This window comes from Hermetia illucens, chromosome 5 (genome assembly GCF_905115235.1).
Source record: "Hermetia illucens chromosome 5, iHerIll2.2.curated.20191125, whole genome shotgun sequence".
NCBI lineage: Eukaryota > Metazoa > Arthropoda > Insecta > Diptera > Stratiomyidae > Hermetia > Hermetia illucens.
Genome location: NC_051853.1, coordinates 51,330,426 through 52,224,552, shown reverse-complemented (window position 1 = coordinate 52,224,552; position 894,127 = coordinate 51,330,426). Strand labels below are relative to the sequence as shown.

At 41.6% G+C, this 894,127-nt stretch overlaps 1 protein-coding gene and 2 long non-coding RNA genes across 3 annotated transcripts; 2 read left to right on the top strand and 1 right to left on the bottom strand.

Annotated features, from left to right (window-relative positions):
• Window positions 1-93,828: 93,828 nt before the first annotated feature.
• LOC119657445 lies at window positions 93,829-131,186 on the top strand. Its single transcript, XR_005250137.1, has 3 exons — window positions 93,829-94,177; window positions 130,422-130,619; window positions 130,687-131,186. It is a non-coding gene; the product is annotated as an uncharacterized LOC119657445 (long non-coding RNA).
• A 113,563-nt stretch (window positions 131,187-244,749) lies between these two features.
• Window positions 244,750-886,502, bottom strand: LOC119657775 (neural cell adhesion molecule 2). The gene is made up of 20 exons (XM_038064845.1): window positions 885,506-886,502; window positions 791,286-791,323; window positions 698,885-699,627; window positions 690,837-691,800; window positions 385,438-385,570; window positions 372,489-372,697; window positions 362,204-362,314; window positions 337,104-337,307; window positions 336,888-337,039; window positions 336,561-336,705; window positions 317,673-317,803; window positions 311,319-311,478; window positions 310,443-310,612; window positions 300,831-300,954; window positions 292,028-292,188; window positions 291,611-291,752; window positions 275,224-275,347; window positions 274,744-274,994; window positions 258,256-258,437; window positions 244,750-245,397 (listed from the first exon to the last, which is right to left on the bottom strand). The coding sequence occupies exons 4-20, from the start codon at window positions 691,006-691,008 to the stop codon at window positions 245,194-245,196; spliced, it is 2,775 nt and encodes a 924-aa protein (XP_037920773.1). The 5' UTR covers window positions 691,009-691,800; window positions 698,885-699,627; window positions 791,286-791,323; window positions 885,506-886,502; the 3' UTR covers window positions 244,750-245,193.
• Window positions 767,814-768,451, top strand: LOC119657776. Its single transcript, XR_005250171.1, has 3 exons — window positions 767,814-767,985; window positions 768,051-768,201; window positions 768,315-768,451. It is a non-coding gene; the product is annotated as an uncharacterized LOC119657776 (long non-coding RNA).
• Window positions 886,503-894,127: the final 7,625 nt, after the last annotated feature.

Genomic DNA, 894,127 nt, shown 5'->3' with positions numbered 1-894,127 from the left:
TAGGTGACACGCCCACCACAACCTGTCGAGCCGGATTCTATCCACAACCAAACGGTCGTGATATCGCTCATAGATTTTGTCGTTATGTAGGCTACGGAATCGCCCATCCTCATATAGGAGGACTCTTCTCTCGACATTGCCAAGAGTTTGCAGTTTTTTCTTCTGCTAAGTACCCAGGTCTCCGACGAATACATGAGGAAGAACAATGTCTTGTACGATAAAAACTTTGACCCCATGGTGAAACGTTTCCAGCGAAACAGTGTTTGTAAGCTGAAACGGGCGCGACGCTGGACGCTCAGCGTTCGGGCGCCAGAGCTCACTCGCGGTCTGCCACTCCAAAAGGGCGATCAGGTAGCAGATCGTTAGGATAGTCCACGGACCGAGAGATTGGCTGGTACCACCAGCCTAGGTTGGATCCCTGTGCCACCCCCGACGTGATCTCCGTGCGCCTCTGACCCTCTAGTGTTTCATAGAGCACGGAGCGGTTCCTCAGATAGTCCTTCAATACCCATAAGAGATAGCTCGCCACGTGGAAAGTATTGTCCAGTGTACCTAGAATGTCTTTCCATCTGATGGAATTAAAGGCGTTTCTGACGTTAAGTGTTACGAGAAGCACCCCCCCCCCCCCGTGCGCAGGGAACAGTGCGCGTACAATGTGGTCTATTCGCTCGGCCTTAGGCGAACAAGGTTTCCACAGAGCCCCGACTTTTTGAGTTACCAGCTTGTAATCGAGTTGCCACGGGTCCCCTTTCAGCTTGTCGACCAGATCCTGCCAACAGCAAGCTTATCTCTTGTTTATTGCGCTGCCGAGTCTCCTTTTCGTTGATTTATACTCAGTCATTATGGTACATGCCTCCTGCCGATCGTTTAGACATTGTGTTAAGTGGCGGAGCTCGTTCCGGAGCTTTGCCTCGTGGGCATGGAGGCTCCGCAGGCAGTGGTTATCAGGTTCATAACTGAATTTACGGTAGTGTCGGCTGCAGCGCCACCGCCTTTCCAGCGCGGGCCCACCTGTTCCAAGACCATCTCTGCCCAAGATAGCATTCTTCAAAGCATGAGGCCTGCCTCAAAAGTCCAGCATCATCTCATTCAGCATAAGATAAACACTTAAAAATGTTATCCCTGACCACCGAATCTAGACAAAGCAGTCCCCTCGGGGGCGGCCCCGATCCGTATACCACACACTACCAAACCAATTCTGATTTTTCCGCTATTTAGAAGCTTCCACCATGGCGAGCGAACATTAGTTACCTCCGGACATTCGCGTTTGAAGGCCTCTTCTACCTAGTTCTTTTCTGTGAGGCTGTCAAGGTCATGGTCGGATTTCCAGAGAACATGTGGGTTGCGTGGGCTGGAAACCAAAACCCCCTCAAAAGCCCATTGACTGCTTCACAGAACGTAACTTTATTTGTTGTCCACGAGCCTAGTTCGACTTTTACGAATGGAACACACTTTCGCTTCGCTATCTTCGGGTTTGATCTTGTAATGGATTTCACTGAGCACTTCCGCAAATCTTTCCTTCCATCGGGTTAATAAGTAGAGCTGGGTCCTTCTTCGTCTCCCCACCTTTTCTTTTGGTGCTCCGTCCTTTGCCTTAATTTTGAGCACAGGTTTTTCTGACGACGCGGCGTTTCGTTGTCTCTTGTCTCTCACCTTCTTCTTTTGAGCCCTGCAGAGTGCCTGCGCGAAGTCTCCTTCAGATGTCCCTTCTTCCTTTCGTTCTTCCCCAGTTTGCTCTGCAAAAATTCTCTTATGGGGTCCTTGGGGGCACCCAAGGATAGGAGAATACAACTTTGAGACCGTTGACAATTTCTCCTATCTAGGGTCGAAAATCACAACCGATAACAGCTGCGATGATGAAATCCGCGCACGGTTGTTGTCAGCCAACAGAGCCTATTTCAGCTCAGAAAAACTGTTCCGCTCGAAACGTGTCACCATAGGATCAAAGCACTTACTGTACAAGACAATGATTTTGCCAGTCCTCTTATATTCCTCGGAGTCTGCAGTTCTTAGCAAGAAGAATTGCAAACTCTTGGCCGCGTTGGAGAGAAGAATCTTCCGAAGAATTGTTGGCCCACATGAGGATGGATGATTCCGTAGTCTACATAACAACGAAATCTATGAGCGATGCCATGACCGTCCGCTTGTGGATAAAATCCGGCTCAATAGGTTACGGTGGGCGGGTCACTTAATCCGTATGGATGAGGATGATCCAGCCCGGAAAGTCTATAATGGCAATATCTATGGTAGAAAAAGAAGACGAGGCAGACCCTGCCTAAGATGGAGCGATGGCGTAGGTCAGGACGGCAGACAGCTTTTAGGGATATCGAATTGGTGGACCTCGGCGTAAAACCTGTAATGGTAAAAGTTGGATAAGAAGATCAAATCAATCATCCTAAATGGCCGACAACGACCTAGAGGGCAGAGCTATCCCATAAATCTAAACAAATTGGCTAAGTTGACCGTGAAGGTCCACCCACAAAGATTGAAGCTCCATCAAAGTGCTCAGTCGACACGTTCTTGCACGCCTCTGTGCTAGCCAGGCTCGGAAATGTGGGGGGGGGGGGTCTTTTGAGCGCTTTGATCCCTCACGCTTCATCACTACAAAACAACGTATATATTCCGATGCGTGGGTCCACACCGGATTTCAAAATAGACATTAATAGGGACTTCGCGAGGCCTATCGAATGATAATCAGAACGCGAACTAAAATTGGAAAATAGAAAAGAAAAAAAAAACGACGCTATATACCCATTTTTTTGAGTGATTTTACAGTAATAAGACAACCGCTTTATTGACATGTAATAAAGTTCAAGTTGACAACAATATTAATTTACAATAAAGTTTCCGCAGTGAACCGTGACCAGTTCAGTTAATTAGTCCTAATTATAGTCAGAATGGTTGCGTTCGAAAACATGAATAAATTGTTACGGAGAAACAAGGAAGGGCAAAATACATGACCTTCTTTCTGAGAGACTACCCTGCATCATTAGGTTGAAAAATTAGCCGATTCGAATCCTTCGGGCTCAGAAAATAGCATCGAAATGTACGGACGAACGAGCCAGGCATATATGCCGATGACCTAAATATCCGTATGCGAGTATACCCCAATACTTACCAGCTTTGAGGCAATTGATCGCTTCTTGGATACGCCTCGTTTGCTCCCGATGATTTCGCCCTTCGCTCCTCGTTCAAATTCAGAAGATTAATTGAACACTTAACAGGGATTAAACGGTAAAATGCGTTTTGTTAACAACTCAGTCTCTTATCACTCTTTCAGGATGAGCACAGTGAAAACTTTAAAGGCGAATTTTCCCATACGTTTGGGCGGATGAGGAGCTCGTCAGGGTGCCGTTCGTCCAAAAAGGAGAAAAATCGGGTTCGATGGGCTGAATAATGGGTGCGGTGAATTTCCAAGTCAGTAAAAATGAATGGTAATTTTTCTCGATAACATTTGAACTTTCCCGTTTACGGCAAATTACTGAGTAGGATGTTTTCGAATAAATTTAAGAGGTTAAGAAAAATCAGCTTGAAAACAAACTTTTCGCACAAAGTGGAGCAAGTACGTGAAGAGTAATTTAAGCGATTCATGGGGAATACGTTTCAGAAGTCAGCACCGTGGTTGAAATTGGGAAAGTAGGCTAGATGTAATGGGTCCTTGGAAGAGAAAGGGAGTAGGAGGAAGGTTTCTAAAGGTGTAAAACAAGCCAATTTATCCGGGGCATCCAGTTATTTATTATGCGATTCTAAAACATTATCCACATCACATAAACATGTGGCTATTGCGAAAACTCTCAACAAAGCATGCAAGCGAGTTGTCTGAAAAATCAACTCCTCCCTCAGCGGTCTCAACTTACTAAGCAGGACACAAACATGCAGAAACACTTGTAAAAATCCCAAGCGATTCGTGCGAATCTACTCCTTTCCCCGATTGTTGCTGTCACGAACAAGAAGGAAACACATCAATATGGAGGAGTTGTCGAAAGCTCGCATATCAATCTCAATTTTAAACCATTCCATGTCACTATGGAGCAATGAAATTTGTGTTTATATGTGGAGTTTTTTTCAGTATCCGGCATTGGAAAGCGTTTCATTGCTTGCGTATTTCCCTTATTCAGGATAACTTTAGTGCCATTAAATTCATGCATAACGCTTTGCTGACTGTTGCTCTGGGAATAATTCGGTGATGGATTCCCAAGAAAATTCCGAAAACAGCAACTATGGTGGCAGGGATGGGAAACTGTGAGCGGCACGGCGCAGTTGATGTAAATAAAGGCTGAAGTGGTATCCATTGATAATTAACACAAACGATTCAGATTTGCCTTTCGTTGGGATCTACTGTTTCAGTGCTCAAATATTAGCCATTGTCTCTTCCTCAAAGTGCCAGAAAAGTGTGCCAAGTGGACTAAACACGCTCCGCAGTTAAGTTTCGGCAGCCCGGAACGAGAGCAACCACGGCCATCAAACTTAAATCCAGGAGCTAGTGCGCGAGCTTGGCCAACGCCCAAGCTGAAAAGCCCATGGACGAGGCCATCTAGGATATCGCCGAAACAGCTAGTCCACACTTCGATACTTATGCGCCCGACTAACATTGGACCCCAAGGGAGAAAATGCCATTGGACCTAAACCAATTAGTTCAACAGCCGATGTCAAGCCAACAAACACAAATCAACACCCTAGTGTGTCATCTAAAAAGTCGGATATCACGCACTGCAACAACTACAGAGCCTATCTCAGGAAGGAAGGACTACACGCAGAAAAAAAAATCAACGCATAGTGAAAAGACTTAACTCCAGGCAAGCCAGCATCGTACCAAATTAATCTCTGCAGCAATCCGTGGAAAACTTTTGAAATATAACCATGAGCTGCGCCGATTTCCTATTAACAACAGAGCCGTCAACAATAGCATAACCAGAGGAAAACTAGACAAGGCCACAAAATGATTTCCCCCGAGGGACGATAGCCTACATAACGATTAAAAGGGATCAAATGGAAGAAATCCGACTGAAAAGAATGTGATGCACGAGTCACCCAATATATATGTGGAAGGATGACGAAGACCAGCAAGAATATGCCTGCAACATTTCTGCCGGAAATCCAAGAAGGCCATGCTCCAGACAGAACTATGGCAAACAACTATAAGGGATACCGAAATCGTGGACCTCGACGCGAAACTGGACCCTCGCGATTATTGTATTAACCAAAGCGGGAGATAGGATCTAGATTTTAAATTTAAACGACCGCAGGTCCGTTAACTTTGAGAATTTCAAGAAAAGAGGTTTAATTTGTGATCACCAATATAGACAAGAATTAGAACTCTCAGACGGTATACAGGCTAGGGGTGAGGTCGCGGGGAAATGGGCGCAAAGTGGGGGAATCTTTGGAAAAAGTTCAAACGCTCATAACTCCTTTGATATTGAGAATTTCGAGAAAAGATCTTAATTCGTAATCCCTAGTGAACGGGAGAATTATAACCTTCAAACGGAATATAGGTTGGGAGTGTAGGTGGCGGGAAAATGGGCGCAAAGTGGAGGAATCTTTTGGAAAAACTTTAAACGCTCATAACACCGTTAATATTGAGAATTTCGAGAAAAGGAGCTTAATTCGTGATCACCAGTGAAGAAAAGAATTAGAATGTTCAAACGGTGTATAGGCTGGGGGGTTCAGGTGGCGAGAAAGAGGCCCAAAGTAGAGGAATCTTCGAAAAAACTTTAAACGCTCATAACTCCGTTAATATTGAGAATGGCGAGAAAAGGAGCTTAATTCGTGATCACTAGTGAAGAGGAGAATTACAAGCTTCAAACGGTGTATAGCTCTGGGGGGTCCAGGTGGCGGCAAATGGCCTCAAAGTGGAGGAATCTTCGCAAAAGCTTTAAACGCTAATATTGAGAACTTCGGGAAAAGGAATTTAATCCGCGATCACTAGTGAAGAGAGGAATTAGAACTTTGAAACGGTGTATAGGTTGGGGGGTCCAGGTGGCGGGAAAATGGCGTGAAAGTGGATGAGTCTTCGCAAAAACTTAAAACGTTCATAACTCCGTTAATAATAATAATTTCGAGAAAAGAAGCTTAATCCGTGATCGCTTGTGAAGAGGAGAATTAGAACTTTCAAACGGTATATAGGTTGGGGGGGTCCAGGTGGGGGGAAAATGGCTCAAAGTGGAGGTTTCTTCGAAAAAACTTTAAACGTTCATAACTCCGTTAATATTGAAAATTTCGAGAAAAGGAGCTTAATTCCTGATCACTAGGAGAATTAGAACTTTAAAATGGTATATAGGTTGGACCTCTATGAATATTTGCTCCTCCAGCGCTTTTGCAGACCATCCTGGTGTTCTTTTGGATTTCAGCTTGTGAGGTGCGGGGCCTAACTTGTTACTCCGTCCTTAGTTCAAAGGTGATTGGCTGGTGGTCGCTGTACATGAAGTCCTCGCTAACTTCTCAGGACGTGTCGCGTGCTAGCTCAGGGTTGATAAAAGTCAGATCTGCAACTGAACCAGATCCCTCTAGCCGATAAATTTTTACATCACCTTCGTTGGCTACAAGTAGAACTCCAACTGGGCGAATGCTTCTAATCAGCGCCGCCCCCTTGCGTTAGTCTCTTTGCTGCCTCTCTCGATGGCCCACGCATTGAAGCCACCTTTGGACCTCTTCCCCTTGCGTCGTGAACAAGATCGTCTAACAGGTCTTCAAAGTCAGGCAGTGTGATGCTCGGTGGGCCGTAGTAGCTTTATACGATTATACCGCTTATTCTTGCCCACACAAAGCCACTAGCCGCCTGATCAATGCTATATTGTATGGCTTGACGACCGCACGCCAATCCTGCCGCTACACCAATCGAATCTGTGATCCATTCTCCACCGTCAAGATTTCTGTACCTTTCACTAATGATAGCAATCTCCATCGCCGCTTCGTGGTCTGCCCAAACAAATCTTGTGCGACCCTGCAATCATTGAGATTGATTTGTATTAACCTCATTTTTTCACAGCAGTTAACGCCTTCTTAATTTTCGGGCATTTACCGTCCCTCCTTTCCTTCCCACGAAATGCATTTAGGATCTCTATTGCACTCCCTCGCAATATCTCCTTTTTCCCCACACCTTCGACATCGATCGGACCACTCGATACCGCTAGTGCATGCCTTCGCGAAGTGTCTAAACATTAGGTATTTGAAGCACTTCTTTAAAGAAATCTATTCCCTTAGTCGGCAAGCAACCCATCCAATCCGAACCTCCCCCACGGCCAACAACTGCTGTGCTGCCTCCACTGGCAGCCAGATTGTGGCTCTTAGGGGGGATCTTAGGGTCACGATAGATTCTTTGCTGAATTCCTTCAACTTTAATTATTGCTTCAAGGCAGTGCAGATCTCTCCTCTGGAGATGCTTGCACTGTATATAGATCTCATGTTTTTGCCAACGAATCGCGACATTCTACCCAAATGAGTTCATAACATGGTTACGAAAGCCGTCAGTTTTTCCAACGCTAGATTCTTTCAACTCAACCATGAGATCCACTTTCTGGGTCTTCCGGACTTTGTTGCCATTTCCGCTTAGGTCTTTTAGGTCGGGGTCAGATTTCACCTTTTTCAGTATCTCCGCATACGTTAGATTTCATACGCTGGAGATTACAATTGTCTCCGGGCGAATTCACACCTTTGGTTTCCTGTTCTTTTTTTGTTCACGACCTTAGTCCAACCACCGTTCTTATTTTTCTTCGGTTTCGCTTCGTTAGCATTCCTATTTTGGGCACTTTGGACCATTCTGAGGTTTTCGTTCCGTTTATTGCACTGATCCAGACGCCTTTTTTCCTTTTTGGTACCGGTTGATTCCCTAAAGCTTCCCCCTCTTTGTATTGCACTCTCTTACTTGATCAAAGGTCGATGACCTTGTGCTTTGGTGTGACTTGGGTCGACACTGTAGGGACTGGGATATTCGGCTTTTCCTTAGGCTTTCTTTCTTCTTCCTGCGACCTCTTGTAAAACACCCTGGTGCACGTTACGCTTGTCCTTGATGAATTTGAACAGCTCAATTATTCTGGTCCCAAGTTACATAAAGGGTAGTTATTCTGGGTCAGGGGTCTGTCCTCGGTGAGTCTTGGCCAGATTAGTCCTTTTACAGACTCCTTCAACTTTTTAAATTGCTAAGCTTCCATGAGACGACTTTTGCCAGCTTTGGTATTGGAGGAGATCGTAAAATTGCTGAGCTTCTTCTGAATGGATCTATTTGTTGCTGCTAGAGTACCTCTTGATCAGATCGGTATCGAAATCACCTTTTTTGGCCAGCTATCTCCTTTTAGCCCATCGTTCTTCGCCTTTGCAATTGGTGTTCTTGGCGGAGTTGCGCTTCCTTTGATCACTTCCTTCTACAAATCTAAAACACTTGTAGCATTAGATGACACGGTTGCCAAGTTGTCCACCACCGAGGCAGTGCAGTCGATGGATATCGATGGCCGGGGGCCCGGTTGTTCACTCCCAAAAGCCGCCGGAATTGAGGTTCCGAGCCCCTGCACCGTAACTTTACTCCTTCTCAATTCGCCTATGTTGGTCTTATTTTCCGGGTGTCCTTCCCACAGCCATTTTGGTCCAAGTACCAGAGATGAGCAAACACTAGCCCATGCACAGTCAGAAAAGAAAAGGGCGTGACCATATATTTACACATCAATAGGTATGTCCCTATGCGCCAGCTGGGGTTGCGCCTGAAGGGAAATCTGGCAACTCCTCGCAGGTCTATTTGTCTGTCTGTCTGTCATACCCAATTTACGCAAAAACGGCTGAACCAATTGTGACGATATTCGCTGAGAACGTGCGGTCTATGAATCCCTTTACATATAGCAAGTGGCATAATTTAGTATTGGGTTTGAAGGGGGGCCCTATACATGCGAAAGTGGGGTGTATACTTTTTTTACGGAATATGGTAATGTGAGTTATCAAAAGAAAGGGCTCGATTAATGATTTTCGGAATCCTTCCTACTTTTAACATTGGGTGAAATATAGGGAAATGATCCCGTCCCAATATCTGCACAAAGAAAATTAATAAAGGTATATTACCATATTTTAGAAATTTAGCCAAAAACCCCCTTTCGGTTCATTCTAGAAGTATACAATAAATAAAATGGTGTTCATGTCGATACCGTTTTTCTGAAAAGTGTTCACTTGTTCACATGGATCTCTCAGAACCAAGTTGGGTCTTGTTCTGCTCAGCAATGATCCAGTGGATTTCGGCTGGCACCGATGAATCGCAAATCGTTTTCAGGGGGTCACGTGATGTAGTTTGGAAGGAACTGAAAATCATGCATCTCAGTTAGGTTAAAATGTTGCCTGTAGACTCCATCATGAAGTATAGTGATATATAACATAATATATAATTTTCTAGTTGTTACGGTCTACAAAAATATCTTATTGGTTGTTTAGTGTCTCAAAGCATATCATCAATCCGGAAATTTCTCTCATCTGTACAATGGTCGAAAGCGGTCTTATCGTGATTAGCATTGACTTGCCTTCGCATATACTACTCTCAAAAAGGTCATTGGCCCTTCAGGCACCTCATTTCCCTCTTCAGTGGAAAATTAAGTACTCCTGCCGAATATAGATATTATAACATTGATATGTATTTCTATCGAGCATAAAACCTATAATTCACGTCGTTCTTTATAAATTATCATGGCAACCGGGAACCTGTACTGGCAGCTTGTCATACCGCAGCACCAGGCATTCGCGCTGCATTTATGTGCACCTGTAATGAAACCGTCACAAATGTCTCATTCAATTTAAAGCGAACATGCAAATACACACTTAACCTGACGTGGTTATTATGTAAAAGTCGTATGCTCTGGAGGTCCTTTCGTGCCAGCGAACGCTATGCAGACCGGGCAAGAAGGCAACGTGCATATCCGTCTACCGGACAGATTACAGAGGGTAAAGTTGCGCCACATATCAATTCATACACCTTCTGAAAACTTTTCAAATTGTGGCCATTTTCCTACACCCGCAGGCTAACCCAAATCCAATCCTTTTCCTTCAGGTTGTGATTGACGCCGAGTCAAGATTAGAATTTTTGAACGGGGCCCGTAATAGAAAATGGCCTTGCCGGCAGAGTCAAGGGGTCGGAGCACATCGTAAAGCACATATTCCTATATGGGTAGTGGTGTGTGAAGATGTGAACACGCAAACCCATTAAACATAATAAAGTTATTACGGATAGAAACTTTTCGAAATTCACGCCAAGCGGGTGTCAAATTTTCCTCTATTTCTATTCAAAACATGAACAGAAATCTGATGGGCAGAGAACAATTTGCCATGAAATTTAATGAAGCTCCTTCACGTTGAAGAGTCCCAGGCGTTTGAAGTGCTTTTCAATTCGCTAGTCTATGGGGAAAAGGATTAAACGAAATTAAAACCGTTCTCGGGACGAAGTTTGATTTTTTAGTTTCACTTTAATGGAGCTACTTGAAAGTTTTCGGGTTGAGCGTTCAATAGGATCAGAATTTTATCCACCGAAAAAGTGCGGATTAGCAGGAATTTTCCCAGCATAAATTGAATATGTTGAAAGTTGGCATAGAGCTACGACTGCTGCAGGAATTTTCTAATAAACTGTGATAGGATGGATCATTCTATCATAGGTGTACTCCCCCTAACCCAACAATTTTCAAATTTTGGAATGTCTCCATGCAAAAATGAATTGATTACTAGTTGGGTAAAGATTAATTTTATTCGGTATTGATGTCTTTCAAGGCTTCCCCTGTCAACCACGTCCTTGTGGCATAAGGTTCAAGACCCACTTTCGTGTACACACTTTGTAGGTTATTCACTGAAAATTCCCATATCTACCAATACAACTCTTAAAAGAATTTGATTTAAGTCTTAGCTTGCAGCTATTCACCAGAATTCGCTGGGAGAAGCAGCACCTTTGGTAGCCGTAAAAATAGCCCCCTTTCCACCACCGAAGGAGAAAATTCAAAGCCTACTTAGACTTCAAATGAGTTACCTATTGGCTTCTAAACTATCACCTGAGGGGAAGACAGTTCTGTAATTTATATGCAACTGGTTAGCTTGCTTACATGAAAATCAAGGATTCCTTAGGGAGGTATTCTTCAATGAGGAGTGTGGGTTCTTTCTTCCTTCTCTCTAGAGTAAAGTAATTTCGTTCTCTTTATTCCAATAGCAAGAGTAGCATTGCCATGCCCTTAACCGTTATATATCTGAAATAATACTTGAACGTGTTTTGAACCATCTTGCTAAAATAGTCTAGCCGCCTACAAAATCGTAGGCGGCTAGATTTTGACTGTGACCGCGTCACCGCCTATATCTCAATTATTTTTTTACTTTGTTTTTATTCTTCGCTTTACATTTCATAAAAGCAGATGTCAGGCAGGAAAGATCCGAGGAGAATACAGTGGCAGCTAGTCTGGAACCTGCATCATATTTAACAACCGCTATCTGGTCCGCCTACATAAAGGACTCCAGATATCTTGGTTATACAGAAAGGTCCACCAGTTCGATATCCCTCGAAGCTGTCTGCTCCCGGTCTCCATCTGAGGCACTGATGTTGTCATCATAGGCTTTCCGGGCCGAATCGTCCTCATCCACACAAATTAAGTGATCGGTCCACCGCAAGTTATTCAGCAAGATTTTATCCACAATTAGACGGTCATGGTATCGCTCATAGATTTCGTCGTTATATGGGCTACGAAATCGTCCATCCTCTTGTAGGGGCCGAAAATTCGGCAGATGCTAGGAGTTCTCCATTTTCCTTGTCAAGAACCCAAGTCTAGCGGTCACCAGACGGTGCATACATCCATCAAGATGAGCATCAACCATCGTTGCCATGAAAGTTCAGGTTAACTTTCTATCACGATGGGTCCGCTAAGGATGCACTACACATATACAGTGTCTACAAACTTGCTGATAATTTGCGGCAAGATCGTTCGAAAATCCCTCCATAAAATCCTTTATGTCCTCTAGTAGTATCAGCGATTTATCAATTACCGGCCGCCATGGCAGCGAAGGGAAAGTCGCTCCTTGTTGGTACCTCACCACCTGCTTCAAAAACTTTTCGACAGGTGTTCTTCATTAACGCATACTTTGTACTGCTTACTTTTGAACTCCGTACAATAAAAATAGCCCCTAGGTGTGCTCCTAGACCGAGCAAAATGATTTTTTTCTAGGCAATACCTGCATGTAAAGAATCAGACATGACAAAAGTTGTGAGAGGACCAGGTGATCTTTCTCGTTCCGGAGTTTTCTTGAAGGTTCCGAATGGAAACATTCATAGGGTAGGCCCAATAAAGAGGAAATTTATTGTCCTGTCCATATATAAATAATTCATGAAGCGTCTGGGAGCGCGACAGAACCTCAAATTACTGTTGAGAGGATGGGTTAATTCAATGGAAAAATAAAATTAATTGAGATCTAATGCTGAAAGCTCCTCCGAATTTGGACTCCGGTTCAGTTCCAAAGTAAGGGCTACAGAAACTTTTGAGCCAGATTTGAGTGGCGAAGCAGTAACATAAATGTCCCTCATGTCCCCCTCATGTCATGATATACTTTAACACTTTAATAGGGATTACATCCACAGTGGACCCTAGTGAATTTTATTTTAGCTAGCAGGGAGCCTGTATGAAACCTGTAGGCAAATATAAAAAGGCTGTCGAGAAGACAATAAAACGAATGAAATTGGGGAAAACCACAAGAACCGTGAATCAAGCCGGATTTGTCAAAAACTGCGAAACTACTGACGCATTTCTGAATGAAAATGAAAACCGCTTCGTGTCTCTGTTGGTGTTCATCAAGGTAGCAGCCACTCACCACTTCTCATTGTTCTTGGTATAGACACCGTCATACGGGACATTTAAAGTCCACCGCCAAATACACTGCTTTATGCAGACGATGTTTTCCTGGCGTTTAATAGCAAAAATAATATCGAGGAACTTGTTCAAAAATGGATTGAATCTGAATGAAACTGAAATTTTGCCGACCAATCCCCAAGAAAAAGCACAATCACGGTCAGTGGCAGTGATCCGCACAGGGTATATCGGTTCAATACTATCAGCCAATGGCTGCGTTATGAAATTACTTCACGCATTAACGCAACCCGGATGAAGTGGAGTTCCATAACTGGTGTTCTTTGTAATCGATATATCAACGAACGTCTCAAATCTAAAATTTACCGCAATGTCGTCCGTTCTTTCGACCTCCATGGCTCTGAGTGTTGGTGGACTATAAAGGACAATGAATGACATACTACGATAATGGAGGCGAAGACGTTGCAATGAACTAGCGGCATGACACGTTTTGATCACATCCGAAATGGAGATATCCGCGATCGATATGTTATTGCACTGATCGCTCGCGAATGAGATAAAAGCTGGAGAATAAGAAGAGGCACAGTTTTCCAACGCGCTGTTCATAATTCCACTTGTAACGGGAGGAGGTACCACTGTCACCAAGACAGTGACTTTCGGCCTGTTCGTCGCTTCAATGTTCCTTGCCCGAAATTATACTGAGTCTCGTAGACTTGCCAGTGTTTTTGATATTATAACAGTAATCCAGCCAGCAATTTTTCCTGCCAGTCCTTATAGCCGACTAGTATCTCTTCAGGCATTTCTTGTATGGGTACCAGTATTTGTACTTGTAGCGGATGTCCTTGGTCAGCTTCTGGATAGATATTCATTCTTCCACGGCGATAATGCCTTTCACCAGTACTTATCGGAGTGCCAGACTCCTTCCGCGAAAAATCTGTGATCAGACACTCTCGAATTCTCCACCCTAAATGTCTTATTATGTGTTATTTAGTAGGCTGATATCAAGGACCTGCTCTCAATCGTCACAATACACGGGGCGGGGGGATGGTAGGTAAGTGTGTTGTTACAAACTGATAGGTTTGTGCTAATAATAAAGTCAAAGAGATACTAATCTTTTTCATTGGATTCTGAATTGCCCAAGGCGTATGCTTCGCAGTGCCATCGCAGCCTACCAAAGGGTTGACCTTTTTTCCTGCAGTGATAGACAACAGATATTGTACTTTTTCTGGGGAAGCCAATCTGCCATGAGCCATCCAGGCCGAAGAGACAAGCACGTTCTCCGCTTCCGCCTATTCCAGTTCTACTACTCGTAAGTCGCCGAAACTCAGGTCCAGTCGCAAAACGGAGTACAGGCTTTTCCTAGTCAGAATACACGCTCTAGGTTTGTCTCGATCAATTTTTTTTGTCCTATTGAAATGAAATGAAATGAAGTTGAAATTATAATATTTACTTCGGAGCTCCTTGATGATTCGGCATCTTCATAGACGGAAATTCTTTGATAACCAGAAAAGCTCTTCAAAACCAGAGTTACAATCAACTTGATATATAGCTTAAGGGTTAAATGTTATCCATGCCAATTGTGAAATTCTCATGACAGTACATTCTTTTCCATTTTCAAAGGTGAAAACTATGGTTTAAATTTCATTTTAATGGTGGCTGGATCTCCAATTCTTCAACAAAAGCTGCATATGTCACATATTCCACACCCTTTCTGGAAATTAGATAGAATTATATCTTGCGATAGTTCGGCATGAGCTCGGTCTGTTACTATTCACGTTTTACTGCTTCATTCCCATTCCGTATCGACTTCAGTCGTTTTCATCCTGAAATTGCTTTTCACCATAAAATTTTGTTTTTACAAAAAGAATCCTTGTTCCGTAGGAATGTCAAACATTTGGGAGGACCTGCATGCAGACTCAAATTTCATTTCGAATATTCGCAAGAATGTATTGAAAATATTAAAAATGATGAATGAAAAGAATGAGAATCCTTGCATCACATGAAAAACGATATCCTGAACGAAGACATTCCCGACATTCAGCTCTCAAGAGGAATCGAGTAGCAAACATGATTTTTCTATAATCTGCTACAAATAAGACATGGAAGTGGAGGAGCGGAGCTGGAGCATCGCTACTTCGTGCATCCTTCCGCCTTATTTGAAACGGAAGCATTTCAACAATTTCCCCTTTGTATTCTCTTCCGTTCAGTAGGAAAACGAGTCCTTGTCGTAGATTGTGCACCGAGTATTGTGTTGCATACATTTTCCCGTGGAGTGCGCTCGTTTTCTTTCCACGAATATAGGAAACCTAATAAGCCACAGAAAAACTTGGTAACAATTGAAAATGCATTTGTATTACATGAAATTGCAAAATGGTCGTTTTTTGTAGGTCTCTACTTTGGAACTGAGGTGTTTCAATATTGGATATGAAATTGTCCTATTGCAGTGGTTTCTTCTTTCTTTCATTCATTTGGGAATTCACAGACAAATGTTAGGTTAGTCCTTGAATGCAAATTTTCCTTGATACGTAAGCATACACCTTAGCTACCTTTGGCCTTGGTAAACGATTCCAATATATGAATACTGCAATCCAGCCAACAATGCTTGCAGAGATGCCTTTAATGAAAGTAAGTTCTTTGAACCAAATCAAAAATGACGCTGGATCCAAGAGGCTCGATCCACCTTCTATACTGAGGTATACCAACTAAAAAAAAAACCAGGCCGCTTTTCCTCGAATTCTACCGCTTCTACGACTGTGCCTTCTATCAATCTAATTCGATGAAGTATTATTAGAAAGTTTGGCACACGGGAGTTCCCTGTCCACCATCACCATTAATGTAAGGTACAGTAATAGATGGATTTTTAAAAGAGCTGACCAATACTGAAATATATACTTAGGGTAAATAGAAAGGCACCCAATGCCGTAGAATCCAATTGGGGCTAAGGGTTCCTGGCAGCTGGTACAGAAAGCCGAGAGTTAGCAACAACCTAGTCGAGACTGCCACGGTACTGTTCCCTTGGAAATGGCAACTATAACATTCAAAATGCGTCAGACTACATCTCATTTGAGCCAAACTGAAATATAGCTTGAATAATTTGCAGGGCATGCATACCAGGGAAGAAACGAGGATAACCTCCGAAAACACTATTTTGGAAATTCACAGCATTATTGCGGCCAATGTTTGCCTTTGTTTCGGTAATTCGAAAAAACAGAACCAATCTTGGCATCCTTGGAGGTCCCTTCAGAGTTGATTACTCTTCATTTTAAAAATTGCTCCCTTTGCCTGAATCTGTATGCGAGGAAATCAATCACCGATAGGTCATTGAAAGCTAATTTGTCGCTTAGGGAAAAGTCTCTTGACATATATCCGGATCATTATTAAAGCTTCCTTACGGGCCCAATTTCAAGGTCAAAATATTTCTGATATACACCTGTATTAATTACGTAACGCTCTCCTGAAGGGTGATAGGTAAAAAATTCAGGATCATGAACAACGTGTCCGCCAGTGGCGCAGTTTGTGATGGATCAGCTGTACACATTTACTTGTTCATATCTAATAGATTTCGGACGGTTTAAAGTAAATATGCCCCCCAGCGGGGCAGGACACATAGCAGGATATACTACGATCAAAAACTGAGGTTTTCAGGTACGCCTTACCGAAATTGCTTTCAAGAGAATCTTGCGAACGCTTCCGTTCTGTAAAAATCCTGGCAGGTTTCAGAGAACGCTCAAAGTTTCGCAACTATCAGGCCCGTGGTATAGGTTCAGATGGATCATACCTGATAAGCTCTGATCCGTCTCTGGGCGCAAGATCCTCTTCCATGGCCTCACTGATGCCCAGATAACCATGGGATTACTAAGTCACAAGAACATTGATAAAGACTTTGGGTGGGGACGCAATGAACATGGATACAAATAACACAAATAATACCGGAAGAAACAATAACGAGGAAAATTGGAGAACGAGAAATATCTATTCAAAAAGATTTTTATAGTTCCAAGATCACTCAGCGTCAGCGAATGTGACCCCCAACCAACCAAGCAGACTTAGTCACGGAAAAAGAAATTTTCATAAGCTTGGTAAGCGAATTAGGGAATTGGTCAAGATTCTGGAGGACGGAAAAGGACCTTGTATTCATCAACCATTGAGCGATGCAATTGAGAGTGTTAGAACTCTATAAATTGACGAAGATTGGATGGCGTGAAGAGAAGGCTAAAGAAGTGACTCGGAAGAATAACTCCTCGTAGACAACTCCCAGTTTAAATGCCTCCATGATAAAGAGAATGAATATCCGGAATGGAGACTCTTCGAAACCGAGACGCAAGTAGGAAATGACTGAAGTCGCGAATACAAATTGCGTGAGAATGCAAATTTTACAAACCAAAAACGAGTGGACGATAGAAAAGAAGTTTGGACAAAAATTACCAAAACACGGATAGCGAAGTAGAGTAAAAAACTAAAAAAAAAACGAGGCCTGATGCTATTTTGGTTAAGAAAATGGAGAAATGTCCTATCCGGTTCTACTGCGCAGCGTCAAAACCCTAATTGGAAGAAATGAGCAAAATGGTGTCCAAAATTAGGACTCAAAACGGGAATCTACTGTTTAACTTAGCGAAACAGGAATAAAATCAGTTGTGTTCAGAGGAACCATCGGAGAAATCGGTTACAGACGGAAACAGAAGTAAAAACCCAGACCCATCGCATTACCAGCGAATGTAAAGACATCGACGAAATTACTAGCGAGGTAACCCAGTCGCGGTGGTTCACTCTGAGCTCCAACTCGGAGAAGCAGTAACCTTAGAGATGGTATCTTTGCGAAAAGCATACGGCGATACACGAACTGTGGCACTGGTCCTGCAAAAAGCGCGAAGAAGCTTCTGAAAGCAAGACAAATAAAAATAGGTGTGTTTGTTTGTCGCATCCGCGAACAGACGAAGTTCATAAAGTGTTTCAACTTTGCCAGACTTTGTAAAAATGAAAAAAATCTTTCCAATTTATGCAGGAGCATGGATGAGAAGGTGGAGGCCATAAAACACTATGATGTATGTTCTATACAAAAAGGTCAGATAAAAACACTAGCCACAAAACTGGCAGGTCTTCAGGGGGCCTTGAATACTACGAAATCAACATGAAGGTAATACAAGTAAACCCAATCACTACGAGACGGCTCAGGATCTCAAGGCACAAACTGTAGTAAACGACACAGCCGACATGGTTCTAATCAGCGAACCATCCGAAATACCAGATGATAATGCGTGGATTCATGGAAAAAGCAAGCAGGCCGCTATGTGACCATACAGCAGCGGAGAGCAAGCACTCCTTGAAATCGAAGAAGGATTAGAGGCTTTCGTCCCAATCAAGATAAACCGCATCAACTTTTCCAATTCCAGACAATATGGCGACAGATGTAAACACTAGAGGTCCACTCGGCAGTGACTTCAACGCGTGGGCAGATGAGTGAGGTAACAAGCATATTAACGTCAGAAGTCGTATGCTACTGGAAACAATTGCGTCTTTGAAATAGCAAATAACTATGAGGCAAACACATATCATAAAGCCGGCATGGGATCGATCATGCGTGTCTTTGACTTTGTGATGAATACCGCGAGTGTGAACCAATGATCAGTAGAAAAGTTGACCGGAGAAGTTTTCAACGCCGGGAAGAGTTCCCAGCAGAAGAAGTTAGCCGTGCTGCAGGTGGAGTGATGAACTAAAGACACTTGGGGCAAAATGCCTGCAAGCCCGAAGAATCCGTCAAAGTTCGAGGAGAATACAGGTCTTCCAGAAGTTGCTCGTCACATTGGAACAATTGAGGCACGATTTTCAAAAAGCGATCAAACAAAGGCTTTGAAAACCTCGTCAGTGAAGCTGACGTCACCCCCTGGAGCACACCCTATAGATTATTGATGTCTAAAATAAAGGAGAAGAAAACACCAGAAGTAATTCGTCCAACAATGCTGGCATCAATCCTGCAGACACTGTCCGCGTAAATATCGAAGACAATCATCAAAGAAATCGGTGCAGCTAGACCATACCGTGTATCACCGAACATGAATTGCTTCAGATGTGCAAAAAAATTAAGGACTAGAAATCACCGGGATTTGATGGTATTCCTAAGAAACCAGTTGAAGCTGTCGCCCATGAGAGAGTGTTTAGACAAGCAATGTAAAAATGCCTCGACGAAATGACGTTCCCTAAAAAGTGGAAACAACAGCGTTTGGTTTTGTTGCCAAAAGGAAACAACCTAATGATTCGCCATCACCTCGCCCAATTTGCCTGCTAGATATCATGGGGAAGATACTAGAGGGAATACTTACCAACAGATTGCTCCAAACAGCTGAACACGAAAGCGCTCTTCCCGATATGCAGTTTGGATTAATTCTGGAAAGGTCACTCCACCATCGATGCAATAGAGGCTACTGCCATAGCAGATGAGGGATGGTAATAGGGGTCAAAAGAGTACTGCGCAATCATCACGTTGGACGTCAAGAATGCTTTTAACTCAGTAAATGGCCCGCCATCAAAATGTCCCTCACCCAAATCAACATTTCACGCTACCTGAGAAACATAGTGTCTAACTACTTTACCGACAGGGAGTTAAAGTACGAAAGCCCCAAAGGCACCAATTACTACCGTGTTTCAGCTAGAGTTCCTCAGGAATCGGTAGTGGGTCCACTCTTGTGGAACATCATGTATGATGGAGTCTTCCGCCTATATTTACCAGAAGGGGTAAAAGTAATAGACTTCAATGCACATCCACGAAATAGGGGCAGCCGCGATCAGGATGATCAAGAGTTGGCTGGGAATTGTCGTGTGTGGGGTACTACAAAAATCTACATAGGTTTGGATATAACGACACGACAGCATACTCAAACTGCTCAGATGAGGAAGAAGACGCAGAGCGAACAAAATTCAATTGTAACCACGTGGCGTGGAGGACTAACATGCCGAGCATGTACCTTCTGATGGAGCAAACACATCCCTAGTAGTCCGTTCTCCGTATCATGTAGACGTCAACAGATCTTATCGAATGTTGAGCAAACTTGAATACCAAATCTGATTAGTGTAGAAAATACTTAACTACGCTCATTCTTATAATCGTTTTATAAATCCTTTTTCCGTTGCCGGTACTCCAATCCCTCGACCCTCTGCCATTTCTTAAGTTTGCACAAGTCGTTCTCCGCCTGCCGCCATGCTCCTCACTACTGGCTTACTCTTAAACCAGGAAGAGTGTCCTTCGTTCCAGTCTCCTCGTGACTTTCCGTCATCCTCTTGGCCATCGCGACTTCTTGAAAATAAACTGATGCAAAGGAACACTTGTTTCTTGGGGAAAAAGGGGTGAAACAAAACTTCGAAAATGAAGTAAACCGTACGTAAAACCTAGTCGGCGGAATGTTGAGAAATTGTTGCATCTATATCCAATACAATAAAACCAAATTATGGACCGGTATTTGAAGCAAACGAACCTTTTGCCATAAACCTAGGAAATATTGGACACACGTTGGGTGCCCTTTGTACTAAACTGTGGTCCCAAAACCATCTTGACAATTCGATCCCTCATGCGACATTTAAAAAAAAATCGCGTGTCCTACCCGTTGTGGACCCACGGTGGTCAAAATCTATTATGGATCCGACGAAACGTACATTGATACCCACGGTAGAGTATAAAGCCTGGGAAACACCAGTTGGAACAGCATCAACAGGCACCTATCAAATCCTATCTCCACCTCCACGTGGTGCCCGCTGCCAGTTCTTTTTTAATGAAAAGCTGCAGGCGGAGATGGATGATGGTCACCTCCCTATAAACCGGACAAATTGTACCAACTGGTCCTTCAGGTTGGAGGATAAGTGGGACTGACAACCCTACTCGGAAAAGAACCTGTTAAGAAGCCACAAAAGGAGCCTCGAACTGGATTGACCACTCAACGATGAACCCGGCAACGAAAACAAAGTAGCGATTTGCGCATTTTCAAGTAGAACGTGTGCTCCCTGTAGAGACTGAATGGTGCTGAGCAGCTAGCCGATACCCTGCCCCATATTAGGCTAATGTAACAGCGTTGCAAGAGATGCGCTACCTTCAACGAGGCAATCGAACAAACCCTCGAAGTTTTCCAAGGTATGATGTCAAAATCATACTTGGGGATTTTAACAGCCAAGTAGGGACGGAGCCGGAAGTTTTACCCACAAGTCAGCAGGATGAAACCTGCCGAGACAAAGAGGGAAATCTGATTTCCGACAGAATGGGAATATTGGAGCGATGGGTTGAGTACTTTGATGAACTACTGAACAACCAAAACATCATCGAGTTGGAGGTCCCACCAACTAAAAACAACGGACAAATACTGCACCATCAAATATAGAAAAAACAGTCCGTGTAATTCATCGGCTTAAAAATCATAAGTCACTAGGAGTCGATAGAATTACAGCCGAATTGGTTAAATATAGAGATGACAAATCACACCAAGCGGTTCATCAACGGATGCTCAAGTTGTGGGACCACGAATCAATGTCTGACGACTGGCAACGGGGCATTATCTGTCCAATACATAGAAAGGGAGATATCCACAGTGCAGCGATTATAGAGGTATCACGTTGCTGAATCCCATCAATAAGATATTCTCCGCTATCTTGCAGGGTCGAATAGGCCCATACATCCAGAACTTATTGGCCGAAGAAGTTTCACTCGAGGCAAATCAGCAACTGACCAGAAAACTTTTGGAATATAGCCATCAATTGCACAATCATTTCATCGATTCCAATTCCATCTGTGATAGCATGGCCGGGGTAAAATTTTATACGGCCATGAGAGAATTCGGTATCCCGACAAAATTGATAAGACCGACTAGGTTGACCCTGGCCAATATGCGAGACCAGATAAAAGAAGGAGGATTACTATTGGGACCATCCGTCATCAACGAAGGTCTAAAAAAAAGATGTCCTATCGCCAGTTAAAAACTGGCCCTGGAAAAGGTGATCCTTGGTGCTAAGTTAAATGCGAATTAATTTCACCCCACCACTGAAAAGATGACCCCAAAAGGACAAACTATCTTCATGCAGATCGAGCAGGCGGCGCAAAAGGAAGTACTACGTGAGGTTGGCCGATTCCGTAGCCTACATAACGGCGAAATCTATGAATGATACCGCCTGATTATGGATAAAATCTGGCTCAATAAGTTGCGGTGGGCAAGTTACCAAATCCGTATGGAAGAGGATGATCCAGCCGGGAGTCTATAAGGGCAATATGGATGGTAGAAAACGAAAACGAGGCAAACCATGCCTAAAATGAAGCGATTGCCTAGGCCTGGATGCCAGATTATTTTGTAGGAATATTGGGAATTGGTGGACCTTGGCTCGAAATCGAAGTCTGCAGTTCCTTTCTAAGGCAGGCCTAGACCGGATATCGGTTCTTGTGCCGTTGATGATGATGATGCCTATAAGATTACCACGAGATTTACATTTGAATTTCGAATGGTAGCGAAAGTAGGCCCCCCAATCTCCCCCCCCCCCCCCCCAATCTAGCACTTGTTGAGGTTGATTTGTATCAAACTTATTTACCAGCGTATCAACTCGGTTTACTATGGTGGTCTTGCATGTGCCAGTCGTCCACATCCCCTTCGCCATATGTATCGGGAGGCTCCGGTGCAGTCCTCAATGAAGCCACCCTCTTCCCCACATTTTTACCTATTCTCGGGCTCGCATGTTGACTTGACGCACTGCAGAAAAATGGGTGACAACACGATATCGGCAGCATCTCTTTAAAGATACTTGGTCCCTCAGTCTGCACATCATCAAACGTATTCTCGATCTTTCATATGGAATACACAAAGCCTTACCCTCGAAGTGCCGAACTTCCGCTTTCCGACTTGTTTAGCTTTAGGGTTTCCAGTATCGCAGAACTGCAAATCATAGCTATAAATTTGCCAAATTATTAATTACATCATGTGTATCTCCTCCTCCTCCTCCTTGCTTCCATTTCAAAATAAAAAATTTCAACTATCCTCCTTTGTGTAGATGAAAATCTGCTCGCTGCGCTTTTGTTTTCCTGCCTGCCTCAATTTTAGGATCCTTATGCAATTACAATTACTCACCAGTAGCGAAAGTCGAATAAATTAAGATCAAGTACTTCCACGGAAAGCTCTCGGGAACCGGAAATTTCATTTTTTCGATTACGACCGTGGAAATGCAGCCATGTTTCCACTTCCTTCTACAAACAAATCATAATTCCCTGGTGTGAATCCATAAATTATGTGCCTCCTCACACATGGTGCCCCGAGAAGAAACCGGCCATTCCTCCAGGCACCTTTTCCTACGTTTATTCACTTCTGATAAGTTATTTCCTCTGCAATTAGTCCTCTCCCTCACTTTTTAATCATTTTCCATTCGGAGAAATTACAGTGCGAGCGCATAGCTCCCACCGCATAAAAACACACACAGGAAATTTTCTTTAAGCGACTATTTATCATGAACAAGGAGAAAGGCGGTCGCATGAAATTGCTTTAGGTGAAAGGTTTTTCCCGAATGCAAATAGGGATTTATGTTCTTCAATCCACAAAGCTATCGAGTTCGTGTATGGCAGCAATTAATCAGCTTAAGGATTTACTCCCAGCCGACCGAACCGAACCCAATCTGCCGGCATTTTGTCGGTTAGGAGCCAAAGTCGTGATTAAACCAAGTAAACACCATCGTTTTGACCAGCTAAAGCCTCCGCCTCGATGGGCTGACCAAACAGCGTGGTCGAAACCGATGTAGCGTTAATGAAATATGTGTGCATGGCCATCCTCCGCAGACAATTGGATTCCATCATAAAAGGAAACCAAATAAAAATTAATTTCCGCAACGAAATTCATTTCAGCGATCGGCCAAAGTGGAAAAGAAATCCATCAAATCATTGAAAGTTAATTACTGGTGAAATTGGAATACCCAAATGAAACCTCCACAATTGGCTTTTTGCTCCCCGGCCGCAGTCATTAAAATTAAAATTCGATGCAGGTTCAAAAGAAATCGCACGCAAATAAGACTTACCGATAAGCACCTTTGCCGATTTAATAATTTGGAATGTGACGGGGAGAAGAAGAAAAGAAGCTCCTGGTTCTGGCGGCCCCAAATCAATTTCACCTCTTCATTGATTCTGATGCTATTTATTAATTTTGAGCTGGCTTCGGGACCCAATCAAAAAGTCCGCCTCTATATATATATGTTTATGTGTATATATGTACATTATCCGTGGTCAGCAAACACCTTTCCAGGGTGTTAAATTGATTGCAATAGTGATCATTTGCGATGGGAAAGCGTACGTGAAGTAACCGTCAAACGTTAACTTTCTTCTAAGCTTCCCACCCGAATTATAAATACAATTTATACGCTAACTTTTTCGGACTTAGTCGATTTGCATAGAAATTAGCTGCTTCATTACCCTCTTTCAGATAGCATTATTCCCAAGGTAAAATGTTGACAGATAACACTTATTGCTACTCTTCGTAGGTAGGCTTCGAGGGGCTCAAAATTCAGCCCCAAATTTTAAACATATTGTACATTTGCAGATTTTTTTCTAATTATTGCTCCATTTGTTCACCCCAAAAGAAAGCCCTCATTGTGGCATTCTTTATATTCACCCCAGTAAATTTCATTCGAATGAGTTCAACCATTTCCAATCGAATTCCAGAACACCATCAGATAAATTCAGCGACCCACGGACAGCCAGGGGTTGAAATCTTTTGCTAAGAATTCCGATCTGCGAAATTAAAACTTTTAAGATGCGCGCTCCATATTTAAGCAACTACCAGACAAAAGGGAGTAGTCAATACTTAGGTGCTTAGACGCCTTTTTACTCAATGACGATAACTTCACATTTGATATGACTCCATTGCAAGTTCATCCTTGGCAGAGGTGGCAGGACCAATTGATGCTGAATGTAGCTCCCTGGATAGCCACATATCTTCCTCTGGGGTTGATATCTGACTTTCCAGCCAAGCCTCTCATCTAATAAGACCGTTGGTGGGTGGTGACTACCCTACTATTAACATACCCCTTGTAGTGTGCCCGTCACCTGTACATGCGCAGTATTTTTTTCATCTTTTCCAGATATAATCTTAAAAGGGAATGCATTTAATAATATACGATATTCCCCGTTTTCTTCCATTTTAACACCTTTAACTTTCCCAATATATTTCTCCCACTTTCCTTTTCCTCCTCCCGACATTAACATCATCATCATCAACGGAGCAACCGGTAAGAATGCCTTAATAAGGAACTCCACACATCCCGGTTTCACGCCGAGGCATACGGATTAAGTGACGCCCACCGTAACCTATTGAGGCGGATTTTATCCACAACCAAATATCCGGTCATGGTATCTCTCATAGATTTCGTCGTTACGGAGGCTATTGAATCGTCCATCCTCATGTAGGGGGCCAAAAATTCTTCGGAGGATTCTTCTTTCGAATGCGGCCAAGAGTTCGCAATTTTTCTTGCTAAGAACCCAAGTTTCCGAGGAATACATAAGGACTGGAAAGATCAAAGTCCTGCACAGTAAGAGCTTTGACCCTGTGGTGAGACTTTTCGAGCAAAACAGTTTTTGTGAGCAGAAATAGACTCTGTTGGCTGCCAACAACCGTGTTGTGATGTTGTTGTTGTGTGTTGTTGTGATTTTCGTCCCTAGATAGGAGAAATTATCAACGGTCTCAAAGTTGTATTCTCCTATTTTTATTTTTCCCGTTTGACCAGTGCGGTTTAATGTTGTTGGTTGGTTGGTTTTTGGTGCTGACGTTGCCACGATATACTTTGTTTTGCCTTCATTGATGTGCAGCCCAAGATCTCGCGCCGCCTGCTCGATCTGGATGAACGCAGTTTGTACGTCTCGGGTCGTTCTTCCCATGACGTCAATATAGTCAGAATAGGCCAATAGTTAGGTGGACTTAAAGAGGATCGTACCTCTAGCATTTATGTACCTCAGCATCACGGATCACTTTCTTGAGGGCCCGGTTAAAGAGGACGCATGATAGGGCATCCCCTTGGCATAGACCGTTTGTTGATGTAGAATAGTCTGGAGAGTGATCTTGCTGCTTTCATCTGGTCTCGCACATTGGTCAGGGTCAGCTTAGTCAGTCGTCAGTTTCGTCGGGATACCGAATTGGTCACCATTTAATGCGCGGCGAGCCAGTGTTTAATCGGTGGCTTTATTTGGCTGGCTCATTAACATCCATCACTTAGAATTTTAAAAATTAATCATTTTATTTCATTTATCAACAACCTACAAGCTGTTACCTTTCCCTAAAATTTCTTAACCTTATTTATATATTTATATCCAAATTGATAATTTGTACATAATAACAATGTTTGAATACTGTATAACCGGTCAAAAGGGAACATTGACCATGCATTTAAACTTGACAAATTGTGAAATGCAGGCCTAACGGTTGTCTTGGTTGAGGTGATTGAAAATGCCTTTGGCATGAAATGAGTGGGACCGAAACCGGTTGATTGATTGACGTCTGGAACAGCAATTTCCACTTTCTAAGCGAGCCCCGGAGAGGGAAGCGTGTTTCCTAAGAAAGAGCGTGTAATTTTGAGAAAGTAAATCTGTGAGTCAAAAGTTAAAATGCACATATGAAACATCCCGTGGTAAATACTTTCTACAAGCCGTGTTGGTTTATTTAGAACCCTGCACCATAGATTCAGTACGTAGCGGACAATTCGGTCAAATTTTCCGACCAAATAATTTCGTATACGGACAATCCGGTGTGAAAGTCGGAATATAATTTTCGTTTATATAACTTGTCCGACTTGTCTTTGCGCAATAATCTCAAAGAGGATCCAGTGAATTCACCTAGAAATCAAAGAAGGAACTGCATTGATCATATGCAGCCGCGCGACGTGGTTCCATTGAATATCAGTAGTCAGCCAAATTGATGTGGATACTGGACGTCAATTAAATTCATTGGAGTAATTAGAGTGAAACGGACAGCACCTACTTATTTCAAACACGAATCCAACTGGAATAAAATTTCATTACCAATTTCCAATTCTGGTTGACCAAATTCTTTGCTTTGTGGTGATAAAAGACTATGATTACTCCCAACAGGATTCGGAAACCGTTTTTGCCGTAGAAAGAGATTGGTTGTGAGGAGTTCTAATGTGGTGTCTTCAAGGGAGTTAAACTTTTGGTAGCTCGAAAATCGAACACTTCGATCTCTCACGTGTCGTTATACAAAATTTCACGTGTTGGCACATAGTTCCGCACCGGATCTTGAAAGACAAATCTAACACGGGGGTTCGCGTGAGCCTAACGAAATAACCCACATACGCGTTAAACCTGGAAACAAACAAAAAACAAGTCGGAATACCGGAAGCTCGCGCTTCGGGTATAAAGGTTTTGTGTTCATCTTATGTAAGAGACGCACATTTCTCTGTCCGTATATAGCTACAAATCCAACGTAATCCTTCATATTTTTCCAAACTACGAGGCATACGTACATATTAGAGCCATAGATATCACGCTCACCCTAAACAAACAAACTGCCTATTACCTGCTGTACACATATATGCACGTATCTAAATTTATCGTACCCATATTTCCGATTTACGTCTTATATCTATCTGAATTAGGCACTAGCCGCAAAGTTCATTAGCACGCATATATTATATACCTACATATATACATGTCTGGTTGACAAATAACTAAAAAACTAAAACAAAATAATTGTCTGGGACCCAATTCATAAGAATTCATTTCGTTGTGGTATTGACGAATTGATATGTGATGATGACGTCATGCGGGTTGTAGAGTGCACGAAATTCACAAAAATTTGTAAAGTTTCACCCCCAATAACTTTGTTAATAATAGTTAGATTTTCTTCAAACTTGACCAAACTGTGCACTATATTCTTCGTTACACTCATGCCAAATTTTGTATTTCTGGGATGAATATAAGGGGGGGTGCCGGGTAAATTTCTAAAATGTGGAAATATACTATTATTAACTTTATTTGTGCAGATATCGGAACCGGATATATTTTGAGGCCTAGATTTCGTAGAGATGCACCACTGTGATTTTTTCCAGATTTTTCGGTTGGATAAGTTCTGAGAACGAGACCTGTTACACTTTTTGTGGGTCATATTTTCAACCCTTACTCCCCTATGTTTCATCTAATATCAAATATTGAACCAGATTCGAAAAGTACTAATTGAGACCTTTCATTTGATACCCTACTTGGCTACATTTTGTGAAAAAAAAATTTGCACCCTCCATTCACATGTACGGAGAGCCCCCCCTTAAACTTAACGCAAGATGGCGCCACTTACTGCATGTAAAGGGATCACCAGATTACATACTCTCACCAATTTTCGTGACAATCGGTCTAGCCGTTTCCGAATAAATCGGGTGTGACAGACAGACAGACAGACAGACAGACAGACAGACAGACCTGTGAGGAGTTGCCAGATCTCCCATCAGGCGCGACCCCAGGTGGCGGATAGGGGCATACCTATTGATGTGTAAATATGTGTTCATGCACTTTTCTTTTCTGACTGTGTATGGGCTAGTGTTTGCTCATCTCTGGTGCGTGGACCAAAATGGCTATGGGAAGGATACCCAGAACATAAAACCACCATGGAAGACGAGAGAAGGAGTAAACTTACGGTGCAGGGGCTCGGAACCCCAGTACCGGCGGCTTTTGGGAGTGAGCAAGCGGGCTCCCGGTCGTCGATATCCCTCGACCGCAGTGCCTCGGTGGTGGACAACTTGGCCACCTTGGCATATAATGTTACAAGCGATTTGGATCTGGAGAAGGAAGTGTTCAAGCGAAGTACGACCTTACCGAGAACACCAGTAGCAAGAACAACCAAGGATGAACTGAAGATGGATCGTTGGACGACAAAAACTGTAACAACACCCACAGCATATATTCAAGATGCGCGACAGCAAGAGGTGCTCCAGGAACAAGATAAGGATCCATTCAAAAGAAGCTCATCAACTTTGAGATCTCCACCAATGCTAAAGGCGATGAAGGAAAAAGTACAGGCAAGATCAATAACTGGCAAAAGTGAAACAGCGTATAAAAGGAGTAACCCTGTCGGGGCTTATAAGGAGCGAAGTCCCGATCCGGAGGAATTACCCTTCACCCAGCTTGGGGCAAAGATAGTTGAGCTGTCCGAGTTTATCAAGGACAAGCACAACGTGCACCAAGCCATAAAGAATACGGTGAGGGCCATTAGAGTCCTCTATAATAGATCACAGATGGAGGAGAAGAATAATAACAACACGCCGAACCCCGCTGTGCCAACAGTATCACAAGCGACCCAAGTGACGCCTAACCGTACTACCATCGAATCCCAGCGAAATAAGCGAGTACGTGAAAAAGAGGGGGATCCTTTAAATAATCAGCAGGCGCCTAAGAGAAAAAAAGGCGGACATGACATCCTGAAAACCAACACCAACAGTTCAGAAGGAGGAAAGCATACAGCGAATCTAGGAAACTCGACCAGCGTTGCGAAGCCCAAGACGAACGAAAACGATGGATGGACTAAAGTAACCAACAAACAAGTCGGAATACCGGAAGCTCGCGCTTCGGGTATAAAGGTTTTGTGTTTATCTTATCTAAGAAATTTCAACGTATATTTTTCTATCCGTATACAGCTACAAAACTACGAGACATACGTACATATTACAGCCGTAGATGGTACGCTTAGCCTAAACAAACAAACTGCCTATTTCCAAATACTGTACACATATATGCACGTATATCAATTGATCGTACCCATATTTCCGATTTACTTTTTATATCTATCTGAATTAGGCACTACCCGCAAAGTCCATTAGCATGCATATACTATATGTACGTTGGAATAATTGATATTCATATACAAATGATTAAAAAACTAAAACAAAATAATTCTTTTCCACCCAATTCATACGAACTTACTTCGTTGTGGTATTGATGAATTGATATGTGATGATGACGTCATGCAGGTTGTAGAGTGCACGAAATTCACAAAAAATTGTAAAGTTTTACCCCCTATAACTTTGTTAATAATAGTTTGATTTTCTTCAAACTTGATCAAATTGTGCATTATGTTCTTCATTATACGCATGCCAAATTTTGTACTTCTGGGATGAACATAAGGGGGGTGCCGGGTAAATTTCTAAAATGTGGAAATATACTATTATTAACTTTATTTGTGCAGATATCGGAACCGGATATATTTTGAGGCCTAGATTTCGTAGAGTTGCACTACTGTGATTTTTTTCAGATTTTTCGGTTGGATAGGTTCTGAGAACGAGACCTGTTACACTTTTTGATGGTCATATTTGGAGCCCTCACTCCCCTATATTTCACCCAATATCATATATTGAACCAGTTTCGAAAAGTACTAATTGAGACCTTTCATTTGATACCCCTCATGGCTACATTCTGTGAAAAAAAATTTTGCACCCTCCTTTCACATGTATGGGGAGCCCCCCCTTAAACTTAACACAAAATGGCGCCAGTTACTGCATGTAAAGGGAACGGCAGATCACATACTCCTACCAATTTTCGTGACAATCGGTCCAGCCGTTTTCGAATAAATCGGCTGTGACAGACAGACAGACAGACAGACAGACAGACGGACAGACAGACAGACAGACAGACAGACAGACAGACAGACAGACAGACAGACGGACAGACAGACATCGAATCGATTCTAATAAGGTTTTGTTTCACACAAAACCTTAAAAAGCGAAACGGAAAGCAAAAGTGCGAACTCGTCCAGATGTAATTGTTATCTCCAGTAAGGGCAATTTGTCCTACGCGGAGATACTCAAAAAGGTCAAAGCTGATCCCGACCTAAAAGATCTGAGCGGAAATGTGAACAGAATCCGAAGAACCCAGAAAGGGGATCTCATGTTCGAGCTGAAAAGATCCAGCGGTGGCAAAACTGATGACTTTCGCACTCAAGTGAAAAACTCACTTGGGGAGAATGCCGCAGTGCGTGCCCAAAAACATGAGATCTATATACAATGTAAGGATCTCGATGAAGTTACATCGAAAGGAGAAATTTGTACTGCTCTGAAGGAGCAATTCAAGTTGAAAGAACTTACAGAGGAGTCTGTTGTCGGTCTACGGAAAGCCTATGGTGGCACTCAAACGGCCACCATACGAGTGCCAGCGGAGGCAGCGCAGATGTTGTTAGCTGCCGGAAGGGTTCGAATTGGATGGGTTGTTTGCCGATTAAGGGAGCAAACTTCACTAAAGAGGTGCTTTAAATGCCTCATGTTTGGGCACTTCGCGAAGGCATGCACCAGCAACATTGATCGGTCCGATCGATGCAGAAGGTGTGGGGAGAAAGGCCATATTGCCAGAGAGTGCAATAGGGACCCCAAATGCCTATTGTGCGTAGCCAAAGAGGGACAGGATAACCGGCACATTGCCGGAAGTGCCAAATGTCCGGAATTTAGGAAGGCGCTCACTGCAATGAGAAAATGAGGTTTATTCAAATAAACCTCAATCATTGCAGGGTCGCTCAGGATTTACTTAAGCAGACCACGTTCGAATCTAAGATGGAGGTTGCCATCATAAGTGAACCGTACCGAAACCGCCACGGTGGCGTATGGGTCACAGATTCGACTGGTGGAGCGGCGATATGGGCTTGTGGTCGACAAGCCATACAATGTACTGCAAGTCAGGCAGCCAGTGGCTTTGTGTGGGCGAAAATAAGTGGTGTATATGTATACAGCTGCTACGCCCCACCAAGTTTGACACTGCCTGAATTCGAGCAAATGCTTGATAATCTTGTTCTCGACGCAAGGGGACGAAGTCCAAAGGTGATTGCTGGTGATTTCAATGCTTGGGCCCTAGAGTGGGGTAGCAGGGAATCAAATGCTAAGGGGCGCAGTCTATTAGAGGCTTTTGCGCAGCTGGACATGGTTTTGGCTAACGAAGGTGCCGTAAACACCTTTCAGAAAGGGGGGTCAGGGTCGGTTGTAGACCTGACCTTTATCAGCCCTGCGCTGGCGCGTGGCATGTCCTGGTGCGTCAGCGAACGCTACACCCACAGCGATCACCAAGCAATCTTCTTTGAGACATGTGTCGAGCCACAGGGCAAAGAGCTATCATGCCCGAAACCGAAAAAGGTTTCAGGCTGGTCTGTAAAATCTTTGGATGAGCAGACCTTCTTAGAGGTGTGGTTAGATCAACCTGATATAGCGGGCGCCTCTACGGAAAGAGCCGTCCATCTGGCTCAATGTATCGCCAAAGCATGTGACGCGTCTATGCCTAGGAGGTGCTCATTCCCCAGTAGAAGACCAAACTACTGGTGGAATGATGAACTGACCGGTCTTCGATCAGCCTGCCACCGAGCCAGAAGAGCGGCTCAGAGGGCGGTAGGTAGAGTCGATCAGGGGCAGAAAGAGTGCGCCTATAAGGCAGCCCGCAAAACCCTCAAGTTCGCCATCCAGCGAAGCAAGACAAAATGCTTTAAGGAGCTCTGCTCAGAGGCGGACATCAACCCGTGGGGGAGTGCTTATAGAATAGTGATGGGACGATTCAGAGGCCGCTCCTCTCCGCAGATCACGTGTCCCACCCTCTTGTTGAAAATCATCCAGGGGTTATTCCCCCAGCAAGAGGAGAGCACCGACATATTCCAATCACCTCTGAATGTGACGGCAATTCCTCCAGTCACCAGAGACGAGCTGCTGAAGATCTGCGGCAGAATAGGAGACAATAAAGCGCCGGGCCTGGATGGAGTGCCGAATAAGGCCCTTAAGCTTGCCGTGAAATCCAGGCCGGACATGTTCGCTGAGCTGTTTGAAGCGTGCATGTCCAAAGGAATATTTCCGGCGGCTTGGAAGCGACAGAAGTTGGTACTTCTGCCTAAGCCTGGTAAACCTCCAGGTGAACCATCCTCATACCGACCCATATGTCTTTTGGACACGGTGGGGAAAATGTTAGAGCGGGTAATCTATAATAGATTACTCCCGGTTGTTGAGAGCCAAGGCGGCCTTTCAGATCGGCAGTATGGGTTCCGAAAAGCCAGATCAACCATTGATGCCATCAAATTGGTTACTGGCTTGGCCGAAGATGCAATTCACGGAAAGGGTAGTACCAGCAAATATTGCGTGGTAGTAACCCTCGACGTGAAAAATGCATTCAATTCGGCCAATTGGAATCTAATACGCAACTCCCTAGCGAAGATTGGTATTCCCGCCTATCTCGCTGCTATCGTCGACAGTTACTTAACTGAAAGGAGGCTATGGTATGACACTGATGACGGACCGCAGGAGTACGTTGTTTCCGCCGGTGTCCCACAGGGCTCCGTATTGGGCCCACTACTGTGGAACATCATGTACAACGATGTACTTAATCTTCCCCTTCCGGAGGAAGCCACAGTGGTGGGTTACGCTGACGACATAGCACTGGTTGTTGTCGCAAAGCATCTTGAAGATGCTGAGTTATACTCAAGCGAGGCAATCAGTGCTGTCAAATGCTGGTTGGAGAGCTCTGGTTTGATGCTTGCGGAGGAAAAAACAGAAGCGGTCCTCATCACGAAGCGCCGGAGGAGAAATTACGCCTGTGTTAGAATCGGGAATCATATCATCACTTCCAAGCCGACCATCAAATACTTGGGGGTGGTGATAGACAGGAAGCTCAGCTATAAGCAACACTTACAGTATGTTTGTGATAAATCATCCACTGCTAGTATGGCCCTAGCGAGGATGATGCCGAACGTGGGAGGGCCACGGCATACCTCTAGGTTGCTTATAGCCAGAGTGGTGACCTCGATCATGCTCTATGCGACTCCAGTTTGGAGGGAGGCGTTGTGGATGTCAGGGAATGCTACCAAACTGAGTTCAGTCTACAGGAGGACAGCCCTGAGGGTATGCTCTGCCTTCAGGACTGTCTCAGATGATGCAGCATTCGTCATCTCTGGAATGATGCCGATTGACATCTTGGCAGATGAGATGGCGAATATATACAATGCAAAGCCAACCTCTTCCTCATCGCGGACGAAGAACGCTGAGAGGGAGAGATCCATAAATAGATGGCAAGAGCGGTGGGAACGCTCGGGAAAGGGCCGGTGGACGCACAGGCTCATTCCTGCCATCAAGGAGTGGTTGGAGAGACGACACGGTGAGATTAATTATAATCTCACCCAGTTTCTCACGGGACACGGAGGATATCTCCAATACCTTCACAGGTTTAAATTGGAGACCTCACCCGATTGTCCAAATTGCAATGGAGTTCCAGAGGACCCAGAGCATGTATTCTTCCACTGTCCGAGATTTGTGGAAGAAAGGAGGAATCTAGAGGAGACTCTAGGAGAGGTGCTGGTACCAGAAAATCTGGTACCGAAAATGCTAGCACATCAAGAGAATTGGGATGCGGTCAACTCCATGATCGCATCTATTCAAGATAAATTGCGAAAGGCAGAGGAAAGAAAAAAATTGCGGTCACGTGCGCCGCGTATAGAAGAAAGGTGACAAAGCTAGAGTGAGCTGACTCCGCTCCGTGATGTAATACCTTATGGTGGTTCCGCGGGGCAGGGAGGGAGTCGGGGGTGGTTTTAGTGGGTAAAAATCCCACACGCTGGTGTGTCCAGACCAGTGTCTTTTGAAGATTTCCACCTCCTCAACAAAAAAAAAAAAAAAAAAAAGACAGACAGACAGACAGACAGACGGACAGACGGAGAATCTCCTGCCCGTCGGCGACAGTTCGCACGAGCTGAAACTGTCGCGGAATGGCAAGAGAAGTGGGACGAGTCAGAAAAAGGCCGTTGGACTCACAAAATCATATGGGATATCCGGAAATGGATCGAGCGACCTCACGGCGAAGTAGGTTTCGACCTAACTCAATTCTTGAGCGGACACGGAGGCTATCGAGCATATCTGTACCGATTTGGGCGCGATGATTCGCCATATTGCCCACAGTGTGTAAACATTCCAGAGGACGCAGAACACGTCTTTTTTCACTGCCCCAGATTCGAAACCCAAAGAGCTACATTAGAAGCTACAACCGGGGAGCACTTTACACCTGAAAATATCATGGAGCTTATGGTGAAAGCCAAGGGAATATGGACCGAAGTAGAAAAAGTGATTACAGCCATCGGAAAGAAGCTTAGGCAGGAGGAAGTCATCCGAAAGAATGAACGCGAGAGGAACACGAATGTTGACATGAGCGCAGAATAAATTCTGATCCAGCCCCGCGACGTAATACCAAATGGGAGTCCCGCGGGGAGAGTGGAAGGAGAAGGAGGTGGTTTTAGTGGGTAAGAGTCCCACATAACCGTGTGGCAGGAGCCTGCGGTAGCTTTTGAAGCTTTCCACCTTCCATCGGAAAAAAAAAAAAAAAAAAAAAAAAAAAGACGGACAGACGGACAGACAGATACCGTCACCATTCTAATAAGGTTTTGTTTCACACAAAACCTTAATAAAAAAAACCGGCCCAACGCGCACATTCGAGCCGTTTTCTTCCACTTGAAAAGACTCGTGAAGTTTTGTATAATGACATATGAGGTATCGAAGTGCTCAAACGAAATACACAACAAACGAACACGAACCTGTACCGGACACACAAACTGGTCTATCAGGCGGAAGCACATCTCGACAATACCGCGAAACAGGTGAGAGCATCCAAGAAGGGAGGAGTTGCAAAGTCAAGCAGTGTATCCAAGATAAACATTGGCCTACTGGTCAAACAGCAAGGATCAGCAAAAGCACGTCTGAAGTCAATATATCAGACGATAGGAACGAGTCAGTCCCCAGTGATGTAAGTGCCAAAATGTATATGCGTAAACTGAAGGAAACGTCAAACCAGAAGACGCCTTTAAGAAGGATCGCGAGAAATGTAACTCGTTGTTAGTCGACTTAAGACCATAATCTCCAAATTACCAGACTCGAAGGCAACAAAACTGTATACCAGGGGCGCACATGTTGACAGTCTGCCTCCCTGAAGCTACTATGATTGAAGCAAACAAGTTTCTAAGCCTCCTCATCACTCAAAATTTAGACCTCTACATGGAATTATGGTGGGTATAAGGAAGAAATAGGGGAAAGGCAAACTTCTCACCATCGCGACTGATAACCGGTTCCTGGAGGCGATTTAATGCCGGAACGCTCTTCTCAAATGCAGGTTTGGCAGCAAACCTATGCATATGCGTAGGGATAAGCAGAAAGGGCAGGTCAGATCAGGGAAGTGGATCTACTGTCCATAGAAGAGGAGAAGATAGACGAGCAAGATCGAGACCCACTCAGGCTCAAGGTGCGATACGCAAGGCAGTGCAATATCAGAAGTGGAGGGAGATACTCTGATATTGTTTTCTTTGTTTGGGAGTTGGGTAAGTGAATTCGTTTACGCACAGATGTTTGGACTCCCGCAACAGTACGCTCCACGGAGTACCAACTAAATACCTCCTTGTCATAAGAGAACTAGCCTGGGGCTAGACCTCCCGCTCTCCCGGCTTCGGAGCCTTGAAGTCAGGGAATACCTTTCAACAACGGGTGGCGATGGGAGGAAGTGAGTTGTTAGTTTAGGGAACCTCTTGCCATCCGGTCCCTCCGCGGTAGATTGCAATCTTCTCCGTAATAAGAATAACCCGAACGTAATGCGCAACACGACTCCAGCTGCCAGAAATCTTCAGCATCTCTCGGACCGTGTTATCTGGAGAGAGCTCCCATCTGTCTCCATAAAACTGCTGACAAAAGCTGTCCCACCTTCGGCAAAAAAAGTGTGATCAGCGTCGTCAGCCACTCCATTGCAAAACACACAATCAGGAGATCGCGCCTTTCCAATCCTGCCCAGATAAGACTGAAAACCTCTATCCGCCCTTGGAAGTTGGGTAAGGAAGTAATCATTCTCACCGTGCGTTCGGTTCAGCCAGGGGTCTAAATTGCCGATGAGCCGCGTAGTCCATCTGTCCCTTGGCTCATTTTGCCAAAAGAGTTGCTACTCGATAAGGGTGCGTTGACGTTTTTCACGGGCAACCACCTCTGCTAAGTTTTTGCCCTTACGACGGTAGATAGCTTTACGATTCTTGGCAAGGACGGCGACGGGGATCACTCCCGCGATCACCATCACTGTCGGTTCTGAAACACTGCGTTAAGCAGACACCTCTTGCAAAGCTCCTTGTCTCTGCACTTGAGCAATCCACTTACTCCGATATTGAAGAAGAGCTTCAAGCAATAACAGAGCCAATTGCCAGCACTAATATAAACGAAAGCTCGATAAGTGTTCGGCGGCAGTGTTCGGCACTTGTACAAAGTAGGTTCAGGCAGTATGGGAATACCTGACACCAGATGACCTAACAAATTTCCTAGGCTTAAACGACATACTTTGCTTAATAGGTATACTATAACCACTAAAGTGGCACAACATTTCTTCTAGGAGGCAATACCACTTCTCTTCATATTTATTATTATTATTTTTAACGCAGAAGGAACATTGACACGAAATAGCCTCGACTTGATGATAGTATATATTGCAGATTTAGCCTTTTGGGTCCAGGTCTTTTCTTACCTGGCAGTCCTACAGCACCAGAGCAACGTGCAAGGCTTCTGATATTTATTTGTTTATCTACCTAATTACAAGAAAACAATGAAAGGATACAAGCACCACGCAACGTTCTAGGAATTAACGGGTATAATTTGAACAATGAATTCCGTGAATGTTACCTTCGAAACATTAATCCTGCAAGCAATGCATTGATATGATTGGTTGAATTTCGATAATGAGCTCCGATAGTCCGATTAAAAGTGCCCAAAGCAACCCAAAAATGAAAAAGACGAAGAGGTTTATAGTCCAATTTTCAGCTTAAGTTCCGGTGGAGAGAGCAAAAGAGCTGGAATTGATCATGGATCTACCTAACGTAGCAATCGCACTAAACACTGATAAAATGTAATGTCAGGGGACATCAATTCAAAGTATAAAAGCCATTGGACACCTCGGAGTCCACTCAATTGAAATTTTTTTTTTTTTTTTTTTTTTTTGGAGTAGGGTAGGTGAATGCGTACCCAATTGAAATGGGGTACTAATTGATGCACGCAACCTCATGTTATACATTTCCCACACCAGTATCCGACTAAACTCTCAAAGATTTAGAAAAGATTGGCTGATGGTTTCGTCCATTTTTTCAAAGATTGTTTTTGACAATCTCAAAGAATTTCTATCGATCTGTTTAATCTAATTTCATTTTCTTGTTGGAAATATTGTCACTTTATCTTTATAAGCCCCACAACACACTACCCCAAACTCATTTAAGAAAGGAAGAATCAATATAGTATGTATGACCGTGTAAAATCTAAGTACCCCTCTATGGTTCTGAGTGTTGTCCGACTATAAAAGGCGATGGTCGACGATTTACGGAAATGGAGATCCCACGTTGGGTTAGTGGCAGAGGACTCCTTGATCATATCCAGAATGAGAATATTTGTGACCGATATGGGGTTGCACCCATCGTGAAAAAATGGCGTAAAATGCGTTTTCGATGGTATGGCCACGTAATTCGTGAGAATAATTCACTTGTCAGATTGATCTGAACATCCAAGTCGATTCTAAGCGATTCAGAAAAAAACGTAGGCTTCTCCAAACAGGACCACTTTCAACCAAAACTACTCAGCCTTTATGAATGTTAGAACATATAAGGGGGTCAATACAGACTCGGATCACAACCTCGTTAGCATAGGGCTCCGGACCGGGCTCGACTTATAACACTGCCCAGGATCCCCTCTGACAATTAGGTCCGGAAGTTTTCCCAACAAGTCGGCAAGATGAAACCTTGTACAGGTCGATACTCTTCCTATCGAGAAGTCTGCTTCCTGATCAAATGGACATTTTGGAGTGATTGGCTGAGTCTTCTAATGAACTGTTCAATTAAACCTCTAGCTTTCCGCTGCCAACTAAAGACAACGGACAAATACTGCCACTACGAAACATAGGAAAAACGGTCGGTGCAGTTCGTCGATTTAAGAATCGTTTGAACGGTGAATAACTGATAACTGGAAACGAGGCATAGTTTGCCAAAACGATACAAAAGGGGATATCATGCAGTGCAACCGCTACCAGGAGGTAACTTTTTTGACATCTACACGATATTATCTGCTATCCTGTTGAGCCAAGTCCATCACCAGTCCATCGCATCGTCAACCTCAAGGCCGCTTATGATAGATATTGTAGACCAGGCCAAATTGTACACGCCCATGAGAGAATTCAGTATACCAACCAAATGGTGAGAATATTGTGACAAAACCTAACTAACATACTAGGCCAGAGATCACTCTCGAATCCATCCACTTTCAACAATGAGCTAAAACAAGATGTTCAGAGTAAACTCTTGGGTGAACCCAAAGGATTCTTCGGCGTTACAAGAGCGATTAAAAAGACATACATTATTTGATTTGCAGCTCGCGAATTTTGTTTCTATTTCCTGCTAACCAAACTTTATTCATACTTCGAACAAAGATAACTTATCAACCTGACCCGCCCATCGCAATTTATCCATAATCTGACAGTCGTGGTATCGTTCATAGATTTCGTCGTTATGTAGGCTACAGAATCGGCAAAAATTCTTCCGAGGATTCTTCTCTCGAACGGGACCAAGAGTTCGCTATTCTTTTTGCTAAGAATCCAGGTCTCGGAGGAATACATGAGGACTGACAAGACCATTGTCTTGTATAGTGAGAGCGTTGACCCTGTGGTGAGACGTTTCGAGCGGAACAGTTTTTGTAAGCTGAAATACGCTCTGTTGGCTGCCAACAACCGTGCGCGGATTCCATCATCATTGCTGTTGTCGGTTATGATTTTTGACCCTAGATAGGAGAAATTTCAATGGTCTCAAAGTTGTAGTCTCCGATCTTTATTATTTTCTTTTGACGAGTGTGATTTGACCTTATTTGTTGAATGATTTTTCGTGCTGACCTTACCACCATATATTTCGCCTTTCCTTTATTGAGGTGCAGTTCAAGATCTCGCGGCGCCTGCCCGATCTGGATGAAGACAGCATAGGTGATGTGTTGGGAAGTGCCTCTCGCATTTACTTCAGATAACGAATCACTTTTTCCAGAGCCAGCTTGTAGAGGACGCACGATGGAGTATCCCCTTTTTCTAAACCGTTGTTGATGTTGAATGGTTTCGAGAGTGATCCTGCTGCTTTTTCTACTCACGCATATTGGTCAGGATCAGCCAAGTAAGCCTTATCAATTTCGCCTGGATATCAAACTCTTTCATGATCGTGTACAGTTTTACCCTGCCAATGTTATCAGCGATTAAAAGATGGTGCAGCTGATGTCCGTATTCCAACAGTATTTCCAACGCTTGCTGCATAGAGAAAATCTAATCCGTTGCTGATTTGCCTGGAGTGAAGCCTCTTTGGTATGGGCCAATGATGAAATAGCGGAAAATATCTTATAGATGATGCTCAGCAACTCGATGCCTCTGTAATTGCTGCACTGCGTGATATTTCCCTTTTTAATTATGAAACAGATAATGCCTCGTTGCCAGTCGTCGGTCATTGATTCGCTGTCCCACACCTTAGGCATTAGTTAATAATAGCTTGGTGAAATTGATCGCCTCCATGTTTAACCAATTCGGCTCTAATTCCATCTGTTCCAGGCGACTTATGATTTTTTAGCCGGTGGTTTGCACGTTTCCGGTTTTCTATACTTGATTGTGGCAGTATTTAAATGTCGTCTTTAGTTGGGACCTCCAGCTTGCCGATGTTCTTGTTGTTAAGCAGTTCATCGAAATATTAAACCCATCGTTCCAATATGCCCATTGTGTTGGAAATCAGATTTCCCTCTTTGTCTACGCAAGATAAGTATCGGGGTGTAAGGCTTCATCCTCCTGACTTGCTGGTAAAACTTCCGTGCCTGGTGCGGTTGCTTTTAATGTGAAGTCGATCTTCCACTCGATAAAGTTCCTGATTGGCCTCTGCGAATGTTCACATTTTTCCGGAATACAGCACTGCATTTTTCCGTTGCATGCATGTTCCGTTGTTGGCTTACATTCACCGTCAAACCAGTCGTTCTGACTTTTTTTGCAACGGGGGTCAAGTATGTTTGGTGATTGTGAAGATGCTTCATCTCCAGGACATCTGTTAGCTGCGGTTATTGCGGCATACATTTACCATTTCTAGGTGTTACGGAGGGTTGTACTGTGAATGGCTTTAGTGTTAACTCCCATCTGATTGTCAGAGGAGATTCCAGCTGGTGACATTAATCGAGCCCGGAGCACCATGATAATGAGGTAGTGATCCGAGTCTGTATTGGCCCCCCTATACGTTCTAATATTTATCAAGGCTGAAAACTGGCGGTGTTCGATCAACACATGGTCAATTTGATTGAAAGTGGTCCCATCTGGAGAGGCGTATGTTTGTTTGTGTACCGCTTTCCGCGCATACCAGGTACTTCCCATTTCATGGGGCACGGCTAATTGAATAATCCGCAGTCCGTTATCATTGGTATCCTTTTGCAAGCAATGTGGCCAAAGTACCGCCTCGCTCCAACCATGATTTTGATATCATACCTGGGACAGACTTCGAAGGTTCGTTCTCCTACCTCGTGGGACGTCTCCTTGTCCGATTCTGGATTTTCCTCTGTAGGGGCGTGAACATTTACGAAACTCATATTTTGAAATTTGCCTCATAAGCATAGAATGCATAGCCTTTCGCTACGATAATAGCAGGTTTCATTTTTTGACTGACTAAGAAACCTACCCGAACACATGGTTTACTGGATGGTCACCATAATATACGGTGTAGTGGCTCTTCTCCAGAAAACCGGTCCATGTCGAACGCATCTCCTGTAACGCTGTTACATCAGCCTTATATTGAGACAAGGTATCGGCTAGCTGTTTGGCAGCTTCCTCTCTGTACAAGCAGCGCACGTTCCATGGGAAAATACGTTATTCCTGTTTACTGTTTTATTTTGTTTTACAATTTATCCCGTTAAGAAAGAGCTACCAGCGGTCACCGAGTGGAGGTAGAGATAAAGTTTGGTGGTAAAGCTGTTGGTGTTGGTAGAGCCGGCATTTCCCAGCTTTTATGCTCCATCGTGGGTATCAATCCACGTTTCGTCCTGGGCCCTATACTACCCTTTGAGCACCCTTCGCCCTTTCTAATAACGTTGGACTCTTAGTGTGAAGGATATGAAGTTCACTATTATCGAGGCAGTACTTTCCAGATCAAATTGTTTGTGTAAATGACTTTTAAAAAAATTTAAAAAATAGGGATGGTCATGCACTCAAGGTCCAGTTTCCGATTTCCCGACTTGTTTGTTATGCGTCGGGTAGTTTCTTGGGATTTTATGCTATACGTAGACGTGATTCCTAATACAATTGTACATTTCTGCAGAAATCAACAGAAATGCAATAGTTTGATTATAATCAAGGAAAACACACACTAAATGTCATAAATTCAAAATTTAAAGTTAAAACTTGCCGTTTCTTAATTTTAATGTAAAAGTCTATTCATAGCTAAGATATCCCCCCTATTTAGACCAGTGAACTCATTGCATTTTCGGTTGTTCCTCGAATGTAGTACATGGAGCCAAACCCGTAATACTAACAAAAAATAAGGACCTGAAGACTATGTACATAGATCGGAGCGGGGACAAAAAAAGTACGTATCTTGGATCCACCTTTATCCGAAAAAGAAAAATTGTAAATGCAATCATAGATCATTTCTTCGCTTCTGGATCCCTCCTGGCTTCCACACTGCATCCTCGAATCGAACTTTCTTTTTTGATCTACGAGTATCGCCAGAACTTCATAAATGGCAAAAGGAACTTGTTTTTCCACAAGTGTGGGATTCATATAGCAAAAATTTTGTGTAAGTTGCTCACATTCAGGTATTTCGCTTGTTTGTACCTTTGTGTGCATTACGCGAGGTAAAAAGATACTGCTTCAAAGCAAGAAGTCGGCAAAGGACATATAAAAATAAATTGAATGGAAGTTCACCTGCAAGAAAGCGTAAACGAAAATATCAGCGTAAGTGCAACCAATATGAGCAGATGTGCAACTGGAATCCTTGCAAACTGATATTTGTTGAGTGGCGAAGTGCAGGTATCCTCGCTATCGTGCACATTAAGAGTTCCTTGGAGGCGCCATACGAATTTATATTAAAGTTGCGCGGTTGTTTTGGTTTCTGCAATAACAATAAAGTTACATGGTGTAAATAAATCGTGCATGTTCTGGAGCTTTAAGATGCGTCCTCCCTATTTCATTTTGGCTGTTTCTTGAGAGCAGGGTCGCCTTCTTACAGTGCACAAGATGTGCACCTCCTTTAATATTTTTTCGAAGTGTTCCGTTGTCTAAGTAGCTGAAGGGATTTGCAAAACTTCCTCCGGAAAGTTCCAGGAATTTGACTTCCCGGGACTTATTGATCTTCCTGCTTAATTTTCCGTAAAGAGCGGATCAGGAGAGACAAGAGCAAATCATTAATCCGCTTAACATACATAAATTGCAACAAGCCTCTTATCTCTCCCGCAGTACACTTCCCAGCCTGAACCCTACACGCTGCCGACATGCAAAGTTCGGGAAATTATAAAATTTCGCTCCCATATTTTCACACATGATTACATTTTAGCTGTTTATTAAAGTACAAGCCCGCGTGCCATCTACTCACGCCCCCACCATGTTCCTGTGGAAACTGCGTTCCTCGGTGGAGAATTTGCAAATAAATTGTTTGTTTAGCATGTTTGCGGGTTGAAATTACGTTCAGGAACAAGTCTCATTCGCACGCTGGTACATACCCACAGACGCGGATACTTTGTTTCTCAAAGAAACTCCAATTTAACTGTATTAAGCTCGGGAAGCGCCCCAGCTCGTCTCATAATCAAACACAGGAATTCGCTTTGTGGAGTGAGGCCACCGCAGCTCTGCTGGTACCAAATACGGAAACTTGTGATTGTCGATATGAAGGCTTTCTGGCATATCCAGGCAAATGTATAATATTAATCCAAAAGTCATATGCCCTCATAATTAAAATGGAATTATGGTGTTTTAAGACTATTTAATATCGCTTAAGAGTAAATGAAGCAAATAAATCACAATTTGTAGGGTGGGGCTCCGGAAATTAAGAAATCTGGAGAGCGAGAAGCATAAGGATATGATCCGTGAACATGTGTACCTTTACGTATTCGTAGCAGGTGCAATTCAGAGTTTAATCGAGCGCTAGTTATTATGGCAACGTAATCCAGCATAATGAGATTTGAATTTGAATTCATTTGGAATATAATTCAAATAACTACCAAAGCTGAAGACGTAAGGTAGCACACGTTTCCCTTATTCACCTGTTGTGAGTGATGGGTAAAGTTGAAACCGCTTCCAAGGGTGTTGCGGTGAATTTTGTATAAAATTTCACTTTATCTTCGGGAACGATTTGATTAGAAAGAATCTCTCTCTCTCTCTGAAACCTAAAAAGGCCTCTGGCACTTGAACGTTGCAACCCATCGGGACAAAACAACAAACTAATTCGAAAAAATGTGAAGGTTTTCAAGAAAGTAACGCCTCAACATTGATTCAAAGGAATTAGCTGTATCTTAAATGTTGCTCTTGAATATATGCATGGACATTTTCTATTTTTGAGGAATTTAGCTAACCTGCTGTAAGTTGTCCGTAGTTGTCCTGCTTATTTCTGGTCAGGTGCTCCTTGCCATATACATTGGAAGCACCATCGAGTTGAAACAACAATTTCTAAAGATTTTGTGTAAAACAAAACCTTGTTAAACTCATCTCATTGCTTGTCTGTCAGCCTTTTTAAGGTTTGGTGTGAAACAAAACCTTATTAAAATCGAGTCGATGTCTGTCTGTCTGTCACGCCAAATTTATACGAAAACGGCTGAACTGATTGTCACGAAAATTGGTGAGAGCGTGTTGTTTGTTGTTTCTTTTACATATATCGAGTGACGCCATTTTTTGTTAAGTTTAAGTGGCGGGGGGAGGGGGGGGGGCTGGTGCTTCCCCTACATGTGAATGGAGGATGCAAAATTTTTTTCACAGAATATGATCATGTAGGGTATCAAATGAAAGGGCTCAATTAGTACTTTTCGAAACTGGTATTTGATATCGGGTGAAAAGGAGAGAAATGAGGGCTCAAAATATAACCATCAAAACGTATAACAAGTCTCCCTCTCAGAACCTATCCAACAGAAAAATCTGAAAAAAATCACAGTGGTGTATCAAAAAACTAGACCTCAAAATACACCCCGTTCCGACATCTGCACAAATAAAGTTAATAAGACTATATCAGCATATTTTAGAAATTTTACCGGAAACCCCCTTTAAATTCATAAGGAATAATTCTGGGAAATTTGAAGGAAATCCAATTATTATTAACAAAATTATAGATGGTGAAACTTTTACATTTTATCTTAATTTCGTGCATTCTAAAACGTGTATGACGTCATCATGACATATCAATTCGTCAATACGTCAATTAATATTAATATCAATTACTCCAGACGAGCATATGAATGTGTTTATATGTACATATATGCTAATGAAGCTTTGGGGCAGTGCCTAATTCAGATAGATATATTTGTATATTGAACAAGCGGTACTCAATATACGTACGTATGGATAATTTTATGCACGAAGCAAATCAAAAATAGATTTACGATCAATTTATATAACCTGCCCTTCGAGAAAGTGATCCACGATGCTGGGGTAAATGCAAGAGATACGATCCTCTTTCAGTCCACCCAACTACTGGCCTATGCTGACGATATCGAACCATCCGAGATGTACAAACTGACTGACTTGCAATATCTGACTTTTCTTATGGTTGGTAATAAAAGTCGCTTTCGCGTTTTGTTCTGCAAGGTCAAGATAAACGTTTAACACTGTTGTCCCTGAAATATCGTTATATGCGAACTAGAATGAAAATCGATAACCAATAGAAGCTAAAGTTAGCGTGGCAAGACATCGCATTTAAAACGCGTTTCAAAGCCAAGTTGATGGCATCGATCATTGAATGAGCTTGACGAAAACTAAACTGTGAAAGGAAGAAGTTTATTGTATGTGACCTTTTCTAACATCTTTATTACACTACTTATCTGGTAAATATGGCGAAGGAGGAAACTCCTTTTACTATTCACCGCTTATAAACCAGTCGGATATGGTCTTAATCGGGAGTTTAGCAGCTCCATTGGGAACAGCATTCAAACCAGGAGCTTTGTTAACACTGATTCCCTAGCAAATCTCCTCAAGTTCCTCTTCAGGTACTGCAGGCATCTTCTGCGTGATCTGCGGAAACTTCTTTAAAACAATCTCCCTTACTGGTGTGTGTAGCCTACTTAAGTGTACCACCAAGTTTCGCGCATAGCTCTCACTTTTCACTGAAATCGGGCCTTCACCTAAATTGTTGCTCGAAGCCATGCAACTTCATAATTTACTCGTTACAGCAAATGTTGGACCATCTATTGGCGACAAGCCCTCATTACGCATCTCATCATTTGCGTAACCCCCTCTCAAGCCACATCGTCAGATCAAGGTCTTCCATGTATCCCCTTCCAACATTTTCACGGATCAGTCCTGATTTCCGTATGAATTCATATTACTGCATGCCCTATTTACGATCTGGCACGTCTAGACGGAGCGTCATAAGATCTGGCTGACTGCATAATCGTCGAAGCGGTCAATGAACGGAAGGGATTGAAAGTTCTATTGACCGCCGTGAGTGATGCCGGGCATAAGGCATTCGAACTCCTCTACCGAGCGATCAGGGAAGGGTCTCCCCGGGCAGACAGGGGATGATCGTTAAGATTCCAAAGAAGCCCCCCTTTTAACTGCGACAATTGGAGGTGTATCTGGGCGCTTCTTGCCATCGCAAAGATAATACCTAAAGCAATTCTGGAACACATCAAAAAACATCTCGTGTATCTGGAGTGCGCTACGCAGGAGGAGGACTCCCGTGAAATTAACAGCTCCTATCAGAGCGACATGTGATGGCCCAAACTTTCACTCAGAAGATTTTGAGGTCGAACGTAGAGCCCGCTAGTGTTGTACCTTGGCACCGGCAATATTTCTGCTTATTATCGGTGACGTTCTTGATGTTGGCTTGTCCGAAGAACCTATAGAAGTTCAATGGACGATGACATCTTTCCTCAAACACTTAGAGTAAGCTGATGACATCGGTTTGCTCACTCTCCGGGTCATGGACCTTGGCCAAAGGTTGTCGTTGCCTGAATATAGTTATCTGAGAAAAAAGATCAAGCTGAGATTGTTCTGGGCTTGTATTCTTTCTGTATTGATATAACGAAGTAGCACATAGGAAGTAGTCACTAGTCACTTTTAGTCGAGGGCTCCAATCCTTCCTACGCTACTTTGACACTATCTCTAACGAAGAGCCCGGTCGGCGCACAGGCCTGGCACTCATCCGTATTGGGATCGGAAGACGGAAGTAGCAGTTTATAGATTAATGGTAACCATATATAATGACCGCAATGCACTGTACAAAGTAGTACTTGAATTCTAGAAGAACTGTCGAGTATTACCAAGGTCCTACTCAACAGCACAGGTCAGAATTAATAGTAGCCTGGCAGTTGCGTTTGAGACGAACATTGGGTTGGAACAAAGAGATGATTCAATCTGACACTGGAGGAGATTTTCTTTTATAAAGGGATTTAAGTGTGGATTTATCCCATTAGTATATAGCACGTACTATATGCATATATAATGTGAGAATATCCACTTTCAAGTGATATTGACATACAAAGTGTTGAATTTGCACAGAAACCACAGCTTTGACCTTTTATAACTTTGTTAGTAATAGTACGATTTCCACTAAATTTGGTAGGATCATGCTCTACGCTGTAGCCTACATTGCTGCATTTCGTGATTCTAGGAGGAGCTTAAGGGGGTTTTCCTGCCAATTACTAAAAATTATAGTAATGTACTGTTAACTGTATTTGAACAGGAATCGGTATGGAGGGTATTTCAGAGCCTAGGCACCATACAGTAGCAGCGTCTTGACTTTTCTCAGATTTTTCGGTTAAGTAGTTTCTAAGAATGGGTCCGTGAAAGAAATTATCACTTTCAAAACCCCGCACTCCCCATCTTTCCAACGAATGTCAAAACTAAGACCGGCTTCGAAAAGTACTAATCGAGATCTTTAATTTGATACATGACTATATTTGATGAAAAAAATGTACACCCCCCTTTTGCATGTATGCAGACCCCCCCCCTTAAATTCTACGTAAATGAATGTAACTGACTATATGCGTGAGCCTTTACAGTTCCCACCTTTCTACAAAATTTGGTGTTAATCCCTACAACCGTCTCGGAGAAAAATGCGTGTGACGGACAGACAGACAGTAAACTGATTTTAATAAATGTTAACACAAAACTTTAAAAATGACGTTCCCCCAACAAAATATAAGGGTTGACAAGTAGAACTTGGAAAAATGAAGAGACAGTTATATAACGTTCAATTGAGGAAACATGGAAATAAAGTGCACAAAATAAAATGGCGAATCCAGCTCACAAACAGAGCCATCAACTCGGTCCTGCTAATTTTAAAATCATACACAGAGAAACAAAGCTCCTGGCGTACAAATCAATAATAAGACCCATGCTATGCTGCAGTTGTGAAACATGAACCCTAGTACAAACTTTCGAAAAACTTGTCAATTACCTTAAGAAGAGGGTTCTGGGAACAATTGAGAATTAAGAGTGGAAAATCAGTCTCTAAAATAGTCAAATTTCGGAACCTGCAATGGGCTGGCCTTGCTCAACATATGAATAACATATGAAATGGTATTCTAAGCGACAACAGAAGGGCAAAAGACGGTGGAAAACCCTGAAAACGCCGGGGAAATTGTGGATTGACAAAGACAGCGCTTCTCGGATTTCGAAATTTGAGGAAAGGAGAGAACACGCTACACCGCCAGAGATCCGTCCGTCTAAAGATAAGGAGGCCGCAAATCGAAAACTAGTAACAAAACAGGCTAGGAAACGAAGAAGGACTAGACCGTCGACTCGTCTCATTAAGACAATGTAGCACAAGTATTTTCCATACGGAAATCACATGACGGCGCAGTCCTCGTTGAACTAGGCGCAAAAATGACAAGCAAGAGTACTTTCCGCGATCAAAGGCTACTGAGAGAGCTCACGTTTCTAGTCTAGACCTCATGTATTCTCGAGAAATCTGAAACTTTTACTGCCTCATCCAAAAGCAAAAAGTGAAGGAGGCCATGTGTAATGTGCCAGTGACATCCAGTGCTCGGATAGGTGTCACTTCGCCTTAGGCCAAAAACTCGCTGTGGAATAAGTGCCTAAGCAATATGCAAGGAAACTCTTTAGGAGCAGGAAAATCAAAATTCGATGAGTAATATCCAGGGTACGTAACGCTAATAACTCCCACCAAGTGCTACAGGTGTCTGGACTATGGACACACTTCAGCGACTTGCAAGGGACCCGAAAGGAACACAGCATGATGGAGATACGGTTAGGTAGGTGACCTGCAACGAAAGCGAAAATTACGTTCTCTGAACGTTTGCACACTGCGGATTCGGGGTGGTTTCCAGCCTTTAGGGTCAAACTAGAAAGAACTAAAGCACGACTAGCATGATCTGTATCCAACAAATTAACATGCACCGGAGTGAAAATTGCCGGAAAGAGTGTCATGAGCTCCACTACTTGGCAAAACGTTAACATGCCAGCGAGGAGGCATACACATAAAGGCAGAATATAGACCAGCGAAAAAGAAACTCCACTGTTCGATAAATAAAAGCGAAGCTCGCGGCTGGCGGAATCCACGCGGTAAACGAGGACCCGTGGGGACTTGGCTATAACTTTGTCACCTGGAAAATCAAGTTTCTACAGAAACCATGCATATTCAGTACTCAGAAGATGGACCGCATTTTACGGGCATTCTTCTCCAGACCTCCTGTATGGGTTGATACTATATTAACAGCGCGGAAGGCGTTGAGGACTGCCCCTTTTCACAATGAAAGGGCTCGAGGAAGCAGTCCTTCCTAGAGTATCCCCGCCGGAAGTTTCCAGAGTGGTTTGACGCTAACAACCAGACTTGCCGCTCGAGACATTCAGCGCTTGCCTGAAAGAAAACATTTTTCCTTGTCGTGAAGGTAGCGTGGCTCGGACTAATCAGCAAAGGAAAAGAAAACCCTAAGCTGCCGTCTATATACCAACCGCTGTGTATGCTTGGCACGGCCGGAAAAGTGCTCGAAAAGCTCATCAGGAGTAGACTCGCTGGAGCGATCCGTTCTGCCGGGGACTTATCCTCCAGACTGTTCGGGTTCAGTGCAGGGAGATCCACGGTGGTTGCTGTTATGGAGGTCGTGGATGCGGTTCATCGACCCGAGTCAAATAGCTATTGATCCTGACGGATAGTGCTTATCTTAACGCTTGATGTTAGAAAAGCCTTCAACTACGTAAGATGAATAGATATGCTAGGCACATTAGAAAACTCATTCCACATGCCGTGCTATCCCATGCGAATATAGAGGGATTATCTGAGAAACCGCTCCCCGCTCTGAGATTCTAGAGGACCAGAGGAGAATGGAGATCAAGTTGGGAATAGCACTGAGATCCATTCTAGGGCTGCACCTCTGGAACGCTTCCTACAATAGTCTGCACTTGTTGCCGAATACACTGTTAAATAGGCCCGAAGCAGACTTGCATACTGATTCAACAGGTAAGTGGATGGATGACAGCTCATAGTTTCAGCCGTGCACAGGAAAAAAACGAGGCAGTCATCTTAACCCGAAAGAGTATACCAATCGGCGAGTTGCGCATAGAATCAACACCAATTGTTGAATGACCCTCTTTGAGCAAATCAAAGCAGCAGTGGATTGACCAGCAGCTGGAGTCTCAGCCTGGAGTCTGCTAATGGTCTATGTTGGAGATCCCATATCGTCTTCTTATAAGAGCAATGCAGTCCGTTCTGCTTTAGAGAGCGGAGGTATGGGCGGATATCCTTGACAAGGAGGCGCATCGTAAGCGCCGTGCAAAAGTGCAGACACGGGGGTATTGATGCTTTCAGTTTTACCTGCACAAGATTAGGAAGGCACGATGTCTTCCCTGTATGTTTTGCAATGGAGTGGCGGACGACGCCAAACCCATCTTTTTCTTCTGTGAAAGTTGGGATTGCTTTTATCGGCACCTTTATGTAGACACAGAGGACTCTATCCAGGCAAAATTATCAGGTAGATGCTGAGGAGCGCTGGGAGATGGAGTCATGTTGCGTTATTCTTGTTGAAAAGAAGAGGAAGCACAGAGACGGTGATTGGTTCCCGGAACTAACAACTCCCTTCCTCTTCTCCCTTCTCGTTGGTGGAAAGAATTCCCTGACTTGAAAGTTCCCTGAGCCAGGAAAGATAACCCGAAGTAATGTACCAAACGATTCCAAGCTAGTTCTCTGAAGACAGAGAGGTGTTTAGTGGGTAGTCTGATAAGGAACCGGTGCGGAAGTTCAACACTCTGTGCGTAAACGCATTCATCCACACTACCTCAAAAAAGGGATTATATGCGAGCAAAATGGAATCTAATCTTTTTCATCAAATAGAGTCAAGCCGAGTTATCAAATGGAAATCTCGACTAGTGCACTTCAAAGGTATTTCGTTATCGGTGGTAAAGGGTAACTAGTATGGGGAGTTTTCGAGAGTACATATTTCATCAAGAGCCCACTCACCCTATAATTCGAAAATTTTGCAATAATGTAGATACAGGAAAATTTGGGGGGAATCTTACTATTATCAACAAAGCTGTAGTAGAACAGATTTGATTCTTTCATGCAAATTTACTGTACCCTAAGGCATCCTGACATATGTAGAACGTCAATATCTAGTTGACATGTTTCATTTAGATGCATTACGAGTGATGTTCACATGAACGACATGGTTCACACGCAGATTTTCTTAGAAAAGAAACTCAAGTAGCCTTTCCTACCGGAAGTATTGAGTGCTGGGTTTCTGTTGATACTGCCGCTTTGGGTTCCAATTAGAAAAATCTGGCGCCTCATACGAGGTCTGTGACGAGGATATTTTCATATGGATTTTTTTAAATTTCGCCTTAACGGCGGGCGAGTTAGTGCCGTAAAATATTATTACTTTCGTTAAAACGGGAACTAGGAGGATCTCTTTCACATCGAATATGTCTCTATTATAAACGTAATTTCACTACAGCTCTGAAATTAATACAATTAATTTTTTCAGGATCCTTTGAATGAAGCCTTTACTACAAGTTTCCTTACTGCTAAACAACACTTGCCCAACAACTTTGGAAGGAAATAGTTTGGTTTTCATTTGAGCCGCATACACATGTCAGCAAAGTGTCTCCCTACTTCCCTCATTAGAAAGTCATTCAAAAAGTTTATTATCAAATTGTGCTTTCAGTTTTCCGTTAAATATTGATTGCAAAATCAAGTCCTCTCAAGTCTAACTTCTTCAAAGTCCTTCCACCACTCTCTCGCACTTTCCCAGCAATTTGGAAGTACTTTCCACACGAGAGGGTAAAATTAATAACAAAGTCCATTACATATAGTACTTCATGCTCAATAACATTAAGTTCTGTCGAGACATATTAGAGCATTGAAAGGAAGATTTGCTCGGTTTAATTACACCGAAAAGAGTTAGAGTTTCTCATTTCCACTGAACTGAGCAAGTTCTCCAGGCGCCATTATTTGAAAGCACAATCATTAAATTGATAGCAGAAAGTCATGTGTGTACATATGTGTGCGTTGTTAACCAACTAATACGCTGAAACATGTGTATAGCCGCCAAATTTTAAAATTGTTTTGTCAAAATAGTCGGGTTAATGAGGGAGTACATGCGACGTAACTACGTGAATAAGGTACGACTCGGTCCTCACCTACCTCTTTGCTCCTTTCCGAGCATCTTTAAAATTCAATCTGGCATTGATGTGATAATACTACCTCTTACACCCTCAAAGTTAACCCTTCGGTGTTTCATGGGAAATAACCATTATTGAACAACTCCAATACTTTTAAGTCGACCCGGGTCTGTTCACTGAGATCTAAGGAAGATTTTCATTATAAACGAAAAGCCGAGGTCACTAAATCGCCTTTCGACCCATCAGAATTGTTCATTGAGAAGGGAGGGGGTAGCAAACAATCCGAAAATAGTATCCACAAAGGGTTAAGTTTTCTCTAACATGGCATCAACATCACCTCTTCCTTTCTGGTTACACAGATATGCCTTAAGGTATTGTTCCCTGAAAATTATTAAGCTTCATCTTCGAAAGAAAACCCCATGAGCGAGAGTGTCAGTTTTTCGCGCAAGATTACTTTACACAAAGTCGAAAGGAATATAATCAAAGGATAAATTTAATTAAGAAACTGATGCGTTTGTACGGAATACCTACGAGGTCCCTACCAACATCCGTACTAGGAACTAAAGAAAGGGAAGCAATTAAGCTGTACGGATATATGGTTTCCATGAATTGCCACGAACGAGTGGGACGAGGAAATTTTCGACTTTAGCTCCGGAGAAAATTTTCTTTTCGCTCATAAGGGAAAATTTATGAATATTACATGTGGCAATAATTAACGAAATACGGTTACATATTACTGTTCATTTCTTTACTTTTTCTGAAGCGAAATTGCACACCTAGATAAAAAGGAAGAGTTGTGTGCTTCCCTTTGAAAGTCTAATTGGTAACATGAATAGAGACGCTGTTTCACCAATTAATCCTTCTTCAACTCAATGAACTCTAAAGCAACATTTTCATTGAGTTTTTTAGGTATGAGATTCAGTTGCGGATCTGTGTCAAAGAGATTATATTTGGCATAAAAAAATATCTGAACAGCGTTTAATGGCGATCTCAGTTATCAATGAAGAGAACTTTCACTATGAATTTTTCGCAACTTTTCAAAAATTAATTTTGGTTAGGGTTATTTTCGGATGTGTCCATTCAAATCATTATCCTCTGTTAATATTTTTTAACTACAGTGCGCCGGAGCGCTAATTTCGCAAATATGTATTAACCAAAAGTTGTGTAATATTTCCCGAAATATGAAACAAATTTTTAGCCAAATTTATAATTAATTTTGTGTAGGTGTACAATTGTGATTTTTTCGGTTGGATTCTGAGAACGAGACCTATTGCACTTTACGCGGCACTGATTGATTGAGCCCCCACTACCCTATGTTTCACCCAATATCAATAATAAGTTTCGAAAAGTATTAATCGAGCCCTTCAATTTGGTACCCCACATGTCCATTATCTCTGAAAAAATGCACACCCCCTTTCACATGTTTAGGACAACCCCCTTTAAATTCAACAGCAAATTGCTTCACTTGCTGTATGTAAAGGGATTCACAGCAGCACCTTCTTACCAAATTTCGGGACAATAGCCCTAGCGGTTTCCGAATAAATCGGGTGTGATTGACAGACAGAGTTAGCTGCGTTAGGTGAAATTTAAAGCGCTTCGCAAATTAATAGGCAAATTTATAATAAACTCTGAAAGTAGCCGTGCTCTATGAGTTAGGATTTAATAATATACCTGAAGTCGTAAGAGGCGACTAGAAGGGATAGAAATTTTTAGACTAGCAACCTATAATCGTTCAAACTTTATTGCTACCGAAACGTCAACAACGCCTCGGATAGGGACTGACGTCACGGTCACGACCTTTGGCTATCAAAAGCGGACTATGATTGGTTCCTGGAATTACGGACGATACTAGACAACGGTAGCGAGGATCCTCAAAACGTTCGCTTTCTCCAAGTTGAGCAGGAATTCCAGCGATATAAGCTAGATATTCTGAGTCTAATATTAGTAACACGGTGGGACTCTGGAGAGTACTCCTCTTCCTTTTGAGACAATGTGTTCTTCTACTCTGGAAAGCAAAGTGGTAGCAGACACGAATCCGGTGTCGGTTGTTTCTAAGGCGCGCTCTCTTGACCTAAGAGCGATTTTCTGACAGACTTCTAACTGAAAGGTTCCGGTGCAGGTTAAGGAGAATCACAATTGTACACACCAATGGAGACTATCGATATAGTGGAGAAGGATGCTTTCTACAAGCAATTAAACGCATTTCAGGGGAAGCTTCCTAAAGGTGGCATTGTGATTATGATGGGTGATCTGATTGCCAAGGTGGGATCTGATAAAATCTTGGATAGGCACGTTAAGGGGAAACACGGTTTTCGCGACCGCAACGGTAATGGTGGGGGGTTTGTGGATTTCTGGAACTTCCACCGCCTTATTATTTGTGGCCCATTGTTCGAGCAAGGAACCTGCCATAAGATCAGCTTCGTCTGCAGCGATCGACCCCTCCGTGATTAGTAGTAGATTTAGGAGTTGTCTCCTGGATGTGATGCAGGCATCGGCTTCGAATGGGATCACTATTTGATGGTCACTTACGTTCGGTTGCGTCTAGCATCCGTGGTTTCTCGCAAGATTGGTGAGCTGGGACATCGACCGTTTGTATGACCCTGCATTCTTTCGACAGTGGGAAAAGTTGTTGATCGGGGAGCGAATATACTGTGTAACATGCCAGAATATATCATTGGGCTCTCATCAAAAATTCACTTTCTTCAGGTTCTACACAGGTCGTTAGCCACGTCCCAAAGAGGCGTCATAAGATCTCACTTACTGCGGAGTTGTGGGAGCGGATCGATGAACAGAAGGGGGTGGAAGGCCTTACTGAGCCCTGCGAGTGATGGCGAGCGTGTCGCGCTGGAACTCCGGAGAAGTTAAGCCTAGTGTGCGGTGTGGAAAAAGGACATTTGTTTTTGCGCTGGTCAAGCAAGCGGAACATCTCGCAGATCGCAACGATTTCAAAACGAAAGAACTTCCAAGTAATCGAAAACCTTTTGTTGGTCCTGTGAACAACTGAAGTGGAAGTAGAAAGAATACTTCAAATGAGAGGACCCACTTTAATATGACAATTGGGGGGGGAGGTTATCTTCGTGCCCCTGCCGTCGCAAAGATAATAGCTACAATAATCCTGGAATACAGTAAATAACATCTCGAAAGCTTGATGGACAGACATTAGGTTGGTTTCCGCTATGGAACCTCTTGCATTGACCACATCAGCACCCTACGAATCATTACGGAACAGTGCGCGGAATTTTTCATCGATTTCGAGTAAGCTTTCGATAACGTAAACACAGAGTGTATTTGGAGTACTCTACTTAGCAGAGGGATACCGCAGAAACTAATAGCTATTATCAGAGCGGCATATAATATTAATAATAATCGCTGGCGCAACAATCCAATTGGATCAGGGCCTTGGAGCACTTCATTCAAGACTGTAACGGTACACTTCAGGATAGCCTGTAGGAGGCAATGTGGTCAGCATTGCTCTCGCCCCGATTTTGACTCAGGTACCCATTCATAGCTGAGTCGACCGGTATCCGACGTTACATCACGATACAAATTCCACTGCCACCAGTGAGATTTGAATAGCGACCTCCCGTACGACAGCCTTGTGCTCTAACCACTCAGCTTTCCGGGCACAAGACAGACCGGCATATGGCCGTCCAAAATGTCATGTGCTACACCGAGGTGTAATCTAGGATAGTTTTGAGGTCCAGAGCGGAGTTCGACAAAGTTGTATCCTGTTCGGGATATTATTTCTTCTTATTATCGGTTTGTTTTTCATGCCGCCTTGTCCGCAATACGTCTTTTCTTAAACACCTCAATTACGCTAATCGCATCTGCACCGGGTCATGGACCAAATGCCTCTGAATTTGGAAAGTGAGGCAAGTAGAGTTGGACTGAGGATGAACAACAACAAAACCGAGGTTCTCAGTTAAGTGTAACCATCGAAGCGGCGAAATGAGCTATGAGCACTGGCAGCAAAGTCCGGATTCGTTGAGTCGCTTGCCGACTGCAAAAGCAGATAACTCTAAAAAGGTACTTCAGGTACTTGGAATTTGGATATATGGGGAAAAATATAATAGTGTACACGATAGGTCAGAGCTGTGCCGGAAATGCGAAAAAAGGCCACATTGCAAAAGACTGCCGAGAAAGACCTAACTGTCTACTCTGCAGGTAAATAAGTGACATTGACAGCGCCCATATCACAGGCAGCAACATATGTCCAGGGCTTACGAAGCCGATCGATACTATGCACAAATGAGGTTTTTACAGCTAAACCTGAACCATTAACAAGCGCCTCAGATGTTTTTGGAAAACAAAACCGACGTCGCCGTTGTCAGCGAGTAGTACAAGGATCTTGACAGTGAAATTGGGGTTGCCGGTAAAAACGGAGAAGCGGCGAAAATCGAGCCATAGATCCTTGAGAGAGGCTTCACGAAAGCAAAAGCAGGCGGAATATCCATCTACAGATGCCATGAGGTATCAAACCTTACAAAGGAGAAATTCCAATTTATGGTAGAGGGCTAGCAAAGGACGGAAATATCGATAGACCTAAGATAATAGCTGGCGATTTCAACATGTAGGTTGAATAATGGGGCAGCCGAGAAACGCACGGAAAAGGACGTATATTACTCTTAGCTCCTTCCCGTCTAAATCTTTTGCTTGCATACACTAGATACAACAGAACTTTTCGAAAAAAAGAAAAAGTGGGGTCCGTGGTAGATGTCACATTTGTTAGTGATATTTTAACTAAGGAACTCCAGTGGCACGTCAGCAAAGAATATACACGAAGTGACCATCAGGCCACCATTTTTTAAATAATACAGCGCACAAAAATGAATTATTCCACAAAGACAGCTAAAAGATCGGCAGCCAATAAATTTGGCAAAGAGACCTTCAAAGGAGCTTACAGATTGTCGGAAAGTTACGGCGAGCATGTAACGCGTCCATGGCAAGGTGTATTGCATCGCAGAAGCGAGTTCCAAAATTTGGTGAAACTCTGAAATCGGAGGATGCTGTAAAGCCTGCCACAAGGCCAGATGACGCAATCAGCGAAACAGAAACCAATCAGTGCATGAGTAGCTATGAGGAATATAACGAGGCTATCATAAAAAGTGAGAGTGAACACTTCAAACGATTGATAAAGGAAATGGACACGAGCCCTTTGGGTGGCGTCTTCAGAACCTAATATCGAGGTCAAAGGCAAACGCTCTACACCAATTTCTTATCCTAATCTGCTTAATGAAATTCTAATGAATCTCTTCCCACAAAAGGTGAGTACTGCTAACCTTCCCATTGACGAGATGGACACCAATAAAGTTCCCTCGCTAAGTGAAGAGAAGATCCTAGAAACCACGAAAAAAATAATTGACAGAGATTCCAACTAATTTGGCCATCAGAACCGTTATCAGTACCAAAGGAATAAGTGAATCAAATTATAATATCTGCGCCTAAACTTTATCGCTCATGTAGTGAGAAGACAGCGAGGAAACTCGGAGCCCATGCTGCTGAGGTGTCTTACGTATTAGATGAGGTACATCCTATCTATTAATCCGATTCCATGTTACTTTTCCATCCGAACCACCACTGTCTCGTGATATCAAAGAATTGTTAAATTCTAATATTTTCTCGGTGTAAGTCGTAAAAATGTCAAACGAAGTGATTTTAACAAGGGAATATGATGAAACGAATTACTAAGCACCTGGCTCAATTTCTTGAACTAGGTAGTAAAGAGGTGAAGAAATCCGTGTGAACAGGAGATTGGGTAGAGTTGCACTTAGGCGCTGGTGGCCCTGAATGGTAAAAACTCGCCATGATGATGATTAATAATAGTCCTTATGAAAGTAATTGTATTGCTTCTAAGGTCTTTTTTGTAAAACAAAACCTTATTAAAATCAGTTTAATGCTTGTCTTTTTCTTGCTATTTCTCTGTCGTTCTTCCTTTTCCTTTTTTATTCAAAACCACCCTCTAACTCCTATCTCTTTCCCGCCGAACCACCGCAAAATATTACCTCTAATTTCTTCGTTCACCCATCGATTACATTCGCAATCGCGCCTTTCTTGCCTCCTCTGCCTCTCTTAACTGAATTCTAGTTCTCCTGGCATGCGCGCATTTGCCCAATTAGACTTGGTGCTACTTTTATTCCCAATGTCTCCTCTAGACTGTTCCTTTCCTCTGCCAATTAGTACAACGCTCCATACGCTCCGAATCCTCCGGAATACCGTCGCAGCTGGGACAGTTTGATGCGCTGTCCACTCTATACCTATGTGAGATATTTATGGTATCCGCCATGCCCTGTGGGAAACTGTCTGAGATCGTAGTTTATCTCACCATGTGTTCTCTGCGTCTTCAAGCTGGGGATCAATCTGGGGTTCCAACGACCCTTTTCCACCGGTTCCCACCTGCTTTGCGATTCCTCCTTTTTAGCGTTGTCGATTAGAGATAGAATCAGATTCACCATAGACATGCGTATTTTCGTCGGCGAAATATCGATCGGCAACATTCCGGCGACCGCGTAAGCCGCTTCATTTGAGATAGGTCCAAAACCATAGCACACTGTTGAGGCAGTTTTTCTATAAATCGAGCTATTCTTTTCGAGCTTTGTATGTACGCTATACGCTGGCTCGGCATCACCCTTGCCAGCACCATGCTAACTTAACGCCCAACCTTAGTCCTTAGGCTAGGTATCACCTGCGTCGACTGCTTTACCGTTGAAGGAGTAATTTTAGGCTTCTCATTCGATTCTTTTCTTTCTCGTGTTTGTCTGTCTGTTCGTCTGTCTGCCGCGAAGGCGGGAACTGTGAACGACCATGCATGTAGTGAGTTATACCGTTCTAAGGGATATTTAGAAGGGGGATAGGCAATTTTTTTCATCGAATATAGCCATGAGGGATATCAAATGAAAGATCTCGATTAATACTTTTCAATACTACACTAGATCTTAATAAATCAAGCTGCTTCTACCAATTCTGACCAGGATAATACTACCGTAAATATGCATAATTTAGAATTTCTGAATAGTTATTCAATTCTGGTATTTTTGCGAAGAATATTGTCTCTCCTAAGCATCTAATTTGACGTAGAATTGATAGTACATCATCACACGGTAGCGTAGTTTCTATCCCCTTGTGGCGACCCACCGCCATTCGCCTTCAACTATGTACTTATTTGGATGGTGGCCATTGGCTTGGTAATATTGGGAAAATAAATAAGATACTACTTGAAACAAGCACAATAGTAACATCCATTAATAAATATAACTGATAAAGAAATATATCAAGGAAAAGCATTAATTGGCTGAAGTACGTCCCCGGTTACATTGAACTTCTACTCTTACTTCGCCATTATTTTTTGATACCGACATATTCAACTCCTACCAGTGCCTATAGATACTTTCATTAGACTAATTGAATCAAATTTGGTACGACATAATTAAGTCTTCGCCAACAAAGCTTCCATCTTCTGCTCCAAATGAATTACATTCTTTAGACGCAATTCTAACCTGAGCAAAATACAATGCAAATACTCTTGTACGAATCTAAACAGGATGAAATATTAATTTTATGATAGGCTTCGTGGCAACTCCTTTGTTTCCGTGGCCTCTGCACATTGCTTCCTACAAAAAGACCTTGCCGAAATATTTCTGGTGCTCCTTACAAAATTTAAAAGGTAAGAAGAATGAATCCTTTATCTTATTTGAGGATAACGGAAATAGCATAAATTAAACTTGGCTAAGAAAGATAGCGAACGGCTTAGGATTGGGTTCCTTCTCTTCAGCACAAAAGAAAGGAGAATGAAAAGTTACATTTTCGGTAATGCATTATTTTCATTTATCGTGCAAGTTATAAATTAGAAGGAGTAAAACGTGTTTTCGCGGGAACGGAATGAAAATGTATTGTAAGGATGCTAAAAGGATTGTTGTAGTTTCAAGATACTCAAAGGTCGGAATTATTTTAATGTAAATGTTGTATAAGTTCAGAAGTTTTCCCGGACCGGAAGAAATCATAGTCAGGCGATCATTTGGAGATGGAGATGAAATGCTTATTATCTTTTGGAGGCTGAGATTTGAGGTAAAGTGGGGCGGAGGTCATTCGCCAGTATAGATACGCGAGTGAACGCCATTCAAACTAGCTGCAGCTGCTGACTTTGAATTTACCTATGCAGTCCTCCATGATCCTGGACTGGGTAAATTATTGTAGATTCTCTCTTTTTGAACATTTCTTTTTGTTCCTTTTGTCCACTATATAGTAATATCTTCTATAGTATCTAGAATTAACATCCGTCATTCTCAGTTTGGATTCAACGTAAATAAAATTGACGTATCAATTCATTTACAATTCTAGTGTACTACGGCTCAAAGCATGGATGTTACTCGAAGGCCACCCTATGGAAGAACTGGTTTGTCTGCAAACTGTCCGTTAGCCATCTAGGACTCACTATACTTAACAAACCCCTTTGCTAAAGTTTCTTTCGTATTTCAGACTGGGTCCGTCACACTGTATTTTGAACTGAAGTGAATATAGCCTTTCGTGAGCCTTAATTTCTCAGATACGAGGAACGTTATTGGGTGCCGACTAAACATAGAAGTAATATATTGGCAGAAAGCTATGAAAAAAAGGGAGTCGACAAACGACTCATCTATTTTACGATACTCTATTCGAAAGGAGCTTTGCATTGAATAAGTATAACCTTTGTAAACGGAGAATACATGTCAGCGAACTCTTCAGCTGGGTATAAAGGGGACTGGTCAAGGTATAAAAGTATTATAATGTACGTGAATATAGTATCAGTTTGAAAAATTGTTAGTCTAAAGAATAATTAGTCAGTCTGAATACCTACAATATTTTTGTATGATTTCTTGCTTTCCGTTAGTGCAGTCCTTGCCATACATAATATGTCTAGCGGAATTTAAGGCTTGCTATCTTTTGTTTTGGAAGTTCTGTAAGCAATCTTAGAATCTGAGGAATCTATAGCAGTAACTCTGATGAAGGGCAATGCTCCATCCGAAACATGTATCTGCGAGAGATTTAAAATAAACAGTTTACAGTGTATTTGAAAAACATTTTTAAGAGCTTTCCTTTGATTAGTTCCGAGACAAAACTTTTTATTATATTGAATTGTATTTCACGCTACACGACGCTTATGGTATTTATCCTTTAACTTCAAGGATTCCCGAAAATTCTTTTCATCAAGTGTTCGGCAGAGACCCCCTGTCTAACATCTAACATCCAACATGGCCTGCTGTGCTTAGCTTAGTGTTGGCAAAAGTAAACCTATGCTGGGGCCACTTTAAAGTGGTTACAACTAAGCGCTCTACATAAAAGAGCCATCACAGAAACCTTACGCATTAAACTTAACCTTCGGTTCGGGCGTCCGCAATTCAATCTATAACCACACTAACAAAGACAGGCAGAGCAAGCTCCGACAGTGTCATCGAGGCAGCATCTTGCAAAAGTGTCCTCTCTATTGCCTTTTTCGCTGGTGTTTCTTTAGGAGGGATAGCTTTACTGAGATCTTAATCACTGGTTTAATAACTTCTACTGTTTTTTTGATAACCTCCGAAGGTACTCACTCTAACCCCCGTGGAAACTATAGGAGATGGTCCTGGTCCGGAATACTTCAAGATGATCACCAACAATAATGTATCTATCATACGCTTTCATACGCATTGCTGATAACTGAAGGCTATTCAGCACGTAGTGTATCCTACGGGGCTTACCAGTTAACTACCATCTTCTAGTACCTTACAGCCAATTTCTGAGAGATTGCTGCCGCGGTAGAGCAATGTCCATATTTTCATTTCTAGTGAATACCGCGAATTTTCACAGTGCCGATTCCGCCTTGGCAGAGAACCTCCCCCCCCCCCCCCCCCCCCCTCCGCAAAAGTGGAAAGCACAGTAACTGGTTTTTCCGTAGAGTAGCACAAAATAAATAAGGCGTCCGAAATATACGCTTCAGCGGAAAGTTTATTGCTTAAAGTCGCGAGTGAATCCAAAATCAGTGGCCTCCCAAAATGTCCATCCACAGATTCCATTTTCGTGTTTTGAACATGCATAACATACTGTAAAAGTTAACAATAACCCTTGTTCCAATGAAATGTTTTCAGAAGTTACTTTAACATTTAGATCATACTCCACGATGAATATATTAATGACCTCTATAAAACTTTTTTCGGACCACATTTAGTTTCTCAAAGGTAGCCCCTACTTCCCTATGTCAGCAGTCTCCGTTGGTATGTGGATTGCTCTATTAAGATGTTCTCCACTTGTGACTGGATATCCATATTATTTGATATCTCGCATACATACAGGGTGCGGCAGCATAACTTCCTTTTTTAAAATGCGCGCCACTCAGTTAGTTGATGTCATAGTGGAGCGCTAGTGGTCTCGTTCAAGAGGGGATACTGTAAAGTTTTGTCCCGACATGGTTCAGTCGCCATCATGCGTTGGAATAGTGAGGAGCGTGCCTTTGCCGTTGAGGTTTACTTTTCCAGCGGATATTCGGTTATTGCAACACAGCGTGCATTTCGGAATCGCTTTAATTTAGCCCCGTTGGCTCCCGTTCCAGACCGCAAATCAATTGTTACATGGGTCACTACATAAAGACAAACTGCAAGTGCGACAAAAGGAAGAACTGGAGTCCCTCGGCCCGTTAGATCACCTGGGAACATTGAAGCAGTGAGAGCGTCAATGTTGCGATCGCCACGGCGTTCTGCGCGCAAACACGCATCTGCCCTTGGACTATCCGATCGTTCTGTGAGAAGAATTCTTCGTGATGATCTTCATTTTCCTCCCTATAAGATGGCGATAGTGCAGGAACTTTCAGAACGTGACTTCAATTCTCGGATGAACGCGTGTGAGCTTCTTCTTGATGTCGTTCCCGAGGGTGCTATTGTTTGTTTTGGCGATGAAGCCCATTTTCATTTGTGTGGGTCGGTTAACAAACAAAACATGCGCTACTGGGCTGACACCAACCCTGGAGAGTTGAATCAATCGGTATGTAAACATGCTACAGAATTTTTTTTCCCACGGCTAGAAAATTTGGATTTGGGGGACACTTGGTTCCAACAAGACGGTGCAACAGCACACACTTCAAGAGCATCGATGGCTGTTTTGAGGGAACACTTTCCAGAGCGCCTTAGAGAGGCGATTTGGAATGGCCGGCACGCTCTCCCGATCTGTCCCCTTGTGATTTTTTTCTATGGGGTTTTTTGAAATCCCGTGTTTATGTGAACCGTCCAAGAACCCTACAAGATTTGAAGACCAACATCCAAGAAGAAATTGCCAACATGACACCTGCTATGCTAACAAGAGTCATGACAAACGCCAGAAATCGGTTTACGCAATGTATGGAGAATGGGGGACGTCACCTAACAGATTTGATCTTCAAAACAATGTAAATAAAAACTTTAGACATGTACCTAGATTATAAAAAATAAATAAATATTTTCCGATGCATACAATAGTTTTTATTGAGTTTTGAAAAAAAGAAGTTATGCTACCGCACCCTGTATATTTCGAAAAGGATATTTTAAGAAATTCAGTTCAAGACCCAATCGTAGCACTCACTGCAGAGACATTATTTCACAGATCTTAACATCTCCTTAACAACGCAACAGTAATTGATTGCAAACATCCCGATTTTGCGCCGAAATCCAACAATTCGATATCGTTAACAAAGTCTAACGTCCTCACCTCTGCTACTGCTCCATTTCCGTCAGCGACTGACGCGTCCTCTATTTTAACCATAGATGGTGTCCTAATAGGCTCTCCGGTTTGGATCATCCTCACTCGAATTCAAAGTGGTGCTTGACCGCGAAAGTCCCTTGTTGGACCATCGAAAAATTTGCGATCACGTGCAAGCCCTTCCGTGATACGATACATACTTTTAAAATCTTTACGTTCTGCTTCATCATCCGCTTCCCTGAAGGGGCAGGATAATAAACTCCATTTTATCACGGCGCACAGTAGCCTGAACTTGAGGGGATTTTCTGCATTACCAAAGTTCAAGCCCGACACGCCCGTTAGCGGTAAATTAAGTTTTTAAATCCTTCCGTTCATCGATCTGTTTCAATGATTCCGGAGTAAGGCCAGAACTTATAGCGCTATGCATAGCACCCGAGAAAAGAGCGTTTTTGTTGGCCACCCTGTGCTTATCGATATTTTCCTGCCGGTTACTCAGGGTGTCTGCCGTCCGAGCAATAAGATAGCCCTCCACAATGGTTGACGTAGAACTTAAGGAGTCGCAACTCTCCAGCCTTGCGGGAAATGGCGGGCGTAATACGCAAGCGAACATAAGCGACTATCAGATGGTGATTATTTCGCCCTGCTCTGGTTACGCACATCCAGGAAACAACTTTTAAATTTACTGCTGATCACAACATGATCAATCTGCTGTGCGTTGTTTGTCACTTTAAATACAAGTAACCTTATGACAAGCTCAGTGCGCGAAAAATGTGTCACAGATGATGAAGCGGTGGGAGCTACAGAAATTCACAAACCTCCTACCATTGTCGCTACGGTCATCAAGACAGTGCTTCAACATTACATGTCCAAAGAAGGTGTAGCCAGATCCCATCTTAGTATTCAGACCACCCATTACGATCACACTGTCAACTTCCGGAAGCCTCTCCTGAACTGCGTCTAATTAATAATAATCGCTGGCACAACAATCCACATTGGATCAGGGCCTTGAAGTGTGTTAGAGCACTTCATTCAAGACCGTAACGGTACACTACAGTACACTGTAGTAGGCATTACGCTCGCCCGAGACTATTACTCTGAGTTGACTCAGGTACTCATTCACAACTGAGTCGACTGGTATCCGACTTCCGGTCACTATAACAAATCACTCTGTCACCAATGAGATTTGAACCCCAACGTTCTGCTACGACAGCTCAGCGCTCTAACCACTTGAGCCATCCGGACGCGTCTAATTGCTCTTAGAAAACATATTTTTTCACTATATCGGAAGTCTCCGTTGGTGGATGGCACTGCACAATTATGATGCGCCGTAATGTGGACTGCAATCTTGAAGTCAGGCTCCTGTCAGAAACCGGGTCCTACGTCAAGAGAATACGCCTTGCAGTAGCCGATTGAAGCAACCTGGATTCGCATTGCTACGATTTAGCTATGCAGACTACAAAAGCACGTTGCCGCAAGTGGGATAGCAGTACTCCAAGAAGTCACATAATCTTACTTCGTTTAGGTCCAGCATGTTTAGCTTATATCGTTGAGATTCTCGCTCGAATTGAAGAAAGCGAGCTATCTGAGGATTCCTGCTAGAGTTGTACAGGAGAGTGGGCACATTCCAGAAACGAATCGTAGTCCATTTTTGATAGTGACGCCAGTCCCTATCCCAGGCGTTATTAACGTTTCGATCACAGCAAAGTTTCAGGATTTGCAAGTTACAAGATGTCCGGATAGTTGAGCGATTAGAGCGCAAGGCTATCGTACGGAAGGTCGCGGTTCAAATCTCACTGGTGGCAGTGGAATTTGTATCGTGATTTGACGTCGGATACCAGTCGACTCAGCTGTGAATGAGTACCTGAGTCAAATCAGGGTAATAATCTCGGGCGAGCGCAATGCTGACCACATTGCCTCCTAGTGTACCGTTACGGTCTTGAATGAAGTGCTCTAACACACTTCAAGGCCCTGATCCAACATGGATTGTTGCGCCAACGATTATTATTATTATTATTAAGTTACAAGAGCAGCAGAGTTATCCCTATTAGTCGCCTTTTGTAACAATCAGGGAAGGTTTTGAGTGTATTTTTAAGCCCCAATTCACAGGGCAAAGCCTAGTAAATTGTTATGACTTGATCGAGCTACCGAATTTAATCATGACCGTATACAGTTTTTGTCAGGCTGTGCTGTCTTAGGCGGCCTCAAACTTGGTGGAAATGTGGATTGCTTTCCTGGTTGGAGCACCAAATCCATTTAAATTAAAAACTCCGCTCCACCTTCACGTAATGATGGGATTCTATCTTAACGTAAAACTCCAAACTAGGAACGATCAATGAGAGTCTCCCATTCCTAAAAACAGTACAAGTTGTTTCCAACTGGTCCTTCAAGGTGCCGATAAGATAAGACTGACAAACCTACACGGAAACCGACCTTTTAAGAGGTTGCGGAAGGTGCTTCGGATTAGACCGGCAGACCTCATACTCCTACGAAATTTCATTGGAAACACCGCATGTATAAATATGTAACTGCGTCTTTTTAAGTTGAAACAACGGTCGGAATACCGGAAAATGGTACTTCGGGTATAAAGGTTTTGTATTCATCTTAAGTGAAAAACTTTCTAAGCACAACATTGCCTATTACCGAATATTATACGTATACATACACGTATATAAATTGGTCGTACACACATTTCTGATTTACTTCGTGCACGGAAACATACATATGTTATGTACATACAATACGTATATTGAATACCGTTGGTCTAAAGTGCAAATATATCTATCTGAATTAGCTTGTGCTTGTGCGATTTTATAGTTCTAGCATGTTTCTGGCTAGATTTCTAAAATATGCAAATATTCAATTATTAACTTTATTTTTGCACATTTCGGAACGGGATGCATTTTGAGGCCTAGATTTCGTTCAGATACACCACTGCGATTTTTTCCACATTTTTCCGTTAAATAGGTTCTGAGAACGAGACCCGTTACACTTTTTGGGGGTTATATTTTGAACTGTCAGTTCCCTACGCTTCACCCGATCCCAAGATCAAACACGGGACCGATTTTAAAGAATACTAATTGAGTCTTTTCATTTGATACCCCATACGACCATACTCCGGGGAAAAATGTTGTACCTCCCTTTCGCATGTATGTGGCGCTCCCTCGTAAACTCAGCACAAAATGGCGCCACTTAATGTATGTAAAGAGATTCACAAAACACACTTTCTCACCAAATTTCGTGACAATCGATAGGATATCCCACCAAAGTGCAGCAATGGTGCCTCTGACTAATTTTGATGTTTGTGCCGGAGCGATATCTTGCTGAAAAATTACTCTTTCGTGCCTGGTGTCCCATGCTGGACGCTTTTCAGGCAATGCATGATTCAAATTGATCATTTGATGTCGGTCGCGTTGCGTGTCAACAGTTTCACCTGGTTTTAGAAGCTCCTTATGGATCATACCCTTGTGTAACCAATCGCAGAACATTATTTTCTTTCCAAAGTGATTTCGCCTTACAGTCGATGATGATGGTTCACTTGGATCGGCCCATGATTTTGTCGTTTGAAACCATAAACGGTATGTGTTATTCATTTTTGACAGATGTGAAAACAGTAAGAAAAGATTAATAGGCTACTACAACCAGCTATGTATGAATAGTTACGGCCATTTGTGTATGCTGGGCGGTTTCATATTTATAAACCTGGCAACAGGTTCGGACATTTTACGGCAACCCTGCGTACGACAGACAGTCATAGAATCGATGTTAATAAGCTTTTGTTTGCTACAAAACCTTAAAAACACAAGCTAGCCAAAAATGCTGTATTTTCCTTTCGACTACATCAAGACTTTTCAAAGCTTTCCTTACACCTGACTAGTCAAATTCCTTTTCTTGAACTGCCGACTATTTATTGACCCTTTGCATCTTTAATTAAAATTTTGAATTGACCTGTCAAATTAATTTAATTTAATTCAACTCACGTAGTCTGCTGTGGTAAATTCATGATTAGGGTATGGCGACATGCTGATTTATGGTCCTGTTGAATGAAGCTGAAGTATTTCCAGGAATTCCTATTTGGCATATTGAAATAGTCATCACCATATCAGCATATATTTGTCCTAAAATTGTAACCTGTCTCCCTGTTAGCACCGACTTCAGGAATGAGGTTCCCTACTTATTTCCAAATTATCTTCTGGGTATATTTTCCACTTTGACGGCTATTCTGATGCTTTCTAAGGAAACCCATCCTCAACTATAGCCTCGTTTACATTCCAGTAAGTACCGATTTCCCCCCGGAAGCACTGAAGTCTTTTCCAAAGGCAGATTCACATTAAATATTCTGAACGACATTTCGAGGAGCCTTCGACTGTTTGCGTTCAGGTTCAGTTCCCGCATAAAAACGGCAATACAAAGGAAATCCTTATTTTAAAGACTCCGCAAAACTAATAATTCTAAAGTGCAACGCAAAAAGGAAATTGCTCTGAATGCACTTCAGCCCCATGGAAGCTCGCGATCCCAATCGCAGGCGTCTCGAATGCTTCCTTCCCTGAGCAGTCAGTCAATAGGAGCAATACGAGAAGAGCGGAAATTTTCAAAAAGCAATTACAGCCAGTTATACAAGTTATGAATAATTTTTGTTGTAAAGTAGTTTAAACTTATGTAGCAATGCTGAAAGGTAGAGAGCGCCTGAACCTGAGCGGGAATGAAGACGAAAAACGTCGGACCTGCGTCAGCATAAGTTCTGTAAAATTAGTTTCGGTGTCAGCCGTAATGTGAAAGCACAAGGCTATAAATTTTAGGACGGAAGTTTTCCTGGCAAAAAGTTTAGGTTAGACGAGAAGGAGCAAGCGGAATCCAGCGTGCATGGAAGTCGGTTTATGATATTTCCGCACCAATTTTTTCGCCCCTCCTAGACTATGCGAATTGTTTTTGCGCTCGGGGTTTAAAACAAAACAAAACAGGATAAGAGCCGAGAAGCCACGGTTAAGTGGATTCGAAATAGTAGCTTTACACGCTGGAGCTAGATCCTAGGATGAGCGACCGGGCGTGGAGCCATTCCTATGTAGGTAGTTTTGTATCTGCACGGGCGAATCGCAAGGAGTACAATTTTTGCTCAGACATCAAAAAAGTGTGTACGATAAAGTTGAGAAAACCAAATGAGAAAAGTTTGGTGTAATCTTACAGCTCCTGATTTCATATGAATATTAAATTTCATTTCATTTTATCGGGAATTTAGAGAAGTTCAAATGTGCTATTTCCGTGCATGGCTTTTCTGCGTTTCTTGCATAATTTATCGGCTCCTATTTACACTGCAGAAAATGGCGAAATCCTATTGTATGGGGAACAACTTGTTGAAAACTGCTGTTTCACTCCTTTTATCCGGAGCAATAGCAAGAAAGTTTCGTGGATTCTATGATTTATTCAAGTTTAAATCATTAGAACGTCTTCTTTCGAATGGAGCCTTTTATGCTCAGACAAAAGTTCTGACGAACGAACCGTTCCATCTTTTCAAGGCAAACTTTCTTCTCAGATAGCTGAGCAACTGATAGGAGAGTTATGTCCTTAGGATAGTATTTTATTGCTTAATATTGCACGGATAAGTTCGTTCTTCAGTTAGTCAATGCATAGGTCGTCCACTGAGGATATGATAAATTTCGCTCTTTGTAATTGTCCAAAACAAATTCAACATAGATGGATTCAACTAACTTATAATAGGGATATTGTTGAATGTGTTCATTGTATGAAGAAATAGATTTATTGCATATTTCAAATCATCTGCTCCTTTATGATTTTTACATCTCAAGGATGTACTTTTAAGTTTCACATTGCCGGTGAACTCATTAAACTTTATTTAAATACCGACGTCCGTTCATTATAAGCAACCAACAATTGTGAAGGATCCTCGCTATTAAAGCAACCACTTTCTAAGGTTTTGTGTAAGAAACATCCAGTTCTCTGTTTTAGCCACTTTGTAAAGAGCAAACTCCATTTTGTATTCGGGAAGCTCCAGCCCGAGATCTTTAAGCCAAGACTTGATGGTCGGCTTGCTTTGCTACTGAGAGCCACTGCCACCATACATTAAGTTCCATAGCGGAGAGCCCAGAGGAGACCCCTGCGGAACTCCTGCTGTTATGTCGTACCTCTGTAAGGTTGCTTCCGCTATCGGAAGTAGTCGAAGATTATATTATATATAGTTTGGCGTTTGTGCCGCAATGAGTGCTTCAATGATACGGTTCTATTTGTCAGATTTGACCGCCTTTTTGATTCGTCGTAGGGTTTCTGGCTAGCAGAAGCCTCTTTAGTCCTTCCGAGACCTAAACTGCCTATCTGATAAATAACCGCCACTATTAATTATAGAATATAACCGAGTGGGTAATCTCGCGTGCTTTCGCTATTGTATTCAGAAGACAGAAAGGTATATAAGATGTTAGTTCCCCTATCGGCATAGCTAGCTTGAGGATAAAGTCAAACTTTTATATTTTCCAGCATACGGGGAAGGACCCTTCTTTTAGTCAATCTGTAAATACCTGTGCGAACATGCTTGGTGCCATTCTAACTATCAGTTTCAGTGCCTTGTGAGAAATTCGATCAACACCGGCGACTGCGGTATCCCAGACCCTTTTCACTGTGACCAGAACTTCATTTGCGGTTACTGGAGAGATATTTCCGGCGCTCATTGGTATCATTCGGAAGGTAGTTTACGGATGTTGGGGAAACAATTTCAATCTCCCTCAACAATCTAGGCACATAATAGAAGGGGACCTTTTGCTTTTTATTGCCGAGCTAACTGACTTGAACGCCCCTCCCCATGGTGATGAGCCACTCAAAATTTTGCGTGCGTCTTTACACTCCAGTTACCTTCGTTTATATTTTCGCGTGTTTTTTCAGGCATTCCATACCGCAGTTCACTATTTTAGCATTCGACCAGCAGTTAGGTTTGCGTTGCTGAGTATGTCTCCATTACCTCAAGATACCGTTCATTGTTCTTTATAGTCGATCAACACTCAGAACCTTGGAAGCCGACAAGGCGATAAATTTTAGATTTGTAACGTTCGTTGATATGTCGATCATCCAGCTTGCGCCAATGCTCCAAACAATTTCATAACGCAATTCTCCGTTGGCTGATAGAATTGACCAGATGTATTTAAATCGCTCAGTTCTAAGCAGATTAGTGCCGCTGATAATGATAGTGCCATTTTCACGGGGATCTGTCGTCAAAAATTTAGTCTTATTTAGATTCAGATTCAGCATTGAGGCGATCATTTCATCTTTGGATAAATTGCTCGAGATCATTTTTACTATTAGATGCTAGGAAAACATAATCTGCATAAAGTTTAGAGCGTTGGAAATAGGATGTCTCGTATGACAGTGCCCAGAATAAAAACAAAGAGGAGTGGGGAAAGGGCGCCGATAGAGGTACAAAGTGATTTCGATACACCTGTCATACTTTGAAATGTACTTTTCGGATCGGGGTAGAGTAATTGAACCCAGCGCACGAGTTTTTCTGGCACTAAGTGTCGTCGTAGCGCATACCAGATGAGTGGCACACTGTTGAGATCCAGAAATGTAATGGAAAGAGGGCGATGCTTCTCACGGTGTTTCCCCATGAGGAGCCGTGCCGCGATTCACGGTTATTTTAGCTATTTCGCGAATACGATTGTCAAGAATGCATTTAAGGACCTTCATGGTTTGGGAAAGAAACCAGATCGGATGGTAATTTGAACATTCTGACAAGCAGTCCGTTTTTTCCCATATTGGAACTGTGAAAATTTGTCGCCAGTCAAATACTCTTCTAGCCCCAGGGTTGTGTCTCAGCCGTTCGCTTTCCAGAGCTCAGATGCAATTTTGTCAGGTCTTGTTGCTTTCTCCAATTTCATTCGGTTTATTGCTTCCTCGACTTCAGTTGCGCTGACATGAAAGTCCTGGGGGTTTAACGTGAGTACCTGCCGTGAAGGCCTCTTCGGACATGGATTGATTTTGGGACCACAATCAGAGCCCCGCCATGCAAGCACAGCGGTCCTGGTTTATACTGCGTGCAGGCTAAGCATTCAGACCAGTGGATGCGAGCCCTATCTAACACCTCTGCCGCAACTGAGGAGTACGGCACCCGAGTTATACAGCGCAACTCCACGCTCGAGCTCCGAGGAGCTCAGCCCGCGATGTAGGCATAACCATAACCACCATGAAACTCCCACTAGGGGGCCAACCGCAAATAACCGGGCCGGGAGCACATCCTACAGGAATTCTCCTGGAGCATATGCTCTCAGAGGGCCATCCCGGTTCCCATGGTACCAGATAACCTCCGGTGAGGCATCGTGGCAGAGCCACTTCAGATGAGTCCCTTGCAGACTCGGGTCTGATCGCCATCCTCGAGTACGTGGGAGTTGCGCTGACAGGTGGAACTGCTCCAAATGTCAGCGATGATTATGGAAGTGGGAGAAGAGCAAATTCTTCAGTTGAAATCTGCTCGAAGTGCTCTCGCCATCTATTCGTTGCAGCTAGACGGTCGGTAAGCAAATTACCGTTCTTCTCATTAATGCATTAGAGGTGTTCAATATCATTTATGCATTCAGGTTGGCTTTTGATAAATCGATATAAATCTTTCTCGCCATCCCAAGTGCCCAATTTATGGTAAAGATGTTTGTAATGCACCATTCGGGTGACATTGATCGGTTTCTTTGCTTCCGAGTTGGCATTCTAATAAATTTGTCAATTGTGAGCGTTTTATAGTCGAGAAACCTGTGATAGAGGCGTCTGTTGGCGCTCATTTGAACACCGTCGTTCCGAATCCAAGTATCTCGATTGATGTACCGCTTACGTGGCTTGGTGACCCCGGGGATTGCAGAAGCAGCTTTGTTGATCATGTTTTTAATTTGGTTCCACGATTCCTCGACATTCGTAATGGTTGGTAATCGCATAAGTGACATCATTTTCTTTTTCTTCTCATGTAATCACCACCATTTTATGCGCGGCGAGCCAGTGTTTTATCGGTTGCTTGATTCGGCTGGCTCGAGTGGTTAGAGCGCTGGACTGTCGTAGCGTAAAGCCGCGGTTTAAATCTTACTGGGGGCAAAGAGATTTGTTATCGTGACTAGATGTTAGAGAGCTGTGAATGAGCCAAAATCAGGGAAATAATCTCGGGTGAGCACAATGCTGCCCACTTTGCCTCCTAGAGCCTAGACCTTTAAGGTCTTGAATGAAGTACTCTAACATACGTCAAGGCCCTAATCCAATACGGATTGTTAAGCCAACAATTATTATTATTATTGATTAGGCAATCAGCGGCAAATGTTGAGGTGCGATGGTCTCACAGGGAACGGCTTTACAATCAGTGACGGTGGTAAAATGTCGCCATCTTATGAGAATATAGTCGATTTCTGTTTTGCTATTCTCACTATAAAATGTAGGAAGATGAGACAGTCATTTGCTGTATTTATAAGGGTGTTCGCAAAATGAACTATACACTCGCCCGGCTCACTTCACTCTGCAAACCTCTTCAAACCTCTCCTCCCATCGCACCTGTTACCGTCTGCCTTTCAAATCCGCACGACTGTTAAGGTCACTTACTTCATATAGTCATCGGCAGGCAAGTTGCAAGTCTTTGCATTGAGAAGTTGCTGGAAGGCATCCTTCTCGGTATCAGGTTGACTGTATCTTCCCACTTCGAAAGCCCATGCAGTGTGTAATGCCTTCTAATTCGAATCCTTGCTATTGTTTCTAGATCTTGCAGGCTACTCTTTACGTAACCTTCGAAGTTATACATACATATATGGTTACTTTTAACCCCTAATTGGGACTTAGCGCGATACTATGCTTATGAATCATTATTGCCGGTCTACAAGGATGGAGTTCAGCTCCCTGCGGTACTCTCATAAAAGCTTAAAGTCTTCTTTCACTATTCTGAGCCACGTAGTTCTTGGGCGACATACCACACGAGGAAACTGTTACCCTATCTTAGTATCCTTTGACACAATCGGCAGAAACGACTTTATCGAGATAGACAAATTGAAGAGTGCGGTAATCTGTCAGACTGGGAACCTTGGTCTTATTGGAATTTTTCTTCAAACCCATTGTGCTTGCCCCTTTTTCGAAATCCTAAGCCATTCGGTCAAGTTAAATGAGTCGATGGGAGAGCAGGCAGATATCAGCGTAGCTGACGTATTTAGGAAAAGATGTCACGGTCCGTTGAAGTTCTCCATGTTCTCGGGAAAAGGCAGCATGGAGAATGTCACTGATAACAAGAAAATCTAATATCAATGACAGAATGTAACCTCGACGGACTCCGTGCAAAAATCAAACATTTCTCCAAAATTTTACGTCGGTGCAGAATGTGACATTTTGCGCCACGATATGTCGCTCTGACAGGAGTTATTAGGTTTTCCAGAGTGCTCCTCCTGCATAGGGCAGATCTTCTTCATCAGCGGTGCAACAACCGGTGTACGACTTATGCCTGGTCTAGTTAGGAACTCGAGACATAGCAATTTAGCACCGAGGTCCACCAATTCGATATCCCTAGAAGCTGCCTGGAATCCTGGTCTATGCTATCGTTCCATCTGAGGGAAGATCTTCCACGCCTTCCTTTTCTATCATAAATATTGCCTTTATAAACTTTATGGGCGGGATTATCCTCACCCATACGGATTCTATTCTCAACCAGACGATCGTGATCTCGCTCGTCGTTATGTAAGTTTCGGAATCATCCATCCTGCCGTAGGGAGCCAAAAATTTGTCGAAGGATTCTTCTATCGAAAAAGTTCGCAATTTTTCTTACTAATTGCCCAAGTCTTCGAAGGACATCTGAGGACTGGGAAGATATCGTCAGACTTTTTGAGCGGAACATTTCTTATAAGCGGAAATAGGCTCTGTTCTCTGCCAACAACGCAAGGACGCTTTTCGTGTCTAGTCTGTCACCTGAGATTAGATCTCTTTGGAAAGCGGCAACATGTACAGGTTGCAAGTATGTAGCTGTCGATGGACCTGATCGATGAAGAAAATGCAGGTAAACGACCGCATTACTCAAGAATCTGACAGGAAACGCAGACAGGCAGATTCCAGGCAAAATAAAATTGACGGTACATACGTGGTACATAGTTGCTACGCTCCTGTAAATTTCATATTAACTGAACTCGAGGACATGTTGAACAGATTAATCTTGGACGCGTAAATCTGGAGATTAAGACTCATTACCGGAGACTTTAGTATATGAACCTGACGGTGGAGAAATTCGCTTACGAATGCAAGAGGGCGTTGTCTTTTTGAGACCATCGCACAGTTATACGATGGTATTGACTAATGATTGTCGGGTTAATACGTACCAGAGAAGTGGATTCGATTCGTTAGTTTGTCTCTGGCCTGTCAAATTCAGCGAAAACTACACCCACAGTGATCGCTAGGGCATCGTCCTCCATCTGAATAATAAGCCGAGTAATTGGAAGGCTGCGCGTCCGAAAATTCTCAAGCCAGCTGCTTCAAAAAACTCACACGGAAGCGCATATGAATCTATGGGAGACGGGTGAGTTTCCGGCAAGACAAAAACAGCTGGGTTTCTCGATGCGACATTTTCAATAAACATGGAAAGGCCAAAGATTGCTGTTGTTGCGAAAATTCCCGGTGAACCATCCTCGTACCGGCGTCTACACCTATTGGGCTTTTCCTAACAGTTAGATCAACCACAGGCGCTATCAAATTGGTTTCACTTCATTAAAAACGCATTCCTCGAGGTATTACTAACAAGCAGTGCCCGGATATGCAAAATGCAGCCAACTTCGCGAATATAAGTCTGAACAGGTGAGAAGAGAACAGGAAAAGGAGGATTCAAATACCCAGTTATCAAGCTGACTTTATCAATAAGTATCTAACGAAAAAAATTGTTTGGTACGTTCAACAGGCTCTGTGTTGGAATCACTGTTGCAAGGATGTCACGGATGTGGTGTTATATTCATCTGAAGCAAATGCTTCAATAAAGGAGCGGTTGGAAGGTGCAGTTCTTGTACTTTCGAACAGAAAACCACACATCATCTTGAATGCAATGCAGATGCAAGGTTGAATTTGAACTGGTATTTGCAACATGCTTGCATTAAAGAGTTTAATGTCAGCATGGCCAGGCGCATATGGTGCCAAATTTTGCGGATATGTCATCCCTGGGAAGTAATGCTTTTCGTTGGTGAAATTCGGAAGAGGATAGGAGTTAGAGAGTGGTTTCTGGAAGTAGAAATCCCACACCCTGGAAGATCCATATGTACCAATGTTGAATTTGAAAATTGCAAAATAAATTCTACTTACGTAATTATACCCATGTGGACGTAAGTTCGAAAACAATATCTTGCAAATTATAAGCAGCAGCCCGGCGTATTTGTACTTTTGCCGAACTCTCTAACGGTACTGAAAATTTTTAAAATATTAATAAAACATTGGAAAATGTAGTGGTGGAAGTCGCAAACTTGAAAAACGAGGTTTAAACCCTTGCGTATCAAGTTTCTTCCTAGTCTAAATTTATAAGCAGCAAATAGAATGAAAATAATGATAAGAATGATTAATAGGGAATTAATTAATCATAAAAGAGAGAAAAAATAAATTAACTTCGTAGTTTTCGCGATTTGTTCACGAAGTACATATCCAGGACCCAAAATGTAGATGTGTAGCCAAGAAACATTGTTCAACCAACATAACTCCCGGCGGGAAAATTGTGCGCTTGAATTCTTTGATTGAGTTATACACGAGTAGCTAATAAATGTGGGAAACATAATTGTGAACATTTACGCGGCCGCATACATTAGATAACATTCAATTTGATTTGTAGGAACTGAATCTTTTATCTTGAATTTATATCTTCTCATAAGCACATTGTGTCTGGGACCTCCATTGCTAACAGCCCTAACATCGGACAACTAAAAGGATTCAAAACCCCAAATGCGTAAGTCTGACGCTCTTCTTATACAATCGTTCTCCCTTAACAAAATTATTGTGCCCCAGGGAAAAATTACGTAGTGAAGGAAAATTTCGTCGGTTTCATTCAGGAATTCCCATCCTAAAAGTCTAAAATAAATACATATTTAGTGGATGGCAATTTATCAAATGAAATTGAATATCAGAGAAGTTGTTAAACATCTTTTCTCCCCGATACGAAACAACTGAATCGAAAGGATTTTCTGTTCTTCTTTTCTTTACAAACATATGCTCCCTAAATTGGTTCTAAATCAATCGAATTGTTCCTTGGCTTTCACGTGCCATGTTACGAAAGGAGCTATGAGCGCCAAGTTTCAATTCAGGCTGTTGAAAATAGTCTGCGTGCTAAAATATCATAGATTTTATCTTAATGCCTTTAGAGAGCAACACCAACAACAACACCATTGAAGATTGATTATGTAACAGATTTTTCTCAAGACTTCCAGCTTCGCATTCAGTGGGTCATATACATTATACGTTACCTCCTGACCTATATTATATATAAATGTATCTTAGCGTAGTGTTGGCAGAAGGCATACGCATCCCTCCCGTTCCATAGTTTTCCAATGTGGGTCAGGGAAATGCATTCCTGTTTTGTTCTTATTTTTCAAGGAAAGGTTATATGAAGGCCTTGAATGAGGGAGAAATTCATATTGCATTGAAAGGTGGTTGAGTTCGGCGAATTTTTCCTTAGCTTGTATGGAGGATACGCCCAGCTCATGATGAAATAAAATATGGTATCGATAAATAAAATAAAAAATGTGAGTTTCATCTTCGTTATAGTTTGTACCTATTAAAATCCGCGAAGGAGTATTCCAAGCCTAATTGGAAAATGAGAAGAAAATATTATATGCTCCTCATTTTCTTATGTAAATTTGCATTCCCCTTTCGATGTCTAAATGGAGTTTTACGATTTTCTTCATTTTTTCATGTACTAACGGAAGTTTCATCGGATGTCTTGAGATAAGATAATGGGATTTGAAGCAGCGCTCCATAACACCCTTTTTTTGCTAAAATTTCGATGGAACTGAAAAAAAAAATCGAAGATGAATTGGAAGTAGAATATAACCCCAGGAAGGCGTTAAATGAAGCTTGGTCTTAGAAAAGGTTGATGTACAAGCGCAGACGAAAAGGTAGGAAGAAAATATTAGCAAAAGATAAACTGAAAATAGTATTCACTACAATCAACTGGAAGAAAAGGACGATGATGCGGAAATGGCTAGCAAATATTCCTTCTTCCGCGAAATACACGTGAAAATAATGGACAAACAATCGGTTGAAAAGATTGTTGCTATTATTATGCTATAAGTTGAAAAAAGTAGATTCACGACGTGTAAAAAAAACATGACCTAACAGTTTCCATCCTCAAGGTTTGTAAAACTGTCTGTTATGCTTCGCCAGTTCTCATGATGACCGCTAGCATCGCTAATGAGGAAACTTCAGGCTTGTCCTCAAATTCTCCCACCTTGCCGAGCCTTCAAATCAAGGAATTCCTTTCACCAACCGGAGGGAAGAGGAGCAAGGGAACTGTCAGTTCACAGAATTCCTGCCATCCGGCTCCTCCACTGATCGAGGTCTATCTTCTTTGCAACGAAAAGCATCTCCTCGACACTGTTGTCTGCAGAGAGATCCCCTGTGTTTAAATAGATCTGCTAGCGAGTTCCATCCCACCTCCCACAAGAAAAAAAAAATATGATGGGCGTCGTCCACAATTCCATTGCCAAATACTTAATCCGGAAATTGTGCCTTTCCAATCTTGTGCGGATAAGACTGAAAACCACCATGCGCACTTAAGAACTGAGTAAGGTAATAGTCAGTCTCACCATGCTTCCGATTCAGCCACGCACTTAAGTTGCCAATGAGCCGCGCAATTCATCTGCCTCTAGTTTCATTTTGCCAAGAGAGTTGCCACTCATTTAGGGTGAGTTGCCGTGCTTCATGAGCAATTACATCCCTTGGCTTTTCTCCCTTGCGCTTGTATATAACGCTCCTTAGCAAAAAGGTCAACGGCGATTACTCCCACGATCACCATAACAGCCGGTTCAGAGACAGTGCGGTACGCCGACGCGACCCGTAAAGCTTCTCGCCTCTGTACTTGCGCGATACGCTTACATCAACCCATACCTCCACACCGTAGAGCAGGAAAGACTGCGTTGTATTCATCAGGAGACGTCGCCTGCCAGAGGAAGGAACAAGCGCCCAGCAACAAGCGCTGCGACATCATCTGCACAACCGACCAGGCGCCACTCTTCTGGCATGTCGAGTTTAAGTAGACTATCATAGGTAGCGTTCCAGAGGTCCAGTCCTAGAATGGATTCCTGCGCTACCCCCGATATAACCTCCATCCTCGTCTGACCCTCTAACGCTTCATAGAGCAACTAGCGGTTCGTCAGATAGTCTCTCAATATCCGTAAGAAGTAGTTCAGCATGTGGAAAATACTGTCTAGTGTGCCTAGAATGCCTTTCATTCTTACGGAATTCGAGGTGTTTTTGACGTCAAGCGAGGAGCACTACCCGTCGAGTTCGGCGACTATGTGCCTCCGCTCGTCGAACGGCTTCAACTTTGGATCTTCCTGTTCTAAAACCGCACTGCCGTAGAGATAAGTCTCTGGCAGCGTGTATCACTTCAGCCAGTCTATTTCTGATGAGCTTTTTGAGCATTATTTCAGCAGTGGCAAGCATACAAAGTGGGTGGTATGAAGACAGTAACTCGGGGTCGCCTTTCCCTTTGCTGATCAGCGCAACCCTCGCCACCTTCCAACGAGAAGGGAAAATGCCCTCTGTCAGGCTGGCTTTGAATGCGCCGAGCAGTAGGTCTGGCCGATATTGGAATACCAGTTTATATAACTTTGCTGGAATACCATCGGGTCCTGGCGCCTTTTTGCTTTTCAGAGGACTGACTGTTCCAACTCTTTTGTAGAGAAAAGTGGACGGTCCCGTGTGCTCACCGTGCCAACGTCGTCATCCCATGCGGGGTGTGCAGGGAATAGTGCCCATTTGCTCGGCCTTAAGTGAACAGGGTTTCCCCAGAGCCCCGATTTTCGGGTTACCAATTTGTAACCGAATCCCCACGGACCCCCATTCACCTCGTCGACCAGACCCTGCCAGCAGCGAGCTTTGTTCCTTTTTATTACACTGCGGAGTATCCTTTTGGCTGATCTGTCCTCAGTGATTATGGTACATGCCTCTTCTTGGTCGTTTAGACATTGTGTTTCTGATGACGCAGCGTGCTGTTGTCTTTTCGCCTTCTTCGTTTGAACCCCCAGCTGAGTGAAGTCCCTTCAGATGCCCCTTCTTCCTTTTTACCCCTGTAATGGGCTGTCTGCGATCCATTCGGCACTCATAGTGTTCTCATCGAGAGGCGCGGTTGTCTCTGTTTCTCGTGGATATTCTCTTACTCTCCATGCCCGCCTGCAATATGATATTCTGTTCAGGAGCTTTCATCAGCACAACTACCACCTTGGCAGAGCTAGTCTCACCCGATCGAGTGTGGTAGACAGACAGGCGGACAGATGGACAGACAGACATTGAATCGAGTTTAATTATGGTTTTATTTCCGGGTAGCTGAGTGGTTAGAGCAAAAACTGTTGTACGCAAGATCATGGTTCAAATCTCACTGGTGGCAGTAGGATTTGTATCGCCATTTGACGTCGGATACTAGACGACTCAGCTGCGAATGAGTATCTGAGTCAAATCAGGGTAATAATCTCGGACAAGCGCAATACTGACCACATTGCTTCCTACAACGTACTGCAGTGTACCGTAACGGTCTTGAATGAAGTGCTCTAACACACTTCAAGGCCCTGATCCAATGTGGATTGTTGCGCCAACGATTATTATTATTATTTATTTCACACAAAACCTTACAATTTGTTTAACATTTTTACAGAGGAATACAGTTTTATCCATGTCAGAGGCAACTCATGAGACGCTGCCTCTGACCTGCGAGCATCATGGCCGAAGTGGTTATCGAATGTATATAGTTCTCTCCCTTATCCGCAAACATGTCATGGGCACGTATTATATCCATTGCAACCGCATTTATGACCTAAGTTGGCCAACGCTGAATAATTTTTGTTTGAAATTGAGGGAGTCCTGATGAGTTTCCTCTGCTCAGGATGAAACCATATTCGTCTGCAAATCGGGCTATGGGCCATGGAACAAGAACCAGAATAGCGGGAGTCGGTTTCTTCCCAACTGCTCCGGGTCACTATCAAGTAGATGGCAGGGTCAGGGCTACCTCAATTCCAAACAAAAATTGTTCAGCTTCAGTTGATAACCATTTCGGTCACGCTGCTCCCACAGCAGAGGCAGCGTCTGATAAGTTGCTTCTGCCCTGGACAAAACCACAGTTGTCTGAAATTTTCTTGAAAAGTAATAATACTATTAAGGGAAGTTGCACTGCATCCTATAAGGACTATTGTGTCATTTCTTTGGTTATAAAATAATAACGTTTTAACTATAGTATGTTAATCAGACCTATAGGCGACAGGAATTTCTATATGTTCTTTACTTCCATGTACTTCAGCCTGGCATTTGGTATTAAATATTCTCGCAGGACCTTTAACCTACTTTGCGCAAGTGCCAGATACTATCCCAGAACACGTAAGAAGGTTTCATCACTCTCCTAATAGAATTTGTAGACAGTGTTCATAGATATCTCGAGCTTCCCCAAGCGATACTTCCGTCCCTTGCCGCGACGGCTGCCACAAGGGGCATCGTGATGCCCGATGTTGTTTTCTTTTCCTGCGACATATGGGTATGGCGTCTATCGAGTTGAGGGCCGGAGCGTCGGTGAACTTCGAAGCCGAGCGGAAAAACGGAGGGGAGAGATAAGAAAATAACCCGCCCCCGCCGAAGCAAAAGAGCCACCTTCAAAAGCAAACTGAGCGGAGACCAGAGTGGAACTGCACCACGGAAACGAGTGTACCATTTATTGGTTTTTTTTCCAAAACAATTACATTATAGGAAAATTAAATGCTGCAACTGGAAAAGTACTGTTTAGCTGGTTTCGGAATTTTGAAACTTGTTTACCTTGCCGCCGCTAGCGCGCTTTCAACTTTCAAACGTATCGATGCCTCCTCTCCTCGTAGACGGAGTCGCCAGCAACGTAGTTATGGCGTGATTGTTTGTCGGGTTTTCTATTGGGTTTTCCTTCTACACTCCTTTTGCACCGGTTTTCAATGCCTTAACGGCACGTGATCAATTAGTAATTATCGGCCATAAGAATTTGCACCGAAATTTCCGCAACCAGCGAAAAGAGTAGCGAATTCCCGTTTCAGGGAAATTCCAGGCGTAGAACATCGCTGCAGCAGCCAGCAAGTTGAAGCTTCCTCGAGAACGGAGCAAACGTCGGGACTGTTGGAAAAATGTAGCCCCTCTTCTTGATTTTAGGAAATTTGCTGGCAGTGTGGCTAGTGTGACAATCCAATACTGGGGTGTACCCATTCGAGATTTGACCCGAGGTGGTTCATCACGATCACTTGGGTATTTAATGGGCTATCACTTTAGATATACTCACCAAACACCTTCGGTATCAGTTGAAAGAAATCATCTTGGAAAAATTCAGATCGGAAAGTGCCACTCCGGCCGGGCTTCGTGTTTGGCCGCCAAATGTATCGACAGTGTTTCAGTTCATTGTCGTGTGTTTGGGGTGGGGGAGAGGCGAAGCCTTTGAGCACTCAGAACCTAGTGGTCCATTAATATTGGCTTCTTATGCACACCAGGATTCTTTTAAATGCCTAAATAGAAGGATTTTTAGCAGAATATTCCTTCCAAATCGTACCCCTAGAAGACTCAAAATTTCAACAGAGTCCATCCCCTGACTGGTAAAAATTGAACTGCTTATAATTTGTTCCTCCACGTATACCTTTACTTCTTCTGGGCTTTCTTTATTACTCTAGTGTTATCCCAATATAATTAGCCGGTTATTGCAGTCAGCAGGAATATTCGATGAATATTTGAAAATTCAAAATCTGGTGGTTTGCACACAGTCCATGAGAGTTTCAGTACAAAAAAATTTAAAACGATTTTTCAAATGTTCGAGAGTAAATTCAAAGGAATGCGTTGACCAATAACCCCCAAAATTACCGCCCACTTTCATTTTCCCATCAGCTCAGATCTTCGGCTTTATTGACTGCATACCTCTCTGGGCCGTTTAACAACTCGCCTGGAAGTAAATAATTAACAGTCTAGAAATATGCATGAAAGGAAATGACATCACACACTCTCCTCCCTTGTGACACGATTCATCGGCTTCAATGTATCTAAGCACTTCCTATGTATTCAAAATACGTTTTCGTGGTAACAAATAGATATGATTTATTAAACTACATCTTTTCCAGATCACGATTATCCAATTGTAGTCTAATATGCTGCCAAGTATGCACTCCGTAGATTGATGCGGGATGGTGCTTAGGGAGGCCAACTTGCATTTCTTTCTCTATGAAATGATTTAACGGCCGACGCACATACGTAGATACTTTTGTAGACATATTTACGTAGATTCTTTCTGCACGAGTACATGTTCCTATGCTCGAAGGCCGCACATATTCATTTCAAATGTGTACGAGAGATAATTGAATTAAGAATATGCCCGCGCTCCCACAACCCTAGTGCTACCAATCTCTACCCGCAATTCAGAGCCGGGTAACATCTTGAACTGTAATGATTCAATAGTGTAAGTGCGTCAATTGAATCAAAAATTATAAAGGTCTGCATACAATTAGATTTATTTACGGGAGCATTTAATTTGAGTTATGCAGAGAATCGTTCTGACTAGCGACTGTTTGGTGGCTCGTTAGCTTCTTCTCCTACTCAATGACCAGCTCCTTCATTTGAGGTCAGCGGAGAGCAGATGACAGACGCATCTAATTGTTAGAAACGATTCTGTACACGTTTTTGCAATAGAATGAGATGCGAGCAATTATCCCTACTTCTGGAGAGATTTTTCGATACATATTTGAATCAATAAAGGATGACTCAACTTTCTCAATTTTTCGGTATTCAGATGAATTTGTGAGATGCCTACCCCTTCTCATAAATTTTGAATTTCCTTGAAAATACGGTTGGTATTTTGAAAACTGCATTCCAAGCCTTATCCCATATGAACCACGTTTGATCGAAAGTTTAGATCGTAACCCCTGACACTCAGATGCACGTTAGGAATTCGAGCAGTTTCTAAGTGTCTGAAATGTATCTAAATTGGCCGGAGTTTGACATATTTACTTATGCATATCAAATATCCATGAGTCCTTAATGCAAGACTATACCAAATATGGAAGCTGATCAAATGTGATCCATTCATCATTTCCTCAATTAATTACCTCGATAATTTCTTATTATTCTAAACTGAAAGAAAGCGCTCGATGTCAACTACTTCAAGAATCATCCATGCAGTCTTTGAGGCCACTCTCCAGAAGTACACACATCTGTAGGCACATTGTTTGTGCCATCGCTATACGAGTATCTGAGTTAAAACAATTTTCTAAGCATTTCCGCCATCAGATCTCAAGTATAATTTCACAATAATCTTTTATATTCCCCAGCCTTCCTTTTTCGTTGGTTCATCTGTGCAATAATGTATGACAGTTCATAATTTTTTTGTCCGTCAATTGAATGTCCATTTAGTGGCCAATCATCATTGCATGAGGGTTCATTTTGGCTTCAATTAGACTTTCAGTCAGTCCCATACAATGAGCGTATGAGCAAGTGAGTTGCTCGGGAATTCACCGACTTTCATGGGCATATGTACATGTGGATCGACAAATATGCGCAATTGAAATTTTTCAGATTTTGGAGTGAATATATTCTTGAAGAGGTTTAAATCATGTAACTCCGATGAAAATCTGATTTAATTTTATTAGAGATGAGTTCTGTTTTAACAAATATCTATGCTAAGAATTTTGCAGTCAATCCAAACTCCATCGATGCTGAGCATAGGCAGGTAACAGAAATACATATAAGGTGGAAAATAAGACCCTAGAAGCGTATGAATACCGAACGCAAAAACTCCAAAACTTTGATTGGTAACTTCCGAATATTCTGTTCTGTTTCAAAGGTTCTACTTCGACTATCCCTATTCTTCTTCTTCAGACCTTCCTGCTCCTGTTCAAAAGCGGGGTCGGCTTGGCTTGATCGGTTGCGCTATTTTCCTCGGTCAAAGACCTGATCTGAAGGAGCCAAGAGGCTTTCAAATCACCATACAGCATAACAAATCATCGTTATAACGGCCGGCCTTTGGCCGTTTCCCATCAACTTCAATATTCAAAAAAATTCTGGCAACTGAGTTCTAGTCAGCGCGAGTTACATGTCCATACCATACCATACGCTTCTCTCGCCATCCCCCAACACCCCATGGTTCAACGCAAGATTTTAGCTTCCATTACCACGAGATGGATAGGAACTAAAGGGGCGACAGGGCGGACAACACTGCAGTATATTTTGGATCTGAGAGGTCGATCCATTGATGCGTTGATCACGAAAAGCGCCTGTTGTAGAACTTCAGATGATGCGTGAAGCAATTTCGTAACGAAGTTCACCATTGGTTGATAGCATTGATCCAAAGTATTTAAATAGTTCAGTTTTCGCCAGCTCAATACTACAGACAGTTATGATGCCGTTTTTGGGATCGATCGTCCAAAGTTCACTTTTATGTAGTCAGAACAGTCAGGAAGCCGTGTTATATGAAGCAAACTTTCCATATTTGAACAAGTCGCCTGAAATCAGAAAACATTAGTTGCATAAAGTAGTGTATAAGGGGCAGGACTTTTGATGTTCACTAAGAGCATTGTAAGTGCCAAAACGATTGCGGATACACCGTTGTAAAGCGAACTCCAGAAAAAAACAAATTAGAAAGGCGAATCTTAAGGAGTTTTGACCCAGATAAGCTCTATAGCTCGAAAGAAAAAGCCGCCGAGGGACAAGGGAGAATAACACGCAATGCTCGCAGAAACCCCTCTGTCTAAAGTTAAAGCTACCACTAATAGTGGGGAATCAAAAGAAAAGTTGGGAAGGCGAATGAGGGCTAAATCGCCAGCTCCGCTTATTAAGCCGATGGAAGGCAGGACCTTTTCGGAAGTCCTTAGCCAGATCCGTTGTTTTCCAATCGGAAAACGCAGGGTGTGCCGAATTAAGTCAGAAGGCAACAAACAAAGGTACGTTTTGTGAAGATAACAAGGGGCTCTTGATGCCGAGGTCCACCATTTGGATATCCCTAAAAGCTGTCTGGCATCCTAACCTACGACATTGTTCCATCTCAGGCAGGTTCTGTCTCGTTTTCTTTCTCTATCATTGATTGACCCGCCCACCGCAACCCATTCAGCCGGATTTTATCCACAACCAGACGGTGATTGTACAACTCATAGATTTCGTTGTTATGTAGGTTACGGAATCGTCCGTCCTCATGTAATAATAATAATAATCGTTAGTGCAACAATCCATATTATATCAGGGCCTTGAAGTGTGTTAGAACACTTCATTCAAGACCATAACGGTACCCTACAGTACACTGTAGGAGGCAATGTGGTCAGCATTGCGCTCGCCCGCGATTATTACCCTGATTTGACTGAGGTACTCATTCACAGCTGAGTCGACTGGTATCCGACGTCAAATCACGATACGAATTCCTCTGCCATCAGTGAGATTTGAACCTCGACCTTCCGTACAATAGCCTTGTGCTCTAACCACTCAGCTATCCGTCCTCATGTAGGGGGCCAAAAATCCTTCGGAGGATTCTTCTCTCGAATGCGGCCAAGAGTTCGCAATTTTTCTTGCTAAGAACCCAAGTCTCCGAGGAATACAGAAGGACTGGCAAGATCATTGTCTTGTACAGTAATGCCTTTGACCCTGCGTGGGACGTTTCGAACGGAACAGTTATTGTAAATTGAAGTAGACTCTGCTGGCAGCCAACAACCATGCTCGGGTTTCATGTTCATAGCTACTATCGGTAACCCTAGATAGAAGAAATTTTCAACGCTCTCAAACTTCTAGTCTCCTATCTTTATTGTTTTTATTTGTGCAGTCCGATTCGATGTTGTTCGTTCTTTGGATTTTTGCCTTCATTAATGTGCAGCCCGAGATCTCGCGACGCCTGCTCGGTCTTGTTGAAGGTAGACTGTACTTCTTGGGTTGTTCTTCCCATAATGTCAATATCGGCAGCATAGGCCAGTAATTGGGTGGACTTGAAGAGGATGGTACCTCTCGCATTCACATCTGCATCGCGAATCACTTTCTCGTGGGCCACCTTGAAGAGGACGCATGATAGGGAATCTCCTTGTCTTAGACCGTTATTTATGTTGAATGGTCTCGACTGTGGGCCTGTTGCTTTTATCTGGCTTCCTTTATTGATCAGGGTGAGCCTAGCGAGTTTTATCAATTTCGTCAGGACACCGAAATCTCTCATGGCTGTATAAAGTTTTACCCTGGTTAGGCTGCCATTGGCAGCTTTAAAGCCGATGAAAAGATGGTGCAACTAATATCCATATTCCAACAGTTTTCCATTGCTTGATTCGCCTGGAGTAAAGACTCTTTGGTATGGGTGAATGATGTTCTGGGCGTATGGGGCAATCCAGCCTAGCAAAATAGCGGAGAATATGTTATAGATGGTGCTCAGCAATAAGATACCGCTCCAATTGCTGCACTGCGTGATATCCCTATCACCTGATGGTGGTAGAATTTGTCTCTTTTCTTCTATGTTTGATGGTGGTAGAATTTGTCCGTCGTCTTCAGTTCCCGGGATATTTTGTTTGTTGAGCAGTACATCAAAATACTCAATCCATCGCACCGCTGTGCCCATTCTGTCGGAAATCAAATTTTCCTCTTTGTCTCGACAGGATGAGCATCGAGGTGTATAAGGATTCATCCCGCTAACTTGTTGGTTAAACTTCCGCCCCAAATGATTGGCTTTGGGATTTCTTTTCTTTAATTTAAGAAGTTCTTTGGCGGTCAGAAGGGGCCTCCTGAAAAGGAAAGGCAGCTCGTTGGCTAAAGTAAAAATCTGGTGCAAGGGGGTGGTTCTGGTCAGTCCCAAGCATTTTGTCAGGATACAAGTAGATATTGAGTTGCGCTTGCTTTCAAATTATTTTGGCGAATAGTGGACGTAGCGGCATACTCTATAATGGACCTTACCACAGAACTATGGAGATTGATGACCTTACGGGGTGTGAGACCATAAGGAAAACTAGTTGAAAAATTAATCACTCTGCCAGCTCCTACGGTTTTAGGAAAAATGGAGCTCACCTGATCTCTGACCAAACTCGTCCTTGTTATCTCCCTACCTAGAAAGGTGAAGGATTTGACATTGGCAAGAGTAAGATTATTAATGTTAATAACAAGAGGTGTTACCCTACTTCTCTTGAAGGATATAGATTGGGATTTGGTTATGTTGATAAGTAGGCCCAATCTTCGGGAGGACTCAACCTGCATCAGATGATGTTAAGCCCCTGTAGCAGTGCAGATAATGTTTCCGACGTCAACCAGCTTATATGTTGATAAGTGATATCATCTGTACCAGGCGTGGAGACACAGCAACAGTCTTCAGCTTTTCTAGAGAGAAGGGCTGAGAAACAGTTGAATATCTAAGGATATCCGGTCTGGACTGGACTGGTCGCTGAGGTAATCCCGAAAACTATTCATGGATTCCCAGAAGGACTCGACATCTTTCGTCACAGGTAAGTCTGACCAAACTTCCGCTTCGCATCAGCAACAACCAATCATCCACAGCTGCGGGACCCAAGGTCTAGTTGCACCAGCAGTATCGTTTTTCAAAGTGTTTATTATGTACTTGAATCAGTCTTGAATTTTGGAGAAATATTTAGCTCCTGCGTAGAGATACAAATAGGAGTGTGGTGGCTATGAGATATTTTATCCATAATCGGATTCCACTACCAACATTGACTAGCAGAATTAGCAAGAGCTATGTTCTGAGTCAAGCCCGATTAATTAGGCGTAGCCGGTGGATTGAATAAGCGGGCATTCCGTTATTAAGAAAATTAAATGAGGAGTTAAGGACAGCACACTCCAATCTCATTCCCTTGTCATTACAGAGGTAGTGACCCAGATTATTGCATTTAGCATTTAGATTCAAAGTGATGAGTACATTGTTATACTTCTCATAAAAGTGGGCAGCATGTCAAATGCCGTGTTAGAGATACTGTGAGGGATACAGACTGAGACGATCACGAAATTAGAAGTAAGGCTGAATGTTTCAGCTATGACAATATCTTAATCTGAAACATACTTGACTTGGTGGACACGAATGGATTTGCAAAACGCCAAAATGACGTCACAGTAGCTGTCTTCCCTAAACTTTGCTATTATATTAAAACCCGAAATGAACTTTGAGAGCGAAGAATGATTAAAAGTATAATTTTTTTGTAGGGCAAGAATATCGAGCGCAATGCTGACCACATTGTCTCCTAGTGTACCGTTACGGTCGGTCAGTAAGTGCTCTAACACACTTCAAGGCTCTGATCCAACATGGATTGTTGCGCCAACGATTATTATTATTAAGAATATCGAAGTTGTTGCCGTTAGCATAATATTCTATGGTTGATTTATTTGCCCTTGAGCTTTTCCAAATCATCATCATCATCATCAACAGCGCAACAACCGGTATCCGGTCTAGGCCTGCCTTAACAAGGAACTCCAGACATCCCGGTTTTGCGCCGAGGTCCACCAATTCTATATCACTAAAAGCTGTCTGGCGTCCTGGCCTACGCCATCGTTCCTTCTTAGGCAGGGTCTGCCTTGTCTTCTTTTTCTACCATAGATATTGCCCTTATAGACTTTCCGGGTGGGATCATCCTCACCCATACGGATTAAGTAACCCGCCCACCGTAACCTATTGAGCCGGATTTAATCCACAACCGGACGGTCATGGTATCGCTCATAGATTTCGTCATTGTGTAGGCTACCGAATCGTCCATCCTCATGTAGGGGGTCAAAAATTCTTCGGAGGATTCTTCTCTTTTCCAAATCGGTTTGATTAAGTGCCTTCACGATGTCAGAGACTTAACTTTTAAGTTCCTGATCATCTGATTTTATAACAGGTTCATTAAACATCAGCAATATTTTTCTAATTTCTCTCTTGCACGTCGTTACTACAACGAACAAAGGATTTTCATAGATAGGGGGCGCTGGCTTGAAAACATTGGAAAATGTTATTGCTGGCATCTTCTGCTAGGCCAAGCCCGAAGTTTTCTAATTTACAACAGTACTATACTTGCCTGAGCCTCTGATAACCCTATTAGAGTCCAGTGTGGTGCTTTTGGTACTGGAGTTCCCTTTACTGGGAACAGACGGGAAAAACCTATCATAGCTTTCCGAACCTTACAGTAAGCTATAATAATTGTTTGACTCCCAAGCAGCTTCTGTAACAATTATGTTTCTAAACGAAACAGTTTTTACATTTTGATATATTCTACCCATTTGGAGCATCTCCTATCCCTAGCGTTGTGAGAGACCTCCCCACATAATAGGCATTTTTTACCAAGCAGGTCTCTGGCAATTTTCTGCAGCACAATTAAGTCATCTGGACGTTTGGGGCTTGCAAAACTTGTTGATGTGGCCGAGTCTACCACACTTAAAACAATGCATGGCCCTTAGTTTGAAGTAAGAGACCTCGACTCTCGTGTAGGTTAAAAAGATATGATCAGGTAAATCGTTGCCCAGAAAGGTTACCCTCACAGTGGTAGGGGGCATACTATCACCACCCGCACACGACTTCTACAAATTAGTCGTCTTCATTTCATAACAGAGGGGGATGTTTCTGATCACTCCATATCTGTAAACACATCTGAAATGTATTGGGTGTATAACTTAATTCGTACCGTTTGGTAAGAGATGGCGTAACTTGATTATTATTCCATCATTTCAATATTCCGAACATGCATTGGAAAGCTACTGTCATTGTGTGTCTTTTTCAGTATATATCATTCATTTGAAGTGTAAACAACAATAATTTTTTTTCGCTCAAATATGTTGAACTTTGTATCAGGAAAAGTGTTTTTTTTTGCGGGGTGTTCTTCTTCATTACTTTAATATGAAGAAAACTGCTGGCGAAAGTCATCGTATTTTGGTGGAAGTTCATGGTGAACCCTAGCTGAGCAAAGGTGCCCAAAGTCGTTTGCACGATTTAAAAGTGGTGATTTTGACTTGGAAGACGAAAAACGTCCTGGGCAGCCAAAAAAGTTTGAAGATGGAGAAATGGAAGCATTACTCGATGAAAATTGTTACCAAACATAAAAAAAGCTCGCAAGATTTTTGGGAGCAGCAGCCATTTCAAAACGTTTAAAATCAGCCGGATACATTCAAAAGCAAGGAAATTGGGTGTCACATGAACTGAAACGGAGAGACGTTGAATGACAATTTCGCATAACGGAAATGCTGCTGGAACGCCACAAAAGGAAGCCATTTTTGCATCGGATTGTTACTGGTGATGAAAAATGGATTCATTATGACAGCCCCAAGCGCAAAAAATTATATGTGGAACCCGGCTAGCTAGCCAAATCAACGGCAAAGCAAAATTGGCGTGAAGGTAATGCTCTGTATTTGATGGGATCTGAGGGGTGTGCTGTATTATGAGTTGCTAAAACTGGGTGAAACCATCAATGGAGAACGCCACTGAACACAATTAATCCATTTGAGGAGAACGCCCCGAATACGCGACCAGACATGAGTCCATCATTTTCCATCATGACAACGCTCGGCCTCATGTGGCAATATCGGTCTAACACTATTTGGAAAACAATGGCTCACCCGCCTTATAGCGCAGGCCTTGTCCCGTCCAACAACCATCTATTCTGGTCGATGCAGAACGCCTTCACTGAAATACAGTTTACATCAGAACAGAATATCAAAAATTGGCTTGATTTATTTTTGGCTGCCAAGCCGGCACTGTTCTTTTGGGATGAAATCCACAAATTGCCGGAAAGACGTCCGTTAAAGAAATCATCAGTTTCCACCCCTCCTACTCCTAGCCTTTCTAACAAATCTGAAAACTAAAGCCGGCTTCGAGACCTTTCATTTGATACCCCACATGACTACATTCGGTGAAAAAAAAAATTGCACCCCCCTTTTGCATGTGCACAACCTTAAAAATCATAGATTCAGATGGACAATACTTTGAATAATACTGTGGTATACGCCTTTCTTAAATAAACGTTCTCTCTGAAGCCATGTGTAAAGGCTCTGACGCCCAGAAAAGTCAAAATCAGAATAAAACTGAATTTTTGACTTCCAATCTCCATCTCACAATCACTATCAGCGGCAGTGACCTGCCCAGAACTGAGTGATTTAAATATCTCGGGTCAATAATATAAGCCAATGGAGAACTGCGTTATGAGGTTACTTCACGCATTAGCGCTACCTGAATGAAGTGGCATTCCACAACTGGTGTTCTTTGTGATCGACGTATTACCGAACGTTTCGGTCGACGTAGACGTCCTTTCGCTCTCTATGATTCTGAGTGTTGTCCTATTATAAAAGGCAATGAACAACGTCTTGCATAATGGAGACGCAGATGTTGCCATGGATTAGTGGCATGGCACGCTTTGATGATGTCCGAAATGAGGATCTCCGCAGTTGATATAGGGTTGCATCGATAGTGGAAAAATTTCGAAAGAGGCGTTTTCGATGGTGACGAGAGATCACTCTCTAAGATTGATCTGAACATCGAAGTCGATGGAAAGCGACAAAAAGTCCGGCCGAAAGAACGGTGGTTTGATACGCTGGATGGGAATTAGAAATTGTTGCGATTGCATCCAGATCAGGCTTTTGATAGAGTCAAATCGCACAACTCTTCCAGCATGTTCAGCCTTAGCAAACTGTCGTAAGTAGCTTTCTACAGATCAGAACTTAGGATGTATCTCTGTACTACCTCCGACGAGATCTCCATCCTCCTTTGGCCCTACAGCGCTTCGAAGAGCAGGGAGTGCTCCCTCAGATAATAGAGGATAGCATAACTAATCTTACCTTTTTTCCCAAATATTTCTGGGACGAATTTCAAAATTCAGGATTTAAAATTTCAGTCTTTGGAAGAATTGGATGAAGTTAAGACCTGGCCATTTTACGTTGCTTTAGATGGTTTGATTTGGAAGAAGATAAGTTTATCTCAAGATTGTGATGCTATTTACAAAATCTCGGCCATCCTTGTTCACCAAGCATGTGTGCATGTACATAGGTTTGTATGTAATTTACTATTAATTATTTTATCACTTATTGCCACCAATACACAGAGTATTGCTGGTGTTTGCTACAAAATCTTAAAATCCCACATTCAAATTTTATTGAGACACGAATGCCCACAGTGCGGCATCGATACAATACAGCCAACGGCAGTGCCAATACCCCTCATCCACTCAATTGGCAGTGTCCAACCCTAATCAACAAAGCCGGCAATTTAAGAGAATTAATGATAACAATATCATATGTTGCGGAGTGCCGCTGGAAATAGAGTAATAATGTTTTTAAACGACTTGAAATATTCTCGTCAGATTCCAGATACCATTGTATATGTACATATATGCGAGCAAACATACATAGATGTATATTGAACCCCCATAGAAGGAACAATAAATGGAAGTGATCATATGTGCGCTCATATAATTCAATTGAAGATGAGATCTAATGTTCAGTGACAAAAAGTATTCGAGACAGTTAAGAATGGACCAGTGCACCGAGCAGGCTTGCACGGCCGTTAAATCTTTGGATTATCTCAGTTTACGTTGGACCCCAGTGATCTTAGATAAGGATGAGATTCCGATTAAGCTATACTCGCCATAGAGCCCGCACTACATACACACGTCCGAGTGCTAAGAACCGAAGAACAGTGAGAAGTGATGAGAAGGTCCAAGAAAGTTCGGAAGTCGGTTTCTATCAAGAATTTAGCGAATTTTTTTAAATTTTTGTTGCAAAAGTTGGGGCAGAACATCTGAAATCGGTGGATATTTATCGGAAACGGCTGCAGATAGTTTCAAATTTGCTTCGGAATAAGGTGAGTACCAGTGTATTGCTGGGTGTGGTTGTCGCGGGTTTATTTCTTTTTGTATTTCATATTGGAATTAACTTTTTGACCTCAATACGTCAATTAAAAAAATCCAGCTTCCATTGCAGAATAACGATCTATATTTTTCTATTTTCACTTCTATATGTATCAAGATATTTCCATGCATTATTGCGAATATGTAGATACAAATAGCTGAGGCAGAGTTATTTTTCTACCAAATTTGCTTAGCAGCATGTAATTTTGATATTTTCGCTAGTATATTAATTTAAAGGCTTGTACCCCAAGTCCTTCCAAGATTTTTCTCCAAAAGGTGAGCATTTTTATTCGGTCAAGTGGAAAACTGTAACAATCCCTAAAATGTTGGTTACTAACAGCAAGACTTGCAAAATCTAACATAACCTCTTGAATGTAGACAAACTTTTATTCTTGCTCTTGAAAAGTTTCTTAGAATATAAAATATTGTTAGAAAACTTTGATCTACATTTACTAAGGGTCCAAGGAAAAGTCCTAAACTATCACCCACGTAAGGAAGTCTTCAATTATCAAATTGACCTTCATTAATATCTACCATAAATTTGTAATCCATTCCTTAATCCTTTTTTAATTGTAAATGTAAAACCATAATTGTTTATGATGCGTTAACTCCTTCATCCCCGAAATTAAGTGGTACTGACGGGTAGATTTAAATATAACAGAAAGTATCTGCCAGCGATCCAGTAGGGTTACTTAATCCACTCAAAAACAATAAATTTAGCGCCCTCATTAACTGGCACCGGCGAGTCCACTTTTCTTCTTCCGTCCTACCCTTAAAAATTCAGGGCTCTTTCATTCAGTTTTACAACCACTCCTGGGCCAGATAATGTGTACAGTAATCGTGTAATATATTGCATTGAATTATTCCACGGGCCAAAAACATATTCAAATTGGAGTAAAGCCAATTATATTTTGCTGCATTGTAACACATACAAAAATTAATGGAATGGACACTGGGAAAATCACGTCCTCATGAGCTCATTAGTGTGGTCACGGAGTTTTCATTATACTATGGCGAGCCAGTCATCATCAGCGCGATTTCATGTCGGTGTGATAAGTTCTTGCGACATATTAGGGATGTCCTCATAATAGCCATAAAACCTTAATGAGATAAGAGGCCAATGGGTCTGAGTGTAAGGTCCTTTCCCGTATCCTGCGGGTATTATTGTACATGTCCATTCCTCCATAGCATGCCCCGTATGTGGACTATGCGAAAAATAGGATACTCAAAGAAAAGGTGTACAACGTAAAGCATACACCGACTACTTAAGTCACGCTAAGGAAGGTTGAGAGGAGAGGGCCCATGAAAGGTTTTATTGCAGGTACCGAATTCGGCTATTTGTTTCGGGGAGTAAAAGGAATATCTGAATTGCAATAATTGTGCGTGACAAGCAGATTGTTTCTCGATTTGGTTTGATTGTTGACGACAATGATTTCATTGGCCGAAATCTGGGCAATGGACCCTTTCCTCAGAACCCAAAATTGGAACATGCTAATTACCTAATACTAGTTGGAACTGGAATATTTTCGCCTTATTACTGCGAAAGTTGCCATTCCAGCAAGGCTTGTCAGTTTGCTTTCTGATGGCCCTGAAATGGGGACTTTAACTAAATTAGCCAGATATTTTAGATATTTTTTCTAAGGTCCTATTCATTGATGAATACTTCGTGAAACCATGTAAAAGGGGGAGAGGCAAAGGGTATTAATCATGTGGATAAAGGAGACATTGCTAATGAGTTTAAGTCGATCTCAAAGGAAGGAGGAAGATTTATATGATAACCACCTTGCTACTAGTGTCAAATATCCAAAACTGTGATATATGTTAACGGCAACGAGCAAATAAAATTTATTGAATCTTACTTTCGGGGATATAGCTCATGATTTACATTTTCCAAAGTGAATAATGAAAAATATGTGGAATAATGACGGATTACGCTGATGGAACTGCAACATGATCGTTCGGAGGGATTTCCACTGTTAGCTATGGTAGGTGGCGTATACATATATAGTTTCTAGTCTCCTCCAAGTCTTATTTTAACAGAATTTGGAAACTTGCTTCGACCGCCCTTTGACGTGTCTGTTTGCTCATGACTAGCAGAAATTCAAGGAGGCCTAGTTCATGGGTAGGACTTTACGCAGCTAGATTTCGTGCAGAACATGTCTTAGCAAAAAAGTTGACTGATGGTTTCGTCCAGGGTAGAGCCAACTCATTAAATGGTGCCTCACCTCTGCCCTGGGAACAGCGTGACCGGAAGTGGCGACAGGTGGTTATCGCTCCATTTATATATAATTGTAAACACCACATGAATGCGAATTATATTGTCGTGAAATCCGTCAATTGTTCGGACCTAAAGTAGGCCGAAGTGAATCGTTTTGTTTCAAGATGCTGGGAGTCCTGAGTTCGCATCGATTTGATGAAAAACTTGGATGTTCAAACCAAAAAAAAGAGGGGTCCGTGGACTACAAGAGAGGAAGTAAGTTACTTCCAAAATGGTCCGGATTGCCATCAAGTCAATGCGGATTCAGGACTCCTTGCATCTTCAAAAAAAAATGAAGATTAATCCTAAATAAAAGCCAGGTTATTCAATTCTACCTAGGTAGGGTACTTCTAGGAAGCTTACAAAGGGGGGGGAGAAGGATTTGAAGCAGGTTTGAAGCAAGGTTGTTGTTTAGGATTTGCGGGATCCTAAGTCCACATCCACGTGATGGACCGGACTAAATGAGGAGCAACTTACTCCCACGTTTTTTAGTCCATGGATCCCTAGTTTGGAGCGTACCACCCCAAGCATTAAAAATCGAAAAAAATCAAAAATTGACTGACGGTTTCATCCAGGGCATTCAATTCAAGTACAATCCTCTGCAGAAAATACGAAGGATCATATGCACTCATTTAACTATCATCATCGATTATCGCCTTAGAAAGGCGAGACTTGGTTACCCGCAGTAATAAGAGTGAAGCTACTGAAAATTTGCAGTTGGATGTGGCTAAGCCAAATGTCGGGCCGGAAGGCAAACCTAACAAATGGTTCAAGTTCGCAGTAAAGACATGCCCGAGCACTTTTCCTGAGTTGTGCGGAACATGCATTTCTGAGGAAATCACCCCAGGTAGCTAGTAAACTATCAGAAGAGCCATCCTTGTATTGACTCCTGAGGAGATACTGAAGCAGATAACTGCTGTGAATAGCTGAAAACGTTTTGCGGTCATTTCACTAATAAAATCATAAAATAAATTATGGATTTAATGAAATTGCAACTAAACTCGGAAGTCCCAAGTAATAACTGATATTCCCAGTTAACGTGTTGCTTTCGCCGGCAGCTAGCCGGAGAAAAAACGCGTCCGGAACGATACTGATAATAGAGTTAAGGAACATATTTTTATCATCCCCCGGGCATTCCAGAGGCGTCTATGCGCATCATTGTGAAACATATTATGCAACATTACATCCGACATTCAAGGTAATGGCCGATAATGTCGAAAACAGCATTGGTTGCAATAGCAAAACATCTTGAGAAAGCTATCCTGACAATATGGAGCAGAAATCGTAGATAATATTCATTATTACAAAGCGGTGCATGAATCGCCAGTGAGGTCGGCTCGTTTGGATCCAATGCACCACTTTTCTCGATCATATTCTTCCCCCGAGTGGAGCTTCTGGCACTTGTGTTGATTCCACCCAACAGTTGGATCAAATTTCAGAGCTCACTGCTTCACTGCTTTGACAAACGTCGAAAGATTCTCTTATATTAGCTGTGATAATCTAGGATGCTTTCTCAACTCAGCACTGAATTTGGTAGGCCAATTAGGAACAATAACTATAACTCGGGTTCTACCGTTCTAGTTTGTACGACGCCCAATCCGATTGATGAAATCTAAGAGTGTGATTCTATTGGATACTCCTCATTCTCCGACAAAAGGCGCGATGTCAATGATTTCTCGCTTGACATTATTGAGGAAAGTGTGCTCATTATCCAAGTTGGGCATCTGCAATTTGGTTCTTACCAAATATTAGAACTTCCCCAGCAGTTATGATTCGTGTTAACTTCGCATCCCGCTATTACTCCAGTGCCTTTACTCTTCGTATTATATATTGGATAGTAGCGAATGTTCCACCGAAAAAATCATGTGCGGCATAAGGATTCTTATTTCCTCGTTAGCTTTATATGACTATATTAGACCATTGCGATGTCGCCATTATACGTAGGTGGCTAACAAAGATAACCTAGAGTTCTTTTGAAATCACGACACACTTCCGGTGACATAAAATAGATGAGAGTGCCAGAAGTTTAAGCTCCTGTTTTCCCCATAAACAACTTAATGTTCTTGTATAAAGTATACAGATGCCGTCAGATACGTCTGATTAGTGCAGTGGAATCACATATCACCTACGGTTTTCCAATGAAGTTTATACGTGCAAATCATTGCCGGAAAGTTAGATTGGCACATATAACAACCTGTCGGGGAGGGGCTTGTCAAAGATGTGAAGATCGACACTCGAGATTTTTGACCTTCCTAGTAGACGAGTAGTCCATTGATTTAGATCATTATACCTTCCACATAATGCCTTTAATATGTTGAGCAACTCTCATTGGTAAAAGAAAAAACTTCGAAGCTCCAGGCAGTTTAACTTCATTCATTCATTCATTGATTCCCGAAATTCCCTTGAGGGAATTCAGAGGCCCTTTCACATATCGTTTTCCTTCGAGGTGATCCCTTTTTGCATACATTCATTAGGAGAAAGCTTAAATCAGATTACGTTTTTCCCGCTAGAGGTGGAAATCTTCAAAAGAATCACTCCTGAGTTAACGAGGCCGCAGAGTGTGGCTCTCCTTAAAACCGCTCCTCGCAAAGCTATAACTGAGAACATTCTCTTCGAGCAGCTCCCATCTCGGTTTCATATTATTAATTAATATTAATTGGTGAGAGCCCATGAATAACCTTAGCACCTAGCACTGTTCCTCGTATGCTATAATCCTGTGACAGTTTATATTTTATTAGAATAAATCGGTAGACCTAATTCTTTGTAGTCGTTTCAGCAAATTCATTTGGGAGTCGGGCAATGGCTAACTTTGCCCAATTACATACTCAATTGTAACCTCGCTAATCATCTGTATTTGCGGGTTCCTATGTAAATTCTTATTTGTTTTGAAAAAGTTGATTACCTTTCAAATTAATTTAATTGGCTTAGCCCTAAACCTGTATGTCAGATGCCAAAATGGGCTTAAGAGTCTTGTTGTAAAGAATTTGTTGTCGATAGTAAGCTGGGAATTTCTTCCTAGCAACCAATACATCTGACTGTATTTAGCACTTAACTCTTCCTTATTTTTTCATTCTTTCCTTCTTTTTTTGGATGGACTTAGTATTGGATGTCATACCTAAACACTTGATTTCATTCACCTGTGGTACGTCTTCTCCGCTGATGAGCCTTTAGTTGGAATAATTTTTCTGTCAGTGAAATGTCATAGAAAGTAAACTATATTGGACCTGGAACGCTGCCTTAAAAAAGTCTATAATCTCTTCTATTCGCGGTTACGTACTGTGGACAGTTCCATCATAATTAACTTAAAAATGAGTTGAGCCACTTTTGTGATCTGAGCTGTCACTGAGCTCTTTATAGAGCAATGAAAAACTTTTTGGAAAGAGTACAACTGAGGATTTTCCCCAGACCCTGATGCTTGTTCTCCTCTGTCTACGAGGAATATTCAATGTTCCTAAGTATTTTCAGTCCCTATGGGTGTCGCTAGAACATCGAATTAATACCACTATATTTTGGGAATCATGGGTCTTGTATCGGCAAGGGGGTCATAAGGATATTGGTCTAGTTTCGAAATTCGTAAGTTTTACTTCAACTATCACGTGAACTAGTTTCAGCCTGAATTATCGTCGTAAATCGAATTTTATCCACAACCAAGTGATCGTGATATCGCTTTTAAATTTCCTCGTTAAATTTGAAGTCTCTATTCCTTGCAAATGACCGACGCTTTTGCTTTTGGTATTGTTGTTTTCACAATGCGCTTTGTCTTTCCTTCATTAATGTTCAGCCTAAAATCTCATGCCGCTTGCTCGATGTTGTTCTTCCCATTAGGCCGATATCACTAGGATAGGACAGTGATTAAATGGGTTCAAAGAGGGCAGTGTTTCTTCCCTTTTATTGCCAAGTTAAAAAAAAGTGCAAAATTGGACATCCCCTAGAACTTAGATCGTCCATAATAGCGAAAGGTTTCTGGAATGATCACGACCCTTATATATGGTATATTTGTGCCTGTAGCAATGGTAATGTTCTTCAGGTGGTTACCAGTTGCCGATATTTCATTTCTAAGGGCATCTGTTAGTCGTGTCATTATAGTACCCCTTATATGCGCAATGGAGGACTTTGTAATCTGGTGCATTACGTTGGAAATGATTTATGAACTGAAAAGGACCTCGGGCACCATTTGTGGAGCCAGAGTTAGCACTAATACTGTGTTAATAATAATAACGGTACTTTGTTGTTGTGACGGAGAGATGAAGGGAATATTTTGAGTAGATTCGAACGGAAAAATTTGTTCATCCTCTACTTCCCCAAGCACTGCTGACATTTGGAGCAAATCAACCTTTCAACAATGTGGCTGAGTAAGTTCTTCATTTAGGTTATTGTAGATGGTAGAACACCATATGGCTAACAAGAAAGCACCACCGTTCCTATATGAATAAAAGAAGATAGTCCAGCCAAGTGTTCAAATTACCGTCAGTTTCGCTTGGCCCACACTAGGGAGATTTTCAAACACATTCTTAACAACCGTATTCGCGGCGTCGTTCAAATAACCGTGAATCAAGCCGGATTTCTTAAGAGATGCGGAACTATTGACGCAATAAACGCTGTACGGTCACTTGAGGAAAAACACCGTAAGAAATACTGTCTTCTTTACTTTACGTTTCTGGATTTAGAAAAGGCATTTGAATGTGTATCCAGCGAACTCATGGGTTAAATTGCTTCACTACGATCCGAAAAGTAAAGTGCGAAGTGTGGCGATCATATCAAAACCGTTTCGTGTGTGTTGCTTCAAGGAAGCTCGCTCTCTCCACCCCTCGTCGTTCTTATTGTGGGCACTCTCACACAGGACATCCATTCTTCCCCATCCTATGGACTGCTCTATGCGGCGTCTCATAGCAAAGCTAATTTCAAGCAATTTGTCCAAAAATGGAATGAATGGAACAAAATTTTTCACGACAGATCCCCATTAAACCAAGCACTATCACTGTCAGGGATAGTAAACTGAGCTAATAAAGATCTCGGATCAATGCAATCAGCTAATACTGAACTGCGTGATTAAGGTGCTTTAGGCATTAGAACTGGCGCTCTTCGTAATCGATATATCGTGTCGTCCGCTCTGTCGCCTTCTAAGTCTCTGAGTGTTGGCCGACTATGAATGGCGCCTCGCAGTAATGAATACGAAGATGATACATTGATGAGTGCTGTAACACGTTATGATCACGTCTAAAATTAGTATATCCGCGATCGATATGGGATTGGATCGATCGTGGAAAAAAACGAAGAAGACGTCTTCGATAATATGGTCACGTAATTTGCAGTAACGAGAATTCACTCGCCAAGATTGATCTGAACCTCGAAGTCAATTTGTAAGAACCAAAAGGTCGGCCGAAACTACGGTGACTTGATCCGCTGGATGGTGATTTGAAAGCCTCGCAACTGCATCCAGATTACAGAACAAAATGGTCTAACCGATCAATATGAGCGAACTCTGGGGCAAAGGCTAAAGAAGAAGAAGAACATGAAGAGAGGACGTATGAACTTTCAAGAAAGATATCCAAGCCACGTTAGTGGGGCCGGAACTAGCACATGGAATCAGCTTATCGGCAGGTGTCTGATTAGGAACTAGCCAAAATGAAAATAGGGACACTGGTAGATCTTACTGGTACTGGTAGGCCGTACAGGCCATCATTCTCTACGAAAACATCTGCTCACAACTGAATCTATAATTATCAATTAAAAAGTCTCAAGTAAGGAGTTAGTGGAGTCTCTAAGTTGTCAATCTTACGTTTCGTCCTCGTTTAGTCGGCATTATTAGATTTAAGACAAAAATACTTCAGACAGACTCTCTTGGATGCTCTCAAAATTTTAGACGTAATCATAGATTCACAAAAACCTGTAAGTGATACATGATACAAATCAGCTGCATGGACGCATCTGGGAATGGTACAGTGGTATACTAGGACCTGAGTAATTCTAACTACCGTTCTTCCAATTCCATTCAGCCTCATATTTTCTCAAAATAAACACTTCTTCTGCACCGACGACGTTCATTTTAGTTAGCTTTAGGATTGACCACCGCTTCAAAGCTTGAGCAATCAAGCATGTGGAATAGTGAGCCTTAATAAGATGGGTGGTAAGAGCGTTCGTTCTTTCGGTTAGAAGAATATGCTTTGCATTGAGATGTTATTAAGGCTCGCACTCTTGCAAAGTTGCGGGGGGATATTTCTTAACTTCCTGTAAGTGATCCAATTAAACACAATATTGTCCAGCCAATTTTAGACGCGATTTCTATACAGCGAAGCTGATGAGATTTTATAGCGTTTTGAGATATCTGGCTGGAGGGTTTTCCGTTGTACTAGATATCCTTAATTGGCCCCGTACTTTCACGAATTTCTCCAATATATTGATGAATGGTACAGTTTAAGGCATCATTCGATACCGGCTGCTTATTTTGGCAGTTGGTCTTAACCATGTTTGAATCTGAAAAATTCAAAATCATATGCCGTTAACGGTGGTGAAGGAATGGTTTAATTTCAGATTGGATGTCAATGATTATCGAGATGTTTGAATTAAATGTAACAGCGATTTTCCCACTCTTTCTAGAGAAAAGTGATTGTCGTTTTTTTTCTTGTACCGGCATATATACTTAGCCTAGGTTGACATTGGCGGCCATAGTGTTTATTCATAAACTCAATTAAAGGCGATGGCATGACATTTAAATTAGCCCCTGTTATTAAGAGCCACGGTTTGCCAGCTGAACAGAGTTGGTTTACCCAAAAACGTCGAATAATTTTAGTGTCACTGGGATCGTTGAATTGTCTTTGAGACAATAGCCGAATACGACGTATATGAAACCGGAAGTGGTTTTCATTAAGACCATATTTTGAGGAAATTCGCAGATCCAAATAGTAGATTGATCGAGGGGTGGCTTCGCGCTACCCATACCTGTGGAAAGATTCAGTGTACTAAGTGAAATATGGTGTCAAGATCAATTAACTTTTGGGCTTATATACCACGATTAGGTAGGTAAGACATGGTGCTGCCCTTTTTGAGCGTTAATACGAAATTGTCCGGGTAGCTGAGACACAAGGCTATCGTACGGAAGGTTGCGGTTCAAATCTCGCTGGTGGCAGTGGGATTTGCATCGTGATTAGGCGTCGGATACCAGTCCATTCAGCTGTGAATGAGTACCTGAGTTGGATCACGGTAATAATCTCGAACGAGCGCAATGCTGACCACATTGTCTCCTACAATGTTCTGTAGTGTACCGTTACGGTCTGGAATGAAGTGCTCTAACACCCTTCAAGGCCCTGACCCAGTATAGATTGTTGCACCAACGATTATATTATTATTATTATTAATACGAAATTAGAACGTTTACGATAATCGGTACAGACGATCGTTTACCTCGTGACTGAAGCATTTTTAACTTTCGTGCAACATTTTGAAGCACTCTCTTTTATCATGTATGCTTTCGTCTTTGACACAGCAATATTGAAAACAACAATTCATTGTTGAATTCGCAGATGTTGCTTATACGGACTATTTCTTTCATTTGCCTGAACTGGTAGCTGTCGAAAAAGTTATCACAATTAGTAAGCTACAAGATGATCAGCAACTAACTTCGCTCTTTTTGAAAAAAAGAACTTTACAACGAACATCGTTGTGTCGCTTTCGAGCTTTGGGATCCTCGTTGATCTCCTAAGCGGATTTTTCTCATTTCTTAGATACAATCTTTATGGTGGCTCAAAATTTTGAGAGGTTTCTACTATAAGCTTTAGAAAAAAAATATGAGGGTCGCTGGTTGGTACTACCTAATTGACCGGTAGTAAGACCATGGTTGCTTTCAAGTTTTTTATGAACTCTTCCTTTCGGCCAATCTCCTTTAGAGCCCTTTCAAAATAAAGAATACTCTCATTTTGTTTCTTTAGTGAAATCTTGCTGATTTACAGATGCAGAGTCTACTGTTACAAATAGCATAAATATCGCTGGTAGCCACCATACATATCGCATATTGCGATGAAGGTTTATGAAGGTTTTTCCGAATCACCCTGCCGTAATGATTACCTGTTCCTTAACATATATTGGTCCCAGGATCTGCATAAACCTTTTATTGACGAGGCTAGACTTCTGTAACAGATTAATGATTGCATTTTCAACAATAAAAAGCAAAATTTTAGTCCCCCTTTGTGTCTTCATCCAGAAGTCACTCCAATGTTTTGGAGGAAATCGGAAGGAAGAACCGCAATTTTCAAAGAAGTATTTTTTCTTTCGACATTCAAATTCGTAATAAGCTTTTCCTGCAGAATAGGTTTGTTCCTATAGAAAGAAAAATTCGAGTTTTAGAGACTTTCGCTAATAAATTTCCGTTCGAATTGCAAGGACTTTTGAACCATTAATTTGCGATTAAACTAAGTGTTATGGTGACAATTGTTGGTTTGACACACAATATTCAATATTCTAGCATCAATAGCATATTCCGTACCCCCAAAGGGACTAGGATCAGGAGGTGAAATAATTATTCTTAGATTTTCCTGATGATTTAAAAACTTTCTTGGAAAATTCAAATTTACTTCGTCATTTTTCGTAATGTGGCAAGAAAACAAACAGAAATATATTAAATCTTTGCAAGGACATTTCTATTCAATAACTGCTGAAAAAAGGTAATAAAATACACAAACAATCACCATAAAGTCCAAATGCTTTCCATCAAACAGTGGCACAACTTATTTGAACATTTTTGTGGCAACAAAATTGAAAACAGCCCGCAATAATTACAACTGCTGAGCTCTCCACGTTAGACCAAAAATACCAGAAATAAGAAAACACGGACCGGCGGAAACCAGGAAAAAGAGATGTTAAAAAACTTTTCTCATTCCCGAGGTGAAGTCAAGAATTTTTAATTATAAACCACCAAACTGAGGAGCAAAAGAAAAATCCTTAAATTCCTTAGATTGCAGTTATATTTATTTTGCGGTGTGCGGCTGTGAGGTCATCATCATCATCAAAAGCGCATAATTGAATGGACACCAAAGGAATTCCTTTGCGTATGAAATATTATTTGAACGAACCATCGCTTACCGCTTTACTTTCTTCCGTTCGTTTTTATTTTCCTTTTAAGAAAAAAGAGAACTTATTTTCCTAAAAAAATAGAATGGGGTGATCGTGAGGAAAAGCATACAGACGAGAGTCAACCACAGAGGGGGCCGGAAAAGTTTCGGGAAAATTAAAACATGAAAAAGCTCTAAGGAAATGCGAAGCTATTCATGCTATGATTTGCCTCTTCCTAGGCACATTTACAGAGGTTCCCTACTCCTGTGTAGCTATTCTGTACACTAAAACGGGAAATACCGTTGAAAAAATGTTGAAGTTACGGTTGAGACCATTAAAAGGAAAGATTTCTTTCCGTCTAATAGGAATCTTGTTATGGCTGTACTTTACAGGGAAATTTGTAGAATTACTCTCTCAACCCGGAGAATATTTGTCCTTGGCTGGAGCTGCAGATTTCATATGCGGAGGATGAAGATTATATTTGAAGTGTTTCGGGATTTTCCGTAGGATACGCTTGAAACTTGGAAACTTGGGTTACAGCGAAGTCGCTTCGTGAAGGTTTCACCTAAGTTGCTTACCTTCTGCGAATAAGGAAAGTTCTACCCACGGTTTTGAAACTAGTTTTTCTTTATTGAAATAGGAACATGACATTAAAGGAGACGATGACGGCTAAATTAGGTACATATTTGCGGGAAGGAAAATTGGAAGGCATCTCACCGTCATACAATGAATATTTAGCTCCACTTTGGAGCTCAGTTTCGTGCAATTCCAGCAATGGCATGCAGAAGAAACGAACTATGAGTTGTAAGTTTACTATTAGAATTCGAAGAGTCAGAACTTATTCCCAACTTTAATGATGGTGAATGAAGGAGTTGCAGATTTGCTTTGTCAAATTTAAATAATTTTCGTTGTTTGGTTTACTAGATAAGTAATCTTTAAATTTCCAGGGAAAATGCAGAATTTGCAGTTGTGTAACTACACGAATGCCAATTCAATAGCAGGGAATGATGACATTGTACCCAATTTGGTTACAGTTTATATCCGAAATCAAATCTGACCAATGGAGTTCTTACTCTCATTTTGGAACTATAGTTGCTTGGAATTCAATTATAGGCATTTTAGGTATTCCCCCCGTTTGCTGTAAAATAGAATTGATATTACCGGTACAGGCTGCAATATGATCTGCAATGCAGGAGCAAAGCGGCCTGCTATTTTTGGTCAAGGATTCGGGGTGTTACTTGTTGGGCTCCAAGATAACTTTAGGTAATATCTCAAATCCAAATCCACTGCGGTAAGTGTCGCTTACCCTGTCGCTTTCTTTGTTCTGAGTCTTGGCCGACTATAAAAGACAATCAACAGTACCTCGCGGTTACGGAGGCAAAGATGTTTTGTTGGACCAATGGCACAACGGGCCATAAACACATCTGAAATAATGGCATCCGCTACCGATGTAGGGTTGCTATAGAGTTGGGCCGATCGTAGAGAAATTGCAAGAGAAGCGTATTCTATGACATGGGCATGTAGTTCGCGCTGATGGAAACTCGCTTGCCAAGATTGATTTGAACACCAAAGTCGATAGTAAACACCTAAAAGGCTGTCTGGTGGCGGTGTGTGAATCTCCGGTGATTTCAGAACTTCTCGGCTCTATCGAGATCAGACATATGATCGATGAAAATGGCTTAATCGATCAAAATGAGCCGACGCCACTTCTGTACTGAACAAGGCTGAAGAAGAAGATCTTGATAGCGGTCAGAACCATGCAAATACTCCTCCAATTGCTGCATTCACGACAGTTTCCCCTTTTCAAATTCTTTATGGTGAGCGAATATCAGGTGTAAAGAACTTGAATGAAACTGCTAGATCTACCACTAATTGCAATGTGGTCGATCTGATTGTTCGTATGTTGCCAGTCAGCTGAGACCCAAATGATCTTGTTGCCGGCTTGGCAATTGAATAATGCCCTCTCAATGATAATGAGTTGGAAGCTGTAGAAATCAACAAAACTTTTTTCAATATTGTAGCGGTCGTCAAGATCGTGTTTGCACGTTCCGCGAGGTGTCATGGGCGGGTGTGGTGATCGAAATATTTTAGGGGCAGCCTCTTGATCTCGGTACCCTGGGTTCGAATTCGAGTCATTTTGAGATTTCATGGATGCCCTACACTCCACCTAGGCATTCAGATTATCATGATCACAATATCACCTCTGAAAAATCTCACCTGGTCTGTATTCAATTGCTCATGCAGGGCCTCTTTCACTATGTCGAAAATCTCCGTTCTGGTGTAGTGCTATACTCTTCGAATGTTCTTCATTCTATATCGGAATTTCGCACTTAAGACCCTGTTCGAAACCGATTTCCAGATAATGAGGGCGTGATATTTAGTTGGGTAAGGATCTGTATAAGACTGGATTCATGATCAATTCCGCCAGGTTTTCCAGGGGACATAGCATAGTGCTTCCAAAGGCCCATCATCTAACCTCATTAAGGCAGATGAATGACGTGACGAGTAACATTAATACGTACCCCATTATACATTGGCGTTGACACGTACTTCAGTATAAATTTACAATGAAGACAGCTTCATTGAGAAGAGATTTGGGTGAAGTACAGTTTTCTGCAGTTCATAATAAAAATTGTTAACGCAACAATTCAAGCGCATCTAGGTCTGTGTCAGACCACTTCCGTAACGGTATGCTAGGAGGCAATATGGACAGCATAGCGCTGGTGTCATATCAATTGCCTACTTAAATCCTCTGCCCTTCTCTCTATTGATAATTCTATTGCCATTTTTCTCTAGTTTAAACGTTCATTTGTATTCGATAGAACTTCTACTAGCGTTAGGACTGCCAAACCTTCCTGATGATTTTCTGGTTTTTATATTCAGCTTTTGATAAACTTTCAGTATCTTCAGGCTCAGGCTCTCTTCGTCATAGGTTATGTTTCTCTGTTGTTCTGGACTTGCCTGCGTGAAGACAACATTTATTTACAGCCTTAAAATATGTTACTTCAAAACCAAAGTTGGCAACCTTTGGTTCCGTTGTCTTTACTGAGAAAGCTCCTCCTTAGCTCTCAAGTACTGTTTGTGTTGTGTTTTGAAGATTTCGTCTCCGATTGCTTTGAGGGCAATCTCCTACAGCTTCACAGTTTATTTCGTATTTCATCGGTCACTTTGCTTAGCCCCATCAGGTTTTGGAAATAAATGTTATGGTATATTTCGTCAGTCGCCAATTAGCGAGAAGTGACATTCGATGATAACTAAGTTCTCCCGTTGTCCTGACAGGGCAATATCCTGAGGATGCAAATCATTGATATCTTTCTAGTGGCCAAAGTAATTTTTCAATAGGAGAATTTGCCCGTACAGTTGATTATCACATTGCGTTTGGACTTTGGCTTGATGCATCTTTCTGTTACCACGGTCTTCTCTGAAGATTTCGCCGTCTTGAACCAAAAGGCCTTTGATAACCTAGTCATCGGCATACGGTAAGTTGGTGTTAGAAAATCGGAAAATTGGTGGACATTGGACGTTTGAATGACTCTCAATTATATCAGATAGAGTTATCAACTGCTACTAATAGTTACTAATCAGCATATGAGTATATACGAGTATGTCTGCTGATTCGAAAACTACGTAAATGATGCTCTGTTGAGAACTGCATCTATAGAAAGAAGGTTTTCACTCAGACGTAAGAAAACCAAAATTTAGGTACCCCTTGACCCCTAATAATCCTCTGTAAGCCTTGATGTCTATTTTTCTATCCCAAGGACGAACATAGATGGGTTTTGTCATTTACCTGGGTATTTTCCGGATTCTCGGCGACTTAATTTGTTTCTATTTCCAACCTGAGACTGATGCTCAGCGTTTGCGTGTCTAAGCCTATATTCGATGCGTGTCCTGATTAATTAAATTATAAAATGGCATAATGAATGTATGGGATAACCCTGGTCCCCGTTGTTTCTGTTTGAGTGCTTTTTCATCTTAATGGCCTCAAAATATGTTCAGATGTAAGATAGTGTTTGACAGTATCTCTACCCTAAATGAATTTTCTACTGCGATTTGCATATGCCTGAGCTCTACGAGCAGTTTTGGAACCATTCGCAATGACGGGTTATTTGGTATTACAGATGGTCTCTTGACGGAGAAATAATCATAAGTCAGTCTGCAACAAATCTTTCTTATGGAAACAGTCTAACCCAAAAGTCTGAAAAAACTTATGGGTATACAAAATAGCCTTTATGACGGAAGCAAAACAACCGGCAATGGCAACGATTTAGCTACCATATACTGCATTCAAATCGTGTTGGTCCTGTGAGGAATTTGAACGGTTCCACAACGTTGAACAGGTAAAAAGGTTGAATAAACATTTTACCATAATTCTGAATGATATCCGGTCAAGCTTAGCCACTTGGTAACATGCGAATATGAGCTGTTCCCCCATGCAGTAGCGAAATCATCTATAACATCAACGCTCAAGCAGAGTAAAGCTGCCAATCTTGGCAGTCTCCACGTGAAACTATTTTTCGCAGCCCCACAGTTTGTACAGGATTAGGAGGAGGGGATGATCATTAACATCCGATCTATAGTGCGATGGTTAGAGGGGTGTTGGCCTGCTCTCTTTCGTCGTAAGAGTAATATTATCACTAATACAATTCTGGGACGTATACCTTAAGAGCTCACTGGGCAGGGAGTAGGTTGGTTTTCGTTCTGACTTCTGCTACATCTACCACGTTAACTCGTTTTGGATCAATTTGGAGCAGTTGGAATGCTACACGTACGAGGGGCATAATAACTGTTTTCAGAATATATGATGGCGCAAGATGTCGCGTATTGCGAAAGAATTTGGATTCCGAGGCGAAGTGTTTTATTCTATCACTGATACTGCTTCATCCTGTCTTCTCTAGAGGATATGGAGAGCTTTGACGTACTATGACTTATTCCTTCAAACACCTTCACAGCGTTGATGATATCCACTATCAATTAGTTACGGATCTGATTGAAGGTAATTATCAAGAGAACTAAGGTTTCCTGCCTGACGGTTCATAGCACTCTTAATACTTGCATTGAGAGCCACAAAATCAAGAGTGTTAAACAGTTTGCATATCAGGAAAAGCTTGTTTAGAATGATAATAGTACCGAACCGAATACCGCTTTATATGTTGCCAACGCCAAATATGGGAATGTAGATAGGTTAACACCAAATAAATGACGCTGTTCAGAGCAGATACTCTCTATATCCTTCTATATGGGACGAACACAGGAAAATTAACTTTCAGTGTTAGTCAAAATCTCCAAGAGGATTCCCGGTCGTTTCGTCCAGGGCTGGGGTAACTCAGCAAATACTGCCTAATTTCTGACGAACAGATATGTTTTGCCTTTTCAACGGAGACCCCACCTTCGTTTGATTAAGCGGTTTAGAGACTATTGACCACTAACTGTCACCGTTCCTAGAAAGAATTAACGAACGAATTACCTTTTGCAATCCCATAAAGTTGTTATCAGCAGTTTTCCAGCAGGAAAACTGAGCTTAGCTTTCCGCGGTGCTGCTAATGCTCCATGGTCTCACCACAACTTAAAATATGCCTTGAGATCGGCCTGTGTTTGATATCGTGTCAAAAGTTTTCCACACGCGACGGGAAGGTTTGCTTTTCTATTTTCAGTCCAGAAGAAGCGAGGAACTCACTTTTCCGTAACCTAAATCCTTCGAAATGATTGATCGGGTACCCCTTCCGATATTCCGATTCTGCCAGCAATTCCCTCCATTGCATTTAATCATTAGGCCGCTTGACCACGGCTCGGCTTTCGGAAAGTTTATAGTGCTAGTCGTAGACTAGGGTCTTTGCGAGACAAACATTCTATAATAATGCGATACGCAGCAGATAAATCAACTTCTTGCTCACATGCTACTAACAGCCAATCAGCTCTGAAGAATCGAGCCTCTACTTTATATTCCTGAAAAAGGAAGCACAGTTGATAATTGATTCATCTTCCTGGTTTCAAGTCGGCGATAATGATTCCCCAAAGTTAGGGCACTTGCAAATTTTTTCCTTTATATTCATTTTTCGCTAGTGACTTCGAGACCAAGTCATTTCATATCCTAAATTCCCAAGATGTTGCATCAGAGAAACTTCCTGAAGAAAGCCACTGCAAAATTCTCTACAAGAATTCACAGAGCATCACAGATGTTGCTTCCATATTCACGTCCTGGTGATCCTAGGCTTACATTTCAAAACAGCGATAAATTGTTATGACATTATCCAACCTGGTGGACTGAAACTTACTCTATTTCGATCTTATCCCCTCTATTAGGGTTCAATACTCACAGGTATTACTATCCAGTATTGGATTGGATATCCTTAAAAGCTATCTGGTACCTTTATCTACGCCATCCCTCCATCTCAGGCAGGGTCTGCCATGTATTCTTTGTCAGTCTTGAAGGGTGATATCCATCCCTTCAAGACTTTCAGGATGGAGTCTTCCACAAATATACGAATTACATGATTTACCCACCGCACCCTATTCAACACTACAACCAGATGGTCGTGGTATTGCTTATAAATTTCGTCTTTACATGGACCACGAGATCTTGCATCCTCCTGTAAGGGCCAAAATTCTTCAGAGCATTCTTCTCTCGAACCCGACTAAGAGTGAGCAATTTTTCTCGCCGAAAACCATAGTCTCCCAGGAGTACAGTTAAGTCCTTGAGGGTTTAACGTGAGCACCGGTCCTGCGACTTAATCCCACGGTCTTCTTAAGAAACGGATTGATTTTGTGACCACAATCAGAGCCCCGCTGAGTCAAGCAACAACGGTACCAGTCTATACCAAGTGCATGGCTTAACATTCATACTGGTGGATGCAAGGCATAAATCTCTACCGAACTAAGGAGTATGACACCCGTGGTGAAAAGCAACACCACGACGAGGCCCGAAGGTCTCTTCTCGCTTGAGCATAACCACAACCCCCATGAAGTTCCCAGAGAGGGTTGCCGCCCCGTCTTCCTCCCCGCCACCTCAGAGTACCCCTCCCAGGAGTACAAGAGGACTGCCAAAATCATTGTCTACCACAGTCAAAACCATCACCCTATGGTGAGAGGTTTGAGACGAAACAGCTTTTGAAAGCTGCCAAATTATCAATGGTCTGAAAGTTGTAGTCTTCTATCGTCAGTTGTCACTTCACAGTTGACCAGTGCCGTGTTTTCTTTGGTTTTTGATGCTAACGCTACAACTATGTATTTTACCCTTATTAGTGTGAAGTCCAAGATCTTGCGCCGATTGCCGCTTGCTCGACAGGAATAAGAGCAATTTGATTATCTCAGTTTGTTCTTCCCATAATATCGATACCGCCGTTGCAAGCAAATTTTTCGGTGGACTTGTAGAGAATAGTGCATTTATCATACGTCAGCATCACGGATCACTTTTGCAAGGCCAGACTAAGGCTATGAAATAGGGCAGCCCCTTGTCTTAGGCCGCTGTAGGTAGCGAATGGCCTTGATAGTGATCCTCGTGATATTATCTGGTCTCGCACATGTGGTTGGGTCAGTGCAGCAAGTGTTATCAAATTGGTGGGTACACCGGATTATCCCATGGTTGTGATCAGTCTTATCCTGGCTAACCTATCATAGGCGACCTTCAAGTCGATGAGAAGATGGGTCCACTGATGGTCATATTCCAATTTTTCTCCATCACTGCGGAGAGAAAGTCTGATCTATTGCTGATTTACCTGTTCTGGGCGTATGGGGTTATCCAGTCTAGCAAGATAGGAGAGAATATCTTATAGATAGTACTCAACAACTTGTTACCTCTAAAATTGCTGCACTGCGGGATATCCCCTATTTTACGTATGAAGTTATTACCTCGTTGCCTATCATTAGACGTTGATTTGCTATAATATTACCTCTCTGAAGGTTTGCCGATGGTTCATCTTCCATTTTTGTTAGCCGCGGTTATTGGGGAATTCATTTTCCCCTTATATTTGTTACGAAGAAATTTGTTGTGGATGGTTTCAGTGTTCAATCTCACCTGATTGTCTAATTAGATACGAAATGGTGGTGTTATTCTAACTTGAAGTACACTGATAAGGAGATAGTAATCCAGATCTATATTTATCCCCTATATATGGGGACATCCATCCAAGCTGAGAGTTGGCGGCAATCGATCAATACGTGATTGAAAGTGGCGAGGCCAACATTTTTTGTGTCCCGGCTTTAATCCAAACCGGTTCCGGTTCTTCTAACAACGTTTCCTTGTATCCCTGTTAGTTGAATAATCCACAGGCCATTATTATTCGTGATTTTGGTGTAGGCTATCGCCGAATCCACCCCTACAAATCTATTGAAATCTCCAAGTAAGATTTTAGTATCTTACCTGAGCTGCCCTTTGCCCCGAAAAAGGTATTTTAACGAGTTTTGTTACGAAATTTCTCTTGCTAGTGTAGAATCCGCGGCCGCTCACTTATGTCTTTAAAGCCGATGACAACAGGGTTCATTTTTTGACTGACGAAGAAACCTACTCCGGGCACATGGTTTGCTGGATAGCCACCATTATATATTTTCGGTGTAATGGCTTTTCTCCAGCACAGCGGTCCTTGTCCAACGTGTTATGTTTAAAGTTTTTACATCAGCCTTATATTAGGGAAGGGTATCCACTAGCTGTTTAATAGCCCCTATTTGTACAATGACCCCACGTTTCATGAAAATATAGGCAAATCTTTTGTCTATTGAATGCCTTTGTGTAGTTCATCTAATCCGCGGCTCCTTTCGTGGCAGTGGTTTTCCGTGTAAAGTTCGTCCGTAAGCCCTACCTAACCCTCACCTTGGAAGACTAGTTGGTACATTTAGCCTCGTTTCTAGGCGGAGAAGGTGCGCCCTCCTCCTTCTCCGTCTACAGTTCTCCATTAAGAAAACTTCAAGCGATCATCACAAGTAAGTGGAGATAGGGTTTGGAGTTGGAGCTATTGGTGTTGGTTAAGCAGGTGTTTCCCAGGTCGTATGCTCCATCATGAGTACCAATCCACGTTTTCGCCCGGGGACCTGTGCTATTCTATGATCGTTACTCTTGCAATTGTCATCATGGAGGAATACGCTTAAATTACTTATTAAATTCAATTCAATTACTTATTAATGTTAGCAAAATGAATAATTCAGATGTTCGTCTGTTGTCAACACACTCACTTTCTACAAGCCCGACACTTCCACGACATTTTAGACCACAATAATTCCTGAGGGTATTTCACTTATTTGACATATATGCGGCTTTGATGCTTGCTTAATATGGATACCACCGTATAGTTGTTTACAACAATAATGTCAAAGACACGTTTGATTTGGTGTTAATTGCGATAAACAATCTCAATGTCAATTGGATACGTAGCAACACAGGTTGCTTAATATTTCAACTTCCTGACTTCAGTCAGAATCATTTAAAAAATCTTAGGATACTCATCAGAGATGCATCCTGGAACTCTGATTCGCTCATCTCCCCCGCAAACGTACTTAATTGACGACTTCAAGCATATTTAGTTTAATTAAGACTTCTTCCTGTTTGTTTCTCAAAGTAACGCTAAGATGTGGAATAATGAACAACATACGAGTGCCTTACAGAGGGAAATAACAGCCACATCTTATGTAACATTGACAAAGTTAAAGCTCCTCCCGCGTTGTATCTTTTCAACGACAATGTTTGCTGTATATGATATTGTTTGAACCCCCTCGGGCAATGTTTCTCTTGGGGCTTTCCGGGGTACATGTTATCTAGATTATGTGGATGGCATGTCGCAAGTCTACTTATTTGACATTTTAATATCGTCCGTGGCCAAGATGAAACTATTTGCCCCGAGGAGTTGAGAAGTAGTGACTCCGCCAGTAAGCCCAGTAAAGTACTTTGAAAACGAACAAATCCGTCCGCTTTGTATACACAATAGCGAGTGTGGCACTATGGCGACCGTTCAGAAAAATCATAATAAACAATCATAAAAAGGAAGCTGAGTAACAAACATTTTCCGCTGCTTTTATTCGTACCATGACGTTTAAATGTGGAAGTATTACTCTACAGTGGAATATAAAGCGGAGCTAAAATGTGCTTCGCGATGTAGCTTGTGCCTAAAAACTTTTTTAGAACAGATGATTCCTCCTATATTGCAACGATACGTGTCTGTGCTGTTATGCAAATACTTTCACTATTTTGATAGAAAGATACTAAGCAGTTGCCTGCTCAGGGTCCTAGAGTTCTTTTCATATCTCAGCTCTGCTTGCCCTTCCTAATTTGCCTGACAAACAAGCAACGCCTGTTTTCAGGGCGATATCCTTGGAGCTAAAAATAGCAAGGCGTTACCTATAAATTTCGTAGTTTCGACTAAACCTTGAAACGAGCTTGTAACTTTAGATACAATCCATATTACACAAGTCTAAGATTTACTTGCCTTTTTCATCATAGATTGTGTGGGACAATGATCTTGCTGGGTCTAAGACAGCCACATGTTGATGAAGAATGGGCACTACAAAATGTATGAATACGTAGGGGACACATTTTCCGAAGCCCTATCATTCCTATACGTGCATTTTCCATTCAGGCGCGCACACACCCTTGCTCAAATTCAAACGTGCATTCCCGGTCCGGGCTGGCGAAAAACACACAATTTAGACGTTCCAACACAACAGCAAAAGTGGAGTAAGTACAAGGCATAAACAAGTTAATTGTGCATGTAAATTAGTTAATAGTTCCTTAATTTATTAAATTTAAATTGGCTTAATTGACCCCTATTGTCGGACTCCGGGACTTGATGATAGCCAGCCAGTCACCATTCCGTTCCGAGTCGGCCGTCGTCATCAAAATTCCTCTCATTTTGTAACTCAGCAATTGACGGCCTACCGGTCACAATGACCACTTCAGGCCTATTTACTCGCCCCTGTCGGTCCGCTCAATGCGTGCAATTGTTCAAAAAGCGTAGGATTGGGGTTACTCAAGTAGAATTTAGTCAATTTATGTGTCAACGCTGCAAGTAATAGTAAATTATATGCAGAGCAATGAGATTTATCGTTTTTTCTTGGCGATTGTCTGCGATTGTGTGTGGTGTCCATATCACCGCGGAATTGGCTTTATTGGACAGGGAGGAGCAAGGACATAATGGGGGCACAGATATAATTCAATTGACGCAATGATTTAAGAATAGGTAAATCGTTCTTTTTCTGGATTTTAATGGAATAGTCATTAGAATTGATACGAGGGTCTGGGGAGGGTTAGGGGTCATCTAATCTTATTTTATTTGAGTCGAAGTGAGAAGAATTTATTACTTTTTAATTATTTTGACATTTTTTACTTGCTGGATCAATTTTTTTTAGAAAATAATGACAAACAAAAAAAAAACATTTATTTAAATTCAAAAAGATTGAATCTTTTAATTATTTATGAATTTTAAATTAAAGGGCTAGAATTTTAACTTCAATTTAGGAATATATCAGCGGTCATTACTGTTTTTACTGATGAAATTTTAACCTATCTTTGAAAATTCCTGAAGTGTCAAAGTGACATGGAGCTAAAATGAAAATACTCCATTGCTTCTCTGTACTTTAACAAGGCGCTCGATGGGCCCCGATATTGAATTTCCTGGTTGGTCATTGCACGTAGGATTTATACGAGAAAAAATTATACTCGAATTATAATTTCGAGTTGTTAGTTAACAGTACAGGCTTTTCAATCCCGGCTTTACTTATAGTATTAACATATCTTCCCTAATTTCCAAAACGAACTCGCTACTGAACGGGGAGAATTTAAGAAAAAGATTGCGTTTTCCGCAAAACGGATGTTTCTCCAGATGCATTCCGAAATACTCGACTTTTTTCCCTTAAAAGTTGTGTTCACTCCTTCCACTGTGACTTAGTCATTTCATTGTAAAAGTGAGAGTTGACTCTGCTGCCAGTTCAGCCAAATTTTCCAACTCAGAAAATATTTTTCAATACACTTTCAGTGGTTCTAAATATATTCTGATGCAATTTTAAAGCCAGAATTCATACTCTGAATAAGATCTGCAAGTGTTGAAATTTCCAGTTGGTAAATTCAGTATATAAGTAAAGAAGAGGATGGAGCCTTTCTTGAAAAACTGTTGCTATAGAACTATGACAACCACCTGACTTCAGAACATTTCATATCTCGACTGCAGTGATTCCAATGATTTCATAAATCAAATCAAATACTCTCATTTTTTGCAAGAATGAAATTTCCAAGGAATACCTTCAAAAAACCATCAAGAAATAGTTCATGGCCTTCAATACCCTTTCTGCCCCCCAGCGGATTATGCAAAGCTGCATATTCTCCTAGGCTTCCCCCCAAAGCAAAGTATTCTTTAAGGGTATCTTTTCAGTTACATTTTAAATTAAACCAAATCTCAATTTTGATGGGAACAGATCTCCTACCGCGCGGGATTTTATTGCACATTCATTGAGAATCCAGACCGATCACTTTCAAAGTATCGCAGTTGTAGGACGCCTATCCCAAAACACGGGACTGGACATGGTCCCTTCTAGACAGTCCACTTATTCGAATTTGAATATACTTCACTTAGGTGTTACATAAAATATGAATCAAAATAGAGAGCAAGGCTTACTATGAGATAGGGAGCGAGGCATGCTATTTTCAGGTCACTTGCCCGTCATTATGAAACTTTCGGTCGTATCTACACCAAGAATAATAAAAGTGGGTTACTGTTAAAATACAACGAAGTGATTATTGAAGCCACTAAACACGACTCCACATCCGTGTGCAATCAACCCTTCAAAAAAAAGTGCATCGTCTATGTAGAATGCCATAAGTTGAAGCACAAACGAGAATAACGGGCACAGTGACCTTTCCCAATGAAAAACTACTAAAAGGATGAGAAAACGTTTTCAATCTAATTCGCCTCTAATATTAGAGGGAAAGCTGGGTAGGAATAATAATAATAATAACTGTTGGCGCAACCATCCATATTGAATCAGGGCTTTGAAATGTGTTAGAGCACTTCATTCAAGACCGTAACGATACACTATAGGATTACAGTACCCTATAGGAGGCAATGTGGTCAGCATTACGCTCGCCCGAGATTATTACCCTGATTTCACTCAGGTATTCATTCACAGCTGAGTCGACTGGTATCCGACGTCAAATAACGATACAAATCCTACTGCCACCAGTGAGATTTGAACCGCGACCTTCCGTATGGTAGCGTTATGCTCTAACCACTCGGCTATCCGGACATTGATTGATGATGGGTAGGAAGCGATCCCGAAAAAGGACCGGCATACACGTGGAAATGATATTCCTCCTCCCATTTGCGCGGATGGAGATAAGACATTCAAAAGTATCTACGGTTAAAGTAGAGAGGTGCTTCTCATTTCCAGGAGCTTCAAAAGTTTAGAACATTCCGTTGACTTCCAAATGTAGAATGGTTCAGACCCAGGTTGTATCCTTCATCATATCCTGTAAGTATGTTACCCATTCTATCAAGTGTATTCGAAAAATTAATTGTTTCGTAGATAACACCATATCTAATGGAGAACAAAGTCATTGTCCTGCACCAGTTTGGCCTTCCAGGGACACACGATACAATGGAGCAAGCTCACAGGTCACTGGACGACTACACTTTCTCACTGTCGATGTTTAGCAATGTTACACTGATCTATCTCACGTAACTATAAGATATCGGTTATTCTGAGGTAGTGGGTTCCATTGCATGGTATAAACTGCAAAAGATTTTCACTCACTAATGTATACCCACTGCCACTTCTGCTTTCTGTAGAACACGTCCATGGGTACCTGGTCTGTACGCCGACCAAATTATTCATTAGTTGTTGTCTTAGGCCAGAATACTGCTCTAACCACTTGAGCCATACGGACAATATATTAGGATGCAGAGCGGAAACCAGGAGGCCATCAGAACCGGTGGCTTTACTCTGGTTCCAGGATATGAGGGTACCGCAAAATAAAGAGGAGTACTCCCAATAGATCATCTCAGATCATTTAGACACAGAGTGTCCAGCTTATATTACCCGAATATAACCTTAAGTTTAGGAAGCGGGTATTAAGAGGGCGCTTGGTATCCTTATTTCAGAAAATAATCATACAACTTTTTCATAGCAAAGAATCATGACCATTATTGACATTTCGATCGCAAAATAGTTTCGAAATTTAAATCCTGCTAAACCGCAAGTTTCTGTCCTAATCGTCTTTTGCAACAAAGAGGACATACTTTCTATTCTTAGACCACAACCTCAAACTATATAAGGCATTTCTCTATAGTCGAAGTATTGTTCTTCATTTCATTAAACCATGTCAAAATGCGAGGGTGGTAATCTTCCAGTGGCGGGGTACCTACAAAAGCAAATAGAAACAGCCATAGTTTGTTTAGTTTCGTGGAAGAGCCGCAACTCCAAGCACGCATGTCTTTCATTAGGCCCACTCTACTGCCCCTCAAACTGGTTACGGCTTGCACAAACTTTTGTGATACTTGAAAAGGCTGGGAGTGTGCAGATTCTTCATTAAAGAAAACCTTATTGAAGTTTCTTGGTGTGAAATTTGAGAACGCCATGCAGTTACATATGAAGCGCAGGGCCATCTCCTTCTCTCCGTTATATTGGTGACATATAAACCACCATCCGAATGTTTTCCCTGTGAACCAAGGCTCTTGACGAGCCAGTTCCAGCCTTTTCATTACCATCGGTGTTCCAATGCATAGACAGTCTCATCAGAAATATTTCCTTCAGTCAGCCAACTTTCACCAAGCACCAAGCAAGCAGTGGCAACTTCACACCAACTGGTTCGCTCTTTTATTGCTATTCAGTGGTGATAATGCTGCACTCTTGGAACAGAATCGGATGAAGCAACCTCGATATTTTGATCGCTAGCATTCTTCTGCTTCAATGTACATATATTTCTGCGTGGAATATAGTCGTCATTTTCCAAAAGGTCGGGCCAATTCCATACGCAAATTTTCCCAGAGCATCTCTTAGCCCAACTTGTCTTCCTAATCCAGATATGGAGATTATTTAGTATGTAAACCCAAAAGACTTATGACCATTTGCCGACTATCTTTCACTTTTTACAAATACGACAGAGAATGTCCTCTTACTATCCAACTTATATGCATAAGTAACCCATTTCATTTCCAAATGATAGATAGGTAGATAGATAGATTTAAGATAGCTTTGAGCGCCTTAGTCGACACAGTACTCATCGTCGTTATTCTTGGGTAATCGACCGTTTCTGTATGATTGTATGCATACAGTAAACTCGTTTACCATCGTAATCCTACAGCACCAGAGGATTCTCCAAAATTTTTAATATTGTCCCTGGAGATTATCTCCACGTGAGTTTGGAGTCAAAATGGGCTCCTGGATACTTGGCTGTTTGTATCAGTTGGATTTCCACCACTGATAAAATGAGAAGCGTATAGCTACCTAGCATTTATCGTGAGTGTTCATGGAGGCACCAACTGTGTATGATCAGCGGAGTTGTAATCAAGTAACAGGATCTGTGACCGCAAATTTGCCGATCATGATTAGGGCTGGGTCGCCTCCATATGGTTGCACAGTGATCTTTGGGTCCTCCTGGAGCCATACCAGGGAATAAAAACATCCTCCCTACTGAAAGCTCAAAAGACATCCCGTCTCAATAGGATTTTGTTCCATCCCAACAGCTGACGAATCCATTTGGTTAACATCGATTCCGTGCCGTCTTGCGGCATTACAAATTGTTGCGAATCAGATATGGTTGAAGGCGTCTGCGATGTCCATGAATTCACGGAAAGCATATTCTTTTGCGGATGTCGCTTTCTCAATGTTGGCCTTGAGCCCATGGAGTGCTGCCTTCAGGGATTTTATTTTCTTCTTGGCATACTACCTGCAATGGTGCATCTAGGAATATATATGTCCCTTATTGAAACGATATACTGGTCCTTACAGTCGCTAGAAACTTAAGAACTAGGATCCAATATATGATCATCAGAGACTTAAATTCAATGACCTTCATATCGCGGTACCGTTCCAACATTCTGAAAATTATACAACCTCTTGCGGAAATTTAGGGACTACCAGAGTTCATACAAAATATAAGCCCGATGAATAATACAGATTTCAGTCAACAACAAATGATAAGGTCGTAGCTTGACCTACTTTTATTGTCTGAACAACTTTTGGGTTTTGATTAGTGGGCACGCATCTTTGGTGACCATGTTTTATTTCTCGACGTCCTTCATCAATTTGCACTAAGGGTATCTAACTATCTAACTACAAGAGTCAAGAATTTTACCCCCTTTTAATATCAGTACAAGCTCAGCTACCGCATTCTAGTTTAATTAAAGATTGTCATTTCATAGATCCTTCTCCTTCATGTGGTAACCTTTTGAAAATAGGATTTACTTTCTTTGGAAATATGTTCAATTCAGTAGGTAACCTTCTGGCTTATTTTCTTATTGATTAGTGACATTTTACGGACTGATCTTGCCCTGGAAACTTATTTCACTACTCACGAAATCCCTCTTCATTCCTTCGGTTTACTACAGCGTTTTCTAGCGCTTTCTTTCTCTGCAATGAATCATTCTTCTGATGTATTCCCCAATTGTTTCCATTCCTAAATCACAATTTAATCCTCGTACACTAGCTATCTGCAATACTTTATTTTTATTAAGCTAAGTAGTGGAAAAATTTCCTCCCATTTACTATCTCCCCAAGCTCATTAATATTGAGACTGTATTTACTTTTTGTTGATGTTACTTCATTGCTGGCATTATGGACAACTGGATGAACGATTTAGGCATTACTTGGCCGCATCGAAACCAGGAGTCATCTGATTTTGAGTGAGGTGGTCAGTGAAATTTGATATAAGGCCACTCCGTCTGAATGACCCACAACATTTAACGATGGAAAATAACCTCACTAGTTGGCTTTTTTTTGGTTGCAGCAGTGTGTAGGATTCACACCCACTAAAACCACCCCCCCTCTTCCGTCCCTCCCCGCGGGACTACTAGTTGGCTTATACTGTCAGTGATCAGCTGACATACAGTCAACGATTACTGAACCAAAGGCCTATGTAGCCTTAGAAATGTGTACCGACTTGTGGCTATTTTTTAATGCCATCTGAGATGATGGTATCCAGCATTAAATTGTATGTAAATGCATCTGTAGCTCCTCTGATATTGTTTAGTAAAAGTGTTAAGAAGTTGATGAGCTACTGAACAACCAGAACATCGGCGAGTTGGAGGTCCCGCCAACTGAAGACGACGGACAAATACTGCCACCACCAAGTTTAGGAGAAACAGTCCGTGCAATTCATCGGCTAAAAAATCATAAGTCGCCAGGAGCCGATGGAATTACAGCCGAATTGGTTAAATATGGAGGCGACCAGTTACCCCAAGTGGTTCATCAACTTGTGCTCAAGGTATGGGACAGCGAATCAATGCCTGACGATTGGCAACGAGGCATAATCTGTCTCATACATAAAAAGGGAGATATCACACAGTGCAGCAATTATAGAGGTATCACGCTGCTGAGTACCATCTATAAGATATTCTCCACTATCTTGCTAGGCCGGATAGCCCCATACGCCCAGAACATCATTGGCCCATACCAAAGAGGCTTCACTCCAGGCAAATCAGCAACAGATCAGATTTTCTCTCTGCGGCAGGCGATGGAAAAACTGTTGGAATATGGACAACAGTTGCACCATCTGTTCATCGACTTTAAAGCCGCCTATGATAGCATAGCCAGGGTAAAACTGTACACGGCCATGAGGGAATTCGGTATCCCGACGAAATTAATAAGACTGACTAGGCTGACCCTGACCAATGTGCGAGGCCAGATAAAAGCAGCAGGATCACTCTCAAGACCATTCGACATCAACAACGGTCTACGACAAGGGGATGCGCTATCATGCGTCCTCTTTAACCTGGCCCTCGAGAAGGTGATCCGTGATGCTGAGGTGAATGCAAGAGGTACGATCCTCTTCAAGTCCACCCAACTACTGGCCTATGCTGATGATATCGACATCATGGGAAGAACCACCCGAGACGTTCAAACTGCCTTCATCCAGATCGAGCAGGCGGCGCGAGATCTTGAGCTGCACATCAATGAAGGCAAGACAAAATACATGGTGGCAACGTCAGCACCGAAGACGAATCAACCAACAACATCAAACCGCACTGGTCAAACACAAACACGAACAAGAATAAGGATAGGAGAATACACCTTTGAGACCGTTGACAATTTCTCCTATCTAGGGTCGAAAATCACAACCGATAACAACTACGATGATGAAATCCGCGCACGGTTGTTGTCAGCCAACAGAGCCTACTTCAGCTTACAAAGACTGCTCCGCTCGAAACGTCTCACCATAGGGTCAAAGCTCTTACTGTACAAGACTATGATCTTGCCAGTCCTCATGTATTCCTCGGAAACTTGGGTTCTTAGCAAGAAAAATTGCGAACTCTTGGCCGCGTTCGAGAGAAGAATCCTCCGAAGAATTTTTGGCCCCCTACATGAGGATGGACGATTCCGTAGCCTACACAATGACGAAATCTATGAGCGATACCATGACCGTCCGGTTGTGGATAAAATCCGGCTCAATAGGTTACGGTGGGCGGGTCACTTAATCCGTATGGATGAAGATGATCCCACCCGGAAAGTCTATAAGGGCAATATCTATGGTAGGAAAAGAAGACGAGGCAGACCCTGCCTAAGATGGAGCGATGGCGTGGGCCAGGACGCCAGACAGCTTTTAGGGATATCGAATTGGTGGACCTCGGCGCAAAACCGGGATGTCTGGAGTTCCTTATTAAGGCAGGCCTAGACCGGATACCGGTTATTGCGCCGTTGATGATGATGATGTTAAGAAGTTAGAGGCCGGTTATTAGTTTGGATAAGTTATGCGCAGATATTGATTCGAAGCAAATGTTCCCATTATTTCAAACGTCACGGTTTGAAGTAAGAATAGTGCGACGGTAAACTATATAATCAAAATAACCCCATATTTAAATTTGAAGGTAAAATTGCTGACCATTCTTCATATGATGTCGTGAAAACAATTGGTCTATTTTGGAAATGATATTTTAGTCTATTCAATCATATTTCCTTTTTCTTGCTGAGCAAAGAAAAAATTCTGTCGGTGTGAGAATACAACATCGACCCATTCTAGCTGGTGGCTTTGTAATATGCATTAGTTTCTCAGGCATGCCCCCTTTGAGCCAATACGCTATATCTTGAAGAGGTCGAATTCTCACGAATTCAATGGAAAGCAGGTGGATCACAGATGATCGGTGAGCTTAACTACGCCCCTTTCTCCTGGCTGACCGCTCTCATCTAACATACAATATTTGACTGCGGAGATCGGCTGAAACATGCACAAGCTTCCTTGTTTCTATTTCTCTTTGATTTTTACCTCATCGTCTGCTGCTTTTTCTACGCCATTTCTAGATGCCAGCTATTCTGAATCGTTTCACGCTACTCTCTTTAGCTTCTTCTTGGCTGAATTCTTCGTTCATTAACTTAAAACCATTGGTCGCCTGATGGACTTCCTAAGTTTTTCCATCAACCCTCCTCTATATATAATTTTCAACAACAATTGCAGAGGACTACTCCCACCTCTTTTAAAAGAGGACCATATTATCCCTATTCTCAGAAGTGGTGACCCTACTTTAACTGTGAACTATCGTCCTATCTCACCCCTTTCCTTTTATTGGTCGCGTAATTCGGTCATCTTGTAGTGACAATCCAAACGGATTGGTCAAATATCGATTTGCTCTTTGGAACCTTGTTCACTTCTAACTAACTAACTTCGTTGACAAATGTCTTAATTCACGGTAGAAAGTAAATTCTATTAGCAGAGACTTCTCTCAAACCTTTGATTCCGTTAATCAAAAAATACTCTGTTCAAACTCTCTTTACCGATCTTCCCTCTTCAATTATCGCGTGCCTCGCCTGCTATCTTTCAAACAGATCCTGCAGACTTTTTTGTAATGGTTGCCCATCCCGTTGCGTCTCTCCTCCCTCTGGAATTCGCCGCAGCTCTACGGTAAGACCCGTATTATTCCTATTCTGTATTAATGAATCCCTTGTAGGAGAATCTAGACATTTTAATGCATTAGCATTCAATGAGTAATAAAAATAATAATAATTGCTGGTGCGTCAATCCAATTGCATCTATTCCTTGAAGTGTGTTAGAGCACTTCATTCAAGACCGTAAACGTACGCTTCAAGTGTAGGTATACTGTAGAAGGCAATGTGGTTAGCATCGCGCTCGCCCATGATTATTACTTTGACCTAGAAACCAATTCCCAGATGAGTCGACTGGTATCCGGCATTAAGTCATGATAAAGAACCTCTATCACCAGTGAGATTTCAACCGTGACTTTTTACTACGACTGCGCTCTAACTACTGGGCCTAACCGCTGGGCCATCCGCACACACCTCGTGAATAAGCTGGCACTGAACGTCACCAAATACCACTGGATATGTTACTCGCTAAAATGGTCCTCAGCATATTTTTCCTAACCTTGAGAATCTCTACCGTTTTTGAGCCCTGTTCAAAACTTGCGTTTGACTTTCGACGAGAAATTTCGTTTCATTTTCATTTCAATGGTGCTCCCAAAATGTCAAGTGTTATTTTACGCTCTTCTTCTAACTTTATCTCTATCCAGCCCTCCTCAATACTTTCTTGTTGGAAACATGCTCCAGGATTTGGTATTCATTCCATAATTTTGACTACCTTGTTCTTGAAGCTGTACAGTAGATAAAATTTCTGTAAAAAGGAGTTTCCCCCGAAAGAGAACTGCCTTCCTGGCTCTGCATTCTGAACCTCTATTACCTGAAAAAAGCCGAATCTTCCTTAATATCTGCACTCTTTAAAAACCCTGTATTCGCCTGGTGATCAGGTTTGCCTTCTTTGATACGGTCTTCCGCATTGCTACTCGTGAGACATGTAGCGCAGATACTTTCGAATTTCGGACGCATAGATTGATAGTTACTTTTACTAGCCGATCCTGATATGATGCGACATATACAACGCCACAACCGTTTCCTCTGTCGCTTCTCCTAGTTTAAAGTGTAGACTAAGTTATTCGCTCTCTCTTTCCTCTAACGGTAATATATTATATAATTGGGAATCCTCTGTTCTGTATATTGTTGCTTCAAAAGGCAAGTAAATAAATACCTATTTCCGGTCAGTATAGGGTAGGACCTACTGTTGAGGAGTGTCTGAGAACTTTTCTCAATGGCAACTAGCTGTCTAAAATTGACCTCAACATTTAAATCGATTGGAAACGACCCAGGAGTTGACCGGCGCAGCAAGGCACATGAGAACCTCCTCGTCCCACTTGACAAAATTATGAAACAATTAGCGAACTCAATCCAGACAAGCTAACCCGGTTACCAAATGGGTCGAAGGGTGAAGAGAATAAATATTATTAGGTCTGCAGACAGAACCCGGCGGTCAAAGGGTAGTATAGGTCCCAGGGCAAAACGTGAATTGGTACCCAAGATGGAGCATAAACCACGGGAAACGCCTGCTGAACCAACACCAACAGCTCTACTACCAAACCCTATCTCCACCTCCACGTGGTGATCGCCGGGAGTTCCATCCTTATGAAAAACTGCGGACCAAGAAGGATGAAGGCGAGTCTCCCGCGCCTACAAAAGGGACAAAATGTACCAACTGGTCCTCTAGGTTGGGGGTTGGGTAGAGCTGACGACCCTGCACGAAAAATCTATGTTACGAAGCCACAAAAGCAGCCTCGGACAGGATGGATTCTACAACGACGAACTCGCCAAAGACAACGGATTAACGATTTGAGCATTTTCTCATTGAGCGTGTGCTCCCTGTACAGAGTGAATGCTGCTGAGCAACTAGCCAATACCTCGTCCCGATATCTTGGAAGGCCGGATAGCCCCATACGTCCAGAACGCCATTGGCCCATACCAAAGAGACTTCACTCCAGGCAAATCAGCAACAGATCAGATTTTCTCTCTGCCGCAAGCGATAGAAAAACTGTTGGAATATTGACAACAGTTGCATCATCTATTCATCGACTTTAAAGCCGCCTATGATAGCATAGCCATGGTAAAACTCTACACGGCCATAAGAGAATTTGGTATCTCAACGAAAATGATAAAACTGACTAGGCTGATTCTGACCAATGTGCGAGGCCAGATAAAAGTAGGATCACTCTCAAGACCATTCGACATCAAGAACGGTCTACGTCAAGGGGATGCCCTATCATGCATCCTCTTTAACCTGGCCCTTGAGAAAGTGATCTGTGATGCTGAGGTAAATGCAAGAGATACGATTCGCTTTAAGTCCACCCAAATACTGGCCTATGCTGACGATATCGACATCATGGGAAGAACCACCCGAGATATACAAACTGCCTTCATCCAGATCGAGCAGGCGGCACGAGATCTCGGACTGCACATCAATGAATGCAAGACCAAATATATGGTGGTAACGTCAGCACCGAAAACCAACCAACCAACAACATAAAACTGCACTGGTAAAACTGAAAGAATAAAGATAGGAGAATATAACTTTGAGACCGTTGATAATTTCTCCTATCTTGTGTCGAAAATCACAACCGATAACAGCTACGATGATGAAATCCGCGCACGGTTGTTGGCAGCCAACAGAGCCTATTTCAGCTTACAAAAACTGTTCCGCTCGAAACGTCTCACCATAGGCTACTGTATAAGACAATGATCTTGCCAGTCCTCATGTATTCCTCGGAGACTGCGGTTCTTAGCAGCGTTCGAGAGAAGAATCCTCCGAAGAATTTTTGGCCCCCTACATGAGGATGGACGATTCCGTAGCCCACATAACGACGAAATCTATGAGCGATGCCATGACCGTCCGGTTGTGGATAAAAAACGGTTACGATGGGCGGGTCACTTAACCCGTATGGATGAGGATGATCCAGCCCGAAAAGTCTATAAGGGCAATATCTATAATAATAATAATAATCGTTGGCGCAATAATCCATGTTGGATCAGGGCCTTGAAGTGTGTTAGAGCACTTCATTCAAGACCGTAACGGTACACTAGGAGGCATTGTGGTCAGCATTGTGCAATATCTATGGTAGAAGAAAAAAACAAGCCTGACCCTGCCTGAGATGGAGCGATGACGTAGGTCCGGACGCCAGACAGCTTTTAGGGATATCGAATTGGTGGACCTCGGCGCAAAATCGGGATGTCTGGAGTTCCTTATTAAGGCAGGCCTAGACCGAATACCGGTTGTTGCGCCGTTGATGATGATGAGACAGGACGCAATATTCCTCAAATTATAATGTTGATTCCCCTGTTTTTTCTGGATATTTAAGCAACCATTTCTTTCTTTCACTCGATGGTAGATTTATTGTAAATTTAATTTAAAATGATTGTACTGTTAGGAGAAAGGTTGAAAGAAGATACTATTAATGTGGTCGGCTTAGCGTGCTTTGAGTGCAGTGTTGGCCAAGATGGGGATTTCCCTTCCGTTTGGATGGGTGTGTTATCGTGGCTAGCTATTTGATCTACGAAAGCTGTAACTCAACCTCATGTTACACAATTGAGAACAGTGGTTAAGATCTCCTTTTACCTCATAAGCTACTTGCAATCCTATTGGCTCTAGTTACTGGGGCATCGATTTCCCCATGATAATGTTGCCGAAGGCTTCTTTGTTGATTGTCTCATTGCACGTTACACTCAGCTGATTGTTAGGTAAACTGAATTATTGTCGTTACTCGGGTCTAAAGCAAAATGTTAGCGAGATAGTGTTTCATTTCCACATTAGCATCCACCCCCTCCCGGAATGATTTCACATCCTTCAAGGCCGACAGGCGGTCTATTAGCACGCGACCAATTTGGTTGCCGGTATACATTTTTATTTCTGGATTTATACAAATCAGGTATGCACCTCTCGTGTAACGCTGATAGTTGGACGAGGGGTAGGCTTCGAGGGTTCCTTGCCTCGCAAGAGATGTCCTCTCCAACCGTAAGGACATGAACGTTTGTGAGGCTGATATTTCGAAATTTGCCTCTAACGTGCAAAGAGCACAGCCTACTCGAATGACTTTGACAGCTGCTAATAGAAGTTCCAATTTTTGGGCAACTAAGGAACCTACTCGGAGCACATAGTTTGCTGGTCGCTTATTATATACTGGCTGTAAAAACCGGGACTATAAACTGTAAAGTAGCACATACTGTTCTTTAGTTTGATAGCATGCAACGATAATCCACTTGAAGAATTTATTGGATGAGTTATCATCTAAATCATTGCAGATATTGATGTGTTGATTGTTTGACGCATTATCTGATAATCGATTCTGGTATGAATGCGGTTTCATTTAAATTCCAGCCTGGCCTCGGGCTTTTATTGTTATGGGTACTTAGCATTAACAGAAAATTTTACAAATATTGAAGAACAAATTGCACGAATCAAATTTGGCTATTTAGATGCTATGAATAAAGGGCACTTGCTAAAGAGGCCAGCAAATTGTTTTAGTACCCAAATCGGTTAAAGGGATATTTTTAGAGCCCATCAAAAATAAATTGAGGTAATGGATCCTAATATTATGATAACGTCTCATATTAGGATTCTCAATTGAACCAATGCTAAAAAATCTTTTACTGAATTGACTTCTTTTTCAGCCGAAATCTGACGCAGATATTAGGCCATTTATGCATACTCTTCATATAAAATTAAATTCCTCCACCAGCTTGAATTTGGTTATCCTCCTGGAATGCATCTTCTAAAGCGTAGGTTTTTATTCCGAAAGTAACAGCAAGTAGTCCACATTTATGGTTAGACAAACTTTAAGTATTTTTCGCGTAGATGGCCACGACTACACCCCCCCCCCCCTGGATAGTATCTCTCTTTCGACAAATGATATTAACATTCGTTTTTATTTCGTTTTTAGAAAGACTTCAGCAATTGACAGTGAACCCGACAAATTGCAACCCATTCAAGGAAACATACCCTGGAGCCAATACAAGTACTCACCTCATATGGGTTCATTCCAGCAGATGAAAAGGATGTAATTAACAAGATAAACAGCTCGCTGTGTTCTCCTGGATTGAGGCTCCCAACTGCCCAAACTGAAACAACGAAATTTCAGGTAACTTTTATATCACTTTCCAGATAATTTCATAATTTATTCACAATTATTTTCACTTTCTTTCCAGGGGTGCATTCATTTTCCTGTATTTCAACACGTCATTCTATCCGCCGATTGCCGTTTCCTATAAAGACCAAAATACAAATTAATATAAATGATTATTTTGTGATAAAAACTTTTCAGGGCACAAAGTCGTTCCCATACAGCGTTAAATTGACATTAGTTTGCTGCAGAGAGGGAGAAAGCCTTTCCAAGGAGACATTTCAACTTTCTTTATCGACTTAGTATCTGAAGGCGAGAAAAATTCTTTTCTAAGTACTAGTGCCGCAGGAGATATTTAAACCCCTGCTGCCCAAGTGCTTATCAAAGAGTTTTATGAATTCAACGAGGAACAATTGTTATTAATTCAACTTTAAATGAATAAGTTTTGTATTTATTGTTTGAACTGTGTATTTGACAATTTGATAATTGAGTGGAATGCAGGAAAGCTTTTGATTAAGAAGACTTACCCTGCATATTGTGCTCATTATCAATATGTTCATTATACAATAATTATATATTCAAATAATATGTAGTGTATACCAGCAGGGTCATTCATAATGGGGCCACTGGGTACTTCTGCTTGCTGTTTTTTACAGATAACTCACATCTACCAGATGAAGGAAAAGGAGGGAAATTCCACGGGACATGGTTTTGTGACTCGAACCTATCATGTTCTGCTGACGACTACTCGAAAAGTTAGGGAATACTCCAGTACCTGTTAGCTGGACCCAAACTGTGGCAGCAATATCCTTCAAAAGAATCAATCTCAATGATTCCAAAAAAGTCAGATTTTGAGAGGAGGAATTAGTGAAGGAAACAAAGGACTTATGATGATCTTGTAGATTGTAATGCCGTTCGCTGCCATTCACCATTTCCCATTGATCACCCTCACATTCTTCACATTTCCCAGGAAGTCAACTGCTTTACCAAGTCATGCCCCATAGAAACATAGCATAGCACGAGTGAACCCTAAGCAAGGCAAGGATATCTGTTGTTGCGGCAGGCGAAGCGGAGTGAAAGGCCAAGATGTGTCTTAACTTTCGTCTCAAAGCACGTTCCGGTAGCTATCTGCTAGGGAGGTAGCAATCACCTAAAATCTACAGGGCAAAGTGAACAAATATGAAGTAGGCAAAAATATTACAAATGTCGACGTCGTGGAATGATCCTTGGAAACATTGACCTCCGGTAGACCTGTTTGGAGCGCACATCACAAAATAAGCAACACCATTCGACGACCGAAACAAAGAATTGGCCGACTACAGATTCGAAAGAGATGCATGCGTTATTTATTCACTTCGAAGTTGCGTATTGACTGGAAATTTCGACTCATTTATCAATATGAGTACCTAAGCCATCGATTTTGATTGTTTTTCTTCAATATACATTATTTTCCAATCAAATTATTTCAGTTGTTTTCAAATTATTCATCATTAATTTCAGTCAATCATTTTGTTACTCTTTGTATCAAAATTTCCCTCGCTACGAAGTGCTGATTGTTGTCTCATAGTCTGCACCATAAGTTATAAACCGTTATTCATTTTGAGCTTTCAAACCGATTCGCACCAAACTTGGAAAAAGTTATTTTTTTGATAGACCATTTACGAATATAAAATGTGCTACCAACTACGAAACAATGGAAGTTGCCGAAATCATCGAACCTCCTACCATTATCGTTACTGTCGCCAAGGCCGTGACCCCCCATCACATCTTCTAACAATGTGCTGTCAGAGCCAACCGTGGTATTCAGGTCGACCATCAAAGTTCCAAGGATGCTCTCCTGAATTCCATCTCACAGTCAAATTCCTATCAGAAACCTGTCCACTGGTCAAGAGAGCTCGCCTTGCAGTATCCGTCAAAAACACGCCGACATTGGATACGCATCGGCTATCACTCGGCTTTCCAAAGTACAAAAGCACATTGCCATTAATGTAGCAAGAAGGGAAGGTATGCTTTCCGGAATCCTACCATCTTATTTCACTTAAACCCATAATGTTCAGCTTATGTAGTTGGAATTCTCGAGGAAGAGAAAGCGAGCATTCTTAGGATTCCCGCTACCCTTGTCGAGGTGCGCGCGCACATTCCCGAAAAAAACCGTCCATCTTCGGAACCCGAGGTTCATTGCTTTGAGATCAGTCCCAATCCGAGGTGTTGTTGGGGGTTCAGTAGCAGTGGAATATCGAAATTTGCTGGTTGCCAACCCACAAATTCCTACCTTTTTAGTCGCCTTTTACCACAAACAGGGAAGACATTGAGTGTAATCTTAAGCCTCAACTCACAGGGGACAAGGCTTTTTCTGCATTCGGTATTTAGAGATAACATTTTCAGTGTCTATCTAACCCCGGATGAGATGATGCCGGATTTTCAACCCAGGCGGAGGGTAAATTCTGATTTGTGGAGACTTTAGTAATGCTAGAGCATTTCAGTAGTGCATACAGTCTCCAAGCTCGGACAGGAAATGAAACCCGAGCGTGGGTGCCCAGTCTCCGATGGAAGCATTCTTAACGTTATCTTCGTATCGGAATCGCATATATCGTCGGTGAAGGACAAGTGAATTTCTGAAGACTTCTCAAGAAACCTACACTAATACATGGTGTTCGAAGTAGTCCATTCAATCTCTCGGTGAACACTGGCTCGCCTTCCTCAATATCCACAAAACGTCGCAACGGTGGAAATGGGGACGGGAAATTCGTCGCAGCTTTTCGAAAAGGTAGAGAGGGGTGACACTTCAGAGGTTCAGTGGATGCAGTTGGCACCACCGTAGGCAAGCGTTCTAAGCTTTAGTGTACAAGATAGTAGTTTGGCACAGAGTTTAAATCGCTGAGAGGAGACTTGCGACAAAATGAAATGAGCACAGCGAAAAAAGCAAAGTTCGATGGCAGCAGAAACTATTCAAAGAGGTGGATGAAGATGCATGGGTATTTCATTACGATGTCGTCACCTGATAAATTGGGGCTCCACCATCCAAGGCGTTGGGAACTGCACTCTTTCCAGTATGAAATGGCTGGTTAAAGTCCTCTCTATAAAAAATAAGAGCACCAGGACTCGATGATATCCTGGCTGAAGTACTCAAACTGATATTCCACAATCGACAGAAACTTCTGCTTTACGAACTTACGCTTCGCCTGAAGGGCATTTCTTCTTATCGTTGGAAAGTGGCGTAACTCGTGCTGAGCAACAAAGGCAAAGAAGACACTGAGTTACTGTCTTCATACTGACCATTCTGTATGGTTAACACATCCAGGAAGATAACCAAAGAGCTCGTCTTCGAACATCTTCCAATGAAGGCCTTTCTAAAATGCTTTTTATAAAAAAGACACTCTTAGCACCAGGCAAATTTTTTGTTTGAACTACAAGGATCTGGGCCCTTCCTCGTTTGTAGAAGCTTTACATGTCCTCGCCAAGACTATCGAGCCGCCGCACAAAACCTAGCTAGCTGAGTAGCTTTGTACTGATGAAGCCAGCTGAGTAGCTTTGTACTGATGAAGGAGGTAAGTTGCTGCCGAAATATATATAAGCTATAAAATAAAATTGTAGTTTGGAATAAGCTATTGGTCTATCAATTTTAGACTTAACTACACATAGAAGACAATATCTAGCCTCCGAGTTCTTCCTGTGCAAAAGATAACTCGGTGCAAGCTGTCAACAGTCACAACTTGTTGATGTGAAAAGGGACGGTGAACCGCCACCTATGAAATTGGTTGATGACCGTTATTGAATATTGTCTTTCCTGAAACTACGACAGCTTTATTATCCCTATATAAACATGACCCAATCGATTGTCCAGTACATTGAAGGTTCCCAAGGCTTTGCAACTGTTTTAATGCATTTTGAAACATTAGCATGGCTCCATTGTGCAACATATATTCGCATGATTCATCCAGACCTGCTTCTGTGAAAGCTGTGGCTCTCGCGCTGAAATGCGCCAGACTGTGATGTGTGCTGTTGTCGTCTACTACCTTTCTCTTTACCTACCTGTTCTACCTACGTTACAGTCCAAATGATCCGATTGTCAGGGAGAAAACTTTTCTTAGCATTGTTTGGGAGTGTAGTTCAGGATGGGTAATCGGGGAATTTATGAAGGAGCGCTCAAAGGAGGCGAACGAGATTATATTCAGTTCGGAGTGCAGTCTCCAATTTGGGCACGCAAACTAGGCCAGACTCTTATTCTAGGCAAATAGTCCCATGAGAAGCCTGTTCAGCAGAGCTAATGGTGGAAATGAAGCGTTCCCAGTATTTGATGGAACTTGGTGGCTGTCTCTGGCTTTTGAAATTCCTCAATAACTTGAATCTTGCCCAAAGGAAACGTGTAACCCCTTAGAAGAGGCAGTGTATGAAGTATATATATTGCTTCATCAGGGGGTTCCATGTTTCTCCTCTCTTACAGTGCAGCATTTTCGGAATGTATCCCCATTTTTGCCCTCCTATGGACCTGCAAGTCAACATGTTAATTCCAGAGTATTTTTTGCTTTAGAGTGATTCCCAAATTTTTGACCTCTGTTACTCGTTTCACCACCCGCCGTGTAATCTAATAACTCTCGGGTGATAAAGCTTGTGTTTCATAGTAAATGTTACTATGTATATTGGCCTTAGCTGGATTTATCCACAACGACACCTTTCTGCACAAATTACTAGTAATTCCCAGCCCGGTTTTCATTCCGTCTCATGGGTTATCCTCACATTTGCCCCTACAGATTAAGATAATATCATCAGCGTAACCCTGGACCTACATTCCAGTGGCCGTTAGCTATCCTAAGAGTTCATCAAGTACCATTAATTATGATAATATGCCATCTTGTGGGCACCCTAGAGTAGTGTTCATTGTATCAGCTATTGAAGGCTTCTCCTCTTCTGTGGGCAGAAGGTCCACTTCTATGCTTGGTTCTGCTCTTTCAGCATCTTTGGCCTCCGAGATTCCCTCGAGGTTCTCGGTAGGCTTACCACTGGGTGAATCATCCTTGGTTTCTCCCTGTGCATGTTTATAGACATGCTACCAAATCTGTAGTTAATCATGTAATTACGACATTTAGTTACCTCCGGGGACCTGTTGACTACCCCCATCGTCAAGAGTCCATTTTTGCCCTACTCATTGGTTCTAAAAACTCTTCATAACTGTGTGTAGAGAATCATATTTTAAGAGATGAGGAGGCATAGAAACTTTCCTGTTTCATTCGCTGCAGCTTTATGTTATTTCCATATCCATCATATTATATCCAACACATCTCAACAGTTCCCTTCCCTTCCATCCTGACACTTTAGGATCTATAGTGTTAAGTCAGTCCGACGTGTTCTCCGCGCGCAGTCTACCAATTTAAGACCTGGTCGAAAGCATGTGTCGGTAAACAGGAACTTCTTATTCCATCCCTCACACAGCTTTATGATGATGAGGCCCTCAACTATTTCCTTCTTTTCAAGAGTGAGCAATTGCTCCGGAATCGTTTTCGGCAGTGTGGCTAGGCCAACACTCTTTGCCGCATTAGCGTAGTTAACAACGGTTCACACTTTACTCCTAACCGCCCCGAGATTTCCCCTCTTTTGAGCTCGGATTTAGGTCTCTCACGAGCATTTCCCTCTTGCGGGCTGATTTTTGCTGCTCCTCGCTTTTTTGGCTTCGACTCTGAAGGCTGCTTTGAGCCTTCTGAAGGGCCACCTCTGGTTTCAGGCCGTCCTTTAAATAGCGCAAATATCATACCATTTTGCACCCGCGCCCCTGAGATCTGTCTCCTTCCTGGCGCCTGATATGGTAACCTCAGCCGTACCTGCTTTTGAGCGGGGATATTTGTTGGTTATGATTTTCGTGGTAGGCAAATGTTAACCTTGGTTCCGCCGCTTGATCTCTGCAGAAGTGGCATCTCTTGGGGGAGACTAAAATAAGCGCACTGAATGTATTCGCTACCATTTCACTGCCATATGCATGCAGAATATTGCCGTGGATGAAGACCGATCTGGAAAAAGTTCTGAGACAAGTACGGACTACTATGTCCAAATTCTGAATACATCACTCAAATTTTGAGTGGAACGGCTGAACCTGCCTCGTGATTAAGGAGACAGGATTGTGATACGGACAGAGGTAAAGCTGTATGTAAGGTTATCCAACAAAACCTTGCGTACAAGCATTGACTGATCACAGGAACATTTCTGGTATACAGATGTGACACGTAAGCACAATTCCACAGTTCTGCTTAGAGCATATATTGGGGCCGCTTCTCGTCATATACAGCACAAGAACCCTCACGTGCTGTTAGTTGACAAAATAGGTCGGTTGAAGATACAAGAGGAACCATCCTCTTCATGTCCGCCTTGTTGCTGGCTTACACTGACGACATCATAGGAGGAAAAACCCCATTCACGCACGATTGTTGGCAGCCAACATAGCCTATTGCGACTTACAAAAGCTGTTCCACCCGAAACGTCTCCGAAGATAGAAGAATCCTCCTAGGAATTTTTGGCCAGCTGTAGGAGGATGGACAATTCCGCAACCTATATAGTGATAAAATTTGGAAAGGATAAAACGGCCGTCTTGTTGTGATAAAATCCAGCGCAATAGGTTACGAGCGAGGATGATCTCGGAAAGTCTATAAAAGAAATATCGGAAGAAAAAGACACTGCAGATCTTGCCTAGGATGAAGCGATGGCGTGGGCAAGGCAGCTTTGAAGGATATTGAATTGGTGAACCTCACCGCGAAATCGAGATGTCTGGAGTTCGCTAGTAAGGCAGACTTAGACCGGACACCGGTTGTTTCGCAGTTAGCGATAATGACAGACACTACCATTTCGTAGGATGGTAGGCCAGACTGGACCAAGTTTTATAGGAGATTAGGTGGTTTAATGTTTGTTATTTGAACAAATGATTATTTTTTGCGTTGGGTCATGTACGATGGTCGGTCCATTCATCTTCCGGTCGAATTCTGTCGCCAGAATTATCGTCAGGTAATCTCCTATGAGATTTAAGCATTGTAATTCCAACAGCGGAGATGCCGTTTAGCTTGCTGTGTTGAAAGTCTGAAATATTTTATAAGTACAACCGCCTAGGATAAATAAAACAACCTCGGCGGTTCAGCCCGATAAAAGCGTGCATTTCACTCACTGTCTTATTACCACATTAAGTTTTTCACATTACTCGTTTGTTATCCACCTACTTTGTATTGCGCTTGCGAATATTAAATTAATTATAGAGAGATCTTATCGTAGAAAACAGTGCTATCTGTGTGATGGTTAATTAAAACCTGAGATACAAACTACATTCTGCATCAGATAAGAGCTAACTATTCCAAAAGTAGATGAACTTTCAAAAACTATAGAACAGAATTGACTCATGAAACATGGTAGTGCCAATTAAGAAGAAAGATTAATGGACGATGCAATGTATTACTCCGGGAACTATTAAAGGCATGTAGATCCTACATTCAAGCACAGAAGTATGAAACTTCAAACTCCTAAAGTTTTCCTTATCATCTGCAACATATGAACGAACACCGATACCTACTATAGATACAAGTATGTATCTGTAGTGCATATTTTCCCAACTTTCGTCGATAGAGCTATAAATTATACATTTCTGCACTTAGCTGACCATGTAAACTTCTGAAACAGTAAATAGTCTATTCGAAAGTATTATAGAAACAAAAAGTTACAATCTAGGAACTTTTGACTGCTTTTTACACGTGCTCAGCTTGGTTTCATCGTAGTAATTGTAGCTGCGAAATAAATTTATCTAATTGAAGTTCGGTATGTCCTTTATCAATATATTCTCAATATATTATACTGTTCTGTCACTTCGTTATAAAAATATAATTATGTTTCTCAATTTTGTTCTTTGTTTTGTTCTTGCCTTTTTTAAGTTTTATTATATTGTTTCGAATACAATTTCTAGTGAGCGTGATTTTCTTATGTTTTCATAATATTTATTTATTTAAAACGATTGATTAAAATCTATCACTAAGTAGGCAAAGTACTACAAACAATCGCAAAAAGATCACTTTTTTATTTAGTGCTTACACCGCCGCGGTTGGAAACAGAAGAGACCGACTTATTTCCATGCGGTCCTTACTGTCCCAACCAACGGCATTTTTCCACCGCTAATTCTCCACTCCCCTGGTGCGTTCAGAAAATGAGTGAGTGGAGAGTTCGCCATCTACCCGTCCGCATCCGCAACATTCGAAATAAATTTCGAATGCCGCAGATCCTGCCGCGCCACATCACTCCGCCCCCAGACGAAACCTAGGGGGTTTCGGCGACGGATCCCGGAACTTCGTTCGCCGTTAATCCACAAAGCGGACACGACGCTGCTTCGGGGCGCACACGGGTTTCAGCCTGGACAAAGAGACCGCCTTTTTGTGACCACCGATCTCGAGCTGGAAGAAATGCTCTCCCCTCTCGAGAACGCGGTACGGGCCCTCATATGGAGGCTGCAGCGGCTTCCGGACGGCATCCGTCCTGATCAGCACGTGCGTGCATGTGTCCAGTTCCTTAGGCGAACAAGCAGGTATGGACGAGTGTCGAGTGGGTGGTGGCGCTTTGATGCGTCGGAGATTGTCCCTCAGCAGACGCACCAACCCCGACTCCGTGAGACCCGATCTCTTGTCGAAGACCGGATCGCTTGGGAGTCTTGGGTTCTCCCCGTATACCAGCTCCGCGGGGCTGGCAGCAAATTCCTCTCGGCGGGTTGTACGAAGGCCGAGTAGGACGAGAGGCAAGACTTGAGTCCAGGACGGGTCGTCGCGTGCCATAATGGCGGCTTTCAGCGTCCGGTGCCAACGTTCTAGCATCCCATTGGATTGCGAGTGGTATGCAGTAGTCCGCTGGCGTTTAAAACCCAGGAGTTTGCCTAACCCGGAGAAAAGGGTGGACTCAAATTGCATTCCCTGGTCAGTGATGACCACTGCAGGGACGCCAAAGCGAGGTATCCACTCTCGGCAGAGGGCTTCGGCACAAGATTGCGCCGTAATGTCTTTCAGAGGTATTGCCTCAGGCCACCGCGTGAACCTGTCGATGATTGTGAGGCAATACTTGTAACCGTGCGAGTCTCGCAAAGGCCCTATTATGTCGAGGTGTATGGTGTGGAAACGCTTGGTGGTGCGGGGGAATGAGCCCACTTCTTTCCTTACATGCCTGGAGACTTTATACTTCTGGCATGCGATGCACTCTCTGGCCCAGGAATTGATATCCTTGTTCATGGAGGGCCAGAAGTATTTTCCGGTGACTAACCGGTTTGTTGTCCTGATGCCGGGGTGCGCCAAGTCGTGAACTGCGTGGAACACTTCCTTGCGAAATGTGGCCGGAATGTATGGCCGAGGTCCCTTTTCCGAGTCTTCGCAGCAGAGCGAGAGGTTTGAGCCAAAGATGGGCAACTCCCGAAATTTGTATTTGGGGTTGGACTTGAGACTCTGAAGTGCTGCGTCATCCACCTGCGCCTTGGCAATAGCCGAGAAATCGAGTGAGGCGGGGATGTTAACTTCGGAGACACGAGACAAAGCTTCAGCAACAATGTTGTCCTTCCCGGACACGTGCTGGATGTCTGACGTGAACTGGCTTATGAAGCTCAGGTGTCGAAGCTGACGAGGGGACGCTTTGTCGGGCTTCTGTTTCAAAGCGAACGTGAGAGGCTTATGGTCCGTGAACACTGTGAACGGCCTGCCTTCTAGGGAGAAACGAAAGTATTTGATGGACAAATACGCGGCGAGCAGTTCGCGATCGTAGGTACTGTAGTTCCGTTGAGCGGGATTCAACTGTTTCGAGAAGAAGCTCAACGGCTGCCAAACTTGATCCACCTTTTGGTGAAGGGCAGCACCTACTGCGATGTCAGAGGCATCAACAAAAACGACTAGGGGTGCATCTTGATGAGGAAATGCCAAAAGTGTAGCGTCAGCCAGTTGCTGTCGGGATTTGTTGAACGCGCGGACAGCCTCTTCAGACCACACAATCTCTCGTGTGTCTTTTGTTTTGGGTCCAGACAAGTACGCGTTCAAAACGGACTGGTGATGGGCGGCCTTGGGCAGGAAACGACGGTAAAAGTTTAGCATGCCCAAGAACCTCCTCAACTCCCTCACTGTTTTTGGACGCGGGAAGCTTGTGATTGCTTGCACCTTGTCTGGGTCGGGCTGTATTCCTTCAGAGGAAATGGAGTGGCCGAGGAATCTTACCTGTTGTTGAAGGAATTTGCATTTCTCAACGTTTAGGACTAAACCGGCCTCAAGGAGACGTTGAAAAATGCACTCGAGATGGGCTAAGTGCTCAGACTCAGTGGAAGAAGCGACCAAAACATCATCCAAATAGACGAAACAGAAATCAAGGTTTCGCAGGACTGAGTGGATGAACCTTTGAAAGGTTTGCGCCGCATTGCACAATCCGAAAGTCATTCGGGTGAACTCGAAGAGTCCAAAGGGTGTGCATATTGCCCTCTTTGGAATGTCTTCAGGAGCTACTGGGATTTGGTGGTAGGCCTTGGCTACGTCCAAGGTCGAAAAGATGCGGCAATTCGCGAGGTGATGCGCAAAGTCGTGGATGAGTGGAATCGGATATCGGTCAGGAACAGTCTGTGCGTTTAGCCTTCTGTAATCCCCACAGGGACGCCATTCGCCATTTGGCTTAGGGACCATATGTAAAGGGGAAGACCAACAGCTGTTTGAGGGCCTGCAGATACCCTGTTGAACAAGTTGTTCAAATTCTTTCCGCGCGATAGCCAGTTTCTGGGGTGGTAGAGGACGCACCTTCGAGAAAATCGGGAAACCAGTAGTATTTATGTGGTGCTGCACATTGTGCTTCACTGGTTTCGAGAGACTACACTCGGTAGTAATCTGGCTGAACTTTTGGAGGAGTGTCCGAACACGAGAGTCGGAGATGTCTTCCAAAAGAACGGAAAGGTTATTGTCAGCGTGAGATACCATTTGGCCCGACGAATTTAGGTTGGTTGTGGGGTCTATAAGGGACTTATTTTGCAAGTCCACCAGCAACCCATAGTGACACAAGAAGTCTGCGCCTAATATGGGGAAGCTGACATCCGCCAGGATGAAACGCCACGGAAACGTCCTACGCAAGCCAAGACTCACGTCCACTTGCCTGTACCCGTATGTATTGATGCGGGAGGAATTTGCTGCCGCCAGTTTGAGGGGTTGTGGATATAGTCGATGATGCTGGGGTACGGGAAGAACCGAAACCTCCGCACCCGTGTCGACGAGGTAGTTGCGCCTGCTGAGGGGGTCGAAAATAGGTAGGCGACGTGGCGCTGCGCTCTGGGTGGCCGTCGCCAAGACCCCCCGCGGAGCTAGTTTTTTGCGGTAGGCGCGAATTTGCAAGGTAGCGTACATCTTGTCGCTTTATCTCCGAAGTTACGATGATACCAGCAAATACCTTGGTCAGCAGGCTGTCTTGACGACTTGCTACCCGAACGTCCTTTTCGTGTGGCAGACCGTGAGCGAGCTCGCGGCCTGGCACTCGAACGCTGAGCGTCCAACGTCGCCCGCATCTCGGCCACGCTGGCAGTTAAAGCCGCTATCTCGCGCCGTAAGTCGCTCACCTCATCCGACTGTGGTTGAACGGCCGCTATGGTTGGGCGAACGTACACCTCCTGTACCTGGTCGGCCGTCGCTGCTAGTTCCTCCAAGGAACCGGAGACGCAGGCTAGGATCACCTGGGTGCCCTCCGGGAGCCGACGCAGCCAGAGCGACTTGATCAGATCGTCGCCGATCTTGCTCCCACCCAATTGCCTCATTTCACGAAGCAATTGGCTGGGAGTTCGATCACCCAACGTTAAACCCGCCAGCAAGTGGTCTAATTTTGCCGACTCGCTTGCCGACAGGCGCCTGATCAACTCGCTCTTGAGCTGCGAGTACGATGCCGACTTCACTACGTCGGACACCAGAAGTATGGACTCTTCGTCCAGGCCGACCATCGCGTAGTTGAAGCGGGCCGCGTCCGATGTGATGCCGGACATTTGGAACTGCGCTTCCAAATGCACGAACCACAGCTCGGGGTTCCGCCGCCAAAACGGAGGAACGCGTACGGCGAGGGCGGTCACTTGTGGGTCCGATGGGCCTGCCGCGTCTTTGTTGTCAAACGACATTTTTCTTACCGAAAAGTACGAGTTTGTGATGCAGACGCGGTGAGTTTATACTGAAACGCGGTGAATTTTACTCCGACACGGCAGGCCGCACCCACAAATGCACGCACGAACCGAGAAAAATGACGACCGAAGCGGACGCTCTCCAGCGCAGACCAAAAACACCAAGGAAACGGAGAACCCGCGATGCGAAACACCTCAACGCCGTCTCTTGCAGCGGCTTTAATTTTTATTATCACTTTTTTTTTTTTAAATAATATTTCAGCAAACAATTATTTTGACAGAGATGGATGAATTGAAAATGAACATTGTTGGAATATAAATTTAATTTGAGTTCCTAAAACACGTAGCTGCTGTTTGGCTTTGCTCTTTCACAAGAATTTTCAAATCGGCAAGCAACTGTTCATCGGGCGGGGTGGGCCACTGGCCGGGGCTCGGCGCAGCGTATCCGTAGGCGCTTCATCGGCTGCAAGGAAGCAAGAGTTCCGGAATGCGTTGGCTCAGCTGCTGGTGCTGCTTTTCGGCCGGCCCGTTGCGACGGGTACAAAAAGACGATCCCTGCCGCTGCCTAAGTTGGGCGGATGTCGGCCGGACAGCTCCTCCGATCTGTTGAGTCCCGGCTCGGGCTGGCGTGAATGCGATCAGCAGTCGCGGGTGATTCCTTTCACCGGGGCGGAGGTTTGAACTTGAGATCCTTGGGCTATTGCTGGTCGTTGCCGCGACTACTCCTGTCCCTGCTGCGTGGCTCTGCCTGGGTGCACTGGGGAATTAGTTCGCTATGCGATGGCTGAGCGAAATGTTTTCATACAATCCCAGACGTTTTAGCGACGCAGCCCTCGACTCGTTTTCGGGCGAGAAAAGTGCAAATTCGATGATGTGCTACGCGCACCGGACTGTAGACCGAGATTTTGGGAAAACACTGCGATCCTTTCCCTCTTCTGTAGTTTCTATCGGGGTCACCACTGTTCTGTCACTTCGTTATAAAAATATAATTATGTTTCTCAATTTTGTTCTTTGTTTTGTTCTTGCCTTTTTTAAGTTTTATTATATTGTTTCGAATACAATTTCCAGTGAGCGTGATTTTCTTATGTTTTCATAATATTTATTTATTTAAAACGATTGATTAAAATCTATCACTAAGTAGGCAAAGTACTACAAACAATCGCAAAAAGATCACTTTTTTATTTAGTGCTTACACCGCCGCGGTTGGAAACAGAAGAGACCGACTTATTTCCATGCGGTCCTTACTGTCCCAACCAACGGCATTTTTCCACCGCTAATTCTCCACTCCCCTGGTGCGTTCAGAAAATGAGTGAGTGGAGAGTTCGCCATCTACCCGTCCGCATCCGCAACATTCGAAATAAATTTCGAATGCCGCAGATCCTGCCGCGCCACAATACCATTTGAAAGGTAGAATTTGCACAAAGTCAAACAATTCAGAAAATTCGGGCAGAATCAGTAGTGGCAGTGAGTATTCCCACAATTATCCTGAAGTTCTTCTTGATGGATTTTAACCAGTCCTTTGACCTCATAGGTTAATACTCCCCCATAAGCATGCTGTACTGCATTATTCCTGATAGGTTCGAATAGCATAGTTCCCTCAGCCGTTCCACTTCATCATCTTCAATGTTTCCGAGCCGTCCCTGATCCCTTCCCGGCCAGTTGCGAGAGTTATGTCTAATACTTCTTGGCTGGTGCTGTTCATGATTGTTCTCGTGTTCCCTACGTTATGTGTTTCTAGCTTATCATAAAGAATGTACTCAAGAGAGTAGCCACCTCTTCGATTAGTCTCGATGCTTTCCCAGATTTCATGGTTTATCCTGGCCGCTGAACCGAGGGAAAGGAGCGTGATCCCCTCGCAGAACCTCATCAGTCTAACAAAAAATTCCTGTAGTAACCGGGTGCCGTCTCTTGGAAAGTATCCCCATGCCACAGCGGTCACTTGAGTTCTCTGCCCGATTTTCAGTGAGACTTAGACAGTAACGAGGTTTTCAGCTGTCGGAGTATTATCCCCCTCCTCCGACATGGCACTTCCATGCGTCTCCTTGTCCGGCTTGAACCATATAAGGTCTAGGTCGATGGAAGATTCTGCTGGATTCTGCTATTCCTTCAGGCATCTCGCAGGTTTCCCACTCGATGTGTCCTCAGGGTATCTTTCCTTAGTTTCCCTCTGTGCACGTGCACAGTCGTGCTGTTGATGAGGTAATTATGACGTTTACTTGCCTTCAAGGATCCTACCCTCCCTTTCTACCTCGATCCTCCTCTTTGTCCCTAAAAGCTCTCTATAATCGCGTGCGGAGATCCATGTTTTCAATAACGAGGAGGTGCAGAAGTTTCTTTATTCCAACCACTACGGCTTTGGGAAGATATACTTGCATCATGTGCGCCCCTGATATATTATCCCCAGTACAAGTCAATTGTTCTGTCCCCTTCCAGCCTGGCTATTTAGGATCTTTGTTGATTACGATCTTTGCAGTAGACCAATGTTTACGTTGGGTCCACTGCTTGACCTCCCAAATTCTCACACGCATGGTAAAATCAGGCCTACTCACTGAGGCGACCATATATTAGTGAGGGGCATGTTCCGCCTAACACCCTCGATTCGAGGAGGTTTTTTCAACTCGTCGGTTTAGATCAGTAGAGTCCTGTTTAGTAGTGTCACTTTGCACAGTGTATGGCTGCCACTAATGTTCTAAGTAGAGAGGCTTGACTTCTAGAGAGACCAATATCAACCCCAGAGAGATAGGTTGGCTTCCAGAACGCTGCATTCCACATAAGTCTATTCTGCAGCCCACAGCTTGATCCCCAAAGCTATACCCAAGGATAGGTCTGCCTGTTAGAGGAAGACATCTGCTTCTCAAAATTCATTTCTCAGAATCCTTTTCAATGGCCGCCATTTATGGGGGCCTGGTCTCTCCTAGGGGTGGTAAGTCAGAAGATACTCTTAGAACAAATGAAAAGGGCATGGAGGTGTGAAAAATGGCCCTTATTCCGAAAGCAGCAAATAATTCCTTTGGTTCTAAATCTTTCAGACCAACTTGCATGACATTGTTTGTACTGAAAACAATGGAAAAATTGCACAACTCCTTTTTTTCTAGGTAGGGAAGTGAAGTGCATTTACACGTAAAGTACCAAACTGCTGTCTCAGAGAGATTAAAACACTCCTATGGAGCATCTAGAACTTTAACCCGCAACCGTTTAATACGTCACCTCAGGCCAGTCCTGTTCAGTACAGGAGCAAAGACCGCGCTTCAGGGAGGCTCAACTATCAAGTTATCTCTCCTATCCATCTCCCCCTTTTTCGTCTCAAGAGTACCTTGAGTATTACGTTCCACTTGGCAACCTTGACAAATGTCCCCGCTTTGAAGCATGCCCTTTATTATCGTGTCTAGGGACACTGCACTCTTCCATAGATACCCTCCCACTTTTTACGGAGGAAAAAAGGTGTGGCATGCATCTTCCATCACATCACGTGGTTTCCTAATTATGTGCAGGTAGGATTGAAAATACCATTCTCCACTGAGCAGCTAGGTTAGCTAATAGTCAACCTTCTCGTGCTTTTGACTGAAGCATAAACGAACGCATTTGATGCGATACGTCCACTAAGAGCCTAGCCTGTGTCTATGGTGTTGTGAATCTGCTAGAAGAAGCTCATATTCGTGTCTATTTTAATGCGGGGTATATTAACGCAACCTTTGATAAAATTACGATTTCCCCAACCTGAATAGGGAAGGCTGTGAGACCCCCCCCCCCTGGTCGGGACAACGACAACGGTTTTCTCCAAGACTAGGGAGTATCCACGTTCCATCCATTTGATTGCTCGCCTCATCACCATTCCCAGTGTGCGCTGAATTCGTTCAGCAATTCGTGCAATAACCAGCCCCGCAAAATCATCCGTGTATGCAAACAGATGCGATTCATCAAGCATCTCGAGTCATAGTGTAAAGGACCGGACCAGGTATAAATCTCTGAACTGACCTCTCCTGTCGCTCTCATTTTTCATTGTCTTTCCCAGGTATCGTAGAGCAGGGCACGCTCCTTTAAATAGACCCTCAATATTCGCAATAGATGTTCTGGAGAAAGGAGAAAATATTCCAGTGCCTCAAGCATGTGGCAGCATTTCGCAGAATTGAAGGCATTTCTTACATCTAGTGCCACAAAGAGTACCACTCGCCGACAGTGGCGCCTCAACTAGTTTCACCCCTTGTACCACCTCCTCCAACGCATCAATTGTGGATCGCCCCGTTCCAAAACCATATTGTGTTGCTGAGTACTCTCCCGTAGTGTCAGTCAGTCTTGTCTTAATGATTTTCTTAAGGATCTTCCCTGCTGTGTCCGAGGATGCACCGACGGCGCCTTGGAGTAGCCTTTGCCCTTATTTATCAGCTCGAGTCTCGTAACCTTAAGGAAAACATCCTTTTCAGACATGCATTGAACGTGCTGAGTAGTACGTTCGGCTTTTGTTGACAAAGAAGTTTCAATACTTCCCTGGGAGTGCCATTCGGTCTTGTCGTTTTTTGGTACTTCATGGACAAGACTGCCTCCTCTAATTCCTTTCCAGTGAAGAGTGGACATTCCCCAGTACCCATTCCCTCATCGACACCGTCAACTACAATGGGGTGGACAGGCAAAAAGTCTGAACGAATTTTTCCATCTTCGCTGCTTCTACGGAATAGGGTGATCGATGGGCACCGAGTTTTTTGGTAACCAGCTTATATCGGAGGCCTCATGGCTCTCTGTTAACATCGCTGATTTACCACAGCCAGAGGCGTGGATTTTGAGCAATCCGCCGAAGTCTATGGCAACTCCTTTGTGGGCTTGCAATTTCGGCCGTCCACATGTACATAAGTAGTTTCTAGCGACGTAGTTTCCTTTTGGGAGCCGATGGCTTACAAGTTGTGGTGATAAGACTCATTATTGAATGAATTTGCGATTTAGTCGCAGTTCTTTTGTCTGTGCCTGGGTCTTGTCGCTGATTTACGCCATTGAACAAATTTTCCAACGATTTTTCCGATGTTCCACCTGCTAGGTGTTTGCTATACGTCAGAACACTGAGAGAAGTAATTCGTCAGTTGGAAAGAATTGTACTGATGATCACTGGCTGTGAAGTACCTTTCATCTTTGCTTCGCTGACACTAAGGACTCTATAAAAAAGTTTACGTCAGGAAGACTGTTCTTGCAAGCAGTGCGTTAAAATATGGGAGTGGTACCGATAATCTGTTTGCCTTGATAATCTAGTTTAGGCATGCCCCATTCGAGGGCTCTGATGCTAAAATCTACTCCAACTAGCATTCTCCCTTCGTTGCCAAGATTGTTATTTTTGGGACGCAATTAGCTGTAATATTAACCTGGAAGTCGTTTCCTCGTGACTAAAATGACTGTCACAGTTGTCAGTTGATGTGCAACCTACTCTGAATCGTTTGCCAAATCATAAATCCATGCCATGTCTAGTCGTCGTCATTATCGCGCTCACATTAGTTCCCCACGAGGTTAACCAGTGGCTATCCAAGACTACCAACTGACACGTCTGAGTCGACTTGATTCGGAAATCACAAGGACCTTTGCCAGCGAACAACTGTGCCCTGTCTGCCCGCGCCCGTTTGGCTCCTACAGCTACATTAGGACTAACGTACTAGCACGAAATTCCTTACATACATGTCAGTATGCTTTCTATGATGGGTGTATCTTCCGACACTATATAGGACTCTGTTTTCTACTTTGGAGGAGCTTTCGATAAATGCATGCACAGATAAGAAATACCCCCAACACTCAAGAATTCTGGATAGGCAGGATATTAGAGAACAGACGAGTTGAAGTGCCGACAGGTACAAATTCTGTTGTCATTAATACTACACCAGCTTGTCCACAAGACTTATGAAAAGCAGGTTGATGCACCTGGGAGACCAGCCAAGCTGATATATCTGGAAGTAGGGAACATTTTAAAATTCCTACCAGTTACAAGTTTCATAAAAATTATGCAGTTAAGCTACTATCACCATTAAAGGGACCAACAGTTCTCCCAAGACGCGGTGAACCTTGCCACTATTATTATCCTTTTCATTTGATTTCAATCTCCAGACAGTGAGCTCATATTAGAACATTAATCCTGGAAAACCTTCTAAATGATCTAATTTTTCCATCACCTAATTATAGCATTCATTTCAGGCCGCCATTAAAAAACCAAATACTTAATATCTAGGACAAATCTTATTGAAATTCTGTAGTGATGAATTTGGGTGTTACGATTTCATTCCAGCCGAAACACAAAGGCCTAACCTTCCTGGAAAGCAATAATTTCCTTTTTATGGGCATTTTCCTATCAGCCGATTTACCGTCGTATTCACGCGATATTCTAATAAATTATGCGTTACACAAGGAATTTTCAAGACGGATATGATAACATGTTATTTTGGTCTCCTTCTCGTTGTTCGTTTCGCCCGAAAAGTCACTAATGACTTGGACTTTAGATTGACATTAGTAAAACCCGGCTGACGTTTGTTGTATGTGTTCCTGCATAAGTACCCAATCGCCTGAATAGCCTCCAAGTGGAAATGGAAAAATAATAGGGCATGGCGAAAATAACAATTTGGACGCAGGGTTCTTTCTGTGGAGTTTTCTTTAATAGGGTCTATTGAAATTATCCGGAAAATGTGGAGCATAAGTGGTAATATGAACTTCTGAATCAATCTTTTGTGTTGTGTTTTATTTGCGACAAATGGCTGACAGGGGAGGATGTCCTGTGTATTCGAACGGAAGCAAAATGTCTCTCCCCAGATTGGAGTAGATCGGAACTATTCAAGTGTCAGAAAAGTCAAACATGCAGCCATTGTCGTTATATGCACATGTCGGTATCACCCTATTCGAATACAGTTTACGCCACCAAGTCAAATATTACTGACAGAATAACTTTCTGATGTTTGCCTCCACTACGCTCACTACGTTCAATGCTACGTGAAAGGACACAAAGGTATCCTTATCCTTGTGCTTTTGCACCGACATCATATTCGTCCTCCCCATCATTCAAAGGAAAACATGTGTTCGGTTTCCCATTCATATATCCGTCTCGTCTTTTCTTCTCTCCTCCATAATCAGGAAGTCATCCTTTTCGAAAATCTAACTCATACATTTTCTACCCATCATCGTCATAATATTAAATCTTTCTCAATATATAGGAGATTTTTTTCAGATGATGGCGGCTGAGTGGAAATCAGTGGCTGCGGAACTTAAGTGTGTGCAAGTGAGAACCCGAAATAGTAGGGTTTGCAGCCCCAGCCAACCGGGGATCTCCCCCAAAAGCATATTTAAGAAGGCTATTTGAATGTGCTCCTTGGAAAGGGTGAGCAACAGAATAAAGGGTAGCGTTCCCGACCAAATTATCGAGTTCTGCTGGAATAAATCGTGGCTGCATCAACGTGGAAGGTAGACATTTCGGCAGACCAAACGCAAGTCGCTGCAAAAGTTCCTCCTAATTCGATTAAGTTAAATCATTTGAGTGATTGAAATATAAAAGCTGAAATATTTGATAAAGAATCCCATCTGGGAGCCACTGCCGCCAAGCAGAACGGGAATAAAAAAGTACCGACGATTTGCATATTCCGGGAGGATTTTGATATTCCGAGCATGTAAGGACACCCATTGAAACACAGAACCTTCTTTTTACAAGAGGCTAATACTAGCACAGAGGATTTACTATATAGATGTTACCACGCAATGATGAAACGTGTTTCAGATTTTTTTCTTCCTTCTCGTTTTTTGTTTGCCTGATTGAATTGAACTAAAAATATTCCATTTGATCCGTTTTCTGGCGAAAAACATAAATCGGGATGATATTGGAACACGTAATTCTACTGATTTAGTGTCATGCCAAGCGTAGCGATTTGTCACCGGAATTTGTCTGTTTCAGACTTGATTGAGTCATTTACATGTTTATCCACGGAAAAAGTTTTAGGCCGTGAACGATTTTTGGCCGTTATTCCTTCGTGCCTCGCTCGATTCTATCAGGACGAAAGCGAAGTGATTTGAAACGGAATAGCATCACGAATTTCATTATATTGTAGACACGCTTGAGATTCTAAGCCGATTTACGTATTTTTGAGAAAGTTTTCAGAAACAGGACATAATAGTGATCCCGTTCTTGTGTCAAGATTTGTAGTTCTCCTGAATTTCGTTTCAAAACTTAATTCGTTGTAGAGAGCAATAGGCGGAACGTGGGCTATTACCAGATTTTCAAAATGGTCCTAATTTATTGTTGAGCTGAAGTATATTCAACAACAATTTATGGAGGATTGTAAGCCTTAAGGTTCTTCGCAGGTTTAGCTACTTAAGTGGGAGTCGAAATAAATATGTTCCCGAAATACTAATATTGCTACGAATAGAACAATGGACCAAAATGCTCACGTTTCAAAAAATAATTCTCCTGCATCAGCCGCATTCAGTTGTTAAAGGAGATTAGAAAATGTTAAGTGGCTGCGGTGCTAAAATTCGAAACGCTCAGGGCTCACACATTAGGTCCTCAGAAACGTCTATTCACCCGGGTTCTTGCCTACGATGCTCGTAGGACTTCTGAAGAAAATCCTTCCACGATATCCTTCTCCGTGACTTAAAATAATTGCGGCCATGGTAAAAAGATGATCCCTGCTGGGCGAAGTCGACATAAAGAGGAGAACTATCCCTTAAACCCTAAAAGATTTCGAAAATGACCATGAAGATCCACCCATATATACTGAAGATGCAGTGAAATATCCTATCGAGACGTGCCTGCACGCCTCTGTGCGAGCCTGGCCTTAGAATGTGCGGCATTGTTTAGACGCCTCCCTCCCTTGCCGGTTATTTACTAAAATCCGAGAGCCGTGTTCGATGATGAATATTCATGACGAATTACATCCTTAATCCATGTTTCCTTGCGTCAAATGTTTAGGCGACGCGGCCTTGACATCATCAGGACAAAACAAGGTCTAGTTGATTTTTTATGTTAGAATATTCGGGTGTACCACTTTTGCATAAATACATTGTCCGTACTGTACATACGTTGAATATACCCGAAATTTAATTCGATATGGTACTTGTATAATTAGTAATAATTTGACGCTAAAGAGGCAGTTTCGACCTATTGTAACTTTATTAATAATGCTAGGATTTCCTCCAAACTTTCCAGGATGCTGCTTCTTATTGAAATCTATGTGAGCCCATTGTACGGACTTAGGATGAACTTAAAGGATGTATGAGGGTGTGGTTGCAGTCTACCGTATGCATCGTCACTGATGACTCCCGCACCCTCCCCCCCCATTTCTTCTGGTCTCATTCCGGGCAATCAATTTTGTTAGTCCCACACTCTCTGTCTTTTGCAGGCAGTCCTTTGGGAAACCCAGTTCTTATTTTAGCTGCTGTTTCCAGGTGCAACATTATCATGGATAACTACGAGGTATTGCATGCGGTATGAGATATGCAAATATTAGACATACTAGAAAGTTTAGAAATCCCCCGACCTCAGCGAGAAAGAATGAATACCGATCTTGGGAACACTTCATCATCGCTCTTCAGACTAATTTAAAAATAACTTTAATTAATCAAAAACTCTGGATACTTAACTGCCAAGCGAAATACCTCGTAATTTACGTATTCGGGCCATTTACATTATAAACATGGTGGGGAAAAGTTCTTTTGATTTAGATTGTAACCACTGAGGAATTGAGCAACTGTCTCCCGAAATATCGATATCTGCGATTAAATACACTAAGGTTGTCCCTAATTAAAAACGGTCACCTCGCCACCATCCAGGGGTTATTCCACCAGCAAGAGAGGGATACTGACAAATTTCAGAGATCTTTGAATGTAGCGGTAATTCCTGCTATAACCACAGACGAGCTGTTGGAAATCTGTAGCTGAATAACAAAACTCCGAGTCTGGACGGCATACTGCTACTTGCCGTAAAATTCAGACCCGACATGTTTGCTAAGTTTCTCGCAGCGTACATGTCCGAGGGGATATTTTCTACAGCATGGGAGCGGCAGAAGCAGGCACTGATACCTGAGGTAAACCTGCCTGAAATCCATCCCAGATGTGTTCAGAATGCAACTTACATGAGGAACCAGCGGAGTATTTTCAAATCACTTTACGATTCCTATCAGAGTACTAATACAGTATAGCTTTCGGTAATGAAAGCAAAAGGGGATTTAAAGATTACATGTCCAGCATGCTGCGTGGAATACCGCCGAAGGTACCCGGCATGCCACTATGGGCAAGAATTTTGCGGCTGTTACGGAAGAGGGTGTTCGAAGAACTGGATCGGATGCAGAATTCTTGATACACAAAGTTCACCAAAACTCGATTGGTTTCCACATAGCATAAACCAATAACCAGCCTGAGGAATCTCCCCCTTCTTCACACCAAGGATTTCTTACCTTATCCCGAAAAGCACACGGTGTAGAACGCCGCAGACCCAAGGCCGATTATTTGCTTGCCAACTCTCTACAATTCAAAAAGTACGTTATCAAAACCCTATTGAAGACCTACGTCTGCATCACATTGATCCGAAATTAATAAAATTCTTGAAGACAGTCAGGGAAGGGTGGCGTACCACCTTGTCAGTGCGTTCATTTGAGGAAACCAACGCCGTAGAGCACATCCGCATGAAGCATCTTCCAAAGGGATTCATTGAGTCACTTTCATGGCTGCTTAACGATGCTAGAAAGCATGGCTTTGTAATTAAATATGGCTATGCGGCAAGTTTGAGATGACACACTTGATGCACTCAGATGAGAGGAAATCGTATGCTGTTGCTAATGTCCGTCTTAGAAGTCTTTTGCGAAGAGTAGGTGTGATATTGTGATGGGATTTGGCTCAGACAAATGTCCAATCCAAGTCATTCGCAAAGGTCAGCTTCAGCCACTTGCCGAACACAGTTTGGGCTTTTCTCCGATGCTACTCTTTTATGAAATCAAATGCAAACGTTTTGTTCTCTACATTAATCAGCTAATGTCTCTCAAAATTTTACACTTTCACTTATACCTCTAAACAATTCCACAGATATGCTTAATATAATTTAATTCCTACCTTCATGATTAATTAGATTTTTAATTCTGTGACAGGCCGCTTTGTCGATTAGGTAGGAAGTAAGCCTTTGCGCCCGACCTACTGTCAGGCCGTCAGCTGTGGCGGCAGCAGTTAAGTGCATCGGCAGAGGCTAATTCACCACAGCGATGCATTTGTGGTTCATACCTTCGATGTGGCGCCACATCCCTCTACACCCACTGAAACCGTGAGGGTTCAGCGGAGCAAACCCACCACGACCTTGAAAGAGCCCTCCCCTCGCTCTAGAACTCTAAAAGGTCTCTCGCATGGCTGTTACAGCGGCTCCCGAGGAGCGTCTACCCGAATGAGGACCTGTGTGCACGTCGTTCCTAGGAGTTGTTGCGTGTCGGGAAGGTGGAGTCGGCCACAGCCTCGGAATTGCGTCTCTGAGCGGCTTAAGCCTGTTTTGATGTTCATCACAAGGCCAGTAGAGAGGCGCAGATTCTCTTTGTACACCATATCCACGGAGCTGGCGGTGCGAAAATCACCCGGAAATCTGCAACCGCTTGTCTTTTCCATGCTGGATGCCAGAAGTGAACTGGGTGATGAAACTCAAGCGCCGAAGTTGGAGACGCTTTGTCGGACTTTTGTTAAAGTGCGATAGTAAGGGGCTTGTGGTCCGTGAACACGGGAAGGTCCTGTCCTCAAGGGAGAAGCGGAAGTATTTGATGTAAAGCTACGCATCGAGCAACTGACAATCGTAGGCAATGTAGTTACGTTGAGCTGGGTAGGGTTGCTTTGAAAAGAAGGGTTTGATTCACTTTCTGATGAAGAGCGGCATCTACCGCTTCCGGTCGAGGAAATTCCAGTAGTGTTGCATCAATTAGCTGTTGTTTGACCATTTCAAATGCCTGGACGGTCTAAGTAAACCACGCAACCTCGCGGGAATCTTTGGTTTTGTGCCCAGACAAGTAAACGTTGAGGACTGATTGGTGATGAGCGGCCTTGGGCAAGAAACGACAATAGAAGTTTAATATATCCAAGAACCTTCGCAGATCCTTTATCGTGGTTGGCAGTTCTTAATCGCTTCAATCTTGTCTGGGTCAGGTTAGATTCCCTCAGGGGTAATCATGTGCTCGAGAAATTTCACCTGCTTTTGTAAGTATCTACAGTTTAGAATGTGTCCGCCTCAAGGAGATGTTGAAAAATGCATTCGAGATGGTCTGGGTAATCAAATTCCGAAGAAGAAGCGACCAGAATATCATCCAAAATTTAAGTTTCGGAAGACAGAGTGGATGAATCTCTGCTGCGTTGCACAAGCTGGAAGTCCTCCTGGTGAACTCAAAGAGTCCAAAAGGAGTGCAGATAGCCGTTTTCGGTATGATAATTAAAGTTTTGTTCTGCAGGTTCACCAACAGCCCATAGTAACGCGAGGGTGGCTGAATTTTCCATGTTATTGGCAGATACAAATATTGTACCTAACTCCCCTGCCCTCCCCTAGGTGTCCTGGGAATCTCACACAGCTGGTTCAAACTGTACTTAAACACACATTCAAGAAACGCGCTCGATATTACGAGGAGTTCTCGGCGGATTCTCCCAATAGTTTAATACTCGCTGCCTCCACCAGGGCCCCTATATATTTTTAAGGTTTTGTGCAAAACAAAACTTTATTAAAATCGGTTTACTGTCTGTCTATCTGTCCGTTACATGCATCCTCTCGGAGACCGTTAAAGCGTTTCACACCAAAATTGGTGAAAATGTGGAAACAGTGAACGATCACGCACACAGTGAGTTGCATCCTTTTACGCCGAGTTTAAGTGGGGGTTGTTTAGCAATCACTTAACTTCCTTTGTTTAAAAACACGCAATAATCATGGATTGTTAACCGGCTGCACTACTTTCGTAGTTGATGTACGATGCGAAGTTAATAATAGTAGTTTAGTCGGGCTAAGGCGGCTTAAAATGTCCAAAACTACTCGCGAGTATTACATGCCACGGTTGGAGACAGAAGAGACCGGCTTATTTCCATGCGGTCTTTTCCTGTCCCCACCAACGGCACTTTCTCACCGCTAATCCTCCAATCCCGTCGCGAGTTCTAAAAAACAAGTGGAGAGTTTCGCGCCATCTACTTGTCCGCATTCGCAACATTCGAAATAAATTTCGAATGCTGCGGATCCTGCCGCGCCACAGTTGCATGTAAAAGAAGGGGGTCAATTTTTTTTCATTATCCTAGGGTCCTAACTACCCTTCTTGCCGGTATATATTCCCATGAAATAATAACAGTGTATTACTATAAATTTTGGGTAATTAAATGTTGAACCCTCTTTAAGTTCATCTTAGCACCACGACGCGATGTAGGCTATTATATAGAGCATGATCCTACTAAGTTTACTAAGTTTGATGGAAATCGCATTATTACTAACAAAGTCAAAGTTAATTAAAATTGTCACTTCTTTGCAAATTCCAGGCTTTGAATGTCAATATCATCGGAAAGTGGATATTTTCACATAATGTATGTATATATTACGAGCTACTTACTAATGGGACAAATTGACACCCAAATGTCTCTATCAAAGAAATACACAAAACATTTCATACCTGAAGCTTTCGGTTTCCGGACCCGGAACCTAAATGCTTGGCACTTAATGCTAGTATTAGGCAAAGTACGGCATCTGCCGAGATTCTGACAACTCAGATAATTATATTATTAAGAGACGTCGTGGTGTGTGTCTCTTTACTTTACTTACTACATCGTATATCTATTAACTATAATGTGTTGATTGAGCCTATAACCAAGAACTTTATTATGTTTCCTATTCCATGTTTCAACCTGCCTTGGCATCCGCTAGTAAGTATTCTCCGGGGTTGTCTTAATCGAAATCCCCGGCGCAACCCGGCTCATGCTCTACAGGCGCGAAGGTTAAGTCATATATACTTAGCTTCCTAATTATAATTTAGTCTGTAGTTAGCACTGAGTATTCCTACTATAATCCAGAGGGTCTTCTTGAGGGGGTTTAAACAATTTTTCGAGCCTGAAACTGTTAAAACCTGTTAAGGCATTCATATGCCATTTTGGGATTCATCTGGTAGGACCTAAGTGCCTGAATAGCTGCGTAACTGTCTGTTAGAATAGCAATATTCCGCGCCTATAGTAGCTTTCACCGTTGAGGGGGCAAATCTATCTGGAATATGCTAATGTGCTCATTCATTCGTTCAAAATACCTGTTTCTTGAACCAAAGACCTCCGCGCCTGCTCCCTCTACTGTAAGGGATCGATCAGTGTACCAGGTAATCAGTTGCTGGTTGGAGCCGTAGGTCAATGCCACGCTCTTTCAGTTTACCTTGTTGATCCAACGTGTTACAAACTTCTTGCCGGAGTGAAATCTCATTACCATGTTATGCTTGGAATCGGTAATTCGCGATGCCGTCTAGAAAGAATATAAATCTTCCTTCGGTTTAGGAAGTTCCCCGCCTCGCTGGTACTCCCGGACATTCTGAAGATCCTCCTCCTTACCTGCATCTGTACGTGCAGATAAAGAGGAATTAATCCCAGAACGATATTCAGGGATGCAATCGGGCATGTCCTCATTGTTATGAATTGTTATGCAATTCCGTGGTTGTTATGTGAGGTTTGGTGGTAATCATTGGCCTTGATGTTGCGTGTAAATTCAGTACAGCATCTTCCCCCTCCCCGAGCTTTCCGACAGATGCTTCAAACATGTATCTTCCAGAGTAGTTTTTTGTCTAGTCCAGTAACCATTGTCCTTCAGGTCATACAATCTAATGGTTCTCACGGGATGCAGCTTGCATTTCCTAGTGAATGATACTGTATTGGGTATGGTTGGGTTTACGTGCAGCACCGCCTCCGTGCACCAGCTACCAGGAATTCGTAGTCTAGTTCGGATTCTGTTACAGAAAATATTCTCATTATCCTCATATTTGCCCGTACAGATTAAATTAAAATCATTAGCGTTAAAGTGGACCTTCATTCCAGCGTCCTGCTCTTCTAGAAGTGCGTCAACTACCATTGCCCGACATTAACGGTGATAATAGTCCCCTTTGTGGGCAACTTTCAGTGGTGTTCATGTTGAAGCGGAAGTTATTTCCTAATATCTAAGTAAGTTTCTATTATTTAGATTCTTTTGTTTTCTATTAAATGGTGATGCTACTCAATATGTAACTTTCAATCAGGTTTCTCAATCTCTGTATGTGGCTTCCTGCTTTAATGATTTCAACACAACCTCAGCTAATAGCGTAGTTTTAATTAGAATTTAATTGAAAGCACATTAATACTATTGAGAATATTTGATTTCATCTTCGTGGTTCAATCAATTGAATGCACCCACGACTCGGATATGCCCTACAAATGCCACATTACCAATATCTTTGTTTAAGGCTTTGTAATATGACCTCCTTTCCATAATTCTAATTATCTTGTAGTTCCCCGAAATAATATGCTATTTAACCCCCTGCTACCGGACGTACTGCGTGGGTATTGGTATAATTATCTTAGGCTAAGTCTACTGACGTCATCCTTAGAATCATGTAGAAGAAATGTAAATGTTATTGTATTGCTATTGATCTCATACGATATGTATTTAGGTCCTTGTATTGATTGTAGAAATGAATAAATAACATTAACTATAGAATCCAAAGCTACGAGACAAAAACTGAAATATCTGTTGAAAAACTTCTTTGGTTCTTATAGCAAGTAGATATATTTCACCAAAGAATCGTCATACCCCCCCCCCCTTTCTCTCCTCATATTTTTCTTTATTATCGTGCCACAGTGAACATTCCTATGCCGGTCGCCCACCCGCTTGTGTTAATATCAGGCTAACGCTCCACTACCTCTCCTACTGCACGGTCTAATTTCCCGCAACTTTTCATCACTTTTTCAATTATTTCTTAGTGTCCCCATGTCTCACTGCTCCAGAAGAATCCCGATCCCTGCTCACATTCTCTTATGCCTGCATCTTTCTAATTCCATTCCGAATTGCGCCCTGTGCGTTGGGACTTCAGGACTCCACTGCTTGTCGAAAAGTGTTATAAAAAGGGATTAAAATCTGTGGACTAGCAACCTACAAAACTTTACCGCGATCGAAGCGACATCAACTTCTCGGGTAGGGACGAACCTCAGAGTTATGACCTTTGGCTATCGTAAAAAGTTTTTGGGGGGTTTCAGGAATGTACACGTCGGGTTGTTGCTGACGGATACTGCAAGACCGCAGGAGCTGGTTTCTGACAAACCGGACGGACAACGAGGACTTTCGATATAGTCGGGAAGTATGCTTTCTATGAGAAATTACACGGAGTTCAAGCGACCCTTCCTAAAGGTGTCCTGGTTACTAAGGTGGTCTCCCTGAACACCTTGCTCAGATATGCATCTGATAGGGAAAAACGGTCTTCACGACCGTAGCAACAATGCTGGAAGGTTTGTGGAACTTGGTCCGAGAATATAGTTTAGCATTGGCCGCCATTAAGAACGTACGTACCGACGTAAGGAATTCAAGGCTCAATTGATCGTTACGAGTGATGGAGGACGTGACGCTCGTGAGCTCAGATGTCGAACGAAATCCTGGGAAGTTCAGCATAGTATGCGCCATTATAAAATCGAATTTGTTATTGCGCTGGTCAGAGAAGCAGAAGAGCCCTTAAACTGAAGAGAAATCATCTCGACTTTCAATGTACTTAAACGCCATAAAGCTACTCGGTTTTCCCGAAGAGTTATTTATTGCTGCACCTGCAGTTGCTGCAGATTCGCTACTGCCACTCATACGGAACGATTGGAAATCCGAGACTTTTTCCAGAAAGTGAAAGAAGGAGATGATTGTTATGATTCCAAAAAAGGACACGCGTTTCGGGTGTTCTAGTTGGAGGAGTATGTGCGTGCTCCTCGGAGTCATAAATCCTATAGCTAAAATTATACTTTCGAAGGCTTGGTCCATAGAGTGTAGGCTGCTTTCCGCTCCGGATCCTCCTGCATTGTCGACATCAACATCCTATGGATCATTTTCGAAATGTGCGCGGAGTTTGGATTTTCGCTTCACCCGCTCTTCATCGACTTCAAGAGGGATTTCGGTAGCGTGAACAGGAAGTGTATTTGAAGTGCTCCACGCAGGGGAGACATTCCGGAAAAACTGATAAAATAGCTATTATCAGAACGACATATGATGGCGCAAAATGTCGTGCGCTTCATCGAGGACACTTGGAGGAGTTCACTACTACACTGGTGACATTTGTTTTCTCCCTCATCTGGTCATGGACCTTACCCACACGGCTCAAAATTTGGAAAGAGAGATAAATAGAGTTGAACTGAACAACACCAAGATCAAGAATAGATTTTCTGCGGCAGTGTTCTTCCTGTATTGCCTTATGAGAGTAGCGTGTGGAAAGTGACCCCCATTCTCAGTCAGAAGCTCCAAACCTTCATAGATACCTGTCTGTGACGCATCATCGAAGTGCGCTAGCCTGGTAGTATTTCGAATAGAGAACTTTCTAAGCACACAGGCTGTGTGATTCGTGTAATTGGAAGGATGAAGCGGCAATTGATAGATTACATACTAAAGAGCACTTGCACAGCGCAGTAGTGACCGAGCACGAGCGTCTCGGGAAGTCTTTGGCGGATTCGCAGCACATTTCAGCGAACCGTGAACAATGGTGCTTAGTTATGGTTGACGTGCTATACCCCCCAGGGATGAATAGCAGCCATATACATGTCAACGTTATGGGGTCATATTTTACCTAGTCTTTGTTTTTAGCCTCGTGATAAGTACGTGTGTGGGAAGGGAAAGCGAAAAACTTGTTACACTCATTTTGTTCTTTCCCTACGAAATACGCTCGACTGAACCGTATTACAAACGAATTTCACCGTTGACCAAATCAATACTTGCATCTCCCAGAATAATCCTTGATGTCATCTAACTACATCAAGAATGTCAGGGTGCATTAAGCGCGTTACCCATATTTTTTGCTAAACCGTGTCCACTAGCACCATTCCATGGCCGTAAAAGAGAGTTCAATCCCGTAAAGAACCAATGAGGGCCTCTCTGTATACAGATAGATCTCAACGTATTTTCCTCATCAATGCACGAAAAAGGTGATTTGAGGTCTTTCCATGACTGTCGTCAAAATCTCACTTCGGATCAATATTATACAGACAAAAGAGTACGATTAGTTAGTTATGCGAGATCTTGCTAAAAGTATTTAACGGCGTAATTAACATAGTCGAAGTTGATAATGGGTTGCTATTTTGGACGATTCGATCCAACCCGGCAAGCTTTCTGCTCTCCACACAAATATTGTTAGCCGCGTAATGTGCACTGACAACGGATGTTTTGACCTCTTACAGGGTTGGCGAGCAAGTAATCGATTATGCATCTGTGGTTGCGACTTTTAAGGGGTAGCCCCGTAATAAGAAAGGGGTGGAAATTCCACCGGCCAACTACTCTGGCTGATACCATGTGCCAGCCAAAGGTGTATACCGAAAATCTGTTTGTGCCAGAAATTCTGTACTCGATTCAGGGCAGGGTTATTTACTGCTCATCGCTCCTCCTATTTGAGATAGTGGCCTAACGACTGTCGTCAGGAGCAACCCATTCAACATGACGGTCATGGTATCACTGGATTTCGTCGTTATGTGGGCTACGGAATTGTCCATCCTCATGTAGGCGGCTAAAAATTCTTCGAAGGATTCTTCTCTCGAACGCGGCCAAGACTTCGTTGGAGAGACATAGTATAAGTAAATCAGCTGCAGTTTATGCTGTACTCATCTACAGGCATTAGCAGTGCTGATTTGAATCAGTCTAGGAATGTCCCACGTTAGTGAGTCGCGCCTTGGATGTTCTAAAAAAATTTCAATTGTGAATCCGAAGGGATGCCTCCTTGATGATGATTGTGGATGATAAAGCTCTATAGGCCTGCAAGCTTCAGTATAGTCATCTGCTTGTACCAAAGGCGTAATAAAGGACGTTACAAAGTTCTTCTTTTCGCCCCTGTGTAATTTAAAATTAAGACGGGGTGATTAAGAGACCCATTCGCCTGTTCCCTTTTATCCACTTCTCGCGTAAACCTACTGAAGTAATCTTTGACGCTCGAAGACTTTGTTTTCTTCTTTACGAAAAAGATGGGATGAAATTTGACTTTTCAAAATAAGATAATTTTGGTTTCCATTAGTATAAAAGTCATGAGTGCCGCAATATAAAATGAATTTCAACTACACGGAAACCAGGGATTGTCCGTATCAACTATTCATAAAGATGCTGACGAGAATATGAAGGACTGCAATTCGTCACAAGAACCCACTGTACGAACATAACGGGCTCTTAATAAATCTTAATGCCGTTTTCCCTAAAAACACAATGAAAGGAGGTCCAGTTGAAAAGCCTTAGACCAGCACTATATATCAGATGCGTAAAAAAAGTGGAGCTCATTCTTTTGCAAAGCCAAAATAAAAGAAGTCAAGCAAGCCGGCTAAGTCACGTCACGTCAATGTGGCCAGCGTAGGACTAGTGCAAAACAACGTTAATTCTTCTCAACTGCTTCAAACTACAATTTTCGTCAATATCCTTATTCTTTAGCCTTTTTCTTGGTCATATACCTGACACAGATAGAGTCGATAGGCTTTCAAATCACCATCGACCTTAACAATTCACCGGCTTTTTGGTCCTTTCCAATCTTAGCAAAAGAGTTCTCGTCAATTTCGTCGAACACATCCACTCCATTTCGATTGCGGATATCCTCATTTCTAATATGATCATAGCATCTTACGCCACTGTCCCAATACAGCATTACAATAAGTCATTATATTGGTAATGAGTTTTTTCACCAAGACTTTGCACTGCAACCGAAGCGTTACTCAACGAGGGAAAAATTGGATCTGTTCTGCATGCAATGCCGTACAAAGTAAAAGAGGATCTGGGCTGTTCGCTGAATATTAAGCTAATCCAGCAAGGCTGCAAGGTCGATTGGGCAGCGCTAATCATGCTCATCAAATGAATCATGCATAATGGACGTACATGTACCTATCCTTACTCGATAGGAGTCAACTACACTTTGAAGTTCAACGAAAGTCCGATATATTTATATTTAGCTCTTAAAGAACAGTAGATTTTCTCACAAATAGATCCTCCGAAGCTAATCTACTACTGAAGCTGAATGAGCCGTCTAAGAAGTTTTCGAGCATTGCAGCACATCGTGGATTCTAGCAGTTTCAAGGCTTTTCTTTCGGAATCAAGCGTGAACTTCCCTAGCCGATTGGCAAACTTCTCAAAAAGGACCACAACTGGAAGTGGCCAGCTTAATGTCGCATTAAGAAAAGTATCAATTGGGATCTACTTCTCACTCATTACTACCTAACACTAGACATGATTGTCTCAGCTGATCATTCAACCTCGCCTTTACCGATGGATCGATAAAGACTACTACAAACATTTCTTCATTGATTGAGACGTATGTTTTTCGAGCATATTTAACTAGGAATATAATGTGCAGGGACGCGGACAAAAGAGCTGAAGCAGTACCACCACCACCATGAATATCCATAAATCTTTGTGGCCAAACCAGAAGTGTTGCAAAGACCAGTAACGTACCTGCTGATGACTACATCGACGTAGCGGACGATCTTAATGGTAATGTGGGTGAAAAGGTCACAAACAGCGAGCGGATAGTTGTGCATACATGGTTTATCATACGATTGTCTCATCTTTCTATATTTCATAGTGGGGACCGTAAGATAATCATCCCACCCCAACATCGACCGATGGTAGATGTTATGGGAGACAAACCACCAGTACAATAGTATGAAGAACGCACCTGCCTGGCGCGCATTAAATCTGTCGAATTCGTGAGAAAAGGCATTAGAATGACCATGTCCAAAGAAAGATTCGCGAAAATAAATACCTCTACCATAAGTTTCTCGATGATGAAACACCGGCCAAATTATTAAACAAAGATACCAAAGTACGCAATATATCGGACACTTCTGTTCACTTCTCTTCACTTTAAGAACGGTGTTAAGCTTATCGTTCGACGAGCCGCGAAGGGCGGGAATATTTCAAGCGGATTTCGACTAAAGAATTTGTTCATCGTTCACTTCCTCAAGCATTGCAGACATATGTAGCAATTCCCCTTGTCAGTTCTATTTCTAGTACCATGGAAACCAGGATGTTCCTTTGTTAACATATGCTCCAGGAGAATTCCTGGAGGGTGTGCTCTCTGGCCGGTTATTTGCGGTTGGCCACCTTGTGGGAGTTTCATGGTGGTTGGGGTTATGCCTACAGAGCTCCTTGTGCGTTCAAAGGGGAAGTTGCGCTGCAAAATACGGGTACCGAGTATGAATGCTGAGCCTGCGCTCAGTACAAAATAGCATCGCTGTGCCAGTCATGGCGGGGCTCTGCTTGTGGTCTCTAAACAGCAACATCGCATCTGAGCTCTGAAAAATGAAGAGTTGGAGTCCAACACTATAGCTCAGTGAATTCTTCAATCGGATGATTGGCTGACTGGCAAGAAAGTACCATAGTTTTAATATGGAAAAAAAAGTAGTCCAGCAAAATGTTTAAATTGCTCCCTATCCCGTTGCTGGCACATGAAGATGTTGGAATGCTTTTGTGGCAGCCATATTGGTGAATCAAGCTGGGCATGTCGAGAAGTGCGAAACTTCTGACGCAATACATGGTGCGCGGTTACCCATCGAGAAACACCGTGAGACGCAACGTCCTCTTCACATTTCACTTCGGGATCTAGAGAAGGCGTTTAACAGTATGCCACACAACCTCACCAGGAACACTCTGCGACAATACCTCGTAGCAGAAGAACTGGTGCGCAGGGTTGAATTGCTCAACTACGATCCGAAAAGTAAAGTTCGTAGTATGCGGTTATATCAAAATCACTTCATGCCGCTGCCGGTGCAAACTAACATTTCAAATCCAAAATTTGTCGCAGGGTCGTCTACCCTGTCGCCCTCTATGGTTCTGATTGTTGGCCGACTATTACAGACAACAAACGGTATCTTCCGGTGAAGATGAACGTTGGGTCGGTGGGTCAGTAGCCTAACATGTTATAATCACACCCAGAATGATATGGGGTTTCACAAATCATGAAAAAAATTCCGCAGAGCCGTCTTACAATGATACGGTCATGAAATACAAGCCAACGAGAAATTACTTGTCAAAATTGGTTGGAACTTCGAAGTCATTTGGAAACGATAAAAAGATCAGACTTTTGAGAGATCAAAATGGTGCAACGGATCAATACGAGCCGAACCTGTTTCTACGTTTCACGGGAGCTTCATCTAAATGACAAATCGGGTAACTTAGATGATGATATTTTGCTGGCTGAAATTCACCAAACCAGAATCATCACCACAGTTAGAACAATTCTTACACAAGGCAGAAACCATGACCCACTCTACCACCCAGAGGAATTTCCACTAGGTGATATATACACATATGCTGTTTGCATGGAACGTTACGGTTTCCCCCTTCCCCACTCTGGGTTTCCTTCAACCCAATGGAGGAGACAATTGACTGGACTCAATTAACAAGAGTTTCTCAGTGGACTATTCCGGAATCGGTTATCCAATATCGATCTCTAGATATGAAGGTTAGCTCGAAAACATCAACAGTAATCCGAAGGATAGTACCGAGACATCCCTATTCAATAATAACGCTACTACTTACATAGGTCTTCTTCTTAATAGATCGGGGCTGGCCGATTGGCTGGTTGCACATAAGGTACCAGTCAACACGTGTCGCAGTAGAACCTTGACAATTTGTAAGTAGAAGTACACTCTGCTGTTGCAACTTCTATACATTTGGACAGGGTTAGCACTTGAAGTAGTTGTTACGGGCATGGGTTTTCCAATCCATTCAAATCTCAATGCAAAAATCACTCTGATCCATGTAATTCCTCCAGTGCGACTATTAAACCATTTCGTTTCTTCGCTGCTTTTTTTAAAGAATTGGAACGCGACGTTCGGCCAAACATGCGTCCATTACAAACTGGTCTGGAAAAGTTCACATCGGAAACTTCCTTAAAAATTTTGAAGCAAAATATTTCGATTATAAGAAACTTGTTAGAAAAACTAATTTGGGCTCTTTTTTTGGCTAGCTAGCAACAATTTTGCTCAAAAATTTAATTACTTTGTAGGATATCATACAGTATCGTATCCCTCTGAATTTAATTCGGCAAAATCCCCCGGTTGTCTTGGGACAAGTAATAGCCCAACCCTTTTGCTTTTCGTGCCACGCTCTCGAGTTCTAATATTACCACCTAAAGTCTTACCGGAGCTTACTTCTAAAACAATTTACTAATTTATGCTTCTCACCTCAATTTCTGAAAGCACCGTACAATAATTAACCCAAACGAGATACTATTAATGTAATGCTCTTACTTTCGCCACTGCCCAATCCGATTTTCACGATAATGTCGTATAGATGGATATTCAACCGAGCCATTAAATCCAACGTGAAATATTAATTGCGTATCGAGTAAGTATCTTAGCAGGCGAAAAAGTATGCTTAATTACGACGGTGCGGACTTGATCTTTAGAATGAGCTTTCCCGCCTCAAATCCCTTTTGGAAAATGTTCAATTTGCAAGAGCAGTGCCATATAACCTTTGCCGATTTGGACCCACTTTCATGGAACTTGATAATCTTAGAATTCGAAGCATCTTTTCATGTTCCTGCCTATCCGCCGGTTACTTCGTGTATTGGGTTCTGCATCTAAGCCAGCCAGGATAATCCAACTTCTGGTATATCAAACTCAATTGCATATCGATCAAAATTCTTATCGGCAAACTTTCTAAACTCCACAGTCTCCGGACTTGTGAACTAATTTCCATTGACTCTAGTCCTCAGCCCCGCGGGGAGAAAAATATTACTTGTGGCTTTATTCTTCCCTACATTCATTTAAAACTTTGCAGCTTTCTAGGGTCTTCATACTTTGAGTAACCGGATTCGAGCGTTATGAATTTAAATTTGAATAGTTTCTGTGGGCCAATAAGTCCCCTGAGAGCCCGCAATTCAAAGTGTATAACTCACTGAATGGAAAATGAAGTAATTGGAATATGCACATACATCGCACTACAGAACAGTTTCTTCACAGCCACTTTTTACTCTGCCTCCACAGCATCTTAGATCCGGGACTGGACCTACAAGAACCGGTTGGTATCTCAGGGATATCAAGAGTAATTATTAATTGAGAAATTTGAAAAGCCCAACGAAGCGATAAATGGGAAGTCGACCACCAACTTAAGATATTTCAGAAAAGGGATATGAGCGTTATTACCCGTAACATGCTCAGGCTCTCTTGAAATACAACTCATATAAATGGTGTTCGAGGCCGAGGATATACAGTTACTCAAAAAAGTATCCGGACATGACCGTTGTATAGATATTTTCAAAGAAATATAAACAATTGTGGCACATTTGCTTAATGATTATTTGTTATATTTATCTTTGATTGGTTTATAATAAATTCCCAAAAAAAAAAATTTCTCAGTTTCCGCTTTAAAAAAAAATAGCTCCGCTGTTAAGAACGCTACAAAAAATAAAGTCAAAAAAGTATCCGGACAGAAAGCGTTTGAAGGAAACTTACCCCTTTAATGTAAAATTTAATATCTTGTTGGACCTCCTCGATTTTTTATTACTGCCCTTAGTCGACTAGGCATCGAGTTGACAAGTTTCTCACAAAATTGTGGACTGATCGTCGCCCACTCTTGCTTCAAAGCTTTTCTAAGTGTAATTACACTTGAAATTTCGCAGTTTTGAATTTTTCTTTTCAAATGTTCCCACAAATGCTCTATTGGATTTAGATCCGGACTTTGCGCCGGAGTATCTATCACTTTTGGGCTATTGTACAGCCGCCAAAGTCTACAAACGTAGGAGTTATGTTTGGGATCATTGTCCTCATAATAACAAAAATACTCCATTTGCATTTTCCTTGCGCTTTAAAGTAAGTTTTCCTTAAGGACTGTGAGATGCTGATATTTGTCATATTTCCCATTTATAAACTTTAAATTGCCAACTCCCGCTGCTGACATACAGCCCCATACCAACTGAGAACCACCGCCATGTTTCACCGTGCACTTTAAATTTTTCAAATTCAGCTTCGTATTTGGCTGCCGCCATACAAAATTACTTCCATCTGATCCAAATATGTTATATTTGCTTTCGTCGGCAAATATAACGGTTTTCCAAAAATCGTAAGACCTATTTATATGTGCAATAGCAAACCGTAGCCTTTTTTGCCGATTTTGCTTACTTATATAGGGCTTTTTTCTGGGAACTCTACCGTGGAAATTATTCTTTCGAAGAATATTTCTAATGGTTTCGACACTTGTAACTTTACCAAACCTCTTTTCCGCCTGAGCTCTCAACTTAACTGCACTTAGTTTGGGGTTTATTTTCATTTTCCGCACGATCCATCTTTCTTCTCGGTCATTAAACTTTCGTGGACGGCCTGATCGCCCTTTCTTATCGATGAAACCCGTTTTTTTAAAGCGTGTAATTATTTCATGAACCGTCGATTTATTCACTTTCACGATTTCCGCGATCGCTCGTATCGGTTTATTGTCCTTGAAAAGATCAATAATAACTTTTCTAACATCACTACTAACCTCCCGCGTTTTCCGACCCATCTTTATTAAACGTGTGTATACACAGAAGAATTAAATGCGCTACTAATCAATGTTTAATCACCATGTTAAATCAAAAGACAACTCAGTTGCAATATTGTGCATTTTCCAAGAATTCATCGCTGTCCGGATACTTTTTTGACTTTCATAACAAGCATGTATACATAAATTCTCAGAAAAACAACTGTACTAAAACGAAATGATGATTTTTTTTCGCTCATTCGAAAGTGTTGCTATAAAATATTATTATCGTGGAAAACGAAATTATGTTACTATTTTACAAATCTATGTTTTTCGCATTACAATTCTAAATTAACCATTGTCCGGATACTTTTTTGAGTAACTGTAGATAGTTCTTCACTCCAGGGACGAAGTAAACCCTCCTATTTGTAATGGACGCTGTGGATCGGTCAGTGCCATTAGTCGGCATTGTTCTGAGATTAATTTGGGTATGACATAATATGGATTACAGTTTATTGAAAGCAAACTGATAGCATAGCAGTCATTTGGGAAGCTTACTGGGTTCTTCGGTTTCGGTTTCGGATGTCGTATATCTTGGCAGTAACCAAAAGATGTAGCAAATGCTAAATTTCCTGGTATTACTAAAATGGTCAGTTTGTATCAGTTTTGCGTCTGATGTGATATTCCTTGAATAATTATTTTGCTTGAAATAGCCAGGACTGAGTCTTTCACAGTTTATGACTCCATCTCCATTTGATGATGCTCTCGAAATTAAGATGGAAAATTGAACAGATGAACTCCCATGTATGGAAACCTATCATTAAAGTAGTTTGCAACCAGCTATCTTTATATGGTCTTGGAATGGTTCTACAGAAGTGTAGTCGACATCGACATAGGTACATCTTGCTGGGCATGTTATCTGAGATTTTCTGTATAAATGCCAAATAAATAAATGCCTGATAACCGGTACCAAGGTGACTTGCAGGATATCTGCTAATAAGCTGCAAATACAAATACTAGGGTTGTTACAAATTTTGTTCAATGTTGACCAGCCTAAATGGTGATGTTTCTCAGGGCAAGTAACATGTAAGGGGGGAGGGTTTAAAAACGCATAAAGGCTGAATGGCAGGGCGTAAAGACGGCCATTTTTAAGGTTTTGTGTGAAAAAAAAACCTTATTAGAATCGAGTCAATGTCTGTCTGTCCTTCTGTCTCTCTGTCTTTTTTTTGCCGATGGAAGGTGGGAAGCTTCGAAAGCTATCGCAGGCTCCTGCCACACGGTTATGTAGGACTCGTATCCACTAACACCACCTCCTTCTCCCATTTGGTATTACGTCGCGGGGCTGGATCAGAATTTATTCTGCGCTCATGATAATATTCTTGCTTCTCTCGCGTTCATTCTTTCGGATGACTTCTTCCTGCCTAAGATTCTTTCCGATGGCTTCAATCACTTTTTCGATTTCGGTCCATATCCCCTTCGCTTTCACCATTATATTTTCGAGTGTAAAGTGCTCGCCGGTTGTAGTTTCCAATATAGCTCTTTGGGTTTCCAATCTGGGGCAATGAAAAAAGATGTGTTCTGCGCCCTCTGCAATATTTGGGCAATTTGGGCAATATAGCGAATCATCACGCCCAAATCGATACAGATAGGCTCGATAGCCTCCGTGTCCGCTCAAGAATTGAGTTCGAAACCTACTTCACCGTGGGGTTGCTCAATCCATTTCCGGATATCTCATATGATTTTGTGAGTCCAGGATATTGTTCTGTACGCGCAACATGTTCGGAGTACACTTATGCGATACGCAGCTTAAATCTTTCTCTAATTTGCTATATTTTTCAGTGCATCTGCCCATACTGGGGCTGCATACAGTAGGATTGAACTGATCAGCTTCGAAATAAAGAGTCAACGACTCGGCCTGGGGCCATCTATATTTGGTAGCATTCTTGCAACCAGCGCACCGATGTTATATGCCTTGGTTGCTGCACCCTCCACATGCAATCTGAAATTTAACCTCTGGTCAATCATTACACCTAAGTACTTAAGTGCAGGCTTGGAATGAATTGTTTGCGTTCCAATTTTGATCTTCGTGGAAGTGCACTTTATCCGGTTGGTAATAAGTACTACTTCCGTCTTATGCTCTGCGAGCTGTAGACCAGCATTCTCTAACCAGGATTTAATCTCATAGACTGCTTCATTTGCATAAAGCTAGACTTTTTCGAGAGAGGCCACACCAGTAGGAAGGTCTAGCGTCAGTACCGCGTTATACACAACAATCCACAGGAGTGGCCCTAGGACAGACCCTTGTGGAGGAGCTCCCCACACATGTGAATGGAGGGTGTTTTTTTCATAAAATGTGGCCATGTGCGGTATCAAATGAACGGGCTTAATCAGTACTTTTCGAAACTGGTTCCATATTTGATATTGGGTAAAAAAGGGGAGTGAGGGCTCAAAATATGACCATCAAAAAGTGAAACAGGTCTCGTTCTCAGAACCTATCTAACCGACAAATCTGAAAACACTCACAGTGGTGCAAATCTAGGCCTCATCTGCACAAATAAAGTTAATAATAGTATATTTCCACATTTTAGAAATTTACCCGGCAACCCCCTTATGTTCATCCCGGAAGTATAAAATGGTGTGGGTACAATGAAGAACATACTTTGTCAAGTATGAAGGAAATCCAACTATTATTAACAAAGTTATAGGGGGTGAAACTACAACCTGTATGACGTCATCACCACATATCAATTCATCAATACCATAAGAAAACAAGTCGGGAAACCGGAATCGGGGCGCTTCAAGTACGAAAGGTTTTGTGTATTTCTAAGTACCTAGCACGTAATACATGCATATATTATGTGAGAATATCCACTTTCGGATGATATTGACGTTCATAGTCTTGCATTTGCAAAGAAGCGACAACTTTGACGTATTATAACTTTGTTAGTAATGGAGCGATTTCCATCAAGAGAACATGCTCAATGTTATACCCCATATTGTTACGAAATTTCTTGGTGCTAGCATGAAATTAAGGGGACTTTTGCAATCAATTACTAAAAATTATAGTAATATCCAATTATTAACTTTATTTGTGCAGATGTCATTATGGAAGGTATTTCAGAGTCCAGGCACCATACAGTGGCAGCCACCTGATTTTTTTCAGATTTTTCGGTTGGGTAGTTTTTGAGAATGCCCCCTTAAATGAACGATCACTTTCAACCCCCCGCACTCCCCACCTTTCCAAGAAATACCAAAGCTAATAAATAAAAGATCGCGATGGCGACTTTTAGAACCAGATGAAGATGTCAGTTTCAATATCAGTTGTACAGGAAGGATGTGGAGAGTAGGGAGTTTTGGACCAGACGTAGTGGGAGTTAGTAGTTTGTCATGTTTAAGAGATAAATGGAACAAAAGGGAAAACAAAATGAAGAAGGAAGCTAGCCTTGGGTACACATACTCAGAATAATCATGGACGCCTCTTCCCCAGAGTGCTTTTAATACCAAGCCCAGACTCTATTTTACCAACACTAACACAAACAGCGGCCGTTGATCACACCTCACCAATATGAGCCGGAACAGCATCATCAGTATCATCATAAATAGCGCAACAACCGCTATCTAATCTTGGCCTGCCCTAATAAAATAATCCGGACATTCCGATTTTGCACCGAGGTTCACCAATTCGATATCCTTAAAAGCTGTCTAGCGGCCCACTTACGTCATCACTCCATCTCAGGAATGATCTGCCTCGTCTTCTTTTTCTACCATAGATATTGCCTTCATAGGCTTTCCAGGTTGGATCATCCTCATCTACACAGATAAAGTAGCGTTCGTGCGGAAACCAATTAAGCCGAATTTGACCCACATCCAGACGATCATGGTGTCGCTTATAAATGTCATCGTTACATAGACTACGGATTCGTTCATCGTCATTTTTTAGAAAATTCTTCTCACGAATACGACTAACAGGTCGCAACTTTTCTTGTTAAGAAGAAAAGTCTCCAAGGAATACATGGAGACTGCCAAGATCATTGCCTTGTACAAAAAGGCCTTTGACCCTATGATGAGACGTTTCGAGCAGAACAGCTTTTGTAAGCTGAAATAGGCTCTGTTGGCTGCTAACAACTGCGCACGGATTTCATAGATAGGAGAAATTATTAACGTGATACCTTTCTAATTGCTGTACTGCATAATATCCCCCCTTTTTATAAATAAAACAGATAATGTTTCGCTGTCATTCTTCAGACATTGATTAGCTGCGTCAGACCTTGAGGATTAGTTGGTAAACTGTCTGATGTAGTTCGTCGCCTCCAGATTCAACCGGTTCGGCTGTTATGCCATCTGTTCCTGGCGACTTACGATTTGTAAGCCGGCGAATTGGAGGGACTGTTTCTTCCATGTTTGGTGAGGGCAGTAATTGTCCGTGGCCCTTAGTTGGCGGAACCTTCAACTCGCAGATATTTTGGTTGCTGAGCAGTTCATTGTAGTGCTCAATCCACAATGCCAATATTGTCGCAAATCTGATTTCTATCTTTGTCTCGCAGACTGAGCATAGAAGTGTATCGAGGCCTTCATATTTCTGATTTGTTGGTAAAATTTCCGCAGCTGGTGCGATTGCTTATTATATATTATATATTTTAAATTGCGTTTAAGAATGATGAAAGCTCATGGGTTTTTGCAAAAGGAGTCTCAAATTAGTTGCATACCTCCTTCTTGCAGACCGTGAATCTGCTCTCGATACACTCAAGGCTCTTGGGACTATTCCAAAGTGCCCTTGCAATTTTTTTTGTGTGAAGGAGGTTCACCTAGTTTATCTTGGTGTTGGCCATTCGCTCCGTTATTGTTTGGAGCTCTTTTCCACTGTCGGAATGTCACCCTTCTCCTCCGGCATGTATCAGTAAGGCTCCTTTGGAATACAGTCAATTACCGCCGACTGCAAACTATCTAATGGGCACGATTCAGATTCACGATGGATTGTGGGAGGATTTCTCCAACTCACCAGTTTAGATCCGTTTTGTTAATAGTAAGATCACCACGTACAGGATGTGACTATCACCACTCACTAACAGTCTTGATAGACGAGAGCCTTGGTTTTTGAAAAGTCACACATCATCCTCGAAAAGAGACAAGTCACTGTCAGAGAGAGCCAGGTTGGCCACAGGGAGCTATATTCCGCTTCAGTCTATCCTGCAGTGCGTTGCTTGACTCCTTCATAAGCCTTCGTGACAATCACGTCTTCAATAATTGTCTACTCCTTACGAGTGAATATTTGCTCCAAAATGATTTTGATAGTATGAACATTTGGCTTCTTGGGTCCTACCTTCGCACCTGACCTACCCAAGATATCCCCAAGAGGGTTTGGAGTTAGGTTTCTTAGGATTATTCTCCTCTGGGGATCTGTGCTGCTCCCCCCTTCTTTAGTTCCGGTGTTCTAGACTTACGTTTATTCTGAGGTTTATTAAGGGTCTCCATCCGGCTGCAAGCCTTCTTTCAGATAGTATAGCGCTTGTTTGTGTTTATGTTTGAGATTTTTGTGTTTATCTTTGAGATGGGGGAGAAATAAAGCCTCTGAGTACTCCACATTGTACTCGGGTCTAACGGAATCTCCCGGATTTGTTTATGTTTCGCACGATTTCCGTTAGCAGATGTGAGCTACCCGCTGCAATTACAGCACATCAAATCCAAAAATCTGATTTCTCACATCTCCATAGGGGCGGGGCACTCACATAGAAAACGTTCCGTGGATTCCGCTTCCTCATCGCAGGATGGAGAATTCCTATTCTGAACATACTATATGGCTTATCGGAATGCCACAATACTTCTGTAAGTCTTCCTGCTTTTCGACAGTATAAACTTTGGCTTATGTTTGTTTGGTTCTGACAGGAAAACTTTGGTGTGTTTAGCAGCCTCAAGGCCCAGCAACCTGTCATTATGGGAAGCTTCTTCCCAGTTTTTGATAGTATTATTAGCCAATGCTGCTGACACCCTAATTGATGGTTCCGGTCCGGGCGTACCCCATGCCCCTCTTCTGCTAAAGCATCTGAGATCTTATTTCCCTCTACACCACGATGACCAAGTACCCAGAGTAGTTCCGCCGTATTGAATCTTGAAGCAGAGTTCAATTGATTTCTATACTGAACGATTCTTGAAATGGTCAAAGAACTGCTCGATCGCGATGCGTCTGCCCTTCAACCACTCGTCAATCATCGAGGTTGTCACCCTTAGCATCGCATATATTTCAGTCTGAAAGACCATTGTATATTGTGCCATGGGCTTGCTTTTGCTTTTCTTTAATTCGAGAGATATACTCCTGCTCCAGAACCGTGTTTTGTTTTTCGGCAATCGGTATAGAAGGCGTGAGGATATCCTGACACGCATTCTTCTGGTTCATCCTAGTTTTCTCCCCGTTTCAAGATAACTCCATATCTTCTACCAAACAGATGTATGCGGATCTGAGAATCAGAAAGCATTGCTCTGTGCCCCCCACGTCCATTGTTTCCACATAGATCTAATCGAATTAGTCGTTGAGCAGCATCATTTGCACTGCTCTGAAAAAAACAAATCCAAGAGCTGGAAATTGAGTAATGCATTCAAAGCTGCGTCGGATGTCGCACTCATGGCACCGGTGATACCCTGACATACAGTTCTTGTTGTGTGTGGCTAGTTTACAGCGAAAATTCTTTTGTTTCACCTTAATCCACCAGACTAGGGATGCATAAGCGAACATCGTTCTAATGATAGCATCATATACCCGCATTACTAGCTAAGTCTTGAGTCCCCATGTCGAGGCAAAAGTTCGTCTACACAGCCCATAAGCGGTGAGAGCTCGTTTCGTCTTTACCTCTGCATGTGTGATCCAAAGGAGCTTTTGTCTACAATAATTCCCATATATTTCACCCTTCTTGAGAGCAGCCTTTCGTCGCTTCCATTATTAGGTAGCGCTCAACACCCACTTCCGCGCACAGCAATCTCTGCGTTAGCATAGCGTAGATCCACTTTATTACAGTTTCTCTCAACACCACGCTCTCTGCAGAGCTTTTGGAAGGATGCACAGTGAAACGCTCCTTCAATGTCCTTGAAACTGATTTACCTGAAGTTATTTAGATTTGAACAGTCATCTTGCCAGTCTTGGGTATGAAGAGTACCCTAACTTTCTGCGAAGAGGAAAGCACGCAGCCCAGAACAAGACATCCACGAAAAATATTTCTTAGAAGTTGCTCTAAGTGCTCTATACGTTCCCTTGTCATCGCTGGGTAGATGCAATCCATGCCAGATAATTTGAAGGGTTCAAAGAGTAGAATAGCAGCTTGCAACACCTTCGTGTTGCAGAAACCGCGAATTCCCTTCCTCCCAATTGTAAAACTTGTTCTACCGGGTGGTTTACTTCCAGGAGAGACTATATAGCCTCAATTCTGAAGTTCGCGAAAGTACCATTGAGTTTTCTAAAAGTCCAACCTGGTCAACCCATCCTTATTAAGGACTCTACACAGCCCTTTCTCCTCCCAGTTCCTCCTCTAAAAGAGTCTCGTTTCGAACGCTTTATGAGCATCTTATAATCACGCTGTGAGTTCCGGAAGTTTAACCATCATTCATTCTTATTGCTAGCAAGATTTCGAAGTCGCCTGGTTGACTTCCTGAGTTTTTACAGTTCCCGGTTACAACATGGAACCGCTTTTTTCACGTTAGCCTCGGGAAATAAGATAAGCCTCTTAAAAACACTCTAAAAGTGAACGATTCAGAGTTTCCAACTGATCTTGCTCCACTTTGTCACCAAGAAGTTCATTGAACTTTGTCCAATCCGTTTTGCTAGGACTAGGTGTTTGTATTACAGACTGTTCGCCTGCAATAGTCAGACTAAATTCTAAGTAACGTTGACTTCATCGTACAATCGTCAGTCTCTAATCAACTTTAGCAACTTTGAAGTCCAGATTATTAGGTCAATTACCTCACTTCTTCTTGACCCCACAAACGCTTCTCTCCTCTAGGATTGCATCTACTCCTATTACCACCTATTACTAGAGTTCAAGGCCACTTGATTTTGCATACACTGCTCTACCAGAGATCCCTCAGTCCGTGCATCGGCGGAGGACACAAGGAGTCATAGCGTAAGTTAGCAGAAGTAACTATGGCGTTTCTCCTCTCATCATTAACTTGGTATTATAAGTTGATCGTAACAAGGTTTTGGGAACAGAATTGTTTCAGCATGCCTCTAACAATTTTGACATAAAAACGCAGGCTATCGTTCTCTCTCTTTATTTAAAGAAGATCTTAGTTCTCTTGACTGATCCAATACCACAGATTTTGTAAAAGCGAGTGCATGGCTTAAGGAAAAGGCTTTGACATGCTGCAGGTTCATTTGACTAAGCTTTATGTTTGTAGCCATAAGTTCAGTCTAATATGAAAACCGCCGCTAACTGAAGAGTCGGCTGCCTCCATTATGTACAACACTAGGGTTACAAGATCGTCCTCATCTTCGAGAAAGTTCCGCTTTGTTGCTTCCGATCTCTCTGGATATTGCCGCATTTGGTGGTGTATCAATGCTCGTGTCCTCATTCCCAAGAAAATTTGGCTTCTTTTGCAGTACCTTCCGTTGTTGTCGTCTGGAAGTCCTCCCAGGTTCAGGGTGTCCGGGGTGCATAGATCTATTTCAACATACCGGAATTAGACCAGTTGCATCTGCATCACCAGCCACCCTTTCTTCCGCTTTTCCTAGTAAAGGCGGAGGGGAAGGTTCTGACAAACAAGCCTACAGTCCCTCCCTTCTGCCGAAATTTCCTCTCCTGTTTTGTGTATAAATTCGTAGTGCTTTATTAATAGTAGGATTACGTTTTTCTGGGTATGACTTTCATCGCACACTGACCATGTGAGTAGACGAGAGGCTTGTTTCCTGGAGAGTCACACACTAATCCACGGAGAGCGACAGATTGCCTCTAAGAGAGTTCTATTCCGCATCACGGTACTAATTGCCTATTATATATTTCTCTATTGAACTGGTATCTGCTTCTGATAAACAAATGCGCAAACTAATCATACCAATGGTAATTATCATGAACGGCGCAACAACCGGTATCCGTTCTAGGCTAGAAACTCCATACATCCCGGTTTTTCACCGAGGTCTACGAATTAACCCTACGCTATCTCTTTATCCCATGCAAAGTCTGCCATGTCTTCTTTCTCGACCATAGATATTGTCCTTTATACTTTCAGGACTGAATCACCCTCGCCCATACGAATTAAGTGAACCGCTAAAAGTCAATCAATTGAGTCGGATTTTATCCATAATCAGGCCGTCGAGGTGTCACTCATAAATTTAATCACTACGAAATCGTCCATCTTCATGTAGGGGACCCGAAATTCTTCGCGGCATTTTTCCTTCAAACGTGGCTAAGAGTTCGAAGTTTTTCTTATCAAGAACCCAGGTCTCCGAGGAATACATAAGGACTGGTAAGATCATTGTCTTGTATAGTATTATTATTATTCTGTTAAGGGAAAGTCGCACCGCGTCCTTAAAGAACTATTGTGCCCCTTTTACTGGTTATAGTGTACCTAGTAATCATAGTATCTTAAGCAAGCCTAAAACCGTCAGGAAATTTAGTATATTCCCTATTTCCAGATCTTTCAACTTTGCATCTGGTATTAAGTATTCTCCCAGGTGCCAGGCACTGTCCCAGGCCGTGTTAGGTTTAAGCAATCTTTTGGGCGCATGGGTTCGTATCCCCCAATTAGGAATCGTGAACTGCTCCATCCCTGGTAGGCCAGCCCAGTATAGTTCACTCAACCGTTCCTCTTAATTTCTTAGTGCCATTCTACAGAAGGGTTCTGGTCCATGTAAAGGCGTCCCTGCTCCCTTCTTGGCTAGTTCGTCCGCTGCCTCGTTGCCTTCCAACCCTGCATGGCCTGGAACCCTGACTAGCCAGACCTTGTTGGACGAGCCGGGAGTATTCAACCTCTCAAGGCATTCTCATACCAGTTTAGAGTTCACCTGGTTGAACCTAAGTGCCTTGATCGCTGCTTCGCTGTCGGCGAAAATAACAATGTTCTGCCCCCCGTAATTCCTTTGGAGATTAAAGGAGGCACGTCTATCTATGGGGTATATTTCCGCCTGGAATATGCTAGTGTACCTGCCCATTGACTCGAAGTACATTTTCCTTGAACCAATGTCCTCGACACCCGCTTCCTCTCCTGTGAAGGATCCGTCAGTGTACCAAGTAATCAGTTGCTGGCTTAATCCGTATGTCCCAGCCACGCGCACCCAGTTTGTCTTGTTGACATGTTTCAAACTTCTTATCAAAGTGAAACCTCCTTGTCATGTTATCCCTTGGTATCAGTAATTCGAGATACCGAATAGAAAGAATATCAATCTTATCAATCAATCAATATCAATCAATCAATCCTTCCGTTTAGGTAGCTCCCCGCCTCACTGATACTCCCGGCCAGATGGAGAGGGATTAATCCCAGAAGGACCTCCACGGATGCCGTTGGGCATATTCTCATTGCCCCACTGATACCCACGCATGCCAGTCTTTGGAGCTTGTGTAATTCCTTGGCTTGCGTGCTGAGTTCGGTTCTTTCTGCCCAGATTACCGCTCCATAGGTAATCATTGGCCTATTGCAGTATATATCTAAAGTTGTATCTTCGAGCTGCAACCCCATTTACTGTGCCATGCCCAAGATCTCACCCACATTACCGCTTGCTCGAACTAGATGAAGGTAGACTGTACATCTTGGGTTGTTCTTCCTAACTCAATATCGTCACTATAGGCCAGTAGTTGGGTGGACTTGAAGAGGATGGTGACGCTTTCATTTACCTCAGCATCACAGATCACCTTTCCATGGCCAGTTTAAAAAGAGTGCACAGTAGAGCATCTGCTTTTGTTAGACCGTTGTTAATGTGAAATGGTCTCGAGAGTGATCCTGCTGCTTTTATGTGGTCTAGCCCATTGGTCAAGGTCATCCTAGTTAAAGTTACCAGTTTTGTCGGAATATCGAGTTTTTTCATGGGCGTATGAAGTTTTACCCTGCCTATGCTCAGGGCATCAGTAATGAAATAGATTGGGACCATTTAAAAAAGTGACAAAGTATCTGGTTTCCTATTTATTAACTGAACTGAGTGATAGCAGCAATGTTCCTTTAGTTATGTAGTTAATATGATCCAATTAATTTGATGCTAAAAGTCACTCCTCACATTATTGTGGGAACATCTAGCAACGCGAAAGCGATATTCCTGCATTGCAAAAAAATGAATATCCCTCTCGTGCGTCTACACATAATAAATTCCAGAAAATCGTGGCATATTGGATGCACTGTCCAAATTGGATGTGGTCCGCACTGGAAAGGTTTTATCGCGCAGTAATAACAATCACTACGTTACCGTGTCCAGATAGTACTTTAATGGCAGGATTAACGCAATGCAATTCCACCAGTGAATTGAGTGAGTCTGATGGAAAATTGTGGGTATCAGGCTTTTGATTTCTCCTTTAATCTGTCTGTTTATTGCATAATTTATAGATCTGGAAGTTTTGAATCGCGTTTATGATAAAAATAGTTAAGCATTTGGAATTCATGAAACACCGCCCCATCTATTTCAATTTCTCAGATGCGTTGGAGCGATTTTTTCATATACTATTAACAACTAGCTGAGAAATTATCCTTTTAATTAATGGCTTTTGATAGAATTAACTGCGAGCACTTGAAACATGGATTTCGAGTGTCGAGTGACATCTTGTCACCCCTCGCATACAGCAGTGACAGGGTTGTTTGTTACAAATCCAAATAGCCATCCGCAAACCACTCCAAATATTTCAAAGCTTTCCGCCTTCAAACAAAATTAGAATTACTCTCATAATTTACAGTTTAACGGGCGCAAATCGTAAAACCACCCCAACAGCACTTTCCCACAAAACCACATTTGCTGGCTTCTTCTGGCCCATCATTTGTCGGTTTTGTCTATTAACTTCCCTCTAGGTTGACTCCAGAGCAAAACGTATGGAGTTCACTACAAGTAATATGTGTGTATACCGCAGGATTTATGAGCCGGAATAATGGTGACTGATGACATATCCACTTTGGATTTGTGTACGTATGTGCACGTTTCTCAATAAGGACTAACTGAACGCTAAAGCAATTATCACGAGGACTTACGATGCTAAATCCTTACAATATTTCACTTGTTGGCGGTGGCTTTCGCAAATGACATCCCGTTTGCGATAAGTTTGTGGCGAGCTCGTTTATCTTAAACTTTGAACTCATTTCCGGGGAATCCCCTTTCATTTTGCACAGCTCCCACTGGTGCGAAGGTGTACGTTATCACATTGCAATTTCGTCGATTCTAAAGGTGTGAATAATGATCTTTTCAGTTGTAATGAGCGAGTGCGGGAAACTAGTTTATGTCTATTTCCCGATGCAGTGGCTCAAAACGTTTGCGAATGCCCTCGACTGGCGCTGCTTGAAAAGACAACCTTATCAAAAGAATATAAATAGATGATGAGAATGCATCTTGAGTAAATCCTTTCGGGAAATGGATATGGAGTATGATGGCGAAGCTCCACAGCTGACAAGAGAGATGGATTTCAGGCTTAAGGAGTAAAAAATTCGAAAGCTAAGAAGCCACCAATAAAGACTTACATACTGAGGATCCTTGTAAGCAAATTGATTTCAAGTGCATCATCTAGAAAAGTTCAAAGAAACAGATTCCATCACAAATACTCTGGGATGTTGGAAAAAGCAAGTTAAGCTAACTAAAGTGCATATTTATGGACCCCAGATAGTCCTTCTTTCCCCAGAGGTTCGCCAGACCTGCTATGCTGTGCTAGCTCTTACTCGGCACTAATGGTAACTACAGGTGAAGATACATTCCTATATCCACGGCTTCACGAATATATCCTCTGCTAGCCATTATTCTGTCTGGATGATACCACAGCGCGCTTTGCAGAATCTTTTCCACATTCGCTGGAGACTTGACATTTACGGTGCATATGGAAGCGGTAAGTTGAAACGTTAGAGGGCCTGCTAACGAATACCAAGACTGCCAAACTTACGGTAATGGTGTTGTTGATTATTCCGCCCGATTTACGCTAGTTGGTCGGAAATGTCTTAAAGTTTCTGTTCTTATCTGTTTAGAAGCTTATTGTTTTGAAGACTAAGTGCAATTGTGAGATGCTAACTCAAGAAGTTTGTTTGTTTGTTTGTCAGCTCATTATTTCAGGTAATTTTTTTTTCTTTGTTGAAATCGAACAATTGGCAAACTCATTGAAATTGGAGACCTTTTGTTCGAGATGAGGTGAATGGTTCCAAAAGCGATGAATTTGATAATAAATGAGCACATTCGATAATAAGCAGTTGAAAAGACACTTTTCAGATAGTGGGACAGTGATATCAATACTAAAAATATTTAGTGGGTAGGATGGCTTGGAGATAGTAGAGATAAGGATAAAAGTGACAACCGTTCTTTAATGTGAAGGAAAATCTGGGAGCTTTTTAGTGATACTATAGGGAACAAGGGAAGACGTTAATGTACTTCAGGATCATTGTCTATTTTATGTATGCATCTTTGCAAGTATATGTACATGAGTTCGAATCCTTGCCGACCGGACACTATGAACCTTGGAAAGTACCAAGCCAACTGCAGAGGAACGCACTGCTGCAACCTTAGATGTGGTAATGTCCACAGAAATTGGATGCAAGGAAGCAGAATATGCGGAGGAAAGCGGGGCCAGCGTGTAATCCTTATGAGACCCACACTGGATGCAGCAGACTCTTGGGTCAGGGTAAGGGTGCAAGCAAAATACATGAGAGAAACATATCTTTGGTGAAAAACACTTTTATATGCTCCACACTAGGACTTACTTCCGTGATTTCTGCGGGGCGAGGATCAGTGTGTTGAGTGGTGGAAAAACCAGTAAGAGCGATTTCAATCCTTTTCCATTGGAATACTAACACGAAAGGGGAAATATATATATTTATCCATGGTTACTGTTTGTTCCTTAATCTGGGATAACGTGCAACGGATCTGGCGTCTTGGATTAAAGGAACCGTTCAACACATTTTATTGAGCCAATTTTATCTAAAACCGATCGTTCATAGTTTTTGCCGTTTTATCGGATAAAGAATCGTCCATCCCCTTGTAAGAGGCCAAAAATTCTTCGAAGAATTCTTCTCTCGAAGGTGTTCGCCATTTTTCTTGCTAAGAACTCAGGTCTCCGAAGAATACAGTAGAACTGGCAAGATCAGTGTCTTGTTCAGTAAGACGTTCGACCATATGGTGAGACGTCTTGGGTGGAATAGTTTTTTTAAGCTGAAATAAGTTGTGCTGGTTGCCAACAACCATGAGCGGATTTCACCATCGATTAAATCTACTGCTGATCGTAAGTGGTTACTCGGATTGCTCGTACGTTGTTCGCCTATCGAAACCTAACTGGGTATCTCCTCATCATATAGATGTAGTCAGAGCCACTTTTGCAGCAAGATTGTCTATCTTGATCACAATGATGCCCATAGGAAACCCTTCTTGAACTGCATTCAATTTTTCATAGAAAGCCCCTCTTCTACTTTGTATCGGAAATCTCTGATGGTGGGAATCTCGGATTCAACATTCTGTGCAAAACCACGTCCAGAAGTAATGAGAGCCTTGTGGTTGCCGTAAACGTTAATCATTCACCGGTTACTTTCGACTGGCTAACCTGAGTGCAATCATGCAGTGCTAACGGTGGAACGCTCGCTCAAATTGAAGAAACGTAAGCACATTTAGCTAAGTCCTTGTAAATCCATCCTTATCCAATGCACGGATGACGATTCTAAAACAAGAAAGTCTTGAAAGTATCCAGCCCACAAGTTGTTATTTCTTTAAGTTGCCTTTTACGGCAATCAGGAAATACTTTGTACTTTGTTCCACTTCAAAGGAAAGTTATTGTCTCGGTGGGGCTAAGATGCAATAAATTAATCATGAATATTATAGAAGGCCTCACCAACTTCCTAAGACGCCATCCAGACCATAGTGACTCACCCTTGGAACCGTCCTGGACGGGAAAGATGAGATTTTGCGCGAAACACCAGCCTCCTCCTGTAAGGACTCAAAGTTGTCAGAGGGATAACTCGCCATGTTACGGAACTGCATGTGAAATAGATGTTGGAGTCTAGATCGAAGCCAAGGTTTAATAATTAAGGTTTTCGAAATAGGCTCCTTTATTTAGAGTACACTGATGGAACTATCTTAAAGTCGCCCTTGCAGGCAACCCTGAATAGTTCGGCGCCTTTCCTAAGGTCTTCATCGTGAATACAGAGCTGAGCAAGTTTACGAGTGTCAAGAACTGACGAAAATTGAAGAAAAAACTGAATCTACAAGAGAGCACTCATCATACAATGCTTTATTTGTTGCTGCAAAAATTTAATATCATGATTGGCCTCAAACAAAATGGAGCCAATCCCAACATTTTCAATGGATTTATTCACAATAGAAACAGAGTGTAAGCGTGTCGATTGGGATTGGGAGTGGGAAGGGGGATCCCTCTCGGCCACGGAGGCTCCCGAGAAGCCTAGAATTGGAATTTCACTATAAAAAGGGAGAAGGACTCGCACAATATATGACATGCGGTTTCCCATCAGGCGCTGCCTCACCGCAGCCCTGGGAGCAGCGTGACCGAAGTGGTTACAAGCTGGCATTATATATTATATTAATTCAAAAGCGCGACATGTGTAGAATTATAATATAAACGCTGCTCCCAGGGCAGAGGTGAGGCAGCGTCTGATGAGTTGCCTCTGTCCTGAACGAAACCGCATGTCATATATTTTGCAAATTGGGTGCTTCCCCAAGAATGGGCGTTCTGTAGATCAAAACCGAGAAAATATGTTGCTTTCCAACTGATCCAGCCCGCCATTAAGTGGATGGCGAACTTAGGAATCCCTCGATTCTTAGGCAAAATTTTAGGCTCGTACAATTTTCACTTCAGACCCGTAGAATTTTCACCCCGGGCCCGGCTTTTGCCTGTAAGACCCTGAGAGAGAGCTTATATTGACAGAAACCCCGGGACTTGCACTGGCGAACAGATTACAGGCTGAATCCTGCTTGTTGAAATCTTCTCCTAAACATTCAATGAAATGATGGGAGCAAGGCGATGTAAACGGAGTTAGATGGAAATTTTTAGAGAAGTCGACTCGAAGTGGATGGAGTCTCTGACGGCAGTCACAGAGAAACCTGATGACAATAGTGGGAGCAAAAGTGACTATAGCGTATGTTTTACCTGTTTTCTACCATATAAAAGTTGCAACCTATGTCAAAAAAGACAAGGTTAGTTCAATCAATTTGCAGTAAACATGGCTCGTCCTCCTCTCTACTACCAGCAGGATTCATAAAGTTGCAGAACTGCTTTCTTATTTATTAGATTCAAGAGCCACGGTTTCGATGTAACAAGATTTGTGATATCGCATTAGTTGCAGAATATGATCGAAGATCCAAAAGATCGAGAGCTTCTGCTCTGATGTCGAAATTGTTTGATGCAACCATATTGCGAAAATTCTGTATCCAGGACCAAGCTACCAACGATGAGACGAGAAACATCCTCCGACGCAAGAACTAAGGTATCTGCTAACATACGCAGTATCGAGTGCTCTGAAACTCTTGATGTGGAAATCCAAATATATTTGTTAGAGAATTAGCAAACGCAATCTTCGAGGAAGGAAGTTATTTGAGGGCGTCACTACAATTAACCTCATGACGTGGTCAATCTTCATCGAGCCAAGGAGGAATAAAGTAAATCGGAACAATTTTCACTTCAAAAATTGTATAGTTGATTAGAGACTGACGATTGCTAGACTATCGCCATTACATAGAACTCAATTGAATGGTTACGAGCAAATCGACTTTAAAACGGTTTGGATAAAGTTAAATGAACTGTTTAGTAATACAGTGCAGTTTTCTAAGCGACTAGGGACACTTGCTGACTGTTTAAAAGAGTCTGGTCCTATTATCGGAAGAAGACGTGGTAAAATACCTCTCATGTGGAACCCAGAACTGGAAAATCTCAGGAAATTAACTAGACTTTTGAATCGTGCTTGAAGAAGCAATAAGAATGAAGGAACTCTCAACGGGAATGTAGGAGGTTCATAAAGAATTTGAAGCGAGATTCCTTTACAACGCACTGCTAAAGTTTGCGAAGTGAAAGGCGGTACAGAGTCCTTAAAAATGATGAATCGGCCAAGTTGGACTCTCTTAGAAAGTCAAATGTTCTCTTCACCAATTATGTACTTACCTTTTGACAGAAGGTTAAGGCGGACTTCATTTTAACACTTGGGAAGGAAAAGTGTGCAAACCAAAAGAATTCGAAGCGGATTAGCTAAATATCACTCTCGCCAGAATTTAAATATTACATTCGCCAAAAGGCGGTAGGTGAAAACCCGCTGAGTTTGGTCTCCATTCTTTGGTTTTAAAGGTTGAGGATGCAATTCTGAAAGGCGAGTACGCAATGGTGGGTCTACATTATACTAGCAGAGTGATTGCTGGACATTGATATGGAGCGATCCCTGGCAATAGAAGTAACAAAAGCCTGTCCCAATGAAGAGTGCTATGGCCCATCCGCCGTGTGTGAACTATAAGAACTGTGAATAAACAGTTAAGCATATCTGGATGATGTGATCTTATTGGAGATTGATCAAGGCATTAGAATGGTGTGTAGAAATGTACAAAGCGATTTTGTTGTCTTCGGCCTAGAATTTCATTTCATTTCATGTATCAATGTGGATATACTTGTGTGGAGGAAAGGTTCAACTTTGGAAACAGCAAAAACGAGTAACTAGACAGAAAATTTAAAATTGCCTAGACATGACGCCCACAGCCCCCTAGTATTCTCCTTCCATCTACTTGGAGGGGAAAGGAACCTTTTGATTTTATTTTGTTTATACAAACGGGGAAATGGCCAGGTGCTGTTTACACTCAGTCTGCTAAACCACGCGATACTGATGTAGGTTCAAGGACCCTAGAATCATCATCATCAACGGAGCAACAACCGGTATCCGGTCTAGGCCTACTTTAATAAGGAACTTCAGACATCCCGGTTTTGCGCCCTTGGACCTTAGTATACCACTGGTAATGAACAAGTTAATATATTAGCCCACAATAGATGTGGTAATACAAAGGTGGGATTAAATCTGGCTTTTAACATCGTCATTAAGGTTACTTTGAAGAAGAGGCTCGGAAGCATTCGCACAGCCAAGTTGAAATCTTGAATAAAAAGAGAGGTGGGGACAGCCAGTACTTCATTTACAGTTCGAAACGAAATGAAAGACGTTCCTTGGAGGGAGTAAACTACATATCTCATCGATCCTTTTCCGGGAACCGTTTCGCTTAATTTTTTCAACTTCGTTTCTAAATGAATGATAGGACACCAACGATTTTGTTTTCCTTTCCATAAGGACTCAAAACAATAAACTTTTAAATGCCTTGAAACTTGTACTACAAACCCCTTTTTTTCTCATCCCCTGAAAATCCATCTCCCAACCGAAATGGCAGCTGAACAGCAAGGAGCCTGCTTTTCCGTGAAATTCTAGCTGATCAGCACCCCCACAATTTAAAGCATGATTGTGCCAGGTTTGGTGGGAATCGCACTATTACTAATAAAGTTACAGTAGGTCAAAATTGTCGGTTCAGTGCAAATTTTAAGACTTCCAATGCCAGTATCGCGCTAAAGTGGATATTGTGACATAATATACATTACATGCTACATACAATATGTTCTTTTGTGGTTGTTGTTGTTATTATTGTTTGTTCATTCAAATATTTTTATATAGGAAATACATAAAACTTTTCTTACCTAGAGCGTCCAGCCTCTCGTTGCCCGATTTGTTGGGTAATTAAGCCATTTTGTCTCTTGAGGGTTTGCTCTCTTTTTGATTTATTTATGCAGCCTCTCAGTTTCTCCTCTCTCGTATTTTGAAAGAGTCTCATTTCTGTAAGAAAAAGCGTGCCAGGCGCTTTGATGTACTACTACAGTAGTTTGAGACCTGAGAAATTTAGATATGTCAGGAGAAGAAATAATCGAATATTGCAAATGCTCCCAAATTGAACTGCAATGTGTCCTCGTTGGTGACTTCAAATAAAACGACAGTCGGTTATAAAAGAGAGGTATGTTAAGAAGAGGGTGTAATTGAGGGACCAACGATATGCTAATGGCATTAGCAAAAGTCCTGTAATTTAAAAGGATGGGCATAACGTTCCTCACTTACAGCGATAATGCTACCGTATTCAGCCCTTGTGAAGAAAATAAAACGATGAAAAATAAATGAGGAATGGCTGCCATCCTCCTGCACATTTTCCAGCTCCTTCAAATTTTACAACAATGCTAATTTCCAACGTACGCCATTATGATACGTATCACATAAATTTGCATCTAACTTGTTTGTCATATTTGGCTGTATTTCAGACTTAGCAAGATTACAGGCAATGACTGAACGATATTGTACTCTCGGTGGAGGATAAGTGTCGTGTGTGATTTAAACTGCAAGATGAGAAATTGCATGTATTATTTACGTACATGTACATGTAGGCTGCATTGCAGGATTTATTTGGGTGGAATTGAGGATGCATATATTTTCATTAGAACTGAAAGGCTTTGGTTGAAACTTGAATGCATTTGGGGGAGTAAAGGATCCAAGCAATGAGTTTCGATCTATGTAGGATTTATTCAACAGTTTTACCTAAATTTGAGGTATGTTGCTATATTTAGGGCAATAGGGAAAATGATCAAAGCTAAATTGACACATATATCTCCAGTAGCTAACATGTTCTGTCAGAAATTTGTAACTGGCATTAGCTTATTTTGCCCTAAACCCGCTCTTCAATATGGGGATTAGTGTACGAGTTCAAGGACTCCTTTGGAAATCAGCTAGTCATTGCATTGTTTCAAGCGACCCAGCCGTCGAGACTCTTTAATTTTCGATAGCTTTTGCAAAGGATCCATCTTATATTTTTCATGCAGATAGCATGACAGTATACTATGAGATCCATCCTAACAACAGCCCATGCTGTCCTTATCACCATCAACGGCGCAACAAATGGCGTCTGGTTTAGACCTTTATCAGGAAGGAACTTCAAATATCCCGATTTTGCGCTGAGGTCCACCAACTCGATATCCCTGAAAGCTGTCTGGCGTCCTGACCTACGGCATCGCTCTATCTGAGATAGGGTCCGACATGTCTCCTTTTTCTATCATAGATATTGCCCTTAAAGACTTTCCGGACTGGATTATCCTCATCCATACGGATTACGTGACCCGCCCACCACAACCTGTTGAGCCGGATTTTATCCACAACCTGACGCTGATTCTCATGTAAGGGGTCAAAAATTCTTCAGAAGATTCTTCTCTCGAATACGACCGATAGTTTGCAATTTTTATTGCTAGGAACCCAGGTTTCGGAGGGATACATATGAACTGGCAAGATCATGGTCTTGTACAGTAAGAGCTTTGACCCTATGGTGAGACCCCCAAGATTTCACGCCGCCTGCTCAATCTGAAAAAAGGCAGTTTGTTCATCTTGGGTCATTCTTTCTTCATCAGAATAGGCCAGTACTTGGGTGGATTTTAAGAGGATGGTGCGAGGCCTCCAACTCATTGATATTTTAGTTGTTGAGCAGTTCATCAAAGTACTCAACCCATCGCTCCAATATGCCCATTCTGTCAGAAATCGGATTTCCCTCGCTGTCTCGTCAGGATGTATAAGGCTTCATCTTGCTGACTTGTGGAAAACTTCCGCGCCTGGTGCCATTTCTCCCGGTACTTCACGAGTTCATAGACTTGCTGGTTCTACCAGGTTTCCTTTTTCCGTGTGTGAAGTCGCTTCTCCGCCCGGCGGAGTTCGTGACAGGCCCGTGCGCATGCCACATTCCTTGAGAGTGCAAAACTTCTTGGTATGCAGCATTACTCCTTTCCGTCGCTAGCTTACATTCGTCACCGAACCATCCGTTCCGACTTTTTTTCCGGCTGGGGCCAAGTATCTTTGTGGCCGTATCAGTGATTACGTGGGGGTTGTGAAGATCATTTGTTGATGCTTCATCTCCAGGACATTCGTTTGCTGCGGTTATTTCGGTATCCATTTTCCCTTATAGGTGTTACAAATGGCTTTGTTGTGGATGGCTTCAGTATTTGCTCTCACCTTATTGTCAGAGTAGATTATAGGTGGTGTTGTAATTCGAACCCAGAGCCCCATGCCAACCATGTGATCCGAGTCTATATTGACCCCCCATATGTTCTCACATTCATCAAGACTGTGAGATGGCGACGTTCTGTCAACATGTGGTCAATTTGGTTACAAATGGTCCCGCCTGGGGAGGCCCACAGATTTGTCTGGACCGCTTTCCGCGCAAACCAGTTACTGTCAACAATCGTACCGTGCAATACTCCTAAGTGAATATTTCGCAGTCTGTAATCGGTTGTGTCTTTATGTAAGCTATGGGAGCCGAAGTATCGCCTGAATACGAGTTCCGTCCCTAGTTGACGGTTAAAGGCTTCAGATATGATTTCGATATCATACTTGGAAAAGGCTTCGAGGGTCCGTTCAATTGCCCTCATAGAAGGTATCCTTCTCCGAAGATTTATGAGGTTTATATTTTTAAATTTGCCTCGTAAACGATTATGTTTTCAAAGCCGATAACAGCAGGCTAGCTAGGAAACCTATTCTGAGGTAATGGTTTATTGGATGGCAGCTTTAATAGATGGTGCAGTAGCTCTTTTCCAGGAAACCGGTCCCTGCCCAACGCATCTCTTGTAACGCTTTTACATCAGCCTTAAATTAATATACGGTGTCGCAGCGTTTGATAAGAAAATGCGGAAATCGTTGTTCCGTTATCGTTGTCGGATTTGTCTTTGTAAAATCCATCGAGCCCGAGATTTCTTTCGTGTAGAGTTGCCAGCCCCACCCAACCCCCAGCCTGGAGGATCAGTTGATATAATTTGTCCCGTTTTTACGCACGGGAAACTCGCCTTCATCCTTCGCCGTCTGTGATTTTTTATTGAGAAGAACACCCAGCGATCACCACGTGGAGGTGAAGAAAGGGTTTGGTAATAGAGCTGTTGGTGATGGTTTAGCGGGCGTTTCCCAGGTTTTATGCTCCATTGTGGGTACCAATTCACATTTCGCCCTGGGACCTATACTACTCTTTGACGCCCCAGGATGTCGTGCCTGATGTAATCCCGTAAGTGGCACACACTGTTGGCGCTATTATTCAAGTTCATCTAGCCCGAATTATGCATACGCTAACGATATTGAGCATCATTCTCACTATCGGTAGTCAAGTAATTACCCCCTCCTCGCAGACACAATCCGCATGTGCATTGAAATTTAACTTATCTGAAAGCTTACAAATTTTGTTGCCACCAACGACAATTCCCAGTTAAATTGTCAACAAAACCGGTATGAGGAGGATGAGAAGCTCATTGTACGTCACCTCCTATAGGACCAACAGACGTTTCTGGAGTCATCCAATCATATCATAAGTGGACATCTTTTCGGAGAACTAACTCTCAATCAGCTTTGTGGAATGGTAGAGATAGTCATTTTAAGCAATGCAGTCTTATTCGATCCTCTATTTTCTGAATTGACATCAATTTGCTAGTGAAAACCAAACTTTTGCTCACTCACAGATATCTTATGTCAGATCAACATGCTCGCCAAACCTCAATAAGATTACGACCGGCCTGTCGGTGATACAGTTGCCTTATTCTTTCAGGAAACGGGAGAGAATAAGGGAAGATTAATCTTGCCTGTCAAAATCTTCTATTTCCCCTCTACTAGGAAAAGCGAAGGAAAGGAAAGCTAGTGATGTGAACACTAGTTAAATATCGGTATATGGAAACAGATCCATGGAGCCTGGACACGGGGAACCCGGGAGAGCTCCTAGCCTACGGCAACGAAAGGCACTGCGAAAAAAGCGAAAATTCTTAAGAACGAGGACATGGACGTTGCTACACCAGAAAGTGTGACAATACCCAGACAAATCGGAGGCAAGAAAGAGGAACTTTAGGTGGATGCTGAAGACAAGCTGGTAGCTCCGGTGAAATCTACACTGGATGTTGCACCAGAACCCTTCAGTTTCCATAGGTTTTCACATTAGACTACACTTAAATTAATTTTCTATTGGCAGCAAGGCTGCAAAGTTGCAGGACTGTCCTAATAATGTTACAAGAGCAATGGATTCGTTTTAACAAAATTGGTGGTATTGGATCAGTAAAGAGAAATAGGATCTCCTTCGATTGGAGTTAACGGGAGAATGGGTCTTAATGTCAAAACTGTTATAGGCAACTATGCTGAGGCAATTCTGTTCCCAGGATATAGTTGGGGTCAACTTATAATCCCAGGTTAATGGTAAGAGGAGAAACGTCATAGTTGCCCTTGTCTACTGCCCCTATGATTTTTGTATCCTCCGCCGACGCTAGAACTAGAAGTGTATGTAGTGCATGTATCAAGTGGCCTTGAACTCTTAATAGCTGTGATTCGAACGCTTAGAACATTTGTTGGGGCTGAGGAGAGAAGCTGTTTGATTTTATTACTTGAACCAAGAAGAAGTGAAGTAATTGACCTGACAATCTGCAATACGAAGTTTGCGGAGCTAATTAGAGAATGGTGAGTGCAGGGGATATTGCAGGCGAACAGTTAGTAATTTAGAGAGGAAATCCTAGGAAAACGGATTGGGCAAAGTTCCATGATCTTCAGAGCAACAAAGTGGAGCTTCCTAAGCAACTAAGGACTCCTTTGAAGATAGAAGATCAATTAGAATTAGGCCACCTGTAGAGTGCTTTGATGAGACTTGTTCTATTTCCCGTGGCCAAAACGGTAAAATGGTACCATTGTGGAACCAAGAACTGCAAAAACTCAGGAAATCAAACAGTCAACTTCGGAATGGTACTTTTTTCTGCCGACCGTGGTCGCTGCTAACAACACAGCACTTTTCCAACTCGCAAGTCTTCGCTTTGTGACTGGGTCCGCCATGCTTGTAACACAAAATGCTTCTGTCCTGATCTTTGTAAATTACTGCTACGTGCCTGTAAGCCCAAGATTTAAAGCAGCGAGTTGGAATTGACCTTCCGCTTAGCATTCAAAAGATCCACCCGATTTTTACATTTCGACAATGGAGAAGTTGGCTCGTTATCTTCTCAGAGACAATGGTCAGTTTTTGTCGTCTGAAGGTGACACATGTCGCTCTTACCTTGAGATTGCTCACATCTGGTTACTCCCTTTTTATCGCTTCCGCCACTTCTTCCGTCTTCGTTAGAGAATTCAGATCCTTTATTTTGAAGATGCACATGGGTTCTAGACGGGAAACCATTGCTTGTGTGCCTGGAATGCGCTGGGTTGTTCCGAAGAATGTACTCTTCTTGTTAGTCGACATAGCGCGACAAGTACGTCGGCAGTTCGAGTCCGATGGATTGATTTAATATCTATCCCAGGGTCTTCTGGTTTTGCGTTCTTGGGGACTTCTCCAAGAACTTCCGCGAACGATCTGCATCTTTTAGTTTGATTAGAAAGGCCTCTGATCCGGGCTTCTCTTTTTCTTCAGCACTGATGTTGTCATCGTAGTTGACTCCGGCCTGGCTATAGTGGAGTCACTGCCGTCGGTATTCAACCTACGATGTAGTCGTTGAATTTTCGCCTTTCTGCGAAACTGCTTGGTCCACTTGATTACTACGTCGCGCAATTATTCTTCCTGCGTCGCAGTTTCTTTCTCCCAGCCTAATTCTACCGCTTGTGAACGGGACAAACGCTGAAGAAAAAGAAGAAGAAGCTTTTTGCTCCTCTGATCTTTTCTGCAGCCAATTCGTTCCTCTTCGGCTGTTTTCCAGGAGTTCAGCTGGTATGCAAAGAGGTCCAGAAGTTCTTTCATCTCCATTATGCTATTTTTCACATCCATAGAGATGTTTCGTTGGACGATGGTAGTAGCCTTCATTTTTCATAAAAAACCCCCGCGCTACCTCTAGCCTGGTCTTTCGGATGAGGTTCAATGAGAAAACTCGCCATCTTTTCTTTTGCAACAAAGGAGTGTTCGAACCTTCGGGCAGGAGTCGTTCTGAGTATATGTGTCGCTATTTAAAATTGGATATCTGAAACCAACTAGGGAAACCAATCCGTCTACTTTTCCCTTTAATATATATATTTTTATCGTAAAAAATTTATCTCTCAGCGTAAATCTACTAAGGATACAGCCAACGTGATAACGCTTTTATTAGCTTTAATATTCAACTCTTTTAACCCTTCCAAGGATTCATTTACGCATATGTTAAGTACAATGATGACGTAGTAAGTATCTCTTCAATTTACTCACTATAAAATGCCTTCATTATGCAGCGTAGCAACATCACCCGAAGCGGCAACAAATCCTTTCTCATCTGCATGTAATCCAAACAACTTCTGCTCCGTCCTGAAAATATTATTAATTTGCCAGCAAAGTAAATGCAGGTGCGGCATAAATTCTGTGTTTCGCACCAGATGACTTTTAAAACTCATTTCAATGTAATAGACAGTGAGCCGTCGTACCCGTCACCCACTCCTGCCACGCCCGCTTCTTTGAGGGGATGACACGGGACAGGCACAAACTTTGGCTTGCTCTTTTGCTGAATGCCAGCCACTGCCTGACATTAATTCGTTCGCGCCACCATAATAAGGTAACAAGGGTGGGTGCGCTCGTTTCTGCGGAGTATGAGCAGAGAGTACCGGAACGATTCTCACTTCTCTGAAATATACACATGAAATTTTGAGTTTTAGTCCTCGCATGCAGAGTTTTCCCTGAAATGTAGCACATTTTAATTCAAATGATTAACACTGAAATAGACATTTCAGGTATAACAACTTTATTCAGGGAATTTTGACAAAGAGCGAGTGGATGAGAGTTTCAAAGGTGAAATGGTAAATACGAGTTGAGTGTTTTTGTCACCTCAACAACGAGAAACCAGTCAGAATCCGGAAGTTTGGAGCTTTTGAACTCCGAAAGGTTCTGTGGCTTTTTTGTGTATCTCTATCCGGCGTACAGAAAACGAACTTTGCAGTCAATGTTGGTATTTTTGGGGGTTCCACTATTGTGTGGCATAACGCTCTCGCATCTTTACTCTTTTTAATGTTTTCCCACTATTGCCAACAGCCTGGTGCATTGTAGGTCGCACGCAATGTGGGATACAACAACATTAGGTCGTCCAAATGAGGGTATCGGCAATGGTACCCATGAAAATAGCCTACTCTGGTTCCAAATTTATTTTTCATTTACTATACTATAACTTATGAAGAGCGCTCAATTCGACTGATTAATTAAATTGAAATATTCTAGCACTTAAGAAGGCGACGATCATTATCAAGGTTGAACTCGATAATGTGGGCTCCTTTGAGCGCTTTGGTCCCTCACGTGTCATTATACAAAATTCTCGTGTCTACACCGACACGCTCCGGATCCTGAAAATATTCAAACAAACAAGGGAATTTGCGGAAGCCTAAAACCAATACGCGAGCTAAAACCTGAAAATAAAAGAAAAACGGTTCGACTACGAGGAGGAAGATCCACGGCGGATCACAGCATTGTTTCTTTTGCCTCAGATGCTCAGTGAGGCGAGGCCTCTGAGGTTCCCTCCCTTCCTTGAAATCCTCAGGCCATTATTTAGAGGATGTCCCTAAGTTGCTAGAATTTCGCCAGGAAGAGGAGAAAGGAGGAAGTCCTCAAATTGATAAGAAAATTAATTTATAGTTAGGGTTATGTTCATGAGGAAGAATATACAAAAAAACGCAATCATGCAAAACAAAATAAAATAAATAATGAAAGAAAAAGTACCAGTATAGAAAAAATTTAAGATAACCAAAGTAATAATGAAATGAAAGTAAATAAAATACATAAATAAATAAAAATTAAAATAATAAATGATATCTAGGCGCCACGATGGCCAGGAGCGTTGATCCGCCTGCTGCAGCTGTTTCCCTACAATCTACCTCAGTAGGTTCGCGTAGGCAGCGGATAAAGTTGTTTGAGGAAACGGACCTCTTCATCATCCCCTCCTACTACAAAATCACGGCGGCAGGGGGTACAACATCTTCCCGCCCCTTATTCAAAATTCGTAGAGTGTTTCCCGCAATTCGCGCATCAGGGAACGTGTTCAACTTGAGGTCATCGCTAAAATTAGTGACCAAGAGTCGATGGGGGCAGAGGCGGCGGCATCAGCAATACCACGCCACACTGCAGGCGACAGATTTAATACTCGCCGAAGCACTATCCTTCACCGTCCAGCTAAAGTTTCCGCTGACGTTCGGGTCGAATTCCAAAGAGCGCGTGTAATTCTCGGAAATGGATCCTTTTCATTGACCAGGTATTCCCATGCTCTATGCACCTCAAGCAACTCCAAGAGTTCTATCTCAAATCAATGATGAGATTGCATCTCGACTGTGTGTTGTTGTGTCGCTGCTGCAACTGCAATGACTTGTGTATTGTGCATTGTGTGACGGAAGCGAAAAAATATTCGAGTGGACTTTGGAGGTTAACCGCCTAGCATGCTGAGTGGATCACTGGCGAAGGCACCCGCCGTGCCACTATGTCAGGCATGAATTTTGTGGATGTTACAGAAGAGGAAGTTCGACGAGCCATAAACATCTCCAAGAATTGGAGGGTCCAGGTCTGGATCGGCTGCAGAGCGGTCGGTTGGCACGAAGCATAAATCATGCCAGGAGTCGGCCGGAGGAATTTCTAACCTTTTCTACTGCTGGATTACGCACCTTACCTCTAAGAAAATCTCAGTGTAGAACCCCGCAGTTCAAGGAGGTGGCTTTTGACAGCGTTCCGCATACCTGGCTGATCGATGTCCTACATTTGTATCGCATTGATCCTAAACCAAGAAAATTTTTGGTGACAGTCATGGAAGGGTGGTACACTACCTAATTAGTACCTTCATCTGAAGGTGCTAATACCTCAGAGCCTATCTATATAAGGAGGAGCATCTTCCAGTGGAATTCATTGAGTCCCTTATGGTACTGAACACTCTTTCATGGCTACTGAATGATACTAGAGGGAAATTTGCAATAAAGTATGACCTACGTGCTTAGTGCGTGCTGAAATACTTGATGTACTTAGATGACATCAACTTGCATGCTGGTACTCACGACCACCTTAGAAGTATGTTACGAATAGTAGACATATTAGGCCGTCGGAATTCTGCAAGGAACCCATGCCCGAGTTGGTGATCTGAAGGATTCTCTGCTGCCCGAATTCGTGAAACCTGTGGGGCTGATGCTGAAATCGCATTTTTCGGGGAAGAATAAAGTAAGCGAATTGAATGTATTCGCTATCCCTTCACTGGCTTATGCATCCAGAATACTGCGTGGACGAAGACCGATCTGCTTCTTACTGCTTGCAAATCCCGAATCGCTCCTCCCGACCAATTCCTATTCATCAAATTTTGCGCCTCTCACCGTTATTTGCGGGCACCTTTCCACTCTTGCACTTTTCCCTTCCTTCTCCCTAAAAAGATAATTATTCTATATCCTCGACGGCAAACTGTAAAAGAAAAGGAACTCCTCTTACCATCCAACACCTTGTTCCCAGAAATACGAAACATTTCGGCACTAGGCTGGCACATTGTCCAAATTATTCTTTTCGAAACGAATACTAGAACGCCTGGTAGGTAGGTAGGTAGCTATCAGTGGCCGCTCCGAGGAGCCCAATTTGCGCTTTGGTGCGCCGTTTTGATGTCGCAAATTCCTATGACCGTGACTGTTGTTATGGACGCAGGGAGGCCGAATCCAGTCGGCTCGGATCTTCAGAGCCAGCCCGTAGCATTCACGAAAGAAAGCAGCTCTCCCACGCTACAGCTAGAAACCTTTCTGAGGTCCCCAAAGAATGGTTTACCCAGTGTCCGCAGCCTGACTCTAGCTAGAGCTGGGCACTCGCAGAGAAAGTGGATTCCTTCTCCGCAGCTTCTGCAATGCGCATTGTAGGGTATACCGAGCTTAGCGGCATGGTCCTCTATGGGCTCTCGTGATCGGACTATATTATAAGCGGGTCAAATTCTCCTTGACTTGGCACAGCTCGTAAGCTTTCGCTATGTTAGGCCCGCGGCTGCTAGGCAATGCAAGTAGACTCGGCCCCCGACAGCCGTCAGCAGAATACCGACTGTATTCGCCGAAGGACTGCCAAGAGCAGAGCCTTGTCTGGCCAATCCGTCAGCGCGCTCATTCCCCTCTATGTTCCTATGCCCGGAAACCGAAAAGGAGGGTGACCTTGAGCGCGCCGTCCAGACTGTTCAGCGCATCTTTGCACTGCCTCACCAGCCTGAGAGATGTCGTCGCTGAGTACAAGGCCTTGATGGCCGCTTAGCTGTCGGTCAGAATGGCTATGTTAAGCTTGGGGCTCAAATCTCGCTCCAGCCATCGACAGACTTCCAATATCGCCAGTACTTCCGCCTGGAATACACTGGCGAAACCTGGCAGACCATACGACTTGGATATACTGTGTGTATTCGAGAAAACCCCTGCGCCAACTCCACAGGCCATCTTTGATCAGTCCATAAAGAATACTGTGTCTTAATCTTACACCACGCCGCCGGTCTTCCACTTCGCCCTGGGTAGGAGGTCCACAGCAAAGTTTGAAATGATGTTCAGCTTGCGTGTGGCATAATCCGGGATGGATGACCAGATTTCCCGAAGTATTTCATCTAGGAGGTTGCTGTGGCCCAGCATCCGGACTCCCGTTGGCTGACGGCACTGCACGCTGCAACATATTTAATGTGAAGGCCTAGGGGGAGGAGATGCAGGGGTACATTGAGAGCATCTGCTGAGCAGGACCGCAGAGCCCCAAGAGCACCTGCACACGCGGCTCTTTGAATCCTATTAAGCTTCGTCCTATTGTATTTTTTCTTCAAAACCAGCCACCATACAATAGAGCCGTACGTTAGGAGCGGACGCACTACAGCGGTGTCCATCCAGAGAACCATCCTCGGCCGAAGACTCTATTTCTTTGCAAAGGTTCTCTTGCTGGCATAGAAGGCTATACAGGCCTTCTTAACCCTCAGTTTGATGTTCAATTTAGGTTTGGATCCAGAATTACACCCAGATACTTTACATTAGAGGAAAGAACCAATCTTTGTTCATTCGGCCATGGTAAATGGAATTCAGGTATCCTTTGTTGGTGGTGAATAGCATCAGTTGCGTTTTGGTTGGGTTTATGCTAAATCCACATCTTGCTTTGTGAACGCGTGAATTCAGCCGTTTCCCTGTCACAATCTGTCACCAGCCGTCAAACAGCTATCCACCTGTAAACTTTCTCGGTCAGACTAAAATTGCCTTGAACTTCAAAGTCCATGTCGACTCCGCATTCCTAGCATTATACGCAGTTGTGTTGACGAGATCATTATAGAGGCTAATGAACTCCTTATCCCGTCAGCGAACCGCGGCCGCTACAACGTATTGAATATTCTTCCTTTTTAACATTTCTGTCAATTTCAATCCTGTTTTGCTTAGAATGAGCTGTGTGATGCTACCATTGATTGAATTTCGATTTTCTTTGAAATTTTTTTTCCTACCTGAACCTATGATATCGACGACTTTCATTCTTTCAGGTATTCGGAATTCCGGCTTTCTTATATTTTTCCGTCCCCGCTTCCACTAGATTATTTTTATTTCAAAGCTAATCGAAATTATCTTAAAAATGAAATGAGGTCTCAAAGTTCACCAGAACTTGAATATAAGCGCAATGTGAGTATCCCAGGAACTCCAGTTGATTTGCAACCAAATATGCTTTACATCTTCGAATATTGTTGGCATACCCACAGCAAATGAGCGTCCTTTTAGGGAATTTTACTGCATGGACAACCGCTCCAAACCCAAATTCCTCCTCATCCTCCCAGTCGAAAAATACGTAGTAGTGTCTCCGTTTCTTAGAAGAATCAAGTGCATATATCTTTTGTAAAATGCTCACTACATTCATTAGCTGTCATATGTACATATGAATATCCCATCCTCTCTCAAGATTGCATTTCCACATTTTTCTGGGGGAATTTAATAAGAACATAAATCTCCATTATGAGGATGTTCAACTTTCGGTTCATATTTTATTAAAATCTACTGGAAAATGCATAACTCATTCAAATTTCGAGGATAAAACAGAATAGAGGGAAAGCTAGATGTAAATTGTAGCTGAATCTTCCTTCAGATTAGGGCTCATATGTGACATTGTTATTACTAAGATCTAAGAATATATAGCAAGGATGCTCCCCTCAGCCTTTACATAATATCCGATATCTTCAGCTTTAACTTTTCTGCAGTACCTCACCACAGGAGAGATATTTTCCGTAGGTTTGAGCAATCCCACACTCCACCTCAAGTATTACCGAAAATGGATGTGAAGGTTGCACAATGCAAACGTAGGCAATAAATTAGAAAGTTGCCAATGATGTCAATTTTCATTAAATCTGAAATGGGTGAGCACATAACCATAGACACGTTCAACAGTGGTCCAGACAAAAAAAAGATATAAAAGAAGTTCATCCTCGTTCTGGTGATAATTCAAACTTCGTGACATAATTCCCATAAACAGACTTCCATTTTGGGATCCTAGCTATAAAATGTTTACAAAATGACTTCCCGTAATTTCGAACGTGTTGCCTGTGGATTTTTTCAGCTTGACATATATACATTCACATGCTCTACTAACCACAGGGATGAGTAGGGGAGGAATGGACAATAATGGCTTGAGGGAAAAATTATGCCCTAACCAAAAAATGGGCTCAATTATTGGTCATCGGCTGGGAAGCATCAAACCGAAATAGAAGTATGGAACTACTGCACTCGATCCTTTTGAAAAAGAGTTTTTGGAATATGCTTCGAGGTCAAAGTTTATTTACTTAACAAGTGGCTACTGATTGTGTTTTCTTGGATTAAAGAACTCAAAATAAGTTCTCAAATTTGGACTAGTCGAAAAGGCATACTTTAAGAATGGCTAACTTTACTGTACTATAATCGATCGACATAATTTCTGTTGCTTAGAGTATAACCATTCCGAATTTGTTATTGGGAATTAATCTCATCATTTTAACTCATTTATTCAAGTAGTCCCAGCCTAAGCAATAATACGCCTGTTGGTTTGTACTAGCTTCCCGTGAAGTTCTCTACGTATTAAGTCGCCCGTTGCATCTTTTACCGACTATAATATCTTTAAATGCGCATGCTTTAGTAGCTCACAGATAATAAGATGGGTTTTGATTCTCTATGGAGCATAATGCCTAAGTAATTTTTTTAGCAAAGTTTGGAATATCCTTAAAGTTATTTAGATTCGTTAAATCTTCTACAACGTAGTTCTAGGGTGACTTTGATTTTCTCCTTTTTCAAATCCAAACTTATCTGGCTAAGGTCCATGATTCGGTGAGAGAACAAGCAGATCAGCGTAGTCGAGAGGGAATCTCTCCCCGTTCTTCAGCCAAGGCAGCACGGAGAATGTCACCAATACCGAGAAGAAAAACTGTTGTTTCTATGTGGTAGTTTAAGGAGCAGTACCCCAATAAAACCCTTACTAAGGTTTTCATACCCTAATACCGCTCTAACGGTACCTTTACAAAGATTTTCGCCTGCCGACAGAAGTTCAAATTTCTCCATTTGGCTGCTGAATCCTTGCTATTTCCACTTTCGGAATAGACTTGACAGCAGATTGATGGATGCCAAAAACATAACCTTGGTGAGCCAGACTGTCCGATTTCTGGCACCCACATCAGGAATGTTTCGTTTAGTGAGCCACATTTCAGCAGCACCTGATAACAACTCCACACCAACTGGCTCGATATATCGTTGCTATTTAGTGCTGATAATGCTGCCCGACTGTCAGAACAAAATATTCAAATGATGTGACCTCTCCATTTTTGAGCCGACATTTTCCTGCTGCAAATAAAATAGCATTTATCTCCGCCTGGAATATGGTAGTCATTTTTCCTAGAGGTCGAGTCAGTTACATAATCGGATTTCCCGAAAACACCTCTGCGACCGTTTTCCATGAATGACCCGTCAGTGGAGATTATTAAATCTGTAATCGCAAAAGACTCGTGGCCCTTTATCGACCATTCTTCTCTTTTGGTGATTACGATGGAGTATGTCTTTTCCAAGGCGAACCTGTAAACCATATAATCGGTGGGCATCAGAGACACCCAATGTTTACTAAGAATCGTCAAAATAGACGCATGACGACTTGATTGGCCACCTTAGTATCAAGCCTATATACGTCGTTAGCTGCTTTCCATTTCACCTGCATATAGATTTGTGGGAAAATTTAGAATAGCATCGAGGGCCATGATCTACTACTCCAGTAATACTTAGGTAACCGAGCATCCGAATCTACGTCAGTAGCTCCCTGCTGTTACCAAAGTTCAGTCTCGGCTATTAGACGATGCATGCATAGATCTAAATTGGTTTTATTATGGATGTATACACCCAATGAATCCATTTTGGTGAAAGTCCACCTCACCTATCGCAGTCCTACAACACCTAACGCAATTCTCCAACTTTCTATCTATTCCATGATGTTTCGCCGCGTTACAAATCGCCGCGAATGAAGCATATTTGAAGGCTGGAAGGCGTGTCCATGAATGCAACTAAGGCGTATACTTTATCGGACATTGCCTTCTCAATTTTTGTCCTTAGTGCATGGGGTGCTATCTCGGTGGATTTGCCTTTCTGGTAGGTATGTTGCCCACAGTGAAGTGACCACTTGGGGATATATGCATCCCTTATGAACTAGCCAAGATTGACTAGCCATTTTAGCTGAAAGGAAGTTAGACTGATTGGTCGGAAGCTGGTTTCCTGGTTTTCCTGGTTTAAGAATAAATATTAATTTCACATCACACAAGCGAGTTGGAATATAAGTGTGTGGTAGGCAAGCGCAGTTTATATTCCGAATGTGCAGACCCAGGGCATGCTCTATTACTAGAGCAGGAATATTGCCATCCAGGCCTGTATCTATTATATCTATTGAACGAGTTAAATGTCCATTTCACCCGTTGCTAAGAAAATACTTTGCATGCCAGCGTACCATCTTCCGATTGAGGGCTGTATGTGTCTGTCGACCCACAGAGGAGATCTTGAATGCTACCTGGGAAGTGCACGTCAAGCAAATGGTTTGCCATTTCCTCATGGCTTTCTGTGTACCTCCCGCTCTGTAAACGTAGACAACTGCTGGTTACGTTCTTTGACAAGGATTCACTTTAGCTGTTAGTTTGCCTCTAGAGAGTTGGTCTATTCACAAAAGCATCTCCACGATGATCGTTTCGCCGACGGTATGCTCGTCTTTAGAGTCTTTTCAGCCTCTTCGCACCGAATCCAGCAACCAACTGAATCAGACTTTAAAGCTCGGTTGAGGAGCACTCTTGTCGTTCTCCTCTGTTTCGCCAATCCAAGTTCCACCATGGTGTTTTACCCTTCTTTGGCACTCATACTAGTTGTTATCATCTGAGTTGTCTTCCCAATTCCAGCAATTAATTTCATGCGTCCCCCAGGGATCCTAACTCGTGCGCTCAGCACAGCTCTATCTGTGATCCGATAGCATAATATTTTTCGATACTCTCCACTCTCTGACCAGAGACGCAATGTGAGGGGTTCCAACCTCTTGCCTGACCTGGGTTCATTACCCAAATTGATGATCTGAAATTAGGTTCCTACCAAATACTGCAGTAGTCTTTCTCTCGCGTTGATGCTAGAATTTCCTCCACATATATTTTAGGGTGTTAACATCACATATTATATCCATGCCTTTACTTTTGGCATATCGGTTAGCTTTATATATTGCTCTGATGATGGGTATAAGTTTTTCTGGAATGCCCTCTTCCTGAATAGAGCATTCCAGATATACACTGTGTTCATGCTGTACAAAGCTTTCTTAAAATTGATGAACGGTTATCTAAATTCCGCACACTATTAAGCATTTTTTTCGGAACGACAAGGACCACGCATGCACCCTCCTATTTGGCACATCTTACCAATCATTTCTTTCTTTTACTTACTTAGGTAGTAATCAGGTTCCAAGCATTTACGAATGAGCGAAAGCAACAATTCTGCGGGAATCGAAGGACAGCAAGAGAAAGTTTCGAAGCATTTCTTGCCCGCATGCTAGAGTAGCTTGCCTTCTTCTGCTGCTTGACATGGTGGATGAGAAGGCTTCAGTTACTGTCGGTCACAGGATCATTGAAAAGATTGCGCGTGATGCAGTGTACAGCGAAAACGTTACTATTTTCGGCATCATCTGACAAATAAGTCAGCACATTGCTGGGATTCTCTAGACCATCGCGCTCACCTCCGCTCGCAGCCATCAATAGAGCTTTTAATTAATTACGTCCATCGATCTGCCTTTATGTGTTCACAGTAAAAGTCCTTCTAGTACCGACAACTTCATCTTCACCGGAAGCAAGGACACGTATTCTGCGTACCTTCAGAAAACAAGGTGGTAAAAATTGCAGAAGTCTACAAACCTTTCACGGCAATTGTTACGTTTACCAAAACCGTGCCTCATCATAACATGTCGATGAAAAGTGATCAGTGATCATCATCCATCACGATCAGAATGTCATTTTTAGAAAGCCTCTCTAAAACTGTGTTTAAGTACTCATAAAAAGCATCCTTTTCCACTATATCGAAATTCACCATTGGTGCATAACACCAGACTGCTCCTTAACTTGAACTGGAATTCTACGATCAAGATCCTGTCAGACGGTTTATTCATTGACATTTGGATTTCTGGATTTGACATACCACTCCGGATCGAGGAACCTAATTCGAACTAAGGTTATTTCAAAAATTCAACATCATCAAAACTATAGCGTACCATCCTGCAAATAATAATATAGTCGAGCGTTTTAATCATCAGTGAAAAACAACAATATGGTGACTTAACAACCCCCGGGTGCAAAGCTTGAAAGAAAGGCTTGGCGTAACTGACTCTCCGAACTGACGACAAGAAATCATGCATTCATACACAACGACGATGCAGGAAAACCACAACCAACAACCGTACAACTGCTTATACTGGACGAGCATATCACAACATTTGATACTTATGTCTTCGATCACAGGGACTATCGATTGAATCCTACCTATATGGTCGATTGACCGACGATTTCGAAAAAAAAATCAGTCTTCAGCCAGCACTAGGACATGATAGTTCTATTTTGAGGAGCCGTGGCATTCTATGAGGCAGTGACCGTCGTAATCCTTTAACGAGATTAGAAAGGTTCGACATTTTTCTTTCTTCTTCATATCTTCCCAATCCTGTCCCAATCACGGGGTAGGTGTGGAAATTAAAACTTAACCATATTACGGTCAGCTCCCCAACGAGTTTTCATCGGCTGTTGTTCATAATTTGTTTCACAAGAGTTTGCCTCATATTGGTGCAGCTACAAAACTTTAAACGCATTTTTTTTCAACTCACTTTTGAAGGTTTTGTGTAAAAAAGAAAGGTGGAAATTTCCAAATGCCTGGGCATGCCACTTTATCCACTTAAACCACAAACGAACCCCCCACCCCTAACTCCCTTGAGCCTTGAAGTATTAAATCACGGGGCGGAGTTAGTTTACTGTAGCTAGGTCTCCTTCCGTCTACCCGCGGGGTTCGTAACCACGCCTTCCGTACTTCTTCTGCTTTTCGCACTAATGCTGTAATCCTGCGATCATGAAGAATACGTGCGCTGGGTCCTCTGGGACCCCATCGCCGTTTCGACAATCAGCTGAGGTGTCCAATTTAAACCTGCACAGGTATTGACGGTATCCTCCATGGCCGGTGAGAAACTAGGTGAAATTATAATTGATCTCCCCATGCTTTCTCTCCAGCCACTCCCCGATGGAAGGAATCAATCTGTAAGTCAACGACCCTTTTCTGACTGGTGCCATGGCTGTTACCGTCTGCTTATAGATCTCTCCCTTTCGGTATTTTTCACTTGCGACAAAGGAGAGGGGGACCTGCTGCTATATATATTCATTATTTCGGTTGCCAAGATGTCAATCGGCATTATTTCCGCGGTGACGAACGCTCTATTATGCTCAATACAGAGCCTTGTGTGACACTCACGGAGGCAATGTAGTTCTTGGGTCTATCATCGGTATTATACCGGAGCGTCTGCTCCTGCAAGCTGCTATCGACAATAGCAGTGGGGTAGGTGGGAACATCAATCGTCGCCAGAGACTTGCGTATAAGGTTTCTATTGGGCGAGTTGAATGCATTCCACACATCCAGGGTCTGCACCACGCAATATTTGCAGGCACAACCCCTTCCGTGAATTGCATTTTCGGCCAAGCCAGTAACAATTTTGATGTCGTCAATAGTTGATCTGGCTTTACGGAACCGATACTGCCATTCTGAAAGGCGTCCTTGGCTCTCGACGACAGGGAGTAATCTATTGTAAATTGTCTGCGCAAGTATTTGCCCCTTAGTGGCCCATAGATGACAAATATGTTTATAGGAGGACGGTTGCCCTGGAAGTTTGCCGCCTTAGGCAGCAACACCAGCTTCTGCCGCTTTCGTCGTGCAGGAAAGATACCCTCGGACATACACGTTGCGAGCAGCTCCGTGAACATATCCCGTCGACATTTGACGGCAAGTTTGAGGGCCTTATTCGGTATGCCGTCCAATCCTGGAGCTTTGCCGTCACTTATTCGACTGCAGACCTCCAGCAGCTCGTCCCTGGTGACTCATGCGACGTCAGATTTAAGCACCGCTGGAAGATGGCAGCACCCCCTCTTGATGGGGAAACAAACCTTGGATTATTTTTAACAAGAGGATTGGGCACGTTATATATAGAGAAGAACGGCTTTTGCATCATCCTGCCACGATTTTATAGGCGCTACTACACGAGTTTATGCCCGCTTCCGAATAGAGCTCTGCAAAACATTCCCTTTTACTCCACTAGATGGCGAGCTTGAGGTTCTTGTGGGCTTCTTTACAGGCATACTCCTTTTGCCCTTGATCGATCCTACCTACAGCCTCCTGAACCGTTCATCTGGTTTGGTTGCAAATCGATCGTAGGTTCGCAAGTTCGCTATTCTACCAATAATTGGGTCTTCTAGTGGGAAATGAGCACCTCCTAGACATTGATATGTCACATGTTTTAGAGATGCTTTGTGTGGCATGGAGGGCTCTATTCATGGAGGTATTTGGAGCCACACCTCCATGAATGTTTGCTCATCTATCTTTTTTGCAGACCGATCTGGTGTTCTTTTGGATTTCAGTTTGCGGGATGCGTGTGTTCTGCCCTGTGGCTCCGTAATTTGCTTGGTGGTTGCTGTACGTTAAATCCTCGCTAAGTTGCCAGAACATATCACGTGCCAGCGCAGGGCTGATAAAAGTCATATCCACAATTGAACTATATCCAACTGTTCGAATGCTTCTAATAAAAACCGCACCCTTGCACTAGTCTCGTTGTGGTCCTACCGTCACCGGCTACCATCTTTGAACCACGTCCCCTTGCGTCGCGAAGAAGATCGTCCAACAGGTATTCAATCTCACTGGTAGTCGCACTATGAGCGTTTAAGTACCGCCATTAGCTTCCAACTTGAGTTGCTTTTTCAAGGCGGTGCGAATTTCTTCTCCTGATTTGGGTCCTCCGGATTTTCACCATTTGCACCTAGCTCTTTTAAGTCGGGTCAGATTCCATCTATTTCCGCATATGATAGATTTCCTTTGCTGGAGATTACAATTGCCTCCGGGCGAATTCGTATCTTTGGTTTCTTGTTCCGTTTTTGGTTTACGACCTTAGTCCAACCACTTTTTTTATTTTCGTTTGTTTTCGCTTCGCTAGTCGGCATTCCCACTTTGGACACATGTTTCCTCCCTTCTGAACTTTTATTTCTCTTTGTTGGATTGGTCAATGCCTAGTTTTCCTTTTTGATGCCTGTTGATTCCCTAAAGCTTTCCGTCTTTGTCTCGGACTCTTTTACTTGATCGGGTGATGTTAATGACCTTGTGCTTTGGTATTTGGGTCGCCTGTAACACTGTTGGGACAGGGGTCTTCGGCTTTTCCTTAGGTTTTCTTTCTTCTTTCTGCGACCTATTGTAAAACACCTTAATGGCTCTCACCATGTTCTTAATGACTTAGTGCAGATTATGCTTGTTCTTGACAAATCCAGACGGCTCAACTATTTTAGCCCTAAGCTGCATAAAACGAAGTTCTTCAGGGTCAAGCCTTTTTTTCGGTTAGTCTTGGCCAGATTACTGTTTTTACAGACTCTTTCACCTTTTTCATTTGCTAGAGTCCCATGAGGTTTCTCTTTTGCCGTCTTCGATATTGGAGGAGATCGTGAAATTGATGAGCTTTTCCTCAATGGATCTGCTCCCTGTACCTCTTGATCAGATCCATCTTTTTTAGCCAGGTATCTCCTTTCAGCCCATCATTCATAATTGCCTTTGCAATTGCTATTCTTGGCAGAATTGTGCTTCGTTTGAACACCTCCTTCTCCAAATCTAAAACACTTGCAGCATTAGATGCCACGGTGGCTAAGTTGTCTATCACTGAGGCAGTGTGCTCGAGAGATATCGATAGCCGGGAGCCCGCCGCTCACTACCAAAAGCCGCCGGTACTGGGGTCTTTTACTCATCATTGTTAAAAGAGAATACTATTTCTCTTCACTCAAGAAAAAGGAAAATTTGAAATTCAGCCGTCAATAGATTACAGCAGCTCACTCATAAGCGACACAGAGTACGGAAATCCCCTACAGATACGAAGAACCAGCAAGAACTCTCGTTTGAGTTGTTTTCAAAGATTAGGTTTCTAGACAAAAAGCTCCTAGTATTCCACGTATATGCCATTCAGCATCGCTTATCTGTTACATTGTATCCTGTGCAATGCACCACCCTAATTGATATGGCGGTGGCTGCCTGCTAACCCGCCCCCCCCCCAGGCACAAGGTTTTTGTATGGATCAAGATTACCAGAAAATAAAAATTCATATTAAATAGTACAATTTCGGAGCTTGCATCCTTATATTCTACCAAAAATATAGCTATAATGTAATTGCCCGGATTTCCCAAAACAGAGGAAACCACAGGAATACTCGTTGGGAAGTTAGCCATTCATCCCCTACACAGTGACTACGTCATACTGCTCTACATACATATTTTCAATTACATTGTCCTCGTGATGACATAGCAGCAATAAATCCAATATAGGAGAGTGGATATCTTACAGGCACGTGAAAAACTCCGTGCCCATTGCGGATTGCCAACGCGTGCATCCCCAGCACCCGTGCAAATGCGATGGTTAATTACATTCCACAGTTCACAGCAAAACTCATATATCTTATGCTTCCAAAATAAATTAAAATAAACTTTTCCTATTATCTCTTGGCAAAGTGAGTTGAATTATCGCTGCCGTCGTCTGAGCTTTGGTTGAGTGCGTTACTGCCGCTATTGCCACTGAGTGCTCCTTCTTTCGCTGCAATGTGAAAAGTACGTGACATATGCAATGGCGGAATCAAACCAAAATTGACTTGCCTCGGTCTACTGCGGTGGGTCTGAAAAACTCGGCAGGAGTGCATTAAAGTTCATAACTTTTGTAATTACACTCGCACATTACTTATTACGAGCAGAGTGAACTTTTATAATTATCTTCACGTGTGAGTATATATGGGTACACCGCCGCTTTATTGCGAGTCAGCCGCAGGACTCGGTGCACTGAAGTGTCAACTGTATCCGGAGTCAATCATCTGAGATTCTTGGTACTACGTATGGGAGATTTCGAAGAATTCCTACCGGCACTGAAAAGATTTTCGGATGGAGCTCAAAATTTCTATTGTACATAGTAATAACCTCAATTATATAGCATAAAAGTGACATGGATTCATAAATTAGACAATTATAGACGGTTCAAATTGACATCCGTCTGTTCCCTCACCGGGAAATGTACCTTTGGAAAGAGGCCCAAATAGCGTTGGTCAACATCAACAACACCACGGTTCTCAGTATGGCGGGTCTCTCCATCTGCACTCTCTCCATCTGCATTAATGGGCAAAGTATCAAAGGCGTCGATTAATTTGTGTATCTATGGAATTATGATATAATAAGGAATGACCGTTACAAGGGTAGGAAAAGGAAGTGAGTGAGGATTTAAGCGAGTTACAGATATACGGACACTTTATGACATTTAACGCTAAATCATTAGCAGAGCACCAGGGAACCAGAGTGTCAAAGTTTGATTGACGAGAGACACAGTCCATTAACGATGCTACAGCAGAAATCAGCTTAAGGTCCCAGAAGGTCAGCTTAAGGCTCCAGAATAGATCTCTGCGGGACGCCGGAGATGGGTAGGGAATAGGAAATGGATATGCAGCCATCAAAAGGGATGCGCCAGTGTAGGTATAAGAGGTAAGCAATGAAACAAGTGGAGTGGGAACGCTTGGAGACGAAAGTTTGGATTGAAGTATCTTATGATTTGCAGTACCAAAGACTTTAGCAAAGCCAGTGCAGGTAGTACGCAGCGAATCTAGACATCTAGGAACAAACTTGGTGAGGTCGTGCAGATTGACGGTAGTGGACCTACGCTTAACAAAGCCGTGTGGCTTTTTCATTATAAGGTGGCCAAAATGGACGGACAACTAGCTGCTGACATACCTTTACAATATTTTCAAACAGGAGGAGAGGAAGGAAATAAGATAGTAATTTTTGGTAAGAGTGCACTTTTGTGAATGAGGATGATGAGAGCCTCATCGGCCAGAAAAATAGTTAGAATAGTTAGGTTTGTGTTGAAAGAGGGGAAGAGACTGACTAGTTTTAAGCAAAAAGAGTTTTAGAAGGCAATCGTGACCAGGGCCGACATTGGTGTCAAGCTTCCCAGTGAGTTACCCTACAAAGAGGAGGGTAAATAAGGGAATAATAAGAGATGCGGAGCAGTCTACATCCACTAATGGGAGAGAAGATAACGGAAGAGAGGGGACATAGACTGACGGAAAACAGTTCCTTTGTTTTCTATAGTTCGTTTCAAGTAAAACTATTAAAAAAATATTTCCGGTGTTCATCATCAACGGCGCAACAGTCATACGGTCTAGGCGTGCCTTGATAAGAAACTCCAGACTGAGGTTCCGTTTACTGTAGTAAACGATTCATTTTGGTGTTTGAAAAATGCAGATACGTATTTCGGACACAACGTGTGTCTTTTTTCAGTGCTGGCTTTGTTCAAAGCAATGTGTCTGTATTTTTCAAAAATCAAAATAAAACTTTAGTGAAACCGGAAACTTTTTAACGTTTCACTTAAGTCACAAAATATTTGGGGGGAGCTGGCAGAAGAGCTGGAGAATTTAATGCAAGGGGGTGATAGCTGGGCGAGACTGGGAGTTGCAAATGGTTCGAAGTTATAGACGAAGAACTTATTCGGCGCACAGCGCCTGGCACCCATCAGCGATGTGATCAGAAGGTGTAAGTGGCACTGAATAGGTCACGCATTAAGAAAGGGCAACAATTGCATTGCGGGATATGGCCTGCAATGAAATTCATTCGTATAAATAACACTCTTTGGTCCATCCTTCCTGGCGGAAATTTTTTACCAGGCTTCTTTCAATTTCACTAAGCCTTGTTCTACGTGGCGTCTCATCACTTCGGGATACTATTTCTGATGAAATTCTAAAAATATTCACCCCGTATGTCTTGCCATATAAACGTTTCACAAATTACTTTCATCATCGTTATCATCAACGGCGCAGTAATGTATATTGTCTCGGGCTGCCTTAGTAAAGAACTCCCGATATTCTGGTTTTCCGTAATCCCCTCCTTCCGTGTTCTCAAATGCTCTCTAGCGTCGTAGCGCCCTCAATCACTCCACTTGGGGCAGGGTCTGTCAATCTTCTTTTTTTATCATAGATATTGCCCTTCTAGGCATTCCAAGCTGCATCATTGTCATCTATACGGATTTTACCTACAACTTGGATTCTTAGCAAAACAAATTACGATCATGGTATCGCTCACAGATTTTATCGCCCCTCTTGTAAGAGGCAGAAAATTCTTCTCAAGGATCTTCTCTCGAAGATGGCTTAGAATTCGTAATTTGTTTTGCTAAGAATCCAAGCCTCCGACGAATACATGAGAACAATACAAACTTTGACATTGAACTTTGGTTTAACAACCTAATGGAATAAGTTGATGATCAAGAACCATCCTGGGTGGCCGAAATCGACTTAGGGGAACCTAAAATCGAAAAGTTGGGGGAAATTGGCGGCGAAGGTACGCTCGTAAATATTGAAGTTTAAGTGAAGTGTTCCGTCGACACACTCACTTCTTCGCTAGATAGCTTCGGAAATGGCTGGCTGGCTGGGGATGGGCGAGCCCTTTGAATACTTCTTCACGGGTCATATAACAAAAACTTCACCTGGCGTTAACCTGATGCGTGGGTTCGCACCGGAACGTGAAAACCGAAACGAGCATCGGGACATTGCGCGTACCAAAATAAAACAATTGCACCGCGGCCGTGGAGCCGTAACCAGACCTGAGCGCTGCGATCGGGAGGGAAGTTCCACGACGGTCCATATCCTCAATCAATGCTTCGGATATTCATGACGCATGTCCTTGGAGTTCCTAGCATGCCACGAAACACGACAAGAGTGCGAATTATATTCTACGTAAATCCACCTACAGTTGAGACCGCTGCTCCCAGGGCAGAGGTGAGGCAGCGTCTGAAGAGTCGCCTCTGCCCTGGTAAGAAACCATAGCCGTCTTCGTTCCTCTTTTAAGAGGGAGGAGTCCGTGGACCATCAAGATTGGAAGCAAGTGGCTCTCCATATAGTCCGCTCCGGCATGAAGTCGATGCGGATTCCCCTGATCCCTAAAACAAAAAAAAAAGAAATTCAAAAAGTTATTCCACAATCACAGTAACCGATTCGTTGTCGTAAGAAATTTCAGGAAGAAAGTGGTGTGCATTCAAGAAAAAATCCGAAGAACGCACGTACCCTGGGGGAAATCTCCTTGCAAACTATGGCAATACTACCGCCACCACTAGGGAGCAAATGCAATAGAGGTGGGCAATTTTGATTTTTACACAAATTTTTCAGAAGATAATAAGCTAAACTGCTAACAAAGGGAGCTAAGTGAAGTGTGACCAATACGCACGAATGATTGCAACTCCACTGCTCACTCATGTTACTATTGGACTCCACAAGCGCCGGCTCAGCCGTCCTTCATAGAGCCGGCATCCACCTAACGGCAGTCACCCTAGGTTCTATTATACGCATTTGAAAGTACAAAATTTCACCTTAGCTAGAACCAAGCGTTAATAACGCATTTCGAACAAGATGCTATATAATTAAATCAACATACTTAAATCGATGTGCAAACAACAACAGGTTAATGATCGTTTTCGAAATGTTAGAACATTTCTCAGTGAACCTTACAAATATATAAAGGAGTTTTATGGTTTTATGGGAATTTAAAAGGAGAGAGAGATTATTGAATTGAATTGAAAATAAAAATTATCATTTCTAAGTTAATATATTAAAGTAATTGGATATTGGAATGGAAAATAGGATATTGAAAGGAGGGTAATGGAAACGTTCAAGGGAGCTAAATAAGAAAAAATAAATATGGTGCGTGCAAAGAAATGAATCTTTCATTCGCTCGTCACATTACAAGAGAATGAAATGATCCGGATGACGATATGCCACGGACACTGCAAAGAACCAATCACAAGTATTTTTGAGCCAGAAGCATGCCTGACCTATAGGGAGCATGCCACCAGACTCGTATACCCTGAAATTCGCATTGTTGAATTTACGGAAGGGGAGTAGAAACCCTCTTGCACTTCCTTGTCAGCGTTAAGGTGTGAGTAAGATTTGGTAGCAGGCCTTTATATATTAAATGACAGTGTATTTTATTGGTTTTGAGCCATATACTTCTCCCCCATTTTATTTAATAGCTCCAAATTTATACAAAACTGCCGTTCCGACTAGAACTTTTTCGGTAGAAAAATTCTTCAAAAATATAGACGAAGAAATAAAGGTGGTCATTTATCTTTCACGGACCATAACGGAAACCAATTACACACACTGGTAATTACATGTGCAACTAGAAGATTGTCGAATTCTTTGGAAAAAGTCCATAGAGGATATACCATTGATCTTAGTCATATTCAATAACCAGAACTTTCAAAGGAAGCAACTTTACTCGTCTTCATTTTCAAGCTTGTAAGTTGTGTTGGGAAATCATGCATGAATTTAATTTCAGAAATATATGACAAGTACTACGGGGAGAAATTAACACCCTCAAAGAAACTGTAACCACCAGCTCTTAAGGTTCAGGAAAGGAGACAGGAGAAAGTAATTCGCTAACATAAAATTCAGAGAAGCAACTTTCTATGGCAGTTTCGTTTGCTCATCAATAGAGTGACTAGTATGCAAGTTTGAATGAACACCGTTCCCGCATCCATATTTCAGGATGTTAGGTTGATTAAAGTTCTATTACCTTTGACGTCAAAGGAATCATTGATTGATATTGCCCTGATGGAGAATACGTGAAGCTTGCCAGACAATGTCTAAGGGATTGGCAGGTCTTCTTGTAATTGTGGCCTCTCAGTGAGTAACTGTGGCGAAGATGAACGGAAGGTCAAATCCGTAATAAATTCATGAAGCTACAAAGTCAGGATAATGAAACTCAACCCGAGTTCGATTAATTTGTCTATTTCGTACTCTCAATCCTACATATAGACAGTTGCAACTCGTGAAGATAAATCCTTCTCCGCAAATATATTACTCACTACTGGAAGCCCCAATCGGTAGCTACATAATTATTTCCCGTGATTTGAATCCTTCCAGCAAACTTCTTGCTAATCAATTTTTTTTTTGACGCCGAATCATTAATGAACACATTAAAATCTCATCAACAAGAAAAAAGATTAATTGAAGTGACATTTTAAGTATCGACTTTACTAACCAAACAAGGACCAGTTTTTTGGTATATACTTTCATTACTACTATCAATCAGAGAAAATTGAGGAAGTTAATTAGTTAAAGAAGTTTGTGTAAGCGCCGCTTTCTTCACTTTCCTCATTGGGCACTTACAAATCTCCCGGATCACGAAGGAGCGGCGAATCGTAGCCATGTCCCAATATAATCTTGCATGCTAATGACACATAATTTATCATAGTCATCTAAGTTTTCATAACTCAACCGGTCACAATGAGATCGGAATCCCGGGGGGATGTTTCAAGGACTTGCAGAAAGATCCATCGAATTTTTTAGCTGACAGCCTCTTGAAAGTTCTGGCCACTTTTCAATGATGTTCGTGGTAATTACTTTTTTCGTTATCTTGTCACTTGCCCGCTTTCACGACCACGCTCTTGGCCTCTTTCGTGTCCTGTTCGCTTCGTTTTCCTATTCGATGTAATCGACACGGGTAAATTCCAAATTATATAAGATTCATTAATTTCGATCTGAGAGTATTATGAATAAAATTGATTTCGGTACTGAATTTCAAAATTAATTAAAAGTCTGAGAGAAATTTTATAATTGAATTGGCATGATTGGAAGGGGGCATATTCAAAAGAGAGCTTGATTCTTCCTTTTGCGGGAAATTGCTGGGCTTTTTATTATGGGTTATATAATATTACCTTTTAATGATAGGACTAATGAATGCGGCCTTGCAGTATCAGCAAACAAAGTAAAATATGCGTATAGGCATTAACTGCTTATGCCATTGACATGTAAAAGGTTAACTTTGTAATAAGCTTGTTAGACAAAGGTCGAAGAAAGAGCGATTACTTTCTAAATGCTCGAAAACATCCATCCATCCATATTCGGGTCAAGGAAAACCTTTGGAGCATACCTCCGATGACGAGACTGAAATGGTATGGGGCTGGATCGGGACCTCTCCGGAGCTCTCGTAATGTGGCTGCAGCAGTGTCATCCTTGTTAGGACGTGCATGCAGAAGTCGAAATCGCTTTTTTTTGCTATGTTAGCGGATAGTAATGGCTTCAGCTTGCCCACTTCGTCCTTGAGCAAACGCAACAATCCGAAGGTGTTAAAACTCGACCTAATGACGAGTTCAGGGTAGTCGGGGAGTCTCCGGATCTCCCGTCTATCAACTCCGCGGGGCTTGCAGCAGATTCTTCGCGGTTGGCTTTCCGGATGCCAAGTAGGACGATTGACAGGACTTGCGACCAAGGAGAGTTTTCTTGGGCCGCTATAATTTTCTCCATCGTCCTGCGTCACCTTTCCAGCTTACCATTGGAATGCGGGTGACACTGGGTTGTGCAGTAGAGTTCGGAGCCGAGGCATTTATCTAACTCCAAGAAAAGGTAGGTACCATGAAGCCGACAGATGGCCTTGGTACAAGATCTTTCAGATTCTTTCAGATGTATAACCTCTTCTTCAGATTCTTTCAGATGTATAACCTCAAGCCACCACGTTATTTTATTATGAGTGGCAATACCCGAACTCGTTCAAGCCACTGAACGCCTACCCTTTTCATGGTTTTGTGTAAAACAAAACCTTATTAAAATCGACCTACTGTCTGTCAGTTTATCTATCACAAACGCTTTTCTCTGTTTCTACATTAGTGATTTTTTGCGTTAAGTGTTTTACGGCTAAGAGCTCGGAGCAAAAGGTCTGGGATTGCCAAAGGACCTGGAGTTTTTGTTACTCCAGAAGAAGGAGGAAAATGAAACTATGGTAGGGCTTTTTCGGGACATTAAATTGTTATCTGAAAAAATCGAGGTCGCGGGGGTGCACTTGGTAATCAATATGAGAAAGAGGAAAGGTGTGCCTTGTATTTCATAAGTAGGTGTACATCTTTTCCAAATATAATATGTAGACAAGCCAGACTTGGTCTGATCTTTAAGATAAACTGGATTTACTAAATACAAGCCTCGATATATAAGTTTAAAGCCCACCTTTGACGGAATTTGATCTATAAAAAACAACGCTGCTGGGAAAAATATAAGTCCTCTAGGAGCCATGCTGACCTCACCTACTTTGAGTACCTCACTGCGAACGATGGTTAATCCCGGTTTTGGCAGCCCCCTTATCCTTTATTTTTCAAATCGGACACCCTTATTCTTTGTATAAATTTTAATAAAATCCTCGGATGCTGCCATGTTTCTAGCCCGTGGAAAGACGCCATTATTATCCTTATCCCGAAAAGTAATGATAACGCACTCGCCGAGAATTACCATCCTTTCTGAAATCTCCAGCCAATTGCTTACATTTGCCACCTTATAGCTGGGTCCCCTGTAAAAGGTTGATCCACTGCTGCTAATCTACCAACTTTGTGGCTAAGTGTCAAAATGTTTGACAGGAGGTGCATGTCATCCAGAGTTTTGACCACATTTTGTTCTCTTCGTATTCCCCTGTCCTCATTACATGGCACACCTTTTGCCTATTTAGCCGGCCCTATCGCGTCTCTTTTAGTGATATATAGGCATATCCTATTCACTTTTCTCTCCTTTTGGTGTATGACGAGACTTGTAAGCACTATTGAAGGGAACAACTGATTTCCGAAATATCGGCATTTGCAAGCTTAATAAATATTACTAGCCAATAAAAAAGGTATTAATTATTTCAAATAATTTAGCCGCTAAAAGTACCACCAGATTAAACTTCATACCACGAGGACCCATTCTGGGACCACTTACACTTCCCCTCACCTTTTGTGTGTGCTTTACGCCGATGAGCTTAACCTCCATTCATTAATAGCTTCTCCTGTAGAATGTGTGTTCCTTCACTGGAACTTAGGTACCCTGATTCACTAGTGCCCTAGAGTTCACTAAACATTAACAAGTGACATTCGATATGATACTCTGTCGAATTCTCCCTAACCCTATTTTCGACTTTCGTGACGGTCACCGTTTAATATACTTGAGCTTCATGCAATGCTTTGGTAAAGTTTTCGATTATAGGCGCCAACTCGAATGATACTGTCTTGATCTCAGCAATCCTGCCTCCAAAATATTCCGCTTTATATTACCAACCCCATCTGGTTTAAGGAATCAACAGGACAGCAAATCCCGAAAAGAAAGGCTCAACTCCCAGAAAGAGACGTGAGGCGAGCGGCTGAAGGGCCAGCAATACTCCGGTAGCCTCCGTGAAAAGGGAAGGAGTCTCTCAAGTCGGATGCGAAAATCAAGAGAAAGCAAGCATATCCAAAAAGAAAATATCGGAACAAAATGAGACTGTAGGCGATCATCATCTCCAAATGAGGTAAAGGGCATACGTTGACATTCCCAGGTAAGTGAAGGCAAACCAGGAACTCGCCAATTGGGGAAACAATGTCTGCCAAGGGTATAACCGCGGAGACATTCTTGAGCTAAATCGGAAAGCGGTTAGGACAGGAAGCCGACATTAAAGGAGGAGGTCTGCAAAACCTGCGGAGGAACACAAACCAGCAGCATCAGCCTATTCGTGGAAACAGCACTTAAACTGTTAGCAGCAAGGAGAGTAAGGATAAGCTGCGTTTGAATTGACTTAAGGAGCTGGCGGTAGTGACGCGGTGTTTAAATGCCTTGACTCATGTGACATGAGATGCAGAACGAGATGCCATGTCAGCAAGGATAGTGGAGCTGACCGAAATTGCTTACTGTACAAAGAAAAGCGGGGCATATCCCGGGCAGCAATAGGTGCTTGGAATCTAGGAGAATCCTCTTTGAAAACCGTAAATGAGATTGACACAAATCAACCTTAACCGTTGTCTGATGTCGTAGGACCAAATCTCGGAAACTATTCGCAAGAAAGAAATCGATGCGCCCATAATTAAGGAGTCATATTGAAAATACGGTGTTAGCATTTGAGTGAAAGACTAATCGGGGCAGGCAGTGCTATGGGCTTGCGGAGAATAAGCCTTCCAAGAAATAGTGGTGCATCCAAAAGGAGGCTCCCTCAGGTTGAAAGTGAAAAGAATTCACATCTACAGCTGTTATGCTCCATCCAGTACTATCCTTGCCGAGTATGAGCAGATGCTAGGCGCTCAGGTTTTGAATGCGAGGGGATATTGGCTGATAATCATAGCAGGTGATTTTATTGCGTGAGTTTTTGAAGGAGCCATATAACTTATTTGAGAGAACGTGTTCTGCACGAAGCATTTGCAGGGCTCGATGTAGTACTCGAAGGGAAGGGGGGGGGGCTAACATATGTGAGCGCCGCTTCAGCTAGTGGAATCGTTTGGCAGGTCAATGAGGATTGTGTTCTTAGTGACCACAATGCAATCTGCATGGAAATCAGGGGTATATCGGGCCTGAAAAAAGCGCTCCCAAAACACCGAGTGGATTGATCATCTGAACGGCGAAAGATTTTGATGGGGACACATTTTCCGCGGTACTCAAGTAACGGGTGATAAAAGGATGTGATCCTACTATGCCCGGAAGGCTACTGCTCCCCAGTAGGCAACTCTCTCTCTCTCTGCTAGTGGAACAACGAAATAGCAAATTTGCGAGCCGGGAGGACCCACTTAAAACAAGCCATTAGAAGGAGTAAGAAAAACTGCTTCAAAAAGTTGTACCGTCATGCTAATATAAACTCTTAGGGTAGGATCTAAAGGGTGGCAATGAAAAGGCTGCGAAGATCAGAGATTGTTGCCACTCTGTCTCCTCACCACGAAAACGGCGGGATGGAAACGGTTACACAGTTCTACGAGGACATAATACCTCCAGGATCCTTACAACAGGGCTCTAAATTTGGATGGAGCTTTAAAACTGGCAGTAAAGATCAGACCCGGCCTTTTCGATAATACCTTCAAGGCGTGAATAAAAGAAGCAATACTTGAAGTAAACGTTGATGTTGCTTCCCAAACCCAACAAGCCACCTAGAGACCCAAAATCATATTGCACCATCTGTTGGATACAATGGGGAAGCTGACGGAAACAGTCTCTCATGGATTGTCGCAGCACCAGTATGGTTTTCGGCGTACCCACTCTACTATGGATGCAAAAAATATGGTTGTGAGTCTGGCAAAAGGTGCACTAGTTTCTGGTGGCTGCTGTTCCATGTTAGCATTGTCAAAAGTGGATTGGATGTCAGTGAATGTATTTAGCGAATCTGATCCAGAATTACCTTTCAGATTGGATTTTCTAGTACGGGACGGATGAGGGCCCCAGAAGACAACATTGTCACGTTGGGGATATCACAGGATACGGACAAAAAAACGAAAGCCGCCTTAGTAACAAACCGGAAAAAAAAACACTATGGAAGTGAAAGTCGGTGAATATGCGGTTATGTCAAAGGCGGCTATTAAATACGGGTAATAAATGACGGAAAAATGAGGTTTAGGAGACACCTGAAGAATACATGCCAAAAGGCAACCAGAGCCACCCTGCTGACCAATATTGGTGTACCGAAACACTGTCGAAGGTTGCTTCAAGACGGAATGGTACAATCCATTCTGCTTTACTTGACTCCTCACAAAGTCGGTAGCAGCTGAATTCGGTTTATCGGATGATAGCTTTGATTGTTTCAGTGGTTTTAGAAGCACATCAAATGAGGCTGTAAAGGCGCTAAAGGAATCAAGGTTCGATACCACATAAGACGTGTAGCGGCACAAAGAACGCAAGAAAGCGACAAGTTTACGAAGGGTCGGTGAACGCACATGCTCATCCCCAACATAAGGGTGTGGCTTGACTGGAAACATGGGGACACCAATTACCACATTACATAGTTCCTCATAGGATACGGTAATTGCTACAGGCGGTAACTGCACCGCTTTGGGTTACATAGTTCACCGAACGTGCCTAGATGCAGTGGAAAACGAAGCATACAGAGGATGTGATGTTTCGCTGCCCAAGGTTCACAATGGATAGGAGGAATCTGAAGAAAGCGATTAGCTGATGCTGAGATCGAACCAGCCTACAGTTTCCCCTGCAGTCATAAAAATACCGCAAGAGTGAAAACCAGACAGGAACAAAAGGATGAGTGTCAAAAAGCAAACCTACTTCGCGTATTTCTAAGATTTTCCATCTTTCTAATACTCGTCACGCTGCGGTTAAGTTTTCAACAGGACTAAAGAAAATTTCCGCGTTGTAGCGATTTTAATTATTGAAAAGAACTTAACCGAATTCAGTCGCTTCGTGTTCATTATAAAGTCACATTGCAAAAGAATATAATTAGTGACGACACACATACCAGCATGCCCTTACCTGTCACAGAACTGCCATCATAAAAGGTTTCCTTCCGAAATTTTAAAGCTATTTATGGAACTAGGATATAATTTATTCCTGACAGCAATTTTCAAGAAAATTATAGTCGAATTACAAATCTACATCCAGCAGGACCTTTACTACATTCCGAATCAACTTAAGGACGGAAAATCCAAAATATGCCCGAACAACCGGTAGTAGGCATATTTCCAACATTTATTTTCCATCATGAAATGAATTACGCCTAAACAGCTACGTGACGAATGACTGAGTGGCATCTGTCTGGCCAGAAATCTCTCTGCTCTCCGAAATTTACATCATTTCAAATACGTCCAGATTCAACATCGTTTTCGGCATGCCTACATTTCGTTCCATTTATACAAATGAATGGAAGAATTAGTCCCACAATTCTATGTGAAAAGGTTTTGTATTATATTCATTGTAAAAAAGGGAACTTCGTATCAATTATGTTTGCCCTTGGCCTATATCCTCATTAGAAGATATGATATTCTAAGGGTGCACCATACTTTTTTGAACTTCTCAGAGTTTTGTTCACCAAAATATTTTGTTTCGCGCTATAAAAATTAAAGACTTCAATTCAATTTCAACTGAAAATTCACACAAAACCCTCACAAGGATAGGAAATTCTGCCGAAAGAAAATCACCACTTTAGAGTCAACACGGCTAATCTTCCAATACTGATTGGTGTCACCCTTTTCTGGATATCTAGAATAAATTGGCAGGTCTAGGTTTAAATCCATTTATTTGTTAGGTATTCCTAACCTATTCCAGGAATTCGTTGATCCAGTACAAATTTGGTTCGGTTACGAAATTTATTGGCTCGTTATCTATCCCAAGGAGCAGGACACAAAATGGGGTGCCGATGCAAAAGGTCGCGACATTTGGTAATAAATCATTAAAGGCCGGAATCGAAGCTTTTTGTTTTCGGTAAAGTCGTGATTTCCGCGGAGGGGGTTGATTGAATGTCTCCAAACATAGGCTAAGTCCTGCAGGAGCAGACTTTGCCTTTCTCCGAGGAAAGTAGGTCGTTGAGGCAGCAGTAGACGCGATAGGAAAAACCCAATTATTTCAGTCCTAGAAACTGATGCAAGTGCTTGTTCTCATTGTTGCATCCAAAGGCACTTGAGAAATTCATAATGTTACTGTGGACAACATGAAATATGGCATTAGGTGGCGCACAGAAGTGAAAGACCAGCAAAAATTCGCTAAATCATGTCTTGTTTGCTGAAGTCCCAGAACACTTGCATTATATGTATTTATTACAGTGTCACGTTATTGTGAAATGTTGATGTGAATGCATGCGGACGAGGAAAGCGGACGAAATTTATGATGGGAAAGTTTCTCATGCTCCTCGCCCTCCGCACATAGTTAGTGGCTTGCACAGAACGGTGAGATATGGAAGGTCCTCCTAGCATTTTAGTCACGACATAATGGTTCGTCCAGGTTTTAAACTTCCGGTGAATTCATTGTCAAAGCACTTTTGTTGCATTTTCAAATGGTCAGCAATTTCTGCACACAACAAAGTATCATTATTGCACAGAGTCCCGACACTAGGGACCGAAGTGTCCTGCGACTCAATACAACTTTGTGCTGAATAAACGACCGACTCCGCAGGACCTTCCCTGCTTGCGACGTATGGATGCATATAAACAATATTCTTGGTGGTAATGCATACATACGAATAACAATTATGCGGTTTATGTAATAAATGATGACAGCATGCTATGGTCGAATTAACCCATGTAACATATGGTTCATGTCAGCACCAAGGACATGTTGGTAAGATTGCTGATGGTGGATGGTTTGTTTTTCTACGAGATTAAAGTTGGCAAGGGGAAGGCGGATAAACAATGGCTGTGACGGAATTTGCTGGGATGAAAGTCTGCTCCAGTGGAAATGTTGGAACATGAAAAGGACGATCAGACAGTGGAATGACGTTGAATTGTCCCTAGGGTTACATGGTTTGAAAACAACCCCTTACCATTTTAGATTTCATTTGACGAATCGTTGAGCTTAAATGCGCATAAATACCCAATAAATATTTGCAATGTTGAAGGAGGGTCGAAAACTGCAGATCCAACATTACTAATCTCTTACGTAAAACGAGAATCACAGTCAAAGGATTTGAATAAATTAAAATCAAATTAAATAAGATTAAATGGTCTTTCACGTCTAAAATACGACTGAGATTAATAAGAAAGTCATTTGAAAGGACTGCGATTACAAAGTCTATCAGTATCAGATTGTTTGGTCCTATAGAAACTACATTATCCTTGAATCCAGGCATAAAACCAGTCTGGTGTGAAGTATCTTCTAATTGACCAGATTCTACATGATTAGCATTCACTCCTGGTGAGTCATAAGGCGTGAAACGTGCCTACGTGCCATCGTGGATGGTCCGCTGGAATGCACTTTAGCTCCATCCGCGACTCCACGAGATCCCTACACTCCTCCTCTATTGTTTTGCTCCAAGGGGCCCTGGGGCGACCTACTCGTCGATCATCTTTGGGAAGTAAATTCCACCGCATGACGTAGCCAGCGGTGAAATTATCCCCTTTCATGAATGTATGATCTATCTATTGCCATTTTGGCTTTGTAACTATAACTATAACTGGTCCGCGTGGCGATAAAGTTTTTTGTTCGAAATAGCATAAGGCGCCATACCTCTCAACTGTTGACGAAGGTTTGCTTTATAGTTTTCGAGTAACAGTGGTGGTTACTTTCCTTGTGCTACTTCTATATAGCAACACAGAAAAAAGAATTTCGCGAACAATTTTAACTAGAACTCGGGGTTGTGATGACTGTATTTTAAAAATTTTAAGCAAGGCAGCGAAAGCGGATTTCTCTTTCCAAATCCAAAGTTATTTGGCCAAGGTATATCACCCCGTGAGAGAGCAAACAGATATTACAAGGTTACTAGAGGCATTTGAGGAAAGATATCATGGTCCGTGCAAGTCCTCTGGACAAAGCAGCATGAAGAACGTCACCGATAACACCGATAACAATAATATCAGTGATAAGTTTCAACCATAGCGGACTCCGCTCTCGAGATTTTACCTCGGTGCTGAACATGACATTTTGTGCCACCATACCGATATGGGCCTCGGTTCTTTCGAGTTATCGGCAAGAGTTTTTGACGCATGGGCGGCGTCAGGACGTAAGTAAGTTAGTCCGAGCAAAACAAATACGTGTCGGCACGATAAATATTGGCATCATCACTGGAAACACTGAGGAACTCGCAAGAACCCCCCGGAAAAAGCGCACTGATATCTGCGCCTTCCTGCAATTTCTCGATGTCAGGACTTGCAACGTGGCTGCTGATGACTATATCATCATTTGGGGTGAAAAGCAGACGGTAGCAGTTGCCATGGGCGAAAAGGGTTCGGAGCGCGCAATGAGTGATAAGCGTATAATCAATTTTGCGGACACCCATAACCTTGTACGTATAAATATATGGTTCATAAAACGATTGCCTCATCTTTCTACATATTCTCATAAGACGCCGATATTTTACCACCGTCACTGGTTGCCAAGCCGTTCCCTATTTGACCATTGCACCTCAACATCAGCCGGTGATTGCCGTCCTAACAATTAAGCCACCTAACAAGCCGAGTAAGCGGTACATCAGCCGAGATACTTGGCTTTGGAATGACGATATTGAAATGAAGGTCCGTGAAATGAAAGGCCTCTACTGCAAGTTTCTCGATGACAAAACGCTAGCCAATTAGCAAATTTATAAGAATGTCAACCATGAAGAAAGTGATCGCTATCATCCAATGCTTCCGTTGCGATAATGACATGAACGGTACTTTGATAACTGACCGAGCACGTCGAGAGCTAACTTCAGTTCACTCCCCAAGATTGGGCTGAACATCGAAGTCAATGTTAAGCCACCAAAAGGCCGACCGAAACAACGGTGGCTTGATACGCTGGATGGGGATTTAAAAGCGATTGCATCCAGATCAGCCATTTCATACAACCAAATGGTGAAACCGATCATGTCGAGCCAACCCCACTTGTGAACGGGACAAAAGTGGAAGAAAAAGAAGAAGATTTAGAGCTCCAATGTGGAAAACCCAACGGTACCAGTCTATACTGAGTACAGGGTCAGTGTCCATAGTTGTAGATGTAGGACCTACCTAAGAGCTATGAAATCGGATGGCTATTATGATTACCACTTCTGTTGAGGACCCGTTACCAAAGCCACTACAGACGAGCCCCCGTGTAGACTGGAATCTGATCGCCGATATTGCGCGTCTCACTTACCAATACTCGCAATGGTCAATGCAGCCAGTCCGTGGGATCTTGTGACGCCCCTTCGGGACGTGGCCAACAACCTGCGTGGGACACGAGAAAAGAAAATGTTTGATGGCTGCACAATGAACATAGATATTCTCACTCACACTTACTCAGGGTGATTCCCGTCTGATCAGCAAGTTAGCTCTCGACAATCGAAAGATAACCGAATTATATAAGCAGCTGATGGTGAACTTAAGGAGATTGTAGCTCTCCAACGCCGATACCACAAGCAAACGAAAATAAACGACCATTAGATCTGATTGCTTGTACGGTGTCCGTAAGTTGAAACCAAACTGACCTTATTCCGAGCTCCGCATTTGAACAATCTGCTACTAATGACACAGCAGTGGAAGCTGCAGAAATACACAAACGTTTGTGTAACGGTTACCAAGGCCGTATTTCCACATCACATGTCTGAGCAAGGCATTGTCGAAGTCCACCTTAACACCCATCGCGACCACAATGTCACGCTTTGGAAGCCTCTCCTAAGCTGCAAGTAAATAGCATCCTCTTCACTATCTCAAGTAGATAGCATCTTTCTCCCCCATACCGCTCAATTGTTATGCTCCTTAACCTGGACAAGAAACTGGCTGGTCAAAAGAGCACTCCTTACAATAGCTCCAGCAATCCAACACTGGATTCGCGTTCATTACCATTTGGCTTTGCAGAGAACAAAAACACAGGAGGGAGAGGAGTACTCTCCCGGGTACCACCAGCTTATATCTCTGGAATTCTCGTTCAACTTGGAGGAAGCGAGCATTCTGAAAACCTGGTACTATTGTTGCCGAGGAGTTTGCGCACATTCCAAAACCCAATCATAGTCCGTTTTCGACAGCCAAAGGCCTTCGAAGTGAGATCAATCCCTCTTCGAGGCGTTGTTTTGTAGCTTGCTCACCATTGGTGTTTTTGATGTACTCACAATTCACTTGTACACTCTGTATCCTTATCGCAAGCTTCTCCACCTATTGAAAGATAACTTGAAGATGAAACATCAACTTCACCAAAGCAGTAGCAATGAACACCAACTTAAATAGTTTGACTTCAAGTCAATATTTATTATTTTAGTTTTTAACGCCAGATCTACCGACCAAGAGCGTAGATGGATCATGGATAATACTTCATTCTTCATGTGCTTTGGCAGCAGTCGGAATTTCAGGAACGCCTTTAGCTACTGATTTTTTCTGACCTACATCATTTTTGGGAACTACTCCAGGTATTCAGTTTTGAGCTTCACACGAAATTGAGTGTCCAGCGCCTGAATTTGAAGCCATCCTTTTATCGCGGGCAAATCCTTCTTCACCCCTTTGCCTATTGGGGCGTCCAAGTCCTGAGCTAGATCAAAAGTTATACCCAAGCCTGTATCTGAAGATCAAATAAAAAGGTTTCCTATTTAAGGTGGCGACAAACTATCATATTGTGTGGAAATCCTCGTATGTAAGGTTTGGCACTGAAAGCATTTCTTTAATCATAGCGCTTAAAACTACCTACTATTACAGCCTCAAACAACCCCTCATAATGGCTAGTCCTTAGGGATTTGTGATTCCCAATGATACAGCCAGTGGAGTGTCGTAGAGAAGCGGTATTACTTAGTACCCTCCGTTTTGTGTAAGCTTTGCGATGAATCACAGTTACGCTGTACTTTAAGCAGTTATTGCGGGTATAGAAACTCTTCCCGAACATTTCTAGGTCATTCTTGATCTTCTGCAGATCTACATAGGCGACAACATATCAAAATTTATCTATAGGCTTCAACATTTAATTAGGGAAGCTTTCCTTGCTCCACCGTCGTTATAACCATTCGAATCATCGTTTTGGCACCCCTCCAGCAGCATTCTTGATCATCCACTTATAATAGTTTTCTAAACGAGGGCGATACCCTCGGCGATTTGGTGAAATGCTCATAAAACAACCACCCGTGGATGCAGATCGACTATAGGAAGGATATTCATGAATAAAACCACACATGAAGCTAAAGAGAGAAGATAAAGTTACGGTGCAGGCTTTCGGAAACCCAGTATCGACAGGCTCCTGACCGTTCGCAGATTTCCCCCTATAGAAGGCAGACCAAGCGGTGCGGTAGTGAATGTGCTACTCCTCAGTGTGGGGGGGAGATATGCTAAACAAGAAACTTTTGCGTCAAATCATCCGAGCGTTGTGAGATGCAGCGAACAAACTAGAGCTGCCTCTATTTCAATGGGTAATAAGATCATGAAGTTCTGCGAAAAATTGTGTCAGGGGTTACAAGTGACGCTCATGAGGGAGAAGAGACGAAGCAAGCGCGAAGGTTTAAATACTGGGCGCAAACCCCTAGGAGGGGAAAGGGCTCAACTGCAAAAAAAGTGGAGCACGTATAGATGATGGCTGCAGCTGCCGACGAAACTGAAGTAGCTGTCATTTTGGAGAAAGGGACTGCACCCCGCAGCGAAGATATGAAAGCCTGAAAAACGGCAGCACCTCGGAAAAGGAGAGACCGTCGGAAGACAAGATCGGATGTTATCATTATTTTCAAAGGAAATGAAAGGTCTGACGCTGATATTCTCAGAAGGATGAAGCTAGACTCCGAACTCACCAATTTGGAGGATGATATTAACTTAATTAGACAGTCTCTGAAAGAAGATCTTACATTGGGGCTTAAGAAGCGAAGAATATACCCGGGAACAATTCTTGAGCCAAACTGGAAAAAACGCCGACACAATGGCTAGTATACCGGAGATCACTACAGTCTGCAAGGATATAGAGGATATCATCACGAAGGAGGAGGTTCGGAGAATATAAAGGAGGATCACCATAATGGAGGGTCTTGGCAAAGCTTCATGAAGTATGCCCCTAGCTTATCATCACCTGGGCATGTCGAGTTAGGTTTTCTTCCATCCTGGCAGTTTAGACTATAGCCCTAAACTGTCCGCCATGTCCTCAGTTGGGCGGCTTACCATTATAAGACCTGGTCGAAAGTGTATGCCGATGAACACGAGCTCCTTAATCCATCTCTCGAACATCTCCATAATGATGAGGCCCACAATTATTTGCTTCTCATGAGTGAGTATTTGTTCCGGAAATATTTTCAGCAGTATGGCCAGTCTAATGATCTCTATCGCATTAGCATAGCCAACGGCGGGTCTCCTGGCTCTGGCCCTACACCTGGCTGCCCCAAGATTTTCCCCCTCTTTGGACTGGGTTTAGGTTAAAGGAGCACGAGCTGATTTAAGTTGTCTGCTTCTTCTGGTCTTAGGCCTTCCTTCAAGTAGAGCAGATACGGGTGTTACAGAGGCCTGTCTCCTTCCTGACGTCCGATGTGGTGACCTCAAACGTACCGCCGCTCGTTTATGCTTTTTGAGTGGGAACCTTTATTGATTGCATTTCTGGCAGCAGGCCAATATTGACGTTGGTTCCACTGCTTGACTTTCCCACATTTCCTTTCCAGGGACTTAGGGCCGCCTTCAAAGGAGTTCGGTCTGGATCCATTGATTTCAAAGGCATATGCTGGAGTTGGAATGCTACAATTCCTCCTCGTGAAAGAGAGAACAAAGGAAGTAAAAACATTTCTCCAAATACGTACCAAATCGATTCAATCAATTATGGAAACCACATATAATCTTCCCACTTATTCTACATCATCCAGCCGTGGATCTTTCTCTCTGACACCCACGCCACTCATACGCCTCATTAAGTTTATTGTATTTGTAAATCGATTTGAAACAAATAAATTCTCTCCTAGGGAAATTCGCTTTTACGTAAAATCGATCCTTCCATGTAGTCCCCCAGTGATAAAGATATGAAATTTCTCCATTGCTTTCTCTTCCGATTGCATTTGCATATATATGTTCGGTGTCTGCATTTGCATCAACAGAATCACGTAGGATATCATGTGAGATATGAATAATCCTAGGTAAGTTTCATGCATTCCATTTCACACGCTTTCCAAGGAAATCCCAATGTCTCCTAGCAATTTTCTCGATGCACAATACTCCTGTGTAGTAATTTTCTGGAATTTTATAATTTTTGAAAGGAATAAACTGGGAGCGGTGCAGGAACTTCGTGAAATTTCGATCCATATATTCGCTGCAAGGATTACCGTTTGGAGCTCGGGTACTGCAGGAGTGTCTGCTGATGATATTATGCACCTATTGGGACGAAAGTATGTTTTCAAACGGTTGGTTCAATTAGTCGGGTTTCTAGTTCCTCAGTTTGAAATCGTAATTTCACAGTTCCTTGATCCATCCAAAGAGATTTGCTACGGAAATTTTCTGTTCTCTCTGAAAATCGGTGAAAATTTTCCCTTCCCCTCCCGTGGCGTGAAGCTTCCTGAAGAGTTTAAATGAATGGATGCATTCCAAATGTCATACAGGATGAAATTGATTGACTGGATGCTATCAGATACTTCTCAGTATTATGGCGAGATCAAGTTCGAAGGCCTTGAAACTCAGCTCTCATAATGCGTACACTTCGAATTCGAATTGACAAATATAAGAATTCCAAGGAAGTCCATCTCAAAATGAGCAGCAGCTCACTCCCTCCGAAGGCTCGTTATTCATTCCTGTGAATATTTCATTTTCCCATCAATTGTAAAAATGGAAACTCTGCACATTCCTCCAGTCACACCACAAGCATATCGCCGTGTCCTTATAGAATTCGAAATTAAAAATGAACTGCACAGAAAACTTTGCCTGTTGAGAAAACATTTTTTGGTGCTAAAAAGAAAATTCCGCATTATAAATTATTTAGGGATGTTATATTAAAGAAAATCATATTACGACATGGGAACTTCAGTTCGTCAACACTTCATCATAGTCGCAGCCAGCTAACGACGTCGGCACCACACACAACCTACGGACGACATTTTCCGAGAAGTGGGAAAAAATCTAGCCTTCGTCGCTGATAATGTATATTTAAATAAAAAAGTTGTAAAGAAAAGCGGAAAGACACGGATAACTCAATCAGGCCTATTAACATATAAAGTGGTTTCTGTTATGCTTTCGATGTTTTTATCGTTTTCTACATGTAAATTTGATTCGACACTTTACCGCAGTGTAGTCGCATCCATCACAGTCTTTGCATGTAGCCCGCCCCGATCGCGCTCCGTCCTTGATATGGTGACTTCGTACAAGCACCCTCCTCGGGAGAATACGTTCGTCACTTGCTGTCGATTTAATCCGTACTCCAGCAGAGAATTTTCCCGGGATTCAGGACCGCAAAAGAATGAGATTACTTCATCCACCGAACACCGATAACGCTTGGCTTCCCCCTCCCTTGTACGTTGCTGCCACCAAAGGAAAATGTAAATATAGTCCTGGCGAGGAGGAAACCAAGGCGGGAGCCTGTGAAATCCTGGCAGAGACGATTTTCACAGAAATGTACTGAGCCGACAAATTAAGGGACATTGTGCCATTTTGTAATGATTCGTAGTTTGATTTCGACGGAATACGTGGGAGATATTGCTTATCTCGAAGTGAAATAAAATTGTACACGACAAAAGCCAGAGTTCGGGATAGATAAATCATGTTCATCTGGATGAATCTTTCATTTTCATAGAAATGAAATTGGGAATTTCACCGAAAGATGGAAAAGCCGCCTAAAAATCCACCATGGGAGAATCGTTAATGTTTGCGGGGGTCAAATGAAGTTGTCGATTGGATTAAGTATGATGGGATTTTCACGGAAAAATGGAAAAATTTTTCATTTCGGTCATTTCTCGGTTTGTGATTTGAATTCGTGTTATTGGGCTTTGCTTCAAAAGAGGATTGTGTCTTTTCAATTTTACTAAGTTATTTATCAAATGTTGTTAAAGGAATTAATCCGGACTTATCTATACAAAATTCCCAACAAGCCCTAGCATATCACAAGCAACAAACAGTGAGAATTGACTCAAAATAAGATAAGTCTCTTCCAAATTACTATAATATAATTAAAAAAATGTCTAGATTAGTTTGAATCCAAGAATTACAATAGATCAATTAAAGCCAACATCAACGTGTTCAAAAATGCATTGTGACAGTTGCAATTATTGTAAGGCGCCAAGTTGAACTTCCAGAAATCTTGCATTTGCCTTACTTGTGGAAACTTTATGGTTACCCAATACCTTAACTTACGTGAACAGTTCACCGAAATTGGCGTGAAATTTTCATTCTTTCTAGGGGGGGTGCTGCTTACCAGCATACGGCAAAATAGTAATTTAACTAATCAGCGACATAATAATTCCGTTCTATTCATTCGGGATCAGGTAGTAAATAGTGAATACATATATATCCTTGCCTTCACCATTGGTAGGGCATAACGAGTCAACCACACCGGTCGCGGATACCTGAATTGCGCTTTAATTCCCCTCACGACCTCCCGAGACGCTCGAACTCGTCCTCTACTGTTCTGCGCCACTCGTCGGCCATCTTGGGAGAGTGGATTATATTGCATTACAGGCTACGTCGCCCCTCCTTAATATGTCACCTATCCACCGCCTCTTTCGTCTTCCAATCGCAGCGTGTACAAATGCCAGGTCTGTAATCCGACCAAGCTCTTCGTTTGAGACAGTGTCTGGCTCGCGTACTGCCATGATACGACGTAGACAAGTAGTGACGAAAATTCGAAGCTTTAGAATAAAAGTGGAGTTCTCTTTCCATGTGTCTCTCCCATATAGCAACACGGAAAGAACACTAGCGCAGAATAGTCTTAACTTAATCTTGGGTTTAAGATAACTGTATTTCCAGATTTTAGACAGGGCAGCGAGAGCGGATCTAGGAGCCAACATCCAATTCGATGCCTTAGTCAGCAGGAACCACGCTTCCTAGATATAGAATTGGATCAATGCCTTCAACGTTCGCCTATTAATGCATGTAGGGAGAATACGATAATAAAGATGGCATCGCCCATTGAATTCCTTCAAATCCTCTAGATAAGGCAGCATGGCGAATGTCACCGATAACAAAAAGAAATAAAATCGGTGGGAGAAAGCACCTCTGGTGGACTCCGCTTTGTACCTCAAAACCGACCGAGATTTTACCTCTGTGCAACACGTGTCATGTTGCGCCACCATGAGTTGCTCTAATAATAGCTGTTAATTTTAGTTTCTCTGGAATCCCTCTCCTGCGTAAAGCAAATACACTCCCTGTAACTTTCTCGAAGTCAATGAAGAGCAGGGGAACCGAAGATTCAAAGTTCGCATACTATTTCAGAATGATCCCTGGGGTATTGATGTGGTCAATGCAGGAGGTTTTAGAGCGGAAACCAGCCTTTTGTCGATCAAGCTTTCGGGATGTTCCTCGATGCGCTCCAGGATCATTTAAGCTATTAACTTTCCGAGGGCAGAGAGCAGATACCCTCCCTTCACCAATTGTCACACTCAAAACCGGGTACCCTTATTCAGATTTCGACGATCATCCCCTTCTTCCACATTCTGGAAAATTCTCGGATTCCTAAGATTTCCGAACAAGTGGAAGCAGCAGATTTGTACATAGTAACTGCTTCTGCAATGAAGATCTTGAAGCCCAGCGGCTCTATCCCATTTGAGCGCATTGAGGGCTGAAAGGATTTCTGTTGTGTTTGGAGGAAGACTCCATATCTGCATATTACGATGACTAATAATTTCATCTACAAGACGAGGAACCTCATCCGTCGAGATGCGGTTAAGAACCGTGGTGAAGTGTTCTCTCTACCTCTTCAGCTGGTGGTCATCTTGAATGCGAAGTCGACCGCTAACATCCGTCATCGAAAAATTTGCGACTACCTGCAAGTTCTTTCATGATGCGGTAAACACTTTTAAAATCATTGCGAAGAAGAACATCTATGACCAGCGCAATAGCAAATTCTCTTTTGTCATGTCGCACACTACGTTGAAATATTCTAGATTTGTCTTGGTATCGATGTTTGAACGAGTCACTACCGCTATCATTTGCAGCGCCCAGTAGAGCTTTCAACATCCCTGCGTTAATCGATCTCCTTCCACACGATTTCACAGTCAGTCACATTCTATGGCGCCCTTTTTGGAAGTAGCCGACGACATATGTAGCCCCTGTGCGTTGTCGGGTCAGTTGAAATCAAACTGACTTTATGGGAGGCTCTGTGTTCGAACAATGCGCTATTGGTGGCTAGCGATGGCACTTTCAGAAATCCACAAACCGCCCACCATTACCATTATGGTCGCCAAGACCGTGTTTCTTCAACACATGTCCGAGCAAAGTGCTGTCAGATACCACGTTATCATTCAGATCACTTATGACCATCACAATATCACCTTTAGGAAGCTTCCCCTGAGTATCATTTAGTTGCTCATAGAAAGCATCTTTCTCCAATATATCGGATCCTTAATCTGCACCGGAATCTTAAAAGTTTGACAAAAACCGACTCCCTTGTGAAGAGTGCGGTAGCCGTCAAGAACAACCCCACCTCAGATTCGCTTCTGCTATCCTTAGACTTTCCAGAGTACAAAAGCACATCACCATTAGAGTGATAGGTGGGGAGGAGTACCCTCCAGAGTCCCACCATCTTACTTGGCTCAGGCTCATAATGTCCAGGTTATATCGTTGGAATTCCTGCTCAAGTTAGAGAACCCGAAGGACTGTTTGTTACAATTTGTTCCTTTTTCGGTGCGGGAGGCTCGCCTTCATCCTCCTCCGTCTGTAGCTTTTCGTTAAGATAGAGCTCCCAGCAATCACCACGTTGAGGTGGAGTTAGGATTTGGTAGCAGAGTTATTGGTGTTGGAACAGTAGGCGTTTCCCAGGCTTTATGCTCCATCGTAGGTACTAATCCAGGTTTCGCCCTGCGACCTATACTACCCTTTGACCACCAGCTTCTTTCAGCTCGGATACGATGTACTGGAGGGAAAGCTTGATTCATGAGATTATGGCCTCGATGGAATTCACTCTCCGATTGGTAATTTTAACTGTGGATGAAGTCGCGGATGAAGTTTTCAGCAAGGCCAATCCAGAAAGGCAAGACAAAATATATGGTGGCAACGTCAGCACCGAAAACGAACCAGTCAACAACATCAAACCGCACTGGTCAAACGGGAAGAATAAAGATAGGCGAATACAACTTTGAGAGCGTTGATAATTTCTCCTATCTAGGGTCGAAAATCAGAATTGATAGCAGCTATGATGAGGAAATCCACGCACGGTTGTTGTCAGCCAGCAGAACCTATTTCAGCTTACAAAAACTGTTCCGCTCGAAAAGTCTCACCATAGGGTCAAAGCTGTTACTATACAATACTATGATCTTGCCAATCCTCATGTATTCCTCGGAGACTTGAGTTACGGTGGGCGGGTCACTTAATCCGTATGGATGAGGATGATCCCGCCCGGAAAGTCTATAAGGGCAATATCTATGGCAGAAAAAGAAGACGAGGCAGACCCTGCCTAAGATGGAACGATGGCGTAGGCTAGGACGCCAGCCAGCTTTTAGGCGTATCGAATTGGTGCACCCCGGCGCAAAACCGGGATGTCTGGAGTTCCTTATTAAGGCAGGCCTAGACCGGATACCGGTTGTTTGGTATATTTTGTCTTGCCTTCATTGATGTGCAACCCAAGATCTCGCGCCGCCTGCTCGATCTGGATGAAAGCAGTTTGTACGTCTCGGGTGATTCTTCCCATGATGTCGATATCGTCAGAATAGGCCGGTAATTGGGTGGGCTTAAAGAGGATCGTACCCCTCGCATTTACCTCAGCATCACGGATCACTTTCTCGAGCGCCAGGTTAAAGAGGACGCATGATAGGGCATCCCCTTGTCGTAGACCGTTGTTGATGTCGAATGGTCTTGAGAGTGATCCTGCTGCTTTTATCTGGCCTCGCACATTAGTCAAGGTCAGCCTAGTCAGTCTTATTAGCTTCGTAGGGATACCGAATTCTCTCATGGACATGTACAGTTTTACTTACCCTGTCTATGCTGTCATGGGCGGCTTTAAAGTCGATGAAAAGTTAGTGCAGCTGATGTCCATATTCCAACAGTTTTTCCATCGCTTGTCGCAGAGAGAAAATCTGATCTGTTGCTGATTTGCCTGGAGTGAAGCCTCTTCGGTATGGGCCAATGATGTTCTGGGCGTATGGGGCTATCCGGCCTAGCAAGATAGAGGAGAATATCTTATAGATGGTACTCAGCAACGTGAAACCTCTATAATTGCTGCACTGTGTGATATCTCCCTTTTTATGTATGAGACAGATAATGCCTCGTTGCCAATCGTCAGGCATTGATTCGCTGTTCCATACCTTGAGCACAAGTTGATGAACCACTTGGTGTAATTGGTTGCCTCCATATTTAACCAATTCGGCTGTAATTCCATCGGCTCCTGGCGACTTATGATTTTTTAGCCGATGAATTACACGGACTGTTTCTCCTAAACTTGGTGGTGGCAGTATTTATCCGTCGTCTTCAGTTGGCGGGACCTCCAACTCGCCGATGTTCTGGTTGTTCAGTAGTTCATCAAAGTACTCAACCCATCGCTCCAATATGCCCATTCTTTTCGAAATCAGATTCCCCTCTTTGTCTCGGCAGGATGAACATCGAGGTGTATAAGGCTTCATCCTGCTGACTTGTTGGTAAAACTTGCGCGCCTGGTGCTGTTGCTCCCTGTATTTTTGAGTTCACAGACTTGTTGGTTCTTCCAGGCTTCCCTTTCCGTCTGTTAAGTCGCTTCTCCGCTCGACGTCTTTGCGCGTATCCGCATTCTTTGAGAATGCAACATTACTCGGTATGCGGCATTCTTCCGTTCTATTGCTAGCTTACATTCATCGTGAAACCAGCCGTTCCGACTCCTTTTGCGGCTGGGGTCAAATATTTTTGTGGCCGTATCCATGATAACGTTCTTCAGGTGATTGTGAATATCATTTGTTGATGCTTCATCCCCAGGTCCACTGTTGACTGCGGTTATTGCGGGATCCATTTCCCTCTTATTGGTATCGGGGAGGGCTGTGTTGTGGATGGCCTCAGTGTTAACTCTCACCTGATTGTCAGAGGGGATTCTAGGTGGTATTGTTATTCGAGCTCAGAGCACCATGCCAACGGGATAGTGATCCGAGTCTATATTGATCCCCCTATATGTTCTGACATTCATCAAGGCTGAGAGGTGGCGGCGTTCGATCAGCACGTGGTCAATTCGGTTGAAAGTGGTCCCGTCTGGAGAGGCCCACATATGTTTGTGTACCGCTTTCCGCGCAAACCAGGTACTTCCAAGGTTCGTTCTACTGCCTTGTAGAAGGTATCCTTCTCCGACTCTGCAGTCTCCTCTTTAAGGGCGTGAATGTTAATGAGGCTTATATTTCTAAACTTGCCTCGCAAGCGCAGAGTGTATGGCCGTTCGCTTATGTTTTCAAAGCCGATAACAGCAGATTTCATTTTTTTGCTGACTAACAAACCTACTCCCAGCACATGGTTTACTGGATGACCACTATAATATATTGTGTAGTGGCTCTTCTCCAGGAAACCGCTCCCTGTCCAACGCATCTCCTGTAACACTGTTACATCAGCCCTATATTGGGACAGGGTATCGGCTAGCTGCTCATCAGCTTCATCTCTGTACAGGGAGCGCACGGTCCATGAGAAAATGCACAAAGCGTTATTCCGTTGTCGTTGCCGGATTCATCGTTGTATAATCCGTCCAGTCCGAGGCTCCTGTTGTGGCTTCGTAACAAGTTGTTTTCTGTGTAGGGTTGCCACCCTTACCCCACCCCCAACCTGGAGGACCAGTTGGTACAATTTGTCCCGTTTTTAGGCGCGGGAGACTCGCCTTCTCCGTCTGCAGCTATTCGTTAAGAAAGAGCTCCCAGCGGTCACCACGTGGAGGTTATAGCCATTATTACCGCGTTCACGTTCAATGTCGCAGCTTTTGGCACCAGACCATCGGGTTTCCTGCAGAGCGCAGATATCAATGCGCCCTTTCCGAAGGGCTCTTGAGAGTTCCTCGGTCTTTCCAGTTAGGGTGCCAACATTTAGCGTGCAGACACGTATTTGTTTTGTTTGTTTTGCTCGGACTAACTCGCTTACGTCCTGACGCCGTCCATGCGCCAAGAACCCTTGCCCATTTCTCGACTGGACCGGGGCCCGTCCTGCCACTCGACTGAGGTGGACGCCCTAGCGTTTCTCCGAGGCTTGTGACCCAATCCGATTATCATGTTTGTAACGACATTGTATGCATTTTCTTGGTCGCCCGGTCGCGGGACCTGTCACCAAGAGAGATCAGGTAGGATTTAGCATAGTGGAATAACTCCAACTATACTCTATTTATCTCTTTCCCTGATCTCAGCATTTTATTTTTGTTTTACTGAGGATAGAACAGAATACGTTGACTCAAACCGTCCTCCTTTACTTGGGCTTGGGATAGGCATACTATGTCAACGGCATGGCGGAGTTTGATCAAACTTTGGAATAACATACTTCATACTAGAAAAATTGTTATATCCCCTTTTTCATGTATGGGGACCCCCCCCCCCCTCTTCACATAAAGGTGTCACTCACTACATATCTGGGCGCTCGCAGGTTCCACCTTCTCACCAAATTTCGTGTCAATCGGTATAGTCGTTTCTGAGAAAAGTGCGTGTGGCAGACAGACAGTTGGCGAACCTTTGCCAGTGTTATTATTATTATCATTCATTATTTTTTCCTTGGCGAGCGCAATGCTGACCACATTGCCTCCTAGTGTACCGTTACGGTCTTGAATGAAGTGCTCTAACACACTTCAAGGCCCTGATCCAATATGGTTTGTTGTGCCAACGATTATTATTATTATTTTTTCCTTATATTAAAAATCACATTCCCAAACAATGCATTATTTTCCTATTCCTTAATAGCCACGACTATCGATTCAGCTTTACTTTCCGACTCCAAAATTACTCGGGCTGATAAGCTTTCCTCAAAGAAATTTAAATCCCCGAAAATTGCCATTCGAAAAAATGTTACAACCTGAGCACCGTCAGCTCCAATGATGGGGCTGAAATCTGAAACTAACTGAAAAGCACCTAAATTAATTTAGAGCTTGCACAAATTATCACGGTAATGATGTATTTTCCATCGGAGCGAAATTGACTAACTACCTTTACTTGAGCAATTACAAGTTCATTATGGTCTTTCAAATGTCGGATTTTCACTCAACTAAAACCATCATCACCGGGGGTAATTTTCTATTTCCCATTTCCCGACATTTCTTAATTTTCTATTCACTCCCAGTCGTCCTGCGAAAAGTCGAACACCATGAATTCCTAATCAGACAGCTTCGTTAATCGAATTAGACAACAACCAGTCATTAGCATTACAGTTTGGGAGTATCCTTGCTACCCGGGCCGGGGTGTTCATTTTCAAGAGACATTTCGAAGGAAACGGAGTCTTTAAAATACATAGATATTTGCGTGGATAGATGTGTAAGTACGACGGTCTAATTTTCAACTGGAAAATTCGAGAAAACGATAAGATGGAGCTTCTTCAGGGAAATATGTCGACGCTTAGCTATAAGCGATAAATAAATCTGCATAATGTTCCTGCTTGAACTTGTGAAATGTATAATTAAAGGGGAGAATTTATTGAGCCGTTCTGTGTTGGAGAGTTCCTCGAGGCAGCGAATAATAGGATTCAAATCGAAATGGCCTTATTCGATAATAAGCCATGAGCATTTGCATGACAATGGAAGAACACTTTCCGTCCAATTTTTTCACTACGTTAGCTCTTTCATAGCTGGATGCAATTCAAGTAGACTATAAATGTTAGGTAGCCTCTTTTGTGCTATATTCCTACATTAATCTTTTATATTAGCCTTGCTGATGAAAGGGTGCATAGGTATATAGGTACATAGGGTACGAAACGGTTGTAAGGGTTGTTACGTGTCAAACGTGCATATACTATGAATACTATGAACCCTAACTCACAGGGCTAAACTAAAAACTGCTGGCAAATAATTTCAGAGAAGATCACATGTGGAGTGGAAAATGTCAACTCGTCAAATTTTATGTTGGCAACAAACGAAGAGTGAGACCAAAAGGGCTTAAATTCTCAGCGACCGTGATTGCCTTCAACATTTGATGGGTATTCGGAGTAAGCGTTCCTGATTATTGTTTTTGTCAGAAAACGTAGGGCTTCAAAGGTGGCCGGAACATTCTTCACCGAAACGGGTGGTTTGCATGAATTTGTAGTGAGGATCTATCAGGTTATCTACGTAGCCTATGACACAAGGTAAAAACAAAGCAAAAAGGAAGCTTTTCCAAGAAGTCATAAAATGCTTACAGCCTGGCTGCAAGATAAATTTTGGAAAACTCATCCAGTCAACTGAGTCAACAAATTTATATAGAGTCAGGAAATCGCCTCCAGGGAAATTGAATTTCAACCCTAGTGTAGTGTAATGTAGGTTGCTGAAGGGACGCTGGACACCAGCTTTAAAACAGGCCGAGTTACTGGGAGATGATAAGACAATTGTGAGATATGTTGGTTATTAAGGTTCTGACGGAATATTGCTTCACGCTTTAGTGCAACCTGGATTGAGTGGCGGTCCGTCATGGACGTACCAGCGAACGTCGCAAATCTAGCAAATTTAAAGCAAACTCGTCCGTCCTATCGCCTTCTAGGGTTCTGATTGTTGGCCGACTATAAAAGACAATGAACGGTGTTTAGCGGTAATGGAGACGAAGATGTGTTGCGTTGGACTAGTGGCGTGACACGGGTTGATCACATCCGAAATGGGGATATCCGCGATCGATAAGGGGTTGCACGGATCGCGAATGAGGCGTCTTCGAGGCTATGGTCATATAATTTACGCTAACGAGAATTCACTCGCTAGAATTTGTCTGAACATCGAACCCGATGGTAAGTGACCAGGAAGCCTATCGAAGCAACGATGGTTGAATACACTAGATGGTGAGTTGAAAGCCTTGTGACTGCATCCAGATCAAGCCTTTGATAGAACAAAATGGCACAGCCGATCACGACGAGCCGACCCCATTTGCACGAGTGCCGGTTACTGCCCCAGAACGTGTATAAGGTTTCATCATACTCCACTCAGAACCTGCAGGAAGTTTTCGTAGACATCCCTAATTTCCCTGGGTGATATTTTAGCCGGAAGTGACCATTGATAATTCCCACTATGATTCGGAGGTTCTTCTTGGTGAGATTTAAACAACCTTTTGTGCACTTGGGTTCGTATATCCCAATAAGTATTCTGGACTGCTACATCCCTGGTAGACCTGCCTAGTATGGTTCCTTCAACCATTCCTCTTCATTTTTTAACGTCATGGCCATGAACCTGTTTCCAATTCCACAGAATGATTGCAAGGCATTCCCATACCAGTTTATAATTCGCCTGGTTGAACTTAAATGCTTTTATTGCTGCTTGGCTGTCGGTGAGAATAGCAGTTCCGTTTGAAAATAAATTAGTTGCTGGTTTAAGCGGTCCGTCAAAGCCACGCTCTCCCAGTTTGCCTTGTTACTCCAACGTGTTTCAAACTTCTTATTAAAGTGAAACCTTGTTGTCATTATATCCCCTGGTATCAATAATTCAGGATACCGCCTAGGAAGGCTATTAATCTTCCTTCGATTTAGGTGGCTCCCCGCTTGACTGATACTCCGGGCCATCCTGAGGATTACTCTCCTTACCTGCATCTGTATACACAGATGGAGAAGGGTTAATCTCAGAAGGACTCCAGGGGTGCCGTTAGGGAAGTTCACATTGCTCCACTAATACCCACGAAAACCAGTTTTTGGAGTTTGTGTAACTCCCTGGCTTGCGTGCTGAGTTCAGTCGTTTCTGCCCAGATTACTGGCCTATAGGTTATCATTAGCCTTAATGCAGTGTATATCCAAACTAGTATCTTCGAGGTGCAGCCCCATTTTTTTCCAGCCTTGAACCTGCAAGTCATTAGAGACCTCGTACCTCCGACAAGTTTCTCCCACATGCGTCTTCCAGAGTAATTTTTAATCTAGTGTAATTCCTAAATATTTCATCTCTGTTTCTCGTCTCACCGCCATTCCATGTATCTTTATGGTTCTCATCATAATCAAGTTTGATTTGTCAACTTCGTAGAAAAGAAGAAGACAAAATAAAGGGAAAAGGAATAAGAAAGCTTCTCCTTTGTGTTAGAGCACTCAAGACCGTAACGGTACACTACAGAACACTGTAGGAGGCAATCTGGTCAGCATCACGCTCGCCCGAGATTATTACTCTGATTTGACTCAGGTACTCATTCACAGCTGAGTCGACTGGGATCACACGAAAAAAAAACTTGTTACGAAGCCACAGCAGGAACCGCGGACTGGATAGATTTTACAACGACAAACCCAGCAACGAAAAAGGAATAACGATTTGCGCATTTTCTCATGAAACGTGCGCTCCCTGTAAAGAAATGGAGCTGCCAAGCAGCTAGCCGATACCCTGTCCCAATATAAGGCGGATGAAACAGCGTTACAGGGGATGCGTTGGACAGGGACCGGGTTTTCTGGAGAAGAGTCGCTACACCATATATTATAGTGGCCATCCAGAAAATCATGTGCTCGGAGTAGGTTCCTTAGTCAGCCAAAAAATGAAACCCGCTGTTATCTTCTTTGAAAACGTAAGCGAACGGCTATACACTCTGCGTTTGCGAGGCAAATTTTGAAATATTAGCCTCATTAACGTTCACGCCCCCACAGATGAGACTGTAGAGTCGGAGCAAGATAACTTCTACGCGGCAGTAGAACGAACCCTCGAAGCCTGTCCCGGATATGATATCAAAATCTCACTCGGAGATTTTAACAGCCAAGTAGGGAAGGAGCCCGTATTCAGGCGATACGTTGGCTCCCATAGCTTACACCAAAATACAAATGATAACGGACTGCGGATCATTCAATTTGCAGCATCACACGAAATGGTTGTTGGAAGTACCTGGTTTGCGCGGAAAGCGGTCCATAAACAAACGCGGGCCTCTCCAGACGGGACCACTTTCAACCAAATTGACCACGAGCTTATCGAACACCGTCAACTTTCAGCCTTGATGAATGTCAGAACATATAGGGGGGCCAATATAGACTCGGATCATTATCTCGTTGGCATAGTACTCGGAGCTTGAATAACAACAACACCCAGAATACCCTCTGACAATCAGGTGAGAGTAAATACTGAAGCCATTCACAACACAGCCTTCCACAACGCCTATAAGGGCGAAATAGATGCGCAATAACCGCAGTCAACAGAGATCCTGGGGATGAAGCATCAATAAATGATCTTCACAACCACCTGAAGAACGTTATCATTGATACGGAAACAAAGATACTTGGCCTCAGCAGCAAGAAAAGTCGAAACGGTTGGTTTGACGATGAATGTAAGTTAGCAACGGAACGGAAGAATGCTGCATATCGAGTAATGTTGCATTCTCAAAGAACGCGAGTACGCGCAAAGATGTCGAGCGGAGAAGCGACTTCACAGACGGAAAGAAGATGCCTGGGAGAACCAACAAGTCTGAGAATTAGAGAAGTGCAGCGAGCAACCGCACCAGGCGTGCAAGTTTTACCAACAAGTCAGCGGGATAAAGCCTTATACACCTCGATGCTGATCCTGCCGAGACAAAGAGGGAAATCTGATTTCCGACAGAATGGGTACATTGGAGCCATGGGTTGAGTACTTTGATGAACTACTGGACCACCAGAACAACGGCGTATCTTTAACCTGGCCCTTGAGAGATGTGATCCGTGATGCTGAGGTAAATGAAAAAGGTATGATGCTCTTTAAGTCCACCCAACTACTAGCCTATACTGACGATATCGACATCATGGGAAGAACCACCCGAGACGTACAAACTGCCTTTATCCAGATCGAGCAGGTGGCGCGAGCTCTTGTGCTGCACATCAATGAAGGCAAAACAAAATATATGGTGGCAATGTCAGCACCAAAAACAAACCAACCAACAACATCAAATTGCACTGGTCAAACGGGAAGAATAAAGATAGGAGACTACAACTTTGAGACCGCTGATAATTTCTCCTATCTAGGGTCGAAAATCACAACCGATAATACTTACGATGTTGAAATCAGAGCCAATTTCAGATTACAAAGACTGTTCCGCTCGATATGTCTCACCATAGGGTCAAAGCTCTTACTGTACAAGACTATGATGTTGCCAATCCTCATGTATTCCTCGAAAACTTGGGTTCTTAGCAAGAAAAATTGCTAATTCTTGGCCGCGTTCGAGAGAAGAATCATCCAAAGAATTTTTGGCCCCCTACATGAGGATGGACGATTCCGTAGCCTACATAACGACAAAATCCATGAGCGATACAGTGACCGTCCAGTTGTGGACAAAATCCGGCTCAATAGGTTACGGTGGGCGGGTCACTTAATCCGTATGAATGAGGATGATCCATCCCAAAAAGTCTATAAGGGCAATGTCTATGATAGAAAAATAAGACGAGGCAGACCCTGTCTGAGATGGAAAAATGGCGTAGGTCAGGATACCAGACAGCTTTTAGGGATATCGAATCGGTAGACTTCGGGATAAAACCGGGGTGTCTGGAGTTCCTTATTAAGGCAGCCCTAGACCGGGTATCAGTTGTTGCGTCGTTGATGATGATGTGGATGATTTTCGCAACATTAATAGGCGTATAGGTAGGGCAATTATCGTTGCGATGTGAAAGGAGATTGCCGAGAAAGCTTCGCCATACCTCTCTACCACTTTTAGCACCCACATAGGTGAAAGAGGGTGGAGGAGCACACGCTAGCCCCCCTCTTTAACCTCCCTTGCCCAACGATTATCGTATTACCTACAAGTTTATCCGTAAAACGAAAATAACCCCTCTTCGGAGCGCCATAACCTTTGAACGTTGGATGGCTGCCACAATTCTTTGATGATGATAGAAAGGAGGGGCCTTATTCTTCCCTTTACGCACCCTCTTTATATCCTCTTCCTGCGGAGATATCGCTGACAAATCAAACTCTACCGTGCTGATAGTAAAATACTGCCTATTTGAGGCGTGATTGCTTTTTGAGGAGAGATGACTGCTGCGATTTTTCAACAAGCTTCGTCAGAAAAAATCTCCCACCTCTCCATTCATACTCGTCTTTCCAGCTGGGGGATGGAGGTCAAGGTTAAACTTTACCGTTTTAACTTGTGAATAGCCCCAATTTAGGGTGCCATCATTTTTTAAACGGGGATAGTCACCTCAATTTTTTATTTTTTAATGGAGTTAGGGAGCGGGTACTTCTGCTTCCTCTCTCGCTTACCCTTACGTTTAACTCGTAATTTCGAACCGCGAAAATAAAATACAAAATTTCTGTAAATTTCTTGGGCACATAAGAGTTGCCAATTAGCGCACCCACGGCAGTACCTCCCAAACGTCGCCGAAAGTACGTGCTTCCGCCGAGAGCATCTTCACTGTATCGAAATAAAACAGAACAGCCACCTTCTGTAAACCAGGCTAAGCGAATTGAGGCTTAATTTTGGTTACAGTATAATTCTGTTGTAATTAAAGACTTGTAAAATTCTATAGTGTGTATGACTCAAAAAGAAACCAAAGGACGGCTTCCCCTAGGAGGGAAAATTTTGAAAAATTATCAATTGGTTTTTAATAAAACGAGAACTCCGTATATATTTTTTTCAAAAAAAGAATTTTTTCATCACTTTATTTTGAAATTGATTTCAACAGTTCTTTCTTTCATATTATCAATATACAATGAAAGTACAACAACATAAATTCGAAACGAATTCGCACAACAGGTGAATTTGGTAATGTTCCATTCTGAAAACATTTTGTGGCACAAATTCTTTCTCTTACAGTAAAAAAAATCTTTTGATATTTCGCATCTTGTTCGGTTTTATGAATCTAAAAGTGAATAAATAAAGTTGTAATTGCGAATATTGGCAAAATCATAGCAGGTGATATGTATGTAAGTATGTGTATAAAATGAAGTGGAAGTAACTTGGTTTCATTGTATATGTATGTGTGGTTTGTTCATAAGTCTTTTATTTACTGATATTTTATCATTTTTGGTTTCTTTCTCTCTAGATCTCGATCTAGAAGTGAACAAAAATGTCGCCTCTTTTCTCTTTTTATTATATATTTGTTCGGTATGATATATTCTTTTTATTTAAACAAGAACACGTATAAAACCTTTCAATTTCTTTGTTTTTTTTTTAATAAAAAAAGGAAACTATATACTTTTTATATAATAACCAAATTGCAAGGATTCGATAAACTCGGCCTTATGCTAACCATTCGCTATAAATAATTTATCTCGTTTACACTTAATAATTGATATAGTTCGACTATATTAAGTTGTTATAAGGTTAGGCTTACAAAATAGATGAATTAAACTAGTTATTACTTAGTAAATAGCCTAATTGGATATGTACAACATTTATAATGAGTTTTTCATTTACTTTTCTTATTATACACAAGAAGACGCAGCTGATTTGAAATTAGCGTTCAGTTTCACAGTTTTACGTCGTCTTCCAGATTCGTTGGAGAGACTATTTGCTAGGGTACAATTATGACAATGCAGATGTCTGTCTGTATATGTAGCACTAATGGGCTTTTCAGCACACTCACACGATTACAGAGTTTTGCGCCAATTATATACAACTTTCCTGTATCCGATTCGAAGTTGTAACGACTTCGGGTCGAAACCGGTACTCACTCAAAGATGACGTAACTACTGATTGGTTATTGGGACTAAGTAGACTAACTTCCATGGGCTGGGTCAACGGTGGGTGTATTTGCCCTAATGGACTACATGTTGTGACGCCTTTGTTTCCCTTACAAAGAGTTGTATAGCTCTGGAAAGAAAAATAGAGAGTAGAAGTTAAAACTTAGTCAAACTATTAAAGAAACTTCAAGTTGTTCTCCCAAGTCTAAGGAAAGTACTAATTAGCTAATCAGACAACCAGGCCAGTCTGAATGCAGGATTATAAGTTAAATAACAGCGTAATTAAACAAACCACAAAGAGGCTTGTATATAGAAGTAAGTTTAACCCATCAACTTGAATAGCAGGATTCGCTATAAATCCTTTTCTCTGTGAATTTGGAAGGACTGAAGAATTAATTAAATTCTCAAATAGTGTTTATATCTAGATTTTCTAAGGAAGCTACATATAATCGACACTGATATGTAATGGCAATCCACACAATTGCTCAGAAATGAGATCAAGTATCAAAACCACTATAGGAGGCATCACTAGAGGCTTCATATGATATTCCGAAGCTTGTAGTTTCCTCGGCTCAGCGATCAAACAATTCATTCAATAATATGTAATAGTCCTTTATCCTCACTTTTATTCGACGCCTTTAGTTTTCCAAATTGCCCCTCTCTATTTCAGAATTACAATCCCGTCCTTCATTTAAATATAATATTTAATATTTCAAATAATTAATTTTTCTTATTTTTTTAAAACAATCCAACAACTGGCCTCTTTCCCCTAAACTTCCTAGTCCAATTTCAATTAAACAATTTCAAATTCTATTTTTTCTTTTTTTTGATAATTTTCCAATGGTTCAAGCCAGAATTGACCGGATCAACCGTTCGTTGACTTTTCTAAACTTGCCCATATTGCAAATTATTGGATGCAGGCAGGCGATTGGTCGTGATTGAAGATAATGATCAGCCGCACACTTCAACACAATAGTGTACGTTGCTGTTGACGCTAAGCCCGGCATGGACTTTTAAATTCAATATCATGGACCGGGAACGAAAATTAACGGGACCGGCTGATCGATGGACAACGGAACAGTTGGGCGGGAGAGTGGATGGTATGTAGTGAAGGGAGGTTTTGTAGCTGGAATTTTCGAATCTTATTTTATATAATTGGGGAATTCCTAATACCGTACATCAGAGAAGTTTGTGTTTTAGCATACATTCTCACATTTTTACCAAAAAGCGAGAATTAATGCGATGAGTTAGGTATGAAAAAGCATTAGTGCCCTCTGATATGACGGTAGGAGAGTAGGGGGAAGTATCAAATGCAATATGCTATTGATTTCATCACTCTTGCGAACCTAGCGTGTGCCTTAACGTTGATCAGGCAAAGGAAAAGTCAAGTAATTTACCTAATAAGTTCTGAGCTCGAAAGATGTTGATGGGTGCTAGGCGGAGTCTCACCCATAGATCACGATTTTTAGAATTTAATCTGACTATTGCATACATACTGTAATGCAGATACAAAATCTTCCGAAGCCGGGTTAGATGAAATTCAATGCGCTTCTTGGTGATAATGTCGAGCGCCCTAGGAGACAAGAAACTCCTTTGGCGACAGACGTGCAATAAAAAACCTTTAAATCTCACACTTCTAGACTGCTCTGCAAAGACTAGTCCTATGGCCGAGCGAACGCGACAAAAGTGTTTCCTTTTGAAGCAGATCAACCAGACGACTTCTGAATTCCTGTTATAAAATCAATAAAAGCAACGACTCGCAAAAAGTTTAAAGCGAGGCACTTTGGCAGCATGTTCTGAGAAACTGGAAAGCGGAAGAGAGACCTGGAGGGATGTGTCGGCTAGGCTGAACATTCTTAAAGAATGAAATGGGACTTTCATAAACTACAGAGTTGAATCAGTGCAGACTCGCTTGAAAGTACACCATTCGTGAAAACAAGTGGCAGTGGTGGCAAGTGAGAAGAAGAGAGTCGTTGAGTTGCTGAGTATTGCAAAACTAACTAGAACCCTGCGAGAGAGTAAGTAAAAAAGCAAGGACTGCACTATACTTTGAACATATCGAAGTTCGAGGCCTAAATGGTATTGATCCAATCGTTTCCAAAGGAGCAGAGAGTAATATTTAATTTAATATTTCTGTAGCATATCTTATTTAAACTGCGTACCTACCTATTAGCAGAAGGTTAACGAAGTCTTCATACAGAAATCTAGCTAAGATGACTCTTCAAACCCAAAGGTCCCAAGAGAGTGTTAAGGCAATGAAAGCAAACATGTTTCAAGTCTGGAAAGTCCCGTGAGTGGGTCTTTGATTTCTTTGTTTCCATGGTACAGAATTCAAGTATGCTATTGAAAAGATTTTTGACTGTGCATCTTCCCAAAAACTTTGTGATGTTGCCAAAGAGCATATTGTCGATAACACTATAATAATGTGAATCTATGATATGCTAGCGTAAAGAACGCTGTGTGTTGAAGTATATGTTGGTCGTCACCCGTGGGCAAAAGCAGCAAAATTATGCCCCAGGGAGGTAGTCTTTCGACGCTTTTGTGAAGTATGCTGGTCAACACATAATTTTGTCAAAGGCAAAATTTTCGCACACGTTAAATCATCTAGATCTGGAGATATGGGGAAACAGCAGACGTGAGAGGGACAAAACTTTGTAATGCCTTCTGAATCCCAAATCCTCATACCTCTACCCTGAAGAGAAGATAAAACTGAGGTAGCCCAAAAGAAAACACGGCATATACCGAGTTTCTTTACACCGATGGTTCAAGAAGGCTGAGAGAAAGACGACGGACAAATACTGCCACCATCAATTTTAGGAGAAACAGTCCGTGTAATTCATCGGCTAAAAAATCATAAGTCGCCAGGAGCCGATGGAATTACAGCCGAATTGGTTAAACATGGAGGCGACCAGTTACACCAAGTGGTTCATCAACTTGTGCTCAAGGTATGGGAAAGCGAATCAATGCCTGACGATTGGCAACGAGGCATTATCTGTCTCATACATAAAAAGGGAGATATCACACAGTGCAGCAATTATAGAGGTATCACGTTGCTGAGTCCCATCTACAAGATATTCTCCACTATCTTGCTAGGCCGGATAGCCCCATACGCCCAGAACATCATTGGCCCATACCAAAGACGCTTCACTCCAGGCAAATCAGCAACAGGTCAGATTTTGTCTCTGCGGCAAGTGATGGAAAAACTGTTGGAATATGGACAACAGTTGCACCATCTGTTCATCGAGTTTAAAGCCGCCTATGATAGCATAGCCAGGGTAAAACTATACACAGCCATGGAAGAATTCGGTATCCCGACGAAATTAATAAGACTGACTAGGGTGACCCTGACCAATGTGCGAGGCCAGATAAAAGCAGCAGGATCACTCTCAAGACCATTTGACATCAACAACGGTCTACGACAAGGGGATGCCCTATCATGCGTCCTCTTTAACCTGGCCCTCGAGAAAGTGATCCGTGATGCTGAGGTAAATGCAAGAGGTACGATCCTCTTCAAGCCCACCCAACTACTGGCCTATGCTGACGATATCGACATCATGGGAAGAACCACCCGAGACGTACAAACTGGCTTCATCCAGATCGAGCAGGCGGCGCGAGATCTTGGGCTGCACATCAATGAAGGCAAGACAAAATATATGGTGGCAACGTGAGCACCGAAAACGAATCAATCAACAACATCAAACCGCACTGGTCAAACACGAAGAAGAATAAGGATAGGAGAATAAAACTTTGAGACCGTTGACAATTTCTCCTATCTAGGGTCGAAAATCACAACCGATAACAACTACGATGATGAAATTCGCGCACGGTTGTTGTCAGCCAACAGAGCCTATTTCAGCTTACAAAGACTGTTCCGCTCGAAACGTCTCACCATAGGGTCAAAGGGTGCAAGACTATGATCTTGCCAGTCCTCATGTATTCCTCGGAAACTTGGGTTCTTAGCAAGGAAAATTGCGAACTCTTGGCCGCGTTCGAGAGAAGAATCCTCCGAAGAATTTTCGGCCCCCTACATGAGGATGGACGATTCCGTAGCCTACACAATGACGAAAACTATGAGCGATACCATGACCGGTTGTGGATAAAATCCGGCTCAATAGGTTACGGTGGGCGGGTCACTTCATCCGTATGGATGAGGATGATTCACCTGGAAAGTCTATAAGGGCAATATCTATGGTAGAAAAAGAAGACGAGGCAGAGACTGCGAGAGCGATGGCGTGGGTCAGGACGCCAGACAACTTTTAGGGATATCGAATTGGTGGACCTCGGCGCAAAACCGGGATGTCTGGAGTTCCTTATTAAGGCAGGCCTAGGCCGGATACCGGTTGTTGCGCCGTTGATGATGATGATGATGGTTCAAGAAGAGAGCTGGGTTTTCGAGCAAGAATCTGTCATCCGAATGTAAGCAAGACACGGAGTGAACTCACGGGACCAAGCCGGTATTTCTTTCTGATTTAGTTTCGCGTACGTTTTTTATAAACATTTCACATAATTCGCGAAATTATTAATTTAAGATTCTTGTGGGATCCCAATGTGAAGTACCTAATAGGATTCTCCTTTATTCCCAGTCTGCCTAGTACGGAAACTTGGCAACGCATATCGACGGGATACTTTACTTCAGCCGCATTCAGGTGCCGGTGGCCCTGCACATCTAAGACTTGTGGAGAAGCTTTGCCCTCATGACTGACCAATCCGGATGAACTTTCCAGCGTGCCTGGTGTCCATATCCATACATTGGAAAACTTTGTGATGACAATGAACAGAATAAGCTACTAGAGGAAAATGTCAGTTTTTCTAACTTGTCGAATATTCAAGGCAGGAAGACAGTGTTCTTTTCTATTCCTTTTCGAAAAAAAACTTTTTTGTAGTCGCACTTATTTCAGACCAAGCGTGCAAGGTAAATCGGAAGGACTAACGTTAACATAGTCACACCTCCCCCCCTTTTTTTTAAAAAAAACCCTAATCTCTAGAATCCGGTAGATGTCCTTCCTTTATTTGAACTCACTTCTCTATCACACTTATAAACCAAATCCACTGAGAAGATAATAACAATCTTGGATACATTTTGATTTCGATGCTCTCATGCATAAATGGTAGCGAATAAATCGCAGACTCTAAATCGATTGAGATTCATCTCCATCCCGGCAATGCTTGGCTAACGATAACATTTTTCTCGCACATCTGCTTCAAAAACTTTATTGGCAGTTTATACCCCGTAGCTGCTATCTATGCAAATGTGCTTTTGCTCCACAATCCCTCAATGTCTTTTTAATCCTTTCGTAGATTAGATGGAGAAAGGAAGCGGAGCATCAGAGTCCTAACAGCATTTGCTGAATGCACAATTAAGTAGTCAGGGCACAAACACTCCTGGAGGGCAAACATATTGCTGTATTTTTCTATTATAAATGATTTCTGTGCTCCTTTCCAGGAAAAAAATTATTATGACATTTCGCAAACGTATTTCCATGCCATCCATAAAATATCGGAAACAATAAAAACTTGGCATATCAATGTGTTGTCACGTTCCTTCAAAGGATTTTAAACGATGATAAACGACAAAATAAATAAAGAGTGAGGGCACGTAAACGCGTCTAGGCATAAATATGAATTTTCGGGGAAGTAATGGCCTCACAACTGCCACAAGAATATGAAAATATAAAGGATGGGCTCTTCATGATCGAAGTCAACTTCACCACCACCACCACTATTACCACGGCCCACTGGAACATTATATTGCACAAAATTTGAATAAAAGATATTTGGGAGAACAAAACGAACGGAAACCGCTTTCAGGGAAGGAGTGTATTCATCGGGGCCTCTTTGCCAGCTATGCTTGTATTCCTTCACAATAGTGTGTCTGTATGATATATTGACACTTTTATGCTGAAGGGTAATGTCAGGATTATACCCCAGTTCGGGCTTTTACTTAAACTTACGACCCATAAAAAATAAAAAAGATCATTTGTTTTGAGTTAGTGGCATTTTCGTGTTTATATTGCGCTTTTTTCCGCGTACAATTCAAAAGATAGCGCCGAAGAAGTGAAGGGAAAGGACATAATGCCATTCCGCAGGATACATACCCACAAAAATTATATTGTTGTCTTTATGGGATACTTAGGCGCAAGAATCTCGATGCAATGATATTCTTACTTTTTCTGTGTGTATATGCGTGGATTCATTGCTATAAAAGTTAATTAAATGATGTGATAACCTTGAAAGATACTGCGGGTTTTGATATTTTCAAATTTTAAAGGATTTTTGGAGAGAAAGTGTCTTTCTTTGCGAACATCAGAAAGCCATCTCAACTTGAGATATTACGCACACTTCAGTGCGGATAGCATAATATAAATTGGAAAAACAAATAAAGCGCTAAATTTATGTTGAGGAAAACTTACTTTCTAACTCATAAAAATTACGAAGAAACAATAAACAAAGCACATTTCGCAGGATTCGTTTCTTTTAAAATTTCTTAAAAACATTATAAGATTGCGATATTTGTTATTGGTGTCTTTTCCTCCCTCTTACCTAGCTGTAGTTGAGGCACTCAGTAAGGAGGGTCACTTTTAGGAACTAAGGGAAAACCTGAAGTTAAGTAGTAGTCAAATGGGTACAGCGGTTAACATACGGCTGTGACTGGCTGTCATGCACCCTAGACCCTGTAGTATTGATTCCTGAAAACCATACGATTCGTATGGTTCGGGCAAACATACTTTGCCGTAATCACCACCAGTCCACTATTGTCATCTATTCAATATATATTTTCAGTACCAAATGAGGATATCATTTTTAACCGTTTGTATCAACGGCTGCTTCATCTCAGTCGACTTTACGATATCTTCCTAATGTTGGTCATATTGGTGGTGATGAGACTGGGGGTTAGGAGCTTAACTTCGCAGTCATAGGACAATGACCAACTCGGGTCGGTCTAGTACTACCGTCTACTCTGAAGGGCAGAGTCACAAAGCGGACTTCAAAGTCTAGAAACTTAGAGAAAGTTGAAAACTTCAAAATCCCGGAATACTGAACATAGTCTGGGTAGTGGCCGCACAAACCTAAACTCTCTTACTAACTGCCATCCAGTACGGATGTGTTTGATACGCGCTCCTGACCACATCTGTTTTTTGCAAGCTCAACCACGTTACGCTAAGAGGGTCAGTTACCGAACGTGAAAGCGACAGTTGCAAAATGGGTTTCCACGTCACCCGTGTTTTAAATAGGATTCTGGTCGCGTACCCCACCAAAGAATTGAAATCAGGCTTCTCACAAATCGGTGTCTGCCGAAGGAAGACCTTAAAGTATGTCTAAGGAGCTTCCTGAAAATCAGGATGAAGCTCGGCTGTCAAGGGCCATCGGAAGGGCGGGTACTGATGATAGATCCTTTCAAATCCTAATAGCCAATACAATTGCCACAAAATAGGTATGTCTGTGTAAATGAAAAAAAAAAAACACAACGAATCCCAACACAGCTGAAAGAGCTGGCAACCTCCGATCAAGGCTGTTTCAAAAAATCGCCAGGCTACACCTGCCCTCTCATCGCGAACTTCATAGCGAACAAGCAGATGAACTGTAGCAGTCCGGGAACGGTATACGTCGAATGGTAAATAATAAACGTTCTAATTCTTGGATAGACCATCAAGCTCGGCTAAATTTGCTCCTCCGCAGGGTCGGCGCCGCTTGCTTCAGAAGCAAGACAGTGTTTCATATTCTACCATTGGTTTCTTTGGGCTTCATGGAAAGGATACCTTGGAAATGCTTTCATCCAAGATTAGTCTTGACACACTCTGCTTTTGTGGGACACTGTTCGATTTTTAGCGGCTTGTGAGTGAGACAGTCAGGAAACTGAATAAATAGAACTATCATAGCATAGAACAGGCGCAAATCACCTCAACGGAACTTTTGCAGCGGGTTGGACATTAAAGCAGCTTGACAAGAAATTATTCGAGGAAATACTTCTGTAGAAGGCGATGCCGATGGGAAACACAGAAGGAAAAGTTACGAAGGTTCTTGAAAGGATACAGAAAGCATGTGACGCTTCCACGCCACACCACGCTGCACTCAAAAATGCCCAACTTCTGGTGAAATGCCAAAATTGAAGAACTTCGGGAAGTTTGCCTTAAAACTGGAGGCACAGGCAATGTAGCAAGAGGCGATCTGAGTTGTACCTCCGATATAGGGCGAGGAAAGGGCTACAAGCAAGCGGACTTCGACGCATGTTTCAGGTGAATCGAACCTACCCACTGTCCAGTAAATTTCAATGAAATTTCCGGGGACACCATTCAAGAAGTCTTGAAAGGCGCGAAGAAAATTTATCGAAAATAAAGCGCCGTTCTTAGACGGCATTCCGAATTAATCTCTGACAGTGGCCGTCAAAAACAGTTGCAAGGTGGTTCGCTGAAATATTTACGGCGTTTCTCAAAAACCTGAAAGAAGGGATTTTCCCGGAAAAATGGAAGAAACCGAAGCTTGTGCTAATACCGAAGGGAAATAAAACTCTGGGTGATCCATCATCGTATATGCCTATTAAACGGCATCAGCAAATTTTTCGAATAGGTCATCTTCAATAGGCGTGTACCGATCACAGAAAGACAAAGCGGTCTCTCAGATAGGCAGTTTGGATTTCAAAAGCCAAGATTTACTGTCAATGCGATTAGTACAATGAAGGAAATTACAGAGAAAGCAATGGAGGCCAATAAATCTTGCGCGGTAGTTACTCTCAATGGGAAGAACGCCTTCAAAATTGCAAAACAAAGCCAAATAATTTCGGCTTTAGCCAAATTAGCCGCTCACAGATACCTTGTGGGCAAAGTCATTGAATTCCTCCGGGAGAGGCTATTGTGCACCATTCGGACGAGTTACCTAAGACATATAGCCCAACCTGCAGGGTTCCACAAGAATCAGTCCTCGGTCCTCTCTTGCAGGTAACCATGTATGATGAAATTTTCAGATTGTAACTGCTCAAAGGAGTGAGAATCATTGACTTCGCAGACGACATCGGAGTGACTACCGTGGCACAAGATATTAAGGAGTTCGTGGTCCTCAAAAACGAGCCAATTTTTAAGTGCGGATCTTGGTTAGAAGATGCTGGTCTGAAGCTCGCAAAGCATAAAACCGTGGTAGTTTTGATCACCAAGCGATGGAAGCAAACGTCGAAAACCCTCTATGATTTATCATATGCAATGAAGTTATTTTGGAGTAGCAAAAAAGATGAGATGATTCACCTAGAACACGATAGACTCAGGCCATTATTCTAGACTTCTCAAAGTGGACCGAACGAATGCCTTGTTGATGAGGTTAGTTACGACCAAACTCAATTCGTAAGCGAACACGGAGGGTGTCGTGCATACCTTTATCGCTTCGAGCGTAACGACTCCTCATATTGCACGACATGCGGGATGATTCCGGAGGATGCGAAGCATATCGTTTTTAACTATCTGAGGTTCGCCGTATAAAGATCAAAGGCGGAAGTTGACGTCGGGACGCAGTTTTGACCCGAGACTATCGTGGGCATCATGCTAGTCTTTCAAACAACTTGGGGGTGGTACGAAAATTAGCGGAAGTGGCCCATAATCTACTGAACAAGGAGGAGCTTCGGAGGAAAGTGTCGAATAACGACACGAGCTGCACTTTCTAGCTGATCCTGCCGCGCGACGTAATACCGTTTCAGCACCTTCTCCAGTGGTAACTAAAAGAAGCCACACAGACGCGAAGGCACTGACATTAGCGTTCTATTGCATGAAAGTGTTTACATCGGGATTATACGGCTTTTTCTATAATTCTATTACAATGCGTGGCTTTTTAACAATAACCAAAAGTTGCTAAAAACAGAAGGATATGGACGCTATTCTTTGAAGTGGTTTTTGCGCAGACAGGCACAGTAACCCTAAGCCCGGCGCATGGCAGCTACAATAAGCGAGGCATCATTCATTCCCGTTTGAACTATAGGGAAGAAGAAAGAACCTTCCACTGCTACCTTCACTAGCGTTAGCTGTGAAAGGTTCTTTTGAGCGGGTAAGATATTGCTATCTTTGATATCCAAAACCCCGTAGGGACTGCTTCCCCGAATGGGGCCTGATTGGCTGAGTCTTAGGCATGTTTTTCTATGTCAAGAACATGAGTTCCCCGGCCACAATTTGGTATGTATGGCATCAAGAAAAGGGCTGGTCGTCTCTATATTGAATTTGAGTTAAGGAATGCACTTTTCGGGCGTTCTAGCGACAGTTGTACATACGCAATTTTCGTTTCAGCTTAAATCGCGTACGACAATTTCCCCGGTATCTTGTCAATGGTCTCCTAATTAGACGAATAAATAGTATTTTATCCAAAAAAGTGATTTTCTGGTGAACTTTCAATTATTTTTTGAAAAAGGACCTAATGCTAAGCAATTGCTAAACACGTTAACACTTTTCCTCTTTTTATTTAGATTTTTCGATTTTGATCTCGATGCGCCAGATTCAGATTAACTGAACTTTTTGCAGATGGCGTGTGGGAGGCTAAAGTATCCAAAAGGGTCCTAACAATTCCACTTAGTCAGTAACACTTTTTTGAGCTACCTAACCAAAAAAACACATTGCGGAAATGCACCGAAAGCGCTACGAAGGAGGAATCGTGATTTGAAGGTTATCGATCTTAGTAGATGAAAAAGCTTCAAAATAACTCCAGATGATTAAAATGTGGATCGAAGAGAAAGCATGACAAGCATTACACTGCCAGATAGCCAATGTAGATGCTAGAAGAAAACTTACAGACGAATTTATATTAAACTCCTGTTTACTCTGTTGCGGAGTATAGGACACGCAAACTCTTTTTAAGGTTTTGCGTAAAACAAAATCTCATTAATATTGATTGTTGTGTTTTTTCACTAAATATTTGGGGTATCAAATGAAAGGTTTCGATTTGTACTTTTCAAAGCCGGTCTTAGTTTTGGCATTTGTTGGAAAGGTGAGGGGTACAGGAGGTGGAAATTGATCATTTCTTTCACGAACACATGCTCAGAAACTATCCAACCAAAAATCTGAAAGAAACTAGGGGCTGCCAAAATTTGGTCCCTATTCAAATAAAGTTAATATTAGTATATTACTATAATTTTTAGTAATCGACTGCAAAGCCCCCATTAAGTTCATTTTAGAATCACGAAGCAATGTAGGCTATAACATAGAGCGTCATTTTACAAAGTTAGGTGGAAATCGCACTATTATTAACATTCGACACTTGTCACAGCTGAACATGTCTATTATTCGCAACAGACTTCTAGGATGGTCCAATGGAAGATGCCCCTCCGTATACGGATAGGCTCTAAGGTATTAGCACCTCAGATGTACGCACTGATAAGGTGGTATGCCACACTTCTATGAATGTCGCCAAAAGCTTTATTAGTTTCGGATCAGTGCGATACAGATGTTGGACAACCATTAGCCAGGTGTGCGGCACGTTATCCAAAGCCTTGGCATAATCGATATAGCAACTAAAGAGGTTTCTTTGGCCTCTAGTTGCTTGTCCTACAACTACGGAGTTGATAATGAGTTGCTTTTTGCAACCCCTTGACCCAACTCAGCAGCCCTTCTGCTCCTTGGCGTTGGGGTTGGTAAGCAAGTAATCGGTCTTGTATCTCCGGGGTCCTGCACCGTGTCCTTCTTAGGGATAAGGTAGATAATCCCGCAGTGAGGAAAGATGGAAATTCCTCCGGCCGATTCACGACCTGATTTATGCTGTGTGCCAACCGACTGTGTGTGGTAAATTTCCTATACCAGAAATTCTGCACCCGATCCAGACCTGGGCCCCTCAAGTGATCCACTCAGCATGCTATGCGGGTAACTCCCAAAGTCCACCCCAGTATTGTTTCGCTTTCCGTTACTGAAAACTGCACTGTCTGCAGTGCTGGGCTGAGTCAGTCTAGCAATGTTCTGCCTTAGTGAGTCCCGCCGACGTTCCAGACGAATTTTCCATAGTGGATCTCTTCGGTCACTCAAACCAATAACACGAAATCGAATCTTCTAACCGTGCAATCTGACAGCCATAACTGCACCACAATATACAAGTGATTGTAGTTGCAGCAGCGACATATCAACACACAGTCGAGATGCAATCTCATCATTGATGTGAGATAGAATTCCCGGAGTTGCTGCAGATGCATAGAGCCTGGGAATAACTGGTCTATGCAAAGGATCCATTTCCAAGAAGCGTGTATATGTTTGGAAGTCGTCCCGCAAGCTTGGGATTCACGATCCCAAAGAAAACCATGAAAAACATTACAGGACATTATGTGCGACTACAGCAAGCTGCTATTTGGGTTCAATAAAAGGAGGACGAACTCAGTGGCCGAGATTATTGGAGGCAATGTATTCTGGGGAAGGCTCGATTATGACTGTTGTGTCATTAATGATGATAATTAGAGCCTGCAAATGACCTTGGATCATATCACGTATCGACGTTAACATGTATGAAAACGGATGAAGTACTGGACCTGATCGTAGGAGTAGGAAAAAGACGTCGACCTTGTGAAAGCTGGTTCTTCGTCGGAGCAAGTCAACGACCAGTTTAATTTACTTATTTATTTTATATACTCGTACGTCTCTCCCTGTCGAACGAATTGAATGAATTCATTTTGATAGAATTTGTTACAAACACGGAAAGTCGGTGTCCATGGACAAAGTTCAAGTTACGAGTTAAGAGTTGTTAACCTGATAATGATATTCGTATAAATTTAAGTAAGAGTAAGTTTTTGTCCTCCTCGTTTGAATACAGTATTTATTGTCCAACCCATCACTCCACATAACCATCCAATTAATGACTTGTATTGCTGCTGCACTGCTACTCCACGGGCAACATACGCTACTGGGAGCCTTTTTCATACCATGCGAAATAACATGAACATCCTTGCTGGATGGCACGAAAAACCCAATGATGTAGCTTAAAAACTAAAGCTGTAATTCAATGAATTGCCGCTTGTTATTTGCTGTTGCGAAGCTATACTTACAATTTGTTTACTAGGCCTAAAGGTGTAATGAAGCACTTCATTACCACTACCAACTAATGATCCTAAATTGGATGTTCCATCACATCCGACTTCCTCATCACGACACACATCACGTTGTATCAGACGTGCCGAGGGACTCCGAAATAATGGTGTAGGCGCTTGTGTTTTTAGCGGTCGCTTTTCTGTAAGAGGAAAAAGAAAATATTGTGGTCATTTTGTATGGAATAATATTATACAGACTCTCTCTCTTTGTATATATATATGTGGGGAAAATTTATTCTACATATATCATTAAGGGAAATTATACACATTAGGACGGAACCACTTTGGCAAAAAAATTCGAGAACGTTTGAATTCATAATATCCTAAGCAGAGATACACAGGAGTAAATAATTTCGTGTAAAAGGATACTCTTATAAACAAATCCTTTTAAAAGTCTTTCAATATAAATAACCGTTTTCAAAAAATGTACTTTCCAAAAAGGAGGCAGGGGAAAATTTTAATTTGACTGGCTTTCATTTTTATTGAAAGGCTATACACTCTGCGTTTGCGAGGCAAGTTTAGAAATATAAGCCTCATAAACGTTCACGCCCCTACAGAGGAGACTGCAGAGTCGGAGAAGGATGCAGTTGAGCAGTTGAGCGAACCCTCGAAGCCTGTCCCAAGTATGACATGAAAATCATACTTGGAGATTTCAACAGTTAAGTAGGGAAGGAGCTCGTATTCTGGCGATACATCGGCCCCCATAGCTTACATAAGGATACAAATGATAACGGACTGCGGATTATTCAATTAGCAGTATCGCATGAAATGGTTGTTGCAAGTACCTGGCTTGCGCGGAAAGCGGTCCACAAACATACGTGGGCCTCTCCAGACGGGACCACTTCACACTAAATTAACCACGTACTGATTAGATGCCGCCACCTCTCAGCTTTGATGAATGTCAGAACATATAGGGAGACCAATATAGACTCAGATCACTATCTCGTTGGCATGGTGCTCCGAGCTCGAATTACGCCCCAACCCAGAATCTTCTCAAAATACTGAAGCCATTCACACAACCTCTCCGCGACACCTATAATGGCGAAGTTGATGCCGCAATAACCGCAGTCAACAGAGATCCTGGAGATGAAGCATCAACAAATGATTTTGACAACCACCTCAAGTACGTTATCATTGATACAGCCACAAAGATATTTGACCCCAGCTGCAGGAAAAGTCGGAGCGGCAGGATGAAGCCTTACACACCTCGATGTTCATCCTGCCGGAACAAGTTGGTTAGTTTAGTTAACTGGGGGAAGCCGCAGTTCCGAGCACGCAGGCCATTATTAAGCCCATTGTACTATCCCCGTAAGTTGCCTATTCAATGGCTTCCCGCCTACGGTGTTCGCAGGCTTTAGCGAACCTGAAAACATTCTCAAGAGGCAGAGAGTGTGCAGATTCTTCATTGAAGAAAACCTTGCCAATGTGTCTTCGTCTGAGATCTGAGGATGCCGGGCAGCTGCATAAAAAGTGCAGGGCTGTCTCCTCCTCCTCCTCACATTGGCTGCACACAGCCGAAACCACTACCCTAATATTTTCCATATGGTAGTTTAAGGGGCAGTGTCTCGTTAAAAGCCCTACTAGGGTTTTCATGTCCCACTTCTTAAGGGACAACAAAAATGCCGGTCTAGTGGCCCTAGGCTCCTTCATAAGGACTTTCGCTTGCCGACAAGAGTCCAAATTTCTCCACTCGGTTGCGTGAATCCTTGCAATTTCACTGCCGGAACAAAGAGGGAAATCTGATTTCCGACAGAATGGGCATATTGGAGCCATGTGTTGAGTGTTTTGATGAACTGCTCAACAAGCACAATATTCGCGAGTTGGAGGTCCCGCCAGCTGAAGACGAGGGACAAATGCTGCCAACGCTAAGCATGGAAGAAACAGTCCGTACAATTCATCGACTTAAAAATCATAAGTCGCCAGGAGTTCATGGAATTACAACCGAATTGGTTAAATATGAAGGCGGCCAATTACACCATCATCAACTGATGCTCAAGGTATGGCACAGTGAATCAATGCCTGACAACTGCCAAAAAAGCACTATCTGTCTCATATATAAAAAGGGAGACATCACGCAGTGCAGCAATTATAGAGGTATCACGTTGCTGAGTACCTATAAGATATTCTCCTCTATCTTGTTAGGCCGGATAACGCCATACGCCCAGAACATCATTGACCCATACCAAAGAGGCTTCACTCTAGGCGAATCAGCAACAGATCAGTTTTTCTCTCTGCGGCAAGCGATGGAAAAACTGTTGGAATATGGACATCAGTTCAGAGATGAAGTTAATAAGACTGACTAGTCTGACCCTAACCAATGTGCGAGACCAGATAAAACCAACAGGATTACTCTCGAGACAATTCAACATCAACAATGTTCTAAGCCAAGGGGATGTACTATCATGCGTCTTCTTTAACCTGGCCCTGGAGAAAATGATTCGCGATTCCGATGTAAACGCGAGAGGCACCATCCTCTTCAAGTCCACCCAACTACTAGTCCACGCTGACGTTACTGATATCACGGGAGGGAAAACCCGAAATGTACAATCTACTTTCATCCAGATCGAGCAGGCGGCGCGAGATCTTGGGCTGCACATTAATGAAGGCAAGAAGAAGCACATGGTGGCAACGTCAGCGCGAAAACCAAAACCAAAAGAACGAACAACATCGAATCACACTGGTCAAACGAAAACAATGAAGATAGAAGACTACAACTTTGAGACCGTTGAAAATGGACGATTTCGCGGGGAAATCCTCGAGCCCAAGGGTCTCGCTCCTCCTATGTGCATTGATGGTCGAAATAATTTCCCTTCTGTTTGAAGGAGTAGTCCGTGTCTGCATGTTACAGTAGCCACCCATGTCATCCACAAGAGGTAGAACTTCACCAGATGTTACACGCTGCGAAGCTGCTAATCATCGTAGATGAGGAGTTTATAGTTAGCGTGCCCTACAGGTTCATTGAGATACTCACGACTAGAAATTATCTTTTGATGCGGTATACGTTCGTGAAATCCTCATTAATAAACAAAAATTCTATTTTCTTACAGCACACGCAACGCTTCACCTCCCGAAATTTTTTACGATACCAGAGCATCACCTCTGCCACGGCTCGGAGCACCAATAAAAGCCTTCAGTTCCCTGCACTGCTCGATCCGTATTCTTGTCCCAGCAGTCAAAAGCAGATCTAGTGCTGTTAATGCGTCGGTGGAATCCATGCTTTTTAGATATTGGTCGACGTCTTCGATGCTTTCTCCATTACCGTTGAAAGAGAAAGTGCGATGGCAGACGCAAGTGAAGGTAGGCCATTGTCCGCGCCTCTCTTCTTACGCACACTAAGAACACAACTACTATTTTCACTGCTAAGCTTATGCAAACTTTGTGCTGAAACTGCGTGCCACCAATGACGAGGCGAAGGGTGCAGAAAGCCGATAACCTCTCACTATTGTCATTAGGGTCTGTAGACCCTGTTTTCTAATCACACGGAGTTGTTAGAAACGAACTTGGCATTCATATCACCCATCATAATCACAATGTCACTGTAGCGGAAGAGTTACTTCTTTTGCATCGGAATTCTTGGAGCGTACGTAACACTGCATTATTAAAATGTCCTTGCTGTGTATCACTGGGAGGGGGTCATTTTGAGGAGCCTCCATACTGCCGTCAGAAAGCGTTCTCACATTCCAACCCCCAGTCACTGTTGACGAAAGGACGCGGCCGAAAGATCAGTCGTATAGCAGGCCTATAAAATCTTATGTAGCATCGAAGCCAATTTAGAACACCTAGAAAACATTGGTGTGGAAAGCCCATTCCCAAGTTATAATTGATCTTAAGGCTCAAGCTAGCCAACATAACTGAGGGGATCATATGAATGAACATATACCAATCAATTTACATTCTGAAACATCGGTTGTAAAAGCACGAGCTACAAATTGCTTCAGAATGAATAGTTGCCCTACATCTGATAGCTTTATCAGGGACGATATATTCAGAAGCTTCTCTGAAAATTTATCTTGGGACTGTGAGGCAGGAGACCTTAATGGAGGATATTTCAGGAAAAACTAGCAGAGAAGATCGAATTTTAGTAATAATCCAACTCTAAGCCAAGATGTTGTTTATGAGTCAAGGTTGAGTAATAATAGGCGAGCTCTAACCTCACGGTGCGACTTAATTTCAGCTGACATTGCCTTTGAAAAAAATAGCTCGGTGGAGGTTGTCCTATTTTTCATTTTGAAATTAAAGCTTCATTATTCATGATAACTGAAAAGGTCTCCCCACTCCACACATCCTGAATTTCGTTCATGTTCATTTAAAGAAAAAACAGACATCTTGATCTACTTGATACTACTTGATCTACATCTACTTTCATTAGTGGCCTTTCGCAAAGTTTACTGCGCATTCATGTCCATAGCGTTGAAGGGTAAATGCATTGTTCAGCTCATTTTCGGCACACGGTCTCGGCTACATATGAAACCTCAGGTATAACATCAATTCAATATGATAAGATGGGAGGTTACCATTGAAGTAATGGCACGTGTAGCGTCTCTTAAGAAGAAGTGGGTACAAATCGATTCTCTACTCTTGAAACAAAGGCACATACTGCTCTTCCATATGAAAATACGACGGAAATTGAATCATCGATGTAAGGTGTGCTAAAACTAGTACTGAAAACAAGGAAGCAACACAGATGAGAAAGTTGCTTTTTTAAGTGCGCTAAAAAGGGAAACATCAGGAAGAAGCGCGAATTTAACTCAGAAGAGGAGAACTTAAAAGACACAACCGAGTTACCTAACACTAAGTCAACACTAAGTCAAAGAATAGATATCATTGGCTCCTTCCATGCAGACATCAAGCATACCAGAAAGGCATATCCATGAGGATGACACTCCATAAGCGGTCTGCAAAAGGTGATATTTGAAAATTAATACGCTTGGACTACACTTATGAATATTGAAGGATGTTTCAACTACGCCTCGTTCTCAGCCATTTTCGACACCGCAAGATGGCATGGAATCAACGAGTCCACTCTTGATCAACTTGATGATGAACAACAGGCAATCTGGCCAACGCAGTTTTCGACGAAGGTCCAGTCATAATATTTGATTACATGCTATGACGACTGAACTACTTTTATTTCCTACTATTATCTTCTTTAGCGGGGTAGAAACTAAATATGAGCACGCATTTCCACTTCAAATTATTGGAGAAACATCACTCCCCAGGATGCAACGCGCAAGTATACTGATCCTTGGGAAAATGAGCTTTTTTCTACAAGTCCCTTGGTAACCATTGCAGACACAGTAATAAGAATAAGAACGGCCAACAAATTCATTCTAGGCAGAGGCAACTCATCAAACACTGCCTCACCTCTGCACTATTGAACCCTCTAGCCGTGGCAAAAAAAAATGGATTTCTTCCCAATTCTCCCGGTCCACTTTCAAATGAATTTAGATTCACGAGCCATAAAGCCCTAAAGAGGCATGGAAATGTTCACCAATGAATAAGCCATGGATGGCGTATTTCAGGAAAATCTCAGCTTACAATTTAGCTCAACCAGTTCCAAAAGGTAGCCAATGTTATTTCCGTTATAAGGAAATACCATAGCAAACGAATCGCCTGAACGAAGCCATGCTGACAAGTACCATTATTCCCAAGCACTGTTTGCAATGAACAGACTAACTGACTAACAGCCTTTTCCCAAAAAATTGACACGCGCAAATCAGATAATCTGAATTCCTGCCAGTAGCAGAAAATCTAATGATCCTTTGGTGAAATATCCTGTGGGGCTAAGGCCGAATTCGGAAGAAGTAAGTCTTAAAACCAAGATTCTTTGATAAGGCCCTCTCCAACAAAGTATCTATAAGCTCTCTGCTTTTGAGAAACATGTTTTGAAACGCTAACACCTACGAGCCATCAAGCTAGAAACTAGCTGGATAGGTGCAGTAGGCGGTGGAATAATTGGCTCATTGGAGTCCAATTACCAAGGGATCTTGAATCGGCCAGTACTTTGTATATATTTATCAAGCTGAGACAGTTAAAAATTGCGGTAAATAAAACGTGTTAACACTGAGGACGTTAATACTCCATTTAATTCAATTTTAGAAAGGAGAAACTTAGCGTGTTACTTTCAACACCAAACCCCGAAGTAGGTTATTCAAAATTCCAATTCAGAAAATACCGGGACGCAAATTTGCTTGAATGAAGGCCTGTTCACATATTTGCTTTTTATTTGCTACCACCACCAAACCAGGACAGCATCAATTTCAAGGGTTGAAAATTTGTACTTTCGAACATATCATGCAGGTGAAATAGATTGAGCAGGATTAAAGCAATTCTCTCGACTTTCCAGATTAAGTGAACTGTTCTTTTGAGTTATCAATTCAGTAGTTGAGCATCGTAGTTTCCATTGTGCAGAGGTGTCCATTGTTCAGAGTTGCTGCATACCAGCAGTACACAAATAACATTTTCGCTCGGGATTGTTTCGCATTTCACTAGAAATGGGGATATACTATATACGCCAGGAGCAGGTTGAATGAGTTCTGGATAGATTTCTTGGGGAAATTGTAATGAATCCGAACGCATTTAACCCTTGCAATGGCAAAGAGCAGAAGTCAAAATAATTATATCGAGTGGAGGCTTGCACCAATTTATCAATTAAATCTTTGGATATACTTGAACCGAAAGGGTGAATCCAACTCGTCGGAAGATACGCCAAAGTGGTGGTCCTACAAGTGGATTAAACTAATTTTGCTCGTACTATTTGCCGGCGGGTTAAATGATTTCTATTCCCTCTTAGATTTTATTGGTTCTCCTGCAACACCCCCGGCAACGAGGTATTTCATGGACACCATTGCTGAGCGCCTACAATCAACTTCGCAGACTATCTGCATTCATGCCTTTCAGGATCTGTTGTGGTGTTCAGCCAGAAATTCCAGTCGATTTTAGTTTCAAGGGTGAAAAGCAACGTCATTAACTACTACATAATCATTCATAGTTAAATGAATGGACTGGTCCTGCATCGAATCGGTCCCGGTACTTCGGTCTGACCACGAACCGGAAGATGTCCTCCTAGGGACAAACAAAACTCATTGCAGCAGGTCTTTTAGTAGTCTGGTGCGAGTCCAATTAATTCGCCTATGCAGTGTATAGATATTGTGCTCAATTACGAAAACGGTGTATACCCCAATACAGCACACAGGGAATCCTGGATAATGCATTCAAAGTGAAATGGCAGTGGTTGGATTCCGGTGCGTGCTGGGAGTGTGAGAGAAACTTTCGAATAGAATGTGATTAAATTGCGGTTATCTCCTGAGACTACACACACGCTGCACTATTTACGGAACAATGCCAGAGCGTTAAATCAATGTTAACATCACTTTGCTGGAGTTGTATCATTAATTGGAACACCGCATGCTATTTTATTTCACCGACTACCTACAGTGGCCTGATGAATAGACTTTAAATGATAATCTTCTGCTTGGGCTGTTTGGAAGTTAATTGGAAAATTTCAGTTGAACTTTTGTCCAGTTCTTAGCCTTTTGTTCAGTTGGTACTGAATTAATGGGGTTTTGTGTAAAACTGTGTAGTGTTTGGATTGATTTCAGCCCCTTACACAGTTTCCTTTAGCCAATGTTTCTCATTCTTTCCATTTCGATATCATATTTCTGAAGCAGAAAAATATACAACGTCCTTTCCGTTAGTTACATTGAAAATAAAATTCAATTCGAGTTTATCGAACCTTTGAGAGGGTGAAGAAGATGGAATAGGTCTTTCTTCCTATTCGAAGGGTGAAAATGTGACCCGAAGTTCTGAATTCTGAACAATATTTGTAATAACTTGTATATCGTTGACCCAAAAAGCGATCCCTCAAAGGAATCGAAGTATAACCAGCAGAAGAATATAAGAAGAAAGAAAATATGCCTATACATACTAAACAAATCGAAAATTTTTCAACATTTATGTTGAAGATCGAACTCATCCTGGAAGTCAGGTAGAATCCAAACAGCATTTGAGAACGCAGAAACCAAACTGAAACGTTTCTAAAATTAGAGAAATGTTGACATTCTCGTTCCCGAGACTCATTTAAATTAAAAAGGTGACTAACTTTGGAATAGCATCGATGAGTACAAGTAGTCCTATCGCACAGAAGAATGATATTAGCTGAAACCATCCTGGAAAGCATCAAACAATATCTTGAAAGCCTGGTCGGCTGGGTTCCACTCTTGATACTCCTATCACTTTAATATATTCCGGATCATTGTTTAGATCACCATTCCATATCCTCTAAGCAGATCGGACCCATTAAAATCTAGGTAAAGTATTACGTGCTACACCGAGGTTGAATCTCAGAGCAGATTGAAGTTGAAAGCGAACTCCGCAAGAGTCCATGGATATTTTTTCTTTTCGCTAATGGTAACGCTCCCCATGATGCCTTGGCTGGAGGATGCGGAGGGGTCTAATGGACGGTGTCGTCCTCAACACCTCGACTATGTAAATATCATCTGCTGGGTTTTTCGCTGAGTCATGAAATTTGGCTAAGAAGCTCTCAATTTGGGAAGAGAGGAAAACAAATATGATCGACAAAGCGGCCTATACAGCCTTCGGTTTCACCAAGCCAAGTAGGCGTTCATCAACGGTGATACTTAGTGTTGAAATGACGATGTTCAAATGAAAATTCGTGAAAAGAAACGCCTCCATCACAAATTTTTCAACAATAAAATGCTGGCCAATTGGCAAATTTGTAAGAATGCCAACCGCGAACCTAAGAAAGCGAGAGAAATCTGTGTCGACTTGTTGAATGCCGACACCAGCGCACACAGGATATCCAACACTTCTGCTGCGTTAATGACAAGAAAGGTATTTAGCTTACTGACCAACGAGCTGCTACAGATAGATGTCGAGAATCTTTTGAGCAGATTTGAGCAGTGGAAAAGTTTGTTTAGCCTTCATTTCCAGCATTGTCGACATTTGGAGCAATTCTATCTATCAGTACCACTGAAGTAGAGGAAGCAATAAAACTAATGAAATCGGCGAAAGCAACAGGACTTGGACATCAAACGTCCAGCCCCATATACTTTGCTTTATGCAGCAGCTTGTCCAAAAATGGAATGATCGCCTTATGCAACACGGTCTCAGATTGAATCTGAATAAAACTGAAGTTCTGACGATGAAATAAGCACTGTTTCTGTCAGTGACAGTGACCTGCCCAGAGTAACTTAAATATCTCAGGTCAATAGTTTCAACCAATAGAGAACTGCGTTATGAAATTGCTTCACGCATTTGCGCAACCTGGATGAACTGGCATTCCACAACTGGCACTCTTTGTGATTGACGTATCAACAAGAGTCCCAAGTCCAAAATTTACGGCAAAGTCGCCCATCCAGTCGCTCTTAATGGTTACGATTGTTGGCCGACAATAAAACACAATAAACGTCATCTAGCGGTAATGGAGATGAAGATTTTACGTTGGACGATCGCATCCAAAATGAGGATATCCGCGATCAATATGGGCTTGCGCCGACCGTGGAAAAATTGCGATAAAGGCGTCTGGTATGGTCGCGTAATTCGTGGTGAGCAGAATTTACTTTTCAGAAGAAGCCACGCGATTTCATCCAGATAAGGCATTTGATAGAATAAAATGGCGCAACCGATCACAACGAGCAGACCCCGCTTATGAACGAGGCAAAGGCTAAGGAAAAAGAAGAAGCCAAGCAAATACTAACTGAAGATAATACCATCAAAGCCAAGGTTCTTAGTCTGATTGGTTATCGGAATCACCCTGTTTGCACCGAAGGAAGGCGAGGGGTTGTTTCGACCATACGGCATCAAACTTGATGTTGGAGAAAGAACCGACAGCGGTAGTGCATAGTTATGGTAGCCGTATAGTATGCATATACTTTTGTACAGCAAGCTGTTTGCAACACAGAGTCATCGATTGCTAGCCGCACGTCCCGAATTCTCTAAACTGGGGACCACAACTTACTTCAGGCGAACAGGAAAATAGCTTCTAACAGCAACCCTGAACAGGCCACCTAATCTGCTTATTTGGAGGTGAGAAAACAATGCTAACTAATTGATACCCCTAACATCGCTGATCAATTTCGCAGCTATGAAAGGAATAAACCCCAGAAGAACAAATTAACTTTTACACAGAAAGGCCCACAAATGCTGAAATCAATTGGGATAAGTTCCAAAAGACGTCAGTCTAGAATACACCGAGAACGTTGATAATGCAATTAAAAATCCACCTAATTGTGAATTATTCAGCTGTGGAGAAAATTAACAATATTCGCCAGTTCGTATTTCATCTAGAGCCTAGAACTCATCTCAAATGTTCGATCTGGAAACTTTCTAGAAATAACAAAAGAAAATCGACACCCCCCTTAAAGACTGGCATGGCAATTGGAAATCTGATGCGAAATCAGGACTGAAGGCTTGACGGAATTTCTTGAAGAAGCTCTCATTCCAAATCAAACTACTACTAAATTTTTTACCCTAGCACCCCACGTTATTATCCCGGTAAAACCAAAAATCCTACACAGAAAAATGTCAACACCAGCAAGGCTCCGGGGCACGATTGTGACAAGTAAAACGATCTCCGGTCTTAGGGAGGAAAGAATGGTGATCCCCTTTCTATTTAATGCTGCCCTTCGTAATGGGTCCTAACCCTCAAAAGAGGAGAGGTGCCAAAATTATGATGATCCCTAAAAAAGGAAAACATGCTATCAAGATGGACTCCTAGAGCCCAATCAGCCTTCTTCTAGTACTAACGAAGTGCTTAGAACGACTCTACTCAGCGATATCCTTTCAACGCTAAAACCGAAATGCCCCGAATCCCCAAGGACCAGTTTCATTTCACAGCCCAATGTTTGATGGAGAAGAAAGCTACCATCTCAACTCAATTTCATTATTTTGACCTCGAATTTCAGTCGCTATGGATGATTGTGTTTTGTGTGTTTATTTCGCTGCTGTGAACAACCCATTTGCATGGCATTAAGTGTAATGATAATGAAACTAAAGCATAGCCTCACTGAAAATTTTCAGTTGAGGCAAAAAAATAACGCCAAAACATTATGTGAATGCCTACAAAGGAATGAACACAAGGTCACATGTTACAGTTACACACGCAGATCAGTTTGACTACACTGGCGACGTTACTAACGTAGTTGTAGTCAACCTAGTGGTCATCGTATCAGCATTGGTGAAGTCGTCTCTACTACATTAAATCCATGAGGGTTACAAGCGAGTCATGAAGAGAAAATACGCACAAACCAGTATCAAGAAATGTTAAGGTCCGCGGTAATCTCACAGAATCTTTTAACTCCACTATTACTGATATATCTGCTTAATAATTCTCATCAAACATCAGCGTCACCAATCAACCAATAAGGACGTTAACCAACCATTTAATTCTTTTCTACAGCGGTATTTTGAGAAGTTAAGTGATAGAGCAATACTTAAAATTATTTTCAACATTTTAAATGGGAGACAGATAACATGTCTATTACTTGTGTTATTCGTTGTTAAAGTTGTAAAAGAAACAATCAAATCCAAAAAAGCAAACCTGAATTAAGCAATGATGGTAGCCCAAGTCGAAGCTTGACAGCTCTGTTAGCATTGTCTACACGAGTCTTCATCGGCACTACCTATAGAGGCCAAAAGGAATGTGATCCAAATGAAAAACTGCCTCTGGATAAAACAACATATTCGAGCAAACTACCTCGGAGCAAACCCCTTTTGGGTGAACGACAACCCTTGAATAGCGTCAAGGATGGAGGGGTGGGATCTATTGTGTTGATTTTCGGCCCGGCTTGTTATGCATATACGACAAATGAATCTAGATTGCGAGACATTTGTGACATCCGCAATCAGTTTGTCCAAGGCTACATTGAATAGTGTTCAAGTCTTCTTCTAGCTCATATATAAGTACCTTATTTTTTATAGAGTAAGTAAATCAGGTATTTTGTTTACTTTGATGTTCCTTAGGCGTATCAGGCATTTCCCGAAACTCCAAAAATGTGATGAACTCACAATGGTTACATTCTAGACAACACTCTACGACAAGTCATAGAATGTTTCAGGGATCAATATACTCTCCTCCATTTCTAAAGCTACCATAGTTTGATCCTGCGGAGGTTATTTTCTAAATGCTGTTCTATATTGGAGCGGAGATATGGACAAGCATATCGTTTACGGAATTTAGTATCTTATGCAGTGATGCTGTTCTTTAGATTGTTTTTTGGCTTCTCCATTTTAAACCGGAAGGCTTTCTTCATCTTCAATGCTTTTTTTACTCTTTGGCAGTTTAGTAACAAGCCCATTCCTTGTGGTCTCGCCAATCAGTTTCAGGACCGCTCTATTTAACAATCACCACTAGATACAGCATGTACGAACCGGTGCTGGTCACCAAGGTAACGATCCCAGGGAAGCACATTGAATTCTTTGCCAAAACTCATATAGCACAAGTAAGGAGGAGACTTCTTCTTCTGCTAAACTCAGTATGCTAAAGAGAGAAAAAGCGACTGGACAACGTCTACAGAGTGGAAGGTATAGCGAAAGTGATGAGTCCATGGCAATGCCAGACAACATCTCATAACTCTCAGCCAGTTGTCCCCAGCTCACAGTTCACCGATTGGTATTAGGCATGCAGAAGAGTGCCACTTAAGACGCTTCCATGGATATTTGATTCTACAAATGCAAATTTAGTACAGATAACGTCATTCTCTTCCTAGAGGGGAGGATATCTTTGGCCATAGTTTGAGGAATGTATGATATGCATCCTTTGGAACCCCCCTCATATTTTAACAATTCGAAAGGAGGTAAGAGCGATATTTTCAAATCGGGAAAACCTAACTACATGGAGACCGAAAACTATCGAACCAATAAGCCTAGCTTCATTTCTCTAACAGAATTGGAATGACTAACAGGCTAGCTCATAAGGTATACCTATATTCCTATGTTGCTGCTTCACTGCATGCAATATAATTTGCCGTTGCCCAATAAGGTACTCAACAAAAAGTTGAATGAAGCAAGCTGTTTATGCGGCGCCCATAGAAAAGTTGGAGCTTGAGTCAAGTTTGCCTATACGGCGTTAAACACATGACACTCATTTTGTAGTGATAAACAGTCGGTTCTTCCCAAACTGGCTCACATTGAACACTAGGAAGAAATTATTGGAGGTAGCAGCATTTCCAGGCATGGTATCAAGAGAAAGGAGAAATAATCGCCAGATGGATACGGGTTTTTGCGGAATTCAAACATAATCTCCATGAGCAGGTCGGAACGCCACGGAAAGGGATGTAGGAATATTTCAAGAAAACCGGGTAGTAGAATTGACCAAGTCCCTGTGAAAAATATAGCTACAGCCGTTACACTATCCGAATTTGCTCTGACAGTCAAGGTACGTCATAGTCCTATCACCGCCAGATGGAAAGGTAAAACAAAAAAAAAAGATGAATCCCACTGCCTTGTGTAACCATCAAACGGTTGTACTGACTGGATGTCGGACACCAGTCGACTCAGCTGTGAATGAGTACCTGAGTCAAATCAGGGTAATAATCTCGGACGAGGGCAATGCTGATCACGGTCTTGAATGAAGTGCTCTAACACACTTCAAGGCCCTGATCCAATATGGATTGTTGCGCCAACGATTATATCATTATCATTAATTTTTCCTAGCGTAGGCTCTTATGGAAACCTCCGACATCGCAGTCTCCGGTGGTAAGAGGATTTTATTATTTTATTTCACCTTAACTCAGGGCTAGCATTTCTCTCAATTCGCGGCCGGAAGAGACAGAATATCCACCAAAGCATCCAAATCTTGATAAGAGGCATTAGTTTGCTTCACAATGAAGTATTTGAGATTTAGAAAGGTCAATCGGCAAGTGCGAAAACCTTACCTTCTTCCCGGCAATAGGAAGAACAAGGCTCTTGATCAGGAAGGTTAGAAACAAACATTCGATGAGAAAAATTGTTTTAGCAGTTTGGAGGAGGAGTCTTTGAGATACGCAAAACACTATTAGAAGCCTCCCGGTGAAATTGGCCCTTGATGTGCTTTTAGCGGACAAGGTGGACTTAGGCTGGGCTGTGCAGTGGATGTTTTAGATCCCTCGAACTTTGCCACTTCCCAGAATACTCGCACTAATGCAGCGGTCAACATAAGTAGCAAAGATGCAGAAATTGTGGCGAAAAGGGGCATGGAATGCAATGGCGACTGACATGGAGAGGGCTGAAACGTGTGGATGACCGTCATATAACCGGTAATACAGGGATGTACTGAATTACAATATATGCATAGATATTCAGCTGCAATAATTACGAAGCTAACTAGGGGGTATTTTTACAGACCATTCGAAAGTTGAATGTCGAAATGACGGTAATTTGCAAGCTAGATTGAAATTGTGACAATGCTATTTACCTAAGGGATGCATTGGGTAAAGTCAGAATATGGCTTTTGCAGATTTTGATACATCAAAAACGTAACTACCTTCTGAATTAGAGAGTTAGGCTCCGTTATGACTTTACCATCCTCCTCTTCTTCTTGACCAGTGATAGCTAAACTAGTTATTGAACATTGTACCCACCAAACTATCTTTCTTGCTATTGGAAATGTGAGACACTCGCTAAACATTGATTATGAACAAGGAAAGGCGGCAGAAACCACAGCTAGCAAACATGTTCACAGGAATATTCAGCCTTTTTCCACATCTTTATCAAACAGACGGCTTCCGGAAACCTTCCTTGATCGAAGAGGAATTGCATGCGACCGGCGATAACAAGGCGCTAGTATAGGATGAAGTGCTGTACTAAACTGTTAAACCGGCTGTTAAGACCAGGTCCAATTCAATAAGAGAAACAAGTACTTCCCATCCAATGGAAAAGACAGAAGCTTGTTTTATTACCCACACTTCCCAAAATCAAATGGAATACCCTCTTTATATCGCAGTGTTTGCGGCAATCCTGTGGATGATGGATGACTTTGGTCAACCTTTGCGAGAATCAGCGGATTTTACAGGATGATTCTTACTTAAATTGGAGAATTGAAATGATTAGAGACGCTAGCACTGAAGAAGGGAACAATTGGTTCCCAAAATATCTATATATGCATGTTTTTAATAAAAAACACTAGCCAGAAAGAAAAAACCGTCTAATCATCAAAAAAATTAGCCACTTCGTCGAGCGCAAAAGTGAATTTGAAAGACCCTTAACCAGAATGACGGTTGAAATCGTCCCATCAAATGAAGAAGCATATTAAACGGGTTTACAACAAACGTTTAACGGTGGCACAAACAAAAGTATCAACTTTGTCAAAGCTGACAAATGTGAGCGTACGTGCTTTGCATGAAATGTCAAAGGTCACTTTCGTGCTTCTATCGTCCTGTCTGCTGATTGGCTAGTCTCCAATATTCGCTCTTGATTCATTCAGATTCGGCACAACGTCTTATTGACTAATCGAAGACTAGAAATAGGAAAAATCCGAAACTAAAATACTAGGTAGCTACCAACCTAGCATCTTAACTATCCTAATTATCTATGGATTAGGCTAGGAAGTAGAGGATTTGAGATCCTGAGCTATTTCCATAAAGCCCATGCTTCAATAAAATAAAATAAGTTGTCTTCTACGTAACAGAGGTGATTTAGAGGTGTTAGTATTTTCCCTTGGGATCCCTTTATCCCTTAAACGAAACAAAAGTTGACACAATCAAAAATACTATTGGCATTCAAATATCCCTACCAGATTCCTACAAAATTTCGATGGAAAACATAGTGTTTTGCGTCTCCCTACAAATGTTGTGATAGTAGCACCAAGTATAGTTCATGGGTGCACTATTAGGTGTCCTTCGATTCTAAGCGCTACTGATAATTTGCTAATTAATGCTCTAAAAATATATAGTGCCGTTTTGACCAGCTTTAAAGCGAAGTAATTGAAGTTAACGTGCACTATCACTTCCATGCATGCTTCGATTATCGCCCATATTAAGGACGTTTTCGACATCTGGCCCAGATGGGACATGCCAAAAGTAATTTTGAGGATCGAACGAAATCCTTTTCTGTGAAATATATCCTGTAGCATATCTATGGAGTTAACTACACTAAATTGCATAGGTGCATGCATTCTAGTAATAGAGTATGTCGCCCTCAGCTGACCCTAGAATTAACCCCGGAATATATCCTGGACAATTTATTGGCTGCAGGTTTAAATTAACAAATTTCGTTTAGGTTTAATAGTTACGCACTAAAAGGGTCACATAGACTCCCATAAAAACAAATCATAAGGAGGATATACGGCGCTATCAATATTGGCGCCACTTAATCCAAAAACGTCGTAAAACCAAATATCCTTCCTATGAGCGCTGCGAGCTTTACTGGAACTCGACCGCATCCAATACTTTACGCCTCACACATTTGGATTATTGAAAATAATACAAACAGGGGAAAAATTTTACGTACCATATTGATTGGGTATAACATCAGGATCTGTATCTTCGCCTTCGGGCGGATCTCCCAGGACAGCCGGACTCTGACGATGAGTATCATTTTCACCTAACGGCGTTGATGATGTGCCATTCGGATTCCTTGTTTGTTGCTGATGTTGTAAGTGCTGTTGCTGCATTGTTGGATTCTGTGGATCTAATTGGCAATCTGACGGCATTATTGGCAGCTGAGTATGTTTCGTTGATTTCAGATTCAATTCAGCATTTCTGTGATGTTGTTGGTGTTGATGGCGGGGTTTGAAAAATAGCGAAGCGAGAAAATAAAAGAAGAATATTTCTTGATAAATGGAGGGTCTAAATTGATTGTTACAGTTTGTAGCTTTTGGGAAAATGAACAATCCTTGGGCGGCAAATACGCAGCTAGACAAAACTGATTGTCTATTTTGAAACTTCTGCAAGGATCCGAGGGGCTACTAGTGAATACATTTTTACTTACTTATTTGAGTATCTTCGATATAAGGCAGCTAGGATGATGCATGCTGCAGCGAATAAGACAGCTGCAAATAGTGTAAGCCCTGCCAGAAATGGTGAAAGTGGTACAGTCAATCCGTTTGATGGCCCTGTAAGAAAAGCATTCTTGCATGAAATCGTAATTTCAGGTATGGCAGAAATATCAGTAAATCTGCCTGCTAAGTAAAATTCCCAATTAAAATCACGAAGTTTATGCCATAAATATTATGATGGTAATCACTTGCACACGTGCACATGCTGTTTGACGTCAATTTAAGTTCGCGGTACTGGCAATTCACAAGGACACAAAAATTGTATAATTGTAAGGCGAAAAATTAGTCAGAGATTTTGATAACAGATGAATCAAATGTCACTAAGAGGTTCCGATATTAAAATAGTTTTCTAGGAGGACATTGTCCCATATTTCTGGAATATTCAACGAGGCATAAAAGAGTCTGCAGTTCGCCCTGATGGTCAGCCATTTTCTGCAATATAGCAACATATGCCAGTTAATGAAATTTCTGAGTTCCGTATAAGACACCTTTAACAAGTTCCAAATTATCATAAAACGATAACCAGTCCAGGAACGAAAGTCCCGGCATCAATGTAAACATCCATACAATAATTGCATAAACCTAAAAGGTAGTTAGCGTTATTAGAACTCCCTATGACAAGGATACAAGCAGAACTACAAGGAACTTCGCGAGCTCAACGCTTCACAAGGTGTCGACGTTAGGGAACATGATTCTAAGTACGAACCTACATCGGCGACGGATGTTCGTGCGAAAACATCTGGAACGTTAACCGCAATGATTGACCACAGCATACAAAATCCACTAGAAGCATTATTTCAATTTCAGAAAGAAAGCTTGAGAGAAAACATCTATAAAATCAGCAAACAGCAGAATCAAACAACGAAGGACCTCAAAAAAGCTGCACAGCGGCAAGAAGAAACAGCGAAAGACCTTAAAGCAAATGTTAGCGAATGATGGACACAATCGACGAAACAAGTAATAACGAAGATGCATCAAGACGGTGATAAAGCGGCTTGAGGTTCTCCACAGTACTTAGAAGGAATTAGGATTAAATTTGAAGATATCAGAAGACAGTTTGACAGACTTGGAAGTCGAAAGCTTGAACATGGTGTATCAAGAGTTGATAGTGAGTGCAGACACTTGATACTCGGATTTATTGAAACAAGTCGAGTGGTTGTTTAAGTAACAATATTTCGCAACACAAGGGTTCCACTTATATATAGCTTGTAGTAAAAATACGTTGAACATATCCGAAATTCAACATGGTACTGTGGGAAGTTGTAATCTGACGCGAAATGGGCAACATTGACTTTGTCAACTTTGTTAATAATAGTAGGCTCTCCATCAAACTTTCTAGTAGTTTCCTATTACAGTCTATCTTGATGTAAAATTTTATTGATCTAGAAGGAACTTAAGGGGGTTCGTAGTAAATTTTCAAAATATAATAATATTATTACTAACTTTATTTGAGCACATATCACAACGAGGAGTATTTCGAGGCTTGGATAATATGTGCACGGACCACCATGATTTTTCAGATTTTTCGGTTGAGTAGTTTCAGAGAACGGGACCTTGAAATGATGGGCTCCTTTCGGACCACCGCCTTCCTCTCCTTTGTAATCAGTAATAATAATAATCGTTGGCGCAACAATTCAATTCGATCAAGGCCTTGAAGTGTACTATATTACTTCATTCAAGACCGATATGGTAGCATAGTACCCTATAGTAGACAATGTGGTCAGCATTGAGTTCGTCCGAAATTTTTACCCTGATTTGTCTCAGCTACTCATTCACAGCTGAGCTGAGTCGTATCCGATGTCAAATCACCATACAAATCCCATGCCACCAGTGAGATTTGAACCGCAACCTGTCGTACGATGGGCTTGTGCCGTACCACTCAGCTATCTGGACACTCTGTAACCAATGTCAAAACTAATATCTGCTTAGAAAAATATTAATTGAAAACCTTCATTTGCTACCCCATATGACTATCTTCGGTGAAAAAATTTGTACATTCTCCATGTATGGGGACCCCCCCCTCCTTAAGTTCCACAGAGAAAGATGCAACACACTGACACGTGGACGTTCAAAGTTCCTACCTTCCCACCAAACTTGGTGTCAATCGGCATCATCGTTTCTGAGGAAAGCGCGTATGGCAGACAGACAGGCAGAACTTCATTTGTGTCAATAGTATTGATCACCTTCCTAAACACAGGACATGTGCTGCTTCCTGTGATGTAAGCACTGTCAATGTCACTTATTGTCAGAAAAACAGACAGTTGGATCTGTCTCCGCAGTGCAATGAGGTTCTTCCAGCTAAACCTCAAACCATTGCCAGCTCAGGACTTGCTTTCCCAGACGGTATTGGAAAACCAAATCAACGTCGTCATTGTCTGCGAACAGTACTAAACTATTCGAACGAATAATCTATAACAGATTACTTCCAATTGTCGAAAAGAAATTTGGTCTCACTGAGAACCAGGTCCGCTTTCGAAAGGGGAGGGCTACGGCTGATGCAGTCAACCTGGTAGCTAACACAGCTAAGACCGCCCTTGACGAGGATAAATACTGTGCAGTGATCACATCCGATGTTAATGAGTTTAATTTCGCGAGATAGAGCAAAATACTTGATTCCCTAATTAATTTTGGCGAGTCGAAGTACCTGGTGCATACCATTGCCGACTTTTTAATTGATATGCCTTTGTACTGCAAATCAGATTATGACATGAATCATATCGATCCACATGCGAAGTCCCACAAGGATCCGTCCTAGGCCCGATCTTGTGGATTATTATGTATAATAGAGTATTGACGTTAGACTTTCCTACTGGTGTGACCTCTCAACGACCTTGGGATGACGGTTGGTGCACGCTTCCTCGAAGAAGACAAGTTTTATGCGAATGAAGCAATTTATGACATTCAGTCCTGGTTGGAGAATCGCGGAGTGTTGCTCGCGGGACGTAACATGGTGTTCAAGCGATTTCACCGGATTTTCTCCAGCAGCCGCATCTTTGGAGCTAGCCCCATGAAACCCAGTCTGCCTGCGCATTTAACCTCTTCCGTCGTTACATCACATGCTATGCAAATGGCCAGTTTGGACATCACGAGATTCTTTTCCGCCTTTGCATCAGCATGTTACATACCAAATGGTATATTTGGCCTCGACATGACTTTCTTCCGTGTCAGCAGTTCGCAGCGCAACAGCAGGTGTCGATTTGTCGCCGACAACCAAATTTACAATAATAAACAAGTGTTATTGTGTTATGTACAAGAACACTTTCAAAGCAATGTGTAAACACGGAAGGGTCAAACATAGGTGATTTTAAGAATAACGTTACTTTTAATTTTGAGTTGTGTACAAGCCTCTGAACAGAGCTAAAGGGTTCTATCCGAGAACACTTTACGCGCGGGAATTACTTTAAAATCGCTTTTGATATTATGATAATTAAGTAAAAATTATTAATAAGAGTGAAATAGAATATTGTGATTAGAAAATAAAGGTATGTTGAAGTGGAGTCGCGAGTGTTCTCATTTACTTAAGCCATACAAATCGAGTAAGTATTCTTTCTAACCCCTTTAGTGTTATTCTGTTTCAGTGGTGTGTGATTACCCCATCGTTCCGAAGTTAGGTTTCGGCAACCCGGAACGAAAGCAACCACGGTCCTCGAGTTAAAGATCCAGGAGCTAGTGCGCGAGCTTGGCCAACGCCAAGCAGGGTAGTTCACTGGAAGAGGCCGTTTAGGAGAATGCTGAAACAGCTGGTCCGTCGAGCCGGATAACGATCCAAAGTAAGTTTTTAAATAAAAATTACTATTATAAAAATAATTTCTCTTGTGAAAAAATATATATAAAGTGCGGGAAATTATAGTGATTGTGTTTCGTTTACACAACATAAAACACTACTTGAACGTCAACGTTGGTGTGCATTGTTTTTTGTGTTGTTGATTCGTGGGCGCGTTCAAACCCAAGGCAAAGTTCCTTATAGCGTTGCGCCTCCCACGTTTCTCTAACGACATTCTATCATCGTTGGTGTGAATTTTTGTGGTGTTGTTGATTCGTGGGCGCGTTCAACCCAAGGCAAAGTCCTTATAGTGTTGCGCCTCCCACGTTTCTCGAACGACACTCTATCATCGTTAGTGTGAATTTTTGTAGTGTTGTTGATTCGTGGGCGCGTTCAACCCAAGGCAAAGTCCTTATAGTGTTGCGCCTCCCATGTTTCTCTAACGACACTCTATCAACGTTGGTGTGATTTTTTGTAGTGTTGTTGATCCGTGGGCGCGTTCAAACCCAAGGCAAAGTCCTTTTAGTGTTGCGCCTCCCACGTTTCTCTAACGACATTCTATCATCGTTGGTGTGAATTTTTGTGGTGTTGTTGATCCGTGGGCGCGTTCAAACCCAAGGCAAAGTCCTTTTAGTGTTGCGCCTCCCACGTTTCTCTAACGACACTCTATCATCGTTGGTGAATTTTTGTGGTGTTGTTGATCCGTGGGCGCGTTCAAACCCAAGGCAAAGTCCTTATAGTGTTGCGCCTCCCACGTTTCTCGAACGACACTCTATCATCGTTAGTGTGAACTTTTGTGGTGTTGTTGATTCGTGGGCGCGTTCAACCCAAGGCAAAGTCCTTATAGTGTTGCGCCTCCCACGTTTCTCGAACGACACTCTATCATCGTTAGTGTGAATTTTTGTGGTGTTGTTGATTCGTGGGCGCGTTCAACCCAAGGCAAAGTCCTTATAGTGTTGCGCCTCCCACGTTTCTCAAACGACACTCTATCATCGTTGGTGTGAATTTTTGAGGTGTTGTTGATCCGTGGGCGCGTTCAAACCCAAGGCAAAGTTCTTTTAGTGTTGCGCCTCCCACGTTTCTCTAACGACACTCTATCATCGTTGGTGTGAATTTTTGTGGTGTTGTTGATCCGTGGGCGCGTTCAAACCCAAGGCAAAGTCCTTATAGTGTTGCGCCTCCCACGTTTCTCAAACGACACTCTAACATCGTTGGTGTGTATTTTTATTATTGTTGTTGTTACGTGGGCGCGTTCAGACCAAAGGAAAGATCCTTATAGTGTTGCGCCTCCCACGTATTTTGTGTGTCACTGTCCGTACCAAACGGAAATATTTAATTCAATTAAGTGACAACCAGTTGAAATAGAACCAAAAATGGAGATCCAGGAGATCATTGAAGCTCAGCAAAAGCGGGTTTTGAAAGTTGAAGAGGTTCGCGAGACGCTATGCAAACTGCGGCAGGAAAAGCGAACTAAGGAACGCTTTGAAACCGCGTGGAGTGAGGTCCGGCAGATCTATTTAGAGTTCATTGCAGAGCATAAACGGCTTCTATTATTGAATCCCTCGGCAGATTTAATATATTTTCGAGAGAATAAGCTGGGACTCATGCAATCAGTTTATTTGAAAACAAAGGAGTTCGTTGAGAGAGTTCATCCCTCTCTTATTCCTGAGGAGAGACAAACAGAGGTCGACCCGTTAACTTTGGGACCAGTTAGGGAGCAAGTCCCTAAACTCCCGCCAGTGACTCAAAATTATGTAGATCCCGGTGAAGGAAGTTCGAGTAGGGGGGCCGTCCCAAGACAAGTTGAAACAGGGTTATTAGAACGAGACTTGGGCATAGACGTCAACGACAGACTCCAAGGTGAAGCGACAGCTAGGGATCTGCCCAGGAGTTCAAGCAGATGTGAAGTTGCATTTGGAGGGGCATGGGGGGCCTGTGATAAGGATAGACAAAATTATCCAACGTGGAGAGACGAACCGCGTACATCTAATCTTGGGCCCTTCCCCACCCATCTACGACCGGACTATTTATTAGATCCTAGTCAGCCCCGCCCAGAATATTTGCGGACTCCTGGACCAAACCGCTCAGAATTCTTCTTAGATCCCAGCCAGACCCGGCCAAACCATTTTGGTCCTTCGAGCCATTTTTCCCCTTGGAACTCAGGATATCGTTTTAGACCCGCCCCACCCATCCCAGATATTCCAATATTCAGTGGGGACATCAGTCAATACGAACCATTCAAAAGCCTCTTTAACTCTGTATACGATGGCTCTGAAATCGGTTTTGCGGAGCGCTTAATGATGCTTCAGAGCAAGTTAAGAGGCGATGCAAAACGTGTAATCGACCATTTAGGGATATACGGAGAGAATTACCAACAAGCATGGGTTCTTCTTGACCGAAGGTACAGTAATCGTCGGGCCTTAATAGAAAAGGAAATTCAGGCGTTAGTTGACTTACCTCAGATAAACCAAAGGGAGGCTAGAACGCTGGGAAGAGCATTGGATACCATGCGTTCCGCAGTTCAGAACCTACGGAAAGCAGGATTCAATGCAGATGAAGGTATTCCATTCATTCCGTTCGTCCTGACGAGGAAAATGGATATGACAACTCGGAGGGAGTTCGACTTAACGTTACGAGATCCGAAAATGCCCGTTACGATAAACGACATCGACCAATTTCTAGAAAATAGATATGTGGTCATGTCCCCCGGTTGGGATGGTCTTAGTGGGATATCCAAGGCGGAGGATCTTGGGAATAAGAGAAAAACCCAGAAGGAGATAGCCTTGGTCTCCAAGTCGGAAGGTGAAAAGAGAAACTGGATTAAATGCTTCTTATGTATGGGGAAGCACTTCACAGCCCAGTGTCCTCAATTCATTGAAAGTACCGACAAGGAGAAACTGCTCCGCCGTTATCATGTTTGCATTTACTGTCTCTCCCACAAATATATCAGGGGGGAAGCGTGCAATAAACGCAAGAATCTCCAATGCGAAATATGCAAAGGGCAACATCTTACTGCCATGCATCCGTGCAAAGGGGATAACCCGTCTTCTGCTGTTCATCATGCCAAAAATTCGACAGCATTGTCATGGTCCGGAACCGTTCTTCCAACAGCTGTCGTTAAGCTAGAGGCAAGAGAAGGACATGCCGTTCCAGTTCGGTGTTTGATCGATCAAGGTAGTCAGAGCAGCTATATAACCGAAGATCTAGTACAGAAACTTCGGTTAAAAAAGAAAAAGACCAACATCGAAATTTCAGGAGTAGGTGGTGTGTCAGCAGGGAAAGTGTCAGCGGTTGTGTGTCTCACCCTTAAATTGGACGATGGTTCCGAGGTCAGCACTAAAGCGTTAGTAGTCAGACGGGTAACTAAAGGTTCCCTTCCACAAGTACCGCCGCAAGTAAAGGCATTGTTTCAAGGGAAGAAGTTGGCGGATCCCGTAACGGAACATGCATCTCACGTTCCAGTTTTATTAGGGTCTAGTATCCTTCCACAACTTTTCGTGAATGGAGTAGAAACCGTAGATAGTTTCCTGCTCCAGAACACGAAATTGGGATGGATTGTGTCTGGTCCGGCGGAATCCTCGGTATCGAAGTTCACCTCAACACATGTCACAATCAAGGAATGGGAACAGGACTTAAGGGCTTTTTGGGATATGCCCCTAAGTAGAGATGAATCTAGTCGGATAGATGACGAAATTTGTGAGGACCTATTCGTAAAGGGTCATTACCGAGAGAACGATGGCCGATACGTGGTACCGACCCCGTGGCGACAAGATAATATTAAACTAGGAAACTCCTACCACAAGGCTGTGCAGCACTATCTCGGTCAGGAGAAAAGGTGGTTGAAAAATAAAGACCACAAGCTCAAATCGGATGAGTTTATGGAAGAATATTTTAATTTGGACCACATGGCTGAAGTTCCAAAGGGTCATCAATCTGACACTAGCGGCGAAGTATATTATATCCCGTATTTAAGCGTGGTTCGCCAAGAGGCCACGTCGACGAAATTGCGGAATGTCTTCAATGCTTCCAGTCCGACATCAAATGGTGTGAGCCTTAACGAGATGATCCATCCCGGTCCAAAGTTGCAAAACCATATTTTCGACATTGTCACTAGAATACGCAGGTTTGCGTATGTATACTCTAGTGACATTACTAAGATGTATCGGCAGATACTTTTAAGACCGGAGGATCAGATCAAGCTTAGGATTCTCTGGCGGGCAAAGCCTGAAGAACCGATAAGAGAGTTTTACTTGAAAACGGTGACCTACGGGTTAGACTGTGCACCCTGGCAAGCAATTCGAACGCTTCACCAGGTGGCAGACGACAATGCTCCTGATGAGGAGATCAACTGGATCATCAAGAACGCGTTCTATATGGATGATCTGTTATACGGGGCGTCCAGTATAAAAAAAGCATCAAATTTACGGACCACAAAATCTATGAAGGTCTACATAGGGGTCTTCGTATGTATGTCTACTAAAGCGATACATTTAGAGCTCTGTACGGATCTTACCACAAATGCATTTTTGGCTGCGTTTCAAAGGTTCGTAAGCCGGCGAGGCCAGCCGAAAATGGTTCGCTCCGACAACGGCACAAACTTAGTAGGGGCTTCCAAAGTGCTCAGGGAAGCCTGGGGAAAGTTGACCAGTGAATGCGAGGAGAGGTTGGCTCAGCGTCAGATCGTATGGCATCATAATCCCCCAAGAGCCAGCCACTACGGAGGGCTGTTTGAGGCAGCAGTGGGGAGTCTAAAACGCTACATAAAGCGGATGCCTTCAATTTCCAACCTGACATATGAAAATTTTCAAACTGCCGTCTGCACATGGGAAGCAATATTAAACAGCCGACCATTGTATCCGCTGGCTGATAATAGTCATGACCTACAGGTACTAACTCCTGCACATTTCATCATTCAAAGAAGCCTATTGGCACCTCCGGCTGGGGAAGGTCTAAATGAAAGTCTCCCAGCAACCAAAAAATGGCTTCAGATCCAGGAACTGCAGAAGCATTTCTGGGTCAAATTCGAGACTGACTATTTGGGGTATCTACAGAAGCGGTATAAATGGAAGGCCCCCGGTAGGCAACTGAGGCCAGGTGAACTTGTTCTAATCAAAGAAAGTGGTCACAGGCCATTAGATTGGAAGACCGGGCGAGTGTTAGAAGTTTTTCCAGATCTACAGGGCACCATCCGTCAAGTAAAATTAAAAACTGCTGGTAGGGACAATATACATCGTGCTGTGCATCAGCTCGTTCCTCTTCTTCCAGAAGAGGAAGCTGAGCCCTCTCAAGCGCAGGAAGCAGATGATAATGCGTTAGAACCGGACAAGGCTCCACCTGACATTCCCTCCCGAACGCGAAGCGGAAAAGGATGGAAGCCGTGGTCTCTAGCACAAGTGGCTACTCTGCTGTGTATATGCCTAATGCCCGCCACAGTGGTGTCCTGGGCAGTGGACCCGGTCTTGGAAACCAGAATTTTGGAACTGGGATTAGTGCAGGTAAAGGCATTTGACCTAAAATATACTATTGCAACCTCAGTAAACCTCACGCGTGATCTCGACACAATGTCGCAACAGTTAGAAAAGTTCCATAGGATATGTGAGCGGCAGATGGTGGAGGAAGTCCAAGAACATTGCAACGAGCTGAAACTTACAAGCGAACTGCAAGTCGCTGATGTTAATCGACAGTTGACCGCTTCCTATAAGGTCAACCGAGTTAGGCGGGCCTTTGGTATAGTCCCCATTATATCAAGTAGTTTATTGAAAACAGGTGCTAAGTATATCCCAGGTCTCTTAGCGGCGGGGACAGTAGCTTACCTTAGTTATCGAGACATAGCTATTCGCGAGGAAGTGAAAGCTCTTAGACATCAACAGACAAAAATCGCAGCGTTAACGTTAAACATCACGGACCTAGAGTACCATCAGGTGGAGAACCAGATAAATCAGCTAATGGAGCAGCAGGGGAAAGAAATGATAAGGCAGGAGCTGTCGGAGTTCTCCCTAGGAATTAAAACATTAATTAGCGAAATCGTTGCCAAACATGAGCAATTACGAAACATTCGACCTACCAAGGAACTGGCGGCTTTTATAAGCCAGGTTAATAGGGAGGTCCCTGGGGTAGTCCTGCCGAAACAAGATGAGCCAGAAAGAGTGTTCGAGGTTAATCCAGTGTCTGCATGGCTTCAGAATGATCTCGTTACGATCGAATATACAATTCCTCTTGCGTATAAAGAGGAATTTAGACAGGTAGCAGTTATCACCTCTCCAGATTCTAAAAATAACACTTGGGACTTGGGGACAACGGTACCATTCCGCATCCTATTCGTTGGGCCCAATGCTGACAAGTTTTTCTTCGAGGAAGAGTCTACAGAGATTCTCCCTCGTCTATATGAGACAAAATTGTTACGCTCTGGACCATCATGTATTAAGGAAATTATACGGGGAGGCCAACAATTAAAGGATTGGTGTTCGACCACGCGGTGGAGCAATGAGACCTACATCGGTCGCATTAGCCCCCATGTTGGAGTGATATTCAAAGGGCAAGTTGATAAAATACCAATCACGTGTAATGACACTCAGTTAGAAATTCGGTTTCCTGTTTCTCTAGTAGAGCTCGACTATTGTACCATGGGCGAGGTCCCCTTCCAGATAAAAGAGATTCCACGAGCCATTACAGTAAACTGGACAAAGGTGTATGAAACAGTCACTCCTCGGTTTAATCTTCCATCAACCGAGATCAGTCTCGTCCGGGACAACAAGCACCTTATAGCCACATTAAAGAGAGAACTCGATGGAGTAATTAATGACGATAATGTGTTCAAACAATACATTCCCCACGGTTGTACTTTGGCAGGGTTATTAGTAGGGGCCGTTATCGTAGGAATTTGGGTACGGTTAGCCAGAAAGAAGCGAAAGGGGGATGACGATCACCCTACCTTTATAAGCCATCTAGCAACAGCGGATCGGCAGCACGGGAGATGGGGTCAAGAATCGACAAACCCTATAGGTATCATGTCACCCGCAAATTCCTCAGTCTAGAATTCCTGTGTATACATTCCCATGTAAAAAAAAAACAAACCCGTAGTTGGATCCGAAATTGTAATGTAAATAAATGAAATTAAATAATAATCACTAACCTACGTAAAATTCTTGTGTATGAATGGATTGTAAATAAGTGACTAATACAAATTAACAACAGACCGGCGGCAAAAAAGTCACGGTCAAGAACAGTAGCATGGTGTCAAGGTATCAGATTTGTTTTGATTGTTTTTTTGTTTTTTGTTATGTTGGGTGACAGTCGCTGGATATGTGTTGTTTTGGTAGCATGAGTGCAAGCAAAAATGAATGCAGACGCGTGCAAAGTGATTCAATGTCTGGGGCAGCCGGCGCTCTGATTTCAAATGTGCAAAGTCAACGCTTGATGGATCACATTTCTTTACCGTGGTACGTCATCGTGAAACTGAGCTGATGAGGTATTCCCTAGGCATTGAATCGCTTTCGAGTAATTTTGATTACTACGCGTGTAGTTTAATTACTACCAATAGGTAGCACACTTAAGTGCACAATGAAAAAAAACGAAATATAAGTAATCTGAGAACAATTAACTGAGAGTAAAAATATTGCAGAAATAGTAAGCAAAAAACGAAATGTGGTGATCTTGTGAAGTATGAATATTTTCTAAATCAACACTAGAATTAACTATAAACACAAAATGCATATGAACATAATGATAACTACATCACATACAAGCAAAATAAAATTAAACGATTCAAGTTTTCCAGGCGTTTATAAAAAACGACCAAGTATTTATATTTGTGTAATTATTACATTCTTCATTTTCATCCTCTTGTAACAAAGTCCTAGGGTTAAATAGCCTTTTTTATTATAATTTTTAAAGAGCAGATTCAATTATAAAAGAATAATGAACACAATGAAGAAAATAAGAACGATACATTTAAGAACAAACAAAATTGTGGACCCTTCCGCTAAAAGAAAATTAGGCATAAGCTTTGATATGTATAATACTAACAAGACAATCGACTTCATCGGAAAAAAACAACACATCAACACCCGGAAGACAATTCTGCATCAATCGGAGATCTACCAGGGGACTGGCTATTGATGGAAGGGGTTATTAAGGCGCTACGCACTACTTAGGGGTTTCCGTTTTGGGCGCCATCATTTCAATCGTTAGAGGTAGAAGGATGGCATTACACCCTTAGAATGCAAGCTGGCAATGAGTGACACCAATACAAGAGTTTCCATATCCAGAAACTTGGGACCGTTTGCCAATAGATAACAGTCCAGGTCCAGGCAATTGGACTTTCTTTGCGCGGGAGGATGTTCAAGCGATTTCACCGGATTTTCTCCAGCAGCCGCATCTTTGGAGCTAGCCCCATGAAACCCAGTCTGCCTGCGCATTTAACCTCTTCCGTCGTTACATCACATGCTATGCAAATGGCTAGTTTGGACATCACGAGATTCTTTTCCGCCTTTGCATCAGCATGTTACATACCAAATGGTATATTTGGCCTCGACATGACTTTCTTCCGTGTCAGCAGTTCGCAGCGCAACAGCAGGTGTCGATTTGTCGCCGACAACCAAATTTACAATAATAAACAAGTGTTATTGTGTTATGTACAAGAACACTTTCAAAGCAATGTGTAAACACGGAAGGGTCAAACATAGGTGATTTTAAGAATAACGTTACTTTTAATTTTGAGTTGTGTACAAGCCTCTGAACAGAGCTAAAGGGTTCTATCCGAGAACACTTTACGCGCGGGAATTACTTTAAAATCGCTTTTGATATTATGATAATTAAGTAAAAATTATTAATAAGAGTGAAATAGAATATTGTGATTAGAAAATAAAGGTATGTTGAAGTGGAGTCGCGAGTGTTCTCATTTACTTAAGCCATACAAATCGAGTAAGTATTCTTTCTAACCCCTTTAGTGTTATTCTGTTTCAGTGGTGTGTGATTACCCCATCGTTCCGAAGTTAGGTTTCGGCAACCCGGAACGAAAGCAACCACGGTCCTCGAGTTAAAGATCCAGGAGCTAGTGCGCGAGCTTGGCCAACGCCAAGCAGGGTAGTTCACTGGAAGAGGCCGTTTAGGAGAATGCTGAAACAATGGAAAAATCAAAGTTGGAACACAAGCAATACATTCCAAGCTTACGCTCAAGTGCTTAGGTGTAACGATTGACCAGGGACTGAAATTCAAATCACACGTGGAGTGTCCACCAGCGAAGGTCTATGATACCGGAGCACTGAGAATGAGTATGCCATCAAATATAAGTAGCCCAAAGCGGAGCGGTCGACTCCCTATTTCGGGGGTGGTCCGTTCGACCCTATCATAAGCAGCAATACAATAAATAAGAGAAAAACCGGGGCTGTGTATCGCCTAAGTGCACTCCTAACTTGCTGCGCTTACAGAACAATTTCCGATGAAGCAGGCTGCTATCACGCAGGAATGATCCCAGTTGACATTTTGGTGAGAAAAGGACAACGTTTTTGCAATCGAGCGTATCTCACCGGCAACAAAAACAAAGCTACCACGATGCTCTGACCAATAACGCAGGTAAGAAGAGTGCGATGACCAGGCTAATGAAGCTTTTCTTAGTATCATCACTTGCGGCAGCAGAGAGCAATCGTCCCACTCAGACGGATGTTCTTTTAAGGATCTCCTTCTCCCATTCCCTATGAGAAATCTCGGATCTCCAGGTTTTACGGATTCCTTCCGCTAAACACTACCCTGCCTTTCTCGGGATTTCTCACGTTATGGAAATCCGGGACTGATATATTTGCTCATGTATTGCTCCATTTTTACGGTCCCATAGTCATCAGATCATGTGATGTCCCTTCGAAATATCTGAGAAAAAGCATTTTTAATGGCGACCCAATGTGTTCTATGCAGAACATCTACCGTTCGGTTATGAAGACATTTCAATACCGCTAGGCTGTTGCAAATCTAAAATGAAGGGAAGCGGCCATCAAGTGATCATCCACACACCTCCTCCCTTTATTAAAACTAAGTCTACTGCAGATACCAAAATGGTCAATTGAATCCTAATTGCCCTTACGGCAGCCTCTATGCCCAAACAAAAGGTAACGAAGGCCGCAGAACTTTACAAGCCTTTTATCGTTATCGTTATCTATCGCCGTCCAGATAGCTGAGTGGTTAGAGCGCAAGGCTGTCGTACGGAAGGTCGCGGTTCAAATCTCGCTGGTGGCAGTGGGATTTGTATTGTGATTTGACGTCGGACACCAGTCGAATCAGCTGTGAATGAGTACCTGAGTCAAATCAGGGTAATAATCTCGGTCGAGCGCAGTGCTGACCACATTGCGTCCTAGTGTACCGTTACGGTCTTGAATGAAGTGCTCTAACACACTTCAAGGCCCTGATCCAACATGAATTGTTGTGCCAATGATTATTATTATTATTATTATCTATCGCCGTATAGTTCCTCTGTCTCCATCTGTTGCACTCTCGCAATATTCTATCCGAAGTCGACCGTAATGAAGTTGCCTTGCGGCTGCCGCAACCGTCAGTTCAATGCAACCATCAAACTTTTCGAAGGAGAGAAGTGCTTTCCAGAGGTGTTCACCTCAGAATATCCAGCTTGTACCGTTGGAACTCTCGCTCAAGTTGGAGAAAGCAAGCAATCAACAGCCCCCGATAAGGCGTAGACTAGGCGTACACTTCTTTCAAAAACCAATTCGTATCCGTGTGAGGTATGGACAATGTATCGATAGGACGAAAAAGAATCAAAAATTACAGGTTGTTAGCCCAAAGCTTTCTATCCTCTTTTAGTCACCGTTTATGACAATCAGGGGATGTTTCCGTGTGATTTTTGATACCCCACTTTAGAAGAAAGTCCCTATCTCAGTAGGATATAGGATGCATTAATTGATAGTAGATACTATTAGTAAGGTCCCAATTATTCACTAGGTTGCCCGGATGTGACACGACCATTCAGACCATAGTGGCCCATCCTTTATTCTTTCTCAACAGCACATGGGATCGTCTTTGACGAAGTTTCAGCCGCAATTCCCAGTATAATGAACTAAAGTATCTGGTCTTCTCTTGAACTGACCGCAGAGTCTAGACTTACCAGGTGCTCTTAATCATTCATCCTGGTAATAAAACTAAAGCATAGTCCCCCAACAATGAATGAAAACAACATGTGCCCAATACTCCGCTAAGAAGTGAATAGAAATAAATAAAACGATGGCACATAAAGCCATTTTGAGAGGGTTTCAACGAAAATTTACAATAAGCTTAACGAGATTCTAAAATCGTTATTGCAACATAGCTAAAGTCTTTCCTTTACCATTTAAAATCTGGGGATAATAGAGACAGCTATGCCCAACGGGGAGTATTCTTTCAAATAGCAAAAATGAATCGAAAATCCGTGATTTTGTTGAATTTTCAAAACGACTTCATTGTGAAGGCATTTTAATGGGACAATTAAAAGCCCTCGTCAATGCACTGAGAAATGTACAAGCCGTCGATTTACATTAATAAACAGGCAAACAAAAGGAAAACACATTTCAAACCAGTAGAATCAAACTTTCCACGAATGAATTAAACATTAGACATCACCCAAACAAAATCAACTGCTGAGCCTTTGTCAGCAATGAAATGGAATCAGCCCCAAGCTCAGAACGTCCTGGCGTGTGTTTCGTTGATGAAATAGAAAACAAAACAGATATGGCTGGATTCCATTTAGGGCTCAAACCAGGTATCGAAAACTTAATTTATTAGCCTTGATTCTAGTGTCTTCCCCTGTTGTTTTGAAGACGTAAAAGCTTCACTACTCACATTTGTGGTGTACACTTTCCATGCACATTCTATTTTCTTCAAAGTCCTTTGGATTATTCTGTTTCTAGGGCACTGTGACAGCGCAAACTTGTCCAAACTCTTTTCAAAATAGAATAGACATCGATTCGCCATAAAGAACTTCGCAAGCTTCATCCTATTAACCTGAAGTATCATCTGTAGACGCACATAAGATAAAACCACCCTTCGCCGGGACAGGAGCAACGTTGAAAATTGCACAAAAAGCATCTTAGAGAGTACCAAGATATGCTAATGCTAGCATAAAAGGGACTCTCGATAAAGAAAGCAATTGGCACATAAAATCCTTCGATGAAGTACACGGTGTCTTGAATAATTCTTCAGGTTGCCGTTCCGAGATCTTGAACTCGCTTCTGCTTGATTCCTCATCATGTGGACGAACGTACATACATAATATCCTCAAAAACTTGCCTCAAAATGGATACAAAACAGATTCTTTTCAATGCGGGACATCTGCAATGAGATCAAACCTCGCACCCGAACGAAGGAGGATATGGGAAAATCCCAGGATGAAGCTAAACGTTCATATTTCTATCTCCAGTGACATAAAAATTTAGCACAAGGACGAAGAGTCAGGAAGCCGGGGCGGTTTCGGTCGAGTCAAAATGAATTTTCACAAAATATGCAAATGGAGGATTCGTGTGGGTTTGGTCTGGCAATATATGAACATTCAGACTCACATATCCACCATATCTTTCACTTACCTGTAAATTTAGCAACGCCCTTGAATGTTATATCGTCAATGATAGTCGGTTCCGATCGCCCCTTGGCATTTACTGCAAATAGGATGATTCGATACGATGAGCCCGGCTCTAAATTGTCGATAAAGAAATTTACTGGTGCTCTCTGGAATGGCAGGAAAAAAGGCAATGATTACCATAAGTATGTGTTCGTACAAATAATGCTATTAAAAAGTCATTGAATATTCATGTAAGCAGGATACAGATGTGCTGGATGATATTCATTCAATAAAAAGCATATTTATGGAAAATTCGTGGTGGGTGAGCGAGCTCTCGGGCTGAGTACAGATGCGTATGTTTTTGGAATAATTTAATTGTCTTTGGAGATACTGCACTGTAGAAGCTTTAAGGGGTGGGGGTAATAATACATAGAAGTCTCACCGATAAGCTTAGATTTCGTACTAGGCGCAGCGTGGGCATTTCAACAAGTTCTAGGATGAACCCTTGTGGAAGACCTCCATCAAATCCTTCGATGCATTCAACTTGTAAGGACTCAGTTGACTGGTTGGATACTGTACAGTTTTGCAATGGGAATGGCCGACCTATAAAGAAAAAGGGTGAATGACTCAAGCTTATTTATAAAATTACATTGATGATGAAAGGTCGTAATCTGTAGTAGTCTAGTCTGCAATTAAGGTTTTACTGTAGAGAACATGGTTGCAATGTCATCCGTCCTGTCGATATCTGTGCTTCTGAGTGTTGGTCGACTATAAAAGGCAATGAACGGCGTCTTGCGGTAATGAAGACGAAGATGTTGTGTTGCACTAGTGGCGCCACACGTTTTGATCACATCCGAAATGATAATATCCATGATCGTTATAGGATTTCATCGATCGTGGAAAAATTGCGGAAGAGGCGTCTTCGATGGTATGGTCATGCAATTCGTGCTAACGAGAATTCACTTGCCAAGCTTGGTCTGAACATCGAACAACGGTGGCTTGATTCGTTAGATGGGGATTTAAAAGATCAGGCATTCGATAGAGGCGAAACCGATCGCGACGCGCGGACCCCGCTTGTGAACGGGACAAAGATTGAAGAAAATGAAGAAGAACATGGTTCCCATAAACCCCTTTGTGGGACATTATACCGGTTTGTGTTCTTCGACCTACTGTTCTGTGACACGATACTCTAGAGCGACAAACTCCTCCTAGAATGACGAGTTTATTGTATGGTAAGTAAGAAGTATAGCCTCTGAACACTCAGGCCGTAGTGGCGCATTGTACTCCCATGACTCCCCCGTCTAACGTAACATCCCAGATACGTTGATGGATCATAGGAATTTCGTTAGTGGATGTGATGCTAACCGCTGCAATTGGAGCACATCAGCACCAAAGATCTGATGCTTGATGCGTCCATAAGCGTAGCATTCATATACAAAATGCCGTGGATTTCGCTTTCTCATTACAGTAGGAAAATATATCATCTTGTACAATTCTTATTCTGAGCATATGCCTAGTTAGAGAATTGTCGCCATGTTGGAAAGGTCTATCCTTACAGCTCATAGACTGTGAGAACCCCTTTCATCTTTAACTCTGAATGCTTGTTCCAAAGAAGCTATTTATTTAAAATGACTCCTAGATATTCCACTTTTTCGGAGAGGTGAAGGGTTGCACCCCTCATTTCTGTAAGGCAAGGACTATCCAGTTTCCTCCTCTTTGTAATTAAAACCAGCGTAGTTTTATTTGGTTTCATTGCAAGTCCAGTGCCTAGTAAGCATGTTGGTTTTCATTTAGTGGGTGCGATCTTAGGGCCTTCCACGAACGTGATGTTCAACGAGACTCTCCAAACATTTCAGCTAGAATGATTTCAAGCTGATCCATCTGGAATTCTTTGGGTTTGAATAGTTTCTAGGCTGGAACGTAGCCCAAACCAAGACAAGCTAGAAAATTGATATGGGATAATCAACAATGTAATTATCGCCCTCCCCATTGCAAAAAAAGCTTATCAATGTACTTCCGTCTAAAGTGTAAGGAGGCAGAGTAGCTATATATATATTATATGCAGGGCTGTTTGCTCGTTTTCCTCATATTGGCCAAATATAGCCGAGATCACCACCCCAATTTATTCATGTGATAATTTAAAAAGCATGGCTTTGTTAAAAGCCCTCCCGGGGTTTTCGTAACCTAGAGACCGTAAATTCCATTACAGGTTAGCAGGAATTCACCAACTCCACCCTCTAGAGGGGATTTGACAATGGATTGCCTGATGCAAAATGCTAGTTGTCCCACCATTGTATAGGCAAACCCTGGCCGAGTTTCAGCTTCTTCAGTGCAAGCGATATTAGAGTGCTCCGGCATCTTCATCAGGAAGACATCGTTCAGTCAATATTTTTCAGCTGCCAATAGAATGGCGAACACTTTCATCATCACTTTCACAATTCCATAATCTGGTTTTCCAAGAGCACCCTTGAATCCGATCCGTCTTCTATGGCTGATACGTTGGTTAAGGTTATTAAATCTGTAATCCTAAAAGATTCGAGGCCATTTATCGAATACTCTTCTCTTTTGGTAATTACGTATATGTAAGGTTAGTCGCTTTTTTTTCACCTCCAAATGAATGATGATAACAACCTATTGCAGTCCTATAGCACCAGAACAACCTGAAGGATTTGCTGTTATTGTTTCTGGATACTTGATTGTTTGTATTAGCTGGATTCCAGCAAGAGGATTAGAATAGGATCCATGAATTTTCGCCTGACGTTTTTGAGGAAAGTGAGTTCAATACAGTGAGGATCTGCAGTTCTGCCTCTACTAGATATTCTCTTCGACTCGACTCTCCTCATCCTAAAATTTAGCCAAAAGATATGCTGCACGTCAAAATCGTATCCAGTTATTACAGTCCTTGCCTTTATTCTTGGCATATTGGATAGTTCTAATGAATGTTTCGTTAGGAGCTTCATAGGAAAGTAAAATGAACACCGAAGAATCTCATTATCTCGCTGTGAACCTTTTCTGGTTTCTTTGATGCAATATCACCATCAAATAGTTCGCTAACAAAGACAGTTTGAACGTCTTGTGAAACCACCAAGCGGAAACGAGGTCTAACCCAGTCATAGGTCAGGTCGGAATTTTAAGCCTCTGATTATCCCACCAACGACCCATCGCTGGTCTATTTGGGATTTTTACCAGCAAAGTTTAGTCGGAGCATTTTACGGTATATCTACAAACTCAAAGGAATACTTAATGGCCTTCAGTGATGTTTTCGTTACAGTTAGGAGGAGTTTCTACTTAAGCTCTCCACACCGCTCACCCTCGTGAACGGATGAGCTGATTGTGCCATAACCTTCCATCCAAATACCTCGGAAGCTTGGGCTACAAATGAAAACTGAGATGTTGCCAACCAAGTCCTTTTTCGTAGCTTATGAATAGAGGCATTCAGATCGTCAAAAGAGTGCAGTTTGCTCTTTGCGGTGGCTCATCTGTTATGGAATGGGATTAATCTCCAATTGAATAAGTGCAGAATCTGAGTCTAATCTCAAGCCCTCTATCGATGTGTTCAGGGCTGTCGAGGCAGGCTAGTTGAAACTGCGAGTCGTCTGGTTCCCAGAGTTCAACGTTGTTCGCGGCCACATCTTAGAGCCTGTCGTTATTCATCGTCGGCACGATAACCGCACTTTAACTTCTTTTTCATTATTGGTTAGCTCCGTTTTCTCCTTTGGTTCTCTAGAGGACTTTATTTCTTGAGTACTATTACTAACACGAACGATGACGCGAGACAGCCTCAACTTAATATTGGTAGTGAGATTGATGCATTTGTAGATTTTTGGGCAAACAATCTAAGTGACATCAACATCCGCCGTCGGCAGAAACAACTGTTCCTTGACAAACAAATTGTTAGATGCCTTCGATGCTCTGCCCATTAATACTATTAGAGGCAGCGCGATTAGTAATCAGACTGATAACCATGGTTTTGATGGTGCTTATTGTTAGTTCGACGGTGCTTGCCTCGTTTCGAAATCCAGGCCAGCCATCGACTGGTGTTTAAGGAGGGATGATATAGTTTAATCATCCTCTCAAATAACCTCCAACCGAAGCAGCTTAAAAAACGTTACGCCATTACCGATAACGAAAAAAATATTATATAAATATGCCTGCCAATCCTAACTACACCCTCCACTACAAAACCCTCTGGCATTTTATCTCTATGCACCATGTGACACTTTAGCCCCGATCATATGTCACTCTGGTGATAGCTATTAGTTACTCCGAAATGCTCCGAAATATACACCTTGTTCACGCTACCGAAAGCTTTCTCGAAATCGGTGAACAGTAGACGGAGCAACCATATAAACACCGCAGACTGTTCCACAATGATCTAAAGGGTGTTAATGTGATCGGCACAGCAAGATCCACTGCCGGAATCAGATTCTTCCGACTAGCAAGCTTTCGAGGCAATCTTTGATGCATTCCAGGATTATTTTAGTTATTATCTTTGCGACGGAAGAAGACACGCAATTACCTCAGTTGTCGTATTCAAGACGGATGCCTTTCCTTGGCATCTTATTGACCCATCCCCTTGGTTTATTCATTCAAAAAGATCTTGGATTCTTACAATTTATGAATGAAGCGGAGTAGCGGCTCTGTAGGGATTGCAGATTTTACATGCTATAGCTAAGCAGGAAAGCCCTCAAAGCCCTGCGATATTAACCCGTTCGAGCGCATTGATGACAAAGATTATTTCATTTCTGTTTGGATGTTACAGTGACTTCCTGCATCGTCCATAAAAGATGATACCTCAATATCATCACCATCAACGGTACAATAACCTGTATTCAATCTAGTCGGTAAAGAACTCCAATTATCACAGTTTTACAAAGAGGTCCACTAATTCAATATCCTCCTTTTTCTACCATTTCCGGGGTGGATTACTATCACCTATACGGATTAAATGACCCGCCCACTGCGAATTTTATCCACAACCAAACCGTCATTACATCGCCATAAATGTTCTCATCATATAGGGTACGGAATCGTCTTTGCTCATATAGGGGGCCAAAATTCTTCGGAATATTATTCTCTCAAACACGGCTAAGGGTTCGCGATTGTTCTTGCTAAGAACCCAGATCTCCGAGGAATACATGGAGACCAACAAGATCATTGTCTAGTAGAGTAAGACCTTTGACCCTATGGTGGGAATTTGATACTGTTGATTCTTTGGTAATTCGTGCTGTATTTCGTCTTAATAATAATAATAGTAATCGTTGGCGCAACAATCCATGTTGGATCAGGGCCTTGAAGTGTGTTAGAGCACTTCATTCAAGACCGTAACGGTACACTAGGAGGCAATGTGGTCAGCATTGCACTCGCCCGAGATTATTACCCCGATTTGACTCAGGTACTCATTCACAGCTACGTCGACTGGTATCCGACGTCAAATCACGATACAAATTCCATTGCCACCAGTGAGATTTGAATCGCGACCTTCCGTACGGTAGCCTTGCGCTCTAACCACTTAGCTATACGGACACATGTATGTCGTCTTGGTTTCATTAATGTACATCCCAAGATCTCTGGTTGATCTGGATGAAAGCAGACTGTACACCTCGGGTTCTTCTTCCCATAATGGAAGGAAAGGAAGGTGAATCTTACATTTACCTCAGCATTATGAATTACTTTCTCTTGGGCCAGGTCAAAAAGAATGCATGATAAGGCATCCTGTTTTCTTAGACCGCTTGAACCGACCGATGTTGAATGGTCTCGAGAGTGATCTTGCTGCTTTTTTCTGGCCTCGCACATTGGTCAGCGTCAGCCTAGTCAATTTTATCAATCTCGTCGGGATACCGAATCCCCTTGTGGCCATGTACAGTTTTACCCAGGCTATGATATCATAAGCGGCCTTGAAGTCGAGGAAAAAAAATATGCAACTGATTGCCATATTCCAACAGTTTTTCCATCGCTTGGTGAACAGAGAAAATCTGGTCGGCTGCTGATCTGCCTGCAGTTAAGGTATGAACCAACGATGTTGTGAGCATGTGGGACAATTCGGTCTAGCAAGGTAGCGGAGAATATTTTATAGATGGCACTCAGCAACATGATGGATTTATAATTGCTGTAGTGCATGATATCTCCCTATTTGTATATGGGACAGATAAGGCCTCTTTGCCAGTGAAGAGGGATTGATTCACTGTCCCACACCTTGAGCGTTGATGAACCGCTTGGTGTATTTAGTCGTGTTTAACCAGGTTGACTGCAATTCCATCGGGTATTGACGGCTTATGGATTTTAAGCTGATGAATTGCACGGACTGTTTCGTCCAGACTTGATGGTGGCAGCATTTGTCCAGCGTGTTCAGTTGGCTGGACTTACAACTCGAGGATATTTTATTTATGGAACAGATCATCAAATTTCCCTCTTCTATCGAGAGGGTATATAAGGCCTTATTCCGATGACTTGTTGGTAAAACTTCCGGGTCCGGTACTGCTGTTCCCTGTACTTCTCAAATTCATAGACTCGTAGGTTCCGCTAGGCTTAATTTGACACTCGACGTGAAAGGTCCCTGTACGTGCCCGCGTTGTTTGAGACTGTTGCATTGCCTAGTATATGGCATTCTTCCGCTCCGTCGCCACTTTACATTTATAGTCGACAGAGTCTTTCCGACGTTTTTTGCCACTGGGGCAGCCGCAAACATATTCGGCTGTATCAATGGAAACTTTCTTCAAGTGGTTGTCAAGATCATTTGTTGATGCTTCATCTCCAGGATACATGCTAGCCGGAGATTACTGCGGCATCTGTTCCTCCTTTAATTTGATGCGGGAGGCTTTGTTGTAGATGGTTTCACCATTGACTCTCCCCTGACTTTCAGAGGGTATTCTATGCGGTGTTGTAATTCGAACCTGGAGCACTATGAGACCAAGATAGTGATCCTCCCCTATGCTGTCCCCCCATATTTTCTCATATTCATTAAGGGTGAGAGGTGATGGCGTTCAATAAACACGTAGTCAATTCGATACTTCACTGGATATTATACTTGCGACACGTGAAAACGAAAAAGCTGCCACTTGTGGTAGTTTTGCTCCCCTCACTAACGCAATGATTGAATAACTTTTATCATCCTGTTCCTCTTGTGTTCCGCACATGCAGAGAACAATTCCTAAATCTGTTTCTGGTCGTAATATGGTCGATATATCTAATTAAGTGGATGTTTGTTGCCAGCCAGTTGAAACGAAATTGACATTATGATATGGGTTACTCGAGCAGCATACCGCTACGCTGCCAATGGGGAGGCGGTGAAAACTGCAACTTTTCACCGTGGTTGTTAAGGTCATCGTGGATCGCCATCACACATTAGAAATCAAAGTTAAACTTAGAATTTCACAGTTAAGGTCTTTTCCGAAGTTGACTTCCATGTTATGAGAGCGATCCCTGCAGATTCGCTTCTGCTACCATTAGGCTTTCCACTGAATAAACATAAAGATTTGCATCACTGAGGAACTCACTTTTACGGAAACGTAGTTTCTGTCCTCTCGATGGCTTCCAAAATTGAAATTTTCGAAGGGTGAAGTAAATAACTCCCAAATATTTTTGAAAATTTTAACGCCATTTAGTAGAACTAAATTATTTATATTACTATAGGAGCTTCCTACACCTACAGCCAAATGCCGTAACCTTCCAAAGCTTGCCTGATAAAATTAAATTCATCGTATTTAAGATTCCTAAAAGTTTCACAAGGACACATTTTTCATACATAGAAAACGAGATAAGTAGGAGGTACCAGAAATCCGGAAATGCAACAACAAATAGTTCAGCAGTTTGACTTTTGTCCTTGAACGTGATTGTCTATTCACAAGAAATGTCTTCCTAGTTTCAAACTCCTTTCAAATGCAGGTACACCCACGTGCGACAGCAGAAGTGCAGTTTAATTTATTTATGAATAATTAGAAAGTCATTGAACAATGTTCAACGTAATTCTTTCAAGGAAAACTTAAAATTATTGATTCCTTCAGTACAAGGAAACACAGTACTTCGACAAGTGCAGCATGAATAATTCCTTTCGTTCCTTCGAACTCGCAGCTACTCAGTTCTTACTTTATATTTTTTATCAATAAAATAGAACTATAAAGTCCTGTCGAACAAGTCATTTTCCTTTGATTGTAGAAGTCTCGTTGGCCTTCTGCCATTTAATTTTATTCTGGGAGAGGGAAAAAGTTTTTGGAAGTGTTTTTATTAATTCATAATAGAAGTTCGATCTGTAGGCAAACGCCTATAATACTCGAATTTATTGCATAGCTCCTCCTTAACATTTTAGTTCCCTAGTAAATAAGTTGTGGTCATTATGATTGACAAAAACGTGGTACCGGGTGCTTCCATAGGAAGGGTTTGACATGTACGCAACAAAGGGAAAATTTTGACAATTTATTCTCACTTTCATTCCTCAAATAATGAAGTGCCTAAACTCACAGTACTGCATCATGTTTTCTAGCTTCTCTGCTGAACAAAATAGAACCAATTAAATTTGATTTGGTAATGCCTCTTTCAACTGTACCACCCGGAATTCAAACTATTCACGCTCTCGTGGCTACCAAAAAGGTAAACAACTCTTGGGTGTATACTCATGGTTTAATGACTTCTAGTATCATTTGCTTGGGAAATGAAACCTTTCACCTGTGCTTGTCAGTTCAGTTAAGATTCTCACACCGAAAATCATGATTATCCTCCCAATTCCGCTTCTAGTATTCTTTCGAAATTATTTTTACAAAAAAAGGGAGAAATTTCACAAGAAAATAGTTCGCGTATACTTTCCATAATTTCCATGAAAATGTTGCTATCCTTCAACGCTTCTAAATTATTCGTCAAGGATATCTCAGTGGCATCATAATCTTTTATATGATGGCTCCGAGGTAGAAAGAAAGCAAAAACCCCGACTCGCTCGACTCGTTTACAAAACTCGACAAGTTTTCAACACATTCGTCGCAATACCCCTTCCTCAGGACACTCATCTGAATCTCGGAGTTCTCTAAGACCCCAGAGATGAGAGTCCTGTCGTCGTATCGTCTTCCACAACCAGAACACATTCCTTTTTACTCGAATACTTACTACTCATGTTCTCTACACACTTCACCTTAACTGTTGAAAAATCCCTTTTAATAATTCAAAAGTAATAAAAGCTAGAATATGGAAAAGAGGAAGAAAATTGCAGTTGAAACGAAGAAAAGCTGTCAGCATGTGTCCTTGGGGATTTGAATTACCTGCAGCAACGATTTGAAATATACATGGTGACTTTTGTACTCCGATAGAATTTCGGCCCCAACACGAGATGGTCCCGTAGTCAAGATCCGATGTTGGCGTATAGTTAAGACGTGACAGTCCGGTCTGCAAAAGTGATAAAAATGATAAATTATTTTCTAGAATAGCTTTTTTTCCTGGAAGTTTCCTTTATTTAACTTTATTTGTAGAAATGTTGGGAATCTGTTGCCTTATCCTTATCCGAGATTGAATATTAAAGAAAAAGGAGATTCAATGTGAATTAAGGAGATTTAATGTGAAGCAAGGTTACATAGTGTTGGATGGATGTAGGACTATGTTGGAATTGGAAAAAGGGGATGTAAAATGGAACGTTCCTATATCTTTTGGGGAAGATGATGATAAATTGAAATTCAAATTACTAGCAAGGCTCTTATGGTGTACATTAGGTGATCTCTACCTAATAAAAACCCCCTACTTCACTTCTAAGTGATTGAGTAGAAATTGATCCATCATCCACCCGTTTAGGATTTACAAACTGCTATTTTCAAAGTAAAATACAATTTTAAATGGTTGCCTTGCACACCTTGGTGGGGTATAGAGCGTCAACCACACATACGTGCTATCGCTCGCGGTTACCTGAAAAGCGCGTCAGCTGTCCCCATGGCTTCCCGATACGCTCACACACCCTCTTTACCATTTTGCGCTAAGTGCCCTTGGGGAGACCCACTTCCTCGCATATGAGTGCCAAGCCTGACCGCCGACTAAGCTGTTCTTATGAGAAAGTGTCAAGCCAGCGTACTTCGATGATATGACGCAGATAGGTATTGACAAACGCTTGAAGTATTTGAGTAACAGTGGGGTTCACTTTCAATGTGCTACTCCCACATAGCAACACAGTAAAAACCCTACCACAGAACAACGTCAACTTGATCTCAGTGTTGCGATAACTACATTTCCAGATTCTAGACAAGGCGACGAAAGCGAATTTAGGGCTACTAATAGGTCGGGCAACATCTAGATCGGTGCCGTCGTCGGCAGAAACCACGCTTGCTAGATATACAAATTGATCGACGCTTTCGATGTTCTGCCCCTAAATGCAGACAGAGGGAGTGCAATGACCCTTCGGACTGACAATCTTGGCTTTGTTGGTGTTTATCTTCAATCCGACTCTGCTTGCTTTTTTTCTAAATCCAGAGCTATTTAGTGAAGGTCCATGACCCAATGAGAGAGCAAACATATATCCTCAACGTGGTCGAGGTGTTTGAGGAGAGATGGCATCGTCCGCTGAATTCTTCCATGTCCTCCGCACAAAGCGGCATGAAGAACGTCACCGATACAAGAAGAAATAATAAACAACCCTGGCGGACGCTGCTTTGGACGTCAAAATCCTCCAAGATTTTACCTCGGTGCAGCAAGTGTTGGCGCAAATGTCGCTCCGATAAAAGCTATTAGTTTGCCCTTCCTACGTAGAATACTCCCGATATACTCCCTATTCACGCTATCGAATACTTTCTCGAAATCGATGAAGAGCAGGTGCAGTGAAGATCTTCATTCCACCCACTATTCCAAATGATCCGTAGGGTGTTGATGTGGTCCATGAAGAAGGATCCGGAGCGGAACCCAGCCTGCTCTCTGCCGATTACGCTTTCGAGATGTTCTTTGGTGCGTTACAGGATTACGACGGCAGGGAGCACTCAAAACGAGTGCCCTTTTTTGGAATCCTAACGATCATCCCTCTCTGAGAAAGTTGTCGGATTCCCATGATTTCCATACGAGTGGGAGCAGCAGACCTGCAGTAATGGCAGGTGCAATGATAAATAACTCTACCGGGAGATCGTTAAGCCCAGTGGCTTTACTATACGTTTGGGTGCATCGATCGCCGAAATGATTTCCTTTCTGCTTGCAGGAACGGTCCGTATCCGCATGTTAAGATTACTAGCCATTTCATTCACAACAGGTAAGATCTCACCGGATGTAATACGGTTAAGGACCATGGTGAAGTGTTCTTTCCACCTCTTCAGTTGTTCACCATCGTGGATGAGAAGTCGACCATTAATGTCCTTAACAGGACCATAGAAAGATTTGCGACCACATAATAATAATAATAATAATCGTTGGCGCAACAATCCATATTGGATCTAGGCCTTGAAGTGTGTTAGAGCACTTCATTCAAGACCGTAACGGTACACTACAGTAGACTGTAGGAGGCAATGTGGTCAGCATTGCGCTCGCCCGAGATTATTACCCTGATTTGACTCAGGTACTCATTCACAGCTGAGTCGACTGGCATCCGACGTCAAATCACGATACAAATTCCACTGTCACCAGTGAGATTTGAACCGCGACCTTCCGTACGGTAGCCTGCGACCACATGCAAACTTTTACGTGCTGCGGTATACAGTTCTGAAATCATTACGATCTGCGGCATGCTTTTCTGACTAACACAATAGCAAATTCTCTTTTGTCAGGGCGTACATTACGCTGGACTTCTCGGTATTTCGCTCGGAATCGGAGTTCGAGCGCATCATTCACGCCGGTCGATAGAGCTTTCAACCCCTTCCGTTCATCGATTGGCTTCCAAGACTCCGCAGTCAGTCCGATCTTATGACGCTATTTCGAAACGTGGCGGATGACCTGTGCAGCACCTGAGAGAAGAGCATTCTCGATGGCAGCCCAACGCTCATCCATATTCTCAGGCTTATTACTCAATACAGGCATACATCTTACATTGACTCCTAAGCAAACGAAAACGATCGCCAGTTACAGCGGCGACGGATAACAAGTTCTGCTACACAAAATTTTAGTTCGATGCTCCCTATTTGCAACATATGAAATTGCCACTCCTACGGTAACCAATTTTTCATTAGGAGTAATGTCCAAATAAATCCGAAATAAATAAACCCGTATTCCTTGCAACCTTTGGAAACGACAGAGTTCGAGTTTGCTGGAACAATCGATTAGCATCGACATAACTTTTAACGATCTTGGCTGCACGCTGCTGTTCAAGCATTTGCTTGAATTTTTGAAATAAGTTACATAAGATCGATGATCCCAATAATCGCTGGCTCTGAGCGCATTATGAAAAAGAATAACTTCCCTAACTAGCCTATGCTGAAGGGAGCCGCTGCAATGGACAGCCTCGTCACAATGAAATGCCTTGAATTCTCAACCCTTTACTTGGGTAGACTTATCTGATTATGGTATACATATAGTTACCATTCACCCCTTGGTGGAGTATTGCGCGTCAACCACAATTACGTGCCATCGCTCTCGGTTATCTGAAATACCCTTCTGCTCTTTCCGAGATGCTTGCACTCCTCCTTTACTACCCTGCGCCAAGTGCTGGGAGTGTGGATCCATGGCGTATCCAGCAATGCAATTGTGGTCCCTCTTTCATGTGTGACTTACCCCCGATCATAGTTCCGATTATAGTTCGCACCAGTGTCAAACTTATTCGCCAAGCAAGTTTTTCATTGGAGATAGTGTCAAGACTCCGCGCACTCCGATGATATGACACAGACGGATAACGACGAAAGCTTGGCGCTTTTAGATAAGAGTGGAGTTGATTTTCCATGCGGTACTCCAATATATCAAAGAATACTAGCATAAAGCGTTCTCAACTTAATTTTGTTGTTAAGAGAACTGCATTCCCAAATTTTAGACACTACACCGCCGTGAATACTTTGGGCAGCATCTAGTTCGGTGACAACTTCCGCAGTAACCACGCTTCCTAGATATATCATACAAATTGATCCACGCCCTCGATGCTCTGCCCATTAAGGTAAATGAAAAAAAGGAGAGTGCGATGACCCCTTCAGGCTAAGAACTTTCGTTGTGTTGGAGTTCATCTTCAGCCCAGCCCCACTTACCTATCATTTCAAATGCAGAGCCAGGCCAAGGAACATTACTCATGGGACGAGTAAACAAATGCCATCAGGAAAACGTTTGAGGAAGGATGTTGTGGCGCGGCAGGATTCGCAGCATTCGAAATTTATTTCGAATGTTGCGAATGCGAACGAATAGATGGCGCGGATCTATCCACTTTGCGGAGCTCGCCACGGGAGTGGAGCACGACTACTGCATACCACCCGCAATCCAATGAGCTGCTAGAACGTTGGCACCGGACGCTGAAAGCCGCCATTATGGCACGCGACGATCCGTCCTGGTCCCAAGTCTTGCCTCTCGTCCTACTCGGCCTACGTACAACCCGACGAGAGGAATTTGCTGCCAGCCCCGCGGAGCTGGTATACGGGGAGAACCCAAGACTCCCAAGCGATCCGGTCTTCGACAAGAGATCGGGTCTCACGGAGTCGGGGTTGGTGCGTCTGCTGAGGGACAATCTCCGACGCATCAAAGCGCCACCACCCACTCGACACTCGTCCATACCTGCTTGTTCGCCCAAGGAACTGGACACGTGCACGCACATGCTGATCAGGACGGATGCCGTCCGGAAGCCGCTGCAGCCTCCATATGAGGGCCCGTACCGCGTTCTCGAGCGGGGAGAACATTTCTTCCAGCTCGAGATCGGTGGACACGGGAAGGCGGTCTCTCTGTCCAGGCTGAAACCCGTGTCCGCCCCGAAGCAGCGTCGTGTCCGTTTTGTGGATTGACGGCGAACAAAGTTCCGGGATCAGTCGCCGAAACCCCTAGGTTTCATCTGGGGGCGGAGTGATGTGGCGCGGCAGGATTCGCAGCATTCGAAATTTATTTCGAATGTTGCGAATGCGAACGAATAGATGGCGCGGATCTATCCACTTTGCGGAGCTCGCCACGGGAGTGGAGGACCGGCGAGAAAAGTGTGCCATGAGTTAGGGGCAGAAAAGAAACACATGAAGCGAGAGTCTCTTCTGCCTCTAACGAGCAAACAGTCACAGTCACACAAATTATTTAATAAAGTCTAATGGTTAAATCTATCGAGTATTGATTGTAAAAACCCAGTCTATGTTCCGGTGTACCTAAAAGTGTGGTTTGCAAAGAAATTAATATTAAAGTTAAAATGTAATTGTTCATTGAATTCCTCCACGTCCTCCGGACAAGGTAGCACGGCAGAAGGTCACCGATAACGAGAAGAAATAATATTGGCTACAGAATGCGAGCATGGTGGACTCTGCTTTGGAGCTCAAAATCGTCCCTAAATTTAACCTAGATGCGGTATGTGACCTTTTGTGCCATCATATGTCGCTTTGATAGTAGCTACTAGTTTATGATTTAAACACTTTATTTTTCCTTTAGTCATTTAAAGGCTTTATTTTTCCTTTAATGTAATTATATTAATTATTTTTATTAATCTTCGTTAACTTAATTATTTAAATAAATTAAATAGAGAGAAGTCATCTCTCATTCCTGCTTGGCTTGTCTCGAACTCCAACTGACATCTTCATTCTCAAAACGAATTTTTTGACAGCGAAATGCATGCGATTCGCAAATTGTTCGTTACGCCACAACACTCCACCTCCAGCTGAAACCAAAGGGGGTCTTGAGCGGGGAACCAGACATACGACCCCCTCATTCTAGCTGCTGCAAGTCAAAACGGACACGTCGCGCGCCTCTCGCACTGGTCGCGCTTTCTTTCTGAACGAAGCGCTTTAGTTGAGCAGAGGAGACGCCTTTGACCATGTCCCCGACGTTGAGCCAATAATAACGTCGACCTCGCTCAATGACTTTGAAGGAGCCCTCCTAAGGTAGCTGCAGCGGCCTCCAAGGAGCGTCCGTCCATGTAGCATGTGCATACAGAATTCGAGATCCCTGGTCCGCATGGTTGGTGGGTAATGGCCGTTTCAGCTTTGGCATTGCATCCTTGAGCAGACGCGACAGACTGGTAGTATTGAATCCCGGCCTGATATCAAGAACAAGGTTGCTGGGGAGTCTCAGGTTCTCGCCGTATACCAACTCCACGCACTATTCGGAGGCCAAGACGAACGAGTGGTACGATCTGCGACCAAGAAGGGTTGTCTTAGGCCATTATTGCGGCCTTCAACATCCTGTGCCACATTTTGAGCATCCCATTGGATTGCGGGTGGTCCGTGATTGTTCAGTGGCGTTTAAATCCAAGGAGTTTGCCCAATTCTGAGGTGGGTTGTGTGGACCGAGAGAACACTCCTACCTCTTTTCACACATGCTTTCTAGTTTTGCACTTCTGACATGTGATGCAATGTCTGGTAAAGAAATTAATGTCCTTGTTAATGGACGGAAAGAAATACTTTGCAATGACTAACCGATTCATTGTCCAAATGCCTGGGTGCGGCAGATCGTGAACGGCATGAAATACTTTCTTTCGGAAATCGCCTAGAAGATATGGTCTTATACCTTATATAAGGTCTCGCAGTATATACTGTTGTTAAGTCAAAGATAGGAAACTCTCTAAATGTGTATTTGGAGTTGGTTGTAAAACTCTGAAGAACTACGTTGTCCTTCTGCGCCTTGGCGATTGCCGCAAAATCGACGGTGGCGGAGATCTTGACCTCTACAATACGTTACCAAGCGTCAGCAACCACGTTATCTTTTCCAGACACGTGTTGAATGTCGGAAGCGAACTGGCCGATAAAACTCAAGTGTCGAAGTTGGCAAGGGGAAGCTTTGTCCGGCTTTTGTTTTAAAGCAAAAATGAGTGGCTTATGGTCCTTGACCAATGTGAACGGTCTGCCTTCAAGGGAATATCGGAAGTATTTAATTGCGAAGTACGCGGCGAATAACTCACCATCATAGGTGCTGTAGTTCCATTGAGCGGGATTGAACTGTTTTGAGGAGAAGCTCAGCGGCTGACAGATTTGATTCACTATTTGGTGACGAGCAGCACCAACGGCAATTTCTGAAGCATAGACGAATAAGATCAGAGGTGCATCTTAATGGGGAATGACAGAAGTGTAGCATCCACAAGCTGTTGCTTGATGATCTCAAGAGCCTGGAAAGCCTCTAAGAACCACACAATCAGATGTGAGTCTTTGGTATTCGGCCCAGACAAGAAAGCGTTAAGGATCGAATGATTGTGGGCGGGCTTGACCAAGAAACGACGATATAAGAACCTTAACAGTTTTTGGAAGCAGGAGCTCGAAATCGCTTTTATCTTGACTGGGTTCGGTTTGATGCCTTTAAGAGTGAGTAATGAGGTGACCGAGGAATCTCTCCTGCAATTGCAGAAATTTGCACTTTTCAACGCTAAGTACTAGAACGGCCTCAAGGACACGTTGAAAAATGTTGTGTTGTGTTCTACAGTGTTGATGTGGTGCTGAACATCATGCTTAACGTGCTCAGAAGAACTATGCGAGGTGATGATGCGGTATTTTTGAAGAACTACTATTACTCTTTATTGACTTAATTATTGAATTACATTGAGAGGAGTGAGCTCTAACCTTCTGCTTGACCTATCTTCGATTGAACTCTAACTGGCATTGAAAAACAATTTTCCCTGTTAAAAATAGTTTTTCAATGTTATGGCTACGGTGATTCACACTTGCATGCATGCGACGCGCAAGTTATTCGCTCCACCAAAAGTTTTACACACTCACACACTCCTGCTACACTCCCTGCATGCGTTATCGAAAGCTTCGCGAAATCGATGAAGAGCAGTTGCGGCGAAGATCTAAACACGGCACATGTTCTAAAATGATCCGTACCGTGAACGCAGGAACATCAGGAGCGATCAAGCTTTCGAAATGTTCTTTGATGCGTTCCAAAGTTATTTTAGCTATTATCTTTACGACGGCAGGGAGCACGAAGATACTTCTCCAATTGTCACTCACAACGAGTCCCCTCCTTTGGTATCTTCGCGAAAATCCACTTCTTCCACTCTCTGTCAAAGGGCTCGAATTTCCAAGATTTCCGTAGGAAGAAAACCAGCAGATCTGCAGTAACTGTAGCTGCACCGATAAATAATTATACGGGGAAACCCTCAACCACAGTAGCTTTGCTCCGTTTAGGTATATTGATGACCAAAATAATTTCTCTTCTGCTTGGAGAAACCATCGTCTCCGCATGTTGTGGTGACTGCCCATTTCATCCGCAAGAGGAGGAACCTTACCTCATTTGACCAACTCCTAAATCTACCGCTGATTGCTCGTACGACATTGGTCAGTTGAAACCCAACTGACCTTATGGTGGGCTCTGTGCTCGAACAATGCACCACTTATGACGAAGCGGAGGAAATTGTAGAAATCCACAATCCTCCCACCATTACTGTTGCGGTTGTCAAAACCGTGTTTCCCCATCACATGTCCGAGGAAGGTGTTGTCAGGTCCCATCTTGGCATTCAGATCACCCATCTGGATCACAATGTCACCTTTAGGAAGTCTCTCCTCAACTGCGATTAATTGCTCATGGAAGGTATCCTTCTCCACTATATCGAAAGTCTCCATTAGCGCGTAGCATTGTACAATTGTGATGCTCCTTAGCCTGGATCAGAATATTGCAGTTAGAAGTTGGTCAGAAACCCCTTCCCAGGTGAAGAAAGCGCGCCTTGCGGTATCCGTCAGAAGCAATAGGATAGCGGATTTGCGTCAGCTACCGCCTTGCTTTCCAGAGTACAAAAGCATACTAGCTTATATCGTTGTAATATCCCCGCTTTTGATAGCCAACGGTTGTTGCCGTCAGGTCACCTCTTATCCGAGGCGCTGTTGAAGCCTGACGGAGTTGTTTGCCAACAAATGTCTATCCCCTTTAGGTGCGTCTTACGACAAACAAGGAAGATTTCGAGTGTATTCTTTAACCCCAACTCACAGGGCATTCGATTATGATATAGACATCCGAAAACTATGTATCGTGAAATTTGTGATGAGATTCTGGACACTTTTGTGGGGCTTATTCGAAGCTATCCGATAGTCAAAAACTCTGACAGGAAGTCTGGAATTATTCAAAAGGTAGGTAATACTTTATTGGCAATGTCCTGAAATCATTATTTTCCATGTCACTTCAGAAGTTTGAAGCTTCCTTCTTATTCAGCTTTATTTGCTTCACAATTGCCCATCTGAAGATTAAGACGCCACTAATTGGTCATTCCTGTTATTGGTACGGGTGAGATTACTTTATGTAAATTGAGTTATAATCTATAGGGAACTGTTGATAAGTCGTCCTGGTTAACTTCTACTGAAATTGAGAGCTACCTTCTATCTCAGCTGAGAAATGTGTTATTTGCAACTGGCTCCAATAACCTAATATGTTATGAATAACTATGCCTGATGCTCGATTGGTAATTCGTAATACGGCATGGGATTACAGAAAAGAAGCTTTAAACTTGCTTTATTCAATAAAATTTAGCATTAGTATCGTAGTGAACACCCTTAAATGCATTTCCTCCTTCCCGCGTCCAGATTCTGTCCCCAATCAATTCCTTCTGTGGTATCCAAACAAAAGGACCTCGCTCAAGACAAATTTATAATTAAATTCAGTACAGGCTACCACTCAGCACAACATTATTGCATGCAGTAAAACTCACACATACACACAAACACACTCCTTTCATATCCTTCTTGGCTTTCTACATGCATCTTCGAAAATTTTCTAATCTTTCCTGTAAGCTTTCAATGATGCCGCTGGGAATCGAGACTTGTGAGTGTGGACCCGGAGTAATCTTGATTTTGTTCTTAGTAGAAGAATGGAAATTGAACAAGTTTTCCACTTACCTCGCTCGATTGTAGCCTCGCGGGCAATTCCGTTTGTTCGCCAGACGAGTTAAATGTCCAGTGAAATGAGTCCGCCGGCGGTGAAGCATCCACCTCGCATTTCAACGTGAGAGTTTCATGCTTTAGGGCTCCCAAAAGTTCTTCGTGATCAGCTGAACAAACTGGTGCGTCTGCAAATAGAAAATTTTCCGATAGAATATAATTGGATGGAATGCAGACGGTCCTTCCGCTTTCCCGGGTGGTTATTTAAGAGATAATGCCAGACAGTTTTGTAGCATTTTTAATTGCCCCGGAAAAGCAAATAAGAAAATTGGGAGCACATATGAGATAGCTCCCCGGGGCTGGAATTGGTGAGATGAATCGAGATCGTAAAATCAATGAATATTGTTGATCACGCTTGAGTGAAACAACTCCTCCGAAAAGGAGCATAAAGATATTTTGCTCAAAAAAAAATTCGAATCACTGGATCCAGCTCTGTTTGTGCTCCCAAGAACAGTACATCTGCTCCCCGGCACATATTATCTTTCCTGCACAGCAATGTCGGATTCATTCATCAGACTGAAACACATCTCTTATTTCACGGACTATAAACTTGTGAGGTATTGAAGTCTCCATGCTTGGCAAACTGAGCTAGCGCTGAATATGTTTTCCTCACAAAAAGTCCTGAGAAAAGGAGTAACAAAAACATTGCATCGACGAAAATAAAAAGAGCAGATATTAGCTAATTTTTCACGTCACTGAAATGGAAGAGGTGAAACCCATGCTATCACATCCTCAAAGTGCTTCTCAGTCGTTTGTGAATGTGATGTTTCTAGGAAAAAAGGAGCAACTGATAGTGATTACCCCGGAATTGAATAAAAAACCTGGGATACTTACATCGAACCCGTAACGTAACAGGATTACTCTCGGCCTTGCCTTCATCGTTCGTTGGCAGACATGTGTAATCACCTGCTGATGCCCGTGTCACGCTCTGCAAAACAAGTGATTGATCCGAAAGGATAATTCCAGCAGAGATATTATGATGCAGCTCCGTTCCCTGAGTGGAATAGAAGAGAAAAAAATGGCAATGAAAAGAAGATGAAGGAGAGTTTATTTCCAGATTTTTTTTTCTTTCTTGGAAGGATGTTTCGTCTGGTATTCACAGAGAGAAATAATCGTTGCATGCTTTTCGAGTAGAACCAGATTCACATTTTTGTTGAATATGCACAGAAGGACTTTTTAAGGTTTTTGGTTTTTTATCTATTTTCAGCGAAGGATTTGAAACGTTTGGTAATAAAATTGGCAATGATATTTGTTGGTGCACAAACCGAGTATATCAGCTTTTCCGGATCATGAGTGGTTTGGTAGATACAGGGAGATAATATAGAGAAAGATACGGGAGCAAACGTTAATGATTATTTTGACATCGCATGTGTGTCTGGCTTTTTGACAAGATTAGCGGCTCCCACTAAATGTCACTTAAAATGGAGGAGTGGTTATTCAAGATAACATGTAATTTCAAGGCACCAAAGATTTAGCGCCTAACTCGAAACGCTGAGAAAAATAAGCACAAAGAAAGAATGACCCTCTTTGCATTGAATACGTATACTTCTTTGAACTACACCTGCTCATACCGCAAAAATCCATGCAGTAACCTGATTGCTCAACATCATCCACGGCACAACAACCGGTATCAGGTCTAGACCTGCCTTAATAAGGAGCTTTACAAATCCCGCTTTTGCACCGAAGCCCACCATTTCGTTATCCATAAAACCTGCCTGGCTTCCTGACTTACGCCATTGTTCTATCTCAAGCAGGGTCTGAATCGTCTTCTCGTCTTCTTACAGACTTTCCGGGCTAGATCATCTTCATTCATATGGTTTAAGTGACCAGCCCAGCGTAACCCATTGAGCCGGATTTTATCCACAACCTCACGATCATGGTATCGTCGTTATATAGGCTCCGGAATCTTCCTTCCTCATGTAGGGGGCCAAACATTTTTCGGAGAATTCTTCTCTCGAACGCGGCCAAAATTTCGCAATTTTTCTCTTGCTAAAAACCCCACTTTCCGAGGAATACATGAGGGTTGGCAAGATCATAGTCTTGTACATTAAGAGCTTTGACCCTATGGTGGGACGTTTCGAGCGGAACAGTTTTTGTAAGCTGAAATAGGCTCTGTTGAAAGCCAAATACCGTTTGACCAGGCGGTTTAATGTCGTCGGTTGGTTGATTTCTGGTTTTGACGTTCCCACCAAATATTTTGTCTTACTTCATTGATATGTAGCCCGAGACCTCACGCCGCCTGCTCGATCTGGATGAAGGCAGTTTGTACGTCTCGATCGATTTTATCAGCATAGGCCAGTAGTTGAGTGGAGTTAAGAAGGATCGCATCCCTCGCATTTACCTCAGCATCATCTGGGCGTATGGGGCTATCCGACCTGCGTGATGTCTCTCTTTTTATGTATGGGGCAGATACTGCCTCGTTGCCATTCGTCAATCATTGATTTGCTGTCCTACACCTAGAGCATCAGTTGGTGAACCGATTGATATAATTGGACACCTTCATGTTAAACCAATTCGGCTGTAATTCCATCGTCTCCTGCGACCCATGATTTTGAAGTCGATGAATTGCACGTTCACGGACTATAAACTTGTGAGGTATTGAAGTCTCCATGCTTGGCAAACTGACTGTTTCTTCTGTACTTGGTGGGGACATCAAAATACTCAATCCATCGCTCGTGGGAGTTCCTGATAAGCCTCCACGCGTGCCCCCGTTTTTTGAGAATGCGACATTACTCGGTATACAGCATTCTCCCGTTTCGTTGCTAGGTTAGATTCATCGTCGAACCAGCCGTCCTTTTACGGCTGGGGCCAAGAATGTTTGTGGCAGTATTTATGATAACGTTGTTCAGGTGATTGTGAAGATCATTTGTTAATGCTTGATCTCCAGAATATGTGTTAGCTGCGGTTATTGCGGCATCTATTTTCCTTTTATAGGTGTCTCGGAGGGCTGTGCTGTGTATGGCTTTAGTGTTAACTATCACCTGATTGTCAGAGGGGATTCTGGGCGGTGTTACTCGAGCGCGAAGCACCTATCAATTGATATAATTTGTGGTTGTACCTGGTACAAGTTCATTATGCCCATCTTTCTTTGATTGATCTGCATACTTGTCTTTTCCGCACAAATGCGTTGATTTGCTTTTCCGATGACTACATTAATACGAAAATAGTAATACATGCCACACTAGAATCTTGTAAATGTCTATCCTTTCTATATATCTCTCTCAACTCTGCGTAAAATGTCTTACGGGCACCCTAACTTCGCTTAATTTCGAGTGCATTATTACCATGTTTCGGTCCGTGCCCCATACAGACCGCCGTAATCTTGTATGCAGTTACACGCGTCTGGCACAGGAGCTCTCGTGATCGGGCTATGGTATAATCGGGCCAAATCCTCCTTCATTTCACGCAGGTGGTATGCCTTCGCCATCTAACACCCACGGCTGCTAAGTAGTGCGAGCAGATTCAGCTGTTGACAGTCGCCAGTCAAGGCATTAACGGCGGCGTGACTGTCAGCCAAAGTGGCTATGTTATACTCAGAGTTGGGATCATGGTCCAGCCATCGACAGACTTCCATCATCGCCAGTACTTCTGTTTGGAACACACTGGCAAAACCTGGGGGACTATACGACTCAGATACACTTTATGCATTCAAGAAAATCCTCGCCGACTCCACAGACCATTTTTGATTCCATGAAGAATACCGTGTCATAGTCTTACAACACACCCTCAGTTTTCTACTCCATCCTGGTTGGAAAGTCCACAGCAAAATTTCTCGTGAAGTTCAGCTTGCGTGTGGCATAGTCCCTAGGGAATGCCCAGATTTCCCAAGATAATTCGTCTAGGATGTCCTCCATACAATAGAGCCGACGATAGAATTGGACGCACCATAGCGGTGTACATCCAGAAAACCATCATCGGCCAGAGACCCCATTTCTTGCAAAGGTTCTCTTCCTGGCACAGAAGACTATACAGACCTTCTTAACCCTGAGTTCTATGTTCAATCTCCAATTTAATTTTGGATACAGGATTACGCCCAGATACTTTACACTGGAGGAAAGAACAAACTTTGCCCAATCAGCAGTGGCAGGTGGAATTTAGGTATCCTTGTCTTGTTGGTGAATAGCAGCAGTTCCGTTTTGGTTGGGTTTATGCCAAGTCCACATCTTCATCTTATCAAACGTCATGCGCTTCTTGGGGAGAAAAGTTTCGAACTGAAGAAAACCCTCTTCTCCACCTAAAAATGTCTAGTTCCCAAGAGGTTCGACGATTTCGTAGTACCTATATCGAAAAAAATAATGAGCAATATCACGACCGTTTGGTTGGGGATGAAATAAGGCTTAATAATATGGGGTGGCCGGGTTGTCAGTTAACCGGCATGGGAGAGGAAGATTGAGTCTGGAAAGTCTTTCTTGTCAAATCAAGCGATTACATAGACTAGGACGATAGACAACTATTAGTTACATCGGGTTTGTAGACCTCGGCGCAAAACCAGAGTTGCTTATTAAGGAAGATGGTTAAACTGTTCATGATAGTGATGTGCAAAACAAGGCCGCCTCCGCTAACATAATCAGAGACCTCCCTATCACGTTTAAGCCGATGCACAAAATCACTTGCTAATTTTCCCATGCACTGTTCCAAGCTTAGCGGAATTGTTGTGTTTAATCCGGCAACTTTGACTTTGCACATTGAAGACGAACAGTGCGAATTCCGCCTGAATGAATAGTTTGTAAGTAGATTGCTGCACAATATACCCTCTTCGAAATATCTAAAAATTTTCAAGCGCCTTCTCTACAAATATATGACGAGGTGCCCTAATTTAGCTTTCGCATATCCTTACAAGATCATAACCAATCCGTGTTCAGACTACATAAAGGAGATTCGTCTACCAGCGCATTGCTTGTACGGTGGATAAAAACCATTGCACATGTTCAAAGTTCTTCAACCACTTGCGTGTGCGCACACCTTTTCGATGATATTGGTATCGTATATGTGAAACCTGGAATGGGGAAACACACACAGGAAAACCATCCAGGCGCCATCAACATACGCTCGAGTAAGCTGCCACATAAGCAGCATATATGGAATTACATTCCACGCCGTTTAGAAATTCGATTTGCTCCTCTTGTACGTAGTGTCCTTGATCACAGCCGATTTAGAAGTCCAAGAACTAATGAAAGACAATTTTCAATAATTTCCTTCTCGCACTTCACTTCTTACAGTGGTATTGAAGATTTCCTTGCAGATTCCTTGTTTCTTGTAGGAACTACGCAACCAAAGGTCGGGTTTTATAACAGTGCAAGGTTTCTTGGTAGGTTAATCCCGACGGATTAAGTGATCCGCCCACCATAACCTATTGAGCCGGATTTTATCCACAACCTGACGATTATGGATGGTATCATGGCTCATAGATTTCGTCGTTAGGTAGAACACTGGCACCGAGAAATATATGCAGCTTGTGGAATGTTTATATTCCCGGAAAACTGATACGAAGACAACAACATGGTGAGGTGTATCCAGTGGGAACTAAGGAGGGTAGCGACGGAACGAGTAATGGGCGATAGAAAAACAACTCAGTTTGACCTTAGTCCGCGACGTATTACTATGCGGTAATTCTGCGACAAAGAGAGCTTAATTCAACACCAATTAGGGTGCTGTTGGCAGAGGTACTGTCGAACAGGGGAGAAGCAAAACCAGCCTATTGATGCCACGGGGAAGCGGATGGCAGCTTTGCGCTGGAAAAAATCAAAGTAGTCACCTTGACTAAAAAGAGAACCTCCACCATGCGTCCGGTGTCGATCACCGAGTTTAGTATAAAGTCAAAGTCAGCAGTAACTTGGATTGACATTCGATGCAAAGATGAGCTTCTTCAAGCAAATCAAAGCAAGAAGGAACGGGGCGGCAGTTGGAGTTTCGACCTTAAGACAATTATTGAAGGTCTTACCTCTATCATCCGGTCATGAGAGCAACGCGTTTCGTTATGTTTTATGGCTCCGAGATATGGCCTGATACTCTTGGTTAGGAAGTGCGCCTTGGTAAGTATAGAAATGGAAAGCTTTCCGGAGACTCAAGGGATGTGATTACTTGCGTTAAGAACATACACCAAATAAGTAGGAACTTTCTTGGTAAAACGAGTCAAGAGGTAAGTGAGCATCGGGGCTCATCATAAACCTAAACATCAATCAAAACAGAGAGGTACTTGGGAGTGCAGAGAGTTTTGCGCATTACCTTCAGGCTCTTCTTTTTGCGAATAAGATTGAGCTCGAACGGTGGAGGGGTGGCTAGTTCTCCTATGACATGAAGGGTGTTTAGTTCCTTATGCGAAAGCTAACCGTCTCAAAAATCCGACCAGCGTAAATGTATTCACCCACCCCACCCAAAAGAACTTGATCATTTCATAACGATAACATAAGCACCATTTTGCACCCGGGATTCGAGCCTAGAGCACGAGATCGAAAGGCTGATGCTTAACCAACTTGAGGATCCCACCATCTTTAGGGTTACGCTTCATTTCAACAAATCTATCCTCTCTCTGTTACCAGAGAACATCACGAAACGACCAAGAAACGATCGAACAAAGGTGAGCGCTTGCTCAGTAGACATTTCTTTACCTTTACTCTTCTAAATGATAATTTTTTATTGCAGAAAACCATCATTTTAGACCTGAAATTTCTAAGTTACAGTAGAGTATGTCCTGTTGTTTACAGGCAATTTACAAAATTTAACAATTTGAAAATGATGAAGTTCCTGAAAATTTAAATTTATCACAATTTTGCGGATGAGAAGCTAAAATGATGCTATATTTGTAGAATTGAATTTCGTAGGCTGCGAATTTATACAAAGTTAACTAAAGTACGTCAGATAAGCATTTGCCTTATTATAAATGCGGTCAACGTATGTTTCCGCATATGTACACTTGCTAGGCTGCGGTTTTCAACAGTAAACCACAACCAAATCGTCACATTGGAAAGCACTCGACCCTGCATACAATATTCAAACCTACTCGAGCATGCATACCTTCTACGCAGTCCGAATCTCAGATGATAAATGATTGAGCTCCTTTAAAACTTCAAAAACTTAATCGATAACGTATCTCTAATCTGGAATAGTGTCCAGTCTCTGCTACTCAGTAGAATTATACCGTTTTTTGTGAATATGTGCAGACGTACAGTACATTAAGTTTTTACTTACATCATGATACCATGACATTTTGTATGGACGAGGGTTTGCATGGACGTGACATTCAAAGTAGACATCATCTCCTTCCTTAATGTCGTCCGGATTTAACGTTGAACCCATTTTCATTATGGCAACTGGTGGGACTGAAAATAGAAAAAAAATATGAGGGATGAGAAGGAAGACATGGCAACGTAAACAAGTTAGACAACGAAGGGCTTAGACCTGTTCAATAGAGTAGGGTTTATGGTCTACTCCTGAAAAGAAACTTAGTAATCATAAAGGGAACTTAAACCAACTGTAGATAGCCAAGTTATAGTTTGGGCAGAAACTTGCTTTCCTTTAAACAAAGTCAGCCATCAATGTTAAAAGGAATTTGGAATAGACCAGGAACAGTACATAATGTTGAGGGAAATATTTAACCTCAAGTTCTAAGGAGACTTAGCGGAAGTGAAGCAACAATCAATAAACGTTCTTGATAAAATGAACAAAATACTAAAGTCCTTTATATCACAAGCTCCGTGAAAGTTGATTTCAATATCAGTTTCTGACAACATCAAAAGTTAATAGCAAATATTTACAGGAAGTTTGGAACCGAATAGCGAAATTGAGAGGCTGACTTCCAATACATTCTTATTTCTACCATCTTAATTGGAGAGACTATTTCAAGAATTACTGCTCCAATGGATCACGAAATAAATTGACAATGAAGAGGGTAGCCGCGTTCTAGAAATAGACATTCACCCTACTATGATACAATAATAACCTTTTCACAAGAATTCCTGCAAAGGATTGGGGGTCAAAATATGGTTGAAACATACAATCATATTGATTTTGACTTTGGTAGCCTTAACATACATATTACTTAAATCTGTTTTGACATTGCCAATCTAGGAGGAGAAGGATAAACAGAAATTTAAGTACGTCCATCTATCCCCGATTAACTCTAAATAGAAGTACCGATATTTGCCATGCACACGCCCGGTTTGTTTACCAGCGGATATGAACTACATTTCCACCATTTTCAGGTAAACCGTCAGTCTGTACGGTCTCTCAGCTGAAATCTCCCTTGGAGCTGCTGTGGTCTCTCTAAAGTAACTTAATCCCCTTATTTCAAAACAATGAGAAGCTGAGATCTTTCCCAAAGAGATTGAAGGGGATGATCATTGATGACCCGAAGTAGAACAACCTCTTCTGAAATAATCCTGGAACATATAAAGCAGCAGAGCAAAAGTCTGTTCAACAAAGAGGGGGCCCGATTTTCAATGGAACAATGGTTTCAACTTAGATAATTCTTCCATTCTGAGAAGGCTCAATAGGAAGTAAATACGCTGATGATATGTCCTTGCCCTCCCGATAAGCGAAGGATTGGGAGAAAGGTGCAAGTAAAATCAAACTAAAGATAAGTCTGATGGGTCATCATAAGCTTCCTATTTGCATAAATGTATTCAACAATCTGGGTATTTTTCGTCAGCTTTTTAACAGTTGATAAATCCCATCTTGGTTTTGTGCAATCTATCACAAAATATTTCTAACATTCTTATGTTCCACTCTTTCATAGAGAGGCTAATTTAATATATTAACGAATCCCTTAGAGGAAGAGGAAAGAGGGCTTCACTAAGTGACACCGATATTATCCAGGAAGGGGTTGACATTCTACTGAACCTGCAACCAAAGCAGAGGTATGCTAATTTTAAGAAAACGATACCCGATCAAGACACTGACTTAGCCAACAAACCACTAAGGTTAGTGACGAGCAGCCCTTCCAGCTCCCTAGATAGATGCACGCCACCGTTATAACAGCTATCGCCGGTTACACGCTACATGTGAAGCGGTATGTCTAGCTGCCCCCAAACGTGGAAAGATCGCTACAGGTTCTCTACAGCCATGCTCTTCAATCGTTAACTCAAAGGACGAGAATTAATGGTATTACACCCCAACATTCCGCAGCTGATGAAATCGACTAGGTAATCGATCGAGACCTACCTTCGACATCGACGACAATCGATGAAGGAGCCATCCCAACTCACCGGCCGCTAGTCCACGTTGGTACTGGTACCACTACGAAAATTGGTAAAGCTACTACTAATTCAAGTGGCACAAGGCGGCACTGCCGTTTCCGTGGAAAGTCGGCTAATCTGAGAATCCAGTTCTTGATTGACACAGGCTCTGAAATCTATTTCCAAAGTCGATTACAAGGAAGAGGCAACTCTGGCGGCAGCATTTCACTTCCCAACGCATAGCCGTTAACTGCGTTGGCTACACACAACATTTTTGTCTGCGTATTCCTAGGAAGTCTTGATATGCAATCGGCCATCGGTGAAGACGTCTCAACGACATCCAAGGCAAGAATGTGGTAGATTCGTTAATGAACTTCATTTCGTGCGGCAAAATATGGAAAAATGTCGGAACACCAATGGTCAATGGTGTTTCCATCAGGGCGGCCTCACCACCAGGAAAACTCGGATATTGTTACTTATCCTCATTGATAGAAGTGGAAGACGTCTACTTGCGGACCATGCAACAACAACAACAACAGTGCCCATGCATCGCGAAACCCTCACAACTGCCCCTCCTACCTTTGAACGCGAGCTCGTCGCCCGCATCTCGAAGCTGCCAGCGAAACTTACATGAGGAAGATATCATTCTATCATCATCCAGTTTATCGGATAGCCCACTTCATCTTATTTCAAAGAGGCACGACTAGACGGGTTTCAAAGAATACCCACTGTCCATTATCGAAGACTTGCTGAAAAAGGTGAGCGGTGCGGTTTTTACTGTGTTGGATTCCGGTAAAATATTTTAGGAAATTCCTATATCAAAAAAAGACATTCCGAAAAAGACCAACCCAACACCATCTGGCTCCTTTACGTTCGCTCCATCACGAACGAGTGTAAATAGTAGTTTTTGTCGCATCAACTGTAGACAACCTCCTTAAATGCCGATTTCGTAGGTGTACTTGAACCAATCGGAACAGCAAATTCATAGCTAGATAAAATATCTTGACTACGACGTCTCTTCAGAAGGCTTCAGGCTACTATACAGCAAGATCCAACTAACGCTGATTTTCTGGCCCAATAAGCGGTTATTAAGAATATTTAACTTTTATTGTTGCTGCATTCGAAGAACTGCAATCATGTTTCAACCCAGTCAAATAGTGTTCAGCGACACTGTATCAACTTTATCTATCAGAGAGGGGAGAACGTCACAGCACCTATTACTGGCAGTTGCTCGCAATTTTTACCAGCATGAAGGCTCATCGGCTTACCTACGTCCGGTAGCACGACATCACCTTAAAATAATAAAGGTCTTGGGGGCCTAATGTCAGCACCCGCCGTGTCGACATAATTTCACGGTCCTTTTCGAACACAGACTGATTTGGGGAAACAATCAGAGGGCCGTTATCACTAGTACTACTAGGTACTAGTTTATACTGAGTGCAAGCTCATTGGATACGTGGTCTATTTAACACCTTTGGTGCAACTTAGGAATATGGTGAAGCTCTGTTCGCGATACAAGCCCAACCAACCAACCAATCAACCACCATAAAACTCTCACTATGGGCCAACCGCAAATAACCGAACCAAGAGCATACCCTCTAGCAATTTCCCCTCCCAGAGGGGCATCCGAGTTCTAGTGGAAACAGATAACCTCCGGCTATCTGGCTTCGTGGCAACAACCACTTCAGATAAGTACCTCGCTGACTCGAATCTGATCGTGCTCCAACTTATTGATTGGCTTCAAGTCGATGCGCAGAACCGCAGTTAAACCTTTCCACCAGTTAGCTGTCACTCTACAAAGGACTCCCAACACATAACACATCACAAGGCAACACTAACACAAAATACCAGAAACTGGCGGCTATCCACCATGGCCGATATGGCAATTCGCCCATCATACAAATGAAGCAGCGTCGAGAAACTCCATCCGTGGCCGGAAGGCAGCATGTATTTATGTATTACTGCATCGAAATGTGTCATTGCTAGCAAAAGACTGGCTGAATTCACTCATTGCACGTACATGTTGGTGTCCAGGTTGCGGATAGACACAGAGAAGGTACAGCCAGTCCTTTGAGTCTGCTCCATACAGAACGCAAACCCAAACTACCATGTCTCGTCAGGAGGAAGCTCATCTCAATCCCGAAACCCACGACAGAACTTACTATGGTAGACACAGTTTTAACGTACTCATATGTGGTCCCACACTTTACCACATTTGTTTTATCTAAACTGTCACTTAGATATTACAACCTCGTCTAGGGGCCTTGCAACAGTATACGTTCCCAGCCCCTCTACGTAATCCGATATGCTCTTCTGATCCTGTATGCCACGGCATGTCGGAGATTTACTTGCAGCAGCATCACGGCGGTTTTCTCCGTTGAGATACCAACTTTAAGAAACCACACGTTTACGATGCGGGTGCCCTCAGCACGCCGTTGCTCAAGCTCAAGTCGGATGTTCCTATTCAGAAGAATAAGTAGGTCATACGCGTAAGGAACACATTCAACGACCGAATTAAGCTCAACCAGGAGTTCAACCACCATCGGGTTCCATATAAATAGAGATATATCCCTGTGGCTCCACATTAACCCACACATACTTTCCTACCGTGGAAACAGCTCTTCGACTTCGTTTCGACAACAAAAAAAAATAAAAAAAAGAAAAACCGACTCAGGTAATCAAATGCGGTTTTGAAATCTACAAAGATTCTTTTGCTTTTACAAGAGTAAATACGCTCAAATCTCTGGGATAGTTCACCTAGCAAGGTACAAACTCTATCATGCCATGTCAGAATAGGCTCTCCGTTCAGCTTTATACCGACAATGTCGAGACTTCGTTTCCCTTTCCATGTCCGGTTGATTCTTCCCCAAGGGCCATATCTATGCTCACCGACGAAATGCCTCCAGTCTTCTTCCTTAAATTAGCGCAAATGCTCCTTACAAGACAACATATCTCGCCTGAAATCTAGCCTAAATTGGTCAACATCAACAAGGGGATTGGCTTCATATTGCCGGCGCGTCCTTTGGAATCTGTTCGTCAGGCGATGAACTTTCTTCCGCTCAATGCGAGGAGTGTCCGTCCACAAGGTGATATGCTTTTGAAGCTCTCTGTTCGGGTTTCCTGCACATACCATCGTTCACGGAACACATCCACTCATTCAGCATTTCAACCTTCTCATCCACTGGAAAAAGCACAAACTCTGAGAGTCAAGACTGCCGGCTAATTCGTCCACCTGAGAAACATATTTCACGCAGTTACACTGACATTCACATTCCTATTGACCGGACGATCACAATAGGGGTGTGGTCGCTAGCGCCACATCCATCCCACAATCCTCATGACTGGACAATTCACACTGAAAAATTCACACATGTAAGGACACTCACGCCCCTTAAACAACGTTTTAGATAATACTTCTCTCCTACGTGTAGCAGGGTGGCTTGATGTGCTCTGGGAATGTTGCTGTGCCACATAGGAGAGAGGGTATTGTCGTCCACGCCTCACCTCACCCAGGTATACTGCTCCAAGTCGTCTGTAGGCGGATAGTACATGTTTACACAAAACCATCGCCCAAAAGGCCTCGCTATTACACAAACGCAATCTAGACGTGTATCATTAATGACAACGGACGCCTTGGCCGACATGCTAGCAGCGAAAATCCACATGTCTGCAAGCAAGCCCCTGCTGCAGTTACTGACTACGCTGACCTTCAAGTAATGGACAATTTTATAGTAGATGTTCATCGTCGCTATGGCGCCAAAGCACAGGAAAATGACTAAGGGAAACGCCACCTGATTGGAAATGCTGAGCTAGCATTCCAGTGTTTTAACCCCGACCGCGACTATGTCTTATACGACGACTAGACCTTACTTACCAGCCACCTTACGAGTTCAGAATGCTTCATCCCAATTTAAGAGCTTCATACAGAAGTACTATGGTCAGGCATGCGAAAGGACGCCACATGATGGGTCCAAAGTGCATTAAAACAACCGAAGAGGAAATTTCGTTGTCCCATTTGACAACCAGCAAATTGATGTGATAAAGCCCAGTTAGTGACACTTCTGCTCCCGGTGAGCCCATCTGTTGCCTCATTGCCTCTAAACGAACCCAGAGTATTAGATTTATTAAGGCATCCCCACAGCAAGCAAGAGTTCACCTAGTTGGGCCTAAGTGCCTGACTGTTGGGTTCAAACGCAATATTCTGGCTTCTATAGTTCCTTCGAAAGTTAAAGAAGAATCCGCTGGTATGCTGATATGAAGAGAGATTCAACTCCCCGCGCATTCTTCGAAATTTTATGGGAAGAAAAATCATTGCGCATCTTCGACTATGACGGTAATTGCGGGAGAAAAAATCCTCGCACAAGCTCTGGATTAGTGGCGTGTATGTAATGCAGTGCATTGGTGTACGTCCACGTCGTTGCGAGCATGTGGCATTGCATATGAGATGGGGAAACACGCAAGAAAATCATCTAAACGCCATCGGCACTCCAATATATTACTCACATGCGTCAAAGATACACAGTGACATTCCATGCCGCTTTAGGGCTAGATTTGCTTTTAGTATATACAATCTTCTTGGTTGGTATCCATTAGTTCAAAGTACATTCTCCTTGAATCAATGACCTTGTGGCGCAGCGGGGTTAACAACATTCGAAATTTATTTCGAATGTTGTTAATTCCCCACCACGGGTCTGCCGTAGTCAGAGTAGGGCCTGTTTAGAATTCGGTACAGTCGCGTCTTCGACAACACTCGCGTCATAAACTTAGCTGTTGTGATGCCGATGGACGACAAGGACGCGACAGGCCCATCGGACCCTCACGTGACCGCCCTCGCTGTGCGCGTCCCTCCATTTTGACGACATGGGCAACTACAAAGACTGGCCTGTGTCTGTCCTTGGAGCGATTAGAATACGCCCAATGGCATCCGTGATCCCTCTGCCATTGGCGGCATGGAGAGCAATCCTCTGAACGACCGGGCGAGGCGAAAAGATGCCTTAATCAAAAGAACATTCACATGCTTTCTAAACGGTAATCTGAATCACTACCGATAAGAACCACAAAAGAAGGAAGACTGAGAAAGCGTGGCAGGGAGCAAGTTAGGAAATTAGATTTAACACTTTTACTTCAAACAGCTATGAACACAAATCGCTATTGGATTACCGTGGTTGACATTAATCCGACGAGTAGCTACGTCCACCTATCCGCGTCATAGTGTTGCTTCGACTTAATCGAACAGACAGAACAGATCGGGCGACATGAGTTGTCTGTTCGATTGAGTCCAAGCAACACTCTAACGCGGACAGATGGACGTAGCTACTCGTCGGATTAATGTCAACCACGGTAATCCAATGGCGATTTGTGTTCATATCTGTTTGAAGTAAAAGTGTTAAATCTAATTTCCTAACTTGCATTATTTTTGCGACCAAATCCAGGCCAACTCCGCCAGGGAGAACACCGGTGATGGTACCTGTCAATCGAATAAATTTCGAATGTTGTTAACCCCGCTGCCTCACAACCTCACCCGGTCTCTCTCCTGTGCGGGTCCCGCCTATATACCAGATATTTAGTTACTGGTTTAAACCGTAGGTCCCTGCCACGCTTTCTCAGTCTTCCTTCTTTTGTGGTTCTTATCGGTAGTGATTCAGATTACCGTTTAGAAAGCATGTGAATGTTCTTTTGATTAAGGCATCTTTTCGCCTCGCCCGGTCGTTCAGAGGATTGCTCTCCATGCCGCCAATGGCAGAGGGATCACGGATGCCATTGGGCGTATTCTAAACGCTCCAAGGACAGACACAGGCCAGTCTTTGTAGTTCACGGAACTCCCTAACGACTGTGCCGCTTCAAAGGTAATCATTGGCCTTTCTATTATAGTATATCCACTGCAGTATTTGCCTCTCCATTCCTTCCCTGTTATGGGGCTGAAAACCATCACAACTCTTGTAACTTTCACTCATATGCTACCCGTGTCGTCTTCCAGAGTAGTATTTATTCTAATGTAATTCCCAAATATTTGACCCCCCATTTCCTGTTTAACCTCCTTGCAGATGTTAACCCAGTGACTTCTTATTCCTGTATATTTCCAAATTGCCTTACCAGATCAGAAACTACATGCAGAATCGATAAACTTCCACATGCACGATTATTAGGAGAATAAAATATTTGCTTTCACCCTTTATTTGTGGAAGCGATTACATAAGGCGAAAGAAGGGCCATAGCTGAATTGCATAAGAACGCATAAAGGACTTCGAAATGATAGAGAAATTGTGCAGTCGTTCACATGCCCATATATTATATTTCCATGTATCTGCGAGTCAATGTGATAAAACGAACTTTTTATCTCGGAGCAAATATAACTTGAATAAAACCGAACCAACTACCGAAGAAGTTTTATAAAAGTTCAGCGCTTGGCATTGGAAACTCTTCCAGCAGCTGAACTTGAAAGCACTGGAAACTCCATTCTCGCGGGGGTGAAGCGCCATCACACTCAGGACTTTGGGGCTATGGCTTTTCAATTGAGACTGGTAGTTGCCTAAAAATAATGATAATTATGGAAATGGTCACATCTCGAATGAGTGGCTTGTCTGGATGAAAACCCACAGCAAATTAGGTTTCTTTTTTCAATTGAGACGAGACTGTTTTATTTCAGCGAAAAAAGGGTTATTTGTTATTTCGGGTTACTTTCAATTTTCGAAATTCGATGAGACAATATTTGAATTCTCGGTATTTGGGTCTTCAATGCAGACTATCCACAATTTACCCTGTAGCCTCTTTGTTCTTCTTGAACTTTCCCTCGAGCCATGTACATTTACTTAAAAATTAGTTCGAATATCTGCATGGCATAACCTCCTCCTCGTCCTCGTCGCGCCCCATTCACAACCAAGGGAGCCATCGCCGTAGCAGCAGTGGATTGTGGCTGTGAATGCTAAGTTCAAAGCAGAGCTATCTATTCACCCTATTGATCCGCATGTATACCAGTTTGGCTAAGTGCCATTGGTAATCTATTTCAAATTCAGCCAAGAGTACACAAAAGATAAGACATATTAATATTTAAGGTTTAGGAAATTTGTAGCCTCGGTATGAGTAATATGCACACAAATAGTTCATCTGGAGTTGGAGCCAACGTACTCAAGCAGAATCCTACGTACGTACTTCGCCGGCAGCGCTTTGACAGTGATAACCATATACACGCCAGGATCCTATAGCTGAGCATGTATAGCACTGACTCCTCCTCGGAATTCTACGAGTCACCAGCTGCATTGCCGTCTTCATCCTAAACAGAAGGTCATTAAATTCATACTCAAATTTAATGTTAAGCCCCTTTAGAACTCGTGACAGGGCACTTCATTAATTATAGCAACTCTGTGTTACTGTACAAGCCCCGGAAATTTCTGATATTTCATAATCTTATTGTTTCGGGGGTTAACTTGAGTGTTTTGGAGTTTAAATGACTGTCTATTGTAAATTGGATTTCTTGTCAATAATAGCATTCAATTAAATATGAATGAGCAATCGAAAAATACTTAAAGCCAACTGGAGTTTGCCTCAGGAAACGAAATGATTGTCATGCAAATGATATTTACGATACGACGTATTCTCAGGATTAAAGGCATTCTACATACAATTGGGTAGTTTTCACTGTGAATAATTAACGTAAGTGTAATCATCGAATAATTGTTACATATTGGGAGTTATTCCACCTGGAGAGAATTAAAAGACAGTGGAGCCTCCTTTTTCGGCTTCACTTTTAGAGAGCATACTCTTGCTACGACGACATAGCTTTCCACAAAAGCAAGGGACGAGAAAGATTTCTGTGAATCTGGCACCCAACCTGAGTTATCCTGTCTTATAGTGAGATTTTCAATGGCTATCTACGTTAAAACTGTACTCCAGATCAGTGGATTCGCTCATTCCTCGGGCGTGTAAAAAGCATCTTAGCAGTGTGACGAAATGGATGTTGGAAGTACCTGGTTTGCGCGGAAAGCGGTCCACAAAGAAACGTAGGCCTCTCCAAACGGGACCACTTTCACCCAAATTGATTACGTGTTGATCGAGCGCCGCCACCTCTCAGCCTTGATGAATGTCAGAACATTTTGGGGGGCCAATATAGACTCAGAACACAATCTCGTTGGCATGGTTCTCCTGGCTCGAATAACAACACCACTTTGAATGACCTCTGACAATCACGTGCGAGTTAACATTGAAGCCATTCACAGCACAGTCCTCCTCAACACTCGTAAGGGGCGATTGATGCCGCAATAACCACAGCCATCAGAGATCCTGGAGAACAACAAGTGACCTTTACAACCACCTGAAGAACCTCATCATTGAAACGGTCACAAACATACTTCACCCCAGCCACAAAAAAAGTCGGAATGGCTGGTTTGGCGATGAATGTAAGCTAGCAACCGAACGAAAGTATGCTGCATACCGAGTAATGTTGAATTCTCGACGGACGCGGGCACGCGCGGTGACTTATCACGAACTACGTCGAGCAGAGAAGCGACTTCATAGACGGAAAAAGGAAGCCTAGGAGAACCAATAGGTCTGTGAATTCGAAAAGTACAGGGAGCAACCGCACCAGGCGCGGAAGTTTTACAAACAAGTCAGCAGGATGAAGCCTTACCTCGATGCTCATCTTGCCAAGACAAAGAGGGAAATATGATTTCCCACAAAATGGGCATATTGGAGCGATGAGTTGAGTATTTTGATGAACTGCTCAACAATATCGGCCAGTTGGAGATCTCGTCAACTGAAGACAACGGGCAGATACTACCACCAACAAGTATAGAAGCAACAGTCCGTACAATTCATCGGCTTAGAAATCATAAGTCACCAGGAACCGACGAAATTACAGCTGAATTGGCGACCAATGACACCAAGTGGTTCATCAATTGATGCTTAAGGTGTGGGACAGCGAATCAATGCCTGACGACTGGCAACGGGGCGTCATCTGTCCCATACATAAAAAGGGAGATATCACGCAGTGCAGCATGTATAGAGGCATCACGTTGCTGAGTACCATCTATAAGATATTCTCCGTTATCTTACTAGACCGGATAGCCCCATACGCTCAGTACATTATTGGCCCATACCAAAGAGGCTTCACGCCTGGCAAATCAGCAACAGATTAGATTTTCTCTGCGCGCAAGAGATGGAAAAGCTGTTGGAATATGGAGATCAGTTGCACCATCTTTTTCTCAACTTTAAAGCTGCCTATGATAACATAGCCAAGGTTAAACTGTACACGGCCATGACTAGGCTGACCCTGACCAATGTGCGAGGCCACATAAAAGCAGCAGGATCACTCCCATGACCATTCGACATCAACAACGGTCTACGAAAAGGGGATGCCCTATCATGCGTCCTCTTTAACCTGGCCCTGGAAAAGGTGATCCGTGATGCTGAGATATATGCGAGGGCACTATTCCCGTTAAGTACACCCAACTACTGGCTGACGATGTCGACATCATTGGAAAAACGACCCGAGACGTACAAACTGCCTTTATCTAGATCGAGCAGGCGGCGCGAGATTTTGGGCTGCACATCAATGAAGGCAAGACCTCGGCACAAAACCAGAATGTCTGGACTTCCTCATTAAAACAAGTCTAGATCGGAACCGGTTGTAGCGCCGTTGATGATGATAATACTTTCCAGGCTGGATAAACCTCACCCATATCTATGAAGTAGTAGCTCCCCGCGGCCTCTTGAGCGAAATTTTACCGTCAACCTCATAGATCGTTCATAGATTTCTTCGAAGACGAAAGCGTTCATCCTTCTGTAGAGGGGCAAGGATTGTTCGAAGGATATCTTCACGTGAACGCGAATAAGAATTCGAAACTTTCCTTGCTAAGAATTTCTAAAGAGATCCATGAGGACTGGCAAGATCGCTGCCTTGTACAATAGGAGCTATGATATGTGGTGAGACGTTTTCAGAGGAACAGCTTTTATCCGTTGATGTAAACTCTGCTGGCTGCCAATAACCGGATTTTGTCGTTATAGCTATTATCGGTTTTAAAGTCGAAGAACCGGAAGCTGGATGCTTCAGATTTGAAAGGTTTTGCGTATTTCCGATATACAAAAAAACCATTTGAGTGGATGGTGCAGTAGTAGTTAGCAGGCTATGTATTGCAGTGTGGAGTGTGTGCAGTGGAATGCCCATAATTCGTACATCGATAATTCAAATTTCCGCCTAATTTGTACAAATTTGCCGGTCCGGATAATTTAGTACCAAATCGTCAATCCTTTAACGATATGAATTATCGGGATTCTACTGCATTATGTCAGAGTATTCACTTGAAAGAAATGAACACTTTTCAGCACTCGCTCTCTCTTTGTGCACATTAAATGCCAGAAATAAGTTTGAAAAGTACTAATCGATACCTTTCAGTTGATACCCCACATGGCTATATTTGGTGAAAAAATTTACACCCCCCCCCCTTTTTGCATGTATGGAGACCTCCCCCCACACTTTAAATTCAAGATAAAACGATGTATAACACGCAATCCGTGTGGCAAATCGGACATGACGGCATGCGACTCATCGATGCTAATACCAGAGGGCAACTGGTAGGATTGACCAGCAGGTGAGACAGCGTGTTCACAAAGGAAGCTAGCAACAAACCTGAAACTAGCTATACAACGAGGAAAGACTACTTCAAACACCTCTGGCCAGGCACCTTCAGGGTAGTAATGGCAAGATTCAAAGGTCAGCCAGCTCCGCGAATTACATGTCTCGATCTCCTATAGAAAATTGCTTAAGGTTTGCTTCCTCAGCAGAGCTCGATACAGCGGTTACAGCTTGCAGACCCCATTACATTTGGCTGTAATACCGTCACTAACAACGATAGTAGTACTAGAGGTTTACAGTAGACTGGAACACAACAAAGCACCGGGCCTTATCGGTATACCAACTAAAGCCCTTAAGCTGGCCGTTATGACGAGGACACACATATTTGTAGAGCCGTTTGTTGCATGCTCAGTAGATAGGATCTTTTCCGAGACATGAAAAAGACAAAGGCTTGTGTTGATGCTAAACCTGATAAGTATCCTGGTGAACCATCTTCCTACAGACCTATATGTTTGTTGCACACTATGGAGAAATGTTGGAATGTATAATCAATAGTACATTGCTCCCGACTATAGAGAGTTAGACCAAAAATTTGGCTTCCGTACGGCCAGATCAACCGTCGACGGCATCAAATTGGTCCCCGGGTTGGCTGCACGGAAGAAGTGGCACTAGCAAGCATTGTGTTTTGATTATCCTAAACTTCCAAAATGCGTTCAACTCTGCCAGTTGGTACCTTATAAGGGGGACTTTAGTGGCGATTATTGTACCTCGTTACGTAACTGCGCTTGTCGGCTGCTATTTAACAAGTAGAAGGCTCTAGTACGACACAGTCAATGGAATCAAAGAATACATTGTCCACGCGGGTGTTTCACAGGGCGCCATTCTGTGACTGCTATTGTGGAACATCATGTATAATGATGTCCTCAACATCCCAGTTGCTAGCGAGGTCATAATAGTCGGTTACGTCGATGTTGTTGCAGAATATTTCGCAGATGTAGAATTTTATTCATCGGAAGCAATCATTGCTATAAAGGGGTGCCTGGAGGTCCGCACTCGCAGAGTAAGGAAAACACTGCTCATATAAGAACGCGGAAGCATATCATCACTTCAGCAATTTATTACCGAGGCGAGGCTGAATTTCTAGCAGCACTTAGAACATGTTTGCACCAAGGGGTCCAATGTTATCATTAGCCCTGGTAACGATGATACCAAATGTTGGGGGCTCGCGATGCGCTCGCAGGCTGCTTATAGCTAGAGTGGTGAACTCTATACGGCTCTTTGCGCCAATTGCTGCATTGCATCTCAAATGCAATGTTCAAAAGGGTGAGAGCGGTTTATAAAAAAATCACCTTAAGGTTTTAGAACTATCTCAGACGAAACCGCCTACAGGGTAGCCGAAGTGATGCTTATCGGCATTTGGATTGATGAGAGGAACATCTATGATGGACCCGATTTATAGCCAAGAGGGGAGAATCATTACGCGGGTAGAATCAACCGTGGGAACGGGCAGCAAAGGGTCGATATACCCACAAATTTATCCCCAGCTTCAAGGTGTGGACGTAGAGAATGCACTCGGACTAGACGGACTGCGTCTGACGCAAACCAGAATATCAAATACACAGCAACAGTACGAGCTGGGCTGACTAAAAAATCAAATATTATTAATTGACTCAACATCATACAGAAAGGGGAAAATTTCAGCCCACAGGAAATTTGGGTCACTAGACAAGCAACTGGCATTGTGAAGAAGAAGTCAGAAGAGAAGTCAGAACAATGATGAAAGAAAACTAAAATTTTCCGACTTTTTAGCATGATATCGCTTCAAATAATGTTATTCGTGAGGGTATCGTTAGTCCATCGCTAGTTCCCCATCAGCAGACGGAGGAATTGATCATGCTAAGGGTTACTCAGCATTTCTCTATCAGGTTCAGCTATCTCCAAGGAGACATTTTGACTATGCAAACTTATGACGGAAAAAGGTAGGATTTTGAATAACTGCGCCATATTTCAGATCATATTCGCTCTCAATGGGACATGTGTTAGCCAATAGAAGAGGACGAAATGGCTATGTGCGCAACTTTCTCCGAAAGGGGTACCTAGGTGTGCAGCCAACTTCGGCTGTTATGTGGACGCAAATCATCGGCACGAGGTTCAGGTTTCAAGGAAAAGGCAGGCACTTAGTTCAGAATTAGCTAGTCGACTGAAACCAATGAATTTTCGCCGTAAAAGAAAGGACGGCGCATGCTGTTATGGAGGTGATTCCGAACACAGCCAAATTGATTTCTTAAACAAGAAGTGGTAACGATTTACTGGCATGGCGTTCGAATTAGTCAAATCAAGGCGCCATATATCATCCCCGTTTAATTCTCAAATCAAATAGTCCATGAACCATGAAAGGTATCCATAATTTAGTTCTCTCCATCTGGAACCAACAACATATTCCGAAAAATTGTTCGAAAAGGAGGATGTACCCTATTCATAAAAAAGGAACAAGTTGGCATCCGTAATTTGCAGAGCCATCACACTATTTTGCACGCGCATGAAAAACTAGAGAAAGGAATTATATTGTATGATGATACAACGATTGGTTTGAATTGACCAGTTAATTATGGTCAAACACGGTAGACCAAATATTCCTTAACTTCCGTCCTTGACTTGGGAGTTCCAGCTAAACGCACTTCCCACTTTCAACAACGCAGGTCAGAATCAATAACAGCCTGACAGATGCGTTTGAGACAAATGTCGAGTTAAAACAAGAAGATTGGCTGACACTTCTACTGGCACAGGAGTACCATAGGTTATATGAAAGTTCCCTTTGAACATAAAATACAAGCTGCTCTATAAGTCCTGCCAAATCGTCGCTTATAAGGATGATACAAACATCATGGAGCGATCTTTCATATCAGCAAAAGAGATTTTTAGAAATCCAGACAACACAGCAAATGAAATTGATATACGAATTAACGAAAACTAGACGAAAATATTGATGCAAACTTGAAAAATGAAGTCCATCAGACTAAATTTAACGGTTGCCGAGTACAATTGGGAGAATGTAGATAACTTTATATATTTAGGTGTAGAACTGACGAAAGATGGACATGAAGTGGATGAAATAGAACGTCGAATTCAGCTCGAAAACAGAACCGACTACTAGGTTGTGCCGAATTTAAAACACACGAGGGAGCATGGCAAACTTGTGCTATGCTATGAATCTGAAAAATGAATCCCAACACAAATTTCCGAAAAACTGGTCAATACCTTCGGGACGAGGGTTCTGAGGCGAATAGAAACTAAACGAGAGGACGACCAATGGTGAATCAGATACCACCACCATTTGTATCAAATATTCAACGACCCTGAAGTCTCCAAAGTAATCAAACTTCGGAAGCTACAATGGGATGGCCACGCTCAACGTATGGACGATAGTCAGATATTTGAAGGACTGTTCAAAGAGAGAATAGAAGGACGAAGTCCAAAAACCCGCAAAAACGCTGGGCAGATTCGGTTGACGAAGACAGCACATCATTGCTCGGATTTCGAAATTGGAGGTCACGATCGATGGATTGAGATGGTTGGAGGAAGGACATTCTGAAGGGGCTGTAGTGCGCCGATTACGATATACCCAACTCGGTGTTAAATTCAACCTTGCGGGCTTTCTCAGGGACAGGCCTCTAGAAGCCCACAAACGCTTATAATGACCTCTGGAATAAAGACAACAGCTAAAAGATAAACTCAATCACCACTAGATTTTCAAACTACGTAGAAAATTTAAGACCGCTACTACATACAACAACAACAAACTCTACGTCAGGCAAGTGGCCAAGTAATAGCCAAATATCAGCAGAGTACAAGGCTTAAAACGTGTCCTTATACGGTTTTTAAAAAAAGAATGCTCAGCTAATTTGCAAATTAATGTATGTTTATTGACATTAAATCAGAGCTCATTACTTGCCATTTTTGTGTAAATGAAAGTTATTTATGAAAAATAGCATCATCCAGCTGATGTCCATCATGTACGGTGCACGACTCAAGTCTCTTCTCGAAATCCTCCACCCACATGGCCCGACATCTCAGCAGGGATAGCAGCAATTTCTTGAACCGATTTCATTTTTTAACTCACCTGCTTTGCGGATATAGACACGGCTCTTGAGGTACCCCTACAGAAAAAGTCATGCCCAAGGGACGTGGTCGTCGTGAGATAATACGTCCACGAAACTTATGTCGAAGAACTGCCATCGATATCGATGTGGAAGGTATTTCGAAGTCCAGCCACCATATAGTGGCAGCCTCTTGATTTTTGAGAGATTTTCCGGTTGGTCAGTTTCTAAGAATGGCCCCGTTACATAAATGATCACTTTCGAACCCCGAACTCCCCACCTTTCCAACAAATGTGAAAACTAAAACCAGCACTAACCGAGACCCTTCATTTGATACGCCACATGACTATATTTGGTGAAAAAAAAATGTACGCCCCTTTTAACATGTATGGGGACCTCCCCCCTTAAATTGAACGTAACAGGATGTAACTCACTGTATTCGTGAACGTTCACAGTTCCCACCTTTCCACCAAATTGTGTCATTTTTTGTTTATTTTTTAAGGTTTTGTTTTACACAAAACCTTTAAAAATAAGGTCCAATAATACCGAAAGATCCAACAGCACACTGGACTGTGACTTTTCGAGAGAGGAAGCTGATTAGTCTATCTGCTTCTTATCCATTATGTTACCTGGTGATCTGGAGTGTTTCACCCATCTGAAGACAGTGTTATGGATAGTAACAACCACAGGCCGATCGGCATTGGATTGTAAACGAAACAATCGCTGCGTAGCTGTAACGCACTCACCAGCTGTAATGAAATTGTCATATACCAACGACCTACGTTGCAAGTCCCGATACTCCATTGCAACTGAAATGATGTCTTGTGTGGAGAAAAAATATCCTCACGCTCATCTCCAACCGCTACGCTCTCAGTATAACGCGGTTCATAACTGCTCATCTATTGTGTGTCACCCTGTACAAGTTTCCCAAATAATAAGCGCAATTAACTTATCTTTTCCATCAAATTATCTTTATGTTCCCATTCACTTAGGCGGAAGTAACTTCTGTGGACATGAATATGAACCGAAACATTATAGAAGAAAAGGGAAACGGGAGTTAATAAATGCCAATTCCAGTAAAACAAGGAAAGGGAAGAATGCAGTACTAAAATTTACAACGGACCAACGCGATCGTAACCCCCAAAAAGAAAAATTTTTTGTGGGTGCCTTTTAACTATAATGCCCTCGAAATTACAACAGTTTTGGGGAATATAATCAGCATCCATCGATAATGGATTCAAATAAATGAGGCTACAACAAATTTTATGGTCTTGCAATAAAATGGAAGCATTTCCAGGATAAAATGCCAGCGAAATAAAAAAACACTTTCGTGAGGCTTGTAAAATTTCGATTCTAAGTGGTGGAGTTCATTCGTTTGCCTCGTTTTCTGCAAGAGGAAAGCTTCTTGCAATTTCAGAGCCTTTTTTATTGCATAAAAAGTAGACATTTCATTCAATGAGACGGAGACTTGGCGTCGTCACCGCCGTCGTCCTGCAGTGAGTCGGTCTGTCTTGACCAAAAATTAAATATACAAAATATGGTGTGAGTGGAAAGTAAGTAAGCATTGATGTAAATGGGAAACTTAATTTAGGTAGACGGCTTTCAGGCCGAACTCATTCACACTTTCTTCTGCTTCTTATCCTTCTGTACAACTGTTTCGCTGCCCCATAAACAGGTATACATCACTCTTGGAAGTCCTTAGCTCCGAGCCAACATGTACACTCGGTTTTCATCCCCGCTCTTTGTACATTATTTATACGGAATTAAACTGGCCTCATTTCCAGAATTTAGCAGCCAATTTAGGTTCTTAGTGGCAGAAATTCATTTTAATGCTTTTATATTGCTTCCATTTCCCCCTTTGCCTTGGATATGCAGGACAACCGAAAAAACATTTCATCATGTTTTGCCTCCATGAAAAAAATGCCATTCACTGTTTTAATGGCAACGATTTTTGATATGCCAACATAATTTAGATTTGACTGAAAGCTAAAAGTGAAGTGGCCATTTGGTAGGATTTGCAGACCAACTTCAGGACGCCAACTCTAGTCTTGGGCTTTCATGTGCCCTTTTGCAATAAAAGATAATTGTTTTTAAATATTCGTTTTTGCTTTGTTCGTCTAATGCAAATTTCACATGCCCGTCATGAATGCTATATGAGGCCGTGATAGATTGGGGGGAGGGTCATTAAATGACGTAAAAAGTGAATTATCGTTAAGTGGAGCTTTATTGGGGTACTTACAGTAGACTGTTAAACGCCATCTGTCCTCAATTACGCTGCCCGGGATGTGGGGATTTTCAGCCTTACATGTGAGATACTTGCCGTCATCCTCCTTCGTAGGCGTAAAAGTGAGGACACTCAATGATTGATTGTCTGGCTCGGAAAACTGAAAAATAAATTTAATTTGATTAGAGACGTTAATTGAGAGAGTTGAAATTATCCAAACTGGGGTTTTCCCTTTTCAATCCAAAGGTTCTCATCCCTTCACTTAGGCTGCAAACATACTTCTCAGCAAACCCATGCAGGCTACGTAAGAACATACCATTTTACTTCCTGTTCCACACTTACATTTTTTGGCAGTCGTTTAATTTGGCGATTACCCATCCACCATGTAATAATGGCAGCCGGCTTAGAACCCGAACTTTTACATTCCACGTCGAATTGGCGATCCGCCGATAGTGCCTTTTCCTTCGTCAGGATATGTACAGCGACGGGTTTTACTGTGGAAAAGATGAAAGTTTATGTTGCAGTTTAACGCTTTCCCATGCAGTAACTGCTACTCACAATTCACATCTAAAATAAGGACTCTACTATTTGGTGGCGTTAGATTTGTATTGCTCGCCATGCAAACGAGGCGAGAGTTGAGATGCTGCCTCCCGATATTGGGAAATGATAGATGGTTTATCGTGACACCATCTTTCCGATGTTCAAATGATTCGTCAATTACGGAGTTGTCAAGGTACCACGTTACGTTTGGACGAGGTCGGCCTGGAAGCGAAAAAGAGAAAAAGGATTTAGCTCTATGTTTACTTGTATGAATGGATACTCCGCCATCTCGTTTTTATTTCGAACTGTAATTTATTTACCAATTTCAGGGTATGCTTAAAACTATACTAGGAAGAAAAGTCCAACGGACCAGGTTGTAATGCGTTATAACAAGAGCTTCGGAATCGGAAGTAAAAATAAAGCTCGAGTCCTGCGAAGCCGTGCCGTATATGACGCCACTAGAGAAGAAGCGCTCCATCAGCCCGGTAAAAAGTTTCCAGGGAGTACACATACCGAAGAAGCCTCTGCGCAGCTTCAAGTAAGGAAAGTTAAAAGAGTGAAGGCGTGTAAAATGGTCCACACAGGGGAAATTCTTCTCAAAGAGGGAGATCGTCAGAAATTTCGTTGAACTTTTCAAGGACAAGATAATAGTCATTGCAGGAACAGGGCTAGAACACAGATTAGGGTGATCCACAATTTGAACTTAAACTTACTGGAAGCGCAATTGCTGAATTCGGAGCAGTATCTGCCGGAGCAGAGCTTATCAGGGAAGATTACACCGAGGTCCTGGATGGAGCCCGCATATGTTAAAGGATGGTTGCCGAAAGAATCGGAAAACAGAGTGGAAGGAGATTTATGAAAGTAACACATTAATAGAGGACCAATGAATCAGACTGAAAAAGTTCGAGTCCTCAGAAGAAAAGAGCTTAAAGTCATCGGCGTAAAGCAAGCAACAGGCAGTAAGGAGAGAGGGGAGGTCGTTAATGTAGAATGAATGTGGTATTGGAGCTAAAATAGATCCTTGGGGTCAACCAGGAAACATTGCAAGAAGGGTTAGAGAGGCAATGCACCAGGCATATAAAGAATAATAAGAGACTGCTAAGTCAGGATAGCTTAGAGAGAAGTATCGTGTGGTTAGCAGAGTCAATATCCTTAGAGAAACCCGTGTAGATAACGCGCACTCCATAATGAAAACTTAAACATTTCGTTGCAAAATTTCAAGCAGGGTAATTCTCGGCGAAGAAAGAAATAAGAAACTGGAAAGCTCATCGAAATTGGGTCCACTATTGGCCACTATGGTTCTTCCCAAACTGGCTCACATTGAACACTAGGAAGAAATTATTGGAGGTAGCAACATTTCCAGGCATAGTATCAACAGAAAGGAGAAATAATCGCCTGATGGATACGGGTTTTTGGGGAATTCAAACATAATCTCCATGAGCAGGTCAGAATGCCACGGAAAGGGATGTAAAAATATTTCAAGAAAACCGGGTAGTGGATTTGGCCAAGTCCTTGTGAAAAATATAGCGGGGCTACAGCCTTTACACTATTCGAATTTGTTCTGACAGTCAAGGTATATCATAGTCCTATCACCGCCAGATCGAAGGGTACAAAACAAGAAAGATGAATCCCACTGCCTTGTGTAATCATCAAACGGTTGTACAATTACAAATACATTAAGGAATTATGTCCGGATAGCTGAGTAGTTAGAGCGCAAGGCTGTCGTACGGAAGGTCGCGGTTCAAATGTCGCTGGCGGCAGTGGGATTTGTATCGTGACTGAATGTCGGACACCAGTCAATTCAGCTGTGAATGAGTACCTGAGTCAAATCAGGGTAATAATCTCGGACGAGGGCAATGCTGACCACATTGCCTCCTACAGTGTACTGTAGTGTACCGTTAACGGTCTTGAATGAAGTGCTCTAACACACTTCAAGGCCTTGATCCAACATGGATTGTTGCGCCAACGATTATTATTATTATTGGCCTGAAGGTGACCAATGAGGTAAACAGCTAAAGAAGGGGTCCGGTGATGCAAAGTTGCTGAGCAGGCCGCAGCGAGTCGATGGGAGGAAAACAAGTCGGGAAACCGGAAGCTGGACGCTTCAGGTATGAAAGGTTTTGTATATTTCTTTTATAAAAACATTTGACTTGACATTAGTACCTATCACGTAGTATATGCATATATTATGCATGAATATCCAATTTCGGGTAGTATTAACATGCTGCGGCAGGCGATGGAAAAACTGTTGGAATATGGACAACAGTTGCACCATCTGTTCATCGACTTTAAAGCCGCCTATGATAGCATAGCCAGGGTAAAACTGTACACGGCCATGAGGGAATTCGGTATCCCGACGAAATTAATAAGACTGACTAGGCTGACCCTGACCAATGTGCGAGGCCAGATAAAAGCAGCAGGATCACTCTCAAGACCATTTGACATCAACAACGGTCTACGACAAGGGGATGCGCTATCATGCGTCCTCTTTAACCTGGCCCTCGAGAAGGTGATCCGTGATGCTGAGGTGAATGCAAGAGGTACGATCCTCTTCAAGTCCACCCAACTACTGGCCTATGCTGACGATATCGACATCATGGGAAGAACCACCCGAGACGTTCAAACTGCCTTCATCCAGATCGAGCAGGCGGCGCGAGATCTTGGGCTGCACATCAATGAAGGCAAGACAAAATACATGGTGGCAACGTCAGCACCGAAGACGAATCAACCAACAACATCAAACCGCACTGGTCAAACACAAGCACGAACAAGAATAAGGATAGGGGAATACAACTTTGAGACCGTTGACAATTTCTCCTATCTAGGGTCGAAAATCACAACCGATAACAACTACGATGATGAAATCCGCGCACGGTTGTTGTCAGCCAACAGAGCCTACTTCAGCTTACAAAGACTGTTCCGCTCGAAACGTCTCACCATAGGGTCAAAGCTCTTACTGTACAAGACTATGATCTTGCCAGTCCTCATGTATTCCTCGGAAACTTGGGTTCTTAGCAAGAAAAATTGCGAACTCTTGGCCGCGTTCGAGAGAAGAATCCTCCGAAGAATTTTTGGCCCCCTACATGAGGATGGACGATTCCGTAGCCTACACAATGACGAAATCTATGAGCGATACCATGACCGTCCGGTTGTGGATAAAATCCGGCTCAATAGGTTACGGTGGGCGGGTCACTTAATCCGTATGGATGAAGATGATCCCACCCGGAAAGTCTATAAGGGCAATATCTATGGTAGGAAAAGAAGACGAGGCAGACCCTGCCTAAGATGGAGCGATGGCGTAGGCCAGGACGCCAGACAGCTTTTAGGGATATCGAATTGGTGGACCTCGGCGCAAAACCGGGATGTCTGGAGTTCCTTATTAAGGCAGGCCTAGACCGGATACCGGTTGTTGCGCCGTTGATGATGATGATTAACATGCAACCTCTTGAATTTGCACAGAAGCGACAAATTTGACTCATTATCACTTTGTTAGTAATACTGTGATTTTCACGAAACTTGATAGAATCATGAACTACATTGCTGAGTGATCCTAAGATGAACTTAAGGGGGGTTGCGCAGTCAATTATCAATAATTATAATAATAGACTATTATTTGAATAGGTATCAGCATGGAGGGTATTTCGTTTCTGAGAATGGGTCAGAGAAATGATCACTGCCAACCCCGCGCACTCCCCCCCTTTCCAACAAATGTTAAAACTAAGACCGGTATCGGAAAATACTAGCTAATAATTGACTGGAAAAAAATGTACACCTCCGTTTGAAGTATATAGGGACCCCCCCCCCTTAAATTCGGAGTAGAATGAAATAGCACACTGTAAGCGTGAGCGTTCACATTTCCCACCTTCCCACCAAATTTCGTGTCAGTTGCTATGACGGTTTCCGTGAGAAATGCAACAGACAGTAAACCGGTTTTAATAAGGTTTTATTTTACACAAAACCTTAAAAACGAGAAGAGTAGTTCCAAACCGAAGAAAAGTAATAATAGGTCACATGGCGGTGGAGATGCTGGTATTGAAAATATAAGGGGCTTCACCTCTCCACATCCCATTGCACTCTCGTGCACCGGTTTAGTTGCCAGTTTCCAGAGCTTTAACGTGAGTGAAATCAGCCTCATTCCAGGAAGGCTTACATTTCCTTTTTTTGCGTCAAGTTTCAGTTGGATTAGATAAAAGTGTTGGGACCTGTTGGAGAAAGGAATGTAACAAGGAAGCTGGTTATATAGAAAATAAATTAAAGGGTAGTATATGTCCTACTGGGGTTTGGATATTCGGCATTACAATCTTTAACAAAAACCTCGGTAATGCCTGCTAATTTAACGCCTGCCGATTTCTCGTCTCAACTCTACGCTGTACAAAACAGAAAAGACAGGGGGAATGGCTGGCTCGATGCGTCGTAATCAGAGATAAAACGAGTGATCCTCCAGGTTATAAATCATGCTGAAAATCTGTCTAAAGTTTAATGTGGGAAATGAGCCTCTGATTGGACCGAAAACACAACGACGTTTACAGCAACGTAGAAAGGAATATGAGTTGGGTCATTGAACATATCACAAAACACAAAAGAGTCTTTTCAGCAGTCATCTTCTTCGATTGCGCTACAGTTCAAATTAAGCGTTGACCTCCCGGATTATCTCCGTCCAAAAACCATGTATTCCAGATAGACCATTTTGGATTTGTTCTGCGTCCACTGAGTCCTCCCAACGTTTTCTTGGCTTCCCTTTTGGCCAACAACCATCGGACATGTCGTTCAGCACTCGCTTCGGAATCCGTCCCTCGTCCATTCGTTCAATGTGGCCAGCGCATTGCAATTTTCGGATTTTTACTAGTGTCGATAATGGTAGCTCTTTAAATAATTCATACAATTTGTGATTGTATCTGATTTGCTAGGCATCTCCTCCCTTATGGCTCCGAACATCTTTTCGACTATAGTAAGATAGGTTTGTGGCTATCTGTAGGTGCCACCGCCTTATCATTGGTGACATATTGCAGAAATTACAGAAATTTTTCCATAAGGTCAATTGGGTCTCAACTGACCCGCAAAATTCCTCGAATCAGATCTATCATACCGCGGAGTTGTCTTTTGCAAGTGCAAAACAAGAAAGACACTGACATCGCCCTCAAGTGAGACCATGATAGTCACATGCCTTCGCCTGTTTATTACGCTCGCGGCTTTTCGCACAGGTATGAAGGTTCCATCCTCGGCGCTCCACATGGTTCATTTATGGGGCCCGACGGGACGGCAGACATGTTGAACAATTCGCCGCAGTGGGCCGCCAGTAAAAGTCCTCTTCTCTCCGGTGCAAATGAGGCTGACGACTTGGCTTACTGCCAGGACATGAAAGCGGATCAAGGAGCGTTGGGAACTAAAGGCTCTTATTGACGCTGCGAGTGGAAGCAAAAGGGATGCGCCTCAGCTCCAGGATCGCTGGGCTTGACGGTCTCCCCGCGGAACTGTTCACCGAATTTTCGGCTGTATCTACAAAGCTTCTTCTTCCACTCACGCGTAAATCGCTGACACCTTTCTCAGTGAGTGAAAGAATGGGCTGGTCGTCATTCGGCTGAAGATAGGTACACGTATTGAGTGCAAAAATAGGAGCGATATATGCGTGCTTCCTGCCGTCGAAAAGACAATGGCTGCAATTATCCTGGAACGCATAAAAGGGCATCTCAAAAGCCTCATCAACAAAGAGTAGGCTGCTTTTCGCGCTGAAATCTCGGCACCGACCACGTCAATACCCTGTGAGTCATTGTGGAACAGGGTGCGGACTTAAGACCCCCGTTTCCCTTACTGTTCATCGATTTCGACAGCGTCAACAGGGTGTGTATCTGAAGTGTAGGCGAGAGGTAGAGCGCATTTCGTCTAACCGAGAATCTTGGTTCGTAGACATGGCGAACGCACTATGCTCCATTTACGAGATACTAGCTACCTTATCTGAAGAAAAATGAAACTCGTGAAGAAGATTTTCTGAAGAAATGAACATGTTGCCTGAAGAAATGCTTGCTCAAAAATTCCGTGCGTTTCTGTTAACCCAATTGAGATGCTTAAGAAACCCCGCGGACTGCAGGCAAGAACCGACAAAGAAATTTAAGGAACCCTACAAAAGGCTCTTTTTTCAAATCGCCAAATGAAAAGGAGTTACGAAATCCCGATGGATGAATCGGTTCTGTTTGATAGAACAAACAAAGACGGTTGAAAATTATCGAACTTGGTACTAACTTTAAGTAGAACTCACGATCATTTAACTCTTATGAATGAATATACATAGTCTTCCCATTAGTTCTGCTCTCTTTTTAACTCCTCCCTTAATTTACAGAAATATTTAATAAATGAAATGAAACCCCCATGATTTAGACCTACCTAGTAATCCGAAAATTATAGAACTATTCAAAATATCTACCATTTGCGCACGCAATACTTCTAGCGGTACAGAGGCTGCTGTGCTCACCAAATCAGCTTTCAATACTTCGATATTTCGGGGATTGATAGTGATAGTCTGAACGATAAAGTTCAGTGCTAATATTTAGCAACGATAAAGTCGAAAAAGTTAGCTTTTAAAAAAGGTTGGGTCAACCTTACTTTATGTCTTAGCACTGATTTTTTCTTGGTTGTCAAGCGATTTCTTTCAAGGACAGGGTTTTATTTTATTGGTTTTATTACTCTCCCTAAAACAGTAGTAGTAATAGTAATAGTTTGTAACTGAGTGACTACTTGGTACGACACTCCTAACCAAACCATCGCCAAATAGGGATGATTTCCTCGTTTCAGTTTGAACATTTTTTCTTTAATTTTCCGAGAACTGTGTGCAAACCCCCTTTCATTTTGACGGTTGAAGAGAATTTTCTCGTTCAACTCCGGTATTTAAGGTCATCTTTTATGATACGTGGTATGATCCTGGTTGTAATTTTCATCTCTCGAGCTTTATTTTCCGTTTGTAGAGGGGATTTTTGTCACTTCTCTAAGCAACTGCTTTACTACTACTATGTCTGTCTTTAACAGGGGAGATCCCATTTTGCCGTCCAATGGTTCAGTAAATAAATTTCTTTGTTATTTTGAAAGGCTTCACACTTCAGTTGTAGCAGGTTGGAATGGCTTTCTCAGCAAACCAAGGGTTTGAAAAACCCCAAGCTACTGCATAAAGGACTAATTTGACCTTTTTAATTGTCGAAGCTTTTGAGCTCCATGCTTACGAACCGGTGGAATCCTATGAAAGAGCGGCACAAAAGCTAGTATCAAGAATTGCAATCTCTACCACGAACTAGAATGCGAGCTTATATATGCCATTATGTGGCCGATGTCCACAAGAAAGAGTTCTGTCCCCATTGATGCGGGACCCTATAATAGACAAACTACTGGTTTTAGAAAAACATAGCAGGATATTCTGCCCAGGAATACAGTAACGATATCAATACTGTTATTATGGGAATGTTCTTGTAAACGCTCTTAGAGTCCGCCCAAAGGTGTAAGGAGCATTAAATTTGCTGAATCCTCTCATCTCTTTTGGAGTACGCAGTTAAGTATAAAATGAGGTCGAGTACCTGGGAGTGATACTGGAAACAAACCACAATAGGCACAAACACCGCAACCGGGCACTCTCACCAGAAGAAAAACCGTAGCTAAGACAGGGCGATTAAAACCACGCATATTATACCGGATATATCGAGTAATAGCGAGGTCCATTGTCGTCTATTTATCCCTACTGTTGTGACGGAAGATAGATCAGAACGAAGCTACAGAAGGCTTATCCCAGCCTCCAGAACCCGGTTGTCTCTGCGTTTAAAAGCCGTGCATTCATTCTTGCCTTAAACGTGTCGCTGCAACTGGCTTTCTTGGCCCTTATAATAAAGCAAGGCGCGAGTCACGAAGAATGCAATTAAATAGTCTGTTGGCACCTACGATCAATATTTGAATAACTAGGTTTAGAACTCCGGGCGAAACAGCCCTCTCAGAAACCGATACACAGATATGTTCCAAACAGAAGATGGAACAGGGCAGTGTTATAAGGATATCTCCAGCCCAACACTCGACTTCATTCCAGGTAGCAGTGTATGCGACCAACAAGTTCATCAGAGAGAATGTATGAAAGAAAAAACAGGCGTGCTAAAATCTTTATTGGCAGCCAGCACCTGCAAGCCATTGCATCACCCAGGTTTAAGGTCGGAAAAGCCAGCAAAACTTTACGACCTCGAAATTGAAATGACGTTAAATTCTGCAGCGTGACATGCCTTATGGGGAACGAAAAATTAATGCACTTGCAAGAAAGAGATCTGGTCACGATTGGCAGAACCGGGACCCACACCTGGAATTAGCAGATTCCTTTCGTATTGAAAACCATACGAACTGGTTTTTCATTTGGGAACACGACAAGTTTATTACAGGCACAACAAATTTTATGGTAGCGAAATTTTTGGTACCGAATAGACAGCATATTAGCCCTCTTCTTTGGAAACAGCTACATAGGATCTGTTCTCTACTGGTGACGCAACATGCGAAGGGGAATAATAATGCCTGAAAAGGATCCTCACCATGTGTATCTGCCATAAAACTCGATCCTATATAAATCAGAGGAAGTTTATCCCTAAATTTATTTTAGAAGAGCTAGGTGGAGAATAATTAACGCAATATACTCAGCAGGTATCTCGTGTTACTATATGGCTTCTGCTTTGCATTATTTTCACGATTTGTGCATCGAAACGACTGTTTCCTGTAATATCGGAAGGCACATGAGCTGCTTTTACCAGAAGACCTAAGGACTTCTGCTAAACTTTACTGTCAGTAGAGCAAGTAGAGGTTATCCAACAAAAAAAACTTCAGTCAACCCCTTATAGCGCAATGTCAGCGAACATAAAAATATTTCTGAAGGAATAGAGGTCGACGGAAAAATTTCGAACAGGATTTAAAAATAAATAAGAATTTTGATCTGGGTTAGGAATTTGAAGGAGTTTTAATCAGCCCCATTGATTATCTTAATTTAGTGCTTAGTAAGGCGACTATTGAATATATGTAGGTGCTTGTAGTCATTAAAAGGCAGCTTCATTTTTAATATTTTCTTCTAAAAGAAATCTTCCTAATTCAAATTTTCCAGTATTTTTCTTATTTCCTGGATTTTATTCTAACAGATATGAACACAGATGAAAAATACCCTCACACACACTTATATCTTGCTTTCAATAATTTGGAAGTACTCAACTACCTAATAAATAATAAATCCAAGTTTACTAAAGATGCAAGTTGAAAATAAATTCCACACTTGGAATTTCCTTCCTTGGGGGAATTTTCTGAACCTCCGAAGGACAAAGACGCAGAATAAAGGCGAACCATTATCCTGATGCATGCCAATGAGCCATCCAAAGGGAACGTTTTACACGAGGATACATGAACTTAGCATCACGTAAATACACTCAATTAAAACTTCTCGAAACGGACATTATACGAGCGTAAATCCATTCTGCCAGTTTTCTGGATGGCTCAATGGATGGATGATATGCTACGCTCTAAAAACAAGCTAACCAATGGAAGGACGCTTAAGAGAATAAAAAAATCTTGAAACAAAGGCAAATCATCTCTACAAGCAGGATCATGTCTAATCTTCAATCATCTGCTTTCAATGCACCCTAGCGAAGACTCCTTTCAGTTAGACACAGTATCCCAATGAAGTCCCTCATCCTTTCAGCAGAACTAACGAAACGAAAGAAATTGAATGGTAGAGAGAAAAGAAAGAGTTTATACAGCAATTTTAGCTTTCGATATCGGATCAACTCTCCTTGAACAGTGTTTTTGAGAGTGTGATATATGGGCTCGGTACACGTGTGTGCTGGAATCAAGGAAGACTTTAATAGAGTGTCAGGGAAAGGATTCGAGAAGGAAAGGTTCTTCTATCTTGATGAAGTTTGCCGTTACCATTGTACTTTTGATGTACGAGGTCATGCTTTGAATGGAACGGAATCTTAATCCTAAATGAGTTCTTGAAGTGAAATAAATTTGGTTTCGACGTCAAGCGCTTCTTACTTTCAACATTAATTTGGGTACTTTTGATTATATCGCCTTATCTTGTAAAACGTGGGAATATGTTTAAAGTCAAAGTTGAAAGTTGTTGCAGTTATTGTTAATTATCATTACAGAATTAAATTCTTTATGCATTTCATGGGTGCATTGCCCGTGTAGCCTTAGCGTATATATGTTAGGTATGTCGGACTATCCGCTTTAATGTGATACGGATATTCTAAATAGGATATCTAATGGTAGGTTAAATCAACGAGAAGGAGGCAACTTGGAACGATCGTAACCTTGTTAATATTAATACGATTCCAACCAAGCTTTCCAGTAACAAGCTCTATTATGGCTTATATAATATTAGGGGCAACAACCTAGTTCTTTTTCAAATTTAACGGTTGGGTATTTTTTGAAAACGGGTCCTCGATTTGGGCTTACCCTTTTTACAAAACCCCACCCTAAACACTGAGATTTACTTCGAATAGTACTAACCGAGTGATTTAATTTAATTCCCCACACTGGTTAACAGAAATGTAGACAGACAGACGGTCAAAGAAATAGCCTCATATACCTGATTGTGACAATTACAAAGGACAATAATGTAAAGTGGGAGGTAGTCAATATATGCTTTCAAACGTCATGGATGAATATCCGTCCAAATAGAAGAGGAAGACCGATTACAAAGTAAATAAAACAGGACATTATACCATTTATATGACTAGTCGGAAGCCCCCACCACATCAAAATACGAACCATTTCAAAATTTGGCGTGTAGAGTGGACGGGCGATAAGAGGATTACAATACGCCGGATCAAAGTTAAAATAAAAGGGTAGGCATTAAAAGGCACTGACACAAATAGGGTGACTCAATTGACAAAGCAAGAACTACGCTGACTAATGTTTCAAACAGGAGGATACAATATCCGAGAAAAGTGGAGAACAGAGCTTCCGGAAAGCCAAGGATTAATGTCGGGAATAAGTTTCAAAATAGCGAGGGTAGATAAACTCAGAGCAAACATATTGCCACAACAATTACTAAAGTGTCCAGGCGTACTTCCATTTGGTGAAAAGGAGGCGTCATACGGCAAAACCAAGTGCCTCCGCTGAATGACGTCCTTCCAAGTTCGAGAATGCGAGGGCGTCGGAGTCGACTGTGTTAATAGACAGTCAGCTAAAATTGGCTAATGGCTAGGGAAAAAATATTAACAACCTCGCGGTAGGTTCTGAAGATGAGATCGGTTGCCTGCTACGGCCTGAAAAAACTATAAAACTCAAAGAAGCGTTTCTTCTGTTATGTTTGTTTCTCCCGAGGTTCGAGATTCGCAACGCCATTGACAGTTTTTCACCTACTGCTTTCTTTTGTCACAATATGCCTTCAGAAACGTTTAGGGTCTCGATGGGCAAAGGGCATACACTCACTACACCAAACAGCGTTTCCAGCGAGTGTTGGTGGACAGTGACAACTCGAATTCTTCCTTCCTCTTCATGTTGAAGATTCCCATGTGATCTAGTGACCACTTTATCAGTAGAATTTTCCTGTCATTAATAAGAACTAATGCATCAGGTTTCACCTTCGCGTTGCCGTTGTCATTTATCGATCAAACCTGCAGGTTCGGTAAGTATTCTTCAGACTGACGTAACGCCCTCAGCTGCTGCTACTGATAATTAAATCCGCGTCATATTTTGACGGTTTCTGGACCATGTATCCACAAGTGGCCAGAACTTAAGGCTTCAATGTTTTCAGGATTTCCGGGAAGCAGGGCCAGCGGCGTCAAACTCAGGGAATTGATACAATACTCTTGTGAACTTTTGAAAAATTAGGATGATTTCTAATGCCGCTTCGAAGATTTCACGGATATTTTACACAAGCCACCTAAATGCGGTTTTCCTTGCATTCCGCTGTTGTCATTTCCGCAATTTTCAGATCCAACTGGTTTTCTACACTTTCTCGGATCGCTAGTAACATCGGAACACAAACCCCTTTTGATATCCGTGTTTTTAGGGGACTAGCGTAATCCGAACTACAGGTAAATTGGTCATAAGTTAATCACGTTTTTATCGGCACACTTTACACGTGTTTGTGTCGTATTACCTTCTCATTTAGTACGCAGTGTCCCACCCTCATCTAATTACGGACTGCAGAAATGCTGCAATGTATAAACCTCTCGGATAGTTAAACCAGCGACGGGGTAGATGCTTTTGATCGCTGAATATGTATATGTTCTCTAGGAACCGCAGACTGTTGAAAAACTTGAATGTTGTTCTAGAATTTTCACATCATTAGATATGCCTATTTTCTTGGTCCGTGAACTAGCTCCAATGGAGGACTATTCGTTTTGAGAATGAAGGGGGTCCTAAGTCCGCATCAACTTAATGCAGGACCGGACCAACTGGGGAGCAACTTACTCCCTCTTTTCTGGTCCACGGACCCCTCGCTTAGGGCTTGCACCCAAACTTTTTAAGAAAAGTCAAGCGACGACGGCTTTACGGTTTCTTACCAGGGCAGAGGCAAATCGTCAGACGCTGCCTCACCTCTGCCCTGGGAGCAGCGTGACCGTAGCGGCTCGCAGATGTTGAATGCTCCTTTCTATAATTCGTAGAACACGACATGCCTACGAATTATATTGAGCGCAAATCCGCCTTATTGACCAGAGCTTGGCCAGAGCTGAAATATTCGTAGGCATGTCGTGTTCTACGAATTATATAAAGGAGCATTCAACATCTGCGAGCCGCTACGGTCACGCTGCTCCCAGGGCAGAGGTGAGGCAGCGTCTGACGATTTGCCTCTGCCCTGGTAAGAAACCGTAAAGCCGTCGTCGCTTGACTTTTTTTAAAAAGTTGAGGACTATTATTGTGGAGTCGCTTTAGCAATTTAGGACCGCCTCATTCATTTGTAGAAGACACCAGGCTCATTAATTCGTCCATCAAAAGAATCTTAGTCAGTTCCAACTTCGGTGATGTCAGTTTTACTTGTAGAGGGTTTGCACGGTCTTTAAAGAAACTAGCCACAGGGTCACTTCCCTATCGCGATCAATGATTTTACGGTAAATTACCAGTCGGAAACGTCTTGAAACTTACAATGGCTCCCTCTGGTATAATTAATTTACCGAAGGACACGTATGGGTCCAGACGAGGGAAGCGTTTCAAGGCAGAATTACTAAGCCTCGATCCGCTTTCCGAGGAGATATCGTCATCGGTATCCCACTGCCAAATTTTCTATGTTATTACCTTTACAACAATCGGCATTGGCACTAGCCATTTAAGTGAATCGAAAATCCTGGTAATTTTCGTCAGGAGACATATTTTGGTTAGATTTTCTTTTGAATTATATTTCACAATTTTGAGATAGAAATGGTCCTCTCCTGGGTTACCAATTAGTCTACTTGTAGCGATTATTAAGTCTCGTGGTATCTCATGTAACTCTCATTTCAGGGATTCCATCCAACAGGCAGGAGTCATTCGGTGCTTATTTATGTAGACCAAAACCGCCAGAGTGCAGCATTTTTGCCATTTTTTTTATCAAAATCTTGTTTTTTTGTGTTACCTCGGTTTCACCAAGAAGTAGCGCCCCTGTTACATTTAGGTATCTCTGTCCTTCATGCTTCGCTAACTGATAAAAAGTTCGGACAGCCAAAAAATACTAGGTGCCTCGTCAAAAGAGTGGTGAGAATGTACTCTTGAATTGGCATACCTCATTGGCGTGTAAATGTATTATGGTTGTATTTTGATATTTCTGATTCTCTCCTGTGTTTCAACTGAAGCTACAGATTTGCATTTCCTTCATCTAAGCCGTATCTGCAGCAAATCATTCTTAGGCTTAGCTTTCGTACGGAGCTTTTCGTTCTTGTCTATGTGCTAAAAATTGAATGATAAGAAAAGGCGCAATATTAGGATCGTCGGTAATATAATGCATATTTTTGGTAAATCAGCCCCCATTTGTTCGCCGACAGCATTCATCCTGCTTTTCTTCCGCCTCGAAGAAACATTGAAGAGCCATGTGGGAGTCAGCCGCGGAAACATTTTACGCAAAACCTTACACTTTGAAGAGCAACGCGACCTTAACAGATAATACCCAGCCCAGCTTCGTCTCCTGAGCTAAAAAGGGTTTTGTTTTCCCCAGAAGTTATTGAATAATCTTCTCAACGACTTCCACACCTAAAATAATATTGCTACTGCATTTTCTAGTCCGGATCGGCTAATTTAAGTGTAGAAATCCACTCGGGTTTATTAATCTCCTTGGTTTGGAAGCAGCGTTGATAACGAGTCTAAAACCTGTTTCCACCATAAGATTGCAATCTATGGACGGCCGGTTCATAATCGACAGATTTTTCTTAAAACATCCTAACCCGATTACGATCCACGTCATGCAGACTGAACGCGCCAAATATAACCTACCTCAAATTTAGTCCTCAGATCATATCTTAGATTAAGTTTAACTGTTAAGGAAACTAACCAAACCAAGCCAACCAAATAGTTGTAATGTTAGGTATGGTTATTAATTAAAAATGGTCACCGGTAAACACAATTTAATTTAGTGCAAATAAGGGGGAAGTCGTGGACTGCAGAATATACTAATGCGGAATAGGGCTCTCAGGGAAACAACCTGCCTCACTCTGGGGTTGATGTATGACTCTCCAGGAGCCAAGCTTCTTGTCTACCAAGTCCATTAGAGGGTGATGAAATCCACATCCTTCACCAGGTTGCTCCACTATTAACAAAAAATCTTGACTGAGAAGTCGAAAAACATCCCCTCAATTCCAGGTAACAAGCAAGCAATGCCTATTAGGTAGTTTAAAGTCGCGTGTAGCTGATCGTATTCTAACGGAACCTCCCAGATACCAGGCCGCCTCAGTGAGTAAGCATATTAAAAGCATAAAAAAGACAAACAACGAAGACCTTCATCGTTATGCAGATGTGTAAGACATTAAGTAAAGGAGAACAGATTAGGACTCATATATGGAGCACCTGAGGGACAATATGGTCCATCTACAAATCGGAGGTAACACCAAGAGCGAAATAAGTGAAATCAAGAGCGAAATACAGTGGTAGTAAATCTCAATAGAGTCATCATTAACGCATATGAGGAGAGTGGTCCAGGTAAGAAGGTTACATCATTAAAGGATCTTGGTGGAACAAGTTCTTAGTCATAATGAGAACGGAGCTCCGAACTTCAACCGGTCGAGACAAACCGGAGACTGGACGGGGTACATAAACATAATGACAAAGTATGGTAATGCAATCAGGGAGGCGAAACGAAATAGCTTTAAGGGATTTTGTGAAGGGACCGAAGAAACCAAAAAACATCCAATCTTCGAAAAACTATATTTAAAAAAAAGAAAATATCTTCTGTCCGCCTGAGGAAGGGAGATTCTACATTTACTGATAACGAGGAGAATAGGGTATACCTGTTTATTAGAACTCATTTCCCGGGATACTACCTTCCGACAAAAGATAACAATACTCTTCCTCTAAGTGCAAATATGAAGATACTCTATGTAAAAGAAGCAAACTGGACTGCGAATCACTGGTACCAGTACTGGATGCGCATCAATTCAGTTAAGATCAATATAATATCATTCACTAGGAAGCGCAAGCGCTAGAGATCTGTGGACGAATTGTGGAGACCAAAGCTCCGGGATTGGACGGGATTCCGAACAAAGCCCTGAAGTTGACTGCTAAAATCGGTTTCGCATAGTTCATAAGCACATTTGAATCGTGCATGGTAGAAGTAGTGTTTTCCGCCCAGTGAAAAAGGCATAGGTTGGTTCTGCTACTAAAGCCACAAAAACCACCTGATACACCCTCTTCACATCATATCAGTCTCTGAGGCACTATAGGAAAAATTTTGAAGATGATGATACATAACAGGCTATTTTCATTCGTCCAGCTAGCGGGTGGTCTATTGGAGCGACAGTATGAGTTTCGCAAAGCGCACTCTAGGGTCGACGCAATAGCAACGGTCGTAGATCTAAGCCATCGTCCCCTGATAAGTGCCGCAAGATGGTGACGCTGGATGTCTGCGATGCCTTTAATTCGGCCAATTAGGGTTGGATTAAAGGCATCCTGGCTAAGCTAGGTGTCCCTGGTTACTTAGCTAGAATAATCGAGAGTTACCTCTCGGCGAGATTTGTTTGGTCCACAGACGACAGGAATATGTTGTGGCAGCAGGTATTCCACAAGGCTTCGTATTGGGGGCTTGCTGTGGAATGTATGTATGACGGAGTACTCGATCTTCCCGTGCCGAAGATGACTTGAAGGTGGTAGAAGTTGTAAAACACCCTATGGAGATAGAACTGTATAGAGGGGAAACCATCAAAACACTGCTGCAAATGGTGAAATTTGACCTGGCGGGCAACAGGACAAAGGCGTTGGCTGCTTATCGCAGGGGTGGTGAAATTGATCCTGTTATACGCGGCTTCTGTCTGGGCGGGAGCACTGGATAACACGGTGAACTAGAGAAGGATAACTTCGGCCAATCGTGCTGAGGGTGTGCAACGCATATGGGACGGAGAAAGGGGGTGAGTCCCGCCGAAGTGAATGGGCCTTCCGAAAAGCCACCAGGATGAAGCTGTGCAGGAGTTTGCAACAACGGAAGGATAATACCGAAAAAGGCCGCTGGACCCATACACTGCTCTCGTGTATTTAGAAATGTTTCTAGTGAAAACACGACGAATTGAGTTACCACCCAACACAGTGGATACAGAAAGTAATTGCACCGTTTCGGATTGGGTGAGCCTCAACACTATCCCGAATTCGCCGCTACACCAGAAGACCCGAGTATGTTATGTTCCTTTGTCCGAGATTCGCGATTGAAAAAAGATGGTCAAATGACACCCTCAAGCCAGTTAAAATCCCGTGGCGGAGATGTTGAGGTCAGAAGCAGATTGGAGAATGATAAACGCAACAGTAACTGCGCTATAGGAAAAGCTGCAGAAACTGAATCGAGGCCGAGAAGTTCGACGGACGCGTGACCTAGTCGTGCTGTACAAACCAGATCCCTCCTCGCGAAGTAATGTTTCACGGCGATCGCGCGGGGATATAAGCTAGAAGTTGCGCGTAGTAGCATCTTTTTAGAATTTTGCACCTCCACCCATAAAAAAAATAAAAATAAACTACACTAAAAACTGCTTTGGAAGACACATGTTGAGAACTTATGCCAGTGCTCCGACGACCTGCAGGTCCATAGTAGGAAAAAAAACTTTTGTGTCTATCAATAGGGCAATGAAAACGATGAAAACGATGAAAGCTTCTCCTGGGATGGATTTCTCTCCATCAACACATACAGATGCAGGTAAGGAGGCGATCTCCACAATTTCTGGGAGTATCAACGAGACGAGGAGCGGCCTAAATTAGAAAAAGGTTGTTATTCTTTCTAGGCGGTGTCCCGAACCGCATTGGACGAACTGGCCAGAACAGAAGCAGGAATGTCGCTACAGGGATCAGAACCCTTCTGTCGAATCGGAAATGTGTTCATGGCTACGGCAGTAAAAATGAGGAGCGAAAGCTGTGGGAACTTTACTGGGCGAACCTAGTAGAAATGGAACGGTCTAGGGAGCTCATGGGGAGATTCGAACTCAAGCGCTGGAAAGATTGTTTAAAACCACATTAAGAATAGTCTGGATCGTAGTAGGAATACTCACTGATCACTAGGGACTAAATTATCACCTAGGAAGACTAAGGGTATCTACGGAAACTATTTGCAGATTTTGTGAGGAGAAGGACGAAATCTCCATACATGTCCTAGAACAGTGTCCGGCACTTGTGCAAACTAGGTTCAGCCGCCTGGGAGAATACTTAATACTAGATGCCACGAAGAAGTACTTAGAAGTAGGGGGCATAACGCCTCTCCCAGGACGCAGCGCAATTTCCCTTGGCAGCACTTTATTATTAGTAATGCGATTTTTGACAAAACGCTACCCTATCGAACAAATTCAGGGGAATACCGTGTGCTTTTTATACGAGCGTTTTGAAATGCATGTGAAGATTCCAAAAAAGTAAAATTTTATACAGGTGGGAGTTCGATAGTCTCAAGGTTATACGTAACGACAAGTCAGTCCTAGTACAGAACTCTCGCCACATATCTGTAAAAAATTGCTTGAAAAAGGTCGAAAATTATTTGGAGAAACAATTTATGTATACCACGTTAAGATGCCTTTTGAGACAATGAGACTCTTGTGACTATAAAAGCAAACAAATTTCGTTTGGAAAATGGGATTGACATGTAAAAGTGTTGATTGAACTGCAGAATTATAAAAACCAATCACGCTGTACTTGATTTTGCCTCCAGACCCGAAAAAAGTCTAAAAGTAAAACTGGAATTCTTTCACTCGATAAATTCTTTTTCGCTAAACGGATTTGGTTATCAGTCAAATGTTGAAAGGTTGCCTATATTTTCCACACATTCCATACGTATGCGTAGCTAGGTATGCTGCAGACATGAATACATTTCCATATGTTTGCACACAAGGCATACTTTCCTAAATCTCCATACTTAGGCACTGAAGTAAAAACATGCCTCCTCTCAAGGAATAATAAATTGAGGGAGTGAGCTTAGGATTTGCCTTCCTGACGACCACCCACGTTACTTTGCTTCATTCATATTTACAAGAATATGATTGCCATAATTTTATTCCAGGGATAAAAATAAAAAGGAATTTAAATTTTCATGCAGATTGTCATTTTAAATCGGTGTTTTTTAAATTTGGAGGTTTGGCTTATTTAGTCGGAAGGGCCTCAAGCTGAAATACTTCAAGCCTTCATTCGTGAAAGCTTCTTGTTTACGTTAACTTGTTGCGAGTACACAGTTGCATATTTAATGAAAAGTCTGTTTATTAAGGGAAATTATGCCCCACGCTATGCAATCACAGTTGAAGAGGCGTATTTGAAAATTTACCCGGTATTTATGTTGGAAAGCATCTTTCATGGAGTTGTCAGAATATGGCTCTAAAGGGAAATAACATTAAAGACAAAGTTGATGACCTTCATTGCAAGGCCGTGAATATATTGCCTACGAATTTCTTAGGAAGAATAAAGAAATCAGAAGACGGAAGTTGGAATCTTTAGATACAGATGCGCGGATTTTTCAACGAAAAGACTTCGATTGCAGGACTTTTTCGTATCCCTATAGCTGAATTAAATTAAGTTCTATTTATTTAAAGCAAGATTTCCATAAATACTGTCTCCTTTTTCCTTGTTTGACTTGGTACGATATCCAATCGATATCCTACAGGAGCGTTTACTTATTGAGAATTGAACTGTCAAAAGATTTCTAACTAAATTTCACAAATTTTATAGAAGATCATTATCAACTTCATTTAAATTGATACTGAAATGAGAGCTCAAAACACAGTTGTGATTTTTTTCTAAATATTTGGAAAAGTACCTACTAAGATCTGGTACACTCCTGTCTTGGCAAGTTAGCGAAGACCTAGAGTGACTAAAAGCCGATCAGTTTTGAGCTACGGAGAAAGCCACAGGTCAGGGAACGCCAAATTAGTCTGGAAAAACAACTGATAAGCAAACATTTATGAAAATGTGGTTAGATCATCAGGACAAATATCTTTACGAAGAGAATTCTCCATATAACGTAAAGTTCGGAAGTTATTTTTGAACCTGAGCTGAGCAAAACAAGCAAGTTTAGAAGAGTTTCGCCTTTTATTGATTAAAATTGTTTTGTTCGAAGCTAGCCTACTTTCTGCCGCTCAAGTTTTCGAGATGATTACTTTAACCATGAATTTTGTGACCGCAGGAAGCAGCCAGATACCCCTCCAATTGAAACACTCAAAATGGGGGCCCTTTTTGGGAATCTTCCCCTTCTTCAGCTCTCTGGGAAAGGTTTCGGATTCCCAAAATTTCGATACCAGTGGAAGTATCAGATCTGCGGTAGCTGCAGGTGCAGCGATAAATAACTCTGTGGGGAGACAGTTAAGCCCAGCGGCTTTGCTCCGTTTGAGTGCATTGACGGCCGACATGATTCGATGATGAAAGAGGAACTGGATGTGATGCGGTTAAGGACTGTGGTAAAATGTTCTCGTCGTCGTATGTGACGAGTCGACAATTGCCGTCCTTCACAGGACTTTATAAAACAATTCAACTTTTTACTATTTTTAACTTTTTGAATAATTTAATTTATTTCATACATTTATTTATTTATATATTTCTGTCCTTTCTTGACTCCATCATGCACTCTATTGACTCACACCGAAAAAAAATGTCGCTGTCAAAAATTGTTTTTCGATATCAGGTCCAACTCGAAAGCTGTTCATTCCGCCACAACACTTCACCCCCAGCTGAAACGAAAGACGAACGGTTCCCTCAACTTGGTTGATACAACTCAGCGTCGCGCTCCTATCGAGAGGCGTCCGTCCTAAATAGAACATACGCGCAGGATTCGAAACCCCCGGGCACGTCAACCACGGTTGTGACGTAGTTGACGGGTAGTGGCTGTTTCAGCTTCAACCCGACGGCAACAAACCCGCAGTTTTGAGGCCTGAGTCGACCTCGAGACGAGGGTCGCTGAGGAGTCTCAGGTTCTCCTTGTATACCAAATCCGCGGGACTTGCAGTAAACCCCTTTCGATTGGCTGCCGGGAGATCAAGTATAAGGAGTAGTAGCAAGATATGCGACCAAGAAGGATTATCTTGGGCCATTGTAGCGGCCTTCGGCGTCTTGTGACACCTTTCAAACATCTCATTGGACTGGGGTATTACGCGGTTGTCGGGTGCCGTTTGAAGCCGAGGAGTTTTCCAAACTCTGAAAAAAATAAGGACTCAAACTGCATTCCGTGGACGGTGTTTATAATTGACGATATAACAAAGCGTGGAATCCATTCTTGACAGAGGGCCTCTGCACAAGATGGTGCAGTAATGTCTTTCAGACTTATCGCCTCAGGCCACCGCGATGATTGTAAGGCAAAACCTGAAACCGTGCGAGTCTCACAAAGAGCCAATGATGTTGATGTGGATTGAGTGGAAACGCTTGGTGGATCGAGGGAACCCTCCAACCTCCACATGCTTTGTAGTTTTGCACTTCTAGCATGCAATGCACTGTCTGGCCCAAGAATTAATGACCTTGTTCACGGACGACCAGAGGTACTTTACGGTGACTAATCAATTCGTTGTCCAAGTGCCTGAGAATATATAGCATTGGTCTCTTGTCTGAGATCTAGAAGTACATACTGGATGTTGAGCCGGAAATAGGAAACTGCCTAAATGTGTATTCTAAGTTAGTCCCCCAAGCTTCGAAAAACTGCATTTTCCTTCTGAGCCTCGGCGATTACCGGAAAATCGACAGTGGCAGGGATTTTGACTTCTGCAATGCATGATAAAACATCAGCAACTAGGTTATCTTTTCCAGACACGTGTTGAATGCTGAAGTTATCGAGGGGACGCTTTGTCTAGCTTCTGTTTTAAAGCAAAAGTGAGTGGCTTACGGTCCGTGAATACTGTGAACGGTCTGCCTTTAGGGGAATACCGGAAGTATTTAATTGCTAAGTACGCGACTAATAGCTCATGATCATAGGCACTGTAGTTCCGTTAAGCGGGATTCAACTGTTTGCCAGATTAGGTTCATTTTTTGGTGAAAAGCAGCACTTATAGCAACCTCTCAGGCATCAACGAATTCAGCTAGAGATGCATCTTGCTGAGGGAACGCCAGAAGTGTAGCATCCACCAGCTGGACGGCCTCTGCGAATCACACAATCAGGCGGGAGTCTTTGGTCTTCGGCCCAGGTAAGGAGGCGTTAAGAATTGACAGACGATGGACGGCCTTGGGCAATAACCAATGATAGAAGTTTTACATGCCCCCGTGCCCCCATAATCTAAACAGTTTTTGAAAGGGGAAAGCTCGAAATCGCTTTTACATTGATTGGGTCCGGTTGCCGGATGCCATCAGAGGTAATTAGATGACTGTGGAATCTCACCTGCGATTGTAGAAGTTTGCACTTTTTCACGTTAAGTACCAGACCGGCCTGCAATAAATGTTGGAAAATGCACTCGAGGTTCCCTAAATGCTCGCAGTGAGAGGAAGACGCTACCAGAATATCAGTCAAATAAACGAAACCGAATAAGAGCTTTCACAGCACAGAGTGGATGAATCTCTGAAAAGTTTGCCCCGTGTTGCACAGTCCAAAAGCCATCTCAGTGAACTCGAAAATGTCATTAAATTATGATGCCGGGATATGGGAAGAACCGAGACTTCAGCGCCTGCGTCGATCAGGTGGCTACGCCGCTTCAAGGGGTCGTAGATTGTGAGGCGACGTGCCACTGCGTTTCGCGTAGCACGTGCACGCAAAGCACCAGATCTGCTGCAGCTGAGCCATCTGGCTTAAGTTGTGGCGAGATACTTCGCCAACCATGAATCGCACGTGGACCTTATGAATTTTATCCGCGGTTTTTGTCCGCGTGCCTTTGGCCTTTGAGGAGGATTTTAATTAGGGATTTATCTAGACCAAATTGAATGCAAATGTCACGGCTAAACCATCAACACTAGTATACAACTAGATGTCATCTAAGTAAATCAACTTCACTTAACACATAGGTCATATTTAACTGCGAAACCATGCCATTAAGCATCATGAATTAGCCATGAAAGGGGTTGCAGCCCCATACAAAACCAAAGAGTAGATGTGCCAAATAATCATGTATACTGGTGAACCTTTTAGACCAGAAATTCCACGCTCGATCCAGGCATTCAAACCAATAATACGAAAGCGAATCTTCTGAATTTACGTAAAGATAAAATCAGACATTTTGGAAGCTCGATTGACGATGTTTCTGAAGTGAGAGTTGAAACGAAGTTTTTCATAGAAGATTACACCCAGGTCTTGAAAAGAGGTCAGTACTGAAAGGAGCTGTCTGCCAAGAGAGTAAGCAAATTATGTTGAGGACCGTTTAAGTGAATAGCACATCCAGCAGCCTTTACTGACATTCAAAGTCAACTTGTTAACCAATCACCAACAGACCAAAGTTAAGATTGAATTGCAAGAGAGCAAAGTCCAGAGGAGATGAAACAGAGGCAAATAATAATGTACTGCAAACATGAATAGGTGAGGACGAAAGGGAGGTCACTGATAAAAAACAAGAATAGTAGGGGGGCAAGTATGGAACTTTGATGAGGACCAGATGAGCGGCATGAGTGTTTATGAAAAGAAACTTTGCAAGAACGCTATGGGGGTAGGAGGAATGCCAAGAGATGATTAGGAGAGGAATCTGAATTTGGCGAAATTGGTATAAACAGCGTGTACCTCCGGGCATCTAACAACGAAGTTGATACAGACTAAACTTTTGTTGAAAATAATACACAGAGGGAGGGAAATGTGTTGTTTGCAGTTAACAAGGAAGAGATTAGAAAGCCTATCGGGACCATGTCCGACATTTTTGTGAAGATTACCAATGAGGAATTCAACTAAGCAAGGCATAAGGAAAGGAATGTCTGGAGGTTCGGACAAGTCTGGAACAAGAACAGATGTAAAGGGCGCAGCAGTTGAGGGAGTAAACATGGAAGAGAAGTGAAAAGAATTTCACAGGATTGTTGTGGGGAATGAGCAAAGTCGATGGAAAAAGGGAAAGATTGGGTGAGGTTACGGGAATGACGAATATGGGGAAGTTACCACGGGCAAGGGCAGTAATAATCATTGGTGTAACAATCCACATTGGGTCACGGCCTCGAAATGTGTTAGAGCACTTCATTCAAAACCGTAACGGTGGACTACAGTACAATGTAGCAGGCAATGTGGTCAGCATTGCGCTCGCCCGGGAATATTTCCTGATTTGACTCAGGTGCTCATTCAGAGCTCAGTCGACTGGTATCCGACGTCAAATCACTGTCACCAGTGATATTTGAACCGCGACCTTCCGTACGACAACCTTGTGCTCTAAGCACTCAGCTATCCGGACACTATCTAGTATCACTTATAATCGCTTGCTGAAATGATCGCCACCTATTGTGGTTGAAACAGCTATGGTAGGCGGAACATTGCTAGCACCTAGACTTCGAACCATCCTACGATTAGCAGTTTCGACGCCATGCTGCCCAGTACTGGAGCCCGATCCAACCACCAAGTCAGACAACTTCCGCCGGTTATCTGAACCAAACTTTGGATTTATTTTTCTCCTCATTTAACGGATCTGGATTTTAGACCTAACTGCCAGGTGTGGTAGTAGCTTTCTCAATGAGTACTTTGCGAAACTACAAAGTTTATATGTTTTTCTCATCGACCCGCTGGGAGGCTGCAGCGACCTACAGCCATTCAGACTGAAGCTATCCATCCCTCCCCTTTTCAAAAGCAGGTTTGCGACTTACAATATTTTGAGGTCGCTACGAACAATCTTTGAACGCGAGTAGTAATGAACAATTCACAGTTTGAGGCAGCAATCGCTGAGTTTCTCGTGATCTATTTCCCACACAATTTTTCGACAAAATTCAAATCTCTCAACGAGAAATGAGTAATGTCTTACCCAATTGCTCGCTGCAGAGTGCCCTCTTAATATTCACCAAAATTAGAATTCCCATTTTGTAAAACACTTCGGCAGGTGCGTTGTGCCTTTTCATAAATTATTCACCAGTCATTGATTATTAATCGAAGTTACCCAGTTAACAATTGCACGTAGCTGACGGTATTCTCCTGCAAAAATCAAAAATTTTGCAAATACCCATATATCCATATTATGTAAATCGCATCTCCACGTTGAAGAGATTCTGTGCTATGCATAAATTACCCACATTTTCCTGCCCCTCAAAAATCAAAGCCATTCACTTCTAAGCTCCCTGAAAAGATCGAAAAATACACTTTGAGCACTTGACGTGAAAGCTATTTTAGCCATTTATTAAGGAAAATCTATTATTATAGTCGTCCCCCATGAAAAAATCGATATCGCTTCATATGCTCCATACTCGCTGGAATATTCCTACCCAGCCGAACAAAGGATCCTCCCCATGGCGGCAAAAATAATATGCGGCCACAGAGCCAGAGCGAGAATGAGTTTGGAACGTCTCAAAATTGATATTCAGAGAACGTTTTTCCGCACCAGCTGGCAATCAATAGAAAATAGCTTTATTCAAAGCTTCCCTAATTAGTTCGTATACAAGGATAATTGTTAAATACTTACCGCCATTAACTTCGCATATCAATATGACATCGCTTCCCTCATTGTATGCCGCCACGTTACTCAACCGCTCCTTTCGGTCGGCTTCCAAAATCACAGGACGTTCGGGCGGCACTGGAATGATAAATAAAAACGGGTCCAATTCAGGATAAATATGTATGTGGCTGTGCATGTATGAATGAAAACCACCAATTAGTATTCAGGAGACGCATTGGAATGAATAGTTTGTTATTTATAAGTTGGGATATTATGAATGCGGATAAGAAAATGAATCACAAGTTCAGTTTGCAGGATATGAATCATTCATAACGGTTCGGTCGACCTTGGTGGCAGATAAGGGATGGGGTCTGGATAATAAGGCTAATGGCTGGATGATAAATTATTTTAAAATGATAGTCATAAATGAATTAGAGATGAGTGGAGTCATGTCGCACGAGGAGGAGATGCCGACTGAACCGTTTCCCAGGACCGCAATCATTGTTTGCAAGGAGGCTTAATGGCTCCGCTTCCTAAATCCATTGTTTTACTAATTGCATTGTATTTTCCGAAATTGGTTGCAAGAAGATGGTTCTTGAAGATCCAAAACCGAACATTTTACAGGGAATAAGAAGGACATTGTTAATAGACTTAAGTGGAGTACCAGCAACCGCTGTACTGTAGAATCAAATTTATTTAATGCGAGCGGAGACCTTCAGTTCTGTGTCACGTTCCCTCTTCACATAATGAAGCCCCATCCACTTGGAAAAAACCTAGATGAAATTCATTAATTTTATTAATTCTTTCCCTGCACAAGCAAGTACCGAGAAAGACATTGCATAGTCATATTTGGAATTTTAATTAAAGTAATGGTAATAGAATATGAACCGACAGCTCCACACAATTTTTTATTTCCTCGCAATAAAAGAAATGATAACACAAACAACAGCGGATGGGTGAAAGGAATGGAGTCGCTCCTTTTTTTATTTGCTCAAACCTCAACCAATTGTTGAGTGTTCGAACAATGGAAAAAGATTTCAATTTCAGTGATTTGTCAAGCGAATAAAATGTCCCGTGCAAGCAGAAAAGCAGAAGCTTTCAAGGTAAGAAAATAGAAAAGCGCAAATTTTAACAATAGCCAAGAAAAAGTGGAGCAGACCAAACAAAGGAGATACTTTTATGGACTGAGAGCAATGAAAAAGAAAAAATTCTAAGAAAATATATGGCTTTACTCCACTGACTCCGGGAGATAACAACGAATAGTATCTGATGCCTTCCCACGTTTGTCAGTAAGGCAATATGAAAATTTTCTTAGAGGCAAATGTTTAGTAACGGCGCAGGGGTGAATGCTCCTAATTTTAATGTTAGAACTTTTGGAATTTCTTCGGGGAAAAGGGAAAAGGCCAAAAAACTGGACGGACTTCAGCGTTATGCAACGGCCCAGATCAAATTTAGTGTTGGTCTTTTCTAGGATTTTATGATTGAAAAGGAATCTGGGTGGATAAATAATGAACTTCTTTCATGTTGCAAAATATATTACCCTTTGGTATCCTGAGAAGCAGAAAATTTAAAACTCAATTGAACGCACCATACCAAACAAAGAAGAATTTACCTGCGTGAATTGGTAGTTCGTAGGAAATCCTTAAGGTTGATTTGTCTTGGGAGGTTTGAATTGGTCTCAATGTTGGGGTTTAAATTTTATGGAATCACGATTGGCTGCAAACGGTAGCAAGCTATTCTTATGTAAAAAGAAGAAGTCTGCTGGATTGGAGTCCAATGCCTGTCCAGTTTAATTGTGAATGGATTTCGTAAGGAATAGCTTGTACCAGCAACGTGTAAAAGCCTCCAATGTCCATTTCCCTTCTCATCATCACAATTTCTATGCAAAATCAGCCGACCTTCCTGCGGTCAATGAAAACACGGGTTTATTCACTAGAAGGAACGAGACTCATCGAACACAAAAGTCTGATAAATCCTTAACCAAAAGGAAACAATGGCAATGATGATGCATCGTTTATTTCACCTTCACATGCATTAAGAAAAACTTCTTCTCCGTATGTTACATATACATACTCCATGCAGAATCAATTCCAAACCCAAAATCGACTTTAGAGTGGAAAAATTGCGCAGGCTTAAATGCCCCTGAGATTGTTACTTCTTCACTCAGTTTTTCCCAAATGGGCTTCATCAACGATATTCAAAAGAGATAAATGGATACAATCAAACCGTTACGAAGGCAGTACTGGGAGTCGATGCCCGAAGAAAACAGAACTTATGTTCTATGAAGAAGAAATATGATTGCAATTATCCCGTAAATGCGGTTTAGCAAGTCAACCGCACATATCGGCCAAAAAATGCCTTAGCTCCCTCTCTAGGTTGCATGCATTAAAGGCTAGTTAAATGCCTTTCAGTGTGAGTCACGTCGCTTTGACACTTACCTGGTGCAACCATCGTTGAAACTTTTCCAAATATGGTTTGCACAGATCCTTTTTGGATGCATAGAACACCACCCATACCTAGGCAGTATGGTCGCCACTTCTTCAAAATGTGCGGCAACTTTACCAAGGTAATCCCGAGAAGCCTGCACCTCATTTCTACTGGCGACCTACTGGTCGGTCATCCTAGGATAGTGAATTCTATTTCATGGCATAACTCGCTACGGGATTGTCAACCTTTCTCAATGTGTGACCTATCTATTGCCACTTTCGTCCTCTCATCAACGAACGTTTCGCACAGTGCAGAGTTTCGCAGTGCCGCCGTCGGCAGGAAGATACAAGATATACAAGTTGTTGGATGCCCAGGCGGTCAAAAAATTGTTTTGGTCCCAGAGTGAAACATGGATTCGTACCCACGATAGAGCATGAAACCGGAGAAACACCTGTAAGAACCAACACCAACAGGTGTTGACTTCAAAGAGTTCTTTTTTAATGGAAAACTGCACATAGAAAAGGATAAAGGCGAGTCTGCCATGCCCAAAAACTGGACAAATTGTACCAACTGGTCCTCCAAGTTGGGTGTTGAGCAGGCCTGACAACCTTACACGGAAAACAATTGTCACGAAGCCACAAATGGAGGCTAGGACTAGATGGTTATTGGAGGGACAAATGTGCGAATTTGCGCATTTTTGCATCAAAGTTCCGCTCCCAGCACAGACTGAATGCATTTGACCAGCTAACTATAGCGTATCGGCTAGCTGCAGGAGATGCGTTAGACAGGGGCCGGTTCTCTGAAGAAAAGTCACTACACTACCTACATAATAGACATCCAGTAAACGACGTGCTCGGAACAGGTTTCTTAGTCAGCCAGAAAATAAAATGAAAATGCTGTTATAGAATTTGAAAATATAATCGAAAAGTTATGCACTCTGCACTTCCGAGACAAATTTTGAAATATAAGCCCCACTAACTTTCACACCCCTACAGAGGAGACTGCAGAGTCGGAGAAGGATATCTTCTACCAGGCAGTGGTACAATCCTACGAAACTGAGATTTTAACAAGCAAGTTTTGACGTGATTCGTATTCAAGACGTTGGAAACTGCGCGGAAAGTGGTCCACAAACAAACGGGGGCCTCTCCAGAAGGGACCACTTCCAACCAAACTAACCACGTGTTGATTGAACGCCACTGGACTCATAGAGACCAATCATGAACTCCCGTTGTGTGGAAAAGCAACTTCACAGGCAGAAAAAGGAAGCCTGGGAGAACCAACAAATCTGTGAACTCGAGAATTATAGGAAACAACCGCATCAGGTGCAGAAGTTGCACTAAGGACCTACAGCACCTCGATGCTAATCTTGCTGAGACAAAAAGGGAAATCCGATCTCCGGTAACATGGACATATTGGAGCGATGTGTTGAGTACTTTGATGAACTATTCAACAACAAAAATTTTCTCCCGGTCCCGCCAAATAAAAACAACGGACAAATACTGCCAACACCAAACATGGAAGAAGCAGTGCATGCAATTCATCGGCTTGAAAACTATAAGTCGCCCCCGATACCAAAAAGACTTCACTCCAGACAAACAACTAACAGGTCGGATTTCCTCTGTGCGGCAAGCGATGGAAAAATTGTTGAAATATTGGCATCAGTTGCACCATTTTACATTTACTTCGAACCCGCCTATGATAACTCACCCAGGGAAAACTGTACGTGATCATGAGAGAATTCAGTATTCCGAAAAAATTGTTGGGCTGATTGTGGTCAATATGCGAGGCAGCAGGATCACTCTCGAGACCATTCACCATCAAGGACGGTCTGAGACAATTCGATGCCCTATTGTAAATCCTCTTTAACCTGCCCTGGAAAAAGTGATCCGCGATACAGACCTTAAAACGAAAGGTAAAACCCTCCTCAAGTCTACCCAACAACTGGCCTATGCTGACAATATTCACATTACAGAAAGAACAATCCGAGATATACAAATTGCCTTCATCCAGATCAAACAAATGGCGATGGCTGCATATTAACGAAAACAAAGCAAGATATATAGTGGCAACATAAGCACCAAAAACCAAATAACACCAAACGGCACTGGTTAAATGACAATAACAAAGACAGGAGAATACAACGAAATGGTTATTGACAACCGACGAACCCTACAGCTAGCAAAAGCTCTTACGCTCGAAACCTTCCACCACATAATTAGAGCTCTCCTTGCACATGGCAAAAATTTTGGCAGTCATCGTATATTTCTCAGAGAGTTGGGTTCTAAGCAAGAAAAACTGTGAACTCCTAACTACGTTCCAAATGTATAAGGGTAATATTTATTGTAGAAAAAAAGACGTCACAGAGGCTGCCTAAGATGGAACGATGGTGTAGGCCAGGACGCCAGCGTGGACGACAGCAAGGCGGCAGACCGACTAGCTGCTTCCAGCTTGGAGACTAGTACTGTCGGCAAGCGGAATAAAAAGAGCTTTGCTACATTCCAGGCGACTGTAGAGGGATACAACACTAAAAACCTGGCAAATCTTCAGAATGCAAAACCTACCCCCTCCAAGTGCAATTAATCTGAGACCGTCGAATGAAGCACGCACTGCGAGTTGACCAGGGTGCAGGTGGCGCAGCCAGCGTGGTTCGGAGTCAGGAACGCAAAATCGTAAGTATTCTATGTCGCGAAAACAGACAACCGGGACTCAGTCGAAGCCGCCAACCACCTCTCATAGGAAATGATCGATACTCTGATGGAGACTAACGATCCCGCTATGCCAGCAAATCACGCTGTGGGTAATGAAGATAAATGTGAAGAAGTGCGCGTGATTCTGATCTTCCTCCCGAAGGAAGACGTCGACTTCGAATATTAAGCACAAGACATACTGGTCGGGATAGACCTAGAGCATATATCCTTGCAAGAAAAAGCCTACAGCGATGAACATGTACATCTGCTCGGTTTACGTGCCTCACAACCGATCAACTTCAGCAGAAGAACTACTGCATCTGACGATTATCATCACATCAGTGAGACAAGCGAGGCAAATGCTTTGGGGGTAACTCGAAAAAAGGCGGTTCACTCTTTGACTTTATTATTAAGATAAACCTATCGGTGTGTAACAGGGGATGTAGAGCAACCTTTGGTTTCCCCACCTCGGAGAACTATGACGGTTGGGAGCACATCCTTAATGTAATCGGCAACGAACTCTACGGGTGAAGAACTGCAGAGTGTCTGGTCAGACATCATTCTCAGACCACAGTTGGATATATTCGAATCCAATTCTTGCTGAAGAAGTATCTTATTCTTGCAAAACCCTAGGAGAATCGACTGGACGAAGTTTTGTCGAGTCATCAAGATCAAAGTCTCCGGCGCTAGCAACGATAAGATTCGTATGGCAGACGAGCGGTAGTTAAAAGTCGGGGCTCTGGAAAAGGCATTTGAAACCACCTGCAAATTAACTTGTCCTGCCAAATACATCAAAAGGACATTGTCAAAGTGATAGAATGCAGACCTGCCCAGTCTCAGGAAGCTGACCAGGGAAGTCTTCAATGCTTGCTACAGACAAAAATACTGGGGGCCATATTAAGACTGCCTGAAGAGGAACAAGCCGACTATTGAGATTACCAGGAGACGGCCTAGCTGGACAATAGTCAAAGCAGTGAAAGCACCCGCGAGTCTACGAGACTCAGTAACATTGGGGCCAAAGAGCATAGGAGCTGATCCTTTCTTAAAAAATCGGAAGACTTATGACGGAATCTTCTGGAGAAACTTTTTAGCTCTTGTCCGCAAGTGAGGACTGTGAGTCAGAACCTTGCTTAGAGGGTATGCAGCCCCAGTGTGGGATTATCAAATCACGATTGAAAGCAGCATCTGTAAACCTCAATACACATCTCACAAAGGTAAATCCACAGAATTCGCCACACTACAAGCAGCACAAACCGCTACATTGGATAAAGAGAATATTTTCAACTATGTTAGTGTCAAAGCAAGGATTTTCTAACCAGAATCAGGTTGGAGGGGTGTCTTACGTATTCTATAGTACCGATGCTAGGAATCAGGATATTCCAATCAAACCGGGAAGGTACCCACTTGATCAGAGCTCATGATATTGATGCTAGGGATGTATTCCTACGTTATAAATTAAATCATCGAAGGCGCGTTGGAAACGGTGTGCCTGTTGACTGCAAGGTAAACCACTTTTAGCGAATGAAAAGTATATGGATGTTATTCTAGATCCTAAATTAAACATAGAACTGAGTGTTATCAAGATCTATATAGCTTCTTTTGCCTGCAAGATGACCTTGGAAGGAAATGAGATCTTCGGTTGAAGATGATTCTCTGGTTGTATACAGCTATATCTCGTGCCAACCTAACAGATGGTTCGATTGTCTGGTGTCCCAGCTGGGCAGGAAATGTAATAAAATTAACCGTAAACGGGTTGAAGAAACCGCATGCCAGATGCTCTGCAGTCTTGCCCGCAGATGTCCTCAATATAGTGATGCGCCTCCTCCCCCTGGAAATCAACTTTAAACTGAGTGTTGTGCTGTTAGACTACGTGAGCCCAGATGTAGGCCATCCGTGAATTTGTAATGAACTAAAGGGGTATTCAGATGGTCAAACGATCATCATGAGACGACCTAGAGGGAAGAGCTATCCCAAAACCTAAAAGAAATTGGCTAAATTGACCGGAAAGATCTGCCCCTGTTGATACGAGGTTGAATGCCTCTGTGCTAGCTAGGCTGGCGAGAACCCCCATGTTTGTGTGGTTATTTTCAGGATTCGGTGCGAATCCACACACCGGTATAGACACGTGATTTTTTCAGAATGACACGAGAGGGATCGATGCGCTTAATGGACCCCCGTCCCCCACATTCCCGAGTCTGGCTAGGACAGAGGCGTGAAATCACGTGTCAACAGAGCGCTTGGATGAAGCTTCAGTATTTACGGGTAGACCTTAACGGTCAACTTAGCCAATTTCTTTTAGGTTTTGGAATAGCGTCATTCCAAATTTCTAACGGATTACGCTGTATGCAAGGCGAGCTTCGAGTCGAATTTTGCTATGGTCAGGAAGGGTGGAAGGTTATGACACAATTCTTCATAACTCATCAAAGATAGTTTATGGAGTCGGTGGGAGTTTCCTCGTATAACCGCAGTGTGGTCAAACCGTCCACAATTAGCTACCGTCTTTAAGGTAGAGGTACTATCAATTTTTGAGGCCTGTGGATGGCGGGAACGTGATCCAACTCCCAAGCCTAACAGGAGGAGGGCAGCTACTCTTTGTGCTACGCGCTGGCTCTGAAGTTCTGAGCTGGCCAAAATCTGACCCCTTTCCATTTCCACAGCCGTCATGGTGTTAGGAGTTTGTGCATCAAAACGGCGCACTATAGTGCTAATTGGGCTCCATGGAGGCGTCACTGATACCAATTGGTCCTCCCTAAGCAGGGTCCATGGATGAATTCCCTACCTCATCTGCCAACTCCTAACGTGACTACTCTAACTTTTGAATTCTCAGTTTGCATCAAAAAGGCTACAAATCCACTTTGGATTAATTGAAATTTACCTTATATGATGGAAACCAAATGCTGCTACACCACTTTCGTCCTAAAGTGACAAAATTGCGGTATGGTATCAGTTGATGGTGTTTTCCTCGACCTTTAATTTCCCAAGAATGCCAGATCACGGCAGAAATGTCAACCTTCATAGCTTTCCATATGGAGTTTCAGCGCCGTTGTCGTTAGACTTGATACATGTAAGTGATAGGAATGCAGCATTAAGATAAACGCCCATGGCGTAACCGGGATTTGAAAGTGGGTCGGGAGGTCTAGAGGGTGGTTTTTATCATTTTTAGGTAATTTGAGCATTTCGTGCTTGGAGTTTATTTCCAATTTCCAGTTCGTTAAACATTGGATTTCTCACTTGAAATGTTGCGGCTGATGTAATTAAAGACTTACCTATAGTGCTTAATAATTTGAAAATTACTGCATCCCCAGAAAATCGCTACCATACTATTACTTTTTACTTTTGATACCTCATCTTTACCCCTTTACTCCCTGGAGTCATCCCACATTTATATAATTTCGTCTTTCTGTTAGCTTGTTTCCTGTTTCACTTCGAGTCGATTCGAATCTGGGGTATGAGGGGTGAGAAACTGATGTCCAAGCATTTCAACAACTGAACCATCACTTGCTACTTCTGTGTATTCTTTTCTATTTGAAATCTTCCCATCGTATTATAATTAAGCATATTGGATTTGTCTGCGATTTTCCAAGACCTTTGTTTGCCTAGCCCCATTGCAACAATAGAATAAATCCTTCTTACATGTCAGCCCAAACAATCAAATTGAAGCAGATATTATAAACTCATTTTAATCAGACCATTGTCATCTCTTGTCTGAGTCTATTCAAACTTATTTTTAGCGGTCCTATAAAAAGTCAAATTCTGAAAATTCAATTAACTCTCTTTCAAGTTTAAATTGGTCGCAAGTTTTTTTTCGGTCATTTTCTAAACCAGACATCCCACGGGACTCGAGGAAAATTAAGTTTACTGGCCATTCAAAGAAACTGTAACTTTCCCGTCTATTTCTGAGCCGCAGTCACACATCAACTTTAATTAGCCAATTTTTTTCACTGCCAACCAGACCATTTGACTTCATTACAAACAACAAACAATTTTCCGGAGAAAACGGTCGGTCGTTCATAAAACTCAAACGGAAAAATAAGGAAAAATGAATATTTTCTTGCGTCAAAATGCGGGCGACGACGAAATGAGTGTTTCGAAAAATGTTCACCATTAGTAACTGCCTCCTCTCGATTTGCATTTTAGGGGAGATGTTCAATGTTTAAGTGCCACCGATTTACTTTTAATGGCCTTAAATTATGGTTTTGTGGCCCCAAATGCTATTTTCCGGGACATAGGTACTGGGACCGCAACACTTTCGACCACAGCTAGCTGGAACACAACAAATAACGCTTCATTTCACATTGCGTATCCTGAACGTCCCCTACAGCGTCCAGATTTTCTAGCACTCTGACTCCCAGGACTCGCAGGGGATGAGGCCAAAAGGCGAATAGTATATGGGCTCTAGTTGGTTCGTAGACAATAAAATTCGTTGGGCGTTAGACATGAGGCGTATGAATGCGATAGGGATGTTATCAAAATGTAATAACTCATTTTGGCCGGATCGCAGATGGTGCCGCAGCGCCTCGTTTTATAATGCAATTTTGATTTTATTATCACAATTAGCTCCAAATCGATACATTTAAAGACGTAAAATGTGCTTCGAAAGCTGTTAAATGATTTAGGAAGGGTAAGCAAATTGAAGGGGTGGCGGTACAATGTAGTACGCTCTCATGGAAGATGGAGCATGGAACAATCTACACCATAAAATTCGTTTTGGAGTCAAGCGGAATACAAGCCATAAAGTGCTTGATTGAAAATTAACGATTTGGCGGGACAGCAAACGTTTCGGGATTCAGGACTTGGGAGCAGGTCTTAAAAGTTTGATGAAATGTTTCGTCACTAATAGGACATAAAGCCCGCGAAGTAAAGTGATTGGGCGCCTAACGAAAGCCTTGTCATAAATGAGAACGGAGCATTGAAAGCCATTTAGTTTATTTGCAAATAGTGAGTAGATTTTAGATACTTTTGTTTCAAAATCAAAATCTCACTCACGCCTGCAAATAGCAAAGAAATACTTTAAATGTATCGGGCCAGAAAGTGGATCTACTGCGTCGTACACTTCTACTTTGTATCTTCAATTCTGTAAAGTATCCCCAGGGAGGAGCTATTTGAAGCTAAGCGCACGATCAAATGTGCATTATCCCATTTAGAAACCCATCCAAAAGTCCTTAAAGCGGCTATCTTCTACCACAAACTTTACTTACCAATAACCGTTAAATTTATCTTTAGATTTCTTGTTGGTGAGTTCTTGAAATCAACACGACATCGATATGTTCCTTCGTCAGACAACTTTATATTGTCCACCTTGAGCGCTGCAGGATGTGCCACTGTACTAAAAAATGCTCTGTCGCCAAATGCACTGGGCGACGACCATAATTTCGCTTGACCAAATTGACGACCTCGCACGTCGAAACTATAAAAGAAAACAGAGAAATGCCGTTAAGTATACGAATATAATAAAAACATCCTTACGACCTTAATTCCAAAAAAAAAAAAAACAAAAGTTTGACTGCCTTCCATGGAACATACAAACGTGAATGTGTGGGTACTTATTATTGTTTATGTTTATGTTTTCTTTGTTTTATGTTTGTCGTCCTTCTCGTCTTATATGTCCAGTCCGTGTTTATTGTTAGACGAATGGTAGTTTATAGTTTCATTTTCACGTATTCCCTTATTGGGTGGCAAATTGTCCACAGTTGGATATTCTTAAAAGCGCTTTCCCGCATACAAGAATATGTGCATGCTCGCCTACGTACCCAGATGGGGATTTCATATTATTAGATCTGGGTTTTAATTTTAATGCTCATTTTATGGGTAAGTAAAGCAACCTAACTTTGGCGGTTTTAGCCATTCTATGCTGGTTAGGTTTGCAAATAACTTCGAAACCAATCGCTGCGGACATACCTTCAGTTATGCCTTCTGAGCTAGTTAGCTTAGCTTTGCCTGTTGGATAACGCTAACGGCGGTCGTAGCGACTGTCAAACGCTATATTCTCACCTACCAGCGAGGGGCCGGCAGCTCCTCCTTGCAATATCCTTTTGCTGCGTAACCAGGACAACAGCCTCGGAGCGGACGGATTCAACGAGACCAACTGCTCAGCAACGGAATATGCCTTACTCTTTCGGAACTTTGAACGGTCGCACTGTATATAGAATCGGAGTTCTGCGAGAGCTTCTCAAAGAAAATGAAGGATACATCAACATCCTGGCGATCCAAGAAACGCAATTTCTCGGATGCAAGGTTGACGACAGACGTTTGCACACAGTATTCACAAGCGGAAAACAATCAGGAAGCAGAGAATTTGGAGTAACATTTATCGTGCCTTCTAACGACATAAAAATAGTGTTAGTGGATTTCAACGTCCAGATTGGTCGAGAGGATTCTCATCGAAGAGCAGCTGGAAGATACAGACTCTATGAAGACGCAAATAACAATGAACAGCGTTTTATTGATTTCGCTGGCAGTGAAAATATAACGGTAAGCTCTAGCTGCTTCCCACATGGCGACACTCACAAAAGGACATGGACATTGTCAGATGGGCGCACATTCAAATTGACCATATTCTTATTGAAAAATGGGCTGCAATCAGCATTACGGGAGTAATGTCGCTACGTGAAACCAATTACGATTCTGATCACATGTTAGTAAGGACGCAGCTCGATGTTGACTAACAAAAACGTATCACGTGAAGCAGAGCAGCTTTCAGAAATTCGACGTTGATAAGTTTAGAAACAGGTGAATAACGGTTGCATGTACTACAGAGCTATCCAACTAAGAATCGTGGTCAAATCTAAAAGAACGAAAACATCTGCAAAAAAGAAAACCGGCTTCCAAACCAAACGCACCCATTATGATCGATTCGACAAGGAATGCTGTGATGCATTCAACAAAAATAGCGAACCTTAACGACCCACAAGAGTAAAACAGGCTATAGGCGGCAGACAAGTCTCTATAAGGATGGCAAAGGAAAAATGGCAGGTAACCCCGACAATATCAAGTAAGATGGATGAAATACTTCAATCAATAGAGTGGAAGCATCAGCGAGAAAAACAGCTTTGACAAAAGCGGAAGTTATAAAAAACACAACAGGCAAACTTCCCTCTATCTTGCTACCCATGATCTGGCATAAAACTTGGGAAAAGCCTGCTGAATCAACACCAACAGCTCTACTACAAACCCTATACCCACCTACAAGTGGTGACCACTCGGAGCTCTTTCTTAACGAAAAGCAGCAAACGGAGAAGGACGAAGGCGAGTCACCCGCGCCTAAAAACAAGACAAATTGTTCCAACTGGTCCTCCAGATTGGGGGTTGAGTAAGGTTGACAACCCTACATGGGAAACAACTTGTTACGAAGCCACAAAAGGAGCCTCGGTCTGGGCTGACAACACAACGATGAACTCAGCAGCGTAAACGGAATAACGATTTGCGCATTTTATCCTAGAAAGTGCACTCCCTGTACAGCAATGGAGCCATTAAGTAGCTAGCCGACACCCTGTCCCTATATTGGGCTGATGTAACAGCATTTCGTATACTATAGCGGCGTAAATCATGTGCTCGGAGTAGGTTCCTTAGTCAGCTAAAAAGTGAAACCTGGAGTTATCCGCTCGGATCACTATCTCGTTGGCATTGTGCTCCGAGCTCAAATAACAATACCGCCCGGAATCCCCTCTGACAATCAGGTGAAGCGTTATACAGCACACCTTTCCGCAACACCTATAATGGGGAAACCAAACCAAATTGACCACGTGTTGATCGAACGCCGCCACCTCTCAGCATTGATGAATATCAGAACATATACGGGGGCCAATATAGACTCGGATCACTATCTCGTTGGCATGGTGCTCCGAGCTCGAATAACAATACCACCTAGACCCCCCCTCTGACAATCAGGTGAGAGTGAACACTGAAGCCATCCACAACACAACCCTCCGCGACACCTATAAGAGGGAAATGGATGCCGCAATAACCGCAGTCAACAGAGGACCTGGAGATGAAGCATCAACCAATGATATTCAAAATCACCTGAAGAACGTTATCATGGATACGGCCACAAACATACTTGGCCCCAGCCGCAAAAGTAGTCGGGAAAGCTAGTTTGACGATGAATGTAAGCTAGCAACGGAACAGAAGAATGTCGCATACCGAGTAATGTTGCATTCTCAAAGAACGCGGGCACGCGCAGAGACTTATCACGAACTCCGTCCAGCGGAGAAGCGACTTCACAGACGGAGAACCAACAAGTCTGTGAACTCGAAAAGTACAGGGACCAACTGCACCAGGCGCGCAAGTTTTACCAACAAGTCAGCAGGATGGAGCCTTATACACCTCGATGCTCATCCTGCCGAGACAAAGAGGGAAATCTGATTTCCGACAGAATAGGCACATTAGAGAGATCGGTTGAGTATTTTGATGAGCTACTGAACAACCAGAACATCGCCGAGTTGGAGGTCCCGCCAACTGAAGACGACGGACAAATAGTGCCACCACCAAATTTAGGAGAAACAGTCCGTGCAATTCATCGGCTAAAAAATCATAAGTCGCCAGGAGCCGATGGAATTACAGCCGAATTGGTTAAATATGGAGGCGACCAGTTACACCAAGTGGTTCATCAACTTGTGCTCAAGGTATAGGACAGCGAATCAATGCCTGACGATTGGCAACGAGACATTACCTGTCTCATACATAAAAAGGGAGATATCAGACAATGCAGCAATTATAGAGGTTTCACGTTGCTGAGTCCCATCTATAAGATATTCTCCTCTATCTTGCTAGGGCGGATAGCCCCATTCGCCCAGAACATCATTGGCCCATACCAAAGAGGCTTCACTCCACGCAAATCAGCAACAGATCAGATTTTGTCTCCGCGGCAAGCAATGGAAAAACTGTTGGAATATGGACATCGGTTGCACCATCTGTTCATCGACTTTAAAGCCGCCTATGATAGCATAGCCAGGGTAAAACTGTACACGGCCATGAGAGAATTCGGTATCCCGACGAAATTAATAAGATTGACTAGGCTGACCCTGACCAATGTGCGAGGCCAGATAGAAGCAGCAGGATCACTTTCAAAACCATTCGACATCAACAACGGTCTACGACAAGGGGATGCCCTATTATGCGTCCTCTTTAACCTGGCCCTCGAGAAAGTGATCCGTGATGCTGAGGTAAATGCAAGAGGTACGATCCTCTTCAAGTCCACCCAACTACTGGCCTATGCTGACGATATCGACATCATGGGAAGAACCACCCGAGATGTACAAACTACCTTCATACAGATCGAGCAGGCGGCACGAGATCTTGGGCTGCACAGAATATATGGTGGCAACATCAGCACCGAAGACGAATCAACCAACAACATCGAACCGCACTGGTCAAACACAAACACGAAGAAGAATAATGATAGGAGAATACAACTTTGAGACCGTTGACAATTTCTCCTATCTAGGGTCGAAAATCACAATCGATAACAGCTACGATCGCGCACGGTTATTGTCAGCCAACAGAGCCTATTTCAGCTTACAAAGACTGTTCCGCTCGAAACGTCTCACCATAGGGTCAAAGCTCTTACTGTACAAGACTATGATCTTGCCAGTCCTCATGTATTCCTCGGAAACTTGGGTTCTTAGCAAGAAAAATTGCGAACTCTTGGCCGCGTTCGAGAGAAGAATCCTCTGAAGAATTTTTGGCCCCCTACATGAGGATGGACGATTCCTTAGCCTACACGATGACGAAATCTATGAGCGATACCATGACCGTCCGGTTGTGGATAAAATCCGGCTCAATATGTTACGTTGGGCGGGTCACTTAATCCGTGTGGATGAGGATGATCCCACCCGGAAAGTCTATAAGGGCAATATCTATGGTAGAAAAAGAAGACGAGGCAAGCCCCGCTCAAGATGGAGCGATGGCGTAGGTCAGGACGCCAGACAGTTTTTAGGGATATCGAATTGGTGGACCTCGGCGCAAAACCGGGATGTCTGGAGTTCCTTATTAAGGCAGGCCTAGACCGGATACCGGTTGTTGCGCCGTTGATGATGATGATGATGATTAATTTCGTTGGAGTACCGATTTTTCTCATGGCCGTGTACAGTTTTAGCCTGGCTACGCTGGCCTTAAAGTCGATGAAAAGATGGTGCAACTGATGTCCATATTCCAACAGTTTTTACATCGCTTGCGGCACAGAGACAAATTGATCTTTTGCTGATTTCCCTGGATTGAAGCCTCTTTGGCATGAGCCAATGATGTTCTGCGTGTATGGGACCATTCGACCTACCAGGATAGCGGAGAATATCTTATAGATGGTACTCAGCGATGTGATACCTCTGTAATTGCTGAACTGCGTGACCTGATAACGGGTGGCTTTAACTTGGAAAATGTGGACAACTTTGTATACCTAGGAGTAAACAGAAAGAAAGATGGTAATGAAAAAGACGAAGCTCAGCGACGAGTGATGATGACCAGCATATCGTGCCACTCAATCCTACAGATAATGAACAAAAAAAGGGGTCCACAGCGAAAATAAGCTCCGAATCTACAGGATTATAATTCAACCTGTGCTATTGTACGGCTGTGAAGCGTGGACTCTAACTCAGGCGTTACAGAAGTCCATCGAAACATTCGAACATAAATTTCTACGTCGAAGAGATACAACCATGATTTGTACCAAATCTATGACGACCCACCAGGATCAGTATAGCAAAGCTACGAAAATGCAGTCGACCGATCACGGAGAACAGATGGACGACAAAGGAATACCTAACAGGGTACTCAAAGGCACACCGGAAAGCCACTGCACAGTGGGCAAGCGATGCAAATGATGGGAGCACTGAGTGGACGAGACCAGTAAAAAGCCGCTCAAATCTTCCAACTGAAGGACTCCATCGAAGGTTCGAGATGGCTAGAGAAAGTCTATCCTGGTGGCCCGAGGCCGATTTGGCTTTCTGTGCCATTGAAAAACAAGAAAAGAGACGTATTGCATAGACGAAACACAAAACAGTCCAAGGTTCCGCCTATAGGAATAGAAACAGGTAGCTGGGGAAGAAGACGTATCCGCAGGCAGTAGCCTTGTTTCTAACGACGAGAATTGTCAAAATTCAAAGGAACGATTTACCATCCTGTTGGAATGTCCGCAGAGAAAAGTATTAGCGCCTTGATCAAACGCAAGGTTAATCAATCAAGGTTTTCGCGATGGGCTACTTCATTTGGACTGCACCGATGACGGTACTTTAAAATGGCTCCAGCATTAATTCTGAGGGTCCTGCCAAGTTCAAGAGCATGTACTCCGAAGCGAGTAAAATAAAGAATGTCGGTTGTTGAGTATTCTGAGCTTTCGAAGGAAGGACTTTAGTTCCATGCTGGGTGAACAGGCATTGATTTCGGCCACTGAAGGGTAAAGTTCACGAATATCAGGAAGAATAAATCTACAAATATGGAGGGTGTTAGCTAAGGGTTCGAACTAGATCTATGGGAAAATATATGGTATCAGATCTGTGCTGATCGGAAACCCCGAAACAGAGACGGAGAGGAATCGAAGAATGCTTTGCTCGAAGAGATGAGACGCTTTGTAAGTGAGGACATGGGCACTGCTACGCCACCAAATGGTATAATTCTTCAAGAAATTCATTGTGAGGAGACCGAGTCTTTGAAGGTAGAATGTGGGGGAAAGCCTGCGCATACACTAACGATGTCATACACTTTCTAACTGTTTTCTACAATGTATATGTTTTATGTAAAAAAATGTAAAGGTTGGTCAACTCAACGTCCGGCATGCCAAAACATCTTCGTTTCTTCTGACAGCGAGGCTCACAAAGCTGTAGAACTGTCGTTATATTTTTCTAGTATAAAAGTAATGTAAGTAATGGGTTTGATTTATCAAAATCTGTAGATCAGTAAAGATTGCTGGAATCTATTACGAATAGAAATCCTCAAGACCGAGTGCCTGGACACTGATACCAAATTGTTCGGAGCCAACCTTACTTAAACAGGTTGTACTGCGAACGCCTCGCGCTTTTGTTGGAGAAGTAGGAAATGCAATCTTAGAGGGGAAACACTATTTTTCACTGGAGAAATCACTGACAGTTTGCAAATAATTATAACAACATTACCATTTTATCATTATATTTTTCACATTTTCCTTGATATTTTTGTAAAATAAAATTGTTTCATGATTTGTTTCAGTGAACTGTGTCTATGATTGAAGGTCCGGCTGCAATGGTTTATTTTTACCAAAAATAAAGATATAGATCATCTATTTTTGTGTCCACTAGAATTTTTGTATGAAGTGTTAATTAGAATTTACGTGACCGCTATATCCTAAGAAAATTTCTCTCACTAGACCAGGCGCTTTGAATGTGCCCCGCTCTAGGTAAACTCACGGTGCGGCAGATTACACCGGTCTCCACAGCACTCAACTCCTAGCTAAAGCCAGGGAGTTTCAGCGAAAGTCCGAGATATAACCCTCTCAGCTTTGCAAGTCGAATCGGATGCGCTGCTGGCGCTTCCCCCGAGATATAAGGAGTCGCTTGGCGTGCCTTCGACGTTGAGGGTAAAGTTATACGGGACTAACTCAAACACAGGTGAGGTCCGTCGCATGGTGGCTGCAATGGCCTCCAGAATCAAGATATCTGAGCACGCTGGTGATGTTTTCGGTATGGCTGGCGACTGGCAGTAGTTTGACCGGGCTCACGGCGTGCCTGCGCAGACGCAAAATGCCGGTTGGATTTAGGCTCGGTCTCATGTTACGAAGTCAGGGTCCCCCGTATACAAGTTCTGCGGGGCTTGCAGTAAACTCCTTGCGGCTGACTGCCTGTAGACAAAGCAGGACGAGAGGTAGGACTTGCCGTTGGACTCAGGGTGGTAGACAGTTGTCCGGTAGCGCTTGAACCCAAGGAGTTGGCCTAACTCCGAGAAAAGAGAGGATTCAAACTGCATTCCCTGGTCGGCGATGATGACCGCAGACAAACAAAAGCGTGGTATCCACTCTCGATAGAGGGTTTCGGCACATTATAGCGCCATAATGTCTCCTAGGGAAATTGCCTACGATCTCCGCATGTAGGCAATACCTGAAACCGTGCGAGTCTCGCAGTGGGCCAATAATTTCGAGGTGGATGCTGTGGAAGCGGTTGGTGGACCTGGGGAACACACCTACTACTTGCCTCATATGCTTCGAAGGTTTATACATTTGCCATGCGATGAAATGTCTGGGTCTGGAACTAATGTCTTTATTCATGGATGGCAGTGGCTAGCCTGCGGGTGCGCGAGATCGTGAGCGCCATTGCTAGAAAATTGATAGTGACTGCGATCTCGACCTCTTCAATAGATGACAAAGCGTCAGCATCTACATTGTCTTTTCCAAATAGGTTTTGGATGCCGCAGGTGAAATGCTTATAAAGTTCAGGTGCCTGAGTTTACTAGGAACCGCTTGATCGGGTTTCTGTTTCAAGGCAAATGTAAGAGACATGTGGTCTGTGATCACTGTGAACGGACCGCCTTCGAGGGAATGGCGGAAACATTTTATTGCGAGGTACGCGGCTAACAACTCCCGATCGTAGGTACTGTAATTCCGTTGGGCGGGTTCAGCTATTTCCAGAAGCTCCCTTAAGTCCCTCACAGGTCGTTAATTAAAATTTGACATGTCATTCGTAGGACCGCATCAAAACACCAAATGTGCTCGAGGAAGAAAAGTGGGAGCCCCAAAGGACGCGCCTCTTAAAGATATAAGGTAAGAGAAACATCGATTGACGACATGATCCGTTGTAAATAATGCTTCCCGGTCGCGGTCGAGCCGGTATTTTTTCATTTTATAATAGTTTCGTATGCGATGCATCTCAACTTCCTGTGATATCCCAGTTAGTATTTCAGTTATTCTCATGCATCGATTAAATTGCAATGTTCAAGAGGACATAACATAATTTTTTCTCACTATGTTGGGGAGGGAAGGGAATTGCTCGAGTTGAGCACAAACACAAGACTGCCTATTGCGATTCATATTGCAAGGGACTTATCGGCAACACAGTATGGTTTTAGGTGGCGGATCCATATTGAATGTAAGGAGTGAACCGAATAGCATATCGCTGACGCACAAAAACAGCAGTCGGACCACAATTCTTAGTACGCCAGCGAGAGGTGAAAAGCGAGGGTATTTGAAACCATGAAAAATATCAAGCCATCAAAAGCAACTCCGCAGGATCGATAAGAAAGGTGGGTGGTAAGACATGTAATAAATAGCAAGCGAATGTTGAGTGGGGAGAGTTTAAACAGGAGCAGCATATGGTTTGACTACGCAATGGTTAAAAGGATATAGTGCTAGCCTCTAAATCTCATTTTTCTCGGTTCGAATCTCAGACAAAAAAAAGAATCTCAGTGACAAAAAAATATTGAACATTTGACATGCAATTTGTGTTTTATAGAGTCGAAAATAGAGGAATCTGTGTAGGTAACGTCAATTTCCTGCGGAAAATTCACACGTTTAGCCACGAAACTTTTCCAAGCCTAACAAGTGCGTAGCAGTGAACCGACAGTTCACAATGTCATGTTGCTCCTTAACTATATGACATAGTTTCCGTAAGTTTCACCTTTTTTCCTAGCTCCGAGTTCCAGATGAAGATTTTTATTGATTTCAATGATGAGCATGATGAGCGTGGTAAGAGAGCAGAGATTTGGGCAAGGAACGGGACTAACGAGAAAGCGGGATAGGTAGAATCTTACAAGGGTAAGGAGGGCTTGCTTGTATCTAAGGAGATTGGGCATGAGATCCCAGTGGATATCTGCCAGGGGTGAGTTTAGTCCTTCGATATCGGCCTTTTGAAATTTGAACTTAGCAGCAAGAGAGGTGGGAACGTAAGACGAATTGAGCATTGTAAAATTAAAGTCAACACGAATAGCGAAGGACACGGTGAAAATAACAGTTTGGACTTGAGATAATCTGTCGAAGAATTTTTCGTATGTGTGAAATTAGCTAAGGCACGAGAAATGCTGTATATGCAGAAAATAACAAATACCTAGGTTTATACAGCCGTAACTGAAGAGGAGGAGGAAAGAATGAAAGAATACTTGACAATAATCAGAGCATCTTACGCAGTCGCATTTTCTTTGCCACAACCAAATACATAGAAGCCGTCAAGGAGCTCAGAAATTTACATCATCTTCCCGAATTCTAGTAAAAAAAACCTTAAACTAATAAAATATTCATTTATATCAGCGGCGAGTTAGGTGAGCAGCAGCAGTTTTCTCCCCAGTAAAGTTTAATAAAAGCGCCCAGCTGCAGAAAGAAAATTCAGAGGAGATCATCCGAGAACGTCGGTGAAGCTATTACGCGGGTGGGCTTGCCACCGTTTGTCAGCTTCGTGCACGTCAGAGGTGCCGAAGATGAGCTGAGAGGAGCCCGGAAAAATGGCTGATGATGATAACTTTTTTACGGTGGCAGGCAGCGAGACTGCGCAATACAGACGGTAGTGTGAAGAAACCGTATTTGAAGTTTAGCCGGCACAGTGTGGAGCAAGGAAGTCTGCAAATATAGGCAGCGTGCAGCTTAGATATATTGCCAAAATTAGTCCCCGAAGAAACACTGTCGCGAAATTGAGCAACCGGAGGGTGATGTACTGTGGAAGGGACCAAATACACTGCCTGTCGAATTGCCGCTGACTAAACAGCAAGTTGATATGGCATCCAAGAAGAAAAGCTGTAAGCATGGCAGTGGTATGTCACTATAGGTGTCAATGAGGTAGGTACCAACAGCCCAATTAGCGCTGTGGTGCAACGTTTTTAAGCCCGAAACTCCCAAGATCATGACTGCTGTGATAAGAACAAGAAGGCAGAGTCCAGCCGGATTAGATTTTCCGAACCAGTCTGAAAGAAATTAGCCCCCACTCTCCATCTCTATGAGGTCCTCAAAGAATGGTTTACCTAGTGTCCGTATACTGACTCTAGCTAGAGCTGGCTAATCACAAACGAAATATCTAAGGGTTTTTCCCTCTTCTCTGCAGCTTCGGCAATGCGAAGTTGTATGTGATATTCGGTGAAAATGTTACGAGACTGTCAAAAGAAGCGAGAAGAGATAATTAGTTTGAAAGCATTTCCTATTACCTATCGTAGTTCCATTAACACGGACAAAAGGAAGCTGATTAGACCTAAGTCTGCAATGGGACTCATCTCAAGTGGCCCTTGGCCTTCTAAGAGCATATGTGTTAGAAGAATTCTAGGGGATTTGTACTTATATCGCAGGCAGGGTTTCCCTAGGGGCCTAGCATTCATACTAATCTAGGCCTAGCATACACTAGTATGAATGCTAGGCCAGCACTCAGCCAGTACCGCATTGGAAATCGCATTGAGCCTCTGATAGTAGTTTCCAATTCTTGCCGAGGAGGACCATGGGATTATAGCTACATGGCAGGTACGTACGTTAAAGCGAGACGATTCAGTAGGAAAAAGGAAGGACTAGAGGTTGAAGTTAAAGCGGTCAAATTAGTTCACTGCCTCAAAGCGAATATATGTAAAAGGCGAAAGCGTCCAAACATTGGATTAGTAGTAAAATCTACCTGCAGTTGCTCCATAGTGTGAACAGGTTAAGTTGCATAGCATATTGATACTAGATATTCTTAAAGGGAAAAAGATGATAATAAATAGGAGAGACGGGACGGTAGCTGAGACTCTCTGAACTGAACTGGGTCTGGGTTCGTATTTTAGATTCAGCAAGGAGTGCTTTGGCTGTTGGGCTCAAAGCTTCTACCTTCCCAATCAAGAAAATGTGATAAATCAAATTTTCAATGGTCCCCGGGTTCCATTTATTCTTGTATGTTTGTCAATTATAGTGGGCACTTAAATGAACATGGAGCAACTCAACGTATTTAAATATTGATTTACCCGTCAATAGTGGGCGAACAGAAATTCAACTAAATATATTTCTTTATTTACCAGTCCCTCAAACTAATTAAATATTTCCAAAAAAATGAGTTAAAATGAAAACGATTCAAGTATTAACAAAGGAAAATATTTAATAAATTTTCTATTTGTTTTCGCTGATTTGAAATTCAATATTTATGAAAAAATTTGCAGTTGAAGTTCGTGCAATGTAAAATTTGTTTACGGTTAGTTAGAATATTTACGCCAAACCACTAACCACGGAAGCGTGGTTTCTCGCCTTGTATTATTCAAATATTTTTTCACCACTCCTCCTGTGTTATTAGGGCCAGCATCACCGTTGGGAAAATTATGTTTTGCATGACTATCAAACAAAGCAGCAGACATAAAGTCAAAATTACGTTTTCATAGTTCATATACGAATATTTGGGCATATATGAGAATGTGTTTCATACGCTCTCCATATAAAATGATGTCCTTTTTGATATAAACAACGTGTGATGTGAGTCCTACGCTGGTCGCATTTTCAGCGATTCGGCGTAAACAAAACAAAAATATAAACTCTTAAAAATTCCATTAATATTTAAGCCAACTTAAACCAAATCTAGGTGCAATGTAAACAAGTGTTTTCCTTAAAATAATCGAGACTTGGGAATATAAGAAAACACGGTTGTGTGGAATTCTGCACTTTAATGATCATTAAGGGTTGCCAGTTGGCCGATGGTGAGCGAATTTTCAAGCTAGCCGTGGAGAAATCGTCATCCTTTCCCTGGAATTACTGATTCTGTATCTTAGCGGGATGCATTTATTTGTATCCTAGTTCTAAATTGAATCCAATTTAAACGTTGAGAAAGACTTTCGGGCTCTGCCATTACATCAGGGACGGAAAACGGAAGGTTTAATGTCCCCACCATATATTGGTATCCAAGACAAATTTCTGCTCATTGTTACTGTTGTACTTGAAATGTATTTAGTATTCTTCACAGGCAGGTGCTCTCACACGACGTCGAATCAGATCTTTTCCACTGAGCTCAGCTTCGGGCCATTATCACCTTTCTTTCACGGAACCCATCAACATCAATTTCCTGGTAAATGTGCAGAACGTAGCAAAATCAAAAGAGACAACTCCGCCAAGCAACTCTTCACCTTGCGAGGTGCTGAACAAACAATTCATACTCAACACACATGCATGCGAGTATATAGAAAAGTGTGCTCGGTATTATCCTGGATCCATGAAAGGCAGTTTATAACGCGTTGCGAAGAAGATGATTGCAACAATTTCATACTACTCACCTGTATAACGGTTCGCCATCACCTTCCCGAAACCAGAGAACCATATAAACAGCATCATCACGCTCCATTGGCGTTATATCACATGGAAGTGAAGCTTGACGCGTGAGCACTCCTTCTACGGATGTTATGGGAACTGTAACATAGAAAAATAGAACGCAGGTTAGAGGATGACATGTGACTTTCAAGGTTTTCAGTTGATTTTAGGTGAAAGATGAATGAATTATTGTATCAGGAAGAAGTGGGTAATTTAAATGGGATGTGAAAATCATCGAGTTTTGACATTTCAATTAATCCGCCTTAATACTCCCCGGAGTTTACAAAGTTTGATATTTCTTACCGTACGAACGCCCGGAATATTGCTAAACACTGGTATATGAATATATTTCCACTTACAAATTTTTCTTCAGATTTTCTTTGTAGCAGAGGAAATTGAAAACCCAATAATCCTTTCGTATCTTCCAAGAACAAATTCTCTTTTCAATGAGTCAAATGAGTGTTAATTTTATCAGCCCAAATATACTTTGTGGCTTGCTGTATATTCTTGTCCCTCTGTAGCGTTCATTTCAGTTTTATTTAAACCAAATCTTGAACATTAATAATATAGACCGAGAAAAATTAATAACAAAAAATCTTATAATCTGACAAGAGAAAATGGACTAAACATTATGGCCACTGTGGGCACTCAAAGTTTTTTTAATAAATAACAAACTATAATTAATATAACAAAATAAATTACATTGAAAAATAATATATAAGTTATCGGGAAATGGTCAAAAACCCGACAAGGTTAGCTTTGTCTTATTGACGAGCACTTTAAATTTTAAAAAACTACTTTTGAAATTTAAATTTATTCTTAAGGCTAGTACAAAAATATATACAATTTATTTATCTTAAAGCTAATAAAGTGAATGATATATGTAATTAAATATATCCTTATATTTCACAATGAACACAATACAATAAAATAGATAATTCATAACGACCGGAGGTGAAAGTAACACCCGTGTAATATTTATATTATTTACATAGTCCCACTTAGAAACAAATGACAGAACTGAGCACGGCCACCGCTAATCGGCATCCCGCAGCCATCAGTACCAGGATTTCTCTTATCAATTGCTCTCCCTCTGGAGTACCTCTAGTCGAATCTCGGAGCCCCCACTGTCAAGTTCGGGGGATATTCTATCCTTTTCTCCGCGGCCCGTCTACGTATATGATAGATAACCGGATAACCGGCAGAATCAAAAATTAGACCATTCCTCTTAATATACACGAACGCTTCAGGAGGAATGAAGCCTGTCGTGAGAGTTTTTTCAAAATCCCGTCATTTGGATAGAACGGCTGCGAAACCCAAGGGTTCTCACCATGCGAAGGAGATCGCACTATACGATTCCGAATCAATCTGACGATAACTGTGTCGATTCTTGGCACAGCAGCAGCTGCATACATCACTTCATTAGTTACATAATGCTCATAGTTTGACGAAGCAGTCATATGCAGACATTTCCTTTCAAAAATTCTTATTTTCTCCATTTGGCTAGCACTCAAATTAAACCAGATGGTACACCCGTAGGTGAGCACCGGTCTAACCAAAGTAAGATAGCAAATAATCCTAACCTTCCGGCTAAGATGTGGAACATAGAAGAGTCTTCGAAGAGACATGAATGCCTTGCGAGCGCTTTCTAGCGCGACTTTAACGTACTCGGTAAATTGGAAACGCTCGTCAAGATGCACACACAGGTGTCTAGCGCACTTCTTATGGGGAATGCGCTCAGAACTATCCTCGTTCGCGACAGTGTGGAAATCTCTCCAATTCCTTTTCAAGTTCCTACTGGCGTGTGCCAAGGAAATTCGAAACAGAATCGTTTCACACTTTTGCACATTGATTTTCATCCGCCAACTGTTCGTGAAGAACTTAATATCATTGAACATCTTCTGAAGTTCAACTTGCACCTCAGTTACCTTCTTGTGTGCCGTGTAGGCTATCAGATCGTCAGCAAAGGCAACCAACGACCTTTTAGGAGATTTATTAAAATCGAAAGAATTGAGCAATTCGCCGGCAAATACCGCAAAAAGTGTAGGCGCAGTCACTGTCCCTTGCTGTAATCCATTCAGAACATGAAATTCTCGGCTGGTAGTGAGATTTCCGTCCGTAATGACAAAGCATTTGCCATACAGCATGCTACACATCATTGCTACCAGGTGGCTGGGAAGCTCATTCTTCAGGAGCCTGAAAATCAGTCCATCCAACCAGACGGTATCAAAGGCCTTCTCCATGTCTATAAGGCAAGCGCCTACGCAGTCACCATTGGTAATCCGCTAGCAAATATCAGACGTTACCTTCGTTATTGCATGTATTGTCGAATGTCCAGATCGAAATCAGAATTGCGCATTCGGCAATAGTTCCTTCTTCTTGATATGCCCGTTCAAGGTTTTCAATACTTGAATTCTTTGAAATTGTGGACATCTCGTTCTACAATTTCCGAAAGTCGCGTTGGCTCTAAGTCCGTTCTGGGCCGATGCACCGATTCAAAGTGCTCCTCTATAAGTTCGAGTTTCAGAGCATCTGTCACGATGTAATTGCCTTGCGCATCAGCAGTTACACTATTGGTGTCTATACCTGAGTCAATAACGTGTTGTATCTCGCTGCCACCGACTTTAATTCTTTTTCCGGAATAACATATTTATCTTTGTAAATATGGAATCCGAATTGCTTGGTGAAATACCGGTGGACTTCTTCCGCCATTGGGAGTTCACTTCATTTACGTAATATTGCCGGATAAGATCCCGCGCCATCTTTAGTGATTTGAACTCAACCAATATGAGATGATGATAGTCCCCAAATCTCTTTTCACTTTTTTCAACCGTTTTATGGTTGCAGTTTCATATCCTTCCATACTATTGCGAGGTTTAATCTTAGGGACGACTTGTTCAATTGTATCCAGCGTCAAGTTCTCCAGCTTGAGAAGATAATGAAGTATTTCCCCGTTGCTCAAGTTCCTGTCACCTGGCGCAATTGTACCATCGTTTTCCCCATCAAGAGGTGGGCATTCCTCTCGATATCCCCGAATAAACCTCTCTTGGAATTTCTTCCAATCTGTTTGTTTAAAGTTCAGCCTGTGAACGCCACTGTCTATCGACAGAAGGCGAACTCTTCGTCCATCAAACAGAACTTCAATAAGAATAGCGTTATGGTCGCTATCGTAAGGAAGAGTCTGTAGTTTCCGTTGAGGATTCCTAAAATTAAAGTTCAAGCGCGCGTCAGCAATGCACAAATCCAGATAAGAATTTGCCCTGGGCGAGGTTGGACTCTCTGACCCATATAATTCGCATTTATACTCTATCTGGTATTGCTCTATCCAAGATTAGGAATACCCTTCTGGGATTGTTTGTGGCGTTTAGCCACGAGGTATGCTTAGCATTCAAGTCGCCAACTATAATAAAATAATATGCAGCCTAGACTATCATAAACAGAGAATGGAATTCCTCCTTGAACTTGGCTCGATTGTTTCCCACTGCATAGACTGACAGAATGTATAAATTCCCTCCTCTAGGCAGTGAAAACAGAATATAAGAGACTTCGATACATTCAAAGGTTTCAAATTCAGGCCTATTAATATGCCTGAAACGATATTGGCGACCCACAAGTATTCCAGTACCACCTCTCCCATCACAATTTCGTCTATCGTTCCTCACGAATTCAAAATCCTTGAATGTTATCGAATGCCTCGGATTGAGGTGGGTTTCTGAAATCAAGACAATATCAGGCTGTTGCCTGGCAGCGAAATTAAGGAGCTCCGCTCTTCGATGGATTCCTACGAGGGAACTCACATTAATCGCGACGATCTGGGAACCTCCGTAGTTGACACAGAAAGTTTTTTCCTTGCCCTCTGCTTCAGTCAGCAAACATTCGGCTGCGGTATGGCCTTTCCCGCACTTTACACATCGTAACGTCATTTGACAGTTCACTGCCGAGTGACCATAGCGCTGGCATCTTCCGCACTGGACTATTTCGCCCCTCAACAGGCGCTCAAAACGGATCGCGTGATAATTAAGCGGCCTGATGCCGATCAGATCGCTTCCCCGGCTCTCCGGGCTTATCTGCACGAGGAAGTGCGGCAGGATTCGTTTTTCCAAAACGGATCTCCTCGTACTAAAGCGTGACACTGAGAGGAACTTGACCTCAGTTCCCGTTTCCTGGAGCACTTTGAGCACCTCATCGGGCTCTTCCTCCGCATCCAAGCCTTTCAGAACGAAGGTTTGCACCTTCTCTTCCTTTAGAGTGTAGGTGAAGTGAAGAGCCGCTCGAGCTCGAGGACCTCCCGTGCTTTCTTGTAATCTGCTATCTTGTTACATTAGACTTGGACTCTCTCGGTCTCCGTCTTTTTAATAACAAAATTCGAGAGCTCCGCGCTCCCATAAAGTAGAGTGGCTAAATCTTTACCACCTAATTCATAAACATTAATGGGGGCCACCCTTTCCCCCTCTTCTTTATTTCGGGTGCTACTTGTGGTCCCGGTCGGACAATTTTTTAAATTATCAATCGTACTTGTATTATTTTTTACATTATTTAAAAATTTTTCTTCAATTTCGTTTTTTTTTTTAATTTTTTAGAAACATAGAGCATAAACTCGCCTAATTTTCCCTCTTCACTTCCACAACTTGGCTGGTTAACACCCTCTTCTGGGACATTTCCATCGCCAGCGTTGTCGCTGTATCTCGTATCGTCAGCTTAATTTATTTCTTTGTCCTCCATACGGACAGATTCGCTGCCGAAAACTTGTTCGCACTCAAGGCAGCCCGGCTCCTCCATGGCTGCAGAAGAAAGCTTCACTTTTTTCCTGGCTACTTTTGGAGACGGCGAACCCGCCTCCCCAGTCATTAGCTGCTCCGGAAACTTTCCATTTTTCTTGATCAATAATGTCATTTCATTTTTCAAATCTTCGAGTGTCTTCGCCAGCTCATTATTTCTTTTCTTAAGGAAAAAGTAACTTAGGTAAGAAATCAAAAGTACATTAGTTTCAATTAAGTTTTAAATTATATTTTATTAGTTAAGTAATATAAAAGTCTTTTTATATTATTGATAAAAGTTAATTTAATTTCAATTTTAAATTCTTTTTATTAATACTATTAATTTGTAGACACGTCCGTTCTCTACAAGTGTCAGCCTACTATTCTTGATTGTCTCCTGTTCAGCAATAATTGCAATCGAGAGCGCTGGGTATTTCGGATCTGAAACACCGCGTTATTTTGATGTAAAAAGCCTTTAGGTGTCCAAATATATAATATACACCAAATAGAAAAAAATAAGTATAAGTATAACTTTTTAATACCCCAAGCGAACTGTTCTGGGGGTATATGCGCACGAGGTAATTTGTAAACATTTTTTTTGTGGGGAAGGTACTCACGGAGTGTTAAACTTCTTCAAACGTATACCACACCTCCTTGTCATTATTTGACACACTTTACGCTAGCCCTCCCGCTCCCCCGGTTAAGGAAGCCTTCAAGTCAGGAAATTCCTTTCACAGATCGAAGAGGAAAGGAAAAAGTGAATTGTCAGTTCAGTAAATTCGCTGCCATCCCGTCCCTTCACTGGGCGAGCTCAATCTTGCTCGTAACGAGAATAATTCGTACGTAATGGAAACAGCTAGGACAAGGGAACTCCTGTGTCTGTATAAAATGTCTACTAAAGCTATCCCACCGTCCACAAGAAGATGTTGTCTGCCACTTAATTTCACAACTGACAGACCGTATTAATCTTAACCAGGTAAGACTGAAAACCTTCATGCTCGTTTAGAACCCCACCATGCTTTCTGTTCAGGATCTAGGTTGAGAATAAGCTACGCAATCTATCTATTTTTCCATTTTTCTTTATAAGAGCGAGCAACCATCTTGAGTCTTCTTCCTTGCGCTTGTAGATATATTTACATACCTTAGCAAGAAAAAGTCTTCTTGAAAGCAGAGAGAGATTGAGTTCTAGTTCTAGTTCTAGATTCCAGGCATTATTCTTTTGCAACCTTTCTGAACAACGGTTAATGCGTAGGGTGATATCAAGTTCGATATCGCCGTCGGCAAAAGCAATACTTCTTAAATATATAAATTGATCAACGTCTTCAATGTTCTGCCCATTGATGCAAACATGAAGAGTACGATAGCCAGCCACACTGAGAACCTTGGTTTTCTTGCTGTTTATCTTCACTCTAATTCTGTATGCCTATTTTTCAAGATATCCATTTATCCATTTGGTCAGGGTCTTTGACTGACTCAGTTTCGTGATAGAGCAAGCAGGTGTCACTGATGTAGAAAAAGATGACGTAGTCCATTGAATCCCTCTACCTCCTCTAACCTGGACAGGACAACAAATATCACCGATAAGAAGTGCGAACCTGCGCTATTGGTAGACTCCGCTTTGGACCTTAAATTCTTTGTTACGAATTACCACATGATACTTTGCGCCTCAATACGCTGTTCCAATAGCATCCAGGCAAAATACCCATCATGCACAGAACAATCGGAATACACTCCCTGTTCACTCATCCAATTGTTGCACTCAAGAGCAATGCCCTTCTTTCGAAATAGTGCTGATCATCCCTTTCCTTCACCCACTGGAAAAGAGCTCAGATTCCCAGGATTTATGGAGGAATGGAAGTAGCATGCAGAGACCCATATCATGGTGTATGTTATCACCAAATATTATGACTCTAGCATGCACTTAAGGGGGTTTTACAGTAAATTAACAAGGAAGATATTTTGAGGCCTAGATGCCATGGATGGACAGTTCCTTTCCAAAGCTCTTTTCATACTAGTTCTAATCCTTAAGGTTATTTCCACAAATCCTGCAATAGATTTGGTGAGCTCTCAGGGTACATAACAGGGGCACTCAGTTGTAGTTTATACGTGACGGAAGGAGTCTTCCCCAGTTGGAGGTGAACCCATGCTGGAAGTTTAAGTCTTTGATTCCATTACAAACAACCCATGGTTCTTGTAAAAGGTATATAAATATTTGCAGCTTTTAACTCAACGACTGGTTAGTAGCTCGCACGTTCCCTTCGTTGGAGTTAGGACCCGAAACTTATTACATGACAGTCCCAGGTCGTTGATTTTTTTTACCATTCGGATGAGGAAGGGCAACGGTAAAGAAAGTTATCTACCTATCGGCTCTCTCTTCTTCTCAGTTAAAGTTGGATTAGTCCCCAATTAAATAAGTGGAAAATCTGACTCGAGATTCAGGTTTTCCATTAATGAGCTCCGAGATGTCCTTTCACTCAAGGCTTGATCGTTATCGTTTGGTTTTAATTTTGGTTTTTTATTGAGAATTTTGTCATGATCGGTTGCCATGGCCTCTGTTTTACTAGAGGAAGTAAGCTGATCTCGGCCGAGGTCCTTTTACATGACTAACACACTCAATTGAAGCCGCTCTGCAAAAAGTCGGTTGGCCATGGGTTAAAAAAGAAGAACAATAATTTCGACTGTAGGAATCAAGGAAAAAATTAAGGGCGAAAAGGTTTAAAGCACCTATGAATGGCTCACACGATACTCCTTCTCCTTCAACGATGTGTTGGAGGGTACGCAACTGACCCTCGTGAGGGTTTCCGAGCTGCCATCATTAAAAAAGTGCTTCCTCTGGCTTCCAGAGGAGGATCGTAATTGTGCGGAAGTCCTGGAAAAACTTGATGTCAAAACTTCCTACATGCTGGCTAGTTCTAGCGGAAGCGATAGAGTCCGCTTCTGCATTGTCGTTTTAACAGACCCCCAAACTATCTTAGTTAGCAGCCTATGTAATGGCGACACCATAACGACCAACTGTCAATAAAAAGTCAATAGGCAGATAAGGAGATCCTATGGTGTTCTACTTATTTCCCTTATGACTTTCCCAGTGGAACATTCATAAGAGCTAGCTAATATGAAAAAAGTAAAGTCATGGGAGTAATAGCAGGATCTCATGTTAACGCCACGATATATGCTGAGGAAGTTCCAACAATTCCAATTTCCTAATGACCCAATCCACGTAAGATAGATTAGGGGACGTACATAGAAGACAGAGATGAGCGTCCGAGTGACGATGCTAGGGAGACGCATCAAATCCATTTTTAGAATCAAGAAGCTAGGATTTGACGAAACAGAGGAAAATGACAAGGGTACAAAAAAACCAAAAAAGCTTTAAAGAATAGAATAATATCGGCTAAACGATCATCATGAAGACGCTTTTGAGAAGAGACCAACTCTTTTGAGGCAACCTCAAATCTGAAGAGAATTCTTGGCAAAGAACGTAGCCAACAGCTGGGTTATCTACGTTTACAAAGTGGGAGGTACATAGGAAGCGACGAAAAACGGCAAGCAGCATCTAAATTCTCATCTCGCGGTCGGCAGGTGCATATAACGCCCAAATGAAAGATTTGACGCTGGCATGCAAGGTAGTACCACAGGAACGAGTGAAATAGACATTTAACTCGTTCCAAAGATACAATATGGGGGTCCAGAGGGCATTATCCCTGCACTAGTAATTGAGGGAGTTGGTGCTCGTGTCTACATATTCGGAATATATACCGTGCTTGCCTACACATGCTTATATTCTAATTAACTAGCGTGATGTGAAGGTAATATTTATTAACAAACCAGGAAAAATCACCTACATGGAAGCAAAAAGCTTGCGGCCAATCAGTCTAACTTTTCTTCTGTTAAAAGAACCGTAAAAACCAGTGGATCGATTTATTAACATACATGCATCCTTTAGTGTCCACTTCACTGGAGGAAACATGCATTCCAGAAAGGTAAATCCATGGCAAAGTGATGTCCGGTAAAGAATACGTCCCAGGCACATTCATAGAAATCGAAGATGTCTTCAATTATGTCTCACCCGCTGTGATTTGTAAAGCGGCGGGATAGCAAGGAATTACCAGCAGCTATATCCTTCATATGCTAGAGTGGAGGAAAATCCACGTATTGGTCGGACAGAAGCCTACTGAGGCAATCATGTCGGGGTTACCACTGTAACTGTAGTCGTAATTGTAATGGACGGTAGTTTACTATCTATTGTATAAAACAGGATAAAAAGGTGTATTCTGTACTGTATGCTTCGGAGGTCAACGCGAAAAAAAGAAATGTACCGCACCGGCCTTGTGCTAGGCCGCCAGATGTGTCGGCGGAAGTTCAGTGCAGCGGTAGTGGCGTTTACACTGTCGGCGATACCACATTATGTCTTCGGAGTTGCATACAAGGTGGGGTTCCCCCTCCTCTGTTATAGCTTCCAGTTGTAGACACCCTTGGAGGCCTTGGAGGACCCAAGCATTTGTGGATAGTCTAGCCGTAATAAATATAAACAGTCAAAAATTTTGAAGTATATTTCGATTCCAAGTTAACTTGGAAACCCCATATCCAGGAACAATATCAGAAATCCTGCATCCGAAATCCGATTACAGAACTGCCTCGAGCTCTCGGAAAAAATGACGACCATATTCCAGGCGGAAAATCTATTCTGACAGTCGGACAAGATTATCAGCACCAAACAGCAACGACATATCAAGCCAGTTGGTGTGGAATTGCTATCAGTCGCTCCTGAAACTTGGCCGACTAAACGAAACATTCCTGGCTTGCGTGCCAGACCACTTAAACATCGCTGGTAATGAGGAAGCTGACAGACCGGCTCACCAAGTTTCTGGATCCATTCTGATGGGGCCGGAATTAGTTTTGACATCTGACCATCCACTGTCACCACTCTATAGGGGGAAAATGCAAGGATTCGCATAGCCGATTGAAAAGATTTGAACTTCCGTTGTAGTCGAAAATCTTCACAAAGGAATTGAGCCTTAATTTAATTTTCAATATAATTTGTGGCAATAGAAAGGTGATAAACTGATGAAAATGTCTACTTTAAAGTTATTTTCACCTGAATTGCGATGGGTCTTCTTTATGGGTTAACTGGACGTAATAAATTGCAGTGCCTATATTGTGCGAATATCGAAATTCAGTTCAACTTTTAGGTTCTGTGTAAATCGCAAGTAATAATAAAGAAAATATATCACCCTCCTATTTCCTATCACCATTTTACACCTGAATGAAGAAATGGATAAGAATAAAAGGTTTGCTGTTTGAATCATGTTCCTAACGGATCTAATATTATTTGGATATAATAAAACATACGTTTTGCCTGTTTGATTAACCGCTTGCTGAATATAAAAGTTAGCACCCTCTTCGAATTTCATCACATGAGATTTGCTCAGACTTTAGTCCTGGATTGATGGGTGGTAAACGCTCATAAATCAGGGTTGATTGTATGCAGATGCTTATCTAACAAAGGCAATTCAACAAATCATTTGAAAAATAAAAACTAATCAACTGACTCCATTAATATTCCTTGTCCACCTACGCAAAATTGAATTTGATTTCGGGTTAATAAACACCCGGACTCGCCATATGCCCACATACTATTTTTCACCATTGATAATCAACAAACGCCCCCTCTAATTGAAAGTAAATCAAGAACTAACAATATCTCGCTGAAAATATTGTGAAAATATCCACAAAAATTTGGAAAAATTAACGACACTGTTTTGGAAATTAATTTTTTGTTCCTAGATATTTTTGGGATTGCTTTGAAGCTGTTTATGATTTTCATCGGAAAAATGCGAATCTTGGTTGATTTGTAATATTTTCGAATTGTAATTAAGACTCTCGGCGGTTGGTTATTTACGGTCAGACAGATTGACGCCAAAGGCGATAAATTACGGACACGTTTGATGATTTAACTTTCAGATTTTATCTTGATTAAAATTAAAATGAGCAAGCATTAGTTTTTATGTCTGTTTTGCTCAGAATTTGCTCATGAATATTCAATTTTTGAAGCGTTATTAAGGCATGTATGTATTTTCTGAAACCGCAATTATGATAATTATAACAGAATGTTAGGGACACACAAGCATACCATTTAGAAAAAGAATTCCTTTCATCAACTAATGGCCCTAACCAGCAGATCCATTCAGATAGCATCGCAAGGCCAGTTTTACTGAAATTGTCAGAACCAATACCATTTCTGCTTGTACAAGTTAGGGTGAAATCGATAGTGCAGGAAAGTAGAAAAAATATTCTCAGCACCCTTTTCACTGGCAATGTGACTTGGAGGACAATTTATCATCTCCAATCATGGCCGCAGCTAATAATCGCCTGAATCTTTTATCATTTATACCGAAAATTGAGGCAACTGCCATCATTCAGAAAATAAAAATAAACGTAATCCTTGGATGTCCTTAGAACTGTGAAATGAAAGCTTAGCACAATTGTGCAGGGAAACATCCAATGAAGCTTTCATTTGATAATTTTCACTTTTAATCTATATTCTAATGTTGATGCTTGTGATTGATTGTGGGACTTATGGTCATACTTAGGGAAACAAACATCCTAATTAAATATTTACAGAGAAAAAACTTAATCAAAAATTACATTAATAGCGGTTATTACCTTATGGGAACCATCTGATCATGGAGCACGCGAGGTTGAATGTAAATTAAGATCTTTTGATTTGGTTTCTGTTTTTAAACTGTTCCTCTGGCAAAATAAATTACAAACCCATCGACAATATTTTTATTTAGGTTTCTTTTCAATTTTTGGTATGGATTCAAAATATTGCTTTTTCTTTTAAGAGCAGAAATGATGTTATAAAAATCCCATATATCGATATTTCAGGAGCAAGATTTTCCTTTTCTCATTGCGATTTTCAATGAAAAAACTGAAGTATCTCTGTAATTTCAAACCTACTGAAGAATGGAGTATCTGGCTTTCGAAACATCAATATATTGTAATGAGTTAAGATCTGCTTAACTGCGTTCGATCGATAGGGGAAAGACCATCCTAATTAATTGAGGTTGACCTTGGACTTTATCTAAGAATTTTAGACGAGATACAGTACATCAGAGTTATGATAGAACAGTTGAACAACTCTAGTAACGTGCCATTCATGGAAAACTCCAATAGTAAGGATCTTGCAATATAACGGGCAAAGCATAGTTAACTGTAAGGATGAGGCTACCAGATTTTACAATTTAAACCCCATCGATATAGTGCCGCTGCAAGAAACCTATGACATTCACTTTTTCTCCGGTTTTCAAGGTGCAACTGAATACTATTTAGTGCCCAGGTTGAGAAATGATGAATATGACGGAATGGCGCTCGTTTTGCGCAAAGGAATAACCTTTAGAAAATTTAATTTTGACACTGAACATGAAATACTGATTGGAGAAATACTAAATCTTAAACCGTCGATTTATCCCCCCCCCCCCCCCCCCCTCCTTGCAGTATTCAGTGCAAACTTCACGAAAGCGATTGCGAGACTCTGCAACTGCAAAATGAAATTATCATGATTTCAATGTCAGAACTATTGCCTTTGGGAACTCGGTTAACTTGGCGAAAGGTAACATCCTTGTAAATGGCTTTTGTAATAACAACTTGTTACCACTGAATAATAGGGAGATCACCTTCTCGGCAATAACATACGCCGGAGTGTGCAAGGCTAAGTACCGGATATATTACTAACAAATGCAGTAGCCACGTCCTAGAACTTGGAAACACTTGACACATCCTTCTCGAGAAGCAATCACAAACCTATCTTGATACAGAGCCTGGATGTCAAGTCCAAAAATGTCTTTAGAGTAGCTAACATCAAACTTGGGGAATCGATTCAAAACCTATAGCACCAAGATGACCTGAGGAACTTCACGGTTCAAATACAGGAACAGATCAAGCTGGCGACATACAAAGTAAAGAGAACCACAAAGCCCAAGGCCTGGTGGAATAGGGATCTAGGATCCAATCTAAGGGAAAAAAAGAAACGGTGAAAGCTTTCAGACAAACTCCAAACTTCGAGAATTTCCTCAGGACCAAATAGGCAACTAAACGATGGAAAGAGGCATTCAGGAAGGCAAAAACAAATTTCTGGAATAACTTACCGAACAGTTCTAGCTAAATATTAGGGAATTCAAAAACTTTCAGGAAGAGTGCAGACAGTTCATATCATGGCATAAAGACATGAAATAAATATTTCTCCCAGGTATAGAAGGTAACTAAGCAAAAGGTCTGTACCCCTAGATACAATACTATTTGCCACCTATTGTCATGCGAATTTCAACATGGATGATCTCAACAAAGTTCTTGCTGAGCACAAGAGACATTCCGCTCAAGATAAGATACTTTACTTTACTTTTATGTAAACTGACCGAACTAAAAAATCAAATTGCACTTTCTAAGCGTAGTTAATGGGGCCTTTCAAGCACCACAAGAGTGGAGGATAATCAATATTATTCCAATACCCGAAAACCACATTGATCTGAATAACACCATGAACCTCAGGCCAATCTCCCTGATGAACACTTTCGCCAAAAATTCTTAACGGTATGGTCAAGGGAAGTGTTTTCTTCTTCATAGAAACAAAAAATGTACTTGCAAAGCATTGCGCTGCGTACAGAAAAGGGAAATCAATCACGATGTGCTTAAACAACCTGTTGGTCAAAATATCTGTAGCCAAGAGTAAGGGCAGAGTCGTGAAAGCGGTGTGTTTTGACATCAGCAAAACGTACGAAAGAGTGAACCTACTCCTTCTTGCCGATACTATGAGAGAGAAAAATGTTCCATCTGATATATACTCTAAGACCCTGTGCTTTCTGGTATACAGAGAGCAGGAACTGGACGAGTAATTGTACTCGGTAAACAATTGCCCACCCCAAGCAAGAGTTTTAAACCCAGTAGTTTTCAATCTGTACACATCCTCGCTTCACTCCAAACTCAATAACTCAGCTGACAGCAATCAATACGCAGATGACTTTTTCATCCTTGCCATGGGTACAGGAGATGATCAGATGGATAGGCTAATACAAAAACAAGTTAACCTTTTTGCGAACAAATGTAACACCCTGAAACTCCTAGTGAACAGAGATAAGTCTAGAGTCATTGCTTTTAGGAGAAATAATAGCAAACCAGGTTCAATTTTGGTACATCAGTCCCCTCTAAAACAGGTACCAGAGATAACATTTCTTGGCAGGACAGTTACAAAATCTCTATCAATAATAAATTCATGAAGGCGGAACAGACTTCGTAGGTAGTAAACTTTGCCACAGGTTTCTCATGGGGATTAAAACTTAAGTGAGCCGTAAAACTATTTAGGACCATTGTGAGACCAGTACTTGGTTATGCTGCTGCCTCCACACTCTTGAAGCCCAGGTGCCTGGACAACGGAATAGCTACGATTGTGGTGCCTCAGTTAAAAAGATACTTAGCTTTAACTAAGCTTTCACCACATCGTGTGGCCTAAGTTCTAGCGGGCAAAACCGCCCCCCGCCATAAGTTCAGAAAGACGCTTTTGGCCTCTAAGAAGCTGATAAGGCTTAAAAGATTTGCTCCCTCCTCCTATTGTTAGGTCATAGAAAATCCCTTGGCTAAAATGGTCTATCGGTAACTATCGATTTCCAGCAAGCCTTTAATAACTTGAAGATCGATGAGGAGGAAAGAACAGTGGGAAAACTGCTGGTGTGGAGTGGGTCAATGACTCAAGATAGTGAAGGAATAGAAATAGAAACGGTTGGATGATTGGAATTCAGAACAGGGGTTTTGCCCTATATGGAACTGATTCAGAAACATGGGCTGTGGACTGCAGCTGTGCGGTATTCTCTGATCATCCTCGGGTCAAAGTTACTACAGAATGCAAGCAATGACGATCCTCTCTGCTAAATTGAATGGGATAAAGATGGCCACGCAAACTGAAAAGGAAAGATCAAAAAAGAAGATAGCAATAATCATAGACTCCCCAAAAGCCTGCACTCTTCTAGAGAAGCAAGACATCAGACATCTCATTGGGTCGGAAATAATTGACGCAATAGCGAATTCTAACTTCGAAGAGACAAAAAATACTGCGGCACCCACCCAAAAGTGCAATTATGTTGGACAAGATGTCGCACTCAGCAGAAAAGACAGTCCTAATCAGCGGAAGTACCGTGGTTTCATCCTTTGTAGCTGGGGATATACTATGAGTGGTGCAGAATAAAATTAAGAAGGACCGCAAAATGAATACCAGGTAACATCCAGATTAAAAGGCAAAGATTTCGCAGTAATCTTTCCGGAACTGTGCATTAAAATACTAGCTCTCATCTCAACAAATAGTGTAGCAATTGTGGCAAATTTCAATAGACTTTAGTCAAACCATGCCTACAGTAAACCTTTCCTTCGGAAGATTGGCGAAATCAACAATGACAATTGTCTAAGGTGTAGCGTGCAAGAAACAATAGACCATCTTATTTTTGACGTAGGAGGCATTTCTTGAAGAAATGCTAGCAAAATAAAAAAGTGCCGCAGCCATTCACAAGCCACGAGGGGGATGGAGAGCTTCAGTCTCAATATAGCTGTTGACCACCGCAATTTCTCAGCGAAATGAGGATTAGAGAAGCTCAGGAACTTTGTAATGTTGCAGATTATTCACATTATACTTAAATGCCTGGTGTAGCGGTAGATTCAACACCTGGTATTTATGTACAAAATGCGCAAGAAAAACGAGGATAAAGCGAAATTTCGAGTCCGCCCGGAAATCCGACGGGAGCTGTCTGACTTAGTGATTCTGATTGGTGGTCTTCTATAATGAATAGTACAGCGTCAAAACCGCTAATCGTGGGGTGGGTGTCTCAGAGCGACACAATCAAGGCGGTCATCATCGAGCGTGCTCGACTTGAGGTCAGCGCCGGAACTATTAACCAAGAGACGGCGGCATCAACAACATCATGCACATTGCAGAAAACAGTTTAAGTACTCGCTGAAGCACTCTTTTCGACCAACAGGCTGAAATTTCCGCTGAGGTTGGAGACGAGTTCCAATGAATGTGTATAAAATCTTCGCAAATTGATCCTTTGCGTAGATCAGGCATTCCCAGGTTCTATTCAACTCCGAGAATTCTAGAACTAAAAATCAATGATGACATGGAATCTCGACTGTGTTCCCAATTGTCCCTCCTGCAACTACAATCACTTGCGTATTGTGTGATGCGGTTGCGGCTCTCGGGTTTCATGGTCGGAAAATCCTCTCTCTTCAATGAAACATCTGCAAAAGTAATTCTGGATACAATCTAGCACACACTTTCTATTATATGCGGTCGTTTACGACAATACGACCAAAGTGGCAGACATGTCCAGAATGCAACATTGTAAAAAGCAACTCATTAGCGACTCGGTAGTTGTAGGAGAGATAACTAGTGGCCAAAGATATCCCTTTATATGTTATATCAGTAACGCCAAGGCTTTTGACAGCGTCGTCACCAACTAGCTAGCTAACCAACATCCTAAATCTGATCTCAAACTAATAAAGTTTCCGGCAACAGTCATGAAAGGGGTGCCATACTATCTTGTCAGTGCACTTATCTAAAGGTACCAATACCTCAGAGTACATCTGCATCAGGAGAAGCATGTTCCGGGCGGACTGGCTGTGTCCTTTTTGGTTCGGAATGGCACTGCAAAACCATATGAACTAAGCGCGAGGTGACACACTTGATTTATAATACTTAGATGACATCAAGTCTGTTGCGAATTTAGATATATTTAGCCGTGATATTTGAATGGGATTCTGCTTAGACAAGTGCCGAGTGCCATCCGCCAAGACAAGCTTCTTCTCGTACAAATACCAAGGAATTCTGCATTCAACCCACTGGTTGGTGATCTGATAGATGTTCTGCTGTCCGAATTCCTGCGATGTGCAAGGCTGGTATTGAAATGGCATATCCTGGAAAAGAATAAAATAAACGCACTGAATGTGTTCGCTGCATCTTCACTGAGATGTACATTCGGAATGTTGCTGTGGACGAACGCTGATCTGGAAAATGCCTACTGGCGAATACGGACTATTATGTTTAATTCCCGAATGCATCTCTAAATTGCGCCATGGAAACGGACCTGCTACGTGATATCGCAGAAAGGGAAGTCTTTAACGTTGCGATTAAACATTACTGCCAAGTCGACTCGCTACGCACATATTTTTACAGCAAGGACCAGGCGGGTCCCTTGCATGCTGTTGGTGAGGTAGGTGAATTGTGGATTGACATCATTTAACTTAAAGGATAGATCTTTCAATCTTCTGTGGCGTGGAGTCAGGCCAAGAGCATTTTGATGAATGAAAGTTGAAGACGATGCATGGTAAACACGAGAATTGTCTTTAGCAGCCATTTGCATTTGTTGAACAAGTGGCTTCCTTCAAAGGAGCTCTTTGTTCAAACAGAGGGATTTATGTGCGCCATTCAGGACAGCGTGGTTACCACCCGGTTTTATAGGAAACTCATAAAGGGCGGGTAGAGAACAACCAATATGGAATGCATTGTTCGGCGTTAGAGGTTTGAAGTATCTCCTTCCAGACTGAACTGTCATGGCGCCGGTGCAATACGCGGACAGGTATAATGTTGTATGTAAGGTTTCCCATCATAATCTGGTTTACCAATATGAGCTGCAGGCAGAACCGGCAAGTTCTAAGTGGTCACCATACACCATACAGTTAAGAAAATGGGTCGCAGCACGTGGCGAAGAACGTCAACTATGAGACCTGACTGGGAAAATAAAAAAAAGTGGCATCCCGAGAGGGTAGTTGTAGTTTCCCTTAACATTGTAAGCTACAACTAATGTACCTTAATCCCTGACGGCTTCCCTGGATATCCTGGGATTCTCACACAGTGCAATTCAAACCATGCAGAAATATACCATTCTGCAAACGCGCGAATCCGGTTTTTGTTTATTTGTCAGCATTCGGTGCGGACTCACACATTGGAAAGGACTCGCGAATCCTTCTTCTATGACGCGTGAGGGATCGAAGTGTTCGAAGGACCTCCTACATTCCCGAACTTGGCTAGCACAGAGACGTGCAAAAACTTGTCGACGATGCATTTCGACAGAGCTTCAATATTTTGCGGGCGGACCTTCACGATAAATTTCGTCGTCTATTTAGGGTTTTTGGGATAGCTCTCCCCTCTCTGTCCTCCCCGGCCACTCAGGACGGTCTTCGGATCATTGCAATCTAATTTGTCATGACAAATTTTAAGATGATGCGAATCGATAGAAAATAAATTGAAATGATTGTCTGGAATATCGATCAATATAAAATCGGTGAACTTAATAAGGATAAAAAATATGTTGCCTAACGGCATTTAAAACACCTCCCGTAAGTTTCTTTTACACCAGGATATCACAAATATGAGGAAGGACAGTATAACTATCGAGGAGTTACCCATTGTACACTCCACAATTGAGCCATGTTTTGGATATGCAAAACGATAGATGATTTAATTCCTTTAAGTCCTTCATTAGTTTAGTACAGGTAAATGGAGTCTGTAAGTAAGCACTGCCCACTGATAGATACGATGAATCTATACGCCAATAAATCACGTGCACTCGATGGGATTTCTAATGAGTTGCTGAAGAAGGATACCCAACATTTTCTCGATCAATTGAAACGAAGGTTTGAAAAGATGAAGGGATATCTGAAGAATTTTCAAGGACATAATCAGTGTCTGGATAACTGAGTGGTTAGAGCACAAAGCTGTCGTACGGAAGGTTCACGTTGGATACGATTCGACTCAACGGTGAATGAGTACCTGAATCAAAACAGGATAATAATCTCGGGCGAGCGCAATGCTGACAACATTGGCTCTTTCAGTATACTGTAGTGCACGGTCTCAAATGAAGCGCTCTAACACACTCCAAGGCCCTGAGCCAGCATGGATTCTTGCACAAACAATTATTATTATTATTATATAATCAGTTAAACAGGAGGGGAGACTAACTAAGAGACGACAAGTACAGAGACTTTTTTTCAAAACAGCGACATAATTATCTTGATTCCCAGGTTCTTAATTGATAATAGCGTATCAAATTTCATGAGCATATGGATTTTGCCAAATTGTCTAAAGTATAGGATAATTATTTAAAATAAATTACGGGAATATAGGATATCAATAAGGCAGCTGAAGGATATCCAAAACAACCTGAGCAACGAAGTGAAGATTCCAAAATATATTTGTCAATTTGGCGCCCAACGTGGGTTGAAAGTAAACATTTTTCATTGGAAAAAACGCAAGTGAAAGAAAATTTAACCTTACCCCCCGCGGTAGAAAATAATCTGAAAATTATGAGTAATTGGAAGACCATCAGTTAATTCCTCAAACCTATATAGCAATGATAAAATTTTCCGACACATGCTGCAATTATACGCATAAGGCTTAACCCCCTTCCGAAAACTTGCTACATAATTTGCTGTAACACTATTAGCAGGATCGTATGTACATTACCCTGAATATCCGTAAATTTTGGCACAGATACAAATTACAATTGAAAAATAGTTGTGCAGGTAAAAAACCATTTCATTGAAAAATATGGAAAATTTCCATTGTTAAAAGCACTTTAGTTGGAGCGCCCAATCAGTGCTCGTAAAATCAACACTTCTCGAGCCAGCAGTATTTCAGCCGGAATCGCATTCTCATTCATATTCAAAATCACAAAAATCAGCCAATGTAATGCAAAAAGGGAATTATTTATTAATTTCGAGCAACTAAAAAAAAGGGAATCACTCAACGATGAACTCTTATGCTCCTCACGACCGGCGGAAAAAAAGGGAATATGGAAATCGGAATTTTTCCACCCGAAAAGAAAAACAAAAAAAAACTGCAAATTCGCCACATCCTTTCCGCCAGGAAGTCACTGGAGGGAATTCGACCTACCACCTTCGTACGTATGTGTCGCGTTACGGTGCCATGGTCGTGTCATTTGCAAATGCTTTATGCGTACGAAATTTATGATTTTAATTTCGATCCGGTACAGTCGATATTTCAATTTGTACGACATGGTAACATATGCTGTCGCATTCACACGGGCCATGTACATAGTTCGTATGTACGAGTTGGACTGCGCTGAAATTCATTGCAAAATACTGAAAAAGAATGGGCTCGGCGAAAAAAAAGGAGCAAAACCCACATAACTGAAAATTCAGGCTGTGGCTGTCCTGGCCGTCTACCCGTCGTCTCCCTGGCCCAAGTGGGGGAGGAGAGAAGGTTGATGATGCGAATTTTTCAGCCTCAATCGAAGTCTAAAAGCCAAACCATAGCAGGAAAATCGTATGTAGCACGAAAAAATCTCATCTACATTCGGGTGACGTAAAAAAGACGGATTAGTCCTGCTAACTTCACTGACATGTGAATTTATTTGTTATACGATTACATGCGCAACAATTTTTGTCCTATTCAGTGTCAATTTTTTTTTCTAGCCTTATGCCGACAGTTCAGGACGCTTTTCACATGGGGAAAGGACTTACTGACTGACTGATTCGACTAGGGACGTCGCAATGATTGCCACCGACAGGAGTTGCAAATTAAAGTGCAATGGAAAAAACTATATCGCGATGAATGGTCATAGATCTCCGCTGAAAGGGTTTGTGGAATATTTTACGTCCAAAACTGGGCTGGTCAGAAAAACGCCGATCCAGCTATTGAGGGTGGATGCTGCAAGTGATGACATTGAGCTGAAATCTTCGAAATTGCTTTGAGTTTGACAAGTTGGCTATTTCAACCATATCATTGGTAGCTACGGTCATCTAAAATTTCAGTCACATACATGCCCTTACCCTTTTGTGTATATTACACTCAATATCCCTTCTGTTGCTCTCCCAGTATTCTATTTAAAATGAGCTATATTTCCCACTTAAACTTGCATTCGTAACAGAACAAAGAGCCCTTGGGATTCGATTTGCATAATTGATTTACGATAACCACTTTTGCTTTCACTATTGGATCCCAAATAGCATCGCGGACGCAGTAAAAATGAATCTTGTTTACTGACAAGACTCTAGTTATTTTCAACGCGGAGAAGGGCCTTATCGATTTGCAGCGAGTAATTTGGCAGTAAAAAGGGTTAAAGCACCTCTAATCCCGCTTGATTCGCTTAAACATTTATACTAACACAAGAATCAACGCGAGGTGTCCTTATTGAGTTTAGTGAATCCCTTTTCAATCAAATGACGAATGTACGGTTTTGCTATTGTTACCGACACTTTCCCCAATTACTGCACTATTAAATAATCAGTAGCGGTTCATTGATACGAAGGGAAAATATAAAATTAATTTCGATGCTGTCCGCCTATCTTAAAGCCTTCCCATCCCCTGACAATAAGTTAGTTAGTCGGTAGGCAAAAGATAGACAGATGTTTTGATTGCAGTGATAAATAGACAAAATTAGGAAACGAGGAAGTAATGAAAAAAAGTGCATTATGTGACTCTCTAAGTTGCTGAAATCATCCCCTCATGCTTGCTGAGGCCACCAGTTTGAGGTTCTACAGGCACTCATATGGACCTATGAATGGTGGTCAAGCGAGAACAATAAAGATAGCAGACTACAACTTTGAAACTGTTGATAATTCCATCTAGGGTTACAATGGTTGTTGGCAGCCAACAGAGCCTCTTTCAGCTTACAAAAACTGTTTCGATCAAAACGTTTCACCATAGGATGCAAGCCCCCACTATAGAACACAATGATCTTGCCAGTTCTCACGTATCCATCCGAGAGTTGGTTTCTTACCAGGAAAAATTGCGTACTCTTAGCCACGTTTTAGAGAAGAATCCTCGGAAAAATGTATGGCCTTAGCCTAGCCTATATAACAACGAACTATATGAGCAATATCATGACCGTCTGGTTCAGGATAAAATCTAGGCCAATAGCTTGCGATGGGCGGGTCTTGGTTAATCCGTATGGATGAAGATGATCCAGCCTGGGAAACACCGGACACCGATTCTTGCGCTGTTGATGATGAATCCTATCTGTCGCCCTCTAGATGGAAGGAAGTGAAGCGAAGTTGGTCCAAGTCAGAACTCTGTCATAAGTTTCTCCTGAGTAACGCGTACCCTATTGTCATTGACAAATTGTGCATGTTCGCGATACATTGTGTTATATTGTTGTATCACAATTACGTGTATAGATGCTATTGCTTATTTTCACCCGTTTTTAAAGTTTTTGTGTAAAACAAAAATTTATTAAAATCGGTTTACTGTCTGTCTGCAGGTTGGCCGCCTGTTTGTCATTGGTAGAACTCTTTAAAAGAGACTGGTCTAGACACACCAGTGTGTGGGACTTTTACTCACTGAAACCACCCTCGACTCCCGCGGAACCACCATAAGGTATTACATTACGGGGTGGAGCCAGCTCACTCTACCTTAGTCACTTTTCGTCCATATGCGACGTACGATACCGCCATTTAATGCTCTTCTCTGCCTTTTGCAATTTAGATGCGTCAATGGAGTTGGCCGTATCCCAGTTCTCTTGTTGTGCTACCATTTTCGGCACCAGATTTTCGGTACCAGCACCTCTCCTAGAGTCTCTTCTTGATTCCTCATTTTTCCATAAATCTCGGACAGTGGAAGAATGCATGCTCTGGGTCCTTTGGCACTCCATTGCAATTTGGACAGTCTGGTGAGGTCTCCAATTTAAACCTGTGCTAGTATTGGCGATATCATCCGTACCCCGTGAGAAACTGGGTGAGATTATAATTAATCTGGGTTCGCATTGTATATATTCGCCATCTCATCTGACGAATGCTGCATCATTTGAGACAGTCCTGAAGGCAGAGCAAACCCTCAGGGCTGCCCTCCTGTAAACTGCATTCAATTTGGTAGTGTTAACTGGCATCTGCAACGCCTCCTTCCAAACTGAGTTCGCATAGGGCATGATTGAGGTCACCACCCTGACTATAAGTAGCCTAAAGGTATGCCATGGCCCTCCAACATTCGGCATCATCCTCGCCAGGGCTATACTAGCAGTGGATGATTTATCGCAAACATACTGTACGTGTTGCTTATAGCTGAGCTTCCTGTCTATCTCTACTCCCAAATCTTTGACGATTGGCTTGGAAATGATGATTCCCGATTCGGCGCTTTGGGATGAGGGTCGCTCCTGTTTTTTCTCCACAAGTGTCAGACCAGAGCTCCCTAGTCAAATTTTAACAGCACTGATTGTCTCGCTTGAGCATAACTCAGTATCTTCGAGATGCTTTGCGACAACAACTAAAGGTATGTCGACAGCGTAACCCAACACTGTGGCCTCCTAAAGTGGTCCTGGGGTCCGTCTTTGGTGTCATACCAGAGCCTCCTTTCAGTTAAATAACTATCGACGATAGCAGCGAGATAGGCGGGAATACCAACCTTCGCTAAGGATTTGCGTATTAGATTCCAATTGGAACGCTTACTGCCGATCTGAAAGGCCGCCATGGCTCTCAACAACCGGGAGTAATCTATTATAGATTACCCGCTCTAACATTTTCTCAACAGTATCCAAAAGTCATATGGGTCTGGATGAGGATGGTTCACCTTGAGGTTTACCAGGCTTAGTCAGAAGTATCAACTTCTCCCGCTTCCATGCTGGAAATATCCCCTCGGACATGCATGCTTCGAACAACTCAATAAACATGTTTGGTATGGATTTCACGGCAAATTTAAAGGCCTTATTCGGTACTCAACCAGGCCGACCTATTCTACCGCAAATCTTCAGCATCTCGTCTCTGGTGACTGGTGGAATTGCCGTCACATTCAGAGGTGGTTGGAATATGTCGGTGCCCTCATTTTATTGGGAGAATAACCCGTGGATGATTTTCAGCAAGAGAGTAGGGCACGTGATCTGCGGAGATGAACGGCCTTTGAATCGTCCCATCACGATTTTATAAGCTCTCCCCCACGGGGTTTACGTCCGCTTCTGAGCAGAGCTCCTTAAAGCATTTTCTGTTGCTTTGCTGGATGGCGAACTTGAGGATCTTGCGGACTGCCTTATAGGCGCTCTTTTTGCCCCTCATCGACTCTACCTACCGCCCTTCTGGCTCGTGGCAGGCTGATTGAAGGCCGACCAGTTCACAATTTCACTAGTAGTTTGGTCTCCTACTGGGGAATGATTACCTCCTAGGCATGGGCGTGTCACATGCTTTGGCGATGCATTGTGCCACATGGACGGCTCTTTTCGTAGAGGCGCCTGCTTTATCAGGTTGATCTAACTACACCTCCACCAAGGTTTGCTCATCCAAAGCTTTTGCAGACCAGCCTGAAATCTTTCTCCACTTCGGGCGTCCTGGTACATGCCTCATAGAAGACTGACTGGTTATCGCTGTACATGTGGCGTTCGCTGGCAAACTAGAACATATCACGCGCTAGCGCAGCGCTGACAAAGGACAGGTCTACAACCGAGCCTGACCCCCCTTCTGAAAAGTGTTTTCATCACCTTCGTTAGCCAAAACTATATCCGTATGCGCAAAAGCTTCTAATAAAATGGGCCCCCCGGCATTTGATTCTTTTCTACTCCACTCAAGGGCCCAACCGTTGAAATCACCAGCAATTACCTTTGGACCTCGTCCCCTTGCGTCAAGAACAAGATTACCAAACATTTGCTCGAATTCAGACAATGTCAAACTTGGTCGGGCGTAACAGCACACCACTCAATCAGCTTTCAGGCGAAGGTAAAGGCTCTGTGTTTTGCATTCCACTCCTGAAAATAAGTATGTTATGAGGCTGCTCCTTTTATCCCTCCTTCCCGGTGTGAATTAGGAGTTCTTGTTGCAATTCTCGCCTATAAGTATTTTGACACTATTTCTTCTAGGCATCGACCAAATCAGCCCGCCACCACTTACTAAATGGTGATGATTTCCTCATAGAGGAGTCCACCCATCCAATGAAAACCTTCCAAACTTCATTGGCTCCCTCCCAATCATGGTGGAATAACAGTTTTTGGAATGAGCGCAATCGTCTGGGTAATGCTATTTATCCAATTTGAGTGAGACTTTCAGCGATATTCTGTGGTCTAAAGGAGTAACTTGTTTGGCTTATGGCGAGTACATCTCCTCCTTTTACACCACCAAATTTTTATTCTCTGGCGAACCATGTAGTAATACATAGACAATACCCAATATCAGATTTCTGACTACGGCTTTTGAAGGCGGGCTCATGTCTATGGGATTCTAGACCATGTATAGAGAGATTACAACAATGCCACACCATCAAGGAAGAAGAGCTTAAACTTTAAATCCAATTGAACACGATCCACTTTTATGATTTGAGGCTGACATGTTTCTTGCTAAGTGGATGGCAGAAAATTCGCCGCTAGTAAATATTAGTGAGCATTAGATATCCATTAAATACGCCTATATATCTACTGATAGCCATGTGGCAAAAAGATACCCCAAGACTTGGAAGACTGAAAATATGGAAAGAATTCGACGAACTTAAAAATCTGAAACTTTGATTATTCCTCCAAGGGGGACGAGGCCAACAAGAGACGAAAGCAAGGATACCTTGGCAAAGGCTGAAAAATGCAATGTAGTGGGTCCGTAGTACTTGGCAGAGAAAAAGATATTGTCGCGAATGCAAACAATTTCAGTAATCTCTGCCACATAACGAAAGAGTTTAAGAAAGATCTTTGATCATTCAGTGAATCATGTTAGCTTGCTTGCCTTTGAAGGATGTTACTGTTTAGTAGATCATAGTAAGCCGTAATAAAGCTCCACTTCACGTAGAGTGCGGAATGCCAAATGGAATGACATCGCCTGCATTGAGAATCTCTTCGACGAGCTAATCCTTGGAATTCTTAATATTTCTGTAGAATTCCTTCGTTCGTTTATTTGAATAACTTGGGAACCCAAAATGTTTCCCAAGGAGAGAAATCTGATTGACTCCGATACCTGAAGAGATACTTACGTACTGCCTGACGTCGCAAAGATAATTGCAAAGATAATTCTGGAACGGATCAAAAAACAACATTGTGTTATCGGCATGGTGCTTGCTTGCTTTCGCTCTTGACATTTTTTTATACTGAATACGTCAAGACTCTGCAAATCAGTTTGCTTCTCATGGACCTCGGCTACATCGCTGTGAACCTAGAGAAGCAGACAAGCAGAATCGAAGTCGAGATACATACGAACGAAGCCGAAATCCGTAATCTGATAATTGATAGTAGTTTTTCAAAAACGCATTAAAGCGTCAAATAATTTGTCTATCTAGACAGCGTTGCTTCAGCCGACCGTATCTACGAATTATATGTCCGACTTCACTGTTTTATCCCAAATCTACAAATGTACATCAGTGCAAACATCAAATTGAAATTATTTCGCGCCATTTTCGTAGTCCTACGTGAACCACGCATGGACAGTAGCCGTCACTGCTAGTCGGAAGTTCGAAACCTTCGTCAGCACCTGAAGCAACGCAATCTCAAAAAAATTGCACCTTCGACATCATAACCAGATACTCTTATGCGTTTTGATTAGAAGGTAGAAGTGACAGTGAATAGGTCACATAGGAAGAAAGAGCGACAGCTCCATTGCTGGCCGCGCCATGAACTGGAATCCACACACCGAATGGGTGGTCTTAAAAATAAGTGACAGAGATCAGTAGATGAGGACTGTGTGATTCTTGGGAAGTGCCGGAGGGAACTCAAATACATAATCGGAAGCAAACAAATTATGGTTCATCCAAGCTAACGGGAGAGAGAAATAAGTCATACTTCATTCAGGTACAGCACAATGGTTTTATTTCTTGCTATTCTGTAGGAAAGAACATCCGTCTCTAGGGAGGCGACGAGCTTGTAATCTCAAAGGTAAACTGTGTAGATTAATTGCAAAAGGGTAAAAATTTCTCGTAAGACTAAAAATACTTTAGACATCACCGAGAAGCTTTCAAAACCCAATTAATTTTTGAACTAAATCTAAGAGTGCCGTGAAGGCACAAATATGCAAACACCCTCGCAGTATCTTTATTAACATACAGATTATGGTCTGGTGCTTAATTCATCATTTTAAACGGTTTAGTGCGTGACTTGCATAGCACATATCTCCTTCCCTTAGCGATAATTACAAGCTTGTAAATGTGCTATAATATTCACAGAAGTGTTCCCTTGAAAAAAGTACATTTACGTGTAGAAATCATCCTTGCCGTGAAAGGGTATTCCATTTCCTTCAAAGGAAGAGCAATAATTGTAATGCTTTTTAAATCTGGTGAGCAGGATAACGTCGAATTATGATCTCAGACTTCTGCATGAAAGGACTCGTATCAAGAGCTTGACAATTTACTTCTATTTCTATGAAAAGCTTCTCAGAGCTGAGGGTGGGCGATAATTAGAACGTGCAAGGTATTGTTCAGTGAAATGAAAATGCATCTCAAAGTAAGTGATTTTCAAGGCAAGCTTGAGGGTAATAAGTGTGGATTCAAAAAGACGCGTCCGCTTACGTACTTAATACTTTGTCAGACAATACTAATCTTTTAGGCTCCCGGAGGACAATGACTTGAGCATTTCTTGAGAATGGAAGGCGTCACCACAGCTTACTGTATGCAGACAGAGGAATCTGTCTCAAGAACGCCACCCTGGAACGTTCGAAAGTTATTACTCTTTGAGAGGATTCCAAAGTGATGCAACCACCTTGAAAGGGAGCTTTTTCAACTGCTTATACTCAGCACGAATGACTCATAGGGTGTACTTTTTCGAATACAAAGAACAATGTACTATGATATATATGTAGGTATGCTGTGGACTACAACAAACAAGTCCACCAGCCTGCAGCTCGGAAAAACTGCTTCAAAAGGAATTATTACTTGGTCAATTAATCTCTTCACTCACTCACTGGATTATCTGTGTTTTTCTGTCATAATTATGAACATGCATTTCGTCCCATTCTCATGATGTGAATTTAATACTTAATGTCAGGATAATTGAATCGCAACTCATGGCCATATGTACAAACATATTATGTGTTGAATGCTAACTATCCGGAAGAGGATATCCATGCACTCAAATTTAATGCAATTTAACGAGGATAATGAAAAATGTTTCCGACGATTGCCAAATGAAACTCTGATTTTGTATTTTAATTGAATCATGGTCACCCTTCCTTTGCTTGGCTCATGTGATGGTTGCATGAACGGAGCCATAAAATGAGGTTTGGGCCTCAAAAAGGATAATTTTAAATGAAACTGTTTATATGATCAACTCGTGCATAATATGTACAATATATGTACATAATAATTGGTGAGTAAAGTAAAATATCATCCATTATGGAGGATACTAAAATGTAACAAATTTAATCAGGCGAATAAAGTCACTAATGAAGTTTGATAGAAACAACAATTACTGAATATCAAATGTTAATTTTGATAATTGTGCGTGGTTATAATATTTAACAAATGAAATATTTGAATTCTATCAGATAAGCATCAGTTTTTGCAGCAAATGATAAGGAATAAACGGAGTTTCGGCTTTTCCCCCAACGATTGTTCCTGAGGAAACCTTTTACTCAGCAGATTTGATCGAAAAAGCATGTGGATGGGATTCACTGCATCGAAGAATAGAGAACTACATATTTTATAGTTGCAATAACCAGGGATGGTACACTTTGGAACTTTAACTTTATTTCTAAAACGGTTCCTACGTTTTCAATATTTGGTTGTCAGTCTGTCAATTTGTTTGACAGCCAGTTTAGCCGTTTGCATATCATACAATTCGATTTGCGCTTTTTCTGCTGCGCTCTCTGTACAGACCAAATGCTGCTTAGCAATACGTCCCTGTGTAAGGTTAATGCAACAGCGCTGCAAGAGATGCGTTGGACAGGGACTAGTTTCCTGGAGAAGAGCCACTACACCATATATTATAGGGCCCAGCGAACTATATGCTCGGAGTAGGTTTCTTAGTCAGCGAAAAACTGAAACCTGCTGTTACTGGCTTTGAAAATATAAGCTATACACTCTGCGTTTCCGAGGAAAATTCAAAATTATAAGCCTCATAAACGTTCACGCCCCTTCAGAGGAGACTGCAGGGTCAGAGAAGGACACCTTCTAAGTGGCAGTTGGGTAGATCCTGCAAGCCTGTCCCAAGTATGATACCAAAATCATACTTGAAGATTTCAACAGTCAAGTAGGAACAGAGCCTGTAATCAGGCGATACGTTGGCTCCCATAGCTTCCATAGGGATACCAGTGATAATGGACTGCGGATTATTCTGTTAGCAGTATCGCACGAAATGCTTGTTGCAAGCACCCGGCATTCACGGAAAGTGGTCACAAACATACGTGGGCCTCTGGAGACCACTTTCAACCAAATTGACCATGCGTTGATCGAACACCTTCTCTCATCTTTGATCAGGATCAGAACATATAGGGAGGGCAATATAGTCTCAAATTACAATCTCGTCGTAGTAGCAGAGTATTCCGCGCTCGAATTGCAACAACACCTAGAATCCCTTCTTACAATCAGGTAAGAGTTAATACTGAAACTATCCACAAGACAGCCCACGGCAACATCTATATGAATGCCGCAATAGCCGCAGTAACAAAAATCCTGGAGGTGCAGCATCAACAAATGATCTTCACAATCACACCTGAAGAACGTTATCATTAATATGGCCACAAATATAACCAATCGCAAAAAAAAAACTCAGAGAGGATGGTTCGATGAATGTAAGCTAGCAATAGAACAGAAGAATGCCGCATACCGGGTAATGTTGCATTTTCAACGAAATCGGTCAAGCGCGGGGACTTATAACGAACTCCGTCGAGCTTAGAAGCGACTTCACAGACGGAAAACGGAAGCCTGGGAAAACAAACAAGTCTATAAACACGAAAAATATAGGGGAAACCGCACCAGGCGCATCACCCAACGGTCCCACGGGACGCGTTCTCGATCCTGTAGAAGAATCTGCAGAGATATTGGATAAAAGAAAGTTTTGGTATTCTACATGGTCTCGGAAGAGGCTCCCAAGTTGGCTGTTGCAAACAGATCTGAGTGATTCGTATGCACACTTGAAACGTGCAACTGGAGTGATTTTTTCCTGCCCAGTGAAAGAGCCAGACGTTAGTTTCCGTTCCGAAGCCCCCCAGACTATATTTCATGCCTTCTTCACTATCTGTCTTCTGAAGGTCATGAGGAAGAAGTTATAATAGGCTGTTCTCGGTCGTTGAGCTTAGGTTGGCCCATCAGGACAACAGTTTTAATTTCAATGAGTCCGTTTTACGCTCGATGCGGCGTTGTCTGTTAGTAAGTGTTTCTGGGTGGTGGAGCTAGATGTCACAAATGCCCTTAATTCGGCAGAGGTTGTATGAGAAAAACTTTAGCTAAACTGAGTGCCCCTGGGTGTTTGGATTAGTTAGTCAAGAGTTATCTTTCGAAGAAGCTTGTCTACAATTTTACGCATTGATGATTAAATGCAGATGTTCCTCAAGGTTCCGTGTTGGAGTCCCTTATAAACGGTGGGGTCCTTGGGCTTGGCATACCAGAGGAATTACTATGGATTAATTTTGCAGGCGGCCTAGATTGTATTTACGAAATACCCCGAGGTCGTGAAATTGTTCATACCGACAGATCATGGTAAAGGTTGGTGGATCTAGATTTGGCAGACGAAAAGACCTCATTACCAATCGTAGGAAAGGCAATTCTCTTAATGAGCTCTCTAGCAAGAATATTGTCCAATATTAGAGTACCGAAATATAGTCCCCGGCTGCTATCGCAAAGGTGGTGAAATCCATTTTTCTAAACATCGCTCCCGTCAAGAAAAAGTATTAAATAATGCTGTGAGCCGAAACAGGGTACCGGTTAATGTCACCCTTGTATTTTATAACGAATGGGGTGCAGTATCTTCTCCGGATATAATGACTTGATTCAAATTCGCTTCATTTTTGATGTTGTGGCTGACATTCACTTTGGTTTTGCGTTCGTTGCTATGAAACGATGTTCGACGGTAGACGATGGAAAGCTGCTTTTTACTTTTCCAGATTTGCTGTACGGATTTCGATTTAATTTTAATCATACGGACATCTTGCCGAAACAAAGAGGAAAATCAGATTTGCGGCAATATGGAGGTATTGGAGCAATGGGCATTTTGATGAACTATGATCAACAACCAGAATATCGACGAGTTGGAGGTCCCGCCAATTGAAGACATGCCGCCACCAAGTATAGAAGAAATAGCCAGTACTATTCATAAGTCGCCAGGAGCTGATGGAATTACAACCGCATTGGCTAAATATGGAGGCGACCAATTACACCAAGGAGTTCGCCAAATTATACTCTAGGTGTGGGATAGCAAATCAATGCCTTACGACTGGAAACGGGCTATTATATGTCCCATATATAAAAAGGAGATACCACGCAGCACATCACGCTGCTGAGTACCATCAATAAGATAAGATGTGATAAGATTCCCCGCTATATTGCTCGATCGAATAGCCCCATACTAAAGAGGCTTCACTCCTGGCAAATCAACAACAGAGCAGGTTTTCTATCTGCGGCAACCGATGGAAAGACTGTTGGAATATGGCCATCAGTTGCATCATCTCTCCATCGACTTCAACGCCTCCTATGACTGCATAGCTAGGATAAAACTGTACAAGGCCATGGGAGAATTCGGTATCCCCACGAAATGAATAAGACAAATAAAAGCCGCAGAACCACTCTCCAGACCATTCGACATCAACAACAGCCGAAGACGAGGGGATGCCCTATCGTGCATCCTTTCTAACCAAGCCCTGAAAAAAGTGATTCGTGATGCTGAGGTAAATGCGAGAGGCGCCATCCTCTTCAAGTCGACCGAACTACTGGCTTACGCTGACGATATCGAGATGATGGAAGTACGATGCGAGACGTACAAACTGCTTTCATCCAAATCGAGCAGGTGGCAATTGGCGTTAGGTCTTGGGCTGCACATTAATGAAGGCAAGACGAAATATATGGTGACAACGTCAGCACCAAAAATCAACCAACCAACAACATCAAATCGTATTTGTCAAATGAGAACAATAAAGATAGGAGACTACGACTTTGAGACTTCTCCTTCTAGGGTCGAAAATCACAACCGATAACAGCTACGATGATGAAATCCGCGCACAGTTGTTGGCAGTCAACAAAAACTGTTCCGCTCGAAACGTCTCACCATAGGTTCAAAGCTCTTTCTCTTCAGGACTATGATCTTGCCAGTCCTTATGTATTCCTCGGAGACATAAGTTCTTAGCAAAAAACCAGCCAACTCTTGGTCTCGCTCGATAGAAGAATTTTTTGCCCTCTCCATCAGATGGACTATTTGGTAGCCTACATAACGACTAAATCTATCTCAATAATCCAGCCCAGAAAGTCTATAAGGGCAATATCTATGGTAGAAAAAGAAGACGAGGAGAGCCTGAGATGGAGCGGTGGCATAGGCCAGGCCGTCAGACAGGGATATCCAATTAGTGGACCTTAGCGCAAAACCCTCATTAAAGCAGGCATTGATCATATATCGGTTGTTGCGCCGTTGATGATGATGTATTTCTGATTTTGTGTATTTCTATAAGAAGGACTAGCTTCGTTGAAATTTCCCTTGCTTATTTGATTTCTGTGGAAAAGCCAAAAGCGTGGAAGAAATCCTATTGGCTCCATTTTCACTTGCCGCAACCCCACTCCTTAATGGGTACAGTTTTCCCTTGCCATGCCCTTCTCTTCCGCTTTCTACTCAATATAGGCAGTAATGACGCAGATGCGCCGACCGTTTTCTAGTTTCCAGTTCCCCTCATCATGAGATTTTCCGTATATTCCTATCTAGCTGAAGCCGTAGGTACTAAGTGGAGGCTTTCCATTAAAGTGGGGAGCATGCCTTCCACAGGTTTGTCCGTAAAGTTGGAATATATTACCTCCAATTCTAAAATATCTTATATAATAAAAATTCTACCGTTTTGTCTTGTTCCCCCTTAATCCTTTATCATATCTGCCTCATTGGTCGTAATCCGGATGTTATACGAAGCTACTATATATATTCTGTTCACTCCCCTCAACTTTGATTAAATTATTTCAAAGCATATCATTTTCGCACGCAGACATTGTAAAAGTTTCTGAAGTTGCAGGACAAACCCCTTTCCTCAGCTGTACATCTAAACGATACATTTTCGCTTTGTTTTGATTTCAAAAATTAACTTTACATGCAATCTTACGATTTTAATACATCCTAGGGAAATGTGGAAAAGTCACGCTACTTAAGTGTGTCGTTATGCTTCGTTGTTCGTGGTTAGCTTATCGACATCGTTGTCGACTTCCCACTCTACCTTATTTGTAAGCTGCTTCCATATTTTGTCGCGTTTACCGATACTTGATTACTGGTTTGAATTTATTCTAAGAAAACCATAGAGTTGCAATCAAAGTCAGCTGTAGGATTGAGAGCATTCACCCTCAAACAGGGTTTTCTGGTCCGCAGTAAAGTAAGATTCGATGAAATGTCTACCCCTAGAGCTACCCCTAGTTACTTTTCTTCAAAGACTAGAAACATCCTTCCAAAATTAAATTTATGATATGGGGCCATCCACGAGCGATATAAAGGCCGATACCTTAATCGCAATGTTGGTCACAGTTATGAACAAATCGGAGTAACCTGACTAGATTTCCAATGGTACCAACAAATGGTACCGATGGAACTCGTTTACTGCAAGAAAGTGAACTCCAGGGAACATTTCGGAAGTTTTATTTCATCCCCTTTCAATTACGATAAAAATCTCATGTCGCCAGTTGGATCATAAGCAAGCCAGCAAAATTGCAAGTATTGAAACTTGGAAGTAGGATCTTATTAGAATACGAAATAACTCCGGGACAGAAAACTCCTGTCCCACAAATCCTACTACTAAGAACTGTGTCTTTTATGATGTTAGAAAGGAGTGGGTAGAGCGGAAGACAAAAGGATAAACTTTTTGTAGGCAGAGTTAGAAGCCAAGGTGAATCATACAGCCCAAATTTCCGTAGGGCATGATATCCTTTATTCCCTGTTCTATCCTTTGCGTGTCGAGCATAAGTGCAATGTGCAATTAGTGAAAGTGGAATGTCAAGGTTTTGGAGTGGGAAGTGCACTTGCGGTGACTTTGTCATTTTCAACTACTCATATGTGAATATATGAGCATACATACAGGTATATAGTAAATTATGAATAACGGGGCATAGAATGAATATAGAATTACTAATTATCCTATTTATATAATTATTAGGTCAATGCGGAAGCCATGAAAGAATTTTTGAGTGGAAGAACTTTTTGGGATGGGATTTTCATTTTCCGTTGAGTATAATAGCCAGTAAGGCTCTAAAGAGTTGCTTCATGGGCGAACCCCTTGAATTCGTCCGCTTAAATTAATAGAGAGTAGATGAAAAGTTCGCGTAACTTGAACTATGGCTCAAAACTTTGAAGAAAAGGAAATATCTCTATATACTTACGAAAATTCCTTTCAATGAAAATTCACTTCAAAGTTTCTCACAAAATTCCATGAACCATTCACGTCTTCTCACCAAATTTCAATGGCTTACTCAAAAAATACAAACGTCTCTCATTATTTTCCATCGCCTGGCAGAGTATCTCTGACAAATAAGATGTTCTCAACCGAGAGTTCATGAATGCATGCATGCATATCAGAGACAATAAGCAATGAAAAAGTTTTCTCTTGCATTATGCTATGACACTAATGCCATTTGCACACACTACTTACTCTCTATCTAAAAATATGCCAGATCTTTTTCGTCCTTTGAAAGAATACAGAAAGAACAGATTTGTGAAAAAGAAAAGAAAAATGACTGGTAAAAGGAGCATAAAAAATTTATAGAAATTTCTTGAAACGCTGAAAGAAATACAGACAATACTTTCATTAACAGACACGAGAAGTACTTTATGCGTTATTATACACTTCTCTGAAGAGCTTTTGAGCTCCTTATATTCATCCGCGCCTAAGAAAGTTAAAAACGTCGCGTAGGAAGTGGATGTGAATACAGAAATCGTGTATATTGAATATGACTATAAGGATAAGCACTTCACAGTCTCAGGGTTTTGTGGCGAATACAATACATCACGAAAATGTAGTACTATCACTAAAAAGCAACAACAGAATCACAAAGACTGGAAAATGAGAGATCTGCAAAGAAGAATGTTGCTGGGGAATATATTAAACGACCGATCTCCGTCAAAATAACGACCACATCAGAGAATGCCCTACAGAATTCCGTAGCAAACCAACTTGACACTTGTGGATAAAATCCGGCTCAATAGGTTATGGTGGGCGGGTCACTTAATCCGTATGGATGAGGACGTTCCAGCCCGGAAAGTCTATAAGGGCAATATCTATCGTAGAAAAAGAAGACGAGGTAGACCCTGCCTAAGATGGAGCGATGGCGTAGGTCAGGACGCCAGACCGCTTTTAGGGATATCGAATTGGTCGACCTCAGCGCAAAACCGGGATGTCTGGAGTTCCTTATTAAGGCAGGCCTAGACCGGATACCGGTTGTTGCGCCGTTGATGATGATGATAATGATACAACTTCATAATTCATAGGATGGTCACAACACTGCTCAAGGAGGAGAAAAAAAAAAGAAATGAACTACATCCTGGAAACAGCCAAGAAAAACGGATACAACAGGAACCTTATCGAGAAAGAAACTACAAACTAAAACAGGAGGTGAACACAGAACCTAGGCAATAGATAACATTAACCTAATCGGGTCGGACGCAGAACATCAAAAGGCGGATTGTGGGTCATCTTGACCAGTAGACGGTGCCGATTTAGGACCCGGTTACAATCAGTCAAGTAGTAAAAGAGGGTAGGGCAAACAAAACGGCTAGTCCGCACCAGGATGCTAGAACACTTAAAGGAGGCTGAATTCACTAAAAATAAAAATAACCCATATATAAGGTCCGCGGTTGCCAGACATATGGTATAATAGAGCAGGGACACCATTTGTCGTTAGACAACGCCAATATCTAGAAGAAGGTGAACGACGTTGGCAGACTAGATTCCTACGAGAGTCTCCACATTTCAAAAATCCCCCCGAAAAAAACAATTTCTCCACCAAGGACCTAGTATAAAAGCTTAACTAAAATATTATAATCACAGAAATAGCTATAAAAACCCAAATGGTGAAAGAATTTTTCAGAAGATAAAGCACTGAAGAAGGGGATAGTTGGTCTCCGAAATACATATATGTATACATTAGATACTTTTTAGCCAATAAAAAAGGTAAACATCTTGCAAGTCAATTTTTCATTTTAAGACTTCGGCTAACAAATTAGCTCTCAATCCAAACCATGAGTGGTTTTAGTTTTTAGTTGACCAGGAAACCTACTCCCACTACCTGATTTACTGGAGAGCCCCTATAATATATATTGCAGTGGCTCTCCATGAAACGAGTCCCTGTCCAACAAATCTATTATAATGTTGTCGCATCAGCCTTATATTAGGAATTGCTTATATCCTCTAACTCTAATTGATTCAATGTGTTCATTTGAGTCACCTAAGCTTATATGAAATCAAACAGTCCAGTTTGGCAATACAGTACAGTTCTGATCCTTAGCCTTAAGTACCCCTTATACTAAATATACACCAGTAATCAAATCACAAATTTAGGATAGCAGACTGTTGCAATGCTCGGGCCTCTCACAAGCCTACATAATGAGCCTCTGCGTGGTGACAGCAGGAAGCTTGCCCTCATAATACAAGTTGAGGTTAGAGATGTTCCTCCGTTAACAGAACGTAAGGGCTAGCATAAGTGGCCATACTCTATCGAAATATGTGATTATAGAAATATTTATCGACGTATATTTGACTACCAGGAGAACACAATTTATGGAAAGCAAGTTATCCCAACCGCTGCTATCTAGAGAGACATATATGCACGATTTCATCTCTCCCAAGTTAATAAATTCTCCAAGTATCTAGTCACCAAGCATATAATAAACACTTTATATATGGTTGTCATTTAGCCCTAACGGCACTTCAATTATCATCCACGGTTACCTGAAATGCGCTTCAGAACCGCCAACGACTTTCAGAGGTGATCGCACTCCTCCTGTAATTACTTGCGCACAGGGATGATTGAATTGCACCGCATACACTTTCCGACTGCAATGCGTACGGGTGTCAGGTCACTGCGCCGACCAAATTTTTCGTTTGTAACAGCATCAGACAAACATTCTCCGATGATACGATGCAGACAGGTATTGTGAGAGTTTTGAAGACTTCGAGTAACAGTGGGGGTCACTTCTCCATGTGTTGCATAGGGGTCCCAATCCGTTCTCCTGGGACTCTTTATTATTATTTTTATTTCGGAGTTGCCCTCAACGTCGAATTTTTTGGGCGCAATCACCTGAGCCTCTGTGCTCCGGAGATGTGCCTCTGCTTGCTACGGAGTCTATTGGTTTGATTTAATTTTTTGTTATTTTCATTCCTGTACTCATTTTGTTCCTACGACGGGGAGAGGTATGAAGATCCACGTGCTGTAGCCCCCCGTAGGATGTTCAGTTCAAACAAGTGAGGTTCGGTTCGAATACAGTCAGTTACTCCAGACTGCAAACTAACTATCCAATGGGCACAGTTCGCATGACACTCTGGTTTGGGGAGATGTTTTTCGACTTTCCAGTGTAGATCTGTAGCGTTTTGTTAATATTAATGTCACCTTGTACAGGATGTGGCTATTGATAGACGAGAGGCTTCACTCCTGGCAAGCCACTTACATTCTCGAAGAGGGGCATATCACCTTCAGAGAGAGACAGGTTGGCTCCAGGGAGCTATACTCGACGGCAATCTGTTCTGCACTGCTTAATCTCTTGTCAGTATGTAAGATAGAGAGCTATATATATTCCAGAGGAATACAGGAATTGATTGAACTATCAAATTTATTTGACTCGTGACTTAGATACGAACCAACTGACACATCGCAATTTCGTTAACTTTTGATGACTTTATCAACATAGGAGCGCTGCTCCTCAATCATCTCGGCTAAGGTCATCATCATATTTTCTATTATGGTTAGTGGTTTCTTGTAGGTAGGAAAACTTCTCCTCCTCCCGTATTCTTCATGGATAACCCAGCTTTCATGGGTACACTTTTCATGTCTAACACAGTAAGAATGATCTTAGTGATGAGATAACTAAATTCCAAATTTTAGACAATGCAACCAAAGCGGCTCTATGGTTATTCTAGCTAGAATGATTTGTCGACGATGATTTCTTTGGCGAATACGACCGAGTATGTGTTTTCCACAAAAATTTAGAAACCACACTATCAGCAGATATTTGCTTAGAAAACTCGCCGTTGTGAATGTCCAACATGCTGGATACGATGCACCACTTTTGCTTGGGGTAGAGATACACTACTAAATGCTTGATAGTTTGCTCCAGCTAGCTGGATTTCTACCTCTGATAAAGTAAGTAGTGGATAGCCTCCTTTTCTAATGTTTCGTGTGAACATAGATAGTCCAGTCTTCCTAAAATTCACTGTGAGTCCACAAAATCCGAGCCAACTGTGAATTACTCTATGCGCAAATTCTCAATAATTATTGCAGTCTGATCGTTCGTAGATACCTGGAGGAAGACTTTTGGGTCTCCTTAGAGGCATAGCGAGGTGTTCATTACCAGAAACCATAGAAGGGAGAGCTGTTGGCAGTCAATAAGAATAGAATCTTGTCTGACCACAATGTGCTAGTGTAGATAGCAAAAACGTTTAGTGACCTCAGAATATGCCGCCTACTTAACGATAGTGATTTCGTAAAGGCTTTTTCTCGGAAACAATTAGAGGGCTAGTTGGAATACGAGGAAGTAAAATGCCTCGCTTTCCTGAGTTACATCTCTTCGACAACTTTTTTCGGTTTCGAAATATCTACCCTACCTACAGAACTCTTTTCTACTGTTTGGCACGAAGTGTTTGCAGGACGACTAACTCATCGGATATTCAGGCACAGTGGATTCATATGGATGACGTAGTTAACTCGACGTTTCCCTGCAATGCTGAATTTTTAAAGACATTTCCTAAAAAAGGCGATTACCAACGAGAAAGTGTTCTGTAAATACCTACGGAGTTCAAAGGAAGCTTTCGCCCCTTAACAAGGCAGGTAACCCTCAAATAGCCCCACGCTACACTGCGATGCTTTGGACGAGGCGATTGGAGGATGCCTCACACAATGGCCGATGAGACCCTTACACGCCAATAACAGGTACAGCGCCCACGGCATAGAACTCTTTGTTGCCTACGATAGGCTCAAACGTTTCCACTTCATTCACTCCATTGTCCAGAGGAACTCAGCTGAGAACCTGAAAATGTAACAGGGATCCGATCAACAACTATCACTATTTATGAAATCCGCGACAAACTGATTTGAACTTAAACTGACCGGCGAAAGCAAGACATTTATTAAAATATATTGCCTGGCACCGTGCGTGTATATATACGCCCCAACTTTACCAAGACCATGTTTGGTAGCTCATTTTCTAGCGAACGTGCGTCGAGCAAAAAACTTAATTTCGTGTGGCCCAGCATGGAGGTGATTCGCTTAGATGACACATTAGCAACGATGATAGTCGTTGCATTATACACGATTTGGTTCGGGACAGTTACAACAATTCGAAACATCGCTAGCCTGTTAAGATGCAGTAGAACTAGGACTGTAGATTTTCAGTCACCCTCAAATGGGATAACCTAGTGCTAGCACAGGGCACTACTAAAAACAACAGGGTCAACTAACTTTCTATTTTTCTGCTCGGCTGACGATTCAATTTCAAAAAGGAATAGGATGGGTTACGGCATGACAATAAGGTTTTCAGGAAAACTGTTCGTAAACCACGAATTGAACGACGTGCCTGCTAGTTTTGAGGAAAAACACCGAAATTTTATACGCAACCTGCGTCCACTCCACATCACAGCAGATTCTAGCCATTCATTCAAAAAAGTTCAACGCATGCAAGTCGGAGCAAAAGGAGGTCATTTATGCACTCATTTTGACGAGCATGAAAAACACATGGACATTTGCCAACATAACGCCATTGAAGCACTTTCGAACTGCATTTGCGTCATGAAGTTATTCTTGATTGAAAATGTCAGCTTATGAGCTTGCGTGAGCTTTTAATTTTCCACTTCAACGAAAAGAAATCCGTTACTAAGTCTGATCGAATACTCTCATTGCTTTGTGCCAAGGATATTTAAAAGTTTAGTTTATTTAATAAGCCAATTAGTTGTCCCGTCAAGAAGTTCATTCAATCCCAACATTAGCCACGATTCATCACTCCTTGAAGTGCAAAATGAAATTGAATTAGAGGAAGAATCAGTTTAAGGTTTCCTAGGAACCAAACATAGCTGTAGAAACCACATGTTCACTTATTTTCAACGAGCAGGGTTCAACTGTATTCACTTCTTTCTAAATAACAAAATACAGAATAACTAATTTCTATTTTTCCAAGTTTTCCAAAACTTACTTAGTCATCAATTTACATATATCTGCAATTGCTGGACAAGCAATGAATGCATCATCAATTATCCTCCCTTATCATATATCAATTATTCCACTCTCAGACAAATACCACAACCAACATAAAAGCGATCTCATTGATTATTCTTCGATGTGTATAAACCCAATGACCTGTAATTATCTGAACAGGAAACTTGATGTTCTGTATCCTTTCGTGGGATACAACTACGAGCAATCCAATGGGAAAACCGGAGCTTATATGAGCCTGTTACCGAACAGCAGTCAAATCAAACGCATCTTAAATATCCTCAAAATTTATGCGGCATAAATATGTATCTACGTACGAAGATACTCTAACAGTATTTTCCCTTTGCGGAAAAGGTCATATCGATTGGTTTTCTCGGTTGTTTGCTTGATCTGATAGAAACATTGGCCAGGATAATAGGCATCATCATCAGTCCAATAAACAGGAAACATTTTTAGATTTTCCAGCTAATTTATCACCCCCTTAGAGGTTGAATCCTCATTGGGAGATATAAAATGAACAGTTTTCTGGATAATATTCTGGAAATCAGTATTTGGATGTAATTGTCTGGACGTGTATCTAAGTTAAAGCTGGATGGATATGTTTTTGGCGCTATGGTGTTATATAGGTAACTGCGAACAACATGAATTTGATTGAGGCGGAAAAGGACTCCTTAATGATCCATTTTTTTCTGAATCATAATATCTCCAAGTTAGATAGCAAATTGCCTAAAATGTTTACCCTGGCAAGCGAAGTTATATTTTCCAATAAAATGCCTTCCTAATGATGCCCACCCTCTTTTAAGCATGTTTAATATACAAATAACGAGTCAATTTATTTATTCGTACGACTTTCAATTAACAAATTAACATGCGGCACTATACTCAAAGCAGTCAATCCTTCATACTAATATTTGCTGTTTCTTTATACATGCCGTTTAGTCATACATAGATTCCAGCATGTAAAAAACATATATGTATTTTCAAATCAGCTATCAAATGATTGAGGAAATTAAGATATCATGGTAGAACTGATGGCACTATGCTACGAAGTATCTTTATGGTATTAATTGTAGACAGAATGTTTTTACCAATGTGGGTGAAAATATAAACAGACACGGTGGTGGTCCTTACTTCCGTTTCAAATTCAGCCTTCATGTATCAAGATACCACAGTTCATCTTTACAGTTAAAGTTTCTCCCGAAGAGAGAGGATAGGGAGGGGGTGTTTCCAAATAGCTCCGGGTTTGCTGAAGGAAGAGCTGGATATAGCCGAGGCGACCAACCCATTTTTTCTATATGGTAGTTTAAGGAGCTGCCTCCCGTTAAAAGCTCTACAAGCGTTTTAATGTCCTACTCCTTAAGGAACAACGAAAATTCCGCCCTAGATTCTTTCATAAAGATTTTCACCTGCGGCAAAAGTTCACATTTCTCCATTCGGCTGCGTGAATCCTTGCAATTTAACACTTCAGAGTAGACTTGATAGTGGATGCTAAAGCTGGCTTTGATTCCACCATTGTCAATCCAGACTATTGGCGAACCAGTCTGCAAGCTTCCTCATTACTAACGATGTTTGAGTGCCCAGTTATGTAACAACACTTAGTGTGTATTTGTTACACAGTTCTTTATTTTAGTACTTCCGTACTGTGATGTAGAAACAAGACTGCTGGCATATCGAAACCAGCCTTGTATTTATATTTCCTTAAAATTGTTTACATAATATACATATGTTCCTTATCTTCTATGAAATTTTATCTAATACATAACACATATTAACATATGGTTCTTATCTACGTAAAGTCCTATAAATCCGTAGATTATATTATCTTTTATTAGGGTCATTCTGAGCAGCGAAGATGCACAAATGCATCTTCGTTTATTATTCAACAACAGGACATGTTATGAAGGGAAACATTTGACCTGAGTCGGGTATGATGAGATATGGAAAACGTTGACCGAAATATTTATAAGGGTCATACGGAGGAAAGAAGATGCGCAAATGCATCTTCGTTTATTATTATTTACAACCAGGATTTATGCTCGTCGTTAAAAGATGCCGACGGTGCGGACGGTTCCATAACTGCCCTAGCAACCTAATAAGGACTGTTTCGTTTAGTTGGCGCTGCCCCACAATCAGAACAGATTCGAACGGTACGACTCCGTCACTTTTATCACAAGCATTCTTCAACTGCTAATGGAATAGCATATGTCTTGATCTGGAATATGGTCGACATCTTGCGAAGGGAAGGAGCTAGTTACTCTTTTGGTGATTACGACGGAGTTCATCCTTTCAAAGATGAAACAGAACCATGATCATATAGCCGGCATCAAAGCTAAATGATTTTTGTCAAGGAATTTCGAGATGGACGCATGATCGTATGATTAGCCGCCTTTCCACGTTTCAATGGTATCGAGTCTACATGAGTCCTTGGCTCTTTTCCGATTCACCTCCAAATGAATGGGAGGTAGATCTATGATAGCTTCGAGTGCCTCGGTCCGCCTAGAATTTATTGCTCCGATATGCGTTAGCAGCTTCCTGCTGTTAACAAACGTCAGTCTCGGCTACCATATATTGCCTAGGTACATCAAAATGGGTGTTACTATGGCTGCATATATCCAATGAATCCACATTAATGAAAATCCCTTGGTCTTACCTATCGCAGTCCTATTATACCAGAGCAATCTGCAGAATTTCTGATATTGTTCCTGGAAATTAGCTTGGAGTCGATATTTACGCCTAAATATTTGACAGTGTGTACCAGCTGGATTTCCGTCCCTGATAAAGTGGTTAGCATGTAACTGCCCCATCTAACTTTCCTAGCGAACATAACTAGCGTTCACCGTCAGTCCATTGCAGAGGTACCAACTGTAGACTACATGCAGAGGTGCATTTGCGTCGATAATTATTAGGACTAGATCGTCCGCAAATCTTTGTGCGAAAGCCTTTGTGTCCTCCAGAGAGAACTCCAAATTGTGGGCAGCCCCTCAGACATTTTGTTTCGATAGAATTCTGTTCGACCAGAAAGTAGCTTTTTCTCCACTCCAGCATGTAAGGAATCCAATTAATTGTAAGTGGATCGAGTCTATGCTGTCTTGCGAACGCATCTTTTCAATTGTTGCAGTACGCTCAAGTAGTTGGCGCGTTGCCTATAGTGAAGTCGCCACTTAGGAATGCATGTATTCCTTAAGAACCGATCTACTAGCCTTTCCTGTCTTTTTAATAGAAAGGACTGACCGGCTGGAAGCTTTTTGCGTCTATGTAGGTGGGATTCCCTGCTTTTGGAATAAATATCATCTTTACATCAAGCCGGTTACTTATAATAAAAAACATGTGCTAGACATGCACGTTATATATTCCCAATACGTAGACCCATTCCATCCATTTTCTGTATTGCCAAAGCAGGAATGATTCCATCCGGACCGTCAGACTTGTATCTATTATCATCATCAACGGCGCAACAACCGGTATCCGGTCTAGGCCTGCCTTAATAAGGAACTCCAGACATCCCGGTTTTGCGCCGACGTCCACCAATTCGATATCCCTAAAAGCTGTCTGGCGTCCTGACCTACGCCATCGCTCCATCTTAGGCAGGGTCTGCCTCGTCTTATTTTTCTACCATAGATATTGCCCTTGTAGACTTTCCGGGTGGGATCATCCTCATCCATACGGATTAAGTGACCCGCCCACCGTAACCTATTCAGCCGGATTTTATCCACAACCGGACGGTCATGGTATCGCTCATAGATTTCGTCATTGTGTAGGCTACGGAATCGTCCATCCTTATGTAGGGGGCCAAAAATTCTTCGGAAGATTCTTCTCTCGAATGCGGCCAAGAGTTCGCAATTTTTCTTGCTAAGAACTCAAGTTTCCGAGGAATAGATGAGGACTGGCAAGATCATAGTCTTGCACAGTAAGAGCTTTGAACGTATGGTGAGACGTTTTGAGCGGAACAGTTTTTGTAAGCTGAAATAGGCTTGTATCTATGGAACGAGTTAAATGCTCCAAGGTATGGTAGCTGAAGGTGGATCCATGCCGGTTGCAAAATGAATGACAGAGAGTTTAAGATCACTTAATATTCTCCACTCTAAGAGAAAAGCCGCAAAGTCAGGGGATGCCACCGTGATGTCCGTGACCTCTCGCCTGACCACGCTGAAGAAACTGAGTTCATCACCCACATTCAAGATTTGTAGATCAATTCCTACCAGATGTTCTAATAGTCTCGATCCTTTGCGTTGATGTTGGAACTTCTCCATCATATTTGGTGGGCGTTGACATCGTATCCTGCTGTTACCCTTATACTTTTACATTTGAAAAATTTGTTAGGATTATATTCCGATTTCGCGTGAAAACATTATCTGAAAAATGTCATACTTAAGGAACCTCACCATTGGCTGATTTACGACTTTTACATCGCTTGAGATAAGATTTCATCCAGTGTTTGGCGGTTAGAAACTTAATCTTTACTCTTTGGTTGTTTAGTTTGGTAGGTTGAAGGCCTTCAAAGTTTGAGGCATTATCTGCTTACTAGGGTGATTATAAACACAAAGTCCACTGATGACGATGAAAGTTCTATTTTGGGCATATTGAGCCGTTTGGTCTAAGGAGTGCGGTGGTGCTTGCCGGTGAAAGGCGTTATCGACAGCATTTTTTTTAGTGAGTGAAGTGAGATTGCGTCCTCTACAGTACTAAGAACATCGCAGTAGTTGGGCGTTTATTCTATTGCGCTCAGAGTATTTGGAGCCGCGTAATATATAATATATAGAAATAGTTTGTTTTTTTGACTCTTGCAGACTTTATTATTGGAGTGATCTAGTTTTCCAAATCCTGCCTGATTGGGGATATTGATGCTCCTGATCCTGATCCTGCCCTGATTGGGGATATTGATAGATTGGGAATATTGTAGTCGAGATGGGAAACTGTGTATCTGAACGCTATTTCCTCATTTGTTACAAAATCGTTTGCTCCTTATGCGATGTCGAAACTGACATGAAATCTGGTAAACCTACGTTTTGGCATCTATTCCATTACAGTGTTAGTTTCAAAAAACTGACCTAAATTGGCTCTTTTTCCCTTTCGCTCCGAAAAATCTCATTAACTGAGACCAGGAAAGACTTCTTGAGAAGGCAGCCATCATCAAACGAATATCATTTGGTTACAAAACATTTATTGAGAACTCTTTTAGATAAACGTGCACTTTAATTTTAGGACTTTCTCATCTTCCTCCTAATTCCCAAGATTTTTTTTAAAATGAGCATTTAAAGTTGATTAGACTGTGACACGCCGAGGTAGAGCGGCAACCGCGATGGTGGCATCTAAATTTCGAATAAGGTTAAAGAAAAATGGAAGCCGTTGTGAACCTCACTTGTATCATTTTGATCTTGCCTTTCGAGCCTCCTTTTTCCTTGTCATTTTTGCGGTTTAGTCCTTCATGGTTTTATCTCGGTATCGGTTATAGTCTGGTCTTTACTGCCCAGTTTGCAAAAAGGTCAGCGGTTCGTTACCGTAAAGTTTCAATCTAAAGTAAATTAAATTGGCACTTAACTGTTTAATTGCTTGCGTTTATGTTTCCTAGGACATATCTTAAAATTTACGACTAAGATAAATTTTTTCAGCAACGATATTCTCAGGTGCTATCCACTTTTACCATCAATTGTAAAATCAGGCCCATTGCACTCATTTTACTGACGAAAAAATATCCAAACTCTTTATTACTCCGCCGGATTCTGACTCAAAATCTACAAAAAATTTGTTGATTGCAGAGTACAAAGTTTCCTTAATGACAAAACACAAAGCAAAGAAAAAAAGTGTCAATACAGAAGGAATAAGTCAAAGTGACATTCAATTTACAAAGCTGGAAAATGAGATTCTGCTACATCGCATTTGATTCTTCATTTGCGTGGCACCCGGCTATAAAATTAAGAAGTCGGAAAAAAACTTGAGAGCAGCCTTCTGCAGAAAATATTCTCAAGAAAATCCCTTATTCATTTTATCTGTAATTTGCCTTTCTGCTCCGGAGTATTATCAATTAAAAGCGAAAAAGGAGGATAACATCAAATTAAACGAAGTAGAAGTTTTAAGGAATATCAGGAACTTCAGCGCTGCTGTTGAGGGTTTTGTATTTTTATTTCTAGAGATAGATGAACACTCGAAAGAAAATCGAAAAATTTCTAGACTCTTTCATTGTTTATCTACATATATGATGTTGATAGTCTTCAGGTTCGTTTTTTGAAAAATTGGCAGTAGAAGATTTATCGAGTATTTCATAGCTGTTACCCAGATCACTACCCTCGGGCTGACTTTTAATATATTTAAATTGGTCAAATATATTAAATAAATCAGCATTGCAACTTCGCTTATCACAAAACCCTGATTACTTGAATTTCATCCTGTTTTTTGCTTCCCTTTATTTTGATTCTCTTCGGCCGCTTTTGACTCAGTTCAGCTGTAATGTACAAGATGGCTTATTGACCTCCCCTGAATGGGCGAAAAATCAAGTACCTTGTGCTATACACAATGAAAGGACTTCGTTGTCGGCTGGTAGGTGAAATCCAGCAGAGCGTAACTTGAATTTCGCCTCTATAGAGAATCCTTAGTGAATGGGGTAGTTGAGAGTGAATACAAAGATCCTTGTTCGCTTTCTGAGCAAGAAAATTTTAACTAAACTAATTAACCTGGACAAGTTCGTTATCCTGTTTTTCATTTTATTTTTCGCCAAAGAGTGTACAATTTTTTTCTCCTTTTTTTGGTAACCAAATAAGCTTTAAAACACATTTTCAAAAGGCACCTTTTTCTGAAAATGAGTTCATTCGGAAATAGTAAAAGAAACTAAAATTGACATAGGGTACGTACGCAAGAGCCTAACATGCCGCAGAACTACCTAGCTACATTCCTCCTTATACCTATAATTATGCGGTAATTTGCATTAATTTTGCTCACAATTTCCAAGTTCTGTGAGAGGTTTCGCTAAAGGGTAGTAATTATATATGATAAACTACATCATGGACTATATCTTTCCTCATGTACATCTTTTATGAGTGAGTTCTTAATTGATAGTGAAAAATCATTGCAAAGGAATGGATTCAAGTGACCAATAAACCATCACGTAACATATAAGTAATAGCACAATATGAATATTTAGGGTATACATATAGAATAAATATTATTGGGTGCAGGCATAATGTATTTTATATTGCCTGTACCATAGTTGTAGACATATTCTTATCTTAAGATAATAACAGGACCTTGTTCGAAGAACGCATCTTGTTTTGTAACATGTGTGAACGGGCCTGATAATAAAAATGGTACAAGCATAATGTTATTTATATTGCTTGTACCCTATTTCGTAAGAAATGTGTCTTCATTAATGAAGACACTTTGACCTGCGCATTGTAAAATGCAATATGGACATGTGCGCGACACATGATAAAGATAGGATAATGTTTACAAGATAGGTTACTTTGTAAGAAATAGTGTAAGTAGTCTTTAGTCTAAATTTGGAATTTAAATAAAATGGTCATACGATCCTTCCCAAACGGACTCAAAGTGAATTTTATTTTAATTGGCGCCCAACGTGGTTTGAACCACAATCTTTAATCCTTGTATAAGGAGTCGGTATTAATTTCGTAAAAAAGTGTGTGAAAATTTAGTTATATAAATGTTCACGATCGTGCGAATTTAAAACGAAACAATAATCGAGTGAAGCGGCTGGCAGCGGAGTTTTCAGACGTACCTACATATTGCAACAAGTGACTGTGACTGGGTGAACGAGATATCTAATCAAAGCGTATCGAATCAACTGGTGGCGTGTGTCTAACTTGCAAACAGATATGAATATCTGTACGAGTATTATGTATGTACAATTAATTTAAAAACATCCTAATATATTAAATTGAGAAATTTAAGCTTAAAAAGGGCCGATTACAGGGTTAACCGAATCGACAGTTTAAATTTTTTAAATCTCTTAGAAAAAAAGTAATAGAAATGTCTTTATCTGCCGAAGCTATTTCGAATATGATTGAAAGGGTTAACCTTTCATTAGCTGTTCAGCTTAGGAAGGAATTTCAAGACGCAATTGCGGAATTGAAATCTCAGCCAGGTCCGTCAACTCAAGGGAGTGACATTCACAGTGTTGTTTCTCAGTTAAGGCAGGAATTTCATTCTACCATACAGGAACTGCGAGCGTCAGCACCACCTGTTGAAAAACAGAGTGATATTAATGTGGTTGTTTCGCAATTAAGGGAAGAATTTCAGTCTTCTTTGCAGCAACTGAAGACACCAGGTCCTTCTGTACAGAGGTATGAGGAAATTGCCATCACAAGTAGGGTTGTTGGTGGTAATATGAGGCTTGACTTACCAAAATCAATGCACGAGTTTACCGGTGTTATGGATAAGTATCCATCATGGCGACAGTCAGCTAAAGCTGCAATAAAGCCGTATCAACCATATGTTGGTTCTGACATATATTATCAAGCTGTTGCTATTATCCGCAACAAAATTACTGGTTCTGCTGATATGGTTTTATCGTCGTTCAGTACACCACTGAATTTTGACGCTATATTGGCTAGATTGGACCATACGTATTCCGATAAGAGACCACTGTATTTACTCGAGCAGGAATTGTCTACTCTTAGACAAGGTCGTTTTTCTATTCCACAATTTTATGATATGGTAGAAAAACAATTGACTTTAACAACCAATAAAGCTATTATGCAATATGGCGATGAAAGCGTAGTTTTGAAATCCTTGAATGAAAAGTATAGAGACGACGCATTGCGTATTTTTATTTCTGGTATTAAAAGACCTATCGGTGATACTCTCTTTGCGAGTCAACCAAAGGATTTACCATCTGCCTTGGCTCTCGCACAGGAACTAGAGTCTAACAGACAACGCTATAATTTCGCCGCTGCTTTTGCTAATTCGAACTCTGATAGGGAACATACGAGTAATTTGGGTAAAAGTCCACATTATAAAGTGGTTAACAAAACTACCCGAGATGAAGCTCAATCTCCACCTGAACCAATGGATGTAGATCCATCAACGTCTCGATTTAGACAAAATTCGGGAAAAAATAATAATTTTCGTTCGAAATCATCAAACAATAATTTTTCAAAAAGACATCAATTGAACACATTCCGGGTAGAGAAATTAAAGGATAGTTCTGTTGTAGACATTTTACAATCAAAAGCATGTCTTCCATACGTTCAACACACTTTGTTAAACGGTGAGAAAATTAAACTTCTTTTGGACACAGGTGCCGAAAGAAACTATGTGAAAAATCTTCCATTTCTAGTTGGTGTATCTAAATTAAAAAACGATGAATTTGATGTACATTCCATTCATGGGGAAACACGTATCACCGCGAAATGTCAGATAAGCATTATGGGACGTACTTCTGATTTTTATGTATTGTCTGAAATAAATGATATGGATGGAATTATAGGTTACAGATTTCTAAAGGAAATCAATGCAATGATTGATGTCACTGGTAGTAAACTTTATTATATAGGTGGAATTCAAGAGGTTTTTCCTTCTAATAGCACACAAATAAATCTCCTACAGGATTTAGATTACAATTCTATTCCTGAGGAAGGTGTAGACGGGTTTAAGAAAATCGTTACGGAAAATCAAAAAGCATTTGCTGATCCAAATGAAGCATTGCCTTATAATACTAACATTGTGGCTACGATTAAAACTACCACTGACGAAGCAATATATTCAAGGAGTTACCCATACCAGATGACGGCAACTAAATTTGTAAATTCTGAGGTTGAAACTATGCTACGTGATGGTATAATCAGAAAGAGTTCTTCTCCTTATAATAACCCAATTTGGGTAGTTAATAAAAAGGGTGTAGATGAAATGGGAAATCCTAAACTACGTCTGGTAATTGACTTTCGAAAACTAAATGCGAAAACTGTTTCGGATAAATATCCTATTCCAGATACTTCAGTTATATTGTCGAATTTAGGAAAATCCAAGTATTATTCTACTTTAGATTTAAAGTCAGGTTTTCATCAAATCTTGTTGTCAGAAAAAGATCGTAAGAAAACGGCGTTTTCCGTTAATAATGGCAAATACGAATATTGTCGAATGCCATTTGGTCTGAAAAATGCTCCGAGTATCTTTCAGAGAGCGATCGATGATGTATTAAGGGACGACATAGGAGTCCGTTGCCACGTCTACATTGATGACGTTATAATTTTTTCTTCCGATATTCAGAGTCATTTAAAAGATATTGAAATAGTAATAAAAAAGCTTCGAGATGCGAATATGCGCATTTCATTGGGAAAATGTAATTTTTTCAAAACGCAACTCGAGTTCTTGGGTTTCGTTGTATCCGAAAATGGTTTAAAAACTGCAGATAGCAAAGTAAGTGCTATTCTTAATTTCAAAGAGCCAACTACTATTAAGGGCCTTAGATCCTTCTTAGGATTATCGGGTTACTATCGACGGTTTATACGTGATTATGCAAAAATTGCAAAACCTTTGACTCAATTATTGCGAGGAGAAAATAGTAATGTTAGTGCAAAAAAGTCAGAGAAAAAGAAAATTACATTGTTGAAGGATGCTCAAGATGCCTTCAACAAGTTAAAGCAGATTTTAGTATCAGAGGACGTTACTTTACGTTTTCCGGATTTCAGCAGACCATTCGAGCTCACAACTGATGCCTCATCGGTAGCAATTGGTGCTGTGTTATCTCAGGACAAACATCCGATTACTTTCGTATCACGAAGGCTTAGTGCGACTGAGCAAAACTATGCGACCAATGAGAGAGAAATGCTTGCCATAGTATGGGCATTGCAGTCTCTTAGAAATTATCTCTATGGAGTAAACAATCTTCACATTTATACCGATCATCAACCACTAACATTCGCGATATCTGATCGAAATCCTAACACCAAGCTAAATCGTTGGAAAAGCTTTATCGAAGAATTCACACCGACTTTTCATTATAAGCCTGGGTCTCAAAATGTTGTCGCAGACGCGCTATCTCGCCAGTATATTCAGAATCTTACTGGAAATGGTGAATCTAGCGGAAATTGCTATAACAGTGAGGTATCCCTATCTCAGGTCATAAGGACAGTGTCAAAGCCTATAAATTGCTTTAAAAGTCAGATTATTCTTTCGGTGGGCAAGGATCTAAAAGTAACAACAATTAGATTGTTTAAGGGATACCTACGTCACGAAATTGATTTTTCGAACACCGAAAGTCTATATTCAAAGTTAAAGGAGATAGTTGACGCGAAGGTAGTTAATGGAGTCCACTGTTCTTTGGAAATTCTTGGAAAAATACAGAATGATATTATCAATCTGTTTCCCTCGGTTCGTTTTAAGCATACCGAAAAGATTGTGATGGATTTAATAAATGAAAATGATCAGCTGGAAACTATTGCAATGGAACACAATAGAGCGCATCGTTCAGCGAAGGAGAACTATGACCAAATTCTGGATACATACTTTTTTCCTGGACTTCGTAAGGAAATAAAAAAATTCGTTAGTAATTGTAAAATTTGCGTAGAGTCTAAATACCAAAGACATCCGAAAAGGCAAATTATGAAGTGTACGCCATTACCCAAATATCCTGGTGAAATCCTGCATATGGATATTTACAGTTCTCAGAATAACTACTTCCTTACGTGCATAGACAAATTTTCAAAATATGCTCTAGTGGAACAAATTGATTCACGTTCAATTGTAGATATTAAAATTCCTCTTACGAAAATAATTGGTTTCTTCAAAAATCCGAAAATATTAGTTACGGATAATGAGCCATCACTCTGTTCAAATGTTATACAATCCCTTATTAGGGACCACTTTGGTATGTCTCACCATAAAGTTCCAGCTATGCACAGTACAAGCAATGGACAAGTCGAGAGATTCCATTCAACTCTAGCAGAAATATCGAGAGCGATAAAAAAGGATATGCAACTTACAGATCTTAGTGAAATTATCCAATTAGCGTTAATAAAGTATAACAATTCTATACACTCTGTAACAAAAGCAAGACCTATTGACTTACTTTGGAACATTTCTGATTCAAATAAACTTAATAGGGAAAAACTTTTGTTAAATGCCCAAAAAGCTCAAAATAATTATCACAACAAAAAAAGGGTCAATCGAAAATTTATAAAGGGGCAAGAAATATTTGTCAAAAGGAATAAACGTTGTGGGAATAAGCTTTCGAATAAGTATGATAGGAAAAATGTGCAGAAAGATTTAGGTACTGCGGTACTAGTAGATGGTAAAGAGGTGCACAAAGATAATATTCGTTAATGTTTCTCTATCCAGATTAACATTGGTCACCACCGTCGCCGGTAAAATCTTTGACTATAGTTCATCTAATTATATATCATTACGAAAAGGGACGTGGGACTGTACGAAGATTATATATACCTTATCCATAATATAAATTTAACTGAATTTGAAAGTATAATAGGAGATATTAGTGATTTAAGAAAAATGTTTTCAATATCGGAACAGAAGGAATCACTGGACGCAGATGCGAATGAAATGTCTAGATTATTGTCGTCTCTAAAGCTTGGTGAACGCAGGCATAGACTATCAATCGACTTCCTTGGTTCTGCTATCAAATTTATTGCTGGTACACCTGATCACGATGACTTTGTTTTGTTAGGAGAACGACAGTCTAGGCTAGTAGGCGCACAAAATCAGCAGGTAGAAGTTAATTCTGAGCTAACTGAGAAAATTAATGAATTGACAGAGCGCATAAATTTAATAAAAAAAGAGTATTATGATATCAGCGAACCAAGATTTCCCGAGTTATTTCAAATTATTACCATTAGAAATCAAAGAGTAATATCCTTATTAACGAACGCTGTCTACTCGGTTACCCTTGCTCAATTAAACATTGTTAATCCTGTCATTTTAACAGACCAAGGGGTCCTCTCAATCGTAAAACAGGAAGAAATGCCCATTACTATAAGTGAATTGACTTCATCTTCTACTGTTAAAATATATATTAGTAATAATGTGTTTAAATATTTAGTTAAAGTACCAAATATAATTACTATTTGTTCTCTCATAGTTATGTACCCTGTAATTCATAACAATACCATATTAGATTTAAGTAATAGGTATGTTGCCGAGTGCAAAAAAAAAAACACACTGCCACTGGTTAATTGTAAGGAAGGTAAGGGCAAAGCAGTCTGCAAGCACGATCGTTTTGATAAATGCCTTGCAATGATCTTCAATGGAAACGTCGCAACGTGTAAAACGGTCACTTCATATCACATCTCACCAATCGAAAGGGTTGATGATGATACATTGATCATTAATGATGCAACAGCCACAATAGTAGAGAAAAATCACTCGGTGACTGTTACGGGTACATTCCTCGTACAGTTTGAAGAGGATATTCTCGTCAACGACACACTGTACAAAGTTACAGGTAAGGTGTCATCAGTGGTTCCGCAAATTTCAAAGCAGTTCCAGCTTAATGTGTCAGCACATTCGACACAGCTGACATTGCCGTACCTGCATAAGGTACATCTCCGCAATTTGGAGAAGATCCGACAATTTGATGCCGACAAAGTCAACAACAATGAGTATGCATGGTATGCATTTGTCCTCGTCGTGGCAACAGTGATTCCGGCTGGTATCATAGTAATGCGTAGAAAATGCCGTGGTAAGCCGACGATCAGACGACCTAACCGACCTATGAATTTCGACGTCGAAAATGAAATCGAACGTATCGTACGCTACATCGCCGATCACAAACAGATTCGGGACGAATCAGCTTAAGGGGAGGGGTAGTAATAGCACAATATGAATATTTAGGGTATACATATAGAATAAATATTATTGGGTGCAGGCATAATGTATTTTATATTGCCTGTACCATAGTTGTAGACATATTCTTATCTTAAGATAATAACAGGACCTTGTTCGAAGAACGCATCTTGTTTTGTAACATGTGTGAACGGGCCTGATAATAAAAATGGTACAAGCATAATGTTATTTATATTGCTTGTACCCTATTTCGTAAGAAATGTGTCTTCATTAATGAAGACACTTTGACCTGCGCATTGTAAAATGCAATATGGACATGTGCGCGACACATGATAAAGATAGGATAATGTTTACAAGATAGGTTACTTTGTAAGAAATAGTGTAAGTAGTCTTTAGTCTAAATTTGGAATTTAAATAAAATGGTCATACGATCCTTCCCAAACGGACTCAAAGTGAATTTTATTTTAATTTATATTGAGAGTTGAGTTAAATTCATTTCATCGATAGGAGAGGAAAGGGGGAGCGAATTTATTAGTTTAAAAAATCCTTGCTTTCCCCATGAGTTCAAACCTTTTCGGTAGAAGAAGAATATAATATGAACAGAGCTCCCCTGTATCTGTATAACGTTTCTGAAGAAACCTATCCCCCTGAGGGTTTGTATCCCACCACAAAATTTGCGATCGGGGTCATCCACCACACCCCGTTACACGCGTAGTCTAGAAAACATGTCTTTGCAATCTTGTACAAGCAGGACCAAAAACTTTCATACCCGCTCAAAAGCTGGATAATCGCACCATGCTTTCAATTCAACCACGGGGATAAGTTTACAATAAACTGCACAATCTATCTGCCTCCTGTCTTGTTTTCTAAGAAAGCTACCACACATTCTGTGTATGTCGTCTTTGCTGTCGTCGTGCTGCTGACATTTTACCCTTTAAGGAGTAGTAATTTGACGCGAACAACTTTCTTAATAATAATCTGACTTTGACCAAAGTTTACTGTATGATGCCTCGTATTAAAACCCCAATTACTGCAGAATTTATGGAATTAGGATGAACTTCAGGGGAATTCGCAATAAATCTTCAAAATAAAAAAAATATACTATTATAATATATTGTTTGAGCAGATATCGTAATGAAGGGTATTTTAAGGCCTGAACGCCATGTGTATGGACCACCATATTTCTTTTAGTTTTTTTGGTTTGATAGCTTTCCCCTTTGCAACCAATGTCAAAACTAATGTCTGCTTTGGAAAGTATTAATCGAGACCATTGATTTGATACTCCATACGGATATTTGGTGCAAAAATGTTGCACTCCTCCTTTAGGAGCCCAGCAAATATACGTGCATACTTTCGGAAGCGCAACCATAATTAACGATAGAACGCTGAAATAGAGAAATCTCGTACGGAATAAACGAACGAAATCAACGCGGCAGAAACATGCCAAAGCACGATCAAAGATTCCATGGGGAAAAACATGCGCGCAAAAGCTATCCACGAGAAATAAAAAGTATTGCTTCAAGCGACTCTGTAATGGGGAAGATTATGAACCATAAGGAGGTGCGTATTAGCCGGTTATGTCTGCAATAAAAAGTAAGAGGTCCTCCTGATGGTTCTAGATTGCCGCGGGAGATAATTTCGACATTGTATCCCCAATATCTAGGCTACCTTTACAACGATATCACTCAGCGCCAAAGACATCTTCCCAGTAACCGCAGACAAGACTTTGGACACGGTGAATAGATACGGGATAACGCAGCTTCCGGCATTGATCGAATTCTCAGCAAAACGCTGGAACTGGCAAATAAAATGGCGCCAAGTAAGTTCACAAAAGTGTTCATAGACTGCGTAAAAGAAAGTGGAAATTACAAAAGTTTATATTGATCCTGAAGCCAGGTAGACCGAAAAGTGAGCGAACATCTTATATGCCAATCTGTCTTCTGAATTCTCCGAGATGGAACCGTATTATCGTAGTGCTTATCGCGATATAAACGCCAAATTATATATTGAATGTTATCTTCGACTATTTCCGGAGTTCCACGGGGGTGTATTTTGGTTATTCTGCTATAAAACATAATATAAGATGGTGTTCTGTGGCTCCCAGTAGCTAGGCAAGCCGTTGTCGTCGGGTTCGCAGATGACGTTGGAGTGGTCATAACATCCAATCAACCCGACGAAGGAGATACCTATGTGAACGAGACTATAGGCTCGATCAAGTCTTGGCTTGCAGACTTCTGGTTGAAGCTTGCCGAACACAAAACGGGTCTGGTACAACTACAGAAAACAGTGAACAGAAAACTAATGAAATTTGTATCGATGCACACGTTGTTCGGTCTCTGCCATGACTGTGAATACCTGGGAGTGACTTTTGACTCCAAGCTGAGCTTTAAATCCTAATTAATGATTACTGGGCAGAAAGCGACGATCATCAATTTAGCAAGGATGTTTCCAAATATAGGCGACCCGAAATACAATCGACGATTATTTTTAGTGGGAGTCGCCAGCTCTTTTCTTTTATACGTAGTACTAGTGTGAGCGTAATTACGGAGATGATTCCAGAGGATGTTTTAGCCGATGAGGCAAGCTGCTTGTACTAGAAACAAGAAGCGAGCTTAGGCTCGCTTAGGGAATCAAAGTGAGCGAATGACGTCATTGACTGCATGGCAAACAGCATGGGACAAGGCGATGAATGCCACACACAGCCTTATCCAAAATATAAGTAAGTAAACTACGTGAAATCACGGTGAGACGAGTTATGATTTAACTTAGTTCTTAACCGGGCACGGTGAGTACAGGAAATACCTCTGCAGGTTCGTATTTGATCAATCGGCCGATTGTCATACTTGTGAAAATGCAGTCAGAATACGTTTTCTTCACCTACTCAAGATTTAAAAGCTCAAGGAGAAAATGGAGATAAGGTACATGCAGAGCAATCAAATACAGCATGGAACTAAAAGAAGCAGAACCAGAGCGGAGGCATAGAAGGGAAGCTACTGCAATTAACAAACGGCCAAGCGATAGCGGTAAGAGTCCGTAATGCCCATCCTAGCTTCCAGATACGTATCCATCATTGATTTCTGCCAGCCAACAAAAACCGACAGTGAACCGATTTTAATAAGGTAATCTAGTACCTCGTAATTCTTGAATTGCCTTATCTGACAAATCTTTTGGTTGCCTTCTTCAATGTTTCATGGTTGAATCCTGGAATGTTCAAACCTTTTTCAATGAAGGTATCGGGGTTGCCCAGAAAGCTCGCTTGTTCCGACTTCAAAGGGAATTTCCACTATACGGGTTGGATATTCTGCCGCCTTGTATTGTTTTACTCTGGCAATGCTGCTGCAAGTAAGCGTGAATACGGTATCGGATTACCGCGTACTGCACTCATTATTAGACATAATATTAATTGCGATATTCCAGTCCACAGTGAGGAACATTTCAGTAGTAAAATATTACGCACCAAAGGAGACTACCGACGGGCACGAGAAAGGTGATACTGCCATCATGATAGGTAATCCAAATGCTAAAGTGGATCTACTCCGGACATGTGATCGGGAAACATGACCTCGGCGACCGTGAAGAGAATGATGAAGGATTTGACCTTCTATTAGTGGCACCCTATACGAGCATGCCATACTATTTTTCAGGCTTCAACTGATCAGCAAGCACTCTTTGATCAACAGTAGATTTAAGGGATGTTTTCGGAATGTGAATAACACACATCACCACTTGATGATTGTCTGCCCTCTCTTACTCATTACGCCCACATCTTCTTATAGAGCTCAATGCTTGACACGGTCCACTCTGGGATTAGGTTACGGTGGGACGAGGGATGCACAATTTTGCTTACCAGGAATCAGACAATTTCTCCTATCTAGGGTCGAAAATCACAACCGATAACAGCTACGATGATGAAATCCGCGTACGGTTGTTGTTAGCCAATAGAACCTATTTCAGCTTACAAAAACTGTTCCGCTCGAAACGTCTCACCATAGGGTCAAAGCTCTTACTTTACAAGACTATGATCTTGCCAGTCCTCATGTATTCCTCGGAAACTTGGATTCTTAGCAAGAAAAATTGGAAACTCTTGGCAGCGTTGGAGCGAAGAATCCTCCGAAGAAGTTTTGGCCCCCTAGATGACGAAATCTATGAGCGATATCATGGCCATCCGGTTGTGGATAAAATCCGGCTCAATAGGTTACCGTGGGCGGGTCACTTAATCCGTATGGATGAGGATGATCCCACTCGACAAGTCTATAAGGGCAATATCTATGGTAGAAAAAGAAGACGAGGCAGACCCTGCCTAAGATGGAGCGATGGCGTAGGCCAGGACCCCAAACAACTTTTAGGGATATCGAATTGGTGGACCTCGGCGCAAACCCAGGATGTCTGGAGTTCCTTATTAAGGCAGGCCTAGACCGATACCGGTTGTTGCGCCGTTGATGATGATGAGATATCAGACAGAAAAATATTTATGAACGTTGGACCGCTATTAAAAGAGTCCTTTCCTAAAGTGGAAACTGAGCCACTGCCGGTTCCGAAAGAGCGCCAGCAACTCTGGCTGATTTCCGAAACTTGAAAGCGGATGAACGAATGTAGGGGACTGAAAGCTGCCATTGTCTTGCAAATGTGGTCGAAATTGATGAGCTTGAGCAACTGTATCGAAGAGTACTAATTTACTTGCGACTTGACGCCGTCCATGCGTCCAGATATATTGCCCACTTCTAGACAGGACCGTGGCCCGTCCTGCCGCGGCGAATGAGGTGAACGCCCTTGCATTTTCCGAGGCATTTTTCTTTTTGGGTACACTGGTCGAACCTTCGCAGGACCTGCCACCAAGAGAGATCGCGAAGGATTTAGCATAGCAGAGTAACTCCAACTTTACTACTTTTCTGTTTTCCTGGTCTCAGCGCTTTGTTTTTCTTTTTACTGGGAAAAGTATTAAGCACATTGCAATGCTATATAATGAATTTCAAGCAGAAGAATGAAAGAGTGGCAGCCAAGTCTCACCCAAGGGTTACAAACAGCAAAACAGAATTGGGTGGATATTTTTAAGACAAAGAACAAAAATTAAAATAAATTTTTCTGCTGGCTTAAATCAATGGTACTATCTTGTGGTGTTTAATGAGATTATACACGATTAAACCTTGAATTTGAATTGAATTTGATTCCCTCCCTAAAATTTCTGATTTTACATAAAAATTCCACCACCTTCTTGACCGTTTATTTCGAAACTTTCATGGCGATAGAACGATTTACATACTTTGATTGCAATTGAACATTTCTGTGTTTTACCGGATGATTCGTCACAGATTCAATTTTCATACCATAAAAACCAAAACCAAAGTTCTATTCCAGCATTATCAGCTCCACTTACACAATAGAAACTTACGCTTAAGAATGTACTTCCAAACAGGACCAGACTAATTTGAAATCCAATGCATGATTCACTAAAACACATCGGAAAGATGTATGTACCTCTCTTGTGAATTTAGCTGTCCAGGGAACGAGAGGGTGGAATATCCTGTTCAGAGCTTGTACTTGACTGAACCTGGAGCTGAAATAAATCACCTACCATATCAGCTGTCATCGGTATTGTTAATTGGATAATATACAAAGCCTAAAATGCGGTTTTGCTACATATCTTTGGGATTCGTGTAGGCTATCCGTAGGCTAACAATGGTATATAAATTCTGGTAATTTGCGTTACTGTTGAACTCGCCCGTCAAGTAGTAGGCAGACGTAAAGCTGGAAATCCTTGCATGTAACATGCTAATCTGGGAGTAGATATCCGAAGGGATCAACACTGTGCTTGGTTAAGTGGAATATTTAAATTGAAAAGAATTCTTGTTTGGGAACCATACTTGAATGTCATATCGACATTTATAGTGACTCTTTTATCTTAAAATCGATTTTCACTATCTCTTCGCCTGGAGGCCCACCGTACTATTTCTACTGGAATTGTCAATCAAATTCCTCCTCTCCAAGCATCAATAAATGGAAAGGGAAGTTTTAAAATATAGATCTGTCCTCATATGTTCGCCTATACGCAGAATATCTAAATGAATTGCATTCATATCCAGCTGCAGCATTCTTTCAGAATATCTCCTTCCCCAAGAAAACTGAAAGATAAATTCATTTTTTCCACCATCAGTTCAATCTCAATTCCTTTAATATCCAGAATATAGATTCCCTTAGTAGTTTTTTTCCTTCTGTTCACTTTCTGCATTCTCTCCTTTCAACTTTATTCCTGCAATTCTAGGAAGTATATAATCATTTTATCTCTGATTGGATCTCGTGCTGAAACTTGAAACTCGTTCCTAGAAAAAGTAGCGGAACGAATGAAAATTCAAACGAAAACAATGGAGAAAAGTTACGTCGATATCCGACGCTTCCATAGTTCTGAATATCAGATTTATATATACGAGGGTGGATATTATAAGTGTGGAAGACTGCAGAGCTCTTCCAGTTGGATCCCCAGGAATAGTGGGAGTTCACAGATCTATAGTTTTTGCCTCCCCATCAATTGCAATCGGATGTTGGTAGTTGGAAGAAAAGTTTCTCGCTGCTATCTGATCGGAGACATTGCTTTGAAGTTGGATGCAAGTATTTATGGAAAGTTTTTCATAATCCCTTTCTGAATAATCGTGATGGTGACGAATGTTTCAATATGCACAGAACTGAAGGAAGCGCTTAGTTCTTGTATTGAAAGCGTCATGGATGTCAGATATTTATTAAATTGTTGAATTTCTTTGAAAAAGTGAATACTTATGATATTATTAGAGCTAAGTTTCTTCGGAATTGAAACTCTTGACACGCCTTGTATCAGTTCTATTCCACATAATAAATAAGCCATTACAGCTTTGATTTTTTTTAAATTTAAGTGTGATTATTGAGTCGTTCTCAATAAAACGGATAATGCAAAATATAATCTCAAGGCCGGGTCATAGTGGAAAAATCCAGCCCCCGGTTGAAAATTTTGCAGAAAAAACGGGGTCGGGGTGAAAAGTATACGGGTCTGGAGTAAAAATTATGTGGGCTTCTTATTAGCCTTTTTTCATTGAAATCTCTATTTTTCGGCTTAGAGGAAATTCACCCTTTCCACCCCTTCTTATTTGCTTCGAGGATACCAATTGATTAATATTTAGTTTAGTATACTTCCTTCTTAGCTGCAGCGTCTGCTCATATTAAGACTTGACATACCTGAAAAAGAAGACAAGTTTTTGTTTAATAAAACTGAATAAGGACGCACACAATTTTCAATCAAAATGATACAGAAATGCCTCAATCATAATAAATACATTTAGTTTTTCCTCCCACGAAATTTTCATTTCATATAAATCCATAACTCCAGAAGGGAGTAGCCTTCTTCAATACTACACTAAATTATTCCCAAGAAAATGGGAGTGTTAATTAAGATGAAGATATCTTAATAGCGAGTTCATTTTTAGGAGTTCTGAAGCAAAATTTCTTCCAGGTTATTTCTGAATCATTACTCAATATTTCCAGGCTTTCTCGTGCATCTAATGCAGGAGCCTTTTTCACATATTACGCTAAATCTAAATTGTCTCTTGTCGCCGAATGTCACTCTTCAAAAGATCGATGATCACCGCCGATATAGGCATATTGGCTCAGGGTTCGCACCGAAACGCGAGCTAAACATGAAGCAGCACCGCGTCAAAATAAGGATCAGCGCACTCAAACCGAGTGGCTAGCAAAAACGAACGGCAACCATAAGGCTGGTGGCAGCATTCCCGCTATGAACGAAGAACAGCATACTGCAGTGCTCATGAAGACAACGGGAATACCAACTGACTTTCTTCCACTGCACGAGTCATGACAGGCAGAGATTTCGTCACACCGTCCATCGCGGGAAAAGTTTGGAGGTGAATCAAAAAAAGCTCCCGAAACGGAGGTAATCGAGAAGGACCAACAAGAAGACCACCCAAATCCACCTATTGGCTAAAAGAGGCCAAAAAACAACAGGTGAGTGCTTCCTCTAGTGCCTCAAACGGAAGAAGGAGTTCCTGCAATTACAGCATACAACGAAGCTAATGAAATCGCTGGAAAACAAAGCTTTGAAGGCAACCCTAAAAAACACGAATGGTCATGGAACAAATGTATTTATGCATTTGCAGTGCATAGAGAATTACTTCAAATGTATTTATGATGGAACTCACCTTATAGTACCCAGTTCCTAAACTGGCCTGAGTTGCTGATTTTCTGACCAGGAAGAATAAATCTTTCCACGAGGTAAATCCCTCGCTTTCTATCAAATCTCAATGTGGGCTTTCTGAACCCTGCCAAAAGTTTAGTGAAGTTTTGAAGGTAAAATTCATCCTTGATGATAGCTGGTAGTCTACCACCAAAAAAGGTGAACCAGTGAAGCGAGTGTAGTATTACAACTACCAAAATTCCGGGGACATCGCCCAAAATCGCATGAAAGTAGACAAATATGTTATGTGCGCAAAGAACTTTCCGCGTGGGGAATACCAAGACTCACGGCTAAAGTTCTACATTGCTATAACTTTGATAAAACTGGACACCCTGCAAGCTATTGCTGGTATCTCATAAGGAAATGGGAACCAGACGGAACTATTGTCACAAAGTTACACCAATCCAGAGATATTACCCGCGGCAGCAATAGTATCAACGGACCCGAGGCAGCCAACCAATTACTTCCAAGAATTAGTTCAAACTTTTGCATGGCAATTCGCTGCAATTAAACTTACGCTTAACATAAGGACTGTCAGTGTCCGGATAGGTAAGTGGTTAGAGCACCAGGCTGTCATACGGAAGTTCGCGGGTCAAAACTGGTGGCAGTGGGATTTGTATCGTAATTTGACGTCGGATACTAGTCGACTCAGCTGTGAATGAGTACCAGAGTCAAATCAGGGTAATAATCTCGAACGAGCGCAATGCTGACCACATTGCCTCCTACAGTGTACTATAGTGTACCGTTACACTTCAGGGCCCTGATTCAATTGGATCGTCGTGCCAACGATTGTTCTTAAAATAGGGACTTAAGCATTGTCACATTTAATTTCGCGTCTCTGACCTCACGCATCCTACATGTTACCGTCCAATTATTAATCCGCACTAATCCGCACTTTGCAGACTCAACTTAAAAGCGGACACAAGGTGAAATTCACCGAATATAACATTACCTGGAACGATAACAAATTCCGCGCTCCCTTCCTAGTTCCTGGAAAAGATAGCATTCCAGGAAGTCGCCATTAAGAACCTACGGCGAAAGCAGCTAAAACTACCGATAGTAGACGCTAAAGCTAACGAAAGGGGGATTCCCCGGGGAGTCGAAGTTTTCATGAGTGTCTGTAATAAAAATTTCAATGACAGAAACAGTTTTCCATAGAACGTTCCCTGAGGGGCCGGAATTTGCTTCCAGAGCTCTGGTGATGAATCTTGAATCGAAAATTAAGTACCAGGACCATGACTTGGACATCTTGAGCAATCTCCAGTGAAAATATTTCCTTACGGTAGCGCCTTAAACTCAAGGCATACTTCTTGAGGCGACAACGTTTTCGGGTGCAATCCGGAGTCCATTTTTCCGTTGAACTTGAACTCTTCTGATCCCTTCGACGGCAAAGGCGAGCTTCAACCAATATCAGATCTTTCGCCTGTACAGATTGGGACAAACTCAAATCAGCTGAACTTAAAATCTAGCCCCGTGCCTTTACGGGCATTTTTTACCCGACGAGCCTATAATTTGGCTAGTAGCGGTATCAACCCCGCTATACGCAGGAACACCAAACTTATAAAAGTGGATCAGCTTGAATATTATTTATCTTCTTCTATAACTTTTACCCCGTTTAGCAGTGGAATTGGCTGTGATTGGTCGATTGCTTTATTTTACTCGATGGTAGGCCTGATCTGAAAGGAGTCGCGAAGCACTCAAATTACCATCTACTGTATCAGGCCGTCGTCATCTCTTCAACCTTTCAATTTTTCCTCATCGATTTTGATATTCAGACTTATTTTTGGCTAGTGAGCGCTCGCCAGCGTGAATTATATATCCATATCATCATCAAAGGCGACTCTCTCGTAATTTCTCTACGACTGGTGCAACCTCATATCGACCGCAGATGCCCTCATTTCGGATGTGGTCATGGCGTGTTGCAGCACCGATTTAATGAAACGTCTTCGACTCCAACACCGCGAGGCGCTGTTCATTGTTTTTCATTGTCGCTCGATACTCAGAACCCCGAAGGGCGACAGTGTGGATGGCACTTCGGTAAATATGAGATTTGAGACGTTCGTTGCGTTAATTTGGAGCTCCACGTCATCCAAGTTGAGCACCACAACGCAGTTAACCATGGATTGATATGCAGAATTTTTAAATCGCTAAGTTTTTTTACATATGATAATGTTTGTTCCATTAGTATCGGGCATCCATTGGTATTGGGCAAAAAAAATTCTGTTTCATTCAGATTAAATCTGAGTTCGTGTTGCATGAGGCGATCACCACACTAATAATGTGATCAGTTTTGTGAGACGCTAGGAAAACATTACCTGCATAGGGCGCTGAACGTTGGATGTCCCGCGTTTTAGTGTCCATAAGAAGAATAAGTCATAATGATCAGTACCGACCAACACACGAAGCAGTTTTGGTATGCCCACCACATTTCGGAGCGTTATTCTTCAGATCGTAGTAGAACAACTTGACCCTGCATGCAAATTCCTTTGGAACTAGGTGTTGTCTCAAAGCATACCAGATGAGTTTGTCCAGCACACAGCCAAACGTCTCCTCTTGATCCAGAAATGCAAAGTAAAGAGGGCGAGGCTTCTTATGGTATTTCTATTGGCTCCATGAGTAACCGCGCAGCGTGTATTGTCGCAGTTCTTCACAAACCCGGCTTGATTATTGGGTCCCAGCTCGTTGCTTTCCAGAGCACAACTGCGTTGCCATCTTGCTTTCTCCCATTTCGTTCGTTTGATTCCATCCTTGACACACGGACCTACGGGAACACCGATTGAATTGGAGACCACAATCAGAGCCCCGCCGTGACTACCACCGCAATACTAGTTTATACGGAATGCAGGCTCAGCATTCATACCTGCGCGAAGAAGATCTAACACCTTTCTCGCACCTAAGGGGTAAGGCGCCGGAGTTGTGCACAAGAAAATACCCCCAGGAATTCTTCTGGGACATATGTTCTCAGAGGGTCATTCCATTTCGGATGGGATCTGCCGCTACGTCTCGTGGCATAAGCCACTTCAAATGATTTCCTTACAGGCTCGGGTCTGATCACCCATCTCCAGAACTGGGGGAGGCACCTCCCAAAGCATTTGGAAGCGGAGGCTGAGCAAACTTTTTTTATGAAATCTGCTCGAAATATTCGTGGTATCTGTCCGTTGCGGCCCGGCGATCAGCAAGCAGACGTCTGTTCATAATGGACATGTTCCATATAGTATGTGCATTAGTGTCGGCTTTTGATAAGTAGGTACAGATATGTCTCGCTGTAGCGGGTATTCCTCTTATCTTAAGGATCTTTGTAATGGGCGGGAGGAGCGGCTCGGTACAACAGCGATTGTTTTCCTTATTTCCTGGGTCGCATTCCTGAAAATTTGCCAGTGCCAGTGTTAAATCGACAAGAAACTTATTGTAGATGCAATATTTCTTAAGTACTTTCATCTGGAAAAGCTCCATTGGTTCCAAGCAGACGGTGCATTCTGAGCAAGTTTGGAGCGGCTTTCGCCGTATCATAACAACTGAATATGGCAAGAAGTCGCTGCATTAGTGTACCCAGAATTTCAGTTACAGGTGTCTCATTGGTTATGACATAGTTTCAGTAAACCAACTGCACTTCATTCTTTAACCGTCCGCTGGCATTGCCAGAGCTGCTTTGAGCAAGCCTAGCAATGGGTCGTTTTGACGTTCCAAATGAAATTTTCATGGCGGGGTTTTCGCGGAACACTCGACGAATCTTTCTAATAAGGGGCGGTAAGATGTTGTACTTAGCCCGCCGTTTTATTCTCACAGTAAGAAAAGATGATAAAAAGCTTCAATTCATGGCTATGCGAACCTGCTGATGTGATAGCCCGAAACAGCTCCTGGTCATCGTCGCACCTACAAAACGACTTTGATTAATGATTTCGACATCGTGATATTCATTACGGGAGCTCAATTTGGCCGCAAAGCCCGATGACCCCCAGATTTACCCTTACCGAACATAAAATTTCTTCAATTGGATTCCCATTTCATACCTACTTCGTTGGTTTCTTCTCCGTACGATATCTTGTGAACTAGATTCACTTTAACTGAGAATCGGCTTTAGGTTTTCCAATTTTGAGAAGTATCTTCTGACATTGGGGGTGTTCTGTGGTATATTTTTAGTACAAGGAGTCTTGTCGTTTTCCCCAATATTTCTGAAATGGATGGCACGTAGTTGCTTGATTGATATGTTCCTTACTTCTCACTCTTCGGCCATGTCAGTTAGGGCTCTCCATATCAGAAAATTAACGTCTTTTTCCAGGAGTTCATTGACAATTGGCGCTCATGTATATTTTCAGCAGGTTGCTTGATCAATGTTGTTCCCAAAATTCCAAACCTTGAGACCAGGGGATTTGAACGATATTTCCCGGTACATTAGGGGACTCATTAACATTAGTTAAATTGTAAATATTCTACCGCTGTGCAAACTCAAGAAGATGAAATTTTATTTAGGAATTGAGAAGGTGACTTTTCTATGAAAATAACTTAGTCTTGACCGATACTTTTTTGAACACGTTGAAGCTTTCTTCTCCTGACTCTCGTCATGCTTTTATGGATCACTTTATTTTGAAGAAGTTGATGAGCAATTGTATTTAAATGTACGCCTATGCCACCGTATGACAGTATCTTTGGGTTGACTCAACCTAATCAACGTATTTGTCAATCGATCAGATGTGATCATCTCTCTCCCCTAACATCTCGGTGTCATTCGCTATGGTGTCTCCTCGTCTCTTCGATGGTATTGTCTCGACACACATCTACTGATCACCTTTAGCCCTTCTCATGCCAAAGTACTTTTCTGCCTTTCTGGATCCCAGCCCGACATTATATAACTGCATGTGATATGAAGGGGCCGAGAAATTAACCGTCGTTCATTTTTTAGCGCAATGTTCCATGATTAAATGGTAGTTACGGCAAAAGGTACTGCCATTACGTGTAGTTCGCTTACAATTGACCAAATTAGAAACGTGAGAAATAGGCGTAGCTGTGTACATAAACTCGAAATATCTAGTTTTAGGGAATACCAGTGACTAAATGTTGACGTTGACGTCCAAGAAGTAATCTGAATGAATAGCTGTATTTGGCACAGAGAAGTAGTGACGTGGTCAACTAATTTAATGGATAAGTAAAATATCGGATGAATAGTAAAATAAATAAAACACATGTCAGTCAAACACTCATCCAATAATAAGCAATTGAATAGTTTTTGGTTGTCATGCGATAATGATGACTCTATTAATAAGAGATATCGATCGAATTAACACTTGAATAAATCTGGTCACATTCTTGTCAATCATTATAAGAATTAATTTATATTTTAGGGTTTAGTGGGACACTTTCACCTCTTCAGGTAAATGTAATTTCGTTTCTATACCTTTTATAGATATTTTTACATAGGATTTATATATGGAGGCCGAAAAGCACCAATTAAAGGGTGCATATTTGAGCAGGAAATATCTAGGGTACTATTAGTGTATCTATATTTAAACTATGTGGGATTAATAAAAGAATCTTATACCGTCAATAACTCAAACAAAGTCGAAACCAATTGCTTGAAAAGATCTGGAGAATATTTTTCTTATATATAATACTTGTAAGCTTCATCAAAAAGAGCGGGAAAACAGAACTATTTTGTCAATAGCATAAGCCATTGTAGCACTCCCCCGAAGCATACTGTCAGACTTTCTTTATTTTAGACAATCAACAAACAACAATGAAACTGAGTACGGACGGCTGTTCCATCCTCCCTGGTTAACTTTTGTCAACCGGGCTTCCAGAGCAATTACTCACAACTAAAATTTGAGTCATCTATTAGTAATCTGATGGAAGATCTTTGCTATAATCGTCGGGATTTCGAGGTCCTTGTGAATGTTCGGAGCTCTCATCCACAGAAAATTATACTTAGGGTACTTAACATAATTGGACCCCTCACAGCAGATGTATGTAAGTCTGCATATCAAAATCGGCATTTTGGCGGCGTTTGAGTTTAAGCAGAAGCTCCGAGTTCTTATCAAAAGGACATATTAACTTCTCTTTTTCAGCTGCATTTCGATGTGCTTCTTCCAAGTCAGACCTCTGTCCAGATGAATGCTTTTCTATCCAGGGAGACATCAGCAAAGTTTTGTTATTTTAGGGTGAAAGTGATATGAAACCTATGGTTTACTCGAATTGTCTGATTTGAAAGTCAATTTTCAAATCTTCCAAGATAGTTTAGCTAATTTGTCAAAGTAGCCAATCGAAAGGCATACTTAAGATTGCGGAATCATCCGTAATCGTTGAGATCGTCAAGTTTGGATAATGTGCGATCTAAAGTCTAAACCAGTAATTTTTGAAGTTTTTTTGAGAGGATGGAGATCACACTTATGGACTGGTAGGATGCCACTCCTACGCGATTTTTTAAGGTTTTGTGTGAACCAGAGCCTTTCTAAAATCGATCTAGCTGTCCGTCTGTCTGTCCGTTCGTCTGTCACATAAAATTTGTTCCAAAACGGCTGGATTCATCGCTACCAAATTTGGTGAGAATATATGGTCTATGAACGGCTACAAGTTCAACGAGTAACAACATTTTGTATTGGGTTGAAAGGGGGGCGGGGGGGATGCGAAAAAGAGGTTTAGATTTTTTTTTACAGAATATGACCGTGAGGATATCAAATGGAAGGGCTCGATTAGTACTTTTCGAAAAGAACCTGTTTTAGATACTGGGTGAATGTGCGCCATAAGACAGCTGATGGACAGGCGGACCTTCGTCGAATAGTGACGGGATGGAAGGGGTGATTTTGGCTTGGCCACGGTGTCCCGGAGCAACTACAAAAGCCCAATGGTGGAAAGAACTGACCTAGTAACGAGTACAAGGTCGCTAGCAAGTCTCAAGTTCTCTCCATATATCAGCTGGGAAAAGGCCAAGTAGAACGAAACACAGAACTTACGACCATGGAGAGTCATCATCTGCCATTGTAGCGGCTTCCAGCGTTCTATGCGAGAGATATTGCATCAGGCCACCGCATGAACCTATCGATGAATGTGAGGCAATACTTGAAGCCTTGCGAATCTCACAAGGGACTTAATGCTTGCCAGATTTGATTCAAATTTTGGTGAAAGGCAAAACCTACTGCAATGTCTGAGCCATCGACGAATACGGCTAGGAATGCCAGGAATGTAGCGTCCACCAGCTACGGCCTCTGTAGACCACGCAATCTTGCGCGAGTCTAGACAAGTAGGCATTGAGGATTGCTTGAAGCTGTTCGGCTTTGGGAAATAAACGACTACAAAAGCTTTACAAGCCCAAAAACCTTCCCAAATCTTCGACTGTTTCTGGTCGTGGGAAGTCTGTGATGGCCTGAGCCTTGTTTGGAAGGATTTCCTCGGGGGAGATCGTGTGGCATAAAAGCTTTACCGGTTGTAGAAGGAATATGAATTTTTCAACGTTAGGTACAAGACCAAGCTCAAAGAAACGTTTAAAATGCCACCCAAATGCTCAGACTCAGAAAAAAAGGTGATCAAAACGTCTTCCAAATACATGAAACAAAAGCTAAAGTTTCGCAGGACACGCTGAATGAACCTCTGAAAAGTTTATGCCGCATTGCTCAGACAAAAAGGCATCCTTGTGAACTCGAAGATTCCTAAGGATGTACATGCTACTGTTTTCGGAATATCTTCTGGAGCTACAGGGCTTTGATGGTACGCCTTTGATAAGTCCAAGGTCGTAAAAACACGGCAACTAGCGAGGCTGTGCGCAAAGTTGTGGATGAGTGGTATGGGGTCTGGAATGGTCTGAGAATCCAGACGTCTGTAATCGCTACATGGTCACCTTTCGCCGTTGAGTTTTGGGACCATGTGTAATGGAGAAGATCAGCAACTATTTGATAGTCTGGAATTACCTTCTTTTAAAAGTATGTAAAATTCTTTCTTAGCAGCAGGGAGCTTTTGCGGTAGTAATGACGCACCTTTGAGAAGATAAGGTCGCCAGTAGTGCGGATACGATGCTATACATCATGATTCGATGGCTGCGAGAGACTACTTTTGGTAGTTATATTGCCGTATTTTTGAAGGAACGCGCGAATCCGAGGGTCGGTTATTTCTTCAAAAATGATAGAGAGGCTGATGGTCGACCAGGTGGCAAGTTTTCCTGAGGACCTGAGCGAGGTTAGGGGGTCTATAGGAGACCTGTTTTGCAGATCTACCAGCCATCTTTAGTGGCCTGGGAAGTCTGCGCCCAACATAGGATTGCTGATATGGCTATAACAAAACGCCATGGAAACGTTCGTCGAAGTTCCAGACTTGCTTCCACTTGCCTGTAGCCCTAACTAAGTGTGTATGGGTGACGAGTTTTCCGCCGCTAGTTTAACTTTTAGTTTAGTTTTTTGGTGCTGTGAATGTGCACGGGCTTGTCAGTGAAAATGCAAAGGTGCCAACAAACTGCAGAAGTTGGTTCAGTTGGCGACCGCAAACGAGTTGGAACGCAAGCTTCCACTAGTGCCGCTAGCTTAGAGACGGTAGCTGCGAGGATAGCCAGCGTTTGCTGAACCTCGGTGAATTGGCCTGTTTACTTTCGCGACACTTCATAGATCACGGAACACCATTGGACCTCGTGGATCTTGTCAGCGAGGTTGGCTAACACCTCCAGAGACCCGGAGTCCGAATAGGCCAAGATGGCTGGCCCTTCAACTTTGTGTAAGAACACTTTTCAATCAATGTACTAGAAAAAAAGACACAAAGACGGTGAAGCTGAACTTAAGTGCCTTAGAATGTATTTGTTTCCATGACAGATGAAAAGATCAAATTACAATAATGATCTACATCCAATAATGGTGTTGTTGATCACAAGAACGTAATCTTTACAAAATATTAAGTCCTGTAGAAATTTAACTATGCATGATGTTAAGTTATGGTTAATTTTTAATTTCCTTTTCCTTATTGTTACTGTATTTTATATTAACTATCTCCATTTTGTAGCATTCAATTTCTATTTTTCTTCACTTGTTTTTTCTTTTATTGTCTTTATTTTGTTTTTAACATACACGAATTTTATATTTCTATTTGTTTAGTCTTCAGTTTTCTCTGAATGGCCAAATTGTTGTCCAATCAACATCAATAATTCTTTAATTTGAAGACTCCCCTTTCGTAGGTTACGATACGCTTCACATTGCAGTAAAATGAATCCCCCATTACAATGACCCATAGTTGCCGAGACATAGAAGAAACCACAAACGTCGTACCTCATTGAAAAACAAAGCTGAAGGTATCACAGGTCGGGCCCGTATTTTTTTATTCTCCTACTTAGCTCCCCGCGGTTTTCCCTTACTTAATCTTCTAGATTCGGATGTGATTGCAGATCATGTATAAGACAGGCGAGGTTTTATGAATACATTTGTGGCGTGAGAGGGACTGAGCTGTCGAGAAGGACCCATCCCCGTTTGGAGTTTAAAAGAACGCATTAAAGTTTCCGGAAATACCGATTATTCGGTTGAGATTTCCATATTATCGCACAGAAAAAAATATAAAAATTGCTAACATTTTTCAAGGCTGAGGTATTGTCAGATGTTCGACTTTATTGCTGGGTACTAATTGGAAGTAAAGAAAAATAGCCATTCAAAGACAGATATCGAAATGGGATACGTTTTGAGACCTAGATTTCATGAGTCTGTCCGTTGCACATCTTCCACTCCGCAGCTACCCGAAAATTTAATTTCCCAAACAAGTGCCTCATTAACAATGAGCTAAAGGCAAAATGCACTTTTGAGCTGAACCTGGGACATACAAAATCTATTGAGAAATATTAAATCTACAAATTATGTTAACCAAAAAAGTTGAAATCTGCTGACGATTTAAAGTTTCTTGGAAATAATTGAAGGAAATCAAGGAAATGGGATTTGCGAAGTGCGTAACTGAATAAAAAGTTTACAGCAGTGGAGCGAATATTTGAAACTTCTACTTTTGTCGAGTGAATTAGATAAAATCAGAAAAATATAATTTTCGAAGATCACAGAAATGAGGAAAATGTTCCCGATGTTTTACAAATAGATGGATATGATGCAAGTGGATACCCTTTCAATGCTACGGCTAATATATCATCATCATCAACGGCGCAACAACCGGTATCTGGTCTAGGCCTGCCTTAATAAGGAACTCCAGACAACCCGGTTTTGCGCCGAGGTCCACCAATTCGATATCCCTAAAGGCTGTCTGGCGTCCTGACCTACGCCATTGCTCCATCTTAGGCAGGGTCTGCCTTGTCTTCTTTTTCTACCATAGATATTGCCCTTGTAGACGTTCCGGGTGGGATCATTCTCATCCACACGGATTAAGTGACCCGCCCACCGTAACCTACTGAGCCGGATTTTATCCACAACCGGACGGTCATGGTATCGCTCATAGATTTCGTCATTGTGTAGGCTACGGAATCGTCCATCCTCATGTAGGGGGCCAAAACTTCTTCGGAGGATTCTTCTCTCGAACGCGGCCAATAGTTAGCAATTTTTCTTCATCCCGTAAATCTGTAGTTGATCACGCTGTGCTCGATCAAAGAGTGCGTGCTGATCAGTAGAAACCTGAAAAATAGTATGGCATGTTCGAATAGGGTGCCACTAATAGAAGGTCAAATCCTTCATCGTTCTCTTCACGGTCGCCGAGGTCATGTTTCCCGATCACATGTCCGGAGTGGATCCACTTTAGCATTTGGATTACCTATCATGATGGCAGAACTGCATTGAGGTACTCTGTACTGTACTGCTAATATATCGCAATACTTAAAATTTCAGGTGTCCTTTTGGTGCTTCAGTTTCCTAAAATAGTTCCTACTTTTTGAAGGGTGCATTTCGAAGTTTTATAGCAAAAAATTCAACTCCACATTTAATAAATTACAATAAATTTGACCTCCCTTTCGAAAAAGGGTCACTGAATGAATAGACAAGTTTGGATAGAGCTTTAATTCGTTTTATTTTAGTTTCATTCTAAAAGCATACCACAAAGTGATAGTGATGGACGAAGTACTCAAATCAAATTCCATTCTGTTGCATACGAGCATACCAAACACTGAAAAGGTTTCAAATATTTACTTTTTTATTAAATATCTGATAGCCTTTGTAATGGACTGAATGTGCTATCATGTTTCCGACGAATTCACTTTTGTGTTGTTTTTCATTGCCACCAATAACCAGTGTTTTTCAGGGCAGCTTACTATATCGATTTTCTGTTGATATTATTTTTCAAAATATAACCTAAATGCCAACCATAGCTTTGTATTTGTATGTATATAACAAGATATTATACAATATTTAAACAAATACATTTTCAAAAGGTACATAGTGCCGTCGTTTGTTGGTGCCAAAGTGGAAATATTTTAAATTTTTTAGTGGAAGAGGATTCATCACTATGGATACCAATGCCAGTGCTTTTTTGAATCGATTTCTGCATGAAAAATGTAAAAGCCGCTATACATACTTCTCTTGTAATATCCAAGTTATGTGGTGTTAAGTAATGGTTAACTTTTTGATACCCTAGTATAAATTAGGAAAAATATCCGGGAAGTATACGTGGACTAGTACCTACGATGGAGCATAAAGCCTGGAAGACGCCTGCGGAGCATCAACAACTCTACTACCAAACCCTGTCTCCACCTCCACGTCGGAATTCTTCATTCTTAACGAAAGGTTCCCGACAGACAAGGATGAAGACTAGTCTCACGCCCAACAACAAACCGCATGAAGTTTTATTGAGGGTTGGTATTGGGAATGACCAGAACGACTTTTATCGATCACTAGGGTACAAATATTTCAAAAAAGCTGTTGAAGTTGATTAAGTATAGCTTCCACACGTGTAGAAATATGGGAGGATCCTTTTGAACACCTCTTAGGGGGTAAAAATCCGAAAAGAATATTGCGTTGACTGTGTTACTGGAGTCGGAAAACTCAAAAGCTCTGTCGCCACGACGGAAAATCTGAGATGGATTGTGCCCTCATGCGATGCTCTTTCTGCCTCTGGTGTCGATAAAGCGCAGCCTATGGGGTTCGCCGTTACTGTGAGCTGGAAGGTGGAGAAACGGAAGATTCTCTGGTTGAAGAGTATGCTATCTTCGTAAATTTATTAGAATTTTTTCTTTCAAAGTAAACACCTGTTATAAATTTGACAATAGTGTAGTTTACGGAAATAACTTATATGATTTTCAGTAGGATTGAGGTGACTCACGACGCTGGCTGGATGAGGAGAAAAGTGAAACGAAGCAGCTTCTCCACGTGGTAACAGAAACCCCTCGGCGTGGGAGGCGATCTTTCTTTGATGATATTGGGAGGCTTAGCAAGGCTCTCTTTGGTACTATGGATTCCACCGATGAAAAGCGAATTAATGACGTGCTGGCGGAGTTGGATGCCAAGAAGAATCGGACTTCCAATTTACTGGACGAACAAGTGAGTGTGATGAAGTCCAATTACGAATTATACAACGAGATGAGGAGGCAGGAAACGAAAGAATGAAAGCGAATCGTGTTGCTCTATGCATCTTTAGCAGCAGCTTTGAATTCGACAGCGAGTGCGGTGAACTTCGAGGAGCGACGGAGTGATGTAATCGAGCTCTTTTTATTAGCGCAGTTGGAAATTTAGCTTATGCTGGATCGTCAACGAACTCTAAGAGGGATCATTGAGAGCGCGTAATATGGAAGGCTACACCCAGGTCTACTTCATAATCAGGACCTCCTAGCACTGTTGAAACAGCTCCCAAATCGGGATCCTCTGAATGTGGAGACTTTGAGTCTGGATCATCAATTGCTGGATCAATTGATGAAGGTTCGAATGGTGCAAAGTTTCGACGACAAAGTTTGTGTCATTGCTAGAGAAGCGATTGCTTCAACTATTCCGAGTGTATGCTGTTGCGGCGGTCTTGGGTGGAGGGTTTCATTACTACCATTTGGAAGCCAACTGCTTGGCGGTTAGTAGTGTCGCCCAACATTTCGCCCTGATGAGTGAAAAAGGAATTAGCGAATGTACCCCGATGTTGTTGGCAGCTGATGAGACACGCTTCGCATGTGAAAAGAAGGTCCCTATTATTATTTCGGCTGAAAGGAAGTGTGTGACTAGCATTTTTACCAAAATTGGTAATAAGGGCGGCCGTGGCAGTTGGGCTATCCCTTGGGATGGAATAATTAAAATGAGCACACGTAATTACTGGCTCTTTATCCTGAGGAAGGTAGTGGCAGTTACGCTCCTCTGCTCAGATGAGCAAGGAGGGGATAGCACCCTCAGCGGAATGGGAGTGTTGGTACTTGGAGAGCGGTGCATTTTGCGGGCGGACGGGTTTCGCTTGACATCGCAAGATGTAGTCAAGAAAGAGGTCTTCATTCATACGGGTCAATGCTGTGGCATGGTTCAACCGTTGCCGGAAGAGATTCGTGAGCTCGTGCGACTTAACGAAACAAGGCCCTTGCAAGTATTGAGCGCTGAAGGATTGGGTGAGCGGTGGCGCAGCGAAGGTCGGGCGATGGAGGAGCTAGCAATACGAGTTAAGGAGGAGGAGGGGGGGGGGTGTATGAGCTAGAAAGACAAGTTAAGGAGGAGGAATTCGTTCGACAACATCAGGCAGCGGGGAGACTGCATATGTACACATCAGCAGGCATACTAGGCAATATGTTCGTGACGTTAATGGCATATGTCAGGCGAAGGAGGACAGCAGGACGAGATCAATCGATTAAGTTAGTAGGACGTCATCAGTCAAAAGCAAAAAATATGGATATACTAAAAAAGGAACACTCTTATCGAGCAACAACCTGTCGAGGAGTTGTCTAGTGAAAATTCCGATTCCACCACCTTTGCCGTTGGACACACGCATAGGAACCATACAGCAAGAGGGATTAGCATCATTTACGAGTCAGGCTTTATCAGGGATGAATAGTGCCGAATGTCAGCAACATCCATCTCGACGAAAAATAGTTTCACCCAACGATATTGGACACTGTCCACAGAAATCATCGGCATGTCGATCATTTCATCTATTTCATATATATTGTTTGGGACAAAAGGCATTGTAAGTAATTAATGATAATATATAGTAATTGCAGTAAAATTAAGTTAGTAGTATCATTTAGCAGGCCAAGATTGACTCGGGGCAATTGTGAGGTCGCTCTCAGGGATAGCTTCATCTAAGGTGGGAGGGATGAGGTGACTCATTGGGCGCGATCGGGAAGTGTGTAACCGATATTGATGATGATATGTGGAACATACTTGTCGGTCAGTATTGTGTTGTAGAATGCTGAGTGTTTGCATAACAGCACTGACTTATAAAAAGTTTTAGTGATTACAAGAAGTGGATAGTAAAAGTGGAGGTCACGACAGGATTGGTCTGGGTCTATTGAACAACTTTCAGCTCCCAGAAACAAAAACAACAATAAATGCGTCCGCATTGAAAAAAATTAAAAGAATTTTAACTCAGGAAATGCTCGAGAAACGTCACTAATCTTGTTGCAAAATTCGAGTTGGAACACAAGGGCCCCTAAAACTTTTAATTTTTGATTTGTTTACAAAAAATTCAAGCGAAAATAAATTGTAAAATTGCATTTCCGAAAGCTTGTCTTTTGACTCCTTCTTACATGCCAGTAGAGGCTAGCGACGAGTGCTTTCACCATGAAATGACGTGAAGTTTAAACAGGACTTCTGTATGATAATGACATTCAAAGACTCATCAGCTAGTGGGTGGTATCCGATTTGTACAGGGAGCGCACGTTGAATGAGAAAATGCGCAAATTGTTCATCCGTTTTCGTTGCTGGATCAGTTGTGTAGATTCCATCCCGTCCCGGGCACTGTCTTATGGAGTCTTACGGAGTCCAGCAGCTAGCTTGGCAAGTACTTTGTGACTATGGCGATGCTGCAACAACAGAAAAAGTAAGGCATGTTTCTCTGGTCTGGCACTACTTATAATTTCATCCCAATGACGGATACGCGACCATGTTCTCTGTATATTATTATATGTGTGCAATCAGCATATAGGCGAGGTACCGGCTGATATGCTGATTAGAAGGCGCAAGTGGCAGTGGATAAGTAAGACTTTAAGAAGGGACGACAACTCCATTACCGGGTGGGCCATACAATAAAATCCAAAATTTGTCATATCCTGTTTCCGCTGTCTACAAGAAGGAGCTTCTACATTCCCTCAGTCTATGCCGTATGAGGCAATTAAAGCAAGTTCAAGGAGAGGTTTATTTCCTTGTTTACACTGCTCAAGTTGAGCGGGCTGCAAGACTATTATATTACAGTGGCAATTCGGATTTTAAACGTACCTTGTTACTGAAAAAAATTTGGATACAACAATACTAGGCATTAACCCGAGCGCTGTATTGGTCAGATATTCCAACCTAACTCACGGCACTTCTTATTTTCTGTATTACTGACAGGCGTTTAAATTTTAAATGTCATATCCGGCACGCTATCTTTAGTTTACGAACCTTTCGTCTTCTGCAACAGAGCAGGAATGCTCACAAGCCTAACTTCAAGTGAATCGATTGCCTACATTTCTAGAGTATTTTCGACCGGGAATATGGAAAGAAATACTAGCTTCTCGATGGGGAGGTGATTATAAAATTCTTCTAGCCTCCCAAAGTTGTAGACTCTGATGCTGGTCATAACTGAACAAGTTGTTCGCAAGATCAAACGTAATATAAAAGGCTACGAAACTGCAGCCATAGTATTATAGCTTAATCCCAGCTACAGGATTTAGCTCGGACGCATCAACAAAATTTGTAAGAGATAGGAGGATTGTCATATTTCCACTTTGTAAGATTTTTCTATTGTCGCGAACGTGGATGGTTTTGAGAGCATTCTGTACAAGAGTACGTTAGGTGTATGCTTTGATCCAATTTATGTCGTCCTAGAAAGCTGGAGCAAGGAATTTGTGCCTCGCAGGACAGATTTCATCAATACTCAGCTAAGGTTGTCCTATTTGCTTTAACTTGAATGTTAGTCAAATGGGAGAAGTAAGGATCAATGTGCTTACATGGACCTAAATAGGACATTTTTTGTCTGAACTACGGCGACTATGTTATAAATCAAGTAATGTGTAGTTGCTGCCGTACCGAAAATCGCCATTGTTATCTTCAGATTAATCCAGAATCACATAGCGTGATTCGCTTTGGATGATGAGAACATCAAGATCTGAGATATCTAGATAGGAAAGATTAGATTCTTGATTTTGTAGGTGATCCGATTATATATTACGTATATACGTAAATCACCGACAAGAAGATGATATACAACCGGAACTTAACTGTGTGCGATCCGGAATTCGACTGCGGGTCCTGGTACCACCCTCATAAATTGGTGGTACAAAACCCGGCAACACCCAGAAAATCCGTAAAATTGGATCACTAAACGTAGCCAGGACGTGAAACTAGGGGATCTGGAAGCATATGCAGAATCAAGTGGTTTTGAACTCTCAATGGGTGGAGATGGCGATGCGAATGTTTTGCAAATTTATTGGGGCAGTAGCAAATGCAATCCCAGAAGAGAGAAGCTATTTAGTTTAATCAGTTAAGCTGATCAGATGTCGATGATTCCGCCGCTATGTTTGAGGGGAGGAGAAGGTGTGAAGTAATTAGCCTCACAATATTCATTTCGAAGTTCTTGGAGTTGATTAGGGATAGCCTGGTCTATCTATTGAATGCGAACAGGCTGTTATGCAAAGAAAATGAACTCCTGCTCAATAAAATGTAGCTCCCCCTATTGCCAATAGAAGATCAATTGGAAACTCTGAACCGCATGCTTTTAGAGTGCTTTGAAGAAGCTCATCTTATCACCCGTAATAAGCAATAAAATTGAAGACTGGTTGAACTTCCGGAATTTGCAGCGTGAATATAAAAGGCACGTGAAGTGGTCAAAGCAAGACTCAGAGAATGCTGTGAAGAACTGGAAGGCGAATGAGTGACTTACAAGCTGTGCAGAGTCCTAAAACCAAATGAGTCGGCCAAGTAGGACTCTCTCAAAAAAACAACGGATGGGACTTTCACGAATTCCAGAGTTGAACCTGTACAGAGTCTCTTCGAAGTGCACCATCTAGGAGAACAGGAGATACGAATAGAAGGGGGGATTTGGTAGTTCCTCTAACTCTTTCAACACGAAAGTGTTACAAGAAGAATTGGAACACTTTTCCTATCCGAAACACACAAACATACTGGAGAATCCACAGGCCACTTTTTATGTGAGTACCCCGTCTATAAACGCATCATACATCAGATATTTGGTGCTGATGTACTGCAGTGAGCAGCATCATATTCACAAAGCTAATCTTGCAATATATCGAAATGGAGGGCAATTTGTCATACCAATGGAATTAAAGAGCCTGGAGAAACCTATGCCTTGACCCCCCTTCAGAAATTCATCCTTGGGTGTTTTGTAAATTTCTTTACTTTCGGCCAGTTCACTAACCTTACGTTCTCCCTGGAAACCCTTGTTTATTTAGGATCACATCGCTACCTTTGATCTTAAAAACGACGCACTCTCTCTTTCCGCCAATTCTACTTCCCTTACGTGTTCAATAAAAGATATTCCCACGTTCCTTCTGGTTTGTCCGATGTATACTTTCCTGCAATCAGCACAGGAATTGCGTATACCTCGGACTTTGTCATTTAATCGATAGGATCTTTGGTCGGTCTCAGAAAGATTTTGAGTTAGTTGTTTCTGCTGCTGAAGACGACGTCCAAACCATTTCTCCTCAATCTTCTTTTCAACGAAAGGAAAATATCATTGAAATCCGAAGCTATTCTTCGCTTGGTCTGTTGATCCATGGCAGAAAGGTGGGAACTGTGAACGCTCATGCAAATAGTGAGTTACATCCTTTTACGTCGAATTTAAGGGGGAGGTCCTCATACATTCAAAAGGAGGTGTGCATTTTTTTTCATCAAATATAGTCATTTCGGGTATCACATTAAAGGTCAAAGTTAGTAGTTTTCGAAGCTGGTCTTAGTTTTGACATTTGTTGGAAAGTTGGGGAGTGCGGAGGGTTGAAAGTGATCATTTCTTTAACGGACCCATTCTCACAAACTACTTAACCGAAAAATCTGAAAAAAAAATCAAGAGGATGCCATTGTATAGTGCCTAGGCTCTAAAATATCTCCCATACCGATACCTGTTCAAATAAAATTTTTAGTAATTATCAAGAAAACCCCACTTAAGTTCATCCTAGAATAACAAAATGCGGCAATGTAGGCTGCAGCATAGAGCATAAATCATAGGTCAAAGTTGTCGCTTCAGTGCAAATTCATGACTTTGAATGTCAACATCACTTGAAAGTGGATATTTTCACATAATATATGGATATATAATATTACGTGCTACATACTAATGGGACAAATGCAGACTCAAATCTCTTTAAAAAAGAAATACATAAAACCTTTCGTACCTGAAGCGTTTAGCTTCCGGTTTCCCGACTTGTTTTTGTTAATCAAATTACTGATGGTATGGTCGAAATAACGATTCAGTCTGGCCACCTCAACAATATGCCTTCTCTTTTTCATCACTCCCTCCGCGGGAATGGGAATAGTTTGCATCCGGTGAATCATGTAGTTAAAAGAGGCGATTTTCTGCTTATGAGCGTGATTCGAAGTGCTGGGGATAACCCGTCTGGTGTCCGTTGGTTGTCTCTAGATTTCCAGCTCTATGTTCTTTCAATTCCTATTAATCAGTAGGTCCAACAAGGGTAATTTACATTTCTTTTCTATCTTCGAGGTGAACTGTATACTGGGGTACAGTTTATTTAAGAAGTCGAGCCTTCTTTTCACATTATCTTTCTCGATAATAGCGCAAATGTCGCTCACATCCCTCCTCCAAAATCTTAGCATCCGATCTGGGAAATTGACTTTGTTCAATCCTTTCCACGAAATTTCGTGTTAGTAGGTGTCACCATTTCTGACTAAAGCACATTTGGCAAACAGATAGGTAGATGGACCGCGTCTTATGTTCCCAATCAAACAAGTGAAGAAAATTGCCAGGGATGTCTAAATCGTGTTTGAATTTTTACACGGAACCAACAACTTTGGTCCTTAATGTTACGTTGGTAAATTTCTTTCATAACGCTTTAGCAACCTGACGATATACATATAGTTCGAGTTCAGCGGAAGATATTCTGAAAATATCGACAAAACCTGAACAACATGCCTGAGTTATAGAAGGGCTATGATGTTTGGTTTGAGAGTTAAGAGAGCATAGTCATTCAGGAATGTTAACACTTAGAATGTTTGTTCTTCTGCTTTCAGTGTATCAGTCATGCATGCTGATGGTTTTCTGTATTTTTAAGGTTAACAGAGTGCTGGTTCAGGAAATGTATTACATGTTTGTTTCGGTAGCACTCACTAGACGTTTGTCAAGAACTCCCACCTAGGGTACAATGCATCTATCACTCTGCTTTTAACAGCTCTATCTGCCTACAAGAGTTTACGGCGAACCTATATCCTTGCGACTATCCTGCATTATATAATTCTAGATCGACCCACACTCTCTCGCTCATTAAATATCCTCTGCAAGCCATGACCAGCAATTGAATTTTCGACCTTTCTTACAGTCGTTATCACTGTCTAATTATCATTTCCCTAGGCGCTTTTACCCAGCCAGTTTCATGTTTTTCCACTTGTTTATGCAATCTTTTTCAATTTTCAATTGTCCGGTTGTCCCTCTCTTTGCATAAAAATACTAAACCTAGTGCTTATCATATATGCGACATGGGTATGTAAAAAAATGTTTCCTAGATATGGTCTTTAACCAAATCAGTTTCAAAATGCCGACTAGTATTTTTGAAAATGGGTCACATTTCTGTATAAGAAAACTCATCAATATATTACGATTTAATTGAATTTTTCATCCAATTCAATAATAAATTGATCTTCGTGAACATCACGGTTATTGGTGTTCTTCAAGATACTTTTAAGCTTTCTACTAGCATCTCAGGCTTCTTCCGAAAATTTACTTGGTAACATATAGTGTATGTATGTATGTCCATACGAAATTGCCCAAATACGTATCTTCTATGCTATATCCAGAATGTTGTCCAGCATAAGCTGGGCCATCAACTCACAATTTTCCAAGGTACCGAGCCACATATACATTAGATATTCAAGCATATCTTCCATGTTTGTATTCATCATTGGCCATAAAACTTTCTCAAATTATTTTTTAACTTATACACAAGAAGGGTTTACCGACATAACCCCGAAGGATACTCTCTCGTATCGTTCTTCAAACTGAATGTGGTGTTGCATAGGCGTAATTTACGTGACCAGAAACTATAATTGCTTGGGAAAATTTTTCACGGAGAAACTTTCCTTTCGAACCATGGCAAACTGAAAGGCAAGACCAAGTAGGTTGGGAACGGTTGTAATACTTGGCGGATTGTTGCTGGTATTGGCGTTGTTAAGACTTATATCAGCCGAGTTGATTGGCTACAGATCCATCTATATATGTAAGTTTGCCGGCAATCTATCTGTACTGCAGGGAAAAGTCAATACTAACTTCTTTTTCTTAATGACGTTATGGAAATGGGGGCGATGTTGTAGCCTATTGTATTGTGGCTGGCTAAAAGTAGGAGTCGTACACGCCAATTAATTTAATTTTAAATTTGATTGGAATACTGCAATCGGTTTTAAGTAGTGTTGGCTTTTGATTGAAGGCACTATCAACATGAAATCTTTATTTACTTTCAATTACGTAGGAAAGACTGAATTGATAGAATATATGTTTCCAATGCGGGTTAGGCGATGCTATTCAATATTAAGCAACAAATCTGGTCGATTACTGTGAATCACTTCAAAGTAACTTTAAAGGAGAGTAGTAGGAAATCTAGGATGGTTTTTATATGAAATTGATGGAGTTTTATGGGATTTCATTAAAATTAAATAAGGCAAAACAAAAGTTCTGTGTTTTTCTTATATCAAATAAACGTTATGAAAAATTAAAAACCCTGCGTTGTGGCTGTAAATCAGATGAACTTCGTGACCTATAGCATGAGTTCATCTACTTGCTACTGATTCGATTAATTTCTCCAAAAAAAATATGTTTAAGGGCAAAATCTATTGCGCTTGTGAACCTTAGCGAACCCAAACTCATTTCACTTAACTCTTCTTTCGTAAGCAATAGAAACGCTGTGCTGAGATCTGCGTAAACCTTAATAGAAACCTCGAAAGTGGAAGGAAAACCTAGTCCTAATTCAGTTAGCTGCGGAGCTAAAAGCTCATCTAGCGAACAGCGTCGAAACAAAGCCAGGCCTCATCATACCTCGACCACCTGGTTTCGGGCACAAGGCCGATGGGAATGGTATGTGTAGATTCAGTATTTAGGAATAACGTCTTTCAGTGTCTTTCGATGAAGACCAATTACTCTGGGAGACACTTGTGCACCAGCTGACACACTCATAAGTTCAGCTATAAGCTTGACAAAATTAGCCTGTACGGCTTCCATACCCTATCCTAGATTATTGCTGAGGCAATCTCATAACCACCGCAATTTGGCACATGACCGAGAGAAGGAACGATGAATTAGCGTGCAGGATAACAAAATTCGCTGCTAGTAGGAGCTACTGGACTAAGTGCTCTGCGGAAACTCTGTTCACTTAATACCGAACAAATGGTTTCGATTATATACACATTATTCCTCGCGCATTCCATTCATGTTAATATCAAAAGCGTGAAAGGCAACAAGGATTGCCCACTTTTCCCCATGAAAGATTGGAATCAGGCAGTCCTCTCTATGAGAAACAGGGCGGCGTCAGAATCTGACGGTATCTAGGCAGATCGGTCAAAACAGTTGTTCTACCATTGACCAGACCTACTGCTTGGTAGGAGACAGGAAATACACTATCGGTATCGATGAGTAATGCTTCATGTCAGAAAGAATGTGGAGATCACATCAGGGGTAACACAGGGAACCATCTTCAGGCCAGATCTCGGGAATGCTTCTTACGACAGTCTACCTAATCGCGCCTGGCTATGTAATTGAAGTTGCCATATATATTGCTGTTCAGCACAAAGTAGGCTAGGCATGTTAGTGCGGGTAAGTGGTACTCGCGGTTTCAATCTTGTACTCGAAAAAACCAAAAAGAAGTCCGTGTCGATCGGCGAGATGGGGGTCAAAACCAACGGTTTAGAACGACGCTCAGCTGGAAGACGAGCTTTTCGAGCAAATTAAAGTAGCAATAGACAAGATTTCCGCTGGAGTTTCGACACTAAGTCAGCGAATGGCAAACCGTGGGGTCCTACCTACAACAGGAAACACCTTCTCATGTGCTGCACTACCGCGCGAAAATAAGGACTGGTGCTGCTAGCAAGGAGATGTATTATAGGCACTTCGCGGAGATAATGAGATGGAAGCTTCACGCTCAACTCTCTTGCCAAAACGAATATATACTAGAGTTCCAAACAGGGCTGAAGGTTTCAGGTACTTGAACAAGATGTGAATTTTATTCATTTTAAAATATGATGGTTGACGATGTTGGTCAAATCCTTGTTGAAGCTGAAAAAGGGGTGCCTCCGGGGGAGGTTTGATGCAACGTATTTTGTACTATCCTCAGTATACCAAAAATAAATTGCTGAGATCAGGGAAAGAGATAAATAAAGTATAGTTGGAGTTATTCCACTATGCTAAATACTACCTTAGCTCTGTTCGTGATAGGTCCCGCGATAGCCGAATCAAGTTACTGCATCCAATGTCTTAAAAACAAAATGACCGTGTTGACCCCAGTGGTGCCTAAAGCTGCGACATAGACACGAACGCGGTAAAAATGGCTAATAACTTCTCAATTTTGGCAGCCCACACACTCAATATGGTGTTGGCATTGCTATCTCCAACGGGTTCCGTGGTGCCATTTAAGAAGTCGAACGATTTGATGACCACCATTATCAGCTGATCGGACGCTTCACTTCATACCTGATGTCGAGAAAGATGACTTCTCTCAACTTTTCGATGAAAGGCCTGTAACGTGCCTGCTGATGACTACATTATCATTCCAGCAGACCTTAATGTTTATGTGGGTGCAAAGGCAGGAGACAATATGTTTGGAGAAAGCATTTGGATCGCGGAATGAGAGAGGTAAGCGTATAGTCGATTTTGCGCCCGTCGATGACCTTGTAATTATGAATACATAGTTCAACAAACGATTGTCTCATTTTTTTACATTTTATAGTGGGAACAGTAAAATGCATATCGACTATGTTCTGATAAGACCCCAACATTTTACTACTGTCTAGATGCAAAGCCATTTCTTATGAAACTATCATACATCAGCATCGGTCGTTGATCGTCATCTTGCGGATCAAGACGCCGATAAAATAGAGTAAGGAATACACTGGCCAGCTGCGTATTAAGTGGTGGCGATTTCAAGAGAAGGAAGAAGAAATGATTTCACTTACCCGATTGCCAACTATAACGAATTTGGAGGAACTGGGGTACCAATTTAAAGGCACGATCCACAAAGCGGCCTACACAACCCTCGGGGCACTAAACCCCGCTTACCTGGCTTCATGACTGCAGATACTTGGGTTTAGGATTACGATGTTCAAACAAATTTCCGCGAAAAGAAACGCCTAGTTGGCTGGCCAACTGGTAAATTTACAGGAATGACAACCGGGAAGCAAAGAAAGCGATCGTTGTTACTCGAGCGCTCCATTGCAAATATTTTTATAGTAACTTAGATCTGGATGGCGTCAGAGGTCTGCACCGACTTGTTAAAATCCGGCACGAAAGCACCCAGGATATCGAACACTTCTGTTACGTTAATTACAAAAACGGTACTTTGTTTACCGACCATCGAGCCGCAACGGATAGATGGCGAGAATATTTCGAGCAGATTTCAACTGAAGAATTTGTACATCTTCCACTTCCTCAAGCATTGCCGACATTTGGAGAAATTCCACTTGTCAGCGCCACATGTACTCCGAGGTGACGGTGAAGAGGTCGAGGCGGCAATCTGGTCGGTCGAACCAAAACCAAGTGGCCGAGGAGATCCTCCATAGTGGCGCCACCGGGAGACATTGTATCACATTCATCAGGAAACCTTACCAGGGGTAAGGTGGTACCATAGGAACCGGGATAGTCCCTGAATTCACATAATTCAGGGTTGTCGGTTGTTGGATATTGGAGGTTGTTGGTTATGTTCAAGCGAACAGAGACCTTCGGACTTCGACGTGGTGCGAGTGCTGTAGAGATTTAAGTAGGTGTTGCATCCACCAGAGCTATGTACTCGGTATGGACTGGTATCGTTGTAGCTTGTTGCAGAGGGCTCTGATTGTGGTAAAAAAATCAATCCGTGTCTTAAGAAGACTGTGTGATAATTTCCCGAGACAGGTATCCACGTAAAACCATAGAGACGTAACTGTAAGCGCCACAGAAATCGAGAAAACAATTAAACCAGTGAAATTTGGGAAAGCAACAGGACCTGACGACGTCGCGTCTGGGCTCTGGAAAACGAAGAGCTGCGACCCAACACTGTGGCTTACTGAGTCATTCAATCGGGTTATTGAGTAAGGTAGTGCCCCATCTGACTGACAAGAAAGTACCAGTTCCAACAGAATGTTCAAATTACCATCTCATTCGGTTGTTGTAAGCCATGGAGATTTTTGAATGCATTTTTGACAATCATATTCGCGGAATAGTTCAAATAACTGCGAATCGAGCCAGGGTTTTCAAGAACTGCGGAACTATTGACGCAATCCAGACTACTCAATTACTCATGCAGAAACACCGTGAAAAATATCGCTTCCTTTACATAGCATTTATGGGTATGAAGAAAGCGTTCGACAGTGTGCCAGACCAACTCATCTGGTATACTCTACGACAACATCTGCTGCCAGAGAAAGAGATTAAATGATTCTACCATGATCCAAAAAGTAAATTTCGAAGTGTGGCGAGTGTATCAAAACCACTTCGTGTCTTTGTCGGTGTTTATCAAGGAAGCGGCCCCCCTCACTCCCCTTTATTCTTATTATGGACACTGCCACACAAGACATCCAACGACCGGCGAACTTTAGACTATCCAGTGCGGATGATGTTTTCCTGGCGTCTAATAGCAAAAATTATCTCGAGCAACTTGTCCGAAAATGGAATGATCGCCTCATGCAACACTGTCACAGATTGAATCTAAATAGAACTGAATTTTTGATGGCCGACCTACTATCACTATCAGTGGCAGTGATCTGCCCGAACTGAGGCATTTAAATATCTTGGGTCAATGCTATCAGCTAATGGAGAACTTCGTTATGAATTGTTTCACGCAGTAGCGCAACCTGGATGAAGTGGTGTGATAAATCTAGTGTTGTTTGTGGTCGACGTGTCAACGATCGTGTCAAATCTAAAATTTACTGCAGTGTCGTCCTGCCTGTCGCATCTTATGGTCCTGAAGATTGGCCGACTATAAAAGACAATCAACGGCGTCTTGCAGTAATGGAGACGCTGGAGTAGTGGCACAACACGCCTTGATCACACCCGAAATAAGAATAGCGTCAAGTGATTCGGGGCAAAACAAATTCACTTGCTAAGATTGTCGGAACTTCAAAATCAAGATCAGACCTTTGACGAGGAAAAGCAAAACTGATCACAATGGCTGATCGCGCAGGTGAACAGGGCAAAGGCTAAAGATGAACAAAATAACCAAACTGAAGAGTCGCGGGGAACGTGGGGCACGTGTTAAATTCCGAGATTTACGCAAGAAAGCAGAAACTAGAGGAAACCCTACGTAAATTACTGGTACCAGAAAATTTGGAACGCAGAATACTAGCGTTTCAGGAGGGTTAGGATACCATAAACATAGTGGTCGCCCGGCGCAGTCCAATGGCATAATACTATATACTAGTTGTACAGGGCAAGTTTACACAGAAAGGAGCTTTTCCTGCATAAAAATTCCACCCACTTGGAATAAGCCACGATTTCAGAAGGGAGACCAGATTATAAAGCAATCTTCAAAATATTTATAACTAATGAGCCCTGAAGAGGGGGAAAGAACTGAATGTGCAGAAAACTGGTAAGTTAATTACAAAGTTAGGAGGCGATCACCAGCTCCAAAACGAAGATAGTAAAAATATCCAGTAACACTGGTCAACTGAAAACAATGGAGATAGACTCTCCCACCTCCCATCTCAAGCGAAGATTACAACCGATAACAGCTTTAGCGGCGGAATCCACGTAGTTTTTGGCAACGTAGGCTCTTAGTGTACAAGGCAAAAAATGGGGGCCCCCCTACAGGAGGGTGGAGGATTTCGCAGTACTTGCAATGACGAAACTTATGACTGATACCGCGATCGCCCGATTGCGGATTAAATCCGGGTAAATAAGCTGCGGTGGACAGGGCACCTAGTGTGAATGGTCAAAAAAGAGGACCTAGTAAACCCTCCCTCAGATGAAGCGGTAGCATAGACAGCTATTAGGTGTATCCATTTTGTGAACCTCGACGCAAAGCCAGGATGTTTGCAAATCTTATTAAGGCAGACCTAGACCGGACACCGGTTGATGATGATATTGCTCTACTGATTCTTAATGAAAACCGAAGGAGCGGTAGTTTTCAAAATAAGATCATCTACATCTCTATATAATTAACCTCTTGTTGAAAAAGGAGAAATGTACTAGAGAACTTCTGGCTTTCATCAAAGCCGAATCCGAGGCCATGTTAAGCTCTCAAATTATGTGTCCAGAATTTGCATATCTCGTTTTGTGCTCCTGATTTCGAATGAAAAGCATTTCGAAAGGGCTTGAAGGCAGGATTAACTCAAATTCATAAAAACTGCGATAGCCGAAAATTCAGTACATCCGTGGGTGTGCAAATACTTATCTTTTGACTTATCTATCATTCATTCATATCCTCATCGTGAAAAAAAAAAAACTTGTTCCGGATCCCCTACGGCACGTAACCATATGTGTGCTAACTTCTGATGTCGACTAACGTGTACGTACAATAAGATCTTAAGCCTCTTGGCTGTACCTAAGAGCTCCCAATTTCTAAGACCCCCTAGTAAAGGGAGAGTGTGGGCAAAACATATGTACTCGTCTATATATCCATACATACAACACTTCTCAATACCTCAAAGGATATGAACGAGTTACAAAAATTTTCACCAACATGTCGAGTATTCTCAGACTAAGACCTACTCATGTGGCAAACTTTTACCGAGTGTGGAACAGAGAGAATCCTTGAGAAGTTATTTTTGAACAAGATGGAGAAGTTTTCTTGCTGCCTTGGCATTAAAACGGGAGGAAAAGTCTCGTTTTCTTTATTTCTCTTCGCTTGTGTGAGTGTGCCGAGTCTTTTTTTTTTACTTATTTCTTTCTCTTAGTCCTGTCATTTTTAATGGGGTCAGAATCGACTCAGTTTTTCACACAGCATGGTGCCAACAATTCCATAAATTCCATAGAATTAATGAGATTTTCCTCAGTGCGTCCCATGCATAAAGGCGCTGGGAAATTTTTTCAATAGTTCTAAATGAAAAATAATACGGAGTTCTCCTCTATGAACTCTAGGACTGCAGCTATTTGATCCCAGAAGGGATTGGAAGGGGAAAGTATGACTGCCTAGCATGTGAGTTAATTAAGTTGTTGAGTCAAACGCAAGCACTGGCAATGTGGATTCCGCATTTCTTCAACAACTTTTTCTTTGCTGAACACGGAAAGAGATATTTTTGGTTACTCAGGTGGGAGGATGAGATCTTAACCTTTGTATTCGGTCTTTGACTCAAAGTCGCGGTATGTATCACGAAAAGATAATTATTTTACGATTAATGGCTGACTTTTTAATGAAGCTCACAAAAGCGAGAGAAGACTAGCTTCGTGTTCAAGTGCAAAGGAAGGAAATGTGAACGTCCTTCAAATAATGTCGGGAATTTAAAAAACAAAGCGTCACTACCGTGCTCACTCACTGCAAATTTCTTTGTACTTCCAAAACCCTTGCCCAAATTTCAGGCATAATTCTCATTCATTTACTGCTGAACTGCATTCCCTTTTTGAACTCCATAATTAATTTTCATTTGTATATTGACAACAAACGCAAATATGTTCGCTATTTAGAAAATCCTATAAGTACTGGAGCAGGCTTTCGTTCTGCCCGATTCAAGCCTTTAATATAGCAAGTGACCTCATTAACATAATGAATTAAAGTACCTTAAAGTGAGTATGGGAAATTAAATGCTTTTGCCATCTGTAGCCACTCGTAAACATTCTTCCCGGCCTCCAACCTAGCCCGAAGCTATCAACGCCGCTTGGCTAATTTAGTTATAATTGAAAAGGATTTAGATGTTTGCACGGGAGAAGAATAAGCTGCACTTGTGCAATTTTTTAATAATCGGAGCGCATTGCATGCAACTTCGTTATTTCGAAGGTTGAAGCTGTAAATATGAAATTTTGCATTTCCACTGTGGCTAGCAAAAGATGCTTGAAGCGTACATGGCTGGAAAAGTTTCGCATCGAGGTGAAAAATGACGGACATGTGCAGCAATTTCGTCTCTTAATAGATCAAGACCTATTGAGTACAAAAATTAGTGATTAGTGATTTCTCGTTGAGGCAGAGCAACACCTTAGGTGCTTCAAACCCTCTGTCCTGCGGAGCAGTGTGACCGAAAGTGGTTGCTGTTGTTACAGGCTCCAACAATATTGATTTCAAAATCCGGCATGAGTGTCAATCATAGGTTAACATTTTTTCTTTTGTTTTACAAAAAATCTTAAAAAAGCAATTGTGCACAGCCATTTTTCTCAATGTCGCGCATAATGTGTGGCACGAAGGTCTGATATAGACTGGATTGGATAGGTACCTCCCAGGAGAGTCTTCCGGGTATCTTGCAGAGCGTATCAGAGCGCCTATTCAGGGTGAAATACGAAGGAACATACATTGAATTGATAAAAATTGTAGTTGATGTACCACAGGGCAGTGCTTTGGGACCAACACTGTTTCTTTTGTATACCAATGATATAACCCCGCTGTGAAGAAGTCAAAATAGTGCTATCTTTACCATCCTTCTGTGAAACCAACCTCGCTCAATTGTTAGTACAGGAAGTATGCGACGAGCTTGCGGCAACTCGAAACCTCACCTATTGAAACTTTATCTGCCTTCCGGCCGACATCGTTCAAGATATCCATTACAAAAAAAACCCTGCGGCGGAGATTATTTAGAAATAGATATTCTCAGCAGTGCGCTTTTCTAAAGAATGAGATCCACGATCTCGATTTTTCTATCTTTGATAGGATTCTCATCCTTGATACCAACCCCTTCCAAGACCGCCTCCACAATATTGAACTCAATCCAAATGCGTACATTGAACTCAGAAAACTCTCCCCGCGAATTTGTCAAGCTTCTAGTTTCAATGACATCTTGCCTCAAAACAAAACAAACCAACACCCTTTCGAACTACTTCCTCAAAGTGGACTCACACTCTACATGTGTGACCAAATATTCGAAACCGAAGTTAATACAGGAATCGCTTCCCTGAAATCCATATAATCATATTCTGAAATAAGCAACTAGTCTATTGCAGCATCCACTTTTCATACCACAGAATCAATCTATCTCACCAATTAACTTCGTCAAACCTATTGGAGCGATGAGTTCAGTACTTTGACGAGCTACTGAATAACCAGAACATCGGCGAGTTGGACAAGTACTGCCACCACCAAGTATAGGAGAAACAGTCCGTGCAGTTCATCGGCTTAAAAATCATAAGTCGCCAGGAGCCGATGGAATTACAGCCGAATTGGTTAAATATGGAGGCGACCAGTTACAATTGGTGAAATTTGGAGGCGACCAGTTACACCAAGTGGTTCATCAATTCGTGCTCAAGATATGGGATAGCGAATCAATGCCTGACGATTGGCAACGTGGCATTATCTGTCTCATACATAAAAAGGGAGATATCACACAGTGCAGCAATTATAGAGGTATCACGTTCCTCAGTACCATCTATAAGATATTCTCCCCTATATTGCTAGGCCGGATAGCCCCATACGCCCAGAACATCATTGGCCCATACCAAAGAGGCAAATCAGCAACAGATCAGATTTTCTCTCTGCGGCAAGCGATGGAAAAACTGTTGGAATATGTACATCAGTTGCACCATCTATTCATCGACTTTCAAGCCGCCTATGATAACATAACCAGGGTAAAACTGTACACGGCGATGAGAGGATTCGGTATCCCGACGAAATTAATAAGATTGACTAGGCTGACCCTGACCAATGTGCGAGGCCAGATGTGTTGATGTCGAATGACCTTGAGAGTGATCCTGCCGACTCTCAAGGTCATTCGACATCAACAACGGTCTACGAGAATGGGATGCCCTATCATGCGTCCTCTTTAACCTGGCCCTCGAGAAAGTGATCCGTGATGCTGAGGTAAATGCAAGAGATACGATCCTCTTTAAGTCCACCCAACTACTGGCCTATGCTGACGATATCTACATCATGGGAAGAACCACCCGAGACGTACAAACTGCCTTCATCCAAATCGAGCAGGCGGTAATCAGGGCGAGATCTTGGGCTGCACATCAATGAAGACAAGACAAAGTATATGGTGGCAACGTCACCACCGAAAACCAACCAACCAACAACATCAAACCGCACTCGTCAAACGGGAAGAATAACGATAGGAGACTACAACTTTGAGACCGAGGAGGCGGCAATTGGGGCGAGATCTTGGCTGCACATCAATGAAGGTAAGACAAAGTATATGGTAGCAACGTCAGCAACGAAAACCAACCAACTAATAACATCAAACCGCATTGGTCAAATGGGAAGAATAATGATAGGAGGATTCAACTTTGAGACCGTTGATAATTTCTCCTATCTAGCTTGGAAAATCATAACCGATAACAACTACGACGGTGAAATCCGCGCACGGTTGTTGTCAGCAAACAGAGCCTATTTCAGCTTATAAAAACTGTTCCGCTCGAAACGTCTCACCATAGGGTTAAAGCACTTACTGTACAAGACAATGATCTTGCCAGTCCTCATGCATTCCTCGGAGACTTGGGTCCTTAGGAAGAAAAATTGTGAACTCTTGGTGGCGTTTGAGAGAAGAATCCTCCGAAGAATTTTTGGCCCCCTACATGAGGATGGACGATTCTGTAGGCTACATAACGACGAAAGTTATGGGCGGTACCATGACCATCAGGTTGTGGATAAAATCCGGCTCAATAGGTTACGGTGGGCGGGTCACTTAATCCGTATGGATGAGAATGATCCAGCCCGGAAAGTCAATAAGGGCAATATCTATGGTAGGAAAAGAAGACGAGGCAGACCCTGCCTAAGATGGAGCGATGGCGTAGGTCAGGACGCCAGACAGCTTTTAGGGATATTGAATTGGTGGACCTCGGCGCAAAATCGGGATGTCTGGAGTTCCTTATTAAGGCAGGCCTAGACCGGATAATGATGATGATGATTCTATTCGGTAGGATTTTTTATTGCGGTTTATTAAGACGATCAAGACGAGATAACTTGATTTTGACTAATGAAAGCATATTAGGAACGTGATGCTTAAGAATTCTGTTTATTTCCCAAACTAACTAAAAAGGAGGCAAAGAAATGTGTGTCACGTTTTCTAACATTGTTAAATGTGCGAGGAATAGAAAGCAGCAAATATTTAAGGCAAATTTTTTTATATCGTATTTGTATCTCACGTAGAAATATAGATTACAGCTTTTTTCCTGGTGCCAACTCTAAGTACTTCATTTTTTAGAAAGATTCCAACCACTTTTCTTCTATGGTCCGAGCGAAAAACTTCAATCGATAACCAACTTCTGAAGAATGGGAACCAGAACTGAAGGGAAACTTTTGCAAAAAGAAACCGTTGAAATTATCTTTTGCAAAGTGCTAACAATAGTTCAGGGGCCAATTGTCAAAGCAAGTCTCATACTGAGTTTTATTTTCACTTTAGCACTTCAAAGTGCTCTTTCGCGTGCAGCTTAGATCGAAGGACGGAAGGAAAACTATGGCGGTTACAACATTGTTGCAGTAATTCACCCGTGCATAGCGAGTACACCATGTGGCTGGGTTGAAACAGAAACAATTTCTGCTTTAATTTCTCAAATAAAATCTAGTGCGCGAAATCTCCAATAAATCATAAACATCTAAATGTTGCTAGAAAGGCTGTTGGCCAAGTTTATAAATTTTATCGCAAACTGATAGCCAAACTTGGACTTGAGTGCTGCAACATTCTCCGAACTGCAAAACACGCTGCTGCGTTGAAAGTTTTCCCAGCTCGACGAGAATACAGTATAATGTAATCTGTGGCCAATTTTTCATTGTAATTTGCGAAAATAGACAGGCACGGTGTGTATTGAATCACCAATTTAACTTGGGCAACACCAACAAACCGAAAACCTAACACTGCCTGGTCCCGGTCGTGTTCATAACTCATAACAGGAGATACCGAGGTAAATGGCAGCGTACCTGCCAAAGAGTATTCCATTTACGGCTGTAATTCACGATAAATTGGCCGATAATCACACTACAAGCGCCAATTTTTGCTGAGCAATGGATATTGATTAGGCGCCATATGCCCGGAGGGAATTAAACCATGCTCGCAAAAGAATGGGTCTCCTATAATCAGACTATGCTGGAGTTTTCGCTCGAACGCTGGCTACGAGGCTCTCCGGCATGATTTATAGATGAACATGGTAAAAATATTACTTGCTTAATATTTGGCCTAAGGCCGGATTCTACCACGATATGGATAGTTTCGAACCAGATGCTCCTTCGCGTCGGTTATATTGCGTACTTATACAATAACGAACGTAAGAATTAGCCAATTCCAAAGCCTTCGAATGATAAATGGATCGGTTAATGCCTACAAAGTGTTTTCCAACACAGTCCAGGAGTTGGGGTCACACCAGCGGAATTAAATGGCAGCACGACATATACGATTTGATTCAAGTAAATACCATGAATTTATGAGAGCTGCATTTATAAGAGGCAGGCGGTATTTAGCTATGCACTTTCTTGGAATTTATTTGCACGGCAAAGGTGTGTTCTCGGGGACTGCACGAGACCGCTTTCCTGTAAAAGTTGTTTTTTTATTTCGTTTTGGTTCCAGTGGAAAATGGGCGTATTCATTCGGGATTTACCACAGTGGAAGTTATAGTTTCTAAAAAAAAAGAAAAGGAGATTCATTTTAAAATTTCTTCAGTCTTTCATATCTTGGGAGAACAGACCGATGTGAGGAAGGAATGGTATATGTATTCATAGATCATTAGCACAATGTTCTAAAGGATACTATTAATCGATAGCCTTCAAATACATATTATCACGGGAAGTAATTATCTGAAGGAGTATTTGATAAGTCCGTCAATATTGCACTCCAGGTAGAGATAAAGTGCAAGCAACTGGTGATAATTATATCCTGGCACGACATACCTAATTGGCCACCTATTAGACATGCGATAATTCGAAGCATTTCAATAACTATTCAGGGAGTTCTGATTTGCAAAATCAAGTTACATAAATGATTTAAATTGGTAAAGGATTGCAGGGAGCTTACAGGGAAAATAGAGATTAGCAAAATTAAGAATTGAAGGTGGTTCAACTGTCAAGGGGGTGATGAGGCAGGACTGAGTTAATATTACCGAGCCCATTTGGTTCTAGGAGAGTATGGCAATGCAATTTATAATGGTGGTCTTATTCGTGTCTCTTTGACTTCTCATACTTTAAATGCAAGGATTTTTTGTTAAAGGAATCGAAACTGAAACTAGTGCGAGCAATGTCATTTAATTAGCTAGAGTAAAATAATTACAAATTGTAAAATAAAATCTTCACCTGACTGACGGTCCTAAGAAAGGTAACTTTCTTCGGTGAAGGTTAAGGTGAGTAGGCCGGTACCGTACCACGCGTTGATTGTGACTCCGCTGCGCCGCCACGTCTTCCTTCTATATGATATACCAATCGATGTTTGACTAAAATGTACTTTATTTCGTTCAAAAATGAATTACATTACCATTAACGACGAAATGGGAAAAATCATTGTTCCAAAATTATTCCAAGCAAAAATCAAGTGAAAGTGGGAGTTGAACCGAGACCTTCCGTACGGCAGCCCAACCCCCACGGAGCTATCCGAACTGAATGTAAGTATGGTTTTGTTTTATATATGATCGTTTGGAGTTGTTAAGGTTCGTAGAATAACAACCCCCCCCCCCCCCCCCCCATCCTTCGCAATCAAATGATTTTATCAATTTTGCTGAATTTTAAAAAGAGTAGGTACATCTCTTTACGAACTCCGCCACATTCTTTGCATAGCATACTGGAGGAGGAGATTGTGGGGCAACGTCCTTTGTATTATCGTGTTGAGCCCTAAGCCTCGGAAAAATGTGAGGGCCTTCACCTTAGTCAAAGCAGCAGTGCTGGCCGCGGTCCTGTCGGAAATTAGCAAGGGTTCTTGACTCGTTAGGGCCTAAGTAAATCAGTCCGAGCAAAAGGAATACTTGTCTGCACGCTAAATATTGGTATCGTCACTGGACTGGCTGAAGAACTTTCAAGAACCCTTGGAAAAAGTCGCATTGATATCTGTGATCGTCAAGAAAGCCGATGGTGAGATGCCAACAGCTGCAACATAGAACGCGAACGCGGCGACAATGGAGATACATTTCATTCAATACCGTGTGAGCATTGTCATCTCTGAGGGATTCCGTGACGCCATTAAAGAAGTCAAACAATTTGATGACCGGTTGATGAAGCTAACCATAATATCAGCTGAACAGCCGTTTCACTTCTTCACCACGTACATACCAGAAACAGGTTGACCAGATGGCGAGAAAGGTACCTTCTGGCAAGTTCTCAATGCAAAGACCTGTAACGTATCGCTAATGACTGTATCATCATTGCAAGCGACCTCAATGATCATGAGGATGAAAAGACAGACGGCAACAGGTGCCATGGGAGAAAAGGGTTTGGAGCGCAATGAGGATGGAGAACGTGTAGTCGATTTTAAGGACATCTATGATCTTGTTATTGTGGATACATAGTTCATCAAACCATTGTCTCATCTTCTTGCATTTTATAGGGGAACAGTAAAATGAAAATCAACTATTTTATTTATTTATTTATTTATTTAATTAACGGACAACAAACAGAGAGAGTTCCAATTAATTATTGTCCTCAGGAGGAGGAGAAAGCAAAAAACTTATCCTACGTTTAAAGCTACTTAAAGTAGGGAAGTTAAAAGGACCAAGCTGTTTTGCATTATAATTTCGGCAAAGCCTGGGAATCGGGGAATGAAAATAGACTTCGAGCTCCGCGAAGGGCACGTTGAAAATATCTGCGTTACGTGTGTTATAAGACGCAGGACGGCAGGTGATCTCGTCAGCGGCGGAGCAGTCCATCAGACCCGAGGAAAGTTTAAAGAATGTGCATAGATCCAGATAGGATCTACGCTGTTGTAGGAAGGGAAGGTTTAGAAAGCGGAGGCGGGAAGGGTAATCCACACGAGGGAAGCTTTTCTTAAAGAAGAGAGAACGGGTGAATTTACGTTGCACATTTTCAAGGGCAAGACAATCACAGTTACGAGTGGGTGACCAGATCACGGAGCAATACTCGAGGGTATTCCTCACAAGGGAATTGAAGAGAGCTAAGGAGGGTTGGATGGAGTCAAAATCAGAGGAGGAGCGAAGAATGAAGCCTGACAATTTTGCTGCTCGATTGATAACATCGAGGCAATGGGTGTCAAAGCGCAGCTTATGGTCGAAAGTGACTCCGAGGTCTTGAGTGGAATTTAAGCAGGATAAGGAATGTCCGTTAAGCGAGTAGGAGAAGTCGGTGAGGATTTTAGGGAGTAGCACATAGAGTGACACTTTCTGACGTTTAGCGCTAAACCATTAGTCGAGCACCAACGAACCAGAGTGTCCAGGTTATTCTGAAGGGAAACGCAGTCCATAGGCGACGATATAGCGGAAAACAGCTTAAGGTCGTCTGCATAGAGCAAACAGGGACAAGTAAGGAGGGGAGGAAGGTCGTTAATAAAAACTAAAAATAGCAAAGGACCCAGAATAGAGCCCTGTGGGACGCCAGAAGAGGGGGAGAAGGAGCGGGAAGGAATGACACCAACAATTTACCATCGTCACCTACTGCCGTTCCTTATGAGACACCATCGCACCTGAACATCGGCCGTTGATTGACGTCTTGCTAATAAAGCCACCGATAAAACAGCTCGAGGGACGTACTTGCCCGCCCTACATTAAATCGCGTGAAATGACCTCACTTACGCTTAGCAGCCATCACGAATGTGGAAGAATCGCGGAACCGTTAAAGACACGATCCTCAAAGCGGCCTATCCAACCGTCCGTGCCACCAACCACCAGGTAAGCAGTTCATCAACTGAAATTTTTGGCTTTGAATGATGATATTCAAATGAAGGTCCATGAAAATAAGCGCTGTCAAAAACTGTTTTTGAAAAAAAGACCATTTTCTAAATTATCGGTACTGGAAGCTTTTTTGCTGCCTCAAAAGGAAATATTCACAAGAAGTGGACCGCCACCAGTTTCTTTGAATTCAAGTTTAAATTTTGAGGACCATTTTAGTATGAGTCAACATTGTTTAAACTTGAACTCAAATTTTAATTAATAATATATGACTGCGTTAGAATTTTGTATGACTCTTACGAGTATTCATCTTTCATCCCGTGTGAAGGCCGTTTTTTTTTGTCTTTTTTTGAAAAATTATCTTGGAGGACTGGGTAAAGATAGAAACGTGATTTTTTCACCATATGTTTACTGATATCGCTAGTATATGCGATAAATTTTTCAGTTTGATATCGTGGCCAGTTTTCAGAATACGTGTCAATTTATGCACCCATCTCCAAAAAAAGGTGTTTTCCTGCTGTCACGCTGGAGGGCGCTGTGTTTATCTGAGGGAAAAAAACTAAACGGCATTTTAATGTGGACAATATTCTACGATCCGCAAACTAGGATAATTCGAAAATATTAAAAGGTAAATTTTTGGTGGGCTTTTAAACTTAATTTTTTGGATTTTGGTGTTTTTTTACGGCTTTTTTTATGAATAAAAAAAACGACCTGTCTGATTGCAATTATCCTAGTTTGCGGATCGTAGAAATATGTATTAAAGAAGTCGTGAAAATTTGAAAGAATTTGGTTGGATAGATTTTGAGCTATGGTGGCAGCCGATTTTCAAGATGCAGTTTCGAGAAAAACGCATTTGAAAATTTAAATGTGATTAACAACAGTAAAATTTAAATTCACCATTAATCTGCTATACCTGATCCACAGAGAGCACCCTCCGTTTCTTCGAAAAAGTCTTGTAAGGCCGATTGTTGCTCTCTGGTTTAAATTCTGGCTCTTTTAGTGAGGTCAGTCGATAGTCGTCCGGACCGCCAAATTCGCGCTTCATTACGGCGGTCGACATAAACCTGACATATGTGACTAACTTGACATCCCATTGGCATTAGGATTTTAAGAATGCCATTGAATCCTTAATTGAAAATAATTACAGCCTGAAAAGTGGCTATTTCTACGACCTTGGCCCCAGAATGAGGGTGTTTAAGAGCGAAAGTCCAGATCAATGCATTTAACGACTCATTGTTATTCTGGATCTCTGCTCCTAAACATCTATTCAAGAGATCATCTCGTGACAAATCTTCATAGATTGGTTTGATGACTGTTTGAACTTCTTCAATCAAAGGTGCCTTCTCGTGGTGGAAACTATCCAGTTCTCCTTTAGCTTCCGCTTTGCTCCATTTGCACCAACTGTCCTCGCCTGCTGGACAATTTTGATGCTGACGATTTTCGTCTGTAGAACATTTATGGAAGAAAGTTGCCCAAATTTCTTGCTTCATTCCTTCTATCGAATTCGCGTGTCGACGAATAGCTAGCCCGAAAAATGTAGTGAGGTCGTTAATAACCTTATCAGTAAGTTTTCCAGCCCCTTTTCAACCATTGCCTTTGTGATTCTTTTTTGCATTTATAAGCCGCGTTCCCATTTTTTTCTCGACATGTCCTACGCATTCCTTTTTTACTACTACGTATATTTTATTATTTGCAGAAATTTACAGAAATACCGAAGAAAACTCCAGCAAAATCCAATATACAATATACAAAACTTGTCGCAATTGGAACATCCATGTTCATGCTTGCTAAAAGTTTCTTTGCTGATGTTGATGCGAAGTCCTTTTTCTTCTCTGATAAGTATCGATTCCCATGAAATACTCGTTTTTTAGTGCGAGCATGACGTTGAAAGTTAAAGTGTTAAAGCGTCGTACGATCCGTTTTAAAAAATCACTGAACAGACACACAGCACAATACTTACAACAAAATATAGCTTGAAAGCCTTTCAGTGCTCACTCTAGACTGGATTATCCTTTTTATTCTAAACAGCAAATAAGTTTAGACCATTGATTGGCTTTCCATTTTTTTATATTTATACCTGTGTTCGAATTCATAAGGCTCAGGTAAAAAACTAACAGGTAAAAAAAAAAATCGATGCTCTTTCTCATCGAGTACTCGAGCCACGGCTGCAAACTCTTTACCTGTTTAACCCTGTAATTTCTGAACGACTCGGAATATCGGAAAATCCCTTTGCCCACATATTCTCTACTATATATAGATACAATTCATGTAAAAAAAAATCGATTTCTCCAACCCGACACACGGGATGACCCCCTTAATATGCGGTAAACAATATATTGCACTTTCCGTTTTCACACCTTTCTTTTCGGGGACGTTGTATTTACCAGAATTTGCTTCTTACCATTCCTACGGAAACGTACGGTAAATTGAAAGATCGTTCCTTTACGCAACAATTTCCTACTTTTCTGTGAAAAACTGATTGATTACTTGAAAAATAACAAGCAACAAAAACTAACCCGTACGATTTCACATAAATAAGATTCAAATTCCTCGCTCTATGACGTCTGAACCAATCAATGCGTTTTCTTTATTATTAATTTATTATAATTAATAAATGAGCCTTCAAATTGATTCTTTTCAACGGATTTGGTAATTGGGTAGGTGAAATTACTATTTCCGTGTCAAGAAGTAAATAATTTTTTTTTGGAGCGTGGGGAGCCTCTTATCAAATTTAGAAGAATGCCAATCTGGAAGCAAAGAAAGCGGTCGCTGTTAGTCGGGTGGTCCACTACACAGACCTTTATGGTAGCCTGGACACTCGGGATCGCGATAGATATCTGAATCGACTTGTCAAATGCCAACAAGGACGCACACAGAATATCGAACATTTGTGTTGCATTAATGATAAGAACGGATAGATTGCGAACATATTTCGAACAGATTTTAACGAAAAAATCTGTCCATCCTCCAAATCCAGAAGCATTGTCGACAATGAAGTAGAGGAAGCAATAAAGAGAATGACTTCGAGGAAAGCAGAACATGAAGACATCGCATCTGAGCTCTGAAAAGCGAAGATTTGGGACCCCATACTGTCATTCAGTGAATTCTTTAATCGGGTTATTCAGGAAGGTATGTACGGAGATCAACCATTTTATTCCCAAGAAGTTTAGCTTCTTTGAATGTACTGCAATCCAAAATCAAAATCATCATAAAGTCACACTAAAATCAATGCAATGTGTTCCTGTCCATATGTCCGCTTAATTGTTTGTTTGACTGTATATTGGTCTCTATGGATATGGAAATCTTGTGTGGGATGTGTGGGGTTTTTACCCACCAAATACCCCCAACTTCACCTTTCTCGTGGAGTCACCATTAATTGTTATATCATGCGGCGAAGTTAGGTTACCTTACCTAGGTTTCTTTCCTCCTATGTACGATGTTCATAGCTGCGCCTAACTGACCTCTTCCACTTTTGGCAGTTTATGGAGTTCATCGCATTCCAATTCTTCTCGCATGTTAGCAATCTCCGGTCAACATTTTCCGGTGATACTTTCTCAGCTAGAGTATTCTCTAAGTTCCCCCAAGAAGAAGAATACGTGATCTAGATCTTCCAGGATTCCATCATAATCATACAAAATCCATGCCTCGACTTCGATAACCTTGGATGCAAATATAGATTTAGTCGTCGTCGGCCGAGCCTTATTTGCTGTCGTTTGAGTTAACGAATTGAGAGAGTACCGCTTCAGTTTGCCCTTAACCAGACGATCCTTTTCCCTTCACCTTGGCACAATCCGAAGTTTGTGGTTTAGTCAGAGCCGGTTAATTATAAGGAAGCCTTAAATAATTATCTGAATGTAAGACTTTGGCGTCAAGAGGTATTGTGACTCGAGCCCTGGATCAGGAGTGCTGACAAAAGACAAGTACGGTTCCTAACTTGATTTCTTCTCAATAGAAAAAGTGGCGGATGTGAGTCGAGACTTAAATTTTCAATCGATGAATCCAGGATTCCCCGCTCACTAAGCATTGGATCGTCATGATCGAGTTTGATCTGCTTTGATTTTTGTTTTCCAAACAATTGGCTACCAAAGCCTTTTTTAACGAAGGAAATGGTGCAAAGGCTTTTTTTGCCCAGGTGGAGCTAGCTAAGACGATCTTGAAGGCAGAGCATATTCGTATAGATGTTCTTCTGTAGACCACACTAGTTTATGTGTGCTAAATGAGATATGCAGCGCTGTTCCCAAATCTGGGACTCACCACCTTGGCTATAAGCAAAGTAGAAGCATACCATGTCGTTCCTCCATTCGTCATAATCCTTATTAGGGCCATACTTTCGGCTAATGCATTTTCTGAAGTATACTCTACAGGCTGCTTAGGATAGAGCTTGGCATCTTGTATTTGATGGTCGGCTTGGAGATGATGATATGACTCCCAATTCTAATGCGAGCATAACTTTTTTTACAGCGCTTGGTGATGAGAACCCCTTCCGTCTTTTCCTTCAGAAGTCTGGAGGGAGAGTCAGGGTCTAGCGCCCCCTAACCAGAACTTAAGAGAACTGATTGCTTTGCATGAGTACGACTTACCATTTTTGCGTAACCCATTACTGTGACCTCCAGGTTGGGGGTTGGGTAGGGCTGACAACCCTACACGGAAAACAACATGTTACGAAGCCACAACAGGAGCCTCGGATAGGACGGATTTTAAAACGACGGACCCGGCAACGACAAAGGAACAACGATTTGCGCATTTTCTCATGGAACGTGTGCTCCCTGTACAGAGATGAAGCTGATAAGCAACTAGCCGATACCCTGTCCCAATATAGGGCTGATGTAACAGCGTTGCAAGAGATGCGATGGACAGGGACCGGTTTCCTGGAGAAGAGCCACTACACCATATATTATAGCGGTCATCCAGTAAACCATGTGCTCGGAGTAGGTTTCTTTGTCAGCCAAAAAATGAAACCTGCTGTTATCGGCTTTGAAAGCATAAGCGAACGGCTATGCACTCTGCGCTTGCGAGGCAAGTTTAGAAATATAAGCCTCATAAACGTTCACGTCCCTACAGAGGAGACTGCAGAGTCGGGGAAGGATACCTTCTACGAGGCAGTAGAAAGAACCCTCGAAGCCTGTCCCAGATATGATATAAAAATCATACTTGGGGATTTTAACACCCAAGTAGGGAAGGAGCCCGTATTCAGGCGATACGTTGGCTCCCATAGCTTACACGAAAAAACAAATGATAACGGACTGCGGACTATTCAATTAGCAGGGTCACACGAAATGGTTGTTGGAAGTACCTGGTTTGCGCGGAAAGCGGTCCACAAATATACGTGGGCCTCTCCAGACGGGACCACTCTCAACCAAATTGATCACGTGTTGATCGAACGCCGCCACCTCTCAGCCTTGATGAATGTCAGAACATATAGGGGGGCCAATATAGACTCGGATCACTATCTCGTTGGCATGGTGCTCCGAGCTCGAATAACAATACCACCTAGAATCCTCTCTGACAATCAGGTAAGAGTGAACACTGAAGCCATCCACAACACAACCCTCCGCGAAACCTATAAGAGGGAAATTGATGCCGCAATAACCGCAGTCAACAGACGACCTGGAGATGAAGCAGCAACTAATGATCTTCACAACCACCTGAAGAACGTTATCATGGTTACGGCCACAAATATACTTGGCCCCAGCCGCAAAAGGAGTCGGAACGGCTGGTTTGACGATGAATGTAAGCTAGCAACGGAACGGAAGAATGTCGCATACCGAGTAATGTTGCATTCTCAAAGAACGCGGGCACGCGCAGAGACTTATCACGAACTCCGTCGAGCGGAGAAGCGACTTCACAGACGGGAAAAGGAAGCCTGGAAGAACCAACAAGTCTGTGAACTCGAAAAGTACAGGGAGCAACCGCACCAGGCGCGGAAGTTTTACCAACAAGTCAGCAGGATGAAGCCTTATACACCTCGATGCTCATCCTGCCAAGACAAAGAGGGAAATCTGATTTCCGACAGAATGGGCATATTAGAGCGATGGGTTGAGTACTTTGATGAGCTACTGAACAACCAGAACATCGGCGAGTTGGAGGTCCCGCCAACTGAAGACGACGGACAAATACTGCCACCACCAAGTTTAGGAGAAACAGTCCGTGCAATTCATCGGCTAAAAAATCATAAGTCGCCAGGAGCCGATGGAATTACAGCCGAATTGGTTAAATATGGAGGCGACCAGTTACACCAAGTGGTTCATCAACTTGTGCTCAAGGTATGGAACAGCGAATCAATGCCTGACGATTGGCAACGAGACATAATCTGTCTCATACATAAAAAGGGAGATATCACACAGTGCAGCAATTATAAAGGTGTCACGTTGCTGAGTACCATCTATAAGATATTCTCCACTATCTTGCTAGGTCGCATAGCCCCATACGCCCAGAACATCATTGGCCCATACCAAAGAGGCTTCAATCCACGCAAATCAGCAACAGATCAGATTTTCTCTCTGCGGCAGGCGATGGAAAAACTGTTGGAATATGGACAACAGTTGCACCACCTATTCATCGACTTTAAAGCCGCCTATGATAGCATAGCCAGGGTAAAACTGTACACGGCCATGAGAGAATTCGGTATCCCGACGAAATTAATAAGACTGACTAAGCTGACCCTGACCAATGTGCGAGGCCAGATAAAAGCAACAGGATCACTCTCAAGACCATTCGACATCAACAACGGTCTACGACAAGGGGATGCGTTATCATGCGTCCTCTTTAACCTGGCCCTCGAGAAAGTGATCCGTGATGCTGAGGTGAATGCAAGAGGTACGATCCTCTTCAAGTCCACCCAACTACTGGCCTATGCTGACGATATCAACATCATGGGAAGAACCACCCGAGACGTACAAACTGCCTTCATCCAGATCGAGCAGGCGGCAATTGGGGAGAGATCTTGGGCTGCACATCAATGAAGGCAAGACAAAATATATAGTGGCAACGTCAGCACCGAAGACGAATCAACCAACAACATCAAACCGCACTGGTCAAACACAAACACGAACAAGAATAAGGATAGGAGAATACAACTTTGAGACCGTTGACAATTTCTCCTATCTAGGGTCGAAAATCACAACCGATAACAACTACGATGATGAAATCCGCGCACGGTTCTTGTCAGCCAACAGAGCCTATTTCAGCTTACAAAGACTGTTCCGCTCGAAACGTCTCACCATAGGGTCAAAGCTCTTACTGTACAAGACTATGATCTTGCCAATCCTCATGTATTCCTCGGAAACTTGGGTTCTTAGCAAGAAAAATTGCGAACTCTTGGCCGCGTTCGAGAGAAGAATCCTCCGAAGAATTTTTGGCCCCCTACATGAGGATGGACGATCCCGTAGCCTACACAATGACGAAATCTATGAGCCATGACCGTCCGGTTGTGGATAAAATCCGGCTCAATAGGTTACGGTGGGCGGGTCACTTAATCCGTATGGATGAAGATGATCCCACCCGGAAAGTCTATAAGGGCAATATCTATGGTAGGAAAAGAAGACGAGGCAGACCCTGCCTAAGATGGAGCGATGGCGTGGGCCAGGACGCCAGACAGCTTTTAGGGATATCGAATTGGTGGACCTCGGCGCAAAATCGAGATGTATTAAGGCAGGCCTAGACCGGATACCGGTTGTTGCGCCGTTGATGATGATGATGATTACTGTGACCTCTTCCGAAATTGGAAGTTTAAGTACATCATTGTGCATGATGGGCCCACCATGTAGCCCTCTCGGATACCCCGGAAGCAACGTACTCCATGGGTCTATCAGCGATATTATACCGGAGCGTCTGTTCTCGCAATTAGCTATTGACAATAGTAATGAGATAAGGGGAAACACTAATCGTCACTCCTGCTACCCTTTCAATGAATCGCTTTCTCGACCAAGCCAGCAACCAATTTGATGGTGTCAATGGTTGATCAGGCTTCACGGATCCCATACTGCTGATCCAACAGGCATCGATGGCTCCCAACAACCGGGATCAATCTAAAATAGATTACTCGCTTTAACATTTTACCCTTAGTGTCTGAAAGAGATATGGGTCTATAGGAGGATGGCCACCAGGTAGGCGGTTTTCCAGTCTTAGGTAAAAGCGTCAAGTTTTGTTGCTTCCATATTGCAAGAAATATTCCTTCGGACATGCTTCGTACAACCCAGCGAAAATATCCATAACAATTCTGTAAGGGCTGCTCAGCGGAACAGCTAGTCGAGCTCCTAGAAATTCCTCGCAATTATTGCGGGCAATTAGTTCTGACGATATGCCGGTAATTCGTGCCTTCTTTTCTTTGCACAGTAGGCATTCAGGGCTGCATTGTATTCTTTGGCAATACGCCCTTTCAACTCGCACCTTCTGCATACCGTCGATGCATTCCTTCGCTAACTGTCCAAATGTGAGAGAGTTGAAGCACCTCTTCAATTAAATCTGCTCTCTCAGAGGGCAGACAACCCAGGCTGACAATAATTTCTGTTCTGCTTCCACCGTTTGAGTACTGCCATAGGGTTTTTTCAAACTCGCAATGGATATTTTCCCTAGTTCCTCCAACTTGAACTGTTTCTTCTCATCTAATATCACTTCTTCGAAATCCCTCTACCGAATAAAGATCTCATATTTTGGGGCCTTATTGTGGCGTTCTTCTCAAGAGAGTTTCTCAATTGGTTGTAAAAGCCGTCAGTTTTCGTCAAACTGGTTTTTTCAACTGAAACATGAGATCGCCTTTTTGAATCCTTGGAATTTTGCTAACATTTCCGCCTAGATCTTTTAGGTAAGCATCTCCGCATACGCCAGAAGGGAATTGCCTTTTGGCGAATTCGTGTCTTCAGTTCTTTCTTGGCCTTTTTGTGAATGACTTTGATCCATCCACCATTTTCGTCTCCCTTAGGCTTCGCCTCGGTTGTCGACGATTGCACTTGAAGCACCGGCTTTATCTTTTCGTTACCTTTTTCAGCCCTGTTCTCTGTGAACCTTGGCCGGATCACTTTCTTTAAACACTGCTTCACCTTTAGCATTTAGCGCGCTTTTCTGACTTTCACCTTTTACCATCTGCGCCGCCTGCCTGTCCATCGCACTCAATTTGCTCGGATACGGCTGATGCTATTGTCGCGAAATTTGGAAATAAAATTTGTAGTGTCCGCGTCATAACGACATGAGCAGTATTTAATACGCCTTTTCTAGGGTCAATCTGGCCAGAGAATGTACTCAATAATGTGTAATATTCCCCCTTTTTTTCACATTTCTTTTACACCCCTATAGATTTTCGCATTACTCCAGTCAATTTCATAAATCCCATCCCGTTCTTCGTTTACATACAACATTTAATTTTTCATATAATTAATTTTGGGAACCCACCTAACAGTGGGTCGCTTTTCAAATTTCAAATTTCAAATTTTGATTTTGGATAATTTTCGAATGGTGCAAGCAAAAATTGACTGGCAAGCGAAAATTGATCCTGGTAAATTTGCTTATGTTACTTATTATTGGATGCAGGTGAGCGATTAATCGTTGTTGGGAGGAATTATGCGGCATGCATAATACAACGAAACAGGGTGCAGTTGTCGTGGATTTTTAAGTTCCACGTCGTGTTTGCCGGAATCAGGATTAGCAAGACCGGGACCGGCTGATTCGAGAGACAGCTGATGAGCTGTGCATGAGGAGATTGTCTTGGTTGTTCGAACCGTGAAGACGTAGTAAGCAGCTGATGCGGCGGAGTTAATGAGAATTGTTCGAGTTTGTGTTGCTTTTCTAGTTGATGCACTGATTTTTAGCGGTAATCCATGTGTACACTCTGGATCCCAATTTCTCCGGGAAGCAGTTTAGGAAGAACAAACTCATGATTTTGCCCTATACCGCAAACAATTTTTATGTGATATTATAATAACATATTCTGATTTTGAACATTTGTCCGCAAGCATGAGTGCAGTAAAAATCCAACCCAAACACATAAATTGTAAACGGTAGAAAAAGAGTAACTAAACAATGTAAAAATATGAGAGTCTTGAAAGGATACTGTACAAAACTCTGTCAAGCTTTTCATCAATTCTTGCGAACTTAACCTTTAGAGTTCTCGAAGGGGGGAGGGCCTTGTATTTTGGCAGGAAAATTTCTTTTATTTTCGATTTTATTATTATTTTTACTATTTATTGTCCTTTTAGTTAAGAATTCTCTGCCTGCATTTATTTATTTTATTTTTTTTTTCAATTCGTCAAAAATTTAGTATTTTCCGGAAACACTTAGGTAACAAAAATGTGTACAATAAATACTAACTAAATATTTCTGGCTTCCTTTTCCCCTGCTCCTTTCTAGTCCCGGAAAGCTCTCACTTTAGTAAAGTCCTCCAATAGAATGGCTTGAGGATGCCAAGGCAGGGTAGGAACCTCCAAGGGCGCGCCCCATCATACATCTGAGCCTGGGAAAACAACAATCGAAGATCCGTCGTAGATCTTCCCTTTTGATTGCCGCACTCGAGTCCGAAGTTTTATGGCTCCACGGGCGGTCGAGCCGTTTTTCTTTATTTTCACTTTCTAGTTTAGCTAACGTGATGTTAGTTTGGTAAGCTCGCGCTGTTTTATTTATTTTTCAGGGTCTGGTGGGCCCACGCATCAGAAAAGACACTTGAATTTTTGTACCTTGACACATGAAATATACTAAGGAATTCCCCGCATTGCCTAGCCTGGCTATCAAGTAGCGTTGGAGTTTCCGTATTCGTGTGGTCCTCTTCGGCCTCTTAGGGTGGTTTTTTGAGCAACGCTAATCACATTTTGGTCATTATAAATTACAATAACCAACCAACCAAATTTGAATCCCTTTTATATTTAATATACCCTTTGTATTGACAGCCAATAATTTCTTTGCATATACACTACAGATTACTGATATAGTATTTCCCTTTAGAGTTATAAAAATTGAAATTTATTTCAAAGAGATTTTTTAGCAAGGGAATATGTATGTATGTAAAATGTGCTTACAAATATCCTCCCCTATAATGAAATTGTCACAAATCTTCTGTTTTGATGAAAAACCTTTTTAAATTTTTTTATTTTGCCTCGCTTCAAAAATAATTCAGAACAATAATTTTTGTGGATACCAATTAATCCTTTGAGCATGTCCCTTCATCATTTAAAACAATGAGTACTTTCCATCATATCATTCCGTACATGCTGACCCAATTTTTCGTACGTTTCAAACCAAAACAAGTCCGTAAATAATTTATAAAAATGTCTGTCTTCCACTCTACTCGGTTGTGATATGATTCAGCACGACATGGTTGCATCGCGAGCAGCATCAGCGTTTAGTCTAGCATTCCAGCTTCCAGATTTGATCTCAAGTTGTTCACAATTTAAACTTTAATCCTGTCTCTGCAGTGCACTGTCACCAGCAACAACAAAGGACTCAATATCGTGGGAATCCAAAACTGGGAGCATAATATAAAAAACTTACACAATATGTGACAATAGAGAGGATTATTTCAGTCATGCTGTGTTTATACTTCCATCTGGCATAAACGGAAGCTGTTTTTTCGCAAATCATAAGTACAAACTCAATAGAGGTCGTAATGCACTTCTGTGAACTCGTGTTCGTATCCCTTGACATGTATAAGTGGGGGTTTAGTCGGAGGACTAAGATTACTGAGCGAACTTTATAATAAAATTGTTATTTTGCTTGTTGGCTGTGGAAGAGTTTTTTTTCCCTTAAATCCGCTAGCTTATAGGGCAACTTCATGAAATGCAGGATGACCTTTACATGAGGAATACGGGGGGAAGTAAACGTCATGGAGCAATTCTCTTTCTGCATAAAATATCAGTAAAAATGTTTTTGCGGTTTCAGTAATCATAAAGTTAAGAAAATATGCAATTCGACTTTCCAACAAATTCCACCTCCTCAATCCGAAATTTATGAAATGTTCATTCAGAAAATGCAAGTAAGAAACCGGAGGTTCAGTCATCTGGTATTAAAGTTTTTGGGTATTTGTAAAGAAAAATTTTGGTCTAGGCCTGCCTTAATAAGGAACTCCAGGCATCCCGGTTGTACACCAAGGTGCACCAATTCGATATCCCTAAAAGTTGTCTAGCGTCCTGGCCTATGGCATATGATGCAAAACAATCATAGAGTATCCGGGGGTGTAATTTAAATGAAACTGAAACTTTCCGAATATTAGCGCACGGTTTTACACTTTCTTTGACCTCATAAAAAATTTTTCCAACTAAAAATCTCCCCCAGAAAATAAAAATCAATGTTTCCTGCAAATCGATGCACTAATCAGATTTTAATAAATAACACCCGAATTTACTCCTTCTAAGATATCGATTAGGGATTGCAGAAATACTTTTCCGACCTCCTAAGACATATCTTTCTGTTAAACTGAACTAGATTTAAGAAGATGCCTCAGCAAACTACCAGTAATCACTGCAACCTAATTCTAAATGTCTAATGCATCAAGTAACACATTCATCTACTTTCATCTGCTTCTCCACCGTTCAATCGATCGATGACCCCGATAAAGACCGCTTGCGGCCGCACAATGATTTCCCTTGCAATATCAAAATTTGTACATCTAGCTGGTCGCCATAAAAGCAATAGCACAAAAGTAATGACGCGAATCCAAATTAGACTGAAATTTCTAGCAAGTGGGAAAGTGCTAGAGACTTATTTTACAACAAAATTTTAATTATTACTAGATTTAGGATGAACTGGAGGAATTAAGAATGTCCGGTAGCAAAGTAACACACTGTAGAAAGGAAAGGAATTGGAATAAGTGAAACAAGACAATTGCACTACAATTGCGGTTTTACAACAAATGCAATATTTTCTTTGTCTTATCAAGAGACAATCTGACAGGAAATGCATTTAGTAATATGCGTATTCCTTCGTTTTCTCCCATTCTCACACCCCTTAGCTTCCTCAGTTTACTTCGTTGAATTTCCCAACTCTAATCTTGATATTCACTTACCTCGAACATTTAACATTTATAATAATTAATTTTATTTATTATACGGAAACCCAAAAAAGGTCGCCTTCCTCCAAACTCAAGAATCCATTCAGATTTGACCAATTCCAAATTTAATGGTGAGGATGCTGGGAGTCCTGAGTCCGCATCCACTTGATGACGGACCGGACCACTTGGAGTGCAACTAACTTTCCTTCTTGTGGCCCACAGACCCCTCTTTTGAGTTTAGCACCGAAGTCTCTAATAAAGTTGACTGACGGTTTCGTCCAGGGCAGAGGCAATTTTAATTGTTAATAATTTCCGGAAGCAAATATTGACCGGGGAAAACATACGTACATCTTCTTTGCTTGTATCGAAGCTTGCAAGGTTGTTGTTGTTTTCGCAATGCAATGTTCCAACATAGCGAAGGGATCGTCGCGTTGTTGGGTGCATGTTGTAACCGTCGTTTGTTTCTGGACGAGGCATGGGAAGTGTTTTTGTAATGGTTGCTTTTGTTGTGTCTCCGTTGAATTTGGGAGTTCAAGGCCCGAGTCGATGGAATCAGGAACTAGCGGGACCGAGACCTGCTGCTGGATGGACAGCTGATAAGCTGGACACATGAATGTGAGACTTGAGCGCTGGTATGTGGAATATTAGCAAGAGACTTAGTTCATTAATAGACAAAGCAGTAACTTTACCCCAACTACAATTTTTTAACGGTACACTACAATACACTGTAGGAGGCAATGTGGTCACCATTGGCCTGATTTGACCCATATACTCATTCACAGCTGAGTCGACTGGCATCCGATGTTAAATCACGATACGAATATCACTGCCACGAGTGAGATTCGAACCGCAACCTTTCGTACGACAACTTTGTCCTCTAACCACGCAGCTATCCGGACTATAAGTATCAGTCAAAAATCTAACCACCTAGTTTATTGCTGCGCGCACTATGTTGCAAAAAATATCGAATCCAAGAAAAAGTCATCTTTAGTGGAGAGATCGGACACACCAGTTCGAAAACCAAAATTGAGAAGCAGAATTTTTTTCTCAGATTCAGTTTTATACTGAAATATGCTGCTTAGCTATTTACTCGTTCTGAATTGCGGGTTCCAAACTGTCCAAAGAAGCGATTCCTGATGGAAAGAGAGAAGAAGTCACCACGTAAGTGAAGAAGAAGCCTACGACAATAGAGTTCTATTCTGATGGCTTGACGAAGCCTCCATGGATTTAATTGTTGCTCGTTTGCCACCTGTAAAAGATTTTTAACGATTCAGTCGTGAAGATCCTTCGGCGATATTCAGCGAAGCCCCAATGAACATGTTTAACTTTTTTCTCGGATTATAATTGCAAAGACTACCTACCTACTACCCGAAAAGCCGCTTTGTGTGTAAAATCGCATTGTAATCAAATAGAACTCTGGGTCAGCTACTTTAAACTGCTCTAAGCCATATCTACATTTCTTTTTATTATTTAACTTTTTAAGGTTTTATCATCTATCAGTCTGCATCCGAGATTTACTCCGAAATGGCAGGAGTTATCGTCATGAAATTTAGTGACAATATGTCATCTGTGGACCACCATTCATGCAACGAATGGCATCATTTTCTGTTGGGTTCAACGGGGGAAGGCTCCCCATATATGCGAAAGGGGGTAGCAAAAGATTTCTCGCAGAATATGGTCATGCAGTGTGTTTGTAGTGTGCTTTGCGAAAATTATTTTCTTTCTAGTATTGCGGCAAACACATGGCAGTGAGGATTCAAAATGTGTTCCAAAAATTGAAACAGATCTCGTTTTCAAAACCTGTTTAATCGAGAAAGTTGAAAAAAATGCATCCATACAAAATCTAGGTCTCCAAATAGATCCCATTACGATAACTGCCCGAATAAAGTTAGTAACAGCATATTACCATATTTTAGAAATTTACCCGTAAACTCCGTTTAGTTTATGCTAGAAGGATGTATGGCTTGACTATAAGCGATAATATAGGACACAATTCTGGAAAGTTTGAACGCAATCCAACTATAAGTAACAAAGTTATAGAAGGTCACATGAATTCATTGCATTTCAATGTTTCTGAGCCCGTCACCGACTAATGGCGGACCGCACTAATTTGAGTAACAACTAGCTCCGCCATTCAGTAGATGGCGGGCTCAGGACCAAAAGCAGTAGTATTAGCTCAAACCAGTCGGTTTCGGACAATATAATTTATAATCTTGCCGTGTATTGAATTAAACAAAAAGAAAGCAAAATGTCACCTGAACATACTTTCGACCACGCAAGGAGGAGACAGAAGGCAGCGTGTGATGAGAATGGATGGACCCTGTGATCGAAATATACATCTGAGACAAAAGAAACATCGATTGAAGATGTGATCCGTCGTCGAACCTCCCTTTCCATTCCGCACTCGGGTCCGGAGTTCTACAACTCCGCGTGCGCAGTGAAAACGTTATGTTTTTCACGGCTGTGTGAAACGAAAACCTGTGTGTCTGGCTGTCTGTCTGTCAGATGCAGTTTTCTCGGAGACGGTTATAGCGATTCGCACTAAATTTGGTGGTGGGAACTGTGAACGTTCATGCACAGAGTGGGTTACATTCTTGTACGTCGACTTTAAGGGGGGATCCCAATACATGCAAAAGGGGGATGTATATTTTTTTATCCCAAAATATAGTCATGTATCAAAAGAAAGGGGCCTCTCCAGACACAAAACCTTTCAAACCTGAAGCGTCCAGCTTCCGGCTTCCTGACTTGTTTTATCTTCAATTCAGATTTAGCTGTTTATGTTTGCGAATTTTCAAGAACTGGTGCCGACCCACGTATCAGAAAGGACACAAAAATTGTTCTACAATGACAAGTGAGAAACCGAAATGCTGGAAGGACCCCCCGAAGAAACATGTAAGCGCATGTCGACGAGGGAGCTTCAGTATTTGCAGGTGGACCTTCACGGTCATTTTCGCCATCTGTAGTGTCCGTGGTTTAGCGATAGAAGCGGTATTCTGTTCAATTTGACCAAATAATGCATTCGATAAAGTGTAATAGTCTCCTCATCCTTATATTTTTTCTACTCCTTTAGTTGTCCCAATTATGCTTATTGGAATTTCTTTGGTCTTTCATTTAAATACATCACATAATACTTCAACTAATTAAATTTTCCTATATTTTAAACATTCCAACAAATGGTCCCTTTCCCTTAAATTTCATATTTCATTTTCGCTTAAACCATTTCAAATTCTATTCTTTATAAAAGTGCTGCAAGCGATTGTTCGTGGCGGAGGGGAATGACCTGCCGCACACTTCACCCGCGCGCTGAGCGGGTGTGGACTTTTAAGCTGAAGGCCATGGACCGGGAACGAAATTAGTGACACAGAGACCGGCTGATCGATGGACAGCTGATGAGCTTTACCCACGGTCGTTATTTAATAAGTGAGTCTGGTGAGGGCGATTTAGTTGCAGAGAAATTGCGTACGTTGTGTCAAAATTTATAATTGCGTGAAAATGAATCTGTGAGTCAAAAGAAGTGAAATCTTCCATATTCAAGCGGTCAATGCAGTAAACAGATTGGAGCCAAAGTTCTGGCAAATCAACTACGGTGAACATGCATCTGGTGGTAAAAACGTGCTACTTGCCGTATTGGTTGATTTAAAGCCGGGTATAGATTCAGTAAGTAGCGGATCAGTCAGTCACATTTTTTGACCAGATGTGTGTACTTGTATTCTGAAAATCCGGTGCTGATATATCATAATAATAACTTGGTCAAAGAGCACTACACCGAAGGGCTGAATTAGATGATTCACTATCGGAGTTTGTATAAAAAGAAAATCGCCAGTTACAGAAACTGAACATCAGATATAAGCCGAGGCAGGCCTATTGAAGGGGATTGCGTGCATTGCTACTTTCTGCGTCCACATCGTACTTTTTCGGATTATTCTGGTAACGCTTCGCGTACGAGAGTGTGCAGCAGGAAAGGTTGTACCCTCACCAGCTTTTACTTGAATTGTAGTTGTTGTGTTGTTCGTGCCCGGACAATCCGCGCTCGGCTCCGTTCAGGACCAGGACAGTCACAAGTAGTGCGTAACAGAATGAAGAGAATTAGTAATAGGAACTAATTATCTCTTCGATTTGAGGACTGATTTCTTCGCTTTTCCTCCTTAACTCCGTAAAGCTCTTTCTTCAAAAAGGGACATTCTCCAATATAATGGCCTGAGAATGTAAAGACAGCGCGGGGATCTCAGAGGCCGCACCTGAGGCGATGTGATTCGTCCTGGATCCTCCTTTTCGACTGCGGTACTCGGGACCGAAGTTTTACAGCTCCACGAGCTGTATATTTTTCGTATTTCTGTTCGAAATTTAACTCGCGTTTTGTTCATTTGGATAGGTGCACACGAATTCCCATGTTTGAGTATTTTTCAGGATCCGGTGCATGGGTCCGCAGGACACGCGATTTTTTATGGAAATGCTACGTGAGGGATCGGAGCGGAATCGCTTCTTCCGACTTTCTAATTTAATTAATTAATTAATTTAATTAATTCCTCTCACAAAAGGTAGAGGGCACCTAATATTAAATCTATTCGCTCATGTAAATGTTCAAGTAATGTTAAGATTTTCTTTGATTGAATCCAAGGATGTACCCTAATTTCCATTGAAAGAGGTTTGATTTTCGCCTCATTAAATGCAACAATTGCTAAGCTGAAAGCAGAGCCTTTTGAAATATTTACCAAGGAATATGATTTCAGACATTGCACAATGTTATCATTCCTTTTATGATATGTGGTATGCATTACTGCGACATATGCTCCCGTTAATACGTTACATAAGTCTCCTAACAGACAAGCTTATTAAAAACTCGCCTGTAGTCCCAACATGTTCATGCTATTACCACACACTCAAATCCTTGTAAGATTTTATTTGGCTCAATGTTGGCAGTTGCGTCTGTAAATTCTGTCCCTAGGGAAACTAAATAGGAATTCGAGAGAAGATACATAACAGACTTTGGCAAATATTCAGATTTCCATTGTCAAGCAGAAGTTCAAAAATTTGTGCACATTCGTCAGTTCAGGAAGAAATTTTATTGACATGACATTTCGGAATGTCTTTAGACTTAAAGACTAAGTTAGTAAGGAGCTTAACATATTTGGAAGTTACTAGTTTAGGTAGTCTTTGCCAAGAATGGTTAATTATAATTACTAAACCTATTTCGTCCCAATATATTTTCTAATGGTCTGTTATATTATGTCGCAAATGTGGCCATTAGTAACCACAGAGCAGTCGCTTTTATAAAGTTATCCCTTTTTGAGGTTTTGTTTGTAAAACAAAACCTTATTAAAATCGGTTTACTGTCTGTCTGTCTGTCCGTCTGTCTGTCTGTCTGTCTGTCCGTCTGTCTGTCTGTCTGTCTGTCCGTCACACGCATTTTTCTCGGAGACGGTTGTAGCGATTGGCACCAAACAAAGAAAGGTGGAAACTGTGAACGCTCACGCATATAGTGAGTTACATCCTTTTACGACGAATTTAAGGGGGGGTCCCCATACATGCAAAGGGAGAGTGTAAATTTTTTTTTCATCAAATATAGTCATGTGGGGTATCAAATTAAAGGTCTCGATTAGTACTTTTCGAAGCCAGTCTTAGTTTTGACATTTGTTGAAAAGGTGGGGGGTGCGGAGGGTTGAAAGTTGTCATTTTTTTAACGAACCCATTCTCAGAAACTATTCAACCGAAAAATCTGAAAAAAATCTGGGGGCTGTCACTATATGGTGCCTAGGCTCCGAAATACCATTCATACCGATACCTGTTCAAATAAAGTTAATAATAGTACATTACTATAATTTTTAGTAATTGACAGGAAAACCCCCCTTAAGTTCACCCTAGAATCACAAAATTTTGCAACAATATAGGCTACAGCATAGAGCATGATCCTGCCAAATTTGGTGAAAATCGCACTATTACTAACAAAGTAATACTAGGTCAAAGCTGCCGCTTCTCTGCAAATTCAAGACTATGAATGTCAATATCACTTGAAAGTGGCTATTTTGACATAATATATGCATATTTTACGTGCTACATGCTAATGGGACAAATGCACACCCAAATCTCTTTATAAAAGAAATACACAAAACCTTTCATACCTGAAGCGTCCAGCTTCCGGTTTCCCGACTTGTTTTGTGTTCTATGTAATTCTAATAAAGTTCAAGCAATATCGAATCCTATAAGTTCCATTGCCTCAGGGGTCGTGAGCGATCCATAATGGGTAGCTTACGATACAGGGAGTAGCATCGCCAGGGTTCCCGAGTAAGTAGTTCTGACCCACTTCGTTTTAGGAAGTAGCCTTGAGAAATTTCCTCGGTGAAGGGTGAACTGCTACTGATCGATGCACTCCGGAGCACACCGGCACTGATTGAATGACCCCGCGGGTGGTCTGCCCACCTTTCTCTATAAAATAATTTGAAGAGGCAATCCTCTCTACGAAAAACAAGATCCCGCAAGGACCCGATGGTATTCTACCAGAAGTATACAAACTGATGCTCCAACATCTGCCAAACCCACTGTTCCCCGCAATCAACGCTTGCCTGCGGCAGGGCATATTCCTTTCTCATTGAAGGTAGCTCGCACTGATCGACACTGAGTTGCCGCTTTTATAACGACCACTTTGTAGTTGGCGGAAAAATGCCGAGAGCAGGAAAATTCACAGTTAATGCTGTCATGCAAGTCGTGAATGCCGTTTATCTCCAAGCTCCAAGCTCAACGAGTGGTGCTCCTCGTAACGTTTGACATCAGAAACACCTTTAATTCCATAAGAGAGAAAGAATGGCACATTAGACAATACTTTCCACGTGCGAGTTATCTCTTACGGATATTGAGGGATTATCTGAGGAACCGCTAGAGGGGCAGAAGATGATGGAGGTTACGTCGGGGGTAGTGCGGGGACCAATCTTAGTACCGGACCTCGGGAACGTTTCCTATGATAAGCTGGTTAGATTCGACATGCTTGAAGAATCGCCCCTGGCCAGTTATGCAAATGGTATTGCGGCGATTGTTGCTGGACACATTAAAAATAGGCGCAAAGCAGGCCTATTGATGGGATGCGTACGCGGACGGATGACTGCTCAAGGTTTTAACCTGCCGCTGGAAAAAAGTGCGTCCCATATCGATTGGCGGGTCGATAATTGAGTCAAAACGAACGGTTAAATACTTTAGACTGGCTCTTGACTTAAAGATGAGCCGTTTCAAGTAAATGAAAGCAACGGCGGGCAGAGCTGCAGCCAGATTTTCGGCCTTAAGTCATTTCCTGTTCTACGGCGTAGAGGTATGGATTGACACGTTTGGTAAGTAAGTATATCCTAAGTGTCTTGCGCAAGTACAAAGACGAAGTGCTTTGTGGGTGGTGTCTGCGCGCTGTACTGTCTTTAAACCGGCCGTGATGGTGATCGCGAGAGTGATCACCGTGGTTCCTTTTGCTAAGGAGAGTAAAGTCATATGTAAGTGCAAGGGAGAAGAGACAAGAGAGGAGGTTGCTCGTCAAGAACACACTAGATGAGTGGCAACTCTCTTGGTAAATTGCGACTAGGAGATGACTCCGCGGCTCATCACCAAATTAGGTGCGTGGCATGGTGAGACAGACTATTTCTTTAGCCTCCTCTTGCCTGCACAAAATTGGAAAGGCACAATCTCCTGATTGTGTGTTTTGCAATGGGGTTGTGGACAACGTCCACCAGTTCTACCTTTTGATCACATCGGCCAGGTAACTGATCTGTGTCCCGTCCAAGTCCTTAATTCGAAATAGTATCGGGCCAGCGCACCACGATGACACTTCACACGCAAGTGCTGACGAATACTTGGAGCTTTTGAGTAATAGTGGGGGTCACTTTCTATTTGCTCCTCCCATATAGCAGCACCGAAAGAATATTAGTGCAGAATAGTCTCAATTGGAACTTGTTGCTGGACAACTGGATTTTAGTCAAGGCAGGGAAAGTGGACCTAGCGCTGTTAATGCGTCAAGCATCCAGTTCGAGCAAACTGGACTTCCTAGATTTGCAAATTGATCAACACCTTCGATGCCTATTAATGCCGATGTGGGGACGGGATGCCCTGTCAGAGTGAGAATTTTGGGTTTGTTTGTATTTATTTGCAGTCTGTCCCTACTGGACTCGTTTCTGAAAGCAGAATCATTTGGCCAAGGTCTATGACTTGGTTAGAGCAAACAGATATCATAAGGTATAGTCGCGGTATTTGAGGGAATCAGTTCCTTTGGCCTCCAGCAGCACGAAGAACATCATCAGGAAGTAACGATTATATTGCCGTGACATTTTTCTCTGAGAATGGGACTTGCTTTAATTTTCTTTTTCTTTTTACAGGATAATAATGTTTCAAGGTAATACCAATCTGAGAATAATTCGAACACTTGCAGTTTTAGGAGAAGCTTTGTAGTTTCCTTATGTGTGGAACTAGTTAAAGTTAAATTCCACAATAATTTAAAGTTCGATTGAGCACAACTTTCGACGAGTTTGGTAACACGGTAAAAGTTTATCATTGATTTTGTGTTGATTATATTATCCTCCTTTTATTACTCTGATCTTCGGATTGGATATATTCTAGAAAAAAATAAAAGAAAACTAAAAAAAAACTATAGTGTCTCCTTTTGGTCTCCAATTGAAATATTACCATTTACAACAACGCTTAACTCCGGTTATCTGCTTTTCTTTCCATCGATCTTAAGCTATGCTATTGTCTATACGTGGGTACATATCCATATGAGATATATGCATTTTAAAGATTGGATATAAGAGAATCATCATGCTTTTCCTAGTATTACCAATCTGGTAACTTCTGAGAACGAGCTATGTTTCTTAAAACTGCTCTATTTAAACATTCATCTTGGTTTGGCAAGGCGTTGAAAAGTTAAAACTAATATAGTATTTTAAGAGTGATATACCCAATTCAAATTCATGTTATTATTGCTTCATGTATTTTCAAAAAACTCAGTAAAAGGGCTGGGAGGCCAAGAAACTCACTTTCGCAAAAGAAGAGAACCACATTGGCGAATTATTTCCAGTATTAATTCAAGACAACAAATACCCACTTCATTTTCAATTTAATGGCTCAAATTTCTGCCTTCTGCAATGTTAATGATATCAGCAAGATATTCTGGGACAGTCCAAAGGTGTCTGGAGAGTATTCCTTTCGCTCATTTGTCATTTTGTATAGTATACTTCTTAGAAGGATATAATGGGGAGATATGTCCCTGCAACAACAATGATGATGAAATATTTGAAGATACAAGATACAGTTGCAATCGGCGGACAGTGTTGGAGCACAGAAAAGCAAAGATTCCGTTGGCCAGTAATGAATACCTATTTATATAAACTAGTTGTCTTCAGGATGTGAACAGCAAAAGGACCACACACACCAGCCTCGAAAACACCATCATTTGACGATCGCTTACTTTCACTTCCGTCTCGCTTTTGCATCTAGAGAGAGAGAGAGTTTCGCTACCAAATACGCTGACAGAGAATTGTGATGAGAACTGCGCCACCATTAGAATCACTCTTATCTCTAGCACGAGTAAAATTGTGGGTCATATCCTGAAAAGGGCGTCAGAATCCTGTATCTTATAACATCAAGTAGGAAGCAAAAGTGGGAAGTTACCTTGACATGTTAATACAAACAGGTCCGCTTAACAAATCAGAAGTTATCATTGTCATTAATGCCTTCAAGTGGCTTGACAACTGCACCCCAGGAATTTTTATACAGAAGTGTGTAAACGATCATTGAAAGATCTTTCGAGAACTAGGCAAAAATGTGCCAATTACGATTCCCGCGCGACCTGGTTTTTCTTTGAACATCGATAAAAATTGGCCTACTGAAAATTCTTCAAACATGATTGTGAAGTCCGAGATGAGAAAAAAAGTTATATGACAGCCTTTCAATGAGACCCATAGGCAACCGTAAATTCAGACTGGATTTTGGACTACTAGACTGGGAATGAAAAACTTTCATCTCAATATGAGAAAGAATTTCCGCTTGGGTATCCATGGTATAGGCTCACCTAGACTGACAAAACTAGTGCTTTTCTTGTCCTCGAAGAATTTTCACCTGAGTTGTCTTTGCTTCTTTCGTTCACAGAGGTTCTACCTTCTATCTTCTGGAAACAGAATAAGGAGCAAGTAAGGCGCTTCAGGTATGGAAGATTTTATGGAATTTTTATGTAAAAATATTTGAGTTTTGAGTGGTTCCATTTTTATGAAAATCGTAAGTAAGATAGAATCTTCTTTAATATGACACTGTCATTTTGCGTACATATGGTGTCTTAGGGCCCAGTAAGTTTACGCGAAAATTCGACCTAGCACAGCTTTGTTAATACCATCAGAATTCCCACCAAACTTCCCACTATAATGCCCAATGTTCTGATCTAAACAATATATTGACTGTATACTCTAGAATGGGTTCAAGGGCAGTTTCTGAGAATAGTCAGTGAATTTAACCGACCTCTTTCAGCCCCCCTTCCCCATCATCACAACTGATGTCAAACTTAAAACCAGCTTAGGAAGGAACGAACTAAACCAAGCTGTGTTATAATAGAAACTTTGAATCAAAGGATCCCTATACGACTTTGGTTCATATGCGGCATTCCTCAACTAGTCAGTGAGATTCAGCAATAAACGGAATTCAGTGACAAGATGCTACTTTCAAAACACCGAATGCAGTAGAATATCTCGTTTCGAACTCCATTCACTTCACCATATACGACATGCACATAACCTAGTTAACATAAAACCAATTGCGCTATAATTTAGGACGTCATGCATTTCCAATACTAATGAGATCGGATTCCTGCAACCTTCTCTTGGTTCTCGTCTGGTTTAGTGCCCGTTCTCCATTTTTATAACGTTTAATCTTTACAACATGCGACAATAAAGCCTTTAAGAGCGTGGAGACGAAAGTAGAGGATTCTCCAGATTTTCGCCCATACGCTTCCTCGTTTCATTTCTGTCTTCCCCAAAGAAGGAGCACCACTGCTTCACCAATTCCTCAGTTTTACGTCTGGTTTATATTTCCTTTTATTTTATTTCATTTTTTTCTCTCGTCTCTGCTTTATTGGCCAATAGAGCTTTCCTAAATGCTCTAAATTGGATGTTGTATCAGCATGTTTCTGCTAAATCATTTATTGTACTCTCTTGTCACGTAGCACACTTTTGTTCGATGCCATAATTACGTTCAAATCTTTGCTCACGGGAAAACTTTTTCTTCAAGAGGTAAAAATGTTCGGGAGAGAATTATCGACCAGAGAAAGCGGAGAAAGGCAGCCGAGAATGCTGCAAGTTGATGGGAAGTAACGCTAGCAAGATTCCGGTGTTCAGTTAGAATTTTGTTTTGGTTTCGTTTGGTTTTCCTTTATTTTTCTATGAACTGGAGCTACAAGAAGTTGATTGTAACCTGTATATTTACGTTCAGCAAGGACTTCAGCTTCGCATACTGACGTCACAGTCGCTGGTGGGAGTGAGTTCAATGCGGGCTTCTTGGTGAATGGAATATGATAACATGTACTGCCTCAGGTAGATTGCAGGAGTATTGCATGTTGTCAGAGTAAATAACAAGTGCAGTTTGCAATCAAATACTACATTTTTTCTTGTCGTTTTGCGTAATTTCGAGAATAGATACAATGAAAATCGAATTAGGGGGGGCAGGTGAGCGAAGGGGATGGATTTAGATTCGCACGTCAGCCATATCTACAGCTTCGTTAAAGTGTTCCTTGTAAATCATTCAAGCCTAAGGATATAAATGGTTGTATGCATTTCGATTCCGACATAATACTGCCTAACACTGTTCACTCACATTGGACTCCATAAATTGAGTTACAAGATATAATTGGTCCCTCGGGCAAGCGTGTTCTTTTCAAAATTTACAGAATCACGGACATAGTTTTAGGGACTGTTCAGGTTTTAGACCAGTCCTTTGGGGTCGTCTAAAGCGTTCATCAAATAAATTCCTTCCTGTTTTTTCACAGTCTAAATTTTTGCCAATCATAATTCCTCCTTTCCAGAAACCTTTAACCAGGAAGATTAGTATTTACATCTTGTTTGTGACTAACTTCATTACACAACCACACTAAGCGTTCCCCTAATCCTCAATATTTACACTGCATTTCTTTGGCATGCTATTGTAGCTTCATAGACAACTGTGTGTGCGCTTTTTATACCTGGAGATGAACCTGGATAAGAAACATATTAAGGAAGAGCGGTACGCCATGCAGTGGAACCCAATAATCCAAGATGACAAACGATTGGGCCACGCTCATTTCAGTGGATGACGTGGTATGCCTCACCAGCAACAATATATATTTGAAGAAGTTATACAAGTTATGTGTCTGGAACAAAAACCAGCGAAATAGTGTAGCACTTGATCAATGGCTCCCTGACTGGCTGACGAGAAAGTGCTAGGAGACAACATTTTGAAATATCACATTGGAAATCAATACTGAAATTAGCTACCTTTGGTTAAGTCTTACCCCGAGGGGGGTCATATCCTACGCTATACGATGGATTTGAAGGTGAATATATGTAGCATCAAATTATGAAAAGTAAGTAGTATAGTAGTAAGTAATATAGTAGACCCACTTTCCCCTGACGTTGACCTTCTAATTTTATGGACAAAGCGACTATGGAGCATAGGCATATATCAAGATTTTGGCTCGAACACTGTATCGAATCAAAATAAGTTCATTTTTCGAGTAGTGGTGTGGTCGAAATGTAGAAGTTATAAAAAAATACATAAGGAAGGAGTACTGCAAATACGACCGCTGCCAATTGCAAATCAACATGAAAATCTCAAATAACATTTTATTTCTAAATAACAATGGATATCACTTTTAAAACATACACCTAATAGCAACCTGAGTAGCTCACTTAATCTAAGGTTGAAGATAAGGAAACATAAATTAAAACAATTTCACTTAGAGTGGAGATGCCATGCCGTAAGTGGAAGAAAGTTTAAATAAAAAGTTTAATTAAAAATCATTCGTTGTTATAGTAATTTAATGGAATCGAGGGGTGTTAGAAGAGACAAAGTTTCGAATGGAATGAGAAGTGGATTCGGAACGCTTTGTCGTTAGATTGATCATCGTATTAAACATCCTCATAAATTGCCGGAGTTACTCGGCGAACTGCCGGAGATACGTGTTGTTTTGCGCTGCGCAGTACATCGGCGCAGGACATGGACAGCCGAGTGAAGGAGGTCGTTGAAATCATCCGTCGTTTGTTGGATTCAATAGGGTTATAGGGAGAAGGGATAGAGGGGCCCGCTTTTGGCTGTTCCTCCTAGCTGTTCCTGTTCGCTTGCCCGTAGGTCGTGAAGGTCGTGAATATTTTTCTAACTTGCAAACAATGCTCCATTGAGGTATTCTTGGTTACTGGTTTTGTTTACAAAATATAGAAAAAGCAAACGGCCTTCAATAACTACACTAGACTATCGATGCCGTCGTACCTGGCGGGAAACATAGAATTGGTTAATGGCAATTTCCACTAGAAACTTGGACAGCCATATATGACTGGGAGGAACCTGCTTCCAACCTTCTTATCTTGAGGGTATATAGATATCATCATATCAGCTATGCTTTACCTTCTTCAGCGTCTATATTTTTAAGCCAACGACCGAGAACCGTACCGAAATGTCATAAAACGCAAACTATGCACATGCACTCGTCATCATATTTTCCCCAAGGCGATTATATCCATCGAAAAATAAGTCACATGTTTTGCAGTAACTTCCACCGTTTTGCTGCGTTTATCGAAGGTGTTCCACTTCCTGCTCTCCCACTTTCATAAATCCAGGCGCATCTTTAAATATAGCATCTTCATCATTATGAAGTCAAACCGTTGGATTATAAATAGCTTATCAGAGCTCTTTCCGAATGTGACCTGACAATTTCTCCATACAAATCAAATACTCGAGCCGATAAATGAGAGAACCCTTCATGACTGTCCTGGTTTAAATACCCTCAGATTGGTACCAATTTCATCTATTATACAGACAGTAGGTTTATCTTTTCCTCTAGTCTAATATTGAGGATCGCTTGATAGATTTTTGCCTCTTTAGAATTGTGACTCGATTTTAAGGCCAATACTCTTGAATGAAGCATGCCTCATCTAGGCTCTAAAAGCAAATGGATCCTGGAGGTAGCGATCAGGGCAGGTCGGCAGCTGACACTGCTGTAAATTCAGTTGCAAACTTTACAAAGACGCTTCATGCTCCGGGGGGCACACAGCTTTAGCAAGCCTTCTATCTATTGATAGACAGTGGAAATTACTGCCTTACGGAAGGAGTGTATAAGCTTCGCCGGAAGGCGACATGGACCAGAATAGCAGAATGAAAAAAAATTAAAGAAAAATATGAAGAACGAAAGATGAAAGCAAAGCTCGCTACTGGTAAGAGTTGATTGACAATATGAATGGGTATACATGGAGATTTATTTATAAACTGGTTCCTTTAAAAATCGGAGCTCGTTGAAAATCCTGTTTACAGGGGATCGTATTATAGGGATATTCCCTGCACAACCTGTTCCAAATGACACAAACAGTATAGAAAGCACCAGAGCTTCGCCAACCATGACGAAGCTATACACGGTGCAAAGACTTGTCCCCAAGCTAGTTCAGATTTACAGCAGGAAGATACATAGCAAATGTCCGCATAGAATTTGCTGATGTAGTTCACCGAGCTGAGGCAATTCCGTAAGATTGGCAGGTATGTTAGACACACAGGAAAATTCTTTCCATGTACAAGGGAACCTTCCGTGGATATTGAGAATTATCTGAAATGTCACTGTCTGCTCTAGGTGAGACTGCAAGACAATGGGGAAGGCGGCGATGACGTCGAAGGTAGCAGATCGAATTAAGTAAATGATTGCCGTGGTTATAATCCAGCGTTGGAGAAACTAAAGTAACCATCTTGACCAAAAAGGATCTCGACCCTCAGCTCCGTGGTGATGAGTGAGACTACTATGTTGTCAAAGCTTACGGTTAATTTCCTTTGGTTGAAGCTTACCTCGAAATGAGATTTTTCAAATAAATCGAACTAGCGATAGATAAGGCTGCAGGAGAAGTTTCGACCTTATATTGCCTAATTCCAAATGTTGGGAATCCAAGCTACAGCAGGAGGCGTCTTCTTATTAGGGGATGAAATTCATTCTACGTCCCGTAAGTACCTTGCGTCAGCACATAAACGAAAGTTTTGCGGATGGCGGTGTGACGGTGATCGGGGGAGGTCCGCGTCGCCCTCTATGCTAAGGAATGCATAAGCGAAGGTTTTTCGGATGGCGGTGTGACAGTGATCGGGGGATGGTCCGCGTCGCCCTCTATGCTAAGGAATATCTAGAAGCACAAAGGTTGGGGACTCAGGAGCGGTGACTTCTCATAAGGAATGGAAACGTACACTGAACGAGTGGATCATCTCCTGGGAACATGAGATGAAAGGTAGGTGAATTGCACCACTTACCACCACTTCTAAAAGGAAAAACGCTGACCACAACTTTTTTCTTCGAGGAAAGTGAGCTGAGAATCTTTAGCAATTCTATGCCAGCGTTGGGATGCCCACTCTGGAAAATATTTTCGGGGAGATGCCGATGAGCACCCACGTTCAAGTTCTTTTTTCTCTCGCGAACGAAATTGGCTTCCTCCGGTAAAATGACGGTATGGGGGAGAGTTTTTTGAACCAGCAATTTTCTTTTCTCCTGCCCCCCCTCTCTGACTCGAAGAGTTCCAAATGTGCAAGAGCGGGAGGGTTCGCCCGAAAGGTTTCAGGCTATGATAACGAAGAGGAGTCTAATTGGTAGTCCGATGATGATGTGGCAGAAGTCCAAAACCCAGCATCTAAACGTGGGCCAACACCTTACCTGAAATAATAACCACTACAAACAGCATAATTTACTTTACTTTTTGCATCCTAGGGTACCTTTCTTCTACTTCACTTTTCATAAACTTAAAAACTATTTAATTTCAGTCACTATGTACTTTGCATTCAACCAATAAGAGGCGGTTCGTAGGTTGATCCGCCATTTCATATAACTGCTAGTAAGCAGGGATCTTTTTATCGTTCTGTCATGTCAATGTTAAAGCATAATAAGCCGCTATGATTGGAGGCGTGTTGTAATTCATAAATAATTTATGGACGACATTTACCGCTTGTCCTATGTTCCGAATGTTCTATTTCATATCTAGTGGCCTCCCATTATAACGTGGAAATCAGTTTCGACATCCTATCAGCCATTTTTCCATATGTTTTTTTTAAAGTACCATTGCAACTTTGCTGACAGCTAGCCTTCTGATACTGGGGAGCATCCTATCTCCGATTTTGTCTTTTTTTCCATTGAAAGGCTATACTTTTACTTTACCGAACTACCCTTAGTAGTATTACTTTTTCCACTAAATTCTAAATTATATATTTAACCCTTCTTCAGAATAATTTTTGACTAATCGTCCCAAAAGATCTGTCTATTATTCATTTAGAAAAGATACGTATTATTCCTATGCAGAATGATGAAAGAACGGAGAATGGTTCATCCAATCTTATGTCCATGACTTGAATGCCGAGCCCAACTGGAAAAACGACTAAAAATTTCAATGTGACTTGATACTCGCTCAGCCTCAGTGCCCAGAAAAAAATCTTTTGGAGCATCTTTTTTTTTTTGAAAATTTTGAGCCTTACTCTTATGGAGATGTTATTTCTTAAATGATGCGATGTTTAACACATTTGAGCGTTAGCTTTCCAATTTTGTGCTCTCGAAGCGAGTCCTCAAATTGGTCGTAGCATTTAATCTCGCATGGTTTTTTAGCAATTCCCAACACCACCCATGTATTGTAATCAGTCTATTCCGACCAAGAAACTTAGCGTTACCAATTGCATAACTAACATGGTCTTTTTTAAAGACGACAATGGCACGTCTTCTATATGGGTTTTCTAAGCATTTGAGTCTGTAAATTGCTTTACTGAGCGGTAGGATTAGGTTGCGTTTGAGCTGGTTGAGCGTGAGTCTTCCAATTCTCTATCCCACATTTGAAACCCGCTCCGGATAGCTGGGTCATAGCCGGGTCTGTCCGGATAGCTGAGTGATTAGAGCACAAGGCTGTCGTACGGAAGGTCGCAGTTCAAATGTTATTGGTGGCAGTGGGATTTGTATCGTGATTTGACGTCGGATACGTCGACTCGACGTCGACTCAGCTATGAATGAGTACCTGAGTCAAATCAGGGTAATAATCTCGGGCGAGCGCAATGCTGACCACATTGGCTCCTACAGTGTACTGTAGTGTATAGTTACTGTCTTGAATGAAGTGCTCTAACACACTTCAAGGCCCTGATCAAATATGGATTGTTGCGCCAACGATTATTATTATTATTTTCTTAGTTGTTTCAGTTCGCCTTTATGATTATCCTGCCGTGCAGGCTTACATATCATTTCCACAGAACGAAATGCGGCACTAATAAAGCTTGAACACAGTCTCACCAAAGATGAAAAGAAAAAAGAAACAACAAATAAGGAAACTTTTCCACAAAGTGTCCGAATGGCGATGAAATTTTTGTGGAATATCGATTAAGTTGTTGTAATTTTAAAAAGTGGAGCATATCAGGTGCCTAATAATCTGTATAGATAGCCTTGATGCCCCAGATTCAATACCATTCCACTTATTAGCAACGCTACATTTATCTTCGCTGCTTTGTCTAAAATCTGGAAATCCAGACGACAACACCAACCAACAGATTTTTCGTATCAGTGCTCTCTCCTATATCCGTCAAATCCGTCGGGGAATACTCTAGCCTAACACAATATCAAACGAAGAACTTCGGCAGCATCGTAGCCAGATGCCCTCAGATGTGTTGATTAGAAAACGGAGGTAACAGGGAGTAGTTCATAGAAAGGGTGACATCTTCATTGCTGACTATGCCATGTAGTGGAATGCGTGCTGTCAAGATGGTCTGGTCGGAAGCTTGTCCCAGAAATGCGTAGTGCAGAACAGTAAGTAGAGAAATATACTTTTCGGGAAGCTTTGGATTTGGATATGGAACCCTTTCCCACAAACCTGCAACAAAGCTGCGAGGGAGTGCTTTACAAGCTATGGCGACCTAGTAGTCAATGACAACCGTATATTGTCGCTGATTTTTTCTTGTATACGGCCTAGTTGTTGGCTCCAATTCTAGTTTTTAACGTACTTTTTACTTTCAAAAGATAATTATTAGACAGCTAGCTATAAGAATCCTAAAAGTGGTTGCTCCGAGATGTACTTATATGTCTACAGCATACGATGGCAATAAATCGCTACAGCTTCCAGATCAGATGCCATCAGTTCACCATCATTGCTTTTTAATAGAACATTCCAGGTCGCCATCGAGGATGCTCACAGTAGCTTACCTCATACGGGCTTCTATTGGCCTACTAGCAAGGAAATATTAGTTATAATGAGACCTACTTGAATATGTATAAAAGAAAAAGTACAACATTTGGGCGTTACCGTACCAGAAGTATATTTCTTTCTTTTAACTCACAGATCCCTCTTTAAAGTACTCATTATCAATCATCATAAGAGTCCTTACTTTAACTATCGCCTCCATAATATATCTTTTATACTGTCATCGTTTTCATAGCTTCCTTCAAAGACAAATTTCTGTCCTTATCGACGATAATTATCGTTTGTCGCCTCTAGCTGGCATTCAATCTAAAGCATAAACCTCTCGAAGAAAACTTTCTTCATACCTGAAAAACCTTATAAAATACTCACGTCCTATAGAAGTAATACGTCTTTATCTAGTCCACTTTCTATAGCAAACACAAGGGTTTACTGATTGCATTTGATAACCGGAGCTTGCTTTTATCTTCATAACGTCTACATGATCACCAGCCAACGAACCAACTAGCGAGATATACCTTGCAGGAAGGAAGTATTGACGGTAGAGAACAAGTTCACTGCTCTTTCCATACTTGGGTTGTAATGAAATCTTCAAACTTCATGTAGTAGTTCCCGCCATGTTGTTCGTGGCAAATCTCACCAGAAGAAAAGCACCAAGCATAAAAGAACTTGGCTTGAATGCGATTTATAAGACTTTTTTCTCATGTCGACGGGACCGACGGGAGATGAGAAGCATCAAGAAGTGACTACCATTCACATATACTCTAGTTTTCCTGCACAAAATGAACGATGACTAGCGTATACCAAGGAGTAGACTAGACTAGCTTCCCTTATATTGAATGAAATGTGTGATAGTGCACACATATCCACACAAACTCACCCTGCACGAGCTTCCTTTTCTGAAAGCTAAAGGGATCTGCTTATCTCATTTGTAGATTTCGCATTGTGCCTTGAGTGATGTTACGTGCCATGCATTGCGTCTTCTGCAAATGAGATGCATCTTATCACTGTTCGTAATAAACATTAAAAAAAAGAGAAAAGAGGAAAAAATTGAAAATTATGTAACCAACTTGCAGACAGCTCTGCGGGATGGGTTTACATTTTTCAATTAACTTGTGTGTTGGCATCTTGCAGAGTGAAAAAAAGGTGTCTACATTCAACTACGCCTTTTTTGTGATAAAGCCATTCAAAAGGATCTAATTTGCCTTATCTAAGCTATGGAAGTCTCAAGAACTTTCACGACAGGATACTAGCAACATATGCCTCAAAGGTCCTTGATTCGGAAGCAGAGTGAAATATGAGTTAATTGGCAGAGTTACCTGGAATGAATACGCAATTACCATTTGGTTCATTGGAATTGAAATAATTTACCCTGAATGCGTCATTCATATCCACTTATGGATTTATATTTAAACTGACACTATTTGACGAACCTTACTATTGTTTACTATTCAGGTCCGCCCATATCCAAGGTAACCCCCATCGAAATGTCAGAACACAGTCGTAACCCAGGAATGTAAGTAGAGTCCTTGGTAATTCGGTCCCTAGCACGTTATTTTACAAAATATCATAACTCTTATGCGCAACTCAACAGAACTAGCATCGTGATGGACATTGAAATTGTTTGCAGCTAGACCGCAAAATGGAAAAGAGATAAAAATAAGTAGCTTAATAACGACCGTAAAGCCGAGAATTTCGCAACCCATTTTAAGGATAGTTTTGGTAGGTCGTTTCGAGAATGGGTCGTTTTTATTATAAGTACTATGTCCTTTGAAATCTAAGTCAAAATTGAAATCCCTGCCAGAAAGCGCTAATCGAGATGCCTCATTTGATTGAAAAAAAATGTACTCTCACTCTTTATATGCAAGGAGAACCTCCTTCAACCCAACGTGAAGTTATGCCCAATGCCCAAGTAAAGTGCTTGTACTACACAGTCTGGCGGACAGACCAACATATAAGCAGATAAATGAGTATCTTCCAGCAAATATCAGGAGTCTGACAATTATGAAGGTGAAACAAGTCGGGAAACCGGAAGCTGGACGTTTCATGTACGAAAGGTTTTGTGTATTTCTTAGTACGTAGCACGTAATATATGCATATATGATGTGAGAGTATCCATTTTCGGGTGATATTGACATTCATAGTCTTCAATTTTGAAAGAAGCAACAATTTTGACGTATTATAACTTTGTTACTAATAGTGCGATTTACACCAACCTTGGTATGATCATGCTCTACATTATAGCCTATATCACTGCAATTTTGTGATGTTAGGATGAATTTAAGGGGGTTTCCAGCCAATTACAAAAAATTATAGTATTATACTATTATTAACTTTATTTGAACAGATATCGGTATGAAAGGTATTTCGGAGCGAAGGGACCATATATTGGCAGTCTCCTGATTTTTTTCAGATTTTTTGGTTTGATAGTTTCTGAGAATGGCCCCCTTAAAGAAATGACACTTTCAACCCCCGCATTCCCTACCTTTCCAACAAATGTCAAAACTAAGACCGGCTTCAAAAAGTACTAATCGAGACCTTTAATTTGATAGGCGTGACTATATTTGATGAAAAAAAATTCCATGTATGGGGACCCCTCCTTAAATTCAACGTAAAAGGATGTAACTCACTGTATGCGTGAGCGTTCACAGTTCCCACCTTTCTACCAAATTTGGTGTCAATCGCTATAACCGTCTCCGAGAAAAAACGCGTGTGACGGACATACAGACGGACAGACAGACAGACAGACGGTAAACCGATTTTAATAAGGTTTTGTGTTTACAAAAAACCTTAAAAACAGAGCTCCGTAAATACCAAAGTCTGAGATAAAATATTATCAGAATGAACCTGAAAAAGCAAAAAAGAAGGCCAAAATATTATATGAATTTGCCTGCAGGCGATGGTCACCTCTAGGAAGCGCAACTATTAGTACGACGTTATACAAATATATTAGAAAATTTCAAAGCTGATTCCGATCGGAAATGTCCTCTTTGGCTGAATGGATGACTTCCGCAACCAAGAAGAAAACCCTTCTGGGGAGAACCCTTGTACTTCAGGCTCAAAAACCAAACGAACAGATGAAGCATTCAAGCTTCAGTAGCTTAAAAAGAAGTATATTCTATGTCCCAGAACTACTGAAATGGCGACGATACTACAAGGAGGCAGACTATATGTCATTAGCTACGGGAAGAGTTCATGTAGGAAGCATTTTCTATCGTCTAAGCAAGCAAACCAACAAGCAATTTTGACCAGTCCGATTGATTCAGATATGATAGGCACAATTTAATATGATAAAGAGGAAGGGAGGGCATAGCACCAGACATTGCAAATGCTTAACCCTTTAAAAGATTAACTGTATTGAGGATATGATCCTAATTCAAATCAACTGAATGACTGACTTTTTCACACTTTAAAGCCGGTCCAAATAAACGCTTTAAAAGGCAATACGCAAAGCTGATCAGGAGAAAAACGAACAGATCTACAAAAAATCTCGCAGAGACATTATACTGATTATCCAGCGAAGCAAGAGGAAGTACACGTGGACAGAGAAAGTATCCAAGAGAGGCAACAAAGGGGCCATTCATATTCACACAGTTGAAACTTATATTACAGATGCCTAGTGACCACTTCTATTCCCAAATATCTAGTTACTATATAGCACCTGCACTATGCTGGCAATAAAGCAGTATAATTGTACGTCAGTTAATGCTATGAAATCGTCTTACAGAAGCGTAAATTCCCACTTAAAGCCCGGTTCGTAGGATGCTGCATTCCTTGTATCGGGATTAATGCCAGTTGATATTAGAACAGATGAAATGACAAACATGTATAATGTAAAGTCTTCCCACCATCCGAGATGAAGAGTGCCGATAAGATAGATAAGATCTACGTAATCATCAACGGCCATTGACAGCAACCTGCCCAAAACAGCGCTACTCAAATACTTTGGACTAGTTTTTTCAGTCATTGGTGAACTACACTGATATTCCTGAACCAGCGTTTTCTGCAATTTTATCCAAAATCTGCTACAATGTGTCATTCACCCTATTGTTCTCTATGGTGTCGATTACTGACCATCTGCTAAAGGCAATAAACGTCGCCTCAAAGTAATGGAGATGAAGGCGTTGTGCTGAATCAGTAGCATAACGCGCTCTGATCACGTTTGGTATTTGGGCATCTGCAATAGATACGGTATTGCAATCATCATGAGCAAGTTGCGAGAGAGCCGTCTTAAATAGTATGGTCGCGAAATTAGCGCTGAAGTGGACTCATTAATTAAGATGAGCCTCAACATCCAAGTAGATGAGAAGCTAGCTAAAATCCGATCGAAACAAGCTTGGTCGACGCAGCAGGATAGGCCCCGGTCCTGTGGAGAAATGGGCAAGGGCTCTTGACGCATCGATGGCATCAAGATGTAAGCAAGTTAATCGGAGCAAAACAAATACGTGCCGGTGAGCTAAATGTTGGCGCCCTAACTGGAAAGACCTCGCAAAAGCCCTTCGCAAAGGGCGCATTGATAATTGCGCTTTGCAAGAAGCCCGATGGTTTGGCGAACGCGCAAAAATTGCCATACACTTCTCTATTTTGGTAACCCACACACTCAATATGGTGTTGGCACTGCCATCTCAGAGGGTTTCCGGGATGCCATTAAAGATAGCTGATGAAGCTCACCTTTAGCTCAGCTGATCGCACTATGCACTTCTTTACCGCCTACGTACCCCAGGCACTTCGACCTGATCTCAGCGACCTTAATGATCATGTGGGTAAAAATGCAGACGGTAATAGATGTCATGGGAGAAAGGGGTTTGACGCGCCAATGCGAGTGGCAAGCGTATAATCGATCTTACGGACACCCATGACCATGTACTTATGAATACATGGTTCATCCAGCGATTGTCTCACTTTTCTGCATTTTATAGTGAGAATAGTAAACCACAAATCGAACTTCTCATAAGACGTCGATACCTTAGCAACGTCACTGATTGTAAAGCTGTTCCCTATGAGACCATCGCACCTCAACATCGTTGATTGCCGTCCTGTGAATCAAACCACTGATAAAACAGGGTGAGAATCCCACTGACCCGCCGCGCATTAAATGGTGGCTACTTCGTGAGAAGAAAGAAGAAACTACCTGACTTACGTGATAACCAACCATTACGAAGAATCGAGGAACCTAATTAACGACACGATCCACAAAGCAGCCTCTACAATTCTCGTGGTCACCAATCCAGGTAAGCGGTACATCAACCGAGATACTTGACTTGGAAATGAGGATGTCCAAATGAAGGTCCACGAAAAGAAACGCCTCTCCCACAAGTTTCTCGACAATAAAATGCTCGCCAATTGGCTAATTTATAAAAATGCCAACCGGGAAGCAAAGAAAGCGATCGCTGTCACCCGAGTCGTCCATTAGATTTACGATAAACTGGACAATCGGGATAGCGAGAGCGATCTGTATCGACTTTCCAAAAACCGACACGAACGCACACAAGGTATCGAACACTTCCTTCGTGTTAATGATAAGAACGGTACTTTGCTTACCGACCGTCGAGCTGCAACGGATAGATGGCGAGAATATTTCGAGCAGATTTCAATGGAAGAATTTGTTCATTCTCCACTTCCACATTTGGAGTAGTTCGACCGGTCAGCGCCAGCGAAGTCGGGGAAGCAACAAAACGAACGAAAATGGGGAAAGCAACAGGACCTGATGACATCGCATATGAGCTCTGCAAGACAATGAGCTGGCATCCAACACTGTGGCTCAGTGAATTCTTTAATCGGGTTATTCAGGAAGGAAGGACACCATCTAACTGGTAAGGAAGTGCCAAGTTCCAATATGGAAAAAGAAATTAAGGAATGTTCAAATTACCGTTAGATCCGGTTACTTTCCTATACCATGATGATTTTTAACGAATTCTTGACAGCCGTGAATCAAGCCGAATTTGTCAAGAACTGCAGAACTACTAACGCAATACACGCCGCGCGGAGAAACACGATGAAAATAACCATCCTGTTTGCATTACATTTTTTGGATCTAGAGTAAGCGTTTCACCGTGTCGAACACCAACTCATCTGGTATCTTGTATCTGCGACAACATTCAATGCCAGAAGAATTCGTGTGCTGGGTGCAATTGCTCTACCATGATCCAAAAAGTAAAGTTCGAAATATGACGAGTGTATCAAAACCGCTTCGTATCTCTGTTAGTGTTTATCAAGGAAGCACTCTCTCACCACTCCTCTTTATTCTTGTTATAGACACTGTCATACGGGACACCCAACGTCATATACACCGCTTTATGCAGATGATGTTTTCCTGGCGTCTAATAGTAAAAATGACTTGAGCAACTTGTTCAAAATGGAATAATCGCCTCATGGAACACGATCTCAGATTAACTCTAAGTAAAATTGAATTTTTGACGACCGATCCCCATGAAACAGGCACAATCATCGTCAAAGGCAGTGATCTACCCAGAACTGAAACATTTAAATATCTCTTGTCAATGCTATCAGGCCATGGAGAACTGCGCTGTTAAATTGCTTCACGAATTAACGCAACCTGTATGAAGTGGCGGTCCACAACCAGTGTTTTTTGTGATCGAATTATCCACGATTACCACGAATCTAAAATTTACGGCAATGCTGTCCGTCCTGTAGCTTTCTATGGTTCTGAGTGTTGGCCGACTATGAAAGGCTATGAATGGCGTCTTGCGGTAATGGAAACGAAGATGTTGTGTTGTACTAGTGGCGTGACACGTTTTGATTACCTTCGAAATGAGGATATCCGCAATCGATATGGGTTTGCGAAGGTCGCAATTCCTTGTTTTGAATGCTTGTTGCCTGCAGTCTTAAGATATTCGTGATGCATGGACCTCACAAATATTACTCATCCAACGCTTACTGTTGAAGTGTCAGGCACACGCCACCTCTTATCAAGGAGAACTTCCTTCGCGTGAGCCAAGTCCCACAGCTCATTATCATTTTTCGTTTGTCGAAAAGAAGATAGAGTAATCCTCTGAAGAAGTTGTTATGCCCAAGCCCCATATATCCGCCTACATAAGCGTAACAATATTAACATGGATAACAAAATGAAATATACGCGCATGTAGGTGGTTGCTGCTGTATAAACGCCACTAAGTCCCAGTAGATTTGCACTGCAAATGTTTATCACATTTCGCTCATTTATGCAGATTACACTGTTCAAGTTTTAGATGCCTCTCCTGATTCGATACCATCTGTTCGATTATGGCTGCTACTCACACCCTACTTCAGATTTAGGCTTTCGGCCAGTTTGGAATCCTTTAGAAACGTTCAAGGATAAGCTCCTTTTACGAAAAATGGATTTGCAGGAGCTCAAAAGGAGATGCAAAATCGGATATAAAAATAGACTCCATCACACCAAATTTAGCAATAAGTTCGGAGGCAGACAAGTTATTTTCCTGACATCATAATTCAAATTTGAAGGCAAACATGCTCAATCAATCAATTCCGAATTCCATATAAAGCAAATTGAATAACCGTGTAAATGTTGGCAGAATTCGCGGATGCCATTAGATCTGACAAAATCACAGGATACCATTGTCAGGAGCCAACAACCATGAAGCTGCCCAGGAGCTTTTTTGAATAATTTCTCAAAAATCTAAAGATGAAGATAAGTTCTCTAAAAAAACCTCACTCGTCAAATGATCAATCAACTTCAAATGAAATTAAATTTTAATCATTCTTTCATTTAAAAGTCTTAGTGAAAATTGACACAAACCGAACAAGGAACCAAAATAACAATCCGCTCTGTTTCAGTGCGAAAATACTCCCTTGGATTTATGGGTGCGTAATTTTTCCAGGACCTTTTTTCTCTTGACTGCTTGCTAATTATATTCTGCTGAGAATTTTATTTTGTTAAACTGATTATGGTCCAGCTTGAAATTTGGGGATGTTCAATAATTCACGACGGTAATGCCCGAGTGCAGCCTGACTTTGTTATTTCGAGTAAGTGATTCCAAGGTTTTTAGCAACTAATTTAAATTAAAAGTGTCTGCAGTTGGGAAAGGAGATATTTACAGCAGAGAATTCGAGAATGACATGGAATACATAGTTGAACACAGCTCCAGAATAGAACTCTCAGGCAGGACCTTGAAGGAATTAATGAAAAAGTTTAAAGCCATTGGGGAGACCTTAATTTAGATTCTATTGTTTTACCTTTAGATTCGCGCAATCTGCTCACCGAGCTGACATTGGATTGAGGATGGGATGATAATGTTTAATGGCTCCGTGATTTGTGTCACGGGATGTCAAGTTATAACTTAGTGGATCCTTTTGAACATAAGTTCACCCGTAAAAATGATTTTTGTACAGATTTTAATTCTTTTACTAATGAAAATGAAATTCGTGATCACCACCCCACGAACCATGATGATGGTCCCTCGCATCTCCCCTCAATAAGAAGAAAGAGAAGAAAAGAAAAAGGAATTATATTTGATCCTTCAGATACTAACAAGGAATGGAGAAACACCATCATGAACTAAATTACAAAAAAAAAAAATAAATTTGAAGTCTCTAAATGGGGATGATCGGCAACGGATAACATCAAGAATTGACTCTGAAAACGTAAAGCTATCAAGGAGAGATAAGATAGAACTGAAAACCAAAACCACTTCCAAATAATGCAACATATAAGAGAGGCAGAATTAACAAAGAAGAACAACATTTAAGCGAGACATATGGTGGAACACGAAGGATAATGCAATAGATGCAACAGCAAACCATTGTTTGAGCGATTCCAGTGTGTTAATATAAACGTCAAAGATTAGGCATACCCGTATAGACCAATCGTCGAACATGTCGATAAAATTGTTCCGTGGGGGCGATATGTAAGCACTTACTCCATTATACAGAAACTGAGGGTTTGGCAGAAAACTATTTGTAATAATCTGCAGAGCTGGTCAGAAGAGGAAGTTCGATGAGTAGGTGCCATACGAATTGCAGCAATAATCTTTTGAACCGAACTTGGGGTCTGCGATTCCTAGCTGAAGTATAACGAAAGAGACTCATTTTTAAAGCAGGCAAACTGGTGACAATGAGTGGGAGACATACGAGACCAACAGCTAAAAGAGATTGTACTCTAATCGCAATGGAATGGACCAAACAATCACCAAGCTCTGATTACAACCAAAAAGATTTTGCAGTGTGTTGTGTGTTCTGCCCTCAAAAGTCAACATCTGTTGACCAGACTAATGCAGCGATGGATTAGAAGTGGTCAGAATTATTCAATGGTATTGTATTCCTTCAAGACAAAGTCAGTTCGCCTTCTCAAGTATCGTCAAAATTTTTTATAATGATACAAACCGGCCTCAAAGATAAGCTTGTCAAAATGGGCTGACAAGTTTTTGAACAAAAGAAACGAGAACTTTATTATTCACGGAATAATGGAATTTGCTCCGCAGTTGTTGAAAAAAATGGTGCATATTTAGTTTGAAGCGGAAAACAGCAACTTCTTAAGTTTTTTATTCATTTTTTCCATCGAAATATTGCAAAAAGACGATCGTAAGATTTTGCTTCTCTTTGATATATCCGTTGATAATACTAAGCCCCTTTGGGAAAGGGGAAGGGAAGAATCACTATAGTCTGAATAGCTGTGTAACACTTGTATCTCAGGAAGTAAGTGAGGTAAACTCCACTCGGGCTAATAGGACTAGGAAGCTCGATGATGTATCGCGCTAGTCATCCCCTTGTGACCCAGAGAGTTTAGAATTCGTTCAAAGCATTCCCTTCTTACCGTAAAAAGTGTACCTCGGAGGTAGACTGATCTTTAGGCAACGAACTTTCCGATGAGACAACAATGTATAATAGAATAATGGAATATAAGAACGCTTCTAGACGACGCGACGGTGCCGAGGGTTTTGAGAATACCCGCTAAATCCTACTTCCGCAGGAATTTCAATGATACAAACTGGACATTGTGGAGTTAAGCTCAGCAATATGATGGGATTCTGGGAAGCATTTTGCTTACCCCAACGACACGGTTTTGTATAGTGTGCCGAAAGTAAGGGTGAAACTGGTGTCGGATTAATGTTTGCTCGACACGCCCTCTTGTACTCAGAACCGGCAATAACTGCGGGATAACAGCGTTACCTACCAAAGGTGACTTTTGATGCAAAGGAAATTGACGATTTCTGTGAGTAACTGAATGCAGTGCAAGAGAGACTTCCTAAATACTTTCTCGACCTTTTGCTGTTTCTATTACTTTGTTTTTGGCGACATACTGTTGCAGTGCAAAGTCTGCCATAGCAGTAGGTGTAGGAGCTGACTTCTAGATCTGCAGAACAAGAGAGGCGCGGGATCGTCGCTTAAGAAGAGACTCAGTTGCCGTGAAGATCGAACCTTTATCAAAAGTGCTCTTGCCTCTGGTGTAAATCAGAGCTCCCAGCACACTTAAATTGGACCTCGGCTTATTCAGAGTCCAGACCGAAGCAAATTCTTGAAACGGCGTTAGCTTTAAACATCGGCAACGATTAACCTTTGGATCACTGGTGTCATTGGTGAATGGGTTATCAAAACATAACGTTAAGATTAATTGATACTATCTATCAGTCTTGTCTTGCAGAGGATGGACCAGAACTGAACGAAGCTTTCCTGCAGCTAACACGGTTGTAAATTCTGTTCAGAACCTACTAAGCGAGGCCTCCAAGCTGCGGAGGGAAGAGCTCAACTTTTAAACAACCGGAATATACCTCTGGATGATAGAGCACATGTTTGCTTTAAGGAGACTTCGGACCGCGATAAATAAAAGCAAAATTCACTGCTGTCGAGATTAATGGACATCCACGTGGACTCAGTTACAAACCTTGTCTCCCGAAAAATCGAGACTCTACGGAAACCTTGTTTACATAATGCCGAACATATAGACCGCACTGATGCTCGTTATTCCCTATGAAACTATTTTGAGTTCATGTTAACAGCGTGAAAGGGGCAGACGATTGCCCATATGCTAGCATGAAATAGCTGAAAGAGGTAACCTTCCTCATGAAAAATACGACAGCTAACTAGGATCCGATGGAATCCCGCCAAAGGGATATAAACTCTCAGCTCCTAGAATTACTCGGCGCATTCACCGTTAGCCTGGTGGGGGAGCGTTTTCCCTTATGGTTGGATGGTAATGTGACTCGCGCTAATCAGCAAAGGCAAAGGAGATCCTTAGCTGCCGTCGATATACCGACTATCCTCTAGGCGGAAAAACGCTCGTAAATAGACTCACCGAAGCAATAGGTGTTGCCGGGGACTTATCTCCGAAGCTGGGAAACCCACTGTGGATGCTGTCATGGAGGACATCCATCTCGACGAGTAGTGCTGCTCATAAAACTGTATGTCAAAAATGCCGTCAATTCCTTCAAATGCTACATAGATATGCTGAGCACACTACAAAATTAGTTTCATGTGCTGCGCTACTACTCGCGGATGTTGAAGGAATATTTTAGAGACCGGACTGGAGGGTCAGAGGGAGTACTGGACCGGACTTCTAGATCGCTCCCCACGATAGCCTACTAAGATTCGACTTATGTAAATAATGCTGTGGCCTTTGCCGTCAGACGCGGCCGAAAGCAGAATTAACGGATAAATGAATGGATAACTGTCAAAATAGCCATCTTGACAAAAAGGAGTGCACCAATCTTGCGTTCCGTGTCGATCACCGAGTTGATTTGAAGTTAAACTACCAACCAGAAACATACTCTCATGAGCGCAAGGCAGTTCAAACTTACGATGCGAAGGCAAGATCTGATGCTCGTTGCAAGGAAGTGCATCGTAAGTGCCTCGCGCAAGTGCAAAGAGGGCGAACTTTTTGTATGGCGTCTGCCAATCGCATTGCCTCAGAACGGGCTGTAGTAGTGATCGCGGGAGTGATGTCTGTTCCCAACCTTGCTAAGGAGGGACAACCATCTACACGGGCAAGAGACGCAAGGAAGGCGACTACTTCGTAAAGAATAGCAACATACGAATACACTGAATAAGTAACGACTTTCTTGGGAAAACGAATCGAGAAGCAAATTCAACTTAGGCCCGGGTACCGAAAAAAGTTGTCATTATTTCCTCACGAGACTTCTAAAGGGCATATAGGTTTTCAATTTTACCTGAAAAGATTGGGAAGGCAGGATCCACTGGCTGCGTGTTTCGCAATGGGATTGTGAACGACAGCAAATACCGTTTTCGTTGTGTGTTGTGGAATAGGTTTCTTCAGCAACTTTATCCAGACACATGGTAGCTGTCTTTGGAAAACATTTTCAGACAAGTTTTAAGTAATACTCACAGATGAAACCTAGCGGGAAGAAGATTAAGCTCGTCGGATCATGCGACCGGAAGGGGAGTTTTCGAACTAATAGAATACCCTCCCGTTGGTCAAAAAAATTGCTTGATATGGGGTTTCCCCGGCGGACAGTTCATCATGGTTCTTGCAGTTTCAACAGAGCTGTTGTTTCCAGCTATACGCAACTCCTGGGAGTTTATAATTTGATCAGTGTATGGAAGAAGGGGATGAAAAGAGGCATCCGTATTGAGTACGACAATTGGAACGGCATTTCAACGATGCATAATTTCGGAGGAATTCAAAGTCCAAAGTGCGGCGATGTTGTTTGTGCTGTATTTTCCAAAGGACGTGCGGAGGTTCTATGGATCCTGTCATCTTTTTTTATATACCTCAACCATGCTGATGATATCTCTCAAGGAATCAGGGATATTGGCCAAATGGCTGTGGATTTGGAAAAGTAAGCACGTAGGTTCGGACTGGAGACAAACACCAAGTAAACCAATATAATCAGTCTGACCGCTCATCGTACTCTTCTTATCTCCATTAATGGACAGAAAATCTTGATAATATTGTTTCTCCTGATGGCACCGAATTTTATGTCACCCAACGCTCTAAAATCTGAAAAGGCAGATACTAGGTTGCTCTCTTCACATTGCTGGATGAAAGCGGGATACATTGTTATTCGAAAGCTCCAAACCTTCGTTAACACCTGCCTTCGTAATGCTATCAAAGTACGCTGATCCGAAGCAGGTTTAAACAGTTCTTTGTACGCTTAGGTGCATCTCCCCCCCCTCCCCCCCCAAAAAAAAACCCCTTCATCCCTTCGATCTCATCGGGGAAGAAATCCTTTTAAATTAAATGCTACGAAAAGATTCTTTCTCCAGATCAGGTGATTGATCGGTCGCCCGCAACAACTGTCACCCGTTAATCTGTTGCTTCGGCCAATGAGTTCGTTGTTTCTCCCAAAAAATATTTCCATCAAGCTGTCACAAAATGTTTAGGCAGCGGTCTCCATTGCATGGTTCTGTAAACACGTATAAGCGGTAATTTCTCCATTACCTGCATCAAGCAGTTAAGCAAAGTAGATCCGATGGCATGCAATTAGAAGAAAAATTCATCATATTAGGTTCCAATCTATGTAAGAGATAATTTTAAATGGGATTTTAGGATTGCCGGGAAGTTAGACTGATCATTTGAAATTGATATGTAAACGACATTAATTTATGTAGAGGTTTACCCGGTTGCTCGAATCAAGACAATCAAGATAAAGGTGATTGGCCTGGCGTAGAGCCACGGTTACTATAAACTTTAGTACATGGGGCATTTCTCGTAAGGAAAAGGTCTAAGAGCTAAATTGCAATAACTACATTTAATATATTTTCCTTTTATGGGGCCAGCAAGGTTAAAGACTGTGAATTTCGTCAAAAAATTAATTATGTAATGGAGTTATTTGGAATCATTTCCTTTGGTAACCTGATTTCTATTTTCAACTCCACTACACACGTTTCATGTGTTAGCCCTTTTCTAAACGAAGGGATTCCAATTCATGGTTGAATGTTCTTTTCAAAAAGGGCGGGAGTTCCCCAAGCTTCACCAGGTATGATACTGAAAACAACAAACAAGTTCTATGAGTTACCTCACCTTCTTTATTGGGTCAAAGAACGTTTTCAATTTTTCATTGAAGGACCCTTTACTTTGTTTGAAAAGAAACTATCGTTATCCTCTGCTTTAGCGTTTGCCCCGTCCAGTAGTAAGATCCGCGCGTGTCGATCAACTGTGCCATTTTTCGTGATTATAGGCCTTATTTGGGTGGAGTCGAGAGGCTCTCAAATCACTGTCGATCGGTTTTGTGGTCATTTTCCATGGACATCGATGCTCAGGCAATTTATAATATATCACGCAGAACCATTCCTGTTTGCTGTCAATTTCATCAAAGAACACAACTTTTATATACCATAATATATATACAGCAATAATCTCGAAATAATCGGAATCCAATATCGTGGAAAAACATTGGAAACATAAAGATTTAGACACAAAAATAGATTCCGCGTGGAACCCAAACTCCGTTGTGCTGTTGTGTTCCTTCGTACACAGACAGGGTACGAAGAACGTTAAAGCCAGTTTCCATTCAGAATTTCCGAATTCTGTCCCAAGCAGGATGGAAATCTGTTGAATTTCAACCCAAATACTTTAAGAATTAGAAAGCCTATAAGCACCCTCGTAAAGATGTCAGAATTACTGTAAAAGGCGGGCTAACGCCTCGCTGGCGAGGAATCTTTTGTAATAAAAGGTGGAATACCACAACACCGATATCATTACGAACGAAAATTCTCAACATTCAAAACAATTGTTTTCGGAAATTAATGAGTGCCTGCGTCATAGGTTGGCATAAATTATATCGTTTCCTTGGGAAGATAAAACGTCCACAGCTTTATTGTAGCAAAATTGTTTTTCTTAGGCATCCAGCCGTATGAAAAGAAGCTGCGGCGGAGGGTGGCGCACACTCTTCGACAGCCTAGTCCCTGTGCTCCTGCCACTACTCCATGTCCATGTACAATATCCTGAAAACAAATCCACTGTTAATTTACGATACTTTACTGTATTATCAGAAACACTGCAAACCCGCACTTACACCCAATGAAGACTACAATCCGGTCCTCAAACTCTTATCTCCATACACTGAAGGGGAGGCGAAATGAATGAAGTGTATGGAGTTCGGCTCCTAAGGCAAAGATTTTCTATACGAGTGCACCCACCTTTAAGAGTGTGCTTCCATCCTATCCCATCCTTGGAGAAATGGCGAAGCACAAAATTTATGCGTGTTGTAAATCTAAGACAAAAGTGAAGGGAATCATTTGTATAAAACTTTATTAAGGATTTTCGTCTAGATATGCGAGCGTAGTAAGCAAAGAAGCAAACAAGCAACGAAGCAAGTAAGTGAGGCCTTAAGGAGCACACGAGGAGAGAGATTTCGCCACAAGGGTTAAACTTTAGACGCAAAGATTATCTTCTTGCTTGCAGGAGAAAACGGATTTTTGGGTATATCCGTGGTAGCAATGCTGGATAAGACAAAATGGTTGTGTCGTAGAATCCTTAGTGAAGGAATTTTTATGTAGATTTTCAGCTTGAATGTAAGATTCTTTTTTGGATACGGGCAAAGATGAGATGGCTCTGTGCAGGCGAATACAGGCAGTATCGAAAAACAGTTTGGCAATGTTTTACGATCAAGGCTAATCGTAAGATTCGGAGGCGATTTCAAGAGGAAAGAATGATTTACACGTCAATCTTATGGCAATTGTTCGGACTGTGATTTAGGTCCTTTTTCTCTCATATGATGTCTGGCTCGGTCTTGTATTTGTAGAGCACCACAACCTGACTCAACTCAATTCAAAGCCCAAATCCTAACCTCAGTTCCAGTTTTATTTTCGCCACACAAAGTTGCCAAACGCTCAATATTGCTGAATCTGCTGAATTAATATTTTCTCAACATCCACTGTATCTAGTGCTTTATGATTCGCTATCTCCTCGGCAAACATACATTCCTCTACCATAAATACAAGCAAGTAATAGTATAAAAGAGGAGACTGAAACTCGTGGTAAGAATATACTTCCAAGGATACGAATAGAGTTTGTTCTCTGGGCATATTTTTGTTTTCATATCGTATATAAAATATATTACCGTAATGTGAGAGCTGAAGATTTAATCAGTATCGTTGTAGATGCAACCTTCGCTAGAAGGTCTAATGTATTTACATTTTTTTATGATGTTCATCCTCAATTGTTACATAGGATGAAATCTAAAGAACGGGCGGTTGAATTTATTTTGGGTTAGTTTTCTGGAAAGTACGACCGAATTGGTGAATTTGATCTTGTAATAAATGTCCTGATGTATAATTCGATCAAAGTTAAGTTACTTAATGTGAAGCTGAGATAACCCAGCTATGAAATAATTCAAAGGACTCTAAACGGATATACTGAAAAAATCATATAATTATTATCGCATGCGTTTTCATAAGAAACAAACAATGAAAAAATTGAGGATGCTTAGGAGGCCCCTGAGGCGGGAATGGAGACTTTTGGGTACCACGACGCCACAAGGACAACTGCCTGTTACCTTTCACCATGTCAGCTCATTCATGTCAAGATAACATAATTCAATAGTGCAATTTCCATTGGAGTTCGATTTAACGTCTCATATTTCATCGTATGCAAATGTATACCATGAAAGCATGGCCACGAACCCTAGTTGTTGATTTCCGGAAAATATCGCAGGATATTTTGCGCCCCTCAACTATACCGAACTATTCGGCTCTAGAATGACATATTCATCGATTTTATTGAGCCTAAGCTGCAATACAATTGTCATCATCTGTTAATGTCTCGCCTATCCACTTCCACCCCCAGGACAATAGTTACTATTAACAAAGGTTTGAATTGGACTGAATGCAAGCAAAAGTTTTTGATTAGTCAGCTCGGCTTGACTTGACTTTCTGCTAATGTTTTCAGTAAATAACCATTGTCACCCTGTATAAGAAAAAAATGTTTGCAATAGGAAACGCAAGCACATTCCTCCGAAATTTCGGGACACTTGGACCCATGATAAGTTTTGAGATTGGTCCGCTGTAACATTCCCTGTCAGCATTGGAGTGTAATCTTTTGTAGTGGGCGTATTTTTCAAGCAGGTCCATTTGCATATATACACAATTTTTCCTTTTCCTAATCCTATCTTGCATCCTTTAGCACCTGCATTATCCTGTCTTCAAAATCCAAAATGCATCCCGATCCCACCTTACACTAAAATATTACCGTATTTAAACTACGATCATTTTCATCTCTGGGTGGAATTTGTATCACTGTCCTCCACCTTTTCATCTTTAAATTGCCCGAAAACCCTAACATCTGTTTTGCTCAGTCGATTTCCACATCCGGCCATATACATGCCCATCCTGATATGTAAATAAATGCATTTTTGCCTAGCAGATCGTTTTAGGCAATTGCAAAACATTTATTTATTTTTGTATTGCTGAAAAGCAGCTCACCGCGCGCCATGCTTAGAATTGTTATTTTTGAGGGTTCAATTCAAATTTTTGCCTATTGCAAGAAGAAGGTACCGTCAATAGACGAAATAGAAGCATACATTTTGTTAGTTGGGAAAGCCAAAAGTGGGTCGAAAAAAACGTGATTTGCGAATCACGGCGCTTACGCGTAGATATTCAACGCAACATTGTGAAATTTATTTGCTTGCCTCATATAGCATAGTTTACATTTCCTTGTCATCGAGTGATATTGTTTTCAATTTTCGTCGCCTTGAGTGTGATTTCATCCTTTCTTGTATTGGAAAATTCCATTTTTTAGCCAAATTTCATTCGGTCATTTCATTTTCATTTTTTACCCATCTAACACCTTGCAGAGTTCATACAGAATAAGGGACGCCTCCTGAAAATATGAAATAGGAGGGGCGTTGACTGGGGATGTGATCCATTGTAGATGTTCCCTCTCATCGCGGCACTACATGGCATCCTCTCAAGATTTCCGGTTGCATGCGCACGACTAAGCTATTTCCGGTTCGCGTTCCTATTTTTGGCGCATTTGGGTTGAATTGATTAGACCCCCATTCTCGAGCCTAGCTATCACATAAGCGAGGAAACACTTCAGTATAGTTACTGGCCTAACTTCAGGATAGGTTTCACTACTTTCCTTGGGTTTTTGGATGAGCTCCGTCCGCGTATTTGATTTCCAAGGTAGGATGCTATCCTTCGAAAAGGTCACTAAGCTATTAATGTTCAAGAATATTTCTTCAGGTTAAAATCTAAGAGAATCTCATTATAACTTTGTGGATACAGTTGGGTAGTAGAAAAGAAAGAACTGATGTTCCGGGGTTTTCTCGAATAGAAGAATTCCTGTACCGTGAGATTCTATATATGTCGGTTTCCTATACGAAAGGGCGAGATGCGTGATCCATTGTACAATATTTTGTAAACGATATTTATAACTGACAGACTTGATGCATTAGAAAATGACGACCTGTAAAATTTTTATAAAAAAAAAACAAAATTCTATTAATTTAATGTTTGGAGCGTAAAATAGCGAACGTAACGAGACACATCGTTTGGATACCTACAGGATCATAGGATCATCCGACTGTTTCGAAATTTCTCGGCAAGCATCATGTTCTAGCCGCAGTGAGCCAGATGATTTTTCTTCTCATTTTTAAGCTTGCGTCGTCATCAACGTCGTAATAATCTGTATCCTGTCTCGGTCTGCCTTAATGAGGAACTCCAGACAAGCCGATTTTGTGCGGAGGTTCACCAATTCCATATCCCTAAAAGCTGTCTGTTCTGGCCTATGCCGGCGCTACATCTGAGGCAAGGTATGCAGTATCATTTTTTTATCATAGGTATTGCCTCTAAAGACTTTCCAGGCTGGATCATCTTTACTCATACGGATTAAGCGGCCCACCCATTGTAACCTATTGAGCCGGATTTTATCCAAAATCCGACGGTCGTGCTATCATCCGATTTCGTGGTTAAATAGGCTACGGAAGCAGCCATATTCTGCCTTAATCAAAGAAACGAAAGAAGCGCTGCTAGGGGACCGTAGGTCTTTCGAAACTGAAGACATCTACTCGGTTATAATTTTGGCGTTAAGCTCACAGATTATCATCAACCTGTTAAATTACCGTAGTAATCGACGCAAACAGTTTAGAATAAAACTCCTTGTAATCATGAGAACTACATCAAAGACTGTAAGCTTACTTCAACCCGGTAAGTGTTATCGCTAAAATATTAAGGCTTAACTTTGTCAAGGTCTTGGAGCAAACGGGCTACCGGTTATGCTACGGGCTTCTGAGGCTCAATTTCTAAGTGTCGCTCTTAAAGTCAGCGAGAAGGACATAGAATCTAGATGATGCAAGAGCTGCGGGTTGCTGGTAGAGAAAATTTTAGTCTTAAACTTTCGACGTACTGATCTTTTCTATCATACTGTACGCCACAGATTTCGTTTCGGCGTGTTGGTTTCAAAGGACTCTTGCTTTCTAACACCCAATGTGATAGTGATACCAAAACGGTCAAACTAACAATCCAAAATCAACATGAAGATAAAAAAGTTCTTTGGTACTCGGATTAATTACTGTACGCTGGAATATTCTTAATAGCTATATAAGTACTACACCAAGACTAAAGGCAGGCACGTTGGGGCATGATATTAATGACCGCCAGTTTCCAGAAAAATTCCAGCATCAGCAGACCATTAGAATACTGACATGCCGCTAGGCACGAAGTCATCACACCCTTGGCGTGGTGAGTATTGTCGGAGAGTGATGGGTATTGATAGTAGTGGGAAGGTGATGTATATAATATCACAAAAATGATATGACCTTAAAGTATGATATCACATTATCATCCGAGTACGACCCAAATATTACAATATCACCGCTTTACAAAACATCACTGCATTACCTGAGGACATCACTGATAAATTTAGTACTTCCTAGTACAAGCAGCCGAGGTAACTGTCGAATGCCAATGCCAACTGTCGGTTTGTTTGTAATATATAATTTCTCAAAAGATCGCTTCACTGTAGGTATCATGCCTACCAGAAAAGTAAATGCAAGACAGCACTTCTTAATTTTAAGACGAAAATTGAAAAGGCGATATTCGAAATATAATTTGAATTGGATGAGTTCATGAACATTGAAATTATTCTTAGCAGCAACTTGTTCGCGGCTATTTGTGACGCGGTAAGACAACAGAGAACCGATCCCCTAGCAAGTAGTTGGATTCCTCGCATGCTTGAGTGGAGGACAAGATGTTTTAGGGGGATGGGAGTCTTCTTCCTCGTTATGGTTCTTGGTAATGGACACCTTCGTCTAGTAGCTGAGGCTAAGCCTTACTGACAATAGCTGCTGGCGAGAATTCAAAAGATCAACTGCCTATGTATTGCCGACGCGATGAGAACCGCGCAGTCTACGACGAAGATCCATAGCAGATCTACCCCCTTTTCGTTTCAGTGCCATTGGATGGACGATTTTAGGGAACAGTACAAAAACCCTAACAAAAGTTACGCGTCTTTGGATCTGCGACTGCCGTCAGCCTCCCCCCCGAATCTAACATCATTAGAAGATACAACCTGCATTGAGCTCGTAATCTAGGTTCTCTTAACTGTACTGGATTAAGTAACGGTGCGACAACCATTTCGCTCCTTCGTAACTACTTAAATTTATTACGAAAATGAGGAAAAATGGAAATGAATAAAAGACATTGACATCAAAATCCAAAGGGCAGCGAACTTGGAAAGAGGAGTAGAGAGGGAGCGAGCAGTTGTTTTAGATCCTCGCAGGAAGGCCTCTCACCCGAAAAGGAGAAGTCCAGCAAAGTGAGCGAACTTGTGGAAACAGCGGTGGCTATACCAATCCACCCAAGCGAGGCGAAGCCCCAAAAATGGAGCCACGGAAAGATGGATCAAGTTTGACGGACAGAAAAGTGCAACACGTAAAAGAAGATTATGGTCCGCATTGATTATCATCTCGAAAGAAGGTGTTATGACGTACACCGATATCCTCAGTAAGATCAAATTCGATTAGGAACTGATGGGCCTTAGAGAAAGCGTCAGCCGAATCAGTTGCTCAGGAAAATGAGATTTGATGCGGGGGTTGAATAAGTCTCCGGGGAAAACTATAACTATAAACTTACCAGCTGAATCAGCGTTCATACTGTTGGCGGTTAATAAAGTCAAAATTGGTTGGGTTGTTTCTCGACTCGAAGAGCGAGTGTCCCTCAAACGCTGCGTTAGATGCCTTGAGTTTGGGCATATAGCGGCGAAATGCGCCCGTGATTGTGACAGGTCGAAAAGGTGCAGAAATGGGAAAAGCGCGTCGACTGTCAGCATATTACAGGCAACAGGGCAAAAATAGTTGGCATGTACATATACAGTTGCTGTACTCCACCAAACGCGACGATAGCAGAATTCAAGAAAATGCTGGGTATGCTGCATGCATGAAGTTGAAATCCTGAAAACATAGCATGGATTGGGAAAATCGAACTGCTAATACCAAGAGTCGTATTTTACTCGAGGCTTCCGCCTTGGTGCTTGCAAATATCGGATATGTATCCACTTTTCATAGCTCCGCGGACGAGAAGAATGGTTTGGTTCGTCAGTGAGTACTATGCTTATTGCGATCATAGGGAAATTTTCCTCTAGATCGAATATGAACCATGTGGTATGTGTGTTCTAGCGGAGTTGGAAATCAGGGCCGGTTCGTGGAAAAGTTTGAAGATGATGTTTTAATAGAGAAACTATTGTGAGGTCATGATTCCAACGGAATGGCTTCGAAAAAGGTAGCGCAAATGAATAGACGGATAATGAGAGCATGCGACGCTGTCGTGCTTGGGCCATCAAACTATTAGTGGAATGAAGAAATGGCGGAATTGCGGGCTGCATGTTTTCGAGCAAGAAGAATTTGCCAACTATCTAGAGGAAGACCAGGCGAGAAACGTGAAATCTACTGAGCTGGTAAAAATGATAAGACACCCCAAGTTTTCCATGAAATCTTAAAATAATAAAAAAAAAATCCAAGAAGGTGTATATACCTGAGATAACAACATTCTCCTGAGTAATTATCCGGGGGTTTCCCCGAAAACATATCGAGTGATTGAGGAAATTCCAATTTCAGGTAGGTAGAAAAGATAAGACAGCAAGGAAAAATCATTCTCTGGTCATTCGAATATGGACATTTGACCAGTAAAGAAGACGAAGGTATTAACATGTGAAGGTAATTTTTAGTAAATTTTGTTTAGTGAATACGTGATAATGGGCAGAGGAAAGCGGCTGACAACGGCGGAATCAAAGGTTATACAAACATTACTCCCGGTATGTGCAAATGCTACGTGAGGAATTTAGCGTGAATTTGGGAGCAATCGCGGATCAACCATTCACTTTCCAGCAAGATAATGTTGCGATTCATATTGCAAAGGTCGTAAAGCAGTATCTTCAACGGCAACACACTGATGTCCTCGATTTACTAGCGAGGTCTCCTGATTTAAATATAATTCAGAATTGTTTGGGGCAGCTGACCCGAATCGTTTATGCTGAATCAAAGCAATTTGAAGACGCAAACGAATTAAACAAGTCGGAATACCGGAAGCTCGCGCTTCGGATATAAAGGTTTTGTGTTCATCTTATGTAAGAAATTTCAACGCATATTTTTCTATCCGTATTTAGCTACAAATCCAACATAATCCTTCATATTTTTCCAAACTACGGGACATACGTACATATTACAGCCATAGATATTACGCTCACCCTAAACAAACAAACTGCCTATTACCGAATACTGTACACATATATGCACGTATATAAATTGATCGTACCCATATTTCGGATTTACTTCTTATATCTATTTGAATTAGGCACTACCCGCAAAGTTCATTAGCACGCATATATTATATACCTACATACACACATGTCTGGCTGACAAATAACTAAAAAACTAAAACAAAATAATTCTCTGCGACCCAATTCATAAGAACTCATTTCGTTGTGGTATTGACGAATTGATATGTGATGATGACGTCATGCAGGTTGTAGAGTGCACGAAATTCACAAAAAATTGTAAAGTTTCACCTCCTATAACTTTGTTAATAATAACTGGATTTTCTTCAAACTTGACCAAATTGTGCACTATGTTCTTCATTACACGCATGCCGAATTTTGTACTTCTGCGATGAACATAAGAGGGGTACCGGGTAAATTTCTAAAATGTGGAAATATACTATTATTAACTTTATTTGTGCAGATCTCGGAACCGAATATATTTTGAGGCCTAGATTTCGTAGAGATGCGCCACTGTGATTTTTTTCAGATTTTTCGGGTGGATAGGTTCTGAGAACGAGACCTGTTACACTTTTTGGGGGTCATATTTTGAGCCCTCACTCCTCCATGTTTCATCCAATATCAAATATTGCACCACTTTCGAAAAGTACTAATTGAGACCTTTCATTTGATACCCCACATGGCTACATTCTGTGAAAAAAAAATTTGCACCCTCCATTCACATGTATGGGGAGCCCCCCCTTAAACTTAACACAAGATGGCGCCACTTACTGCATGTAAAGGGATCACCAGATTACATACTCTCACCAATTTTCGTGACAATCGGTCTAGCCGTTTCCGAATAAATCGGGTGTGACAGACAGACAGACAGACAGACAGACAGACAGACGGACAGACAGACACCGTCTCGATTCTAATAAGGTTTTGTTTCACACAAAACCTTAAAAACGCTATTATTTCTGCAATTTCGATGAAATATATAAGAAAATTTCGAGGAAATATATAAGAACAGTTTACCTGGAAGAATAGTAGAAATTATAACAAGTCGGGAAACCGGAAGCTGGACGCTTCAGTTACGAAAGGTTTTGTGCATTTCTTAGTACGTAGCACGTAATATATGCATATACAATATTATGTGAGAATATCCACTTTCGGATGATATTGACATTTATAGCCTTGAATTTGCAAAGAAGCGACAACTTTGACGTATTATAACTTTGTTAGCAATAGTGCGATTTCCACCAAACTTGGTAACATTATGCTCTATGTTACACCCTATATTGTTGCGAAATTTCGTCGTCCTAGCATGAACTTAAGGGGGGTTTTGCAGCGAATTACTAAAAATTATAGTAATAGACTATTATTAACTTTATTTGTGCAGATATCAGTGTGGAAGGTATTTCGGAGCCCAGGCACCATATAGTGGCAGCCTCCTGATTTTTTTCAGATTTTTCGGTTTGGTAGTTTCTGAGAATGGCCCCCGTAAAGGAATGGTCACTTTCAACCCCCCGCACTCCCCACCTTTCCAACAAATGTCAAAACTAAGCCCGTTTTCGAAAAGTACTAACCGAGACCTTTAATTTGATACCCCACATGACTATATTTGATGAAAAAAAAAATTACACCCCCCTTTTGCATGTATGGGGACCCCCCCTTAAATTCGACGTAAGAGGATGTAACTCACTGTATGCGTGAGCGTTCACAGTTCCCACCTTTCTACCAAATTTGGTGTCAATCGCTGTAACCGTTTCCGAGAAAAATGCGTGTGACGGACAGACAGACAGACAGACAGACAGACAGACAGACGGACAGACAGACAGACAGACAGACAGACAGACAGACGGTAAACCGATTTTAATAAGGTTTTGTGTTTACACAAAACCTTAAAAAAGAAAGGACGCTCAATAAAATGTTAAAATATTGAAATAACAACTGGGTTCTATTACATGAATTCCATTCTAAAATGCCTAAATATAAGGTGTCTTATCTTCTTTACCTACCTGAAATCCGACTTTCCTTAATTGCTGGTTGGGTTATACGGGGAAACTCCAGGAGAATTCAGTTACGTCCAGTTATATGAGATGCATACACCACTTCTTGGAATTGTTTTATTATTTTGTGATTTCTTGAAAAACATGGGTGTCTTATCATTTTTACTGTATTTTACTGTATGTGAACTTTGGGGGTAGCCTTATACAGGTCATACGGACCAGCAAGGATTTTGCGCGGAGGCAGACCAAAACCGCCAAGAAAAAGCGTGCAATTGACCACAATTGACTTGCTTGCATCTTCTGCTCGATAAAGCAATGGCGCTCTTCTTCGGGATAAATCTAAACAAGCGCTAAACGGCTACACTTTACTCGCAGTAACTGGGAAGAGCTTGCAGAGATAATAAAGCTCCCGGTTTGGATGCTGTGGCCAATAGAGCTTAAACTCGCTATTAAAACCAGACCTGACTGGTTTATCAGCTTATTTGGAGCATACATGATCGAAGGAGACAAAAACTAATTTTGCTTCCGAAGACCAATAAGCAACCAACATCCACTATAATATTGCCCGATTTTCCTTATCGAAATAGTAGGAAAGATGTTCGAAAGTATTATCTATAATAGACTTCTCCCTATCATAGAACATATGGATGGCCAAATGAAGAGATAATTTGGATTTCGATAAGTCTACTCAACAATCGACGCCGTAGACATGGTTTCGAAGCTGGCTCGAACACGATATCTCTAATAAATGCTGTGTCGTGGTGACGTTGGACGTGGACAAAAAGCTCATTGGCTAAAGTGGGTGCCCTTAGTTACTTGAGTTACCTCTCGAAAAGGACACAGATATAATAGGGATGAGGGACCTAATCAGTATACCACAGGACTCAGAATTAGGTTCCCTTCTGAGGAATATGAGACAGAGGGTTGGACCCACACTTTGATTTCCCGTATTGAAGGATGAATTCGGCGATGACACGGGGAAGGTAACTACAAACTGGCCGATTTCTGTCAGGGTATGGTGATTACAGGAAGTATCTGCACCAATTCAGGTTGAAATTTTGCTTTTGCGGTGAACACGGTTGAACACCTGAGGACCCGGGGCATGTCATGTTCTCCTGGACACAATTTTGCTCAGAAAGGAGTAGCCTGTAAGGCTCTCTGAAAATCAGTATGAGCCCACAGATCGAGTAGTAAATAATACACTGCGATCTCTTATAGCTTGTTCCGCGGTACATTGAACGTTAATTGAACAGAACTGTTTTAAAGTTTCCTTTGGAGAGAATTTTACAATACGAAAAAGACAGTAGAACAACATGCACGTTATAACAGTAGAAGTCCTTCGAAAAACAAAGAAAACAAACAATTCTCCGAAATATAATAGACGATTGAGTGTTCACTCTATCCTACCAGGGTCACAAAAAACATGACCTGTAACGACAACACATGACCTGACGATAGTTGAAATTGCCGTGGGAAAACATCGATCTGGATGGTGGTAGGACGCTGCGTACTATTAAATTATGTACCAAAATATCAGCGATCAAATTACTTCTCGTAGACGTACTTACTCTAAAATAGCAGGGGGGGGGGGGGGGTTCTGCAAATTCCTTTGAAAAAATCCATGCCATATGCTTTTGCATATGTTGGAATACGCACCTGTAAAAAATAAAAAGATTGTAATTAAAATTTTGAATTTCATTTCCGTTAGAAAAATATCTGCAAATCTTAAAAGAAAAAGTGGGGAGTATACTGCTGTTATTTTGCTGAAATAACACGATGAACTCCTACTCTAAACCGATATATAAGCCGATTTGAAACTCTTCCTAAATCTCACCATTCACAGAGAAATACCCTTTACAAAATATAATCTTCAAAATATTCAGATAACCCTTCCAGCAAACAATTTTATTAGCAATGTCTTATCAAATGATTAATCCCCCATTCATACTCATTCCAACATCGAACAAATTGCTAAACATCCGTGACAGCTTACAGAACCATCAGGGGGTAGTCAAGGTCCGAAATGGTAAAAAGCAAATACGGAAATCTAAATAATGTTTCGCCATTATTCCAATAGCCGGAGCATGATATCATATCACGACATGTGTCCGTCCACTTTGTCCAATTCGAGACCGATTCATGTACAGTTTTAAACGAACAGGACATCTCATTAATATTAATTTGGGGCAGCCAACCACGTCGAGAATCCTTTGGTGTTGCTTGCTACCCCCGCCTGGGTCACCTCATTTCTGTAATAGGTAGCTCGATTGCGCCTCCTTGGCCTTAAGCAAGTCCACCTGCAGCTTAATTTCGGCACAGATTTTTAAGTAGGGATGTGAAATGGATTTCAGTTGACCGGACTACTGTATCGATTTGATTCTGTTCGAGGATATTTCGGTCCGTGTTCCGTAGCGAGTATTCAGTTCCAAGCTCTTGAGGAATTAGGAAAGCATCGATAAGAAACGGACGACACGAAGGAATATTCAGTACTTGCTTCGGATATTTGAATGTTAATCAGATGCGAACGGGGTAAGCGCTAGGAAGGCTTCATTGTCTGTAGAAACAGCGCCACCTGAAGATATTAAAGGGACACCACTGCGATATTGAAGTGAAACAGTTGTACAATGCTGACTTTGTTAATGGCTTTTCGCTGCAGGAAGTGGTTAACGTACAAAATTGTTCTGCCTATCATGTTCACGTCATGAATCTTAGCAATTATCCTTTGAATTTTGAAACATACTTCAAGCTTAACGTTCAACTCAGCGGGGATTTCGCGTTTTTGAACACTCAGGGAGCGATGAAAAATGGGAGGGATATTACTTAAAATGGGAAGTGCTTTCATTAAGATAAACAAACAAAATTGTCAATGGGGTAGTCCCATTAATTACGGGGTCTCTTGAATTAGTTATTGGTTCTAGAAAAGTATGCACTACCAGATTGCGAGAAAAGTTATAATACTTCACAGAATATTGACTGCTTAGGATTTTCCATAGGAATAATTCATGGTAATTGACATGAAATTTAACATACCATTAACAAACTTCGTGAAAACCCCAAAATATACAAAATTCAAGGACATTTCTTTCAGTACATTAATTGCTCCTGCGTCTATATGTGCTTGTCGGAGCCGATTTATTTCATTTGCCTCCTGCTTTGATCAATCTCATTATGCTGAAAACCGCAGAAACAGTGAACTTAATGATCCATTCATCAAAGTCAAATCTGATACAATATTCTGGTTACCATACTGAAGTCAAATCAGGCACAGTATGTAATGTCACTTTCATTTAAACGCGTTGGCAACAGTTTAGCGAATCTCCGGTAAAGGCTGTTTGGTAGAATCAACTCCAGATAATTTATGAGAACGTTAAACGAGGTAATTTATAATTATTAATAAAAACACGGTCCGGGAAAGATTACTACAATGTTGGGATGGAGATTTCTAACAACTTCCCCAAGGAGTGGAAGCGACGTCACCTTAACCATATACGTATAGAATTGACCTTATGGTCCACTAGGGATATTACTTCGAATAAGAGAAATTAAATAAGCAATTTCAAAGTGCTATTGTGAAGGAGCTAGCTCCACATAATTTAATAGAAACCATAGGTTTTTGGAAGGAGTCAAAAATGCTGGAACGTTCGTTTCATTCTCTCAAAAATGTTGGAACATTCGTTGGAATCTCGTTCTGCGGCTTGTAATTTCATTAAAACTGTTTTACTAAGGCCGCTGAGAAGGTAAGTCCAACTGAAAGCATAACCAGCAATGGACTTGTCGTTTTGTTGCCCGCGTCGGACCTGGCAAAGCTATCCCCGGTACAATTATCTTCATACTTTTTTTTTAATTTTTACCCCTTTGTTGTTATTATTCTGTTAAGGGAAGTCACACCGCGTCCTTGAAGAACTATTGTGCCCCTGGTTATAGTGTACCTGTTAATCATAGTATTTCAAGCAAGTCTACAGCCGTTAGAAATTTTATTATATTCTCTACTTCCAGATCGTTCAACTTTGCATCTGGTATTAAGTGTTCTCTCCACCTATTTTGCACAAGTGTCGAACATTGTCCCGGAACATGTATAGAGGTAGATATCCCTAGCTTCCCTAGATGATAGTTTAGTCGACAATGACCAATGAGAATCCCCACTATGATTAAGAGGTTCTTTTTTGGTGAGGTTTAGGAAATCATTTGTGCGCTTGGATTCGGATCCCCCAATGAGCACCCTCCCCCCATTCTTGGTAGACCCGCTCAGTATAGTTCCCTCAACCGTTTCTCTTCATTTTTTGATGTCATAGTCTTGAACCCGTTTCCGATTCCACAGAAGAGTTCTGGCCTATCCAAAGACGTCCCTATTCCATTCTTGGTTAGTTCGTCCGCTGGCTTATTGCCTTCCAACCCAACATGGCCTGGAACCCAGAGTATCCAGATCTTGTTGAACGAGTCGAGCGTATTTAGTATCTCAAGGGATTCCCATACCAGTTTAGAGTTCACTTGGTTGGATATAAGTGCCTTGATCACTGCTTAGCAGTCGGCGAGAATAGTAATGTTTTGCCTCCTGTATTTCCTTTGGAGATTAAAGGAGGCACATCTGTCTATTGCATATATTTCCGCCTAGAATATGCTAGTGTACTGCCCACTTTTACCCCTTACTCCACTTTCTATGTTCTTGCTGGATTCTTTATGAACGTAACTGCTATAATCAATAACTCGAAGGATGGATTGAAAGTGCTCCTGCGGGCAATGTGCAGTCAAACAAAAACTATGCCGCTGAATTCTTAAGGCAAGTAACGAAAACAAACAATGTGAGGAACGTGGGGTTCTGAATCATATTGGAAGTCTTTGTTTGAAACCAGATCTATTGAACAAAAAAACCTTGTGTTATCATAATATATGGCCCGCGACTTTCCGTTGCAAACATTTTAATACTCCAACCAATAGGACATCCGGAAATGAGATGGATTAAATATGAAGAAATATTAATTTTGAGAAAGTCAAAGTCACCACAGCTTCTTGGAATATTAACACAGGCCGCACAGAATCCTAATATTTGCCAAAAGTTGTCAACCCGATACCAAGCTAAACGAGATCCTGTCTTTTATAATATCGTGTGGCAAGGCTTGCCTGTTTGTCGAATATATCTAACAACACAGGGCGTTTTATATATAACTAACTGACCTTGTGTCTTCCAATTGCTTTGTAGTTAGACTCAAAGGTTGCGTTAACGAAAGGTTGCGATTTAGATGTTACTGGTAGAAGAGACATTTCTCTCGGGACTAGATATCGGATACCAATCCACCCAGCTGTGCATGAGTATCTGAGTTAAATCAGAGTAATCCCGGGCGGGCACAAAGTGGACCACATAGTCTTCTGGCCTTAAAAGGAAGCGCTCTTACATATTTCAAGCCCTAGATCCAAATTGGACTCTCGTGCCACGCAATTTGTAGTGAAAAGGTCTGCCATTACGGAAGGGCAAGAATTTTCCATGAAATAGAATAGACCACACCCTGGATGGCTGAATATTAAGTCGTCTAAGAACTCGGCTAGTCGAGGCATCCGGAGAGAAACTACAGTATATCATAAGGAACCGTCAATACACTGTGCCTCATATGAGGGTTTGTGACAAGGAAATATAATATTTAAAACCAAAAACGTTACAAAGGCTCGGATTCCAATTCCCCGATAATACTTTGCGCGTAAAAAAACCTAAACCTAAGGTACGCGGAGACCTGTTTATAACTTTCATCTTTTTTTTGAAAAAAATTTGTACGGATTAGTCGGAAGTACGAATAATCGATGTATGAATTATCACGATTCCACGGTATTAACTTTATTTGGGCAGATATCGGAATGGGTAGTATTTTGGAGCGTAGACACCATACAAAGGCAGCTTCCTTAAACTTAGCGCAGAACGATCTTACTCATTATATAGAAGGGGGTTCACATTTCCCTCTTTCTCACCAAACTTCATGCCAATACGAGTAACAGAGTACAATAACGAGAAAAATACGTATGACAGATAGACAGGCACATACGAGCAGACGGCCTACGAGGATCTACTAGATCTTCTACTAGGAGCACCCCTCGTGCGGATAAGGGAATTGCCGACGGCGTACGAATATGCACTTCTTCGCATTTGGAGGTGCACGTATATGGGCATGTATATGAGCAGGTCGGGTGAGTGGGAGGAAAACCAGGTAAGAATATGCAGAACAACCTATGTTCCCCTCCGCATAGGCGATACCGTGACCCGGGTAAGGTTGTGACTGGTCAGTTAAGGTGAACGTTTCTAGCGGACATTCAGCTTTCCCGCATAGCACGCTTTAAACTAGGGGAAAAATTTTAGTTAGTCCAGCTAACTCAGAAGGTGTGCAGGGGAAACTATTACTGAAAGCCTACAGAACTTTCGGTAGGTGCCTACTGTTTGCTAGGTGGCCAGTTCAAGGCGGGGAAAGGACGGCTGTATGTATAGGACTTCCAATCAAGCACAGGAGCAGCGGGATGCGAAAAGCTGGCTAGTCCGTGAACGCAAGCCAGTGTGCGAATTTTGGACTCATAATCGAATAAAAGGCTGACAAAAACGAAATATCATCAACATTGAAGACTGAAAGGACAACGACGCCATTCTGGTCGATTATGGAACTATCGCAGCAGAAACTTCCACAAATGATACAAGTGACGAAACTGGAAACTGGAAGCCGAATAAGTGACAAAACTGGATTCCATTGGGCGAAGGCGGATGGACCACCAGGTATTGATAGTGGCCAAGGTTGTTCCAGGCCCAGCAAGAAGCGGTGCACACCAACGATGAGAGCATTGATGTAGTGCTAGCAAAAGTACTCAGGGTGAACAATTATCTGAAGGAGATGGCTGGTTTGCAAATAAAACCATAAAAAAGGCGGAAGCACCAAAGGACAGGCAACCAAGGAAGTGAAACGTTTGAATTTCTGATCTGGTTTACGAATGAAGTCCCAGGGAGTCAACGTTTAGACAAGAATGAAGCCAAAGAAATAGATAAAATGAAAGAAGCCCCTTTCGGATATAAATGTTATCGAGAGTAGAGGTGACCACTCTATGCTGAAATTCTACCGATGATCAAGGGAGGTGCGCCGTCAAGGCCTTGGGAGACAATTTCACAAAAATTAGAAGAATGTTGAAGGTAGAACTGCTCCTGGACGTAGGACGAAAGGAACGAAAACTTGGCTAGTAGATCCTTAGGTAGGAAGGCGGCGATGAGACAAAGTGAAGATCGGTCTGTAAGATTTGGGAGAAAATATCCCCTGTCATGTGTTTTCGATCTCTGGAGTAAGGTCATATAACAGGCTTTTGCACAAGGAAGCACAATAGGCCTGACCGATGCAGCCGGTGCGGCGAAAAAGGCCACCTGGCAACGAAGGCACGAGGAAGACCGTGAATGCATGTTGTACAAGGATGTAGATAGGATGTAGGCCCCAGGAAGTGGAAGTTTTGTCTAGAGGAGAACCGAAAGCAACAAGTAAATGAGATTTATTCATATAACCCTCAACCACTGCGACGCGGCACACAATTTTTTTAGCCAGATAGTCTTCGATGTGGCATTTGGATGACAAGACGAGCCTATGAAGCGATAATATTGTCTATAGGCTAGTAAGTTGGAAGGAAGCAAAGACTTGCCCCCTCCCCTAAGATCAAATGCCCAGTTTTATTTCGAAAAATAGTGATCACTCTATTTTCACACCAAAGCACATGCACCATTTCAACCGAAAGGGAACATTTATCAAAGTATATCCCCAATAAAACAGAGCATGAGCTTACGACTAAGAAGCACAGGGGCCGTACGGAATACTGAACGTGGCTTCTACTTTCAATACTTGTCTGGAAGAAGACACTTTTCCGACTCAGTCGAGAAAGCAGGTACTGCTGCTGCTGCCAAACAGTGGTAAAATACCTGGCGAAAGATAGTCGTATCGTTCCATTTGTTTACGGGACTGCATGGCAAAGCTGTTGGAGCACATTATATACAAAAGGCAGCTCCCAGTTGTAGAGGAAGCAGCAGTACGGTTTTTGCTCTGGCCGATTAACGGTGGATACTATCAGCGCAGTGGTTGATTTGGAAGTGGAAATAATTGCAGGTATAAGGCGACAGGGTAGTACCAAAAAACATGCTGTTATGGTCACCCTCAATATGAGGAATGCTTTCAATTCAGCGCAAGGGCAGCGTACCCTGAAAGTACCCATGGATATTCGTCTAATAATCAGGGACTATTTCATGGAAGCTCCTCGACGACAGTGACTGACGGCCAATTGAATATTTAATAACCGATGGAGGATCAAGGATTGGTTCATATCCCATGGGTTAGAGTTGGAGGAATACTAGACCTGTTCTAGTCAGTACTCGCAAGCTGAGAAAATTTCCAAGGTTTCGTGTGTGTTACGCTAGATCATCGATTGACATTAAAGGAACAATTGAGCTAAGCGGGCGAGAAGGCGAGGGAAATTGTAGCTGCCAAGCCACCGAGGAGCCTGTTACCAGCCAGTGTGGGTTCATCCCTTTTGTTGCAGACAGTACCAATTTGTATAAAGAACGCTAAGAATTTTTAGCACATTCCAAATAATATTAGACGAACCTGCTTTCGTAATCAAGAGAATAATGCCCATTCATAATTTGGCTGTGAAGATGCGAAAATTTTACAACTGCAAAGCACGCGGGGACCATAATATCGAAAATCGACGGCGGGAGCAGAGAATGCACACAATCAAGGTGTGACAGGACCGTTGGGATAATATGAGTGTAATTAGGCGGTATTTCTAGCGATTAAATTATTTAAAATAAAAGAAACTTGTCTCTCAGGACTTGTTAGCACTGACGAAGGGAACAAGAGGTTCCCACAATATCGGTATTTGCAAGACCAATAAATAACACTAGCGAATAGAAAAAGCTAATTTTTATTATTTCAAATAGTTGGGATAATTGCCACAAGGGGAAACGGATATACATATTGACTGGAAACATACGGCTTTGTATGATACGCAGTCAAGGAGAATTGACTCAGTTTCTGACTGGACATGATGAGTTTGACATAAAATCTTAAAAACGATGATTAGATACGACTCTGGATTGATCTCGAAGACAGCTCTTTTTTGCAGGTTTTGGGGATACTGTGCACTTCTTCAATACTAAATATTAGTGGGTGGCAAGTTCGCTTTGCTACAGACTGAGGAAGGATTTGAAACATTCATTGATATGTCTAAAAAATGCAAAGAGAAAAGCCGAAAACAAGGAGAAGAAATAAGGGATCATTGGATACTTGTCTCAGCCATTGATGAAGAGCGGCCTATGGGACCGCTGATGCCTTGGCAACTCACAACCTACACAAAGCACTCTACGGTATGTGCATATGCAGTTCTTTCGCAACTAATTATGAAATATATTTTTTTTTTTTTTGGGGTAGGGTTGTTGAATGCATTTACCCACACAGTGTTGGACTCCCGATTCGGTACGTCGGTACACCTCCCCATCGTCAGAGAGCTAGCCTGGAACCGTTTGTCACATTTCTTTGGGCTAATCTATCTACCTGTAATTATGAAATATATATCAATGCAAATAAAGTATCTGACTTATTATAGATTTGACACTCTGAAACGAAGGTTGGTCCGAGGATAATGTGGATAAGCAGATCAAATAGGGCGGTTCAGAAAGACTTGGCGTGGTTTAGTCCCTACTTTAGAGTGGCTGAGTGATTGTATCCCCAGTCTGAGATGTGATGATGTGACAAATAAGAAAACCTGGCAATCCACGAACAGCAGGAGGCGCTTCTTGACGTTCAGTGACGAAGCTCGCTTTGTAATAAAAATAAATAAGCAGTTGTAATCATGCACGGGTTGACCAGAACTTGTTAGCACTAATGAAGGGAACAAGTGGTTCCCGAAATATTGGTATTTGCAAGAATAAATATGCACACCAACGAAAAAAAAACAACAAGTTTCCCATTTCAGATTTATTACTATTTTTTAAAGAAAACTGGGATTTAAGGAATTCAAAGGGATGACACGCTTGAAGAAATTGGTGTGAAATTGTTAAATTAGTAATATGAGATAAAGGGAGTCAGTAAATTTCTACTCTGAACGAAGAATTCCAGGTGAAATAAACGTGAATTGAAGGGACTTTGGTCAATCTTTGTATTTCATCTCTTTCCACGCTTTTGCAAGTAAGGTAGATTGAGAAATCACAGACAAGTGAGATGGTCTACACCAGAAAAGCTTTTTTACACTACTCCAGTGAGGGATACTAAGTCCGCATCGGTTTCGGACCGGACCAAATGGAAAGCTTCCCATTTTTTGATATCTTTTGTTTCGGGCACCCAAGTTCAACTAAGGGGTACGGTTTCATACCAGGGCATAGTCATCCCGTCAAACACCACCTCACCTTCGCCCTTTTGGCAGATATTAAACTCTCCTCTATGTAATTCGCAAAACACGACAATCCCCACTAACGTCGTGTTTTACAAATTATGAACGTTTAATATCTGCGAACCACTGCTCTAAGGTGAGGCAGAGTCTGTTAATTTGCATCTGCCCTGGTACGAAATTTTTAAAAACGTGGGTGCTGAACCTGAAACGAGAGTCCCTGAACCAATAAAGAAAGTGTAAGTTACTCTCCAGTTGGTTCAGTCCCACATCAAATGGATGCAGGGTCCCTCAGTCCTTAAACAAAATGCTGGAGGTACCCTGGAAGGGAAATATCTTGCGATTGACTGAACGACTGACTGGCATTAGAAATATCAATATAGAAGACGTACACCCTCTCCTTTCTCCCACACTTAGTAACAGTTTACCCGAGGCCTTGTTGCTCGGGTTTCAAGAGGTTGTCAGTGTGCACGGTAAATCAATATACGCAGTGCTCGGCATAGAATTCTGCATCCACCGCCTTTATGGAAAAATTAAATCGCAACCCAACTAACTCCCACTCCAAAGGATTTGTTGCAATAAAATCTCATGAAAGCAAAGCACAATCCTATATTTTAACGAAAAAATAGTCGGTGGAGTGGACAGTATTCCTCCTTTTGGGTTCGTAAAAAATTTCCACTCCACCTTCACTAACCACAAATATTCGCCACTTAAAGCTATAAACGCTGCAATTCAATTAATGTCTGCCATGTCCGGCAATCATTCATGGGCTGAAGTTATCAGGACTCAAGAGTTGTATGGAGCTTTCCATATCACACGGAACACTAAGTCTTAGTGAATCGATACAGTGAGTTGCTACAAGGGAACCTTACGTTATCTGAATCGCTGAACTGTAGTGTATAATTAGAAAGTACAGAACTTCAATTAGCACAGAACATGAATCCCGCTAAGCGTAAGTTTCACTGCTGCTCATTATATTTTCCATCATCAAAGGCTGAAAATAGTAAATTAGGTTTTCAAGTTTTACAGGCAATATTCCATTTTACGTGTTGAAGACCGTATATTCCATCTGCGTAAAATGTTTTATGTTATGCTACCGTACAAGCATTCGACTTCGGAGGAGTACGCACCCGGCAGGATCCTTGCATTCAGTACTCGTAACCATGCATACGTATTCATAATTGCGAGCAATCATTCAGGTCGTCATCGTTCTTTTTCAGGGGCCTGTGAAGTGATAACGCGACGGGTGCTTAAATGGGAGGTTTCCCATTTTTACCTCCAAAGGGGGTGTATTGCGCCGTTCAACTTGACGTTGCTCTGCTGTCTTTTCACATGACTTTTTGCGATTCCATGGTGTAATTATAATTGCTGGTGGGCTTTGATGTCGACATAACTTTTTGACAGCGTTACTAAGGTTTCCAACAGCCCTTTTTACACAAGCCATATTCCCACCTACGATCCGGCCATGCCTTCCGGTCGGTAGTTGCCTTTAAACATTTTTGAACGTCGTCTACGATGCTGTCATTGTCGTCATTGTCATCGTCCTTGTTTGTCGCTTTGTTCTCCTATAAAATATGTGATTTCATTTAATGTAATGTACGTGAAAAACATGTAGACATAACGTGTCCTGGAATTTTCTGTGTAAACGTGTGAGGTTTCACTTCTATTCGTCGCTGTTGCGGGATGATTATTGTGAATGTGTATCTAGGCGACCATAGAGCTTGCACATATAATACACGCTCCGTATCCGCGGCACTTTCTTCATATTTGCATACCCAAATGAAATATTTGTACGGATTCGTGGAACAAGGTTGAAACGTCTCTATATTAACAATATATTGTTGATTTTTCAAATGTAAGAGACAACCAAATGCTCCGAATGGGGCCACAAGATCTGCTTTTCTTGTAGGTACTCAGCGTGCGGCGGGAAAATCCCACGGGAGGCTGAAGTACGTTCACCAGACGCGGTTCCATAATGATATGAATTAATGTACGTCTGCGGTAGCTTGTTCCCTCGAAAGAGAGCAAAAATATCTCGAGTAGAATTAATTGCAGAATTACTTGTAGGCGAAATGTTGAGAAGACAAGAAAGCGAATTTCAACCTGAGCTACGAAACTTCTGCAACTATTGTTTGCTATGTGAATCCTGAAACCTACTTTTCACTACTCCATCAACTATTTCTTTTTAGGTTGCAACTCGAAGCCCCAGATACAGTTCCTTAAATTCCTCTTACAAAGTTGGCGCGAATTTAGATGAAGGAAACTAGCCACCATGGAAAATGTGCATTCTAATTTTCAAATTCCTTCCAAGTTCTACCCTTCTGGAATAACTTCAACCTTACCCTATTCAAAACTGCTCCCCTTCCTCCGCCACACATATGCATATTCGTGCTGAACAATTTGCAACAAGTCTACATAATGCATGCAGTGCATTCTTCTATCCTTAAGTGACCTCTTATGGCATTACGTCCCAGTGCATTTCCACGGGAAATGTTAAATTTATTGCTGCGGTATTTTCTTACAATTAATTACCACTCAGGTGTTCTCAAGATTTCACCAAAATTACTCAGGAGCTCCCACCCCCTTACAATGTAATTTACCCTGGCATTAAGTATTAGTGGGTTGCGCCACCTGAAATGGAAATAAAAACCCCAGAGAGACAGTGTAAGCAGATACAGAACGAAATGGAAATTCAGCTGGAAAAGCGACGGTCATTTATCATATTGGCCAAGTCTCGAAGGGATCTAGCAAATGTATTTATGAGAATTCGATTATTCTGAAGAGGACTTACGAGTTCAGGTGGTTTTCTTCGCAACAAAAGAAATGAAAATGGAGAGAAAACAAATAGGTATCAACATTGGATTTGTCTTATAAATCCAAAACTGAACAATAGTAAAATTACCATATTTTCAGTAAAATGAGTCCCGTTATCCCAGCGTCCATTATCTATTTCGAAGATGGCATTTGAGGTAAACACCTTATCTAGATTATGAGTACAAGTAGGACTAGGCCAAATGATTTATTATATAATTGCGACTAAAGGCTTCTGTTTGGTTTGTGATACTCAAGTCTTCCCCTAGTGGATCGGGAAATGTGGGGGATGGGATTCAGGGCTGAACATTATTGGGCTTATAATTAACTTCATTTGGGCTGCAAAGCTGACCTTTTTCTCTTTGGAATACTCTGAGATAAATCAATGTCTACTTCGTAATATTTGTGGAGGAATATGCTTTTTGAGTTAACCCACTTTCACGTTTGGGGTAGTATGAATTTGATTTTAGAAATTAGGCTTAATTTGAAGCTACCTTAGGTGAGAGTATGTGAAATTATAGAAGGCAGAGTAAATTAGAAACTGGTCTTTATTCAATTGACTGACCGAACGTTTTGGAAGCCAAACTGTCAGTGCGGGAAATAGCCACCTCTATCAATTTTTGCGGACAGCCAGTTATAAAAGCCTTACTTATTGTATTCAAAAGAGAGGTAGGTCTATCTAGCCGATACCTAGGCTTCCACGCCTTTTTTTTGTGTTTATCTTCAGTCAAACTCTACTTGCCTTTCTTTCCAAATCGAGACCCATTTGGCCAAGTCCATAAACCGCGAGAGACCAAATTGATGTTATCAGCATAGCAGAGCGGTTTGAGGAAAGATGTTAGCGCCCATTGAATTCCTCAACGTCCTCTGGACAAGGCAGTATAAAGAACGTCAACGCAGGAGGAGCCTGAACGGAAACAAGCCTACTCTCCATCGATCAAGTTTTCACGGTGTTCGTTGATGCCTTTTAGGATTATTTTAGTTGTTATGTTTAAGACGGCCGGGAGCACACTCAAAACGCCTTCGGGATCTCGACGAACTTCCCTTCTTCTACTCTCTGGGAAAGGCCTCACATAGCCGCTTCAGTTAGGATTTATTACTGAGAGTAAACGCCAATCTTGATGGTCCCTATGCGGGTACTCTTCGCTTATATGGTTTAGCTTAAATTTGCTCAAATGGCAATTAATAAACTTGAAGACGTCGCAAAAATGCATTCGCGTTGCTTTCCCTTTGGGAGAAAACTGTACGGATGTCTACACAGCCAAGCCGAGAAAAGCGCTAAACTATTGTACGAGATTTTGTTATTTTGGGAAAACGGCTACTCGCGCCGGCGACGGAAGCGAGGGTACCGGCTTCATGCTAGGCCGTCAGCCGTGTTGGCGGCAGCTCAGTGTGACCTCCGCGATTGCAAATGTTGAGTTGGTTTGTAGCAGCTTAAATTCAGAAGGATAACTCTTATTTATATAAGGATTTTTAAAGTGAACCTATAGACTGAATCTCTGGTACTGGTACTGGGTACTGGGCTATAACGACCTTTAACTTCTCTACATGGAAGCCAGTGAGGATTCTTATTACAAATGATTTTTTCTTCATATATTCCACACGGTTTCGATCTGTTGCTGGAGCACGTGCAATTTCTCGATGTGTCCAAACCCGAGGCATTTAAAACACTTATTCTCCTACTTTCTTTAATAGGATACGAACTTTTTACTCTCTGCCTTCAGCCGTGTGCTCTCCTTAGGCTCATTGCATCCGTTTCCAATACGGCATCTAGTTTTAATTGATCTCTGAGTACATATTTGCATACAATAACAACCAACGGTCAGCTTAAGCGCACGAGGATTGCTTGTTGAATGAAGCTTCGATGTTTCTTGGCAGATCGTCATGATCATTTTTTTCCTTGATAGTTTGAATGTTGACTGTTCGCTCACTTCACGTAACATGTCACTAAGTTACTTCAGAGCGGGATTTACCTTAACTCTGCAGAAAATATCAGCATAGGACATGCTCTCTGGGTTTCATCGCGGTTTCCTCTCTGCTTCGTCGCGACTCTTTCTTGATATGATTAGATTCCAGTTTGGGTTTTGGATCCCTTTAACTAGCGGCTCCTCTAACTTCAACACTGAACTGTCCTTTGGAAGAGTTCCTTTTTTCTTTTAAGCCTGTTATCTGGTGAGGAATCCCCACGCAGGCAGTGAGAAACATCGTTCAACCTCAATCTTGAAGGGGTCCCAAATGAAAGGTGTTTTCTGAAACTGGCCTGTGTTTTACAATCAATTGTGAATTGGGGAGTGAGAAGGACAGAGATTGATCACTTTATGCATGAACCCTCTCGCATACCTATGTAATATCTAGTCCTGCCCAGGTACTCTGAAATTTGTCGGTGGTGCCCAGCCTCTGTCATCCGTTCGTCTTCCTCAAGTTCGATCATCTCCACCCATGTTGTCTATGGACGACGACTACATCCCCTGCAAAATCGGATACAGTAGTATTACTCTTCACAGGATTAGAACGACATGGTACATTACCTTCAACAGGAAAAAGGCTAACATTGAATATCTTGTAGGGCTATTGCCTTGACCTCAGTACCGTATCTATGGCATCAATTGAAGAATTGACTTTGTGAAAACTAAATTATTACACTGACAAGTCATCCTTATATTGTATGATGGAATAACTCGGTTGTGAATGGCGCATCCTCTCATGTTTATGAAGTAGATGAGTCAATATTATAACAAATCTTCCACTTGATTTTGAGCAACATATAGCCAAACAACAAATCCATCCAAGCCAAATATTTTTAAAGAGCATCATGAAATTCAGGCACTCTGCAATTCTACTAAATCAGCCTCACTGCTAAAAGACTACTGGCATGAATCAGACGCACTGATATGGGCAGTAGCAAAACAAAAGGTGATTAAAATAGATAGAAATGTTTGGACTCAACGATACTCTTAATAGGGATTCACCTCACGGTTACGAGATTTGGCTATCGAAAACGGTTCAGGATTGTTTCTCCGAATGTACGCACGTTCCTGGACAATGGATCCAGGGTCACCAAAATGCTCGCAGTTCAGAAGAGGTAGGAAGCCTCTTGCGATCATGAAAGGTAATCTGAATGCCAAAATATGTTAGGCTCTGACAACACCTTGCGCGACCTTGATGATGGCTTTGAGGATGACCGTTGCTTACACCACCTCGTCAGTGGTGGCATATAATTCGAGCACAGAGCCTCGAAAGGGGCCAACATCTGGTGGCAAGGCTATGGAGCGGAGATCCCCACGTTCAACATCGACTGCCTATATGATTCAGCTTTTGTTCGTCAATGAGAGAAATATCTTGTGATTGGACGGAAGTCACACTAAGTAACCCGCCTGAGAATTTCGGTCAGCATGGGACTGCCGGATAGCTGAGTGCTTAGAGCGCAAGGCTGTCGTACGGAAGGTCGCGGTTCAAATCTCACTGGTGGCAGTGGAATTTGTATTGTGATTTGACGTCGGATACCAGTCGACTCAGCTGTGAATGAGTACCTGAGTCAAATCAGGGTAATAATCTTGGGCGAGCGCAATGCTGACCACATTGCCTCCTAGTGTACCGTCACGGTCTAGAATGAAGTGCTCTAACACACTACAAGACCCTGATCCAACATGGATTGTTGTGCCAACGATTATTATTATTATTATTATGGGACTGCCATCAAAAAGGCTCTTTTCCCGGATACCAAGCCAGTCGTCGACTACGTACCGAAGGAGGTCATAAGTTTTGGCTGATTGCGGAATTTATAATTCACTTGCCAAGATTGTTCTGAACATCGATGATAAGCGACCAAAAGGCCGGCCGATAGAACGGTGGCCTGATAAACTCGATGGTGATTTGAAAGCCTTGGGACTACATCACGCCAATTATGATGAGCCGACCCCGCCTGTGAACTGGACAGATGCTAAAGGAGAATAAGAAGATATAACGACATAAAATAACATGTAACACATCAGAGTACAATCTTAGAGAAATTCGAGAACCAAAGCATGGCGGTTGCATCTTGACACCGATATTATTTCCTTTCATTATCGATGACATTTTCAATGCTACCTTGTCCCGAGGATGTGGTCGAGTCCAATAGACCATGGCCTCTTTCCTCAACACTTTCACTACGCTGATGGCATCTGGTTACTCTCTCACCGGGTAATTGACTTTGACAATATTACTCTAGATTTGGAAAGAGAGGCAAGTAGGTTTAAGCTGACAATAAATACCTACAAAACCATTGTTCTCATTCCAATGGGTCATCCTATTCTACCTGTCAGCATTAGTAGACAGACTATCGAAAGCGTTAGTCAATTTGTTAACTTAGGAAGCCTCATTTCCGCTGACAGTGGGAATGAAGTGGATGTCGTTCGACGTATTAACAACACTAAATCCCCCTGGGACCTATCATCGACACTATTTCGGACAAAAACTTGGTCGGCGCACAGGCAAGTTCCCAATGGTCAGACATTAAGGAGGAGCAAAAATTGCATTACTGGCTACGCCATGGAGTGAAACTCACCCTCCGAATTTGGCTGACGTGTGGGTGGTAATGCAGATTCTCCTAGTAGGGGCGGTTAACGCGCAGTCTTGCACCATGAGTTAAATGGCAACCATATATATTTCGGGAGCAACTTACTCCCTTCATCAGTACAAAGCTACTTGCTACTATATATACATAATAAAATAAAATTGTAATTTGGATTAATCTACTGGTCTATCAATGTAGCAAAGAATATTTCAAAAGCTTGATCAATGGAGGGTAGCTTGGTTTCTGTTCGAGATCCTCATGTAGTAACCACACCACCACTAATCCTAGTCTTTATCGATTCCGAGTAAGTTTTCGCTAGGTTGAACAGGGAATATATCTGGACAGCAGTGGGTATACCACCTGTACTGGGCGTTCTAGCGCAACAATGGGCATTGCCGCTGACTCTCATTCTATTACGGTTGATATTAATTCGTTAGTACAACTCGCGTGCTTTTTACTATTTCTATCAGCTTTTAACCTATGTAAAGCTTACTAAGGACAATCATTCTGACCGGTTAATTACTTTATTTAAACGTGTCTATTCCCGTAACTTGGAAGATATCCATCTGATTTTTTCTCTCCACCTCGTGTCGTCGTCAAAAATTATATCAGTTCATGAAACGGCGAGAAAAATTTGGGAAAATTCCCTCCCCCCCTCTTTCATGTCAGAACATTAAATGGTGAGAAAAGGTCACGCAATGTCAGCCAAAAATATTGCTTTTCATTCAGTACGGTGACCACAATATTCCGATGCTTTTGGCCCTGTTTTATTCTCAGTAGTTCATCTCAAACCCATCTTCCATCTCCCTTTATAAAATCTTGTTGATTCAGGCCAAAAATGGGGTGGGAGGTCTTGGCTCCACATTCTTTATCTAAGCGTTTATATACTTCATCATTCCAGATGTATGTACACGACAACTCCATAAAGGAGGTAAATTAAGGAGTGTAGTGAGACTTAAACAAGAAAGAGGCAGAATTTCCAGACTAGAAAATAAAATTTTGATTAGTTTTTCTCCCTAGGACTCAAGAAAATAATCGAGTAACGAATTTCGGAAATAAATCATTTTACGTTGTCAACTCCAATATAAAGTCAAGGAAAGTCTAAGGAAATTAAATATAGGAGGCTAGATACTAATAAACCTGATATGAATGTGACATGGGGGCGTAAACATATGCGGTTGTCCCACCACGTGAATTCTTCCAGAGACTTCCAGTTAGGATTGGCACGTCCGTCAAATTGTCCATGGGTTGCACCTAAAAAAATAACAAGTGGAGACTGTATGGAGATTATGGCGCGCTCGAACTAACACCGACAAATGCCCAGTTCGTTACATCCAAGGTTTCGCCCAAAACACTCTATGGTAAAAGTATATTTTCAACAATAGACCTGGTAGGAGCATTTAACCAGATACCAGATACCAAACACCATCACAACATCCTTCGGCCTTTACGACTTTCCGTTTATGACATTAGGGCCACGAAATACAGCGCAAACGTTAGAACGATTGGTTGCCGAGCTTTGGTAGGCTTGCGCTTCGGTTATGCCTACTTTGATGCTATATTATACACTTCATTTTTACGTGAAGCAAACGCCAACGACTTAAGAACTCTTTTTCAATGGTTGAAACAATAAAGAGTAGTGGGAAATCCAAGCAAATGCGTTTTTGGTCCTCACAAAGTCAATTTCTTAGGATACTTGGTCTCAAAGGAAGAGACACCTTCCTCGCCAATAAAAGTTAAAGGAATCCAATCATACCCGCAACCAAACAACGTGAAGCAAATTAAAGCATTTTTGGGTATAGTGAAGGGGAAGATTTCCACCCGGTACAGGCAGAACTCAACAAAATTCTGCACAGCAAAGAAAAGGAAACAACGCACTGAAACAGGTAGCGCAGTCCTCCAACAAAGGACTAACTTTAGCTGGCAACCATTGGCTTTCTTTTGAAGAAAGCCTGCTCCAGCGGAATGTAAATACGTATCTAGTGAAAAAAATTTCGGCATATGACTGAGCCAAAGGGATACAGTATTACGTGTTGAAGAACTGCAATCAATTAACGACTACGCGAAGCTTGCAGAGTCTCAATCTGTAGACGAAAAACTCAACATGATGCAATAGGGAAACATAGTGCTTTGACTAAGCAATTCCAAATTTCGGGGTCAGCTGAAAACTGTGGTGTAATGTGTTTACGGGTACCATCCGATCTTACATCAAACATCCATTCCGAAAAACTACTTTCAACCATTTATACTACCTACCCCACCCAGGAACAAACACCGCCGTTAAATTAGTAACACAAATGTATGTTTGGCCATCTGTCAAAATCGATTGTAGGAATCAGACGCGTGGTTGCAATAATTTCAGCGATCAAAAGAGACTCGTCATGGGACTGCTCCAGTTGCGACTTTTGCGCCACCATAATCTAGATTCGAGAACGTTCATCTGGAACTTATCGTTATGCCTTATTGTGAAGGGCAACGATACTACCTGATCGTGGTAGACCGTTTCTCATATTGCCCGGAAGTATCAGCAATCCCCGATGAAGAAGCCGTCACAGTCGCCAGTGCGTTCCTTGAAACATGGATCCGCATATTCGGCGTGCCACTTCCGATCACCACAGATCAAGAAAGGCAGTTTGAATCGAGGTTCAGCAACCTGACCGACGCAAGCCACATCAAATCTATAATATAACATCGGAAAGCTAATGATATAGTCAAGCGTTCTCACCTTCTGCTCAAAACAGCAACACGATCCCACAATAGCAGTTAGGGGGAAGCATTATCTGTCGTGCTACTACGCACAACTGGGAAGAAAGACCTCGGCACAACTGCAGCGGAAATGGTTTATTGTAAGCCATTACACCGCCCAGGCGAATTTTTCAACCCACAGTCCAACAACAAGGAAGTATCCATGTCTAATTTCGCCAATCACAAACAAAACAAAGGCAACGTTTCGAAATATTACGTCCAATAAACGTCTTCATATTCAAAGACCTGTGACAACAAGACAAGTCTTCACCAGAGCCTCTTTCGGATGATCAGCAGAACGGATAAGTTCTTTAAAGTTGAGTTGACGAACATATTATTGAAGTACCCATTGATCGACTCAAAACTGTTTACGCAATGGCAGATGATATCAAAGGGAACCTGATTCCGAACCAACAACAAGAAACCTTCGTAAAAATGCTAACTTCCAAGGGAGGCATCCGAAAAATCATTCAAGTTCCCATTCAACAACCAAACCAGATTACCATATAGGCTTTCAATAGTTCAACCATAACAACACCACAGATGTGCAACTGGTGTCATGATTCGGAACCACCAGTTGAATCGTCCTAATTTCCCTGCACTTAATCACTGGCAGGGTAGTGGTGTGGTGGATCTAACCACCTCCAGACACTTACCTAGAGTTAGAAGGTCGGGAACAGACTATACTAACTTAATTACCTTTCTTTTCTATCGAAGTGATCTGCTCCCTAAAAGTTATCTAATAACTAGGCAGTTAAGTAGAGCAGTCACTCGGGAGAAGATTAGGCTATTCACAAGCTCTCATATTACGAACACCACAATGAGAAGCAGGGTCGATGTTGCATTCAAATAAACGAATCAAATTTATAAAAGAGGCTTTCATTGAATTTCTGCTATCAACCATTATCCTCACCTTGGAATTCCCGAATATTCATCATCTTCAATTATTGGCGGACCTATCTGCAATTAGCCAGTCACGTGGAGGGAATGTGTGAGGATTGAATATGTAGAAGAGAAGGAGACTATCCACAGAAAAAGTGACGAGAAAACTAGAATGACTCAATCGGCTCTAAGAGCAGATCGCTTGAAAGTTTTAAAGTTTGGACGATTCGTTTAATAAGCCAAGAAAAATCGTAGCAAATAAGAGATGTTTTCGATCGCAATCGGGCCAGATGCAGCCTCTTTTACAAAACCCTTTCCTCAGTTGCAAATTTAGCAATGTTTTACATTTGCGTGCTTCCTTCTTTGGAGAACTAATGTCCTTTACAGGTCCATTGAACGATCTAAGAATTTTCACCCTATCTGAAATGCAACTTGCGACTTTAAGATGGATTCGGGTCGTGATTAAGGTGACATAAGAGCAATCTGCAAGCATATTCTATATTGTGTTATACAGTTTAAATACCCAAATACCCTTCGCAAAAACTTTAGTCAAGCAGACATTTCATTACCATCAACTTATGTGATCCTAAAGTATATTTGGTGAGAACCCCTCAAAAACCCACTTCCAAATTGGTTAATAACTTTCGCCTTCAAAATTCCCATTATCGGATACTAATTTCTCAATAACCTTCTTAAGTTTATCAGTGACAGTATTGATGTTAACATTCAGTCATATCCTGATAATCTTCCAAACCTCCTTGCCCGGACTTTAGATAAAAACCTGTCGCAAAATTACTTTTCTGCTCTTGAGGAAGTTCCAAAATCCTTGAAAGATGAATACATGAGTTGTTCATAAAAAGCTTTTGTCACCTCATAGTAAAAGAGGATATAGACAGGGCATGGCTTTGTCGAACAGTGCCTAGGACCCTTTGGCGATTTCCAGCAACTGAGTCCCATTGCACTTTAACTGTTAGTAATCACATAGCCAAGCAAATTAAGGAACGCAAGAGTTCAAAATTGTCCTTATTCGTGGTAGAATTTTATTCGATAATTAACCATAACACTTTCAACTAGAGCAAAAATTAGCAATTATATGTCAATCACTTCGTTTGGAAGAGGCAACGGACAGTAAATTATTACGTTCCTGGATGCTTCCTCCTTAAAAGCATTCCATGTGAGCACGCGAAATTGGTATCTTCCGAAATTGAACTTTTCCAATTTCAACTCAGATTCCCTTTAACATTTATAAGAACACTTAATTGACGATTCCGCACAACTTAAAAGGACTTTTCATGCGCCGTCGTCGTCTCCGTCATTCCACATGGTAGGAAATCGACCAATGAAATTTCATTTCCATCTAAATCGAATAAAGAACGTTGAAACTCAAGTGAATCAGCCAGCCAGGAAAAAGGAAAACATTCCCTGTGTTACCATCATCCTGCCTAGTGGTGTCGGATACTATCTGTATGTGACCGTATAGCTTCGACGGAATGTACAAGGATCTATTTATCCAGGCTGAGCAAACAATCTACAAGAAAAGCAAAAGGAAAGAGAAGGAAAAAAGTTAACAACTGCCGAACGAATGTGGGTGAGATCACTCTTAGTTATACGTCCTGTGTGGAATGAGGGGTGGGCGGGAGGTGGTGGATTCTGTGGAAACCAATGTGAAAAAAATCACTTGAATTCCGTTCAGTACACTTCCTCGCAGTTGACGATGTTGCACATGTGGTGCTAACTTTGAGGGTGTAATACGATTTCGTCATAAAGACGTCTTCACGTGTGCCACTGAGAACTGAAATTACAAAAGGGGTGGCCTGAAATAATATTCATAGAGACGCCACCTGAAATGGGGAAGCCAATGTATCTAGTTTCGATTTTTATTAAAATGCTGGTTCAAATATGCTTAGTAAGCATCGGATATGTACCAGAACATATGTTGAATCAGGGCTGCTCCTTGGAGCTATTTATTGGCAATGGTTAACTATTGCAAGTGTTCCCTTTTTTTATCAATTTCATAAAAACCGAATGGGGCAAAGAGAGTTCGAAATTGTATTGGCTGTGTGGGTGGCTGCTAATGAAATTATTCTTTATGGGTTATTTACATTTACGTTCAATTCATATATCCAAGTTCACGGAGGCAAAATAAAAGGTCAAAGCTCAATAAGGTTGTGCTCACACAATATTAAGTTGGGCTTCCTTATGCCACATTATATTCCCCCAGCTCACAACCCTCACGAACACCCCGCACTTACAACAGCTATGACGATGACAATGACTGCGGAAACGACGTCCTAATTGACTATCGTATTGACTTTAAACTAAATACACTGGCTCTCCCCCTCGTAATGGATCTGACTTTACCACTTTTTCCACCTTGACCGCAAACCATTCGATTTTATGGTTATTGCATTCCTATTTTCGTCATATGAATCATGTCTTTGACAAGCTACGAGCTTAGAGTGTACATACAGGTAGACCTATATGTATGTGCATACTTTGCCGGCGTCCTTCCATAGGGACATGAAATGGAGTTGGGCTAGGGCCAACTTCGAGCAAGAATGTCAAGTGACCTTGCAGTAAACACATGAACACGCAATAATGTAATATTTTTCTCATTAATTTTACAATTTATGGGTTAATTTATGTATATGCAGTTGAGGAGCGATTTAGCTCAAACGTGATTAATGACGGGGCAAATTATTTGATTGAAAACTTTGTTCCGTTTCGTAGCTGGAAACATTTTATGAATAATTACTGCCTCCTCATATTGCGCAAGTGGGATTAGGTTTTCTGGCTGTGAATCGCATGATAAATATAGACTGAATAGCATTGAAGATGAGGAATGAATCGCGTCGGTGCAACGAACTGAAGAAGTGTCCTGGGCGGTCGATATGTGGGTGTATTCGTTCAATCGCCGGGGGTGGGCACATTCTAAGTGCTCCTTGACCCTAAACTTTTGGTTTAAACCACATTCCTACTTGACAGCTGTATGTCCATGCCTCCTGTTAAACCAGTCATTTCCAGTTGGAATTTCAATTTTATCAATGCTCCCGTTTCCTAGACCTCGGAACCGTTTTGTGTTCTGGCTAGACTAGGTTATTTAGGATATTTAGGATATGCCAGGTCATCTACAATATCTACGCAAACAATCGGAAGTCGCGATTGGAATGGGAAACTCAAGAACTTTATTACCACCAGTTTTCGAGGAGAAGTATGCAAGAACATCGATCCTACTCAACGCGTCTTCCTTTTATTGACAATTTTCGCGGTTCAATGCAGTTTTCAATTCCAGCGTCAACACGGAACATCACTTGCCAGAAATGTTAGCGCCTGTTGCTGTTCAATAGGCAGATAATATACGAATGAATATGATATACCCTTCATCGAGAGCTCTAAAGCTTTGCTGGCGATGGCATCCAAAACTGATGCCATCAGCCCCAACTCCGCCGCACAAACGCCGGAACTACAGCGGACGCGTGTGGGATTCGCATCCTTAGTGGATACCCCTGGTCTCTCCAACACTAACCCCGCAGGACCACCATTTAGGTATTACTTCGCGGGGTACGTTTGACCTTCTCCTCCTTTCGGCTTTCCTCCTTCTTTGCTCCTTTAGCAACTCCTCTCGTATTTTCATAATTGCGGAGCAAACCGTAAGCCAGTTCTCCTCGGACATCAGCATCTCCGCAACTAAGTTCTCCGGGTTCACGCTCCTGCTAAGCACTTGGTTTATGCTCCTCCTTTCCATTTCAATCTTAGGCAGTGAAACATCACATGCTCTGGATCCTCCGGTATGGCATTGCATCTAGGATCATTCGGAGAATCATCCCATCCAAAGCGGTGCAGATACTGCCATGTCCTATAGGTAATGTGGTAGTTGCTCTCCTCATGTTTCCGCTCAAGCCACATCCTAATGTTGGGAGTGAGCTTGTGCTTCCGCCAACCCTTCGAAGACTAGTCCCATCTGCATTGCTAACGATCATGACTCTGACCTTGCCGCATTTCTACGATCTGTGTGCCCCTCCATGTGCATTGCATGGTACAGAATACTCATTTCTTTCGCCATTATGTCGAGAGGGATCGTGCCAGCCACCATCAATACTGCCCATCTGATGAGGTTGTAAAAGCACAGCAAACCCTCAAAGTCATCAGCCGGTAAACCGAGTTCACCTGCTTCCGCCTCTGAGAGTTGGCCGAGTTGAATGCGCTTTTGACATCCAGTGGAAACACAGCTGCAGCCCGAAATCAGCGCACTTTTTGCCTGGTTTATCACCACACTAATTGCGTGCCCGCTCTACGGGGGCACGCAGGAAACCAAACTACCGTTCTGAGAAACCATAGCTGGCTTCGATGGTGGGTAGGAGTCTGTTGTGAATGGCTCTCTCCATCATCTTTCCCATTATATCAAAGTTTGAAGATATCATACATTATATTGCCCTAAAGCATTTCCTGTTTGTCGTAAAAGGCGATTAAACGGAACTATTCGCTTTAAATTTCAACACTATCTTGCTACCAAAACGTCAACACCGCCTATTCAAGACTGACTTGATGGCGAAGGCGCGTTCCCGGTGACAGCAGTATCCAGAGTCGCCATTTCAAGCAAGAATTTAAGCGATATTAGCTGGATATCCTGGGCAGAAGCGAAATGAGGGTTGAAAAGTGTTACTTTCTGTCTTGTAACACAGTGGCGTTTGTATACAATATTTAATCAATTTATTTATTGAAATTGGTTCAATGCCTGTCCGTCCGTCTGTCACACACACACTTCTCAGAAACAGTCGTAGCAATTGAGAAAAAAATTTGATGGAATGTTGGAACTGGGAGAAGGGAATCCCCATACATGGAACAGGGGTATCATATGAAAGGTACCGATTAATACTATCTGAAGCCGGACATAGTCTTTCATCATCAGCAATGACACAACAGCCGGTATCCGGCCTAGGTCTGCCTTAATAAGGAAGGTTTTACGCCGGGGCCCATCAATTTGATATCCTAGCTTTGAACTTTATCGCTCCACTGAGGCTGGGTCTGACACATCTTCAACGGGGCCAAGGATTCGCAATTTTATTTGCTAACAACCAAAGTCTCCGAGGAATACATGAGGACAGGCAAGATCATTGTCTTGTACAGGAAGAGCTCTGACACTATGGTGAGACGTTTCGAGCAGAACGGAGCGGATTTCATCGTCGTAGCTTAGGCCCTAGACAAGAGAAATTATCAACAGTATCGAAGTTGCAGTCTCTTGTCTTTATTGCTCTTATTTGACCAGTGCGATTAGATTTTGTTACTTCGTCTTGCCTTCATTCGTCACGGTCAGCTAAGTCTTATCAATTTGGTAGGGACACCATTCCCTCATAGCCGCGTATAGTTTTACTTTGTTGTCATAAACAGCCTTGAAGTCGATGAAGGTATTGTACACCTGCCGCAGGGAGAAAATCTGATCTGTTGCTGATTTGCTTACGGTTGGAAATCAGAATTCTCTTTTTGTCTCGGCAGGATAACCGCGGAAGTGTTAGAAGGCTTAATCCTGCTGACTAGTTCATAGAACTGGGGCGCGTGGTGAGGTTGCTCCCTGTACTTCTCGAGTATACCTGGTGGTTCTCCCACGGCTTACTTTTTTTGTCTATAAAGTCGAAATCATATGCGGATACGAATTGTTCCTCTAAATAGAGATGAAGTTATCTTTGCTATCAAAAAAACTCAACCGGAATAAAGCCGCTCGGCTTAACAGTCTCCCTAGAGAACTTTTCCGTGCATTCTGGGAATTTGAGGTCTTCTTCAGTGAATGAAAGAAGGGGACGATCGCAAAAATTCCACAGATGGGCACCCGATATGAATACGACAACTGGAGGGGTATTTACATGTTACGCCCCATCCGCTCCTCATAATTTTCAAGAAGATTCTCAGCAGCTATTAGTACATGGGAAGTGACCACAACTGCTAATGAAAAGCGCCCAGCTTTCATAAAATCATGTTTCCTTCGTGTCACTGAGACCTTGATCCGCATACGGGCCAGGTACTGTGGATTATAGAGTGAAAGTGGCAGTGAATAGGTCAGGAGGTGAGGGAAGGTTGGCAACTGCTTTTGTGTACGTCGTATAAGCCATGTAATACATGTCATCAGTCCATGATAGCGGACGAGTTGGTTGCGCTAGAGCTAGGTGGTGAAGAACGACAGAGGTGGTTTAATTATGTCAAGAGTCCGTCTCTAGTCGCTATACTAAGGGAATAATCGACTTGTTTATTATTCTAGAAGTATAAATTCCTACCGCGAAAGCGAGGGCAGTCAAATGAGTTGAGCAAGGCTGTTTTCTTCTCCGTTACAAACTTCACACATTGGGTCTTCATTTTAAAAATCCCTCGCGTTTTCGTAGGGAACAGTGACTGACTACTAGTCATACCAATTTACTTAGTTTGAGGGTTTCAGCTATTGTAAACCGCGGCTGTAATTTACTATGCTCTCCTGCCTCTCATCAATGGATTAGATTAATTGCTTGAGCTCTCGGTCTAGCATAGTTCTTATAGCTGCGGCTTTGCTAATTTGAAATGCAGACTCTGGTTCCAAAGATTCTGTTTCAAACCCGTTTATATATTGTCTCTATTACTCCGGGTGAGTCATATATTTACAGATATATGAATCACATTTAGCTAGAAGTATGCGAGAAACAGCGAAAATATTAAAAACCAAAGAGCGCGTTCCACACATACTCCTCTGCCATGCACCAAGAGAAAATGTGATGCGATGGTCTAGATCTAGGATATGTAGAATTTCTGTACAAGCAGAAGTTGCAGATCCGCAGTAACTGAAGGTGGAGCGATAAATAACTCTGAGGGAACACCGTCAATTATTCAGATCTTATGACGCCCTTTTGGAGCATGCCCAACGACCTGCAAAGCACACGAGAAAAGAGTGTTTTTGATAGTCGCCCAATGATCATCAATACTGTCAGGATCATACAAGCAGTCGATGTAGCTTTTCAACCCTATGAAAAGTGGCGGACGCGATACCCATGGGGCCATTAGATGGTGATCCCTTTCGAGACTGATGTAAGCGTCTCTCTTGTTACGTACATTCAGGAGATCTGCTACTGATTGCAGTGCGGTCCATAACATTGCCCGCTTGAAGTTGGAATCCAAGTAACCACCTATTACCATCATAATGTTCCCTTTAGGTAGCCTCGCCTGAACTGCGTATAACTGCTCGTAGAAAGCATCCTTCTTCACTATTCGAAGTCTCCGTAGAACTGTACAATTGCGATGCTCCTTAGTCTGTACCGGAATTTTATAGGCAGATGTTTGACAGAAACCGGCTCCCAAGTCAAGGTAGCGCGTGTTACAGGAACCGTCAGAAACAACTCGTCGTCAACTCGATTCACGGTTGTCACCCACCCACCACCACCAATTTATTTCGCTGAAGGATAGAATGTTCATGATAGAGTTGGAGAAATCGAGAACCCTAAGGACCATTGTTACAGTTGTTGAGGAAAATGCACAAATTCCAGAAACCGATCCTAGTCCTTTTTCAGGAAGGAAAGATTTTAGCTGATGGTTCGGTAGCACTAGAGTTTCCTCTTACTACAAGCAGGGATGATTTTGAAACCTAGCCTAAACTCAGAAAATATACTGAGATTGAGCAAATACAAATGTGAGTAAACAAGGGGAGTTGTTATGCAGGTAGATCTGAGACGTTTTTGGAAAGTCTTTCAAAGATTTGGAACATATTAGCCGTTTTCATTTATTAAAACTGCAAATGTAAGCCAATCTTATGAATTGAAGGGAATGTTGAAGTTTGGTTGGATAAGTTCTATGAACAAGATCTTTCACATTTTATGGTCCTTCCACTTTACACCGGAAATCCTCTACCCTAGGGCCTATATTGAAAGGCCAGTTTTAAAAAGACTTAATTGAACCCTTTCCTTTGATGTTTCACATACATATTTGGAAGAAATGAAAATGAACACTCCATGTGTGGGAAATCCCTTCCAAATTCAACACAAATTCATCTCACTCGATGTATGGGGGATTCAGGGAAATTAGATGTGACAGATACGCAGTCATTTGTTTTACACAGAACTTGTCAGCTGAGGATCAAGGGGTATTACGGCCGAACAGCGAAAATTCATAAGGGTAGGAGCTCGAGCAAGGTCTCGGGATTCGATGGTATTCCTGCTGAACTAATGCAGAAGGAAGGAAATTGCTTAGACAATCTCCTCAAATCACTTATTTTAAAAATTTGGACAAATGAGAAATTACCTGAAGCGGGCGCAAGATCATAATTTTTTCTATACACAAAAAGGAAGGAAACTTACCTGTAACAATTACAGAGGCAATTCATTGCTATTTGCATACTACAAGATCCTGACGAAAATCATCTAAGCTAGGTTAGAGCCATATACAGACAATTAATTGATGAATACCAATGCGGGTTTTGAAAAGAATGATCCACAATGGACTAAATTTTCTCGGTCAAATAACTACTGGAAAAGTGCTGTGATTTCAGCTCTTCGTCGAACCCCTTCAAGCATATGATAGCATCAAACGAGAGGCACTATATCGCATCATGTGCGGATTCCGCCTACCAGAAAAACTAGTACGAATGACCGAACATATGATGGCTAAGACTGAATCCCATGTACAGATGCTGGGCAAGCTAAGGCAATGGTTCAAAACGAACTGCGGATTAAAGCAAAGAGATGGACTCGTTCCCATGCCTTTTTGCGTGGCCCTGGAGACTACAGTTAGGTACCATGGGAATATTACTCTACAAATCTTTGCAAATAGTGGTATTCGCTGACGACTTAAACATCGCGGCACATTCAATTCCAGACGCCAAGGAAGTGTTCCTACAACTAAATGAAGCGCAAGAAGTCAGCAATGAAAAACAAAATTCATGCCCTATCAAAAAGAGAGGCACCAATACAACAAAACCTGACAGTGACGAGTTTAATTTTGAAAACGTGGACAACTTTGTGTACTTAGGAGAAAGCACAGCAAAGGATGGTAATGAAAAGGGCAAAGTTAAGCGACGAATAATGATGATCAACAAATCATACTACTCGGTCCTGCTGATTATGAAAAGTAAAAGGGTGCACCGGAAAAATAAGCTCCGAATTGACAAGACCATAATATGACCTGTGCTACTGTACGGCTGTGAAGCGTGGACTCTAACGCAGGCTTTGGGGAAGTCAATTAACTCATTCGAACGTAAAGGTCCACGTCGAATGCTTCGCCCAGTAAAAGATGCAGCTGACGGCGAATTAGATACAACCATGAATTATACCAACTCTATGACAACCCACCAGCATCAGCGGTGGTAAAACTATGAAAATTATACTGGGTCGGTCACATAGAACAGACGGACGACAAGTGAGTACCTAACAGGATATTCAAAAGCACACCGGAAGGACGCCGCCCAGTGGGAAAACCACGCAAACAGCGGGAGGACTCAGTGGACGAGGCGGGTAAAAAGCTGCCGAAATTGGGCAAGTGAACGAGGCAATCGAAGGATCGAGATGGCTGAAGGAATTTATCCTGGAATCCAAGGCCCGATTTGGTCTGTCGCGCATTGAAGAAGAAGAAAGCGCTTGAAAATCTTGTATGGGATGTTCCAACCGTATATTGGTTGACAACAAAAGTCAAAATTACAACGCATTAGAGTAAAGTAATACTTTCTAAGTATTTGGATTTCATTCCAGGGTTCAAAACGATTACGAACCATTAAAAACATAGGAAGACTTACAAGATGTTCTAAAGCCCATTATTTCTGCATCAAAATACTTACATCAAATACTTCAGATCGCCCCGAGATGTCCAAACATTGAAAAGCGACCACGCAGAAAAGTATCTATTCTACTTTATTTTCAATGATTAAGAATGGGATAGGATTAAAATTTATTTTTCATTGAATTTAAAACTTTGACAAGGAATTGGAAACCGCCCAACAGATTCCAGATTACATTTAAAATTTATCAATATTCCGTTATTTTAAGTAATGTAAGAGAAAACTTCAGATAATAAAGAAAAAGTGCCAAAAAAAAACTTCCACTCCAATAAAAGTCCTGAAACCGCAATGCCATCTTTTCAAATGCTTTACCACAACGTTTCACCACTTTCCAATTAAGGAGATGGTATCCAAGCATCAAGACGAGTCTCGCCGTCATGTTTTTTTTCCTTTATTTCAGTGACCTGCATTCACATAGATTTCAGCTTCACAGTCATCATTTCAACGAAAAAGAGGAGGATACGTTGGTAACAGGATGAAAAATGCAAAACTATAACTAATGGACTCACTAATTAAAGTTGGGAAAATGTCGCGTTGTCGCCGGGGCAACTTGTGCGTAAAATTGCTCTCAGGTCCAAGGAGAACCGGCTTCAATTATTTATGTGAGTATACGGTTGGCTATTGGTCCGGTAGGACTTCACTCGTAAAGGCTAGAAGGGAACGGGGAACTGCTCTGCAGAGTTAATATCATAAAAAACAAAAAAGAAAAGTGCATTTAGACTGTGCTCGCTGATAATAATCAGTAAAAGTTTTAATTATGAGTGAATCAGGGCTTGGAGAGATCGTAAAGTAAAATCGTTTGTTCACCAAGTTGAGACGATACGTAGCCTGCATCTGGATGGACGGTTAAATTGACCTTGCGTTAATTTTACGACAAAAATTCATATTTCAAAGTAAATCTACCTATTATGGCCCATTTAATCAAAAACAAATAAAGTTTATCCAGCTCCAAAACCAAGAAATATAATTAGATAAATCAATCATTACTAAAAAAGGCTAAGATCTTTATAATCTTGCCGGGGTCTCTTGAGTCTATCAAGCGAACTGCTATCCGATCCTATATAGGTTTATCATATCTATAAAGAATCCTATCCCTTTTAATGCTCATTGCCATTTTCGAGTTCTGCCTTTGAGGCTCTGGCTTCAACAAATTTTGCCAGCCCCGACCAATTTGGTTTATTGACCCGTTCAAGGAGGAAATGGCAAGAAGATTGGTTAGGTCTTTGGTACTAGAAAGTTGAACGATTTTTGTGCTGGTCCACATCTATAAATCTTGACACTGCCTAAATGCAACTGAAAACTATGACCAAATATTGACAGGGATTAAGGTGCTCCAAAAGCTTATTATCGTACATTGGTCTGTATCCGAACAATCTGTCAAGAATGACAGCCAGCTTGGCAGAGACTATTAATTCATCGAAATATTTGGGCGTAATTTGGAATATTACGTTCCCTCTGTTCTAGGGGAGGGCCAATTTATTCTTCCAGGATACTAATAGTCCTGCAACTATTTCTAGTTTCAGTTTCGCGTGAAACTTTTCTTCAATTGGCACAGGTAAATGCGATACCTCGAAGTAAATTATAAAATTCCTCACTAAATACCCATGCATGCTTCGCGATGGATGGTCTGAACTCAGAAAGGCGGTAAATGAAATATGAAACTCTCTGCTTAAAGGAGAACGGTGCGCGTCAAAAGCCCCAGTGAAACCAACCGCATCCGAGGGATGGACAGCCGGATCCGTTTATGAGAAGCTCAAAGATTATGTGATCTCCTCCAATATACAAGGCGGAAAAGACCTGAGTCAAAGGAACCCTCGTTAATGCCTCAAAATGTACGAAGAGAAAAATGAAGACTGTGGAACAAAAGTCTGACCTTGAATAGTCGTCCTTCATTTAGGTTGGAGCAAAAATTATTGAATTGTCAGACTTTATCAACCATAAACATAAAGTGTACCAAGCAATCAAGCATATGGTGAGAACCATCAGGGTTCCATATAAAGAATCGCGGCAAGATGCGAAAGGATCGAAGGAGGATCTTAAAATTACCCCTTCGACGATAGCGTGTATACTCGTGGATGGGCCGAAAAATAGAGAACTCGAGAAAAGGAGGCCGAACTTCTACGAAATCAGCCCCACTTTGAGGTGGAGACCTGAAATCTCGGTTGGCGAAAACACTATCGCCCTCAAGGGAGCCGATATCTGATCAAAAGGTACACGCTGCTCGCGCTAAGGTTGGACCAAAGAAGCCAAAAAAGGGAAGGATATAATTGACATCCATTTTTTGCAGACGCACTCAGAAGAGTGAAAGCTGTCCCTGATATCAAAAACTTGGGGGAAATCTAAGCAGGATCTGGGCAAACTAAAAGGGAGATTTGATGCTGGAACTGAAAAAGTCCGAAGAGAGCAAAACCGAAGGCTTCCGCATCCAAGTCAAAAATTTACTCGGAAAAAGCGCTATCGTGCATGCTCAAAAACATGAGATTACTATACAATTCAAAGATTTAGGTAAGATCACTTCTAAGGCGACAATTTGCACTGCCTTAGCGGACCAGTTGAAGCTGCACGACTTGCAGGACACATCCATTGTAAGCCTTAGAATGGCATACAGAGGTACACAGACGGCGACCATTCGGCTACCACCAGAAGCAGCGAGCGCGCTGCTAGATGTCCGTATTGGCAAGAGTATACCTAGGTGCGGTTGATCGGTCTGCCCAATCCAGACGTTGTGTGGAAACAGCTGGCATATTGCCGGAAGCGGAAAGTGTCCCGAGTTAAAAAAAAACGCTAAATGCAGTGGGAAAGTGAGGTTGGTCCAAATCAACCTCAACCAGTGTAGGGTCGTTCAAGACCTGCTCTCGAAAACCACCCACAAATCAAAGGTCCAAGTGGCTATAATAAGCAAACTCTATAGAAACCTTAACAATAATATGAGGACAAGCGATCCTACAGGTAGGCGGCCCAGAGAGCTATGGGTTGGATTAACAAGGAATTGAAGCAGCGTCCTTACAAGGACGCTCAAAGAAACCTGAAGCCTTAAAGCTAAAGCAAGAGCGATTGCTTCATAGAATTCTGCGCAGAGGCAGATATAGACCCATGGAACTGGAATATGGCTGGGAGACAACAAAGCGCCCGGTGTCGACGGTATACCCCCTAAGCTGGCTGTTAAGTCGAGACCAAACATGTTTGTAAAGTTGTTTCAAGCATGCTAGGCGAAAGGGTTCTTTCCCGAGACATGGAAAAGACGAGGGTTAGTGTTGTTGCCTAAACCTGGTAAGCCTCCTGGTGAACCCTCTTCCTGCAGGCCTATATAAGCCGGCAGGAGTAATCTATAAAACAAATTTGATCCCGGCTGTAGAGAGTCTAGGAGGCTTATCAGAGCCACAATTTGGATTCCGTGTGGCAAGATCGACCGTCGATGCCATCAAACTAATCACTGAAAATGCGAGGCGTGGAAAGAGTGGCAATAGCAAGCATTGTGTAGTGATTAACCGTGACCTGCAAGATGCGTTCAACTCGGCTGGTTGGAACCTTATAAGGAGGATAATGCCAAAGGTTGGAGATCCACGATGCACCCGTAGACTTTTTATAGATAGAGTGGTGAGCTCTATACTGCTCTATGCAGCGCCAGTTTCAATGTCGCAGAATTGTAGAGTCGGGAGTGACATCATCCACTCAAAAACCGTTATAGCTCCTGTTAATTCCTTTATATAACATTGGGAATCCATAATGTTTCCTTTTCTAAATGAAATTACACCTTGGTAACATTACTATCACCCTCAATGCTCTTCAAGTTACAGACCGATAGCAGCGAATCAAGCGCAAAACCGAACTTAAATATCTATGATTGGAATTAGGGCTCCAACCTAGGGTATGACTAGGGCGATAAATCTACCTCGATCGTCGCACCATAGACCCAAGCTTATTAAGTTAAGACTGGCTGACGCGATTCGTGTTGAGTTAGACTTGTCGCCGAAACAGTAAGGTTTTGGACCTAATCGTCGGCAAAAGGAATGCCTTCAATAATGCGAGGGCCGCCAACATGTTTAAGGCTGAGGCTCAAAAATCACTATCATATCATAAGGTTATGCTTCGTCGATATTGGGACGAATTCATTTGATCGTGCCTTACTCTACAAGACCGGCAAAGGCAACCGAGAATGAAGGTCGAATTGGTGGCGAAGCAGGAATCTATCCTTGGCCCGTATCCATGGAATATCCCATAAGATGGTCTGATGCAATTTAGGATGACCTACGAGTCAGAATCTACGAGTCTACGCAGATGATTTTGCGGTAATATTCGCCGCATGTTCGATCGAACATTTCAGCGTTTGCTAGGAATGATGATGGAGTGGGTTAGCAGATGGATTGCTGAGCACGAATTCTCCTCTCGAGCTCTAGATAAGACTAGATTGGTCATCTTAACCAATGGAAGGATTCCCATAGTCCTTCCTGTACGAGTGGGTGAGATTATGGGCTCAGCCCAAACTAACAGTGAAATACCCCAGAATAATAATATAATAATATATATATATATAATATATAATAAGGGAGAATGAACTACTTCAAATTTGTGAGCTTTCAAGTAAAAAAGAATATAGTAGATGCACTTTGATACACGACAAATGAAGACCTACACAAGGCTCCAAAAGTAGAAACTTTTAGTGGCTTTTGCACAAAGTGCATTTTGAGACCTTTCAGATAATTTGAGTTTGGTTAGATGACTTGACTGTGTTGAACCAACTGACCTATATGATTGGAATCATGAGCCTGACCGCAGAGTCCTACCACCAACAAACTAATGCAAGGGTAGCTTCTTAATGAGGTAGTTTCAAGCGGTGTCATTGTATGAGGTGTTTTTAGTACAGCTTCTAGTGTTAACCTACAGAAGATTTATACTTTAACGAAAAAAGTCTTTGCCCAAGCCGTAAACTTCTACATTTTTCTCTGACAAATTTTGCTATGGCTACCAAATAATTAATAATTGCGGTGGAAATTATAATGATTCATTACACATCCTACCCTGACTAAAATCGATCCTGTGGTTGCCCCGATTAACAGTTCCGAAAAAAGTATCAATTAATCGTTAAAAGAGCTTTTCAAATCAGTTCCACTGGCGCGCTGGCCATTATTACACTCTCTTCCGAATGATTTGAACTGACCTTGAAAAATTCCGAAATTCAAACTTTGTTTCCGTTACAGTATACTGGGCTCGGGTGTGAGCATCCTTTAGGATATTTTCGCAACTCTCTTAAACAGAACTTCTGATGATAAAAGGACGCCGTAATTTTCCACAATTACCGCAAAAATTATTTTCTCATACACTAATTATCTCCAAAAGGGATATAAAAGGATTAGAGGTCACTAATGATGCGAGACTTGTGGAAATGTTACAGATATTTTAAGGAAGATGAGAAGGTTTTCATTACTCCCTTCTTAGGGTTTGTGTAAAAGACAACTCCATTAAAATCAGTTTAGTGTTTGTCTATTTGTCAGACAATACTGAAAAAAGGTTGGAACTATGAAACTCTCCGCTTTCAGGGAATATTATCGCTCTTCGATGAGTTTCAGAAGGGAGCGTCCCCCTTTGCAAAACGGGGATGATAATTATTTCACTGAATATACCCATGTAAGGTATCAAATAAAAGCTCACGATTTTCACTTTTCGATATCAATTGTAGAAAGAGGGAGTGCAGGGGCTAAAAAACGAAAAAGATCATAAAAATACGCCTATATGATATTTATTACTGTTACTGACGAAGTTATAGTAAGTCAAATTTGTCTGACTATGATTGCAAACCCGCAATTGCTTTCACTTTGAATGTCCGCTATCCTGATGAGTTCATCGCAGTCTGTCCTCTCTCTACGCAGAGGTATGGGCTGACGTTCTTGGCAAGGAGGTATATCGTAAAAGTCTCGCGCAAATACAGAAGCGGAGAGCTTTGCGGGTGGCGTCTGCCTACCGTACTTTCTCAGAACCGGCTGTGATGGTGATCGCGGAACTGATCTCCGTTGCGAGCGTAAAACCATATACAAGCGCAAGGGAGGTGGTTGCTAGCGAAGAATGGCAACGCACCCTTGATGAGTGGCAACTCTTTTGGCAAAATGAGACTAAAGGCAGATGCACTGGGCGGCTCATTGGCAACTTAGGTGCTTGGCTGAATCGGACGCATGTTAAGACTGACTATTTCGTTCCCCAGTTCTTAAGTGGGCATGGAGGTCATCAGTCTTAGCGGCACAAGATTTAAAAGGCATGATCTCAGGATTGTGTGTTTTGCAATTGACCTTTTGCACCTTTTTTTCTTTTGGAAGATGAAATGGGACTCGTCAGCAGCTCTACCTAAACACAGGGGATCTCACTCCAGCCAACATTGTTGAAAAGATGTTGAGGAGCGCTGATAGGTGATGCCTGTTACGCATTACGTCCAGGTCTATCTCGTTGCAAAGAAGCTAGAGCTCGACCGATGGAAGGGCAGGAGGCTCCCTGCATTGAGAGTTCTCTTCCTCCTCTCCCCTATCGTTGGTGAACTCAATTTCCTGATTTGAAGGCTCCGAAAGGCGGGAGAGTTCGAAGGCTAGCTCGAAGTAATGTGACAAACCGTACCGTACCGTTGCGGAAATCCAACAGTCTGTGCGTAAACGCATTCGCATACCCCACCCCAAAAGAACAAAAATGCAGTATGACGTGTTAATGGCGCCCCTATCTCGAACCCCAAATATCTTCCCATTTCGACAAAACTTTTCTACGAGCAACACCTGCTTGGTTTTCCAACGCCTAAATTCACTAAAATTATTTGTTTTGACTCAGTATTACTTACCATGCAAGCAATTTATGTGTGGCCTAAATCTCGTGAAATTCCAACGATATCTCAAAAATCGCGTTACCCTCATTTTTTATTACTCATCAATCCAATTTCTCTCCACGATAGTACGTACGTAGGTAGTCCCGAAGGCATAGCCAATTTCTTTCCTGATACTTTATGTTCTCCCTCCGGTTCTTTCACTAATGGATTTATTACGGCCCAGAAAGAGATTCGCCAAACGACTAAGATGATAATCTCCAAATCCATGGTTGGATGGAGCCTTAATCCGAGGCGGTACGCTTTGAAAGTAATCGATTAATGTTGCCGCCTCAGTTTGCCAATCTCCGAAATTCTCTTAGTGCCGCGGTCAATTACGGAGCAGTTAGCTAATCCTACATTTTGTCCGGGATGAGAATCGATCTGGCAATAAATTAGCATAAAATTGTGACCCGTATTTGGTTAAAGGCGTAGCATTTCGGTGTGTTTTTTCTCTGTTTCTCGGCTCTGGTCGTGTCCTTTCCATTCGCCTGGCTCTGATTAGAATCGATTTTTCCATTAATGCAGCTGGGCTACAATGAAGCCAACTACTTTTTTCAGAGCACTATTCAGTTTACTTGCGGTGGACTAATGCCCCAATGGCTTTATTTTATGTCGTGATCGTACACATTCCTCTCAGATAATTTATTTTTCAATTTAAAATGGTATTTCACAGATAAATGCTGCGCCAGCCTCTAGTCACAAAATTATTGTGCCCATTGTGGGACGTGTCAGAGAATAATAATTCTGAAATTTTTCATAATAATTCTGGGTTTGTTTTAAATAGAAAAGAACTCGAACTTCGTTTAGATAGAAACATAACTTCCAACTGATTATGTGAAAGTATTGATGTCGGACATCAATTTGAAAGCAAGCGACAGGCATTATCGTGGAAAGTGACAAGGAATAGTCTGTCTTTAGGCCTTGTGGAGGACTCATACTCCAACTCCAGCTTTCCATTTGCTGTTTCCTCCCCAACATAAGATGACCTCCCAATGAATTTTTATCCTATTCGTAAGTAACCGCATATTCTACCTTGGAGTCACTCGTTAATCCCCGAGGCTCCTTTGAAGTCTCCTCAGAACTCTCCAGTTTAATCTACGTCAACATTCCCAACCTAATTCAAAGATCTGTACGACATTCAAGTAGTCCTTGCGAACTTACTTGGCTCAATTTAATGACATAGACCACTTACAAAAACACTTCTTGTCCTCAGATATAAATCTTAATGTACCTCCTATTTTCGTTCTTCTTGGTACTTATTCCTAAGGTCTTTTTTTGGTGGGAGGGGGGTTACAAGTGAAAGGGAAATAAATAAGATTTATTGCAATCTTTTCGTGATGACTTTCAACGTTTTTACGCTACTTGATAAATTTTTTCTCTCTTCCACTTGGGTGTAATCACGGCTTCTAGTGGGTACGTTGAAAAATGTTGCCAAGGACTTTAATCAAAATCTTTCCTTTCTAGTATATCCCCTCCATTTTTGTTTGTAAAATTCATATATGAAGCTCTAGACAGCTAGCAAAAGTGTTTGTCTAACAACATGGAATGCTGGGGTCACCAGCATCAAGGATACTCACCCAAACCCAGAGTAAATAAAGCGTAATTTCTATCAAAAACCATCATCGCTCCGTATCAACACGTCGCAGAAGATAAGGAAAAAGTGTATAATTTCCGCTCAGGTTTCCAAGCTCTCTTGATTTATTAATAAGACGTTGTTGACTCGAAATGCAATTAAAAAGGTCACCGTTGCAGACAGGCCATTTTCTTGGCCCTTGACAGTGCTCGACAGCTCTCCTTCCCGCTTACCAGCTTTTCAACATTTTGATTAGCACCGAAATGGCGACGTATTTCCTTCAGTTCAGAGGTGGAAACACAACTGTTAATTAATTAACTAGGAAAATTGGAAGTATTTGAATAATAAGCTTTCGCTGTGGCTGCATAATAACGTCTGCTATGGGATTTCATAGGAAACAAAATTCCAAAAGCTCTTACTCCAAACCTTTGCCCTCTTCGTCGTGTCATCCTTTCAGATGGAGTAATTGGAATTACTAGAAAAAGGACTTTGAAGTGTTTTGTTCAAGATTGTTTGCAATTAAGTTTTCACGGAAACAATCAGGTGCTTCTGAAGACTGAAAACGAGAAGTAGAAAAGAGTGTTGAGATCAATACGTCCTCCAGGATCAAGTGCAATTCTAGCGAACTCAAAAATTCCAGAAACTCCAATAATACGAATGCCGATGCAAACGCATACATACTGCTTCGAACGGGTGTAGAAAGGAATTCGGGAGTCACTTTTACTGTTGAACCCTATAAAAGTCTACAAGCAACTGTTTTTAAATGTATCTTTTAAAGGAGAGTAAACGAAGAAAACCCAATTGGATATTGTCCCCAAAACGAAGAGCAAAAGGGACAGTTAGCCTACGTTTGAAGCTATATATATAGTACAAGTAACAGTCTAGCGGACCCAGCTGTAACGCGTTGTAGCGCTCACGTAGGTAGCCTCGGAATAGCGGAAATAAAGTTTGAGTTCCACTAAAGATACTTCAAATGTTTTGGAGTTACATCAGTCCAATAGGTTCTGCGTAGCTTTAAGTAAGGGAAATTAAGACAACCACAGTTGTAGGAAGAGGACCAGATTACGGAGCAACACTCAGGAGTGGTTCATATGATGAAGTTGGTAATCGTTAAGAAAGATTGGACCAAGTCAAAGTCACAGGAGATACCTAATTTTGAAGCCAGACATTCTGGAATCGCGATTGCAGACAGTCATGTAGTATGGGTTGAAATGGACCTCATCAAAAGAGTACGGAAGCAGTGCAGACGATTCGGAAGAGTAGCTATTTGTTAATCTTTAGTGCCAGCCTGTTTACAGAGGACCAGCGTAGGCCGTTATGTGTAAGCCTTTAGCATGTCAAACTACTTACTTTAGTGTGATATTGATATTTAGTTCCAATAAATTTATACGGTAAAGCCAACTTTGAGCTACTGCAACTTTGTTAGTAACATTATGATTTTGATCAAACTTGGGGATAACATGCTTCATACTAGAATCTATAGTATTACAAATTTGTATAACTCTAGGATTCTGGACACCGTATAGAGGCAGGATCATGGTTTTTGGGTTGGGTAGTTTCTGAGAATGGGTCCGGTAAAGAAATCATCACTTTCGACCCCTTCCAGCCCCCACTTTTGCAACAAATATCAAAAGCAAAAAAAAGTGGCATCGAAAAGTTTTAATTGAGACGTTTCATTTGATACCCAACATGACTATATACGGTGTAAAAAAATTATACCCACCTTTTGCATGTATGAGGACCCCCCTTAATTTCAACTTACAAAGATCGGTATAGCGGCTTCTGAGAAAAGTATATGCGACAGACAGCCAGACGGACGGACAAACGGACAGCTAGACAGACATTGAATCGAATTTAATAATGTTTTGTTTTGCAAACAAATTCTTGAAAAAGGATGAATGATCGTAATCCTCGGCGAGTGTACTCGCAATTGGGGGCCACCTTGTACACAGAGAAAATGAGAACGACTTTCAACAGGCTTGGGTTTTGGTAAAAATTATACAGAGTAGGAAAAAAATGCATTGTTTGGTTTTTAGCAAAAAGAGAATATATCGAAGAAAAGTTAAGAAAAGTAAGTCACACCTTAATTGAAACAAGTCGGGCCCGGGCGGGATTGCGGTCGTTGCGGATATGAGATCAAAAAGGATTTGAAATTTCAGTATGCCAATGTGACCTCAACACTAATGAGATACCCCTTCCTAAATTTTGATATCAGGGACTAATAATGAGATCAGTATGACATCCGGAAGATTTGCGCTTCCTACTTGTAACGTGTTTCAGACGGAGTTTCTTACGAATCTAGGTGGTGAGCCAGAAGCCCCAAAAGTCGCAGGAACCTGGGAGAGGAAGGAACGTAAGAAGAAAAAGAAGTGAGGATACCAATCGACCGTCGCAAGGGCTGAATTCAGACCTTAGATTTTGGTCTTTCGAGTGTTATGCGTTACTTGTGTATTGAAACTTTTAATTTGGACATCGAATTCAAGACCAGGATAATGAGTACAAGGAGTAATGTAAGGAACAGCACCTGGAAATTTCTAGAAACAACGCACAATCAAGTTGTAGAGGATGAGACGAAGAGTAGAGTTTGTGTGTGTTTATGTGTTTATAAAGGTCTATGAGGGAAGAAAAAAGTGGAAGGGATTACTAGGGACTGGTGGAGGGTTGAGAACGTTAGGTCAGGCGAACATAGGGAGATTAAAGTCACCAAAAACAATGATCTGGAGAAAAAGGGAAACTACACTTAAGATTTTTGATTCGGCGGAAGAATTCTAGAAAAATAACGCACGGGTTTGTAACCGTAAGGAGTAAAGTCAGAGAAAATGGGTTCGGGATGGAAGGAAGACTCCACAGCGGTCAAACGCCATTGACGATCAAGAAAATGAAGAAAACGGTTGCTTAGTTTAAAGTATAATTAAAGCTGTTTCTAATGCTATGAAATTGTCTGCTTTATTCATTAAGAAGATAAATGAAACTAGACTAATAGACTAGATAGTAATCAAATTTCCTATGACGAAGGTAAACATTGCGCCACAGTACTCTCGGGAAAATAGTAGAATTGAAAATCTTACCCTCCAGCCAGGTTTCAGAAATAAAAGCTTACCCTGACAAGAAAACGCAAATAGATTAAAATGCTACACCTTGGTTCTCTCACAAAGCTAATGGACGATTCTTTTATGTTGGTAGGCAAAGTAGGCATGCTGGACGGAAACTTCATAAATTATTTCTCAGTTAAGATTTGATAGAAACCCCTACGAGCGACAGCGAGGTTGGACGTCGCTGCCAGAACCTGGAGATACCCCCGTTCGACGTCAACAGGGTGAACTATGATGCTACTTAGCATCATTATCGTCGGGTGTAGGTCGTGCAACACTAAGAAAGCACAAATGCTGAACTAAGCTTGATTTTAAGAGTGGATTGAATTGGCACCAGCAGGTCTAATCGGAGCCGCCAAGAGTGGACGGGGACAAAGTGCTTGACCTTCAAGGATGATATGATGATGATATGGTGATTAACGCCAATTTTCGCAGAGAGGCAGAGACACCCCAGTATTCGAGAAAGTCAGAAGTCAGAAGAGACTCTCAGTGGCTTCAGAAAGAATAAATCCTGTCGTCGAATGTTCCTGCCTGTTGGAGCGCCGCAGACGTCGCAACGAGTTAGCGCAACAGCTGAATTGCATTGGAGGCTGCTGGGTCATAGTAAGCACTTGCGAATCGTACGAAAAGCGGCTGAGAGGACTTGACATCGCAGTCAAAGTATTTGGAAATGGGTCTAACCGAGCTTCTTATAAATACTAGCAAGGAAGATGTCGTAATGCTCAAGAAACAAATAAAATAAGTAAGGCATGCGGGCGCTATGACATGGGGATTCAAGCCTCATGTGGTATTGTAATCCCTCAGGCCTCTTGTGGTAATAAAAATGTACGACATAGGATCTCAAGCCTCATATGGTTATGTGGACATATATTGCTATCATTAGGCCAATGTTGGTTTATGGGCCAATTATCGTGAGTTCAGATGAAACGAAAAAGCTTTCACTGGAACCTACCTATACTGAATGTTTGGATATTATCCCAAAAAAAATTCGCGGAAAGATATACTGAGCTCTTTTACCGATGGTTATAAGACAGAAGGTTCCAGGTTCCCACTTCTGGAATAAAAAAGAAGAGCAATCTGGGTAATTGAAGAGCGATTGAATGATTGGCGCATCGTTATCTACAGTGATAGCTCAGCAGATTTGAAGGCACTGAGCAGTTCTTTGATCACCTCTAAAGTCTTTCACGAATCTACATAAAACTCGTTTGAACTCAATACTTAAACTCTATACGGTGGAAGCACTTTGGATACCTGGTCACTGTGGGAAATGAAGGGAGATGAAAACTCGAATGCCATGGCAAGACAGTTTAATCTCTCTCATTCCGGAACCAGCAATTTTAGTGATAGGGACGTTGGATAATGCTAATCTTGGGTCCCATCTCGTATATAACATGAGTGCAACAGAAGTTCGAGATGCTTATGGAGGCATCAAAAATTTGCTGTTCTATAGCTATTGAGATCGAAGCCTGCAATCAATGGTGGACAATTTTGCTGAATTACTCACTTACTTCCGCGGAGAGTCTTCAAGAATGGTTGAGGGAATCATGGAAAATAATTGGGTTAACGCTTCTGTTATCGAACGATGGCCCACCGCATAATTGGCAAAAGTTTTCGCGACAATCGGAAATACGTCGATAAATTTTCTTGTCCTCACACAATCTAATATATTAATTAAAGATTTCAGCCAGTTGAAATCATACATACAACTACAGATGTTGTTACATTAATTCCAAACACCCGATATAGACACGACTGAAAATTTTGAAAGGTTAAATATTCGCCCAAAGGCAATTCAGCAGATAGCGAACTCAAGACCACTCTATCCTCAAACAGGAAACTTATTGTCTAGGTTTAGATCAACTGAGGTTTTAAACCAACGGTTTCGGTCGATATAATTCATACCCATGTCGGGCTTTGAATCAATATATTCGAAGCTAACAACACCTGTAGCCGCTTTTGGAGGTAAGACAGCATCTGATGAGTTTGCCTTTGCCCGGATGAATAAAACCGTCAAAAAAATTGTATGTCAATTCTTTGGATCCGAGAAGCAATTTTAAATGGGGATACCACCTGTTTGCAATGTTTGGAAGGATATCTGAAGTTATGCTTTTATATTGTAATAACACTAAGTTTTAATGGGGGTGTTTTGAGATCCCAGCGGAGTCTATCGCTTTTGGTCGTTGTAATATCAGGGACAAAAGTGAGTGCTTGCAGTTCGTTTAATCTTTCGCAGAATAAAGGTTTGTCATTAACTAAAATTACACAGATCACGGAGCACTGAAGCCACTAGCTATTAGTACATTAAGTTTATTTTCTGGGACCGATAGGAGACTCAATTGACCCATACCAAAGAGGCAACTCCAGGCAAATCAGCAACAGATCAGATTTTCTCTTTGCGGCAAACGATGGAAAAACTGTTCGAATGTGGACACCAGTTACACCTATATTCATAGACTTTAAAGACACCTATGATAGTATAGCCAGGGTAAAACTATACACGGCCATGCGAGAATTCGGTATCCCGACGAAATTGATAAGACTGACTAGGCTGACCCTGGACAATGTGCGAGGCCAGATAAAAGCAGCAGGATCCTTCTGAAGACCATTCAACATCAACAACGGTCTACGACAAGGGGATGCCCTATCATGCGTTCTCTTTCACCCGGCCCTCGAGAAAGTGATCCGTGATGCTGAAGTAAAGGCAAGAGTTACAATCCTCTTTAAGCCCATCCAACTACTGGCCTATGCTGGCGACATCGACATCATGGGAAGAACGACCCGGAACGTACAAACTGCCTTCATACAGATCGAGCAGGCGGCGATTAGCGCGAGATCTTAAGCTGCAGATCAATGACGGCAAGACAAAGTATATGGTGGCAACGTCAGCACCAAAAACCAACCAACCAACAACATCAAATCGCACTGGTCAAACAGGAAGAATAAAAATAGGAGAATACAACTTTACAATTTCTTCTATCTAGGGTCGAAAATCACAATCGATAACAGCTACGATGATGAAATCCGCGCACGGTTGTTGTCAGCCAACAGAGCCTACTTCAGCTTACAAAAACTGTTCCGCTCGAAACGTGTCACCATAGGGTCAGAGCTTTTACTGTACAAGACAATGATCTTGCCAGTCCTCATGTATTCCTCGGAAACTTGGGTTCTTAGCAAGAAGAATTACGCACTCTTGGCCGCGTTCGAGAGAAGAATTATCCGAAGAATTTTTGGCGCCCTACATAAGGATGGACGATTCCGTAGCCTACATAACGACCGTCAGGTTGTGGATAAAATCCGGCTCAATAGGTTACGGTGGGCGGGTCACTTAATCCGTATGGATGAGGATGATTCAGCCCGGAAAGTCTATAAGGGCAATATCTATGATAGAAAAAGAAGACGAGGCAGACCCTGCCTAAGATGGAGCGATGGCGTAGGTCAGGACGTCAGACAGCTTTTAGCGATATCGAATTGGTGGACCTCAGCGTAAAACCGGGATGTCTGGAGTTCCTTATTAAGGCAGGCATAGACCGGATACCGGTTGTTGCGCGGTTGATGATGATAATAGGAGACTTCAAATCAAAATTTCCGAAAGGATTCGTTCAATGTGGTTGTTGTCGAAAACTATTGCAGAATATGCAGGTTTTATTCTCGTATTGAAAAGGGGACCGTCTTTCCCACAATTCAGGCGTTTAGCGTTAACAGATTTGCAGAAGTTGATGGAATGATGTGATCTACCGCATTTCATACTCGTACATTGCCTTGCGTTATGTAGATAGGAATTGGTCGTGGGCTAGTGCAAACTCCAATTTCAGGAATTTCAGCCCCTTGAAGAGTTAGTTTGACGGTGGTTGCAACTGTACGTAAACTGTTTGAGATGTTTGACTGTGAGGTTTCCATTTAAGACAAAGTCATCTGCGTTCTGGGTCAAATATGGCAAAATACTGACATATTTTAACGGCTGCCTATGTAGACTTAGATGTGCAACGATGAAAAGGCGATAGTGAGTAGGCAACAGGATTTATCATTATTCAAGAAGGTTAATAAAGAAGTAGGATCCCATAATATACAATTCTGTGAAATTTCATCACTAAAGAGATATAGATATACCACAGTATCTGTGCTCTTAATTCACTGGAGAGCCAACGACCAGCCACAATTGTGCCTTCATATACATATTACCTTTCAAAGGTTTCCCTATATAATTCCTGTATCCCATTCGAACTTTCAAACTTATGAACTAGTCCTTCGATAATTACATGACAATTTAAACTATTCAAACTATTCATGCAATATATCGATTCAAAGGCTAACACCTCAATATTCACTCTTGATACCGCAAGTAATCATCTAAATAGGATGATGAGACATAAATCGTATTCAATCGATATCCCTGAATTAGGCAAGCTCTACTACTCATATAAATGTATTACAAAAGCTACTTACCCACAGAGTAAATTCAAGTCGATTTCGACCCCACTAGACAATTATGAAACTGTTTTTATTGCCTTATTGCCTTCCTTGTGGTTTGTTGTTTTTCCAAGAACTATAAACCTGCATTCCTGTTGTTCGTGCACTCCTAGCAATAAAATCGTTTCCTTAATGGTTTGCTTTTTCTTACTTACCACCCATCTAACTACACGAAATGTGATATAAAAGCACTTTGTTGTGGGTAATTTGTATGTTAGTTTTGTAGGGCTTTGTAGAAGTTGGAAACTTTCCCAAATTACCCGAATAAGAGGCTTCACTCTGGCGAAAATAGTAAGCACGAATTGCCTACCAAATGCTTCACTTCTTGAGAAGATTTGTCGAATTTGTCACCTTCCCTTTTAAGCTCTTATCCAGTCTGAGTACATGCCCGCTCGGGGGTTGTACCTTCCACTAATGTGTACCATAACCAATGCCAAAATTAATTTGTTAGTGGTGAAAGGTTTTCCACATCGAAGAAGCTCTCCATTCAAGCCAAAAGCTGACAAAGGCGTGAAGCAGCATTCCTTGAAATAATACTCGAAAGGACGAAGAGTGCTAGATTTTGATAACTTTTTTTTAGGGATAGAATAGTCCCCATCTCGCCATCTACGTTTTGAATTATACCATAACCGTACCAAACAAACCATTTTTTAATAAATTAATAGTTTGCAAAGATTATTAGAAGGAAACGATCAAACGCCGACCGAAACAGCTTGCTAGATGGTGGTTTCAAAACCTCCCAAGTTCGCACGGAAATATTGAATCCGATTTAGATGAGTCGATCCCGCTACCGAACTTGGCGAGTACTAAATAAGTCGGTAAACCGAAAGCTGGACGCTCCAGGTATGAAAGTATTTTGAGAATGATGGGGTCCTAAGTCCACATCAACTACTATGTTCTACCGGACCAAATGGGAAGCAACTTACTCCCTCTTTCCTGGTCAACGGATCCCTCGCTTAGGGCTTGCACCCAAACTTCACAGAAATGTCAAGCGATGACGGCTTTACGGTTTCTTACCAGGGTAGAAGCAAATCGTCAGACGCTGCCTCACCTCTGCCCTGGGAGCAGCGTGACCGTAGCGGCTCGCAGATGTTAAATGCTCGTTTATATAATTCGTATAACACGACATGACTATGAATTATATTGAGAAACCGTAAAGCCGTCATCGCTTGACATTTCTGTGAAGTTTGGGTGCAAGCCCCAAGCGAGGGGTCAGTGGCCGCCTACCTACCCATATGGGCAAGAGAGGGTGTACATTTTTTTTCATCAAATATAGTCATGTGGATTATTAAATGAAATGTCTCGGTTAGTACTTTCCGAAGCCGTTCTTAGTTTTGACATTTGTTGGAAAGGTGAGGTGCAAGGGACGAAAGTGATCATTTCTTTCACGGACCCATTCTCAGAAACTACCCAACCGAAAAATCTGAAAAAAAAAAACAAAAGGATGCCACTATATCATACAGTTGCTTAGGCTCCAATATTCCCCCATACCTCCATACCCCCATATGGGTACTCCCCCTTAAATTCGACGTAGAATGATGTAACTCACTGTATGCGCGAGGGTTCACAATTTCCACATTTCTCCCAAATTTGATGTTAATCGCTATGATCATTTCCGAGAAAAATGAGTGTAACAAACGAACAGGCGGTAAACCGTTTTTAATATGGTTTTGTTTTACACAAAATAAAAATGAAGGTAATCAGATGGACATAAATCTCTATAAATTAAATGGCGAATCAGTTTCTTCCCAAATTATTCTATGTAAATGCTATTTGGCCCCATATGAAACACTATTGAAAATCTTACGAAATAATTGGTAACATCTGCCAACGATGATTAGTAAATTTTTTGTTGAGAACGCTGGGACTCCTGAATCCGCACCCACTTGGTGGTGCACCGGATCACTTGGGAAGCAACTTCCTTCCTCTTTTGTAGACCACGGACTCCTCCTTTTTGCACTAAACAGCCAAGTTTTCAAAAAAGAACGAAAAAGTCGACTAACAGTTTCATCCAGGGCAGATGTAACTCATCAGACGCTGCCTCACCTCTGCCCTGAGAGCAGCATGACCGAAAGTAACGACATATGGTAATCGCTCCACTTAAATTGAATCACAAACACGTAATGGGTACGAATTATATTCAAATGAAATCGGCTATAAGTCCAGACGTAAACCAGGCCGAGTAAATTTCTTGTTGAGGATGGTGGGAGTCCTGAGTTCGCATCCACTTGGTGACGGATCGGACCACTTGGGAAGCAACTTACTTCCACTTTTGTAGTCCACGGACTCCTCTTTCCGGGTTAAACGCCCAAATTTTCAAAAAGCAACGAAAAAGTGGACTGACGGTTTCGTCCAGGGCCGAGGCAACTCATCAGACGCTGCCTCGTCTGTGTGGGTGCGGACTTGACAAAAATGCAGCTATGATTGACAAAGATATAGAAGGTTGAAGCCGTGTATTTCACGTGAATTTATCGCCCTCTAAGGCGTGTATGACATCATCATCATATAAAGTGAATTCATATGAACGGCGGAGTTGGAGTTTGGAAATTCATATGTATATCAAAGAATATTTCGAATTGGAGGTATATGCGAATGGGAAAATGTGAATGGGAAACTTCTCACACAAGATGAATACAAAACCTTTATACCTGAAGCTTCCAGCTTCCGGCTTATTTTTATTATGGAAGCACGCAAGGCTCTTTCAATTATACCAAACCAGGTTGATACTTTTCTTTGGGATCTTACCGAAAATTCCTTTTTACCACTTATTGGGGAAGATGAGATTCACAAGATTCATGAACGATTCAAAATAGCAGCTCTTCAGGGACTAAAGGCTAGGGGAACCGTCAATGTTCTTGGCTTATCCTATCATCATGGATGAGAAACTAGCGTTAGCGTCCCTGACTGGACCAATGAAGGTTTACGGCCATCAGAAAATACTTTCGGGATGCGATATGTGGTACCAAAATCAATATTATTTGCTGGAATTCTGTCTCCATGGTCAGCACAATAGTGAATTCACTTTTGCCGCAGACCACGTTGCAATGCAGTACCCAAGATTTTCCTCAAACACATCACTTTTACTTGTTTGGACAAGCGCCGGAACGGGAGTCTTGAGTTCCATACGCTCATTGATTTGCTTCTAAGTTGGCTCCCCTTTGGAACTCTAGCAAGCTAAGGTGGTAATACCCTTGTTTTGCATATTCAGAAGACAACTTCTACTCTACTGACTAGACTGATGTGGTCGATCAGCTGCAATTCAATTCAATATACGTGTGGCAAGCGTTAGGCTTGAAGAATAGGCTGCCAATGACGAAACGATTCAAGCTGCAGAATGTTGCTCTCAGCATTGCCATTACGTTCCCCAAAACCATGTTTTCCCGTTACGAATCAGAGCAAGTTTCAATAAAAGCATATATTGGCATGTAAATAACTCATCACAGTCTCTTAGACACATTTAGTTGCTTATCAAAAGCACCCCTCATTTCCGTGTCGGATGTCTCGGTTGGTACGGAACATTGCATTGTTAAGATAGCATTACATGTTCAGCTCGGCTGGTTGGCGCTGATAATGACGCCATACTCTAAAAGCAAAAATGTTATGGTTCCTTATAGTCAGTCAATATTTTTTTATCCCCCTATACCAGTTTCGATAGTCATTTGCTACCTTGTTCAGCGGATCCACCTTTTGTTTTAGAGTAATCGCAGTCAATGTTCTGTTTGATACCGGTTTCGTAGACATAAGGTTGCGCCTTGTGGATACAGCAAGCATGAATCTAACACCGATTTCACCCCAACTTTACCAGGCTTTTCAGGGATCCAATTCAGTGCATTCAAAGCGGGACTTATACGATGAGTCAACAGTAGAACAGGCAATCAATTGTTTCAATTTACGACCACGCAGTGAGACAGGGTATCTAAAGGGAAAGCAAGTTCAACAAGGACCTCTTGAGAACGTGACTAGAGGACGTTCAACGGGCTCCATCAGAGTCAAAGTTAGGAGTGCAAAATTGCCCCAGAGGAGATGCAAATGCTCGAAGTTTTCGCTAAAAAATTGAACGAAAGAGGAGAGAGGAGTTATTGGCAGGCGGATCCAAACTCAAGCTGCATCAAAGAAGTCAAAAATAAGCCGTAGCGAAACTGAGAGAAAAATGTTGCAACAGAAGCAATGAAAAATACATCAAAGAAAGGCATGACCATCGGTGATATTCCTTGGAGAATCAAAACAAATCCTCCTGTAAGAAGGCTAACGACTGTATGATTCAAATTAAGCCAACGCAAATAAAGATTGCTGCGCGAACTACATACGCAACGAAGATACAAATACGACAATCTACAAAAGAATTAGAATACAACCCCTACTTTATCGATAAACCATGCACAAGTTGTGGTTGAACGGAAGGACCTAAGTGAAATCACCACTAGAAACAGGGAAAAAAATTAATGGAACATCATTTTGCCTAATTTTGAAGAGGTTAACAGTTTAGCATCCGCAAGGCGTAATTAGTAGTTGGAACAGCAAAAATATTGCACGATATCATGCGTCCTCTTCAACCTGGTCCTGGAGAAAGTGATCAGTGATGCTGAGGTAAACGCTAGGGGTACGTTCCTCTTTAAGTTCACCCAACTACTGGCCTACGCTGACGATATCGACATTATGGGAAGAATGACCCGAGACGTACAAACTGCGATCATCCAGATCGAACAGGCGGCGCGAGATCTTGGACTGCACATCAATGAAAGCAAGACAAAGAATATGGTGGCTACATCAGCACCAAAAACCAACCAACAGCTACGACGATGAAATCCGCGCACGGTTGTTGGCAGCCAACAGAGCCTATTTCAGCTTACAAAACCTGTTCCGCTCGAAATGTCTGACCATAGGGCAAAGCTCTTACTGTACAAGACAATGACCTTGCCAGTCCTCATGAAGGCTTGGGTTCTTAGCAAGAAGAATTGCGAACTGTTGGCCGCATTCAAGAGAAGAATCTTCCGAAGAATTTTTGGTTCCCTACATAAGGATGGCCGATTCCGTAGCCTACATAACGACGAAATCTATGAGCGATTCCGTGGTTCGTTGAGTCCGTTGTGGATAAAATCCGGCTCAATAAGTTACGGTGGGTGGGTCACTTAATCCGCATGGATGAGGCTGATCCAGCACGGAAAGTCTATAAGGGCAATATCTATGGTAGAAAAAGAAGACGAAGAGACCCTGCCTGATATAGAGCAATGGCTTTCACAAGACGTAGAGGGTATCCTTTGCAGTATTTCTAGGTATTTATAGAAGTCATCAATACAATGGTGCTATTTTCTTCTAAACCAAACTCAAGCTGGCTTGGCGGTTATATTCTACCCCAACGTCGACCACTTCCCTATTTCCGCCATTAGAAGATAAATTCAGCCACGTCCGAACCTAGCTGACGCATTGGGAATTTAGTAACAGTACTCCGTATTTGTCCTGTTGCATTTTCCAAATAACTCTTCGTTCACATATATGCTTATGAAGGGATAGCGAACACATTTAATATGTTTATTTTGTTCAATCCTGTAGCAGGAATTCAGACGGCAGAACACATAATTACTTGTCGAATTCCCAGGTACTTGTAGGAGTTTGTCTTGGTTAAAGCTACGATGTGGAGCTCACTAATGCCACGTCGTGGATTCAGTCTGAACCAAAAGCGATCGGAACGTTACGGCAGGACATGTCAGTTATGCGTAACAAACCTCTGACGGGGTCATCTGTACCAAAGAACAAGTTGATGTCACCTAAGGACATCTGCGGATCAGGTGGCAGTTAGCACGTGGGTCATATTTAATTGCAAAGCCATGACATCTACCATGATGCACCAATGCTTGAAGGAATTAAGAGCCAAACAAAATCAGAAGGGAGCCAAAGAATTCCTTAGACAAGTGCCTCCCCGTATGCGGATGGGATCTGAGGTGATGATCAGCGTACTGATAGGTTGGAACGCCATCCACCCACAACTGCTGCCAAAAACTTTACTAACTTCAAAGCATTGTGATAGAGATATATGAAATCAATTATCTTGTATCCAGGACGTTGTCAAAAGACTTGGCGTAATTGAGTAACAGAAAAGATTTATTTGACCTTTAGTTGCCTTTTCTACAACTACCAATTCAAAAATGAGCTGCTCTTTATCCTCCCTTCATCCAACTCGGCAACTAGAGGTGCACAATGATCCTTTCATTAATAATGGACATTATGAATTTACAAACAGTTAACAAGTAATTGATTAATCTTGAGTTCGGGGGGTATTCTACTGTATCCTTTTCAAGAAGATGGTAAATAACCATTACCATAAGAAAGGGTCATCTGACGTGATTTATACCCTGTGCCAACCGGGTCAACTTCTTGTATTCAGCATCCGATCCAGACAAGGGACCTTCAAGTTCTTCGAGCAGTTTATAGCTCGTCGAATATCCTCTTCCGTAAAACCCGCAAATTCATTTCCTGAATTGTACCATGGAAAGTGGCTTCGTCCCCAATCCACCTAACATAGTCAACTTAATTTTTGGATGGTGTCTGGTATTAAGTAATTCCCCTAGGTACCTAACTAACTTTACATTCTGACTTTCGGACACTCCGATATTCCTTGGTTGCGAGAACATCATTCCTGGCGTGATCCTTGTTACGGAGTCCTTAATGTCAGCGATGGAGTGATGGAGGCTGCAGGACGGTTTCACGCCCAATGAATACCAGTATATTTCCTTGGAAGTGGCAACGACTACTCCCAATACTCATACATTTGGCAAATAAGTACCAGCTAGAACATCATGAAAGTCGACGTTGGCAAATTTTCTGAAGCTCAAGGACCAAAAAACAGAGTTTGAATTGTTAGTAAACCCAACAATGAGTTTCATAACCGCAACTTGCGATGTATCGGCATCCAAAAGAGGACTTAATTACAGAAAGTACCATGTATACTGGTGAATGGCTGAAATTCCAAACCTACGGGAGAAATATCACAGATTTGGGATTTTAGATTAGCAGATTTCGTATGTAAGCCTTAGAGCCGCGAAATGCAAGGAAGCGAAAAAGGAACTCCGCCACGAAATCAGCAACATTTTCCATAGAAGTAGTGAAGATTGAAGAAATCGTGCAAGTACTTTTTCTGTCCGCTCTTTATGAGCTAGGCCCCTTTCGCCAAAAGGGAGCTGCTGAGGAATGCACACCCTTCGCTGCAAAAGAACTGGTAGCGGTGATCTTGCTTAAGAGGGATAAAGAAGCAACTGGACCAAATGGCATTCCCAGCGAAATCTTGAAACTTGTACTCAAGCTAGTTAGCGCGTTGAAAACACGTTTGACGGCTGGTGTTTTTCCCTTGGAAGGTTGCGAGGCTCGTGCTGATAAGAGCAAAGCCAAAGTAGTCCCCGACGCGCTGTTAGCGTACCGTCATTACAGTGTCTTCGATACGTCGCGGAAAGTGTTTAGAAAGCTCATCAAACCAAGGCTGACTGACAGCGTCCTGAGGGAGACTACTCACCAACACTATATGATTTTAGAGTGAGGCATTTTACATTTGATACGATTAAGGAAGTAATTCAAGCTGCGAGATTTGCTGAGACACACAGTCGGCACTGTCGACAGTTGGTCTCTTTGTGATACTATATGTGGGAAGCGTCTTTATTTGTGCATGGTGGTGCTACATGTTGAAGGTGTTGGAAAATAGTTTCTATATCCCAGGCTACCTTTTGCAGGCATTAAGGAATTATTTACAGGACCAGTCATACTCCATAAGACCCAAGAAAGACCGCGTCGAACGTGGCCGACATCGGGCACGACTCATTGATCTATCCTTAGTCCGGACTTTTGGAACCGTCCTACGAAAGTGTGTCACGACTTGTGATGCCGCATTTATCCCATCTGGTCGGATACGAATATGAAGTTGTAGCAGCTCAGCGTATATTGGGCATGGTGATGAAGTGAGTTGGGGTATGTACGAAGTAGCAAAGATTTTCGCAAGCTTTGAGGAAAAGCGATACCGTTGTGCAGACTAAGGCGAGAGTTCCCACAGTGCTCTCTATCCAGATTGAAGAAATCATAGTCGTGCCAAAGCCGGCGGTGAAATATTTCCGTTCCACGATAGACACGAGGAATTCCTCGGGCAGACTCAGAACATGATAGGTAATACTCCATCTAGAATATTTACAAATTTTCAGCTGATGGGCAATGTAGGAGATCGCTTACCGAGTAAGCTTCTTTTGTTGGCATGTGCGGTTCAGATTATCCTTCTTTATGGTTCAGAAGAAGCGGTACAACAGAAAAAAATCGCAGGAATTGCATCCTCCCATTGTACTGTCTCGAAATCAACAGTAATAATGATGACAGAAATTATTTCGACCGCTTTCTGAGGCTCCCTAAATCGCGCGTTGTGTTTTCCTAGACTGAATAAACCAGTCCAGAGGTAATGTATCAACCGGTTCCAAGATAGTCTCCTAGACGCAACAGCCGATAGTTCACTTCAGACAGCAATCCGGCACTTTGTGTGTAAATGCATTTTATCTGCCTACCCAAAGAAAACCTACGTTAGACAAGTACCCAAAATATGCATGGAGGCTTCATCACTTGGCCCACGAAATCAGCAGACAGTGAACGAGGCAAATATGTCCAATTTATTAACACATTCCCATATCAGACTAGAGTCATCTAGTTGGATCTAAATGCCTGGCTTTTGGATATGATCGCAATATTCAGCACCCATCGTTCTTTTGGATGTTAAAGTAGGCGCAGCAATGTATGGCGTATATCTCTGCATACCCACTTTCGCATAAATCTTGCCCCGACCAATTGGCTATGAGGGATCCGTGTGTATGCTGATTTAAGTTAAAGGTTGCTGCGACACTGTCCCAGTCCGCCCCTATAATGCTCCGAATTTCTTATCAAAATAAAACTTCATTGGCATGTTATCCTTGATTATCAGTCGTTCAGAATGCTTCCTAGAAAGAATGTTAAATTTCTCTGAATTACTGATCAGTCATTTCGAAAATCATCCTTCTTGCCTCCTCTCTTCATCTTTACATGTAGATGGTAACAATGAAGAGGAGTCGATCCCGGAAGGAAGGACCTTCAAGGTGTAATCGCCCCAGTCATAAACACATAAATCTGTCTTTAAAGTTTCGGTAATTTCTTGACTGTTGCGTCGAGTTGGATCTTCCCAGATTACTGTCTCATAAATAATTTGCCTATCTTGCTTACGAAGTGCATGTTTCAGATCGGCTTTTGGGCTATTGTAATTCCCAAAAATTTGACCTATGTTTCCTGTTTAACTTCTTTGGCACGCAGTCTAATGGTCCTCAAGTGATCAGGCTTAGGAGTATGTTCAGTCCCCCAATTGGATTCTATCGAAAAAGGAGGTCCTTATATTTAGGTTTTGAGATTAATGTAACATCGTTATTGTATCTATCCACCTTGATTTCATGTGGACATCCTTGTTTTGTGCCCATGACCATATAATTGACCAATCTAGAAAACCCAGACGTTCCTGCGGTTGGGGACATTCTATATTTCTGCAAGCGATGTGTTTTCGAGAGCAGCTTTCCACGATAGTGCGAACAAATGTCCCCAGGGTTAAGTCGTGACACACATTTGCAATTATTCGTCAGTAGTGCATTGTATCCTTTCTTATAAAGTTTCACTTCGGGAGAATCATTACGGGACAACCTCCAATGGAGGAGGGCATGTATCCGCAGAAGTGTACGATGAGCAGAAAGGCAGAAGAAGATGTTCAGTGTAGTTCAACTCTCATTACAAAGTAATTAGTTCCGCGCGAGAAGGGTGGGAAAAAACGGAGTTTTAATAAGAGATAATCATTTAATGCTGAGAATTTTGTACGTTGGCGGCCTTATAAGATTTTAACTTTAATGCATAAAGCAGCAGACAAAGAAATATACAGAGAATTAATTGACGTTAATAAGACTTCATTCTCCAATAAACAACGTCGCAACTTTCTTCAGTATAGAGAGAATAAAGAAATATATACTTACAGCAGGGCTTCTGCCCTCGGCTGAGGATTGATTGGTTCATATATAATTGAAACGGTTCTTAGTTACCTGTAAAGGAAACAAAAGTCGGATTAGGAACGAAGTGGAAGCATGAAATAAGATTTTGCTGCGATATCATAACTTTTAGTATATACTACATCATTCTATACATATGTCTAGATAAAAATGAATCATGAACAAGAAAACAACTCGAAAGTATCTTATCCTGAAAATGAACCTAAAGAATGATGAATTCATTTTTATTTGGAACAAACAGAGAAGCAAAAACTTTATAATAAAAGAAAAATGCTCTTTAGATCGGATTCCATTTTAGACAGAAAAATAAAGGAGCAGGCGTGTTATTTTTCCAAAATGAATTGATGGTTTCCATTTGTCTTAGCAGAACTTCTGACAATAGTCACGTGATTGATAACACCACACGTAGCGAGCACACGAGTGGCCACTCTCCATTCGTATGTGCCCAATATGTTTTCCCGTACCTAAGTCCCATACATAGCACTTTACTGGCTCCTTTTCTATCTTGACCGTGAGTAAGAATAATATATTATAGAGAGTATCTGTACCGTGCTAATATATCTGGAAGATACGGTAGCAGTATGTACTGAAGTAGAATAATGTAGCATTTCTTCCCTTATCCGTTCTGGATGACACGATTCCATCCATCATCATATTGGGCCACTTTACCTGTCCGACAGGTGAAAAGGAAATTTCTGAGATATTCTGACTAAAAGAACATCACTGGAGTGGTCATCATTGGAACAATACGAATATCTTGTCGGACATTACTTCTGAAGATTAATAGCTAAATATGGACATTCGCGAAATATCAAATTTAAATGCTCAACTCAATATAGACAAGCAATTTTATGCCAAGTTCTATCTAGTGAAAACCTCCAAACTATCAAAGCACATCCTCAACTGGAAACCAAAGTCCCTCTCCGGCAATCCAAATTTTAACTACTAAGAAGCCATGGAGAATTAGTGCTTCCGACAGAATCATTTCCAAGTCATCCTGCTGTTGTGGAACTCCGTGGTATAGATCCTCTGAACAACTTGTAAACTAGGAGCTCGTTTGAGAGTCAATCTGCCCGTTTACCTACTTTCAAGCGTCCACGCCTATGCTGCCGCTATGCATACATTGTAGATACTGTGAAGTGTTAAAGTACGCTATTACTCGCATCCCTCACATTGTCCATACGAGTACGTACATGTGTTTATAAACTAACAATCTCGCCCAGAACAGGTACGTCCCATTCATAGGTGAGAGTTCATATTAACCTGAATGCCGGAAAAAAATGTATGTCTTTTTTCATTTTTCCCATAAAGCATGTCACATCCTCCTCAGAACAGAAGAATGTCCTGTTTTCGACGTAGGACACTTTTTTTATTTTCACTGTATAGTGTGCTCTTGGTACGAAGGAGATGAAGTCTTGTCTGCTTCTCGTTAGCATAGTTATTTTGTGTCCAATTTTTTCTCTCATTTTTGTCGTTGTTCCTAAGCTGTCGTTGCCTTCTTTCCTTCTTTCACTTCATTCTTCTGATGGAGAACGAAAACAATTCATCAAAAAAGTTTTCTCTAAAGGAAATATACGTCCTCATTTTTTCCAGAAGATTTCCTTTTAGACTCGGGAAAATAATGGTAAATAGAGAAGAAAAAACACATTAGCCACTTCATAGACCCAGCAGTATATTGAAATGAGAGAATAATGCTCCGAATGAGGGACGACCAGTAGTGGATTGTTAATCATATCACTTCAGGGATGGAGGGAAAGGACGGTTTCCTCTCTGCTTAAAAGTAAAGTATAGACAGGAGCTGCTAAAATATAAATCTATTATCGTGGAAGTTGAGGAAGACAAATGGGCGTTGAATGAATGCTTTTCGGAACGAAAGAGGATCTAGAGTCCGTCAAATTGGTTAAGTGGTTTGATGGCTTTACTTCTTTACTTCTCAGAAGAGCTAATCCGATCACTTTTATAAAAGAAAATAATTGAACCATGGTGGAAAAATGAAAGAAAATAGTGATAATTGAAACGCGAATTTGAAAATGTAATTTGGCGATCGCAGGAATGATTGTCAACGTACTGAACTCTCCAATTCGAGGAGTATATGGTATTCTTTCCACTCATACGCCACAAGCATTTGCTTTGCATCTACCGGAATGACAACATCGGAAATGAAACAGTAACTTTAACACTTAATTTACCATACATGACAGTAGTTTGAATTGAGGATACAATGGTGAACCCGGCAACGACAAGAGATACAGGGGACGACTTCCTGGATACGAATCACTACACTATATAATACAGTGGCCATCCGTTTGGGCATGTTATCGGAGTAGGTTTCCTAGTCAACCATAAAATGAAACCTGCTGTTATCGGTTTTGAAAACATAAGTGGGAAGTTATGCACCCTCTCACTATTGGTGAAAGTTGCAACATGTAGGAGGTGGGCAATATAGACTAGAATCACTCTCATTGGCATGGTGCTCCGAGCTCGGGTAACAACATCGCCTCGAATCCCATCGTACAATCAGGTGAGAGGCAACATTGAAGCCATTCATAAAAGAGTCCTCCGTAAAACATGTAAGGGGAAGTGGATGCCGCAGTAACCACAGTTAACAGAAGTCCTGGAGGTGATGAGCTTAACAACCACCTAAGGAAATTTCCAACCGTATAAAATTACTGAAATACCCAAAAATCAAAATATCGACGAGTCGAACTAGTTAAATATACTCGCTGTTCCTTCCTTCTTTCGTTGCCATTTCTTCAGTATCTCCAAGTTGATTTCCGCCAGCCACTGGTGTATTCCTGAAACAGTCGTTTCAGCTGTCTTGTGACCTTCCGTCTGGTTGTGGAAAAAATGGTTAGGATGATCCAGCCCTGGAACTCTGTAAGGGCAATATCTATGATAGACAACGAAGACATGGCAAACTCTGCCTTAGATAGGGCGGCGCCGTAGGTCAGAATCCCATGCAGCTTTAGCGATATCGAATTGGCACTCAACGGAAAACTTAGGTGTCTGAAGTTACTTACTAAGGCATTCGCATTCTATATCGAAGATTTTGGCACCGTACCATCGAGGTTATTTCTGCGTGCAAATATCGTTGTGCCTCTTGCGAAGAGCTTTTGCAAGGTCCTCGTTTCAGCCTTGAATGTATCAATATTTATCGTGCAGACATGGATATGTACAACTCGAACTAATTTTCGTCTTCACGCTTTCCACGCGTCAAAAGCCCTCGCCCGTTTCTCGACGGAAATAGAGTCCTGTCCACTAAGGTGAACCGATCAGCATTTTTCCGAGGCTTTATAATCGTTTTCTTAGTCGCGCTGCAATATAGTGGAGTAACTTACTTTTTTCCCTGACCTCAGCATTTTATTTTCATTTTACTACCTCAGTTCTTGTAGAGGAGGTTAGAATTACACATGTCCAAGTGGTTTTTAGTAATTGAAGTTTTAGAATATTGACAACACCGGGAGTAACAGCCACGAGAAGTTACGAATCCTGCCGGCGTTACTACTTCAATCGATAAGGATTCCGGTTCATTAGAAAGAAGCAGGCCCACTAACTGCGAATTCTTAGTAGTGCCTCCGCGAAATAGAAGAATTTTGGGATGCGAATTAAGAAAATGAGAGGGGTAACTAGGAAAGCTAAGGGGTGTTAAAATGGGAGAGAAAAAAGCGGGAATATTACATATTATTGAATATATTGGGTTGGGGGAAAAGAAATGTCGTATTTGTGATCGAAATTTTGATGCTTTATTTAACATACTTAGAATTACCCGATTTCGGTTAAATATGCGCCGTTTTGTTCGCAAACTTGTTGGCATTTAGAAGGCGACTTCATTATCCCCCCTCCCTCCCTTATAAAATCCCCCTCCATATTTACGAAAAACTCAGACAGCCAGTTTTCACAACCCTCTTTTGAGGCCAACTTTGTAGCACCAAGAGCGTTTTGCATGGCCCGGAAGAGATGGTAATTACTTGGTGCAGGTCCGGACTATACGATGGTTGCGATAGGACATCCCATCCGAGCTTGCGTAGCTTCTGGCCAATCGCCTACTTCAAACGGTTGCTCACAGTAAGGGACCGAGTTGAGGGTGTGGCAATAGTTGAGCAACAGATTCCCTTCCAATCCCACTAAACACACAGCAAAACCTTGATGGCCGTCAATGTGGGCTTGGCGATGGTTTGGGCCGGCTCGCCGCGCTTCGACCATGATCTTTTTCGCTTGAGGTTATTCTACGAGATCCACTTTTCATCACTAGTCACCATCTGCTTCAAAAATGGGTCGAATACATTCCGTTTCAGCAGTGCGTCGCAGGCGTTGATTTGGTCCAAGAGATTTTTTTGCGTCAACTCCCCGTCAATTTCTGCAAATGGTTTCAAACGATTTTATCATCTATACCCAGTTTCTGGCCCACTGCCGGTCTACTTGGATGATTTCGAGGATTTTATCGGTTTCTACAACGATTGGCCTACCAGTGCGTGGTATATCTTCGACATCCATTACACCAGAAGGAAATTGATTAAACCAACGCTGTGCCGTGCGAATCGTTACAGTATCGGGCCCATAAACTTCACAAACTTTCTAGGCCGCCTTCGTTGCATTTTTACTTCTTAGGTAGTAAAAACGTAAAATATGACGAATTTCTTGCTGCTCCGCAAAACTTACTGATGGCTAAGTGGCATATTAGCTTCTTAATGTCAAAAATGTACAAAATAGAAAAAGTATCGGAAGATTCCCATCACATCCCAGAATGGGAGGATAATTAAGCAAACCACAAAAATAGGGAATCTTGCTTGTCTGAAATCCGTGAACGAGATGAGAATGCACCATTGGGGACGACAGAATCCAGTATCTCCTTGCGATCCCCGTTATCCAACCAAATGCTACACACTAATCCGTTGCTTGTATGCCCTATAAAGATGAGAGATGAGAACGAAATCCCAGTGAAATCGGCGCCAATCTAATCTTTGCTGTTTGAAGTCGGAAAGTAGGGCGGAGACGAAGTACTCGGGATAGCCCTCATATCTCTGTTTTCAACCGATATTGAAAAAAGATATCGCTTCAGTTACCAAGAGTATCGAAACGCGAACATTTTTAATTTTTCTATGTTAGGTATAGCATCTCTCTAAAATTCTCCGTTTGTAACCTCGCTTAGCCATTCACGTAAAGGCAGAAAGAGACAATTCCCGAAATCTCAGACGGAACAACCTTTGAGTCTCCAGCCATTAAGGTTCATATTGCAGAGACTTAAATGACGCTCCCTTGCGAGATCTTAAGTCTGAAAAGACCACACAAACGAAGATCAGGGCATGACACTTGCCAGGGCCTGGACTGAATTCTACGGAATTTCTGGAAGAGGGGATTCTATCTTGGACCACACAAACGAAGATCAGGGCATGACACTTGCCAGGGCCTGGACTGAATTCTACGGAATTTCTGGAAGAGGGGATTCTATCTTGGACTTTCAAGTTGATATGGTGTTTTCCCTCACTGAATATAGCAGGCTCGACTAGCAGGACAGAACAGGAGAAAATAGAAACGAACACTTAGTTTCGGCAGTCTGCACCAGCTTTAAGGAGACGAACGAAGTCGTAAATCCATCAAAGCAAGATAAGGGGTATAATAATGCTAGCTCAACATAGTTAGTTAGCAAACATGAATGTGCTATCCACCTTGCGTAGGAAGAAACTGCAAAATCCTGAATAAAAAAGCATCCCCTTTTCTTCGCTTAAGTATCTTAAGTTCGCTATACTGACCAATTCAATCTTTGCAAGGTTTTCATTTATAAGGGACACATTTTGTACCCCTAAAATACTGAACTCAAATAAGCTCCTCCTTCATTTGCCATTATATCAATAAAGGAGAATCCAGTACAACTTTCTAAAAGTGGAATGTTGAATACGTCCTATTCAAAGGAATGGTATAAACTATCTCTAATTGATTGAGTTCAAGGGAATTTAATTTTTCTTGTTTTAATGAGAGACATTTTTTTCGCATTTAGAGAGTAGTGATTTCCATGTATTGACCCGGGAAAATATCAAAAGTCGGATTCATTGCCCGCTGGCAGCTTTCCAGGAACCATGATGTAAGATTATGACTTAATTCGTACCCATTAGTAAGGATTATGAAATGTTTCTGTCCAAGCATATCTAAAAAGATTTTCCACCTACAACTAAGACAAACTTCTGTATCTAACCACAATTTGATTGATGACTGATACCAATAAGTTCACAGGAGATTCACGCAAGATTCAGTCTGTTGCTATCATCACACGAACTTTCAAATAGTTCCATACTTTCCATCAATTTCCCTGAAACAGGAATAAATCTGCGTCCAATAAATATTATATTCAGTGCCTGGAGCGCATTAAAAACCTTTGTCCACAGAAAAGACCTATCAGAATTTCGCCAAAGTGAAAAGGGTCTTTGCTTGTCTTTTGATAATACACCTTTCTGTTCCGTTTTCTTCCTATAAATGACATAAAATTCAATGTTTCGCTGGCAATCTGGTTCCTCGAGAATGACTACCAGCGCCTACTAATAGCTAGCAAGTCAACTAACCCTTGGCAGTTTGCTTTTTATCTACATCTAAGAGAAACGAGAAAGACTTCTTCCAAGGATGTGATTAACATCTTTGTCCTTCGTCAACGGTAAGTAGATGCTTTTGTACTTATAATCAACAATCATCCTTTAGAATGGGGAATTTTTAGGCGATCAGGCGAGTGGCTTAGACTAAGACAAAGTACTCGCTCTGGAAGGAAGGGAATCTCAAACCTCCTCATCCCCCTTTCAACCAATCTGTGGACGTGGGAAATAATAAAGTGTAGTCTCTAATTATCTCTAAACTTTATTATCTTTTGATGTTTTTCGATCTTATCTGAAAATTTGGTTTGGTGACACGACAGAAATTATTGCTTTCTGCTGTCAGAGAGATTAGAAGAAAGTTTCGAAGTTTTGAAATTAGCTCCGTTAATTTGTTTCTATTTTTTTTATGTGAAGAGATTTCAATGAAGTCATTGCTATGATAGTATTCCCTTCCGGCTCAGCGAGAAGATCACATTAATTTCCGTTAGCCTTCAGGGTATTACCAGTTCAACCCTTTAATATTATGAAAGGAATGAGTTGATAATGACCCCTATTTACATTAATACATTCATTGTCAAAAATTAAAGGTACACTTGAACATTGCACGAATCCGAAAAGGGATAGATAAGAAATAAGTTAAAGATAAGATACATCATCATACATCATCACTTTAACGTCTCGTCATGTGCGAAAGGCTATCAAAGGCCTATTAATGCAAACTGCCATTTTGGATAATGCATTTTTCTTGTCGCTATGACAATTCTTGTAAACCCATATCATACCACTTTGCGAACATATCCTAGAGGAAGCGTTGAACGTTGCTAAAGCTGAATACGAAAGTAGAAGATAAACAATCTAAATAATATCCCGAGCGTTATTAGATTCGATTTAGATATAGGCAGAACAATCATCGAACTTCTGTGGCAAGAGACGTTTGCGAGACATTTGACTTCGGACATCTATCCAATCTGATGCAAATAATTCAAGTAACTGCCGAACGAACAACATCGAATCGCACTGGTCAAACGAAAACAATAAAGACAAGAGACTACAGTTTTGAGACCGTTGAAAATTTCTCTTATCTAGGGTCGAAAATCACAACCGATAACAGCTATGACGATAAAATCCACGCACGGTTGTTGGCAGCCAACAGTACCTATTTCAGCTTACAAAAACTAGGGTGTAGGGTCAAAGCTTTTACTGTACAAGACAATGATCTTGCCAGTCTTTACGTATTCGTCGGAAACCTGGGTTCTTTGCAAGAAAAATTGCGAACTCTTGGTGCGTTGGGGGGAAGAATCCACTGAGGAATTTTTGGCCCCTACATAGGGATGGACGATTCCGAAGCCCACATAACGACGAAATCTATGAACGAAAATCATGAACATCTGGTTGTGGATAAAATCTGGCTCAACAGGTTGCGGTGGGCCGGTCACCTAATCGGTACGGATGAGGATGACCCAGCCCGGAAAGTCTATAGGCGCAATATCTATGGTAGAAGAAGAAGACGAGGCAGACCCTTCTGGAACGATGGCGTGGGTCAGACCCCCAGACAAGTTTTAGGGATATCGAATTGGTGAACCTCATCGTAAAACCGGAGTGTCTGGAGTTCCTTATTAAGGCAGGCATAGACCGAATACCGGTTGTTGCGCCGTTAATGATAATGAACTACCGATCAGCATATTAGTGCGACCAAGCATAAGTTGACCCCAGACACTTCCTCCTAACATAGACATAATCCGAAAGTCTCGTGAAACACAGCTTTGAATCGATAATCACCCCCAAGCATTTGATCATCAATTTCCAATCGTAAAATTATCCACAATAGACAATCCACCGCAACCAACTTTGGCTTTTAAATTTTAGTTTGGTTTTTAAACCAACTTTAATTGGCTGAATACCATGCAGCGTCAAGAACCTTCAATAATTCCTGTAGGCCAGCGCATCCCGCTTTCTGAAGCATATACTATCTCCCTGGGAGACTATGTACTCTCTCGATAAACGGAGATAGCCTATTCTATTCTATTATCTTCTCCAAGATGTTTCCCATAGTACCTGAAAGGCATATAGAGCGGTGTATGGGGTAGACTGGGTGGTTTTTGGTATTAAAGTAATGAAATGAACCTCTGAGTTTTTCACTGGATGCCAAAACATTCCTTTGGTTAAGCAGTTTAAGAACTCTGTTCGGAATTTCATCCAACCCTGTTGTTTTGTTATTCTCACTACATGCGCAAATTGTGTGATTATGCTTCTGCAAAACTAACGTTCACAATTTAAAGCGAATATTCAGAATTTCTAGAAATTTATTGTTGAAAATTTTTTTACTACTTGGAGTCATTTTGCTCAGTCTCACCAGTTTTCAGCTGGGGTGCAGACGCCGCCTCGCGGGAGCATTACATGCCTTGTTTATGTGTTGAGACAACTTCTTTGCCTTTTCTATTGCCATTCGTTAGTGATAAGCTATCCTCTTCCAAAATGGCAGGGAATTATCCAAACACCCTTGCTGTCTCTTGTGAAAATGCCTTCTTTTGCCGTTTCCTCTGTCATCAATGTCAACGAAAATAGCCTGATGGCCACTTTGTATATAGTGTTCTTTTACTCACCGCACCCGCAATGGGTACAAAGTCGACCATTACCTACTGGCGAGCCTAATTTTCTCACTCGGAATTTGGTCTTATTTTTAGCGTTGGCCAGTAGCATAGTTCGTTTCGTAAAGGCTTCAAGGGGTATTTGATCCGTGATGCTCGTCAAATGACTACACAACTGAATCACTCATTCATTGAAATTGTCAGTAATTATTTTGGGACTATGCCAAACTACCTAGCATTTCTCCATACTGCAATATTCTTGCACTAAAACTTAACCTCAGTAGATGTGGATATAGAACACCTTCGCGATATTTTGAAAGGATAACATATCGTAATGTTATTCGATGTATTTTTTACTCAAACAGAACTGCTATAATTCTGATACGGTTAGCAAATTACCTACATCCTAATTTTGAACTGCGAAAGCGTAACATACAAAGTGGCTCTCTGGTACAGTACTCGCGCAATTCGGATGCTCTGATCAGGGCCAAGCAACGGACTTATAGCAGGGTTCCCCTGGAAGAACTTAAGATCTCTCTTCAAATAATATCATGTAACTTTCAGTTTATTTATGGCATGGCAATGTGTTTCAGAATCCTCCACGATTTTCAGGGAGCTTGCAGTCTTCCTCCGCTGTTTCGCGCCATGTAATACTGGGGCAACTCGACGAAAGATCACCCTGTGATGGTGACTTCTACTGCATGGCATAAGCCGCAATAGAGTCATCCTCCTTCCCTAAAATGAGACGTGTACACTGCAACTTCCGTTCTCTGGAAACTCGTCAGGGGTATTTGGTACGTACGCTGGCCAAGCTCTTAATTAGTTATTGCCTCAATTCAGAATACCCCCCATGACACTCCGCATCCATGTATTGATGAAATAGTGGTGATAATTTTACATGGACTACTCCTAAACAGTAACACAGAGACAACATTCGACAGAACATTAGTTGAGGATCCCTTTCAAGGTTGATGTGGGCACCACTCACGTTACATATATCCGGAAGACTCATGTGTTCAATCTCATCGCGTGTACGTGACCAGGTAGGTCAAACCCAACTGAGCTGAATGGTGACTTTCCGGGAGTGGCTCTTGTGGAAGAAATTCTCTCGCCCAATCTCAACCCTCAGAAATTTGGTCTTATTACCTGTTTGTAGCAGAAGCTTTTGATCTTTCATATCGTAGGAAAGGAGGATAGATGGGCTATAGTAATTTAAAGGCGCTGTGCATATGGTTTAATGCCTTGGTAATTTGAGCCATGTTAGGTGAATTAGAGAAAATAGTTATGCCTAGATAGAAGTTGAAAAAGAAGTTGAGTTGATGTTAGGAGATAGGTCCTTACCACAGGAAACAATTTTCGGAATCGCCCTCATCTATTCCAGCCGAAGGCGATCGTTTGGTACTTTTTAGGAGAAAGGAGCTTCTATTTGGTAAAGTATCAGCAAAGTTTTTCCAATCCGATTTAATCTTAATGGAATTGTGCCTGGAAGCAGGCAGAAACAAATGATATATGGAGAAGAAAGGTCTTGCTGAAATTCCACTAGGAATAGCGGACCGTTTAGAGCTAAGACTTAGTTTGCAGAAGTGTCGGTGGAAATTTACAACGTTACTAGCCTTATGGACTGGTCTAAATTGCCATACTGAATCGTAATCTATCCTTATGTGAAGAATTATCTCTTTAGTTGTTGTATTGTAGCTATCCATAGTAATGATATGCAGCACGCCATTCACAAATGGTTTGACATTTAAACTTAATACAACCATGAATACCTAAGGGCAACTTATAAGGTCTTCTTAATCAAAGCAAATGAGAGAGAACTTGAGCCAATGTAGAGCTTGTTTTCTCAGTTTTCGCAGTGGCGACTTTGACGTAATGAAGCTGTTTTGACTGAAGATGAAACTTTAAGGCAATAGTAAATTCCAGATATATTCATTACGCTTGCGAGCAATGGGAAAAAATCACGAAAACACGGAGAAATCGAGAACAGGAAGAGAGTACGCTGGATAGACACAAGGGACAAGAAATCACTCCTCTCAATCTGCCCCAAACGGAATGCAACATTGACTGGAGGCAAGATTCCGCGAGAAGTGAAACTTATGGAAGCTAAGAAAGCCCCGTTTAGAGGAAATCTGTGTCTTATCCATCTCTAGTGCACGATAGAGCCCCCTGTGGCAGATACAAATTTTACGTACTCATTTGTCAGCCGACCTTTTCCACTTTCATTCCATCTAATCTACCACTTAGATGTAACACATTCACCTTACCACTTTTTGACCAGCCCTAGACCCATCCGCCACAAACTAGATCCGTTTTCAGCAGAGATACCCACTTTCGGGGGATATATTCCGTCGCAGCTGACTGAAGCAGAACAGTTCCCTGCACTGCACCCTCATAGCAAAATCAAATAAAACAAGTCGGAATACCGGAAGCTCGCGCTTCGGGTATAAAGGTTTTGTGTTCATCTTATGTAAGAGACGCACATTTTTCTTTCCGTATATAGTTACAAATCCAACATAATCCTTCATATTTTTCCAAACTACGAGACATACGTACATATTAGAGCCATAGATATCACGCTCACCCTAAACAAACAAACTGCCTATTACCTACTGTACACATATATGCACGTATCTAAATTTATCGTACCCATATTTCCGATTTACGTCTTATATCTAACTGAATTAGGCACTACCCGCAAAGTTCATTAGCACGCATATATTATATACCTACATACACACATGTCTGGTTGACAAATAACTAAAAAACTAAAACAAAATAATTGTCTGCGACCCAATTCATAAGAATTCATTTCGTTGTGGTATTGACGAATTGATATGTGATGATGACGTCATGCAGGTTGTAGAGTGCACGAAATTCACAAAAATTTGTAAAGTTTCACCCCCTATAACTTTGTTAATAATAATTGGATTTTCTTCAAACTTGACCAAACTGTGCACTATATTCTTCGTTACACGCATGCCAAATTTTGTACTTCTGGGATGAACATAAGGGGGGGTGCCGGGTAAATTTCTGAAATGTGGAAATACACTATTATTAACTTTATTTGTGCAGATATCGGAACCGGATATATTTTGATGCCTAGACTTCGTAGAGATGCACCACTGTGATTTTTTTCAGATTTTTCGGTTGGATAGGTTCTGAGAACGAGACCTGTTACACTTTTTGTGGGTCATATTTTGAACCCTCACTCCCCTATGTTTCATCTAATGTCAAATATTGAACCAGATTCGAAAAGTACTAATTGAGACCTTTCATTTGATACCCTACATGGTTACATTCTGTGAAAAAAAAAATTTGCACCCTCCATTCACATGTACGGGGAGCCCCCCTTAAACTTAACACAAGATGGCGCCACTTACTACATGTAAAGGGATCACCAGATTACATACTCTCACCAATTTTCGTGACAATCGGTCTAGCCGTTTCCGAATAAATCGGGTGTGACAGACAGACAGACAGACAGACAGACAGACAGACAGACAGACAGACGGACAGACGGACAGACGGACAGACAGACACCGTCTCGATTCTAATAAGGTTTTGTTTCACACAAAACCTTAAAAAGGGATCAGGGGGTCCTTCACGCCTAATGACAGATCTCAATATACATACCAATTGCGGGTACAATCACATATATCACGCGATTGCGACTGTCAAGTATGAACTTTCCTTCCGCTCCACAAATTTGCTTCAGCATTTGTCCACCATCTGACATGCTTCGGAGGCCACCGTTCAGGCTTCCTGGATATGTCATCATTCACGGAACACATCTTTTCATCATTCAGAAACCCAGTTTTTCATCCATTGCCAGAAACACAAACTAATTGAGGGGAAGCGACCTGTTCGAGTTAAGCACTCATAAAGAACATCAAATAAAAATATCGCACATATCATACCGATCATAAATGGCTGACCGAGAAGAATCCCAAAGCAAAAGAATAATAAAACAATATAAAATAAGCATGCCAGTTACATAGGCATAAGAGAAACATAGATTATAAATACACCGAATACTAAACGGATGGAAACAAAGAATCTATCCTAATTTTTTTATGATTTGCAATAGCTGCAAAGATTTAATTCGCGCTACATATTCCACTCATTTATGCCCACGCATATTCCAACGAATCAGGGAAGGCGGGGATCAACACTCGCATTCACATTCCTCCTCAACAGGAGTATGGACACTGCGATTGCATCTATCGAACAATCTCTAAACACTTTTGCTGCAAGATTCCCATACATAACGTCAATATCACTAATATCCCAGGAGTTCTGAGAAATAATAACATCTAGCGGGACATTCAAACATAGCAAATCAGGTTTCAACACCATTTCAGGCGATACTTCTTCCTTACGTATGACACGCTCCCAAGATGTACGCTGAACAAATTTGTTGTGCTACATAAGGGATTCCTGATTCGGGTTCATGCTCAGATTGAATGAACCACCTTATTCTGGTACGAAATATACTGCCCCAGGTCGTTTGTTAGTAGACAGTATATACTTGCGCAAAACCTCCGACCCAAATACCCCGTGATTGAGACATATACCCCGCACTCAGACGGGTAGCATTAATGACAACTGCCGCATTGGCCGAACCGTTAGCAGTAAACACCCGCATGTTTGCAAGTAAACCAAATGACTGCTCAGGGTTTCTGCAAAATTGCGACTCTAATGCTATGCAAGTGCATGTAAATCGTGCGCCATGGCAATTGCTCTACCAAAATTCAACTGCAGCAATCTGAGTAACATAGCCATTAATGACGGGAATTAGCCATAGTCACCATTGTGGCATAGAAAGGGCATAACAACGACTGTAGTATATATCCGCCCGGGAGCACAGTTCCGGTAATACATCTCATTTCTGAAGAAGGAAGTCATAGGGGCACTCTGCGAACAACGACTACAGCACGGTCTATCACTCGACAATTGGTCACCCTATGGTAAAAACCGAGGCATTTAAAGTATTGCAAGGAGCAAGTCAAGCGACCTGAACATGTAACTGTCTATTGAAGCAGATGTCCACTCTAAGACAGCATAGCCATCACCTCATGACCCGACCTTTTTGAGCGAAAGGTTCATCGGATACCTGGTGTGCCCAGGGTTTCTAGTGAATGAATGAACCTATCAGCACTAATGAAACAGTGCATATTATAGATGATGGCACGAGGTCCCAAATTCTGGACCGCTGAAGCAACCAACCTGCGGATTTTCAACTAGCTTTTTCCTATCTCTTTCATAGAGAACTCGTACGGCCACACCTCCCCCGCCCCCCTCTCCGGCAGACTTCGACAGGTTCACGGTGTAAGCATTGACCTCCTAGTGCGGGAGCACTACCACCTGGGCGACCTCTTTGGGCGCAGCCTTCTTTTTGGGACTTCACATCACATCCAACCATGTCTCGATCGACATTGCTATCGCGCGCACATTGAACTCTGGACCAACTGATCACCTTTGGCAGCCATTAGCCCTTCTGCCTTCCCCTTATATAGGGCACCCTTCTCTGTCATCATGGTAGAACATTGCTGTACTCCCGGGCGACCCTGCTTTTCTTTTATTTCAGCAACCCTTCAGGTGATGCTCCGCTCTTAAGCAGGATGTCGGCAAGCTCCTGGCTTATTCTTTTCCTGGTCGCACTGCAGCTCCTGGTCACTCTATATAACTCCCAAGAAATAGAACACTCTTTTTAAGGCTTTGTTGTAAACAAAATCCTATTAAAATTGATTTACTGTTTGTCTGCCTGTCTGTTCGTCTGTCAATCTGCCTGTGACACCTACTTCCTAAGAAACGGTTACTTCTGTTGGCTCAAAATTGGATTGAAAGTTTGTGACTGTAAATCAGCTTGCATGAAGTGAGTAACATTGCTCTACCTTGAGGAGGGGGGATTGCAAAGGGCGGTTGTAATTTTTTTCACCAAATATAGCCATGCGGGTCATCAAACCAAAGGTCTCACTTAGACATTTCGTCCCTGTTTCTTTTGCTGCTGTATGGATGCATTTTTTTAGGTTTTGTGTAAAAGAAACTTTATTAAAATCGATTTGCTGTCTGTCCATCTGCCAGTCTGTTTGTCTCGCTTATTTTTCTCAGAAACGGTTACATCTATTGACACCAAATTTGCTGGGACTGTAGGAATTGTGAACGTTCACCTAAACAGTGACCTATATCATTCTACGTGGAATTTAAGAGGGATATACATAGCCATACATGCAAAAGGAGATGCAAAATTTGTTTTCATCAAATATAGCCATTTGGGGTAACAAACGAAAGATCTCGATTAGTATTTTGCAAAACTGGCCTCAGAGACTGGAAAAGAAACATTCCTTTCACGAGGCCATTCTCAGAACCTACCCAACCGAAGCTGCCACTTTATGGTGCCTAGGCAATAGTTTTTAGTAATTAACTACAAAAACCCTTTAAGTCCATCCTAGAAATTTCAAATTTTGCAGTAATATAGATTATGATATAGAACATGATCCTACCAGGTTATAATAGATCGAAGTTGTTGCTTCAATGCAAATTTTAAGATTTTGGATGCCAATAATACCAAAAAGTGGATATTCTGCCATAATATATACATATACATTACGTGCTACGGGGAGGGGGGGGGATGTCACGAATCCTTTCATTCCTGAAGCGTTCAGCTTCCGGTATCCCCCGGTATATGTTTTTATCCAATATTCTGTAAAAAAAGATCTTCTACTTTTATCTTCTCATACTAGCAACTTCCTCTAAAAGCACATTTCCAAAATTGTCCTATCCTTTTTCACATTCGTATGCCTTTTAAAATGCTGATACAGCAGCTTCAGAGTCAACCATGTGTAAGAGATTGGTAGGCAAAGAGCCACGCACAAAAACGGGTCGAACTGAAAACAATAGAGTTTCGATGTACTCGATAATCCTGAAAAATAATCGAAACGCAATTGAATGCATTCCAATTAAAGCCACAGCATATGTGGTACGATCCCGAGAATCTTCTGTTCATAGAATTATCGTTGCTGCCATTTTGACATTATTTAGACTCTAAACACCCTGTTAGTCTCCATATACCCTGTGGAATAATCACGAGTTGATTAGAGTCTGCAGCAGCTAACCATGTTAGATACCAATAGGTTTCCTCCTCGGTTCATTAACCACCGCAATATTTTCTACTGCATTATGCCATATTGCATTAAAACCTATAAATTAAATAAATCTGCACATGGGACCCTGCAAATGGTATTTTCGCCGATAAAAGCTTGGAGTTAATTTCAAATTGTATTGAAATTTGGTTTAGGATGTTCAGTTGAGCGAACTGTTTTGGGCGTAATTACACTTTATATAATAATAATATTATTTATATTTCCCTTTTGAAGCATTGATCGAAATTTCAAATCAGACTTTCGACACTGATTAAAATTTTCCGGAAGGTATTGTTACTCTGATTCGATTTTAATTATTTGAGATCCGCTATGAGTGGTGATGTTTAGTAGTCTAACGTACAAATTGTTTAATGAATGAAACATGAAAAGGTGGTTGAATCTAATAGAAATAAATTTACATTCAATTAACTCATGGTTTCAGCTAAGCCCGGAGCATTTACTGTGCCGCGCAATTTCCACCCAATGTGCTTGCTCATCTGGGGTTATTGAGTAATTATATTTAAACCATTTTCAAATAATTAGTGGGCGAATGCTTCCTATTTTCAGTAAAGACTCATATACATTTATAAAAGCCACAATTTAAAAAGCCCTGTGTACAGTGCTGAATTTTAAATTTAGTACCTTTTGAAAATCATCAGTACCTTAGTACTTTTTTCATTTCTTAATACTTTTTTAGTTAAACAGGTACTTTTCAGTCATTTTCAATAGAAACCCCGGCGAAGTTAATATTTGACAATATCATTTTTTGTTGAATTTCAAAATCACAGGAAAGTTGCACGGGTTGCAATACGCTGTCTGTTGTTACTTTGTGAAAATTCCCGTAAAATCGCAAGAACTAAGGAACGGTTTCGATAAATGCAGTCCACCATATCATAAAATAACACTCTCTGGACTTTATGTGGGACAACCCACTGCGAAAGCTGGGCAGTTGGAAAACAACGCGACGTCATTCGTATAAAATAGGTTGAGTTGGGGCGACCAGAGTGGTAAATCGTTGTAAAACTCCACCTTAGTCATAGTACGTCTTGTTTTCCAGTAGGAAAAGAACCCTTAGTACACTTCCTTCTTGGCACGAAAATGCTTATTGCGTAATGACCAACGCCAACTATATGCCGCTCCAATGAGTAAACTTTAACCTGGTAGACCATCTGGCATTTGCTCAAATCCCAGGTCGATTAATTCACCCACCCTTCGCTTTCTTTATCTAATTTCATGAACACCTGTACCGTATTCCAATTTAACCTTTCCAGAAACCACTAAGATGAAACTCTTCATCATATTATCTTTAACCTTCCTGTCCATTGTCTTTCGCAACCCCCCAAATTCTCCCCTTATGTGGCCGTTGACCCCCATAATCCTACTCTGGAGTTTGATGCTCAGATATCCAAACTCCATTCCCCTGTTTTGCACAAGCTTCTCAAGTTTTACTTTCGATAGGTAAATTTCAAAGGTTTGAACTCGGCCCTGGCGACAATCAATTAGGTCCCCTCCTCTCTCCATTATGATTCATTCTGCGTTATTTTTCCTCAGACTTTGTTTTCTTTCCTCCCTCCTCTGCCCTCCCGGTAGTGTGTGTAGCCTGCCCCAAAACGCCTACCATTCTCCTCCTTGTTGAGTGCCTCATTGGCAAACTTGACAGCAGTGTCGGTCCATTTTATGACCGTCTTTCATATCGCTTTTTGCATAAAACTGGTCAGTCCATTTCCTTTCCCCTATCCATTATTTGCAACAAAAGCCTCGAAGGCAATTATCTTCCTGGCCGGTGGAAAGAAGCTATTATCATCCTCATTCACAAAAGTAGCGATCGAACTCGTGTCCAGATTTACCATCACATTCCGCTCTTCTTCTCCTGTTCTAAAACCTTCAAAAGGTATGTTAGTAACTATTTGTCCATCCACTTTGACCACCTCATAGTGAAAGAGCAGCACGGCTTTGTTAAGCCTCAAAGGTCCAGTGCGACATGTAAATTACCAGATATTTCTGTCCAAACTCTCGTCTCTTAGCGTTCCCTTTCGACTTTTTTCATGACTTACTTCTTATCTTTCCAACCGATCCAGCTGCGTCTCTTTTGATAGCTGCGCATCCCTTTCCTTGTTCTTATCCTCTCGTGTCCCACATTTGTCCACTTTGTCCCTATTTATCCTATGCTCACGACCTTAACCTGTTTCCCGCTATATCGTTTCTTATCGTGTGTGTCTTCCCCCAATTAAACTTAGACACTCTCTCTTAACAAATATTTCTTATTATATCAGAACTCCCCTCAAGGCCAAGGAGTCACTTTCTACAAAAAGCTCCGCTTTGACACTCATTGCGTGGAAGTCAACAATTGAGGAGTTAAATTGCCAGGCTCTTTACTTCTCTCCTTCAATGGATTTGACTCAATCCAACCCTCTTTAGCTCTCTTCAACTGCCACGTGAGAAATACCCTCGAGTATTGCTTCCTAATCTGGTCACCCTCCCGTAACTGTTATTATTTTGCCCTTGAAAATGTGTAACCTAAATTCACCCATTCCCTCTTCCTTAACAAAAATTTTCCTCTTGTCGATTAACCCTCCCGCCTCCGTTTTCTGAACCTCCTCTTCCTATAACAGCGTAGAACCTATCTGGAATTATGCATATTTTCCAAACTTTCCTCGGGTCTAATAAACTGCTCCACCTCAAATGACATCACCTGCCATCCCGCGCCTTATAATACACGCAACGCGATTCCACGATTTTGTCGATGTTATAACGTACAATAGTTTGATCCTTAAAACTTCGATAAGCTATCTGCACGACAACAATGAACTTCCAAGATGCTCGAACAGCGCTTACAGACAATCATCATCATCATCAACGGCGCAACAACCGGTATCCGGTCTAGGCCTGCCTTAATAAGAAACTCCAGACATCCCGGTTTTGCGCCGAGGTCCACCAATTCAATATCCCTAAAAGCTGTCTGGTGTCCTGACTAACGCCATCGCTCCATCTTAGGCAGGGTCTACCTCGTCTTCTTTTTTTACCATAGATATTGCCCTTATAGACTTTCCGGGTGGGATCATCCTCACCCATACGGAAAAAATGCCACAAACAACGTTGGTATGAAAACAGTAAGTTTCTCTTTCCGAAAGAAGGCTATCGTTTCTAATTTTACTCAACCCCCAATTAAAAAGGTGAAAAATCCAGCAATCATTAGGTACAAGAGAACTGCACCCTTATTTTTTGAGAAAAATCTCAAAGTGTCGTAAAAGAATACTGGAGCGGAGAGGACCACTTTTTCAGTTTTTCTCTCTTATCGGAAAAAAGGATGGCACGCTTTAATAAGCACCCCATCAGCCCTAAGGACACAACTAGTCCATGTCTGAGCCCTCCACAGAAAGGAGACCTTAAGTATGCCCTCATGGATCTTATCACCATCAGTTGAAGTTACGCTCGCTCATTATTTTGAGACAAAGAAGGTCAACGCTTTACATAAGGAGAACCTTTCGCTCTTAATAAAGTCCCATTCAAGGTTAATCATCGTCAATTTTCAGTCCGATCAAGAGCTCAACCAGACTTTCACAGTGAAGTGAATTCTTCACCAGAAGGTCACCCTTTATAGAGTCAGGAACTTTGATAATACACAGTCTGTTAACTGCCTGAAGTTTGCACAGATTCCTTGTGAAGAGTATCCAGGAGACAAAAATACCACCTAGCTCCAAATGCAATCACACGCAGCATTACACACAACTACCTCGGATTTGCTGGAAAAACGGAAAAAGTAAGTGGATGTCATAGGCCAAGCCAATATTGGTACAGATGACACAAAGTTTAGCTAAACCTAGTGTTCCTTATGTCGAAGTCCCTAGGGGATCTCTTCCTAAAATGCCGGTAAAATCTGTTCTTACTCTTTCCTGTACAGTCTTTTTAAATAATGAATCGCGACAGTCCGCTGTTATTTGATTTGGTAGTTTCGGGAAGTCTCTGATTGGTGGTATATTCAACCCTGTGAGCTAACGCTTAAAAAAATACTCAAAGTCTTCTCCGCCTGCCGTAAGAGGTGACTGAAAGAGATAGAAATTCATGGGCCAGCAACCTGCAAATTTTGAAGCAAAAGCTACCGAAACGTCAACAATGCCTCGGATAAGGGTTGACTTCAACACTACGAGCTTTGACTGTCGAAAACGGAGTAAGATTGGTTTCTGGAATGTGTGCATGTTCCTCGAAAACGATAGCGAGGGTCCTCAGAATGCTCGCTTTCTTCATTTTGAGCGAGAGTTCCAACGATATAAACTGGACATTTTGGGCTTCAGCGAAGTAAGATAGTGGAGCTCTAAAGAGCACCATTCTCCCTCTTAGGCAATACGCTATTGTGCTCTGGAAAACTGAATGATAGCAGACACGAATCCGGTGTCAAGTTTCTGACAGCCTTCTAACTGCAAGATTTTGGTCCAGGTTAGGAAGCACCACAATTGTACAATCCTATGCACCAACGGAGACTTTCGATCAGTGGGGAAAAATGCTTTCCATGAGTAATCAAACGCGGTTCAGGGGAAGCCTCCTGGGTAACATTGTAATCGCGATGGGCGATCTGAATGCGAAGATGGACTCTGACAACACCTTGCTCGGATATATAATGGGAAAACACGGTCTTGCTATTGGTGGCCCAATGTTCGAGCACAGAGCCTGCCATAGGGTTAGCTTGGGTTTCAACTGATCGAAGCCGCATGAACAATCAGATCAACCCGTTTGCGGTAAGCAGTAGATTTGGGAGTTGTCTCCTGGATGTGTTAAACAAGAGACGGTGAGATCGGCCTCGAAAGGATCACCATCTGATGGTCATTTAAGTTTTCTTGCGTGTTGTGTCCATCACTTTTCGCAGGGTTGGGGAGCTGCGACCCACTAAGTTCAACATCGACCGCTTGTTTGACCTAACTGTCGCTCGAGAGTAGAAGAGCTATCTTCATGATCGGACTGCACATATACTAACTAACCCGGCCGATAATACCGACGAGCATTGGGCCGCTACCAAAAATGCTCTGCTCAAGAGTGTTATGCAAGTTTTCGGCCACGTTTCGTAGATAAGATCTGGCTGATTGAGGAATAGTAGAAGCGGATCGTTGAACGGAAAGAATTGAAGACTCTATTGACCGCATAACCCATTACGAAAGAGCTTGCAGGTAATCGTAAAAATTTCGATGGTCCTGCGAAGAACGTCAAAGGATGAATTCTTATCGATAATGACAACCAACTGAAGGACGCTTCCAGACTAGTACATCTCCGATCTCACCAAAAACGGGGATGGGCTCATATATTTCTTTGCCAGAATCTTACTAACTTTTGCAAATTTGCTGCTACTTTCAATGTTCTGACAAGAATGCAGCCAGCACCGCTTCCAGTCCGACTTGACAGTACCTTTTCAGGCAAACCTTGTATGAGTGTCAATATTTGCGCTTGCATCAGATGTTTACAAAGTCCTTGGTTAGCTCCCAGAAATTGTGCACGTCGTGCTTTCACCACGGCGGCAATGTCCTGCTTGCCGTATTTTGCATGGATTGATTTGGTATTGATGACTTAATGAAATTTCCTCCAATCAATCCCCCCGCAGTTTTCAAAAGGGACCTTTTTAGCAAGATTCAGACTGACAAAGATCTTTGATTAGAAATTCTCCAATTCTCCACCCCGAAAGTCACATTGTCAATTAGTAGGGTGATATCGAAAGCTCCACACAGTCCGCACAGCTCTCCGAGCTAGAAAATGGAAAGGTTAGTGTGCTGCTCGTAATACATGCCAACAGTTTTCTGTTCAGATTAATCGAAGAGATACTTCACTATTTTGTAAATTTTTGAGCTTCACCAAAGCGCGTACCTCACGTTGGCGTCGCAGTCTACCAAAAAGGCTGACATTTCTCGATATTACAGGTCTTTTAGTGAAAATGATGATTTGTGAACCATGTACGCCGAGGAGATATACACGGTTTACTCAAACGCCTGCCCTTATTTGACTACGGTTAGGTAGGAACGCCAGGTCGGATGCGGAAAGTCCAGGTGAACCCCAGCAGTGTCTCTTGTGTTATGGAATAAATTTGCTTCCTGCCCTTTTATAGTTTAATATCCTCCGTTCCAGGGCTCTTATGACCAACAGGTTAATTGACGCGCATATTCATGGTATCCTTGGATAGAGGATTAGTCCTCGTTAGAACGTCGGTCTTGATTCGCTGAACACCACCCAGTCATCCATGGGGGTCTTGAGGTTGCGACAACGAAGTGCAAGCATCTCGTCTTAGTTACTTTAGTTTAGTGTGAGGAGCCACAGTTACAAGCAGTCTGGCCCATTGTACGGAGATTACCTATTCAACAACCTCTCAGCTAGGACGTTCACAGACTTTCGCGAATCTAAAAACATTCTTGAAAGACAAGAAATGTGCAGACTCTTCGTTGAAGAAAACTTTACCAATGTACCATACGAAACAAACATTAGCTACAAAGACCACCATTCCAATTTTTCATCCTTCGCAAAGATTTTCACCTGCCGTCAGAGGCTCAAATTTCTCCATTCCACTGGGTGAATCCTTGCAATTTCCCTCTTCAGAATAGATTTGACAGTGGGTGGCCGTATTCCAAAATCTGGTTATGGCCCCGCCATTGTGGATCCAGAGCCTTGGCGAGCCAGTCTGTCAGCTTGCTCATCACCAGTGATGTTTGAGTGCCAGCAAGTTTGGTAGGAATATCGTATTATGGAATAATCTTGAACTTGACGTATTCCCAGGCATCGTTAACGCCAGCGATTGACGAACCAAGAAAGTTCGTGGAGAACTGACCCTGCACGCGATTACTTGGTATCCAGGAACCGCCTCGGAGGAAGCAAACCAGTGAATGCATTCTCTCTTGCCGTTCCAGAGATGTTCGGTGAACATTTCCGATAGAATGGCCTCGAAAGTGGCCCATATTTGCGGCACCAGGTGTCTTAGCATCCCGGAAAAAGGAGCGGTGGAAAAATCTTGGAGTAGACTTTGCATTTGTATTGTACGGTATTTGCTTTTGTAAAATTTTGCCTCTTGCGATTAGTGTTTTATCTTCACATATAAAATTGGTTTTAGATATTAATGGTCTTTCAGTATCTAGGCATACCTACTCATTTCGAATTCATTGTGCAAAAGATTAAGAGGATTCGCCGCTACGGCAATATCAATCTCATTTTATTTTTACTTTCCACAATCATTCAGAACAGACGATTTAGATATTCAGACTCCAGTCCACTCTTAATGCCAAACTAAATTTAGTGTATGCATGCAAACCATGCAGGTGACGATTTAATCTGTGGCGACGAACCCTTTCATGTCCTGTAGAAATTATCCCAGAATTCTGTGGGTTTTCGTGAAAGGATTTCCAGTTGATCCTTGCCCCATCCTAATTGCAAAATATGATAACATCGAAATAAACATGAAAAGCCTAAAACTGTGAAACCTTGAAAAACGTATTAATTAGTTGACAAATAATTTTCCAAATTCGGTCGCATTACTTGCAAAGAAACTCATCCCGAAAAATAAGGTCCCTACACCCAGGACTAAAGGAACAAACAAAAAACGTGGGCTCAAAACTTGGAATATCAAGTTAAACCCCATTTTAGCCTTGCATCCATCCATTTTTATCCTTATTATCCCTAAAATGGTAATTTTTTGTCGAACCCTATTAACTTGTTGTCCTGGTTATGGCAATGATTATGATAACGATGACAATGCTGAAATTCCGAGTAAAGGAAGATTTTGAACTACGCGCAGGAACAGTCATAAGACAATATACGATGGAGCCAAAATACGGGAATTCGAAGTCTAATCATAATGAGTGCTTGGAGGGATTACCGCAAAACAGGTGAGGTCGACTTTGGGGCAAAGGTTCGTTGGATATTCTTAATTTGTTCACTACTTTGAGGGATTTCAGCGTAGTCGTACCACTCAGCCCGTCTGAATTTTCCTTGGCCGAGAAGAAACACATTGCGTAGTAGAGGATTTGGATGCTAAGAACATTAGAGTGTTTTGTTTACATTTTCTTTCTGATTTGGGTTTTTATTATGTTATTAAGTCTAGACATTTTCCATTTGGATGTTTCGAAAAGGGGCTAACCTTTTACTGCTTTGTAAAGTCAAAGTAAAGAAGCTTGAGAGCATTTGGATGTACCTTTCTGGTCAATCCGGCCGGTAATGGAAAGATGGGATGGAAAGTGAACGGGTGAAGGATATATATTTCATCCGAAGTATGATAGTTTCGTCCTTAATTTTGCGTTCACTCATTTATACGGACGGGAAAAGTAAACTTGCACAAAGAAGTTTTCAAATAACAGATTCAGAAATTCCAAGTCAAGCAGAGATATCCAACCGAGCGACAGAATATTCTGCTATCAAATGTCATATCAAAAGCAAACAATTCCTAGCGAAACTAGAGAAATATTGCCCCTAATATAAACACTTGACTCTTCTCTGACAAGTTGACCTCATTCCGTGCATTCATACGACTCCATTCCAATAAACAAACCCAATCGAAACTATTCGAACGTGGATGTCAAAAGTATTTCCACAAATTCAAAAGCATCGTTTCTACGTGTACATTATGTGCGTACATATATATGTGCACGTACATATCCTTAACTCGAAACCTATTGCCATGAAATAAGCTCGACAAAGAACGCAGCGCAGATCCCAAGGACCTGTTGAACACACACATTCAGGTACATCTCATACATCCCACATTCAAACTGAATTTAAATAACCGCATACATATTTTGCGTTAAGTCAAATAAGCTAGAGCACTTTTATCCTGGAAAATATGACAGCTTCGTGCTGCCCTCAAGGACTTTAACTTCAATTTGGAATCAAGCAAAACGGGGAGGCAATAACAAGGAATAGAAAATCGAAACATTCGAAGGCAAATACGACCGTAGAATATACTCGGGAGCATGAGCAAACATTCAAGCAGGAACCTAGGCTGGTGTCAAGAGATGAAAGTTCTAGGGAAAAGGGGGCCCGGAATATAGTTTGGGAGAAGAGGACACAATTGACCCGATCCTTACCCATTTATACATATATACACGGATAAGCGTATGTATATTTGCTACTTTACATTTCCACGTAATACTGAAATGCTTCACATATGTCCTTATGTACTGTCACAGAATTTGTCACATTGTTGCCTCCAAAACGAGCCAGAAAAGGGTATTTTGTCTCGTTCTCAGTTTCGTCAGTGGAATATCCAATTCTCAGTCAGTCGTCATTTTCCCTTTGTTTTCTTCCCCCGCCCTCACCACAGACACATTTTCTACATGGTTCATTTTATCAACAAGGGACGAACCCTATAAATAGAAAAGGGACAAATCACTAGCCATAGAACAAATAATGACCCTTTTTCGTTGGAAAACATCATCCTCTTTGCACTTTGCATCCCAGTATATTTAAAAATGTATATTCTGAAAAAAAGTATTCGGTCTATGCAGATACATATATACATATTTGAAATTATATAGATGTAGTGAATACACTGAGTTCAATCGGTAAGTTACCGCTGCAACTTTTTTTAAACACAGTAATTACGCGCTAATCAGAGCCCTTGGTATTGAGCCCCACGCCATTACTGTTAATATCATAATTGAAGCGAATACGTGACTGAATTTATCGTTGCCAATCTAAAAGTTGGATAATGGAAACAATTTTTCTGTCCATCCAGGAACGTAGAAAAAAGGATAATTGGAACAGACATATGATGAACTTCGCCATTATATTTACATGGTAACGTCGCACAAATCCCACATAAAAAAAGAGAATCTGAGACAATGTGCTCAATACTACCCCCGGCCTGGTCTGATTATGCTTCAGGTTAAGGAGCAAAATTCGACAAGCCCCCAGACGATCTACCCAGGTTAATTTGACTGACGAGGATTTCCTTATACGTCAGTCATGTTTTAAGGACAAGCAGATCTGAAGGAAATGAATTGAAAAGAAACAGCTGAAAAACCATCCTCTATGCACAAAAAAGTCTTAGTAGGATCTCATGCCTAGGTGCAACAGTATACGTGGTGGGCAGAATGGCTGGTCCCTAGTATGCGGTCTTTGAATCCCTTGAGAATCTTTAATTTCAAGCAAAATCCTTCTCCTGATTCCAGAGATAGTCAAAATTGACACTATTTTCGGACTATCCGCGGGGCTAAGATGTGGTCTGAAGAAAATATGTTGATGCCAGGCGGATCAGCAGCAGATGGCCTGTGGGTATTCAGGCAGCCAGTGCCAGCCGTGGAACCATTGTGCTGAAACCAACAACTCAGGGAACGAGGCAGCCGACGGACAGCTTTTACTTTAGAAAGCACTGCAGTCGGCCCGAGTCTAGCAAGCATCAACTATAGTACTCATACCCTCAAACCGTCGACGTTGAAGGTTTCCCAAGGAATAAGGGCCGACAAGAATGTCGACTACCAGAAACCAACGACGAAGCGGAGGTCTACCGAAGTCCTCCCCAAAAGCCCGCGCTAGAAGGCCATACTTATTGTAAGCGAAGAATCAGGAAGCCGGTACTGTCGATGAGGGGGATAAAAATATCTAGCTGAATATAATTGTAAAGGAATGCAATAGCAAACGCCTGCGAAACTGGCAGAAAGCGAAACCTAATGCCTTCAAGCGCAATCGACCTCAAAATGAAGTCTAACAACTGAAAAAAAGAACAGAGTGCCCAAGGTCTCGAAAGCCAAGCAACCTCTACAAATAATGAAACAGCAACGGCAGGCCGACAAGGCAAGGGCGCACTGTCGGATGACAATTTTGCTAGCACCAAATTGGCCCTGAAGGTGTAGACTAGTATTGAGGTCTGGATGTCAGAGATGATCATCGAGCATGTGGTGGACGGTAAACAGGAACAGAGGCATTCGGATATACGGACACAAAGGTAAAAGTCTTTCGCTCCTTGAAAACAAACGACGAACAGGTGACACACATGGCTCGCGGCATACATGGCTCATGACTGAGCTTCGCCAGAAGAACTACAACATTTCACGCCCATCATCACAGTAAAGAAAGCGGCATCAATTCAAGGCATACGTTCTGCGTTAGCTTGGGCATCAACGAAGGTGGCGGATATCTGATTGTTTTTTGTTATTAACGCAAACCTATTGGTGTGCACGAGCGGTGCATTAGCCTTCTATTTTCCCAAATCTGGGAATTGTGACGGTTGGGAGGAAGTCCTTGATGTCACCCTAATAATCGACAATGGGACTTTCAGAGTGGAGAACTTGCTATCTGACAAGAAATTCTTATCACATCACAGGTGCATATTTTTCAGTCTAATTCTCGCTGCAAAGATCTCCAACCCTTCACAGATACCCAGGAGGATCGGCAGGAGAAAGTTCCGTCAAGTTATCAATGACGAATTCTCCCGGTAGCATTGGCATGTCAGACGACTTTTCTTTTGACTTCAGTCAAAAGTTAGGGCTCTGGGAAACGTCTTTAAAGTCGCTTTCTAAATGTGGTGGTCTGCAAAATATAGCAAAAGGATATTATAATACCACTGTGGTGAAATGAAAATCTGACCTACCTCAAGAAGTTAGCCAGTGAGATCATCAACATCTTCTACAGGTATAAATATTTAGCTTCATACACCGACTGCCTGAAGAGTTATAAGAAGCGCTCCTGATTGGAGTATTATCAGAATATTAGAGCACTAGCGAGTCTGCGGGACTCAGTAAGATTCGTTTTGAGAATGAAGGGGGTCCTAAGTTCGCATCAACTTCATGCAGGACCGGACCAATTGGGTCAGTAAGATCCTCGCCAAGGAATATAGAAGCCTAACCTTTCTTAAAAAGACGGAAAGCTCCTGGATGGAACCTTGTGGGAGAACTCTACAGCTGCTAGTCCATACGCAATTCCCCACTCAGGGAGAAGAACACTCAGAACCTTGGTCGGAGTGTTTGCAGTCCCAGTCGTATGAGATTATCCAATCGATAATTATCGAAGATAAAATCAGCTTCCCGGCATATAAATCTCCGGGTCCAGGCAGCATAAAGTCAGTCATGCTACAGAAACAGCAAGAAAGGGTCCTAGAGGCGCGTCATTTTCATACGGAGCTTGGACAGGTGTGGCGTGAAGGATGTGCGGCCAATCAAACTCATCTTTTTCTTGTTGAAGAGAGTACATTTGTCGATCATATAGAGAGCACTCTGCTCCAAGTTTCAACACAGCCGCCTCAAAATCAAATCCACGGAAACTGCTCTGCACGAAGTAATTAGCACAATTGAGCGGATAATGCACTAAAACCAGCACACTCTAGCTGCCTTCGAGGATATACTGCAGAAGGAGTATTCAACAACACAAGTACCTAAGGAAACTTTAACTGGAAAATAATTGAACAGGCGTGTCTTATGCAATGGATAATATCCATTTTAAGAACCGGAATAATCCAATTTGATCTGGAAGGTTAAGATTTGGCCAGAGTGGTGTCATCACTCCGGTACACAGGTTAACAGTGATAGATCAAATTGTACGAATTTTAGACAGAAGCGAGAAAGTGACGGCATATTTCTTCCATTATAAATGGAATCATGAAGGACGCATTAGGAAAGCTGCGCTTGTAGGCTGCATGATGTGGGCTAGGCATGAATCTAACTAAAATGGAGTTGATACTACTTAACATCAGATATCCGAGTTCTACCTCCCACGGCTAAATGAACACAGGTTGATTCTTTGCCTCCAATGTAAAGTATCTGAGTGTAACTGAAGTTTAAGAACGCCTGTATAGTCTCCTATGCTCGCAAGTCGACTTTTGGAAGAAAATGGAATCTTGGAGCTGAGGTTGATTCTCTGAATGTACAATGTCGTGGTTCGTTCCATATTAACGTACCATTCTTTTGTAGGGTAGCCGGCGTTGAACAATAGAACCAAGATGGATATGATTGATTGTTCAAAGAACCGCTTGTGCAGGTGTTACTGGGGTCCTGGAGTCCTACTAGGTCTCCTTAATGTACTCCTGGACCCCTTCCGCTGGACTTCCACATTCAATACGCTCTAGCACGCAGTAAGCCAGCATGTTGGACAGCGAAGTCCTATAGCCATAGAAACATCTCAGACGTACTACCCCGGAAACTCTGGGTATTCTCCACGAACTAGGCTGGGGGCAGTGGAGCAGCAGTGACATATTTCAAGGTTTCAAGGAAACAGTGTTCTTCACCGACGTTGCCAGTGTACCGTAGGTGGAACTACTGACCATACTAAAAGCCTGTCGGTGACTAGGGCATGATTCGATCCTCAAGCGTAACATAGCTTGGCCAGCAGCCAGAGGGTCATCATGGCTTAGTACTCAGTGACGACATCATTCGAGCTATAGAGATACTCGATCGGAGGAGCTATTGGCGCAGATGATCGCAAATATTTACAAGATTAGGGTGGTCTGCATTGGGGCTGGTCTACAGGAGAGCATCTAAATAGGCTCGGCGTACCATACAATTTGCATTGCCGAAACTACCAAGACTAGGAGTTGCCCAGCTGGAGCAATAAGGTAAACAATTCTTTGAGGACGGGAATTTGTATTCAATTGTGATTGCTACGGGCTGGCTTTGAAAGTTTGAGCATGACTGAAAAGAGCGTGACGAACAAGGGCCTTCAAACTGGGGTTTTGTCTACTAGAAGGGAGTGAATTCAAAACAGGACATGACTACGAAGCTTATGACAATCGCACTAGGTACATTAAGCACATTTGTTAAGGAGCTACTAAACCAAGTGCAGCGTTCGTCCACTTTTAAGATCCCGCCTGTGGCCAACTGACATCTGATCGAATAACTCACATTCGAAGTTCATGGAGGTTAAAATGGCTCGAAAAGATCACCTGTAATTGATTAGTTCTTTTTCGAATTGAAGCATTAACACGTTTAACTGTTCAAGGGAACTTTCTCCTACTATGGGAACATGTGTACACGGTCTTTAATGGGAATGTGACGAACTGGTATTAGAATTTTTAGCAGTCCCACACGTAGATTTATTAGCAGAATCTGCGGGACGCCCTCCGGGTTTAATTGCATGACTAGTCACTGTGCACCAGTTCTTCTCCAGGCTGTAGGAGCGACCTTAAGAGGCCGAGTTAATAGGAACCCTACGCCGTAGTTTACGACGAATCGCGTTGCTACCGGTCTACAACTTCGACAAGTAACAAAACTGGTTAGTTGCTCGTAAGCATATGAGCTAATTGTCGGAACTGAACAAAGGTGGGACGTTTCTATGCAAGAGTAAACAGGACTTTTCCCTCATCTTTAAACCGAGGTGGAGTCCACCCATTCTCTTGGAACTGGGAAGCAATGGATACCCATTGGCAGGATTGCTTGAAGAGCGACGTCGGCTCTCATACCGTTATGACACCCCGTACTATTTTCAAGCAATGCTTGTGCCCTGCCAAACAAACTGAACAGAACAATGATCCAGGGATGTGGATTGTAGGGCCTGTTTTTCACACTAGGGACACATCACATCACCGACTGCCCTCGTATTGAGGTACCCCGGCTATAAATTTCACCACCTTCACTAATTTCCGTTTTTTCCAGCAACTGTTGCCAAGGTTTTAATTTCTTTTTGCCCGATGTCGCTGTAGGGTCACCCGCTCATCGGCCGAAAATAAATACATTCGCCAAGTACTGCAAACAAAAGTCATGACTGATCGGTAAAGACCAATGACAATGTCGTGATCACCACCATCTAAACTTCAATATGGGACGCCTCTCTAATCCGACCATCGTTCTGCAGTGGGAAAACCTTATTACCCAAAGGACGCCAGCTTTTAACACCCTGATCGAGAATATTGAAGCACACTGGCTCGCCATTAAAAGTGTCTTTGTCCCTGGCGCGGAAGAAGTTTTTAGCGACGTCCCGGAAGGACATCGTAAGACCCGGGAAAGTGCGCAAAGACGGAAGATGATCAGTGAATATAAGGAGCTAGGAGGCCTATTGGTGATAACCTAGAGCGTTGATGAATGAAGTAGAAGGTGCCGCAAAAGTAACAATTTTACTACCGTATTCGGCAACACGGAAGAGCTTACAGGTGGTCTTGGGCATTTAAGTGATACAGGTGCAGGGATGCGTACCATAAGTTTCTCATTAACGATGGTGAGTTACTGAAGTCGTAGATGAAACATCACGATTTCTTAGCGGTATGGTATTACGCTTCAAGGCCCTGATCCAATTGGATTGCTGTGCCAACAATTACTCTTATTATTATAAATTCGACATACTATAATGCCAAATAGCACGTGCTGCATAGAGGTAAGTTCTTAGAGGTGTTAAACTTTAAGAGCCCAAAGCGGAGTCCGGCAGGTTTGCATTTTGTCACCGATGACTTATCGTAGGATTATCGGTAGGAATGCGGGAATTGAGGAATACAACTATCAACCACCACTACACCAACGTCAATTTGAGGATCTTCCATCCCAATGTTCTCTTTACTTTCTCCCAAATAAATTCAATTTGGCAATTTCATCTTGAAAATATGCATTTGATCACATGCTGCTAACTTCCTCTAAACTGACTTTAACCCATTCCAAGCAATATCTTTCGAAGAAAAACTGACGCTCATCCGTAGTACAACTCCCGGCATCCACTGTATCTATAACTTAATCTCGACGTTTTTAGATATACAGACGTATGTATCCTTGTACAAAACCAAACACCAGAGCAAACTACATCCAAAGCAGTCCCACGAAGGGTGTCTACACGAGTAAATGTAATATATTTAATCCCCACATGACTCGCTCCAAAACTATCCAAGGACACTAACCATTATCAGTTTTGGTGTTCAATTCAAAATCAACATGTCACTGAAGAGAATGGTCCTTTAGAGTTGTTTTATTTCGTTTCGTTCATGTTATTTTCTTTTTTTTCTCGTCTCTCGCCTGCTTTGGTCCTTTCCTCATTTAACCATAGAAAGGAGATGCTATATGGATGGTGTCCTTTGGGATATTATCGATTTCAACTTGACCAATATTGAGTTCAATTTCGTATGTTATTTATTTTTGAATGAAAAATGATTTTTTATTCTATTGGACGGAAGTAGAGAGAAATATAAAATAATATTTGAAGTTCCACATGAGATGAGAGAGCTGGATTAGTACGGGGATACCAATCAAAATTTAGAATGATTGAGATTGAATGATGGATTTGGAAGACATTGTAGGTGGCGGACTGACATGTGGACAAACAGGAATGGAGGCAGACAGTAATCCGGTTGCAATGATGTTTTGTTTTATACAAAGGTCGGCAGCCGGAAGCAGTGACTGTCATATTTTTATTTCTTTAAACATAGAACCCACCAGTGAACTAACTTTGAGAAATCGTGTTAAACACCCACGCCATATCAGCGGAAAATACCCACGCCATATTAGCGACTCTCAATTGATGGAAAATGTTCAATTTTTACGTAACCATTTTATGCTAATTTCCCCCTAATTCCCCTTAATTCGTAAAACGATTCGCAGGAAAGACGTTTTCACAAGACGAAAATTATTCTCTTGAATTTGGCAAAAAAAGCATCCTTGAAAAGTTTGAAGCTGGTCAATATCTACTGAGAGAAATGATGTCGATGGCCCAATGATTGATTGGCAATGAACAGAATTCACTTACATTTTACGGGTTGAAGAAAATATGCTTAAATAAAGAATTCACCAAGCTTGGGTTGTCGACATTAAAAGTATGTTATTAGTGATGTAGCTGGGAATAGTTAGGGTGCTGGCTAGCCTACACCATGGTAAAACTTGAAGTGTCCTTCAACATATACTTGAATTCCATTACAGGTAATTGTGGAACTTCCACTGAGTTCTGTGCGAAGTGCCACCGCTCCTCATCAGTGCAACTGGTGGATGTATCTTAATCAATATCACACTAAGTGCAAATAGCGCCCAGACCGCTAAACAAAATACTGAAAATGAATATTCATGATAGTACCATTATTTGCTTCCAAACCAAGCTTCCGGATTGGTGGATGCAGACGACGATTAATTTCCGGAAGTTTGATACAGATTTAGCTCAAGATACACTTGCGCTCATTCATTTCTAGACCAATTTCTAGACGTCTAATTTATTCCCCCCTTAAACAACTGTTAACACCTCATGTCCTATTCTTCCCTGTAGAGAAACACTATCACTACCCTGCAGGATACCATGGAAACTTTGCGGTTTTTTAGTTTGCGCGGTAGGCATTTGCCTAGAAAGCAACTGACTTTCAAAAGTCTCTGAAAATACGGGCGATCTGCATCGTCCGTTTCTTATCGAAAAACTATAATTTGTCCTTTTTTTTTAAGGATTGAGGACCCCGCAGTCCTTTAAAAAGATGTTCAGCTCTGGCCATGCTCAATATAATTCGCAGTTATGGTGGATTCTCCGAATTATATAAAGAAAGACTTAACATCTGCGAGCATCTTCGGTCACGCTGCTCCCAAGGCAGATGTGAGGCAGCGTCTGACGATTTGCTTCTATCGTAGTAAGCAACCGTAAAACCGTCTTTTTTTCTGTTTTTCCGACAGAAACACCACACTATACAGAAGCAACGGACGACAGTGACAGCCAGGGTGGTATTTTTACTCGAACTCGACTTCCCTATCCTAGAGGAGTCGGGCATAGTCCTGGTGATCCTTTTTGGAATGAAAGCTATTTGCAATATGCAACGGGAATTTTAAACTGCAATTAAACATGTATGATTAAGTGGCCGATTTAAAGTTACAATAGAGATCAAAGATTGAAACACTAACATCAGAACTGGGGAAACATTCTAGGAAATAGTATGATTCCCTAGCTCAAATATTGTAGTAAGGAATTTATGAAAAATTGTAAATAAAGGAAAACGGAAGCATGCAGAGGAAAATATTTTATCCATCACGGTGCAAACTATACTGAACTTCCTGGGAGCGGGAGCGGCACGTCCGCCGTCACTCAATCGCTTCCGTTCATCGATCCACTTCCACGATTCCGCAGTCAGCCAGATCTTCTGACGACCTGTCTAGCACGCGACAAAAGGGCATTTTTGATAGCAGCTCAATGCTCGAAAAATGTGCCTTCAATAAAGAGGTGTTGAAAGCTTCTGAAATCCACGAACCTCGCAGCAGTATCATTACGGTCGCCGAAACCGTTATTTCACTTCAGACGTCCGAGCAAGCTCCTGTCAGAGTCGATCACCTATAACCATCACAATGTGCATCGCGAATCACTTTTTCCAGGGCCAGGTTAAAGAGGGTGCATGATAGAGCATCACCTTGTCGTAGACTGTTATTGATGTCATAGGCGGCTTTAAAGTCGATGAAAAAATGGTGCAACTGATGGACATATTTCAGTAGTTTTTCTATCGCTTGCCGCAGAGAGAAAATCTGATCTGTTGCCGATTTGTATGGAGTGAAGCCTCTTTGGTATGGGTCAATGATGTTGCGAGCGTGTGGGGCTACCCGGCCTAGCAGGATAGCGGACAATCCCTTATAGATGGTACTCAGCAACGTGATACCTTTGTAATTGCTGCACTGTGTGATATCTCCCCTTTTATGTATGGGACAGATAATGTCTCGTTTCCGTTGTCAGGCATTGACTCGCGGTCCCATACTTTAAGCATCAGTTGATAAACCGTTTGGTGTAATTCGTCGCCTCCATATTTGACCAATTCGGACGTAATTCCATCGGCTCCTGGCGACTTATGGTTTTCTAAGGTGATGAATTGCACGGACTGTTTCTTCTGTGCTTGGTGGTGGCACTATTTGCCCGTCATCTTCAGTTGATAAAACTTCCAACTTGCTAGTTGTTGAGCAGTTCATCAAAATACTCAACCCATCGCTCCAATATGCCCATTCTGACGAAATCAGATTTCCCTCTTTGTCTGCATAAAACAATTAACTATGGAAAAGTCCACCGAGCTGGAATCTCTTTAAATAAAATTTCCGTGATTGACAAAGGAAAATCGCGGAAAACCAGAAGCAATCATACCATTTGATAGGAATCCGTTGCGGAAAACTGACATTCTCATTTCTCGACTTGAAAAAGGATGACAACCTAACTGCTCCTTAGCGATCCGAAATGAAATCTGCTTTTACAGCAATTTAGCGATTTCGATCCATCCGGACAATGTTCAACGAATCCCACCAATCTTTCAACTCTTCGTGAAGTTATAATAAAATAAAAAGAACAGAACTGTCAACTCGCTTCCAACACGTCCGAAATCTTAGCTAAAAACGATCTCCTTTGCCCATCAGCTGTCTCTCGATCAGCCGGTCCCTGCTCCCGCTCCCGTTACGAACCCGCGGCTACTACAAGACTTACCTCAGAAGTCCATGAAAGTTCCATCCGGTTTTCTAGGAGAGTCTCACTTGGGCGACTCGTGCTTCCTCACTTGGGCGACTCGTGCTTCCTGCATAGATTAGATGTCCCCCTTTTTTGCTTCTAGTTCCTCACAGTATTCTCTAAAGGAGTCTCGCTTCGAATATTTTGCGACCCTCTAATATTGACGCTGTAAGTTCCGGCAGTTTAGCCAGTTTTCTTACCTATTGCTTTTGCAAGCACATTTAGCAGTCATATGATTGATTTCCTGAGTTTTTGCAGTTCCCGCTCCATCATGGAACCGTTTTACCGTTTTGGATTCGAGAAATAGGAGAATTCTTTTGAAAGTTCTCTAAAGGTATGCAAGGAGTTCTTAGTTGCCTAGGGAGCGGCCCATTGTCTCTCATAAGTTCATTCATGTATGCCGAATCCATTTTCCTAGGATTCCGTTTTTGTATTACAGACTGTTTGCCTGCAATAGTCTAGACTAAATTCTAAGTAACGGTGATCTGACAATAAGACTGCATCTAGCACCTGCCGTTCTTTAAGTAGCTCTAACAATTTTGGAGTGCAGATTGTTGATGTTCGTGGTCATCAAAGCAGCTGTGATAAAATCAAAATCCCTCCTCTGGGATGGCGTTTGCTACTGCCCCACCAAATAAACTGAGCGTTCGCATCACAACCTCTTAAAGCTTCTTTGACTACGTTGATCACAACTAGATTTTGGGAACTGTTTCTTCAATATATTGAAAGATGCGTTTTTTAATTAACTTAACTAATTCATTTATAAATAATCGCAACCTGTCCGGATAGTTGAGTGGTTCGAGCACAAGGCTGCCGTACGGAAGGTCGCGGTTCAAATCTCGCCGGTGGCAGTGGGATTTGCATCGTGATTTGACGTCGGATACCAGTCGTCTCAGCTGTGAATGAGTACCTGAGTCAAATCAGGGTAATAATCTCGGGCGAGCGCAATGCTGAGCACATTGCCTCCTGCAGTGTAGCAGTGTAGTGTACCGTTACCGTCTCGAATGAAGTGCTCTAACACACTTCAAGGCCCTGATCCAATATGGATGGTTGCGCCAACGATTATTATTAACGTCCACTTTAGTTGAATGATGCGCAAGATCGCGTATTGTGTGGAATATTTCCCTGCAAAAATCAGCCGGAAAAAAGATCTCGATCCTTTATCTGAAATCTCGAGCCGAAAATAGGAAACTCCTTGAACTTATATTCGGAGTGTGCCTTTAGGCTCTGAAGGTGTGCGTTATCTTTATGTGCTTCGGCGACTGCCATATAATCGACCACGCTACACGTGTCTTTTGCAGACACGTAAACTGGCTGATATAACTCAAGTGCCGAAGTTGGCGTGGAGACGCTTTGTCGGGCTTTTGTCTGGGTAGAAATAGTAAGGGGCCCATGGTCCGTGAACACCGTTAACGGCCTACCCTCAAGGGATCACGTCAGGTTCACCACTTTCGAGAACTGTTTCCCCAATCTGTTGAAAGTTGCGTTTTTTAATTAAATTAACTTAACTAATTTATTTATAAATAATCACAACATCCGCATTAGCTGAATAAAAAAAAAGCAAAATTCAAAAGTGTTTTAGTTTAATAAGTGCTTTAGTTTTTACGTTACAGCTGCCGACGGGCCGGCGGACAAGATTTGAGTCTCTGAATTGGCAGATGTCGTTCTTCAAATTTGTCAGCCAAGGATCCTGGCAGGCCGCCCGCTATTTCTACGGGTATTCAATGCAGCGACAGAGGCGAATTTACGATGACGTTAAGGTTCGCGTCTCCGACACAAGCTTCTGGGATCAGAATTGTCTCAATATGGTTACCTCTAACAATTTTGACATTAGAATGCAGGCTCTCGGTCGCGAGGATCTCTAATGGAAGAAGATCCGATCTAATACCACAGAATTCATTAAAATGAAACCATGTCTCTTGTAGCAGGAATATACAATGATATTCCTGCAACTTTGCCGGCCTTGATGTCAATAGATAGGAAGAGGCTTTGGCATGTTGCAGGTTAACTTGACTAACTTTTATGTTTGTAGACGTAGGTGTAGTCTAATCTAAAAACCGAGGCTGACTGAAGAGTCTGCCGTGCTCAATGTGGATTTTGGCGGGGTTACCAGCTTGTCCTCACCTTCGCCGAAAATTTTGCTTTCTTGTGTTCAATTTCTCTGAATATCGCCATACTTGGTGACGTAGTAACGCCCACGTCCTCATTCCTAATAAACTTTGCTTTATTTTGTCGTCGGCCGGGGGTAGTCTCAGGTTCACGGTGTCCGGGCTGCTTGGATCTGTTTCCGCAAACCTATATTAGACCCGCTTCCCTTTCTTCCGCTTTTTCAGATAAAGGCGAAGAACAGTTTCTGATAGGCAAGATTTAACTTGTAGTCCACTCTCCTTTACAGCTAAAGTTTCCTTTTGCCAGAGCTTTTCCTTCCCGTTTTCTGGAAGAATTAGGCAATACTGTCACAGAGAGGTTTCTAGTTCATCTCACTAAGGGAGTTACCCTACTATCCTTTCTGGTTGACGGCGTCGTAGACACTGGATGCAGGTTTTCCACTGAAGTGGAAAGCCTGTCTTCCACAGATTTCTCCGTGAGAGAACATAAATCTTGTGAGGCCTCCAAAATCCGTGCCTCGCAACGCCTGATTTCTCAAAGTCACGGCTAAATTCGAAGTCTGTGACTCCTTACCATTTGGATAGTCACAATCCATTGCTTAAATCGTCATGTGTTTTGTACACCTTTAATGTACCAGTTAACTACTGCAGGCTCCCAAACCACAATAAGATGGGGTAGTTTATGGGTTCACCCTTGAGACGAGTATATATTTTTCGATCCATCAAACTGTTGCAATTCTTCCCTTCTGCGAGGTCAAATTATTTTCGGCATCGTTCAAAACTAAACCAATCAAAATATGAATCTCTAAAGCGCAATTTCATCATTCAAACAACTCTAAATGAGCAATATCAAATTTCCAGTTCACTTAACTCTTCCTAAATGTTGCCTGCATCTGAGCACATAAATTAGATACAAATCATATAATTAGGAATGTTATCCATCAATGAGCTACGTGCTAAACCCCTCCTGAATGGTTAGTAATTTATCATTACCTGTCACATTAAATTTCAGGTGCTGCTGGCCATGAGAGTATGAACAATGTATAATGGCCAAGTCTGAAAAGGAATGGAGAAAAAACTGGAACATTTTATCTACACCGACTGCAGAGCTGCCAGTAAATCTACTCACATGTACTTGATATTCTCCGTAGTCACGGTACCGCATAGTATTTAACCTCTGCGATACGTTATAATTTGTCATAAGCATAGTGTTATTCGTTTTATGTCTAACTCCAGGGATAATCCTATTGCGCTATTTCCTGCACAGTTAGTTCCCCTGTTTAAAACCGGACGGATGGCTGTTTGTTAGTAACGACTTGTAATAGTCAGTTGGGTACAGTGAGTTTTGTTCGAAATTGCACGTTTCCAGTACTTAGTAACGATGACAAATGTAATTGCAAAGGGGACGATTCGGGAGACCTGAACGTATTAAATACGCGTCTTTCATGGAATCCTTTCTAGTCCGGGCACTGGCACAGAATCCTGCAGATTGTAATTTTTAATTTCATCGGCTTCAATTCGGTTTGATACAAATTCTTTAGTGCCCAATCTCGTTGGGATTAGATTTTGCTCCTTAGTCTGTAGGTTTTGCGAATTACCTGATTACAAAGGCAAATTCAATTTGAGGACTATCACCTGCGGGGGCACCCAATACCGGGTAAAGCCAACTATGAATTATCATTGATACGAGTTATCATCGGATTGCATTGCATTTGTATCTGCAGCAGCTGACACACGCTACTAACATGAAATTTATAAACCGTCTCCCATGTAGTATGCGTCATTTCTGGTCCCATCCATTCGAGGCTCTGTCTCTGTGAGATATCAGAAATTCAATATATTTGTATCGTCTGTTCACATTTTTTCCTCTACAATATATATATACAATATATATATATATGATAGTATGTATGTATGTTGTAGGGAAGTGTATCGTATATCTTTTTCTCGAAAAGATACTACTCCCGGGCACTTCACTAACTTATTACACAGGTTCTATATCGGCATGGATACGCAAGTAATACGAAAGCCCTTAAGCTATAGTAGGGCTGTATCTTTCCACGGAAACGGTAATATCTCGGGAGTAGATACTAGGATTGAACTCTATACTTGGCGTTCGTAAATCGCCTAGTCTCTTTTCTCATTCGTTGCTGCGGATCCTCAGGGCCGACTGCGAAAAATATTATTTCAACCTGGTAATCTAATTCAATATAATAAAATAGTAATTGAATATAACAAGCTCAAATAATATGGTGTTTTGATATTATGCTATAAAATGTCTTTCTTTCTTTTCAGATGGGGGATTTTCGGAATGCCTGCTCCAAGTTTCATAGAGGCATGTGGGCGACAGTTTTGCTCTATGAGAGCATATTTGCTGGAAAAGTTTTAGCTTGAGTAGGGATTCGAAAAAGTGATATTTATGGAAGGACTCTAGAAAATAATAGGATTTGTTTCTCTGTCAACAAGCTTCCAGTCAAGATGTCCCACTCAACGTACAGTTTGAGTATCTGGAGAGGGATGCGCGTAGTTGATATTTCCTAGTTGGCACTCAACAAATGTTTCCAATTTTGTACCTGCTCTCCTACTTCGTATGCTTCCTTCGATGATAAGTGTCATAACCAGGGTATATCGCGTAAGAAAGCGAGTTTTTTCTGCTCCTCTCCGGCAATATCTCAAGCCCTCCTAATACACTCGGCGCACAACCTGGGAAGTTTCATGTTCCCTAGCTGGTATCACGTGTTCGGTCACAAATCTCCCATCAAAGAAAATATATGTCATCGTAATGAACAATCTTTTCCGAACTTGTTGTCGGGGAAAACATAAATTACCTTTTACCGTTGAGCGCCCGAGAAAAGGGGGAAAGAAATAGGTAATCACATCGCGGTATATATTCAGGAAGATTTAGTATATAAACGTACGTAGATGCGGCATACAGGTAAGAGCCAGGGCTAGGGCGTAGGTGCCCTATCCTCATATTTCCAATATAGATATTTCTTTATTGTTAATTTATGGGATGTAATAGGGGTTTCTTATTTCACATTATACACTCGGTAAGAAAGAGATGCGTGTCGATAACTTTGTAGGTGGTATATCGTCTTTACGCTCCGAAATTGCTAAACTGGGGCAAATGGAATTGATGTGATAATCGTGGGATTGACTTCTGAATTTAATTTGGTGTAGATAATTGCCTATTAAATATTGAATGATGTGATAAACTAAGTATTGATGTCGCTAATGCACGTTCCAAGGTGTGAAGGGGAACATCAACAGGATGATCCCTTCGATAATTCAAACTGTGCAGCTCGAGGAATGGTGACCTAGTTCTAATAAAAGAACTTTTCGTAAGTACTATATTTGACACTTGTTATACTATGAAGGGCAGAATATCTGGCAGCTCTAGGCTACATCAGATTGAATTAGGTTATAAGGCGGGGGTGGTAACTATGAAATTAAATTATGCGACATTTCGACTCCTACGGAAATGGACGCTGAATGAGGTTCAAGGATTCCACGTTGGTAACTGTTATCCGGTAGGCAAGGCAAGGCCAATGACGCGTTTTTTTATTGACCCTCTGATCAAATCAGAAATACAACGACGATGGAAACAGAAAAACGACTACGAATTTTGAACCTTAAGGGGGTCATCCCGTGTGAAGGCCGTTTTTTTTTGCCTTTCTTTGAAAAATTATTTTGGAGGACTGGATAAGGATAGAAACGTGATTTTTTCACTATATGTTTACTGATATCTCTAGTATATGTGATAAATTCTTCAGCTTGATATCGTAGCTGGTTTTTGGAATACGTGCCAATTTATGCACCCATCTCCAAAAAAAGGTGTTTTTCTACTGCCGCGCTGGAGGGCGCTGTGTTCATCTGAAGAAAAACAACTAAACGGCATTTTAATGTGGACAATATTCTACGGTCCGCAAACTAGGATAATTAGAAAATATTAAAAGGTAAATTTTTGGTGGGCTTTTAAACTTAATTTTTTGGTTTTTGGTGTTTTTTTACGGCTTTTTTTATGAATAAAAAAAAAACGACCTGTCCGATTACAATTATCCTAGTTTGCGGACCGTAGAAATATGTATTAAAGAAGCCGTGAAAATTTCAAAGAATTTGGTTGGATAGATTTTGAGCTACGGTGGCAGCCGATTTTCAAGATGCAGTTTCGAGAAAAACGCATTTGAAAATTTAAATGTCATTATCAACAGTAAAATTTTAACTCAGCATTAATCTGCTATACCTGGTCCATAGAGAGTACCCTCTGTTTCTTCAAAAAAGTCTTGTAAGGCCGATTGTTGCTCTCTGGTTTCAATTCTGGCTCTTTTAGAGAGGTCAGTCGATCGTCGTTCGGACCGTCAAATTGGCGCTTCATTTAGGCGGTCGACATAAACCTGACATATGTGACCAACTTGACATCCCATTGTCACTAGGATTTTGAGAATGCCATTGAGTCCTTCATTGAAAATAATTACAGTCAGAAAAGTGGCTATTTCTACATCCTTGGCCCCAGAATGAGGGTGTTTAGGAGCGAAAGTCCAGATCAATGCATTTAACGACTCATTGTTATTCTGGGTGTCTGCTCCTAAACATCTGTTCAAGAGATCATCTCGTGAGAAACCTCCGTACATTGGTTTGATGACTGTTTGAACTTCTTCAGTCAAAGGTGCCTTCTCGTAGTGGAAACTATCCGGTTCTCCTTTAGCTTTGCACCATTTGCACCAACTGTCCTCGCCTGCTGGACAATTTTGATGCTGAGGATTTTCGCCTGTAGAACATTTATGGAAGAAAGTTGCCCAAATTTCTTGCTTCATTCTTTCTATCGAATTTGCGTGTCGATGAATAGCTAGCCCAAAAAATGTAGTGAGGTTTTTAATAACCTCATCAGTAAGTTTTCCAGCCCCTTTCCACCAATGCCTTTGTGATTCTTCTTTGCATTTCTAAGCCGCGTTCCCATTCTTTTCTCGACAAGTCCTATGCATTCCTTTTTTACTACTACGTATATTTTATTATTTGCAGAAATTTCCAGAATTATCGGAGAAAACTCCAGCAAAATCCAATCTAATATACAAAACTTGTCGCAATTGGAACATCCATGTTCATGCTTGCTAAAAATTACTTTGCTGATGTTGATGCGAAGTCCTTTTTCTTCTCTGATAAGTATCGATAGCCATGAAATACTCGTTTTTTAGTGCGAGCATGACGTTGAACGTTAAAGCCCCTCCCTTCGAACGATCCATTTAAAAAAATCACTGAACACACAAACAGCACAATGCTTACAAGAAAATATAACTGAGTATAGCTTGGATGCCTTTCAGTGCTCACTCTAGACTGGATTATCCTTTTTATTCCAAACAGCCAATAAGTTTAGACAATTTATTGATTTTCCATCTTTTTATATTTATACCTGTGTTCGAATTTATAAGGCTCAGGTAAAAAACTAACAGGTAGAAAAAGATTCGATGCTCTTTCTCATCGAGTACTCTAGCCGCGGCTGGAAACTCGTTACCTGTTTAACCCTGTAATTTCTGAACGATTCAGAATATCGGAAAATCCCTTTGCCCACATATTCTCCACTATATATAGATACAATTCATGCAAAAAAAAGATCGATTTCTCCAACCCGACACACGGGATGACCCCCTTAAACGTGCATTCCGTAACTGGCGTTATTAGAGCACTTGTGGCGCGGCAGAATTCGCGGCAGTACAGTACAGTACCTACGATCGTGAACTGCTCGCCGCGTACATGAGCATCAAATACTTCCGCTTCTCCCTTGAAGGCAGTCCGTTCACAGTGTTCACGAACCATAAGCCTCTCACATATGCTTTGAAACAAAAGCCCGACAAAGCATCCCCTCGTCAGCTTCGACATCTGAGCTTCATAAGCCAGTTCACGTCAGACATGCAGCACGTGTCCGACAAGGACAACATCGTTGCTGACGCTTTGTCTCATGTCTCCGAGGTTAACATCCCCGCCTCACTCGATTTCTCGGCTATTGTCAGGGCGCAGGAGGATGACGCAGCACTTCAGAGCCTCAAATCCAGCCCCAAATACAAATTTCGGGAGTTGCCCATCTTCGGCTTGAACCTCTCTCTGTGCTGCGAAGACTCGGAATAGGGACCTCGGCCTTACATTCCGGCCACCTTTCGCAAGGAAGTGTTCCACGCGGTTCACGACTTAGCGCATCCAGGCATCAGGTCAACAAATCGGTTAGTCACCGATAAATACTTCTGGCCCTCCATGAACAAGGATGTCAATTCCTGGGCCAGAGAGTGCATCGCATGCCAAAAGTGTAAAGTCACCAGGCATGTAAGGAAAGAAGTGGGCTCATTCCCCCGCACTACCAAGCGGTTCCACACTATACACCTCGACATAGTAGGACCTTTGCCAGACTCGCACGACTTAAGGTATTGTCTCACAATCATCGACAGGTTTACGCGGTGGCCTGAGGCAATACCTCTGAAAGACATTACGGCGCAATCTTGTGCCGAAGCCCTCTGTCGAGAGTGGATATCTCGCTTTGGCGTCCCTGCAGTGGTCATCACAGACCAAGGAATGCAATTTGAGTCCACCCTTTTCTCGGAGTTAGGAAAACTCCTAGGGTTTAAACGCCAGCGGACTACTGCATACCACCCGCAACCGCGGACAGGGCTGCAACAGGAGTCGCGGCCTTGAGTCGGCTAATGGCGAATGTGGGCGGCCCTATATCAACTAGGAGACGTCTCCTCATGGGAGCAACGCAGTCCGTCCTTCTCTATGGTGCGGAGGTATGGGCTGATGCCCTTGACAAGGAGGTGCATCGTAAACGCCTAGCTCAAGTGCAGAGGCGGGGAGCTTTGCGAGTGGCGTCTGCTTATCGCACTGTCTCCGAACCGGCTGTGATGGTGATTGCGGAAGTGATCCCCGTTGCCCTCCTTGCCAAGGAGCGCAAAGCTATCTATCGCCGTAAGGGCGAAAACTTAAGAGAAGTGGTTGCCCGTGAAGAACGTCAACGCACCCTTAACGAGTGGCAAGTTTCTTGGCAAAATGAGCCAAGGGGCAAGTGGACTGCGCGGCTCATCGACAAAGTAGACCCATGGTTGAACAGAAAGCACGGTGAGATTGATTACTTCCTTACCCAACTTCTAAGTGGGCATGGAGGTTTTCAGTCTTACCTGCACAGGGTTGGGAAGGCGCGATCTCCTGATTGTGTGTTCTGCAATAGAGTGCCGGATGACGCTGAGCACACCTTTTTCTCTTGCGAGAGGTGGGATGGCCTCCGCCAGCAGCTTTATGCAGACACAGGGGAGCTCTCTCCAGACAACATTGTCAGAGAGATGCTGAAGAGCGCTGGCAGCTGGAATCGTATTGCGCATTATGTTCGGGCTCTTCTTACTACGAAGAAGATTGAACTCGAACGGCAGAGGGATCGGACGGTAAGGGGTTCCCTGAACTAACAACTCCCTTCCTCCCCTCCCCTCCCGTTGGTGAAAGGAATTCCCTGACTTGAAGGCTCCCAAAGCCGGGAGAGCGGGAGGGCTAGCCCGAAGTAATATGTCAAACGGTTCCAGGCTAGTTCTCTGATGACAGGGAGGTGTTTAGTTGGTAGTCCGCCAGCGTGCTTTTGCGGGAGTCCAACACTCTGTGCGTAAACGCATTCACCTACCCTACTCCAAAAAAAAAAAAAAAAAAAAAAAAAAACCACCCGCAACTCAATGGGATGCTAGAACGTTGGCACCGGACGCTGAAAGCCGCCATTATGGCACGCGAAGATCCGTCCTGGACCCAAGTCTTGCCTCTCGTCCTACTCGGCCTGCGTACAACACGCCGAGAGGAATTTGCTGCCAGCCCCGCGGAGCTGGTATACGGGGAGAACCCAAGACTTCCAAGTGATCCGGTTTTCGACAAGAGATCGGATCTCACAGAGTCGGGGTGGTGCGTCTGCTGAGAGACAATCTCCGACGCATCAAGGCCACTCCTCCCACCCAATACTCGTCCGCACCTGCCTCTGCGCCCAAGGAGCCGTCCTGGTCAGGACGGATGCCGTCCGGAAGCCGCTGCAGCCTCCTTATGAAGGCCAGTACCGCGTTCTCGAGAGGGGAAAACATTTCTTCCAGCTCGAGATCGGTGGACACAAAAACGCGGTCTCCCTATCCAGGCTGAAGCCCGTGTGCACCCCTAAACAACGGCCCGTTTGCTTCCAGGACTGATGGGGGAACACAGTTCCGGATTCGGTCGCTGAAACCCCTCGGTTTCATCTGGGGGCGGAGTGATGTGGCGCGGCAGGATTCGCGGCATTCAAAATTTATTTCGAATGTTGCGAATGCGAGCGGACGGATGACGCCACCGGCGCCCTCCACTCAGTTCAGATCTCGTCACAGGAGTGGAGATCAGAGTGCCATGACTAAATAGCATGACATGGGAAAAATAATTGCCGATATTGAGACGTTTTGTAAAAAGAGTTGTGTTTGATTAGTAAAAGGTGGCGGTTGATTTCATAGCTATCAGATACCCGTATTAAATTAAATAAAGGGTTTTGCTTGTAATCATTTAACTAAATAAAAAGTTTTGTTTGTAATCATTAAACTAAATAAAAGGTTTTGCTTGTAATCTTTTTATCAAAAATATAATTATGGTTGCGATATGACAGAATGATTTTATTTAGGAAGAAACTAGTCGTAACAGAAGTGGTAGCAGAACCTAATATTGAATTACAATTACTATTGGATTACACCAGTAACAAACTAAACACTCATTGGGTAAATTAGAAAGGTTGGTGGTTCAGGAAAAAAGACTATTGATTTATTAACTCTCGAGAGCATACTAATTTAAAACGCGGACAAATGATTCCAAAGCGAAAATGTGATATTGTTTTTGTTTTCCACAAGAATTTTGCCCGCAATATCACAGACTTCAAGCCGATCAACAAACGAATTGGTGCGCATGGAGCGAAAACTAATTTTTTCAACGTTTGTCTTATCAACGGTCTCCGTCAAATATACTAAAAGAACTGCTTCAAGAAAATTTGCGAAACGAACGATAAACTTTACCCATGAAGTTTAATTTTACCGACCGACGTTAGTTGAACGGAAAACATTCGTTTTTTATATTTTTTATATTTCTCTACAGTTAAGTCCTTGAGGGTTTTACGTAACCACCTGCCTTGCCACTTAATCTCACGGTCTTCTTAAGACACGGATTGATTTTGTGACCACAATCAGAGCCCCGCTGAGACAAGCATCAACGGTACCACTCTATACCAAGTGCATGATTTAGTATTCATACTGGTGGATGCAAGACATACCTAAATCTCTACCGAACTAAAGAGTACGGCACCCGTGTTGAAACGCAACACCACGCCGAAGCCCGAAGGTTTCTTCTCGCTTCAGCATAACCACAACCCGCATGAAACTCCCACTAGGGGGCCTACCGCAAACAACCGAGCTGTACTCACATACAACGGGAGTTCACCCGACGTATGAGAGTCCAGGAGCTATCCCGGTTCCCATGGTACCAGTATACCTCTGGTAAGGTTTCGTGGCCAATTACCACTTCAGATGAGTCCCCCGGCAGATTCGGGTTTGATCGCCCTGATTAGGCCGTTGGAGCATTCGCCTACTGCACCACGGCCGGAAAACCAAAGTGAGGACAGCGTCTCCCGGTGCCACCACTATGGAGATTCTCCTCGGCCACATGTTTTTGGTTTGGCCGAGAGGGTTGCCGCCCCGTCTTTCTCACCGCCACCTCTGAGCACCTATATTTCTCTACAGGTGGAAATCATATCTCCAGGACAACAAAACAACAGAATTCTAGGTAGCAGCAGCAGCAGAGGTATTACACCCAAGAAGATATCCGCCGAGAGGACGAAGACCGAGGCCCCTCTGACGAGAGGAGAGCCAGAGCCCTGGAGACGAGACTCTAACAAAACGGCTTGAAATCATCACTATTCTGTAGGAGGAGATTGCAGAACTACGAACAGAAAAGGGAAAACTAACAGTAGCTACAACAGCATACGGAGCAACCATTTGAAATGGACGACATTGTCGGAGGTGCGGCGAAAGCAGCCGAGGCAGTGATAGTAGAAGGCATCAACAACGAAGCGGCAACATCGGACAACGCTAGTCCTCGTTGTCCAATGTTTCATGTTAAAACGAAAGTCGAAAAAGTTAAGGTTAGCGCAAAAATGTTAAGATTTCTGAAAGCTCAGAAACCGAAAAAGCGCCAATTACCGGTAATTACTGGTTACTCGCTAAATACCCCTCAATTATTAAGGTCCCTTAGGTCAAAAGGGATGAAAGCAACCTTGAAAAATACGAGGGCGGATAAGACCCTCATCTTCACCGAGTCCATCGAGGATTACGGCAAGTCTTCGTTCTTATTAAAGAGCAAGGCTTCAGCGCCACAACGAACACCCCTCAATTACTGAGAACGCAGTCCCTCACCATTTGAGGACTTCATCGAGAAACCAATGCAGCGGAAATCCTTGCGGGGCTGAAAGCAGAGCGTCCGGAATTAAAGGTCAGGTCAGTGGCCAACTTCCTGACAAAACAGGATAAAGTTCTCCATAATGAGAATTGCACGCTTCATGCAAGTAACAATCGGGAATATTCATCGTGATCTTTAAGTCCTCTCAAGACCTCAACGATGCCTTCAAGGTGAAGCACATACACTCGAGAAGATCAGGCACGTAGCTCAAAATTGCGCCACCATCCACGATGCACGAAAAACACCCGACAACGGAGGTGCCACAAAGCTGCAAGTGCGGCAAAGTCGGACATTCTGCCAGCTACCACGGTTGCCAGCATACGAAGATATGCTTACCCGGAAAGAGGCTGCCCAAGCCCGTAAAATTAACGAAGAACAGCAGTGTAACAGGCAGTAGCACAATTGTCCCAATTTTGATCAAACCGGGCGTCTCTTGCGCCCAAGACGAAAACTCTCTGCCCAAAGTGGCTCCTCCACCTCCACCTCCAATAATACTGTTACTCTCAAACCAACCGGCTGCGTTCCATGAACTACTTGGAGCTCTTGCTTTAGCCACTAAAAATGAGCAACCGCAATTAATCGGCAGCTCATCCTTACCCTATGGAGTTAAGTATTGTTAGTTTTACCTCCGCGTCCCTTGTATCTCACCTCTAACGTGCCACTTAATTCTTTGAAAGCAGACTCACTGTATTGCGACTCATCTTAAAAGCAGGCATAGGGTGAACTTCACTGGACCACAGCCCTTTTAATCAAAAAAGATTATGAATTCGAGGAAGTTATCATAGATAACCTGCAAACCTGTTCCGCTGCGGCAACTTTCATTAAAGCGGCAAATGATAAGCGGATTCTCATAGTCTCCGTTCATATAAGATGTCAATCAAAACATTAGGAACTGGGCCATGACTTAAAAGTCTTGAGCAATCTCCAGTTTAAATCTAAAAACCTTGTCTTTGGAGGCGACTTCAACTCTAGGCACACTCATTGAAACGATAAAGCCATCAACTGTAATGGTAAAATCCTGCTCAAATGGATCCACGAATTTTTCTCGCCAACCAATTTCGGAATGGTCTTACCGGATTCTCTCTCAAGGCCCAGGAGTCAGTCAGACTAATTTATTTTCTCTATGGAAATGAAACAAAGCTTTCAAGTAATCTCATGTAATACCTTACCAGGCATGTCCTACCATTTTGCGGTCAACCTTAAACTGACATCCTATTGTTTTCTGAAGAATCGAGTAATGACCCCAATCAAGTCTTCCGTCCTCACTAACTAGGATAAATATAAGGCTGAGTTGGCGGCTAAACTCAACTTGAAAAAGCTCGCAACTAATCGTAATTTGTCGGATAAAGAAATCGACGAGGATATTTGCTTGGCGTCTGGCGCCATTGATACAGCTACACGCAGAAACCTTAAGCTAATAAAAGTCGGTGAGTTTGAATACAATTATAAAATAATACTTCACTTAAAAGTAAGACAGATTTGGAGGCGCAATATGAGCGATACCATGACCGTCAGGTTGTGAATAAAATCCGGCTCAATAATTTACGTTGGGCCGTATGGATGAGGATGATCCAGCCCGCAAAGTCTATAAGGGGAATATCAATGGTAAAAAAAGGAGACAAGGCAGATCCTGCCTAAGATGGAGTGATGACGTAGGTCAGGACGCCAGACAGCTTTTAGAGATATCGAATTGGTGGACCTCGGATCAAAACCGGGATGTCTGGAGTTCTTTATTAAGGCAGGCCTAGACCGGATACCGGTTGTTCCGCCGTTGATGATGATGAATCTGAAACGCAAATTCCACGCAGAATATAATGCGTTGCCCTCCCGGATTAACTGTCTCAGTACGCCAATCCGTAAGGAATTGAATGCAGACATTAAGGCTGGTACTGATATGTTTCAACATATAAACAGGCTAGCGGGAAAGCACAAATACCGCAACTTTGTTCTGGCAAAGAACAATGTGCGAGTCTGTAGTGACGCTGAGAAAGCGAAAACACTTGCGGAATTCTTTGAACAACAGTTCAATGCAACACCTCTTAGCAACAGAACGGCTCTCACTTCGACTGTTGATTCAACAGTCAGAGAATTAATTTTCAGGAACTGCTATAAAATAGGCAATTTTATTTTTTCGCCAAAAAAAATTCCAACAAACCTAGTGATTTGAGCAAATTTCAGAAATGAGATTTCCGAACACTTGCGGGTAACTTTTGGAGTGCCGCAAGGATCCATTTCTGGACCCACTTTGTACAACATTTTCATACCTTCAGACACCCCAAAGTATACCGGCGAGCAAAGATAAAACCTATTAAGGGATATATTCTCAACACTACGAAGCGGCTTTTCGATAAACTCAAAAAGCATTCAAATTAAAAAATAAGAAAACTGCATAAGCAAGGAAAAACAATCCCACTAGGGACGTTCCTTAGACCGTGCCAGATACTTAACTCTAACCTAGAACGTAATACTCTTCGACACAGCTTGCTTGGTAGGAGTGCAAAGACGTTAAGCACTATATGAGTGTAAGGTGGATTGGTCTAAAACTGAAGCAAAAGAACATGATTATGTTATCACACAAACTAGAAAAAAAAATGGCGATCAGGCAGAAGGCAATACTAAATGTTTGCAACTTCGAACAAGTCGGAAGTTTTGTGTACTCAGGCACACCTCTATCAATGAATAAACGCAACAAGAAGAGCGTTGGTCAGCAAAATATTTTATCTCCTAATGTCAATTCTGAAAAGTAAAAATGTACTACGGAAAACGAAGTTCTCAATACATAAAACTGTCAACTAACGTGTCCTGTCTTTTGATAGTGAGGCATGGACGATGAACGAGAATGGATAGAAAAGAAAACAATGCTTTCGAACGTCGAATCATCAGAAGAATCTCAGGCCCAGTGAGGGTAAACGGCGGATGGCGACACAGTAGTATTAGTTGTACCCATTTTACGATGAAACTGAAGCCGCCTTTCATATTCAAGATTATAAACGCAGCAGTGAATGTAAGATGTGCTTTCACAGAGAATTGGAAAACCCCCCTGGCCTTACTCTGTTCCCTTCCAATGGTTGAGTGAACATGAACGACCACCTGAATCATAGTTCATTGACGACTATTTTCCTCCATCTTGGAAAGTAATCAACTGTCCGGTCAGCCATCATGTCGACATGATCTCAAGATTCCCTCAATCCTTAAGCAACAAATTTCCGCCTGCCAAGCTTAGTCCAGTACAGACGATGAAGCAATTGACTTTTATGGCCAGTATAGGTCGCCCTAAATAAAAGTTAGTGGATTCTTCAGAATGCCCATCCTGCATGCCCTCCAGGTACAATCTCGGTTGAACAAGTCAAACGAGGATGTAAACTCCGCATCGCAAACATTCGGAGAGTGTTAATGTGGTGTCTCAGTCGATCAAGTTTTTGAGCTTTCCTTGATGCGAGTAATTCCTCTTGCTACGGGTACGTTACTAGTGCCCTGCTTATTTTTATATCGGTAACGGTCCATATTTAATTCAGAGTTTAGGCAGTGATGATCCTGGCAATGTCAGACCCGTCAAATATTTCATAATACTCCTGGTTGTACCTGGCTCACTGCTGGTTCCCATTCCGATTTCACAACCGTAGTATAACCCAAGTTTTATGATAGATTTCTGTATGTACTTTAATCTCATCAGTTGGGTAGTCATAGCTAACTAATTTATGTGAATTTAAAAATGATAAAAACGAAATTATTTTTAAAAAGCATTTTAACCCATTTGTAATGACGTTGCCTAAAATCATTGCCTAATTATCTACGATTGAATGATGTTCCTCGCAATCTTCACATATTGCTTCAAGGACACCTCCAAGCACTTTGACTAATCAAAATGATAAAATTAAGCCCGCAAATTTAATCTGCCTACACAGCTAGAAATTCATGATAATTCAATGATCCAGGTCATAACTCTGATAGGGTATATTCATGAAAAGAATTCAAATCAAATTTTTCCTGTGGTATATAGAAAATGAAATTACCTTATTTTGTTCGCCAAAGTGTTTACTTATCGAGAAAACCTCAAATAGCACATACCTGAAAAGATCATAGAACCATTACTGAGTATCAAATAAATTAGTCAGAATTTTTCATTGGTTTCAAAGGTAATGTGGGATCATTATTCATTAATAAACACATTTCATTAATTTTTTTCTGCGAAGAAGAGTTCCAGGAATGACATTTCTACTAAACTTGGATGAAAAATGTAGGCTTTTCTATTTAATTACAATTGAAAGAAATTTCCATTAGAATCAATGAAAACCGAGAGAAATTCTTGAGAAGATAAGTGTTTAATTTTCCTACGCATGTTATTTATTTATATCAGAAAATGCGTAAAATAATCAGTTCAGAGAAATGTTCTTTGAGCTTGTACATCTAAAATAACCATGACCACAACCACGGAGAAAGTTTCAGAAGAAAAAGACTATACCAAAACAACGTGAAAGTAACCATTGCAGACACAATTCTGCAAGGTAGTATTTACAGCAAGAAAATAGGCACAGCAGCAACGTGTGAAGATAAGCTAACCATTCTGGCCATAAATTCACAAAGTTCTATTTATCCTTGAAAAGGAAAACATACAAAAGATCCAATAAGTAGCTAATGCCAGAGTTCCTGGTATTCCACATACTCAATTTATCTCTACTATGCTCATCCTTCCTTTCGCCGAAACCTACCTAACCATCTGCGCGTAGCGGGGATTAAGGATTTTAAGCGAAAATCAGCATTAAATTTTCATCACGTAAAGTTGCCATATAATATCGAAGAGGTGTGTAAAATACACAGAGCTCACCGAGGCTCACCGATTTAGGACTGCCAGGGCGGCATGCTACACACAACACTACTAGGTACTCTCTTATTGTTCAATCCTTGTCGTGCTGTCAAAGACACTGTTCCGAAAGTTGTCCAGTCATGATCCATATAGCAGAATGGTCTATTGGGAATGCGCGGAAGGCTCCCAGACTGAACAACAAAACCCAATGCAGCTTTAAAGGATACTGTCATCGGAAGACGTGATAGCTTCTACTACGGTGAAACTCATACATCAGTACCAACCGCGGATAAGGGGGTTGAAATTCGGCCTTCAACGAAAGCCCGTTTCCTATTGTACCAGATAATCACCTTCTAGGGTTTCGCGACCATAGAATGTGTCTAATTGTCCACCTAAGATATGTGCAGATAGCTTTGAAATGTTTATCCAGAAAAAAAGTTTTCTGCAAAAATACACATCCTGGGAAAACATTAATCGATATGTCCATCATATCTCCTTGTACTAACCCCCCCCCCCCTCCCTCCGCGCTTCACACAGCTTCTCCTTCAGTGTCTAAGGGCTTCCAAATTCATACCCACCTCCCATAATTTTCACATACCTACGATTACAATTTCTAACATCCCTTTCTATAAAGGGATTCTCTATAGAATAATCACGCAGAATGTAAAACCAACATCCGTTTTGAACACTACCTACATGGTTTCAAAAACGCCGGTCTAGCAAGGCTGTCAGCTATTAACCATCTGTCATCTGAAACGTCATTTATTTAGTGAAAGATTTGCCATTCCCGAATATGGATCGTTTATCAACCGAAAAATGCATAAAAATAGCTAAAACTTACTACAAACGTGGTGGTTCAAATATGGCCCCTTGTCGATCATTACGGGTAGTTATGGTCGTCATAATCAATCTTCTCTGCAAGGAATTGAGAAGACTATAAAGAAAGTTGAGTAGATTAGAAGCACTACGTATGTGGTCAGGCCCGAGCATCGTTACAATGTGCGTACTGGCGAAAATATTGCATTTGTTAGTGAAAGTGTGCGGATAATACGAATTTGTCAATTCCACGGCGTTCTCAGCAAATTGGCCTATACTATGGCTCATTATGGCATATTTTGCATTTCAATTTGCACCCTATCATGCGTTCGCTTTAACCTGGCCCTGGAGAAAGTAATATGGGATGCAAATGTAACTGCGAGAGGCACCATTCTCTTCAATACCACTCAACTGCTGACCTACGATGACAATATTGACATTATGGGAAGAACAACCCGAGACGTACAGTCTATCTCCACCAGCTCGAGCAGCCAACGCAAGATCTCGGGCTGCACATTAATGAGGGCAAGACGAGGTACATAGTGGCAACATCCGCACCAAAAACCAAAGAACATCGAATCGCACTGGTCAAACGAAAACAATAAAGATAGGAGACTAGAACTTCGAGACCCTTGAAAATCTCTCCTAACTAGTGTCAAAAATCACAACCGATAACAGCTATGACGATGAAATCCGTGCACGGTTGTTGACTGCTAACAAAGCCTTTCTCAGTTTACAAAAACTGTTTTGCTCGAAGCGTCTCACCATAGGGTCAAACTTCTTACTGTATAAGACTATGGTCTTGCCAGTCCTTATGTATTCCTCGGACACTTGGGATCTTAGTAAAAAAAACTGCGAACTCTCGCTTCCATAGCCTTCATAATGACGATATCTATGAAGCATACAACGATCGTCTGGTGGTGGATAAAATCCGGCTTAACAGGGTACGGTGGGCGGCCCACCTAATCCATATGGATGAGAATGATCCAGCCCGGAAAGTCTTTAAGGGCAATATCTATGGTAGAAAAAAAGATGAGAAAGACCGTTCCTGAGATGCAGTTATTGGGGCCCATTTCTTCGAAAATAGCGCTGGAAGAGCCGTTATCGTCAATTCAGAGCGCTATGATTGTATATTAACCGACTTTTTTTACCTGCAATCGAAGATTATGAACTGCACAATATGTGATTTCGGCAAGACAATGCCACGAGCCAACAACACGCCCGATTTTGGCTTTATTGCATGGGCAGTTTCTAGTTTCACATTTTAGCGGGCCGTGCTTACGAGGATAATTCCTCAACGTTGGAACATCTGAAAACCGTCAAGACATCGGCGAAACACTGCCGGAATTTCGGGAAAAATGATCGAAAACTCCCTGAAAGGAATCCACTATTGTAATAAACCTGGAGGCAAGGCTCGAGCATTATATTAAAATGAAAGCTTTAAGTGTGGTTTATTTTACGTTGCCCTTGAATGCAAAATGTAGATAAGCCTCTTTGTAAGGGGCCTTACTATAGAATAAGGCATTCAGACCACGACTTCTCCCGAAAGCATTATCAAATTTTAAGCTAAAACAATGTTCACGTCGTGTAGCTTTGAATACTATAATCCCTACTTTTTCCATAGTCGTGATTCAAATGAAATCTCACGCTGAGTCTAAGATAGCAGTCCCGCATAGTTTACATCGAGAGTTTAATAAAAGGCCTCTCTTTCAAGTTCCTTGTGAACATTCTTTTTCCACATCGATCTAGCTGGATTTTCTTCACGAGGAAGAACGCTTCCACCAAACTTTCCAATATTGTGCTTCTAGGATGAGGCTAAGCAGGGTTTTCTGAAAAGTTAGGAAACTGTAATAATGCAATCATATTAGTTTTATTTGAACAGATATTGGAATGAAGACGATTGCAGGGGATGTTGTGCTTATGTTGATCTAAGTTAACAACTCCACCCACCAACCAGAAAATCTCTAATGCTAAATCAAAGCCTGGCAAGCTAATATCTACTACCTACAGTATACTGACACCGTGGAACTAAACTAACCTGAGTCAGCATAACGCACGAAATCTACAGCTAATTTTGAATGCAGAATAGTCCAACTTATCCAGATTATAAACCAGGGTATAAATACAAAATATAATGTACACACTCATACAAAACTAGACGCCACTTCTTTAACCCTTGTCGCGAAAAAATGGGTTCCGCTACCATTTTTCACCGGAAAGGGAATAGTATTAGTCGAGACAACCACGAATTTAAATCCTACATGGTCAACAATTGGAGACTTATCTCACCGGCAAATACAACTTTATGATAATAGACGACTTGCGGTTTTAGCCAGGACAGAGGCAACTCATCGGACGCTACCTCCTCGACGAAACTGCAAGTCGACTACTTTTGTAAATTTAGAGATCTTATCACAATTTATGACGGCACAGTTTATAAGTGCCTTAAAAGTGACTGGCAGAAAGCTTATTGTGGCTGGAGATTTCAACGGCGCTTGCATACAGATAAACTGAAAGTGGCTCATCGAGAATTTAAGTTTTTACAGGAAAGGGGTTACTGCCACTCGTCGTCTGCGGTTTATCTGGTGCCCAAGAGCGGGGATTATCGACGTCTCAACAATGTCATTCTTCACGACCCCTATCCGCACCGTCACATTCAGGATATCGTCGCAGGATTATTATTACTCTGTTAAGGGAAAGTCGCACCGCGTCCTTGAATAACTATTGTGCCCCTTTTACTGGTTATAGTGTACCCATTGATCATAATATCTCAAGCAGGCCTGTAACCGTTAGGAACTTTAGTATGTTTCCCACTTCCAGATGTTTCAGCTTTGCATCTGGTATTAAGTGTTCTCCCAGATGTCTCGACGTACTTTGCACAAGTGCCCGACACTGTCCCAGGACGTGTATAGAGGTTTCGTCCTCCTCCTCACAAAACCTCCAGGCAGTGTCCGCAGATATCCCTAGCTTCCCTAGGTGATAGTTCAGCCGACAATGACCAATGAGAATCCCCACTATGATTCGGAGGTTCTTTTTGGTGAGGTTTAAGCAATCCTTTGTACGCATGGGTTCGTATCCCCCAATAAGCACCCTGGGCTGCTCCATCCCTGGTAGGCTCGCCCAATATAGTTCCCTCAACCGTTTCTCTTCATTTCTTAGATTCACAGCCATGAAACCGTTTCCGATTCCACAAAAGGGTTCTGGCCCGTGTAGTGGAATCCCTGCTCCCTTCTTGGCTAGTTCATCCGCTGCCTCGTTGCCTTCCAACCCAGCATGGCCTGGAACCCAAAGTATCCAGACCTTGTTGGACGAGCCGAGTGTATTCAGTCTCTCAAGGCATTCCCATACCAGTTTAGAGTTCACCTGGTTGGACCTAAGTGCCTTGATCGCTGCTTGGCTCGTCGTAGGATTACAGGGGACGAAAATATTTTCTAAACTGGACCTCATTTGGGCTTTTCACCAATTCCAATTATATGAGATAACTGAGATAATTTTCGAGCCACAAAACGCGGTTTATGGATGCGGTCCTCCCAGGATTGAACTTTTGTACGTGTTATGTGGATGATATTCTTATTGCATCGCGGGGTCCACAGCAATATAAACAACATTTAGGGGCCTCACCAACATCGGGCTGATGGAGTGCAAAAGTTTCAAAACCTCGAAACTATGAAGGACTGCGGAGCTTTATGAGAACAATAAACTTCTGCCGACGATTTTTAAAGGACACAGCTCAGCTGCAAGAACTGCTGATCTGCAAGTATTGGAAATCAAAGAAAAGCAATAAAACAGATGAACTGAGATGAAGGACAATAAAGCGCCTCCTCGGCAATATACGCTGCTAAACTATATCTCGCAATTCTCAACAAACATTAAACATATTGAAGTACGGATGCTCTATCACATATGGAAACCATCGACATGTCCCAGCATATTTAAGTTACGGATTTGCTTCGAGAACAGCAATAGGAGCTCGAGCTTAGCCAATTGGTGTAGTCAAATCCAATATCGTTACAACTGTATCCAATTCGCCTAAAAGAAACAGAGGATATCATCTATGATGTTTCTGCGGGAGTCGTCCGGCCATTCAGCCCCACAATCGTCACCCAGACAAGTATTCGAATTTTTTTGCGAGTTGTCGCTCGTGTGGGCCAAAATGAGCCAAGATATTAATCAGTCCGAACACACATGTATCCCGTGACAGCGCTCGAAGGTGGGCCATCACAACAAAGATCCAATCTACACTATTCTGGTTCCGGAAGCAAAATTTAAACACGTTCATGTGGATATAGTTGGGCCTCTAATCGAATCACGGGGATACAAATACAGCATGAGGATAATAGACAGGTTGCCTAGAGCTGTCCCTTTGCGAGACTAATCGGATCTATCTGTCGCAAAAGCTTTTTATAACCACTGGATTTCGCTGGATTTGGCTCATCTTAAGTAAATACCAGAAATCAGGATACCCAGTCCGAGCCAGCGTTTTCAAAGCACACGCGTCCTTGTTGGTCAGTGAAAGGACCAGGACTTCTCCCTATCATCCACCCTCGAACAGCCCCGTGGAACAATGGCATTGATTGCTATAGGCCGGAAACTTCTCGCACACAAAATTCTAGCAACGCGATCTATTGGAAGATCGAGAATCTCCTTTAAAGTCCTAATAGTAACCGCAGAATCCTACGGTAAAAAATCCTCAATCAAAGCCATCTAATTTGCTTTGTACGCTCCGTTGAGATCAACTGCTTTACATATAAATTTCCCACGGATACACATCTAGATTATCACACGAAATTACATTAACGAATTAGTCCTGAATGTATGTATCTTCCCCACGAAGCAATAATTATTCAGAGGTTTTGGCCATTTTTTCACCAACGCTGAGCATCTTGAACGATGCCTTTTCACCGGCTCATTTCATATGTATTACACTTTAATTCCAGGACCTTCACCAGATTACCTTTTACTGCATGGCATTACTGTCATTTAGTTAAAAGGACAAGACATTTAATGTATACAATTTCATCCAGGGGACCACTTAATTACTACCTCGGGGTCATGCGTATGGACATTATTTTAAGTCATCCAGATGATGCTAAATAGACAGAGCGAGCTCTCGTCTCCTGCAAGACAAAGGCAGACTTCAATTTCAGAATCTTTTCCGCATTAAGTTCTCCCAACAATCACCTTAAAATTACTATTGCACTATAATCAAGAGGGAGGAAGACCGAGCACCTTCTCAGATGGTGTCCTGGTCCATTTTTCAGATGAGAGAACACGCTGCGGAGGGATTTTGCCTCGATAGGGACGAAATTCCATTATCGAAGAATACTTTCAAGTAAATTAAGTTCAAGTTAAATGGAATGAATTTCAGCAATTCACTAATAATTTTTTTCCTTACTCCGCTTCGTTTTGTTCTTTGCGTTGGCCTGTGTGTGTGTATGCTCGAGTATGGTTGGTTGGTGTTGTTTCCATTGTAGTTTATGCGACGAGCAAGTTTGTCCTTACCGAGCACTTTTCTCCTTCGCTCCGTTTGGCATAGATCCGGGCAATGTTGGGCTCAATGCAAATTTTGTGGTTCTGGTTTCTGGGTTTTCGGAGAAAAGCCTTGACCGGCTGCAATTACACTTTCACTCCGACATAAGTAGAAGGAGCGGGTTAATAATGGTGCAGCAAATGAACGGAAGCGTGAAAGTGGAAAATCTTCTGTCATTTACCTCTTGCCGGCCGAGGAGGTACAGTTTCAAGGAATTTTCAGTTCAATTGTCGAAAGACCGCTTCGCGTGGTCCAGTCCCTTTGCATATTATAACATCATTACAGAAGGACATAAGCTTCTTTTAAATTAAACGAAAACACCGTTTTTTTCCTTGTCTCTCCTATTCACGTTTTCAGCTACAATTTCATATCCTTAAAATACATTTCGCCGCGTTCACTATATCTACCCACCCCCATAGCCACACATTCTGAGGTCATTTGGATAATGCTCCCTGTGCCGGAGCGTGACACTGTTGGGAAAAAATGGAGAATATTCTTTTTGTTTCTCCCTCATTTCGCTACTCCTGTGGTAAGTCCAGAGCAAATCGGTTTAATATGCAAATCTTTCAAAAAAATTAAAAATTTTCAGTCACCATTTTCTCATTCACTTTTTCCTACAACAACATCGATAACGGCGGTCATGTCTAGGTGCAGAACAGAAGGTATTGCGTTCGAAGGGAAATTTAAGGAAGTGTGTCAAGAAAGGAAGGACAGTAGTAGAACGTTGCCAGGGGCTGGAGAGGATCCTGATAAAATGGCTTTTCTTATGACTACAAGCTTGTTTCGCTGCTTGATTCCAATTCTATGCTAGGAAGGAACGAATTCGAGCCCATTGAATAGTTAGACAGGCAACATTGAATCTTGGAAATTTGTGTCTAAATGAAGGTCAGGTTTCGTTTCTTTGAGTTGTACTTTTGCCTTTTATTGTATTTAACAATGTGAACAAGGTTTTGATTAAAATGCATAAGATCCCTTTTTGGAGCTTTTATTTTCTGAGGTCGTTGTATTCGAAGGAATTTAAAATTCAAGAATTTTCAGTCAAAGTACAAAGAGGGACGAATGTCATTCAATAAGATCTAATCAATATTTTCACATTAATTACAAGCAGTCAGATGATGGGCACCACCCCACGCCACGAATCCTAAAAACAGGAAGCGTGCACATAATTTTTTGAAGAGAATCTTTTCAAGGTCGCATGCGGAATTGCAGAATTTGCTGTCAGGTACCCCCGGCGTGGAGATAAGGACAATCCACATGAGCACATATGAGATGCAGGTGTAGGCAAGTTCGGCACCCAACTCCCAGCTTTTGATATCCTGCGACCGCAGGGCCTTAGTAATGAGAGCTTGGCTATTCAGGGATAGTGGACTCCATTGCATGGCATAGTCGCCAATGAAATTTTCATACACTGCTTCTTTCGCCTTCACCTTATAATCAACTTTTCCTGGAACCTCGCCTGCATGTCGAAGCAATTCCTTGTTTGAGCGTTGGAGCAGAGTTCAGCGATAATCTCGCGAAGGCAGATGGTAACAAGGAGTTGAGGTTTTTGAATGCCCGTGATGGTCATTTTCTACATGCTACTCCCATATTTATAGCAGAACAGAAAGATCATTGGCGAGGTCCCACCGCAATTTGATGTTAGTGCTGAAGATTTAGAACTGATAATATGTCGAGCGACATCGAGTTCGGTACGGTCGTCGGCAGAAACAACACTACCAAAATAAGCAAACTGACCTACCCCTTTAATGTTCATGGCTCAGTAGAAAAAATATTAAGAACACAGCGAAGGTTAAATGCCGAAAGGTGCAGCTAATTATCGAATGCAAGGATCCAAACCGGATTATACTATGGAAAAATATCTGCATTAACCTAAAACAACCATTTCTTAGGATTGCAATGGAGATTCGTTATTCATGTTGTGCAAGAGGGAGCAGAGTGTGGATGCTCGGTAACTATGACGTAATAACAAATATCCAGTTTATAAGAGGGAGTTAACAAACTTAATTCAAAACAACCTCAAGCACTGACAGGTAGCTTAATATCCCACTCCACAAACTATCTAGAAGTTGAATGCAGACATGGCGATATATGTCATTTGTACCCGAATTTATGTAGCGCCATTAGGGTCCAGAATAAGTTTCGAAAGTCATACAGGAAGCAATGGCATTCCCGACAATCGGTTTTTTAAAGACAAAATACACTGGCGCCTATATCTAGAGTTGCTGTTTTCTCCTAGGAACTAAAGCTCTTAAATAACTGCCTGTGACTTTAATAATAATAATAATTGCTGGCGCAACAATGTAATTGGATCAGGATCTTGAAGTATGTTGGAGCACTTCATTCAAGACCGTAACGGTGCACTAGAGTACACTGTAGGAGGCAAGGGGGTCAGCGATGCGCTTGCCCGAGATTATCGCCCTGATTTGATTTTAGTACTCATTGACACCTGAGTCGATTAGTATCGGACTTCAAGTCACGATATAAATATCAACACCACCAGTGAGATTTGAATCACAACCTTCCCAATGACACAGCCCGTTGCTCTAACCAATGAGCTATTCGGACGCTGACTTCAACACCTGGTTGAGAATTCTTCCCTAGTAGACAATTAGACAGACGGAGAGACAAGAAGACAAACAACCAACCGATTTTAATAGCAGTTTATTTTCTACAAAACCTTAAAAACCACGGGGGCTGTCTCGACCACTAGGATATTTGCGGGGGAGACATCCTTGGCAGTTCAGGCAGTAGGTCACGGCCCGACGAGAATGGAGATGGAAAAGGGGGATCATCTGTATAAGCGTGAAACAGAAACAGGCTAACAACCAAACTATCGGTATAATCAAGAAATTTGGATTGTCTTAACTTTACGTTAGGAAACATTGCCAAAAACAATAAGAAGCCAGAACATCGCAGGCTAAAGTAAAGATACCGGGATCCCAAAAGCCTTTTCTCCATGAAGTAATATTTCATAGTGACCCTGAGGAAGTATAGGAGAAGAGTGGGGGTGGTTTCAACTGGTCCAAATTGGAGTAGGACTGTCCACTTTTCTCTATAAAAGACTTGGAACAGGCAGTCCTCTCCCTATGAAAAGCAAGCAGGCGCCAGAAGACGATGGTATTCCAGCAGAGGCATACAAACTGGTATTCCAGCACCGACCAGACTGCTTGCTGTGTTGGCGTCTTCATACCGCCCACTATGTATGCTTGACACTGCTGGAAAGGTGCTCGAAAAGCTCGTCAGAAGTAGACTCGGTGAAACGATACGCACTGCTGGAAATTTATCTCCACCGCAGTTCGGTTTTAGAGGAAAGAGATCCACAGTTGATGCTACCATGCAAGTCGTGGAGGCGACCAGTTACACCAAGTGGTTCATCAACTTGTGCTCAAGGTGTGGGACAGCGAATCAATGCCTGACGATTGGCAACGAGGCATTATCTGTCTCATACATAAAAAGGGAGATATCATACAGTGCAGCAATTATAGAGGTATCACGTTGCTGAGTACCATTTACAAGATATTCTCCACTATCTTGCTAGGTCAGATAGCCCCTTACGCCCAGAACATAATTGGCCCATACCAAAGAGGCTTCACTCCAGTCAAACAGGCAAATCAGCAACAGATCAGATTTTCTCTCTGCGGCAAGCGATGGAAAAACTGTTGGAATATGGATAACAGTTGCACCATCGGTTCATCAACTTTAAAGCCGCCTATGATAGCATAGCCAGGGTAAAACTGTACACGGCCGTGAGAGAATTCGGTATCCCGACGAAATTAGTAAGACTGACTAGGCTGACCCTGACCAATGTGCGAGGCCAGATAAAAGAAGCAGGATCACTCTCAAGACCATTCGACACCAACAACGGTCTACGACAAGGGGATGTGCTATCATGCGTCCTCTTGAACTTGGCCCTCGAGAAAGTGATCCGTGATGCTGAGGTAAATGCAAGAGGTACGATCCTCTCCAAGTCCACCCAACTACTGGCCTATGCTGACGATATCGACATCATGGGAAGAACCACCCGAGACGTTCAAACTGCCTTCATCCAGATCGAGCAGGCGGTGCGAAATCTTGGGCTGCACATCAATGAAGGTAAGACAAAATATACGGTGGCAACGTCAGCACCGAAAACATCAAACCGCACTGTTCAAACACAAACACGAAGAAGAATAAGGATAGGAGAATACAACTTTGAGACCGTTGACAATTTCTCCTATCTAGGGTCGAAAATCACAACCGATAACAGCTACGATGATGAAATCCGCGCACGGTTGTTGTCAGCTAACAGAGCCTATTTCAGCTTACAAAGACTGTTCCGCTCGAAACGTCTCACCACAGGGTCAAAGCTCTTACTGTACAAGACTATGATCTTGCCAGTCCTCATGTATTCCTCGGAAACTTGGGTTCTTAGCAAGAAAAATTGCGAACTCTTGGCCGCGTTCGAGAGAAGGATCCTCCGAAGAATTTTTGGCCCCCTACATGAAGATGGACGATTCCGTAGCCAACACAATGACGAAATCTATGAGCGATACCATGACCGTCCGGTTGTGGATAAAATCCGGCTTAATAGGTTACGGTGTGCGGGTCACTTAAACCGTATGGATGAAGATGATCCCACCCGGAAAGTCTATAAGGGCAATATCTATGGTAGGAAAAGAAGACGAGGCAGACCCTGCCTAAGATGGAGCAATGGCGTAGGTCAGGACGCCAGACAGCTTTTAGGGATATCGCATTGGTGGACCTCGGCGCAAAACCGGGATGTCTGGAGTTCCTTATTAAGGCAGGCCTAGACCAGATACCGGTTGTTGCGCCGTTGATGATGATGATGATGATGAAAAGTGCGCTAACAAACTTAATTTAAAACGACCCCAAACACTGACAGGTAGTTTAATATCGTTCTTTACAAACTATTTGAAGTTGAATGTAGGCACGACGGTATATGTCATTTGTACTCGACTTTATGTAGCGTCTTTCAGGTGAAGAACAAGTTTAGAAAGTTATCCAGGAAGCAATAGCATTAATAATCGTTGGCGCAACAATCTAATTGGATCAGGACTTGCTTTAACTACTGAGCGATTCAGATGGTGACTTCAACGGCTGGGCCTTATAATGAAAAATATTCCTTAGGAGACGATTAGCCAGTCCGAGAGACAGAAAGACAACCAACCAACTGGCTTTAATAAGAGTTTATTTTCTACAAAGCCTTAAAAACCACGATGCTGTCTCGCCCACTAGGACATTTGAGGGGGAGACATATATGGAAGTTCTAACAATAGGTCACGGCCCGATGAGGATGACGATGGAAAAGGGGGATTATCTATATAAGCGTAAAACAGAAACAGGCTAGCAACCACAGTATCGGTATAATCAAGAAACTTCAATTGTCTTAACTTCGAGCTAGAAAACAAAAAGCAATAAGAAGCCAGAACATCGCAGGGTAAAGTAAAGATACCGGGATCCCAAAAGCAGCCCAAAGAAAAAGCAAACGAAAATACTACGGACTCGCAAAAAAATTATGATTAAATTGCAAAAATCACCTCAAATGACTTTCCAACTGCTCTTTTTGAAAATAAAGCTCCTTTCCCATAGCCGCAGAAGGGTGGATCTCAACTGAAGACTCAAGAGATGTTTTATTAATTCCTAAATCTACTGAAGAAGAAGAAGTGAATGAGATTCCGATTAAAGTTCTCAAGTTGATTGAGTAAATCATGCTTAAGTGCATGGTGAAAAGGGTTCACTCTGTCTAGTAAGTACGGCTGAAGGAAATCTTGCTACCGAAGACCTAAAAACTACTCGGTATGCCCTGTTCATATGGCAATATCAATCTTTAAGACACTAAGCTGTAAGAGGTTTGCATTAAAAAGCTGCCCTCCATTATTGAGCTTACGGTTTATCAGAGGAATAATATGGACGTTCAAAAGGTTCTACGGTCTATCTTATAGTAATAGTCAGTAATGGGGCTTCGAGGACAATGTCCTTTGTACGTGGTGCACAGTTGTGACGTTAGATGTCAAGAATGCTTTTAATTCCGCCAGATGGTGTTGCATTACTACCACTTTTTCTGAACTTAGTATTTTTCTTCTTAGTATTAGTATTCTATCCTTTGGAGAAGCCATTTTTCCAGTACAAGATGGACGCAGAGTCGGCAAGTACGCATATTCCGGCGGCAAGTGTTCCCAAAGTTCTGTATTAAGGCTCCAACTGTGCAATATAATGTGTGATGTTATGCTTAGCCTTCACGGGTCAGATGGGGCAATCTTGATTACTTTCAATAATTATAATTATAAAACTCCCGAACAGGGAGATGGGCCAAGGGAGCTCTTGCTCGTCAAGAATGGCAACGCGCCCTAGACGAGTGGTAACTCTCTTGGCAAAATGAAACTAGAAGCAGATGGACTGCGAGGCAACTTAGGTTCCAGGCGAGTTCTCTGATGATAAGGAGGTATTTAATTGGTAGTCCAACGTCAGGATACCACAGCAGCAAAGAGATTTCTCGGTTAATCTCCACCTATCGGGCTGTGACACACTATTTTTGGCCGACAGATCAAAGACGGTCTATGAAGTCAGAGCGGGAGTATTTGCGAATAAGCGGCATGTACCCCAGTCTTCCAGGATACGCCAGTGTACTACAAGCAGAGGTACTGTTGATACTGGAGATCTGCCGATGGGTGCGGCTTCATCTAAGTCCGAAACGTAATAAAATCACCTCCACCGGAAGCCAAGCGGCCAGCAAGGCTTGATAGAGTTGTTGAACAGATTGGGTGCTATTTGACTCTAATCCCACTTCTTGACAGCACTGACTCCAAGCTCGGGAGACCCTATAACCTGCATTGTTGAAATTGCAAAGAGCAGGGAAAGACTCTTCGGTACTCCTTTTGCGATTGTCCAGCTCTAATCATGATCTTAAAAGAAATATGTGGTTAAATGGTGAATTGGCTGCTCTACTTGTGAGTGCGGCTGACTTTGCGAACCTGGTCCGGCTAGATTCTGCTCCCCTTAGTATTCTCAGAGCAGTTATGACCTTGTAAGTTTATGGCATCAAAAACGCATATTAGGTCCCTCGAAGTGATAGACGAAAATTTAAGTTAGGAGTTTTTATTCGAAAAGAAATAGCTTGTAATTGAATTTAATTAATTACGTACTTTACTCTCTGGAATTTTAAAACGACTTCCCAAAAAGCGTTTGTGCCTAGCATTCTATCTAAACAGCAGGTGAACAGGTCCATATATAGATATGTGAAAGTCCTGACTAGTAAAAGGAGCCTATCCTAGGTTTCACTTTCATCTTTAGGGGATAATATTACATAAAGGAACATATTCCGCCGTAGCGAAAGTAATCTCCTTAACATCATAAATAATACAGGGAGCGACAGACATTATTCTTTACAACCTTTTCAATACATCAATTTCAGTATCAGAGCGGAAAATATTGTAGGTCTAGCGCAGGAGGGCTCCCTGTACATACAGCGAGTGGTGGATATATTATGTAGTTAGCTCTGTACCTTGGTACTTTGACGGCAGTCTGTAATATATTAGCCAATATCGACTTATTCCCGAAGACGTTCATAGTCTTCTTGGATCCAATTCTTTATTGAATAAATCACTTTTTATCGTGGCTTGTTGAAGAAAAAGCAACTTCATGGTCAGATATCGAGACAGCTCTTGTATCTTTTGTGCAAGTAGAAGATAAGCAGAAAATGAGAGAAGCTTAATCATATCGGATTTCCAGCGTACTGGGGTGGCGGCAAACTACAGACTTGGACAAATGGCAAAAGTCAAGCCTTATCCAAAGTTTCCTGAGAATCAGAAACTCTCCGACGAAATAGAAACTTGTCTATTTTGATACATTGAAGTTATATGTCACCTAGATGAAGTTCGGAGTAATTATCCTGATATCTGAAAACTTTAGCTTTCTTTCATCCCCTATGTAGGTTTACAGAAGTTTCGAAATTTATGACTCCCCCACCTGAGACGAAAAGCCATAAAACATTTCATTTCTATTCGTGTTCCGGGAAACTCACTGAAAGGGTCAACTTTTGCTGCCCTTTGAGCAATTGTGTATGCACATATTTATGAGTACTTACCCTTACCCGAAAGCTGAAATACGAGAAGCTTTTCCCGCGTATTGCCTGGAACACTTTCCAATTCTCATTCTTCCTGGGAACTATATACCAAGTGTCAAATGATGTTTACCATTAAATTATTAAAACATATCATATGACACGTTACCCAAAAGTAATTTATAATTTTCGCGAATAATTCGCGACAGGCATGTGCATGTAGTTGTGCGCGGTGAAAAGTTAACACGTATGAGGCGGTACATGGTTTTTCTGGGCGTAAGTACAAAATGTAGTTAAGGCTCAGTACTAAAATTTTGCTCATGGCACCACCGAACAAGTTCGTGGTAATTAATGGATGCATATATTACAGGTTGTTGCTTGTGGTGTGTAGATATGTATACGGTTCCACGTGAACGTATGTAAGTAAATGTTCTGTTTTTTAATAAATTGACTAGGAGCGATATTGTGTGTAATACAATGCGCCTTCCGACGTCGGAACTGAACACCTTTTCACGGTAGGATGGACTCGTGATATGGGAACGTGTTTCCACTAAATTCATTATGTATGTAGATGACACGAGCAGTAATTTACGGATCGATGAATAAATTTTTCGGAATTGTTCCACCTAATGAGTTTTCCAGGTTCAGACTTCTCCGAATTCTATGGGGCTGAATGAAGCTCCACATCATGAAGCAAATCAACTTCCAGTTGTAAATGAAGTGCAGGAAGTATTTCTTTTGAGATCCTACCTTCACTCAGTATGAAGTGAACTGCGTCTCTCGGGAGGTTGCAAAGTGATTACAATTAGCCCTTTTTGATATTGAAATAGTTCCACTTTAGAGAGCCTGAGCTTTCAATTTTGGTAGTACGTAGGACGATGGCTAATGAAAACCTGCTGACAGATTTGAGTGCATGCTCTTACAAAGAAGGAAGGCTTTCATATGCCTCATCAAGATTTCAGTGGAGTTAGCAGCGAAGTAACATATCAAAAAGCCGATTTCGTTGAAAATGGAGCTGCTCATTTTCAGTGTACATAGTTATATTCCGATAACAACAATCCAAATTCCAAATTTTATCCGCGAGCACTGAAATCATTACTATCCTAAATTATACCTATTATATGCTCTGGGAAGCAAACATATCATGTCATCCTTATATATATCCAAAGAAGTATTTATGGATTTCATTAATTATAGGGTACGTGTATATTTAGTTGGAATATGGGGCGTTCATTATAATTTGAAGTACAAGCCCTTCTTCCTGCCCTTCATTGTTCCAAACATGTTTTGTAACCACGATTTCAAATTAATTGGAATGAGGTAGGAGAAAAACGACAACGAATTCATCCCATTGTGATACAAATATAATATGGAGGAGTAATTAAACTACTTTAGTGACACTCACCGCAGTGCACCTGCAATATCGGGAAAATAATAAGGGTTTAGAATAGATTGGGGGCACTGGAAACAGAAGTATGTTTTTGAAACCAGGGAACCTATATGGATATATCACTTTCACCCTCCTTCATTCGTAATTGTAAAAGAGATGATCACAAAATATCTAGTACAACCGGGCTTCGTTATTTCTCTTACCCGCAATAGACTTCAAACACTATCGAAACCTGTGACGAAATGAAACTGTGATAAGCGTTGCAAGTGGCGACTTTTTCTCAAATTTTCTGCAAGAAATCCAGTGCTGTGGTTCGATTTCGAATGTCGGAAAAGAGTGGAGGAGTTGATTCGGAATCGCAGCTGGAATAGCGTCGGATTTCTGTAAGAAAGGCCAAAATTGAAGTGAAGGAATCGATTGCCGTCTTAGATTTACCCGAAAAGGAAGTGGAGATATTCGTGAAACGTTCAAATTTCCTTCAACCCTCCGTCAAATGATGGATGCGGTTTTTTAGACTACATTTTTTTCAAATGTCCGTACTATAAAGAGGTTATTCATCTCAGCTTGGACTACAAATCGCAACTAACGCGGGCGAAGCTGAGCATAAATCTAGCCAAAGCTAATATATTGCCATTCACTAGGAAGCGTAAGGTTTATCGCCTGAAAGTCGTTAGTTTACATGACACGAAAACGTAGTAACAGAGGTCAACTATTTGGGTATCACACTAGACCAAAAACTACTTTGGAAGACACATTTTGAAAGCTACAAGGACTCTATTAACTTCCAGGTCCATAGCAGGGGAAAAATGGGGATATATACAGTGCTATATGACACAACATATACACTGGCACATCACACAACAATCCTGCGACCTCCTCTGCACCTAGTTCTCTTCCGTGTTTTCTCCCTCGAACACTCCACCCTCTATGTCTCTTCTAATTGCAGACTGCGCCGAATCTCTGGACATTCCTCTCCTTACCCCTTTCTTGGTTCAGTACCCCATTGGTAATCTTGACCCCAATGTCGGACCTGACACCCGCTGGGCTTCCAAACCTTTTTCTTCTTAACTGTTGAAAGCCCATTTCCCTCCCCTCTGCATAATCTATCTCCCCACCTCTTGAAACAGGCTCTTATCATCCTTTCCTCAAGAGCGAAGACCCTTCTCTTGCTGTGAACCACCGCTCCACCTCTCTTTTCCACTCTTGCTCCAAAATCCTCCAAAGATATGTCAACGACTGGTTGACCGCGCACTTCGGTCACCTCATTGTTAAAGAGCAGCACAGTTTCCTGAAATATAGATTTACAGCTTCAAACCTTCTGGTCTTTGACAACTTTACTGCTAAATGCTTTAATTTACAACAGGAGGTACATGCTATTTATACTGATTTTTTCAAACCCTTTGATACCGTTAACCATAATATTCTCCTCTCCAAATTCTCTCTACTCAACTTGCCTCCCTCAATCATCTCCTATTTCTCATACCGTTCCTGCAGAGCTTTTTTCACGGTTACTCATCTCGTTCCTTTTCTCCTTCCTCTGGCGTTTCCAAAGGCTTTATACTTGGCACCTTACTCTTCCTGTTTTTTCTCAATGACCTCATTAATGCAGAAGACCTTAAATTATTTGCCTCTGATTCGTCTCCACTGCGTTCTCTTGCAATCCAACCTTGGTATTTTGGTCCGTTGGTGTTCGGTTAACAAGCTGGCACTAAATGTCAGCAAATGGCACTGGATGTGTTATTCGCTTAAACCCTCCCTAACATCCTTTTCCTATTCTCTTAGTGGAGAACGTCTTTCACTACTGACCTTCTTTCAAAACTTGGGTGTAATATTCCATTACAAACTTCGCTTCAATCCCCACTTCGTTGACATTATCAACAGAGGTTCTGAAATGTCTGGTTTTATCCTACGTTCCTCTTCTGACTTTACCTCAATGTAACCCTCGTTAACATTCTTCAATTCTTTTGTCAAAAATGTCCTTGCATATTGCTGCGCAGTCTGGTCCCCGTTCCGCACCCGTGACTGTCGCAAGTCTTGAAGTTGTACAACGCAAATTCCCCGGACCAGCCTCTACAAAAAGAACCTTCCATAGGTTGACTATCCGTCACGACTTTGTACCCTCAATCTCCCTTTCTTGCAGTAACGCTGCATCTTTTTTGATATATGTACCCTTTTCAAACTCTGTAATTGCCTTATGGACTGCTCTGCTAACTCTGATATTATTTTCCGCACCGCCTCTCGTAATACACGTAGTATAGATATTTTTGAAGTACCCTTCGCGTAGCTGGAGGTTTACTTTCGTTCCCCGATCTCGAGACTATGCCGGCTCTACAACTACCTACAACTTGGGTCCTTTGACTCTGTTTCCTTCCTTAGCTTGAAGCGTAAGATAAGCCATTTAGTTGTTCTTCCCTATGAGGACAGTATGTAACAAGGAATTTGTTTTCTGTATATAATCTTAATTAAATAAGTATAGCAAGACTAATTATTATCTACAGGACGATTATCTAGACAGCCAGAACGGAACTCAGCACATTAGCCAGCGAGTTACACAAACTTCAAGGACTGGGTTACGCGAGTTTCAATGGGGCAATGAGAACATGCCCAACGACTTCCCTGGGGGTCCTTTTGGGACTGACTCCTCTCATTTTTAGAATGTCCGGGAGTACCAGTGAGGCGAAGAGCTGCTTAAACCGCAAATTACTGATACCACGAAATAATATGCTAACGAGGTTTCACTTTGATAAGGAATCTGAAATACGTTGAGATGGAACTGGGACAGCATAATGTTGACCTTAAACCTGTGTTTGTGTGTGGCACGGAAATGCGTCGTTCACCGTAGTGTCCAGCGAATCAGGCAGCGAGAGCCGAAACATCCAATATGACATCGGAACACCTAAATAAAATGGAAGCCTTGCAAAATTACGCAAGTGCTGGTACGAGGATGGTAATTCCAATATCTTGTAGTGTCCCTCTTCCTGAAAAAAAAACCTGGTCAAAATGGCTAGACGCTAGATCGCTTGTCCTAGCTAGCGCCGAAGGCAATGGTGAAGCGCACGCGGTCGGCCATGTTTCTTGAGAAGAACGTCAGCAAAAGCGTCAAAAGCGGGCTAATGGAGCTAGAAGAATTACTGCACCGCATCTCTTTCTTTAGGCGAACATTGATAGCAGATGTGTAAGCAAAAAACGAATCGCAGATAGCTCACTGCTAAGCGAACTTGGGAAATAGCAGAAAGAGGAAGACGCGCCTGAAGGAGACTTTATCCAAATGGTTTCCAGGCACAAAAAAATAAGACAACGAAAGGCAAGACGCTACCCCATCAGATACTCGTCTGTCCAAAAACAAGGAGGCTACAAATCGAAAATCAGAAAAGACAGGAAAACAAAGAAAGACTATACCGTCGTCTCTATTCATTAGGGCGACGGAAGGCAAAAGATTTGCAAAACTCTTCATTGGCATAAAGATGAAAACCCGAAGACAATGAAGCGGAAGTGTCTTCCATGCGAAAACGAAAGGTGGCGAAATCCTCGTTGAATTAGGCGAAGCGGTCAAGGAGCTCCTGGGAGAGAAGGCTCCCGCTTCCAGTCTAGAGCCTATGTGTCCTATAGAATCCCGAGATTTTGACTGCCTCACAGAAAAGGTCGAAGTAGAGCATGCCATAGAGCATGAATATCCAGAGATAACCAATGCCCGTATAGGTATCACTTCTGTGACTGCTCGAGGTCGAAAACTTGTTCCGGCGGAAATGGCGGTGCAATATGCCAGGAAACTCCTAAAGAGCAAGAAATAGGGTGTTTATTATGCTGGGTTCCAATGTGGTTAATCCTCCCAAATGCTGCACTTTTAGGCCAAGAAATGGAATAGTGTCAGTTTCATGATTTCTTTAAGATTTTTCTGAAAATGGGTTTTTTAAAAAATTATCGCTTTCCAGCCACTCATACTCCTCCTATTGCCTCAAATGTCAGAATTTCCATTTGATAACCTACAAGACTATGTTCGGTAAAGGGTCTACGGTCTGTACGGCGGAAAAAAAAAACTTTTTCAAAGATTTTTTGCAAGATAAGCGCAATGAATATCAAATGAAAATTGAAAAATATTATAGAATAACACGTTGAGAATAGTTGCTGAAAATTTCAGTGAAAAATATTAAAATTTAATTTTAGCGTATCTCCCGAGACGTCTCCAGAAAAGTCGTTTTACATTGACGGCTGTAACCCATCACTCGACCATTGGAGCAAAACAAAAACAACAAAATATGGGGAAAAACTTTCAAAACCATAATGCCTAACAATGCACCTTTTTTAACCAGCCCCTGGAAAATGCTGATGTAAATCTAGAATCATTTTCAAGTTCACCCAACTATTGGTATATGCCGGCGATATGGGCATAATTTGAAGAACATCACGAGATTAGTAGATTGCTTTCATCTATATCTGGCAAGCGGTATGTATCTTGGGCTGCACATTGATGAAGGGAAGTCAACAAACATGAGAACAAGGTCAACGTCAAAAACGAAGCCAATTACAACGTCAAAATGCACTGGTCAACTGAAAGCAATAACAATAGGAGAGTACAACCTAGAAGTGTTTGAAAATTTCCCCTATTTAGGTTCGAAAATCCCAACCAGCAAAAACTATGATCCTGTTGGTAGCCAACAGGACATATTTCCGCTTAGAGAAACTATTACACTGGAAACAAAGTTCCTACTGTAAAACACCCCATATAGTCCTTCGGAACTCGCGATGTCTTACTCGTGGGAAGCTCGGACGACTATACTTTTCAGTGTAAAGCCGCTAAGGCCCGCATTTCCAGAGACGCTAAGTGTTAAAGACAAACACAACAAACAACAAGCTCATAAGGTATATTACGAAATAAAAGATACGAAACTCTACTCTATAAGATAGGAGGGGAAATGAGGCTTAGGAGCACTTGCTTCCATGGAAAGGACATATAACCTAAAACTTGAAAGATGAAGTCAAGTGAGTGTGGAGCCTAGTCGGCAACTAAGTTGAGAAACTTTTTCTATCCAGCACATCAAAACGTAGACTATCTTCCACTGATTGACTTATCCGGATTCAAACTAGTATCGGACCATAAACCCAAAAATGACGCGCCCCACGTTGAATTTGGCTGGGCGATGATCAAAAAAACTCATTCCGGTTGACCAGAGACTAGGGGAGCGATATCCCAAAAACCTATGAAGTTTTTGTCAAATGACACGTGAGGCCCTGATTCCCTACATTTCCACAAGGCGAATAATAGGGTGTCAACGGAATAGTCCAGAGCAGCTTCAATTTTTGTGGGCAGACCTGTAATTGATAGACCAGTAGCTTAATCCAAACTACAATTTTATTTTATTATGTATATATATATTTCGGGAGCAACTTACTCCCTTCATCAGTACAAAGGGAGTAAGTTGCTCCCGAAATATATATATACATAATAAAATAAAATTGTAGTTTGGATTAAGCTACTGGTCTATCGATTTTAGACTTAACTACAAACAGAAGGCGATATCTAACATTTTAGACCTGTAATGCCAATATCGCTAAATTCTTAAGTTTTTGGGATTTCTCCTGTAAGTCGACTCCGGCAAACCATGATGGTTTGATTAACACTTAATTTCACTTGTTTCGCACTATCGTAAGCCGGGGAGCTCCTGTCACACAATTTGCAAACTTATAAGTAGACAGGTTCCGCATCTACAGCTGGCATTACATACTGCGCTTGTGTCAGGAAGTTTAAGCAACTGCGAGCAATATGCAATATAATAGTAGTAATAACAATAAACTCCACCGGCCCAAATTCGGTTGTGAAAGGAGGGGGATGGATAGCTTCAGTCTGAATGGCTGTACTCGACCACAGTGTCTCAGGGGGTAGGTGAGGAAAGTGCAGTCTTCAAAATTACGTACCGGGGAAGCTATCACCACACTTAGCAGTTAGGTATAAATGTCAATCGATGAGAAAAAACCGATAACCGGCGGGAGTCGTCTGATTTGGTTACTGGATTGGGCTCCCGTAATCGACAGTACGGCGGCAAAACCGCTAATCGCGAGGCAGCCCGGCATTTAGGCGCCACGATGGCCAGGAGCATTGATTCGCCTACTGCAGTTTTTTCGTTAGAATTTTTGGTGACCACTTCAGCAGGTTCGCGTAGGCAGCGGATAAAGTGGATTGAGGAAATGAACCTCTTCATCATTCGTTCTAACTGCGAAATAACGGCGGGGGCAGACACAACATCTTACCGGTCTTTGTTGCACCAGAGATTCGTCGTGCGTTTCCCGAAATTCGCGGGACGGGACGGGTCTCACTAAGGCAGGCCATTGCTAGGTTGATTCAAATCAGCGCTGACAATACCAGCAGACGGGTTAGAACTAAAGTGCAAGGGGTTCACCGGAACTATGCTATGCACAGTGAAACACCCGTAGTTGAAATTCTAAGCATACTAAAGGAGAAACTTTCTGTCGTATGCAGTCGGTTACGACGGTATGGCGAAATGCAGTCCAGACGTGTTCGCAATACAACGTACGCGAAGAGATCTCGCAAGGAATTCCAACAGAGCGTCCAGACAGTGCAGTTTTCGGTGACGGAAACGAGAGGATATTGGGGTGGGCTTTGGGGATTACCCGTCTGCTGATTGGATCACCGTCGAAGGCACTTGCCATGCCACTATTCCCGGCATGAATTTTGCGGATGTGACTGAAGAGGAAGTTCGACGAACCATAAAGAGCTTGAAGAACTGGAAGGGCCCTGGACTGTATCGAATGCAGAATTTTTTGTGTAAAAAATTTACCAGTATACACAGTCGGTTGGTACATAGCATAAATCAGATCATTAGTCGATCCGAAAAATGTCCACTCTTCCTCACTGCGGGGATTACCTGTTAGTAAATGACGCTACGTGTTAAGTGCGAGCTAACATACTTGATGTACTTAGCTGACGTCGAGTTGTATGCTGGTACTGATGACCACCTTAGAAGTCTGTTTGCGAATAGTAGACAGTAAATCATCGAAACCTTGCGTACAAGCATGGGTTGATTACGGGAAAATGTTCGGTTTACTGGTATGAGCCGCAGGCAGTACTTGGTAGTTCTGCTTACACCATGTGTTGGGACCGGGAAGTTCTAACTGATATCTGTTGCTGATTGCTATATACTACACAACAAGCTTGTCGCTGCGCGTATATTACTGATGTTGCTATCCCCCGAAATAGCAACATTGAACGGAAATACGTGGGGAAGAAGGTGAACCATGAGCCACAGGCTCGGGAAATCAAAAGCGTTTTGAGCGGGTTGTTGTAGTTTCCACAATATTGTATTGTGCCAGATCCCTCACGGCTTCCCTTGGTGTCCTGAGACTCACACAGTCTGGTTCAAACCATACACCCTTGTCCTTTAAGTAGGTAGAATCGTCTGAACCTAAATGCTTGGCACTTAGTGCTTGTCGAGATTAATAATAATTATAATCGTTGACGCAACAATTCAATTGAATCAGCGCCTTCAAGTGTGTTAGAGCACTTCATTCAAGGCCGGTAACGGTACACTATAGTACACGGTAGGGGTCAATGTGTCGAGATGAGTATGTGAGTCAAATCAGGGTAAATTTTACTCACATACTCATTCACAGCTGAGTCGACTGATGTCCGACATCCAGTCCCTCTGCCACCAGTAAGATTTGAACCGCGACCTTTCGCTACGACAGCCCAGGACTCTAATCATTTCAGCCATTCAGTATGCAGTATAGAGGTATAAAAAGTTAGCGGTTGGATATTTTAAATGGGAGCGAGAATATCGAACTTTTTTGAAATCCCATTTAAAAATTAATTAAAAGATTTTCACTTCTTAAATTATTCTGAATAAAATGCGATGTGTACCTATTATATCAAATTTCAACCTGGGGTATAAAGCAGGATTTAAACGGTCCAAATAGAGTCTTCCAATGAGATCAACCCATAAAACTTCCAAGGTGGTCCAAGCCAATAAAATATGCAAGAGCAGTCAATCAACTCCGAAATCATACATTCTCCAAGTTCAGTTTTATGTAAACAAATAAACAAATTATTGAGACATTAAAATATTTAAGCCGTTCCTAATTGATGCCATCTCACATTTCATAGCTCACCTTTCTTTCACGAAATTGATTTTACCCTTATCCATCCAATTTTATTTGATTAGCACCCACACCACAAGCCCATTCGTTCATAGCCTTAGATCCTTCATCGTGAATTTCAGCACTTAATTTACCTTAAAATACCTTAGTCTGAATTTATTCGCTCAGAATGTGATGGAATGATCTTTTTCCAGTGTTCTTCGCAGAAGAAAGGAAGACTAAAAATAATTCCACCATTTGGCAAGTAAAGGGAAAAAATGACCATTGAAATGCTGTTAAAATTTAATGGCAGAAGATAAAAACTCAATTTTCGAAATTAATATCGATGGCTTTCATCTTCGTGCAGTGATGAACGGACAAAGTGTAAGCAAGCAAGCCAGCGCATGGGAAAGGTGGCCAAAGGACATTGCATTGGAACCAAAAGAACATCAAAAAATTTATGCCGACTATAAAAAATTATCTCGAAGCAAGTTTTGCTGCTGGTGGATCTTTTCGTGCCTTGTGACGACGGTTATCGTCACGATGCGCGCTCTTTCCAACGTAGGACCGCGCTAAAATGTCCGGAGGGCGAAAAACGCTTTAATTCGACAAAGTACACTAAATCACCAGGCTCAGTCATTTACACCTTCTACCCTGTTATTTACTCCTCAATTATTTTCTCGCAATTGCCCCGATTTAGTGCATTCAGCGTCAAAGATCACGGCAAGGAGCCCCGACTGGGCTATTATCTTTATAAACGTGGAAATAATTGTCGGATGAATGTATCTGCACTTGTAGAGAGAAGCTGTAATCAGATGGTGTGGGACAGGGCGAGTTTAATCATACTCCGCGCTGTTACCGTCTTACCCCTTCCTTACATTTTGAAGACTAGGTTCTGGGTAACTTATTTCCAGCCACTAGTAAAAAGGTCCTAAATTATTCAAGTCGTTTGTTTTCCAGCAGAAGTTCGTCATTTCGAAAATTAGGTCCTAGTGAGCCGTGTTGCATTCTATTAGTAAATTGCTTTTCCAGACTCGATATGCATCAACTGTTCCCGTCTCTGTTGATAAATTATTCCTTAAAGGTTTCGATTGTCGAAGTCCTGCTCGCTGCAAATATCTTCCACAGAACTGGAGCCATGGTAAAAAAACCTGCAGCATCCATTTGCATCAATTCAACGCGAATACAACGTCCACATTCATATATTCAATGCTGACTGGAATTGCAAATGTTCTAATTATAAGGCGACCAGATAAAATCTACATCTCGTTCATGGCACGGAGCACGGAGCAGTTTAGTATGGGCTCAGGGACAAGATGTTTTAAATCATTGCAAAGTAACTCGGCGTATTTGTACAGGGTCGAGCTTTGTCTTGCCACCAATAGCGTACTTATTAATTATTAAAAATCTCGTTATCAAAATTAGTTTGCCAGGCAGCAGATACGTGAATGTCTTGCAGAATATATAGAATCTGTTTGTGTAGATGCCCAAAGTTTCTCTTTCTCTGACTACTGAAGTATGGTAATCCTATCCTCTTTACATAGTGGTTTTGCGGATGATACCAGACTGAGAGTATAGAATTACGAACATAAATGACTCCTCTATTTAACAACAGATGTTAATTAGTGATAAGAGCAATGGAAAATGTTATCGGGAAATGGTCTGGCGCTCAGCAAAAGCATGTGACTTCAGTGTATTAAGTAAAATGTGTGAATGTATCTTTCTGGTTTTATTCTCAGTTCTCTGTTACTTTCGCAATTTGAGGTTTTCGCAAGATTTAAACAAGTGCTCGTTCTGTATATTATGAGAGACTTTTATTATCTAGATTACTTTCCATGTAGTGGGTATTTGGATTTGCATGGGACCACTAAGTCTAGGGAGCAAACGCCCACCCGTGGATAAAAATTGGCTTTGGGAAGGACACCCAGAAATCAAACTAAATATGGAGGACAAGAAAGGTACTTTATTTGCGGTGTATGGCTTCGGAATACCGGCGGTTTTTTGGGAGTGGGCAGTCGGGCTCCCGGCCAGTGGGAAACTTGGTTACTTTGGCATCCAATGCTACAAGAGATTTTAGTGAAGCGGAAATGAAATCCACACCGCATCCTTTTGGCAAAAGCTCAAAGCTGGGAAGGTCACCACCGAGGGCAACATTACCCCTAGGACTCAAAAATGAACTTGTATAGTCCCCGTATCGACATAGTTACTGATGCTGTAGAAGATGAACATGGAAGGCAGCAAACTGCAATAGCGTTTCTTTCACTGGGAAAACATAAACGAACTCTGTGAGTTCATCAAGGAGAGGCGAGGTATCTATCAAAACATCAGTGCTCTGATACGGGGCGTTAAGTTGCCCTATATTACGGCGGTGGAGGGGAAAACAGCCACGCGTCATGTGGCAAAGTCTCGCGGAGGAAATAGGTAACGTCTCCTCAACATAAGGTTGGTGAGAACGCGAGCAAACGGAGTAGGGATGGAATAAGTGAACATTTTGATACTCACCAAGCGGTCAAGAAGAAAAAAGGTTCTTCGCCGAAGAAAGCTAAGCCGACGAATGTTCCGGGTAGTTTTTCGACTACGGCTTCAACTTTGAAAAAAGGGGAAGAGCTTGCAGCTCGTAAACCCGAACAGTAGACATAGGCGGGCGGCAAAAACAGCAGAAGGAGGAATAGAAAATTCGTTCGGAAATGATCATTATTGCTAAGAAAGAAGATATGTCCTAAGCCGATACCCTTCGGGAGGTCAAAGCCGATCCAAAATTGACAGACCTAGGCGGCAATGTGAAAAGTATCAGGCGTACACAAAAGAGAGATCCGATGCTGGAACTAAATAAAACCTGGGAGAAGATAGTGGATAGTTTTCGCAGTCAGGTGGACAAGGTGCTAGGCGCCCAAGCAGACGTGAAATCTCGATGGCAACAGATAGTAATTGAATGCAAAGCACTAGAGGAGGTCACATTACGAGAGGATATCTGTGCTACGCGAAGGGAGCAATTTAACCTTAAGGGATTAGAAGAAAGTTGCACAAAGGGATTAAGAAGGTATATGGAGGTACATAAACCGCTATTATTAGCTGGCCGGTTGAATCGGGGATTAAACTGATTACCGCCGGCAAAGTGAGAATTAGTTGACTCATGTGCCGGTCACTTTGCAGCAGCATGTACTAGTTAGCACGATAGGTTGAGAAGGTGCCGGAAGTGTGAAGAAGAGGTCCACTTTATCAAAGACTGCACGAGAGATCCACAATGCATATTGTACCAAGGGAAGAAGGGGCTGGACGACCGGAACATTGTAGGTCGTGTCAGGTGTCTGGCATATAGGCGGGGGCTGAATTGTGATCATGATACAAATCAACCTCAACTATTGCGAGGCAGTTCAAGACTTGCTCTCGCATGTGAACGTGGTGGTAATATGTGAACCTTGTCGAAATTAAGTTAGTGCTACGTGGGTGAGAGACTCATCGGGAAACACGGCGATATAGGCATGTAGAAGGCAAGCCATTCGAAAAACAAAGACATTCACGAGAGCTGTTACGCTCCTGCTAGTTCAGTATTAGCGCAATATGAGGATGTTTGGTGTTGGATGCTAGAGACCGCAGCCCGAAATTCAGTGCCGGTAATTTCAACGCGTGGGCCTTCGAGTGGGAAAGCTGACTGGCCAAATCCTGCTTGAAACCTTCGCAGAGCTAAACATCGCACTAGCTGTCCGAGGCAGAGTTTTAGGCTCGATCATCGATCTGACTTACCTCAGTACCTCGTTGGCGAGAGCGATGGTCTGGCGGGTGAGTCACCCACAGTGACCACCAATCCAACTTTCTCGACATCAGAAAGAGAGTAAGCGACAGTTGAGCGAACAACAGAACCCATGGGGCGCTGCTTGCAAGTTTGTAATGAACAAAATTCGTTGAAAAAATTCACCCCAAGTGATGTGTAACGACTTTTGTTCAAAATAATTGCAATCCTATTTCGCAACAGGAAAAAAGTCGCCCTCAGCCAACGATTCGACAGGACGTCTTCTCAACCTCCAGAATGACCAAGGAGGAACTGAGAGACATCTGTCGACGAATTGGGGATAATAAGGCTCCAGGATTGGACAGGATTCTGAACAAAGCGTTGAAATCGGCTGCAAAAATCAGGTCCGCATGGTTTATAAGAACATTTGAGTCGCCCATTGCCTGGTGGTTCTGCTACCGAAGCCCAAAAAACCACATGGCGCACCCTCTTCATATCGCCCTATCTATATTTTAGATATGGAAAGCGCGACAGACGCTTGACTTGGTTGTGCTGGTATAAAGCAGAACCCTCTTCGCGAAATAATACTTCACGGTGGTCCCACGAGGATATGGGAGACGAAGTGGGGGTGGTTTAAGTGGATGAGAATCCCACATACTGCTGCAACTTGGTGTAGCAACGTCTTTTTTAGATTTCCACCTGCAATTATAACAAAACAAAAAATTGGTGGTCTCCTCGGTATATTGGTAGTATATCCTCGAGGAAAATTCAAACAAATTGAATAGTGGGAGAACATCGGCACCAAAAATCTGATGCCTGATGCGTTCATAGGCGAGGCATTCACATAGGAAATGCTCCGTTGGATTCCGCTTCCTCATTACAGGACGGACAGGTATCATCTTGAGTAATTCCTGTTCTGAAAATATGCCCAGCTAGTGAATTATGGCCTGTCAGAATGCCCACGATACATCTGCAAGTTCTCCTGCTTTTCGACGGGATGAACTTTGTGGTACGCATGTTCGGTTCTGGCAGGAAAAGTTTGGTGTGTCGAGCAGCATTTAGGCTCTTCCACCTGCCATTATGGGAAGCTTATTCCCAGTTCTTGGAAACAGACTTAGCCAATGCTACTGATACTCCAATTGTTGGCTCCGGTCCCGGCATAGGGGAGATTGACCCCTTTTTCGCTAAAGCATCCGAGATTTCATTTCCTTCTACGCCACAGTGACCAGGTACCCAGAGTAGTTCCACCGCATTGAATCTAGAGATAGAGTTCAAGCGGTTTCTGCATTCCTGGGCGATTTCCGAGGCGATCAAAGAACTACTCAATGCCCTCAATGCAGCTTGGCTGTCACTGCAGATTGCGATGTGCCTGCCCTTCAACCGCTCGTCAATCACCCAGTTTGCCGCGGATCGCATAAACTTCGGCTTGAAAAACCATTGCATATTGTCCCAAAGGAAAAGCCCACTTCTCGTTTTTATTCGAGAGGTAGACTCCGGCTCCAGAACCCAATTCTGTTTTTGAGCCATCGGTATAGAAGACTTCCGTATATCCTGCCACGCGTTCCTCTGGGTCTTCCCAGTCCACTCGAATGTGCACTTAGCATAGCAATTCAACTGAGCTAATAGAGTTCAGTGATTCATCTGGGTGTAGACATGTGCCATATATACTAGGGTAAAGTCAGCGAAAAATATTTTGTACGTTTTATTGTAGTCAGGGGAGGGGAAAGAGGTTATTATCCCATTGAAGGCACGGCTAATCCAAGAGTCTTGTCCCCAAACTAGTACTGGAGTGCATAGTTTTGGTAATGAAGCTGACGAAACTTTATTGGGATGAAAAGAGCATCTCAGGAATCATCTCCACAAAGGTCACTGCTTACATTCATTCAGAAGTAGCTCCCGTGTGGCTTCTGAGACAATAAGGCCCCGGCTATCTACATTACCCTCGATTCCTCTGAACTCTTTTGGTGAAGATAGAATTCAGGAGCAATGTCATCAGTGAATATGAAATTAAGCGTCAAATCCATTTGGTTCAGTCTAGTTACTTTCATAAACTGGACCCAGAGATGAGGACCCCCGAAAATAATACCTTGTCTAAGTCAAGGATAGATCGAGATGGATTTCCTCTTTGTCTCCCTTGAAGCGAATTAGGTAGCCCCTTTATGTGTTCTCCGAACATTGTTTCCTAGCACATCTCCCATCGCCATTCGTAAATTTTAGTGTCATAGAGGTCTCCTTTGCTCTCGATAACCATTGCTTGCGGACGAAACTTCTTTCTTTTCAAATCACGTCAGGTTTCTTGTGTAGTATAATGAGATCAGTTAAAACTATCGAGTGCTTTCTATTCCTGTCGGTAAATCGGACATGTTTCCGCGATCAGTACATGGTCGTATGCATGGTTTTGCTAGATAGCTAGTTGCTAACTCCAAACCACACACTTTGCACTGATTGCGGCATATATGCCGTCCTGGAGCGCGCACATAAATCACTCCGTCTCAGCAGACATATTCCCAAGGAAAAAGGCAAATGAAGGTTCGACAAATGAAGATCTATCAACGGCTACCAGAGACAATTCACGTATTTACCACACATTACCTTCGACTTTCGCTTTCAAGTTTGGTGAAGTTAGTCCGTATTTTCCCTTATAAACAGCTGCACGTTAGGGATTCCCCTGCTCCTGGCTGTAAGCTCGCAACGACACGGCCGATTTTACGGAGCAGATTGTAATGCGTCAGCGTTTCGATTCCCCGAGAGTTGGGATTGCAGCACCAGTTTCAGACGTGCATAAATCTATCTGTGTCATAGTTGCTATGTGGAGTTAACCAATGCTATATATCGTATGCGATTCATGATGACTTTTGTCGATGGCTTGGACGCGATATTAGGACTGAAAATTCGCACAGCTTAACATCATCTAAGTACATCAAGGGTGGTATAATTGGCATCTTTCAGTACTCATGAAAGCCGGTTTAGAGTTATTCAAAACCAAAGGGTACTCAACAAATTACCTACACGGATGAGTCCCGTGGTATAGTTTACCTTAGAGGAGCGAACTCACAATGCGCATGACATTCTTCTATTCCAAAAAGTTCGAATCGTCGTGAAACAGACTTATGCAGTATCGAAAACCCTGGCATTATTGCCTGTCCTACAATTACCAAGTGGATAATGAACCACCTATTGTAACGCGATGATCCAACTCGGTAGTCCTTCTGTCTTCTGTCCTTGGACAGTGTTAGTCTCGAAGTGCGCATTCTTCCTTCTGCTAATAATGGGCGCTATGACTTTGTAGAGGGTCAGGGAGCAGAAATTCTTCCCTTTCTTGTTTGATTTCCTTTTTTTAACTTCTTCCCTTCATAACACTTCTTCAACAACTATTTCTTATTTAAAAGAAAATCCCCAAAGAAAATATTTCAATTCGACATTTCATCATTTGTGCTTAAACTTCCAGGCATAAACCTGAGGGGTGCTAACCGGTCAATTCTACCTGAATAATAAAACGCCAGCCAAAGGCGTATAAGGATAATTCGATAGCTTTCACTGTTTGTTCATAATAGTCTAATAAAAGGCTCAACCTCATTCGCAAACATTGAGCCCGTTCAATCCCTTTTTGTTTGTCTAGCCAGAAAACGAACCTTCTCGCTAATTCGAAGTCCCATCATCCTCCTGCCGTAACAAGAAGCTGCCATCCTCCCGTTTGCCCGCAGTAATATCGATAAGGCCCTGGTACTAATACCATATCATTACTTATGAAAATGAAGTACGTTTGAACATATTATTACCACCTGAATTTCGGAAAATTTATTGCCGTAAAGTGATACCGAACGCAAATATTCACACGATATACCTGTCCATTAAATTGTCTGAGAGTGAGTTGGCCTTTTCCGTAATAATGCGTTGGGCAGATAATAGTTGTATTTTGTACTATAAATAATTAATTTATATTGAGCACAATCATTCGTTTGCCTGTCAATGTGCCAAATTCAATCAGAAATTTGGTAGTTTAGTACGAAACGGATAATTTTAGGGTGTGCGAGCTTGTGATGCTTCAGGGATATGCAATACAATAACATAATGAAATCTACGTTTCAATCGATACCAGAAGCATGATTTAGTGTTAGAATGGATTGACCCAATATTTCACCGTAATTGGTGTATTTCCCTCCCTTTGTGGGCCGGTGTATGGCAATCCGAAACTCGATGCTTTCCACTGTGGCTATGATAGATTTTCTTGATTTATTTTCAATTTCGAAATTGGGAGAATACGTACGGCTTTGGTGGAAGGTCATAGGAAAAGGATAGTTTCGAAATTCTAGCTTTCCAATTTACACACAAAAGATACTCGATAATCTAGAACACGCGCATATTGATGGGTAATGGAAAAACGAAATATGGGTTCCAAGGTCTTTTAAAGCTTTTTCGAATCGTAGCGATGATATATCTACACGCTTTTCATACCACTCGTATTTACTTCTATAATTTGACACAATACGAGGAACGTAGTTGTTTTGAATCTATGGAGAAGAAGTATCTTATAAAGTCAAAAATTTGCTTCGAATGATTATTATCTTTTAAGCCAAAGAAATCTAATAGCAAGAGGATATTTGTTCTCATAGTCTAGCAAGTACAACTTGGGCGACCGACAAATGAGGAAATAAGAAAAGATATCAAACTATTATAGATTGAACACTAGAAAAGAACGGAAAGGAAAGCGTAAATACCTCTTAGTGAGCATTGGAGATAACTATTTTCAACCACGAGAGCAAAGCTATTCTACAAACGGAAAAGTGGCCAATTTGAACCGTTCAGGTGCGCCAACTTCTGAGTACCGCGCTGTCCATGTGCTTTCAGCCCGGTGGTTCGGATAAGTCCGACTTTGTACGGAAATGCTGGTACATAGGTGACTTAACTATGTGACTTCAAGTACGAAAGGTTAAGTAGATTCTTGATGGAAAAATATTTGGGCGTTCGATGAACCTATGCGTGAATCTATGATAATATGATTTTCACCAAACTTTCCAGTATCGTGCTTAATATTCCCAGATATGTTACTGCATGGAAGAGTATTTATTGTACTCAAGGAGTATTTTTTGTTAATTTTCAAAATATAGTAAAATACTATACTATTATGACTCTATTTGAACAGATATCTGGGCGCAAAATATTGTGATACCCAGATTTTGTATGTAGCCACAACCATGACGCTCTTCGGATTTTTTTGCTGATTTCTTTCTAAAGGGGGTCCATGATTTAAATGACAAATTGTTAGACCACTAACATCTTCTTAACCACACTAACATTGACCTGGTGAGGAAGCGATTGAAAAATAAATGCAAATTTCCTGCATCCCTCAAATCGACCATAGAAATTTTTTCCAAAGAATTCAAAGGATTACGACCTATGGGCAGCGATTTATTAAAAACCGGTAGAAGAATTAGAGGAGGTACTTGGCGTGATTATCAGAATTGTTCAATTTGAGGCATATCCAGAATCGATGAAACAATTGGGAACTAATTAACAGCTAAGTAAAACTGATCAGTTGTGTAGTTCTCATCCGTTTATAGATGAAAATGGACTTATTCGATTGAGCGATCGACTAGAAGTATAAAACTTAACTTAGGAAGCCAACCATCCAATTATTCTACCCAAAACGCACTACGCAATAAAGCTTTTACTAGATTAACTTTACCGTCAACACTCATATGCAGAACCACAAGCGCTACCGAACATTGTCAGACGGCAACTTTGGCCCATTAATAGTAAATCAGCGAGACGTTTCCAGAGTAAACCAAGTTTGCTGACACATCTAACGAAGTACTGGTCAACTTCTGCATTTCGAAAGGATCAATATATTTTCATTTTATACTCCCTCGATCATCACATTTTGGTAGACTTTGGGAGGTGACTGTGAAGTGCACTAAACATTTGCTTCTGGAATACATTTTATCGGCATCACTCACGTATAAGGGAATTGAAACTACCATAATCGCAGGTGAAGCGATTTTAAACTCAGTCGTCAGATGAGGTTTTGCATCGTTGGTCATTTGTTTAAGCTCGAACATGCTAGTAGTCCTCAAAGAAGACAACACTCCAATTCTCAATGGATAGAATCATAAAGGGAGTACCGGGAGTGTATGGTCTCATAAGAGTAGCTACACACATAAAAACCTAATCAAGTGTAGTGCGAAGATGCATACATAAAATACCACCGCTAATTGTTGAATCAACGGAGGAGGCAACTTGTCATCAAGCTGCAGAACGAACGGTATCTTAAAAGGCACCAGTTATCAAGATGTCAAAGGCGGCTCTATCACATCAACCATCAATCGCGAGTTCGTCAAGAAGGCGATTATAAGGCTTGCCCATTAACTTACTACTTTGAGCTAGCCATATTCTATCAGCATTCACCAACAGAGCTCAAATGAGACCATCTTCAAATACATCTGGACTAAAGTTCGAGAACTTTCGAGCAGCTAACTTGATGAAAAGATTTGTGATTGAGCAAACAAGATGTTTAAGATAGATGACCAAGTATAGATAAACTTCCTCGTTTGGTTTTTTCCTCTTATTTGCAAAAAACGAAAATATATCGAACCATTATGGAGGAGCCCTAAACCTAATCTGTAAGATTCCCTTATTCAAGTTGCGACTATGCGACTAAGATAACAACGGTTAATAAGAGTTTAAAGGGGAGCGACAGATACTTATTGAAAACAGTGAAAAACCACACTTTTCAGCAGCAAATCCTTTGAGGAAGGAGGGAAGGGGCTCCCTTCATTGAACCTTGCACTAAATTAAACTTTAGCATGGACGATTCAAAGAAATATGGGAAAAGGAATCAGCACAAACGTTCTGTATAGTAGTTATCCATCTGCTATTAGTTATCGGCAGATAAAAAGGATTTCAAACGCCGTTACTTGACGTACTTGTAGATACACATCACGGGAAATTTAATCCACAACTATTACCACCAGAGAATCTCCGGCTAGAATTATTGACCATCAAGGAAGAACTCCTACACGCTTACCGTTGAAATCATCCGTTCTTCTGGAATTGTAGAACATGATGACCGTTGACGAGCATGTCATATTAGATATTTTTCCGAACAAAAGTGGCCTTGATCACCGAGGAATGTTTTAAATTTTCATACTGCTCCGATAAATATGGCCGCCTGAAAAGACCGGGTTAACAGTTCGAATCGAGACCAATACTTATACTGTATCTGACGAGGAGCTAGCTAATTTGTGGGCGCCAAGCCTTAACTATATCTGTAAGCTACATTGCATCTATCGAATGGAATCACGAATGAACGAATGTGAAATAAGTTTCCATAGCCACATAACATCATCATCATTATCGGCGCAACAACAGGTATCCGAAACTCCACCAATTCGATATCCCTAAAAGTTGTCCCACGCCATCGTTCTATCTCAGGCAGTGTCTGCCTCGTCTTCTTTTCCTACCATAGAAATTTTCCTTATAGACTTTTCGGGCTGGACCATCCTCCCTCACACGGATCAAGTGACCCGCCCACCGCAACCTCGAACGCGGCCAAGTGTTGATAATTTTTCCTGCTAAGAACCCAAACTCCGTAGAATACATGCGGTCTGGAAAGATCATTGTCTTGTACAGTAAGAGCTTTAACCCTATGGTGAGACGTTTCGAGCGAAACAGTTTTTGTAAACTGAAATAGGCTCTGTTGGTTGCCAACAACTGTGCGCGGATTTCATCGTCGTAGCTGTTATCGGTTGCGATAGGAGAAATTATCAACGGTAGTCTCCTATCTTTGTTCTTCCCATTTGACGAGTGCGGTTTGATGTTGCTGGTTGGTTGGTGTTCGGTGCTGACGTTGCCACTATATATTTTGCCTTGTCTTCATTGATGTGCAGCCCAAGATCTCGCGCCACCTGCTTGATCTGGATGAAGGCAGTCGATATCGTCAGCATAGGCCAGTAATTGGGTAGACTTAAAGGGGATCGTACCCCTCGCATTTATAATACCTCAGCATCAAGGATCACTTTTTCCAGGGCCAGGTTAAAGAGGATGCATGATAGGGTCAGGCTAGTCAGTCTAATCATTTTCGTCAGGATACCGAATATTCTCATGGCTCATTCCTTAGCTAGTTCCATGCTATCAAAGACGGCCACACACTAGCTAGGACCAAATGTAAAGTTGGAACATCCTCCAAGGTGGATTCAACACCGACAAAGACCAACCAACGGATATATTTTACAGACCTTGGAAAAGATAATAACATCGAATGTGGTCCCCTCGTGACTCAGGCTCGCTTACTCTGATTAATATGCATGCGCATCGCCTATTTTCTAGCTTCCTTAATGTTTTGTTCGTTTTAAGCCGAAATATCCTGGCTGTCGCTGATCATGAAACCAAATTGGGTAGCAATGCAAGTTTAAGGGGTTCATTTCAAGGATGTTTAACTGGCCGCTGGCCTACGAATCTAATTGAGGAAATCGCAGCGACAGGAGGTACTAAACATCATTTGTGATACAGCAACATCATGGTGACTTTGTTGGCTACATTAGACTCCTTTGCATTGTTGTTATCTCGAGATGATGAACAGTCCATCGATAGTCAGTAGTCTGAAGACTCCAATTCCTAAACCGATATGAACAACAGTGCATATTAGGGATATATTGACAGATACACATAGAGACATCAGTACCATGCGCGAAAAGTTGCCTTCCAGGCAAGCAGGGGAACCGTGCCTCCATACGTGTGGCTCAACTTCTGCCCGACTCGGAGGTAAAATAATGAAGTTGTATGTTTTCAAAGGTGAAACATTGTGAAATTTACTAGAGCTCTCCACAATAGTTTCAGGAGGTTAAAAATGCTGGAAAGAAAGCCAACGTCCCACAGACGATACTAGAGAAATTTTCTCAAACCTCAAAGGACAAAAAACTCGAATTCGGGAGAGATCGAGCGATCTTTACGAAAGCTTGCTAGGCACCAAAAGGCAAAAATCTTCACACCGGTAAGGAAAACCGTACAAAATAGTCAGAATCACCAAATAAATACGAAGGTAATCTTATCAAAAGGTTCAAAGAGAAATACGACACGTTAAAGGAAAAGACCGCCTGAATAAATTGCCATCTCCAAAAAGGATGGCATAAAATGCGTTGATAATCACGGGAAGGTTAAACTTCATCCAGAATGATTGACACATTAGAGAAAACCACAGTCGAATCCGACATTTCCCGAAAATAAATATAATAGCGGACGTCTATAAATTTCCTCTTCAGAAATCCTTAGGAGATTAGGCACAAGTTCAAGCCAAAAGGTAGGAGGTCGCCACATAATAAAAAGACATTGATCAATTTAAGAGTGAGGAGTTCGTCTAACAGGCCCACTTGCATTGGAAGAGTCCGAAAGCATATGAAGGGAAAAAATGGCAACTATCAGTTCACCGGATAAAGCAGCACTTAAACTACTGGCAGTAGGTAAAGCGAAAATAGGCAGGGTCGTTTGTCGTCAGCACAGAGACCAGGTGACAATACGCACTGGTGACCGTTACAAAAGTGAGGAAAATGAGGAGGAAAGGCCACTTATTCAGGGAGAATAAAGATGACCCTAAGTGTACGTTTTGCAGGTGAAAGAGGGTATCGAATATTTTCAGGGAGGAAATGAGGATGGTACAATACAAATTGGACCGTTCGGGTAGCCACCAAACGCCTTCTACTTGGAGCTTCGGTAAAGATAAACTTAGTACCATTGGAAATGCAATCGTCGATCACATATGAGTAATAGATCACTAGGGAGAATTATCTGGTTTGTTAGTAAACACGACCATCATGCATTTTATCTCTAGAGAAAAATGGGCCAGCCGACAAAGTGCGCTCCCGCGGATAAGATGCAAAAAATTAGGGTTAGTCCGTGAATGCATTTGACAAGAATGTGTTCATAGAAATGCTATTGCGGGCCACAAGCTATTGGTAGCTTCAGAAAAGGAAGTATAAATATATTGCCGCAGAAGGAAAGCAAGAAGCGCTGCCATGGCAAGGTGGCGAGGTTTCAGCAAAAGGCGGTCAAATTACTATTAAATTGTAGAGTTACAGACTTCATTCCAGCAGAAACAGATCTCAATTCCTGACGAATAGCATTCAGGGTTATCATTGCGAAAGCTGAGGGGGCGACACTACTACAAATCTGTCCGCATCTTCATCTCAATATGGTGACGGCACTCTACCCCCTCCGCATAAAGGGGACTGCAAAGAATGTAAATCATCGCTGGACGTCTTCGCCATATCTGTGGAAATTGAAAACGAATTTGTGTAGATTTAGTGGAGAATCGGAAATAATAAATCCTCCACTTTGAATGCCGTTCCCAATAAATCGCTGTTTGCTGTTAAGACCAAAATCTTTGTGTCACGCACGTTAGAAGGAGTTTGCCCGCTCGGTGAAGATGCAAAGGAAGTTTCGTTACTCAAGCCTAATAAGCAATCCAAAGCTCCATTCAATTTGATAAATTATTCGAAAGTTAATTCAAAGAAGAGACGCTTTGGCACGATATGGATGAGGAACCGAATGAGTGCAGTCACCGCAAATGAAATGCATGACTCAATGTTTGGTTTTTATGCCAAAAAAGACTACGTTAGTCGATTTTTCATTTGAGTTGGTTCTAGTAGTGGTTACCAAACAATTCGAAAATCCTGAAGTGTGCACTAAGGAGACCATCAACGTTATAAAAACGTAACTTGAGATAGTCGAGTTTCATCTAGCGGAATAGACATAGGCTGTTTTCTGATAAGTATTTGACTTGGAGACCATATCATCACTTCTAAGTCAGTTATCAAGTATCTAGGTCTGACTATTACAGGGAAGATCACTTCAAGGTGCATCTATGCCTGCTAAAAAGAAGTGAGTGCCAGCATGTCGCTAGCATTGATATCGCCCTTCACTGGAGGTCTGGAATGCAGCCTCTGATTATTAGTAATTCACTCCATTCTATGATATGCAGCGCAAGTCCTGAAGGAAGCTTCAACTTGTGAGTGTAATTGAAAGTTAAAGCCTTGAAAAGAATTCATGCGAAGGTTAGCAAGGCGGAGCGGTGTTGAGTATAAGTATGGACAGGGCCTCATGAAACTAATCAACCCATTTGAGCCGGCCGGTGAGGGTTACCTCATTTGATGGTCCAATGGACAGTGTCGTAAGTGCGCTTAAAAGCGTGCACCATTGCCTACGTTCGGCTGATAATATTGCAATGCTGTAGGTCACAATTTAAATTTGCAATACACGTCTTATCTTGGCTAGGTCGAGACGCGACGAAAGGCGCAAGGAGTTCAGTGTGGCATGGACAAATGAAAAGATTTGGGGTTCATTTGGCGCCTAAGGACGATATAATGCATATCAACATACAAACTTGGAGTGCGATGTGCTACTTTTTATGACCAAGGCATCCTGAAACTAAGTGCCACATTTTTAATGGTCACAGCTAATAATCATAACAAACAAAGCGCATTGAGTAACAAAAACTGCACAAAGGAAATAGAGGAGGTGGAAATCAAGGTTATAAAGAGTGCTGAAATCCATCCATGATCTCACTTTAAGTTAGCTAATATGTGACCCCAGTTGATTGATGATAAAGTTAAGGTGGGGGTATACTTTGAGAATCCACAAGGTAACAGGGGGAAAAATGCTTGGGCTGGTTAGAAAGAAGCGCGGTCCAGTGATGATGATTTGTAGGTCGAACAAATATTCATGAAAAAAGAAAGTAGTAGAGAAGAGTCAGAGAGTTATGGGAAAGAATTGGAGGGCTTGAATATTTAGGCCAATTGAGCGTGGAGAGAATTAGCGGACGGAGGTAAAGGTGGCAACCAGATAGTAAGACCAACCGTCAACAATAAGAAGTAGAGAAGGAGAGACTTGGTGGGAAACGGATTCTTATTTGCAATTAGGATTCCATCGCCAGTGCACTTAGATGACGCAATTTGGTCCTTGTTAAAGCGACGAATAGAATGTCCTTCGGAGGGCTTTCAATATTTTATCACCAAGTCACGTTACGGGAATACGGATGATGCGATGGTGTTGGGCCAACATAAGCAAACTAAAGGCTCCAGATTTGGGCGTAAGTTGTTTTAAGCGAAACTAGCACGTGCTCGGGACTGCTGTCTTTTTTAAACGCTGCATACGAAAGTCGTTAAAGAAAGTCAACTTTATTTTTAATGCTTTCCAATACTTTGTTCGAAGAAGTAACGTACACTAACTTGGAGGCAAAGAGATATTTTGGTGAAGACGCCACCTTTAATAAAGGGCTACTGATGCAAGCAGGTGAAGTAGGTAGAATGAGTGCAGAGGTGGGGCTGGTGCTTCGTCGACGGCTTTAATGTCAGAGAGTTGAACTGCTAGGCTGTGTTACATTAGCAGTTGCGGAGGCGGCAAATTTTGTCCTGGGAGGGGCGCATTAGAGCGAGACAGGATTTTAGACTATGCAGACGTGGTTGAGTAGAACCATCTACGGTGTCTGACATATAACCGGGAAAGCCAGTTAATCGTGGATAACTTTAGTTGTTATAGAAGCAATTCCAGGTGCTTTACACGGTAGGAATCGAGCAAAGTTTACATGCAACATTTGCCAGTAGGCCAAGTGCTGCCGGATAGAAGCTAAAATCCCCAAATGCTGGTAGATTCAACGAAAATCGGAATAGCGATACATTGCGGTAGTTATCTTCTCGATAAGAGACGTTTGATGACCAGGTACACGGCGGAGTTGCTAAGAAGGTGTCGCTAACCATTTCCTTAGTTACCGGATGTCTCGAAAGTGGTAAAGAAATCGTACGCTCAAACCACTTCCTGCAGTAGGCTAGTCTGTTTTTTTTATATTAGGCAAGGTAGAGCCCCTCATCCCTATACAATCAATCATTATGTTGCGTTCTATAATTTAATTCTCAGACTAGATCTCTGTTAAGTATTTTTTAAATTGTGATGTTAATATTTAATAATAAGAAAACAATTTTTATCCCTCTCGCTATTTCGCAAAAACCACGCCACCAATCATGTGAACTTTGGAAAACTTAATAAAAAAATACCGAATATGTCCCTCTTTGGGTTGGGTTTTAAAATTTGTACTTTTTAGGTGGTCTACAACAAATTATACATAACTAAAGTACGGATGACCTACTATAGCAGATTAAAATTTTCAATATTTCAGTTCAATTGTCTTACCTGGTCTATCCAATTCATTAATCAGATCGTCAGCATCCGTGTAAGCTCCGTTAACTCTAGCGAATTTCGCATGAACGACTAATGACAAACACGTTCCAAACAGCCACCACAAATAGAATGTTGAAGCAATTTTCACTAATGTACATGTTGTGCTGAGAATTCCAGAGGCCATTGTAAACTTCACTATTTACACGGTTCTTATCTTTCCCGTTGATTAAAAAAAAAACGAAAAAACCAGACACAAGATAAAACCAAACCAAAAGGATAACTACACAAACTTACACCGAAGAGCTTTTTACGAAAACAATTTTCACAATTTTTACCCAATCACTATTCAGGGGCTGGGAAGAGCAAACCTTTCATTTGATTCATCTAGTTGTATAGAAATCTTGCTATCTAACCCGATCTATAACTATCCGTTATCCGCTATCTTTTATCGGTTTTTGTTCTCTACAATAGCATTCATAGATTTTTACAGCAACTCGAGTTCCTGCCCTCCATGCCGGAAACCTCGATTTACGTTCTCGTTTTCGTAACTTAAGACAATTTAATTTATATTGTCGATATACACACTTGTTGTTATTTTTCAAGTGGTTCCCAAGTTGCGGAAACTCCTTTCGTTCGACGACTCCGTTGCTCGTTGTTCCGCGTCCTTTAGCTCCACTTCGGTCCAATTCCTTAAGTTTATCCTCAATACATCCATGGGTTTTATCGAAATTGTTCACTCATCCTTGTAAGAGTATGTAATCTAGTATTCCACCATTGTCAGAACGGAAAAATGGAAAAGCCGGGAAATCCCCGAACGTTAACGTTAGCGTTGGTGTACGATGATGGTGATGGTGATGATGATATGGTACGACAATATGTAGGTTGCGAGGGGGGATATGTGCACTAGAGTGTGTGAATGCGCCTGTGGGATACGTTGTACAATCACTGATATACGATTTCCTGTCTATTGTGTATCCTTGAATGAAAAAAGAAAACAGGGAAATATAAGGCGTGCTGTAGACAATTATTTGAACAGAAGTAATAAAATATTTATTTTACATTTCTCCAATTCCAGGGATATTGTCGATAAAGTTTTTTGTTTGAAAACTATTTTAGATTGGATGTAAGCCCTAATGGATTAGAATTCGATATGGTCTAACATAAAGGAGAGCTTATATGAGCATTTCCTTGGAATTGTATTTATACCCAATAAGATGTGTAGCGGAAGCCGGAGCCTTAAAAATTTTCAACCTAACCGAAGGAACTGGGAAACATCTTGAACATTTTTTTAAAACTTTTACAGTTAATGAAATAGAAATAAATCAATAAAATCACAATCACACAATTAATATGATGGTAATTAGGTATCCAATCCTCTGGCAAATATTATTTGTATTTTCGAAACTGCTATAAGCTGAAACGCGATAAATTATCCAGAAAAATTGCAGGAGCTGTATTTTAGTATCAGTGGCCATAGTGAATAAGGACAATTAATGCACTACGCACTTCTTGTAGATCACAAAGGTATAAACCCTTCAAACCCCCATCCGCACATAGAAACGTTCGTCGAATACTAAGTCACCACAAGAACGAATTTCACTTCTGTTTGGAGGAGCAGTAGCGTCCTTGACCGGCCCATCGAAAGAGTAGAAACAACCTGCAAGTTCCTCTGTTATGAGGAATACGGCACTGAAATCGTTATACTTTGCAGCTTCTGTAGAACTGCTATTCGGTTTGTAAGTAAATCTGCCTTGAGGGCAGGTGGGATTGGCGCGTTTTCCTGGATCTAGCACCTAATTGGTTACTAAGACGTCAGCTCCAGTTTCCAGAGCGAACGGTAGACCTAAAGGGCTGTATCTCAACATTGTAGGGCCTGATAAGACACTGCAACGACAAACTCTTCAAGAAGGAACTAAATGAAAAGCATTGCTTATAAAGAATTTTCCAACAAGAATCGAAAATCTCAACCACGATGAAGCTTTTTACAATCAACTCAATGCCCGAAATGACTTCACTTCAATTTTAACAAAAATGGCTAAGATAAGCAAGTTTAAAATCCGGAGTTAAGTGCTTCAGGTATAATGGAATGCGTGATTTTCTTATGCAAGAAAAAATATGCCTGAAACTAATTTATCTACTACTTTTCATCCTCGCTGATTCCATGTCCTAGTGAGGAAGCTCAGGAAGGAAGATCCTGTAACAAAACGGCTTCTCTAGGAAATCACAGGTAAAGCCTGAAGCTAAGCGTAATCAAAACAACAAACTGTGGTTACCACGCCGAAGACTAAATGATCGCAGGGGTAAGATTTTACCGTGAACAATAAACTCTGGGTACTAGACGACTCCCAGTTTCAAATAGTTTTGTTTCGGAAAAATCTGGCTTCCCCAAAATCGACTTACTTTCTCCGGTGAAACAAAGTTCATGGAAGCCAACTATAATACATTTCAAAACATAAAAATAAAATATAAAACCTGACACTAGACTCAGTTTCTCTACTCATTCGATTGGAACCCAATCCTTAAGGGGGTCATCCCGTGTGTCGGATCCGCGGAATAGAATTTTTTTTTGGCATCAATTGTATCCAGATATAGTGTAGAATATATAGAAAGAGTGATTTTTTGATATTTGGAGTCGTTATAAATCCGCTAATTTATCGGTCCGAATAGCGTTCGAATGACTTCGCTAAAATCATAAGAATTGAAGCCAAGGCTGTACATGTGTTGCTTGAAGAAACCTAAGGTTCTTGGGCTAGATATGGCTGGAAAAATTTATTTGTATTTGTATCTTTATCCGGTTCTTCACAAAAAATTTCTAAAAACAGGATGACCCGCTTAACGGACGAACCGAAGCAGGCCTCTTTTGTCAGCACTTTTGATCCGGCGCCATCTGCCGAGGTCAAAGTCTTACCCACGTGTAAACATCATCTTCGGGCAGAAAACAGTCTTCGGATAAACCGCGTTCCAGTAAAACATTGCTTCTAAGGAAACAAGCTCCAGGTAAAGCGCTTCCAAATAAATCACAACCCCTCGCGTTATACTGAGATTGAGAAGAAAGAATCGTCCGGGGCATCTGCGGTTAAGAACAATTCGAAGCGGCATCTTAACGGTTCTCCTAACCGTGACAAATTGCAGCCATAAAAAGGCTTTTTTTTGGGAAAGAGGATCAGTGGAATCTTCGTTCATTCCGTAGTAAGTGGCTGTCGAAATGCATACTCAGCGATGAAAAAATATTTTCTAACTATAAGGAACCTAGGATTTTTTTTAAAACTGGGCTTCGGTAATTCCAAACCAGCCGAGATCAGCAAGTGATACTACCGTAGGAGGGCAGAAAACTGCTCCTTAAGCTACTACATTTAAAAATAGGCTTGATGGTCTCAGCTATATGCAGTCAATATGACGAAGTGGATGAGGCCGCCCGCCCCTCCTCAGATATCAGGGAAAAATACCTCGATAAGGTTTTCCTCAGAAAAATTTGCGCACTCTACCTCTGGAAGATGTTCTCTGATTCTGGAAAAGCCACAGACGATTTTAGGGGATAGTACCAAAGTCCTCAGAAAGGTCTGAAGCTATTGTTAACATCATTTGGCTAGATGCAGGAATGGGATTATTTTTGAAGTACAATCATGATCTTTGCAAGATTTAGCTGGTGGATTTGGTGGCTTTTGAGGATGCATGACTATGATCAGTGGCCCGATTTCCCACCCGGAGGATAGAGTGCAGTACCATTAATCTATTCTTTCAAATAATCCATGAGCAGCAGCTATTAGTACGTCTCAAAAATGTGGATCAAAGCACCTATGAGCAAACATCCAGAATACAAAACCGATATAATTTATGAAAGCAAGAGCAAACATAGTATACAGGAACTCAGAGTTCTAGTCCCAGTGGCTTTTTAAAATGAATAAATAGGGACCTGGCTATTGATGTCACTTGACGGCGCCGTTCGTGGATGACTTGACCACGATGCAGTGCAATTTTGAAAAGGAGGTACTATGTATTCAAATCCAGTGCCTCATTCCCTGGAGCACAGTTAACGAAGGCGTAGAAGCATGCATAAAGGCCAAAGAAGGAGAACGGGCGCGGGATCAACTCTACTACAGATGTATGCATCCAGCAAATCTGTAGCGATGATAACCCTCAGGTCTAACCCATGGCGGCGCTAAAACACCAGAGTTTCTGATATTGAACCTAGATATAATGTTTAAATGAAGATGCGATCCCAAGCACTTTAGTGTTGTCTAGTGAAAGGAAGTATTTTGTTCATTCTATAATTTAGCACGAGTCCGTTACAAAAATATCAACTGTATATCCCTTACAGAACTGCACTCATGGAGTCATATGCCTTGTTCGGAAACATACCCATAAGTACTACACCTAGGTCTTCCACAAAGGCTTGCATAAAGAAGCTTGTATCCTGCAGTAAACATAGTAGAATGCCTATTGCAAAGATCCATAACAAGTGAAGGACGGAGAAAACCCCTACCTGTGGGTAGCCCCAGAGAAAAATCTCCGCTCAATAGATGTGTGTGACCACAATGTAAATCTTCTGATAGTTTGACTAAAATAAAGTCAGAAGAAGCCAAGAAAAAACTGGAAAATACAAAGTTTCGCGGTGAGTAGATGTCTTTTCATGCACGATGGCGTATTAAAAATATGAAGAGCTGATCCCGATGGCAAACATCTAGGGGGGAATGTCAACCTTATACGGAAGAATCGAAAAAGGTACCTCAGGCTCCAAAACGGTCCGACGTGAGACATCTAGGGGGAAACATAAATTTGATCGAGGAAGCAAAAAAGGGGTTTCACATGGCAGATAAAAAAGGATCTATGATGTCCTGAATTCGAGTGCGCCAATATAATTGTAAAATGAGATTGGTTTATAAAACGGAGGGGCAAATACGCCAAACTTTTGCAATAAATACCAGAATATTAAAAAAAAATGCTTTCTTTTCTTTTCATGGAAATATGAATTTTATTTTTCGTTCGAAATGTTTGACTGATGGAAAGGGGAGAGAACCATATAGGACTTAATGTGACAGCCCACAACTGGCTTCATTTGGGCATAAATGGGCTTCAAAGCTTGGGTCACCGAATCACTTTGCCCAATAAGAAAGAAGACAAAATTTTCACGTAAGGGAGCCCAAGCTGGAGGATGTTCAAACTGCGGTATACATCGTTGACTTTGTTCATGAACCAGAGAACTAATATCTGATCGCTCCCTCTCTAAGATCCCAGAAAAATAATTGAATAACAATAAAGCAGTCATTCCCAACGGAGTACCTAGGGGGATTATAAAGATGTTAGCATACGAAGGGCCATAAATGTTGCCAGATAAGGTTTGCTCATTCGAAGCTGCTCTTCCAAAGACATGGAACAGGCGAAAGCTGGTCCTGCTTAGTAAAGCAAAAAGGACGCAGTTGGCAAGTTTTTTGAAAAAAATATGATACCGAGGACCGGTAGAAACTATTCAAAATTCTCATGGGTTCCATCGGAAGCAACGTGATTTCAGACATAGAAAATCGATTCTAAGAGCAACCGAAATGGCTGGCACAGAATAAGATGAACGTAAAAAACACTTCCTAAGGGGAGTAGTCCCATTTGCAACCCAAGAAATCCGTAAAGCACCTTTTAACATTGGGTCAACTACTACCTGGAAGTACAAAAGTTCTTTTGAAGTCGATAACTGCAAAACATACTACAGAGCAATCTGAAATACCTGAGCTCATATCTGAAACAAGAGATAGCAGGTGGATAGAATAAATAACATTTGGTGGAACTCAGGGGTATATTAAGGGCCCCATCCACTTTCTGTTCGGCCTGTCAGTTACGCAGGAAGAGCCTCCAGTGCACCTGACCGCCAGTTAAACTGAAATACCATCCAAGTACCGGCAAGCCAAGCGGCAAGTCTGTTTGTGTCCGTGAGCATTTATAAAAAATGTTTAACAGCGATGAAGATGCCTGCAAAAATTTCGCTCACAGCCTAAATAAACACTCTCTCACTGCCTAAAGTCCGCCATCCAAGAAGAGCCCGTAATGCACCCGCCCACCAATTGAATTGAATGAACGTATCGGCAAGCCGCAACATAATTAATTCAACTCCAAACGTGGAAGTTATTGAGATGAAAATTTGAGATAGTTTTATGCATGAGCATTTATCAAAAATGTTCATTAGCGGCCCGCAAAATTCTCGTTAATATCCTAACAAATATGATTGGCTGATTAGCCGCTCTCATTCGCTCCCCGCCCGCCATAAAGCCAAAATGGACACACAAAATGCATCCCACCCAAGTTACGACCGCCGGTCAAATGCGGACTGTTCAGGCAGGTAGACTTAAGCAGCCTCTGTGCGATGACCGTCGAACAGGGCACTTCAACACCCACACGTTTCGGTTTTCTTTATCTCTTTTCGGGTGCCAGTTAGCCGACTCATTTTTCATTCGATTACCGGCCGCCTGAAGAGTCCAAACTGACGGGCCAGTCGCATTCCATCCACGTTCCGACCGTCGGTCAACTGTGGATTGTTCAAACGCAACTGACAGACCGAGCTGAACGTGGATGGCGTCCTTTATAGATCCAGATCTCCAAAATTTAGCGTCTTACTAGTTTATACTTATAGAAATACCAGATAATATCCATTCACTGGGCAATACTGAAAATGCCCTTAAGAAGTTGAGATTAGCATAAATAAACAAATAAATTAGACAACACATAGTAATAAAGAAGGATCTTAAGTATCTAATCGAATTATGGAGGGATTCACGTCACACGCAAAGCCAATGCCAAGTACGTCAAGGCTTAAAGCAGTTTCAACAGGTTGTGTAGTATCTAAAGTCGTATTTCTGGTTCCTAGCAGCATTTCTGCTGCTGCTTTCTCAGGAGCCAAAGAAGGTTAGGAAATTGAAACAAAACGTTAACGAATAAGCAACCTTTGTCCTAGAAACTCAGGCATTTAGTGACAGTTCTCCGAAGCGAATGAACGCGTTCATTAAAAGATTTGTGACCATTCTTTACTGATGCATAACGTGCTAAAATTATTATTATTTACATCGGCATCTGCCTCCTAGATCAACGCATTCGATGCATAAATTCCCTTGTGTCACAATCCTCACTGTGGTCCACTTTCCAGGATTTGCCGCAGTACCACTCGTAGCTTTAATACGGGACTTCATTCCTTAAACTCGTCGATCCCTTTCCAGCAATCGGCCAGATTTTACATACGCCTTCTGGACACGGCCGATAATTTGACTTGCATCGGAGAAGACAACAATTTTAATGGCGCCCCAATTCTCGTCAAGAGTCCTCGAGCGACTCGAAATGTCCGATTAGAAGAATACTTTTCCTCACTGAAAAACGAAAGTCGGATCTTGAGAAAAGGCAGCATTGAACTTTGGGGGTGGAACTTATTTTCCAATTCAAATAGATGCATAAGCAGAAACAAGTAACCGTCAAGGGATGATCTTGCTTGAGACTGATTTCAGGGTCTCTCTTCTCCCCCAACCTCATTAGATGGAATGATCAAGTGGACAGCGCGAGTCGCACGCTGATTGCCTTCCCCCGACCCGTGATTAAGGCTGCAGAAACCCGAGGGCCGACTGAAGAAAATGCGAGCCTTCGATGAGAGCAAAAACTATTTCGGTTAATTTTCCGTACGATATTTCCAAAGAAATATTCACTGGTAACCACTTGTATTTTGATAAAAGAGGGAAATATCCCTCCTCCGTAGCAAATTTGAATGCAAGGGAAGGTATATTAAAAATATTAGCAAAAATTCTCCTCATTCAATTGCTAATTCCGCACTTCGAAAAGATATTTTCCTAAAATCGGGCAAAGTCTCTTCTCAAACACTTCTTTTTGTAACTACCACGAAGTACCTAATTCAGTTCTCGCGTTTCATCCCCCTCTCCTTTGTAGTTACACCATATCGTACCCGGCAAAGAAACGATAATACTAATCTCCATCCATTTTTCACAATAAAGAATGCTCAATTACAATCGCGCAAAAAACACGATATGAGACAAATACTCGCGTAATAGGATACATGCTATAGAAAGCTATCTTACTTAGCTCCACGCGTGCATGATGTTGCTCCCGGAAGGACGCGTCGGTTTTGTCTGACGACACCACAAGTGCCGCAAGTAACTCTCATATCGTATCATTATTATTATTTTTGTCACACGCTATTCTCCCATATGTTGTTGTCACCGTCCTCGTTTTTATTCTAGTTGTCGTCCTCCTCCTGGCCTTGTTCCTGCGGATGTGACGAAGAGACAACAACTTTTTGCTCTTTGTTGCCCCCCGGTGTTGGCCTGTCGATGCTTCTTCGGCTTCCTTTTTAAATTCTCGTGTATTTCCTTGATCCTGGTGGCGCTTATACCATGTTAACTTCACCATGGGAATGTATGGCGAATTATTATGTTTTTCTTGTACTTCTTGCTTTCGTATTCACTAGGTACCAAGGAGCAGCGGCAGCAGCATGAGTATCGGGCGATAACAAATCGTAACCATAATTTCAAGTTCAACTGGTGCTTTTTACGTACTACCGCTGTCGTTTCTTCATATAATAGAATGAGTCGAATATTTATGAGGAGCAATTTTGCATCGTTTGTCGGAGATATGTTGCCGTAGTTGTGGAATTATTTTTTATAGGCCACCAGTTTTTTCCCCGAAGTGAATTGCACTGGATTAATAAATTGATTGTTGTTAGAGGGCTCTTAAATTTTCATGAAAGCTCCATCCAAGTACGAACGGATTCGACGATATGTGGAGGATGCTGCGTTTTTACTTCCAGTGCTCTCGGAAGGGTCTGAAAGTAGAAAAAAGCCAACCGTTAAAACAAATCTCTGTATTCATAGGATGCATGAGGACTATTACGCGATTTTATGGGATAACGAACTGACATTTTCAAGTTCCTCCCATTCAAGGATCTATTTATTACGGAATTCTAAATTGGGCTGGCATTTGCATTTAGTATTCACACTTCAAGCGAACGATTTTGATATAAAATTCAAGTTGAGATGGGTCTGAGAAAATGAATAGAAACTTTTGAGTAATGTTTTTGGTCAACTTTCGAGACGTCCTTGCTTCAAACCATGTCCAAGGGAGAGGAAAATGGGAAAATAATTTCTTGACATCATAAAATATAGGAGCATATGAGAAATTCCGAGATGCTGTATCCAAAACTATAGTTCCTTTAGGGATGCCATTAAAATTTAGTCCTAAATCAAAGTTCAATATAAATTAATGAAAAACCCTGAAACAAAGCTATGAGAAAAAAACTTAAAAAGTCAAGCTAGGTAAAAGTATAATGCTGCGGAAGAAACGGCGATTTTTCACGGTGGACTTTTTTATGTGTGATGGTATAAACGTTTGGAAAAAGTTGATGCACGAGGTCACAGCAATCTATGGAACTTCCATTCATGATAACCACACGTAAAATCAACCCGAAGTGTTGCTTTGCGGGGGGCGGCGATTTCCGTTTAGAGCAACAGCCAAGCCAAAACTTGTCAACCTCTTTGAGCATCTGATCGATTGCGAGGTCGTATGTCACAGCAATCCTCAAGCTCGTATTCCAATTTACTTTTCTCTTATCCACGCCATTGGGTATTTAGATACAGTAAAATAGATCGCACCATTCCGGAGATGAATAGCCTGCAACTTCATCTCGGTCCTAAAATGCTACGGATCATTCTTGGTTAACGTGAGTTAGACGCAGCTGTCTTCACGTAGATGTAACTAAGTCCTTGAAATTAGAACCACCACCTTCATGTACTTATGATCGATTCCAGAACAATTTAAATATCATCAATCCATACAATCATATTCCAAAGCAACCATCGCTGCTTCTTCCCCGGAGGAACCCGGAGGCCGTTTGTTATAGAATACATTGCATTCTAAACAGCTTAATATGGAACGTGGAGAATATTCTGTTGTAATAATGTACTCTCAGGCTCATCATCCTTTCTCTACAGAAATCCTTACCAGAGATAATTTTCGATTAGTCGGGGTTAGAAGAACCTAATTTAGGCAAAGTGCCCTTAATCCAGTGGAGACTTACTGAATTCATTTTTTGACATTCAGGGTCACCACAAGTACTGAGCCACTGGCGACGGTCATAACAGCCGGCTTAGATTCACTAAACTCGCTTTCTGCAGACTCCTTTCAAGTCTTAGCATCCTCTTGCATATCCTTTCAATAATGGTATTTACAGGCTAGATAATGCGACATGAATAGAGCAAACCAGTTGCGTTTAGGGTTTTAATATTAAATCCAATTTTTGTGCTTTCTACTGGGCGATTAAAAACTACTAGTTAAGCTAACAACGGTCTACGACAAGGGGATGCCCTATCATGCGTCCTCTTTGACCTGGCCCTCGAGAAAGTGATCCGTGATGCTAAGGTAAATGCAAGAAGTACAATCCTCTCTAAGTCCACCCAACTACTGGCCTATGCTGACGATATCGACATCACGGGAAGAACCACACGAGTCATACAAACTACTTTCATTCAGATTGAGCAGGTGGTAATCGGAGCGAGATCTTGGGTTGCACATCAATGAAGGCAAGACAAAGTATATGGTGGCAACGTCAGCTCCGAAAACCAACCAACCAACAACATCAAACCGCCCTCGTCAAACGGGAAGAATAAAGATAGGAGAATACAACTTTGAGACCGTTGATAATTTCTCCTATCTAGGGTCGAAAGTCACAACAGATGACAGCTACGATGATGAAATCCGCGCACGGTTGTTGTCAGCCAACAGAGCCTATTTCAGCTTATAAAAACTGTTCCGCTCGAAATGTCCCACCATAGGGTCAAAGCTCTTACCGTACAAGACTATGATCTTGCCAGTCCTCATGTATTCCTCGGAGACTTGAGTTCTTAGCAAGAAGAATTGCGAACTCTTGGCCGCGTGCGAGAGAAGAATCTTCCGAAGAATTGTTGGCACCCTACATGAGGATGGATGTTTCCGTAGCCTCCATAATGACGAAATCTATGAGCGATACCATGACCGTCCGGTTGTGGATAAAATCCGGCTCAATAGGTTGCGGTGGGCGGGTCAGTTAATCCATATAGATGAGGATGATTCAGCCCGGAAAGTCTATAAGGGCCTATGGTAGAAGAAAAAGACGAGGCAGACCCTGTCTAGGATGGAACGATGGCGCCAGGACGCCAGACAGCTTTTAGGGATATCAAATTGGTGAATCTCGGCGTAAAACCGAGATGTCTGGAGTTCCGTATTAAAGCAGGCCTATACCGGATACCGGTTATTACGCGGTTGATGATGATGATGATAAGTTAAGCTATTGCGGTTAGAATTATCAGCCAGCGTAAAAACCTTTGTTTGAAATTCAATCTAATCTCTGAATTGTCTGGCCTCAAATTTGCCATAAATCTTGTCTTAATTGCGCTCGCCCGAGGTTATTAACCTGGTTTGATTCAGGTGCTCATTTCAAGCTGAGCTGACTGGTATCTGACATCCAGTGGCGATAACGAATTCTTCTGCCAACAGTGAGATTTGAACCGCGTCTTTCCGCTACAAAAGCCCAGCCTCTAACCACTTGAATCAGCCGGACCCAGAAGAAATATTGGATTAAGAAAAAAATGATTGGGGTTTTTTGCAACAGATGAAATTGATGGCATGTTTGCGGCACTACTGGGGTCCTAGGTACGCATATTCATCACATGTCGTTAAACAGCTAATAGTTTAAGCTTTATTCGCTAGAAAGGGTTGAATATCTGGTTACGTTTAAGAGATTTGAAAACAAGTTGAAAATGGAAGACCGAATTGTGTATTTTCAAAATATTTTACTCTTTCACTTCCGTAACGGAAAAGAAAACGCAAGCGAAACTCGTGAACAATTGTGTGAAATTTGCAATGACAAATGCTTCTCGATCAGGACCAGATTGACCACGACAAAACCGACATGATATATTGCGTGAAAGATTAGTCAAAATGTGTTCAGTTTCGATGCGTAAACAAACTCGATATTTAGACTCCTCATGAATTGATTTAACAGCAAATACTAACATCTAGGTAAGACCCGTCGAAAACGGACCCTTTTTTGAATACGATGACAGCTGGTGGTGAGCAATAGGTCATCTACAAGAATCTGCAACGCATATGGCCTTGGTTCCAACGAGAAGATCAACTTTAAATAACTTCAAAAGCAGAACTTCACCAAAGGAAGGTTAGGCTTTCAGTGTCGTGGAATTGCAAAGGTGGAGAGTTTTTGAGCTTATATAAGGATACCAACCGAATACTACGGAAGGCTATTGCCGGTAACTGAACAGCTTCAAAGCAAGTCATCGCAGAGCTTTGGTGACCCGCAAAAAATTATTGAAATTTGGATGGGATCTGCCGACTTACTGACAGACTTGTACTTATTTCTTTCTTTTCAAGACTACTTGAATAAAGTAACGTTAAGTTGGGATGAGGTAGGAAATTAACACCTTCTTCAATTTTGCCCCACTATGGTATAATGCCCGCGGCTTAGCAGCGTCGGCATCATTTCGTCCGGTTTGTCCGGTCGCAAGCTTCTCCATTACATTCTTTCAAATTTTCGTTTTCTCATCCAGTTATTTTAAAATATTAATTTTCGAATTCATTATTTTCAATTTTATTTACAAAACGCTCTTATCTTTTAGTTTCCCACAAAACCCCAAAATTTTCTAACATTTTGAAAATGATCATTAACCTTCCTTTGTTGTTGTTTGCAAATTTGCAGAGTTAAAAACTGACTATCCGGTAAGTAGGTGACACGCGAATATTAATAATTGCAACAATATGGCAATGGTGAAAATCGTCACCATCCCCGCGCAGTAGTCGCTCTCCGATATTTTCGAGCTAGGACTCTAACGACAACGTTAAATCCTTCCCTAGAGTATAGAGTTTCGCATTATTTAACGAAGAAGCCGCCTGGTGAAGGTGAACTTACTGGACATACGGATAGACAGACAGACAGTAAACCGATTTTAATAACGTTTTGTGTTTACACAGCTTAGTCGGCATTCCGAATGAAGCTCTGGTAGCGGCCGTAAAAACATGTCCAAAGTGAAAACATTGTGGCTTTAGCCAAATTATTATAGGTGCTCCCAAATACCTGGTGCTCATTATCATTGAATTCGTCGGGGAGAGGCTATGGTGGTACGATTTGGAAGACGTATATATAGAACAAGGATCGGTTCTCTCCTGTGGATAATAATGTATTACCGAATTTTGAAGTTACTGTTGCCCAAAAGGGTCACAGTCATTGGCTTTGCAAGACGACATCGGGGTAACCATCGTGGCACAAGATATTGAGTAAATCAATGTACACACAAAAGAGACATTTTTTTTGAAATCATATCTTGGTTAGAAGACGATGGTCTAGCGCTCGTAGAGTAGTTCTGGTCACCAAGCGAGGAAGCAAACGTCGGACAAATTAGCTTTGGTGAACACAGCATATATTCTCCACCAACAAAACTGAAATTCAAGCAGCATCTTATTCCTGCCGGAGTTGCTACATTGTTGGCAAAACTGGTACCGAATATAAGTGGCCTTAGGCAAAGTCGTTCGCTCAATCTTGCTTATGCAGCTCAACTCTTGACATTGGTATTGAAGCAAGAAATAAGTAGGAGAAAAATCGCATCTCCGTTTACCATACGACGAGAGTTGACGCCTCTCTAATCGAACATATGAAATCGGCGAGTTCAGTATCTATCGTCAGCAATTAGCATGAAGCGAAGCTACTTTGGAGTGGCAGAAAAGATGCAATAATTCTCCGAAAGGACGCTGGACTCATGGAATTATCCCAAATCTCAAAATGCATGAAGCTTAGCTACGACTCCTTTCAGTTCCTAGGCGGAAACAGAGGGTACCGGGGATACCTCTATTGCTTCGGGCATGACGACTCTCCATATTGTCTGACCTGCGAGAAGACTGCGGAGGATATGAAACATATTGTCTCTAATTGTCAGAGATTCGCCGCACACGGGCGGGAGACAAAAATTGGCGCCAAGATGCGATTGTTACCCAATGAAATCGTGGACCAGATGCTAGTTTTTATAACGACTTGGAGGGTAGTGGAAGAATTCATGAAGGTGATCCACAATCTTCTGAAGAAGAATAAGTTTCGGAGGAAAATAGCAAATAACGACACGAATTGTAATTCGTAACTGATTCTGCCCCGCGCTGTAATACCAAAAAGGCAGTTTCACTGGGAGGAGAGAAAGAAATGGTTTAAGTGAGTAAAAGTCTCACATAACTATATGATAGGAGCCACCGGCAAGTTTTGAACGTTTCCACCTTTCAACGACAAAAAAAGGCAGTCAGACATTGAATTGGTTTTGATAAAATTTCACACAAACCCTAAAAAACAATGCTTTCGAATGCCGAACCTTGAGAAGAGTCTTAGACCCACTAAGGGGGGCGGTGAATGGCGAATTAGACGCGACAATGAGTTGCCCCTATTATACAATGAACCAGAAGTCACCGTGCATTTTAAGATTTAGAAGCTCTATGCCGTCATGTAGAGCATATAGAGTTAGAAAGAAATTCCAGATAAAGCAAGGAGGAAGGTAAACGATCAGCAGGAAAACGCTGAAACGGCTGGAAGCAATCAGTGGTCAACGCAAGGTAGACACTATTCGTTTTTCAAAATTGGACGACGCGGTTGCTCGAGAAGAATAGAAATAAAGATTTCGGAAAGCCAAGAACTAACTTGGGATTGTAGCATCATTATCTTCGCAAGGGAGTTAAAAGGAGACATTATAGTGTGGTTTCGTATTTATTTGGTTGGATAGCTAACCCACAATTTATCATGTTTTTAGGCTTCGCGACAATAGGGTAAAGTCAGACTAGTGCTGGTGTACTATATAAGTATATGATGAAACGAATAAAGGAAGAAGATACACTTAATTGTAAGCTCTTGCGCATGGTTAATACTTTCAAGTTTATGGGGGTGTAGCTTCAACTATTTGAAATCTAGTTGGATGCGATCCCTAGAGAAATTTCCCACATTGGAAACAGCAGGCTTTAGTTGGCTTACAAATGTCCATAAGAGTATGTGATCCACCAAGGGGATTTCTTTTTCATATAAACATCAAAAGTTCCACCTAAGTTTGAAAATTGAGAATATATCCTCCACTTTACTGTCCCTGATTGTATCTTCTAAAAGCCCCTGAATTTATAATTTTTGAACAAGTTCATCTTGTTCTCAAGCATCTGCAAAGGCATATGTCCACTGAATTACATTAAATTCTTTCAAATAAAATTTCAGCTAATACAATCAGGGGAGCAGTTCGAAGTTTTACCCTTGAAAACTTTTTGAAGGAATATTCCATTAACCTTCCAAAGAACTTTGAAGAAACACAAACGACTCATTGCGGGCTGTATCGGTTTCTATGAAAAATCGATGAGGGTCTTTATTTAGAAGTGGGTGATCCATCTACGTTCAATATTTTGCATTTGAGTGTCATTTTTGCGCTAATAAATGGAAACATTCACATGAATTTAGCACCGCAACCCTTGGCGTGGTATTCTCACTTCTGAAATAGTTCATAGCGAAATTCTGTATGAAATTTATCCGTTGCAATACTTCGCCAGCTGCAACGTTGAATTGTTGCTGTAGGCATCCACATGTGCTAAAGAATTCGTCGCATTTGAAAGTGGGGCAGTCTCTACCCGCTAAGTTTTAGCGTTGGTAGTGCAGCAATTCAGGACCAGGTCATATACGAGTATGCAGCAAACTCTTTCACATATGTTCCGTTTGAGATCGTGACACTATGCTGACATATACGAATGTAACTCCTGTTTCTTTCCGGTAATCCTCTGAAAATAAAGTTCAATTGCGAGGCCATAGGGAAGTCTGCAGCTGAAAGTTTTTTCTCAGGAATGTCCGACTTGTCGACATACTTAAAGTAATTACCGAGCCATGGGAGAAGTGAGAGAATGTATCACTGCATTGGGGTATTACTCTGCGTCACCTGTTCTAGTGTTGATACCACCAATGAGAGTATCATCCACCCTTTCTTGAAAACTCCTAATCCCAACTAAATTGGTATCGAGTTTTTAATTACAACGAACCTTTCAACAACAAAAAAATGAGGTCCCTTTCACAATGTGTTGTTGAGCAAACGTTGTCATTCACCTCATTTCTCTCCCAAGTTGCACTTCTATTCCATTGAGCTTGCCACCGACAAGTAAGGAGCACTAGACCTTTAAATCCTTACTAGCTCTCGTACGTGCACACAAACAAACATCCAGCGTCAGCTGTATACACTTCCGGGCTCCGGTGCTTCTGCTTCTTTTCCAGGCAACATTCTCGAACAGGGCTCGTTAAGGGGTTGTTTGCAAGTTCATGTGAAAAGCGTGTACCTTGTACATTGTTGAGGAGAATGCTTATTGCTCATACGAGTACTTGTACGTACACTACGTACATACGAGCCAAAGAAGTTTTTGTTAATAATTACGCTCCTGTTGTCACCCTGGCATGTTTGGATGTTACGCCTTTGATAGTTGCTTGTTCACTTCCATATGCGGTTTTTGAAATGAAATATAGATGTGAATGCAATGTGGGATCACGCTTCTTTTTTCGCGTGTGAGCTTTCACGCGGGTGGCGAAATGAATAGAATATTTCGTGGAAAAAGATTCTGCTTGGGTTTCGTTTGAAATATAGTTCAATAGTTTTGACATTTCCCTGCCAATTCACTTATTAATGTCTCCTATTTTATGCGGAGGTTCAAAATCTGGAAGTGGGGTTTTCGACGATAATTAGTGGCATGGAAGGAGAACGAGGATTTATGGATGATGTAAGCATGGAGAATTAATATCTTCTACAAGGGGCGCACGTGAGCACTAATGATATGCAGGCTGCATAGTCACTTCACTTATGTAACGACCAATGCTCGTTGGGAAAGTTCACAACGGCACCGTAGAATACTTTTAATGACAGGAAGGAGGAAGCTTGAAAGCCGAGTGGTGCTGGAGAAACTTCCGCAGGAAGGATTCGATTCTTTGTACGAATACTAAAGTTGCAGCATCATTAGCCTGAAAATAAGAAATGCTTAACCTGTAATCGAAAAAATGATGCCGGCGAATGAAAAGTTGATAATGAAAGGATAATAGTTTAAGCAACTAATTCAAAATCTATTATTCTTTAGTTTGCTATTCATTTAAAACTACACGCTCAAATTTCAAAAGGAATGAAATGATTTAGTTATTAGGTACAAATCACTCACTATAAAATCAACCCATTGGAAATTAGAGCTTGAACCCTTTAAATTTCGAGTTGGATAATAAATAGCGTCTGTGATTTTACGACCTTCGAATGTCTTTCCTCGAGTGGATCTCAAAACACCACTTTCGACCATTGCAAATGGCATCCAATGCGGGGCTTAACATTTATTAGATTTCACGTCAGTGAACCCGCGGAGGACAATTTACTGCCGCCCCATACTTCGTTTCGGTTGGCCAGATAGGGAAACGTCATTCCCGCCAAGCCGTGGCGAGCATTTTATATATTGGAGGACGACAGAAATGTCACAAAAGATCAGGAGGGTGTATACACCAGAATTAAAAAATACAGAGATTATCTAAAAGAAGACTCTACACGACGAGCTGGCAGGCACAGTCTTCTTTTTGAAAAATAAGCAGGCCCCAGGATACCACGGGATCCCGAGAGAGATATACAAACTGGTCTTTGACGCATCAAACACTTGCCTTCTATCCTTATCGAAAGAAAGTAGTAACGCTCGCACTGATCAGTAAAGGCAAAGCAGACTCTAAGCTTTCGTATGCATATCGACTTTTCTGTATGCTTGACACAGCCGGGAAAATATTCAACAATTTAACAGGATTAGACTCGCTGAAACGATGGGTGCTGTGGAGGATTTATCCCCAAGGATGTGGGGTTTTAGCAGACAATCCCAGCTATCAGTGCAGTAAGTAGCGCTTGATGTCAAAAATACCTTCAAATCTGTAAGAATGCCAGATGTGCTAGGCGCACTAAAAGTTATTTCTATGTGCTGGGCTATCTCTTGGCCACACCCCTGCGCTGGAGGGTCAAAAGAGAATTGACGTGATGGTAATGTAACTTTTCTGTTATTTTTCTTGTGATTTTTAAGTAATGCACTTGATTTTACACCAGCTCCAAGGATAGATTACGGATTAGATTAGATACAATAGATTATCTAAATTTCAAACAGTTGAATTATTTGTAGAAAAATCTGCAGCTCATTCGTCCGCATTCAAGCAGCTGGACTCAGTCCGATTACCCATTGTGTTAACAGTGCACAGGGGAAAATCAAAAGCAGTATTTTGATTAAAAAAAAGAATCCCGACCTTGTGAGCAATAGTGATCGGCGACACGATTGTAGAGTCAAAGCGGAATTGATGCTCAACTAGAAGATCAGCTCCTTTGAACAAATCAAACGGGAACGAACAAGTTGGCTAGTGGCAAACCTTAGGGGTCCTACCTCAAACAGAGGAAGCTTTATTACGAGCAAAATGAAGTCTATTCTGCTCTACGGCGCGAGGGTATAGCCTGATGCTTTTGGAAGAAAGTGTGTTGTGAGCGCTGTGCGCAAATACAGACACGGCTTTGTGGCTAGTATCTGACTATCGCAATGTGTCAGTGCCGGCTGTCAGTGCGGGATTGATACCCGTCGGAATATGGTGAAATATGGTGAAATTAATTATTTAGTTACTCAATATCCGAGCGTGGAGGAAGGTTTTCAGTCTTACAACATCAACAGAAATCGAAAGTTAAAGGGAGAAGAGTCATTTCGGTTTCTAATTATTCGGTTCTTGTTCGCATTTAAGGCAAAAAGCATCGCGAAGCAAAGAATAATTACTTTGAGCGAGATTGCCTGAGTTTCAATCTCCGAATCTTTACAACCCCTCCACCAAGCCAAATAATATCAGCTTCCCTCTACTTGTATGGCGCATTTGACTCACAGAGATGAGATGAGGCCTCAATTCCTATAACTTTTATGGACATAATAGCCAACATAAGTCTGACCATTTTTGGGAACAGGGCAAGCGTCTGGACCATGATCATTTGCCACCAGGATACCCGGCACGACATCTTAGCCACTAGATGATTAACATATCTTTGAACTGCCGCGTTTAACGTGTATGGAGAGGTTTCGGCATTGGTGTACATCAACCAGCCGATCAGCTAAAGAATTTCTTAACGGAAGGACTGGTGCTCGGGTCGCTACTGTCGTGAGCTGAAACTCGAAATACCGAGACATCTTGCCTACTGTCCGGCAAACATCGTTCGCTAGCTGCATAAATTATTGGAAGAGGGCGAAGATCTAGACAAACCTCTTTCAAGCAGTCATTCTACCCAATCCTACAGTTTTTTTACTTAGTTTGAAGAGGTATCGATACATAAATAACATAATGGACATAAAGGTCCATGTGCAGCCTTCGCTTTTGTTACTTTGTGATTTCCACCAGCCGAGCTTGCAATGATGTCCAGATTACGCATCGGTATCGAGACAGTTGACAGAACTAGCCACTCAACACTAAGCACGATGTCAACTGAAATCACATTTCATGATGAGAATCAACATAACTCGTCGACAACACTAAATTCGCATCTTGGTGCTCTGATTTTGTACTCAAGTTGGCATTTGACTAATTTGCAGATGCAATGTATTCAATTAAAAATATTGAAAAGATTAGTTCGGCAGAGGGAGCTGTAGCTGTAAGCACTTTAGCATTTTGCTAAGTCCCATAAAATAACCTATTGAATGGTCTTACGCCTTCGGCGTTCGTTGGCCTTTGTGAAACTAGGAAAGTTTTTCAGATGGAGAGAGTGCAGAGACTCTGTATCCAAGGAAACCTTTGTGAAGCATTTCGTCTGTAGTCCAGGCATCAACCAGTTCAAAAAGAACCCAGTCTCTTCTTGGTAAAGTGCGTCTCTTTCTTGGTAGAGAGGAGTCAAGAGACATAAAACATACACACGGAATGAAAGCTATAATACGCTACTGCTAACAGACGGAGCATCCTAAATTGGAACTGGAAGAAACCACCAAAATGTAGTTTCAGCGATGTGCAAAGGTCGCCAGTTTCCAAGAAGAAAACTGTGGCTATACGAGCCATGTTACACGTGCGTCTGGAGCGGCTAAGAATCCACAAAAGGCAGACGAGAACAGCGTCAACTGTATCAGCTCAAATTCTAACACTAAACGACACTCCCTGGGAGTCCTAATAAAGAATTAACACCAAAAAACTGTCCACATTCTTGGTCAAGTTACGAAGAACACAAAAGTAGGACTGCTGACGAGCCACTAGCAGGCAGTCTTTGATGAATACAATGACCTTTTACAAGCCACAGGAGCATCACCTACATCAAATTCTGACTAATTTTTAGATATAAATTAGCAAGAAAAACTGATTTTAATACAGTCGCTTTAGGAAAACTGGATTCTCTGGTAAATACTCTAGTAAAAGCTCTTGAGATTGTTTGCAGAACTTATTGCCCCACCAAAAAACCCCATCACTGTGATGGACTGAAGCCCTCTCTGACCACATAGAACTGGCTAGTGCGATCCCTACCGTCTACCACAAGCACAAATCGTACAGCCATACAAGTTGTATACGTTCCAAAAAATACAAAGCGAAGCTGTTTTGGTTTTTTGAAAAATGCAGGCACGTCTTTTGAACACAAGATGCTTCCGTCTTAAGTGTCTGGCAAATTTGCATTTTTCAAACCTTTTTTTAATAGTTTTACGTAGTAGAGGTGTTTAAGGAAAGATGTCATCATATATCAAATTCCCTCACGTCTTTTGGACCTCAAAATCCAGAAAATGCCTCGCAGATACACTCCGTGTTCACGCTATCGAAAGCTTTCTCGAAAGCGATGAAGAGCAGGGGCAGCGAAAACCTAAACTAACTCCGCGCACTGTTCCAAAATGATCCTTAGGCTGTTTATGTGGGGTAGAGTGGATACCAGCCTGCTCTCTGTCTATCAAACTTCAAGATCTTTGTGGCGGTAGGTAGCACACAGTTGCTCCCCCAATTGTCACCCCCAGAACGGGCCCCATTCTTTAGGATCTTTACAATTGTCCCGTCTTCCACTCTCTGGGAAAGGTCTCGGATTCCCAAGATTTTCGAATGAGCGGAAGGAGCAGATCCGCAGTAACTCCAAGTGCAGCGATAAATGACTCCGCGAGGAGACCATCAAGCCCAGCAGTTGGGATGCATTGATAACCAAAAAAATTTCTCTTTTGCTTGAAGGAGTAGTCCGTATCCGCATGTTACGGTCACTATCCATTTTATCCACAAGAGGGGGAACCTCACGGAATGTAATACAGTGAAATGTTCTTCCAACCTCTTCAGTTCCTCATCATCGTGGATGAGAAGTCGCCCGTTGACGTCCTTTATAGGACCATCGAAAGATTGGCGCAAACTTTTTCGTGATGCGGTATACATTTCTGAAATCATGCGGTCTGCGGCATATTCCGCTTCCATGACGAGCACAATAGCAAATTCTCTCTTGCCACGTCGTACACTACTTCTGGGGATTTGGTTCGGTATCGGAGTTTGAGTGCGTCACTTCCACCAACACTCACAGCGGGCAGTAGAGACTTCAACCGCTTCCGTTCATCGATTGGCTAGAACTGATGACTTCCCTTCGGAATGCGGCCGACGACCTGTGCAGCATCTACGAAACGAGCATTCGTGGTGGCGGTACAATGCTCATCGATATTCTCAAGCGAGTACTCAGTACATCTGCCACTTGATCAGCAAGATAACTCTCCGATTGTCGAGTGATGGATCATACAAACAGTCGATATCAAATTAAGGGGTCGCAGCTCCCCAATCCTGCCAAAACTGGAGGACGCAACACGCAAGCGAGCGTAAGCAACCATCAGATGGTAATCCCTTCCGGTCAATTGAAACCCAACTAATCTTTTAGCAGGCTTTTTGTTTGAACAATGTGCCACCAATGACAAGGGGCTGGAAATTGCAGAAGTTCACGAATCTTCCACCATTACCATTGCGGTCGCCAAGACGATATTTTGCCATCACATGTCCGAGCAAGTTTTTGTCAGATCCACTACGATTACAATGTCACCTTCAAGGAGCCTCCTCTGAACTGCGTTTAATTGCTCGAAGAAGCCATCCTTTTCCATTATATCGAAAGTCTCCGTTGGTGCGAAGCATTGTACAATTGTGATGTGCCTGAACCTGGACCAGAATCTTGCCGTTAGAAATCTGCAGAAATCGACTTCCAGGTCAAGAGAGCGTGACTTACAGTAGCCGCCAGAAGCAACGCGACACCGGATTCGTGTCTGTAGACTGTACTTCGCTTATGCCCAGAATGTCTAGCATATATCGCTGGAATTCCCGCTCAAGTTGGGGAGGCTGAGTATTCTGAGGATCCTCGCTAACGTTATCGAGGAGCGTGTGCACATTCCAGTAACCTATCATAGTTCAAAATTTGGAAGCTGCTAGCTCACAAACTTCTATTTATTTTAGCCGCCTCTTACGACAAGCAGAGAAAACTTTGAGTGTATTCTTAAGCGCCAGCTCCCAGGGCGTAGCGCTAGTTAAAAGGACATCACAAAAGAAATTATAGCTTATCGGAAGGTCAAGTATGTTAACAGTATTCTCCTGCATTCATCATAATGAGGGGCTTAAAGGTGGAAGGGGCACCACAATTTTTATCGTCATATGTGAACATCCTGTCAAGTCAAACTTCTTGTGGACCACCGCAATATGCAGATTTGAATTGTTTCTCCGAAGCGAACCGAATTTAATTGTTCCAGCAACGCTTTCAAGCCGCTGGTCTAGATGGTCCCTGTGGAGATTTGTTTCGTGTTGCTCCTGCAATCCATGCAAAGTGGCTATTTCCCATTACCCGACAATTGTGGCAATCCGAGTGTTCCCCAGTTAGTAGAACGAGGGATGTTTGTTAGCATTCCGAAAAAGACAGATGGGGACGGAGAAGGAGACGTTTTTGCCCGCTCCTTTATATCGTAAAGATAATAGATAAGATAATCTTAGAAGGTACGTAGGAGTACCTTTCAAGCATAATCGATAGAGGACAGGCTAGTTCTCACATTAGCTGCCCACCGATCATGTCGGCACATTTTGAGAAAGGGTGACAACTGGATTGCTGCCTATGTCACACAGCAGAATTAACTATCCCGGAGTGGTCGACGAATACGTCGCCCTAGAAACACATGGCGCAGAAAGTAAGTTCTTCGGGAAGATCTGAAAGGCATATTTTAGTGACCTCATAGCGGTGACGCTCAACCTCAAACACAGAAGAGCATATAGAACGCAATTCTACAGATTGGGGGAGAATGCTGAATGTTTCATAAATCACTGCAGTCAAAATGGGATGCTTCAAAGAAAAAACTTCCCGAAATTCCCGCACTAGGTCAAAATGATGATCATTCTGATGATAATGAAAGGACTTCGACGATCTAGTGGATAGTGGCAAAATCAGAACTAAACTCCTTTTTCCGAAACACAATTGGCGTCCTGGAGCAATTTTGTCTCCGTCAAAAATCAAGAAATAAATTACTTTTCCTAATTTCAAAGTTCACATGAATCCCACACAAATTTTAGCGATAAGTCCTCAATGATCGAAACAAGCTCAAAATGAATATCTGAAATACAAAGAGCCATTTCTACAGAAAAGAGGAAATCCTTATGATATCTTTCACCCTCATCACTGCTTGTAACAATTCCCTAAAAACAGTAACAAATTGCCTAAATCTGATTCGAGCCACGAGTTTTATATCAAGGATACAAGGATACTTTTTACCACTCGCAAGATATATGTATTACCGCAAACACTTTCCACTAACCACTCCTATGGAAACTTTCATAAAACTCCCTCACCCTGTGTTCTAATACGCTCTATTGGTTTCTACCCGCTTTTTCTGTTTCATTTGTTGGTTAATGCAACCATTTTACATAATTTTGTCATCAAGGAAAATGTTTACTGGGCCGAAGCGAAGTTTCGAATGAGAAAAGTTCGTAATTGCTTGGGAAGTAGAACGAGTTTGTTGCTTGCAAAAGCGACAAGTTCCGGTTTCTGTGTCCTGTTTTTCTGTGATACCAATATCATACACGAACTGGGAATCCGGGTCTAGAGGAGCAAACAGACAGTCCTAGTTTGAATCAGAAATTTTCGAGTTTGAATTTGCATTACCTCAATTAGAAGGACTCTGTCCGCAGACATGTTTCAGGGATTTGAGGTAGTTTAAATGTACAGAGTTTGAACTTTCATAAATGCTATGGGAACTATGGTCAACTCACAGCAGCGTTTGAACTCTCTGCAGCTTGTTTAATCAGTGAAAAAGTGCAAGAAGTTTCGACCTACAGTTTCCAAACCAATCCAATCAGAAAGCCAACTTCTTACATTACATATGCGTCTCGGACTTTTATCCAACCTCATTAAGAATTGAATTAAGCTTCCTGACTACCTCGGTCCGCTCGGTCTTCCAGTTCTCTTCTTGCTGGCGCACATAACTTAATCAGAAATTTATTTATTTATGAATCCTTCAGAGATTCTTGAAAGAATCTTCTTCATCTTACAGACAGTTGCATGAACTTTTTTCTAGTTATTCCAACTTAATTTACCAAACTTCCAACTTTCCGAACCCTCCCAGCTAAATGGCGTCACTATTCCTTTCACACAAATTGGATTTCACTTGGAAAGGTTAAAAGCATACCATCTTGAGACTGGGAGACGAGATTGAAGTGCATTACTTACCGAAAACGCCATTGCGGTTTTGTATTTGTCAAAGATTTACATAAATTTCGACTGACATTAGTTTGCTCTAATCCCATCTGAAACCTTCTTTATTAGCTGTTTACTTATTACTTAATTAAAGTGAGGGCCTCTAATGTACTTAGTTGGTGTAATTAAGTGAACAGCTGTATGGCGAAAGGATGTCGTGCTAGAGCCAGGCAATCCTGGGGGGCAGACGAAACTTGGCGATAACGTATTATTTGGTAGTGGATTTAGGAACGTTGACGACTTGTAAATAAAATTTTAAGGGCGGACTAATAATAAGCACTCTCGGCTACCACCCTATTGTAAATGTGGCGGAGATAAAACCCACGCCATATGCAAAGTCTTGGGAGAATTTATTCCGGGGGGAAGAAAGTTTCTTTGCGGTTTTTAGCCCGGATTTCCAGAAAGGATGTGAACTCCTTTCTCTCTCTCTTGCTCTGTACTTTGGTCTGTGACTTGGTGATGATGCTGAGTACCGAAGTTTGTTTATGTAAAATACATAGGATGCCGAGGCGTGGAAACCTTAATTGATTTGATAGCAGATGCCTCACGCTGCAAATTTATAACGTCTACATGTGGATTAATATTCAAATGAATGTTTGGTTGAAACAAGTTAAATTTCTGGGAGGGTTTTGTTTTGGTAATTTTCGGTTGTTATCATTTGTGGCTTCACCAACCGTTTATGTTTTGGACTATATTACAGGAGGCGGTGTTGAAATTTCCTAATTTTTAGCAATTACCAATTTCCACACTTCGAGGCATTATTCTTACTCTACCAACCCGACATACATATATAGGGGCGGCATCGATATGGTGGTGGGTGGCGAACTTTGAAATCAACAGCTCTCCAATTTGACCGAGATAATCGTCTGCCGTGGTTACAAAAACATCCTCCCGGTAAGCTGCGATAACGGTGTGCAGTTCCTGATCTTTTCCTAACTAAAGGTAAATTGACCACGTAAGGCAGGTAACATTGGAACGAAATTCCATCGAAATGATCCCAAGCTTTCAGCAAGATATATAAGGGGGACATAATAAAGGACACAACAAATGTAAGCATTTTGATAATAACAAAAAATTTGGGAGTAGTAGAGGCAATACAAAAGGTCTTACCGCGTGCTGAAGATTGTGTCTTGATTTGGCGGAAAACATGGTACCAATTGATCCTCCAGGTTAGGGTGAAGAAGATGAAGAGCTGAAAACCCTACCAGAAACTACTAATCAACAAGCCACGGAAGTAACCTCGGACTGACCACGAAACACAACAACGCATCCAATGACATAAAAAGGCTGATGGACAGATCGGAAGCACCTAGTAACTAACTGAAACCCTATCCCAATATAACACTGACACAACTCCGTTACAAGAAATGTGCTGCACAGAAACAGGTTTCGTAGGGAACGGTGATTACATCGTATATTACAGCTGATATCCAGTAAACCCTCTGGTTTCGTAATCAGTAAAAAAATGAAAGCTGCTCTTATTTGAAAATCTGTGTGGTAGCCTATCAATTTTGCGTTCGCGAGGCAAATTTCGAAACATCACCGTCATAACTGGGAGGAACAGAATTCGGAGTCGAATTCTAATTCTTTTTCTAGGGAGTGGAAGTAGCCCCAAAGCCCGAGCCCAGGTAAGACATAAGAATCATTCTAGAGGTAAAGTATCAAAGCTTGATCTGTATAATCATCTGAGTAGCAAATTCAATCACTAATGCGGAAAAATCATATCTGGACTTAGTCGCAAGAAAAGTCGGATCGACTAATTTGATGATGATTATAGACTACCAGCGGTCTCCTCGGACATCACTTCGTCGTGATAAGCGTGTCTCCAGTAGGCCACTATTTAACTAAGAGTGTCCAGGCATGAATATGGAATCTGAAGATATTCACAATTAAAGTGATAAAAAGTCATCGACTTTGAATTCATCCGCGACTATAAGCAACCAAGTTGTGCTGAGGTGCGTACGGAGGAATCTGTGTAAGCCATGCACTTTGCCTGAACGAAAAGATTGCAATTAATCCCTACCGAGCAGTTAGCCTGAAAAGAAACTACGGCATATGTCATGATAAGCAAAACTGGAAACCCAACTATGGCCGACCCATCCGCGGCACAAACGCTCTAATTGTCCAGACAGCAAGAGAAAAGAAGGCCCAGCAGAAGGAAACTTCAGCCTTGAAGCCCTGGGTGCGGCAGACTGAAGGCTGCCTACAAGACTACTCCCCTCTGCCCTTGTTAGGAACATTGGAAGAAAAGAAACTTGTGCACCATCAATATTCAGAGTCGCAGGAGAACGACACCTTGAAGGAAAGGAAGGGAAAAACTCGTAACTCCTCTGGGAACCACATTGGGAGCAGGACATCGTTCGCTCAGCGGTAGTGCGCGGTGGAGTGGTGGGTACTGCTTTGTTATGCTCTATGCTAGGGGTCTACTAGCACATTTCCGTTTCAATTCAAGAAGACAGATCTCAATAAAGTTAACTCGTCCTAATTGAATACTATCACGAGGACGGCAAAGAAGAAGACTTACTATACTGCGGGAGTGCCTATGGAGAGAAATGTTCGCACCTGGATCAAACCCAAGGTTTAATCACTACAGTTTTCGTTAAAACTTCTTCGGTTTTAGGACGCGGATGAGGTTATCCCAGCTTTTAGCTACGGCAACCCGCTCAAATTCACCATTAGGAACACAGAGTCGAGCAGGGTAGAGAAAAACGTATGTCCGACACTTAGCCGACGAGAGTAAATCCTACTTAATAGAACCTAATCGGTCAAACGGTTGTGGCGCGGCAGGATTCGCGGCATTCGAAATTTATTTCGAATGTTGCGAATACCAGCGGACAGATGACGTCACCGGCGCTCTCCACTCAGTTCAGACCTCGCTACAGGAGTGAAGAGCGGAGTAGGTGACGGAAAATGTCATATTTTTTTATGGACAGGGTAGTATAAGTCCCAGGGCTAAACAGCTCTACGCCAAATCCTACCTCCACATCCAAGTCGTTATCACTGAGAGTTCTTTCTTAATGAAAAACTATTAATTCCGCGACTAAAAATGGGACAAACTATACCAACTGATCATTCAGGTTCGGAGTTGGGTAGGGCTGACAACCCCACAAGGAAAACCGACGTTAAGGAACCTTCCCGCACGGTTGTTGACTGCCAACAAAGCCTACTTAAGCTTACAAAAACTGCTTCGCTCGAAACGTCTCACCTTCGACGCAAAGCTCTTACTATACAAGACAATGATCGTGCCAGTCCTAATACACTCCTCGGATCAATGACTGAATGTACTCCTCCTTAGCAAAAAAAATTGCGAATTCTTAACCGCGTTTCAGAGAAGAATGTTCCGAAAAATGAGCGCAAGGTATGAAAGGCTGCCCCATGGAAGTGCGCTGTCGCCATTTCCGCGGAAGATACTGATCGACTTACTAATTTTCGAACGACAAAATTTGTCAAGACTCGCCCAAGCCCATGCAACTGTTGATGGAGACCCCGGTACGATGTGTAGAAATATAGAATGCGCCGTATTTGATTGAAAGCGATAGCATAAAGCTTTCAGCAAATCCAAAAAATCACTGGATGGGCTTTGGCTTCCAGAGATGAGGGTACAAATTGTCAACTCTCGGAAGGAGTGGAATATCTGGGAACCATTCAAGATAGAAAAATTCTTTGGAACAAACATATAGGGATAAAGATCAAAAGAGCAGAAGGCATTTTGCCTCGACATATGGACTTAGGCATCATTTATGCTGCTATTACTAAGCTAAAGTTCGGTTATGCATCCATAGTGTGGTGAATTAAGTTGAAACCGGAGAGTTTTCACTGTAAGCTGACCTCAGTGCAAATAATTATAAGGGTTGATATTACTGGTTTTATAAGCACATCCTGCGTAGGTCCATAGTAATACACTTAGTTTACAACACTTGGATTTATTCATTCAGAGCATTGCGATGACAGCACTTCGTAGACTAATTCGATTAAATTAATGAGAAACAATTGACGTGAGGAACAGAAAGCACTGGGAGACCTGAATCCAGTTTTCACAATCTCTTCTGATACCCCATACATCTGCTTGGTTAAAGAGATTAACATACCCTCAAATGTAGAGAAAATTGGCACTAACCAGAAGAGTGCGTGGCGAGATAAACTGAGGTCTCCTGCAACCATGGCTCAAAAACAGAAAAAAGTTATGAAAACCAATAAGAACGAGAAGAATATATGAATTTCAACTCGAGATAGCCGCTTCGTTGTCAGCAACGTGTTGAAAAATTGCTTTTGCATCGCCACTGAAGTTCGTACGCGTTTTTTGAAGTGAGAAATGTGAGTGGGAGTAAACGTATCGTTAGAAGACTGACAGAAAGAAGCCTGAAGGCCTTTAGCCCAGATCGCGTCACACTACTGCCCCCACCACACCGAAGAGGAAGACTTTACTTTGCGGGAGAATATGCTAACTGGACTGTGGTAAAATGGCAAGGCGTCCTGTTCTCGGATAAAAGACGAATAGTCTCCACAGGTGTCAAAGTGAAAGGTCTGCTTTATGAGCTATATCCGCAGTAGGTTTCCAGAAAAGATCTATAACTGTTGAGGAGGATATCTTTTACTAGGTTCGTACGACTCTCGTTGGGTTCGATAGAAGCAGTGTGACTGCTAAACAAGTCGGAATACCGGAAGCTCGCGCTTTGGGTATAAAGGTTTTGTGTTCATATTATGTGAGAAACTTCAACGCACATTTTTCTGTCCGTATATAGCTACAAATCCAACATAATCCTTCATATTTTCCAAACTACGAGACATACGTACATATTACAGCCATAGATATCACGCTCACCCTAAACAAACAAACTGCCTATTACCGAATACTGTACACATATATGCACGTATATAAATTGATCGTACCCATATTTCCGATTTACTTCTTATATCTATTTGAATTAGGCACTACCCGCAAAGTTCATTAGCACGCATATATTATATACCTACATATACACATGTCTGGCTGACAAACAACTAAGAAACTAAAACAAAATAATTCTCTGCGACTCAATTCATAAGAACTCATTTCGTTGTGGTATTGACGAATTGATATGTGATGATGACGTCATGGGGGTTGTAGAGTGCACGAAATTTACAAAAAATTGTAAAGTTTCACTCCCTATAACTTTGTTAATAATAGTTGGATTTTCTTTAAACTTGACCAAACTGTGCATTAAGTTCTTCATTATACGTATGCCAAATTTTGTACTTCTGGGATGAACATAAGGGGGGGTGCCGGGTAAATTTCTAAAATGTGGAAATATACTATTATTAATTTTATTTGTGCAGATATCGAAACCGGATATATTTTGAGGCCTAGATTTCGTAGAGATGCACCACTGTGATTTTTTTCAGATTTTTCGGTTGGATAGGTTCTGAGAACGAGACCTGTTACACTTTTTGTGGGTCATATTTTGAACCCTCACTCCCCTATGTTTCATCTAATATCAAATATTGAACCATATTCGAAAAGTACTAATTAAGACCTTTCATTTGATACCCCACATGGCTACATTCTGTGAAAAAAAAATTTGCACCCTCCATTCACATGTATGGGGAGCCCCCCCTTAAACTTAACACAAGATGGCGCCACTTACTGCATGTAAAGGGATCATCAGATTATATACTCTCACCAATTTTCGTAACAATCGGTCTAGCCGTTTCCGAATAAATCGGGTGTGACAGACAGACAGACAGACAGACAGACAGACAGACAGACAGACAGACAGACAGACAGACGGACAGACGGACAGACAGACACCGTCTCGATTCTAATAAGGTTTTGTTTCACACAAAACCTTAAAAAAACGTGGAAAATGCTGTTCAAGATCATGTCATACCTTACGTACCATTCATTGGTGAAAACTCTAGATTCATGGATGACAACGCAGGTTGCTATACCGCAAGATCCGTGGCTGAGTTTCTTAATGAGGTCGGGATTCAAGTTTTCCTATGACCGGCACGCAATCCCGATCTTAACCCCATTTAGGACAGTCCCGAAAGACGTGTACGAGCAAGAGTAGCAGTCCCTAAGGCAATAGGAGCGCTCAAGACTGGTGTACTAGAGAAGTGGCATAATATCCCCCATCTAGACATCCAACATATCTTGAAAGGATTGAGAAACCGGCTCCAAGATGTCACAAGGATTAGATGCGTAACACCCATTATTAATTTGAGTTCTTTTAACTGGAACTCTCATTTGAAAATTTCTTTTCTTTTAACTATCCTCTACATTTGACGATTTTTGTAAATTAAAAGAAAATGAAAATTACTGGCAGCTGGACGCTTCACCTTAGAAAGGTTTTGTGTATTTCTTACATAAAAATCTTTAAGTGGACATTTGTCCCATTAGAACCTAGTACGTAATATATGCATATATTATGTGAGAATATCCACTTTCGTGTGATACTACTTCAAGGTCTTGGGTTTGCACAGAAGCGACAACTTTAACCTGTTATAACTTTATTAATGCCATTTCCACCAAACTTAGTGGGACTGTGCGTTACCTTATAGCGTACATTGTGGGTGACTTCAGGATAAACTTAAGGGGCGTTTTGCAGCCAATTACTAAAAATTGTAATAATATACTATTATTCTGAGTGCAATTACGCGGTATTTCTAGCGATTAATTATTTGAAATAATAAAAACTTGTTTTTCCTATTCGCTAGTGTTGATTTATATTTTGCAAATACCGATATTTCGGGAACCACTTGTTCCCTTCATCAGTGCTAACAAGAGACTTTTTGCCGTACCTTCCTACTGGCCTGCATTGGTTTCGCGGACGACATTGGTGTGACGGTTGTTGCGGGTCGCCTCAAAGAAGTCAAGCGTTATGCAAAGGAAACAGTCTATGACATTAAATTCTGGTCTACAGCTCGCAGAACATAAGACGGAAGTGCTACCAAATATAGGTGACCCAAGGTCGAGGCCCTGATCCAATATGGATTGTTGCGCCAACGATTATTATTAAGGTCGAGCCGTCGACTCCTTATTTAGAAGGTGGTCAATTCGATTCTACTGTATGCAGCCCTAGTATGGGCGGATACACCGCTAAATACAATAATAAGAGAAAGATAAGTGCAAAATACAATAATAAGATCGCATAAGTGCAATGAGCAGCTTGTGTGATAGCAGGAATGGGCCCGATTGAAATTCTGGCGAAAGGAAGACAACGACTTTACGTTCGAGTGCATCTCACCGAAGAATCTCATGCTCGTCGGCGGCAGTTCGGAAATGGATCGAGCGACCCCAGGATGAAGTAGGTTTCAACCTAACTCAATCCTTGAGCGGACACGAAGCATGTCTTTATCGATTTGGGCATGATGATTCGCCATATTGCCCAAAGCACCCGAATATTCCCGAGGACGCAAAATACGTTTTTTTTTCATTGCACAAGATTCGAAGCCCAAAGGGCTGCATTGGAAGCTACAACCGGGGAGCACTTTAGCCCCGAAAATATAATAATATATGGTGAAAGCAAAAGGGAATATGGAATGAAGTCGAAAGGCGATGCAGCCATTGCTAAAAAGCTTAGGCAGGAAGAAGTCAGCCGTGTGGCAGCAGCCAGCGCAAACCGATTTTGTTTTTTTTTTACACAAAACCTTAAAAACTGATTTGAATAAAGTTTTATTTTACACAAAACCTTAAAAGTGGGAAAAAGCACTCTATCTGGAGTGAACAATCAATGTAATATTGACCAGCTTAAGATTCATTTCTCCATATCAGAAGAGAGTGGGCTTATTTATTTAATGAAGACAATATACAGAAAACAAAATTCATTATTACATATTGTCCTCAGAGGGAGGAGCAAGTAAATGACTTACCTTACGCTTAAAACTAAAGAGGGAGACATAGTCAAAGGACCCAAGCTGTAGGATGTTGTAAGACCAACATAGCCTCGAAATCGGTGAGTGAAAGTAAATCTCGAGCTCCGCGAAGGGTACTTTAAAAACGTGTGTTTACAGAGGCGGTATGGAAATTAGCATCCGAGTTGGGAGAGTAGTTCATCAGGCGTACACATATCAAGGAAGACACGGCGTTACAGCAGGGAGGGTAGATTAAGGGTGCGGAGTCATGACGGATAGTCAACCCATGGAATTTTCCTTTTATAAAAGAGAATGCGGATGGATTTGCGTTGTACAAATTTAAGAGCGCGATAGTCACGGATGCGGAAGGGGGACCACAATTCATAGCAATATTCAAGGATGTTTCTGACAAGAGAGTTGAAGGAGGGCTGAATTGAAGTAAAGTCTTAGGAGCAACGTAGGATAAAACCAGACATTTTGGAAGCTCTATTGATGCTGGCAATTGTGGGAATTGAAATGAAGTTAGGCCTGTTAAAATCATGGTGTTTAGAGATCGTATCAAAACCGTAGCTACCGAAGGTTGATTACTCGAGAGTGGAGAGGTTTTGGTCGCCTCGTTAGCACTCATAGATAAGTAAACTCAGCGAAGACCTCAGGGGTAGACTTCGTTGAAGTACTAAGTGTGGGCTTTGTCACCCTACTAGCAGCTCTCAGGAAAATATTTACTGAGATTCGGAAAAGGTATGCTCTATTTGAAATACTCCTTTGGACTGACTATTTCATGCAAAAGCTGCAACGAGTAATCCATTCCAATCTTAGTGCTGTAAGTAACACACCGATAACTCATTAGTGGATGGCTTGCACTTGCGCTAATCATCAGATTTTTAGTACATTCTGAGTCTTGACTATGCAATCAACTGCTGCATTAACCGCAGTGGAGTTTCCTCTATAAATTCCAATATTCTGATCCAAATTGTAATAATTCCAGGGACATATCGTTTTGAATTTTCTTATTTATTTTGTTTGACTTATACAATTTTTAGATGTTTGCGGAATGTTGTCTTTGTAGGCCTCATTCTATATGTTTAACAAAATATTTCACCAAATTTGTCAAAGCCTAGCCGCTTAGAATTGAATTTTCTAATTCATAAAGGAAGGCTTCATTCCAAACCGGCCAGACAATTATTAGTCAAATTTTGAGTCGGTAATTCACCTATCAAGCCATCTGTAATAAAATTACCCGTATTTAACATAAACTTGTTGTAAATTACATTTTGTCAATAGACGACAACACAGTCATAAATTACCGCCCATTTCAATAGAACGGACATTTGCATTTCGAATTTTATTTGGGTGTTTATTAGATCTGAAAGCGGAGGGAAATATAAAACAGAAATGGTCCAGAGCCGAATATGTGTTGAGCGTATCCAGATTATGCAATATGTAACATCATCGACCACATTTATTTATCCAAGAGTGTTTTGACGATGTAAAAAATTGTATATTTTGATAGTTTTACTGGTTTTTTCGGGGCCTCCTCTGCTTTTGAAACAGATGCCTGAACTGAAGTCGTTAAGAGGAAATCTCATCTAAATTGAAATGGACCAGGGCGTGATGCTGCACGCCGTGTGATTCGGTAGTGCACGGTCTCCACGCAGTTTGGGCGTTTATGACACTCCGCTGACATAAATCAATAGGTGCATGAAAAATGCACGGCAATGATCAATATGATGATGGCGCAACCAATGTTGAAAACTCCTATAATTGAGGAAGCATTAAATGATGTCAGGGAAATATTAATTGGCGGAGGAAAACATTGACTTTGATGTTAAGGAGATGTGAAATGATGGAAACAAGGAAGCAGCACTGATTCGGTCAAAAACATCGCTTTGAAGATTTTTGTGTGTTTGTTTGATGAGAATTCATCGTGATGAGTTCATAAGCCTTGTTTTCAGTTTCAAAGTAAGCAGACTTTTATTAAGTTTCTCGGAATGATTTCCTTTTCTAGGAGTTCGCCGTGAATTTAACATTCTGAAGAAAAAGTGGAATTAACCCCAGCCAGAGATGTTATATTTGGCGGGGGAGGGGGGAGGGTTCTGCAAATGAATTCCTGTGGAAACTAACTTTGTGGACAAAACGGATTAGATGCAGGCTGACCACCTGCAGATATTAGCTAAATAACGTGTGACAAGAAAGGAAAAGCTGCTTCACAAGGGGAACTGGAACTATTCGTTGCTGCCCTTGTGCCCAACCAAGAACTTCAAGTGAGATATATACCATTTGCAAGTCAAATAAACGCTCTGAAATTAAGTCCTTAATAAATGAAATTAACCCTTTAACAAATTGAATTAATGCTTCAACAAGTGAAATTAACTTTTTAAGGGGGTCATCCCGTGTAAAGGCCGTTTTTTTTTGGCTTTTTTGTGAAGAACTGGATAAATATACAAATACGAATTTTTTACCATAGATTTATTCTCAGGCTCAGGATAGCCCGCATAGTAATTTTCCCAGCCGGATCGCATAGGTTATTGAAATACAGAGCAATTTATACACCCACCTCCAAAAAAAGGTGTTTTCCTGCTGCCACGCTAGAGGGCGCTGTGAAATTGGAAAATATTAAAAGGTAAATTTTTGGTGGGCTTTTAAACTTAATTTTTTGGATTTTGGTGTCTTTTGCGGCTTTTTTTGTGAATAAAAAAAAACGACCTGTCCGATTACAATTATCCTAGTTTGCGGACCGTAGAAATATGTATTAAAGAAGTCGTGACAATTTCAAAGAATTTGGTTGGATAGATTTTGAGCTATGGTGGCAGCCAGTTTTCAAGATGCAGTTTCGAGAAAAACGCATTCGAAAAGTGAAATGTGATTATCAACGGTGAAATTTTCACTCACCATTAATCTGCTATACCTGGTCCATAGAGAGCACCCTCTGTTTCTTCAAAAAAGTCTTGTAAGGCCGGTTGTTGCTCTCTGGTTTCGATTCTGGCTCTTTTAGCGAGGTCAGCCGATCGTCGTTCAGACCGCCAAATTCGCGCTTCATTACGGCGCTCGGCATAAACCTCACATATGTGACCAACTTGACATCCCATTTCACTAGGATTTTGAGAATGCCATTGAATCCTTCATTGAAAATAATTACAGCCAGAAAAGTAGCTATTTCTACTACCGTGGCCCCAGAATGAAGGTGTTAAACATCTATTCAAGAGATCATCTCATGACAAATGTTCGTAGATTGGTTTGATGACTGTTTGAACTTCTTCAGTCAAAGGTGCCTTCTCGTGGTGGAAATTATCCAGTTCTCCTTTAGCTTCCGCTTTGCGCCATTTGCACCAACTGTCCCCGCCTGCTGGACAATTTCGATGCTGGGGATTTTCGTCTGTAGAGCATTTATGGAAGAAAGTTGCCCAAATTTCTTGTTTCATTCCTTATATCGAATTTGCGTGTCGACGAATAGCTAGTAGTGAGGTCGTTAATAACCTTATCAGTAAGTTTTCCAGCCCCTTTTCCACCAATGCCTTTGTGATTCTTCTTTGCATTTCTAAGCCGCGTTCCCATTCTTTTCTCGATATGTCCTACGCATTCCTTTTTTACTACTAGGTATATTTTATTATTTGCAGAAATTTGCAGAAATACAAAACTTGTCGCAATTGGAACATCCATGTTCATGCTTGCTAAAAGTTTCTTTACTGATGTTGACGCGAAGTCCTTTTCCTTCTCTAATAAGTATCGATTCCCATGAAATAGTCGTTTTTTAGTGCGAGCATGACGTTGAACGTTAAAGTGATATCCCTTCGTACGATCCATTTAAAAAAATCACAACACACAAACAGCACAATACTTACAACAAAATATAACTGAGTATAGCTTGAAAGCCTTTTAGTGCTTACTCTAGACTGGATTATCCTTTTTATTCCAAAGCAAATAAGTTTAGACAATTGATTGGTTTTCCACCTTTTTATATTATAACACAGGTTCGAATTTATAAGGCTTAGGTAAAAAACTAACAGGTAAAAAAAGATTCGATGCTCTTTCTCATCTAGTACTCCAGCCGCGACTGCAAACTCCTTACCTGTTTAACACTGTAATTTCCGAACGACTCGGAATATCGAAAAATCCCTTTGCCCACATATTCATATTCATATGTAGACACAATTCATGCAAAAAAAAATCGATTTCTCCAACCACACACACGGGATGACCCCCTTAAGAAATGGGAGCAACGATGTTTCAAGGCAAATTAACTATTTTTCAAGGCAAGTTATCGATCTGTTGAGTGCAATTCATGGTTTGTCAAATGAAAATAACGCGAATAAATTACTAATTAACGATTACATGTTTTGTAAATAATAACAACAATGTTTTTCCAAGTTCAAAACTTTATTCAATCTCATTTTTAGAAAATTTGAGTGCTCGTTTCTAGCTGCCGCACTTGATAATTGCATCATTGTATCCATATGAGAATTGGAGCAATCAGACTGCAATATATTTCCCGTTCCCAAATGAATCAGGTACTGGAGTCTATGTTTTTGTAAATCATCTGCCAAACATTTGCGTGCGTCCCTTTATTATCGAAAAAAACCTTTTCAATTGGGTTCAACGTTGGAGAGTATGGAGGCAACAAACCGGCAGTACGTATAACTTCAGCGACTTCTCGGCCCTTGTGAATTTTTGCATTATCCATAATCACCAATACCTTCTGACAAGATAGACATTCGTTCATACTTTATGTTGTATAATTTCCTCGCTCGTCATCGCGGCGATGAGTGTTACATTGCGGCTCCGTGCTACTCAAGCTCGATTTTTTTAGGCCGACAACGCCGAAGGTGTAAATTAAAGCCAGACTCATCAATAAAAATCATTTCCTGTCGTGTTTGCTGACACCTTCTCGACAACTCGATGGCATACTATTTTCTAAGCTCAATGACGCGCGGAGCGTTAACCTTATCTAAATCGAAGTACGCAAGGTTCAGGGTGATACCAAGTTTTGTCAATTCATTGTTGACCGTCGACATACTCACACTGAATCCTTTTAGAGAAAGTTTGCGCCTAATTTCCATAATGGAAATTAATGAGTTTCTCTTCACGCAAGTTGAGCTAACACTTCATTTGTCAGTTTTTTCTTAATAATTAGACTGATCGGATACTCATCTAATTCGTTGATGATACCTTTATATTCACTACTAGCCTTATATCCTTTAAAAAATTAACAATTACTGAAAAAAAAATATAGAGTACCATAAACTTTGACTGAAAAAGTTAAGCGCTGTTAAGATTGGTCAATACTTAGATGGGGGCCACTTTAGAACATTTGATTTATTTAATGAGGAAAAGCACACAGATACATAAAATAACTATTTTCCTTCTGTTTTTCGACATACAATGCTTGCTAAATAATGTATAACTTTGGTTGTGAAATCAGACACTTGCACAATTATACCAGATAAAATACTGTTCAAAACGAACTCATTATTTTAACTGGTCATGAAACATAGCGCGGGATTGAATCAGGTCGAAATCAAAGAGTTGTGCACAAAAATTTCAAATTCAACTTCCTTATTTTGACTGTAGTTTTATTGTTTGTTTTAGTTATCTGTTATTATTTTAATTCCATAAGGAGTGTGAAAAGCAAGAAGATCCCATCTTCTGGATTGTTCAGTTCACACTGTGTGATCTGAAATTAAATGTACCACTGTTGGATTAAGAGGGGTTGCTACTATTCTGCAAGTTGTTTTGCTTATGATTCAGGATTTGTTTTACTTTCAACACGCGTTTGGAGATTACCACTATTTGTATCCTTATCAATAAGTCGCGGGGCAATATGGACCCACTTCTAAAAGTGCTGTAAGTTTCATATTTGTATGAATAAGATTTTATAGTAACACCAATGCCTCTAGAGCGGTATTTTTATTATCCCTTAAGAAATGGAACATGAAAGTCCCGGAAGGGCAATTAACACTGTTCCCTAAACTATGACATGGAAAAAATTGGGATGACAATATCAACCATATGTAGCAATGTGAGGAAGAAAAGGACACCATCCTGCACTTCATATGCACTTGCCCGGCCTCCTCGGATGTCAGAGGAAGATACATCGGCAAGGAACTCTCTGCCTCTGGAAGAGGCGCTCAGATTCGGATAAGCCTGCGAATCCGCAGGGGAATGGCCATAGCATAGGCAATTTACGGAATAGTACAACGGGCCTACGAAAGGCCTGAGTACTTAGAGCTGTGGCTCGTCCCACCTAATTAAGCTAACTAATATCGAGTGTTCTATTGTTCACATAAAGTGGCTTGACGTTTCAGGTGAATTAAATTCATATTTTTGACAATCTTTTAATTTATTATACAGTTCTACTTTGTAATGATAGGACTCGACTGCTAGGTTTATAATACTGCCAATTTCTTACATAGATAGAATGTGACCATGGTTAATGATTTGATTTCATTATAAAGAATTCGACGACTATCGTTAAGTCAGACTACTCACCAGCTATCAAAAAAAGCCGCTACATACCTGAAGAGAACATTTTGAAAAAATCGTTAAATAACTTTTCAAAATTAATCAAATAAATTCATATGTAAGTTAAATGTTATTCATTTCATTAGACACTACTAAATATAGGAGAAAATGCAGAAAATTGAGATGAGCATATTGATTACAAGGTCTTGCTGAAAAGAAAGCTATAACCTGAAGACATATCGAAGTGCTCAGTGATATTATTTAGACTTCTATGGGGACTCCCACCCCACTTTCCAAAAGAGAGATCAAACGTAGCTGACATTTTTTGAATGAAAGTAAAGTCAGTCTCTCCAAGATATACTTCCAGTGCCTTTATACGATTTAAATAGATTCTACAGAAAGAAAATGACTCTTTTTCTTCCTACCTGGATCTAATTTTCTGTTACTAACTTCCTTATCAGATTTTAATTGAAATGACTTTTTACTTTTACGATCTATGCCTCATATTATTTATAGTATCGCGATTGATAGTGCAACAATCCAATTTGGATCCAGGCCTTAAACTGTGCACTCCACTCCACCACCCCATTTCAAGACCATGACGATACACTAGGAAGCAGCGCGACTACCACTATTGCCGCCGGGCTTATTATCCAACAATGATTTGGGTCGGACACTCATTTGCAGCTGACGCCTGACATCCTGCCTACGATGCCTATCTTTTTGGGATATTATTACCTTTGGTTGTGCTATTGATGGCGCTATGGTCAACTGTATGGACAGTAGCTACAGTGTTTTTTATTTATTTATAATTTATTCATAATTTTTAAAATTGATAATCGGAAGTTCGGCGCTTCAGGTATGAAAGGTTTTATTGATTGTCATGTAAGGATATTTGGCTACACGATGGTTCCATTTATATATAGCTCGAATGAATATAGGTTGAATATACTTGATATTTAATTCGATGTGATACTGACGTTTTATCTCGCGCGGAGTAGTAATTTGACTCGAATGGGGTTTTACCTATTATGAGTTTGTTAATAATAGTAGGAGCACCAAATAATAGGATTTCCACCATGCAGCGATGTAATTCAATGCAAGTGTTGGGGTTCACATTTCCTACTTTTTTCATCAAATTTCGTGCCAATGGGTATAGTCGTTCCGAAAAAAAACAATGTGAGTGGCAGACAAGTAGACAGACACACAGACAGCCAGTGAACTGATTTTAATAAGGTTTTGTTTACAGCATCATAACAGAGACATACAAGTTTTTGACGATTCGTGGAGAGTGTGATTTGTTTTGTGAGAAGAGAGAAATAATATTAAAAATCAAATTGATTTCGAACGTGTACCATTAAGTTAACGTTTTAAATTATAGATAGGTGTTTATAAACATTTGAATAAGAATCGTATTTGCAAGGTGATTCTAGACAGAATTTGAACGAAAAGAGGTATATAGGTCGGTAATAATTGGTCTGTGAAACTGAGGGCCCATGTAAAATAATAGACAATATTTATTATGACAATCTTCTTTCAATCTTTCCAGGATCTCAATTATGTGGTGATAATTTATTAATACGAGGTTGTCATAAACCCCTATATGAGGAATAACTCCCTACCAACACACCGTTAGAGCCTGTTCTTGACAAATAACAACTTCCGTTTGAGGTACGGATACTCTATTTAATCATTTAGATTGCAAAGAATGAAAGTCTGCCTTGAAGTCAAAAGATGCAGCCAATCTAGCAGGAGTGGAAGGGTTACAACACTATTTGAGATTATGTGACGAAACAGTCATGGATCCATGAGGGAGTATGATTTTCCTCGGGATACAATAAGTATTCTTTTCCCAGAAGTTGCAAGTACGGCAAATTCTATATCAATACGTGTAACCGTGTCTGAGGAAATGGGCGTGACAGGGACACACACAAAAAGACAAGTAGGCAGATCTAGCATCAGCCACGTCAATTCGTGCGGATAAGAGAATGATCGGCGGAGACAGACAGACAGGTTTTGTTTTCAACGTTTTGGTTTAGATGTTATCCTGAACAAAATGAACCTGGAGACCCCAAAGGTAACTCCACAATAATTTGTTCAAATATTGCACCCTTGAAAGAAGTGGTTTTTCCCGCAAAGTGGAAGCCAATTAAACCTCAGGGCGACCCCTCATCCTGTAGGCCTATATTTCTATTGATCGGTATCAGGAAACTATTCGAACTGGTTAGTTATAACCTTTCAAACAGGCAGTTCGTGATTTACTGTCTATCTACACCATCCACAAGGATCGGTTGTTGTGCTACGATTCAAATGATGGGCTTAGAATGTATCAGGCAACCTACACGATTCCATACTGATCTATCCCGAGCCCCCCTCCTTGAAGGATAATAACGTATAACGGCATTTTAACATTACATGAAGGAATGACCGTCATTAATTTTTCAGATGTCAGATAGCACAGCATATCTAGGAGTTCGAGATAGCCGATCGAACGAGGCATTAAATCTTAGTTTTGGAACACTCATTCTAGCTCGGGAATATAATACTAAGACCGTTCTAACAATAGAACGAAGGAAGAAAAATTCCATAAGGATTAGGACTGCGGAACAAACCATATAGTCGCAGCCAGTACTCAAATAACTGCGGGTCATATTCGAGCAGAAATTAAACTTCAAGCTAAATTTTGAATGTCTAACAACAACAGTACCTACATTCACACTTTCGTAAACATACTTTTCATTCACTGCTTATAATTAACACTGAAACTGTAATTAACTGAGCGGCTACCTTAACAATTACACTAAATCTAAATCTAAAGTTATAAAAAAAGGAAGTGTTATCAGATATTTTGGAGCAAAAGTAAAAAGGCATCTACTCCTTGAAGTTTCAATAGAACTTTGAATGGAAAAAGGAGTAGGATTAGCGACGGGGCGTAGGTAGGAATATATGCTGGACGGCGTTAAGGAGGACCTAGGGTTCTTACTATGGATGGGTAGGGTTTATTAACTGGGACTGGGAGCAATTACCGGTGTAGAAAACCTTGACGACGTAGAAGACGCGGTGTTGGGGTTGTGGGGATAAGAGAAGTTGAGGAAACAAATGAGTACGAACAATATTGTCTTCAACGTTCTCAATCTGCATGGCCCGGACGATAAGGGGGTTGGAATGGGTCTGAGATTGGGTTAGGAAATGGCGTGACAGACGAGGACAGTACCGATGCGAGGAGTGTGACAAAAAACATATAGGATTTGGTTGGAGATATATTTGAAATGGTCTTTGTTTTTGTTGATCCTGAAGTACTGGCGGATGATTTTCCGTTCTCTCAGGCGGAGCTTCTCTATCTGTGACGGAGAACTGTCGGGCGAAAATATGAAGCCAAACATGAGAGAAGGTCTGACAAGTTGTTTGTAGCAGAACAGCTTAATTCTCGGGAGCGGCGGTGTATTTTACGCCGAGATACAGGGATTCGCAGGTACCATTTGCACAGTTTAGGATTTTGAAATGGGAAACGTGGGAAAGACGGTAGTTCATGGTCACCCCTAAGTAGGTGACTTCGTTCACAGTGGGAATGGACGTGTCATGGTAATGTCCCCCTTTATTTTCGACGTGCGCCTCATGTTGCCGCGAAATACAATTGTGTCACACTTTTGAGGATCAAGGAATATTTGCAACAGCTAAGGTACCTATAAAGCTCATCCAAATAGGAATTCAGACCGGCTTCGCCGAGAGAAATGTTTTCGGTGGACATGTAAAGGATCAGGTCATCTGTAATGTAGGATTTTGATAGGATTAAGGTCAGCAGTGAACAGGAAAAACAAGGCGACTGAAAAGTTTGAACCTTGGGGAATGCCTGCTGTACATATGTGTGAAGGTAGAAGATGTTGTTTGTTGCTCACTTAGGATTTCTGCCCATTTAGGAAGCTAAGGATTAGATTGCAGAAGTGTGGATAAAAGTTAAGAATTTCAGAAAGCTTAAAAGCGAGCCTGTATTGCCACACGAAGTTAGAAGTTTTTCTTATCTCTAGGAGGCAGGCTGTGGTTGAAGTCTTACGGTTAATACAGGAAGAAGAATGTCCGTTTTACAGACAAGATGCGCGTTCTCAACTAAGTGGTTAGGTCGGTTGGCGAACTGGAAGTCGAGAAGTGTGCAATTGTAATCACCGTGCTCACCGATAATGGATTTAATGCTAAGCTCGAAGATCTTCGCCGAGGAACAAAGGATGCAGATAGGCCTGTAGCTATCGGGATTTGGGGGGTTCTAATTTTTTGTGGGATGCGCATTATATGGACAGGATTTTGTCCAGACCTACTGATTTCTTGTTTTGCGATGCCACGATCAGCGATGTGTCGAGTTTGGTGCGACGAAGTGGATGGGTGGGATGTGCTCCAGCCGATCCGTTCGGGTGCTTTGGGTGCGGTCGAAAAATGGAATCGATCGGTCTAGAAAACATTGTGCAATGATGTGCTTGCATGAAGTGCTTTATTAGGATGTTAGCCTTTTCAGGTTGGAAGATAGTTTGGGGTAGGATTAGGGTTTGTTGAGTTGTTTTATCCCGGCAACAACAAGTGTTCTGGTTTACCTGAACATGCCAGGGTTTAGTTCGATGTTCGAGAGGTGTTTGTGGAGGAAGTCTATTTACAGGGTTAAAATTTGTTGGCGGACTGACCGGTCAATGTTGCGAATTTCTTCACTGAGGCGAGAGAACTGTGCAGAAGTTCAAGTTCTAGATAGTCTCCGCCGAAAGGTCTTTTTGAATTTGATATCATCGAAGATATCATTGGGGAGAGAGATGACGTTGCGTTAAGGGGGGAGGCGAGTTGAAATCAGTTCATTGCATACTTGCTAAATTATTTCAGTGTACAGATATACTGTTTGGTCAATGGTGCCGTTGGATACCATGCTGTTGGATGAAGAACGGTATCTCGAGTTAGTATACTGGTTACGAGGATGTTGGCAAAAGTAGGAGGATCAAGCCAAACGCGTCGGTTCCTTATCACAAGAAATAATTGCTCGATCTTCTTGCCCAAAACTAATGAATGGCAGTTAATTGGTCTGCAAATAGTATAACCCGTTAAAAATGGATGAAAGCTTATGACCAACTCACATCCTCAAAAGAAATAGCGAAATAAGATTAAGTAAAACATGAAACACTCTTCAACGATAGAAACTATTTATTAGGTAAAGTGATTGCATGAATTAAGTGTCGAAAAAACCCCGACAATCAACGTTCAATGCATACTAGCCCAGGAATAAATAAATGACAAATACATGGAGAATGAATTAACTGCAAAACAGCACGAAAGACAAAATTGACTTCAAAATTTAAACAACCTCATACAAAGTTGATTGCAATGCTCCAGGATATTCAAATTGGCTTTGCTTATGAGTCCTCAAGTATTCCGAAAGCACAAAACAGAATGTTATGATTGCTAGTCAGTCCTTAATGAAAAACATCCAACCATGTTATATAGCTAAATTCCTACCTCTGCTATCCATTAATTATGCACAACTACCTCAATATTTAGTTGCAACATATTTCAGCTCATAAACTCTGTGTGTTCATTATGCTAAAAGCGTGGTATCCCTGAATTGGGTCGGCCAGAAAGCAATTCATAGAAAATTGCGCGCTATAAAGGCTCTCGTACGAACTAAGTAGAAAGCATTTAATAAAATTCTGAAAGACTTGATTATTTAAATACTTGCCAGAATAGCTACAATCCAAGATCCAACAATGTAAAATGGAATGGAATGAAGCTAAGGATTTATACTCATCGTCCTGGAATTCGAGTTTGAAAGGAGCTGGCTGATGATGGATAGATTTCCAGGAATGTTGTTAAAATGGAGCTTCGAAAGTGTTGAGGTGGCTATTTTCTTCGAGTAGGGTTATAATTTGGGATGAGGCTACAGGCTGCAGTCTTGGATGGTCATGTGGAGTTAATGGATTCAGAATAATGTGACGACTTCATAGCCTATATCATATATGCAAGTACGTCCTCCATGTCAGGTTGATTTCAGTTAAGTCTTTGGGGAATGCCGTCCTTATGTATTTGAAGCAGGTGATCAGACCCAGCTCCGTCTGAAATGATTCCGGCCACAAAACCTGACCGGAGGTTATCTAGTACCAGGGAACCCGGGATACCCCTCTATGAACCTACACATTCTGGGAGAGATACCTTAAAGTGTAATGCTGTTAGTCTTTTTATGTGAGTTTTATAGTGATTCCCATGGTAAGCCCCATGTGAGCTCCAGACGTCGAATTGCGCCTGCCTACTTGAAAATCGTATCTTTAATTACAACAGAAAAATTAAGCCGGCCTCGCATCAAGAGGCCAGTTCCTAAAGTAACAAAACCGGTAGGGTTTTGTTCACAAATTCAATTCGTGTCCAAAGTGAACCGTGGCATCATGCCAGCATGATAGGAGCTCGTGCAACCCCCGCTTGGGCTTTCATAGTCTAGTGTGTGAACAATGCATGAAACGGAATGGTGCGTATTAACAACGCAAACACTCGACTCGCGGAGCTATAATTGTGTGTGAACTCATGCATTACTCTTCTGCAGGAAAAAAGGACAAATGAATTCAAAAGATCCTGTAATATGCAAATTAAATTTAATAGCTCCATTTCAAAGATAAAATTAAGCATATGAGTGAAATTATATCCAAAGGACGAAATTATGTGCATATTAATGGTGAAATTTGCACTGTTGAAAATTCAAAGCGAACAGGCAAAAAAGAAAAACCGCTGCCGCCGCCACCCTAGAATCCAGATCCTTATACCCCAACTGACTTTGAGCAGCACTCGGCGCGGCCATTTTTGTTTTTCCTTTTCCTTGTCTTCTAAACATTCAGAGAAAATGCGAATGAACAGCGATATGTCTGCTTTTAAACATCTCTCCTCGTCAGATGAAAACGATGTGTATGGAAAAACCGAAAAGACATTGCTACCAAAGAAGATAAACAAAGCCAACGGATAGGAGGGGAGGAAATTTGAAAGGCAAATGAGATTCAGCTCCATGTTTTTTCGGGTACTGCATTAATGAATTTTCATATTTTAAGCAAACTTTTCACGATGATGACGACACTTAAAGCGACCAGATTTATTAAAATGCAAGTCCTTGGGTAGAAGAAATGGAGATTTTGCATAGTACCAGTTTGGGACTATGGGGAGGTGAAAAAGTTTTCGGCAATGCGGATAGTTCTCAAGGAAAAGTTGGATGAATTTCCAAGGAGAAATGGGTAATCCTAGTATTATACCATTAAACATAAAATTTTAAAGGTTGCAAGGCTGTTTATATGAAGTTTTATGTCATCAGCATTAGGAGAATTATTTGAAGAGATTATTCGCACAAGGATGACTGGATTTTTTGTTGAAATGTAAAGGAAGCTTCTGTAATGCGAATTTTTCCGGTACAAATATGATCGCATGAAACATTTCCAAAGCAATTCAGGATCCTTGTTGCTTTAAAGCCTTAAGTGGAAAGTAGATAACAATGTGTGTTTCATTGCTGCTGGTTTTTGGATATCCCTTTCAATTCTATTTTATGTTCGAATCCTAGTTGGTACATAGTATAAATTTCTTTCTCTCTGTTACAACATTTGATAGTTAAGGCCTATTAAATGAGAAAGAAACGGAATTTAAGGTCCGGTGCAGATAATCGGCCAGAGCCGTCTGACTATGAAAATGAAAAGCTCGGCGTCGAAACCGCTAATGTTAGGGAGGTTTGATGTTTAGAGCTACAATAACAGCAGAATGCCTCAGCTTCTGGAGTTATTCCATTACAGTCCATGGCGATCACTTTAGTAGGGCTCGCGTAGTCAGCCGCTAATACGGATAAGGACATGTTTATCATCTACTCAAACTACGAAACTACAACGGCGGCGGTGGCGTTTCCCGCAATACGCTCACCTGGCTGTGAACGGGATTTCAGACCAGTGCCGCTTTATTACTCGCAACAATATGAACTTGGCCATCATTACGGAGCTTGGCCCTATTTGACTCAAAGTGGCCGCGGAAGCTGATGCCAAACATCGATGTGGGGAGGGCGGGCATCTACAACACCATTCTACACTGCGGACAATAGATTTACTACTCGTGGATTCACTCTCCTTCATTGTTAAGCTAAGGTTTTCACTGAAGCTCCAAATGAATTCCAAAGAGTCTGGAGACAATTTTCGCGACCAGATCATTTGCGTAGACGAGACGTTCCCAGACTCGGTGAATCTCCAGGAACTACAAAAAATCTGAATTAATGATGAGATTGCATCCCGATCTGTGCTAATATGCCGCTACTGTAACTATAGTTTTAAGTATAATCTGGAGCAGTCGTGGTTGTCAGGTTGCCCGACCAGTGGATTCCTTTTCATGTTATTGGTTTGAGTGACCGCAGAAATTCACCATGAAAAATTTATCTGGCACATCGGTTGGACATTGCTCAGCTGACTCAAATCAGCACTGGCAGCAGACGAATGAGGAACAAAATGTAGAGATTTTATCGAAATTATGCTATCCCAGTGAACTTTCTACCATACGCAGTCGGCCATGAATTTTGCGGTTATTACCGAAGAGGAAATTTGGCGAGCCATCAAAAGCTCGAAAAACTGAAAGGTCCCTGGCGTGAATACATGCTGAATCTTGGCACACGACACAAATCATCATAAGTCATCCGCCCTGTGGCGGATGAATCTGCCTATTGACATCGGAGGCACAACATAGCCGCCAAGTAGACTCGCTATGTACAAGTCCTTTGCATTATGCTGTTTGTAAATCAAATTGCGCTCTAAGTGAGGTGAAGCTGAACTACAAGCGAATCGATAGGTACAAGTGGAAGGCAAGGTAAACACGTCAATTATCTCTGACAAGAGGTTACTGACCACCGTTTGCCGAACAGATGGCTACGCGCTGTAAATCTTTTTACCGGGACTGAGGGACCCGGGCAACACGGTTGCTATTCTTGGTTACAGAAAGAAAGGGTGGAGAACAGTCAGTACAGAAAATGTTATTCGGCGGTAGAAACGCTGGAGCACCTTATTTCTGTAGAAGAGCTATGTGGATTTTACCAATTACCTACCAGCATCCACCACCACCAAAGCCTCTATATATCTTCCAGGTAGTACGGTCATTCGAGCTTAGTTGCTTAGCACTCAATGCTAGCCTTAGGCAAAATCCGGTATCCGCCGGGATGAGGCAACTCGGTAGCAATACCATGTAGGTTTGCTCCCTTTGCTTTCAGCTCTATTACTGACAGACAGCTTAGTATGTTTCTTACTTCTTAGTCTACCCATACTATCTACTCCTTGCTTTGCGCAAGTGCCAAATATTGACTTACAATATGTGTGGAGGTTCCACTGCTTTCCTCACGGAATCTGTAGGCAATATCTGTGATATCCTCATGTTCCTTAGGCGATAATTTAGCCTACGATCCTAAGACTCTTCCTGGACGCGTTCATACAATCCTGGAAGTGCTGTGGTTGATAAGACTGTTTAGTTCTTGGTTTGTTCGCCGGTATAGTTCTATTAACCATTCATCTCCTTGCTTGAGTGTCATTACCATGAGCTCCTTCTCGATTCCACAATCGACGCAAAAGGTGCAAAAATGGCCTTAAATCGAATGAAGATGATTTCTTGATGGAAGTTGCTTTCATGTTTATATTGGAATAGGGTAAGGTTGCTGCACGGAAGAGGAAACTTTCAAATGGGAGTTGTTTGTAAATATGGTCTGAAAACACTGGGAAGAAATGTTGCATCATTGCAAAGGAATGGAAGTGCCAGAGTGCAGAAAAATGAAATGCAAGTCAGTAGTTCATCAAGGTCGTTAATTATGTGAAAATTATTTAGACCCGCCCAGGAAATTAAGTAGTCAAGCTAAATTAAGTAGTCAACCCACCCATGAACGAGTAAATTCTTTTCACAGTTAGGATCTAATTTCTGACCAAATCAGAAATCTTTGAATTCAATGGACAATAATGAACAAGTCGAAAAACCGGAAGCTGGCCGCTTCAGGCAGTAAAAGTTTTGTGTATTTCTTTTATAAAGACATTTGAGTGCGCATTTGCGCCAAGGCATCATATAGTGGAGCTTCCTGATTTTTTTCAGATTGGGTAGTTTTTGAGAAATGGTCACTTTCGACCGTCCGCATTTAGCACCTTTGTTGTGAGTAAGCCTGGACAGCCGGCAACTACGATCGGAAAGCCCAATATTCACTACAAGAAGGTTTTACTCTGGATTTGGTAGGACCAGCGCGGGGAACTACACTACGATCTTCTTCAACAAAGCAAAGCAGTCGCTAATGCAGTTGCGTAATCAACTCGGAGTAAAGGGACCGGAGCGGGCGAGTTGATACGACAAATTTATTCTCGGCTACCCGTTTCGACATTTCGTATAGACTTTTTCCCTTAGACTTGAATCTGGAGTATTGAAACAGGAATTATACTGAATTATCTAACATTTTACCGTTTATAGGAAAATTCACATCCATCCCATCCAGTGCAGGCGTTTTCTGTACCAACCTCCTCATTCTGTGAGGAATTCCTCGAGGTTGTCGTTTATTCCTCGTGATTCCACCTAATTTATTATCTTGAAGCTTGACTTATCGGTCGTTCCTCTTCTTTTTCTTTAGCCTTTGTGTCGTTCATAAGCGGGGTCGGCTCGTCATGAGCAGTTACGCTATTTTGTTATATTAATTGCCCACCAGTTGTGGAACAGCCATTTGATCCAGGTTGCAGTAATGCGTGTAGAAATTTCATAACACAGTTCTCCATGATATCATTGACCCGAGATATATAAATCGAATATTCAGTTTATCGTTAAGATCCATTTCTTTAAAAAGATCTTTGTAAAGGACCGGTCAGGTAACAGGGATCGTTTTCCTTGCCTCCTACCTGTGGCAGCTTTTGGCACCAGATCATCGGATTTCTTGAGGAGCGCAGACACCAAAGTCCAAGAGGTTTTTGTGAGTTTCTCGGTCCTTCCAGTGAGAGTCCCAGTATTCAGCATGTAGACGCGTATTTATTTTGCTCGGACTAATTTGCACACGTCCTAACGCCTTCCATGCGTCAAGAACCATTACCCATTTCTCTTATCGCGTCGACTGAGGGGAACACCCTAGCATTTCTTCGAGGCTAAGGATCTCTCAACACAATCATTTTATTTTTAACAACTGTGGATGCTTTTTCAGGTAGCAGTTAGCAAAGCGGAATAACTCCAGCTATACTTTATTTATATTTTTCCTTCAAACTTTCTTTCTTTATTTGGGTTCGGGACCAGCATGAAATGTAGTAACATCCAAATATTTAACAGTTGTCTTTGAAATGACAATGTGACCACCGACTTCTACTTTGATAGTGTTCTTCCTGTGATACCATTGCCGGCTTCTCATTCGCCAAGGCTAAACGAGCTGTTTTTAATGTTCCCACTTTCTCTATTGCCTAGACCCCTGCATGTTTTATGGTTACAACCACCGTCAAATTACTTGCGAAAAGGATATTGATAAGTTCTCTTGGGAGGGAAACCTCAAAACAACATTATACATCATAATTCATAGTTCCGAACCTGGAAATCAAGTGATACCCCTTATGACTATATAGTTTCTACGGCATCGTTGAAAATATGACATATTTGTCTAGATTTCTGATTGATGAATGCCAGCTAAGTGAAAGATGGTTCAGACTGTCCTTCCTACTGCAAAGCATATAATTTGGGTTGTTTCTACAGTCCTTATTGATATGAGGAAGCCCCTCCTGAACTGCGTGTAAGTACTCAAAAACCTTTCCTTCTATATTCGCAATTTTCGTTGGGGTGTACCACTCCACGATTATGATGCTCCTTAATGTGGAGCATACTCTCCTAGTCAAGATCCTGCCAGAAACCACTAAGATTTCCGGAGCATAAGAGCATAGTACGGCAGAAAGGAATTGAATGCTCTTCTGAGCATCAACACTTTACTTCTCTTAGACCTAGGATGATGATGCCGAAACTCTCGCTCAAATTGAAGAAGGCCAGTATTCTGGGGCCTCGATGAGCGTGGGTATATTCCAGAGTCCATCAAAAGTCCTTTTACGATATCGAAAGTTCACGAACCCGAGGCATGATTGACGTTTCGGTAGCAAAATTGATTCGGAGTTTTTTGATTGTTAGCTCACAAATGTTTGTCTCTTTTACTCGCATTTTACAGCAAAGGGGAAATACCTTGAGTATATTTTTATACCCCGCCTTAATTGGTATGAAAATCTTTTCGTAGGTTGGGCCGTGATAAATTTCATATGAGTTCAAATTGCAATATCAAATGAATTTTTCCAAATACAAAATGACACGGAACAAACTTGGGTACTCATAAATAAATCAATTGCAGTACTGACTAATTATACAGTTTGACAAAATCCCTGAATTTATATCCTGACAAATAGGTTGGCTAAATATAGCCACATACAATAAAAATCTAACGGCAATGGAGAATATTTCATACATCCTACTTACGTAGTACATAAATAATAGAGGTGAGAGTTGAACTTGGGGAAAATCTGGGGTCAGTCACAACTCATTAACTTTTAATGGATATCTTTATTTGAATTCAGTGGTATAACATATCACGAAACTTGATGGAGAGATATACATAAATTGGGTAAAGTTACTACTGCAATCTCAATTAATTGGTCAGATAGGAAAAGTTATTTTTGACACAAGTCTGCATGGCTTTGTTGCATGAAAGTTATGCTTTACCTAGTTGTAGCCTAGTTTTCGTACTGATTAGAAGGGTCGTTCGCAAATAATTTTGAGCGAATTTGCATCCTCTTTAGATGGCTATGCTCTTGAATTACGATTACATTGGAGGAAAAGCTAATGGAGAATCTTAATTCTATAATTCCATTGCCATGAAGGCAGTAAGTACGGCAAATTATAAAAGAAATCGATCACCGACAAGTAGCTAAAACCCTATGAAATTTGGTATAGAGTGAACCATTTGCAAAGGAAGTGTTTCGTTTGGATCTTACTTTCCTTATGCCCAGAATGTCCAGATATATCGTTGGAATTCTCGTTCGAATTGGAGAGCCAAATGTCATAACTGTGAGGTCAGTTCCTATTCGAGTCGTTGATGACATAACACACAAATTCCCATTAAATTTCCATGAAAGCAGATAGGAAAAGTAAGGTGACCAGTCAGGCTGAGAACTTCGGTTTTATTGGTGTTTATCTTCAGTTCGACTCTTCTTGCCTCCTCCTCGTAATTCAGGCCCATTTCGCCAAAGTCCATGACTCAGTGTGGGAGCAAACGGATGTCATCAGGAAAGATGACATAGTGCACTGAACCGCTCCACGTCGTCCAACCAAGACAGCATGAAAGCGAGGGAAGGGGAAGCTCCGAAACTAACTGCTGACTTCGTGGGCAATGTACCGGACGCGAACTAGTATTTAATTTGCGAGGAGAAATAATTTTCTGGGAGTGTTGGGAAGAAACGGCTGCTACCTTGTCCTGAACCGAGTCGGAGTATATGGCCCTCGGAGAAGGAACAAAAGAGATCATGCACCTTCAACGTTTTCTCTCAGACTTGCGTAATAAGAATTATAAACTTCGAGGCTCAAAAGCTTGCTGAGAAGTGCTTCGTTCATAGACAAAACAAAGTTCGAGCATATTTGAGCGAATTGTATTGAACTTTCCAGAGTGATTAACTTTTGTTCGACTTAATTAAAAATTTTCGAAATGAGTTTTATCAAAGAGGTAAATCTAAAACATCATTAAACTAACAAAATGTTTTCCAGACAAAAACACACTTCGTCGTCAATAAACGATACCACAATCTTAACACTTGAAACAATTTTCTTTTTTCTTATGAATAACAATAATGGTTGGCTCAACAATCCATATTGGATCAGGGCCTTGAAGTATGTTAGGGCACTTCATTCAAGACCGTAACTGTACATTACAGTACACTTTAGGAGACAGTGGCACTGCGCTCGCTCGAGATTATTACCCTGATTTGACTCAGGTACTCATAAGTCGACTAGTATACGATGTCAAATCACGATGCAAACTCCACTGCCACCAGTAAGATGAGAACCGCGACCTTTCGTATGACAGCCTTGCGCTCTAACCACTCACCTCTCCGGACTCATGAATGGAGATGGGAGACACTCACCCACTAAAACTATCCCCATTTCTCCGTCCACATCCCTGCGCGATCACCGTGGAGTATTACTTCACAGAAAGGGCCTTGCTCAACCCTATATCAGCCTGATGAAACTAGGCGCCCGTCGCGATAGTTCCTGAGACTTTTCTTGTATCACGGTTATTACTGCGTTTGTCGCGGTCCAATTTGCTTTCGACTTCAGCATTATATTCCCATAACTAACTAACGATGGGGACGTCACCCAACCTCCTTTTTTCATCCACAAATCTCGAACAATGGAATAACTCGCCCAATCCGAAGCAATGCAATGTAAAAACCGCGTGGAAATCTGCAGCCAGCTCGGATAAATTTAGTAGAGGTAGTGCGACTCATTCGCTAGAAGATGCAAGGCGATCTTACCCACCAAGGGACACATTGGTTCACTCAGCTAACTATATTTTGGCTTTCCGATATTAAGCCTCATCCGTGCTAGAGATGAGCTAGCCTTTGTCGCTTTTTCCCACTTATATATATATATATATAATTGGAGTGGCGTTCTCTGTTGAATAGACGATTATAAAGGTTCATGTGGCGGAAATTTACCTCGCAGATCTCGATCTCCGGGCAGACATATTCTCTAGGAATTTTACGGCGTATAAGGCCATGGTGTCAACAAACGCCGCGCATTTGGTAGAAAATCGATGTAGGTTGTATATGTGTTTCCAATCCCTGCCCTCCTCCCTGTATAGAGCTTTCCCCAGCACTACTTTAGATGGGCTTCGCAGTCATTTTAAGATCACTCCTAAGGATAATAATGGGCAGTTAGAATACGTAGCAAAATAGCAGCCGAATAAAAGTAGTTTTCATTCCAAAAGCGGGCAAGAAAAGATCCTTTTCCCCTTAAATGTTTCAGAGCACCTTGCCTGACATCATTTGTACTGAAAGCAGTGGAGGCGGCTTTGGACAAGTAAATTAGAAATGGCGTCATAAGCGATGTTAGCACACTTGCGGCCAGGACTACCAATGGCAACTACCGTGTACCATATAAGCTGAAGGATGTATTACGCAATGCAATAGAAATAAAAAATAGGATATTCGCGTTTTGAATGCTGAAAAAGCTTTCGACAACGCATTGTAATTCGCAAGAGAGTCGAGAGTACCCTGACCTAATCCTGGGTATAGTAATGGGTATAGTAGTAGTTACGTTGATGATTTCGTATTAATGTGTAAAGGAAAAAATATGACGACATGACGACATGTGATTCTATCACATAGAATCACTAGTACTTGGTCCAAGAAGGCTAGGCTGCGCATTAACCCAGTTAAGACTTCCATAATACCATGCACTAGTTAATCATCTGAGAGCCATTAAACTACGGAACATTGGAATTAAACGAGAAAAAAAATTGTATGTCGGAGTTAGACAAGACAAAAAGTAGTTTTTGAAGACGCATGCGCAAAACATATGTGGGAATATATACATTGCAATAGTCAGGACAATGATTACCTATGGGACGGTAATCTATGCAGATAGAATCAAACACAGACTACACAGATTTCATAAACTGGCTTGTGTGTATCACAGGGGCAATGAAAACATATCCAGCAACGTCCCTTTAATTCCTTTTGCGAATAAGAATCCTTGATCTTTACATACAGATGCAGGAAAGAAGGGCAAATTTCAAAATGCCCTGGGGTATTAGCGAGACCTAGAGAGTGTAGAGTGTGTCCAACTTGACCTCCAAAAAAACTATGAAAAGCAGAATACTGAGTTTCTAATAAACAGCTAGGCAACTATCAAATCACCTATAACCAGATGAACTCTCAATTGGAAGTGGAATACCTTAATAAATTGAATAAGCTTGGCGCGCACTGGCATCTGAACACTCTGAGTTCCGGGCCGTACTAGGTTAGAGGACATTGAGATAACTGATGAGCTGGCAGGAAAGAAGCCGGAACGCTGGTGTGTGAACCAGAACCATTTCGTAGAAGTGTGAAGTGGTTCATGGCCACGTCATTTAGGAATGAAGAGGAACAGTTGAAGGAACTCTACTGCGCGAACTTACCGGATTGGAACAGTCCAGTGTGGTCATGAGGGAATACGAGCCCAATAGTTCCTAGTTTTGTTTAACCCTCTCCATACCTCTTAACGATTATAGTAGAGGGGGGGAGGATCATTATCAACTATCTGCAGATACTGCCCACGGATTCTGCGCTGAGAATATAATCTCTAAATATATTCAGGGACAATATCCAGAGAGAATACTTAATACCAGATGCTAAGCTGAACCACCTAGGAGTCGGAAAAATCGCAAAATTCCTGTTAGTTATAGACCTAATCAACATCTCATTGGTAATAAGTACACTCCGCGCCATAGAGGAAAAAAATCAAATGCAGAATGAAAATTATACAAATCGGGGTCACCTATCATCCCTCTTTGCAGTGAAATTTCTATTCGGGCCCCCGAAGGAATCCCCCGCCCTTCTTTCCAACTGTTCTTATCTGGCCTGGGTGAACTATAACCAATGAAGAGGGCAATTGTTTTTTAGGAGAGAGTGCATTTTCTCTGAATACTATTATTACTACTTGAAATTTTGGCGAATGTTGAGAGGATAGGCATATTCCTGTAGCCATCGGGGAAGAGAGGATTTTTGTTATGTTTAAGTAAAGTGGTGATTTGACCGCATTTTCAGCTCGCCAGGAAGGAGGCATCCAGTTTGAGTTTGACAAAATTAATTGATGGGACAGAGGTAGTGAGCCTGACTGGGAGAATATGTGTAGTACTCAATTAAGCAATTGCGTATCAAGGATGTTATGGTGGTCACATGCTAGGAACGGTTTCAAGAGACGGGAACGTATTTGGGTTCAAAATTGCACCGATGTTGTTGCTAGTCAGGAGGTGGTGAAGGTAAGATTTGCTCCTTCTTATGTTGTAATTAGGGAACACCTAACTAAAATGGGAGATGTTTTATTTAACAGGACTTGAAGTCAGCGACCGATGCTGGTGGCGATCATTATTATTGCCATAGACTCAAGACAAGAGACATCTAAGCCATCTCCTGGGAATAGAGACCACGATTTGCGACAGGACCATCACGTTAACCAGTAATGCTGTGAAAGTTATGGCGGAGTTCCGACTGTGGTCTCCAAATCGGTCTGTGTCCGAAGAGGACCGCAGGATTATGTCTACACCACAGGTACCCACCCCCAGGACCTTCAACTAAATAGGATTTAGTTGTGAGGAAGGATGTGATGGTGGGAGGGCAGTGGGTCACAGAATTGGTTGAAATAACAAAGGTAATGATTACCTCAAGGGATTTAGAAAGAAAAGCAGAAAGGAAGGATTGTCTGGGAGAAACTTATCGGACACTGTTATTGCGGTACGTCCCGTGTAGGCGTTTGATTAGAATGGTGTTCGTTAGGTCGAAAATGTTTAAAATTAGGATAGTTTCTTTGGTCGGTCGATTTAATTATGTTTACCAAGAAACAGTTGACCCTTGTGTTTACCCAATTAAAGAGTTCAAATTAATTTCTATGATCCTAGTATTAATAGTTAGATGCCAGAATGCCAGAACTGACGTCTTTGTTTGACTAACTGGTTGGGTAGTTGGGTTGGCACGACGAAGTCCATTGGTAAAGGGCACAGATGATCAAGTGAAGTAGGGCGTTGAAATTACGCGGAGTTTGTTGGACTGGTTTGGATTCGTCTTGGAAGGAGGGTTAGAGCGATAGTTGGCGGGACTCAAGAGGACTATGTTACATACAGGAGGAGCAAATCGAGTCTCTAGGTACGGAATGTGATGGTATATATGCGGGTTACAAACCACGTAGTTAACTGGCATCAGAATGAATGAACTCTGGACGCGCAAGTGATTGAACAAGTTCAAACAAGAGCAATGCTTTTCTTACACCGTACTAATTTAAACAATGCGTGTTGGAACGAATCTCCTCTAGGTAGTCTTCTTTTCGGGATTGCATACGCAGTGTTAAATGTTATAGTAATTAAATTTTCTTGTATAGGGTTCGAACCCACTTCATCAACTAAGAAAACAAAACTAACCACCGTTTCTTTTTTTGATTATTTGAAAGCCCTCGAAAATGGTGTGATTATATTTGTGTGAGTGTTGTATCAGAAAAGGCATGCATTCAAGATAAACTTTTTTTAAATCGATGAGAGCACACCTTTCCTCCTTTCCTCCAGAAAACCGATCAGATCGACAATCAGTTTCTGAAGCTTCTCCTTCTCCTCCTCTCTAAAAATATCTTAAACATATATAGAGTGGGGGGCGTGGACATTCTGCTGTGTTTTCGTCCAGGTATTCTTACCTCAGCTCCTGGTTATTCTATTTTTCTATTGATTTCACGCAAAGCCCTTCCACTTCGCAGTACGATGACCTTAGCATGAAGAGAGTTAGTTCCAGCAACAGTGGGCTGGGTGCTGGGGAGCAAAAGTAACCTCGTCACATAAGTGTCGGAGCCTCAATGAGTTGCTACCTCAACTGCGTTGACTTTCCCATGGTCGATACTTTCAGCCTGAGTCGTCCAGAATAAGTCAATAAAAATGTGTCTTTCTGAAAATACATGACAAATCAAGAAAGCATCCTGGCCTACTTGTCGCCAGGAAGTCTACCTTATCTTGTTTTGCTGTGGGTAATCGCTGCACATGGAATATTCATGCTACATCTCCTGGCTCTAGAGGGACTGACGTATCGTCTCCCCACTGGAAAACTAACAAAACTGCGGAATGAGTAGATTGAACAGGTGTTATGCTTCTTCAAAATAATTTGCCCCAACCTTCAATGTATCAATCATAGTCTCCGTCCCCTGCACAGGACTCATGTTAATTTCATTTTATCCATAGAAATTGTACCAGTTCCGCTGGGGTTAATAACAGCACTCTGTTTCCATACTCTCTTCTTTTCCCGAGTTCGCCTAATAGTCTGCCCACTAATTCTGAACCCATTATCATTGCGAAAAAATATTATTATTTGAAAATAATTTTTACATCTTAATGAAATTTAGCTCAAATTCTTGGTGACCATTGTCTCAGTAGTAGCGAACACGAGCTTTTCTCAGCTGCAATTTCTTTTATCATAGACTGACAATCTGAATTTTCAACGGTTATATTCCTGTGGGCTTCTAATGTGGCATGTAGGGCGGAAAAGGTCACCCCTACTAGTGAATTCAAATTGTAGTGTAAGAACCTAAATACTGATTCTAAACCCCTTAATCCCCGTAATTTTTGTTAATGGTCGAACCGAGTTTTTTCAACTCAGTATCAGACAGTACTCTCCAGGCATTTCGTTTAAAATTGTAATAGAAAGCATACTGCGGTTGAATTCAGGTGAATTTATGCAACACATAACGAAATATCGATGTAAAATAGAAAAAAATTCAAAAGGATTTGCCAAAGGTAAAACAAAATATGGTTCAGCATTGCCTATTCCCGCCACACATACTCGCATATCTTCCGCGTTCCCTATTCCTGTATTGAACTAACAAAGCGGCGTACTGCAGAAAATAGGCGAAACAACGTGGTAATCCAAATCAAATCTGCAGGCAGATCTACCAGTTCTGGTACTAACTCCACAACCGGAACATAATTTTCCATGGAAATCCAAATAATCTGCAAAGAATTTAACTAATCACGTAGTGAAATTGCAAGGCTGTAGTGCAGTATGAAAAAGCGATTTCGCTTGAATTGCATTACCTACGGGGCCGTAGGATCCTGCCTGCGAGTACATTACGCTGGCTGTTAATCCAGGCGTAAAGAACATCCACCCATAGGACAACATAATATGCATTCGTTTTTATTTATACAAACTATAATCCGTAATTACTGAACTCACGCGATTCTGAATATAAATTTTCAGGTACTGAGGTAGACGAGGGTAGCACAGTGGCCAGTATATGTCGTGTGTGTCGACGCCGTTATTGCTGATGTTTGTGCTTCCTCTCCTGCCAGACATTTTAATAGTACCCGTGTGTTAGCTGGCAGCCGGTATATCTGGGAATACGTGCGAGGCATGTCCTGATTTTTGTATTTTGCATTGCATCGAGTTGAATCACTTCGGAGGGCTTATAGCAATTTCCACATATGTGTGTATGCAGTTAGACAGCCATTTGAGATTAGAAGTGAATTACGAAGATGCCTACCACCATGCAGGCAATAAATGTTGAAATTATGAATAAATTAATTAACGGTAATGAATATTTAGAAGTGAGATTATCTTGATTGGTAGACGGAAATGGGCTTGTAATGTTTGGCTAATTCCCAGGGTATGAGAACTCTCCTTATGGCACTTTGTTTTTGAAGCCCCTGAAGTATCTCGCAGCAAAACTTTTGCAGTGATTTAGAGCCGACACTATTTGTATTGATTGAGAGCTTGGATTTCTGCTACAGAAATGTATCCATTGACTGTATGGTTAATATTTCATTCACCCTTATAATTCCATTAATCCTAATTCGATGCTTTATCACTAGCACTATTGAATTGAAATCAACCCAGTCAACAGGCCCCCAAACCCCAACTAAATACTCAGCGTATAACAGTTTATTCGTAACAAAAAGAGTAAAGTTTTGAAGCCACAATTCCCTTCAACGAAAGTCACACAGGCAAGCGACTTACTTCTTACATTTCAAATACACAATTTTTACACTTTTTTTAAGGTCAGGTCTGCTTGAGTCGTTCATTGCGCGAGCAAGAAGGACGGAAGTTTGCGCGCCCGCCTCGTGACACCTATGTCGGCGGCAGTACAGTGTGTCAACGGAGGCGGTTTCACCACCGGCAATGCAGTCGTGGTCCTTGCTTCCAATGTGCTTTTTTTTTGAGCATCCCTGGTTAAGCGAAAGCTCGGAACGTCGAGCTTAAAGGAGTGCTCCCGTCGCTGCAGGACTTTAATAAGGCCCTCATATCGTGAGTGCAGCGGCCTCCGAGGAACGCCCACCCTAATGAGGACCTGTGAGCATGCCTCGAAGCCCCTGGGGGTGTCGACCTCCGGCATCGTGTGTCAGGAAGGTGGAGTCGGCCGTTTTGAGCAATTGCAGCATGCTGGAGTCCCTTAATTCTGCTCTGATATCCTGCATTGGGTCCGTGGGGAGTCGTAGCTTCTTCCCCATGATTGTGCTGTAAGTTTTATAAAAGTAGTTCCTTTGTTTTCTATAGTTCGCTTTGGGTAGATTTATTGCTATTGTTTTAAACAATTGTAGAGCCGTGTTTCGAACGCAACATGTGTCCTTCTTCAGTGCTGGTTTTGAAAATGTAATTTAGAAACATTCTGGTACGCGATGCACTGTCTGCCCCAAGACTCCCCAGAAGTATTTTTCAGTGACTTGAACTTGTATTTGGAGTTGACCCTCAGGCTCTGAAGTTCTGCGTCATGTTTCCGTAGCTCAACGATTGCCGTATAATCGACCGCGACATCCAGATACATAATCCCATTACATCGGAAGTAGACTGGCTGATGCAGCTCAGCTGCCGAAATTCGCTAGGAGACGTTTTCTTGGGCTTTTGTTTAAGCGCGCAAGTAGGGGGTTTGTGATCCGTTAACACGGTGAACGGTCCGCCCTCAAGAGAGAAGTGAAAGTATTCAATGGAGAGGTACGTGGCGAGTAGCTGACGATTGTAGGCGCTGTAGTTACGTTGAACTGAGTTGAGGTGTTTCGAAAAGAGGCTCAACGGTTGCCAGGTTTGATTCACCCGTTGTGTCTAAGGCATCAATAAACACAGCTAGGGATACGTTGGGGCCGAGGAAATGCCAACAGTGTAGCAACAAGCTGTTCTTTGACCACCTGGACGGTATCAGTAGACCACGCTACCTCGCGGGAGTCCTTGGTTTGGGGCCCAGTGGTAGTAGTAAGTAAGCGTTGAGGATCGCTTGGTGCTGAGTGGTCTTGGGGAAGAAACGATGATAGAAATTTAACATGGTCTAGTTGAATTTCGTCAGGGGTTATCATGTGGCCGAGCAATTTCACCTACTTCTGTAGGAATTTGCATTTTTCAACGTTTAGAACGAGCCCGGCCTAAAGAAGACGTTGAAAAATGTAATCGAAATGGTCCAAATGCTCAGATTCAGAGTGGATGAATCTCTGAAATGTCTGCACAGCGTTGCACAAGGTGTGCAGATAGCCGTTTTCGGTATGTCTTCGGGAGCAACAGTGATTTAGTGATTCGCCTAGGCCAGATCCAAGGTCGCGAAAATACGGCAATTTGTAAGTGAATGAATGAAATCGATGAGTGGAATAGTATAGCGGTCGGAAATTGTCTGAGCATTCAGACGCCTGTTATCTCCGCAAGGTCTCCATTCACCGTTTAGCTTAGGGGCCAAATGAAAGATGAACAGCAGCTATTGTTTCATTAGATCATTGAACTCTTTCTTTGCAACAGCTAGCTTCTGAGGTGATAGAGGACACACGTTTGAGAAGATCGGGTTGCCGTTAATGTTGATGTGGTGCTACACATCGCACTTAACGGGCTGGGCTAACTACTTTCAGTAGTGATGGTGTGATATTTTCGGAAATGGAAAGAGTGTCGTTTCCTGGCGATTTTAAATAGGTTGCGGGGTTTATTTAGGCTTTGTTCGGTCCACCATCAGCCCATAGTGGCACCGGAAGTCTATGCCTAATGGACGTTCTAATGTCCCCCAAAACGAATCGGCACGAAAACCTTCAGAGCATCCACACTCAAGTTCAACTGCCTGTAGCCGTAATTGCGGATGGGAGAGGAATTCGCGACCACCAATCCCAGGTCTGTCGGTATCAACGTGTCTGGACGAGATACGGGGAGAGCCGACACCTCCGTGCCCATGTTGACCAGAAAGCAACGCCTGCTCAGGGAGTCGAATACTATAAGGCGATGAGGTACTGCGCTTCCGGTAGCTGTCGCCAAGATACCCAATGAGCCAAATTTGTTGTTGCATTGAAAGTGCATGCAGTGGTACATTTAGTCACTTTAGTTCCGAATTTACGGTGGTACCAGCAGATCGCAACGACTGATGAAGGTCCCAGCATGCGACAACCCGAATGCCCTTTTCGTGAATCAGACCTCAACCGTGACCGCGATCGAGATCTACCTGGCGAATGCGAAGTATCTACAATCACCGTAAGCTTGATCATTGCGTTCCCAAGTATCGTCACCATTGCTTTCAAGTTTTCCACTTCCCGACGTGTGTCTCTAGAAGCTTCCGGGACCACGGGGCGTACGTACACCTCGTGGAATTTGTCGGCCATGGCGAACAACAGCGACTTCAATAGGTCTGGCCCGCCCAGCTGCTTCATTTCTCGAAGTAGGGTGTTTTAGGTCGCCCAGCGTCAGCTCGTTTAGCAAGTGATTCAGCTTTGCTTTCTCATTCACTGACAACCGGTGTATGAGCTGCTTCTTCAGGCTGGCGTAAGAGCAGCCCTTCAATATGTCCATGACCAATCCAATAGTCTTCTCGTCGAGACCGATAAATGCGTGGTTAAAACGCGGGGCGTCTCTCGTGACGCTTGCAAGCGCCAATTTCGCGTCCAATTGGCAGAACCACGTCGCTGGATTGCGCCACCAAAAGGGGGGCCCTGGCTGAGCCTTTGACTATCAAGACTAAAGATAGAACAATAGACGATTCAATCAGATTGTAAAATACAACGACTGAGGATTGGATAACCGTGGACCAATAAATGTAAAAAGGTCTAAGTTACTAATCAACCTTAAAGGAAGAGCCACAATGGAAGATTTCTGCTGAGGTCACAAAAGATATTACAAGCAGTTTTCTAATAAACAGATGGGCGTTTGGTTGTAGATACCAGCGAACTATCGTCCATTTTCGGCTAGTTTCTACTGTATTCTATTGTATTCTATTGTGCGACAGTTACTAATGATATGCAGAAAGCGGTTTAGTGGTGCATACAGCCTAGTCCAGCATAATGAGCTATGAATGGCCTTAATTTTCATGCTATCATAGAGTAGCATATAGTATAGGAAGATCTTATCAACAGGCAATACAGATCACGCCTACTAAATTTTCGAATAGAATATAGAGAAAGTGGCAAAAAAGAAGCAAATACGATGGAATAGATTCTAAGAAATGGAAAGCGCAATAACCTCTTCCTTGAATAGACCAGAACAAATAAAGATTGAAGCCACAATCCTTAATAGGAAGCATATATCTCCAATGCTTTTGAGATAGAGGGCCTGCAAATTCACGGTTGGCATTGTAAAAATGTAAGATACTCTGGCAAAAATTATTATTATAATATAGTGCTTACGATGGGACATTTGCCGGTTGTTTCTAATTCGCGCTTCTGCTATGCAAAAACTTGGGTAGGAATATAGATATTGGTCTACGGCTTTGCGTTTGTTTGATGTAGAGGTACACATGCTCATCATAAAGAGTTTAAGTATACTTAACAATAGTCCCATTAAAAACGAAACCCCACAAAAAGGAAAAAATCAAATGGATGGCGACCTAGAGTGAACATCAGCCACGGTAGGTATTCCCCGAAAAAGAATGTCATGGTGAAATCTAGATATTTCCATGCTAAAATTATATATTAACTTAAAGAGTGCCAAAATATAAATGACAACAGAAAGGAATATTGGCTATAAAATTTGGAAAGAATCCAGGCAGGTGGAAATCCATGTATCTCCAAAACATACTCTGAGAAAAGCTTTCTGATCAATTAGATTTCAATCGCCAGTTCTTAATCTGGTGGTACCGTACAAAGGGAGAAAAGTTATTCATCAGGAGGAAGTCGTACAGGAAAAATATGGTACTTTAGGTCTTTAGCTTTGGCAGCAAATTAATATGACTGCAATTACTTGAATCGAAATCTAGAAAAAGAGAGCATTATGGTGGTGCATAATGACGAAGTTGCCGGTGCATATTGCAAGCAGCTACAACCTCGTCAAGTTCAGATGGACCCATAGATATAAATCTATGGTGAAATTCATTCAATTAAATTTCACCTATTGCAAAACAAAAGTAGGAGTAAATAACTTATGAAAAAGTAGACGTAGCAATAGGCAGAAAACCATGAAATGGCTATGGCGTCGATGTTTGGGCCAAGGACCAGCCAGATGCGGGAAAGTGTAAAGCACCCAGAAGCCGACCACATAGACAACACTGAGCATGAAGGCATGGTATACCAAATAGAAAGGATGAATGACCTCCAACAGATATCAGAACTACTGGTTGAACAATTTACATAAAGGCCGCATGACACTGAAGAATTATGGCCTATATATTTCCATGCGAAAGATCTATCGATATTCAGTTCGAAGGTCAGCTTCTGCTGCGAAATGTTAACGATAATATCGGCATCGATTATCTCACTTCGACCATCGTTAGGTTTTTCGTCATCTAAATTCTTCGTTCAATTATAATTATAATCAAGTCTTATCAAGACTAAACTATCATCAACATTTCCGCCTAGTTTTTGTCATTTTCTTCCCGCCGCAAAGTGCAAACTTAGTTCCAACTATTTCTTCCTTCGCCTATCGATCACATTCTCAACCGCCTCTTCTCTTTTCAAGGAAGCTTCCTGGCACTGCTTTTCTTTTGATTACAATGAAAGAAGATAAACTCTAAGACCTCCGGGATACCAACGCAGCTGCGCTAGTCAGGCCATCACCTATGCAGGCATCTGTTGCAGTTTTGATTTTTCCGTGCCTTCTTTGCATACAAACCTTGATGTAAGAAGTTGAGTTGTAGTTATGTAAACTCTTTTCCGGCCGTTTACATTGTTATTGCTACAAATCGATTAGAGGAAGAAACGAGTCCATCTAGTTGACCAGAGTGCCGATCGACATCGTTCTGCATACTGCGTATGCTGCCTCTTTCGAAGCAGTTCAGACAGCACAGCACACTCTTCGAACGGTCCTTCTAGCTGTAACCATTCTTTGCGCGTTTGTATATAATATGCAGTGCAGCTCGCGTTCAGCAGTATATCACCGCGCTACTACGCAGCTTACAGTTTACGGGTGTACCGCAGGCATCATTCTTTCGAGGGCATGCTAATGGTAGATACTCCAATGCCAGCATATTGTTTGGAATTCTGGCTAACATCTTACTGATTTTGACCGGACGCCACCGGACGCCACCACGCTAATCCTAGTGGCTCTGTTTTGTCCTTTACGAGCACCAGGCCTATATTTTTGAGCATCTGCTTCATAGTGGTGATTGTTTCTCACGAATGCAACAATTAGCTTCAACCAAACCAGTAACAAACTTGGTTGGTTCTTCTGGTCGAAGACGATTAGCTTCAGCCAAACCAGTAACCAACTTAGTTTGTTCTTCAGGTCGAAGATGATTACCTAATGATTGGTCTGGTTTGAGTATTCATTGATATTACAGGTTTTATGGGGAGCAAATCGATAACTAAAGAAAGTCAGGCCTATGATCCAACCGGTATTAAGCTGGCCATCGTTGCACGATATGATGATAACTGATCTAAAATCTTTGAAAACGTCTCTCTGCATTCATCAGCGAACTCGTGCATTCTGTGCCCCAAACTTGAAAGCTACTGACAACGGCTTTTGGCATCCGTCTTGCATGTTCTCGAATTAAACCAATGTGTGACCTAGAATAGCATAGCCGCTATAAACTTAAATGCAATTTGGTTTTGCTTATACAAAGCTAGTTGGACTACGTCGCGAATTCCTGGGCAGTTTGGAAGCCGCATGCCTAGTCAGCTACCCGTACATTATTACTAAGACTGCAATTGGATTCGCCTAACATAGCCACTTGCTCCAATATAAGTGATCTGCTAAAGGAAGTCTTAAGTAACCGTACAGAGATTCATGGCTACCTGTAACATTCCTTGGTAATATAACCCTTTTCCTCGTACTGGTCAGTTCCATAAATACCGCTTGCATGTGCTCTCACCAGATGTCTGTACAAGATACACGTAGAGTACCTCTTCAAAAAATCTCTATACGGCGACAGCCGATACATGCAATATGGACCTTCCCAACGTCTAGGAGCTTCTGAGGCTTACAATAGATACCTCCTGTACGTTTTCTCTGTAGATCTGTTCACAAGATGGAAATCTCACGATTTTAAGAACGCCCTATAGAAGACTCTTCATATGAATTCTTTGCTTCGCTGCAGAAGCCTTTAATTTTGCATCCACAAGACGTTTCTTATTAGAGAATGAGACCCTCTTTGCTGACAGTAGGTACTCAAGATCGGGGACACCTTTCATCTTCCTTAAAATATCGACGTAGAAGAAGTAACAGTCACCTGGCGATAGATCTTTATTTTTGCCTTCAATTTTGTTATCATTTTACCTCAACGTGAGTCCAACTGTCAGATTCTTTTCGGTAGGACGGTGACTCACATATTGAGTCCTCTTTTGGAGGATGTTCCTTCTCCTTTTTTCGTACCCTTTTGATTCTCCCCACATTTGCGGGCACACAATTGGGTGTCATCTCTACTGATTTCGAAAAAAACAACCTCCTAAAGAACCTAATCCCCTAATTCTCGATTAATTGGTGTACGATTTCTTGTTTTTAATAAATTCAGACAGCTAAAAAATGTTGTCTCTAAGCAAATTGAAGAGTGAAAATTTAAGTCGGACTTCCATAGTGACCTACGTTCCCACTTCCCCATAGTTCAACATGTTTGGGGAGTTCCCTTGGACCACGTCCTAGATCTCGTAGTCGCTAAACTTTCCCTAAATAGATTCAGCTCTATATCCTGTGAAGACTCCTACACTTGGTTGCCGTTGGTGTCATTCCTGTTTGTGATCCGGTTCTTCCTGACGTTTTAGCTTTAAACATCTCTTTTTCTAAACTGCTGGCTGAATTAGACACTATGATGGCCACTCTCGCTATCAACGACCATGAGATTGTTTGTCAACCCCAAAATCCAGTTGAACAGATCACTCAGAACAATCAACCAACCAATTAATTCGATTCTAATAGATTATTATATTTTAGAAATTGTGAAACCCTCCCCCCGTCCAACGTTAAATTTTCAAATAAATAAAGGAGGAAATTACGTGGAACTCAGTTTTTAGAAGGATATTTATAGGTCACATTATCCCTCTTAATTAAGGCGGTGTGTCTTTAAAGGAAACATTAAAATACATGTTGGGGATATTCTTAGGTCTACTGCGATGTTTGCACACTCCCGTTTATTCCATCTGCCATCCCGCAGGGACATACTGTCGTATAGAAACAAATAACTAACTAAAAACAATAACTTTTGCCAGACATGCACAGCTGGATTTGAAAATATGCGTTTACCATCTTGAATACATGAAAAGCGATAATCCTATTTTAGCTTTATTATTTCCAAAGCATCCACAAAATCTAGTTGATTATGCCATAAATTTAATCTTAATTGAAATAGCAATGTGCACAGTAATTTTGAATTCAGACAATAAACATTAATTTCAACCCAATTTCGGTATATTTCCAAAACTTATGTACGTACTCTGTGATATGAGAGTGTTGCGTGTGCCTGGGCCTACGAATCTATCATACATGTCAATATTGAATGTGAAAATGTACATTTCAGATTGGTATCTTGTTGGGAGAAACAAATTTATGTACGAGTAAGAAATAACAATTAATCATTTTGGGACAAATTATTATGCAGATAATGGCCCACTTTACTTCACACTAGACTCAGGACGGGCTGCAATAAATCTTGTATTTCAATGGATTTCTTAACAGAAAACGCACACGAGAAAGCACATTGATGCGTCGTATGACAACGATGCACGGATGATTGTCTAAAAATCCAATAAATTCCAGATACAATGCAGCGCCCTGCAAGTTTTGAAATATTATAGTTTTGAAACAAACGCTGAAGTTGGAAGCAATGTGGAGTGTTGAAGGACGTAATAGCAGTGAGAGGTGGTCAATTGGACCCTCAAATGATACCATGTACCCCCGTTTGAGTTCGGTCACACATTCCGAGTGGAGCAAAATGGAACTTTGGCATGCAGCCAATTCTTTGAGTCTTACCTGGCATGGCATCAATATTTCTAGTTGAAAGACTTGATGATTGTGCACTCTCTGGCCTCACGAAGGGGCACAGAGTTCAGGACGATATAAAATACTCACTTTGAAACTGGCTCCTTTTCAGAAAGTATGAAACTTAGGTGCTAAATTGCATAAAGGTGGAAAGTCGAACTAGTTCTGTTTCTTTAAAAATAAGAAGGATTTCCCTGATAAGAGGCGACTGTTCAGGTAACTTTTGGGCAAAAAGTACTTTTATGCGATTAGATATAGATTCAGTTTTTCCCAGAAACGCCTTCAGATTTTTTAATGTTCCAAATGTTTTGTAGATCAATGCCCCAAAAACCGAAGAGAAAATCGGTTGCAAACAATGTAGACAGCAACATATTACATGGCAATATAAAAAATCAATTCCGGAGGTGCGAAATAATCCCATCTGAAGGAAAAACGGTCGATGACAGAAAGAATTAATCAAAACGACCCACTCGCAAATGGTCCAAAAGCACTCATGGTGAAGTCTAATTGCAGATTAAATCTGAGTCAAGAAGCAGCCATTAGTCAAATTGTTAAACTGTTTCGTCACTTTTATTATTAGGCGAAGAAAGAATCGATGGATCTACTCATGCTGAATGGATTTGATGGTGATGCTGGTATGCAGATAAAATCAACAAAGCGTTTTGGAAGCGGTTTGATGTAGGAAAGTATGCGGTGGCTAAGATTTGTGTTACAACAGATATCAGAAATCTATGTAGGTTTCCAAAGGTCAGAGGAGTGAGTTCAGTCGGTTTTCATTCAATTTGTTGTGAAAACATGCTTATTAAATGTATGGTCTGATCGTGAGTATACAAATATTCTGAAAAGTCGGAGGTCTTTTTAGCGCAGGTAGGTTGAGACGATGTTAAAGGTTAGATTTCAAACCTAGATATATATTATGCTAGTCCAGGTAACATAAGGTGTAGAACCACGAAGGAAGGGCATTTCAACCGCTTCTCTAAGTCTGAAATTTGGCAATCTTCAGCGGATTAATCGAAGATGTGCTCAATATAGCCTTTGAACAACAGCTCTTTAAATCTTAGTATCTAATGTAGCCCTTAGATCGTATTTAAGTTTCAGGCAACAGGTTTCGCTGTTGAAGATACATCTGAAAATGAGGACAGTTCCGAAAGAAAGCTGGGAGGCAAAAATTCTGACGCCTATTCACTCGTGCCTCTCGTCGAGAGAAATTGTGAGCCTATCCAAAATACGGAGCAGCAGAAAATGGGAGCAGGTGGATTAAGGGTTGAATGAACAAACTTCTAAGAAGCAATAGAGGTCAAATCCCAAGAAAAAGGAGTGAACGAGAAGAGCGTCTGGAATACAGGATATTGAACTGGTCGAGAAAAAGGATTGATCCCATAAGGGTGAAGTGGAAGCTTAAAGGAAGGTGGTAGCCAAAAAAAGAAAAAGATATGGATAGGCCTTTTACACCGACATTTTTAGAAGGACGAAAGCGCATTCAGAGCACACCGGTTGGAGCGAATATATTGGCCCCATCAGACGAGAAAGACTCTATGCTGGAACACAAGGGCTTAATGAAGAAAATCGACCTTATGAGTAAATCCGCATTCAAAAACATACGAAAAGCCTACAGTGAGGTACAGACCGCTATCATCCGTTGAAAGTGGAAGAAGCAGAAGAGGAAGTAGACTGGGTTGCGTGTCTATTATGGAGCAAATGGTATACATTTGCGCCAAACAGCGAAATTATGAATGTCCGACGCTGGCAATGCAGAAAATACGGAGTGAAGAATTGTATAGCAGACCCAAATTGCCGGTTGTATGGAAGCTGGCAGAGAACCATTGGCACGTTGCACACAATAGCAGATTTCCGTGGTATAGAAAAACACTCAATTTGAATCACAGATTGGGTTGTTGCAAATCAGATTTCACGGAAAAGACATCGATGTTGTCATAATTTACCTCACGGAAGTGACGATAACAGCGTTTGGGAGAAAGACTAAACAGCACGAACAGATAGCGTCTGGCCAGTCTACTCCAACGACGCAGGCAGGTGTTCATGAAAGTTTGAAGCTATTGAGCAACAATGGGGTTTAGTTTCTATGTGCTACTCCCTTATAGCAATATAGAAAGAACACAAGCTCAGAACAGTCTCAACTTGATCTTGGCGGAGTTACTTGCAATTCTAGATTTCAGAAAGGGGGGCGAAAGCATTTCTAGCTCTGCTAATGCCTCGGGCAACATCTAGTTCGGTGCCACTGTCGGCAAAAACCACGCAATACCAAACCAAAATGTGGCACAAATGGATCGACGCTTTCGATACTCTGCCCATTCATGCAGTTAAGAAGGGTGCGACGACCCATCATACTGAGAACCTTTTGGTCTTTTTGGTGTTCATATTAAGTTTAGCTTTACTTGCCTCCCTTTCCAAACAGAGAACCATTTGGCCAAGGTCCATCACCTGGTAAGAGAGCAAACAAATATCATAAGCGTAGTCGAAGTGTTTGGAGAAAAATGTCATAGTCCATTGATTTCCTCCATATCCTTCGGAAAAGGTACGCATGAAGAACCTCACCGATGACAACAAGAAATAATATCGGTGACAAAATGGAATCCGGGCGGACTTCGCTTTGGATCTCAAAAACCACCAAAAGGCGTGACCATAGCAAGAGACCTGGACAGGATTGGTATCCACAATGGACCATAAAACCTGTTTAACTATGCGCTCTAAATAGGTTTCCTGGTCAGCCAAAAAGTGAATCCTGCGTTTGTCGGTTTTAACACCATATGCAAACGGCTATGTACTCTGCGTTTGCGAGGTAAATTTCGAGATATAAGCCTTATTAACGTTCACGCCTTCAATCGGATATTGTTTTCGCTTAATCAAAAATGGCCGCTGTCCTATCCGTTAGGGTTTCCTGCACAACAAAGCAGGTAGTCTCGATAAAGTTGTAAATAAGGTGAAAGGGGTGAATAAAACAACGGACTGCCAATTGAGAGATGCTTTAGCTTCGGAGATTTCAAATTTGCCTGATGACGCCTTTGCACGTGTAGTTAGGTATAGATTTAGAAACAGAGTTCCCAGTAAGTGTTTTTTTTTAATAGAATTTTATTAGGATTACGGAAGTATTAGATATAACAATACATCCATATCAGGTATTATTTCAACTCTTAGCCTACTAAAAAATATTTTTCCCTCCGTTGCCGTTGAAATTTGGTTGTTGCGATCGCTGATTAACCCAAAATCAAGCGTGTTGTTGATTGTTGAGCCGCTATTTTTATGGAGTGTTTCACACAAGAGTAAGACTGTAGATTGTTTAGAGGAGCGTTGATAATGTTGTTTTACGTACATACCGGTGATTTCTGCTGAAAGGTATTGGTTGAAAGTGCTGATGGGTACTGATTGGTGGTATTGGAGTGTGTCGAAAGACGATAGGCACGGGGTATACTGATGTTCTTGTTTAGCATTTGCCTTTTGAGTTTGTGTACTTCTCTTTTCGACTACGTTCATAACCCTTGTACAGCAGATATAGGAACGATGCCCCCACGATAGTAGTGAGAACAAATAATGTAGTTTCAAGGTTTAGTGACTGAATCACCATTAGACTAATAATAATCTAGCTGACGACTTCGCCAGCGTTTTTTACCTTTTTACTGGACGACCCTCCCATGGTTATAGCCTAACTGCAGTTCTCTTTACTCTCTTTACTCTTTTATATTTGCACCATATAACGATTTTTCTAGCAGTAGTGTTGCATGACTTCGCAATTTTTTCACATACTCACCAACTCAGTAGGGTTCGTTGATGACTGGTTTTATTGCAAATTATTGCTGCTGATATCTTTGGGTGTCCAGTTATAGCACCTAGCATTTTAGTTTGAGTTCTTTGTATTATTTCAACGCTCGATTTTTTTTTTGTTGATCCCCAAAGCTGCAATTCGTAAATGCAGATTGATTCGGGAATATATAGCAAGATTTTTGAAGCAGTTGTGATCTGTGTGCGACCTGCTTATTAAAAGACGATAGAATATTGACCAGAATATAAGAGACATGAGACTGACATACGGGAAAATTGAGGACAATGCCTCGCGTCGAGAGAATGGGCTCACCCTTCAAAATATGGAACAGAAGAAAGTTAGAAACTTCTAAGAAGGAATAGAGGTCAACTCCCGATCAAAATAAGCGAACGAGAAGAACGGCAGAAACACAAAACGTATCTAACATAAGAACTATGCGGAAGTCGAAAGAAAGGTGGCACCCAAAAATAAGAGATAGATACGGCGATACGGAGATACGAATGGGCCGAAATTTTCAGAAGGGCGAAGGAAGATACAAAACCCACCCGAAAAGAGAGACCCTATATTAGGTCACGACACCTTAAAGAAGAACTTCACCCTTATGAGCCAGCACGTTGCAGGGTACTCGGTGTACAAGAAAGCACTGAATGCCATTTACAAAAGAAGTTGATGCAGTAGCATTTTAGAATGAGACTAAGCAGCACGAGAACCATATCGGCTCGAGGAGACGAGACCTTTGAGGAAGTAATCGAATTCGAAAACGCGGGACTCAGAAAGATAAAGGAGGATGTGCTATACTCTCCGAATACGAGTAGATTACCAGCGCTCTAGTATTAGATACGATAAAATGTAGCCTGGAAATCATAACGAAAAATTTCGACACCTGAATAACATGTGAGTCGACGTGTTCTGCTTTTAGGATTGGTGGAGCTCGACATGATATGCGTGAATGATGGAAACTCATACAGTTTTTGAGCCTCAAAAACAGTTCCCCGGGAATGTCGGATGGGCTGCCAGGATGGATGTCGATTGCTTTTGAGCTTAATAAATTTACTACGCGTTTGAAACCAATATATTCTTGAAATGATGAAAACGTCAATCAAGATGCGCAATGGGTGATGAAAGCTTACGATTCTCCTATAGTCAAAAGGCCAGTAGGCAGTCTGACTATTTCCGAAAAGATTTTACCAGCGGTTTAAAGGTAACCAAATAAATTGCGATGAGACTTAAAGGAAGGACTGTAATGAAAAGGCTGCAAGCAAAAAATCATCAAGTGGCCTGCCTGCACCTTTCAAAGAAATTATTGTTACTTTATTTCTTCACCAGAAGGCCACCTACAGCAAATTGCTATCTAACGTCGAAAAATGCAACGGTCGTTTGGAGCTTCCGAATGGATTTCGGCGCACTGATATTATTGTGGATTTTAAAGGGATCGTCGTGAACCTAATAATAGACACGGTGAGTTTTAGTAGTTGTTCTGGAGTTTAGAAGATCGATATCAGAAACGAATTAAACTTCGCCAATTAGAGCTGAAATAAAGGTGCTGAAATAGGGGGCCTTGGATGTTTGGCCGGTTTGATTCAAAATTAGCATTCTAAGCGGACGGTCTGATACAAGACGTATGAGAAACCAAAAAAGTATAATACTTTGTCAGTAAGGGTGTATTATAATGTTTGGGTACAACCCTTTGCGGTAAAATATGATGTATAATGTTGAGCTTGTGCTTCCCCCCACAGAAAAAGACACGAAAGTTGGCTTTGTGGATAACTAGGCGGTAATTTTTGCAGCGAAATGCATGGTATTTGGATTTACGAGAGAGAGGTGGGGAGAACGGTGAAGTTTTAACTGAGAATAATATGAAAGAACATCAAATTTCAGCCACAACAAGATTTCACGAATCAAGGATTGCCCTCTCACCAAGACTCCGCTAATTTCTTTTTTCTGGCAACCTAGAGAGCATGATTGATAATGAACTGAGGTAGGTGTGCCGAAAGGCAGCCAATCCCTTCAAGGCACTTGGATTGATTTTATAAAAATAAGAGTGATCAAACATTACCAAGAAATGCAAGTGAATACAGTTCATCGTTGCTTTTAGATTCAGATGAGGTGGAAAAGCACTGGAAGCGAATGTCGACATACTTGCATGAAAAACAGTGTACTATGCAAGATCTATAATACATATGTGGACGGACAAAGAACGTAAAAATGTGGGAAGGTTGGAGTCTCCTGAACGCTGGTAATGCAAATGGGTTGACGGACATATACGCTCATTGTTTGCTACTGCCTTGCTACTCAGCTCTCCATAGAGCACGTTCACTTTGCAACTTACTACAGACAAATTCAGCACAGCGCTGGGCTGGATAATCCGCCGATATACACAGAATGGAACAGCATGTTAGAGGAACTATAACATTTGGTTTTTCACTGCATGATATTCAAAGACGGACAAAGAAACTTGAATGGGGCATTGAATATGAAGGTGCGGTGAGAAAAGTATTATTCAATATTGATATGCCCAAGACGAAGGACAACTGGGTGGTAATTGCTTTTCAAATTTAGAAACAGAAACTGGGCTAAAAAAGGACGAACCTGAAAAAAGGTCGCACATAGTCCAACAGGCAAATTCACTGCGCGAAGTAATATCTAAATAGCCCACCCGCGGAGTCAGGGAGAAACCGGAGATAGTGCTTAATGGATGCGAATCCCACTCGCATCTGCTCTAGCTACGACGTTCACGGCAGTTTGTGTTAATAAGGCACGGCCTTTTGGAGTCTGCTTCCTACGTTGGCAGTGTTATTATAACTAAAGACATTCCTCATTCTTATAAAACGACAATTAAATTTCTATCTAGTGGATATAACTAAAAAGATCGTTAAGGTTCTGTGTGTATACAGGTATATATGTTTTGTCGGATGACATTTGACCATAAGCAAAAACAGTGCCCTTGTAACCCGCCTGAATATTCAATTCTACAAATTTCATAGCTTTCTTGCACGCTCGATCATGTGAAGTGTCGGTTTTAAGTACCTCGTTGGTTAAACAAGCTTCACTTTCTACCCAAGTATAACTCCCCTCGTTTTTAAGTTGATTTGACTTTTCAAGACCAGATTCTATTAGTCGCGGATAAACATCAGCGTATTGGCCTTATTCGGGCTGCGCAATTGCAATAACATTACAAGCAGATTTCTTTTCACATGCTCTCCCTGTCGTTATCCAGTCATAAGGAGCCCCTTGAACAGTATTCTTTCCAGAATTTTTATGTCCACAAGAGTGTCCCGAACACAATCGTCAGCATAGTTAATTGTATTAGCGAAAGGATAAAATTTCTGGTAAATTCTGAATAGCGGCACGATTTGTCAAGCATATGCTCCGTATGAGACAATTCGCCCAAGCGCCCGATGAAAATTGCACGCCATCTTGAATCAGGTGGGCTACCGCGTACAAAAGTAAAGGCATTTGAAAAACCTGGTTTCGTGGGCCAATTCTCGTGTACCACAAACACTCTTTTCTAAGTGCGAAGTAACCTGTCAAAATTGCAACATATTTCCGCTGCTGCATTTTTTCGTTCTTTTAAATTTGAATTTAATTGGCATTAATTTTCCAGCACAATATGTAATTTCAATTATAAGGCTGTGGTATTAATCATTTGTGCTGCAATCCAATTGGCCTTGCCACCGTTACAGGACAGCACCACTCAGTTTTTGTCGATTCAGGAAATTCTCCACTTAGGAAGAATTCAATTAATTTCCAACAATATATAATCAAGTTCATCTAAAACTATTTCATTTAACACAAGAAACCAAAAAATTCGTTTATACCATCATGTCAGATAAACATTTTTGAAATCATCCAGCCTCCGCCAGTTGCACTTTCCTTTTACTTAATCATCTTCATAACCATAACTAATAATGTCCCTCCAATCGAAGCGTTAGGTAGGAATGCATTTGATTGCATGCTGGTATGCATTGCAACGTAAATTGCACAAAATCACGATCATTTTAATTTTTTTAAGGCCGATGGATTTTGGATAGGCACTCCTCCTTTTTGTATCAAATGTCAAAAATGAGACTGAACTAATTGTGACATTTCGTTTGATACCCCCCATGACAATATTTGTTGAAAAAAAAGAAATATTACATCCCCCTTCTGCATGTATGGGGAGACCCCACAAACTTAACACTGGACGATTTTATTCATACATGGGAGGTGATTTCCAGTTACCCCCTTTCACGAAATTTCGTGTAACAGGCAGACAGCAATCCAATTTTACACAATTAATGATTTGCATGCCGTCAAATAGTAGATACTGCAAAGGAATCTGATAAATATGCATGTATGAACCGCATCTACCAGATTGTCTAATCATTTTATTATTAATTACCTATGATTGCTACTGCTATACTTTTCTTCATTCTTATTTCATATTTGTGACACTAATTCTATCAGATACTTGCCAAGAATAATATCACCCAAATGTCCGATTATTGATTGTATATTGATGTCTAACTGAGTCCTTATGCTATGGCGCAAAAAGTCAATGTTTATCACCCAATTAATTACTCTTGATTGCTTCACACGCCTTCGTAAATGTGTCTGCAAACTTTTCGACGCAACATTTTCTAGATCATTTGTTTGTTGGGAAGGGGTGATGCTTGAATTAATAACTTCTGCAAACTTTATATGAAGCATGCCCGTAAAATATCACGCCCGGAACAAGCTTCTAAATATTTTTCTAGTCCACCCCAATAGTAATTGAAATCAAACGGATTGTGATGAAATGTAACTATATATATGTAGGTTCGCTTCTGTCTTTAGTTGTTATGAAAGGAGTTCAAAGCCACATTTGGTGCTTCTGTTTCAAGTGCCATTCACTCCTTTAATTTATTGGTTCCTCCCTATTACTAATCTGGGTTTGTTTCTTTCTATTAGAAATGAATTGTAAATCTCTCACAGACTGGAAAGTAAAACTCCGATTCCATCATATAATTCTCGACATCCCCTTCAACAAAAATGAACCACTGAATAATGCAAACACTGTGCTGACGTTCGAAAACTATCTGAAATCAACACTTCAACCCCATGTTAAAATGAATATTCTGATATTTTTCAGATAGAGTAAAATTTTTATTTACAAATCATTGTCCGTTTGGTACGCAACAAAATCGATGTCTACCCATCGAAGGCTATCTTCAATCAAATCAAATTTCCGTCTATAAATTTTTCTGGTACAAGCAAGTATTAAATATTAAACAGGCAATAAAAATACATTTAACTGACAGGTAAAATTACCACTTCAACGTAATAATTTGACACCTCAATAATAATACGGTACTGGATCTTGCAGGAAAAAACGAAAAAAAAAGATTGTAGAGTCAAACAATTTCCGAACGAGCAAATATCTCATCACAGCAGGTGTATTGGATTTCTTAAGATTCTCTTAAGATTTCTCAAGAAGTCTACGATGTTATCCAATAGGATGTCAGCGGATAGTACAAGTACGTATCCAAGTGCCGAGAAAATAAATCACTGCACAGTTCAATATCTCGTTGAAGTGTTAATTAAAAATATAAATCCGTCGTGGATAATTTTATTTTGTACTAGATATAAGGTGAAGCGTGATGGAGTAAAATGGAGTGTCGACTGTTAAAAGATTGACGGTTTAATTCTCACAAATGTTCAAATTGGGAACATGAAGACAAATCGGGATGAGAGCGGCAATGTAATTTTCAGAGGTGCTGACGGGCAGATGTGATAATCGTTTTTAATTTAAAAATCGATTTGCTGTATTTCAGCACGTTTGGGTTGTAAACTAAATTTGTTGTGCATTAGTTCAGTGCCTCCAATTTCGGAAAAAACAATAAATTTATTTGGAGCCAGTTCAAAGTTTCACTACTAAAATGTTTCGAAAACTGGAACTTTCTTATGTCAGGGCCTACATAAATGTCACTTTACTTCAGCGTTACATTTCAGGATTGGATGAAGAAATGTGCAAGTAGTTATTTGAAAACCTATAACAGCTAAAAGAAATAAAAAGTTGATCTAACCTGCAAATAGCATTCTTGGGAACCATAATTCAAAATAAAAAAAAGGCATACTTCAGAGTCAACGTGGTAATTGTCTGGCATGATTTGAAACAGCTGGGGACATGATTAAAGTCAGGGGGATGCGTTGTAGCCAAACCTTAACCTAAGGTGTTAATACTATACCGAGACCTGAGTGACGGAGATTCAAAAGTGGTTTTTCACCATTAGCTGTGACGTCTCCGAATTACATCTAACCCCGTCTCGACTAAAGGCAATCTGCCGAAATCGACTTATTTTATGTGGTTGTCATAAACCCGTACGTACGGCGTAGTTTGTCAGCTACATATACGCGCTATTGCTGGATTATAATTTAACACTATTAACACGACTCGACACCATCTGCTGCAAGCAGAGCTTTATCCAAGAGTAGTAACTCCCTCTGGACAGACACAAAAACGGTCCTGAACAAAAGACCTCCACGTGCATAATTTTCTGGAAAACTGCCTCCCGCTAAATTAATTCCAAAGAGTCCTGTCTCCAGGCAAATATGTTAACTCTGAAGTTACTCCAGAGCTAATGGAAAAGGATCATCTGGGATATTCATACTTAAAGATAAGTCGAAACAACCCTAGTCTTCTGGTGACAGCAAAAGAATCAGCCGAGAAAGGTCGGGATTTCAATAACAGTCAAAGCTACTGAAACGGATAGACGCTTCTGACAATGATAATGAACGATGCGAGCAACTCAAGACAAGAGGGTATATAGCATGTGGCGTGCATCTCCTTTCTTCAGGTGCTCCAGTTGCTGCGACTCCTTAAACGATGTAGTCTTGAGTAAAGTTATTGGATTGCAACTATTCAAAAATCGTTTTCTCTACCTTTCAGATGAGGTGCAAACTGACCTAGAGACTCTAAAACAGCTAAGAATAATCTCAACAGGACTTCCTACATAGGGAATTTCTCAGAAGCTGTGTTCTGTGAGTTTAAAGCCTTTCCTATGACCCAAAACTATTTTCTGTTTGTCGTAAGAAGCGACTAAAAGTGATAGAAATTTGTAGGCTAGCAATCTGGAAATTTACTAAATTAAATGCTAACGAAATGTCAACAACCACTTCACACCGAAGACCTTGCACTATCTAAAACGGACTACGATTGGTTTCTAGAATGTACGCTCGCTCCTCGACAATGGGAGCGAGGCCCTCCGAATGCTGCTTTCTTCAACTTGAGCGCGAATTCCAACGATATAAGCAGGACATTTTGGGTCTAGACAAAGTAAGATGGTGGGAGCCTGTAGAGTACTCCTCTCCCTGTTGCGGCAAAGTGCTTTTGTATATCCGGCGTTGACGGCTACTGCAAGTGACATAACATGGGAGCCGGTTTCTGATAGGTTTCTAATCGCAAAATTACCCGAGGATTTTCCCACAATTGTTCGGTTCATGCACATACGCACACACACACACAAAACTCGATATTTACCCAAACAATCTTCGTAAGAATGTCAAATTTGAATCTAAATCCTTGGTCTCCAGAATGAGAATCTCTTAAGATACGCTGCTTCTGCAAATCGTATTGACCAAAAAGTAAAGAAGTTGTCCCTGTATGTCGACTATCAGCCTACGATACAACAATTATTCTTACTTCCATTAATGAATTTTATGAGGAAAATTCAATTTCTGGCATTGTCCTTGGATTGGACCTTGCGTATGCTCTGGGCAATTCTAGTCATCAAAAGTCCTCAAACAACTACCAAGATTCACAAGAATAAATCTCCATTCGATTTGTCGGACAGGCTGTCCCGGAACCAGTCCGCTCTCCCTCGGAAAAGGACAAAGCAGTTCGACGTCCCCTTGCAAGGTTTAACAAGAAAATGTTTTCACCCGGAATAGGAACTGGTTGATTTGCAGTGGTATCAAAAATTTAACCTCGGCACGGAATGATGTTATAGACGCAATCCGCTGAGATGGAATTAAGCATTCGAGCATGGTATCCAAATGACTAATCATCAGGTTCCTAAAAGCTATCAAAATTTTATCAATTGTTATATTTGTTAGTTGAATGCATTACTCGAGTTAGCAGGTAGTAGGCTACTGTTATGATATTTGATGTAATTGGGGCGTAAGCACAGCCAACCCCATTCAAATTAAATCTTCAATTCGTAAAACGATGTCAGTCCTACATCCCTCGCAGTAAGGCCGTCCTAATCCCCATCATCTTCTCTCACAGTCCCGCGGGGTGGTGTGGAGGATGGACTCCAACAATGGAATTGTCGCTCTAAATAATGTGCTTTCCAGATTTCAGATAAAGCAGCGAAAGCGGATCTAGCGCTGTTAATGTGTACGGCAATGTCCAGTTCCAGTGTGCTCCAGATTTCATATAAAACAGTGAAAGCGGATCTAGTGCTCTTATGGAGTAAGGCAATATCCAGCTCAATACCACCGTTGGCAGAAACCGCACTTCCTGGATATACAAATTGATTGGCACTGACTCGTTTGATTGTCATTTCATCTACAAGAGGAGGAAGTTCACCAGATATGACACGGTTGAGTTCTGTGGAGAAGTGTTACTCCTACCTCCCACTGATCGTTAGCGTCTTTCAGAGGATCGTCGAAAGATTCGTGACCATATGCAAATACCCTGGTGATACGGTATACACTTCTGAAATCAGGAAGCGGATGCGGCAGAGGCCGCAAATCGTATATCTGCCGCTTCCTCGACCAGCCACATAACAGATTCCTTTTTGGTCACGGCGTACACTATATCGAATATCATGTGGTTTCGCTTGGTATCGGAGTTCGAGCGCCTCACCTCCGCCATCACGTCCACGATTCCTCAGTCAGCCACATTTTAAGACGCCACTTCGGAACGTCGCAACGACCTACGTAGCACCCGAGAAAAAATCACTTTCATTGGCATTCTCAGGTCATTGTCGAGCGACAGCTGAACCATACAAACAGTCGATGTTAAACTCCCCAATCCTGCGAAGCAGGCGCAACACGCAAACAGACATAAGTGATCACATCAGATGGTAACCGCTTTCGAAGCCGATGTCAGCGTCTCGCTTATTACACACATCCAGAAGACAATTTACAATTCAACAAAGTTTTATTGGTTTGTTGGTTTCGTCCCTTGTGTTTACGAGATAGCTGTCAATTTAGAACAGAATGCGTTAATTGAGAATTCAGATTTTTTACAGAACCAAAAGATGGTAAAACTGTACACGGCCATGAGAGAATTCGGTATCCTGACGAAACTAATAAGACTGACTAGGCTGACCCTGACCAATGTGCGAGGCCAGATAAAAGCAGCAGGATCACTCTCAAGACCATTCGACATTAACAACGGTCTACGACAAGGGGATGCCTTATCATGCATCCTCTTGAACCTGGACCTCGAGAAAGTTATCTGTGATGCTGATGTAAATGCAAGAGGTACGATCCTCTTTAAGTCCACCCAACTACTGGCCCATGCTGACGATATCGACATAATGGGAAGAACCACCCGAGGCGTACAAACTGCCTTCATCCAGATCGAGCAGGCGGCCATTGCGCGAGATCTTGGGCTGCGCATCAATGACAAAATATATGGTAGCAACGTCAGCACCGAAGACGAACCAACCAACAACATCAAACCGCACTGGTCAAACAGGAAGAATAAGGACAGAAGAATACAACATGAGACCGTTGACAATTTCTCCTATCTAGGGTCGAAAATCGCAACCGATAACAACTACGATGATGAAATCCACGCACGGTTGTTGTCAGCCAACAGAGCCTATTTCAGCTTACAAAAACTGTTCCGCTCGAAACATCTCACCATAGGGTCAAAGCTCTTACTGTACAAGACTATGATCTTACCAGTCCTCATATATTCCTCGGAAACTTGGGTTCTTAGCAAGAAAAATTGCGAACTCTTGACCGCGTTCGAGAGAAGAATCCTCCAAAGAATTTTTGGCCCCCACATGAGTTCGGTCCGGTTGTGGATAAAATCCGGCTCAATAGGTTATGGTGGGCGGGTCACTTAATCCGTATGGATGAGGATGATCCCACCCGGAAAGTCTATAAGGGCAATATCTATGGTAGAAAAAGAAGACGAGGCAGACCCTGCCTAAGATGGAGTGATGGCGTAGGCCAGGACGTTAGACAGCTTTTAGGGATATCGAATTGGTGGACCTCGGCGCAAAACTGGGATGTCTGGAGTTCCTTATTAAGGCACGCCTAGACCGGATACCGGTTATTGCGCCGTTGATGATGATGATGATGATGTTTACATTTTGACAGCAAGTAGTACACTTTTCATGCCCTCTCTTGTCGAAGTTTTTTAGCCCAACACCGACTTCCCCAGAAGGGGAAGAACCATACAATGTGATTAAATTTACTTACCCATTGTCTTATAGTTTCAATCTGGCTTGAAACGGTTGTATTCCATATGAAGAGAGACTTAATCAAATCTGGTATACAAGTACCATATTTGGGTTCTTTAACTTTAGAAGTTTAGTTGCTTTTTCGGTCACACGCATTTTTCTCGGAAACGGTTATAGCGGTTGACACCAAATTTGCATCATACATGAAACGTCATTCTACGTCGAATTTAAGGGGAGATCTTCATACTTGAACAAGGAGGAAGTAATAGCAAATGTGTGTCATCTGAAATATCAAATGAAAGGCCTCGATTAGTTCCTTCCGAAGCCGGTCTTATTTTTCACATTTCTCGAGAAGGTGGGCAATGCGGGGTATCGAAAATGATGATTTTTTGACGGACGCATCTTCAGAAATCACCTAACCGAAAAATACCAAAATAAATTAAGGAGCTGCCACAATATGGTGCTGGGTTCCGAAATACCTCCACACCGATATCTGTCAATTGACAACATTAGCTCTATTTAGCGATATTTTATAATTGCCAATGGAATAAAATCAATTTGTATTAACTCAAGAAACTTTATTTGATCCTTTGGAATTGCAGAATTACTTACATTTGCTTTGGTCTCATTCTAGTGTTCCAGTCTCAATCTGTACCAAACTATGAATGTTCGTTTCGCCTAGTAACGTTGCTTGCAGGGCTGGTATAATTTGTGGTCGTACCAGCTTTTGTCACCAAGTTTTTGGTTACATTGTAGAGTTCGTATCCCACATTTCCTCTATTATCTTAAATTACAATTAACAGGATATCGAAGCCCAAGAAATTGAACACAAAAGCTCTCAGTGCTCAGACAAAAGATCTGCAAAGTCTCTAATTTGAATTACCTTTCAACCTCAGCTATCAAAACCAAGACTTGGTACCGCCATAGTCACTTCACTGCGGAAATTGTGGAACGTGGTCATATCTAATACTGCATATAATTTTTTTTTTCTAAAACAAATTAGTTTCTACAGAACCCCCTTCGGTCAAGGAAATTTACGTTTTATGTGTGTTCACTTTCTGACTTGTCTAGCACAACGAACTGGACCCTACCGCCACTATGTGCTGCTAAGGGACTACACGCTCAGGGCCTGGTACTGTAAAGAGATAAATTCAATTTTCTTGTAAAATATTGGTCAGATCCAACGTGCATTTTATTGCTACCTACGGAACTTGCACAATTGAAAACAACCCCTTTGCCGTTAAACACTGTATGCGGTATAGAAGTTTGGCCATAGTTACAGCATTCAATTTCAAAGTGGTTTGTAATGAACCTGCTTTTAAGCATTCTCTACGCTCCATTATTTTCAAACACCCCCTGAGTTCCGCCACCAGCAATGGGTTGTCGGTCCCCGTGCCAGCTTTGCGCTCTACCTGGCGTGGTGTTCGTCCTATGTACTGCCAAGGCAAGTTGTGCGGTGCTTGAAAAACTAGACTACATACATGTAAAGCAGTTTTTTGGGGAAAACTCAGCTCCGTTTTTCAAATGTATTTATATGGATATGTAAATTCTTGTGCACTCTACGGCATTTGAAATTTAATTTAAAAAGATGATTGTGTAGTGAATGAGGGTACGATAGTGCCCGCAAATGTTTTGCATTTTCATATCAATACTAAATGGGAGAAAATTTACGAGCATGCCTGGGGTGCAGGTACAATGGGTGGAGAAGAAATGTTACTCGGCCAGATTCTTGAATTTACTATGAACAAGCTCTTTGCGTTTTTTTCACGTGAATTATGTTTTTCGGAGCTAATAGTAGGAGTTCGGACTGTTATTAACAAAGGAAAGCCGGAAAAAGCTTGATAGGCCGATCTTTATTCCGACAAGTGTTGATACTTCAACTTGGCCGATGGTAAGCATTACCTAATAGTTTAATTCAATAAGCGAAGTCTGTATTAGAAAATTCTGGGGGTGGGAGGTGTCTCTTAAGAAAATAAGGATAAGTCGATTCAGAAGAGCGAAGAAACCTGATGATATTCGTTGTTTGTTAGGTCAGAAACTGAAGAATGGTGGTGGTATTACGCGACAGTGCGTTATGCTGACGAAAATACATTAGTTATTTGGACAAAACCACCGGAAGTATTATTTGGGCGTTATGAGATATTGGTGTGAAGCCATTTGCTAAGCTTCACACCAATATCTCATATCGCCCAAATAATACTTGCGGTTTGTCGGACCTTCTTGCAATATTCATGATGCATACCGTAGTTGTAATCGTTGAAAACCATAAAGCTAAATCTTTTTTTTCGTCCAAAAACTTGCTTCACTTAGAAGTTATTCTTGCTAGGCATAATTAAAATCTTGGGCTATCACCCACAAAATCGAAATCATCTTTTTAAGTCGAAGCAAGGCGAGAAAAGATTCTCAACCGACTTTCGACTTAAAGCTAAGAATCTGCACCCCCATATCCCCCTCCCCAAAGTGAGTCAAAAGCCAGCCAAAAGAACAAGCAATTATAACAACAATAGACCCGGAAGCGAAACTCACCGTCGACATTGACTGAACACTTGGCAAATGCAACAAAATTAGGTAATGTTTTGTAGTGTGATATGACATTACAAAACATTACTTATCACAGAAGTAGTATAACCACCACTTTTGTAATGCGATAATGTTAGTCACAGGGTTGATATTAGATAATGTGGTCATGTTAGGTAATGCGGTGATGTTGTAATGTTTGGTAATATTCGAATGGCGCTCAGTGATAGTAATGTGATATCACACTTTAGGGTGATATCATTTTGTGATATAACAAACATAATTTACCCATCTCTATTACAGAGGGTGGCCAAATTATTATATTCACTTGGAAAAATAGTGTCTTTCATATCTTCTCAACCGTTTAGTTTACAAAAATTATATTTTTTTAATTTAATATTTGGTGAATCGACCCTTTTGAGTAAGTTATGAATACGCTGCGTCATGGCAATGCGTTTTTTAGCAGTTTCTTGCAGCGCTGGTATTTTGTGCCCCGCTTTCATTATATTTGCAACTGCTACTGTCTTACTGGCGATAATTTTCTCCTTGCTACTTTTTATTTTTGGATTCGCCCAAACATTTTGAATCGAGTTGAGGTCTGGGGAACTTCCAGGCCATTCTAAGGTTATTTTGTAGTTCTTCAAAAATTTCATAGGTTTATGGCATAATGATACAATTCCCTCATTTGTGGAACCAGCCGGCTTTTTAATACTCGTAGGTATTGGTGCTGATGCACAGTGTTTTCAATTAAATGAAGTCGTCTGTTCCTTTTGACCTTATCACAATGCAGTTGTCATCGTATTATTCATGGGCCCTGCGACGAACAAAGTGGGAGGTGTCCTGGAGGATCCGAATATACTCGTTAGAGAAATAAACCACTATATTAAAGGTATCATGCCAAGGTCAAGAATTTCGTTCCATAATTGTAAAAAGGTCATTCCAAATTATATGCTCATTTTCCGCCTATCTTGCACTGCAATGTTTGTTTAGTTCGCATCACTCTAGTCAGCTTGGACTTTTCCAAATTTAGCTCTTTCAAACTTTATCGTAACGTTCTGTCCGATAAATTTACATCACTGTCATCCAACAAGGCCTTTATAATTTTTCGCCGCTTACTGCAATTCCACAGCTTTTCAGTATTTTGAAAATAGGCCGTGTACCGTGTCTGGTATAGACCCTGCAACTGAATCTCCATCTGCTTTTTTCCAATATTCATCACTACTGATTCCTTTTAACACCCAGCAGTTCCAGTTATCTTAAAATAAAAAAAAAACGGAAGCGGTCATCATCACCAAGTGCCGGAAAATAAATTTCGCTTCCATTAGAATTGGGAATCTTATTACCACATTCAAGCGTGCCATCAATTACTTGATAGATACCAAGCTCAGTTTTATGCAGTACGTGGAGTATATTTGCGAAAAGGCATCCATCGCCAGTATGGGTCTGGCAGGAATTATGCCGAACATAGGAGGCCCAAGGCATACTTATAGGCTCCCTGTAGGCAGAGTGGTAAGTCCCATCTTGCTGTGGGCAGTCCCAGTATTGTTTATTTAGCGCAGATAAACTGGGTGCGGTCTACCAAAGAACAGCTCTAAACGTTTGTTCTGCCTTCCGGACCTTCTCAGATAATGCGGGGTTCGTCATCTCAGGAATGGCGCCGATTGACATCTTGGCAGAGGAAAAGACAAACATATACAACATATATAACATATAATTTCGCCTTTATCGACAGCTAAAAGAGTCAAAAGGGAGAGTTGTACAGTTAGATGGCAACAGCAATGAGACCATTCAAACAAGAGTCGTTGGATGCATAGGTTGGTCCGAAACATCCGGGATTGGCTGGAGAAAAAAAGAGGTCAATTATAATCTGACCCAGTTTTCCACCGGCCATGGAGGATGCCGCCAATACCTGTATAGGTATAAAATGGATATCTCACCTGAGTGTCCATACTTCGTTAGGGTCCCGGAGGTCCCAACGCATGTATTCTCCCAATACTCAGGCGCGGGCAGGAAAGGAGGAACTTAGAGAAAACTCTAGGTGAAATACTATCACCGGAAAATTTTGTCCAGAAAATGGTAGCTTGCCAAGAAGATTGGAATGCGATCAACTCCATGATCGAAACGATCGAAACTGTGGAAAGCGGAAGAGGTGAGAAAGGCGAGGTTACGATCGCTGCGGGTAGACGGAAGGAGACCTAGGTAAAGTAAGCTACCTTCGCCCCGTGTTGTAATACCTAAAGATGGTGGTAGAGAAGGGGGATCGGCTGGAGTGGATTTAGTGGATAAAAATCGCACAGGCCAGTGCCTTTTCAATAATTCGACCTTCTTAAGAAACAAATAGACAGTCAGACGGACAGACAGACATTGAATTGATTCTAACAAGGTTTTACTTCACACAAAAACTTAAAAATGTAGTGTGTGTGGCGGCCAGGATAGTCAAGGTCGACTCTCATGTGGTGGCCTCGGGCGTCACAGCAGTACTCCTTTTTTGGTCGTTTTTAAGGTTTTATAGATAGCAAAACCTTATTAAAATCGATTTTCGTTCATATGAACTGATGATATGTACTTTGCAAAATACCAACGCTTCTTCCGGGTTTCCGCCTTTTCATTAGTCTTCATTATTAAAGCTGAAGGACTGGACACTTTAGGTTTATTTCTGTTTCCTATCATTTTTTGTTTGTCCTTATAATATGGTTCTTCTCTTTCTCCAGAACTTCGGTACATATTCGTTGATTTTTGGCGCTTTCCAAAGTGGCTGCGATAGCTATTAGACTTTTCCTTGAACTATCCTTTGAAACACTACACATTAAAAATTCTCCTAAATCTGTCACCCCCGGCCTTCCCCAAATTTTCAAGCTACCACACTTAAATCTGAATTCCCATTTCTCACCGCAGCCGTTGCAAAATCTCTTCAATTTCTTCAAGTCCCTTGACACTGTGGGGAGTTCGTTCAAGCAACGAAATCAAAGCTACTAGTAACTGGGTTGACCTGCACCAGCTTCTTCGGTAATCCCGTCAGACAAGGTGTCAGTCTACGACAAGGGAAATCAGCACATCCAATACAAGAGAAAAGGCATTGTTGTGCACGTGAAGTACGGTGCTTGGGGAAATGTTGAAGACAAGGACTTTATCTAAATCAACATGTTACACCCAGCACCCCTCTTTAAATGGGGCCGGGAGATCACTAACAGGGTAATGTAAGCTAGTGAATATTTTCTCTCATTATTTTACAATTTTTTCTACTCCTATGGTGAGCTTTAATCGCCGGGATGCTCTCGAGCGACTCTCTTTCCAAATTGACAGGCAACAGAGATGAGGATGGAAACCATCACTAGTTACGTGTTCTGGGATATTCAATTCAGCCCAAGGAGTTCTGTAAGGACCAGTTGGCACGTCGATTATCCAAGGGTTGCACTCCCCAATTGAAAATATTTCTGGAGTCGAAAATCAAATTACCGAGCAATTATCCAAAGTTGGCTTAGTTTATAATTGTATGCGCCAAAGACGCACCAGGGAATTAGGAAGAAAAATATTAGGATAATTTTCAAAAATATACTTGGGAGAAGTTCGTCAGGGTTTTCGGCACATTGAATAGATATCGGATATAAGTAAAAACTGTAACCATGGAAATATTTTCTGGCATTATATTTTTTTTGAATTTGTGGCGGGTGGATCTTTATAGATAATGGTATGCTAGCAGCTGGGACATATGTATATAAAAGTTAAAGGAGGCCTAGATATCATAAAAACCTGTAAACATCCTTCATCCTTTAAAATCGACAGCCCTGACAAGTCTCATTATTTGCTACGAACTGCTGCAAACATTTTTGATTAAGGATTGAGAAGTCTGTCCGGATAGCTGAGCACAAAGCTGTCGTACGGAAGGTCGCGGTTTAAATCTTGCTCTTGGCAGTGGGATTTGCATCGTGATTTGACGTCGGATACTCAGTTGTAAATGAGTACCTGAGTCAAATCAGGGTAATAATCTCGGGCGAGCGCTATGCTGACCACATTGCTTCCTACTGTTACTGTAGTGTGCGGTCTTAAATGAAGTGCTCTAACACACTGGAAAGCCCTGATCCAATATGGATTGTTGCGCCAACGATTATTATTATTTTTGAGGATTCCTAACTTCCTTCACTCGATATCGGACCGGACCAAATGGAGAGGGACTTACTTCCACTGTTTTTTGTCCACGGATCCCTCGTTTTGAACCTAGCATCCAGATTTAAAAAATCGAAGCGCAGGTGAGGTAGCGTCTGAGGAGTTGCCTCCGCCCTCAACGAAAGCGTAAGCCGCCTTCGTGCCTGATTTTTCAGACATCTTTTCCAACAGAAATTGCGGTGAAAGCACACAATCTAAATTTTGTATGAGTTTCTCGTAAATTGGGAGTACATCGATCCACGTGAGCGAAAGCCCATAATCCTTTGGCAACATTTTTACGGTTCTGCCAATTACGATTAACAATCTGCTAAATTAGTCTCGGGATACAAACTAAAATGTAAGATTAAAAAGAAAAATCAAGCGTAACACACATATGCAGGTGTAGGCTATGTTCAATTGAGTGCTCCTTTTAAAGCTGACTAAAAAATAAATGGAACACTCAGGTAACATCAATTAGCTACTGCTAAACATTATTTTTCTGCATTCTTTCGCTGATTCGTGCTTCCGTCGCATGCTAGCCACTTACCATCAATTAGCGCAATTATCATCATAAATGCACTAACAAATGCCAATATTCAGGTCTGCAAATACGAGAAAAACACTTTGCAGCTCCCGCCATATAAGGTAGCAAAGATAAACACCAAGTCGCTGTCGCCGGCATGAATATTTTGTTCATTAGCGCACCTTACATTGATTTCATGTTGGTTTGTTTTGTGTAAACATATAAATGGAGTTGTCTTCTAATTGATTGTCGCTTACGGTGGTGTCCCTTACGTACTCGGTGCACCCTGCTTCCATGTAGCGTGCGTGCTGTAGCCATTAGCTATGTGACAGAATCTATATCACATTAAGGAGTATCGTGTTTTATTTAGCCACCCAGTTATAAGGCCATGTTGGAAATGACACTCGAGTCATGTTTGTCGACTCGACTCAGGGCCACCTCCGACTCTGCCTTGTTTAAAGCTCTGCTCCAGGATAGGGTTAAAGGGCTCATACGATTGCAATGTCTGCGATGAAATATTCATGAGACGTGCATAAGGAGTCAATATGGTTATAGATGAGTGAATGGCTTAGTAGCACCATATGTGCTACAAATCATTATTATTACACAACTCGTGGCCTCTTGGATGGGCTGCAACTCAAACTTGTTAAATGATTTATTTCGAGTGTTGATGGTAAATTTTTCATTAGCTTTGCCGTTGGTGGAAATTAACATGAATTTATGCGGCAATTCCTATTGTTGTGAAATTACACAAACTGGGCGGAATGCGTGCTCTTGCCGACAAATATTCAAATTTAGGGACGAGCTTTCAATATTAAAAGATAATTACGGGAGCAGAAATGCAAATGGTAACGCAAAAGATTCCTGGAATGGTTCCTGCGTTAAATTGTTGATAATGCAGGAGTAGTGCTTTGAATTGAGTGTTTGCACTTGACCAGGCAGAGTAAATACTATCCCTGCAACCAAATTTGAAACGCGAATTGTGCCCGTTGCGTGGCTCACGAAAGCTTCCTGATTTTAGACTTTATTTTAACGAGTAAAGGTGAGAGTATATGTAGGTTCCGCCATTTGTTCCTGCAGTCTTCAGTTTTACGTACGCTTCAATAGTTACTGTTGAATAAATTTCGAGTGAATGCCAAATCGAACAGACGCAATAAAAACCCCACCGAGTAGCCCTCTGGAAGTGAACTTTTTTGCAACCTTCTTCGAATTCGTTAGTATGAAAATCTATTTGCTATAGATGGTAGCCTTATTTAAACCTTATTGATTATGGGGGAGACACGATGCATAAAAAATGTCAAGAACCAATTTACCGGCGTTAGCTTATTACCCCTATTGAGGACGCTACCCAGACGTTCTAAATACCAACATATGACGACTGCAGGAACGCGTATTGACGACGAGCTAGAATGCCACTTGATAGATTAGAAGCTATCCAGAGATAGTTGAAGATAGCAAGGCACCGAAAACTTCGATTGTTAAAAAAGAAGCGCTCCAAAAAACTAAATAACGGCAACTTCTTCAAACTAAGAACAAATCCTCCAACAAAGTATATTAAAAGAGTGGAGAAAACACTAAGGGAATGTGTTAACCTTATCAAGGATATAGCCGCATTGCGCATGCCTAATCCCTCTTTACCTAGGTTCCGAATACAACCCAAGGTACATAAAAATGGCAACGAAACACGGAAAATTATCGCGAAACTAATTCCCTCACCTATAATATTGTTGGTTCTCTGAGTGTAATTATATGGTATTTCCAACGATTAGCTTGACTTGTTAGCATTGATGAAGGGAACAAATGGTTCCCGGAATATCGGTATTTGCAAGAATAAATATCAACACCAACGAAAAAGATACAACAAGTCTTTTATTACTTCAGATTGTTGTTTCGTTTGATTTGAAAGCATTTTTTCCGAGTGTACCCTACCTACCCGTCAAACAGGCCCTACACAATTTCCAAACGTGGCTCAACAAACACCGCACCTCAACCAAGGAAAAGAAGGAGAATCGCCAATATACAAAGCTAGCGTCAATATGTATGGGTGGAAACTACTTCACCTTTCGGAAAGAATACTCCAAAACCACCGCAGGCACGGCAATGGGTAACCCACTTTCCCCTCTACTAAGCGAAATCTTTATGGCAGGTCTAGAGAAACCAACGGAACGGCGTGGGATAATGCCCACTTTTTCATGATGTACTAGCATTGTGGACCGATCCCAGCAGCTCTTTCCATTCATACTATGATAGCATAAATTCGCGGTCTTCCATAGCATGGTACAAGACCTGGCTTATATAAAAGGCACCGCGAAAAAGAACGGATACAGCACCGATATTATAGACACTATAATAAGTAAGAAATACGCTGTCAATAATAGGAGACAATTGACGTCATTGCTAGGCTCAATGACAAGACAACAGTGAGATCGAGCATTACATACACCTCTTTGTGGTCTAGGATCAGTAACGCGCTTAAAAAATTTAAAATAGAGGCTATCCCAAGAAACAGATATGCGCATCTTAGAAATCGACTTAGAAGCGCAAAGGACCGGAAATCGAAAGAGGAAGAGTACGGGATCTATAAGTTCATATGCCCCGAATGCGCATATATTTAGGTGGAACTAGTGGCAAAAAACCTACTACGGTATGTCAAGCCTGCAGTTGCAAAACACATAGTAGATAGCGGCCATAAAATTTCCTAGGACAACGTAGATATTACACAAAAAATACATCAAGTCCATAAACTAGACGCCGTAGCAAATTTGGAAATATTTAAACAGTAACGCCAGGTTGTTGAACCCCGCTATGGGTAACTGTTCATGTAGCTTATTCCAGGTAAGGTAAGGTAAGTATTTAAGGAGATATCACAATTTCAACAGAAAACTAAATACTAGTTATCACGTTAATTGGTTTAATAGGTTAGGTTACAGAGTTAAGAGAAATAAATTATTATAACACTAGTTTTGAAGAAGGACACATTTTGTGTTCGAAACACGTGTCTGCAATCCTTAAATAAAATTAATAGTTAGACTGGAAACTTTCGCTTTCAATAGTTTTACTTCAAGAGCACTATAGAAAACAAAGGAATTACTTTTATAAAACTTAGGAAAGACGGCTTTACGGTTTCGTACCAGTGTAGAGGGAATTCGTCAGGCACTGCCTCACCTCTGCCCTAGGAGAAACATGACTGGTTCGTAGATATTAAACGGTCCTTTATATTATATAATTCACAAAACACGACTTGATTGCAAATTATATTGAACGTGAATCCGCCCATACTTTAGACTCAAGCTGAAATATTTTGTATCCAGTATCTGGTCTAGGCCTGCTTTCATAAAGAACTCCACACATCCCGGTTTTGCGGCAAGGTCCACCAATTCCATATGCCTAAAAGCTGTCTGGCGTCTTGGCCTACGCCATCGTTCCATCTCAGGCAGGGTCTGGCTCGTGTTTTTTCCTACCATAATATTGCCCTTATAGACTTTTCGGGTTGGGTCGTCATCATCCATACGGATTAAGTGACCCGTCCACCGCAACCTATTGAGCCGGATTTTATCCACAACCGGACGGTCATGGTATCGCTCATAGATTTCGTCGTTATGTAGGCTACGGAATCATCCATTCTCATGTAGGGAGCCAAGAATTCTTCGGCGGATTATTCTCTCGAACGCGACCAAGAGTTCGCAATTTTTCTCGCTAAGAACCCCAGTCTCCGAGGAAGACATGAAGACTGGGAAGATCATTGTCTTATACTGTAAGAGCTTTGACCTTATGGTGAGACATTTCGAGCGGAACAGTTTTTATAAACTGAAATAGGCTCTGTTAGCTGCCAACAACCGTGCGCGGATTTCACCATCTGATTGAATTTTATTTTTATAAAAAATTGTTTTTCGGGTAACAGTGAGCTACTGACAATCTAATACTTTGGAGAGTAAGCAGAAGTAGACGCAAGACGAAGTGGGGTATATTTTGTGCTATGGTGCCATATTTAGACAATTCCCAAGATTCCCAAGAAGTGCACGTAGCATAACAACTCGCTTACCCTAGATTTAAAAATTCACTTAGGATCGCCACAGAATGCTTTACCTAATTTGCGATGCTTGCTCAATTTAGAGCTGGGCAATTAGGGAAAAGCACATGAGGATCACGTCTCGTTCGGCAATGCGTATGATAGAGTATGTGGACTGTGGCAGTGTTATCTTCTATTAACTGGTGCCCCATGCAGATTCTTGTGATCATTTAAGCATTGACAAGTGATTGGCTAGTTGGCCACCATGAAGGAAATCGTGTGTCTGCTGATACAACCCTAATCTAAAACGAGACCGGCCAAGATGCATTCTTTTGATTTGTATTATAAAATAAACTGAAAAAATTAGTTTAAATTACTGGGATATCGTCTTTTCAGTTGAGAGGTTGTTTACCTTGCAGGTTGTTAGAACGAATCGTTTCCTCCCCATGTACCACACTACCCCCATTCGATTTACCAAGAATCTCAGATTGCCTTATGCCCAGCCCCATCTAATTATCCCTAAAGCAGCCACTACCACCAATCATTTAAATAAGTTACTAGTGCTTACACTTTCAGACGGATGCTCAAAAACCAGTATTCCAATAGCAACTTCTGGCATTCCAAAAGACAGGGGGTGGTTATTGGGCTATAGGGTCCGCGGCTTTGCGATATGTGCCGAATTTCATTCGCCTTGTCCAGTGACAATCTTACGAGGGAGTGAAGCTGTTAATATACAGCATTTCTCAGGTCTTAGCATCCCTTAGTTTCTCCACTACACTCCCACATAATAAAACTCCCACTCCCGCATAATAAAAATTTCATTTTTAAAATAATCAACTTAACAATCTTGTAACTTTCCCCAAAATTCTAAAACTTATTTCCTATTTCAAATTATAACCTAATAAAAACCCAAATATCGCAGAATGTACATTGACGTTGACCACATAAGCTTGAACAGGCTGCATAATATTATATGCAATACTAATGTTTTATTTCCGCGACTCAGTTAGAGAAATTTAGATTTAAGTCGAAAGTATTAAGCCAAGCCTTTATCAATGTACAGCCTCGTAAGGTTGAACTGTCGGTTTGCAAAGGAGGGTATATGGTGCTGTTCTTACTTCCTCTAAACTTTGACTTTGTTTATCCGATCGAAGCTGCTTCATTCTCGGCACGAGTGAATAAGTTCTGTAAGATTTACTACTGAGGATAAGAGCGGTGGTTGAAGAGGAGGAAGCTGATTTTGAATCAAAACGAATAAATGGAAATTGTCATAGGTAATACAATAAGCTATGGCGAACCCTTTAATATTTAACAAAAGCGTAGAACGCTAGAACTCTTTTTGACGGTGTTCAAATGTCTTCTTTTTTTCTTTTATTATTTCCTTAAATTTTTTTTATTTAATTATTTTGCTTTATTTAATTCCAGTCCGTATCATTTTTAATTTCTTTGATTTTGTTTTGTTTTCTATATTTTTTTCATCCGTTCTTTTCTTTTTATTTATTTTCCAATTTTTATTTTGTTTATCTTCATGACAATTTCTCCTTAATTATTTTCTCTCTCTCCTTCTTTTCTTTATTATTTTTCTTTTGATTTAGTTTTGAAGATAATAAAATGAATTGAAGCTAGTTTGAGGACTTCCCTTTGTCCCTTCCGCTGTAAACCTGCAGAACTCATACTGGGGCATCGTCCAGTATAACCGCCTAATGATATCAAGACGATGAGGTAACCCCAAAGGCCGCGGCTCATTACACATCTGAGGCAGGAGAAGCACCCATTGAGGATGCGATCTGTCGTGGATCTTCCCTCTCGATCACGACACTCGAGTTTGAAGTTTCCTGCTCTACGCATGGAGTCTAAGGTCCAGGTTTAGGTCATCTGTTGATCTCTCAGTAGGTTCTCGCGATTTCCGGTGGTTGTTTGATTTGCATATTCTAAGGCGAACCCATGTATCTGTTAAGGACACGTCAGAGTTTAAGTGTTCAAAAAACCACCCGACATTCCTGAGCCTGGCTGCCTTCGCCGCACCCTTACTGAATCCATTTCTCAATACGGGAGAGTCACCATAGGCATCTAGCGGTCCTTTTCGGGATCATCCCGCTATTTTTGCCTCTGTTTTTTTCTTACTCTAGTTTTGCTGTTCATTTCTATTCTGTATCCTTCTTCGTGGGTTCACTCTCTTTTCTCTTTCAGACTTTCTACATACTAAGAGATGTATCTAGACCATTCCTGCTATTACCACTTTAGGTAGCTCAGAAAGGAATGTATATCTTGATCGTTATGAGGCGGAGCAGGTCATCCTTATGTTCTTTCAATTGTCTCATGTACTAGTGGTTTGTCTTAAACAGGGGCTGCATATAATATGGTGTGATAAACCACTTCATCCGCGTGTAATTTACGGATGCATCTAAGGTCTCAGTTAGCGCAAGTATAACGAGGATCTCCAACGTTGCTTTACACTTTTTGCGGGGGAAGGGGCGGAGGAAGAGAGCCGTCACTGTATTGATGAGAAGATGCGCGGTCAGCTGTGGTGTTCGTTTCCTCAGCTTCTTCATAATACTATAAGCTGTTCCCTAGGAATTAAGGTTTCACTTTCAAAACATTCTCGCTTGACCGTGCTCATTGCTTACTTAAGCCTACTTTGTTTTTCGCCAAAATCCTCTCTTCAGTTCGGCCGCTCGCAGACTTCTCCATTGAAAATATGTATTTAGCTCGTAATTCTAAGCCTGTCGCCTCAGCATTACAGTGCCGCATACTGTCGTTATGCAAGCAGTCACCAGTCTTTCCTTCTCTGAAGGCGCACAATTAACACAACGGTCTTCCAGTAATATCTCTCTGGACGGATTCTCCTCGAATGCTTTCACAGACCAACCATGGTTTCCACTCCCCTATCCGTGAGAACGCCTATCGACGAGAGGACGATTACCGATCGAGGGGAATATTGCCTAATGGTCAATACTACTAAAGTTCTTGCTTATAAATTAAACCATTTTCCTCGTTAAAGGTGAGTACCAATGTGCTACCCGCAATAGACTATCGAGTTCAAGTTAATCCCTCGCAAGTAGGTACCTTTTCGTAACAAGCCAAGGTACATCAGGTGCTACCTGTAATATACCGACAGTCATTGCTCTCGTTCTCATTGAATATGTGGCCTTCTCCTCCACATTTTCTCCTTCTTCTGGGTCAGCAAACGACTTAGCCTCTTTTAAGTTTACTAACTGTCGATAACTTAAGTGCTACTTCAGACAGTAAACTGATAGTTGCCGCTTGTGCTTCCTTGTCGTAACTTCAGTTATATCTTTACACTAATGCTTGGGCTAAAGTTGCGCTTATTTTCCTGAGAACATCTGTGTAGAGAAAATTTCAAGCATCTTGTCAGAGAACTACTTCAGATCCAGAAACAAATTTTCTTTTAGGCACGGCCAATTCTACTGTTGTTTTCTTCAACGTCCAATAGTTCTGGATAAAATTTGACCTTGTGTCAGATAAACTGTCTTGAAGATAATAATGTATTCAGGCCATATTCTCCTTTTACGTGTCGGATTTCGTCATCAACCTTGGGCCATGCTTTCATGGTTTCCTTTTGAGAATACAAGGGAGCATAGAAACCGGTGCTGCTTCTTTCACAACTTTCGACTATTTTATGATGATTTCCGTTCCCCGGTGAGAAGCGTTTTTAGCTTCTCGGGTTGAAGTCTGAAAAAATACTCTGCTCTCTCCTAACCCCCTCTCGAGTTTGTTATCCTTGGAGTTTTAGGGAGGTGCTGCTTGTATCGCCTATGTGAAATTTGCTCCCATCGAAGCGTTTTTTTTAACTTCACGCTGTTATACACATCTTGAATGGCTTTCACTTTGTTATTAATAGCCCGATGAACTTTGTTTTTGCTCTTTATGAATTCAAACAACTCTATTATTTCCCTCCAAAGGGACGAAAAACGATTTCTCCGTATTCAGGAACTGCTTTTCTGCTTGCTTGTAAGGCTACTTTTTTCCAGTAGGAATTCTTGGGAATGATGTACTCTTTTGGAACACCCCTTTTTCCAGAATTCCTGCAACATAAGATACAATCATATGACCTTAATCGAATGAAGGGATGCGGTTGATGTGCCTGTGTCCGTCTGTCCCTGACAGGCACTTTTCACAGAAATGGTTGTCCTTATTGAAATCAAATTTAACTGCGTTGTGTTATCGCGGTTCAGGAAGTGTCCCCTTCGGACTACTGGCTTTCGATGGACTGTGGCTGTGGGATTTATATCATGATTTGACGTCGGATACCAGTCGACTCAGCTGTGAATGAGTACCTGAGTCAAATCAGGGTAATAACCTCGGGCGAGCGCAATGCTGACCACATTGCCTCCTACTGTGTACTGTAGTGTACCGTTACGGTTTTTAATGAAGTGCTCTAACACCCATCAAGGCCCTGATCCAATATGGATTGTTACGTCAACGATTATTATTATTAGTATAAACTCAAGGGGGGTTTTCACTCAATTTCTCCAAAAATTTGATAATATACTATTATTAACTTAATTTGAGCAGGTATCAATATGGGGAGTATTTTAGGTCCTGGTCACCATATAGAAGTAGCTTCATGATTTTTTTAGATTTTTCGGTTGGGTAGTTTCTGAGAATGGGTCCGTTAAATAAATCATCACTTTCCACCCCTCTCACTCCCCGCCTTTCTAATAAATAGCAAAACTAAGGCCGGCTTCGACAAGTACTAATCGTTCATTTGATACCCCACATGACTATATTATATAAAAATTTTACTAGGAGGATATCGCTCATTGCATGTCTGGGCGTTCACAGTGCCCACCTTCTCACCAAATTTCGTGTCAATCGGTATAGCCGTTCCTGAGAAAAGTGCGTGTAACAAACAGACAAACAGACAACATCCGGAACCAATCTTCCCATTGATACCAATGACCCCCGAAGACATACCTCCAGTAACCACAAACGAAGTCTTGGAAGCAGCGAAAAGAGTCCGGAACGCCGCAGCCCCCGGCATGGATCGAATCCCCAATAAGGGGCTGAAATTGACAATCAGAATGGCACCAAGCATGTTTGCATGGCTATTTTCAGACTGCCTAAAAATACAAAAGCTTGTACTGATCCCGAAGAAAGGTAAGTCGATAGGTGAACCACAATCCTTTAGACCTATCTGTCTTCTGAATAAAATGGGCAAGGTCCTCGAGTGGGTAATCTATAACTGGTTATATCCATTAATTGATAGTGGAGGTTATTTATCGAATAGGCAGTTTCGTTTGCGGAAGGCTCGGTCGACGGTTGATGGTACCAAACTGGTTTTTGAACTAGCAAGAAAAGCCTACGACGAAGGAAAATACGGCGCACTGGTGACTCTTGACATCAAGAACACGTTCAATCCTGCCAGATGGAACCATATCATCGAAGCGCTCTTCGCGGTAAAATCACCAAAATACATATTAAATATAATCTTCGATTACTTCCGACAGTGGAAGCTACTTTGTGATACGAACGAAGGCTCGAAGATGTATGTAATTACGGCAGGAGTTCCGCAGGAGTCTGTTATGGGCCCTCTGCTATGGAACTTAATGTATAATGGCGTTTTGCGGCTTCCTGTAGCTAAACAAACCGTTGTCGTCGGATTCGCAGATGACATTGGAGTGGTTATAACATCCAACCACCCTGACAAAGTAAAGATATTTGCAAACGAGACTATACGGACGATCAAGTTTTGGATGGAGCTTTCCGAACACAAGACGGAGTTGGTGATCTTTAGAAAGCGGCGGAAACAGAAAACTGTTGAAATTTGCATCGGGGCGTACGTTGTTAGTTATCAGCCATCGCTAAAATACCTGAGAGTAATATTCGACTCCAAGCTGAGCTTTAAACCCCACTTAAAATTTAGTGGGCAGAAAGCGGCGACAATCAGCTCAACACTGGTAAGTATGCTCCTAAATGTAGGCGGCCCGACGCACAGTCGACAATTACTCTTATCGAGAGTCGTCAGCTCTGTACTTTTATACGCGGCACCAGTATGGGCGTCGGCGATAAAAATCGGAGAAAATCATAGACAGCTTCAAGTTCGATTAAGCGCTCTCCAAACATGTTGCACCTACCGAACAACATCTTATTAGGGAGCATGCGTGATTGCGGGGATGATCCCGGTAGATATTTCGTACGATGAGGCAAGTCGTCTGTACGAAAATCAGGGAGCTAGCCTAAACAAGCAAAGTGAGCGTTTGCGGTCATTGGCTGCATGGCAAACAGCATGGGACCAGGCGGACACACAGGCTTATCCCAGACATAAGCATGTGAACTATGCGAAACCATGGTGAAACGAGTTACGATCTGACGCAATTCTGAATCGGACACGGTAGATACAGGAGCTACCTCTATAGGTTCGGTCTAGATGAATCGCCCGATTGTCCTATGTGTGAAGGTACAGCCGAAAATGCAGAACACGTTTTCTTCGCCTGCCCCAGATTTAAAAGCTCAAGGAGAAAGCTTGAAACAGAGCTGTTTAACGGTGGAAAATCTGATAAAGTACATGTCGCAATCAAATACAACATGGAACGCGGCAATTGCAATAGTGAACTACTAAAAGCAGTATAAGTACAGCGGAGACATATAAGAGAAGCTACTGCAATTAACGCCACGCAAAGCGGTAATAGCTCGTTTAGAGTGAACAGCTAAGATCTGAACAGCCCCGCGAAGCAATACCGGAACCTCGGAAAGAGTGTGGAGAAAATATGGGAGCTTTTAGTCGGTAAGAGTCCGGCATGCGTGTTCTAGATTACAGATGCGTATCCATGATGGATTTCCTCCAGCCAAAAAAAAAAAAGACAGACAGATATTGAACCGATTTTAATAAGGTTTTGTTTTGCAAACAAAACCTTAAAAAGGCAAATGCCTGCTGGAATTTAATTTGCCCCGTTCAAACGCATTATTATGGGGTAATTAAAACAATGAAAATAGAAAAGTATAATTAATGTATTCCGATAGGTATAGGTGGGAAATACAAACCTTTCAGTGTTAATTTCAATCATTGCGTGACATTCCTTCTGAAAAAAAGAGAAAGCTGGTTACTATGTGGGATAATGCAATATTTAGTATACTTAAAACGCGTACGCACTATGAACAGTTGTTTTTTCCCATGAACTGTTTAAATATTATACCAAAGAGGCATAGGTGGATTGTTTAAATTTCAACTATATTGATTTCACTCTGAAATGTCAACTACCCAAAACCAGTAATCGCATCCGGAAAATCAAACTTCCGATGATTCCGTATTTAATATTTTGCCTTCTCACAAGCATGATTCTACATTTTCGACCCAATTCCACTTGCGTATAAAAAGCCAAGACAGCCGCTCCGTCTGAATAAACACTTGACAGAGCCTTTAGAACAAATGTCCATTCTCATCATAACTTCCCTTGGAAGAATTCGGCATAAGTAAGGAAACACATTATATCTTTTCGTGACCAGTGCTTTTTTCAGCACCCTTCACGGGCTCTTGTAAACTTCTTCAAATTTGCCAAAAACGAAATGTATACGTAATACTGAACGGTTGGTTTGGTTCGGATGGAAAGTACCATCCTACGCGGTGAATTCGATTGGGAACACACAAGAGTCATTGAGTCGAGTCCATGCCAACTCCCGTTCAAGGTTCTCGAATTGAGTGCAGTGTTGATGAAACTTTCTGGCTGGGACGTGCTTGGTTTTATTATAGATGAATACGTGCGTATATCTGGGAGGACAAGGAGTTCTGAAGGTCCTTCATATGCAGGACGGTTGGAGAAAAAGAATTCACTTCCCTGGAGCAGGGGTACTCCGATTAATTTCTGAAGTGACGCAGATGATGCTTTCAGCGACAAACCATGAATGCATAAAATTGCTTAAGTGATATTCAGAAGGGATACAGAACACCGAACCCGCCAAATGAGCGAATTTTTCATTTGTAGTAATTCAAGGACCCCAAGTCCTTCAAGTTCCTGAATCATCAATACCTTCCTCAGAGTACTCAAAAAAGACCCTCCCGCATCTCGAGAAGTTTTCGGACGTCTGACTCTCAATCGAAAAAGTTCATGTTGGAAGTGGATGAAAATGAGCGAAGGAGGAAAGTAAATGTTTATATAAGAACTAAAGGAATTGAAAGCGGGAAGCGATAAAACGATAGGAAATAGAGATTGCTGCCGGAACCTCTTTGTTCGTGAAAGCACTGGTTGTCTAATGTATAGAAGAGGTTAGATCCTTGAAAATGTTATGCACATTATATACACAACCCCAGAGCAGCATATACAGACGAATACGGAACGGATAGCCAGCCAGGTATGAGGAAGTGTATTTGTGCTCAATAGATATGTTCCGACTTTCGTTCCGGACATTTAAATCCCCAGAAAAAAACTCCAACATTGACGTCCAATATATTATTCACGTTCAATTCGATAAGCGGAAAACGAATGAAAGGAATTTGGAATTATGAAAAGAACGGAGAGAATTGAAAATGAAAAGTATATGTGCTTGCCCGCGGTCATTATTCCTTTGAATCCCTCGATGTTTGTATACTTCCACACGTATTAAGGGAAGCGCTTCATTTCAGTAAAAAGTGTGATAATGAATCGACTGAATATTAATTTGGTTTTCACTGATTTTTGCTTTATAAATTAACGTATTCGAAACCACGCAGTGAATGCGAAATCGACAATATTCAGAGATGAATAGAATGCATTTTATCAATAATTGCATGCACTTTCAGATATTCCAATTCAAAGGGGGCACTTTTAATACCACAATCCAGATACACAAAAGTTTCATATTACCTGGCCAACCGCTTACACATTTTTTTTCAGTTCCAGCCTTCGGGTATACAATTTTTAGTTAAAACAACAAAAAACAGTTAATTAAAAGATCCATTGATGTGCATCCCTTCAATTTGGAATGCTCAGTTGATGGAAGCAGAATCAAAACTCGAACCGGCCTCACGCACGGGGGGCCCCTACGAAAAGGAGTACTTAGTATTCATCCTGGATAAAAATATATAATTTAATGTCAGTCTACAAACAACAGAAAATACGAGCTCTACTCCCGACATGCAGGCTTTTCACTCAAATCCTGTTGTAACTGTCGCGCTAAACTGACACGTTTCATGTTAAGATACTTTAAATTAAATTTTTGATTTGCTTATTTTTTGTATCTTTATATTTATCCTGTAAGCGGGAAAGTTCTCACTTGTCTAGACTTCAAATCGCTAGAACGAAAAATTTTCATAAGCTCCCAATACTGCTGGAATACCTTTGTCTCACTCACTTCCTCAATAATTAGAGAGATGATTTGTGTTATATTTTTTCCTCAATTGTAATTGATTTCGTTTGATGTAACGATTGAATGGTGTGAGCCAAATTGTTCCCTAATTGATAGCTAAATTCAATTCATCTTTAGGAAATTTTGTTCAATAAGGGAAAACCGTTACTCCAATCTATTCAACTGGATATTATCTGGGGCCTATGATGAAATATTCCAAAAGTGTAGATACTTCCGAAATCTACCAGGGACTGGTAATACATAAAGGCCCAATTATGTCCAATTAGTGGAGAATATTTTAAAATCAAACTGCAAACCTTCCTGATGAATCCTAACAAAAATCAATTAATTGAACTTTCAGTAGTCAGTTGTTCTGCTAATTAGTTGGAACAAACTTTATCCCTTTCTGATATAATTGCCGCAGAACTTTAGATACAGTTGTGAATAAAGTGCTTTGCAATGGCAAATCGAATTCTGATCTGTGGTCGCTGTTTGAATAAGTTAATGGGTATCAGAACTGGTAACATTTGGTACTCGGCAGGTATATGTAGTATTGTATATTGCCTACTTCATTGCGGTAAATGCCTACGTGAATAATAAAAGGAGGAAATCTTGTTTAAGTTTCCTGATTTTACTTAGAACTTATTTATTAGCTCTGCCGGCGATGACGCGTGCAAGTAAAAAAGGCGAAAAAAAGTTATTGCGGCATATGCATATTTGAGGATACTGGAAGATGCAAACGCACGCGCTGTTGGAGGTTGGCATTATAATTTTAATTGTTACACGTTTGTTTCATCGTTTACCAAGGATCCCCATGCATACCTCATCTAGTAAACCGGCCGTCGATTAAAACGTCGCTCATCAGACTAAATACTCCGCGGTATCTGAAGAAAATAGTGACCAGCTGCTTCACCGATAGGGTACAATAACAACGGAGGCAGATATTACTTCTATGTGAACATCCTCATCTTAGATTAACTAGCGTGTAGTGCTACGGCAAGAATTCCGACGGTCATACACAGTGCGTAGAGTTCACCACCTTCCAATGAAGTTGTTTTCTTTTCTTGGACGACTCAGCATGGCAACAAATGATACGAGTTTGCAATTGCAGCCTTGAACATATTCCACCCACCGCCACCCTGCCCTTTGCAGCTAATGTCAAAATAAATATCGGTTTTGAAAAGTACTAGTTGGGACCTTTTCTTTGATACTCCATGTGGCTATGCTTGATGAAAAAAATTGTACATCCCCTTTTTGCATGTACCCCCGTAACAGTGTGACTCACTACATGCAGTGAGGTTTACCGACCCAACCTTTCTACCAATTTTCATATCAATAGAGGTAACCGTTTCTGAGATGGAAAGTATGACAGACAGACAGGCAGACGGACGAAGGGGGCGACCCCAGTTGGCGGATTGGGGCATAATTATTGATGTATAAATATGTATTTAGGCAGTTTTCTTTTCTGATGGTATATGGGTTAGTGTTTGCTTACCTCTGGTGCGCGCACCAAAATGGCATCCATAGCCACCCAAAATATGAAATTACTATGAAAGAATGAGAAGGAGGAAACTTACCGTGCCGGGGCTCGGAACCCCAGCACCAGCGGCTTTTGGGAGTTAGCAAGTGGGCACTCGGTCGTCAATATCCTCCTCAATATCTCCGTAGTGGATAAGTTGGCCACCGTGGCATCTAACGCTATAAGTGTTTTAGATTGAGTTGGAAAAGCAGGTGTTCATGCAAAGTACGATTCTACCCAGATAACCAGTAACAAAATCGGTGAAAGATGAGTTGAAAACAGATCGCTGGGCGACAAGGACGGATACGATACCGATCGAATAGGTTCAAGAGGAGCGACAGCAGAAGGTTCTCCGGAACCAAAAAGTTCGCCAACTCTGAGATCTTCGCGAATGCCAAGGATCATAAAAGATAAAACGGAGGGAATGGCAAGGTAATGGACTATCTAAAAATTGCCATCTGGTTAGAAGTTATGTAGAGCAGAGCCCTAATCCAGAAGAATTACCCTTCACACAACTTGATGCAGAAAGAGTTGAGTTGCCCGAATTCATCATGGGAAGGCACAACGTGCACCAAGCCATAAAAAATACGGTGAGAACTTGCTGCCCAACGGTGTCACAGGCGACTCAAGTGACAGCTAATTATATTGTATTCAATCTACCACCAAACAAGAGAGTGCGAGAAAACGATGTGGACTCTCTGTAAAATCAGCAGGTGTCTAAGAGGAAAAAAGGCATACAAATAGTTCTGAAAAACCGAACTAAAAGCTCCAAAAAGAGAAAGTAGGTCACCAAGTGTGAGCTCCGGCAATTGGATCGGCAATCTGAGAGAATCGATTTCTTAAAAAAGTGCTTCAAATGCCTCACATTTGATCAATTCGGGAAGGCATGCACCAGCAGCATTGATCGATGCGATTAAAGCGGAAGGTGCGGATAGAAAGGTCATATTGCCAAAGAGTGCAATAGGGACCCCAAATGCTGTGCCAAAGAAACGAGATACAGGATAACGGGCATAATGCCGGAAGTGATAAATACCTGGAATTTAGAAAGCACTGACTTCAATGAGAAAGTGAGATTTATTCAAATAAGCTTCAATCTTTATAGGGTATATCATGGATTTACTCGTGCAGGCCACCTACTGACCCTTTAGAGACTGCCGCATGGGCGTATGGGTTACAAATTCGACAGGCGGAGCGGCAATATGGGCATCTGGTCAATAAGTCATATAATGCACTGGTAGTCAGACAGCCAATGGCTTTGCGTGGGCGAAAATAAAAGGGGTATATGTGTACACTCGCTGCGCCCCACCAAGTTGGACACTGTCTGAATTCGAAATGCTTAACAATCCCGACACAAGGGTCGTAGTCCAAGTGTGATTGCCGGTGACTTCAATGCTTGGCTCTTGAGTGGGGCAGCGGACACACAAATGGAAGGGGCGCAGCCTATTAGAAAATGTTGTGCAGTAACATATAATTCTGGCTAACGAAGGTTATGCAAACACCTTCCAGAAAGAGGGGTTTACCTCAATCGTAGACCTAATCTTTGGAAGCTCTGCGCTGACGCGTGGTATCTTCTGGTTCTCCAGGGAGGGCTACACGCACAACGATCACCAGGCAATCTTCATTGAGCTATGCGTCGAGCCACATGATAGAGAATCATCATGCCCCAAACCGATGTCAGGCTGGTCTGCAAAAGTTTTAAGCAGACCTTCATAGAGGTGTGGCTAGACAAAGCTAATGAAGCAAACGTCTGTACGAAAAAAGCTGCCCATGGGGTCCAATTCATCGGCAAAGCATGTGACGCGGCCATGCCTAGGAGGTGCTCATTCCTCAGACCAGACCAGACCAAACTACTGGTGAAATACAGAACTGACCAGCCTTTGATAAGCCTATCACCGAGCCAGATGAGTGGCTGAGAGGGTAGTAGACAGAATCAACAAAGAGCAAGAAGAGTGCGCCTATAAGAAAGTCCGCAAAACCCCTCAAGCTCGCCATCCAACGGAGCAGGACGGAGCGCTTTAAGGAGCTCTTTTCGGAAGCAAACGTAAACCAATGGAGAAGCGCCTATAAAATCTTAATGGGGCGATTCGGAGACTTTCTCATCTTCGCAGATCACGTGTCCTATCCTCTTGCTAAAAATTATCCAGGGGTTATTCGCACAGGAAGAACAAGTGGGTAAAAACCCCACGCGCTGGCGTGTCCAGACCAGTGTCTTCTGAAAATTTCTGCCTCTTCAATAAAAAAAAATACAGACGGACGACTTCCAAAAAGTCAAACAACAGTGAACCCCGCTTCGCAAAGTTGAGAGGAACTTCTCACCACGTTGACCTAAACTATAGCACAGTTTAATGCATCAATGCAGACCATATTCCAGAAGATTATGCATAACCAACCACGAATCGTACAGAGAATGCAAATGGCATCAGTCAACATAAACTTGAGCTGTACAAGATGTTAATCGACAATTCTATAGACATTTTGTTGATCTTCGAAACGCATTTTACACAAAAGAACCACTTCCAGACGGTAAGATATACATTCTTCATGATAACCATAAGCAAGTCTAAAGCGCTTGATGTAATTTTTTCAGCACAACCCCGTATTGGACCTGTGCAAAACTCCTGATCTCATCTATTTTGAGCTACAAACAACATCCGTCGAGACCGAATTTACGTTATCTTCAGACCACCTTGCTGTTGTTATCTTCAGATCACCTTGCTGAAACAAATATCGAAAGCCAAGCAATAAATTTAAACAAATCCGACAAACTAATAAATAAGGGAACAAACTGGTTGAAGTGCAAGAAATACAGCAGCGCTTTTCTCTACGTCAGAGTTCCACTGAAAACGCCATTATATCGACAATCCTGCCGAGCAATTCAATCAACGGATCGTCACACCAGCTGGAAATTCGTCTCCAACAGTCGACGAAAATCCAACAGTTGAACGAAATTTTGGGCGGGAATGGCAGGAACATTGATTCTCGGAACCGAAGAAGGAGCTCACAAAAAACCACCAAGACTGTAAGAAACGCTCTAAAAGCAGAAACAGAAAGTCTCTTCAAGCGCTTCAGGAGCAGTCTCACTCTCTATCACAACAAGGACTCTTTGGAGGGCAACCAAAAACCTGAAGCGACTGTACAGACTAAGCCATCATTAAGGCTTGCTAATAGAAACTGAGCGAGAAGGGATGCCATTAAAGGAGCAGTGTTTGCAACTTATCTGCAGGGACTCGACCTGGATGAAGGTAGTTTGTACTTGTACTTGTATTCTTTCCAAGATGTGAGCATCATTAGCATAGGCCAGTGTTTGGGTGGACTTGAACAGTCTACAAGACTTGTAGGCTTCCCTGATGAAGGGAACAAGTGGTTCCGAAATTATGGTATTTGTACGGTTAATAGATATTACAAGCGAAAAGAAAGGTAAGTCTTAATTATTTCAACTAATCTGGTCATGTCACTTTATATATCTCGTTGGATTCATGTTGTCATTTGAGGTCATCCGGAGATCCTTCCCTGCTTTTGAGCTGGTGGTTCCTACTTGATGGCACCATGTCGATGTTTAACCTTTCATCGTTTTAATAAGTTTCGACGAAGTCGCAGAGTTTGTGACTCCTATTGTTCTTTCCCTTCCACGACGGATGTCAGTGTCCTTATTTCTTGCCCGAAGAGCCGTTCTTCACTCCGGTGTCGATAATATACTCTGGAATACACTACATCTCTTTCCTAAATCTTTCAGCACTGAGGGGCATGGTGAACAATCAGTGGATCATTGCATAGAAAGGAGCCATTTTATATGAATGGGAGTGGTTCGGATTTTCCGGAATTGATCGCTGCGTGTATGCAGGCTTTCTATAGATATCAAAAGAGATTCCATTTCATGTCTAATGATCTTTAAATCAAGAAATGAGAGTTGTTCATTGCAGTCTATCTCCTTTGTAAATCTTAGGTTCCGATGTACCTTATTCAGAACTTTCAGTATCTCCTTCACTTAGTTCTCATGGGTTCCGCATTGCCACCCTTCTAGTTCCTTTGTAGAACTTCCCCCTGAATATCAGCTAACTCTTCGTCATGCATATCCCCGCAAATTTCATGAGCACCCCTATTTCTCTTTTCCCCGCTAAGGACGTCCCATGTTTACTTAGTAGCCACTCTGCCAGATAGACAAACCCTTTCTTCAACGGGATGTTTGGAAAATGGAAAAATTGGAATTGAAAAGATATGTGCGAAATACAGTTTACAGCTTGGTTCATTTTTGTAGAACATGATGTGCATCCATAAGAAGTAAGAAAGCAGCCAAATATTTGAAAGAGGGCAATAGGCTAAAATTTAAAGTGTGTGTAGAATACGCAGAAAAAAGCATCAATCCTGCAAGCAACGTCCTTGCAAATCCTATCAAACATCATCAGAAACGTCATCAATCTCGCCATTTTTCGTCAAATGCATTTATATTCATCCCAACCGCAAGCACAACATTAAGTTGTCTGTCAATAACAGCGACAATAGTCCCTTTGATCTGTGACGTCCAGCTTGCAATATGTAGAAGGAAATTATTATTATGTACAAATTTTTGTAAATGGGAAATGTATTTTGAAGTTTAGAGGAAAGATACCAATTGCCGGTTTTTTTTTTTAAATGAAATATAATTACATTTTTGATATAATTTGATGTCGTGCTGGGAATTAGGAAAGCTAAAGGGTGCGTGAGAAAACGCGAAGAAATGCTGCATATTATTAAATGAATTCTCTCGTCACATTGTCCCTGGACAAGGCGAATGAAATATTGCATTTGTCACAAAGCGGTGGACACTACAATGTGTCCCACCGGTGATCGACACAATGCATCCTTGAGCCCGCTAGAACTAAAAAGGACGTCCTTACATCATATCACGCCCTCAACAACGAACAAAAGAACAGAGTAAAAGATTTGATTGTAAGATCCAGACTGGCCATTGTAAAGTGTGCGCTAAATTTAGATACTAGGCGTCGAACGCTGAACCCGAAATACTTCTACTTTAAAAAAAAACTTAATCCGTGTTTATGGAAAACCTAAGCAGAATAAACCGCCGGCCTATTTAGAGGAATTTATCTGCAGAATTTAATAGTTAAAGGGTAATATACCTACGTGGACTGCTATACTAACGAAAAAAATTATGGGCAGTTACCATTAAAATTAATCAATATTGAATGATAATCCTCAACTTCTTAATCCTCTAAAAATCACCACAAACAAAATTTTTAGATTCGCGACGAACAGTAGGTGGAAAGTTTCAGGTTTTTCTGTCATTTTCTTATACAAAAATAGAAATAGCGCTGCAGATCAAACAAGAACCCGCCGAAAGTCGCTGGCTCACTAGTTTGTAACCCTCCATTCCCACAAAAGCTTGTAAATTTCTTGTTAATAGCCTCGTACAACACCTGGTGACAATTAACTATTGACCAATCAAATTAGTTAATTTGTATCCTGCTTTATTCACAAACTATTCCATTTATCACACATTTGCATTGCTTTCGTCCGACGAATACCTTCAATGTTTATTTTAGTTTTTTTCTGGCCTTTCGACAAAACTCCAAGACTGGACACGTTTGCTTATTAACATCACACCATACACTCTCCATTTAATAACTATAAATTAATGAAATAGATACAAAACAAGTTTTATCATTATCTTGTTTTGATTACTCTTTAACGACAAAAAATTTAAATTCGAAAATGATAAGGCTCTTCATCTAAAAACGCATTAAACACACACGGTTCAATTATACGTAACAGAAACATTTGTCGTGGCACTAGCTAGGCTGAATACGCGATGCTAGATTTGAAATTTAGATATTAGATAATTTAATCGTTAAATGAAGGAATTTGATGAATTTTTTAGAGCGCCAGGTGAAATCAAATTTCAGTAGTGCTACCCAAGTAAAGCCAGCTTGAGTACCGGCGATCGTAACGGCCGGACCTAGTGAGTCGTGATTCGAAAATTAGTGTCATTTTAATTAAAACCTGGTACTCATACATATATATGTGGTAGATATGGAGCTAGACATGGGAACATGCTGAGAAATTTCCTTCATATTGATTCGGAGGTTACGAAAACAACTAAATGAATAAATTTTTTATTTTATTGTCTGTCTCTGAGTATTGACGGAATTTTATGCTTCTTGAAGAAGTTACTGACGGAGATAACATCTTTATAAGATGAAGATTATGCTTCTTTTTACTAATTGGGTGTCGATTACCGGTTTAAACAATAGCGTGAAGTTTGCGTGAGATATATCCTTTCTTGAAAATAAATTCCAAATTCCAAATAAGGTATTCATAGTTATACCGACTGCCAGTCTCCGACAAATGCAAATTTTTCTTAGACAGTCAATGGAAAACAATGAATGGAAAAGAATCAAAACCTAAATCTCGTTATAGAATTGACGAGTTAAGAGTAGATGGATCGTAGAAGTTAGAGTCTAAAGTCTGTATTTTCCAAAATGTAGGAAATTAAGGACTTGCCGTGCCATTTACTTGTAGCTCTGTTACTAGTGCTTTCACGATTCGACTCCATTTCCGGAACATTTCCGAATGTACGAAATATACACAACCAAATCTATAACAATCCTTAATAGCTTACCGGATGGTGGGGTTCTATTTTCACGAGATGATTTTTCTTGCTTTCCATTCCCATATGTGCACCATCCATCATCACACTAACTAAGTTTTCAAGTGGACAACGTAAATATATTACAAACAGACTTCCTTTCCTCCTTTCCACAACCAAAAAAGGGTCCTTTCGGGAACAAATAACTATAGTAACAATAACAGCACAAAAAAAACATGCATATCCCCAAGACTGATCCACCCCCGCGTGACCAGAGTAGGAACAAACATGGGGAAAACTGAAGTTTGAGTCACAAAACCAAGTAAGAAAGAAAAACCCATCAGTGGACGATGTCGACAAAGAAAAAGGCATGGTGTAGGTGGAAAAGGCTGTGACGGATAAAATAATATTATCGAACTTAGGTCACAAGATTACTTGGTCCCGAAATCCATAAACTGACGCTGTATCCTGACGCTTGTATCCTCTAATACATGTGACCATATTCCCGACATTTAATGCTATGTGACAGCCGAGCAAAAGGTAATTTGTCAAATCGTGCTGATGCCTGAGTTTTAGTATCTCGTACTATCTGTTCACGTAATCAACTGTCACCATGATACTCAGAGCCACAAACATCAGTCGCAGTGACCATTAATTAATTGTGATGGTTGATTTTCCCTTGAAATGGATCCAGAGAGAAGAGAGAGGTATTGGTTTAGGGAAGATAGGGAGATATCTCGAATCACTTAAGATGTATCTCTTCTTTTCTTGTTGTTTTGTTTGTCGGCTTCGATAGGTACGACATATAGCACGCAAATGGTAAAATGATTGCTTCTGAGATTAGGTTTCGAAAATAAATTTAATTTGGGTATCGCCATATTGAACAATTAATTGTGAACCCAACATAATTCATCTCTAATCTGTATGTTTTTTACCAGATGATTAATTGTACTGTAGCTCTCGGCAGAGGCGGTTTCAGATAAATTATTAGCTTTCTTTATGCTATGTGTTTTGCCTTAGGAAATTATGGATATCATTTTGTCTTCCTACTATTTCTAGTCAGCGTTTTGGCTGGTCGAAAGTTGACTGACCAAATCTATCTGTTTTCATTCATATTCACTGTGTCTCGGTCTTTAAGAAGCATCACCGTCGTAACATGTTCCGCAGTATACAGGTTGAACTTACTCACTTCTGAAGCAGCGTATACATAGATACGTCCATATCCATATGCAGTTCTCCGGGGGTAATTACCACGGAAAGCTAATTAGGGGGAACTCAAAAAGTGTGTTGAAACAGTCCACTTTCAACTAAAACTGGTAATCTAAAACCTGGAAAATATGCTAAAAATTGACCGTAATATTCTGGCACTAGTCAATTATAAAAATTTTATTATCTTAAATCATCCATTTCGACATTTAGGATTATTGACCTCTTGTTTATAAGGCAATCTAATCAAAAAGATCCAGTGGATGTATATTTCAGCCTTTGTGTAGGAAAATTCGGTAAGGAAAAGTATAACAGCAACAAAAACAAGTGCAGACCCAACACTGTAAGAAAATTTAAATGCTCGAAAAGAAAGGCATTTGACAAACAGAAGTCTAAGGAAACCAATTCGAGATCTCCATAACCAAAGAAAATGTCGGGGCAATTAACCAGTAGAATAGAAGAATAATTCCGGAAATTAGATTGACAAAAGACTGTCTGCCTGCAATGCCTCCAAATTTACATCGGATAAATCAAAAGATTAGCGTCAATTTTAATGGGAAGAACATCTTAGCTGGGCATAAGGGGCAGTCAGAGGAAATGACATCATCAGAAGCCAAGCAAAGGAAAAGTTTTGTTTAAAATCCGAATTGATTGATTTCAGTAGAGATTTTGAAAAAAAAAAAAATAATTAAGTTATTTCGGGGCGGGACACGCCAGTTCCAGCCACCCACATGAATGTTCAAATTATTTCAATCTGATACTCGTTTGGGTTTTCGAATTATATTCTTCACTTCAGAGATTGGTACTGCTCTTTTCGTTCAACTTACGCCTCAATTTTGTTTTTGTGAGGAGATGGCTGCAGTTCCAAATTTTAGATTGAACCGTTGAGATGGATTTCACATTCCTAATTCACCAGCGCGGAGTATAGGATCAAGTATAGGTCACAAGGCGAAACGTGGGGAGCATAAAACCTAGGAAAAGCCTGCTGAACCGACACCATCAGCTCTACTAGCAAAAACAATCTCAACCTCCACGTGGTGATCACTTCGAGTTCGTTCTTAACGGAGAACCGCAGACGGAGAATTATCAAAGTGAGTCTCCCGCGCCCGAAAATACGACAAATAATACTAACTGGTCCCCCAGGTTGGTGGTTGTGTAGAGCTGACAACCCTACCGAACTTAGCCATGAAAGGAGCTTCGAACTCTCCTAATGTGAGGCTGATGTAATAGCACTGCCAGAAATGCGCGGCACAGGGACCGGTTTTCTGGAGACGAACCACTACACCATATACTATAGCAGACATCTAGTAAATCATGTGGCGGAGTATTTCCTAGTCAGCCCAAAAATGAAACCTATTTTTAACAGCCTTGAAAACTTAAGCGAAAGACTCTGAAATTTCTCTCCTTACAGAGGAGACTCCAGAGTCGGAGAAAGACACATACGGGCAGTAGAGTGGACCCTCGAAACCTTTCCCAAGTATGATAACAAAACCATGATTGGGGATTTGAACAGTAAAGTAGGGATGGTGCCCGTTTTCTTCCGATACTTCGCGTCGCATAGTTTACATGCAAATGCCAATGGTAGCAGACTGCGAATTATTTAATTAACAGTACCGCACGAAATGGTTGCTGGAAGTACGTGTGGTCCACGAACATTCACAGGCCTCCCCAGACGGGACCACTTTCCATCAAATTGTTAGTCGGTATGCTGAAATAACAACACCGCCTAGAATTCCCACTGACAATCATTTGCAAATGAACACAGAAGCCATTCAAAACAAAGTCTTCTTTAACACCTACAAGGAGCAGATGGATGCCAACAGAGATCTTGTAAATGAAGCGCCGAAAAATGATTTTCACAATCACTTGAACGTTGTCATTCATCATTCAAAAACTTGGAATGGCTGATTCGACGATGAACCGGGCAATGTTACACTTCCAACGGGCACAGAAATCTACCATGAGCTGCGACAGTGTCCCAGCGTTGAGGACATTGTAATAAATCAGATGTTTTAACAGCAAAATCAGAAAACTTGCGAGTTTTGACCATTCAGGGCCTAGCACCTAAACGAAAGCAGGAAGAAATTTTGTCAATGCAATTACTGTTCTTATCATGCAGAACTGGGGTAGAACTCAACCATTGCGAAAGAATCTGGGTGTTCAGTAGAGCAAATACTTTCTGTGCCTGGCATTGCGAAAGGTCGTAGATTTTCTGAATTTTCAAATATTTGGAACAATCAGTTCTGTGAAAACCACTAGAATTGGCAAGCATCGTTAGAATAGCGTCAAATTAGACTATTCGGCATCGCGTTGATGGCAAAAATGAATTCACTTCTTTTTAAGAACCAAACCGCATCCGCGAAGTGCATCCGCGAAGTGCAAATTCTTCACGTTTAAAATGATTGAGAATCATGGTAAAGCGAACCTCCCACATCTGAAGCGCTCATCAGAACAAATAATGCCTAAACTGTACAATCCATGACCACATGTCCTTGCATGACCACATACAAGTCCCCATGACCACATGCAAGTCCTTCTGAAATGTGACCCGCAGTAAGAAGGCTCCCTTCTAATGTGGATTAAATCTGTAACCACAATCAAAGTTTTGCGTTAACTGCCTAAACACTCATACTAATAGACTCGAAGCCTCAACCACAGTTTAGGTATATGACTGAGTTAGAAAGCGCAACTGTACATACCTATTAATCCGATTGCAATCTATTCCCGATATATCGGCACTCCTATGGTACCAGGCAACCTCCAGTCAGACTTCGTGCTTGGAATCACTTCGGATAAGTGCAAAATTTGGGTCTAATCAACCTCCTCGATTGCAAAGGGCGCCAATTCCCAAACGGCCTTACTGGAGTGGACTGAAGCAAGAGAATTGTAACCATATCTTTCCACCAGCAGTCTAGCATGCAAAGTACAATGCAACATTCAGGTCCTCCAGGTCATCCTCAGACACCACTAAAATAAAGTAAATGAAATGACTATCCGTCACGACGATTTTCCCTTCACACTAAACCTGGGAAACAGCGATAACAATCTACACTAAAACCAGCATATGTAGATCCATTAGCGGGCTGTACATTTCCGCTGCTCAAAAACCAATAGCTACCATCAAATATATCTTCCACTATATAAACGCTCATGCTCATAATATTACGAATAAGAGAGAACTCGAAACAAACATGAAGGGTATGTAGCAAACCCTCTATAAAGTTGCCATTTAACCCTTCATTTCCTGAAACGCCTGCATTATATCCAATTCAATTTTACTTGCTCCCCCTTCCAAATCCAGAGCCATATGGCTAAGGTCCATGACCTGGTAAGAGAGCAAAGAGATGTCACTCATCCATGCCAGAAAAATTTTATATTCCATAAAGATCGTCACCAGTATCAAGAAGAAATAATATCGGTGACAAAATGCAAATCTGGCGGGCTCCATGTTGGACTTCAAAACCTTCTGAGATCTTACCTTGATGCATTCAGGCAGGCAAGAATGACAATGCTTTTACATACATTTAGTAGATTCTTGTTTCGTACTGTCTTCTCGCATTCCTTCAACAAAGAGAATTATCCCTAGCGTTTACTCTCCCAACTCTCACCATCCCCTATCAGATTCTAAAACCACGTAACTAGGGTAAATATAAAGCCATTCTGTAACTATGTAAGCAACGCTGCACTTGCACAAATCATAGCAGGTTGTGTAATGATATCGGCGCCGCACGATTATCAGAACTGTTACCTCCTTACGTTTATAGATTTGCATTCAAGTTTTTGTAATCAGCCAGATTTCACAGTACCCTTCTGGACGTGGCCGACATTAGGGGTAACTGTGTTCAACAATATTCCCTGGCGGATGGTTAAATATTTATTTGGTATACGCAACAAGAAAGATTTCCCAGCGCCGAATCATAATTGGAAGAGGGCTCATGTTGAATAGAATCGCTTTGACTCTAATAGCGCGCGCAGTGGTGGACGTAACCAAAGGTAAGTGACCAATGCTTATGTCAGCGCCTTGTTTGCATTCAGTAGAAAACTCCCAAATATACTGCTTATTGCGATCTGATTACATATATTTACATTAGATCTTCAGATCTCCTAGCATGGCGATTTTACGTTTAACAGGGGTTCCTTGGTAGCATGGAATTGCCAGCAGAAAGTGTTCTTTGATTTTTCTGCAGAAATGCCTTTTAATATGCACTAGAAGCTAGCAGTCGAAATTTTTTTTAAACCTAGTTCCCAGCTTATGATATCGCATCTTGGAAAAGCTCTTAGCACCAATTAAAATCAAATTAACATCTACTACGACAGACAGAGCAAAAAAGTTCAGCGTATCAAGTAGGAGCAAAGTGACCACCGAATATCCACCACCTTGTTACGGACAGACGCCAAATATTGTTGAAATCTTCGCCCAAGCTGCAAAAAGCGGCCATTCTTGCAACCCTAGATACCTTAATCGGAAAGAATGCGCACATTGTAAAATATAATCTTTCTTCATATTCGATAATCCAAGATCGTAACCGATAAGTCTGCCCCCATTCAAGGGGAGCTAGAAGGATGTCGATTTGTACTCGATTCCCTAGTCGAATGAAATATCCAGATTCGTTTACATATCGCGGGATTTTCGCAAGTGGATGTGATACAACCAACCGGCTGCCATTGGCGTACATCAGCACTAAAAATCTAAACTAGCTTATTTTCCAGAAAATTGGTGAGTTTCGAACGTTCGGATGAGTTTAAGAATGTAATAGTACTCCAGCATCCTGCATTTCTTAAAATAAAACAGAGTGCACTGTCATTTAATACCATCTTTTAGGTCTAAGAATGCAATAGGGACAACTCATCAGACACCACCTTTTTCCGGCTGTGAAAGCAGCGTCACCAAAAGTGGGTTTCACGTGTACAGAGTGATACCCTATATATGTAGACGAAAGAACTACTTTCGGGAAGTGAATGAGCGTATGATGTGTTGTCTCTGCCCGTACGGAACCTCCAGCGACCTATTTTCTTTTTAAATGGAACAAAGAAGTGGAAGAAAGTTTCTGTCTAATTAGTTCCGTCTGCCATCAAGCGCATGGCGGAATGAGGACCTCCTGCCTCAACAAGCGAAAAACGCCAGATTTAAGAACTTTACTCCCTCGTATAGGTAAGTGTTTTGCTATAATCTGAATTACACTCTCAGGTCCAATGAAATAGTCTTTTGAATTTCCAATGTCCTTTCAGTAGGCACGACAACCATAGATGTGAATTCGTCTTTACTGTTCCTCCTTCTATTGTTTAGTGGCTAATCCAACTTCGATGTACTTGTTCTACTCTATACTTAAAAGTATTGATATACTGACTGTATTCCTCGAGTCTATTTCTGCAATCATCTCCCCGGACCTGCTATTGTTCTTTAAAAGTTTCAATTCTTCAGTATTCTCATTCGATTGTTGCCTTACATTTCTTCAATGCCAGAATCAAACTCTCCCTTTCAGTTTGCAATTAATCTCTTCAATACTTTACTCTGTCCAACTCCTTTTAAATCTCCTTTGTCTTCCGAACTAGACGATCCTCCTTCAACGCTGGCACTTCAATTTCTGCATATATTTTTTTTAAAATATCCCCTCTTTGCTTTAAATTTGTCCAAACTATTATTCTCCTAGTTCAGCTCGTGACGAAATCCGTTCTCTCACCAAATCAGATGTAGCTAACCGCTCACATCTGTAGCTGATTTCTCTGGAACTCACCTAATCATCCTGTTCGCCCAATATATGAACCGTCTATTCAGTTGGCAATAGCAGCGGCAATAGCATAACATGACAGTCAGCAAAATAATTCCTATTTAAAATTCAAAACTAAATATGAAAATGATCAATTTCAAGCTTATGGATTCAGGAAGGAAGCAGAAAGAGTAGGAGTTTGAGTGACTTTATCATTTAGAAAAAGGTTAAACTGCTGGAAAGAATATAGGCCACAGTCTCCTCAATAATGTTGATGTGGATATGCTTCGCTTCTGCGTCACAAAGCCGCCCCAAAATTTATTTAAATATTTTTAAAGTTAATATAAACATTTTCTAATATTTCGAAAATGATCATTAACCCTTCTCCTTCCTGTTTGTACATAGACCAAATCACGTGGCGAACATATATATTGAAATGAATTACTAACACTTGTTTCTGGGTAAGGCAAAATTTTGCGCATGCGAATGATGGGATATGGCGGGACTTCTATTGCATGGACGTCGGCTGGTTAAAGGACGGCTAAGCCGGTACTGAAAAGCTAAATTTAAAGGAATAGCTTGTTGATCGTTTGATTGTCCATGCGAATAGCTTCTTATGTTTTCGGAAACTTTTGTGTGATACATGCTAAAAAAACTCTTGTTTTAACGTAAACTGACTTTTGATAAGAATGAGCCGAAAGGACCTACAAACGGGGCTTAAACTTACGATCCCATCGTTGCGGGTTTATATTTCTTTGGGTATTAACAGTGAAAAAGGTTACTATTTGGTTTCACTTGTACATAATCAGGTAACATTGTTCTAAAGTGAATAATAACAACAAAATGATGATGGGCGAGTAATACCTTAAAATCGATCCGTAGTCGTCGAAATCGTCGTGATCCCCGCATAGGACTCCTCTAGGACTTCGAGGACAACGATCTCGCTGTGAAGGAATCATTCCCTAGTGCATATCGGTCCGTTTTATATGAATAAAAGCCAACTAATGCAGGCGAACTTACTGTTGCTACGAATCTCATTTCTCATTAACATTAATATAGCAAATTTAGCAGTGAAAAAGACGAACAGTTCATTTGTCATAAAGGAGGATGGAGTAGTAACTTTTTTGTAAAATTCCACACACTGCTGATTGCGAAAGCGCCACCGATGATGATAGTGAATAAACATAATTAAAGTTCTACCACTGTTTGTCATACAAAATTCACATTTTTACTTTTTTGCCCAAAAAGTACTTTAAAATATTCTACTATATGCTTCTTAGTAAAAATAAACTAAAAAATAATTTTGTTCGATTTTATGGTACAAATACTCTTATGCAATCGGGCAACCGGACCAAAATACCTTTAAAGCTCTTATTCGATCATGAATAAAGAATTGAGCTTACATACAATGTCTACAATTGTTTTTCTTTTTGTTATTGTGTATCCTTAAAAGCACATCTGCGCAAGTGACTATAGTAACAGAACAAACGCTTGTAACTATGACTAGAGGCTGGAATTTGCCAGTGGGCCAAGAATTTGCCTCATCGTATAACCTAGTTTGCCAAGTCTTCATAGTTTTGGAAAACAATGTTAATAGCATGTTCTCAAAATTGAAAGAAAAAGATCCACAATCCGAGCTTTTAATACCGAAAGACGTCACAGATTTCCCTAAACAAGCATCTACCTATCGATCGGTTTGGTGGTCTGGATCTCTGGTATCCAAGGTCCGCCATTTTCGCATCCGACTGATGGAGGTCATTATGGTGTTCCGAATCGAATCCGGCATCAATACCAAAAGACAGCACAAATGTTAGCATACACTGCTGTCGATGCAAGTGTGCAAACTTAATGTATTTACCTCAAGGTGTCAGCCCGATGGTAGACGTTTCTCTTCTCGTATTCTAAGCTCCCTTGAGTGACGATGCTAGACGACTTGGGTAGAAATTCGCCACATAAAATCTGACACAATTTGCCATTACGTATCAAATGATACATCAATTTAGATTATCCAAATTAAAAAAAAACTTTATTTATAGCCATACCAGACGAGTTATTATCCTCCTGAATTTGAATCGAGGTATTGAAAACACCTGAATAACTTATAAATTTGTTGTTCGCTAGCTAAAAATACGACTCGCCATGGAATCGAAATCAGCAGATTTTCCAAAATGAATTTCTTATAATACTAAATAAAAGCCTCGTTCCGTCGAGATGCTGATTTCTGGAAATACCTTCCCACTCGCACACTCTCTCATAAACTTAACTTTATTCAAAACCTTGAAAACAGAATCCAGCACTTTACATGTTAATAATTTATATTTAAATAATTTCCAGATGAAATATCTTCGTCCCTCCGTCGTAAATAGCTTTCTGGCCGCTTTTATGCCAAATTTAGTTAGCTCAGGCGTGCCTTTATTATTCAATCAATTTCCACTCGTTCATTCTATTAACCAGTGCGACAACAATCTCGTTCCTCATATGCACACGTTGCGTGTTTCTGTCTATTCAAAAGAATTTTCAGTTTACATTTTTGGGGCTTTTGGGGAGCAATTCAAAATCAGCGAACCATTGAAGCGTAGGAGATATTAATGCAGCCCCACTGGATACGGTATCAAATGAAATAAAAAACATGGAGAACTTAATTTAAGACGTTTGGGTTCGTTGATTGATATAACGTCTCAGGTGCGATTAGCAGGTAAATAAAGTAGATGATGAACGTAATTGCGATGTGAAGATAAATAAAAAAAATCTGTCTGGAGCAGATGGTTTTAAACGGTTCCTCCTTCTGTGGGTTGCAGCCGTGGATGCACGTTGAGAAATCCAAAAATAACTTTTGTGCTGATTTCTTGTTTAGGAAAAACCATCGATGGCAAGTCAATATTCACTAAAAACTGTAGCAAGCGGTTTCTTCCAATTGGTTTTTTTCGATACGAAATACGTAAATGGTAATTAATAAATTTTCAGAATGCTGGAGTTGGCTCTCCCACAATCTTAGACTATCGCCCAAACAGATAATAAAAAGTTGAAACCGTAATTGAATATTATTCAAATTCGCAGATGAAGTAATATTATTCATTCCAATCTACGCTTGTGTATACAATTTCAGATGCCTTCACGTATACTTTCCTTTCCTTACACCTCACACCGGGAGGTATCGTAAACCTAATTGAATACCGGAGTCATAATTTGTAACCCGACCTATTTCTTCGGAGCATATGGCAAACCTGTTCACGCAGGGAAAAAAGCACCTCATTCTATCATGTTTTTTGTGTTGTCATAACTCCCAAGAATATAATATTTTAGGCTATGATACAATTATGATATAACTCGAGAAAAATCGAAATATGCATATATCCGTCTGCCGTTCTGCTATTCCACATATTTTTTTTCGTAAATGGTATGGCTGGCTCCAGCTCATATTCAAATGTGATCACTTTTTGCCAGAAAATATTTGGAAAGATAATTTTTTGTTGTATTCGTAAAAAAAACGATATATGTATGCTTATGCTGAATTTGAGAGCCTCTTAAAACAAAGTTCAAAGATTCATCTGTGTATTTAATAAACATAACGAAATATGTAAAATACATTTCCTGAACGCGAGCTTGATCCAAACAGATAGATTCATTCAAAAAATACTTTAAACATTACTGATTCATATGAGACGTTATGTGGATGGCGTTTTGCCGGAGGCATTTCCTGTTAGATTTAGCATCTTATAAATGAACAAATCAATGTTCTCTGGGAATAAACTGATAGATATATATATACATTGTTACTGCTTTTGAAACATTTTATTAATAGTACCTATTTTTATGGGCAATCTGAGATAATAAAGTAAAGTGCAAAAACTAGCCTTTAATAGTCTTTGGGTTTATAAAATCAAACTACGAGGGAGTTCCGTACGTCGTGTAACTTAGATAAACTACTACAGGTTCATTGTTCACATCTAGAACTATATTACTCGATTAAGGATGCGGAACTTATGGATCATTTTTTTTCTGCGTCTATCAAACACCGAAGGAAACGATGCCAGACTTGCGACACAAGCTTGCCTGCCAAGGCATGACTCTTCCAATCTCTAGCAACGAATCCTAGCAAAGGCGGTGTGAGCCGACCTCGAAGTTTTAAACACTAGATCAAAGTCAACGTTCCAACACCTAGGCAGCGAAAGAAATATTCGCGATGAAACTTTCACGTCGGAATCACTGGTGCCGCCAGTGAACAAGTACCGAGTTCTGGAAGATTTGTCAATAAGCGACCATCAATATATCGCGTTCGAAACGGTTGACGCTATCTCACGGCGTTATAAACTATAAACCCAACGATTAGGGCTCTACGGAGTAGGGCTCACTTAACGCCGAACAGATGAACCACATTGTTCGAGTCGATGATAAAAACATGAAAAACACTGAGGACTGCCCACTTTTCACTATAAAATAACTGAAAGAGGCAGTCCTCTCTATGAAAAATAAGAAACTGTTAGGATTCAACGGTATTCCCGTAGAAATGCATGAATTTGTGTTGCACCATCCGCCGGATATACTGTTCGTTGCATGCAACGCTTGCCTGAAGGTGGAAGGTGGCAAGGCTCACGCTAATCAACAAAGGTAGAGGAGACCTTGAGCTGTCGTCTGCAAGACGACTAATGTATGTACTTGACACAAGCGGAAAAGTGCTCGACAAACTGATTACCATTAGACTAAGTGAAACGGCTGCCAAGCACTTATCCCCAAAGCAATTCGGCTTAGAGTAGCTAAATCCAAGGCGGATACTGTCATGGAAGCCATGGATGCGATTCAACCAACTAAAGCCCAGCAGCATTCTATTTCAACAAGTAGTGCTCCTCGTAACACTCGATATTAAAATTCAATACCGTAGGATGAGTAGATATGATAGGCCTTGCCAGTTGCGGATGTTAATGGATTATATATGAGACGGTTTCCTGCGAGGTGAGAGACTGGAGAGCCAGAATAGGATGGAGATCATGTCAAATAAATAAATAAATAAATAAATAAATAAATAAATAAATAAATAAATGCAAAAGCGGGTAGGTGAGTATCACTGGCCGCTCCGAAGAACCCAATTGGCGCTTTGGTGCGCCGTTTTGATGCCACAAACTCCTAAGACCGTGACTGTTGTTATGGGAGCAAAGAGGCAGAGTCCAGCCGGCTCGGATCTTCAGAGTCGGCCCGTAGCATTCACAAAAGAAAGCAGCTCTCCCATCCTGCAGCTAGATATCTCTCTGAGGTCCCCAAAGAATGATTTACTCAGTGTCCGTAGCCTGACTCTAGCCAGAGCCGGGCAATTGCAGAGAAAGTGCATGAGGGTTTCTCTTCCTTCTCCCCAAGCAAACGCAGATTTGGCATTGTAATGCCGTGGATAAGCTCATGGTTTCGACCTTTGTGCTAGGAAAAGTAGTTCATCTAATGGCAAACTTTGGGGTTATAACACTAACAGAAAGCGTTGCCTCATGGCCTAATCTGTTGTGTTCTACTGCACAGGAATGTGGGTTCATGCTATAGGGAAGAAGGTGTGTAGTGAGCGCCTTAGACAATGCTAGAAACAGAGAGCGTTTCAGATGGATTTCAGGTCCGGATGTAATGGTGAACCGCTGAATGCAGAAAAGGCCCAAGTTATAATTTTTAAATTTCTGTGAAAATGAAAAAGAAGTTCTAATTTGTTTTTCTTATAAAACTAGACATTATTCATTGTAAGTGAATATAATAATTATTTCCGAAGGAGGAGTGGGCTTAAAGATGTTTTTGGACTACCCGCTTATCCACCTGGCCCGGGCTCACGCAAAAATTACAACCGTATTCTAGATGGAAAGACACGCGATTCTCTTGGTGTAATGACATGTCCACAGATACCATATGACAGATAAACCAATTTTTATCAAATAAGTCGAGGAACCGGAAGCTAAACGCTTCAGGTATGAAAGATTTTGTGTATTGTATTGTTTATGTAAGCACCATTTGACCATTTGGTTCATTTGTACCTAGCTCGTAATGTTTATGCATTTAGTTTGTCAAACTATTCACTTTAGTATGATGCTGACATTCAAAGCCGAAGAATGCAAGGAATTTGCACCATAGTGACAACTTTGACTTACTATAACTCTGTTAGTAGTAGTGTGATTTTCACAAAACTTGGATGTATCATGCTCTAAAGTATATCCTATATTACAGCATGGACCACCACATGTCTTTTCAGATATTCAGGTTAGATAGTTTCTAGAAACGGGTCTTTGAAGTAACTGACCCTTTTCGGAATTCCAAACTCCTCCCCTTTGCAACCAATGGCAAAACTAATATCGTTTTTGCAGAGAAACCTTTAATTTGATACCTCACATGACTAGACTCGGTAAAAAATTTACACTCTCTTTTGCATATATGGGGACCCCTGCCCCCTGAAACTCAACGTGTAACTATGTTAACCCTATATGCAATGGGATTCAAAGTTATTGTTTAGGATAGTGAGGGATCCTAAGTCCACATCCACTTGATGTTGGACCGGACCAAATAAATTCAGAGGTTTCATCTTTTTGCCCAATTTCGTATCAATAGAAGTAAGTGTTTCTGAGATATAAGGTGTGGCAGAAAGACAGACATACGGACAGACAGACAGAGAGTAAACCGATTTTAATAAGGTTTATTTTACATACCCTCCCTAGACAAATCTTTTCTCATAAAATGTAGGATATCGAAGAAAGTGTCAATTAATACTTTGTGAAACTGGTAATATTTCAACACTGATTGGACAAACACGGGCAGTGATGCTTAAAATGTGCATATCATAAAGTTATTCGAAAAGTTAAAGTAAGAAGTCTGAAATACACCAGATGTACCAGGTTAACCGCGACCTGAGTTGCAAAGATAATGTTGTGAATAAGTAGCCGCAGACAAGCAAAGCAGTTCTATTTGTGTTTGCTTTCCTGTATCTATTTTTCCCTTTTTGGGTAGTAAATCTTCTTAGAAAAACCCATAATCCGGAATGAAGGAATCGACGAAGATAAATTGATATGACGTTACAATTTATTTCAGCGGCTTCCCATGACATACCTTCCATGCCTTTGGAAATAACCATAGGGCGATGCAACATTGGGTCTTCGTTGCAAGACTGACTGCTTCCCCACAATTCGTGAGAAGAAATTGGTGGTTGACGGCATAACCACCAAAACATCCAAGAGTGAAGAATTGTCAATTCTCACGAATTGTGGGGAAGCAGTCAACCTTGCAACGGAGACCCAATGTTCCAGCGCAGAATGTCGTCAATCAGTTCCTGGTGAAAGTGAATGCTAATCGAGTTACCCTGCCAACTAGGTAACAAATTTTCTAAGAAGTTTCAGTGGAATTCGACTCTATTTATTATAATGATCCTTGATCGCATTCCATGTCGCATTCACGGAATATGCTGAGATTCTCCTAGACTTAGGGACAAAGATACCAAACCAAAAATTTACTTTGGAAACTAACAACATCATTGCAGCCATCGACAGATCTTTGGGTGATCGTTTGGCTACCGGGATTACTGCAACAGAGGTTCATAGCTTGGTTTGCGCTGCGGTTAAGATGGTTCAGCTCCACCACCAACATCCTGGAATGAATAACAGAGGTATGGGCAGGAGAATTTTACCATTCTCGGTGTTTTAACTCAACAAAGCAAAGTTCAGAAAGGAGGTTCATAATTTTATACAAGCACATCTTGTCAAGAGTAGATAGATATGTTGTGAATATCGTTAGGAACTGCCATCTCTCCAGCGATATCAAATCCTGGAGGTATTGAAATAGAATCTTTTAGTATCCTCCAATCATATCCGCACGTATCAAAAGAACTGTCAAGGAAGGACAGACAACTACTTGTCCTCTCAAAACCAACGTGAATTGTACAAAAGTATCACCAACTCGAAGTCGAGAAAATAACCTCGATATGGCTCGGGCAGAAAACTTCTGGAACCTAGCCGTTGCAATTTATAAGCAGCGGGCCTCTGAGACGTTCTGCTTTCAAGCGAGGCCCCCTCCGAAATGATCGTGCCTTATATTTGAAAAGGCAGGTAATTGGAAGCGGTCAGAAGTTGGTAAGATTCTCAACGTCTGGCTAAAGCGGTTCAGGAATATTTGGAGGCTATTGGAAAACCATTTTATTCAGATCACTGGTGATCCGAAATTAGTGAACGAGCTTTCACCAAGGGGACAACCTTTCTCATCACCAAAGAACAGTGTGTCGCCCTTCAAAAATGAATCAATTTCTGGTCCTCCTGCCATCTACATTTTAATATTTGCAAATTTATAGTTAAGGAGCCAAAAGCATTCCCAAAAGGCTTAATGAGTTATTCTTCCGAGGAATACTTAGTAAAACACGTCGAATAATCATATCGTTAGATACTATACCTAATATCGTAACGTCGTGGCAATCCCACAAGTACTTTATATGACGATTAGCCAAATTTTATGAAAGCAACGGAGTAGTTTATAAAAGTCATTAGCGGTGGAATTTTGATGCATACACCAAAATCGATGATCTTGATTACAAGATGAATTAGTTGGGATTTTAGAAATAATTTATAACAAGTCCCAATATTGTTTGAAATCCATATATGCACTCATAATTACGATATATTCATGTTTGCTAAAGTTCTTGATCATCACTGTATTAAAACCAGCATATATTATACATAATATTATAATGTTTTATTTATTATTAATATTTACCCTACATAACACTATTTATTCTATATAATTTTTACTCATTATAATAATATTTACTCTATTTAATTTGTTTTCTTTGTTCGTATCATTTGGGTATTGGAAGTTGCTTTGCATGCATTCATTAGCTTTTGTTAATATTTATTTCGAATATTTCTTCTGAAAGATTAAAGCTTATTATCATATTTATCTTAGCAGCGTCGTCCACTTATTATTATGTAATCTTTATTATCTAATTCATCTCGGAATATTTAAAATGTTTATACGTGGAGAGATTTACAACATAGCTTTGAAGTTTAAATGTCAATGAATCAAATAAAAGATAGAAAATGGACTCTAGCTAGATTTATTTTTTATCTGAGGATACCCTCCGCTCGCTTTTTCCCCATTGCTTATTACTCTATGCAGGAACGAACGCAATGAAGTTTAGCTTAGGAACTCACAACGGGCTATAAAGGTCGTATACATAAAAATTGGCCGCCTTGTGATGCCGAAGAAGGGAGAACCACGCAGATCATTACCTGAAGTAGGATGAAACACCAAACTAAGATGTGATCTGACGTGTACCTTCCCCTCCCTCAAATGGTTCCCGCGCGGTCGACCGATTTATTTCTTTTAATTTCGCAACCGGAGTGTCCGTCTTTTCAAGCAGACCTGGGTTAGCACAGGGATGTACAAGAACGCATTGTCACTTTTTGCTACTCTCTCTCACTCTAACTCCAATTTAAGTGGCAATAAATTTTAATTTAATTTTATCAAATTAATATTTGCAGCATTTTTGAAATCAAATCCTGAGCCTTCTTTATCTCCCTTTTAAAGTTCAGTGAGTCACTCGTTATTTGAAAAGGGGATCACATTCCAAATAGGGCGTGGGATTCCAAGGGCCGTGGCTCAATCAAATCAGAAATAGAATGAAGCCTCAAGTTAGGATGCGTTCCGTCGTAAATTTTTCCCCAAGACGCAGGACGAAAATTGGATATACATCAAATGCAGGAAAAGCAACGCGCAAAATAAGGTAAAAGCTCTATTTTCGCCAAAGCTACGGCGAGGAGGAACGCACAGACACAGACCCCTCTATTCCGAACCAAAGCAATCTCGACAAGTAATCTGCGCGTGATTACAACGTTTTGATCCATTTGTCCATCCTTTTCATTCATTCATGCCGTAAACGAGGATGAACCAATCCCACTATCTCCTAAACCCTTGCCAATCAAACAATTCGAGATCGCATCTCTTTGCAGATTCATCATCACCCAAATTATTATACCTTATTCACTTATCCCCTCCTCCTGATTAACGCTCGTGTTTTTCTAATGCTGTCCTAATTAACGCTTTACCTCAAGCGGGTTCTCTACCATCAGATCCTTCTGCGCGGACCAAGCGCTCTCAGCAAGCAAATCATGATCTCTGATCATAAGCGATAAACTCAAGGGTAAACATACTCCCTAGTTGGGCGCATACATCAACAATAACGATCATCAGCTACAATCTGACGACATCTCCTTTGTTCCGAACTTTCCCGACATTTCTTGCTGTTAATATAGTTACTCACAGGTTGACCACTTTCTGATAAACAACAATCTCAAATATTGTTCTATTTCCTCAAATCCTGGTATCAGCGAGAACGGTGCCATCATCATGGGAATCCAACTGCCGAATCGAGTCATGTGTCCACCAGCTCCAATACCAATTCTGGCAATCATGAGCCAATCCTTCAAATCCAGACTATTCCAACTTGAACTCGATATAACCAAACTATATCATATAAAAACATAGACCATGTAGTTTGTCAGTACACTAAAATAATTTAGAAGATATATGCCGAAGACAAGCCGATACACATCATTAATTCCCAAAACCTCATCTTTCCCCTGGACAGAATCTATCAGGACACCGAATAGCTAGTATTGCCATACAATAGGAACTGTTTAGAAATACTTTCTGCAATACTCATCTTACACTATGATCACGAGATCTCCATCTAGGATACCCTGTACATTACCTACCCCATAATCGCTTACCCAATATTGAATTAGAACCCAATGCATAGAGGGAACTTAGAGGAATTTCCCCCGACAAAAGCAACTAGCCAAAGCATTTTGGCTCCCGAGAAAGCAAACGATCTTGCTAACAATTTCTTGAAAACGCACTACTTCATAGTCGATATGCTCAACCCGATCTTTAAGGACGAAGTCAATGCAAATTCAAACTCAAATCCTCGCCATCCTATACATAAAGCATCAAGATAGCTGACTTTGTTCAGCACTCCCTCTTCTAACCCAACACATTGGCTCTATCCTACAATTTAACTTCATCGAACCCGCAAAGGTTGGGCTGTTAAGGAAAGCAAAAATAAAAAGTCAACAAGGCTTGACAAAACCCCTGCCATAGTTCTTACAAGATATTCTAAACTGTCATCAGTATGTTGGGTGTGTGCCTAATTTTTTTTTTTCGGTTTTTCCCATTCAGCACGTGCACACCTTAAAACGCGATCTGTCGGAAAGCTTTATTGAGAGAGGTACTAGTCCCTAGCCCCAATCTTGAAAGAACGGTAACGCCCCCAACATGGAAGTATATAAAAGCGTTTTTTACTATATAAGTTCTCTCTCAGAATTAGAGCTTGTCGAAATTTGTGTGCAATTTACGTCGAAAACATTGCAACCGAAGAACATTTTTGTGATAAAGAAAGACGGGTCGAATGTCAGCCGCGTTCCGGAAGACCAAGCGAAATGGAAAGTGCCGAATTAATAGTAGCATTGGAGTTCGATTCCCTAAGTGTTCCCCTCCGAACAAGGAAGACGGCATGAGCTGTTTTTTCCTATTTGGTGACTGGTAATAAACCAATAAATATTTGAACCGTTTCCAAAAAGAACGAAATACCATCACCTCCGTAGGGTTTCATTGTGTATCTGGTGGAATATTCGCGGGATTCTTCACTGAGAGCTGTACTGTATCCAGCAGCAGCGGAGCATTTCGAGGCAGTTTCACCAGTCCACTCCATAGATAAAGGCAACATCATATTTCACTATGACAAACCTTGGCCTTACATTGCTGCACTCACTCAGAGAAAAATTTTGGAATTAGGTTGGAAGCAGTTAGTTCGACCCCGGCACTTCCTTCACCGAGCCCCTTTAGATTTTTGCTTGTTTCGCGCCTTAGATAATCGTTTGAAAGGAAAAAGATTTTTTTAGTGAGGACACCCAAGTCATCTGAATTTTACAAAAAGGAGATTTTGTTGCTTCCAGGTCATTGGCAGTGTTCAATATATAATATTACGAGTTCAACTATTTATTAGATTGAAACTGGAAATATATATTTTTTTTACAATTTGACTTTTGAAAAATACGAAAAAAACATGCATACACCTAATAAAACATTGACTACTAAACGTCCAGTTCGCTGCAAGCTGGAAGCACGGCCACATTATATCCATCACAAGAAAGAATGATAACTTCCTAATAGCTATGGCCAAAGTTTTCGAGCCGATCTTCAAATCACTTCTAAATGAATAGTATCATATCATCAATATTATCCCAGACTTCCAGTTCGCCAACCGATTAGGTGACTATTGATCATGTTCTCCTAGTCCTGAAAACTGACGTCTTGCTCGAAATTAATCAGAGAATAATTCCGCCAGTCAACACACATCCGTTCGCCACTTTCGCCAGCACTGCTGCAAGGTAATCGTTAGTTTTCTAGATGGGCGGGGGTTTCTATTCCGGGTTGGAATAACCCGGCTGGAATCCCACACAAACAGAAACTCTGTTCTCCCCAGACCTCTATTTTCTCTCTTCACAGCAGAAATTCCTAAACTCACCCATAATCCAGTCAAAATCCCACAAAATATCGGTGACTTTTGTTAAGGATGCTGGGAATCCTGAGTCCACACCAACTTAGTGACCGTGACGTTATCATACACACCACCACACGAAAGGCGCAGTGCGCGATGAAGTTCGTCTGAATCGCTATTTGAATGGACTCTATCGATACTTGTCATATTGAAAATTAACCCTTAACTCGTAAAAATACCAAAAAATTGTCTTTAGAAGGGGCAAATGAAGATTGTCCTTCAAATCATTTTTTTTCACTAGTCCTCTACAATCAGGCCACTCTAACAAGAGTCAAGGTTACTCTAAGTAGTTTATATGACCACTGATCATTTTCAGCCCCATCTGGATCCATATCTCTGCTCGATGGATGAAGATTTTCTCCTCAAAGAAAGTCAGATTCGCCATTTTGCCAGCATATTTGAAAACGACGATGATACGAAGAAATCATATCCAAAGAAGTATACCATGAATCCACGCTGTCTGGGCCAAATATACAGGGAAGTTTCTTGAAATGAATCAGTCTCACACGCCCTCTTTAGTTTCCGAGTGTATTCACTAAAACCATCGAGGAAATTCACAACGCTGCAATGCTGATCACATTGCCTCCTATAGGGTACTGAATCCTGTAGTGTACCGATACGTCTTATGTGAAGTGTTTTAACACACTTCAAGGCTCTGATCCAATATGGATTCTTGCGTCAACGATTATTATTAATAGTTTAGGTTGCTTAGTTTTAACATTATATTAAATTAGCTACTAAGATTTGATTTTAATTTCATTTCTAATGCTTTTCTGAATAGTAAAGCCAATATGCTGGTTCTTGGTGGTTTAATGGTCGGAGTTCGATAGGACACATAATACCTTCCCAAAACCGCATGCGAATTCGCTTCGACTGGTACTTTCTCCGCGTTGTACTGATCCTTCTCCACAGTGAGCTGATTCCAGTTGACCTGCTGAGAGGACCGTCCCCACCTACCCAAGGAGAGCGATCAAACTCCGCAACGGATTTATCTCAAGTGGCTCTTGCCTAAGGCCTCAACGGAGGTTATCTGAAAGTCATCTCGATTACTTGCTTTGGCCGCCTTGAGGAAGCTCTGTGGTATTAGATAGACCACGCATCAACTGTTACGAATATTGATCCTACACCTAGTATAAATTAGTACTACTATGCTAATCATACGAGGCTTTAGATTGTGCGCCAAGCCCTGAAATCTCCAATAAAAGTGCTGGCATATAGATTGATTAGTTATTTTCAACCTAATGACAGCAAAACCACAAAACATAGTATTGTATGCAGAAATATCAGTAATATGTGGCGAAATACGTTAAGATAGCTGATATTAAGAGATTGGGCCTTTTGCAGAAAGTGACGGTACTCCGTTATAGACTTTCTGATACTTTTGCTAAATCTGACATTTTATTTATTGTCTTTCTAGTCTCTTTATTGTTATGAATGTTAGGTTGCCTCAGAACTGAATTAACATATTTGATTACATACGAAACTCAACAATGAAATTCACATGAATGAAAAATCGATAAAGGAATTTACATTTTCGCAATTACATATCAGCTGGTAACAACCACTTCATGTCCCCATTATCCCCATGAATCCTTTCATTTTATCACATTACTATCATATATCAGAAGGAATAGATAAAAACCATGCAATTACAACAGTGCTAAACATCCACATTGAGTTCGTGTCAAGATACCATTAGATCCTAATGGCCTCAAGGATTTCATGTTTTAGACGATTAGAGCTTCCATTTGCCGGGAGAGAAAAAAATTAAAATTTGTACCTTGGGACACATTTGAACCTTACTAACAGCAAACAATCTCTGATGACTAAACATTAACCACAAGTTTTTCATTTGGAAATTTCTCAGTCCGATGTTGACAACAAAATGACTGACTGATACATCCATGAGATCACACATATGCTTTCAGGTTGACATGGGAACATTCATTCATTTGAGTATGTAATTTGATATATTGCGTCGAATACCAGTGAGTTTACGAAGTTAGGAGGCTGCTGAGGGACAAAAAAGACACAGTCACCTCATTAGTCCGGATTTATAAAATCGAGTGGATTTGATTGCGAGGTTTAGTAAAGAATAGAACTAATACCTTATCCGGTGGAAAAACCGTTCCATGCCAGAGTCTAAAGTTGGAGGACAAACAATGGGAAGGTTGAATGGATGGACGTGTCGTGAAGTAGTTCTAATTATCTTGCTGAACCACTCAGTAAGATAAATTCAAGCTGATGGAACGCTCGGTCTCTTGTGGGACTTTTTCGACTGAACGGTGAAGGCGTGATTTGGTTATTAACATTCGACGAATATTTTAAAACCCTAGAGGCAATTACTGGACAGTTTTGACGATGTGAATTATTTTAATTAAATATTCACAACAAGCCCTTCAAAAAGTGAATAACTTGCTCCTGGAAATGTTCATTTTCGTGAACTATAAATGAATGAAAAATTCCATATTTTCCCTGAAATGACTGTCATCGGAAAATGAGCGGAAAACGTCACATCTATAAAATCCTCCGGCACTAAGTGCCTTTTGATCCACAAATTCGATTTTGGTTTGACAATCGACTTTTTTTATGCTTCAAATATAATTCAATTCTTAAAACTAATGAATAATTTAATCCCATGCCATTCCGATGGTTTTCATATTAGCGTTAATATTTCTTTCCTCTTTTTAAAGTTTTTTGTGTAAAACAAAAACTTATTAAAATCGGTTTACTGTCTGTCCGTCCATCTGTATGTGTGTTTGTCACATGTACTTTTCTCAGAAATGGTTGTACCAATTGACACCAAATTTAGTGAACGTCCAAACATAATCATATCGGGTATGAAATGAAAGGTAGTACTTTTCAAGGGAGGAAAGCGGGGGCTGGAAAATGGTGATTTCTTCCACAGACCCATTCTCAGAATCTACCCAACCGAAACATCTGAAAAAGTCACAAAACTGCTTTATTACGTGTTTGACAATCGCTGGCTTTATGCCTGGGTTGCCAACCTTTCTTGCGGATTGGGCCTCTTTCATGAGTTCTAACAACCGGCTGTAGACTAGCCGTTTGGTTTGCCTTATGTAAATCGTGTCGCATGTCAGGAAAAAAATCTTGCATATGCCGCTTTTTTCAGTACACTCCTTTATCCTGTGTCCGAGTCCTCAGCGAGTCTCGTCTACTGGTTGAAATAATCCGGAATCCACGTTTATGTAGGTGTCTTTTGATATTCTGCGCCAGATCCGAATAGGTTTATGTAACCCAGGTGTGGAATGTCGAAACTTTTTGTCTTGAAGCCCGGCATAGTTTCTTTTGGATCTGATTTACGATGATGTTTCTGTTGTACCCGTTTTTCTCCGCTGTGTTCAAAATATAGTTTGTTTCCTTTTTCCTTCTCTCTTCGTTGAGCGGTGTTGTGACCATCCTGTGGATCATAAAGTTACATATCGCCATCTTGTGGTGGAAATCGTAGTTTGGGGTGCATATGGTGGTTCATTGTGTTTGAGTCGGTTTCTTGTAAATCCGGGAAAAGCATCCCTTCCTTTTCGATCTCAGTGATGAATTCAATCTTTCTGTGCGCCCAGTTGGGTTTCTCGAGAATCTGGAGAATGAACTCAAGGAGGTTCCCAAATTCTGGATCAGATATGTGTGGGCGATATACAAGATTCTGGATTAGATATGTGTGGGCGATATACAAGAAATCATCAAAAAGGAAGAGGCTTTATCTCTGTTGGCGCTACAGCCTGAATCGAGCCTTGGCTCCCGGATTCATCGCCTCCAATTAATTATCTCAATACAAACACTGTGTCCTTCAGTTAGCAAATCTTAGAATTAATCTGCAATTTGCATCGCTGAACCCTGCCAATGTTTCCTTGGTCAGTTTGGTCGGTTACTATTGATTCTGCCTTTGAGCACTTTTTTCGGAATCCCTTCTTCATGCATTCGTTCGAAGTGGCTGGGCCATTGAAATTTTCGGATTTTGACTAGCGTGGACGCTGTTGGGTCGTCAAATAATTCACATTATTCATGATTGTATCTGATTGGCCAAGCATGTCCCTCCTTAACGGCTCGGAAAATCTTTCAGACGACTTTTCTCTCAAAGATATTGATCTACTCTTCCGATATTTGCATCAAGGGCCAAGTCTTGCATCCATCCAGCAGCATGGGACAAATTAATATCTTGTAGAAAATGGGGTCGAGACCACCTACTTGCCTAGTTTCTGCGATTATAAGAAAGTTTTGTGCTAGTTAATTTTGAAATTTTAACTGGCCCTCGTTCTTAATTATTGTGACTTTCACTAAGCAACTTCGATGACATTTTTAGCTCGATCATTATTCTGAACAGATCATTATGATTTACACTGTCGTACGTCTGATAAAAGTCATCGAACAGTCAGTGCACATCGATATCTTATTCCCAGCACTTTTCAAGCACCTGCTTAACTACGAATATTTGATCCCGTCAGGATCTGAAACCACCTTGGCATTCCCCGATGATGTTGTCTGTGTACTCTCTCAGTCGTCTTTCGATTAGTATGTTCGTTAGCACCTTGTATCACTATGATTTTCGAAAAAAAGGAAGGTTTACGTCAGGTATTGGTTCGGTTGTCCAGATTCTGCTGATTAGTTTGTAGATTCGACGGGGAACTATGTTTCCCCTACTTTTAAGAGCTCAGCTGGGATGCCATTGATTCTGGGAGGTTTATGTGATTTTAAACAAAGCTGCCTCTACTTCGTACAAGACGGGGGGAGGGGGCACTTATTCTTCGTTTGAGTGGGTGGACATTTGTCATCTTTGGGCTCGATTGTCTTGAAAATACTGAGCCCCCTTGTTTTTATTTAAGTGGCGTCGCTGATCATATTGCCATTCAAATCTTTGCAGAAAGTGGTTCGCGGTTCAAAACTTATCCTCATTTGTTTCACTGTGCTAAATGCTACTCGTACGTCGTTCTTTTCCAAGCTGTCACCAAGTGTTAAAATGTTGTTATTATTGAACTTTCATTGTTTTCTTCTGCAGATCTTCTTAGCGTATCGCTTTAGTTTGTGAAACTTGTTTTCTCTGACTCGGATTCATCTTTCGAATTGCAGTTGTTAAACTTCGTTTTTCTTATTAATTACATTTTGTCATTACTTTTCTCAGGACCAGCATGAGGTAGTACCTCGAAATGTGTCTTGATTGTAGACATGTACGTAGCCTACATGATCGTATCGTCTTTCAACTTGTCTACATTGATTTTAGGAGCAGTGCTTACAAGTCCAGAGAGGGAGACTTTTGTGCACTGATGAAGGGAACATGTGGTTCCCAAAAGATCGGTATTTCAAGACCAATAAATTAACACTAGCGAATAGGAAAAACCGCTTTTTTTTCAAACAGGAGAATAGTTTGGCGACAGCGCGTAATCTGTCTGGGTCACTGTACATTCACGTTGGAAACTCCAAAGTCGATTAGATACGAAATTTTGCTTATGTCAGTTGGGCAATAAGTAGGCTGACCTACTGATATGTGGTCAAGTTTTCTGATTAGGATTGCCTCACTTAATTCTATACCTTTAATCTTTAAAAGAATCTGCAGCATCATGCTTTGATTTTTACCAAATTCTGATTATGAGTAGATTCATATTATTCGACAGTTAGCAAGAACGACAATTGGAAGAGGTGAATGGTTGCGTTCGTTGTTGCTTCCATTTTTGAACAGGCAGTCTGTTTTGCTTCAGGATTTAGATTTAGACTTGCATACTTCAAAATTGGCAGCACGCTTTTCTCCACAATTACTGAATGTCTTGCTGTCGCGCCTTCTTTATGTTGGGTGCAAAGAACTGTTTGATGCAATTTACCGCAGATTACACACCTACCAGAAAGTGTACAATATGATCTGATGTTGTTAAATTCCTGACACTTCATGCACTAGACGGGCTATTGCGTTTATGTGGATCTTCCACTGTAATTCTCGTTCACTGAGTGTAAACGCTTCCACAAAGCTGGGGGAGCTTTACTGAACACTAGCAAATAAGGTATATCGCACAACAATCTACCTACGAAAAGAAACAACTTTTGTGATGTGTTGATTTCTTTTTGCAAGTAAGGAATTATGTTGTTATTTGTCCCAAAACTTCTTGGAGTGATTTTTTAAAAAAACTTTAATTCAATTACAAATTTTTGACAACTTTTTAAGGTATTGTTCCGATACGATACACCATTGCCAACGCGTCGCGCAATCTGGAATCTCCTTGTGTACCATGACGAATTTATTTAAATTTTTTTTTATCTTTGGGAGTCATGCCGGATCGGAACTGTATGGTAGCTGGGGCAGCACTGTGGCTTCCATTTTGGCTAGCAGCTCGGAGACAATGAGCGCGGTGTGGCACGTTATCACGATGCAACATCCAGTGTAGGAAATTTCACTTTAAATGTGTTGAACTCTGTTGCGCAACCTTTTGAGTGCTTAACAGTGAAACTCTCCATTTGTCCTTGTGGCACAAATTCACTGTCAACCTCACCTTTTTGGTAAAAGAACAGAATGAACACCCCTTTGATTCGCGATTTTCTCATCCCTACTTTTTTCGAACGAGGAGACTCATTGATGTGCGACCCACTAATCTGACACTTTGATTCCCGATTACAATAAAAAATCCAAAGTCTCGTCCCTAATTATTATTCTCTCAAAAAATCCTGGATCCTTTTCGTAACGTTCAAGTTCCTGGCATAATAATAAATGCTGCTTATTCATTTTTCTCATTTTTCTCATGTTCGGTATTATTTTGAACCAGACTTTCTCATTTGTCGATCAACACGCAATGAACGATTGTTTTTGATACTGAGCACTCCTCCTCAAGCATCCGAACGCTTAATTGTCGGTCTTTGTCCAAAACTTGACGCATTTCTTGTACCGAGTACTCCGTTTGTGATGTTGAGGGACGTACCGAATGGTTGTCGTCGTTGTCGAACTCCCGACTTTCTCCGACTCTCTTGTGCTAATGACAGTTTGCCTCTTTTTCATCGTCCCATCACCGTAGGCTTTCCGAACCATTTCAGCGTCTACGGCCAATTTTCATCCAGCTTCACAAAAACTTTGATAGCACAACGCTGCTTCAATATTCCATATTTTTCTAGACGAGTGTGCAGTAGGTACCCCTGGACGGGGCATAACCCTGCCTCAACAACTGCTTGCAAGTGACTGGCACTGGTCTCGCTTCGATGACATAACGACGAAATCTATGAGCGATACCATGACCGTCAGGTTGTGAATAAAATCCGGCTCAATAGGTTACGGTGGGTGGGTCACTTAATCAGTATGGATGAGGATGATCCAGCCCGGAGAGTTTATATGGTATGGTATGGTAGAAAAAGAAGACTAGGCAGCCCCTGCCTAAGATGGAACGATGGCGTAGGTCAGGACGCCAGACAGCTTTTAGGGATAACGAATTGGTGGACCTCGGCGCAAAACCGGGATGTCTGGAGTTCCTTATTAAGGCAGGCCTAGACCGGATACCGGTTGCTGCGCCGTTGATGATGATGATATGCTGCACCATTTATGATTTGAATAATACATCTTTAAAATGACCCCCAATTTTCGATAACTATGTCGGGTGTTACGGCACCAATATGACTCGAATGATAACTTCAAATTCATTAGGAGTCTTGGGTTTGTTGCAATAAACCTTCAATTTAACATGGTGCTACAAAAAATAGTTCCCGTTTTCGAGAAGCCATTCAACCAAAAATGTGCCCTATCAGAGAAGACGATTTTTCGATGAAAATTTTTATCAGTTTCTATCACCTTTAGAGCCCAGTATTGATGACATCCAGACATTGTAGTAACGTAAACTTACTCGTAGTAAAATGGCAAACCTTACTGAACACAACTGGCTCCAGAAAAATCCGTATGAACCGTCAAGACCCTATCATCGCTAATGCTTTCCTAACCAAAATCTTCTTCTCCTTCAGCCTTTGTTCTGTTCAAAAGCGGGGTCAGCGCGTCTTCATCGATTGGGCCATTTTGTTCTGTCAAAGACTTTATCTGGATGCAGTCGCGGAGCGTGGGGCTTAGTAGTCTCCATCTACATCATCTCAGTAAATGCAGCGACTCCACAGAAAAATTTGTGTAATGTGTTAGACAGAGTGACAGACAGTAAACCGGTTTTAAAAAGATTTTGCTTTAACACTCAACCCTGAGACCTCGACTAGAAACTTTCCGGGAACCCTACAAGGTAATTGAACCCCTAAAGAAGGGAAATTCGAACCATTCTGCAATCTCACCTTCCTAGAAACAATTATACCGAAAATCCGAACAGCTTATATCAACAATTCAACACTTGAATTAAATATCCTTTTATTTCTCGCGTTTTTTTTTAGGGGAACACATTTGTTGAATTTTCTCTAAAGCGAAACCTTGCCATTTAAATTTCAAGCTTCGCAAACAACACAGAAAGAAATTCACTACGATAGATATTCGCTTTCTCAATCTCAGTACTTCCCTTATTTCTAAGAGATATTTGCAATCATTTTCAGAGCCTTTACTTATATAGTGTAACGAATTTTTCATTCTGACGGGCACATACCACTCAATTCGAACTAAGGGCGAAATGCGAGTATAATTCCACTGGAAAAAGAAATATCGATGCTAAGGGTCATGGAGTGGAACTTCCATCATTGACCTGAATTTTTGCTATCCTTGCGAAAACTTGTTGTACGAATATTCGCTTAAGAGATGTCAAACACTGAGATGTGGTTTTGTGGTAAAAAAATTATTTCTTTGACAACAATTTGCTCCAGAAGAACAGAAATCCAAGCAATGGCTACATAAGTTCAGATATCTATTTTACCATTCTTTAGATTCTTTTTTCGTTCTTTGGATGCAGAAATATTATCTCCAGAAAGTAGCAAACATTAAGCTTCTGTTTAAAAATGGTGGATACAAGTTGCTATTCAAACCTCTTTGAGTGAGCATTAACGATGTTCTTTTATTGGCGATAACACAAAAGTTTTAGTGACACTAAAAGTATCTTTTTCGTATACAATTGCTGATACAATGTTTGTATTAAGAACTGTTCCTTTCACTAGATAGTGATCCAACCAAACGAGGCAGAAGAAGGACTGTTTATAAGTGTTAAGTTTATATTGTGTATATAGTATATGTTAAAAAGTGTAGAGCAACGTCTCAAAACGAAAAAATTGATAAATGGGCAAAAAATTATGCGAGAGATTCATAGACTCAGATAATCTAAATTGACTGTTTTTTAATCGGAACCTGTTAATAGATGATACTGATAAAACTAACTGGTAATAATTTGTGCAGCGAATCATTTAGATCCACTAAGGTGAATGAATCTTGTAAGGTATAATCCGAAAAGAGATTAGCATTTAACCTTTATTATGAAGAATAGCTTTCCTTACTTTCCTTTGATATATTCAGCTTCTAAAGTTATTATTCGGTGTCTGGTTGTCACAAAATCCGTAATAAATCTTTTAAATTCTATAAATTACAATTCATATTTGCTCAAATTCAAGAAAGCCGGTTTAGTAAATAATCAACCGATAATGCCACTGTCTGTGAAAATGTGGAAGGTAACATTTGGCATCCAATTGCGCACGATATAGAAGCAGTCCGTACTTCTGAAGCCCCAATCGACTGATGTCCTCAAAGATAGCACAACTCAGGCCAAGCCAACGAGTCCGAAAAGCACTTCGTCAGCTGCGACATTTGGTTTCGGAGCAAGGACCTGCAAATGAAGGTTCGTCATAGGAAGTACTAAAGTATTATTATGACGAGAAAATATTGGCGAGGCGGTAGGTCTACAAGAACACCAAACGCGAAAAAAGAGAGAGCTGCTACTATCCGAACTGTCCATTAAAAAGAACTCAAAGAGCTCTAGGATAAACCGGGCATTCGTAATGTCGGCTGACATCTTTATTAACGATCTTGAAAAGGCGTTTCACTGCAAACCACCTAAGTTAATTTGGCGTGCACTTTAATAATAGTTCGTTCGAATGGTTCAGTTCTTCCAACGCTGCTCCCCAAGGAATAGACCGTTTGCAACTCCTTCTCGTTTTCGTTAGGGACACGCCCAGGATAGCTCATCATTGCGGCAGCACAAAAACCGTCTATGTGCATTCGATGACAAGCCTGGAGTAAGCGACTTACCAGCTAGACTGGAATAGTATATTCTACTGCACGAGATGTAAGAACCATTCGCTGAAACTACTCTTTTCGTAGTCAATACCTCTACGCATATATGTCCTGGACTCTGACATATGTAGTTTTTCATTCAAGACTGTGGAAGACTACAGTATGTGATCAGACGCTACAGAGAAATTTTAAAACAGGCTTGGAACTTTCCAGTTAAAGCTACTTCCTGTGTGCTGGTCCCACATGCCAACAGAGAGAATACTGCCGCAGGCTAGTCAAGTTCATGCTTGTATTGATGTTTCTGTATTTTTATCTATTTGGGAACCCCATTTGCAGAATAAACGCTAACTGGATGGATATACAAACTGAGTAAAGTTGTGAATATTTAGTATCAATACAATACAAGGAGTATAATATTACCTAGTAATCAAGGTGCACTATACCATTATAACGTTCTTAGATCGCCTTTACGCTCGCCATCTGAAACCAGAAACGCGCCCGCGAATTATTGACAGGGAATTAAAGTCATCAGAGTGATCGAAGTTTTCGAGGAGTAGCAAGCTGCCCAATAAACGTCCGCAACAGTAGGAACAATGTCATCAACTGTCAAAAGAAATAGTATCGCTGGAAGTATGAAGCCTTGGCAGCGTTTTGAATCATAAATTGCTGAAAGCTTTAAATCAGTGCCGGTAAAACGATGCAGTAGTCAACGACAGTATGAGAAGTCTTCAGTTTGTCCAATTTGAGCAAAAATTCCAGCAATATCGACTGGACCTTTTGAGTCTGATTTAGAAATTGATGGCGAAACTCTGAACACTACTAATCTCTACCCATCGTTACAATGCTTACGTACTCTGATGAACTGTTTAGTCAATAGTTGCAATTGATGCGGTCTTCATTGGTGTCATCCAAACCAGAATCGAGTGGTTGAAGAGAACCTTCATAATGATGGCTCCGGGAAACGCTGTATTCACTTTGGTTTGCTGGCCAGTACAGTAGGCAAATGCTTCAAAGGTATATTTGGGCTCATCTCAGACTCATCTGAAGTGGCAGCAGGTCACGAAAGCTTACCTGGGGTATACCAGTAGCATAAGATTCGGGACAGCTTCTGAATTCACATGATTCAGGAGAATTCCTTTTTCATGTGCGTTCAGCTCGGTTTTCGCGATTGGCTCTCTGGGGAGAGTTTCATGGGAGTTGTTGTTACATAAGCAAACAGAGACCTTCGGCCCCAAACGTACTTCTTAGTTCAGTAGAGATTTGAGTAGTTCTTGCATCCACCAGTATGAATAAACGGAGCCATGCACTCTATATAGACTGGTATCGTTGTGCTCGTTTCAGCGAGGCTCTGATTGTGGTCACAAAATCAATCCGTCTCTTAAGAATACCGTGGGATTAAGTCTCGCGTTCAACCGCAGAGACTTGACGTGATGCTAAGAGGTGGCGGTGAGGAAGACGGGGCGGCAACCCTGTCGGCTGATCCAAAACCAAGTGGCCGAGGAAAACCTCCATAGTGGTGGCACCGAGAGACGCTGTACTCACTTTGGCTTGCCGGCCGTGATGCAGTAGGCGAATGCTCCAAAGGCCTAATCAGGGCAATCAGACCCGAGTCTGCACGGAGCTCATCTGAAGTGGCAATTGGTCACGAAACCTTACCAGGAACCGGGATAGCCCCTGGACTCTCATACTTCGGGTAAACTCCCGTTGTACGTGAGTAGAGCTCGATTGTTTGCGGTTGGCCCCCTAGTGGGAGTTTCATGGGGGTTGTTGGTTATGCTCAAGACTTTCGGGACTCGGCGTGGGTGTTGCGTTTCAATATGGGTGCCGTACTCTTTAGTTCGGTAGGGATTTAGGTAGGTCTTGCATCCACCAGTATGAATGCTAAGCTATGCACTTGGTATAGACTGGTACCGTTGTTGCTTGTCTCAGCGGCGCTCAGATTGTTGTCACAAAATCAATCCGTGTCTTAAAAATACCGTAGGATTACGTCTCCACGACAGGTACCCACGTAAAACACTCAAGGACTCACTGTCGACTTGATGTGATGCTCTACACTGCGCGGCAGTAGACGGGGCAGCAACCATGTCGAAGAAATCAACACATGTGACCATAGAGGACCTTTGTGCATATGTGCATATGTCCACATCACGGGTAGAGTCGTTCGGGTGTTAAGCGTGAAGTTGCACAATTCGCGTGCCATACTCGTCAGTTCCACAAGTATCGATGTTGACCTTGTATAAACTGGCACCTTTGGATTGTCGGCGAAGTATCCTTGGAGGTCTGCAGGGGAGATATGTGGCAAAAATCACTGGTAGGGTAGGACTGTCAGCTGTGCTCTACTTGCATAGTACTACATAGTAAATCAGCTTTGTGTTACCGCGTATTTTTGCTGCAGATCTTTTTTTTAATAAAATGGGTCCGGAAAGGTGCCTTAATGCGGTTCACAAGTGGACAAGCCATTTAATGATCATTCTTAAATGTACAGCATTCGGCGCAATTTTATCCCTCGTTGATCCAATTTTAAGCCACGGTTCGATAAAATCATTTTGGGCCATCAAAGCATTCAAGTCGTGCAAAGCCTCTGATGAGCATCTATTGAAACAGTTTCCTGCAGCCCTAGCCGTCATTGCAGAACCATTTGCTGGTTTCCGCACTAAGATAACCTTTACCAAAGCTTTAGACGTCATTGTTCTCAGATTATATCCTGAGTCAATCTGTTCTTCATTGCTTTCGAGCAAACTTTCGTTAGCTTCAACAACAGTTTTTCCGGAGTATTACAGGCAGACAGGCGAATTTCGAAGAATCTAATAACTGCAAGTTTTGTCGGAGCGATAATGCATAAAAATGACAGCTGGAAGATTATGTCCTACGAAAGGGCATTGATTCCTTTTCTAGCTTTATCCCAGAAAAACTGACAAGTAGGGTCTCTTAGGGGGAAATATTATATTTAGGAGAATGTAATTTATTACTTTGCAGCAGTAACAGCGTTGGAATTGCGCTACGTATGATTTATGTGAGTATTCTGCTACGACCGCAGGTTCGGGGAATAAAATCACTTCTCATTTCTTATTCTTTTCGTGACCCAGCAAATCTCAAGATTTCAACAATGACAGCTAATTAGTCTTTTACGATTTGCATTATTCGCTCCAGATATTGAATGCAAAAAAGTAATCTTTTAATTTTTATGGCAAACATTGCAAAAAATTTTTGGGAACCACAAAAAAAAACTGACTTTCAAACAGTTCATAGTTCACCATCTTAATGTCGATTTCATAACCTCAAACACGCGACACATTCAAGATAAACGTATTGGATAATCATTTATAATTGTAGCCATTGTAGCCTGATTTGATACCAATGGAAAAAAACTCAAACTGTGGAAGAGATTGGTGGCCAGACTTTCAAGAGTGCGGCTTCTACCAACCATCGTCCATTTATTTATTTTTAACCGATGTAATTTTTTTCCTGTTGTATTTTTGGTAATATTTCAAGAAGAAGCTCGAGCGACACAGAAACATCCGCTGGTAAGTTTTAACGAATCGCTATTATGTATCCGCAGTTAGAGATACTAACTACAAATAGACGCTTCTATTTCTTTTGTGTTTTGATTAAATTTGGGAGAGTTTGACCAACTAAGGGCCAACTAAAACCAGATATCCTTAAAAAATGTTGCTTTGATCCAAAAATATATCCCCTGTTTGACCCTCAATGGTGCTCCAAGCTGGGCATTCACATGCTCTTTTCTGGTATTTCCATGTTTTCTGCTCTGTTCGAATGACAAACCTAAAGCCGAGGGTTAGGCACTATCATTTGTGATGCAACAGGAGTGGAACCCATGGCACAACGTCAAGAGACTGACGTTTAACCAACACAACAACTACATCGTCTAAGATTCATAACTTGATTTTAGTGCATTTACAGAACAAAAGAATAATTAGGGAATCCATTTCATTGAGCGCGTCAAAAAATACTCTCTTTTGGGTCAAATGTCCCGGGACCTCTACGTCAATTATTACGCAAGATAACTTGTTTAGAACCGCAAAAAATTAGTAGATTAAAGTCACCTTCACTTGAAACTTTTGTCATTTTCGATTTCGGAAACTGATGAAAAAAGTTGATTACGTAGAATTTGGCAAATTATTGGTGAATCATGCAAACTTTTTCCTCAATCGCAACATTCCAGTTTAAGTTCAGCGAACTAACTTTTCACCAAAAAATCGTCAGAAAAACCAGTAGTAAACGCAATAACAAACGAGAAAATTATTTTTAATTGTGCCGAATATCCACATATTTATGTTCACTCCAACTATTCAAGTATACTTTTCGTAGATACACAGCTATTTAGATACATTCTGGCTGCTTACCTTGATCACGTTATAAAATCTAGAATAACTACTGTTTACTATCGTTCGCAACATAAATACCCAATGTCAGACATTTCATAAGAACGCAATGATACACGTTTCGAATGTAAATTAACCGTAGACGGGGAATTTGGTATTTGATTTGTGAGTTGATGCAAATAAGTATAAAATATGGACATGTCCTCAAAAACAAGACATGTTTGGCACATACATAACTTCGGTACAAATTAGAAACCGAGACAATGTCAGAACAAGTTTACATGCTCGAGTAAATTGGCGTTTGTGTCTCTTCACAAATTCATTATTTAGATGCACAACATTTCTTGTCGCTCAAATGAGTTCCTTGTAGAAACGAAATAAGATGTTTTATGTCAATTAAAATGATATAACAAATGTCTCGAGAATCTTTAAATTGAATTAGAAAAAAAAAATCGACAACTTTAATGACATGTGCCAGAAAGACTTTAATTCAATTTGAAGTGAAAGTGGTTATCCTTTCTGGGTTGAGTTGCTCCACTATTAGCCTCTCGTTCGGTTCTGATTGGGATATGTCATGGATGTTTGTTTTTATCTTTGTGCTTACTTCGCTCCACTTGGTAAGGGAGATTGAAAGAGATTGTAATGGGACTTTCAAGGTGTCAAATAAAAAGGAGTTCATTTTGGCGACGAAAGAAGTATTAGAACAAAAACGAGCCATATGAACTCTATGATTGACTAGCAATTTCCGCAATCATAGTCTATAAAGATTCCCGTGCGTTGGTTATCTATGCCGTATGGGAATAAAATCATCCAGAATTAAATGACAAAAAATGCTATCTAACAGAAAAGAAAGCAGGGTTGTCCCTCAAATTCTGTTCCCCGAAATGTGTGCCAGGTTCCATCGGGACTTGTTAAGAAGCCTGCAGTCGTTCTTTACTGTCCTCCGCCACGTATTTCTAAGAAGACCTAGGATAGTAGACTTCATTGTATGGCATAAACAACAATGAATTATTGAAAGCTTGGAGCCTTTGAGTCGTTTTCCACGTGATGTTCTCATATATTGTATAGGGAACAGCGCGAAAAACATCTTTATTAAACGGTTATTGTTAGAGAAGCGTATTTTAAGATTTTAGACAAAAATACGAAAGCGGATCACCGTTCATGCTGCGACCTACATTAGGTTCAGGGGACGTAGAAAAAAAACCCTTACCAGATGTATAACTTGCTCGACGTCTTCGATAGTCATAGTCATCAATGCACAAAGAATGCAATAACTGGCCAAACTAAACACCCTAGGTTTTGATTTGAAATAATAAAAAGCTTGTTATTTCTTTTTCGCTGGTGTAGATATTTATTCCTGCAAATACCGATATTTCGGGAACCACTTGCACTGATGAAGGGAACAAGTGGTTCCCGAAATATCGGGATTTGCAAGAATAAATATCTACACCAGCGAAAAACAAATAACAAGTTTTTTATTATTTCAAATAATAAACACCGCATAATTACACTTAGACCCAAGGATTGTTCATATTTGATTCTGCTCGCCTGTGGTTTGTAGGGTCAAACTTCTTGGTTGTCCTCAGTGTTTCAATGTAACGAAAAGATTGTTTTTTCGATTAGCAATATTTCGGATTGGGGAAAGGAGCAGCTAGCTTCAGAAATATCGAAATTTCCAAATAAATAAAATAACGTTAACGTAACAATAACTAAGAGCCTTTTAGCCGAAGTCCAAGGCTCGGCGAGGGAGCAAGCAGATAAGATAAGAGAAGAAACACTTCTTTTAGAGCGTTTCATCCCGAAATCGATTATCCATCTACGAAAGCCTTCGCTTACCTTTTTCTCATTCAAATAGAAAACCCATCAACATATAGCATACCTTCTCCACTGAGTCATCCGGTCTCTTCCGGCGGTTTCAAGATGATGGTTTGCATTTCACTTTTGGTTTGAATGGGTGTCTGAGAGTCATTCATTCTGTATCGATCGACTCAGTTTCAAATAGGTACCTAAGTTACATCAGGGCAATAAAACCATACCAGCACAATAGTGACTCTACTGCCTCCTAGTGCACCTTTACTGTCTAGAAATGAACTAATCTAACAGTCTTGAGGACGAAGGTTTAAAAGACTGACTGGCTGGCAAAGCTTGAACAGATGCAGTTATCCATCAAGGCTCTTCAGTGTTGTAGAGATGTCAGAACTCACAGATCAGGATAAGATGAGTAGGGAAGCATCCTTTCAAAGAAGAGAGAACAAGTAAGCAAGTCCTTTGAAGTGACTCAACTGTAAGGCAGTTACAATTGCGATAGGAGGCCAAATTGCGGAACCCTAATCCTTTTTTCTTAAACCTTACTCCTGACTGCTTCCAGATAGCTCACTGGTTACACCGCTAGGCTGTTGTTCGGAAGGTCTATTCAGCAAAGGAGTCAATAACAGCAAATAGTTTTAAATGATCAGGATATGGAAAATACGATCAAGTAAGTGAGGAAGCACGATCATTTATGATGATGGAAAAGTTCACAATTTGAGTATAATGATAAAAAGAAAATGGACCACGGAATCAAAGAAGACATTTTGGACACTTTTCTCTCGTTCAGAGATTTCGCGGCAAAGTTAGTAAACTCCAGCGAATTACTTACAGGTGAGTGATTCGATTAAAACCCCTTCTGTTCTTCCACAATAAAGTGTCCTTAGGATCTCCAGATTTTTAGAAACCGAGAAAGGGATAGATATTGAGCGGAAGTTCAGTCGATATAACATCATCTCTTTTGTGTAAACAATGAGCCCCCCTTTAACTTGTTCGAAAAGGTATCATCGGACAACCTCTCGATAAAAATGATAGAAACGGGAAGGGAAATGTGGAGGTTTTTTTTTTCTCAAAATGAAAAATTAGCAGGCCATCCGGATCACAACCCCCGCCAACATCAAAACTGCCTATAAGAAATTCGGCAATGGAAGTATTTGGGAGAGGAATGGAAGATACGTTGGCTATGGAAGGTTTACCTACGTCAGAAAAGAAGTAAGATGAAGAAGCTGAAACCTAAATCAAAGAAAAATAATGTCGGAGAAGCTCATATGCCAATTCAGAAGAAAATCGGCAATTTTTATAGGAGCCACGAGAGGACCGGGCGAGGAACGAGTATTGCGGGCGTCTAACCAAAATGGACTGAATTCTCTACGCTCAAAGGAGCACACTGTGAGTACGTTTTTGATAAGAGTTTTAGTGAATCACTTTAGGGCCACAAAGTTCGGTACCACCTGAATTACAGAATCATAAAAAAACTGCAACGCATCACTGATATCAGCGGTAAACCAAGCAGGGTATTTTCGCAAAGAGGAACAAGAGATAGGAACAAAAAAGAAAAACATTTTTCAATTACATCATAAAACGTGGTTGCATGATAAATTTTCCAACTCACGTCTCCAGTCAATTGCGGCAAAAAAGTTATTCAAGGCTAAGAAATTCCCAACATGGAATTGGACGCACCTTGCGATACGATTGTAGAGCGGAACGATCAACTTAGAAGGCAATTTCACAAGGAAACAAATGAGAACGATTGGAATATTGGCAAAAACCTTGTCAAGGATACTATTCTGATTGTGATGGACATTGAATTGAGAAGCGGGCAGGGGTTCATAATCGCTAAGAAAACTAAGTATGAAGGAATAATATATATATTGAGGGTGAACTGAAAGACCGGGAATACTAACTCATTCAATTAAAGGAAGCTTGAAGTCTCCGCAAGGAATGAAAAATACATGAGGATATTTGAGTAGCAGAATATCTAACAGTTTACCATTTCGACAAAGGAAGCTGGACAAAAATATAACAAAGTACACACAGGCTACCACAGGGAGACAGCTTGGGGAGTAATGTGAACAAAAATGGAGTCATAGGGACACTGTCATAATGAGCTAACAGGAATGACAGGAATATGCTGTTTAACAGCACTAAGAACACCATTCCCTGATGAGTTACCTGAAAATCACGATCGCAGCGAGGAAAAATGTAGCCATCAATCAGCTCTCCATTGAGTAAATAAGAGTCGAGCTACGTCTCAATAACGCAGACGACATCATACATTGCCAAACCCGCAGATAAACGAAACTCTACAATAATATAATGAAAGTAGCACTAAGTGTTACCTGAGTTAGTACAATCTCAGCGTAATTACCGGATTTCACTTATTCCGGATCCTACGACCCAAAGAGAATAGGCTCCAATGATCATGTAGGCTTGATGGCAATAACAACATCGATGTCCTCAGGTAGACTCCATTCATAAGTTTCTACACTCACGTTTCTCCATTTGGCTGATTAGTAGTTGCCCCTCAAGTAGAAACGAGTTTATCTTTTAGCAAAAAAGTTTCTCATTTTTGGGACAGAGCATATCACCCACACTTATGCACTGTCGCAGTATGGCGGACGAAATGTGTTTCAGTTTTCTTCAGGTCTTTCCGAGAAGCCAACGTTTCTCCTTTACTGTTATACGCAATGCATTTCTAAGACGAGTTACTTACCGGCCACTGTAAGATACAGCATTCCATTGCATGGCATATAGTCAGCAATGGAGTTGTCGACATCTCTTAATCCAATCAAGCCAAGCCAATCTCCTGCGATTCCGCTTTCTACTTAATAAGTCGGGGGTAGTTCCTCATTCGAGATTATGCCAGGCCAGGGTACCCCAACGAGACATTGAAGACAAGAATTGACAAGCGCTTGAAATAAGGAGCTTCAATATAGCAGCCAAGAGAGATATTTTATGTGTTCAAATGTGGTTTTGACGTATCTGCATTTCCAGTGGAGTTAAGGTTAAGATGTCCGGATAGCTCAGTGGTTAGAGCACTAGGCTGTCATACGGAAGGTCGCGGTTCAAATCTCACTGGTATCAGTGGAATTTGCATCGTGATTTGACGTCGGATACCAGTCGACTCAGCTGTGAATGAGTACCTGAGTCAAATCAGGCTAATAATCTCGGGCGAGCGCAATGCTGACCACATTGCCTCCTAGTGTACCGTTACGGTCTTGAATGAAGTGCTCTAACACACTTCAAGGCCCTGATCCAATATGGATTGTTATTATTATTATTATTAAGGCGTCGTGTTCAAGTTCAGTGCCAAAATGAGGGGAAGCAACATTACTAGGTTAGACGAATTGATGGACGTCTTTAATACTCTGCCCATTATGCAGGTAGGAAAAATGCGAAGGCCCATCAAACTGAGAACTCACTTCACTCAACTTGCTTTTTTTTCCTATATTTACATATATTTGATATATTCCATTGAGTCACGATTTGTCGCGAGTCGGGATTGTTTTTTTTCTGGCCAGACAATTGCCGAATCTTGTGGGAAGCGGCTGGCAGGAGGGGTGGGTCCTACCAAACTCGAAAAAATCCACAGTATGCTCCTAGCCGCTGTAACCAAGGGGCCGTGGACTAAGTGCGTGTTTTGATGCGACGGGGAGTCATGGTATCGATCAAAAGTTTAATGGGGAACCTGTAATATCACCTCCAATTATATTTGAGTGGCATAAGTCATTTAAGGCAACCGTGAGAAGGTTAAAGTTGAGAACCGTGGTGGGCGTAGAAGCAGGTGCAAAGTATGTATGCACAAAACTGATGCCCAAAACTCTAAAATCAGAAGAAATAGCGGGTAGTGAAATTGCGTGGCTATTTCCAAGGCTCCAAAATGGAAGAAGATTTACGCGACCAGCTTTCGCGTTAAAAGTATGTTCATTATCTTTTCCGATGTGAACGGTGGTTAACAATGATTTTCTTCCGGTCGGAGAGGCTTTCCTTGCCCCGCAGATTGAGGAGGGGTGGAATCCCCGGTTACATCAACACGGCGAATCACGTATTGTCCGTCGACCGCAAAATTTTGGAAAGAAATAATCCATCCTCCCTACAGTCCCTGCACTTTTGAAGTGCGCTCTAAAATTCGTATTCATAACTGTCTATGACTTCTCACATCTCGGAGACAACCAAAGGCGGAGCTTCCTTGAAGAGTCATTTCGGATTAATAGCGATGGATATTAATAGAATCAGTGAGCGAATGATGCTTCGCAGCTTAGTGGAAGTGAACACGAACAATATTCTCGGCAATAGATCCATGTTTGCTCTCCTAGGAGAAGGAGGAAATTAGCAAATGCATCCAAGATCAATTTTTCGGATGTATTCGTTTCCGGCTGGCATAGGATGAAGAAACACACAAGAAAATCATCTATGCCACATCGGTACACCGACACATCAATACATTAACCTCATGGGTCGCTTACCTCCCTCGTTATTACCCGCAAGGGGCATCTTTGACGCTGAAATTGCTCCTCCTGTATATAGTCTTCTTGGGTCCAACGTACTTTTCATGCCAGTTCATCTCGGGCCCAATTTCTATGCATAACTCTCACCCCGGACCGAATTTTCTCTCTACGGTCCAGAGCTTACCCAGTATAGTAGCTTCTTCTTTATCAATGGTAACTACCCTCTTGCAATATTTAACGTAGAAAAGTTTGCGAAAACCATAGAAACCGCTAATTCCCTCCTTTCCAATTCTATCACCAGCTTTCCCCGATGATGTTCTTCCAAGAAAGCCCATACTAATATAAATAGAATATCCAAAAAACAGTTTCCTTTAATTTTAATAAATTTGTTTTATTAATTTGAATATTTCGGCGACTACTTGTCGCCTTCCTTATTGCTTAGGTTTGGAAAACTCATCTTTTAAGAACTCTACGTTCTAAAGGAAATTTGTCTTACACTTCTTACAAGGCTCTAATGTTTACGCCAGAAGCTCCTGCGTTTCATCCAGTCTTCATTCTTATTCCTTTTGTAAGCGTGAGTCAGGAGTCATTTCTTTTAGTTCTCAGCCTTACCGTATTTACTCCGGGTAATAGCGCAAAATTTTTCAAATCGCTCCAAAAGTGTGCTATTCGGACTCCTTAGCAGTGCTTTAATCGTGAAAGGAATCCTAAGCACTTCTTGCACAATTGGTTGCAGTGCTTGTATTACAATCTGTACACTCTTAATAGTCAAATTGAATTAAAAGTAACAGTGGTCAGACAGTGAGACCCCTCAGTTTGCCAGCCTTAGACAGTAAAAACGGAGAGGTTGTGCAAATTTGACCAATTTTTATGTTTTGGACATAATCATAATCTTGTACACAACGAAAAATAGAACAGTATGCTGTCGGCGAGGAACCCCATGGTTTTCAAAATACTTTACCGCCAAACACCCTGCTGCCTCTAGCTCGATTTTTCTAAGAATTGCTATATCTGGTGGTGCACCAGTGCCAGTGACCTTATTGATAAGGCCTGTCTTTTGACACAAATCATTCTAATGTATATGGCTAAACGTCTTCTTTGATTAGTCTTGACCGGTTAGCAAAGATGTATGGTATATCATCCACGCAGAACTACTGCGGGAAAGCCAAACACTAAGCTGAGACGTTCCACATTAGAGGATCTCTCCTCCTTGTCGCTCAAGAATATTACCCTCACTGTATTCCTTCGAACATAAAACATGCTCTGTGCTACTCAGCTCGGTTTTCATGACAGTAAACATAGGCCAGCCTCCAGAATAGGAGAACCCAGAACCCACGTTATTGCCTCTTCCCTTGTTTGTTTTCCCGGCATTGGTTATTCTTATTTTCTTTTATTTTTCAGATTTCTTAGTATACAACTTACAGTTTTAATCTTAATTTATCATTGTCACTATCAGATATTTCCGAACGATTCGAGATATGGAAGGATTGCGGATTTCTGTATTTGACTATGTTCTTGGTGATGGGTCTAGTACTTCCATATTTGCGTACAATTTTTTTGGAATCACTCTAGTAGGTGACATGACACCCTGTGCGAACATTTTTTATTTACATAGTTCAGCATTGCTTCACTGCTTAAACAACCGATAATACATCTTGAAAAGTGTTCGAGGCATCTTATAACAATTTTAACACGTACACAACAAGGACATTCCTTTCTGATTCCCACAGCAATCTATTTTATGAACTGAATAAGATAGGCGTATATATACATATGTATATAGATTAAAATATGTGGATTATTCTGTCAATATTGTGTTTAGGAGACCACAAAGCTTGCCTTTAGCCCTGAAGTCCCTGTTTTCTTCATTGTAAACTTCTCACAAAGTTATTCTGTCACGTAATGAAACTTACTCGCGTGACAGCAAACAATTATTAATTAACAAATTAAAAGTAACAAAGTATTCCCCTTTTTTGTTAGACCTTCAACTATAATTCCAACTTTTTTTACTCCTCCAGATGCTGCTAATTACTGAGACTTGAGACAGATTGAAGTTGGTTTTTAGTTGCCCATCAAGTAAGTCTAAAGAATGGTGATTTTCAGGTGACATTCCGAGAAATGAATCTTTCTAGTTTCCTTTATGAGGGCCTTCATCACCATTTACCATTCTCAATGAAACGGCATGATTGATGGTGAACTATTACATCTTCAAGAAGAGTAATCAATTTTTGAAAAGTTTCATCAGGCCCAAGCCTTTGATAAGATCTTTCAAAAACCACTTAAACAGCAAAAAGGAGTATTTTTACGCCGATGTCGAAAGTGTGCGCTAGTAAACGCTAATTATTGACAGCAATCAATTATACAGCCACTTATAATTTTCTGTTTATAATGAAATTGCCAGATAGATGGATCTAAAAGCGTGTAAAATTTGTATTGCTCCGACTAATACACAATTGCTTTGCTGAAGCAGCACATCGGACGCTATAGTCACTATCTTTAGTAAATTGAAATCGTTTCCGTGAAAGACGAGATGCCAACAAGAGATCGTTACTGGATGGATGTTCAGTGTCGGCGAAGATTGATTATAACGACCAAATGAATGAAAGATATCGTGTGCCGACTTGGTGGTAGATTGAAAGGCAACAGAAATTCTTGAGGATTAAAATGATTGGTAATGTTTCGGAGGAAGAAACCAGATCTAGACAAGAAAACATAAATCGATTGACGGACTGGTTGGAGTACCATCAAAGAGAATCTTGTTTTTATGGTGTTGGTTGCTGGAGAACGCTGCAAATTGTAAACAAGGGAGGAAGTTCAGCGTATTAAGTAATGACAATAGACCTTTTTGATTCTGAAGGATAATGGAGAGAATACTGTTCAAATTTTGAGATTCACACTGCTTATAATCAATGCAAAGACATATAGTATCTTAGCGAAAGCATATTCTTATAATCTTCCAATGAGACCAACTAATAGGTCGTCTCAAACTGATGATGCAAGAAATGGGGATGATTGCTTATTACTTTTTAGATTAGTTTCAGAACTCTCAATCTTTAGCTTGTAAACCGCTGATGACACAGAAAGATTGATACAGAATGAACTTCAACACCTCCTGGAAAAAAACTATCAATGATTCGTCTTCCAGTAATATTAAAAAACCTAAATAGGGTCTTCTACATCAATCTTGGTTTTCACCCGCATAAGATACCACACAAGCACCTTTTCTTGTTTCCGTCGTACAAATATAAATTGCTCTAAATATTCTACATCCTTCCGATTTACAGTACATTTCAATACCCCTTTCTCGGCCGTAGGGAATGGTTTTTCAGCATGTTGGTAACGCTGCAATGTAGTGTGACTCCTCTCTTCCAAAACGACACCAAGTCCAGGTTAGTAGACTGACAGTTTTTGACACCAGAGTATATCTTGCGAAATATGTCGATCCAATTTCGATTCGAATCCGAACAAACTTGGTACGCCCACAAGCCTGAACACAAAATAGACCTTTTCACATTCCTTGAAAATTGCGTAGATCTTTCTTTTTCTTCAGCCTTTGTCCCGTTCACAAGCGGGGTCGGCTCGTCGTGATCGGCTTCGCCATTTGGCTCTATCGAATGCCTGATCTGGGTGCAATCTCGAGGCTTTCAAATCCCCATCCAGCGTATCAAGCCACCGTTGCTTAGGTCTGCCTTTTGGTCGTTTACCATCGACTTCGATGTTCAGACCAATCTTTGCAAGTGAATTCTCGTTTGCACGAAATGCGTGACCATACCATCGAAGACGCCTCTCTCGCAACTTTTCCACGATCGGTGCAACCCCATAACGATCGCGGATATCCTCATTTCGGATGTGATCTAAACGTGTGACGCCACTAGTCCAACGTAGCATCTTCGTCTCCATTACCGCGAGACGCCGTTCATTGTCTTTTATGGTCATTGGATATCCCGGGGAGCTAAGAACTCTGATTTAGTTTGCCTTTTAGAATAACTGAGTGGAGCATGCTCTCCTCCCTGAATTTCTCCCTTGGAGAAAGGACCTTGTCCGATGGGCTTCTACATGACTCAAATATCGGCGAATTAAGAGATGAAGGTGCCTTGTTCGTCGGCGAAATTGATAGCCGAACCATGAAACAATGACTTCAAATTTTTCCCCGGTGAAACATTGGGGATTGAAATAAACAGACAAGAAGGGGAACGATACTGATGGCAACCTCCGTACGAATGCCTCGCATTAGCAATGGAGCCTACCCAATTAGGTTGTATTTTTGCTAATTAACGAAGTTAGTCCTATCGATTGATGCTTTGATGACCTTGAGAGCCGAGGTCTTGACCCCTTCTTGTTTATCTTGCAGCAGCCTAACTTCAAGACTGCTTCAACTTGGAACGATATCCTGAAACTAGAGCCTCGCGTTCTCGGATTCTACTAGATTTTAATATTTTGTTTCGAAGCGATGGAAAAACTGCTTATCCCATGAATGGAAGGGAGATGTTTGATATCCATTGTAGTTTGCAGAAGCGCACATTTTTAGGGGCTGCTACTTTGAAAGAATTGTTATATCTTTTTGTGTTGAGAAATGATTTTTGGTCTTCCAGAAAATGGGCTAGATCTAGTCGAACAGCTTTATGAATAGCAAAACGAATTTTAACCACTTTATTCTGAATAGAAAGTGACCATCCAGTGGATTCTTGTCAATTCTCTGAAGCAAAGTAGCAGATATCTAACATCTCTAATCCATTCGAACGAGACACCAGAAAGTTGAAACGGGTGACATGTTGAGCTATTAAAACGTAACTCCTTACAGGATCCATAGAGGTGCATTACAATATAAACCGAAACGCGCTTGATAGAAATAGAGAGGAAATAATATAATCAGCAACGAAAACCAAATCAAGTCCCACGGAATAACCATCCCTTACCTTCTCTACTGTTCCGGAGCGACCCACCTGTCGTCCTTCTTGGGAGAATGGATTCGACTGCAATGCAATTGTTAGAAAGAACACTAGCACGGAACAGTCGCTTTCGATTCTCTGCCCCTCAAAGCAACTAGGGAGAGTGCGATGACCCGTCTGAATGAGAATCTTGGTTTAGTTGGTATTTATCTTCGGTTCAACTCTCCTTACCTCTCTTTCTAAATTTAAAGCCATTTGGTCATGGTCCATAACCCGGGAAGCAAGGAAACATATATCATCAGAGTAGTCGAGGTACATTGATCTCCTCCACATCCTCAAGAAAAGGCAGCAAAAAGAACGCCACCGATAATAAAGAGAAATAATATCCACTTTCAACCTCAAATTCCTCTGAGATCTCACCTCGGTATAGTATGTCAGATTTTGTGCTATTGTACGTCGATCTGATAACTACTTAGTTACTACAAACTAAACGTACTGTTCCCAAAAGGATTCGGGGCGCAAATCAGCAATCTCTCTATCGATCAAGCTTTCGGGGTGTTCTTTTATACGTTCCACGAATAAGTCAGCTATTATCTTTGCAACGGCAAGAACCACACAGATATTCCTCCGACTCTCACACTCAAAACAGTTGTGCTTCAATAATCCCCTTCTTCCACTCTCTCGGAAGGGTCTGGCATTCCCAGAATTACGAGTTCAAGTAGCAGATCTGCAGAAACTTCAAGCGCAGCGATAAATAGCTCTGCGAGCCGATGGCTTCATTCCATTCGAGTGTACAGATAGTCAGATGACTTCGCTTCTGAATGGAGTGCGTATCAGTTACATTAACGCAACTAGCCATTTCATCCAGAAGGGGAGGAGCTTCTCCAGGTGAAATATGGTTAAGAATCATGATTAGGTGTTCGTTTCACATCTTCTGCTTCTGGTCATCGTGGATGAGAAGTCAACCGTTCAAGGGTTTGCAATCACGTGCAAGTTTTTTCGTGATGCAATATACACTTCTTAAATCATCGCGTTCTGCGGAATCTTCCGCGTTCCATATTAGCGCAATAACCAACTTCCTTTTGTCACCGCGCACTCACTCCCGCCATCATTCATAGCGATCTTATAATGCCCTTTCTGAGCGTGGCGACGACATGAATAGCACACGCAAAAAGCTGCACATCGATATTCTCAGCTGGGTTATTCAGGATATCTGCCGTCCGATTAGAAACATAGATCTCCCACTGGATCCACAGCTGAATCATACAATCGTCGATATTGAACTTCGGGGATCTCAGCTTTTCCACTCTGCAGGATGCAGCGAACGCGAAACATAAACGAACGTACGCAACCCTTTCTAGCGCAATGTTAGCGCCTCTCTTGTTACGCACATGCAGCAGAGAAGTCGGAAATATACTGCTGATCGCAAAGTGTTGCCTGCATGGTGGCGTTAAATTAAAACCTAACTGACCATAATATAATAATGTATTGCCAATGACGAGGCCGTGGAATCTGAGAAATTAACAAACCTCACACCATAATCGCTACGGTTGCCAAGATTGTCTTGGAATCTTGCAGTCAGATTCCTGTCAGAAACCGGCTCCTAGGCGATGCCGCGGAAGGCTCCAAAAGTGCTCCAAAAGTTTCATTTCATTCATTGCTCCAAAAGTTTTAATATCATTATCTCCTTTGAAAACTTTGGAAAGTGTAAGGGAATGATCATGAGAGTGATCCGGGGAAGTCATGCTTGAATCCTAATCAAATCTGTGTTGTTAAGGTTTTGTGTAAAACAGAACCTTATTGAAATCGGTTTACTGTCTGTCTGTCTATCCATCTGTCTGTCACACGCTTTTTTCTTGGAAACGGTTGTAGCAATTGGCACCAAATTCACCAAAAGGTGGGAACTGTGAACGCTCGCGCATACAGTGAATTACATCATTCTACGCTGAACTTAAGGGGATCTCCATATATGCAAAAGCGGGGTGCAATTTTTTTCCACCAAATATAGTTATGTGGGGTACCAAATTAAAGGTCTCGGTTAATACTTTCTGATTGCGGTCTTAGTTTTGACATCTGTTGGAAAGGTGCGGTGGGTTAAAAGTGATCATTTTTTTACAGACTCATTCTCAGAAACTTCCAAAACGAAAAGTTTGAAAAAAAATTGCAAGGCTACCACTATATGGTGCCAAGGCTCCGAAATACCCTCCATACAGATATTTGTTCAAATAAAGCTAATAATAGTATATTACTATCTTACTTTTAACCCTTAATTTCATCCTAGAATCACCAAATTTTGCAGTAATGTTCGCTATAAGATAGAGCATAATCTTACCAAGCTTGGTGAAAATTATTATCATTAATACGAACGACGTTATAATAATTCAAAGTTCTCGCTTCTGTGCAAATCCAAGATTTGAATGTTAGTTTCACGCGAATGTGGATATTCTCAAATAATATATGCGTATATTACGTGCTAGAATCTAATGGGCCAAATGTTCACGCAAATATTTTTATATAAGAAATACACAAAACCTCTGAAGCGTCCTGCATCCGGTTTCCCGACTTTTCTGACCTTATCTTATTCCGCATGAACGAGGACCTGAGCTAAGGGAAATCAGACCTGTAATTCCATAAGAGGCGGAAAATTCTACTTGGATTGCGAATCACAAAGAATTATTGTAGGTTGGTTTATGGACCGGCGAAGCGTCTGTATATAAACGTCAAACTGTTTGTAGGCTGAGAAAGGTACAATCTCAGAGTAGCCGAGTGCCGAACAGGTAAAAATGTCATCATCGGTGACATCATCAGCACTTTTGATTTGTTGTCGCCGCAAAAATCATATTTTCAAAGTGGTACTGGTTTTGGAAAATAGCTGCGAATTTGAGTTGATTTTGCTATTTGTGGCATGTGTGTGGAACTTAGTTATTTATTAAGTCCGCCAAGGTTGAGGGCGGCATTCAGGTATTCAATCCAGGCATCCAAATACTACTGCCCTTGAGAATATGAATACCTGAAATATTTTCAACCTTTTGTTGAAAATGAAAAGTCTTGATTAGTACTTTCCAAATCAGGACTGAGTTTTAATTGCGAAGCGAAGAAGTGACGGAGACATAAAAGACTCACCAGAAAAATCTGAAAAATTCAGAACCCCATGAAGTTCATCCTGGACTCGAAAAATTTTCATTAATATAAACTTTATTATAGAAGAGCCTACTGGAAAGTTCGGTGGAAATCCTATTATTATTGAAGTAAAAGTTGTCCCTTTTGCGTCAAATTGTTATTCGTCAAGACATCCCTAAAATGTCAGTAGCACGTCGAACTGAATATCGGGTACGTTCAACGTGTATGTATACACAACTAGGTATGCATAATTATTACACGCCGAGCTTCTGGTTTCCCGACTTATTTTATCCTTTCCAGAGGTATCGATATGAGTTTTTGCTTGAATTTAAAATATTCATAGAGCCAGCCTCTTGAACTAACAATAGTGTCGACAAATGGCCGACTTTTGTGGTTTCGACGCTTTTTTGCCAAAGCAGAGAAATAATCAGTTTACCTTATAGAAGCAACTGAAAGATATGAACAGATGGTAGCACCTGAAACTACGGAAGAAATGGACTATAAAGGCAATTAAGGACAAGCGGGTGCTGAATAACCGCTCCCGTTGACGTAACTTTCAACGGGGCAAAATTTTTTTTACGAGCATCGTCAAAATTTAAAAACTGCCAAGCCTTACGCAATCATTTATTACCCCATTAGTTTCCATATATTGTTCATATCCTACTATAATTAACACATAAAAATTAGAAGTAAGTGATTTATAACAGCGGATTGCACCTACTCAGACTTCCATTCCTAGAGAAGTAAGGTCTATGCGAAATGCCTAATGATAAATTCAGATCTTTATTTGATTTCTGAATAATATTATCCTCAAGCGACCAATAAAAGAGCCTCCAAATCCTAACAAAAGAGGCTCAGAATAGTAAGCAAGATGCTTTAAAATACTTGAAACCACCTAATTACCTGGCAATTTCCGGCCTAGGACGAAAACCTAAAGAACTACAACATTCGCTACCGAACTCTTTAAAATTTCTCGAGATTACTTTTCCCAGTAATATAAAATGATATCTCAGAAAACTGACCCAATAAGCTTCGTAATATAAATCGAATCAGAGCTTGGGCAACCTGACAACGAAGTAGCAACAACAAGAGGGAAACCAAAATTTTCCTCAAATATTAAAAGTATTTTCCACAAAAGGAAACTCCAAATACTTACATATTTCTTCAAGGGTTTAAAATTACGCATATATATATGTGTATATATATTTATACCAAAACCAGCCACGTATTGAATCGTATAAACATTTTGGATCGTCGACCTTTTCTTTGACAAGAATAGAAGGTAGGTATGCAAATTGGAAATTGGCCTATAAAACGGATGGGCCCCTCAAATTGGCCCACGTGCTTTTGCCCTATGTCATCCCTATGGTGATTTGATTTCTTGTATATGTTTATGTATTAGAGTGTGAAATAACACAAGAATTTAATGTAATAGAATATCTACATGGATATGAGTACAAATACATAGTTTAACAGGTTTCCTTGTAATAAAAATAAATTTTTATTTGAACTTGCTTCGGGTGCTGTTGGAAGGATTTAAGAAGTTCCTTTGCTTCTCTACCCGTTCTTTATGGATTGATAAGCTAAATTCGATGGTAACATATTGTGACATAGTCCGTTTGAAATTGAAGACGACGTTCTCACAAATTGGGATTTCAAGAAATGGAGCTGGTGTAAAGATAGAAAATACTTAAGAATAGAATGAGTATAAAATTGTTAAATTTGATCAAAGGTCGTTTATCAGTGAGTATTTTCACGGCCAACCTGGTAAATGAACACTTTGGAATGAAAGACCCATAAGATTGATACAACAACTGAAAAACAATTTACAAATGATTATAAAGCTCTTAGAATTGGTAGCTGAGGTGGACCTTTAAATTTAGACTTAGATGGGAAAAGATTTTAAACACGGCATTGTACGACAACTTAATCTGGTATTAACATACCATGACACACTGTGCTACCCATTGGACCAGGACTATTGCAAAAAGCTAAGCAAAAAACAATTAGGAGAAAGCAAAAACTCACATAAAGCTGTTCAGCGTCATGATTATCATCCCACAATACACTGTTTCAAAGGAACACCATTTTTCTAACATGAAGTCTAGACCAAGTGAACATCAAATCTGAAGAGATGTAAACCCTCCAGGCCACCGAAGATATAGAAATAAAAGGCATAAGTCACGTAAGCGTACTTAAGCAAGAACGCCGAAAACAAATGAAATTTTCCCAGAAACGGTGTAATCTATGCAGCTTTTATAGCACACCACATCAATAGCTTCGATTTATGTGGCTGGTTATGCATTGAAATAAAGGAAAGCCAAAAGAAAATTACCATCGCTGAGAACAAATTCATAGAAATTTCTGATCATCGTATGAGTGACCAACTAGCAGGATCTGTTTTAGAGAAAGAAAAATACAGAAACGTATCTAAAGCTAACCTGTTTCCAAATTGAAGGACAATACCATAATATAAAGTGCGGTCTAGAAATGGCAGTGGATAGATTACAAATCGGATCCATTGCCATGCTGATTTCAAGTCATTACTTTGATCGCCTGTTTGAAGTATTCAGATGAGCTCCAAGGCTTTCGCTTGACCCAGTTCTGCCACTAAATACAACTATATTTCTTGGTAAACAACTAGATTGCTTGATAGTAACACCTGCACAGCGGAAATCCTGCAGATCTCAGGATTCGTTTTGACTGTTGCTGCTCTGAGACTCTCTGCTCCCATAATCACGTCATCCATATAGCCGTCTTGTCCCAATATTGACGCGCCCATCGGAGACCGAAGCTGCGCCGGAGTCTATGCCTAAAGTAAAATTGACCCAAGTTCTGCTTTCATTCATAAGCGAGTCATGAATCCCCGATAGTCTCTAGCTTGAGTTGGCGAGCTTTCTTTCAAGTTGGAGAAAGCACTTCATCGTCCTTGGATGCGCCAACTGATGGTAGTTTCATACTGAAGTGTTCACTATTTTGTTTCTTCACCACTTACGCGGAATGCCCCTAATACCTTAATCTGTAGTGGGTCATTGTAGATCCGTCCTCTTATTCTTCTAGCTTCCAGAACCCTGATGTCGGATAGCCTACAGGTCAAATGCTGTTTTGTTCTGAAGTATACCCCAATTGTCCGGACTCAAGGTCCACATCGTTAAGAACCGTCGTTCAAGAAAAAACAAGAATTCGTCCAGTTTTTGTAGTTGCCGAAATTTTACTAATGTTCATTCGTGGAGTATATGCGTGTTCTGAGTAGTAAGCGAAGTATTATTGGATCCCGCTCTTCCAGATTCAGTTGACAATTAATCAGATAAGAACTCTGTCTGCCTGAACGGTGTTCGCAAGGTTTACTCCTTCTGAGGTGCACTCAAATGATTGGGAGTCACCAAAAACGCCGGTATAACAGCTCAGGAATAAAGGATACTATTTGTACCTACTGTTATGGGTTACAACTTTTGTTACGTCGATCATCAAACCACATGAATGGATGATAAAAGCAGAAAAGTTGTTCAAGAGCTTCAGAAGAATTAGAATTTATTCGATAAAGGAAAGCGAAAACTATGCAACAATATGAAAGTCAAAGAATACGTACAGGGAGAATCGTGTGTGTGAAATGTAAAATACCTCGTTTATCACCCGAAGCACCAGTCCATGAAGGTTGTCATATTTAGTAAAACCCTTATGCATAGGCCAACATATACTAAACGAGAAGTCGACAAATTTACAGACGAAAGCCAGCTAAAACACTCTCTCTCTAATGTCCTAATAGCAAATCCAGAAAAGCAGAGGAACCACTTTTTGCAGCGACAACAATAACAGCCTGTTGCCCCGAATCAATACACTGTTTTATAGTAAATAAAGGTTCTTTCAACAAGTGGCGCTAATCTAAGTTTGCCACCATGAATATACAACTGCCATAAAAGGGACAATAGAGAAGTAGAAATTCGAAGGTTTGATTGATAAAGACTCACAAACGCCACACAGTCCATATTCTTTTGGGTACTTCAAAGAAGCTACATTACTTTATTCGCTTTCAGCTGGTATAATCACGTTCATCATTATCTCTCTCAGATAAATATCAGCTTACTGTTCGGAACTGATACACTTTTGTACTTCCTGCTAATAACGGAGTTTCTGCGAAATCGGGGCTTTTTTCGGAACCTGTGGCTTTTTATTTAATGAAGTTGGATGGTTATTTGGCTTCTCTCTTTATTCTGACTTCATGTTCCAGTTTTCAGTCAGCCCAATAATAAAAGACTTAGAACTTGTTTGGTCCGTCCTGTCATACTCATATTGTTTTTACCCTGGGAAGTTCTTTTAAAGAGAAGTGTTTGCTTTTGCCGTGCCATGTTCCTTCTATGGGACGTAGAGACAAGATTTTATATTTGAGACTCCTACTTCGCTATACCCTTCCGCTAATGTTCACGGACACTTCAAACGGACTTTTTTATTCATCGACAAGCTGCGCAGATTTTGTCTTCAAATCTTCTCGTTGTACTACATATGAATCGAATATTCGAAGTCAGTATAAGAAATATCCTTCAAATGAACAAATTAAATTTTGAATTTTGAAACGTCCCACTGATCTTCAAATGTCTGCAACACTAAACTCTTTATAATAATTTTACAGTTGTATACATTCGAAAATAAAATATTCATTGATATTCTTTCATACAGTTAGCATTGCATTTTCTCTTGCTAGTGTCCAATTCCATGCATTTTCCCTAGCAATTGGTGCAGGCAAAGACAACTTTTTATGTATGTAATGATGTAAACTGCCGAGTGCGTGCTGAACTTCCTTTCAAGTGAAGGAACGGGTTTTTGACCTTGGCCTGGAAAGGATCGCTCGATCACCTGACTGATCAAATCAAAGGGTAGGAAGTTTGGAGGAGAGGTTTCTGGCTTGTCTCTTTTTAATCGGGAGATATCAAACTGGTTCGAATAGTTAAAAGTGAGGCTTATAGGAAAATTAATTTAAAAAAACAAATCAATCTTTGGAAGTGTTCTGAAATTCGTAGTGAAAAATCGTATAGTAGCCTACACAGTTTCTACGTTTTGAATTCACAAGAGAAGTGAGGATCACTTGAGAGGATCTGTTAGGTGTCATTTTACGGCATTTTCAAACTAAGCGCTGAAAACTTTTACAATGCGGTGAGCACGTTGGGAAACTTGATTGAGACAATTTTTTAGAACCGAAAAAGTTGTGCCTGAAAACTTAACATTTTTTGGTAACGAATAGTGGATTGCTGAGCCATTTATATATTAATTAAAACAATAAATTTCACTGCAGGATGGCCCTTAGAGGTCGCAGTCACGTTCGGCCTAAGTTGTGAAATCTGCAACAGGAAGTAATTTTCCTAAGGAATTTGATTAACACTTTTTGGGGGTTAATTATAATGCTATCTTCGGCTCACGAGACACTGAAACTACAGACATACCGACATTTTCACTTTAAAGGTTTATTTTTTTTTACTTCCCTTTCTTTATTTTAATGGTGTTTTAAGTAATCTATTTACCTTTATTTTTCTAGCTTTTCATTCATATATTAATTTCCTTACTTTTATTGTAGTTTTATTGATTGATTTTCGTTCGCTGCTCAAGGATGAAAAATGTCTAAATGTTTAATAATGCCCAGCAATAATGATTCTTCAACCCATTGACTGTAGCGGGAGTCGATTCGACCCAGGCAGAAATTTGAAACCCTTGCTGTTGTTGAATAAAGCAAAAGGACCGGCGCTTACCTTCACCTAAAGAATTGTACTCAAAAATTTACCGCATAGACGTCCGCCCTGTCGCTCTTTATGGTTCTGAGTGTTCATCGACTATAAAAAACAATGAACGGCATCTTGCGGGAATGAAGACGAAGATATTGCGTTCCACTAATGGCGTGACATGTTTTGATCACATTCGAAATGAGGATATCCGCGATCGATATGGGAATGCACCAATCGTGGAAAAACTGCGGGAAAAGCGTCTTCGATGGTGACGAGAATTCAAGATTGGTCTGAACATCGAAGTCGATGGTAAGCAACCAAAAGGCCGGCCGAAGAATGGTTTGATACGCTGGATGGGGATTTGAAAGCCTCGCGATTGCATCCAAATCAGGCTTCTGATAGAACTAGATGACGAAACCGATCATGATGAGCCGACCCGGCTTGAGAACAGGGCAAAGAAAAAAAGAAGAAGATGCAGAGCCTCGAGTCTCTAACTTTTTTTAGTCCGCCAGATCGAGGAGCCAAAACTCAGTTTCGATCGATTCAAAATGAAATAATGTACTATTATTAACTTTATTTGAGAAGATATCGTGACGGAAAATTATTTTAAGACCTAGAGAGGCCTAGAGAATGTGCATGGATCACCATGTTTTTCAGATTTTTCTGTTAAATAATTTCTTAAAATAGGTCCTTGAAGTAAATGCCTCTTTCGGACCCTCGCACTCCTCTTCTTTGCAACAAGTGTCAAAACTAATACTAAGTATATTCGGTAGAAAAGAGTTTGCACCTCTCTTTTATATGTAACCCCCCCCCGTCCCTCCCTTAAAATTCAACGTAGAGCAATATAATTTACCACATACATGAGGGGTCGCAATTCCAATCTTTCTAGTAAATTTCATGTCTTCCGAGAAAAAACAGTCTTATTCCGATTTCAGTAAGGCTTCGTTTTTAAAAAACTTTAGAAATTGCTTATTTGAGCCGTGTAGAAACAGATTTTGGAGAAAGCATCGAAATGAAGATGCTAATGCTACCGTTAACTGGTTCTTTTCGATTGAAACATTCAATAAAATTTTCTAAACAGCCGGCACGATCCACCAAAATAAAGGTGCGTGTTGAGTTGAGTGTTGTTTCTGTGCCCAAAAAACTCACAGGTGGACTAAGAGAATTTTTTTTTTCGGGGTATATACGATCAAGCATCGGTCGTGATTTTTTGAAGTCCTTAATTCGTGAAATGATATCAGCACCATTTACGAGACAAATAGAAAGCGTCAATCCTTCCTTGTAAAATTGTTATTAAAATAAAAGACCTCGGTGATGGCTCACTTGACGCACCACAAGAACTTGTCGGATTAGGCAGAAGGCAATGAGGTGGCGATGAACATCGGATCAGGCTCTGTCTAGCTTGATACCAGCCATAAACTTGAACACTGTATTTATATTTCTGTCATTAACAGGTAGCTGACTAAATAAATAAATAAAAATGTGTGTATTTTAATCACAGCTGTCTACATTCAAGTCTAAAAAATTGCATGATTTCGTGTTGAAAATTGACTGTTTCAATTTTTTAAAAAAATTTTTTTCTTTTGCTATTTTTTTATTCTGTAATTTCCTTCTTGGAGCGTTTCGCTCTTTTATTTTCCTCTTAGTTATGAAATTTTGAACAAAAATATTTTTTTCACGAATTTCGTGGTTATTTTCATTTAAAGGTTAATAATTAAAAAAAATACATATTGTACAATCGTACTATAAAGTAGTAGGTTTAAACATACGATTTTTTTTCGAATTTTTAAAAACTTGTTATCCATTTTTTTGTAAGCATCAGGTCGAATTGACGTTTTCTATAGTTATTTAGTGCAAACTAAGCCTGTGGCTTAAAAATTGTCTGATAATGCGCCTGTACAGTGGGCTGAAATAGAAAAGTCAGGAAGCTTTATTTCACGTTGACTAGCCGAATTAACGGCGATGGAATATTGTCGCATTGATCAGTTCAAAAATTACTTGGAGATGTCAAAGATTTCCTTCAGCAAAGTTATCATAAATGGTAGAAAAACCCCATCGATGAAACATCGAAATGTTTGAATTACATTTCCTAGATGCAAAAAATAGAGACGGGGGAGAGAACGACAACTGAAACTCAATAAAACCGAGCCAGGCCAAATTATTGAACAATCTGAGCTAAGTATAGGTTACTAAAAACCAAGTCTCCCTTTATTCAACTGTTTCCTCAAACACCAACTGTCAGGTATGCCACTTTGCGTAGCGATGAGTTGTTGTTGTATATATGTTGCTTGATACTGAAAAGAATCAGCAATTGATCTGAAAAACTCGGTTTGAAAAATAAAAATGTATAGATTGCAATGAAAATAAAAAAGTAGTTCTGCCCGAGGTGCTGAATATGCAAAAAATGCCACGATAAAACCAAAGGGAAGGATAAGTCCCCGGCAGTTCCCACATCATTCTTAGCCACGGCTTTTCAATTGATTCGTCTATTTGAAGGATCAAGCATACTAATGCATTTCTTTATTCCAATTCGAAAGACAACTCCTCAAGCTAGCTAAAAACAGTTAACCCCTACGTCAAATTCCGCAAACTGGATATAAAATGGCGGCGAAACTAGTCCACCGTTATTATTTGGCCATTGGAAAATTATTTGGTAGTCACATGTTCGAGCGAAGAGTGGCTTCACAGTCAAATTTAAAAGGATTTAGCGTAAGTAAATTTTTTACATGTTAGAAATGTAAAGGAGGAAATCAGACAATGCTTCCACTTAGCAAAAGATGCCTATTACCCGGTTATTCCAAGAACGAGTGCCGAAAAATGTAAAGCGCTTCAAAGAAAAGTGACCAGACAACATCGGGATTAGGAAATAATTGAATAGTCTAACAACTTGGATGCAACGTGTGGTAGAAGAAATCAGGTGACTACTAAAGTGTTTCAATCCTTGAATGCCTTTGGCGGACTGGGCATCAAACCAGCAAGAAAATGTCGGAAACATGGAAAAGATTTAAATGATGACGACATCCAATTGGACATTTGGAGCATCCGTTCGGGAAGTCGCGAAAATTGGAAACTAAACAATGTGGAAGTCCAGGCCAGATTTGGGTTGGTAAATGGGTGCCATATATAATTTTGACGATTTGCACTACTGTCCTGTAAACACTGTGCATAATAGCCCGCCATGAAATTCACGTTGACTTAGAAAATATTCACCAGTATTACACCCATCTCTTCTCTTTTTCCTGATCTCCAGTCAGACAGTCTGTTTCTTCGACGATTTCGCATAACTTGAAGAATATAAACATCATTTGCTATGCTATTTTGTTGATAATAGTAGGATTATTCAAAAATCTTTTCGCCCTGCTTCTTGCCTTTACTTTTTGCCCAACAAATTTTTTCATTCAAAGACACTGTCATAGCAATAAATTCAGTTTTTTCCAATGTGTATTTGACAACGAAAATAGCTTATTTTGAAAGAATTCTTAATTTCCAATTGACTGATCTAGGTGGGTGGATTGTTTTGCATTAAATAACTCCGCGCCAGATATCAACTTCCTTGCACCGTGATTCACTACTCACCTACTTCTCGAGATATTCAGATTTATTTCCGTGATGCGCGCTAACATCTCCCTTTTTAACAAGATTTTTATTTCTCCTATTCTCTCCTTTTTAAAGGTTTGACATACGAACCCAATGTTTTGTTATTATGCAGTGTTCGTCCAGTTTATTTATTCAGTTATGGATTACGTATACTACATACATATATCTATGCATATTATCTTCCTTCCAACCAAAACTGTGTACACATTGTATCTTTTTGTATGAAACCTTGCCAAATTGAGACGCAAAGATTCGTATCTTGTAAAAATGATGATTTCCTCTTGGTTTGATATCCGGGGATTTTTTTTCAAAATTTGCTTCAAGGTTACTTAACCGCCTTATTGGAGTGACCTTGCTGATTTTTGTTGTAATTGTCAGTCACAAAGTTATCGAGGCATTTCTTAGAAATCTTTTGAAGCCTCATGTTTTGGACGTACCGCATAATGGAAAAACAAAGGCAAATAAATTAAGGGGAAGCACTTTGTAGATTATACTTTCAAAAGCTTAATTGAGAAAATTATCTGATAATGAATAAATTTCATCGCAAATATTTGCGAGGATTTTCCATTTTCTACATAGAACCGCCTGAAAAATATTTAATTCATCAGCAATATATTTATCGGTAAGTGTAGTGCCATTTATTAATTCAATAATTTGGATATTTATGCTTGAGTGCCGCGGACGTATGCAAATTCTGCACTTAAAATGTCGCAAATGGCTTTTATGCACATTGACTGTGATTGATTTAATGATCGGCAACATATCTGAATTTATAATGTCCTCTTTATTGTTTTCTATACCGTTCAATCAATAGCTTGCGAATTTCCGCAGATTTCCGTAGATTTCGTAAGCGTTTATTATCCATAGATAGCGATTCCTTGATTTACAGAATCTAGATTCCTTGTCAACGGTTTATTGCAATCTATAAAGTTTATTAGCAAGAAATCAATGCCAATAAAATTTCCAATAAAGCTTTGATTATCTTGTTCCTTATGTCTCTATACGTTTGTATATATGCATGCAAGTCTACATATCGTGTTACATACAGAATGTGCGACATATTGCGATACTATCATCTTGAACTTGTGATTGGAATTACATATATTCCTTGCCTGTAATTTAGCATCGAAATTACATATCGAGTTCCATCGATAATAGTAATCACACTAGCATTCAAATTACTCGGCTTTTATGCCATTTGGTTAACATAGGAGGTAATTTGTGAGAATACAAAATGGCGTACATAATGTCGTGGTTGAGTGGTTTAGGGCATAAGTCTTTACACAGGCTCTGTTAGTGTGTGATCGCTTTGTACATCTTTTAAAAAGGCTCAAAATCGATGAAACTTGCATTCCCAAATGTCATGGTGACATGGTGGTTTAGGCGGCCGAGCTTCAACTTCAAATCTTTTCTTCGATTATGAGTGTTTTTGTATGATTCGCTGCTTTTCGGCGACGATTAATAGTGATGACCAGAACTTTTCTAATAATGGTACGATTTCCACCAAAACTTTCAGTGTTGAGCTGTATTTCATGACATACATAATTACAATTGTGTGCTTCTAAAGATAACTTACGGGGTAGTTTCAGTAAGGCTCCCAACATGGTAACTTTGCCGCAGGTGTGGCTAGGCGAAATCTGGCAGCACTGCCTTGTTAGGTGGTTGCCTTACCACCAACGCCAGCTACAAACCCCCGTCTGCAACGGTCAGTACCAGCCTGACAGCCATCCGCGGTGGAGCCCATCATCACTGTCATCACCAGATGCGGAATTCGTGCATGAAATTTGGCGAATTACGAATCCGGCAATTGGCTGCTGAAATTTCTAAGGCTTCTGAAGCTTCAATTGACAGGATTTGAAAGAAAAGTTAGGCTACCACGAGATGTGTGCGCGCTGGGTGCCATACATGCTTTCGAAAATCCCTGAACAGAAGTGGGTCGGCTGTGCTGGGGGGTTTTTGAGTGAAGGTGACGAGAATACCGAAGACTTCTTAGACTCCATTGCTACGAGAGATGAAAATTGGTGCGATTACGTTACTCCGGAAACAATGCAACAATCTCGTCAATGGAAAAGCATCGAGTCGTCGAAGCCAAAGAAACTTAAGCAGAAGCTGTTAGCAGGAAAAGTCATAGCAACGGTGTTTTGGGGCCAGCGTGTTGTACTGCTTATCGAGTTTATACCTCGATAAGTTATTGCGAGACCTTGAAAAAACTAAGACGGGCAATCCAAATTCTTCGCAGGAGAAAGCTCACCAAAGGCGTCAGACTGGACCGCGGCAATGCGTGTCCGCGTGTCTCGCAACAAACGCAGCACTTAATCGAGGGTTTGGCTGGGAAGTTAAGAAATAGTTTGAATATCAGCGTTTCCAATGGTGTATTCGTTCTTTCAAATAAAAAATTCTTTGTGTCTGAAAAAAATGTGGGAACCTTATTTTTGAAATAACCCTCGTACTATTTTTAAGTTTTTTTGAGCATAAAAATATCAATCTATAGAGAGAGTCCATAGAAAATCTGATGATACAGGAGGTTTAAAAAATAGTTATGAAAGCCAAGTACTTTTTTCCTGTTACTTTTTCTGACAGTAGAGATTGAGTACGTTTCTATGAAACCATGTTCAAAATCGGCCTGTTCTTAAGGTGCTACCTCACTGACCTCGCTAAGGCGGCTGGATCTGTCACATGTTTAGTCTATAAATATTGAGAGATATCGTGTAAAGCTCATCGAAATCTTTTAGTTAGGCTATCTGGTGGCTAGTTAAAGCACATCATTGTACAACCACCATTTTTCTTGAAGTAATTTCTGTAAATAAATGCATTCATTCATAATGCTAACTTCCCAGTCGACCAAATACGTAATAAGCAATTTGTAAAAAAACTGATAAATGTTCTTTACAGGAAACTATGAATTCGGACCAATTGCCCATGTGGCTCAGTATGACGCTTTCCTCTACAGCATTTACATACTATCATAGAAGTGACAGCGACAGTCTTCGGACGTATATCCTTTCACATTGCACCTAGAATGGTGTCCTTTTGATAATGGTTTGCTTCTTGGTTTCATGATTAAGAATGGGTTTTTCTAGAATAAACAAAACAAAGTTTTTTTCCTGAACCCTTTTAACTGCTGTAAATACTTCAAACAGGCAATCGTGCGATGGCTGAGTAGATTTAGCATCAGCTTCTCCATCACGTGCCTTAGTTACGAATCGCAGTTATGTCATGGATGTTGTGTGAAATTGTCTCGTTGAAAATGAGATTTCGAGAAAAATTAATAAAAGCTGTGGCGATGCCCTATACTTTCCGAGGAAAGAGCAAGAGACAAAAGGAGAAAAGGGTAACGACCCCCAGAAAGTTTTTATTCAATTTTCTCCAAAGGTTATTATAATTAGTTAAACCCTAACTTTAAAATGTTGCGACGTTGATTATTGGATGCAGTTATGGATATGTTGGATGTTGTTTGTTTTTGTCTTGTCAGCTTAACCCGCTGCTTAAAATTTGTCACTTGCATTACACGACTTGTAGTGTACGCTAGTCTCATGTGTCCCTCGTAGGTAAGAGGAGCTAATACTGATTCACCCGACAGATCCACCTAGTTCTATCTTCTGCCATTGCTTCACCATTGCTACATAAGATGAAATCAAAGAAAGTTCTTCCTTTCGCGGTTGCAAAGTGGTGAAAAGGAAATCAAGTGAAGAAAATAACAGCTGATTCATGAAATGCATTGTTTCTTTAGTAAATCACTCCTCTTCCTTCGATCAGACCCCTCCCTGAGTATGAAAATACTGAAAACGGTATAAAAGCAAGCAACCTCAGAGGTAACATCTCAGTATCGCAGGAGGGCGAAAGAAAAGGTGTCAGCTGAGTTGAACGGTTTACTGCATATTCATGTAAGCAATGCATTCGAGGCTTTTCAACTCGAGTCTGGTTTTCGCGTTTCACTATCTTTCTCAGCTGAAGACAGTATTTCTGCATAACTATAAATGAGGTGAAGAATTGCATTAGGTAGAAGTTGGCTTTGTCAAATTCCTTTTTATCTATTCTCTTATATTGACGATGAGTTGCCGTTCGTTGCCTCTGGTAGTTGTTGCCATCTGTCCCGCCACATCGAGAAGGCCTTGCTTCTAAGCTCAGCTTTCTAAATTTTTCGAGTTTCTGGTTTCTTGCCCATTCTAAATCTTCTTTTGATCTTTAACAAGCATATCAACAGCATTGTTCCTGTTGCCTCAGATACTGTACGATACGATAAGGCTATTCTAAGTGTAGGTGTACGTTGCACTAGAATTCTCAGTCCACTTTGCTCCGGAAGTGAATCACCAGATACTTTGCTGTTATAAGGCAGCACCAAACTGATAATCATTAGAAATGTACGGTTGTTCTCAGTGGGACGCCCGACATTTTTTATCAGTTTGCATTACATGTCGGCAATCTTCCTCACTTTAGTTACTGCATATTTCACTTGAGTCCAACCTGGGGTCTGCCAGTATGCCCCGATATTTAAACGTTTTCTTTTTTACAATATGTTATTCAGCACTTCTACATCATCTTCTGACGATATATGTCGTTTCGTTCTAAGTATAATTTCATCCTTTTCTGCGGTTTAAATTGCGAAGCTCCAGTGATGACCAAGTCCTTAGCATCATCTGGTTTAACTTTCACTTGCCGTCTTCCCTATTGTGTGCAGATATTATACGTACGGATGTCCAGCTTTGCAAGTATCATAGAATTACATGTATAGAAATAGATTCCACATTGAGCTTATTCTATATTACCGCTATTCTCAAAATCTTTTATTGCTCTCGTAGTCGACCTGTACTGCGTTCTAGAGAGCCCGCTGGAAATTTGAACCGGTTCCGTCAGTCGCTAGGTTAGCATTTTTCATTTCATTTTCATTTCATTATCTTATAGATTACTATGTGGAATCCCCTTTGCCTCCACTAAGCTAGAGTGTCCTATATTTCTAGAGAAATTCCATCAAATAAGCAAGCGTTATTCGAATCCAATAGCATCCACGTTTTATGTTCGATTTGACTACGTCCACTTTTAATTCATTCCACCTATCAATAACGAAATTAAGTCTGGGGTCAGAAATCCATAAAGTTCTATAAGTCATTTATAATTGACAGTCTTAATTAGGAAAAATACGGGCCTGTGTTCTCAAGGAATATTGCTATGTAGGACGGAAAGCAATATCCTAATTTCGAAAATGGACCGCCATAACCAAAATCAGCTTGGCTTCAGTGTTATATATTTAGGTTCATACATACAGCTGCTACATCGGTGAGAGATATCCTTTGTTTTGCCATTCTAGCTTATTTGGGAACTCCCGTCTGCACCACGATATTTTCCTCAAAGGCATATCAATTCAAAAAGGTACTTGAAATCCTTGAACGATTTCCCTACACTATCAAGTGGCTTTTACATGGATTTCGTGGTGAATTGGAAGTTTGGTGATGATCAAAATGAACACAGATTTGACTTTTGTGCTCCGCAGTGTGAAATAGTTCTGAACTTAAAACATTCAAGCTTGCCAACATCTACGTGTAACTCTAGCTAGTTACCAATAATTTAACTTTTGAAGGAGTCCCAAGTTCGCATCAAAAATATTATCTGACTGTTTCATCCAAGCAAGGCACTAAAAATTGGCTCACCTCTCTCCTGGTAGGAGCCCAACCGTGATTGATAGCCAGTGGCTGGTGGGGCAATGTCAGCTAGAATTACCCCATGACCTATACCTCTACTTAACCACCAAAAATTAGATCTCATCAAGACATACGTTTTTCAAATGGAAAGATTCAAAGAATTGAATTAAAATGCCTGATTTAATTACATCTGACTGTAAGATGTTTCTTAATATTTTTAAGACCGAAGGAAATTAAGATTTCGCACTACACTTATAATGATTATCAAGATTGGATATGTTATTAGTGAACATCCAAGTTACCTATTGCTAACCACGAGAACAGGATTATCAACCAAATCGGAAAAGTGATGAATATTGATCGCTCATATGTGCCAACTCCTAACTACAGCTCAGTTGAAGCATCCATTTACGGGCCTGGGGTAAAAATTCTACCAAGCTTTCATGCAGAAAAAAACAAGTCGGCAAACCGGGAACTGGAGGTTTCAAGTATGAAAGGTTCTGTGTATTTTTTTATATATAAACATTTGAGTGAGCATTTATCCCATTAGTACCTAGCACGTGATATATATGCAAATAATTTTATTAGAATATTCACTTTCACATCTTAGAACTCGCACCGAAGCGACAATTTTAACCTATTATAACTATGTTAGCAATAATGCGGTTTCCACTAGACTTGCATTTTATAATTCTACGATGAACTTAAGGAGGTTTCGTAGTCAACTAATAAAAATGATAGTGGTGCTATTATTAATTCTATTTGAACAGATATCGACACGAAGTGCATTACCGAACCTAGGTACCGTATAGTGGTAGCTTCGTGATTTTTTCAAATCTGTCAGTTGGGTCGGTTCTGGTTCGTGGAAGAAATAACCTCCATGCATTCAATTTCTGAACTGTGACAAGGTTTGAAAACTACTAATCCAGATCTTTCATTTGGTACTCAACATTGTTCGGCGAAAAAAGTGTCCTCCCTTAATTTAATGTACAACGATATAATTGACAGTATGCGTGCGCGTTCATAATTTTGACTTTTCTTCCAAATTTGGTGTCAGTTGGTGTAACCTTTTCTGAGAAAAGTGCCTGTGATGGACAGACAGGCGGAGGGTCAAAGAATCCACTGCAAGGTCCTGGCAAGGATGATGCTGAACCTGAGAAAGCCACTGTATATATCTAGGTTCGTTATAGCCACGGTGGTGACTATGGTCTGTGCGACCTCAGTTTGGGGAAAGGCGCTGTAGATGTCAGTTAATGCTAAAAAACTGAGCGCAATCTACAAGAGGACAGTCCTAAAGGTTGACTTTGCCTTCAGGACTTTATGATCACATCTACGCAAAATAAAGTGCGACAGGCAGAGTGGAAAAACGTGTAGAGAAGGGAGGTGGCCAAACTAGAGTGAACTCACTCCGCCCCGTGATTCAATATTTTATGGTGGTTCCCCGGGGCAAGAGGGGCCTTGGGGGTAGTTTTAGTAGGTGGAAATCACACGCACTGACGTGTCCAGGCTAGTGTCTTCTGAAGATTTCATCCTCCCCAGGAAAAAAGATAGACAGACAGATAGTAAACCAATTTTGTTTATGATGTTTTAAATCCCTCATTGTTGACGCTAGCCTCAACTTTGATATTGATTGTTGTGTAGTTCTTCATAGAAGTTCAGATGAGGCGGAAAAACACGAGTCATTTTTGCTTCAAAGTGAAGACAAACGAAAGCAGCAGAGCGCTTTAGGAATCTGATTTAATTATCAATTCAAAACTCGTTATGTTCGATATGTTGTCATGTAATCCAGGGACTAGATTGAAAAAAAAAATGGAGAAAAATGAGCCAGAGCTTGTGAGATCTAGATCAATTCTCTTGTCCCAATCTGTTTCGGGCGGAAGTCAGCTATAAAAGGGAGTTTTCCTAACCCATGAGTTGTGGTATTCCTCCTGGCAATACTAGTGAAATTAACAAAAGTAGTAGAGATTCCCACCCACCAATGATTGTACTTATCTGCAGCTTTCCTCTTCCAATAAATAAAATACCGAGAGACAATGGCTAGTGGAAATTATATTTTTAAAACAAGTCGAAAACTCGGAGCTTGACGCTTTAGGCATGAAATTGTTGGTGGATTAGTCAGTTAAGAATTTTCAGGTGGAAAATTGATCCATCAAGCTGACCAAATGGAACCATCAGCTCAGTGATGCGCGGATAGCGCAAGCAAAAGGAGTAAAAAGTGTGAGACGCTATATTTCGGCCTATCAACGAATGGCCGACAATCTTTGCTGGGATTACCCTATTGCCACGAAACTTTGGAGCAGAGTCGTGTAAAAAGTGAAGTTTTAGATCTTCCAAAATATCCTCAAAATAAGTATTTTTTAACGATGCCTACCTTGTCCGTGTCTCCTGAGCATTTTTTCAAAGTTTAACAGTAGTCACTGTAGTAGTAGTCACTGAAAACCAAACCTGCTAAATGCGGAATAGATTGTAACAATTCGAACTTCAATTCCACGATTTTGGTTTTGAAACTGGACAGGCCCCAATGGCAAAAGAGGATTCTTTCGATTTTCAAATGAAGACGTTCATTCTTAATTTTTTCACTCAATTATTGTTTCTTTCGTTTTCCAAGTAATCAGTAAAGATGATTTCGCATGCATTGCAGGAAACTGTGACCATATCCTTGCGACCAGATTTCAGCGTTCTTCGGAGCGCGTTTGCTGTTTTGACTGTTTCTTTGCCTCTGGACTGTAATGGTATATGTATGTATATATATTCATGTTCCATCGACGGAAATATATTGACACAAGAACTTAGAGTTGCAACGAAAAAGCGCCAAAAAAATTTCAGAATCGATCATACAATAGAATTTATTTTGTTCTGTACACTTTGATTCGTCACTAAAAACCATATTGCCGATTTTGCCAATCATTTCGCAAGTAGTCACTCCACTGAGCGCCCCGGGGAGAATGATAACCATGTTTAAATTCATTTGTCCGAATAGTAAACGGTTGCAAACACAGGGACAGATCTGCCATAAACTTGGTCCAACTCATGTCTAATCAATTCCAGCGTAAGGGAAATGTAAGGGTTTTAACATTTCTCGAAATAATCTTTCTTCCATTTAGCCAAAAAAGTAAAAGTTTCGTCCTTCATTTGACAATAAAAATGAAACTTTGAAGCTATCTAGTGAGAACTGGCACTTTCTTAAAACATTTCTAAGGACTTATTGAATGTCCCTCGTCATTTTATCTTTGTACGATCTCAGAAAACGAATTTATACCTAGGAAATTATGGAAAATTTGGATTTAACGATTAATTGGATCGCTGTGGATAGTTAACAAGCTTTGAATTTGACTCTGATACACCTACATGAAGCATTCTGATTTTATAAATGCTGCAGCCACACTCCAATTTCGACAGGGCAGAAATTTCCATTTACTCCTTCTTCGGTTTTCGCTGTCTCCTTTTTGGAGAAAATTAAACCCTTTCTTTTCTAAAAATTTCAATTAATGAACCTTGAAAAGGGCAAATAGCTGCATATTTTTACAAGTCCTTTGCCCGCTTACTGAGGGTTATACATGTGTTTTCGTTCTTTTGCATTCTTTACACCCTATTAATCCTTTCGCTATCTTTGACTAGACAATTTCACTTCTTGCCAATTCTATGCATTTATACTTAATTGTTACTGATCCCACACCAAAACCAATCTGAACCATGATAACCATCGATCATAATTACCACACTTCCATCTAATTGACCATAAGCATTACGATACACACCGTAGCAACAATAAAAACAAAATAAATATTTTAATTTATAACTTTCTGAGCTGGTATTCAGGATGACACTTTGTTAAAATGAATTTTAAAGTCGAACAATGAAAGAAACAGCAAAAGAAGAGAGAAACTAGAAATTCAAGGCAGGAGGAAAAATGCTATGATATAGTGTAAGATGAAGTTGTGAATACAATGAGATAAATTTTTAACACGACTTCGGAGCAGACCGAAAAAGGGACGGCCAGCGGGATACTCCATGACAGGTGCAATTTTAGTCAACATTTAGGACGATCGGTCAAAAAGTAGACAAAAATTATTTGAGAAGAATTAGTGTCCTTTTTTTTATTCGAAAATATCATATATTAGTTCCATATGCAATACGAGATCCTTCGTGAAAGCTAATTTGACTGGCAACTTTCCCAATTGTATCTTCTTTGCAATGGATGGTTAGAGTATGAAAAGTATACAGACAACTAAAGTCAATTAAACTAAAATCAATTAGCTAATATACTATTTGTATGATAATTTCCCAGACGTGTCTACAAGTGTAATGGGCACCCACTGAACCGAGTACACAGGAGCAAAATTCATTTCGCCAGAGGATACATATTTTTCGCTCAAACTCGAGACGACACCGCAATCCATATTTACATCTGATAAGTCCTTGAATGATTGCTTAACATCACTTAACATTATGAACAAGTTTGTAACATATTTTGTACTTTTCTCCATCCCCCCACCCGCAAAGGAACTCTCATTAGTTATTAAAATATTCCTTTTCAGCCGATGTTGACGTTGAAGCAAAGAAAATGAAAGGAAGAATGTAAAAGTCACTTTTCTTATTACTTTTGTGAATGAAGTCATTGCGTGCACAGTAGGCAGATTTTATCGTTTATCTTCTTTTCCGCTCTTTAGCATTTATGCCCCGCAGCATGAAATGCCAAAGTTTAATAAAAGAGGGCTGAAAAAATAATAACATTTATTTGATGATCAACAAAAAAAAACACTGGGCAAGTCAGTTTTACTGTTGCAGATATTGCTTTTGAGAAACTAGACTTTTATTGATGTCTTTTCGTTAAATAGTATAGAAACAACATAATTTCCTTCCGAGATATATTTATTATATCTTTGGCTGTCCCCCGCAACCTACCCATCTGACATCGTCTTTGCTTGAATTTTGACGTAGATATTTACATATTTATTAGTGACAGTAACAATAAACTGACAAAACAAAGACAACAAACGGAATCTATTATTAGCTTCAAGCCAATAGATTTTCACTTGAATGAATTTAGGAGTAAATGGATGACTGACTAGCTTGATTGAATTTGAAGTAGGAGCGTTCATAATAATGCCTGATGCTATTTGCATATTTTGAGATACCTAGAGATGACCTATTTTCCTGAAATTTATGAATATTTAAGTATCTTCCACGTTCCAAAATTAAACATTGAAAAAAATTCAGGCCTATCAAGAAAATACCAATAAAACTTGCGAAGAAACCATTTTGGGATTTGGTAGCTTTTCACAGCTCAGAATCCTTACGGTAGGTTTAGTCCTCAACAACACGAGCGCTCCCCATAAAAATGAACTAAATGAAAAGAAACATCCTTTCCTAGTAGTGTTTAGTTTAACCCTTTCTATTAGTTGCGTGGAAATTATTATGTATTAAAATGTCTCCATGGATATTTTTTCATTTTATCCTTTTCTGAGAAGGAACTTGACAACAGGTTTTTCCCTCACGATGGATATTAGACATTTCACTTCAGAATATAACTCCTGGAAAGTTATAAAGCCCCAGAACGCCTTCTCTATACCCTGCAGAAAACACCGCTACAGACTTGAACCTATTATAAATGTAATACTGGAGGAAATGTCTCCAAGGGCGTATGAGCACATACGTTGGTATTTTATTTCTAAAATATTTTTCTTGTACAATTTCTTAAAAGCTTGTTCATTCTCTTCATTACATTAATTTTGTTTGCTTTTGTTGAACAAACAACTTCTAAGAGTGGACAAGAATAAAGGACGACTACACGTCCAGGAGCTAGGTGCAGTATGATGCTTTTTGTAGAGTTCGAACTCCACAAGTGGTATATGCATGATATTTAATATACGAAATCAGCTGATATATCTATCACCGTAGCAAATGTAACGATTGGCGACCATCTATAAACTCCTACCACGAGAATTTTAAAAAAGGTTTTAACGATTTTCTTAGCATATCTGAGAGCACCTTCTCAACGATATGGTTTACAATTTCAATCACAGACCTCCCTACGCATTATCCCGAAGCAAATCTTTTGTTGCTGACCCCATGGTCTCCCACGCCGTAGGAGTGAACAGATTATATGCAAACGAGCGGAAGAGAAAAGAGCGTGGGGTTTGGTGGTTATATCCTACTAACTAAACGCTGAGTGATAAAGGTCCAATGCAAACGGATTGACAACTGGTATATTCAGACATCATCCTCAATATTTCCACCACTATACACGCAAGTTACTAAAAGCAAGATTAGAGACCATTTTTACGAATGATCAGAAAAAAAAAAACAGAACACATCACAAGTAGCTGCGAATACTAATGGACATCTCTCTTGCAAGTCCTAGCAGCATAAATATCCTAGAACTGTGGTGAAGTGTCCGACGTATTAATATATGGTAATCCCATGGTCTTCTTCGGTCGCAGTAGAATGCATTTCGACCGATTGTCTGGTTGAAGTAGCATCCGTACAGCATGTTGCTTACGAGTCCGGGTAAAAGTTTGGGGATATGTCACTTGCGTTATTGTAGATGAAATCCGAGTCGTACAAGGTAGAGGGATTGCCGATTTCAATGGAAATTCGGGGAAAAGTCCTGGTCATGGCATAAATTATAGCGAAGTAGGCAAATTTCTTTTAAGTTAGATTTGTGGGGAATTTAGCTTGTGGTGTGACGGGCGAGAGTAAGAAAATTCTGTGTCGGGAATTTGTCGTTATATTAGTACTTTATTGTCGGACGTTCTTGGTAAATGAATAATATTCTTTTGTTTTTATGAATCACAACCTTGACAAGGATGGCTGCGATGATTAAGTTGATTGACCGTCCATCACGTCCATCGCTCGAATCCGGGATCATCATGGGTGCTTGTGTCCGTCTTTTCGCTGTTATTTTGCTGAACAAACAAACAAGTCGGGAGCTGAGCACTTCGAGTATAAAGGTTTTGTCTCCATCTTGTGCGAGAATTTCCTATTCACGTTTTCCCATTCGTATATACCGAAAAATTCAAAATATTCTTTAATAGATACGCGCATTTCTAACCTTCAGCCCCGTCGCTCATATGAGTTCACTTTAGAGAATGAAGCCGTCATACATGTCTTAAAGGGCGATAAATTCACTTGAAATACACAATTTTGCACCTTCTATAACTTCTATAACTGGATTTTTGCCAAACTTTCCAAAATTCTGCATTTTATTATTATGTGAACAGGTGTTTTCGGATAAATTTCTAGAAAATGGTAATATATTATTATTTACTTTGTTTAAGCAGATATCGGGATGGGATGTGTTTCGAGAGCTAGATTTAATATGGATGCACCATTTGATTTTTTTGAGATTTTTCGATTGGTTAGATTCTGAGAATGGAACCTGATACACTTTTGGGGTACACATCATTTCCCTATGTTTCGTCCAGTATCCAAAATATGATCAGCTTCAAAAGGTACTCATTGAGCCCTTTCATTTGCTACCCCACATGGCCATATTTTGTGAAAAGAAAATATTTATACCCCTCTTTCACATGTATGGGAAGCCCCCCTTAAACTCAGTGCAAAATGATGCCAACCAATATATATAAACGGATTTAGAGACTACACGTTCTCACCAAATTTCGTCATAATTCGTTTGACCGTTTCCGAGTAAATTGGGTGTGAAAGACAGCGGATATTTAAGGAAGTTGATTCGGACCCCTGGGACGGTACTTACAAAACAGTGACGTGCAAAATCAAAGGTAAACGCTCTCCATCAATTATTTGCTCTAACTTGCTATACGAGATAGTGATAAACCTTTTCCCACAAAATGTGAATACCGCTATTGTCCAAGTAGATCCGGAATCCCAATGATAAGCGAGCAACGGGGAAAGAAAATAAGGCTCTTAGGTTGGATAATATCCCCAAAAAAGCCCTTAAGGCTACAGTGAATATAGCATCAAAAATGTTTGCGGCGATATTCACCGCATGTCCTAAGGAAGGAGCATTTACCACAATTGGAAAAGCAGAGGCTGATTCTCACACCTAAGCCCGATAAACCGCTGAGTGAGCCTTCATCATAGAAACTGATATCCCTGCTAAATAATACTGGCAAATTATTTAAACGAATAATCTGTAACTGATTACTTCCAATTGCCGAAAAGAAAAGCGATCTCGCTGAGAATCAGTTCAGTTTTTGAAAGGGGAGACCGATGGATGCAGTTAGCCTAGTGCCTAACACAGCTAAGGCTGCGCTTGACAAGGACTAATGCTGTGCAGTGATCACACTCGATGTGACGAACGTCTTGAATTCCGCGAAATGGAGCAAAATACTTAAGCCTCTAATCAACTTAGGCTGGCCGAAGTACCTAGTGCGTATCGTTGCCGACTTCCTAATCGATAGGCTTCTGTGCTGTGAATCCGATGAAGAAATTGGAATTATATCAAACGATATATGGAATTTCACAAGGGTCCGTCCTAGGCCCAGTCATATTATTATCTATCATGAAGTGCTAACTCTAGACCTGCCATTAGTTTCGCTGATGACATTTATGTGACGGTTTTTGGGCACCTCCTCGAAAAAGTCGAGCTTTATGCAAATGAAGCAGTTTAAGACATTAAGTACGGGTTAGAGAATACCCGTCTGCTTCTCCCAGAACATAAGATGGAAGTAGTATTTATTAACAAACGAAGAAAGGGCACGTCCATGAAGATGAAATTTGGAACAAAAACCGTTCATTCAAGTACTTACGCACGTGCAATGTGCAGCAATCAAGGCATACAACATTGCAGTACTGATTGCGAGAATGTTACCGTGCCCAAGGCCGAGCCGTTGACTCCTTATTTCGAGGGTAATCAGTTCGATGCGACTGTATGCAACCCCAATGTGGGCAGATGCATTAAAAAATATAACAAATAGGAGAAAGATTTGAACTATGTATCGGGTTAGTGCACTCCAAACATGTTGCGCTTACAGAACGATATCCGACGAAACAGCCTGCTTGATAGCTAAACTGATCCCCGTTGAAATTCTGGCGAGAGAAGGAAAACGACTTTACGATCGTGCGTATCATATGGGAGAATCTCCTGCCGGTCGAGGGCAGTTCGCTAAATACTTCTACATGAAAAAGAATCTAATAAAGAAATATACTCCGACCTGATAGAAACGGTTAGATGCTCCTTCTATCACGGTTGCACATTAGTGCAACTTTTTTCAATTCAGAAGAACAACCACAAAAGGGAATATCGCGAAGGTCCATTTCATAACCCAAAAAAATCGGAAGTCTGGCAACATCCAAGTAATTACCACCAACGAATTTTATATTAAAAAATATCCGTACCTTGAGTGTTGAAAATGCAGATTAAAACGAAGAGATGACTTTAACTTTCAGCAGTCAGCCTTGGAAATGTTTGGGTTAGCTACGGCCGATTTTTGCATTAAATGGTAAGGAAGAATCATGCATTAATTCATTAATTAATCATGATCAACCTACAAAAGACAACCATAGCCACTGGGTCTTTCCATGCAGAGTAAATAAAAACATTGCGGCATATTATCATCGAGAGTAGCCGGGGTGAACAGTGACCCGAACTTCTCCTTAACCTGGACATCACATCTGGACATAAAGGCGAAATTGTGATGACTATCAATCGCGAATTGAGTTTTGAACTGTTCTTGAATATATCTTACATTCTAGCTCTGGCTCCCGGCGACGACCATTTGTTTCCTTGCCTCAAGGATCATATTTTTTTCAAAATGATACTAGGGCTTTAGAAGAATGTGTCGACCTCTTATCCAACTTTCAGATCGACAAAACTGTTTGGCCCTTCTACCTATAGAAGCTTCATGGGACTATGACGTCTAAGCAGAACTACTTCAAGGCAGCAGTTTTGACACCTGTACTCTATCTTACCAAAGCTTCCGATCCGACAACTTACTTGGATTTAAAAGCCGCAATCTTTACAGATTATTCCGTCATTTTAAAGACCAACTATAATATTCAGCTTGCATAAAAAAATCTTCAAAGCCATGGTAATTGCGCTCCGCATCTACCTAAGGTCCAGAAACCAACATAGTGTTCAGCCTTTGTGATGTAAAAAATTTTCAAACTGGTAAAATGATAAAGTTTTATCTTTTGGACTAGATAGATTTGAAAATTATTGAAAAACAACCCAGTTCACACAGGGAAAAATGTTTTTCATCAAGGCAACGAATTCTGTTGCATAGATTAAAAAAAAACGGGAAATGTCGCAGCATCCACCCAACTCGCAAGAATTACTTCACCTTTACATCTAGTTGTTCTCATATCCCAAAAAAGACGTCATACGTGGAAGAAATTTCCATGGAAGGAAAAGGTAATAGCAGCCACGGAAGCGTATTTCAACAGTTTTCCGGATTTTTACTTCAGGAATCAAATCCATAAATTAGAAGCTCATGGAGATTAATAAGTGTATTGAAGTTCAGGGAAGCAGGGAGTGAAATACATTTTAATGTCTTTTTATCGATAGTCAAAAATTATAGAACATTAGCATTATTGTTATTATACATTTGAAGAAAAATCCAATATAAAATGTATGCCCTATCATATGGTTGACATTCACCTTCGCGCCATTGTTCGCGGTTACGTGAAACACGCTTCAGCTCCCCACAGGATTCCTGATACGATCGCACTCCTCTTTTGTTCTTCATCTTCGCCTTTAGGGCGACCCACTTGACAGCCCTCTTGCAAGAGTGGATCCGACTGCATGGCGTAGCTAGTAATGGAATTGTCGCCTATCCTTAATGTGTGACCTATGCACTGCCATTTCCGCCTGCACATCACAGTTTGATGACAGTCACATATATACGAGTCTGTTGTGTAGGTCATCGCGTTGGATATTTTTTCTAATTACTAGTTATTAAAAAGAAAAAGTAAACAAATGAAGACTAGTGACCTTTAGGCATTTGGCCAAAGCAGAAAAATATGTTGTTGACTCGATATTTGTTTCATATCCACTGAGCATAATGCTAAATATCGCCAAATATTTCAACGTAGATATGAAATATTCATTCTGCTGTATATTGTGCTACCTGAAAAGGTCAGCTGAAACCTAAAAAAATATTTTTACCGCATAAACAAATCAAAAATGCTGCTGTTTTACCGGAACAAAAAATTATTCTTTTAAATTATTTGACACGAATTTCTTACTAAGTATATTTTCAATTTAACATGAAGAAAGGCTTGGGGGTAGAATATATCCGCCAAGAGGATGAAGACAGGAAGTTCGTCAGAAAAGGGTGAGAATTTCGCTCCTGGAAAAGTTTAAAAGCAAACGGATTGAACGTCTCCTTTAACAACGGGAGGATAGTGCGTTGTCGAATTCATAAATGATCAGAGCCAAATTTTCCAAATAATGAAGAAGAAAGTTTTCATCCTTGTGGTACAGCATTCTCGCTACACTATGTGGCCAAACTATATAAAATTAGTATCGAGAAGGGATAAATTCATTCATAAGAAGAATCCAACTGTTCCTATTAAATCATAACCAGGACTGTTTATTGGACATTCGCGCTCGCTAAAGCATTCCAAGGAGTATTTAAGGTGAAGGGCATACTCCGTTAGAAAGTCACTTTGGACCAACTCAAAAGCTTCAAAAGATACAATATCACTACAGGTAAAATTTCAGGCACCTCACCTTGAAGTGCGGTAAAGGCCACCCTCACGAGAAATCCACAATACCCTAATTAATGTAATTAATGTAATTGCGGTTAGAATGGCCATCCCATAAGAAACTGAATAAAGCTATACTTCCGCCAATTGAATTCACAAAAGCTGACAAATTGCTGCAAACAAAAGTAGCAATAACCCAAATGTAGCAACGAAACCTACAAAAATCATGCCAGTCACTACGTAGACGTTGACAGATGTCATAAAGTAAATAGCCTCTCTTGCGTCAACTTCCAATACGAAATTGCTTCCTTAAATATTTAATTAATTGAGTGAGTGTCTCCATACTCTCGTTGATCTCTCACGCTCAGTGTACCCCACCCCAAGAATTAATCTGCATTAGAGAAGCGTCTCTTCGTATCACTTTGCACTTTAAAACCAGACCAGGACTTCAAAATCTTGAGTAATCTCTAGTTTAGAGCTGAACACATCATAATTGCTGGGGACCTTTGAGGTACACCTCCTGTTCCAACAAAATTCGAAAGCCAAGCACCCAATCTGCAGAAGCACTCATTACACGGTGTACCCAGTAAATATTTGACTAATTCATGGTATTCGATAGAACCAGGCAGATCTTTTAAATAAAGTGCTGCAAAACTCTTCCAGATATGTTGAATTATCTTGCGCTGAAGTTAAAGTTCTTACATCCGAGTAACTCAAGAGGCAACAATCTAAAATAATAAGATCACGTCCAAATTAAGAGGAATAAATTCAGAAGAGATATAGCACCAAACTCAACGCCCACAAGTTAACAATCACGCAAAAATATTTTAGACTAGGTAGTCGACAACGCTGACAATGGGACTACTGAGGTTATAAAAACTACTACATACAGAATTATAAAATTAACTAAAATCGATGCGCCTGAACACAACTTTCTTCCTCACGGTATCCTGATTCTTTTGAAAGTTTTGCAGAATCTTAGAAGTTTCATAGACATGGGAACAAGATCAATATAAGGCATTCCCCTCCCAGATTAACTACTTGAGTACGTTAATCCGAGAGATGGGGGCTAAGTCCCAAAACAAAGAATGGTTACACAAATTGGCCGATATTAGACTCGATTCTCATATGTTCCAATATGCCAATGAATTTACAGATAAGTTCGAGCTTCATAACTTCGTTTTAACTAAGTATAATGAGCCCATCTTTGATAATAGGAAGGAGGCATAAATACTTCTTGAAGCTTTGAACACACAACTACCAGATTTATGCATTATTAAAACAATCATCAAGCCATTTTTCGACCTCGTTATCATTTTTGAGCTACTGATTCGTAAGGGTATGCTCTATTGAAGAAAATAAGTAGCAGTCCGTGTCTCTAAGTCTGGTAAATGTGGACGATGGGCGCTTCTCAATCAAGAGCTGTCAACTGTCCGTGTCTTATTGGCCATTCTGCACACTTTTCGATCAAAGCTTAGCTTGAGTTGACCATTTGCAATTGGTACCGATCAACTGCTACCGTTTCGTCAGGCTTTAGTACCTTATGATACAACACATCCGTTTGGTTCCACCAAACACAAAGCACTTCCCATCGCTTGCAAACGTGGTGAAACAGTTTGCGTCTCAAAGCGTCATCTTCGACCAAAAACTGCCATCCTGTTCAGAGACTTTTTTAGCGGCTGACCACGTTCCTTATTACGGATATTAAATTCATTCCTTGGAAAACTGCGCGACCAAGCTCTACAACACGATTCAGATAGAGTGTAACTGCGACGCAAAGTATTCGATGTGATTCTGCTACACAACAAGGTGGACTCAAGTGCCAAATCTTGCAGCAACTGCGGTGGACCGCATACCTACTGCTAACTATAGAGGTTGTTCAGTGTGCATGGATATTAAGCAGAAGATGTAACCCCGGCCACGTGACGTACCCAGATGTAAGCAGATATGAAATAAACAAATCATCTTTTAGAACTACACAGATGCCAGTCAACCAAAAACTGAAGCGACCGGTACAGACTAAGCCACCATTAAGGCTTGCTAATGGGAAATGGCCAAGGAGTGATGTTCATAAAGCAGCAGTGTCCCCGACTTACCTATAGAGAGCTTTTCAACCAAAATATACGGGCAGTGGACCACTTTTACCTAGATTACTCCTTGCTAGGCCATTAAGCAAGTTTTGCAGAAGAACAGAAGACGTCCTCAATTGTGTACTGCAGAGAGTTAATCCGCAGAAAGCTCTTGGCCTCGATAACATTATCGGAAAAGCAAGGATTTAATGCTAGCAAGATCCGGATAGCTCAGTGGTTAGAGCACTAGGCTGTCATACGGAAGGTCGCGGTTCAAATCTCACTGGTGGCAGTGGAATTTGCATCGTGATTTGACGTCGGATACCAGTCGACTCAGCTGTGAATGAGTACCTGAGTCAAATCAGGGTAATAATCTCGGGCGAGCGCAATGCTGACCACATTGCCTCCTAGTGAACCGTTACGGTCTTGAATGAAGTGCTCTAACACACTTAAAGGCCCTGATCCAATATGAATTGTTGCGCCAACGATTATTATTATTATTATTATTATAAGATCCAAACCACCAAAACTTTTCGAGAGTCTTCCACTGGCAAAACTCTCACCTGTCCTTGCTGGCGAAAAAGTAATTGCCCAACATCAGTTTGGCTTCTGCAAAAAGCATAGCATGACAAAATAAGGCAATAGAATTGTGCCGTAAATTAGCCGAGTATTAGAAGTATTATTCTGCCGCGTTCCTGGACGTAGAACCGGCATTTGGTAGGAATGTCTGGTGTGCAAAATTAAGAAACTACTTCACGCTAATATTCGCATTATTTTTGAATCCTATCTAATTGGGCGGAAGTTTAGAATTCAGTATTAAAGTTTTAACCCGCGTGACCACAACGTCAATGCTAGTATACCGCAAGGAAGCGTTCTAGGACCGATGTAACACATTATCTACAAATCAGACATGCCAAGTAACAATAAAATAGTCATATCATATCACATTTGCGGATGATACTACGTTTCTGGCCGCCAATGTCGAATCTTGATCGGAAGATCGAAGTCAATGAGCCGAAATGCACTCGTATAGCAAGCACGCTTCATCCCTCCAATCTTAAATAAAGCCAGAATTGTCCAATCTATGATAGTTGTGCCAAATACGTGTGTCAACGGATGACCATTAAAGTAAGGAGACTTCATTGGCTTTAAAACAAGCGCTCAATGCTTAAATTGGAATACAAAATTCTTTTGTACAAGGCAGTCATAAAGCCTAATCGGACATGTGGGATCAAGTTATGGGGTTCTACGAGAATATATTGCAATGCGGCTAATCCAGAATTCTGCGTACAATTACATCTTCAGATACCCATAGTCTTGCACGAAATTGCAACCTATACAAGCAAATTCATGTGCAAACTGACAGATTCTCTGAGGAAAGAATTACCTCCACACATGTTCTCAAACAGTGTCCGGCAGTTGTACAAAAGTTACCAGATGCCAACGCGAAACACTTGTAAGTATGGAACATGGTAAAGTTCGTATCGGTTATAGACTATAACCGGTAAAGGAGCATAATAGTTTTTCTAGGACGGAGCGCGAGTTCCTTTGACAATATTAACATTTTTATAGAACATTACCAACAGCAATTTCATATACAGACACCTAATAAATACCCTTCCAGGTTCAGACAACCCAGCTATTTCTTTTTTGTGCGTGCCACGATCAAAGACTTGGTTGCCTCACTATATTTTCGCAATCTAAAGTTCCTTTCAACTCGGTTGATCTCAAAACGCTTTCCAGTCTAGACGTTCTCAATTTTTAATGCCAGTCATCCACGCAGTCCTCAATAACTGCATCCAAAATGGATACTTCCTAACTACTTGGAAAATTGCAGAAATTCTGTCAGCTGTAATGACGTAATTGGGTTTGCGGTGGCCAAAAGACCATATTAAGTGGCCGGAGACGACCCAGATGGAAGAGCTATCCCAAAAACCCAAAAAGATGGCGAAATTGACCGTTAAGGTCCGCTCTCAAATATTAGTGGATTGAAGCTCCATCGAAGTATTCCATTGAGATTCCAACCCTTACGCTGATATTAGAGCATGTCCGTTATTAGAAAGAATTTTGCGGGGCGGGAAAGGAGTAAGGAAAAGAAAAGTCCTCAAATGGGAAGAATTAATTTCCATTAATAGTTCAAAATAAGAAAAAATCGTGAGAATATCTTTAGATTAATACAAAAAGTAAAAACAGAGAAGAACGAAAATATAAAAAAAATAAGAAATTAAAAGAAAATATAAAAAAAACAAATGTTAATCTACTACAAAGGAATATGGGATAAAGGCTCCCTTCCCTTAAAAGCTCTTAAGGGGAATTTCACATGCATTAATTGAACAAAACGTCGCCAATTTGGTTATGAGATGGATTAGAATACCAATTAGAATTCAGAAAAGGATGTGATCATACGTGAAGGCATCGGTAGGTCGAATAGTTTAAAACTGTTTATAGGAATGTTTTCATGCAGGGTCTATCTCCTTAATGATTCGCACTCCGCTTGTATACAATAGTGGAAAGTGAAGTGCACCAAAGTTGTTTCCATTGTCGTATTTCATTCTGTTCTGGCGAGGAAAATTCGATTGCACAATAAAGAAGCTCCTTCCAGAAGCTGTATTCTCTGATATCGAACTCTGCGAAGGACTCCTCTCGTGATGAACCGCGTCTCCACTTCCCAATTTCAAACATTTATTCGTTTACTGTCACTTGTATACTTTTCGAATTTTGAATTCTCAAAGAAAACAGTCTGACCCCTACAGCGGCCCTGAATCAACCCCTCCAATTAATTTGTTTGTCTGTTTGTGGTGGACAGATGGAGACAAGTTGCCGGTGCGCCGTCCTGAGCAACCGATTTAATAGCAAATGATAGGCGAATGCGTTTCAAATTTCGACTTTGCAAACGGTGCTTACTTCCTGGCTGTCGTATTTTGCGCGTTCTCCTTTACCACTAGCCGGGATTAAGTTAAACAACATTCGATTGCGTATGTGCGACCGGATGGGCATCGCGAAAATGTCACCTGTTGATTGCTGTCAGGCTATTCAATCATACAAAATACAGGATTAACTAGCGTACCGGGGCAATTTATCGTTAGTTGTTGAGGCAACAAAGCCAAACAACAGCTTAAACGTTAAAATGCCTTCAGGACTCCTGAGGCCGAACAAAGTGGCGGTCAGCTGCTAGAGGTTGAGTTAGATGCAATTCGGGAATTGGTGATGCAGTGGACGCTGGATGCGGATGACTTCATCTATTTCCTCAATTTCAGTTTTCGATTTTACAGAAATGTTGGTCGCCCCTAAAGCTCGGATTTGTAAAAAATTTGATTGCGACTGATTGCACTGCGCTGTCCGTTTAGCACCTTTTGGATTCTCTTAATCCAGTGTTACTCTGAACGCTGAAATTTTCGTCGCGTCTGTTACTTCCTGGTCTGAATTCAGGTCGGTTGCTCGCGACAAATCTGCGAATAAGCAGCTAAACGGGTCGGCATGTTCCAGTCCCAACTTATTGATTTTGTAAATATGTAGCGAGATGAGAAATTTGGACGTAGAACAACTACTTTCTTTCTCGACAAAACTCCACCATCTGCTTTTCCCAAGGTACATCATCGAACTCTCCACTCCAGTTGCTCAACTGTCCACCCATTAGCTGGTCCCAGTCCCACTAGTCCTCAATGCAAAAATACATTTTCAATCGCCTCATCATCCTGATGACCTGATCAAGTTTAAGTGCAAGGTAAATGTTCCCTTTCGACCGGTCATGCAATATTCGAGAATTGTTATGTACAAATTAACAATTTGTTAAAATGTAAATGAGTTTTATAAGTTAACAAGTCGCGAAACTGAAAGCTGGCCACTTTAGGTATGAAAGGTATTGTGTATTTCTTTTATTAAGCCATTTGAGTGTGCATTTGTCCCATTAGTACCTAGCATGTAATATATGGATATATTATGTAAGAATATCCACTTTCGCGTGATATTGACATTCAAAGTCTTGAATTTGGAAACAAACTCCAAACTACGAGAATTTGGAAGCAGGAAATTAGGAGGGCAAAAAGAAACTTCTTTATGGGAAGAAATGTCGGACCAGACCGATACCAAACAGTTCTGGCTAAAGATCAGTTGGTTCAAAAACTTTCAGAAAGGGTCCAGAGAACTTACATTATGGGATATATTTCTAATAAAAAAATTGGTTTATAACATTGGTATGTCAAACTAAATTTACTCAAGTATTAATGTTTTTTGATTCTTCAAATAGCCCCTATTAAATGATTATTATTATTTACTATTTTTTCTTTAATCTTTATTTTATTTAATATTTTAAATCCAAAATGAAATAACCGAGCTCAGGAGCAGGAGTTTTGCCCTATATGGCACTGATGCGGCAACATAGGCTGTGGCCTCCAGCTGTGCGGTAGTCTCTGACTACCCTTTACAGAATGGCTACAGGACGCACGCAACGACGGTCCTCTCTGCTGAACTGAATGGGATACAGACTGCACTCTTCTGGAGAAGCAAGATATCAGGGGAGAAATAGTTAACACAATAGCGAATTCAAACTTCGAGGAGGTAAAAATTCTGTGATCCCCAGCTAAAAGTGGAATTATGTTGAACAATATGCGCACTAAGTAGCAAAGGTAGTTCTAATCAGCGGAATAACCATGGTTTCATCCTTTGCAACTAAGGATGTGCTATGGGTGGTGCAGATTGGCAAGATGAATTACAGGCAACGACGTGATTAACAGGTAAAGATTCTGCGCAAGCTCAACAATGACAATTGTCTAAAGTGTGGCGTGCAGGAGACAATAGACCACCTTATTTTTGAGTGTAGGAGGCATAGTGTGGCTAGGAACGAATTCAATTGGAAAGAGTCCTTCAACTTCGTAAGAGTTTTTTTAAAAGAACAAAATCGACTCCGAATTGGGGAGTTGATTAGCTTCTTAAAACAATTAAGAATCCAGCTTTAGTGGTATGCGTCTACTCTCGCTTTTTATTTCATATTTCTTTAACCTTGCTTTTTGTGAGAAAATATGAATATCACAAGACACAAAGCACCGTTCTTAGTTCATTCCATCCATCCCATATATCCCGTATTTTATCTGCCTGGTTAAGATCAATGTGAATGAGTAGTACAAACTAGCGCATACTAGTTTCATCATATTCTTATTATCACAAAAACTAATAAAGCTAACATAATAGCAAAACGTGTAGTGGCAAATGATACAAAGTCTATAATACGTTATATACAACATAACCTAATCTTAACCCATAACGAGTCTGGCAACACAGGGCCCAAAGACCAAGTGACTGCTGGCACACATAGACCGAAGGCCTGGCCAATTCCCGCTCCCACGTACGATCATTGTGGACCGGACCAGAGAACTCAGTTCTCTCTGTTATCTTGCCGGGATTTCGTAGGACAACTAAAATCTACAACAACAACAACAGCAACAACATATAGTATTTTTTAAGGATAGGTAACAAAAATTATAAATTTCAAAATATTATATGGTTGATGTAACTGAAAGAGGGGGTGGGAAATAAGAAATTTTGGGGAGCATATTAGGAAAGGTAACACCCCTTAGAAGAAAAGGGAAGAATATTACCTACTATTACATCTATTCTCTTTTAAGATTGTTTCTGGAAAAGATGAATGAAGTACTGTTCATGTAGCAAACCCACGGGCCCTACACAGTCCAAAGAGCCTTCCAAATTTCCTTTCTATCTAATCTGCGAGATGTTTATGAGCATGTGCGAACTATTATTACAGTCTAATACTATAAAGCTTAAGGAGCCCATCCGTGGGTTTTACTTTAAACAGGGAACGCAGCATGTTTTCAGCTACTTTCGTGATAAAATGAGCATCGGACTTAACGTTAAAGCCTACAGTAGCGCCTTTGCCTACAAAATGATTCTTTACGAATTTTCAGCCCCTATAGTGAATTTGGAAGTGTTTCTTAGAACTAGTTCTATAACAGCAGAAGATCCCCAAGGTTCTATCTCTGGACCTATACAATATTTATGGTTGAGATTTCAATGTGGAACTCATCCAATTTGCTGATGATATTATTCGCTCCTAGTCTCAATCCCAAAGGAGGAAGGTATTAACCGCTATTAAATTGACCTCAGACCGAACTCCAAACCGTAGCATATGTAAGTGGAAGAATTCAAGCATCTAATTTTACGGGGTAGCACGCATACAATTAGAGGACTTTTGTAAAGGAAAAAAACTGCCCGGACTCAACAAACTATCTGAAAGCAAAAGTCTAACTCATTCGAATACATGTTCTTAACTTGGTTCAACAATCCTTTATTAAAAGAGGGAATCATCAATCCATCAATTATACCGGTCAAATTGAAACTCTCCAATAAAAACCTTTCTTAGGCCTAGCCATCAATCTTTTATCGTTACTTCTCAGCCTTTACGACAAGCCATATCCTGCTGTTTCAAAGAGCTAAGGAATATCTTTAGTGTTAAGCTTACTTAGTATGACCCCTTCATATGTGAATATATGTGAAAATGAAAAAAAAATAGACTGATGCCTTTCTAAATAATTACTAAAAAATCTTCTGTGTAGCTTCCTAACAATGTCTTTGGAAACACCTAACATAAATTAATTACCAATTAACAGGCAATCGAATTGTCCTTCTCCTTGTGGAAGCATGTTAAAGTGCGAATTTCCAAACTGTCATCAAATATTTGCTACATTTTCTGACCATTTAAATGTACCTTTAATTAATTAATTATTCCTTTCCACTCAGAACCCTGTATAAATAAGGCCATAGTAGCTGTAATTGGAGGACGATTTCTATACATAAAACTTTCAAGCTACGCAATTTGCGTGATCTCACCGAATTCCGAAACCTCGAATTGGGGTTTTAATTATTATTACCAACAAAGGGAGTCAAACACGACCCAAGAATATAAATCCTGCCTAATTGATAAGTACACCAAACGAAAATTCACCACTCATTGGTAGAACTGGAAACCTCAAGAAGTCCGCTTCACTTACTTTTCTCTTTAATGAACTCGTTTCAACGGCCAAACTCCTCCCGCCGATAATCCAATTCAAACAAAATAGAGCACAAATTCCAGGAACAATTTTCGCAACTTATTATCCTGACTAGGCAAAACCACAACAAAACTTTTTCTTTTGTTTGATGAATTTCCACAGAACACAGACAGGCAAATTGACTCTATTTCCACTAATTAGGGATTATTTACATTACACTAAGCACTTTCAATATTTCTGCACGGACGAAATGGATCGGCGGATTTCCAGCACTCTCACAGCAGATAATCCTCGCGAAAGGTGGCGGCGACCATCGCAGTCTAATCCTCCCGCTCGAACCGGCGGCAATTGCCGTTAATATCTCCACATAAACCCGAAGACCGCGTTGGAGTCAAAGCCAACAAGTTTCTTGCAACTACGGCGACTCCGGTTAAGCCAAAGAAAAACAAACTTTCAAATGCGGGTCATTATCGCTGATACCATCAAAGACCAACTACTTGGAAATGCACGCGGAATAAATTCACCCAAGCCTTTGCCACTTGTCGAGCTACGTGCCGCGGGGGTGGAAGCGGGGATCATGGACCGCAGGCTCTTGATTAATTATTGCATGTGAGCAGTGACCAGAAAAAAATCCAAGTCACCCAAATGACACTAACAAACGCCGCCTTTTCGGCTATCGGCACCCAAACCTCCACACGGTCACACACGGCCACTTGAATCCGTTAATCTGCCGTCTTAGCACCCAATTCGGCCGAGCTCATGAGTGCACCGCAATAGATCTATCTTTGTATCTTAAGATAACAAAACGACCACGAGACAAGTCGAGGAAATCACCTGAAGACGCCGCCTTGAGTGCGGCGGATGCACATTGAAGCGCGCGACCCGGATGAGGCCACTCGTCGTGGGAAAAGAACTCGCGAGCGTGCTAGTAATTTCCACGTAAAAATAACGCCAGACGCAGCATATTACACCAAACTTGTCGAAGATCGCGGATAGACTGAAGATGAGTCTCTAAAGACGTCGATGAAACGGAGATGGAAGCGAGGCACCGCGCGCCGGCGATAGCGCTAGCGTTGGTGACTCGTTCGGCCTCCTACACACGCCACTTCCGGAACCTCCTGCTCCGCGGTGAGAAACGCGCATCTAAAAGCCGAACAAGTGCGAAATGGCAAGGATTCCATCTCTCCTGCGAATGAAATTCCACCACAGGACTCAGGTGTTCCGTTCCACGATTCCCACGCTCCAGAGTGCGTACTGAGTGAAAGTCCCCAAAACCCCACTCGTTTCGAATATCAACAAATTCGTCCTTTTCTCCATTCTTCAACCAACAACAGACTCCAACGTCCGCCTGAATCGAAGGATATCCTTCCCAGTGCTCCTTTAGATTGCGCAGGCTTTCTCCTTCGCCTGAAAACGTAGCACAGCTTTGGAATTTCAGATGAGTGAAAGCTTTCACACGGGGCAGACGAAGTTCGAAAGATTTACGGATGGAATTAGGATGAGTGCAGGTCATAGTATTTTCGAAATTACCTGACAAATATTCGCACCACAGCAATTCAACGTTCCGAATGAGAACCACTTAATTTATCGTGGAGTGCGCTTGGAATTTATTGAGTAATTAATGAATTGCAAGAATGTAACTTTTTACTGCAGGGATGTGGCCTCCAAGAGCCTTAGAAAGTGTGCCCGCAAGCCAGAGTGTTGGTAAAAATAACTTAATCTCAAGCGGATCTGTATCTTCCGAGACGAAATTCTGCAGCTAAACTTTCAAGTGATTGGCAAACTCCAACAAGTGCCTGAAAATCATCCATTTTTCGCCTTCTTAAAATAAAGATATGCATTCTCCTATGATAAGCGTGCGTTATGATTTTCCGCGAAAATAATCAAATGTTTTCATCAAATCGAACAAGAATTTTCCTTGGAATATTCTGAGGAATGCTTTTATCTTTTCCCAAGAACCGAGACACGTGCGGGGGTGGAAAAAAAGATCATAATTTTTTACCTAAAGTGGACAAAAAGCCCACATGAATGTTGCGTAGATACGAAAAGTAGGAAATGAATTTCACACAACAGATTAGGAATTACTCCACTGTCCATGAAGGGAAGGTGTTTGGAATCTAGAATTATGAAAGAGAAAAGAACAAAATTAAGATTTATTCTTTACACAAGATTACCAATTCGGTTTTTTAAGGTTTTGTTTGCAAAATCGAAGGATATATGTTTGCAAAACAAAACCTTATTAAAATCGGTTCAATGTCTGTCTGTCTGTCCGTCTGTCTGCCTTTTTTTTTTAAGGAAGTGGAAATCTTCAAAATACTCTAGCCTGGGCACGCCAGAGTGTGGGAATTTTACCCGCCAAAATCACCCCCGACTCCCCCTCAACCCCGTGGAACCACCTTTAGGTATTACATCACGAGGCGGAATTAGCTTACTTTAGCTAGGTCTCCTTCCGGCTTCCCGCGTGGTTCGTAAGTGCGCCTTTCTCACTTCTTCAGCTTTTCGCAGTTTATCCTGGATTACTGCGATCCTGGAATTGATCGCATCCCAGTCTTCCTGGCAAGCTACCATTCTCCGGACAAAATGTTCCGGTGATAGCACTTCACCTAAAGTTTCCTCCAGGTTCCTCCTTTCTTTCGCGCACCTAGGACACTGGAAGAAAACGTGCGCTGTGTCCTCTGGTGCCCAATTTAAACCTGTACAGGTATTGACAGTATCCTCCATGGCCGGTGAGAAACTGGGTGAAATTATAATTGATCTCCCCATGTTTTCTCTCCCGCCACTCCAGCCCCCCTAATAGAAGGGATGAATTTGTAACTCCAACGACCCTTTTCTAACTGGTCCCATCGCTGTTGCCATCTGCTTATTGGTCCCTCTCTTTCGGTTTTTTCGCCTGCGATAAGGGAGAGATGGACCTGGTGTTATAAATGTTCATCATTTCGATTGGCACAATGTCAATCGGCATCATTCCTGAGATGACGAACGCTGCGTCGTCTGAGACGTCCTGGAGGTAGAACACACCCTTAAAGCTGTTCTTCTGTAAACCCTACTCAGTTTATATGCATTGCGTTTCCCCAAACTGGGACTGCATAGAGCATGACAGAACTCACCACCCTGGCTAAGAGTAGCCTGCAAGTATGTCGCGGTCCTCCTGTGTTCGGCATCATTCTTGCGAGAGCCATACTCGTGGTGAATGCTTTTGCAAGTACGCTTAAAATTGAGTTTTCCGTCTATCATCACCCCCAAGTATTTGATGACCGGTTTGGAAGTGATGATACGATTCCCAATTCTAATGCAGGCGTAATTTCTTTTGCGGCGCTTAGTGATGAGGACCGCTTCCGTCTTTTCCTCAGCGAGTACCAGTCCAGCAGTCTCTAACCAAGCCTTAACAAGACTGATTGCTTCGCTTGAGTACAACGCAGCATCCTCGAGATGCTTTGCGACCACAACCAGTGCTATATCATCGGCGTAACCCACCACCGTGGCCTCCTCCGGAACCGGAAGGTTAAGCACATCATTATATATGATGGTGGGAACACCAATCGTCGCCAGAGACTTTCGTATAAGGTTCCAATTGGCCGAGTTGAATGCATTCCTCACATCCAGGGTGACCACCTGAAAGGCCCCCTTGGCTCTCGGCGACTGGGAGTAGTATATTATAAATAACCCGCTCCAACATTTTCCCCATAGTGTCTAGAAGACATATGGGTCTATAGGAGGACACTTCCCCTGACGGTTTGCCAGCCTTAGGTAGCAGAACCAGCGTCTGCTACTTCCACGGTGCAGGAAAGATACCCTGGGACATACACGTTTCGAACAGCTCCGCGAACATATCCGGTCTACATTTGACGGCAAGTTTGAGGATCTTATTCAGTATGCCGTTCAGACCCGGGGCAGTCGCCTATTTGACTGCAGATCTCCAGCAGCTCGTCCCTGGTGACTGATGGAATCAGCGTCACATTCAGGGGACACTGGAAAGTGTTAGTACCCCGCTCTTGTTGGGGAAATAACCCCTGGATTATTTTCAAAAAGAGCATAGGGCACGTGATCTACGGAAATGATCGGCCTCTGAATCGCCCTGTCACAATTTTATAGGCGCTACCCCACGAATTTATGTCAGCTTCCAAACAGAGGTGGGCGCTGTACGTGAAGTCCTCATTGACTTGCCAGTACATGTCACGTGCCAGCGCAGGGCTGACAAAAGTCAGATCTACAATTGAACCAGTTCCCTCTTTCCAATAAGTGTTTGCAATGCCTTCGTTGGCCAGAACTACATCTAACGGCGGAAATGCTTCTAATAAGCACCGCCCCCTTGCGTTAGTCTCTTTATTGCCCCCCTCGATAGCCTACACATTAAAGTCACCGGCTATCACCTTTGGACCTCGTCCCCTTGCGTGAACAAGATCGTCTAACAGTTTTTCAAACTCAGGAAGTGTGAGGCTCGGTGGAGCGTAGCAGCTCGATGCGAATATACCGCTTATTTTTCCCCACACAAAGCCACTAGCCGCCTGATGCATACTATATTGTATGGTTTGACGACCGCACGCCCATATCGCCGCTCTACCAGTCGAATCTGTGACCCATACACCACCGTCTTTTTTTTTTTTTTTTTTTTTGAGGAGGTGGAAATCTTCAAAAGACACTGGTCTGGACACACCAGCGTGTGGGATTTTTACCCACTAAAACCACCCCCGACTCCCTCCCTGCCCCGCGGAACCACCATCAGGTATTACATCACGGGGCGGAGTCAGCTCACTCTAGCTTAATCCCATTTCTTCTATACGCGGCGCACGTGACCGCGTTTTTCTTCTTTCCTCTGCCTTTCGCAATTTATCTTGAATTGATGCGATCATGGAGTTGACCGCATCCCAATTCTCTTGATGTGCTAGCATTTTCGGCACCAGATTTTCTGGTACCAGCACCTCTCCTAGAGTCTCCTCTAGGTTCCTCCTTTCTTCCACAAATCTCGGACAGTGGAAGAAGACATGCTCTGGGTCCTCTGGGACTCCATCGCAATTTGGACAGTCGGGTGAGGTCTCCAATTTAAACCTGTGAAGGTATTGGAGATATCCTCCATGTCCCATGAGAAACTGGGTGAGATTATAATTAACCTCACCGTGTCGTCTCTCCAACCACTCCTTGATGGCAGGAATGAGCCTGTGAGTCCACCGACCCTTTCCCGAGCGTTCCCACCGCTCTTGCCATCTATTTATGGATTTCTCCCTCTCAGCCTTCTTCGTCTGCAATAAGGGAGAGGTTGGTTTCGCATGGTATATATTCGCCATCTCATCTGCCAAGATGTCAATGGGCATCATTCCAGAGATGACGAATGCTGCATCATCTGAGACAGTCCTGAAGGCAGAGCATACCCTCAGAGCTGTCCTCCTGTAGACTGCATTCAGTTTGCTAGTGTTAACTGACATCCGCAATGCCTCGCTCCAAACTGGGGTCGCATAGAGCATGATTGAGGTCACCACCCTGGCTATAAGCAACCTAGAGGTATGCCGTGGCCCTCCCACGTTCGGCATCATCCTGGCTAGGGCCATACTGGCAGTGGATGATTTATCACAAACATACTGTACGTGTTGCTTATAGCTGAGCTTCCTGTCTATCACCACCCCCAAGTATTTGATGGCCGGCTTGGAAGTGATGATATGATTCCCGACTCTAACACAGGCGTAATTTCTCTTCCGGCGCTTCGTGATGAGGACCGCTTTCGTTTTTTTCCTCCGCAAGCGTCAGACCAGAGCTCTCCAACCAGCATTTGACAGCACTGATTGCCTCGCTTGAGTATAACTCAGCATCTTCGAGATGCTTTGCGACAACAACCAGTGCAATGTCGTCAGCGTAACCCACCACTGTGGCTTCCTCCGGAAGGGGAAGATTAAGTACATCGTTGTACATGATGTTCCACAGTAGTGGGCCCAATACGGAGCCCTGCGGGACACCCGCGGAAACGACGTACTCCTGCGGTCCGTCATCAGTGTCGTACCAGAGCCTCCTTTCAGTTAAATAACTATCGACAATTGCGGCGAGGTAGGCGGGAATACCAACCTTCGCTAGGGATTTCCGTATTAGATTCCAATTGGCCGAATTGAATGCATTTTTCACGTCCAGGGTTACTACCACGCAATATTTGCTGGTACTACCCTTTCCGTGGATTGCATCTTCGGCCAAGCCAGTAACCAATTTGATGGCATCAATGGTTGATCTGGCTTTACGGAATCCATACTGCCGATCTGAAAGGCCGCCTTGGCTCTCAACTCCTGGGAGTAATCTATTATAGATTACCCGCTCTAGCATTTTCCCCACCGTGTTCAAAAGACATATGGGTCGGTATAAGGATGGTTCACCTGGTGGTTTACCAGGCTTAGGCAGAAGCACCAACTTCTGCCGCTTCCATACCGCTGGAAATATTCCCTCGGACATGCACGCTTCGAACAACTCAGCAAACATGTCCGGCCTGGATTTCACGGCAAGCTTAAGGGCCTTATTCGGTACTCCGTCCAGACTCGGTGCTTTATTGTCTCCTATTCTTCCGCAGATCTCCAGGAGCTTGTCTCTGGTGACTGGCGGGATTGCCGTCACATTCAGAGGTGGTTGGAATGTGTCGGTGTTCTCCTCTTGTTGGGGGAATAACCCCAGGATGATTTTCAACAAGAGGGCGGGGCACGTGATCTGCGGAAACGATTCCATAAGCTCTCCCCCACGGATTTACGTCCGCTTCTGAGCAGAGCTCCCTAAAGCATTTCCTCTTGCTTCGCTGGATGGCGAGCTTGAGGGTTTTGCGGGCTGCCTTGTAGGCGCACTCTTTCTGCCCTTGATCGACTCTACCTACCGCCCTCTGAGCCGCTCTTCTCGCTCGGTGGCAGGCTGATCGAAGACCGGTCAGTTCATCACTCCACCAGTAGTTTGGTCTTCTACGGGGGAATGCGCACCTCCTAGGCATGGACGCGTCACATGCTTTGGCGATGCATTGAGCCAGATGGAGAGCTCTTTCCGTAGAGGCGCCTGCTACATCAGGTTGATCCAACCACACCTCTAAGAAGCTTTGCTCATCCAAAGATTTTGCAGACCAGCCTGAAATCTTTTTCGGTTTCGGGCATGATAGCTCATTGCCCTCAGGTTCGACACATGTCTCAAAGAAAACTGCCTGGTGATCGCTGTGGGTGTAGCGTTCGCTGACGCACCAGGACATACCACGCGCCAGCGAAGGGCTGACAAAGGTCAAGTCTAAAACCGAGCCTGATCCCCCTTTCTGGAAGGTGTTTACAGCACCTTCGTTAGCCAAAACTATGTCCATCTGCGCAAAAGCTTCTAATAAACTGCGCCCCCTAGCATTTGATTCCCTACTACCCCACTCTAGGGCCCAAGCATTGAAATCACCAGCAATCACCTTTGGACTTCGTCCTTTCGCGTCGAGAACAAGATTATCAAGCATTTGCTCGAATTCAGACAGTGTCAAACTTGGCGGGGCGTAGCAGCTGTATACATATACACCACTTATTTTCGCCCACACGAAGCCACTGCCTGACTTGCAGTACATTGTATGGCCTGTCGACCGCAAGCCCATATCGCCGCTCCACCAGTCGAATCTTTGACCCATATGCCACCATGACGGTGTCTATACGGTTCGCTTATGATGGCGATTTCCATCTCAGATTCGAACGTGATCTGCTCAAGTAAATCCTGAGCGACCCTGCAATGATTCAGATTTATTTGAATAAACCTCATTTTCTCATTGCAGTGAGCGCCTTCCTAAATTCTGGACATTTACCACTCCCGGCAATATGCCGGTTATCCTGTCCCTCTTTTACTTCGCACAATAGGCACTTGGGGTCCCTATTGCACTCTCTGGCAATATGGCCTTTCTCCTCACACCTTCTGCATCGATCGGATCGATCAATGCTGCTGGTGCATGCCTTCGCGAAGTGTCCAAACATGAGGCATTTAAAGCACCTCTTCAGTGAAATTTGTTCCCTTAAACGGCAGACAACCCATCCAATCCGAACCCTTCCGGCAGCCAATAACATCTGTGCTGCCTCCGCTGGTACTCGTATTGTGGCTGTTTGAGTACCACCATAGGCTTTTCGTAAGCCCACAATAGACTCCTCGGTGAGTTCTTTCAACTTGAATTGCTCCTTCAGAGCAATACAAATTTCTTCTTTCGATGTTACTTCATCGAGATCCTTACATTGAAGGTAGATCTCATGTTTTTGGGCACGCACTGCGGCATTCTCCCCAAGTGAGTTTTTCACTTGAGTGCGAAAGTCATCAGTTTTGCTCACGCTGGATCTTTTCAGCTCGAACATGAGATCCCCTTTCTGGGTTCTTCGGATTCGGTTTACATTTCCGCTCAGATCTTTTAGGTCGGGATCCGCTTTGACCTTTTTGAGTATCTCCGCGTAGGACAGATTGCCCTTACTGGAGATAACAATTACATCTGGACGAGTTCGCACTTTTGCCTTTCGTTCCGCTTTTTTGTTGGTAACTTTAGTCCATCCATCGTTTTCGCTGGTCTTAGGCTTCGCAACGCTGGTCGAGTTTCCTAGATTCGCTGTACGGTTTCCTCCTTCTGGCCTGTTGGTGTTGGTTTTCCGGATGTCCTGTCCGCCTTTTTTTCTC

Excerpts from the sequence above, each read along its gene's own strand:
- LOC119657775 (XM_038064845.1), bottom strand. The coding sequence starts at position 691,008 with ATGGCCTCTGGAATTCTCAGCACAACATGTACATTAGTGAAAATTGCT. Across the intron at positions 311,479-317,672 it reads AAATGTCATGGTATCATGAT|GGAACGGAGCTGCATCATAA; the intron begins GTAAGTAAAAAC and ends TATTCCACTCAG. Across the intron at positions 275,348-291,610 it reads GGGCGTTGCTAAATTTACAG|GGCCATCAAACGGATTGACT; the intron begins GTAAGTGAAAGA and ends CTTTTCTTACAG.